The following is a 1,153,433-nucleotide window of genomic DNA, read 5'->3' on the forward strand; positions in this document are numbered from 1 at the left end:
GGGGCACTGTTCATCAAGGATGGGGAGGTTATATATGTCACACTACTACCACCTGCTCCATTGAACAAGCATTGGCATAGCCAATAGGTCTCGCTTTTGAGACCTCATAATATTTAGTTATGCAGCACAATATCCTTGGTGCAACAACATCAACTGTTGCTTGGCTAAACACTTATAAGGTCCCAAAGGCGAGACCTATTGGCTATGCCAATGCTTGTTGGCTATACTGTGTGTTTGACTGAGTTTACAGGCAGCGATTATTGCCATTAATAGATGTTTGACTGCATTTCCTCCTTGCAGTGATTGGTATAGAGATATAGCTCTTATGGATTGTTTTTGCTCTGATGGGATTGATCTCGGTGGTTATTGTACTGCTGCCTTTGTTAAATATTGTGTAGACATACAGAGTCAGACAGACAGACAGACAGAGTTAGACAGAGTCAGACAGACAGTGTCAGACAGACAGACAGAGTCAGACAGATAGACAGAGTCAGACAGAGACAGAGTCAGACAGACAGACAGAGACTGACAGACAGACAGAGTCAGAGAGATAGACAGACAGAGGCATACAGACAGACAGAGTCAGAGTCAGTCAGACAGACAGAGTCAAGCAAACAGATATATTCAGACAGACAGACAGAGTCAGACAGACAGAGTCAGACAGACTCAGTCAGACAGAGTGACAGACAGAGTCATTCAGACAGAGTGACAGACAGAGTCAGTCATACAGAGTGACAGGCAGAGTCAGTCAGACCGAGTGACAGACAGAGTTAGTCAGACATAGTGACAAACAGTCAGTCAGACAGTCACAGACAGAGTCAGTCAGACAGTGACAAACAGAGTCAGTCAGACAGTGACAGACAGACAGAGTCAGATAGACAGACAGAGACAGACAGAGTCAGACAGACAGAGTCAGACAGGGACAGAGTCAGACAGACAGAGTCACATAGACAGACAGAGACAGACAGAGTCAGACAGACAGAGTCAGACAGACAGACAGTCAGACAGACAGACAGAGTTAGGCAGACAAACAGAGTCAGACAGAGACAGACAGATAGAGTCAGACAGACAGATAGAGTCAGACAGAATCAGACAGACAGAGTCAGACAGACAGTGTCAGACCGACAGACAGAGTTAGACAGATAGACAGAGTCAGAGAGAGTCAGACAGAGACAGAGTCAGACAGACAGTGTCAGACAGACAGAGTCAGACAGACAGAGTCAGACAGATAGACAGAGTCAGACAGAGACTCAGACAGACAGAGTCAGACAGATAGACGGAGGAATACAGACAGAGATAGACAGAGTCAGAAAGACAGACAGAGTCAGACGGAGTCAGTCAGACAGAGTGACAGACAGAGTCAGTCAGACAGAGTCAGTCAAACAGACAGAGTCAGACAGACAGTCAGTCAGACAGAGTCAGACAGACAGAGTCAGACAGAGTCAGTCAGACAGAGTCAGTCATACAGAGTAACAGGCAGAGTCAGTCAGACAGAGTGACAGACAGAGTCAGTCAGACACAGTGACAGACAGAGTCAGTCAGACAGTGTAAGACAGACAGACAGAGTCAGAGTCAGACAGACAGACAGAGACAGAGTCAGACACACAGACAGACAGACACAGACATTATCTCCCTCACCTGCCAAGGCAGCCTTCATGATCCAAGCAATATCTGCTATCTCAAAGGTACAGGAATGCACACACTTAAGTTACTGTGAGAGCAACCCAATGCACACCCTCAAAATTGATGCCTGTGGGGACATCTAGGTGCATTGTGACAATGCAAGGCTGAGCAGCTCCACCCATGTTCTAGCAAACCCTAGTAAGCCTTGACTCTAATGGCATCAATAAGAGGTTGGTAACACACTTTTTACGGGTGGAAGAACAGGAAGTGTGTCAGCATCATCTTTTCGAGTTGAATGTAAATAGTACTAACAATTAAGATGTGGGTCACCAGAGACTGCTTGAGTGAGGGCAAATTTCTTGGGATTCAGTTAAAGGTCATGTTGCAGTTCTGCAAAGGCTACACTTGAGAAGGCTATGGAAACTCTGTGCATAGTTGAAAATATATCCAATGGTAGAAATGTGTTGCTTCTGAGGAGGGCGGGTGTTACTTGGGTGAAGGATATTCTGAACTCTTAGACAAGAAAAAGGTGCAAAACGAGTAGTTTGTTGTGATCACAGTGCTAAACGGAGCACACAGATCTAAAAACGGAGGTTGGCAGATGGCTTAGGCTCATACTTTCTTTTGATAGTGTCTGTAACATTACTAACATTGAGAGTAGTATCCACATTATATCAACAGCAGACGACTTGGATTAAAATCCTTGGGTAAAAACACACAAGGCATAAGAGAAAGCCAGAGACATCAAATGACTAGGAATAACACATCATGACTAAGCAAAATACGATATTGAATGGTGCCTGGTGAGGATGTGCAGGTGGTCACATGTAAGGGGTAAAAAAGAGTGGATCAAGAATGACAACTTCCTGCCAATCGGGCTATAGCCAGGCAATATCTTTGCCACAATGAGATCTACTGGTTAGAAACCGCACACACTAGCTTTGAATGAGACGGTAAAAGAAAATGGAGTCCGGCAGTGAAATACATCGTTTATAGATATTCAGACGACTAACGTGTCAATCTAATAATGTTTAAGTGGCATTGGTGGGTGAAACTCGATGTTTTACTCCATGGGCAGAATTGGGAAGTTGTGCTGATTTTTAGCGCCTGGAGCTTGGAGCTTAAGGGAGGGGGTAGTGAGAGCAGAGAGAGACGGGGTGGAGGAGCACGGTTCAGGCGCTGTTCTCACATTGCACTAGCTAAAAATCTCTCCCAGGGAGCATCAATATCCGATGATTGATGTTGGTGTTGAGTCAATCACTGTCATCTAGGGCAACAAGTGGCTGAAACCTATTATGGATTTGGATTATACTATCACCCTTCTGGACAACGCGCAATGGGAAAGTAGGGGCGATAGAATCATGCCTTGACCCCTGATTGTTAGAAAATCTGGGCTGATAAAAAAAACAATGGGACAATGGAGCAGGAAGTAGGAAGGCCATTAGACGTCAGCCTGCTGCCGGAAATGATCAATTGTCATGCCAGTTCTGGGTTCCTGCAGGAAATAACTACACAGTCTCCTTCTAATGTTACCTTACTCTCCTCAATATGAGGATTTAATGATATTCCTTAAAGGAGAAGGTGCAGTTTCTTGTTAGCCTATGACAAACTTTATTCTCTTCCTTGTCCAATGACACTGGTGGTACTCCAACTAATATTGCCACAAAGGGGTAGAATTCTGGCAGAAGATTTAAAATCTGTTGAGAAGGTAGAGCACCAGAGTTGTAAGGATGACAATTAGTAGGCAAGATGCACAGAGGTCTTTGATGATTTGTAAATGCCAGGGACGGAATCTTCCGGATCTCGGGTTTGGGACTCGCTCTTCAGACTACACGATTTAGACCGCTGGATTGCACAGGGAAATTTGTAGCTCTCTTGGGACTGCAGATTGGATCTCCCAGTGGTTTATTGGAATTTTGAATTGTAGGATTTTGTTTTGGGACAGAGAAGGGCACCAGCGGGCATCTTACCACTGACTGAGTCTTGACTGCATCTGCTGCAGCCATTAATGTATTCTCTAGGGTGATAATCCTTTCCAGGATAGGAGCCATGGCAGCAGTGAACATATTTTTTGATTTGTTCCAGAAGCCCAGCTTGTGCAAAATTATGTTCAATGGGCATTAGTTCTACACTTCCTGGAGAGATTGAAAGCGTTTGATCCCCAGACTTTGATGAGGATGAAGATGAAGTGAATCTAAGGCCAGGTTTTTTACGGTGTTTTAGATTAGGGCCATCTTCCCCCTCTTGTTGTTTTCTGCATCAAACAGCATTAGTAACAGGGTCAGAAGCTGCCATTATTAGGCCAGAACTCATATCCTGCTCCTCAGTACCCAGGACAGAGTTGATATTTGGTTGCAGAGTTATATCCTTAGACCCCATTCCTAAACCCGAGGGTGAGATTGCGTTGTCAAGTTGAATCAACTTATGTTGCATGGTAATGAAATCTGCATTTTCCCCCAGATCCAACGATAAGCTTCTCTCGACCAACTATATCTCCTTTGAAACCACACTAATGGTTCGACTCCAGAAGGTATTCAACGTAGTGCCAGGCTGGGAGTGAATTGAGCCATTCTCCTTCTCTTTTCCAGTCTGCAATTTATGCTTTCCCATGAAAATATACTACACAGATTTAAAGTATAAAATATCACTCACCTCAGAAATAAGATGTCTCTAGGAAGAGCCAAAGGGGTTGGCCTAGCCCAGCCTCTTCCGGATGATTGTGGGCAAAGGCGGGCCAGGTCTTGGCCCAGTCTTCACCCGGGTGCACACCTGGTAACTGCCCGTGCACGTCCCATGCCTCGGGGAGCGAGACATGCTTTAAGCATGGTTTCAAAAGTCCCTCGCACTGCCTTTCCTGCAGGTTGATGCGGGCATTGCTGGGGGACGTAGTTTCACCCAAGTAGACAATCCAGGCAAGTGTAATACGACCAATATTGCTGAATTGCTGAGGTCTATAAGGATCATAAGCCTGATTCCCTGGGTGGCTCCAGGAACATAAAAAAGCTGAAGAGGACATTCCTGTGAAGAGGACATGGACTAGACTTTGCTGTAGCCCTCTGCCTGACACTCTGAGAGTTTCTAAGTGTTCCCTGTTTGGTCCTGGGAACCTCGAAAGTGGACTCATTCGCTGTGTGGGCACCAAAAGACATTTGTGAGCCTTTTCAAAACTTTTGCTCCAGAGCTTCAAGGGGACTGACTGACAGTGTCGGATTGAAAGCCATATTTGTACCGCATGGAGAAGAGTTTTTCCTGTGGAAAATTACAACTTCCCTTTTCACTTTGGGACTTAGAAACTTTTTTTAACTTCCTTACTTCCAGATCCTAGCAGGGCCAATCTACTTTGTTTAGCCCACCCATGCTCCATCACGTTCAGCCTCAAATTGCACTTAGGTCATGGTCTACCACAACCATTGACTACCATTGGGGCATTGCAATTTTTTGCACTATTTTCTCTTAATTCTTTTTAAAAATCCATCTCTCTGATTCCCCTTATTGGATTTTTTTTTTTTTTTCATTTTTACGTATTATATTTTTCTCAATGTTTATAAATTAGAGTGAGATTCTTTGTGCTGTGCTTTCTAATTTTTAACTGTTTTGATACTTCTAAATGCTTTACACATTTGCATTTAGTTAAGCCTGTCTGCTCTGTACCATAGATACTAGGGATTGAGCTCAGGTTTAGATTAGTGAAACATTTGACTGGACCTAAGAAAACAGTAACTTTAGTACTTGTGGTGAATACCAATCTGACACCAACTAATAAACCACTTTTCCACAAAGTGCACCACCACTGTAACACCCCTTTGATGCAGTACAGCACAATTTAGCCTTACTTAAAGCAACTTTCAAACACAAATCAGGATTTGATTTGGAAAGTAATTGCCAAACACTTCGCCCCTGGTTTTCATCTCAGCGCAAAGTGTTTTACCCATATCAGGCTTACGAATTAATTTCTGTCCAATATCCAAAAGGCCTAAATTGAAACATACTACTCCCAATAAGCATTACTGGATATGTTAGGATCCCATTGCTATTTTTTTGCTACCAGTTCTTTGGGATTAGTTTGCTATTATGATTTGCCCACAAATCGGTGTACAATGGACGCGTCCATTTATCTTCTGGAGAAAGCCAACATGCATTCGCTGTCAGTACTACTAATATTGGTGACTTTGCCACTATTTTCTCATTCCAAACACAAACTCTCTTCCATATCTTGGGGCAGATTTACAATGTCTGGCGCATCTCTGCAAATCAGCAGGGATGCGCCAGAACACTTGCGACCCGCAAAACCACCCATGCGCCACCACTGATGCGCCGCATTTACAATGAGGCGCGCCGTGGCGCAAGGATGAGCAGATGTGTGTCACATCCCCCGGTGGAAATGCGGCGCATTGCTGGAGTCGCAAGCGCGGCGCCAGCAAGGCTCGGGGGTGCCCTATGCCTAACATGCTGCGTCAATCCTTACGCCTGCTTCAAGCAGATGCAGAGTTTTGACGCAGCATAGCCGTAAAAGTGACTCAGTGAAATCTTGTAGATTTCACTGCGTCACTTTTATGAGGCGTACCTGCGAGGGAACGCCCACCCTGCGCTGGAACGCCCACATGAAACCTGTTGCAGGTTTCATATGGCGCAGGGGTTTACGTGACGCATCTCCCTAGGTGCGTCATGTTGGAAATACGGCGCAACATTGCGCATGATTTTCGCCACCGCTGCGTCACAGAAGTGTGTCGCAAGGGGCTTGTAAATCTGCCCCCATGTGTCAAATTTTACTGCTCAACCATAGGACTTAATTAGGAGGATCCGAAGTCTTAAGGATTAAAAAAGCGAAACTCCGAAGGTATTCATCTTTTAAACTCGTAATCAGTCACTTGCTGGCCTATTACCTGTTTCGGTGTAATGACTTGTACCTACAGTCACTTACATTTATAAATGCTCTTTTTAAAATGTGTCTTTTAATCGGTAATTTCATAATCATGACTATCACAGCCCGAGGGGTAAATATAGTATGTCTGAAGTCATAACCCTTCTTGGGTCTCACTTATTAGCACAGAATTAGCATATGCCAAGGGCCAGATGTGTCATAGTATTGGATTTTGGCACATTCCCAGATTTACCAAGACTGGTACAACCTGGGAATGCGTCAAATGCTACACCTTGCCAGAGAAGGAATAACAAGGAGAAATAGATGTATTTCTCTTTTTTGCTTTCTCTTTTTAAGTGTGCTGCATTCTGAAGCACAATTGGAAAAAAACAGCCTCAGAGGATTGTTATTGTGCAGGAAGGTGTCCCTTCCTGCACAAAATCAATCCTGCCTGCAACACAGGCACCCTTGCGCCATGACACAAGGGTGCCTGTGTTGGCCATAGGCAGCAAATTATGCGCCGGCGCAGTCAGAGAGAGCCGGAACGCGTCATATATGGGTAAATAAGGCCCAACAAATTGACTTGCTGAATTACATTGCGTGAAAGATTGGTAAATCTGGCTCCAAGAGTGCATTTTTGAGCTGAAAAGTAGCCCCTTGAGCATAAAGATGAAGGCGGGCAAAGTAGAGTGGGCCAAGAACTAAAAAGCGGTGACAGAAGTCTGCTTCTCTTCTCACCACTAGAGGTCGCTAGTGCAATTACTTTGAAGGGCTGGGGCAGTAAACCTAAGGTAATGTCCTTTTTTCGTGGCAAGTCCACTAACAAATGTTAGCCTGTGAACGAACAGGAAGCAGGAGCAGCAATGCTATATAGAGCTATGCATTTTTTCTAACATATTACAAAAAAAAACCTCTGTTACTAAACTAAACTTTTGTTTTTGGGTGTGGGGAAACGGAGCTTAGTGCCTTTCAAAGTCGTATTTGCTTTTTGGAAGGGAGTGGTGAGTTCAGAGATGCAACGAAAGGAAAGTTCATGAGGCTCGCATTTCAGTGTCACTACTCAGGCTCTCAAACCCCTGTGGCGGGGCGAGTGAGAGGTGGCGTAGGCCGTAAGGCACCCGATTGGGCTCAGATACATCTCTTAGTCCCATAGATATAGAGTGAGTGTTTCCAGTCACTGAACTAGCCCTCGAAATACAAGCAGTAAACAAAAACAGGAATCGGCCCGGGATCCCTTACCAGAACCTGCCGCTCGCCCAGGCAATAATGAGCCGTGCCCATTATCAGCAGCAACAGAAACCTTCCCGGTTAAGAGGATTAGGAGGGAAAGTTCCCGGTAAACGGACAGCGCTGCCTCCGCACATGGACTGACTGATGGAAAGATGAAGCGCGCGTTGCGAGCAGGCTAGAGGGTGGGGGGAGCGCTGACAGCCGGGAAGGGCGCTGGGCGACTCGGGTGACTCGTAGCACGTCGCTGGTGGAGCTCCCGGGGTTGCCCACTTGGGACGTCTGCGGCTTCGACGTCTTCACAGGATAAGAAGTGCCTGAGCCCTCCTGGTACCACAACTGCGTGGAGCGCTTCAGCAGCACACGCTCGCCAAAGGTTGCCAAGTCGACTTTTTTTAATTGTTTTCCACCCACTTGGATGTCGATAATATCAGATTGAGCCACCTCAGGAAAATCCTATGCTATATAAGAGGCAGCCAGGAGCGGTGATGGTGTAGCCTGCTGAGTACCCGGACGTCTGCAAACTTTTATGATAAAAGGAAGGAGCTGCCGTCTCCTCTTCTGTTTCATCTTTTACTGAAGAGGCATCGAATTCAGGAACGGAAGGCACACCTGGAGGTCTTGTTAAAGCAGGTAAATCACCGGAGGGGGCGGGGTGGGGGTGTTATCTCTCTGTTCTCACACTTCCGCTTACTCGTCAGACTATGTGTAGGTTACTGCTCCAGTATTTGAAATACCTGAAACTATTTGTGGTAGTATCATGCATTCAAGAATCACGTTTACACTATTTGGCTAGGCAGGCAGACCCCCGTTCAGACAGACATACGGACATACACGCAGACAACCAGAGCAGCAGAAAGTTTGCAAAGTATGAAGGTAGATTAGACAGACATTCCTAGGAGACAGGCGGCCACGATGCAAGCAGGCAGAAACACAGAAAATGAGAGAGAAAGGGACGGACACATAGCATTAATGCACAGGCACAGAGGAGCTGGTAGGGACAAAAGCCCGGAAGACAAATATAGTCAACAACACACTTACCGATGTACCGGCAGACAAACAGTGGTACACCGAGGTAACTGGATAGACAAAGATAAAACATACATTGGTAAATATAGAAAAAGTTGAAAGAAAAACATAAATGCACACAGCTTGTATATCGTTTTTGTACGGGTTGATTGACAATATCTAGTTAAAAAGATAGACAAATGGGAGGGAAGGGTAGAGAAAATATACAGAAGGAACCCTCATTGGAAGACGTGGATCGTCTGAACACACATATTTGACTGCATTCTCTCTGCAGTTGGACTGGACAGACAGACAGACAGACAAACAGACAGACAGATTTAAATTCGAGATGTGCTGATGGAAGGACGCATGAATGGATGGGCTATGGGTTTGGGAGCTGGCAGGGTTTGAATGGGTGGATGAGCTGTATGTAAGTATTGGATGGATGGATGGATGGATGGATGAATAGATGGACCGGCTTAAGGGGTAGTTGGATTAGGTTGAGTGTGTGGATAGGGTGGATGTAAGTATAGTATATGTGAATGAATGGATGGATGGATGGATGGATTTATTTTACTTGGATGCTAAATGAGTGACACTATGGGTTGGATTGATGGATGGATAGGCTCTAGGGGTAGCTGGATAGGTTTGAGCATGTGGATAGCGTGTATGTAAGTACATGTGGGTGGATGAATGGATAGATGGATTTATTTTACTTGGATGCTAGATGAGTGACACTGTGGGATGGATGGATGGCTAAGGAATGGATGGAGGTTATGTATACAGACATAGTCAATGGAAGAATGGATCGACGAAAAGGGAAATATTCAAATTCTCAGTAAATGAGTTTGGAACAATATTTAAGCAGAGTCTGTCTGCCCTGCAGAGTGCATTCAGCACAGCGGGCGCGCTTCCCTAAGCTGAATTCTACGTGCGCACAGCCGTTCTCCTCAGACGCATACATGACAAGTGCAGTGAAAGTGCGTGGGTGATGTTTGCATACTTTTTGACGAGGGTCTTGTTGTTTTCCTCCCATGAACATGTGTTTGCGTCTCGCAGCGGGAGCCGGAGCTGTCGGAGGCTGTCCCCACCTGCCGGACCGCCATGAGCCATCCGAGGAGCCCCTTGCAGATGGCGCTGCTCCTCTGCATGCTGACGGCCGGAGGCTGCAAAGAGAGGACCGAGCCGGTCGAGCTCCGAGACAGCGCCGTCCTCAACCTCATTATGGACATCATACAGGACTTGAGAAACTACCACTTGGCCAAGGAAAACGGGGTGCAGTTTTACTCCAAATTCACAGACTTCAAACTGGACGACAAGGAAGCCCCCGAGTACGGGCACTATCAGGACGAGCAGAGAGTCGGTGAGTCTCCCATGTTCGCCCCTCCCGTTAGTTAACATCAGCGCTACTCTGTAAGTAGGAGCACGAGCACAACTTTTATGCTGGGCTTGTTGTGTTGAGAGGTAGGCAGGGCTCGGGGAGGCGGGTGGTCTCTTTGGACTAGGATGAAGTAGGAGTGGGGCAAATCCTAAGCACTATATACTAAAATAGAATTGAATCGAATGTACATATCCTCCGAGGAGATCTGGTGTTACCACCTAAAAATGCATATATTGTGCGGCACAGTTAGTGCAGTAAATGATATCAGAAACAAAGTGTTTGGCTACAGACATTGCACAATACCTTCCAAACTATCTACTCGTGTCCATTAGTGCCACCGAGGGGGCTCTGGTAAAAGTACTATAAATCCCAAGGAAAACAATGAGTGGATTAAGTTGTGTCCCCGGAACAGTGCAGTGGCTTTGTTGGACGCTTATTCACGTTACTTTGGCCACATTTGAGCAATCTACTCCTCAATCTTCCTTCCAAAAATTGTGTTCACCCAATTTTCTCAATTGGAAGATTGTTCTTCTTGGTCAAAGGTGTTAAAAGAGGAGGCCAAAAACCTGAGTTTATCACTGAAATTTCTATAACAAATATGCCGTCAAGATTATGGCAGACTTTTTCAGGCGGTTCAACTTCAAACTCGACTAGAACTCTAAAGTTCTCCCAACGCAATGTTTACATAGTTGGTGTAACTATGTCTCACGGTTTGTCAAAAGGTTGACATTTGATACTTGAAAAGGTCATGACCTCTGAGAGGTTGTGCCTTGTAGGGTTGTGATGTTGTAATTACTCCGTGAGTCTGCACGTATGGTTTGTGCTACTTTGTTCTAATTTGTGTAGTAGTCAGGATTGGATTGGGATTAAAAATCGGCCCGGACAAGCTAAAAAAAAAATGGCCTACATTTGCATATTGTCTGTCCACAAAACACCAAAACACTGCTTCGGCGAATGTTATTAAACAAAGGGGGGGGGGGGGGGGGGGAAATAAATGCACGGATTAGTTTACACTGGTGAAACACACCTGAAAACAAGTTATGCCACTTCTGCTCAGGCCCCCTGCTCAATATGCATATATTAATGGGCCAGCCCAGCGAGAAAAAGGGAGTGACACTTCTGCCCGTTTATAGAAGGGAGGTAATGGACGCCCAGGAAGGCCACTCAGGCACCCACTGGAAGCAGTGGCTCGTGGAGGGAGTGCTGCGGGGCGGTGGGGCGGGGCGGGAGAGGGCCAGGGTGGGGGGTAGTAAACTACGGCATACGGCCGAACAGAGTTAGGTAACTAAGTAAATAAATAAAACAAGTTACATTGCGCGTGCTGCATTGCCAAATGCCATGCAGCATGCACAACGAAATTTGTTTCATTTATTTATTTAGTTACTTAACTCTGTTCAGCCGTATGCCGTAGTTTCCTACCCCCACCCTGCCCCTTCCCCACCCCACAGCACTCCCTCCACGAGCCGCTACTGCCCACTGGGCCGCTGGCGGTATCCAAACAATGCAGAAACCACCCTAATCGGCCCCCCAGACTGCTCAAAAAAGCAGCCCCCAGCTGGAACTGGACACCAGCCCCTCGGGTATTGCCCGAGTGCCCGTGTTGCCAATCCAACCATAGTAGTAGTTAGAAAGAAATGTGCGTAACCAGAACCAGGCCATACGGAGCTTAAGACAAAATCAACCTGAATAAGGTCCTGGCCATTAGCATAGTTGTTTTCCTTTGTATAGGCATTGCAAAATTCATTCTGTGATAGTCGTAAGTGATGTTTTTTCAAGCCAGTAACACTTTACTGTGGTAATCGAGAATTTGAAATTTGCACTTTACTTCTAATTGTATGAACGTGTGTTTATTAGTACACTTGCCCTAAATAACACGTGTTATTGGACTAGATTTATTACTGATTTTGTGACTTCATAAACAGTCCCATAATTATGCTTGGAAAGTTATGTCACAGCCTTGTCATGTGACATATTCATTGTGCTACTGTTTCCTCAATGAGATATTGTACATAGCGTACAATTACTCAGTGGGGAAGTGTAGCTGGATGTGCAAATGCACTTTTTCTTTCCTTCGCACAGAAACCTTGTCTCTGTGGAGAAACACTTTTCTCTACCCCCTCTCCAAGTTTTTATATGATCCATGACTGCTAAGTAAACCAACCGGGATGTGCCTCGTCGTCATCCACTGATTATGATTTTACCTATTACATCACTTATGACATGTTAAATGACATTATTAATGCCATCACTGATGATGTCAACGAAAGTGTTCTAGTTATTATACTCAGAACCATAAAAAGGGGTAAAGAGGTGAATTTAGTGGTTTTTAGGTTTTGTTTTGAAACCATACCTGCACATTAGCTGTGTTTTTTCAGTGAATATCTGTCTTTTTTTAACAAAAAGTATAGTCGTAGACCCAAAATTAAGTATAACTTTACTTTAATCTTTTTTTCAGTGAGTTTCATTTTTTTTATCACACATAACTGTTTCCTGCCCTAAACTCCCAATTACAGCTATTGCCTACGGTACACTCCCTTTAGTCATGCACAATAGGGATCAGCCAAGCTATAATGCATCAAATTATTTTAATGTTTTTATCAGAATTCAGGACTCCTGTGCTGGAATCACAAATCCAGAGACAGGGAGGGTCTAAGATTCTTATTTGTGAATCCATTGATAAAAACCTTTTTTTTTCCCAATATTAATTGTAATGCTGCATGGGTCGCTTTGGTTTTAGGGGACAGGGTAAGTGCACACTGCCGTTTTATGCCCTTTTTGTTTTTATTTTTCCCTAAACAGTGCTCAGTAGATCTTATTGAATAATGGGGGCTACAAAAGGAATTTTCTGTGACAACCACCCAATCACCAGACTATGGATTTGCAAATCTCCACCAGATTCCTCAATCAATTGGAGAAAAAGCTTCTTAGTTTAATGGTGTTTCTTTTCTTAAACTGGATTTGCAACTTCTCTGTAGATTCACAAATCAGTAGAGTATCCTTGGATTAACAGCCCAGATAGCTATGAAATTATGTCCACCCTGGAGCACTTTTTAATTGGTAATATCTTGAAAATTACTCAAATGATTTACATTAAGCCAAGCAAAGGCACTTGTGTAAAGTTCTACTAAATTGCCAAGTTTGGTGCAATTTTGTGTACCCATTTGTTCTTTATCGAAAAGCAAAGAATTCTATGTAAATCAAAATGTGAAATATCACTTTTGGGAAACGCCGTTTTTTTTGCCCCCACTGAAAAAATCGGCATTAAACTTCCCATGAAGAAAATCTGAGTGAATAGCATTTTATGTTTGGAATGTTTCATCCAGATGTGTCACACAGTGCCAAAGTTATCACAAAGACAAAAAATGCCTTCTCAATGGAAAGTCTGACTTAACCATAACAAAACAGCGCTATCCCCGCCTGTCTAATATATATTTTGCAGAAGTTATGGTTAAGTTGTACTTTCCATTCTAAATGCATTTTTGGATTGGCCTGTAACTCTGGTCGCCACTGATGACTCGTCACAACATTTGGCACTCATTAGCATAAGTAGCTATGGTCCAACATGCCAATTATCGTTCAGTTCTAAGCATGGGGAAGAAGACTAAGGAGGTCGAAAATGAATGTTCATTTTAGCTCTCATAGGAAACTTTTCTCACTGCCATAGAAATGCTGATTCCATTTATGCCAAACAAGGCATGGATGCAGAACTTTAATTATAAAATGTGCTTTTTGTGGTTCAGTATAAATCTGGTCAGTGGCGTTTCAGATGTTAACATTTGATAACGGTTGCAGTTGGGGACAAAAAATGATAATACTTTTGTATATCTTGACAACTTTAAATTCATTTTTTTGATTCGCTTCTAACTTCGGCACCATTTGACAAATACATATAACATTTCAGAGACACTTAGCAGGTTTAGCCATCTATTTGTATTTCAAAATAGTGCGTATTCATCAAGGTTATGGAGTTAAAATAATGGGCAAAAAGTATTCATTTTCTCACAACGTTGGCTTTCTTTAACAAACTTGCCTACAATTTGCCAATATTTCAGAAGCATTCGTTTTAAATTTGTATGTCAAATTTTATGCCAGTCTTTCTGGGAAGGCAAAGATAAACGAAGAACAATGCATTGCCATTTGTTAATACTTTGGTGCTGCTTAAGGAATGTGCATGAAACATGGCAGTCAGTTGGGAAGTTAGATATTAAAGGTATTGTGCTGATCCAATAAGGTTTAGCTAATCTTAAAGGTAGGGTAAATGCATTTTTGATTTACATGTGGGCCTTTGAACAGGATCTCCAGATAATATGGCAGAAACTTAGCATGTTTAGCTTACTATTACTATTTTAAAAAACACAATGATTCACAAGTGATGCTCATTAAAGAAGGGAGGATGTGAAAAAGTGTTCATTTGCTAATAACATCATTGGCATTGTTTGATGAAGCCACAAAGATGGCAGATGTTTAGTCGGTTCAGCAAACTAGACACGAGGCATCAGGTCACTTTACTTGAATTCAAGTTTTGTTACAGATTAACACATTCATTTTTGTTAGGCACGGGGAGATTAAGTGATTTGCGCAGAATCACAGGATGTTGAGCGTCGTTGCCGAGATTCGAACCCTGTTCCCCAGGTCCAAGGTCGACCACTCTAGCCGTATGGCTACATCCTCTCTCCAAGGTTGTGCACAACGGGGCTCGTCCTCCAAATGGAATTGTGTGCTGGGTCTGCACCAATACCTTCTTAAGGTTTTGCATGGCATGCAGTGGGGACATGGCAGATGAAAGATGTACAATGTAAAACCCCCTAAAAAATTACTATTTATGGTTCAGAAAATGCAAAACTGAAAAAGCCATGAAATGTACCACTTATGGCATGAAACCCACACCATAGCTCAAACCACCCGTCATGAACTGTGTACCACAATGCTGCTTACATGTAAAAAAAGCTGTTTACCATAAGCAAAACATGGCCTGGAATATAATTTATAGGGTTCATTGTGTATGATGCATAACAGAACTGGTGAATTTGAGGGCTTTTTTGATTTTGTGTTAGCTAAACCTTAACTAACCTTTATGTTTTTTCAGTGAAAAAGCATATGACTGAAAGTAGAATGTTATGTTATTTTGCCTTTCATGAAGAGAATGTTGATTAATTAACTGTTGGAACTGGCACATTCTGTTTGGCTGAGACGAGGCCCTGGCCATGCAAAACCTACCACTTCCATCAGGGGTGAGTGATTGTACTCACGGTATAACCTGCACTTACCCTTGGGTAGCTTGGCACTGAGCAGTCTGGCTTTTCGGGGGGCAATGTGTAAAGCATTGGCACAGCACTCTGAAACAATAAATACACTGAGCATCACAAAGAGACTTCACACATGGTGTATGTAAATAAACTTTATACTAAACTCACACATTAATTAACACAACATGAACATCACTTATTTCTGGTTATAAATCACATTTGGAAATATCAATACCAGTACTAGGCCCACACATATTAAAATGACATCAGTAATATGAACACCTGGGAAAGATCCTACTTTACCTTCCAGCACCCTTATGCGGTGTAAAACGTTGTCAGAATGAGGCCCGCCCTGGCAATTATTATAATTCAATACCACACAGATAATTACAACACTTTTAAATAGCACTGTGTGCGGTAAAAACCAATTTCAAATGCAGTATTCTTTTGGAAAGGAATCATTGTGCAAAGCAGCACCGCTGTGCAGCTTAATTAATAACAGTCAGTCTCTCCCACACACTCACTCAACACCAATACACAGTGCCAAGGATATCAGGCATTTTTATATGGAGAGTACTGGCACACACACTTAAACAGCACCGTAATGCGGTGCAACTGATATCTGGCAGGTACATTATCAATGCACATGCACACCCCATGCCTCAATCCCTCCTCCACCATTCAGCTAACCCCAACTACTCTCCACCCAGACTGGAGATAAAGAAAACCTTCCCCCGATACTACGTCGATCGCGGCTGGAGTCCCACTTAGTCAAGGTCCCAGGGAAGAAGGTGTGGGTAGGTAGCAGGGCTAAACAGGTGGCAGTCAACAAATGGAAATTTGGCCACTACTCAGGAAGTTGATCCACGGTATGTGGAGCAGAAGTGGGCTGAGGGCGATAGTAATTCAATCTTAAGTTTCCACACTGTGCCATCCAGCACCAGCCCAGTTCTGCAAAGCATGGTGAGGGGTGTCTTGACCCACTTCTGATTGCTTTCAGAAGCATTCCTTGGCCCAGTCAATCACTCTCATCACTTAGGCCCAATCCAGGCAATATTACCTGGCAATACGATGCAATCGGAGCCAGGTGAGGAGTGGGTAGTTATTCAGCCGCACTGAAGGCACAAAATAAATAATTGATGAAAAGCAAATGATGCAGGGGAGCCTCTCAGAAGAAGGAGGCACCCTGTCAGACACACATCGAACAAAGTAGCACCCAGGCAATCCGTGCACCATGAAACACAAATCCGCTCCTCTGCACCTCCCTGGAAATGAGGCACAATGTCTGGTGTGCATTGATACCAGTCACACCAGAAACAGTTTCAGTCACAAAAAATGAAGAGTCGCAAATTCAGTACCTCCCTGGACATTAGGCATAATGTCTGGTGCGTGTTGATATAGGTCAGACCAGACAATTCCAGTCACACACGACGAAGAGTTGAAAATTTCGTACCTCCCTGGAAATGAAGCACAATGTCTGGTGAGCAATGATACTGTTCACTCCAGACAGTTCCAGTCACACACAATGAAGAGTTTTAAATTCCATACATCCTTGGAAAAGGGGCACCACATCTGCTGTGCGTTAATATGGTTCCACCAGACAATTCCGGTCAAACACAATGAAGAGTTACAGATTCCGTACCTCCCTGGAAATGAGGCATAACGTCTGGTGCGTGTTGATATGGGTCACACTGAAAAATTCTGGTCACACACGCAGGTGCAAGCTCAGCAGTGCGGCACGAGGTAGAATGAGGCTACGAGTACAGCTCTGAGGTTCACAATCTGTGATGCAGAAACTGCACGCAATGAGCATGCAGTCAGCGTGTCGCATGAAAGAGATGCAGCATGATCAACAAAGCAGGCCACATGTGGTCCCACAACCGGTGATCTGCTCACCACCAAGACGCATTATACGGGTTGAGGCCCCACAATGCAGGGCTCAGACTCCTTAGATGCAGGCAGTTCTTTTGGGGCTCTGCACCGGGCAATCCGGTCTCCAGGCACAATACTTAGTTCCACGCTCACGCTGTGCTAACAGTTGGGATCCAGTAGAAGATGTGGGCACTTAAGAGGGCACTGAATTCCAGGTGTCACAAGTTAATGGTGTGGGTCCCTCATGGGTGGTCAGTGATGTCCCTGAGACCTCCACAACTGAACAGGGAGAAAGCCAACAAGTCCTTGGCGAGCACACTTCAGGGTGCCACACAGCAACAGGTAGTCAGTCCAGGCCAGCCACTATTCAGGAAGGTAGCATGGTCCCTTCCAAAGGCAGTAATCCTCATTGTGCACAACAGATTCCTCTGGCAGTGTGCACCGTGCAGTTCAGGATCTCCGGTACCACATCCCCAAAAGTGTATCTCTCCAATGCTGAAGTATGTCACCAGTAGTTATACTGTAGTGTGCCTTTGAAGTGCGGGGTGGTTCAGAGGGTTTACCTTTGAACCACAGATGTCTCACCTAAATTTAAGTTCTGTCTGCCATGGATCTGTGGAAAGCAGATCTTAATCTGTAGTGGGGCCATGATCTGGCTTTCCAGAGACCAAGTGTCAAAACCTCTCCCTCCAGTCTGACCAGCCAGATCCTCAAATGGAAGAAATCTGTCATTCCAGTTGCATGCCCAATGTTTATAGCTGTCTCTGGGGAATACACAGATGTACTCCCTCAGCATCCAGTGTGGACTGGAGTCAAACTAAAAGGCACACACAGAGTTTTAGAGCTGAAAATGCCTGCTTTCTAGAAGTGGCATTTTTAAGGTATTATTGCTAAATCCCTCTTTACCACAGGAAAGGGTTTGTCATTGTGAATCCAATGATAGGAAAGATTATGAGGCTGCTCTACTGTAAGCTACTATTGCAGCATGAAGTAATTTCAACCATTCTCCTAGGTTAACCTATGGGAAAAGCAAACCTCCTAGGTAGTGAAAGCGTGCATGGGTATTCTTCAATACCTGGGCAGGGAGCACACATGTGTACCTGCCCTGCTTTTCACCTAACACTCGCTTCACCCCTTAAGACTTACCCTAGGGGTGCTCCAGTGGTGGTGAAAGGACACCTAAGGATTGGCCAGTGGTTTAGAATGGTCAACCGCAGCATAAGTGCAATTGCATGCACGCAGACCTGCAATGGCAGGCTTGGCACATGTTTAAAAATCTCATAGGTGCAAATGCAAACCCACAGGCCTGCAATGGCAGGCTTGAGACATGTTTAAAACAAGCATTGGCATAGCCAATAGGTCTCGCCTTTGGGACCTTATAAGTGTTTAGCCATGCAACAGTTGCATAACTAAATACTTATAAGGTCCCAAAAGCGAGACCTATTGGTTCGGCCAAGCGGCCGCACGGCCGCGAAAGTGATCGCGATCAAACACCAAAGCGGCCGTGCGGCCGCGAAAGTGAAAGTAATCGCGGCCAAGCGCGGCGCGCGTGCCCGCGCACATGCACTGTAGCTCTAGGCTGGCCTAGTAGCACTTTTTGGAGCCCTCTCAAAAAGTCTCGCCAGACCAGCGCATGCGCTGGGTCAGGCGAGACCTAAACATCAGTTAAGCACCACTTCTCAACGATATAGGAAGGGTGCACACACTTTCCCACTGTAAATGCAGTGCCCCGAGCCCTAAGGCCACTAAAAGAGAATCAGCAAAACCCATGAGAAAAAAGCAAAAAGTTTTAGGAAACACTACCTCAAGGGTGTCAGGTCTAACACTAACACTCAATGTTAAAGCTGTACCGAGTTGTTTGGGGATATCCCCATCATGATGAATCCCATATTTCACAGCGATCAGTGAAATATTGATATATTTCATGGGACCTTAGTTTCAAATGGTATGACAATTAGAAAGTTTTTTTATTTGTAAAAATGTAAAGTCCAGTATTGCACATTTATGTTGTAATTGTATTATCTCAAAATCGAGTCCAACAGCAACCTGTCCATTCAGGCTGAGGGGCACCCACCTTTTTCCACGCAAGAAGAGTGTCTGTCAGGCTGAATAAAGGTCAGCATGATAAACACTTTTCTTTTTCAGGTCAGGCAGCCACGAACTAAACATGCAGTAAATGTGCATGCTCCTGACTGCCTGAGCTGCAGTTTACCAGGATGAGGATTTCACAGCCCTGTGGGCGTGAGCTCCTCAGCCTGGCAAAAGTGTCTTCGAGGCCCGCCCCATTGAGACGAGGAGGAACGTCACAGATTACCTCGGACCTGGGTGCTTCAGTTGTAAGCCTTGACTTGCCTAGGGCTGAGTGTCAATCAGTGACACCTTTTAGGGTGAGTCAGAAGTCTCACTGACCCCATCTCACTCTGCAACAAGGTTGGAACTGCTGCCTTCCCTTATTGGCTGACCTAAGGTCAACCAATAAGGTAAACCAACTGCCCCACCTTTCCTGGGACCGCCAAGGCTTGGGACTGCTGCCAAAGGTCAGCCAATGAGGGAAGGCAGCAGTCCAAACCCTCCTGGGACCTCTGGGGCCTCCCTCTCGAAGATCTGCAGTTAAAGTTAGTGTTATGTGTGTGTTTTTTAATGTTTGGTGCATGCATGTGTGTATGTATGAATGTATGTGTATTTGTTAATGAGTGTTGTTAAAGGGTATGTGTGAATGGGTATGTGTGAATGCATGGGTGTTAGTGAGGTGTTTGTGTGTGTGTGTGTGTGGCCTGCCTCACCCCCCTGGTGAATTTACCACCCGCCACTGATAAAATCATCATTCTTCTTCATAATAAGTCATAGCAGATATTCTATATAGATTATTATGCATACAATATTCTAAACCTGATTAAGGCAAGATTCTGCCCAGGTTGTAGGCAAAATATTTGTGATGAAATTATTGATCGGCTTCATAGTAAATGGGATTACGCCTATGTGGTTGCATTGGCGCCATTGGGCCTCTGTGTGGCTTTTGACACCACAGATCACCAGATTCTAATTTCTTGATCAGTGGCCGTAGTGTCCAAGGCACTTTACTCTCTAGCAGTAGCGGCTCGTGGAGGGAGTGCTGGGGGGCGGTGGGGCGGGGTAGGGGCAGGGTGAGGGGTAGTAAACCCCGGCTCACGGCCGACAGGAGTAATGTAAATAAATAAATAAAACGAATTTCATTGCGCGCACTGAAACGCATTTGGCCCCAACGCCCCATGGCACTCCCTCCACGAGCCGCTACTGCTCTCTAGGTTTCTCAATTTCTTGAATGTAAAAAATCAACAAGTGGCATTGCTGATCTATACTTCATCTTTTTGAAGCCTTCTAGGAGCAATCTTTTCAACCTGTATATTTGTTCTGTCGTTCAACTCATTCGGTCCTCTGGGTACACTTTGCATTTAAACAACACTATGTCAAAAGTCACTAAAGGTTTTTTATTTTGTGATTTGAATGTGCTACAATCAGCTGAAATGTAAGTGGGACGAAAAGGTGGTACCGCTTGCCTTGTCCAATGCTCCATTATAGTGCTGCCCTTTATGGCTTGTCTCTTGACAGCCTTCCTACTCCAGCCACCTCTGTATAGAATGTTGGCAAAAAACCAAACCTGAAGATGACTTCTCATGTTAGTCCAGTCACTACTTCGTTTTTCAACCTCCGATCGCTGAAATTACTTCTTTGCTTTCCTTTTTCCCCATTAAAGTTTTGATTTTGAATGCATTCATGCCTGCCAAGATAGACTACTGCAATGCAGACTGCCAGAATTTGCCAAGAGCTGCACTGCATAGGCGGCGGCTGGCACAGAACATGGCAGAATGGTTATGGGCTTGTCCAGATGTAATCTTATATCTCTAGCTTGACTTCACCGCAGTAGTCAAATCTATGTATCTGTGTACACAGATAATTAAACAATCAGAGTCTCTTTTAGTATTTAGTGTTGATGCTCCCTTTCTGCAGCACCTAGAAACCTCTGATGATTGCGAGTTATATGAATTATTTTAATATATAACTTGTGCTACTGTCGGAATGCGTTAAACGTCATTACCCTGTCCATTTCCTAAGGTCAGCTGGGCAGAATCTGCTTCATGTCCCTAAAACTAAACGAATCTGAGTTGAGGCAGGAGGTTGTTGGTTGGTGCAACTTCTTATGAGTGCCGGAAACAAATTTGTTAATATTTAGGTGACCATTAAAACATTGATTTACCCTTTAGCAGTTCTCGATAACTATTTATGGTACATTTCACTAGTAAATATTCTTTAGCATTAAGACACCTATGGTGTACAATAGGAGTTTACGAAATAGAAAACATGTAAAAGTTAAATACTGGTTTTGTAATGCAGTCAGAACTTGATACGTTTATTTTGATTTTCATGGTTTAAGTTTCCACCTTATAATATATTTTACATGTCCACCCAGGCATGCCCAAAAAAATGCCAGATCAATGTCCATGCTATATATCAGACTATATTCTAACTCAACTGGATTCAGAAGTGCTCAATGCTTATTAACTTTTCTGTTTGCTCCAGCTCCCCAAAGAGACCTAGGTGAGATGTAGGGCTGAATAAACCTCTAGAAATCGATTTACAAAAAGAACCAATATAAAACAAACATATGAAGTTGTGACTAAAGTGGAGCTACCAAGAACAGCGTTGAGTTTATGGAGATGTAGCGATTCGCAAGTGTAAAGACTGTAAATATAACGCCGCAGAAGAATCGGGTGAATTAGGAAAAATGAAATTACATGATGCACTTTATTTGTCAGGACAGTCTCACAGATCGCAACTGGAGGTCTCGTCTGTTCATGGGCCAATGCCAATTGTGAGAGGATGGGAAGATGTGGAATGCTGCGGTTTTGGAAGAGTGGTACGCGCTGTGACGTACATTGTACTTCAGCCAGACAAGCTGATGGCGTAGCTCTCATCTCCTGGAAGTGATGCAGCGTCACAGAAACGGGATACGAATGCGCCATTCTCCAGGAAAGTCATCAGGCGGAAAATGCACACAGGAAATAGTAATAATGAGAGCGGCGATGCCTCAGCATCAACATCTCTTCCCATCACACTGGTCTCCTGGGAGGCCTCGCACAAATGCGTCTAAAAGCTCCGCGCTTCGTTGCGTGGTCAGAGAGATCTTGCATGGAATTAAATCTGTTCACCATAAAACGAGGAGCTTTTGGAACATGCGTAGGGGGCCACCTCCTCGCCACAATGCTAGTGTGTGGGATTTGATGGTTTTCGAGGCATCTGAGGGTGTGTCACATTCGCATAATGCACAGCTGACAATCATGGTGTTCTTAAATTGCAGGAGATGCTGAAGGTACACCTCTCAGGGGCTTCAAGCGGAGCAGGCGAAAACGAGCAGTGCATATCATTGGAGATTAAGAACAAGACAGGGGTTAGGAGTCGGGCCCTGCAGGCTGGTGAACTCCGGCACTTGTCGGGGCCACCAGATGTAAACAAAAACGTTTTTTAAAGGTTTGCCGGGTTTAGATCAGGCCCTGCTTTGCTGTCCCAAACGAAGGCCTCTGAATATAGCCTTCTTGCCTCTGCATTGTCGTGTTGGCCATACACAAAGGTCATGCTGGAGACCTTCCCTGAATTACCAGAAGCAGCCCTGGCAGCCCTCTCTCGGCCACAGGGAAGGTCTCCAGCATGACCTGCCACACGCTGTGTTCGAAAGAGAGAGGGTCTTACGTGCCTCTGCTGGGGTATGAAAAGATACTCCATCACTGACGCCCCTACTCATTGAGGCAGTAGGCTACTGTTCTCGGCAATGCTACAGCTTGCAGATTTTTCATAGTCATCACATTGCTTTCGGGGAAGGTGTGAATTTAAACTTTTAAAATACAAATAAACGGAAGAGGTTTACCATCTACTCTCTCGTGAACGTGCAGTGTTGTATATGACGTTTATTGAAGCCGTTGATGATGTTACTAACATGCTCTGCGTTGCTGAGAGTAATGCTGGCCGCAGACATGATCAACGTTCAGTAATTTATTCATATAATTTTGTAGCTTATGATATAATTTTTATCAAACACCACAAAATCATTCTCCCTAATTTGTATTCCATTTCACGGGATGCGATTTCCTGTGATATGAATATTGGCTCAGAGTCCATGTGATGCAATTTCTCGTGATGTGACCAGTATGTCAACTTTAGTACCTTAAATACCCTACCTATTTTTGTCCTCTAACGTTGGCCAGAAATGACAGTCCTGCACATCTATGGGAAAACTAGATAACCTCCATGCATGTTCTGCTACACGTTGCACACCTAAAATGAAAGTACATAGCCTTGTCTCACATGGTTAAGTTATTTTCCTCCTGCCTAACAGTTTAACTGTCTACTTTTCTGGTTTCTAACAGAGATTGTTCCCAGAGATCTGAGGATGAAAGACAAGTTTCTCAAACATCTAACGGGTGAGCATCTAGAGTTCCCTTCATGTTCCAATGAGATAACTTCCATATGGCATCACTTCCATGCTGTGGCTAATGGCTTATCTCCTTTCTCTACTCCAGGTCCTCTCTACTTCAGCCCAAAATGCAGTAAACACTTCCACAGGCTTTACCACACGACCAGGGACTGCACCATTCCAGCATGTGAGCGCTGTTTGATATTAATAGAAATGAGGCTGATATGTATGTAATTTTCACTTTGTTAGACTTTTTTTTGCAGCAATTACCTCTTCACATCAATTTAACAATTGATTTTTTGTGTTACTTTGCTTAATCTTTTCATGCTTTCTGCATAATATCAACAGTAATGAAAATAATAAAGTAGGCCCACAAATCATGTGGTTTAATAGGAATACATCTATTTTGTCTGCCATGTTGTAGCCATGTAGCATGGGCCTGACTTTGAGGGACAGGATAGTGCTGCCATGAACATCTAATGCAGTGTTTAATTTGTAAAAGAATGTGTGACTGGGCCCAAAGTTTTGCATGGAACCCTGCAGTTGATATTGCAGAAAGACATGAGCCACAAACACCAAAGCTGACTACATCTTTCATCCACCACCCTACATTCACTGCTGTGTTATCTCATATCTGCAGTTTCTATTTTATTGCTGCTTTTTATAACTCGCGTATACAGTGCATGCATTGTGCTGAAAGACGTATTGTTACTACTCAGTGGGCTTGCAACCCGCCCACACCATATCATTGGTTGTTTTCTTTGTCACTCTTAGTTACAATCTTTCGATTACTTAGCTCCCATAGACTTCCCATCCTTCCTTGTGTTAGCTTCTCCCTGGTGTATAGACCAAGAACTTGTATTCTTCCTCGCCTTTGTTCTTCTTTGTCTTTTGAAACATACTATTTTTTTCTATAAGAATATTCAGTATTATTCCTGGGCATGCATTGTGCTTTCCTACTTTTAACACTTTTATAGCTTCCTATTTATGTTGCTTTCACCCTATCTGCCATTTCTATGGACGCTTTAGTAATATTGAGACAACACACAGGCATACTAAAAATGCTCTGTAATTACAAATGGGTAACAAAGGCTTTCAAAAGATGCGCTTTTATTTTACATTGGGTTGCTTCCTTTCAAAATATGCACTGTGGGTTTTCGTTACAATTAATAAATTCATGACACTGCATGTATGCAGGTTTCAAATAATTTTCAGATGTTTTACGGCTTCTTATGATGTTGCTCTCACCCTATCTTCCATCACTAGCAATGCTTTAATTACTTACACCCACAACTTCTCTTATCAAAGCTACTGAACAGATCAGGATGCCGCTAGATCATAAAGGAAAAGCTACCGTGATCCTGCTCGATATATCAGCAGCCTTTAATACTGTGAATCACAGGCAACTGATGGAGCATTTGGGCAGGATCTTGGTGACCAGAACAGCCTGGGATTTGCTTAATTCCTTTCTCGTCGTGATTAATCAGTACGACTTGGTGATTTTACTTCTCCCTCTTACTCTTTTCCTTGCAGAGCCCCTCAGGGGTCCTCACTTAGCCCAACACGTTTCAATATATATGTCACCCCCTTGGCTGAATTGATATGATTGTTTAGCTTCACCATGACATATTATGCTTACGACACACAAATCGTTGTCTTACTGGTTATGGAGGACACTGGTGTTGCTGCTAAATTCTGTGACTGCATGAAGGTAGTTAGTTTGTGGATGTCTATGAACTGGCTCAAACTTAACTCTGGAAAGACGGAGGTGCTGCTGTTTGGTGCCCAGCCTTCCTTTTGTTCCCCTGAATGGTTACCGTCTGAACTAGGTTCACTTCCGTGTCCTGTCAGGTCTTCGAAGAATCTAGGAGTTCTTCTAAATAATAAACTGTCCTATGCTGATCAGGTCAATGCAGTTACCTCGAATGCCTCCTTTACCCTTAAGATGATTAAGAAGAGCCTTCCCTCTATTCCAGCTCAATTAACAGAAAACGGTAGTGACGTCAGTGTTTTGTCAAAGATTGATTACTGTAACATGCTGTATTTGAACGCGCACCAGCGTGTTCCTAATAAGCTGCAAACCCTGCAGAACGTAGCAGCCCATGTGTGCCTCAAATTTCCCAAGTATCGAACGGTCTCTAAGTTTGTCAAGAAACTCCATTGGCTCCCTGTCAGATAGAGGATCACTTTTAAAGCACTGTGTATTGCGTGCAAAGCATTGCACAAGCAAGGGCCTGATTTTTTGAGGAATTATTTTGCCTGGTATACACCAGGTAGGCTGCTACACTCAGCCTCAGCCAAACTGGTGGTAGTCCCCAGAATCAAGTGTGCAGGCTGGGGTGGTAGAGGCTTTGTGCTTGGAGCACCGAAAGCTTGGAATACCCTTCCCATGAATATCAAAGCCATGCCCACGCTTTTTGGCTTTGAGGAATGCCTTGAAGACATGGCTTTTCTCCTCTTGTTAATTGCTATTCTTGGGGTTTCTTTTGTTCTGCTATGTCAGTCAGCTCCAGGATGCCTTTTTGGTAATCGAGCGCTCTAGAAGAACACTTAACATAACATAACAACTGTACTAATCTGTGACATTCTACTCTGCGCTACTCCACTCTATGCCACTCCACTCCATTCAATGCCACTTTGCACCAATCCACTGTACGACACCCCACTCCATACCACTCCACTCTACGCCCACACTCCACAGCATTCTATGCCAGCCCATGCTACTTTACTCTATGCCACTCTAATTTATGCCACTTTACTCTACTCAATGCCACTCCACTCTATGCCACTTTACACCACTCCACTCTATGCCACTCCACTCCATCTACTCCACCCCACTCCACACAATGCCACTCCACTGTACTCTACACTTCTTTACTCTATGCCACTCTATATGACTCAACATCACCCTATGCCACTCAACCCTATGCCACTCTACATCACTCAACTATATGCTTCTCTGTGCCACTCCACTCTATGTCACTCTACTACACTCCTCTCTACTCCATGTTACGCCTCTCTGCCTCACTTCACTCCTTACCACTCCATGCTATGTCACTCTACTTTATGCCATTCTACTCTACAGCCTTTACTCTACGCCACTGCATTATACGCCACTCTACTCCATGCCACTCTACTCCACTGTACTTAATGCTACTCTGCGCTACTCCTCTCCATGTTACTATACACCACTCCATTGCATTCCACTCCACGCCACTCCACTCTAAGCCACTCTACTCCACTCTGCTCTAGGCCTCTCTACTCCACTCCACCCCACTCCACTCTCCTCTACCCTACTCACAATAAAACCCTTCATTCTTACCGTATTTGACATGTGGCCTGTGTCAACAATGTCTCTTATCAGTTATGAGCAATGGAACTACTTCATAGCTGGGCTAGCACAACTGCTGCTCAAGGAGTTCATCAAAGAGGAGGAGCCAACATCCTTGGACCACCTTGGCGATGGATCCAAAGTGATCACTAAATTCACTCCTTTTGCACTTGGCCTTCAGATTAGAGAATTAGAGCAATACTTCCTTAAGAGGGTAGTGTAAATTAGAAACTCAGAACTCTGCAAAGCACACAATAAAACTTAAAAATGAATTTCCGGTCCCTGAGATTACTTTTAAAATGAAAAAGTGCTTTAAGTTACACACAACATACTTATTAGCATAACACTACATATGAACACTGTGACAACCTGACCACTCTAGCCCCTCCTTCACTAGAGATCTTTGCAAGAATGTCTTTCAGTGTTAAAAGGTGTAAAACTTCCCCCAAAAGTCTATCACTTATTTCATAATCAAAAATGTTCCTTGATTATTGAACAATGTTTAACCATTTCCGATGGTGTTTCTCACTTAAATCACAATGTAAAGCTCCTTCTTATTGCATTTCTCAGAGAGTTCACAATGCAATGCCCCTTCCTATTCTATTTGTGAGAGCGGTCACAATCTAAAAGCCCTACCTGCTGGATTTGCCTTGAGGTAAAACCATGTAAGTCCCTTCCTGCGTTAACAGTATGTATATCACTTATGCCCAGTGGAGCTATTTTATAGGTAGAATTATATAACTGCCGATCAATCAAGCTGCTAGAGAAGAATATTAACATAGGGAGGAACCAAAGTCCCTCTATCAATACTGCCTTTAAAGCTTTTCATGGTGAATACTTGTGCTCCAGCACCAACTAACACAATATTTAGCCAGATATAAAATCTTGACTGTGCTTTAGTTTTGAGCATGCCAGATCAAATAAAGGGTACTTCTTCAACATAAACATTCACAGATAATCATGTTTGCCACTCTAATTATCTGTACTTCTTTTCTGTTAAAATACATAGAAAAAATATACACATGCAGGTTTATGGTGGTTATAGTCATCACAGCTCTGAGAGGAGCTTCTGGAGGTCCATGAAGTGGAATTGTTCAGTGCTGCCAGTCACTGGTACTTATTAGTTCAGTTCAGTTCTAATAGCTTTATTCGATTTTAAAATCAAAACCATAAAAGCACACTTTAACACATTTCATAGATAAATACATCAAAGTTAATAAATAATTAACCTTTAAATACCAATTTAAGAATTACAATAAGAAGCTTAGTTCATTGAGGTCCTAAATCTAATAATGGTTTTAAGAAACATTGACACCGAGAACATGAGCAAATCATCATCAAGCATTTGTAATCTTAACAGTGCCACTCTACATTGTCTCAAGCCAAACTTTCTTAAAACAGGAATTAAAATTCCTTTCCTAGGTCCTGAATAGAATTTACAAAAGAAAATACAATGAAGGGAGGATTGAGCGGAAACCAGGTCACATGGGCAGGGAATTAATTCTTTTGACCAACAATTCATCTCCGGGAAGGTAACTAATCTAAAAAAGATATCCACCCTGAAACGAGTCAATAACATGCGGGAATAGCAGTAGGGCACTTGCAGCAAGTATGGCTGAATACCTTGATTTTGTATGAGTAAACAATTAGCCATAACAGTGCTCTTGCATTTCTCTATCTGCCACCGTTTTTCTTCTAGGAAATGCAAACATAATTCCTTGAGCTTCTTCCTTGACGTCCCAGCCATGCTATCCGGTGCATCAAAGTATTCCTGGTGACCCATGTCCACCAACATTTTTTTTACGTACTTGAACCAGGAAATCTTTGAAACCCCCTCAAGACCTAAACAATCCAAGATTATGTCCCTATTCAGGCCTGTTTCATTAGAGGACCATACTTTGTGCCACAATAAAATAGGTTCAACTTTAATAAGGTCCATAATATAAGGTAGGCCTAGCTCTTGATGGCATACAAAAGTGGAAGTGGACCCAGGCACTGCCAGGAGATAGCGAAGGAAAGCGTTCTCACAGGACTGTATACTGTGATTTTTCACTATCCCCCAGATCCCTGCACCATATAACGCCGTGGTCACGCATTTAGATTTATAAATGTCCACTAGGACAGGTACTGGACGTCCTCCTACCTTATTAGCAACATTTTTAACTGCCCCGATTGCTCGTGAGAACGCTAACTTTCTTGTTTCGCCTGCTACAGTCCAAGAACCCTTTTTTTCAAAATTGATACCTAAATAAGAAAAAGTGTTTACCGTATCAATTTTTAAATTGGATAGAAAGGTTTTACAGGTGATGTTCTTCTTTTTGGTGCAACACATGTTGAAGGTCTTACTTATGTTAATCTTTAGGCCCCTGTTGCCCATATAGTCTGAGAAGTTTTTAAGTGATCTCTGGAGGCCCACTTGTGTCCGAGCCATGATTACTGTATCATCTGCATATAAAAGAATGGGGATATAGGAATTTCCAATTTTGGGATAATCTTGCTTATCTTCCAAAAGGTGAGAGGCTACCGAATTAATATATAAGTTAAACAAGAATGGAGCTAATATGCAGCCTTGTTTCACACCCTTCCCTATGGCAAATTTGGAAGTACAATCCCCCTTATCCCCATAGCGAACCCGGGCGCCTGCCCCTCGATATAGTTCCCTGATAAAAATTAGGAGGTTTGGGTCTACTCCCAAATCCTGCATTATTGACCAAAGTTTATTGTGATTGAGGCAATCAAAGGACGAGCTTAGATCTACGAAAGTGAGAAATAAGCTTTCATTTTTGGCCTCAACATATTTGGCTACTAAAAGAGCTAAGTTCAGACCTTGCTCTATTATTCCCAAACCTTCCCTAAAACCATATTGAAACTGTGAGAGAATACCGTTATCACCCATAATTGCAGTTTATTGAGTATAACTCTCCCGGCAATCTTCATGAGCGAGTCCAATAACGAAATCGGTCTATAGCACTTCGGCTCATTTCGGTCACCTTTTTTAAAAATAGGAACCACAATTGCTTCCTGCCAAGTAAAAGGAAATCCTACTTTAGTAAAGCTGTTTAGAACATTTGTTAAAAGCGGGGCCCACAGAGCAGTATTAGCCTTGAAGATGTCAACAGGAATTCCATCGGGGCCCGGGGCCTTCCCTGTCACACTCTTATCAATAGCTACCAGCACATCTTCCAAAAGGAATTCAACATTTATTGGGTATGGAGCAATGTCCTGTCCAGATAAATTAAGCCCCCTCTCTGAGCCTTCCATGATTTCAGCTTGGTAGAGCTCCCCAAAATAGGTCACCCATGACTCTTCCGTAATTGCTACCTCAATTCTGTCTGTTGAATTATCTTGAAAAAAGGGAGCATTTACAGCTCTCCAGAAAGCAATATTATCTTTTGTCTGGGAGGCTTCCTGCAAGGTCTGCCATGCCTCCTGTTTTATCTGTTCTTTTCTATTTTTTAGTGCACATTGATATGCAGATCTAGCAAGTCTGACTTCAGCCTTATCCCTAGGGTCTCGTTTTGGTACTTATAAAGTATCTTTACTCTGTACACGGAACAGCCATTTAGCTGTTTGTATGGAAGGTATTTGTTGAAGGACGTAGAGCTCACAGGGAAAATGAACAAAGGCATACAGTCATCCACATGCAATAATGAACAAGATCTGTGATGTCTAAATTGCTTAAATGTTTTTTCTATGGTATGGTTAGTTAGAGGTTGTCTGTGTGATAACATCACTTGGGCATCTCACCCATGATGACATGTTTAGTAATAGTATGGCTGAAATAAAGCTTATGCATTGTAATTGAATCATTTCTTTTTTTTAAGTTTAAGCAGCTTCATTAAGACTAAAAATGCATATTCATGAGTAACAGGCATAAAATATTTGAATATGGAATCATAAATATACCTGATGAATGAAAGAAAATAAAGCTGTTTGCAAATGTAAGTATTACAATGGGGAAGGAGGAGAGAATGAAGGGGAAAGGAGGAGGAACAGGGAAAAAGATAATGTGACAATTGAAGGTCGCATAGTAGTATGTAGGAGTTGAAAAGAAAAAACAAAATACAAAATCGATAAAAGATAAATAAGTAAAATTAGCATGGTAAAGCATTGAAAAATGCAGTTTACGGCGGTTTAAAATTTACAGAGCATGTAAAACTAACATGTTGCTTAGCATGAAGATCTAAAAAATCTGTTAATGGACACCAAAATACGTTTCTAATAATATGTGGTCTACACTATAAGGCAGAGGTAACATCCCATCCAAACGATGAGAATGACAAACATTATACCATCAAGCTTTGAATAAAAGATTAGTGGCACATTTTCAATTGAGACTGTGATTTGCTAAAAAGCTACAGCCAACATAAGGTCAAATAAGCCTCTTTTGTGTGAACTTAATAGTGTAATTAAAGATCACTGTAAGTTGTGACCAGACTTTGCTCCAAAAGCAGCTCTAGGAGGGCATAAAAAGAGAAGATGCATGAGATCACCCTGAGGATGACCACATGACCAACAAGCTTGTTTCTGTGTAAAAAAGTTAGGCATGGACACCAAATTTTGTTCCAGATTAAGATAGACCAGGCATACTCAAAATCAGTTTCCCAACTAAGCTCTGTCTTGTTTTTAGCTTGTGAAGGGTCTCGGGCCAAATTTGTTTTGTAAATAAAGGAAGCTTTAGGAGTAAGCTTAAGCAAACGTAAAAGTGAGGTATCCAGTGAAAGAGTAGAAGAGTGAGATGAAAGAGTATAAAAAATATCTAAGACAAGGTTTAGGAGATGAGAACGTTTATGTGAAAAGGAGGGTGGATAATTGAAAATCGCTTGGATTGAGGATAAGAGCGAGGGTTAATCCTTTCAAATAAATCACTGACCCAGATTATACCTTCTTGCCTCCAGGATTTCCATTATAAAGGTCTCTTATTTATAGTAATAAGATGATTGCACCAAAGAGGAGATTGTAAAAAAAGGATCTTGCGAGAAGATTTGTGAAAGATAACACTGTTGCAAAAGAAGACAAGTATGTTTAAATAAAGGTGAAGATGTAGAAGTGTTGCTTGAAGAGAAAGAAAGGACTTCTTAAGTATTAAAGAATGTTCACTATCTCTTCCCCCTACGCCAAAGAGGCAAAGGGGGAAGAGATTGGAAGAAATCATTTAGAGGCCTGTTGCAAACAGAAAGCTTTATGATAGGTACGAAAATCAGGAAAGTTAACACCTTTGTCTGATCTGTATTTCTTAAGACGAGAGAGGGCTAATCTAAGTTTTTTCATATTCCAAAGAAATTTGAAAAGAAAATAATTAATTTGTTTAAAGTAAGTAAGTGGTATGTTTACAGGGTCATGGACAGAGTATATAAGAGAATAGGAGTCACCATCATTGTGGTGTAGTCAAGGCGACCCCACCAATATAGGAACAATGGATTCCAAATAGAAAGAAGTTTATCAACTCTAGTTAAACCATCCTTCATATTAATATTAACAGTAGACATAATGGAATTTGTAAACCAAATGCCTATATATTTATTCTTATAGCTATTCTAATAGGAGCCAGTGAAGTCATAAGATTGTTTAAGACAAAATTTTGTGATAAGCAGTAGCTCTGTTTTATCAGAGTTCATTTTATATCCTGAGACAGAATAGAATTCAGAAAGTTCATGAAGGAAAGCTGGAAGTGTAATATCCGGATTTGAAAGAAAGAATAGAATATCATGCGCCTAGGCGAAGAGTTTGAGTTATTGAAAGCCTGATTTCCTTGAATGCGAGATAAAAAGGGTTTAAGGGCTAGGACAAATAAAAGGGGAGATAAAGAACACCTTAACGAACACCTCTTTTTAATGGGAAAGAATGGGATATACATTCGGTGACCAGCACAGAAGCCATTGGGGCTGTATAAAGTAAAGAAATTAGCAATATAATGTTAGGACCAAAACTATGCCAAGTAAGAGATTTAAACAAAAAAGAAGAGTCAATCCTATCAAATGCCTTTTCAGCATCAATATCCACAGCAGCTAGGGAAGAGGAAATAGAAGAGATTAATTTAAGACATTAAAAGATAGTCTAGAAGTTTCAGGGGTTAGGCGTCCCTTAACGAATCCGGATTGTTCCTCACCAATCAACTTAGGGAAGAATTGTTCATGCCAGAGGGCAAGTAATTTAGCAAACATTTTATAATCTATGCTGCCAAGAGAAATCTAGTGATCATTTTTACACTGAGAGGGATCACGTCCTTCTTTGTGGATGAGACAAATCATCCCCTCCTGGAAAATACCCCCAGCTGTACCAGTATGGTGGAAAAATGAAAAGAGCTGCAACGTCTAGGAAGTAGCAGACTTGAAAAGTATAAATACGACTCTACTGTAAATCCATCAGGACCTGGATTTTTTCCTTTATTAAGGTAATGAAACGCCTAAAGTATCTGTGAGATTGAGAGATCCCTTTCCAGGGATATAAAATCTGGAGTATATTGAGTTTTATAAACATTCCTCCAACATGTCTTTATTGTTAAATAAACAGGTCCCATCAGAAGATTCAATAGATTCAATAGAAGAGTGCAGCTTCTGAATTTTTAAATAATTAGCAAGGAGTTTCCCAACTTTATTACATCCCCCATAATAACGTGCACTGCTACAGAGTAAAATAGATGCAGCATTATCCGTAGTTAGCTTATTAAAATGTTATTTGGTGTGAACCAGTTCCTGTAAATTAGAATCAGAGGGTGAAGTATAAAATTGATGTTCTAGATGCTTAATAGTAGTTAATAAAAATTTCTGTCGAACAACAAAGGATTTTTTTTTTTGGGCAACAAAATTAATAGCAACCCATGGGCAGCTGCTTTAAAAGTATCCCACAATAATTGGGGAGATGTATCAGGGCTGGCATTAAGAGTGAACAATTCATCAGTGAATGAAATAGAGAAAGTAGGATTCAATAAAAGATAATTATTAAACCACCATCTATTCTATTTGAGATGTGCCGGGAGTAGATCCAAATCAACAACAACTGGGGCATGGCCGTAAATACCAATAGATTCCATAGTGGAGGCAATAAGATTTTGTGCTAGAGATTGACTGATAAAAATGTGGTCCAAGCGAGTAAGGGAACCATGTTGTGGAGAATGAAAAGAAAACTCTCTTGCAGTAGGGTCACATATTCGCCATGCTTTTAGTAATCTAGTAAGTGAGTTTGGGAAATAACAGAATGAAACTGCTTATGTATTTTATGGGGAACAAAACAAACTTGCACAATGTCGATCTATGAAGGGGTCTATAATTTGGTTACAATCACCTCCCAGAAGGAAAAAGTAATCCTTTTATTGAAAACACTTCTTAGCTATCGAGAAGAAAATCAGACAATGTAGGGCCATAAGCATTAAACGCAGTTAACATAATATTATTAATCAGCCAATGACCTTCAGAGTCCGTTACTTGAGTAATAACAGAATATTTTAACTTTTTATGACATAAAATAATAGCCCATTCTCCTTATTAGGTGTAGGAGAAACAAAAACCGAACCCACCCAACTACGTTTAAGTTTTAAGGCTTGCAACTCCATAAGATCAGTGGCCTGTAGAAGAACAAGATCCGGAGTGTAGGAAACTAAATGAAATAAAATTCTCCTTCCTTTTAATGGGATTAAGAAAACCTTTTACATTCCAGGATAAAACTCTGAAGGTAACAGCCAACAAAGAAATATAAAACTATATAATCAACAATATAAAAAATTGAGAAAATAGAGAAAATGGACAAAAGGATAAGAGTAGGAAAAGATATGAAAAAATGAGAAACAACAATTAGAACAATAAAAGACAGTACATGTCAAAAAAATGACGGCTGAAATGTACACCTTGTAAAGAAACTAGAAGGAAAAATGGGATGGTGACACACATGTGAAGATATCACAACCAACAAGAGACAAAACACTACACCGGAGAACAACAGAGAATGGCCAGAAAACAAGCATTTGAAGAATTCCAGGAACCTGTAAAAGAAGTAGAAAAAAGGAAAGAAAAAAAGATTTTTCTGAACCCCTGGCAAACCATCAGGCTACAAAAAATTATATGAGAGGGAGGAAAACAATAATAGAATAAACCAGTTCAAAAAACAATTGCAGTCATTCTGCTTAAAGAAGAGGGACCAGCAGTATCCATTGAGGTCATCGAGTGAGATCTCATACATTTCTTAAGCTCCACTGGATCTGTAAAGGTATTAGTGTTGTTCTGGAATGTAACTTTAAGTGTGCATGGATGGAACAGACCATAACAAGCACCTAAGGCTTGCAGTTCAGGAAGATGTTCAAGAAGTCCTTCCTACATTTAGCCTTAGCTGTGGAAACATCATGTGAGAGAAAAAGCTTTGTACCAAACTAGAAAATGTTTTTTTTTTTTATTGAGCTGTTCTATTATTTTCAACAGGTCTGTGAATTCCAAACATAAAATGATCACACCACATGGTTTGGTGGGTCAACAGAAGAAGACAAGCAAAGACCCAGTCTGTGTGCACATTGTATATTCAATTTAGTTGATGATGTCAAGTCTAGAAGTTTTGGCAAAGTAAATGGGTCATCTCCTTCAATTCTTTCCGAAAGGCCATATAAGGGTAAATCATTGTGCCAGTTTCAATTTTCTAAGTCTTCTGCATGACTCTTCAACAGCAGAACATCTCTCTCAAGGGCTATAATTTTAAGCGACGCAATTTGTAAGTCATTGACCAGCTGCTCAACCATGACATTATAGCCTCCACATTTGACCATTTGTCATTGAGAGTTTTAATGCGACTATTTGTTTCCTCAATAAATAGTCCTAAGGCTCATATTTTCTCCAATACAGTGTCTAAAGAGACAGGTGAAAATAACTTAGGTGGAGAAGGAGGATCCTGTTGGAGCCTTATATTTGCAGAAACGGGGCAAATGTCATTTTGATGAGGAAGATGTAGAAGCTGTCGAGCGAGAAGAGCTATATCGAGAGAAACACAAGAACCTTCCATGAAGGGAGCAGAAGAAGTACAAGAGATAGATATGGCGCTAGAATTACCTTTACTGGAAGATAAAGGTTTCTTCATTCTGCCCGTATAAAACTTGGTCAGAGACAGAAAAGCAAGTTCAAAGAGAAACAGAATAAATTACCCCTCCAAAGGATGATAATGAAGCATTTGAGTCTCAGGAATGTTATGAGGAGGAGTTTATATTTTGTAGAAAAACAGCCATGAGTACAGCAAAAGCGACTTATAATGCACTAATGCACTAGAGAATGCGATGGAAGCACCAAATATGAGGAGGCAGAGAAAACAGCAATCCAAAAACACAAAGACTGCTTATGGCAGGATATAACTTATAGTCATGTGAATCCCTGAGGAGAAAGCATCCATCGTGGTAAAATTCAATATGGCGGCAGCAATATAGGTGGACACAACAACAGCTCCAAATTGGACGAAATTGCCATGAAAAGATAAACAAGACCAATCATCCAGGTCAGGAGGTATTTTGGTTGCTGAGAGATGTGCTTTCCTCAGTGCAACAGTGCCATTAGCAGTGTGAGAAGCTTCGGTATCTCGGTCACGGCACGGAGCCCTGAGTCTAGGGGGCCATCTTAAGCGGCATCCAAGCCACTTCCCTCTTAATTGAATAATTTCTTAAGAGGTGAAATGATTCTAGAAGTGACCACAGCATGCTGTGAGAGATGTGTACTCCTCTTGGTTGATTTAAGATGTAAGTGACAAAGTATGAGAGCAACATCTGCTCGGTAATAAATCAACTGAATCAATGGCCAACAGTGCTTAATGTGAGCTGATGCTTTCCGGTGTTCACCACCGGCACCTAATTCTCAACACCATACAGTTTACCACATGGTGGCGCTGCTCATCTAATTTAGAGATGAGCAGAACAACGGTTGTTTAGAAATACAATATACATTAAAATTGCTCATACCTGCCTCCCCAGCCATTCCTTTAGCTTTGGGGACCTGGAATAATCTGAACTGTCGCATTTACATGCGAGACAGTTGGTAAGTAGTTGTTTTGGCAGCGATGACAAGCGTGATGGGCGGTGCAACCTGCAGTGGCCTCCTGGTCAGAGCCCTGGCACTTAATATTTTACATATTAAGCACTGATGGCCAGCACGTGCTCTTCCAAAGTCCACTCTATATTGAAAATAAGATGTTTTGCCGATAGTTGTGTTGTTAAGACTCACCTAAAAAAAATGACAGCCTTGACAAGCTAGACTGTCTACTACAAGTATTCGGGACTTTGTTGTAGTGTGGGATCTTTTCTCGAATACATTTTACTTGAATAATATTTATACTCTGTTAAAGACAGGGGACTTGAAAAGGGTTAAGTTATGGTCATGCTTTTTAAATAGTATACTAAAACAATTTCCAAGTCTTTGTACAATGAAAGCACAAAGCTGTGATATACTCTATCTATGGAAGACGAATGCCTTTACCAATGCATGATTTAGAACCTGAAGCACACTGAGCAGAGTCAATTCTGATGGTTTCACACACTAGCATGGAGAGTGGAACTTCCCTGATCTGCTTCCAGCTCAGATTAAAATGTTCAGTTAGGCATTTTAGTTCACTCACCAAAACTTCAAGCATGAAATCTGAAGTGTCTTCTTATCTCCCACATGACTCTGCCCCTCAGACAGCTCTTCAGGGGTCTGTTAGGGGACCGCACATATGATTTACCAGCAGCTGCTCAATTTTAGAGCAGCCTTCTCAGAAATCCTACTGGATGAGTGGCAAGAGTCTCCATTCAATCAGCAGCAAACATCTTAAAAAACATCTAGAATGATCTCTTCATCAATGATTCCTTCTCACAGCCGTCTGGGCTTGAGCAGGGCTTTAGGTGGAATGAAAAAGGTGTTGAGCTCTCAAAGTGGTGTGATCTATGTAATTAAGGGTGTGGTTTAAACAGTTTAAATAACTTTCTGTGCTTTCTATAGTGTGCCACCAAGCCAGTATTTTGGTGCTTCTCTGAGCTTTTTGTTATTGCATTCCTATATAAAAAAAACAACAACTGACATACATCAAGACCCAGCCATGATTATTGGCATTGTCAATAATTTTATTGTAAATAATCAATATTGAAAATGTTTTAATTATGTGACTGTGAATTAAACATTATTGAGGACTGTCGAAGGGGTACTAGTCCTCAGAGTATCTCAATCACTCCTTTTATGTTCACTCAATGTTAGACATGTACGCATTTTTCCGTTCCACTTCTCCTCCGTCCATGTTGCACCTCATCTCTTTCCTCTTCAGCACCATATTATTCACTCTCTCCTGAATGCACTTCCTCACATCTACTTCACTTCATTACCCCCAAACAGACAACATACTCACTCAGCTGTAAGCACTGCATTTTCTTTTACTTTCGCCTGTCATTATTTTGACAACTGTGTACCTCCTTCACACATATTTGCATTGAATCAAATTTGCAACTAGAATATGTGATCATTGTGCTGTGCACTTTATAGAGAGGCCAAGAATTGGATGACCATCTATTCTAAACACCGTTCTGACCCACTGACAGGCACTGTCAGAAACTCACACTGCCTTCAGCCTCAACTCCAGAGCATTGGATCGTTGCCCTGGAGGGACTCATTTCAAAGTATGCACTATCCAAGAGTAATATTATACATGGGAAAAAAACAATACAGATACACATTAGCCTGGGAATAGCAAACCCACTTAGGGAATGCGAGATTAAGTAAAGCTACTGAAATATAAACAGGAACAACTTGGAGTACCTTTACGTTTTTTTACATTCATTGGTCAAAAGTCAATCTTTTTTTTTTTTTAAAGAGGACATGAATACAGGCTTGAAAGGCACGCGTTTCAATGTATAGTTTCAATTACTCCCGGGTCTGAGAACCGGACGGACCCTGCCGGTTAAAGCCCTGGGCTTGAACATCCCATCCTACATGGATCGATAGACATGTGATGTAAAAACTGGTACTCAGTCAATCAATTCAGTCCCCACGTAACGTTAAAGCATGCATGCTTTTTCCTATACACCTGCACACATCACACGTGCATTAGGAACTCCAGTAATGCATTAGAATAACACCATCAGCACCTCACCACTCATGAAGACAAGAATGGCCAATCCTGATCATGCTTGAAAGCCACACTCCCCTGTAACTCGGCGCCCTGAAACAGGCTTGACCTGCAGAAGAAAAGGCAACATTTTACCCAAAAATATCCGAGGTCCTGCGTGATATGTACAGGTGGTGATGAAAACACTTTTTTATTTTCTTCTTCGTGCTTTGTCTTAAATTATAGTAGAATTTGAATTTAATCGCTCTGGATTCAGTCGCAATATGTCATCCAACGACTACGATTATACTTTTGTTCTTTATGAAAATTTGAGTATATTGTATTTGGATTGTTGTGAAGCACTGCAATTGCTAACCTCCGCACAGTTTCTTTAAAGTGCTCGATGGATGAAAGTTATCGTTAGTTGGTTATGTTTCTGGTTGCTTTTTGCATTAATTGCTTTATGAATGTTACTTTTCTGCATTTTGCATCCATGAACGTCTGAGATAGTTTGATGTTGAAATAGTAATGTTATAAACTGCCCCGCCCACTTAATTTTCATGTCTTACGCTCTTCATTCCGAGTTTGACAAGCTGTTTGTTTTCATTGCATTTATGTTGACGGCGTTGTTCTGCCAAGAGCGCTTGCACCTCTGATCAGCATGGGAAAATCGAGCAGAAGGTTAGCTGTGATTGAGTTCAGCAAACAAGCTAAGTTCGTCAACGCTATGTTCATCAGCTCTTTCTCTCATGTATTCCCAGCCAAGAAATACAATCTTTAAACCGAGGCGATGGATCTGTTAGTAAAGCGCGCTGCTGATACAGGAACAGCCCAGAGGCTCCAGGTAGCCTAACTTCCCCTCCCTCCCATTACTCACCTAACCCAAAGGGATGGGGGCAGGGCCGGTTCTAGGATTTGCGGGGCCCGGGCCAAAGGGAATGTTCGAGTCCCCTCTAATTTACTTAAGTGTCACAGCTCAGGAAGCTGCTTTGTGCAGACCCCTTCTGGGCCGCAGATTTCTTCTCAGCCTCCTACAAGCACCTCTTTTACAGCTCCTATTGGGCTGAAGGTGTTAGAATTGCTTGGGGAGTTAACACAGTGAGGGCGCTAAAGTGCTGGACAATGGGTGTCCCGCAGTGTCTCTGAATGGTCTCCTTGCAATTGAGACAAGAGGAAGTGTCTTCCTCCCCTAGGCCTCCCGACACCATTCCTGAGAGGCCTGGGGAGACCCTATTTGCAAGGAGACACCTTACTTTCAGAGCTGTACGGAGCTGCAAAGTGAAGTAGAGGAACCGTGCAGCCGGTGATAATTCCAACCCGGCCAGGTTATCCAAAGGGGAAGAGGTCCCTATGGAGTCGTAAATGATCCTGTAAACGGGGTTGTTCCTGTAGTGGACCCCTGTGGTTAGGATGTTGGGCGAACGTTATGGCCCTTAGGCAAAAAACGGACCTAACGAGGGTTCGTGCCACGCAATGCAAATTCTGGACGCATCGGTGTTAGTGATGTAGTGAAATCGGTAGCCATATGAACTGGATAATATGGTCGTTCCAGTGTCCTTAGTCAGAAGGGCGGATACGCTGTAGAGGTGGGTAAATCTGGAGTAAGAAGAAAGAGTAGAGCCGACACTGGGGCCATCTGAAAGCGTCCGTTTTTTGCCTAAGGGCTATAACGTTCGCCCAACATCCTACCCAGGGGTCCACTACAGGAACAACCCTGTTTACAGGATAATTTACGAATCCATAGGGACCTCGTCCCCTTTGGAGAACCTGGCCGGGTTGGAATTATCGCCGCCCGCACGGTTCCTCTACTTCACTCTGCAGCTCCGTACAGCCCGGAAGAAGTCACGGGATTACTCCCTCATGTGACGAAAAATGTGTTGGCTGGTTGTTATTTTCGTTGTGACGTATTAAAAAAACATTTAATCATCACACTGGTGTGGACTGCAGATATTGTTAGAACACAAGACACTTTGAACCAGAACTTTATCCTCATTATGTGTGCCTGGGACAGTGTATCTCATTATTGTTATGGGTTTTTGACTCGCACATCTACGGGGGTTACAGGGTATTTCCCCCGACCTGGTAGCACCGTGCATACACTGAGCATAGTAAATACCATGCATACAAGCCAGAGCACCAATCTTCCTGTCATTACTAAAAACCCTACACAGATATAGCACCTTACTTCCAGTTGGATCAGCATAGAAACAATAGTACACACGATCGGTGCGTGCCCCATGCTGGTGGGCTGAGTTTGAGGCCCCAGGCAGCTGACCACACTGCCCATGCCTAGCACCAGCTCTGGATGAGGGTTCCGAAATGCAGAATACTGCAGTGACTTTGGTCAGCATGGCGCTGAATTATTTCTGCGCTTGTCACCCCCTCATCCCCAGATACGTGATGCAAAAACACTCTGGCATACCTTTATTTGCATTCTGTGATTAAATATAAAGCGCATGTTACCCCCACCCCCGTTTCTGTGCAGATACACATACTGCTCCTTTTGTAGAGAGGGTAGTAGTTCTAGAGATTTCATATTCCTTAAAACCATGATAAGGTAAAAAATAAACAAGTCCCGGTATTTTTTGCAGCGGCAACTTCATTTTCTTTGTAGTACGTGCATCCAATTGAAATTAAATATTCCAATATAGTGTTACAACTGGTTAACATCAAAGTTAATAATGTTGAATGTTTTGTGCTGAAAATTGATTGTAATAAGGGACAACATGAAATTATGATGTATATATTGCCCTTAATCAAATGTAAATATACCAGTACTTACACAAGTCATAAATCTCTCCACTTGTAAATAGGAATATGGCAATTATAAGGCAGTCCAAGATTGCGACATTTGTTTTCGTATGTACTGTTTAATTTTGGTCCTTTGACTATGTATATATATATATATATATGCAAATCCAAGGATAAGTATAATGCGCACTCAGGAGAGATAATTTCACCAGGTTTGTATTCCTTCGTTATGCGTTTCAACACACGATGGTGTCTTGCTTCGTGTGAGCAAGACACCATTGTGTGTTGAGACGCGTAACGAAGTAATAAAAACCTGGTGAAATTATCTCTCCTGAGTGCGCATTATACTTATCCTTGGATTTGGCTACTACTTTCCGGCTTCAGGGTATCTACCGACTATGGGATTAACCCCGGAAGGACCCTCAACGTGTATGTGTATATATATATTCACTGAAAAAACCATAGGTTTCACACATGTTATAGTTAGCGGAAATTTTACTGATAAAAAACCAATGAAATTCCCCCGTTATAGTTAGTGCAGGCAACTATAACTCACGCGACCGCAATCCTCTGCTGATGCTAATACTGTATTTAGACACTTATTTGCCCATGTCTTCTTCCATACATTTTTAGCTATACATATATTACAAATATTTTTTTTTCATAAAGACACATATGTCATCAGCAGAAGATTGCGGTCGCGTGAGTTATAGTTGCCTGCACTAACTATAACGGGGGAATTTCATTGGTTTTTTATCAGTAAAATTTCCGCTAACTATAACATGTGTGAAACCTATGGTTTTTTCAGTGAATTTGCAAGGTTTTTTAAATGCTAATTCCTAACTATAACGTGTGTGAAACCTATGGTTTTTTCAGTGAATTTGTACGGTTTTTTAAATGCTAAGTTACTTTACGCCATTCGTGGCGTGCGCGCCCACTTAACGCAGTTCGTTCCGTGCGCGCACGGTGCGCTTCGCGCACCGTGCGCGCACAGTGAGCACGCGGTGCGCTTCGCACTTTACGCAGTTAGTGCCGTGCACGCACGGTGGGCACGCGGTGCGATGACAAAGCAAGAAAGCACGTCAACAAATCTGTTTCTGCTTTCCTCCGTGACTATGGTATGGGTGCCATTTACCACAACAACTTGCGTTATGACATGCAAGACATTTATAGAGGAGATGGTGTGCACTTCAATGATGAAGGGAACAGAGTCTTCCTCTTGAACCTTAGACTCTGCATCGGTACTTACTTGTAGGTACCACTAAAAAATCATTTCATAAACACAACGGCTCTTTTTAGAGCCCCCTAATATCTAAACACTTAAATCTGATTTTCATTTTTTTTTTTTTTTTTTTTCTACCGTACGCTAACCGTAAGCTTACCGTACGCGTACCCCGTGATTTTTTTTAAAATCAATAAATGTTTTCTTTGTACTTTACAGTCCTTCTTTGACCCCCTCACAAATGTAAGGGGGTCTGTAACTCTCCTCATTGCCCCCTTTCCTTGTTTTCACTCTTTTTTTTCAGAGTGAAATACACAAAATGGCGGCCGCCGCTTCCTGGTTTCGGCCGATTCGAATGTTTACTAAGATCTAAGAGCCAATCAGAATCGCGCTCGCGCACGCCACCGTACGCTTACCGTAAGCGTACGGTAAGCGTACCGTAAGCGGGCTCAGATATATATATTGATTTAAAGGCTATTTTCTCAGAATCTACTGAACAGATTTACACCAAACCTACAAAAGGCACTTCCTTGACCTAGGGACTACCTCTCTGCCAAATTTTGAGTAATTCTGTTCAGCCGTTCGGGCTGTAGCTCGTTCTAAAGGTCCTATGGAAAAATGCATGGGAAAAACGCGTTTTGGGACCCCCCTTTTATCTCAGCCCCCGCTTGACGGATCCCCCCGAGACTTTCAGGGTAGGAGCGGAGCGTAGCGCCCCACCTATTTTGAGAAATTCGCGAGGATTCGTCGACCGGCGCCAAAGTTATTCAAAATAGAATGTTGAGGTTTTCCTATGGAAACGTGGTCCTAACTATAACTACCTACTGGCGACCGCCAGTAGGTAATATATATATATATATATACTGAAAAAACCATACGTTTCAGGGGCGTTATAGTTAGCTGGACATCTCCCTCATACAAAACCCTAGAAATTCCCCTGTTATAGTTAGTTCAGCTAACTATAACTCGCGCCCCCGCAATGCACTGCTGATGACGTAACATATTACATCACTCATGACATGGTCAATGACATCACTGATGACATCTCAAATTACATCACTGATGACATCACTGATGACGTCATCCATGTGACAAATTAGTGCACCTTCTCACCCCCTAATATAACCTTTGATACACCGACTCAAAATTTCAAACGGCCATTTTGACAACCATAGATACTCCAATACCAATAACTACACACCCACTCATTGACTTTTAGGTCTACATACATGTCCACTCACTCACCTGTACAGTCACTCATACTTACAGTCACTCTGTGCATTTATACAACTATATAGACACTCACACACCGCCAATCATCCATTGAGGTACTGACACATCTAGTCAGTCATGCAATTAATTAATCACAGTCCAATTTACTCACCTATACAGTTAAACACACTCAAGTTCACTTACTCATAAAAATACTAACAAATTCTGTGTCTTCCTGCAGAAAAACAAACAGCACATGACACAGATATCCTTGCACTATGGCGCATTCAGCCACTCCCAAAATCACACACTCTCACATATAGATAGTTATATACTCTTACACACATATACACTGCGTTTCACATATGTAGTTACTGACACATGTACAACTGAGATACACATTCAATCACTAACACACCCTTACATACAGTCACCCAACCATACAGTCCATCACAGATGCACTTGTTAAACCATGCACCCACTGAATCACCCACTCACACATCTAGTCACAGAGTCACACACACCCTACCCACACAAACACTCAGGCACCAATACAGATACTCAGACAACCAATCAATAACCCATATAGACACTCATATAGCTATTCACAAAACCATGCAGCCACTTATACACCAATACACAGAAACATACAGACATTCACACAGCTTAGTTGCTAGTCTGCTGTAAGATACATTTAATGACTCACTTATAGAGTCAGTTACGCACCTAGAAAATAATCCATTCACACACTTGTACACCCACTTATTCTTCAACAGGCCTTTCCCTATATATATTAAACATATTAAAACTGTTCAGAAACACATACTCAATGGATGATGTCATCAGTGATGTCATTTGAGATGTCATTTGAGATGTCATCAGTGATGTCATCAGTGATGTCACTGACCATGTCATGAGTGATGTAATATGTGACGTCATCAGCAGTGCATTGCGGGGGCGCGAGTTATAGTTAGCTGAACTAACTATAACAGGAGAATTTCTAGGGTTTTGTATGTAGGAAATGTCCAGCTAACTATAACGCCCCTGAAACATATGGTTTTTTCAGTGAATTTCTAAGGTTTTTTAAATGCTAATTCCTAACTATAACGTGCCTGAAACCTATGGTTTTTTCAGTGAATTTCAAAGGTTTTTTAAATGCCAATTCCTATCTATAACTTATCTCTAAAGATCTCATGAAAAGCATTCTTTTTTAAAAGTAGGGTGCACATTAGTTTTGTGGAAAAGCATCTTTGTGATTGGTTAAGAAAAAGCAGTTTCAACGTGGAGTACATATCATAGGATAAAATTTGCTCAGCTCAACCACACCTGCTACTTGCATTTGGAAGGCACTGTTTGAACTTAAAACAATCGTGAACTTTTAACCTGCACGTGTCGTTAAATGTTCAAGAAAATATTGCAAAAAAATATCGTTAAGTTTTAAAAAATTGATGAACTTTTAACCTGCACATGTTGTAGAATGTTCCAGAAAGTGTGTTGATAGAATACGTTGCACTTCTGAGTTCTATGTGTTGTTGAATATTAAAAAAAGGTTCATATGGAGAATTAAAAAGAAACCAATAGAGAAGTTTTGAAACCTAAAAGAATCTAGGAACTTTTCTAATTTATTCTTTACATGTATTTATGTGTGGAGCAACAAAATTATAGACACAACAGCACCAGGAAGAGGAAGAAGCAGGGAGTGGGGGGCGGGGGGGGGGGAGATGGGCAGAATGGCACACATGCACAATTAAGTACAACACACATATAGACTAACAATGGCCAAAATGAAACACACCAACAAGGAGCACAAGTCACACAACCCGCCAACATCACACCACTGAACGAGCATAGAAGTGAAAACCACGCTGGATTCATACAGGATGTGTACAAAGGCCAGTCGTTGGTGTTGTGGGATGTCTGCGACCGTGGTCAACATGGATGAGATGCCCAGCATGTGGCACATGGTCGAGTTCACTGTGTGTTATGTTGCCAAACGGCTGCTCCTCCCTCCCATGAGCCCCCACACTTATGTACGGTGCGCTGTTGTATCTCGTGCACTCGTACGGCACACCATTGTAATGCCTATTTGCGCATGTCCTGCTACATTCCAACTACACCATCACAGTGCCATTTGGAGGTGGTGCCTGCCACTTTACAACATCGACTGCTGCGGCTCTTGTAGCAGGCCACACCAGAACACAGAGACACACTTACCACACTTCCTGTACATGGACATGTCCGAGACACCCCGTTCCCCTTGCCGGATAGGCACACCCCTGCACTGACCTGTGAACCCCAGACCAGCACTAGTCAGTTGTGCATGCAGGAGGATGCGTGCGTAGCTACACATCCAGGCTCACTGCCAACGCTGAGGTGACAGCACACTGTGATGTTGCAGGGCTCGTGCCTATCATGCTAAGACAATGACCACAGTGACACACTTGCTAAGATGTGGGTTTGGGGGGCATTGGCGGTCCTGGAGTTGTTGAGATGAGTCTTCTGGCCCTCATGGGTATCCCTGTATCATGCTCATTGACTCTATGGCACCTGTGGGTGTTCTGGTGTGGCTCTTGGGTGTGTTCCCTTTCATGGGGCAGGTAGTTGTCCTTTCTTAAAACCAGCAGAAAGCAGGTGTAAAATCCCTGGTGCTAACGTGTCTTATCGCCGGAATTTGTTTCGCATTGCAATTGATGTGACAGTTGTGATGTGATTTTTTTTGTGTGCAGAACAATATACAAACTGAGCAGTGTATCTCGTCAAGATCCAGCACCTGATGCACTATTCCCAATCGATATAAATACAATGAGATTTCTTAATAGATTTTGTGTGTACACTGTAAGTGCAGCCAATACCTCAGTGCAATTTAATACAGGATTTTAGTATTTAGAATAAATCAGAAAGGTGCACCTCGTGTCTTTTTGCACGGGAACGGCTAGTCTCTATTTCATTAGCAGGACTTTAACGGAAGTAAAGTTGAGATAAATCTAACACACTATTCAGAAGTTGGTGCAAACTGCAGATATCACCAGTATTCCAGCGATAAGTGCCCCAAAATTTAACACCATGGTGGACTCCATCAAATAACAGTAATAAGAACGAGAAAGAGTCACACAGCAGTTAAGAGAACAACCAAAAACGTTATTATTTTTTTTTTCAAACTTTATTTTTTATAATCATAAATATGTAAACGATAAACTATTTTCAAACTTTATTTTTTTATTAACATATATATGAACGATAAACTAATAAACAAAATGGATCAAAATAATACAAAACAACAAGGCGGAACACTCCTGTGGGGACCACAGATGTCGACGACAGACCTGGAAAATCAGAAAGATTGTTTAAAAAAAACAACATGCTATTCTCAACAAAATACCACCAGAAACAAATCACAGATATATAAAATGCATACAGCTAACAACATTTTATAAGTTTATCTTACAAAAACTGTAAATGTTGCCGCTTTAAAATATTTACCGAATCTGAGGAATTTTTTTTCAGTAGGCACCACGCCCACAACGTTTTTCTTCAGTGGTGAGGAAATCTTTTACTTTTCCCAAGGGGCAAACAAAGACCAATGCCACCTTGGTCACGTGCAAGATTTGCAAAAGAGTTCTGTCACGAGGGGATCCTAACAAGAAATACTCGTATGGCACGTCAAGTATGATGAAACACCTAAGGACCCTTCATCCGAACAATCTTGCACGAGAAGAGTGCAAACAGATGAGAAACACTCCTATTCTGTATCTGTAAAAAAGAATCACAAATAAATGTATATTAATAACTTTCAAAATTATACTATTCCATTACTGTACAAACACATTTTATATAAATACTGACTAAGAAACTATGTCCCTGAACCACAAGTGTGATGATGGTTAAAACACTACATGCATAGTGCATACTACTTTGAAGCAGTTCATGCCCTAAAGCCTACCTCACTAAAACTCTACATGCTAACTGACTAAATGATTACAGTACTATAAGGAGACACACTGGGTGAGTGACAGGGTGTTTGCTAGAAGAGTATGAATACTAACTAGGGAATTGAAGGTGTGAAACACAACTGTGTAGGTGATTAGAGGACTGCATCCATACTGCATAGGCATTTAAAGCAGTCCATGTGCTAAGGCCTGGCTCACTGCATGACTACTTGGGTACTGACTGAATGATTAGAGTACAGCAAGGAGAGTGCCTAGGTGAATTTATAAGTGCTAGGCTTTTTGCACAGGGAATGGATTAGTACTTGGTACTGAATGGGTCACTAGAGGAGTGCAAAGGCAGTGACAAGATGTTTTCTGGACTGTATGGATACTGACTAGGAAATTGAAAGTGTGAAAGACAAGTGTCTAGGTGTTTAGAAGACTGCATGCATAGTGGATAGGGGTTTGAAGCAGTCCATGTGCTAAGGCCTGGCTCAGTGCATGAATACTTAGGCACTGACTGAATGATTAGAGTACTGCAAAGATAGTATCTTGGTGAGTTTTTAAGTGTTTGAGTTTTCGCACAGTGAATGGATTAGTACATGATGCTGAATGGGTCACTAGAAGACTGCAAAGGGAGTGACAGGGTGTTTCCTGGAAGTGTATGGATACTGACTAGGGAATTGAAGGTGTGAAAGACAACTGTGTAGGTGGTTAGAGGACTGCATGCATAGTGGATAGGGGTTTCAAGCAGTCCATATACTAAGGCCTGGGTCACTGGATGAGTACTTGGGTACTGACTGAATGATTAGAGTACTGCAAGGAGAGTGCCTGGGTGAATTTATTAGGGTTTGGCGCAGTGAATGGATTAGTACATGATGCTGAATGGGTCACTAGAGGAGTGCAACGGGAGTAACAGGGTGTTTGCTGGAAGTGAATGGATACTGACTGGGGAATTGAAGGTGTGACAGACAAGTGTGTAGGTGGTTAGAGGACTGCATGCATAGTGGATAGGGGTTTGAAGAAGTCCATGTGCTAAGACCTGTCTCAGTGCATGACTACTTAGGCAGTGACTGAATCACTAGAGTACTGGAAAGAGAGTGTCTTGGTGAATTTATAAGTGTTTGGGTTTTGGCACAGTGAATGGATTAGTACATGCTGTTGAATGGGTCCCTAGAGGACTGCAAAGGGAGTGACAGGGGGTTTCTTGGAAGTGTATGGATACTGACTAGGGAATTGAAGGTGTAAAAGACAAGTGTATAGTATGTTAGAACACTACATGCATACTGCATAGAAATTTGAAGCAATCTATTTGGTACTTAGAAACTGACTAAATAATCAGACTACTTCTAGGACAGTGCTTAGGTAAAACTTTAAAATTTTCAGTGCTGCCACAGTGAACAGAATAGTACATGGTACTGCACCTTAGTGTCAAACCCTGACTCATTTTATCAATGCATAGGCAAAGACTAGCTTCTAATGCTACTAAAACTTGACAACATGACAGGTTTTAAAAGAGTTATCTGCTAAAAAATACACGATGTTACCAAATGCTTCTCTCACAGTGGTTCCCAAATGCACACAGACTCACAGTGTGATTCTAGACAACAACCACTATACCTAGGAGTTTACCAAAAATCATTCACTACTGTGGAAGTGGTAAGGGAACTGCACACAATCTTCATATTTCAGGACTGCACTTTTGTGTCAAAGCCTGACTCATTTAATCAAAGCATAAGCAAAGACTGGCTTCTAATGCTACTAAAACTTGACAACATGACCGGTTTTAAAACAGTTATCTGTCAGCAAATACACGATGTTACCAAATGCTTCTCTCACAATCCTTACCCAAATGCACACAGACTCACAGTGTGATTTTAGACAATCAACACTATCCTAGGAGTTTACCAAAACTCATTCGCTAGTCTAGAAGAGTTAATGGTACTCCAGTTAATCCAGTGAGTGTGTGTTTCTGTAAATTTTAAATATGTTTAATATATATATAGGGAAAAACCTATGGAAGAATGAGTGGGTGTATAAGTGTGTGAATGGATGATTTAGTAGGTGCGTGACTGACTGTATAAGTGAGTCATTAAACGTATCTTACTGCAGACTAGTGACTAAACTGTGTGAATGTTTGTATCTGTCTGTCTGTTGGTGTATAAGCGGCTGCTTGGTTTTGTGAATAGCTATATGAGTGTCTCTATAGGGTATTGATTGGTTGTCTGAGTATCTGTTTGGGTGCCTGAGTGTATGTGTGAGTGGGGTGTGTGTGACTCTGTGCATACATGTGTGAGTGGGTGATTCTATGGGTGCATGGTTTTAAGAGTGCATCTGTGATGGACTGTATGGTTGGGTGAGTGTATGTATGGGTGTGTTAGTGATTGAATGTATATCTCAGTGGTACATGTGTGAGTAACTACATATGTGAAAGGCAGTATATCTGTGTAAGAGTATATAAGTGGGTATATGTGAGAGTGAATGATTGTGAGAGTGGCTGTATGGATCAGTGTGTGCTTGCATCAGTGATTGTATAAGAGCGTAAGAATGTGGTACTATTTTTATGAGTAAGTAAACTTGTGTGTGTATAACTGCATAGGTGAGTAAATGGGAGTGTGGTTAATTATTTGCATGACTGACTAGGTGTGAGAGTACCTCTATGGATGATTGGTGGTGTGTGAGTGTCTATGTAGGTGTATAAATGCATATGATAGTCCTGTACTGAGCGACTGTAAGTATGAGTGACTGTACAGGTGAGTGAGTGGATGTGTGTGTAGATCTAAAAGTCAATGAGTGGGTATGTAGTTATTGGTATTGGAGTATCTATGGTTTTGAGAATGGACGTCTGAAATTTTGATTGAGTATATCAAAGGGTGTGAGAAGATGCACTAATTTATCACATGGATGACGTCATCAGTGATGTCATCAGTGATGTCATTTCAGATGTCATCAGTGATGTCATCAGTGATGTCACTGACCATGTCTTGAGTGATGTAATCTGTGATGTCATCAGCAGTGCATTGCGGGGGCGCGAGTTATAGTTAGATGAACTAACTATAACAGGGGAATTTCAAGGGTTTTGTACGAGGGAAATGTCCAGCTAACTATAACGCCCCTGAAACCTATGGTTTTTTCAGTGAATTTCAAAGGATTTCTAAATGACCATTTTGAATGTATTGATTGTTATACTGATTTTTTTGATACTGATTTACTAACATTTTTAAACTATTTTTTTTTAGATATATATTTTTTTATTACATTATAATTACATTATACATTACAATACAAATTATACTTTCTCAGAATGAATTACTTTAGTTTAAATACTTGGCAAATAGGCAACAGACTTTTAAGTACAGTAATTACAGTTGTTGCAATGGGCAACACAATTTCAAACACAAAGCAACATTGAGCTCAATGTGAATTTCTAGTTAAATGCAATTAGTTACTTTATGGATTACTTTTCTAACCACAAGACAGGATCCTAGATTCAGTCCTTGTACATCTCCTGTAAACAGTTGAGCAAAAGCGCTTTGGTTACAGTAGGGATTTTTAAGGAATATTATTGTATTTTAAAAGGTGACACTTAGAAACTTTTTCCCATAGAATCACCAATGTTATCCTATGACAGAAAATTCACTTAGCAGGTAAGTAGTGTTATTGTTACTTTTCTTACTCAGTGGTGGATCCTGGATCCAGCACTGGCCAACCTCCTGTAAACAGTTGAAAGAATGTGTTTAAGTCATACAGACGATTTTTTAGGAATATTTTTAGTTTGTGAAAATAGACACTTAGAAACTTTTCTGGTGAAAACCACACAATGGATTCCTATGGAAGGAAATACAAGTTACTGGTAAGTATTCTTAGAATTACTTTTCAGGGTCAGTGCTGGGCTAAAAGATGCAGCACTGGGTTCTCTCCTGATTACAGGTGAGTAAATCGGAATTTGTAGTTCGGCTGATTTTAGAGGAATATTTGTACGTTTCAAAAATGGACACTTTGAAAATTTTCTGGTGAAAACCACACAATGGATTCCTATGGAAGGAAATACAAGTTACTGGTAAGTACGCTTAGAATTACTTTTCAAGGTCAGTGCTGGGCTAAAAGATGCAGCACTGGGTTCTTTCCTGATTACAGGTGAGTAAATCGGAATTCGTAGTTCGGCTGATTTTAGAGGAATGTTTGTACAATGGTGAAGGAAGGGGGAGAGGCCTGAGGTGACATGTGCAAACACGCCCTGTGGTGCGTTTTAAGTTGGGGAATTAATTCCTCTTCAATCCTGAGGTCACCTGGGGCCAACAAGCCCACCAGGTACCTCCAGTATGAGCCACGGAGCTGCATTGCAGAGAGGTATTCAGAGGCCACGCCCTTTTTACAACACTCTCCAACACAGCTCCGTGGCGCTTACTGGAGGTACCTGGTGGGCTAGTTGGTCCCCAGGGACCCCCAGGATTGAAGAGGAATTAATTCCCCAACTTAAAAAGCCCCACAGTGCGTGTTTGCACAGATCTCACCTCAGGCCCCGCCCCCTACCTTCACCACTGTGCAAACGCGCCCGTGGGGGGTTTTAAGTTGGGGGATTAAGTCCCCTTGAATCCTGAGGTCCCCTGGCGACCAACTAGCCCACCTGGTACCTCCAGTATGCACCAGGGAGCTGCCTTGCAGAGAGGTGTTCAGAGGCCACACCCCTTTTTACAACACTCTGCAATGCAGCTCCGTGGCGCTTAGTGGAGGTACCTGGTGGGCTGTTTGTCCCCTAGGGGACCTCTGGATTGAAGAGGAATTAATTCCCCAACTTAAAACGCGCCACAGGGCGTGTTTGCACAGTATCACCTCAGGCCCCGCCCCCTACCTTCACCACTGTGCAAATGCGCCCCATGGCACGTTTTAAGTTGGGAGATTAAGTCCCCTTGAATCCTGAGGTCCCCTGGCAGCCAACTAGCCCACCAGGTACCTCCAGTAAGTGCCAGGGAGCTGCGATGCAGAGAGGTGTAAAAAGGGGCGTGGCCTCATTACACCTCTCTGCAACGCAGCCCCCTGGCGCATACTGGAGGTTCATGGTGGGCTAGTTGGCCCCCAGGGACCCCCAGTATTGAAGGGGAATTCGTTCCCCCTCTGCAAACGCGCCAGGGGGCGCGTTTGCAGAGTGGTGTAAGGAGGGTGCGTGGCCTCCGGCCCGATCCTTTTTTTCTTTCCCCCCTCTGTTTTTTAGAAGGGGGGCTGTGTAGCCCCCCATCTTTTTCTTTTTTTTTGGCCCTTCTTTTTTAATTTTTTTAAACGGGAAGGAGGCCGCGTGGCCCCCCTCCCCAAGCCATAATTTGCCCCGGGGACCCTATCCCCCGGGGCATGGCCCTTTATAAAAAAATTCTTTTTTTTATGGAGGGGGGCTGCATAGCCCCCCTCCTGTGCCACCTATGGCCCCGGGGACCCCATCCCTGGGGCCATTTTTTAATTTTTTTTTTTTTTAAATTTAGGGAGGGGGGCCCCCTCCCGGGCCACTTATGGCCCCGGGGACCCCATCCCCCGGGGTCTGGCCTCCATTGGGGGCTGTGGGGGAGTCCCCAATCCCCCCACGGCCCCGCCGGCTCCCTGCGTCCTGCGGGAGCCGGCATTGCTTTTCCACATGGGGAGCAGCTAACATGCTGCTCCCTGTGTGAAAAATCAATCGTCTTTGGTATTTGGAAGAGAGAGCAGGTTTCCTGCTCTCTCTTCCAAATACCAAAGCAGTTTGGCATAGCAAACAGCCATAGCAAACAGCAGTGTCCTGGGGGTGGGCACCCCGGGACACTGCAGGAGCCGGCCCTGGGGAGTGGCGGTCCCCAGGGCCATCATTGGCCCCCCCACTTAAGTTAAAGCCCCGGGGGGTGGTGGTCCCTGGGTCTTGGGGGTCCGTAATGGACCCCCTATTTTATATATTCAGTGCCCCGGGAGGTGGCGGTCCCTGGGGCGTGTGGGGGGGCTCGAGCCCCCCCACACAGGGTTTTTTTTTTTAAAAAAGCCCCGGGGGGGCGGTCCCCGGGGCTGCGGGGGGGCCATGAGCCCCCCACATACATTAACATAAGCCCCGGGGTGGCGGTCCCCGGGGCTGGGGGGCCCCTCTATAAAACCATATTGCCCCCGGGACTTGGTCCCCCCAGGGGCTAAATCTAAACAAAGCGCGGGAGCCCACGCTTCGTTTTTTTTTTCATTAGCGGGATGCACGGACCCTACACGCATTCCCCTGAGCAGGCCTAGGGGGTCAGGGTGTTTCTACCCTGCCCCCTTGTTGCGTTTTGCGTCTTTGTTTTTGTGATTTCCTGTGCCTCGGTTCTATGGCGGATCCTCCCCGGCCATAGATATATATGTACTTTTAACTCTAATTTTTTCAGGAACTACTGAAGGGATTTACACCATTTAAGCAAAAGGCACGAGTCTGAACTGAGGACTACCTCTTTGCCAAATTTGGTGTCATTCCGTTCAGCGGTTCGGGCTGTAGCTGCGACAACAGATCCTATGGGAAATTGCATGGCGAAAACGCGTTTTGGGACCCCCCCTTTTTTCTCGGCCCCCGCTTGACGAATCACCGCAAAACTTTCAGGGTAGGAGCGGAGCTGGCCAAAAGTTTGAAAAATGTTGCGAATATTCGTCAATCGGCGCCAAAGATATTCCCAATAGAATGTTGCGGATTTCCTATGGAAAATAGGCCCTAACTATAACTATCAACTGGCGACTGCCAGTAGATAATATATAGTCAACCGGCGCCAGACTTATTGGGAATAGAATGTTGCGGATTTTCTTTGGAAAATAGGTCCTAACTATAACTACCTACCGGTAATATATATATATATATATATATATATATATATATATATATATATATATATATATATATATATATATATATATATATATTCAGTGAAAAAACCATAGGTTTCACACACGTTATAGTTAGCTGGACATTTCACTCGTAAAAAACCAATGAAATTTCCCCGTTATAGTTAGTTAAGCTAACTATAACTCACGCGCCCGCAATGCACTGCTGATGACGTCACATATTACATCACTCATGACATGGTCAGTGACATCACTCATGACATCACTGATGACATCTCAAATGACATCACTGATGACATCACTGATGACATCATCCAGTGAATGTGTGTTTTTCTGAAAATTAAATATGTTTTATATATCTCAAGGTCGATGGAAGAATAAATGAGTATATAAGTGTCTAAATGGATGATTTGTTTTTGAAAAATTGATTGTATTACTGACTGATTAAGTGTATCTTATTGAATACATGGCTAAGTGAGTAATGTTTAAATGTGTAAATACCTGTATCAGTCTCTCACTTTGTGTATAAGTGGCTGCATGGGTTGGTGAGCAGCAACATGAGTGTCTATATAGGTTATTAGTTGGTTTTTTGAGTATCAGTATGAGTGTCTGAGTGTCTGTATGGTTCAGTGGGGGGTATTACGTAGTGCATAAGTGCATGAATGAGTGACTCACTGTTTGTATGTGTTGAAGACAGCATATGTGCAGGACTGCATGGGTGGATGAGTGTGTGTATGGGTGTGTTAGTGAGTGAATGGCTGTCTCAATAGTGTCTCTATGAGTAACTACATATGTTTTAAACTAGTATATGTGACTATTGGTGTATATAAGTGAGTGTATGTGAGAGTGAGAGATTGAAAGAGTTCCTGTATGAATAAGTATGTGTTTCAATAAGTGATTGTTTAAAAGACTAAGTATGTGTAAGTTTCCGTAGAAGTAAGTGTGGTGGTGTGTGTATAACTGTATATGCAAGTAAATGGATGTTTGATTCTTTATTAGCATGAGTAACTATGTGTGTGAGTAACTCTATGGATGAGTGGCATTGTCTTACAGGATGTTTAGGTGTATGAGTACATATGATGTGTGAGTACACGAATGAGTGACTGTACAGGACTGTTGGTGAATAAGTGGATGTTTATGTGGATCTTAGAATTATTGAAGATGTTGTTGTAATTGGTATTGGTATGTCCATTTTTTGAAAATTTCAGTCTCTATTTTTGAATGTGTGTATCAAAGGTTATATTAGGGTGAGAGGAGGTCTGCCACTCTATCACATGGATGATGTCATCAGTGATGTCATCAGTGATGTCATTTGAGATGTCATCAGTGATGTCATGAGTGATGTCACTGACCATGTCATGAGTGATGTAATATGTGACGTCATCAGCTGTGCATTGCGGGCGCGCGAGTTATAGTTAGCTTAACTAACTATAACGGGGAAATTTCATTGGTTTTTTACGAGTGAAATGTCCAGCTAACTATAACGTGTGTGAAACCTATGGTTTTTTCACTGAATTTGCAAGGTTTTTTAAATGCTAATTCCTAACTATAACGTGTGTGAAACCTATGGTTTTTTCACTGAATTTGCAAGGTTTTTTAAATGCTAATTCCTAACTATAACATGTGTGAAACCTATGGTTTTTTCAGTGAATTTGCAAGGTTTTTTAAATGCTAATTTCTAACTATAACGTGTGTGAAACCCATGGTTTTTTCAGTGAATTTGTATGGTTTTTTAAATGCTAATTCTTAGCTATAACATATGTGATTCCCATATTTTTTTTTATTGATTTTTTATGATTTTTTTTTTATAAATTCTTATATTAAATGTGTTTTTTTTTAAAAAAAAAACAAGTTTTTTTTAATCTTTTTATTCTCTTAAAACACTATGTTTTTTTTCTAAAAAATCTGCAATATTTCAAGTTTTCTCTTTTTTTTTTTTTACCAAACAGGTAAGATATATTAGTATAGCTTTGAAAATATTTTTTTTTTTTTTTTTTTTTTTTTAGTGCGCGTACGGTAAGCTTACGGTAAGCGTACGGTTTACGCAATGTCCGTAATTTATCTACGCTGTTTACGTATAGTTACGCAATTTGCGTAGCCGCGCGTACTGCGCGTGGGGCACGTACACGTGTACGCTACACGCGCACGTTACGCGGAAGTGTTGGGGAGTGACTGTTATGCGCATGCGCGCGAGCGCGTGTCTTTTTTACGCGCATGCGTACTTTTGCCGTAAGCGCACCGTAAGCACACCGTAAGCGTAACGTACGCGCACGGTGGGTTATGTGATCATGAAACACAACTTTTGATTGGTTAAAACTACTTTCAGTTCTAGAACTCTCCTACACCACACCCATTCCCCTCATTTCTGCTTGTGATCCCTTAGGAGAAGGAGCTGGATTGTCTTTGTGATACGATGGCAGAACAGCAGAGCTCTTCTGAGAGTGAGGCTAGCAGCACTACCTTGAGGCAGAGAAGGAGGAAAGAAAAGACCTCTTTCATATGGGAGTATTTTACTTTTCCAGAGGGCAAGAAAAAGGTAAATGCACCCTTAGTGACTTGTAAGCTGTGTGGCCGTGTACTTTCAAGAGGGAATCCCAACAAGAAGTATTCCTTCGGGAATCACACCATGTTGAGACACCTTAAAGATGTACACAGAAGGACACATGCTCGACATACTGAAGGTAACCCTTCAGTAAGTCAACCAAGCACATCCACAGCAGCTCAGCCTGGTCCATCATCTGCAGGGCCGAGTCCTTCTTCTGCAGGTCAGGTGAGCCCTTCATCTGTGGTGGGAGCATCTCCTTTTTCTTCTCCTCTGGAAACAAACCATCGTTTTTTGAGGGTTGAAATACGGTGCGCCATTTGTCATGATCTAATTTGTCATAGGGAGACCAGTGTTTCCCTAGTGAACAATAAAATAGATCAGCACATTTGTCGTACCGACTAATATTCCCATTCTTTGTTTCCTCTGTCCCTGCATGAACACAACGGCTCTTGTAAGAGCCAACCTTACCTTTCATCTATTTTTTATATATGTTTTTAAAACTTTTTTTTGATTTTTTTTTTACCGTACGCGTAATTATATTTTTTTTAAAAAAAAAAAACACTAAAAATCAATTATCACATTACAAGGTCCTTGAGAGACTACAATGAAAAACTGAAAATGTGATTGTGGAGAAGTGGAAAAAAGGGACCATGAAATTTTTGACTTACCATACCCACTCAAAAAAATATTGATTAATTTAAATTTAATTTTAATTGCTTTAAAAATGGTTCTAGTTTTCGAAAATTTTCTATCTCAATCTGAAAAAAAAGAAAAAAGTATTAATATTTAATAAAACATTTTATAATACAGTACACATATTTACATATTTTTCAAAAAAAGATTTTGCCTTTTTTTTTTTGCTGTTTTCAGAATATATTGCATTTCACTATAAATTGTGAAAGCAATTGCATTCATCATTTAACAGCGGGCAAAAAAAAAATTAACAATCTCAAAGATTGTTTTAAAAAAGCCCACAATCTCTTTTTGCATAAACATAACTTTATAGAAATGCATAATATTCTTAAAAAATATCATCTAATATCAATACTTATTTCTTTAAAATACCGTCTGACATTTTTGTTTCAGAAGTATAATCACAAAAATATATCTCAAATAACTCCACAATACATCTGATTCCATTTCCTTTAGGCCAAATAGTAATTTTATAATTCTTTTTTGATTAAATTTCCAATGGTAATCCAATAAAAATCTAAAGTTTAAATTGTACAGATCTCACCGATTGTCTGTAACATTTTGGTTTCCGAAAGATTAATTAATAATTAAATAAGTCCACAATACAATTGTTTACTTTTCCTCATGGCCAAATAGTAATTTTAAAAATCTTTTTTGAATAAATTTCCAATGGCAATCCAATAACATTCCAAAATTTAAATTGTGCAGATGTTACCGATTTTTTCTAAATTTTTGTTTTTCCAAAGTTTCATTAAAAATTGAAAAAGTCCACATTACTATTGGTTACCTTTCCATTAGGCCAAATGATAATTTGTAAAATCATTTTTTTTTAAAATTCCAATGGTAATCCAATAAAATGGTAAAATTGTTTTGTACAGATCTTGCCAAAGTCTCTCTAAAATTTTGGTTTCAGGAAGATTAGATAGGAATTTGCTAAATCAAAAGGCAAACGTTGCTTGAAAATCAATTGGGAATCATTACACAGTGTCCAGCCTTTTTCACATTTAAGATAAACTGTGTAATGTCCAGAAGTAACAGTAGGTCCTTCATGGAAAATTATTGCAACTGTTACAAAAGTTTTTCCTGAAATTGATAATTGCTGTCCTGTAAACTTCTTTATTAAAGTATCTAATTTTGAACCATCAGCTTTACAGCGTTGCATCATTAAAATTACATACTGTCCGTATTCTTTTAAAATTAACGTTGAAAACATGTCAGATTGACACTCACTGCATTCCATGCTATGATTAGCATCTTTAACTAATTTAGCAAAAGTGACTGTTTTACTTTCTGGCAATGTTAAATAAATAAACCTTTCAGAATCAACATTAGAGCCACATATATTATAACAGTTTTCACAACTATGTTCCCATTTATAAGAGAGACCAAATAAATTTTCAATGGGAACCCCTTCTTCTTCCAGTACCTGAAGAAAAAACATCAAGAATTCCTGTGCGTCTTGCTGTACATTTTGAGAAAACTGTGTTCGTCCTGAACATACATCTAAAAGTTTTCTAATTTCAGTAGCACTTTCTATTTGAGTTTTATCATTACTCAGCTTTTGAAAAAGGAGACTCAACTCAGACCAGAATCTTTTTCCCTGATTTACTATTATCTGCTCTTGCACACTTTCCAGATAAAATGCAACATTCAGCACTACATTAGCGTAGCAGTTGACACCAGAGCTATTTTCAAAATGACATCCTACAACCTGTTCTTCATTTTCCTTTTTCTTTTTGCTTGCAATTACATCACTCCTCTTTTTTTTCCTCCTCTCTACATCTTCATTACAGATATTCTCATTTCTCCTTTTACGAGAAACTACACGTTTCTCCAACACAGGATACTGACCTAAATGAGGAGCATAGCTTCTTCTTAATCTATTATACTCCTTTACACAATTTGTATCAGCACTAACTTTTGAGTCATCAAAGTCTATCATGAATAAACCTGATAATGTTTTCACTCGTGACAAAGCAACATATGCCATACCTTCTTTGAACACAGTTGAACCAATGTTCACAAATACACAATCTACAGTCAATCCTTGAGACTTGTGAATAGTTACAGCATATGCTAGAGAAAACGGAAACTGCTTCCTACGTACATATAAGTCTTTTACAAGCATGAAACGAACTGAACAACGACAAATATCTTTAACTTCTTCTATCTGATCAAATTTTATTTTTAAACAGTCAATTCCATCTTTTTTCTGATAATTAATAAAACCCACAACTCTTCCCATAGCTCCATTAACTAAACCTTTTTCAACATCCAAATTTCTCCTTAAAAATACTCTACAGTTCATGCAAACATATAGATTTTTTTCTAATCCAGCTGTTTTGGAAATGTTCTTCTCTAGTGAATCCAATTTATTTTTCAGTGTGCTTGTTAATGTGATAGTAATTCTTCCATCCTCAATTTTGTCCACTGCTTCCAATTTCCAGATATCTTCCTTTTCCAATTTCAAAAGCTCCTCATTGAATATTGAGCATTCACGTAGAGTTGGCATTAAGCAGATGACACTTTTCTTTTCTGCAATGTTCTTGTATATCTTCTCTGCAACTATTTCTTCCTTTGGAAATAAATTATGTAGCAACCGACTCTGTAATGCTTTTGTGCCAGCTTCAGTGAGTAGTCCAATTCTGATATCTTTCAGAATACTTCCATATTCTTCATCGGTTGCTTGTCTCATATTGGTAGTGAGTTCCTTGTACTCAAAGAAGGACCAAATATTTGCATTACCGATGCTTCCCAATGACTTCTTTGTGTCTTCATGTGTCACAGTATTAAACACTGGTTGTCCTTTAACTGGAGTAAGCTGTAGAAGATCCCCAAAAACTATGACATGTTTTCCACCAAATAACACGTCTGTCCTTAGAATTTGCTGCATTCTTAAATGCACAAAGGCAAGCATTAAGTTTGATACCATGCTCACCTCATCAATAATGAGAACTTGCATCTTCTTCAATACTCTTGAAACTTCCAAGCATGCTTCTCCAGTTCGCTTGTTGTATTGTATTTTGTTCTCATGCTCCACTGTTAACATTAGCAAACGATGTAAGGTGATTCCTTTTATGTTATATGCTGCTAACCCAGTTGGAGCAGTAACCACACAAGACAAAGTAGAATCCGTTTTTTGCTGTAGGTAGCTTCTGATGACTTTTATTAAGAAACTTTTTCCAGTTCCAGCTTGTCCACTTACATACATCCTGATTGGATGAAATGATGTGCATGAGCACTCTTTTTTTTCATGTAGAAATCCGTGATCAATTTTGTTTCTGATCTCTTCATAAATTTGTTGCTGCTCTTCGTTCAGTTGTCTTTCCAAATTTTGTAAGTCTATAAATTCTTCTTGAGCTTGATTCATAGCCGTTTCCACTTCATTCATGGCTATTGATGCTTCATTTTCAACGATTGGTTGTCCTAGGGGATCTTGACTGAGTGTTCCTGAACTTTGGCTGTCCTGAGAACTGTCTCTAGCTACTTCTGCTGCAATTGTAGTTTCCTGTTCAATTTCTTCATTTAACATTTGCAGATAAGTTGAGAATGTACTGCATTGTATGCTGTCTTTGCAAGCATTAAAAGAATCTTCATAGCTTTGAAATTCTCCCAGTAGTTCATCCTCTGTACGCCATGGTTTAAACAGCTGTAAAAGAGCCAAGTAGTAAAATTCCTTTTTGTCAGTACTGTCGCAACTCAGCTTCCTGTGATTTATCAAACTTCCTTTTGTTTGCTTCACCAAACATCCTTCCTCACCAATGACTTTATATTTTCCATTGTTGATGTCTTCTGCGGCTTTCCGTGAATAAATGTAGTTCTGCAGCACTTCATAAAGACACATGTTCTCCAGATGATGACTTCTCTTTGGGTAATATGTGTCCAACATGTTTGATTTCAAAATATCTGTACTTTCTGGTTCATTCGCGGCCAAATATTCAATTTCTCCAACAGATTTCAGTACCCGATTTCTCATTGCTGCAAGGCCTAAACTTGCCCAAATTATTCTTCTTGATTTCGAGTAGAGACTTGCAGAAGATAACCTATCTGAACATTCGTAGGATCCAATTTCTCGATGCGATAACATCTTTAAACTGAAACTGTACAGCTTCTTACTCACAGTCTTCTCGTGAGAAATCTCTTCCCACATTTCCTTCAATTCTGTTTTTTCTGATTTCGTAATGTAAGACGTTACATATCGAGCAACAGCAATGGAATTGTCAGCTACATACTGTATATCCATGTTAGCATTCCACATGGATAAAATGACTGGGTTGTAGTCATTTATATTTTTTGATTCTTCTTTTCTTTTAAGGTTGTAGGTATTCTTAGGGGATTTTCTTGTGATAGTATGTCTCACAGATGACATAAAACTGTTTACTCTTCCATTTGAAAGAACAGGTCTAGGAAATCCAAATCGACATTTAGTGTAGTATTTATCTTTGCTCTTGTATTTCCGTCGACAGTATTTTCCACACCGATGACTTTGGAAACGTAAAACTTGCTCCTTTAACTTTTTCTCTTCTGTGCTTTTTGGTATAGCACATGTTGCATATTCTTCAATGTAAGATAACACTGCTTCATCAGCATCTGTTCCAAACTTTGGGGCATCCTTGATCCACAACAGCATATGAATATGAGGAGCACCTCTTGCCTGGTACTCTTTTCTCCAAAAGAAATCCACTACTTCTCCTAGAGGTGGATTTTTTTATTGCAGATGAAGGACATCATAGCCTCAAATCTATGATTGAAATATCTGCAAACATTAACCGGATCCAATGAGCACAGTTCTCCTGCTGTCTTGTATTCGATGTTTTTAATGTTTGAATTTGCCTCTCGTAGAAAATCCAGTAAATCATCCCAAGCGTACTCAGCACAGCTTAGGGTAACGAACCATGTTGGTGTTCCTAAATTCCGTAACATGCATCTTAATTCACCATGGCGTCGGTACCAATATTCATTAGTCCCACGCTGACAAGCCATCAGATTGATCAGTTGTGTTTCCAAATGATCATCTCGGTGCTGAACTTTCTCCATAAAATCCTTAGCAGACACATTTTGTAAATGTACTCCACTTTTTAAAATGTGATTTACTGCATATGATAATGCAGACAAGTCGCTTTCAAATAAAAGATAGAACAAATAAGGAATACTTTGTCGAAATCTTGGATCTTCTGCATATAGTCTTGTAGTCCGATACTCAGAAGCTGGAATCTGTTCTGGACGTTCATCGTATCGTCCTCCTTTTCCTTTAGGAAACAGCTGGGGAAAACATCGAGCTTCCAAGCTCTCCTCCCATACACTCACGGGAATTCCTTTTGCTTTCTTCATCTGAAACAGATCAATATTGTCTCCCATAACTTCTTTTGAATGAAGAGGATGTATGCTAAAATGTTCATAAATTTCTTCTTCCTTTGACTTGTCCACTTTTTCAATTTGTCCAGTTGGTGTTTCTGTGTCTTCTTGTAAATCTTCTTCTTCTTCTTCTTCTATATAAATTGATTCATACCATTTGTTATTCCTTTTCAAATACAAATTTGCTCTTTGTACTTTCCGTACATCTACCAGCTCCTGCCAAATCTTCTTATTCTTTGTAGGTACACCATTAACCAGAATAACTAATGGTTCAGTTTCCAAAGTATCTGCATCAATAGTTTCCATATTTTTTTTCAAATCCAAGGGCAAATATACCACTCTACCTTTTAAACCTCTCAGTAAATCTGAAGGAGGTAATTTACCAGTTTTGGGCTCCATACGTACTACGGTCTGGAACGGATGAACACATTGAATAAGTATAGACTCATAAGTATTTAATTCAGAAAGTTCGGCAGGAATAACATCCAATTCTAAATTATTATGTACAGCTCTGGTCGGCATTCTATTTTCTTCTAATTTGTTGTAACAGTATTTACAAATACGCTGAACTTCACCCAATTCAAAACAATTTTCAAGAAATATATATGTGGCAAAATCCTTCCACTTATAATTATCTTCATTTTCACTTTTTCTATAGAGATCAACATACCTGGTTTGTTTTCTATAATGAGTTCTGCGGCAACAAATACAAGTAATATTTGGTCTTTCATTAGAGATTTTCTCAAATTTTGTTATGTGATCATTAAATGTCTTACTTACAAATGGTTGTACATTCTCTTCCACTTCTTCCTCATTTACTGTGTTCTTTTCTGCACTGTTTTGTTCAGGACCAAAGTAACAAAACTGAATTTCATCAACAACCTTCTCTACATCTGATACTGACCCACGGAACAGAGCCCTATTCAATTCATCTAACTTTATTGCTGGACTTTTAGCAAAATACAACCGTCTCACAAACTTTCTCATTTCAGTATGATGAACAGCCAGCATTCTAAAATGATGGAAAACACTAATACACACTTTTCTAGATAGACAAGCCAGAGAATGACCCTGCAAACCAGTATTCTCTCTCACTCTGCATGGATCTAGACTTTGAAGCACCTTAATCTTCTGTTTTACACTTTTTTTACTATATTCTCTTAGAAACTCACGAAATTTATCAATAGATTCCTGACGCACAGTGCAAATACTACTACAATTCCAAGTGTACACTGGGGCTTTAGGACGTCTCCCCATAGCCTCATCCGCCATCACTTGTACCTCATCTCTTGGAACCATTATCTCCTTCTCCATTATGCAACCATTTTTCACTTCGTAAGCACGACCTCTGGTGTCAACTGCATGCAGCAAACTATTACTTTGAAAATAGCTCTCTTCATTAAAAAAAGGTTCACTACTTGAACTATGCATCCATTTTCCTAAAAACACTTTACAAAAGTTTGTTCTGTTCACTACTCTTTTCCTTTTGCTTTGTGATTTCAGTACATTAACCATTTTATCTAATGTACGCATCCTATTCAAAATTAAAATGAATAGTTTCCTTTTTAATTCTAATGCCTTTGCTGCAATGGCTTCAATTTCTTTTTTTCTCTTGTAAAATTTAGCCTTTTGCTTATATTTCTTCACATCCTTTATCAAATTGGACATAACTCTTCTCTGAAACATTTTTCTACATATCTCTTTAAACGCTGTTTTTCTGTTTAAGTTAATCTTTTTAGTTGCAGAAGGTATATTTACATTAACTAAATTCTCAATTTTTTCCTCTCCTTTTCTATTGAAAACATTCTTTCCAGTACAGACATTTTGTACATTTTTCCTTTTTTTTGAATATGTTCTTTAAAAAATCTTTTGTCTGCTTACCAGAAGATTTTTTCTTTTTCCCAACATGAGCATCTCCAACTAACTTAGGTCCTCCAGTTGTCTTCAAATATAGGTTTTTTTTGTGGTCTTTCTTTACTCTGGATTTTGTAGGCATCTTAAATTTTGTTCACTGCTCTTCAGCAATACCTGAAAAAAACTAAAAAAAAATTCCTTTATTTTATTTAAATATATTACTACATTTTTTATGTTCTTTAGAAATCTTAAAATACTATAAACCCCTTTCCTATAAATGAAAATCACAATAACACCTTCACAAATTAAATATCTAAAAATAATTCCTGTGTGCACACAAAGTCATGCTTTGAAATTAGACAGAAAACGAAATTTCTTTGCCAATTGCAAAGCATACTTTCTACTACTTTTTAGGCAAGTGAAAAGTACTTTTACAGACTGACACATTATGAATCCACTTTTCAGATTCTTAAAAAAGCACATGTCCAAACTGCTTTTTCAGACCAGCACCATGTGTAACCTGGGTGACTGACTACACTCCAGCAAGGGCAACCAGCCTTAGTGATGCTGAATGTATTTGCATTACTGACTGAAACCTCAAACCCCACTCGCTTGTGAATACTGTGCATGATTCCACAGGGTAAGCAGCTGGGTGTGTGCTAAGAGTCTGCTTCTGCACCAAAAAATGGCTCCCCCTTTCCATCTAATGCAACTGTGAAATCACCAGAGCAATACGCAATAAATCTCTGCCTGTAATTCCTTTTTGCACACAGAGTCATGTTTTCATATTAGTCACAAAACGAAATTTCTTTGCCAATTTGAAAGCACACTTACTACTCTTTTTTTTGGCAAGTGATAAACACTTTTACAGACTGACACATTATGAATCCACTTTTCAGATTCTTAAAAAAGCACATGTCCAAACTGCTTTTTCAGACCAGCACCATGTGTAACCTGGGTGACTGACTACACTCCAGCAAGGGCAACCAGCCTTAGTGATGCTGAATGTATTTGCATTACTGACTGAAACCTCAAACCCCACTCGCTTGTGAATACTGTGCATGATTCCACAGGGTAAGCAGCTGGGTGTGTGCTAAGAGTCTGCTTCTGCACCAAAAAATGGCTCCCCCTTTCCATCTAATGCAACTGTGAAATCACCAGAGCAATACGCAATAAATCTCTGCCTGTAATTCCTTTGTGCACACAGAGTCATGTTTTCATATTAGTCACAAAACGAAATTTCTTTGCCAATTTGAAAGAACACTTACTACTCTTTTTTTTGGCAAGTGATAAACACTTTTACAGACTGACACATTTTGAATCCACTTTTCAGATTCTTAAAAAAGCACATGTCCAAACTGCTTTTTCAGACCAGCACCATGTGTAACCTGGGTGACTGACTACACTCCAGCAAGGGCAACCAGCCTTAGTGATGCTGAATGTATTTGCATTACTGACTGAAACCTCAAACCCCACTCGCTTGTGAATACTGTGCATGATTCCACAGGGTAAGCAGCTGGGTGTGTGCTAAGAGTCTGCTTCTGCACCAAAAAATGGCTCCCCCTTTCCATCTAATGCAACTGTGAAATCACCAGAGCAATACGCAATAAATCTCTGCCTGTAATTCCTTTTTGCACACAGAGTCATGTTTTCATATTAGTCACAAAACGAAATTTCTTTGCCAATTTGAAAGCACACTTACTACTCTTTTTTTTGGCAAGTGATAAACACTTTTACAGACTGACACATTTTGAATCCACTTTTCAGATTCTTAAAAAAGCACATGTCCAAACTGCTTTTTCAGACCAGCACCATGTGTAACCTGGGTGACTGACTACACTCCAGCAAGGGCAACCAGCCTTAGTGATGCTGAATGTATTTGCATTACTGACTGAAACCTCAAACCCCACTCGCTTGTGAATACTGTGCATGATTCCACAGGGTAAGCAGCTGGGTGTGTGCTAAGAGTCTGCTTCTGCACCAAAAAATGGCTCCCCCTTTCCATCTAATGCAACTGTGAAATCACCAGAGCAATACGCAATAAATCTCTGCCTGTAATTCCTTTTTGCACACAGAGTCATGTTTTCATATTAGTCACAAAACGAAATTTCTATGCCAATTTGAAAGCACACTTACTACTCTTTTTTTTGGCAAGTGATAAACACTTTTACAGACTGACACATTTTGAATCCACTTTTAAGATTCTTAAAAAAGCACATGTCCAAACTGCTTTTTCAGACCAGCACCATGTGTAACCTGGGTGACTGACTACACTCCAGCAAGGGCAACCAGCCTTAGTGATGCTGAATGTATTTGCATTACTGACCGAAACCTCAAACCGCATTCGCTTGTGAATACTGTGCATGATTCCACAGGGTAAGCAGCTGGGTGTGTGCTAAGAGTCTGCTTCTGCACCAAAAAATGGCTCCCCCTTTCCATCTAATGCAACTGTGAAATCACCAGAGCAATACGCAATAAATCTCTGACTGTAATTCCTTTTTGCACACAGAGTCATGTTTTCATATTAGTCACAAAACGAAATTTCTTTGCCAATTTGAAAGCACACTTACTACTCTTTTTTTTGGCAAGTGATAAACACTTTTACAGACTGACACATTTTGAATCCACTTTTTAGAGTCTTAAAAAAGCACATGTCCAAACTGCTTTTTCAGACCAGCACCATGTGTAACCTGGGTGACTGACTACACTCCAGCAAGGGCAACCAGCCTTAGTGATGCTGAATGTATTTGCATTACTGACTGAAACCTCAAACCCCACTCGCTTGTGAATACTGTGCATGATTCCACAGGGTAAGCAGCTGGGTGTGTGCTAAGAGTCTGCTTCTGCACCAAAAAATGGCTCCCCCTTTCCATCTAATGCAACTGTGAAATCACCAGAGCAATACGCAATAAATCTCTGCCTGTAATTCCTTTTTGCACACAGAGTCATGTTTTCATATTAGTCACAAAACGAAATTTCTTTGCCAATTTGAAAGCACACTTACTACTCTTTTTTTTGGCAAGTGATAAACACTTTTACAGACTGACACATTTTGAATCCACTTTTCAGATTCTTAAAAAAGCACATGTCCAAACTGCTTTTTCAGACCAGCACTATGTGTAACCTGGGTGACTGACTACACTCCAGCAAGGGCAACCAGCCTTAGTGATGCTGAATGTATTTGCATTACTGACTGAAACCTCAAACCCCACTCGCTTGTGAATACTGTGCATGATTCCACAGGGTAAGCAGCTGGGTGTGTGCTAAGAGTCTGCTTCTGCACCAAAAAATACCTCCCCCTTTCCATCTAATGCAAATGTAAAATCACCAGAGCAATACCAAACAGCTTTCTGAGACCAGCAACATGTGTAACCTGGGTGACTGACTACACTCCAGCAAGGGCAACCAGCCTTAGTAATGCTGAATGTATTTGCATTACTGAGTGCAACCTCAAACCCTAAAAGTATTCCTTATTTATACCAGTACACCTTAATTTATCGTGAAAACATAGTCCATATTATTTTACATGTTCCTCACATTTAAATTTCTCCCAAAACAGAAAATGATAAACACAACTTCAACAAAACAAATTCCATTTCTATTATTAATTTCTTAATTTACCATATACATCCCCTCTCAAACTCTAAACTCACCTTTAAAATTAGTTAGTTGTGAAAGAAATGTGGCACTCAAACAGCAGATTATCAGAGCCAGGATCTCTGTTCTTTACACCTCTCTCCTCTCAGCAGAACCAGATAATGGCAAACTTTCCCTCTCTTTTTCCACACATATACATGTTAATTTCAAATCTCAGTGCTTCCCCCTTTTTTTCAAATGTAATCACACATTTCTATTGGTTGAAAACCAACCCTTTTCCAAAAGTACCCTTCCCCCAACTTGACTTCTGCCTAGTACCCTTCCCCCAACTTGACTTCTGCCTGCTACCATAGCAACAGCTCATGGAACACTGCTTTGTTGAGTTAGGTCCGAAGTTCACCACACAATGTTTCATTTCCAAAGAGCAAGAGTGCTTGACTTTTCAAACCTAACAGCAAATCCATAGTACTGTTCTTTGGTAACACATTTTTCTGTACCAATACAAAACATGCTTCTATTAATTTACACATACAGCCTAGTTTTTATTGTAGAATGGTATGAAACAGCCAATCAGTTCTTTTTTTTATAAAAAAAAATATGTATGCCCCCATTTCCAAACTGTCTTTCATTTCTTTTTACCATTCTACTGAATTACACCTCCTGAGTGCATCCAGTTCTTCTTTGAAGATGTTCACAGTGTGGATTGTAGGGCACTGCTATGTCTTCTGGAGTGAAAAGTATGCAGAGAAAACAGATATGGTGAGAGACCTTGCTTTGCCAAATGTAGACATTAAATGGATTGGTCAGAGAGGGTTAAAGTGGCACCAATTGATGCCATTGGTGAAATCCTTCATGCAAATCCAACACCCTGACCTCATAATAGTGCACTGTGGTGGCAATGACCTAGGCACTTTGACTGGGGTAGGTCTGGAAATGCTTATGAAGGACACCTTTGCACAACTGTTTTCACTTTTCCCTAAAACTGCCTTTGTGTTTTCTAACATATGCCAAAGGCAAAAATGGAACTGGTCCAATTATTTCTGTCCGCAGATTGACAAAGCAAGAAAGCACGTCAACAAATCTGTTTCTGCTTTCCTCCGTGACTATGGTATGGGTTCCATTTACCACAACAACTTGCGTTACGACATGCAAGACATTTATAGAGGAGATGGTGTGCACTTCACTGATGAAGGGAACAGAGTCTTCCTCTTGAACCTTAGACTCTGCATCGGTACTTACTTGTAGGTACCACTAAAAAATCACTTCATAAACACAACGGCTCTTTTTAGAGCCCCCTAATATCTAAACTCTTAAATCTGCATTTCATTTCTTTTATTTTATTTTTTTTCTACCGTACGCGTACGTTGAGCTTACCGTACGCGTACCCCGCGATTTTTTTTAAAATCAATAAATGTTTTCTTTGTACTTTTCTGTCCTTCTTTGACCCCCTTACAAATGTTAGGGGGTCTGTAACTCTCTCCCTTGCCCCCTTTTCAAGAGATCACTCTTTTTTTTCTGAGTGAAACACACGAAATGGCGGCCGCCGCTTCCTGGTTTCGACCGATTTGAATGTTTACTAAGATCTAACAACCAATCAGAATCGCGCTCGCGCACGCCACCGTACGCGTACGGTAAGCGCACCGTAAGCGCACCGTACGCTGGCTCAGATATATATATTGATTTAAAGGCTATTTTCTCAGAATCTACTGAACAGATTTACACCAAACCTACAAAAGGCACTTCCTTGACCTGAGGACTACCTCTCTGCCAAATTTCAAGTAATTCTGTTCAGCCGTTCGGGCTGTAGCTGTGTCTAAAGGTCCTATGGAAAAATGCATGGGAAAAACGTGTTTTGGGACCCCCCTTTTATCTCAGCCCCCGCTTGACGAATCCCCCCGAGACTTTCAAGGTAGGAGCGGAGCGTAGCGCCCCACCTATTTTGAAAAATTTGCGAGGATTCGTCAACCGGCGCCAAAATTATTCAAAATAGAATGTTGCGGATTTCCTATGGAAACGTGGTCCTAACTATAACTACCTACTGGCGACCGCCAGTAGGTAATATATATATATATATATATATATATATATATATATATATATATATATATATCAACACCAACATCCCTCACCATTGCAGAGGAAACAGAGCACCACGGGACACCAGGTAAGCTGCCAAATTCCTTTTAATTCAGGCGTTGTGCATGACGCGTTTCGTTTTATCTAAAAACTTCCTCACATGCCGCCAGGAATCTCACAAGTGCTTCTCCCGCCCACGTTTAAAAGCTATCTATCCCACTACGATTGGTCAGGATACTGCTGGTATCTTCGCGCTGGATAGGCACAAACTCAGGAACCTGGATTTGCATGGAGCAGACATTGTAATGTAAGTACTGACCCCAGTGGGCGGTGTCTGCTCCCTTCTTCCCAACGCGGACCTTGATTTTTCTCGTGGGCGATGTAGCAGCTCCCCGTGTTCCTCACCCCACCGCTGAAAATCCCGGAAAAGGTCCGTGCATACCGCCTAAGTAAGCAGCATGTCCACACGAAGTCGCAGTCCACTAGATAGCGGCCGGACAGATCTCAGGCATGCGGCGTGTCCAGGCGCTACCACAATGTTTGTAGTTAGTCCAAAACTTGCCACCAAAATCGCCAGACACTATTGGGGTGGGTGCTCTAAGGGGTGTTCGTGGCTGCACCCCAAAACATCAACACCAACATCCCTCACCATTGCAGAGGAAACAGAGCACCCCGGGACACCAGGTAAGCTGCCAAATTCCTTTTAATTCAGGCATTGTGCATGACGCGTTTAGTTTTATCTAAAAACTTCCTCAGATGCCGCCAGGAATCTCACAAGTGCTTCTCCCGCCCACGTTTAAAAGCTATCTATCCCGCTACGATTGGTCAGGATACTGCTGGTATCTTCGCGCTGGATAGGCACAAACTCAGGAACCTGGATTTGCACGGAGCAGACATCGTAATGTAAGTACTGACCCCAGTGGGCGGTGTCTGCTCCCTTCTTCCCAACGCGGACCTTGATTTTTCTCGTGGGCGATGTAGCAGCTCCCCGTGTTCCTCACTCCACCACTGAAAATCCCGGAAAAGGTCCGTGCATACCGCCTAAGTAAGCAGCATGTCCACACGAAGTCGCAGTCCACTAGATAGCGGCCGGACAGATCTCGGGCATGCGGCGTGTCCAGGCGCTACCACAATGTTTGTAGTTAGTCCAAAACTTGCCACCAAAATCGCCGGACACTATTGGGGTGGGTGCTCTAAGGGGTGTGCGTGGCTGCACCCCAAAACATCAACACCAACATCCCTCACCATTGCAGAGGAAACAGAGCACCACGGGACACAAGGTAAGCTGCCAAATTCCTTTTAATTCAGGTGTTGTGCATGACACGTTTCGTTTTATCTAAAACTTCCTCAGATGCCGCCAGGAATCTCACAAGTGCTTCTCCCGCCCACGTTTAAAAGCTATCTATCCCGCTACGATTGGTCAGGATACTGCTGGTATCTTCGCGCTGGATAGGCACAAACTCAGGAACCTGGATTTGCACGGAGCAGACATCGTAATGTAAGTACTGACCCCAGTGGGCGGTGTCTGCTCCCTTCTTCCCAACGCGGACCTTGATTTTTCTCGTGGGCGATGTAGCAGCTCCCCGTGTTCCTCACCCCACCGCTGAAAATCCCGGAAAAGGTCCATGCATACCGCCTAAGTAAGCAGCATGTCCACACGAAGTCGCAGTCCACTAGATAGCGGGCGGACAGATCTCGGGCATGCGGCGTGTCCAGGCGCTACCACAATGTTTGTAGTTAGTCCAAAACTTGCCACCAAAATCGCCAGACACTATTGGGGTGGGTGCTCTAAGGGGTGTTCGTGGCTGCACCCCAAAACATCAACACCAACATCCCTCACCATTGCAGAGGAAACAGAGCACCCCGGGACACCAGGTAAGCTGCCAAATTCCTTTTAATTCAGGCATTGTGCATGACGCGTTTAGTTTTATCTAAAAACTTCCTCAGATGCCGCCAGGAATCTCACAAGTGCTTCTCCCGCCCACGTTTAAAAGCTATCTATCCTGCTACGATTGGTCAGGATACTGCTGGTATCTTCGCGCTGGATAGGCACAAACTCAGGAACCTGGATTTGCACGGAGCAGACATCGTAATGTAAGTACTGACCCCAGTGGGCGGTGTCTGCTCCCTTCTTCCCAACGCGGACCTTGATTTTTCTCATGGGCGATGTAGCAGCTCCCCGTGTTCCTCACTCCACCGCTGAAAATCCCGGAAAAGGTCCATGCATACCGCCTAAGTAAGCAGCATGTCCACACGAAGTCGCAGTCCACTAGATAGCGGCCGGACAGATCTCGGGCATGCGGCGTGTCCAGGCGCTACCACAATGTTTGTAGTTAGTCCAAAACTTGCCACCAAAATCGCCGGACACTATGAATATGTATTACCTACTGGTGGCCGCCAGTAGGTTGTTATAGTTAGGACCATGTCTCCATAGGGAAACATTTTTTGACTTGGCTATAACTTTGGCGTTGTTTGACCAATCTTCATGAACTTTTCCTAAAAAAATGTCAAGGAGGGTTCTATTGTTATGGAAAGTTTGAGGGAGATCTGTGCAGTGGGGACCACGAATTTGGGGCACAAAATAAGTTTGCGTTTGTAATGTAATACCCATAAGAACATTTAGCCACACGTAAAGCTCGAACCACTGAACGGACTTACATAAAATTTGGCAGGGAGTTAGATGTCGGTTTAAGGGAGTGCCTTTTGCTTATTTGTTGTAAATCTGTTCAGTAGTTGTTGAGAATTTTAAGTTTAAATTTAAAGTGATATCTTTAGTCATAGATATTTAGCAGTGGTTTTGTGATGAATCGCGAATGCACAAGCCAACGGGAATGCTCTGATTGGCTGGACGCAACCTGAACAGAAAGGTGTGGTCGCCACTTTATCTATCGGGATTGGTACCCGGGGCTGAACATTTCTGAAAAAGCAAACATGAGAGGTACTCTGACCCCAGGTTTGAGAAATGGGGGTGTTTTGGACACAAGTTATGTGTCAAAATAGATTTTTTTTATCGCACGTGATATTCACGGTGAGGTCGTGACTGCCAGCGCGGCCTCCCGTGTACCATCGCGGGACATCGCGACTATCAAAGTCGTCATAAATATTGGTGAAGATTTAAAAGAATATCTTAGTGAATCAATAATACACATTTTTATAGAGATATTGAGATTTTGATAAATGTTTTTATAGATTTATTTATATAGTGATTATCTACTCAGATGGTTAGAATTAATTATATAGTTATAATTTTTCAATGTTGTGGTGGCTATTGAAGTCCTGCTTTCGCTTTCTGCTTTTGCGACCTAAACGCCGGGATCGCGATGACTGACGTCATCGGGAGCTCTGGCCTTACCGGGAAAACAGAAAATAGGTTTTAGAGATGGTTGTTCTAAAGATACACTAGAAAAACATGAATTTGAAGTGTACAGTAATAAAGCCATAGTGTGTAAAATACTGTAATATGTGTACATAGATGTGTTTTCACTTTATGGAAAAGGTGTGATCGTTATGGTTAACAGCATCGTGGCAACATCCTGATAGCCACGAAAATTAAAAATAGGTCTGAAAGATGGTTTTTAACGCAAATTAGTAGAAAAATATGAGTTTAAACATGCTTTGAAAGAAGTATGTATGTAGTAATATGTCTAGTGAAATGTTTTTACATATTAATTTTGGATGTGTTGGTGGCCATTGAATGTCTGCTTTTGTCTTTCGCTTTCATGACGTGTCCAGGGGGACCACGATTACCGACGTCATCACAGTCTCTGGAGTCACTGCAAAAAGATAAAGTACGTTTTAGAGATGGATTTTATAGAAACTCTCTAGAAAAACGTGACTTTAGAGAATAGTGTAATAATCCCCTAGTGTGTAAAATACCGTAATATGTGTGGATATATGTGTTTTCACTTAATGGAAAAGGCGCGATCATCGCGGTTAACGACATCATTGTGATGTCTCAAATAACCGCGAAAACGGAAAGATGGATTTTAAAGGAATTTAATATAAAAATATGAGTTTAAACATGCTTTGAAAGAAGTATGTATATAGTGATATGTGTAGGGCAATGTTCAGAATGGATTTTTTACATATTATTTTTGGATGTGTTGGTGGTCACTGAATGTCTGCTTTTGTTTTTCCGTTTTTGCGACATGTCTGTGGGAATCATGAAGTCATTGTAAAAATCCCCAAAAACTAAAAGAAAAAAAACCTTTAGAAAAAAAAACTTTACAATATTTCAGGTACTTAGTTTTAGGGTATTATTCGAACTTGGCTCCTATATGGGAATCTCCAGGAATGCCAGATTGCCTAAAAGATAAATTAGCTATTCCGATAATAAAAGCAGAAATATGTTGCTGGGGAGATCTTTCCAGGACAGGAATCTTATATCATGGGCAAAGCCGCGTACAAAACTGGAGGGATTTTTTAAAAATTTTTAATATAACCAATTGAGAAGTTGGGCACAGAGTCAGAGGTCCCAGTTTGGCTCTAGTAACTACTTGGAAGAGTAACTGGTGGTGAAATCTCCTTAGAGCAAGGAAGTATCACTGTGGTACTGGACAATCCAAGAGGTCATAGATGGAGAATTTACTTTGGCAGAAGACCTATGGAGAGACTGTTTGCCGGGGAGCAGTGGCAGCATATCTGGCAAGTATCAATGAGCACTTTATTCTTAATTGTTAAGCCTGGCTGGTTAAGAAGAAATCATCTTTTTTCACTCCATAAGGCCTACATAACTCCAAAAAGGTTATAAGAAATGGCAAAAGGGGGACTCGCCAAATGTAGGATATGTGGATTAGAGAAAGCTTTGCATATTCACATGTTCCAGCAATGTCTGGCTATTCTCGAATTCGGGGAGGAAGTGGGTAAGACCATCTCAAGTATACTGAGGCTGCAACTTAAAGTAAGCCTCTCGTTCATTATTTTTGGAGTAACCGATACTATTACAGTCCCTGCCAGATATTTTTTGGTTTTATGTCATACTTTTAACAAGAAGGGAAAAATGTCGTAAGTGCGTAGGTGAAACTTCTCCTCAACACTCGGAGTGGTTAGACTCCCTACTTTATATATCTAGGGTTGACCTAAGGGGAAGACCACCTAATAGAAAGAAGGTATTTTGTATCCTCCTACTAAGATGGTCGAGAGAAGGGAAAGGGGTTGATCGATAGGAGGCATAAAGTTTCATGACAGATTGCTCTATGATTACACCTTTAAAAATCTCTCCGAGCTGCAAGGGTCCCCCACGATGTACAGCTGCATTTTTTTCCAGACTATGCTTGAGTGAGACTTACCCACTTGGGATAGTGCCCTTCTGTGCGCATGCGTACCCGCATGTGGGTTCTTTCCCCCACCTTGACTTTTCGATTCTGGGACACGGGCGGATGGAGTGGACACTGTTGTCAGAGGCAAATTAGGATAATTTTTTTTTTTAAATATATATTTCGGGTAATAGTGTGGCTCTGACAAGAGCAATTGCATTGGTTGTGTGTACTTGGCTGGTATACATAAGACCGGATGCAGAGTTTCAGGTTACTTAGAAACACACCTTGTTGCTTTCATCTGTAAAGTGCACTCCATCATTTCTATAAATTACAGCCCATGCGATGGTATCTGAGGAATGCAGAAACATTTTTATTAACATGTTTCCTGGCTTTGTTAATCTGTGGACAGAATTACCACTTCCATTTCTGTCTTTGGCATATATTAGAGTACCCCAAGACAGTGTGAGGGAAAAGCGACATCAGTTTTGCAAAGGTTTCTTCCATTAGGACTTCTCACCCTACCCCAGTTAATGTGCCTAGGTCATTACAACCGCAGTGCACAATCATGAGGTGAGGAGCTTGGGAATACACAATGGATTTAACCATAGGCAGCAACTGATGAAACTTTAACCCTCTCTGGACAAACCAAGTAATCTGCACATTTGGCAAACCCAAGTCTCTGTCAACACCTCTCTTTTCTGCAGCCTTTTTAGCCTAATAGATATATCTGTGGCCCACAATACATACTCTAAGCATTTTGAAGTGAAGGATCAATAGCAGTCAGGAGAAGGCTGGAGCTGAATAAGGTAGCTTTCCAAAAAAAAAAGCAGTTAAAGAGAGGTGTTTTAAAAAATATATATTTCATTGGATGCTGTCAGCATGAAAGTGAATAAAAGTTGGTAGTGTGTTGGATGTCTTAGCAAGAAGTCTTATTATTGGCTGTTGTTTAAGGAAAGAAATGTAATGCATACATTGATATGCTTTTGAATCTGTGGAGAATCTGTGGAGTAAAGCACACCTTGCAGTATGTAATTTGGAAGCAGCATGTTCTTTCTAGAATGTGTTAGGAACTTGTGACCTACTGGTTGCACAGGGTTGCTAGGTACACTGAGGTAAGAGCGTATTGGGGGCAAGGGTGTAAAAGAGACAGAGCATTTTCTTTAAAGTTGAGGAGTGATGACACAATTTAAGTAATGGCAAGATTTAATTTCCAGCTCAGGACTATGCAAATAAACTGTTATATAGTATTGAATGTTTTTGAAAATGAAGCTAGATAATGGTTTGAAGACCCGTTTTTTTTGTTTGAAAGCAATTATTCTGGAAAAATAAGAGACTAAAAGTACACTAATAAACCTCTACTGGTAAATATACTGGAGAATCTGTCTATATATATGTTTTACACTTTGTATAAACCTTGTGATGACGTCGGTAGTCGCAAATACATTTTTCTTGTAAGAAGGTGGCTTTCTTCTAGATTGATCAATAAAAGAAAAGCTAAAGGAATATTCTACTACATATTTAAAGTTAAACTTTATTTAAAAAATGTCTTTAAGTGTATTTTTCAGTAGATGAAATACGTTTACTGATGAAAGAATCTCCACTGTAAATGCAAAATAAAACCAGTTATTAATGTATTTTCTTATAAAGACATATGAAATAAAAAAATCAGTGGTGTATTATATAAAAATAATACACAATATCCAGTTATAGAAAAAAAGTACATAAATCTTACAGGGTCACTTACAAAAAATGGACATTACAATTAAGAAATAGAATTTACAAAAACCTTAGTAATTGAAAAAAAACAAAGAATACAGGAACGCTATAGTTAACAATTAGCATTTAAAAAACCTTAGAAATTCACTGAAAAAACCAAAGGTTACAGGGATGTTATAGTTAGGAAATAGAATTTTAAAAAAACGTAGATATTTACTGACGAAACCAAAGGTTACAGGGACGTTCTAGTTAGGCTGACATTTTACTCACTCATAAACCCATACAGCCAGTGATTCGCCCACTCACTCATCAATGCAGGGAGTTGCACACCACCTCACCTACCCACACAGACACTCAGGCACCCATACACGTACGCAGACAACCACTCAATGACCCATGCAGGCACTCATGTACCTACTCACCAACCCATGCAGCCACGTACACACCAACTGACAGACTGATACAGATATTCACACAGAAAATACACTAAACCAGTCACTCACCCATACATTCACTGAGATACCTAATCGCTCACATATACAGTCAATCACGTACCCACCGAATCATCCATACAGGCACTCATAAACCTACTGATTCACTGATGCACCTTGGCATATATATTTAACACTCATAAACTTTTTAAAAACACTCAATGGTTGATATGGTCAGCTATGTCATCAGTGATGTCATTTGAGATGTCATCAGTGATGTTACTGAGCATGTCATGAGTGACGTAAAATGAGAGGTCATAAGCATTGCATTGTGGGCGCTCAAGTTATAGCTAGCTCACTAACTATAACTGCTAACTATAACTACAGAATTTTACTGGTTTTGTGTGAGTTAAATCTGAGCCTAACAATAACATCCCTCTAACCTTTGTTTTTTTCAGTGAATTTCTAAGGTTTTCTTTTATTCCATTTCCTAACTATAACGTCCCCGTAAGCTTTTGTTTTATTCAGTGAATTTCTAAGGTTTTTTAAAATGCTAATTTCTAACTATAACACCCTTGTAACCTTTGTTTTTTTCAGTGAATTTCTATGTTTTTTAAGTAGTAATGATGTTTTCAGATTGGTGGAGAAAGGGGGTGGGGCCTCTGACCAGCTCTCAGGAATCCCGCTGTGTAGGAGTTACAGAAAGTACCAGGAGAGCTTCTTGGTCCCAAGGTCCCTCAGCATCCAAGAGCACTTAATTCCCCAACCAGTAGTCCACCATACATTTGTGGTGGAGAAAGGGGGTGTAGCCTCCGAAGACCCCTTAGCAATCCCATTGTGTGGGAATTACTGGAGGTAACAGGAGGGGTTGTTCACCCTCAAGGACCCTCAGCAGCAAAGGCCAACTAGGAGTATGCCAGAAGACGTGATTACAGAGTGGTAGAGAAAGGGGGCAGGCCACGAAGACCTCTCTGCAATCCAACAGTGTGTGACTTACTGATGGTAACAGCAGGGGTAGTTGGTACACAAGGACCAAGGTGGGTAGTTATAGTTAGGACCTAGTTTCTATAAGAAACACATTTTTTGTTTTGCCAATACTTTTGGCATTATTTGATAAATCTTCATGACATTTTCAAAACTAGTTTGCCGCTCACTTCAGCTGCTCTCTTTAAAGTTTCAGGGTGAATCTTCAAGTGGGGGCAGTGAAAAGGGGGGCTCCAGGGCACCCAGGATACAGTGGTCAGGCCCAGGTGGATGGGGTCCCTGGGGCTGAAGTCAGCCTGGGGAGGGGCACTGCACTGCCTCCTTCCTCTTTGAAAATGGACACTGGGTGCCCTAGGTAGCGCCAGGGCACCAAGAATAAAGTTGTCTGGCCCAGGCAGATGATGTCTCCAGGGCCACGTGGCCCCCCTCCCCTTATTCTAATTGGCGAGACCCAAGGGATGGGGTACCTAGGGCCAAAATCAGCCCATGTGGGGGGGCCACAAGGTCCCCTCCTCATTTAGTTATTGGGTGACCCCAGGGATGAAGTACTCAGGGCCATAAGAGGCCCAGGGAGGGGGGCTGTGTGCTCCTCTCCTGGGTTGCCTAAATATGAGGGGTGGCCACAAGGCCTGCCTGCAGATCAGGTCCTGCAGCCAACCCCCTACTGAGCTCTGCCAAGGATGTGCAAGGCATGGGGCTGGGTGCCTGCAGTTGATTGATAACAGGCCTGGCCGCAGGCCAGGTCCTGTGGAATACCCCCACCACACACGGCCGAAGGCCATGTGACACACAGGGTCGGTGCCTGCAGGGGGTTGGCTACAGCGCCTGTGGCCAACTCCCACCACACATGGCCAAAGGCATGTATGGGGTTTGGCCACAGGGCCAGGCCAGAGGAAAGGTCCGGCAGCCAACCCCCACCGCGTACAGCCTAAGACTGTGCATGGTGCAGGGTAGGGTGTCTATGAGGGTTGGCTGCAGTGCTGCCAAATCTTGTCATGCATGGCCAAAGGCTGTGTGTGGTGCGGGGTTAGGTGTGTACGGGGTTGGCAGCAGGGCCTAGCCATGGTCCAGGATCTGTAGGCTATCCCCTCCGCACACAGCCAATGGCCATGTGTGGCATGTGGTTGTGAGTGTACTAGGGGGTTGGCAGCTTGTGTCCTAATATAACTATAACTCGCACCCTTGCCATTCACTGCTACTTACCCCACATACTATATTAGTAATGACATCCTCTATGACTTAATTCATATTACAATTGCAGAATTTACGGAATAATTATTGAGAAGACAACTGTGCATGGTGGGGGCTTGAGTTATATTTACCTTAGGGAACAAGTTATAGTTTCTTGAGATAAGTATAACTATATGTTGAATTTCTATGTTTTTCTTGTGTATAAAATCTATATCTAACTGTATTGTCCTTGTAACATTTATTTTTTAGTGCCTTTCTAAGTTTTTATTAATTTTGTTTCTTAAATATAATGTCTCTGTAACTTTGTTTTTTCAGAGAATATATGTATATGTACAAAACAAAGGTTACAGGGACGTCATCCAGTGAGTGTGAATGTTTTGTAAAGGTTGAGGATGCTGAAAGCTATATTTGCAGCTACTGCATAAGTTAAATATCTAATTTTTCTGCACTACTTATGAGTGTTAGTTTTTTAACATGTAGAACCCGAGCTATATTCTCATTTTTAAATTGGTTGTACTATTTATGAGTGAACTAGCCGCTAAGCTGACTCATGTTCCCTGCTGATATGTGTGTATGATAGTGCTTTGTGACAGTCTAAGCTGTTCATTGAGACTTCACTCCACAGTGATGGCTGAGTATAGTTGTGTTTTACAACATACTGGCCACTTTGCCTAGACCTCACTCCTTTGTGATGAAAGAGTCTAGTAGTATTTTCACAGATCCACATTTATGTGTTAGTATAAACAAGAGGAGTGTGGCACAGGCATTCTATAATCTTGAGGAAACAGGGCGATTAAGGGACCTTATAGGGAAACCCACTATGATTAGGTACCTTGACCTTAGGAAATCAGACTGCACCACCAACTACATCCAGACTGCCTGTTGCCAATGGGTCTTTATTGTTTCATTTTAGATCCAATACGATTAAATACTTGCTGTTTTCCCATGGGTTTTACACACAATCTTGAATCTATACCCTGCCTATGTGATGATTTATCTTTTCAAACAAAGCTTATTTTTGCACTTCTTGTACGGTGTGTTTGGTCCTGTGAACTGCTTTTATGGACTGATTCCGAACAAAGTTTTTGAAACTGAATTGAGTGTAGTAGTAGTAGCCTGCGATATATTCATCTGTTCACTAGGACTTCTCTGTAGGCCAATGGCTCAGTTTTGTAGTGGTTTGCAACACAGAGGCCTCTCTGCTGACATCTTTCTCCAGGATGAAAAATAATTTTGCTAGTGGTTTGTGACACAGTGGCCTGTCCGCTAAGACCTCTCCACTGGATTTGTGTTGGAGTTGTTCATGTAAAACTGAAGTCTGCACTAAAGCCTCTTTCCAGGTTGATGAATGGTGTTGTGGTTTGCGATTGGCTAGCCTCTACGGTTAGACATCTTATTTTGGTCATTAGTGTATAGAGTAATGGTTTAAGATAGATAGGACTGTCCGCTGAGAACTCTCTCCTGGGTGATAAGTGACTGTTGTAGTTGATAAGGGTGCAATAGACTCTCTGCTGTAAGTCTCTCACCTGTCTCCTTTTCTCATAAAAATATTTAATAGTATTCTACGCAGTATATTTAAGTTTACTTTGTTGGATGATGTCATCAGTGATGTAATTTGCGATGTCATGAGAGATGTCACTGACCATGTCATGAGTGATGTAATATGTGACGTCATAAACAGTGCAATGCAGGGGGTGAGTTATAGTTAACCTAGGTAACTATAACCGCTTATTTTCTAAGGTATTGTATGTGTAAAATCTGAACGTATCAATAACATCCCTGTAACCTTTGTCAGTGAATATCTATGGTTTTTTATATTTTATTTCCTAACTATAACGTCCCTGTAACTATTGTTTTTTTCAGTGAATTTAGACTATTTTTCAATGCTAATTCCTAACTATAAAGTCATTGTAACCCTTGGTTATATAGTGAATTACAACAGCTTAAATAATAAATTGTACTACAATTTTAACCATAAGCTCAATTTAATGTTATACATTTTCACACGTTTATAAATATATTTTATTCACACATTTATTCTTATAATATATTTTAAAACTAAAAGTTCATAAATTAAGGTAAGGTCACTTTCTAACAATGAAATGTACCTAGTCTTTCTTTTTTTTCTAATTAATTCTATGAATCTGCAGATCCATTCCAAGCCAAAAGCATACATTCAATTCTCAAACAACAAAACATTTAATACAAACATATGCTATTGCAATTTCTATAAGTGTATCACTGCATGTGTGTGAGTGGTTATGTGGGTGTGTAAGTGGTTGGGGAGTAGCTGTATGGGTGTGTGAGTAGGTGTGTAAGTGACTATGTGGGTGTGTGAGTCATTTTGCTGGTCTGTGACTGGGTGCATGAGTGGCTGTATGGGTGGGTGAGTGGTTATGTTGGTGTGTAAGTGGGTGTGTGAGTGTCTGAGTGGGTGTTTAAGTAGCTGTATGAGTGGCTGTGTGGGTGAGTGAGTAGGGGTGTGAGTGGCTTTGTGGGTCTGTGAGTGGGCGTGTGAGTGGTTGTGTGGGTGAGTAAATGGGTGTTTGAGAGGGTGTGTGGGTCAGTGGCTATGTAGATCTGTGAGTGTGTGTGTGAGTGGTCATGTGGGTTTGTGATTGGGTGTTTGGGTGGCTGTATAGGTATGTGAGTGCTTCTGTTGGTGTGGAAGTGGTTGTGAGTGTGTGAGTGTGTCTGTGAGTGAGTGTGTGAGTAGTGGTGTGGGTAGGTATATACTCTCTTATAACTGCTCATAGAGCCAGTCAGAGTCTCACTCATCCACTCGCAGACCTACTCAGACACTCATGCACCCACTGACCAGCCCACTCAGACACTCACACACCCACTCAAAGACCCACTCAGATACCTACTCAAAGACTCATGTGCCCACTCACAAACCCACTGAGATGCTCACACACCCACTCACAGACCCAGTCAGACACTCCTGCCCCACTCACAGACTCACTCAAACACTCATGCACCCACTCACAGACCCACTCAGGCACTCAGACACTCACTCACACACCCACTCAAACACTCATGCGCCCATTCAGAGACCCACTCAGACACTCATGCACCCAGTCACAGACCCACTGAGATACCCACTCACACACCTACTCAGACGCTCATACACCCACTCACAGACACAGTAAGACACTCATGCACACACTCACTGACCTGCTCAGACACTCATGCACCCACCCATAGACCCACTCAGACACTCACAAACCCACTCACACACCCAGATAGAGATGTGTGCACCTCTCACACACCCAGTTACAGACTCATGCACATACCCACTCCGACTTGGATGCACCCACTCTCAAACCCACTCGGACATTCTTACATCCACTGGAAGATCCACAGAAATGCAGATCCACTCAGGCACTCATGAACCCACTCACTCACCTACTCAGAGATTCATCTATCTATTCACAGACCCTCTTAGACATTCATGCACCCACTCACAGACCCACTCGAAGACTTAGGCACCCACGCACAGACCCACTCGGTGATTTATGCACCTACTCACAAACCCATTCAGACAGACAGGCACCCACTCAGACATTCACACACCCACTCACATACCTGCTCAGACACTCACACACCCACTTATGCACCCCTAACACACCCATACAGCCAATCACACATCCAAACACAGACCCATATAGCCACTCACAAATCCACTCACACACCCACACAGCAATTCACACACCCACTCATAGACCCATATTGCAACTCACAAAGCCACTCACCAGCTGAAAAATCACTCACTCACTCAGACTCATACACCCATTCAGACACTCACAGACACACTTCCTGACCTATACAGCCACTCACACACTGACTCTCAAAGGTTGCAGTTAGGAAATATTATTAAAAAAATATTTAGACATTCACTAAAAAACAAAAGGTTACAGGAATGTTAAAGTTAAGAAACAAAATGTAAAACATTTAGAATTTCACTGGAAAAAACAAAGGCTACAGGGACATCCTAGTTAGGAAATAACATTAAAGAACAGTAGAAAATCACTGAAAAAAAACAAAGTTTACAGGGACCTTACAGTTATGAAATAGAACTGTAAAAAACCTTAGAAATTCACTGAAAAGACCACAGGTTACAGGGGCGGTATAGTTAGGCTCAGATTTGACTCATAGAAAACCATAGAACAATAACTTATGCCCCACAATGTATTACTTATGACCTTACATAATACACCACTCATGACATGGTCAGCGACATCACTGATGACATCTCAAATGACATATTTGATGGCATCACTGATGACATCATCCAGTGATTGGGAGTGCTTTCTAAACATTTATGAGTGTTAAACATAGATACTAAAGTACCACATAAGTTAAATTAGTATAGTTTGTGCACCTCTCAGGACTTAGACTCCTACAGGATAAAGGTACCTACTACAAACCTGTTAGGAAGTTGAGATCATCTTCAGGTAATCTTGTTTGTGTACCCAGGTTTAGGAATGATAATGGTCCTCCATAGCCTTAGCCCTGTTGTTGATTGCTGATACCACCAAGGTGCCTGCCAAGTGAGCATTGCACTTTACAAATGATTAATACTTCCAATGTGTGATTCCATTTTTAAACTTAGATTATGTGAGTGTGTGTGTACGTGTGTGTATGGTGTGTGTGTGTGTGTGAATAAGTGAGTCTGTAAGTAGCTGGATGGGTTAGTAAGTGGCTGTGGTAGTGGCTGTGGTAGTGGCTGTGTGGGTGAGTTAATGGGTGTGCAAGTGGTGTATTTATGAATGAATGGGTATGTGAGAGACTGTACAGGTGAGTAAGTGGATGTGTGAGTGAACTGGACACATATGGCCCAGACTCCAGCAGTGGGTATTAGGTATGTATTCACATGTGTCATGCATATGTGTATATGCAACACTTGTGCAGAAAAAAATATGAACCAGCATTGACATATATGAAAAAATATACAACACTGTCAGAAAGTCTGCAGCTAGGCCAACAGACACATCTCAAAATGGGGACGGCACGATGGTATGGTGGTAAGACTGTCAAACTCGTAATCAGGCCCTTAATCTCTCCATGCCTAAAACCAAAATGATTGTGTCCTTGTGTAATGTAACTGATGCTCATGTAAAGCACACCAATAACTTTGGGTCAAGTCTGTGCTATATAAAACTGTAAAAAGGTAAACAATTAAGAGTTTTGCACACTTCTATCATTGAGTTATACTTGAGCTACATTTGGGTAAATTGTGTGCTATACTTGGGCTCTTTTTCTCTGGTGGTTTTCTTTGGAGACTTATTTGTTATGAAGCTCCCAACTTTCCTCAGTTACTGCAGTATCCTCAATATAGAAAATGTTTTCAATTATCCACTTTGATTCCATCAAGTTAGCGCTCAGATGTGCCACACTTTTAGCATAAATTCAGAATGTTAGCACTCTAGTTGCTCATTAGAACACTGTAGTAAAGCTGCTGATCACCAGAGAGTTAACTGGTAGTATTTAGCTGGTATTGAAAATGCATGTTTCAGTCTACATGCAAGAATGTTTTAAAGAACTCACTTAAAATGTGTTTTAATTATTTTTCTTTCTACAACACTAACCATTATTTCTATGACAGACGGAACCCCCTCATGTTGTTCCTTTCTAAATTAAATGTTTTAAGTTTTACTAGTTTTATTCAATCAATATGGCTTCGGGGGTACCATACTTTTGTCACAAGAGGGACTGTTAGTACTCTAGTTGTTCTTTAGAACACTCTGGGAGGCTGCAGCAGAGCACAAGGGAATTAACTGACATGCTGCTCCTGTTGGAAGTACGTTATTTACTGAGAATGTTAGACTTTGTTCTCATATGGCAGAGAATGATAGTGTGAATCTACAGAAAACATGCTCTTATTTTAGCTTGTGGACCACCTTCCGTAACCTCTATGTAAAAATCATGAAAAACAGTTTTCTCTCAAACATGATTCATGACATCCCAGCAGAAGGCTGTTCCACAGGGTAAAATCCCCTTACAACACACCCCAATTCCTAAAATGAGTATGTACCATCAACAAAGGATTTATATTTGAACTAAAATCTGTTATCTGTTATCACCCTTTATACGTTCTCCTTTTTGTGACTCCCAAAAACTGCCATTCACTGCAATGCATTTCAATGTGGTGCTATCATGTATATTGGTCCCATGATCGCACCATGAGATTTCTGCTTAGGCTCTACCCAGATATACAAGTTTGGCTTCCCTTTATTATCACCAAAACTACTGAACAGATTTACACCAAATAACAAAAAGGACTCTTTCTAGACAAATTAACATGGAAAGCACACACTTTTTTTTACCCCCGCCATTTTCTCAGCCCATGATTGACAGATACATTCTAAAATTTCCATGCACAACTATAAGAATCAGGAGGGGGCTTTTTCTGGAAAATTTCCTAAAGAGTAGTCAAACTAGGTCCTAACTTTGACAACTATAACTACACACATATATATATATATATATATATAGATAGATAGATAGATAGATAGATAGATAGATAGATAGATAGATAGATAGATAGATAGATAGATAGATAGATAGATAGATAGATAGATAGATAGATAGATAGATAGATAGATAGATAGATAGATAGATAGATAGATATTCCACACAAGCAAAACAAGCCCACCTGTTGGTTAGTAGCAAAAACTTCTTTGCTGGCAGAGAATTCAAGCATAACGTGTTTGACCCCCTCTGGGTCGTAATCATTTGCAATGTGTATTATGGGTAGTGTGGTCTGATAATTAATGTGAAATTAAAACAGTGAGAAGGACTTGGTGTATGTGCCAACTAGTGGAATATACTGGGAATATGCGTTTTTGAAATACTTAAACTAATGACCATGGCACCCGAAGTAACAAACTACTTCAATAAAAATACCTTTTATGTTACTGAATGCATTTGCAGTCCATTTTTAATGTCTATTTACTGTTGATCTAAAAGAGGAGCAGTTGACCACATCACAGGTTGCATAGGATTAAGGCCCAGAGTGTGTTGAAACACTTTTACGCTTGAATTCTCTGTCAATACAGACTTTTTTGCTACCAACTGGCTGGTGGGCTTGTTTTACTCTGGACCTAGGCAGACAAGGTAGTTACAATATGCAGACATCAGAACAGCATAAGTTAATGGAGTAAATGACATAGTAGACAGCTGAAACAATCAATCAATCTGCTGCAATGGGTCTAGGCAGGTTGGATGTGAGCTTTGGGAACATAGCTCGGTTTGTGTGCCTGTTGAAGTATTTGTTTGAGCAGTAGGTATTTAAGGGCCTGTTTGAAGCAGAAAAGGAGGGGTTGCAGTGGAGATCTCTAGCAAGTGAGTTTCAGATCCAAGGTCCATTTTCTGATAATGAGCTTGTCTGGACAGACAGACAGACAGACAGACAGACAGACAGACAGACAGACAGACAGACAGACAGACAGACAGACCGAGCAGACAGACAGATAGAGCAGACAGACAGATAGAGCAGACAGACAGATAGAGCAGGCAGATAGAGCAGACAGATAGATAGAGCAGACAGATAGATAGAGCAGACAGACAGAAAGATAGATAGAGCAGACTGTGAATCAAACAGTGCTAAAATGTTACTATGGTCTGTGGCAATTGTTTTCAGAGTGTCTCAATCACTGCTGTTCTCCCCTTCACACCATTCTCTTCTACAGACTCTTGATTAAACACGTATCCTCTTTTTTCCTCATAGAAAATAACCTGCATTTCCCTCTCACCTTTACTATTCAGTACCCTCTTTTCACTCCCTACTGCATCTCCTTCATTTTCACTACCCCCTCGCACAATAAACCTATTCGCCTGAAAGGATTGCATTTTCTTTAACTTTCGCCCAGTAAATATTTTGACAGCTGTGTACCGCCTTCACACACTCTTGCATACAATTACAGTTATAATTATCACACCTGTCCATTGCTTTGTGTGCTCTGGAGAGAGGCAAGGAATTGGAGGAGCATGTATTCCAAACCCCTTTATGACCACCGTCAGAAATTTGCACTGTGCTCTACGGATCTCAATGTGGCCTTTCCACGGCTCTTTTCACAGGGCACCCTATGCATAAGTAATATGTAATGAAAAAAACTACAGAAAACAGCATCCTGGAAAAAGAAAATACTCTTAGGGAATGCAATCTTGCCAGGCCAAGACGCAGGCTTTCTTTTTGCTGGCTGTGGCAGTGGTGGACATTTATAAATGGATCACCGGCTTCACCAAGCCTGCCTAGTAAGACCACTACAGGCATTTCCTACCTTCATGGTATATAAGTCAGTAGGGGTTTGTTGCTCATTGCCTCACAATTAGTTTTTTGTTTGCTTCTTTGAGCCATTAGGCTTTGTGCTACTAAATTACATCCTTTGGTTCAGCCTTTGCTTCCAAGGGATTCCTCTTACTTCCCACCACTGCCTTGGACACTCTTCAGTTGATAGTATCTGCCCCACATTTCTGATGCAGAACTGGCAGGTACTTAAGTCAAGCAAGTTTAATTCTGAAGTATCTGGTTTTATCCTGCTTACCCTGCCAAAATGTAACAAGCAATTCTCAAGACACTTTGTGATTTTCGTGAAGTCATCACTAAGTTCTCCAGCATTCATAGAAAACGAGTTTCAATAAGCACTGGTTTTGTACACCATCCATTTCTGGGATATCTAATGAGAACATAGTGGCTAGGCTGTCTGAGGTGCTAATTTAAAGATCACTAAGGAAGGCACACATGATTAATCTGTATTTCCTTCCCAAATCACAGCTCCTGCTTTGAGATTTTAAGGTTAAATTTTATATTTACTTTTTTCTGTTCACTTTTGAGATTTATTTATGTTTAAAGACTTTGTGGTGGTACTTTGTGTGGTCAGGGAAAAACATGATGTATGAGTTTGAATTTTGAATTGGGACTATTTATAAAGAGCTATTTTATCAAACTGCTTTTTTAGGTTTACCACCTGAATGAGCAAAAAGAAAAATGTAAGCACTCAGTATTTGATGCTTTTAGATAAAAAACAAGTTTTCTTTTATTTCAGAACACAGCTTTAGTTTCCAAGGGTTGAAAGGAAAAAGAAAAAATATTCTATTTTTGGTACCAAGAAAGAAAAAAAGCATCTACTGAGTCTGTTACCTGATTCAGAGAATGGGAGCTGGCAAAACTAAGTTGACCTGTGACAGCGAGTGGCATTTTATAGCGGTACACGCTTGGGGGATATTCTCAAGAACGTGCGATAATCTTCGCCAATATAGGCTAACGTAATGTCACATACCGCCGTCTATCGCGGGAAAATAACTCCGTGTCAACGTCACATTCTCAACACGGCGGTAACATGCGATAGTTTCCCCATAATGCGTCAAATGTCCGTGATAACATTACCGGGACTGCGATACAAATCCAAACCCGAACGCGAAAAAAGTTGCGTTGGGCCCAACTGCGATAAAAAAGTTAGCGATAAGCAGCGCCAGGCCTGCAAGTCCCACAAGTCAGGCTGCAAAAATCAGTACAAAAGTGACAACAAAAAACAAACAGAACACAAACAACTGCGAAGCACCATGGAGGTAGCCGGAGCAAGTACAGAGGACAACCAGAACCCCACAAGCCCCACGGAGGACCAGCCTGGGACCTCGGGTTCAGGGAAGGGCAAGGAGAAGAAGAAGAGGAAGACACGGTTCAGTCCGCAGGAAAACAGGATCCCGATAACGGAGGTGATACTGCTACCATCTAATTGCCATTGGTGAAATTGTCAGCACTAAATGTTGCAGTGATGTGCTAATGCAGAGGAGTGGCATGCACACAGGGGATGTGTCATGGAACGAAGTTATTTGCACATGCCGTGCCTGTGGTTATTTTGTCCTGTCCGATGATTGCTAAGGACAGTCCCAATGTGACGTGCTCATGTGAAGAAATTGTTAATGATAGTGTCCCTTCGGGTTATTCCTGCTGCTGCTTCACTGGGGTGTGGTCCACCTGCCTCATCCTCATCATCATCATACGGTGCATCTGGCACATGGATCCATGTCGCATTGGTGCGTACACATATGTTGTGCAACACACAACATGCAAAGATCATCTTGCACACTATTTGCGGGCTGTACGGGAGTCTTCCACCTGTGAGTTCCAGGCAGCTGAAACGTGACTTCAACACGCCAAATGAGCGCTCCACAATGCCCCTGGTGCGTCTGTGGGCCGCATTGTACTGCCTCTGGGCCTGGGTAATCGGGGCTCGGAGGGGTGTCATCATCCATGGGCAGAGACCATATCCTTGATCACCTGTGACAGGGGAGAGAGATGTGTCAATTGGTGGTTCTGCATTCTGTGTTGGCAGGCTTATTGGTATAATGGTGTGTGATGTGTGGGACTTTGGGATTCATGTTTGCCATGCCTTGCATGTGGCAAATGAGCAGCATCCATGTGTATTACGTTGCCTCACAGCTGCTCCTCAGTCCCCCCAAACCCATTTACTTGTGTGCACTGTGGAGTTGCATCACTTGCACTCCTAAGACACACCATTGTCATGACCATCTGCGCATGACCACAAGCCTGACAGCGACACTGGGATATTGGCAGTTGAAGGTGGTCGACAGCGTGTGTGTAGGCCTATGGTGAGGATATGACAGACACAGAGACACACGCAGTAGTTGCTTTGGTGGCCATCCTGGAAGTGAACCGCGCCCTGAGCCCTTGGCTATTAATTTCCACTCCTACGCTGGCCCAGCCCACTCCGCTTATGCTTACAGGGGGGATGACATATCTACATGTCCGAGGTCTAACCCACTGCTTGAGGTAACATGGTTGCGTCCATTGTCTATGACACTACATACACCAGCAGTATATGTCCACATGGACGTGTCTGTGCTCTGCATACTTGAGTCTGTCCAGCACATCACCGCATCACTTGGCATAGTGTTCATTCTAATTCATGGGTCACTTGCCTCCTTCGCACATACTTGGTTCCCAACTCTCACCACATCCTGCTATTGTGTGGCAGAGGTGCCATGACGTGGATAGTTTGTCTACATGACTGGCCCCTGTTACCACAGTTCCTTGTATTGTTGTGTCTAGTAGGTGGGCATGTTGTATGTGATGTTGTAACGTGTGCATTCCCACAGTTGTGATTTGCATGATTGTGGAGTTGAGGTGTGTGGTGTGGCGTTTGATACTTACCAACGAGCAGTGCATTTCCGTAGGTGCCATCCTCGAAGCGCTGGTTGATGATGGACTGTCGGAAGATGTAGGAATCATGCACACTGCCTGGGTAGTTGGCGACGACGTTGGTGAAGAGTCCCCGGTGGTCCACTATTGCCTGCACATTGATGGAATCCGTGTGCTTTCTGTTGCGGTAATTGTGTGCAGTGTCGGCAGGGGGCACAAGTAGGACATGTGTGAAGTCAATTGCCCCCAACACGTGCAGGAAGCCAGCTATGGCGTAGAAGCCTTGCTTGGTCTCCAGCTGTTCCTACGCAGTGTGGGGGAAGTGAAGGTGCTGGGGTACCAAGCTGATGATGGCATCCAATACAGTTGTGATGAACTTTGATAGGGCTTACTGTAAGACTACCCTGACTCTAACAGTTGTTGGTTGGAAGGTACCAGAGGCCAACAGGTGCAGCACAGCCAGCAGCTTTGTCTGCGGAGGGATGTTGGTTGTCAACTGTGTTGGTACAGTCAGCCTGTGGGCAATGAGGGTCAGGAAGCGGAGGATGGTTGTCCTTTTGAGCCTGTAGTGGGCAATGACTTCCTCTGGCGTTATGTCTGTGAGGCTGGTGTTTTCGGAAGGACTGCTGTCTTATTCTGCGCTGCCTCGGTGGTAGTTCGGGGGGTCCAAGGGAGGTCCGGGGGGGCCCTGGGGGTAGTGGCAGTGGGTGTTGTGGGCCTCTTGGGTCTCCGAGCTGCATGATCAGTAGCTCCATGGCATGTGTTGGTCTGCCGATGTGGCTCTGGGTTGGGCTCCCTTTTATACTGGTGGTTGTTGTCCTGCATAACACCAGTAAAAGGCAGGTGTTCATTCCCTGCTGCTAACGCGCCTTATCACCTGTTTTTGGATTGCTGATCGTTGAGAATGTCGCGAAGTGGTGTTTTTGTGTGATTTTGCACGGGAACGCCTACTCTGCATATCATTACTGTTAGTTGTCGCTCTCATCCATGGCAATGTTTTTTGCAGAAGCTATTGGTGTAAAACTGGCGATTTCCGCAGTTTGCACCAGCTTGAGAATGGGGCAATGACTACTTTGCCCCTTTTGCAGCGCTAAAGTGCTGATAACTCGGCGATAAGCCTTTGAGAATATGCCCCTTGGTGTTTTGATACACCACAGTCTGTTGATCAGTTTTCACATGCCATTGGAGTAAATTACTTAGCTCAGCACTATATTTGATCTTTGTATTCGAAAAGACCATGTTTTGCATTGTTTCACCCCAGATTTTTACCTTCACTGTTTTTGCTGGCTGTAGCACACTTCACCCCTGCTAACAAGTGGCAAAGTGCCTGTGAACCCCCTTTCAACTTGATGAAATTGGCATATTTAACTTACCTATAAGCCTCTAATATTTAGTACAAAATGTAAATGTCACATGTAGACGGCAGTACCCATTGTGCCATCTACTACGGTATAAACATGACTGCAGGTCTACCCTCTGCAGTCTGGCTGTGAAGTTTTAAAACATAACTCATTTAGACAGGCCTAAATATTTGTATTAAATATTATTAAGACACCCATAAGTATGCCTTACTGCCCAGAAGGCAGGGAGTATGTAAATGTTTAATGTTTAATGCCCTTACAGTGGAAAGGCGTTTAAACCTATTTGCTGTAGCAGGGTTGGCTGCTCAATAGGAAAGCATTGAGATGCAATATTAATTTTAATAATATTAACTCCAGCTAGGAAGCAGCTAAAAATACATTTCTTGGACTTTATAAAATATTTATTACAAGCCCAACTCACATTTGAAGTCGGATTTCTAATACATATTTTTGAAAGGGTACTTTTAAAAGTCACCTTCTTTCTGTCTAAATCATCTAGATACCCATTAGCATGTTTCCAACCATCACCTGACAGCTAAATAGCTCCCTTGATGATGTGTGAAGAAGTTGGAGCAAAGGACTTCGGTGTGATGAGGTATTCTGTTTCCCTGGCTGGATCACCACTGTGATCACCTGAGCACAATGTAAATTGTCCGTTACCAACCCCACACTCCGCAATGGCCCAGCGACCTAATTTATCCACCACCACACAATTACTGGTACAGATAGCCTTATTTACTAGAACTGCCACCCCTCTGGATGTTAGTCCTTGTTGTGTACATGGAAAAAGTGATAGACCTAAATCCTTCAAGCATCCCTGATTTTTACATGGGATGTGAGCCTCTTTCATACACACCAAATATGGCTTCATACCCCTCAAACTCAGAGCAACCGTACCCCTCTTGGCCCTATTGTTAAGGCCACAGATATTAATAGTTCATATCTGCATCCCTATTGTTAAGGCCACCGTTAAATTTCCTATACCCAGATAAAGGGTCCACAGTGGTGGAATACCAGAGGGAAAAAAGAAGACGGGGAATGTGCCAATACACATGCTTCCTGCTGCTGTTTCTGCCTTGATAGAACATTTACTTCATCATAGATGCTCAGATCCTTGCTTTTTAGTAGGTCCTGTTTGCTGTGATACTCAATCATAAGATTCCTACTTTTCAATATCACTGTTCATCTGGAAAACCATCCGCCCAGCATCCTTCTCTCTCTGCCCCTCTCACTTCTGCCCCGCCTTTCCTCTGCCAACTCCTGAAAGCTGTTGGACCAGCCAGGTCCGTTCATGGTGAATTTCCCTCCATGCCAGGCCCCTAGAGTCCTAATGCACATCTAAGCCCCAGTGAAAAAGGAGTCCCATCATACATACATGTTATCTCAAACTAGCATTATAGATAATCCTTCAAAACAAGATTTTATAAGCACAACCTGAGAAACCATCAGAGTACAGTGTACCTAGTACATTGTAGCCAACCTAAGGCATCCTAGCAAGAGTTTAGGCACTACAAGCACTCCATTGCCTTAACTTCAGAAGCAATAAAATGAAAGTTGTCATGCTACACCACTTTAAGCTTGGCCGGATTCATTAAATAGGCCTGTGCTCCCTTATATTGAAAGAGTTGTATCAGTTGGTGAAGACGCCACATCCTCTTAACCGTGAAGTGCCAAACGTCTGGCCTAAAAAAGAATGTGCACCCCTCAGCTGAACATTTCCGATCTGGGTGCACCAGATCTGAGACTGCCTGATGCAGTAGAAAGTTGCCAAGGTAGATTAATATTACCCTGGCCTTTGCACCTTTCTGTATGACCCGGGAGTTTTGCCTAAAGGGGAACCTGAGCCCATGCTGGACCGCTACTTCCCAATTCCAGTCAGAGAGTTCTGGCTAGGCTCCCCTACAGACCCTTGCAATGTTTTTATGCATGTCTTCTGCCTCATCCTTTCAAAAAACTTGGAGCTGGTCTTAGTGACCTGACGAGTGGCATCTTGGAGTTTGCGGCAGACGGACTGAGTTCTGAGACTTTCTGTCCGTGTTTCTTCATGGTATACCATTATGCTCTGGTAAATTGCCCCAAGTGATGCTCCGTTTGGGGCCCGTGAACTGTGTCCCCCCACTCTCAAGGCATCCCCCTCCAAGCGGGGCAGAATAGAATAATGGATTGTGCCACCCACGCAAACCGCCCGTAAAGTGTAACTCTGGCCTGCCATTGCAGAGCCAGTGTGCAGTCTGGGACTGCCGTGTCGACTTGACAAGTGCACCCACTTGCCAGTCCCTAAATCTTCCCTTTTCTACATGTTAGCCACCCCTAAGGTAGGCCCAAGGTACCCCTTTAGGCAAGGTGCATTGTACGTGAAAGGTAGGACATGCCCTGGTGTGTATGGCATGTTCTGATAGTGAATTACAGCCAATTTCGTTTTTTAACTATTGCAAGGGTACCTGTTCCCATAGACCAGAATGGGCAGTTTGATTATAACATCTTATAATCCTAACTGACCCAGGGAACATGGTAGAAAAACAAATTTAGTATGCCTGGACTCAGAATGATAAAATATATATTTTAGTGAAGTTGGTTTTAATATTCTGTGTTTGAAAATACCACTTTTAGATAGTAGGTATTTTCTTGCCTAACCATCCAGCCTGCCTCTGCTAGGTTGTGTATTGCATGTCTGGTTTGTGAGTGACAGGGACTGGGGTGGCTTCAGGAGGCACGGTGAGTCAGCATTAGGCTGAATAGACCTATCTGCATTGGGAGTGGTGGGAGGGGTAGCACCTGGACCTCAATAGGGCTGTGCCTGCCTTCCACAATGCTGGCTCCGCCTCCTGTGGTGCGTCTGATGAACCTGGCCCACACTGACAAAGGAAGAAGTTGTGCACTGGCAGAATGCACCCTGAACTGATTTGGACTAGGTACAGACACTCCCTGCCTTCAGAGAACAAAGGATTTGGTGTGGTGGTATAAATATTGGGGCCCAGACCCCAGAACTCTTTTGGATCAAGAAGACTACCAAGAAGAAGAGCTGGAGAAACTGTGAGGAGGAACTACCACTTTGCTGTGTGCTTTGCTGTGTTGGCCTGCTGTGGCTGCTTCTGTCTTGGGCAGTGAAGGGACTGGAGTGAACTTTCTGCGCTCTACTTTTGTGAGTTTCTCCAAGGGCTTGAGGTAGAGCTTGCCCCCTGTTCAAGAAGTCTCAGGAACAGCAAAGACAAGAAGCTCTTCTGCCCTCAGCACTGGGAACTGTGTGTTTTGTGCTGCAACAGAAGAAAAGCAACTCGACGACGTCGCCGACGACACTGCCAACTCCGTGTCCTGATGGCTCCGCAGAGGATAACGCCGCAACGCTGCACCACTACCCTTTTCTCACCGACGCTGCCTGCTGATACCGCCACCGAGCCGCTGCTCGCACCGTGACCTGTGGGCACCGCACTCCGCACTGCCTCGTTTCACGACGATGCCTTGGTATCCCCGATGACTACGCTCCACGCCGGAATCGACGCCGCTGCTTGCATGTGGTTCGAGGGCACCGCTCGTAAAGTTTCACGACGCACCGCCCTCATCCCGCACCGCAGCCTTGGTCTACAGACGCCAATGCCATCGACTCCAGTTTGTCACCTGACGACAGCGCTTCAGCAACGACGACGACGCTGCTTGCACCATGACCTGCCAGCACCGTGACGAGCACCGCCTTCATCTCGCACCACGACCCTGGTCTCACCGACGATGCCATCTGATGCCGCCACCGAGCCGCTGCTCGCACTGCGATCTGAGAGCACTGCACGCCGCACCTCTGCACTTCGCACCGCAGCACCCGATGCCTGCCGACGCCAGCGCCTCTGACTCCATTAGCGAGGAGATCGACCTGCAACGTGTGTGACTTCGAGGGCCCGACGACTCCTGCACCGACCTCCGGAACCAATGCCTGCGGACGCCGTGTTTTCGGACGCTTAACAAGAGGTCATCAATGCTCTGCAATTCTGGAAGGTACTGTTTGCGGGTCTTCCCGACACCGTAGCTGGCTAGCGACACCGCGGTCAGCCAGAACTGCTTGGATTTGTTTTCTCACTGCGCCGTGATAGCCCCGGATGGAGCTTTCAACTTCAAGGAACTGTTTTTCAAGGTATTTTGATAACTGAAGGTTTTTAAGTACTGTATTGTGGATTTTTATCGTTTTGGTCTTGTTTTAAATATATAAAAATATTGGATATTTTCCTAAACTGGTGTGGTGTCCGTTTGTAGTGCTTACACTGTATTACTGTTGGAGGTCCTTGAGGCAGTTGGGGTTGATCCCCATATTATTGCTTTCTTAAGACGCTTGTATAGTGAAGCTACTGCAAGCGTGCGGTATGGTCTAGGGGGGAGTGCTCTAAGGCTTTTCCCATCAGGAGAGGGGTCAGACAAGGCTGGGTGCTGGCCCCCTTCCTTTTTAATCTTTATATTAATGGACTAGAAGAAGCACTACTCTCGAAGGGCAAAGATCTTCCCCAAGCTGGAGGTCGACCAATACCCACACTTCTTTATGCGGATGATGCTGTGCTAATGGCACACACTCAAAACGGCCTTCAGAGGGTTTTGGAGAGCTTTAGTGACGTTATGAAGGATCTTGGTCTTAATATAAATATCTCCAAGACCTTCGTCATGAGATATGGCCGAGGGACACAGAGGACACGTGAAATGTTTGTTGATGGGAAGAAGTTAGCCTCAACTAGAAGTTTTTCCTACTTAGGTATTTTATTTAATCAGCAGGACTTATGGGCTGAAACTATCTCCGCCAAAAAAATTGCATTAATTAGATCAACAACAGCCCTAGTAACCTTTGCAAAAAAGCTAGGCAGGAAACCATCCTTAGAACTCTTGCAGATATAAAAGGCCAAGTGTATCACCATGGCGATCTATGGGCAGGGATTTTGTAAACACTCTTCCTTTACAAACTGTAGAAAATGCTTTCTTAAGGTGTATTCTCTCAGTACCTCCTAGTACCTCCTCTTATGTCTGCCATGAGGAGCTGGGCCTTCCCTACATTGCCGATCGTATTAAAGTAGAGCCTATACTTCTGTGGCACAGGATTTGGTGCAAAGACTTGACTAAGTTAAATAGGGAGATCCTGCAAGACAGCTTAAGGTTGGAAGAGCCTTTTAAGATTCCCTTGATTAGATTTGTTCGTGATTTTATGAATGACCTCGGTCATCCGTAATATTTTTCAAATCCAAGTTCTATGTTGGCGATACCCAGAAAGATCTTAAAGAAAGAGGACATCCAATTATTGTATTCTATCAGAATGGCAGGGGAAATTTCCAAAATAAGTTTGAGGCAACATCAGCTGTTACGCACTACCCCAGGGATTGAGCCTTACCTAACCTTTGTACCCGGGGCCTTTGACAGACTCCTTTTAACTAGACTTAGACTGGGGAATGTCCATAGATTAGTATCATTTCCAAAATTGAATGACCTTTCCCATGTGTTACCACTGTGTCCCTGTGACAAAAGTTCTGAACAATCCACTATTCACTTAGTCCCGTTTTGTAAATTTTATATTGAGCCAAGGAAAGTTTGGATAATTCCACTTTTATTTACCTGAGGGTTGAGGCAGTGTCGCCCAGCCTTTATTTTACTCCAGCTACTTGAAGATGAGCACACAGCATGGAGATTAACTATGTTTTTAAAGAAGGTGCTTCAACAGAGGAACTGTTGTGTAACTGATGAGTTGTAATTTGGGCATCCTCTTCCTGCGGGCATGTGCTCTTGTTTATAAAAACTTGCTGTAAATATTTTTATATTGTATAACTTGTGATATGTCTATTGCTTTTGAATATTTTGTACTATTATATGAAATGTTTACGATTTTTATGTGCGTTTATGTCTGTTTCAAAAAGCAGCCGAATAAAGCTTTCCTTGATTGATTGCTTGATTGATTGTATTACTGTTGGTCATGTGCAAATGCTTTACACACTGCCCCTAAGATAAGCCTGACTGTTCGTGCCAAGCTACCAAGGGGGTGAGCAGGGGTTATTTTAGGAGTGTAACTCCCTTATCCTGACTAGGAAGAAGAGTCCCTATTTGGACAAAGGTGCAAGCCCTTGCCAACTAGAGACCCCAATTTTTAACAGCGCTCATGTATACCTTAGACTGGGCGGCGTAGGACAATTGATGGGGTTGTGGAGCACCCTCAATTAATTTGCCTACTGCATCTAATTCTACCGCTGGATTCACAGGTGTACCCCCCATCCAGGGTGTCATGTATATTTTCACCCATTGCCAAAATGTTGACAGTCATACCTTCTTTGCTAGTTGACTCCACTGGTCACTCCGGAAGCTGCAGAGAGGAATTCTTCCCACATGTTGGCGCACCCTCTGGTGGTGTCTGTGTCCTTTCTTGACCAGAGGGCGACTCCATCCCCTCTCCCACGGACATCTGTGCAACCACTTTCAATTCTGAACTCAAAATCAGAGGTGCAGGGTATGGTGAAAAAGCTGAGAGGGGCTGAAGCCGGGCTATCTGACTGAGAGCCGGGACCTGTGACTGCGGCGGACCTCTTAAACAAATCTGCCATGGAGGACGCAGAGCCCACAGTCGCTTTCAGCCTTGCCGGCCCGCGAGCCCCCATCTCAAGGCTCCATCTATCAACCAGTTTCTTCGCCAGGGGCTGATCTGGATGCCACAGGCCTGGTTCCATCTTCATCACTGCACCTCCATGGCTCTTCGACTCTCTTGTGGCTTTCGGGGGCATTACAGTTCATTGCGTAGTGTGGTGTCCTGAACTTCCAGAAACCCAGAGAGTCACTCAAGAAACCAGATTGAAGACCAGCCGCCTCCATGTAGGATGCCACAGTGTCAATCTTTTGGATGAAAACAGCCAGACATCTAGCAGAATGCTTGCAAAGCCAGACCTCATGTTCATCCCCCAGAGCCGGCTGCCGAAGTGCTGTTAGACATCCAATTAGCCTTGGTGGGGAGGAGTGCAAAGAACAGCCGTCCTCTCATGGCCACCATCTTGCTTTCCTCCTCTGAACACTTCCTGGAACTGTGGAAGAACAGAAGAAAACTGGACCTGTTGTTTGTGACCTGAGAAGGGCCCACTCTCCCTCTTCTACCCAGTGCAAAGAAGAGAGCTCCAAGATTCATAAGGCTGACCTCCTGTTCAAGCTACAGGGACACACAAGCTACAAGAGGCTCTTCTTGCAACTGCCCACCTAACCAGTTCCAACTGGACCTGCCATTGACCCTGCTTCTGGCCTCTGCTGGATTGAGTCGTGACCCCTCAGTGCTGTCACCAATGTCTTGGACCCTTGGCTGTTCTCAAAGTGTATTCCTTCAAACATTTCCGATAACTTGGGGCTAAAAACATTTTGGCTCCAAAGACTTCTGGGGGACCAGGACCAATCTGCCAAGCCAATCAAATGAAGGTGCGTTGCTGCTGGGCCAAAGATTCAGGTTGATCCAACTTGCAGCTTTCCATAGCAGAAAATATTTTCCAGCTAACCCTTGCAACAGTATATGGGCTTTTGGAGCCCTCTCCATGTACAGCTTACCCTGTTGGTAAAATCTGAGCTCCAAAAAAGTTGCTAAATCCGAATGTGGAAATCCTAGCCTGGTGAAGGCTTGAAAAGTATCCATCAAGCGAAGACCTGCTCTGGGCACAAAAATAAAATGTCTCCTGCTTGGAACTTTCTTGCCAATAAGTCAGCAACTACACTGATACCTCATAAAGCAGCTATATGATGACTTTTTGGGCAGCAAGCTGCTGCCTTGCCCCGCTGAGGATTTTTGACTTTAATTTTAGAGACATGGAGTCTGATTTATATTTGGCAGAAGGAGTAATCTCCATTGTCCTGGTCGAGGAATTAATGTCCACCAGGCTGAGACCAATCTGCCTGCCAAATTTAGAAATAACCACCAAGCTGGCAGTCATTTCTAAAGCATTGGCATGGATTGCCATCATGATGGTTCCTGCCAATGCTTATTTAAGTTTGACACACAGCTCCATCAACATGATGGAGACGTTCTTCAAACATATCTGTTTTTTTTATTTCTGAAAAAAAAATCCTGAAATGGGATTTTGTTTTTGAAAATAAAAAAAAAATGCCTGCCATTGAGTTCTCTCCCATGGCAAGGGGAACATTGAACAGTTTTCACTGTCCTTTACAGCCAGGATTTTCCTGGCTTTGACAGGCAGTGAAAAATGACTTGTGTGTCCGCCCATCTAAATTAGGTAAGTGGACATAGAGGTCAGCCTTCGACAGCCCTTACTCTGTTGGGACCTTAGATGGGTGTGACTGTGGCGGAGATATAGCGTTCTCTACCATGATTACATCAATGTTCCAGCCGCATATACATTTGTTGAGCGGATCTTTATCTTGGTGTTACGGATACTCCGTCAGTGTTGTGACGGAGTATCCTTACCACCGAGATGTAAATTGGGCCCTAAGTGCGAAGGTAAAACCTCAGATGCGGTTGAAGCTGGTTTCTGTTTGCAACCCGTGTTCCATCATGCTCTGCCTTAACTTGCACCTAGGTACCGGTGAAGCTCAGCCGGATGACCACAGTTAGTGCTAATACTTTATTGCACTATCTTTGCATTTAAACTTTAAAAAATAATAATTCTGGTTTCCTTTATTGGATTTTTGTCTTTTTTGTATCATTATATTTATTATCACATACTCAATTTTTCTAAATTGGTTTGAAACTTTTTTGGGGGTCTGTTTTAATGTTTTTTCTTTTGGAACTGCATAATTACCTTAAATGTTACCTCTGCGTTAAACCATTTTTCCCTGTGCCATAGCTCCCAAGGGGTTGAGCTAAGGTTTAAGGATTCACCCTGATAATGGTTGTGGTTATTACTTAAAATGGGTACTCACCCTCCTCAACTAATACCCTATTTTCTTACACCTTGTAGACGCATGTCTGATTTTTAAATAACATGTTGCTTCCAATGCACAGTTGTCCATTCCATTTCCATTTTTAATCAGATATCATAAACCTTGACTCTCTTTGCTGTAAAAATCCAAACAGTTTGATTCTGTTTACAAATTTCTCTACTTTATTTGACACCAAGAAATATGTCCACTGGATTCTACATTTTGTACATTGTAGTGTCCCTTTGCATGAATGTATTTCGGGAAGGGCCCTTTGTTAGAGGACATATTGTGAAAGAGTAATTAATATTCAATCATTTCTGTTACAAAATGCAGACAAATTCTTCAAGCATATTTAGAACATTGAAATGTTGGGAGCTCCATTGAAGACAACGGAGTGCTCTGGGCTCCTAATGGGGGGTAGAAGCCCGGAGCATCAACATTCCAATGTTTCCCTTTGTTCACAGTTATTGCTGTGAACAAAGGCCCCACGGAGCCCGAGGGAATTTCAACACCTTGGGCTCCTTGAGGTCTTTGTTTTACTATTTAGAACATTCTGCTCTCTAGGGGCAGAATGTTCTAAAAGCATTGTAGCCCTCCATAGTGAGCTATACCGACCATTAAAGGCCCACTCCCTTTTTAAAGGCCCTCACCGCTGGAGCGGGCCTTTAATGGCTGGAATAGCCCACTACGCGGGCTATAATGCTTGGAGTCATAATGTAGAATTCTTAACAATGTATTTTACTCTTTTCACAAATGCATGTACAACCAACACAGCTTAAAACCATCTTCGCTTAATGCATCATGTGCTTTTCCTTTCACATGGCTGGTATTTAATTTAAAACTTCACATGATATAGGCAAAAGCTTGAGTAAAATATTTCAAAAGTACAAACAGTACAGGGGCGTGGCTAGCAGCCAGCGAAGATGGCCGCAGCCTAGTGCAGCTCCGTGTCTGAAACCCACTCCCTGAATCATCCTGGCATAAATCCTGCGAGAAACCGAGGGCGGAACGTCGGCGGCAGCCCCTGGACGACTGGGGCAGCGATCGAGGGCGGTATCAGCCCGGTAGCGGCTTCGGTGGCGAAAAGTGACGGAGCAACGTGACTGAGGCCTGAAAGCGAAAGTGAAGCCGGGGCCTCGCGTCGTAGTGTGCTGGGGACGTAGCTCTCGTGCGGATGCGCCCTGGTCCCTGCGGCCCGGAAGTTCAAGAGCCTGGTGCGAGTACATCGCGACCACAAATTGCGGCATAGGAGACGACCGTGCCCGGAGGGAAGAATTGGCCGCTTTCCGGAGGAACCCAGTGGAGCTGTGAGGTGGGTCCCGCACTGCCTGGGGGAACATACTGTGAGTGCGCCCGGCACTGGACGGGGCGCTGCTGACCCCATAGCGGGGCCCCGGAGAAGTGGAGGCGAACACCGGGACCCGCCATTTGAGGAGCTGTGGTGGGCGGCGGCGGCCGCATGGGAGGCCCGTTACCCTGTAACTGAGGCCGTGCCCCGCCCGTCGGGCGTGGGAGCCTGAGTGAGACCACAATCGGAGGCGGAAAGACTCAGAGGAGCGGGAGGCCAGTACAGTTAACTGGCTCCCGTGATACACCTTCGGCGGTGCGGACCCCTGGGCCCCGAAAGGAACATTGTCGGGCCCTCTGGGAGGTGTCTGGGGTTGTGCTGAGACCCTGGCGGGCTCCTAGCTTGGGGAATCCGGGAGAATATTACCGCAGGCAAGCTCGCAGCATAAGTGAAGGGGACCGAGTCGGCTTTGGAGGTATGTCATGGGCGGTGGTGGTCCCTGGTGCGGAATGAGACTGTAAGCAGTGGGCTGGAACGCACTGAAGTGGGAGACTGGCCGGAAACTAGGAGGAAGTTAAACAAGCAATCTGCCAGAGGGGGTGTACAGCGGGAACCGGTAAAACCGACAGGCCGCACGTGGGAGACCCCCGTGGCAGGCGGCGGCGACTGCCGGATTCCCATTATTGACGCCCCCTCCCTGAAAACCTGGCCCGTCGGATAGTAGCATCACCCGCCTCAATCATCATGGGAGGCAGAGGACAGCGTACAGGGTCACACACCAAACTTGAAAAATATGCTTATCACAAGGATCAAGCGGACGCGCCACCCCCTGACAAACCGAAGGAGATTACCCTCCAAGATGTGATGGCCACGCTGACCCAGATGCAAGTATCGATAGGGACAATCTTGACTGATATAACACTGTTACGTGCTGACATATCCAAAATGAGCACTAGACTGAAGGAGGTGGAAACTACTACAGCGACCCTTACCAGCAAAACGGCGATGTATAAAAAGAAGATACAGACATTAGAAATTGTGCAGAAACAGCTGCTGGAAAAGCTCGACGATCAGGAGGGAAGGTCCAGGAGGAATAATATACGCGTAGTAGGTGTGCCCGAGAGCGAGAGAGGGCCGGCCCTGGACCCCTTTATCGAATAACTTATCACGGATCAGTTGCAGCCGCGCGGACTATCCAAATTTTTCTCGGTGGAGAGAGCACATCGAGTGCCCGGAGGCAGGCCCAGACCGGGAGCCCCCCCGCAACCGATCCTGGCACGTATATTCAATTTCTGTGACTGGGACGCCAACCTACAGGTGGCGCGCATTGCTCCCCCGCTGAAAGTGGACAATTGTACGGTAACCTTATATCCGGACTATACTGCAGCGGTGACGAAGCAGCGCCGTGATTTCCTGGATGTGAAAAAAGAGCTTCGCACTTGTGAATTCAAATATGCAATGCTATATCCAGCAAAGTTACGAGTGGAGGCGGAGGGAAAGACATGGTTTTTCACCACACCGGCGGAGGCCACTGAATGGCTGGAGGGCTGGTGCCCAGCGAAAGACCCTAAGCGAACAGGGCCCGTGCATAAACAGCATTCTCAATCATCAAAATCACCGGAGGGCGCCGGGATGGAGGAAGTGGAGGGTACACAGCAAGAATGACGCAGAGAAGACAGACTGTCTCGCGGATACCGGATTTGTTGAGCTGGGGTGCTCCCCCGGCTGACCCAAGAGAGAACCACTACAATGATTAAAGACTGGGCTCCGGCATCCAGAATCTCAGGTTTCTCGAACTGAACTACAAACTGTCCAGGGAGGGGGCGAACGGCAGGGAGTAGCTCTTCCCCTCTACGCAAGTATAAAGTTATGGGGATTAAGCACTCTGCTGAGTTGGGGTGGCGGGTAGTTCCAAATCCACTGGGCAGGGAGGCAGGGAGGCAGGGAGGGGGGTGGAGGGATGGGTGCAAAATACAGAAGATATTTTAGGTTCAGTTTTGGTATTCAGAGTTACACATTGAATATTGACACGCGGCATCTGTGGCATGGATGTGAGGAGAAGTGTACGTTTAACGCAGTTTTATATTGCAATAGATGACTGAGAAAGCACGAATGTCTGCCTTAGAGGCTGATATGGGGTCAGGAATAGGGATTCCCCAAACGCCCAGCCCCCCATTTAAAGTGTTGTCCTGGAACGTGAATGGCTTGGGGGATAAAATAAAACGAGGGCTGGTCTTACAATATCTCAAGCATAGAGGGCCGGCTGTGGCGCTCCTCCAGGAAACTCACTTAACAGGCACGACCTCCAGGGCCCTGGATAGGTGAGGCTTCAAAATGGTAATACATTTTGACTTTACATCAGGTTCATGGGGGTGGGTATACTAGTGAATAAGCGGTTACCACTGATAATAACCGACTCCCGAAAAGATGACCAAGGACGGTTTGCGGCACTGACCTGCCAATGGGAGAGGAAAATATATAACTTAGTGACAGTGTATGACATTACATCAGACTACCTTCCAGGCTTTAGGGGAATTCCTCCTGTCACTTCCGCATGGAGAACTAATAATGGGGAGGGGACTTCAACGCGACGATGGATCCGTACATAGACAGGCTGCCCACTAGGGATCCCGGTAGTGCTAATCTTAAATTGCTCGAATTTACAGAGGCATTAGGCCTCGTAGATACTTGGAGAGTCAGATGCCCGATGGAGCGACAGTATACATTCCATTCAGGGGTGCACAATAGTCTCTCTAGGCTGGATTACATTTTTACATTGACGACGGGGATGAGGGGGATTACAGAGGTAATGCACTTGCCTAGGGGTATTTCGGACCATTCTCCAGTCCTCATCACATACGCAGCCTTCACCCCGCAGAGGCGTAGGGTATTCCCGATCTATCCCGGGTACCTTAAAATACCTAAAATTAATAAAGCCCTTCGGGTGACAACTAAGCAATATTTTGCAGAAAACAAACATTCAGTTGCAGTCCGGCAACACTATGGGAGGCCTACAAAGCAGTCCTTCGAGGACAGGCCATCTCGATGGTGACTGATCATAAGAAGAACCAGCAAAGGGAGGTAGATAATCTTGAACAAGGGGTGTCCTGGGCAGAGGCGGAACATGCAGCTCACATAGATGAAAACACTACACACCGGGTACACATGGCGCAGCATGAATATAAGTCCTACGCCTGGGAAGCGGCGAAAACTAGACACACCAAAACACAACACACTATATACGAACTAGGTGATAGAGCGGGTAAGTTGTTGCCCTGCCTGGAACAAAAGGAGCGGACTACTAGATGGGTGGCGCGGATCCAACTGGATGATGGTAGTATTACGACGGAGCCCCAGCGGATTGCAGAGGCTTTGGTGGTGCATTATAAAAATGTATATACTCCGGGGGCCACATCCACCATAACGGAAAACCTGGCATTCCTTAAAGATATAGCTATGCCCAGGCTAGCCCCATCCGAGGTCACAGCCCTCGAAAAAGATTTGACTCCGGAAGAAATAACATTTGCAATAGCCGCCCTTCACACTGGGAGGGCACTGGGGCCAAATGGAATTCCGGTGGAATTCTACAAGAAATCAGCAACGCACATTGTTCCTCACTTACTAAACATGTAAACTGACAGTTTAGAGAAGGGGATCCTACCCCGAGATCAGAGACTGGCCACCATAGTGGCCATTCCTAAACCCAATAAACCACCACATGAATGCATATCCTACCGTACAATCTCTTTGATCAATGCCGAAGCAAAGATCCTAGCAAAAGTGTTGGCAACGAGACTACAGCCATACCTGGCCACAGTAATACACACGGATCAATCCAGGTTTATGCCAAACCGTAATACCTCCCTGAACCTACGGCGGTTACATGGGGTCATGGCGCGCCGCTCCTCGATAGAGGAGGATGCCGTCATTTTATCACTAGATGCTAGGATGGCGTTTGACATGGTGGAATGGCCCTTCCTCTTTGCAGTTCTTCGCCACCTGGGATTTGGCCCCAAGATCTGCGCCTGGTTCCAGCTTTTGTACACACGGCCGTTGGCGCAGGTGGCGGTGAATGGCCATATTTCGAGCGCCTTTCCGCTGCGACAGGGGACACGACAAGGCTGCCCCCTCTTGCCACTTCTGTTTGCCCTGGTGCTGGAGCCACTAGCGGCCTGGATACGGCAGAACCCGGTCATCTGTGGCCTGAGGTGGACAGTGGGATGGGAAGATCGCATCTCCTTGTATGCGGATGATGTCTTGTTATACTTGGCTTCGCCGGCACGCTCGGTTCGTTGTCTCCTGGATATATGTACGTCGTATGGGAGGGTGTCCGGATATACCATCAACTAGGAGAAATCCTGCCTTTATGTGCTCCAGGGATCCCCACCGCGGCTTTCAAGGGGATGTGAAATACAGATAGCGGAGAGTGGTTTCAAATATTTAGGGATATATGTAACAGCAGACAGAACACAATTTGTTGCTGAAAATCTTACACAACCCCTGGCCCGGTTTCGGCGCGACGTCAAGCATTGGCGTTCCCTACCAATGACACTGCTGGGAAGAGCAGCCCTCTTCAAAATGATGGCACTCCCTAGGTTTCTATACGTGCTGCAGAACACACCCTTCCCGGTTTCCCCCGCATACTTTATCGCAATAAACGCTGAAGTGACCAGTTTATTATGGGAGGGGAAAACACCACGGATAGCACTCCATAAATTAACAAGAGGCTGGTATGACGGAGGTATCGCCCTCCCTAACATCAAAATATACTATTGGGCATCACAGCTCATGGTTATAAACCAATGGCTGCATATACCGGGAGACGATCCGGCATACCGTATGGACCGCCATTTGCTGGGTGCCGGAGGGGTTATGGGGGCGCTATACAACAAAAACAGAAGACACGGCCTCACGGGCCCAACGGCACATACTATACAGGTCTGGTTCGAGGCACAACGGGCGCTAGGATGGGAGGGAGAGATAACACAGGCCACGCCATTGTGGGACACCAAAAGACTGGGTGTGATGCGCAATACTAAGGGGTTTCGACAATGGGATCTGATAGGAATCTCGAGAGTCGGTGATCTCTGGAAGAAAGGTGAAATAGTCACGTTTGCACACTTACAGACTGCATATGACCTGGCAGACACTGAACAATTTCGCTATCAACAAATTAGACACGCACTCCTGGCTGCGATTCCACCGGGTGAGCGGTTGGCGGAGTCCTCACCGCTGGAAGATAGACTCCTCACAGAACATCTGGCTAAAAAAGCCACGTCCCAAACATATCGGAAAATAATAAATAAACAGCCAGACCCCCTAAAAGCCCTTAAATCTGAATGGGAAACAAAATTAGGAGACTTTGACGAAACGGAGTGGCAGGAAGCACTTTCATTCCCCAAAGAGGTGGGGATACCATCAAAACTTAAACTGATACAATTAAAAATTCTACATTGCACGTATTATACCCCCACACTCCTGCATAAACTTAATCGGACAGATTAATCGCTTTGTCTTAGACGGTGTGGTGAAGAAGGGACTCTATTTCATACCCTCTAGCTATGCCCCGTAATTGTCCGGTACTGGAAGGCGATAATACGCACACTCTCACAGGTGACGAAAATTACGACTCTCCCGGAACCGAGGAGATGCCTCCTTAATATATGGGAACCCATGGATCTTAATCGTACAACGCAAGCCTGGGTGACATTGGGAATGATGTTGGCGAAGCGAAACATAGCTCGGCAGTGGGGATCCAGACAGCCCCCTACCCTTCCCCAGTGGTGTAGGGACATGGATACCACAATGATCGTTGAAAAAACAGTATATATACATAGAGGCTGCCCCAAAAAATTGACCCAGAAATGGGGAGGATGGAATGCCTACCGAGGAAATATATGTGATCCCCCAAAAGAAAATTCAGATGTAGACATGAGTGATTGAAGATGATAAACGGTATAATAATAAACACTGCGAAAGTCCACAATAAAGCTAGAGGGCAGCAAGGGATACACTGTTATTGTTACGTCAATGTATTGTTAAGTCGGATGCTGAATGAATATGCACAAATTAAGGGTCTGAATCTCCACATATTCAATGCCAATGAATGTTTATTTGTTTTGAAAAATATCAATAAAAAAAGTTTTAAAAAAAGTACAAACAGGAGTTTATTCGAGGCCTAACTACATAGTTTTCAACCCATAGAGCCTATCCCACTCGCACGCATTTACTGCAATTCCGAACTGCATGATATTGTTATTGCATAGTACCTGTTTTATTTTACGAACTAAAAAAACTGATTAAATTGCACCCTATGCTACCGAAACAATTATGATTTCTATTTTGTAGCAACACTAAAAAAGCAAACACAAGGAGATGATGGGCGGAGTGCTGAAAACCGCAGGGTATACCCAGACGTGGGTCTCTTGCTCACTTTGCCACTGGATTCAAGCTAGTTTGGCTGATGAAGGATTGTTAGAAATGGGATCTCTGTTTGGCTAAGGCTTGCGCCAAAGCCAGGCAGAGACCACCACTCTAGTCAGGGCAAGGGAGTTACACGCCAAAGATAACCCCTGCTCACCCCCTTGGTAGCTTGGCATGAGCAGTTAGGCTTATCCCAGAGGCCATGTGTAAAGCGTTTGCGCACGCACACAGCAACAACATACCAGGCACACCACAAAAGGAACTCCACACAAGGTTATATCACAAATAACCTTTGTATTCGCATAACACATTAGAATAGTACTCACATAATATAAATTGTGCCACCTGGCACTAGGTAATATCTACAAGGGATTATGTACACCTGACAGGGCCAACTGGACCACTGTCAGAACCATCACAAAGTGAACTTAGTAAATGTAGGACATCACATAAATGTAGAACACAGCCAGTAATCACTGGCAAACACTGCCCTCAGCATCCTCCTGTAACATAAACCATATTATGCACCGTATCACATTTAGGCGTGAATTACATTCTGCGCCAACCTCACCAGCATAAACACATTATGCAATCATCTCATAAGTCTAAACACATTAGACCCTAACCTCCTAAGCATAACTCACATTAGGGGTAAAACTCACGGTAGGAAATAATCTCCCTAGCATAATCACATTATGCAAATAACCTCATACATAAACCACAGTTAGAGGCATAAAACCGGGTGCGTAAATCATAGTACCTGAATCACATTTCCTAGCACCACATATATCACATTAGGGTCTGGCGCCCTACAAACCCCACAGTCCCCCTGGACAACTGGCCTTCTCATGTGGCTCAAATGCCCTATGTCCCAAATGTCAGGGCTGCTGCTAGGGCAGCGGAATCCAAAGTGCGCCATCGCGCTGGAGCAGAGGAGTGCAACTCACTCCTATTTCTCACAGAAATGCCCCCCAAAGAACTGTGACCTAAACGTTGCAGCTGACGCTACTTGCCGTGCAGCTGTGAAGAATAAGGCCTGGCACCACTGTGCCTTCCTCTCCTGGCCCACTCAGGGACTTCTGAATCAATTATGCCCAACTCGCTGCAGCTGCCCGCGCTTGTGCTGCGTAGCTGTGACACTTTTCATAAAGGGGGCCCGGCACCTCTGTGCCCTCTGGACGCCCATATGGCTCTAAAAACATGCCTCCATCGTTGGGGCAGCCCGCTCTCTTTCGTGACCACCCAGGCACCAACAATGTGCCTCGAAATGCCCCCAAACAATAAGTGAGCGTCGTTGGAGCAGCCCGCTGCCAGATGGGGCCGCTCAGTATCTGATCATCAAGCCTGTGCCTCGATCGGCACCACCCAAACGGAGAAGCCTCTACTCACCCGGGCTCTCCATGCAGCTGGACTCTCGCTGTGCTCCCTCCCGCTGGAGCCGCTTATCCTCTCCGCGGGGCTTCCCTTTACTCTCGGGAGCCTCGTGTGGCATCGGCGGCCTCGGCCGCCTCTCCTATTCACCCTGGCCCCCTCCTGGGACCCAGAACTTCCATTCGGAGCCCACGAGGCTCCGGACACCTTCTGCCTCTTCTCCGGTTGCCGGGGCTCCCTCGTGTTCATAGGAGCCCTGCGTTGCATCTGGCAGCATCCACGCAGGCGGGGTGGGCTTCTATCTGCCCACAGAATCTCTGTCTTCACCCGGGCCCCCTCCTGGGACCCAGGACTTGAACGTGGATCCTGCGAGGCTCTGGACTTCTTCCGGGCACGTCCCAGCGCAGGGTGAGCTCCCGCCTGGGTCTTCCGGCCTCACTGCTCTTCCACTTCCATCTGCCAGGCCCCATCTACAACCAGGCAGGCCGTGGATCGCGTCGTCTTTTCTCTTTGTGGCGGTAATGAGGGGTAGGCTCCCTCGGAATTTAAAATATAAAGCGGGGTGGGCACCCGCATTAATAATGTGCGCATATGCGGGGTGGGCACCCACATATAAGATTCCAAAATGCGGGGTGGGCACCCACTCCTCCGCCACTCAAGGGAATCCCTACGCCGGGGATTCCCTCTCCCTCCTCATGCAGCGCTGCAAAAGCCCACATGCTCCTCCTAATTAGGAATATAGCGCTCACCAGGCGCTAGTGCAACAGACAGTCCTCCAGGTCCATAGGAATCAAGGGGGCCATGCTGGGCCCCAGCAGCAGCACGCCCCCGTAGGTGTAGGAACAGGTATAGACTGAACATCCTCATGGGGTCACAGCCCCTATATATATATATCACCAAATCCTTTGTCTAAAGTGAAGGGCATGGGGGAACCAGAAGCAACTGGTTCAGGGGGGATTTGGAGCACTTTGTTTTGCAAGCTCCTCTTCCCCTTTGTCAGGTGTGGGCAAGGTGATTAGACACACCACAGGGGTTGGAGCCAGCATTGTACGGGGCAGGCACCATCCTATTCAGAGTCAGGGGATTACCCCTCCTACTACTCCCAGCCCAGGTGTCCTATTCAGCCTAACGCTGACTCACCCTGCCCCTCCTAGAGCCACACACACCTCCCAGCCCCTGTCACTCACAAGCCAGACATGCAATTCACATCAGGCAGGCAGACACATAGCACACAGAAATGCCAACTTCTAAAAGTGGCATTTCTCCACCAGTCATCATAAATCTGCGCACACCATTTCGCAGCATTTATTCTCACGAATTCACACATACTAGACTTGACCACACTGCTCCTCTCATACCAGGAATTACCACAGACACACTTATCCCCAATGCATTCCTATGGGAGGGCAGGCCAACTTCATCAAATGTGCACAGAGAGTGCACGCACTTTGCACTGGACCACAGTGCTAATGTGCCCAGAAGCCTAAAAACCATCAACATCATGTCAGAACTTAAGGCAAAAACTTTAGGGGTGAACCTGCCAAAAAGCCAAGTCCAACAAGGATGTTACTCCGAAACCGGTCCCAGGATGATTGTTTCCGGTCCAGGGAAGTCCTGGCTTTGCAGTTTGGGCTGGACTGTTCCCATGAAGAACAGGGTCAAGACTGATTCAATTGGAGTGGCGAAGTGAGCAAAAGAAGGTTGAGGGATCCAATCCAGATCTATGACTGGGAATGAGTGTCTAAAACGTTTCAGCGCTCTGTCCATTATCTCCTTGTGTTTGCTTGTAACAACACTAACATGTGACATTAAATGACAAAAGGCCTGATTAAGAGTTTGGAAAATGGTTACTCCATGCCGCCCTCCCTAGTACATGTAGAATTATATCCTATGGCAAATGTAAAAATGCATTTGGGATATTTGTCATGTTTTTGACGGAATAACCCATCTGTCAAATGCTAAATTAGGCCTGTAGTGTCACAGGTCAGGCATATGTACGATTTATTTTAGAACGTTTGAAAGAAAATCAACCAACAGTGGTAGGGAGATTTTACTAATGAGGAGAGGACAAAAGGGGTATTTTCAGCCATGTTGGGTGAACACTCATGTCTATCATAATGCATGTTGGGCAAACAGGTAAATTGCATCTATGAAAAATATTCTTCTTAAACACTCACCTGTAATTACCAATATATTGTATATCCATCATGTATGAGAAGGCTTTTAGGAGTTATAAATTCTGTCCCTTTGATTGAAGAAACAAGGTACCTAAAAAAGGAAATATTATTGAAAAAACTTGGTTAAACGATTTCACATCAAATATAGAAATTAAAGAATGATCTTGTATCAAAGGATGCTGTGATGAATCATCGTTCTTTCATGGGGACTGGAGGGCAACTCTGACTAGAAAGAAAAGCCAGACCTTACAAGGATTGAAAGACAATATCCATGGGTTAAAACAGAACTATTTTAGCAAAAAGTAGCCAATGCTAACCTAGACCTTTCTAGCATTATTGACTGCAGGTCAGTCTGAGGGAAGTTGGACAGCATTTTCTTCATGCCACTTGGAGAGAAGGAGGTATTCAAGGAGGCCAACATTCAAACTGTTACCATGGTGTAGGGAGGAGGAGAAAATGATAGATGTCGAAAGAGTATCAAATGCCACATTTGCTACTCATATGAAGATTTGTTTTCAAATGACATCAATATCTGCCTTGTTCTTTTTAAGTTTGGAATGAGATACTTCATGCTTAAATGGCTTATGATGAACATAAATGTAGGATCCATGTTAGCATTTTATTATCACACTATATACCTTTCGCTTTTAAAATCATACTCTTCTTTATTTTAATAACTCACTCACATTACAATTCACATTTAAACGTAAACTATAAGATGAACACTATAACAAAACCAGACAGGCACTAATAATCTAATTTAGAGCTTACTACAAATCCTCTAGAAACTTTTGTTCTTCTTTATTATGATTGGAAAAACTGTAGAAAAGGGTTGGCATGGATAGAGAAGAGTAATGAAGGATAAAAAGATAAAGCAAAATGAAAACAGATTTGATAGATCATTGAAAAGAATATGAAAAGACATACAGTAAAACACAAGTAAATCCCAATATTATATTTCTACATTTTTAGAGCTGCACGCGATAAACAAGAAAAGAAACCAACTCATTGAATCGATCCCCTGACTTATACTATCACAAGAGGATGGGAAGCAATTTACCGTACAGATCAATAATGTTTTACCCAGTTGAGTCATTCATGTATTCCAGGTACTTAAACTCGAATCTCAGTGAGTCATGGCTTTTTCTGACCAATACTCTCTTTTGTTTTCTATAATATGAATATTATTTTCTGGCAACTCATTGTGAGTCATTGGATCCAAGAGGAAGCTTTTATTGGTGGTTAAATGCAAGATGTTTAACAATATAGTTTTCTTTGTTTAAAAGTAGATGGATTCTAATAATGAGAAAATTGTTTGCAACCTCTATAAATAGTTGGTGTGTTTTTAAAGGTGCTTTTGCCTTTAATCCACTCCCAATACTTATGAATCTATTGATGACTGTGTGCTTGGTTTTCCATGATTTAATATGACTGATGCACTTAGATAGTTTGAATAGCAGGGCAGTGCTTGGTAAAATGGAACTTTTCAGATGTGGTTTCTTTTTGACTGCACAGTCATTTATTATATTCAGTGGGTAAGCTTGCCTCCTTCAACAGGCTATAAGCCAGCTAGTAGACAAAAAAGTTATTTGTGGCAGTGCATAGATAAAATAGACTTCACTACACATTTGAGTCAGTACAAACCCTGTTTCTCCCGAGACCCAGTAGCAGCTTCATCAGAATATCATAACTGGATTACTACAGCAGTAGTAACCACTATTCCCCAGAAAGCAGTGAAAATTAGCAGGACAGCACCCACCGAACTATGGTTCTCAGAGGAACTAAGGCTATCAAGAAGACTTTGTCGCAGGGAAAGAAAGATGCTGGCATCAACACTACGATCCTTGGGAGAAAGAAATATATGACAAAATTGGCACAATACAAAGAACTGATTCAGAAAACTAGAATCAGTTACTGTTCAGAAAAAATAGAAGGAGCAAAACATAACCCCAAAGAGCTATTTGCGACGGTGCTGAAACTTAGCCACTTGCAGGAGACTAGACAAACTACAATAGACCAAGCTTTTTGTAATAGTCTGGCTTCATCCTTCTGCAATAAAGGTTCCACTATTTACAATACCTTTGCCTTACGCTTTGTAAACAATCAGAGTGCACAGCCTCAATTGTTAGACGCTGTAAACTTGTCTAACCTGTGCCAACTCATACCTAGAACCCGATCCGTCCCGATTTTTACATTTCATAACAATTCCTTATGAACAAACCTCAAAACTTCTTTTAGTCACTAAATCTGGATCTCCATTGGATCCATGTCCTCCCAGAGTAACTCACAATATAGTGGAAACAGTTGCCCACCCACTTATGGAGGTACTTAATACTGCCATTGAAACAGGGATTTTTCCCAAGATATGGAAAAAAACATCTATTTTAGCTCTGTTAAAAAAGTCAAACTTAGATAAAACAGATCCAGGAAATTACCGCCCTATCTCCCGTTTACCTTTGCCAGCAAAAATCTTGGAGAATCACATGAATCAAGAATTAGCTAACTTTATAGAGAATAACCATGTTTTGGACTCCACCCAGTACGGCTTCAGAACTAAGCACAGTGCTGAACTGGCCTCAATCACCGCAACAGAAGAAATTAGACATGTGGTTGACAATGGAGGTTCAGCAGCTCTGATATTGCTAGACTTGTCAGCTGCCTTCGATACGGTAGATCATGGTATTCTAATAAATCGGCTTCAAGAAGTAGGGATAGCAGGCCCAGCCCTTGCACTACTCAGATCATTTCTGTTAAATCATGAACAATTTGTTGAAGTAAAAGGCTTTAAATCCCAGTGCTTCAGGCTCCCATGTGGGGTGCCACAGGGCTCATCTCTGAGCACTACCCTATTTAATATATATGTTACACTTCTGGCTCGTCTGATCAAAACCCACGGCTTCGAGTTAGTGTCATATGCAGATGATACCTAGATTATTGTATCTATCTCAAGCAAAAATTACGATACAGCCCGCAACTTTAAGGAGTGTATGAGATGTGTAAGCGATTGGATGGCAGAGAATTGCCTCAAGTTGAACTCAAATAAAACAGAAGTTCTACTCTTTGGCAGAGACACATCGTTCTGGTCCTCAGAATGGGGGCCAGCAGAGCTGGGGACCTTTCCTACCCCAGTCACCAAGGCCCATAATCTTGGAGTCATTATTGACACTACCTTATCTTTAGCCCATCATGTAAAGATGCTTACTGCATCAACCTACTTTACTTTTAAAATTCTGAGGAAAATCCTTCCATTTATACCAACAGAATTACAGAATACAGTGGTGGCAGCTCTAGTTCTGTCTAAACTAGATTATTGCAATGGGCTTCTGGTTGGAGTGAACAAAACAGTAGTGGCGAAATTGAATGTACTCCAAAATTCTCCAGCTCGATTGCTCTTTGGCTTAGCCAAATATTCATCAGCCAAACATGCCCTTAACGCCCCACATTGGCTACCTATGGAGAAGCAAATCAATTTTAAGGCATTATGCATTGCCTTTAAAGGCACTACACAACCTAGGCCTTGCCTACCTGACAGATCATTTGCAATGGCACTTTCCAGTACGTACACTTCGGTCGGCCTCTCTGAAGTTGGTGAAAGAGCCAACCTTCCGACTCCATAGATGGGGTGGAAAAAGCTTCACAAGTATCACAACCAGATGGTGGAATAAGCTACCATTAAAGCTAAAAAACTCTCCTGACCTACTCTCCTTTAGGAAAGGACTCAAAACCTGGTTATATACCTTATAACCTCTCTTCGAGTACTAGAGACTCAACATCTCTCTGTTGCTCTGTGTGTTTAGCTGCATGCACCTAGACGCCCTTGGGTAGTAGCGCGCTATATAAATAAACAAATAAATAAATAAGCGAACATTTCTTAAATTAAAACAAGCGAAAATCACTGCAGCAGAGGAGATAACAGCCTGCACCCTGCCACTTGTGAATACTCACATCGAATCTACTAGAGAGGATTCCCAGCTCCATGATGTAAAATACTAAGGGTCTTATTATGAGTTTAGCGGTCCTCCTGCAGCCCGCCATGGCAGTGCTCTGCAGAATGACTGCCAAGCCCACAATACGACTGCCAGCTGGATTACAATAGTAATCCTTGGCGGGTGGGCAGTGCTGCAGCAGATTCATGGCAGTGCCTGTCTAAGGCTCATAGGAGTGGCTTACACAGGCACTGCTGTTACATTGCTGCAGCACGTTCCTGCACGGTATGGAATGCACCATGTCTTGCATTCCATACCATGCAGGAACTAGGGGTGCATTACCAGGGGGGCACAATATGTACCCACCTTCATACACCACCAGGCCTTGGAGCAGCAGGGGGCCCTGTTAGGGCCCCGTTAGTTGCCACACGACACCCTTTTCATGGCAGGCTCACCGCCATGGAAAGGGTGGCGGTGAGGCAACTCTTAATATGCTCAGTGGTGCCACAGTGGCACCTCCAGCATATTACTCAGCATGACCCCCAACACCATGCTGCGGGATCCTAAATCCCCGGTTGCCGCAGCGGTCCGACTGCCACATATGTAATACTGCGGGTAGGCCTGCAGTGTGGCAGTGGTCCGACCACCACCAAGGGTTTGATTGTCTTACAGACCGCCAAACTCCTAATAAGGCCCTAAGTGTTAAATATGCAATCCCAATAAATATGTTACCAGTTCTTTCAGCTCCTGATCCTATTTTAAGTCAGATTTTTAAATGGATTGCCATCTGCTGTATTCCCAGCCTGGAGAGGTATAATTTTTCCACAGATTGTAGCCATTTTTCAAACTGTGGATGAAGAAGTTCTCATTATACTGAACAAACATTGATTACACAGATTTGTAGTGCTTAGATACACAAATTTTTGTCAGGCTTTCTGTCTGAACTCTATCTATATACAGTCAATATTGGGCTTTTTCTTTGATTCTGGTTTTGCGCTTATTTGATTTTTTGTTCACCAGTCTCCTACACTGCGTCATCACAGGGAGCAGCAACTTAATGCATATTGCAGTATTGTTTGTGTCTGTCTTTTATTGATCTACAAGAAAATACATTTGTTTTGAAACAAAGCTTTTTCTTTCGGGTTTGTTCATATAGGTTGATCATAATGTTTCTTTATTAGAGGGAACCATAGTTATTGCTTTTGACTTGAGCACCCAGGTTCCCAAAGGTACCGGGTAGCCTCTTGTTTTCCTTATTTTGAAGAACCAAATATATATTCAGTTAAGGAGATTGTGGATATAAATGGGTGTTTATTACATACGTGTACGATTGGCATGCCGGAGATACATCATAAGCTAAACCAGCAATCAGTAACACATTTGAAGACAGTTGGATTGATATTCTGAATAAAATATCCTTAATATTGGGGTATGGTATTGAGGCTTTGGTTAAAATGTGGAGCAGAGACTTTGTTCACCCACAGCAGGAACCCTCTCCTCTGGCATTATACATAGCTGTATCTGCAAACTTTAGATAGTGGGTGGAAACTCTTCATAATTTTCAGAAACAGAACCAGTACTCTTTACTATGTCTGGAGGTCTCAGTTCTCAGCAGTAAAATTGTCTGAGCAGCTCTTTTTCAATAGTTTACTGACAATTAGGCAATATGAGAATGGGATGCTTTCGAGGATCCCACCCTATCTTTTGGCTTTTGAGCTTTGGTTGGTATAAGCCCTTGGCATAGTCAGATGTGGTTTACTGGATGGAATGTACTTGTAGCCTGCTTCTAGAAGTACTCTCACCCCTTATTCCAGAATGATTTGTGCATGTTACATGAAACTTTAACTTCACTTCCAGTAGAGATTTTTTTAACCATGGTCCTTATATGATCTTGTTTTTAACAGAGAAGGGTGAATGTTGAAGCTTGAGTTTGGTTAAATACATTCTATCCTGTCAATGAGCATTTTGGAAAAAGGCTCACATAGAAAACATTAAGTAAGGAGTCAGTCGCAAAAGTTATCTTACCCTTGTCCATACGTTTCATTACTGCCTCCATTTGCAAGGATTATAGGAATGAAAAAGGCTGAATAATAGTTGGTTGATAAGTTCTTTTACAATTTTTTAAGGCAGAGATGTAATTTTGCACAGTAGAGTTTTCTCATAACTTCTGTGCTAATTATCACATGGGATACATTGATTTCTTTCCTCAAATCAGTGTTACTTCATATTAGTGTTTATAGGTTTACATTTGTGCACACCAAATATGACTATAAGTGGATAAAATGACGTGTAAGGAGGATAAGACAACCATCACCCTATCTAGTCTTCTAATGTTTCCAGTTAGTATCCCTATGCTAGTGTTGATCATCTTGCATCCTTTTTGATCTCTTTTATTTGGGCACATTGTAATACTCTGTTTAGGAAGCAGTCTGTTAAAAGAATCTGTTTGGACTTCCTCTGATTTACATAGAATTTCTTTTCAAAAGGATAATTCTAAGTATGTATTCTGATGGGAAGCATATTAAACCTATCACATTATCCATCAAAACCCGATTAGGGCCAGCAATCAGTTTGCCATAGAGTATTTATACATAAATTTGTGTGGGTCTTTGGTTGTCACTTTCTGTCCAATGCTGTATTGATAATAACTTGTCCCTGCTAAAAACCTCCAAGATCTCATGACTAGATTCAGACAATTATTATCATATTTCTCATTTCTCCATAGATTACACTAATAGATACAAACCAAGAAGTAAAGATCAAATCCACTCTACTTTATCTTCCCCTCGTTTTTAGAATGTGTAAATCAACTTAATTTAATCTAATGGTGATTCTCAAGTAATCACATCAGTCTGCTAGTGAAGGTAGACTCAGTGTCAGTGTAAATTATTTGATTATAGAGACTCCATAGATTAATGATTCCTTTTCCTAAATGTCAACCCACAGGTATTATACATAGAGAGCTAAATGAGTTATTTAATTGAACTTACAGAACATCAGTAAAAATTGCATTCAATTTACAAAATCAATTTTCAACAAATGAGAGGAGGAACTTATAGACCATCAGTAATAATTGAATACGATTTACAAAATCAATTCCCCCCAAATAAGAGGAAAAACGTATAGAACATCAGCAAAAATTGCTAACAATATACAAAATCAATTCTCAACAAATGAGAGGAAGAACTTAGTTCTATAAGTTCCTCTTCTCATTTGCTTCTCATAATCATAGAATGATTAAAACAAATTAGAGACAGTGCAGAGGACAACACCAAAACTGTGCAAGGTTTAAACCTCATTTTCTGTGAGAAAAGCCCTGATGATCTCAACTTTGGGATGAGAAGTGATTTATTCAGTTACTAAGCAGATATATTTACATTTTTAGCAACTAGATGAGGGACAAAGGGACTTCCATTTGACATTCCAAAATATTTTTTGACAGAAAGACAATGAAATACCATCCATAATAGTCTTATGCATAAAAGGCAGTGCATACGAGTAAGGCAGTGTTAATGTATCTTAGACACCCACCATCGCTTTACTTTATATGTCTATGTAATCATAGAACATAAAACTCTAGAATCGTCTGTTAATGGTAGTGATCAACATCAGAATTAATGACACTGCTCACTGAAATCACACAGATACCTTAAATATGTGTTACCCAAATAACTTGTCTAAGAAGATCCAAATGTTATTTCACCAACACTAACTTCAATGTAGACATAGTATACATTCATTCCAGTGGTGCTGGAACTAATTTCAGACTGGGGGTGCTGCAATCGGTGTTATATTACCCACGTTATAGGGATTGTGAAAAATCTAAACACACAGAACAAGTGTACCAAATGAGCCACCCTTTCAGCAGTAGAGTGATAATGGTTTGGTCTGTAGCTGATGTAACATTTTGGAGCACACTGTCACAAATATATTACTAAAGTATGGTGTGCTAGTGCACTGTCATTTACAGACAGCACATTATCATTTAAATGACCACTTAATTTGCACAGACATTGCACAAAACTATATAGCGAACAATTGAACCTGTGTGGAAATTGAGTTTCACTGAATAATAATAATTTGCACATCACCAAGTAAAGTGTCTTGATTTGTTTTGTTCCTAGTAAAATTACAGTTTCCATCTCACTTCAAAATTTCAAAACAAAGTGTTTCCTTTGTGGTTTCTTATCTGCTGGTATATGTTGAAGTGTGTGTACAGTTAATTTACAGGTAATTACAACTTGTTAGAAAATATATTATTTCACAGCCTTTCCTTCCACACTCCCTGCACTCCAGACAGATTGTCACATTGTTAACTTTTAAAAATCTTCTCACTTTGTAGCCAGAGAATGAAAAATACACACCAACCAGTGTTAAAGGAAAAAAACAGCAATTTGACAGATGATAGAGTCTGACAATTGACCTCTGTCTTTGAACACAGCAAATGTGAAAAGATAAAAACAAAATATAAAAGCATCTCTATTTCTCTTTCACCTTCTAAACTCCAGCATGCATGTTTCTGGGAGTGCTGCAGCACCACTAGCACCCCTACTTCCAGCGCATATGATTCATTCATGTGTACACTGGGGTTCCTGCTTTTTGGTTTTGTCACTTTCTGCTCTCAACCCTCATTGCACCCACCTGGAACCCAAAGCACAGTTCAAGCAGAATTCTCTTGAGCCTCTCTTATGACGAAAGCCCTTCTTGACAATCTGTTGACTTTTCCTGATGAAAAGATCCATCCCACCTGCAAGTGACCTTAAAAGCCTCCCAATCATTGCTTTCTACAAATCTCAAACAATGTTCTTTTACCGATAAAGAACCAAGGTTTAAAACTACTTTCAGAACACAAACAATTCTAACTGCAGTATAGGAACTCTGAGAATCAAACTGATGCTTTCCCATCTGAACAACTCCATCCTTCAACAGGCAAGTAATACTACCTTCATTCCCATATATGCACTGAAATGAACTATACATGACTGATCATTATCACACATTGCAATTTATTCTAAACACGTGTGATGGCCAAAGGGTATAATATTTACATGCATCATGAACTTTTGAATGGGTAGTGTTCAAGTCAGCAGTTATCCCACTTTTAAGGCTCCAGTCACTTAGACATTTACAGAAGTTACTATCAGATATCAGAATGTCAGCAGGATCTTTATTGAGTGTTGCACACAGGCTAAGAAAATTCTGTTGATTTAGAATGAGTTCAACTTTTCAAAGGACCTGATTACTCTAATTGCAGGCAATGCATCACCCTAAGAAAACAAGCATTGGCATAGCTACTAGGTCTCGCCTTTGGGACCTTATAAGTGTTTAGCCATGCAACAGTTGATGTTGTTGCACCAAAGATATTGTGCTGGATAATGAAACACTTAAGGCCCCAAAGGCGAGACCTATTGGCTATGCCTAAACCCTCTACTATAGCAGCTAGAGGTGTGGTGAGTGTTGACATGAGCCACTTGGCTGATAAGGCACTAAAATGTTGACTCTTTTGAGGGCTTTGTCTGTCTTCAGGTTTGCAGAACAGAAAGAGCTGAGGCGTGTAGGCCTACGGCTGACAACTGAGCCAAGTGTGTGAAGGAGACAGAGGATTGAATGAATAAAATGTGGAAAACCAGAAAAGTAGAGGCATCAAACAGATAGAGGTACATAGAAAGATAATAAAGTAAAAAATCAAAGAGGGAAGAGAATAAATAGATTGCTAAATATAAATGGTGAAATGAGGAAGAGAAAAAAGGAAGAAACGAGGAAGGATACAAGTATGAATGGAAGGATAAAACAAAGAAATGTGAAGGGAAGAGTGGAAGGAAGTGTGAAACAAACGAAGGGTGCAATGAAGGAAGTGTGGAAGGAAGAATTAAAATAGGGACAGAAGGAAAGGGGGTTAGAGGAAAAGAGGAAAACAAAGAAGGGTGAAAGAAGGTTTAGAAAGATGAAAGGACAGGTGAAAGGATGGATGAATGAAAAGAGGACTGGAAGGCTGCTGGAACAAAAGGATGAATGGAAGGGTGGAAAGATGGAAGAGTGCATGGAAGGTAGGTGGGTGGCTGGATAAGTTGAGAATGGAACAAAGAAAGGATGGGTGAATGGATGAACAGTGAAAGGATGACTGGGAGGATCGATAGAGGACAGGAAGGAGGGAAGGGTGAAAGGATGAATGAGTGAATAGATGGATATTAGGTGAAAGGATAATAGAAGAGAAAGTGATTGATAGAAAAATGTGTGGGTGGATGGAAAGGTGAAATAGTGGATAAATGGGTTGTGGATTGATGAAAAGGTATTGGCTTTGTCATTGTCTTTTGCCCATGTTGTACAGCAGCACGGCTGCCATGTAGCATGACTTAAAGAAAAAACAAAAGTGGTATAATGCGGGCAGTGCTGGCTGTGTAATAACTTTTGTCAGAGCACTACAAAGCAGCACTGAGCTATTTTTTAAATAATTTTCAGCCATGCAACATGGCTAATAGATATGGGAAAAGTGCTAGGACGGCGGGCACGGTTTATTATGTTATTAGAGCAAAGGTTTGAAACACGTGTACATGTATATTGGTTTTCCATATCGTGACAGTGAAATGTGCCTGCCTTGCTTTGCCTGCTGGTGCACACGATCTCTACATATGCACTCAGTGGACAGACGAGAATGTGTATATATATATGAGCACTTGCCATGCTTTGCAATATGAGCTACTCATAGAACCCGGGGGTCAGCTGATGAGTGGAAAAGTCCCTGCACTGACCTTTGCTTTCTGTTTGGAAATATTAGCACAGGCCTCATTTAATGGACGTCTGGGCTCTGCTTTTCTAAGCTCCATCCATAAATCATCATCTATTCCCTTTCAGACCAACCCCCTCCACAGTCACCCGTGAATGCGGATCATTTCACCTAGCAGTATAGTGTACTACTATTGATACGTTGAATACAAGCCATGTTTTCTAAGGCTCCTCAGCTTGGCTACAATCTGGAGTATCTTGTGCTTGACATACTGCAAACATACCTTATAGCACTAATTAGCTCTGTGCTCGGGCCCAGCCTGGTACAGCCAAAGATGTGTTTGTTGTGGCTCCATTCATTCCAACTAACACGTTATACCGCTTTTTTCATAGCGCTCGAATGCAGCGCTATTTCATCATAACTTTCAGCCATGCAACACAGCTAAACGTTATGGGAAAAGCGCTATGACCGCAGGGTTGCGAAGTTAAGAATAACAAGCTAACGAGGAGGTAGGGGGAGAAGGGAGGGGGGTAGTGAGAGCAGACAGCAAGGGGGTGGAGGAGGCTTAATGAGCCATGACAGAAAGGTAGATGGCGGCTGCGGGCGTGCACGCTCACGCGCACTCAAGCTTTGGGCCACCAAAAGCCTCTGGTGGCACTTTTAAAAGCCACTTACTAAATGTCTCGAAGAGACAGCATGCGCTGTCTCAGGGGAGACCTAAAAAGACATTGGTGATAAAGAAGTAGTGTTAGGACATTAACATGATGTATAATGTATTAAATTGCAATATGACAGTGGTTTACCAGTTCAAGTAAAACACTGTCACATTGGTTCAGTGCCATATTACAGAGATTATGACAGCTCTTTTGTGATTGGAACAACATCTGCATTAAATGCTTTCATAGTGTTGCAGCCTTTCAAGATGTTGTAAGCTGACCACTACTTGGGACTTATTTCTCATTGTGAATGTGGAATTACCTTTCATCCCTTTGTCCTTAATTGTGGCCTTTGATTAGTGATTTCATTGCAAGCAATTCGCTATAAAGGAAATGTCAGCTGCACCCAACTTAATGTATACATTATTTATGTAAGTTTTGATAACTATAGAAATGCAGGCAGAGAACGGAAGCAAGGATCCATCTGGCCCTTCTAGGTCTCTTCTTATCAAATTTTTACTAAACGTGCACCTCTGTGAACCTCTGTGAACTTTAAACTTTCTTTTCCTTTACACATATTGGTAGAAAAAGCAGTTACCGCATAATGGATAAAAGGCTGAATCTAGACAAGTAGGAAGAAGGTCTGCCAGAGTTACTAAACAAATCACCACACTTGCTTCTGGTTGGTGGCATACCATTTGCAAAGTTTAAATTGTCGCCTTTTGCTTGCTGAGTGCTATAGTTAGGTATATCGGAACCTGTACTAATTAGGTGAAACTTTGGCCCAGATGCTATTAATTTGACAAAATGGCAAAATATTATGGCCACTGAATGAGATGCATTATTTTCTTTTTCTTGCTGCATATTTTCTCTGCCACGTAAATAGGCGATTTATTACCAGATAATTCCCAGAGGACAATCACTGACCAAATAAAACATACTAGATGTCCTCCTTTATCTAACTTTTCCTTCTCTACGAAACAGCTATTCACTTAGGGTTAGATACCTTGCTTTTTCATCCCAAAAAGTTTCCTTCAGTTATCAGCACACTTGTTAATCCATTTAAAATTGTGAACCGGTGCCAGGGAGTTCCTTTGCTAATTCATCCTTAGCTAATTCATCCTTTGCTAATTCATCATTTAGCCTGTGATAAACAAATGACATGCTAATGGCATATATTCACATCAACTTGAAAATTGCGCTTTCCTCATGGGGGAGCGTCTCTTGCGTGCAGTGCCAAAGTTCCCACTGGAAATTAATATTCAACATGAGTGTGTTTATAGATTACAATTTTTTTCAGGTATTCAATTTTGAAAGTTTTCTTATTTGGAGTTAATTATTCCAATATAAGTTTGGTGTGTGTTCAATGCACAACATGTTCCTTATAGATGTATCATTCACGCATGTCGGTAACAGGACTGGTCGTCATTTATTGTTGTGTATATCCCCAATGTATTTCGGGCACACATCTGCCCTTCATCAGGGGGGTAATTCCTAAAAAAAAAAAATGCTAAATAAAAATGACTGCCTTGGTGTGGTGCTGGACAATCACCAATCTTTTTTTTTTGTGTGTTACTATTTCACGTATTTCTTGTTGTGTATTTCCACCACCAGGGATCCCAGAGGTTGTGGTGATCTTAGGGCAGCCTGACCACCCTGGTCTTAATAGGGTGGTCGGAAGATTGCCACTACAACTGCCCCGTGAGTCTGGACCGTCCGTGGACCGCCAGACTCATAACAAGGCCCATAGTAATTTTTAAATAAAAACAACTGAGCAATTTCTGTACGTTTCTCAAAAAGTATGAACTGTTGAAATCTCTGACTAAACCCCAAAACTGTTAAGAATAAATCTAAATCATTTAGTCCTCTTGAGGTTTGTTGTGTTTGGTGTGGATATTGCCACAAAATCAGTATTACCTTTTTTATTGTCACAGCACATATTGAATCATGCATGATCAACTAGCAATGACGTAGTTTTCCGTTAATTTATTAGAAATGATAATATTTCATGATGCTTATATTTTGAAGTCAAAATGTTTTCATTTGATTGTTTAATTGATTTTTGTGACCAATTTAGAAACTTCTAAAAAATATATATATATATTATTTTTTTTTACAAACATACATATATATATATATTCACTGAAAAAACCATGGGTTTCACACACGTTATAGTTAGGAATTAGCATTTAAAAAACCTTAGAAATTCAATGAAAAAACCAAAGGTTTCATACATGTTATAGTTAGCTGGACATTTCACTCGTAAAAAACCAATGAAATTCCCCCGTTATAGTTAGTTCAGCTAACTATAACTCGCGCGCCCGCAATGCACTGCTGATGACGTCACATATTACATCACTCATGACATGGTCAGTGACATCACTCATGACATCACTGATGACATCTCAAATGACATCACTGATGACATCACTGATGACATCATCCAGTGAATGTGTGTTTTTCTGACAATTAAATATGTTTTATATATGTATATCTCAAGATAGAGTGGCAGACCTCCTCTCACCCTAATATAACCTTTGATACACACATTCAAAAATAGAGACTAAAATTTTCAAAACAATGGACATAAGAATACCAGTTACAACAACCTCTTCAGTAATTCTAAGATCCACATACATATCCACTCATTCACCAACAGTCCTATACAGTCACTCATACATGTACTCACTCATCATATGTACTCATACACCTATACATCCTGTTACACAATGCCACTCATCCATAGAGTTACTCACACACATAGTCACTCATGCTAATAAAGAATCAAACATACATTTACTTGCATATACAGTTATACACACACCACCACACTTACTTCTACGGAAACTTACACATACTTAGTCTTTTAAACAATCACTTATAGAAACACATACTTATTCATAGAGGGACTCTTTCAATCTCTCACTCTCACATATACTCGCTTATATACACCAATAGTCACATATACTAGTTTAAAACATATGTAGTTACTCATAAAGACACTATTGAGACAGTCATTCACTCACTAACACACCCATACACTCACTCATCCACCCATAGAGTCCTGCACACATGCTGTCTTCAACACATACAAAGAGTGAGTCACTCATTCATGCACCTATGCACTACGTAATACCCCCACTGAACCATGCAGACACTCAGACTGATACTCATAAAACCAACTAATAACCTATATAGACACCCATGTAGCTACTCTCCAACCCATGCAGCCACTTATACACAAAGTGAGAGACTGATACAGATATTTACATATTAAAACATTACTCACTAAGCCATGTATTGACTATGATACACTTAATCAGTCAGTTACACAATCAATTTTTCAAAAACAAATCATCCATTTAGACACTTATATACCCATTTATTCTTCCATCGACCTTGAGATATACATATCTAAAACATATTTAATTGTCAGAAAAACACACATTCACTGGATGATGTCATCAGTGATGTCATCAGTGATGTCATTTGAGATGTCATCAGTGATGTCATGAGTGATGTCACTGACCATGTCATGAGTGATGTAATATGTGACGTCATCAGCAGTGCATTGCGGGCGCGCGAGTTATAGTTAGCTGAACTAACTATAACAGGGGAATTTCATTGGTTTTTTACGAGTGAAATGTCCAGCTAACTATAACATGTGTGAAACCTTTGGTTTTTTCATTAAATTTCTAAGGTTTTTTAAATGCTAATTCCTAACTATAACGTGTGTGAAACCCATGGTTTTTTCAGTGAATTTGCAAGGTTTTTTAAATGCTAATTCTTATATTTTTTTTTGCAATGTTTTTTACATATTTTTATGTTAAATGTATATCCTCTTTAAAGACTATGTTTAAATTTTAAAAATTCTACAATTTATTTTTTATTTTTACCTTTTTTTTAAACTAAACAGGTAAGATTTAGTAGTATAACATAGTGAATCTTTTTTTCCCTTTTCTTTTTTTTTTTTTAGTATTTTTTTAACGTGCGCTTACCGTACGCGCACGTCTTGCTTTTATTACGTTAGATTTCTACGCTGTTTGCGTACAGTTACGCAATTTGCGTAGACTTGCGTCACTCGCACGCGGCGCGTAACGCGTACGCTGCACGCGCATGTTACGCGGAAGTGAAGGGGCGTGCATGTTTTGCGCATGCGCGCGTGCGCGTGTCTTTTTTACGCGCATGCGTACTTTTACCGTAAGCGCTCCGTAAGCGCACCGTAAGCGTAACGTATGCGCACGTTGGGTCATGTGATCAAGAAACAACACTTTTGATTGGTTTTTACTACTTTCAGTTCTAGAACTCTCCTACACCACACCCATTCCCCTCATTTCTGCTTGTGATCCCTTAGGAGAAGGAGCTGAGTTGTCTTTGTGATACGATGGCAGAACAGCAGACCTCTTCAGAGAGTGAAGCTAGCAGCACTACCTTGAGGCAGAGAAGGAGGAAACAAAAGAGCTCTTTCATATGGGAGTATTTTTCTTTTCCAGAGGGCAAGAAAAAGGTAAATGCACCTTTAGTGACTTGTAAGCTTTGTGACCGTGTACTTTCAAGAGGGAATCCTAACAAGAAGTATTCCTTCGGGAATCACACTATGTTGAGACACCTTCATGATGTACACGGTAGGACATATGCTCGACATACTGGAGGAAACCCTTCAGTAAGTCAACCAAGCACATCCACAGCAGCTCAGCCTGGTCCATCATCTGCAGGGCCGAGTCCATCTTCGGCAGGTCAGCTGAGCCCTTCATCTGTGGGGGGAGCATCTCCTTTTTCTGGTCCTCTGGAAACTAACCATCGGTTTGCGAGGGTTACAATGCGGTGCGCCACTTGTTATGGTCTAATTTGTCATAGGGAGACCAGTGTTGCCCTAGTTAACAATAAAATAGACCAGCACATTTGTCCTACCGACTAATATTCCCATTCTTTCTTTCCTCTGTCCCTGTACGAACACAACGGCTCTTTTAAGAGCCAACCTTACCTTTCAACTTTTTTTTATATATTTTTTGAAACTTTTTTTTGATTTTTTTTTTTACCGTATGCGTACGGTACGCGTAATTTTTTTTTTTTTTTTTTTAAAACACTAAAAATCAATTATCACATTACAAGGTCCTTGAGACATTACAATGAAAAACTGAAAATGTGATTGTGGAGAAGTGGAAAAAAGGGACCATGAAATTTCTGACTTACCATACCCACTCAAAAAATTATTTATTAATTAAAAATTAATTTAAATTGCTATAAAAATGGTTCAAGTTTTCGAAAATGTTCTTTCTCAATCTGAAAAAAACGAAAAAAGTATTAATATTTAATAAAACATTTTATAATACAGTACACATATTTACATATTTTCAAAAAACAATTTTTTGCCTTTTTTTTGCTGTTTTCAGAATATATTGCATTTCACTATAAATCGTGAAAGCAATTGCATTCATCACTTAACAGCGGGCAAAAAAAAAATGACAATCTCAAAGATTGTTTAAAAAAAGCCCAGAATCTCTTCTCAGTTAAACATAACATTATCGAAATGCAAAATATTATTCATTAAAAATATCATCTAATAACAAAAACTATTTCTAAAAAATACCGTCTGACAATTTTCTTATAGAAGCATAATCTCAAAAAAAATATATCTCAAATAAATCCACAATACATCTAGTTTCCTTTCTTTTAGGCCAAATGTTAATTTTTTAAATTATTTTTTGATTAAATTTCCAACGATAATCCAATAAAATTTCAAAATTTAAATTGTACAGATGTTACCGATTCTCTCTAAAATTTTGGTTTCTGAATGATTAATTAGGATTTAATTAAGTCCACAATACAATTGGATACCTTTCCTTTAGGCCAAATGGTAATTTTAAAAATCTTTTTTGATTAAATTTCCAACGGTAATCCAATAAAATACAAAAATTTAAATTGTACAGATGTTACCGATTCTCTGTAAAATGTTGTTTTCTGAAACATTAATTAAGAATTATATAAGTCCACAATACAATTGGTTACCTTTCCTTTAGGCCAAATGATAATTTTAAAAATCTTTAAATTTGAAAATTCCAATGGTAATCCAAAAAAATGGTAAAATTGTTTTGTACAGATCTTGCCAAGTCTCTCTAAAATTTAGGTTTCAGAAAGATTAGATAGGAATTTGCTAAATCAAAAGGCAAACGTTGCTTGAAAATCAATTTTGAATCATTACACAGTGTCCAGCCTTTTTCACATTTAAGATAAACTGTGTAATGTCCAGAAGTAACAGTAGGTCCTTCATGGAAAATTATTGCAACTGTTACAAATTTTTTTCCTGAAATTGATAATTGCTGTCCTGTAAACTTCTTTATTAAAGTATCCAATTTTGAACCATCAGCTCTACATCGTTGCATCATTAAAATTACATACTGTCCGAATTCCTTTAAAATTAACGTTGAAAACATATCAGATTTACACTCACCGCATTGCATGCTATGATTAGCATCTTTAACTAATTTAGCAAAAGTGACTGTTTTACTCTCTGGCAATGTTAAATAAATAAACCATTCAGAATCAACATTAGAGCCACATGTATTGAAACAGTTTTCACAACTATGTTCCCATTTATAAGACAGACCAAACAAATTTTCAATGTGTACACCTTCTTCTTCCAGTACCTGAATAAAATACAACAAGAATTCCTGTGCGTCTTGCTGTACATTTTGAGAAAACTGTGTACATCCTGAACATACATCTAAAAGTTTTCTAATTTCAGTAGCACTTTCTATTTGAGTTTTATCATTACTCAGCTTTTGAAAAAGAAAACTCAACTCAGAACAGAATCTTTTTCTCTGATTTACTATTATCTGCTCTTGCAAACTTTCCAGATAAAATGCAACATTCAGCACTACATTAGCATAGCAGTTGACACCAGAGCTATTTTCAAAATGACATCCTACAACCTCTTCTTCATTTTCCTTTTTCTTTTTGCTTGCAATTACATCACTCCTCTTTTTTTTCCTCCTCTCTACATCCTCATTACAGATATTCTCATTTCTCCTTTTACGAGAAACTACACGTTTCTCTAACACAGGATACTGACCTAAATGAGGAGCATAGGTTCTTCTTAATCTATTGTACTCCTTTACACAATTTGCATCAGCACTAACTTTTGAATCATCAAAGTCTATCATGAATAAACCAGATAATGTTTTCACTCGTGACAAAGCTACATAAGCCATACCTTCTTTGAACACAGATGAACCAATGTTTACAAATGCACAATCTACAGTCAATCCTTGAGACTTGTGAATAGTTACAGCATATGCTAGAGAAAACGGAAACTGTTTCCTTTGTACATATAAGTCTTTCACAAGCATAAAACGAACTGTACAACGACAAATGTCTATAACTTCTTCTATCTGATCAAATTTTATTTTTAAACATTCAATTCCATCTTTTTTCTGATAATTAATAAAACCCACAACTCTTCCCATAGCTCCATTAACTAAACCTTTTTCAACATCCAAATTTCTCCTTAAAAATACTCTACAGTTCATGCAAACATATAGATTTTTTTCTAATCCAGCAGTTTTGGAAATGTTCTTCTCTAGTGAATCCAATTTATTTTTCAGTTTGCCTGTTAATGTGATAGTAATTCTTCCATCCTGAATTTTGTCCACTGCTTCCAATTTCCTGATATCTTCCTTTTCCAATTTTAAAAGCTCCTCATTGAATATTGAGCATTCACGTAGAGTTGGCATTAAGCAGATGACACTTTTCTTTTCTGCAATGTTCTTGTATATCTTCTCTGCAACTATTTCTTCCTTTGGAAATAAATTATGTAGCAGCCGACTCTGTAATGCTTTTGTGCCAGCTTCTGTGAGTAGTCCAATTCTGATATCTTTCAGAATACTTCCATATTCTTCATCGTTTGCTTGCCTCATATTAGTAGTAAGTTCCTTGTACTCAAAGAAGGACCAAATATTTGCAATACCGATGCTTCCCAATGACTTCTTTGTGTCTTCATGTGTCACAGTATTAAACACTGGTTGTCCTTTAACTGGAGTAAGTTGTAGAAGATCCCCAAAAACTATGACATGTTTTCCACCAAATAACACGTCATAGTCTGTCCTTAGAATTTGCTGCATTCTTAAATGCACAAAGGCAAGCATTAAGTTTGATACCATGCTCACCTCATCAATAATGAGAACTTGCATCTTCTTCAATACTCTTGAAACTTCCAAGCATGCTTCTCCAGTTAGCTTGTTGTATTGTATTTTGTTCTCATGCTCCACTGGTAACATTAGCAAACGATGTAAGGTGATTCCTTTTATGTTATATGCTGCTAACCCAGTTGGAGCAGTAACCACACAAGACAAAGTAGAATCCGTTTTTTGCTGTAGGTAGCTTCTGATGACTTTTATTAAGAAACTTTTTCCAGTTCCAGCTTGTCCGCTTACATACATCCTGATTGGATGAAATGATGTGCATGAGCACTCTTTTTTTTCATGTAGAAATCCGTGATCAATTTTGCTTCTGATCTCTTCATAAATTTGTTGCTGCTCTTCATTCAGTTGTCTTTCCAAATTTTGTAAGTCTATAAATTCTTCTTGAGCTTTATTCATAGCCGTTTCCACTTCATTCATGGCTATTGATGCTTCATTTTCAACGATTGGTTGTCTTAGGGGATCTTGACTGAGTGTTCCTGAACTTTGGCTGTCTTGAGAACTGTCTCTAGCTACTTCAGCTGCAATTGTAGTTTCCTGTTATATTTCTTCATTTAACATTTGCAGATAAGTTGAGAATGTACTGCATTGTATGCTGTCTTTGCAAGCATTAAAAGATTCTTCATAGCTTTGAAATTCTCCCAGTAGTTCATCCTCTGTACGCCATGGTTTAAACAGCTGTAAAAGAGCCAAGTAGTAAAATTCCTTTTTGTCAGTAGTGTCGCAACTCAGCTTCCTGTGATTTATCAAACTTCCTTTTGTTTGCTTCACGAAACATCCTTCCTCACCAATGACTTTATATTTTCCATTGTTGATGTCTTCTGCGGCTTTCCGTGAATAAATGTAGTTCTGCAGCACTTCATAGAGACACATGTTCTCCAGATGATGACTTCTTTTTGGATAATATGTGTCCAACATGTTTGATTTCAAAATATCTGTACTTTCTGGGTCATTCTCGGCCAAATATTCAATTTCTCCAACAGATTTCAGTACTCGATTTCTCATTGCTGCAAGGCCTAAACTTGCCCAAATTATTCTTCTTGATTTCGAGTAGAGACTTGCAGAAGATAACCTATCTGAACATTCGTAGGATCCAATTTCTCGATGCGATAACATCTTTAAACTGAAACTGTACAGCTTCTTACTGACAGTCTTCTCGTGAGAAATCTCTTCCCACATTTCTTTCAATTCAGTTTTTTCAGATTTAGTAATGTAAGACGTTACATATCGAGCAACAGCAATGGAATTGTCAGCTACATACTGTATATCCATGTTAGCATTCCACATGGAGAAAATGACTGGGTTGTAGTCATTTATATTTTTTGATTCTTCTTTTCTTTTAAGGTTGTAGGTATTCTTAGGTGATTTTCTTGTGATAGTATGTCTCACAGATGACATAAAACTGTTTACTCTTCCATTTGAAAGAACAGGTCTAGGAAATCCAAATCGACATTTAGTGTAGTATTTATCTTTGCTCTTGTATTTCCGTCGACAGTATTTTCCACACCGATGACTTTGGAAACGTAAAACTTGCTCCTTTAACTTTTTCTCTTCTGTGCTTTTTGGTATAGCACATGTTGCATATTCTTCAATGTAAGATAACACTGCTTCATCAGTATCTGTTCCAAACTTTGGGGCATCCTTGATCCACAACAGCATATGAATATGAGGAGCACCTCTTGCCTGGTACTCTTTTCTCCAAAAGAAATCCACTACTTCTCCAAGGGGTGGATTTTTTTATTGCAGATGAAGGACATCATAGCCTCAAATCTATGATTGAAATATCTGCAAACATTAACCGGATCCAATGAGCACAGTTCTCCTGCTGTCTTGTATTCAATGTTTTTAATGTTTGAATTTGCCTCTCGTAGAAAATCCAGTAAATCATCCCAAGCGTACTCAGCACAGCTTAGGGTAAAGAACCATGTTGGTGTTCCTAAATTCCGTAACATGCATTTTAATTCACCATGGCGTCGGTACCAATATTCATTTGTCCCACGCTGACAAGCCATCAGATTGATCAGTTGTGTTTCCAAATGATCATCTCGGTGCTGCACTTTCTCCATAAAATCCTTAGCAGACACATTTTGTAAATGTACTCCACTTTTTAAAATGTGATTTACTGCATAAGATAGTGCAGACAAGTCGCTTTCAAATAAAAGATGGAACAAATAAGGAATACTTTGTCGAAATCTGGGATCTTCTGCATATAGTCTTGTAGTCCGATACTCAGAAGCTGGAATCTGTTCTGGACGTTCATCGTATCGTCCTCCTTTTCCTTTAGGAAACAGCTGGGGAAAACATCGAGCTTCCAAGCTCTCCTCCCATACACTCACGGGAGTTCCTTTTGCTTTGTTCATCTGAAACAGATCAATATTGTCTCCCAAAACTTCTTTTGAATGTAGAGGATGTATGCTAAAATGTTCATAAATTTCTTCTTCCTTTGACTTGTCCACTTTTTCAATTTGTCCAGTTGGTGTTTCTGTGTCTTCTTGTAAATCTTCTTCTTCTTCTTCTTCTATATAAATTGATTCATACCATTTGTTATTCCTTTTCAAATACAAATTTGCTCTTTGTACTTTCCGTACATCTACCAGCTCCTGCCAAATCTTCTTATTCTTTGTAGGTACACCATTAACCAGAATAACTAATGGTTCAGTTTCCAAAGTATCTGCATCAATAGTTTCCATATTTTTTTTCAAATCCAAGGGCAAATACACCACTCTACCTTTTAAACCTCTCAGTAAATCTGAAGGAGGTAATTTACCAGTTTTGGGCTCCATACGTACTATGGTCTGGAACGGATGAACACATTGAATAAGTATAGACTCATATGTATTTAATTCAGAAAGTTCGGCAGGAATAGCATCCAATTCTAAATTATTATGTACAGCTCTGGTTGGCATTCTATTTTCCTCTAACTTGTTGTAACAGTATTTACAAATACGCTGATCTTCACCCAATTCAAAACAATTTTCAAGAAATATATATGTGGCAAAATCCTTCCACTTATAATTATCTTCATTTTCACTCTTTCTGTAGAGATCAACATTCCTGGTTTGTTTTCTATAATGAGTTCTGCGGCAACAAATACAAGTTATATTTGGTCTTTCAATAGAGATTATTGCAAATTTTGTTATGTGATCATTAAATGTTTTACTTACAGAGGGTTCTACATTCTCTTCCACTTCTTCCTCATTTCCTGTGTCCTTTTCTGCACTGTCTTGTTCAGGACCAAAGTAACAAAACTGAATTTCATCAACAACCTTCTCTACATCTGATACTGACCCATGGAACAGAGCCCTATTCAATTCATCTAACTTTATTGCTGGACTTTTAGCAAAATACAACCGTCTCACAAACTTTCTCATTTCAGTATGATGAACAGCCAGCATTCTAAAATGATGGAAAACACTAATACACACTTTTCTAGATAGACAAGCCAGAGAATGACCCTGCAAACCAGTATTCTCTCTCACTCTGCATGGATCTAGACTTTGAAGCACCTTAATCTTCTGTTTTACACTTTTTTTACTATATTCTCTTAGAAACTCACGAAATTTATCAATAGATTCCTGACGCACAGTGCAAATACTACTACAATTCCAAGTGTACACTGGGGCTTTAGGACGTCTCCCCATAGCCTCATCCGCCATCACTTGTACCTCATCTCTTGGAACCATTATCTCCTTCTACATTATGCAACCATTTTTCACTTCATAAGCACGACCTCTGGTGTCAACTGCATGCAGCAAACTATTACTTTGAAAATAACTCTCTTCATTAAAAAAAGGTTCACTACTTGAACTATGCATCCATTTTCCTAAAAACACTTTACAAAAGTTTGTTCTTTTCACTACTCTTTTCCTTTTGCTTTGTGATTTCAGTACATTAACCATTTTATCTAATGTACGCATCCTATTCAAAATTAAAATGAATAGTTTCCTTTTTAATTCTAATGCCTTTGCTGCAATGGCTTCAATTTCTTTTTTTCTCTCGTAATATTTTGCCTTTTTCTTATATTTCTTCACATCCTTTATCAAATTGGACATAACTCTTCTCTGAAACATTTTTCTACGTATCTCTTTAAACGCTGTTTTTCTGTTTAAGTTAATCTTTATTATTGCAGAAGGTATATTTGCATTAAATAAATTCTCAATTTTTTCCTGTTCTTTTCTATTGAAAACATTCTTTCCAGTACAGACATTTTGTACATTTTTCCTTTTTTTGAAGATGTTCTTTAAAAAATCTTTTGTCTGCTTACCAGAAGACTTTCTCTTTTACCCAACATGAGCATCTCCAACTAACTTAGGTCCTCCAGTTGTCTTCAAATATAGTTTTTTTTGTGGTTTTTCGTTACTCTGGATTTTGTAGGCATCTTAAATTTTGTTCACTGCTCTTCAGCAATACCTGAAAAAACTAAAAAAAAATTCCTTTTTTATATTTAAATATATTACTACATTTTTTATGATCTTTTCAAATCTTAAAATACTAAGTACCCCTTTCCTAGAAGTGAAAATCACAATAACACATTCACAAATTAAATATCTAAAAACAATTCCTGTGTGCACACAGAGTCATGCTTTGAAATTAGGCAAAAAAAGAAATTTCTTTGCCAATTGGAAAGCACACATTCTACTACTTTTTGGGCAAGTAATAAGTACTTTTACAGTCTGACACATTTTGAATCCACTTTTCAGATTCTGATAAAAGCACATGTCCAAACTGCTTTTTGAGACCAGCACCATGTGTAACCTGGGTGACTGACTACACTCCAGCAAGGGCAACCAGCCTTAGTGATGCTAAATGTATTTGCATTACTAAGTGCAACCTCAAACCCCACTCGGTTGTGAATACTGTGCATGATTCCACAGGATAAGCAGCTGGGTGTATGCTAAGAGTCTGCTTCTGCATAAAAAAATAGCTCCCCCTTTCCATCTAATGCAAATGTAAAATCACCAGAGCAATACCAAACAGATTTCTGAGACCAGCAACATGTGTAACCTGGGTGACTAAGTACACTCCAGCAAGGGCAACCAGCCTTAGTGATGCTGAATGTATTTGCATTACTGACTGCAACCTCAAACCCCACTCGGTTGTGAATACTGGCATGATTCCACAGGATAAGCAGCTGGCTGTGTGCTAAGAGTCTGCTTCTGCACAAAAAAATAGCTCCCCCTTAACATCTAATGCAAATGTTAAATCACCAGAGCATAACGCAATAAATCTCTGCCTGTAATTCCTCTTTCCACACAGAGTCATGTTTTCATATTAGTCTGAAAACGTAATTTCTTTACCAATTTGAAACCACACTTACTACTCTTTTTTTTGGCAAGTGATAAATACTTTTACAGTCTGACACATTTTAAATCCACTTTTCAGATTCTTAAAAAAGCACATGTCCAAACTGCTTTTTCAGACCAGCAACATGTGTAACCTGGGTGACTGACTACACTCCAGCAAGGGCAACCAGCCTTAGTGATGCTGAATGTATTTGCATTACTAAGTGCAACCTCAAACCCCACTCGGTTGTGAATACTGTGCATGATTCCACAGGATAAGCAGCTGGGTGTGTGCTAAGAGTCTGCTTCTGCATTAAAAAAATGCTCCCCCTTTACATCTAATGCAAATGTAAAATCACCAGAGCAATACGCAATAAATCTCTGCCTATAATTCCTATTTGCACACAGAGTCATGTTTTCATATTAGTCTGAAAACGTAATTTCTTTGCCAATTTGAAACCACACTTACTACTCTTTTTTTAGGCAAGTGATAAATACTTTTACAGTCTGACACATTTTAAATCCACTTTTCAGATTCTTAAAAAAGCACATGTCCAAACAACATTTTCAGACCAGCAACATGTGTAACCTGGGTGACTGAGTACACTCCAGCAAGAGCAACCAGCCTTAGTGATGCTGAATGTATTTGCATTACTGACTGCAACCTCAAACCCCACTCGGTTGTGAATACTGTGCATGATTCCACAGCATAAGCAGCTGGCTGTGTGCTAAGAGTCTGCTTCTGCATAAAAAAATAGCTCCCCCTTTCCTACTAATGCAAATGTAAAATCACCAGAGCAATACGCAATAAATCTCTGCCTGTAATTCCTATTTGCACACAGAGTCATGTTTTCATATTAGTCAAAAAACGAAATTTCTTTGCCAATTTCAAAGCACACTTACTACTCTTTTTTTTGGCAAGTGATAAGTACTTTTACAGTCTGACACATTATGAATCCACTTTTCAGATTCTTAAAAAACAACATGTCCAAACAACATTTTCAGACCAGCAACATGTGTAACCTGGGTGACTGACTACACTCCAGCAAGGGCAACCAGCCTTAGTGATGCTGAATGTATTTGCATTACTGACTGAAACCTCAAACCCCACTCGGTTGTGAATACTATGCATGATTCCACAGGATATGCAGCTGGCTGTGTGCTAAGAGTCTGCTTCAGCAGAAAAAAATACCTCCCCCTTTCCATCTAATGCAAATGTAAAATCACCAGAGCAATACGCAATAAATCTCTGCCTGTAATTCCTATTTGCACACAGAGTCATGTTTTCATATTAGTCAAAAAACGAATTTTCTTTGCCAATTTCAAAGCACACTTACTACTCTTTTTTTTGGCAAGTGATAAGTACTTTTACAGTCTGACACATTATGAATCCACTTTTCAGATTCTTAAAAAACAACATGTCCAAACAACATTTTCAGACCAGCAACATGTGTAACCTGAGTGACTGACTACACTCCAGCAAGGGCAACCAGCCTTAGTGATGCTGAATGTATTTGCATTACTGACTGAAACCTCAAACCCCACTCGGTTGTGAATACTATGCATGATTCCACAGGATATGCAGCTGGCTGTGTGCTAAGAGTCTGCTTCTGCAGAAAAAAATACCTCCCCCTTTCCATCTAATGCAAATGTAAAATCACCAGAGCAATACCAAACAGCTTTCTGAGACCAACAACATGTGTAGCCTGGGTGACTGACTACACTCCAGCAAGGGCAACCAGCCTTACTGATGCTGAATGTATTTGCATTACTGAGTGCAACCTCAAACCCTTAAAGTATTCCTTATTTATACCAGTACACCTTAATTTATCGTGAAAACATAGTCCATATTATTTTACATGTTCCTCACATTTAAATTTCTCCCAAAACAGAAAATGATAAACACAACTTCAACAAAACGAATTCCATTTCTATTATTAATTTCTTAATTTACCATATACATCCCCTCTCAAACTCTAAACTCACCTTTAAAATTAGTTAGTTGTGAAAGAAATGTGGCACTCAAACAGCAGATTATCAGAGCCAGGATCTCTGTTCTGTACACCTCTCTCCTCTCAGCAGAACCAGATAATGGCAAACTTTCCCTCTCTTTTTCCACACATATACATGTAAGTTTCAAATCTCAGTGCTTCCCCCTTTTTTTCAAATGTAATCACACATTTCTATTGGTTGAAAACCAACCCTTTTCCAAAAGTACCCTTCCCCCAACTTGACTTCTGCCTAGTACCCTTCCCCCAACTTGACTTCTGCCTGCTACCATAGCAACAGCTCTTGAAACACTGCTGTGCAGAGTTAGGTCAGAAGTTCACCAAACAATGTTTCATTTCCAAAGAGCAGGAGTGCTTGACTTTTCAAACCTAACAGCAAATCCATAGTACTGTTCTTTGGTAACACATTTTTCTGTACCAATACAAAACATGCTTCTATAAATTTACACATACAGCCTAGTTTTTATTCTAGAATGGTATGAAACAGCCAATCAGTTTAAAAAAAAATATATATATATGTATGCCTCCATTTCCAAACTGTCTTTCATTTCTTTTTACCATTCTACTGAATTACACCTCCTGAGTGCATCCAGTTCTCCTTTGAAGATGTTCACAGTGTGGATTGTAGGGCACAGCTATGTCTTCTGGAGTGAAAAGTATGCAGAGAAAACAGGTATGGTGAGAGACCTTGCTTTGCCAAATGTAGACATTAAATGGATTGGTCAGAGAGGGTTAAAGTGGCACCAATTGATGCCATTGGTGAAATCCTTCATGCAAATCCAACACCCTGACCTCATAATAGTGCACTGTGGTGGCAATGACCTAGGCACTTTGACTGGGGTAGCTCTGGAAATGCTTATGAAGGAGACCTTTGCACAACTGTTTTCACTTTTCCCTAAAACTGCCTTTGTGTATTCTAACATATGCCAAAGGCAAAAATGGAACTGGTCCAATCATTTCTGTCCGCAGATTGACAAAGCAAGAAAGCACGTCAACAAATCTGTTTCTGCTTTCCTCCGAGACTATGGTATGGGTTCCATTTACAACAACAACTTGCGTTACGACATGCAAGACATTTATAGAGGAGATGGTGTGCACTTCACTGATGAAGGGAACAGAGTCTTCCTCTTGAACCTTAGACTCTGCGTCGGTACTTACTTGTAGGTACCAATAAAAAATCACTTCATAAACACAACGGCTCTTTTTAGAGCCCCCTAATATCTAAACACTTAAATCTGCATTTCATTTCTTTTTTTATTTATTTTTTACCGTACGCGTACGTTGAACTTACCGTACGCGTACCCCGCGATTTTTTTTTTAAATTAATAAATGTTTTTTTTGTACTTTTCTGTCCTTCTTTGACCCCCTTTTAAATGTTATGGGGTCTGTAACTCTATTCCTTGCCCCCTTTTCAAATTATCACCCTTTTTTTCCTGAGTGAAACACACAAAATGGCGGCCGCCGCTTCCTGGTTTCGACCGATTCGAATGTTTACTAAGATCTAAGAGCCAATCAGAATCGCGCTCGCGCACGTCACCGTACGCGTACGGTAAGCGCACCGTAAGCGCACTGTAAGCTGGCTCAGATATATATATTGATTTAAAGGCTATTTTCTCAGAATCTACTGAACAGATTTACACCAAACAAAAGGCACTTCCTTGACCTGAGGACTACCTCTCTGCCAAATTTCTTTAAATTCTGTTCAGCCGTTCGGGCTGTAGCTCTGTCTAAAGGTCCTATGGAAAAATGCATGGGAAAAACGCGTTTTGGGACCCCCCTTTTATCTCAGCCCCCGCTTGACGAATCCCCCCGAGACTTTCAGGGTAGGAGCGGAGCTCAACGCCCCACCTATTTTGAAAATTTCGCGAGGATTCGTCGACCGGCGCCAAAGTTATTCAAAATAGAATGTTGCGGATTTCCTATGGTAAGAGGGTCCTAACTATAACTATCTACTGTCGACCGCCAGTAGATAATATGGTTATATATGTATATGTAACTATGTAGTGATAGCATAGTTAGGATTCTGAGAGATAGGAATTCCTCATATTTTTGTTGGCTAATACCTTTGTCACCGTTTGATGAATCTCCAGGAAATGTTACAGACCTATTCTTTTTTTTACATTGGCTGATGCAAAGTTCTGTGGTGGTAAGTTATGAGGGCGCAAAAAGAAACAAGCATTGACATCGCCAATAGGTCTCGCCTTTGGGACCTTATAAGTGTTTAGCCATGCAACAGTTGCATAAGTAAATACTTATAAGGTCCCAAAAGCGACACCTATTGGCTATGCAAAGCGGCCGTGCGGCCGCGAAAGTGAAAGTAATCATGGTAAAGCGCGGCGCCCGCGCACGTGCACTGTAGCTCTAGGCTGGCCTGGTAGCACTTTTTGGAGCCCTCTCAATAAGCCTCACCAGACCAGCGCATGCGCTGGGTCAGGCGAGACCTAAAAATGGGGTCCCAAGAAAAGTTTGGCTGAACGAATATACATACAATTTGGCAGGAATGTAGATCATGCTGTGGAAGGAATCCTTTTTTGCTTTTTTATGTGAATTTGTTCAGTTATTTTTAAGTACTAGGGGACTAACTTTGTGACATATTGAGGCGCTATATACTGCGGTACCTTCTCAGGATACTGCAGTTCATGGCAATGACGAAACATGATGTTATTGCTTAAACAAAGCCCTAGCAAAATAAAAAAGGCAAGCATACAGTTTAGACCACACTATTTCTTTGTTCTGTGTTTTAACATCATATATAGCTCATTACTACTTTTGTATTGTACAGGAAGAAATTAGTCAATTTAGCAAAGCCTATAATGTTAGGGAAAAGTATTTTATTTGATTTGCATTTTGTTTTTTAATTTTATGATGGAGCTGCGGCCAGTGCTTACCTACTCAGCTTTGCCACCGCTGCTGATATGGGACATATATCTATCAATTACAACCTCCACACTCAATCTAAAGTTTTGAGTTAGTTCCCGTCATTATTTCACAGCCTGCTTAGGCTTACGACAATAAAAGTGCTACTTTACATCAATGAGAACGTTCGCTCAGATTCCCAGCGGCACCACAGAGTCACTTTCCTCTTGCAAGAAGCCATAAAGAAAGAGCTATAAATGCTGTTGAAGCATGACATCATTGAGTGCTCCACTGGTCCTACACCATAGGTGTCACCCATAGTGGTGGAGCCAATAAAGAACAGTGAGTATGCAGTGCCCATCTGTGTTGATACGCGCAATGCCAAAAAAGCAATAGAGAGAGAAAGACATCCTGGTCCACACATTTCAAACATGATCATGTAACTGAATGGTGCCAAAGTTTTCTCCCGCCTTGGACTTAACAAGGGATATCATCAACTCAAGTTGGATGAGAATTGCAGGTACATCACTACTTTTTAGGCTCATGTTGGTTTGTTAAGATACAAACGGTTGAGGTTTGGAGTGTCATCAGCTGCAGAAATATTTTAGGATATTATACATCGAATAATTCAACTTGCCTCAAATGCTTTTAATTACATTGATGACATAGTGGTAGTTGGAGCAACACAGAAGGAGCATCCTACAGCTCTCACACAAGCGTGCCAGTTACTTGTGTATCTGAATGCAGCAAAATGTGAGTTTTGCAATACCAAACGCAAATTCTTTTAACACATATTTTCTGATGGGGGAATGACTCCTGACCCTGATAAAGTGAAAGTGCTGCCAGCTACTCCCCCCCGATAAGATGTCACATATGCTGTGATTCCTCTTAGGCATGGCAGTTATGCTCAAGGTACATCGTGATTTTGCTACTGTAAGTGCTCCATTGAGAGAGGTGGCAAAACAAAATGTTCTGTTTCAATGGTCTGTTGAATGTGATCAAAATTTTAAAAGAATAAAACTTGCAATTGAGAAAGCAACCGAGATGGCTTACTTTTTTTTAACTAAATGTATTTACTTCATACACAATCTTATAGTAACATGTTCAGAAAGCATGTATTGCAGTGCGTTATGCACTATGCATTCAACATGCATGTATGATCATACAATTTATCCATCAATTATAAAGTTCATGCTGGTCTGCCCCGCTGTCAGGAGAAATACATTAGGTGCCGAAGATCAGTAATAAAAGAATACAGTAAATAACAAACAGTCCACAACAACGAGCTTACAAGTACAGGCGCACAAATTAAACCTGGCAACAGCAATTGGGAGCAAACCTCTTAGTCATGTCGGGAGGACAGATCATCCCAATGGTATGGCCCTTTTGGTAGTCCTGGGGGCTAATACTCAATAGCTCAGTATGATTAAATTATTCCAACCTGCCATCTTCTGGCTCAGAACGCGTCTGACTATGCAAATTTTCCTCAAGTGGGGACCAGTAGGTGGCAAGCTGTTCCTGGCAGTAGGCAGCATCTTTAAGCCAGTCCATCTCCCGGGGCAAAGGGAAAGGCCCCCATCTCATGGCCCCCCTACGTTTAGCTAGCAGCAGCAAAAGCTCTGCCAATTTGCACCTATCCGAAGGCACCACTTGCACAGATCCCAGCACTATGCAAGTACCAGTTTCAGATGTAATTGGCGATAAGGGGTGTTCAATGATGTGCACTTGAGGTGCAAAAAGATGGTCCAGTTGAGCCCTACGGTGTAGCACATCCCATGCCCACATCATGCACACCACTGTGTCCACGCTATCCCATGGTGTATCGGAGTCTGAAACATGGCCATCTGAAAGGGGCAGGGCGCTACCCAATCGCACTTGAGGGCTGTGTGTGCCATAAATGGGGTAGGGAACAGGCAATGATGTGCAAATTGAGCCTGTGTGCAGTAATAATAAAGATCTAAGTCCAAAGCTCTAAGACCACCCTGCTCAAAGGGAAGCGTCTCCCAGGCAATAAATGGTTGCGATCCTGCATACGTGAGTAAAATGAGGCGCGGGCGAAATTGCTTGTGGAAGCAGAGGGGTAAGGTAAGAGGCAAATTTAGGAATAGGTATGAGAACTTCAGTAGGATAGTCATTTTGGTAATGGCCAGCCATCCCACAAGTGACAATGGGAGCTGCGACCAACCGAGATGGCCTACTTTGACTTCAAACTACACACTGAGATCACAGTAGATGCAAACCTGGTGGTATTGGGGGCAATCCTTCCTCAACATAATGGTGATCCGACTCCTCAGAGACACATTGTGGACTATGCCAGTTGGAGCCTGTCTGACACAGAACATGACTATTCTCAGCCGGAGAAGGAGAGTCTGGCTGTGGTATGGGCTTGCGAACATTGTCATGTGATTCTGTATGGAAAATGTTCACCATTGTAACAGGCCACCAAGCGTTGCTCACCATCTTCAGTATTCCAAAAGCTAAGATGCCCCCTCACATTGAGAGGTGGGGTCTGAGACTATAAGAGTACAGTTATGCAGTTGTACACTATCAGGGTAAAGGTTAGAACTCTGCTGATTATTTTTCACGAGTACCACTACAACGTCACAGTTCGACATCCAAGACAGATGAGGAGTATATCAACTTCATGGTGAAGTCCAGTGGCCATATAAATCAAACAAGTTATCGAGGCCACTAATGCTGATAAGAATATGCATATCCTCAAAGACATCATTCTGACTCAATCCTGGAAATGGAGTGTTGGGCGTCTTGCTGACAATGTCAAATTAAAAAATTGTACAGGATGAACTATCTGTGACTAAAGAAAGTGTTGTATTGAGAGGGTCAAGAATTCTCATACCTGAGAGCTTAAGACAACAGGTCATCGAACTAGCCCATGAAGGAAATTGTGCCACTTTAGCTACCAAAAGAGCTTTACGAGACCGAGTGTGATTCCCACTCTTAGATGAGCAAGTTGAGAGGAGATTAAAGGAGTGTCATCTTTGAAACTGCCTTTTCCCCAAAGTAATAGCAGGTAAGTGTGCCTACAAGGGATTTTCTAATGAACACAAAGTTTTAGCATTCGAGATACAAATAATGTTAAAGGTTTTTCATTGTAAATTCAATTCTTTGAAAACATTTACACCTGTGTAAAATCTTTTTACAACAGATTAGTTTAAGTATAAATTAGTTAAATTGAATTTCTAAATAATGTAATGCAAGCGACTGAATTGAGCATGTTATCATTATTTGTATCTTGAATGCTAAAACTATGTGTTCATTAGAAAATCCCTTCTAGGCACACTTACCTGCTATTATTGATCACCCAAACCTCCAAGGCTATATTGGGTTTCCCACTTTCTCTTATACTAATTTCCCCCAAAGTGGCACAACATCCATTAACCATGTCTAACCTTCTTAAAACTGTTTGGGAAAGGATTGCAGTTGATTTATTTGGGCCCTAGGAAACGGACATCATCTCATGATGGTCATTGGTGAGTATTCACATTTCCCTTTGGAAGACGAGTTATCATCTACAAGGTCATTGAGCCACTAGGCAACATCTTTGCAGTATGGGGTATTCCCGCCATTCTCAAATCTGACAACGGTCAACCATTCAACAGCAAAGAGTTCAGAGACTTCCTTGTCAGAATGAATATCAAAGAGTACGTCTCTGTGGCCCAAAGCAAATGGTGTTGTGGAGTGATTTATAGATACACTCAAAAGGATGATTCAGTGAGTATCCATGGAGGGGGTTGAAACTAAAGCAATCCTTGTGTCAAGCTCTCCATACCTATTGGTCAACTCCATACTCCACAACGGGTGAAAGTCCAGCCGCCTTACTATTTGGAAGACATTTTGGAAGCAAACGTGCCGTGCAAAGGCCATATGATGACTGCACATGGTCCTGGACAGTCCATCACACGGGACTCATCACACTTCAAATAAATACTCCTGCAATCATCAGCTCCCACACTTACAGATAAGGCTGTCCTGCCCGACAGTCTTGATCAAGCATCAGAACCTGTACCATCGGTGCCTGAACAGAGTGCATCTCAACCACTTCAGTCCACTCGATCTGGCCGAAAGTGCGAGCTCCTCGATGAGTCATCAAAATGTAATATAACATTGTTTGTACTTTTTATTTAACAAAGGGAGAGTTGTAGTGTCGTGAGACTATGTGTGCTAGGGCCCTTGCAGTTCTGGGTGGACTCAGTAGAGGAAGTACTTAAATAGTTAGGAGGTAAGAAAGTGTGGTTATTAACGGTTATGACGTAATCAGAGAACAGAGTGTGATTGTATGCTAGGGAATAAAGATGTACAATCCGGATCTCTGCGTGTGGTGTATTCATTTGCATGCTCTCAGGCTGAGGAGGATGCTACAGAGAATTGTTCAATGTGCTCACAGGAGATAACTTTGTTACATAGGTAGCAAGTAACAAGTTTGGAAGTAAGTTTTTTCCCTACAGCTGGCAAAGAAAAACCTCCCATACAATAAAATCCTTCAATTTCTTATCCCGCACGACCTCTTCTTTGAAACAAATTTAAAACAAACACACAAATCCAATGAATAAAATCAAATGTTTAAGATTAGTTACAGTTTAGGAAAACTTATTTGATTAATTCTATACGTAAGAAACCTTAGAAATTCAATACGTATGAAAAGCTTAACACCTGAGAACTTGTAACCATTTTTGCTGCTATGTATGTATAAGCTATGCGTCTCACATTCATAATAGTATTAGCCAAACTGTTTCTATGAATTGACATTAATCATGTTCTTTATCAAGTGTTATTTTCTAACTGCCTTATTAGCAGATCAGGGTATTCATTAAGGATGGACCTTATGAGCAGGACAATATCTTTTAGACATGGAAGGATTGACTTTTCAACATGGCAGACTACGTTTTGGGCCAGTACTAGGCTATTATGGAGCTTTATGTTGATGGTGGTAATTGCTCTTACCAAGATCTTCTATAAGCCCCATCCCACTGATTGTCATTCATCACAATGTGTTTTATTCCATGCTCTATTTATTATGATGTATTTATTGTAATTGCACTTATATGGCCTCTCAGCAGAAATAAAGCATTAATTATAATTTTAAAATAACTCACACAACTCCATATAGAGTGTCGTCTGCTCTGTAGCCAGACTAAATTAACTATAACTCACGCCCTTCCCATGCACTGCTTATTCCCTATCAAATTACATCAATAATAGCATGTTAAATGATAGCATTCATAAAAACACCAGTTACATCTCAAATGACATCATTTATGAGAAGAGTGTGAATTGTAGAGGGCTGTGTTATATATTTGTGCCTATAATGTAAACTATGGTCCACAAATCAGTCTATTACAGAGGACCTTTAAAATATAGTACTGAAAATAATACTGAGATATAAGGCCAGAGAGAAAAAACACCATTGAAGAAACAGTAGTAGACACTTTCCTTTGAGGGAAATCAAAATAAAAAATATGCATACAGCTTTACAAAGCTGTCTATATTTAAGATTGGTCACCCTTTCTCATCCTTCCAAATGTATTGGCAGTACTTCAACTTTGTTGAGACAAGAAGGTTCCTTGGATCACAAGAAAATGATATAGTGTGACTCTTGTCTACCTCAAAAGGTGATTCTGTCTCACCCGTGGTGTGCTCCGATCAATACCAAAACAGGACAGAAGATTAAGGCTTCCTTCATGCACATTATAAAACCAAAGGTGTTTCTTTCCTCCCACCCAGGCTAGATTAGCATTTAACCCCTTCAGCGCTGGGCGAATTCCGCCGCGGTGCTGAAGGGTTCGAGCGCGGGCGGGCTCATGACGGAACGGTTCCGTCATGAGCACAGCTCAACCGTGGCTCATGACGGAACCGTTCCGTCATGAGCATGGAAGGGGTTAACACTGCTCCTGTCGTTTTCTGCCCAGGAGAGTGCAGACAGGGTATGCTCCCATTATCCTGGGAAGAAAACAGTAGTGTCCTGGGGATGGTGTCCCTTGGACACTACAGCCATATTGGGCCCCAGTTGATGGGGTCCCTGGGGCCAACCAGCGACTCAGGGAAGAGGTTGGTCTCCCTCCCCTTTTATAAATTACCAGCCCCAGGTGATTAGGTCCCTGGGGCCTATTCAAGTAAGTGTTCAAGGCTCGAGGAGAAAACCCCCTATCCTTCATAATCATGGAGATCTGGGGAATGGAAGCCCGCGCTCTGCAAAAAGGCTCGAGGAGGGGGGGCTGCATGCCCTCCTCCCCTAATTAATGAATATGGACACATCCAAGCCCCTCGCCCACCCCGGGGTGAGTGAGGTTTAAACTTGCGTGCCTATTCTCCATTCTTGTGACATTCAATTAAGTATTCTTCACAAAAAAATTTGAAACTCACAAAGCAGACTTTAAGACGGTCGAAAACCCAGTACCTTTACTCCTCTTTAGAGCAGAATTTCCACGGTTCAGAATTCACTCGCTGTAATCAATTTCGATTTTAATTCACCGCTAGTTTCAATTCGGTACATAATACGTGTATCATGCGTTAACGTGTATTTGCGACATAATCTTTTTTATTCCAAGAAGAATTACCTTTCTCTTCCTAAACTAGAAAGGCGCTTAACTCATTCCTTACACAAGAAGTAATTTTACAAGTGCGACCAGATTTGTGAATCACTAGCAGAATGTTTTGATTCGTTATACACTGTGTAGGTGTTCACACTCGTGTACACACCATTTCCTACTTAATGTCCACATATTTAGCAATTTTGTATTGGCATAAATTCAGTTTACTTTGAATTCGAATGGGGATTTTTTAATCACAACTGCATGATTTTCCACATCTGTATTCCACTTCGAAGTACAAACGAGTGTGTGAATCATTCACAAAATGAGTAACCTATACCTTTGCATGTTCATAGTCCATGACTGCTCTGCTGTTCACACATAATTCCTTCAGACTCCTATGTAAACTTTGCCGGTCACAACTTGCATGTCTTAGAGTCAGCTATTCTTAAAATGTGCTTTTTATCTAGTTTCTTAATCTTTTACGCGTAGTGTATGCATTACTTGCCTGATTACAGAAAAGAACACTTTCATATATTATTTACTTTTCATATTTTATTCCACAACTTAAACGATTGTACGCTCTATGTAGAGAATTATTTTCTACAAAGCACCCCTTCGTCCTATCCAGCAATATCTGTACACCTTATTCTTTGTTTATTTCCCTTACACCTGGCTGATTAGGCTGCGATAAGATGATTGTTCTAAATGCACTTCATTCACCTTGTGAATTCCTCAGATGCTGCTTCGGCTATATTCATCTAAGTACGTTGCATGCACTTGGTGACCCCGGCAGCTCTCACTTAGAAATAGCTCATTGAGCTCATTCGTTTAAAGACGGAAATCCATATTTTACACACTCACATTAATATTATATATACCCCTGTAATGTAGCTTAGTGAACCACACAGACCTTAGGCATGAGTACTGTATTGCTTTTTGTTGGACTTGGCCCTTCTGGCAGGTTCACCCCTGAACTTTTTTGATTTTTACTGGTGACTTGGTGTGGTGATTGGTTGGTTTCTGCGCACTTTCCCTGTGTCCCAGGGTAAAGTGCGTGCGTGCTCTGAGTGCATGAGGTGAGATAGGCCTGCCCTCCCATAGGAATGCATGGGGAATGTATGTGTCCCTAGTAGTTCCTGATGCGTGGGGTGTGCAGGCCCGAGTTTGGTATGTGCGGACTCGTGGGAGTGAATGCTGCGCGATGATGTGTGCGGCGTGTATGTACCTAGTGTGGAAGTGCCACTTCTAGAAGTGGGCACTTCTGTGTGCAGTGTGTCTGTCGCGTGATTGGCTGGTCGTGTCATGTGACGGGCTAGGGATTCCCCAGTGTCAGGATGAGTCACCCAGTGGTGAATGGGGAGATCATCAGCTAGATGGGTGGGAGGAGTCCACCTGGGTCCTGAATAGGACAGGGTTTTCCAAACACAATGCTGGCCCCGCCCCCTGTGGTGCGACTGACGACCCTAGCCCTGCCAATGAATAGAGTGAGGGGCTGAGCACATCAAGGGTGCTCCCCAACCAGCTGCGACTGGTTTTCCCCCTCACCCTGAACCCAGAACAAAGGGTTTGTCTGTATAAAAATGGGGCTGTGTCCCCACAGAAACTGTTCTCTGCCAGGATCTTACCTGAGGGGGGCTGCTGCTGCTGCTGGACCAGAGGACCGCCACCTGGACTACCTCCCTGCCTGGAGGCCCAGTGAGCTGGCTCTGGGTCCAGCCTTGCCCCCCCCCTGCCCTGCTGCATGCAGGGAAGAACTCTGCTGGACTTGCGCTTTTTATTGTATGCTCCCCAAAGCACCTGGAAGCGCTGTTCTTTGACCTGCAGCCTGGGAGCGTTTTTTTTTCATTGATAGCGCTAGGAGCGCTTTATTTTTGCCAGCCGGTGCCCACCCGGCGTTTGCCCCGTTTTCTGCCGATTCTAGGGTCTCCTGGCAGGTGCCCACCCTGCCAGGGACATTGCTGAGGCTGTAAGCGGGTGCCCACCCCGCGGGATATTGTTGTTATTATCTCGAGGGAGCCCACCCCTCTTACGGCAGGAGAAATCACCGCAGCGGCCCGAGCCGCGGCCAACAGGAAGTCAGGCAAGTCTTGAAGAGACGTGGGCGGGGCTTCCGGCCGGGAAGCTGAGGGACCCCGAGGGCTGCGTCTATCCCCAGCGGTGCTCCCGGTGTGTAGGGAGCCCCGCAGACACCCCGAGGCCCGCCAAGGAAAGAAGCTAGCAGGTCTGCCCGGGGCCCTCGTGAGCTGAGAGAGCCCCGGTGTCCCGGAGAGGTCGGAGCGTGGTATGCTCCGTGTCCGCCGCCTGCTGAGACCCGGGAGCAGCCGAGAGAACCAGAAGCAACGCGGGAGTCCCAGGTGAGTGGGGCTCCACGCGGTGGAAGATTCTGCCTGTTCGGCCCCTCTTCCCCCCCCCCCAGCAGCGCCGCAGGTGCAGGCTGCTGCACTGAGGGGGCAGTTCTTTCGTTGCATTGCTCGGAGTGTGCTCGAGTGGCACTCCAACGCGGGCCATAATTGATCCTAGAGCCCCTGAGAGGCTCCAACGAAGGTGCCCATTGTTTTGTTGAGCCCGTGAGGCTCCCAACGTTCTGGGGGCATTCTTTGCGCGAGAGCGGCCCCAGATAACAGTGGGCCGCTCCCGGAACCAAGGCTCATTTTTCCGCTGCCCCGCCTGACAGTGGGCAGCGGCAGCGTCCGGGGGCATCTCCTTGGCGACCACGAGCCCCGTGAGGCTCCAACGAAGGAGCGCATTATCGATCAGAGCCTGCGAGGCTCAGGGGCATTTCTTGTGTAGAGCCTGTGAGGCTCAGGGGGCCACAAGTGTTTTCTTAGAGCCCAGAGGGGCCCCACGTGACTGTGATCTGTGTTCAGAGGGCACAGTGGTGCCCACGTTCCTTTTCCCAGCTGCCCAGCACTTAGTGGGCAGCTGCAACGTTTAGGTTGTGACCTCTGCGTTTGGTTGTGCGCTTGGCTGGCGCAGCTGGCGCAGCCGTGCCCTAAATTCTCTGGACATAGGACGTCCAAGCCCCAACAAGGCCAGTTGGCCTAGGGACTGCCACAGTGGTGGCTAATGTGAGTTTGGCGCTATTGTTCCTTTCCTGCACCTCTGAATGTGTTTATGCGTCATGTGCTTTGCTTTACACCTCTAAATGTATTTTTTGCATCCTGTGTTTAGGTGCTTAGACCCCTACAGGTAGAGTGATACTTAGGTGGTTGTTTTTCCCCTAGTACAGGTGGTGCTAGTGAGGTCCTAGTTCCCTGCGTGGTATTCCTAAAGGTGGTTAGGGTTGCGTAGGTGGTACGTTCTGATACCAGTAGTTACTGGTTGTGTGCTATATGTTCTATTTTTAGTGCTACAGTGATTGTATGTGCTATGTTCTAAAATAGTATCCCTACGTTCTAAGTGCTATTTCTACAAAGTGCTAATTCCTGACAGTGGTCCATGTGGCCCTGTCCCCTGTATATATGATCCCTTGTAAATTCTGCCCGTGCCTGTTGGCACACTATAAAGTGTGTGTTTTTATCTAATGTGTTGTGTATAATACAAAGGCTATTTTTATATAATACCTTGTGTGGAGTTTCCTTTGTGGTGGGCCTTGGGTGTTGTTGCTGGGTGCGCGCGCAAACGCTTTACACATCGCCTCAGGGATAAGCCTGACTGCTCGTGCCAAGCTACCAAGGGGGTGAGCAGGGGTTATCTTTGGCGTGTAACTCCCCAGCCCTGACTAGAGTGGTGGTTTCTGCCTGACTTTGGCACAAGCCTTAGCCAACCAGAAATCCCATTTCTAACATTGGTGATCAGCGGTGGGATTTGGACTTGCGTTTGCGCTGTACCGCAGCGGCAACTGGCCGCACTACAAAACTCTGCATTTAGATAAATCACATGGTATAGGGATTATTGTTCTAAGATTGTTTTTAATTGTCATTTCCTTGGAAATGTGTTTTTGTGCACTGTGAGTTAGGTGTCCCTAGCTCGGGAGGGTAGATCATCCCCCTTAGTGCATTGTGTTTCTGGATTCACCAGAGGGTGGGATCCAGTGGTGGCAGCGTAATAGTGTCCAGTACATTTGTCCCCCGCCCTGCGCCCAGAGTTGGTACCTGTGTCACGTGGTGGTCAGGTTGAGGAATCAGGGGTGGTAGAAACTGCCTTACCAGTCCGAGGGGAGGGTTGTGTGTGGATGAGTGGTGAGTGGCACTAGGCAAGTGAGTGTGAGTTCTCTGGGTTAGAGAGCTTGCTGAATCTTTTTGTGAATTGTGTACTCCTGTTAAGCTCAGACCCCTAGGTTCCCTGTGTGATCTTTTCTCTAGAACGTCTGCCAGAATGGAGCCTGCTTTTGATCTCAGTGATCTAGTTTATTACAGTATGCAGGAGTTGGAAAGGTTCTGTAGAGAGAGAAACATAGGGGTGAGCGAGTCAGACACTGTGTACGAATTGAGGAACTACATGATTGGATGGCAAGCAGATGAATGGGAACGTGAGCGCAGTGAGGAAGAAAGGGCCCGGGCCTCACACCTGGAGGGTGGTGGGTCCGTGGGGAGCCCTGAAGATTTAGAAGAAGATGACAGTACCTGGACTCCAGTAGAGAGTGAGGACCCCGTAGGTAGGGAGTCCCTTGCCGGGTCCAGCGTAGGAGATAGCGCCTCATCCCTTTCCTTGTCCCCTGAGTGTAGTGGTAGTTTTCTGGATTCCCCAGTGAGGGTGGAGTCCAGGGGGGGCAGCGATATAAAGTGCAGTACAGAGAGTCCCAGTCCCCCGAGTGTGGTACCTTGTTCCCGAGAGGAGGAATGTAGGTTGAAGTTCAGGGGCAGTAAGAAGCTGTCTCACCAGTCTTGGGAGGAGGCTGTGGAGGAATGTCATGATGCACTGGTGGACTGGTTGGTGTTTAACCCGGAGCAGGATTTGGATGGAGTACTAAATATGATTATCAAGGAGCAGATGCTCAGTAGTTGTTCTCCAGGGTTGCGCCAACACCTGTTGAGGTATAACTCTTTTTGTCCATTTAAACTTGCAGAGGAAGCAGAGCGCTGGGAAAGGGCCAGAGGTTCTCTAGTGTCATTAGTGAGTGATTCCAACAATAGTGGGTCAGAGATCCTCCAGCCCAGCGTGGTGGAGGAGGCTCAGTGTAGCCCAGCTAGGTCCCAGGATAGCGAGGAGGGTGTAGGGGCTCACTGCCTGGCTCAGTGGAGCAGGAGTGAGGGGGTGACCGAGGGTCCCCAGACGCCCGAAACCCTGCCTCAGGACTTGGATGGTTTCATGAGGGAACACCAAGTTGGGGACCTAGGCTGTCCTGTTAGTCCACTTGAGGAAGATCTCTTAGTGAATGGAGGACCTAGAGCACCTGTAACCAGGGCTCCTGTGGTTCTGGAGTCTGGCGGTACCGCTCCGGTAGGGAGGGTACAGGAGTCCAGCGTGAGTGATTGGGGGATGAGTTCCCCAGTGGAAGAGCCGGTGGGTCAGGGACTTCCCAGTTGGGCTAGGTTCCCGTGTAGTGACCAGGGTGACACCACTTCTGTTCTGGGGGATCTCCGCGCACTGTCAGGTGGACAGGGGACGGGAGATCAGCGCCAGACAGACAGTCGCTCGACATACGTGTCATTTGATAGCCTCAGGGGGATGGAGTGGAGATCCCCAGAAGTCCTGGAGTGCCAGGCAATTATTCCACCAAAGGTTCTAGGCCGGAGGTTGGAAGGCCAGGTTCAGGATCAGCCTGACCTGAAGGGTGGGACGTCTGTAATCAGCGTCCCGACCAGTTCTTCTTCCAGAGGTACCGCCCCAGTTGGTAGGGAGCAGGGTTCTGGAAGGGGGTGCAGAGGGTGGGAGAGCCCACCTCTGCCCCCAGTACAACCTGAGGGGTTAAACCCTGGGTTGGAATGGCGTTCTAGGTGTACCCCTCGCCAGAGGAGGAGGAACCCTAGGAGAAGAGGTAGGGGGAGGAGAGCCTTCCCTGAGACTCCTGGTCCGCCTGAGGGTGTAGACCCTAGGCTGGAGAACCAGTGGCAGTCTAGTCCTGTCTTTCAGAGAGGAAGAGTGGAGAATGGCCGCTATGTGCCAGGGGTTACTACCCCCCACTCTGTGGTTAGGCAAAGACCAGTGGCACCTGGGTGGCCTAGGGCCTGGTCTTGGCCGCGGACAACTTGGGAGTACCAGTGGGGTAGCCCAGTTGGTCCAGACAGTGGTGTTAGAAAGAATTCCATGGGTTCGCCGTGGCGTAGAACCGGAGGGTGTCCCTGCAGTTGCGGGCCCGCGTCCGTGTTCTATCGCCCCAAGCAGGGAAGTCCATCACGGTGGTGATTGGGCTGCCCTGCGTTTTGGCTGGAAGGGGGTTGTGTTGGACTTGGCCCTTCTGGCAGGTTCACCCCTGAACTTTTTTGATTTTTACTGGTGACTTGGTGTGGTGATTGGTTGGTTTCTGCGCACTTTCCCTGTGTCCCAGGGTAAAGTGCGTGCGTGCTCTGAGTGCATGAGGTGAGATAGGCCTGCCCTCCCATAGGAATGCATGGGGAATGTATGTGTCCCTAGTAGTTCCTGATGCGTGGGGTGTGCAGGCCCGAGTTTGGTATGTGCGGACTCGTGGGAGTGAATGCTGCGCGATGATGTGTGCGGCGTGTATGTACCTAGTGTGGAAGTGCCACTTCTAGAAGTGGGCACTTCTGTGTGCAGTGTGTCTGTCGCGTGATTGGCTGGTCGTGTCATGTGACGGGCTAGGGATTCCCCAGTGTCAGGATGAGTCACCCAGTGGTGAATGGGGAGATCATCAGCTAGATGGGTGGGAGGAGTCCACCTGGGTCCTGAATAGGACAGGGTTTTCCAAACACAATGCTGGCCCCGCCCCCTGTGGTGCGACTGACGACCCTAGCCCTGCCAATGAATAGAGTGAGGGGCTGAGCACATCAAGGGTGCTCCCCAACCAGCTGCGACTGGTTTTCCCCCTCACCCTGAACCCAGAACAAAGGGTTTGTCTGTATAAAAATGGGGCTGTGTCCCCACAGAAACTGTTCTCTGCCAGGATCTTACCTGAGGGGGGCTGCTGCTGCTGCTGGACCAGAGGACCGCCACCTGGACTACCTCCCTGCCTGGAGGCCCAGTGAGCTGGCTCTGGGTCCAGCCTTGCCCCCCCCCTGCCCTGCTGCATGCAGGGAAGAACTCTGCTGGACTTGCGCTTTTTATTGTATGCTCCCCAAAGCACCTGGAAGCGCTGTTCTTTGACCTGCAGCCTGGGAGCGTTTTTTTTTCATTGATAGCGCTAGGAGCGCTTTATTTTTGCCAGCCGGTGCCCACCCGGCGTTTGCCCCGTTTTCTGCCGATTCTAGGGTCTCCTGGCAGGTGCCCACCCTGCCAGGGACATTGCTGAGGCTGTAAGCGGGTGCCCACCCCGCGGGATATTGTTGTTATTATCTCGAGGGAGCCCACCCCTCTTACGGCAGGAGAAATCACCGCAGCGGCCCGAGCCGCGGCCAACAGGAAGTCAGGCAAGTCTTGAAGAGACGTGGGCGGGGCTTCCGGCCGGGAAGCTGAGGGACCCCGAGGGCTGCGTCTATCCCCAGCGGTGCTCCCGGTGTGTAGGGAGCCCCGCAGACACCCCGAGGCCCGCCAAGGAAAGAAGCTAGCAGGTCTGCCCGGGGCCCTCGTGAGCTGAGAGAGCCCCGGTGTCCCGGAGAGGTCGGAGCGTGGTATGCTCCGTGTCCGCCGCCTGCTGAGACCCGGGAGCAGCCGAGAGAACCAGAAGCAACGCGGGAGTCCCAGGTGAGTGGGGCTCCACGCGGTGGAAGATTCTGCCTGTTCGGCCCCTCTTCCCCCCCCCCCAGCAGCGCCGCAGGTGCAGGCTGCTGCACTGAGGGGGCAGTTCTTTCGTTGCATTGCTCGGAGTGTGCTCGAGTGGCACTCCAACGCGGGCCATAATTGATCCTAGAGCCCCTGAGAGGCTCCAACGAAGGTGCCCATTGTTTTGTTGAGCCCGTGAGGCTCCCAACGTTCTGGGGGCATTCTTTGCGCGAGAGCGGCCCCAGATAACAGTGGGCCGCTCCCGGAACCAAGGCTCATTTTTCCGCTGCCCCGCCTGACAGTGGGCAGCGGCAGCGTCCGGGGGCATCTCCTTGGCGACCACGAGCCCCGTGAGGCTCCAACGAAGGAGCGCATTATCGATCAGAGCCTGCGAGGCTCAGGGGCATTTCTTGTGTAGAGCCTGTGAGGCTCAGGGGGCCACAAGTGTTTTCTTAGAGCCCAGAGGGGCCCCACGTGACTGTGATCTGTGTTCAGAGGGCACAGTGGTGCCCACGTTCCTTTTCCCAGCTGCCCAGCACTTAGTGGGCAGCTGCAACGTTTAGGTTGTGACCTCTGCGTTTGGTTGTGCGCTTGGCTGGCGCAGCTGGCGCAGCCGTGCCCTAAATTCTCTGGACATAGGACGTCCAAGCCCCAACAAGGCCAGTTGGCCTAGGGACTGCCACAGTGGTGGCTAATGTGAGTTTGGCGCTATTGTTCCTTTCCTGCACCTCTGAATGTGTTTATGCGTCATGTGCTTTGCTTTACACCTCTAAATGTATTTTTTGCATCCTGTGTTTAGGTGCTTAGACCCCTACAGGTAGAGTGATACTTAGGTGGTTGTTTTTCCCCTAGTACAGGTGGTGCTAGTGAGGTCCTAGTTCCCTGCGTGGTATTCCTAAAGGTGGTTAGGGTTGCGTAGGTGGTACGTTCTGATACCAGTAGTTACTGGTTGTGTGCTATATGTTCTATTTTTAGTGCTACAGTGATTGTATGTGCTATGTTCTAAAATAGTATCCCTACGTTCTAAGTGCTATTTCTACAAAGTGCTAATTCCTGACAGTGGTCCATGTGGCCCTGTCCCCTGTATATATAATCCCTTGTAAATTCTGCCCGTGCCTGTTGGCACACTATAAAGTGTGTGTTTTTATCTAATGTGTTGTGTATAATACAAAGGCTATTTTTATATAATACCTTGTGTGGAGTTTCCTTTGTGGTGGGCCTTGGGTGTTGTTGCTGGGTGCGCGCGCAAACGCTTTACACATCGCCTCAGGGATAAGCCTGACTGCTCGTGCCAAGCTACCAAGGGGGTGAGCAGGGGTTATCTTTGGCGTGTAACTCCCCAGCCCTGACTAGAGTGGTGGTTTCTGCCTGACTTTGGCACAAGCCTTAGCCAACCAGAAATCCCATTTCTAACACTTTTCTAGGCACTTCTTGCATGGAAAAGGCTTTGTGAACCATGTCCGTGGTGCTATAATCCCCCCATGAAATTGCAGTACAAGAGCATTCATTACTAGATAGGCAGCCCTGTTTTATATTTTATTTGATTATGAGTACTTATTGGGCACTAACCATCGCCCAAGGGAACTCCAGAACTAGGAACAGGAAGAGATCGTCCCAATCACAAGTGAAAGAAATTAAAATGTTTTCAGCTTCATCCTAAACTTGAGTTACTGTGGGGCAATCTAAAGCGTTGGTGCAAGAGATTTCGAAAATGCCAATAAGGACAGTGAAAGTTAATTGAAAATAAATTGATACTATCGCCTATTTCAAAACAAGTCATCATTTTAACACCAACAATTGTTAAGTCTCTAATTATTTAAATTAAATGTAAATAAATAAAATCGAATCACATTTATTTTTTGGGCAAAATGAAACACTTTGAGCCTGATTACGATTTTGACAGTGCAGCGCCGGTTCTGTCCTACCACCGTACCGCCAAACCTGTGGTCAGGCCGCCCGCCAGATTACGATTTTTTCTCATGTCTGGTGGGCTTTTTTTATTTTCCCACAGTGCTGCCCTGAAAATGGGCGCCGCAATCCGTACAGGGACAGAGGTGCATAAATACAGGGGGGCACATGTTGTGTTCCCTGCATTACATCCCAGGGAGCAGAGGTGCCCTTTGTTTCCTCTCCGCCACTGTTTTCATGGCGGAGGAACTGCTGTGAGAACCATGGAGACTCCTAATATGCTTGATGATACCACAGCCCTCCTGCCAAGTACATTAATGCCTCCTGACCACCGCAACACCGCCATGGAATGGTGGTGGACCACCAGACGTAATTGGCCCCTTAATTCTGTTTCTAACACTAATCAATTGTAATGCTTGTATTAATTAAATTAAATGTAAATATAATAAAATATTTTTTAAAAGATTTTTAAAACAAGTACCCTTGTTCTAACCAAAATGTTAACGGTAAGCGATACCACAAGTCTAGCCGTATTCTTTCAGTGGTAGATATTATTATTTAATTTTAATTTATTTTATCTCTTTAACTGTATGTTAAATGTTCTTTTACATAAGGTGCCTTTGCCCTAACCCTAATACTGAGTCCAACTTTAAAACCAACAATTTGTAATTATTATATTATTTCATTTACAATTTATTGGTATTATATTATGTTTATTTATTTACTGAAAATGAAATGAAATTAAAATAAATAAACAGTAGCATTTAAATATGTTTACATTTTTAGCACTGCAATGGCAGATGATGTAGAGGTTGTTGTATAGGTAATGGCATCAGGTTAATTGTTAGAAGAGATACTGTTCAAGGGCAGGCAGTGAATGTGGAGAAATGTTTCTCAGGAGGAATGCAAAGTTGAGCACTGTGCTCCATATTCCCATTCTAGTCACCTGGATATAAAGTAACACCAGAGGGCCGACTAGAATGAACACAGCAAAGAGGGACAACATCATCAGGACACTGGATTTATCCGCATTTAGTGTGCAAAGAATATACATAGCTTGTATACTAGAACCATCTCAAGCCCTGATTGCTAAACTACAAGTAGATTGAGCGGGAGATCTGAGAAGACTTCGAATGAGACATATCACTTGATGGTCGAATCCAAAAACAGAAGTGGTCCAGCAGTAGAATATGGCTTTCTGTGGATAGACTTTTGGAGCCATCTGCTGAGCAGATGGTGGTAAATTAGGACCAGGTTTGGTGGGTCTTAAGAACAGAGAAGGCAGGGTACCGGAACAAATGTGAATTTTAGTTTATCAAGAATCATATGGATATTGTTGATAAAATAGCCAGCAATGTCTTGACATTCAGATACTCTTCAAAGGCCTTGGTTATAACCTAGACAAGGCGAAGCTAACATATGATTGTAAGTGTTGATTTCACACTACCTGGTTTGTTGATTGGTTTTTCCTCACCCAGTTTTACCAGATGTAAGAGAAACAAACACGATTTTCCTGCTGGAGAAACAAGACAGAAAAATTGCTTGAACTTTGGCTGACGAAGCAGCCAAGTGCCATTCTGTTTTATGTATTTAACAGGGGGAAGCATACAATAATTCCCCCTTAGCAAATTCCCCTTCCCTCCCCTACTCCTCCCAACACCCTCCCTCACACCCGCACTTGCATACATTAACCATCTGCTCAGAGTAGGTAATATATGAATGTGGGAAACCCCATAGGAAGGCTAATTCTGCATGCTTTTACAGCCTGAAAAATCAGCTCCACAGAGTAATTCCCCATTCCTGTAGTTTTATTTATAACTGCACGGGATTGGGGTGGTTATACAGTCCGGTGGTCCTAAAGTATGAATCTAAATTTACAGTGGGGGAAAATCGCCTCAGTACCCTCCCACTCGTGTTTTGGGCCTGTCACTATTTGTCTTTCGATGGGACTTCTATTATTAGAGAGACAAAATTATATGTGTGTCTAGCTTATCCAAGGTTCAAGGATTTTTATTTTGAAAAAGTTGTATATGGAATATATTATGCTGATACATCTTATCCTGAGTTGGTTGCCCACTCATAAAACTATTATTTTTATTACTTGTGTTGAATTCTAATGTGTTTTATAACTGTAAAGCTGGCATGTTAGAGTACCCTGGCTAGTTGGAGCAGGTTTAGCAGTTACCGTAACCATGTTCGCCATTCATGAGAATGGTTTGGCTCCCTGAAGAACCTAGGGGAATTTGAAGCTTTCAAGTAGCACTTTCATAGGCAACAATATGAGCAAAATAAATGCTTCTTGAATTGGCAAATTCTTGTGTTTGGAGTATTACAGAGATGAGTTTGAAAGAAGGGGAATTCCATCATGCTGGCTTATTGTATCTTAGGTTCTTCTCATAATGTGTTGCCAAATGGAAGTCTCTGCAATTAAATTGTCAGTAATGTAATACTCTTTTCAGCAGGCATGGTATAGAGATGTAGGGCCACATTCTAAGGCGTTCAGGAGCTTTTCCAGTGTTTTCCCCAAGATACTCTCCACAGCTGGGTTTCTGACTGTTTGGGTCCCTCAGGGCCAGAGGGACTTGGCAGCATAGATGCTGGCTATACTACTGCAGCACCTTAAAGCATAACTGTGGCGTTGGTGATCCAGTGGCATAAAGGAGGCTCTATTTTAGTAATTTACCTCAAAGATATTCACAGTCTGGTATTAAAAATGAACACATTCTTTATTTGTTGGTAGTGAATTCCATGCCTCTTTATTAACCACTTATTCCCTTTGTCAATCCTGACACCCATCCACATTTTCCAACAGTGAAGGCATCACACTATCTAGCAACAGTTGGTCAATGGCCTACCAAAACTTATTCTGCACTTCATGTTATCTGAGGACATCTACTGACAGTCTTCCTGGTACAAATGCTTACTGCTGATTTTTTCTCTCAATATGGATAACGGAAAGGAACAGACACCATGCCAAAGTGTCAAGGAATGCGAAATGGCCCTCCTCTTGGAAAATCTCTGGGGCTTAGCTGAGATTTTTAACTGAAAAGGAAAGCACAAATCCTTCGATTTTCATGTATTACATTGCCCTCCATCTATTTTTAAAAAGCCATTGATTCTGGAGGGGCTTCCAATGGTCACACTTTTCTGCTTGGGACCATTAAAACCCCAACTCAGGACTTCTTTTATCCATTGCATCTCTCTTGAAGCTTATAGTCAATTAATAAACCTTTGTCAATTACTTGAACAAATTTAGAAGTATGATGAGTACAAACAAAATCATCCTTGATCTCTTCTTTTGATCCATGTTGAAATAATGTAATATTAATCATCTCAAATCAAGTAATATCAACAGCCACTAGCAAAAACAGGTTACTTAAGTCAGTAGGGCATAATTCCTTGCTGACTATAGGATAGAGCCTCCTCAGCAGAATGCTCAATATCAAAACATTCATACATATAATTGTAGGTAAGTAGGAAGGATAGAACTCTTCAGACATGATACAAAATAGAAAAATCTTCAGACATGATTCAAAATCTTTTTCTAGAGGTCTCAATCTAGCCAGTGAAGGTCCAGTAAAATTGCTAACATAGGGGCCGATTATGAGTCTGGTGGTCCACCGACTGCCAGACTCGTGGGGGCGTAGTGACGATTAGGGCAGTAGGACCCCCATTGCCCCGCCACAGCTGCCAGGGAACCACCATTCCCTGGTGGTGTTGCGGCGGACACAAGGCATCAATATACTTGGCGGGACCGCCATGGTATCACTAAGCATATTAAGAGTTTTCTCTCCACCATGGTTTTCATGGCGGTTCCTCCTTCATGAAAACCCTGGTGGAGAGGAAACAGAGTAGGCCCTGCATGGCCCCCTTGTGCTTCTTCGCCCTTGGGTGCATGCTCCTTGTGTGCATGATCCCCAGTTCCTGCATGGCATGGAATTTTCAGTCCATGCGGCGCAGCAACTGTTTTTAGCGTTCCCATTGCAGTGCCCATTTTTAGAGGCACTGCTGTGGGATGCCAAAAAAAGCCCACCAGACAGGAGGACACTCCTAATCTAGCTGGCGGCATTACCATGGCTTTGGCGGTGCTGCAGTGGGCAAAGCCGTAATCAGGCCCTAATTGTCCAACTTTGGCTTGATCACAAGAAAACTGTGCTGGGTGAAAAACAAACTGCACTGTTGTGGCATCCAAAAATTGATTTTATGCTGTATTTTTAAGTCGGAGTTGTAACCCTCAAGTCAGTTCCTGAGAATAATCCATGGGTAAACAAGACCTATGGAACTGTTGGTGTCGCTATCTGTCAAGGAATGGATACAGTGAAGTTATCTCTTGTTTCCTTTATGTTTACTTGAAAAAAGGGCGACTTCTCCTAGTAGCCGTGGGGTCACCCCTCAAGTAACATGCATGTGATGGGTGTCGTACATCTCTTTAGGAGGGTCTGCATAAGCAGAAAAAAGCCACAAAGGGCAGAAAAAACCTCCTTCGCAATATGAATAGTTTTGGTTTGAAGATGAAAACGTTTAAAAGAAATGGCTAGCAACACTACCTTGAGACAGAATAGAGAAGTGGTTTAGCATAAATTTTCAGGCTGAAATTCCCAACACAGAAAATCATCTGCAGAAAAAAGAAGCAAAAATCTAGGACAAAAAGTATCTAATTTGGGTGGTGAATGTGATGAAAAATAGGTTAATGGAAAGCTGTGATGCATCCTTCTCAGACCCAGGCTCCCTTATATATTAGTAGTATAAGAAACTACTAGACAAGAAAAGGGTTGAACACCATCTTGGACAGTGAAGCACGGGTAGCACAAACTGGGAAGACACATAGCATGGTTAGGAGTGAATATAACCCTAATCAAACCCACCATCACAGGGAAATTGTGTTTTCCTTGCATGGTAAGCACAAGAATAGTGATCAAATGCCTGACATCCTGCCCTTAATTTATCTTGCTTCTTGGTTGCTGCGCACCGCTGTACTCCCCCTCCAGAACCCTCAACCCAACATAATGGACACTAAGCAGAGGAGCTAACCATGCTGCCACCTCTGAGGAACTAAGGGCACTCTCTAGTGAATTCTGTATGTGGATGTAACTCTATAGAAAGGTGTACTTAGTGCTGCTTGAAAATAAACTGATTTAGAACTAGTTTGCCTTGCATTTCTACTCTAAAGACTGAATATGTGCCCTAGGCTGACTTTTAATGACCCTCCTCATAGAAGACAACGGCTTGGCTTATGGAAGCAGATATGCGAGGGTGGTGTTACTAGTGGTGACTGCAGGGTTAGCTATCTGGGAAGAAGGCAAGAACAGTTGGCAACACAAAAAGCACCTTTAACAGCTCTTTATTTGAAGTGGAGATCCCAGATAGGGCTGTAAGAATTGGCTATCGTGTATTCCCAGAGCTACTTTAGAGTTTCTGTGTGTGTCGCTAGAAGGAATTAAAGCCGGTTGTAGCACTGAATAAGGGAAGAATACCATATCTCCCTGGGATTGGTTAAGAGGAGGGACATAGCAAAGAAAGCTAGAAGAAGCACAGGGACATAATGGTTGAGGGATTTATTTTATTTCCGGTATTTATAAAGCGCGACACTCATCCCATAGGATATCAAGGCGCTATAAGAAAAAAGGGGGACTATTGAGATTTATGCAGAGGGAGTTAGTTTTGTGGAAAAAGGTGGGTTTTTAGTTTTTGCCGAAACTGTAGAAGGTTTGTAGTATGTCTAAGATCCATGGGTAGCTCGTTCCATCTTTTGGCCGCCAGATATGAAAAGGCTCGTCCACCTGTCCTTGCCCTGAAAATGCGCTTAGGTTTTGCCAGGGCTGAGTTATTGGACCTTAGGTTTCTGTTTGGAATATAGAATTCGATTTTACCTTGCAGGATTGTGGGGCCTGTTTTGTGGAGGGCTTTATGCGCGTGACAAAGTATTTTGAAGGTGGCTCGTTGGCGCATTGGTAGCCAGTGGAGTTTTCTCAGGCATGCGGTTGCCGAGTCTCGTTTGCCTTTGTTGCATACCAATTTGGCTGCCTGGTTTTGTAAGACCTGTAGGCGGGAGAACAGTTGCTCATTCATCCCTTCGAATAAGGCATTGCCATAATCCAGGCGACTGACCAGAAGGGCCTGGGTGATTGTGCGCCGGCAGTCCAATGGGATCCAAGAGAAGATTTTGGCCAGGAGTTTCAAGATTGCAAAGCCTTTGCCCCAGAGTATGCGTACATGGTCTTTCATGGACAATGCGTCGTCCATCATGATGCCAAGGTTTCTGGCGTACTGTTTTGGGGTGGGGGCTGTTCCCAGTGACGATGGCCACCACGTATCGTTCCATGATAGTTTGGCTCTTCCGAACAGTAATATTTCGGATTTTCCGGCATTGAGTTTAAGGCAATGGTTGCTCATCCATTCTGCCATTTCGGAGAGACAACTATGTAGTTTTTTCTTAGTTGTTTCCAGCCCTTCGTCCATAGTCACTATCAGCTGTGTATCGTCGGCATATGAACATATGCCGATGCCCCACTTTCTTCCAATGTCGGCTAGAGATGAAACATAGACATTAAAGAGAGTGGGGCTTAGTGAGGACCCTTGTGGGACCCCACAGCCAATAGGACGGAGTTGTGAATGAAATTGACCCATATGCACTGCTTGGGTGCGGTTACTTAAAAATGATTTGATCCATTTTAACGCTGTGGCTTGTATTCCTTTACTCTGGAGGGTTTTTAGTAGGCATTTGTGCGATACCGTGTCAAACGCCGCTGACAGGTCTAGCAGTATCAGAGCCACAGATCCTCCTTGGTCTGTGATGCATCTGACACTGTCCGACACTGCCAGCAACGTTGCTTCGGTGCTGTTGTTTGCTCTAAAGCCAGTTTGGGTGGGGTCCAGGAGTGAGTTGTCCTCCAAGTATTTGGACAGTTGTGAGTTGACCATTTTCTCCAAAGCCTTGGAGAGGTAGGGGAGCTGGGAAATTGGCCTGTAGTTCTCTGGGTTAAGAATGTCGGATCCGGCTTTCTTCAAGAGGGGGGTTACAAATGCGTGTTTCCAGGATTCTGGAAAGGACGCAGAGGTGAGGGACTGATTAAAAAGTTTGGTGATGAGGGGGCAGAGTGTTGGTACGATTTCTGAAAATACAAAATATGGGCAGGGGTCTGCAGGAGAACCGGATTTAATTGTTTTGAGAACCGCTAACACCTCCTCTTCGGAGAGTGGATGGAAGTTGGTTAGGCATGGGGAGTTGCCTACGTCTAGATAGATGTTATCTTTGTCGGATGTAGGCAAGTTTTCGTCAGGGCTGTCCGATGGGGTCATGATATGGGAGGAGGTAAAGGTAGAATAAATTTTGTTAACCTTTTCAGAAAAAAAGGTGCTAATCCGTTCGCATGCCTCAGTTGAGGGGGTGAGGGTTTGTGAGGTACTGGATGGATTGCTGAGCTCTTTTACGATTTTGAACAGCTCTTTAGCGGAGTTGTGATTATCGTAAATTCGTTGTGTGAAGAATGCTTTTTTTGCATCTCGAATGGCAGAGATGTATTGTCTCCGCTTAGTGATGTAGTTGGCTCTTGTTTCGGAGTCTTTAGTTTGTCTCCATTGGTGTTCTGTTTTTTGACATTCCCTTTTAAGGCTTTTGAGGATGGGGGTGTACCATTTTTCATTGATGGATATTTTTGTCCTTATTTCCCGCAGGGGTGCTAGTTTGTCCAGCGTTTGGCGGATGCCGGTTTCTAGCAAAACGACGTTGCTACAAATAGGTGAATCGTCTGGTAGTGAGACTTCTATTTCACTGAAGTGTTTTTGGAAGTTGGAGTCATTGATCAATCTCCAGGCTCTGTTGGTGGTGATGGGGGTAAATCTAGTCTTTGCGGGTTTACCGGGGAGTTTAAAAGAGAATGAAAGCATGGAGTGATCGGACCAGGGCAGGGGGAGGATTTCTTTGATGCAGGTCGACTCAATGTTAGTGAAAAGGAGATCCAGGGTATGCCCTGCTATGTGCGTAGGGCCCTCGACCAGCTGTTTAAGTTGCAGGATTTCCATGTCGTACTTTAGCTGTGTTGATCCAGGGGCATCGGTGTTTTCGTAATGGACGTTGAAGTCCCCAATGACCATGTAATTTTTGTGTTTCAGGCACGATGGGAGCAGCTGGTTCAGTAATTTGGCGCTAACGCTGGTTTGTTGTCCTGGCGGATTCTGGGAATATTTGTAGCACACTGAGAAAAGAAGCACTGAAAAGGGAGTTTTCTTGGAAAGGTAGACAGGATTGCATATAGGAGCACCTAAGCCCTCCCCCAGCTCCTGTAACGCAAGCCCAAAATCTTGATGTGGTCTAAGACAGAGATCATTCATTCCATTGTCAGATAATCGTGGTTTGCAAATCAGCATTCTTCTTTCTTTGTCAACTGATAAGGATAATGCCACCACTTCGGTTTTCCCAGAAAGTTACTCTGCTAGTGTCAGTTGTCATTTCCCATCGATATTACTGCAGTGGCCTTTACAGAGGTTTCTCAAACACATCCCTCGACAAATTGCACCAAGTGCAAAATATGGGTGCTCGGATGACTCTGGGTCTAAAACATCAGGATCATATCACTCAAGCTCTAACTGCACCTAGTGAAAGAAATGATCTATTTCAACATTCTCTGTATTGCCCACAAAACTCTACATAACCAAACTCTGAATCACATCTCCAGCTTATTTGCCCCATATCATCCTCTAGATACCTCAGGTCATCCATTCACGGACTGCTATCCACCCAGAGCTTCAAATACTAAATAATTGGATGTCGATCACTTCATCATCAGGTCTCCTCCATATGGAACTCCCTCCCCACCCACCTAAGGCTGAAAAATGACTATGGGGAGAGGAGTTGGCCTAAGAGCTAGGCCGGTCGACATTGAATCTGGGGAACTGGGTTCGAGTCTCGGCAATGACGCTAAACATCCTGTGATTCTGGGCAAATCACTTAACCTCCCAGTGCTTAACAAAAAAACAAAAAAAGTGTCCTCATGTAATGCAACTGGTGCTATGTAACCCGCTCTGATACCCGATTTGGGTCGAGTTCGCGCTTTATAAAACTCCGTAAAATAAAACAACTATTCGTAACTCAAGAAAACATTAAAGACACACCTCTTCACTCTGGGTTTCTGGAAGTATAACTATCCTTTGTGTACAGCAAAGAAGATGAAAATAATCAAGAGAAGTCCTACCAATCAGCAAAAGTACCACCAATACCTTTATTTACCAAACAACAATATATATATATTTTTTAATGGACTCTCTTCCACACAAATCTGCGGTATGCTTCATTATCGAGTCCTACGTCTGGCACCACTATTGTTGCTGAATGGGCTCAACCCCACTATTGAAGAGAGCACTTTGATGGTTGTCCTAAAGACGTTGGGGATTTGGGAATAGTGCCAAATTAAAACAGCCTGCAGGTAAACGCAGAAACTAATTTTAATAATGGTCCACCGTTGGTTAGATTATAAACAGGACAGGAAGTCACAAGGAGGTTGCTTATTGGGTCTGACATCCTTGTGTCAACTTGTTTCAGCCAGTTAATGTAAACTCATAACATAACCCATCTTTCATCTGTACCAGTACAGATCCCACTAATTAAACAAAATTTACTAATCTGTATAGCAGGTTGACACACATCCACTCTATCAAACCCAATTATATGTTACTTCACCATCAATTTGCCCGGTATCTAGTACTTATGGACGTGCAATTTTCCTCCCAGGGTCTGTAGAAATAGGTAATATGCATTATTCGATTAATTCACTAAACAGTACTTCAGTATTCCTGTGATGCACTGCACACTCTATAAATTCAAGTGGAAAAAAACTATTTGGTTCCAATGCTGTGTCAGCTGCGAGGGTGAACTCCCGTGCATTCACATTAATTGTAACGTTAAATGGTGATAAAACACATATTGAATATATGAATGTTGTTGCACACACCTTTCCTTTAAATTGAAATTCCAAACTCTAACACAAACATAACTCCTATGTGTGCACACTAGACAGAGGTTGCCTGTCCCTTAGCACTTCAAAAATATGAGCGAGTGACTCTTCACCCGATGTCTGGTTGCACAGCGTGAATTTAACTCATCACATTTTCATAATAATACAATGAAACAACAGTGGAACACTTTGTTAATACTGTTGTCAATTCCTCTTTTGTTTAATGTACTCAGACACTTATTTTACCATTCACAATCGCAATTAATTAGTTGTGAAATAGCTAATCAATCTGTTGCTACAATATGTACAACATCAACAGGACACTGTTCCAAATTCCAAAATAATTTAACATCCAAAAATCAATGTCGCCCAATACATTTCGGGATCATCAATCCCTTCTTCAGGGGACTCTGTAAAAAAATAAAAGGATGTTTTCAATCAAAGATAATGTGTTACTGTATTAAAATACAGGGATAGCTACCACATCACCAAAATTGCGCACAAACATTGCAAGACTAAAACCAAAACCCTTGACGACTCGTGATAGTCAAATCAATGCATGCTGAATAGAAAACTGTGATCAAATAAACTCTGTGACCAAATTAAAGAACAGACCAAAGCCAATGGACTCCCAACGTGCAAAAACAAAAGTGAGTCAAAGAGTGCAGAAAGAAAGAATCAATAATGTGCCTCCAAACTGCTTTGTTGTGTCACCAAGCCAAAACTGAATGATTAGGAAAATCACAAACTTACTAAATGTCGGTAAACCACTGGCAATCACGATAAAGAAACACTGGTAATGCATCTTGAATCACTACAGAGTACAAAATAGCGACCCAACATGAATACTAATCCATAATTCCAATAAAAATTAATGAAAAAACGAACTGCCACGTATTCATACCTAGATTGGCTTCAAGTCACTCAGGGTTGTATTCAATGTCGTTATTCAATTTGCACCAAGGAATCTCGATTGATCTTACCTAATACACTACAGTAGTGTAGCAGGTAAGATCAATCGAGATTTTAATTTAAATATTTGTATTGGACAATTAAGATTTGAGGACTTATTGCTTTTTTGTATTCGTATTTTTTGTATTTGAAGATGTATTCTTTATCCGCTACAGTTGAGATAATGGCAGCAAGCTAGAGTTCGTTGGTGCGAATTGGTAGATAGTGTGAATAGGAGTTTGAAATGGGCTATGCTCTATGATCTTTTGATTTTTTACCATCCTTCACGGCTTTGACTAAAAGCAAATGGTTTGAATCACATTGGTTCTTGATCTAGTCATGTCACTCACAATATGAAGTTATAAATTGTAAAACTCTAAAATATCAGTTGATTTTTATATTTTCATGGTTAAAATGATGTATTTTGTTTGCAGATACTCCTGATGAAGGGCCTTGTAGTGGCCCGAAATACATTGGGTTGAAATGATTTGCCAATCTTCAAGAAAATAAAAGAACACCATTCAATTGGATGAATTATCAACAAATACGTTGTCCTCGATGTATTCTATTGAACTATTATAATTTGATGTGTATACACTGAACGTTCTAACAGCTGCATTCCTAGTTAATATTATTTGTTTTTTATCATTATTAGAATTACCATTAGAGGGGGGCGTGGTTTGGACGCCGAGAGAGATGGCGGCTCGGTGATTCTCTCTGCCCGTGCGTGAATCGTATGAGGACGGAGGAACGGGTCTCACCGCTCCTATCAAGCATCTGACGGTGGAAACAGTGATCGGAATGTGAGGGGGCCTCAGAGGTGAAGTTTGGAGACTTTTCGCTGCTGGGAAGCGGCTCTACCGCAGCCTCGAGAGATCCGCTTGATGACTGCGAGGGCTACGGCAGGCAACGGGACCGCGTGACTGAAGGTGTGTCGGCGGCCGGGCTGTTGCTGGAGTGGATCGGGCCTATGTGCGACTGGTGGCGGAGATCAGCGGGTATGTGGACAGGAGCGCGTCTATGATGGGGCAGAGGAGTTGCGTGACGCGGTGAGAAGTCATTGGCGCCTATCGCACAGACAAGATGGCGGCTACCGCGACATAGACGGAGAGCCCTTGCGCTACTACTGCGGCGCCTGTGGGGTGTTTGGAGCCGACTGAGGTATCGGCCTACCGGGAGTGATGAGTGCCTTCTGGATCGTGCCCTGGTGCTGCTAGATTTCGGAATTCGAAGCCGGATCTATCCCCATCAGTGCGGCTGGGCTACGCTGCCCGCGAAATGGTGGTTGTGTCGACGTGGGAGCGTGCATGTGGTGGACTGCTCCATCCAGGGTGGACCTAAGCTTGCAAGGCCGAACCTGAAGCTCCACCTGTGGTGTGATCTGCTTTACTAATCTGGAGTCCTAGAGCCTGCGTATGGGGTTATGGAGCTGTAAATGATTCAGGCGCTGCGTTGCGTGGGGTGAGTCTTCCTTACTGCTATCCTGCTATCCTGCTACTCTGAGACTGCCTGAGACTGCCTGGCTTCCCTGCTACCCTGTGATTTCACCTGAAATCTTTTGCCTTGCAACATGGTTCTAGTGTGTGATGGCGCGACCTAGCCCTGTTCTTCTTCGCTGATTTCCACGATGTGGTCACGCGTCTCTGCCCTTGGATGGGAAACACGTGCGCCCTTTCAGAGATCCACCAATCACATAGGTAACGGTCGGGAAGGCGCCAGGGGATGAATCCATAGTTGCACGCGTAGTGATGTATTAGGTCAATGTGAATTTACCTGGATTGGCTGCTACCAGTCGGCAGAGGGGACGGCAATCGGGAGGCACTCCATAGGAGAAGGTTGAAGCGCTTTAGGACATCTCTGACCGGCAACGGAATCTACACGACGGGCTAACATGGCTGATAGTAAAGAATCTGTGAAAAGCATGAAGAGGCTCAAATCTGATCAGTCGAATCCTAGTTCACCCAGCAAGGGAGCGAAAAGCATTCCGGATCCGATGGAACTGATACTTAATAAACTGGAGGAAGTAAGGGAGCTGGCTAAAGCAACCAAGGATGAGGTAGCGGCTATCAGGCAGGATAATCGCGAAACCAATGCAAAACTGGTGGAGGCAGAGTCGAGGATTAGCAGACTTGAGGATCTAGAAGTAAAGTCGTGTGCAGCCATCAAGCGCTTATGCATAACCTCGGATCAAACTATGCGGAAACTGGCGGAGTTGGAGGATAGAAACAGACGGGGGAACCTCCGCATTTTTGGCCTTCCGGAGAGATCGGAGGATCAGCATGCGAGCTGTGGGGCCTTCCTGGAGTCTTGGTTTACCCAGGCTACTAATCTGTCCTTTCACCATCCTCTGGAGTTCGATAGGGCTCATAGAGTGCCAGGCAAGATAAGTAAAAACCAGAAAGGTCCTAGAGCGATTGTGTGCAAGCCATTGCGATATCAACATGTGGAGCAGATTCTTGACTTTATGAGGAAAAACAACCATATTTTATGGAAATCAGTCAAGGTATACATCTCACAGGACTGCAGTAAAGAGACGGTGGAGGTTAGGAAAGCGTTCCTGGCACTGCGACCGATGCTAAAGAAAAGGGGCTTCCAATATGGGTTTGCTGGCCCTGCAAAGTATCGTGTGCTGATCCACAGATCTCCACATTTTTTCTCGGATCCTTTGAAACTGAAACGCATGCTTGATGGGCCGGAAGATCTGGACATGGAAACAAGCTCTTCAATGGGGGCAGGGGAACAGGCCTCAGCCTCAGGTTATAAGTGACCACAGCTCTGCATGAGCTACTTCTACTTGAAGGGGCAGGTTACCTATAGCATGTTCTCTGCCTCGAGGTACTCTCCAAAGACAGTTCTGTTGGCAGTATGCAGATGCAGATGCTCCGGGTACCTGGCCACATAATATGTTTTAGATTACTGCCTTTCGCATAGATGGGTTTCAGTTTAATTGGCCAAGATTGCTAATGGTCATGTTTCATGTTTCACAAGTTTGCTCTGTGGGTTTGTAATGATCGTTGGGGGCGGGTTGTTGCTTAGCGGCTGGGTCTAGACCGGTTGATGAGGTCCCCGAAGGATGTGCTAGTGGGTGAGGCCTCAGTTCGTGTGGGATAGTTCCTCTGTTCCATGGTTTTCATCTTTCTGTAACAGTCATGCACGGGGGGTTTCCGACGCATTCTCTTTCCAGTCACCATGCCTATATCGTACAGTTGGGGTGGGGAGGGTGGGGGGCTGGGGGTTTTTTGGGTAGGGGTATGTGTTCCTTGATTTTGTTTTCTCTGGCTTGCATGATCTTCATCTTCTTAATGCTCATGGGTGGTGTTGGGCTCTACTACGGCTTTAACTGCGCTTACATTGTGGAGTATATGCAAGTTGTGATGTTGATGCAACCTCCTGATGCTAAATAGCTCACTTAGCTCTCCGATGGGAGTATGTAATATGGACAGATTGAAGGTATTATCGTTTAACGTTAAGGGTCTGAACCAGCCTGTTAAGAGACAGAAGATCTTAGATTATGTTAAAAGACTGAGGGGTGATATTGTTTTACTCCAGGAGACGAAGCTTGAGGCTAAGCAGTTTTACCACCTGAGGAATAAATTTTATAATGAGGTGGTAGGTGCTGAGGCTGTGAACAAAAAGAATGGTATCCTGATACTTGTTGCGAGGAAATCTAAGGTGGAGATCTTGTCATCTGAAGTCAGTGCAGATGGTAGATGGGTCACGGCCAAAATGAGTAGGGATAATACAGAGTTTTATGTTACTAGCGTGTACGCCCCCAACACTAGCGACTTGGTCTTTTGGGACAAACTAAATAAGCACCTTGAAACTATTCCGGACAACGCGGTGCATATAGTAGGTGGGGATTTCAATCTTCCAATAGATGCAACTTTAGATAGAGACTCACACTGCACCTTTAAGTCAACAAAAGCTCATAAAGCTTTTCTTAGTCTGTGTAAACGCTTTAACTTGGTGGATACATGGAGACTCCAGAATCCCACTGAGAGGGATTATACTTTTTATTCTTCACCACATGACTCGTATTCCCGGATTGACTTTCTTCTTATCACACAGAATGGCGTTCCTAGATTAGAATCTACAACCATTGAACCTCGTGTATTATCTGATCACTCGTGCATTTCATTATCAATCACTAATGTCAAACCATCCTCTCGTCAGACATCTTGGCGGCTGAATGATGAAATCCTAACTAGTGATAAGCACCGGTCCACAATCCAGGAGGCGATATCCTCCTACCTTCAGATCAATAAACAGGGGGACACGTCCGATCTCATTAGGTGGGAGGCTCTGAAAAGTACTATAAGGGGGGTGTGTATCAAAATTAGGTCAGAGATGAATAAATCTTATAATGAGAAGTTGGAGGCTTTGGAGATGGACATTAGGAATCTAGAGATTAGACATTTAAAAGATAGGGATGAGGTGTCTCTTGCTGCTTTAGCGAATAAAAAATATTAATATAATAAAATAGTTAGTGAGAGAGCGGGAGTCTGGCTTGATAAGGGTAAGCGGTTTAAGCGTTGTGAGTCTAATAAGGCTGGAAAGTCCCTAGCCTCATACTTGAAGTTCAAGGTTCAGAAGAACTCTATTAGTGTCATTAAAGATGCATTGGGACACTCACATTCAGACCCTGACAAAATAACGGAGGTGTTTAGAGTTTTCTACGAGGACCTCTATGCAAAAAATGAGGCGGTAGAGGAATCTAGAATTAAGGAATACTTAGATGAGTGCGAACTCCCACAGCTTTCGGATGAGGACCGGGTCAGTCTTAATGGCCCAATTAGCTCTTCAGAAATAGAGATTGCAATTAAACGCTTAAAAGTAGGGAAAGCCCCGGGCCCTGACGGATTCACTGCAAAATTTTACAAAACCTTCCCCTCCCTTTTGGTCGAACCCCTCCTACAGCTATTTCAAGGTATTAATAAATCGGGTGAGGTTAGAGGTACTTTGGCAGAGGCCATAATTGCTGTAGTTCCTAAAGATGGGAAAGACCCCTCGCTACCGAAAAACTATAGGCCGATTTCATTGATTAATATTGATTGCAAACTCTTGGCCATGATACTCTCCGCCCGCCTCCAGGGGGTTCTCCCACAGCTGATCCACCCATCCCAAGCAGGCTTCCTTAAAAACCGGTTGTCCAGTGACAATACAAGGATTTTGGCGCACGTATTAGAAAAAGCGAAACTTTTAGACACACCGACTGCAGCAATAACACTAGATGCTGAAAAAGCATTCGATAAGGTTGATTGGTCCTTCCTCCGCGCTGTTCTCTGTAAATTCAACTTAGGGGAGTCATTCACTAGACTGGGAATGTCCCTTTACTGCTGCCCTTCGGCACGTGTTAGGGCTGGTGGATCCTTTTCCTCCCCCTTTTGTTTACAGCAAGGCACGCGACAGGGTTGCCCCCTGTCACCCTCACTGTTCTTGTTGGCAATTGAACCGTTCTTATATCATATAAGGCATGATCCCAATATAGCGGGTATACCGTTTGGAGATTGCACTGTAAAATTAACGGCTTATGCGGACGATGTGCTTATTGTGTCGGAAAGAGCAGATGAGGCAATTCCGGCGCTCATGACTGACATCGAGGAATTTTCCAGAGTCTCTGGATATAAACTCAATAAAGATAAAACGGAGGTCAAACTTTTGAACAGTGTTGGGGGCAAGGGGATTATCGGAGATTCTGGGCTTACATGGCAGCCTCGGTGTTTTAAATACCTTGGGCTGGATTTTGATAAGGATTTGATCTCTACACTGAGAGTAAATGAAGATTTGACCCTGAAAAAGATTTCTACATTACTGGAAGGTTGGTCTCCAAAGTTTCTCTCCTGGTGGGGTAGAGCAGAGACGCTTAAAATGATGTCGACCCCGTTGGTCAACTATCTGGCCAGTATGCTCCCTATGACGTTCTCTAATGCTTTTGTTACTAAGGTGGATCAGCTGTTTGGGAATTTCCTGTGGCAGGGCAAGAAAGCCAGAGTCTCACTGAAGAAATTACAATTAGCAAAAGACAAAGGTGGTCTGGGTCTCCCCTCCTTCAGGTGCTATCAGACAGCGTTTCTGTGCAAACAAGGTGCTCAGTGGCTGTTAAAATCCCCTGCGTATACACCACTATGGATTAATATTGAGGAGGCACTAGTGGACCATGCGCCTTTGGAGGCCCTTCTCACGATGGACCTGTCACACCTACCTCACTCTAAATATATCATGCTGAATACTAGAAGGGCCTTACTTAGACTCGACCAAACACATAAAACAAAGTTGACATTTGCCAGGTCATCGTTTATGTCCTTGTGGAGAAATGCCCGTCTTAAACATAAGGGTAGTAGTATATTCTGGGAGTCTTGGTCCAAGAAGGGCATTAATTTGGTGAAGGACTTATATGATGATAAGGCTCCGCTGCCATTCTCGACCTTACAGCACCGGTATGATCTTACCCCGATGGATTTTTATGATTTCCTAAAACTTAAATCGATGCTGACAGCGAGTAACTTCTCTCCTTATGTCCCATGGCTATTACTTCATATCCCACGACTGGTACATGCTGGCCACTTTGTGTCGAAGGTGTATAAAATGTTGTTGCCTTTACCCATGAAAAAACACAAAAGGGTGGAGGTCGTATGGGAGGCTGAGCCAAATCTAACAGGCATACCTTTTGACTGGGAAGTGATTCATAAGTTAGCCCTTACACATAAAGTCTCACCCATCCTATTTCAGACGAAATATATGCTCCTCAACAGGGCCTTTTGGACGCCTGACAGGCTTTTTAGATGTAAATTAAGAGACTCTCCTATGTGCTGGAACTGTCAATCAGGTACTGGTGATCTTGCACACATGCTATTTTCCTGTCCTTCGTTAGGGGATTACTGGGGGAAGATATTTGATTGCATTTCTCACGTTTTTAAGATAAAACCTGTACAGGAATTTGTTTACGTTATTCTGGGGGCACTGGATCCGCAAATAACAATAGACCAAGATCGCCAGCTGTTGGATTTAATGTTAACAATGGCATGTAAAGTGATTCTTTGCAAATGGAAAAATGCGACTGAAGTGAGTTTTAAAATCTGGCAGGAGTGGTTATCTTTCCTGAGGGGGTCTAGTAATCCGGCTCTGCAGGCTTCTGCCTGGAGCCCTTCTAACAAAAAGCTTTGGAAATCATTGGATGCATCCTCCTTTCATTATGAGCCACCTTGAGAGGTATACTGTGGTTGGTCCCTCTGATTGGGGTTGTTGTGAGCTGAGGCGTGGTTGACCTTTCGAGTCCAGGGGCGCTGCGCCCACACATTGAGCAATGTAACTAGGGATGTACCTGTATATTGATGATGCGAGCTGGAATGGGTTTTCTTTATTTCATTTGTCTTGTTATTCATTTTCTATTTTTGTATCTGTATGTGATGGACGTGACTATTTTGATCCTTGTGTACGGAAGAGTTATTGTATTGTCTTTGTTACTTTAATAAAAATGATTTGAAATTAAAAAAAAAGAATTACCATTAGAATCGATGGTTAATTGTGTTACATAGGAAAGAAACCCTCGATGGGGACTCAGCTGTGCACATGGTGTCTAGACCTGAGGTTCTAGATATTTTTTAGTTGGCTTTCTAAAAATGGCATTTTCAAAATTGTGTTGAAAAATCTGACTTTGCCATTAAAAATTGTTTATCATCACAATTTCATAGGTACTAAACACAATATCTCCATCTGCCCCGTATTAGGAGATACAGCTTATTAACTGTAATAGGGAATCTCCAATGTTATCCTATGGGAGGGGTAGGCCTCACAGTAGTGAAAAATGAATTTGGGGGTTTAAAACTTAAAAGTACATGTCTAGTCTGTAAATTACAAAGCACCCTCCACTATGGGCTATTCAGTGCCTACCTTAGGGGTGATCTATACGTAATATAAAAGGGGTTTTAAGCATTGTCAAAGGGGGTTTAAATGCCAAGTCGACATGTCAGTGTGACACTGCATTCAGGCTGCATAGGCAGCCTTGGGACATGTTTTTAAGGGCTACTTAAGTTGGATGCAAAATAAGTGCTGCAGACCCAATGGTAGCATTTAATTTAAAGGCCCTGGGTATATGGCATACCACTCTACAAGGGACTTATAACTAAAATAAATGTGCCAATCAGGTATATGCCAGTCAAAACATGTTTAGGAGAGTGAGCACAAACACTTTAGCACTGGTTAGTTGTGGTAAAGATCACAGAGTCTCAAGGAGAACAAAAACGAAATCCAACAAAAATTGGAGGTAAGTAGGCAAAATGTTTGGGGGAAGAGCACCCTAAGGCTGTCAGGTCTAACACGCCTTCTAAGAATTTGTCATTTCCCGTACCTTTTCATTATTTTAACTCACTGCCTGTCTGAGGACTCAATACGCAAACCCTTCTTTTCATAAGACCTCATTTCAAACAATTGGATGGATGGAGACACATTTGCACCTCATTAAGATTTGATTGTAGTTGATAAAAAGGTTAATGGTGGACATCTGACACCCTGTTTCTGCTGCTCTGTTCATTATACAAATGTCAAAGACAAGCAGAATGAAGATTTTCAGCATAGAATATGAAATATATCATGGGGTGTTTGGTGCTCTGTTATTGAGAGACAGTATTGCATTGCCCTGTTCTTTGTAATCATACTGTTATCTATAGAGTCCTAGGTGACAACAAAGTGTTTTGTTCTGTGAAGAAGCAGCTGGGGTGGAAAAGAAACGTTATAACCGGCATGATGTCTTGGGTCATTTGCATGGGCAGTGCACAATGTGAAGGAATTGTATTTATGGGACTATGGGCTTAACTATGATGCACGCACCCAGGACTCGCTCCACTCTCCGTGACCCCCATTGACTGCTCCGAGTGCCGCATGTATTGAATTAATTTCTCGGCACCGGAACCCCGCCTCCATTCACTGAGCAGGCTGGACTACACTCTTCACTTCAGTAACTGACCTCTTCCGATACCTGATTGAAAACTTTTCGGCACTGACACCCCGCCTCCATTCATTGAGAAGGCTTGGACCTAGTATGTAACTTCAGCGGTTGATTCACATCGAGACGTTCACTGCCGCGACGAGCACCGTTTTAACTGACGACTACCCCGTCACTTAACCTCTCATATGCTCAAGTTCATATGCTCACATTTTGTCCTGAAGATGAACTCAAATAACTGAGTTCGAAACGGCGTCGACCCTATGCAACTTGAACCTTTTTTGTACTGATTTTACTAAGAAAAAATGGTTCTCTATTGTTGCCAATGCGATGTTCCTTTTTAAAGAGTCCACCCTCACCTGCATGTCACGCTTTCTTGTCACTAAATATGTGAGCACTTGAATTCAATCTATGTTCAATAAATAAGTGTCATACATTGACCTCTCCTGTCCCCTGTTTCTCTATATTAAGTATTACTCTCCCATATGAGTCTTTGAACCTATACCAAATCATTCGCCCTCCAAAGGGTTTTTCATTTCATCGGACCTTCTCAGGCCATCCCAAACCATTGTTCTCTTCCACATTAACTATGATGTCGGGCGGATCGCCATCGACAGGCCGTCGGTGGCTATTCGTCCAACATCTGAGGCAGCGGTTTGACTGCCGGATTAGGATACCGACAGTCAGAGCACATCGTCAGGGAGCGACTGTCGGAGCCTAATCCCTACAATGGAGGTGATGCCTGTGGAGTCACCGCCATAGGAACTAGGATGTCAGTTTCCGACAACTTTGTCATGGCAGTGCGACCCCCATGAAAAGGCTGTCGGAAAGTGACTTTGTGGTCCCCCAGAAGGGCGCCTGTCACCCGTGGATCTCCATTATGTGGCCCAGGGTGCACATGTGGTGCCCCCAAACATCCATGCACCCTGTGCCAAACATCCTGGCACAGGGTGCATGGATGTTTAAAACAATTAATTTTCTACTGTGGCTTGTGCTGCAGTCTTTTAACGGGCAACAGCACAAGCCGCAATAGAAAATGGCATGTTTACAGCCGACTGCACGGCGGTCATATCGTTAATGTGCTGTCAGGATCACCGGCTCGAGCCCAAAATGATAGCGGTCGGACAACGCCATCGTAATGAGGCCCTAAGTGTTTATTTGAAAGACAGCACAAGCTCATCTTAGCATTGTTTTTTACGAGATATGTGAACTTTTGATTATTTGGAAGTATTGTGTGACTGTGTTCCTGCTGGGCACGTGTGAGAATTGCACAAGACACTTTACTTTTGTGTTCTGTGCAAAAGGCACAGTTCAAGTGCATTTTCAATCGTGGCGGAAAGAACGAGTACAGCTTAAAATCTTTCTATCAAGTGCAATCACAGGTATGCATTGCCAATTGTCAAGCCTTGCTTCAGCATCATAAGTTCCAAGTTTCATTTTGACATACAGGAAGTAGGAATTAAAGTTGAACTTGGTGATCCTAGGGCTGCATTATGAACATGTCATACATTAGTGTGGAGGCTGAGAATAGGTCTCTGCACCTGTTTTTATGAAACTGTGCTGACTTTGGCAAATACTAGGAAATTGAGAGCAGTGATTGCCTTCACGTTTCTGAGTTGTACTGTCTACAGCTCATACACTAACTTGTATGTTTCCGAGTTCATATATATGCTAGAAGCAGCATATTTTTAGCCCAACTTGTGCGTCATCCTCTGTTGGACCTCTGCATGGACCTTCTGTGTGAGAAGATGTAGTTATAGGAATGCTTTTGAGATTATCATGAAGTATGCCTAGGAAAAGGAATGTTGGGTGCAGTGTTCTATGGGAGGACATTGATATTGGATACTTCCGCATACATATTGATCTTTGTTGCCACAATCTCATTGAAAAAGGATGACATCAAAGAGGTGCTGCTTGTCTTGGCCTGAGACACTACTCAGACTTCAGCTCCAAATCTGATGGCCACTACACAGCAACATGCAGTGATCCAAGGACACGAGTTGAGCCGGCTAGCCAAAATGGCAGTAAAGTCGGTCCTGGGATCCCACAGATTCTAGTTTTTTTTTATATAAGCTAAGCTCTTGTTACGGTACCTAATTATTTTATCACTTCAACTTCTGCCTTTGTCTTTCCTGGGGGGTTTTAACATAAGGGAAGATCTTTTTACCATACCTAACTATAATATCAATTTTACCTTGGTTTTTCAGTTAATTTCAGGTTTTTTGAAATTATATTCAGCCAATTCCCCTGCTGCTCACTGCTTTACTCCATGGGCCACTGGGGTTTGGCCACAGGCTGTCTGGCTATGCCCTATACCCTACACCATGGCTGTCAGCCAACCCCCACTGTGCAATGCCTCTGGGCAGGCCCTGAGCCCAACCCTGATGCTGGCACCCACGCAGGGGAGTTAGGTAGCAGTACCTGGCTTCCAGCTAAGCTCTGCCCCAACCTCCCCACTGGAATCCTGCCTTTGACCATGCACAGTGGTGGCTTGACCACAAGGCATGGCCTCTCGCCAGGCCTTGCACCCAACCCTGCCGCAGTCACCCAAACTGTGCTGAGCGCAGCCTTTGAACTGTTTACCTACCACTAAAGTTAGAGGTATTATGTGTACTCCATGTTAAACATGGCAAAGGATGAGCACTCAAGATGTGTGTTGCAGAGCCCTATTTCAAAGAAGCTAGCTAGTAGAGTCTGAATGTAGGTTTGCAGCACTGCTCGGACTATGTTGAGGAGTTGCGCATTATTAAATAATGTACACTCTAGAGTGACCCACTTACAGAGTTAGTTAGTTTATTATTTAACTAAACTATAACTGGCGAATTATAATGTTACATTAGTTCTTGCCTCATTCTGTCACCTAACTATAATGTTACTTTAACCTTTGTGTTTTTAGGGAATTTGTTTTTGTTTTTTTGCATAAGTAACGGTCTTATTATATACCTATTTTTAATGGAATTTCACTTTTTTCAGTAAATGTATGTATATATGGATATATATCTCACTCCAAAGATCAACACGCCACATTCCAAGAAATCAATAGTAGGTCATTATTTATTGATTTAATATGCAATAAATAATTACCAACTATTGATTTCCTGGAGCGTGCCGAGTTTATCTTTTGGAGTGATAATTGGTAGGCATTGCTCGAGTCTCCATGCCAGAACCAGCTAACAGAGCATGCCATTTATTTGACCACATTGCTGCAGCAGTCATACTAACTGACCTGCAAAGTAAAGGACTGAAACTTTACCTGTGGTATAAACACGCTCCATGTAACCCCTGCAATGTAATGACTCGCAAAATAAACACGTGAAGAAATTGTAACTTTTTGGGGGGCTTTTATTCAGCAGGGGTTGTTCCTATATTATATGTTTCTATTTCAGACCTGGCGGCACTGAACAGAGACATAACCCACACACTACACTGCACAACATTTACAAAAGCAAAACCCATAGTACACTGCTCTTTGAAAGCAACAGATCCACCTAGAACAACAGTAGAAATAAATGGAAAAATACATATTTTATACAAATAAAATGGGGTGGTAAAATGGCTCCCATATCATTTCACAGTGGAAGACAAGTAACAGAGAGAAATCAAGGGCACGTCTATGGCTTGGTGGTAGCTCTTGAACAGTAGCGTAGCTAGGGGGTGGGGGGCGGTCTGCCCCAGGCAGCTCTCTTTTTGGGGGCGGAGGAAGTGAACAAGTTGTGTCTGTCGACTACCACCATCCCCCAACCCCCGAGAACTAGTCGTCCGTCAGTGTTCACCCCCACCCCACCCCTGGAACAAGTCGGCAGCCACCCCCACCCCCGCTCTTACCTGCACCAGGCACCAAGTTAGGTGCCGCCCCGGGTGGCAGTAGGTCTAGCTACACCACTGCTCTTGAGCTGTGCATAGAAATCTAGATTTTTCAAAATAGAGTGAATTTCAGGGAAATTGGGCTCTAGGGTTTCGTTTTCTGTTTCCTTCTCTGATGCTCCCTGTGTTCTCTGGGCTGAATAGTACCAGTTGCCTAGGGGTGAGCTTCCCTGTAAAGGCTGCCACCTCTGCACCTATATTGTTTCCATGGCGGTCTACAGCTGGCACTTGGGGTTGTGCACCAAGATGGCCACAGCTATATAACGCGATGTGCCAGTAGAATGCCTTGCCCTCCTGCTACTTACATCCACCGGTCAGTGGCAAAAGAAAACACTCAATACCCCGACCTGCCTGCAAACAATGGACCCCACACAAATATGTACAGGGCCAAAGCAAAGAGTGTTTTTGGTTTTTGCTCTTTCAGAGACTACTCATCTGGCTGATACTAGACACTGTGTGCATTCTTTGAAGCATGAGCAACCACCAAACTTAGAACAGCCACGCTGCACATATAACGAGTACTTCAACATCGTCTTCACGGGCACTTATCTCCACAGCACCATAGAGAAAACACTTGTGCGGAATCAATGAAATTGCCAAGTGCCGGTGTTATTTGCAAACTCTAGATGGCTTGTATGTAGCACAGCAGCAAATCAACCAGTTGCTGGTGAATGTGAGTTGATCAATACCTGACCTAGTTTACAGCAAGCGATGGTCGAGTGCGGCTGAGCTGTTGCCATTCTTTCTGCATCCATTCATTAAATTCCAGCCACACCTAACGATGGTTGTCATTACAGTGTTTAAAGTGAGCTTTAAATGTGTATTAATTAACTTTAACTATTCAGACGAACAGCTGAAATGTAGATACTATGCAAAATTGCAAATGCTTTGCTTTTGTTATAAACACAAATTATGATCTAGGAGTTCACCCAAGAGAAAATTAAATGCTTTTTAAGAGTCCAAATCGCACGTGCTAGAAGCCACCTTTTTAGGTATTATTATTTAAATAAATTATGCTTGTCTGACCATGTCTCTATAAAAATAAAGCTGTAGTGTGATTGTGTACATGTATTACAATAAGAAGCAAATTAAAAGTGTTTATGGGTGAATCAACAGAAAAGAATGAAAAGTCAATTAAAGGTGTTTCGTGGCTGAAATAACAAAACTATATGTTGTTGTGACCATCACCATAGTCGCTGTTTAAATAACTGTTTCTTTTTATAACAGACTATAAAAGATGTGCGAGGCTTCTCACGCGGTTGGCAGTAAGCCCTATGTGCATGGACGGATGACGCAACTCTGGTAAGTGAGTGCTCACTCTTAATTTAGGGCGACCCTTTTGGTAGACATTGGATCAATCTACAAATGAGACTGACTGACGCGTAGCAGAAACTTAGAGCAGAAACAGGGAAACAGCCTCTGTCACGGAGCCAAGTATTACAACTTAGCTGATTTGACTCAGCGTAAAAATGTGTGGACACAGTGTACATGTATAAACACGTTTGCCTGATCAGTGTTTCTATTTGGATAACACCTGAATAGAAATGGGTTTTTTAAACGGTTTAATCTTTATGGCACTTTAAATACAAGCGCACACACTGCTCCATGGTGTTTGGCTACCTCACTCCCTCGCTACGTGGAAGTTATATGATAGCCTTAGAAGAGGGCAAAATCGGATCTGTGTTATGTAGTGGCCAGAAGAGGCATATCTGCTCCGACTCGAGCAGGCCATGGCCCAGACATACAAATATTTGGTGCAAGACAACCTACTGCGCTGCGTAAATTTGGAGGCAGCAATGTGCCTTTTTTGCTTACATATATCACATTCCCGTTCTCTCTGTATGCAGGCACTCTCGTGGCTGCCAAGTGCCAACACAGGCACCCTTGCGCCATGGTGCAAGGAGGACTGCGTTGCAGGCAGTACTGTTTTTGTGCAAAAACAATCCAAAGAAGAAGTTTCCTCTTTCTATGTGTACTGCAGAATGCAGTATACATAGAAAGAGGAAATAAAGAGGAAAAAGAAATATATTTCACCTTGTTATGTCTCTGTTGGAATTTGGCCCATTTTCATGTTTTCTCGTAGTAAATATGGGAATGCGCCAAACACCATGGAACACCTTTCCAAACCAGAGTAATGCAAAGCAGTGACCTGCGTTATTCCAAATTTACTATGCAACGCACAGCCTGCTTATGAACAATTTGGACAAAATCACAATCCACATACTCAGTTTCCTCGATATTATTGACAAAGAAGCGGTGACTGGAACCAATGGATCACAAATATAATTCTTTGTCTCATCTGTTCTTCCCTACTAGGCTAACAAAACCCACTGGCCTCCCCATATTCAAACTGCTGAAGCCTACTTACTCATCTCCCACCTCTCCCAACATTTGGAATTAGGTCTGCATTTATAGTCTAAGGCTGAGACTTGCAAAGGTTTTGCAGACCTGATGCAGACTTCATGCAAAATCCTTTTGGGGATTTGTAAACCAGTGCAAATTGGCATTTGCGTTGGTTTGTAAGAAAAAGTAACGCAAACCAGTGTGGAGTGCTGCTTTTTTTTACTCTGTTTTAAGGGTGGTACCAGGGCAACCACCCATGGCTTTTGGCGCGAACCCCTATCCACTAACAATAGTAGATGGGGTTTTGTGCCAAAACGTAACCCCACTTAAAAGCACTCATTAAAGTGCCATATCTCTGTAGATGTGGTGCTTTCCTGCTCTCTCTCTCTCTGTCACACTACCCAGCGCACCAACTTTGGGTGCTGCGCTGCGTTGTGCGACAGATTTGTAAATCAGGGCCTAAATGTGCCGTCTTCAAGTTAGCTAATAACTACTTAGCCCCACTAGTCACACTGTTTTCCCCTTGTCTCATAAATATTTCCGAGAGAGAGCATTCCAGCCTCTCATCTTTGTTTCGTCTGAGATCTGCATCTAGAAGTCTTTGTTAAAACATTTCTTAAGAAGGCTTTAAATGAGTCCCATTCCACCGCACGTGAGGCTGAACTGACATTTATCCTAAAAATGCATTTCGCTTTGCTTCAAAACTTAGGCAGCATGTCGAAATTGATCAACAATTTGAAATCCAGGGTCCATTGTTGAGTATTGTTCCTAAAAGAAGTACCTGCTACCATCTGAATGTCAGAGTATTAGGAAATATAGGTGGGGATATAGATTGCCTCTACTACACTCTGTATCAATATTCTATCTGCCAGAAATAGGTCATAAATGGAAAAAATGTCTATATGTTTTTGAAAGAAATGTGTAAACTCCTTTATTATCTGTCTGCTCTTTCCATATGTCAAATAGCCGTCACTCTCAAACAGACCCCACATACCAGGACGATGTTAATGTCTGGGAGGGATGCACATCTACACAACATGTTGAACAGTGTATTGGAATCCCCATCTATTATAAAAGATGGGGCATAGATTGGCAAATTGGATGGTGGGAGAGGTTGAGTCATCAACAGTGGGACCGCATAAAGATGCTGTTGTTCAGATAGAGGACGGGAACCTTCTCTTAGTAGTAATCCGCCTGCCAGAATCCTCTGTCTGATGTTCTGGAACACTCATCCCCGCCTGGGTCTTACACCCAAATGGCTACTCCTAGGATATATATCTTCTTTTGGAACAGATCATCTGTTGAAACCTACTAAATGTGCCATACACTCAGGCATAGCAAGATAGGTTTCTGGCAGTAGAATTACTTGACAGTAAGCAGAGTCAAGGTGCTGGAAAAAACTGACGCTCTACGATCTCTCTCTCAACAGGTTAGACTTCCATGAGAGGATATACATCTTATTCAGTGCCAAACCCCTCCTCCCACTATGTATTACCCCACACCTACGTGAGGAAAAGAGAAAACACAATCATGGTGTCCCATAAAAGGAGAACTTAGTTTTTTTTTGTTATTCTAGGTTCTCCCCCACCCTGTGCAATGTCCCACCCAAGGAACACTCCAAAATCCTTAATTAACACTCTTATTCATGTTTTGTGGTTATAAAACAAATGACACAAATCTGTGTTTCATTTAACCAGTATGCGAACCATTGGTGTTCCGAATAAAGCAGAAAGTAACAAGCATTTGCAATGCAATCTGTCTCGCCTTTGGGACCTTATAAGTAGTTATCATGCAGCACATTATCCTGGGTGCTGCAACCAGCAGCTCAAATTAAGCAGCGAGAGAAGGGAGCAACGAGGGAGGGACCAGGAGCTGGAGGGAAAGGGGAGGGACGAGAGGTCTGGAGGGAGAGGAGAGCAGCAGAGGAGGGACGAGAGGCCTGGAGGAAGACGGGAGCAACGAGGGAGGGACGAAAGGCCTGGAGGGAGAAGGAAACAATGAGGGAGGGAGGGATGAGAGGCCTGAAGGGAGAAGGGAGCAACGAGGGAGGGATGAGAGGCCTGGAGGGAGAAGGGAACAACGAGGGAGGAACGAGAGGCCTGGAGGGAGAAGGGAGCAACGAGGGAGGGATGAGAGGCCTGGAGGGAGAGGGGAGCAATGAGGGAGGGACAAGAGGCCTGCAGGGAGAGGGGAGCAACGAGGGAGGGACGAAAGGCCTGGAGGGAGAAGGGAGCAACGAGGGAGGGATGAGAGGCCTGGAGGGAGAGGGGAGCAATGAGGGAGGGACAAGAGGCCTGCAGGGAGAGGGGCGCAACGAGGGAGGGACGAAAGGCCTGGAGGGAGAAGGAAACAACGAGGGAGGGATGAGAGGCCTGGAGGGAGAGGGGAGCAATGAGGGAGGGATGAGAGGCCTGCAGGGAGAGGGGAGCAATGAGGGAGAGACGAAAGGCATGGAGGGAGAAGGAAACAACGAGGGAGGGATGAGAGGCCTGAAGGGAGAAGGGAGCAACGAGGGAGGGATGAGAGGCCTGGAGAGAGAAGGGAACAACGAGGGAGGAACGAGAGGCCTGGAGGGAGAAGGGAGTAACGAGGGAGGGATGAGAGGCCTGGAGGGAGAGGGGAGCAATGAGGGAGGGACGGGAGGCCTGGAGGGAGAGGGGAACAACGAGGGAGGGACGAAAGGCCTGGAGGGAGAAGGAAACTACGAGGGAGGGATGAGAGGCCTGAAGGGAGAAGGGAGCAGCGAGGGAGGGATGAGAGGCCTGGAGGGAGAGGAGAGCAGCAGAGGAGGGACGAGAGGCCTGGAGGAAGACGGGAGCAACGAGGGAGGGACGAAAGGCCTGGAGGAAGAAGGAAACAACGAGGGAGGGAGGGATGAGAGGCCTGAAGGGAGAAGGGAGCAACGAGGGAGGGATGAGAGGCCTGGAGGGAGAAGGGAACAACGAGGGAGGAACGAGAGGCCTGGAGGGAGAAGGGAGCAACGAGGGAGGGATGAGAGGCCTGGAGGGAGAGGGGAGCAATGAGGGAGGGACAAGAGGCCTGCAGGGAGAGGGGAGCAACGAGGGACGGACGAAAGGCCTGGAGGGAGAAGGGAGCAACGAGGGAGGGATGAGAGGCCTGGAGGGAGAGGGGAGCAATGAGGGAGGGACAAGAGGCCTGCAGGGAGAGGGGAGCAACAAGGGAGGGACGAAAGGCCTGGAGGGAGAAGGAAACAACGAGGGAGGGATGAGAGGCCTGGAGGGAGAGGGGAGCAATGATGGAGGGACGAGAGGCCTGCAGGGAGAGGGGAGCAATGAGGGAGGGACGAAAGGCCTGGAGGGAGAAGGAAACAACGAGGGAGGGATGAGAGGCCTGAAGGGAGAAGGGAGCAACGAGGGAGGGATGAGAGGCCTGGAGGGAGAAGGGAACAACGAGGGAGGAACGAGAGGCCTGGAGGGAGAAGGGAGCAACGAGGGAGGGATGAGAGGCCTGGAGGGAGAGGGGAGCAATGAGGGAGGGACGAGAGGCCTGGAGGGAGAGGGGAGCAACGAGGGAGGGACGAAAGGCCTGGAGGGAGAAGGAAACTACGAGGGAGGGATGAGAGGCCTGAAGGGAGAAGGGAGCAACGAGGGAGGGATGAGAGGCCTGGAGGGAGAAGGGAACAACGAGGGAGGAACGAGAGGCCTGGAGGGAGAGGGGAGCAATGAGGGAGGGACGAAAGGCCTGGAGGGAGAGGGGAGCAACGAGGGAGGGATGAGAGGCCTGGAGGGAGAGGGGAGCAACGAGGGAGGGATGAGAGGCCTGGAGGGAGAGGGGAGCAACGAGGGAGGGATGAGGGGCCTGGAGGGAGAAGGGAACAACGAGGGAGGGATGAGAGGCCTGCAGGGAGAGGGGAGCAATGAGGGAGGGACGAGAGGCCTGGAGGGAGAGGGGAGCAACGAGGGAGGGATGAGAGGCCTGGTGGGAGAGGGGAGCAACGAGGGAGGGATGAGAGGCCTGGAGGGAGAGGGGAGCAACGAGGGAGGGATGAGAGGCCTGGAGGGAGAGGGGAGCAGTAGAGAAGGGAATGGGGAAGAGGGGGCTACGGACCAAGTGCGTGTGAAAGATAAAGCACGATGTCAATGAATCTGGCATTGAGCTGAGACAGGAAAGTGCTCATTACAAGTGGCGGCGAGGGGTGCAGAAGGATTAAAAATAACTGGCTGTGATGAAGGGTGGGGCACAGGGTAATTTCTCTAAAGAAGATGTAAGGGATACAGACCAAATCATGAAGCACAGCGTTTTTACTGCATGTTTACATTCTGTGCACACGTCAATGTGGAAATCTATCACCAAATCCCGTTCCAGTTTATGTTATTGTTTAGCTGGTGCCACTTCTGCTCAGGTGCAGGGAAGGCAGCGAGAATTTACGGGGTGTGCAGTGCGACTAGCTGTCTTAATAAATCCAAGTTCTCTGTGTTACGAAGTGGTGGTGGGGAGGGGACTGCCCTGGGATATTAAGTGACAGCGAGAGGCGATGAGAAGGATTAACAAGCAAAAGTAAAACAGAAAGGAGAGAGAGAGAGACTGGTGTAACATTCAGAACTGCAGACTTCGGGCCTGTGGAACCGGGTTCGAGTCTCGGCAGTAGAAAAGCTGGGCATTTAGAAATAAAAAATATATGACAATCATCACTAACATGGTGGCATGAATGCAAAGAAACAAAAAAAAGACATATATCCAGCAGGAACTGCAGCGTTCAGATGACTAGGAGGAACCCTGAAGGCAGGGGGGTGTGGAGAGAAATGTCTCAGGGGAAGTACCGAAAACAAAACCAGGCGCGGCCTCCTACTGCAGGACAACCAAAAGAAACCATTAGTGAAATCGCCATGGGAGGAAGGAGCCTCACAAAGCAGGAACAATTGCAGTAATAGACCAATATGAAGCCAGCATTTCTGAATGCCGCAGCTAACAGCCAATGGGTGGGTTTGCCAAAGCCCCACAGAGAGATATAACAGGTCAGCTCTGATGCTCGACCTAAAAATCTAGAAGTTGACTTTTTATGGACACGCTGCGCATGCGCATATCTCACCCACTAGAATGGTCTGAAAGCACATGAAGACAGTGGGCTGGGAGAAGGAGAGAATTGGCTGAAATTGTTTCTCTGCTCAATATTCTAATTTTTATTTTTTTGTTTCACTCTGTTTAAATTAAAACATTGTGCAGCAAGTGAGCAGATTTTTATAATAGCATTACAGCTCTTCTTCTAAGGGACGCACTGGTTGTTAAATATTTTCTCTCTTGTTACCACATTCTGAAGTTATGTTAAAAAGGTTGCAACCCAACTGGCCATAGAAATTGAGAATATGCTTCCTAAAAATACATAGTAACATTACATAATAGTTAATTTATATGTGCTGCGGACTCTGCAATGACTCTATACAAGTAAATGTAGATTTTTGATTGGGTTTTTGCAAAAGATGCGTATTGTGCATGATCGTATTTAGTATAATCAGTGTATTAGATGGTTTCTCAAACATAGTGCGCCTTTAGACTTGCGTCTTTAAATCTCTAGCAGATGTGCCTGGCATTGCAACTGGCATGCTTTCAGGTTTCTTTCCCATCAGTGCCTAGATATATTGCATGCACTGCTAACTTCGCATATCACCTCTCATCTCCATGCACGCTATTTCTGGCTACTGTGTTTACTCACACTCCAGCTTTGTATTTTCCTTCCATTGTCTCCGTGTGGTATAAATAGGCTGTCATACTGAACACCTTCTCCTGAAGGAATTGTTCAGGGTTTAGCAGCGCTACTCGCAAACATGCCACCCATCCTTGAAACCACATAGAATGCGATCACTCAACAACCTTCAGTGGTTGCCGACAATCTTTCACAGTTTATGTCTGAATATTGACTGAACAACTGCCAAACTCTGGTCAGCAAACAAACACGAAATGGAGAAACCTAATTAGACCGCGGCCAGGACCAAAATAGAAAAATGTACTCTATACACTGCATGCAAAATGCATCATTTGTCAGTCATTGCTATGACTGTGTACTTCAGCACGTTTACTATTGCACTGTTGTCATTGTATAGTTGTGTGGCACTGCCGGTGCGCGGTTTCGCGGAGACCTGCAGCTTAATCAAAGAGCATGTTCGAGTGCTCGCCAAGGTCTGCCTTTTAAGTGGAACACAGGGACGGGTTTTTGGATTACAATATTGGAAAGGTCCCAGTCTGCGCCGATTTAGGTATTAACCTATGCGAATTAATACTAGATAGTGATCTCATAAACTTCGACACCCCTCCTGGCCAATGAGGGAATTGCAGGCGCATGTGGTTTTCAGCCGCTCGTCCTTTGTTGAGATATGTACGGACACAGATATTTACAGGGTGCTTTTTCGCAGTGGAGGAACGGGTTGTCATTGGTTAACCGCTGCAGCACTGTGTGCCCTGCGGCATTTCAAATAGCTATTAAATCAGAATGACACGTTAAGAAGAACAGTAAAATGCATGTAAAGGAGACCTGAGAAAAACACAGGGGCATGCTGGTGTATGAATGAAAAGACAAAGCTGAGGAGAATGGAGACTGTACGGTGTTGCAGCAGGCAGACCACTTGTCGTCACAGTACCTGTGTATGGTGGTCCTGTTCAGCAGTTCAGATATATGTAACTTTCCACTGTGCCCTATGCATCACTTATGAAAACATTTGCAAAACTTTTCATTAGGGCCATACCTTGCTTAAATCGATTAAATGATTTGTTTTCTGATTGTGTCAAATTGGAACCTAGTCGCTGTGTAATCAATACCTTTATTGTTTATCTCTCTCTAACTGCACACGTATTTTTTCAAAAGTCCACATAAATCATGTAGAATCTTTCCGTGTAATTTTCTTTTTTTTAGAGTTTTATTATATAGCGCGAACTAGACCAGAGACATCGGGTATCAGAGCGCTTTACATGAGCACCAGTATCGTTACAGATGGACACATTAATTTTGTTACACACGGGGATATTAAGTAATTTGCCCAGAATAACAGGATGTTGAGCGTTGTAGCCGAGAATCGAACCCGGATCCCAAGCTTCGAGATCGACTGCTCTAGCCTAAAGCCACATCCTCATCCTCCTCACTTGTGTATTTACTGTGTGCCTGGGATTCATAGTGCTTTAAAATCTTTAACTTCATCTGCAAGAGTGACTGCTTAGAACTTGATGTGAGCTGCATGACTGAATGCAGTGCTTAATTTGTAAAGGAATAAGTGCTAGGGCACAACGTTTTGCTCCGCAACCCTCAGGCGAGGCTATATAAGGTCAGGAAGCCCAGATAACAAGTCTGCAAATTCATGATTTCTCCTTATGCCTATTTCATCCATCACACGAAACTTCCTGCCCCTTTATTTCACTTTTAAGTTTCTTTTCCATCCCTGCTTCCTTAGTTGCCCCTGTTTTTCCATCTTTATCATCCTCCTTTCACCCTTTTGTGTTTTCCTCTCTCTTGCTCTGGGTCAAAGTCTGGTGAAGACACGCATTGGCTTAGCCAATAGGTCTCGCTTTTGGGACCTAATAAGTATTTAGTTATGCAGCACAATATCCTTGGTGCAACAACATCAACTGTTGCATGGCTAAATACTTATAAGGTCCCAAAGGCGAGACCTATTGGGTATGCTAATGCTTGTTTTCTATTTGATGGAAAGGTTTAGGTCTTCAAACAACACCAGTGAGTGATTTGCTGCACAAAGGGCCCAGGGCTGCGATGAGGCTAAGACAAGGAGGCTTTGCCCGAGAACTACCTATTGCTTGTAACATCGAAAGGGTTCAGAATATCTGCATTCATCTGTATTTTATTAATTCCACCAAACATCAGCATGAAGAATCCCAATAAACATCAGCATCATCTCACATACCTCAACCACTCCCCCACCCCACTAATGTTAACACCCAACTGCTATTTATTTCATCTACCCCAAGGAAATTCTAGTGAATGCATGGAATAGTTGCTTGAGTCACTAAACTAACCCCAATAACCAATAACATGACTAGCCACTAACCTTGGGTTCGGTAGCAGCATGCTGCCCAGGGTAAAGCGCTTCAGCACCTCGTCAGGGGTAGTAAGTGTTATATAAATGCAATTGCAATTTACCAAGGTTCCCCAGAAATGGATTTCTGTGGCTAAGATATCTGTGTGAGTGAGAAGGGCTGGGGGTTCAAGAGTGAGAGAGGGGGGAGAAAGAGAAGGCTTTGACTGTTGAAGAGACGCTAGAAAGGGCGGGGCAGGCAGAGAACAAGACAGATGGAGAGTCAGAGGAAGGCGAGAAGGAGCTGGAGGGAGAGAGTGGCAGGGAGTGAAGTAAGAGTGTGTAGAGAGAGAGTGAGGGGGGTTGGGTGAGGGAGTGGGCTGAGGGCAAAGTGTGTTTAGGAACATCAAAGGTTCTTGAAATGAAGTGACGTCATTGAAGATGGAGTAGGTGGGAGAGAAGTGTCATGGCGAGGTGCGAAGAGAGATGAAAGAGAAGTGGGATTGGTAAGGGCAGAGGGGGCTGGAGAGTGTGCAAGGGAGAATGATGGGAGCACGGGAAGGTAATGTAAAAAAGGAAAAATATGGCAGAATATGTAAGACGGGCAGGATAAAGAGATGGGCTATAAAGGGTAAGAAAGGTGTGACGAAAGGAGCGGTCAGAAGAGGGTAGACATATAAAGTGGGAGAGAGGTAGGCGACAACGTAAGGTAGTGAGTGATGGAAAAGGACAATGCAGATATAAAAATAGGAAAGGGAAAGAGGAGAAGATGAGGGTCCGAGAAGATGGTGAAGTGTGGGTGAAAAGGGGGCAAAGAAAGCACAAAGTAGAAACAGGACCAGGGAGAAGAAGGGTTCAGAAGAGTGATGAGCAGGAGATGTAAAGGGGGACAGAGTGGCGGGAAACTGGAATGAAAAAGACAAAAGGTGGAGACGGGGCAAAGTATGAAGAGAGCTGAGGTTGAGAAGATAGGGAAAGCAATGAGAAAAGGAGGAGCTAGTGAGACTTTGTATAATGTCCTGGCTCGTTCACGTATGGAGATGAGATTCTGGGAGAGTGAGGGGAGGAAAAGTGGGGAGAGCCCGTGAGCAAGGGAAGAGAGTCTGCAATGAAAAAGACCAGCGAGAACAAGGAGTCTAAGAGGGGAGAGAAAGAGATGTCAAGGGAGCAGGAGAGGGTGAGAAAAGGCGCTTCATGCAAGTGTGTGAAAGAGCGGTAGATTGGGTCGACAGGGACAGAAAATAGTTCGGAAGAGCATCAAAGAAAAAGAAGAGATACCCCGATAAAGAAAGGGATGAAACAGAGAAGATAGGATGGTAGGTCTAAGGGGGAAGAGAACTGGTGACTGAGAGAGCAGGATAGAAAATGAGAAAGGGGAACGACAGGCTAGAAATTAAGAAACGCGGTGGTGACGGAGAAGAGTGTTAGAAAGCGAGGGAGCAAAGATGTAAGAAGGAAGGAAGGAATGGAACATGGAAGGGTGACATAAACCAGGGAAGAATGAAGAGAGGATGTTTGGAAACAAGAACAGGGAATCCCTTTTGTAGGCAGAACTCCTTAAAATCACATGTTCAACCCCATCAACAGACGCCATTCAGATCTTTCTTGTGGTGATTACATATGATTACAGCACACAAATTATAGTTTTGGCCTGCAGGTGGCGATAGGCGACCACGTCCAGAAATTAGTTTGGGGATGGTAACTTGTCTCCGTAACATCCCCCTTTTGAGTGTGCCCAAAAGTGTGATAAAGGCCCCACACAAAGTTTGCGGCATTTAAAAAACATATTGTGTGGCAAGAATGGCAAAATTATGGGACAAGAAAATACAAATTATGTAGCATGTTGCCACATATACAATCGCAATGTTCTTTTTTTATTTTAACACCAAATCAATCGGCAAATAAAACAAGCATTGCTTAAAAGCGGATGCCCATTACTCTCAGCGAGTGTGCTCAGAAGGAGTGACAGGCGCCGCACGGACGAAAGCAATGACAGGCAGAGGTGCGAGCAAGGAGGTGCGCGCGCGCTAAAAGGAAATAAAAACAAGCATTGGTCGCGCGGCCGTGAAAGTGACACGGCCGCGCGGCCTTGAAAGTGATCGCGATCGCGGGTTGTAAGGGTGCCCGCGAGCGATGCACTTAATGAGCCATGACGAGACAGGAAAGCCAGATGGCGCCTGTGCTCGGAACTGTGCGTGTAACCGCACGCTCTAGGCCACACAAAAAGCTGTGGTCAGCTTTTTGAAGCCCACTTACTAAAAGTCTCGCCAGGGCAGCGCATGCACTGGCTCATGCGAGTCCTAAAAAATAAGTTCTGGCCCCCATTAATGAGTGCTGGTGGCCCAACTGTGTTATTCTCCTGTTCTCCATTGTCACTGCCAGCGCTATGTTCGAATGTATTTGTAGAAGGGAGGGGGGTGATGTGGTAATCACCTTTTCTCTATTGTCACTGCTCGCGCTTTTGTCGTCGCTTGAGCCTTCGTCCCTGCTTGTGCGGTAATTATGTTTAAATGTGTTGATGTTCCATATTGTTATAGCTGGCCTTTGGCTTCGAGTGCCCATCCAGTTATAGAGTGTTTAGGTTGGTCATTTGACTGCTGATCTAGACTGGATGGGAGCTCGCAACCAAAGGCAGCCATAACAACGTGCTATGCGGGAAACAAATTCCAGACACAGAGACAAGGTAAAATCTTCTTTGTAGTTTATTTCCTTGTAGATCCACGATGGCATGCTCCCATCCAGTCTAGATCGTGGGAAGGTAGGTCAGACACAAGAAACAGTCCAAATGCAGCCGAGAAACCCCAGGAGGAGCAGGGAAAAGAAGGTCAAACACAAGAACTAGCACCCATGTCCAGGCTCCCGGACATCTGAGCCTGGGAAAAATGAACATGAATCCCTCAATAAGCCAGGAGGCAGCCCAAACCTACTCTGAATCTAGCTTCAACACAGAAGAAAGAAGCAAACCAATCCTCTAAAAGGGGGGACCACAACGCTAGTAACGAGGCATGCTGATTATTACCCTGCAAAAAACTAGCGAAAAACATGGAAATGAAAAAAATTCCTCCTCACACCCCACGGAATAGGTAGCTGGAGGACAGGCCACAAGAATAGAATGTAAAGTGGACATCAACCATTGGCCTTATGGCTAAGCAAAGAGCATTTTGGAAACCCAAAACTCTACGCTAAAAACAAGTAAAACCATTTCAGGTGTCATTGGAAGGTGCAATGCTGTACAGACTCCTCACGACATCTGACAGAAAGTTCCAAGCCAGCCAGCAGGAAAAAGAGGCAAGGGACCAAAAAAGGTCAAACCCACAGTTCCGGCATAGACAAGAAAGGAGTTGATGATCCAAGCCCAAGCCCATTTCTGAGACAGGCAGTGGAGAGGCTAGGGAAAGAGGTATATTGATACACCATAGAGACACCAAAGACACCCCACAGGTGCAAACCACAGCCCAGAATCACAGGAAGCAAAACCAAAATAAATGGAAAGAGCAACAAGAAACTAACAAGGCACATGGCCTACATGTCCCATGGAACTCATCCCATCTTGGCCAACATGTAGTCTGTTTCCAAACTTCCTATGCAGCAGACAGAGCTCAGAGATAGACCACCCGCTTGATCTTCAATAAAAACATACTCCAAGGCAAGAAAAGCTTACCTATCAGCCTCGAACAAAGCCAAGAATATGGAAGAGATCCATGAGTAAACAAAAGGGTGCAAGACTGCCTCAGGGCACTAAGGCAGGGTGCAGAGGGCAGGCTGTACCTCCCAGTAGCCCAGGCAGCCAAATATGGACCCATAGGCCCATAGGCCAATACTCACCAAAGAAAAGAAGCATCTATGAAGAGGCCAGGCATCCGCCCAGTAACTAGATGCCTTGTATGTAGTCCTAGGCCCCACTAACACCAGGCATCAGGTGGCACCTGTGCTTACAAGGCCAGGAAGGCCACATGCTCTCAGGCAGCAAATACCGGTAGAGAAAAGACTGCTAAAAATGACTAACCTTGAAGGAAAAAAGTCAAACTTGACCCCAGTAGAGAGCCACACTCTCAACCCTACTCACCTGGGCCCAGAGCCAAGAAGAAAATGCCAACCAAGTTGGGAACAATATGGGAATAGAACAAACAATGAAAAAAGGAAGAACATCATGCCAGGCATAGGGAGAGAGCCCCGTTCTTCACCAACTTAGCCAGGGCTGTGAGAACAGATGAAAAAAAGATAGCAAGTAAAACAGGGAATGATTTATGTGTCCTTCCCTTTATCGTCTTTGGTATTCGTAAATTGAATAAAGGAGGAAGGACAGAGAAGGGTATGAAAGGTTTTATTGCTAGGTCACATGGTATCCCTCTATAGGAACTGGGACAAGGGTTGAGGAGGTAATGAAAGAACAAATTAGGAAAATCATGTTGTGCAGCACTGCTAGCGGAATCATTACTAAGCAATAACTACTGAGGAAAGGGGTGATATGGTAGGTAAAAGGGGTCCTGTAAGAAATTTTGGGTATTTGTTGAGGGGGTAAAATACCCACTTCAAATAACAACCACAATCCTTGTCAGAGTGAACCATTAAACTCACTAAATTAACTTAAGGTCAACCCCCTGGTAGCTATGGCACAGAGCAGAGAGGCTTAATTTAAAGGCAGGGGGGAGAGTATTTATGCAGTACTCAAACAGTAATAATGTCACAACACAGCACTAGAAAAAATCGCAAACCAATTTAGACAAATTCAGTAAATTCCAATAAAGAAATTGGTATCAAAACCACAGACATACAGTAAGTACAACCAGAGTTATGACCTTTAAAGTTTATAGGTCAAAGTGGCAGCAAAATGTATTAAGCGCCATCTACGGTCATCTGCTTGCCTGGGACAAGGATATAGTTTAAGGCTGACTGGAAAGGATTATGGGTCAAATACAGGGGCCAGGCTTGTTCTGGTGAAATGTTTTACCTCCATGCTTACGCCCCGATTAAGACTTTTAGCGGTCACACCTACTGCCTGTCTCGGAGGCGGTAGAGAAATCACTGCCAAGTTGGTGGAATTCTGACAGCGGAATTACAACATTCCCACGGGGCTGGCAGTGTGTCGGTGGCACAGTCATGGCAGCAGCATTCTGCGGATCAAGGAAAGATCCTGCAGCCAATGTCAGCCATGCTGTGGTGCCTCCAGACAGTGAGGCTCACTGTTTCCTTGCATCATGTTGTGCATGGAAAACAGTGTTCTTATAAACTTGACGTCATCAGAGGCCACCGCATATGCCCAGCCACATCACATAAGGACAATATTTGCGATAAAACCATGCTTTTGGCTTATTACCTGTCTTTCCGCCGACCTTTCCATCGCAGTGTACCCACCATGAAAAGGCCGTGGAAAGGTAGGTCTTGATGAGAACTGTGGTTCAGGAGCGGGGACAGCCTCCATTGGCAGCCTCTGCCTCACCCGCTGCTGTGGGAGCGCATATCTTGGCAGTGGCAGCCATCTGGAGGTGGTTTCCCCTCCTGCATTTTGATCCAGCAGTCAGACCACAAGGTATGAGGGTGGTCGGACCACCGGAAAGTGACGACGGTTCACGGACCGCTAGGGTCCTAATCAGGCCCTTAGTCTCTGAAATGGAAGTAAAAAATCCTCAGTGGGGCAAAGCAGCATGCTGTGGCCAAAGAGGGCTCCATGTGGTCAGATAGTCACTAGCCAAGGTCTTGGTGAAGCCATTGACGTTTGGCAGGAAAGCCCAGAGTAGAAAACATTTGTATTTCTCACCCACAGAAGGACCTATGCCAGCCAGATTATTTTTGTGCCTTCGTGAAGATTTCTACCTTTGAACTTAGTCACTTTTCTGGATCTCAATTACTTCCAGTGGGGCATGGCTGGAAGGAAAAAAGGCAAACATAAGCCTGGATACCATCCCCATGAGGTCCAGCTGAATCTGATTTGTTACTGTGGAGAAGAATGTAGTGAGATCAACCTTAATCTTTGGCCCAGCAGCAAAGCACTTTTGTTGGGTAGTCTTGGCAGGTTGGTCCAGGTACCACCACAGTTCTCAGCGCAAGGGTCTAGGACCTTGGGCCCTGCACTTGCTGAGTCAAGATTCACTCCATCAGGGTGGCAGCATGGTCCAGGTCAGGTCCAGGTGGAAATTATCAGCAGAATAAAGACTCTTGAAGCCTGTGGTGTACCTGTAGCCCAAACTTGAGTCAGCCTTCTAAACCCTAGGAGCTCCCTTCTGTGTCCTGGGTACAAAAGGGAGAGCAGGTTGAGTCTTCAGGGCTCCTTTTGTGTCACAGACACATGTTCAATCCTTTTCTGTTCTTCCACAGGTTCAGAAGTGATCTGAAGAGGGTACCATGGGTGCCACATTTTTGCACAGTGCAACCATGTGGGTGAGGGAAACTCCTGGCTTCTCGCTAGCCAATGGGGTAAAAGTTGCCTGGCATGGCCTGACCCACTTTTGCAGCACTTCCTGTGTCTTTTATTTGAAACAATCCCACAGTGCACCTCTCTGCCCAAAACCAGTATGTAGAATCCTGCTTTCCCTCTGCAGAGCTCCTATGGCCAACCTAGGGGTGTGCCAGGGAAATGAGAAACACCTCCTCTGTGGTCACTCAAAACCAGTTCTGGGGGCCACTACTCTCCCACTCAGCCTGGTGTCTTTCTGGCTAGGGGGTCAAAGTAAGGGGCAGGCCCAGGTGTTAGCTATATCTGTCTGTGATAGGGAACGCCCCTTTTAAGATAAAGTTCAATGACACAGTCTAGATGGTCAGCCTGCCAGTGAAATAGAACACTTCACCACACCCAAGGCCTTTGTCTCACCTCTGGGAGCAAGTTCATACCTCATTAAGGAGGCTATTCAGCTCCTGGCAGATAGTTAGAAGCTCATGCAAATGGGTTTTTGTAGGTTTCAGGCAAGTAACAGGCAACGTTTTTAAACTACTAGTTCTAAAATATTCATTACAAATTCCGCTTTTCCAATTAATTTTTTTGTGATAAGTATTTTAAAATGTCCAAGTTGAATTTAGTAGCTATTTCTTAAGCGGCAATAGCAATATTAAATGTAATGTTGTATCCAAATGCTTTCTTACAGACCAGCTAACCCTGATGCTTTGAAAATAGCATTCTGGGCCTTTTCACTGTAAGCACATGTTTAACATTAAACTTTTACATGTCCTTCTCTTAAATGTCATGCAGCCTGCCATAATGGGCGGCAATGCCTATTTAGGGGTGACTTAATAATATTTAAAAGTAGGATTTAAGCATGTCAAAAAGTTTTTTTTTGACAGGTTGAATTTTCAATTGAAACCTGCACGGCCTGACTTCTGTTGGCAGGCCTGCAGTTATGTTTACACTGCCACTATTGTGGATGGCACAATGAGTGCTGTGTCCGCTGGTGACCTTTAACTTATAGTCCCAGGGTAACTTTAGAATAAACTAGGGACATATAGGTATCTTAAATTTGGAAATCAGGGATCTGCCAATTTCATTATGCTGAAATGGGGAACACAGGCAATTTACCTTTAGCCAGCAGGGGTATAGTTTCTACAGCCAGAAAAAACTACCACATGAAAAAAATCTATAGGTACACCACACACGGGATGGTTGTTTCCAACAGATGCCTTTCCAGTTTCTGAAGGCATGAGTACTTTTCAAAATCCCAGAGCTGCAGACATAGCGCCGATGTGCAGTGCATTCTGAGATTATGCAGTGGATGTCAGTTTGTGGAGCAGACAGAGTGTCCTAGAGCATGAGGTCTTACTTAGTTTCTCTAATTTTCTTCTAGGACTTTTTTCCATGTCTTTCCAGTGGATGCCTTTTGTGTAAGATTGAGTCTCCCAAAGGGTACATAACTGTTAATGTGGCTATGGTACATAGCAATTGAGTCTCCCAAAGGTTACATAACTGTTAATGTGGCTATGGTACATAGCAATTACAGTAGGAGGAAATGGGTCTTAGGTTTTTGTCACTGTCAATTCAGATATTGCATTTTGTAGAATCTGAGAGGTTAGATATTTAGGTCCCAATTACGACTTTTGGTGGAGCGGTGGTGTGGCGATTCAAACTGCTGCACAACCACTCCATCGAAGGTCGCAGTTGCCCTCCAGATTACAACTTTGCAGTGGTCGGACTCGCAGGTGGCATGCCGGTCCTGAGGCAGTGCACTTTCAAAGATGGCAGTGCCTTTGAAAAAGTCACCGCAATAGGACCACACTACAAGGTTCCTGCATGGTTTGGATCCAAAATTCCATGCGGTGTAGGAACCTATGTGCATGCACACATGGGGCACATGTTATGCCCCCCTGTGCGCATCCACATGTGGTTGAGGCACAGGGGGCCCTGTAGGGCCTCCTTTGTTTCCTCTCCTCCAAGGTTTACATGGAGGAAGAACCTCCAAATAAACCCTGGAGGAGAGGGAACTCATAATATGCCTGATGTGACCACAGTGGTCCTGCCAAGCATATTGTGGCCTCTGACTGCTGCTTCAATGCCAGGGAATGGCAGTTCCCTGGCAGAGCCGGCAGTTCCAAGGCAGTCCAACTGCACAACTCCTAATGGTGTGGTCCGACCGCCACTGCGGCAGTGGCTGGATTTGCCACAGCCGCACAACCATGAGTCTGGCAGTCCTCGGTCCACCAGACTCGTGATAGCCAGAAAAAAAAATCTTTTTTCACAGTTAGAAGAAAAATATTTTTGATTTTTAATTAGCAGTTTGTTTGCCATTTTGGATTTGATCATTTTTTTTCTTTTTTATTCAAGTCATTTTAATCAAAATTTTGTACTCTGAATTTTGGGAACATAAAGGTGGATCTATCTATCCTGGTAAACCTGATAATCATGGGAGTGAAGCCTATGTTCAAAGAGAAAGGGTTTGAGAGGAGCAACAAAGTCAAGTAAGCTAACATTGAGAAAGACTTGATTTTTGAAGTGGAGATCTGGGAATTATGGGTCACATTAGAGGACAGTAGAAGGAGGCAAGTGAAGACCTGCCAGAGGAATCCTATACACCTCCATCATCCAGGACTAGTGGCAGTTTTCTTGCCAGAGGTGGAAATTTGCTATATAGAGTATCAGAATAAAAAGCTGAGAAAGAGCTGAAGGTAAAACTGGCTACCATGGCTTTAAGGGAGAAAATGCCATCCTTTGCAGCAGAAGAGAAAAAAGCTGAAGTTGCATTAGCTGAAGATGAATGAAAAGTAGCCTCTGCAGCACCGAAGAGAGTTGCCTAGTGAGGGACGGAGGGCAGTCCTTGCACTTGAAAGATAGCCTTGTCTTGCAGAAGAGGAATGCCGTCTGACTCATGAGGAAAGTCATAGGAAATGGGCATTAGTGTCATATGTGCCCCAGAGTCCAGTGAAGATGGCAGAGAGAGAGTGTTGAGCGATGAACCAGTATTGAGGAATGAAACACTCTACTTTCCATAAGATGTTGTACCTAGCTGTATGGTTGATGGTAGAGAAGTGGTTCATTTCTTTTGAGCTTGCATTATGGAAGCATGAGGCAGAAACACTGTGGTGCTATTTTATTGGGGGGTTAGACTCTTACGGGGAGGGCTACAGTCATTCTACAGGTTAAAGCAGAGGGAGAATAACTTTCATACAGGTGGGGGATTCTGTTGAAGAGATTTGGGCTCAGCCCTAAGAAATATCTAAGTAAGTTTAGGGATACCAAAAAAGAACCTTAGTAGCCCTAGGAGGATTTTGTCATTGCCCATTGAATACTTCTAGACTTCTGGGGCAAGTGCAGCAAAGTGACAACTTATGATGGGCTGATTTATTTGGATAAAAAGGACCTCATCTTTACTTATTGTTTAAAGCTGCAACAACATCTAATTGGGCTCCAAGCTTGATGACCCCAAAGAGTTTGGGAGAGAGGAAAATGTTTTGATCAGTACTAGGGTGTCTGAGAAAATTTGGGGGAGATAATAAGAAAAATAAAAGTGATAACCCCATAGCGCCCCAGCTACAGGGTGGGGAATCCAATACCACTAGAAGGAAAATTAGACTGGGTACACAGTGAAAAAAGGCCCATTGAGAAGGGCTGGTGCTGTGTTTTCAGTCAGGGCACTAGAGGGAGATGACTCATCCCCAAAGGGGGCAGTCTGCCTGGAGAGCTAATGTGGTGCCCGGGAAAGATAGTTTCCATGAGGAAAGGGTAGAATATATTCTAGTGTCCCTTAGTTGAATGGGGGTCTCATGGGGCAAGTTGGTGATCTGTCAGAGTTCAAAAAAGTTCTTTCAGAAGCATCAGTGGATGGGATCCATGTGACTGCTCAGCAGGACACCTGCACCAGCCAGATCCTAGTGCTGGAACAGCTGGTTTCCCCAGAATAGTACGTGAATGGAGACATCTGAAGGGTAATGATTGTCAATGGGGAGGGAGTCCTAGGATCAGGTTGTACCAACTCAGGAGTTCTGACAATGGGGCTTTGCTTATTGGCTACCCTATTGTCAAAGCTGGTTTTTAGCTGGGTATAGGGCCCTGACACCTGAGGCAACGTGAGCCACACAATCTGGTTGCCCATTTTCGTCCTGAGCACTTTCATGTCTATGAGTAGGCTAGGGTTATTCCTCTCAGAGCTGGGGTCCTTAGATAAAGAGTAGGGTTCCTAGACATAGCCTGTAAGAGAGGAACTGTTAGGTCAACTAGGGGATAGGACAGAAAGTAAAACTGCAGAGCTGGCAAATTGTTTATGCTCTATGACCTGACCAAGTAAACCCATTAAGGGATTGGTGAATCTACCCTTTGTCGATGTTGGTGTTGGGAATGTGCCTTTCTGAATGGTCTTCCCAGGGTCTGTGCATTTTCTATTCTAGTTTCACTGCATTTGGCCTCAGGACACTGCAAGACTGTTATTCAGCCTCACGCTGTGTGTGCTCTGCTCTAAAGCATGGTGGAAAATTGAAAACACCCTGTTAGCTTTTAAGGAGGGTCACAGTAAATAGGTGCAAGAAATGCATAAAACGTACAAAACTTAAGTGTAGTCTGTCATGTACCTTTGCACCATCCACATGAGTGACTGAAAATAATTGGTTTGGGGGGTACCATTGTAGCCTGGATGGCTACAGTTTAAAATATAACAGCAATATCTTAGGCTGCAGCACATGGCAAAAGAAACCAGATAACTACTTTTTAGCATTAGCTAAGTCACTCCTAAGTGTGCCTTGTAGCTCATAAGGTCGGTTACATAATGCCTAAATGTGGTATATGCTAAATATTAGGAATATTATGTTGTAGCAGTACATAACTACAATGCACAATTTTCATTGTATGAGCTGCTGTAGCTTCTCCTACCATCAAGGTCCATTTATATTTCTGCGGGGTCCCTCAGGTGTCCTCGCTCAACCCTACCCTTTTCAATGTTTATGTCACCTCCCTAGCTGATCTAATAAAATCCTTTGGCTTTTCCCATACATCCTACGCAGACAACACACAAATTGTCTTCTCCTTGGCCATCGAAGACACTAACATAGGGGACAGATTCTGTGACTGCATGAAGGTGGTCAGCATATGATTGAATAAGAACTGTCTAAATCTTATTTCTGGAAAGACAAAAGTCTTTTTGGGAGGTGCCTTCCTTCTGGACCCCTACGTGATGGCCATAAGAACTGGGCTCACTCCCTACACCAGTTAGGAAAATCTGGAACCTAGGTGTTTTAATCAATGGCAATCTGAACTACACTAGCAAAGTTAGTGTAGAGTGTTGTTACCTCTTCTGCCTTCTTCACCCTAAGAACACTAGAGAAGATACTATCCTAAATTCCTCTTAATCTTCAGAAAACGTTGGTTATATTACTTGTACTGTCAAAGATTAACTGTTGTAATGGTCCTTATTGTAATGGTCTTTATCTCAACACACATCAATATCTACTGACCAAACGTCAAACTTTGCAAAATGCGGCGGCTCGACTCCTGCTGAAGATTCCAAACTACCATTCTGTGTCTATTTCAACCAGGAAACTTCACTGGCTACCCATTAGACAGCAAATTATTTTAAAGCACTCCGTTTTGCTTTTAAAGCACTACACAGCTTAAGCCCAGAGTTTCTAAAGACAGTTTCAAATGGTACACTCCAGGTAGGACAGTCCGGCCTGTGCAGGTAAGCGTGGTGGGGCAGGGTGGGCGTGGGCAGGGATGGGGGGTGAAAGTGACTAATGACAGGATAGGGAATGTAAAGTATATAAATAAATAAAACACTTACCTTGCATTCGCCACATTGCTGAGTCGGCGATGCAGGCGAGCGCAAGGTAAGTGTTTTATTTATTTATTTACTTATTTTTCATTCCCGATCCCATCGTTAGTCACTTTCAACCCCCACCCCGCCCCACCACCCCACCGCCCCACCGCCCCACCGCCTCACCACGCTTACTTGCACAGGCCGCTACTGAGGTAGGACCTTACTGTTTGTATCAGCAAAATTTGCAGTCGTCCCTAGGTTCAAACGTTCTGACTGGAGATGCTCAAGATTTGTGTTGGGAGCAACATAAGCACGGAACTCTTGTCTAATGTACACCCAATCTACTAGCCTTCGGAAAATCTTTGAAAACTTGGATGTTTAACACTGTCTAGGGTCTTCGGTAATTCTAAGGTTCCTCAGTACTGCTAATAAAGCCAGAGCCAAGACACCCTTAGGTATTCACGTGCTTTAGAAAACTATTTAGCTATTTAAAATAACATAGCATAGCGATAGTAGATTTGGGAGTAGACTGGACATACTTACATACATACTGTGTATGTAAAGTCAAACATATTGACAACAAAAATATAGGCTATCGATATAGTGTCACAAAAATGAAAAGTATATTGAATTTTAACTATTATATGGATATTTTAAAAATAATATTAAAAGACTGATTTGCATATGGCTGGGCCCAAACTGGGGTGGCATGGTGAGCAAAAGAATGATGGATTTAACCCTGATCTCTTGACTAGGGGTGAATGTTTGATTTGCTCTGCACTCTGTCCATCATCTGTATGTCTGTTGCTTTCTCGCCCTAAGGTCCCATGCTCACTGTGTCACTGGATTCAAGCTAGCCTGGCTGATGAAGGGTGATGCTCCAAAACCGGTCCCAGGATGCTTGTTTCCATCCCAGAGAGAGCCGGGCTTGGTAGTTCGGACTGGACTATTCCCATGAGGAATAGGGTCAAGACTGATTTGCATATGGCTGGGTCCGAACCAGGGTGGCATGGTGAGCAAATAAAAGATGGATTTCCCCCAGATCTCTTGCCTGGGGGTGGATGTTTGATTTGCTCTGCATTCCATCCATCATCTGTGTGTCTTTTGCAATTACCCAGAAGGCAAAAAAAATCAGAAGAAGAGATTCTGGGGGGAAAAACAACTGACTAGTTGCAATCCACAGATGACTGCACTGGACCTGGCTGGCTGTCCTTCCTAGAGTGAGTGACACTCTCATTGTAGAACTATGGCCAGGACCCTACAAGGTTCTTCCTAGTTGAGACTTAGAAATGTTTAACCTTTTGAGGACGTAGATTAGGTTTCACGTACCCAAAAAGAAACAACCTCTACAGCTAAGATTTCAGAAACCTTTTCATCTACAATCCTGTTTTTCCTTGCTGGAGGAGTTTAAGAACCAAAAACGTGTCTAAACGTGAAGGTAAACATATAACTCTGTGTCGACCACGCTCTTGGCTTGTGTTGGTACTTTTGTTCTCTTGGCTCTTTTTAGACTAAACCGAATTTTGACCATTCTTATATAATTTTGCATTTTGAACGTGTCTCATTTTTACTGCCTTTGTTTGACAAGACCATTGCTTATTTTTCTGAAATTAATATTATTTTGGTATTACTTAAGTGCTCAAGACACATTTCTCAAAGGAGAGGTCTGCTACTTTATACAACAGCTTATGTGGTCAATTCCAGGTTTTATCACTGAAATAGTGTATTTTTACACAAATTAATAAACCAAAATCCACCATAGTACACCTTAGAGCATGCAGTTGTTTTACACATGAATGAAAAAAAAATGCACTCAGATAAAAAAAAAATCCTAAAAGTGAAGGGTACGGCCCGTAACCAAACACGGTAAAGAAGTCAAATAATATGCAAGCAACATACCAATATAGCCACAGAAACCAGCCTCTGCCTTCAACTAGGCATACAGTGTAAGATATTTGTTTATCACCCTCTGCTGTTTTAAACTGAGCTGGATATTTCCGTCGTCTCATAAAGCATGAAGAGCATTCTTGGAAAGCACAAAGAGTGCTTTGTCTGTCGCTAACAGTTTTATATCTAGCCCAGGGCAATTGTACAAAAAATTAACAAAGTATGCGCATGCCCACTTCATGCAAATGAACCGCATTGTATTTGATAGTAAGAAGTGATGTTGTGGAAGGCTAACTACAGATGGAAACTAAAGTGACTTCTAACATCAGTGTGTCCGATGGTGATATTCTACAGGGCACACATCTGGACCTTTGGAGCGCGTGCCTGTGCTCTATTCGTTATTTGGATAAACAAGGACGTTTACTTTCAAATGTTGCTAATCAAGCTTCTTTCCAACTGCGCTAAAAAAAGGCGCAGCCCAAATATATCTCCAGTGCTTGTTTACCTTCTTACATTCTGTTCTGTTGTTAGGTCTCATGTACAAGACCGCGACACTAACACACCACGAGTAGGAAAAAGAGTATCTAAACGCACCCGGTGCCCGCACATCAGGTTGTTTAACGGTTGGAATCGCCATTTAATAACAGACTTTTCCCTGTCTTATGCCTCTTAGCCTGCAGTAAAGATGGCTGAAAGCTCAGCGTAATTACAGGATTTTACATACACAAATTCGCGCCAGTTCATACTTTTAACCCAACTATTATTGTGTATTGTTTAAAAGGAAATTTATCACAAAATACACACATTTCCAAGTCACCACCACTGAACGTTTTTATAGCTTACACAATGGCAGCGTTTGACATCCTTTGAATAGAGCTCTATTGGAGACTCGTTGGGACCCCGCACGTTGCAAGATGAAGTCTGTATTGACACAAATGGCAAGAACATTTATACATGACCCACTACTGACTCACCAATCACGAGCTTCCACATGTGCAAATGCCAAATTTAACACCCTTAAACGTACTTGACATCCGGTCCAAAATATTGAGGATATTAAACCTGAAACATAAACTGTCATGCACTTGCTCCACAGGCAGCTCTAGCAAATTGATCCATTTTTATGCCAAATCTCATAGTAAAGGAGCATTACAATATATTTTACATATAATGTGTTTCATAATAAAAACAAATGTACGTATCTCTCTAGTGTTACTTTCTAAAGCTGCTGTAAGTATCATATCTGCTCACACATCTAACTACCTACATGCTCTGCACACGCTCAGGATCAAACGTTCCCTCTCTTTTCTCCATCACCTGATGTTTTGATTGACTCTAGGTGTACCTTTGCAAAGCAATAACCTCCTCATAGAGGGAATATCTATCATGCAAATCAATATGTCTTCAGAAAAAGTACTTATTTTCATCTGATTCTAAATTTAGTTTCCTTGTTAGTAAATAATGATTTTCCTTATAACATTAAGCAAACACGCACATGATTTTGAGTCTAATATCTGCACATAAATTAAGTATGTGACTAATGCACAATCGAGCCCACTTTGATTTTCTTGGAAACGTACACGCGCTCCTGGTTCGTGGGACTCATCCTCGACATCCCACGAACCAGCCACATCTCCGGACATCTGAGAGACCTTCACTGGCTCCCCGTCAACAAAAGAATCACCTTCCGCCTCCTCACCCACGCACACAAAGCCCTACACGACCAAGGCCCGAGCTACCTCAACAGCCGGATCAACTTCTACGCTCCCAAACGCCACCTCCGATCAGCCAACCACGCCCTCACCGCCGTCCCCCGCATCCGAAGAGCGACCACAGGAGGAAGGTCCTTCTCCTACCTGGCCGCCAAGACCTGGAACTCCCTCCCGACCGACCTGCGCCTGACCCAAGACCACCTCTCCTTCAGGAAGAAGCTGAAGACCTGGCTGTTCGAGCAGTAGCGGCACCCCACCCCCCCCCCCCCCCAGCGCCTTGAGACCCTACGGGTATGTAGCGCGCTCTACAAGTGTCATTGATTGATTGATTGATTCCACAAAATACATTTTATCATAGACTTTTAGATGACGCTATTGTGTTGTGACACTGAGGTGAAGGACTAAATTATCTATTTTCTGCACGTTGAATAAAATGTGGACAACCTTTAGCTATAGGTCAAAAAAGCAACATCTCGTGATAGTTAAAGACTTACGAGTACTCATTGGAATAATGAGATTAGACAATCAGGTTGCTTGGAATGCAGTACGTAGCTACTGAGAAAGCCCAGCAGTGGGTAACAGGATTGACATATTCATGTATTGAAAACCTTATTGACTTTGGAGCCAGTCAATAACATAATTTCATCCCTCACCCTCCCTGATTAACAATAGAGTTACCTTCTGTCCCAGTCTGTGGCATCATATTACTGTTCCTGTCAGAAAATTACAAAATAGCCTCCTGGATCCCGTTTTAAAGTCTGACTTAAAGGTTGTCGCTCACCATACCTTATGTGATCAACATAAAAAGAGCTTTAAAAAGATCTATTGAAAAGGAGCTTTAGCCCTACCCACATATTGTTCTTCCACACTACTGGATTTGATTGACAAATCAATGTTCAATTAATCAATCAGAGTACTTGTATAGCGCGCTACTCACCCGTGAGGGTCTCAAGGCGCTGAGGGGAGGGGGAGCCGCTACTGCTCGAAGAGCCAGGTCTTGAGGTGTCTTCTGAAGGCGAGCAGGTCTTGGGTCTGTCGTAGGTGGGTAGGGAGGGTGTTCCTGGTCTTGGCGGCGAGGTAGGAGAAGGATCTACCGCCAGAGGTTGTTTGTTGGATGCGGGGGACATCGGCGAGAGCGAGGCTGGCGGAGCGGAGCTGGCGTGTCGGGGTGTAGAAGTTGAGTCTGCTGTTCAGGTAGGCTGGTCCGGCGTTGTGGAGCGCTTTGTGTGCGTGGGTGAGGAGCCTGAAGGTGATCCTTTTGTCTACGGGGAGCCAGTGTAGGTTTCTCAGGTGGGGGGTGATGTGGCTGCGGCGGGGGACGTTGGCGATCAGTCGGGCGGAGGCGTTTTGGATGCGTTGTAGTCGTCGTAGGTGTTTGGCTGGGATTCCTGCGTAGAGTGCGTTGCCGTAGTCCAGTCTGCTGCTGACGAGGGCCTGTGTCACCGTTCTTCTTGTTTCGGTCAGGATCCACTTGTAGATCCTGCAGAGTATGCGGGGGGTATTGTAGCAGGAGGAGCAGATGGCGTTGACCTGTTTAGACATGGAGAGGGAGGAGTCGAGGATGAATCCTAGGTTGTGTGCATGGTCGGTGGGTGTCGGCGCTGCTCCCATTGTGGCCGGCCACCACGAGTCATCCCAGGCTGAGGGGGTGGGTCCGAGGATGAGTACCTCCGTCTTGTCCGAGTTTAGCTTCAGGCGGCTGTTCTGCATCCAGTTGGTGACGGCCTTCATTCCCTCGTGGAGGTTGGTTTTGGTGGTGTGAGGGTCTTTGGTGAGGGAGAGGATGAGCTGGGTGTCGTTGACGTAGGAGATGATGTTGAGGTCGTGTTGGTGGGCCACTTGTGCATGGGGGGCCATGTAGATGTTGAACAGCGTCGGGCTGAGGGATGAGCCCTGGGGGACGCCGCAGATGATGTCGGTGGCCTCGGATCGGAAGGGCGGGAGGCGGATGCTCTGGGTTCTGCCGGAGAGGAAGGACGTGGTCCAGTCAAGGTCCTTCTCCTGGATTCCGGTTTCTAGGAGGCATGTCTTTAGAGTGCGATGGCAGACCGTGTTGAAGGCGGCTGACAGGTCCAGGAGGATGAGGGCTGATGTTTCGCCGTTGTCTAGTTGACGCCTGATGTCGTCTGTGCGGCGATGAGGGCTGTCTCGGTGCTGTGGTTTCGTCTGAACCCAGACTGGGACGGGTCCAAGATGTTGTTGTCTCCCAGGTGGCGGGCTAGTTGCATGTTGACGATTTTCTTGATGACCTTGGCCGGGAACGGTAGCAGGGAGATGGGCCGGAAGTTCTTGAGGTCCTTAGGATCCGCCTTGGGCTTCTTGAGGAGGGCGCTGATTTCGGCATATTTCCAGCTTTCCAGGAAAGTCGCTGTTTCGAAGGAGATGTTGATGACCTTCTGTAGTTGGGGTGCGATGGCATCGTCTGCTTTGTTGAATACGTGGTGTGGGCACGGGTCTGACGGAGCTCCTGAGTGGATGGAGTTCATGACCTTGCGTGTCTCGTCGTCGTTGACGATGGACCACAAGGTCAGGCGGTTGGCGCTGGTGGTGCCCACAGGGAAGGTGGGGTCTGGCGTAGTCGGGATGGTCATGGTCTTGAGGCTGTCATGGATGTCAGCGATCTTGCGGTGGAAGAAGATGGCCAGTGAGTTGCACAGTTCTTGTGAGGGCGGTATGTCGTTGGCGTTGGCGCTGGGGTTGGAGAGTTCCTTTACAATGCTGAAGAGCTCTTTGCTGTTGTGTGCATTGTTATCCAGGCGGTCTTTAAAGGAGGCTCTCTTGGCTAATCTGATGAGGTGGTGATGTCTGCGGGTGGCGTCCTTGTGGGCTGTGCGGTTGTCCGGAGTGTGTTCGTGGAGCCATATCTTCTCCAGTTTCTGGCAGGTGTGTTTGGAGGTCTGCAGCTCGTCGGAGAACCAGGTGGCTCTCTTGCTGGCATGGTTGTTGGAGGGTTTCTTTAGCGGGACGAGGGTGTTGGCGCAGTCGTCGATCCACTGTCTGAGGATGCAGGCTGCGGCATCTGGGTTGGTGGGGTCGGTGGGTGGGTTCTTGGCGAGGGTGGTGATCAGCTGGTCTTTGGTGACTTTGCTCCAAAAGCGGCGAGGCAGCTGTTGGGTGCGGTGGTGCGTGGTTGGCTTGTTGAAGGTGAAGTGGATGCAGCGGTGGTCGGTCCAGTGGAGTTCGGTGGTGTGGTTGAAGGCGACATGAGTGCCTGTGGAGAAGATGGGGTCCAGTGTGTGGCCAGCGGCGTGGGTTGGTGCGGTGACGAGTTGTCTGAGGCCGAGGTTGGCGAGGTTGTCGATCAGGGTGGCGGAGTTGGTATCGTTGTTGCTCTCGAGGTGGAAATTCAGGTCCCTGAGGAGGATGTAGTCTGTGGAGGCGAGTGCGTGGGTGCTGGCGAGGTCGGCGATGGAGTCGCTGAATTGTGCTCGGGGTCCGGGTGGTCTGTAGATGAGTGTTCCTCTGAGGGTGGTGGTGGGGTCGGTGTGGATCCGGAAGTGCAGGTGTTCGGCAGTGTTAAGGGTGTCGTCTGCGTGGATGGAGACCTTGAGGGTGGAATTGTGGACGATGGCTATTCCTCCTCCAATTCCGTTGGTGCGATCCCTGCGGGTGATCTTGTAGCCGTCCGGGATGGCTGTGGCGATGTCGGGCTCCGAGGAGTCGTTCCACCAGGTCTTGGTCAGGAAGGCCACGTCTGGGGCAGAGGTGTCGAGCAGATCCCAAAGCTCGACAGCGTGTTTGCGTGCGGAGCAGGTGTTAAGGAGTATGCAGTTGAGGTGTTTGGGTCCGGTCCTTGGAGGTTTGGTGGTTCTGTTGCAAGTGAAGCTGCAGGTGTGGCAGGTGAAAGGTCTGTGAGTCCGTTTCGGTGTGGCTTGGAAGCAGGTGTGGTTTCGGCCGGCGTTGAGTGCGTGGAGGGTGCTGGCATCGTAGCGGAGTCTGGTGGTGTGGCATTCGCGGGGTCCAGGGGTTCTGGTGCTGGGCGTGGTCCAGGCCCGGATGGGCGCAGATGGGCTTGCCTTTGGTGCGCCGGCAGCGCGCCCGCTGTGTGCGGCCGCTGCGTGGCCTCCATAAGAGGTAGTAAGGGAGGGAGGAGCAGCTGGGAGGCGGGGTGGCCAATGGGTGTCAGGGGGCGGGGCCGCTGGGACGCAGCGGCAGGAACGAAGGAGCGGGAGACGGTGGTGGCAGGAGCAACGAGGCAGCTGGCGGCTGTGTGGTGGCGTGGAGGGTGACCTGCCTGTGAGCAGGGTCAGAGGTCGCTCCTGCGCTACTGCACAGCCCCCTTAAGAGGTAGTAAGGGAGGGAGGAGCAGCTGGGAGGCGGGAGCGGGGTGGCCAATGGGTGTCAGGGGGGCGGGGCCGCAGGGACGCAGCGGCGGGAATGAGGGAGCGGGAGATGGTGGCGGCAGAAGCAACGAGGCAGCTGGCGGCTGTGTGGTGGCGTGGGGGGCGACCTGCCTGCGAGCAGGGTCAGAGGTCGCTCCTGCGCCACTGCACAGCCCCCTTAAGAGGTAGAAAGGGAGGGAGGAGCAGCTGGGAGGCGGGAGCGGGGTGGCCAATGGGTGTCAGGGGGGCGGGGCCGCAGGGACGCAGCGGCAGGAATGAGGGAGCGGGAGACGGTGGCGGCAAGAGCAACGAGGCAGCCGGCGGCTGTGTGGTGGCGTGGGGGCGACCTGCCTGCCTGCAAGCAGGGTCAGAGGTCGCAGGCTCTAGACCTGGCTGGTTCATTGGAAAAAGTTATGTCAGATGCCATAGGAATGACCTATTTATTATTAAATGATATGCCAAAGGCGGTAGGCCTGAATTATTTATTGTGAAAAGCATGTATTAGAGCCAATAGTGTGTTATGGTTGGATTGGTATTACATTGTGTTAAAGCCTATAGATACATGTTTTGTAACATGGATTGGCACAGATTACCATAGTAGGCAAGGGTACTCATTACACCCTCTAACAAACCCTGTTTTTTTGGGGGGGGGGAATTTCACTGTGCTTGTTTCATTGTGCTGGCTTGACAGAGCAGCTGTTTACGAGGTATTATGTGAACAGTAGGAAAAACAGCATCCAGTTGTTGATCTCCTTCTCTACAAGCACTGTTTGAGAAATAGTGTTGCTCTTCTGCCTAAGAAGTAGGACAGTTGTGCATGCCTGACATTTTTAACACAGACCCGAGGTCAAATGCAGTAGGAAAGGGTTTTGCATTGTGAACTCTCTGATAAACATAACAGGAAGGAGTTTTACGCTGTGATATTCTTGCCAAGCACCATATGCAGGAGCTTTACATTGTGAATACTTGGACAAATACAATGGGAAGAGAATTTATATAAGAGAATTTATATTGTGAATTCTGACATACAATAAGAAAGGATTTTACGTTGTGGACTGACAAATGCAATAGGAAGGGGGTTTACTTTATGAACTCCATGAAGTTGCTTTACTTTTTGAAGTATTTGACAAATACAATAAGAACGACTTTTGCATTGTCAGTTTTCTGACAGGTGCAATAGGAATGGGTTTTGTATGTATATCCCTTTTTAGGTTCAGTCACTGTAAATGCTTGGTATCTCCAGAAAAGATTTAATGTTCATATCAATGTCTCACTTGGGTCTGCATAAATTACATACGTTTGATGAGTCTCTCTAAGCAGATGTGACACAGCATTTAAATGCTCAAGAAAAAGCCAACAAGCTTGATTTATAAATTATTAAACAGGATGATTAAGGCAGTGCCTCTTTCATTTTACATAGTGAATACTTTGAAAAATCTTGTAAAGATTTACAGGGTTAGTTTCCCCTAGTGATATTTTTTGTGACTATGTGATTTTCTCCCAGTTAATCTGCGTGGTCCCTAAAGAGTGATTTCAATATGTAAATCCACCTGAAGTCGCATAAATATTTGTCATGTTGATTCAGTATTCAGTAGGTCTAAATTATTTGCACTAAAATATTTTTAATTTTTAAAGAAAACCACTGGTTGGATATCAATTTATTGTGTGTTAGTTTTGTGTGTTGCTTAGTCCTATGTTTCTATCCCACAACACTTCACTGAGAGAGCCTTGGACTGCTGTGCCTCAATACCCTGAAAGTCAGGTTTTGCATTATGAACTGTTTGACAAATGCACTAGGAAGATGTTTGCATGGTTTACTCCTTGACAAGCACCATTGAAAGGGTATATACATTGTTCAACATTAAAAAAAAATTGATCACGGATCTCTAGTTTTAGAGAGGTCATTGTGAACATTTGTAATTTTATGTTTAGTATTTAGTTGTGTGCTCTTTCTTTTTTAAGAATGAACACAGTAGACATTGATTTATTAAGAATTTGTGTGCACTTTGTGGAGCTCTTAGAATTAATCTAACCTACTTAGTTGGTTTAATACATTTCTTGGCTTCATTTTTTTATGTTGTTGATGTTCAATCCCTGAAGCAACAAAGTGGTAGTAGCTCTGACTTTCCCCTTGAACCTTCAGGAATGTCTTGCTTCAGTTACATATTTGAAAACTACTAAACTTTAGAAATTGAATGCAGATAAAATGGAGGTGTTGGTTCTATGGAATCATCTGTAGACTCGGACCTCTGTTTGGTAGTCATTGTCTCTTGGCCCACTCCTCCACACCCTTGTACTATGACCAAAAATGTTGGTGTTAATATCAATGTTGACCTCACCTTCTGCACACATGTCAACAAATTCTCTAGTACAATTTGCACCCTTTTGAAGAGTTTAAGAACAATTCTTCCTTTTCTCTGGGATGAAGGCAACTATCTTATACCATTTGGATTTCAGAAATTCAGATTTGCTTGACTCACCTAAATATCTTATCCATCATCTTCAGATTGTCCAAAATGCAGCTGTAATGTGTGTTGCTTAATTTACTGTTGGACATGGTCCTTCTTAGGGGAATTCACCCCAAACCTTTTCACTTTTTCCTTCTAGTCTTTGCAGTCTCTCTGTGCATGACCTTCTGATTCTGGGCACCTTCCCACTGTACTGAAGAGGAAAGGTGCACATGTCTGCCATATCCGCATTGGGCCAGGGTTGAATACGTGATGGCTGTAGGTGCCATACCTCTGTGCGCCTTGTAAACAGGTACACCACGTACCCAGGCTGATATGGCACTGTCTAGTAGGGGGATATAGCACTGAGTACGCCACTCACCGGATGGCCTCTCAACCCTGTATCAGGTCTGCCATGGCAGACCCTTTAGACAACATTGTGCTCCTGTCCAGGTTGGCATCATGTATGCTTCAGTCAACTCTGAGTGGGTTGTGCATTACTATGAGGGCACCCCGGGCCGCGGTGAAGCAAAAAAGTGCTCTATTTTCTTGTATGTACATATATTTGGTATTGTGCACTGCATAAGGGTGCTCTCTCTCAATTGGGGGAGGGGCAGATTAGGAATTGTCCACAGTGTGCATGTTATTGATATCATAACAATACGAGTGGGACTAGTACTGCTAGTAATATTTCCAAATGTGTTTTATGCCCAAAAGTATATGATGTTCATGCTATAATGATTGAATATGTGTGTCAAATGTAAAATGTTTACATCCATCCTGTGTGAGTGTCCTTTGTGAAGCTCAGTGTATTTATCACGAGTGACTGCCGTGCCTTTGCTTTACCCATTGCCTCCGAAATAAGCCTGACTGCTCAGTACCAAGCTACCAAGGGTGAGCATGGGTTATACAGTGAATGTAATCACCTGTACTTGATGGGCGCAGTATGTTCTGCCTCTCTGGGGGCATCCCTTCAGCCAACCAGACACTGCTGGTTCCAATATTTACCTTTTTATGTTTCAAAACTTGATTGGATTTCTTTCTCAGGTTACCAGAGAATACACAGATCTTGTTTAAGATACTCGGCATGGTGCACAAGACACTTGTTGGCCCTTATTCTCAGCATCTCACCACTCGGCTTCAGCCCTATCTGCCCTCTTGAGTGCCTTGTTCCTTTTTAGGTCAAGCATTCGAGACCTATTGGAATTTCTTATGTTGGTTTAAAGCCATCCCCTAGCTTTTGATTTTTTTGTGTCAGTGTCCTTCAAAAATCCTTGCTTGCCAGTGGTCAGTCCTGCCTCTTTGTCCTTCCTTTCTCTCTTCCGTTCCTCCCATGCAGCAGGGATAAAGTACTATCTCATCACACCATAGTTATACATCTGTTCTTCGATGGACTATTTTTTTCCTGCTGTGTTTCTGTTTGCCTGTGTGTAGTTTCAGCACCGTAGGTGATTACATTTAAATATCATTTTCCTCCCTCCCACCTCCTCCTAATTACACAGTTGTATTGGGGTACGTCTTTTGTCATGCCTCCTTCTTTGTTGCTTATATTTGTTAGACTTTTAGCAGTTTTTGATGTCGACCATAATTTGGGCTATTTGTTAGTAGGATTGGACTTGTTCCTCCTAGCTTCTATTCTGCCGTGGATTCTTCCTCTCACTCAGTTGCTAGCGCCCACAGCACAATTTTTCATCCTGTACATATCTTCACATGATGAGTGAAGTCATTTTACCGCACGATGCCTGTACCGGCTATAGCACCAAACACGGGGCAGCCGGATTCAAGGGGCCTGTGATACCAAGAAACATCCTTTTTGCAAACCAGTCGCTTTTTTACAAATGCACTGCCCATGAACTCGACCTCCGTGCTCCAACATGTGCATAATGCACATTTGTCTTGCTAATGCAACGCTCCCGTGGAAGCAGGCGTGGGGTTTACCCGTACAGATAATACATTGAATGATATTCTGCCTAGTGGTCTGCAATTCTCTTCAGATGTCAGCGCGCAGAATAGGAGCACGCAATTCCTTGTCCAAGCCCACAGCCCAGTGGTAACAAGACAGCCTGTAACTGATTAAAGTGCTGGCATCAGCTGAGGGAAACTGGAACAACAGCGAGCAGCTGATCACTCAAATAATGAAGCCGGGGTGCACACGCCTGACATCTCATGGAAACAAATAGGTCCTGGGTGCTCTTTTCTGCAAAGGAAATTTGAAGGCTCAGTAGATTTTCCTTTCTACATGTTCAGGGGTGATAGATTTTCTTCCTCCTCAGGTGTGTCTTCAGCCTGATGCCCAGCTGCTTCAATGGGGTCTTTCGTGATGAACTTATGGTGTATTTCCGGTTGACAGTTGCTGTATTGCAACCTGTCCGGTAAAATTTATATAGCAAAACAAGTCTGTTAAATCAGCAGCTGCGGCTAAGAAAAGTTTGTAGAAGTGCGCCAATATTGGAGCAAATACTTATTCTCTAACTTAATCGTTTTAATTTTATGAATGCATTTGAATAGGGAGCATTGACTATGGAAAATAAAAACACAATTTTAAAGGGTATGCATTCTGTAGAATTACATCAAATAGATAGCCTAAAGTACTGGATAATGACAATGATTACTTCATATTCAGAAAAAAACCTATAGATGTATCTGGAAAATTAAACGCCCATTTTAACTTGAATGATACACTTTTAATTCAGCAGTGGTGTGCCTTGACAGTTTTGCTGCAATGTAGTTTCTTCTAAATTTGTGAATACGTATCAATTGACAAATAAAAACATACAGCTTTCACTACTTTAAACAAGCATTTGCAATGCAATAGGTCTCGCACTTAGGCGAGTTTAAGCTATTGGCATTGTAATGACAATGCCTTTTATTTATGTTTTAAAAACTAAAAGATAAATAAAAGGTATTGTCATTTACAATGCCAATAGCTCAAAATCGTGTAAACGTGAGACCTATTGCATTGCAAATGCTTGTTTCTTGTGCTCTTAGTTGTGCTTATGTTCTATTGAACCAGATCAGGCCGATGCTTTTTCTTAATCCTCACTCCAACCCTGTACAAGGTGAGCAGTATAGCTAACAGAGTACAGGTTGGACTACATTAAGCCAGACCTGTTGGTATTGCCAATGCTTGTTGGCTTCCTTCACTGACAAATGCAAAAACAACAGTTCATGGACAGAATACAGAATATTGTCATACATTCACCCGAGTACAGAGATCTGGGCCTAAATCCATTGTTTCCTACGCTGAAAAGACATTAAAAAAACAATGAAAATCATTGCAAATTTAATATCCTCAGAATCAAACTGATTGAGGCTGTGAAGGTCTTAAATAGGTTGAGGTGAGGAATTCACTGAGACTGCTTTTCTGCCAAGGCTGCCATGTAAATTACACATAGTAACTCACTTATAATTTTATTTTGTGGGCTCACTCTTCATTTCTGTCCCCAAAACTGTCTGCTCTCATTTTCTAAGCTATTTTACTTAAAGGTTTTGGGTGCATTTGTTACTTGCAACATTTCACTTTTCATTGTGCACTCTTGCAATTTGTAACTAGTACATAGTTTGGTTCACTCACAATCTTGATGTATCACCGTTGCATATCAATAAACTCCTTAGAGAATATTAAGCAAAACAGCACAATAACCTTAAGGGTATCATGATTTGAAAGTGTTTGTGCTATTTATTAAACTCAGGAGTGACTTTCCTCATCCACCCCAAAAAAAATATGATGATACTTTTTATCATCCTTCCCATTTGTTTAACCATGTTAGGGTCAGTGGAGGGAGAGAGGGATGAGGAGGGTCTGTCTCCTATCAATGGTGTGACTTAGAGATGGAAAATCTGGACCAGCTTCAAAATAAGTTCCTGTATGTAAGCACAGTGGGACCTAATTCACAAAAGAACAAAGCTAGGTACAAAGGCTTCAGTCAACGTTTCGGTTACACTAACTAATATTTTTTTCTCTCCTTCACCACCAGGTTTTTTGTGATGTGACAGAGAGAAAAAAACACATTTCACCATCCACTCTAAATAGGGTGGGTGATGTAATGCCCTTCCTTCAGCATCCGTGGAGCTAAAGGAGGCCCTGTCAATGGAAATGTTAAGGTCCTTCAATCTCTAAATGAGGCAGGTGGACTAAGGGTTTGGTAGGCAGGGCACTCTGTTGCTTTTGAAGATGACAGTGGCACTAATTACATTTGTAATTCCTAGTTCTGTAATGTTTGCAGTAGAAAGACCCGAAATAGGTCCAAATTCAGCTGAGGGAATGACTGAGTGGATATATTTTTGACAAGTTCCTTTACAAAGCTAATTGTCTCGTTGCACTTGGTTATCGGTGATGATAAAATACTGTTGTGTATTTCATCTAGGAATCTGAAAGAAACGTACTGTTTTATTACACAGGGGTGTACAGGCTTAGCACAAGGCTTTTTCTGAATAGAGTTAGAGTAGAGTGAGCTGATTTATTCAAAGCCCTTGTTCTACAGATGGGAAATATCTTTATTTTATGCTGCCATGCCTTAGTAAACTAGGTTGAATCATTTCTTAGTGATTCTTTCTGAATTAGACGCTAGTGCAATTTTCATACATGATCAACATTTCTCTGATCTGTGGTAAATTAGAAATGCAAGTTTAAGAACAAATTCTTTGGAAACAAAGCCTAAAGGTAGTTTCAATAATTGAACTGAAAGCTAACTGTAGTATTAAGTGTGACTGTTCAACTTCAATTGGAGGAGTTTTCAAGTCTCATTCTTGGTATCAGCATAACAGAACGTTGTTCTTCGCCGTCTTGTTAATCTGTGGGGTTAGGATGCTTTAACCAGGGTCATCCATTGGTTCTTGACTTTATTTAGGAGGAACATTTTGCATCAGCCCCCTGTAACTTGAATAGTTCAGCTGGAACATAGAATAATGACCTCAGTCTGTGATATATTCTATTGTAAATGACTATTGGCCTTTAGAGACTGGTTGTCAAATCGAATTATGCAAGACGCCCATTGCAATAGGGCTATAAAACAATTGTATGTGTGAAATCATATAAAATAGAAGGGTCATAAAATTATAAACAGGTTGAGAGATGACAATGACCATTTAGATATCCCAAAAGTTGAGAGTCATGCCTGTGGCTAGCCATTGCCGAGCTCAACTCACTGTTTCAAGTTGGACAGGAAACATTTAAACTAGAAATAATTACTATTGTTACCATCTGGAAACATCTCAAAGCTCACCTCTTCAATCAATTCTTTGCTGAACAAAAATCCGTATTCAACCCATTATCGCAAGCTTGCCTCAGACTCTCTATCAGTGCTACAACGATTAGAGTTTTATAATGTTTACCGTTCAGTTGCTTTCCAGTGTATAATTGTTCTGCATAAAATGTTGGAACACCGTTGGGTTCAGATGCACTACACAGATGTGTAAAATAGGAATACATGTTAAAACCATTCCAGGTCTATGTCTCAAACCTGGAATTATGTAGGAATGTCCAACAGCCTAGCAAGAAAAAATGGCCAACTGCAAACAAAAAAGGATCAAATGAATACTGGTGCTCTTTTCACCAATTTCCCCTTGGTGCAATTCTTCACTAACTACATAACATAATATTTTCGAGCACACCATAATGCAAAAGTTTACTTCATTTTTTATTTTCACTTAAATCTGATTGTCTTATTCTCCAGAAAATATTTTGCAATAACATACAATAGGTTTTAACTGGGGAAACCCATATTGAAAAAGTGTGCCTCGTCTTTGTTTTCACTTAAATCAGATTGTTTTATTCTCCAGAAAATACTTTCCAAAATCAGAAAATAGGTATTTTTATAACACATTTCATTGAGTTTTGCATTGAATTACAACACAATAACAGTGTCGCGTAAGCTCAGTGCACTCCAGTTTCTACTCCCACCCACCCCCCATATCGGTATGTTGGGATGGGTGCATCTTGTCCATAGGAAAGCCCAAGATCTGTATATTTCTGGATATCAGTATCTAGGTTGAAAATGGCAGTGTGTCGTCCCACTAGAATATTACCACTGTAATATGCTGACGTACCTCATATCTTTTCATGTTTCTGGGGACCCCATCTAGCTTCATAAACAGGCTGCATCCTGACCGTGCACCAATTCATGCCTCTTTTCCACTCCACAACTGATGTGTGGCCTCGGCCTTCAGTGGTGTGTGATATCCCTTTTTGCAATTGTAAGGCCCACCCAGAGCAGCGTCTATTTGTAGCCATTCATATCAACCTCTTCAGTGATAAGTAGGAGAATTAACTTAGGGTTGCGCGGTGTCATGCAGGCCAGTATGTGATCCAAGCAAGTCAGCACACCTTCCCAAAAGGAAATTAATTTTATTCATCCCCATTTGATGAGCAGAAAGTCTCCTATATGTGTTTTACACCTCAGGCAGAGGGGTGAGGCGATCACTCCCATCTGCCTAAGTCTGTGACGTATGAGGTAAACTCTATGTAGATATTTTAAGTGGAAGAGGCGAAATCGAGTGTTGATCGCCATGAGTGTCAGAGACGCCCTTGCCCCCTCCCAGTCCTCATTGGGCTAAAGACTTAGGTCAGACATCTTTTATAGACTACAAAAAAACGATCTGATAAATATTTATTTCGATTTGTATGATAGTTACTTAAAATTAATCTCCCTAAATCACCTCAATGTACATACCTTCACCTAGGATAACCACTTATCTCTTGTTCCTAGCTTCCAAACGCAGTACGCTACAGAGATGGAATTTGAATAGTTCCTTCCACACAATAAGATTCTCCCAAACAGTATTGCACCCGGAACCAGAAAGCTTCCATTATTGTACTGTTCTTTGTTACAATAAACTGCAAACTCCTGCTGCTTGGAACTCATGCTAATCTCTTGAATTCTCAGAGGTTAACATGAAAATGTTCCTAAAATACAGTACCTTGAAACGACAAAGAGTGCCTTCCTCAATATCCGGAAGTAGGACTATAGTAGTATTCTTTTACATACTCTTAAGCCTTTGTAAAATATCCCCAATACAAGTAAAATGAGAATAAAATGCGAATTTTCAGGTAATATTCGTATTCAGTAAGGAAAAATAGAAAGAGCTGTGCCCTCTGCACTTTTACTAAGAGGAAGTTGGACAACTCGGGCCCAATTCACTAAATCCCCATTTTGGCCTGAAAGCATTTGTAAGCCATGGGGCCTGCATTTCGGGGTTTATTTAGGTTCTTAGGGGGATGTAAATTTCACTTCTTCCTCAATAAGGAGGTAGAGACATCTGCACAGAAGATGTTCAAATAATGACATCCAGGCCTCAGTAAATGAAAGAAGCGTGTCTGCCTCCTTCCTCTCTTTCGCAGCTCAGGATACACATTTTACATTACTCGACATTTTGCTTGAGACCTTGTGGACTCTGGATCTAATTAGTGTACATTTAGAAAACAAAATGCTTGACCATAACAAGAGTGTTCAATGTTCCTAGGTTTATGCATCATAACTCATTAAGGTCAGGTGTTTAATTGCATTCGGGGACCTGTAGTCCTGGTTAACCAAAATCAAGACTACAAGCCTTAGAATGCAATGCATTCATTGATGAATAACCTCTCTGTGCGTGTGCCGTGCAACTTCAAGCCACCACTCGTAAATCAGGGCCTGTCAATGATATTGTAATATTGACTGCAGGTGCTGTCAATGAGGCAAAGTGATAGCCCAATTAAGTAACATCATAGTTGACCAATTAAAAAACATAAATCTAGAACAGAGTTCAGAATCAAATGGGAGCTTCTTGGAGCACAGTATGATGGACTTCCCTGCTGGGACTGCATCCTTGTTTCTGAATTTTGACATTTCCTTTCTCATTTCTAAAAGAAAAAAAAACATTTACTGGATTTTGATTAAAAAAAGAAAAAGCTAACGATGTACTCATTCCTTGCGCTGATAGAGAAGGTGTTGAGAATACCTCAGAAAACAAACATCATAGGGCGTAAAATCCTAACAGCAGAAAGTATCTATCAACATACGATGCAAACACATTCAAATGGCTTTGGCGGCACGTAACAGACAGAAATAACACGCATGTATATAACAATTTAAATATTGTTTCTGCAAAGCAGCAAACGAATACATCTCAAAATGTAAATCATAATACCCCGGTTTATCACGGGTGAACATGGCTTTCTCTCGTTTAGAAATCAAAGTCAGCTCCCTAATCGTGTCATCAATACAAGAAGACAACAAACTCTTCTTTTTAAAAAACCACTAATAGTCCTAAAGGAAATACTTGACATACAGCTAGAAATTGCGATAATTTAATTTTTCGCTCAATTATCAGGAACATCATATCATGTAACTAACTTCCATATGAGGACATTCTAGAACAATTACAAACCATGAATATAACCCAGAGAACGTATCGTATTTTATGTACAAATGTAGCCTATTGGAAGAAGCCTAATTGCTCAATGTTCTCTGTGCGATGCAGTGAGTCTGTATGTCAATTATCCGTTGAATTAAATGCAAATGCAAGATTAGTTTCTTTTAAAATAAATGACCGCAAATATTGGACTACAAGGTTTCAGGAGAGATTCTCAACAATTGAGCCGATTACCTTTCCCTTACTTTGTCCATAAAAAACTTTCCTCGTCATGAACTTTACCATTTTAAAATATGATGTTCAATTGCCCGTTGTTTGTGTGTCATAGTGTTCGGGAGTAGCCTAAATCTAACATTTTGGATTATGCACAGCATAGAAAATAAATGTTCACTTCTTCCTCCCATCGCACCCTGTCTTTGTTTTCTTGCAGTCTTTTCTTCTGTTCTTCTGGTGTGAATTGAGTAAAAGGCAATGTGTTAGATCTCAATTAGAAACACTTTAAGTTAAGGTTAGACAGGATGCCAGCATTTAAAGTTCTTGTACATCAATGGTTCATTGTTCCAGTGTTTGAATTAATAATTATTGCTCCACCATCTTGCTGGAAATCAATACGTGTGAGAACAAGCAAAATAAAATCCATCCTTGTTATCAGTAGTCCTTTCTCTTCAGAAATCTTCCACTATGTCTTCGTCCACTTCCTCAATCCAGTCAGGACTCTCTTGAGGTCAGCCCACCACCCAGACAGACGCTATGGGCCCGATTACGATGCGCTTAGGAAATCTTCCTGATCAAATCGGTTTGGAAATGGTTTCCGACCGACTCGGATCGGGAGAGTCTGACCCAGTATGATGCATCTGGATGCTTCCAGATACGATTTGGTTGGACTCCCATTGACTTCTATGGGAGCCTATGTTCCTAATCGCATCATAATCTGGCCCTCGGTCGGTAAGACGCATTCCTGATTCGATTCGGAAGGAGCAAATGCCATTAGGAGGCCTTCCTAACCGCATTGTAATCGGGCCCTAGGCGGGAATGCTTTCCTAACTGCATCTTTATCGGGCTCTTAAGTGTACTACTTCAACTTCCATAAAATAAATCCTTCTCCTTACATGCAATAGCCCGGGATCAACAAAATAGGCTGTCGACTATTCAGAACTTGGCAGCCAAAATCACTTTCAACCTCCCATGCCATACTCACATCACACCACATCTGAAGGAGCTCCACTGGCTCCCCATTGGCAAACCAGCACAATTCAAACTTCTCACCCACATTTTCAAAGCACTACATAACACTGACCCAGCAAACCTCCACAATTACATCTGCTTTCACAAACTTTCCAGACTCCACTCATCCAGAATTCTACTTGCACAAATCCCATGCATACAGAAAACCAGATCTGGAGGTCAAGCCTTCTATATCGCTCCTAACGCATGGAAAGACCTGCCGCTACACATAGGAGCCTCCTCCTCATTTCTTGGATTCCACAAGAAGCTAAAGACCTGGCTTTTTGAGTAGTCACACTAGGCCGTAGATGTGCTAAACTCACAGCTGCTCAGCTCCAGGATACCCTCTAGAGTGATAGTGTCCTATACAAATCTGCATTACATAACAAAACATTCTCAAACTGCACTTTGTACAAAATGTACCTTTTGCCTCTACTTATATGTGCCGTGTTCTCTGCCCTGACTACGGAATCTCCGCACATGTAAGTATAGATGTTAGGAGTAAATGTGGGAGGTATACAGGGGAGTGTGTTGGAAATGGGACAGCCTTATTACGAAGGGAGGATTAGAGAGGAGTAAGAGGGGTTTAGGGATGGTCAGGGAGAAGTTTAGGGAGGGACATCACCCGCCGAAACAGGAGTTAGCCAATTGCATTACTCTAGGGGTGGAGACATGTAACTTACACTTTTTTAGTAAGTTTCCATTTAGAGTTTGTCAATACTGAAAGTAGTAAACTTACTTCAAAGTTTAAACTTACTCAAAACTGTCACGTACCTTTGTGACTCACGCCCTATGGGAGGATAAAGGACCAGCTGCCAAGAAAGCATACTGTTTTGTCTGTTAGGCTTTCCTGGTCCTTCAGTGTATGAAAGTAGGATTATGTTGCTAATGATGAGATAGTGTAGTCACACAGGCAAGTTTTCTAGAGGCCAGTTTTATTTTAAGTAAAAAACAAAAAAAAAACAAAGGTGATTTAATGGCTTTAAATGATTTAAAGCTTTTCCTTCAGTGCCAAGTCACTGTCTGGTACGGCCAATTGATGGTTGTTATTTTTTTCATTATAAGATGGCCTTTATTTCACTTCTTTATTGTCAGTAGGGATGGAAAGATGGAGGGTGAGAGTGCCTTCAAGGGGGACATCTGGAGAATGATTCTCTGAGGAATTTGAGAGTGGTAGGAGCAGCTATAAAAACTTATCCTCTTATATGGCACCTGTATTAGAGCATTCTAAGACATCAAAAGGCAACAGATTTTCAGCGCATTGTACCTGAAACGGTGTTCAAAGCCTTAGCAGTTAAAAAGGCCAAGAGAACGGAGGAGAGGCAACATCACAGGATGGGTTCTTTCTCATCCTGATCCTTGACTCCAGAGGAAACAGAGGGAAGCAGTGGTAATGACAAGAGATGGTTCAGATTTTTGTGCATCTGCAGGAGAATAGTGGGTTCATTTCAGTAGAGATAGAAGAGAATTAATCCAACATATCTCTTTCTTCAATGTGTAAGACCTTCAGGGCCATCTCTCCCATTGCATGAGGAAGTTTGTACTCCCAGGGCACACCGGGATATTGCTGGAGCCGGCTCTGGGGGGTAGCGGTCCCCAGGGCCATAGAGGGCTCCAGGAGGGGGCCGTGCGGCCCTCTCCCAATGTGAAAATAGCCATGGGGAGGTGGTGGTCCATCAGGGCAGGGGGTCCGCAACAGACCCCCACCCTTAATTGCCCCGGGGAGGTGGTGGGCCCTGGGGCAGTATGGGAGGGGCAAGGGCCCCCCACACCTAAATAATTCTAATTTAAGCCCCGTGGAGGTGGGGGTCCCCAGGATTTGGGGGACCCACGATGACCCCCCTGCCCATTATCATAAATGCCCCGGGGAGGTGGCAGTCCCCAGCGCTGCAGGGGGGGCCGTGAGCCCCCTACATATGATTTCAAAAGCCCCGGGGAGGTGGCGGTCCCCGGAGCTGTGGGGGCCCACACGTCCCCCACATAGATTATCAATATTGCCCCTGGGACCTGGCCCACCCAGGGGCTTATTAAAACAAAGCGCGGGGCACTGTGATTCATTTTTTAAAAATTTCTCAGCCATATTTGCGAATCCCACTCCAAAAAAATAAAAAAAAATCATCCCTGGGAGGCCCTGTGGGATCCCACGGCCAGGCCTAGGGGATCAGGTTGTTTCTACACTGCCCCCTTTTCTTTCTTTTTTTTTTTACCCATTTTCAACCCTTTTTTCTTGTGACTTGGTTTTACCAAGTCAAAAGATGGCTGCTAACACTTCTTGGTTTGGATTGTTGGCAGCCAATCAGAATGAAGCTCGTGATCGGAAGGGTTCGCGGATCCAGCAGATATCAATAGTTTTTTGTTTTTGAATTTTCCTGGTATTACTGAACGGATTTACACCATTTAAAGCAAAGAGTGCACTCTGGACAAAGAGCTATCGCTCTGCCAAATTTGGTGTAATTCCTTTCAGCAGTTTGGGTTGTAGCTGCGACAAAAGTTTCCTATTGAAATTAACATGGAGAAAACGCGTTTTGGGAACCCCCTTTTTTCTTGACCCCACTTGACAAATCACCCCAAAATGTTCAAGATAGGAGCTGACCGGAGTGCCCCATTAGTTTTGAAAATTTCACGAAGATTTGTCAACTGGCGCCAAAGATATTGGCAAAAGAAAAACACTTTCTGAATAGAAACAAGGTCCTAACTATAACTACCTACTGGTGACCAGCAGTAGGTAATATGTACAAAACCAGAGAAATTCAGCTGCTATTGTTAGCTGAGTTAACTATAACTCGCGTCCCCGCAATGCACTGCTTATGACCTCACATATTACATCACTCATGACATGGTCAGTGACATCATTGATGACATCGCTAATGACAGCCCCTGGGGCATGGCCTGCTGGTTGGGGACGGCGAGGGAGCCCCGCGCTGCTAAGATGCAGCTCCCTAGGGTAAAAAGCAAAGTGTGCTCGCTTTGAACAAGCAAGAGCAAATTGCTCACGCTTGTTCAAAGCGAGCACACTGTTTAATATGGGATGGCGGGAGCATTCCATAGCAAACTGCAATGTCCTGGGGGCACCCCGGGACATTGCTGGAGCTGGCCCTGGTGGGGTGGCGGTCCCCAGGGCCTTTTATGGCTCCAGGAGGGGGCCTGTGTGGATCCCCTCCCATTCAGAAAGTAGGCCCGGGGAGATGGTGGTCCCCGGGGCTGTGAGAGTGGCTGGAGCCCCCCACACATTATTTTAAACATAGCCCCAGGGAAGTGGTAGTCCCCAGGGCTGTGTGGTGGGCAGGAGCCCCCATGCATTATTATCTACATAGCCCTGGGAGATGGAAGTCCCCAGGGCTGCGGTGGGGCTTAAGGGCCCCCACATATCACATACATAGCCCCGGGGAGATGGTGGTCCCCAGGGCTGTGTTGGAAGCCAGGAGCCCCCTATGCATTATTTCTAAATATAGCCCCAGGGAGGTGGCAGTCCTTGGGTCTGCGGGGGACCACATGGGCCTCGCCTTTCAATGTATAAACCCTGGGGAGGTGGCAGGCCCTGGGGCTACGGGGGCCTGCACTGGCCCCCGCATCTCGATATCTCATTGCCCCCAGGACCAGACGCACCCGGGGGCCCAAATGAAACGAAGTGCGGGAGCATACGCTTCATTTGTTTTTATTTGGACCAGATTTGCAGATCCACTGCGAATCCCACCAACATTTTATTAACTATAACTACCTACTGGCGACCACCAGTAGGTAATATGTACAAAGCCAGAGAAATTCAGCTGCTATTGTTAGCTGAGTTAACTATAACTCGCGTCCCCGCAATGCACTGCTTATGACCTCACATATTACATCACTCATGACAAGGTCAGTGACATCATTGATGACATCGCAAATGACAGCCCCTGGGGCATGGCCTGCTGGTTGGGGATGGCGAGGGAGCCCCGCGCTGCTAAGATGCAGCTCTCTAGGGTAAAAAGCAAAGTGTGCTCGCTTTGAACAAGCAAGAGCAAAGTGCTCACGCTTGTTCAAAGCGAGCACACTGTTTAATATGGGATGGCGGGAGCATTCCATAGCAAACTGCAATGTCCCAGGGGCACCCCGGTACATTTCTGGAGCTGGCCTTGGTGGGGTGGCGTCCCCAGGGCCTTTTACGGCTCCAGGAGGGGGCCTGTGTGGATCCCCTCCCATTCAGAAAGTAGGCCCGGGAAGATGGTGGTCCCTGGGGCTGTGAGAGAGGCTGAAGCCCCCCACACATTATTTTAAACATAGCCCCAGGGAAGTGGCGGTCCCCAGGGCTGTGTGGTGGGCAGGAGACCCCATGCATTATTATCTACATAGCCGCGGGAGATGGCAGGCCCTGAGGCTGCGGCGGCCTGCACGGGCCCCCGCATCTCTATTTCTCGTTGCCCCCAGGACCTGGCCCACCCGGGGGCCCAAATGAAACGAAGTGCGGGAGCATACGCTTCATTTGTTTTTATTTGGACCAGAATTGTGGATCCACTGCGAATCCCACCAACATTTTATTTTAAAATGCATTTTTTGGCTCTGGGGTCCCTGTGTGACCCCCCGAGCAGGCCTAGGGGGTCAGGGTGTTTCTACCCTAAGCCCTTTTCTTTTTTTGTCCTATTTAAAAAAATCTTGTGACTCAGTTCAACCGAGTCATAAGATGGCTGCCAACACTTCCTGGTTTGAAGTGTTGGCAACCAATCAGATCGCAGGCTCAAGATCGGGAGGGTTCCTGGATCTTCTATGGCCACAGTTGTATATCTGAGAAATGTTTACATTTCTCAGGAACTACTGAACAGATTTACACCATTAAACAAAAAGAGTGTTTTCTGAATCAAGAGCGATCTTTTTGCCAAATTTGGTGTAATTCCATTCAGTAGTTCAGGCCGTAACCGTGTCTAAAGTTTCACATGGATATTAACATGGAGAAAATGCGTTTTGGGATCTCCTTTTTCTCAGCCCCCGCTTGACGAATCCCCCAGAAACTTTCAGCACAGCAGCTGACCTGACCGCTCCATCAGTTAAAAAAATTTCACAAAGATTCGGCAAACGACGCCAAAGATATTGGCAAAAGAAAAGACGCTTATCCTATGGAAACTAGGTCCTAACTATAACTACCTACTGGCGACTACAGATTGTGCTCTGATAGATGAACAATGCATTCACCTCCACCAAGGATTTCAGATCATTTTTCAATGTGGAATTGCTGCGAAAACACAAGTGTTTTGTCTTCACCAATCCCAGGAACTTAGGATCATTTTCTCTTTACAGTGTGGTCCCCCTCCCAGGCCGCATTTGGCCCCGGTAACCCCATCTCCCAGGTCCCGGCCAATTGATGCACAGTGCCCCGGAGCCCACCTGTGGCCCCCAGTATGTTCTGTTGAGGACTGCGGGGGTAGTCCCAATGCATCTGCAGTCGGTGCTGACTCCCCGCCTCCATTGAAAAATACCATTGTGCCCACACGTAGGGAGCAGCAAAAAAAGCTACTCCCTGGATGTGGAAGAATTTTTTTCATCTGTATTCTTGCAAACAGAAGAAAAGTCTCCTCCAAGTGGGCGGGTGCAGTTTTTTGCTGTCACCCTCTGGGAGCAGACTTCCTGTTTGCTTTTGCTTGGCGGTAGCTGTCAAAGCTCCCATCAAGCAAAAGCAAACAGCTATGTCCCAGGACATAGAGAGATGGCCCTGGGGTGTGGCAGTCCCCAGGGCCAATAATAGCTCCAAGAGGGGGGCATCCCTCCTTTGGTTTTGCAGGGCCTGACCAGGGGAGGTGAGGGTTCCTGGGGCCCAAAACAACCCAGGAGGGTCCCGCACATCCCCCTCCCCATTAAATATTTACCATGCCCCAGGCAGGTGGTGGTACCCAAGGTCGGAAAATGCCCAGGACAGGGGCTTTGTGCCCCCTCCCCATTAACAATGTCTTGAAGCGCCTGGGAGGTGGTGGTACCTGGGACCATAATGGGTCGAGGTTGGGGGTCAGTGTGGGCCCCCTCCCTTGTTATAGTTTTGCCTTTCCCTGGGGAGATGGTGGACCATGAGGCCGTGTGCCCCTACTCCTAATTTAACATTGGCCTTGCCCGGGGAGGTGATGGTCGCGGGGCCAATATCAGGGGCCATGGGGATGGGGGCCATGTGCGACCCCTCCTCAAAATGAGCAATCAAATTTGCCCCCGGGACCTGGCCCAGCAGCGGGGCATATCTATAAACAAGCAAGAGAACATGCTTGGTTTTTTTCCAATTTTGCCACAAATTCACAGATACATCTGTGATTTTGCAGCAAAATTGAGAACAAAATGCTTTTTAGGCCTGGCAAGGTCCCTGGGGGGACTCCACCACCAGGACTAGGGTGTTAAGGTATTACTACCCTTCCCCTTTCTCTTTGTTTTTATCTTTTATTTGTGTTCCAAAATGGCTGTCAACACTTCCAACACTTCCTGGTTGAAGTTTGGCAGCCATTTAGATCCCAGCATGAGATCTTTAACATACGTGGAGGGTTCGCGTCTCCAGATATCTATATTTATTTTTTCCTTAATAACTCCTCAACTACTCAATGGATTTTCACCAGTAAGTAGTTATACTTAGGACTTAGTTTCCATAGGAAGAGCGTTTTTTGTTTTGCTTATAACTTTGGCGTCACTTGATGAATCTTCATGAAACTTTCCAAACAAATTCTTTGTTCATATCAAATCCTATGTTGAAAGTTTGGGGGTGATTCGTCAAGGGGGGGGCCGAGAAAAAAGGGGGGTCCCAAAACGTGTTTTCTCCATGTTAATGTCCATATGAAACTTTATTTGGTGTAAATCCGTTCAGAAATTTTTGAGAAATATCTAAATTTACAGATATCAATATTTGGGAGTTCTGCCATCTGATTGGCTGAGGCATTACGAGCACGACCTAACTGCTTATTGGTTGGGAGCGCTGCGAGCGGTTGCAACTAGGAAGTGTTGGCCGCCATTTTGTTATTTTGTCGAAGCGAGTAGAGGGAAAAAAGGGTGAAAAAAGTAGGAAAGAGGAGGGTAGGAGCACTGTAACCTCTGTGGGGTGTTTAGGGTGTGCTATAGAGGGGGTGCGAAGCAAACTACTCATACCTACTGGTCTGAAAGTGCTGGGTACGGAAATTAAGTGAGGTATTGCATAGAGTCTGATGCTGCTAAGGTGAGCTGCTGCGGGAGTCGGGGATGAAAGCATGAGCCTAAACTGTGTGTTTTATGGTGTGAAGTCATGTGCCCTGGCCACTGCAGCACACCTGTGGAAGTAGTGTCAGCATGTGTTTATACCTACTAGGACGAACTACTGACTCCTACTGGTTTGAAAGTCCTGAGGTACAAAAAATATGTGAGGTATTGTCTAGAGTCTCATGGTGCTAAGCTGAGGTGCTGCCAGAGTCGGGGATGAAAGCGTGAGTCCAAACTGTGTGTCATATGCTGTGAAGTCATGTACTCTGGCCGCTGTGCCACATCTGTCAAGTAGTGTCATTATGTAGTTATACCTACTCGGAGGAACTTTTGTTTTGAACATTGTAACTTGTGTATGGTGCTCAGGGGGGGATGTTATACAGGGAGTGCAAAGGTAAATTTGCGTGTATTATATCAATACGGTATTTGTAAAGCGCAAACTACTCACTCCTATGGATCTGAAGGCCCTCGAGGCCGGCGTGGAAATTATGTGAGCTATTAAGTGAGCTATTGCCCAGAGTCAAATGGTGCTGAGCTGAGGTGTCCAAAGGTGTGCTTCATAAGCATTTCCAAACCTACCCTAGTCAATGTGCCTAGGTCATTTCCACCACAATGCACAATCATGAGGTCAGGGTGTGGAAGATGCAAAGAGGTTTTAACCAAAGGTAGCAATTGGTGCCACTTCAATCTTCTCTGTGCAAACCATTTAATGTCCACTTTTTGTAAACCTAGGTCTAAGTCAATACGTCTGTGTTCTGCATACCTCTTGCACCAGAAAATAAAGCTATGTCCTACGATCCACACTAGCATTTTGAAGGTATGGCTGGAAGATATGGAAAAATGTCTGTAGCTCATGCAGTTCTTTGTTAGAATAAGAGATATGTTTAAAGATGGGGAACTACTTTTTTTTGCCATACAAAATGATACGTGATTGGGACATGAAAAGCATTCTTTTTTAAAGTAGGGTGCACATTTGTTTTGTGGAAAAGCATCTTTGTGATTGGTTAAGAAAAAGCTGTTTCAACGTGGAGTACATATCATAGGATAACATTTGCTAAACTCAACCACACCTGCTACTTGCATTTGGAAGGCACTGTTCGAACTTAAAACAATTGTGAACTTTTAACGTGCACGTGCCGTTAAATGTTCGAGAAAATGTTGCAAAAGAATATGGTTAAGTTTAAAAAAATTGCTGAACTTTTAACATGCACGCATTGTAGAATGTTCTAGAAAGTGTGTTGATAGAATACGTTGCACTTCTGACTTCTATGTGTTGTTGAATATTAAAAAAATGGTTTATATGGAAAATTAAAAAGAAACCAATAGAGAGACGTTTTGAAACCTAAAAGAATCAAGGAACTATTCTAATTTGTTCTTTATATGTATTTATGTGTGGAGCAACAAAATTATAGACACAACAGCACCAGGAAGAGGAAGAAGCAGGAAGTGGGGATACGGGTGGAGATGGGCAGAATGGCACACATGCACAATTAAGTACAGCACAAGTATAGACAAACAATGGCCAAAATGAAAAACACCAACAAGGAACATAAGTCACACAACCCGCCAACATCACACCAATGAACGAGCATAGAAGTAAAAACCACCCTGCATTCATACAGGATGTGTACAAAGGCCGGTCGTTGGTGTTGTGGAATGTCTGCGACCATCGTCATCAGGGATGAAATGCCCAGCACGTGGCACATGGGCGAGTTCACTGTGTGTTACATTGCCAAACAGCTACTCCTCCCCCCCACGAGCCCCCACACTTTTGTACGGTGTGCTGTTGTATCTTGTACGGCACACCATTGTAATGCCTATTCGTGCATGTCCTGCTACATTCCAACTACACCATCCCAGTGCCGTTTGGAGGTGGTGCATGCCACTTTACAACATTGACTGCTGTAGCCCTTGTGGCAGGCCACACCAGAACACAGAGACACATTTACCGCACTGCCTGTACACGGACATGCCTGAGACACCCCATTCCCCTTGCCGATAGGCACACCCCTGCGCTGGCTTGTGTACCCCGGACCAGCACGCGCTGGTTGTGCATGCAGGAGGATGCGTGCGTAGCTACATGTCCACGCTCACTACCAACGCTGAGGTGACAGCACACTGTGATGTTGCAGGGCTTGTGCCTATCATGGTAAGACAATGACCACAGGGACACACTTGTTCAGATGTAGGTTTGGGGGGCATTGGCGGTCCTGGAGTTGTTGCGATGAGTCTTGTGGCCCTCATGGGTTTCCCTGTATCATGCTCATTGACTCTATGGCACCTGTGGGTGTTCTGGTGTGGCTCTTGGCTGTGTTCCCTTTCATGGTGCAGGTAGTCGTCCTGCTTAACACCAGCAGAAAGCAGGTGTAAAATCCCTGGTGCTAACGTGGCTTATCGCCGGAATTTGTTTTGCATTGCAGTTGGTGTGAAAGTTGTGATGTGATTTTTTTCGTGTGCAGAACAATATACGAACTGAGCAGTGTATCAAATCAAGATCCAGCACCTGACGCACTATTCCCAATCAATATAAATACAATGAGATTTCTTAATTGATTTTGTGTGTACACTGTAAGTGCAGCCACTACCTCAGTGAAATTCAATAGAGGATTTTAGTATTTAGAATAAATCGCAAAGGTGTACCTTGTGTCTTTTTGCACAGGAATGGCTAGTCTGCATTTCATTATCAGCACTTTAATGGAAGTAAAGTTGAGATAAATCTAACACACTATTCAGAAGTTGGTGCAAACTGCAGACATCACCAGTATTCCCGTGATAAGTGCCCCAAAATTTAACACCATGGTGAACTCCATCAAAGAACAGTAATAAGAACAAGAAAGAGTCACACAGCAGTTAAGAGAACAACCCAAAACGTTATTAATTTTTTTTTCAAACTTTTTTTTATAAACATATATATGTAAACGATAAACTATTTTCAAACTTTATTTTTTTATTAACATATATATATGAACGATAAACTAATAAATAAAATGTATCAAAAATAACACAAAACAACAAGGTGGAACACTCCTGGGGGTGCCATGGATGTCGACGACAGAGCCTGGAAAATAAAGCACAAAATAAGGACGTGTGTAATGGGCATATCAAAGGAGAGAGACACAGAGAAACAGAGAGGGAAAAAAAGCCAGAGAGAAAAAGAGAGGGAAGGAAATAAAGGAAGTGAGAAAGGGAGAAGGAAGAGAGAGAGAGAGAGAGAGAGAGAGAGAGAGAGAGAGAGAGAGAGAGAGAGAGAGAGAGAGAGAGAGAGAGAGAGAGAGAGAGAGAGAAGGAAAAGAAGGAAGAGAGAGAGAGAGAAGGAAAAGAAGGGAGAGAGAGAGAGAGAGAGAGAGAGAGAGAGAGAGAGAGAGAGAGAGTCTGCCGCCCCTGCGCATCCATGAGCAAATATTTACCTGGTGCCACCGGAGTGTGCAGCAGTGGGCACTCCACGTGCCCGTCAAAACTCTGCGCATCCCATATATGTCGCTGAGTCCTGAGTCATGAATGGCGAAGACCACATCAGCTTCTCCGCGGATCTCACAGATGTCGCTGAGTCCTGAGTCAAGCATGGCGGAGACCACATCACCTTCTCCACGGCCCGGCAGATCTCACACATGTCGCTGAGTCCTGAGTCATCAGTGGCGGAGACCACATCAGCTTCTCCGCGGCCTGGCAGATCTCACACATGTCGCTGAGTAATGAGTCATCAATGGCGGAGACCACATCAGCTTTTGGGGCCGCTAAGCCTTACTACTCCCAGCAGTGAAGGGGACTCCAATCCCCATCGAAGAGCACGCCAGGTAGCGCGTTTGCAGAGTGGTGGGCAAAGGGGGCGTGACCTGCTATGAGAACTTAGCAATCCTGCTGTGTGGTACTTATTGGAGGTAATAGGAGGGGTAGTCGGGCCCCAAGGATGTCCTTGGGGGCCAAGTACCCCTCTTGTTACTACCAGTAAGTCCCACACAGTAGGATTTCTAAGACGTCTTTGGTGGCCATGCCCCCTTCTCCACCACTCTGCAAACGCACCTCCTGGCAGACTACGGGATGGGGGATGAAGTCCACTTTACTTCTGAGGGACTTTGGGGGGCCAAAAAGCCTTCCTGGTACCTCCTGTAAGTCCTACGCAGCGGTATTTCTGAGCGCTGGTCGGAGGCCGAGCACCTTTTCTCTACCACTCTGCAAATGCGACTACTAGTTAAAGAAGCATGTTTTTGCACCTCTGACTTAGAGGTAGTTTTAATCCCCCTGCCCTTTTATGTACTAGGGCCTTACAGGAGAGGTCATACCAATCACATGGGTACCCTAACCCATAGTGTACTCTAGTGTATGTAGGTGTTTTCACTGTATTCTAAGTGTCTTTTCGCATAGCACTGGCTCTAGGACTGGTTAGGCAGAGTCAGTTACCACCAGTACCCATCAGCAAAAAGTTGGGTGCACAGGATGACTTTGCAACATGGCCTCTTTCTGCATCTCTGTTGGTTCTTTCTGCATTTCTCTTGCTTCTTTCTGCGCATTTCTTCCTCTTACTGCACATGTCCTACCTCTGTAGACATAGTTAGAAATTAGAATTAGTTGGACATTTCACTCATAGAAAACCATAGAAATTCCCCTGTTATAGTTAGTTGAGCTAACTATAACTCGCGCCCCCGCAATGCACTGCTGATGACGTCACATATTACATCATTCATGACATGGTCAGTGACATCACAGATGACATCACTGATGACATCTCAAATGTTTCTATAAGATTTAAATATGTTTTATATATAAATGCCAGGTGTATTGAAGAATTAATGGGTGTATAAGAGTCAGGATGGATGATTAAGTAGGTGTGTGACTGACTGTATAAGCGAGTGATTAATTGTGTCTTGCTTAATGCATATGTTAGCGACTTTGGAACCATCAGAGACCCACGGAACATTACCTATGTGGAGGATGCGTGGCATACCCACTCACCAACACAACAAAAGAGGTGAACAGTGGAACCAACAACCCATGGAAGTTAAAGGAGAAGGGAGGGCTATATAACCTTGTAATTTTATGGCGCCAAGTAGATTGATAAAGCCTGCTGCGCTAGCAAAACGCGTCTCTCTTTCATTGCAGGGTCGTGGGATACCTGAATTACAATAAATGAGCCTTATTCCTACAGACTTCGAGTACGTGCCTCTTCTTGATGGGAAAAGGATTGTCTTCATGTAGATACATATACACATATTATATATATACATATAATCGCATAAGATCCCGTCCAACCAGATGAAGAAAAGCATCGCACCAATTCCATACCCAAGTGTTTATTGTGCAAAACAACGCGTTTAGGCCGGGACAGCCTTTGTCAAGCTAACGTGTCAAACCCAACATACCTAATAAATACATCTGACATTATTGTGGACATAGAAGAAACATTCCATCCCAAAGTCACTGCATTTTCTCAACATGATTAATTCTCAGTTGAATAATTATTGCAAAACATACCAACATGTTCTTAACTGATTTGCATTGTTTGGCAAAATTACTTTCTCTTTGGAGGAAAATAGACATAGTAGGAAGACTCTACATTTCATCATATCGAATTTTTTTTTCAACATCTATACAAAAAGTCCAATAGACTTCTAATTCATGGGGTCATGTGTAGTAAACAATTTCATTTGTTTTACCCAATAGGAAGTGCATCGAGTGACAAAAACATAACCACAAATTATATGATCTTGACACGTATATATGATTGATACTCATCTATTCATGTCTCTTTACAATCAACAAATTGATCTGATTCTTTATACTATCCCCATATATATTGAATCACCATATATTAATTTATCTAATATCAGACAAATACCCCAATGGATGACATGGATATTAATTCATTTTTGTAACAATACTGTCTGTCAATTATCACTGCTAGGCAAGCGCCCCAATGAATTATCAAAAATAATTGGGCAAGTGCCCCTTAATATAATATTCAGATCATAATTAAATGTGGTGTGATTCAAGTGTCACGGAGCAATAGATTATGGGGAAAAAACAAAATAAAAGCAAAATCCAAATATCTCATTGAAAGCGCATAGCAGAATATTAATAATACATAGGTTACCAGAGAGACAGCCAATTATAGTCCTACACGTGTTGCCAATTCCTCCTCCCTATTCATGCCAAAAGTCTTCCTGGTGTGTAGATCAATTATATATCGTGTTTTGAGGATGCGCAGCTGTTTTTCTCTGTCGCCTCACCGTATAAGTCTGTTGTCTCTATTGTGTGTATTGTAAAAGTATGTGGCCTCAAGACAATGGAAATTCAGATTGGTTAGGGCCCTTTGGTGCTCTAAGATACGCTTCTTTAATAGCAGTTTAGTACTGCATATGTATCTGAGGCCACATGGGCACTCCAGAATGTAAATTACAAACTCAGTGGTGCAGGTGATGAACTTACAAATCTGTCTGTTCCTCCCACCTTGGGTCTCTACATTTCATCATATTGATTTTTGTTTTCAACATCTATGCAAAACGCCAATTGGATTTATAAATCATGTGGTCGTGGGTAGCCAACAATTTCCTTTGTTTCACCCTATAGAAAGCGCACCAAGTGACAAAATTATAACCACAAATTTTATCATCTTGAGACAGTATATATGATTGATACTCGTCTATCCATCTCTCTTTAAAATCAAGAAATTGATCTGATTTGTTATACTATCATCATATATATTGAACCACCATGTATTAATTTATCTAATATCGTACAAATGCCCCAATAGATGTCATGGATATTAATTCATCTTCGTAACAATGCTGTCTGTCACTTATCAATGCTGGGCAAGTGCCCCATTGAATTATCAAAAATATTTGGGCAAGTGCCCCTTAATATCAGATTCAGATCATAATTAAATGTGGTGGGATTCAAGTCTCATATAGCAATAGATTATGGGAAAATCCAAATATCTCATTGAAAACTCATAGCAGAATATTAATAATACATAGGTTACCATAGAGACAGCTAATTACAGTCCTATATGTGTTGCCAATTCCTCCTTCCCATTCATGCCAAATGGCATCCTAGTATTTAGATCAATTATATATCATGATTCGAGGATGTATGTCAGTTTTTCCCTGTCGCCTCCCCGTATCTTTTTCATGATATGATCTATTCCAGGGAATTTTAGAATTCTGTTGTCTCTATTGTGTGTATTGTAAAAGTGTCTAGCCACACGATAACTGAAATCCAGATTGGTTATGGGCCTTTGGGCTCTAAGATACGCTTCTTTAATTGCAGTTTAGTACTGCCTACATATCTGAGGCCACATGGGCCCTCCAGAATGTAAATCACAAACTCAGTGGGTCAGGTGATAAACTTATGAATCTGGCTGTCCTTCCCATCTCGAGTCTTAAAACTCCTGCAATTATAACTGTTTACTCGCTTTACATGAATTACATTAATAAAAACCCTCCCTTGATCATAACCAGGTTGTGGGGGGCTCAGTCGTTTGAAAGCTGTGTATTAACTTGTCTTTGATTGAGCTCGCTCTTCTGTAGGTGATCATAGGGGCAACTCCTACACTTTTTCCAATCACCGGGTCAGCTCGAATTGTCCATCGATGAGCTCTTAGGACAAGCCATGCAAATATATAAGAGCAAATGCGGAAGTGACTCTTTAGAATGAGGCCCGAGGAGTGCTCTGGTAATTGTGTACACAGATGGACCAGATGGTGAACGGGTCTTAAACTAGTATTGCGGCAAGATTCCCTGAGCTATTGCTGGTGCTTGATACAGGTTCACCCTAAGAAACCCCTGACCAAACATCAATCACGCTCTTTCGAAACCCTCTGCTAATGGCATATTTATAGGATCCAGATCCCTATTTACAACACTTACAGGTTCATTCTGAATTGTATGGGAGGTCAGTATTTGTCAATTGAATAGGAAAGATCCCCCACCTTAAAATGTACCCAACCCTACATGTATGGGCCAATGAATAATGGAGATTCTATCAGATCAGATTCAATTAACACAATCTGTCCACCAACATAACATTCGAGTGCTTTCTGTTAATTCTTCATTGCATTTGTACGGGAATTGTCCTGCTTGGTAAGTTTAAGAAATTCAAAAGACTGTTTGCAAAAAAGCAGCTCTCTTCATCTGGCCTACCAGCTAGGTATTATAGGATCCCTGCAAAGGGCTCTGGGTATCCTTGCTGCTTATGTTTAAAGGTTATAGAGGCTCAGTGATCTAACTGACCATACTTAGAATTATTTGACACAGTTATTTCCGTTTTTCTGTCACTCTTACTGTTAACATCATTACTTTCTGAGTTTCCTTCCTGTTCAGTTGGAACTATTATTTACACATGACTAGGAGACAGCAACAGTGGGCAGACTGAGCATCCTGTTCAATAGCAGCCACATGGACACCTAGCTACTCATGGTGAGATGGTGGAACTTTTGGTGCGGAGATACCAGCTGGCTGGAATCTACCTCACCGGCCCGAATCCCTACAGCAAAGTCTGGCCATTGCACGGTTTGCTTCAAAATGGAGAATAACTGCTTGGACGCATAGTTACCATGCCTTTACAGGGCAGTTATCCATATTTTAGTGAAACAAATGCTGACATTGCTGGAAAGTGTAAGCAAGAGTGCCAGTGGAGAATGCAAAAATGGGGCTGCAGGGTTGTAGGGTACACTTTTGCCTGTCCGGGGAGCATTTTCTACTCCTCTGGACTGCTGGAGTGGGTGGGCATGGGCTGGGCAATGCTGCAGTGTGCAGTCCTTGCATCTACAGCAAATTTATCAGGTCCGGAATTATTGGGTCTGAACTTTTTAAACCCTATAATTCTGAGCACAGAGAATCTTAATTGTGATTTCGGGCCCTTCACCTAAAGTTATCACTCCGCATGGAATACCCCAACTAATAATTAGGGCCCTAGTGTCCTGTTTACATAGTCTGCAGGGCACACTGTTGCTAAGTGTCCCTGTTCAGTTATCTGCATGGCCCCCCTTCCCTCTCCTTTCATAGCAGATGCAGGTGGTACCCACAGGGTGGGTTTGCACTAATTGAGAAGGACAGCCGGATCCAGCATGGAGCAGTAGAGGTTCGTGAAAGGGACAATCACCCAGTCTTTATGGCGCAATATTTTCTAGCTATGTATCAGTAAGGCATGTCAACAAATAAATATTGGCTTTTCGGTCGCACATTTATGGGTGAAATGTGATTATGGAATAGTTTAAAATAAGCAGTGTACTGCATAAAGGCTTCCTAAAGGACTATTTCTGTACTCATGTTAGAGGCAATGGAATGAACTCATAAACTACGAGAAACAGTACAAGAATGAAATACGTTCTCGACTTTTGTCTTGATGAAACACCGTCTCTAGCCTTTCAATTTCAACTTGTATTTAAGGTGTCAAGTCTTTGCTACAAAGACATATGAGGTGATTTTATACTTACACTAAAAATGCTCAAAATAGCACAAAGAGGTACTGTTTGCAAGATTCAAATGCCTAGGGAATTAACACCTTGTATCCAGAAAACTAGATTGTTTGTAATATAATCCATCATTTTTGCCGGGTTCAATTTCTGTACCCCTACTGTCCAAACGAGTTTAAAGTATAATAATTTATGAATCAGTTAATGTGCCCGTAGGTAATACAAATGTTTATGTTTCCTTTCACCAGATGGCATCAGAATACCAACCCGAGAATCAAGAGAAGTGCCTTGGAAACAACAGGGAAATAGAGTAATACATTTGTAACATATTTCATTGTGAACAAAAGATTTATTTTTGCAGATCGACAGATTACTTCCATGATTCTTTTAACATATGTTTTTGTATCATGTCAAGACAGTTTGCAGATCTAGAATCTGCTCATCACTATAACCGCCAGTAGAATAAATGCTCGCATTTGCGAATAATATCATACTGCCAAAAGTGATACACGTGTACCGTTCATTCAGTCAGAAAACTACTGTTTATACTGCTTCATTTAGGGACTTCAAGGAATATGTTGTTGATGCTGGCGTGTCCAAGACTCAAGGCAGAGTCTGCTTTGCAGCTCTAGTTGTTGTTACTTGATATATTTAATGCTTTTGCAATTAAAAAAATGTTTGATAAAAATAAAAGAAACTGAAGATTTACATTCATAAATAGAATGCCAGGGGCACATTCCACCCTTGAAGTCAAAATGAAGATATTGCATGAGAAGTTTCCTTGCCCTTTGTCTTTACAAGACAATGTATTTTTCAGCAGAAGCCGTTATATTTACAACACTTTTGGCTAAGATTTTTTCTTTCTGTAGAAAACAAACATCTGTGAGTTAAGACAACTGGAGGAATTTAGTGTTAATCTGTATAGACATATATAGGGTAATGCCATTCTTTATTTGTACATTAAATGTATAAAACATTCCAGTTAACGTGCAATATGTAAATATTGTAAATAACAGATATGAGTAATAAATAAAGTGTTTGATATATTACGATTTGCTTGGTTTTATGTTTGCACCAAAAAAGGGCCTGGTTCTAACGTTGGAAATATTGGTTAAAATGTACCATTACATTGAATTGACTTGTACTTTTAACAACTATGGTGCACCCAAAGGTGCAAGGCTATTTAAAAATCATGCACTACCCACTCCTTGTCATCATTCCAATAACAGTAATGTGGGTATTAACTCGGAGCCTTGCTACCCTGCCACGTGATCAGGATAGGCCTGGTAAGAAACGCCACCATTTACATTCTGACGTTTCTTAAGTTGCCTTCTCTTTTACACACAATGAATTTTGACATACATTTGCGTGCGTGACAATACAGGCAAACATTCTTTGAATCTGCGTTGCTTACATTTCCACTTTGTAGGCACACTATTACGACACATTGAACATTCAAAACAAGGGATACATTTTACTGCACAAATGTCATTATTGTTATTGACCAGTAGGCAATGAAGCTATCAAACTAGAATAAACAATTGCGGCATGACAGGGGTTTCAACATAGCCATGGGAGTGCTGTTTATTATATATACAGAACCACATCCTTGTTTAAGGGAGAGGCGCACTCAGCTGACTCTGCGAGATCACTGCATATCAAAATTCCAGCCCAGTTGATTCTTGCTTTCCAACAAGAGGTTGTCCAGCTCTACACCAAGACGGACAGCCTGATGGCACTTACCTGCAAGGAATGGGGATTTACCATGTCATCCACCCTAGGCAAGACTGGTTTAGGGAGTGCTAGGTAGGAGTACCATATACACAGTACTTCCCGCATATATTCACTTATATAGCACAATGGTGGAATCGTTTATACGTTTCACTGTTTTCATAATGCTAATTACGCTATTCTGTTTCTTTCTACTGATTATCGCAGTGCATATATTTTTTGCAAGAATCACAATGCTTCAATAAATATTGAAACGCCTGCTGAGAACTTCTTGTGTATTTCTTTAGGTATGAATAAGAGTTCAAATGAAAGGGTTCTAGATCTGTTACCACAATTTCCTTGGGAGATCAGTTTTGTTCTAAGGATGCACACACATTTGTAAACCTGTGAGGTTAGGGGTTCAGATGGTGCATTGTGGGCTATCAGGGATTAAGGACAACATATCCTGAGGCTATGCATAGATTCAGTTTGGCACTATCCTGATGTTTATGTTGTCTAACAAATGCACAGTGTTACTGAAGGGGTACAAGCCGGACGACAACCCTGCTACTCCACGTCACTCTGCTCTGCATATATGATATTCACCCATCCCAATATGCACTTCAAAAAAGATAGCAGAGCTTTTCCTGAACTCAGTAACAACTTTCGCAACAGACCTGCCTTCAAACCTTACTTCTTCCTCTTCTCATCAGAAAACATTGCAATATGATCACCACCCATCAGCACACATCACTCCTACTCTCCTAGTCCTCTCAGGTGTTTTATCTGCGAACCTGCTCCTCTCTCTTAGTGCTCACCACTAACATGTCTGTCCTTTCCTTTAGAGCCTTTAAAATATGTACTTGGTGCCATACCTGGGAGATCCAACATTAATCCACTTGGATCTTAATCTCACAAACAACTGCCTTGTGCCCACCTACTCGAACAGAATACCTGGTCTAACAGCAGTAAAACTGCAGTAAAACCACAATAAAATGGAAAGTTGTCAAAACTGACCATACATATTTGAGAAAAAGCCTGGAATCACAAAAACCCCAGGAGACTGCCGGAAATTCACATACTAAGGGGCTGATTGACAATAGCATTAATGTGTATGGAATGTAGTACCACAGGAGTACTCTTATGCACCCTTACAGTGGCACCCACGCGTCAAGCTCTCTAAAAAAGTGCAATGAGGGCACAGTCTCTCTATAGTTAAAGTGCAATGAGGGCACAGTCGTTTTTACTGGTACTTTTTGTATAGGAATATTCTCTGAATATTCTTATTTTAGATGGTTTGGGGCCAATGCACAAAGACATGTGTGAGTACCTAAAAGAGAACTACATGCATACTTTTTATGATCACATATGACTTTGTGAATCAGCCCCACAGAATTTACGGCTACACTTTAGGCAAGCCCTAACTTTCATGGAATTATCAAACAATTCTAGGACAATTTCTGGGAAGCTGTGTCTGTTGCAGATACTCACATACAGAGTCATTTACTCCTGAGAAATACACATTTATACATTTTGATGTACATTCAGAAATATCACTATAAAATGCACTAGCACCTGCTTTCTCTTTTTTGTGATAGTGAAAATATACTTCCTTAAGGAGAAACCTTTTTCGCTCAACCTCCATCATTATGGGCAGTATGCCTCTTTTTTTTAGGAAAGCAGATTGTCTTTTCTTTCACATAATTGAATTTGAATGAGCCCTGGGTCATTCTCTAAGCCATATCAGAATCCAGGATCTTATGTACTTCTAGAAAATTGAATCATAACGATGTTTCTACCCCTGTTATTCTAAAAACGTCAGCATATCTGCAAAGTATGTTTACGGGTCATGCTGGCATTTCTCTGGCCTCAATCCTGCCATACTATTTCACCCTGAGAAGGAGCAATATCCATAAGCCATGGCCTTTTAAAACCCTTTTCTTCCCATCAGTGACTTGGTATCAGTTATTTTCAGTCTTTGCTTTATACCCCTCATGTGGCAAAGAGGGTTAATGTGAAAGCGGACCTATTAGTCTTCAGAGTCAGGATATGCACAGAGTGAGAGAAATTGGTCGGGGAAGGGCTATTAGTAAAAACGTATTTAAAGAAGTGTGTACAGGTCAAATAGATAAAAGAGAAGAAAGGAGGATGGATTGATAACCAGACAAATGTATGAAGGAGTAGAAGTATGGTTTTTATTATCAAAGAGAATGCTGTGAGAGTAGGGCAAAGGTAGAAAGCACAGGAGAGACCAACCCGAGAGAGATCTGCACAGTGGAGACTTGTAAATACTACAATAATGGGGCAGGCAGAGGCAGGCAGACATGTATCCACACGCAAGCCAATACACATGTATTCACATATGCACAGACATATCCAAATATTGCAAAAACGTACTTAACAAGCCATGGTGGTGAAGACAGAAGGCACCAAAAGGATCTGGATACTTCAGGGAGAAAAGGTAAAAGAAGAAGATTCTGCTGCCTCCTCTCATTGGTTGACATTGTAATGGGTCAGCCAGTGAGAAGAAGACCTTCCCTAACTTGTCACAGAGTGGGATGGGGTCAATGAGGATTGCTAACCCCGCCCCACTCTGTGGCAAGGCGTTATTGATAGACAGTCAGTCCTAGACACTTCAGGGCTTAAACCTGAAGCACCTACATCTGAGTTGATCACTGACACGCCCCCTTGTCATTTGCCTCGCTTGAAGACGCAATGCCCCCAGGGCTGTGAAATCTTCAGCCTGGCAAAGCTTGCTCAGACTGACAGGCCTGAACATTTAGAGTACGTTAAGCACCTGGCTGCATGACCATGACATGATGAGTGTCTGTCAGACTGGCTCTTTCTCAGCCCCACAGACACTCATAAACATTATTTGCAAAATCAAGTGGGAGAGAGCCCCTCCACCCATAATGACAGACACCTCTAGACCTGCAACCTTGAAATACTGTTGAGGAGAGAGAAGTCAATGACCACAAAGCACAATGGATACCTAGTTTTGAAGGTCAGTATAAGATAGCTGGGCAAAGGACAGGGAAGAGACCTGGTTGTAAGGTATTAGGTTTACAGTTCTAAGATAGAGAGATTGAGGAACAATCTATTAGTTGAGATCATTTGATTGACATCTCAGGGAAGACTGAGCAGAGGGATTCAACACTGAAAACATCTTGATAAAAGACACAAAAATGAGTTCAGATTAGATAGTGTTAAAGTAGCCACAGGCCACAAGTGAGAAAGCGAACCTAGATGATTTATTTCAACACTCTTTAAATAATTCTACAGACAGGATAGGATGGAGATTGAATGACAAATAGTGAGTTAAACCAAGGGCTTAAAATTTGTTGAACAGACTTGTTGTTTCTAAACTGTAGGCCCAAACAAGTTCAGAAACAATTTTTTTCAAAATATGTTGTAGGGTGAGATCACGAATGCGGAAAGTGGCTGAAAAAGGAATTGCAGACAAAGCAGGAATTGAAGAAATAGATTCTGACATTTACAGGTACACAAGGATCCTTCGGTGGCAGAGCAAATGGCAGTATCACAAATAACTATGACAAAATGATACTGGAGTAGTTTTGAATTATTTGTGATGCAAAGAAGCAATGGCCCATGGATTGTTTAAGGTAACAAATAGGGATCGAGCACGAGAGGCTTAAAACATTTTTTTGATGGAATATGTTCCGTGTCATAAGACTGCTGTGACTCCATAGAGGTTAAATGAACTCTAGTAATGTGCTGGAATACCCAATAACCAGGTTTCACATAGCACAGACTTACAGTGTATTCCAAAATATACTTGTCAAAGTCTATTGTTTCTCATTGATGAACCTATGGTGTTTAAAACAACTCTTGATTCCTACACAGTGTATAGTACATTTCAGTGATATCGGCGTACGCTTAAAAATAAATTATTCAGCCACGGTCTATCATAATTATTTGAAAACATAAGAAGAAAATATATCCATCTAAAATCAATTTGTTTTCAGAGTTGTCTTTTACCCATTCTCCTCTTACTGCTGTGGGAAGCAGGCATCCAATTTCGAAATAAATATATATATCGAACCTCTTTACAATTTGCTTACCCTACATAATATTGCATCCCATTACCTCATACTGTCTGCTACCTAAATTTACATTTCTACTTTTACAAGAATATCTGATGCAAAAATGTGCTCCTTAAAACAATTTTTACTTTGACTTTTGACATAGATTTTATATTATTACAATGTAAAGAATATTCTTACCATTTTATTAGCACATTGATGCTTCTGGTGGTCAATGCTCTAATTCAACAATTTACGAGATTCGATGCGTAGGACTGGGACTAAGTCTTCGTAAGACCTAGTAGGTCTTTACAAGAATAAGTCCTAACCAATTAAAATAAACTCTCATGAAATGGGATTCCAGGATAACTCTTATGGGTTTATTAAAAATTAGGACAATTACAAAAGGCAAAAAGTAGTTAATTAATCATGCAGTAGCTCAAATCAGATTAGTCAAAGTCATGATTTGTAAGAGTACTAACATAAAATCAGTTTCTAAAGCAAGCCAATAGTCGAGACCAAGCATAGTTCAGTAAGAGGTTTAAAATAGTGTTTGCTCTAAACAAGTGCAAAAAGTATAAAGTGAATAAACAGCCTAGAATAAAGTCTGTTCCCAAAGAAGTAAGCCAAAAGTCTGGCACATTTCCCAAAAACATTGTTTAAAGGGTTTTCAGACAATAGTAACACAGAAATGAATAGCATACCATTACATAAATGGGTGGTGCTAACTTGTTACCTTTACATAGCAACCAATCACATTATTAATTTGAAATCACTAAAGACATACCCTGCTTCCAACAGAGAATGATTGAATAGCCTAATACATGATCTAACCAACAAATAAAAAAAAAAATGTACGAAACATTACACTATTGCCCATTCATAACAATCGGCGGAGTAGCATTTGAAGTGTTATACCCCACTCAATGAATGTATTTTTAGGTAATTAGTTGGGTATGTTTTTTTATATTATATTTTTATTGTAAGAGTTCATCTGTGTACAAAATCTATTGACATATATCAAGCGAAGTCGGAAAATGTTTTGAGAAATTTCATCATTACTATTTTTAAAATTCAAGACATACCTACAGAATATTATAATTTCAATCAAACATTTACCTTTAAACCTTTTAAATTAATCTATGCAATGCAACCTAAAACCCACCCTAACCAAATATTTGCCACATTTTAAGAAATTTCTTATATGACCCAGATCTTAATGCATATCTCTTTTCTACGCCTTAATCCTATCTATTTTAGACCATAAATGTTGAAATGTTGGCATTTCCTCAAACTGCCATTTTTGGGGAATTAAGGATCTGGCTAATAAAGTCACAATTTACAATTGTTTTTTTAGTAGCAAGTCGACTTATAGGTCAGGTGAATGTCCAAAAACAGCTGTCTGGATATCTAATGGGCGTTGCAATTTCAATGTGTGAATAAAAAACTGTCTGATCTTGTCCCAAAGCTTGCATAACCTTGGGCAATCAGTGCTTCCCCTGAATTAATACAATATCGGGAGTATGGCCTCGCACTCACTCATCAATAGCTTGGTCTTTGATTTTTTATTGAGGCTATTCGTATTCAAGGAGACAATACATATGGAATCTTTATACACTTATATAATAAGGATTGCTGCTAGTCAGCGCATATTTTAAGGTGCACTATGCATACATAAAGAAATGCTTGCTGCTAATTAGCTTAAAAAGTGATGCTATCTCATTTCTACTTCCCATTAACCATTCCTTGAAAAAGACCCCCAACCCTTTTTTGTCAAAATAGAGTGCAACGTGAGAGCCTAATAAAGTGCTGATTCCACCGAACCTAAAGTGCATATTTACTTGCTTTTTTATTTTAATACCCTCCTTTTTTCCCCCTGGAGGTGGTCCTATAAGTGTGGCATAAGTTGATTTTCTAAAGTGCATATATAAGGTAAAATGTAAGGTGCATAAGCAATACTAATCAATACTAATCATTCTAGCATATAATATAAAGTGCATATTTGCATTTTGAGCAAGGGGTATGCAGACTAAAACCATATTTAATACATCTAGCTGGAGCCAAATTAAAAAATATCACCAACTCCGCTGACTAGTATCCCCTTCTGAATTCCTCCATATTACTCCTGCAGGTACAAAGATGTAATGGTTCCTTAAAATGCCTGTGCAAATTAAAGCATAGAGTGTGTAGGCACCTATGAATAGAAATATACAGATAAAGGAAGTGACCTCTCATGACGCTTAACTGCCTTAAGAATGTGCCAGAATCTCACAGGCCTAAATAACTTTGCAAAACAGAAAGATGAACTCTCCATTTTTTGCCCCCAAAACACCCTGGGCCCCAGCTTGCCCCTTCTTTCCTCACCTGCCCTATCACCCACACCTGTGTGCCCCATGGGAGGATGGCCCGTATCTCCTCCCAAATCCCACTCAATACCCTAGATGCCAAGACTTTGCACCTGTAGTTGTGCGCCCCTGGCTGCTAAGGAGACACTCGGTCCTTCGGCCCCTGGTCCCCCGCCCTGGATTTAGCCTAAATAAACAAAAACAAAAACACTGAAGACGGCCTTCGTCGATACTTTTATACATAGCATGTGCCTATATTACAGTGAGCCAGACATCTGCTGCTGCAGCCCCTGTGCTTTCCCTACATCATCCAATATGTGAAATTTGCCATTTGCAAGAACTTTAAGCTTGGATTGCTGCACAATAGTTGCTTGACTCCCCTGTGCCTTGAAAGAATCAATCATCCGCACAAAATCCCTTCTCCTTTTTGCAGGTAGTGCAGCCATATCTGAAAAGATCTTGAATTATGGAACTGCTTGTGTCGTAAATGTCTTTTTTCTATGGTTCGAATCAATGTATTCTCTCTCACATGAAAATCGGCAAAGTTGACCAAAATTGTTTGAGGGTATTTTGCATTAATCGGACTTTGAGAAGGTGCCCTATGTGCCCTTGTAATCGTTAAGTCCCCTGTTTATTCTGGGATGGCTTCTTTCAGTAGAGATTCTACTCAGTTTCATACTTGGGGTTCTTCAATCAAGTCCGGAATCCCCACCAAGCATAGATTCAAGCGCCTGTTGTAATTCTCCAAAACTTGAAGTTTAGATTCCATTGCATCTTTACTTTGCTTCATCTGCGTGATTTCCCTGCTGAAAGGACCCCACTTTATCCTCTAAGCTAGAGACCAGGTCCTCAGCCTCTAACTTCCGCTCCAGGAGTTTGCCCATTGTTTCCTCAATATTTGACAGTGTTGCATGAAGAGAAGCAATTTCCTGAGATTGCGTTGAGCGCAGCTCCTTTATCTCGGAAAGAATGAGCTCAAACATACTTTTCCTAGTCTACCCGAGTTCCGGATCCTGTTGTACATACTGAAAGGGTGCCTTTTTTTCCTGCTAGCGCTAATGCTGAAGATTTATCGATTGCGACTTCAATTTCTGTATGCGGGCCTGTTGCTGGGCAGAGATCAAAGCTGGCTGGGATGGCACTAAAGTTTGTACCTTGTTTATAGCTTTCATTGCTATCTGAGCTATGTGCGATTTAGAAAAAAGAGGATATTGTTTTCAACAAGCGGGGGCCGAAAAAGGATCAGCTACTGGCAATTTTTGATAGTCCTCCAATATGCTGCTGCTTTCTGCATTTTCAACCCATACCAGGATGGAGCTGGGCCTACAGGTCTCCTGAGGATCTAGGCTGCTATCCATCTCCACCCCTCTTTCACTTATCATCTGGGCATTAGGGATCTCCAAGTGCCCAGCCTCTATGCATTGTTGTACTTTTATGTCTATTCTTTGCTGTGCGTTCCGCAATGTATGTAACATCATGGATGGTCTCCCTAGAGCACCCTTCTGGCGTTGCCTCTGGGCAGGGGTGGACTGATTAGAGGAGGCTGCGCTAACACTAGAAGGTTTGCGTTTAAGTGTGCGCATGCTGTAATTGTAGCTACAACCAGCAACTGTCTCCAACTCCTCTGCCCTTCTCTCCACTGACTCCTCGTCCACCTATCTCCTGATTACTGTTCCCAACTCTGCGATAGCCCAGCAGATGATCAGGTACTATTCTTTCCCCCACGTTCCCAGCACACTATGCATTAATACACCCACTGGTGCATCAAAAAAGGAACAGAGAGGCAGGCGCAGATCAGTAAGTGAATGTGGCGGTGAGACTTGACACTACCTGAGGCCTCCTGAAGCCTCTTTTTCCAGCCTCGTATCCTGTATCCTGCCACTGCTGCAAGCTCTCCTGCTGCTCTCACGCCGAAACCCAGCGGCTCCACAAGTCGGGCAGTGGCGATGCTACATGATTTCCACTCTCAGTGAGGAAGCCATCTCTGCATCCTCGGATGTTCTCCACTGGAGCGAACCTTCACTTCCGGGGCGTGCCATGGTGAAAGCACTAGTGGTGATGTAGTACGCTCTTGTGTTTCCTCTGTAACTCAATAAAGCAACTTGAAGAAGAAAGCTCCTGTGGACCTCGTTTTATCTACAACAGGTGACGTGTGTGAGAAGTGTCTATTGTCGTTCCCCTTCAATCGGGTATGGTGAGTAGGGTGACCAACCATCCGTAAATTTCACAGACTGCCCGTTATTCGGGCCCCTTGTCCGTTGTCCGTGTGCATTTCTTTCACGGACGCCTGTTGTCCGTAATTTTGGTGATGGCAGCAAGCTGTGCTGTTCCCCTGGACCATCAGAGCCTGCTCGCACTTCTCTGAGGCTGCAGCAGCCCCTCCCCGACCTCACTCAGTCTTTGACAGGCCCATTGACATTCTGATGTGGCTGATTACACCTGAAGAAGGACAATGGGCCAAAGGTGTAGGGAAGCACCCGGGGTCGAGTGTTTCATGGCCCTTCCTAACTCGCAGATCAGCACAGGAAGAGATTAACAAACAAAGAAATAAAGCAAGAATAATCACCGTGGTGCAGCTGTGTGTGTGGGGGATGAAGGGGGGTGTAGAGGGGCAGAGGGTGCCAAAGTAGCCAGAAGCGGTGACAGAAAGAGAAATTATGATAATGGTAAATCAAAATGAAGCACAAGGCAAATGGAGAGTGAAAGCGAAGGAAGAATAGAATGCAAATAAGGAAAGAAAGCTGGAAAGATAAAGATTTAGATTTAACAATGGAAGGAAGGACAAGAGGATGATCAAATGGAAAAAAAGAAACACAAAATTAATGTTAACGTGGAATATGGAAATCTAAAAAGAAAATGAAATATGAATTTAAAGAATAGAAAGAGAATGAGAGACGGAATGAAAGGATGCACAGACAGAAAGAAGGAAAGAATAATAAATGGAGGATGTAATGAAGAAAGTAGAGAACAAAGGTGGATAGAAAGGACATAAGGAAAGAAAGAAAATGAAAAGACGGAAAGAATAAAAGACAACCGTCAATGTAGGTAAAGGCAGCTTTTGACCAAGTTTCTTTCCTTCTGTAAAAAGCATAATTTTGCATTATTTTTGCAAATTTTCATCAGGGGAACAATTTTCACAGACTTCAAAAGGAAAGACTAGAATTGCTCACTTTGCTACTTTCTTTTGTGCCATATGTGGCGGGGGTATTTTATTTTTCTGGCTACTCCCTTGCAATGGGCCCTTGTGTAGTTACAGCATGTGGCGTGCTGTCCTCTGCATAGGCCTTAGGGCACAGCATGCTGCTTTTGTGGAGGAGCTGTGCTGGAGGACTAAGTTACATTTTGAAAGACTTCTGAGTGCTTTGCGTGCCTGCAATTTTCGGGCCATAACAAAAATATCTATTTAACTCTGCTGATTAATGTATCTCTTGGAGAGATCTGAGTTTTCACTAATCCCGGTTTTGACTCATAAAGAATCATAGAGGCATAATGCGCCTCTTGTAAAGCACAACGTGTAACATGCAGAGCAAAGTATTCATTTGTATAATAATTGTGTAGACAACCCCAACCACTATGTTAGGGAAGAGGTGTGGTGCAGTGGCCAGGGCAGCTCACTACGGAATACGGGGTCTCATGGTTCGATCCCCGGTGCCGGCAGCAGGTTAGCCCAGCATCTTGTGTCTCTGGGCAATAGCTCGCTTAATCTTTCTGAGGGCCCCCAGCGCTGGGACACCTCTCCTGAGGTAGCTGTGTGCGCTTTACAAATGCTGGTATTTTATTATTTATTTAATATGTTATGTGTTATATCCTCAGTTTGTATTTCGGGGTCACTGGAATTATGCGATTGTGCGGCTTCATCAGTGTTCGCATGATTATGGATTTGCCGCATGTGCCACATAATCCCTCATTAGCTGAATATATCTGAAGGTTCTAATTTAAAAACAGTGTCTACCTCAAATGGCTAAAAAATAACTATAAAGGCAGTTACGTGTTGCAAAGGCCCTTTGTAAAGGTTGACTGGTCACCTTCCTTTGCATATTACTATATGTGGGTGTGATACGGGTACTAATGAGGTGCAACCTATGATCAGAAAGTATTAAAATGTGCATAAATTCCCTTTTCTTGCCAAAATTCTTAGTCAACCCTGCAGCATAATTTGGCCCTCCCTGCTGCATAATTCCAGTGGCCATGCATATAGTACCTACCAAGTATGTAAGCCATGTGACTCCTACACCTTGTAGCCTTCCTTGTCTTAAGTAACATATCCTATATATTGATTTACATACTTATCTGAGTCATTGTCTCTGAACAATAAGTGTGTGAACTAAAGCACTCAACACCCTACATTGGGCTGAGCAGCACTGTAAAATTAATGACATACACATGAGCGAGGGTCTATATAGAGATGAGGGGCACCATGGGAGGTTGATAGTGAGGGAATCTGTGCAGACCGAGGTCTTTGGTGAAGGGGTGTAAAGAAGGCTGAAGGCCTCTGCATCCCCTGTAGTGCGGGTGGGACAACACTTCAAAGGAACCCCAAACTGTAAACAAAATATCATATGAAATACCACAAAAAGACCTGCACAGTTGCTCAAAGCTGTGCACATAACAAAACGGTGCTCGATTCTCTCAACTTAATATAAACTTATTTTGACGTGTACTCATTTTGGTTGTCTATTTACTTACTTATACACTATTGTACGACCTCCTCTGATGTGTCTGAAAATGTACCTTTTGTCCCAAATTTCTGTCCTGAATTTTGACCTTCTGTCCTGAATTTGGGTCCTGAATTTTGACCCTTTGTCCTGCATGTTTACACTCACTGTTCTGAATTTGCACCTATGCCAGTTGGTCACCCTAATGGTGAGAAGTCTGTCAGATTTCACAAGAAATGTTTACATACACACAGACAAAAACGCACACACACTTTCTCCCTCTCTCTGTTTTGAAAGTCTTCAAAAGTGTTGGTTATTTTACCAAATATTGTGTTTTCTCCCACCCATCGGCATTCTTCTCCCTTTCCACTGCCCCTAAAGCTCCTCGAGTGCCCCCTGCTTGTGCATGATGTAAATTGACATTCCATGCCAGAGTAATTGTTGGACAATCTGAAGCTCACACCCCTCAGTCTTAGTGACCAACCTGCGTCCCTGATTACAATAAACATAACCTAGCAAATTATGAATGTTGTTCCTTTGAAAGGAAGCTAGCAAACTCTTAACCTCTTCAGCGCTGCGCGGATTCCCGCGCAGTGCTGAAAGATCTGAGCGTGGGCGGGGCCATGACGGAACGGTTCCGTCATAAGCACAGCCCAACCGGCGTGCATGACGGAACCGTTCCGTCATCGGCATCGAAGAGGTTAAATAACATATACACATGAACAGAGCCCATAATTTGCCTCTGAAAGAGAAAAACACAGCTTGTGCAGCAGGCAGAAGTAAATAACATTACATTTCATAATTCAACATTACAATAGACAGTTCTTCTAATCAATGACTCTTCTGAAAGGTTTGGGCAAAGGGCCTTGAGTATCACAAAAACAAAAACACCCTGAACGTGGCTTCCACAGAAGAACACAGATTAATACATTTTATTAATACAGAGGCTACAAACTAAGCTCCTATTCCATCGATTTTCATAAATTGAAGACACCCAGAAGAACACATGAAGCAGCTCACTCAAGTAAAATAAAAGTGCACATTACCTTCTGGAAACAGAAACAGATGTGAATGCAGGCCGACTAAGCTTTAGTCAGGCGGCTAACTAAACAAACCGTCTATAAATTAGGCATTTTTTCTGATTTATAAAACCATTCCTACACGACAGCCATCAGTTAAGAGTTGAGTTACACCGGACATGGGGAGCACTACTTTTGGTGGGAAACTAAAGCTTGAACCAAGGATTCTTTAACTGAAATATCGAGACAAGCTTGTATTATGCTAGTACACCATCCCCAATGTAGGGTGTTGAGTGCTTTAGTTCACAAATCCCCCCCCCCCGGGCCAAGGGAGAACAAAGAAGAATCGGCGCGGGCTCACCTGGAGGCGACCGGCAGCGGCAAACGGATTTTTGGCGCCTAAAAATCCAAGCGGGTCGAGTTTTCGGAGGATCCAGCAAAGAATCAGCCCACGCTTCGCCAAGGCTCGGGGGCTTCGGACACGTGAGGCACACGCCTTCGTCAGCCGCTGAACAACGAGCCGGCCACCACGGGACACCACCAGCAGGGAGGCGGAGGAGCGGGGCCGCCCCCATCGCAGGCAGCGGGGAAAGGCAGCGACGGCCGCGGGGAAGACACGGCAGTTAGCATCTGGCACTGAGGGAGCCCCGGGAGCAGCGGAAACAGGGCTAACATCAGCCGCGAGCTACCCGGCATCCCCCAACATCCCAGGCAGCTTCCCGCTCGCACGTTGGATTGCAAGCGCGTCCGCTTTCGTCAGTTCCACCCAGAGGAGGGGAGCGCGCTAGAGAAGGGCGCGCCCCCTTAAAGGGGCAGTACGCGGCGGTGGGAGATCGTAAAGCAAGCTGCCCAGCGCGAAAGGAGAGGAGAACTGGGACGGAGGATGGCAAGCAGGAAAGGGGCACCAGGAAGGAAGAAGCAGCCCCCGGCCCGCTTCAGGGAACTACAGGAGCAACCAGCCACAAGGAAGGCAGACACAAGGAAGCGCAAGGAGGACGATCTGGACGAGGATCTACTGGACATGCTGGAACAGGCAAGGGCACTGGTGGCGCTGAAGGGCAGGAGCTGGATGGAACAGCAGATCAAAGAAGCCCCCCCCCGGGAAAGGGAGACGACAAGGCCAGGTTTCCACATCACCACCCCCACCAAAGAGAGCAAAAAAGGGGGGGTCTGCAGCCAACACGGCGCCCCCCCACAGGAGCAAAACACGGGCAAACAACGAGGGAACCCCGTCTCAAGCATCCAGGAGGAAGACCCAACCGGCAGCGGTACAGGTGTGCAGCTCGGATTCGGACGATGGCAGCGAGGGCGAGGGGTCTGTGGCCAACACGGCGACCCCGCATGAAGGACCCAAGAAGAGCACCCTGGGTAAGCATGGACTACCACGCAGCACTCGGGGGCAGCCAGGGGGGCTGGGGCTACAAAGCAGAAAGGGGCCACAGGCTGAGACAGGTATTGAACACAGCACGACAGTAAGGGGGCCGTGGCACACGCAATCCCCCTGGCAAACAGGCGCGGGCCTGGGGGAGGCCTGGCCGGGGGGGGCGATGCAACCCCCACCCTGGGTACCCTGGTGGCAATGGCCAGGAAGTGGGGTCCCATTCCCGGGGAATGCACCTTGGGCCGCAGGGGGGCCAACAAGGAGTCTTGCGGTAGACAGAGCGGCCAAACAAGGGCCACAGGCAGCCGGGAGGGCGGACGAGGAGCCCCCAGGGGGCAGCCAAGGAGAGGGGGCAGAGGCGGAGCAAGCGCAACAGGAGCACGCAGGGGCCATGACGGGGGAGGGCGCAGCCACAGCAGGGGTAGGCGAGGGCAAGCCAGCAAGCGAGTATATGCGCCCATCCCCAAGCGACCCTCCCACAACAACAAGGTTACTGGGTCTGGCAAACCTCATCCCACTCCCGGTAAAGGAGAGAATCTGGAGGAAGGAATTTATAGACATATTTTCCCTGCTCGAAGTGAGGCAGACAGGCTTGGATCTCACCACACAAGACAGGAAAGACGAAGACAGGAGGGGCCCCAGGAAACCCAGGGTGGACAGAAGCATAGAAAACTGGTTAAAAGCCTTTAGGACATTAGCGTGCGTTTTTATTGAAAAATTCCCGCAGAGCGCAGCGTCGCTGATCCTATATGAGCAGAAGGTGCACGAGGCACAGCAGCAGTTCCAAGGGAATGCATGGCTACAGTACGATGAGGGTTTCAGGGAAAAAATGCAGGTATGGCCAACGATAGGCTGGGACTGCCAAGACATGGAGGGCTATTCCAAACACATGGTTGCAGCCAGGGAAGGTGTGGGGGTGAAAGAGACTAATTTTCGCCCCTACGGGAGTAAGGGCAAATTTGAAGGGTACGGTAAAGATCCCAAGGGAAGGGGACAACCAGCCACGAAATCCAACAAGGCGTGCTGGAAGTTTGACAAGGATGAGTGCAAGTGGGGGGCCGCATGCAAGTTCAAGCATGAATGCGGGTCATGCGGGGGGAACCACCCTGCGATACGATGCCGGCGACACACAGGGCAAGCGGCAGAGAAACCAAAGGCAGAACCAAAGAAATGAGAAGCGGGCCCCAACGGGGGGGGGGCCGGGGGAAAAGGGGGCGGAGGACAGGCGCTCCCTACACCCATAAAAGCAGGCAGGCTATTGCAACTGTTAAACAGGTACCACAAACCAGCAGACAGGAAATTATTGGCGGAAGGGTTTACGCAAGGTTTCCCCATCCCATACTGCGGCCCTAAGGGGGCACGGGAGAGCAATAATTTGAAGTCAGTCAAAGACAACCCCGAGGCAGCAAAGCAAAAGGTGGAAAAGGAAGTTGGGTTGGGCCGGGTGGCGGGCCCTTTCCCTACTCCGCCGCTAGAGGACATGGTGATATCCCCGCTGGGCTTAGTCCCCAAGAAGGAGCCAGGCAAATTCCGCTTGATTCACCACCTATCATTCCCGGAGGGGGAGTCAGTCAATGACTGGTTAGAGCAGGGAGCATGCTCGGTGGCCTATGCCTCGGTTGACGATGCAGTGGACCTGGTTAGACAGGAAGGGGCGGGGGCCCTCATGGCCAAGTCGGATATAGAATCAGCGTTTAGACTACTACCGGTGCACCCAGACAGCTATCATTTGTTGGGCTTTAGACTGGAGGGGGGCTACTACTACGATAGGTGCCTCCCCATGGGCTGCTCAATCTCGTGTGCACATTTCGAAGCCTTTAGCAGTTTTCTAGAGTGGGAACTGGGCCAGCGGACGCCGAGAGGGGGGCGGGTCCACTACCTGGACGACTTCTTGTTCGTGGGTAGGGCAGACACAGAGGAATGCGCCAACCTCCTCACTAGTTTCAGGGCATTGACGCAGGAGCTGGGCATCCCGTTAGCTCACGAGAAAACCGAGGGTCCCACAACGAAACTAACGTTCCTGTGGATAGAGCTGGACTCAGTGGCAGGGACATGCAAGCTGCCAACCGACAAGGTAGCGGACATGCTTACCGACATACGTAGTTTGAGGCAGCAGAAGAAGGCGACTCTGGGAGAGCTGCAACAGCTACTGGGGAAACTGAATTTTGCCATGAGAGTAATTCCCGCAGGGCGCGCATTTGCCCGGCGGATAGCCTGGCTTACGAGGGGCTTGGCACAGAGGCACCACAGGGTTCGCATTACACAGGGAGTGAGGGACGACTTGGTCCAATGGGAGAGTTTTCTAACAGATTTCAACGGCACCCTGATCTGGCGGGCCCCCTGGGCTCTTGCCAGTGAGTTAGAACTCTACACTGACGCAGCAGGGGGGTACGGCTTCGGGCCCTCCTGGGGACGGCGTGGTCGGCAGGGGCATGGCCGGAGGCTTGGCACGCAGCAGGGCTAACCACGAACATATCACTACTAGAACTTTTTCCCATAGTGGTAGCCTTCCACATCTGGGCCCCCCAACTAGCGAATAGGCAGATCACTTTGTGGTCAGACAACCACGCAGTGGTGCAGGCAATCAACACAGGAGCGGCGCGTTGCCCAGCAGTAGCGGCCTTGCTGAGGACGTTAGTGGGCTGCCAGTTGAGAGGGAACATTGCAATAAGGGCCAGGCACATTCCGGGCGTGGAAAACTTAGTGGCGGATGCTATTTCTCGTTTCCAGTGGGAAAAATTCAGGAAGCTGGCCCCGGGCGCAGACAGGAAGATGACCCCGATGCCGGAGGAAGCGTGGGCATGGGTGGAAGCGGTTTGAGATGGTTGCTGGAGAATGCACTGGCCCCAAAGACCAACGGCCGGTACCGGAGGTGCTGGGAAACAATCAGGGCCAAAGCAGGTCTACAGAGGGGGCAATGGGCCGGGAAAAGGGACATCCTGGATTTCATCGACTGGGCCTTCAAGGAAGGGAAATCAAAATCCTGGGCACAAGCGCATTTAAGTGCGGTAGCATATTACACGAAATTTGCAGGGCAGGGTGACCAAACAGGGGCGTTTGAATGTCGCATGGCCATGAAAGGGTGGGGTAGGTTACAGCGGGCACCAGAGGACGCAAGGCGCCCCATCCACTTCAGATTACTTCAGGCGATGCTGGGGGCCCTGGCCGGGATATGCTCCTCGAGGCATGAAGTGACACTGTTCCGGGCAGCGTTTGCAGTAGCATTCTTCGGGGCATATAGGGTCAGCGAGGTGGTAGCCCCCTCAGTGGTGGACGCAGGAGCGGTATGCATACAGAGAGAAGGGGTGGTCACGCAGGATGAACACATGGACATACTGCTAAGAAGGTCCAAGACGGACCAGACGGGCAAGGGAGTATGGACCAGATTGCACTGCACGGACAATGCAGATCATTGCCCGGTATGTCTACTAAGAAGGCACCTAGAGAGCAAGCAGGGGAAGACGGGGCCGCTATTTCAGCACAGAGATGGATCTTTCCTCAGCCGCTTTCAGTTTATAGCGGTAATGAGGAAGGCGGTAGAAGCTTTGGGTCTCCCCGCACGGGAATATGGGTCGCACTCATTTAGGATTGGGGCGGCCACCACGGCGGCAGGGCTGGGCATGGGGTAGGGCGCTATTAAGGGGATAGGGCGGTGGGCGTCCGGCGCTTACAAGCGTTACATACGCCCAGCAATATGCTAAGACCCCCTCCCTCCCTCCCCCCCCCCTCTCTTCCAGATTCGGACACTGCACGCAAGAAGGTGTGGATCGTGGGGCACTCGTACGTTACGCGGGCACAGCGGTGGGCAGCGGCCAGACGGGACTTTGGCGGGATCTGGCTACGGGACACCGACATAGAATGGTGGGGGCGCCCCGGGATGAGATGGGGAGAGCTGCTGTCCATGGTGCGGGATGCGCTACAGCGGGGCAGCAAGCCAGATGCAGTGGTGGTCCACTTGGGCGGGAATGACTTGGCAGCAATGGGGCGAAAGGCACTCCTGGAAGACATGCAGAAGGGCCTCACAGCATTAGCACGAATGGTACGTCCCGCGGACATAATTTTTTCAGAAATCATAGTGCGGAACACCTGGCGGGGGGCAATCGACCTGGGGGCGGTGGAAAAGTCTAGGAAGAAACTCAATATTACTATGGCAAAAGTATGTAAGGCGAATGGCTGGGGTTTCGTACGTCATGGGTTCATAAACTTAAGATCCCCGGGGTATCACAGCGAAGACGGAGTTCACCTCACAGGGGTGGGGATGGATATGTTCCTGCTGAACATTGTGGGGGTTCTGGAGCAGAGGGGTTTCCTATGACAGTCAAGCGGGGTAGGAGTCGGCTAGGGGGGAGCTCCCTCTGATCGAGAAACCATAGGGAGCGTGGCGGAGCTAGACAGACTAAATTAACAAAAGAAAGGGGAGAACCCATTAGAAGATAGATGAGAGGCTCTCGCAGTGCCTTGGGGATGCCGCACGGCAGGGGCGCTGAGGGAGCCAAAAGGGCGGCACGCCGCCAACAAAGAGTAGAGACAATGCTCTCCCCATGACCCTTGGGATGCCTCACGGCAGGGGCTCAGAAGGAGACAAAACAAAGGACCCAGTCACAAGAAATTAAAGTAGATACACAAGAAAGGCCCTTGGGATGCCAGCCGGCAGGGGCATCTGGGAGAAGGGAGGGCCCATGTAAGGACACAGGGCGAGCGGGACGGCACTTGCGGCCCGGACAGGTCCAAACGGAGACCCGCCCAATCGGTAGCAAGCTGAAGCCTAAACCCGGAAGCAGGAAACACAGAAAGGGTTCCCTCCCCTCCCAGGTGATTGATAAAGCTGGGGCAAGAATAACCATGCAACATGTACATAACCATGAACAATGTGTTACAATTGTATAAAGTTTTTGTGAGATGAATAAACTGCGACCTTTTCAGGCACCCAACAAAAGTCGTCAGTTGTGATTTGAGGTAGCAGAGCATAGCAGGATGGTACGAGGGGGGGGGAAGCAGGGAGGGGAGATCCGCCGCCTGGACGGGGTTAGAACCCGGGCCGGGGAGGCGAAGCCGGACCCAATAGGGGCCCGGGCAAAACGCCGTCCGGGGGCGGCGCCCCTCCCCCGGCCACCCCCTTCAGGCATTTGAATAAGGGCTAGGCCGACGGGGGCCAGGATTGGCCCCGAGGGCGCGAGCGAGCCCCCCCCCCAATCAGGGGGCGAGCTCAGGGGCCGGGGGGGGGGGGGAATAAAAGGGGGTCACCGGGTCTAGTGAGCACAAATCCCCCCCCGGGCCAAGGGAGAACAAAGAAGAATCCCACCCACCCACACCTAAGAGTCGGGCGTCGCAGCTGCAAGGTGGAGGGTAGCGGAGCTAGACAGACTAAATTAACAAAAGAAAGGGGAGAACCCATTAGAAGATAGATGAGAGGCTCTCGCAGTGCCTTGGGGATGCCGCACGGCAGGGGCGCTGAGGGAGCCAAAAGGGCGGCACGCCGCCAACAAAGAGTAGAGACAATGCTCTCCCCATGACCCTTGGGATGCCTCACGGCAGGGGCTCAGAAGGAGACAAAACAAAGGACCCAGTCACAAGAAATTAAAGTAGATACACAAGAAAGGCCCTTGGGATGCCAGCCGGCAGGGGCATCTGGGAGAAGGGAGGGCCCATGTAAGGACACAGGGCGAGCGGGACGGCACTTGCGGCCCGGACAGGTCCAAACGGAGACCCGCCCAATCGGTAGCAAGCTGAAGCCTAAACCCGGAAGCAGGAAACACAGAAAGGGTTCCCTCCCCTCCCAGGTGATTGATAAAGCTGGGGCAAGAATAACCATGCAACATGTACATAACCATGAACAATGTGTTACAATTGTATAAAGTTTTTGTGAGATGAATAAACTGCGACCTTTTCAGGCACCCAACAAAAGTCGTCAGTGGTGATTTGAGGTAGCAGAGCATAGCAGGATGGTACGAGGGGGGGAAGCAGGGAGGGGAGATCCGCCGCCTGGACGGGGTTTTATGCTAGTACACCAAAGTATAATTAAACCTACCTGCCACTAACAAACATCTTGTGCCTTTGCATATCTGCCGAACTTCTCCTATTTTAGGAGGTACCTTGGTGGAAAGTCAGCAAAGTTTCCTTTTGTTACTCTAACAAGATGCTGCTTTGGGGTTTGTTTATTCATCTATTCATGTAAGTAGTAAACAACTTTACAGTTCTCTAAAGTGAGAATGGGACTATGGCTGGAGCCAGAGCACTGTACACAAGGTGCAATGAAGTTCTGGCCAATATCGGAACCCCCCCTGAAAGTAATGGGGCCTTAAACACCTACATGTTTACAGGGCCTTAAGGAAGTTTATCGGATTTTCACAAGCCCCCTGCGTCTTCCCCACTGGTCGTACCAGAGCTGGTCTTTGTTAAGATATCGCCCTGGGAGGAGAGAAATTTGGCGTCAATGCTGAAGCTAAGAAATTAATAGGGCAGCAGGGAGGCTCTTTTGTGTTCACTGGTCATTCCTTGGCTGAGAAGTGACTGGCCCCTGAACACAAATGTCTGCCGACCTCCCTCAGCTCACCTGAAGCGCCGATAGCTTAGCTGCTTTACAACACTGATGATGGTTTTGCTGGTGTGTCGCTGACACAACAGCAAAGCCATGATCAGTGTGACACAGTGTCAGAAGGGATGAGAGGGCGAATGAGGGAAAGGAAGGGGGAAATGAGGTGGTGAAAACATTGCCTTCGGTATGATAAAAAGGATTGAAACCACTTACTGGCAAATCAGACAGAAACGAGCAGGCAGGGACACGGGCAAGCCAGGAGCAAGATGACATGGGTGCTTTAATGCACACAGTTCTGTGCTCCCAATGCACACAGTTCTGTGCTCCCCTCAGAATATTGGCCCCAGCTCGCCCACGTTAAAGGCCGGCCCTGGGTGGTACTCTAGCCTGTTCTTATTTGTTATCTCATCTCTATAGGAAAGAAAGTGCAATGATATTCAATGGACCAACAGTTCTATGCAAAGAGCTTTCTTCTGATTTGCATAGTCTCAGCTTTATTTACAAAAGCTTGTGCTATTCTCTGTGCAGCACTGCGGAGTTTTGCGCTGCGCCCATGGGCTTCTGTACTGATAAGTAAATTGGCGCTATGTTTTGCATCCCATTGTGTCACGCATGCTGCGTCGCAAAACCTAAGTACATTACTTACATTGTTGTTAGTGAAAGTTTTGCATGTCACACTGCCGGAAAGAAGATTGTCATAAACTGGACCTACATTCTGTTGTTGACCATGGAAGCACGTGGGTGTGGAAAATGTAAAGATGGCTGCCGAGTGTCACTTACGTAAGTAAGACAGTAGAATTGGGCACAAAGCGCTACTCTGACTTTTAATGCCTTCGCACTAAATCACTGCGCTTAAAAATATTTGGCGGCGTTTTATTTCGTATATGGTCGCCCACTCGCCCCATTCGGTGAGTTACGGGGCACTAGGTTAACCTGCTATGTTTATTCTTCATAGCAACAGCAGAAGTGTGTTTGTTCAGTATGATTTGTCCACAGTGAGTAAAGCAGGTTTTACAACCCTGTCAAGGTGTTGAATAAATGAGGGAAAAACAAACTTACACGTATGGTTTTCGACGTTTCTTATGATGGCTGATGTGCATTGTGAGAACATTAACCCGACATGGCCCGATTGATGTAGATTCCACCGTGCAAAGAAAGGCTCTTTAAATGTCAAAACCATTTTATACTTGAAGAAGTGTTTTCCTTTGGTATATAAAACAGCGTGTAGTGTGAACATATTCGCTGAATAGTTCCCAACTATTGGTGAAGGTTAGCCTGAGGTGGCGGTAACCAGATGCGGGGTAAGAGCTATTTGCGATGAACAGCGGAAAAACGTTACTTCTCTGTGCAGTCGCAGAGGGCAGGTGGAAACTCAAACTGGCAGTTCACCGAGAGAAGTGTAAATCTTTGACCTGAGAAGTATTTCTTAAAGGTGATCAGAAAGGGCTGGAGCTTATGTGGGTTTCTATTCTCAGCAGAAACGAACTCTCAGTTTTTGTCAAGTGTTCACTGATTAAGAGGCACCCGGAGAGTCGGTTTGTAGAACAATAAGAGCGGGAACTTAGGGGAGGGAAATAACTTCAATGGCGCTATTGGAACTGCCAGTGTCAGCGGCTCCTCATAGCTCCCTTTCCAGGCCGCTTAGAGAGGATGGACATCCTTGTTATGGTCAAGACGAGGGTGATGAAATTGATTTCGTTTATGAGACATTGTTGCAGAGTCCTGGAAAGGAAGAGTCCCACATCAGTCAACCATGAACTGCCAGGTTAGGGCCACCCTTTGAATGCTGCAGGTGAGGAATGGGCTGCCTATAGTTTTCATGTGAATCGTGTGGTTATCTCAATGTTGAGAGCAAAATGTAGCTCTAAGGGACATGTGGTGCTGACGGGTGAGTCCTGAAGCCTACAGAGTCAAGTCAGATTCTTTATTTCTAAGAAATACATTCTTACAGAAATATAACATAGTTTTCCAATTCATTGATACAAAACATTCAGAAATATCAGAACAACTCCAATAAATAAAACTAGATCACAGCAATACAACCGGCACATGACAAAGACCTAAAATCAAACATTAGCCTGTGTTTAAAATACCCTTTCAAGGAAAGTACATCTGGAAAGGTAGGGGGCTGCAACCCATGTTATACCATACATATATTCAAGATGTCCAAAGTTTGAACCTATTGAAATACAACAAATAATTTAAGTAACTTAAGTAAATACTAAAGTGCATTTAACCTCACCCTTAGAAGACACCCATCTGCATAGGGGGCTAGCAACACAGCCATCCTTAGCTCTAGTTGGGGCCACGTTCTTAGGCCGCTTTATGGTAGTGAGAGCAGATTTAGAGCCTCCCTGTCCTCGCCCTCCTTTTCCCCCACCTTTAGCCCCTCAAGCTCCTTTAAGTCCTTTTCCTCTCAAGGAGTTGTCTCCTGCTTGAGAGCTGCTGTCTGGTACTGTTTGGGACTTAGTTGTACCAATAAGCTCGGTTGATTCCACCAATTGATCTGCTTGTTCTAGAACAAGTTCTGCAGCAGCATTCAGGGAGGCAGTCGATGTCCCGGATTGTACCCATGGTGACCCTGGTTGTTCTACCTCTGGAATTGTAACCGGTTTGAGCGCTTTCGGATCTGATGAACTCTGACACTCAGAAAGGACCAGTGTATCGACTGCCTGATTAAGGCCCATACTAGCAGTGCCTTTAATGCCATCCTGTGATGTTGAGCTTGGATACCTTGGCCCTATTTGGAAGCATGTAGCAGATAGAGCTCTTGGTAGGAGGGGGCCGCTGGAGGTAACAGGGAGTGAGTTAAAATTCGCAGTCTTCTTGGGTACGACATGAGTCGGATCCAGTGAGCCAGTATTATTGGGGCTTAACCCCATGGTACGGGCGGCGCTCTCCCTTGCGAACTCAATCCCCCATCTTCCTTTTGAATACTAAAGTGCATTGTGAGAAACCAACATGGCATACTCTCATGAGCAAACAAGGGGACAATAATCCATATTTAAAATACCTTTTAAAAAGTAAATTTTAGGCCTACCAGAGTTTTGAGGGTGTATTTGCTGCTGCCTGTACAGTGGTGGCATGAAAAACAATTGGAAGGACAGCCAAGCCGTGGACGTGGAAGACTGACATGGATTAATTATTATTATTATTATTAAAACTTATAAAGCGCACAGCTACCCTGGGGCATCCCGGCGCTATGAACAGTGCATCAACCGTGGGACCATGGAATAAAGATAGCGACTCACAGGGGAAACAGATGTGTTTTCAAGCCTCTGCGAAAACGCAGGGTACAGGTCTCAGCTCGGAGTTTTAATGGGAGGGAGTTCCAGAGCATTGCTGTATGCACAGAGAATCGCCTCCCTCCCGTGCGTGATCTTTTTACTCTCGGGACCTGGAGCAGACACCTCTGGTCAGACCTCAGTGCTCTATTCGCTTTATAGGGTACTACCAGGCTCCCTAAAAGAGGAGGCCCGCCGCCCTGGAATGTTTTATGGGCGATGGACAGTGCCTTGAACTGTACTCTCTCCCGCACCGGTAACCAGTGCAGTGCCTTGAGAGCGGGTCTGGCGGATTCTGTTCGGGGGATACCCATAAGGAGTCTAGCTGCCGCGTTTTGCACCTGCTGAAGCTTGTTAAAAGTCGATTCAGGGGCGCCCAGAAACAGACTGTTGCTGTAATCAAGGCGAGATGTTATCAAACCCTGAATCAACAACTTCCTTGATGGAAAAGGAAGAAGCGGAAGGATTTTCCGCGCAGCCCGCAGCAGGGCAAAACAGACTCCCGCAGTTCTTTTAGCGTGAGTTCTGAGGGAAAGATCTTGCTCCAGCCAGACTCCTAAGCTCTTGATCTCCTCTTTCATGGTTGGAAAGTCACCCATACAGCTTGGCCAACATGAAGGTGACAGTGGTGGCACTTTGTTTCCAAGCAGCATGATCTCTGTTTTAGAGCCGTTCAGCTTCAGGGCTGAACTGCTCATCCAGGTGTGGACGTCCGCCAGACATGCGTACAACAAGTCAGGGTTCTCCACCAGTTGAGGAAGGGCGACCACAAGCTGAGTATCATCAGCATAGCTGATGATTTTGATGTTATAAGGGGTCACCACATCCTCCAGGGGGGCCATATAGACATTGAATAATGTCGGGCTCAAGGACGAGCCCTGCGGCACCCCCCACTGGAGAGAAATAGATGGAGACTTGTTGCTTCCTTCCCAGACCTGATAGGAACGGTCTTCCAGAAATGAGCAGAGCCATTTCAGGGCGACACCTGCCACACCCACCTTTGACAGCCGTTGGGTCAACACCTGGTGGTCAACGGTGTCGAATGCCGCACTCAGATCCAGGAGGATCACTGCCACTGATCCTCCCGAATCTAAGATGCGCCTCGATTCCTCAACGACCGCCAGGAGGGCCGTGTCGGTGCCATGGCCGGGACGGAAGCCGGTCTGCGAGTCTCGGAGCAGACCATTTGACTCAAGAAAGTTGGACAGTCGATGGTTAGCAAGTTTCTCAGCAATTTTGCTGAGACCTGGCAACAGAGAAATGGGCCTAAAATTGGCCAGCTCAGCTGCGTCAAGGTTAGATTTTTTTAGAAGAGCCTTGACCACGGCTTTTTTCCAGGTGGGTGGCACCAGACCACGAGAGAAGGAGGCGTTGATCAAGTTCGTAATGGGCCCAACCACAGCGAATGCCGCTTGTTTTAGGATTTTGAAAGGGACAGGGTCCATAGGGGAACCGCTTTTTATGGAAACTATAGCTTTTAATGTTTCACTTTCTGAAACTGGGCCGAACATGTCAAGGGAGAAAGGACACTCTTTTATCCCCACAGGGAGGGGTTCTTCTTGAATCCCATGAAATATAGCAACCTGGGGTAAAGAGTCTAGTATTTTTACTATTTTAGTGTGGAAAAAATTGGCCAACTCCTTACACCTCTCAGGGTCATGGGTGACTGCTGGCTCAGGAACTTTTAGCAGTTCTTGCACCACCTTAAAGGTCTCCCTGGAGGAGTTTGAGGCAAGTTGTATTCGCTCCTCAAAAAATTGTGCTTTTGCCAGGCGGAGGGCCGCTTTATAGGCTCTCATCGCTGTCCAGTAGTCCTTACGCCTGGCCGCATCAAATTTCTTCCTCCAGGCCCTTTCCAGTTTCTTACATCCTTTCTTAAGCAGGCGGAGCTCAGCCGTGAACCAGGGGGCGGAACCCACTCGTTTCTCCCTCTTCTGTAGGGTTTTCACCGGTATGAAACCATCAAGCGAGGCAGTCAACCATCGGTTGAGGTCAGCGTCTCCTTGAATCGGGTCTGCCTCAGCTACGGGTTGTGAATTTGCCAGGGCCTGAGTCCAGTCACCGATCGGTAGTCTGGACCATATACGGTCCACCACCACCTCTTGAAATGTCGGTTTAGAGGGCAGATTGATTTGCCATTCCATCGACACTAAGGAGTGATCTGACCATGGGAGCGGAAGAGCTGGTCTGGCCCTCAGCCGAGGGATGTTCGAAAATACCGGATCCAGCAAATGGCCCTTCACGTGGGTGGCTCCTGTGTTGACTAACCGGAGCTCACAAGCAGATAGATCTCCTTTGAGGTCTGCCGCGATCATATCCGCAGTGTCCTCAAAGTGCAGGTTCAGGTCCCCTAGCACAATGAAGGAAGATGTGGATGTTGCCAAGAGGGTGACCGTTTCCATCACAGAGCTTACGAAGTTGCCGACCTTACCCGGGGGTCGGTAAATCAGCAGGCCAGCCAATGTAACCGTTGGTGATACCTGTATGGAAAAGTGGCAACTCTCACAATCTGCCACCAAGCCCCTCCAGACCCTGCAGTTAAGGTTATCACGATAGATAACGGCAAGTCCACCCCCTCGTCCCTCAGGTCTATCCAAATGACCGATAAGGTAACTTGGAGGGAGGGCAAGTACAATGTCCGCATCAGAACTAGAAGTAATCCACGTTTCCGACAGAAACAAGATGTCTAGTTAATCCGATGTTGAATGAAGATGAATTAAGCAATTTAGATGTGAGAAGAGAAGAAACAGAGACATGTAAGGCACCCCTAAGCTAGGTCCTAAGTAACCCCATGGGCAGAGTGCTGTGTATGTGAAAGGTTGGACACGTACTGGTGTGTTTTACATGTCCGGATAGTGAAATACTGCCATTTTCGTTTTGTCTCTAATGCATGGACTAGCTAGGTAATTATTGGAGCTGGCTTGTAACATCTTACAAGTGTAACTTTCGAGTGGGGAGAGCTAGACATTTGTAGTTTGGGCTCTTAGAGCTCAGAATTTAAAAACACATCTTTTAATGATGGCGGTTTTTAAATTGTGTGTTTGATAATGCCACTTTTAGAAAGTGAAAATTAACAACAATGTCTCAACTGGATTCAATGAGGAAGACAAATTCTTTAGCATGTGCACGACATTGCAAGAAAGAAAAAGGGAGACTCCTGGTTTGTTCATACAAAGGTGATTTTGGCATCATATATTTAAATAACACAATTTACATATAACAGTTTTAACAGCACTGTGAGTATGAATTGTGGTGGCAATCACAAGGTGGAGTGCACAATTGTGCTTGTGACAAGAGAAAGTAACGGCGCAAGTGACTAGTGCAGAACACAGCGAGCGGCGCAAAGTGACAAAGTGGTGAAAAAGCTGTATACAGTGTTCAATGGTTCAGTCTGAGTAATTATATACAATGGCTGTACAATGTATTTTTGATTTTGAAGAACCAAAGTGAAAAGGGCGCCGTAAGTTGCGCTGGGAAGGAGGTCGACGACGTTTCGGTCCTATTCATTCAGGACCATTATCAGGACTGGATTGCCAAAGCTTAAAGCGTGCTGCAGGCAAGCCAGGTATCAGCGTGGCTGAGTGAACCTGGAAATAATGCTGCGTGGAGTCAGATGAATTGGTTTGAGAAGGCAGATGGCTGCAGTGTCGGAGCCCCGATCAACTTCTGGGATCAATTCCGTGGTGTTGTGTAGATAATACATGGAACTTTAGGTAGAGTCAAGGCAGGGTCGGAAAACGATCCGCTGTAAGGGTCCAAATAGTGGTACCGTAGGAGTTGGAATTGAAGTCTTCGAGTTAATCTGAAGGCTGTGGAGGTACGGAATGAATCAGCACCGCCACGGGCGTGTGCGGTGTGCGCCGATCATTTGGACCCTTACAGCGGATCGTTTTCTGACCCTGCCTTGACTCCACCTAAAGTTCCACGTATTATCTACACAACACCACGGAATTGATCCCAGCAGCTGATCGTGGCTCCGACACTGCAGCCATCTGCCTCCTCAAACTAATTAATCTGACTCCACTCAGCATTATTGCCAGGTTCACTCAGCCACGCTGATACCTGGCTTGCCTGCAGCACGCTTTAAGCTTTGGCAATCCGGTCCTGATGATGGTCCTGAATGAATCGGACCGAAACGTCGTCGACCTCCTTCCCAGCGCAACTTACAGCGCCCTTTTCACTTTGGTTCTTCAAAATCAAAAATACCTTGTACAGCCATTGTATATAATTACTCAGACTGAACCATTGAACACTGTATATAGCTTTTTCACCACTTCGTCACTTTGCGCCGCTCGCTGTGTTCTGCACTAGTCACTTGTGCCGTTACTTTCTCTTGTCACAAGCACAATTGTGCACTCCACCTTGTGATTGCCACCACAATTCATACTCACAGTGCTGTTAAAACTGTTATATGTAAATTGTGTTATTTAAATACATGATGCCGTGAGCATCTTTGTATGAACAAACCAGGAGTCTCCCTCTTTCTTTCTTGCAATGTCGTGCACATGCTAAAGAATTTGTCTTCCTCATTGAATCCAGTTGAGACATTGTTGTTAATTTTCACTTATGTACCCATCTCTCAACCTGGTCTATGGGTTATATTCCTGTTGCTATTATTATACTTTTAGAAAGTGTGCATTTTCTTCCTTTCTCATCCTGTGTCTCTGCCTGCCTGTGTATTCAACATCTTGTTTGGACTAACAGTTCGGTTGTTTGTGCATTGCCTCTAGACAGTCACACAAAGGGAGCTGAGGTGTGCCATGCATATCCTGATTGCCCATCACCAGGCTGATGGGGTTTCCTGAGCTAAAGTGGTGGGAGGAGTTATCACTGACACCTCTCACAATGCTGTCTCCAACTCCATGTAGTGTGTCTGGAGCAAGAACATGGCAAGGCAGGAACTGTGCACTACAAACACTATCCTTTGAGGCATGCCTACTTCAAAGGCTAAAGGGGGTATAAGTATTGGACCTATAATCTCACCTTTTTAGAACACTTCTGGACTGAGGACGCTGCCAAGAAGAAGAGCTGTCAGGAGGAGTACTCCCTGTTTGCTGTTTGTTGCTTTGCTGGGTTGACCTGCAGTTGCTGCTTTTGTCTGTGGGCAGTAAAAAAACGAAACTTTGCTTTCTGGTATCCTGCTTTTCCAAGATTGTCCAGGTGCTTGCATGTGCTTGCCTCCTGTGGGAAGTCCCAGGGCCATCAAAGACTTCATCTGCAACCCCCCTGAACTCCACTGATAGGAGTTCTGACCTGCCATGCCCATTCTAGGTCTGGGCCCTTGGAGGTGGTTCTACTGCTTAAAAATGTGAAAATCCATGCACTGCCTTTCCAGTGATGTTTTTCCTGCCACAAGCTTGCCATGAGGTTGAAAAACCAACGCATTGATGCAGTGCAGCTGAAAAATCGACATAGCGCCTGTTTGTGGCCCAAAGAACTGTCGCAGCTCGAGGACAGAGCACCATGTCTCTGACATTCGAGACCCCCGCTCCAACTTTGATGCAGGCCCTCCTGTGCAGCTGAAAGAATCGACCCATCACTGCTCCGAGGCTGAAAGAATCGAAACAGCTCCTGTTTTGCCGCCACCACTACCAAATTGACTCCAGCGCATCCAGATCTCCTCGCTTTGCACCTGTGCACCAAGTTTCCAATGAATCGCCCCACAGAAAGGAGTCAACTCCGGAAATCGATGCATAGCTTTTCCTCGCAGTAAGAAATCGATGCAACACTTCTCCTGTGTGCAGCAGATCTGATGCCTCCATTCCCCGGGGACTCAAAAAACTACACATCAAGATGTTTTTTGACACTTTCCTCCTTTGCAGCTGTTTTTTGTCTTGGATTTCAATGCGTCAAAGGTACTTTGAGCTAAAATCAACACCTCCACAGAGTTCTCTGGACAGGATTGCTTAAACATTTTAAAAGTGATATATTGTTTAGATAAAGAGTCATTATTTTTCTAAACTGGTGTGGTGTCCATTTGTAGTGTTTTCACTGTGTTACTGTGTGTTTTATGTACAAATGCTTTACACATTTTCTCTGAAATCAGCCTGATTGCTCGTGCCAAGCTACCAAGGGGGTGAGCAGGGGTTATCTTGGGTGTGTAACTCCCTTACCCTGACTAGAAGGAAGTGTCCCTACTTGGAAACGGTGCAAGCCACTGCCAACTAGAAACCCCCATTTCTAAAAGAGGCACACTAAGGATAAAGTGACAGGAAACAAGTCAGAGAACTGAGAACTGTGTGAAAAGAAACAGAGACCCTCTAGCAGTGCTTAATTTGAGCAGGTTGGAGGTGTGGCCCACCAGAACTCATTTCTGGGAACCAGTGATTATTTTTCCCTAACAGACTTTGATCTAGAGCAAGACAGAGAAAAACAGAAAAAAGACAAAGCAGGAGGAAAATAAAGATGGACAAAAAAAAAAAAATAACCTGCAAGCGCGAGATGAAGAAGCAGGGAGTGTCTGGTAGGTAATTAAGGAGGAATGAGGTGAAATTAAGTCTAAGCACTCTTGGTATTTGGCACCCAGATCCTTGTTAGTGCAAGGCGTGAGCTTTCGAGCAAAACTTTGGGCCCCAGCATTTAGTCATTCACAAATAACCCCTGCTGATAAGAAATTGGGTTACTGGTTGAGGGGGGTTACACCTTACTCAAGCAACAACCCCAGCTCTTTCCAGGGTGAGGCACAAGCAAACCCTGAATTAACATGTGCTAAACCATTTGATAGCTTGGCACAGAGCAGTCAGGCTTAACTTAGAGGCAATGTGTAAAGTGTTTATGCAGCACTTCAAACAGTAAAAAAGTAAAAACACAACACAAGGAAAATCCCACACCAATTTGAGAAAAATGGAGCACATTATAATAAATAAATCAAGACCAAAACAACATAAATCCAATCAGTAGAACTGGAGATATGCAATTTTAAAGATGTAAGTGAAAATAGCACCAAAAAGCCCAAAGCACCACTGTTAGAAATGGGATCTCTGGTTGGCTAAGGCTTGCCATAAACACTCAAAACCCGGTCTCTAAGGCTAATTATTTATAAATGAAGTGTATATGTCGCTTCTATTTTGTATTCTGCAAAAAACTCCTCATATATGGTAGTGTGCAACACTTATTGCCTTATTTAAAAAACGTTTTCCAACAGACAGTCCCCAAGAAGGTAAATGGTGACTGAAAACTAGTTTATAAAATTCTCAATCCATTCAATACACCAAAAATGATGTGAAAAAAGTGTGAGCGACAAAATGACCCCTCACGGGCGCACCACCAACGGGGTAACTGGTAGGTACTCACCAGATAGGCCCCCTATTCTCATCATAGGCGGTCATTTTTGTCCCAAAGAAAAAGTGTCCAAACAAAAGAATAAACCGTGTTAGTGCAGTGGAGTGATAAATAGTCGCACTCCACGTTGTGACAAAAAGTGATTAAAATTGACAGACACACCTTTTTCACAATTACTTTATTATTCAAGGAGTGTGATCTGTCAAATAAAAAAATAGGCTGGTTGCTAACCTTGCAGACCAAAACCAAATGCCAACATGTTTCTTTGCCACGAAATATGGCAAATTCTTCAGGGCCAGACACTTCGTCACAGCACCAGTGTTGGACACACCATTCTTGTAGACTGTCAATTGAAAAAGTACAGAAAACCACTATGTTAAAAACTACTATTCGCCCCCTAAAAAATCCATATTCTAAAGTTAAAAGCATGATAGTTACCCTCAAACAGCTTATGTCTCTCATACCAGCTTGCGAGGTAAACTTTTAGTGTAGCGAACTCCTCATTTGAGTCCTCCTTTATGATTGACCCTTCAGTCAATCATAATATGCAAATACCGGGCTCTCAATCTCGGGGCATTATGCACAACTGTGCAACCCCCATGTTCGATCGTATCTCTTTTAAAACATTACCCCTAAACAATGCCGCAACATCTAGGAGCATCGGCTCTTCAAACATTACAGGCCACCCCACTCCTCACCGGCTGAGGACTCACGGAGCACAGCGTCTCCTCCTACATCTTGCTGCCGCTCCGTGAGGCCTCAGCCGGCGAGGAGTGGGGTGGCCGGTAATGTTTGAAGAGCCGAAATATTTGCATTGAAAATAGATGTAGAAGGAGTTCATACAAGGGTTTTGCCGTTTCTGCTTTTATTTCCTTCTGTTGGGCGTGTGGTCACCGCTGAACGATGCATTCTTCTAGTGGCAATTGGTTGAATGCTAGTATTCCATGACATTATAATACATTAAGGGATCACAAGACATTAAGCCGAGACTTATGTTCATAGTTACATAGTTACACTGAGACTGTTGGTGCAACAATATGCAGCATGTGCGAGTTCCAACATGTTTTTTGAAAAACTCTCACTCCCTATTTTTTGGGGTATGGGTTTAGATTGACAAAACAACAGAAGGGTCAATCATAACGGAGGACTCACATGAGGAGTTCGCTACACTACAAGTTTACCTCGCAAGCTGGTATGAGAGACATAAGCTGTTTGAGGGTAACTATCATGCTTTTAACTTTAGAATATAGATTTTTTAGGGGGCGAATAGTAGTTTTTAACATAGTGGTTTTCTGTAATTTTTCAATTGACAGTCTACAAGAATGGTGTGTCCAACACTGGTGCTGTGACGAAATGTCTGGCCCTGAAGAATTTGCCAAATTTCATGTCAAAGAAACATGTTGGCATTTCTTTTTGGTCTGCAAAATTAGCAACCAGCCTATTTTTTAATTTGAAAGATCACACTCCTTGAATAATAAAGTAATTGTGAAAAAGGTGTGTCTGTCAATTTTAATCACTTTTGTCACAACGTGGAGTGCGACTACTTATCACTCCACTGCACTAACACGGTTTATTCTTTTGTTTGGACACTTTTTCTTTGGGACAAAAATGACCGCCTATGATGATAATAGGGGGCCTATCTGGTGAGTACCTATCAGCTACCCCGTTGGTGGTGCTCCCGTCAGGGGTCATTTTGTCGCTCTCACTTTTTTCACATAATTTTTGGTGTATTGAATGGATTGAGAATTTTGTAAACTAGTTTTCAGTCACCATTCACTTTCTTGGGGACTGTCTGTTGGAAAAAGTTTTTAAAAAAAATAAGGCAATAAGTGTTGCACACTACCATATATGAGGAGTTTTTCGCAGAATACATAATAGAAGCAACATATACACTTCATTTATAAATAATTAGCATTAGAGACCGGGTTTTGTGTGTTTATGATTTTTGAGTGGAGGGCGACCCGTAGTCTCTTTTTCCCTCTGTGCTCCTATTGGAATAGATGGTTAGTACGGCGGCTCAGCTGTGAGAGCTTTTTTGAAGTTTTACCCGAAAACACACTGTGTTATTGCATACTGTTCTCTTCCCATCTCTTCCCAGGGACTTTTTAAATTCTGTGTCTAAGGTTAAGTTCACCTTGTTTTCCTTCATTCTGAGACAACACAGAAGGAACAATTAAATGGATAAAAATTGTCTAGCTTTTACTGATGAACAAATCGCGGCCATTTTAGCAGGCCCTTCGCTCTTTCCCGATGCCCCCCTGCTGAGTAGTACTTCAGCAAGGGAGGAATGGGAGAAATTGAGCACTTTAAAAAAGAAACAAGTTAGGATTGCCCTCGATGGGGCACTTATGACAGAATATTACAGAGCAGGAGCAGCCCCAGCTAGCCTACTTGTAAGGATCGAACCACAAATCTTTTTGGATGTTAGTAAATTTAGGCTAGATTGGAGCTTCATAGCCAATAAATGTACACAAGATTGGCTAATACTAATTATAAGCACCGCCAAGAGGTTAAGTGAAGAACTGCTAAAAGAGATTTTGGAACTAGAGGAAAGCATAAAACAAGATACGACCCTCACTGATACCAAAGAGCACCTCAATATAATCCAAGAAGATCTGAGTGACTACAAAAATTATATGATTAATCAAAAAATAAAAGGATTACAACGTAACCTTGAGAGATACCCCCACGAATGGGCATTCCTGTATGTAAGCAACGGGTATTATCAATCAGGACCTGAGCAGTACAATACAGGAGGCCGTCAAAGGGGGAGAGGGGGGAGACAACAGATCAGACGTACCCCAAATAATTGGACCTTTGACAACAATTCCAGCGAAGAAGAAGAGGGCCCGCAAGGAAATAGGGTGAGGTTCAATCAACAAGATCGCAGTAACGAGGATTTGGGAGTGCTCCTTAGGTCTTTTTTAGGACGAGGACAGAGGACCAACAGAGGGGTAGGGCAGACAGGAAGAGGTCGAGGGGGGGGGGCAATCAGCCTACACAATGACAATCCTTTTCCCCCAGAGTAACCCGCAGTCGGGAGCGGAACCAGACATGAGTAGTATTGTGGTCAATCTATCTGACCACACCCTGACCATCAGTGAAGAGAGAGTCCTAAATAAGGGGCTAGGGTTTGTTCCCACACCTACACACAATTCATTTAAATGTAGGGTGGAATTGCATGAGACCATGCGTAGGATCAAATTGAAAAAGTGTTTTGCTAATAAACCCCAAGAGAGTCCTAGAGCCTTTGACACTAATCTAAAGAAACCATCCCCATTTTGGCCTCCGGCGGCCTCAGTAGGTCCTGAAGTGGCAGTGTTTGAAACTAAAGTGTTGCAAGATATTGCCAATTTTGAAACAAAAGACAATAAATCAAAGTACAAAAACATGACCAAGGAAGACTGGGATGCAGTGAAGAGTTTACAAGGCAACCACTCCCTGACTATAAAGTCAGCCGATAAGGGTGGGGCAGTGGTTGTCTTGAACTCTAAGGATTATGATGCTGAGGTTATGAGATTGTTGGAGGTGCGTACCAACTATCGGCCCCTCAGTCGTGATCAGGTACAAGAACTTCTAAAGACTATGCGGGAGATGGTGGGCAGAGCTAAAGAAAATAAATGGATCCCGGTGAAGGAGGCAGAGTTCTTGGTTAATGAAAATCCTAGGACTCCTGCCTTTTAAATACTTCCTAAAATTCACAAGCCTACACGCCCCCCTCCTGGACGACCTATAGTGTCGGGTATTCAATCTCTTTTAGAACCCCTGTCACAATACGCTGATTTTTTTCTTCGTGAATCAGTCATTAACCAACAATCATTCATAAACGACACCACAGAGGTTTTGAATATCTTAGATGGCATGCAATTTGATCAAGAACATGAATTGTTTGTCACGATCGATTTAGAATCACTCTATACTTGTATCCCCCAGGACGCCACGCTGGTGGCAGCAGCTCTCGCACTGGGGGAGCAAGAGTGGTTCTATGATGCTCCCCAATCGTTTGTGATGCAATGCATCGAATTGGCCCTAACTAGGAACTACTTTAGTTTTAAAGATAAATTGTACCTCCAAACTACAGGAACATCTATGGGTGCTACTATGGCACCCAGTCTGGCATGCATCTCTGTCGGACAGTTTGAAGAGCACGTCGTCTATCATTCCACCAATCCCTTCCAGAGGAATTTACGCCTCTGGAAAAGGTATATAGACGACGCGCTCTGCATTTGGTCAGGAACGGAAGAGGTCCTTTTGGAATTTCTCAACTGGCTTAATTTACAGGATTCAAGCTTGAGATTCACATGGTCCTATAGCCACAACACCGCTATATATCTGGACCTAGTTATAGAAGGCAAGGAAGAGGCAATTACTACACGTGTCCATCAAAAGCCAACGGACTGAAACTCATTATTACTCTATGACTCATACCACCCTAGAGCATTGAGGGATAACCTTCCGGTAGGGCAGTTCTTGCGTTACAGGAGGAACTGTTCATTAACCGAAGCCTATATGAAACAATCTCAGGGATTAACAACAAAGTTACAACAGAGGAATTATCCGTCAAGAATAATAAAACAAGCCAAGAAAAGAGCACTCAACACCCCACGTAGTGCCCTCTTAGAGAAGAATGCAAAAGAAAAGGATAACTGTATCCCGGTAGTCATGACTTTTGATCCGGTAGCGACCAGGATCAGACAGTCTATTCGCAAGCACTGGTCTCTTTTATCAAATAAGAATTTCAAGATGCCACCCCCCAGGTTTGCCTTTAAGAGATCTGGCAATTTAAAGGACAAACTGGTTCATACTTGTGTTCCATCTGTAGTGAAAACCAATGGGACTACCATTCCAAAGGGGCATTTCCCTTGTGGATCCTGTTCAGTTTGCCCTTTAACTAAAAAAACAACGAGTGTAATTTTAAAATCAGCGAGAGAGTGGTTTCTTAACCATTTCAGTAACTGTAATACCACTAATGTGGTATACAGATTACTTTGTGAATGTGGCCTTCAATATATAGGGCTCACATCTCGAAAGATCAAGACCAGGATGCAAGAACATATGAGCACCATAAAGGCGGGCAAACTGACAACCAAATTAGTACAACACTGCCATACAGTGAAACACAGCTTTACCCACAAAATGTTGAAAAGGTTCTCCTTTCAAAGGAAGCACGATGGATTTATCAAGATAGAAGTGATCAACAGGGGCTTAACGAAGTTATTGAGTGGAATAGGGTCGGCTGATTTACCATGTATACTACCAACTTCCTGTTTTGAATTCAAAGCCTTTGGTATCAGTGACGGTGATTCTGCCAGTGCCTCTCTACTCTGTCTTTCAATATGGTTATGTTTTTAGTGGGAATAGACGGAAAATGAACTCAATTGTGGGACCTTATTGATAATGTCTCAATGAAGTTATATAACAAACAGCTCCTTATTCAGTTCCTAAAGTTGAGCCCGAGATGTATATATAAAAAAAGTTTTTTATGCACATATATACATATTTTTTATGCGCATGTATTTATGTTAGAAGCTTCATGAGCATTGTTTGTCAGCCACATCGCTCTGTTTGATTAATAAAGCTGCTTTTATTTGAATTTACATTCTCATAAGCAACTTTGCTCCTGACTATTTATTCATTGTAACAACTTAATAATTGTAAGCATTCCTGTCTTTAGGTTTGAAGATTGCCCATAGACATGATGCATGCTCTGTAGTTTTTGGTTCCCAACTATCTGAAACGGGACGATAATTGTTTACTTTCTGAAAAAATAGAACTTCCCCATTCTAAGATGGCGGCCGTGCACTAAACGCCGGGTACGTCATCACATGATCGTCTTTCGAAGAGTTTTAAACACTCGTAGCAGCAACAGCAAGACGTAGGAGGAGACGCTGTGCTCCGTGAGGCTGCAGCCAGTGAGGAGTGGGGTGGCCGGTAATGTTTGAAGAGCCGATGCTCCTAGATGTTGCGGCATTGTTTAGGGGTAATGTTTTAAAAGAGATACGATCGAACATGGGGGTTGCGCAGTTGTGCATAATGCCCCGGGATTGAGAGCCCGGTATTTGCATTGAAAATAGATGTAGAAGGAGTTCATACGAGGGTTTTGCTGTTTCTGCTTTTGTTTCCTTCTGTTGGGCGTGTGGTGACCGCTGAACGATGCATTCTTCTAGTGGCAATTGGTTGAATGCTAGTATTCCATGACATTATAATACATTAACCTCTTCAATGCCCATGACGAGCTGGTCTCGTCATGGGCCGCGGTTGCGCTGTGCCCATGACGAGACCAGCTCGTCATAAACCCCGCCCGCTAATGCAACGGCCGGCACAGGGCGGGGAAAGGGCCGGGCACTGAAGGGTTTAAGGGATCACAGGACATTAAGCCGAGACTTATGTTCATAGTTACATAGTTACACTGAGACTGTTGGTGCAACAATATGCTGCATGTGCGAGTTCCAACATGTTTTTTGAAAAACTCTCACTCCCTTTTTTAGGGGTATGGGTTTAGGTTGACAAAACGACTGAAGGGTCAATCATAAAGGAGGACTCACATGAGAAGTTCGCTACACTACAAGTTTACCTCGCAAGCTGGTATGAGAGACATAAGCTGTTTGAGGGTAACTATCATGCTTTTAACTTTAGAATATGGATTTTTTTAGGGAGCGAATAGTAGTTTTTAACATAGTGGTTTTCTGTACTTTTTCAATTGACAGTCTACAAGAATGGTGTGTCCAACACTGGTGCTGTGACGAAATGTCTGGCCCTGAAGAATTTGCCAAATTTCGTGTCAAAGAAACATGTTGCCATTTGGTTTTGGTCTGCAAAATTATCAACCAGCCTATTTTTTAATTTGACAGATCACACTCCTTGAATAATAAAGTAATTGTGAAAAAGGTGTGTCTGTCAATTTTAATCACTTTTTGTCACAACGTGGAGTGCGACTATTTATCACTCCACTGCACTAACACGGTTTATTCTTTTGTTTGGACACTTTTTCTTTGGGACAAAAATGACCGCCTATGATGATAATAGGGGGCCTATCTGGTGAGTACCTATCAGTTACCCCGTTGGTGGTGCGCCCGTGAGGGGTCATTTTGTCGCTCTCACTTTTTACACATCATTTTTGGTGTATTGAATGGATTGAGAATTTTGTAAACCAGTTTTCAGTCACCATTCACTTTCTTGGGGACTGTCTGTTGGAAAAAGTTTTTAAAAAAAATAAGGCAATAAGTGTTGCACACTACCATATATGAGGAGTTTTTCGCAGAATACATAATAGAAGCGACATATTCACTTCATTTATAAATAATTAGCCTTAGAGACCGGGTTTTGTGTGTTTATGATTTTTGAGTGGAGGGCGACCCGTAGTCTCTTTTTCCCTCTGTGCTCCTATTGGAATAGATGGTTAGTACGGCGGCTCAGCCGTGAGAGCTTGTTTGAAGTTTTACCCGAAAACACACTGTGTTATTGCATACTGTTCTCTTCCCATCTCTTCCCAGGGACTTTTTAAATTCTGTGTCTAAGGTTAAGTTCACCTTGTTTTCCTTCATTCTGAGACAACACAGAAGGAACAATTAAATGGATAAAAATTGTCTAGCTTTTACTGATGAACAAATCGCGGCCATTTTAGCAGGCCCTTCGCTCTTTCCCGATGCCCCCCTGCTGAGTAGTACTTCAGCAAGGGAGGAATGGGAGAAATTGAGCACTTTAAAAAAGAAACAAGTTAGGATTGCCCTCGATGGGGCACTTATGACAGAATATTACAGAGCAGGAGCAGCCCCAGCTAGCCTACTTGTAAGGATCGAACCACAAATCTTTTTGGATGATAGTAAATTTAGGCTAGATTGGAGCTTCATAGCCAATAAATGTACACAAGATTGGCTAATACTAATTATAAGCACCGCCAAGAGGTTAAGTGAAGAACTGCTAAAAGAGATTTTGGAACTAGAGGAAAGCATAAAACAAGATACGACCCTCACTGATACCAAAGAGCACCTCAATAGAATCCAAGAAGATCTGAGTGACTACAAAAATTATATGATTAATCAAAAAATAAAAGGATTACAACGTAACCTTGAGAGATACCCCCACGAATGGGCATTCCTGTATGTAAGCAACGGGTATTATCAATCAGGACCTGAGCAGTACAATACAGGAGGACGTCAAAGGGGGAGAGGGGGGAGACAACAGATCAGACGTACCCCAAATAATTGGACCTTTGACAACAATTCCAGCGAAGAAGAAGAAGAAGGCCCGCAAGCAAATAGGGTGAGGTTCAATCAACAAGATCGCAGTAACGAGGATTTGGGAGTGCTCCTTAGGTCTTTTTTAGGACGAGGACAGAGGACCAACAGAGGGGTAGGGCAGACAGGAAGAGGTCGAGGGGGGGGGCAATCAGCCTACACAATGACAATCCTTTTCTCCCAGAGTAACCCGCAGTCGGGAGCGGAACCAGACATGAGTAGTATTGTGATCAATCTATCTGACCACACCCTGACCATCAGGGAAGAGAGGGTCCTAAATAAGGGGCTAGGGTTTGTTCCCGCACCTACACACGATTCATTTAAATGTAGGGTGGAATTCCATGAGACCATGCGTAGGATCAAATTGAAAAAGTGTTTTGCTAATAAACCCCAAGAGAGTCCTAGAGCCTTTGACACTAATCTAAGGAAACCATCACCATTTTGGCCTCCGGCGGCCTCAGTAGGTCCTGAAGTGGCAGTGTTTGAAACTAAAGTATTGCAAGATATTGCCAATTTTGAAACAAAAGACAATAAATCAAAGTACAAAAACATGACCAAGGAAGACTGGGATGCAGTTAAGAGTTTACAAGGCAACCACTCCCTGACTATAAAGTCAGCCGATAAGGGTGGGGCAGTGGTTGTCTTGAACTCTAAGGATTATGATGCTGAGGTTATGAGATTGTTGGAGGTGCGTACCAACTATCGGCCCCTCAGTCGTGATCCGGTACAAGAACTTCTAAAGACTATGCGGGAGATGGTGGGCAGAGCTAAAGAAAATAAATGGATCACGGTGAAGGAGGCAGAGTTCTTGGTTAATGAAAATCCTAGGACTCCTGCCTTTTAAATACTTCCTAAAATTCACAAGCCTACACGCCCCCCTCCTGGACGACCTATAGTGTCGGGTATTCAATCTGTTTTAGAACCCCTGTCACAATACGCTGATTTTTTTCTTCGTGAATCAGTCATTAACCAACAATCATTCATAAACGACACCACAGAGGTTTTGAATATCTTAGATGGCATGCAATTTGATCAAGAACATGAATTGTTTGTCACAATCGATTTAGAATCACTCTATACTTGTATCCCCAAGGACACCACGCTGGTGGCAGCAGCTCTCGCACTGGGGGAGCAAGAGTGGTTCTATGATGCTCCCCAATCGTTTGTGATGCAATGCATCTAATTGGCCCTAACTAGGAACTACTTTAGTTTTAAAGATAAATTGTACCTCCAAACTACAGGAACTTCTATGGGTGCTACTATGGCACCCAGTCTGGCATGCATCTATGTCGGACAGTTTGAAGAGCACGTCGTCTATCATTCCACCAATCCCTTCCAGAGGAATTTACGCCTCTGGAAAAGGTATATAGACGACGCGCTCTGCATTTGGTCAGGAACGGAAGAGGTCCTTTTGGAATTTCTCAATTGGCTTAACTTACAGGATTCAAGCTTGAGATTCACATGGTCCTATAGCCACAACACCGCTATATATCTGGACCTAGTTATAGAAGCCAAGGAAGAGGCAATTACTACACGTGTCCATCAAAAGCCAACAGACTGAAACTCATTATTACTCTATGACTCATACCACCCTAGTGCATTGAGGGATAACCTTCCGGTAGGGCAGTTCTTGCGTTACAGGAGGAACTGTTCATTAACCGAAGCCTATATGAAACAATCTCAGGGATTAACAACAAAGTTACAACAGAGGAATTATCTGTCAAGAATAATAAAACAAGCCAAGAAAAGAGCACTCAACACCCCACGTAGTGCCCTCTTAGAGAAGAATGCAAAAGAAAAGGATGACTGTATCCCGGTAGTCATGACTTTTGATCCGGTAGCGACCAGGATCAGACAGTCTATTCGCAAGCACTGGTCTCTTTTATCAAATAAGGATTTCAAGATGCCACCCCCCAGGTTTGCCTTTAAGAGATCTGGCAATTTAAAGGACAAACTGGTTCATACTTGTGTTCCATCTGTAGTGAAAACCAATGAGACTACCATTCCAAAGGGGCATTTCCCTTGTGGATCCTGTTCAGTTTGCCCTTTAACTAAAAAAAAACGAGTGTAATTTTAAAATCAGGGAGAGAGTGGTTTCTTAACCATTTCAGTAACTGTAATACCACTAATGTGGTATACAGATTACTTTGTGAATGTGGCCTTCAATATATAGGGCTCACATCTCGAAAGATCAAGACCAGGATGCAAGAACATATGAGCACCATAAAGGCGGGCAAACTGACAACCAAATTAGTACAACACTGCCATACAGTGAAACACAGCTTTACCCACAAAATGTTGAAAAGGTTCTCCTTTCAAAGGAAGCACGATGGATTTATCAAGATAGAAGTGATCAACAGGGGCTTAACGAAGTTATTGAGTGGAATAGGGTCGGCTGATTTACCATGTATACTACCAACTTCCTGTTTTGAATTCAAAGCCTTTGGTATCAGTGACGGTGATTCTGCCAGTGCCTCTCTACTCTGTCTTTCAATATGGTTATGTTTTTAGTGGGAATAGACGGAAAATGAACTCAATTGTGGGACCTTATTGATAATGTCTCAATGAAGTTATATAACAAACAGCTCCTTATTCAGTTCCTAAAGTTGAGCCCGAGATGTATATATAAAAAAAGTTTTTTATGCACATATATACATATTTTTTATGCGCATGTATTTATGTTAGAAGCTTCATGAGCATTGTTTGTCAGCCACATCGCTCCGTTTGATTAATAAAGCTGCTTTTATTTGAATTTACATTCTCATAAGCAACTTTGCTCCTGACTATTTATTCATTGTAACAACTTAATAATTGTAAGCATTCCTGTCTTTAGGGTTTGAAGATTGCCCGTAGACATGATGCATGCTCTGTAGTTTTTGGTTCCCAACTATCTGAAACGGGACGATAATTGTTTACTTTCTGAAAAAATAGAACTTCCCCATTCTAAGATGGCGGCCGCGCACTAAACGCCGGGTACGTCATCACATGATCGTCTTTCGAAGAGTTTTAAACACTCGTAGCAGCAACAGCAAGACGTAGGAGGAGACGCTGTGCTCCGTGAGGCTGCAGCCAGTGAGGAGTGGGGTGGCCGGTAATGTTTGAAGAGCCGATGCTCCTAGATGTTGCGGCATTGTTTAGGGGTAATGTTTTAAAAGAGATACGATCGAACATGGGGGTTGCGCAGTTGTGCATAATGCCCCGAGATTGAGAGCCCGGTATTTGCATTGAAAATAGATGTAGAAGGAGTTCATACGAGGGTTTTGCTGTTTCTGCTTATATTTCCTTCTGTTGGGCGTGTGGTGACCGCTGAACGATGCATTCTTCTAGTGGCAATTGGTTGAATGCTAGTATTCCATGACATTAAAATACATTAAGGGATCACAGGACATTAAGCCGAGACTTATGTTCATAGTTACATAGTTACACTGTAACTGTTGGTGCAACAATATGCAGCATGTGCGAGTTCCAACATGTTTTTTGAAAAACTCTCACTCCCTTTTTTAGGGGTATGGGTTTAGGTTGACAAAACGACTGAAGGGTCAATCATAAAGGAGGACTCACATGAGGAGTTCGCTACACTACAAGTTTACCTCGCAAGCTGGTATGAGAGACATAAGCTGTTTGAGGGTAACTATCATGCTTTTAACTTTAGAATATGGATTTTTTTAGGGAGCGAATAGTAGTTTTTAACATAGTGGTTTTCTGTACTTTTTCAATTGACAGTCTACAAGAATGGTGTGTCCAACACTGGTGCTGTGACGAAATGTCTGGCCCTGAAGAATTTGCCAAATTTCGTGTCAAAGAAACATGTTGGCATTTGGTTTTGGTCTGCAAAATTAGCAACCAGCCTATTTTTTAATAAAGTAATTGTGAAAAAGGTGTGTCTGTCAATTTTAATCACTTTTTGTCACAACGTGGAGTGCGACTATTTATCACTCCACTGCACTAACACGGTTTATTCTTTTGTTTGGACACTTTTTCTTTGGGACAAAAATGACCGCCTATGATGATAATAGGGGGCCTATCTGGTGAGTACCTATCAGTTACCCCGTTGGTGGTGCGCCCGTGAGGGGTCATTTTGTCGCTCTCACTTTTTTCACATCATTTTTGGTGTATTGAATGGATTGAGAATTTTGTAAACTAGTTTTCAGTCACCATTCACTTTCTTGGGGAGTCTGTTGGAAAAATTTTAAAACAAAATAAGGCAATAAGTGTTGCACACTACCATATATGAGGAGTTTTTCGCAGAATACATAATAGAAGCGACATATACACTTCATTTATAAATAATTAGCCTTAGAGACCGGGTTTTGTGTGTTTATGATTTTTGAGTGGAGGGCAACCCGTAGTCTCTTTTTCCCTCTGAGCTCCTATTGGAATAGATGGTTAGTACGGCGGCTCAGCCGTGAGAGCTTGTTTGAAGTTTTACCCGAAAACACACTGTGTTATTGCATACTGTTCTCTTCCCATCTCTTCCCAGGTACTTTTTAAATTCTGTGTCTAAGGTTAAGTTCGTAAATATCAATGGGGAGGGAATAAGAAGCAGTGATCCATCCGGCTTCCAATGGTAATACAAAAAAATCAAGTTCTGGGAGAATGGATCACTTGTCCTGTGGTATCAGGGTCTAATGTTTTAGGAAACTGTATAAGAAAACCCTCATATGAGTACACAGGTCGGGGGCGGTGTATCTTGATTCTCCGCCTTCGTGTACTATCACAGCATCTTCATTGGGTCTCTTTTGTTAGTATGCTGTCCTCCACCTGGAGGTAGACCAACTGATATTACAGTAGCGTCCAGGTATCAAAAAGAGAGAGGGATGTGCAAAGTGCTCATAAGTGGTGAGGTTAAAATTCCCTACTCAACTCCAAAAACTACAAAAATTTTAATGAGAATATGAGTGAAGTGGGAAATTAAAACAAAAATGATGTTGTGATAGACAGAGTTACTAGTCTATAGCATCAGTGAATAAGGTCTGTGAATAAGGTCAACATGTTTCAGCCTTCTCGTTCATTCTTGAGGCTTTCGTCAGGACCAAAATGTGAAAAGGGGGCCCGTTCTGCCGCCTTTTATTAAGTGATCAGGTTATCACATTCGTGTTAATTCCTTTGAAGAGTTATTGACTCTGTAATATAAACGAAATTAATTTGCATTTCTTGTAATCATTTTACCCTCTTTTCAGCATTAGTGATATAGTGACCATTTGTCCTATATAATTGATGGGGCTGTGACAGTAAAAACGTTGTTCATTAATTATCGTGCTTACAATTGAGCAATTCAAAAGGGAAATTGGCGCGCTAAAAACAACTGAGCAGTCAAGGAGAGACTGGCATGTGGGCTATTAGAGGAGGAAAGTCATGAAAGTGGATAGATGTTTTAATTACGGTAGCACTTATGTGGTCATATTAAATCTAATAAACAATGCATCCCACATGAAACATTTCGGTATCACTTTTGTTGGAATCTAAGATCAAACAGCACATGTACGACATTAACTTGTTTTGTTAAGATGTCGGACTACGGGTATCTGGTGCGTGTCGATAATCCTATGTTCACGTCAATATAAGAATTAATTATGTCATCGTTTGAGAGTAAATACGCGTTCAACATAAAAGAGTAGTGGGTTTGCTGTGCCGTCTCTGGTGGTTTGAATGCACTCGTGGGGGCATGTCTGATTTAGTGAGTAAGTCGACATTTATCCACTACTTCTTATTCTATGTATATCGTGCGCTCGTGTTTAGCCAGTTCATGTTATTCAGCCTTTAATAAGATGGAATAAGCAGTGTATGTTTACCGTGATTAAAGATACGTGCACATTTGACCGCAAAAACAAACAAACATACAGATTGTCCGTTAATTCGTAAGGGTCATCATTCTCAAATCAACATGAGTATAATCATTTTTTAGTCTCCATTACCTTTCTCAATGTCTTGTTATTGCTTCCTCGGGACATCAGAGATCAAGAAACCTGTTCCTGTGGGGTTAAATGTTATTTAGTTGGGTGCTCTTACCGCATTAGTCTCCTGTCTCGTGGTAGCGAGTAACAAGGGCTTACCGGTTCTTCATCGCACGTAACTTGTGCTGACTCTGATCGCGGTGTCCCGGTTAACGCGGGGCCGCGTATCGATCGTATTTACATACTTGTTTGAGTTCAGAAACTGAGAAGAGACTCTCATTCCTTCATTATGGTTGGCAAATTGGTTGGCAAAGATAATCATTGTTACGAAAAAAGACTATGGTGCAAAATATAGTTAACCAATAGTCATTCTTGTAATTGTAGAGAGCAAATCAATTAAGAATGGATCAGTAGTTTTAGAATTAGTGATGCATTCAAGGAAATTATGACAATATGATCGCTGTCATTATGAAAGGAGGGATGATATTTTCAGGGGTTATTCTTTTTCAAAGGCTATTCACTGTCATTATGAAAAATAGGGGAATAGTATTTTCAATGGTTGATTTTCAGTAGTTATTCTTTTGCAAAGGCTATTCTTGTTACAGGTGATACCGTGATGTTGAATACAAGGATGGTTTCTATTGTCTTCTCTGAGAGTGGCGTATCAAATTGTATCGTCGTTTACCAGATGTCACGCTAGTGTATGCCAAGGGATAAAATCGTTTAACCCTTCAATGTCTGTTTTAAGACGATGTATCCAACGCTGTTCTTTTTCGAATAGAACGCGTTCAGCATTGTTTGTTGTTACTTGCAAGGTTTCCAAAACCACCCACTTGAGATCTTCTGAATTGTGGTTATGCTCTATGTAATGTTTACTCATTTTTGTCGTTGCTTTTTTGCAGTTCACATTGCTCCTGTGTTCTCCTATACGGAGTTTGACTTTACGGCATGTCATACCTATGTACCTCCTTTTGCATGGACAGGTGATCATGTATATCACGTGGCTGGTATTGCAGTTCGTGTGATGTCGAAGGGTCCATGTGAAGTTGGGTAACAAATCAAGTTCTTTCGTGACTGTTGTAAGCTTGCATACGACACATGACCCACATGGGTAATGGCCCGTGATGGGACTCATGTTCCAAATTGATGTTATACTCTCTTTCTTCTTGATCGAGGCTGGTCTGGTATGTACCAGTTGATCTTTCAGGTTACGTGTCCTTTTATTGGCGAACCTAGGTTTAGGCCATTGTAGGGTGTTCGAGGTTAGAATCCTCCAGTTGCGATTTATTATTTTCTTCACAGTGTTGGTGGACGTGTTGTAAGTTGTGCCACATGTTAGAAGATCTGCAGGTGGTGTCTTTGGTGTTATTTCAAGAAGACTCTCCCTTGCTTGATTGCGTGCTCTCTTTTGGCACTTTTTAATAATTTTGTCAGGGTAATCTCGTTGATGTAATTTCATTTCCAAATTTTTAGCTTGGTCCTTATAGTCTTCAATGGTACTGCAGTTACGTCTCAGGCGTAAAAATTGGCGGTAAGGTAAATTCTCCCTCAAGGGCCGGGGGTGGAAGCTGTTGTACGAGAGTATGCTGTTCGGTGAAGTGGGTTTGTAATATGTTTTAGTCTGTAAAGTATTGTTCTCCGTGTAAATGGTTATGTCAAGGAAATCCAGTTTTTTCCGGTCTGATGTGCAGGTGAACTTCAAGCAATCATCCCTGCTATTCATCCATGTTAGAAAAGTATTCAGAGTCTCCTGTGAGTCTTCCCATATCATGATTATGTCGTCGATGTAACGACGCCAGAACCGTATGTGTGAGTGATAAGGGTTGCTCTCATTCTGAATGAACTGTTGCTCGAAGGTGCTTACGTACAGCCCGGCCACACTAGGGGCAAAGGTACTACCCATAGATGTACCGTGGCATTGGCCGAACAGCATCCCTTCGTATGCAAAATAGTTCTCAGTGAGTGCCATCCGGCAGCATTCCAGTACGAAATGCCTGGGTGTATGGTGGTCCCATGTGCCTGAGAACAGGATATTTTCAAGAGTTTCTAAAGTCTTCTTTTGCGGTAGACTAGTATAAAGACTCTCTACGTCAAGTCCTACTAGATACATAGTTGTTTCATCATATACTTGGCCTTCAAGTTGGTTAAGGAGGTCTCGTGTGTCTCTGAGGTATGTAGCAGTGCTTTGTACCAGGGTTTGAGGAAATGGTCGGCGAATTGTGACAGTGGTTCCAACACTGATCCAATACCGTAAACGATGGGACGTCCTGGTGGGGGTACTCTCTCTTTGTGCGTTTTTGGTAAAGAGTAAAAGTAGGGTACTATTGGGCTGTCAGTTCTTAAGAAATCAGCTTCATTTTTAGAGATCCAGTTGTTCACTTCTGCCTCTTCTACCATTAGGTCTATGGTTCTCTTCAATCTTGAAGTTGGATCAGTAGTGAGTTTCTTATAGAATCTCTGATCAGCAAGTAGTTCTAAACATTGTTTGTTGTACCCCTCTTTACTCAATAGCACTATTGCTCCTCCTTTATCTGCTGGTTTTATTACCAAGTCACTATTGACATTGAATAGCCTTTGAAAAAGAATAACCCCTGAAAATATCATCCCTCCTTTCATAATGACAGCGATCATATTGTCATAATTTCCTTGAATGCATCACTAATTCTAAAACTACTGATCCATTCTTAATTGATTTGCTCTCTACAATTACAAGAATGACTATTGGTTAACTATATTTTGCACCATAGTCTTTTTTCATAACAATGATTATCTTTGCCAACCAATTTGCCAACCATAATGAAGGAATGAGAGTCTCTTCTCAGTTTCTGAACTCAAACAAGTATGTAAATACGATCGATACGCGGCCCCGCGTTAACCGGGACACCGCGATCAGAGTCAGCACAAGTTACGTGCGATGAAGAACAGGTAAGCCCTTGTTACTCGCTACCACGAGACAGGAGACTAATGCGGTAAGAGCACCCAACTAAATAACATTTAACCCCACAGGAACAGGTTTCTTGATCTCTGATGTCCCGAGGAAGCAATAACAAGACATTGAGAAAGGTAATGGAGACTAAAAAATGATTATACTCATGTTGATTTGAGAATGATGACCCTTACGAATTAGCGGACAATCTGTATGTTTGTTTGTTTTTGCGGTCAAATGTGCGCGTATCTTTAATCACGGTAAACATACACTGCTTATTCCATGTTATTAAAGGCTGAATAACATGAACTGGCTAAACACGAGCGCACGAAGTAGTGGATAAATGTCGACTTACTCACTAAATCAGACATGCCCCCAGGAGTGCATTCAAACCACCAGAGACGGCACAGCAAACCCACTACTCTTTTATGTTGAACGCGTATTTACTCTCAAACAATGACATAATTAATTCTTATATTGACGTGAACATAGGATTATCGACACGCACCAGATACCCGTAGTCCGACATCTTAACAAAGCAAGTTAATGTCGTACATGTGCTGTTTGATCTTAGATTCCAACAAAAGTGATACCGAAATGTTTCATGTGGGATGCATTGTTTATTAGATTTAATATGACCACATAAGTGCTACCGTAATTAAAACATCTATCCACTTTCATGACTTTCCTCCTCTAATAGCCCACATGCCAGTCTCTCCTTGACTGCTCAGTTGTTTTTAGCGCGCCAATTTCCCTTTTGAATTGCTCAATTGTAAGCACGATAATTAATGAACAACGTTATTACTGTCACAGCCCCATCAATTATATAGGACAAATGGTCACAATATCACTAATGCTAAAAAGAGGGTAAAATGATTACAAGAAATGCAAATTAATTTCGTTTATATTACAGAGTCAATAACTCTTCAAAGGAATTAACACGAATGTGATCACCTGATCACTTAATAAAAGGCGGCAGAACGGGCCCCCTTTTCACATTTTGGTCCTGACGAAAGCCTCAAGAATGAACGAGAAGGCTGAAACATGTTGACCTTATTCACAGACCTTATTCACTGATGCTATAGACTAGTAACTCTGTCTATCACAACATCATTTTTGTTTTAATTTCCCACTTCACTCATATTCTCATTAAAATTTTTGTAGTTTTTGGAGTTGAGTAGGGAATTTTAACCTCACCACTTATGAGCACTTTGCACATCCCTCTCTCTTTTTGATACCTGGACGCTACTGTAATATCAGTTGGTCTACCTCCAGGTGGAGGACAGCATACTAACAAAAGAGACCCAATGAAGATGCTGTGATAGTACACGAAGGCGGAGAATCAAGATACACCGCCCCCGACCTGTGTACTCATATGAGGGTTTTCTTATACAGTTTCCTAAAACCTTAGACCCTGATACCACAGGACAAGTGATCCATTCTCCCAGAACTTGATTTTTTTGTATTACCATTGGAAGCCGGATGGATCACTGCTTCTTATTCCCTCCCCATTGATATTTACGTATTAAGCAGCGCACAGCTGTGGGAATTTATCTTTCCTCGTGTCTTACTCATTAGTGATAACTGGAGAAGTCTGTCCATTCACTGAAGTAAGACAAACCACGAATTGTGGCCAATACAGATTCATACGGGAAGAAGAGTACTTCTAACATTCTGTGCAACAATGGCGGAGAACCCTGGATTAAGCTATACTGAGGAGGAAGTAAATGCAATACTTGCAGAATCATCGTTATTACAAGATAAAGATCTGGCACAAACCTTGACTCAAACTAATGAATGGGACGAACTCACTGAACTAAAGAAAGACCAAGTCAGAACTGCTATTCATGGCATCATCATGAAAGAATATCTAAGAGGCAATGCAGCCCCAAAAGGACTCTGGGTACAGAATGCCCCTAGCATATTTCTCAATGACATTGCCTTCTGGAAAGACTGGTCTCTAATCTCCTGGAAATGTACCAGAGATTACCTAGTATTGATCATCAAGACTGCTACAAGACTAGTTGAAGCTCTGACAATAAAAATACAAGTAATTGAAGCAAAACTGAAGACAACAGTCCAGATCTCGGTCTACAAGAAAAGATTAGAAGAAATAAACAGAGAAATGAACGAGACAAAAGATTACATAACACAAAATAAGATCCAGAAATTAAGTAAAGATCTCAAACGCTTCTCAACAGAAAGAATGCACCCCTACACGAAGGAAGACTATACTGCTCCTGAACAAAATGAAGATGACTTTATGGGGGATTCTTCAAGCAACAATTCAGATTGGAGTAGCGATGACGGCAACTACCAAAGACGAGGTAGATCCAATTACAAACGGAACCAACGTCAACGTGGAAGCAGATGGCAGACCCCCAGATACTATGAACCGCCACAACCTAACTTCCAACCCTACATGTCTAATTTCAATGGTTGGATGAATCCATACTATGCAGGTCCCCCAACAATGGGCCCCATGATGAATATACCAACTCCCCCCCCTCCTTTTTTAGGGAGGCGCCCGAATTCAAGAAGGGGAAGAAGAAGGGGAGTCACATGGGACGACCAAGAAAGACAGGTACATACCCGCAGCATGTCGAAGGAACAACCGGGACCGAGCTCAGCGACACGCTGGTAATAAATCTTACAGACCTAACGCTGACGACTGAAGAACTAAAAGTTCTCAACAAAGGTTTAGGTTTTGTTCCTACACCACCTTTGGACATCTTTAAGACACGCTGCGAAATTGCAGAATTCTGTAGAAAGATCAAATTAAAAGCATTCTTCATGAATAAAGAAGAACAAACTTCCGAGTATGATACCAACTTGAGACCTAAATCCACATTTTGTCCTCCAACACACACGGTTCCAGTGGAAATACAAGCCTTCGAACAGGCAGTAATGAAGGAAGTAGAAAATATCAAAACCAAAGACAATAAATTCTATGTAAACATGACCAAAAAAGAACAAAGAGCCCTCGAAGATCTACGAAACAATAGTGACTTGGTAATAAAACCAGCAGATAAAGGAGGAGCAATAGTGCTATTGAGTAAAGAGGGGTACAACAAACAATGTTTAGAACTACTTGCTGATCAGAGATTCTATAAGAAACTCACTACTGATCCAACTTCAAGATTGAAGAGAACCATAGACCTAATGGTAGAAGAGGCAGAAGTGAACAACTGGATCTCTAAAAATGAAGCTGATTTCTTAAGAACTGACAGCCCAATAGTACCCTACTTTTACTCTTTACCAAAAACGCACAAAGAGAGAGTACCCCCACCAGGACGTCCCATCGTTTCCGGTATTGGATCAGTGTTGGAACCACTGTCACAATTCGCCGACCATTTCCTCAAACCCCTGGTACAAAGCACTGCTACATACCTCAAAGACACACGAGACCTCCTTAACCAACTTGAAGGCCAAGTATATGATGAAACAACTATGTATCTAGTAGGACTTGACGTAGAGAGTCTTTATACTAGTCTACCGCAAAAGAAGACTTTAGAAACTCTTGAAAATATCCTGTTCTCAGGCACATGGGACCACCATACATCCAGGCATTTCGTACTGGAATGCTGCCGGATGGCACTCACTGAGAACTATTTTGCATACGAAGGGATGCTGTTCGGCCAATGCCACGGTACATCTATGGGTAGTACCTTTGCCCCTAGTGTGGCCGGGCTGTACGTAAGCACCTTCGAGCAACAGTTCATTCAGAATGAGAGCAACCCTTATCACTCACACATACGGTTCTGGCGTCGTTACATCGACGACATAATCATGATATGGGAAGACTCACAGGAGACTCTGAATACTTTTCTAACATGGATGAATAGCAGGGATGATTGCTTGAAGTTCACCTGCACGTCAGACCGGAAAAAACTGGATTTCCTTGACATAACCATTTACACGGAGAACAATACTTTACAGACTAAAACATATTACAAACCCACTTCACGGAACAGCATACTCTCGTACAACAGCTTCCACCCCCGGCCCTTGAGGGAGAATTTACCTTACAGCCAATTTTTACGCCTGAGACGTAACTGCAGTAACATTGAAGACTATAAGGACCAAGCTAAAAATTTGGAAATGAAATTACATCAACGAGATTACCCTGACAAAATTATTAAAAAGTGCCAAAAGAGAGCACTCAATCAAGCAAGGGAGAGTCTTCTTGAAATAACACCAAAGACACCACCTGCAGATCTTCTAACATGTGTCACAACTTACAACACGTCCACCAACACTGTGAAGAAAATAATAAATCGCAACTGGAGGATTCTAACCTCGAACACCCTACAATGGCCTAAACCTAGGTTCGCCAATAAAAGGACACGTAACCTGAAAGATCAACTGGTACATACCAGACCAGCCTCGATCAAGAAGAAAGAGAGTATAACATCAATTTGGAACATGAGTCCCATCACGGGCCATTACCCATGTGGGTCATGTGTCGTATGCAAGCTTACAACAGTCACGAAAAAACTTGATTTGTTACCCAACTTCACATGGACCCTTCGACATCACACGAACTGTAATACCAGCCACGTGATATACATGATCACCTGTCCATACAAAAGGAGGTACATAGGTATGACATGCCGTAAAGTCAAACTCCGTATAGGAGAACACAGGAGCAATGTGAACTGCAAAAAAGCAACGACAAAAATGAGTAAACATTACATAGAGCATAACCACAATTCAGAAGATCTCAAGTGGGTGGTTTTGGAAACCTTGCAAGTAACAACAAACAATGCTGAACGCGTTCTATTCGAAAAAGAACAGCGTTGGATACATCGTCTTAAAACAGACATTGAAGGGTTAAACGATGTTATCCCTTGGCATACACTAGCGTGACATCTGGTAAAAGACGATACAATTTGATACGCCACTCTCAGAGAAGACAATAGAAACCATCCTTGTATTCAACATCACGGTATCACCTGTAACAAGAATAGCCTTTGCAAAAGAATAACTACTGAAAATCAACCATTGAAAATACTATTCCCCTATTTTTCATAATGACAGTGAATAGCCTTTGAAAAAGAATAACCCCTGAAAATATCATCCCTCCTTTCATAATGACAGCGATCATATTGTCATAATTTCCTTGAATGCATCACTAATTCTAAAACTACTGATCCATTCTTAATTGATTTGCTCTCTACAATTACAAGAATGACTATTGGTTAACTATATTTTGCACCATAGTCTTTTTTCGTAGCAATGATTATCTTTGCCAACCAATTTGCCAACCATAATGAAGGAATGAGAGTCTCTTCTCAGTTTCTGAACTCAAACAAGTATGTAAATACGATCGATACGCGGCCCCGCGTTAACCGGGACACCGCGATCAGAGTCAGCACAAGTTACGTGCGATGAAGAACCGGTAAGCCCTTGTTACTTGCTACCACGAGACAGGAGACTAATGCGGTAAGAGCACCCAACTAAATAACATTTAACCCCACAGGAACAGGTTTCTTGATCTCTGATGTCCCGAGGAAGCAATAACAAGACATTGAGAAAGGTAATGGAGACTAAAAAATGATTATACTCATGTTGATTTGAGAATGATGACCCTTACGAATTAGCGGACAATCTGTATGTTTGTTTGTTTTTGCGGTCAAATGTGCGCGTATCTTTAATCACGGTAAACATACACTGCTTATTCCATCTTATTAAAGGCTGAATAACATGAACTGGCTAAACACGAGCGCACGATATACATAGAATAAGAAGTAGTGGATGAATGTAGACTTTCTCACTAAATCAGACATGCCCCCACGAGTGCATTCAAATCACCAGAGACGGCACAGCAAACCCACTACTCTTTTATGTTGAACGCGTATTTACTCTCAAACAATGACATAATTAATTCTTATATTGACGTGAACATAGGATTATCGACACGCACCAGATACCCGTAGTCCGACATCTTAACAAAGCAAGTTAATGTCGTACATGTGCTGTTTGATCTTAGATTCCAACAAAAGTGATACTGAAATGTTTCATGTGGGATGCATTGTTTATTAGATTTAATATGACCACATAAGTGCTACCATAATTAAAACATCTATCCACTTTCATGACTTTCCTCCTCTAATAGCCCACATGCCAGTCTCTCCTTGACTGCTCAGTTGTTTTTAGCGCGCCAATTTCCCTTTTGAATTGCTCAATTGTAAGCACGATAATTAACGAACAACGTTATTACTGTCACAGCCCCATCAATTATATAGGACAAATGGTCACTATATCACTAATACTGAAAAGAGGGTAAAATGATTACAAGAAATGCAAATTAATTTCATTTATATTACAGAGTCAATAACTCTTCAAAGGAATTAACACGAATGTGATCACCTGATCACTTAATAAAAGGCGGCAGAACGGGCCCCCTTTTCACATTTTGGTCCTGACGAAAGCCTCAAGAGTGAACGAGAAGGCTGAAACATGTTGACCTTATTCACAGACCTTATTCACTGAAGCTATAGACTAGTAACTCTGTCTATCACAACATAATTTTTGTTTTAATTTCGCACTTCACTCATATTCTCATTAAAATTTTTGTAGTTTTTGGAGTTGAGTAGGGAATTTTAACCTCACCACTTATGAGCACTTTGCACATCCCTCTCTCTTTTTGATACCTGGACGCTACTGTAATATCAGTTGGTCTACCTCCAGGTGGAGGACAGCATACTAACAAAAGAGACCCAATGAAGATGCTGTGATAGTACACGAAGGCGGAGAATCAAGATACACCGCCCCGACCTGTGTACTCATATGAGGGTTTTCTTATACAGTTTCCTAAAACCTTAGACCCTGATACCACAGGACAAGTGATCCATTCTCCCAGAACTTGATTTTAAGGTTAAGTTCACCTTGTTTTCCTTCATTCTGAGACAACACAGAAGGAACAATTAAATGGATAAAAATTGTCTAGCTTTTACTGATGAACAAATCGCGGCCATTTTAGCAGGCCCTTCGCTCTTTCCTGATGCCCCCCTGCTGAGTAGTACTTCAGCAAGGGAGGAATGGGAGAAATTGAGCACTTTAAAAAAGAAACAAGTTAGGATTGCCCTCGATGGGGCACTTATGACAGAATATTACAGAGCAGGAGCAGCCCCAGCTAGCCTACTTGTAAGGATCGAACCACAAATCTTTTTGGATGATAGTAAATTTAGGCTAGATTGGAGCTTCATAGCCAATAAATGTACACGAGATTGGCTAATACTAATTATAAGCACCGCCAAGAGGTTAAGTGAAGAACTGCTAAAAGAGATTTTGGAACTAGAGGAAAGCATAAAACAAGATACGACCCTCACTGATACCAAAGAGCACCTCAATAGAATCCAAGAAGATCTGAGGGACTATAAAAATTATATGATTAATCAAAAAATAAAAGGATTACAACGTAACCTTGAGAGATACCCCCACGAATGGGCATTCCTGTATGTAAGCAACGGGTATTATCAATCAGGACCTGAGCAGTACAATACAGGAGGACGTCAAATGGGGAGAGGGGGGAGAAAACAGATCAGACGTACCCCAAATAATTGGACCTTTGACAACAATTCCAGCGAAGAAGAAGAAGAGGGCCCGCAAGGAAATAGGGTGAGGTTCAATCAACAAGATCGCAGTAACGAGGATTTGGGAGTGCTCCTTAGGTCTTTTTTAGGACGAGGACAGAGGACCAACAGAGGGGTAGGGCAGACAGGAAGAGGTCGAGGGGGGGCAATCAGCCTACACAATGACAATCCTTTCCCCCCAGAGTAACCCGCCGTCGGGAGCGGAACCAGACATGAGTAGTATTGTGGTCAATCTATCTGACCACACCCTGACCATCAGTGAAGAGAGGGTCCTAAATAAGGGGCTAGGGTTTGTTACCGCACCTACACACGATTCATTTAAATGTAGGGTGGAATTCCATGAGACCATGCATAGGATCAAATTGAAAAAGTGTTTTGCTAATAAACCCCAAGAGAGTCCTAGAGCCTTTGACACTAATCTAAAGAAACCATCACCATTTTGGCCTCCGGCGGCCTCAGTAGGTCCTGAAGTGGCAGTGTTTGAAACTAAAGTATTGCAAGATATTGCCAATTTTGAAACAAAAGACAATAAATCAAAGTACAAAAACATGACCAAGGAAGACTGGGATGCAGTGAAGAGTTTACAAGGCAACCACTCCCTGACTATAAAGTCAGCCGATAAGGGTGGGGCAGTGGCTGTCTTGAACTCTAAGGATTATGATGCTGAGGTTATGAGATTGTTGGAGATGCGTACCAACTATCGGCCCCTCAGTCGTGATCCGGTACAAGAACTTCTAAAGACTATGCGGGAGATGGTGGGCAGAGCTAAAGAAAATAAATGGATCACGGTGAAGGAGGCAGAGTTCTTGGTTAATGAAAATCCTAGGACTCCTGCCTTTTAAATACTTCCTAAAATTCACAAGCCTACACGCCCCCCTCCTGGACGACCTATAGTGTCGGGTATTCAATCTGTTTTAGAACCCCTGTCACAATACGCTGATTTTTTTCTTCGTGAATCAGTCATTAACCAACAATCATTCATAAACGACACCACAGAGGTTTTGAATATCTTAGATGGCATGCAATTTGATCAAGAACATGAATTGTTTGTCACGATCGATTTAGAATCACTCTATACTTGTATCCCCCAGGACACCACGCTGGTGGCAGCAGCTCTCGCACTGGGGGAGCAAGAGTGGTTCTATGATGCTCCCCAATCGTTTGTGATGCAATGCATCGAATTGGCCCTAACTGGGAACTACTTTAGTTTTAAAGATAAATTGTACCTCCAAACTACAGGAACATCTATGGGTGCTACTATGGCACCCAGTCTGGCATGCATCTATGTCGGACAGTTTGAAGAGCACGTCGTCTATCATTCCACCAATCCCTTCCAGAGGAATTTACGCCTCTGGAAAAGGTATATAGACGACGCGCTCTGCATTTGGTCAGGAACGGAAGAGGTCATTTTGGAATTTCTCAACTGGCTTAACTTACAGGATTCAAGCTTGAGATTCACATGGTCCTATAGCCACAACACCGCTATATATCTGGACCTAGTTATAGAAGCCAAGGAAGAGGCAATTACTACACGTGTCCATCAAAAGCCAACAGACTGAAACTCATTATTACTCTATGACTCATACCACCCTAGAGCATTGAGGGATATTCTTCCGGTAGGGCAGTTCTTGCGTTACAGGAGGAACTGTTCATTAACCGAAGCCTAAATGAAACAATCTCAGGGATTAACAACAAAGTTACAACCGAGGAATTATCCGTCAAGAATAATAAAACAAGCCAAGAAAAGAGCACTCAACACCCCAGGTAGTGCCCTCTTAGAGAAGAATGCAAAAGAAAAGGATGACTGTATCCCGGTAGTCATGACTTTTGATCCGGTAGCGACCAGGATCAGACAGTCTATTCGCAAGCACTGGTCTCTTTTATCAAATAAGGATTTCAAGATGCCACCCCCCAGGTTTGCCTTTAAGAGATCTGGCAATTTAAAGGACACACTGGTTCATACTTGTGTTCCATCTGTAGTGAAAACCAATGAGACTACCATTCCAAAGGGGCATTTCCCTTGTGGATCCTGTTCAGTTTGCCCTTTAACTAAAAAAACAACGAGTGTAATTTTAAAATCAGGGAGAGAGTGGTTTCTTAACCATTTCAGTAACTGTAATACCACTAATGTGGTATACAGATTACTTTGTGAATGTGGCCTTCAATATATAGGGCTCACATCTCGAAAGATCAAGACCAGGATGCAAGAACATATGAGCACCATAAAGTCGGGCAAACTGACAACCAAATTAGTACAACACTGCCATACAGTGAAACACAGCTTTACCCACAAAATGTTGAAAAGGTTCTCCTTTCAAAGGAAGCACGATGGATTTATCAAGATAGAAGTGATCAACAGGGGCTTAACAAAGTTATTGAGTGGAATAGGGTCGGCTGATTTACCATGTATACTACCAACTTCCTGTTTTGAATTCAAAGCCTTTGGTATCAGTGACGGTGATTCTGCAGTGCCTCTCTACTCTGTCTTTCAATATGGTTATGTTTTTAGTGGGAATAGACGGAAAATGAACTCAATTGTGGGACCTTATTGATAATGTCTCAATGAAGTTATATAACAAACAGCTCCTTATTCAGTTCCTAAAGTTGAGCCCGAGATGTATATATAAAAAAAGTTTTTTATGCACATATATACATATTTTTTATGCGCATGTATTTATGTTAGAAGCTTCATGAGCATTGTTTGTCAGCCACATCGCTCTGTTTGATTAATAAAGCTGCTTTTATTTGAATTTACATTCTCATAAGCAACTTTGCTCCTGACTATTTATTCATTGTAACAACTTAATAATTGTAAGCATTCCTGTCTTTAGGTTTGAAGATTGCCCATAGACATGATGCATGCTCTGTAGTTTTTGGTTCCCAACTATCTGAAACGGGACGATAATTGTTTACTTTCTGAAAAAATAGAACTTCCCCATTCTAAGATGGCGGCCGCGCACTAAACGCCGGGTACGTCATCACATGATTGTCTTTCGAAGAGTTTTAAACACTCGTAGCAGCAACAGCAAGACGTAGGAGGAGACGCTGTGCTCCGTGAGGCCGCAGCCAGTGAGGAGTGGGGTGGCCGGTAATGTTTGAAGAGCCGATGCTCCTAGATGTTGCGGCATTGTTTAGGGGTAATGTTTTAAAAGAGATACGATCGAACATGGGGGTTGCGCAGTTGTGCATAATGCCCCGAGATTGAGAGCCCGGTATTTGCATTGAAAATAGATGTAGAAGGAGTTCATACGAGGGTTTTGCTGTTTCTGCTTTTATTTCCTTCTGTTGGGCGTGTGGTGACCGCTGAACGATGCATTCTTCTAGTGGCAATTGGTTGAATGCTAGTATTCCATGACATTATAATACATTAAGGGATCACAGGACATTAAGCCGAGACTTATGTTCATAGTTACATAGTTACACTGAGACTGTTGGTGCAACAATATGCAGCATGTGCGAGTTCCAACATGTTTTTTGAAAAACTCTCACTCCCTTTTTTAGGGGTATGGGTTTAGGTTGACAAAACGACTGAAGGGTCAATCATAAAGGAGGACTCACATGAGGAGTTTGCTACACTACAAGTTTACCTCGCAAGCTGGTATGAGAGACATAAGCTGTTTGAGGGTAACTATCATGCTTTTAACTTTAGAATATGGATTTTTTTAGGGAGCGAATAGTAGTTTTTAACATAGTGGTTTTCTGTACTTTTTCAATTGACAGTCTACAAGAATGGTGTGTCCAACACTGGTGCTGTGACAAAGTGTCTGGCCCTGAAGAATTTGCCAAATTTCGTGGCAAAGAAACATGTTGGCATTTGGTTTTGGTCTGCAAGGTTCGCAACCAGCCTAGTTTTTTAATTTGACAGATCACAATCCTTGAATAATAAAGTAATTGTGCAAAAGGTGTGTATGTCAATTTTAATCACTTTTTGTCACAACGTGGAGTGCGACTATTTATCACTCCACTGCACTAACACGGTTTATTCTTTTGTTTGGACACTTTTTCTTTTTGACAAAAATGACCGCCTATGATGAGAATAGGGGGCCTATCTGGTGAGTACCTACCAGTTACCCCGTTGGTGGTGCGCCCGTGAGGGGTCATTTTGTCTCTCTCACTTTTTTCACATCATTTTTGGTGTAGTGAATGGATTGAGAATTTTGTAAACTAGTTATCAGTCACCATTCACTTTCTTGGGGACTGTCTGTTGGAAAAAGTTTTTTTAAAAAATAAGGCAATAAGTGTTTCACACTACTCTATATGAGGAGCTTTTCGCAGAATACAAAATAGAAGCGACATATACAGTTCATTTATAAATAACTAGCCTTAGAGACCGGGTTTTGTGTGTTTATGATTTTTGAGTGGAGGGCGACCCGCAGTCTCTTTTTCCCTCTGTGCTCCTATTGGAATAGATGGCTAAGGCTTGCGCCAAAGCCAGGCAGAGACCACCATTCTATGCAAGTCAAGGGAGTTACACGCCAAAGATAACCCCTGCTCACCCCCTTGGTAGCTTGGCACGAGCAGCCAGGCTTATCCCGGAGGCAATGTGTAAAGCGTTTGCGCAACACACACACACAGCAGCAACACACTAGGCACACCACAAAAGGAACTCCACACAAGGTTATATCAAAAATAGCCTTTGTAATATCATAAAACACATTAGATGGCAATCACACAATATACACTGTGCCAACTGGCACTGGGCAATATTTACAGGGGATTATATACACATGACAGGGCTACATGGGCCACTGTCAGAATCATCACTTAGTAGAAATAGTAAAAGTAAGATGTATCATGAACGTAGAACACAACCAGTAATTGTAGCACAAATAGGCATTATCACAGTAGGCATAAACCATATTAGGATCACACATTATGCACCAACCTCGTACGTAAAAGTACATTATGTAAGAATCATGAGGCATAAAACAGATTAGGAGAACGCATTGCGCAATCGGCACCACAGTCATAAATACATTAGGCAGTACCCAGCATAACGCAGTGTGCCCCAAGCGGGGGCGCAACACACTGAACTGGCCCTAGGTCAACTGGCCTCTCACAGGGGCTCAAATGGCCTATGTTCCGCAGAGTCAGGGTGTAAGCTGCAAAGGCAGCAAAAGCAAAGGTGTGCAATGAACTTGCCTAAACGTAGCAGCTGCCCACTAGTTGCTGGGCAGTTGTGAAAATGAGCACAGGCCCCAGCGTGCCCCCTGAGCCCCTCTCTGGGACTCTATCACCCAAAACCTGCCCCCACGTTGCAGTTGCCCACTACATTGGTGCAACTGAAGACCAGCAAGGTACTGGCACGGTGGAGTCCCCTCCGGCACTCAGAAATAACCAAGAGAAATGCCAAGACATTGCAGCGGCAATCAGTAATGCAAACACGGGCACCACTGTGCCTCTGGGCCCCCACTGGGGCTCTAAGAGTAAATTATGGGCACCATTGCAGCAGCCTGCTATGGCAGTGCAGATGTGGTGAGGAAATGCACTCTGGAGCCCTGCTCTGGGGCTCTTGTAACCAATTTACCTCCTCCCCCCGACATTGGAGCGGCCCGCTCTCCCGCGGGGCCGCTCAGCAATCAAGGCACCAAAAAGAGTGCCCTCACTCACCAGGCTCTTTGCTGGAGGGGGAGGGGCAGTTTCCTCTGGTCCTCACGGTGGTGGTGGCTGTGGAAGCTGCACAAGGGGCTCTCATCTGGTGCCGCCTCTGTCGCCCTTCAACTTCGTGGGACCAGTGTCTGCAACCGGCAGACACTCCACCCACACACAGGGCTCTCCTCACTCCACGGGGAGCCCCCACCTTACGGAGCGAAGTCTCCGTTGTCTTCGGGCCCTTTGCCATCACGGGGTAAGCTCCCGCCTGGCTCCGTCTTGTGATGCTGGGCTCTCACCGGCACAGGAGCCTCGCGGGGTCTTGACATGCACGTCCTAGCACGGGGTGGGCTCCCGCCTGGGTCTTCTCCTGGGGCCGTGCTGTGATTGGGCGGCCCGCGCAGCTTCCGGTTGGCCCGCCCCCAACCAGGCAATGGCACCTGTCTTCCGGGTCACGCTGATAGCGGCCCGGAGGGAATTTGAAAAGCTGCTCGGGCCGCGGCAGTGATTGCGTTTTCTTCTGGCGGCAACTATGGGGTAGGCTCCCTCTCAAATCACAATATAAAGCGGGGTGGGCACCCGCTCAGAGTGGAAAAATGCGGGGTAGGCTCCCTCTCAGAGCACAGGGGAATCCTCCACACCTCGAGGAATTCTTTAAAACTGCTCACGAAGCACAGCGCTATGAAAAATAAAGCAAAGCGCTTTTTAAGAAATAAAAGCAAACATCCACAGTCCAGGGGAGTCTTTTAGGATGAATGGGGGGGGGGGGGCAAAGGCTGGGCCTAGGCAGGCCAGCTCACAGGGCCCTCCAGCAGGGAGGCAGTCCCTAGTGGCGGTTCCTCCTGGAGCCCGGCAGCAGCAGGCTCCCCCAAAGTCAGGAACAGCACCCAAAAGCACAACATTTTCATGGGGTCACAGCCCCCTCTTTTATAGGACATTTCCACACGCACTCAGAGAAGCGCACGCACTTTACACTGGGCCACAGTGCTAAAGTGCATAGAGGCCAAAAACTACCAATATCAGGTCACAGAAAAGTCAAAATGTTCAGGGGTGAACCTGCCAAAAGGGCCAAGTCCAACAACCACTTGCTGCTATCTGGTCATGCGAGACCAGGAGAAATGTCACAGCTTCAGGTTGACCATGGGGGAGTGTGAGTCGGACACGTGGACCAGGTTAGTCCCACTGAAAAGTTAACTTCTCAGTCCAGTGCAGAGTCCAGTTTATGGTGGAGGGGGCAGCGAGGAGCAGGGAAGCGTAGCGAATGGTTGTCGATGTAGTGCACAAAGAAGGCTTAGAATTGCGGAAGGTCATGCTTGTAGGCCCCAGATCCTGTTGTCGTCATGAAGTCTCAGGCCGGAGCTTCATGGTGGCGCTCCCCACGAATGGTCAATGCTCTAGCGTGAAGGGTTGGGTTGATGGAACTTCGTGTTGGCAAGCAGTGTGAGCAGCAAGGTTTTGGCATCAACGGCCCGTTTGCAGTCACAAAGAGCCCAAAAATACCAATTCATTTTCACTGAGAACACAGCAAGTGTCCAGGGCCTGAGGGGCACCACGTGGGGGAGTCCGAGGATTACTCCAGCTAGATCCGGGTGCTGGTTCAGGTGGTTGGAAGCCTGTTATGTCCCCGTGGCTCTGAACAGGTGGCCAGCAGACTAGCCCTTGGAGTCAACAAATGATATGCAATAGGTGGCTGGAGCAAAAGACACTGCACCGGTCACCACAATATAGGTAATCAGTTATAAAGCAAACTCATAAGAAACTCAGGTGCACAGGTAAAGCGGCTCTGCCACCATACATCTTTGTAGGGAAATACCCTTTTACGAATGGAAGATATGCTACCCAGCACTCAAGAGGAAAAGGTCACCAATCATACATCAAAATATTCATATGGTATAAATCAGTTGCACATGTTTTAATATAACAAAAACAAAAAGTCCTATATGATTATCATACAATTCTTTGCCGTTCATCTTTTTTAAAATTATTTCATTGATTGCGGCCACAGCCAATGCGTTTCGTCCCCCTCCCTTGGGACTTCTTCAGGTTGGATTTAGTGACATATATTAGCTTCCCAATTCAGACATCCACTCATTATGAAACATAAATTAGATGTGGATATATGTATTCTATCTCTGCGGGCATGGTTAATGCACAGAAACTGACATTAACAAGATTGGTCTGTTGTTTTCACTTTTTTGACCATGGAGGCATTCATGGATTATTTCTCCTGAAACACAAGACTGTTGATGTATAGATTCAGACAGTACTTCTTTGATTTATGGTGGCATATCGGTGTAGTGGATGGTACGTCCATGAAATACTCCCAATTGGTTCTGTGTCAGATACTTAGTCCTGAAGAGACCCCTTTACTCACACAGGGTCAAAACATTGACATTCCCCCCCCCCCTTGGTTCCTAGATTAAATGTGATCAATAGGAATGTGCAATGATACATGCATATCAAAAATCATGTATTGAACCGGGGACCTTGTACATTGTCTTATGTATATGTTATATGTACTTATACACTCACGTGAGCACTGCGTTGTCTGAACCTTTTATATAATGGCGTACTGACTAATGCATATAATTTGGATAATATATACTTGCAACAAGAACTGTCTCAGTCTGTTTTTCTTTCTATGCGATTCAAGTAAGAACATATTACTGCATGGTAGAATGAATACATTTATTTGTGGACTTCCCAAATATCGGATGGGGTTTCTGACATGCTAAATGAGACTCATGACACACTGCATACATAGCTAATATTGACCATGGTCCACGTGGGCATATAGGATTGTCCTTGTGATACATTAGAAGTCCTGAAGAGTGAGCATTAGTTAGTGTCTCCCTGTGGAATGAGGTCAAATGAGGTAGAATGAGAAATCTCCTTTCTTATGCCCTTACTGATGAAGGTCAACGCACCTACCCATCTCAGAGGGCGTCTTTTCCCTTGGGTTCCCGCCTTAATACTTCCCTGAAGTGGGTAGGGACTCTTTCCACTTGTTATACATTTGAGGCCCTAACTTGGTCTTATTGTTTACCTTCTGCTGGGGAACTGGCACACATTTCCTACGGCCACCCCCAGTATGCTTTTGTGCTGAGACAGAGGTGAGCCTCTTTCCCAAGCTCCCTGGGATCAGTGAGATTGGAATCAATCAGATGCTGATGCAACTCTGTAAAACAGTGGCTCAAAATGTACTCTCACTTGAACAAATTATACAGCCCATTATAGTTGATGAATTCCCTGCCCTTCACTCACCTTTCCAGTGTCTTTGGTGTAGCATCATCAAAATCTTCCCAAGACTGCTTTGGGGTGTCCCAAACCTGCAAGAAATAGTTTTTGGGAGGGATCCCAAATGAATGAATGAGACAATTAATTGGTTAGCACTTGAAATAGCCCTGACTCCTACAGGTTCAACAGGGCTTCTATTCCCTAGATAGGGATATGCTTCCATAGGATATCCCACCTACATCTCTATATATACTTTGTGCATTCAGAAGGCAGCCCCATTATTGACAAATCATTTATATATGCAATTCCCAATTACAAGATCTTTAGGAACATTCTGTTGTGACTAACCCCTTCTTGGTACCTCAGTATAGCAGTTGCAACCCTCAATAAACTCTGACGCCCTCCTGGACCTGAAGTACATCTTGCATCATCATGTTGTGAAAACAGAGTCTTTGGCTCAGCTCTACAAGGTTTGTTTTCACAACCAAGGGTGACACAAGTGAACCTAGTTCAATGCACCACCACTTGAATGCCAAAGACAGGTTTTTGAATCCCAGCAGAACCCCACCCAATATAAAGCGCAACAATTTTGGGTAACTGACAATCTCTGAATAGGGATCCAAGGCCACTGTGGTGATTATAAATAAAACCTATTTGGTGCTTCTCAATACCACACACTCACAAACAGCACTAAGAAAAAGTCACTTTAACTAAAATGTGTGTTTATTTCAACAGTTGAACCTGTTGCATAGCACATCTAAAACAACCACACAGAATATAATTAAAACAGCACAAATGTATGTTGGAAACAAATAGAATAAAATAAAGATTCCTACCATGGTTAAAATGTCATCTAAAGTCCTAACACCCTTAGACCTACTTCTATGCGCTAAACTGGGAGAGCATGGAGTAGTATGGCTTGCATCTAGTTTTTCTTGTGGAGAATCTACACACTGCATACCTGTTTAGAGCCAAGAGCTGTAATTATCAGCAGTCAGGGAGGCAGTTTTCCCTGTGAAAGTCAAATGCACATCTCAACAGCATCAACTCCTACAGGACTGGCGCCTCAATATCATCTTTCAGTAAAAAGTGCGATAAGGCGGCATCTCTACCAGGCAGCATGATCTCTGGCAGTATCTTGTATAATAATCTGGGGTGAAGGACCTCTCCTGACAAGTGGTCAAGTGGCAGCCAATTTATACTATATCTTATCTAAGATGGAATTTCTAACATCCCCTTAGGAATGTCTGGTATAACCAATGAGCATCAAGCTGCTACTCTAAAATGCATGCTTAGAAACAAAAAAGGTAAAAATACGACAATTCAGACTACACTGTTTTGGCTACTGTTCTTCTTTGGGTTTGAAATAGAGAAAACAAGACACTTGTTCCAGACTGATGTTGCATCAGGTGTTTTATTGATGTCTATGTCTGTGTGACTTGACACTTTCACACCTTCTTGTTTTAGACATATCATATTTACACAATATTATTCTAGGAAGACATTGTACATGCAGCCTTGTTTTTAGAAAGACATTGTACATGCTGCCTTGTTTTTAGAAAGACTTTAAGAACAGAACGAGCTATTCAAGTGTTCATGTTGCCTATCCCGACATAGGCATGATCTGAAAATGGATTACAGCCTATGGCGACATCTCGAATCTGAAGGGATCTAGAAGTAAGAAAATAATTTATTTGAGATGCCGTCTGAAATCGGTGCGAATAGCAAGTATAACATTTTTGTCTGGATTAACTTCCCGCCAAGGGTCCACCAATTGATATTCTTTTATAATGTATTTGGTTTTAATTGTCTTTTATTTTTATTTGAAGTATCTTTCCTCAAATCCTGTATATAGTTAAAGTCCCCGCCAAATACCACCTGTCTGGGAGATCCTATCAAAAAATCATTAATCTGGGTCAGGGGTATAATATCATCTGTAACAGGACCATAGTAATTTATAAAATTTTACGTTTTTCCCTGTAACTTAGCTATTACCCATAGCCACCTCCCATGTACATCCCTATAGATTTGTTTAAATTCCCAAGGAAGTTTACTAGAAATAAAAATTGATACCCCTCTAACAGCAGAACCCGACGACGCAAAAAAAACTTTAGAAAAAATCTTAGGTATAAAAAGATTTGGAGAATTAGATTTCAAGTGCGTCTCCTGTAAAAACAAAACTTGGGGATTTAAGGAGGATAGCCATCTAATAAGAGCGCCATATTTCCTTCTATTTAATATCCCATTAGTATTGACTGATAGGATCTTATATTTACTGGTTTCCATATTTGACCCTTTTATATGTATTTCTTAGACTTTCCGAACTTTCTGCTCGTGCTCTTTTTCCTGCTGTAACACCCTTCCCATCCCAAAAAAGAAGAAAAAACCCACCCCTTGGAATGTGGAAAAACCCTACAACCCACACTCTCCACATTCCACCCCTCCCATCTGACATCCTGGGTGTCATGGAATTACACCCTAGGTGGACCCGCTGACCCCTAGTCCCCCCCGGAGTACGGTTAGTCTTAATAAAACTGTTAGCAATAATAACATCAAGTACTCTTATTTACAATTGCCAGTTATCTATCAAGAAGAAATTACATTTTCTGACCAGCCCAGTTTATATCTTTCAACTTATATCTTTAGGGGGAACACCCTTGATATTTGCCATTGCTACTGTTGATTTCTGTATTTATTCCAATAATAAAGCGCTGCCCCCTGCTGAGATATCTTTTAGCAGAGCCTGGGCCTCTTCAAGATCTGAAAACATAAAAAAGATTCCTTTGACTAAGACTCTAAGTTTGGACTGCTGAGCAATCGATGCTTGCGCGCCATGAGCTTTAAACAGATGCAAGATTTTAACAAATTATTTTCTCCTACGCGCAGCAACAGCAGTCATATCAGAAAATATGCGACACTTATTAGTGTCGTTCACAGGAAACTGTCTCTGATGGATTGCTCTTGTCAAGATTCTCTCCTTGACGCGAAAGTCAGCAAAATTCAACAAGATAGTTCTTGGTATTGTGGAGCTAGGGAAATGCTGTGCAGGGACTCGGTGAGCTCTTGTGATGGTAAGGTTGCCCTCAAATTCAGGCAAAACACTCAGTTTAATAAATGAGTTCACCAACTGTAGAGGTTGGGAGCCTTCTATTCCTTCAGGTACCCCAACAATTTGAAGGTTGAATCTACGAGAATGATTTTCAAGTTCCTCCAATTTGTTCTCTAAATAGTTTTTCTTTTTCGCCGCCTCTTTTGTCACTCCCATGGCCGTATTCATTTGCTCCTCCAACACGGAGATTCTAGCTTCTGCCTCCTGTAATCTTATAGGAAAGCCGGTCATCACTTCCTCGATTTTGCCCAATCTTAAATGAAGAGCAGCAATTTCCACTTGCTGTGCCTTTTTCATTTCACGTATCTCTTCCAAAATTAGATTCAACATGTCTCTAATATTTAGCTGGTAGATCCCTGTTGTCTCTATATTCTGGCTAGAGTTGTTAAGTGGGTCGTCTTTGCCGATGCTCGAACTTCACATCTTGGGATCTATCTGCACTGCTGTAGCTTCTGACATAGCATGTCCTTGAGGTCCGACTTGAGGCTGAGAATGGGATAGTAGCTGGAGCTGGGGCTGGAACTGTGAGGGCATCATATTCCCAAAGATTTCAATTGTATTCTTTCTGGCTGCTGAATCGGTTGAGTCTTGCGAAGGATCTAGCCTAGAGATCTTCTTTGCTACTGCTTTCGAGGAGGTTGATGACATGCGACTTGCTGCCAAAGTTTGTGCTTGAATTAACTCCAAATGCTGCTGCTGGACTCCTAAGTGATCTATTTCAGGATTTTGTTGCATTACTACCTGGTCCTCAAGAGCCTCTGATCCTGTCTCCTGCAATAAGGCTTTAGGTGATTTTATAACTAAGCCTGAGTTTAAGGTTGGTGAGGAGGGTTGGGGGTATAAAGGTTGTAAAGGCTGTGAGATGGCTCTCTTTACGAACAGCGGAAACTCTTTCTTTTACCTTTTTATTTAGGTCATCTGGCGGTGGACTAATTGATACAGCAGCGGCTTCCAACTGTTCTAATATGTCGCTTGACTGGTTATTTGACTGGTCAGCCGCCAATACCGCTGTTTCAGGCTGCCGCTCACCTTGTAGGAAGATAATGGTGAGGGAGGGCTCTTCCACTGAGCTCTCAAGGGTGCTGTCGAGGCCGGAGGAAGTTGAATTATTTTGTTTTTCTTTGTCCTTTGCAGCCCGAAGTGCAGCTTTTTTAGCTAAGGCCTGGCGTGTTTTTGTTTTAAGGCGAGCCGCAACATCTGCTTTACTAGATTTACTAGCAGGATTTCCTTCCTTCTGGGGTTTACCCATTTTTTTTCCCCCTTTCTTTACTTTCAATATTTTGTGAATTCTATCCCTATACAGCTCTCCCTTAATCTCCCTTAACCTTTTTTCACATAACTTCAGTTTTCCTGTTTTATCCAAATTAGGCTTGAACGAATTTCTCTATGATTTCACGCCTTCCTAAACAACCTGAGTTACTGTCCAACTCCTCCTACCCTCCTCCTCACCTCCTCGTTTCCATTTTTTCCTTTAGGCTTTGACAGCCTCTCTTAGTTTTAAAATTGTGTCATGTGGCTGTCTCGAACGGCCTCCCAGCAGCTGCTGCTGTCGCAAGAGCGGGCCCCGGGGGGGGGGGGAGGGGGAAGCCGACTTGCCTCAGGATGGGCTGCACTTCCGAGCCGACTTCGCCATCGGAAAGGGCGCAAAAAAAAGAAAAGATTCCTTCACTCTAGATTCTCCGTTACTATTGCCTCACAGTCTGTCAAGGGTTCAAGAGTATTCTTCAGATGTCTTGCACGGGAACAGAGACGCTAATTCCCAACTCCCCTTCAAGGATATCTCTGTGGTCCAGCTAAATATCTAGACCCTCAAATCTACCCCTAAGGGGGAAGGGGAAGTGGATAAAATATTAAAACAAGAAGAGACTGGTCCTGAAACTTGTCTTCTCTCCTTCGTCTCTCAGTTGACACGCAGTCTGCAGATTGAATGAAGATCATTCAATCTGCAGACTGCGTGTCAACTGAGAGAATCTAGAAATCAAGCATTACATTATAATCTTTACACTTAACTGTATTCCAATATTCTATTCTGCTCCTATGTTCTTTACCTACCCATAGTTCCAAGTACAGTGCCTCTCCTCTATTATTCTTGTTACTGTCTCTCTCTCTTTTGAAAAGCACCCCTGGAATTCACCTGTCAACAAGATATCACTTAATGTAATTATTTCCTGATTTACCCCTATGCTTTCTTGTTCTTAGGGTAAGCCTATCTTACTTACTTGAGTGTGTGTGCTTTTACTTCTGAAGGAACTCTTCGTATATTGTATCTAATTTCCTAACATGTAGTAGTCTATGTCTTTTCTTAGCTGTTCAGTAATATTGTCTCTTGAGTGTTTTAACGTTCTTTTCCTTCCTTGCAGGAATATTGCTGTATATCTTATTTTCAGATAGGTATTGTTTTAAGTCTCTAACTATATACAATGATTTACAATTAATTCTGACATATTCTAATCATTTCTTTTGGTCACTTAGCTTATGTCTTCTTTCTTCCTTCTGGTTCTGTCAGCGTTGGATATTCATCGGCGAGTTGCTTTCACCAGCTGAAGTTGATTACTAGGGAAGAGGCGCCACCAACTGATACTTCAGCAAACTTCTTTTCTTTTGTCAAAAACTTGGTGAGAACCTTAACTGTTTACTCTGTTTCTGTCTACTTCTGACGGAGAAAGCGAACGAATACCGGACGAAACCCGACGAGGTAATACTCTGCACTATTCTGAGGAGCCAAAGTCTAAACCTGCGTACTTCGTAAATTCTTCGGTGAAGTGCGCGTTTGTTCCAGTGCGCGCGCCTCAAACTGCCTCTGAACACCTGTGGGGAAAAAATAAACTAGACCGCCGCGATAAGATAGCGGCGGCCATCTTTAGATTCCATTTCTGATTCAGCCTGGTCAAGCCATTGCCTCTGGCCCGTATTCTTCCTCCTGGCCCATGACTTCCGCCCAACACTGTGCCCACTATTATCGAGGCACCCCTTGGAGCCCTGACAGTACCCCCCAACAAAGGAGGTCCCCTCAATCGTGGCTTTGTAGAAAATCTTTGATGAAAAGATTTTACTAATCTCGGAGCATGAACATCTGACTCCAATTCCCAAGATCGCTCCTCAGGCCCATAGCCTCTCCAGTCCACTAAGTAGTACAGTTTGCCTTTTACCTCTTTTGAATCTAAAATCTCCTTGACTTCAAATTCTACTCCAGATTCTAATGGAATGGGTTTCGGAGGCAAGTTTTTTTGCAGTTCTAGTGGTGCCTTTTTCAACAAAGACACGTGAAACACTGGATGAACCTTCAGTTTGGTGAGCAGTTTTAACCGATAGATAACTTGAGACATCTTTTCTTCTATCCGATAAGGCCCTATAAATCTAGGTTGGAATTTTCTGTTGCCTTTTAACCTAAGGTTCCTTGTACTCAACCAAACACAATCTCCTGCCTCTAAGGGAGGGCCCTCTCGTCTTTTTTTATCTGCATAGGTCTTATATTTTCTCTTAGCCTGTTCTAAATTTTGTATGACCGTCTGGTGGACTTGTTTTAAATAAGATACTAAGTCTTTTACTGCTGGGACTAGAATATCGGTCTGCCCTATTGTGAAATTTGGATGTCGGCCATAGTTCAGGTAAAATGGGGAATAGCCTGTAGAGACATTCCTGGCATTGTTATGTGCAAACTCAGCAGCCCATAAATAATCTGCCCACTCTCCATCTTGTTTCAACAGGAACAACCTTAGGTACTGCTCTAATTCTTGGTTCACCCTCTCTGTCTGCCCATCTGTCACTGGATGATAACTGGTTGAATACCTGGCTTCGATTCCCAGACCTTCCAGAAAAGCTTTCCAAAAATGAGATATGAATTGTGTACCCCTATCTGAAATAACAACTCTCGGAATTCCGTGAATCTTCACTATTTGTGTACTGAAGTGTCTGGCTAGTTGCTCAGCTGTGGGAACCCCTTTCAGAGCCATGAAATGTGCCATCTTAGAAAATGGGTCCACTACCACTAGGATGGTGTTGAAACCTTGACTAAGAGGTAAATCTACAATGAGGTCTAATGTAACTGTGTGCCATGGAAAAGGTGGTGTGGGCAAAGGTTGTAACAACCCCTTAGGAGCCTGCCGTTCTGATTTTCCCTGAGCACAGATTTCACAGGTCTTAACGTACTTTTCCACGTCTCTGGTCATTTGAGGCCACCAATAAAGTCTTTTAACTAATTCTTCGGTCTTAGCTTCTCCTTTGTGTCCCGCTAAAAGAGCATCGTGGCACTCGTACAGCGTAACTCTTTGGTAGGCAAATACAAGGCTCCTTTGAAATACGGCAACTGATGTTGGATCTCTCTTCCAGCGCCCTCTTCGACCCAACCCTGCATTTCTTCTGGACTCATGATTTCGGTTATTTGTTCCTTCAGGTCAGTTGAGGTGGTGGCGCCAATAATTCTGGTACTTGGTATTATAGTTTGATTTTCCGTGTTACTCTTTTGGTTATTGGTTCCTAGTCTGGATAAGGCATCAGCCTTCCTGTTCTGAGCCCCAGGGCTGTAGGTGATTACAAAGTCGTAATCGGCAAAGTACAATGACCATCGAAGTTGTCTTGGAGTTAGTGTCTTAGCTGATTTCAGAAATTTTAAATTTCGGTGATCTGTGAAAACCGTTACTAGATGCTGAGCTCCCATGAGGTAGTGTCGCCACTCTTTAAAGGCGTCTTTAATGGCCAATAACTCCTTCTCCGTTATAGTGTAATTTACTTCAGCAGACGTCAGTTTTCTTGATCTGTAAGCAACTGGATGCAACTGGCCCGTTTCCTTGTGTCGTTGGGATAGCACTCCCCCGACTGCTAGATCGGAGGCATCAGTCTCCACATAAAATGGTTCAGAGGGATCTGCATGTAAAAGTATTGGAGCAGTGGTGAAGTCTTTCTTCAGAGATTTAAAATCTTCTTCAGTTTCTTCTGTCCAATCAAAGTGAACTCCCTTCCTGAGTAGTTTTGTAAGAGGAAGTATTTTCCGCGAGAATTCACTTATAAACCTTCTGTAAAAATTTGCGAACCCGATGAAGCTCTAAACCTTCTTAACACTTTCGGGGGACTTCCAATCGACCACTGCCTTGATTTTCCATTCGTCCATATTTATTCCGGTTGGTGAGAGGACAAAGCCCAAAAACTCCACCTGGGAAACGTTGAACACACATTTTTCTAGTTTTACAAACAGCTTGTTTTCTCGGAGCTTCTGTAAAACTCCTCTCACTTCCCCTCGATGCTTATTCTTGCCGGATGAATAAATCAGAATATCATCAATGTACACGATTGCACACTGATCAATGTATTCATGGAGGATGTTATTAATAAAATGTTGGAAGGCAGCCGGAGTGTTGCAGAGACCATACGGCATAACTTGGTATTCAAATAGCCCAAATCTCGTTCTGAAGGCTGTCTTCCATTCATCTCCTTCACGCATTCGGACCAGATGGTAAGCTCCTCTAAGGTCGAGTTTGGTATATATCTGTGCTCCTTTCACTTGATCCAATAGGACGGAAATGAGTGGAAGCGGGTACCGATTTTTCTTGGTGATCCTGTTAATCGCGCGATAATCGATACAAGTTCTCAAATCACCTTCCTTCTTCGGCACGAAAAATAGAGGCGAAGACACTGGAGATTGCGATGGCCTGATAAAACCATTTGCCAGATATTTATCTAAGTATTCTTTTAAGTGACGATGTTCTTTTTCTGTCAAAGCATAAACTCGACTGCAAGGCAGATTAGAGCCCGTTTCCAGGTCTATCTTACAAACATACACCCGATGAGGTGGCAATTGTTCTGCTTCCGTTTCATTGAACATATCCTCAAAATCTCGATACTCTTGTGGAATTTCTTGGGAATTGATGACGCAAACAGATACTGCAGTCGTACACAATGCATGAGCTGTATTACACCCATTGGTTTTTTCTTTCGTCTCAAAACAGTTCTTCTTGCAATACTCCGAATCCATTACTATTGTCCTGGAGCTCCAATTGATGGTTGGGTTGTGTTCTGTAAGCCAGGGTAGGCCTAAGATGTGTTGAAACTGGGGTGCGTCAATTAAATTGAATTGAATCACTTCTTGGTGTCCGTCGCTGGAAATTAGTTGCACTTGCTCCGTATGGCTCACTATTGTTCCGTCCACCGCCCGGACGGGTTCACTCCTAGATTTTAATATTGCTCGCAACCCTACCTTGGCTGCAAATTTTAAGTCACAAAAGTTTCCGGTGGCTCCGGAATCTATCATTACCGAAACCTCGGTCAATGTTACTTGCCGAAACTTAATTACCATAGATAAGATCAAGTGTGGGGCAGACGATTGCAAAGTATTCGCTACTTGATGTTCTGTTGGAGTTGATTTTTGATTTGCATCCACCGGTCCAACTCCCGCTACAGGTGGTGCTGCAAGTTTTCCTTCGGCTTGAAGGAAGTCTTTGGTTTCTTTGGACAACCCCTAACGAAGTGTCCACTGGAGCCGCAGTACATGCATAAATTGCCTGTCCTTCTCTTTTCCTTTTCCTCTTTGGTCAAAGGACCCCTTATTGTTCCTATTTGCATCGGTTCCGAAACCATTTGTCCGTCCCCCATCTTGACGCCTTCTGACCGAGCCCTGTCAAACCTTGGGGCTATTGGTTTAAAATCTCTTCTCTTTTCCCCTTTTCTCTCTCCTTGACGGAAGTCTATTTCTAAGACCAGGTCTACCAGCTCTGAAATTTCAGTGGGTCGATTTGGAATTTGCGCCAACACATCTTTGAGTTTTTCTTTTAGCCCTCTATAAAAGACTGCAGCTCTTTTACTCTCTGGCCAGTCAGTCTCCACTACTAGCTTGTTAAACTGTGCTAAGTATGCCACGAGATCTCGGTTTCCTTGTCTTAAGTCAAGTAATTTGTTATCAACTGCTTGAGAGATTCTTCGTCTGTCAAAGATCCGAAGAAATTCTTGTTTGAATGCTTCGTAATTATGCAGTAGGGGGTCATCATGGGAAACCAGCGGCATAGACCAGGACGCCGCATCACCGCTTAAGTATGACAACACGAAGGCCACTCTTGACTGCGCATCTGGGAAAATCGAAGGGCGACACATGAAGTGTAGTGAGCACTGAGTGATGAATATCTGCGCCTTTTGTGGGTCTCCGCTAAATCGCTCTGGCGGGGCTAACGGTATAACTGGGGACAGAGAATGAATCACTTGTGTTGCTATTCTACTTGGACCTTCAACGGGAGGGTCTAAAGTTTCTCGTCCTGTACTAAATGGTTGTCTTAATCTCTAAGCTAATTCTGCTGTTTCCTTCCTAGAGTTGACCACCTCCTGTCTAAGACTCCGATTTTCCTCTCTTACTGCCACCAACTCCTTCTGTATTGTCTCTAAAACTGTTCCTAAGGTTTGCAAATGTATTCCTTCAACCATCTCTGTTGAGGTGCAAGTTTTAAAACGTGGGCACTTCACTCTGTCAAGGGTTCAAGAGTATTCTTCAGAGGTCTTGCACGGGAACAGAGATGCTAATTCCCAACTCCCCTTCAAGGATATCTCTGTGGTCCAGCTAAATATCTAGACCCTCAAATCTACCCCTAAGGGGGAAGGGGGAGTGGATAAAATAATAAAAGAAGAAGAGACTGGTCCTGAAACTTGTCTTCTCTCCTTCGTCTGCTTCTTCATTCAATCTGCAGACTGCGTGTCAACTGAGAGAATCTAGAAATCAAGCATTAAATTATAATCTTTACACTTAACTGTATTCCAATATTCTATTCTGCTCCTATGTTCTTTACCTACCCATAGTTCCAAGTACAGTGCCTCTCCTCTATTATTCTTGTTACTGTCTCTCTTTCTTTTTTCTTTTGAAAAGCACCCCTGGAATTCACCTGTCAACAAGATATCACTTAATGTAATTATTTCCTGATTTACCCCTATGCTTTCTTGTTCTTAGGGTAAGCCTATCTTACTTACATGAGTGTGTGTGCTTTTACTTCTGAAGGAACTCTTCGTATATTGTATCTAATTTCCTAACATGTAGTAGTCTATGTCTTTTCTTAGCTGTTCAGTAATATCGTCTCTTGAGTGTTTTAACGTTCTTTTCCTTCCTTGCAGGAATATTGCTGTATATCTTATTTTCAGATGGGGATTGTTTTAAGTCTCTAACTATATACAATGATTTACAATTAATTCTGACATATTCTAATCATTTCTTTTGGTCACTTAGCTTATGTCTTCTTTCTTCCTTCTGGTTCTGTCAGCGTTGGATATTCATCGGCGAGTTGCTTTCACCAGCTGAAGTTGATTACTAGGGAAGAGGCGCCACCAACTGATACTTCAGCAAACTTCTTTTCTTTTGTCAAAAACTTGGTGAGAACCTTAATTGTTTACTCTGTTTCTGTCTACTTCCGACAGAGGTAGCGAACAAATACCGGATGAAACCCGACGAGGTAATACTCTGCACTATTCTGAGGAGCCAAAGTCTAAACCTGCTTACTTCGTAAATTCTTCGGTGAAGTGCGCGTTTGTTCCAGCGCGCGCGCCTCAAACTGCCTCTGAACACCTGTGGGGAAAAAATAAACTAGACCGCCGCGATGATTAGATAGCGGCGGCCATCTTTAGATTCCATTTCTGATTCAGCCTGGTCCAGCCATTGCCTCTGGCCCGTATTCTTCCTCCTGGCCCATGACTTCCGCCCAACACTGTGCCCATTATTGTCGAGGCACCCCTTGGAGCCCTGACACAGTCCCTTCCTCACGCGAAACCGGCATTGGTGCTCGGGGGAACGTCCCAGGTGGCAGCTGGATCGTCTCCTCTTGCAAAATGAGGATTGGGTTCAGAAATTCAGAAAATGGATTTTGGAATACTTTCTGATTAACGAGAGCATGGCCGCCCCTTTTTCAGTATGGGGGGTTTAAGGTAGCAGCCCGTGGACAGATAATAGCTTACACAGCTGCCCAGTTCAGCGCCCGGAGGACCAAGATAGCTCAACTGCAAACTGAAGTGGATCAAGAATATGCTCTCCAGCTTCAGCTTCTTCCAAATCAATACGAGCAGGCAAAACCGCATTGAGGGACTTTTTTACTTCAGAAGAGGTTTGCAACTCACGTATATTCCAACAGAGGGTCTACGAAGAAAGCCAGTTGATTGGTACATTTTTGGCAAATTCCTCAAGGAAAAAACAAGAATCAGCTATAGTAACTAAAATTCGGGACCCTCAAACTGGTCAAGAAATAGTTAGTAGCAGCGATATTTCACAGATTTTTGTGGATCATTTTCGCCAGTTATACTCTACTGAATACTTGGTGACGGAGGAGCAAATCCAGGAATATTTTACAAATATGAGCGTACCTAAATTATCAGATAATCGAATTGGCGAATTGGAAAGGGAAGTACAAGCTATTGAGATCTCTACAGCTATCAACTTAACAGCCGGGGCAAAAGCTTGTGGGCAGGATGGCTTCCCTATTGAGTTTTATAAAGTATTTTTAAAAGAACTTGCTACTCCGTTGAAAAACCTATTTAACTTTGTTAAAATGGGTTGGGAATTCCCAGACACTTTTAAAGAAGCAATAATTGTCTCTTTTGTTAAAAAAGATAAAAACCCGGAAGATGTGAATTCATATAAGCCCATCAGTCTGTTGAATTCTGACTATAAAATTTTGATGAAGGTATGGGCAGAACGTTTTTTACCAGCCGCCCAAGAAATAATTCATATAGATCAAACCGGCTTTATAGCCGAGAGATCGATGGCGGCTAATACCCAGTTTTTAATACATGCACTGGATTATTTCAATACAAACTCCATTCCGGCTAGTATTGTAATGGTTGATGCGGAGAAAGCCTTCGACCTGGTGAATTGGAAAACTTTGTTTTTTACTTTCGGTCGGTTCGGGTTTCCTGCACAGGTAGTTAATATGCTAAGTAACATCTACCAGGGGGCTATCGCCCAGGTCATAATTAACTCTAACTGTGCAGGAGCCATTAAAATAAACCGTAGAACCACACAGGGCTGTCCGCTCTCGCCATTAATTTTTACTTTTTTTATAGAACCTCTGGTTTGAAAGATTCAAAATAATGCTGCTATCCAACCCCCGATACCCGGCATGGCTAAAGTTAAACTTTTTGCTGACGATATTATTCTATATCTGATTTCTGATAGAAAAAACCTCGAAACAGCTCTGAGGGAATTTTCGGAGTTTGAACAAATAGGCGGCTATAAAATAAATGCCAATAAAACTGAGGTTCTAGCTCTTAACACTGATATGAACTCTTTTCCATCTTGGTTAAAGATACAAGCTATAAAAAATGATCCTATAAGATATCTTGGGATATATGTATCTAATCAGTATCATCAGCTATTTGAATTAAATTATATAAAAACGAAGGGTAAGATCAAGGAGCTGTTAGAACAATGGACATTATTCCCTCTCTCGATTGTGGGTAGAGTTTCAATGATTAAAATGTCTATACTTCCGCTGCTCATCTTTCTATTTTCCAATGTCCCGATCAAAATAAATCAGTCTTATTTCAATGAAATTGATACTTTATTCAGGGAATTCATTTGGGGTAAGAAAGCTCTGGTGGTGAAATTAAGTGTGGTTCAACTACCCATAACACAAGGAGGCTTAACACTACCCCATGTGAGAGTTTATTATGAGGCTGCCTTTTTAGACTTAGTATCTGTCTTGATAGGATCTAATCTTTTTAGTGACAACTTTGTTAAAGATAAAATGACCCAAGAAATCGGTTCTCTAACTCGAGTGTTTTTAAACACTTCCAAACTTCCAAAGAAAACACGTTATAAGACTTTGAAAGATTATTCTTTAAGACTCCAGTCCTTTTTAAAAAGATGGGCTCATCTGGTCTCCAGTTCCTAAAATTAAGAGAATGTACAAGTCTCGGCCTACAGTTGCAAATGAGACATATAAGTATTTGGGAAGGCTGTGGATTTTCCGAGTTAAGGCATTTTATAGTTCAGAATAGGCCGATCTCCTGGCAAGAAATAATGGCAAGGGTGGAAGGCCATCGGAAGCCGACTTTTCTTGAATATTTGCGTGTTGTTCATTTCCTAACAAACACCAGTGGCTTCTTGGACACCCCTAATCAATTTATGGCAGCCCTGTATGGGTCCAACATTAAAGGGGTGGGAAACTGGTATAGGTTGCTGCATAAACAGGGTCAGGCTTCCGTGATAGAGATCCATCTGGACAAAATAACTCCTGAAACTGGGTGTAGGCTGGTTACTAAGGAGTGGGAGTCCATGTGCCTTCTTGGAAGTAAATCTTTGCGCGCTGCAAATTTTAAAAGGATGGCCTTCTTATTGCGTTAGATATCGTATTTAACTCCGGCCGCTTTAAGTAAAAGATTTCCTGGCGCAGAAAATAGGTGTTTTCGCTGCCAAACAGATTGTGAGGGCAGATGGCACCATATTTTTTATGCATGTCCAGGACTCCGGTTTTTTTGGGAGGAAATTTTTTAGGATATCGGGCAAGCAATCGGTAAGAACATTTTGTTCGAGGCCGAAGCTGTCTTATTTGGTATCAGTAGTGACGGAAGGTTATTATCTGAATCAGAAAATACTTTTCTATTTATTTTGTGTATGGTGGCCCGTTCCCTAATTTTGCAAAATTCGAAATCTCGGGAAATACCTTCCCATCTGAAATGGTACAATAAAATGAAAAGAACCCGAAAATTTGAGGTAACTTATGCGAAGAGGGTAGGGGCCACCAAAAAATTCGAAAGAAATTGGAAGTTTCTTAGCGAACTAGAAGAATTTAAAGAGAGATCATAGCACTTGAATTGGTTAACTAATGTAGCAGCTTTCTTGCACTTGCACTTTTTTCTATTGCACTTTAAAAGCACTAGCACCTTTAACAGCTCTAGCACCTTATAGAATGCTTTTTGCACTTTGGTTAATGATATGAGAAAATGTTACAGTTATAAAGGAAAAATGAACTTAAGTACACCAGGAGTTTTCCTTAATGCTGATGTGCCTTTGGATAGATTTGGTATTTGTTCTATGAATGATAACATAATTTGTTGCTTTCTTTCTAGCTTCTTGTCACTTTTCTTTAAGTAGCTGGCTTTTAATGTCAGTGAAAATGTTTTTCAGTCTACTATGTATTTCTTGAACCTAAGGCTCTGCTCAATAAAAAGTTAATTAAAAAAAAAAAAAAGTGTTCATGTTGCCTGCTCGGAGACAGCTTCTAACATTTTTCTTCATCTCATTTGTAGATATGTTTGACTGTTTTAGCTTATTGTATTTTTACCGGTGAACTGTGTATTAGCTCACCTTCTCCACACTCACTGAGCTGCTCCTCATTGAGAAAACTATTAACCTGGCAGAAAAGTATAGTGTAGCGGCTCTACCCTTCTGAAGGTGTACAAACATTTAGCTTGGTTTGTTTTCACAATTAATCATTTATTTTCCCAATAAATCATCAGTTTTCTTGCTCCTTGAATTCCCACCTCTGGCACACACACTTACTCAAGATAGCACATACTTTAAATAACTCATGCACTGCCACAGTTTTTTCTACAAAGGGGTATGTATGAGGTATGTTGCAGCTACTGTTACTGAGCTGTATTGATCATATTTCATTGCGCACGTATGTGTACACTAGCCTATCTATTATGAGGCAGTTGTCTGGTAGCCTCTCTTGACACCACACATCACCCCACATTATGTTGCAGTTTCTTGTCCTACAACTAATTTTGAGACATTCTTGAAGCTTCCAATGCTAATATGACACCTGCAGGAGACACCAGTGTCACTGACAGGTCCTACAACCAGTATTAAGTGCAGGGAGGCCCTCCAGAGAGGACCTATGCTGAGGACAAAAGCAGTTTTCTACCCTTGAACACCTTTGGCATCAAGCTGCAAGAGGAGGGTGATGTCAGTGATTCACACAGGGTCTACTGGGAAGGTGGGCTTCTATACACTAAGTCCAGGGACCCCAAACCGGGGCAGAAGGGAGAGTAGTGGTCCCCCAAATGTACCAAGAGTTCATTCTGACCATGGCCCATGATATCCCTTTAGGCGGACATCTAGGACAAACCAAAACCTGGGACAGGTTGGTACCCCCATTTTTATTGGCCCCAGTTGTCTGAAAAAGTGAAGGAGTAATGTTGCCCTTGTGTGACCCATCAAGCCATTGGAAACACAGGCTCACCACCAAAGGGTCCCTTAGTTCCACTTCCAGTGGTTTGGCCTCCCTTTGGGAGGGTAGGGATTGACATTGTTGGTCCCCTTGACCCCAAAACTGCATCTGTGAACAGGTTTTATCTGGTGGTAGTGGACCATGCCAGAGGCAATTCTGCTTAGGACTGCCATTGCCCCCTACAGTGGCAAAGGCCTTCCTTGGCATCTTCCTCAGGGTTGGGTTTCCTAAAGAGGAGGTCTCTGATAGAGCAGCAAATTTTGTGACTGCACATCTTAAGGGTATGTGGGTGAATGTGGAGTGAGCTACAAGTTCATCAACCTCTATCACCCTCAGACAAATGGTTTTATTGAAAGGTTTAACAAACCATAAATGTCATGATAATGGGCCTTCCTGAAAAACTTAGAAGATGGGATACCCTGTTACCTTGTCTGCTGTTTGCCTACAGAGAGGTGCCACAAAAGAAGATTGGATTCAGCCCTTTTAAACTTTCTTTTGGCAATCCTATAAAGGTCCTCAGAGTTAGTGAGGAAAGGAAGGAAGAAACCTCTGAAAGAGCCCAATCAAGACATAGTGGACTATGTGCTAGGGCTGTGTTCATGCATGGCTGAGTATATGTAGAAGGCAAATAAGCAACTGCGGGCCAGCCAGGAGCTTATAAAACACTGGTATGACCAGAGGTCAGGACTGGTTGAGCACAAATCAGGTCAGCTGGTGTGTATGTTGAAGCCTGTGGCTCCCAGGCCCCTCCAGGACAAGTGGGCTGGGCCCTATCCAACCTTGGAAAAGAAAGGGGAAGTCACCTACTTGATAGAGTTAGGCACCCCTAGGAGTCCTCTTAGAGCTCTCCATGTCAGTCACCCCAACGCCACCAGAACAGAGCTGCCATGACCATGCTGATTTTCACTGATGGTTTAAGGACGAGGAGAGTTTACCCCTCCCTGACTTACTGTCAAATAACCCACAAGATGGGTCAGTGTATGAAGTGGTTTTGTCTGAAACTCTCACTGCACAATAGCAAACTGCCTGCAGGCAAGTCCTAGGTCAGTTTGCTGAGCTCTTCTCTTTGACCTCTAGTCAGAAAACATGGTGCACTGATGATGTGGACACTGATGGCAGCCTTCATGTCAAAACCAAATTATACAGATTGTCAGACATGGTCAAAGCATGCATAAAAACGGAGGTCAGCAAGATGCTAGAGCTAGGGGTGACTGAACCCTCTGATAGTCCCTGGACCAGACCAGTGGTACTAGTCCCCAAGCCTCATTCCAAAGGTGGGAAACCTGAAATGAGGTTCTGTGTGGATTACAGGGGTTTACATGCAGTCACTGAAACTGATGCACACACCATCCCAAGAGAAGATGAATTGATTGACAAGCTTGGTGCACAGTACTTTTGATTTAACATTAGGGTACTGGCAGATCGGATTCACTCAGGGAGCAAAGGAGAGGTCGGCATTTTCGACCTCAGTAGACCACTTCCAATATAGAGTGATGAATTTTGGACTAAAGAATGAACCTGCCACCCATCAGAAATGGGGGTATCTAGTTGGCAGTGGCTTGCACCCTGTCCAAGTAGGTATCCTTCCTTCTAGTCAGAGTAAGGGGATTGCACAGCTAAGATAACCCCTGTTCATCTCCTTGGTAGTTTGGCACGAGTAGTCAGGCTTATCTCAGAGGCAATGTGAAAAGTATTTGTAAAATACACACAGTAAGGCAGTAAAAACACTACAAAATGGACACCACACCAGTCTAAAAAAATAGCCAATATGTATCTAATCAAAACAAGACCATAACAACAGAAATCCAACATACACAAGCGAACAAATGAATTTCTTACAGTTCCTTGAAGTTGATAGGTCCAACTGGGGCTATTGTGGTGTCGTGACCAACAAATCCAACAGTTCAGTTCGATCTCAATGGAGTCGAAGGCCGGCTATGGTGTTGGGGGAAGACCCGCAAACAGTAACTTGGAGTCGAAGATGCCTCAAGGACCTTGTGATGAGGTGTAGCGGTGAGGCGTCACTGGAGTCATGAGGCGTCAGTGGTGCACGTTGATACAGAAGACGGTGAGTTCTTGAAGTCACATACGTTGCAGATCGATCTCCACGGGGTCGAAGTCAGGACTGTTTATGTCGGTAGTGCTGGGGCTGCCGTGTCATCACGGATGGTGCGTCATGCACTTCACGATGAGGTATCATTGGCTTTGTTGCAGGCAGCGGCACGGTGTCGGTGTGGCACTGTTATTAGTCGACGCGGGGCTGTGGTGGTATCGTAGGCTGTATCTCATGATCGTGGCTTTGATGCAGGCAGGCGCGTTGGGCGATGATGTGGGAGTTGGCGGAGCTGTCTTCGCCAGACTAGGTGCGGTGATGTTCTCGAGTGTGGGGACCACAGTGACAGTGCAGGCATTTGCGTCAGTGATGGTGCGTAGCTTCACTGTCAGTGAAACCAGGGCTGCAGTGTTGTTGAGGTCGGTGCCCACAGCCACGGTGCAGGCAGTGATGTTGATGACAACATAAGTGTTATCGTTGGGGAGAACAGGGCTGCGGTGTCATCGAGGTCAATGCTGCGCTCACCCAGCGAGCAGTGACCAGGGCATCGGTGCAGGCAGCAGCATTGGTGACGGAGTCCGCAATCCTTTTTTTAAGTTACAGCCCATCAAACACCTACAGTGGCCCAGAACTGGAATTAGCACCACTTGGCAGGTTCAGAACTCCCAGCAATGGAGTCCAGGTGCTGTGGGTAAAGTATTTGATGACCCTGACACTTCCAACAGGAGGCGAGCACACACAAGCCCTTGGAGAAACTTCACAAGCAGGATACACAGCAAAGGCTAGTCCGTTTTCTCTCCAAGGCAAACGCAGCAACTGCTGGCCAACCTAGTAAAGCAACACACAGCACGGGTGCAATACTCCATTATTTATTTATTTATTTATTTTAGACGTTTTATATAGCGCTGACCTGACCAGAGGGTATCGGAGCACTTTACATCAGTTACAGACCAGAACAAAACACAATACAATAAAGCGGGAAATTCTGCATAAAAATATTAATAATGACAATGATGAAGAGTTCCAGTTCAGGGTCTATTTCAGCACTCCGACTGCTCCTAACGGTTCGCTAGGGATCGATCGAGGAACAGGATTTTGAGCTGACTTTTGAATTTAGCGAAGGAGGGAATAGTTCTGATGTGAGGGGGAATAGAGTTCCAGATTTTGGGCACATTTCCGGCGAAGGACCTGGCTGCGTTTTTTTGTTTTCGTGATTTCAGCGGGAAGAGTAGTAGGGTGTTAGAGCTTCTGAGGTTCGTGGACTGACCTGCTTTTTTGAGTTTGGCAGCCAGATATCATCCCTACAGCTCTTCAGCTGTTCTCCTTGGCAGAGTCTCCTCTTGTTCCAGAAGTGTTCTAAAAGTCTGGGGTTTTAGGCCCAATACATATACCCCTTTTGGCCTTTGAAGTAGATATTCTTCAAAGGATTGTCTCTGTAGTGCAAAAGTTCTTATCCTACCTGGCATTGGCTCCAGACACACTCCAGGGGGGTAGAGACAGCATCGTGAGAGGCCAGGCACAGCCCTATTCAGGTGTTGGTGTCAGTAAGACCCATCAGCCTGTTGATGGGAAACCAGGTTATGCAGGGCACACCTCAACTTCCTTTGTTTGACTGACTGTCTAGAAAGAAAGCACAAACAGGCCCCTGTCAGTCTGAACCAGACATTGAATCCTCAGGCAGTCAGAGGCATAGAATGGTGAAGCAAGAAAATGTCCACTTTCTAAAAGTGGCATTTTCAAACATGCAATTTAAAAACCACCTTCACTAAAAATGTTTTTTTTTAATTCTGTGCTCAGAGAGCCCAAACTCCAAATCTCTAGCTTTTCTCAATTGAAAGTTACACTTGTAAAATGTTACAAGGCAGCTCCAAAGATAATCTGTGAAAGAGCAAGTCATTACAACAGTGATAAAACGAAATGGGAAGTATTTCACTATCAGGACATGTAAAACACATCAGTACATGTCCTACCTTTCACATACAGTGCACCCTGCCCCTGGGGGTACCTTGGGCTTACCTTAGGGGTGCCTCACATGTAGTAAAATGGAAGGTTTGGGCCTGGCAAGTGTGTGCACTTGTCAGGTTGACATGGTAGTTAAACACTGCACTTGCAGACAATCCAATGGCAGGTCTGAGACAAGTTTACAGGGCTACTCATGTGGGTGTCACAGCCAGTACTGCAGGCCCACTAGAAGCATTTGATTTACAGGCCCCGGGGAGGTGGCAGTCCCCGGGGAGCGACGGTACCCTCGGGCCCCACCTACATATTACACTATTGCCCCCGGGACCTGACCCACCTGAGGGCTTAATTAAACGAAGCGTGGGAGACCACGCATCATTTTTGTAATGCTTTTTGAAAAGAAACAAGGTCCTAACTATAACTAGCAACTGGCGGCTGTGAGTAGGATATATATATATTTGTTTTCTTCCACTAATATATTTAAACGATCGCAAAGAAGTTTTATCCATTAACAGTTGTTTCATTTTCAGTAACGCGTTTCGCCTGACACATAAGGCTTGCTCACACATTGAGTTGTCGGACAGACATGCATATATAATGTGCAGTACATAAAGCATGAAAGAGAAAACTGACTTATTTCAGGCAATCCTGTATTATACATTAACATGGCGGCAATACTAGAATGGTACTGTGTCCATATATATAAGATAAATGCTTATTGTATGCTACAGTTTATTCACTGCTCACATTCTGCTTACGATCAATTGCGAAATTAATAGTGCAATTATTCAACCAGAAAACACATTAATTGCTTTTCATGACATAGTGCCATGTATTTTCTTTTCCTGTTTTGGATAATACTGTGTGCAGTGTTATTTTGGACAACAAAATACTATGATATCGACAGTGGCGTATATTCTGTTTTTGTAGGCCAATTGACAACCTAACAATTAGCGTCCGTATATCTAATGTTATAGACTGTCCACAAAATTCTCAGCCAAACTAGAAATAAACATAGTGAAGTACAAATAGCAAACTATTTCTAAACAAGTGCTTCCCTATCCCCTTCAAATTCACTTCTACATAATAATATATACAGAAAAGAACACAAATTGTGATATTAGGAACAAAGGGTTCTCTTAGCTGTAGTATGTAACGGGTTCATCCTGCATCACTCTTTTCCGTGATGTTGAAAAAAAAGGGTAGGGGAGAACCACTAATCCACACCGGAGCCTTTCCCTTCCTTTCCTCCTGTGCTTAAAAAAAGAGAAAGGGATCATGCTGGAGTCATGTGACAGACATCTCAACCTATTCCTTGACCTCCTTCCTTCCTTTTTGCCCCCTGACTTTCTGTGTATCATAGGCGATATACATACTGTTAATTTCATTACAAGACTGGAGCCTATCATTATGCAAATACTTTTATTTGCTGCCCAAAACATTCAGCCCTTTAAAGAATGTAACTACATCATAATAACTAGTACATTGGTAACATGACAAGTAGACTGTGCAGGCTCCCATCTTCCTCTTTTGTTCGCTGCTTTGACACAGCTAAGTACATTTTCTTTTCGTGGTTTATCTCCTTTTAATTGACTCGCTTTATCTGCTGTTTGATACTATTTTTATATCCTATACCTCTTATATATATTTGTACTGCCGGTTTATAGGATTATTATGTGCTAATACATGTACGTTAACCCCCCTTTTCCTTTACAGCGCTCCCCTGTCCAATTTATGGCAGGGATTACTTCTCTCTAGCTATTGATATCCCCAAGCGATATCCCCCAAGCGATCGCCTTCACGATCGTTTATTTATTCAGATAAGTATTTCTCTCCACGGTCTGCTCAATGCGGGCAGTCACGTTAACTGCATTTGAGACAATGTGGGGAATCTAGTCTCTCTTTTAAGCGTTTATATTCCTACGAGCGGCAATTATTAAAAAGAAACGATTATAAAACAACGAACCGGAGCTTGTGGCTTCTTGATTCCTGCATCTCCTAGCAACTTGTTGGGAGATGCCAGAACGTGCCTCAGTCTACGAATTACGAATGCTCACTCGGCTCGGCGTCTGGTTTCCATTAGTTACGCTTCCCTCGAGAGCCTAACGGAGACTTTTCCGAGCCGTTTTCACAAACAAGAGACTTTTAATGAAAGATCGCCACCCGCTGGCTTCTTTCATACACTGCGCTCAAACTCCTCATTCTGCCGGTTGTATTCATTTTATGAAAAAGCTGCAACTCTTAAAATCAACCGGCAAGTCTGTTGGAAAGGCCTCTCATAAACAAGAGTTCAATTGATTCCTGTGTCCACCCGCACCTTTGGGTTTTTTAACCCTCAAAAGGCATTTTATTGATTAAGCCTCATTAAGGCATTTTAAGAATACTTTACCTTATTAATTTTTTTATAATGGAATCTGATGCGAATGTCCCCCAGCACTCCGCTAAGGAGGCCTTGTGTGACAACCTCAAGAGGTTTATTGGGGAAGAACTAAAATCTTCCATCAGAAAAGCATTTGACGCTGCTCTCTCTAAAAGGAAGAGGGCTTCCCCTCCTGAGGAGATCTATTTCTCTCTGTCGGTTGGGGAATCCCCCTCCACCTCTGGACCTCAAAAAAGTGGTAAGGTTCCCCAGAAAAGAAAACATATGTTGGAGGCATTCGCCAATGCGACAAATTTGGTAGCCCCAGCGCTACAAAAGATGCTGGTGCTCCTTACAGCACAATAGAGAGACCCCAATTCCTTGGGGCAGAAAGACGGGGTGCCCGTAGCGGCATTATAGAACGCGGTACCCTTTATGGGACAAATGATTCTTATGATGATTTTAATAACCAAACCACAGACTATGAGGACTTGGATGAATTTATTCTTGACCCCCAAGATACCTTTGAGAACCTCGATTAGGATTTAGACCATCCCTCCACCTCTTCTTTTACTGATAAAGACCCCCTCGGAGAGGAAATGTTTAATACTACCACCATTCGCCACCCTCGCAGCACCGAATGGTGGCCTATGGACCATGTAGGTAAATACTTATCACAGTGGGTGAGAAAACCCCTCAATACGAATACCCGCAACCTGCTGCGGAATGAGTGCCCTCGACCCTCCACGGAGGATAAGATCTGCAGCACCCCCAACCTTGACCCTGAGCTGATCACCTTCCTTTTTAAATCAGGAAGGGACCCAAGGAAGGGAATTGAAAAATGCCTCAAGCAGGCTCAAGACAAGCTCCTTGACATAATGGGACCACTATCAAAATTTTGGACATGACTGAGGAGGCTAGATCCAACAATACCCCAATAGATATTGAGCTATTACGAGGCTGGTCGCAATGCGCAATATGTCTTATTGGCAACGCTAATCTGATTACTGAACGCAGGAAGGCAGTCCTCCTTAGAATGAATCCTAAACTCGCGGACCTTTCCGCTAAAGAGGACATGTGCGACGCCAAAGGCATGTTATTCGGTGATAACTTCGTAAAATCCTTGGGAAAATACGTGGCCACCTTCAATGCGTTTAGTAAGACGCAATCTAACATACAAAGAGTTTTTGGGGGACGACCACTTTTTGGAAGGGCTGGCAGAAGGGGACAAGCTGGCAGAAGGGGACAAGCTGCCAGCCGTGGTTACTTACAGAGGGTCAAGCTCAAACTTCTACTCCCAGAGAGGAAGGGGTTCAAGAGCCCGTGGTGGCAGATCAAGTTTCTCCAACCAACCTTTCCAAGGTAAGTCTGAATCCCTCTTTCCCTTCCAAAGTGGCAGGAAGACTCAAGCATTTTGCAAACAATTGGTTTCGAATCACCCAAAATCCATGGGTTTTAGAAACCGAAACTGGCTTCAAGATATATTTTTGGTTAGAACCCTTTCAAAAAAAGATTCCAAACGAGATTACTCTAGACAAGGAGAACTCAAAATTAATAGAACTGGAAATTTCCCAAATGTTAGACAAAGGAGCTATTGTAAAAATTCCTTTCAGAAATCCCAGAGAGTTTCCTAAGTACTATTTTCCTTGTAAAAAAGAAGGACAAGGGTTGGCGTCCCGTCATAAATCTTAAATATTTAAACAAATTTCTAACATACAGACACTTCAAGATGGAGGGTATCCACCTTTTGAGGGACATCTTGCAAACCAGAGATTGGTTGGTAAAATTGGACCTGAAAGATACCCATTTTACCATATCCATGGACGAGGAGTATTGCAAGTACATTTGTTTTACTTAGAAAGGAACTCTTTACCAGTTCCAGTGTCTTCCCTTTGGCCTATCATCAGCCCTTTGGTGCTTCACCAAGGTCCTACGTCCAGTAGTCAGCCATCTCAGAGAGAGAGGGATTCGTCTAATAATCTATCATGACAATATCCTCTTCATGTCTCAAGACAAGTTAGAAATTATGAAACATTTAAAAATTACCATGGACCTTCTTCGAGACCTGGGCTTCATTATAAACATGGAGAAATCTATTCTGACCCCCTCACAGGAACTAGAATTCTTTGGTTTCAATGTAAACAATATTCATTCAAACCTAATCCTTCCCCACAAGAAGGTTACCAAAATAAAAAAACATGTTTCCCTTATTCTTTCCCAAGAATCTATCTGCCTAAAAGATCTGGGCAGAGTTTTAGGACTCCTCTCCTCCTTTATTCAGGCCATTTCACCAGGTCCTCTTCATTACAGGGGTCTGCAAAGATTAAAAGCACTGGGCCTGAGGAAGGGCCTTTGGTACGAAGACTCTCTACCTCTTTCGGAAGACGCTCGAGAGGATCTTCATTGGTGGTTGAAAAACCTCCAAGCCTGGAACAGGAAAGCTATTTTCGGGAATGTTCCAGATTTCACTTTAGAATCAGATGCGAGCAACCATGGCTGGGGTGCTCGCCTAAACAATTTAGAGACCGGGGGGTGATGGTCCTTAGAAGAACAATCTCTTCACATAAATTCTCTAGAGATGTTAGCAGCTTTGAATGCGCTTATGAGCTTCAAAGAGCTTCTAAAGAACTCAAATGCCCTAATCCGTTTGGACAACTTCTCAGCTGTCTCTTATATAAATCGCCTTGGGGGAGCGAGATCCAAGAATCTCTCAGATATTGTCAAGCGAATATGGTATTTTTGTTGGAACCGAAAGATCACCCTCAGAGCAGAATTTATCCCGGGAACACAGAATTTGAGGGCAGACTGGAATTCACGTTTCCTTCACGATTTCAGCGACTGGAAATTGAAACTCGAGATCTTTCCTCTGATCCAAGAGCTTTGGGGCCCAATCCAATTAGAGCCATTTGCCAGCAGATTACCTCACCAAGTCCAGAGATACTTCAGTTGGAGGCCAGACCCGAATGCGTCGGGAGTAGATGCCTTTCTCCAGTCTTGGGAAGGGATCAAGGCTTACGCCCTCCCCCCCCCCTTCTCAATGATTCAAAGATTATTGTGGAAGGTGAGACGCGAGTCTTGCTTCATCATTCTGATAACTCCCTTTTGGAAATCCCAGGTTTGGTTTCCCGGGGTAATGGAATTAGCAGTGGACTTTCCACGGCTGATCCCATCATCGTTAGTCCTACTCCAGGGTCCAGACGGAGAAGAACACCCTTTAGTCTTAGAAAGGAAGATGCACCTTCTTGCCTGGAGGATATCAGGGATTCAGGCAGATATTCGGACCTTTTGGAAGAAGCTAAAAGCTTATTGGAAGATTTATGGGCACCAGGAACCAGGAAAAGATACAAGGGCGTTTGGAGAAAATGGTCTTGTTGGTGCCTGGAAAGGGATTTGGATCCCGTTCAGTGTCCTCTACAACACATAGCTAATTATCTTGCTCATCTCTTTGATTTAGGTCTTTCCTTTAGAACCATCAATTGCTACAGATCAGCAATTTCTTCAGGCCATACTCTCATTAATAATCTTGTAATTGTTAGCAACTCTCTTATCAAAAGAGTTAAGAAAGGTATTCGACTGAGGAGACCTCCCAAGGCCCGTTATCAATCCCTTTGGGATGTTAACCTTATTTTTAATCTCTTCCTTTCTTGGCCTAACAACAACTCACTCTCCCTTAAAAGAATCTCAATGAAACTGTCGACTCTCCTGTGTCTGATTTCCTTTAGAAGGGTATCCGACATTAGAGCACTAGAACTTTCTAACAGATTTTACTCGTGCGAAGGCGTCCATTTCGACATTTGGAAAAGAACGAAAACAATGTCAGAATCCATCTTCTATCCTACCTTTCATGAATGTGAAAAACTATGTTGTGAATTGTATGAAATGCTATTAAAATAAGATTTCTAGTTTTAGACCTGTTGGTTGTGATCAACTTCTTTTATCATATGTCAGACCTTTTAGACCTGTTTCCTCAGCGACCCTATCCAGATGGATCCGCTTGATCATGCATGAGGCTGGAGTGGACCTCTATAGATTTGGTGCTCACTCTTCTAGAGGTGCAATGGTTAGCAAATAATTTTGAGCCGGAGGATCTCTCCCCATAATACTTAAAGCAGCAGATTGGTCTAACGCCAGTACTTTCTCTAAGTTTTACTTGAGACCAATAGAGCATGTTAGCAGTGTAGCTTTACATGGCTTTAAACATGCATAATGATAGCCTCCGGTCTTGTAATGAAATGATGATTCTCCAATTATTATGCAGAGAGAATCTTGATTTCATTAAAGACAAACGGAGGCTAGCATTATCCCACCCTCCTCTCCCCGAGAGGTTTGGGTTCAGTAATGTTTATGCTTTAATGTATTATTATTATACATTACTGTACATTAATTCTAATGGTCTTCATACATATCACTATACAGTGTTTTCTTTCTTCTCAGATAACAATGTTAAAGACTAACTGGATTTACTGGAATTTCAAGTTATACAGCTGTGTCATCGCAGCCCACGAGGAAGATGGGAGCCTGCACAGTCTACTTGTCATGTTACCAATGTACTTGTTATTATGATGTACTTACATTCTTTAAAGGGCTGCATGTTTTGGGCAGCAAGTAAAAGTATTTGCATAATGCTAGCCTGCATTTGTCTTTAATGAAATCAAGATTCTCTCTGCATAATAATTGGAGAATCGTCTGCTGTACATTATACTTAGTTTTCACTGGTTGTACGGCTTTTTTCGTACTCTTGATCACATTTGTTCTGACTAATTATATTGCGGACGGATCTTTCTGCTGTGTCCTTGCTCATCCGTTCCACTTCTTTGACTCTGTCGTACCAATTTGTTCTGTGTAATCAAATGTATTCTCATGTGCACTTTGCATTACATGGAATTTACCTGTATCGCATGTATTTCTGAATGTATGCCTCTTTTTTATTTTTAACTAATAAAAACTACTTGAGCAAAAAAAAAAATGTTTTGTCTTTGTGAATGGAACACCACCCCTGAATTTGTGTTAAATTACAAGGGGTTACAAACAGCAATCGGCCTAATTTATATTAATTGTACAGATCACTGCTTGAGACTGCGTGGATAGACAATTTGCTATGTGACAGCTTTGTAGATGGGTAATTTTGCAAACTGCATCCCTGTTTTCAAACCTGTTAGTGTGCAATCTGCACAATCTGATTTGCAAACATGGTTACATCATCGAGCACCAAGTTTGGGTGACCGAGGCGAGGATTACCAGTAGTATCAAGATACCAGCAACATCCTGCTAAATGTCTTGCTGGGCTGGTGCAGTCTAATAAGGGCAGATGACTTAGTAGCTAATGGTTCAATTAAATCTGTATTTATATTCCTTGTGGAGTATTCAGGCTGATTTGTGATTCCACTGCATTCAAAGGGTATGGTCTTTATCCCCGGTGGATTTTTAGATCTGTTAATGCCCACCTTATTGTGCTTATTTTGCAAAAAATGTGCATGAAGGGAGCTTGCCCCATATATTATTTTGATTCTTTTAATAGTTACCATTATACGTTTTATTTTATTAGGCATCCTATTACTCATGCATTGGCGTGCTGTTTTAGCTATAGGTGTTACTCTTCTAGTAGTTTTTTCTACTTATCATACATTTTCTTTTTTTCTTCTTCTTAGGGTGGATGCTGGTAGCTCCTCATGGACAGTCCCTGCTGCCTGCTTCCTCATCTTGCCTTTCAACCCATCATTACGACATTTAATGTCACTTGAAAAGCCTCCACATCCAAGAGACATACTTGACACAAGCCCACTTGCAATTAGCTGACACAGACTCTGCATTTCACCATAGTTTCTAAGACAGGAACATCTGTTGACTCTACCAGAATCTGGCTGCCTCTATCGGACCTCAAGTTCCCACTATACGCTGGCAGGGATTCAATACGGTCTTCCTTTATCTGGAAATCATGATGCCGACACCTAATACAAATATGGAATCCTTTCCTTTTTGGCAGCCTGAAAACAAAGTGATTTAATGCTAGAGTAATGACCATAAGTTTCATCAACATCTACAATCTAATTTTTTGAGGAAAGATTGGACCCCTGCCGGATTATTGACATATGGCTCACTGATCATAAAATAAATTCTCTGGAAAGTCAGCTGCTCTGAAATAGTTTGTGGTGGAGTGGTGCCTACTCTCAGATACTAGATAAAGGTCTTACCGCGAACAGCGAATATCCTGAAAATGATTTTTATTTTTCTCCAGTAACACAATTTCTATTGTAATTACTTATCAGCCCCCTGAGTACCATTGCACTTTTTATGGTCTGGCTTGACAGCTCCGCCACATGTTGGGAGCCAGGAGTACATTCATTGATTGGGCAGAAGCACTGTGCTTTCTCAAAACAGTGCTTGCTCTCCACATAGCTGTGATTATTTTGTTTATACAGCTGCATGAGCTTGAACTTTCAGGGGCACACACAACACTGTAATGCTATTAAGGTGTTTTAGATAACTACATTATTTATGGCGTTTTTCTCTGGCAGCAGCACAGATGAGAGGAGGGCGGTCATTACATTTGTTTTGCTTGTAGCAGGCCAACTTGCTTCTCACACTAGGCGGCAAATTAGGCCCTACAAAGAGTATAAGACTTGGTGGAAGGCCATCGGGTAGCCTGAATGAGATCCATCACTTTGACAGAGGGTCAAAACAGCTCTGTTGATTCTCCTTAATATACCCACAGAGGTGTAGATTGTGGTGGGTTTTGTGTAATACTCTGCCCTGGTGGTGTGACAGCAGATCCTTCCCAAAACCAAGCTGAATGGGCATATGCTAAGGGTTAGGGTAAGGAGTACCAGACCCTCCAGCGCTTTCAGAATGAGCTGTGCACCACCCTGCCTAATTTTATTCAGCATGTGTGTGATAAGGAGCAGATGCAAAAATGAGTAAAGGAGACCGTTGTTCCAGTCAGGATAAGAGGTCTACCAGAGGGGGAAACTTAAAAGCACAAACGTTTGGGTACTCTGCATTTTCATACGTAGGAAAAAGGACTATTGATACCCAGCCACACTGGGTGAAAATGCCCTAAGCCACTTTAGAGAGCAAATGCCACTTGTGGTCGGCAAAATGACCCCCTGCTGAGTTCATCATCACTTATTGAGGAATTTGGCCACATGATTGACCATCAGGGAGATCCTGAGAAGTGGCAGCCAACTCCGTAACCCAAACGGACAGCATGTCTCCCCATACTGCCCTAGCTGTTACAGTATCACATGGTGGTTGTGTTGTCCATTAGCATATGGTTTAGTCATTCTTGATGGAAGGCAGAAAGGCTACGAGAGCCAATACGATGGGATGCAACTCCAACAGATTTTTTTGATTGCATTACTTCACTTAAGACCAGAGACTGCTCACCTCCACGCCCTTGTGGTGACCTCCCCAACCAATAAATGATGCATCCATAATTACACAACTTTCCGGAGGGGGTAAGGAAAATGGGCTAGCATCAGTCATTCATCAATGAATACCTTGTGTGACTTAATGAGACTGCTTGAGAGTATTCCCCAATATTTGACCCAATGCAGACACAGGTTCCACGGAAGGGCTGGCATGCACTACCGGAGCTTGAGGCATCAGCAGGATGCATGATGCAAGCAGATCTGGGAGCCCTAGAATGGACAGTAATTCTATCGCTAAACACAGCTGAGTTATTAGAATCGATGTGGAGGCAGAAAAGCCTTCAAGGCAGCCGTCTCCAGAATGGCCCTAATGAAGGGCAGTTTATGGGATGGTTATAAATTTCATGTGGCTTATTTTTTTTATTTGAAATAATTTTACTATTTTCAATATTGAACATAAAACAGAAGCTGCAGGTGCAGAGGAAGAAAAAAAAACAGCTGTCAAGTAAATACATACCAATGTAACTTTCAATAATACATATAATAATACCTAATAATTCAAAAATGTAGCTTAAGAATTGACAAGTACATAAACAAAATTAATAAATATTTTTAAAAGTTACCAAGCAAATACATACAATAAAAAAGTAATAAACATTACATAATAATTTAGCTTTAAAATTGACAGGCACATAATGGAAAACCCAAAAGTGGACGACAACATTGCTTTTTGTGGACGGCCGAAGATTAGCTGAGGAAAGCCTGCCTCTAATAGCCACAGTCAAGGTACAGGAATATGTGAATCTTCAACCTGCAGAATTTGTCCATGACTCCTGGCATGACCCTTCATGATGACCTGAGGAGCTGATCTAAGACTGAAAGGCATGATGGTCAACTGGAAATGCTCTGACTTCACTACAAAACAGTTACTTTATATGTGATGCAGCCCTAGCACATAAAAGACACATTCTGCAAGACCAGACACACCATCCAATCCTCGTGAACAAAACCTGTGCGAGGGTCATCATCTTTTACTTTTCCTCCTGGAGGAACAACTTTAGCAACCTGATGTCTAGAAAAGGTCCCAGGCCCCAGTCCATTTTGGGGCATGGAGTTCTGTGAGTGACAACCCATTCCTTGCTCTATCTCAGGTACAGCTCCCGTGTCAGGCAACATCAACACACCTTGGAGAGGATACTGGAATTATCTAACGATTTTGGGTATAAACAAGGGGAATATGGGAAGAGGTGTCCAGAAAAATGGATGGAATAACCAACCTAGACAATTTGGAGAACCCATTGGTCTGAATTAATTGTGCACCAGTATGGTAGGGAATGTTAGATTTGACCCTCAACCAGTGCCATCTGTCAGCCCAAGGGTTAATTTACGGAACATGAAAGCACTATCTGGAGAAAAGGAAGGAGAGGACTGATGCTGCTGCCCTTCTCCTTTGATCCTGCCTCTGTTCCTAGCACCGTAAACCTTTGTACTGGCTGGGATGAAAAGTAAGTTGCTTGTGGAATGTGAGGCCTCTACAATAACCTCTGAATTTTCAGTACTGCTGGTGGAACTGATAGCCGGAGATAACAATCCCAAAGAGAGAGCCATTACTCTGCTACTCTTGAAGCACTACAATACTGTATCAGCCTTTTTGCCAAGATGTCTGGCCCAATCAAAGGACATAGGGCCTCATTACGATGGCCGAGGGACCACCACCGACAGGCTGTCGGTTCCTCTGCCATCGTAAAGCGGTTTTCCCCCCCGACATATAATGATGGCAGGGGAAGCATGGTGGTCGGAAAGACCGACCGCCACAGCCCAGATGGGCGGATTCAACCAGACCACCTGTCTGAATCACTGCGTCAACCCGCCGTGAAATGACTTGCGAAACAGATTTGGGCCCCCCCCCCTTAATCCCTGGGGCAGGGACATGTGCCCTCGAATAGTTGCCCCCTACATAACCCTGCACCATGTGTGCAGGGAAATGCACACTCCTTATTTTTTGTATTGTGGCGGAGGCTGCTGACAACATCCAATAGAAAAGATTGCGACCGCCGTGGGGGACAGTCACATAATTATTCGAATTGTGGGTAGGCCTGTCCCAAATCCGAAAGGATGGCGGATGGACTGAAGTCGGTCCACCATCGTAATGAGGCCCATAGTCATCAAAGATGCCTCTGGAAAATCTGGTTACAAAAAAACAGTGGACCCTAGTAGTTGGGGGATTAAGATAAGGATAGACACAAACTAAATAGTATTTATGTCCTTTGTCCAGCCGGACAGGAATTTATTTGGTGATGCACAAAATCAAAAAGTAATTTCAAGGGGGCACAGCCCGTGACCTACAGTGAACAAGACATAACAACAAATATAGGCAACAGCGAGCAAATCGGTCTGTATACTTATAATCAGTGAACAGACTTGATTATAATTTGAGTGACCATTGTACATAGCATTCACAAGCATATTCAGTACATATGATCTTATTGTGTCGACGACGTTTCGATGCCGAAAAACAAAATAAATGGCATCTTCAGGACAAATATATAAATCATGTTTGTCTTGGAATTATAAACAATTTGCCTTTCATGCTACATACAAACGACATTTGTTGGGAAAAAATAAGGGAGAGAAGGGAAAAACACTGTAAATACGAGGCCAGGCATGTTAATTTAGAACAGAAGTGACATGGATAAAATTAGTGATACGGTTTGCACCAAACGGACCGTTCTTTTCAGGCATGCTTAGTGCTAGAACAACGATGACATACTGTGCACTAAACAATGGTGCAGTCACTATATTTGGATAGTGAAGTGTGTTTAGGAACTGTGATCGGTGCTCGGCGTAGGCGGCGAAAAATAGAATAGAGGCTATCACCGTGTTTAAAAAAAGACGGCGCAGTGCGGGAAGATATTAAAAACCAAAGTTCCATTTGGGAACAATAGGGGAACCAGGTGAATTAAAAACCAGATTGTTACATATGGCGCAGTGCGAGACAATATTTAGAATAGAGGTGAAAGGGTCAAAGTTGACCGGTGAATTAGAGAAGACTTAACGGTGCTGGGTACACAGTTGTCTATATAGTGATTAATCTGGTGTAAACGGCGCATTTGTACTAGAGGAAAAAGGTATTACCAAGGCTGGTCCATCAAGCGGGGAAGGTAGTTCAGGTAGAGAAAGATTAAGACCTATGGGGAAGTTTAACAATCATAAGTATAGTGTATTCAGGGCAGATTGCGCGTGAGAGAAGGGGCCAGAGTATAATTACCATCAGTGGTGCGTCGATATCAGGATATCCCGCGTATTTATCAAGGAAACCGTCCAGATCACGGCTCACTGGGGAAAGGAAGCACGGGCATTATTCAAATTAAGTGACAGTGGAGCTGGAGCAAGGCTATGAGGCAGAATCGCAGGACGCGGCATCTCTGGCGGGGATCGCTGTTAGACTGTACTAAGAGAACCGGCTATAAAGCTAGCAAGGAGCATGTGGTCTGGAAAAATAAAGGAGGGACTAATGCTGACTGTGTGGGGGCCATATTGGAATGGCAGTCAAGTAACTAAGACGCAGTGGCCATCTTGGAGTGGTGAGTGAGAAATAGTGAAGTGGTGGCCATATTGAAATGGCAGTCAGATAGCTAAGACGCGGAGGCCATCTTGGAGTGGTGAATAAGAGATAGTGAAATAGTGATGGTGGTGACGTGAATTACAGTGAAAAATTTCAAAAACTGTTTGGAATTATACATTCAAAATAACAATTCAGCTATTAAGAAATGGATACAGAAAATCACATTGAGAGAATATTTTCAATACAAGGATAGAGACAAAACATTTCTTTGACACAGTAATTTGTAACCATTTTGCACATTCAGTTAGAGGAGGGACGTCCAATCCTCAAGGCGATTGAGTCCCATGCGGATACTGTTGGTCCTTAATATCCAATGGAGCTCTTCCTTGTTTGGTAGCTGTGACACATCCGCACCACGTGGTGGTGGTTTCATCTGTGTGATCATTTTCCAAGTCAAGTCTCTTTCATTGTGTGCCTTTTCCATAAAGTGTTCCACCAAGGGAGCGTTTTCTGTGTTGCATCTTATTCTGCTCCTGTGCTGCCCAATGCGAAGCTTTATTTTCTGAGCGGTTTGACCTATGTATATTTTCATGCATGGGCAAAAGATTGCATACACCACATTTGATGAATTACAATTAGTGAAATGTTTTCTTTCAAACTTGATCGAGCCAAATGAAAAGGTTTTACCTTCAATAGTTGAGTCACAGGCTACACAGTTGCCACATTTCATGTGGCCAGTTAGTGTGGATAGTCCCCATACATCATTTAGCGTAACTTTAGATGTCGGTTGTGGGAGGGACGCTCGCACCAGGTGGTCTTTGATATTTTTGGCCCGTTTGAAAGCGAACATGGGGCGTTCTAATTGTAGTTCCCCTACATTCAGTACTGGCCAGTGTTTCAATATGCTTTTCCTTATAGAGTTTGAGGCTGGTGAGAAAGTAGTCACACATATGAGTCTGTCTTGGTTCTTTTTGGGTTTGGGTTCCAGCAAGACCTCACGGGGACAGTACCAAGCTCTTTTTAGAGAGCGACGTACCAATTTTTTTGGGTGCCCTCTGTTCCTGAGTTTATCACTGAGAATTTTTGCCTCCTTGAAGTAGTCTTCCTTGAAGTAACAGTTCCTTCGGATACATTGGAACTGTGAGTAAGGAAGGGAATCTCTCAAGGCACGGGGATGATGGCTGTTGTAGGTTAACAGAGTATTACGCTCAGTAGGTTTACGATGGAGACTAGTGGTCAAACGGCCATCTGTGTGTACCAAGGTCCCTAGTGTATTACCTTCGGGTTCCCTTGTCTCTCATAACTGGAAAATCTGGTGGCACACATATAGGTGTGGCCTCTAATAATATGATGCCTGTAGCATAAGCTACAGTATCAGTGGAATCCAATACAGAACATACGATCTGTTAGCTGTGTCTTGTCAAATCAAAATTTAAAAAACAACTTTATTTTGCATTGTTTCTGAAGCATACAAAGTAAATACATACCATTAAAAACAGGCAAAACTTTTAAAAGATAGGTAATATTTAAAAATTGATTCATATACAAATCCATGTATGGGCAGGTTATCCTACCACTTTAATCCCACAAGGTTGACAGAGAAATGTTGCTAATGTATAGCAAACCAAGCGGTCATCCAGTTGCTGGATGAATTATAGTGCTGGCCGGCACTGATTAAAATTATATTTGCAGGGACATGGCCAACGACATGGCCTAGTGAGACGTGTTACCAGAGAGCTGCGGCAGGAGCCACGAAATCAGATTGCAATCTTGAATTTCACCGACTAAGAAGCTACATCCTGTGTGACCTACACTATGTGGTTACCCCCTGGAACACAAAATTCACGGATTCACCTGCAAAAACCCAGCTTTTTGCACCCACTTACTCCCGGCGTGCCTGACCTCATTGCTGCTGGCAGAGTGCTGGTGCCGGCAAAGAGATGATACAGTTATCTTGGCTGGCGGCGGCGGATGTGGGGGCCCCCCTCTTTGGAAACTGAATGAGCTAAGGGGTACTGGTGGAGTGTCTTTCCCTCCCCCATGCCTATCAGTAGGCCAAACCATGTGGGAGAGAGTGGCCGTGCGGCTGAGGCCTGCACGCTGCAGCTGTAAGGTAGGCTAGGAGAGAAGACTCGAGAGCTGGTCGACGGGCGACCTCCCGGTTGCTGAACAGCCTGAAGGTGATCCTGGCTGGGCTCGGGGACACCTGCCAATGACAGGAGAGCTGACATCCTGATTTGCTCAAGCAAAGTGACGCAGGCGGAGGTGGCCTGGGCCGGGAGGAGACTCCAGGCTGGCAGTATCCCATCCGCCAGCCCACATTCTGCGTCTTATAATGGGCCTTGGCCCGGTTAGATGACTGCGGACCCCATAAAGACTGGCGGTGAGGTCGCCGACTTTAAGAGCGAGTGTTCCTTGCTCTACTGCCAGGCCTGTTTGCGGAGTGTCCTGTCCAGAGCACTCTACTGCGTGGGCGAGAAGTGCCATGCGGTGGGGGCCTGAGGGGGGTGATGATGTGGCAGGCCGTGGAGAGAGGGTCTGGCGGGCAGCAAATAGATCCACCAGGCACCCTGACAAGAAGCGCAGGAGGTGGGCCTAATCAACTATGGAGTGGGTTTGGCGAACGTGGCACCTCGGCCTTGTACCTGAGTCCCAGAGTATCCAGAATATAGCGGGCCCTTCGTAGAGGGACTTGGAAGAAAAAACAGGATCCGGGGGCCTGCAACTGGAAGGCTCACTGGACCCCCCCCACCACAACATGCTGGAACAGAGTGCAGACAGGTTTTCTCCTGGGGCCCCACTGCCACGAGCCCCACATACAGTGCACCATCCTGCAGTTTCGTCGTAAGAGTCAAGTAGGAGCATCAAGAACTCACGTGGGTGATCGGCTGGTACCACAAACTGGAGGTTCCCAATCCAGGACTGCAGTATGTCGGGCAGCCCCCACCTCCACCCAGCAGACTCTGGTGAGTGCCTAGTCGTAGTTGCCCAGCCCCAACATCTGGTAAGAACCTGGATGCCCAGTTGTGTTTGGGATCTGCCCTCGCTGCAGTCCTTACCCATCTCCAGAGTGGCACCATAAGACAGAATTAGGGAGGTATGCTCTGAGGTTACACTTCTCCGTCAAGATCTACGGAATGTCTCTGAAAGAGTGACGGAGACAGAGAACCGGGTCGCGGAGGTGGAGGAGGCAGTTGACTATCAGAGGGGGTGGCAGATCTGCGCAGTACCAACAGTGATGCATTATGGCGCATCAAAGATGCCGAAAACAGAGCCCGCAGCAACACCCTACACTTTGAGGGGACTAATGTGCTCGTGTTCCTAGCTACATGGCTGAAAAATGTCATCCCCTCCGAAAGATTCTCCACTTGCTTCGTAATTGAAAGTGAACACCAGGTGCTAAGCGCAAAACCACCACCCGGAACATCTCCTAGATCAATCATAGCGAGGTTCCTCACCTATTTCGACAGGGACATGATCCTACGGAAGGCAAGACGCTTGGGAGAAAACAGACACGATAATTCTAAAATCATGATCTTTCCAGTCATGAGTTACAATGCCAGAGAAGAACCTTAGACTCAGTCAAAGTGAAACTCAGAGCACACCAAATACAGTACAAGCTCCTGTTCCCTGCAAAGTTATAAGTCATATATCTGGGAAAAACACACTTCTTTCAGATGCCAGAAGATGCAAACTGGTCAACCACTGCTACAGAAGAAACCACTGGATCAATACCATTAAATGTATGAACTGCCATTATCGCTGTGGCCGAAGGAGCTGCAAACATATACCCAATGCCCCAGAAACCTGCTGTCCGCTACTTGGAACTCTGATCCAAAGGGGCTACACAGGTGCTAGGTCCCTTGGGGAAGGGACATTTGTTCTACCGGTTATAGTTGGTCGCACTGGTATTTATAGACAGGCACAACAGAGGCTGAAAGAGGGTCTCAAGATGTTGATACACACGGCAGTGACATCTTCTCAGATTACACCATGCCCATGTCAACCCCCATAGAGAATAGGGCCTTCTCAGTCCTGACGTTGAATGTAAATGGCCTCGGAGACAGACTCAAATGATACGAGATATGGTGATGCTCCAGGAGACATACATGCAGGTGACCAGATGTGGATTTCGTGAGGGGGGTGCATACATAGTGTTGGCACACACGGGATACACTTCTGGGTCCCAGGGTGTTGCGATCCGAATTAAGAAGTCACCCCCCTTTGAGGCTACACATACATGAACTGACCCATATGGTAGCTACATAGGAGTGACGTGCAGATGGGGTCAACACCAGCGAACACTTATATGTGTCTATGCTCCACCCCGCGCTACAAGCTCATACGATGACCAAAGTGACAGACATCCTTTTGGAGCACCCGGCGAACCTTCATGTAATATGGGGAGACTTTAAGGACATAATGCGCAAGACGATTGTTGGACCACTCACCACTAAGTGTGTGCATGGGAACAAAGACCTGGGACTCACATGCACAATGGAGACTTAATGCTTGGGACCTACAAAACGGTGCCCATATATGTGGTCTCCGGAAGGACACTGAGCTCTTCTTTGAAGAAAACAAGGGAACGGTTGCCTCTGGGGTCACCTTATGGGATGTGTACACAACGGTGCTGAGAGACAGGGTCCAAAACCGAATAGCATGGGATTGAAAAAAGGAGTAGAGCACCTGGAGCAGCTAGAACATCAGATACTTGCCCTGGAAGCTCTCAGGCTGGAGTATTGATACTTGGTTCAAAGGCCTGCCAAAAAAATAGAGGCTAGCCACTCTAAACTGACTCTACGAGGTTGGCGATAAAACAGGGAAACTGCTGGCATGGCTGAGAAAAAAACGAAGTAGAGAGTAGGTGGGTAAGATCTATTGTAGCTGACCAGGGAGTTACTCACTTCACTGACTAACAGATAGTAAAACTGTTCACCACATACTACAGAACATTCTATGAGACAAGACCTCTTAGCAGCTCTCCTGAAATAGATGAATACCTGATTGATATTCAGACCCCCACGCTCGACGAGGATGAGATAAAGGGACTGGATGAAGACTTGACTATTACGGAAGTGAAGGACGCACTGACTAAGTTGCACACCAGTAGGACACCAGGCCTAAATGACATACCGGCCGAACTATATAAACGATTCGTAGATCTACGGAGTACCCACCTGACAGGCCTCATTCAGGATGACTACAAAGATGGTATCCTCCCACTAGACCTCCAGATTGCTACAATACTGACAGTGAATAAGGAAGGTAAACCAAGGAATAGGTGCAAATCGTACCGCCCCATTTCCTTACTAAACACAGAGGTGAAGGTACTTGCGACCATTTTGGCAACACGGCTTCTGCGCGTCATAAAGGCACTGGCCTAGCAAGACCAATCAGGATTTATGCCCAGACGGGCAACCCAATGGAATCCCTGCAGAATGCATAAGCTGCTGATGGCAGTCAAGGACCGCGACACCACCCATGTTTTTCGGCCATTAGATGTGGAAAAAGCATTTGATGCGGTACATTGGCCCTGCTTGGACTCTACTTTGGTCAAGTTTGGAATGGGTCCAAAGTTTCAGAAATGGGTGGCACTATTGTACAACTCCCCCAGGATGGCAGTTGGGGTGAATGGTAGACTCTCCCATGACTTCCCCTTCGGTCGTGGGACTAAACAGGGATTCCCCTTGCCACCAATCCTGTTCGCGTTGATAGTAGAATCCTTAGCATGCAGGGTTACAGAGCACCCGGGGATGCGGGGCTTCAAGGCCACAGACGATTGTGCAGGGGAGAAGATATCCCTCTACGTGGACGACATTCTCCTATTTATAATGGAACCCAACACCTCGATTCCTACTCTGCTCCAAACAATTGAAATGTATGGACGGTACTCGGGCAATAAAATCAACTGAAACAAATCTAAAGTGCACAGTCCCAGGCAGGTATGGGAATGGCCTCCTCTACCAGGGGAATTGCAAGTGGCCACATAGGGTTCTAAATACCTGGGCATATACCTCACATCCTATAAAGAGGTATGCCGCAACCACAATGTCCAGTGAGTGCTGACTAAATTTAAAGATGACGCTGACAGGTGGAAAGCCTTGCCACTCAACATAATGGGCCGAGCGAACGTGTTCAAAATTATCATCCTACCCCAGTTCCTGTATGTCCTCCAGAGCACTTATTATCCTCTCCCCCAAACAATATTTAGAGAAATAGACTCAGAACTACTCTCATTACTATGGTTAAGGAGGCACCCAGGGATTGCGCTACAAACGTTAAAATATAATCCATACAACGAGGGCTAGCACTCCCGGATATTGAGGCTTACTACCGGGTGGCGCACCTGACCCCCATCGATGACTAGATACACGTGGCAGGAGATCACCCCACATTCAGGTTAGAACGGGAGACATTGACACACAGCACGTTATTGCACCCATTTATATGGGGGGCAAGGTAACACATGGACTGCTCCAAGCACTGCGAGTTAACCTAGAAGTGTGGGAGAGAATATCTAGAACACTGGGGTGGGTACATAGGATTATATGGGCAATGATCTGTAAACACAGGGAATTTGCTCAGAGAGCTGGGTAAGCTACAGGGATTTGGATCATGGGACGCACGGGGGACAAGGGTTTACTTAAACCTTTTTCAGCCTTCTGTGCCAAATAAAAACTTCATAGATCCCAATTTATTAAATATGCCCACCTATGCCACATGTGGCTGGCAGAGGACGGAGGGGGGGGGGACTCCCTGTATATGCACCAGACTAAAGCAGTGTCACGTACGTACATACAAGACATTGAACAATATGACGGATGAACTTGGCAAACTCCAGGATACATGGGAGGGTGAGCTGGGTATGGTGGAGTATGTCGACTGGGAGGCAGTATTGATGCACCCCAGGGAGGTGGTGATCAAAGTCTGGTTGCGCCTCATTCAGTACAAGATCCTTCATCAAGTATACTATGATAGGGCCAGGCTACCCAAAATAGGTCATGCTGAAAACCCGAGTTGTCAGCGCTGTATGCAAGAAGCAGGGGTATTTCTATCACACGCTATATACTGTTCCAATATATAGACTTATTGAGAGGGGATCATCAGGAAACTAAATAATGTGCTGCAGATATCTCTCCCTATTGACCTGACGTTACTCCTGATGGGGATCCCAAGAGAGGTAGCTATTGCTACACCTCAGTTGTTATTCAGTTCCTAAGGCCTGGTGGTGGCAAAACGGGATGTAGCAAGTGCACAGGACTCACCAACACTACACAAATGGAAAAGAGGGATGGATATATACATGGCGGCTGAAAGGGTCACATATAAGAGCAGGGGTTGCCCAAGAAAATTTTGCAAGGTATGGGGCAGTTGGCTAAACCACTATGTACAGGACTTGCAAGGCGCGGCAACAAAAGTGGCTAATGAAGGGGAATTGAAATGACTACAACCCCTTGTTTTCCAAGAGACACTGCTAGGTCGATATTGCGTAGGGGCAGTGTCATCGCCAGAAATTAGGGGTAAAACACCATGGTACAATATGATGTTACTTGAAACTATGTGTATTCATAAAGGCTGAGATGATTTGAGCACTACTGTCTAACCCATGTGCGAATTTTGTTTTGGTTTTGCAGGTTGTATCTTTGTCATGAAACTTGAAATAAAACAAAAATATTTATTTAAAAAAAAAAAAATTAGGTAGGATTATAGATTGCTTCAAAGTGTTAAGTAGGCCCATCTTTGCGACAGAAATTAAACACATTAGTCAATAGGGAGGCTCATAAATCCTGCGGCTCAAAAAAAGATGTCTTCAGGGAGCTAAACCGAGCTAATTCTTGCTTTATCTCTATCACCTCAACTTCTAGGTGGGGCTTATGTCCCTCCAAGACATGACATCAATACAGTTTGGTGTCTCTAGAGGATTTTGAAAAATGCTTTGAAAATATGCCATCCAACCCGCTATCTCCATATTAACATCTAGCAAGAGATTTGTAGCCTCGTGCAAAAAAACAGGGCCTTCACCAAAATCCTCTATTATTTTTATTCTCAGTTGCTCGCCTCAACTCTGCCCAGGACTCCTCCCTTAGTTTACTTATCCTGAGCTCTCTCACCTCCTTGTACTTAACCCGTAGGCTTTACCAAGGAGATGTCTCTGGGAACCATGCATAAGGCCTTGAGCAGGTTTGATCATGCCTTTGTGCATGTTGTGTTAAATCATCGATCTGATTGGGGCTTTTTATTTGAGTATGACTGTCAGGTGACCACTGATTTCTGCCAATAACTCCCAGAAGGCTACAGTTACCTGAACTAGGATCTAAACAGGTCATTTTAGCTGCCTGTTTATTTGTGAGCACAGTTGGAAGAAGATTTACTTTATCCAATTTTATTATATAGCTGTTATTTCTGGCTAGGGGCATTCCCCGCCATCTTTTTGATGTTTCCTTCCCATTTCAGATCACAGGCAAGGTAAGCAGGATCACTAAATCCTGAAAATGCCACCTTCATGTTAGACAGCCTGGCCTTATAAGTATCTGAGGCTATTATATAATCTATTGTGGACCCTTTGTCTGCACTCCCATAAGTCCCATCCGTGGAACCTGCAAGGTGATTTATCCAATTAATTACCTCCAAGTTCCATCTAATCATCATCCTATTTAACACATTCCCATAATCACGATGATCAAACAGTGTAATTATATCACCTTCACAATTAGTTATCCCGCAAACCAGCTTCCCTGATTTTTGATAGCATCAGGCATGAAAATCTCCCACTAAATATCACAAGTAGGAAGAGACAAGGGATTAAGCCTCCTCTGACTCCCTTACCCTAATATAAATCTCACTAAACAGAGAAGTACTACAAAAAATATTCTGTTCCCCAAAATGACACCTACCAACACAAGAATGGTATAACTCAATTCCACCCAAATAAGAGACAGACAAGGGGAAGAAAATGAATATCTTAATACTGCCCTCACACACCTTACAGTGCCATGCTTCATTATAGGGCCGCATCATACATCCAGGTGCAGACCAACACCCTGGATGGAGCGCAAATCTGTTTAAATGTAGAATAGTGGTGAGGGTAGAGTGAGCATACAGGAACACAAAACACAACACAAAAAAGTGACACAACTTAAAGGAAAATATATTCCCTTTAAAAACAGGACCAAATAGTGCAGATACATATAATTAAAACTACCTACTCAATTTTTTATTCCTGTTAACCCCTGGAAGGATTAAAAAAAATAATAAATGGGATATTCAGGAGAGGTAACAACCCCTGTATCCCCACTGCAGATACCAACATGTTTCTGCCAATTTTATGCGCCCACCCGGGTCGCTCTGGCATTCGTCAGTGTTGGTCCCTAGTTTCTAGTCTTCACCCCTAGTCGGGTGTTTACCTTCTTACTCTGTATGTTAGACAATGTCCAGTTGTCATATACTCTGGCAATTTCCGAGAGGGATCATAATTCTGTAGAGAAAAAGAAAGAGGAGGGCAGAACCCATGTATGTCATTCTACTCAACCTTTGCGTGTTCCTCTTTAAATTAAAATTCATGTCTTCGACCTTTAGCCACAAAGTCACAAGCCGTGTCTCCGTGCAGCCCAGCCATTTTATGTCTATGCACACACTTCTTATTGGGAATCACCACACCACGTTCGTAAAATACAGGCACCTCCAAACTCAGTGAGTAACAAAACGGGACTTCGTTGAGCTTATGTGTACAACAAATTTAAATCATAATCCTACTAAGACCAAACACCTGTCCCAGTGTGTAAATTTCCTATAGTCAAGGAAGTGGCCTTAGTTTTAATTATATGTATCTGCACTATTTGGTCCCGTTTTTAAAGGGAATATATTTTCCTTTAAGTTGTGGCACTGTTTTGTGTTCCTGTATACTCACTCTACCCTCACCACTATTCTTCATTTAAACAGATTTACGCTCCATCCAGGGTGTTGGTCTGCACCTGGATGTATGATGCGGCCCTATGATGAAGCATGACACTGTAAGGTGTGTGAGGGAAGTATTAAGATATTCATTGTCTTCCCCTGGTCCGTCTCTTATTTGGGTGGAATGGAGTTATACCATTCTTATGGTGTATCAATTGCAGTACCTCCCTGTTCCTCATTTTGGGGAACATTAAAATCTCCCACCCAAAAAAAGGTTTTAGGGCTTTGGGTGATGGGAACTTACGCCATTAATCGCCAGCTCCAATGAGACTGCCACCTGTGACATTGCGCTCAAGCAGTTATTGTAATAATTTATGATTATCATATCACTGTCACTGCCACAAGTAGGGGGGAAACATTAAAGAACTTGAGAATTCTGAGCTTGGTGATATTAGCCATCAGTGTCAAAATTCCACCTTTTGCTCTGCCAGTCCTCAATGGTAATGCAGGAGATTGGTAGGAGCAGAAACCATCCAGGGAAATGGGGCCCACTTCCCAAGTATCCTGGAAGAATAGAAAATCATATTTAGTTACCGCACTTATCCAATCCTGTTGTCTATTTTCCATCTGTAACCTGCTATGTTCCAGGATACAAACTTAATCAAATCCACCCCAGTCTCCTCATCCTTCTTCCCTACTGCAGATGACCTAAACCCCCAGCCCTCTACTGCCTTGCTACCACTAATATCCAGTCAGTCACATTCCTCTAGACTCTAAAATGGGGAAACCCTGTTTCTGGATGCAAACTCAACACTTCTCATATGGGGGATACTACAGAGATAGACTGGAGCAGAAATTCCAACTCTCCCTAACACTGGCTTCTGAGCACTTCGTGGTTTATAAAAGAAACCTAGGAGGAGTGCAAATATCTGGGAGTCAAATGAGGGAGCAATGGGGAGCTCCCGGAATAATTTCCCCACTAAACCCGGGCTGTCAGAATTTACCACAATGCAGTCCCCGGCAAAACTTTTGGGAGCTGACCCAACCCAGGGGATTCTTCTTGCCATGAGGATGTGACCACTTAAATAGGAATCCACCCTCACAAACTTGGACAACCAGTGCAGGGCTTTTCCCATCACTTGCTCTGTCTATTCAGTCTCTGACTGCCTTAACTCATCCCTACCCGCTGCGCACCTGGGCGTAGCCCTCCATCCAGTAGTTGAAATGATGGGGGGGGGGGGATTTACAGAAGGGGGGCAGATGTACCTAATCATTCCAGCTTACGGCGGGAGCCAATTGGATTGGAATAATGGGCTCACTATAAGGGTCCAAGTCTGAGTGAGTTGGACCCTCCCCTCTACCACAGTCAGTCCATTGTGAACTATTAGGCCCCTTATGCGCGATGGAATCTGTGATCCCTCCCCTGGCCCTGGCCTTACTACCATCTGTTAAAGTTGGAACAAATGATTTTGAATATAGGTATAGAGCACTGGGGAAATTAAAGGCCAGAGTATTCTGGGTTACCACATTTTGTTTAGCAATTGAATTAAACGCTGGTATATTGACTCTAACCAAGTTAGGAGGGGTTGTAAATGAAATAACAGCACATGTCCCAGTTTATGACATAGTTCATCCATGTTTACATTTGAAGTTGCCTGAGTCAGAGTCTCTGCTCCGGACATCTTCTTCGCTTTAGGTTTATTTTGCTGCCTTGAACCTCCCCCTTTTTTACTGGAGGTTCTGGGGGAAATGGAAAAACACCCTTGTTGTTCCAGCTGGGTGTCAATCGTTATGGCGGGGAAGTCCCTCAGCGCCCCTGACCCCGGCAAAACTGTGTTTCCCCTTGATGGGGGGCTTCCAGTAATAATAAGTTGTCCACCTCCTACCTCTTCGAGGGACAGCTGGTGTTCTGTAAGTTCAATTTTCTTTGATAGGACATTTGGTGCCCTCACAAAAAATAAGTCAAGGGTTGTTAAAATTTCTCTGCCATGCTCAGGTTGCTTTGACTTCCTTTTCACCATGGCCTCGTGTTACCAGCCCCCAGTGCCTAGGAGTTAGATGGGGGCACCAGGCTCTGATGGGCATGGATGAGCCCGCCCTTAGCCCAGCTTCCGCCTAGGCATGTCCTGTGCCATGGAACAATGTTGCGCTATTTAGTGCGTGGGCCTCACAGCAGGAGTAGATGGGGTATGTAGTCCCCCCATCGATGCCTGGGTCCTCCGGCACGGCTTTCCCTCCTCAGAGAGCAGCAGATGCGGGGGCTACACACGCAGCAGGACAGCGTCGAGTTTTGATCGAGTGGGCCTCACAGCAGAGGTAAATTGGGTCCTCCGGCAAGGATTTCCCCGCTTCACAAACTGCAGCAGATGCAGCTGTGTCTTGTCAATTTTGGACCATTTTGGACCATTTGTGTTAAAGCTTTATTTTGGTCCTATGTGATAAAAATTTCATGCTCCATGTCTAAAAGGGTGTATTTTATATTGTCCCAAATCGCAAACTGCATTCAAAGGGTACAACGCCAAACTGCCAGAAGACAAAACTTTCTTGTTCATTGTATCAGTTTTCAATTCGATTCCCTGTCAAGTAGAGTGGAAGGAAAAAAGTTAAGATTGACATCACAAATGGAGGCTTGCATTACAAAGTGGGATGCTGGGATAGGATTTTAGGATCTCAAGGTGCCGGTCAATGGCACCTAGCAACGGGGCAATTCAATACTGAAGCAGAATATGTTTTAGACCAAGCAGCCAAAATTGGATCAAGTAAAATGGCAACAGAAGCTCTGAAGTATTAGGCCCAGGATGCAACTTTTGTGTCAAAGGATTAGCCACAGTCTCTGCAGTGACGAGTGAGTAACAGTGCTCTTTGAACCATCATTACAAATGAGGCACGGTCTACAGTTAGGGAACGCAAAGGTGAAACCAGGGCAAATTCAGGGGAGGTGCCTAAGCCACTGGCGTTTGCAGGTAAAGATGCAAACCAGCATCTGTACAAAGTGCGTGTGTGTGTGTGGGAGGAGGAGGGTAGGCAGGTAAATGATTGATCTGCCTCCTTATTATCAACATCTTATGAGCTGCACTAGTTCAAGACCGTGTATGGCCTCAGTTTGACTTGAAAATATCCTCCAAAAGAACTGTTGCTGAGCTGGAGGAACCAGAAGGGCAGTCTTCCTCCACAATAGGGTGTGCCTTAGTTATTGTGGAACGTGACATAGGGAGATCTCTCGCCAAAGTTTTTAGAACTAGGGCCACAGCTGAATCCAGATCCAAAACCTGTGGCACTGAAGCCAGAGGAGGCACGAATAGAGGAATAATTGGCAAGGTCACAGTTAAGGAGTAAAGATGTAGCTTGGCATTGGAGGTGGAGTGGGCCAACTACCCCATGGGTCCGTCAATGCAGAAGAATGTCCCATCAGTGGAAGCTCGATTAATTGCCCCCAACAAGGTCAGAAGGCGTAAGGTGCACCAGTGAAAGCCAGGATGAATTTGAGTAGCTGCAGCATGGCTTTCTTGAAGGCTGCAATGTGCTCCAAAGTGATCATCAGGTCTGAAGAGGAAGACAGTTGGATTTTAACCCCTTCACTGCTAGGACCCCCACCACCACTAAGCCTTTTTGGGGCTATTTGGGGTAGTTTGCACTTAGGCCCCAATAACATTTTGAACATAATGTATCCACGCCAAATTTGCGTCCTTTTCTTCCAACATCATGGGGATTTTAAAGGTACCTAGGGTTTGTTGATTCCCCTGGAGTAGACCCAGAAATTAGCCAAAATACAGCAATTATTTTTGGGGGGAGGGGTGGGGATGGGAAAAAAAAGTGCTGCAGAAGAAAGTGTCTGGTTTTTTCCCTGCAAATAGTATCAACAAAGGGTTTGTAATGCTGAAATCACAATCTTTCGAGCTTTCAGAGACTGACAGACTTTTGTCAGAAAACCTAATTTTTTTACACAGTTTTGGCATTTTACTGGGGCATAGCCTATTTTTGTGCTTTCAACATCCTCCCACTTAATGGTAGAAATTGTTATGAAAGCAATAATGGATCCTGGAAAGCTATACATTTCAGAAACATAGACAAAATTCTGAATTCAGCAAGGGGTCATTTGTGTAGATCCTTCAAGTTTTTTTAATGTAAACTAACAGCTGAAAATAGGAAAAATTGAAAATGATAAAAAAAAAAACAGCCATTTGTGCCAACGGTTTCACCTGTAACTTCTTCCAAGTATTACAGATATTTGAAAGCAATATACGGTTACATCCGCTGGACCCTTCGGGTTGTGGGGATATATAGGACTTGTAGGTTCACAAAGAACCAGTGGAACCCAGAGCCAATAACTGAGCAGTATCTTGCAATGATTTTTTATTGTGTACCAGGTATATAGCAATTCATTTGAAAAAATAAAAACAGTGAAAAAAAATCGGTATGAAAGACACCTATGTATTTCTGAAATGGGAATCAAATATAGATTTTAGAAATAGTAGCTGTTTGCACATCTTCGAATTTGTGGGTAGCATGTGAATTATAGGACATTTTTCAAAGTGACTTCTTTTTTACACATTGTCTTATATTTGGAAGGCAGAAATGCATCGAAAGTCAATATGTAATAACAGTTGCTCTACAATTCTGTTTTCCCTAAGTCTCCCGATAAAAATGGTACCTCACTTGTGTGGGTAGGTCTGGTGCCCGCGACAGGAAACGGCCCAAAACGCAAGGTGGACATACCACATTTTTACAGTGAAAACTGACCATTTTTTTGTAAAACGCCTAGCTGTAGATTTTGAACCCTAGCTCTGCCTGCACCTAGGGAAACCTAGCAAAACTATAAATTTTTTAAAACTAGACATCCAGTCGAGTCCAGGATGGGGTGACTTGTCTGGCTCTCACCAGGTTCTGTTACCCAGAATCCCTTGCAAACCTTAAACTTTGTATTAAGAAGAAAAAAAAACACACAAACATTTTCCTCACATTTCTGTGATGGAAAGTTCTGGAATCTGCGTAGATCCACCAAATTCCAACCACCCCACATTTCCTAAAGTCTTTTGATAAAATGGTACCTCACTTGTGTGGGTAGGCCTAGTGCCCGCGAAAGGAAATGGCCCAAAACGCAACATGGACACACCACATTTTTACACTGAAAACAGACCCTTTTTTTGCCAACGGCCTAGCTGTAGATTTTGAACCCTAGCTCTGGCGGCACCTAGGGAAACCTAGCAAACCTATACATTTTTTAAAACTAAACACCCCGGGGAATCCAGGATGGGGTGACTTGTCTGGCTCTCACAAGGTTCTGTTACCCAGAATCCCTTGCAAACCTCAAACTTTGTCAAAAAAAGGAATATGCTACTTACCAGTATGCATCTGTTCTTGGCATGTAGAGCTGCAGATCTACACACTATGCATAGATCGCCATCTGGTCTTGGGCCCGGATGTTTGCACTTGTTTTTGTCCTGGAAAGTCTTTGGAAGTCACGAGGTAGGTGACTCCTCCTTTGGATCATAGTGCGCATGGGCATCGGCTCCATCCTCAGATTGTTTTTTGCGGGCAGGGAAATGACGGAGCTTTGTAAGAAAACAGGAAAGATGCCCATGTATGCTGTTTCTAAATAAGATAATACTGGAGCAGATAAAGGTAGCCAGGGAGGCGGGTGGGTGTGTGTCGCTCTGCAGCTCTACATGCCAAGAACGGATGCATACTGGTAAGTAGCATATTCCGTTCGAGGCATATGAGCTGCAGATTACACACTATGCATAGATTGTATAGCAATATCCCCTCCTAGCGGCGACCACCAGTATCTGTTGCGGTAGTTTGAAATATTGTTTTGAGTACAGCCTGGCCAACACTAGCTTGTTGTTTAGTTTGCACATCTACACAATCGTGTTTTATGAATGTGTGCGGTGTAGACCATGTAGCTGCTCTGCAGATATCATCTAAGGGAATGTTCCCTAAAAATGCCATTGAAGCCCCTATCTTTCGTGTAGAGTGGGCTTTAGGAGGAACAGATTATGTACGTTTTGCTTTGTGGTAGCAAATTTGTATGCATTTGACAATCCACCTAGCTATCCCAGATTTTGATATGAGGTTGCCCTTGTGTGGTGGTGAGAAAGACACGAAAAGTTGTTTGGTCTTACGAAAGGGTTCTGTTCTCTCGATGTAGTAAAGCAATGCTCTTTTGACATCTAAGGTATGAAGAGCTCTTTCTGCAACTGTTTGTGGCTGGGAGAAGAATACGGGCAGCTCCACAGATTGATTGAGGTGGAAGGGAGAAATGACTTTAGGAAGGAATTTAGGATTAGTTCAGAGAACAACCTTATTATGATGCATCTGCAGAAAGGGTTCCTGAATGGTTAGTGCTTGTAGTTCGCTAACTCTACGTAAAGAAGTAATGGCTACTAGGAAAGCAACTTTGCATGTTAAGAATTGTAGCTCACATTTACGTAGAGGTTCAAATGGAGGACCCATTAGTCTTGTGAGGATGATGTTTAAATTCCACACAGGTGAAGGTGGTACTCTGGGGGGAATTATTCTTTTGAGGCCCTCCATAAAGGCTTTTATGGCAGGTACTCTGAAAAGTGATAGATGTTGTCTATTTTGTAGATATGCTGCAAGATATGGCAGCAAGATGCAGTCTAATTGACGTGTAAGCTAAGTTACATCTTTGGAGGTGTAGTAAATAGCCAATGATGTGTTGGATAGACACATCTAGGGGATTGGTGTTGTTGCTATGACAATATATTACAAAACGTTTCCACGTGGCTACATAGCATGCTCTAGTGGTGTGCCGTCTAGCTTCTTTAATGACGTTCATACAGTCAGAGGGAAGGTTAAGGTAACCGAATTCTAGGACCTCAGGAGCCAGATCGCAAGGTTGAGCTGAGCTGGGTCTGGGTGTCTGATCTCTCGATGGTTCTGGGTTAAGAGGCATGGAGAGAGGTGTAACTTCTGGTGTGGAACTACGAAGAGTTTCAGCAATGTGGTGTACCAAGGTTGTCTGGCCCAAGTTGGAGCAATTAGGATGAGAGTCAAGGAATGTTGCTGTAGTTTGCGCACCACTAGTGGAATGAGTGGTAGAGGTGGAAAAGCGTACGCAAATCTGCCTGACCAGTTCATCCATATCGCATTGCCTTTTGACAATGGGTGTGGATATCTGGCGGCGACGGTTGGGCATTCGGCGTTTTTGTGGGTGGTGAAGAGGTCTATCTGTGGTTGCCCCCACATTTGAAAAAACGGTTGTAGAACTTGCGGATGAAGTTCCCACTCGTGAATCTGTTGCGTTTGACGGCTCAACAGATCGGCTATGGTGTTTTGGACTCCTGGGACATGTTGGGCTAGGAGAAAAATGTTCTGAGGTATAGCCCACCTCCATATGTTCTCTGCTAGCTGAGAGAGCTGCAGTGTCCCGCCTTGTTTTTATATGTAGTACATGGCTGTCATGTTGTCTGTGCGGACTAAGACCGTCTTGCCTGATATTTGTTGTTGAAATGCTTTTAAGGCTAGGAATATGGCTAGTAACTCCAGGTGGTTGATGTGGAGTAACTTTTGTTGAGGTGTCCACATGCCCTGCATGGTGTGATGTAGTAGGTAAGCTCCCCAGCCGGAGAGCGATGCGTCCGTTGTCCTAACTATTTGAGGAACCGGCTCTAGGAACGGTTGTCCTTCGGAAAGGTTCTTGGTGTTCCACCACTGCAGAGAGCGATGAGTACGACCGTCTACCAACACCAGATCTGTTAACTGACCTTGAGCCTGGTTCCATTGGCGTGCTAAGCACTCTTGGAGAGGACGGATCTGGAGTCTTGCATGTGGCACTATGAATATGCAAGAGGCCATCATCCCTTTGAGTTGCATGAACACTCTGGCTGGAAGAGTGTTGCGGTTGGAATTTGGTGAGAAGAGCCTGTATGCTTGCTATCCTGGCGGGACTGGGGCAGGCTAATGCTTTTGAGGTGTCTATTGTGGCACCAAGGTATTGTTGGGTGTGGAACGGTTGCAGATGGGACTTGGTGTGGTTTACTGTGAACCCCAGGTCGTGGAGTAGTAGGATAGCGGGACTGTGTTGTGCACACTGTCAGTATGAGCTGGCTTTTATGAGCCAGTCGTCCAGATATGGGAAGACGTGAATGTGCTGTCTTCTTAGGTGTGCTGCGACCACCGCTAGGCACTTGGTAAAGACTCGTGGTGCTGTTGGGACACCAAATGGGAGTACTTTGAATTGATAGTGCTGACCGTCCACTACGAATCTGAGATACTTCCAGTGAGCAGCGTGAATGGGAATGTGGAAATAGGCGTCCTTGAGGTTTAGGGTAGCAAGGAAGTCGCCCTGTGAAAGCAGAGGAAGGACCTGTTGGAGTGTGACCATGTGGAAATGGTCTGAGTGTATGTATATGTTTAGGGGTCGGAGGTCTAGAATAGGCCTTAGAGAGCCGTCCTTCTTTGGTATGAGAAAATACAGGGAGTAAACTCCCTTGTTTTGTTGGTGCAGGGGAACTCATTCTATTGTACTTTTTGTAGGAGGGAGATTACCTCCTGCTTTAGCAGTAACAAATGTTCTTGCAACATTGGATGCTGTTTGGGTGGTATGTTTCGGGGGGTAGATGTTAGTTCGAGGCAGTAAACTGATTGAATTATCTGTTGCACCCACCTGTCTGAGGTGATGTTGGTCCAGACAGGAAGGAATTGTTGGAGTCTTCCCCCGACTGGAGTGGAATGGTCTGGGGGAAGTGGAGGGAAGTCATTGGGTGGGGGTGGAGGCAGAGCGGGAGTTGTTGGTCTTGCCTCTGCCTTTGTTGTTGTTCCCCCTGTAACCACCTCTTTGGTAACCTCTAGTAAAGGTGGATTGGGTGGGAGCCTTGTAAGAAGTGGAGGGGCTATCCGAAGAGTAGCCTCAGGGGGTGCTCCTGAAGGATGAGCGACAAAAAGAACGTCTGGGAGCTTGCGACTGCAAGGCTCCCATAGATTTAGCTGTGTCGGTATCCTTCTTCATTTTTTTCAAGGGATACGTCAACATTAGGGCCAAATAAGTGTTGCTCATCAAATGGTTGATTGAGAATGGAACACTGGACTTCAGGTTTGAAACCTGAAATGCGTAGCCAGGCATGCCTATGCAGAAGGACACTGGTGTTTATTGCCCTAGAGGCGGTATCTGCTACATCTAAGGCACAACGGATGGAGGTGTTAGTAATGGTTTTACCTTCTTGTATGAGTTCATTGGTCCTATTTTTGTACCCGTCTGGGAGGTGCTGCATTATGGACTCAAGCTCATCATAATGTGCCCTGTCATACCTAGCTAACAGCAGTTGATTATTGGTAATGTGCCATATGTTTGCCAGAGGCGTCCAGGAGTTTAGACTCCTTATCTGGTGGTGGTGCATCACCTGATGATTGGGAATTGGCTCTTTTTCGCGCATTGGAGACTACAAGGGAGTCTAGTGGTGCGGGGCCTTTAATGTAGGCTGGATCAGTAGGGGTGGCCTTATACTTTTTCTCGATTCTAGGGTTGATGACTTGAGTCCTGACCGGGTCTTTAAAGACCTCTGGTGCATGCCTAATGACCCCTTTAAGCATGGGTAAAATTGAGGTGGACTTGTGTGGTGTCAAAAGTGTCCATGAGAAAATCTTCCTCCACGGGGTCTGTGTGTAGGTCAACCCCGTGGTACTAGGCAGCTCAGTGGAGAAGCTGGTTAAAGCCGATAGTGCCCTCTGGAGGGGAAGGCCTGGAGGAATAGATGTCCTCTTGTGGGATGTAAGGGACATCTGAGATACTATAATCATCCCAGGGGTCTGGGGCGCCAGTAGGAGTAGGGTCCCCTAGTGGTTGATCGTCCGCACCTCCCCCTGTATCATCTGAGGTGTTATCATCGACTGGAGTAGGGGATGGTGTAGGAGAGCGGTGCGGTGGGGGAGGGGGAGGAGGAGGAGGAGGAAGAGGAGAAGGGATCGTTAATGGAGAGGTAGCAAAGTCTCCCTTTTTAGGTGGTGGAGCCGGTGCAGGCATATCTAGTGGTCACCTCTTGAAGCTAAGCATCGATTGACCAGTCTTGGGATCCTTTACGAGAGTTTTTTGGGTAGGATCTGGGCGAAACAGTTCTTCTGTGGGAGGCAGATCCTTCGGTACCGATGGTGTTGGTACCGTAGGCTTCTTCAGAGCCGACTCGGTAGCAGTTCTGTGTTTGGACCGTGCGGTTTTGCAGTGTCTTTGGCCGATGGAACCTGTTGTTTCCTCGGTTCCGAGGTCTTTTTCGGCTTAGAGGCATGGGAGTCGGGGCCCTTTGGTGGCAGTTTTTTGGTCGGCTACGAGCGTGTTTTCGGTGTTGAGGAGCCGGTGCCAGTCTTCGACGCCGAGTGCTTGGATGTTGAAGCAGTGGTCGGCGTGGATGAGGAAGAGGACGACTTCTTTTTCGGTACCTGAGAATGTTTTTCGGCACCGAGGGTAGGTTGACTCGAGCCAGAGTCAGCTGAAGGCTTAGTAGGCTTCTTTACCAGGCCCGGAGGCGGGTATGGGAAGCAGTCTCTCGGTGTGCACCTGGGCCCGAAGGTGAAGGTGTGACCGAAGCCTTTTTAGATGGTGTCGAGGGGGGGTTGGGGTCGGGGTCTGTACTCACGACCCTCTGTGCTGGAGTGATGTCCTCGACATCGGAGTCATCGGCTTTGGAGGCGCTGACGAGGCGTCCTTCGACCCGCCCCTGCTCTGGCACAGACGCCCTCTTGGAAGATGTTGTCGGGGATCGAAGACGAGCGAGCCATGGTTCTTCTTGTTCGTCAGGCCCGAATCGTCTTCTTGGAGCAGAAAGAGGCGCAAGCTGGACAGTCTCTGGCATCGTGCTCCGGTGAGAGGCAGAGGTTGCACACCTCATGCAGGTCAGTGTGGGGAAACTTCGACCCACAGCGAGGACACTTCTTGAATGGCGTCCTTTCCATGAGCCAGAAGATAAGGCCCAGGTAGGTCCGAAAGCCTTCATCGACGACCAGAATCGAAGACTTTGAAGTTGTTGAGAGTCACGTGGATTGGGAGAACGCGATCGAGACAATACCGTCGAAAAGGGAAGGATTGCGCGTCGAAAGAGAAAACCGGTAACGGTTCCGAACTGGAGCGCGAGAAACACATCCGAGCCCGATGGCGGAAAAAAACAATCTAAGGATGATGCCCATGCGCACTATGATCCAAACCTACCTACCTCGTGACTTCCAAAGACTTTCCAGGACAAAAACAAGTGCAAACATCCGGCCCCAACACTAGATGGCGATCTATGCATAGTGTGTAATCTGCAGCTCATATGCCTCAAACACACTTTTTCCTCACATTTCCATGGTTTAAAGTTCTGGAATCTACATGGATCCACAAACTTCCACCCACCCCGCGTTCCCCAAAGGCTTTTGAGAAAAAAATGACCCTCACATGTGGGTGGGTCAAGTACCCGCAACAGGCAAAGGCCCTAAATGTATTGTGGAGGGGGGGGGGTGGGGACCTGGGTTTTTGGCCCCGGGCTCAGCGGATATCTAGGGAACCTACCAAACCCACACATTTCTGAAAAGTAGATAACCTGGGGAGTACAGATAGTTGTGGCTCCCCCAAAGTTTCCCTACCCATAATACCCTGCAAACCTCAAATTTTGCTGAAAAAAACCAAACGTTTCTCAAATACTTTTTTCTGCAAAATATGAGGTTTGCAGGGGATTCAGAGTAGGGAAACGTTGGGGGATCCACGCAAGCCATACCTCCCTGGACTCCCCCGGGTCTCTAGTCTTTAGAAATGAGTGGGTTTGGTAGGTTTCCATATATGGCCATCGACCCCAGGGCCAAAAACCCAGGTGACTCCCCTTGCAAAACCAGATCTTTTTGTGATAAGTGATTTTGATGTCTCCACAATACGTTTTGGGCTCTTGCCTGTCGCAGGTACTTGGCCCACCCACATGAGTGAGTTATCATTTTTATTGGGAGACTTTGGCGAATGCAGTGTGGGTGGAAGTTTGTGGACCCACGCTGATTCTAGAACTTTCCATCACAGAAATGTGGGGAAAATGTGTTTCTTTTTACAAAGTTTGAGGTTAGCAAGGGATTTGGGGTATCAGAACCTGGTGAGCCACACAAGTCACCCCATGCTGGATTCCCCTGGGTGTCTAGTTTCAAAAATGGATAGGTGTGCTTGGTTTCCCTAGGTGCTGGCAGAGGTAGGGTTCAAAGTCTACAGCTAGGCACTTTGCAAAAAAGGATCAGTTTTCCATGTAAAAATGTGGTGTGTCCACATTGCGTTTTGGGCTGTTTATGGTCATGGGTAGTAGGCCTGCCCAAACAAGTGAGGTACCATTTTATTGGGAAACTTTGGGGAATGCTGGGTGGGTGGAAGTTTGTGGATCTGCGCAGATTCCAGAAGTTTCTATCACAGAAATGTGAGAGAAACGTTTTTTTTAACAAAGTTTGAGGTTTGCAAGGGATTCTGGGTAACAGAACCTAGTGAGAGCCACACGTCACCACATCCTGGATTCCCCTGGGTGTCTAGTTTTCAAAAATGTATAGGTTTGCTAGGCTTCCTCGAGTGCCGGCTGCCCTAGGACGCAAAATCCACAGGTAGGCACATTCTGAAAAAAGTCACTGCCTAGTGGGCTTTCTGCCGCCCTGGGGAGGGGGGGTGGGGCGGAGAATCGGGGACTGTTGCCCCGATATGCCCCAAAGGGAGGCAGAAAAACTGTGGCTATTTTTTGGGAGGCTGTGGGCATTGGGATGACCATTCTGGGCAGTCCCTAACTTACATATCAGAAAAAGCCAGCAAAATCGCTGGCGCCTAGTGGGCAGGGAGATCAGAGGCTCCTGCCCCATCTGCCTCCTGGGGGGACAGAAAGACTGTGGCATCTTTTTTTTGCGGGTGGAGGCATTGGCATGCCAATTCTGGGCAGCCCCCATTCCAAACTTTGGAAAAACAAATCCCTGGTGCCTAGTGGGCTTTCTGCCCCCACCCCCTGGGGGGAGGGAAGGGCAGAAAGACAGTAGCATTTGTTTTTTGGGAGGGGGCATTGGCATGCCCATTCTGGGCAACCCCTACGAATATATATATATAAAAAAAATCCTGGTGCCTAGTGGGCTGTCTCCTCGGACGGCTATTGCCCCCATCTGCCTCATGGGGGGGGAGGGGGCGAGGCAGAAAGTCTTTTGCCTTCTTTGGGTGGGTAGAGACTGTCAAAATTTGATGGGGTAGCAAATGCCCTTGCCCAAGGTGCCCCTCTCCCGATGGCTAGTTGGTGGATCCCTGCTTGGGGATCGCCCTCCTGGGGCCATCCCCAAGCAGAGATCCACTAGAGAAGGGTACCATTGGAAAGGGGAGATTCTCCCCTTTCCAACAATACCTCACCCAAGTGTTTCGGTGCTCGGGGTGGCTGAGATAGCCACACGAGAACCTTAACATTGAAACTGAAACGAAGCTTCAGTTTAGTTTTCAATGTAATGAGGACAGCGTGCAATCGTCATTACTTTGAAAATTAAAAACAGGCCTCGGGAGGTTGGGGAAGCTCTTCCCCCACCTCTGGAGGCCTCAAAAAAAAAAAAAAAAGCAATAGGTCTACCATTTTTTTGAGTTACAGCTATTGGTATTGTAAATGACAATGTATTTTCCCTAAGTGTTCTGGAGTGTATCTATGTGGCGTGTAGTGGAATTTTGTGATTTGGATTGGAATTTTTAGACATGGAATTGTGTGGTGTGGAGTGGATTTGTGTAGTGGAATTATGTGGCAAGGTGTGCAATAGAAATATGTGGATAGTTATTAGGGGACAACGATTAAAATACATAAATACACATGTTTACATATAAAGGTGCACCTAAACAATCATGCAAGCAAACATAAAGGCACAAGATATAAGACGCGTGCACATAGAAGTAACACTCATACGTATGCAGTAGTAAGTAAATCTTTATTCGGTTATAAAAGCAATAATAACTATTAAAGTACATATAAAACACATTAAATACAATATACACATTTCGGATAAACTCCTTAAGACAAAAATTAAATCAGTCAAGATTTACTCTATGTTTAAAAATACATTTTAAAAAGGTACTAACATATTTCGTGGTCAGTACATTATTCAAAAATTGCAGATGCAACATGGCGGGACGACACCTTCTAAGACCAAGAGTTCTCAGCAATGGGTTTAGCCATAATTTACGGTGCATGGAGTAGAATTTGCAGAACAATACCGTATGCATTGTTGACTGTTCTGACAGCTCGTCGCAAGGGCACGCCGTTAAACCCTCCTTCCAGTCATGATTCTTTGGAAAGGCTACAAGCCTATGGAAAACATTCAACCTAAATCGCGTCAACAGAAAACGCTCAAATTGTGATTCGACGGAGGTTAAATATGGTTCTATTTCCAGTGTAGTCATGACTATCAAGGAGTGTTGAGCAGATTTTTTATTTATCTCCTTGGTCAACCGTATTTCTTCCATATGGCTGAGAGCCTTTATTTTTAAATCTTTCTTTGAGATTTCAGCAATTTGTACGGGGTTGACATAATACTTATTGAGCCCCAAATCTTTAAGAAAGTTTTTCACATAACACAGCCATTCGATTTTCCCCGCATGTTCCAAGGACATGCAATCGGCCACTATCTCTTTTGTAAGTGAGTTTTTGGTTGACGTCCAAATACGGCGCCACAACAAAAGAGGTTGGATTTTGGCCAGATCTTCAATATGGGGAAGGCCAAGTTCTGAGTGGCAGGCAAAGGTAGATGCTCGCTTAGGTGCCATCAGTAGGAATCTCATAAATGTATTCTCTGCTACCTGGAGAGCATTGATGTTTTTATGTCCCCACAATCCCGCCCCATAAAGTGCAATGGAATGGCACTTTGCTTTATAGATGCGGAGGAGCTCAACTGGTGGCCGCTTACCGAGCTTCTGGGAGAATTTTATAAGGGCAATGATTGCTCGCAAAAGTTGATGTTTGCGGGCTTCAATGGCCGCTTTCCAGTTAAGTTTGTCATCTATCATGATGCCAAGGTATGGATATTGTGTAGTCACATCCACTCTCTCTTTATCAAGATAGATAGACCTACCCCTTTTCTTCCCCTTGCCTGCCTCCATCACGTATGTTTTTTTGATATTTATTTTGAGGTCCAAGCTACCCATGAATTTTGAATATCTATCTAAGGCTTTCTCCAACTCTCGCGGAGTACGTGCCAGTATTACTGCGTCGTCCGCGTAGAGAAGGACGGGGACGGGGCGATTTTTCACTCTTAAAAGGTCCTGGGCCCCTTTCAACATCTCAACCTCGAGACCATTAGTATAAAGGGAGAAGAGAAAAGGGGCCAGGACACACCCCTGCCTCACTCCCCTCTCCACATTAAAGGGGTCAGATAGTTCACCCTGTTTTCCAAAGCGGACCCTAGATGACGCATTGGAATATAGTGCCCGAAGAAGGTGTGCAAGGGCTGGGTCTATGCCCATATGGGTGAGCACTGACCACAGCTTTGAGTGAGAGACGCAGTCGAAAGCCGCGGAAAGGTCAACATAAGCCATGTATAGCCTTCCTTGCTTTGCTGAAACATATTTACCCATTAATAGGGCTAGGTTCAGAGCCTGTTCAGTAAGTAAGTAATAGCTTTATTCGATACAAACATATCATAAAAGCATTTCCACATTTTTAGAAAAAGAACATTTTAAAAAACAATCATCCGTATAAAAACATTTCATAACCGGAACAGCATATTGGGTAGGGGGGGGTCATTCACTGGGTTAACAGTTTTCTTGCAGTTCTTAGACGCCATGCCCAGCCCAAAAATTTTGCCATACAAGTGGAGAAAAAGGGTCTAGCATCTGTACGTAAAATATGCAAAGCTTCCAAGTGAGAACGAGTTCCCAGACACCTGCACAGGGGCTTCAACCACCTACGTCTCGGAGCTACATAGATACTACATTCGAACAACATGTGGGACACAGACTCTACCCTTAGATCACAAAATGGGCAATAGGGTACAGTTTGAGCGGGCGGTTTCCAAGTGGACATGAACTCACATAGTGGAAGCACCCCCACCCTGAACTTAATGTACAGTGCTCTGTCCCATGAGCTCTGAATGGTATCTAGATAAAGTTCCCTTGACGGCGAGTCTTTGAACGACAGAAACAGAACTACAGATTTACAATGATTTATACTTCGGGCCCTCTCGTTGTCTACCCATGCCCAATAAACCTTCTTTAGCTGTTGTTTCGGGGGTGCAGATTTATTGGCCCAAGCCTCTCCTAGGCCTAATTTGTAGAGCAGCTTTTTTACCTCCCTAAGCCAGATGATCTTATGTGAACCCGGTAATGACAAAATGTCATTCAAGGCTTCTGCATAACTTCTTAATTCCTGTACATTCCAGATTCTGGACCATAACAAAAGTGGGCGTAATTTCGCTTGGTCGCAGATTGCCCGGGTACCTGCATCTAGCAGCAATGGGATTGTTGGCGTGCTGTGGGGCAAACCCATTAGATCTTTATGGAAGTTGTTCTCAAGATGGGCCAAGGTGTCAACTCCATGGGTGCCCCACAGCTCAGCACCGTAAAGTGCCGCACTTACAACCCTAGCCCTATAGATATCTAGGGGAGCCCCAATGGGTTTTGATAATGAGTCTCGCTGTTCCTTGAGCAACGCACCTGCCACCCTTTTGTGGGTAAGAAAGATTTTTTGGTGGTGTGCCTTCCAGCTCATGGTATCACTGATGCGTATACCCAGATAATCAAATTCTTTGACGCGATCAAGTGGGACAGAATCTAGGACCGGGGGATAGACGGATTTTTTGGGCGGGTTAAGGACTAAAAACTTAGTTTTGCCTATGTTTATAGCCAAACCCCTTCCATCACAGAAGGTTTGAAAGCTTGAAAGCAGCGATTGAATGCCCATTGGTGATTTTGAGATTAGGAGGGTATCGTCTGCGAACAGGAGCGTTGGGATTTTCCTTCCAGCCAGGGTTGGTGCATCCGATGGTTGTTGTAGAAGATGCTCCACCACTCCGTTAATATAAAGAGAAAACAGAGTGGGGGCAAGCACGCAACCCTGGCGAACGCCTCTGTCCACAGGGATACGAGATGTTTTCTCTCCCTGTGTGCCCCATCTAATTTGGGCAAAATTCCTATCATGAAATTTCGCGAGCAGCGACAGCAAATAAGGAGGGAGGCCTAACCCATCGAGGACGTTCCATAAAAGTGCGCGTGGTACCAGGTCGAAGGCAGTCCGCAAGTCAATGAAGACTAAATACAGACTGCCCCCTCCCAGCACCACCACTTTCCAATAGATCATTAGAAGCCGGAACGTCTGCTCGATTGTGTCTGTTCCTGTTCTGAAGCCCGCTTGAAGATCTGACAGGATGTGATTTCCATCTGCCCACTCGTTGATCCTGCCCAATACCACCTTCCCTGCTACCTTTTGAGAAGAGTCCAATAAACTAATTGGACGGTAGTTCGCTGGGTCGTCCCTAGAACCTTTTTTAAAAATAGGTACGACCTCAGCACCCCTCCATGAGTCAGGAAAGACTCCACCCAACATGACTTCGTTCAAAAGCGAGGCAATTAATCTACTCCAAATGGGTGGGTAATTCTTGATTAGGTCTCCTGGGATTCCGTCAGGACCCGCTGCTTTGTTCGAAACAATACCTTGGATTGCTCTCTCTACTTCTGAGCTGGTAAATAGGCCATCATGGCACGGGAGGTTGATTGTAGGATTAGGCAATAAACCCATGGGTGGGCAAGCTACCTGGTGGAGGCCTGGGGGAGCGGAGTACAGTTGTGAGAAGTGGTCGAACCATACCCCCCCTATGATGTTACAAGTTAGCTGCTGGTCAGTGGGCTTTTCCCTAGATCTTAATAGGTCCCAGAACCTCTTGGCATCCTTCCTGGTGCTAGCCTCTACTAAATCTCCCCAAAAGTTAAAATCATAAACCTGTTTGGCTTCAAATATGGTTTTTTTATAAAATTTTCTAGCAGCCCTAATAGCAACTGTGTCTTTGGACTTTAATGTCACAACAAGTTCCTTCTTAGCTTCACGACATTTTACAGTATACCACTTGTCTGACTGTTTGGGCAAGGTTTTCGGGGGACCCCTACGAGAGATTTGGGGAACAATAAATAAGTCACTCAGTGCCAAAACCGTCTCAGTGAATAGAGGTAAGATCTTATTATCGGTTGAGCTTAAAGTGTTCATCCGGGGCTCCACCTCTTCCAAAATAGACCCGGCTTGGGCCATCCTTGTTTCATCAGCCAAGACTTTTGCCCACTTTAAGCGCCTACTACAGTTTGCGGGGACTAATTCGTGGGAGGATTTCCACTTATGTCCGAGTGGTCCTTGGCTTCCAGCCTGCCAAGGAAATGAGATAGATAGCGATAAGGGGTTGTGGTCGCTATCGCCCGACACTATAACCTCCATATCTAGGTGATATAGCCAGAGATTGTAATTAAGCATAATATAATCAATCCTAGACGTATGGTCTTGTCTGTTATAAGTGTGTGCACCCATATGGTCAGATTTGGATCGGCCATTTGTCGGTCGCAAATTATGCTCCATACAGAGGGCATTGATCTCTATAGCGTTTTGCGACCATTTGGGAATCGGGTCAAGATTCAAAATAGGAATACCTCTCCTGGTGTCCTCCTCAAAAGTGTCCAAGATATCTTCGCTGGCCAAGGGCTCAAAACAACAGTTAAAATCGCCTGCAAGCATTATATAAGAGTCCGCATTGCAAGCAGCCAGGTTGTGGTTTAGGCCTGTAGTAGGTAGATGGGATACACCGCCTTTGGCACCCTGTAGTGGGTTCGGGGTGACAGACACGCTGCACAAGAAGGTAAAGGGGTTTCAAAGTAGGTTTTTATTGCCAAGTTTAACAGTCTTTCTCATCCAGTGAACCGGGGCTGCTCTGACGTGTTCAGGGTAGGTCGAATCACTGCAGGTGTTCCCGTCGTCCCTCTCTCCCTGTTAGTCGTTCTGGACAGGTTTCTCTTCCCCGGTATAACCCAAAAGAAAACAAAAGGAAATCACGTGTTAGGCGATGTCGCCCAGCGAAGCAATGAAGGGTCCAGGAGTGAGGGACACCGTGCAGCGAGAGTCTAATTGGTGTCTAAGTGCTCAGGGGAGGGGATTTGGGAATAGGGGGTGATGGCGGGTTTTTCGAGGTTATCAGTGCTTTAAGAGGATTTTCCCTTCCCCACCCAGCCTGCGACTTTCCCCCGTACCTGCTCCAGCCACGCTCCTCCCCTGGGAACGTGGCAGGGCGCCTCGCGGAATCGGTGGCCTCCTGGCTTGTCGTTCTCGGCTCCTGTAGGCTCTTCGGTCTCGGCTCTCGGCTCCGCCGTCCGCTCCAGTCTGCTCCTCTTCCGCCACTCCAACTCGTTCTCCTCCGATGTCCCGTACTCCTCTCCGCTCACCGTCGCTCTTCTCCTCCACTCCAGCTCACTCTCCAACTCCGGGGAAACGCCGTCCGCCAACTTCCTGTTCCCGTTCTCCTTTGAAGTCCCGCTACAGGACGCGTCATCCAGGGGAGGAGTCTCGTCGCATGGGATCTCCCTCTTAAAGGCACCCGGTACCTCTTTCTGAGTCCAGTCTGGCTGAGGGCTGTAAATCCAGTCATGCGGTTGCTCTCGTTCCTCGCCAGCCTGTGTATGAACATAAAGTGATATAGAGGGGTCATGTGACCAATATGGCCAATCAGGTGAGTCCTCCTCAGTCCTGTCCCCTGCCCCGTCACATACCTCCCCCCCTTGCGTCTCCCGTTCGGGGAGAGGGAAGACTCGGGAGACGAAATCCGCATTGCCATTGTCCCTTCCCTTCCTGTGTTTCACCGTAAATGAATATGGCTGCAGAGACAGGAACCAGCGCAGTACACGGGGATTGAGGCTTCTGTTCTGATACATCCACCGTAGCGGGGCATGGTCCGTGTATAACACGAAGGGCCTACCTTCCAGGTAGTAGTGCAACTTATCTACAGCCCACTTGATGGCCAAGCACTCACGTTCCACAGTGGGGTATTTCATCTCCCTAGGAAAGAGCTTCCTACTGACGAACAGTATAGGGTGTTCCAGCCCGTCCAACCCCACCTGCGATAAAACAGCCCCCACCCCCACATTTGAGGCATCTGTGGCAAGGATGAAGGGTTTGGTGAAATCGGGGGAGGCGAGGACTGGTTGAGAAGTTATGGCTTTTTTCAGATCGAAGAAAGCCTGTTCAGCTTCGGGGGAGGGGTTTGTTAGGTCTCGGTTTTTGGCCGTTTTTGTTAATAGATTGGTCAGGGGGGCGGCTACAGCCGAAAAGCCTGGGATAAACCGTCTATAGTAGCCTATAAACCCCAGGAAAGCTCTTAGGTCTCTACGGGAGCGTGGGAAAGGGGTACCTTCGATGGCTCTGACTTTCTCTGCTTGGGGGGTGATGGTTCCCTCACCTAAGACAAAACCCAGGTAGTTCACTCGCTGGAAAGCAGCTCGAGACTTCTTTGCATTGACGTGGAGGCCGGCTTTCTGGAGTGCCGCCAGGATTGTTTGAACATGTTGTAAGTGGCCTTCCCATTGTGTACTGTGAATGACGATATCATCCAGATATGCGGAACAGAAGGCGGCATAGGGCTGAAGTAGGGTGTTCATCAAATGCTGGAAGGTGGCAGGCGCCCCATGGAGCCCGAATGGAAGGACTGTGAACTCGAATAGTCCCTCTTCCGTGATGAACGCAGTTTTCTTCCTGTCCTCTTTTCTAAGGGGTACCTGCCAGTACCCCTTCGTTAGGTCTAGCGTGGTGATGTATACCGCGTCGCCTAATTTCTCGATGAGCTCGTCCACTCGTGGGATCGGATATGCATCGAATGTAGAGATGGCGTTCAATGCGCGGAAATCCATACAAAAACGTCTGGACCCGTCGGGTTTTGGGACCATTACGATCGGCGAGGCCCAATCGCTCCGGGAAGGCTGGATCACACCTAACTCCAGCATGTCGCGTACCTCGTTACGTATGGCTTCCCTTCGGGCCGCCGGGATCCTGTAGGGTCTTTGTCTTACTTTCTTGCCGGGATGGGTCTCAATGCTGTGCTCCACCAGCGTAGTTCTACCAGGGAGGTCCGAAAAGGTGTCTCTGTATGGTATTAGCGCATCCCTTAATTCCTTCTTCTGGTGTGGGGATAGTCCTTCGTTCACGACGAGCTCATCTATCTTGGACGTCGGGCTCTCACCTGTGGGAATAAGTAGATGGGCTGTTTTCGGTGGCGGTCCAATCCATTTCTTTAATAGGTTCACATGATACGTTTGAGTTTTGGTAGGGGACAACCGCAGTCTGTAGGTCGTGTCTCCAATGGTATCCACGACCTCATATGGACCCTTCCACTCTTGTTTTCTCTTATCGGCTATTCCCGGTAGGAGCAGAAGGGCCCAGTCACCTTTCTGTAGCTTCCGTAGCTTAGTTCCCCGATCATAGTACTTTTTTTGACGGGTTTGCTGTTGTTCTAGGTTGGAACAGGCGAGGGTCCTTAGTTTTCCTAGCTTGGACCTGAGCTGGTTGGTGTAGTCCAGCAGGGACTTCTGTTCGTCTTCTCCCTCTGATTCCCATACGTCTTTGGTGATCTCCAAGAGGGACCTTGGTTGTCGCCCGTATAGGAGCTCGAAGGCCGAGAAGCCCAAACTGCTCTGCTTTTGTGCTCGCAAGACGTATAATGCCAGAGGCAACAATCGGTCCCAGTCACGTCCCTCTGCCGTGAGCATTTTCTTAAGGGTGTTCTTTAAGCTTTGATTATACCTCTCCACGAGGCCATCCGTTTGTGGATGATATACGGAAGTCTGTAACTGGTGTATATCCAGGGTTTTGCAGACCTCTTTCATGAGCTTGGATGTAAAAGGGGTGCCTTGGTCTGTAAGGATTTCTTTCGGGAACCCAACCCTGGAGAACAGCTCGACGAACTTCTCCGCTATGAGGCTGGTAGTCGGGGTCCGCAGTGGAAAAGCTTCCACGAACCGGGTGGCGTAGTCCACGACCACCAGCGCGTACACATGCCCCTTTGCAGTCTTTGGTAATGGCCCGATCAGGTCCATCCCCACCCTTTCGAACGGCGTGCCAATGGAAGGTAAGGGATGTAACGGGGCTGCAGGAGGACGATGTGCATTCTTCCTCTGACAGGTCTCACATCGCATGCAATAAGTGTAGACATCCTTATATACTCCCGGCCAATAGAAGAAGTGGGTTATGTTGTCCGTGGTCTTTTCCTTCCCACTATGCCCAGCGGTAAGATGCGCGTGAGCAAAGAAGAGGACCTGCTCCCTAAAGGACACTGGAACCAGTAGCTGGGGTTTTGCTCCCTCTGCTCCCTCCCTGTACAAGAGCCCGCTTTTTATAAGGAAACGAGGGTACTGTGTTGTCCCCTGGGAGTCGGACATGTGGGCGCTTTCCCATGCATTAAATAGTGTGGTGTCGTTGGCCTGTGCAAACCGAAAACTGCGGTCTAGGACCCATGGTTCGGGAGACATGAGGGCTGTCCTTATTACCCCAGTCCTCAAGGGTGGCTCTGAACTAGATCCCGGGAACAAGGAAAGAAACTCAGGATTATCCACCCCCAGCAGCATTTCTTCGGGCAAGGACTCCACCACCCCAACTTTCACGGTACACAGCTTTTTGTCTCGGTGATGAAGGGTTACCTGGGCGAGAGGGTAAGGTCTCACGTCACCATGTACGCAGCGGATGTGTACAACTGCCCCCGGTACATACTGATGAGGGAGGACCAGGTGTTTTTGTACTACGGACTGCCGACAGCCCGAATCAAGCAATGCTCTAACCACCCTACCATTCAGGTTTAAACTTACATAAAAAGAATGCCCCAACTCTGCTGAATATAAGATGGACCTGGGCAAATATCCGACCTCCATCGGTTCCTCCGCTGTACGCTTCCTTGGACAGAGTCTGGCAATGTGCCCCCATTCACCACAGTCGAAGCACTGTGGGCCCCTGACCGGTGGACCCTCCACCCGTATTGGTCGGGGTCTAGGAGGCTCGGGCGTACCCTTGGGTTTCTTATCCCCTTTTCCGAGATTCCCCCCTTTTTGTCCCTTCTCGCCTTCCCATCCTGCTGCTCTTGGCTGGGCTCTCGAGTAGTTGGTGGCCATGTCTATGGCCTGTTCAGGTGTTAGTCCAGAATGTTGTCTCAGCCACCTTTGGGTGCCATAAGGCAACGCTTCCATAAATTGCTCGAGGTATATTTTCGTCATTACCTCCTCTTTGGTGCTTATCAAGGGCTTCAACCATTTGTCGGCTGCCATCTTGAGCCGAAAGAACAACGTCTTGGGATTCTCCCCAGGCAAACCATGTTCCCTTCTGAAACGCACTCTATAGGCCTCCCCATCAAGTCCTAGATGATCCAGGATGATCTCCTTGATCGTATAGTAAGGCACGGTACCTGTGGGGTTAGCCACCTGGTATGCGAACTGAGCTTCGCCTGTCAGTAGGGGAGCCAAAAAGAAGGGCCACTTATCTTCGGGCCATCCCAGTGCTCGTGCGGCTCGTTCAAAGTTCATTAAATATACATCTGGGTCATCCCCCGGAAGATACTTCTGTAGAGCAATCCCTGACGGGTTTGGGACGTGGGGGGGGCGGTGTTCTAGGGGCATCGAGAGGGGAGGGGCTGTGCCTACTTTCTGCAGGTGTTCCAGCTGGGCATTGACAGTGGTCTGAAACACCTCCCTGTCCGCTTGGGCTGACGTCATCGGTCGTTGGATAGCCCATTCCAATTTCTCCTGCCCTTGCACGAGGTGTTGGATGAGGGCGTCCATCTTGTCCATCCAGATGGCGGAATCCCACTTCTGACACCAGTGTAGTGGGTTCGGGGTGACAGACACGCTGCACAAGAAGGTAAAGGGGTTTCAAAGTAGGTTTTTATTGCCAAGTTTAACAGTCTTTCTCATCCAGTGAACCGGGGCTGCTCTGACGTGTTCAGGGTAGGTCGAATCACTGCAGGTGTTCCCGTCGTCCCTCTCTCCCTGTTAGTCGTTCTGGACAGGTTTCTCTTCCCCGGTATAACCCAAAAGAAAACAAAAGGAAATCACGTGTTAGGCGATGTCGCCCAGCGAAGCAATGAAGGGTCCAGGAGTGAGGGACACCGTGCAGCGAGAGTCTAATTGGTGTCTAAGTGCTCAGGGGAGGGGATTTGGGAATAGGGGGTGATGGCGGGTTTTTCGAGGTTATCAGTGCTTTAAGAGGATTTTCCCTTCCCCACCCAGCCTGCGACTTTCCCCCGTACCTGCTCCAGCCACGCTCCTCCCCTGGGAACGTGGCAGGGCGCCTCACGGAATCGGTGGCCTCCTGGCTTGTCGTTCTCGGCTCCTGTAGGCTCTTCGGTCTCGGCTCTCGGCTCCGCCGTCCGCTCCAGTCTGCTCCTCTTCCGCCACTCCAACTCGTTCTCCTCCGATGTCCCGTACTCCTCTCCGCTCACCGTCGCTCTTCTCCTCCACTCCAGCTCACTCTCCAACTCCGGGGAAACGCCGTCCGCCAACTTCCTGTTCCCGTTCTCCTTTGAAGTCCCGCTACAGGACGCGTCATCCAGGGGAGGAGTCTCGTCGCATGGGATCTCCCTCTTAAAGGCACCCGGTACCTCTTTCTGAGTCCAGTCTGGCTGAGGGCTGTAAATCCAGTCATGCGGTTGCTCTCGTTCCTCGCCAGCCTGTGTATGAACATAAAGTGATATAGAGGGGTCATGTGACCAATATGGCCAATCAGGGGAGTCCTCCTCAGTCCTGTCCCCTGCCCCGTCACACACCCCTCAGGTAAATGTTGAAGATTTCCATACTTCTTCCCCCTTTGTGTGTTATCGTTAACCACTGGAGATCCGGTGATTGAGTATTTCTTTCTTTCACCCTGAAGCCCAGAGTAATACTAATCCATATGATAAGGCCGCCTGACGGGCGACCTTTAGATCCCTGCTCCTGGACTGCAGGGATAAAAAAGGTGGAGAATCCCACTCGATGTCTTGGCTCCAAACACCATGTTTCCTGAAAGAGGCAAATGTGAAAGGGTTCCAGAAAGTCGTTCCATTCGGGGATGTCAAAGTTACGACCGAGACCAGCCACATTCCAAGATAGGATTTTTAAAACAGAGTCAGCTTTTAAAGAGACCTTGGTGGGGTCAGTGGGCATAAGCATAGGGGAAACAATCGCACCCACAGGTCTTGAAGACCTCACAAATGGCTCGTTTTGCTGGAGAATGGAGGTCGCATAGGAGACCAGGCAGGTAGAATCCGGGTGTTCAAGAGAAGTAGATGCAGGGGGGGTCTTGCAGAGCAAGTTTGACCAATTTCCCCTGCTACAATTTACTATTATGTCCAATGACAAAGTCACCCCATCAACCCTTTCATTGTTGGATCGTCCTACTCGGGCTGGACAATCAATGGAATGATGCCTTTGCGGAGTTAAGAATTCCCTTCGGGGTTGTTTGGGTGGTTGCACAGAAAGTCAATCCACCTCCTCTAGGCCATCAAATCTATTAAAAGTAGAGAGACCATTCCAATGTGGGAGGGTCTCCCGGTGACACCAGGGCCTATTCGGCCGTTGGTGGTGTTGGACCAATGACCAATTATCCCCCTGGTTGCAAATGGGTCGTGGGGATAAAAAAAAGATAGTGGTTTGGGTTTGACTAAGGAGTCATCATTGCTGGGCCAACTACAGATGTGGTGTGCCATATGTGGGTCTTCGAAGGTCACTACTATGCAGTCCCCCGAACTGGATTTCAGCGTTGGTCCTACCCAGGGGGTCCTGCGAACCATCAGTACGCGACTTCTTCTACCATTGGGGATTGGTCTGTTAACATTTAACCAGTGTATTATTTTATTTTTCAGCGACCAGTGGTTTTCAAATTGGCCATTGCCTATCATAGGAACACCCGTCAAGACAGCCACATAGTCGTTTGCCTCTGGGGGAAGGTCAATATAGCCGCCTCTAAAATTATCTTTAACTGGGGGAACCTGGGTTTTACTGGGTATCGATCTATTTGGTGGTTCGCGTTTGGAATGTTGCAGATTGCGTGTGAGACCTTGTGGGGGAGCCTTTGGTTTAACGCAAGCTTGCTCCTCCATAACTGGCCTTGGTTTAACGCAAGCTTGCTCCCCCATAACTGACCTTGGTTTAGGGACAGATTTTATTGTGGATGGTACTATAGAGGAAGCTAGATTGGTTTGGGGTACGGTATGTTGTGGCATTGAGTCAGCTGCAATAATGCCCTGGTTTTCCAGACTTTTCAACCCAAGAGTGGCCAAAGCAATAATGCTCTTCTCTATTTCTAGCAAGTTATTTTCTATCCTTGATAGCCTTAGATCTAGAGGTAACAAAAGTTTTTTAAGTGTGTCCCAAACCACCTCTATAAATTCTTTGTTGTTATTAGTTAACCCGTCTACTTCAGGGTCCACACCTACTGGGGGATTAAGGAAGGGAATAGAAGTATTTTTATTTTGTCCCTGCCCCTCACTACATGACTGGGTATTAGGGGTATTCACTACTCCAGCGTTGAGTGCTGTGATTTTGGTCACTAGTAGATCTTTTGGGACAGCAATTTTCGCTTTCTTGCGGAAATAAGCTGAGCGAGAATTGCGTTTCCTCTTCGGTTGTTTTCCACTGGGGATATTATTAGACAGATTTGGGAAAAATGCAATGGGGACAGGGGTGTGCACACTAAGAGGTGTCGATGGAATTTCCTCATTCTTACTTCCCAAGGGAGATTGGGGAGTAGCCGGGATCGGTGGATGGTAAACATCTACCTGAGTGACTATACAATGTGGGCGGGCTGGGCGCTCAGGGGTAACAGAAGTGGCTATGTGGCCTAGAGAGGATTTCTTAGAAAGTGCAATTACTTGGGACACTCTTCTGGCGGCATCTAGTTCTAGCGAGACCCGAGATTGGAGCTTGTATATCTCTTCATCTATAGCTATGTTAGTGCGGGTTATAAAGTCATCCATGGGGCCACTAATTTGTGACCCACGTTTAGAAGACTTGCTACGGGTTACCCTTGGATCCATAGCGCTAAGGCACTGTAACAAAGGTAGGTCTGTTTCCCCTCGGTTATTAATTTAGCTTCCAAACCTGTCGAGCCAAGAGGGGTGGGCCAGTCCAGTCCTCTCAGACCTCGAACGGCCTCAAACGGCCCGCTCTTTGCCCGGTCGTCGCTCCCGCGCGCTCCCGAGCAGCGTCACTCTCCGATATTTATGGGCCAAAGACCAATGGGGTGTGTTGTAAGAAGTTGGGGGCGGGGCGTTCAGGGAGAGCGGGGCCAGGTGACTCAGCCTCCGGGACCGGGACTCCTGGGAAGGTGAGTCCCGGTTCACGCTCGCAGCCCTGATTCCTCACACGCCCCCACAGAGCAGCCAGGCAGGAGACCACAAACAGGCGGTAAAGGTGAGGGGATTCCGCAGCGGGACCCGCGAAGCGGGTTCCGCAAGTCGTAGATTTGAGCAGCCCTCACACAGGTGCAGCGCCGGCCAGGACCAACAAACAAACAGCGTCCCACGAAGAAAAGGTCCAGGTGCCTTTTAAGTTTGTAAAAAGGTGGGGGCGGGGCGTTCAGGGAGAGCGGGGCCAGGTGACTCAGCCTCCGGGACCGGGACTCCTGGGAAGGTGAGTCCCGGTTCACGCTCGCAGCCCTGATTCCTCACACGCTCCCACAGAGCAGCCAGGCAGGAGACCACAAACAGGCGGTAAAGGTGAGGGGATTCCGCAGCGGGACCCGCGAAGCGGGTTCCGCAAGTCGTAGATTTGAGCAGCCCTCACACAGGTGCAGCGCCGGCCAGGACCAACAAACAAACAGCGTCCCACGAAGAAAAGGTCCAGGTGCCTTTTAAGTTTGTAAAAAGGTGGGGGCGGGGCGTTCAGGGAGAGCGGGGCCAGGTGACTCAGCCTCCGGGACCGGGACTCCTGGGAAGGTGAGTCCCGGTTCACGCTCGCAGCCCTGATTCCTCACACGCCCCCACAGAGCAGCCAGGCAGGAGACCACAAACAGGCGGTAAAGGTGAGGGGATTCCGCAGCGGGACCCGCGAAGCGGGTTCCGCAAGTCGTAGATTTGAGCAGCCCTCACACAGGTGCAGCGCCGGCCAGGACCAACAAACAAACAGCGTCCCACGAAGAAAAGGTCCAGGTGCCTTTTAAGTTTGTAAAAAGGTGGGGGCGGGGCGTTCAGGGAGAGCGGGGCCAGGTGACTCAGCCTCCGGGACCGGGACTCCTGGGAAGGTGAGTCCCGGTTCACGCTCGCAGCCCTGATTCCTCACACGCCCCCACAGAGCAGCCAGGCAGGAGACCACAAACAGGCGGTAAAGGTGAGGGGATTCCGCAGCGGGACCCGCGAAGCGGGTTCCGCAAGTCGTAGATTTGAGCAGCCCTCACACAGGTGCAGCGCCGGCCAGGACCAACAAACAAACAGCGTCCCACGAAGAAAAGGTCCAGGTGCCTTTTAAGTTTGTAAAAAGGTGGGGGCGGGGCGTTCAGGGAGAGCGGGGCCAGGTGACTCAGCCTCCGGGACCGGGACTCCTGGGAAGGTGAGTCCCGGTTCACGCTCGCAGCCCTGATTCCTCACACGCCCCCACAGAGCAGCCAGGCAGGAGACCACAAACAGGCGGTAAAGGTGAGGGGATTCCGCAGCGGGACCCGCGAAGCGGGTTCCGCAAGTCGTAGATTTGAGCAGCCCTCACACAGGTGCAGCGCCGGCCAGGACCAACAAACAAACAGCGTCCTGTTCAGTAGTTCCAAAACCCTCTCGGAAGCCAAACTGGATATCAGATAATATATTACTGTCATCTACCCAGTCCTGTAGGCGCTGGAGGACCACTCTGCCCAGGGCTTTGCCAAGCGAGTCCAATAATGAAATTGGCCTATAACAGGTCACATCTTCTCCATTTCCCTTTTTAAAAATGGGAACCATGATCGATTGGGTCCAAGTTTTGATTAGACCACACTTCATTGTTGCATCAAACACTTTTTTTAAAAATTGGAGCCCACAGGTCTAGTTTAAACTTAAAAAAATCGACTGGTACGCCGTCTGGACCAGGGGCTTTTCCGCTTTTGCTCTTTTTAACCGCATTTGTGACTTCGTTTAATTCAAAATCCAAAAGTATCGGAAATAAACTTTCTTGTGGACTCTGATTGTTCTCTTCTAATGGATCTACTCCTATTTCTTTGCCAAAAACTTTGGAGAAGTGGTTTGCCCATGTTGGGCCCTCAATCGCTACTTCTACTCTTGGCATGTCGCTGATATCTGTCAAAAAGGGGGTCTTTACTACCTTCCAGAACTGCTCGCTATTTCGATTTCGGGAACTCTCATATAGTTGGTCCCAGAGCGCTTTTTTCAATTCTTGCTTTCTTAGTTTGCAGGCTAGACGATAGGACCTCCTTAATCTACGTATTTCCTCCTGATCTCTTTCGGATTTCATCAGCGCTTTCTTTAGGGATTTATGGGCCATAGTGCACTGGTGGTCAAACCACCTTTTTTTCCCAGGCTTATTCCCTTTGATATTTCGAGTTAAAAAGTCTTTTGCCTTCTCTATGATTAAACTAAAATTATATAAAAGGTCTTCGTCGCTGGTATCGTTGTCAAGGCACTTCATGATAGCTGGGTATACCGCGTGAAGCACCTTGTTTGTCATGGTTACAGGGTCTATCGTTCCCCACCCTATGGTATAACCATTTATTTTTGTAAGATAAATATTGTTCTGGGAGAGTGTGGCCATTATCGGGTGTAGTGTATATTGTCCCTGATCAATGACCAAATCAAAAGCCAATGCAGCATGGTCGCTCAGTGCGTTGACTATCAGACTAAAGCTCTGAGCTTTATTTTCAAGTATTAATGAGACTAATATATAGTCAATCGTTGATTCCCATCCTCTACCCAAATATGTAGCTTGTAACTGGCCTGATGTGATATTAGTTTCATTCAGGATTACTAGGCCTAACTCTGACAGTATTTCATTTAGGAGGTCACCCACTTTAGTATGACTAAAGTGGGTCATATATTTATCTGATTCTTCAGCCATACCACAGATATTACTATCTTTTACTTCACAGGGGTGATGGTTAAAATCACCGCCCCAAACGATACTTGGGACATCTGATCCTTGCATTTTTTTTGTCAGGATGGACAGCTTATTACGAATAGTTCCAAGTAAATTTACTCTCTCGCTCTCCGGGACGTTGTCATATGTGTTCACTAAAACTATTGTCCCGTTCTTTGGAAATGAGAGTTTCAGTATCTGATAGTTAGGGCATAGGCTAAGCGGTGTTACTTTTAATCCAGATATTGTATTTTTTATGTATACCATCAAACCTCCCTTTGCCCTACCATGAGGGGATGCCACTGCCGCTGAAAAATAAGATTTATATCCAGTTATATGCTGCTCGTTAGTAGACCATGTCTCCTGTAAACAGATTACATGGTAATCTTGAATAAACTCCAGCAGACTTCCATTCATTACTTTAGTTCGTAAGCCTGCGATATTCCATGACATAATTCGTATTGTGATGTCATCCTTTCTGGAGTCTAAACATTTGTTTAAGCAGGCTGTCTCTACTGCTGGTACATACTCTGGGGGGTTTTGCACTTCATCGATCGACTGCATGGGTTGGTTACTACAGCTATTCCCAGGGGTAAGGGTATCGGCTCCTATAGCTGATGTTAAAATTGGGACTGGGGAGAAATTACTGCTTCCCATTCCTTGTGTGACTGTGTTTTCACTTGGGGGGAAAATATCGTTAGAGGTGGTTTGAATTCCCACAATGGAATTTTGTGTACGGACCTGTTCTGAATTAAGTCAATCTATGTTATCCAAGCCACCCAGCACCGAAAAACGATTATAGGTAGGTATATTAAACCTCTGTTGTGACTGGGCAGAATTGTTCTGATACATCGGATTTATATTCTGGAATGGATATTGATTATTAATCAAACAACTCCAAGGCTGAGGGTTAGGCGGTTGTTTATGAGCGTTTCGATGAAAAAATTGCTGATTTGGTTCCCTCTGGTCTTGGAAAAACTCTTTTGTGAAATGGGTTTTTGAATGGGAAAACAATTCTTGTGGATAAAAATAGTTGACATAATGTGTAGAAATAACATCCCCTCCTCTTGCTTCGTACCAAACACCAATACATCTAACGGCTCTGTGGTCTCGAAAGTTTATAATTACCACATCCCCCTTCCTTTCTTTTGGTCTTGTGCCCACCCAGCTCGTTCTTCTTACCATTAAAATTTCCCCATTTATGTGTGCGGGGAGAGGGCGATTTTGATTTAGCCAGTAAATGATTTTATTTTTTAGAGCGTAATAATCTTCCCTGGAGCCCTCTAGGAGTTCAGGTACCCCTGTCATTATAATTGTGTACGGAGCTGATTCCGGGGGTAGATCCACTCTCCTAGTTAATGGAATATACTGGGGCTGGGAAGAATGGTCACGATTTCCATTGGCCATTGTGTGTTTTGTTGGTGAACTAATTTTTCCCTCAATATTATTTAAACTTTCCTTTTTTGAGTCTTCATCATTTTCTCTCGTTTCGGAAGGAGAAGTACTGCCCACCCTTGTCTCCCTCTCTATTTCTTTGTCTTTTGGTTGGGGATTAGTTTTACTATTATCTGCAGTTTTTTTTACTAGCTTTCCAGCAGATTTTTTTCCTAATACAGTATGCGTTTTCCTTAAGGTGCCACTGGTTGATGCTTGTTCTGGGAGAATAGGGAGAGAGGGAGCTAAATCCTCTAGGACGGTTTTGGGCTGAATTTTTAGAAGTTCAATTAAAGTCGAATTGTTCCCTTGTATTTGCTTGCCTAAATCATCCAGATGTAGGCTTATTAATCTAGTCCTCTCAAGAAGGGGAAGTAGGAGGGACTTGACCATAGTCTCAATTTTTAAGAGTAGATTGGCCAGAGGGTCCATATCAATAGTTGACCCTATAGCATTAATACTTAAAGGGGGATTATTTGTTGCTAGAGGGCCAGTAGGAATCAAGGTTTGAGCTACGGATTTAGTCTTCTGCTTCTTTGCCAAGGATGATATAGCGGGAGGGGGCTTGTCTCTTTCTTGCAATATCTCTGGTATCGGAGGGGCCTATTAACGATGGAGGGGTTATTACCAGATTTGGTGAATCTGATAGCCCTGAAATAGATGAGCTGGTTGTGTGGTCAGTAGAGAGGACCGTAACTGGGGAGTTAGTATATACTACAATTTCATCCCTTTCGGGGATGGACCCTACTCCCTCAATCGTCGCCCCCGGAGAGAGTGCTTTTCCAATTGTGCCCAATGAAGAACGTTTACCAGTTAACAAATCAAGGGATAGACGTTTTTCTGTTTCTGCAATTTCTTTCTCTAGAACGGTAGTCACACGTTTAAAGAATTGGTCTATAGTGCCAGAAACAGGGCCATTGGATGTGTTTACAGTTAAAGAACGTGATTTTCCTGCGTGTAATGGCATATTTTGGAGCTACAAGGAAATATTAAGGGGAAACAGCACATAGACAGTACCAAGATGGCGACAACACAAAGTTCAGGGATTATGAATGTTTGTGGCAGTGTGGAAAAGCAGTTCTTACCACACAGTAAGAGTTAGGGGAATGGCCCGTCCCGTCCTCAACCGTCCTCAAACGGCCCGCTCTTTGCCCGGTCTTCGCTCCGGGCGCGTCCCGCTGGCGCGTGAGAGCGGGGGCTCTTATGCTGAAGAAATGGTGGGAAAGGAGGTGGGGCCGGGAAGAGGAGACAGGTGTGCTGGGTCAAGTCAGCAGCGAGTACCCTGGTCCTCGCAGTCCCAGCGATGTGAGGTTTTGTAGCGGCCTCCCCAAGTTCAGCACAGCGTCCTTTTGGGTCAGCAGTCTCAGGCAGGCAGAGAGACCAGCTCCACGATGTCCAGCAACCAAATGCGGCGAGCGGCACCCCATACGTATGCATATAAACAGACACACAAGCTAACATAACACAAAGAGACCAAATCTGAGAAGAAATTCTATTAAAGCAAAGCGGTATACCGATTTACCTGCACACTCATTTTTGAAGAGGAGAAATGTTAGCCATGCATGTTTTGGGCACACAGGCGCCTTTGTACTTTGCAATTTTACATGAGCCCCAGTTACATTACACAAGGACACATTCACTTACTATAGGCACAGGGAGATTACCTGATTTGCACAGAATGTTCATCCATCGCCGGGATTTAAACCGGGTTCCCCAATTCCAAAGTTGGAAGCTCTGCCACTATGCCACCATTATAGCCATTTTCGTTGCCAATTTCTTTAAGGTGAGTGCGTAAAACATGATGATAATATTGACCACACCCAGGGATCCCAAATTAGGGGGTCACTGAGAGATGCGTTCCCATCACCAGTGGAGCTTGTGTGTCTCCCTCTACCCGGGCCCAGCACTGCACCAGAGGCATCACACATCAAAATATCATGTGCGCTTGCTACACACCTCCTTTTCATGTGTAAATGGATCACCTGCAATATGCCACTAGTAATATTTCGTTATAGAAGTTGCTCAGTGATTACGTTATTTTACCAGACAAAATCGGAATGTTCCTTTGTTTGGAAGAGCAAGCACATTACAAACAAGAATAAAGCCAGGGGGCCTGATGTTATGTTGCTAGAATTTGTGTAGCACACAGTCTGCCATTAGTACGGTCTCTTGGCGCTGTTGGCTGTCCTCTTTGTTTCTCGGCACGAGATTCTTAGGTTTGCACTGCAGACCGGAGTCTGACATCGTAATCTGGTACTGTGTTATTATAATCTGGTACTGTGTTATGGGCAGACTCTGGATGGGTGGCACGTCATGTTCAGTGGGCTATGTGTGTATGATTTTGGTGCCTGATGAGTGCAGGGGCAGCATTTCACAATTGTATACACGTCAGCCAAGTGACCCTTGCCTGTTAAGGAGGGATGGTGCAGTCCTGAAGGTAACAGCTGTCCAGATGTTTGTGCATAGTGCAGTTTGGTACGACGTGCCAGCAGACTGAGGCATGTAGGTGCTGTGCTGGACGCATGTAGGATGATGTCTAGCGTGCACCGCTGGCTGGGTTTGTATCAACGCTGCGCAGCTTCGACAGGTGTCATGCTTCCCAATACAACCATAGTATAAAACTCTTCACTCTCCTAGCTGGGCGCGGCGTCGGAGAGTGTAAATAATCCCAGCATAATTGTCGAGCAGAATGCCACTTACTCTCTCCTCCAGTCTGGCCAGCTGCTCCTTGTAGTACTCGTCCCGATTCTTCAACTGCCGCTTCTTCCTGCCATTTTTGCAAAATGAATGTCTGTGGCTGTTAAAGGATAAGGGAAAAGTGCTTTGAAAGGCAGCAGGGGTGGGCTGTGGGGATTCCGGCTTTTCTTGTCGGAATACGCTTTCAGCTGGCCATTTAGTACCCCTGATAAAGTCCATATCAAAATGAAAGAGTTCTGCTATGTGATGTGTATCCAGCGCTTGAAAGAAATTTAGAAATAAAAGCACTCACTAACACAAGTGGATGTTTGCTGCTGCGAGGTGCCGCTGCTCTCCCATTGCACGTAACCAAGCTGAGAAACGCTGGTACCCTCCCTCTCAAGCCCAAGCAGCGCAGCTACTCAGAACCTCAGAGTATCTGCCAAGTGAAAGCATTGTGTACTTGATAATATGGCACTTTGCAAATCAAGTACGATCGTATTCATGGTATGCACAGCGATCCAATGCCTTGATGAACTGGTCCGCGCTATATAAAGACGAACAAATATATACATGTAAATACACTAAACAGATGAATTCAGAGAAATTCGAAGGTTTGAGAGAGGCACAGTTAGTGGTGACTGATTGAGGCTAAAGATGTACATCTGAGTTTCTATTGCGTCTTGTGATGCACAGTAAGCTAGACCTAGCATTGGAAAGCAGAGAAAACCTGCACCTCTTTTGTTTCACTGTAAGTTAATTAGGGGAAGAGCTCCTACCACTGGCGAGCCTTTGGGCTCCAAGTGTGGGTGGAAGTGGAGCTAATCATGGAAGACTTACCCGGGTCTACAGCTCCTGAAGCAAGACCGGAAATAAAACAAGCATTTGTAATGCAATGATGCTTGTTATTTCCTTGGCCTCCAACTCAGTTTCTTTAGACTCGGCTCGTCTAAAGAAAGGGACACAACTGCCATTAAATGTAAAGCGCGGAATGGGATGCTTACAAAAAATAAATAGACCCTCAACAAAAAGACATAAGCCTGCAGTGTAAGGAAACTGTAATTGGTCGGTAATCCTCGCTTGTAAACGGAAGTGATGTATCGGGAGCACCGGCCAATAAGGACCCAGGAAACGACAGCAGTAGCGATCCTAACCAATGACAATCAGCAGCTGTACATACACTCTGTAGAGTAATTACAGGAGGTCTTGCAGACAGCCCATGAGCTGATGCTCGACCTAAAAAAGGAAATCCCTCTGCTGTTTGCATCTGTGCACATGACTGAATGGTTCCGTCATGAGCACAGGAGCACTGGTGCTCATGACGGAACCATTCCGTCATGAGCACCGAAAGGGTTAATTTCTTGAAAGCCAACTGCTTGACCTCTTCCTGGGTTGGAAGTGCCTGGATGTTGAAAAGTCTTGATTGTGCTTTCTATGCTTTTCAACTTGTCTCTCGATTTCACCTTAGACTTATTTGTGGAAAGGGATGCGCATGTGGGGGGTGGGGTTCAGCCTAACGGCATAGTTAGGGACCAATACCTCTTCTTGTGTTCGACGACAGAGATAGCTTCCAGCTCCATGATGTCTTAGCGTGCATCAGTGAAGCATTTATCACAAGACTTGGAGTCATGTTTGATGTTGGGGCATCACAACAGACATTGTATAGGTCTATCACAGGCATTTGCTTGCAACAAACACACCACGGTTTGAAGCTTGTCATCTTCAGGGCAACATCCCTGCACACTGCCAAAACAATTTACAAAGCACAAATGGTTTTGGTTAAAACAAAAAAATGAAATTGGTATGCAGGGAGTTTAGGATCAGTGTTAAATCGCATGGAAAAAGAAGACTGTCAGCGCACAGATTTGGCACCTACATTGGCTCTGTGTTGTCATGTTCACGGGAAGGATGGAGTTGTAGCGGGGGCCTGTGGCACAACTTGCTGACACCTGAGAGCGATTGCAGAAGTTTCCAGATCCAGTTTGGTGCGTAGGAGAGTAAAAATGTGAGGAATATGCAGTTAAAGGTATCCATAAGAATGCTTAGTTCACCTAGGTGCAGGTGTTTGTGGCTACCTGCCAGTCCATTCCTCATCTTCACCAGTACAGCTCCACAATAGCTTACCACGCTTGCATCTGCATGGGTTGTGTACGGAAGGCACACTGAGGGAACGTGTAGAATAAGAAGGCATCCACATTAACCACTGACAGCCTTTTTTTTAATACAATTTTCAAGAAGTGTCACAAGGAAGCAAGAGCAAGACCAGCTCTTAGGCAGCCACAGTCACGCTCACTCTGTTTGCAAACAGAATACAATTCATTTAAAAGATCAACTGAGCCAGCCGTAGGCTTTTCTGTGACTAAACTGAATCCCCAGTTCTACATCAAGGTAAGGTTAGTTCGCCCTGCCACTTTAGAGTATTCGGTCTGCAATCCACAATCAAAAACGAATTGTAACATTTGTCAACAAAACAATAACTTGATAACAAAACTTTTTATTATACCAGACTATTGTTAATATAAATTGAAACGGTCGCTACCTAATCACAAAGCATTTAAAATGACATTCATTTCATGTAGACACCTTAAGAAAACACATCATTTCTTGGAAAAGCTGAACACTAAAACGAATACATAATTCAGGACAATAAACCGTTGTTTTGTTTTATTAGGATTTGATAGATGTCACTGTAACACTAAAATATTTAATTTGTCATGTCTCTGAGTCATTTAAATATATGTGCAAAAAGAAAAAACTGTAATTATTTTCTCACAAAGTAGCTATTTGAAACGCATGAGAAAAAAAGGGTTGTATATGGTTAAAATACACTTATGTCGCTGTTCTGTCATCTAATCAAACAAAATATGTCAAAAAACACAGCAAGGTTTAGGAAAAGGCTAAATCGTGATTTTGTTTTTTTCCTAAATGGGTGTGAATGATTGCCTATGTCAACATGGATAATGCAGAGACTCAATTTCAGGAGCAGCAATTTTTTTGATGCAACTTCTTTTAGGGAAGTACAGAGAGTTGCGGCTTCGTCACATGGAACAAGGATCAATGACAATTTTCCAAAAATGATTTACAACATCTAAGACATTGCTGGTAGACGGTCTCAAAATCTTCATCCTTTCCCTAAAAATAAAAAAACATTGTTACTAAAAAGAGACAGACTTTTCAAACTGTTTCACGTAGATTAATGAATGTAGTACCAACTGACTGAAACCCCAAATATGCGTTATTAAATATAGGGTCACTGGAGGCAATTACAAGTAATCTTCTCCCAACACACATGGTACAAATAATATCAAAAACACAAGGATTCTTTTGACAGTTTTTCTCAAAAATTAAATATTGCGCAAACTATTAACACTGCTGCAGTCTAAAATATTGGGAAATTTCTTCCGTAATAGTACATCATTTAAATTGTAGTTTAATTGCTAAAAATCACCTCATCAACTATACGTTACTGTTAGTATTAGACACAGTCTTAATTTAATTTCTCATCCAAGGGTATTAAAAGTGAATTCGAAAAATTCATTCCATCATACAAATATAAAAAATAGTCATCAATGGAAAAAAACCTCCCTGTCAGTAATCCACCATGCAGAAATTACAGCAGATAGGAAAATAGTTCTCCAAGTAAGAGGATTCTATGTCAGAACCGAAGGTGAGAATTATGCTATTCTTTCTTCACTTTATTTCGAAATCAGCCATTTAAAAAAACACCAATAAAAACTTCATTGCCCATGAACCAAAGGGAAAAGTAAGGACTGCAGTTCAGTCAATAAACAAGCTGGGTCCCTCCACATATCCTCCTATTGACTCTCCTGCCTCCTCTTTCTTCACTGCTTCAGCAGCCGACAGTTAAGTGCTTCGGCCTCTCATTGAATTTTTTGCTATCTATGTAATGATTAATTGCCTATTCTTTGCTGTAGTATGTGTGTTTGGCTTATAATATTGCTGTTTCTCACAGTTGTTCCCCTAACGTAGCCCCGGGAATGCTGGGACGCTTCTTAGCAGCTGCTGCCGAAATATAGCATTTGACCGCAGGAGAGGTGTCAAGCCGGTGCACAGTGGTCTTTTGGCCGCTAAAGGGCACGTGCCGCGGATTAATCGACGAGTCTCTTGACGTGCTCATATCTCCGCACCTCCCCCGGTTGGAGCGCGATTCGGGAACTTCCTGTGAAGCCTATTTCAACTGGCCTGGCCGCAGAGTGCTTGGATTGACAGCCGCTGCCCGCCTGGAGTCATGACACCCCTTTTGAGGGGTTTGTATTGAGATTATGAGCTTTGAGGTAGTGGGCCTCTGCATCAAAAGTTGGGACACTGACCCAGACTGTGATTAATCCTAAAGTGCCCCGAGAACTGCCCCAACATCTCACCTGAAGGGCGTGTGTTGTCTCGGGGCTTGACCCTGAATGGCCGTGGGGCCAATCTCTTCAAATAATACTAACCTTATACACATACCTTTCCCAGCGTATTTCTCAGCCTTTTATGGACCCCTGAAGAGATGGAGTCTGAAGACTCGTATATGGAAGAGGAGTCAGTCTCCTACTTTTCAATCAAAGATTCATTTTGTGGCGCAATAGATGCTTCCATTCATAGAGCAGTCTCAGAAGCGGTGGCACCATTAGAGCAGGCACTCCAACAAATAGTGCAAAGATCCTTTAAAACCCTCCATCCGAGGGAAGACCTTTCTAGATGTCTAGGGCAGCCTGACGCACACATTCCCGAGCTCACACACAAACGCATAGACGACCCCTGGGTGGATTTGGATGCCTTTGCCAGGCTTAAAAATGCTTTTATGAACTAGGCTTTGCTACTGGCCCACTCAACCTCCATCTGGGGCTTTGACGCCAACAGGAGGCTGTCAACCCTCTTCCCCTCCTCCTGACAGGGATGATTCCCTCCACAGGGCCTGATGGAGATGTGGAACCTGATAAGCCATAGTGCCTGGCTGCGCACACACCCAGTGGTGACTCCCCACGTCATTCAAAAGTCCTGGATAAGAAATCTGATATGTTGGACCCAGAGAATCTATTACATGCTGATAAGAGCCCAGCGGAAAAGGTAGCCCGTTATGTAGTGGGCAAATTGCACAAACCTCTGGATAAAAAGTGCCCACCTGCGGCTTGACGTTAAAGTGGCACTGACGTCTCGAGCTAGACACGAAGACGGCCACTTTCTTGGCTAAACAGGTCAGGGACTCCAAGAAGGAAATTGACTGCTCTTGGAGGTCATGTGAGGATAAACCCCTTGATGTGACAGGACCTCGGACAAAGATTCGTGACATGGCAGAAGATGCCAAGGCATCAGGCACTCCCATATCACCGGAAATCCTTTCGGGCTGGGCCCAGCAAGCCATAATTTTCTGGGTAATGCCAATTGCGTCCTCTCTTCGGAGATGAGCTGGTTCCTTCTGATAAAGATCGACCCAAAGTTGAGGGACTTTGCAACCTCCGAGGCAGGTCAAGACGCACACTTAGCTCAGTAAATTAGTTTCTGCTTTCAACTCCTTAGATTACATATATACACTTCAGGCTTTCACAGGGCCTGGCCATGCCAGGGGGCACTCGGTCAGCCAGCCTCAATACCAAGCCTCCTCCAGAGGCCAAGGCTCCAAGTGAGGCCAATGGCATATGTATCCAGGTTCGGGGGTTTTTACCGCATCAGAGGCTACCCTCGTCACCGAGGCTCTAGAAGCAGTTCCAGAGAAGGCGGTAACACAGCCCATGGTGAGTGTACACCTCTTTTCCTACAAAAAGCTGGGGGGCAGGTTAGCACGCTTTGTTCACAACTGGAGGGTGGTGACTTCGTGCTCATGGGTCCTTTAAACAATTCAGGGTTTCCACTAGAGTTCTACGACACACCTTTCTACCGTCTCCGGATCTATGCTCCTCAGATATGGAGACTGTCGTCTTCGATGTGGAGGTAGAAGAGTTACTCTCAAAAGGGGCTATCAGTCCCACAGGATTCCTCCGCAATCTATTCCTGGTGGGGAAGCAGGACGGGAGCCAACATCCTGAAATCAACCTACGGAAATTCAACGAGTGATTGGTCTTCCATCACTTCAAAATGGAGAGGGATTCCCCTCCTACAGGACCTCCTAATACCCAATGATTGGTTTGTACACCGGAATAGCTAGCAGAAACCGTCGGCTCCGTTCAAGTCATTTGAACGGAGCCGACGGCTGCTGCTAGCTATTCAGAATCAGCGCTTATTGGCCCTCATCAAGGAGGCCTACACAGTCACATTCATTTGTGCACCTGCAACTCCAATGAGCCACGATTCAATTTTCTGGACCAAGCCCACACTGTACTCACAGGAAAGACCAGGGGAATATCTGCACCTTCGCCCACAAGACCGTACCTCATATTATGCCCTGAAGAAGTTCATTGTATATGAACAAAGCGCTTTGGCTGGTAACTTTAATTGTTGGGATACTTGTGAAAATAAAGGATCTACCAAGACAAAAAAAGACAAGACTATAGGACTTATTGAGAGACACGTTTTGCTTCAGAGTAGTGCACCACTCCAAACTTCTGGTTCACAGTCTTTAATAAGCAAAGTCAAAGTCTGAAAAATCATCCTGCACTAATGACTGACGATAAAGATCTAAAGAAAGTAGGACAATTTTCTCTTGTACCTCATTTATCAAATACCATTTATCTTACCAAACTTTTTTGAGGGGAAAAACTAGACAGACTCTCCGCCATATTGGACTGGCCTTACTAGAAATGGCTATACTTTACAAATTATTCAGCGGCTCAAATCTAGTGTTTTAAAGATTTCACTGAGTGTGATCTCTTAATGCTCCAAAAATAAAAACATCTGTCAGCACCTAGCTCTGGGAATGTGTCTTAAGTTGGATGGGGAAGTTTGACTGCTTATTGCTGATATTCATTATACCAAGTCCTAGTCATCTAACCCCTTCCAAATATAGGTACATTCAAGTTTAAGATAGAGTGATACTTGCTGTACAAAAACCAGACATGTGCAAACATTTTATACAGTAAGTTGATAGCACAGATAAGCTCTTTCTTTGTTTAATGTTATCAGTGTCCACCAACTGGTAGGATGGCCAGGTATATAGCTTTAATTTTACAGTTTTGAAGTATCAACATGACAAAAATAACAAGACCTGGCACAGCCAATGGCCATGGTTCCTCACTGGATGCACGCTATGCTCAGTAGATTAAACCAGATGAGCAATCTGTAGCTCCCGGTCTTTTGGTCCTGTCAATGCTGGTTTTGTCATGGTTTTTGCAAAACTTTATTGTTGGAGAAGCTGCTAGGTCCTGGTCTATTTAAAAAAAATGGCTAGAATCAAAAATGTTTTTGGGCCTTAAAAACATACATTGCTGTAGTAGTCCCTGGCACGGAACAGAAGTACTTTAAGCGTGAATGGGTTCCTTGTGAAACACCGAAATACCAACACTCACAATGAAGTTAGCCAACGACTGAAGTGGGCTCACCAAGTATAGTTGTTATACATTTAATTTGTTTGTAAAATCAAAGGCCTTGGCTGACACAAGACCTCAAAATGAAATCATCTGAAGTTTGGGAAGGAAGAACAAAGTAATGAAAATGAAAGTATTACAATAGGTTAAAGTATCCAAATATCTGACATGAGTTCACAAAGGACGCAGAAACTGGCTGTGATGGACCTGTTTTGTCAGGATGAACTGAACAGTCCAAGCTGCTATAAACATCGCCCACAGGATTTGGACTTTATTGTGCAGGCCTGTGCAGTCAATGATTTAAACTGAGGCTTAGTCGGTTCACCTGTGCCCACTAAGAAGAATTCATCAATCTCTCAATGCAACTGGCCTGCAACACAGCTCCAACAACAGACTGGAACAGACTCACAGTCTAGTGGTATATCGTCCGTTCAACTCTGTGTGGAAAGGGGTTTACCTTAATGGGGCAAGAGAACTTCTGGACAGAGGAGGGTAATATTTCATGGTATTCAGCCCCCACGAGGATGACTCCCCTTCCCTCTGACCTGTCAAATGTGCAACAATCCACTTATTTGGTAACAGAGAAAATAAATTTATAGGATTAAAGGGATGTACTACTCTGAGGGCCAGACGGTGAACACCTCGCTAACCTCACATGGAAGATAGGAACTTTGGACTGTGCCCCTTGGCCCAGATACTGTTCCTAATGATGATATATAACAACTGCTGAGGGATATGAACACCCTTACATTCAAGTAAGACAATTTCAAAGGGTAGGTATACAGAGGATGACTTTTCTTTAGACAAGAGATGCAGAGGGTAAAGGGATTCGTTTCTGCAACCAATCAGTGACACAAGTATGGTCAACAGTTAAAGCATAGTGGTCCAAGGTGCCTGAGCTGAAGGAGAAAGAGAAGAGTAGGTAAATGGCAAACAAGTATCAAAGATGTAAAAAGAATTTGAGCAGACCAGTCTACAAATTTTTTGACTGCAAAACATGCAACACAGTATTAATGATCACAACTCCGATTAACACATTTGAAGCATTCTGGGTCCTGCGTCTAGGTGGCAGGGCTGTATTGAGAATGACAAAGAGCCTGGAAGTACGAAAACAGTCTTTCCGGGAGAAGGAGACGTCTGAGCGAAGGTGGAAGACCTCAAACCTGAGTTGGTGCAGGCTACCTTGAGCTGCAGGCCCATAAAAGTGGGCTTGAATGAAGGCTCTTAAGTAAAGAAACATTTATTAATTGCTAAAGTGCAAGTGCTTCACTGAACACAACAGGTATGTTACATTGAATTATCACAAGGAATTCTTTTTATAGGGGTGGTCTGTGAATGATTATTGAGTTTGTACATAGGCAGAATACTATGTTAGCTGACATGAGCAGTGTTGCCACTAGATAGACCACTGCTGCTTCCAGGAGGAGGTTGCAGACTCCATGCAACATATGCTATTTTAGAGCACTATACCAGTCTATTTGCAATCAATTTCATCACGGACAGCAGCTCTTGAAAGTTTCCCACATCCCCTCAACAAATATATATATATATATTTTTTTTTTTTACACCAAGCAATATTTTGAGAGTTAACAAAATAGGACACGATTTGCTATAGAGCACCACAAAGTGAAACAAGCATTTGCAATGCAATAGGTCTCGCATTTGCGAGACTTTAAGCTATTAGCAATGTAAATAACAATGCCTTTTATTTATTGGTTTTAAAAATAAAGACATAAATAAAAGACATTGTCATTTACAATGCCAATAGCTGAAACTCTTGCAACTCTTGCAAGAGTTGCAAATGCGAGACCTATTGCATTGCAAATGCTTGTTCTCCAAAGATCTTGGAACAGGGGAGACGATTGTCTTTGATTGAGCAGGAAGGGTGTAGAATTCGATCTGCTGTCCCCACTGCGGTACTTTCAGAACCCGTTTGTCTGTGGTTGAGGAGCACCATGCCTGCTGGAAATATTGAATCCTGCCACCAAACCTGTACTATGGCCAATCTATTATTCCCCTAGTTGGGAGCGCTGGCTAGTGTTCTAGGGAACAGGTTTTCCCTTCTGAAGCTTCCTGGAAGAGAATCTGGGTTGAAACCTTGTTCTTGGTTCTATAGTCTGCTGCTGTTTTGAAACTGTCTGAACGATCTTACCTTAAACTGATAAGTGCCCCTCTGGGCAGACTGCTTTTGAAAAGACGACGAATGCTTCCTTTCTTCAAATATCTTAAGAAGTTTCTCCTCCAGTTCAGGCCCAAACAACTTATCCCCTTTAAAAGACATTCTTAACCTCTTCAGTGCCCATGACGAGATAGTCTCGTCATGGAGCACGGTTGCGCTGTGCCCATGACGAGACTATCTCGTCATGAACCCCACCCACTAATACAACGCCCGGCACAGGAGGGGGAAAGGGCGTGGCACTGAAGGGGTTAAGGCTGCAGACTTTTGTGTAGACTGTGTAAGGAATTGTGGCTTTAAGAGGCACGCACACAGTAAATACTGCTGGGCCCGCTCAGAAGTGTCTTCCTGATGATTTCTATCCCACGCGGTCATAATTATGGCCTCGAACGCACCTTCTTCGCACACATGAGAGGCTACCAACCGCATACTCACGCCCATTTGTCTCTACACACCCAGCACGACCGCTCTCATACAAGACCGCCAGCATTAATTAAGCCATGCCGACTCGCAGGCTCACAGAGACCAATCTTCAGCCTGATGTGCACGCGTCTCGTGCACCTGCTGCAACCCCTTTAATAATGGCATGTTGTTTGTAAATGGTGAGGCCTCGAACGCCCATATCGAGGACGAGGGAAATAGAAGTAATTGAAGTCCACACTTAAAGTGGCAAACGGAAAACTACTTGAAATGGAAAGTGACGGTCTAAATGGGGGTGTGCCGCACATTACTTGGGACCACTTGGCCATTGTGTTTTTCTTGAACTTTTTATTTTTTCCCATTAAGTTATTTTCTTCTTCCATCTGTTTCCTGTATTGCCTTTTCTTCATTCTTTACACAAAAATTGGGGGTGACCATGACAACAAGAGAAGGCACCGTCTAAATGTAATTTTCGCCACGGGAAGAAAGCATTTATTGCGGCACTGACTGCGATCGCTATTTAAAAAAAAAAAACACGCCCGCTAGTGGTGTGCGCGCGCCACAGCGAGCCATAGGTTTTCAATTATCGCACCCGTGTCTGGGCACGATAATTGAAACCACATGGGCTTTGGTGCACGTAAAAGCCACCAATAGGCCATGGGCGGAGCAATGCGCCCGCCTTTGGCCTATTGCTTGCTCTGTTTAAAAAAAAAAAAAACACGCACTCAAAGCCCAATAGCGGAACCCAAAAGTAAAAGCACAAGCACGAGCGTGTGCGATTCCAGGGTCCGTTTTCAAACCCCTGACAAAAGGGCTCTCGTCTGCGCGAGCAGTGCTGCGCTCTGCAATGCAGGGCGCGAGCCCTAAAAAACTAGTGTTGTGGGAGAGCAGGCTATGACCAAGAGGCTTCCTTAACTTTTTTCAGCTGCCTTTTAATGAAAAACATGAAACACCTATGTGAATAGCAAGCTAAAAATTATTTTCTCCAGCTAGATTCAATTAGTCCCACAGTAGGTTGACCACCTCACTTAAGGTCATTATGTATGCTGCCTCCAGTCCTAAACCTTTTGGCTACGAATTTTTGCTTTCAGGTGTGTTAATTCTATCCAGCAGGTTTGGTGCACTCATTGCATAACTACAGTATCCACAATGTAGAAGGTTATCACATAAAGGTTCTGGAATGAAGTGTTTTAGTGATCAGAAATCACCATAGCCAGAAGCGAAAAATTAACCGCACAAGAACAGGAAAAAGTGACTCATGAAGATACAGAATACAGTGTCAATCATTGGTTAAACCATTTATATTCATTTGAGTCCGTAACCTTTGGCATCAATACGACCTAAATATACTGCATAATAAAGACAGAGAAAATGAAATCTTTGCAGAAGGAAAATATGTTCAAAGGGAAAGAAATAGAGGCAAAACATGTTTGGACTTGTTCGGTAGAGTGAAGGAACTTAAGCAGGTGTGTCACATGCATATGTTTACTAATCTTTACATATTTTTGGGACATGCAAATTCTGTTCTGATTCCTATGTCTAACATCTACCATCAATATGGGGGAAGCAGACTAATAGAAATAACATATACACAAAGCATAGCAGCTATTTTTATGCTCAATAAAATATGGTTCTACTGCGGCTTACATAATACGGATCTTCAATGATGCGACATTTCTGTGGATCATAGCTTCCAAGAAGTTCAATTTTTGATTTGCAATTTTGAACTTTATCACTTTTTCTTTTCAGATCTCTAGGGGAAAAACAGATACATTAGTTGTAAACCAACAATGTTTACAATTCAATGCACTGACTATGCTTTTATTTCATAGAACAATTATGCAAATTATACAATAAAACGTTGTATGAAAAAAACAAAACCCATCATGAATTTGCGAATGTTCTAAATCCAGAATTTCTCAAATGTTACCATCTGCTGAATAGGTTAACAAGGAAAGAAACAAGTGGAAGTGGCCATGACATAAGTACAGCTAAGCTTCAAGTTACCGTGTGGGGACGTATTAGTTAACCAGCTAGGTACTTTCCATGGAACCTCCGCTTTAACTAACTACAAAAGGTATTTTCAGGGTACATTAGATTAGGCAATTGGCCACAATCGAACAGAATTCTTTTTTTGTTTATTAATCCTTTTATTACATTTTATAAAACAACACATATAACAAGTAGCGTAGCATTGACATATCTCCAAGGGTCAATACAGCAAAAATTCGGTCATGCATCTCATAGAAAGTAAAAAAGAATGACACAGCAGCAATTCCCATACATAGTCTCATGACTCTTGATTCAAGGAGTAGTCCCATTATGGATTCTAGGACTTTAAAAGTCCTCTTCCACCATTCATCGATAGGATCACCTGGACTACGGCAACGCCTTATACGCCGGAATCAACAGAACTCTTCTACACAAACTCCACACCATCCAGAACGCCGCAGCCAGACTCATCCTCGGGACACCACGTCACAAACACATGACCCAACACCTACGAGACCTCCACTGGCTCCCCGTCGAGAAGAGGGTCACCTTCAAACTACCCACCCACACCTACAAATCTCTTAACATCGCACCCAAATACCTCAATGAAAGTCTCCTTCCACGTACCCAAGAGGAGCCCCCACTCCACCAACCCCGCCTTGGCAGAGGTCCCCCGCAGCCACAGAATCAGAGCAGGTGGGACAGCCTTCTCCTACATCGCAGCCAAAACCTGGAACGAGCTCCCTGTGAACATCAGATGCTCCCCGACCCTGCACACGTTCAGGAGAGACCTCAAAACCTGGCTCTTCGACTGATTCGGAGCTGCCCCCATCCCCCCAGCACCTTGAGACCCTCAGGGGTGAGTAGAGCGTTTTATAAACCCCGGATTGATTGATCGCCACAGGGACCAAACATTTTCCCATTTTGTGGGGCATCCCCAGCCTAAATATATGGTTCTTTCAGTCAACATGCACAAGTCCATATCTCATCCCCATGTGTCCACAGTTGGTGCATCTCGCAGGCCCCACAAACGCGCTATATGTCTTTTGGCAACTGACAGGCCCAGCTCTACCCACAATTTATTGTACCTAGGTGGTGGGTCATCCACACAGATGTGTAGGAAGCACATCTTGGCTGAGTCTGGGATCTTTATTCCTAGGATCTTTGGTCAGTTTTTGCAATGCCAAGCAGTAGGACCGAATATTAGGACAGGCCCATACAATATGGAAGAACGTGCCCCTCTCCCCACAACCCCGGAGTCTGATATCCGATGGACTACAACCCATGGCAAAAATGTTGTTGCGGTCGTGGTATGAACGGTATAGGATTCGTAGTTGAATAAGACGGAACCCTGATTTGATAGCCACCTCCTGAAATGCCCCAGTGGCCCTTTCCCACTCGCCCTCCTCAAAGTGTGCCCCATCAATCTTCCATTTAGAGCGTAGAGTCGAAAGGATGTCTGGAGAGTTATTAGTTAGTTTCTTATAGATTAATGAGATGGTCTTTTTTAGTAGTGGCTCCGTAAGGATACAGTCCTCCAAAGGCGATGCCTCAGGAATCACGGTGAGTGTGGTAATATGCATCAATAGTGCCTGTGGGTGCAAGCTCATATTGAGTCTACATTTCGGCTAAACTGAGCACAGAATCCCCCACCCAAATATCTCCCAAAGTTGATATGCCGATAAGGCTCAATTTTCTGAACCCCTGGATCTTGCCGCACCTCTTTCAGGCCGTCACTTGTCCACAGGGGACATCCCTGTTACTTTTCCTTTCCATCCCAAAAAGGCAGTAGCAGCCTGCCAGACCTGGGACATGGCTTGGGTTTGAGGCAGAAACCCACTCAATGCATTTGATTTGTAGAGTACTCCCTGGTTGCCAGCAGCTCCCCATCCCCACGAGAACCTCTCCAAATGTAGTGCTGAGTCACCTCAGGCAGCAAATGCCCAGTCATTAACCACCGCCAACTGTGTGGCCCAGTAATATTGTGTGATGTCTAGGAGGCCAATCACCCCCATTGGCAAACTCCACTTGTGAGCTTTTTGAGGGCTAGGTGGGGTGGGCTCGAATTCCACAGAAGGAGGCAGAGTAGAGACTCCGCCTTTGTAAAGAATTTGTCAGGCACACGGTATGGAGAGTTTTGGAGGGCATACATCATACGAGCTAGCATCATCATCTTGAACATCGCCGCTCTACCCAGTAGGAAGACCGGCAATTCCCTCCAATGTTGGATGTCTGCTCTAAAGCGGACCAGTATACGGACCAAGTTCTGTTGATAGAAGAGATGGGGATCGTTTGTGACGTAAAGTTCTAGATATTTAAAGCGCTTGCCAGATGAACATCGCTGGGCAGAACAGGCATAGGGCATTGACAGTTTGTCCCGAGTGTCGCCCAAACATTCGCATGATCTGATTCAGTCTGGCAATTGTCATGGGGGATCTGTAACATAGAAGAGGACATCATCGGCATATAGTGAAATAGACTCTTCCCAAGGTGCCCCCCCCCCAATGTATACCCTGTATCATTGGGTCTTGTCTGAGCCATGCTGCCAGGGGTTCCAAGGCCAGGGAGAAAATTAATGGAGAAATTGGGCAGCACTGTCTTGTGCCCCTAAAGTGGACAAAGTTGTTGAAGACTGTTCCGTTTACTTGGACCTTGCGCCATGGGGTCATTATATATGAGGAGAATCCAGCCTATGAAAGTGGCACCAAACCCCATGCGTTCCAGCACTTCAAACATGTAGGTCTACTCCAAAGTATCGAATGCCATGGAGGCATCCATAGATAACACCATTGTTGAAACTGCCTCGTCCCTAGAGCCTGCCAGAACACCAAAGAGTCTCCAGAGATTGTCTGGTCCTCCATATTTGGCATGAAACCGGATTGATCTGGGTGGACCAAAGATGTTATTACCCGACGAAGACGGATGGCAAGGAGCTTAGCTAGGAGTTTTATCTCTACATTAAGGAGCGAGATGCGTCGATATGAGCTAGATTTAATATAACAGAATTCTTAATCACAAGAGAACAGTTGTTGGGTCACTTTGCTTATAAAGTCATTCACTTTCTTATTCCAATGTAAACAATGCTTCTGAATCTGATGGTCTAAACAAAATTGCAAAAAATTCAAACTAAAGCTAGCAGTTTCATAGCTGGGAATCATATATTCGATTGATGTCATGAGTCATTTAGAATTTGTCTATGGTAGATGTCCAACAAAACTCCTATTCTGAGTCCAATCCCTAGATGCTGGAATTATGCACAACTGAATATGGAATACACTTATGTTGCCAAACATATACATCTGAAAATATACAGTGACAAAATGCATATCTCAGAAAATAAATATAGTGTGTAGGAGATCATGAAGGACTCCACATAAACATTATCAATTTTGTTGAAAAGACCATGTTTTGATCATCACTGTATAGGTCCAAAGTCTCCAGTCACATTAGCACTGTAGACAATATCTGGAATGCATAAAATTGGTCTTGAAGAATTCAAGCTAGGAAACAAGGTCAGGTAAAGAGAGAAACATACAAGTGTTATATTTTTGGTAACCTACAAAATTAAAGCCAAAACATCCTCCTTAATAGGTAATCAACCACAAAACAGTCTATATTTGTGCAGGCAAGTTCATCTTGCTTCAGGACAAAGATTTTGTGACCTGCCTCGGATTAAACTTTACCATCTTTCATACAAATTTCTGTTAGGAAGATCAAGCAGTTTCTGATAATGGAATGACAAATCTTAGAGAAGATAGAAGTAAGCAATTCTCAGTAACTGATCTGGGATTTGAATGACAGCTTAGAATGAAACATTTATTGCGAAGAGCATCTTGGTACCGGGACGAAGGTTACTGAGAACTTCAACCACAGAGCAGACAAAGTGAAGCACCACACAGTTGTACCCATCAGGCATAACAAATTATCATTATATGAGAATGCGGTTGTTTTGTTTTGCGGGAATCTGGCCCTCTTTGCCTTCTGGACCGTAAAAAGTATCTCTGATTTGAGTGGAAATTTCTAACTTGAGGCCACACACATCAGCACCTTTAGTGAAGGAAAGGTATTAAAAATAAGTGAGAGAAGACTCCTACAGTATTGTAGTATTAACCTCTAACTTTTACAATATAAACCACTTTGTCTACTCTGCTACCGTCATTACAAGACCTCTTTCAGAAAGAAGAGACTGGAGCAAAAATTAAGCAATTTCATTTTTTTAAAGAAGCAGGGATAGGCACCATTGTGCCACAAAGCCGTACTTCTTTTTTGGTTTTACTGCCCTATTTAGTTTCTGTGTGTTTGTGGCACTATGCGAGAAGATACTCTGAACTACGTTGCAGTATGTCTGGCCATTTAAGCAACCACCCATTACACAGTTTGATTAGATGCCAATTAATACTAAAAGAATAAAAAGTGGTCAAAGCTCCAGATGAATGGCATAATACTACTTAAAAAATTAAATAAAGGCACATTGCTGACCGATTGCCTTAAAAAACACAATGTCACACATCAAGGATTAGATTCGTTTTTGCAATGAATAATTGTATAAATTGTATCCAAATGTTTCAAAAGTGTGTAGACTTAGAAGAAATAAAGCTAAAAAAGAGACTGTGAGGGATGATTAAGTAAAGGAAGCGGAGGGCCTTTCTACATTGGAAAAGAATTGAGGTGGTGTACTGTTTAGGAGTCATGCTTGGCCAGGACCCGGTTGGGATTTCAGGCCAACTGTGATGGATCAGAATTAAATCTAATCACAAAGGAGCTCCACAGTATGTGGAGGAGGGAACAAGAGGCGTGGGGTTCTAGGAGCTAGCAGCCTCCACTACTGAATGTTTACCACAAAGAGCTGCTCCTAGTGCGATGACCCAAATACGGTTACAAAAGCATTGCGAGTATAGGCATCTCACAAAATGCGACGGACTGGCCTCACACACCACCTGGTGTCATGCTTCATCATCGGACAGTCCTCGCCCTCTAAAACTTTCATTTGATAGAGGGCGGGCATACACCCGACGACAGGGATGCACTTCTAAATTACTAAGTGGGGGCCCGTGATAATGTGAGTGAAATTAAAAATCATTATAGTTGTCAGAAGTTCTGTTTTAATGTGACTAATAACCATATGATATTAAAAGCATTGGACGGTGAATGGGATAGTTAGTGTTCCCTAGCCGTCTCGTGAGTGGTCAACATGTTTCTGCCGTAACAGCCCAGGTGGGTCCAAGGCATTCATCAGGACCTAAGTGTACAAGGGGCTCCATTCTTACCAACTGGTGGCAAGAAGTTACCACTGCGCGGTTATGGCAAAGGCCACTCTCCACTTCCTAAATGGCTTCCAAAGGTCAAGCCTAAAAAGAATATGGTAGAAATCAGAAATACTTGTAACATTTAAGCACGGGTCAAGAGAACATGAAAAAATGAATTTTAACAAGAGAACAATGCATGCATTGGTTTCTATGAGTGAGTGATCTTTTCACTTGACTTTGTGACACTCTATGTGTGTACACATAAGTGGAAAAAATGTAGGGGAGGAGGGCTCCTACTTGTCTTACTCTAATTGCAAGAACTACTTGTCCCATGGGGGGAGGGGAGGGGAAAATCCTGTTATCCGCTCTGTAAAGGAAAGCATAAAAAACACATGGTGCATGAATGAATGTATTGGAGGAAGGTCTCCAAACATCAGTTCAACACACCCACACTCACACCCAAACGAGTAAATGGATACTCGCGTATCACTCAGCCCAAGCACACTCTTACTGTCACAGGAAAGGTTTCCCTCATGTATCCTAGGCGGCTGCTCCCGGTCCTCCTGAATGTTGGAATGGGAGGTGGTGCCGGGGGTTATATAGTGTGGCCGTATTGTTAATTGATGGTGATGGCGTGAGTTAGGTCAATTAAGTGCCTCCCGGTGTGTGCCTTCCGGTGTCCCGAGCGGTGAAGAGAAATTAAAGACGGTAAACGCCTGGTCTGAAGTTGGCGATTCATGCGCGTCCAATAGAATCGCGTGCAGGGCCTGGTGTGCCCAAACAAGGAATTGTTTGGGGCGGGGCGGGAAGCATAATTGGTGGTGGGTGCATCTATTGGGATGAATATCCCAAGTGGGATGGTGATGTAGGAGCGCAAGCTCGCGTCTGAGCGTGACATGTCAAGGCGCGTAGGGTTGTCATGGCGATGCCGGTAGCATCGGCGGACGGAATGGTGAACGCGGAGGGAGATGCCATGGTACGCCCCCATTTGGCTACTGGCAACAACCCTATTTTCCACCAGGCTTCGGATTCCCACCAGGCCCGCCGCCTTTTTTTATTCCAGGGCAGAGGGAGAGGCCGACAAAGAAGAAGAAACACAAGGGTGCAGTGGGAGGACCAACATCCCCAAGGAGTGACTACCAGGAGCAGAGGGAGGACGGACAAGCCTTCGACAAGCAGGGAATAACGAATATTGTCAACATCAGCAGACACACTATATAACCCCCAGCACCTCCCTCCCATTCCAACATTCGGGAGGACCGGGAGCAGACGCCTAGGATACATGAGGGAAACCTTTCCTGCGACAGTAAGAGTGTGCTTGGGCTGAGTGATACGCGAGTATCCATTTACTCGTTCGGGTGCGAGTGTGGGTGTGTTGAACTGATGTTTGGAGACCTTCCTCCAATACATTCATTCATGCAACATGTGGTTTTTATGCGTTCCTTTACAGAGCGGATAACAGGATTTTCCCCTCCCCTCGCCCCCAGGGGCAAGTAGTTCTTGCAATTAGGGTAAGAAAAGTAGCAGCCCTCCGCCCCTACATTTTTTCCACTTATGTGTACACATATAGAGTGTCACAAAGTCATGTGAAAAGATCACTCACTCATAGAAACCAATGCATGCATTGTTCTCTTGTTAAAATTCATTTTTTCATGTTCTCTTGACCCGTGCTTAAATGTTACAAGTATTTCTGATTTCTACCATATTCTTTTTAGGCTTGACCTTTGAAAGCCATTTAGGAAGTGGACAGTGGCCTTTGCCATACCCGCGCAGTGGTAGCTTCTTGCCACCAGTTGGTAAGAACGGAGCCCCTTGTACATTTAAGTCCTGATGAATGCCTTGGACCCACCTGGGCCGTTACGGCAGAAACATGTTCACCACTCACGAGACGGCTAGGGGACACTAACTACCCCATTCACCGCCCAATGCTTTTAATATCATATGGTTATTAGTCACATTAAAACAGAACTCCTGATAACTATAATGATTTTTAATTTCACTCACCTTATCACGGGCCCCCACTTAGTAATTTAGAAGTGCATCCCTGTCGTCCGGTGTATGCCCACCCTCTATCAAACGAAGGTTTTAGAGGGCGAGGACTGGCCGATGAAGCATGACACCAGGGGGTGTGTGAGACCAGTCCGTCACTTTTTGTGAGATGCCTATACTCACAATGCTTTTGTAACCGCATTTGGGTCATCACACTAGGAGCAGCTCTTTGTGGTAAACAAACATGGATCAGAATCAGCCAAGCTTTGCGGATCATGGTTTCAACACAGGACTTCACGAAGTCAAATTTCTCCAGAGGGGCAAAAAAGGCTTATGCTGATGGCTTCAGGACTGTAAACAAAAGCTCTGAGAAGCCAAAGATGTATTATGAAGCACTGACTGGTGGCAATAAGTGAACCAATTCTAATTGAATGCCATCGGAAAGCCTTGCTGCAGGTCCTTTTTGCCTGCTTGCAAACTATTCCAGAAGACTGCTGAAAATAGCTGATAAATGACTTTAGTCATTAGAGCTTCCAAACTATTCATAAGAACTGCCTTGTTAAAATAAGAAGGCATTCCTACTCTTCTGGAAACAAACTTTTACCCGACTGGGAGCAGAATCCCAAAGGGATGTTCTGCAAACGAATCACTCTTTAGTGCAGACGTGAGAAAAGGTCCAGGCCCAGCTTGTTTATTTGTGAAGTTGTATCCATGTAAACTCTCAATTGCCACCTTAAAGGTTAAGCGGGCAGAAGTTACTCATCACAGCCTTCCTTCTTCACGAAGTAGCTCTATTGACGCCTAGCAGGACATACTTTTCATACCTCATCAAGGCTTAATCACCGTCAGCAGGCAAGCCCAGCCGAACTGAATTAATTACTGCTAAAGCTTTGAGACAGCACAAAATACATTTTTACAAAATTACAATTCTAATATTTATCGAAAATCTACCTTTAGACCTGAACTATATTTTGGGTTAATGTGAAAAGTTAGAAATTCTAATTACTAGCAGACCTCTTCTTAAAGCTACTTGACTTATTTAATGCATAAACGTAGGCTATTCTACATAGCAACGTGTTTTCTTTTGGACATGGTCCTGTTGTGTTTGTACAGCAAGCAGTCAGACAAAAGTGGTGGGCCTGAAGACCCCCAAAGACTACTGCAGGCTTAATTAATGGCTTACTCCAACTGTTTTATTTAATTATCGATAGAAGTCCACAAGAAAGGTGGTGTACCAAATTCACCAGTGGTATAAAGGGTAAATGTCACATATGGACGTCAGTGTACACATGGAAACATGGGAAATTTACAAGGCCCAACTCACATACAGAAAGACCTATGGCTAACTTAAAAGAGAAAATAACTGCAGAATCCAGGAAGTTCATACGATAGGTACATATGATGACCGATCCTAACATTGATGGACAAAAGAACACTACAACGCTACCCCTCTGTTTTACCCAGCGTTAAAACAGACCTTACTCACTAAAAATGTAAACTGAAGGCTCCTCAACCTCAGAAGTGATTCTTCATCTTCTGCTGTTTAAGATGGAGGGCTTAAATACAAATCTGTAGGAAGCAAACTGGATTCCTTTTTAAAAAAATTTATTGAGACATCAGAGACAAAACATAAAAATTGACAGCAAAATACAAAAAGGGAAAAGAAACATCCCCGATGTCCAATTTTTCCAATTTAAACCCCCCACCCCGGTGGATCCAAACAGGGAGGGAGAATAGCAAAGAAAAAAGATATAAACCATACAAACATACTAAGGGGGACTTTACACCCCAATAACTAATAATCCTTATTTACCCACTTGGTTAATGGTTCCCATATCTTTTCCCCTTTAGCCCTTGCCCGACAACCTCTTCTCCTAAACACAGAAATCTCCCAGTTGTAAAAATAGATTAATTTACTAAACCACACATGTATTGAAGGGGGATCCTGATCTAGCCAGGCAGTAGCCAAACAAAGTCGTAATACAGCCATTATGATATAAACCAACTTTCTGTTAGCCTCCTCTATTTCTGGATTACAAATCCCAAGCATTATAATCTGGGGGGTCAATGGGACTAGATAACCAAATATAGATTCTAGACGCGATTCAACTTTAATCAGCAGTTGACTGGGACAGGTAGCAAACATATGTGTGCTATCTGCTGCAGCAGCCCACACCTAGAGCAATGTATCCCCGAAGACGCCCCCCCCAATCGATAAATACGCGCCGGAGTTCTATATAAATCACACCAAGTTTTAAAGCATTGTACCTGCAAGCCTGCCGAAATACAAGCCGTTTGACTATACATGAGAGAGTCTTCACATTCTGCCTGTCCGGCATGTAATACCATTTGCCATCTATCAAAATGTTTGGCTAAATCGTCCCCCATCACACCGTTTAGAAGTTTATATAACGAAGATGTTGTGGCTTGCCCTCCAAAAATGATATCTAATAAAGGAATTCTATACCGAGACAATAATTTTCTCGTAAGGAAATCCCTTATCTGTAAATATTTTTTTTTTTAAATTGTTCTTGATCCCAAATTTCTCTTTTAAAGCCTCAAAGGTCAAAATTTTAGTGTCAGAAATAAAATCCCCTACACACCAAATACCTTCTTCAATCCAGTGTTTAAAACATGCATCTTGAAATGTATCCGAAAGTAGAGTATTATTTACTAATGGGGAGTATAAATGCAACTGCCCAATCCCAACCTTTTTCCTAACTGCTGTCCAGACCCGGTAAGCTCCAAGCAAAACCTTAAATTTAACCCTCTTAAAATAGGCATAATCTATATGACGCATAAGAAGTCCTCTGGCTTCGATCCCATAAATCAAACGATAAATTGAAATTTCCCCAGCTTGCGAATTCCCCCCGTTTAGCAATTCCCCCCATCTGTTTCAACGCAGTTGCCCAATAATAAGTTTGAAAGTTAGGGACAGACCACCCTCCCCTGTCTCTAGATAGAATCATATATCTAAGAGCCCTTCTGGGTCGCTGCCCCGCCCATAAGAACCATGAGACTAACTGATCAAGTTTCTGAAGCCAGATTTTATTTATATCTAAGGGAATCGCTCTAAAAAAATATAAAATTTTAGGAAAAAATATCATCTTAATGACATTGCTTCTCCCAATTAATGTCAAGTATAGCTTATTCATCCTTTGCGAGTCGTATTTAATTTTCTGTATTAATGATATCAGATTAATATCCACTATATCCTGAATTTTAGAACTTATTTCAATGCCTAGATATCTAGCACTTGATGTTATCCGTGGATCGGTTAAAGTAATTTTTTCATTAATGACAATTTGCGTTTTCAGTTCGTTCAGATGATAGCCAGAAATACTGCCAAATTGCAGCGTTAAATTATTTATTTCCACAAGAGTGGACCGGGGTCAGTTGTTATAATGGCCAAGTCATCGGCATATGCCAAGATTTTAACGTTCCCCCCTCTAGCAGGAACAGCTTGGATTCTTGGAGGAGTATCTCCACTCTGTACTAGGAGAAACATCTCCAACATAATTGGAGCCAATTGAGTTCGGAAAATCTTATAGAATTCGCCAGGTAAGAAATCGGGGCCTACAGCTTTGCCTGGTGGGAGTGAATCTATAGCAGCTTGTAATTCTTCCGACCGAATCGGGGCATCCAACATATCCTGATCTGAAGAGGTCAATTGATTTAATTTAGCCTCCCTAAGATAGCTTTCTCTTTCAGCTTGGATCCCACAGTTATCTATATCTTCAGAGTATAACTTCTGGTAGAATCTCTGAAAAGCCAGAAGAATTGCACCTGTGTCAGTGACCAAACCGATATCTGGGTCTAAAATTCCTGAGATCCGTGTTAATGACTCATTTTCTCTCGCCCGGACAGCCAACATATGACCCACCCTTTCACTACATTCATGAAGCTTAGACCGCCAAGCTAGATATCTACCAGCAGATTTGGCAAATGAAATTTGAGTTATAGCCGATTTAGCAATTGTGATTGCAGTTTGTGCTGTCTCGGCCGCCCCACCGTCTGAGAGTACTTTAATGAGGTTAGTTTCAGCTTTTCCTAATGCTTCATACAGCTCATTAATCTTTTTCTTCTCTTTCTTTTGAGTCTCCCAGCCAAACTGCGTCGTCTCACCCCTGATCCCAGCCTTAAGAGTATCCCAAACATTTTGAATCCCCGTACTTCCCATATTATACTCTAAAAACCTAGCAATCCATTTTGCCATGTGGTCTATGCAAGTCTTATCATTTAGCAATGCCCTGTTAAAGGTCCAGGTAGATATTTGTTTTGGACATTTAATATTCTATTCAAGTACCAGAGGGTTATGATCAGACATAACTCTGGGAAATTTCATGATCTTACTACCCTGAACCATATTTCCAGAGACAAACAAATAATCCAATCGTGCGTGGGTTCTATGCGGGGCGGAAAAGTAGGTAAACCCCGGGTCGTTTCCTTCTGTTTGTGCCCATATGTCAACCAACCCATGCAGTTCTTTTAGATGAAGAAGAGACTTGAACACTTTTGGTTTCCGCCCTTGATATATCAGTTCGGGGTGGTTAGATATCACACAGCTCAGATTTATATTGAAATCCCCACATAATATAATTGGGGAGGGCCAGCCCACCAATTCTAAAGTCAGCCAATCAAAGAGTTCAGGATCATCCAATACAGGTCCATAAACAGAACATAGAGTAAATATATTGCTGTCAATTGAACATTGTACTATAACTAGGCCTGGGCGGCAAATTCCGTTCCGTTCGCGGAATTTGCGGAATTTGGGTAATTTCGCGTTACGCGGAGAACGCGAAATTGCACAAAATTCCGATTTCCGCGACTTCGCGAAATTTTTGCTTGTTCGCGTTCCCAAAATGCGTGTTCGCGAGATATTTCTCCCCGAGCACGCAAACAGCGATTGTGAACAGGAAAAAAGCATCGCAAACAAGCAATTCCGCGTGTTCGCGGAATTTCTGCGTGTTCGCGGAGATTTTTTACCGTTTCGCGGAGATTTGCGTAACGCGGTTACGCAAATTCCGCCCACCCCTAACTATAACCCATCTGCCATATTTATCTGAGAGAGATCGCGTAAAACTAGCCAGACCCCTACGAGCCAATATTGCAACACCTCTTGTTTTACAGTCTTGCCTTGTCCATGAAATTAGTTGAAGCCCATCGAAATCCATTATTTGTCTATTACTAGCGGCAACATGAGTTTCTTGAAGGCAGATAATATCTGCCTTCAAGATTCGAATGTCCTCCTTTTTCCGGCGCCTTTTGACTGGGTCATTTAAGCCGCATATATTAATAGAGGCGATCCTTATACACCCCCTTATGGATGAAGAGCACATCGAATTACACTAAGTCCAGGATGATTTGGCACCAAAGAAAAGGAAAAGAGTAACATCTAAATAATTCAAAAACACCACGTGAAATCCTTACCTTCCCAATAGAATCCTAAATTAGAATTGCTTGATGCTTTGTGTTAGGGCCAGGGTTATTCTTTAACATCAGAGGAAATCTATGTACTCGCTGGATCTCTGCCTCCCAATTCCAATGCAATAACTTGGGGAAAGCAGATTTGAAAAGTTTGAGCACGAATCCTCGCTCCCTTCAGCATTTTTTTAAACACCCAGCAGACGTAGGTTGTTTCTCTGTAGTCTGTTTTCAGATTCTTCCAACTTCCACAGAATATCCATCATTTTGGCGTCATTCGCAGATGTTTTCTGCTCCATACTTTCCAAGCCAGCTTCCAGCCCTACAACACGTTCCTCCAGGGCGGTAGTTCTGGCTACAATCTCGGTGCAGGCTTTTGTTGTTTTACGAATTGCGCACTGGATTTTTGTAGTCGCGAGTTGAGCCCTTTTATGCTCCTGGCGAGCTTCTACCTGCATTGCCTTGAGTGTGGCATATATTAGACCTATAGAGGGAGCTGGTTCAAGTTTACTACCAGAGGCCCTGGAGTCGCTGTCCTGAAGTCCGGGCCCAACCCCAGCGGCAGCTCCCAGCTAGGAGGTAGGTGCTCATTTATTTCTAAACTTTCAAGCCGTAGGTCGTCAGAAATGTTCCCTCCCCTTCTGGGGCGTCTGCTTCAGAGTATCAGTTGTCGTGGGGGGGCTGTCGCTGTCATCCCCGGAAGCATCTATATCTGTATTATCCAAATCAGTAGCGTTATTAAAATCAGAGTCCTCTGTCAAAGAAAAAAAGTTTTCTCCATCAGGAGTTCCGGGTATTTGGCCCTTTAAATCCAACTCCCTGATGCACTCGCTGCGAGCTAATGGATGTATTTTATCCTCAGCTAGGTCCTGTCCTCCCCAATTGTGTATTGCTTCAGCCTCGCCTGTAAAGGTGCTTGAGATGGCAGAGTTATTAAAAAGATTACCAGTCTCTGCTGTGCAGGGGAGATCAGGTATAGCGGCACTTTCCGCTACAGTGTTACACACATTATCGAGATCAGTACATATGTTGCTTGAGTTGCTGGAAGCGTGCTCCAGCGGAGTCCTAACCTGATTCCTGCTTGCCGGTTTAACGGAGAACATCACTGGAACAGTCGGCGTCTTCGTTTTCAGACCCGCCTCGGGGGAAGGACATCGGGCACCACTAGGAGATCCGCCCTTACCCCCCCCCGCTGCTCTCTTGGTTGGGAACTCGCGCAGCCTCCAACACCTTAGGAGCGGGCGGCTTCTTGGACGTAGCGGCGATCTTGGAGCCATTAGCAGCCTCTTTCAGTACGCCTCTTCGTGGGGCCATTCTGACCGCACACGGCCACAGGCTCCCAGCAAGCCACACCCGTAATATCCGGAGGCTAATCTGGCTGCGCTAAATGCCACAGCTAATCCCCGCAGCGGCTCGTGACGGAAGTTGAGATAAATCACGAAAAATAATCATCGGGGGTGACAAACTATATTTCCGTCAGATACTTGAAAAACCAGGCGTAGGTTCCTGTGAGTGTCAAATCATCAACACATCGGTCGGGAGGTGACTCCGCAACGGTTACACGGCCGCCATCTTGCCCAGGGTCTCCATTTTCCAAGGAAGCAAACTGGATTCCAATACAGAGATGCAGCCCTAAGTGAAAAACTGTTTTGATCAACCACTCTCAAGTTCAGAAAAACTCGGTCTGAGTGTGAAACATAAGTTGCTTTCCATTCAAATTCCTTTTCTACAGAAGATACAAGTCTGACAATGACATCAGACTCAGCTCCACCTAAAGAACCATGAAGTTAGCTAGATTCATCAAGGAGCAAGAAACTGAAAAAACTGTTGTCTAAACCAGGAGGAACAGGCACCAACTACTGAATAATCTTCAACAAGTGTTAATATAAAAAATGAAAAACATCAATTGTGGATGAGAAAGATGAAAAACGCACTTTTTAAATTCTTTTCAAGTAAGATTGTTTATGGAACATATGAGAACTCAGAGTGAGAGTTCCTGACGAGCCATGCCTTCCTTGCATAAAGATGCATATGCTGATCTTTATTTGCCTGCGGATTAATTTCGTCCTGAGAGGTCACAAGGACGGCTATGCCGATCAGTGCTACAATACTATTCCTTTTAGAAAAAGTCCAATCACTTTGAGTCGGGCTCCCGCACATAAACCAGATCTTACAATTCAGTATATTAAGCATGGAATTCTTCTTTTACTAAGCATGCATGAACATGGACTAAAGAATTTGCAGAAACAGCCACCTGACTGCTAACATGCGGAGCCCGAGCCATGTAAACATGGAATGCTGGAAGTGAAATGCTACTGAGTACCCCCATGTTCATCCAACAAAAAAGCAAAACACCATCAACAATGGTGGGATCTGATGGGAATAGCGTGCAAATGACCCCTTAAGCCAACTCAAAAATGCTCCCTCTCCTTACATACAGGAAATTGCCCAGTGTCCTTGAATCCTCTCATATTGTAATTTTTGATTTATTGCCATGTCTCCCTTTTGCCATACATGTTCTAGTTTTGTATTAATTGATGTTTTAGGCCTTGCCTTTTTGGTTTTGCTCCCAGTTACAAATTCAATTTTTTTATTTTCCACTTTATGCTCTGTACTATATCATTGTTATTTTGCCAGTGTAAAGTTTTGGATTTTGCTATATAAAATGTAGTGATGTTTATCATTTTGTGCTCAATAAACTTACCCTTTTGAAACTTAAAAGAAATACTCTTGCATAATAAGTGCCAAGACACCTTCTAATTAACACAACAGCTCAGCAAAATTGTGAGTCTCTGATCCATAGGGTCCAGAAGAAAGAAGTAGCAGCCAGATTAGCAAGGCACACACCATAGTTGCCAAAAAACAATGAACTAAACTGTGGCTAACGTTTTTTCTACAGAGGAGCAAGCATAGTTAGATTTCTACTGGACACCATAATGGCAGTGATCAGAATCAGGGAACAGCAAGAAAGAAATAAAAGATTGCTCGATTTACCATGACGTGTGTGATGCATGATGCCATCAGCGCCAAGACGCTTCGGCATTCGTTCGCGCTATACAAGTGGCTATCCTATCCTATCCTATCCTATCTGGCAATAGAACCGTAGGGCCTTAACAGTTACATTTTTGGAGAACATATGTTCTATCAAGCAACAGATTAAATGTGTGTGCCAAATCAAGATTACGGAAGAGTTTCCCAAATCTGCTAGGAAATGGTCTACAAAAGAATGGTAGATATTTGTATTGATCCACATACTAGACTAGAGCATTGAGCACAGTCTCTGAAAAAACACGTTGCAGTTCTTCCAGTAAATGCCCAACTCACCACTGATCACTATGTTGACTGGTGGACAGAGAACTTTGAGGTTGTGGGGAGACTGGGGGCACTTCATTTCAACCTGCTAATAGGACAGATGGGTGTTACATGCACAAAGGTTACAAGAACTTGCATCTCTATCTAACAATTCAGGAATCTTGACTTCATGCCTGTGAACCTGCTCAAGCAACAGATTCTGTTGAGGGACATGTGGAATCGGATCCTGAGGTATAGCATCTCTGTGTCTCAGAAAGGAAGCCTACTCCGCACAGAATTAGCATCTGATCTGAAATGTATCTGAAGAAATGAATCTGAAAGGGAGGGAAGTCAGTTCATTTTAAGAGATTGTTGCTACAAAATAAACACAAACAATAAACCTCCTACTCTGGTTAGCAAAATTATTAATATCCTTGGATTTAGAGGATTACCTCTTCACTTTCCGATATGGAAGTCTAAGCACCGTTTGCTGGCCAATTTCCCCTTGTGCATAACCTGTCACATAGTTGCTCAGACAGCGAATGACACAGGCTGGGTTGTGTCATCTGTTTCTGCCTCCCATTGTAAACTGTAGACTTGTCATACAGGGTGACAACAGTTCACATCAAGGTTTCTATGTTACATTTTATCAATACATTTTCACAAGCCTTCTCTGTCTTTCTGGTATTTTTACAGAGTTGCAGAAGTAAAGTAATTTGTTTGAGGATATCCTGGTTGAGTCTAAAGATTGGGCAAGAAAGAAAGTGGCAACACTGCAATTCCTTACTGGTTCTCTCAGTACTTCGAATCTTCACACATCTCATTTTTCCAACTCTTCCAGAGTTTTAGATGATTGATTTGGAGTACTGAGCTTTAGAAATCCACACAAATAGATAATATTTGAGGAGAGTGTGGTCTTATAGTCTCCCAATAGGATACTTACTTCAATTAAATAAAAAGGTCGGCAATTGTAGGACTGCTCATGAGAGGAGATTTCACTTCAGTTTCATTACTAGGCTGAGAAAAGAAGACTCGGAGCAATGGGATTATGGCAAATTGAATGCAAGATTACCTTTTTTCATATACCCATTCAGATAAACAGCAAAGTAGAAGAGTATATGCACAATTACTTAAAACAATAAGCAGAATGGACAGGCCAATCGGGTTCCTTGCAACCTCAGCATCCTTAAAACTTGAAAAGACATGAAAGGACCAGAAAGACTTTGGGGAAAACTTCACTAACACACACTATTCACTTCTTTGGATTGTATTTCATTTCCAAATCTTGCACCATGGGAACACATCCTTTCATTTTCCAAGCTATGAATTTAAACTGCACTGGATAGTTCAGTCTCAAATAATGCTTTATTTAATGACATAATCATAAGAAGATAGAAGTGTATGGGTTATGAGGGGACAAGGTTCAGGCTGTATTTCCTGCAGCTTTTTTGTGGTTAATGAAACGCTGAAAATGGTGTAAGCTCATTTTTAAACTAAAGGTCCAGGGTGAGTACCTCACCCTCCAAAAAAGTTCAATTATCTGGTAGATGTAGTTTATTATCTCGTAGATGCAGTTTAAAATGTGCTCATCTTTCTAGACATTTGCTATTGCTCTCAAAACAACATCTAGGAGTTAAAAGGCTTAGACTGGTGACGAAGGCAGTTTTACGTCTAGGTATGATACAATACAGAACTTGGAATCACCCGATGATAAATGTTCGGCACAAACGGATTCCTTTTGTTGTTGCCCACTGAGACTCAAGAACTACCTTCTCAAGCTTTTAGAAGGAATGTCTAGTAAAAAAAAGGATGCTCATACCCTGCCAGTCTCCACAACTTTCACTGCTGGTGAACATGACCTGTTATAAGCTAACTACACCAAGCTAACTACACCAAGCTAAGACGTCAAAGCAGATTTTCCTCAAAAGATGCAATGCTACATGCCTCACACAATTTAACAGGTACAAGTGGACAATTATGATGCTGCTGATGTTAAAGACTAACAAATAGAATTGTTTTATTACGAATCGAAATAGTGAGTCGAGTAGTATATTATGGTAAAGTATCAATTGCAAATTCTACCTTAATTATTGGGACTAACAGACGGAAACGCTGCCTTAATGAACAAATCGAATAGGTATGGCTTTAATTAGACAAAACAGGCAAAGACAAGCATGCAGAGATATATTTCCATCCAATGATATATTAAAATGAATGCTCGTTTGTGTGTTACTGGTAGTGGTGTTACACTGGTAATGTTCTGTGCATACAAGTCACATTATAAAATGTAAACTATAATCAATCCAGTGTGAAATCGAATAAAAAGAACAGTTTAGTAATCATTTTTTGGAGAGTTTACTTTTCTTTAGTAATAATTTAAAAAAACATTTGCAAACAGGCTGCATTACCAAAGTTAAGCTAAACCTTCAATGAATGGTGAAACGAAAAGAGGAGTAAAAAGATGAAGGTTGTGTTGTAAGTGGTGAACATCAAAGGCGCATAAAGCAAAATATAGCACAGTAGATAAAAAGGGGCCTCATAGTGTTGCATCTTTAAGAACACCTGCAGATTTCTAATTTGTAGTAAAAAAAAGCCGTAAATCCAACAACTTATGACAGTTCAGTACAACTAATTAATGCGAAATGGAAATTTGGAAATAGTTCTGAATTTTTAATGCCAGGATAAGGAATCTGAACAGAACAAACTTTCAAAAAGTAAGCGAAGTTAATACATCAAAGAACACAGTGGCTATCAATTGCAAGGTGCATGCCACGCTGAATCTGTAGTGATGTTCCTTCTGGGCCCACTTTGGTTATCCCTTAGTTTAGCTTATCAGATGTTTTAGGCTGTCTTTGCTTTGCACAGCCACACGACACATTTGTTTTTGTGCCATTATTTCAGGAATACGCTGTACATGTTTGTTATTCAGTGATTCTTCTCGGGAGTAGGTCTGCACATTTTGTACGAGTTTGCCAGGAACACATAAGATAATGTCTGTTTTCTTTTGCCCGATCAACAACCGCTCCTAACATTTTAGACATAACACAGTAGTGCAACTGCAGCTTTCCAACACAGTAGTATTATCATATAAACGGTCTTGTCCCCTTGGGGGAAGGGAGGAGAATTCTGGCAGAGAGATCTGTTCTGAAACTAATGCACACAGAGCCTGACATGCAGCCTTGTGTAAACTGAGTTTACACTTATGATGCAGACCACCTAACTGCATAAACCAGGTATGGGATTGGTTGCTAATCCCAGAGATCACTAATATATCCCTTTGTTTATACAGACCGGTAGATAATTTGCTATGGTAGAGTTGTTTACCATATAAAGCCTGCTTGTAATGCTGATTACGTTGCTTAGTTTTATTTGCCTACTTATCACAGGACATTTGCATCATAATAGACTATGATAGTTTCAATAAATGTATTGTAAACTTTAATTGTGTCTTTCCTTTGTTTACTAAGGCCATGCATGAGTGAGCGACGAAAGGTGAATATCTGTTTCCACAGTTCCCTGGAGGACTAGAGGGTCCTGTTCTAGGTAACCAAAATCACCTGCTACTCTGGGAAGGTTAGGAGTTCAAGTGAGGCATTGGGAGCTAGCCAGGTTTTGGGCAGCCAGATACTGATTTTGTAGAGAGACTCGGTCCCTACATTCTGACGTCCTGTCATCACAAAGCACAGTTCTGCTTTACCAGCAGAATCCCTGCAATAAATCTGAACCCTAATAAAAATACTACCTGATAGTCCCCCATTAAGGAAGCCTAATGCACCCAAATGGAACAAGGTAACCATTCATAAAAGCCATATTTATTTATTTCATTTATTTCTAAAGAGCAGCACTTAACCCCAAAGGGATATCACGGCGCTGAGTAGTTGCCTGACCTAGCCACTGAGCAATTACATTAAACAAGACACGTCTAAACATCTATTAGCCTGGGAAGAGCCAAGCTTTCAATTTCTTTCACCCGGTATAGTTCTCAACGAGTCGAATCTCCAAAGGGAGTGAATTCCATAGGACAGCAGCCAAATAAGAAAAAGATTGGCCCCCGGTTCTTACTTTTCTTATTCGCTTGATTTTAGCCACAACTGAATTTTGAGATCTCAATTCCTGAGTAGGTTGATAAAATTCCACTCTGGGTTGTAAAATCTCAGGGCCTTCATTGTGCAAAACTTTGAGCACATAGCATAATAGTTTAAAATTGGCCCGCTTTTGCATCGGCAGCCAATGCAAAGAGTGTAGGCAAGCTGGAGCGGAACCAAACCTATCTATGTTGCAGATTAACTTGGCTGTGGTATTTTGAATCACCTGCAATCTTGTAAAGAGGTAATCTGCCATTCCAGCAAATAATGCATTGCCATAGTCCAGTCTACTTGTGAATAGGTCCTGGACTATGGTTTTTCTCCAAGCTATTGACGCAACAACAGGATATCCATGCAAAGGAAAACCATGAAAAGCACATAAAGTCAATAGCTGGACGTGGCTGATGCAAAGCCAGCCTCTCTCTTTACTTCCAACTGTACTTTTTAGAAGGATTGATTGAGACCATGAGGGCAAGAACTAAAATGGTACTGTCAGCATGTACATTTTATTTAAATATCATAATGAATCAATTCAAAATCCTATTCCTTAAACAAAAAAAAAAAGGATAACACAAAAGTGGAGTGCATGAGGAAATTATTTGCAAAGAAACGTTGAACATTGTTAATTTCTCAAAATGTCTCTTCAAATACATTAGTGACCCTTACCGTAGATTACTTTCATCCATGCACAACATGTAATCATACGAAAGAAAATCCTCTTTTGTAACCTACAATAAAGAAGACCATTTTGCAGTTATTAAGAATGTTTTACGGTCAAGGTAAATGCAACGAAAGTAATCCTTTAGAAGCAAACAGTGACTTACCTGAAGCACTAGTACCCTCTAGTGTTTTGTTATCTAAACACTTTGCCAACCACTGAACTTCACTGACACGAATTTGAAACCACGTTCAAAACATCAGAGGACCAGGGGAAAACATATAATCAGCAGCTCTGCTGAGGTGCTGTGGATAGGGACTTTCATTCAAACATCAAGTGATTAAACAAAAACACGTTGTTTTCTATTGTTTAGTCAATAAACAGGACTACTTCTAACTTCTAATATGCCACAACTGCATTTTACAGTGTAATCATACCCTCTCAGTATCCCTTTGTCTACCTACTTAAAAACTGATTGAAAACGACAACCTATTTGAAACACTCGAGCCTCTTACACCTCAAATCTTTCATCACTTCACTTCAACATATTTCACAAATATCGTTTTCAGAACTTGGCCGAAGATCATCAGGTCAGACTGTACACATGTGGTGGTGCCTGTACTTCACAAACGTCAATCACCTTCTCTTCCCTCTGAGCCATTTAAAACAAACAGATGTTACAGTTTAGTTTTCTCCAGATGTTGCCAGCCACTTTACTTTGTGTGTTTAACATTGCAGGTAGCCTCACTTGACAGTACAGCTGTCTGCAAGACCTATTGTTCCTCATATACAGAGAAGATTTTGGGTGTGTTTCCTTCAGCCATTGGCTTGTTCTGCCCCTCCCCCCCCTTGGCCACTAGCTTGAGACATTGCTAATACTGGACCGGCCCAGAGAAGTATACATCGCTCACCTTTTGCTATTGGCTAATTTGGAGTATTATTCCCCCTTCAAGAGAGTGTTTCCATTGCAATGCACGAGTTGCATTGTTTTCATCGTGAAACTGGGACTAGTTAGAGAATTCAAAATCCATATTGAAAAGAAGGCATCCCATTCTAAAAGTTACATAAACACACTATACATGTGCAATTTTAACGAACACCATATAATGACGTGTTAACAGTGATCCAGAAAAAAATATTTTCTTTAAAAATAAAACTAGGCAAATATTGCCCAGCATACACATACTTTTTTGATGAGCTAAGTCATTACTTTTATTTGCTTTGCATCAGTGGAAACAGAAGAGAAAAGAAAGCTGTCTCGCATTAAACTCCCTTCTCGGTTTCTCAACTGGAGGAGGGGCTGGAGGGACATTATATTCAATTTCTTATTGTTCTGCCTTGGTGAAAACAAAATGAGTGGAAAAGAGTCCTGAAGCAAACTTTGAGTCAGACCTCAGTTTCTCAACTTGTGGGGAATTTCAGTCCTACTTTTATTTCATTGTTATAACCTGATGGAAACAGGCACACGAAAAGAACGGGGTATTGGAATAAACTTCCAGTGCTGCTTCACTTTCTTAACTGGAGGGACGGAGAATACCTCTTGGGCCCGCAAAGCTTTTATAAAGCCACCAATATGTTGTATGTCGGGGTGAAGTGCTCTGCACATCCTATCTGCCATGCAAGCAACACCTCACTTTGCACTAAGACATATGCAAATCAGTCTTGACCCTTCTGCTCATGGGAACAGTCTAGCCCGAACTGCCAGGCCAGGTCCTCCCTGAACCAGAAAACAAAGGAACCCCAAACCGATTTTGCCCTAGTTATTGGCTCATTCCCCGGGTACAGCTTGGTTCCAGTGAACAAACTAGTTCCTATTTAAAAAAAATGTTCTACAGAGGGATGCGAGTTCAAATCTTTGGTATCTTCCTTGACCCGAGTTAATTGTAGAACAAACAACATGGGGAAAAGATGCAATTAGTACTGAAATGAAATACTCCACAAACTAGATTACAGAAAAAGACAGGACTTCCAGAGCCATTCCAGGTACCAAGTAAGATTACAGGGACACTGTTTTGCGACACAAGCAAGAATACGCTGACAGTTCTTTCACGGATCTTATTTTGAATGACGAATATGATTTATTTATAGGTGCTTCCAGTCAAAGGCCTCATTTCATTTGGTAGAGCATTTCTTTGGTATATACCTCCAGTAGAAATCTTTGGTCGGTGTCTGTTCTTGGTAGTAGTATGAAAGCCATGGAACCGTTTGATGAGTATGCACCTCACTATCTGGATCACCAGGAGAAGGGCAGCCCTTAAACCTGGGCTGCACGCTGCCGCCACATTTCTAGAACTCACAATGTCTGCAGTGACAACATAGTGCTCTACAATACAGACCACTCCAGCAAATATACACAGCATGACAATGAACACCCAATTAATTTCACTTTAAAAACAATTGTGTATTCTTCAAATACATTGTTCTGCCTAAGACACTACAATGAGAACATAATGGCTGCCTTTCAAACAATGAGGACGCTGTATTTCCACATACACTAAAAACAGGTCAACATATTGGCTTATCCAAGTCTTTTCCTAATATGGGGGAAGCCCTTGTAACAGTGGCAAAATAACATTTGTAGGTCTACTTTCCACGTTCATTAAATACAGAACAGTGCACAGCTGGAATTGAACCCTGCAGCATGAAAATCGTCTTAAAATTCAGATTGCTGTCTACGAGCGTTCCCAGCTTCTTCACTTGCCTTATACTAACAAATACACGTCCATTTAGTTCTAAACTGGTGTACACCACTAGGGACTTATCTGAAAGGAACCTTCACTGACACTTCTGTGCCCATGTGCCAAGTCTTGTAAATACTTTTGTACATTTTTAGATGACATAGAAAAAATATTGCATTCCACATTTATCTTTAAAACGTTTACAGAATGTTGAAAAACACTGGAGTGATCAGGGCACCTTCAGAAACTTCACTACGCATCTCATACTCTCAGATGCTGTGTGCTAGCCATTGCCCTTTGAACTATTCCTTTGAATAAGTTGATTTTTTAGTTTTGTTTAATAAGAAGGATTATGTTACTAACCCTGTAAGCATCTGTTCTTGGCAAATAAAGCAGTAGATTCACATGCTTTGCATACTCCTGCCATCTAGTGTTGGGTTCGGATGTTTGCAAGTTGTTTTTCTTCGAAGAAGTCTTTTCCAGTTACAAGGTAAGGTGACTCATCCTTTCAGCGATAGTGCACATGACCATCAACTCCATCGTTAGCTTGTTTTAACGCAAGAGTGTGAGAATGGAGTAAGTGAGTGTAGTACCGAGATGTCCATGCATATGCAATGTGAATAATAAGAACTGCAACAACCATAGGTGTCCGGGGAGGAGGGAGGGCACAGCTCTAAATGCCAAGAACAGATGCTTACAGGGCAAGTAACAATCAGTTTGCTGCATGTGTGCTGTAGATGCACATGCTTTGCACAGATTGTATAGCAGTATTCTCCCAAAGCGGTGGCTAACCAATGGGTGTTGCAGTTGTTTGAAAAAATGTTTTTAGCACTGCTTGTCCTACATTAGCATCTGCTGTAGATTGAGAATTTGCTCTATTTCAAGCATTGGATACCACTAGGTAATCTAAAAAGGCAGATGGTGGAGAATTGTATTTTTCTTTTTTTTTTCCTTTCATATAATCGAACGTAGGTTTTTATATACGGCACGTACAGGGTCTTTAAAAATATCATCAGCATGTCTCATCATGCCTTTTAGCATGGGCAAACTTTGAGTTGTCCTATGTGTAGAACCTAATGTTTCAAATAGAAAATCCTCTATTATGGTTTCCTTGTATATTATAATTCCATGGTATAATGCTGCCTTTGAGATTAACTCCTGGTATGCTGCGTTGTCATCAGGAGGTGATGGTTCTGCAGGGTATAAATCAGGGTCATTATCCATAGGTTGGTCAATATTGTAATAATTCTATGGGTCTATTGGTGGTGGACTATGGTCATCCCCCTCATCTATATCAGGCTGTGTATGAGGAGAGCCCTGTGGTGTGATATGTAAGGGGTCTGAGCCTGGTAACGGTGCAAGTGGTGGAGGGGACTGAGGGATATGGTATAAAGGACTTGTAGCTATGTCCTCCCTTTGTAGTGGAATTTTGCAGCTTGTATCCTCTGGAACAGAATTCATTTTGGAAGGTATTGCATCCTTGGCCAAAATAAGTCCAGTGTCTGGATTAAAGTAAAATGTTCTTTTGTTTAGGGTCCAGTTTTTCCTTCATAAGTTCCAGGATAAGTTCGAGAGGTTTTTGAAGGGTATCTTTTGGTGCTAAAATGTTTTTGGAGTCGAAGGTTTTGGTTCTGAGGATGTTTTATCTCGACTCAAGCCCAAGCCGGAAGGCTTGATATGCTGTTTCGGTGCTGAGCCTGAAGGCGGAGTGTTAGTGGCAGTCTCTCGGTGCCGACCCAGTCCCAAAGGCAGTGGTGGCGTAGAAGCCTTTTCTTTGGTGGAAATGATTTTGGTGGATAAAGAGGCTTTGTTACTCGCGGCACCCTGTCCCACCGGAACGTTTTTGATTCTAACTCAATCTCCAGTTCTGAATCCAATTCTTGGATAGAGAAGGCTTCATCTTTTGCTGCTGGCGCTTCCATTTCCTCCTGTTTGGTATCTTCCCCAAAGTTATCCGGTGTGTAGTCGATGTTCTGCTGCTGCATGTCTTTACGTCGACGGTCCTGCAAAGTCATTTTCGATCAGAATGATCGTCAAGCATCGAAATCTTCTTCTTTGTGCTTTGGTGAGAGGCACACATTACAGACTTTATGCAGGTCGGTGCGCGGAAACTTGAAGTGGCACCGAGGACAGAAGTGAAGCGGAGTCTGTTCCATCGGCAGAAGACTGGATGATTTTGATGGAGTGAAAGTCCACCGACACGGCTAGATCGAAGATGAGAGTTTTCTTATTTTTTTGACACGCAGAAATAAGGGGATGCGTACCAAACAATACCGATGAGGGTACAGTGGTTTGCGCACCGAGGGGATCCCGAAGAACGGTCTCAAACCGGAGCACCACAAACCATGTCCAATCCCGATGGCGGAAAGAAAACAATCTAACAATGGATTTGATGCCCATGCGCACGATCACCGAAAGGAGGAGTCACCTTACCTCCTGACTGAAAAAGACTTCTGCAAAGAAAAAAAACTTGCAAACATCCAGACCCAACACAAGATGTCTGGAATATGCAAACCATGTGTATCTACAGCACACAGTTATTTATAATTCTGTGTAAACCACTATTCAATGCTAAAACCAAAGTAACATTTCTGAGGGTTTCCTATAATCAAGCAAATGGAGAGGTCTTTAGCAAGTTATTCCAGACACAGGGTTGGGGGAAGCCGAATGATAAATGGAAGAGATTGCCGCAGCCTGGGAGGTATCTTCATAAGCCACATTTTTATATCACTTCTATAAACAACTGAGCAGCTTAGTTGGGCAGAATTATTACCATAGGTTCATGCAGAATCACACAATCAAGACTGTGCTACACCTAAAATATTGATCAATACACAAAGTCTGTCAACTCAAACCAGTCGTGTGACACACTGTTTCAACCCTCATTTTACGGAGTCCCGGTAAAAAGGGCCAGTGAGGCTCTATTTAAACTTCCCCAGCACGTGAGAGGGGTCTCTAGATGATTTAAAAAAAAATAAAAAATAAACACTTTATTTGAGGGCAGGTTAGGGCTGTTTAAGCAGAGCAGGGTTTCCAAAGCCCTACTCGCCTTGCCCTGTCCCTTTGCTACGGCCATGCTCCATTTTTTATATGCTCATACAGAGAAAAATGCCTTACATACAAGGGGTATACACGTATTGTTAAGCTGTGCATTTATAAATAGGGCCAATCTTCACAGATGCTGAAAACTTTGTGATACACATCACGTTCAGGTAGGGGTCATGACAACACAAGCATAGGGAGAACATAGTGTAAGGGAAATTATATTTCGTACATTTGAATATGAAATAAAATGTAGAGCCTAGGCTTTTTTTGAGGTGCCCATTTGTCACTGTGCAGTGCTTATCTTATGAAAAACGGAGAAATAAAAATTGATTAAAAATAGTTGAAATATCAGTGGCACTTTGTAATCTTTAGAAAAGTGGGCGAAAGTCAATGAAGTGTTTAATACATGGTCTCATATTTCAGTCAACTAAAGCCACAAATCAAATGCTTTGCATGAAAAACCTTAACGTGAAATTAAGCTGATTCTCGGATTAATATTGCTTTAAAGGACGCCAATTACAATCTGAATCAAAACCTCAAAAAAATAGAAAATGGAGACTTGCTACTGAACTATAACTTAATTTAGCTTTGAAGAACCGATGCATTAAAGGAATACTTTATGCAATAGCCAATACCTAATTGTTCAACAGATTCATCTTTAAAAGGTAGAAAGCAAACAGGAATTACCAAAAGCATTTGCTAAGTAAGTATTTTAGATTCAGAGTCCAACTGCTGTTATGAATGTGTAACAGTTCAGATTTTACTATTTTTCTGACTGAAACGTTTTCATGAAAATACCTGTTAAAGTTGCGTAATCCAATTCAGGGAGCACAATTATATGGAATATGCATAGATTAAGTTTCTTTACTTGGTTTTACCGATGTTAGAGACAGTTCTGTGCACAAACACATTGCGGGTAAAGAGCATAAAAAATTCTGGAGCAAAGAATTGTATTTGAATTTGCCGTCATATACCTGCCGTGCTTTATGGGTAGTCTCCATCCCATGCCTTCTTAGACAGCTTAGTGCCCTTACATCAGGGGAGCATCCTATATTCCAGTCAGAAACAGCACCACTGTCTATAATCCACTGCAATACAAAACAAATTTCACAACTAAGATGATAAAAGCAAAATAGGATACAGTACCTGCCGGGCAATATGATTCATGATAATGCCATGTTTCCTCATGCAGGCATCACCTCGATAATCAGGAGGGCTTCCTATTTCATATGTAGACGTTGCAGCACTGTCTATTCTCCACTACAGAAAGAAATACACACAATATTGTATTCTCCCCCCGAGAGTGATCCGACTTAAACAAACATAAAGGAGACATTTGATCAAATAAAAACAAAGACTGAACACCCATCACCCCATCAAACAACATTTTTCTTGCTGCACAAGAGTGAATACAATAGATTATATTCCGAAGGGACTCAACCGTTACCTATCCTCCCTCTCACATTAACAAGAAGTGGTACGTGGAAATTGAGTAAATAAGGCTGCTCATCACCTAGACACAGATATCACAAACTCTATACGAGAGCACTGTGTGACTCAACAACCTGAGAAAGAGACGTTAATGGTTGATTGCGATATGCTGAGAGGCACAGAGGCCTAAGTTGTGGAATATTATAATTGCATTTATATAGCGCTTACTTCTCCCGATGAGGCATCAAATCACTTTTTCGGCGAGTAGCACGAGACTCTGGAACCCAAAAGGGATTAGTGGTGAATTAGTATAGGGAGAAATGAAATGAATTTGAGCGGTGGACATGTTAGTCTGTTAGTTGGATTGTTTTTTAGCTCATAGCAATAGTAGGAGGTTTGGGATGAGTAAAGGGGAGGTGGATGGGAAAGAGTAAGAGGGAAGGGTTTAGAAAGGCTTGTTTGGGAGATCTGAATAATAAAAGAGGTATGAGATGATGCAAAGGAATAGAGGAGGGAAGAGTCTAGAAATTGATATTTTGGGAATCATAGTAGTAGAATGGATTTTGGGTTGAGTCAGAGAGGGGAGGTAGAGGATATATTGAAAGATGTATAGGGTGAGAAATTGGTTAGTGCATTGGAGAGAGTAGTAGAATGAGGTTTGAGATGAGTCTGAGTCCAACCTGCGCCACACCACTAACATTTAGCCATGTTGAAAAGCAGCCAGGCTGCTGTACAATGTGGCTGTTAGAACTGGAGGGCAATGCATTGGTTACAATGGCGCAAAGTTGTCACTGTCAATTTTGAAGCAAAAATAGTTGCAAAACCCACTTTGGAGGCTCAGGACTGAATTGCCACCTCAAGCAAGGGAGGACTCACAGATGACAAAGTCCAGGAGCAGCAGTGTTGTAGGAAGTCTTTGATGACCCTAAGACTTCAGAACAGGGGGCAAACCAGCAAGCCCTTGGAGTCACTCTGGGTTCAAGTGAGATGGATACAATCTTTGTCCTCAGCGGGACACAGATCAGCAGGCAGCAGGGCAGCTCAGCAAAGCAGAGAAGCAGTTCCTTCAGAACAGTCAGTCAAGCAGAGTGGCAATCCTTGTAGTGACTTCAAAGCAGGCCTTGAAAGGCACAGGTTCCCTTTCATCCCAGTCCTGACTGCCAGGCTATAGGCGGGGGGTAATCAGCTCTGTGTGTGGGACATAGGACACTGCCTATTCAGCTGCAAGTGTCAGCTCAGTCTCCTTCCTATTGCCGAGGAAGAGCTATCAGAATGCAGATGAATACAGTTGAGTTCTCTGCCACACCCATCCTTCCTGTGTTTGTGAGAGAATGTACAAAGTGTAGCTGTCACGCAGCCCAGACATTTATTGAAGACAGGCTGCAAGGCGCACACACAGCAGTAAGAGCAGAGAAATGTCAATTTTTTAAACGTGGTATTTCTAAAACCGTAATGTGAAATCCAACTTAACTACTTAAGAGAATTCCTCATTACCATTTCAAAGATATAAAACAGGATGCAGCTACTCCTTTCCCATCAGGAATTGCAGCTTAAAGGTGTTTTAAGAAATTCCCAATGTTAGCCTATGAGAGGAGTAGGCCTCAAAGTAGTGAATATAAATGTAGCTGTTTGTCACTATGTCACTAGCAGGACATGTAAAACTTAAGTGGCTGCACAAAAAGTTAAAGGCAACTAAAACAATTTTTTTAAGGCACAGTGATAATCGAGACCGGATTTTTTTTAAGACAGAGTGATAATCGAGATCAATGTAAGAAAGGCAACAAGGTCCTCCGTCGGAGTATGTTCTTTTTTTTATTCGTGCATTATTTCGCACATAGGCAGAGAAGTGCGTATCCAACTCGTTTTGCCAACATATGGTAGGCAGAAATCACTGTTAGCTGAGTCCGATTATATACCTCGCAGTGCTTGTGAAACACGATCATCGCGAGTAAAGATGTAAAAGCCGGTATATACACGGACTCAGAGAACAGTGGTTTCTGTCCACGACAGAAATAGGTCTCTACAATTCAGCAAATATGCCAACAAAATAATTGACACCCACGTTTCATCTCAGTAAAAAACGAACACAGATGGAACACACAGGAGAATAGAGCCCTGAAGAAGCCATATGTTGGTGAAACAAAGTGGCTGCGCACTTCTCTGCCTTTGTATGAAATGAAGAACAAATAAAAAAAGAAAGAACATACTTCAACAGAGGACCTGGTTGCCCTATTTACATTGGTCTCCATTATCACTCTAATGTGGAAAAAAATTGGCCGCAAGAGGTGGGCAACTGTTGTGTCACTTACATACAGTGACTACATCAGGTAGTGCAGCACTGAGGTCCCTGGCTGCCAAAGTAAAACTTAAAAGTATTTGTTCTGCCTATTACTTAAACAGAAACCTGCCCTTAGGGCTACCTAGGGCCTACCTTCGGGGTGACTTATGTGAAATAAAAGGGGGCGGGTTTAAGAGTTGCCAAGTGGTTTCAAAAGCGAAGTGACAGTAAACTGCACACAAAGGCCTTGCAATGGAAGGCCTGAGACATATATAAAAGGCCACTTGTGTGGGTCGTACAACCAGTGCTGCAGCCCCACTAGTAGCATATAAACTACATGCCCTGGGTAAATGGTATACCACTGTACAAGAGACTTATAAAGTAAACTAAATATGCCAATCAGGTATACGCCACTGTCACCATGTTTAGGGGAGAAGAACATGCACTTTAGCACGGGCGAGCAGTGGTAAGGTGCTTAAGCCCAAAACAAGATAAAGCAAAAAGTGGAGGTAAGCAGGAAAAAAGTTGGGAGAAGAGCACCCTAAGGATGACAACAGATCTAACAGTGGCTTAAAGACACTGGCAAAGCCAAGAGCTCTCATATAGACCAGACATATTGGCTTTGCCAATGCTCGTTTCACTTAGAAGTAAGAGTGCAGCTTTACTGAAGGCACCATTGCCTTTATATAGTTCTCTTTTTGTTTCAATGCAAAATGATGCTCACATAGCAAGGTAGTATTCATACATCATGCAATATTATGTGTCAACAAGTGGCAATTTAAAAAAGCATGTTTCCTGAAAAAAATCAAAGGGATTCATACGCAATGCACAACATATCCTCGCCTACTTAGATAGGCATAATGTTCATTGCGCAATGCTGCAGGAAACACACTTTACCCCCAGTACACCCCCGGGGTTTGCACCGCGGTGGGCCAACTCTAGAGGATTCTCGTGCTACTCCTCCTACTCGCGGGGCACCTCCATTCTAGTGAAACGTACGCTCCCGTACACCCCCATTGGAGCATATGCCGATCCACAGGGCAGATATAACATAACGTAGGGGAGACTATTTGAGCAGTCCATTACTATGGTGTTGTGCTATGGGCCTAATTCGGATGACTCAGAGTTTTTTCGGGTACTTTGGGGGAAGGAACAGGATATAGATACCACACACTTGATATGGGGAGGTGACTTCAACGTTACTCTTAACCCCCGACTGCACAGATCGCACCCGCAACATTACACAGCCGCACAACTAGCCCTTCAAACCTTGGTAGAAGAGAATGCCCTTACGTACCCATGGAGAACTCGACACCCGCAGACGCGCCAGGGTTCATGCTACTCCTCAGTTCACGCTTCCTGGTCACGCATCGACTATTGGCTGATGGACAGGGGCCTTGCGGCATGGACCTCGCATGTATCGTATTTGCCTCGTACATACTCCGACCACTCTCCTGTGGTACTGACTCTCGCCCCGCCTCAAGAAGGGTCCCCATATCTTTCCTGGTGTCTTAACCCACAATCGCTCCTTGATCCGGTCTTCAAAGCTGAACTCAAGCAAGAAATATTGGACTTCTTCCTTTGCAACACCGGTTCTGTATCTCAGTACTCGACCCTATGGGAAGCTTTCAAAGTGACCATGCGGGGCATATGCATAGCGAAGAGCGGAGGGGTATTAGAAGATATCCGGAACACGCTCCATTGGTTAGAATTAGATATAAAGCGTACAGAGTCTGAGTTCCAGACTACATCCTCTCCGGCGGTGCAGGCGCATCTGCGCAAATTACTCATTGAGTACCACAAAACGACTGAACCGGAATGTAAATTCCGGGGGAAATATCACATGGCCCGGCAATATGGTGAGGGGGAGAGATCGGGGCAAGCGCTGGCATCCTCTATCCGGCCTCCGCGTTTCACTAACACGGTCTTGGAAGTGGAGGATGAGGACGGTCTCCTACATAGAAGCTCCGCAGAGATATTCGCTGTCTTTAAACAATTCTACATAACGCTCTACACTACCCAGCGCCAGTACCCAACAGATTTTGAATTATTTTTCGAGGACACTGCCATAGCCTGGCTGGGCACTGGCTAGAGAGAGTACCTCTTGGCGCATCACGAAGACGAGGAGATTATAGCCTCTATTATGCAATTAACATCTGGCGAAGCCCCGGAACCAGATGGCCTACCGGCCGAGTTTTATAAACTGTATCGACACTTAATCATCCCCATACTACGACACGTGTTTGAAGAAGCCCGAGAAACTGGCATCTTACCCCGTACAATGCGGGAGGCACTCATCATTTCCAAACCTGGCAAAGACCCTAAGCAACTAGACTCATATAGGCCCCTCTCCCTTATAAATGTAGATGCTAAAATCCTCGCGAAACTCGTTGCCAACCGCATCAGGCCTGATACCGGTGCTAGTCCCCGACCAATCCAGGTTTATCCCGAACAGAAGCACTGCTCATAACTTGCGTACTTTGTTTGCGCTGCTCCATGACATGAATCCTGAAGAAGACGCGGCTGCCATCTTCCTTGATGCCACCAAGGCATTTGACTCCCTGGAATGGGACTATTTGTCCTTTGTCTTGCTGCGCATGGGCTTCCCTGCCCCGTTCTTGGCATGGATTAACTTACTATACACAGGGCTCCGTGCAACTGTGTCGATTAATGGCCTGCGCTAGTCTTCCTTTCCATTGGCAAAGGGCACCAGACAGGGATGTCCCCTTTCCCCGGTGCTCTTCGCCCTGGCCATAGAACCCCTTACTGCGAAAATAAGACAACATTATAGAGAGCATGCCATCATTTACCCGGAGAGGCAGATCCTCATCTCGCTGTATGCGGACGATCTCACTCTATACTTGCGTCACCCAAGCGTCAGTTTGAACCCTATCTTGCGGATCTTCATATTGTTCGGGCGATTGTCAGGAGTCAATTTAAATTGGAACAAATCGCACATATTCCCCCTTACTGATTCCACTCAGCGGTTTGTCCCTGATTACCCCCTTAGATGGTGCGAGGGCACCCTCACATACCTTGGAGTCACTATCTCCAGAGGAGCTCATGAGAGAAAATTATGGGCGGCTGCTAGACTCCATTACAGATAAAATTGCGCGATGGATTGCGCTGCCCCTCTCCATGGCTGGCAGGGCAGCACTCATCAAAATGGTCATACTACCTAAACTCCTTTACTTGTTCATTAATATTCCGTATGCCCCTAGCCGCCACTTTTTCTCTGCTATTAAGACCCAACTCCTCCGCCTCTTGTGGGGGCGGGAAGCAGGCCAGGCTAAAATGGGACATCATCACGCGACCCTTCTGGGCGGGAGGATTCTCTGTGCCGGACGTTGAGCTGTATTATAGCTGTGCCCAGGCACACTACGCTGCCTACTGGATGACACCACCCCCCTTTTATGCCTCACTTGGCAATAGAAGACGGCTACATGAGGCCTGCCCCTAGTGCCGCATATCTTAGCACTCCTGGGGTGCCTAGACACCTTTCGAATACCACTGTCCAATGCACAGTCAGTGTGTGGCACGATCTAGCTAAGGCAACCCGATGCACGATTCTGTACTCCCCACTCCTGCCTCTCTCTGGACGGCAGGACCTCCCGGTCACATAGGAGGGAGGCTCTCCATACCTGGGGATAGCTATACACCGGCGGTAAGTTCCGCACTAGTGACATGTTTTGGAGCTGTAAATCCCACCCCCTTAGACCGCTTTTACTATATCGGGCTCCGACAGTGCGTGAAGGCTGCTACGCCTGCCTTCCCCCATGAACCGCCAGTGAGGACCGCGCTGCATGCTCTACTCCAGCAGGATACCCCTGCGCACGTGCTCTCACTCTTATACAGCAATGTCCAAACCAACAGGGAATATGCCCCGCCACTGGCCCGTAGCCTCTGGGAAGCCAAATTAGGCCAACCCATCACGGACAAACAGTGGCTCTACTGCTGTAAACAGACGGGAGAAATATCTGCTAGCAGCAGGCTTAGAATTATACACTACAAGTTTATCCATAGGTTCTACTACACGCCAGCGCGGATGTACAGATTGAAAATCCGGGATAACGATCGGTGTGACAGATGTGGGGAGGAGGGGGCGGATTTTCGACACTTGGCCAGGGACTGCCCTTCTATACAGCGCTACTGGGCTGAGGTCCTTGCTGCGTTAAACCTTATGACAGGACTACACATCCTGCAGACCCCCTTACTGCCCTGCTCGGTTACACGGAAGCCCTGGCTGCCAAAATGCGCAGATACACCTCACTGGCGTTACTGTTAGCTAAACAAAGAATCGCTTGTAGGTGGGGCAGAGGGCGGGCGCCGAAGTTCAAGGACTGGATCCGTGATCTTACTTATTGTCAAGAACAGCTGCAGGTATATGCGGATCTCCAGCCCCCTTCATCTCGCCCAAAAGACATATGGGGGCCCCTGCAAGCTTACCTGCTGGAAAATGTCGCTGCCACGGATATTGCCATGCCCACATCGGGACCACCAGCGATATCCCCAACCACTGCCTTCGATCTGAGCCCGCACATTTAGCACACTGAAGAGTACGGGGCATTACGAAATACTGTTGCACGGTGTAGCTCATGGTACTCCAGCAGCATAGATACACTTCATTACATTATGTTCACGGGTAGAGCCGACGGTTATTTATATTTTGTGTTGTTTATTAATGCTCGATATCGCTTGCATCAGATACTGCTCTAGGTGATACAGCCGAATGCCCTCTAGACGCGGCCGGCCTGGAAGGGTTGTAGACGGCTTGCGGTGTACTTCCCTACCCCCAGTTACTTCGATATACGCACAGATACGATGTGGCATTGCCGGCCATCTGGGCCAGGCGCTTGTCAGCATGTAGCATTGCCAAAGGAGTCTGGCCACCGTCCAAAGAAGAGACAGGCTATGACCCAATGGTAAGACCCATACTGTGAGTGAACTGCCCCGACAGCGGAGGATTGCTGGAGATGCCATGGACGACGTTGTATCCTCGCTGGGTCCAACTTACCACATCTTCACGAGTAGGGAGACATCTTAGGGACCTCCAGAAGCACCGCTTAGGAGATAGAGCCTGCGTTGCCGGTAGCTGCTGTGTGGGACGCAAGCAGCTCAACTTCTTCATACTGAGCAGAACTTGTGGGTGTGCACTGAAGGCACCCACTGCACCGCTGGTCATTTCCGTGCTGCGAGAGTGGGTAAGACATGAATTGGGCCAAATGGGTCCTGAGGGACTAGTGGCTAATGGTGCGGCAGCACCACAGACACTCAAACTAAATTCCTAAAGAGTCAAAGAGAACTTTTGAGTACGACCTAATATCTTGCATTTCCTGCTGTGGATGGGGAACAACCCTGAAAACATTACACAAAGGAGGGTGGGAGAGGAATTCGCTTGAAAACTACTAGAGCCCTGACGTCAAGGGGAAATCTGTTTCTGAATGTCACACTTCATTGCATGTGCAAAGTTAGAAATAAAATACTGCTTGGTTGTTTCATTTAAACTAAGGTGGTCGAAGTCTATAATATAAAAAAAGAAGCAAAGTTTTGCAATCTACGGAGTTCAGTACTGTACAGTGGCTGGTAGCTAAGTGCTAAAAGAGGCAATGTTTAATTAAGGTCTTCGGTGAACTGAAGATAACTATGTTTTATCAAATATTATTAGTAGCAAGATAGTGTTTATATTTTTAAGTTTGTCAAAGATGATACAAATGTGATACAGTATACCTGTTTTGAGACCTCTGTGTGAACTGATTTATTTTTTTTCCTATATCGTCATCACTGAAATGTGTACATTTTGGTCGTAACAAGTTCCTAAAGAATAATAAATAAACATTTTCTGTAATAAACTTTCCTTTTTAATGCCTGAATAATCCAAATAAGAAACAAAACATAGGTTAACGTAGAGGGTTCACTTTCTATTCTGAGGAGTAATGCATATAAACCACCTACTTCTAATATCTTAGTAAACTCCTTCCTTTTCATGTAGTTAACGGCTCATTTCAGGAACCAAAAAGTCAAGCTCATGAACTGAATGGAGGAGCTGAGCATCTTATCCCCCTTTTGGGAACAGATGATCTCCCAATGTTCAGAGTAGATAAAGTGTGTGCCTTTTAAGTGACAGCAAGTGTAAGAGCAAAATGTTAGTTATCTAAGAGAATAGTTCTGCCGCTGAAGCTTTTTCACAATTTGCCTTCTGTATTTTATCTTGCCATATAGTTGATGGGCTCGCACTTAGATGAAATAGAAAGTACTGGGCATCATCCATAAATGTAGACAGATTCGTGGTGAGACACAAAAAACACATTGCCTTATACTGCTGATGCCGCCTTAAGACTCTTGGTTTGTACATTGTGATTTCAAGAGTAAAAATGCAAAGTAAGTGATCCAGGTGGCTGGGCATCGTCGATCCAGTTGGTGACGGGAGGACTGAAATACTTGGGTGTTTTTATAACACATATGCCTGCAGTCGCCTGGGAGCATTATCTGGTTCCGGTTTGGGAGCAAGTACGCGATGATATTAAGACCTGGTCCCGTATGCCATTGACCATCTATGGCAGATCCGCCATATTCAAGATGGTGGCCCTCCCTAGTCTCCTCTATCAGTTGCAGAACCACCCGTATCCGATCCCTGCTTTTGGTTCCGGCAAGTCAACGTGGCCCTCGGGCAATTCTTGTGGGAGGGGGGCAAGGTGCGTGTGGCCCAGCGGACGTGCTTTTTATCTACCTATAGTGAAGGACTAGCGTCGTCCGATATCCTGTCCTATTATCAAGCTTCTCACCTACTTATACTGAACGAATGGTGGTATGGCAATCGAGAGGACCCCGCATACGCGGTGGAAAGGTGACTCATGGGTGATCACTCGCTGCATGCAGTATTGTACTCTGTACCACTGCAGGGGCCATTGCCCCCGGCAACAAAGGTTGTGTTCCAGGTTTGGAGGCAGGCACTGCGTAGAATGGAGTGGTGGAAAAAGTTGACGCAGGAGACCACCCCTTTGGGATAATGGGCGCTTTCCGCAATTAGCTGCCTTGCAAGGTTTCAGAGGGTGGGATCTCATAGGGATCTCGGTCTTGGGAGATGTTATGAAGGGTCTGACACTGAAATCGTTCCAGGACCTTCAGACGGAGTTCCATAGGCCACGGTCCCAATTTTTCAAATACCTTCAGTTTCGGCACGCCTTGTCGCCCAGTCTAGAGGGGCTAGAGTCAGTGCCTGAGTTCAGCCCCCTGGAGGCAAAAGTCTTTATGGGGGAACTCCAGGACCGCAAGATATCCAGAATATATCAAATTCTGGTTATTCACTGCTCCTCCACACTGCAGAAACTCCGGGAGGATTGGGAGGGGGATTTGGGACCCTTGTAGGAGGAGGATTGGGTGGAGGCCCTGGCGGCCCCGCACGGGGCGGCCATAGCGGTGCGTCTACTTTAGTTTAAATATTTGCATAGGGTCTATTACACGTGAATGCGGTTGTGGAGGGCAGGTTTGGTTGCCTCCCTGAGGTGTCTCAGATGTCACAGGGAGGAGGGTACGCTGATGCATACGGTCTGGCAGTGTCTCTCTCTGGATTGGTTTTGGAGGGGGTCTTTACTAGCTTATCGGAGGTTTTGGGCTAGGATCTTCCCCGCTCGCCGAAACTAGCACTATTACATGTCCTAGAGGGGATAGGAGGCAACGTCTATAAATGTCACCTATTACGGTTAGGTCTCACATTGGCAAAGAGGGACATAGCGAGGGCGTGGAAGGCTCCGAGGCCCCCTGCAGTGGCCGCTTGGAAGAATAGCCTAGACTTTTGTATGGGCCTTGAGAAACCTATCTTCAATGCTAGGGTATGCCCCCCAAAACATTTCAAAATATGGAAACGGTGGGCAGACTATCAGGGAGTGCACCTAGACCAGGTTTCTGTAGAATGCGATTAGCGATTTTAAAATTCGGACTGCTTGGCGGGGACTCTGGGAGTGGGGCGGGGGTGGGACCCTGGTGGGTAATTTGATTATCAATGTGAATCTCTTCTTTGCTGGGGGCTGAACTGTCGGCCGGGCTTAGCTCCGCCGCTTGTTTGGCCGGGACTCTCTTCATCGAGCCTCCATTCTTGGTCGTTTCCTGCCTCAGCAGAATCCCGGGTCGGGCTTTGCTCCGCTGTCTCCATTGGCCGGGCTTTGCTCCGCCTTACCGGACTGCAATTCCCATCATCCCTGTCTGCTGTGAGGTCGCTGTGCACATCATCTGCAAGCGCCAGGAGGCACATGAAGGTCCGCCTGGGGCCGAGTCCCCTGTGAATCTCTTCTTTGCTGGGGGCTGAACTGTCGGCCGGGCTTAGCTCCGCCGCTTGTTTGGCCGGGACTCTCTTCATCGAGCCTCCATTCTTGGTTGTTTCCTGCCTCAGCAGAATCCCGGGCCGGGCTTTGCTCAGCTGTCTCCACTGGCCGGGCTTTGCTCTGCCTTACCGGACTGGAATTCCCATCATCCCTGTCTGCTGTGAGGTCGCTGTGCACATCATCTGCAAGCGCCAGGAGGCGCATAAAGGTCTGCCTGGAACCTCGTCCGGCGAGACGCGCGCAGGACGCGCCGGGAGAAGCCCGGGACAAGGGCGGGACCGTCTTAGGCCGGATGAGGCAGGGCGGGGCACCCCCCAAACAAGCTGTGCACCAACAAACTTTGATATTGGGTGACGTACGGTAGGGGGAGTTGCTGGATATCACCTGGCCGTGGCAAGACGCCGTGTCAAAGTATTAGAAGGAAATGCGTGCAATACGATCGACACATATCTGGTAAAAGCAGTTAGTGCTGTTACGCAAGAAATCGATCGCACTGAAAGGCGTCTGTCCATGGGTTCAAGTGTACTACAGGCAGACCAGGACAATATAAGTAGATCAATGAGCCCTGCTACTGAAGCGGTTTTGGCCCCAATTGCATTAGAAGGTACTAATAATAATGATATTACTCATTCTTGCAACACATCTAGATTGTCTGACATGGAGGGTAGTTCTATTCTGTGATCACCCCCCCATGCCCAAAACAAAAAGTTTATGAATGAAAACAACAGAGCAGAGTCATGTGAAGGCGAAAAGGGATAACAAAATTATCATAGCAGGGAATATGGTTACCACTCGAACAAGGGCTAAACAAAATCCTGATATACCACTAAGTCTTGAAGCAGTCTTTGATAAATTAACTGAGTTGATCAGGCCCCTACATGAAAAAGTGGACAATCTGGCTAGGGAGGTCAACAAACTAAGCGGGAATTTAGATAAAATTGGTTTTCGGCCGAATAAGGAAAAAAGAACAAGCATAGAGGTAAATAATGTAGAAGAGGGTAATAATGTGGAACATAATGGAACCCAATCATGACTAATCCTGTGGTGTTAAGTCCCAGTAGCGTCCCCCCAGGAAAATCATCTGATAAACATCATACACGTGTTGCTCAGACTGGGCGCCCCCGTCCATCCTCAGGAAGGAAAACATTAATTCCTAGAAATCAGGGCTCACAGTTAAATGAGAGATATGCATCAGCAGAACAGGCTAGTAAAGAAAATAACGATTTAATGATAACTAACACTAGTCAGATCCCGGCCTTTATTAATTTACCTCCGGAATGTAGTGCTTATGTTGCGGTACTCGCTAATGTCCACAAATTAAAGCAAGGCCAAGTTGAAAATCACGACCTGCTCAAAAATAAAACCCTACATTGGCTGTCCAATAACTGTAACTTTCCAATGGAGGGTGCAAATCAGATTATTCTAACACAAAGGGTGGGATCCCTCAGGAAATATTTTGGGTGGGATGGGTGGGCCCCCTCAGGAAATATTTTGAGGGGGACTGCATCATTATAATTTTCAAATCCTGCTCATGGGCTCAAAGTACTCATACTAATGCCCCATCACCATCAGCACGGGAATCTAATACAATCCTTTTACCTCAAGGGTATTTTTATAGACATCTATTGGTACCTGGTCATTATGGTAATTTTAACCAGGTTACAAATAATTTGACAACTTTGCAGAGGCCTCGTCCTTACTTCGCAATACCAACTTATAATAGATTCCAGGCATTTGAATCACTAGAGGATAACGACTGACATAAACCGTTAATGGGTATAAATAAGATCAATGTCACCATAGGGGCCACGAAGGATGTCCCATTGGATGTAGGTAAAGAGCAATTGGGACACGATACCCAGCTACCTCATGATTCACCTTAGGGAGTAACTGGATTGTTTAATTCTAGCGTATTTAATATCGCTGAGGATGATGGAGCTTCTTTAATAAAGAGAGTGGGAGCGAAACCACCATTAATTAATCTGAAAACTCAGCATATGATCTCCCATGTATAAATACCAATACTTCCCCACAATATTGAACCTGTAGTTGTTAATACAGGTATAGTTACTGGAAACAGTGTAGTGACTTGGAATATAGCAGGCCTTCATAGAAAATTGGATACACCATTCTGGGGGGGGCTTCATTAATGCAGGTCATAATATTATCTGCCTCCAGGAAACTTGGTGTAAGGAGCCCATTTTTATAGAGGGCTATACCTCCCATTGGCTAAATGCCGTTAACTCCTCAGCCGATAGGGCTAAGGTTGGCCTTCTATTGTTATTATCAAATAAATTGGTCAATTGTAAAATTAAAAGTTGTACCTCAGTGGATCTTTATAGTCCGGTGCTGCGTTTAGAATTTATCAAAGGTAAAGATTTATTATTGGTCAACTATTATAATAACGTTTTTAATAACAATAGAGGAAACATTTTAGTCCCACTTATAAACGAAATTGAAAGGATCTTGGCGTTATCACGTAAGCAGACAATCCTCCTTTGGGCAGGCGATTTTAATATTAGTTTGTGTCCGTTGGCTAGGAGTAATACATGTGGCTTTAGAAGGGAGACTGGCAAAGTTGAAGTTGCTGATCATTTACATTTCCCTCATTGCAGCTATGGCACTGCCCTGAACAATATGATAGCAAAGCTAGATTTAGAATTACTTAGCTGTACCAAGAACAAGGATAATGAAAACTGCCGAACTTTTACAGGGAGGAACGCCAACACATATATTGATCATATTTTGATTCCTAGTAATACTGACTATTCGAATCTATGGGTCAATGAGCAAGCGCGAAGTGATCACAATAGTATATCTATTTTGCTATTGTGTTGGGGAAACAAACATACAGCGGAAACAGACTGCATTAATAATATTGAACCCTTAAGACCAAATGGCATGAGAATCAAATGGGCTGGGATTGATCCACAAAAAAATGCATAAGGAGGTGGTAAGGAAATGTAGTACGGAGATAGATTACTGTCTCAGAGAAGAAGTTAATTTAAATCCCGTTTTTATTAGCTTTCTTAGGATAAGTGAAAAAATAGAAAGTCTATTTACTAAAAGAAGCAGCCGTAAAAAGATAGTAAGCATAGGTTGGTTTGACAAAAGTTGTACTTGGGCTTTGCATGAATTAAAACAAGCCCTAAGCACCAAACCCCAGAATACTATCCTTATTAAAACTCTACGTGGAAATTATAAAACAACACTCGCTATCAGGAAAAGAGATCTCCAAGAAGAGGCTTGGAATAATCTTAATCTAGCTGCAGCTACAAATAATTGCAAATTGTATTGGGAGACTATAAATAGTCCCTTTTTAGGTCTCGCCTTGCTATCGTGTAAGCGATCGCAAAGCGAGACTATTGTAAGGGGTCCCAAAAGTGCTCCGAAAAGCGGATTGCATGGCGAGCACGCGCACAATCACGCGCATCGTGCCGCCATGCAATCCGTTTGGCATCCTACATCAAAGGGTCCGCTCCCCCGCCTGGAATGCGCTCCCCCGCCAAGCGTGTGCGCCACGCTCCGCCGGGCTGGTTTAATTTAACTAATTAATTCCATTGACAAACATAGCTCTCAAATTTCCCTGGCCCATGTGTGAGCAGCACATCAAGGCCAGGATTTTGCTTTGCATTTTTTATAAAGCGCGAACTCGATCCAGAGGTATTGGAACGCTTTACACAAGCACCATTTGCATGACACAAATTCACATTTTTATAGGCACTGGGAGATTTAATGATTTGCCCAGAATCCTCGAACATGGTTCCACATTTCAAAAGTCAGCAGCTCCGGTCCTAACGCCACATCCTCTACCCGAGAGATCTGCATTCTGGGGGGGTAGTCCCGTTATTCCATTGTAAAAGCAGGACGACTCCCAGAATACAAAGTAACATACCAGGCTTGCGTGAGGTACTCATGCATTGACATGGGAAACATGAGAGTTCTGCAAATTCTCTTAATACCGGGCCATCAATTTCGCATCTTTCGCCACTTTGACACTTTCCAAGAAGTGTTTTTTTGATCAAATGATCAGCTTTTTATGAAACACTTATCCTCCTCTCAAACTCTAAGCATTCTAAATTTGAGAAAGACACGAGGAACGATCGAGACATTTGCTCAGGATCACACCATTTGACAGAATTCAGCAAATCCCCTTGCTCCTTCTTATGCTAATTCTAAAGCCAGCATTTTCTCTCGGCAGCTGCCCTTTCTGGATATCTGGCTTGTTTTCTGCATTGATTATTGCTGCACGCAGAGCTGTGTGCACGGATGAAAAATACTTCTAAGACCAAAACAAACACGTCCTGTCTCGACTGCTTAACTAGAGGCCCAGTGGGGAAAAGACGCTTTGGGAACAGTCCGTAATACTCTGTAAATGGACTTCTGTTGAACTCATTTCCCTTTACCTTATAAGCGAAAGGAGAAGCCCGCCTTGGCAGACCGCCCATAAGTAGAAAATAGATCTCACGAACATACAAAAGCTATGCTTGACACCATTAGAGAGTCCAAGCTTCTTAACCAACTGTTGCATTCTGGTACTTGTAGTTTCAGTTTTACCATGGGCTCAAAATTCTCACTTTGCAAAGTCGCCCAAAGAAGCCGTTGCCAGAGACAAGCCTGTTGTGTGGCTTGAGCCCTGGCTTGTTTTTTTTGGTAGGCAGGAGAGATTAAGTGAATTGCCCAGAATCACAGGATTTGGACGTGACCCAGAGGCTCGAACCTTGGTTTCCAGCATCAAAGTTGGCAGCTTTAGCCGTCAGACCACATCTCTCCCTCTTTACCATTGCCTGAATCTATTTAATAATATTTTCATTTTTAATTCGAAATACCTGCTCATGGACAAATGGTAACTGGTCACAGTTTAAGATAGACCTGTCAATTCCTTTTAGTGTACAAATGTTATTGCATCGTAGTCTTTCTATTATATCAGTAGCCATGCAGCCAGCGGTGCTGACGAAGGGTGTGGAGTTGGGGGTGCACTCTTTCGGCAGAGATGCCACGTCATTTGCAGCGATATCCCCGATTATCTTTAATTAACCTTCTTTTCTTTTGTAACTTTTGAAACTATCTTAATGTGTAGCTCAGTGAATAGTGGTGATGTTTTTTTTTTGCATATCTATATAGCGCGAACTCGACCCGAAGGTATTGGAGCGCTTTACACTCGCACCGTATTTACATTACACATTCAGGCGCGGGGAGATTAAGTGATTTGCCCAGGATCACAGGATGTGGACGCGACCCCGAGGCTCGAACCCTGGTTTCCAGCACCAAAGTCGGCAGTCTAGCGGACGGACCACATCCCCTCCCTGGTGCTTGACACAAGGCGCTTAATAGATGGAAAGCTACAGTTTTTATCAGATAAGAACGTTAAGTGCTAGCCCACTAAAAATAAATAATTTTAAAAAACGTACGAGACTTCAAAGTCATATTCATGTTCACCCAAAATAGTTGCACTTCATAAACCCTCCCCCTTCCGCCCTGTGGCTATCAAAGACCCCATGTGTGTGGAAACTTCTAGCTTACCCTCCTATGGGAGATGTGCCCCCCCCCCCTTTAACCCCACCCCCTCTTCAACCCCATCCCCCTCAACATCCTTGCCAAGGGGGGCAGGAACAAATGGCAGGGTTTAGAAACAGAAGTATATGGCTTTACTGCCCTAGAAGGCACGCTGGTCAAAGGTTCACCGGAGGCCAATGACAACGAGGGGGGTCGCGGGAAGGATTGTGGGGGGGGCGGGCGGGGGGGGGGGGGGGGGGGGGGGGAGATGCTGAGCAGTTCTTTTAGCAGATACATCTTCTGCAGATTCGCGCACACAAATAAAAACATGAATGCGTATAGGCAGAACTTAAACCCCACTTCAGATCAACGCTGCAGGATTTGTGTGCCAGGAAACCGAAATAGTTTGCAGCAAATTTGCTTTGCCACCCCTCCCTGATTTAGAGGGAGACCCTCTGTTATAGCTAAAATGCTTGTGTCTTTCGCTTTACGTCCTCCTCCTATCACGTGAATTACGTCAAGGGATAAATAAAGCCCTCAAGGCTTCTGATATTAAAATGTCCCTCCTAGAGGCTTCCACATTTGGGCTCCTGGTAGTAACAAATTTGCAATGGATACAGCCTACAAGCTGCTCAAACTTTTTGGTTGAGAGGAGTTGGCCTAACGGCTAGGGCGCTCGACCTCGGACCTGGGTTCGAGTCTCGGTAATGACCCTGAATATCCTGTGATTCTGGGCAAATCACTTAATCTCCCCGTGCCTAACAAAAAACAAGCATTTGCAATGCAATAGGTCTCGCATTTACGCGAGTTTGAGCTATTGACATTGCAAATGACTGCCTTTTATTTAAGTTTTAAAAACAGATATATGCATTGTCATTTGCAATGTCAATAGCTCAAACTCACGTAAATGCGAGACCTATTGCATTGCAAATGCTTGTTAAAGAATGATAGTGTGCCGGAAATGACTTCGTTTATAGACTGTAATTCATGGACCGAACATTTTAAAAATATTTTTCATCCGGAAACGCTAGGTCTAGATTCAATTCAGAATATTGACTCCTTATGGCCACCACTAGCACTGCATATAAGTATGGATGAGGTATATGAGGGCTTAATATACAGTAAAGGAGGTAAAGCCCCGGGCCCGGATGGGGTTCCGGTGGACTTATACAAAACTGAAATAATTCTCTGGGCACCCATCTTAATGAGATTTTTCAATGCAACGGCAGAGGGACAGCTTCCGACATCATGGGGCCAATCTCTAATTATTCCCCTTTACAAAAAAGGATCTAAATCAGAGGCATGCAATTACCGCCCCATTTCCCTACTAGATTCCTCGATCAAAATTATGAGTAGAATCATGTTAAAAAGGTTGGAAGCATGGGCCAAAGAGAATGCAATTTTATCAAAGGCACAGTACGGGTTCAGAAAAGGCCTGGGGACTCTGGAGCAGTGCGTCAACCTTGACCTTCTTATTAATAAATGTACAACTGTCAGGGAGGGCAACCTGTTCCTCTGTTTCGCGGATCTGAGTAGTGCCTTTGATCTTGAAGATCACACTATTTTGTGGCAAATTTTACTTGATCTAGGTGCACCTAAGGAAATTGTACATTTTTTAGCAAGACTCTATTCGATGTTGTCATGCAAAGTCCGTTATGGACTGTCTGGTGAATGCACCCCTTTTTTCAAGGTTGCGAGAGGCATCCGACAGGGTTGTGTCCTGGCGCCTTTTTTATTTTCTTTATTTATTAATCAAGTCGACTCTACCCTAAGTGAGATTTCATCAGATGCCCCCCTTATAGATGGGAGGACAGTCCCAATTCTGTTATATGCGGACGATGCCGTCTTGCTATCTCGCACACAGATCGGATTGCAGCATCTTATTGACAAGTTTGTAAAATTTATAGTGTAGGAAACTTGTTATTAACAAATCCAAGACCTTTGTGATGACTTGTGGAAGGAAAGCTAAGTCAGCTAGTACCTTCTACATAGAAAAGGCCAAGATGCAATCTGTCCAATCGTTCTGTTACCTCGGAATAACATTTGCAGGGGATGGGAATTGGACAAACGAACATGATAATATGAGCCTCAAGATGAGTAGGAATACGAATAGCATTTTTAGATTTTCAGCCAAACTAGGGGACAGAAGAATAAAAGAAATGATGGCCATTTATAATGCGAGGTGTGTCTCATCCGCATTATATGGGGCAGGAGTGTGGGGCCATCAATGTGCTAAAAGACTCCAGCATGATGAAAATAAGTTTCTCAAACGTTTATTGTGCGTTCCCCCCTCAGCATCAACAATATTAATTCATGAGGAAGTAGGAATTGAATATATTTCGGATCTAGCAGCATTACGCCCTTTGACACTCTGGCGTTCTATTTGGTCCAAAAGCGAAACACAATTTACACAAACTATTATTAAAGACTGCCTGAGGCTGGATCATTCTTTGCGTATACCATGGCTTAAATATATTTATTATTGGTATAACCTTTTATTTGAACGCAATATTTTTCTGGACCCTGAGTTTGTAGCATCAATAACTAGGAAAGAGTTAAAAACAAGGTTTTTACTATATAAAAGGGAGGCTCGAGAGAGGTTGATTAAGAATTCACCAACCTCGGTTTTTTATTATGACTTAAACCTAAATAAAGGTTTTCAGGCATATCTAACTACAGTGACACGCAATTCCCATCGCTTTGTTTTAACACGTCTTAGGTTAGGAATTGTTCATCATCTGGTGTCATTTCCGCATATGAAAATTAGATCTAATTCCGTATGCCCATGTGACAATATTTCTAGACAAAGTTGTTGCCACGTCCTTATGTTCTGTAAATTTTATTACTTTTATAGGAAATTTTATCTGAAACCTATATTTTTAAAACATAATGTTCGTTCCACTAAATTGGCAATGAAGCTTTTATCATCTTTAGGAGATGCAGATATTTGTTTTTATGTCGCATCGTATATATTAGAACTGTGTGATCCCCGTGCACTCAGAGGTATATGGACGGTTTAACTGTGTAGTTTCGGCGCACCTTGTGAAACACGAAGTCCCGGCGTGTCTTTATCAATGCAAATGTGTTGTAAGAAAGAACATCTTCTCACTGACAAGGGCGCACTTAATATACGATGAAACACGCTGGTTTCTTCATCAGTTTTCTTTTTTATTCAAGATTTTTTAAAACTCCAAATGATAAGTTTCAAAGCTTTGTCAGTTCATATTATCAATCATATTCATCGTTCATTTCCAATGAAGTGAAAATAAATTTTCATGACAACCTTAGATGTCCACCCAATGCATTTCGGATCAAGTAGAAGTCTGACCCTTCTTCAGGGGTCTAAAAGTAAATGAGACAGGACCATTAGCTTCACTCAAGCATACAGTCTAATACATGTCAATTAATCATGAATTTTAAATGCATGTAACCACAGTTTAAATTACATTACACATGATCGTTAACTCTTAAGGTCAAAACCACAGAAAAAAGTTTAACCGTTTAAAAATACTAAAGAATGCCTAGTGGCTGCAAAAATTTTTTTTTTTTTAAATGAAAGCAAAAACAGACGACATTGGAGGTACAACAACCTACAACTGGTAAGGAAACATCAGTGAAAATGGTAGTTCCAACTATACTCAGCGAGATTATAACTAACAAGGTGTAGAGTAAAGAAACAAAATCTAAAACACTAGAAACAATCACTTAATAAACTTACTCAGGACAAAGAAAGGTCTCTGCAGCTGTTGGAGTTACACACTCGGCGTGTAACGTTCATGCCGAGATAAGTGGCTAGTTAAATTGTGCTGGATAGGTCTATTTATATCACATGGTGCAGAGATGAAAGTTACGCTGTCACTGGCTCACGAAGTGAACCAGTGAAAATAGGGGGCTATGTGTAGACCAATGGTTACGCGCACAAAATGTAAAGCTGTCATTGGCTCCCAAACGAACCAATGAAAATAAAAAAGCTGTGAGTGAACCAATCGTTACACGCACATAAGGTAAAGTAGAAACAACGATAAAAAATAGTACTGGGAATTCTGTGCTCCCACAAAAAGTGTATGTGTGAAAAGTGTACAATAAAGTTGCACATACGATAAAGAAAAATTATCAAACAGAGTTAACAGATCCATGTTAGTAAAAAACATAATATAAGGACCAAAGGGGGCCCATTACCAATGCTGAATAATGAAAATTCAAATTATAAAAAACGATTGTATTGAATATATGTGTTTTTTATAATTTGAATTTTCATTATTCAGCATTGGTAATGGGCCCCCTTTGGTCCTTATATTATGTTTTTTACTAACATGGATCTGTTAACTCTGTTTGATAATTTTTCTTTATCGTATGTGCAACTTTATTGTACACTTTTCACACATACACTTTTTATGGAAGCACAGAATTCCCAGTACTATTTTTTATCGTTGTTTCTACTTTACCTTATGTGCGTGTAACGATTGGTTCACTCACAGCTTTTTTATTTTCATTGGTTCGTTTGGGAGCCAATGACAGCTTTACATTTTGTGCGCGTAACCATTGGTCTACACATAGCCCCCTATTTTCACTGGTTCACTTCGTGAGCCAATGACAGCGTAACTTTCATCTCTGCACCATGTGATATAAATAGACCTATCCAGCTCAATTTAACTAGCCACTTATCTCGGCATGAACGCTACACGCCGAGTGTGTAACTCCAACAGCTGCAGAGACCTTTCTTTGTCCTGAGTAAGTTTATTTAGTGATTGTTTCTAGTGTTTTAGATTTTGTTTCTTTACTCTACACCTTGTTAGTTATAATCTCGCTGAGTATAGTTGACACTACCATTTTCACTGATGTTTCCTTACCAGTTGTAGGTTGTTGTACCTCCAATGTCGTCTGTTTTTGCTTTCATTTTTAAAAAAAATATTTTTTGCAGCCACTAGGCATTATTTAGTATTTTTAAACGGTTAAACTTTTTTCTGTGGTTTTGACCTTAAGAGTTAACGATCATGTGTAATGTAATTTAAACTGTGGTTACATGCATTTAAAATTCATGATTAATTGACATGTATTAGACTGTATGCTTGAGTGAAGCTAATGGTCCTGTCTCATTTACTTTTAGACCCCTGAAGAAGGGTCAGACTTCTACTTGACCCGAAATGCATTGGGTGGACATCCAAGGTTGTCATGAAAATTTATTTTCACTTCATTGGAAATGAACGATGAATATGATTGTTAATATGAACTGACAAAGCTTTGAAACTTATCATTTGGAGTTTTAAAAAATCTTGAATAAAAAAGAAAACTGATGAAGAAACCAGCGTGTTTCATCGTATATTAAGTGCGCCCTTGTCAGTGAGAAGATGTTCTTTCTTACAACACATTTGCATCGTATATATTGAAATGTATTGTTGTAAGGAAATCAATTGTTCTTTCTGTGTAACACTTATTATTATTGCTCAATTTGCACATTATTTCTAAAACGAAGCCAGTATATGCACTTTATTAATGCCACGTGACACTTTTTGCGAAAATTGCACCTAAAACATTATTCAGGATTATAGAATAATTTTTAGTATTAATGCTGCTGGAATATATGTATAGTTTTGTAGAAGGTCGTATTATATGCTTTTACTGATTTTAGTTCATAAATCTGTGCAACACTAAATTCATTATTGCTCAAATTGCACATCTTCACTAAAACGAAGTCAGTACATGCACTTTTTTAATGCCACACGACACTTTTTATGAAAAATGCATATAACACATGATTTATAGAATAATTTTTAGTATAGATTCTGCTGGAATATATATAGTTTTGCAGAAGGTTGTATTATACATTATATGTTACTATTGATATTAGTTTTTAAATTTTGTGAAGGTATTGCTGTTCTGCTTATATGGTTATGTTTAACAAACCGAATAAAGCTTTGAACTGAACTGATTATCAATGTCTATGCAGATCTGGTTAGGGTGGATGAGTAGTGAACTCGGGGGGAGGGGGGCGTTGGATTTATGTTGTATTCCCTTTAAGGTCTTATTGGATACAGTAGCGGAAAATGTCAAAATCAATTCTATATGTTATAATTGTGCAGATGTCGCTGGGTTACATGGCTCTGCTGTACATGTGCCGTGTGACCAACACAATTTGTTTAAACAAAATAAAAATGCAAAGTAAGGCAATGTGCTTAGAATTGGTGATGCTTCACCCCCACGTCAGTTCACCAGACGGGGGTGGGAGTACAAGAACCAAGTTGTAAGACCATTGTTACACATACTGCACATTTATTTCAAGAAGGTCCCTACTCTCCTCTTTGAGGTGGTGGTTCTGTGTGAGTGGAAGCAAACTAGTTCTTTCCCACTGTTGGCACTGGTCTAGTATAACTATTCTCAAGGTGCCATTTAGTGAGTACAAGCAGTGAAGATGTAGTTGCCCTGCATGTGTCAGCTGAAGAATTGTTATCAGTGAAAGGTAATGTAGCTTTTATACAAGTGAAGTGAGCAGATACTACGTTGGTGATTAATTGTGAATATGTCTGCTTAACAACTCTGTTTCTACGTATCTACAGAAAGGCATAACGAGAAACTTACATCCAGATACCCTATACAACGAGACAGGAACATTTAAAAATGCCGACTTGAAAGACAAATGTTGCAAAGGATGCATGTGTAATGACTTAAAAGAAGGAAACATTAGTGGAGTTAAAACTGTGTTCATATCAGTGTTCGATATGGAGGTATAACCTGCGGAAGACCTTCAAAAAGCATATGAGACTAACACTCTGAAGAGAGAAGGGCCAGGAGCATGTGAATGAAGGAGTGATGGAAGTGTACATCAAGCAAACACCACAAATGCTGCTGCAGATGATGAAGTGAATAATGTCTTCTTTATTACAGCGCACAGTGATACATTTGGCTGAGAAAGAGCTTCAGCTTGCTTTGTCTCAGATTCTCTCACAGACTTTCTCTGCATCTCAACAGTCAAACTAGAAGAATTTTGGTAGCAAGGTTGGCAGGATTAGGGACATATGGTCTATGAAAGTTAACATGTCAACAACCCAGGGGCGGCTCCACTAGGGCGGAGAAGCATCACCCCACTGCTTTCTCCAGTGAGAGAAACAGAAACATAAAATGGTAATATCTTTCAGTTATTACCCTTTTATGTTAGGGGCGGGGCCGCGCGCAGACACCCTCCTCGGCTCAGTGTTTGAATACTTGCAATCCCATTATGTTGCCATGTTTCCGCAGATCTACATACTGGTGCTGAAGGTAGTGGTAAGCAATAGTCCCAGGGTTAGAATGCCCTTTTGAGTCTGTGCAAACCTATTAACTTGCATGTATTAAGGGTTTTCAACAACTCTTCTCTAATTTTTTCCCATAATGAGAAATGTACTTCTGACAACGGCAGACAAAAACCTTCTTCCAGAGTTGGGAAAAAAGTGGTTGGTGGGAAAGTGAACCTGCAAACACTCAGCTTTTCATATGAGCAAATCTACACATGCTAAAATGCAGTTCAAAAATATTTTCTAGGAGTACTATTACTTGTCCTCCTTCTGTAAATTGCTGGGAATTCACCAAAGCCGTATAGCCGCACATAATGCAAGGACATATACCATGGGTGCACTTTTGCGACTTTAATAATTGGGCCCCTAATTTGGTCTGGCCTTTTGCGTTTATTAAAATTATGTCTCTCTCTGTATTGGCTGGCTTCACTGTGAGTGACAGCATTCTGCTCTTTCACAAGGACCATACCGGCACACAAAGTAGTTTTGTTCAGTGCCAGTAACTACTGTAGCAGTGTGTGCTTGTTGAGACCATGCCAAAACAAGTCACACATTAACAAAACTAAAAAGCTGACCACCAATTCAAAACCTACTGGCTTTGCCAATGCTTGTTTATTTGCGCTTCCCATAATCTTATTGAAACTGGTTACACCGATTTTCCATTATGAATATTTTTGAGCAATACTAGCATGCATCCACACAGGTTACTAAGTGATGTTGCAAAGAAATGGTACCTGAAATTTTACAGTAGTTTTGCAAAATGATTTTTTTCTGCTTTCACTTTTTAATGAACATTTTATTTTGAAAGCAGAGAATCATCATCTTGCTTTCTAGCTTCTGCCAAGATTTGCATCAAATCAGTGAGCATCAGTGTGTACACATTTTTATACTGGAACCACTGTCATTAGTTTAGTTAGAGCTTACAACATTTACTTCGAGCGCTCATCCAAATAATAAATGTTTTCAATTAATGAACCATAAATTCAAGTTTGAACAGCAATAACATATGGGCAAATATATTACCTCAACTGTAGACCGTGCCTTTTCTTGAACCATAATGTGGTACTGCAAACTGGCAGCCAAAGGGTTTGTGCTGCAGGGGGTTGGGCTTACTTGTCCCAAGGACAAAACACACATGAAAACGTGATGCCCTTGACCCCAAACAATATGTCCTAGGCGTTGGGCTAAAGGAATTCCACATCCATGCACCAATATGGAAAAATGCATCAAATTTCACTATAGCAAGTAAATCTCCTCCTTCAAGCAAAGGAATGAGCTGGGGTAGCCATCTTGAATGTTGTTGTTCACATATATTAAGGGAATGGCCAGATCTTTTGGCTGTTAGTGGTCATCCTTGGGTACGAAAAGTCAATGACGTCTACTTCTGATCTTCCTTTACTCAACATCACTTCCTCTATTACACCCCTAGAGATTGACGCCTATGCCTTTTACAGCAGGAGAGAAATGCGATATTCCTTCATGTGCTTTGGTCATTGTCGAGTAGTCTGTTTTTGAGACATTTACTACAGTAGCCCTATCAAACTCTCTCAGTAATCCTTGTCAAAGGTTACATCCAGTCATATTTGACAGAATAATTTCAATATCTTCCTAGCAAGAGCTGTGCGGAGAGCTGAGTGGGAGGTGAAAGGGGGGGGGAGGGGGGGATTTGAGAATACAAATGGTCGCAGTTGAGGGTACAGTGCCACTCCTTGTATTCTGCTTTGGAAGGACAAGCTAGGAACTTTGTTTCGAACGGACAATCTCTGTGTTGGTCTTGCTTAGTGCCACAAGCTTCTTGGCCTTCTGCTATAGCATTAACATTACTACTTTAAAACCCATCCAAAAGATAAGAACAACCCTTACCTGATCTGTTAATCCTTGCTCTACAACAAGTTTTCGAAAAACAGCTTCTGCTATTGGGGACCGGCAAATATTTCCTAAATAAATAAAATACATTCCTTATATAAGCAGCATTATTTAAAATGTCAGTTTTTACTCACTACATTAAATTTGTTGTACTCTGTAAAGAAAGGAACAATTTACATAGGATGTGGAATCAGTACCAAGTCCAAACATAAGCAGCAACGTTTAAAACAGATTTTGAAAATGTAGTAAATTGAAGATAATGCAAGGTCCCTCACACTTGCTCTGACCGAATATCCTCATAATCCCGCTTTTACCTTTTGATACACACTCCGCAGTCCACGACTAAAGCACAGAGATATGAACAGGAGTTTGCGACGTAACTTTGATCCAGCAACGTCTCTACATGCTGCTAGGATTACTTTAATTGTGGGATTTCAAGTCATGGCATCTGTGTCCTTGCTAGAAGGAGATTTAAGGAACAGGGCTTCTTTGAAAGCTTGAACCGGATTCAGTGAGGAGAGTTTAGGAAGAGTTTCAGGTGGGATTAGTTGAAAGTGGCTTTAGGTGCTAAAAATGGTGCATTTTAGGAGTTAAGGTTTACATATTTATTTTATATTTTCCGTTATAAACGTAGAACACTGTCAATGGAGAGTACAGCGAGTGCCCTGTTTGGATGGAGAGATCTAACTAGCATTCTAACTTGTACCCTATAGGCTACACACTGACATTTCCATTAGTCCATTGATCTAGCAGCTAAAATCTATGAATTACAAGTTGCATATAAATCTCTTCAATAGGAGCACTAAAAAACAAAAGGGCCAGATGTACGAAGCTTTTTTACATTTGCAAACGGCCAGATTAATACTAAAAGGCATTTTCAAAAGTACAAAGCCTAAATTGTGATTCGGTAACCTATTACCAAATCGCAATTTAGGACTGCGAATCTGGACTTTTAGGAATAACCTTCCTAATACCAATGTGCATTGGTATGTACAAATCTTTTGTGTCCCAAATGCGGTCGCAAAACATTTGCATTTTACCACCAACTTAAAGTTGGTGGTAAACCATTTGCAAAAGGAAATGGGACCCTTTCCTGTTTGAGAATGAAAAAATATACTTTCCAAGAGCAGGTAGAGGTCCCACGGGCACATTTAAAAAATGAAACAGAAAACGTAATTTTTTTTTTTTTTTTAATTGCATCCCATTTTCATTTTAAAAATGCTATATTTAAAAGCAGTCATAGACATGGTGGTATGCTGACCCCAGCAGGCCACCATTCCTGATTTTTTTGCGATTCCCAATGGGTTGGAAACTGAGACCACCTAACTAATATTAAGAGGTAGGTCTATTTGAGACCCACTGGGAATTGCAGAAAGTGCAAAACACACTTTTGTACATTAGTGTTTGCGATTACCAAATAGAGAACCGCAGAAATACGCAATTTGGTCAACGAAAACACTAAACTTCTTACATCTGGCCCCTAGGTCATTCTGGTATTATAAACAATGAACTGCAGAAAATACAAATCTTTGCAGAGATGCTTCTCCCTTTAATCTTTCTTGATTGGGATAAGAAACTATGATCTGCATACTACACAAAATTATTGGTACCACGTATACCAAGCAATTAATCCATCAGGCAAGTATAGAAACTGATTATCATTAGATTGTACATAATTCTCTAGGCCTGAAAGCTGCAATCTGAAGTCTAAGCAATGCACTCTTCAGTGGGTACATAACCCACTGAGGCACCGTGTCCCTACTACCATTAACATGTGCAACTTGATAATTTGTATGTTTTGTCTTTTCCTTCTTATCCCCATTGGTTAATTGTATCGCTTTTGCAGTTCTGGATGCTTTGAGTCAACACTGTCTTCTTGCATCACATTAGGTCTGGCAACCAACAGCTTTAACAGATGAAAAGACTAGGCCTGGGCGGATTTCGAAAAGTACCCCGATGTGACCAAAAAACTCTGCTGCACTACGTGGAGTTCTGCAAGTGGCGGAGTGCATAGTGTCCTGCTTTTTAACCCTTTTTTGTAGTCTGAGATTATATAGAATAACTATATATATATATATATATTATATATATATTCACTTAAAAAACCATAGGTTTCACACAAGTTATAGTTAGCTGTACATTTCACTCGTAAAAAACCAATGAAATTCCACGTTATAGTTAGATCAGGTAACTATAACTCGCGCCCCCGCAATGCACTGCTGATGACGTCACATATTACATCACTTATGACATGGTCAGTGACATCACTCATGACATCAATGATGACATCTGAAATGACACATTGTGCATTGCGGTCGCGCAAGTTATAGTTACCTGATCTAACTATAACGTGGAATTTCATTGGTTTTTTTACGAGTGAAATGTACAGCTAACTATAACTTGTGTGAAACCTATGGTTTTTTAAGTGAATTTGCAAGGTTTTTTAAATGCTAATTCCTAACTATAACGTGTTTGAAACCTATGGTTTTTTCAGTGAATTTGTACGGTTTTTTAAATGCTAAGTTATGTATTTATTTTTAATTTTTGCGCGCATGGTGCGCTTCGCGCACCGTGCGCGCGCTGTGGGCACTCGGTGCACTTCGCACACCGAGCGCCCACGTTGCGCATTTCGTACCGTGCACGCCTCGCCATTTTTTACAAAATATCAATTGTTTTTTTCTCCCTTGGGGGTCCTTAGATTTCTATATTAAATGTGATTGTTAATTCTTTTTTTTTTTTTCTTTTTTTTTTACCGTACGCGTACGGTAAGCTTACCGTACGCGTACTCCACGATTTTTTTTAAAAATTATTAAATTTAGTTTTCATACTTTTTGGTCCTTCGTGAACCCCCTGACGAACGCTAGGGGGTCTGCAACTCTCTTCGTTGCCCCCTTTTCATGTTATCAACCTTTGTTTTTCAGTGCGAGAGACAGAAAATGGCGGCCGATACTTTCTGATTTCGACTGATTCGAATGTTAACAGTCATGTAACCACCAATCAGAATTGAGCTTGCGCACGGCACCGTACGCGTACGGTAAGCTTACCGTAAGCGCACGGAGCTCGCTTACAGATATATATATTGATTTAAATGCTATTTTCTCAGGACCTACTGAACAGATTTACACCAGACCTGCAAAAGGCACATCCCTGACCTGAGGACTACCTCTCTGCCCAATTTCAAGTAATTCTGTTCAGCCGTTCGGGCTGTAGCTCGGACTAAAGGTCCTATGGGAAAATGCATGGGGAAAACGCGTTTTGGGACCCCCCTTTTTTCTCAGCCCCCGCTTGACGAATCCCCCCGAGAGTTTCAGGGTAGGAGCGGAGCGTAGCGCCCCATTTGTTTTGAAAAATTTGCGAGGATTAGTCAACCGGCGCCAAAGTTATTCCAAATAGAATGTTGCGGATTTCCTATGGAAACACGGTCCTAACTATAACTATCTACTGGCGACCGCCAGTAGATAATATATATATATATATATATATATATATATATATTTTTTTTTTCTCTCTCAGCAATCCCTCTCTTGAAGTTCCATTAATATTTTAATCCAGCCCACCATAGCATAGGGCAATGGGCCAGTCCACTTCAGCCATTGGTTCTCTTCAATATGAGTGATGGCATTTTGCTCTTGCCCATGATAAGAGCATTTTTCATAAACGAAAATTAATGTAATAAGCACGTAGCAATAACGTGTAGGCCTGAAACGAAAAGCCACATTTTAAAAAGCAAACTGCAGCACTAGACTTCCATAGCTGTATATGTTAAGTTAGAAAGGCTTCAAAATGCAATCTTTCTTTTCCACTGATTTAAGCTCAATGTCAGCAATGTGAAGCGTTCAATGATACAAATATGCTGAACTGAACATGATCTAACAGAAAATTTTAGATTTCGACCTTCCCATGCAGATATTTTCATACAATAATGTATTACATTATGTAATTTAATTTCTCTTCAATTGTTGTTCGTGAATACACATTAATTTCTGCAATCAGAGGCCCAACCATGAACAGTTTTGTCTTGTAGTAAAATGAACAGTGGGAACCAAACCTGGACTTGTGCTAGGTCAATAAAATGCTTGGTTTAACACCTAATATCTGTAAATCTTTAGTCCTGAAATTGCTTAGATGAGGGGAGCTTTGTTGTTCCAATCAAGACATCGAATTTCTATCTGAGGACGAGACAGACAAATGCAATACTTGTTTTATATGTAAATATCAAAATGTTGGGTTTGTATGTTCCTACAGTAGGAGAGAGATTCTTCCGACCCTTTGCAGACTCTCTGCTGAGCTCTCAGACCCACTCATGTTACTCTTGCCTGAATCTATGCTGTTTTGAGATTCCACTACGTATCTGAGCTTCTCTTTATGGGAAGCACTTATTGAACGACAAATTGCTTAAAGCTTTATTCTTTCATCTCTAGATGTCGAACTCTTTATGAGTTCAATAATACTTTTCTAATCTTGTGATTTACAATAGGGATTTTCGTACATGGAGCACGCTTTATGCATTACGTTCTGTATTGTATTATTGATCAATTGATGTCTAATAGAGAAATACTTACTAAAGATTAATAAAACGCTTTAAACTCAGATCAAAAGCTCATCGTTGACTCACAAGAATGTAACTGTGATGTATAAACTGAATGCGATTCACAGCTCGTGATTAATTCTAAACCTACATCCAAGGTTCTATTGACCCTCGGCACAGTAGAGCAGGGACTTTTCCTTCAGATGCATTAACTGAAAATGCCGATACCGTACACCTAATTATTTAAGGTCTCATGCTCCGCCACCCATGTGCACCTACAAAGGGGTCTCCTTGAGCTTCAGGGCTTGGAAGTCTATTTCTGCTTTCATTGAATTTTTGTATTTTTTATTTATTCTTACAGTGGTCTAAAGCTGGACTAAAGCACCTTGGAGCGATTTGGATGCAGTCCACGGATCTGTAACCAGAATCTGACTATATTTCTGCCTCAACCCAGCAAGGAATGAGACCCTACCACACGCTAAGCGATGTGCCATGAAAAGGAGCAACAGACACAAAAGAGTGCAATGGCAGTCAACTATAAAGCCCAAACTGGCCCCTAACAAGTCATTGTGTCAAGAACAGCCTACTTGGCAATCCGGGGGGTGGGGTGGGAATAGCCCTAATCACCAGAATGAGGGAGAGGGATACCAATTGAAGAAAGCTTCATGCCTGTCACTGCCTAGGGACACTGATGCGTGGCCAGCATCTGCTCAGAAGAAGTGGCGTATCTGGCAGAGAAGGATACAGCATAAGGCAAGAGTAGTTTACTCTTTTTTGACTAGATGCTGGTAATGACTTCCTGAGCGAATGGAGGGATATAACTTTATCCAGCAAACCTATAGCTAGCCCTACTTTAGTTTTGATCCTTTATTATATTTTCACATATTTCTGTTATACAGTGGAAGGTGATTGCTATTTTAGGAAGTGATATAGTTTAAAATTGTAGACCGAAAACATCTAAATACCCACGTTAGAAATGTGTCTTAAAAACATAGGAAATTGTGTTTAACTCTGTCGAAGAAAAGTTGCATAAATAAATAATACATAGGAAAATGTGCTTGCTAAATTGTGTAGAATAAAATGTGAAGCTTTAAATGCAGAAAGCTCCCATTTCTAATGTTCTTCTACGACTATGCCCAAATTTCTTTCAACTCTTGCTTCCACATTAAATAAATAAATGTCTTTTTAGAAATTACTGACCTAGTATTAACATCCGACTGCAGAATGTGCCGATTTATAAAATATATTCTTGGCTTCATCACACCATATGTGCTCATTTTACTTAGACAATGTGCTTTGCGGTTGCCTTTATAATTAATAGAATATTAGTATAACCAGCATATTGAAAACGTGTATGGTTTAACCAGGACATTGGCTATAGAAATGTTTCATTGCATTAGACCAGTCCTTGTGCACACAATGGGACACAGAAAGGAGCTAACAGCGTAGGTATGAGGGTTCTCACGAGAACCTTCTCCCATGTATCTAACGTGAAACATTTTTAATAACTTTTAGTTTAGCTATGCACCAGGGTGAGTTTTAATGAGGGAATCAGGAGGAGAGATGACAGATGACGACGAAACCATCAGACGATTGGTTCCTATTGGATGAAGAGGACTTAACCTACTGAACTCGTAACATGAATTGTCTTTTCCTATATATGTGTGTGTTTCTACTTAGGGAGGCAATGCTTTCTGTGCAAGCCTGCTTTATGCCCGAAGCTTCAGGCTTGATCCTCATACAGCTAACTATGCTCACCAACTTTCATGTCCTTCATTTCTTTAAATTGTTGTAAGCTACGGCTAACGGTGATTTCCCACTGCCTGATAATTTTTGCGGGTACATTTGTACTGATCATAACTAATGCTGCGACTGTCGTTCTGTGATTGGATTCAATGGCTGATATTGCAACTTTTGAGGGACCTCAGCCGAGTTTCCAAGACTGCTCTTTATGAGGAGTTCATTTTCTTGATTATGCTCTGGAATTTCATTCTTTTCCAGAACAAAGTCTTTATGGGTTTCCGTTTGGTTAGGTTATGTTCTTTTAGATTAAGATAGACTTTTCCTTTATGGAACATGCTGTTATTTTTATACTGTCTCTATAGCCAATAGTTTCTCGATATTTCTGTAACTGGACTAATCTGAATAAGAACGACAAAAACAATTAAAATCTGATAAAGAACAATTAAGGTTTTGGGGCGAGGGGAGTGGCCTAGCAACATGGCCGACAGGACGTGAGCTCTTCAGCTCCTGGCTGGACTGCCGTTAAATCCTGGCAAAATCCTGCAATCTGGACTAGATCACCAGCCCAGAACACCGCACCGCGATAAGCAACCTGTGGTGCAACTGAAATAATGCCTGCCAGCCAGAAAAGTGCATAAAATGAAGGCGCTGGGAGCGTGGCCTTGCTAGGCCCAAGACAAGGTCGAGCTCTGTGGCATAGCAATATCAAGAGTGGAGCGCGGCGGAGGTCCGGGAACTGCTCGATCACCTTGAGGCCCGTGAATTTTTCGGACGTGCGATTGCCCGGCTGCCCCTGTGAGCTACCCCCCAGTGGTGCGGAAACAGTCGGCTGGCCTGTGTGATGGATCCCAGCCAAGGGGGAGGCAATGCTCTCTCACCAGTCTAGACGGAGCTGCGCCCTGGATGATGTGTAGGCGAGAGTGGCCTGGCCGTGTCTGAAGACGACCCAGACGGCAGCGGAGTGGTGAGTCGGGGTCCGCCGGCGTCCCGGCCATCAGAGTCGGGCAACTAGCCCGCTCGGGTGAGAGGCAACCCCAAGCGGCTATTGTGGCACGAGGGACCCTGGAGGGCAGAGTGAAGTGTCCCCCTCGACACTGGGGCGGCCCCTACCATGCTGGCGAACATACACGCAGAGACCCGGCCAAAACAACTCATCATACACACACGAAGCGGGCCCGGTGGCAAGAGACCATTGCCAGTGCGGGCATCTACGGCATAGTGGGTTGAACCTTGGGGCCTGTCGTTGGCCGGCCTGCTAGGAAGACCGGCGGGGAGAACCGCCACCCCCCCCTTCAAGTGAACTGCCACCCGGGTGAGGGAGACGGCGGGGGCGGGCGCTGTGAAACCCGGATTGTTGCAGTGAAGCTTCATCTTCCTGGCCCAAAGGGTTGGTCCGTGACAGGGGCCTCCAGCAGGGGTGGGATCTGACGGGTACTTACGGATCCCTGACCTGGTACTGTAATTGGAGCAACTACGACGGGACCCGGCAAGGTGGATGGGACCAGCCTGAGCCAGTGCCTGGTAAGGGGAATCAACGTGGTCATGCCCCCCCCCCCCCACTGGCCCGAGGACAGCAGTGGAAAGTAAGCAGCAGGGGCAGGAGCCTCGCCCCACATCTCCGGGCAGGCCTGCCCAAGCAAGAAAGATGTTCCGATGCGGCCCCCCCGCTGACAGGCCAGAAGAATAGCTGGAGCCTAGTGCAGCACGTAGGGGGGAGCCGGACAGACCCCAGTGAAAAGCCCAGTGTGAGATAGGCAATGGAGTGCCTCTGCCCCGGACATATGAAAGGAACTCATCCTACCCACAAATAACTAAGTCATCACTGGGCTGATAGCTGGATGAAGCCTGGTGTGCACGTGGAGGGTGATACTTATGCATGTATTAAGATCTCAGCCTGTCTGTGGGTGTGCTGTGCACGGAGGGCTTAATGCCACTGACTGGCTCCTGAGGGGGGAAAAGAAGGACCGTCGTTGGAGTGTGTGCAGTCTATTATGCTTCATTAAAGCTCTTGCTGGGAATAAACTTTGTGGAAGGGAATCGAGAGCTTCTGGTCTTGCCGTTCGGGAGGCGGCCTGAGCAGGAGAAGTGCGACCCGAGTGTCAGCAGGTACGAGAACTGGTGGTCTCAGATGTATGGAGGCGTGTGGGGGGGTCGCACGTGGTCTAGTATAGGGTGGTCCCTACAAAACAGCGACATGGGCAAGGACAAAGGCATTGAGCAGTGCCATCCAATACCATCACTCAGTATACTACGCCGCACTAGCCCTCACAGCGCATCATGTGCCAAGTAACTGGAATAGACTAGGACAGGGGGACGCTGTGCTGATGCAGGCGGAGCTGCTGGCCGCCATACAGGGATCCTGAAAGGAGATGAAAGCCCGAATAGATACAGTCTCCATTAACGTTAATCTACTGCTGGCTGACCTCCGGAAAGTAACGGATAAGGTCACAGTGGTGGAAGAGGACGTATCATGCTCAAGGGAAAGTGGCGTTCTTGAAAGAACAGGTGAAGCAACTATCCTCCACAACGAAAGCCCTGGAGCCCCGCGCTGAAGACGCGGTAGGTCGTGCCAGACGCAGCCACATACACGTACTGGGCTTTCCTGAAAGAGCAGAGGGGAGATCGGCATTGCTGTTACTGGGGCAGTGGATCAAAACCCAGCTGTGCCCTGCAGGCCTATCGAATAGGTTTGTCATCAAGGCTCCCCCGCAAGCGTTCATTGCAAACTCTTGAATTATAGAGACAGAGACTGCATTCTTCGTGACACCAGAGAGCAACAAGACCTCCGCTTTGAAAATAGCAAGATCTCCAATTATCCTGATTATACCAAGCAGGTTCAGGAACAAAGGAAATCGTTTTAGGTCTAAAGAGGAAATTGAGGAATATGGACCTACAATACATGCTGCTATACCCTGCAAAACTGAATGTCTTGGCGCAGGGAAAGGCACATTTCTCTGAGAGCCCTGAGGATGTTTGGGAATGGTTGGAGATTCGGGGGATGCACTTCCACTGCGAGAGCCACGGAACCGGAGCAAGAAATGGGCCACCTGACCGCCGCAAGGATTATGGGTCGGGAGGGAGATGAGGGGTCACTAACTGCGGGTGCAGGCCCGGACAAATGGTTCAAGGTCAGGAGTGACGAAACGATACAAATGAGTACAGACACCCTCTTGGCATTGGAGGCAGAGGGGGATGCTGCCAACTCAGACAATGGCGATCAGACTCAATGGCCAAATGCATCAGTGTATGTAGTCCTGGAAACTCTGCTCGACCAAGAGGTGTCGGCCGTGGAGAGCAGTGAACGGGGGGGGTGCGCTCCCGAGCAAGGCCGACTGCGAGGACCTGCTGTCAGAATGTGAACCACACAAAGGCCGAAGTGACCAGCTTCATTGAAAGGGAGGGCTCAAGTTTACATATACTGGGGCAGGCTCAATAATGATGTTGTACTGGTAACACAGAGATTCACACCACGGGGCACTATTACCTGTTTAGGCTCAATTTTGGGGTGGTTGGGTAGGTGGGTCACGATTTCGTTAGTTAGGGTGGCTTGAGCGTGCTTTAGCCCCAGTTGGGCGACATAGCGGGATGTGTGTGACCTGGCACGACATAGGCAAAGGCTATTTTGATAATATTGTTGTTCATAAAATGTCCGTGGGAGGGGGGATAGGTTCTATTACTACAAGTTTTCATGGTTTGGTTTGTTTATAAGGTGTGCGCCGCAGAAGCTTAATCATGGGTGGGCAGGGCTCGAAGTTGGTGGCTGAAGCGAGAACACCTAACGATGGGGACGGAGTATAAATTCTTGACCTGGAATGTGCAGGGATCGGGCACGTGCACCAAAAGGCATAGGGTGCTAACTTTCCTCAAACGCCATCATATAGCAATAACTTGCCTCCAAGAAACGCACCTGGATGATAGTAGCGCAGCCAGAGTGGACAAGAAGTGGCAAGGTCAGATTCACCATTCCTCTTTCTCTACATATGCCAGGGGCACTATGATCTGGGTGGCCCCGGGGGCATACTATTCACTCTGATATACAGCGAATTGGATGTGAATGGTCGATATGTACTTCTGCGAGGCTCACTAGATGGCAGAGAAATTGTCATCTTAAACATACGCACCTAACACGAACGACCCCACATTCTTCCAGGAACTTTTGTCTAACTAATCAGACGTCCCATACGTATGGATGCGCGACATTAATTGTGTCCTAGACTTAGCCCTCGATAGACTCCGCCCCAGGGCAGGAAAGAAACCTAGAATGTCCCATATGCTAAGGATGGTCATGCAAGATCTGGGGGACCATGATGCATGGAGGGAGACCCAACCTACACTTCCACTCTTCACATGCCATTCACTTACACACGAAACACAGAACAGGCTGGATAGGGTTCTGGTGTCGGGTGAGCCTGCCTTCCTAGAGGTGGAGGTGACAGCTACTTGGGGAGCTCGATAGAGAGGAGAAAACGTTTGCCGCCATACAGGTGGTGAGCCTGACTGACTTAGAGGTGGGCGAGAGAGAACGGAAACAACAAGAGCGTATAGCCGACATGTGGGATAGGCTAGATAAGTACACCTTGACGCGTTACCGCCAGAGACTACATGCCCAGGGCGACAAGTCCAAGCGCCTACAAGCAGGCATTCTCCGAAGTGAGCAGGCTCCCTCATTGACCACCACTTTGAAAGCTGAGTGAGGGCAACTCGTCCACACCAGAGCTGGGATTCTGGAGGTGTTCTAGCACCATTTACAGCGGGTATATACTGCAGACTCTGGAGTGACAGCAGAGAGGTACATCCCCGTAGTTGAGGGGTTGGCGCTCCCGCAGCTCTCCCCTACCTGCGTAATGGAGCTAGACGACAAGGTCACCACTGAAGTACAGAAGGCGCTTCGTGCCAGGCCGGAATCCAAGGTCCCCGGTGCCGATGGGTTCCGAATGGCCTTTTTACAGGCCTATTCAAATCTTTATTACAAGTTTACGAGGAGGCCTTTGAAGCAGGGGTATTACCCCGTCAATGTGCGAAAGGGAAACTGTTATGCTCCTCAAGCCGGGGGTGGGGGGGATGATCAGGATCCCTCAGCGTACCGACCCCTAACGATGACAAACTCAGACGTAAAAATGTTATGCAAGGCCCTGGCCGCTAGACTGGTCCCCTGCATGGTGCACCTGGTCCACGAAGATCAATGTGGTTTTATACCAACCCGCAACATGGGCATGAATATCAGGCGGTTAAAGCGCATTCTGCACGAAGTACGGCAAAGAGACGAGGACCTAGCATTGGTCTCCATAGATCAGGATTCGGCCCGCGGTTCAGACGATGGGTGCAGATCTTTTATACAGCACCCAGTGCTAGAGTTTGGGTGGGGTACAGAAGGTTGATCGAGTGCACCTAGGGAAGGGGACACGACAGGGCTGTCCACTTTCTCTACTTCAGTTTGCACTGGCAAAAGGACCCTTGGCGATATGGATGCGCCGGGACCTGGGCCGCTAGGGAATCAATGTCGGCGGGACTTCCCATATCATGTCACTATATGCGGATGACGCGTTATTTTAATGTCTCATCACCACGGGAGGCGGTACCGAGGCTACTACGGGTGTTGGAGGAGTTTGGCGGGTGCTCGGGACTGCGACTCAACAAGTTAAAATCATTGATATTCCCCCTGGCTCGCCTGGTGGGCCATGCCACGGATTCTCTCCCTCAACTGGGTCTGCAATGGGAGACAGAGCACTTCAGGTACCTCGGCATACAGGTGGCGGGTGAGGAGTCGCAGATATTACAGCTGAACGCTTATAAGACGATAGATGCGCTAAAGGGGTCGGTGGGTTTTTGGAACACTCTTCCGCTCTCCTTAATGAGCAGATTGGCGATAGCTAAAATGGTGGCGTTGTCCCACTGCCTGTACATGCTACAGAACGCCCTATGTCCAAAAAAAAGGCGAATATTTCGGGATCTGGATTCTATACGGATAGACTTGTATTGGGCAGGTCATCGCAGCAGAGTGGCGCTCGCCACACTGAATCGCATGTATGAGGGGGGGTGGACTTGAGGCACACTGACTGGAGCTCTACTACTATTCTTCTCAACGACAGCTTGCTGAGAGATGGTTTGCCAAGGGGGACAATTGGGAGAAAAGGCTACTCCAGCACAAAGTACTGGTTACTGACCTGCTGTCCCTATTCTTCGAAGCCACAGGCACCTCTGACGCGGTGCCATATGTGGTCAGACAGACCTCACGCATTTGGCAAACAATAGTGGAGCGAATCTTGAGGCATGCCCCGGTCCATCGGGAGTTGTCAGGGTGGGATATTGCACCGGTCAGGAGGGCAGGGGTGTGGAATTTAATCAAATATCTATTTGTCCATGGGGCAGGTTGCTTCATAAATCTACTTGTCCTGTAACAAAATACACTTGTCCCTTTGGTACCATGTAGTGCGGCGACAAATTATGGCAGCAATTTCATTATATAAGAGCTCTTTGATTATGCCAGGGCTCATACTATAGTATTGTTTGAATACTTGCAATCCCCTTATATTTCCACGTTTCTGCAGATCTACTTACTGGAGCTGAAGTTAGTGGTAAGCAATAGTTCTATGGTTAAAATGCCCTTTTGAGTCTGCGCAAACCTACTAACTTGCCTGTTTTAGGGTTTTCAACAACTCTTCTCTAAACTTTACCCATACTGAGAAATGTTGTAAATTTACTCCCGACAATGGCAGACGTAAATCTTCTTCCAGAGTTGGGAAAAAAATGGTTGGTGGGAAAGTGAACTTGCAAACACTCAAATTTTCGCATGAGCAAATCTACATGCTAAAATGCAGTTCACAAATGTTTTCTAGGAGCACTATTACTTGTCCTACTTCTGTAAATTCTTGGGAATTCACGAAAGCTGTATAGCTGCACTTAATGCAAGGACATATACCATGGGTGCAATTTTGCGACTTTCTTTAATAACTGGGCCCCTAATTTGGTCTGGCGATGACTATGACCTTGTTTACTAACGTTATGCATCTCTCTTAGTATCGGCTGGCTTCACTGTGAGTGACGCATTCTGCTCTTTCACAAGGACCATATCAACACACAAATTAGTCTTGCTCAGTGCCAGTAACTACTGTGGCACTGTGTGATTTTTGAGACCAAAAACTAATTTTGTTATAATGGTGAGGGTCCAGCTACTCCCACACCACTAAGGTTTTACAAAAAATGAGACAAGTCCACATTGACAAAACTAAAAAGCGGACCACCAATTTCAAACCTACCGGCTTTGCTAATGCTTGTTTATTTTTGTTTCCCATAATCTTATTGAAACTGGTTACACTGATTTTCCATTACGAATATTTTTGGGAAATACTAGCCTGCATCAACATGTTACTAAATGATGCTGCATGGAAAGGTACCTGAAATTTTACAGTAGTTTAGCTAAATGTTTTTTTCCTGCTTTCATTTTTTTAATGAACATTTTATTTTGAAAGCAAATAATCATCCATCTTGCTTTCAAGCTTCTGAAAATATTTGCAACAAATCAGAGAGCATTCTGGGAGCATTATACATAGCCTCAGATTGCTAACCTTTGAAAGAGTGTGTACACATTTTTATACTGGAACCACTGTCGGCAGTGCAGTCAGAGCTTACAACATTTACTATGTTATAATGCAAACTGGCAGCCAAAGGGTTTGTGCTGCAGGGGGGTGGGCTTACTTGTCCCAAGGACAAAAGCCACATGAAAACATGTTGCCCTTGACACCAAACAATATGTATTGGGCTTCAGGCTTTAGGAATTGCACATCCCTGGGAGGGTGATGTCCACTATGTCATAACGAGCGTGGCAGGAGGGGGGCTGTGACGTGTTCGCGGAGAGGTTCATCACATTCGAACAGGCCTGTGGCGACTTTGGACTGGGGCAGGGACAATAACTACAATACGCTGCTCTAGCCAATATATTTAAAGAAATGTGGCCCATGCATCCAGCGAGCCCACAAGACATTAGACATCTTACTCATGTGTGGGGCAGATGGGCGCACCATATCGCCACTGTATAGGGCCATGAGGATGGACGCCACTGCCCACACCCCCCTCACCCGGGGCCTTCGCTGCTTGGACTGCAGTCCTGGAGGTGCCACTGGAGGGTGGTGGGCGCTCTCATGCACACGATCTCCTTTAATGCTTGTTTCGGTTAATCCACTACAATTATATGCATCACACATACATGACCCTGGAGAGAATACATCGCAAACCACCCCCAATAGGTCCAACTCATGCCCTACGTGCCATAACGAAGGGGCTAATTTCCTGCATTTGGCTTGGGAATGCAGAGAGGTAAGTAGCTTCTGGTCGGAGGTAGTGGAGCGGATAAGAGGCAGTGTGAGTAAACGAGTGCAATTGACACCCACCTATTTCCTGCTGGGGTATATATGGATACCTAAAAAGCGAAGTAGATGGCGTATAGACTCCAGCAACTACTACTGGTGCTAGCACGGCGCAGAATTGCAATTGTTTCGATGGGGGTGAGGGCGCCAGAGATCCCAGCATGGATATGGGATGTGTGTGAATGGACGCTAGCTGAGTAGGTGCACATGAAGAGGTATTGCAGAGATGAGAAATTAGAGGATGATTTAAGGCTTTGAAGGGAGCTCTGTCACGACCTACTGGCCGACAGCCTCCAGACAGGTTCTCATAGCGCATTGGCAGGAGGTAACCATGCAGGTTCGGAAGGGGATTAAATGCCCTTTATTCCCTTCCCTGTGGGGGTAATTCCCCCACGGTGCCGGAGGGGGGGGGGGGGGGAGAATGGGGTGAGCGCAGCACCGCAGTGCTCGTGACGAGACCAACTCGCTGATTAATTCGCCCGCACAGGCTGGGAATTAATCGCGCGTGGGCGGAGCGCAGCCGTTATGACGAGACCAGCTCGTCATGAGCACAGCTCCACCGTGACTCATGACGAGCTGGTCTCGTCACGAGCACCGAGATTTTGGTGTGAGGGGAATTGTGGATGGACTGATCTCTAGAACTGTAACCACTATGATGTATGACTACATGATTCTTATTGCTGGCATCGGCATGCACACCTGTGTTATGTTATTATACAAAACTTGAAATAAAGTTTCTAAAAATATGAATTAAAAAAAGAAGAACAATTAAGGTTTTAAAACTATTTCAACCCTCTCATTATTGACTGAACATTAAGAGCCGGAAAGTTGATACATGGATTGCATTTGTGTACAGCTCTGGGTCCATTTCTTACGTGTGTGAGGTGAATCGTCTATCTAAATACAGCATCCAATTCTTGGTGCTAACCGAAGTTTCAATAATCTAGAGATCTGCATAATAATTTTCAATTGAGGGAGATGAGCAAAACTTTAAACACTGCTAGGTAACCGAGGAGACTTGTTTGAATCCAGGGACTTGGTTTAAATACAAAAGGATTATGAACTTACTGTTCATTAGGCGCTAATACTTTAAATTACCGTCACCATTTTCCAAATCTACAGTGCCCAGCTTATGGATCACAGAAAAACAAAAGGCTGTTTGGGTCTCCGATTCTATACACATTTCTGAATCAGGTGTTGGTGCATTAACCCATGTTTTTCTTTACTACCCAAAAGTGTGACATATTTCAAAGAAAGCACTGTTTAATTCTGCTCTATAAGTTGTCAGCAAATAATAATAAATGACCATCTCTCTATCTCAACATGTGTTCCTCAAAGTTCACAGGAACATGGACATTAGTGTATTTTATTCTTAGGACACCATAAATCTATGGAAAAGTTGCAAGAGACAGGAGTGGCTATAGGAATTCTAAGACGGAAAAAACACCACGTTTGTGAAATTCTGAAACATAAAGTTCAAATGTAACAATCAGCAGTGCCCGGATATTCAAGCTCAACTGATATGACAACGAAAATGTTGTACGTATTCATTGTTGACTCTTGTACCTTTCAAAGCACGTTAAACTACAGGTTTTTTGATCATCCTGAGTTATATACTTTAGATGCATGACTGGTTAAGGGCACCCGATGGAATTAAAACTATGCCTACAGGTAGTAAACAACCAGAGTTATTTCAGAATATAATGTGCATAACTATACAGGATTCAAGGATCATGTCTGTAGCTCCTTAGCTCCCACAAATATACACTGTGATATTGCATTGCTTACTTGTAGGATGTAATTGTAATCTTGGGGTGGTAGTGGTTCTGGAGGGGTAGTGGCAGCTGGGAGAGAGGAGGGAACCAAGCAGCAGAACGGTTGTGTTGCCTACTACTGAGGCTGTTTATGTAATGAAGTATATTCTCTTCTTTGGTGTCAAGGAACCCTCATTATAGAATTTGCTACAAGCTCTTGTTGAAACAGACATCACTCTACATCGCGGATTGAACCCATAAAGGACCTTTGTCTATGCCTGATGCTGTGACCAACGGTATCTACTGCTCTGTGGGATATGCATGAATTGAGACTTCACACTCCTTTAGCGTGAACTCTTGTGGAAGGGAAGTATTTTCAGTGGTGCTCTTCTCTACCTTTGGTTTGTCGTTGATCCTCATTGTATTGGGTGGCGCTTGTTCCTTTCAACTCTTTCGGTTGGTCTTGTGCTGCTAACCAATAAGTTTGGTAGAGTTATTAAGAGATCAACAAAATATAATGATTACGATATGCATGTATACCATTGTATGTCTCTTATTTTGTGTTTTTTTCCATTGGTGTTATATCATTTGTATCCAACATTGTAAATGCATACTTCATGCTCCTCCTCAGTTTCGTGTTTAAAAAACATAAGGGGGGGGGGGAACTTATAATGTTATGATGCAATATTACACCCATTACTCATATTATGTAATTGGAACCTTTGGTGGTAGGGATTCTGGAAGGATTATGACGGCTGGGAGAGAGGAGGGAACAGAGCAGCGGAGAGGTTGCGTTGCACACTGTTGAGGATGTTAGTGAATAAAGTATATACTCTACGTTGGTGCCAAGGAGTAGTCATTACATACACCTACTTTTCTGAAATAAACACTGACAAACAACCTGTTCAGTACTCTAACCTCACACAGATATCTCTATATCACATGACAACTTTGTCGTAGGGAAATGTAGAGCAATTCTGAAGATTCTTGTATTGCTCTATATTTTCTAATATTTTCCTTTATCAGACTCCACAACTAATTTTCTACTTCCTTAGCTTAACCTAACAGAATTTGTTGGGGGCCACAGACTTGCAGATTAAGGTGTAGCATTTAGAAACCGACCTTGGGCATTGTGTCTGGGAAGGGAGTAGGGTAAGGATGGTGGCGGGGTTGGAATGGAGAATAGAAAAAGCAGCAACAGTCAGGAACCTGTTTGAGATACAAAGCTCCCTGCTGCAAGGATAGTCTTTGCAAATTTAGGTCTGTGCACAACAAGCCTTTGTACTGATCCTATATGGAGGATGCTCCGAAGCACTTTTAGGTCCTTGGCTGCCTGCCCAGTAAAAAATAGAATGTGCATAGCCTAAACACGTAGACAATGCAGTAAAGCAATCGGGATGGTGAAGCGCAATCGTTCCATACTTTAGCTCTTGCATGGTAAACAAAAGAGAGCTGTGCAATGCCTGACAGAGATAGGCTTAAAATGTGCATTAGCTAAACCACTTTTCTTCATTACCAAGAGAAAGAAATGTTGTGAAAAATCGATCAACAAATTGTAAACAATTTAAGGCAGTCCAAGCATATTGTTTTCTCGCTTAAAAATCTAGACTACAGAAACCTTTAGGACTGTCTAACGCTTAGCTTGCAAGTGTGTTCGACTTTTCTTCCATGTGACTGACTGCTACTGCAATTAGGAAAATGCTCAACAAAACGAGAGCCTAGGTCTCGTAAACAGAGGTTTCACTTATTGGACCCTCTTCCACCTTGCAAGTGCCCAACATTATTTGGGGAAATCAGCTCACCCACAATATATCGTACCAAACTTCATTAGCGAAATTTCCACATCAAGGTAGGCAGATACCACCTTGACGGACTCAACCAGTTGTGGGAGTTACTGATAAATATTAACTGGATAGAAGCAACTATCCAGATTTTATTTTGTAAAAACATACTTTTGAATACTCAAAGGAATTCCCCTTTATTTAACAGAGACCCTGGATATGAATCAAATACTATAAAGCAGATATTAATCAAATAACACGGATTCAAAATCATTATTATTCTGCCAACATATTTCAGCCTATTATACTAACCCTTAACGGGTCAAAAGCCTTCTACAGGGCTCCTTGAAATCAATGCATGATATATAGGCCATCTATTCATCTAGAGAGGTTTTCTGCTAGGGTGATGAGTAGGGCAGTTCCACATCTCGGTTAGGTTGAGTAAAGCTCTGCCCTACACACAACTCACAACCTAGGCCCGGCGTGCGCAACGAAGGTGGAGATAGTATCAAGGTATAGTGGTCTGCATATCCTAGGCAGGCATGGCCCTTCAGCACGCCACAGTGTCGTGTCTCACCAACATAGGATGGTTTAATGGGTCACCAACACCCAAGAGTTTAGTGTATCATTATTACCTCAGAGTCCAGTGTCTAAGAAACACATCAGGTGTAGAGTCTCCCCACCAACTCAGGATGCATATCGGCATCAAAATATCAGGGCCCAGTGTTTACTGCTGCCACTACTTTTCCCCCAATTTTTGCTGGTCAACCCCCATTCTCGTTAATGTCATCCTTCCCTCAACATATTACTGTCAGGTGTATCTGTAAGTGTCCGTCCCCTATGCACCACTGCCCTCCTTCTTTCAACCCATTACTTCCTTTTCTCCTTCCAATGCTTTTTTTTGCCCCAAATGATGCTTGCACTTTTAATGTTGCTATTCAACAATTACTGGGGCATAAAACACTAGTCAAACCAATAGATCGGCAACCAGTAGCAAAAGTAAGAACAACTGACTTTGTCAATGCTGGTTTTAAATTTTGGATCAAGCATCACTTAAAAACATAGTGTTGCTTTTGAACTAACACACAAAAGAGTAGAAAGACATGACAGGATAGTTTATATATACGAACCGTTATACTGTATGCACACTCACATCCACAGTGTAGGAAGTGAGGGAGGATCCAGTCAGCTATAATTGAGCAGGATCTGTGCAGGATCCAGTAAAGTAAGCTGAAGTTGCCCCAGTATAACTTGTTGGAGGCATGACATACTCAGCAGTGCCTACACTTGTCTGCTTTCTGTTCGAAGCTGCAACCTCAGGGCATTGATTAGGTTTTCTAATTTTCACTTCTAGGTGGGCCAAAACCAAAGGCCTGAAATAAATGGCCATCTACCGTTCTTTTGTTCGAATATCATCCTGGTTATCCTGGCTGGGAGCAATCTGGAGACTAATGTCTAGATGGCAATGTAATGGTGGGAAACAAAGGCACACTACTTGGTTAGCATATACATACGAGAAACTATGCTGTGAGAGGTGTTTGACTTTGTTGAACCCCTGTATGTACTACATATGCATGCATTGGAAACAATGCGTATGTATCGGTCTGTATAAGTAGTAACAGAAATAACAATTTAAATATAAGTTACTTATTTTTTATTTAATTCATTTGTAGCACTACTCATCAAAACGTAGTGCGTCAAAGTACTTTACATCACACACATTATACAGACAATAAATTATAGAAGTGTCTACATTAATGTATAGGGAATGTTTAAATGAGGGCTACCATTGTCCATAAATTATGGGGATCTGATTGGGAGAAACTAAGTCAGGATGAAAAATGTAACGCATGGTTGAGGTTATCTTTCTTAAGACTTTATTACTGCCCAAAGTAATCCTTTATAGCAACTTTACTACAGATTGGGGGAAACTACAGACTGAGGAAAAAACACAATATGTTTCTAAATACATGCCTTGCAGTTTGCACACAGTTTCTTGATGCTGGTTCACAGCTCACTGTGCTACATTAAGACTGCAAGTACCAAAACTATTTGTGTCAAAAGCAGTAATACACTTATCTACATAAAATACAAAACTGTGATCTGCATGTTACACACGATGTGCTTTGGAGCAGGCGTGTTAACCTTTAATGTTACTTTGAGTCAAAACTGACTAGGCAAAGAACAGATCTCTCCAGAATTATCTCGCGGTTATTATCTGCAGAAAAATGCTGGCCACACAGATTTCTGTAGCATGTGCTTTAAACCTGTAAGATTCTTTTTAATGCAGACTCGTTGTGACCAAATAAGGAAGCCAGAACATATTTACTTTTATATTAGTCCTTGGTACAAAATACTTTGCAGAAGAGCTTTTAAAAAATAGTAATGTATACAATGACTGTTGATCTCTATTTCTCATAACTTAGCCCCCTGTGACACCACCTTTTTTATACTGACAGACCTGGACACCCCCGCCCACCCTTATCTGGTTTCCCAGAATTATTGTTTCCATTTCCTGCAATGCACATTTATCTAACAAAATGTATACGTTGGCTTAGACTAGGAAATAAACCTATATCGTTTCAAGTGAATGACAGAAAATGTTATCTCTTCCTACTGTGAAGGGCCATCAATAGGGTCAGATTGGGACAAACAAATAGGCTCAGACACCAAAATAAAAGTGTGAACCAAGAAGGTAAGAAAGTGGCTCACATTAGGGATTCTTGGCCTGCTATATAGAGACCATCTGCCTCCAACAGCGCCCTCCTGCACCCAAGTGGCGGTGCACTGCTGAATGGCAGCTCTACATTTAATTAGATAGGATCATCGTCTGATAGATATGACCTGTCTGTCGAGGAACCTGGCTTCAGCAGGCGTCGAGTCTTGGGGGTTTTGCCAACTGGGATCAAATCGGAATTAAGTATCTTGGAGATGTTCTCCGGGGAGGCACTCTAACGTCTGTTCAGGAATCACAAGACCAATATGGTTTATACCACAAGCAATTCTTTAGTTTTCTTCAGTTGCGCCATGGCCTGCGGGCTCATCTCCCCAATGACGTTGAGATTCCTGAAAGTAGTCCGCTGGAAGCAAAACGTCTCATGAGGCACTTAGAAAAGGGGGCCATATCTGCAATCTATCACTCACTAATGATTAACACACCAGACGGCCTTGCTTCCCTCCGACAGATATGGGAGAGCTGGGTGGTTAAACTAGACTATGATTGGAGGGAAGCGTGTTTAGCACCAAAAGAGAATTGGCGATCTCATCATGGTGGAGAATGATCCAAATTATATTTGCGCCTCTTTATATACTTCATCGGTTGCGACAGATGGTCCATACGGCTCCAGCTGTGTGCGCACTGTCCTTGCCCTAACACAGACTTCAGCAATGCGGCCTGGGACTGTCTGGCTCTGCTGCCCTTTTGGGAAGTAGTGGGTAATTAAATTTCAGCTGTACTTGGCCACCCCATTGATTAGGGTCGTCGGGTGGCCTTTTTGGGACTATTGGAGGAACTTGGAACATCCTCACTCCAAAAGAATTTTCAATGGAATGACATGTTTGGTGGCCAAGAGAGATATGGCTCACTAATGGAAACAACCTAAGACACCATCACTGCTGGCCTGGCGAAATGGAGTCGACTGGTGTGCTCACCGAAAGAAGCCAATTTATGAAGCATGGGGGTGCCCCTAAAAACATGATAAAATATAGGGAAAGTGGTGGATTTACCACGGGTTATCTGATTAAAGGAAAGGTATTGGATTCGACTATTCAATCTTGAGATTGTACTCCAGAGCGGGGATTATAATATTTGTGCCACGGTGAATGACGCTTGCTTTGTTCAACCTTATAAAAATTTGGTTATAAAAAATAAAGTGTCTCACTTTTGCAAACGAATCCAGTTTTGAACCTGTAAAGAGACGTTGTATGGGTATTTGCAACGTATGGGAGACTGCATACATCTGAGCTTGCTGTAGGCACTGTTCGAGTTAATATCACGAAAATCATAAGTAAAAACCAGCCCAACTGGCCATATAAAAAAGGCCCACAAACAGCCTAGAAACCGAGCAACACACTGACTGGTCTGTCTACCAGCCCATTTGGCACTGCCTGAATGCCCTATAGGCCCGTTCGAGCCTACCATCACTGCACATTGTGGGGCTTGTTCCTCGCTTGTTGTGGGCTCAAGGTAAGCCAGTCTGAGTTACTGGTGCTAAGTAGTTGAGACTAGACAAAATCAATTAACTAGTGACTTTTGCGCGGTTCAGTGGATTGGGGGTTGAGAGGGCAGTGTCGCTATTCCAGGTTTATTTCCTTTAGATAAACGGTCCATAAATCAGGGTACGACACAAACTAGTAAAGGCACATAACCTTTATGTATGATATAACATGGCACGCCCGAAACTAGTGGCAAGCGATATTCTTTTCTCGCGAAACAGCAAATGCAAGCCTACTAGTGTGCATTTCAACCGACTCCCTTCTTACAAAACGAAAAGCCTTGTCATAAACTAAAACGTAACTATTTCACAGTAGTTAACACTTTCAATGGACCCTAAGGAGAAGGCTCTGGCTCTCCACTTAGGTCAACGACTATACGGTCTATATCGTTGCATTGCTGAAAAGCAAACGCATGAAAACCGATCTGAATGCGGAAGTAACACTGCAATCCCATCTTACCCAGGCACACGAACAGCACAGACTTGCTCCCTGCGTCGGCCATGACTGCCTTTGAAACGTGCAGGCAGGGTCCTGTCAACCCGAGCAAGTGCATTGAGATTGCGCGTCACATGCCAAGCATAGCAGACTAGCACTGTGCCTGACTGAAAATCCAATTAATTAAGAGACGATCTATTATCTCACCACATGTAGCGAGCATTTTGAAAGGGGGAAGACTGTGACCGGAGGAAAACTGTAAATGGAAGGGATAATTATCTGTTAAAAAGAGAGACTAGGTACAACCTAAACTGATTGCTTAATAAGCGAGAACTAGCTACAGCCTAAACCGATTGCAAGTCACGTATGTACAAATAAAATAGGCACATCGGATACATTCAAAATAGATTCTTTCCCAACTACGTTGAAGTCCGCATTTGCAATCACGTCCCTTCTACATATCTTCCTGTCCATCCCGCTGTTTTCTGGTGGATTGCGTAAATGAGCACGGTTTTTCTCGTATCCACAGGAACCGGTGCGGGACAGGGTGCTGATTGGGGTTTGAGCTGTAATGGGCGGGTACTTGGCAAGAAAGATCTCACCGTGTTGATAGGAGCGTCGGAGATGGGTGTGGTTCAAATTGGCAGGTGCGGCGTTGACCCGCCTCTGCCAGGTGAACAGGTAGAGATCACGCTCTTCGAGAGATTGCATTAAAGCAGAGGTTATCCGCTGAGCTACCGGGACTGTCACCACTGAAGGAGTGAGTACCGGGGCTCCAGCCCATACAGCCATAGCGTGAACCCACCCGCCCTTTCCTTAGACTCCGCATGTTCTTCTCGCGTTTTAGTGAACACACTGGGCGGTCGATACTTTGGGATGCAGTTCACTTGAGAATCCTCGCTTGTTGAAACGATACTATATCTGACATGCGTTGCAATTCATTTCTAGGTGTGCACTGTCGCAGCCGTGCACTACTTTACCTTAGCCGCCGTACTTTGGTGTCAGTTGACAGGAGCATATAGTGTCAGTTGAGAGGAGTGTATAGATGTCTCTCGTAGTAGGAAGCGCTCCCAAAAATACATCCTAAGATTGAGCAATTGATTTCGGAGTGCTTAATAGAACCGTAGGGACGCAAAGCTGACATGCATTCCAACCTTCGTTGCCAAGTTCATACCCCCATATGCTTTCTTCAAGCAAGAATCTATCTTATTTTTTGTTGACTCTCCAGTGGGTACAGCCTTGTCAAGAAGCTTGACATAGAAAGGAGCCTGACTCTTTACCTTTGCACAGTGCTCTAAAAAGGTCTTTGAATCTGAATGGAAGATGTGTTTTTTCAAATAAATACCCATTCCTTTTTTCTCCGATGAATACTCTATGTTGTGAAAGTAGGCCAACTGATGGTAGTTCTGGCTACTCGGGGTACCATTATTTCTTAGAATGCTTCACCATCGGATCCTGTTGACAAATGGGTGGATTTAGCAATGAAAAGGGCTTATGCGTCCTCAGATTTTGCAATAAGGGCTGCTGCATATGCTAGCTATACTGTGCAGTCCCTCCATTAAAGATTTTCAGACTCTGGCTCAACTTAGATCTAGGTGGAGTAGTAACTCCCAACTTTGGCAATCATGGAGCAGCAAGTAAGAGTTTTGTTGGACATTTCCTAGCAGGCTCTCAGTGCTTCTTATGTTGTGGCAGGTTCAACAGTGGGTGTGTTGTGACTTAAGTCGTTAATATGCATCCTTTCCCTTAGTTACCTGTTCTTCGCTGCTCAGCCAGTATGAATGTGATGTAGAAGAATGCTGCAGTGCTTGGTGATGTAATGGAGTGCTTGAGTGGCTGGTGAGGGAGAGTGTCAGATGGAGTGTGTGGGCTGAGCAGCAAGGATGAGTCTCCTGGTGGGGCTTACTTAATACCATGTACTATACTTGGACTTTTCCCTGTAATTGTAATAAACCATTTTCTTCTACAATCCGGCTACTGGACTTCCCTCCGTTACAACAGGGTGCTTGCCACCAGTTACGGATGAGCCCTTGGAAAGCAGATAGCTCTCATAAAAACCTGCTTGTGAAAATTCCTTTTTCAGGGCCAAAATTATTGGGGGGATATGTTGGGCAGTATGGTAAAATAAATCATCTGAGGATAAAGTTAACAGCTCCATTAAAGTGGGCTTCTAGAGGAGGCTATTCAGAGTTCTGCAGAGCTTTTGATTCGGCTTTTCAGCCCAAAACAGGGAATTGGCCCTTCTGAGGGCAGGGACATGGGTGGGGAATCCCTCCTTTTGATAAAACCCAATATTAGCAACCAAGAGCAACACATTACTTTCAGGCTATCCCAAATTCCTGACTATGCATCTACAGACTCGGATCCTTTCAGTAGGAGGAAGGCTGAAATATTTTCTGAAAGGGTGGCAGTTTGCAATTCAAGACAAATGGGTGTTCCAGGTGGTCTGAGAAGAATATCGAGTAGATTTTATTTCTTCTCCTACCGAATACGTCCATGCTACTCCTTCTCCTACCAACGCAGTAATAAAAGGTTTTACAGAGTACAATGTAGAAACTGTTGACCAAAAAGGCAATAGTGAAAGTACCCTTTAATCAGAGAGGAGGAGGAACGTATTCCTTTTTATTATTAGTTTAAAAAATGAATCAATAGTAGAATACAAACTAGTGTTGGATCTCAAGACTGGGAACTCTTTTATCCTACTTAAAAATTTCAAGATGCACTCTCTACAATAGATTGTCTCTTTTCTTGAATGTGGGGAAGTTTCTGGCATTCATAGCCCTCCAGGATGCTTGCCTTCATGTACCATAACATCGAATATTTCAAAAGTACCTGCGTTTTTGCTTGGGCCGGAGTCATTACTAGTTTCAGATGCTTTCTTTTAGGTTTCCTCCTGTCCCAGTGTACATACTAAAGTGATTGCTCCGTTGGTGGGATTCATACATATGGACATTGTTGTTCCAATACGTTGATAATTGGATCATTTGTTCCGCTTTTTCTAAGACGGAGGAACCCACTAGAAGGTATGTGAAGTGAGAAAGTAGCATGGTCTATTCTTGAATCTCATGAAACCTCACCTGGAACTTACAAAAGGCCTACAGATCTTCGGGGCACAGTTTGACACCAAGGAAGGGAGAATATTTCTTCCTCTTTGAAAATTCAGGGACTCAAAATGAACTTGACAAGACTAATATCAATTGAAACCATTCCTGCCGGAAAGTGTTTTAAGGTTCATGGGCTAATTGGATCCACAATCATAGTTCTTCCCAGGGATAGGTTACATTGGTATCTGATAAATAACCTTCTCTGTATAGTTGGGATCCAGGGTCAGAAAATAACGATCACGAAGTACAAACGGATTCCCATGTTTGTCAAGAAATGAAGTGGTCGCTTCAGGACGGGAATTTGCAGAAGGGATCCCCATTCAGATTATGCCCAATCACAGTAATTACTACAGATGCCAGCCTGATGTGTTGGGGAGCTGTCCTGGAGCAGAGTACATTGCAGGGCCAATAACCAGCACAAGAGAGGAAGGCTTCCTCTAGATGGATGGAGCTCACAACTGTACATTTAGCTGTGCTTGGTTTTGCCCCATTAATAGAACATCAAATGGTTTAAATAAAAACAGACAACAACATTGTAGCAAACTACGTAAATCATCAGGGAAGCTGCAAGGTTTCGCCTTTGAACATACTGGTACGTTTTGGGCAGAATAGAATTTAACAGCATTGAAGGCAGTATATCTGCCGGGGAAAGACAATGCTGCTGCAGATCACCTTAGCAGGGTTTTCCCATCAATGTCGACATTATCTTTGAGGCAGATGTTCCATCAGTTGGTGAAGAAGTTTGGTCTTCCGATGGTGGATATGTTTGCCTCCAAATAGAATTCCCTCCTTCACAGTTTCTGCACAATTATGCAATCTCAAAGAGCATGGAGAATTGTGCAATGCCATTCACATGGCCAGAAGGGCTTCTCTGCCTTTTCCCAATTATTGTAATTCAGAGGGTATTGCAGAAGGTGAAAGAGAACAACACGATGTTTCTTTTGCTGGCTTAAGGTTGGAACTGTCACCCTTGCTACTCGTCTCTACTGCAGTTAGCAGTCTGTCCTCCCTGGGTGATTCCTCTAGATCCTTATCAATTGAAGGCTCTCTGTCTGTCCCACCCAGCCTTTCAGAGACTACGATTTGGGGCCTTGCTATTGAATGGTAACACCTGGAAGAAAGGGATTGTTCTTCAGAAGTGGCTCAACAATCCAGGTGTCCTTCTACCCTAACATCCTTTTCTAAACACTACCAGTCGGTTGACAAATGGTGTAATAAAAGACAGTCTTCAGGATTGCTAATAGACTTGGTGTAGATTTTGGAATATTTGAAGTAAGGTTTTGACAAAGGCTGGCAGTTTGTACATTAGGATGCCAACGGGCAGCATTGAGGGGTTTTAGGGATATATATTTTGAGAATGTGGCGCTTTCGTGTGTTTTACTTAAGAGACACACTTTTGCATAGTCCCTTACATGCTTGGGACAACCCCATGGTCTTACAAGCCTTTCAAGTGAATCCTTTTGAGCCGGCAGAACTATAGTTTCTGACTTATAAAATGTGGACATTTCCACTGCAAGGAGTGTGGTAAAATAGAAGGCATTGTTATCTTCAGTACCTATTTTTGAAGTTCTTCCCAGATAAGGTGAATTTCTGTCCAGGTTCTCAGTTTGTTCCAAAAGTGGTTTCCTATTTCCATTGTTTTGAAGATTTAGTTCTTCCAGTCTTTTGTTCTTCTCCAGAGTGGTAGAATGAAAGGTTTCTACATTTATGGGATGTAATAAGAGCCGTATCAAATTATTTAAACAGGGTGATGTCTTCCAGAAAAATAGACTCCTTATTTATTACTTTTGATTTAGCTAGGCAGTGTTTGAAACAGACAGCTGCTACCTTATGTAGATGGTTAAAACTTGCTATAATTTTAGCATATGAAGCAAGGGATGAGAACATTCCAGGAGTGGTGCAGGGCAGGTCTAACAGATGTATGGTGGCCTCCTAGGCAGTGCTCAAAGGGGCTTCAATGCAGGAAATCTGGCCACTTGAGCCTCCCCATACACTTTTGTAAAGCATTAGTGTTGATTGTAAAGATTGATTGGCGTTGATTGTTAAAGATGGGTGTTGGGGTAGTGATTCAGCAACTTTTGAGGCTTCAGTTCTGAGGTTAGCGGAAGATTATCAATGAAATGCTCATGTTTGCTTTTTTGTTGTATTTATATGAAAATAAATATTTGCAGTGTGGCCAGACTTCTTTTGTGACACCACTTGCTCACATTGGTATCAGTTTGCTGTATGAGGACTGGGATGGTGAAGAGTGACGAAGAGGTAATGTTTATAGCTCAGGTTCTACTCTTCCCCGTCACAGTCTAGGTTTCCCAAATAAGTTTTGGCTTTTCCTTGCTCGATTATGGCATGACAGGATGTGCAGTTGAGGGCCTAAGCAATTTATACCATATGACAGGCAATGTAGTGGAGGCCATGTTGGACGAATGGGTAATTGTATGTTTGAGATGCTTGGTAATTTATCCTGATAGGAGGAGTATAACTCTGAGCAATAAAGATTGCTGATAAGTAACCGTCTATTCTCTATGCACAACATCTAATAGTAGATGTAGGGAAGGACCCCTTTTTGCCTGGTTACCCCCCACTTTATGTCTGACATTTGATTCAACTTGACTTGATGTGCCAATCCGGTACCAAGGGCCTGTGTTCATTTCCAAAGCTGTACCTTTGTATCCACAATTGGCACATCTCTAGCCACAGGTAAGCCCCTTGTAACAGGTACCCTGGGTACCAAGGGCACTGTGACCAGAGAAGGCCTCTAAGGGCTGCATCACCTATTGTGCCACCTTTAGGGGGCCCTGCACTTTATCCCCCTACACACTGCCATTGCAGACTGCGTGTTTTGGTGCAGAGAAAAGTGAAGAGTCGATATGGCACACATCTGTGTGCCATGCCTGCTACCCACCGGCTGTGGCCTGGGTAAGTCACCCCTCCAACAGGGTGCACTAGCCCACAGGTGCGGCTACAGTTGCATGAGCACTGTCCCCCTACAGTGTTTGTCTATTCTTAGACATTGTAAATGCAGTAAAGCCATAAAGAATATATCGTCTGGGAGTTGGTCACTACGAACTCCACAGCTCCATAATGGCTTTACTGAAACCTGAGAAGTTTGGTAGCAAACATCGCAGCACATTAAACCCACACTGATGCCAGTGTGGCTTTTAATATAAAATGCACTTGGAGGGCATCTTAGATATGCCCCTTGAAAAACGACCAGCCCTGGTGTGGTTTAAGACTGGCTACCTGCCATTTGCCACCACCAGGCAGGTTTCTGGACCCCTGGGTAGAGGGCCTCTGCTCTCTAGGTCCAGAAACAAAGCCCATCCTGGGCAGAGGTGTCATGCCTCCTTCCCCTGGATGGGTTGGCTCCACAAAGGAGAAGCTTCAAAGGCCTGCCCCCTTTGTGAGCTGCCCCTGCTTTTTGCTGCCCCTACCTTTTGCTGCCCCCAGCAACTGGCTCCCACCTGCTCTCTCCCTCACTTTCGGCCGGTGAATCGGCAGCAAAAACCAAGTGAAGAAGAGGTGTGCCCACCTATGCCAACCCCACTCCTCAGGTGTGGGAGACGAGGTGAAGCGCACATCTCAGTCCTCTCCATTTTGCAGATGAGGTAACAGATGAGGTAACACAGCCAATTAGAAATAGGGTCCTGCTCCCCTCCCTGTGGAGAGTTGCATAATAGGGGTTGTACCCACCCCAAGGAAGCGGCCTATTTGTCCCGACCTGCACACCCCTTTAACGCCCCTAAATTTAGTATTTTGGGGCGACCCTGAACCTCTCCTCCTTGGATTCGAGGAAGAAAGCAGGAGGACTAAGGAGCTGGGCTGACCCTGGAAGAAGACACAACTGCTTTGGCCCTAGCCCTACCGGACTGTCCTGCTCGCAGCAAAACCCAGGCCTTTCCAGTAGCCATCTAGAACCCGAAGGACCTGCCCTGCCTTCATCCAACTGACTGTCTCCCATGAGCAACGGATTTGTTTAACCAAAGACTCCAACACAGAACCCGGATCCAGGTGGCTCCGCAGTTCTGCTCCACTCTGCACCCAACGTCCACGGCCTGAGTCAGAGTGGCCCAACACCACGAGGAGGTCTCCCCAGCAATCGCGACCTGGGATTTGGTGATCCCCGATCTACCTCTAGCTCCAGACCGACGCCTGCAGCCTCAACCTGAAGGGTCCCCACAATAGGAGCTGGTAAGAAGATCCGACGTCTAAAGACAGCCCTGCACCAGATACCTCAGGGCCTTGGGTGGCCCAGCCGACGGTGTCCAGTCATCCCCAAGAACCCAACAAACCTCTCCTGCCAGTGGTCACCTTCAGGAAGCCTCCTTGACTGAGCCTGCTGCATCTTTTCCGAATCGAAGATCCCCCCCTGCAAACCACATGGCTCCCGAAGCCTTCTGGACACTGCATCCGGCCGCCTCCGTGCCGATGGTGGTGCAGCTCCTGTGCTGATTGTTGGCCCCTGCAGTGCTGACCCTAACCCCAGGAGCTTTGCTCCCACACCCGAGTGGCCTGCTCATGAGCAGCCCCTGACCGAAGGCACCCTTGCCCCATTGGCTAACATTAGGCCCCTGCACTCTGCACCTGGCCGCCCTAGTGCCGCTGGTGGTGCGATTTGAGTGTCCAACTGAACTTTGAGGAACCTTTGGTTCTAACCCCCAAAAGCTACTGTTGCAGGTCTTTCACTTACCTGCAAACCGATAACCTTATTTTCTCCCATAGGAACCAATGTCATGATTTTTGATCCAAAAATGTTGTTGAACTGACTTTTTGTATGGAAAACCAAAATAACTTTCTTTGAATCAAAAACTGTCGTACTTGCGTGTATTTTGTAAGGCCCAAAGTGTGATATCTCAGCTTATCACCTCCAGTACTCAAAGTAACTGAAAAGCAATCTAAAAGTTATCAAAATTAGCTTCTATGTATTCTAAACTGTTTTAAAAGCAAATACAAACCTGTAACTTACAATTCCATTCAAAATTGCATTTCCTTGTAAAGCTTTGCAATTGAAAGCATTGTACTCACTTGTGCTAAGTCCTGCTTGGTTCTAGAAATAAAACATAAGTATACCTTTTGATACTTACCTATTTGAATTGGATTCTGTCTCCGAGTCTGTGCCATGTGCCTTGTTTGAGTGAAAACAATAAATGCTTAACACACCCTCCTGATAAGCCTTACTGCTCGACCACACTACCCCAAAGAGAGCTGTAAGTGATTATCTAATTTAGCTTCTGCTATACATTTGGGTAGCCACTGGACTCTGTGCACATTATACCTTACGTTGGTATAGATATAGAGAGCGAGCTTCCTGCAGTAAGATACCTGGTGTTTCTGCTCTCCTAGTTAACTGTGTTTGAACAGCAAATGACTAAAGTCCATTGCATGACTAATCAATGTGGAATGGCTCCTTGTTGTGTATGAGCCTTCAGCCAGTTCTGGATTGTTAGATACATCACTGTACATGATTGAGTTATTGAGACAATCCTTCCAATATATATTCCAAAACTACATGACCCAAATTACAAAGTTAGTTGTCTTAAAAAGTTTGGTCTGTGTGAAGGTCCCACCAGCGGATGCCTTTGGGACACTTAGCAGCTAATTAGAGGAATAGCTGTAAATAGTGCAGCAGTTGCAGTCCCACTGGTGTACAGGGATGTGAGGGGTCCACATTTTTTTGTTCTTCTTTTTTACTACCAGACCAGGGGATAGTGAGTCCATTTATTTTTTTTGTATTCGGTCCCAGGAACCGTTTCTGTGCTAATCATTAAGGATACATTTAATTCAGTCTAATTCAGTTGATGTGATCTGTCGGCACCTCAAATCCTTACTAGATTTCTAACTAAAACCATTCAAATTCAGTGCAGCAGTTTCCAATTTTGGAGCGGTGTAGTCCCTGTAGCTCGGACTTTGATGCTCTCTGATTGGTACTGTCACTTTAGAATCAAATCGGCCCCATGAAACACTTCTGAAACATTCTCATAAGAAATCCGGACAATATATATTTTTTAATGCTTGATGTAAGTATTAGATTAAAAAATACAGACTATGCCATCAGTAAAGTTAGTTACGAAAACAAATGATGGACGGAGCGCTGAATAAATCATGCATTCACACCCAGTGGAGAGAGAGCTGGGTTAAATCCATAGTTCTTTTGCTCACCATGCCACCCCAGTTTAGACCCAGCTGTATGCAAATCAATCTTGACACTGTTCCTCACGGGAACAGTCCAGCTCGCACTACCAAGCCAGATCCTCCGTGGATTGGAAACTAGCATCCTGGGACTGGTTTCGGGGTATTAACCCTCATCCGCCAGGCTAGCTTGAATCCAGTGGCACAGTGAGCAAGGGACACACATCTGGGCAAACCCATCCCACTTAGGGCAAAAAGTGCTACGCAAACAAATGATGGACATAATGCTGAGTAAATCATGCATTCACCTCCAGTCAAGAGGTCTGGGTTAAATCCATTGTTCAGACCCAGCTATATGCAAATCACTCTTGACCCTGTTCCCCATGGAACAGGATGCTTGTTTCCGGTCCAGGGAGGACCTGGCCTGGCAGTTCGGGCTGGACTGTTCCCATGCGGAACAGGATCAAGACTGATTTGCATATGTCTGGGTCGGAACTGGGGTGGCGAAGTGGGCTAAAGAACCATGATGGATTCAACCCAGATCTGTTACTGGGGATGAGTGTCTGAAAAGTTTCAGTGTTCCGTCCATCAACTCCTTGTGTTTGCTCAGTAAAGTTAGCAGCATAGCATAACATCAAGTAAATTACCTTGGTACAGTTCAATACAAACTCCAGTATAGAGGTTTGCCTTCTAAAAATGGGAGTATGGGATTCTATACATGAGAGAAATGTACTCTGTTATTTAGGACTTCAGACAATGGGGTTCATAGATTACGCTTAAACGATTAGGAAACCGTCTACTGGAAACACTTCTATCTGGAATACATTCTGTGATTTTATTTTTTTTCCCAGTAACACTACAATATGATTAAATCATTCACGCAGTCTTGGTTATACAGTTTACATGATACAATGTTAACAGAACAAGGACAAGCAAGATGTTTCCTTGACTTAGTACATTCAGGAGACTTTATCTGAGACCGTTTTGTGGCAGCTTGTGTGAAACTAGCAAATTCGTTTTTAGCAGCGGAAACAACAATATCACATGACCTTGGGTGACTTTTAAACAAGATGGAAGACTATGCTAACACAGTTCAAACGCAACAATAGCCCAAATATAGCACATTATTTTTGTAAATAGAAAAATAAGTGCTCACATTCCCCCCCCCCCCCCCCCCCCCCCCCCCAATGATTCCATCATCACAATTGTTCTATATTACAGTATATCATTTTTTAACTTTGGGTTGTTCTGAATGGTCCTTTCAAATTCCTTCATGTTGTCATATAGTTCACTTTGCATCTCCTAGACTTTAACATCCAGCCTCTTTTGTTTTCTTCCTCTCATTGCTGACACCTTATACCTACAAGCCCTTCTCTTTGATGATAAAATTCCTTTGAAACATTTAACAAAAATAAGCACAACTACAGTAGCGATTAGTATGACAATAATTGGGGTTAGTAGCAACCCCAGAACTCTACCACACTCTCTACCTAGCCATTGGCCTATCTTTAGTAAATTATTCCTGATTTTGATCTGAAAAATGATCCATTTACTTCCCAGAAACCTGTCTGTGCTAGGTCGGTTAATTCATGCATTATGTTTGTAATGTTAATAATATAGCTAGCCAGGCTGATGAGGGGTGTTACCCCGAAATCTGTCCCAGGATGCTTGTTTCTGGTCCAGGGAGGACCTGCCCGGGCAGTTTGGCCTGGACTGTTCCCATGAGGCACAGGGTCAAGACTGATTTGCATATGGCTAGGTCCAACATGGGGTGGCGAAGTGAGCTAAAGAATAATGGATTAAACCCAGATCTGTGACTGAGGGTGTCTGAAAAGTTTCAGCACTCAGTCCATCTCCAGGTTCTTGCTATGTTAATAATATAGCCATTAGGCTGTTTATCTAGACAGCGCATATAAATAAGCGCAGCACTCTTGAGCATTAATGACTTTTCAAACTTTGCCTTCCTGTGCAAGGAGCAAGTCCAGCTCAAGGCCCTTTTGCATAATCGTAGCCCGAATTGCGAACGTTTCTTTACAGATCACTGTTAATGCACCTGCGGTGTTAGTAGCAAGCCCATAAAATAGGGTAGCACTTTTCTAATCTTCACATCATTGAGTGCTACTCCTACAGATGGAATTAGTGCTCTAAAATGTCGATTAGAATATGCTTAAAGCTTAGTCTGATATAGTTTTCTAGAGGGAAATCTTTATTATTAGTATGATAGATTTGGGGAAAAAACGAATGCGGCATAGCACCTCCCTGCCCAATTATGTGGGAACTGGAAATAAGCTGATTTACCACATACATGGTAGATGCCTTAAATATGAGCTTCTTCATTTGAAAGCGTCTTCCCTTTTACTAAGTAACTATGTTCACATTCACTCCATCCTACTTTGTCAACCCTCATTTCCCTCTTGCTGTCGTACCATATATAAGTCTCCTTTCTTATTTTCTTCAAGACTCAATTTAGGAGGAGGTTCCTTCAAAATCTCCTCACCTTTCCCAATATAATGAACAGCATCTGTTTTCTTTGCACCCTTTTCTTCATCTATTTTAACCCTCTCGTTCAATAAATCTGTGAAAATTCTTTCATCTGCATTCATTTTTTGTTACATTGTTCACGTTATGATCAATAAAGCTTTTGTTAGTAGAGATTTTTTTTTAATCATATACTTGGACTGTTCCCTTGATTTTGTCCCTTTTTAAAAGCTCTAGAAATATGTTTAGTAGCCCACAGGTATGGATTTCCAGTCTTCATAATGGGTACATTTTATAAGTAATCAAGTCAGAAAAAAACCGTTTAATCAAGTTGTGTTTATAATATAGGTTAAGAAAAACTGAACAAGAAAAAGACTAAGTTAAAGGAAGGTGAAAATAAGATGTTCCTTCAGCTGCAGAAGCAGGCAGATGAGAACAAATAAAACAATTTCAACTTGCATACCCTTTACAGATGGCATTTAATAATACACATTATAACAATGCACATTTTCATGCTGTAGGAGGTGGGAAATTTTTCTTTCTTGAGATGGAGGGATAGTCACAGAAGAAACAGTAATATTACATGGATTGTAAATGTCAACTACCCCAGCAAATAAATAAACAGCCATCTAAACATAGCTACTGAAATGGCAACTGCCATACTTACCACTATAATTTCGCAGTGTGACTGCACCGTCTTCAACTTAAATCAAGGAAACTTCTATAATAACCAAGAATTAGTCATCTAATAGTTAACCTATTGTCTGTATCCTATCTCAGAAACTATTAGGATCTTTTATTATGCGTCCGCTTGATGCCTTAACGGGCTATCGTCCTTTAAGCGCTACCCTAACACTCTAATTGCTTGCTTAACATTTGTCAGTTGTCGCTTTTTCAAATTTTCACAGATTTTTACTCTTTATTTGTTTTTTTGTTTTTTAAAGGAGGTTCTTTGTAATCTATCAAACAATCATCAGAATCAAATTTGATTTTTGCATAGTATGTCCAGTCTGGACCAGCGTACTTTCTGTTCACTTTTCTTTCCCTTTTTGGTCTTATTACGTACATTTGTTCAAAGTCATGAATGTATGCTTGTTCTTCTAAATGAATTGTACCCTAATCATTTCTGATCTGGTCTTATGTCTCAGTTGTCTCTTTCTAAGAGTTGTTGTCTTTGCCCAACTTTCTATTAAGGTGCTCGAGATTTTTGATTCAGATGTAACTTGTTCACTTTCCACAGTAGAGTCTTTTTGTTAAGTTTTAGACTCTGTTTCTCTGGCAGATTGTTCAGGCAGATAAGTTTAAATTTTCCACAAGATCTCATTGCATTTGCATATACTAAAACAAGTGATTGGACTCTCAGAAGTTTCTGGGTTTGCAATTTCCACGGCAGTCTCTAATTCAGCAGGTTGTCCATTCGAGGCAGATTGCTGGTATTCCAGTCAGGTCTTCCTTCTCTTCTTCCGAATCCTCAGACACCTCAAACTATGGGCGTCTAGTTAATTGGCAGACATTGACTCTACGACTTCCCCCCTTTGTCCTTGACCTCTTGGTATAGATGGAATGTATCCAGTTTGGAAGACCAGCTCACTTGAAAGCAGTGTTCGTAACCAGAATCTCCTAGTAGGGTTCACACCACCTCTCTTCCAGGTAGGATTTTCGGACTTCTTTCTTGATGTGGATCAAATCATGCCCTAGAGAATCTCATGCTGCTGGTTTATCAAGGTCGACCTGATGAGAGATAGAATGCACAACATCCGACAATCCTTTGCAGTACTCAAACCATGTCATCTGTGATACTCAACAGGACCACTGATGGTGCAGAGGGTATACGCATAGCTCTCCCCATCAATATTTCATGTGGAGATAATTTGATTCTTTTGCATGGGGTACTTCAGATACTCCTGAGCACTAGAGAAAGAACATTAGGCCATTTGAGTGATGAAGCGGCACAAGCCTTCGCTAACTTAGCTTTGATGGTCCCATTCAACCTTTCTCCGACTCCAAATGCTTCCGGTCTATAGCTACAGTGGAATCTGTGGTCCATCCCTAATGCTGTTATCAACTGCATAATCTCGTTTTTAAAGTGTGTTCTTTGATCCGATTCAAGATAAGCGGGTAGACTGTATATGCGGTGATAACTCCTGCAACAGTAGTTTGGCAACTGCTAGACTGTCACACTTTCGGGTGGGATAAGCCATAAACCATCTTGAGAATAAACAGACAATCCCAAGAATGTACCTCAGCTGATTATGTTGGGGCATCTCCAGGAAATCTATTTGGAGGCGATTAAATGGACCATCAGATTTTCTAACGTGACCCATTGGTAATGCTACTCTCTTGCCCACGTTTTGCTTTTGACAGATCATACATCTCATACAATAATCCTTTGCCATTGTTTTGAACCGAGGATTATACCTTTGTGAACTAAACTTAAAGCTCATCCCATCTCTTCCTACATTAGTCTGACAATGCATATGTCGTACCATAGCTGGGAAAAGAGAATCTGATATCACAGACTTTCCTTCATTAGACACCTAAATATCACTGACATCTCTTGTGCATCCCATTCGTTCCCATTTAGCCTTGATCTTTCTGGAGCAGCATGTTGAAGCTCTCTGAATTCATTAACCTGTTTCTCCTTCTATATTACATGGTTCGTCTAAGTGAAAGGCACTGGACTTGCGTTTGACTCCAGTTTTCACTCTTCGTTGTTTTGCCCATTACTATTATTAATTGAAGCGTCCTAGCGCATTTTTCCCACTTTGTCCCACCTCCGGCCATGCCCCTTAACCATGGCCCCTTTAAGGGACTGGGATGTGCGTCAGCGCAGTGTCTCCAACACTACCCACCCACCGAAAGGCAACTCGTTCTTTTCCTTGTAGGCCCTTAGAAGCCATCGCGGGAGGTGCCTGGCTCCTAATTTTTTCGTCTATGCCGCTGCGAAGGCTCTGGCGCAGGTTTTATTCATTTCATGATTTATCTGTTTATGTACTATTATCTTAAAGATTTCTTTATTGATTTAAAACTTCAAAGAATCACATATATTGATATGCATACTTTTCAATCTGGCTACAGCAGGTACCCATAGCATAACCGTGCACAGTAAATCAGTCAATCATGTCAGGCTAGTGTCTATTGTTTCTTGACATTTCCATCTCTACGGTTGGGGATTTACAGAAGTCCCCCATGCGCATTCCATCAGCTCAATTTTTTTATCCCATTTCTTAGGACATCCTCTAGATTTATACACTTTTTTTTCTGCAATCATACATTTATCGATTTCTGCCGCCCAAACCTTAGCCGATGGTCTTTTTGCTACCCCCCCATTTCATTGCAATTGCTCTTTTCACTAAAGTGCTTCCCAGAGTAGCTAGTTGCTGTTCCACTTCCATGAGATTGGTTGCTTCCCAAATGTTAAGAGGCCCCAGCAGTGATGTTGGAGTTATCTGTTGCCCTATTGCGTCCTGCATTTGTGCCGTCGCCCTGTCCCAAGACCTCCTAGCACCTTGAAAAGATAAGGCCATTCTATAGAGTCGAATGCCATGGAGGCATCTAGGGAGAGCACCACTGCATCTTCGTCTATAAATTGTTGACGCCCCGAGACATTGTGAATGCGGTGGATATTCAGTGCCGTGTTCCTCCCCAGCAAAAAGCCTGATTGGTCAGCATGGACCAATGATGGGATTATTGACACCAAGCGGGAAGCCAGGAGCTTTGCCAGGACTTTAGCCTCCTAAAAAAGGAACAAGGAGACCCTGAAAGTCTGAAGGGACCAAGGGTGAACATATGTTCAGTGGCGGAGAAGAAGAGAAGGTAGGGTCCCGTCCAGGACCGAGGGGGCAATTAGCCAGTAATGATGAGAGGATCCAGGCCTGAATAGGTGATATGTCAGAGTACCGTGCGCTCTGGCCAAAAGGGGGAGCAGAAGTTGCTCCGTGTAGTAACCGCACTCGAAGATACCGGTTAATTGCCCCCTTGGTCCCGGACTTAACACTACCTTCTCCTCTCCTCCGCCGCTCATCTGCCGCCAACTGAGACTTGCAAATATTTCGACCTACCGGTAATTCTGCCCTTATAGTCCCGGAAGGGACATCACCTCCTGCTGCCTTTGCAGGTGCATCCCTGCCACGATCACCCCTCTGGCCTCCTACTGCTCCATTCCTCTACCAATCTGGATCCGCACGGACCCTTTTGCGACTCATACTCATAGCAACTAACCAGGCACTTGTTTCATCACTTAGTCCTGATGAGATCCCAATATCTAGCTGGGATCGAAACGTCGCTGACACATACATCTTCAACTCTATACTGTAATTTGTATCTTATTGTGGAGTATGAGATGTAAATTTGATTGCGGCTTTTTGCTTATCTACATTTTCACAAATTGAAAAGTCACTTTTTAAGTCACTTGCCTGCGGTAAGAAAATCGGCAGATTTCCCATTACCCTGTCACGTCCTGCTCACTCACCTTTGTGTATAATAATCTGTGCGTTGAATTGAATTGTTAAAAAATATTTGTTTTTCCATTTGATACATTCGTAATTCCAGTTTTGTTTGTAAAATTGTGATATTGTAACTATTTACTTTGTATGGGACCACTGTATTTCTTAACATAGGACTTTAGCCTCAACATTAATTAAGGAAATCGGTCGATAAGAACCGCAACTATCAGCGGGTTTTCCGTGATTTTGAATGACTACAATTGAAGCCAGCCGTTGGTCTTCCGGTAGGATTCTTTTCTCAAAGCTTTCATTATACATGTTTTTAAGGTGGGGCGCGACCCGTAGGGCCATGGACTTAAGGAATTCTATAGGGACTTCATTGGGCCCCATTGCCTTCCCTGATTGAATACTATTTATTGCTTTGCAAATTTCATCATCTGTGAGATCTGCTTCCATTACATTGCCATCAGCCTCCGATAGAGTAGGTAGGCGTATATCCGCTAATAATTGCTGCGAGTTCTCAGCTGTATACATAGTTGAGGAGGTAAAACTGCCTCCAGATGGTCCACAAATGCTTCAGCGATGTCTTGCGGATCTGAGATCTGTGCTGCCTCCCTAATTGACAGTCTAGGTACCCATCGCTCCCCTTGTTCCCTTTTCTCCAGCCAGGCAAGCATTTTCCTGGCCCTGTCACCCAGCTCATACACCTTTATGTTGTGTTTGTAATAGTCTAACCCGAGTCCTCTCTCTCGCCAAAGTTTTATATTCTAGCTGCTTGATAGTCAATTGGTGTGTGGTGGCCTCACTGGGCGAGGAGGTATGTTGTGCCTCCGTCTGCTGGAGTTCATTCTCTAGTTGCGATAACCGTTGGTTTTGTTTTTTGACATATCCCACTTTTAGTGCTTGCCCTTTCAACACTGCCTTGTACGCCTTCCATATTATCTGTGCCGAGTCCACTGAGCTTGATTTTCAATAAAGTAGTGGTCTGTTTGAATAAGCAAATTTTCTTTTATGTTTGGAACTCTAAGCAACCAGGGATTGAGGACTATGGTGCTGCGTTGCCTTTTATTGTGATAGGTAAGCTCGATCCACACGGTAGTGATCGGAGATGCCCCTCGGCAGACCACGTGGATATGTCAAATATCTGCTAGGTGCGTAAAGAATTTTCCCCAGCTCACTAAGCGTGTCCTTGTCCAGTGCAGGGGGAAGATAAACCGAGACCACATTAAGCGGCTTTCCCTCCCAGCTGGCCTCAAACTGCAAACCTCCCCTGGGGATCTGCCCATGTGCTGGTTGGACTGAGTGCAAGGCTTCTCCGAACGAGGATACCGGTGCCCCTTGAACCGGATGTAAACCCTGCGTGGACCAAGAGTTTATATCCCCACAGAGTAAGGGCCTTGCAGTTATTACCCACTTAGTGTGTTTCATGCACCAAAACCAAATCTCAGGCTTGTCTCTTAAGATACTGCAGCACCACTCCTCGTTTTATCTTGTCCCCCAGCCCGTTAACATTCCACGTCAGAATGGATAGTGATTTTTCTTCCGTACTCCCCATCATGGATTATGTAGAAAGATTGAGTAGACCGGTGGGTACATGGAAAGGGGCAACTGCTGCACCCAACCACACCGTAGCCAAGTGTATAGACATGAAATGACATTCCAGCAAGTACTGCCTTAGTAACCACATAATTGCATACCCTGCATTTGAAATGAGAACAGAGAAAATCAAGTCCGACATTCAACACTTTGTGATTTGAGAACAAACAAATAAAACAACCCTTAATACACTACTCCCACCCAGACCACCCCCCTCCCTGCCCCCCTGCCAGTGGATTTCAAACTACCCACTCTCCAACAAGGCAGAGTGCCTGTCGCCCCACCCCCTATTAGAGAGGTACTTGATTTACAGCCTTACCCCCCCTTGCAGTATTGTAAGGATGGCTTCACGGTATACTAAATAATGAGTATAGATCCCGGCCCCCTCTTGTGCCATTGGTGCTGCAGTGGCATATAACAAGGTCTCCAACCCAGGCTAATTATAACAAAGTCACAATTGTCTACTATGGTTCGGGGGACAGTACCCCACTACGCTTTACTGAGCCACTGTCCTACCTCAGAGTCACTATACGTGGCTAAATGTGTCCATACCAGCACCAAGAACGCCTTCTTCTCAGATGCGTGATGTTGAGTCCGTATCTTTCCTGACATGATCCCCTCGTTGTCTGGTGCTGTCAGGTCTACTAGCACGGTCTCCTCCGTTTCGCTCTTTATGCAAATTATCCACCCGGCGCCAGCCCTCCAGCCAATACCATGCATCCTCAGGCGAGGAAAATAACCACGTCTTGCCCTCTGATTCAATACAGAGTTTCGCCGGGAAAGGCATAACGTACTTTCTCTCCTTATCACGCAATGCACTCTTGACCGCCATAAAACTGCGCCTTTGAGCTTTGACTTTTGTGGTGAAGTCTGGGAAAAAAGTGACCAGACTGTCCTCCAATTTAAGCGGCGGGTTAGCACGTGCAGTCTGAAGTATGATGTCACGATCTCTGAAGTTGAAAACTTGTGCTATATAATCGGCCTCGAAGGAGCTCCTGCTTTAGGCCTGCCCTCGGGGACACGATGAGCGCGTTCAATGGAGAAGTAGCTTGACAGTCTTTAGGTTGCAGCTGTTACAGAAATAGGTCCTCAACAAATAAGTCCACTGCAGGACTTTCCGCCCGCTCCGGAACTCCCAGGATTCGTATATTATTTCTGCATGCCCTACCTTCATATTCATCGAGCAGCCCCTCCATTTCGGTTTGTTGATCTTATAGTTGGCACACTTGTTGTTTTAGCAGGGCAGTGTCCGTATCATTACTGTTGTGACATCTTCTATTTCCTTTACTCTGGAGTCCATTTTCCTGAGGTCAGCTCGTATGAGGGAGACCTCCATATTCAGTGTCCATACGAGTCTCTAGGGAGGTCTGCACCCCCATAATGGCCACCATAATGTCTTGGACCGTCGAGTCTTGCTGCGGTGGCTGGTTCTGCTGGCTGTCTGAGGCCCCCTGAGATGCAGCGTCCTCCTCCTCACCTGCCTTCGACCAGGCAAAATTGGCCAGTTTGCTTTGCGCTGATGTTTTTAGTTCCTTTCCCACTTGCCATTGTCCACCTGTGGTGCTTGGCCAATAACTGAGCTGCCAGAGATCAGCCCCAGTACTCACCGCTGCCTGCCCAGGGGGGGGTACTGTACCCTGTCGGGTTTCCTGGTATACTGACCTCTCTACAGCTGGGGGGGAAGGGAAGAGACGGAGCCCAAAACAGAGCAGGTGTACTTCCCCGTGCTGGTCGTGGTACGTAGAGCACTTCTGTAACCGCTTACTGCGCTCCCCTACCCCTCCTCAGTACGTAATATTGGTAGTGCTGGATGCTTGGCGGGAGCATGCTAGGGCCACACACCAGTTGCGCCATTCGACCTCCACAGCGCCCCTTAACTCAGTTGGGCAGTATATTTCTCCTACCCACCGCTGTGCACGGCAAATCTCAGAGTCCCAGAACTGTATTGAAGCGCACCGCTTGCCGTTCAGGTCTGCCGCCTCCTCCACGTGAAGAGTTGGGGCACCGCAACCGTTGGCCACAAGTGTTCCAACAGGGGTCAGTTGAAAGGAGGGCCTTATATGCTACACTCACTGCGGGTATGTAGCAGGCCATAGGGTGGAACCTGGCCCGTGAAGCTGGGGCCTCCATTTGGAGTATGACTGGTCTGCTGTTTCCACGCCTGGTGGCTGGATGCTGCCGTGCCTGGGCGTGCGCGTCAGGATCATCGGACGCTGCCTGCCCAGGTATGTTTCAGCCCGCTCACCGCCTGGAGAGTACGCCGCTTTATGCGGCCGGCCCCGCTGGAGGTTTCACCTTGAGAGGCATCTCTACACTGCCACAACACAAACAGTGGAGCGAGGGCTCGCAGCCATTTTCCGACTCGGAGCTGCGGCCGTGTTGGCGATAGCCCAGTCCATTTCGCCTTTTCCGATCAGAATCCGCCCTCAGTTGGTGCCTTCGGGCTCTGGGGTCTGGATGCCACCCAGCCGGGGTTTAAATTGAGTTGTGCTGGATCTATGCAGGATAGACGGCGAGGGCTCCGGAGCCACGTTAGAGTGGGGCCATGTCCGCCGGCTGCTAGCCACGTCCCCCATGTACTATTATTTTAATTAGTTGCACCACAAATACTGGTAACACAAAGTTAAAGGGAGCCTTTGCTGCACGAAAGGGAGTTACTGACCCCAGTTTTCACTCTTCGTTCTTTTGCCCATTGCTTTTTTAATATCAAAGCACCTTAGTGCTCTTCTCCCACCTAGGCCCGCCTCTGGCCACGCGCCTTAACCATGGCCCTCTTAAGCAACTGGGAAGCTTGTCCGTGGCCGGACTGTGCCCTGCGCCAGGACTGTTGGTCCTCACTCTATCCAAACCTCCTCCAAGTCTGAAATTAATGTCGATTGGAAACTAATGAAAGCCTTTGTCTTGCACTCCATATCATTTGCAGATATCTGCACAGAAGAATGCTTGCACTAATTGCAATTTTGCACGTTGCCCCAGCTTAATGCCCCAACATCCACAGAATACTTGGCCTCTAACCTGGCACACTCCAATAATACACTTTCCTGCTTACTCCTCAATACAAGGTCTTTAAACATGGTCATGAAATTGCCGACCTTTTGGAACTTGATTCCAGATGTCTTTCCTTACTGAAACCTGGGCTGGCACCGCATCTGACCCCGATTTCAAAACTGCTATCCCAGAGGGCTATGTTGTGACTAGAGTTGATAGAGGAAACTAGCGAGGAGGAGGGATTGCAATTGTTTACTGTAATCACCTTAAGGTGACATTCAAGTCCCTCTTGCTTCTGAGCTGTCATGCTCTTATGTTCTTTATAAAGATTTTCTCAGAGATGGTTTCTTTTAATGTAGGACAGTGACCTTCCGTTTCTGCTGTGTCTAATTATATTTCTCTATTCTACTGAAGCTCGTATCTACTTCCCTCCCCCGGGTCCTTACTATATTTGTACTTTCTATTCTGCTAGCTTAGGCATGTATTTTTCCTTTAGCACATACATCTGTACATGACTTTCTGCTGATGCATGCATTGTCATTAGTAGGCCTTCATTTTCTACATTCATTATAACAAAGCAGCCTTGATCTTATTTGATCTTTCAGCCACATTCGATACAGTTGATCACTCCTTTGTGATCAACCAGCTCATAGGCATTAGGGATCGAGCACTGGAACTACTAGTCACCTTTCTGTGCAGTCGCGAGCAAGTTGTCATCCTGGAAATCTTCACTTCGTTTCCCTTCACACTCCCGTGCGGGGTCCCTCAGCGATCCTCACTTAGTCCCACTCTTTTTAATGTGTACATCACCCTTCCCATTGAGCTTATTACATCATGTGGCTTTTCAGTACTTTCTTATGCCGACGACACCCAGATAGTGTTGTCAGTTTCAACAAACCCGAAAAAGTAGCCAAGCAATTTTATATCTGCATGAGGAACATTGTTGAGTGGATGCAGAAAAATTGCTTGAAACTTAATTCGGAGAAGACAGAGGTGTTGCTTTATGGCAATAATACCTCCTTCTTGATTACCTCGTGGTGAACTTCCAATTTAGGTTTGTTTTCATGTTCAGTCGAACTTGGGGATCATCTTTGATGCTAAGTTGGTATTTGCAACCATATAAATCAGGTGACATCCACCTGTTTCTTTACATGAAAACTTCCCTTAGAGCTGCAGAAAACAGTAGTTTCAGCCTTGGTAATCTTGAGGCCAAATTACTGTAATGCTCTGTATGTAGGCTCCCAGCAGGGCCTACCAAACAAATTACAAACTCTCCAAAATGCAACAACCCAAGTGTTGTTGAATCTTCCTAAATTCAGCTGTATCTCAGACCATTTGTGACCTGCACTGGTTGCCAGTCAGAGCTGATCAAGTTCAAGGCCCTGTGATGGGCACATAAGGCCCTACACAAGGTTGGCCCCTCCCCTTCTAAAAGATTTTTAAATACCTACTCGCAAACTATGATCAACCACAGCGAGCGAGGTAGTTGTCCCAAGAATTGAGAGGGCTCCCTGGGGAGGAAGAAGCTTCTATCATACCACATGTAAATGGTGGAATGGATTGCCTGACCATTTCAGGTTGCACCCTAATCTGTTGAGATTCAGAAAACAACTAAAAACGTGGCTTTTTCCCTTGGCCAGTAATTTGGTTTCAGTTGCCCTTCTCTTCAGGATATCGTGCAGACACAAGCAATCAAAACGGCAATTGTTTTAGATCTGCACGCTCTATAAAATATTAACTTAACAACAGCACTGGCTAGCATCTTCATCTGCTTATCAGCTGCCACTTGTGACAAAATAATTTCCGCTCTTGTGTGCGCCACATTTCACGATGGCAATTTCCTTTGGCAATTGTAGAACATTCAGTACATTTGAAACATATGTTCAATTTTTTATAGGACTGCCAGCAGAATACAAAAATCTCTTTGTGACCATAACGGTCCCAAATCTGGCACCGCTCCAAATCCATACTGGCTGTCTGTGTAAATGGTGACTGGTGGACCTCCTGAAGTACAGCAGATGCCCGGCAGGGCAATTTATTCAGACACTTGTGCAGATGTTACTTGTCACCAGTAGGAAGCTTCTACTACTCCACTTAATGTACAAGTGGCATATGCAGCTCTTAGGATGCCGTGTTAATCTCTTAGACATTAACCTTTGACAGGGTATGGTCAGGATTTGTAAGAGTGACATCTATCTGGTCTTGGTTTTGTGCAGAACTTGGTTACATTAATGCAATCGTGGTAAAAGTTGTTCTCGTTCTTTCCTTCTGGAGTAGGTAACAAAGAAGCTGGATTTAGTGTGTTAGATCGAAACATAGTGGGCTAGTCGGCTATTTGTCACGTGTTGGGTTCTGAAACGTGCTATGAGGATTTTGATAGAGTGGAGCACCATAACAGTTAGAGGGAAACCCATAACAATCCTTTCTGTTTGCTGGATGCAACCTCTTTGAGAAAACCAGGCAAACCTACGGCCACCGAATTAAGCCAGTGGGACGTGTTGTGTCACCATGAGCTTATGTTAGTACAGACTATGCGCACCGACTTGTGTGACAAAAGAGCACAAAATCTTTTGTATAATATGGCATTCCAAGGTTGGGTGCACTGCAAAGCAGATTTTTAGGCTCTTGGAAGGCGTCCATGCATTCCTCCTCCTTAAGTATTGGATCATTGGCGTCTGGATGTGTCAGCCTTATCAAATGCTTTGCAACCAAGGAGAAGTTCAGTACCCATTGTCTGCAGCAGCCAACCATTCCCCAAAATATTTTCACTTTTCTCTGAGTAGTTGGAAATTTCATTTAAACCACTGTCTCTATATGTTCATGAGACACTCGTCTCACACCCTTTGATATTTGATGACCTAGGTACATGACTTCTTCCTGACAGTACTGTAACTTCTCAGGCAAAACCTATTGTGCCTTGTCTGCAAGCTTCTTTTGTCATTGAGGCAATCCGTAGATTGTCAATGTACTGGATTAGGGTCAAACTACATGGTAACTGCAACGTCTCTAGATTCTGTTTAAGAATTTGGTTAAAGTAGGAAGGACTCTTTGCATACCCTTGTGGGGCATAACATGACCATAACCCACTGTGCATTTGAGAGAATCTGGAAAAAACTATAGCAGGGGTTGGTTCCACAGGATCGCATGGAACTGCAAGCTGATTAATCTTCTGAAGGTCCTGCACTATCTTCCATTTCTTGTATGATTTTTGTAAGGTCAATATAGATGAATTGCACGGATTCCCAATTACTTCTTTTAAGATTCTTTGCTCTATCATATTCTCAATGAGTGGAGTAATTCCTTCAATGGCCTCTGGGATCGTTTTATATGGGTGAATCCAAGAAAGCTTCAAAAAGGAGGAGGAACCAAGAGCTTTTTAGTGAGGTCCTGCACCGTGCTCCGAGGAGTATAGAACAAAACCAAGGGGTGCAGTTCCTCTGGGAGGGAGGGGGGGAGAGCGATTAGTCTCTATATAATGCCCTCACACACCTAGCAAGGTGTCATGCTTCATCATAGGGCTGTGCTCCTCGTCGGGCCGGCGCTGCAATGCCCGACGGGCTCCCGCGAAGGGGCTCTTTATCGGAGTTCTTTTTAAGAGACAGCCGTATGGGTGCGTGGGGGTCAGTGCAACAAGTGTAGTGAGTGGTGGTGTAGTGAGTTAAAATAGGTATGGTATTACCAGGCAATGTGTCAATTTATTCTGATGGTATACCAGCCTAAGTAAAAAATATATATAAGTGATCCCAAAGGGATTATGATGATCCCTAGGGAACTCAAACGGTCAACATGTTTCTTGCTCTATGCCCAAAAGGGTCGGTGGCAATTCATCAGGACCATTGTGAGAAAGTGCTCAAAGAAAAATGTGGAAACTCTACTACATAATTCGTGATGCAGAAATTGTCAATACATCACCATGCAATCCAATGGGGTCCCTAAAGGAAGTGGACCCGTTGTTGCAGTACCTGGAAAAGAAAGGGGAGAAGGGGGGGTAAAAAAGGACAACACAGATACATGAAACATGATTCACAAAAGTTCAGGGCTCCTGAAGGGAACCGTGCGTATGTTGTGGCCGCCAATGGAAGTGCTCACACAGTGACCCAACCAGAGTCATATCTAATATATACAAGTGTTTATAAGAAAAGTGAAAGGTGCAGATGCCTGGCGATATTGAGAAGTGGAACAAATTGTGAAGTGCTGGCACAGGGAGTTGCCAGGTGTTGGGCATGCTTTGCGAAACTGCAAACGTGTGCCTTCGTGCACACAGAAACAAAGTTGTGCCGCGAGTATCTGGTGCGTTACACATGCTCCGAAGTAGAAGAGTAAGGCGTGGTATTATATTCAGGTGGACCGCCTTAAAGAAGTGAACACTCGCACTAATGTTGGGAGGTTTTCGAGGTGACTATAGGTGTGCCTTACGTCACTAGATGCGTGCGATTGAGTGCACACTGTGCAGAGAATACGTCGCAAATTATATGCTGGGTGCTACACATGCTCCGCCGCGAGGGGGTCAAGCGTAGTAATATGTTTCTAGGGGAATACCCTTCAAAGTAATACTCGCGCTAATGTGGGGGGACAATAATCACGGCAAAAAACTATTTCGAAAGAAGACTGCCGCGCCCGGCTCGTGCGTCTGTCAATCTTAACGAGAGTGGTGCAGAATGGACTCACCCCTATTTGGGAAATAACTTTCCGTACGGGTTCGCCTGGCGGCCAGGGAGCGCCTGTCCTAAAAAAATTATATACAAGGATAGTATGTCGTACCTGGCGATTCAAAGTTAGCTATAAAAGAACCCAGGGATGGAGGCATACTTACAAAGTGTCGGCGCGTTCGCTGCCGGATACCTACTGCGGCTCAGGCTTCCGTAACGCACTGCTGTGCGTGTGTGGTTAATAACGGAAGTGAGCAGACGTAGCCACAGTGAACGACTAGTCCGCGATTAACGGCCGCCATGATGGGAGTGAAAAATAACTTTATTGTTCATCGTGGGCCACTCTCAACAACACATGAACATCTGGTGTTAAGAGTTCTATATTGGGCATATCCACTCAGGGCGGTGACTTGGGTTTTGCAAATAATTGCGACAAGCAACAGCGATTTTTGGGGATTACCGAAACCATGCCCGATGGGCCAGGCGGTCCGTAAGTCTGTTCCAACATACATTCCTCTTTTTTGACCTGTCAGCCTCATAGGCAGAGAATACATATAAACCCCTTTAATAATCACAATTTTTGCCATCATTGTAGCGACAGAATCTATCTCGATGTCTGCCCAGGGGATACTAAACCACTTGTTACTTTATAACATATAATAATCACCCATTTCTCTCATATACTTTTTCCCTATCACGCTCGAATTCCAAACTGGGCCAGCGGTCCATTTCCGCCCACGATGAACAATAAAGTTATTTTTCACTCCCATCATGGCGGCCGTTAATCGCGGACTAGTCGTTCACTGTGGCTACGTCTGCTCACTTCCGTTATTAACCACACACGCACAGCAGTGCGTTACGGAAGCCTGAGCCGCAGTAGGTATCCGGCAGCGAACGCGCCGACACTTTGTAAGTATGCCTCCATCCCTGGGTTCTTTTATAGCTAACTTTGAATCGCCAGGTACGACATACTATCCTTGTATATAATTTTTTTAGGACAGGCGCTCCCTGGCCGCCAGGCGAACCCGTACGGAAAGTTATTTCCCAAATAGGGGTGAGTCCATTCTGCACCACTCTCGTTAAGATTGACAGACGCACGAGCCGGGCGCGGCAGTCTTCTTTCGAAATAGTTTTTTGCCGTGATTATTGTCCCCCCACATTAGCGCGAGTATTACTTTGAAGGGTATTCCCCTAGAAACATATTACTACGCTTGACCCCCTCGCGGCGGAGCATGTGTAGCACCCAGCATATACTTTGCAACGTATTCTCTGCACAGTGTGCACTCAATCGCACGCATCTAGTGACGTAAGGCACACCTATAGTCACCTCGAAAACCTCCCAACATTAGTGCGAGTGTTCACTTCTTTAAGGCGGTCCACCTGAATATAATACCACGCCTTACTCTTCTACTTCGGAGCATGTGTAACGCACCAGATACTCGCGGCACAACTTTGTTTCTGTGTGCACGAAGGCACACGTTTGCAGTTTCGCAAAGCATGCCCAACACCTGGCAACTCCCTGTGCCAGCACTTCACAATTTGTTCCACTTCTCAATATCGCCAGGCATCTGCACCTTTCACTTTTCTTATAAACACTTGTATATATTAGATATGACTCTGGTTGGGTCACTGTGTGAGCACTTCCATTGGCGGCCACAACATACGCACGGTTCCCTTCAGGAGCCCTGAACTTTTGTGAATCATGTTTCATGTATCTGTGTTGTCCTTTTTTCCCCCCCCTTCTCCCCTTTCTTTTCCAGGTACTGCAACAACGGGTCCACTTCCTTTAGGGACCCCATTGGATTGCATGGTGATGTATTGACAATTTCTGCATCACGAATTATGTAGTAGAGTTTCCACATTTTTCTTTGAGCACTTTCTCACAATGGTCCTGATGAATTGCCACCGACCCTTTTGGGCATAGAGCAAGAAACATGTTGACCGTTTGAGTTCCCTAGGGATCATCATAATCCCTTTGGGATCACTTATATATATTTTTTACTTAGGCTGGTATACCATCAGAATAAATTGACACATTGCCTGGTAATACCATACCTATTTTAACTCACTACACCACCACTCACTACACTTGTTGCACTGACCCCCACGCACCCATACGGCTGTCTCTTAAAAAGAACTCCGATAAAGAGCCCCTTCGCGGGAGCCCGTCGGGCATTGCAGCGCCGGCCCGACGAGGAGCACAGCCCTATGATGAAGCATGACACCTTGCTAGGTGTGTGAGGGCATTATATAGAGACTAATCGCTCTCCCCCCCTCCCTCCCAGAGGAACTGCACCCCTTGGTTTTGTTCTGAATCCAAGAAAGACCTCATTTTATCAACAAGTGATCTTAAGAGGTTTAGCATCTTTGAGTAATCGGATTTCCTTTCTAGTATAATCCCAAACTTCTTCCTTAAGTATCTCTTTAAGTCAACAGGCAAATCTTCAGTAGTGAATACTGGATAGAGCATGACGACAGACTTTGGTGACTTAACTCTAATGGGGTGTCCCAAAGAACAACTGGTTCTGTTGGGAAACACACAGTGTATTTCAAGGTAAGTTATTTTTGTCCTGATTAACTTGGACCTGACAATGAATGGTGTGATACCCAAATTAATAAACAAATCAATACACTTATTAATCACCTCTGACACAAAACAATATTTTCCTTTAAAAAAAATGTGCGTTTCCCTACAGAACCAGTTGTAAGTTAAACTCTGCATCAGTTGCTTGAGTCTTAACTCCTACACCATCCTACGTACAATATATAACACCGTATAATTTGCACAAAAGATCTCCACCTAACAGGTTTGCAGGACTTGAATCACAAATTACAAATTGATGATGCTCATTGACATCTCCTATTTTCACTGGCACTGGGGTAGTAATCTGATTAGTATGCTGCTGATTTGTGATACCTACCACTTATGCTTGTTTTTCCAAGAAGGGTAGTTTAGGGACCTCAACATTTCTAACTGTTGAACGAGTAGCTCCTTTGTCTATTAGAAATGATACAGAATGTGCATTTACCTCACCTTCAACGTATGGTGCGCACTGATCCACTTCAGGACTGATCCAAGTACACACTCCCCCATGCCACTCCCCGAGCCCTTTCATTGGTCCTGAATTAAGGCAGTTTCAAACATCATGGGAACTGTTCCTCCTTGCATTGTCATGGGTTTCTGGAGAACTCTGAAATTTTTCTGGTGGTGTGGAATATTTCCCTGCATCTGCATTGGGTTATAACATTTTGGTAACACTCCAGCATTTGGAACTTTCTGAATAGCCATAGGGGATTTAGGGACTGGCGACATCTAAACCAACTCAATTTACCCCTTGGGAATGTTTTGCAAGTCGATCTGAGTTGTATCTACATACTCAATTTCAATGCCCCACCCTGTAGCATATCTGACATGGGGTAACTTCCTTCAAGGCATTTGTTAGTACCAGTCTCATTTCACCATCCTAGTCTGAGTCCAGATATATTTCCCTTATAAACTCCTTGCATTTGCATGATATCATTTGAATCTTACTCTAGTACCTGTACTGAAGACTTAAACACCTTCACCTCTAAATTATTAACCTATTGGGTCTGGGCAATCGTGAACGTTTCCTTTGTACCTTTTTAGTTTTGCTTCCAGATTCTCACAGCAATACTTGGCATATTGTAGGATTTCATCTACAGATTTGCTCTGCCAACAAATAACACCTTGTGTAATCTGATTGCTAATTTCTGGTCTCAACCCGTACACAAAAGAAGCAAGAAATCCTCCCTTATTTTTACCAGTAGGATAATTAATTCCACTGTGAGCTCTATACACCTTCATTAACCTCTCAAAGTATGTGTTCACTGATTCTTTAGGTTCCTGTGTAATTCAAAAAAATTTTGGCCAATGAATTTCTCTTTGTGGGACTTTATTCTTTAAATGTCCCATATTTGGGCTTAACTGTAGGAGAATGGGCATTTGTCCGTGGCAAACGATGTGGTTCTTGGGTGTGCCAATCAACTGCTCTTTTACATTCTACCCACATCTCTTTTGGAACTGCTGCTTTGAACAACACATTCAAATCTTCCCACAAAACCTTTTATATGATCACAATCTGCTCTAACTGGGTATACCATATGTCAGAATTTTCTCTAAGTTTTGGCAGAGTATTTATATAATGGAAAAGGTCTGAACAAGACCATGGGACATGTACACATGGTACTTCTCCCCCCACCCCCTTTGCTTAGTTGTAACCTTCTCTTTCTTCTACCACAAGTCTCAGCTTCTCTGTTTCACTCCATTCGCTGGTGTTCTCAATTGAATCTTTCACATGCATTCTCAATCCTCAAACTTTCGTCACTCGCAACAGTTGCATCCATTCTAGTATTTCTTTGCAGCTTCTTCCGTTTTGTTATATGAACACCACATTCATCCGCCATCCTTTCCTTTTTGGCATACTCCTCTTTCGCCACTCTCTGAAGTATCCCAAGTAATCAATTGCCACATTTTCCTTTACCAGTTTTTCAAATTCTGTCTTTAACTTTGGCAAATGTAATCTTTATGTAGGTGTTCCCTTACTGAGAGTGGTAATCGATAGATTTGTACTAGTTAAGTGTCCCAGGCTCTCCCTTCTCATGAGGTTTCCCACTTGGTAAGGAACTAGTAGCAATACTTCCTACACTTGGAGCTTCCTCTTGGGGTATACTTGGGGACAGGTTGTCTTTGAACTAGGTTTGAAGAGGTGCCAATCAAAGAAGCGGTAGTATGCCAGGTAAAGTCAAGGTGTTTATTGCAACTTGTTAGAATTGGGGTTCTCTAGTTGGCTGAGGTAGGTACCTTAGTCCAAATAGGGACCCTTGCTTCTAGTCAGGGAAAGGAGGGACACACTCTTAGATAACCCCTGCTTACCCTCCGGTAGCTTGGCAAGAGCAGCCCGGCTTATCTCCAAGGCAATGTGTAAAGTATTTGCAACCACACTCCCAGTAACCGTGATAACACCACAAATGGACACCACACTGATTTAGGAAAATAGCGGTATCTGTATCAAGAAGAAATACGACGAGACCAAACGATAAAAATATCCAGCATATACGTATTCGTAATATTTCACTGGGCCGGTTGTTAGGCCAACAATCACTTGTAGGTTCTTGCGGTATTAATGAGCAGTTCACGATGATCTAATGGAGTCCTAATGCAATGCTATGCAGTTCGTAATGTAGAAATAACGGTCCTTAATGCAAGTATTAATGCGGATCGTAAAAGCAGATAATAATGCAGTTCGTACTGCAAATACTAATGCGGATCGTAAAAGCAATTCGGAACTGATCGCGGTGTTAGTGAAGTTCTCTATTCTACTCTTGGGTGACTCGCGGTCAGCAACTTCCAAAATATGCCCCCAGCACTGTTATGAAGGAAACAAAGTGCAGCTTCACAATCCGACCCCCGTACTGCGACTCCTCGGCGAGTACGGGCCGCGATACTGACTTGAGCGGAGGCTCGCGCTGCAAAGATGGGAAATGCTGAGAGCGGTCTCTCATAGCACGCACTCCGCCCCAGGCGGCGACACACTCCTGCTCACTGAGCATTAACTGGGGGAGGGGGGGTGCAGTCTCTCTCTCCTCGCAGCATCTGCGTCACACTGTGCGGCTTCTGGTTGGCTGCAGCCGCCCTTCGCAGTGAAAGTCGGGCTATCATTTGACGGCCTCGCAGCTGATCGGCTCCCGGCACATCTCCGTTGATCTTGGACCTCGGACCCACGATGGTGAAGGTTCAGAGGTCTCTCCTTGGCAAAGGTAGGCTCGGGCCGGCGGCGGTGATTTCTCACGGCTCCCCCTTGGGACGAAAGCCCGGTCCGATGGCGATTAACGATCATAGCACTTCTGGTCACGCTGTCGATCGAAGCAGAGCGCAAGACTGCTCCGCGGCACACGGTCACAGGGCAATTCGCACAAAGGTCTCAGGCTGCAAAAAGCACACGCACACAGCGTCACTGAGACACACTTGGAAACTTTGATGTTCTTGAGTTTCCACAACCGAGCCAGCTCCTCACGGGCCCTTGGAGAAAAGTTACTTCAGGCCACAGCACACAGTAAAGTCCTTTCAAGCAGGGGGACACAGCATACAGAAAAGTCCCTTGTCCTCTTCTTAGTCAATTCAGCAAACCGCAGGCCAGCCCCAGAACATGCAGCCAGGGCAGTCCTTCTCTTCAACTGTTCTTCTTTGGCAGAGGTTCCTCTTGATCACGAAGTAGTTTCAATCCTTTTTCAGGCTTGAGTTCAGTCTTGAGTTCAGGCGTTTCAGCTCTCACATTTATACCCCTAAATGCTTTTGAAGTCTGTGTTCAGGGGGCTCTATGCCCGGTCCCTACCAGTTCTGGGTGTCTTCCTGCCAGTGCACACCTTCTTTCTTTGATAGTGAGGGTCTGGCCCTCAGACACTCTGCAGGAGGTGGAGCCATTCTTTTGTGGCAGCAGCACAACCCTCTTCGCATCAAAGGGGCTACTCCTCCCACCACACCAAATACAGGCCAGCCTGTTGCTGTCTCACCTACTCTTCCCTAGTGTCTGGACACCTCCCCAGACCCTGTCACATCCAAACCCAGACAGTCAATACACAACCAGGCAGAGGCACACAGGATGGTTAGGACAAGAAACCAGCCACTTCTAAAAGCGTGGTTTCTAAACGCACAATTTAAAAACCCTCCTCACAGAAAGATGTGGTAATAAATTCTGAGTTCAGGCACACTAAACTCCATCCCTCCATCTTATGCCTATGGGGAGATATGCTGGAAACATGTGACACAGCATTCCCCATTCTGTCCTATGGGCAAGATGGCCTTGCAACAGTGAAAAACGAATTTGGCAGTAGTTCACTGTCAGGACATGGTACACACCTCGGTACATGTCCTACCTTTCACATACACTGCACCCTGCCCAGGGGGGTACCTTGGGCCTACTTTAGGGGTGTCTGATGTGCATAAAAAGGGAAGGGTAAGGCCTGGCAAGTGGGTGCTCTTGTCAGGACAAGAAGGCAGTTAACAAACTGTGTGCAGGCACTGCAGTGGCAGGTCTGAGATGTCATTTTAGGGCTACTTGTGTGGATGGCACAATTAGTGCTGCAGGCCCACTAGTAGCATTTGCATTACCAGACCTGGCACACACAGTGCACTATATTAGGGACTTTACTAGTAAAACAAACTGACCAATTATGGACAACCAATTACCATAATTCTTTATACAGGGAGCACTTGCACTTTGACACTGATCAGCAGTGGCAAAGTGCTCAAAGCATCTACGTCGGCAACACAATGTCCGAAAAAGGTCTAGGAGGAAGGCAAAAAGTTGAAGGAACTTTAGCCAAAAAGGGCCAAGTCCAACATAACTGTTAAAGGGGTCTAGGGTCGGGGACAGAACAGGGGTCTCTGTATAGCTTGGGGGGGCTTACGAGGCTCAACTAAGGATCTTACACTCGCTGTATTCTCGGGAACTGTGCAGGGACACTCTGCACTATTGAAGTAGTTGCATCATACAGGGGTGATCTAATACTAAACTATTCTTATATCAGAACGTCTCCTTCCTTTCTTTCTGTATCTGCTTCTTTCACAGGTTTTTCTTTAGTCTTTTCTTTCTCTTCCTTTTTCAACAGAGGATATAGTCCTACTGTTTTTAATACCTTGCTCTCTCCACTTTCTCTGATTTTCCTCCTCTTGTTCTTTTTCCATTAGTGAGCTGTACTTTTGAATTTAAAAATAAAACGTATTTCTCCTTTTCTCATTCACCATCTGCTCCCAAAGATTTTAAGCCTAAATTGAGTAGATATAGGTTGCGGCTTTAACTTGCACATCTACATTCTTAAATTCTCTATTTGTGGCATGTGTAAGGTTCCACTCCGATGTAATGGTAATTCCCCATCTCTAGCTGTATATTCATGCCATTGGATAATCCAGATGTCTGTTTGTAGCCCTTTCTAGCTGCCCTTTCCCTAGCAAGTGTACTTTCTGATGAAGACTTCTCTCCCTTATTTACGTGTCTTTTGCACAAAGGATTCCCTATTTTATTTTCATTCGCAAGTAATCCTTATTTAATTCTCAACATCCAAAACAAGGAGAATGTTTGCAATGTGACATCGAGATGCAGCACCTCTCCATCACCTGCACACCTGCATACACTACTATTGGCACAGGGAGTGATGCATTTTCTAGGCTGAGGAGTTCAGTCGTGGGACAGTTCTTCAAATTAGAATTTTTGGGCTTCTTAGAATTGAGTTTGGGGATTTGTAGTTGAGTTCAACAGTGTTCTTTGGGTTCATTCATGGTCAGCAAATACCACGGCATATACACAGATGGACCCCCCTAACGAAAAAAAATGGCTGTTTCCACCACTCCTTCTGCCCTACACAACATACAGCAGAGTATAGAGAAATTAAAGGAGTTATTAGCACCCCTTAAACCATTGATGGCTCCGCACCAAGCTAATATCCCAAAAATATTCACATTAAAACTGATTCTTACTCTTTCTGTCCTGTGAGTAGATGTCTTCACTTGTTTATTTTTGAACGGCATCTGTAAAGTTCAAACACATAATTTGAAATGATCTTTGCTGTGAAGTGGAGAGGCTGTGAAGGAGAAATACCAATGTTTCTTGTGTATTCTGTATCTCCACATTTTTGTGGGGTTTTGCATTGAGAACAGAGCAAAAATAAGCAGCATCACTCAATGTAATTTTAAGTTTTCATAGTGGGAAGTTAGGATATGTACTAGGATCATCCCATATATTTATTGATACTTGCCAGCTGTTTTTATATAACAAGGTAGACTTTCAGACCTATTTAGTATCAAGCTTGTGAATATTTTACATTTTTTTCATAGTAAATATCCATTACCTGTACGTTTACTTGTCCTTCTACCAGTCACTGCTTATGAGGTGTATCCCAGCTCTGAAAACAGGAAAAAACCTAGGATGCATGGTAAAAACCATCCCTTCTCAAAGGACATACGGGGCTGGGTCCCCAGCATCCGCATGCATTTTTTACTATCTCTCAGGAAGACTGGTCTGAGGATTTACACAGTCTAAAAGAAGTGACTTAAAGGCCTTGCTGGGCTGGTGCTCAAAAGTGTATTGATAGATATAGCACTTGGGACTCCTCCTGCTGAGCTTGGGAAGTCAGTATGAGACATTTGTGATATTTGCAAGGCACCATACCTAGTAGGGCGCAAGGCAGATAAATTACAATAAGTGTAGTGAGTACCACTGAAAACTGTTTGGGGATTAGTTTTTAGTTGGTGGAAGAACTAGCATATTGGGATGTCTGGTAACTATCTGTGACTCTACTGCTGGGCTTTCAAAGTAATACTGAGTATTTAAATTTAAAGATGCTTACTTGTTCTCTTCATGGTCTTGGAGCCAATAGAAAGATGCATTAATTTGATGAACGCAGCAGTATGTGGCTGCTCTTCACACATGAGTGTTAGTGGTCTCAGAGATCCCTGCATGGACAAGTTTCCACTTCAACGGCTTCTCACTTTAAAGACCTCTCACTTTAGCATGAGCCAGCACCTATATTTAGACACCTGGGGGTAACCCAGGTATGTGGAGTTCCCTGACCGGTGCGGTTTGTGGTGAATTCTTTGCTAAAACAGTCTTTCTGATGGGTTTGATTGTGTTTCTGATGAACTGTTGGAAAACACAGATTAAAGCGTCATCATGAACCGAGCTCGCGGAGTCAGAGTTCTTCCTCTCAGTTAAGAAAATGTTCAAGACATGACTCCAAAAAACCAAAGTGGGAAGTGAAGAGGTAGTGCTCCAAGAGCATAAGAAGTGGATACCTCCTCCTCTAGTCAAAATATATCAAACAAAGGGATCCACCCTTATGGGCAAAATGGGGAAAAAAGTGTCCTTCCAGGAATTGTGCATCTCCTACATTCAAGGAAAGCACACAGCTTTGTTAAAATACCCCATACCCACCAAAAGGGCGCTTGGTGGCATGCTTCATCATCGGGGTCTTCCCGCCCCGCTTCGGGACGGGGCGTGCTGCTACCACGGAGCTCCGGTAATGCCCAGGAGAGTGACTACAGGTGCCCCTACCCTTCCGTTCTACAGACTCATGGGGCTATTGATGGGCATAAAAAAATACCCATAACAAGAAAACAATACCTAGTAGAGTACAGTATCAAAGTGCATGTTTTATATAATATGCACAAACTAATGATTCTTTGATATAGTATTTATCTTCTATCACCAGTATTCAGAGTGTTGAAGGGGATCTGTCTAGGTCCTGATGAGAAGCCAGGGGAGGGCTTTGAAACATGTCGACAAAGTAAGTAGCCCATTAAAGCTTAGTACCTCCGCTACATTCCCCACTTTTAACAATACCAGCTTATAGGAACATTAAAGTTTATTTTTCCACATAAACAAACAGAAAAGAACAGTTCCTCCTCAAGGCTAGGGTAGTTAGTCGCTACCTGCCTGCTGTAATATGGTCACAGGAGGGAAATCTAAATTTCAGATCTTGTTGCCCTCACACACCTGGTAGTGTGTCATGCTTCATCATCGGGCGCTCCTCGTCGGACCGGCGCTGCAATGTCCGACGGGCCTGGTGGCATCTTTAGCGGAGATCTTCTGATCTGAGAAAGCCGTATTGTGATGAATGTGAGTGCAAGTATAGCAGTCAGTGATTTCTGATTGATGTGGGGACTAGAAAAATTAAAATAGGCCCTGGCCCCTGAATAATTTTAATTGTTTTCGTGTGGGGCTGCGACTAGATAAAACCAGGGAGGCTACTATGGAGATTCTAGGTATCCGGGTAGCCTTTAGTTGACAAAGGTCAACATGTTTCGTGTCTTCTTTGCTCTAAGTCGAGCGACACTTCGTCAGGACCGTGGATAGAACCACAATAAAATATACCTCAGATATGGTAGACGGGTAAAAGGATCTATCACAATAAGTAAAGTATCCCTAATTCAGGGTCTTTGAATAATGACTCCGCCTAAATAGATGGAGACACAAAAGAGAGGACAAACGCCAAACGTACCATTAACAGCTCATTGAAGGAAACCATATCCATGAGTAAAGTACAACATCGGGGTCAGAAAGGCCCCGCACAGGGCCAAGAAATGGTCCCTAGTCTCACTGATCAACTAGTATGTACAGAGAGATGGGTAAAAATATTAAAGAACTAATACAAACAACACCAGACCAGGAAACTTTTGATGGAACAAAAAAATGCGAACATATATATCAAGTGAGACCATATGAGTATGTATATTAATCACCTAAGGTGATCCATAGGTGCTTACCTCAGAATGGAGGGGTAGAAGGTTCCATAGATGAAGGAGTAGCGACCGGACCAATAGAACGGTCCCACTAGAATGAGGCGGTAAAAAAAGGGGGACAGTAGCACAAATGCAAGATTGCAACAAGTGACACTACCATGGTAATGGCATGCTCTGAATGTGGTGAAAACTTTGCACGTATGGAAACGTGCATGTGGAACCAGCTGGGTCAACATGCAGACTATGCGCGTGGGATCAACTAGAAATGGCGACGTATACCAGTGAGGACATATACATAAGTGAATTGCTAGGGTGGAAGTGTCCGCAAACCATCTAGTGGCTGAACGTGCCTACTGTCGATCGGTGTATTAAAACGGGAGCAAGCGATATAGTCTGCTGGAGCACCGGGAGACACATACCCGGCCCCAAGGTGGGGGCGAAAAGCGCTGTGCACACACGAAAGGACTAGCAAGTATTACATGATGCCCAGGTAGAGGAGTGTGTGGTTTTAGAAAAACGCATGCAGCGAAGAGGTATCACACAACCTGCAAGTAATGGCTCCAGGGGTCGACAATATAATTAAAAACAGAGTGCGTGGAAAATCCCGTATCCGAGATGGAGTAGCCAGCCCGGAGAAATAACGGGTGCACGATAAGTAAGTGACACTCGTATTGTCAGTGATCCTGGTGCGTACGATATATAGTGGGGACATGCTCCAAGTACGCTAAGGAGTCTTACCAGCAAGCGAAGTGGGCTAGCTTGAATCAGCAAACGCGTCTGCTCCTCACCTGAATCTGAGCGTCTCTGAACACAGGGGTCTGTACTTGAATGCGGAAATGGTGGCGGGAGCTCGCGATAGTAGCTCATCGCGGACGCCATGTTGTCCGAATCAGGAAGTGCCTGACTCAGACGGGGGTGGATAACGCGGGAGAACGAATCACCATGGCAATGCCGAGTGATACTGGCCACTAAAGTGGTTGACCGACCACAAGGAAGAGAACAACGGGTGTCACGACAATTCAAGGTGACACGGGAAAAAAGGAATTAACTGTAACTAAGTGCAGGCTAAGAATTGTAAGGCACGAAGATAGAGCGTGTGAATAATTAAAATATCGTACAACTGAATTGAAGCCCACACAACTAGGACCTTTGAACTGGAAGTAGTTCTCACACATGGCAATTGTAGCACACTCCATGATGAAAGAAACAGGGGTGTTGGATATCCAATCTTCTTTTAGAAGGAGTTCTTCTATTAATCTCAGAGTCTGTCTGTGGAATGTTTGTATAGAGAGCTTCCACGTCCAGTGTCATTAGGAGATCGATTTGGTCATTGGTCTTGGTGGCCTGGTGGCATCTTTAGCGGAGATCTTCTGATGGACACGACAGATTATGACAATGAGTGTCTTCGCCAACTCTCTCAAGAAAAATACTACAAACAAATAAAAGGGGATCCAACAGGAAGATTGATGACAAGAATAAAATCCATCGTAGAGTCAGCAGAAGCCCAAGGCTGGATCTCTAAGAATGAAGCCAAATTCTTGGTAAACTTACAACCACGCATCCCAGCTTTCTACACATTACCTAAAATCCACAAGGGGACCATTCCACCCCCAGGACGCCCCATAGTATCGGGCATTGGCTCGTTATTGGAACCCCTTAGCAAATTTTGCGATCACTTCCTTCGACCTCTGGTCAAGAGAATACCCTCTTATCTACAGGATACCAGGGATGTATTAAACCTCATCTCGGACACCAAGACCAATGACCAAATCGATCTCCTAATGACACTGGACGTGGAAGCTCTCTATACAAACATTCCACAGACAGAGACTCTGAGATTAATAGAAGAACTCCTTCTAAAAGAAGATTGGATATCCAACCCCCCTGTTTCTTTCATCATGGAGTGTGCTACAATTGCCATGTGTGAGAACTACTTCCAGTTCAAAGGTCAATGTTTCCATCAAACCCAAGGAACTTCTATGGGTAGCACCTTTGCGCCGAGTCTGGCATGCCTGTATGTAGCAGAGTTTGAACGTCTCCACTTGACTGATAACATCTTCAGCAACAACATAATTTTGTGGAGACGTTACATAGACGACATTCTCATCCTGTGGAAAGGAGACATTGAAACTTGTGACAGGTTTTTCTCTTGGGTCAACACTCTGGACCCCTATTTGAAATTCACCCGGTCCATCTCCGCTAATGAGATCCATTTCCTTGATCTTACTATAACTCTTCATGACGGTTGTCTGTCAACCCTACTTTTAAAAAACCAACTGACCGTAATAGCCACTGCTCTATGAGAGTCCTCACCCAAAAGCCCTGAGGGATAACTTGCCTTTCGGACAATTTCTGCGCCTTCGTAGAAACTGCGAAAAGACCACTGATTATAAAAAAGAAGCAGTTACCCTGAGCACCAACCTTAGAGCACGGAACTATCCGATTTCCATCATACAAAGATCAAACAAGAGAGCACTCGATAACAACCAAGAAGCTCTTTTAGAACCTAAGGTAAACAAAACGGAAGAGATTCTGACATGTCACAACCTTCACTTCAGAATCTAACGTCATACAGAAGATCATCAAAAAGAACTGGAAGATCTTGACCACAGGACACCTATCCCTACCTACACCCAGGTTTGCCAACAAGCGTACAAGTAACCTACGCGACATCTTGGTGCACACTCGCCCTAAGGCAATGAAGATAACCAAACAAAGTACCTTGTGGGACACAAATCCAGTACGGGGTCATTACCCCTGCGGACAGTGTGGTGTGTGTGAATACACAAAGGCTACCAAAGAACTTACCCTGGAGACAGGAAAAGTATGGACACAAAAAAGCCACACAAACTGTAATTCAAATAATTGTGTATATCTCATTACATGCCCATGTAATTTGAGATATATAGGCATGACAACACGACCGGTGAAGACAAGAATTATGGAACACCGCAGCAATATTCGATGTGGAAGGTCAACAACCAACAAAAAAGAGTACACATTACCTCACGCATCCACTCGGAGCCAATGAACTATACTGGACCGTGATTGAAAGCAATCCCTCATGGTCCGGTAAAAAACTGTTTGAAACCGAACAGAGATGGATTTTCCGTTTGTCCACTCAAGAAAGGGGTCTCAATGACTTGATCCCCTGGACTGAACTAACCTAATACAGAGTACATATGTACATGTACAGACCCAACACACAGTCTGTTCTCAGTGCTATTAAACACTCACACATTTATGATGCACCATTAGATATGTCCCCCATATACATTCACTTGGGTGACCTCTCATGGCACTTTTCTCCACTCAGCCCGTTTTGTCTCCCCCACTCAGAGTATCCCCCTAGTTGTGTGGGCTTCAATTCAGTTGTACGATATTTTAATTATTCACACGCTCTATCTTCGTGCCTTACAATTGTTAGCCTGCACTTAGTTACAGTTAATTCCTTTTTTCCCGTGTCACCTTGAATTGTCGTGACACCCGTTGTTCTCTTCCTTGTGGTCGGTCAACCACTTTAGTGGCCAGTATCACTCTGCATTGCCATGGCGATTCGTTCTCCTGCGTTATCCACCCCCGTCTGAGTCAGGCACTTCCTGATTCGGACAACATGGCGTCCGCGATGAGCTACTATCGCGAGCTCCCGCCACCATTTCCGCATTCAAGTACAGACCCCTGTGTTCAGAGACGCTCAGATTCAGGTGAGGAGCAGACGCGTTTGCTGATTCAAGCTAGCCCACTTCGCTTGCTGGTAAGTCTCCTTAGCGTACTTTGAGCATGTCCCCACTATATATCGTACGCACCAGGATCACTGACAATACGAGTGTCACTTACTTATCGTGCACCCGTTATTTCTCCGGGCTGGCTACTCTATCTCGGATACGGGATTTTCCACGCACTCTGTTTTTTAATTATATTATCGACCCCTGGAGCCATTACTTGCAGGTTGTATGATACCTCTTCCCTGCATGCGTTTTTCTAAAACCACACACTCCTCTACCTGGGCATCATGTAATACTTGCTAGTCCTTTCGTGTGTGCACAGCGCTCTTCGCCCCCACCTTGGGGCCGAGTATGTGTCTCCCGGTGCTCCAGCAGACTATATCGCTTGCTCCCGTTTTAATACACCGATCGACGGTGGGCACGTTCAGCCACTAGATCGTTTGCGGGCACTTCCTCCCTAGCAATTCACTTATGTATATGTCCTCACTGGTATACGTCGCCATTTCTAGTTGATCCCACGCGCATAGTCTGCATGTTGACCCAGCTGGTTCCACATGCACGTTTCCATACGTGCAAAGTTTTCACCACATTCAGAGCATGCCATTACCATGGTAGTGTCACTTGTTGCAATCTTGCATTTGTGCTACTGTCCCCCTTTTTTTACCGCCTCATTCTAGTGGGACCGTTCTATTGGTCCGGTTGCTACTCCTTCATCTATGGAACCTTCTACCCCTCCATTCTGAGGTAAGCACCTATGGATCACCTTAGGTGATTGATATTCATACTCATATGGTCTCACTTGATATATATGTTTGCATTTTTTTGTTCCATCAAACGTTTCCTGGTCTGGTGTTTGTATTAGTTCTTTAATATTTTTACCCATCTCTCTGTACATACTTGTTGATCAGTGAGACTAGGGACCATTTCTTGGCCCTGTGCGGGGCCTTTCTGACCCCGATGTTGTACTTTACTCGTGGATATTGTTTCCTTCAATGAGCTGTTAATGGTACTTTTGGTGTTTGTCCTCTCTTTTGTGTCTCCATCTATTTAGGCGGAGTCATTGAAAGACCCTGAATTAGGGATACTTTACTTATTGTGATAGATCCTTTTACCCGTCTACCATATCTGAGGTATATTCTATTGTGGTTCTATCCACGGTCCTGACGAAGTGTCGCTCGACTTAGAGCAAAGAAGACACGAAACATGTTGACCTTTGTCAACTAAAGGCTACCCGGATACCTAGAATCTCCATAGTAGCCTCCCTGGTTTTATCTAGTCCCAGCCCCACACAAAACCAGTTAAAATTATTCAGGGGCCAGGGCCTATTTTAATTTTTCCAGTCCCCACATCAATCAAATCACTGACTGCTATACTTGCACTCACATTCATCACAATACGGCGTTCTCAGATCAGAAGATCTCCGCTAAAGATGCCACCAGGCCCGTCGGACATTGCAGCGCCGGTCCGACGAGGAGCGCCCGATGAAGCATGACACCCTACCAGGTGTGTGAGGGCAACAAGATCTGAAATGTAGATTTCCCTGCTGTGACCATATTACAGCAGGCAGGTAGCGACTCTAACTACCCTAGCCTTGAGGAGGAACTGTTCTTTTCTGTTTGTTTATGTACCTATCAGGGAGCATTAGAACAGGACCTCGTAAAATAACCAGCTCTCCTGTCCCCCTCTTGATTATATATTTTTCCACATAGCCAGGTATTTTTTAACTAGCTATCACCTTCACTTAATCACTTCTGACCCTTCCACTCACTCCTACACCACACGTAGTATTGTTTAAATCAGTGCTCCCGCGTAGTCGCAGGGCACAGCACGCCCCGTCCCGCAATGGGGCGGGAAGACCCCGATGATGAAGCATGCCACCGAGGGCCCTTTTGGTGGGTGAAGGGTATTTTAACAAAGCTGTGTGCTTTCCATGAACGTAGGAGACACACGATTGCTTTCCATGAACGTAGGAGACACACGATTCCTGGAAGGACACTTTTTTCCCCCCATTTTTCCCATAAGGGTGGATCCCTTTGTTTAATATATCAAGACATGACAATCATTGAAGAGGAGAGAGTTAAAAAAATGTTATGAAGACTCTTATCTCATTAGGGACCGCCCCATGCAACAGGCAGCATGGAAATACTGATAAAGTACTCCTCCAGTAATTCGGGAGAGGAAGCTAAAGAGTCTCCTAAATATCGGGGGGAAAGAATATAGGAAAAGGTTTCCTGCCAGAAATCTTATCCCATATAAGATGGCGTATGGGATTTTGGATACCATAAGAGCCAGATAATTCTTCGGAAACAGTGTTGCATCAGTTTGAGAAGACACCCCCGTAGGATTTACCCATCCATTACCATGTATTAGACATTTCACAAAGAGAATGGAAGGATCTGGAGAAGGTTTCTATGCTGAGGTTCATGGAAAAGCTGTCCCCATTAGAAAAAAAATGTATGAAGTTTTACTGGTTGTGGTGCATGTAAACTCAATTGTTGTCAGCCTACTGGGGTACTCCTCAAAGGCTGGGGAGTCTATATTATGGATCAAAGAGAAAAGAAAATAGATTCCCCCTTATAGAAAGTACATGGGGGGCATGAACTTGAAAAAGAGTGTTTGAGTTTATGGTGCCTATGCTAAGCAGTAACAACTATCAGAATTCAAGGAGTTGTTTAAAGCCACGGAGAGTGGAGCAGAATGTTCAGCACATCTTGAAATATTAAGAGATTCCCTTAATTGTTTCCTTTAGTGTTGTTGGAGTTCATGCCTTTGCCAGTGGAGCAATAATAGATGCAAGGAGGAACTTCCTGCACAAAGAAGGGCATACAGGCTGTGCTAAAAAAGCTGCTACCTTAAGGATTCCTTTCCCGGGCAATTTACTTTTTGGTATAGAGCTAGATTAGAAACTATATAAACTGTTTAAATAAAATAAATATTTATCTTATTTTCGACAGAAGAAAGTGATATTGATGGATAGGGCCCTCTCTGCACTGGTACCCCCTAAAAATTTTCTCTTTAACCCTCCTGTTTTCCGAAGCCGGATTTGTTGGCCTTTAGAACTTTGCACACTTTACCACTGCTAATCAGTGCTAAATTGCTTGTGCCCTCTCCTTTAAACATGGTGAAATTAGCTTCCACCCAATTGACCTATTTAATGTATTTTTAAGTCCCTAGTGAAATGGTACTACAGGTGCCCAGGGCAGGTAAATTAAATGCTACTTGTGGGATTGTGCCACGCACTTAATTAGCCTTTTAAAGCATGTCTCAGGTCTGCCATTTCAGCCTGTGTGTGTAGTTGTAAATCTCCCATTTTGACATGGCAAAACAAACCTGTTGCCAAGCCTAGATCCTTCCTCCTTAATAAATATTAGTCACCCCTAGGGTGACTTGTATTCTTTTTAATACATATAAGACACCCTGAGGATAGGCCCTAAACAACCCAGAGGGCAGGGAGCAGTGTATTTAAAAAGTTGGACATGTACCTTTTTTAAAAGTTTTTCTTGCCCTGGCAGTGAAAAACTCTACGTTTTTACTTGGTGCTTTCGATGCTGTCTTCCACAAGTCATACACCAGAAAACTTAAGCACATGGGTATCTATGATCCAGCCCTTCAGTAGAGATCCTCCATCCTCATGGACAAAACTCAACAAGCTATACTCATCCACCCTCCCCTCTGCATCCCACCCTGCCACTACACCTCAAAACCCAAGAATCTCATCTGCGTAGTCCTTCAAGGATCGTCGCTCAACACAAGACTCTTCAACGTCTACTTGACACCCCATGCAGACATCATCAGAGCCCACAGCATCAAGGAGGGAGGGCAAGATGGCCGCCGTGAGGTTGTGGTGAGCAGTCGCTCCAGACCTCTCTCCCAAAGATACCTGATGGATGCTGTTTAAAGAATATATACTTCTCCATGGATTTGGCCATCTGGCTACACGAAGGTCTGACCAGGATTCGCACAAAATATCCTAGCCCTAAAGCTCAAATCACCCAGTTCTTCAAAAGATTAACCAAGTGGGAGGCTCTGGTCCGTGTACATCTGACGAGGATGCCGGCGCGGCTAACGAAAACCAACAAGGAAAAGGAGAGGGATAAAACAAAAGTGCCGCAGGATATACCGGCAAATCGGCGAGAGTCGGGTGACAGAGGCATTCATGCTGACTCCAAAAGAACTAGCAATGATCCACCCCCGGGACTACAACAGCGGAGTCTAGGGGCTACACGGAAGATAATACCCGCACAGAAGACGAGGAGACTCGAGAAAATGCCAAAACCAGAGGCAGCCGAGAACGCTGAGCTATGCTTGAATTCAGACTCCGCGCTAGCAGAAAGCACCGAGCGATCGCGCTCCGGGCTAGCTGCAGATCATCCCACTAAAGACATTGCTACAGGAACAAATCAAGATACAAATAAAGGAAAGGAAGCGACATTAAGGCAGCCTACCCTCAAGGAGGTGTTCATATCCAGGAAAAATCCTCAGCCGGACACGGAGCAACCCGGGAACCTGAACGTCCTCGAGGACGCAACGGTAGACGCTCCCGGCGCGGAGGCATCCGTCGCTAGGCAACCCCGTGTCTCTGCAGCGGCACTCGCTAGTAGCCATGGTGATGGAGGAGCTAACACAGAAGGTAACGCAGGAGTTACAGCGTCTAAGGTAATCCAGCCCACATCACCTAACGGCAGAGGTTTGAAAATAATAAAGGAGCCTAGCAAGAGCTTAAATCCGGATACAGTTGGGAGTCCACACACACCCGGGGTAGGTGGAACCATGGGCATGATGGAAGCGCTTATACAGCTAGAAGCTGAAATGGGCAGCAAAAAGGGGAAAGAAACAAAGACCGATGCCACCAACCTTAATTTAGCAGGAAAGTGCGCCGCTTCGGTCGCAGATAGCAAAACTATTGGGTCGGAAAAGAGAGAGGGAGCCTCAGTCGATGGGGAATGCTTTTTCTCTCTCAATGAGGATACGGATATATCCCAGACAAGCAACGACCCCTCGGAGGAGGGGGAGCTAGACGGAGAAACAAGCTCTGGATCCGACTCATCTATGAAGGAGACCACGCAGAAAAAGAGAAAGGTAAAGGGCAGAAGGCATGGTGAAAGATCGGACTCTCCTACAGTAGGGGGGAAGAAGCTAGACTGGGACTATTCTGCAACGTCACAATCCTACTTGGAAGAAGGCAACTCACAGCCCTTAGAGAATACCCCCATTTCTGCGCAGTATTTGGCCCCCTTTAACATGATCTGCACCACGCTCAAGCAGATGCAAGGGAAAGCAAGGTCAGAAAGCCGAAGGGCTAGACAAGCCACAAAAAAACTACACAATACCCTTAAGAAGGTTAATAAACTTTATGAAGGGGTTGTCGAGAGGGTGACCGAGGTGGAGGAGCGGACTGGAAAACTAGAGGATGACTTTGGGGCATGGCAGGATTATAGACTGGAGCAGGAAAAACTGACGAGCGATCTACAATGGAAGCTGGAGGAGTTCGAAAACCGTCAGAGGCGGAACAACATTCGCATTCTGGGCGTGGCAGAAGGAAAAGAGGGAAACGACACTATGCATTTTGTTAACTTGTTGAGAGGTGCTTTCCCTGAATCAAAGTGGGAGTGGGAAAAAGAGATTCAACGAGCCCACAGATTTCCTTTCTCTGTTAGAAAAGTCCAAGGGCGCGAGGGGCAGACAGGTCAACAGGCATTCCCCAGAGCCATCTTGATATATGTTGGGAATTACTTGCTCAGAGAGGAAATTATTGATAAGGCTAGACCAGACAGGAAAAGGTCCTTTGAGGGAAACACCTTTTTTGCCAGGCCAGATTTCTGCCACGTAACGGTAGAGAGAAGATGGAGACTCAGACAGCTTATCAAACCTTTTCAGGCTCTTGGGTACGAGGCGTTTCTCTTATTTCCCGCAAGGCTTAAGGTAGTTACCAAGGGCAGAACGATCGTCTTCTTCTCTGAGATTAAGGCCCAACAGTTCCTAGAGGAGATTAAATCGCAGAAAGTGGCTGTGAAACCAGGGGGTTGAGAATCTAGAGGAATGTTTAATTCTTAAGGGCCTGGATCATGGTGAAAAGGGGTGTACACACTGACAGAGGAAGTCTATAGATATAGTTACACCGCCGGGTGGAGTATTGTTTAGGGGGTAGTACACATAAAAAGAGAATCAGTTAAGATAAAGACACTGCGGAGGGGTATGAATGATGTATGGGAAGATCAGGTATAGGTATAGGGGGGAGAGTGAGGAGCGAACCACGCACGCTTCTGCGGCTACACATGGGTCCTACGGACCTATTTGCCAGTAAAGGGGGGGAGGGGGGTCGAGGACAGAGGGTGGGGCGAGGGGGGGCGAGGGGGGTAGGGGGAGGAAAGAGGGGTACAAAGGGAAAAAAAGGCGGGGTAGGTTCTAAGAAGCAGCACAGGAGAGCACAGTCTGTCGCACAGGGAGTTCATAGTATACAATGCGCACTAGACACAAAGAAGAAGATACGCGAAATGTATCAGATACACCCTCACAGTAAAGGGATAGAGCAAGTAAGGTATGCAGAGTCGGATAAATTCTATGACGTATTTTAATGTCTTGTAGGATTGCTACTATCAACATCTGTGGGCTCAACGACTCGGGTAAAAGACTTAGGGTGGCGGAATTACTTAGGACATTTAAGCTGGACCTGGTTTGCCTCCAAGAAACACACGTTGAGGCTTCTAAGGGATATCTCCTGGACCACCTAGGGTATGCTGTGTTAGCAAATACGAAGCAAGGGACGAAACACAGGGGGGTGGCCGTACTAGGAAGATCCACTGATGCGGAGGTGATAAGGAAAATGGAAGATCAATGGGGAAGGTGGGTAATAGTGGAAATAAATCTAAAGGGTGAAATATGTACCATAGTTTCAGTGTATGGATCGACAGATGACGACCCCGAACTATTTCAATTTTTAGACACCGAGTTGGCATTATGGCCCGAACCAATTATATGCTGCGGGGACTTCAATATTCACGACCCCAGTAGCTCATTTGTTCAGCCTCGGAAGATCTATGCAGGGAGGAAAAGGAGATCACACAGGGCATTGTCAGATATGGTGGCAAATAATTCCTTGGTGGATCCGTGGGTTAAGTTGAATCCCGGTATGGATGGTAGTACCTTCTATTCGGCCCCCCATAAGGTACTTGTGAGGCTGGACTACTTTTTGATTTCAATTCCCCTGTTGGCAGAGGCTCAAATAGAAAAACAACCTCGTATCGTTTCGGACCATAGCCCTTTGATTTTAACTATTAGAATGGGTCAGACACGGCGGAAAGATATGCAGTGGACTTTTGATAGAGCCCTATTGAAGGATGATGGATATAGGGTCTGCATGACTGAGTGGATCAGGTCCTATTGGGAAATTAATAAAGGTACGGCTCCCCCGGGAGTAGTGTGGGACGCCTTTAAGGCCGGGGTCAGGGGCGAGACGATGAGCTATGTGTTTTCATCCCAGAAAAAGGCAAGACTTAAAATTAAGGAGGTTTATCAAAAGCTGTTGAAGACAGAGGAGGAACTGGCCTGGGATATAAGTGATAAGGCACCATTAGAAGATCTACTGAAAATAGTGGCTCTTAGGGCGGAGGCGACAGAATGCATCTCAAAAAAAGCAGCAGAGAATTATTTAACAAAAAAGGAAGCGGCTTACGAACTAAGTGAGAAGGTAGGCCGCTTACTAGCAGTACGCACCAGACCGAGACTAGCAGCATCAGATATTGCAGAGATTACGGATCGGAATGGAATTAGGGTTACTGAAAAGACTGAAGTAAGAGAAGCGTTCAGGCAGTTGTATGAAGAGCTATATACCAGGAGCGGGGGAGGATCTATGAGCGAGGTTCAAAGCTATCTTAGTGCTATCACCCCTCCGGGTATATCTACGGAAGAAAAGGATAGGTTGAATTCCCCCTTTAGTCTCGAGGAATTCTTTACGGCATTAACTAGGCTACCAGCAGGTAAAGCAGCCGGCCCAGACCAGCTCCCAGTGGAGTTTTACAAAGTGTTTTATCAGGCCATGGGATTGGACATGTTGAATGTCATGATTGAAGCGCAGAAGGGGTTCAAGATCCCAGAAACATGGGGGGGAAGCGGATATTATTGTTATTTTAAAAAAAGGAAAAAATCCGACACTCCCAGGGTCATACAGGCCTATTACACTGATGAACGCAGATACTAAGATCTACTCCAAGATACTAGCAACAAGACTCGCAGATGTAATAGAGGGATTAGTAAGTCATACTCAACATGGGTTCATTCCAGGCAAAAGTACTACACAACATGTTAGGCAGGTGATTACAGCCTTTGATGCGGCTGGTGTCCTGGGAGACCCTATCGCGGCACTCTTCTTGGACGCCGAAAAGGCGTTCGATAGGGTCTCATGGGAATACTTATGGCAAACACTAAAGTGGAACGGACTGGGGAATAGTTTTATAACCGCAATGCAGACTCTGTATAAGAACCCGACAGGAAGGATTAGAGTTAACAGGGGTAAATCGGCAGCAGTTAACATTGGGAGAGGGACTAGACAGGGCTGTCCATCTTCCCCATTACTATTTGCTCTTTATCTGGATCCACTAATAAGGAAAATAGAGGGTAACGTAATGATTCCTCCAATAAGGCTGAATGGATGTGAGGTAAAGTCATTAGCTTATGCTGACGACGTGGCCATACTGACACCCAACCCCAGTATGGCCATAGGTGAAATCGAATCTGAAGCCCAAAGATTTGGACAAATATCGGGGTACAGCCTAAATAGCTCCAAAACGCAAATAATATGTAATCAATATACTGTGTTCAACGATCATAGAGTCACCGATTCAGCGACGTATCTGGGGGTTGCAATCACAGCGGATTTAGACTTACTAATACAGAAGAACCTGGCGCCCTTGATGGTAAAAGTTAAGACAGATCTGGATCGTATGAATAATATGCATTTGTCTCTAGTGGGCTGCACCAATGTTATAAAAATGTTAATATTACCAAAGTTCTTGTATTTTTATAGGACAATACCATTATGGTTTGAGGTAAAATGGTTTAAAGATCTCGACAATATTTTAAATAGATTTATTTGGGCCCATGGCAAGACCCGCAGGGCATATCGTTTTATGTCTCTGCCTAGAGAGAGAGGAGGTTGGGGAGCCCCAGATTTCAGACTGTATTACTGGGCATCTGCACTGCAATATATGCGTGGGCTGCTAGGCGGGGGCGGTCTGGACGATACAACACTAAATGACTCATCTAGGATATACTCTATCGTGTTGGGACCAGAAGCGGAGAATTCCTTTCTTAAATGTATTGACTTTGCGTATTACAAAAGAACTAGGTTTAAGACGGTCCAAGCCGCAATTAAGATATGGACTGCAGTGAGGAAAAAAATTGGTTTGGGCCGGTATCACAGATACACTAGGTTGTATAAAAATGTCTCCCTACCAAGGCAGATTTTTTGGGACACCACTTTGGCGGGCTGGATGGAGAAGGGGGTAGTACAGATGGGGGACCTGAGGAATACGGAGGAGGTGTTTCAATTTACGGATTTAGTGAACAGGTTTGGCTTAGATAGGAGGGATTTTTTTAAATTTTTGCAGTTAAGAAGCTTTCTGGGGAATAAGCAGGGAGGGAGGATCGGGTTTGGCAAGGTAGAAATACTGGAGAAAAGAAGATTAGGGGGGGATTGCTCTATTAGGAGTTTTTACGCAAATCTGGTAGCAGGAAAACCAGATGATATGGAGAAGTATAGTGAGCAGATAAGCTGAGAGGTGAGGCTAGTTGGTTTAAAGAGTCACTGGATCTAGGGCGCACTCTCCTCTGCTCAGCGCCATTGCAATCACAGCAGTATAAAACCCTCTACTCGCTATATTTCACCCCAGCAAAGATAGCAAAATGGGGGGGGTACGGCAGGTATCACTTGCCCAAGATGTAGTTCCCCTGATGCAGACCTAATTCATATATTTGCTGTTTGCCCGCAAATCCTTACAGTGTTAAAAGATATAGAGAAGTTTCTGGATGCCTCCCTGAATATCCAGATTATTTTAAATCCTCCCGAAATATTGTTAGGGATAGTCACAGATACCAACATTGTCCAGAAAGAGTTTATTTTTGTCGCAATGGCAGTCTTTAGACTTTGTATAGCCAGGGCATGGCTGGATAAAAATCCCCCAGGAATGCAAAGCTGGCTCGCTAACCTGTTATCTACTTATAATTTGGAAAAAAATATATATGCTCGGAAAGGCAAAACAGGGAGAAAACTGGGGGTAAGGATATGGGACCCCATCATAAAATGGAGAGAGGGCCTGGGTCTGAGAGGATAATATCAGGAGAGTTGAGACGAATTTGAGTTATCAGATGTTGAAACAATTTATCGATATATGTAGGATGTTTTGAAACGCTATGATATGTAATGGTTTATGAGAATCTAAATTTATTAATGGAGACTGTACGAAGATATGTGCTAACTGTGCAATGGTGTAATCAATAAAAAAAAAAAAAAAAAAAAAAGAGCCCACAGCATCAAAATAGTATCCTAGGCTGATGGACTCAGCTCATCCTCTCCCTTACTGATTCAACCAGCACCGCCAAAGCAAACTTCACCAGCTACATGTGCAATGTTGCTGTTTGCATGAAAAACAAATGTCTCTAGCTCAACACTAACAAAACCAAGTCCTAATCTTCAGCAACATTCACCCTCCCTGAGGTTGCTCTTGGTAGCCCTCTAAACTTGGACCCACAGCCACCCCCCGCAGACCATGCCAAGAACCTCGCGATCATCTTGGACACAAACCTCTTCATGAGAAGACAGATCAATGCTGTCTCCTCATAATGCTTCCACATCCTACGAATGCTATGCAAGATTTTCAACTGGATCCCACTGAACACCAGAAGAATAGTCACCAGAGCTCTAATCATACTTTATTATGGAAACGTCCTCTATATCAAAATACCAGCCCATGTCCTACGCAAACTCCTACGCACCCAGAACACCGCCGCCAGACTCATCCCAAACATTCCGCTAAATAACCACACGTGTCCACACCACCACTGGCTCCCAGTCCGCAAAAGATACAAGTTCAAACTCTCTGCAACACCGGTCCAGCTTATCTCAGTCAGTCTCAACTTCTACCAACCCACCCGACAACTTTGATCTGGGTCTCAGGCAAAATCACACCTCCCTTGCATCAAGAAGACCAGAAGTGGAGGAGCTCCTTCTCATACTTCACAGCCAAGACCTGGAATGTCCTCCGGGACACCTCAGAACCGCCCCCTCCCTCATGGACTTCCGAAGGAACCTCAAGACATAGCTCTTCCAGATGAAACTGGCATGATCTACTCATTTCCCCCCCCCCCTCCGCCTGCCCCACTCGGTGCCTGGATACCCTCACAGGTGATGAGCCATTCTCTACAAATTCAATACATTTAATAAGTGATAATTATTGGGAGCATGTAGGGAAACCATGGTTGGTGCCCGAGGAATGCAATTTAACACCCTCTTTAATGGTAAAGCCAGATTTTAGGACACAGTTCTGAAAATAGCATTTTTAGTGTGAAGCCCCGCAAAGCCTAGCAGCACAGCTGCCAGCTTCATCAGAAATGACACCAAGTGACACACAGCCCTGCAAAGAGTCACCGCACCTCGCAGCTCTTTATTGGAATTGATGCCACTCGACGCAGGATCTTGCAGCTCCTCATTGGAACAGACATGAATGTCTTCAAGCCTCACAAAGCTCTCACCCTTTGTCTGCACATCAAGGGCATAAGGTACAGTCCTCAGCAGACCAAAATTGGTCCTGTGCCCAGCCTGCACTCCATCCTGGTATGCCCGAACTTGTGACTTTGTCCTGGTCCAACGCTACTAGACCACTTCAGTTGAAGCTTTGCGCCTTTTGGCGCTCCTTGTATCCAAGCCTTTAAAATTGCATCTCTCCAGTTCTACTGATTGTATTTTTGTCATTTTGATCTCAAATATTTTATTACATTTTACTCTACTTTGGTATGGGATTTTTCTTGAGTTGCGTTTTTACTTTATTACTTGTTATCTGTTGTATAAATACTTTACACATTGCCTCCAAGTTAAGCCTGACTGCTTTTGTGCCAAGGTACCAGAGGGTTAAGCACAGGTTGATTTAGTGACTTTTTGAAGTTTCGTCTAACCAGGATTGTTGCTGTTGCTTGTGTAGGGTTTCACCCCCTCTTAACCATCAACCCAGTTTCTCACATCGGTGCTGTGTGGCGAGATCCAGTAGTTGTGTTTGTGCATTACCATACCATTATTAGTGTAACACAAAAATCACATATTAATATTTATTACTAGTCAACCTTTTTAAAGTCTTCTTTTTTTTCATCTCTCAATTGCTTATTTTTCCAAATGTAATTATTGCCTCACCTTTCTGCACTTGAGACTTTCTGATGATGCACCTGTGATACCTTGCCAGAATAGAAATGGATCCCAACTGCCTATCATACAACACAATATGAGGGAGCTAAATGAGTTCTGCAAGGAGAGAGGTTGATCGTGGAGATGTGGTCCACTAAGAAGGATAATGGTGTGGACAGACAAAGTTGTGACAGTTACTTCTATAAATTATCAGAGGAGAACAGGATCTCAATCTCTGAGGGTGTTGGCAACACAAATAAGTTTGTGGGTCAAGAACCGCATAATAAGATCTGGGTGCTGTACTTTGTAGACCTCCTTTTCTTTCTGTTATGAATGATGGAGTAGTCCGAAGGACAGAGCCTGCTTTTATTCCTAAGATTGCTTTTCGATCAAATGCGAGCCTTGATTTGTTTCTGTTTTCTTTCCAGAGCCCACTAATGATAATGAAAGTTTGAATAATTTGTTGGATGTTAGGAGAGCAATTTGTGTTTATGTGCAAAAAACAAAATATTTGTGTACTTCTGACAAGTTATTGGTACCCTTTGGGGCAGCACAGAAGGATCAGAAAGCTTGTAATTTCATTCTTAGTTGGTAGACAAGATAAACTAATGCTTTATTCTTTTCCTTGGTAGATTCAGCTCCTCCGGAGTGTATTCAGATAAGGTTTACAGGGAGGCTTGGCCTGAAGTACAGGGAATGCCGATCTCGGAGATTTACAGGACAGCATCATGGTCCTCTGTGTAAACTTTTTTTTTTTTTTTTTTTTTTTTTTTCTCATTACAAATTGAATATGTGGGATATTGCTGAAAGGAGTTTTGGTGTCTGTGTAATGAATTCAGTTTTGTCAAAGTTATTGTAATAAACCACTTGGGTGCTGCAATACGTGATTTGTTATTTTGTGATGTGGTTTTAGAAGTCCATGTAAATGCTTTGGTATCCCTCAGAGGTAAGAAATGGGAAGGAGACAAGGGATATAGAAGTAAAGCAGCAATTAGTTACCGGTAATCTTCATTATGCCTAGTCCTACTTGTACTCGTACCAATCATTACTCCTTGCCCTCCCCCCCCCTAATCTTTCATGGCCTTTGTCGTCTTGATTGGTATTCCAGGGGTATTTCCTGGGTATTCAGATGGAGAAGAACTCTTGCCTTGGTTTTTTAGCACTTTTTTGCTCCCAGTCTGATGGTGTCCTATCCTTGAGTGTGCGAAGAGTCACCATAGATGGTGAACTAGCTTTTCAGACTGTTCTGTAGGGGCTCTGGTCAGGCTACCTTTATATATGATTCAGCTGGTTATTAAGTTGGTGCAAGCTGGCAAGGGAGGCAGTGAACTTCCATCAGTTTGGAAGTCATGCAGTCATATTTGTTCAGGCCTTGGATGACACAAGATCCGCTGTGAATAATGCACATGAGGGGGGGGGGCAGTGTGATATCTAGGAGGCCATTGAGTAGGGCATAACTTCTATCATGATGAGAGCTCTATGTCTTGAACAGCAGTTCAAAATTCACTGTCTGAGAAGAACGTTTTCACTTTCTTTAGTAGAAGCAGCTGGTACCACACCATCTTAGTTTAATTGGTAGTGTGTTACCCAAGGGTGAGGCTGGTTTCGAGGTTGAATCCATGTGACTTGGCATTTGGTGAAATGTATTGCTTGAATTCATCCAGATCATTCTCATTCATCCAGGGTTGGATTGGTTGTTGATTTTTTTTTGTTCTTCTCAAATAACAGAAATTCAGTCTTGTTGGGGTTTACCTTCAGGTAGATGCTGACATATGTTCCCCGGATCAGGGCACAGGGCGTTTGAGGCTTAAGATGTCTGGAGCAGAGGAGACTTTCAAGTAGAGTTGTATATGGTTGTTGGAAATCGGGTCTCTAGTTGGCAGAGGAATGCACCCTGTCCAAGTAGGGACCCAATCCTACTTAGGCCAAGTTAGATACACACCCTAAAATAACCTGTGTTCACTCTTGGGTAGCTTGGCACAGAGCAGTTGGGCTTAACTTAAGAGGCAATGTGTAAAGTATTTGTGCAACACTTTAAACCGAGAAAACACAATACACAAATAATGCACACCAGGTTAGACAAATCGGGCATAATTTAATTAACAAAACAAGACCAAAACGACAAAAATCCAATAAGTAGAACCGGAGTTATGAATTTTTAAAGAATATCTTGAAATATAGTGCTTGGAAACCTAAAGTGCCAACCTGGGCTATCTGATCGTGCTTGACTGTGTCAAGTCAAAGTCCAGGCCAACCGTGATGGAGCGCAGGTCGGATACAGGGACCAACCTTGTCCTGCTGAAAAAGTACCTTTGGATGGGGGATGCATCGACGCCAAAGATCAAATGTGGGGAGCAGAGAAGGCCATACGTCTGTTCCGATCCTTAGGATTCGTAGGTGATGCATCTGTGCCGATCCGCATACTCTGCAAGGTGATGTCTTTGAAGCAGGCAATGCGTTTGCGCTGAACTGGGCACTCAGCAAGAGGATGTCCTCAAAGCAGGCGCTGAAGGAGTTGCATCTTTTCCCACCAGCGCAATAACAGCGTTTCTTTGAATTTGCAGAAAAACCCACTTCCAAGGGTCCAGGACTGCATTAACACCACTTGGAAGGATTGGACTCCCAGTTGGCAGAGTACAGAAGCTGTGGATAGGTTGTTGTTAGACCTGACATCCTTGGCGTGGGTTTTTCCCCTATCTTTTTCCTCTGCTACCTGGATTTTTGATGCTGTGCTGAATTTCGTTATTGCTGGTTTAGATGCTTTGGACACTCTGCCACTGCTAATCAGTGCCAGAGTGCAAGTGCTCCCTGTGTAAAATATCATATTGATTGGATATACCTGATTGGCATATTTGTATCACCATGAAGTCCCTAGTAAAGTGCACTGTTTGTGCCAGGGCTGGTGATGACAGATGCTACTAGTGGGCCTGCAGCGCTGATTGCGCCACCCACATGAGTAGCCCTAAAATGGTGTCTCAGGCCTGCCACCGCAGGCCTGCCTGCAGTCCCTGGACTGCCATGTCCTCCTGGCCAGTGTCCACACTGGCCGGGCCTAACCCTTCCCTTTTTGTGCACATCAGTCATCCCTATGGAAGGCCCAAGGTACCCCCCGGGCAGGGTGCAGTGTATGTAAAAGGTAGAGCATGTACTAGTGCAGGTACCATGCTCTGGTAGTGAACAGCGGCCATTTTGTGTGTTCACTGCTGCAAGGTTATCTTGCTCCATAGGCTAACATGGGGGAGGCTGGTGCCAATGGCCATCAGCCTATCTTCTCATAGGAACAAGGTAAGACATGAGTGTTTGATATCCCTGAGCTCAGCATTTAATAACACATCTTTTAGGAGAGGTTGTTTTTAAATCCTGAGTTGGAGAACAGTACTTTTTAGAGAGTAGCTGTTCTCTTGTCTGACCCTTCTGTGTGCCTGGGCATGCTTGTGGATTGACGGTCTGGTTTGAGAGTGACAGGGGCTGGGGAGCCCCCAGGAGGTTGGATGAGTCAGCCCTTTGCTGAATGACTGCATTTGCAAGTAGAGTGGAGGGAGGAGATAGCACCTGGGAGTGAATAGGGTTGTCTGCCTGCCACACTGCTGGCTCCACCTCCTGCTGGGCGGCTGACGACTCTGCCCCTCACTCTGAAAGGAAAGAAGAAGCCAGGAAAACAAAGTGCTCCAGCAACACCCAGAACTGGATCAGACCGGGCTCAGGACCCACTTGCACAAAGACTTCAAAGACTTTTAGGGGTATAATTAAAGGACCCCTGACAACAGAAAATCAGATTCTACAATCAAGAGGAATCTCTGCTGAAAGACGGACCGCTGAAGGACTGAAGGAAGATTGCCTTGGGGCTGACCTGTTCTGCTGTGCAACTGAAACTGAGGAGGAGAAGGGGTCTTGCTGTGTGCTGTGACCCTACCTACTTGACCTAAACAAGACTTTGCTGTGTCTTCAACTCTGAATCTCCAAGGGCCTGAGAAGAGCTGGCCTCCTGTTTTGCCACCCAGGGACAGAAAGGTTGCCAAGACTTCAAGACTCTGCTGTGTCCCCATCCCCTGGGCTGCTGTGTACTGCAGAGATCGTGGGCTGTTTGTCAAGTGCCTGAAACATCTGCCCCGTGAAGTACGCTGGCTGCTCTCTGCGCCGCGCTGATCTTTGCCTGGAACCGGCTGCCGCGTTGAGAAGACCGACGTGCTCATTGGCACGTGTATTGCTGTGGCCAAAAGATTGTGGGCATCCCCAGTGCTAACTGAGCTGCTCTGAGGCTTGGCGGCGTCTCGATCAACCCGCTGACACTGGGTGCCTTAAAATACCCTGCCCGCAATTCACCGCCGGTGCCCGAAATCGATCAGTAACTGCTTTTCCCCGCTCTGCAAAGCCGCGGAGAAAGAAGCGAGGAGGCCGCGACCTGATTGGTTGCTGGTGGAGGCTTGGCCGGAGGAGCCGCGCTGCGAGTGGCTGACTCCGGTGACATCTGACATTGTCACTGGGGGCTCGTCGAGGGAGCCGTGACCTGATTGGTCCATCGTTCGAGAGCTGCAGAAACCCTGCACCGAGCAGCCTGAGAGGAGCGCTTCGGTTACACGCGCAGGGGCACCGCTGGAGAAACTGGTTTGTTTAAATACTGAGAGCCTACAAACGTATTCTTTTTGAGTACTAAGTCACACAAGAGACTAGAGACTATCTTTTTATTTTCCTAACAACCAGAGAAAGCTGGAGAGAACCGGAAACTAATGTGCAATGCTATGGTAGTTGATTTTTATTGCAGAAACTAGATAAAGATATATTTTTAATATACTCACCTGTGTGGTCTGCATTTGTGGTGTACTGGGGGGGTCATTGTGGTTGTTACTTGCAAATACTTAGTACATTGCCTTGGGGATAAGCCTGTCTGCTCGAGCCAAGCTACCTAGAGGGTGAGCAGGGGTTATCTACAGTGTGTGTCCCTGTACCCTGACTAGAAGCAAGGGTCCCTATTTGGTCTAAGGTACTTACCTCTGCCAACTAGAGACCCCCAGATCTAGCAGTTGTCGAAAGTCTTTGATGTCCCTGAGACTTCAGAACAGGAGGCAAGCCAGCAGGCTCTTGGAGGCACTTTGGTTCCGGGGATGTAGAGATTCATATGCAGTCCTTCTCACTCCCATACACTGAGGATAGCCGGGCAGGCACAGTAAAGCAGGAGTCGAGCAAAATCCAGCAGAGTGACAGTCCTTTCAGCAGCACAGCAGTCCTTCTTTCTGGAAGACTGTCCTCGGGTCCAGAAGTGTACTGAGTTGGTGGGGTCAGGGGGTCCGATATTATACCCAGCTGTGCCTTTGAAGTGGGGGGAGACTTCAAAGAGAGGCCTCTGAAGTGCACAAAGTCCCTGCCCAGGCTCCATACTCACTACGGGGGGGGGGGGGTATGCAGCTGTTTGTTTGGAGGCACAGCCCTATTCTGATGCAAGTGTCTGCTCCTCCCTCTCATCCTGCCCAGAATGGCCCATCAGGCACACCTAAGCTCTTTGTGTGTGGCTGTCTAGAGGGAATACGCAAAGCCCAGCTGTCACCCACCCCTGATTTGTATTCAGAGATGGGCAGAGGCACAGCATGGTTAAAGTAAGAAAATGGCAACTTTCTAAAAGTGGCATTTTCAGACTTGCAACTTAAAATCCAACTTTACCATAAGTTGTGATTTTAAATTGTGTCCAGAGACACCAAGCTCGAAATATCTATCTTTTTCCAATTGTGGAGTCCACTTATAAAATGTAATCCGGTAATCTCAATGTTAGCCTATGGGAGAGAGAGGCCTTACAGTAGTCAAAAACAAATGTAAGAGTTCTTCACTACCTCTGCTGGTAAAACTCTAAAGTAGATGTCCATCATTTTAAATACACTGCACTCTGCCATTGGGGCTGTCCAGGGCCTCCCTTAGAGGTGACCTATATGTATTAAAAAAGGAAGGTTTGGGCCTGGCAAGAGAGTTAACTTGCTTGGTCAAAATGGCAGTTTAAATAAAAGTGCACACACTGGTTTTGCAATGGCAGGCCTGAGACCTGTTTAAAGGGCTACTTGAGTGGGTGGCACAATTTGTGCCCTTTAGTAGGGACTTATAAGTAAATTAAATATGGCAACTTGTGGATATGCCAATGTTACCATGTTTTAGGGACAGGGCACATACACTTTAGCACTGGTTAAGTGCCCAGAATACTAAGACCAGCAAAAATGAAGTCTGCTATACAGTAGGTCAGAAGGCAAAAAGGTCAGGGGATACCATGACAAGGATATCATATCTAACAGTCTGCTTATTATCAGTGAGTAGAACCCCAAGCGACTCCATGTAAAAACTGAAGAGTATCGGGCAAGATGGAGCCATGGGAGACTCGTCAGGTTGTAGATATCTTCTGGAACATTATGATGTCCGTTTGCATGAACAGCTGTTGGATGGATAAGCAGGAGAAGTACCAGTGAAGGATGTTGCCGGTGAATCCCCTACAGAATGTCGGGTTGTGGATAAGGGTGGAAGCGTCAACTTTGTTGAAGGTGGGTCAGAGATCCAGCAAGGATGGAAGGCAATACAATCCGTATTTACACTCCTCTTTTGAGGAAGAAAAGTGAAATTAATCTGAGAAATAGTTGTAGGTGTTACTCCTCGACACTACAAAACCAAAGGTGATGCATTTGAAACCGCCCTATAGCTTTTCTATTGGTATCTTTGGTCCCTTGCCAACTTCCAGTTTGTAATTCAGTAACGCATAAAATCCTATGGGCGTCATTATCCTATGCCATAAATTGATGAGAACCATATGTACCCCCTTCTAACAGTATGTTTTCTGTATATCGGTGTACGTCATTTACGTATTTTATACATTTAGATTTATTGTTTCAGTGGTTGCAGTGACCGGTCTGGGTTGAATTCGTCACTTTGTCGTTGCTCTGCACATAGGAACTGGTTTTGCTTTCAGCGGTCCATCGGCATTCCTTAGTCGTCACACAGGTCGGCTGTAGAACAAGTTGAGCAAGCCGAGTTGCACTGACAGTAGAAACAGAATGCTATTTTTAAATCACGTGGCGCTTGTTAATTATTAAGCTCTAATGCGCAGGTACTGTTTTTGTGTCTAGTAAAATTCTGAATATCGCTGGGTGTTTTAAGCAGATTGCAATGAACGTCCTCATGAAATGATAGGTTTGCCACATAGTCCTGCATTTTATAGACTCCTAAACACTACTCACGGTCATTTTATCATAGTTAGCCTTTTACTGCTGCCCTGTGTTACCTGTGCTCTCATTTTGTCTTCTAGTAGCCGCCCTACCTGCGCCGTAAAGAGCTTTGAAGTGATGTGACGGCGGCGTTAGTGCTATACAAAACGAGAAAATAAGATGCATTTCGTTATATGGACTAATAGCGCGCCATCCGAGGTCTCTGTAACCCGGTCAATATATTTGATCTTTTCCACCTAGCTCCTCCGGGAACTTAGTTATTCTTTGAAAAAACCCTTACTGTGCTCCAGTTTCACTGTCTGGAAATGGTAGCTCAAGTTGGTGTCACAGGTCGGTCTGTATTGCTTTCCCCAGCTTGAGCATTGGGGTTTTGGGATTGTGCTTGCCGAGCAAATACTAACCAGATAATCAGAAAAGTTACGTTTTTTTGATAGGCTTGCCTTCCAGAAATGTTCTCCTTTTACATACAACACTTGAATTGCTGTCCCACAGTAGAACACTAAACATCCCAGAGTCCTCATCAATGAATGGTTTCCCACCTTAGCTTTTGAAATAACCATGGGCTCCTAAAAGATTCAGTTTGTCTTTGTTTTCGAATTGTCACAATTGAGGAGATTGCTATCCTTCAGAAATCCATGTGTTCCTCTTTATAACGCACATTTCCTATCCTCGCATATGGTTAAAGACGGTCATATTATTTGCGATCACTTGTTCTATTGCTTCAAATCAGCCAGTCAGGATTTATAAAGCGCAGCTGCATCACACATGAGGGTCTCAAGGCGCTGGGGCATCATGCCCGTGCTGCCTGCGTTCCTGTTGGTCGCACATCCAGGTCTTGAGGTCCTTCCTGCACTGCTGGAGCGATGGTGAGGCCCTGAGGTACAGGGAAAGGTTGTCCAGGCTTTCCCTGCCAGATGGTAAAAGGGGCGGCCTTCACTTATCGTCCGCGATGCCGCGGGTGGATGCTAGGTCGGCGATTCACATAGTGTAGTAGTTCCCGATAATTGCTTTGTTTTTTCTGCGCCCCCTTTTTGGGTGGGGGGGGGGGGGGGGTGAAAAGGGTTGTCCTTTACCTGAGGATGGATGGGCATTCGGGGACTCTGAATGCTCGCTGCGGCGCGGCAGACAGGCATTTCTCCCGTGGCTTGACTTTGGCACGAACCACCAGAGCGGATGGCTGTGGACCATGGGTGGAGCTGCGGCAAGAGGCGGAGATGGCCAAAAAGATTGTAGGCACTTTTACTGTTTGCATTACGTAATACCAAGCAGAGCTTTTCCAGGCAGAGGGAGCTAGGCAGAAGCCTTACACTTGTCTACACCCTTACTGAGCCCGGTCTTTAATTGGCTTGTGTAGGTCAGTAGGAACTGAAAAACACGGCCTCGTCTTCCTGTGTAAGGTTTCACGAAAATGCAACATCACGTGTTCCATAAACGAAACATAGAGTAAAAGAAACCGGGATCTCGATGAAGAACTGCGAAAAAATACCTGAACGCATCGGTACGCTGTAGTTCCAAATCTCTATGCAGTATATGGTCCACGCGCTGTTATTTAATTTAATCGGTTTTCCTATATAGCTCCTAACTTTTGAGAATATGCCTTAAAAAGCGCAGTACTTGTCAAGGGTACACGTCCTTGCTGAGTTTTTAAACGGCCCAAAAGACGTCGTACACACGCACTTGTTATCGTTATGATGACGATTGTCAAAAATGTGTAAATCGATGCGATGAAGTTACGTTCAAGTATTGAGTAATGTATATTTTTCCGACTCTTTTAATTAAAGAGTTCTAGAACTACTTATAGGTAATTGCATCTATACTGATACACAAACTTTTATTTACATGTGCGAAAATATATATGTACTCAGTTCCACATGTGCGGGCGGAGCAGCGCATCAAAAGGGAATTTAAACTGGAGAATATTTGAAAGTCAAAACGTGAACAAAGATAGATTTTATCTAAGGCTCTGGAGCCAAGTCTGTTCTGTGGCTGACCATATGTCTTTCATGCTCTCAACAATAGGATTTGCCCGGGTAAATGGTAATCGCCTGTCCTTTAGGGTGTGGACCTTTGGTCGATGCTGTCACTACTGCAGGAAGTTAATTTCACCAGAGGGACTTTGGCGACTGTTGTTCCACATGGAAAAAGAAGGGTGGTTTCCTTCCCAACCTATATGGGCCGTCCCACAGTCTGCGGTTGCCTCTCCATGTGAAACATAATATGCACAATTCTGCATTACAGTTGTTTCATTATCATTCAGCGCACTCCCATCAGATGTTGTTTCCTCGTGTATTGGAGCTAGTGGTTTCCATTGATCTGCTTGAAAACACATTTTGCAATTGGCATTGTTACCCACAAAGATTATTTTTGTGCATGTTAAGTTCTAAAAATCTGCCTGTTAATCTCAAAAGACCCTGAAAGAAATGACCTGGGGATGGTAATATCAACTGCAAAAACAACAGTTGATGGACAGAATGCAGAACAATGTCATACATTCACCCCAGTACAGAGATCTGGGCCTAAATTCATCGTTTTTTTGCTCACCATACCATTCCAGTTTGAACCCAGCCATATGCAAATCAGTCTTGACCCTGTGCCTCATGGGAACAGTCCAGCCCGAACTGCCCAGCCAGGTCCTCCCTGGACCGGAAACAACCATCCTAGGACTGGTTTCGGGGTTTCACCCCTCTTCAGCCAGGATAGCTTGATTCCAGTGGCATGGTGAGCACGGGACTCACGTCTGAGCATACCCATGACAAATGCAAAAACAACAGTTGATGGACAGAATGCAGAACAATGTCATACATTCACCATTGATTAATATCAACAACATGTCTATATTAGAGAGAAGAAGCTTATATTCATCAGTCCTCAACGCCAAGTAGCTTCAATAGAACTAGTAGGTATACCTTGGAGAATGCAATGTTATTTTTTGTGGTTTACCCTAACAATCCTTGTAAGGGTGTACCAAAAAAGTCACTAAATAAACCAGTGCTTAAGTCTGTGGTAGCTTGGCACAAAATCAGTGAGGCTTAACCTAGAGGCAATATGTGAAGTATTTATGGAGCATTCTAATAGTAAGTGAAAAGAAAAAATTGCATTCCAATTTAGAAACCTTGAAACTATTTTTTTAATAAATTGATATCAGATCTACAAACATACGATCAGTACAACTGAAGATAAGCAATTTTAAACTTTTAGGTGGATAGAATGTTCTAAAGCACAAATCGCCAACTGAGGGTGTTTGTTTGCACTGGACCAGGACAAAGTCATAAGTTCAGACCAACTGAGATGGGGCACAGTATCATTTTTGGCCCAGTGAGAGTTTGTCCTTGTGTCTTTGGTGCGAGGTCTTCCCGGTTTTGCTTTGCGAGATTTTGTGATGCTTTAGGCTAGTTCTGATGGATCTTTCTGCTATGCAGAGGGGCTTTACATCACTTGGCGTCAGTTCAGATGAAGCTCTTGAGTGTGTGCCAAGGCCTTACCAGATTTGATGGAACCTTTAGATAGGCAAGGAAAAGTTCTCTCTGGTTCGTGCCAGCCAAGGGTCCAGGACCAGGTGAGGTACCTCCTTGAGAATCAAGGACTCGCTCCAGCAGAGGCCAGTAGGGTTCCGGCAGGTCAAGTTGTAGGACCAAGCAGGTCCAGTGAAGCAGGTCAGCTAGGTAGTTCAAGGAGGCCTCATGTGCTTGTTGTGTCCATGTAGCTCACACTGCCAGGTCAACCATCTCATCTGTGGAGTACTTCAGGTAGCCTGGGATGAAGGGAGCAGGTCCAGCCTTCCTTCGCAGCTCTCAAGCATCAGGGTAGTTCTCTGGGGAACAAGGCAGTCCTTTTTCTGTAGGTCCAGGAGTGTACCTAAGAGATGTTCCGATGGTCGAATATTTGACTTGTTCCAGCATTTGAAGTTGGGGAGTTTTCTAGGCTACCCCCACATCTGCTTCAGGAAAGTTCCTTCGTTCCCCTTCCAAGGCTCCAAGAAGTCTATGGTGACGAAAGGTTAGTGTCTGGTTCCTTTGTGTGTACTAGAGTCAATCTTTTGACATGCAAGTAGGACAAGGAATAGCTCTGCCCACAACCATCCTGCCAATACCTAGTCCCACTTTGTCTCACTTCCTGGGAGGAATGCACAAAGGCTAACTGCCAAGTTATTTAGCCGTGTGACCCAGGAGACAGGCAGCAGGCACAAAAATGTTAGGACAAGAAAGCGTCCACTTTCTAAAAGTGGAATTTTCACAATTGTGACTTAAAATACGACTTTACCATTAATGAGGATTTTAAATTACATTTCTTCTAAGTGCAAACATGACCACTCTGCCAATCAAAAGTTAGCACTTGTTAAATGTAATAAAGTAGCCCAATGTTCTCCTATGGAAGGGATAGGCCTTTAGCAGTGAAACTAATTTAGGAGGTTTTCTCTGCAATACGTGTAAAACTTAAACACGTCCTACTTTTTAAATACAATGCACCCTACCCTCTGGGCTTTTAGGGCCTACTTTAGGAGTGAGATATATATTAACAAGCACTGGCAAAGGCAATCCGTCTTGACAATGGCTAAGCTCTGAGCTTTTGGCGTTGTCAATGTGAATGTTTTTTAATCTTATGTTTGAGAGGCTGCGGATGGGTTATGAGTGCCTGTTTTCAAATGTGTGTGTGTGTGTGTGTTATTACCTGAAGTGTGCCAAAATGAGGGCATAAGACCGATCCCGCAGAAAATATTACCATGTCACTGCAGGAAAATCTAGGCATGTTATATCAACAATAAGATGGCTTTATCGCTGCATCATTAAGGGCCCATCACAATTTGGGTAGTGGTTCAGTTCTGCCCGAAATTGCAATTTGGTAGGTTTTACTTCACCAGGACTTACTTGATGGGGTACATCCCAGACACAGTCCCATCAATCAAAAGCAGGTGGAATATGTGCCGGGTAATTTAAGAAATACCACTCCGAGCCCAGAACCCTAATTGATGTGGTAACCCAGTAACCCGCATCACTACATTGCGACTTGCCACAGGGCTCTCAAAGCATAGGTGTGGGGAGAGCCTGTGGAGATTGCCTGTGGTTACAGAAAAACAGGAGGAGGGACTTGCACATAGCAGTAATCCCAATATGATGCTCCAGGGCAGTTTACTGCTTATGTCGACCACCCCTCACCCACCCACATGCGCATCTGCCTGTAGAGAGGGTTTACGCCTCCGGGCTCGGTATAGAGAAGCTAGCTTTCGCCTGTGATCTGCTTCGCTAAAAGGCGAGTCGCCCACATAACGAAAAAAAAAATAATAAAAGGGAAAATGCAGCCAAGCTAACTTAAAAAAAAAAAAAAAGTTTATCAATTAAGTTTATTTGTTGCTTCGAGACTCAAAAAAATCGGCATCACAAAGCAAGACTGAAATGTACACTGCAGAGTTTAAAAAATTGCTCTGAGATTTCTCTCCACGGGACAACCATGTTTTTTGTTTAAATCTTTTTATTGACATTTAAATTTAAACATTTCAGTACAACAATGTTTCAATGATCACAACTGCCAAGCAAAAATATTGCAGTAAACATATGACATGTCCCTGATCACGATGGCAAGAGTGCACCATATTGGTTATGGTATAGTAATGGTATCTACCGCTACGAGGCACTTGTGAAGAAGTATGAGCGAGTGGACAAACCAAACGCTACTTATTGTGGTGATGTAGTATGTGTGATATTGCGTTGTAATGAACAGAGGGAAGTGGGTACAACTTAATGAGGACAAAAGAACTTAACTAAGGGAAAGAGGGAACCGCCCGTGACCCAAGGCCCTGAAGTGTAGCAACGGCTAAGCAACTGCATGTGTAGTGCATGAAGACCCCGTGTTTCAGCGAGACATGCAAAGAATACGTGAGGCAACCCCCTATTAAGACGTCATGCTGGTGGGATTGGAGTGCCCATGTGGCGCTAAGGCAACCTCCTCCTCTTCCCGTGCGTCTGCGAGTTCCCAGTAAGTCCTCCCTTCGTAGTGCCATGCCCTCCGCCCTGGCCCAATTGAGCATAGAGTGGTGCCAGGCCAGCACCTGAGGCACCGCAGGGTTTTTCCATCTTTTGGTGATCGGGCGCTTGGCAGTGATTAATTCCAAATCTAACAATCATGCAGTCCAAATCTAAGAATTATGCAGTAGCTTTGTGTTTCTTGCTCCTCTTGAAGAGATGCAATATGTACACCTCCCAGAGGAAGGGAACTACTCGCCTGGTACATCAAAGCAAGGTGGCCGCCACATCCGTCCAGTATTCCCCTAGGGCAGGGCATTGCCAGAGCATGTGTAGGAGATGGCGTTGGTCAGGGGACACCTGGGGCATACCGCGTCTTGTGTTTATCACAAAAAGAGCTGCTCCCAGTCTAGTGACCTAAGTGCTATAAGGTTATTTTGTGAGTGCTGGCATCTCACAAAAAGTGAAAGACTGGTCTCACACACCACCTGGTGTCATGCTTCATCATTGACCAGTCCTCGCCCCCTAAAAACTCAGTTTGATGGGGCGGGCAAACACCTGGAGACTGGGATGCACTTCTAAATCTAAGTGGGGGGCACTTACAAATAGTGAGTTTAAAAGTCCATTACAGATGTCAAACTAAATTTTAATGTGACTGGCATCTGTATGGTAATTAAAACGCCTTGCTGCTTTTGTTTCTGCCCGTTTGGAATCGCCTGCTGCCAGCCTACTTCTTGCGGAACCCGCTCCGCGGGTCCCGCTGCGTGAGGAGTGTTGACCGCAGCGCCTTGAAGGGGACACCGAGGGAAGTACTTGCACGGGGCTGCGAGCGAGTGCGTGAGCTCCTTGGGACTGCATTTCCCAGGAGCACCCGCCAGCCCTGATCAGCTACACCTGGGCCGCTCTCCCCGACCCCTCCTACCCTTCCACCGAGCCCTTACCATCTGCTCTCGCTGAGACGGCGAGTGGGACGCCTTGCTGCTTTTGTTTCTGCCCGTTTGGAATCGCCTGCTGCCAGCCTACTTCTTGCGGAACCCGCTCCGCGGGTCCCGCTGCGTGAGGAGTGTTGACCGCAGCGCCTTGAAGGGGACACCGAGGGAAGTACTTGCACGGGGCTGCGAGCGAGTGCGTGAGCTCCTTGGGACTGCATTTCCCAGGAGCACCCGCCAGCCCTGATCAGCTATACCTGGGCCGCTCTCCCCGATCCCTCCTACCCCTTCCACCTATTGTGTTCATACTCCTTATTAAGCCACAAGTACTCCCGCAGCGCGGGAGAGCGCGCGGGAGAAGCCCGGAACAAGGGCGGGACCGTCTGTGGCCGTCCGGGGCCGAAGGAGGCCGGGCTGGGCCACCCCCCTTACCAGTGACATATAGTATCACCTCCAGTAAGTGGCTTAGAATAGTTGGATTTGTTTAGTGTTTAACATGGCAACGTCTACACCAACAAACTCTGTAAATAGCCATCAAATAACTCCTCCTGTAGAGTCTGGTCCACTGGCAATTGGCCCCTTAGATAAATATTTCTTTAATCGTTCACTGGTAATAGACAAAGAGTTGACCTTGGCAGAGAAGCGCGCAGAGCGTAGGCTGTCAATCGAAATACTTAAGAATTCAACGGATAAGTTTTTAAATCTAGCTTACCCCACCCTGGTAACTCCTCTGTCATCAGTGAACCTGCCAGTTGTAAACGACCATTTTGAGGTCCAGGCCCAAAAACCAAACCAGGATGTTGTGATAGAACTAAATAATCCTTGTGGCGGCAAAATTCTACCAGCACCGCTCACTGATTCTGGCGCCCAGGTTACATTGGCCCAACCCAAAATCGGGTCCAAACGGAAACGACCAGCATCTGTAAGAAAATGTAAAAGGGTGGTCAAACCCCCTCAAAAACTCAGGAAGTTACATAAACTCGTGAACACAGGAGAGGTAGCTACTAACGAAACTCAAAGCACAGAAAGTGTTACACCTACTAATCTTGTCTCCTTGAACAGCCAGGACGGAGATGACAATCCTTGTACCGACTCCACTGTACCATGTAAAGATAAGGAGCAATCACTTGTAATTGTTCTCCCTGAACTGGAAAAATTGTTTAGATCACTACTCACCCCCATTGAGGATAGAATTGCAAAGCTTGTAGATAGGCTAAACCATTTTGAACAGACTACCTTAGACAATTTTTATTCCACAAAATCACTGATTAAAGCGAATAGGGTGGAAGTAAGCACAAACTCTCAGGTCCTAAACAACCCTGTTATTCAGGATAAGGGAAGAAATCCCCGAAATAGCTCTCCTTTACCTCCCAAACTGAGCAAACCTACAGTTAAAGCCATTACAAAATCCTCAGACAGAACAGAGAGAGCAAACGTTGGCCCTGATTTACCTCAGTCGACCATAATACACCCTACACAGCCCACAATCCCCCCGACACAAAATCCACCAATCGCAACGAGTGCTGAGGCTACAGTGCGTCACCAAGCGGGAATAGTACCAACAAATGCAAACGTAACTAATAGCACGCAGAGAGCTCAGAATATTCCGGTGGGAGGGAATAGGGCTAACACAGGTTTGTTGGTAGGTAAAACTTCAGTACCGTCCCAAATAAATAACAAACAACAGGCGCTGAAGCCTGTCCCCCAATATGTCCCCCAAGTTCCCAAATCTATCCCACCGCCCGTGGCAAAACAACCCTACAGAAAACCACCAATTAATCTCACCCCAGACTCCTTTCCCTATGTAGCAGTTCTTATAAACGTCCCACCATTACCCCCAGGACAGAGAGAAACTTTCCAGATGCTCAAAAACAAGATCATGCACTGGCTAAAGGAAAACCGTCCTCTGCCTGGTGACATCGACGGGCTAATCATAGGGGTAAGGAGAATAGATTGGATGGGATATACATCGAAAACCTTGGGTGGGGATTGCATAGTGGTCAATTTCCAAGACCCAAGGGTGGCGGGATGGATAACAAGGCAGGGATGGGGAACAAATAAGGGAGGTATCGGAATTGTAGACCTTACCTTTTTTTACCCCCGACCGACTAGTGTAACGACTAGTTTACTCAATGAACCCCTTATTCCCCCTACTGTACCATGGCCAGTCAATCCCTTACCACCTCCTCCTGTAGGTCATAATCATACCACTTACACATATTACAACCCTCATGTAGGATGGCAGGAGCCGGGATGGGGATATTGACAAACCAGTACTGACAGTTTAGGAGGGAACACTAACGAGCCAGAAGGGCAATGTGACGTTCATGGTAATACAACTGTTACAAACTCATTGGTCAATTACATCGAGACGGGGGGGTTTGGTCGAAGAAGGTGGTTTTAGACTGGGAACCCTAAATACAAATGCCAAGATAACATACCCAGCCAATACGACAGTGGATCCGACAGATGACCAAGAAAGACAGACTAATTCTACTGAAAGCCCTATGTTAGCCCAAGTATTTTCATTGACTAACACCCGAGATGGGCTAGATGCTAGCATTGGTACGCTTTTATCTTGGAATGTCGCTGGGCTGGCAAGTAAATTGGATTCCCAATCCTGGGTGGATTTTATAAGTGGGTATGACATCTGTTGCTTCCAAGAAACCTGGGCTTGTGATCCCCTTTTCTATCTTGGTTATTTGAACTATTGTATACCAGCGTCAAAAGGGGGAAGAGGGCGGCCCAAGGGAGGCTTAACTGTTTGGGTTAGACAGGACCTGCAGGTCAACATCAAAATGTTGGACCTGGGAAATTGTGATTTGCAATTATTAAGAATCTCCGTAGTAAAGGGTCAACTAATAGATTTGTACAATGTCTACGTGAGAGGTAGCAACGTAACCAATTTACCTACCATTGAGCTGTTGTCTACTGCCATTGAGACCAAGTCCCAGGAAAGTGTAACGATAATTGTAGGGGACCTCAACAGGACTTTTGAACCTCTGGACTGTACAAATGACCTCTTGGAGAGCGAAGAGGACAATCTCTGGGGAGTACCACCTCTATGCCTAAAACCTGTAAGGAGATGGACAAAAGAGATCTTATCACTGAATGGAATTTGTATGGAACATGGCTTAAGAGCACTGAACGGGAGGACACCTGGGGACAAGGAGGGCAGCTACACTTTTGACAATGGCATCAACAGGAGCCGAATCGATTACATTTTGTGCAGTCTCCAACTGTGGAAAGGGGTTGTTGACATGACAGTTAGGCCCCGGGTTGAAAGTGACCACAACCCCCTCTGTGTGACTCATAGGTGGTGGAATACTGGTGCGGGTAACCCTCTAGTGATATACGATGAAACCCCTGTTATGAGTAATGATGAACGCAGGTTAAAATGGCCCAAGGTACTGGCAAACGAGGCCACTATGACTTACATCAATAATGCTGTTGATTGTGCAATTTCCGCGATGGAAACAGCGGTTCCAGTGGTTCCAGGGGATAGTGGAATCACCGAAATCCACAATAAGTTATTCTCCCTCCTGAGACCATGCTTCTTCATTAAAAAAAGGAAAGGGAAGAAATCTAAAGAAGTGGGAAGGTGGTTTGATAGTCATTGTAGATCAGCACGATTAGCCCTGGGACAAGCCATAAGGAATAGGGACCGCGCCGCTGTGACAAAGAATATGGAACTATACAAGATGGCCATCTATCGTGCAAAAAAGAATTGGGATGAAGGCCACTGGGCCGAACTAAAAGAGGCCTCTGATAGTAAAGACTCCAGGGCATTCTGGAAAATCATCAAGTGGGGTAGTGGAGCCGGTCCTGCGAAGCCAGACAACAATGTAGCAGAGGAAGCTTGGGTTGATTACTTCAGACCTCAGTACGCGGAAGTTAACCATCCTGTGGCAGCTGATAGTATAACACCGGTTTATGCAACCGACGATTTGTTCTCCCTTAGAGAAGTGGAAATTGCCATTGGTTCCGCGAAATGTGGGAGGGCGCCAGGTCCAGATGGTATTCCACCTGATATTTTTAAACACGATATGACCAGATGGGCGAGATATACCCTCCTTGTAGCGAATGCCCTAGCCAAGGGGGAAGTGGTCCCAGACCTCTGGAAAGGCGCAACCATTATCCCCATCCACAAGAAGGGAGATCGTTCACTGCCTGCAAACTATAGGCCCATAAGCTTAATAGCCACCATACAGAAAGTAGTTGGGAGAATGGTAACAAACCAGCTTATGGACTGGGTTGAAGACAACAACGCCCTTTCTCCTTACCAAGCGGAATTCAGGCGAGCAACCAGTACCATCGATCAGGTCTTCCGCTTTACCATATTAAGGTGGAAGACCGTTGTACTGGGAAGGGGCTGCCTGTACGTCGCGTTCGTCGACCTGCGGACGGCGTTCGACCTAGTCCCCCGGTTTAAGTTATGGTTGGTTTTGCAAAAGTTGGGGATCCCTGCTGATCTGCTAACATTAATTATGCGACTGCACGAATCCAACTTCGCTAGAGTCCAGTGGGGTGGAAGTGGAGAGACAACAGAGGATTTCCCAGTTGAAAGGGGTGTTCGACAGGGCTGTTCCATGGCCCCTTTACTTTTCTCGTTATTTATTAACGGAATCGTTGAGAGGATGCTGAAGGCTAGTGTTGATGCCCCATCGTTAGCGGACACCAGGGTTCCGATCCTGATGTTCGCTGACGACACTCTTATCTTGTCTAAGACCCCCATGGGGCTGCAACGTGCATTAAACATTTTTGATGCTTTTTGCACTGAGCATGGGCTAGAGGTAAATGTGGGAAAAACAAAACTAATGGCTTTTTCCCCCGGACGCAGGAACTACCCCAAGGTAACCTTAAACAGCAGTAGGTTAGACATTGTCAAAGAATTTACGTATCTGGGTGTACAGATCGCAGAGGGCATTGGCTGGACGCATCATGTAGATAAAGTGGTCTTAAAGCACCAGCAGCTTTCTGGTGCTTTAAGGGGGGAACACCGCAAATCCAAAACAAAACCCATAAAACCCGCATTAATAGTGTACGACGCAAAGGTTTTGGGTGCCACATTATATGGCGCGGAGCTATGGGCCTGGGATGGTTTAGCGGCTCTTCAGACTTCAGAGAACAAGTTTATGCGAGGGATTACAAGACTCCCACAGAGTACCCCCTTAACCCCACTGTTTTTGGAGTTAGGTAGACGCACCATTGTAGATAGAGCCCGATTGCGCCCAGTCCTTTACTGGAGACGTCTCTGGACGACTCCAGAAATAAGACAATATGCGGAGGGTTTTCAATGGATTATCAAGGAAGATACCTTCCATAAGATAAAATGGCTAAAACATCTGAAGTCCATGTTAGTAAACTTAGGGTTTTCAAATCTTTGGAATAACCCTGAGGGAGAGATCTTCCCTAGCAAAGAAGCCCTTAAAGAACAATACTGGGATTGGGTTGGCGGTAAGATGCTGAATGACACCAGGGCCGACTCTATGACTGGTCGCTTCCTGGAGATAAAAAATTTTCCTGCCCTGGAAAATTACTGGGACAACATCACGGTACCAATGGACAGGAAACTTGTATTTCAGCTAAGATCAGGATCTATCCCCCTCAAGAAACTGACATCTGGCTGGCACAGACCCACCAATAACTTATGTCCAGCATGCGAAAATGCCGAGGAGAGCATAGGCCATTTTCTTTTCGTATGCCACGCTTATGTGAATCCGAGGAGAAAATGGCTCTCGCCGGTATGCAAAAACCTGGGGACACGAGACAGCACAGTGGCTCTAAGAATCCTACGTACAACAACTCAGGATTCGATAGTCATAGGGGTAGCTAAATACCTGGGTTGGGCATGGGCAATTAGAAGACGGTCCCTGGGGGGGAAGCAGGTAACAAGGTATTCCTCTCAACAATGATTAATGTAATACTATTTGTAAATATGGTTTTTATATGCAAATGTTGTATGAGCTGTACTCTATGTTTAATGAATTTTTAATCCGTAATAATGTATTATTGTATAACTGTGTTGATTTTATGTGCTTTTATGAGAATTGTCTCGAATAAAGCTTATACAAAGAAAGAAAGGTAATTAAAACCAGAAGTGCGGTGTATTGGGAATATTATTGTCCTCCCACTGTAACATGCGTAGTCGACATGTTTCTACCTATTGGCTCGGTCGGGTCCGCGGCAGTCATCAGGACTTATCAAAAACAATGGGCTCCACCCTTACCCTATGGTTAGAGAGTTCCACTGAGTGGAGTGATCAATATCACACTCCACCTTGGTGAGGTAAAAATTCAAACCTGTAAAGAAGAAATACAAAAGATACAGTGTAACTAAGCACCTAGGTCTAAAAAAGGAAAAAACTAGAGACCGCCACATTCACATGCAATACATAGTGAGTGGCTACAAAGTGCAGCAAACATGACGTTCATCTGTGCACTTCAAACTCAATAATGGGAGGTGTGTTCCACATTGCTTACCCTTTTGATGGGACCTACTAGCCCATAGGAGGCTGTGGAGGAAAGACCCCTTTGGTCAAGCGTTATAGAGAGGAGAAAGAAAGCAGATGAGCAAATAAGCTGTATGTAAATTGCTCTGGTTAAGGCGGTATGCATATGTACGCATTGATATGAGGTGCTCCTGTGAGGTTAACACTGGAATCACACAATCATTCCGAAATTAGGCATTGCCAGCCCACCTTGTCCAGTCGGAGGGTTTAACTTCTTGATGGAGACTCCCTAACCTTTGCCTCCCAGTTTTTTAGAATTGGAGGGTAGAATGTAGAGCGGTAGAGTAGCGAAGTAGTTTGTAGGTGCGGGAGAACCACCATTTTTGGCAAGGGCCACCCATCCTGAAATAGACCGTGGCAGCGTCTCCCAGAATGTCATCTGCGAGTAAATAGAGGAAGTGGTCCTAGTAATGCTTCCGTCAAAAGAGGTCAGTTTTAGTGCAGTATATGTGGATACCCAAATAATGGAATGTACCTGTGCACCTGGACACTGGTACCCCCCCTCCTATGAATACAATGGGTCTGGAGTGGACAGCAAACGGGAAGAGGGTGGACTAAATTGCGTTAACTTTAAGCCATGCTACTGTGGCGAACTGCGTTGAGTCTAGTGTATGGGGGATAGCGTGAAGATCTCTTGCATATAGGGAAATTGTATGCGTGCTGTCACCCAAAGAGATGCCCATGTCCACTTGGGCACGAGTAAATGTTGCTAATGGTTTCACTGCCAAAGAAAAGAGAAGTGGGGTGAGCGAACATCCTGGCAGGTCCCACGATGCACCTGAATGGATTCCGATATGAAGGACCCTGTTTTGACACAGATCGTTGGGCGCCTATGTAATAGCCGCACCATGCTGAGGAAATAGGGACCTATGCCAAAACTTGGTAGCACTGCAAAAAGGAAGTTCCACTCCAGGAAGTCAAATGGTCTCTCAAGATCTAGCGCAAGGCATCCAGAGTGAGGCCAATTCAGAGGGGCGTATTCAGCTACCCTGAAGTAGCGTCAAGATTGAGTGTGGTGTTCCGGGCAGGGACAAAGCCATTCTGGTCCGTATGCACCAAGTACGTGGGGGGCAAGTCTGTTGGCAAGGGCTTTTGCCAGGATCTTATAGTCTGTGTTTAGGATCGCTAGGGGTCTGTAGTATTCTAAGGCCGTGGGATCTTTGCCTGGCTTCAACAGAGAGCCAACGTTAGCTGTGCAAAGAGAGGGGGGAGGGGTTGCACTATCGAGCGCTGCTGTATAGAGTGCATGTAAACAGGGTACCAGGTACTTGGCATAAGCCTTGTAGAACTCTGTAGGAAAACTGTCAGGGCCCGGTGTCTTCCCTTAAGCCAGAGAAGCAAGCACTTCCCTGATCTCATCTTCAGTTGAGGGGGGAGTCCAGCTCCTGAAATTGGTCAATGGATAGGGAGGGCAGTTGCACGGAGTCTAGAAATGAATCTATTTGTCAAGAGTCTCCATGCGTGGTAGATGTATAAAGTGTGGTGTAGTGCTTAGTCATGGCCTCATGCATACCAAGCTGTGTGTACTTCAACTGTTGACACTCGTCTCCAATTGCATGTATACGATGATGGGGGCACTCCTGTCTAATGAGGAAAGCTAGTAGTTTACCCGCCCTATCTGATGAAGTGTGGGTGCGGGCAGAGTGGGTTAGGTGATTGTGGCAACGCAATTTTTCTAGCATTTTTAAGCTATCTGCCTGCAGTGTCTCAAGCTGTACACGTGCTTTGGGGTACGTAATTGTCTGTGATTACCACTGTAGGAGTCTCCGCTCTATGTATGCGAGTGAGATGTCTAATTGTTTATGGATGCTCCAGGTTAGACCTAGGCAGTGCCCCCCAACAGTGGCCTTAAAGGCTTCCCACTCTATCTGGGGGGGATACAATGGAGCAAACATTTTGTGCAAAGTATCCAGCCACAGCGGCCTCCAGGAAACTGCGACAGGATGGATCCTCCAACGCCTCCATCAGGCAGAGATCAGGGGGGTGGTCTCCCCTCCCAGCTGAGCGTCATGATCTGCAGATTGTGATCCGAGTGGGTACGTACTAGGTAGCTAATGTCGCTAATCAAGGGGAGTATGGCTGCTGTTGTCAGGATGCGGTCCAGTCTCCCATGCAGAATGTTCTGTCCCCACGCTGTTGCCCCCCCAACACTGCAGGAGCGAAGAATATCCCAATCCTCTACCCACACAGCGGTCGCTGCCACCCATACAAATATATTAGGGTGACAGCTAACCAAGGTGCCGGGGGAAGGTGGGGGAAACCAGGGAAAAGAGAAGCAATAATCAGGCTGAACATCCCTCTGTCTTTCCTTGACCAATGACAGAACATCAAGAAGGCACAGCTGGCCCTTAGAGGAAAGAAAAGAATAAATATAATTCAGCTGAGTGCTAAACAGCAAACGTATATGACCAGGTGCACAATATCGCAGGTGTAACGTTATTTTTACCCCCTCACTATGGTCGAGTTGCCTTGAGGAAGGAAGTACTCGAGAATGATCGATTCTAGCCCGTCAGTCGAAAAACAGGAGGTAATGCAGGCAATCCACAAGAGGAAAAGGCTTTTGAAATGTCCAATATTCCTGAACCCCAAAACAAAACCTACTCTTAAAACATAATCATTGGTGGGGGGGGGGGTTAAAGATCCACAGGAAGAAAGATCTAACCTCCAACCCCATGGGGAAAAGAGGCAGCACTCGAACACTTAAGGAAGGTACCGGCTTACAACCTCTCATCTCCAGTAGCTTTGCGGTAGCAAGTGGGCCTGTAAACAGTGTGCCGATCGACAGGCAGGATTTTGCCACCTCAGCAGGCTCTGTTATCCCTACTTTTGATGGTATAGATCAAACGGATATAACCCTCACCAAGGTACCAGTGGTCCCGGCGGCAGTTGACTTCAATAGTACCAATGGCATCATGATTAGCACACACTTGTATCCCTCTACTCTAGCCATCACCATGCTCACCCCTAGTGATCTTAAGGATTCTACCGGCAGTGCCACTCTTCCTCCACCCGTACCTCACGACAATCAGACACTTACAGACTGGAGTCAAAAAACGCCCGATAATCAGGATGAGTTTTACTCCCTAACAGAGGACTCCGAAATGTCAGATATTAGCATTTCTCGGTCAAGTGGGGAAGCAGGCAAGAAGTGGTTTAGTAGTCCTAATACTGATACCCAGAGAACAAAAAGAGGCACTAAAAAACTTCTTAAAAGGAGAAGCAGAGACCGGGCGCAAAGAGGCGATGACTTATCTGGAGTGTTAGAGAGCTGAAATGGGACTATAACACCCCTCTCACTCTAGCCCCAGCTGCCATAGCTTCGGGGGGCATCCCATCAAGCAATATTTCAACAAGCATTGGCCACGGCAGCAATAAAGTGGTAGATAATGGTGATCCAAAAAGCGAACCTGACCTAGCAGTTATCCTGCAGTCCATTAGAAGCTTCCAGGATGAAGTTAAGTCAGATAGTCGAAGATCCCGCATGGCAGCTAAAAAACTACAAGGGGCAGTCAGAAAGGTTGGTAAAACCTGTGCCGATATAGCGGATCGAATGGCTGTGGTGGAGGGAAGGACTGAACAGCTTGAAAAAGATGTGTCTACGCTTCATAAGCAGCAAGAGGAACATGAGGGGGTGGTAAAAGATTTGATGTGGAAAATGGAGGAGCAAGAAAATCGACAGACGCAACAGCCTTCGCTTTTTGGGAATTCCAGAAGGGGCAGAGAAGGATGACCCCAGGAAGTTTATGATTAACTTATTGAGAGGGGCGTTTCCAGAGCTACAATCGTGGGATCTGGATAGGGAAATTCAAAGAGTCCATAGATTCCCCCTGTTTCCTGGCAAACATGCAGCAACTTCACAACACCCTCGTGCCATGCTCTTGTTCTTTGGAAACTTTCTCCTTCGCCAAACCCTCTTCGATCTGACCCGACCAACAAAGAAGCGAACATTCGAGGGAATAACATTCTTTACTAGACCAGATTTTGCTCATGCTACAGTGGAGCGCAGGTGGAGGCTTCGGCAGCTCTTTGATCCATTTCAAAAACTGGGGGCCGAAGTATATCTGCAGAACCCTGCTAGGCTGAAAATAATTTTCAAGGGGGTCATACGCAGCTTTGTTTCTGAAATCCAGGCGCAAAAATATCTTGAAGAGCTCTCAAGACATAATTAATATAACTTGTGACTTATGAACTCTTTGACTATATGGGAGGACGCTTTTCTCAATGTCTCTAGTTAATAATGTGTTAATTATAGCTATAATAGTTTACTGTCATTGAGAGTGGGTTGCTGGGCTCAACGGCTCAGCGGATTTCCTTTTTGATAAGAAGCGCTTTCTTGTTCAGTAAGGGAGTACCTATCTTTTTCTCCTTCTTTTGATTCGTGGTTCCCTTTTATTCTTATGTTCCCTCTTTATGTTGAATGGAGGGGTGTATGCCCGCTATTTCTTCCTTTTTTTTTTTTTTCTCTCTCGTTCTCCTGTTGGGGCTTGGGGATACTGCTGCTTGGAGATAAGACTCTTTTTCCGCTCTCTTCTTTCTTTAGATTATAGTTATATGCGGTGTTGGGGGAAGACTCTGTAGGCTCGCGGGGCTCTGCGCGTCGGATGCCACACTCCTGGCTCTGCCAGGTAACCTCTATAAGTGGTGGGGGGAAGGGGGGGGGAGGGGAGTGTCGACAGGGGGTGGGGAGGAGTGGGACAGACAGGACAAAATGCACACAAAAAAAAAAGACTAATATGCTTTTCGATGTATTGACCCTACCCCAGTTCGTTTTAGTGCAACTTATTAGAACTCAGTTATATGTCTTTTATCCTGGTGTTATTGAACAACATTTTTGATCTTGTTTGCAAGTTGGGATGCATTTATGTATATACAAAGTCTTCTTATTGTCAGGAACTCTATAGTAGACGTTTTTACTATCTAATACATGTTTTGAAAATCACAAATTATTTCACACTGAGAATTCAGATCCTCCCAGACATTTTCTGTGAATGGTTCTCAAATGTTGTAGTCATTGTCTTTGTTGTAATCCTGCAGGTACCTCTGTTATTCTCCAGATCGGAATGGATAGCTGTAGTGTTTGCAAACACTACAGCTATTCTTTCATTTCGGTTGCAACTGCCTGAAATGAGCCTGACTGCTTTTGGCATTGCTAGCACTCAGTACAAATCCTGGCACTTTTTGGGACTAAATTTCCTAATCCAGCACACCATAGCACATTTATGAAGTCTGCTTTCAAGCTACAACAACATATAAATATTTTTAACACAGCAGCAGAAGTGAGTTCATTCAGTAAGGTGAGGATCTGTGCCATGCATTTTAGTGAGTTAAAATGGCCATCCAGTGTAGAGAAAAAAAATCTCTTCTCTGTGCTGCATCCCTAACAATCGGCAACAACAGAATGTTGCTTAAGAGCGGCAATGGATTCGGTGAATCATGGACGGTGTTAACCTCAAAGTCTATGAGGGAATGTGTGCCTAGTTATGTTTTAAAACGGCATTTTAAAATACAATCAATAAAGAAGCACTGACTCAGAAAGAGAGAGATGGATTAGAATTTAGAAAAATCACGAAGGTTCATTATAAAAATTGAAAATGACAATATAGAAATAGTAGATTCAAATGCAGAAATAATCTCACATAGAAATCGTTTGTCATCAAATGCAGAATAATATAATAATGGGCAAAACTTGGAGATATGCAGATTCTCAAATGTGCAGCAAAACCAAATCTCGCAGCATCACTGAAGGCTCAGCAAAGATCTCAAAGATAGTTCAGGCTCACCCCCCAAATTCAAGCATTTAAATACAGATTTCATTCATAGAAATTAAGAATTACAAAATCAGCATGGTATGATCATAACTCTAACCAATCCTATTTTCACAATTCTAAAAGTCACATAACCTTAGCACTAACTCACTACATAAATGTAGATTTGCCATTTCTGACCTAGTGTCATGTGGTGGTGCTAGAACACAAACAGCAGTGCAAGCATAAAAAGAATATGCATGGGTGGTTGCTCATTTGGTTTCGAGCATCCAAGATGGGTTGAGACCATCTTCAGAAACAACCTTTCAGAAGAGACTCAAAACATGGTTGTTTAGGCAGACTTAGAGCTTTTTAATCAAAGTCTGCTCTTTCCGTTTTAGATCTTTCTATTTTTAGGTTTTTGGTTTGCTCTCCTAGATAGCAATCTTCACTTAGGGTTATAGGGAGGGCTATCCTAGTGCGGGTGCGCACCAGATGGAGTAACCAGGCGCTTTATAAAAAAATACTATCATTATTATCAAGTAGGACATTCTTTGAAAATGCGAAATAATTTCTTCTAGCAAACTCTTCGAGAACAGTGTCATTCACAAATAAACAATCCACTTACTATTGTACATATAGGCCAACTTGACTCATTTTGAAAAAGATGTTGTTGAGGCCTAGTTAGACTAAGCCAGTAAAACACACTTAAATGCATCTCAATAGTTTTGTTTCAATTGTATTGCCTTCTTTTTTTTTTAATGGTCCTTTCTTCAGGGTCACGCCCAAACGTTTTGCCTTCCTCCTCCCCTTTTTTGCTGAATTGGTTTATGTTGGCCCTAGGACTCTATGCACTTTATCACTGCAAACCAGTGCTAAAGTGCTTGTTCTCACTCCACTAAACATGGTTTACTTGGCGTATAAGTAAACTAAATATGCTTATTAAGTATAAGTCCCTTGTAGAGTGGAACACCATATACCCATGGCCTGTAAATTAAATGCTACCAGTGGGCCTGCAGCACTTCTTGTGCCACCCACTTAAGTAGCTCTCCAAAACATGTCCCAGGCATGCTATTGCAGCCTGAATGCAGTGCCACACTGCCATGTTGACTTGGCACTGAAGCCCCCTTACCCAGCCTTAAACTCCTTATTTATTTTTATTTTATTTTTTATTTTTATTGCAAATGTCACCCCTAATGTAGGCCATAGGAAGGGGTCTGTGTGATTGAAAGGTTGGCCAAGTCCTTTTAAGTTTTACATGGCCTGCTTTTCACTATTGTGAGTCCTACCACTCCTTTAGGATAATATTGGGGATTCCTGATTACATTTTAATATTATTTAATTACTGATAGAGAGGAGGTTGATATGTCATGGTTGGTACCTATGAAATTGTAATGATAAATCTTTGTTAATGGTAAAGTCAAATTTATCACTACAATTTTGAAAATGGCACTTTTAGAAAGTTTACATTTTCCTGCCCTTAGCCCTTTGTGCCTGCAGCTTGTCTTGGGTTGCATGACTAGGAGTTGCTGACAGTTCGACTTTGTGAAGTCGTCACAGATAGTCATAAAAAAGAGGAATTAGGTGTGCATCAATGGGTCATCACTGAGAGGCTGGAGAGGGTGAGCACAGCCCCACTTAAATCTGAATTGGATGTGCCCTGTCTCCTCACAATATGCCTAGCAACCCTGTATTGTCACTCCAGCCAGCTTGGAGCCACGGCAGGAGAGGCAGAAAATTCTGTGCACGTCAATGAAACTTTCCAGGACTTTCTAGAAGCAGGGCATCAGGGTATAGAAATAGGACCTTTAGACCCGCTCAGATTTTTCATTACAATTAAAAAAAATTCCTGCCCCTAGCCCTTTGTGCCTGCAGCCTGCCTCGGGTCACATGACTGGGTGTAGCTGACAGTTCAACTTTGTTGAATTCCTCCCGGATAATCACACAATAGCGGGGTTAGGTGTGCCTCAATGGGCCATCTGCTGGCAGGATGGTGGGGGGCTGAGCTCACAGCCTCACACCTGAATAGCCTGTGCTCTGCTTTCACACAAAGGGTGTAATGGCCCAGTATTGTTGCTGCATCCAGCTTGGAGCCAGGAAAGGGGAAGTCAGGAAATTACATACACTTCAAAGAACCTTTGCCAAAGCAGCTCCCACCTTCAAGAAGAAAGTCACTAGAGTATAAAAATAGGACCTTCAGACCCACTCTTCAGTTCACTACTGGAACTGTGGAAGGACTCTCAGAGAATTGCATGCCGCTGTCAGCTGCTGTGCATCCTCCAGACTGTTGCTGTACCTCAATGGACTGCTTTGCTGTTTGGAGCCTGCATTGAACCCTCAGAGGACAGCCTTGCTGTTGAGCCCTGAATCTTCACCTGCACACAGGATTGACAGAAGTGATTCCAAGGGCTAGTTTAGTGGCCTCCTGTTTGGAGCCACTGGGACATAATAGACTCTCACCATCTTGAACTGCACCTATACATAGCCTGAGTGAGTCCTGAGCGCGACGTGATCTCTATCCCCTCCCTGACATTTGGTTGTGGTGCTAAAGCTGCCAGACTGGCATTTTCGAAGACCGAGGAATTGGGCAAAATGTGGTCAAAGTGCTTGAGAACCAGGAAGAGAGCGGGACTAACTTGCTCGCCTATGCGCCTGAGGTGAATCACAGGTCCGATTGACTTTGGAGCTTCTCATGCTACGTTCTTCTTTGCAGCAGCAAATCTGTTTCAGTGGTCCTTCGCCAAAGGAGTATCCAACCTTGTGGAACGGTCTTCGGCTACAGTCTTCTGCTTCTTCCGGCTGGCAAGTTTTCAACTTCTATTTTGGCAGCTAAGTCCAAAGGTAAAAATCTTCACCACAGCTTTGCTCCATGACCATCCGGCGACGACACGTCCTCTTTTTGGACACTCCTGTAGCCTTGCCTCGCAGAACTTCTACCTTAATCAGCAACTTTTTCTTAAACATTTTCTAAGTCCCGAACGGAAGTGTTGACCGGGCCCAATCCACTTCTTGGATCTGAACCATGCTCCATCGCAGTCGGCCTTAATGTTTGACTTTGACGCTGTCTCGCGTGACCAAGTGTCCATGGTTGGCGCGTTGATCTTTTAGGCGCTAGATATCACTTAACTTAAAAAAATCATATCTCTGGTTCTCCTGATTGAATTTGTTATTTTGGTGTCAAATAATGTATTAAGTTACTACATTTTTCTAAATAGGTCTGCAATTTGTATTGTTTGGTTCTTTACTTTGACTGATTGTGTGCTGCATAAATAAGCTACAAATTGCCTCTAAATTAAGCCTGACTGCTTTTAGTTCCAAACTATCCAGGGTTAAGCAGCGGCTAATTTAGTAACTTTTTGTGGTTCACCCTGCAAAGGATTGTGACTGTTGCCTGACCAGGGGGTCACAACCCAGTCAACCAACAACACAATTTCTAACACTCCATATCTGCACGCCCGTGTGATTTGAGGTGCAGAACAGCTAATATTAATGCACATTTTAGTGTAATTGTACAAAAGCTTCTACACTTGGTAGGCTAACAAATTATTATTATTACTGATGCGAGTTATTTTGTTATTGACATTAATTATGATTCTTATTAGAACACCGAATGCCAGCTCTGTTATGTTTAATAAAAAATATATAGTTACCACAAATTGTAAAAAAAAAAAATTTTTTAAATATATGAATTACAATTGTTTGTTTTTCAGTGAATAATCCTATTCCATCCAACTTGAAGTCTGAAGCAAAAAAGGCAGCTAAAATTTTGAAAGAATTTACTGAGATAAGCTCTCGAAGTGGACCGGACAAGATTATACCACGTCAGTATTAAAATGATTTGTAGTTCAAATGTTTTTGCTCCTTCAGTGCCTACTAACTGTAGGCTGAAGCGTAGTTCGTTTGAAAACAGATGTGCAATAGTATGTGTTGTTGTTTGAGAGAGCAAGAAGTAATTGAATATACTTGTTGTTAATGTGGGAACGCACTTAAGTTATGGACAACTACTACATAGTATTCTATACCATATGTGCATTTTCTTCCATTACCATTCTTCTCTGTGCAGAATGTGTTTAATAGTTAAATTCAGGAGTGATACTTAAATACTAGTTTTAGAGATTCCCTTGTTTCCCTTTATTCTCTCTCAAATAAGGATCTAGTCTTTGCCTAGAAGTAGACCACCATCGGCAATTCTAATCCTTTTCTCTTATAGTTGTACCAAAAGTATGCTTGCAAGTTTGAGTAATCTAAATCGATGTAGATTTACCAATAGTAATGTTGTAGTATGATTGACGTTCTTTGAGTCTTGGTGGCCCTTAAACCATACCCACACCACCCTTGTTTTGTTGCTGTTGCTTTCAGAGCCTTATTTTATATTTAGATCGAGTCTACCAGATGACATTGTGAGATTACCAAGAAAGCACAGGTGCTTTGAGCCCACCCAATGCTTACCGTAGGTTGGCATTCCTGTCTCTCTCATTTGCCTGCTTATTTGTGTCCCAGCTTGTTGATGTTATATTTGTCCCTCCAATGGGAGGTATGTTTTTTTGATCAGCTGGCTTTATTGCTTCCTCTAGTTGCTATCCAAGCATTAATTTTTACTTTTGGTTTAAACACTCCATAAGAGTCAGTGTTTTACCACGGTCTTCCTTGCGTACTTCTCTCCCCCAGCACTCAGTTTTTCGGTCACCAGTGTGCTTCTCCCCACCCCCCTCATGTTGCGCTCGCCCGTGTGTACTTCCCTCACTTACTCGCCGGTGTGCATCTCCCTGGCCTGCTCGATGTTGCTCTCACTCGTTGCTTCTCCTACCCATCCTCTCTGTTGCTTCAACACCTGCGCCCTTCTTCTCTTACCTATTGCCTCTCTTCCTCTTTCCGCCCTCTATGTTGCTCCCCTCGTCCGCACGTCAAAAAAAGAAGGAAAAACACTTAAGTGCTGCTTACTTTTGTTAAATTTTTTATTATATGCCGATCCATCCTGGTAAACAAAAGAAAATTGCTCGCTTCATTTTGTAGCCATGTGCATGCATTGTGCATTATAATGGCATGCCTGTCATATCCTAGTGCCTTTTGTTCATTTTGTCTTTAGCCATGGAGCATAGCATCGGGGATACTGTATAGCATTTGCAAAAAACATTTGACAGACTGATATGTCCCAAAGGTGCTCCCTATTGATTCTTCCAAAGATTGTTGCTCCTCCTGCTCCCTTCTTGAACTTTGAGAGTAAGAGTAGCAAGAGAAACTCCAGTGGTACAAAAGGGCCTGCTCCTGGGAAACATAGGTTTGTAGAAATGCTGCTCTACCCACACTGAACGATAAAGTACTGTGATGATAACCTTTTCAATATAATTTTTATTTTTTTAAACTGAATGATTTAACAAGGATAGTGCAAGTGTCAGAGGAAGCACGTGGTCCAATGAGGGAATCTGGTGTGCTTAAAGGGTAGTCCAACATTCTAGGAGGGGCAAGAGAAGGACTACGTACAAGGGAGGAGCACACTTTCCTTGCACACACTATACAGTGTAGCAGTGCATGCTCTTCCACCACATTCAAACGGACAGGAAATAGATACTACATCGGTATCTGTAATGCAAGCTTCTCTCACTACCAGGACAGGTTAATACAGACAGCAGCATTGCAGACTTCCCTGTCTCACAGAAAAACATTGTGTGTATCTGAAGTTCAAGAGTCCCTTAACACTACTAAACAAGCTGATGAAAAATATCCTTATCGGTCACCAATCCAATGCCACTGACTAGCATGGGTATTTATTACCTTTCACCATGCGATCAATAACTCACTTCAGCCTCGCAGCTAATTACATTGCTTCATATTTCTGTTAAGATTCCCTCTTATGATGCACAAAACACTTTTTGCTGTCTCAAATACTCCGCCTAACAGTTTTTTTCTCTACAAACCTTACAGAGATCACCTTTAGTTTGACGACAGTAAACCTTACTTGCGCCATCTCTGACCCTTTCTGTCCCAAGACCATCAAAACTCTGATAAAGGCATATCCTGCCTTACTGCTCTTTTCTAATCATCCCTTTCTCCTTTACACTGATTTAGAATGTTTTAAGTCTGTGATAATCATTACTTTTCTACAAAAAAGGCTAAAACAAACCCTTCTCTTCCTTCAACTATTACCCGGTCTATTGATTCCCATTAATCTCCAAAAGACTAGCATGACTAGTGTCTGATTGCCTTTTCCTGTATCTCCCTACCATTAACTTGGAACACTCTACAATGTGGATTTCATATTCTCCAGTCTCCAGATATTGCTATAGCACATTTGTCAAAACTAATCACATCTGCCTACAATAGTCACGTTACCTTTTTACAAATAGTTATTGACCTCTTTGCGTCATTTGATTTTTGTTGACCTCTTCACTATGCTGCCAGTCCTTCCTTTTGTAGACGTTTGCAAAACCTTGCTAAACTGGTTTTGTTCCTAGAACTTCAGTTCCTCCTCCTTCATCTCTTGGAGCTCTTCACACTTATGCCTACACACATTAGATTTCCCCAATGTCCTGCATCTTAAGTCAACCTTCTTTTCTCTACTGCACCTACCTTTAATGCATCCTCTTTTTCGTTAGTTTCTCATAGCACCTTTATGCTGATTATGTACATTTTTTGCTTCCTATCGTTGTCCTCGCTACATTATACCCTGATTTCAGATTGACAGTTATTCAACTCTAGAGACCCTTTTCTGTGTCATGCCTAAGCCTCAAAATTGCTGTTTACTTCAGTGTTTCCTCTGTCTTCGCTACCTTACGGACATTGTTCTTACAACCCTGTCCTCCCCAGACACGATGACTTAATGCCATGCGTCTAAGGGCCATATTGTTTTGAGCATTCTGCTGTCCGCTTCCAGACTGCTAAATCCTCAGCACTGATTATTGCAATAACCTCCTTCTTGGTCTTCCACGCTAATCTTTTTTTCCCTCTGGAACAAAGTGGCACTATAAGATTGGACGTTGTCTCTTAAAAACAGAACCTTTACAGTTCATACTCTTGTCTTAAGACATCCACAGTATCCCTCCCCTTACCACTAATTTGGTACACCCTCTCAGGCTTGTTGTATTTAATCATAGTCCTCACAACTCTTGACCTGTTCTGTGCCACGTAGTAATACAAATAAAGCCGCCTTCTGACCCTTCACTTAAGCTTATTCTGACTGAGAGGCACCCTTTTGCTCTGTGCTTAGAAGACCACTGTAAAAATCTATTGTCATCCAAACTGAGCATCTACATGACTGACAACTTGTCAACACAAATCAGTGACACGATCAAGCTCACTCCACACCCCTAGTAATATATTCTATACACCTAATGTCTGTTCCCCCAAATCTGCAGCTGAATGTTTCTCTGTTACCTCTAAATATATCTACTCAATTTGCCATTTGTCTGGTTTATCATCTTGTTGCTCTGTAATGGAATTTTGATCAAAATTCTCTAACCCGCGTTTTTTAAATTGGTATCTGGGGGTCCACAGTGCCTACTTATGAGGTCCGTGACTGCTTAGAAAGTTAAATAGTATTAACCGCTTGATAAAGTGTATATAAATGAAGAAGCAAAATGTAATACTGAACATTTTGTTCCATAAACTTTAAGGAATTTAAAATTGGAGTATTCAGGTAGATTAGTGGGATTAGTGCAATTGATCAAACCGAATGTAGTATTGATGATGGGTCATCTCAGTTGAGTTTAGAAAAGCCCCAACTTTTCCATACCCTTTTTTTTTTTTTTAAATAGTTTTGTGAATGCTTGTTTCTCTATCTTCGTTTATTGTTTTGAGGTTCAAATTATCAAAATTGCTTAAACTTGCCCCCTCCCCGTTTCCACTTATGACTCAGTGTAATCTCCGAATTTTAATAATTAAGCAAGAGTCCATGGTAGTCATAAGGTTAAGGAACACTGAACAGAACTGTATTTGTAAGAATTAGAATTATTATTTGGGGTGGGCGAACAAACCACCTCAAGGAATAATCACAACTCTTGTCATGGTGAACTCTTAAAGTCACTAAAGTTACCTGACCTCAAGCCCCTGGTAGCTATGGCAAAGTACAGAGTGCATAACATAGGGCAATTTGTAAAGCATTTATGCAGAACCAAAAGAGTACTAAAGTCAAAACACCAAGCAATAAAATCTCAAACTAAGTTAGAAAAAAGAGAAATGGGGACCAGTGATTTCCTTTTTTTTGTTTATGTTAAGGTTTTCAGTAGAAATAGTGCCAAAAAGCACTGAGCACCAATGATAGTCTATGTTCACATGGTCCCATGCCTAATTTCAGGCTGACAACGAAGGAGTTCGGGTCAGATACACCAACCAGGTTCACCTGGGTCAAAGATTTTACCTTCTGATTTAGTCTTTTCAGAGTTTCTGGAGCTACTGCCCTTGGTAATTCTAAGGTTCCCTTGGTGGCAGCACTTACAGGGCAGTATTCTCTCCAGCAGTGAGAACACCAGCAAGATCCGACTAGGTGTGATTCCTACTGGTCAAGTGAACACTCCAGGGAAAAGGTTCCTTGTAGCTTTTTGTGTCCCTGTAGCCACACAGGAGGTCAGCCAACTGACCTTTGAAGTCCATTTTTTGGTCCTGGGTACTAGGGAGAGAAGGTTCAGTCTTTCATGGATCCTCGTGTCAGACTTTAGGTCCAGTTCTCGTTTTGTCTTTTGCAGGTCAAGAAATTGTTCAGTCCCGTTGCCTTTGGGTGCCACATTTATGACTGGCAGCAGCTAGTGAGTGAGGTAAAGCCTAGGCACTTCCTAACCGATAGAATTAGGGTTTCCATGGTACCCCTACCCACTCTTTCAATAGTTCCTGTTTGCCTTACTGCTAACAAGCCCATAATGCCATGTGTCAGGGCGTTTTCAAGATGGTGAAATTCTTCAGCCACCCTAAACTAGGGTTGTGGATGCGTGGGGGAATGCACTATGGCAATCAGGCCTCTAAAAATCGACTTGTCCACTCGCTATGGGGAGTCAGATTTTGGCAGAGTGAATTTTTTTTTTTAATTTCAACATGTTTTATTACATTTTATACAAGAACATATTGGTAGCTCTGTTACAGGGTTAGCATAGGTTGTATCAAGTGCAGTTTGTACATCAGTATATTGAGACGTTCTAGCCCGTTTCTTTAGCGAACCCCACCTGACGATAGTTGGAGAAAAAGAGACAGGAAGAGAAAAGGCCTAGAAACGAGGGGGGAAAGAAGAGGTGGGAGACGGGCAAGGAGAGTTACATTTTTAGGGCCTCTTGGCCTGTTCAGGCACGAGAGCCAGAGGTGTTCATTCAGGAAGTAAATAAGCAATAAAGATGGTGTAAAATCTTGTTTTTATCTTATCAAATTTGCTGTGCATTTAACGGTAGAGGTCAAATGTCAGCTTATTGCTTATTACAAATTGCTACTTATTTTATACTGGAGATTGGTGTTCACATTTTCTTTCTCTGACTGCAAAGTTAGAGAATTTTATAAAGTGAACTGTCTTACAATCATGCTGAGGTACAGGGAGTGTGAAATTAAAGGCTGTAAAATGTCAGTTTTTTTTTCTAACACACCATTTGTGCCACAGCATACGGTGTTTTCAGAACCTAATGAGGGTGAGAAATTGTAAATCCAGTGTATGCAAATTCTTACCTTGCAAAAAGGTTTTTCATCAACCTTCCTGGAATGATCAGTGTTATATTTTGTTTCTGTACACCGTCTTCTATGCCCTCCTGGTTGTTAGCTGGAGTCTATTATTTTTGCATACTTGTTCATCCGCACTCCTTCCCCGGGTCTTTTTTTTTTTTGTGTGTGAGGTCCCACAGTTTTGGAAAATCTTGATATGATTAAAGGTCCATACAGTTCTCTTCAGAAATGTTTGGGTTGCCACAACCATGCTTGAGTTTCATATGAGCATAGAAAAAGCCCCCAGTGCCACCTGCTGCCTGTTGACCATTTGTTTTTTTCCCTTCTTTTTTCACCCTACTCTTAAATTCCACAATACCACACATTCACTAACTAGGATAGTGTCTCGCCAGTGTTTTAGCCTGCTCCTTGGTATATTCGAACTCGCTGTCCTCCACGACTTTTCTTCTCCTCATTGTAGATGCTTGAAAGTCCGAGTAACTTCATTGTTGCGGTAGGGATCCGGGACAGAGGTTCGAGCGCACTGGATCATCCCAGTTGTTGCCAAACAGTGAGCAACATGGCAAGCATTGGCAGTAGCAGCACTATCCGGTGAGAGAAGCTCACAAAGCCACAGACCTGACAGGGACCAAGAAGAGCAGAACCAGGTTCTGCCATCAATGGCTGCCAAGGACTGTGACCTACACATGCTAATTACCTAAAGCCAGATGAGGAGCAGAACCATCCAAAGTGTCCACCTCTCACCCAAAAAGAGGGTCCAATACAAGGTAGGTGGGGATGTATGGTTAAGCACTGGTCATCCTCCGAGAACTCTGACAATGCACTGCCTGCCGACCACACACTCGGCTGCCATCTCCCCCCTCCCCACACCCTCTTATTAGGTAAGCATTGAATTGTTGATGAAACTTTACAGCCTTATCAAATAAGTTATACAATTAACCTAAATAGCGTCCTTGTTCCCTAACACCTGTTAAAGTATTTCAAGATGGCCATTGTGAAGGCCTTCCTGCGAATGGTGTTAGAACCAAATCTTAGTGAGGTTTGCTAACCGGGTATATTTGTAAGAGGACTGTGGGTGAGTTTTGTCCTGTGTAAAGAGCATTAATGTTATTTACCGTGAAGAAGTTGGCAACCATGAAGTGAGGGAAAGAAAGAAGGCCTTTTGCTTCCTGTGAAAGGTGCCATTCACTCTGTGAATACATTTAACAAATGTATTACTTTATCAACAGGCTACACAAATTGTAAAAAGAACTGACTATGCCTTTGAAGTAAAGAGGATAGTTGAAATTTATCCCACAATCTGAGTATACCTGAACAGAGCGACCTAGCTCAAATACATGATACCATGTCCAGGATCCTGGTAAGTTTTGGGAAGCACCATGTGCGAGGTAGGTAATATGGTTGCATTGTAGGTAGTTCAGAATCCCTCCAGCACATGACTTGGTGGTAATTTTACTTCAGGCAGTGAGTTTCTACTTGGAGTACTAAGCCTTTGCTAAGATTGACACTAGGCTAGCTGTGTGGGTCGTTACATACTTGTGAGTCTCAAGACGCTTGGGTTGCGCAAGATCTGGGATTGTCCTATTTAGCTATGTTACAACAGATTAACCACGGGCATACATCTACATATTCTCACATCTCACCATGTTCGACCAAAACATTCCTATGTGGCAGTGTTTTTGTGGAAATATGTCAGTAGTTAATCTGATGTAACATAATTTAAATAGAACAAAGCCGAGAACACAATCTGGGAACCCAAACATGCTTATCTGGTGGTGTTGTGAATTTACTTACTAAACAAAGTATTTTGACCATTAGTACAGGGGAGGATTGAGTTACAAATCAAGCACCTTCTTTAAATGTGACTGATTCCTAATTACACTCACTGGCCTTCCCTCCAGATTGACCTGCAAGTAATGACATTAAATTGTCCACAAAGCCTCTCCCCCGTTTGGCACGGAAGAGAGGCATGTGCAGCTGACAAGGCTAAGACCTTCCAGGCTGCAGCACTGAACTCAGGCCAAGGCTATTGATTTGTAAAAACATAAAATCCGTTGCTGCAAAATTGTCAGGGTCAGGAATATTCATGTATCCTCTCTAAATGGAACACCGGTCCAGTTTCTGTGCAGATGGGTCACAAGCAAACTGTACCACAAAGCTAGGTGGTTCGTGAAAGTTTGTCATTATAATTATTGGGTCGTGGTACCAAAAAGTATGGGAAGAACTGCATCGGCATTTAGGCACTCGGAGTACTCCCCGTGTCCTTTGGGTGGTACCACCCCCGGTTTCTTTGGATTGTTCTGATGCAGCATCCACTGCATTCACGTAAATGCACTCCCATCAGAAGTAGGGGTTGTGATACTAGGGGGCCCTAGGCCCCTATGCACATATAAGAATGACACAGACGCTGCAATACTGGAACTGGCCCAGGGCATGTGAGCCCAGCCCCTTTAATCATCTGGGTCACATGTCCTGTGATACCAGTGTTGGATGGGTGTGGGGTGGAGTGTAAGCCAGCCCTCGGGGAGTGGCCGGCACAGGAAACACTAGACCAGTGACTAGCTGGTCACTACAGGGGTTTGTTAACTAAGACATTTTAGGTAGCTACTGATTGGACTTCCAATACTTTGCAGCGTTTTGTACTTTTCCAACATCTTCACCCTTTCACAGTTTTTTTTCATCAAAATTTTCCATGAACAAATAGATGCAGCATTTTTGGGTCAAGCCTAGCGGCAGTGCACAAGCGCTGTTCGCTCTGCGAGACTACTGTATTGGAGTAAAGCACTCTCCTCCCATATTTTCCACTGGCTTGTGTAATTGTCTTTCGTAAATGCTGCCTTCGGATTTGTTAATAGGCTTGTTAGTCCCTCCTTAGAATGACCTTGTCTTCATTTGTAACTTCCCATGGCTACTGGCCTCTTTACTTCGGTTGTTACACTGGACCTGTTATTTAGTCTGGAAGCACAATTTACTTTATTGAGTTTCTCTTCCTGCAGGCTGGACATGCGCTGCTTCAGCTGAAACCGCTTGTGTTTTTTTTAAGCAGCACGGCCGCTCTGTAACATGGGCGCCTGCTTTCAATCACTTTAACCCGGCATTATCTTGTCTGTTTCAACCCCCAACCACCCACCCCCAAGTAAATGGATTTAGAAATGATTAGCAAATTGAGTCTTGTGAATTTCAGGTAGCACGTAATTGTGTGCTAATGGGATGAAGCTGACAACAGCACATCTGTGTTACATGTCATCTGCACTAAGCCACCTGACGGGTTGTTCTCAAAAGTCTTTTTTATTAACAAAAACACCACCAATATCACCACATATACCACTAATATCACCACCACCAATGCCCCCACCAGTACCACTAATACCACCACCAATACAAATACCACCACCTCAGCGCCTCTCGCTCACTTGTAATAGCAGGGGGACTGCACAAGGCTGGAGCTTATGCACATATGGCACAGCGACAAGACGCCGGACAGCCGCGCTGCCCACAAAGACGCCATCCGCAACCACCAGCACCACCTCATCAGGACCGCCAAAAGGACCTCCTTCACAGACCGCCTTGACAACAACGCACACAACAGCAAGGAACTCTTCAACATCGTGAAGGAACTCTCCAACGACATCCCACCATCGCAAGCCCTGTGCGACTCCCTCGCCACCTTCTTTCACCGAAAAATCACCGACATCCATGACCGTTTTAAACCCCGGACAACCCCTGCAGGCCTCAACGCGCCGGACCCACCGCACCCCACCATCCACGACTCCCTGACAACCTGGGCCAACGTGAGCATCGAGGACACAATCAAGACCATGGGCACAATCCACTCCGGATCCCCATCCGACCCTCTCCTACACCACATCTTCAACAAAGCCGGCAGTTCCATCGCACTCCACCTGCGCAACATCATCAACCTCTCCTTCGAGACCACTACCTTACCTGAGAACTAGAAGCACGCAGAGATCAACGCCCTACTGAAGAAACCCGAGGCTGATCCGAGCGACCTCAAGAACTTCCGGCCCATCTCCCTGCTTCCGTTCCCAGCAAAAGTCATCGAGGATAGTTAACATCCAGCTCACCCGTCACCTCGAAGACAACACAATCCTGGACCCCTCACAATCAGGATTCCACAGCACCGAGACCACCCTCATCGCTGCCACAGACGATATCAGGATCCTTCTAGACAACGGCGAGACAGCAGCCCTCATCCTCCTGGATCTCTCCGCCGCCTTCGACACCGTCTGCCACCAAACACTACGCACGCGCCTCCACGACGCAGGGATCCGAGAGAAGGCCTTGGACTGGACCACCGCCTTCCTCACCGTCAGAACTCAGTCCGCCCGTTCCGTTCCAAAGCCATCAAGATCATCTGCGGCGTCCCACAGGGATCCTCCCTCAGCCCGAAGTTGTTAAACGTCTACATGGCACCACTAGCACGCATCGCCCGACAGCACGACCTCAACATAATCTCCTACGCCTACGACATGCAGCTGATCCTCTGCTCGCCAAATCCAACCTCCACCAGGGAATGAAGGCCGTCGCCGACTGGATGAAGGAAAGCAGACTTAAGCTGAACTCAGACAAGATGGAGATCCTCATCCTCGGGCCCAACCCCTCAGCATGGGACGACTCCTGGTGGCCCGCATCACTGGGGACCCCCCGGCCCCTACCGATCACGCACGCAACCTGGGAGTCATCCTCGACTCAACTCACCATGACCAAACTAGTCAACGCAGTCGCCTCCACCTGCTTCAACACCCTCCGCAAGATCTACAGATGGATCTCGACTGTTAGACTTGGGGGGCACTAGTTGGCACAGGTATGCACTTGTGACAAATAGGGACCCTCGCCTCTAGTCAGGGTAAGGGGGTACACTCCTAAAATAACCCCTGCTCACCCCCTTGGTAGCTTGGCACGAGCAGACAGGCTTATCTCAGAGGCAGTGTGTAAAGCATTTGTGAACACATACAGTAATCAAGTGACAACACTACAAATGGACACCATACAGGTTTTATATCAAAAATAAGTATTCTTTATATAGATTTACCACAAGTGCATTAAACGACAAAAGCACACAATACTGTTACTTTAGATGGTAGGATTTTGCTTAGTTCTCTTAAGTTCTTAAATGCGACACTTTCAAGTCAATGTACCTTTTAGATGCAACACGCAGGGCAACAAAAGTGTTGCAACGATGTTGATGCGTTGAAGATTTTGGTGCAAAGAAATAAAGACGTGAAGATCTTCCAGATGCGGCACGCTTCTCCGATGTTGCGAGAAGACTCGACTCGATGCTTCAGCTGCAGCGGTGACACACTTTACGCGATGCGACGACAGCGGCCTTGGCAGCAACACTCTTCTCCGACGTTTGCGAGACGCTTCTGCTTGATGCGATATTGCAGTGGCGACACCCCTTTACGCGATGCGACGACAGCAGCTCCTACGGCGGCACGCTTCTCCGTGGATGCGAGGCGCTTTTCTTGATATGGTGCAATGCAACAACTACGATGGCTGCGATGGCGACACGCTTCTTCCTTGATGCAAGACTCTTCTCTTGATGCGGTGCAATGCGTCAGCTACGATGGCTGCGATGGCGACACGCTTCTTCGGCGTTGCGAGACACTTCCTGGATGATGTGAGACGCTTCCGCTCAATGCAATGCTGCAGCGGCGACTCACTTTACGAGATGCGACGACAACCGCTCCGACGGCGGCACACTTCTCCTTCTTGAGTCGCGCTTCCAGCTCCTTGCGACACGCAGTCCCTCAGAAGGCCCAACAACAGCAGCAGGCACTTCCAAAGAACTCTGGGGAGCTGGGGGGTGAAGTCTGTTGTTCCTGAGACTTCAGCAGGAGGCAAGCTCTTTTCCAAGCCTTTAGAGATCCTTCACAAGTTGAGCAAAAGTACACACAAAGTTCCTTTCTCCTCTCTTTGGCAGTAAGGCAACCACTGCAGGCCAATCCCCCAGGTTCAGGGATAGTTTCCTCCTCAGCTTCTTCCGGTTCCTCCCTCAGCAGAGGTTGTTCTTGTTTTCCCAAAGTGATCTAAATTCTTGATCAGGGTCCCAATATTTATATCCAGAAATCCTTTGTCCTCTGAAGGCAGAGGGGCCTTTGCCCAGTCCAACCCAGTTCCAGAGCACTCTGTTTACCAGACTTCTCCTTTCCTTTCACAGTGCAGGGCAGAAACATTAGACGCCCCACAGGAGGTGGAGCCAGCATTGTGGAAGGCAAGTACAGCTCTGGAGCACATTGTTGACAGGATTCCTTCGCTTCATTCACTGTGCAGGGCAGAGACATCAGCCGCTCCCCAGGAGGTGGAGCCAGCATTGTGGAAGGCAGGCACAGCCCTATTCAGGTCCCAGGTGCAACTTCTCCCAACCATCTGGATTTAGATATCTCTATTCACCACTGGGACACCTCACCCTGTCTCCTGGAATTCCCCAGCCCTGTCACTCAAACTCCAGACAAAGGAATACACACAGCCTAGCAGAGGCAGGTTTGAAGGGTTAGACAAGAAAAGGCCTACTTACTAAAAGTGGCATTTTCAAACACAGAATGTTAAAACCAACATCACTGAAAGATGTATTTTATCATCCTGAGTTCAGGCATACTAAATTCAAATTTCTACCATGTTCTGAGTCAGTTAGGATTGTAAGATGGGACTTTTAAGTGTTTACATCAAACTGCTGCTATCACCGTTTTTATAACTAGCCTGAACATCGTTTTTAATCATTCTTAAAATCAGCTGCACTCTCGCAGATTTGGGAAAGGTCGCATCAACATTCAGGGAAAGATATTTATTTGCTCAGATTTTACCTGCTGTTTCCTTTTACACTCATTGCGCTCGACCCTGGCGGGACCCGGATGTTAGCGGGCCCGCACGGCACTCAGGGTTGGCGCGCTAGTCTTTCCTTGACCTCTATTGTATGGAGCATTTGACAGGCGCGATAAGGCGGACGCGCGCTGCGGGCGCGCCGGCGGCGCGCCGAAGGCGCGCCAAAGGCAAGCCTGTCTGCGCCCGTCAGCGTCCGTAACGCGTCCAGCGCCCAACCCCTGGTCGATCTCGTTCCATAAAATACAGCAGGGTGGAGATGCTGGCCTATGATCATGGCTCGTGTAAATTACACGATTTAACTCCCCCAGGTAAGACCGAGTGTGTTAACTGCGGGTTTCGCTTGGGAGGCCTGATCGAGGCAGAGTTAAGAGGGAGGGAAGGTAGCATGATGAATACTCCTAGAAACATTCAGATCGTTTCCCCGCCCCCCCCCCCCCCCCCCCCCCCCCCCCAGCCTAGAGTAGCTGGTTGTGGATCCGGCGATGAGGAACGATACATTCATTGTATGATGCTTAATGTTCGGTCATTGAGCAAACATAAATATCAAATCGAAGACATAATTCGAAGTACCAACATTGATATTCTGTTTCTGACTGAAACATGGGCAGATAATGCCTCATGTCCAGACTGGAACACAGCCCTACCTCAAGGTTATGCGGTGATTTCACACAACAGGGAAGGGGGAAAAGGGGGGGGCATTGCTATTGTCCATCGGTATTATATTAATCTGCGAATAAGTGCCATTCAAGATCTTTCGGCGGAGGCCGTGCATTTTACTATCAGCAGAAATAATGAAATGAATGTTCAGGGCCTATTACTTTACCGCCCCCCTGGTCCAAAAGCAATTTTTGCCCAATCATTGATGACCTACTTAGAGTCACAAACCGATTCGGGCCCGTTTCTGCTGCTTGGTGATTTTAATTTCCACCTGGAGCTTGGCGACAATTCAGACACGGGAAAACTCCTTGACAATCTTGTCAATTTTGGACTGATCCAGTTGGTTGTTGAACCCACCCACCAGGCGGGTCACACCCTGGACGGTATTTTTTCTAACGACTCTACTACAAAAGTGGTAAAGGTTATTCCTCTGTCCTGGACAGACCATTATGCAGTCCTGTTCGGGATTAAGCTCCTATTTCCACTGTTACAGAAACAGATAAAATCAACGAAAATCCTGTCCCGACGGTGGAATAAAGTCAGTGCTGAGTATCTACTAGTGGCCCTCAGTACAGGTCCTGGGCCGCTATCTACGGACTGCAATTTGGCGGCATCCAACATTAACGATTGGCTTCAATTAGCAGCTGATCAGGTAGCCCCTGAAAGATGGTCTACCATTAGGAGGCATAAGCCAACCTCTCCTTGGTATAACTCCCAGCTGAAAGCTATTAAGGTGAAATGTCGTACCGCCGAGCGAAAATGGCGGCTGGAGTATGATATAGTCGCAAAAATGATCTATAATACTGCCCTTAAAGATTATAAAATGGCCATTATTGAGGCAAAAAAGAGGTTTTTCGCAGACAAAATAGACGAAGCAGGAAACTCGGCTAGAGAGCTCTTTAAAACTGACCAAATAATCTGTGACAGGATGGCAACTTACTTTCAAAAGAAGGTTCAAGTTATCTATGATGACCTCTCTGAGGTTTGCCTGCTTACAGACAAAGTACAATATCCCCCAATGACAGTTAGACCAATCCTGGGGAACTTACGAGTTTCCCCAGGATTGGTCAAGAGGAAGTTAGTAATACACTTCTTTCCTTAAAATCAGGATCATCTAACGACCCTTGTCCTGCCATTGTGCTCCATCGGGTTGCAAGTAGAATTGGGGAGATGCTAACCCCACTGTTAAATCAGATTGGAGAATTTGGTATCTTTCCAGCCTGCTGGAAGACGGCAACTGTTAGGCCCTTATTAAAGAAGCCCACGCTGGACCCTACAGAGTTAAAAAAACTACCGACCGATTGCTGGGCTGCCCATAATGGCTAAGATCATGGAAAAATTCATGAACAGAACTCTGACTGACCATCTCGAAACTAACGAGCTATTGGATGTAGCCCAGCATGGTTTTAGACCAAGTCATTCGACTGAATCTGCCCTGATCGTAGTCACAGAAGAGATCCGTAGAACTATAGATCGGGGGGGAAATGCAGTCTTGGTTCTGCTTGATTTGTCGGCAGCTTTCGACACTGAACCACACAGTGTTGGGTCAGCGGCTCCAAGATGTGGGCATTAGGGGCACAGCATTGTCCCTTCTATCTTCCTTCCTGGACGAAAGAGTTCAGAGCCTGAGTTGGGAGGGTTTACAGTCAGAGAGCTTTTCTTTGCCTTGTGGGGTCCCTCAAGGCTCCGCTTTGTCACCTACCCTCTTTAATATCTATATGCTGCCATTGGCGGTATTGATTAGGAGGCATGGCTTTGAATTTACATCATACGCCGATGATTCGCAGCTTATAATCTCCATGACTAAACATCCTGAGAACACGGCAGTCAGGTTTCATGCCTGCCTGGAAGAGATCATAGCCTGGATGAATCGTAGCTTCTTAAAAATAAACACCGATAAAACGGAGGTCATCGAATTTGGCTGTGGCCAACCTCGGTGGGATGCTTCTTGGTGGCCTACGACAGCCGGGCAATGTCCCACCCCAGCAACTAAGATCAGAAATCTGGGGGTCATCTTTGACTGTAATCTAACCTTCTCGGCTCAAGTGAACAGCCTTACTTCCTCCTGCTTTTTCCTTATTAAAACCTTGAACATCTTTCCTTTTATTAGTAAGGAACAACAGAAATTAGTGGTAGTGGCTCTCCTCCTCTGAAAGTTGGACTACTGTAATGGTCTATTTTTGGGAATTGACAAGACCCAAATGAACAGACTTCAATCATTACAGAATGCTGCTGCGCGACTGCTTCTGGATATACCCAGAGGTAAACCCACCTCTGAAGCTATCCGTACCTTGCACTGGCTTCCAATGCAGGATCGTGTTGAATTTAAGGCCTTATGTTTGGTCCATAAGGCTTTTTATGGAGGCGGTGCCAGGGCTATGCGGTTACTGTTTAGACACTACATTCCGGCTCGACCATTACGATCCGGTACTCAAAATCTTCTTTGTTTGGATAGGATCAGGAAGGCAAGATGGGGTGGTAGAGCGTTTTCACATCGGGCGGCTCTATTATGGAATTCATTGCCTGCAGCCATGCGACTACAATCTAACAGATTGGCGTTTAGGAGAGCTTTGAAAACCTTGCTGTTCTCTAGGACATAGCTGCATGTAACAGGCTATTGGCTTTACTAGGTTCTTACCCCCCTTAGCGCCAAGACGCCATGGCATACGGGCGCTTTATAAGCATATATCCTATCCTATCCTAAGATGTAATAACCAAACTGCCCAATAGTGGAAAACGAAAATGGCTGTAATTCACTATTGGAACATGCCACACACACCAGGGCATGTTCTACCTTATCCTTACAATGCACCCTGCCCTTGGGCCTACCATAGGGGTGTCTGATATGAAGAAAAGGGAAGGTTTAGGGACTGGCAAGTGGGTGCACTTGCCCAGTCAGCATGACAGTCCCAGACTGCACACAGGCTCTGCAATGGCAGACCTTAGATACATTTTACAAGGCTGCATCTGTGGGTGGCACAACCAGTGCTGCAGACCCACCAGCAGCATTTGGATTTACAAGCCCTGGGCACACTCAGTGCACTTTACTAGGGTCTGACAAGTAAACCAAACCAACCAATCATGGAATCCCAAAATGTACATTAATTTACAATAGGGAGCACTTGCACTGGGGCACTGGACAGCAGTGACACAGTGCCCTGAGCAACTAACACCAGCAAAAATATACATGAGGCACAGCGAAAAATGGAAGGGAGACCCACGCCAATGTGCCAGGTATAACACCGACAAACACGAGGAAACCAGTCACCCAGGCCCTAGTCAGCAGCAGACTCGACTACGAAAACACCCTCTACGCTGGAGCCTCATCCAAGCTCATCAAAAGACTACAAAGAATCCAGAACGCCTCTGCACGCCTGATCCTCAACGTCTCGTGCCGCGACTACATCACCCCCCACCTGAGGAACCTGCACTGGCTCCCCGTCGACAGAAGAATCTCCTTCAAGCCTCTGATCCACGCACACAAGGCACTCCACAAAAGTGGCCCAGCCTATCTCAACAGTTGATTTTCCTTCTACGTACCCAACAGGAAACTTCGCTCCGCTGACCACGGTCCCGCGCATCCGTAGAACCACTTCCGGAGGCAGGTCCTTCTCACACCGCGCCGCCAAGACCTGTAACACCCTCCCCCTCTACCTACGACAAACCGAAGACCTGCTGACCTTCAGGAGACAACTCAAGACCTGGCTTTTCTATATGACAATGCCTTTTTTATATATGTTTTACAACCCAAAACGTAAATAAAAGGCGCAGTCATTTACAATGCCATTAGCTCAAACTAGCGTGAATGCGAGACTTATTGCATTGCAAATGCTTGTTGGACTTAGAAACCATTCCTCCTCCTCCTCCTCCTCCTCCTCCTCCTCCTCCTCCTCCTCCTCCTCCTCCTCCTCCTCCTCCTCCTCCTCCCCTGTTTATTTCTAAAATTTGACTGCAGGAACTTTCATTTGGGTGGGCCACTGGTTAAATCCATCATTCTTTTGCTCACCATACCACCCCAGTTTAGACCTGACCATATGAAAATCCAGCCCAAACTGCCAAGCCAGGTCCTCCCTGGACCGGTTTCGGGTTTCATCCCTGATCAGCCAGAAAAGCTTGATTCCAGTAGCACAGTGAGCCCAGGACCCACAGCTGGGCATACCTGGTGCACTTGCGGCCAGAAAGCAAAAGACACAATTGATGGACGGAATGCAAAACATTCACCTCAGTCAAGAGATCTGGGTTAAATCCATCATTCTATGTGTTTAGCCAGGCCTGCTTCAGGGCCCACCTTTATCTCTTCGTAGTCTTACAAGGCCCAGTAAAATGCACTCTTTTCAAAATCTTTCTAAATTGTATCACTCTCAAAAAAGTTTTGTTTTCCCAGGTAATGTCCCTTTGATGGGAAGAGGAGGTTTCTGAGGTGGGAGTATCATACTAGTGACACTATTTGGGTGCCCTCTGTGCGAGCCTTCCAGGAGGATCCCTTTTCTTTACTACCTCCACCTTACCTCAGACTGCGGCGCACTCCCTAACGCTTCATTATCCACTTTTCTACCACCCCTCCACAGTGCACCTTCTCTCACAGCAGACCTTGGACCCCAGCCCTATAATCAGCCACCATCTGGCTCCACTTTCTTTATTCCTGGTAACGAACATTAGTAAAATCACATTCAAACATTAGTTTAGCAGTAAATATATTTAGCACACCCTTTATTTTTATTTTTTTTTAAAAACCTTTATTGATTTAGTGCATGGTACATCAGTGCGTTCATCACATCATAACTTATACTGTAGCAATACACATTCCTTCCCCCCCCCCCTCATCGTACCCCAACACTGATGAGTTACACTCCACCCCCCCCCCCCCCTCCTTCCCCTAAATAATTTCGATGCAGCCACAGGAATCGCATTATAAAGTCCAGCCTGTTACAGTACATGTTATTATCATTTAAAGCAGTCCACCATTTATCCCCAATCTGCTACTAGCAGAGCAACAGCGAATACCCCATCCACCCTGGCATGTGAGCACTCCACTCTCCGCACTCCAGGATACCCTCCTTTTCCAGAATCCAGATACTAGAACTATTCCGCTGTCCAGTCTGGTGAACAAGCCTGGGCATTATGTTGGACTCCCTCCCGGGTATTCTACCTGCACTACCTAGGTACAGGCCTCAGTCCCCAGCTCGTCCCCCCGCCCCCAATACCGTCCCAGCGTCCCCTTCCTTGTTCCTCTCTGCTTGTGTTAACAAATACGTGGTTAACGGGCCCCAAATGGCCCTCGGACGCGATCTTATAGGGAGAAGGTCTGCATAGCCATGTAGTTGTTCCTGCCAGGTAACCATTGAATTAATCCACTCTTTAAACTTGGGGGCTCGACCTCTGCCCCATCTGCTTGCCACCTGTCTCCTAGCTAGTAATAGCCCCATTGCTAAAAAGTTTTTATATTTAGTGTGAACAGGTTGGATCAGACCCAAAAGTGCAAGCAGGAGGCATAGCTGCATCTGAACCCCTATCATACTCGAGAGACCTTTGAACGTCAATGTCCAAAACTCTGCCACCGCAGGGCAGCTCCATGCCAAATGCTCAAAGCCCGCCCCTTCCCTCCCACAGCGAACACACCTATCATTGTCGCTAAGCCCGAATCTATACAGCTTAGCCGGAGTGTAATATAACCGGTGCAAAAACTTAAAATGAATAAGGCGCAACCTACTGTTACCAGTAATAGCCATCGTCTGCCTACAGCTAAATTCCCACTGTTCATCCGTCAATGGAGTAGCCAAGTCTGCATCCCACTCTCCTCTGGCACGGCTGGGAGTGGTCGGTATCGCATCCTGCGTGTGTTTATATAATAGTGATAGTGCATGGCGGGGGGGTGCTGTCTGCAAGAAAGCTTGCAGAGGAGCAAATATGTCCGGCTCCGCAGGGAAGTCAGGGGTCACCGCCTTAAGACGTTGCCGGAGTCTGACGTAAAGACACTTGTCCAGTGCGGTCGGTACATGTTCACCAAAAAACTGTTCCCTTGTACGAAACTGCCCCGCTAGATACAAATCCCCCCCAGGTGAAATACCGCAGGCCGTCCAGCATCTTCCGACAAATACCCTCCTCCGTCACCCGTAACACTGGATTTCGTGCCAATGCCAGTTTGGGCGAATACATCACAGGGGACCACAATTTGCGGGCTATCCGCTGCCAGGCCCGTATAGTACAATCCACTGTGGATGGATCACGTTCCTGTTCCCTCACTGCAGTGAAAAGGCAACCGGACGGTGGCGTCGGGGCCATATAACCATCTTCGACTGCCAAATGAGGCATGAAAGGCGGCGGGTGGAGTTAAGGCGCGCTTGCTTCCCGCCCCATATAAGCCTTGTGAGTTATGATTTCAGTGTATTAAAGAAGAATCTCCCTGGGTGGTATGGGATATTAATAAACATGTATAAAAGTTTCGGTAGCCACACCATCTTAATCAGCGATATCCGTCCTGCCATAGACAAGGGGAGTCTCAGCCATTTGGTAACGTTGTCGGTGATCTTATATATGGCTGTCCATAATTTAGTCTCATTAATGCATCTTTATCTCTGGAAATAAGTATACCCAAATACTTCAAGTCTTCCGATTCCCACACTAGGGGATAGTCCATTGCATATGGTATAGTATTTCCAGTTAAGGGGAAGACCGCCGACTTTGACCAATTTATTTGCACGCCCGATATGAAGCCAAATTTGGTTATCTCACACAGTATAGGATTTAGATTGACCTGGGGCTGTTTCACATATAGCGTCATGTCATCCGCATATAATTAAATAAGCAGTTGTCTAGAAGGGTATATCATTGCTTTATCATTATGGTGCTGCCGGAGTGTCGCTGCTAAGGGTTCAATGGCAAGGGCAAACAAAATAGGAGATAATGGGCACCCCGGACGCATGCCCCTGGAAATATCAAAGGGTGGGGATTTAGCTCCATTTAGAAGTACTGACGCCACTGGTCGACTATAGAGCAGCTTAATCCAGTTTAAGAAGGTGTACGGCATTCCCATACACTCCAATACACTCAGCAAGTAGTCCCACTCCAGGGAGTCGAACGCCTTAGTAGCGTCAAGAAAAAACGCAACTGCCGAGCTATTAGGATCAATGTCCTGTAGCACTGCAGCCAACGTTCGAAGGTTATGCGATGTGGCCCGGCTTGGGACAAATCCCGCCTGGTCGGGGAGAACCAACCGCTGCATCAGCAGGCCCAGCCTAGTCGACAACACTTTAGCAAGTATTTTAGTGTCACAATTTAGTAGCGATAAGGGGCGGTAGGAATCGCAAGAGAGAGGTGACTTCCCCGGTTTCAATAACTAGGTTATTAAGGCCTCACACATAGTTCCGGGCAGACTGCCTTCCTCCAATGCCGTGTAGAATACTTCCTTCAGAATGGGAGCAAGTATATTAGCATAGGTTTTGTTAAAATTCTATAGGCAGCCCATATGACCCAGGCGCCTTGCCAGACTTCATCTGCATAATAGCCCCTGTAATTTCGTCTAATTCTAAATCCTGGTTCAAGAATTTTTGCTGATTTTCCCCCAACCAGGCCAGAGCCGTGTCCTCCAGATATTCATGCAAATGAAGAGGAGCCCCCAGCTGAGAACAGTACAGCGCTCTGTAAAACTCACGAAATGTGGTCAATTGGTCCGGGAGATTTCTATGCATCTGACCTTGCCCATCCTGTATCTCCGTTATGTAGTTAGAGAACCTTGGGGGCCGGATCGCTGCCGCCAGAGCCTTCCCCAGCCTATCCCCCTCACCGTATCGTCTGGCCACGTGCGGTTTCCCTCTAAATTTAAGTTCCCTGTCCGCCAGCACACCAAATTCCGTCAATTTATTACGAATGGTAGCCCAAATCTCACACCCATCCGTACTTCCACTAGCTTCCTGTTCCAACGCCTTCAACTCATTCTCCAGTCTGGAGAGGTCTCTGCGCAACTCCTTAAGAATGCCACCTCCTTTGGACAAACACCAACCCCGAACCGTCACTTTGAACGCTTCCCATACAACGGTCATACTGGAGACCGATGAGATATTGCGCTCAAAAAAGTCCTGTATATCTTGTTCTAGCTCTGCTTTAAACACCGCGTCCTGCAAGTGTGAAGGGTTGAGGCGCAAGCTATTAAATGGGGAGTGTTGCAAAGGAACCTGTAGTGTCACCACCACTGGGGAATGATCTGAATACGTCCGGGCTAGGTGGGTCGCATCCCGCAGCCAGTGCGCCATCCCAACCGATAAGAACATGTAATCCAATCTAGCCCAGGATGAGTGTACTGCCAAAGTGTGTACCCTCCCGCCGCCCAGGGTGTATGTGCCGCCAAGAGTCCAATAATCGACTATCACCTACTATGTCGCTCAATTTTCTGTGCGTAAGCGTGGAGTGTGTTGGAGTGGCTCGGGACCTATCTATCCGTGGTTGTAACGTCGTATTAAAGTCCCCGCCCCAAATGACATATGCGGTGCCTATCTCTTGAATTCTATTCCATAACCTAGAAAGAGTGTGGGGGTCATCAATATTGGGGCCATAATAATTAGCAAACGTCACCCCATGAGAGTAGAGTGTCCCCCAAATGAGACAAAATCTGCCGCCAATATCCGTATCTTTTCCACTAGGTACAAATGGCACCCCCCGTTTAAAAAGGATAGCCACTCCGCGGGAATAACTGGAGTAGCATGCAAAGCAGCGGTGCGCAGCCCATCGCGAGGCAAATAAAGGCGTGCCGCCAGGGCCTAGATGGGTCTCCTGTAAGATAGCTATATCGATATGATGTCGATCTAAGTATTCAAGCACCTGTCTTTTCTTTCTGGGGTTATTCAAGCCTCGCACATTCCATGTTGCAATCTTCAAGAATTACTTTAAAAAGTGTAATCAAGCAACTTGCAACCAAATACCCCCCCTTACAACTCCCACACCGGCAGCCCCAACTTGCCGTGTACAGAATCCCTCCCCACCCAAACACTTGTCAATGTCCCACATTGACTGTCCCTCATCTTCAAATATTCGGGGGATGCCCACATAGGGAACGCATGAGGCTCACGACCCGTCCCCTCCCTCCTTACTTTCACCCACACACCACTCCACTGTTAAGTGAGCAGCTGTCGCGGGACGGAAGGGAGGTGCCGAGCAGGACATCATGCTGGAGATCACAAAAAAAAGGGGAAATACATCACCAACTACAGGCTCATCAGTCACAGCATATTGTCCAGGAGAGTCACAAAAGGAACCACTGTCCCGAGGAGGCCCTAGTCAGGGTCCGATAGTGGGGAGTGTGATCTAGAGCGTCGTTGCGACTCCGGGCTACTGGGCGCCACCCGCCGGTGCCACTTAAGGAAATCTGCAACCTGCTGCGGGTTCTGGAAGAAGTGCTGCGTGCCTTTGTGTTATCCGCAGCTGTGCCGGATACAGCATTGCGTAAGAGATGTCCTGTGCTTGAAGCTTCTCCTTGACTGCAGAAAACTTACGCCTGGCATCTTGAACTGATTGAGTGAAATTGGGGTAGAACGCCAGCATGGTATTCTCATAGTGAACTTGCTTCTTTTCGCAAGCTAGCCGCAGAACTGCATCCCTGTCGCGATAATTCAAGAAGCGGGCTATCACCGGCTGCGGCGGCGACCCCGGAGGGGGGCGAGCCTCCGGCGCTCTGTGCGCCCTCTCCACTGTAAGATGCGCTGAAAAAGATTCCCTGCCGAATAGTTCCACAACCAGCCGTTCTATGAAATCTTCCATGCGACCTACGTTTGTGGATTCCGCCAGGCCAAGAATACGGACATTATTTCTTCGGGAGCGGGCTTCCAAATCCTCATTTTTTTCCGCAATTATCTTTAGTAGCTTGTCCATTTTGCGATAGTTGCCCCCGGCTGGAAGCAGCACCATCCTCAAGGTCCGAAACCCTGGTCTCCGCTTCTTTTATCCGCTCCTCATGTTGATCGAGCTTATTAACCACGGCCTCCGACACGATAAACATGCACATGATCTTGGTGCCAATGGACGTGAGACTGTGCTTCATGCTCAGTAGAAGGGCCTTCCAGTCCTCTTCAGGTGTTTCCGAGGCGAATCCGCATGTTCCTGCGAGGCCGACCAGGACGGTTTGCGCGTTTCAAATGGCAGCGTGGTCTGTTTGTTATCCGTGCGCCCCATCCTGCGTGTCTCCAATCCGGGCAGCAGTGCAATCAGGGTGTCAAAAGAGATTATCAACCACAGCAATTACTCCAAATCCGGGCTTGTAGCTATCCCCGCAGCGTAGGGCCACTATCCCTTTCACATGGGTGTTCAACAGCAATAGTTATGACATCAAATGGCGGTAAATCCAATCGGTCTATCACTCTGACACCCCCGATACCTCCAGCATTACACCACAGGATTCAGCTTTGCGCAAGGAGTATAGTACTATGTTCTAATTTCCTGCCAACAGTTTACTGCTCAGTAGGAAGCAACGCTCCACAGGGACCCCGGGAGAGGCACGGCATGTTTGTGCCCGCCAACACTGTCCGCCGTGAGTAATCACTCACCTCCTGCCAGGCTGAGTATCAGGTCACTGAGCCTCCGCAAAATGGCCGCCAGACTACACCAGTATCATCCCGGCTGGCAATATCTCCTTGCTGTGCAGTAATCTCCAACCCTGCACACCTCCGGTAAACCTTTAAGGGTCCCGCTCCACTCCCAGGAAGTTCAGGCAGAACTCCGGGATCAGAGTCCCCGTCTCTGGCCGCAGGGTGCCAGGTAGGTAAAATGGCCGCCTCTGCCTGTGCTCTCAAACTTCCTAATGCCGGCACTGTCCACGCACCATGTAGGGCGAGCACACACCGCAACCTAGCGCGTTTTAGCAGATAGTTCCCCCGATTCCTCCATCCAGTGGCGTTTCTAGTCGCATCTATGGCTCCAAGCGCACCACAAGCCGGCCGCCATCAGCGATACACGGCCGAGGCTTCAGCGCCCCAGTGCGCAGCGTCGTCTGCTCCTTCTAGCACCGGAAGGCAGCACCAACGCGGCTGCCGTGCCTACCTCCAGGCCCCCGTGCATCTGCAGGTGACGCGGTGACGCCAAGCCCCCGGAGCTCCTGAACACCAGGGCTACTCCTCCTCCTCCGCCGTGGCCCCGGGCTTGTTGATCACGAACGTCCACCTCCCGGCTCCGACCTGAAGCGCGGGGGGCCGCCCACAGTAACGGCGGTGGCGCTGCCGGGATTCTCTCCAAATATTAGGCAAGCCCGGTACCGCTGGACTCAGCAACTCTTCCGACAGCTAGTGGTGCCTTCTGATGTTAGCTTCTCCGACTCAGGATGGGGATTACGTATATTTCCCTGCTCAGTAAGGCAAGAGCCTCACAGGCGTGCGGCCATTTTGGTCGTGCGCCACCTAGCGCCCTAGCACACACTTTAAAGTTTGTTCCACAGTTGCCCTAATGACCCGACTGCTAATTAAATAAAGGCCATGACAGGGCCAGCTTTAGCGCTGGTGCGAAAGTCTTTTTTAGCGCCCCACCAATGGCCTCTTTCTCCGTAGATATCTTTGCTACCACCCTCCAACACTGCCCCTCATATCTCCATAGCCTCTCTCCCTATTGACCTACTCCTTGGATGCCCTCACTTCCTCGCTCCACCAGTGCCCTTCATCTCTCCATAGACCCCTCCCCTCATGACCTCCACCTCAGACTCCCTTACTACCACCCTCCACCAGTGCCCCTCGTCTCGCCGTAGCCCCTCTCATATGCATTTCATTTGTTATATAGCGCCTCTCTTACCAGTGTACGGTGTCACAGTACTTTACATAACGCACACATTATACAGAGACAATGAATCATAAAAGTATATAAATCAGTCTACAGGGAATGTCTCATAAGCCAATGAGGATTCCAAAGTGTAGGAATCACATGTCATCCATACTGGTGGGCAGTATATTATAAGAGGGTTTTTTCTGGAGAAGCACAAACTCAGGATTTAAAGAGTACTCCAGTGGTTGGCTTTACTCATAAAAATGTATTCTCTGCCCAAACAAATTCTTTTTTAGCAACATTGAATAATGAAAGACTGGGGAAGTTCTAACTAGATCACAACACAAAGTGAAGTTCTAACCATACCATTCAGGTTTGAGTACAGCTCTTTGATGGCAGTTCATAGGTCACTGCCCTATGTTAGGTTATACCTTCTGAACTGCAAGTCACACAAGGATCTCTGTGACAAAGGCAGTAACCCACTGAGCTATCCACATAAAATACAGTTTATCTGCATGTATAAACTAACGGAAAAATGATTGCTCTCCAGCAGGATCATAAATCACCAAAGTTATCCGGACATTTTTATTGTTGTCTTGCATCCGTAGTAGAGTTGGCCTTGATAATAATGAAAGCTGTTTAAATTAAGCATATGTGTCCTGCTGAGCTTTTGCTGATTTTAAAAATAAGAACAAATAGACACACATTCTCTTACCTGCTTGGTTCCTGAAATGCATTACAGCCTTATCTGATGTCCAGCTGCAGGGTTCAGGAAAGGTGAATCGGGATAAACAACCTTCTTTTCTCCTGTGCTGAATAGAAACATAAATATCCATGCAGCAGGACTATAGGCAAAGGTTACCTGGTGCCAAAGAAAAGATTAGTCTCCTTTGCCGTGCTCCTATTGAACCTGCACGAGTAAGCGCGGGCCACAGCCCACCTTTTTAAAAGGAGATGCATGATTTGGGGTGCCTGTGAGAGCCCACGCCCAATCACGCAACTCCCAGAACGGGTAGAACAGCGTTCAGTGGAACGTTTTAAATTACATTGTTCATTTTCTATTGGTCTTCAAGCCATCACTGCGAGGGCCAAGGCTCATGTTTGGGTTGACCAGGCTCATGTTTGGGTGGGCCTGGACCACCCACTAGAACCGGGTCTCCGTTGAAAGCTTTCAATTTGGCACCACCCCGGTCTGTGCATTTCTCTGTTGGTGTGTTTTCCTTTTCATTAATTTAAAAAAAAAAAAAGCAAAGTTTTAATTCCGAGTGATAACTGACAAGATGTTTTTTCAGTTTTTACTTTTCTGCTTAGTTTAGGTGGACAAATAACACGGGTATAGGGGTCAATTCACAAAGGCGTACGTGAATTAGCCACGCCGTAATAGTGAATACCCTTGTGAATTTGCCCCAGGCACTAATTACACCCATGCCCTTGTATAATCTACACACATTGGAATATGTTATAGCTATTCTTTCAAAGTTGCCTGTTTTGCTTAGGGCTTTTATTGCTAAAAAGTACAACTCTAATCCAATTGTTTGAACAATTCTTAATGCTTTGCTATTTACATCAATATGGATGGTGTATGTACAGTCATTTAGAAGTATAATGTCTTAATATGATCTGTGTTTGCCTTATTTTTGCAGCACATGTGATCGCAAAAGCAAAGGGCCTTGCAATTTTATCTGTGATTAAAGCTGGGTTTTTGGTGACTGCACGAGGAGGGAGTGGAATCGTCCTAGCGCGTCTTCCAGATGGAAGTAAGTTAACCGTTTCGCCTCCGTTCAAGTGAATATAAATGCCCTGCATTTTCCTAGACTGTTGGTAAAATACTTCAACGAGAAACACAGTGTAATTTTACAAAACGTGAAATTCATAACAGGAGGGTTCTTCCCACAGATTCTCAGTAAAGGACTAAGTGGCTGAGTCTTGGTCAGTAAGCAGAACCCTCAACTTTAACCGCTACTTACATCATTCCTCTCCAAACAGAACTGTGTGCTGTTGAGGCTTGTAAGGTGTATGAAACTACCTGCGCACTCCTCGACATATAACATACCTCCTGGGTCTTGTGCAGCTCGCCCCCAATGAAGTTACTTACAGCAAGATCATATCTCAGACCCCATCTCTTTCTGTCTGTGGAGAGTCGCGTGCAAAATATTTAGCTCTCCATAACTGGAGCATTCTTCTAGAGAAATGCTTTTCACTCTGCTTCCCATCTGGCCATCTATATATAGCCTCCTCAGCAAGCAAATAAAATATAATTGTTGATATGTTTGAGTGCATATCCCACGAGAAAATTGAATAGGGGGCATTCGAACACATGATTTGAGGTTTCTGCAAGATACATGAGATCAGTCTAAGGTCTTTAGAAACCTGGGGCAGAAACAGGATGTACATTTTATGTAGGAGCCCAAGTTACACATTACAGTTAAAGTAGGACATCTGCTTTTTCTTTGTGGTCCCCCCGCTGATTTTTCTCTTTTTGGTGGACCTTCTATCTTTGTTGGCTGTAGAATTCTGTACACTTTACCCAGGCTGAGTTTAGTAAAGTGCCTGGGCACGCACTTATAACATGGCTTCAGTGGAATATTCCTTATTAGTATATTTAGTGTGACTAGAAGTCTCTAGTATTTGGTACAAAGTGTATTCAGGGCTAAAAGTTAAAAGCCAGTAGTGGACTGGAGCACCTATTGTGCCACCCACTGCAGTGGCACTCCAAGCAGGACTACAGGCATACCATTGTAGCCTGACTATAGCAGTGTAAGAACTGTAATTCCACCTGTCAAAATGAAACCTTTTGACGGATAAAAACCTTCTTTTAAATATTAATAGTTCAACAACCCCTATGTAGGACTTGTAGCCCACAAGGCAGGGTGGCTAATTTAAAGTTAGCGTGTCCTTTCTATCACCTGCCCTCAAAGCTATTTTCACTGCAGGAAGGCTGAATGGCCCACAGAGAAACACTGAGAAGGAATATTAAATACTGATACTGTACCTTGGAAAAGGGACCAACTAAGAAAAAAAGGAACCACTATTTTTAAGTCATTAAAAATCCAATTCATTGATGCAGTTGGACTTTAACAAATATGGAAAAGTAATTTTTAAAAACCTTCTCTTTACTTGCCTGAATTGTCAGAAGGCTAATCAGCATAACCCTCTGCCAACTTTCAGCATGTGATTAGCCTTGAAATAAGTGTGAATTGCCTCCCAGGAGCAAACAATAGGTTGATCTGAACAGGTGGAGATTACGCCTCTGAACTCTGTGGAATATGCAGGGCATCCTTTTTGACACTTAAGTATCAAATCCTGCTCAAGTGTTAAATCCTGCTTGACAGGTCTTCTGGGTTTACATATAAACCTTAGGGCACACTTGAAAATGGAGAGAACACATTACCAAAACAGTTCTTGTGGATCCACTGGCTGGTTGGGGAAGGGCTCTGCTTTTGTCCTATGAGACTTCTGACTCTAGGTTTATTGTGGGTACAGTGAATGCCTCAAACTGTATTTAAAAGTTAGATGTGGGAGGAATACTAGAATTAGCGTAGTACACTCCATATGCTTCCCTGCCCATGGACCAGGTTTAGTGTTGCTGAATGGTCTCGCCATCTTGAAATACGGAATGTGGGCAAGATTGGCCCCGGAACGTTTACTCACTTGGTTAGGGCGTACCCAGGAGTCACTAGCTAGTGCCAGGCCTAAATGTGGCACCTCTAGGGACCCATGTCAGAACACTTTGAGGAGCTCCGGGAGATCAGAAGAGGACTTGACCTGCAGTCATTGACCTGAGAGGAAAAATTGGACCTACTTCCTCTTGTACATAACTGCACTCCAAGCTTCATAAGGCAGACCTCCTGATCAAGCTACAGGAACACAACATTCCGCAAGAGGCTTTTTGTGGAAGCACCCAGCTGATCAGTGACAATTTGATCTGAACTCTTCTGTTGACCTCTGCCTGACACCCTCTGAGTCTCTAAGTGCCTCTTCTAAGGTCCTTGGAGGGTGGGGAGGGCAGCTTTAGATGTGTACTCCTGAGGCCGTATTACAGTAAGTGCCCCGGGGCACAGTGGGCGTCTGCCACTGCTTTGCGCACCTCCGGGGCACTTTGATATTACCAAAGGGGGCGCAGATGCTTGTGTCCCCCAATAAGTTATACCGAAAGTGCCAGCGCTACAGGGGGTGTTCCCTCATTTGCATGGGGGCGTGCCCTGTGTAAATGAGGGAATCCCTTTCCATCTGCTGCTGCGCTGTATTACAGACGTGGGTGCAGAGGCAAAGAAGCCAACAGGCAGCGCACTGTCAGTGCACCTCCTGAGAGCAGCCCTCTGAAGGAGGCAAAGGAGATATCCCCTTGCAGGCGGGTGCAGTCACTGACTGTACCCGCCTACAAGGAGATCTCTAATCCCCTGTAAAAGTGTGGGCGGGTGCACTGTGAAAACACGGAGCGGATGCAAGCAGCCGCTCCGTCTTTTCACCTGAATGTGTTGCCCCCAGGGCAGCGCGAGTTCGCAGCTTCCTTGGGGGCAGCGCATTTATCGTAATAGGGCGCACTTTCATTGTTTATGCCGAGCGCACCTTTTTAAAGGTGCGCTGTGCACAAACAATAAAAATGTGCAATGCGGCCTCTGGTGTGGATTGGGACTTGTAGGACTAAGTCAGAAGGTTAAAATCTTTGACCAGGATGAAGCTAGTTGGTTAAATCCCATCCACGCTCTTGCGCGGTCTGCGTCAAATTGCCGCTAGATCCCAGTAGACCTCAACCATTTATTATCATTGTCAATTTCTGCTTCCTGGCTCTATTCTACTTAACTTTAAAAATCCATATCTCTAGTTCCCCTATTGGATTTCTGTCATCTGTGTCCTTTTGTTTATTAAAGTTTACTCTATTTTTCCAATTCGGTTTGGGATTTGGATTGTTTTTGCATTATGAATTTAATACCTTTTTGATACTGCATAAATACTTTACACAATGCCCTAAGTTGAGCCAGTCTGCTCTGTGCATAGCTACCAGGGGGGTTAAACTAAGGTTAATTTAGTGACTTTGAGGGTTCACCCTACCAAGGGTTGTTATTGTTGCTTGAGGTGGGTAGATTCTCCACCCCAAATAATCTGGTTTCCTACAGTTACTTTGCAGGAATTTAATTTATCTTGTTCTGAGAATGACACATGGGGGGAAAAAGGCTGACTAATGGAAAAAACTAAATGACGACAATAGCAGGATTCTCCGTTTTTTGTGTCCTGCAGCTGTGGTCACATCCACCTAGTGACACACGCGCTTAGCGATGGGGGCTGCACTCCTCTTGCATGAGTATCTAACTCTGAAAGAAGTAACGCTAGCACTCCAGGAAACAATTTTCATTTTTAATGACCGGTGATGCATTTCAGCAAACATCCATTATGGATTCTTGGAAGTTGGGATCATTTGTTTTCTGGAAAAATTAATGTACATATACAGAGAAAGCCTACAGCAATCTGATAACATTTTATAGTGACTAGGGAGTCCGAAACGATACAGGGGACTGAAGAATTCGTTTGTACCAGGCATATGAGAACTGATGTTTCATTAGGCAGATTGCAAATAGTGGGTGAAAATTGTATGTCAGCTTCTTGAGTTTTGCTATGTATTATTAGGTTATGTCTTAAAATGGCAAGTTGCCGGGAGTCACAAAACCACCTACCTAATGAATGTTATTTAGGCAAGTCAGTATTTTTAAATCCCTGCTGTTGGCTTCTAACACAGCGTTGGTGGCCTGCTATTATCAGAAGACCACCATCCAAGTGATTTAAATCTGAAACGGGAAACACTTTTTAAAAATGAGTTCTTGTTACAAAATGTAATTGTGCATGAAGTCCATGGTCTTAAGAGACCAACGTACAGGCAGACGCTATGCCAAATACATTAAGGAAAATATTGATGAAATGAACCAATTTAAGGACGTTTGGGGTTTGGGGGCAGAAGTTGCAATTGTGGCAATAGCGAGAGGGGCTGTTTGAGAAAAGACATTCAACTGGAAATTGCTCTACTCTAGCATATGCATATTATGGATACAAAACCGTGGATTTTACTCTCTGTACAACTTGTATACTCAAGTGAGTACTGTTGGACTTGGCCCTTTTTGCAGGGTCATCCCTGAACTTTTTGCCGTCCTCCTGTATTTTTTTCTGACTTGTTGTTGTTGGTTTTATGACTCTGGGCACTTGATCAGTGCTAAAGTGCATATGTTCTCCCTATTGTAAATTGATGTATGGATTAGTGACTCCATGATTGGCTTATTTGGTTTACCTGTCGGACACTAGTACAGGTTACTGCGTGTGCCCAGGGCATGTAAATCAAATGCTGCCGGGGGGCTTGCATCACTGATTGGGCCACCCGCCGGAGCAGCTTCTAAAGTGTGTCTCAGGCATGCAATTGCAGAGCCTGTGTGCAGTGTGGTACTACCATGTTGACTTGGCAAGTGCACCCACTTGCCAGGCCCTAAACCTTCCCTTTTCTACATGTTAGTCACCCCTAAGATAGGCCCAAGGGCAGGGTGCATTGTATGTAAAAGGTAGGACATGCCCTGATGTGTGTGGTATGTCCTAATAGTGAATTACAGTCGGTTCCGTTTTTCACTATTGCAAGGCTACCTGTCCCCATAGGCCAGGATGGGCAATTTGATTATACCATCTTATAATCCTAACTGACTCAGGACACTAGGTAGAAATTAGAGTTTAGTATGCCTGAACTCAGAATGATAAAATACATCTTTTAGTGAAGTTGGTTTTAACATTGTGTTTGAAAATACCACTTTTAGAAAGTAGGTATTTTCTTACCTAACCATCCAGCCTGACTGTGCTAGCTTGTGTATTGTGTGTCCGCACCTGGGTCTGAATAGGGCTGTGCCTGCCTTCCACAATGCTGGCTCCACCCCCTGTGGTGCGTTTGACCCTGGCCCACACTGTCAAAAGAAAGAAGGAGTCCTGTAAACAAAGTGCTCCAGGACTGCACAGAACTGGTTTGGAATAGGTACAGGCCCCTCTGCCTTCAGAGGACAAAGGATTTACTAATATAAATATGGGGACCCAGACCCCAAGACTTTAGATCACTTCTGGGAATCAACACGGACCTTTGCTGAGGAGAAGAACCAGAAAGCTGAAGGAGGAGACTACCCCTGTGCTTTGTGTTTGGGGGTTGGCCTGCAGTGGTTGCTTCATTGCCAAAGAAAGGAGAAGAGGACTGAGTGTGCTTTTCATCAACTTGCAGAAGATCTCCAATGGCTTAAACATGAGCTTGCCTCCTTCCTGAAGTCTCGGGGATACAAGATTTCACCAACCAGCTCCCCCCTGAATTCCCTTGCTCTGAATTGAAGTGCCTGCTGTTGTGCTGGGCCTTCTGAGAGACTGCGTGTCGCTGGGAACTGGAAGCGCGACTCAACGACGAAGCTTGCCGCAGCAGTTGCCATTGCATCGCCAAGGAAGCGCGCTGCCACTGTCGCCATTGCATCGCCGAAATGCAGCGCATCCCCGGAGAAGCGTGCCACCGCCGCAGAGGTTGCTGTCGCATCACCGGCGAAGCACGTCGCAGGGCCTGTCGTGGATCCAAAGATCGAGTCGCCGTCGGGTGTGCACGCACCGCCTCAACGTTGTCGCATTGTACTGGAGAAGAGTATCGCACCAAGGCGCCATCTTGTTGCATTGTACCGGAGAGCAGTAAGAAACAGACGCATCACCTTCCCACACAGTAAGGAAGCGAACATCAACACATCTGCGCAGCAGTAAGGAACCAACGCATCCACTACCGTGAGTGTAAGGAACCGACGCATCACCTTCCCTGCGACCCATTTGTTTTGCGTTACACATCCAAAGGTACATTGAGAGTAAAGTGTTGCATTTATCATCTACTTTGAACCTAGCTATATTCTACCTTGACAGTCATATTTTTATTACAGTATTGTGGATTTTTGTCATTTGGGTCTTGTGTTTAGTCTATATAAAAATACTTATTTTTATAATACCTGTGTGGTGTCCATCTGTAGTGTTGTCACTATATTACTGTATGTTCTCACAAATACTTTACACACTGCCTCTGAGATAAGCCTGCCTGCTCGTGCCAGGCTACCAAGGGGGTGAGCAGGGGTAATTTTAGGAGTGTAGCCCCTTACCCTGACTAGACGCAAGGGTCCCTATTTGGTTAAAGGTACCTACCTCTGTCAACTAGAGACCCCCAAATCTAACTAGTACAATAACATTCTGGAATCCAAAAGGTGAAATTATATTTCAGTTATGGAGCAAATTACACTAAACAAAATATGGTGTTTCAAGTGCCATGCGCAACCACGAGTTTTAAGTTTGTGTATTATCACTTGAAAAATTCCCTAATCGTTCTCCAATTACATTTGTACTACACAACAGTGAAAGGTTAAATTATGCCTTACTGTTCAAAAAGTTTTTCATAGATTAGTTTTATTCTCTACTACGATATGAAATGTACACTGCTTAACGGCCACACGCTAAATGATGTCGCAGTTGGTTTAAAAACTCAAGTAGACCTCAATAAGCACTGAATTAACTGATGTTAAAGAGTGTAAGCTGCAGAACTGAGTAAAGGGAACAGTTTTTCTCTACAGTGATTGGCCCTTTTTATCATTTTGAAGAAGCAAGACCATTCCAAGAGATCTATGTGCATTTACCACGCACTAGGAAACAGGATAGTCATAAGTCATATGACGAAGGATGATGTCTGGCCAAAAAGTTGTATATTGTGTATTCTTAGCTTTAAAGGCCAGTCCTTGCCTCCATCTCATTGGTCGTAGCGACTTGACAGCAATAGCTGCAAATATAGGTGTTGCTTGTGGTATTATGAACATTGCACTGTTTTTAACTTCGTAAACAGATGTGTTAATGACCCTGGGACAGCATAAGACGAGTCACCTGAACTCATCTTCTCAAATGGTTGAGGTCAGTGTGTATGTTAGAATTTTGTAAGGGAAACCAGAGCACTCCGGTCATTTAGTGACCAAGAGTATGAGTAATCCCCAACTTGGTTTAATATAAAGCTATGCAGATGTGTGTCATGAAATGTAACTGGTATACATTTTAAACCTGATGACGTAGATTGGTTGGGTCATATTTATTAATTTTTTATCTACCTATATCAAGACAAATGATCTGCACTTAAGTTGGTTTACGCTTTAAAGCAATTCAGGTTATTCGCAAGAAAGCCTGAACCTCCCCTCCATTGAGATGCTGTGGTACGTCCTTAAGAGCAATGTACGCGAATAAATACCTTTAATTATCACCGAGCATAAGCATTTTTGTAAAGTGGCATTGGTCAGAATTCCTCCCATGCAACTTGAGACACTGAAACCCTTATAGGAAGTGTTTACCTTCAGTTATTTCTGGTAAAGACAGTTGCACTCGTTCCAGAATGATTGGTGTACCTACTTTTTCAAATCAGCAGATTTTTTTCTCTTTAATACTAACAAATATTACGACTTGGTGAGAACTAGATGAGGGTCAGTGTGTGAAATCTTTGATTCTTATGTGGGTGTACGTTTTCACATTGCAGAATGCATGCTTTCCATTGCCGTTCATTCCATGGTTTATGAACCAGTTCACAAAAGGCAGCAGTGATTATGACATCATAGCCCCCTTGATGTTTCCGCTTTGGGTTGGATGGTGCTCTTTTCCCCGAGTCCGCTGCCAGTGCACTCATCAGGCCGGTCCAATGTATAGGATGCTTTTACAAACCCGCATTTGCAATGCAGCAGGTCTCGCATATTTTAGAGTTGGAGCTATTGGCGTTGTAATGTAAATGTCTTTTATTTATGTGCTTTTGAAGTAAAGTCGATGTGTGTGTTACAATGCATCTAAAATGAAGAAATCTGGGCAATTGCATGTGGCAGAATGTGCCAGGCTCACATTGCAGCTAAACACCTTTTGTCTTTAAATATGCGACAGTCCTAGTTTTTAAAATGCAGTAGCACGCCTACAACAGTATCAAAATACAACACAGTTCAATACGACCTATTAAGTTTTAAACCGAACCTGTGTATTTGTAAAATAAATGAATGAATGAATAATTGTTCATCCCAATAGAGACTCTTGCACGTGTCCTGCGTGAAGAATGTGTTGACCAATGGGCCAATTTGATTACCTTTGATTCTCTAGGGCTTTGAGATATCCGATGAACTCTGAGAGGCTTTGCCTAGTCAGTGCTATGCTTGATTAGGAGCCCTGATGAAGACCTACGTGCAGGTCCGGCAGGTTCGTAGGTGTGGCCAGGCACTTTGAGGTCAGTGGCTGCAGGCCTAAATGTAGCCGCACAATTCACCGTTCCTAGTCCCACTACATTAAGCATTTACAAAGTTCCCAATTTGGACCGAGATATGTTTCTCAGGCTTCACTGACACATTCGGGACCAGATCCATACAGTATGCACAGCTACCTGATATGCTTGCATTACACACAGTAATAACAGTTGCAATGCAAGGTGACTCAGAAAATGTCAGCACAGACAGAAGTAGTGCAAACTTCCCACACACTGTAGATAGAGAGCAGCAGCAGGGCAAGCTTCCCACACTCAACAGGTTCACTACCAATAGAAGCGCTATGTGCTTTTTACACATAGAGGACTACTGCAGCTCCAGCAACAGTGCAAACTTCCCTTACAGTGCTGTGACAGAGAGACACTACAGAGCTATTTCAAATGAAAAGACCAATAGCCCACTGGGCTGAAAAGGGTGTGGCCAATAGGGTTGTTAAAATAGAACAACAATAAACCTGCAACTAATGCATGCTCTGGGGTCGCTACACCTGCGGGTCCCTTGCTCCTCAGCCCTCTCTCCTCCGGGTGTAAGGCGCCTGCCGCAGGTACTACAACTCCTGCTGAGTGCTCAGTCTTCGGCTTGCCCTGGGCAATGCACCTGTAAAGCTTCTCTAGGAAATGCAACGGCTCGGAGGGCTGCACCTCTAGCATCTACACCCCGGTCAGGGCAAGAACCTGCTCGGCCATAGGCCCAGAACCATAACCGCACAGCGTCATTTGCTCCACTGCAACCGGAGTCGCACAGGTAATGAGAGCAGCCTTGACTCCATCCACTCAGGCATCATGAATACTTAATCTCCCTGCGCCTACCAACAATGAATGTATGCTTCTTTAACGATTCTGGTGCGCATGTAGTGCGCTCCAATACCTACAGATCGAGTAAAAATGTTTAGAAACAACTGACAAGGCTTTTCCCAGTCTGGGGGCGGGGTCATAGAGCAGTATTCTCCCACTCTTGTGAAGACAGAGCAGCTGCCCCTGATAACCAAAAGGGCGAGGGTGGCAAGCAATACACAACGCAGGAGCAATACAATAAACAATGGGTGGGGGCAAGAAATACACGGCACGGAAGCAATACAATAAACAACGGGCAGAGGGGCAAGCAATACTCTATGTGGGAGCTATGCAATGACAAGCCAAACATTAAGAAAACAAGGATTTTGAAAGACCGCTTTTGTTTCTGTTGCTATAAACCACACTTAACCTGCAATAGCCAGACTGGAGGAGGCAGTAGAGGCCATCACAGGCATTACAGTGTGATGGCCAACAAAAATATTCTCTCAGTGAAATCTCCAGGAAGGGAACTCTACACACAAAGGAGGGACATTTAAACAAATGCACCACTAACAAGCCAGCATTTCTGAATGCCACAGATAACAACCAATGGCAATCGGTGGGTATGCCAAAAGTCCACAGAAGGGATACAACAGGTCTTGCCGACAGCGGAAGTCATGTTGAGGCTCAACCTAAAAAGAGGATTTTGGAATAAAGCCTGGCATACAACCTCTTAGTTTGGACTGAACCTTGCAGTAATTGGGAATTTGTTTACTAGTATGTTTGTAAAATAAAAATTACATTGTTCTAAACGGAGTGCCAATGTATTGCAAATATAGGCCGCCAGAGGGGCATAGCTGCAATAGTTGGAGGGGGGCGTCTTGGCACAAGTGGGAGCAAAAGCTGGTTTGTTGTACTAGTTCACTCTGTACAGTAAACATCTTGTTTTGAAACATTGCAGGGCTTGATAACAAAATGGGTCTCCTTACAATAAAATGCTTACATGACATCAAGGTGTGCAGGACTAATGGTCCAGCACTGAAATGGTCCAAGATTATTTTGATGATTTTTCTCACCAAGTTAAAGGGAAAATTGGGATTGCTGGTAAAACTAAGTAAAGACACCAGTGCAGATGTCCTTAACAAAGCTTTTACAGAGCTCTCCAACAAGATCAAGGAAGTGTTAACGGGTAGGTCCAATTATGGTGTTCTCAAATAATCCTGATGGTTTAACAAGCACTCTTCAATAGGAATCTGAAACTGGCCTTAAACAAAAGCCAGGGATAAGTTAGTCATTGGGGAATGCAGGCACAAATATAAGCAAACATTATGTACATTTAAAGAGGAGATTAAGGTCAAGGCTTGGGTGGTTCTTCTATAGGCGAGTGAATTAAGGGACAACATGGATTTTTATAGGATTATTAATCAGCAATATTTCAAGGGGTGTGACACCATAGCCATTGACACTGTGCTTGCCTTGCTCGATTGGGTCAATCATCTTATCCTTATCTATGCATTATGGAGGGTCGATATTGGTTTGGTTGAAGTGCAGGATACCCCAGAAACCGTCCAAATGAACCATGTAATTGTGATTCACTCGTATTCATAGCGGAAGAAGTAACCTGTGCTATTTTTATTAGTAAATGTAACAATGCCCCTGGCCTTGACGGGATGCCGGCATATATTTTCAAAGCTACTACGGATTTGTAGGCACCCAAATCACAAAAGTTTTGCTTGCCTCCTGTAAGATGGGGTCACTATGCACTTGCTTCAAAACTGTTGTTGTGCCCATCTATAAAAAAGGTATCTTGGAAGCCAATGTGCTACTGTCCATTTTCTTATTAGTCACTGCTTAAGATTGTTGGGAGAATCCTGTTTCCAGGCTTTATACTTGAGTGACGCTCTCAGACACACAATATGGTTTTAAAAAAAAGGATTGGCACAGTTGAAAATGGCCTAATTCTCTCCCTCTTAACTGATAAATATAAGGTGGCAAAAAGGGGAAGTTTAAATATGGGATTTATTGATCTATACTGCTCATGTGATTGTGCAAATCACAGTACATTGTGGTCCGTGATGACTGAAAAATGGGTGTAGACCTGCCTATAGTTAACATATTAAGGAATATATATAGAGGCATTACGTCGAGGGTCAGATGTGGGAAATAAGATATGGAGAGTGCACAAAGGTTTATGTGATTGCAAGGGGGGTGAGGCAGGACTGTGTCCTGGATGCATTTTTGTTTACAGTCTACATCAATGGGATAGAAGGAGAGCTTCCAAGGAAGTGAAGAGATCTTCAGCAGATCGGCCATCGTGCAGTTCCAGCTTTCCTGTTCGCGGACAATGCAGTACTTTTGTCCTGGAATCCATTGGCTCTCCTGCAGATGCTCACCAGCTTTAATAACTTTGTCCAATTTGGATCTGAAGGTTAATCTTAGATCATGTACACGAGTCCTCTGAAGTGTAAATATTGCTCCATGCTTGGGAATAGTCACGTGTTAAGTGTTCCCTCCTTTGTGCGTCTAGGCGCACAATTCAACATGATTGACTACTGGAGTAACCCGGTCCACCCCAAAAAGCTCTAGCTTAATAAATCTTTATCACGGGTTCATAGTTTTGCCAAGAAATTGTGGGAAAAAAGCCTATAAAGGAATTGTCAAAGATCTGCAAAGCAAAATGTGTTAGCATGGTTCTGTATTGGGTCATGCAAAAATCTTGCCTACTCAGACAATAAAAAATGTGTTTTTAAATAAACCCCTTTCTCTTCCCCAATTGACCTCTCTGTTTTTGATGCATATACATCAGGAGGGGGGCTTGAGCTACATCGAGGACTTGGTTGGTTTACGCCACTTGCTAGTGTGGCATAAGGTTTGTACAAAAGAGGAGGCGATTTTTAATAGAGCTATTATCTGGGACTGTCTTTCACTTGACTACGCCATAATATCTTATGGTTGAGGACTGTGAAATCCTTGTGTAGGAGTCTGGACAGACATTTGTTCAACAACCCTTAGAAGCTCTAAGGGATCAGTAGAGATACCCTTAAAGAGAAGGGTGTAAGCATGTCTGAGGATGCCAAGCTTAGGAGCGAAAGTATGAAATGTAGTTCCTCTGGCTATTTAGACAGGAAACAGTCTAGGTTTACAACCTTATCAGCTATGTGTAACAAACGGTTATGGGAGGTTTTTATTGACCTGTTGATTGCACCTGATTCATATAATTGTATAATTTCCAAAAAGGAACGATTGGTTGTGTACACATGTTCCTTGCCCCTGCGATGGAACCTCAACACAAAACACAATGCACTTTACCCTATTTTGCAAGTTTTTTTAATGGGGATTAGGAAAAGATACTTGTGTTGTAGATTAAAGTGGTGCTATTTGTATTCAGGAGCTTGGGGGACAATGTTAGTATTATGCAGTGATAATATGCTGTGTATAATAACGTTTAGGATATTAACTCATATTAAATTAGCTTTTTATTGTGATCTGAGATCTGTGATCGCGAATGAGGTGCACTTCCTGTTATGAGTTACTGTATAAACCGATTTTGTAATCCGATGATGCAGTTTTGGCTGTATCGTGGATTATGCATTGCATTGTATATGTTTTTAAGATATTTATTTGGGCTTTCTTTTTATTGAATATTTTTTACTTTGGCACTTTTGACCAGTATCGAATAACGTTTTATTAAATTGAATTGAACGTTGTACTAATCAAGCGCCTGTTCCATAATTTGTTGATTTTTCTAGTAAACGCAACAAAACATTGAAAAAACATTATTAAAAACAAAAATGTGCATTTCCTTGTTCATTTATATATATATATATATATATATATATATATATATATATATATATATATTTAAACTGGGTGCTAGTAAATAGTGCAGGCTGGGCTGAAAAATGTATGGTTTGGGTGTATAAAACTAGGCAAGAAAGGTTAATGCTAGAAAAACACCTCCACCTAAAATGAAATGGTGTCTGCATAATATTCTACACCAAACATGAATTCACTTTAAATCTTTCTAGCTTATTTTCACGCTAAACGGGGGCCATGATAAATTCCTGTTGCACATGTTTTGCAAAACACACAAGATGATGGACGGAATGTTGCACATTGGCAAAACATTCACCCCCAGTCACAGATCTGGGTTAAATCCATCGTCATTTTGCTCACCACGCCACCCCAGTTCAGACATGGCCATATGCAAATCAGTCTTGACCCTGTGCCTCATGGGAACAGTCCAGCCCGAACTGCCAAGCCATGTCTTCCCTGGACCGGAATCTAGCATCCTAGGACCGGTTTCGGGGTTTCACCCCTCTTCAGCCAAGATAGCTTGACTCCAGTGGTGTAGTGAGCACGGGACCCACGTCTGGGCATACCCTTCCCACATAGGGCGAACAGCAAAACACATAAGATGATGGATGGAATGTTGCACATTGGCAAAACATTCACCCCCAGTCACAGATCTGGGTTTAATCCATCATTATTTTGCTCACCACGCCACCCCAGTTCAGACATGACCATCCTAGGATGCTTGTCCATCAACTGTTGTTTTTGCATTTGTCACCCTGAGTGGGAAGGGTATGCCCAGACGTGGGTCCCGTGCTCTCCATGCCACTGGAATCAAGCTATCCTGGCTGAAGAGGGGTGAAACCCCAAAACCGGTCCTAGGATGCTTGTTTCCAGTCCAGGGAGGACCTGGCTTGGCAGTTCGGGCTGGACTGTTCCCATGAGGCACTGGGTCAAGACTGATTTGCATATGGCTGGGTTCAAACTGGAACGGCATGGTGAGCAAAAAAACGATGGATTTAGGCCCAGATCTCTGTACTGGGGTGAATGTATGACATTGTTCTGCATTCTGTCCATCAACTGTTGTTTTTGCACATGTTGTTTTGCCATAACAAGATCTAGTAGTAGGTTTGTAGGATGGAAAATACAGGGTCAACAAACTATTTTAGTTGTTGCAATGGGTCTCTTAGGGTTTATGAGTGATGTAATGAACTATGTTTTTTAAGATAATTCGCAATTCTTGTATAGAATATTAAATCTTGCTGTACATCCTGGGTTGTTGTTAATATTAGAATGGAGACAGGCAGGCTTTATAAGGTGGGAGTGAGTGCAGGTTCAGAAGATCCCTTGAATTGTCATGTACAGGTTACATGGTGAATGTTTGTTAAATTTGTTTTCAATTTATTGTTTGGTGTATATATATTTTCTTTCAGCGAAACGCGTAGGCTGAAAAGACTTCATGAATATGTGACCTATTGATTCATCTGCAACAATTTTGGAATAAAAATTGGAATATTTTATTGGAACTTGGTCTGCTGACAGTTTGCTGAAGAAATACAATAATAAATTGTTGATATGGACATTACTATAAGACGTTCCTTTCCAATTTTTGTGATTTCATTTTGAGGATTGTGGCCAGGAGCGGTGGGCTATGGAGAGTTGAGTGTGTTATTTGGGAACTTTGAAGAAAAGTACTGAACAATGACTATAGTGCACACTTTTTTTTGTCCTCACCGCCTTCCTTTTGGTACTAAAGATTTAGTAGTAGTTGCCAACAGGGCATTTTAATGATGTAATAGCTTGGATGACCTTTCTTAAATTTACATAGCGCACTTTGATATCCTCACAGACACAATGTCATGCTAGTTTTGCCTTTTCTCAGCAAGTAATGGTGTTAGAGGGCACATTTACACTTTGTACGCATACAGCATGTTAAACCTGTCATCCGTAGGGTGGCTTTCCCACCCCCCCTCTCCTCCCTCCCCCCCCCAAACATTTTGCTTTTGATGTCCACGTTTTGCTGAATCTTTTTTTTGGCCTTGGGACTCTGAGCACTTTACCACTCCTGTCCAGTGCTAAAGTGCATTGGCTTCTTCCCTATACGCGTGTAATTGGTGCATATGTGATTGGCATATTTAATTCATGCGTAGGTCCCTTGTAAAGTGGTCTATCATATACCCAGAGCCTGTAATTTTCACTGCTACTTCTGTACCTGCAGTACTGATTGTGCCTTCCACACAAGTAAGCCTTCAAACCTGTTTCAGGCCTGTGTGTGCAGTTTATTGCCACTATGACTTGGCATTTAAAATTATTTGCCAAGCCTTAAGCTCCCCTTTTACTACATACAAGTCACCCCTAAGTTAGGTCCTGGGCAGGGTGCTTTGAAAGTGAAAGGTAGGAGGACATGTACTTTTAAGTTTTGCATGTTATGGAGTAAAAAACATCTAAATTTGTTTTCAATACTGTGAGGCCTACTCCTCTCAAAGGTTAGCATTGGGAATGCCCTTATACACATTTAAGTGGTAATTCCTAATTAGAACAGAGTAGCTACTTCATGCTTTAAATCTTTGGAATGGCAATGATAGAGCCTCCTTACTGGTGAAGTTGGAGTTGACATTACTGTTTTAGAAATGCCACTTGAAGAAAATGGACATTTCCCTGCACTTACAACACTGTTACTTGCAGTCTGTTTCCAGTGCACGTCTGGAGTGAGTGACAGCTATACTTTCTGCATTCCCTCTAGCCAGCCACAAACACAGGAAGGACCGGTGTGTCTGGGTATCCATCTACATATATCTGCAGTCTGATGGCCCTGCATGGGCAGGATGGAAAGGAGGGGCTAATGCTTTACTGTATAGGTAGTGTCATTTTCCCACAGAAAGGGCTGATATACCCCCATTGATAGCCTCAGACGGGGCTGGATTGAAAGGAGGACCTGTGTGCTTTAATGAGGTGCTTTGAAGTCACTCCCACATCAGAGGCACATTTGAGTAACTGTACTGGGTCTCTGACCCCACTAAAATCAGACACTACTGGAATTATAACTGAAACTCTGCCAGAAGAACTGCTGTGCTGCGATGAAGGACTCAACTGGACTGCTGATATAGAAGACCTGCTTTTTTGCTTGCTGCCTGCGGCTCTCTGACTTTGTTGAAGGAGAGCTGGACTCTGGCTTCACTCCAAGTGTGCTCCAAGGGCTTGTTTGCTTGCCTCCTGTTGCTTGAGACTCAGGCATATCAAAGTCTTTACCCTTGCTCCTTGCACACTGAAAGTGGCCCACTTACTTGCAACACAGACTCCGATGCATCTCCTGTCTGTGTGTGGCAAAACCATTGGCGCATCGCATAGGAACCATCACTTTGCCTCCCGAGATCGGACAACATATTGTCTTTGTTGCAGCTTGGAGAGATGGACACATCCCCTCAACTGTGTGGAGAAACCCAGCAATTCGCTCGACGCCTATCAACTATGGCACCAGTCTACGGAACCTAAGCATCGCCATCAGTGCTTGGAGAAAATAGACGCATCCTGCACTTGCGAGACCCACATTGACGCATTTCGCTGTTGTGACCAGGGAAGGTACTTAGTTCACCAGGACCTGCGTGCGTCCTGTACCCAGCTGGCGCTCAATCTTGGTCAGCACGAACTCTGACTTTGTCCCGGTTCAGCGCTATCTCAAGTAACCACTACATCACTATTTGCTTCTAAACGCAATTTTTCACGTATTCTTCTGAAATTCAATATCTCCGCTTCTATACATCGGGGTTTTGTCATTCTGTCTTGTTTTGTTCATTATATAATAATATATATGTTTAACGCTGTGTTGAGTCTTTTTGAGGTATATAATTTGTGTTGGAGAGTGTGTGTTGCACTGTACTTTACACATTGCCTCTTTAGATACGCCGGATTGCGCATTGCCAAGCTACCAGAGGGTGAGTACAGGCTATTTTTTTGTGTGTACTTAGCTTACCCTGACAAGATTGCTGATTCCTGCCTGACCTGAGTGGATACCTCAGCCAACCAGGAATCTCATTATTAAAATAGCATGTTCCCTTAGGAGGGTGAACAGTCAGTGCCGAAGTTGCATCATCACATTGGGAAATACTAAATATCTGGGATTTTTGAGGGTGAAATCCACATACACTCCATGAATGTATATCCTTAATTTAACTATTCAAATGTCTTATATCTAAGTGTGGTGGTCGTGCTTGTTTCTCATTGTTTGCTGTTACCTTTTGAAAAATAGCCAATGTGAAGTGCCAAACGTGGAGTATATTAGTGTTATGTGATAGTTGGCTAGATGAGTTCTTGATTACTCAGATGAATCTGTTTCACATTGAGCATTTTAAAGGATAGTAATTTTTTGGTGTTGGTTACATTCGATTTTGTATTCTTAATACAATAATGCACTTGGCTTGTACATGCTGCTGCAGTATTGTTATCCAATTTAAGACATGCACTTTGTTTTCTCAGCTATTGGAATTAGCTAAAGCCTGTATATTTTTAAGCTTAGTTTTAGTAGGGTTCGACATTTAATCCAGGCGTGACCACGGTCTGTCTCCAGTTCTTTAGCTTTTCTCTTTGTATGTGGTCCTTCATGTTAACTGAGAATTTAACTACTCTAGCTTCTGCCATGTTCTTTTCAGTCGTTTAAATATTAGGTACTTTATATTGAGAATGCCAAGAAAAACCCATCAAGCCTCTTGATAGAATTGTATGTTAGAATGTAAGAGATGTAGGGACCTTGAGGAAATGTGGAAAGGTGATGTATCTACTTAGGAATGTGGACACTACCTTTCTATATACTTACAAGAGACGGTTAAAATGGATATATTTTTCACTTAAAGGAAATTATAGGCTGTTAAATGGAGTGATTATTCACATAATGCATGCCTCCTTTTCAATATGTTAATCTATTTTTAAAAGTAAACATAGCTCTACATTGTTTATGATTTTTATATAATTTTTGAAATTCTTGTTGATAATGGTACTGAAGAACTAGGAAGTTAAACGTTTTGCCCAGGGTCCAACAGTGTAGTTAACTGAGAAGCCTGGAAATGGAACACTGGTGTCTTGGATTCAGGTTCTGCAGTTTAACCAGTGGTCCACAAAACCCTACTCTCTGGTGGATTACCTTTTAGTTTTTGTTGTAATATGTCAGGTAATTTGAATGGTTTGTGATTAATTATCAGTAAGATGTAAAGTCCTAGTCAGAAACCGATGACGGAAAATTATTTGACTTCAGGGTAGTTGGGTAATAAAGTGATTTGTTAAATTAAGGGATCCGTCTAATACCTTTCACTGTAAGATGTCCCAAAAGTCAAATAGCAGTTTTGACTAATATCCGACAATTACCCAAAGGTATCATACATAATAATCGTCTGACTTAAGTAGATAATAATCTGCAGTACAATGATGGGGCATATGTGGTATTTTGAGACATTTTAACTCGGTTATGGAGTGGTTTCACAATGATTTTGGACTTTTTAAAAAATCTATTAATTTTTTTATTAACAATAGGAATCAACATCACAAGACAGATCGCAGTACATTCTCATTTCTTGTCATGACTAGGTTCTTTTCCAGATATTAGTGCACAATATCTCAACAATAGGTAACTTGCATCATGTCTACAATTCTTCTTCTTAAGCTGGTACTAGTGGTGGAATCCAAATGTTCCCTCTGTACTCATTTCAGTCGTTCCAAATGCGGGACCATTTTTTGGGATATCCCCTAGCCACATACACATACTTATCTCGGAACATGCACCAATCCATATCCCGCTTGCAGGAAGAGACCGTAGGTGCCTGTGCTGCCCCCATTTCTGAGCAATGTTACGTTTCATTATCATCAATCCCAATGTAACCCTGGTGATGCCTGTGTTTAGATCAGTGGGCTCCCACACATTCAGGAGACATCTTTTGGCCTCCAGAGGGACTTTGTGTGTTAACACTTCACCCATCACCTCATGTATCTTCTTCCAATACCTCTGCACAAGTACACATTCCCATAGTATATTGAGGAACGTGCCTTCACTTCCACAGCCCCTTCTACATTTACCACCTTCTGCTCTTCCCATTTGCACCAAACAGGGCCCGTGCTGTAGATCCGGTGCAGGATTTTAAGTTGTACCAGCCTCAGCCTTGCTACAATGGCCACCTCCCGTGGTGAAGTTACTGCTATTGCCCAGTCTTCATCATCAAGTATTCTACCATCCCTTTCCCACTTTTCCTGCTGTTTCAAAAGGGGTTCACCAGAGTGATTCACTAACTTTTTGTAGGTGAGGGAAATGGCCTTCGTTGGTAAGTAGCCATCAAGGAGTCTGTCCTCAAGGGGTGAGGAGTGGGGGGGGTCTCTCCCTTCTGGAGACAGGATTGCAAAGCGTGTCGAACCTGCAAGTATCTAAAATATTCTGTGGGAGCCAGATCATATCCCTGTTGCAGGGCTGGGAATGATTGACTTCACCCTTTACCTACAGGTCGCTGATTTTTGAAATACCTATGAGGTCCCACTTGTCAAAGCCTTTAGATGACCACAGATTCCAAAGCAGCTCCGAATCACATCATGGAGTAGCCAGAGTCACCCTACGTTCCCACCCCAGACTTCTGTTAGCCACCTGCCAAACTTGCACCGAATGCTTGGTTGGCACAGTCCTGCGGTGTTTTCCGGTGCTTGAATAGAGCGCTCGATTATAGTTCCCTCCAGATAGTAACCAGCGATCCATCGCATATCCCGGATCATCCGCACGTCTGTACGTGTTGTGATTAATGGCCGTCAGATAAGCTGCCTAGTAATATTTTTTAAGGTCAGGGAGGGCAATACCCCCATCGTACCAGGTGAGATTCAATTTAGGAAGTGCTATATGCGGCTTCCCATTTCAAAGCAAGCTGCGTTGTAGGCTCCGGGGTAAGGACATCATTTTGAATAAGGATGCTCTGCCCAGCAAAGAGAGCGAAAGCGTCTTCCAACGCTCCGAGTCTCTCTTCAATCTCTGCAGGGGAGGGAGTAAGTTATGAGCGAATCTACCTGCGGGATCAGATGTGATCTAGATTGCTAGGTATTTGAAGCCCAGTGTAGTGATCTGTATCGGGCAATTCCTGGGAAGGCCAGTGAGGGGTCCCTTTAGGACGTATAGCACTGATTTGACCCAATTAATTGAATACCCTGAGTATCTGCCAAAGATGGCAAAAATGTTGAGTACCGCTGTGAGCGAGGCCTTTGGGGATGTTCGAAACAATAGTATGTCGTTTGCATACAATGAGATGCGGTCCTCCCACGATTCGGACCATTTAAAGCCTTGTATCACCGGGTTCCTCCTCACCCAGGAGGCCAAGGTTTCCAGGGCCAAGACAAAAAGGAGGGGAGAAAGCAGGCATTCCTGCCTAGTTCCTCTGCCGTGTCCGAACACCTCAGATTTTTTGTTGTTTAAGACTATCTGGGCTTGTGATTTCGAATAGAGGAGTCTCACCCACTGGAGAAATTGGGGCCCAAAACCCATTTTCTCGAGAACCGCAAAGAAGTACGGCTATTCGAGCATATTGAAAGCAATGGAGGCGTCCAGCAATACCAATATCACCTCCTCCTGTATGGTTGCTGCCCTTCCCATCACCCCGTGTACTCTGCCTAAATTCAACGCGGCGTTACGCTGAGGCATGAAACCCGATTGGTCTGGGTGTACCAGATTATTAATAACTTTGATCAGTCTATTGCCGAGGAGTTTAGGTAAGATCATAGGCTCAGCATTCAATAGGGAGAGTGGCCTGTAGGAAGAACAATCTGTCTGAATCTTACCTTCCTTGTCAATCGTCACTAGAGTTGCGATCTTTTGATCGCGAGGCAGCTCCCAGAGTTCTTTAATCTCCTCAAACATTTTACACAAGTGGGGGGCAAGAATGTTTGATCTGAGTTTATATAGGTCAATCGGTAGACCATTAGGTCCAGATGCCTTCCCAGAGGTAAGCCCCCTGATTGCCTGTGCCACCTCATCCGCCGTGAGCGCGCCTTCTAGGTATTCTAGCTCCGATGCTGAGAGTCTAGGTAGTGTTATATCCCGAAGGAGGTCCAGAGAGTCATGTATTGTGTAGGGGTTCTGTGAGGAATAGATATGTTCGAAGTGGGCCACAAAAGTATTTGCAATGTCCTGGGGGTCCGTGATCCTCCCTTCGGCCTCTTCTATTAATTCTGGCACCATTCTGCTTGCCAGCTTTTGTTTGTTTAACCATGCAATCCATGTCCCCGGCTTTATCCCCTTGATCATATATCCTACCTAGCGTCTCTTCCCAGTTCCTTGGCTCTGTTCGTCTCTAAGGCCTTGTACCTAAACCTCTTCAACTGTAGGACGTTTAGGGTGTTGGGTTGGGTCCCTCCGCTATTTCCTCTTCCAAGCAGAGGCTCTCTGTCTCTAGTGCTTCCTCCTCCCTAACCTTCTCTTTCCTCACCCCCCAATATTTGGGAAAGGGCTTGGCCCCTGACTACCTTCTTGAATGCTTCCCATAGTGTCCGATGAGAGATCACCGACCTCGCATTCTCTAGGAAGTATTGTTCAATCGCGGTTTGCAGTGCTTTGCGAACTACCGGATTGCGGAGATGCCAAGGGTTGATGGGCGCTACCCTCCCCACTCTATGGTGGCCCACCACAAATTGCACCCACAATGGAGAGTGATCAGATCTACCCCTTGCCATGTGCCGAACTTCTCGTATGTGTGACAATTGGTCTGGGGGAGCCAGTAGGTAGTCTATTCTTGACTGGCTGTTGTGAGCGCCCGAGTGATAGGTGTATTGGGTGGTGTCACGGTGAAACGATCGCCATACATCCTGCAACCCCATAGCCCCGAGAAAGTCCGGCAGTCAGCGGTTGGAGGGGCGGAGCTCTTGTGGAGGGTTTCTATCTTGGGTGCTATTAACTACCGCATTCAGGTCCCCTCCCACTACTAGGAGTTCCTCTGGCACCATCAACAGTATGGCGCCCAGGACTTTAAAGGCTGGTTCGTGGAGGCCTGGCGGCCTTAGACCAAAATGAGGGTCAACACCTTTCCTTCCCATTGTCCCGTGATGCCCGCATATCTCTTCCCCCCCCGCCCCCACCCGTGTCCACCCATGTGAACTTGACAGTCGGTGGAAAAGAGTTCCTAAGTAGTATGCCTATTCCTCTCGACCCGAGGTAAAGCCTGAATGCGCCACAAGGGTGTATCTCCACCTGTTAAGGGCTTTACACGTGTTTCCCACCTGATGTGTCTCCTGCAGTAGCACTACGTCAGAGGCGTGTCTCTTGATATACTGTAGCACCACTTTGTCCCCCAGACTATTAACATTCCAGCTCATCAATTTAAACCCTTTGTCCCATTGCATACTCATAGACCTTCATGTGTCACCAATGTGCCTGTGTTGCTGGACTACGATGCCTTGATGATTCCTTAAAAACATATAACTGTGCTTATCTCCTCCCAACTCCCCCCTCCCCCCTGCTCCCCTGCACTCTGGGCTCCGAACTGCCCATGATTAACACAATGCAGAGTGCCTGTCGCCCTTAAATTGAACTAAGTGAAGAAAATTGGGGGTACACTCCCCTCCACCCCCTCCTCCCAATACGCAATGTAAGTGGATCTCCCTGAATCGGTCGGCCTCATATTTGTATGCAATGTCAGACACCTCACATAGTTTGTTGTAGAAAGTCTGTGCAAGCTGGGGGCACAATCGGAGCCCAAAAACACAGGTCAAATGGCAGGGGCCCCTGTACCTCGTCTCTCTGGGAGCTCTGATCCGTTGGGTCTCTCAATCCAGCTAGCCAATCGGCAGCGTCCTCCGGAGCCTCAAAGAATCTGGTTCTCCCCCCGGCCTCCACCCGAAGACGTGCTGGGAACAACATGGCATATTTAAGGCCCTTGTCACTCAGTCTCTTTTTAACCCCCAAAAATGATCTGCACTGCTTTTAAACCGCCTGAGTGAAGTCCAGAAAGAAGCTGACCTCCGAGTTTTCCAATCGTATGGGTGGTTCTACCCTGGCCGTCTGCAATATAATATATCTGTCACGATAGTTTAAAAGTCCGGCTAGTATGGGACGAGGAGGGGCCCCTGGTTTTGGTCGCACTCCCGGTACCCTGTGGGCTCTCTCGATGACCAAGATATTGGACAGGCCTTTGGGCTGAAGGTGGTTGGTGATCAGGCTTTCCACAAATAGATCTGCCGCTTGCCCCTCTGCTTTTTCAGGCACTCCAAGGATGCGTACATACTGCGACCTTGGTAGTCATCCAGCTTTCCTTCGGAGAATTTTCGGAATGCCTGCAGCTCCCGCACCTCGTTCTACACCTGGTAAGTATCTTCTACAAGGCTTGTCGTGGTAACTTCAAGTTGTTTAACCTTCTCCCTGTTCGTGGCCAGATCTGCCCTAATTAACATGACCTCTGAGGAAATAGTGTTAATTCTCTGCTCCAGAGATGTACGGATCTCACCGATTGCGTCCAACACATCTTTCAAGGTGTGTTCTGGGACTCCTACATCCGGTCCTTCCGCAGATTTATCTTTTGGTGGGTGCTGTTTGGCCATGGCTGCCTTCGGGCAGGTGTACCTGTCTAGTTTGTTGTTTTGGGTGTTCTTAAGGCCCCTCGCATTCGACATATCGGCAGGGTTAGTGTGGATCGCCGTACTGCGGGTCTGATAGCTGCTCCCAGGCATTTGTATGTTGCCTGCGGAGTCCCAGGCTCTGGTGGGCCGTGTCAGCCAGTCCCCTCTTGTCCAGTGTACCACTGCGGCACTGTCCTGGTTATCCACAGCGGGGTGTTATATGGTGAGAGATATTTCCAGGTGATCTCCCGGGAACAGACCACTGATGTCCGGGCCAAGATGGCAGGCTGGGTCCAGGTTTCAGGTAATCCCCTTAGACTAGTGCGTCTCTCCCTTCTGGAGACAGGATTGCAAAGTGTGACCAACCTGCAAGTATCTAAAATATTCCGTGGGAGCCAGGTCATATTCGTGTTGTAGGGCTGGGAATGACTTGATCTCACCATTTACCCACAGGTCGCCGTTTGTTTGTTTTTTTTTTTTTTTTTTTTTTTTTTTTTATATACCTTTTGAGGTCCACTTGTCAAAGCCTTTAGATGACTACAGATTCCCAAGCAGCTCCGAATCCCATAATGGAGTAGCCAGATTCACCTTACGATCCCACCCCAGACTTCTGTTAGCCACCTGCCAAACTTGCACCGAATGCTTGGTTGGCCCAGTCAGGCGGTGTTTTCCGGCGCTTGAACAGAGAGCTTGATTATACACCTCGGCCGTTATTACACCTCCGCCGCTGGCTGTATCGTGGGCTCACAGGGGCGCCGGTTCTGTGGGGCCCTTTCTTGTTCCTGCGGGTTCAACTGCTGGGCCTCCCCCCGTCCGCTCCTGTGCTAGTCACTCTGCCACCGCCACCCAACCATATGTCTTTCGCCCCGCTGTGGCGTCGAGTGGGGCCGGTGCCATTATGGTGGGCCACTTAGGGCAGAGAATTGCCCCAATAACGTCTGTGTGCGCCCACGAGTTGCAGCTCTCGGCGTTGGTGGGGGCCATAGCGATTCCAGCTCTATTCTCACTGCATCCCGGAGCCCCGTCCACACTTCAGGTTCTCACGGCCTCTAGAATGCTACCGCAGCTACACAAATTGCTATGTGGGAAGATCGTGCGCAGGGCTCACCTCTCCTCACAGGGCCGAGAACTGGGTGATGATGTGGCCTTCGTAGCTCACGTTCTCCGCAGGGGAGCGGCCCTCTGGTATTTTCTTCTGGCTTCATACCCAACGGTCGATCGTGCCGTTTTAGGTCGGGAGTGCAGCTTTACTCCGGTGCTTGCGACAGGGAGAGTCTCCCACTTCACTCGTCCGGGCAGTCGCTTCTTCCCTTTTGACTTGCAGCCGTTCAGGATCCTCAGGCGCCCCTCCGGATGTGCTGCAGGGAGAAGTCTGCCAGCCGATGGGCCGGTCCGGGGTATCCGATCACTCTAGGTCCCGGCTCTCCTCAGGCAGTAGGCCAAGATTGGAAGCGGACAATTCTCAGGATTAACTGGTCTGAGCGCCCCGATCTTTAACTTTTTGCACTTCTCAGGTCTTCCGATAGCCGATTCCGACCTCGGGTCATGGATTCATTAGCCAGATCTATGTGGAAAGAAACGGTTAGCCTCGGAGAGTCTTAGCCTGCGGCCATCTTATTTCGTCGCTAGGCCACGCCCCTGATTTTGGACTTTTGATAAAGTGTTTGCGAGGTGTTGTTGCCGATATTTTATGTGACATTGCAAGATTTGCTGGATAGTGTAAGTCAGTGAGCTATTTTAAATAAAATCAAAAACCGCTTTTAGTTAGAAAGAGTTACATTTGAGCTGCTGTAAAAACAGAATAATCTCCAAATCATCCGTTTTATGTCAGAAATAAGGTGCAGTGAATTTAGCAATTCAGGCAACTTTATCTTTAAATTCTTGAAACTTTTCAAAGATGTAGATTGAATAAATTGTATCTGGTGTTTTAGTGACTATGGGACACTTCATACGTCAATTGTCTTTGTTAAACCAATGCCATAGTAATGTAGTGTGCAGGTGCAATGTTCCTACAAAGTTACATTGTAGGGCTACAAAGTTGCATTGTGAGGCTATCTTCCTTTATATTTGTAAGTAAGTGTGATTGAGGAGCTCTAGATAATTAAAGTAGGTATAGTTATGACTGAACTCTAACATAGTAAGCTTTTTATGTTTGATCATAGAGCTTGAATTCTCCCAGGTTGCCGAAGAATATTGTGTTTCCTAACTTTACACGTTAGTCTTTCTTCTAGATTTGTCTTCTAACATTTTGTAAAATCTATCAATTTATGTCACTGCTACTTCAAATACTCCTGTTTTTATATTTTACGTATTGATGCATAACCAGTTGCAAAATATAATCTGTATAAAAGATTAAAAGCAACCCAATGTAGACTCGGTGGGTGGGGGTTGGGGGTGAGGGGGAGCAGACATGGGTTACTGGGCCTCAGCTGTGTTGGTTGGGGTTGTTTGCCTCTGTTATCCTGGAGTTTTTCCTACTATTGTGTTTTTTTGGTTTATATCGCACGAACCGCACCCGACGGCATCTGAGCGCTCTACATGAGCACTGGTTGCAATACAGACAGACGCATTCAGTTTTATTAGGCATGGGGAGATTAAGTGTGTTGCCCAGAATCACAGGATGTTGAGTGTCCCTGGCAAGACTCGAACCCTGTTCCCCATCTTCGAGGTCGACCACTCTAGCCATTAGGCCACATCATCGCCTATGGCTTTACATTCTGTGCCAGGTACACCCCTTCCGCACTTGACTGTCAGGGTAGAGAGGGTGTACAGACCTAAGCATTTGATGTAGGTAGTGTGGGGTGTAGAGACTCAGACCTCAAGCAAAGAGACACCTTGTTATTGTTCAGCCTACTACTTTTATTTTTAAGACTTGGAGAAGTAATTAATCACACCACTACTCCGTATTGTTCATAAGGAATATACAGAACTCTAGGACAGGTATTCTATGAATGCTGAGAGGGTTACTATACAGACACACAGACGTTTTAGATTTAAGTACAGGTGCAGGCTTACTATGGTGAAATTTAAAAGCTTTTCGTGATTTTGTGATCTCTGCCAGTGCGTATACTTTGACCAGGTCATTCTGACAAGCCAGTTGCAAAAATCTCAACTAAGATCTGTTATGCAAGTTCTCAGTCAATGTTGTATTCAGGCATTAGCGTTACCTGAGATGAGTTGCATCTAGTATCTCCAATTGCAAGTGTGCAGTCTCCAACCACATGGTGCAAGCAAACACATTGACAGTTGCCATGGCTTGTTCAGGTAGCCCCACCTCCCATCCTCATCATTCTGATGGAAACCGCAGCAGCACAGTCAAAGGTACTCCATTCTGGCTAATCCAAAACTTGTGACTGGGGGATTCCATTCTTGAGTCTGTGGTGCAATGTTGCAGTCATTTGGGTGCAGTAAAAGCAGTCAGCAGATTATTTCTTTGTGGCTGTCGCTGGCACTCTGGTGAGTCTGTTTAACGTTGGCTTATCTTGGTCACCCCAGTAGGCCTAGATACACTCTGGTCAATTCCAGGCAAACTCCCACAGGAGTTTGCTTCTCTTGGACTACACCTCTCTAAGGACTCAGTGACTGGCTTTATCCCCACAGATAGACCGCTCCTGTCGGACAAGTATCTTCTTCTCCCCTCTTTGGTGTCATGCAAGCTCTCGGGTCTAAGTCAGATCCAAACCTCTCCAGGCTGATTCACTGACTAGGTGATGTACGCTAACCTCCAAGAGACTGACTATCATTGATACCAGTCTTGAATCACTAACTTTTCTAAGTATTCTGCAGAGTAGGCTGTCCTTGGCCAGTGAAGAAGCTTGGAACTGGAAAAAAGTGGGAATGTTTGGGATCCACTTGTATATACAATTTCCAGAAAGCAAATGTGGACAGCTAAAAGTCGAAAAAGCAGCTTAATATGGTTCTGTAAGAAACTGGATTATTCGTTAAGGGGGGTGGAAACGCCACTCAGGCTACAACCACAATTCTTGTCCATGTGAATCACAAAAGTCACTAAACTACCTGTGCTTAACCCTCTGATAGCTTGGCACAAAAACAGTCAGGCTTAACTTGAAGGCAATGCGTTGAATATTTATGCAGCATTCAAATAGTAAGAAAGCAAAAACCCAACAAAAGAAAAAGCCCAAACCAATTTAGAAAATAGTCACGTTTTAAATAAATAAAATGATACCAGAATGACACACATCCAATCAGTAGAACCAGAGATATTGAATTTTAAAGTTTTAGGTAAACATAGCTTAAAGTGTGGTTATCTGGTCACACTGGACCTGTACAAAGTTACAAGTTCAGGCCTAACTCGATGGTGTGCAGGCCGAGCTGAGGACCGATTTCGACCTGCTGGGAGTTGTACCCTTATGTCCTTGGCGTGAGTTTTATATAGCAAGACTTAGCAGAGCTTCACATCGCTTGGCGTCTGTTCCAATGAAGCTCTTAGTGGTGCGGCAAAGCTTTGTGAGGCTTTGCGTCACTCGTCATTGCTTTCGATGAGCTGTCAACTGTTAAAGGATATGTAGGGCTTTGCATTGCTCTGCGTTGGTGCTGGTAAAGCTTTCAGGTGGGGCTATGCACAGTTTTGCAGGGCCCGGCATTGCTTTGCACCACATCGGATAGAACCTTCAGTTAGGCAGGGAGGAATGCTCTCACTGATGCCAGTTAAGGGTCAGGATCGGAGCTCACCCCAGCAGAGGGCAGCAGCAGGGCTCAGGCAGGTCCAGTTGCTGGGCCCGGCAAGTTCCATTGCAGCAGGTCAGTTGGGTAGTTGCAGGGAGTCCTCTGAAGCTTGTTGTGTCCCTATAGCCCACAGAGCAGATCAGCCAACTGACGCTTGGAATAACTCTTAGTAGCCTAGGATGAAGGTAAGCAAGTCTAATATTCTGTCTCAGAAAACAAGGCAGTCCATCAAGCAGCAGGGCAGCCCTTCTTTTGTAACTTCCACAGGTCCTGGAATGTTCTGAATAGTGACTCTGGAGGTCCCATATCTATACCTGGTTTCAGCCTTTGTGTGTGGAGGGGGAACTTCCTGTCCTAACCCCACATCTTGTTCCGGAAAGTTTATTTCCCTTCCCCTGTCAAAACTGTCTGGGGGTCATAATAAACTGCACATAGCAGGGGCCTATTTTGTATTACCAGGGTCGCCACCAACCATCTACCTGAGGAATCCGTTTCATATTTAAGTAATCTGATGCCGTTATTACTTTTAATATTAATGGCAAATCCTCGAGTACTCCCCCCTCTGAGCCGAACATATTACCTCCTGGACCCATCTACACTTTTGGAAACATTGTCTACACTCTAAATTTTCCATATGAGTTTCCTGTAGTAGTATGACTTGGGCAGTGCTTCCCTTAAGAACTTCCATAACTCTAAATAGTTTCCTCCTAGATCTTAATCCATTCACGTTCCAAGTTAGAAAATTAGCTATTTTGAAACTACCCATTCTCTAAACCCCGAGTTTCAATTCTTACCGAATTTTCCTGATTCAAATCGACAGACATATATACACTCAACACACCCCCTAGACAAGAAACGCGAATGAGGATATAGATTTTTTTTTTGCTCCCACCACCCAGTGCCCCCCCCCTTCTCCCCACCCTTGGGAACCCCACCCCCCTTCATCCTAAGGCGATGCTATCCGCCCTTTGCGCACTCCCGATCCCTCTAGGAAGAGAGAGATAAAGAAGAAAAGAAAAATTTGCATATGAAACAGCCAAACTGAAAGAAAGTAAAAAATTCTATCCCCAAATTACTTCGTAGTCAAAATACTATTTTCCTAATCTCAACCATACCCACAATATCGAGCATTGAGATATTAACATATACATATACTTGATCCAATATCATATCATACCATCTGTGATATGAAAGTATCAACCTCCTCTGGGTTACTAATATTAAACATTTTGTTCTGCCACATAATCTTTAACATTGCAGGAAATTTCAGCTGAACCTGTGCTCCCTTACTCCGTAGCTCAGTAATTCTGGTGCCCAACTCCCACTGCCTCTGAGCGGTCCTTTTACCCAGATCCGACCATAAGAGAACTCATCATGACTTAAAGGGCCTCCTTTTAAAGCTCGTTGCAACACCAACTCTTTAACCGCAAAAGTTAAAAAGTTTACTAAGACCTTCCTGGGGGTCTTCCGGTCTGCACTTAGCCTAAAGGGGTCTCTGTGAGCCCTCTGGATCTCCTTTTCCCAATCCATCTCGGGCCTATCACTCAAAACTTCTCTCATAAGGCCACAAATGAGGGCCTTAAAATCTCCTTTCTCGGCCCCCTCAGGAATTTTAAAAAATCTTAAGTTATTACGACGAGATTGGGTTTCAAGCCGCTCCAAATCATCTTCCAATATTTTATTCTGCTTTTTTAAGGACTCAATGTCTTTAGAGTTATCCGTAACCGTTGCAGAGAGGACTTTGACTTCTTCTTCCAATAGCCCAGTACGTAGTGCAAGATCATCTAATTTCTCCTCAAGAACTTCGCATTTCTCGCGAATCACTTTCTGATTAGATTCCGATATCTCAAATTTTGAGAAAATGTCTTGACGCAAAGCAAAAAACATCTTCTCCATAAGAGATGGATCACTGTCGATACTTGGACTGTGACTGTGACTGGGACTCTCTGTCTGTCCTCTAATAGTTATTCCCTCAGATATCTCAGATGACTCAACAATGGTGTCGAGGTTAGTGCCGCGACTAAGCTCGGAAATCCTCTCAGGGCTTAAACTATCTCCTGGTGACTCTGCGTCTTGCGGTAATGCTTCCAGCGGGGTAAATCGATTCTCCAAAATGAGTGGAGCTTTTAATGGTAAGTCCCTACTTATCTGTGAGGATTCAACCTGCTAAAATTATTTTAAAGTAGGACCTCAAGGAGGGTGCGGGTTTTACAGACACACTCCCCCTCGGACCACAGCGTTTAAGTTTTCCACCGTTCTTTGGTAACTTTTTTTTTGGAGAAACTGCTGAGGGCTCAATACCAGTCGACAACTCCCCACTGCTTCCAACCTTACCTCCCTTACCTTTCCCTTTTACCCCTGGGAGCGACCGAAGCTGGTAGCGATTTTTTTACTGAACCCCCTAAGCTATATTTCACTATGTTCTCAGTACCCGCCTTATCATGGGAGTCTGCATCTGAACCTCTTACTTCTTTGCGCGATTCCTGCAGCAATATAGATGCTCGAGGATCACTTTCCATCGATCGTTGAGCTCCTCGCCTGGTGCTTTGAACTGCAGGTTTTATCCCTTTAACTCCCCCCAATTCGTGTCGCAGCGCACCGGACCAATTTTGCTTGTGATTCATGGAGCATAGGTCCTTTTCCAGAAACGCCACTACACACTCTGTTCTCCAGTCCTCTCTCTGCCGACACAGCAGACGATCCGGAGGCTTTAATTAAGATGGAGTCTTGTCTACTAGAGACAACAGCACCTATTATATTTGGAGGAGACTTCAATTTAGTTATGGATAAGAGATTGGATAGGACTTCCAAGGTAAACTATATGAACCCACCTAGATCCTTCTCCAGGCTAAAGAACATGATGAAAGATTTCAATTTAGTCGATATTTGGTGTATTAAGAGGGGAGACACACGAGAGTTCACTTTTTATAGCAAAAAGTATAGACACCATTCTCGAATTGACTTTTTTCTGGTAGGTCAAGAGCTGTTAGGGGAGGTATTAGAAATTGTACATATCCCCGCGATAGTGTCGGACCACTCAGCTGTAGCTCTCGCTTTGAAAATCCAGCAAAAGGAAGGGCAGAGAAGATGGATTGTAGATAGAACTCTTTTCTTAGATGAAGGGATAGTTAGAGATTTAAGAGAAAAGTCTGATTTTTTCTTTTGTGTGAACATAGGATCAGTAGGTTATCAAACAGTCTGGGATACTTATAAGGCTTACCTAAGGGGGGTTGTAAGATCTATAATGATAGGGAAGAGAAGGACGGAGAAACGAGTTGAGGAATATAAACTGGAGGAGATCAAGATTAAAGAAAGAAAATTACAGAAGGCGTCAATGGATGACTCAGAGAATCTTCCCGCTCTAAGTAAAGAGTTAGAAGGGCTACAGGCAACGTTCCAAGCATATATTGATAAAAGAATATCTGATAGATGGAAGGCGAGTAAACTTAGTCATTTTGCTTATGGTGAAAAATGTAGCTCCCTACTAGCCTGGAAAACTAAGGCGTATAGAGCAAGAAATAATATCCAAGTATTAATTAGCAGGGATTCCGCCGTAATACTTCATACTAATGAGGATATTTGTAAGGAGGCTTGTAGTTCTATAAAGGACTTGTATAGGGAGGACATTCATCCTGACCAAGAGGATATCATAAAGTGGTTAGAACAGACGGCTCTCCCTCGGCTTACTAATGAGCAGCAGGAAGCACTGGAAGGAGAGATTACGGAAGGTGAGATCAGAGTTCAGTGTAAGAGAATGGTCAAAGGGAAAGCTGCAGGGCCAGATGGCCTTCCTGTAGAGGTATATCTATCTATCATAGACATAATAATTCCAGTCTTAAAAGTCCTGTTTAATTTAATTTATATTAGTGGGGAAAACGCTCCTGCTTCATGGTCAGAGGCAATAGTGACCTTGATTTTAAAGCCCAATAAAGACCCGAGAACTGCTGACTCATATCGACCGATTTCTTTGCTGAATTCGGATTATAAGATCTTCTCTGGAGTTATAGCGGCTCGGGTAGCTAGGGTTATAAAACAGGTCGTCCACTCTAATCAAAGAGGTTTTATTCCCGGAAGACAACTAAATGAATTAACGTTCCAGCTGGTAGGGGTTATTGATATAGCTGAGACTAGGAGGGAGCCACTTACGATAGTAGCGGTTGATGCAGCTAAGGCCTTCGATCAAGTACACTGGCCTTATATGTGGGAGTCTCTACATAGTTTTGGATTTCCGCGCAACCTGGTCATGGCTGTGAAAAAATTGTATGAGGGTCCAAAGGCCAGGGTTTTGGTAAATGGGGTACTTTCTGATTGGTTTACTATCTCTAGGGGGACAAGGCAAGGTTGTCCCTTGTCCCCGCTCCTCTTCAATTCATATATTGAGCCCTTTGCAAACCTGATTAGAGCAGATACCTCTATCCTTCCGTTTAAATCTAAAAGTTATGAGGTTAAATTAGCTTTATATGCCGACGACCTATTGCTCTACACAAGAAATCCGCAGGATGCTATTCTGAATTTAATGAGGAAGTCTGAGTCATTCGGGCAGGTCTCAGGCTATAGAGTAAATACTGATAAAACGGAGATCATGGAGTGGAATCAGGTTTCCCAAAGCTATGGGGTGAAAACCCAAATACGATATCTTGTGATTTTAATTCCACAAAAAATTGAGGATATAACAAAAATCAATTGGAGGAAAACCAGTCAGGAAGTGGCTGGACTCTTGTTAAAATGGGAAAATTTACCCTTAAATATATATGGCCGGGTGAATTTAATAAAAATGATCATTTTACCAAAGATTACTATCTTTTTAACTCTATCCCTCTGATCTTTAAGAAAGAAGTCATTGCAAAACTTCAGGGTAAAATAGGCAGTTTTATTTGGCGATCCAAAGGCCCCAGGATTTCCTGGAAGAAGTTGAGGAGGAGGCTGGATGTTGGTGGGCTAGCACTCCCTGATCTGTTTGCTTATTGTTATGCTTTTCAGTTAAAAAATGTTCGGATGATGGCCAATAAGATAGATAAGTCATCTATCGGCTTACTCTTCTCCGCTATGTTAGAAGATATTCCACAGGGCCAAAGGCATTTTCTTTTCAAATTTGGAGATTCCAAGTTTTTTAAGAAGATAAGGTTAAAGGTACTGAAGGCTGCCCTGAATATATGGATGTATGTTAGGAAGGTTTTTAAAGTCCCCTATTTTTCTAGTAATGCTCCAATATGGGACTCCCCCGGCACACCCGAATGTTTAAGAGATCAACTAAGTCAGCCTTTGAAAATAGGCAGCTTATATTATTGGGCTGATTTTAAGAAGGGCTCTGATTTAATGAGCTGGGGTGACCTGAATTGTCTTTGTAAAGGACAGCTAACAAGATTCAAGTATTATCAACTGAGCTCTTGGTGGGCTGCACAGGTTTGGGAGGAAGAGGATGACGATACAAAATTCAGTCAGGTGACGAGATCTGGCCAGTGGGAAAAAGAGGTGTCTTTTTGGTATTGGGCTTTTCTGGAGATGGATAAGGAATTAGAGATCGAAATCGTGAAGCTTTGGGGCCGGGAATTTGGCGAAGAAGATGTAACCCAACTGTGGCGTACATCTTATGACTATCTGCGAACAGTAGTTAAACCAGCATCGCTCAAGAGAAACCATCTATTTACTACTTATAGAGTGTACTGGTCACCTGCAAAACTAACTAAGATTACTAGTAATGTGTATAACTGTGCTAGATGTATGCTACCGTCAGCAGATGACATTCACATGTTTTTGACCTGTCCCAATATATCTCTATACTGGAATTCAGTGTGTGACTTTATTAGGGAAACGATTGAGATCCAGATTACAATTTCTCCTTTGCTAGTTTTTTTTGGTCTATATCTGGAAGGGAATGTGCAGATCCCTATGTGTAATGCAAAATTTTTGTTTTATGTGATCCTGTTGGCCAGACGGGAGATATGTAAGCTATGGAAATCAGGAAATGCACCTCTGTTTAGTGATTGTTTGAGGAATATAATTTATACAAGCGAGTTCGATCTGGCATGTGACCCTATGAGCGAGTCAAGAATATGGGCACCTTTAATAAGATGGAGAAATAAAGAAGTGTGAATCCTATGATTATGCCAGTACCTGCTGAAGGTAACACCTCTCCTCGCAGTGGTGGGAATATCGAGCAGAGGAGGAGTGTGCCCGACATAGCGGTATGCTAGAGGGATATAACTCTGTATCTTTTTCTCTTGGTTAACTAGTCGGCACCCTTACGCGTGACCTTGAGAGATCAGAGGGAACCCTAGCAAGAAAGTTGGCGATATGAGGATAAAAAAAATAAAAAAAACTGTCTGGGGGTAACAAAAGGCATGGCAGGCATAGCTAAATAACGATGATGGATTCAACCCAGATCTGTGATTTGGGGTGAGTGTCTGAAAAGTTTCAGCGCTCTGTCCATCTCCTCGTGTTTGCATTGTTCGCCCTGAGTTGGCAGGGTATGCCCAGACGTGGTTACCTTGCTTACTTTGCCACTGGATTCAAGCTAGCCTGGCTGATGAGGGCTGTTAGCCCGAAAACGGTCCCAAGAAGCTTGTTTCTGGTCCAGGAAAGGCATGGCATGGCACTTCGGTCTGGACTGTTCCCATGAGGCACAGGTTCAAGACTGATTTGCATGGAGCTGTGTCTGAACTGGGGTGGCGAAGTGAGCTAAAGAACCATGATGGATTCAACCCAGTTCTGTGACTTGGGGCGAGTGTCTGAAAACTTTCAGCGCTCCGTCCATCATCTCCTTGTGTTTGCCATGGCAGGCCTAGTGCCAGGTTCCTTTGTGTGACCGGGTGGGGTCAAAGTCCTTTGAAGTATAAGTGGGGCTCGGTATAGCCCCTACCCATTCATCCTGCCAGGATGGCTCATCAGTCCACACCTAAGTGGCCTTAGTGTTACAGTCTGGAAGGCAATACAAGGGGAGAGGATGTAGCCTTGCGGCTAAAGCGGTCAACCTCGAAGCTGGGAAACCAAGTTCGAGTCTCGGCAACCATGCTAAACATCCTGTGATTCTGGGCAAATCACTTGATCTCCCTGAATGTGTCCTTCTGTAATGAAACTGGTGCTCATGTAAAGCGCTCTGATACCCGATGTCTCAGGTCTAGTTCGCCCTAACAAAAAAAAATACACAAACCCCCAACAGTTGAGGCACTCCGTCATATGGCTAAAAAGTGCATTTCCTGAATGATAACTTTAAATCTGACTTCACAATAAAAGAGGATTTTAAGTTCTAATTCATTTGAGGTAAACAACATATCTCGATCTGCTCCAAATCCAAAGTTAGCCCTTATTAAATGTAATAACGTAACCCAGTGTTAATTAATTGGAGAGATAGGCCTTGCAGCAGTGAAGAACGACTTTAGGAGTTTTTCGCTGCCAGGACGTGTAAAACTTAAGTACATATTTCCTACGTTTTAAATGCAATCCACCCTGCCCTATGCACCTTTAGCTCCTACCTTAGGGGTGACTGACCTGTATTAAAAATGAAGGTTTAGGAATGAAGGTTTATTTTGCCACGTAGAAATGGCAGTTTAAAATTGCACTACAATCTACAGTGGCAGCCCTGAGATGTTTTAAAATGCTACTTTAGTGAGTGGCACAATGAGTACTGCAGGACCACTAGTAGTATTTGATTTTCTCGCAGGGATTCTTTGGTAAGTAGAAATATCCCTTGGGGTAACAGAATGTCAGAATGTAGGGACTGTCTCTCTACCACATCAGTACTTTACAGTCTAAAGCCAGGCTAGCTCACAGTGCCTCTCATGAACTCCTAACCTTCCCAGCGTAGCAGGTGATTTTGGCAACCCTAGAACATGTACCTCTAGTCTCCTAGGGAACCGTGGAAACAGATAATCACCTTTCGTATCTTGCTCATGCATGCCCTTAGTAAACAAAGGAAAGATATGATGAATGTTTACAGTACATTTATTGAAACTATAGTAGTCTATTCTGAAGCAGATGTGCTGTGATTAGTAGTCACATACAACTAAGCATGGTATCAACATTACTAGCTGACTGTATACAATGAACAACCCAACCATGGCAAATTATCTATCAGTCTAGGCCTATTCTCACTGTGTAAGCAAAGGGATAGTTTGGGGATCTCTGGGATTAGCAGTGGACCCCATACTTGGCTTGTGCTTGCTCCAGGACCGGTCTCTCTGCTGAAATTCTCCTCTCTGCCCACAAAGGGACAGAACACAGTTTATATGATTAAACTTATGTGGTGGAAAAGCTGCAGCTGGTATACCATGTTATGTCTACTATTTTAGGAGCTGTTGCTGACCGAGCACAAAAAAATACAACATGGTGTTATGTAATCCAAACGTTATTGTATGAAATGTGCAGACGGAATCTCAAGAAGAGTCACTGAATAACAAAACAACATGTACAGTGTATTTCTACAATAATGTCCCAAAAACAAAAAGTATTCTGTGCAGCAGTGCAAGCAGAAGCAGCCTAAACATCTAATACACTAAACTAAGGGAGAACCAAAGAGGCCCAGAAGGGACATCACTACACCCCCACTTTGGTCAGGAAAGTGACTTGGTGACACAAAAAACAAATAATGTCAAAAGCTAAGCAAGTCCAATGCCATGCTAAGAAGCATAATAATCAAATGCACAAGTCTAATATTAAATGAAATTGAATGTTTTGAAAGGGAGGACGAATTAGGTTAAGGACTTGGCACCCAAGAGTTCTTCCAGATGATCAGTGTTTAGTGAATCCAGAACTAATTCAGTCTTCGCAGATGATGATTTCTGAAGAGGCCTATTCAAAAGATCCAGAAAACAGACATGTTCCTCATCAGCTGATGGTGAGAAAGTAGTCTGTAGTCCTTCATCCGCGTTAAGAGGACCACAGCGGTTCAGATAAATACAGCCAAAAGGTTTATTTTAAATCAACATGTGTCTGTGGGGGACGTGCCATGGTAGAACTTTTAATTTGCGGACAAATGTCAGAACAAAGGACATATTTCTTGCCCTGCCTATATAATCCATGCTACCAAGAACGTTGCTGTAGCAATGAAGATGTGGCCGCTACACCGACGTGAGCAGAAGAAACACTTTCAAGCACAGCTATCTCTAAGGCTAGTCTGCGGTATTGGTGATCAAACAGTCACCAACTTCCAGAAAGATAACAAAGGGAATTTGTTCACTTAAATGGTATGTATATGTAACTAGAAAACCTTTAGGCAAAGGGGCGCTGTCACGTGTAGCAGCAACGGCAGCTTATATATCTGCATCTACATTTGTATGAGAACGAGTGATCGCAGCAACTGTCTGTTGCAACTGCAGATTTGGCCACTTCATCAGCCAAGGAATTCTCTACAATGTGTGGTCCCACACGCTGATAACTCAAGGTATGAATGTGATGAGCCTGTGGCAATATATCTTTTAGGTCTGCCACTTTAACGCAAACCGTTTTATGCTTTATAGTGTTGCGTTTAGAATCTTTCAATCCATTTTGGCACCAATAGTGCAAATTGTCAATACAAGACTGAACATAATAATGCAAATCACATACTAGGAGTGTGGGGAATTCAGGATCTGTATCTTCCATTGCAGGAAGTAAAGCTTTCAGTTCAGCCAACTTTGCAATGTAGTCCCCTAATGACTGGGTGCAAGTTTTTTGTGGTTGGAATTTTCTATCCCACATCATACCAAGAGTGGTGGCTCACGCCGCCGAATATCGGTGTTTTGTACTTGTAGCAGGCTGGGCTGAACTATCAGTATAAATAATATATTTATACTGCTTGAGAGATACAAGATTGCTAGGCTTGGGATAAAAATGCTCATGTTGAAGAAATTCTTGTGACTTTAAGGACGTGTAAAAAACCAAATCTACATCAACCGCTGTTGAGGATGTTTCTCACTGTATCCATTTAGGATGGTTAGCCTTAGCATTGATGCGTTTCCCTTGTGCAAGTGGCCTTTCTTTTAGTATAGCAATCTGCACCGCAGTCCGTATTTTTTTTCAGTGGATGCAAAAAGCATTTCCGCATTGGAATATAAATGCATTTTTGTGTTTTTTTTTATTTTGTTTGCAACAACAACAATCAGCACTTTTTCACCTTCAGTAAAGGTGTGCTATATAAACCCAATGGCACCTGCTACTATATGGATGACGAGGTTTGTAGTATGTACACGTGTATGTAAGTGACAAGTTGCAAGCAAGTCGGATTAAAGTGATCTGTGTATTTCTGTGTGTACTTATGTCCAATGTGTACTGGAAAAATCAGGGTGAATTAATTCATATAATGATGTAATGCGTTGTGCATAATCCGGTATCTATGTACTGTCAACATTTTGGAATCCTAATAAGGATTGTAGTTTTCTAAGAGTGTTTGGTGGTTGTAGTAGAGCACACATTTATAAGAAGTGTGGTGCAAGACTTTTTCCCTCACGGGTAAATTTGTATCCTAGAAATTAAATTGGACACTGTAGCCATATTCAGTAAATCCCAATATAATGCAATCTACAATGGTCATATGTCTGTTCTGCTCATTGTCTGTCAGGTAGATCTTGAGAGGACAATAAGTCTTGGTCAATAGCATATATAATTCACACAATGGAGGCAACAAACAGCCCTGGACTGTTCTTGTATCACATTGGGAGTTACGAAAAAACGATGCTGAAAGCCCATGCCAAGAAGGCAGTCCAATCCCTGCTTTCAGGCATTATATTTTGGCAGAAAAAAATGTTGGAAATATCCAATGTTGTTTTTGTGTTTTTTAGAGACTATATTATTTAGAAGTACCGTACTTTGTGTTGCAAATGTGTGTTCTGCAAATCACATCAGTTTCTGAGGTGCCGCTCCTCTGAGAAAAGACTGCCACAATCAGCTTCCTCTGTCTGGTAGGTGCGTTGGATCTCCTAGGAAACCCTCGTGTTCACAGCGCAAGGATCTGGTTCCTCATGCAAGCCCTGAGGACCATCAATGTCATTGCACACCCTAAGACCCGATAGCAACCACCAAACCGGCATAACAGACCGAAATAAAATGCTAACACAGCGCAAATAAGATAGTATTAAGCCCCAGACCAATATAGCCCAAATAGCAGTATTAAGGAAAACATGTATCCGTCTGAGCAACGAAGGAGGAAGTGCTGTTCCTTGATGTTGCTTGAATGGGACTTGCTCTATGGTTATACTGTTGATTTGTTTCAAAGACTCATGGATTTTGTAGTCTTTGAATAAAAATGTGTTGTTTAAAGCTGCTGAGTGGAATAAATGAAAGAAGTAAACATTATCTGAGCCTCTCGTCCTGCCATAAAATTGTTTAAAATAAAGTAGATTATTAATTCTAAGCAAGTCCGATTGTTTGGAGATGGACTGTTCGTTGTTGATGGTGGTTTTCAACTTCCTTCTGTATTGAAAGAGGGTAGGGCAGTTGTAATGTCTCATTATTTAGGCAGGTGTTGCCACAGTGAGGGTGGTGTTCTTGGAGGCTAGTAGAAGGGCAGCAACCAAACCTGGGGCTTCTTAATGTTAAAGGTGTAAGGCCTGTAGACAAGGAATTACATGATGCAGTAATACTGTAGGTGAAGGAAGTTCTTCTTGATGTATGGCTGCTAGAACATGCTATTTATTATTTTGTTTTCCACAGGTTGGTCTGCACCTTCTGCTATCGGAATAGCTGGCCTTGGTGGTGGATTTGAAATTGGAATCGAAGTAGGTGTTTACATTTTAATTGTTTGTCTAACCAACCTACTTGTTGATTTTGTCATTTAGGACTGGTATTGTACATACAAAACTACCTTTAATGCGGAAAGCTAATGTTATCAGTCAGCGTTTGCCAGGCATCAAGTGTGAAAGAATGGTAGGGACTAGAGAGCGTCCTTCACTATTTCCACCAGTGCACTCCCCTGATATATGGGAGAAATTATGGCAGATGAAATTGGCATGTTCCCTTTGCATGTCGTTGTTGTCACCTACTGTTGTGGTAAGGCTTTTCTATGCACTAATGTAAGTATATATATATATATATATATATATATATATATTTTTAGAAGGTACAGTTTAATCATTTCACACAGGAGAAACGTGGCTATGCAATTACAGCAGAAGACACAGATACTTTAAAATCTCTGACATGCCCTGTGATAACACATACCTGATTCACTTGAGGTCTGATTTTCCAGCTATAAATGCCATTGCTGAATAATCACATATGGTATAAACACACACCTACCAACACCTAGCACCCAACCTAGTACCCACATGCGCTGAAAATAAACAGACTATATGTGTGCCAAGTAACAGCAGATGTGCACACATGCTTCAATCAGCACTTCAGTTATACACTAACAGGACATTAAAATGCAGAACACCACTCACTAGAATGAAAGAGACTGCATTGGGGTTTCAGGCAATGATGGGATCGAGAGAGTGTGATTTGTGGATGGGGCAAGCACTGGGATGTGCAAGAGAGCAAGCAGAGATGGGAGGAAGCAGATGGGGAAACTGAAAGCAGCAACGATGGGAAAAGCAGTGATGGGGAGTGGTGATCTGTGGATGGGACATGAGGGTGGCGGGATTTCACTCTTCCTCCCCCCCCCCTCCCCCTGCAGTGGCCACAGTGCGGACATAACGGGAGCAGGGGCCTGCGCAGGGGCCCAAGCTGAGGACTGTCTAACTGAGCGGTGAGCCTGAGCAGTCAATTTCCCCCCCCCCCCCCCCCCCCATCTCGCATTGGCAGCAGCCTGGAGAACAGGTTATGAAGCATTTGTGGGGGGGGGCGACTCTTAAAGACACTAATGTTGAGGCCGTGAGCGACTCCGGAAGTCGGGGAAGGATACCAAGGGGTGGGCACACGTAGAAATCTCGGCGCTGCGGAGACCATCGGGCGACTATTGGCCCCTGCCGTGGAGATCCTTCTACTGTGATTCCTGGCCTTTCCCCTCCATGGAGAGCCTGGGGGGCAGGCGCCGGGGGAAGACTAGGTGCGCGGGGACCTGGTGCTGAGGCTGGCGTGCTGACTACGGCTGGCGCAGCTGGGGGCCGGAGGTGTGGATATCGCCTAGGAGACGCGTGGTGACATCGTGAAGGATAGGGAAACCGGACGGGCGCCAGCCTAAACTTAATTTTGATGCACGCAAAAATACCAGATCTCAAATTGATCCGGAAGAAGACCGAGTGGAAGCGCCGGCACCCTCAAATGCAGATTTGAAGGACTTTATACTGGCTGTGCAGTCCAGCCTGACCTCCATTGAATCCAAAATGGACTCCATGGCTGCGCGGCTAGATGGCGTAACGCATAGACAAGCATGAGGAGAAGCTGACTGAGACGGAACGGAGGATTTCAGATCTGGAGGACACCTCTACTGCGACCACGTCCTGCACGCTGGAAATGGAGAGGGCTCTGAGTGGTCGCGGCCAAGAACGAAGAGTTAGAATCCCGCTCTCGAAGAAATAACCTCCGCATCATAGGGATACCAGAATCCACAGTTACCGGCAGGATGGAGGAATATGTAGAGCGGCTGCTGGTTGCGCTCTTTGGGAGAGACGTTTTTTCTCCAGTACTGGTGGTCTAGCGGGCTCATCCTGCGCTGGCTGCTTGCCCGGTGCCTGGAGCCGCGCTGCGCCCGATAATTGCCCGGTTGCTTAATTACCGGGATCGGGACACTGCCCTCTGCTTATCTAGGGAGCGGGGACAACTCCGCCATGAGGGGATGGAGATTTCTTTGTATCCCGACTTCACCCTGGCCGTGCAAGAGCAGAGACGTATGTCCCTCCCTGTGAAGAAGAAACTACAGCATCTCAGTATACCATATGCCATGCTTTTTCCCGCTAGACTCAAAGTGTCCTATCAAAGTAAGCAGTACTTCTTTAATACCCCTCAACTTGCACAGGACTTTCTTAAATCCTTACCGAGGTCGGCGATGGGTCGGTCGCCACGCCCCCCTGCCCAGGCGGAGGTGGAAACACTTCAGATGTCGAATAATCGGATGCCGCTTCAAAGTGCATTTCACAAAGTGAACCTGCCACACGGCCACTGAAATAGAGGCTGTCTGGACACCGTTGTGTGGCGAGGGGACCGGGGTGAGGAGGGGCAATCTTCCCCCCCCGGGAGACTGGAAGCCGTCCTCGGTGCACGAGAACTTACACATTCCTACAGAGACCCTGGTGCTCCTGATGTGCTGGGGCGGTGAGGGGGTCACCCCCTTGCCCCCTGACTGACGGAGGCAGTGCTGAATGCTACACCTGGCCCTTAAGCTGCTGTGGGGGAGGTTGTCTGCGAGCTAGCAGGACACACTGGGAATCGCAACGAGATGATCCTCCATTTGATCGCCCGAACACCCTCGCTATGGCGAGGAAGACCCCTGGACGCCCTCTGGACTCCACCTCACAGGTGAACCCTTATCAGTATGGTTGGGGTTGCTATATTGCAAGTTTTGTTTCAGGGTGAGTCATTCTCCCCTGTTGGGACCATGACATTGGGGGAATGGCGGGAGAGGGGGAGGGAAGACTACCACGGCAGGATTGGGCTGCTGATGTGGGTGGGAATGTTGTGTTTAACCATGCGAGAAAAGAACGAATGAGTGACATGGAACATGTCTTTGCCTTGATTGCCATTTTAATGCCAAGCTATGTCTACCAGTTGGCGAAAGTCCGCCGCTTGAATAAGTATTACCCCAACCGCTGCCATGGCTGACCATTCTAGACCCACCGCATTTTGTTACCTTACTTGGAATGTCCGAGGATTGGGTGAACCTCGCAAGCGCAGACACATATTATCTTATTTAGACCGCCATGATGTTTATTGTGCGATGCTGCAGGAGACGCATTTTAACCCCGCCTCCCCTTCCACATTTGCCGCTCGATGGGCCAGATATACATGTATTTCCTCCTATTCATCATATGCTCGTGGCACATGTATTCTAGTGAGGAAGTCCCTTCCATATACCCCAATAGGGTCTGTCACGGACAAGCAGGGCCGATACTCCATTCTCTGGGGGAGAATTGCCACCTACTCCTTTACATTTGTTTGTTGTTACGGGCCAAACTCGGACGACCCGGAATTTTTCCGCGTGCTCTGGGGCAAAATTCGAGAGATCGGTTCTACACACCTATTATGGGGGGGGGGGATTTTAATGTCAGTTAATCCCACACAGGACCGGTCACACCCGCAACCACATCACTACTCTCAGTCACAGGCCACCCTAAAGATGATAATGGCCGACTATGAGCTGCTCGATGCATGGCGTCATACACACCCATCGCGACTGGAGGGTACATGCTACACTACGGCCTGGGCTTCCTGGTTCAGAATTGATGCTTGGCTCATTACCAAGGGTTTAGCCCACTGGGTGACGCACACCTCCCACCTTCTTCGGACATACTCGGACCATTCCCCGGTACTGGTTGCTATAGGCCCCCCACATGTGGACTCTCCGTTTCTACTCTGGCGCTTCAATCCCCTCTCTTTATTAGACCCAGTCTTCAAGCAGGAACTCGAGCAGGAGATCACGGATTTCTTCCCTCGAAATGAGGAGTCGGTGGCACAATACTCCACGGTGTGGGAAGCTTTCAAAGTGACCATATGTGGCTTGTGTATTGCAAAGAGTGGGGGGGGAGTATTGAGAGACATCCGATCTACTCTGCGTAGACTGGAGACGGAACTTAAACGTATTGAGGAGGAATTGCACAATAGCCCCACACCGGAATTGCAAGCTAGAATGCGTAGTGTGCTTAATGACTACCACGAGACAGCGGAACGCGAATGCAAATACAAAGGGAAATATTTTAGAGCGCGGCAATACGGGGAGGGGGATAGACCTGGAAAAACGCTGGCGTCTTTAATTCGACCTCCGCAGTTTGCAAACATTGTACTTGAGGTGGAGGACGAGGATGGTCAAAGGCATAGAAACACGACTGAGATAGTGTAGACGTTCCGTAGGTTCTATAGAGGTCTTATAAGACGCGTAGAGATCCCCCAGTGGACTACTCCCCCTTTTTTGAGGATACGGCGATCGATTGGTTGGGGGACGGGCAGAGGGAATTTCTTTTGAGACACCACGAGGATGAAGAAATTATATCGGCTATAATGCAATTGCAATCCATAAAAGCGCCGGGTCCGGATGGCCTACCGGCCGAATTTTATAAAACTTTCCATCACCTACTCATCCCGGTGTTGCGCCATGTATATGAGGAGGCTCGGGAGACTGGTATACTTCCTGCTTCAATGAGAGAGGCGCGTATCATATTCCTACCTAAACCAGGGAAACCCTCTTCTTACTGTGATTCATACAGGCCTCTATCCATAATAAATGTGGACGCCAAAATTTTAGCCAAATTGATCGCTAATCGGATCAGTCCCCTTATGACAGCATTGGTACTCCCTGATCAATCGGGCTTTGTGCCCACTACAGGCACGTCCCATAACTTGCGTACACTATTTGCGCTCCTCCACGATATAGACTCTGATCTTAACGCGGCGGCGATATTTCTCGACGCCACTAAGGCGTTTGACTCCCTGGAATGGGACTACCTTGCCTTTGTTTTACAACGTATGGGATTTCCCGCACCCTTCCTGGCATGGATACATTAATTATATTTCGGAGTCCGAGCTAGGGTGATGGTCAATGGAGTTCAATCGGCTCCTTTTGCGATCACACGGGGCACCCGGCAGGGATGTCCCCTGTCGCCCCTGCTTTTTGCTACCGCCATCGAGTCTCTGGCGGCTAAAGTCTGGCAACATTTCCGGGAGTATGCGTTGATCTACCTGGAGAGGCAGATTCTGATATCCCTCTACGCTGATGATCTGACATTATACCTGCAGGACCCGGTGGTTAGCCTTGATCCTATTCTCCGTTTGCTCATCCTTTTTGGCCAATTATCTGGGATAACTGTGAATTGGGGGAAATCTCAAATATTCCCACTTACCGATGCCACATTGGCGTTCGCTCCGGATTTCCCTCTTACATGGTGTTCCGATACAGTCACTTATCTTGGCATTCGGGTATCTCGACGCCGGGACGAACTGATGCGCTCCAACTACGGGCATGCACTCTATCTTATTACGGATAAGATCTCTATATGGATCGCAATGCCTCTTTCCATGGCTGCTAGAGTATCGTTGATCAAGATGGTACTACTGCCTAAACTACTCTACCTTTTTAATAACATCCCGTATGCTCCTAGCCAGCACTTTTTTAACAGTATCAAAGCTCAGCTGATCCGACTGACGTGGGGTGGAAGGCAACCCAGACTGGCATGGGATGTTCTCACTCGGCCGTTTGAGTCTGGAGGACTCGAAGTTACAGATATGGAATTATATTTCATATGTGCTCAGGCGCACTTTGCGGCTTACTGGATGCATCCTCCTCCATACATGCCGCATCTGGCAATTGAAGATGGTTACATGGCCCCTACGCCATGTACAGCGTATCTAAGCACTACCGCAGTCCCTAGACATCTAGCATCTACAACCGTACAATGCACTACCAGTGCATGGCGCGAACTGGCGCACAGACTTAAATGCCCTATTCTTTACTCGCCATTACAGAGGAGGCATGACCTACCAGTCACGACAGAAGGGGGATGCCGCCGTATGTTGCGGAAACTGTCCTGTCTTACTTGGGACCAATTGTATGCAAATGGCAAGTTTAAAAATAGTGAGGACTTCTTTGGTACCCTGACTCCCACTCCTTTGGAGCGGTTCTATTATGTGAGGCTTAGGCAAGACACGCGATCGCTTACTCAGTGCTTCCCGTTGGAACCCCCCATTATGCTTCCTTTACACGCCCTTCTACAGCCCACTCCCCCGAAACATGTAGTGTCACGATTATATGGTTCAACCCAAGAGGAGTGGCAGAGGACTCCGGCCCCAGCCAAGGGTAGATGGGAAGCGGAATTGGGAACTTCCATCACAAAGGAACAATGGTCCTATTGCTGTCGCCAAACGTGCGCCATATCGGGCAATAGCAGATTACGCCTCATACATTATAAATATATCCACCGCCTATACTACACGCCGGCTAGGCTACACCGTTTGCAATTGTGTGATAATGACCGCTGTGATCGATGCGGAGCGGGGGAAGCTGACTTCGGACACTTAGCTTGGGGCTGCCCGCCGGTTCGGGAATACTGGAGGGTGGTACTGCAGGCGCTTGACGAAATGTCTGGGGCGCATGTGCCCGACGATCCCCTCACTGTGCTCTTGCGGTACACGGAACACGTCCCAATTAGGATACGGAGATATGTTTCCTTGGCCCTTCTGCTGGCGAAGCGCCGAATAGCCTGTCGATGGGGGCGTGGTCGGGCTCCCAAATTTAAGGACTGGATAAACGATCTCACATATTGCCAGGACCAGTTACACACATATGCTGAACTTATGCCACCCACTTCACGCCCGCCGGATATCTGGGCCCCTCTTCAAACTTATCTTTTGGCACACAACGACACTGGGGACCCCGACCCTGATTCCGGCATAGGGGAGACCGAGGGAAGGGATGGGGGGCGATGGGGGGGCGATGTGAATCTCCCGGACATGGAGGCGCAGTGAGCACTTTATTACGGCGCAGGGTCGTGGAAGGAATTGTGGGGTAATGGAATTACGGGGGGAATCATGAGTGGAGACTGAATGGACAATGCTTTGGTAAAAAAGGCAGAGGACGGTGACGCTACTGTGACTTATTGAAGTTGATGTTTGGGGGGGTACTTATTTAAGAACCTGAGTTGATTATCACCCGGTATGCTTGCCCACCTGACGCGGCCGGCCCTTTGGGGTTGTAGGCGGCTTGCTGTGTTTGCTTCCCCACAGTCCTCTGCAGAGACTGTTATGCGCCGCAGTGCCGGCCCGTTGGGATGTAGGCACCCAGCTGTGTCAGATCTTTATGATGTCAATAAAGGTTTGTTAAAAAAAAAATAAACTTGCTACCTCCACTGTAGGAGCATCCACGGGATAAATATTCTTTTCCAAGCATCAACTACACCACTTTTTCCACACTCCTCTGTACCTTTTCCTGATACCTGGTGCCAGGATTTATCCAATAACCTTCTTTCAAAAATCCAAACTGTGTACCAGAACCCTTGAAATCCTTCGAACAAGAAGGTTCAAGTTCCCTTCTAGAACTGAAGGATGTTCATACCCTTCTGTGCCCTCTAAAAGTCCTGCGCTCACCGGTATCAGGCGGGGAACTTCTACTGCTAATTCCATTACCCCAGGAAACCAATCCTGAGCGGTCCAAAACGGAGTTACTAGAATGATGCAGCACTGTTCCCTTCGAACCTTCAGCAAAACCACATAGATCAATGCAAATGGAGGGAATGCATAGAAACCTCTCCATCCCAAATCTGCATGAAAGCATCCATTGCCAACACTCTGGGTCTGGCCTCCAGGTGTAATATTGGTCTACTTGAAACGTCAATCTGCTGGCAAAGCGGTCCACCTGAAAAGGCACCAGCAAACCTTGAATCTACATTCAGCTTCCAATCTCTGGCGTGCCTCAAATACATGGAGTTCTAATCCGCTTTCTGGTTCTGCTGTCAGGTGACTCTGCCTTCAAGAGAATTTTCTGTTCCCACCAAAAATAGCAAATTTCCCTGGCTTGATCTGCAAGTTGTTTTGATCTTTCTCTCCACCTAGAAATTGATATAAGATACAGCCATGAAATTGTCCTACCGGATCAGCACTACGCTGTTTGCTATAATCGACTTGAAGCTCATCAAAGCATTTACCCCTGCTAACAACTCTAAACAATTTATGTGTAAGGATTGTTCCTTCCTGGACCATTTCCCCACAGTTTCTATACCTCCTAACTGTGCACCCCTTCTAAGTTGCTTGCATTGATTCTACAATGAATACCAGAACGGTCCCAAACATTGCCTTGCCTTCCTAGCTCTCCAGGTTGTTTAACCACAACACTAGATCCCCTCGAGCTTCCTGGAACAGTGGAATCCCATACGGATACCCAAGACCCTTTCTCAAACCTAGGGTTTTCAACCTTTGGCGAGCCCAGTAATGCAATGGACCTGGGGACAAAGCTTTAATGGAGGACGACAAAAGTCCTGTAAGCCTTACCAGATCTCTCAAAGTCACCAATTCCTTTGCCAGTACATGACCTACTTCCTGTCTTCCTTCCTTATCTTCGTCAATTTCTTCTGAGGAGACAAATCTGGGCCACATTGGTGTCCACTTGAAACCCTAGAAATTCCAAGTTCTGTCTAGGAGTCATGATGGACTTCTCTACATTTATAATGAAACCTAAATCCTCTAGGAGATCCTTTGTCCACTTCATGTGCCTCAAACTCCTCCTGTACTTGAGACTTCAGTAATATATTGTCTAGGTAAATTATTATTCATACTTACCTCTTTCTTAAGAAAGAAACTACAGGGTGCAGTCCTTTGTGAAGCACCAGGGAGCTGATGACAGGCCAAAGGGAAGACAGGAGAACTGGTACAAAACCTTTCTAACTGAATCGTAAATCTTTCTGAGAACCTACGTCCATGGGGATTGTGAATTAGGCATCCTTCAGGTCCAACTTTACTAACCTGTCTTTCTGCTGTAAAATTTTTCACAAAAGATGGATCCACTCCATCTTGAAGTGCCTGTATACTAGAAACACGTTTAGCTTCTATAAGTAGATTGCAAGCTGCCAACCTTTGTCCTTTTTCGTATCTAAGAAAACAGTACTTACAAACCCTTCTCTGAGTCCACAACCTTGGAAATTGCCCCTTTGTGTATCATTTGTAAAACCTCTGCATCTAGTAGTGAAATTTGGTCCCAGTCTAAGGATAACTCTCTTGGCTGACACCTTTGGGAAGCAGTGTCTCAAAACTCTATTCTGAAAACCCTCACGGTTTGCAACACCCATGAATCGTTGGTTATGCCAGACCAGTTTTGGATGAAAAAACTTAATCTTTCTGTAAAGATATCACGGAGACTGAAACGTGAGGCAACACGTCTTTATTCATCAACTCCCACGGGCACGAATAAATGACAGTTGACATAAACACCTTACAACTGTAGTTCCCAACTGTCACAATCACTACGTCATCGCTAGAAGCGCGAGACGCAGAATGTCCGCCTCGCGCTGCCCGAGCGCGAAGCAGGTAAACCACTACATATCTCCTTTTCTTAGAGAGCAGCGAGAGAGAGAGAGAGAGAGAGAGAGAAAGAAAGAAAGAAAGAAAAAGGAAAGAGAGAAAGAAAGAAAGAAGGAAAGAGAGAAAGAAAGAAAGAAGGAAAGAGAGAAAGAAAGAGAGTGCAGGAGAAAGCTGCAGTGGCAAAAGAAACACAGAAAATCATTGGCGGTATCTAACAGGAATGTTAACTGTTCTGGTACTCTTCCTGACAGTGGCGTGACTGGGAGATGAGCTCCGAACATCAAGTTTACCTTGAGAGATCCTATGAGAAACCTCACTTTTCAACCTGGGCCACTTGACATCACTGAGCACATTTTTAACTTTCGCCACCTTGTTACAATTCCACCAGTCTTTACCATTGACTCGAACGGCATTACCACACACTTTATCTACTACCACAATTTCCCTATACTTAGCTTCTCCTTTTCTTACAAAACCTGGTTTCTTAATTTTGACCCTGTCTCCCACCGCAAATTCTCTGACCTTAACGCGCTTCCTTTCATCAAAGTACTCTTTTTGTTTGACCTGGACCTCAGCAGACTTGGACCTCACTTTTTCATCCATTTCTTGGGGAGTGGTATTGGATTTATTCCATTTGGACATCCAAACCGGTCTAAACTCGGTACATGGTTTCCTACCTCTCAGTAGTTCAAAGGGGGACACACCAGTAGAAGAATGGGGAGTGGTTCTATAAAACCACAACATTGTCCTGACACTTTGGGGAACACCTTTGTGGTGGGCAAGAGCCCACTTGACACAATCACCTATGACTCTATTGAGCCTCTCCACCAACCCGTTAGTTTGAGGATGATAGAGAGAACTACGGTGATGAGTAATGGCAGATTCTCTAAGAAACCCTTGTACTTCAGATGATACAAATTGTACTCCATTGTCTGATATTAAGGTTTGAGGAAACCCCTCTCTCATAAATATTTCCCTTAAAAAGTCTATGATTTCTTGGGAATCCACCTTAGAGACAAACTTGGCCTCGGGCCACTTTGTGTAATAGTCCACCATAACAATAGCAAATCTGCATTGTTGGGGCAAACTGTGAAAGGGTCCTAGGACATCTATGCCAAGTTTTTCCCACGGTCCACTCGGGAGGGGAATGGGTTGGAGAGGGGGACAACTAATGTGAAGACTTTTGTCACTAGAAGAACAAACAGTGCAGTCCTGCACCATTTCTTCAATGTCTCTATCCATTTTAGGCCACCAGAAGTATTCTCTTACTCTGCGCTTAGTTAATGTGGCCCCTAAGTGCCCGTCATGAGCTTTGGTCAGAAGAGTGGATCTGATGCCCACCGGTGGAACAAGTTTTTCTAACCTGAAGATTAGACCATCCTCAATCGAAAATTCATCACACACCTTGACATAGGGTTGCAAAGTAACATCAACATTCCTTTCCCTGGGCCACCCTTGGGAAATATATTTCATAAGTTTGTTTGAAACTTCATCACCAGCCAACGCCTCTCTCCATTTCTGCTGATCAATTGAACAAACGCTATTAAGTTCAACGCTAGCTATAATATAGTCCTCCTTTTCATCAGAACCACCTTCATCAAACCCTTGTGAGTCCTGGCAGGTGATAGCAGGTAAGCGTGACAGAGCATCCGCTCTTACATTTTTCCCCCCAGAAATGTGTACAATGTCAAAGTTGAATTGTAAGAGTTTGGATGCTAAGCGTGCGATGCGGGGAGTGGCCCCGCGGCTGTTGGTGCATCCTAAAATCGTAACTAATGGTTTGTGGTCTGTTTGAAGAATACATTTTTGTCCCCACAAATAATTTTTAAATTTTTCAATGCCCCACCAACACGCTAGAAGCTCCTTCTCAATGACTGAATAGTGGGTCTCTGCTTCTCTTAAAACTCTGGATGCAAACCCTACAGTATGTTCCTTTTGGTCTACAATCTGTGTCAACACAGCGCCCAGTCCATAACTGCTGGCATCAACAGTCAAAGTACACTGGACCCCCTGTACAAATGGCTTCAAAGCCTTGACCGTGCTGAGTTGTTCCTTGATCCAAATGAAGGCAGTCTTGCATTCATCATCCCACACAAATTCACTTCTGTCTTGGAGCAGCTTGGAAATGGGGCGAATCTTAGTAGCGTAGTCTTGAATAAAGCGGGCATAAAATTCTGTGAGACCTAACAGAGATTTGACTCCTGCTTTGTCTTTGGGAGCAGAGGCCTCAACGATGGCTTGAACCAAACTCGGTTTGGGCGTGACTCCTTCACTTGATATCGTATGACCCAAATAATCCATTTTGTCTTTTGCGAATTCACACTTGTCCCGCTTTAGGACTACCCCATGTTCTTGAAATATGGATAAGATCTTATTCAGTACTATGTCGTGTTCTTGTTGGTCTTTTGCAAACAGCAGAATTTCATCTTGGAATATGGCCACGTTTTTTATCCCCTTCAGTAAATTGACCATAACTCTCTGAAAGACAGAGGCTGCAGAGGCCAACCCAAAGGGCATACGACAAAATTGGAACAGACCAGCAGGAGAATTGAACGCAGTGAAATGGCGCGAATCCTTGTCCAGTTCGATTTGGTGATATGCCGAGGCCAGATCTAGTTTGGTGAAGACCTTGGCACCTTCAACTACACCCAGCATTTCTGATATGTTTGGTAGGGGATGCGAATCCACCCAGATGACCTTGTTTAGGTTGCGCAAATCAATGCAGATTCTGAGGTCATTATTTTTCTTCCTTGCCACGACCAAAGAGGAAGACCAATCAGACGATTCTATGGGTTCAATAACCCCTCTTTTTTGCATGGACAAAAGTTCTTTTTCCAAGTCTTCTCTGATGCTGAAAGGGATACTCCTTATTTTGTGTTTTACCGGTTCCGCATCACTCCTTATCTTAATCTTGTGTTTGAATCCTTTGATTTTTCCCAATTCACCTGAAAATACTCTGGGATATTTGTTAAGTAGTTCCTCCACATGTGTTTGGTCCCGAACCACCAGAATCTGTTCTTTTGCTCCAGGGCACAGCATCATACTGAATAAACCTTGGTGGAACCATCCCAATATGTCTAACCCATTGACAGCTACATAAACTTTCCCATAAATGTGTCTGTTCTTGAAGATCAAGATGTCCTCAAAGTACCCCAACAATTCTATACTTCTCCCTTCATAGGATACAGGTTCACGGTCAGGCGGTTGCAGAGTTCTGTTACCCCATTTTTCCCTGAACAAAGATTCACTGATCATTGTGATCCTTGCACCAGAGTCTATAAGCAGTCTCACACTTTCTCCACCTACTCCAATGATGGCATAGGGATCAATGCAGTCATCAGGGTTACCACTCCTTATGTTCCCTTCACTGACAACTACCACCATGTCTTTGAGTTCGCAAAGTGTGTCATCGCTGTCGCTGCTACTAGCATCCATGGCACATGCTACCTGTTCTTTCTTATATTTTTGGCTTTGGCATACTTTGTCAAAATGTCCCAATTTTCCACATTTGCGACAGGTAGCATTTCTCGCAGGACACGGTCTACCACTTTTCACATGGGAGGGATATCCACATCTGTAACAGATATCAGTCCTTTTGAAAAAATTATTTGGCTGATACTCTCTTTTCCTCTCATACTTTTTACAACGGACAGGGGTAACAACTTCCACACTTTTACTTTCCAGTTCCTTTATTGAAGATTGTGACGTTTCAATGCTTTTCGCTATGCGAATAGATTCATCCAGGGAGGGATTTTCCAAAGATAATAGTTTCTGTCTTATGGTTTTGTCGAGACATTTTCCTATGAACTGGTCACGAATCAATTGTTCACTGAAATTCTCAAATTCGCATTCTGCCACCAACCTCCTCAAAGCAGTAATGTATGTGTCTACATCTTCCTCGGCTTTCTGTACTCTTTTAAAGAATTTATGCCTGGACACAACCACACTAGGTTGCTTATCAAATCTGACTTTTAATTTCTTTACTGTGTCTTTATATTCATCGGTGTCCTCCTCTTCGTCGCCCTCTGCATCAGGTAGATGTTTAAGGGTTTCTCTCCCTTCAAACCCCAGAGAATGAAGCAGCAAAAACCTTTTCCTCTCTGGCCTGAACCTATGTGCTCCTATTGCACCCAGGTAATTTTCAAATGCATCAAACCACTTTCTCCAAGGCACAGGTGGTTCACCTGGTGTGTCTAAAAACGGAGGTGGAGGAAGAATAGACTGCATTATGTAATATTTTCCTTAAAAGTATGAAAGAGGAGATGTAAATATTTATGTTGTGACCAGTGGCAGAACCAAGGGTGTATAAACTTAAATCCAGGCTAATATTCTTTTTCCCTTGAGCCACAACGTTTAAAACAGCCTCTATAGTCCAACCAAAGAGACAGCGAAAGGAATAATGTGTTATGTTCGTGCCCACTCTCTTCGTACTGTAGATACTGCCAAGAACACTTCCTGACTGATTCCCTAAGCTCAAGCAAAGTTCGCCATTAATCCTCATACAGCTGAGCAGTAAAGTGAGAAATACGACGCTGCCCCTTTAAGAGCTAGGCGGGGAAGATCGTGTCAGCAGCAGGCAGAGAGGGAGGGACGAGCAGCGAAGACAAAGCGCCAGTCGTCACAATTTTCCTCACCTCAGACTGTCCGGACCGTTCAGCAGGAGACAGACGCTCGCGTGTGGCTGTGGCAGTGAATGTACACCGGCATCACGTGTGGAATGCGAGGATCGTCAAGTTCTTCAGGTAACATAGACCTGGGTCCACTGTGGGTTCTGTGGGAGTCGAACTCGTCGCCAATTTGTAAAGATATCACGGAGACTGAAACGTGAGGCAACACGTCTTTATTCATCAACTCCCACGGGCACGAATAAATGACAGTTGACATAAACACCTTACAACTGTAGTTCCCAACTGTCACAATCACTACGTCATCGCTAGAAGCGCGAGACGCAGAATGTCCGCCTCGCGCTGCCCGAGCGCGAAGCAGGTAAACCACTACACTTTCCCCTACCTTTGAATGGGAAGAACCAAGTAAAGGATTGCGGCTTACCTTGATCTCCAGCTCCTTGGGGGTCTACCCCAGCTCCCACAAGAGCGAAGGGTTGGGCCTCTGCGGGAAGAAACCATTGTTGGGCTGGAAGTTCCATCCATAACCCCAGTGGTCTTGATAATAGTACAGGGACCTTTGTGACTCACGGCCGACAGCCAGTCCCCTCCTGTCAACCCTTCCAAAAACTACAACATTGAACATAAAACACATATTGGACTGTGCCTTACTAAAGGCAGTAAACACCGAGTCATCTTTGCCTAAAGTTTTAACAAACCTTTCGCCAAAAAGTAGACTACTCGGGTCACAACTGTCTCCTTGTTTGCCAACTTTGGATTAATCCTCATAAGGATGGCTCACATCCTATCGACAATCAGCCCTGCATTGGCATTTCCAAGCAGTAATGAAGCCTGTTGGCTCCAGCCCCAGAGATTCTCAGCATCCTCAGGCATGTTCCTAAAAGAAGCCTCCTCAGCCACGTCCACAATTGTGGCCATTTGGCCCGAGTGTCTGACAATCTTGCCTGGGACTGCTTAAGGCAGAGTTCCAGTCCTTTTATAGGGTCTTAATCCAATTTAAATAAAAAGGTCATTAACTCTAAATCCTGATTTGGTGTTATTCCTGCTTCGTAATCCAGGAACGCTCTTGGGCACTCAGCCCTCATTAGGTTACGCATCTCCTTATCAAGAGACTTTTGTATCCAGAATTTTTTAAAGGAGGACATGTAATCCATAGACCACCAATTACAACCTTGTGGGTGCGTAAGGAGTCTAAATAATCATATCTGCACCAGATTGATCCTTAATAGCCTTCAATGTAGGAGATTGTTCTTAATCCTCATCCAAAAAATCATTTTCTAAGGGCGCCTGTGGATTGAATACATATTCATCCATGTGATCCAAATCCTTGTCATATAAAAACTCATCTGTAGTGCAGGAGTATAAACCAGCTTTTGTGCCATGAAGGCCACTCTTTCCACTTGTGCCATGAGGGACACCAATCTCCATTGCGCCAGGATGACCGCTCTTGCTGATTGTGCCGCTAGGGACAGTCCGGTCTGTTGTAGCTCTCAGGCTACCCTGTCTGTGGTCTGTGTTTACTCTGTACTCCCCCCTCCTTGCCAGATGTTTACATTTTTTGGAGACCTTACCTCTCTTATTAATATTGACTGGAGTCTCCTCCTCGGAAAGAGAAAAATTCCTTCTCTGAGAGGGGAGTGTCTTTTCCTCTTTGCGAAAACAGCCCCCTTGGTTTCTCTTAGGGAGGGTTTAAGCTCCTTATTAAAATATTTCCTAAAGATGTCCTTGCTGAGGGCGGAGGTAGAGGGGCCCTGAGAAGCTGATCCATCAGCAAAAATTACAGAGAAAAATGACCCTTATTATGAAATACCTCAAGTCTCTCCTTTGCTCCTGCCTCTTTTAGTTTGCTTTTTTGAGAAAAATTGCCCCCAGAAACTTGACAGCCTTCTCTGTTGGGCTCCAGTTTTGAAACTGCAACAGTTACAAAAATGCGTGTTCCCATGACCGCACTTTGCGTGCCGAACAAGGTAGGCAGAGGGCATCCAGCCCAAACAAACATGGCCACCAAATACCTAGTCTTCTTTCCACTGGGGCTCTCCGGTAAGGAATAACGAAGGCCAGGAGACGTACCGGCAGCCGCTTCAGCCAGACTTACCGCCAAGCACTGCACAGCGGGGAAGCATGTCTTTAATGCTGAAACAAACAGACTTCTCCCTCCCCCGGATGCGCATCCTTCAAAGGCGCTGCAGGCCATGGCAAAACTCTCTCAAAGCGCTTTTCGCCCCCCTTAAAAAGCCTGCAATGTAGGCGAAAAAGCACAACAGGGCCTAGGCAGATTAAAAAAAAAAAACAAAAAAAAACAAACAGGAAAACACAGCTTCCTGTCACTCCTAAGGCACCCGCAAAGCGAAAACAATTTAAATGGAGAAACGTGCTAACCCTACCATAAATTGGAAGGATGAAACCAAGAAACAGCTACCTGCCAAAAACAGTAAGCAGAGGTGGTAACATAACACCAAGAAGTCTCAAGGTAAGATTTCATAGCAAATAATGTAAGCTACTAACATTGTTGATGAGCAGCCTATAAAAGAGGACTGTGACATAGCGACATGGAGTTATATACGGTTTTCAACATTCTAAAGTGGAGTTATTTATTTATGATTAATGTTCTTTAAAGGGCTGCATGTTGGGGCCGCAATAAAGGTTTATGCATAATGATACTCTCCGGTTTTGTAATGAAATTGAATTGGGGGAACCAATCCGCTCTCTAGTGTTCTAAGGTAGGGGGGGCTGCTAGAGCTCCCCGGCCCATTTAAGACCTTCGGGTGCGCCATTGATGCCCCAAAGGCAAGACAGTCTGCGCCTGGCTTGGGCCAGGGGCCATCCACAATGTTCAAAACCGCATCTCTCATCAGATTAAATTAAAAGCCTTCAATCCGTATGTCACCAATTAGACCGCCCTACTACAGTTTAAACTGCATAACTTGGGACTCTCTAATGCTCCCACCCCCACGGTCAATCCTGCTGGATCAAATGATCCACCACTCGCCAATAAAGCTAGGAACACCAGACAAAATATCTACTGCCCCAACTCTGACCAGTTGTTCGTTATATACCTCAATACTTGCTCCATGGTTAAACATCAAACAGAGCTCTTTCATATCATAGATGCTGATTCACCAGATATTCTTTATTTGGTGGAATTTGGCTCACTCAGGAATCCTCTCCTGACATTCTGGCTGCCCATCTTGAGGACTATTACATAATTCAAGCAAGCAGGCCCACCAGCCGGCAAAATAGGTGACCGCGTAGCCGCAGTGGTAAAGAAACATCTCAGATTTTTTTTATCGAACTCCCTTAAATATTCCGGCTGTTGGCCGCCTAGTGTTCAAACTGGAATTCCTGACTTCGCCCCTTATATGTATTCTCACCTATAGGCCACCTGACTGCATGCAGCACTTCCACAGCTATTCTGTGAGTTAATTTCCCTCCTTCATTGATCATGCAAAAATTTAGCTAGATGGTGAATTTAACTACTGGGCCGACAATAAGGGTGGGCAGATACCATCTTAGTAGCTTAAACCTTGAACAGCATGTGTTCAAACCCACCGACATCAAAGGTCACACGCAAGACCAAGTTTAGTCCAACCTTATGGTATCCCATGTATGGGGTCTGACCACTATCTTGTAAAAATTTCATTAGCTGGGTTGACCCCCCAAAAACATCTAACTCGTCCTGGAATCCTTCCCACGAGCTGGTCTCGGGTCGACATAAAGTCTTTCTGGCAATCGCTTTACCTGATCTAAACTATAACATTGATCTTTATGGAAAGGTGATCTCCAACTGACTAACGACAGCTAGTAATATCCATGCCCCACCAAGCAAATCAAAATGGGCCAGACGACACAATGCATCTAAATGGTTCATGGCCGATTTAAGACAAGCCCAGTTTGATCTATGCGCTGCGATATCAAATAGCAAAATAACTACTCCTCTGATTAGATCTACAAAAAAGTATCTTAAAGAATATAAAATGCGTATTTTGCAAGCAAAATCCAACTTCTTCACAAATAAAATTCTTTTTGTCATGAACAAATCCAAGGAGATTTCTAAATTGTATCCGAACTGTCTACTCCTGATAGAGGCAACTCCCTATCTCCCTCTCTCAGAATTTCTGTGACACACTTTACACTTTCCTTGTCGATAAAATTAAGATTATTAAAAATAGAATCTAAACTAGACAAGAAAACCTTCACCTTATGAATCTTCTCTGTTATCAGCAAGGGTTGCCTTGAGGACATGCAGATTAGAGTAAAATTGGGCTCACCAAATGACTTTCCCCAGAAAGTCCTAAAAACAGTATTTTGCAACTTTCCTAACCTAACCTTGTCCGTTCTCAACCTTTCTCTCAGCCAAGGTAAGGTATCTACCACATTAAAGGAGGCTAAAGTGGTACCCCTCCAGAAGAAAGCTGGCAAGGACCCACTCGCACTGAAAAATTACCACCCCACCTCCCTGTTATCTTTCTTGACAGCTGTACTGGTGGCATGTGCGACGCAAAGCTTTTGTTCTTTTTTGGAGGAGTCCAAATTCCTAGATCCCGGTCAGGCAGGTTTCCACCTGGCCCATTTCACAGAAACAGTCATTCTCTCAGTGATTGATAAAATGAGTGGAGAATGCGACAAGAGCTCCATCCTGGTGCTGGTTGTCCTCGACCTTTCAGCAGCCTTGGACTCGGACGACCATAATCTCCTGGTGGACTGGGTCGAGGCCATGGGGTTGCACGGCCTCGCTCTCGACTGGATCATTTCCTTTTTACAAAATCAGGCCGTTTGACCCAGTTTAATTCACCCAAAGTCCATCTAGACTGTGGAGTACGGAAAGATTCCTCTCTTTCACCACATCTCTTCAATTTAAACATGCGTCCCCTAGTTCACACCCTCAAAAATATGAATTGCAGAATCTATAACTATGCAGATGACATGCAGCTACACTTAGTGCTGACAATTCCCCTGAGTCAAAGGACATTTTCCAAAATATGATGCTCTTCACCTGTGACTGGATAAACAGCAACCATCTCAAACTAAACTCAGACAAAATGGAGATTGTCTTTACTAAGAGCTAGCTTGACTACTGGCATTTATCATTCTGTCCTCCCGAGATGGTGGTTCCCCCATCTACCAAGAAATCTGTAAAAAGTCTGTGTCCTTATTGATGATGAACTATCAAAGAAGCCCCAACTCGGGCAGTGATCTCTTCCTGCTTCTTATTGCTCTGCAGAATTGGGAAATTTCAACATTTCTGACCTCGGAGGCCCTCATTCAAGCTGTAATTTCCCTGTTCTTTATAGAATAGACTACTCCAACTACCTCAATGTGGGCCTCCCTAAATGCCTCATTCTTAGACTTAAAATTGTTCAGAACCTGACAACCTAGACACTGCCGTATTATACCCGATGAAAGAGCTCCATTGGCTGCCTGTGAAACAAGGGCTATCTTTAAAACCGGTTGAATCATTTTTAAAACTCTTAATGGCAAAAGTCCTGCTTCTATCGCATCTCCAATTCAAAAATACATCCCCAAACAAACTTTATGAACTTCCTGATGGAACCTAAGTTCAAAAAAAGAGAACGGGTGCCTCCAGATTCTCAATATTTACCCCCTGCAGCTGGAATTCTTTGATCATAACACCCCAAAGCTACAAGAAATTTAGATAATACCTAAGAACATGGTTATTCAGACAGGTTTAGGATTAGCGGCTCACTCAGCAGCATTGTGATCTGCTCCATCTTTCTCTAGTGCCAAGAAACCGATGGGTGCACATGCGCTGAATAAATTCTGGTAACATAACATAATAATATGTGGGCTCCACTGAAGACGTGTGTTTATCATTTGAATATCAACTGAAGTGGCTCATGTTTTAAGCCTTCTGTCTGTAGATGCTGTAAGGGGCAGAGACATACGAAGAGACATGATCACTGAATTCTGATTTCAATATCCTCATTTCCTGACCAGGATTTAAAGCAGCATGGGATACAATCATATAATCAATAATTGATGTGCCTTTGGGGCCATCCCTAGTAGTCGTTGCAGGAATATCTAATATTTAGAACAATAGCACCCAAGGGTTTCAAATTACTTAAGAGGAAATTATCTCGTTTATTGGATCTGAAAAGGCTGGGGAACAATGATCTGCAATGTTAAAACGTTCCTCTAATTCAGTGTTCCAAAAGGCTGGCATTGAGTTACTAGAGACTTTGGCATTCAAGTTGTCCTTGATATTAATCCAGAAGGCTTTTTCCTTAACCGATAAGAGTGATATTCTACTGGTTGCCCAACGGTGTATAAATATTAAACAAAAGTGTAGAGCGACCCTCAATTCCATTCCATAACATCTTGGGAAATCGATCTTTAGGCACTGCAAAGAGTTAATGTGATGTATGATTGGTTTAATACTCCGTCCATCAACTCCTTGTGTTTGCTCGGTTTAATATTCCAGTCAAATTCAGTTTAAAGTGAAATAGCAATGCCCCGTTTTGCTTGGCCCCTTGGTGAATGAGTTGGCAGGCTACTGAAAATGTATTAAGATTCTGTCACCGAATTTGAAACTAACCACATTTCCTGAAGACCATAGATAGAAGTTTATTGAACCTTCAGGTCAATTTTCAATTTGTCGTGCCTGGCATAATTCCATGAAATAATCAATGTTTGGTTGCTAAATGAGATGCGGAGGATGATCTTGGCCTTATAGCTGTTTCCATTCAGACCCTAAGAAAGCCAGGACCATGAACGATTCATGCTTGAGTTTTGGTGCCCCATGTTTGAATCATGTGTTTTTATGAGTCTCCCAGACTCCTAAACTTCCCCCACCACTGAGCGGGCCCTATTTTTTAGCACTTGAAAACTTTCTAGGTTAAATGCTTCCAAGTCAAAAGCTGCTTCTTTTCTCGCCACCTCTCTTACATAGGGTTCCATTCTTGAGAGCACATCTTAGCTGTTCTTTCTAAAGCAATCTTCATTTTCCACAAAAATATTTGGAGCCTACCTTGAGCAAAAGTGCACTCTACTATAAAAATTTGGTTAATTTTTGTCTGGAAAACACATCCTGTATTTATGCAGGAGTCATGGACTCTAACTAAGGTAACAAGTGTAGCACCTTCAATAATTTTCCTCTGTTTAATGGGCCAATTTCTCCTGAGATAAGGACCAAAGATCATTAATATTGCTTGTATATTATCAGGGCCAGAAAACTTGCTCTTGTTCTTAATGGGAGGCCTGCTTGAGATAAGAACTTGATGTTGTAAATGTTGTGGATTTACTCTTCCTCACGCAGAAGAGAAGGTTTGGATATTTCTGCTAAAGGATTTAGCATAGGTTCAGTAGGGCATACTGCGGGATCCTTCCTAGCGGGGACCTCCAATCCTAAAGGCTCTTCTTTCTCCAGGGAATATCTTACTACCTCTAATGATGAATCTTCAAAGTGTAGTACGTCCTTAATTTCTTCTTGGCTTGACTTTTTCTTGGCATAATGCATATACTGTTCCTTGCTGAAATCTGATCTTCTACTCTTTTTTTGTTAACCTTCTTATTTTAGTCTTTCTCTTTTGCTGCTTTGTAGCCATTTTCTTAGGCTGACTTGATTAAAAAAAAAACAGATTCCATCGTCTCTGGGCCCTCTTTATAGAGGAATAAGGTGACTTGAGGTGCCATTTGATTTTTATTGAAAATCTGTAACAGTGGGATTGAAGAAACAGATGATGATAAATCTGAAGAGAGCTGCCAATTCTCAGATGAGGTAGATTGAGCACAGAGATGCGTAATGAGTAGACCGCATTGTTTTTTGTTGTTGATTCTTTGTCTCTACTTTCTTTACTGTAGCAGGCTTACCAGTCTGGGTTATTATGTTTCTTCCTTATTCCTCTGTTTCAGTTAATATAATGAATACAATTCCTTATATTGCCCTACTTTGACACCACCCTTTGTAAGTGAAAACAAGATAGCAGAAAAATCTTCAAGCATATGATCCGAGTTCAGAGTTTTTTTTTTCTAGTAACTTTATATCAGAATCTAAGATGACCTGTAATATGTGCAGGGCTCGAGATACACGTACATAATCTTCAGTGTGAGAACTGTTATTTGGGATAAAATCCTGCATATTCGAAAGGTCCTTTACAGGAAGAGGGCTATTTTCGCAGACAGCTAATGTTTCTTGGTGGTGTGGTAATTTACCCTGCACCCTCCATGACTACTTTCATTCTGCGTTTGCATGATTCAAAATCTAAATCTATAACCGGCAATGTATATTCAAACCAGTGCCTTTTCAGGTTTACTCCGATACGCATCTGTCGCCAACAACGAAGCACCACAAAGGTCAACCACCACAGATTCCTGGATGCCCTGTAACTGAGAGTCGCTGCCCGAGGCTGCCTGCTCTGATGAAGTTAAAACCAGTTTTTCCTTTCCAGGAGTTGAAAAAAAATAATCGAATCTGAAGCAAACCACTTAATGCGCCAATATGCAAAGACTTTCTTCTTGTCAATTTTAAACTTTTAGTACCAATTGGCGAATGAGCAGGTTTCAAGACAATGTTTCAGCTTCTCAGTGCTTTTTAAAATTCATGAGTAAATACTTTAACATTGGTATGGATTTGCAACGCAGGGCTGGGGGCATAGCCTTTCTAACCTTATTTTTGTGGTTATCAGACTGTAGTCCTGGAGCTTGCTTTGGATATCCCTAGGTCTTTACAACGAGTCTTGGGTACTTTACTGGGCACAAATTGACACGAATAGAAATGCTTACAAGGAGAGTCAGTCTTCAAAGACTGTGTTCCTGAGACTTCTGCCAAATGCTAAATAATTGCTGCAGGTTTGATCTCAGTGACAACTTTGGTTTAATTCCACTCACCCCAGGGGGATCTGCAAGCTTAGCTAGAGGCCACCTTCCTTCCAGACCTAACCCCTCACTGGCTCCGCCATACCACTCCTGCATGTACAGTGCCCTCTCGCTCCCCCCACAGTAACCCTCTAAGGCACTCACCGCTGAGTCTACACCTGCGGGAGCATGATAGAATCCTAATTGCTCTTTTTATTCCTGCTTGTTGCACCCACTAAATAAAGAGTTATGTTTTGGGTTTACACGGAGGCAGTTTTAACGGTTTATCTGGATCCCAGTACTTTCTCTCTAATTTTGAGGTGAAGTCGATTTTGATGGTACTATTTTACTAAGCTGGGACGGGACCGCCTATGATGAAGCATGCCACAATGACTTGGGTGAGGCTTTCCCTTCCCTTCTTCGCATATGATCTTGTTAATGATAGCGGAACTCCTCTAGATTGTAAATAATTCCTGCAGATTCACTCTCCGCTGCACTTTGCTCACTCCAGGAGACCCACAAGCTACTCTGGGGGCCACCTTCATGCCTGACCTAACCCCTCACTGGATCTTCCAATCCACCCCTGCACATAAAGTGCCCTCTCCCTCACCTGCTTCCCACAATGACCCCTCCCTAACATACTCACTGCTGATTCTCCACCTGCGGGAGCACAATAAGATCCTGAATTGCGTGGTGATGTGACGTCAAGGCAGCAGAAAGTATAGGGGAACCTCTAGCAGGGCTGATTGGGCACGAGCACCCTCCAACCGCTTCCACAGAAGCCAGGAACAGAAAGCTGTTAAATCAGTTTCTCACTAGCTCAGCACTGAGGGAGGAGTTTGCGTGGTGATGTGACGTCAAGGCAGCAGAAAGTATAGGGGAACCTCTAGCAGGGCTGATTGGGCACGAGCACCCTCCAACCGCTTCCAAAGAAGCCAGGAACAGAAAGCTGTTAAATCAGTTTCTCACTAGCTCAGCACTGAGGGAGGAGTTTCTGTCTGTTCTCAGTCCATCCTCTCTCTCTATTAGATTCTCCAACTCAACAAGTCAGGCCCAGCTCTGGATTGGCTGGTGAATCGCTACAGGCTTGAAGATGGTAGGAAAAATAGCAGGGGTAGCTCAGTGCGCCTGTGCCTAAACCAACCGCTTTCGTGGTCGACTACAGCCTGCTGCTTTGTACTGCTGGAGATTTTCAACTTTCATAAAAGAGACTAAGTCTTAACTTGGAAATCATCACTGCATCTTTGTCCAGCTGCTTCCGGACTACACCTTCTCTGCCTGCTGCTTTGACCCGCTGAAATGTACTTTCTCAGATATTTTCCTTTATACTTTCTTCTATGTCTGAAGATGAGCTTTGTGATACACTTTATGTATCTGACCCATGCTGGATCGCCATTGTCCATAACGTTCGCCTTTGCTCTAGTCTTGCACGACTAGATGTCTGCTGTTGGTGCTTTGATCTGGTAGGTGCTACTTTAATTTCGAAACTTTAAAAATTCATACCTCTTCTTTTACACCTTGAATTGTTGCCATTTTCATGTCAAATTGTTTATCAAATTTTAATCAATTTTTCTAAATTAGTGTGCGATTTTTGTTGTGTTGTGTTTTCACTTTACTACTATTTGTAAGCTGCATACATCCTTTACACATTGCCTCTACGTTAAACCTGACTGCTTTTCTGTCAGGCTGCCAGAGGGTTAAGCACAAGCTAATTTAGTGAGATTTTGTGATTCACCCTGACCAGAATTGTGACTGTTGGTTGAGTACGGCTTTATCTCCTCAACCAACAACCCAATTTCTCACAGTTGGAATGGAATGAGTTATTGGAGCGATCCCTTGGTCTTCATGTTCTTTGATCCCTTGGTCTTCATGTGCTTTGTTTTCTGTCTTGTGAATCAGGTGGTAAACTCACAAGCTAGATATTGTGCTCAGATGCATCAGATGGCTGGAGGGTTCATTTAATATAACATCTGGTACAGTTGTTCTTTTTATTGAACCTGTACTTCGGTGCTTCTATTACTCATTTTTTCCTTTTATTCACTGCTGAATTTAAAGTTCTCTAATTGAGGGCACTCCTAGTAGGTTTCTCTTCATCTCCTTGGCCAGCATGCAATATTTTGCACTACCTCCATTTTCCCTTCCACACTTTGCGGTGCTGGGGTGATCCTTGGGTGTTAACTCTGATGCAGGTCTTCTGAATGAGAGAGAAGTCTCTTGGGTACTTACCTACCCCTGCCTAGTAGTCTCCAGATAATAGCTGTGACTCTCAGACATTCATATTTCTCTGCTGGACATGTCCGCATGTCTAAAGCCTCACATTGCAATGTGGACTTTCTTTGCTACTAATTAGCACCAGAAAACGGGTCTCACTATCTGACACGGTTTGGTCTGTTTTCAGGTCAGTCACTCTTCAAGACCTTTTCTTACCTGATGTGACTGCTATGGACAGTCACCTCCCAGCTTGCCTAAGTTCCCTTTCACTTAATCAGCCAACCCGAGTTAGGGTTATCCTTTCCAACCAGGTGGATCTTCAAGGTTTGAAAGAGACCAGCAGAGGTCACCGCCTCTTCCATGATCACCCTTCGTTCCTCTCCTGACTCTTGCACATTGCCCTGATAAATTGACCAGAATAGGGTTAATTTATAGCTCCTTTTCTAAAGCATAGTGAGGGTCAGTTTATGCAACTGTCTTAGTTCCTTTGGTAGTCTAATTGCTAGTGATGACATTCATGAGGGCATAAAAAAGATATATAAAATGTACTGTGACATGGAGGCTTTATCTTTTGCTTGTGAGTGAATGTTGAGTCTGAAGCGGAGCGATTTGTGACCTGGGAAAAAATATTGTTCTGAACCGGTGTGGATTGCTGACGTTTCAAGGGTCTAGTGGTTGCTGATGTGCCAGTTGTGTACTGGCAATGTATTTCTTTCTACTTAGTGCTCTGTTTTGTACATCAGTGAAAGTGGATCGTCTTTGCTTCCTTACCTATGAATTGTCAGCCATTGTCTCCTGTTCACCAAAATTCTACCCCCTCTTGACCTTTGCAAGATTATCATGCGAACAAGGAAGAAAATGCAATACTGAACCACATATTTAAATCTCAAAGGTGACTTGACATTCTTAAGCCTTGGATTTGACTCCAAGTGGCAGAATAGTACCTGGCCACATGCAGAGCTTTAAATTACTCCTTGTATCTCTGGAGTAATTTGCCATTGTCACCATCTGGTTATGCAAATGTTGAACCAGTAGGATGAGATGGCTCATTATCATTCCTCCTGGCCTATGTAGCATACTCCAAAGGAGATAGCATATGGATGTTCAGTTTTATAGGCCTCCAGCTCTGTGGTGTAATTTATGGATAGTTCCGTGCCCCTCAAACTACATTTCATATTCATGTATTGTTTTTGGGTGTTCAAGCATGCATTGATGCATATATAAAGGTGAATTCTTTCCAGCCTGAATCTCATATAAGTTATTACTGGAGAAGTACATTGAGTCTCCACTGCATCAGAAGGGTTAGTAGGTTGTAAAGCTTTTAATGAACTTTTAAAATGAGTTTCAGACAGTGTCCAAGAGAATTTGTGTAATGTATTTGCCATCTTGTAGTATGCATTTAATTTAAGATGGATACTTTATACCTAGAATTTTTTCAACAGTTCTCCCCCCTGTCAGGAGGTGGCACCATATGTTTCAACTGTGAATTCATGTCACCACAGAAGTGACAGAGTGAAGCCAACTATGATTTCCCCTCCCCCTACGCACTTACATCAGTTCATATCATTCCACACAATTTTACATTGATCTTGAGCTCTGAATTTTGTTGGTTTTCCCACTACTCCAAAGTTTGTCTCAAAACAGTGTGCCAGGGAAAATGCCTCCCTGATACTGACAGGATTCATGCCGCTCTGCGACTGCAGGATACAGATGTCGTTCATGGATATCTGCACTAATTTCTGCACTATGGTGCTTTGGCTCCAGGCACAACTTGAAGTGGTGTGATAGGGGCAAGCTGATTTGCCCATAAGCAGTCAGGGAGTGGGAAGTGAAGCTTTACATCACAGATCATAAGACAAGGTCGCTTTTGAAACGGCAGTCCCACTCCAAGTTGTGGGCCATTCTTGATCCGGCTCCTGAGGTTGGTCTTGTGCGAAGTCTCATTGTGACTCAAAATCTTCTGGTAAGTGAAAGACTCCCCATAAGCATAACAAAGCCAAGCGGGACTCTTCCCTATCCTGCCTTCTCAACTCTGGCGAAAAGTCACAAGGACGTCACTCAGTCTGGTGTCTTCTGACTGCTAGCCGGTCCTGAATTTGGTCCAGGGCCACCCAATTTTTCTGGGCAGTTGTTGACCCAGCAGCAGATAGTTTCCTTCAAGAAGGTTGTGCTGCAAATGTACATTGTGCTTTCTATTCCCTCCCGTGCACCTTTGGGCCCCAAGAAGCCCCATGTTGGGACTCTGTCAGCAGGCTGTTCCCTGGCACTGACATCCGGTAAAGAGTTCCACTCCAACCACTGGGTCCACACCAGTTCCTTTCATGTATGTCAGTGCCGATGCCAAACTCACCGGAGTTGGTACTAGATCCAGTCACAACTCTGGTTTCTGACACAGAGCAGAGTAAGCCCATGCTGAGCTTATGTAATAACAAAGGTGCAACCAGGGGTTTTGAAGCCATACCTTCAGCCTTAGACTCACCCACTAGTACGCCAGTACTATATTAGAGTATAGAGGTGAAGAAGGGTCGAGGCTGACCTTTTACATACAAACGGGGTTTATTTCATTGAGAGGAGACAGGACGATTTCCGTCCTAACAGGGGCCCAGAGATAACTGCCTGTCGTGGAATCTCGGCGCCTGTCCGGTTCCACGACAGAGCAGCATTCCAAGCACGCATCACCACACATCTCCCTTTTTCCAAATTAAAGACAAATCAAACAGGAAACAAGAAATAAAGAAATTAATCTAAAGATGATACCATGAAGAATATCATAACAAACTATGAAATAAAGAAGAACAAAACGCTCTCCTCCCTTTCTAACGGAGAAAAACGTTAATCACAAATTAAGTCCTGGTATTTGCTGGGGGTGAACTTAGGACGGACACTCTTTCTCACAGTTCCATCATCCGATTGTATGGGTTGATGATAATGAGAAACATTTTGGTTTTTTTGAGCTACAAACATTTTATTCGTTTAAATGGTCAGATCATGCTGCAGATCTTGCATTATGAGGCAAATATGGCAGAGCCATTATTATTTAGAAAACATTTGCAAACTAGGATTTTTTTATTTTTTTTTATTTTATTTTTTTAAACTTCGGTTTATTGAAATTAAACAACTTTGTCATGATTACATACTTCTGTTTTAAAGGAGATACTATTACACAGGGTTTAGAGGCTGGCACACACTTCCTCGGCTTTTCCCGGAGTCTCCCTCCGTCCATGTTATGGTATTTATATCATAGTGGTCTTCGGGCGTGGGGACCTCCGGGGGCTCACATAGTCCTCCCCGGTACACATTCCATTTAGTCCATATTTCAATCCATTTTTTTGGGCACCCCCGAGCAACATAGACCGTTTTCTCCCTCAACATGCACCAGTCCATGTCCTCCTTCCACTTCTTCAGTTTGGGCGGTGTGGAGGCCCCCCCATGCCTGTGCTATGTTTCGTTTTGCAATCATCTGCCCTAAAGTGACCCACAGTCTCCCCCGTACATGCAGATCCGTAGGCTCCCAAATATTCAATAAGCATCGCCTGGCCTCAGGTCTAAGTGGAACATCCCAGATCTCACTCATGCAATTTAATACTTTCCCCCAGTAACATTGAATGAGCGGGCATTCCCATAGAATGTGCATAAAGCTACCGTCCATCCCACACCGTCTCCTACAATACCCGTCCGCACGTCTGCCCATCACAAGTAATTGTGTCTCCGAGAGGTATGCCCTGTGTAGGATTTTTAGCTGGATTAGGCGGAGCTTGGCGGAGATGGCCACCTCCCTTGGTGACGAGACTGCCACCTGCCAGTCCTCCTCATCCATTTCAAGGCCATCCCTCACCCACTTCTCCCGCAGCGCGGTGAGGGGATCGGGGGTGTTGTTAACGAGCTTCTTGTATGTGAGCAAGATAGTTTTGTCAGGTAGGTGCCCGTCGAGCAGTCGATCCTCGAGTGGGGCAGACTCAGGCAATGTCGTACCAGATGGGATATTGGCCTGCAGCGAGTGTTTAATTTGTGTATACCTGAATTGCTCCAAGTCAGCCAATTCGTATGTCTGTTGTAGTGTAGAGAAGGGAATCACTCCCGTCCTTTCCCAGAGGTCTCCGATGCGCGAGATACCTATTAGATCCCATTTGTCAAAGCCTTTCATGCGCCTCAATGTGCCCAGTTGTTCCGCATCCCAGAGAGGGGTGGCCATGGTGAGCTTGTTATCCCACCCCAACGCTTTGGTGACGATGTGCCACAGCTGCACTGCATGCTTCGTGGGTCCAGTAAGCGGGAACCTGGTAGGTTTGGAATAAAGTGCCCTCGTGAAATCACCCCCGGGCAATAGCCACCTGTCCATGCCGTATGCTGGGTCATCTCCACTCCCGTACTGGCATTGGTTGATAGCGGCCAGTTGTGCCGCCCAATAGTATTTTTTAATGTCGGGGAGGGCGATACCTCCGTCATACCAGCCGAGCGTGAGCTTACCAAGCGCTATCCGTGGTCTGCCATCCCATAACAGTTCCCTCTGCAGGGTCTCTACTTCCTGAAAGAAGGCCCGCGGTACCATGTCTGGGTAGTTCTGGAGGGCATATAGGAATCGAGGCAGGGCCATCATCTTAAACAGTGCAGCCCTCCCTAGCAGGGACAGGGGCAACCCCTTCCAGACCTCAACATCCCGTCTCAGCCGCCACAGGGGGGGGAGCAAGTTCTCCTCGTATCTCCGCCTGGGATTGGTAGTAATATAGACGCCTAGGTATCGGAAACCCTCCGCCGCAACCTGTATCGCGCAGTCTCTAGGGAGGGTGGGGGCCGTCCCGTGAAGCACGTAGACTGTCGACTTGCCCCAGTTGATCCGGAAACCAGAGTTGCGCCCGAAACTGGTAAAAATGTCCAGGACTACCCTCAGCGAACGCGCAGGGGAAGAGAGGTAGAGAAGGATGTCGTCTGCATAGAGCGAGATTTTATCCTCCCACCCCTCGGTCCAGCGAAGCCCGCGGACGGAGAGATCCCTCCGGATCCACGCCGCGAGCGGCTCAAGGGAGATGGCAAACAGTAACGGAGAAAGGGGGCAACCCTGCCTGGTCCCCCTTCCCAGGGCAAACACCTCCAACCGTTTATTATTGACCGCTACTTGGGCCAACGGGTCCGCATACAGGAGGCGGACCCACCCCATGAAACTGGGTACAAATCTCATCTTCTGAAGCACAGCAAAGAGGTATGCCCATTCTAATGTGTCAAATGCCATGGTGGCATCCAACGAGACCACCACTGCATCCTCCTGGATTCCAGGGCAGCGCTCCAGAACGCCGTGCAGGTGCCGTAGGTTGAGGGCAGTATTCCTATGTGGTATAAATCCCGATTGGTCTGGGTGCACCAACTTCGTGATGACAGGCCGGAGTCTGTTCGCTAACATCTTCGCGAGAATCTTTGGCTCCGCGTTTAGAAGGGATATGGGCCTATAGGAGGCGCACTCGTTTCTAGGCTTCCCAGGCTTCGGAATGGTGACCAGCGTCGCAATGCGCTGATCTCTCGGCAACCGCCCGAGTTTCTTACTGTGATCGAACATAGCTTTCATATGTGGGACTATTTTATCCGGTTTGAGTTTGTAAAGTTTGATAGGAAGACCGTTCGGCCCCATCGCCTTGCCTATTGTAAGGTCCCCCATGGCCTTAGCCAGCTCTTCTGCAGTGAGGTCTCCCTCCAGCGCCTCGCGGTCGCTTTCAGAGAGAGTAGGCAGTCTTCTGTCCGCCAAGAACTCGGTCGAGTCATTCTCCGTGAGCTCCGAATTCCCTCGATAAACTCGCCCAAAATGCCTCGCAAATTCCTCCGCTATGTCGCTGGGCTCTGTGAGGAAGGTACCCGTTGCACTCTTAAGCTCAGATACAACTCGGTGTGCCTGCTCTTTTTTATCGAGCCAGGCTATCTGTTTACCCGCCTTATCACCCTGATTGTATATGCGCCCCTCCTTTTGGCGCGCCAACGCCTGCGCCTCATCAGTGGCTACAGCCCTGTAGTCCGCCGCCCTTAGCTGCAGTTGATGGGTGAGATCGTCCTCCGGGCCGCTCCCTACACGTTCTTCGAGCCTGATGATTTCACCTTCGATCTCCCTTAGCTGTTTTTCTTTATCTGCCCGCCGACCTGCGATGACCGAGAGGGCCTGGCCCCTTAGTACCGTCTCGAACGCCTCCCACAGAGTGGCGGGGGAGTCCACAGTGCCCTCATTATCGAGGAAATATTGTTCCACTACTCTACCCAGTGCCGCTCTAGTTTCTTGCCCCTGTAGATACCAAGGGTTAATACGTGGGACACCCTCCCCTCGTAGATCCCCGATCGTGAGGTGAACCCACAACGGTGCATGGTCAGAGATGCCCCTAGGGAGGTGTTTGATGTCTGTCGTTCGCATGTCCGCCTGCACAGGAGACAGAATGTAGTCAATGCGCGAGAGCGTCTGATGGGCACCCGACAAGAACGTATATTCTTTACTATTGGGGTGCCTCCCTCTCTCTCCAGAGATCCACAAAACCGAAGGCGTCAAGAAATGCAGGAAGCCACTGCTGTCCCGGCGCTATGCCCCGGGGGGGAAACCTATCCAACTCCCCCGACACAACGGCGTTGAAATCGCCTCCAATTATCAGGCGTCCCTCCGGAAGCCCCAGGAGAAAGGTGCCCAGGTCCCTATAGGATTGGACTTGTAGTCCAGGCAGAATATATACTGCCACGAGCACCAGCCCACATCCCTCCCATCTCCCTGCCACCGCCATGAATCGACCAAGCGGGTCAACCCATTGTCGTTGGACCTCGAAGGGGAAGCTGTGGCGCATCAAGACTCCCACTCCCCTAGAGCCCGTATTGAACCCTGCATGAGCAACCAGCCGGTAGCCCCACCGAGTGCTTTACAGGAGTTGCCCAGTAAGTGGGTTTCCTGCAGCAACGCCACATCTGGGGAGTGCCGCCTAAGATGTTGTAATACAATACTTCTTTTGATTTTGTCCCCCAGCCCGTTGACATTCCAACTGATAAGTTTTGTCCCAGTACATGATCGTTATAACAGATGTTTGCCTCAAGCCAGTCGTGTGCCCTGCCCACCCCGCGTCGCATGATAACTTCAGATTCGCATGACAAATAAACAATCTCTCTTCCCCCCCCCCCCTTCCCCCCCCACCCACCGCCCAACATACCTCAACAACAAACTTAAGAACTCTACCCTCCAATCCCCCCTCCCTGCTACCCTGCCACGTAGGTTCCAAACTACCCACATCCCCAATCAGCAGAGCGCCTATCGCCCCAACAGGTGAACTATGCCTGGGGGCACTGGTCAGTGGCGGGCTCCAGCCGTCCGCAGCCGAATCCCCCGTATCACAGTAGCGTAAGTGCCAGTCATGTGGAGTAGGGCGGCTCTTCCGCCTCCAGGCGTCTCTGGTTGCAAGTGCACATGCAGCCTCCCCAAATCCCAGCACCAAAAATATGTGACCCGCACTCATCCCATCAAGTTCATATCCCGCCACCCCCCCGGGTTCTCACCCCCAGGGTATACATTACAGTTTTTCACCATCTGTCCCTGGCGGGTCATATCCGCGCCAGCTCCCTCGGAGCTCTCATCAGGTCGCCGGGCTCGGGCTGCTGGACCTCTACCTCCACGTGCGCCCCATAACGTGATCCTGGTCCAGGAGTTCACCCGTGGATACATCCTCACGAGGGTCTGAGTCCCCCCGCTTTGTTGTGGTTCCGGGCCCCTTACCGCGGGCTGGACGCCCCTCCAGCCAGTCACGGACCTCTTGGGGCTCGGTAAAGAAGAGGGACTTCCCATCCACGTATTTTTAACTTCGCAGGGAAGAACATCATATATTTGATCCCTTGCTGTCGCAAGGACGCTTTCACACCCTCAAAGGAGCGCCTCTCCTGCTGCACCTTCAAAGTGAAGTCTGGAAAGAATCGAATGGTGGCATTGTCCAATTTGACGTCCCCCCGGGACCTGGCTGCCTGCAATATTGCATCTCGGTCCCTGTAATTTAGGATCTTCGCGATAATGGTTCTAGGAGGCGCTCCCGGCTTCTGCCTGGGAACCGGCGCCCTATGTTCCCTTTCCACAGTGAAGAGTGACGATAGCCTGGCAGGCTTGAGGTGGTTTAGGATTAAGTCCTCCAAGAAGAGGTCAACGCTCGGTCCTTCCCGTCCCTCTGGGACCCCCACCACTCTAACGTTGCTGCGCCGGGCCCTCCCTTCTTGGTCCTCGAGCTTCATCGCCATCTGACGGTGTTGGTGAGTTAGGGCGCTAATTCTCTCTTCCAGGCGTTTAGTGGTGGTCTGGAGGTCGGTGACATGCATCTCAGTCTCTTTGACCCTGTCTGTGGTCTTGGTCATATCGGCCCTCATAAGGTTCATCTCAATCGACATTTTATCCATTTTTGTCTCAAGTGTGGTCCCCAACCCTTTTATGGCCGCCATGATGGATTGCAGGGACGGCTCCGGCTCCCCCTGGGGCTCCTCCTGCGCGGCGTCCTGTTGCTTCATCATCTTAGGGAGGGCGTATTTGTCGAGTTTGTTCGATTGCACTGCACCACCATGTTTAGGCCTCATGGCCGTCGCCCGTCCGCCTGCTCGGGTGCCTCCAGCGGCCCGGCTCCGTAAGCCCTCAGCGCAGGTTCGACGCTCGGGTTAATCGGCCACGTGCCTTCCAACTCTCTCCAGGCCCCCTCACGGTTAGCGTGGTGCCCTCCCTGCAGCCGTCTCACCAGCCAGTGGTCAGGTATGTGTCACTAGGGAGACGCGTCTCACTGCAGTTGAGGCCCGTATCGTGTGCTCCCCCTCCGCCGCCTCAGGAGCACATCCCGGCCACTACGTCGCTGTCCCACACAAGGCAACCCCCTGGGGCCGGAACCCACTCTCCCTCTGCTTACCGGGCAGAGCTGAAGCGCCTCAGTGGGTCTCCAAATGTCCCGGTGGCGGCGCCCTACTGCGTGATCTCCAGTGGCTCAGGGATAGGCCCCCGCATGGCCAGGTCAGGCTCTCGCCACCGCAATGTTCAGGCCAAGGCGCTGTCTCACTCACCGCCGACCTATCTCCCACAGTCCCGCTCACCACCTCGTTGGCGGTGCCAGCTCCACGGGCTCCTCACACCTCACCGGGTTTGTCCGCTTCAAATTCTCGCGTGCCAAGTTTGTCGCTGCTGCAGAGGCCCAGCCGGACCCTCCGCCTCGTCCGCTTAGTACTCCACCTCGCCGCTGCCCAGCACTCCGATCCGAGTCCGGGATCGCCTGCAAGTTGGCCGGGGTTTAGGAATTAGCCGAGAGGTGCCACAGCTGCCACACTCCTCGCGGCCTCCGGCGCTCTGCCGCCGGGGCCTCCCGTGTCTCTCGCGTCCCCACGCCGGCCGCTCGGGCGCCGGCTCTCAGTCGTGGCGCTGCCGGCTCTCTTCCCCGGCTCTCCCGGGCTGCGGTCCGAGGGTCCAGCGGACAGCAAAAGGATATCTGGGGTCTGGGCCCCCTCCGACACCTGGGGCGCCGCTCTCCTTCCACGTAGGCGGATTCTGACGGATTTTACGGGGTTTGAAGGCCCCGGCTGCGGCGGAGCGATCGCGTTAAGCGGCCATCGCTGTCGGCGCCAAGCCACGCCCCCAATGAGAAACATCTTGTTTGTTGGGAGTGAAACCAGGATTGGGGTCAAGAGCAAGACGAGAGATGTTCCACCAATTTCCATCTGAAAGTTTTGCCGCATTTTTCCTGAGATCCAGAATTTGCAATGGTGCCTTGAATTTAGAGAGACCCATACCAACATGACACAGGTTTTTCACACGAACCCAATCACCTGATTTCATGTTACTGCAATTTGAGTTGTCACAAATTCTTTTTGCACTTGAAGCATCGGAATTGTATTTTGCTGTGTTCCAATAATCATTGATATCCACATTTTTTTTTAAACTCGAGGTTATCCAAAAAGGACAAAGATCAGTCGTAGCTTTTCTTCCTCGCATTAGTTCAAAGGGAGTTTTTGTCGTGACACTGTGAGGTGTCGTTCTGTAACTCCAAATCAACTCTTTCAAAGCAGTCTCAACATTCATGTTACACTTTATAGTAGACTGTATAGATTCAACTAAAATTCTATTGAATAGTTCTACCTTACCATTACTTTGGGGGTTATACAAAGGTGTTTTGATATGTTTAATATTACAATTTTCTAAAAAAGATTTCATTTCAATGGAAACAAATTGAACACCATTATCAGTTAAGATTTCACCTGGAATACCTTCTCTTGCAAATACATCTTGAAAAAAATTGATAACATTTCTTGTAGTAGGCCCCATTACTTCTACCCACCTGGATAAATGGTCAATTAAAACAATGAAATATCTCATGTAGTTAGGTAAAGCATGATAGGTTCCTAAAAAATCTACCCAAATACGTTGCCAAACTCTTTCAGGACAAATGGTGGGGAATTCAACAGACCCTTCAGTTTTTAAAACTTTATCACTGACTCTGCATTTAGTACAGTCACGCACATACAAATCTATTTCATGATCCATACTAGGCCACCAAAAGTTTTCTCTTATTCTTCTTTTGGTGAAAGTGGATCCCAAATGACCAGAGTGGGCAAGTTCAATAATGCGTCTATGGAAACAAGTTGGAGGAATGAGTTTATCACCACGCATTAGTTTTACATTCTAAAGATATTTCATCAGAAATTTTCCGAAAGGGTTGAAGTTTATCGGGTAAGCTCTTTTCTTTCGGCCAACCAGAAGTAACTATTTGTACAACATCCTTTAGAACAATATCATTATATAGTTCTTTCACCCAATCATGCTCATCTTTACAAATGCTTGAATCACCAATGTAGGCAATGAAACATTCTTCAATCTCTGACTCCCATTCAAATTCATCACAGTCCCTGATTGGGAGTCTAGAAAGACAATCTGCTCTAGAATTTTTCCCACCTGGAATATATTCTACAGAAAAGGAAAATTCTAAAAGTCTTGTTGAAAGTCTAGCTATGCGGGCAGTGGTGTGTTTTAACTTCCTTCCTGATAATATTTCTACCAGGGGACGATGATCGGTCCGTAAGGTAAAAGGTCTTCCCCCACAAATATGCTCTAAATTTCTCTACACTCCATACGCATGCTAGGAGTTCTTTCTCTATAACAGAATATTTACGTTCAGGTGAAAGTTAAGTTCTAGAGGCAAAGCCAACAGTTGTTTCATGAGTAGTGTTGAGTTGTGTCAAAATGGCTCCTAAACCATATTCTGATGCATCTACAGTAACAAAAGTGTTTCTGCCTTCTACGAATGGTTGAAGAGCTGGTGCTGAAGTAATGTCTTTTTTAATTTGCTCAAAAGTATGTTGGCATAAATCTGACCATAAAAATTTCTCACCTTTTTTTAGTAAAACCTTAAAGCATTCAATGACTGTAGCAAAACTCCGAATGAATTTTGCATAAAATTCGCAAAGGCCTAGAAAAGACAACAATTGCTCTCTATTTTGAGGATCTACAATACTTCTTACCAAACTAGGTTTTGGTTTTATACCTAGTTCCGAAAACACGTGTCCAAGGTATTCAATTTCTTTTGTTTTGAAAGTGCACTTATCTTTTCATAATGTGATACCTCTTTTCTCTAAAGTCTCAAACATTGTTTAGTGATTGGTCATGTTCTTTCTCACTAACAGCAAATATTAAAATATCATCTTGAAAAATCGCAACATGTTCATTACCAGTGAACATGTCTGACATGAGACTTTGAAAGACTGCAGCCGCAGAAGCGATGCCAAATGGCATGCGACAGAATAGGTAAACTCCATCAGGAGTTACAAATGCAAGCAAACGGCGGGAACTTTCATCTGATTCAATTTGCTGGTATGCCGCTCTTAAGTCCAATTTGCTAAACCACTTAGCATGACAAATTTTAGTTATTAAATCTTCAATTCTAGGTAGAGGGTAGTTATCTATCCAAATAGCTTCATTCACACTCCTCATATCCACACACATGCGTAATTCCCCATTCTTTTTCTTCGCTAGAACAATTGGAGATAACCACAAAGTTCAATCAGTTTTCTCAATAATACCTTGTGAACACATGTCATTAAGCATGGTAGAAAGATAATTTCTCACACTGAAAGGTATATGCTTTACGGGAAAACCATCATGTTTAACCTTAATGCAATAGGTAAAATCTGAGATTTTGCCTAACTTATCTTGAAAGACTTTGCTAAAACATTTTATCCACATGTTGTCAAAATCACAAACTGAATGTTGTCTTTTCTTTTCAAAAGAAATGGGTTGTTCTAGACCTGGTCTGATCATAATACCAAATCCAGCTTGGTGGATTAAACCCAAAACATTGATCCCTTTTTTTGCAACATATACCTTACCATTGATTGATTCATTTGAAATTTTAATGTCAGCCCCAAAAAAAACAATGAGGTCTACTTTGCTTCCTTCAAATGCTACTGTAAGGATATCTGGAGGAAGCAAAGTTCTGTTGATCCAATATTTTTCAAAAATATCATTAGAGATAATGGTTATACGAGCACCAGTGTCAACTAACAGTTGTATGACATGACCTTCAATAGAAACATTAAGATTTGGATCAACTATAAGTTTTCATCATTTGAGTTAACACACCTAAGAGTAATTCTTGGTTACTTTCCGGATTCTCTCCATCAAAGTTGTTACCAAAATCATTTAAAACACAACGGATATTAGTAGATTTGCCTGTTCTGCACATTTTTTGAAAGTGACCAATTTTACTACATTTCTTGCATTGTTGGCCCAACGCGGGACAAAATCTAAAGGAAGAAACATGAGTAGGTGAACCACATCTGTAACAAAATATCTTCTGGAATTGCTGAACTGACAAATTTTGCCTGTTAAATGGTCTGTATTTAAAATTGGTTAAAGGGGTCTTAGTAGTGGGATTAGGTTTGTTGATGACCGCACCGGAAATGGAAGATTTGGCTAAAGACTCCTCCAGTATCTTTGCGTCGATGGTGGATCCTTCAATGCTTTTAGCTATGTCTATAGCTTCTATCTAAGGTCGGATTTTTGCATGCAAGTAGTCTTTGTTGTATGTTTTTAGAGTAGCATCTAGCTACTAATTGGTCGCGTATCAGTTCTGCAGTGAAATTGTCGAATTCACACTTTGAAGCTAACCTTTTCAGTGCAGTGACATAAGTGTCTATACTTTAGTTAGGTTGCTGTGTCCTAGTAAAAAATGTGTACCTATGTACCACCATGTTTTTTATCCAATTGAGCAACAGCAGTCTCGAATTCATCTAAATCTCCATCTTCAGCAGGGACATATTCTGGAAGATGATCATATATATTCTGGCCTTCCACTCCCAAATGATAATACATGAGGCTTTTTCGTCTTTCTCGCCTAAACTTTTGTGCATCAATAGCGCCTAGATATGCCTTAAAAGATCTGAGCCATAAATTCCACTCTAAGGGTCTTGTAGAATTGGTACTTGAACGCTTTGCATGTTGTTGGGTGAAGATAAAAAAATGTAACTTGCACTGAAAGTTTCCTTGGATGAGCGTGCAAGTCTCTGTTGTAGAAATAAGAACAATAAAAAAATCAATAAAAAAATGATGAAATTGTGTTAAGGTAGAAGAAGCAAAAAACTTCCACAAGTGACTTCCTTAAATAAACATACAGATTGCTGTAGTATTTATTATGTGCTTTCTTCTTGTCCGTCTTTTTTTTTTTTTTTTTTTTAACTTTGTAAAAGACAAATGAATTTCCACACAGGAGGTCTTCTTTCTATTTCACACAATTGAACAGTAGTCCAGTTTCTATTACACTGAATTGAAGGTCCCACAATGCAGTGCGGTAATCTAGGAAAGAAGGTCTCTGCAATTGGTAAGTGGTATCGGAGTTTACTTGTTTTTATAATAGAAAGTGCGAGTTTTAAAGTTTAAATTCTTATTCCTAAGCAAAGTCACGCTAAGCAATCATGCCGGCCGGTTTAATTAATTGTAGCGCTCGATTTTGTTTTTGTCGTATAGACAGAGCGTGCGGGTGGCCATGGAAACAGAGCTTGCTTATGCACGTGCAGGACTCATTCCGACTCGCGCCTTCAATCGCGCTGATAATTACGAAAGAGTCCGATACTTAGAAAAAAAACCACATCAAGGAGAGAAGAAAGAAAAAAATTATCTCAGCACTCGCCTCGTTAGGAGCGACTCCGATATCCAAAAGTCTTACCAAATCTCTCCGGCCCCTGTTCAAACAACTTTGTCTTCCTCGTCGCAGGAGAGCTCTTCTCCCCCAAAGGTCCGTGTGCTCAGGGGGTCAATCCAGTCGACGCCAAATTGAAGAAGGGTCGAGGCTGACCTTTTACATACAAACGGGGTTTATTTCATCGAGAGGAGACAGGACGATTTCCGTCTCAACAGGGGCCCAGAGATAACTGCCTGTCGTGGAATCTCCGCGCCTGTCGGGTTCCACAACAGAGCAACATTCCAAGCACGCATCACCACAAGAGGTCATCTTCGACTCTAACTGCAATGCTGTTCAGGGCATACCTACTGTCCTTCATGACATCGGTGTAGATGAGGAGGTGGGCAATTTGCTCCCCCCTTAATCCACTGATAAAGGGCTGAATTTAGATTTGCAAAATGCCAGGTGGCTAGATACTTATCCAGAGTTGGGATCGCCACCCGCTAACGGAAGAAAGAGCTTATTTTTCTGCAATAGTGCATAGATCAGCAGAAGTAGTAGAGTTGCAGTGGCCTGTTCTAGAAACTAAAGTCAATTTATTAACTGAAATTCCTCACCCAATCCAAAATCATCTGAACCACTGTCCTCATTCGATGAGGCCCTTACAGATGTTGTTATCGCCACTTGCTGGAAGTTATGTATAGCCCCCTGATCAGCTGACTTGTGGCTATGCGGTACTGAGCCGTCCCTGGCAACCCTGATGTTTTTTTACATGATAGCCAAAGCATGGATTTCTTGTGGTGCATACATCCACAAAGTCAATTCAAATGTTTTTCCTTCAAACCCCCAGATAGGGTGTCAATCTATCAATGGCTTTGGAAAGAAAATGAATCCTCTGGTTTTACACTTAGAATGCTGGGTGACTTCTTGGTAGGCACACCCGCCTTATGGGATATGGCCATTGATATCTTGCTGATCATTTCAGAGGAACTTACTGGTCCAAATGCTTCAAGACTGACAGATGTAGCAAAATATCTGATGTGTGCAGGCCTAGAGATCACTGGCTGCTTAGGCTGTGCTGCTGACACCAGTGTAGTGCTTCGGTTGCATGCCGAAATGAGATCAAGCGTTATTGTCCCCAGCAAGGCAATTTCATCAGCAGTTCAGAAAGTTTAGAGGTTGTTCTAGAAGCCTAGCTGAATTGCAGCAGCAACTTTCTCAGCCGACTCCGCTGTAAATATAGCCATTTCTAGGCAGAGGGTTTGGTGGCTGCGGCTAAAGCTAATCATAGCAGTAGGAACAGCTATTCTCTGACTCTTCCTCCCCTGCTGCAGAGGCACCCAAGCTGCTTTGATTTGCCCTCCAAGACCAACGATTAAATGTAATGGATCTCCCAGGCTGGTGATTAATCACTTCAGAGCAATGGGTCTTACAAATTGTTCAAAAGGGCAAAAAATTGCCCTTGTTTAAACTTTCACTTCAAGGAGGTGGGGCGCAGTGGCAGGAGTGCGGGCTCACGATTCAATCGCCGGCGACAGCTCTGCTCCATGTGACTCTGGGCAATAGCTCACTTAATCTCCCCGACTGCCCCCAGCGCCTTGAGACCCTTAGGGGTGATTAGTTTGCGCTTAACAAATACTGGATTAATTTTTCTATAAACCAGGCAGACTTTTGTATACCTTGCAGTTGACACATTTTATTGATGATCAGCAATTTGATCTCTTGTAACTTTTTTGTTCCTATTTATATTGCTGAAACTGCGGTTATGTAAACTGATTACATGCAGATGATATTGCTCTTATGTAAAGCAATCGAATACCTATCTGGTATTATTTGTGCTATATAAAATCACTAAATAAATAACATTTGTGAGGTTTTTGTGCTTGATGAGAGACAATACAGTTAACTTGATCTGTACTTTACTGACACCAATGATGAAATGTGCCTGTTAGATGGTGGAATATGCTTAGAAATATTGTTCATTTCTCTTTTTTTACTATTATGCCTGTCTTTATTGTATACAAATTACTTAATGCTTGTTTTTCTGTCACTATTTTGATCTGATATATTTGGCTTTCCTACCTTGCAGATTGCCATAATACCTTGCTGTGTGATATGATTTAGAATTCCTACCTCTATCATGAAATGCACTCACTAATGTCTACATATATTCTGGCTTGAAATATTACAGTACTATAGTCTTCGACCAACTTCAACTCTGCTTTTGGGATTTTTGGTCCCAGCTTCACACTTATCTAGTGTTTGTGAACATACCTAGGCCGGTACCCTGACATGAGTGTGGTCTTAGACACCTTGTCCCTGGATCAGTTGAAGGATCTCTGTTTGGATTGAGGGTGAACGGCTCCCAGAAGCAAGGACAGTTAGGTTATTGTGAGTTACCTTAGAAGACCTTTAGAGAATCTGGAGAGGGAAGAAACTGTGATGGCACTAAAGAGAATATCATGACAAGAACCCAGGGGAGGTGCTGGAAAGCCAGGCATCTTAGACCCTTACCATAGGTGTCTTCTAAATATACGCTCCATGTATCCCAAAATTTGTTTTCCAACAATTCCCCAGAACAGTCTTACCCCAGAAGAGAGTACACCGTAAACATCATGCCTACGGCAGAGGAATTTGAGGAGAACCGTGAGCCTTTTCGAGACATACTACATAGTGACATGAATGAGGGATCTCTTGTAGAGGTACAACTTGACCCCACAGGTGAAGCCTGCACAGCAAAGAAAATGTAGAAAGGTTCTTTGACTTTCCCAGTTGCTATCACTCACTCCAGGGTTCACGGCAGTCTGTATTTATGAGTGCCACTGGAGATAGCCTTCCTGTCAAGAGTAAGACTTACAGCATGTCAGACTGAGTCCATTCCGTTTGGTAAGAGACCAGCTCTAATCAGACCGTGGTGCCCAGGACTGCATGCAACACATACTTTTCTATATCCGTCATTCTTGGGTTGTATAGGCCAGTGAGGTCCTCTGAACTCACTGGCTATGCACCATAAGGCAGTTGTATTGCCAAGAAGGCACCAAGCATTCAAAGAGTGCAAAGCCAGACTAGCTTAGGAATAATTCTCTTTCCAAATGCATAGATCTATTTTGACTCTCTATTTAGCATGTTGAAAAAGAAAAACATTCAGATTGATTTTATTTGTGGATGCCTACACCACACGATTGGTGTCTTATCAAAGAAATCTGGGTCATAAAGGGCTGTGCTGCCTGGCCACAGGTTGGCTGACCAGCTGTGCTGTGAATGGCTTAAAGCAAGTGGCCATAACAGTCTCTCCGAAAGGGTCTTGTTGAACGATACTTGAACATTTAAGGCAGAGGTAAGGATTTGGACGTGATCGAGAGATTTTAAACTCCATGCTCCAGGTGAGTGATGTTGGTGCCCAAGCAAGGTTCCAGAGACTAGGGATTTTGTTCGCACTACAGCACCCATAATTAAGCCACCATTAATGTTTACATCCAGTCCCCGGATCTGATTAGCCTGTGGACAACTGGGTGCTGTTAAATATTTTAGTACCTTTGATGTGATCAGTGGACCTGAATGTCCCTTTTGACAGCTTTGTCATCCAAGAAGCAGGGTGTCTTCGCCTAACAAACTGGCAGAGTGGCTGTGAAGCCAAGCCCCATCCAGACCGCCATTGGAAATATACCTGAAATCGTCTTGATGTTCTAGCCTGTGGTTGTCGTTTCGTGCCCCTGTGCGCTCAGCAGGGTGCCACAGCCCTTTGAGACCTCTCCTGAACACTGATCGTATTCCTGAGACAAGGAGGGGGGGTGTGTGGCTTCTGAGTAAGACGTCCCGAATCTGGATACTGTCGCGTGACTCCTGGGCCAAGTGTCCTTTATTCATTTGGTGCCTGGATCAGGGCGCTGAAGGCGGCGCGGGGTAGATGGAGGGCTCCGCGATTGCTGTGCATTTGATCCAAACCTGTGATTGCAGGAGTTGTTGCATACCGGTGGGGCTGCTGTTGGAGCCTCTGGAATACTTGGAGGGAGCTACGGCGTGGGGGTGGGCTTGACTGTTCTGTGCGACCATGCCCATTGTGGGGAGCTCCAGGACTCTAAGTCCTCTGTGTGTTTAGTGTCTAGATTAGTTAACGGAAAGCATTGGCATTGAGAGAGGTGTACCACTGAAAATTGGACCACCAGAATGTGTGAGGAGGCAGACCTGCATCCCATTGATGCGACTGCTGGGTGCTCCTGAACCTCCCACAGGACCTGTGGCCAGGAATACATTTGGAACAGGGAGTGGGGAGCATATCCTGCTGCTGGTGCCTTAGCCCAGTCACTGCCTCCCGACCAAGCAGTGAAGGAGTAAGAAAGGCGGGTTCTTGCTGCTGTGGAGCCCATGAGAGAGACTCTAGTAATGGAGGGAGAGAATCTACCCCAATGGGGGGACACTGATGGAGGAGGTGATCCTGCACAAAGGAGAAAATGTGTAAGTGTGCACTTTGTGGAGGGCCAAATCAGTACTTCCTCCCACATCGGTGCATAGTTCGGATGGAGAAGACAACGCTATCCCTAATAAAGAGACTCTGGTTGGGCTGGCTGGACCTTGCTGCCGGCCCCATAGGGTGAATACAACTGGGTGGAGTAATGACACCCTGAACCACTGGTTGATTTTCATTTATCCATGTAACTGCCTTAGTGGTCTCACTAATTTGAGTAAAATCGGCCGCCATGGTGACCTGGGTGCACGGTCTGCCCTGGTGTCACAGGGCTCCAGGATAGACCCTGAATCTACTGGCCGTCCCTAGTGGTTGGGTTTGCAGCTATACCAGACAAGCTGTACTCCATACTGGCCAATCTAAAGGACTCTCATGAGGCACTGAAATTGAAGATTGATATAGTTGCAATTGATCTATCATTGTTACTAGCAGATCAATACAAACTTTCAAATAGAATTAATGATGAGGAAGTGACTAGCAGAAAAGCAGTCATCCCTGTAGGCATTTAATACCCAGGTCGACAAAACACATCAGATATATAAAATTCAGTGTCGCAGATGCAGTAGGTTGAGCAAGGAGAAACAATCTTAGAATAATTAGCCTGCCTGAAAAAGTGGATGGTGCTTCTATCTACCTATTCCCGGAGGACTGGTTTCTAAACCAAGTGGCACAAGGTGGATTATCCAAGTTTGTCTCCATAGAATGTGCAAGTTGGGTCTCGCCAAGACCCTCTTTGCTTGGGGCATTACTGTCACCTGTGGTGAAAAAACTATTTAACTATCTGGGTCTCAATATTGTCTTTTACCTGGCCTGTACATGGTGAATAGCACCACAGTCTTGATGTTTGTGGACCATACAGTCACTGTTAAACAGCAACGTAACAACTTCAGGCAACTAAAACGAGCATTGAGCACCCTCAATTTGAAAGTCATGCTTATGTTCCCAGCGGGCTCAAGGTACTCCATGTATTGGACTCTCTATTCTTCACAGATCTGGCAGAGCCTAGGTAATGGATTGACAAACAGCAGGGGTAATTACTACCGTTTTTGTGCTGCAGTCAGCTGCTGCATCGCTGCAGAAGAAATTCCAGACCCCTTGTCAGCTTGAAGTCCTCCCTGGAGGAAGCTGACATCAAAAAGCAGGAGATGCTGGAGAGGGCCCTGACCTGGAGATCTGGGTTACAGCCTGGAGCCTCAGGATTTCTGAACTCTAGGGATGACATAAAGAGCGCTTCACACAAACCTGAGACCGGCACGAACACATATGCTTAGGGATGTAACTAGACTCAAAGTTCGGGGGTGGGCGCTAAGACATGGATTAGTGGAGACCGACATCATAAGAGCAGAATTAAAATTATTTGTGGGGGGGCTTCCTTCGCTTTTCCGATATAGTGCTTAAAACAGTCATTCTTTGAGACTACATGTGGCAAATAGTGCATTTTAAAGCACACAGGGTCAGTAACATTATTCTCGCCACAATATGTTTTTGGGGCTCTCAAGGAATTTTAGCACTGTGAATGACAAATGTTCCATTTTAATACACATTAGGGCAGTAAACCTGGTGCAGTGTGAAACACCATTTTCTATTTTGCATCACAATCTCGAGCAAATTGTACAATCAAAACACTCTGGGCCAGTTGCGTCAACCTAACTAGTCTTAAAAAAATATTTTACAAGATATTTCACCATCCTTCCTCCAAAGGATGGTTTTGAAAATTGGAAGCAAATAATGCAGTCTAAACACATTTATTTACTTATTGCCCTGTTTATGCTTCATTTACTTACACACAATACTTTTATGTATTTTCTGAGTATGATGTTAGTATAGTAAACAGCTTTGTAGCTCTATAGTACAAAGAATGTTGAATATATATTATTTGGTACTTTTGTACAGCTCCCACCAAATATCTTTCAATTTGAAATGTTTGGGTAGTCAATCTGAAATAAACACGTAGTGATAGATTCCTTACCTTAGAATCACTCCCAGACGGCAGACTGGATCCGGAAAGTTGTCAGCAGTACCACTGAGCGTCGGTAGGCATCGTCGTGCGGCACCGCGTGTGTCGTTGGCTTTCGTCGGCACCGAGATGACGTCGCTGGAGCTACTTGGACGCGCCAGCAAGCGCAGATCCGGGAAGAGTAAGTATCCCCAGTCATTTTTTGACTGCGTTTTTTCGAGGCCTTTTGTATCAATTTCTTCGAGTCGATGGACTCCTGGTGTCGTAGGGATGCCCGGCTTCAAGAACTGTGGGGACTGTCACTGCATGATGTCGGTGACAGACCCACACCGCGTGTGTCTCTACTGCTTGGGGAGCGACCACAACTCCAAGTCGTGCCCTGACTGCTGGGCCATGGCGCCGTAAACTTTACTGGAGCGGTCCCGAAAGTTGCTGGACGTTCGGCAGTCGGCTCCGTGCCACTCAAGGTCCCGGTCCCGTGGGAGGTCAAGGGACCGGTCGCGGAGCTGTCACCATCGTTCTTCTGGATCTAAGCCTTCGCACTCGAAGTCAGGTAAGTCGAAGCATTCCAAAAAGAAGTCGAAGCATCGTCGCTCCTCGACTTCCCCATGCCCGTTGCGTGGCGAGGATGCGGGTGGTGCCACCCCTGCAGCTCCGGCGGAGCCTGCAACGTCGCCGCCGGCATACCCACCCTTTACGGTTCCAGTGCAAGAGTTTCTTGCTGCCATGGCCCGACTCTTTGGGCCGTCTGGCCCTGCCGGTGCACCTACGGGCCCGCAGGCCCGACTGGGGGTCCTGTCCTTCCATCTCCGGCAGCTCCGGCCCCGGCATTGCCGGTGGATTCAGCCCCGGCGCCACAGGACCTCCCGGAATCAGGCATTGGACCCCGGTCGTCGCCGGTTGACCTCGTAACCCCTCCACCGCCATCGACCCCATCCGCACTACCTCTGACGTCACCCCTCCTCGGGATGACGTTGTCCCCAGTTTCAGCCTGGACACGGTGCCGGATCGCGCCGCACGGCGCTGACCGCAACACCGATGGAGTCCTTTTTTCCCTATGTCCGTCCTCCTTATTTTCAGCCTGTTTCGCAGACTTCGGAGAAAGGTGAGGACTGAGAGGGGCTTGAGCACCCTCTCACACAACAGTGTGATTATGATCCGGACTGGGCAGAGGATTTGGGTGAGGCCAGTGGTCTTGACACCTCACCTGACCTTGGCATGCTGTCTCCTACCGTGGATACGGAAGAGGGAGCCAGTTACGCAGTGGTAGTACGTAGGGCAGCCGAGGCCCTCCACCTCGAACTCCCTATGGTGGCCGTCAAAACTAACCTTGACAGAAGTGCTTCAGCCTGCGGCAACCTCTTCAGAGCCCTTGCTGCCTTTTAATGATGCACTTTCTGACGTTCTTTTGGGCACTTGGTCCGGGCACAACACAGGGGCTCCTGTGGACAGGAACACGGCCCGCCGCTATCGCCCGGCTCCAGGTGACCCCATCTTTTTCTCCCAACACCCCACTCCCGAGAGCTTGGTTGTCCAAGCCTCTGCTTCCCAGAGCGCGTTCCCTTCCGCACCTCTGGATAGGGAATCCAAGAAGCTGGAACAGCTTGGCAAGCAGCTGTTTTCATCTGCCACCTTAGGGCTGCTGTCGGTGAACACCGCATGCCTCTTGGGCCGTTATTCTCACTCTCTGTGGGATACTGTTCCGCAGGCGCTGCCCAACTGTCCGGAGGAGGCACGGACAGTACTCTCCAAGCTATAGCTGCTGGCAGAGACGCAGCAAAGTTTACCATTCGTTGTGGGCTTTATACCGCCGACTCGCTGGGCAGGGTGATTTCCACGACGGTGGCGCTTCGGCACCACGCCTGGCTGAGAACAACTGGCTTCTCAGGGAATGTCCAGAACACCTTAATGGACATGCCCTTTGATGGCATTCGCCTTTATGGCAATAAGGCCGATAGTGCGTTGGATCGGTTTAAGGACTCACGGGCTACAGCCAAGTCCTTGGGCCTGTCTGCCACTCGCCCTCCTCCGCCTTCTGCTTTTCGCTCCTTTCGTGGCCATGGAAGGGGTGCCCCAACACCTTCGTTCCAGAGCCACAGGCCTGCGCATCCACATTCTCAGCGTGGAACAAAAGGGGGCGGTGATGGACGGAGCATCAGAACCAATCAAACACTCACACCCAGTCAAGAGATCTGGGTTTAATCCATCACCGTTCTTTAGCCCACTCTGCCACCCAAGTTCAGACATGGCCATATGCAAATCAGTCTGACCCTGTGCCTCATGGGAACAGTCCAGCCCGAACTGCCAAGCCATACCTTCCCTGGACCGGAAACAAGCTTCCTAGGACCGATTTCTGGCATTTCAGCCGTCTTCAGCCAGGCTTGCTTGAATCCAGTGGCAAAGTGAGGCTCACTTTGCCACTGGATTCAAGCAAGCCTGGCTGAAGACTGCTGAAATGCCAGAAACCGGTCCTAGGAAGCTTGTTTCCGGTCCAGGGAAGGTATGGCTTGGCAGTTCGGGCTGGACTGTTCCCATGAGGCACAGGGTCAGACTGATTTGCATATGGCCATGTCTGAACTGGGGTGGCAGAGTGGGCTAAAGAACGGTGATGGATTAAACCCAGATCTCTTGACTGGGTGTGAGTGTTTGATTGGTTCTGATGCTCCGTCCATCACCACCCCCTTTTGTACATTCTCAGCGCGGCGGCGGACGTGGGAACCGGTGAGGCTTTCTGGGGCCCAGCGGGCGGTTCAGTCCACCTCCACCCCCGCAGCATCCACTACAAAGCCTTCCTAGTCCGACCTTTCAGGCCCATCAAACGCCAGTGGGCGGCTGAATGCGCCATCATCTCCCCCACCAGCGCAACATCACTTCGGACAAGTGGATGCTGCAAATTGTCTGAAGGGGCTGCTCCCTCCTCTTCGAGACTTCCCCTTCAGCCATGCCACCTCAGTACCACTGCTTCTTCAGCAGGAAGTCACGGCCCTCTTGGCCAAGGGAGCCATCGAGCCTGTTCCTGGGCCAGAAATAGGTTGTGGTTGTTATTCCCACTACTTTCTGTTCCCCAAGAAGGACAAGGGTCTGCGTCCTATCTTAGACCTTCGGAACATCAATCGCTTTCTCCGGAAGGAGAAGTTCAAGATGCTCACACTTGCTCAGGTCTTGTATGCCCTAGACTTGCAAGATTGGATGGTAGCGTTGGACTTGCAGAATGCTTACTTTCATCTTCCCGTCCTGCCGGCCCACCTGCATTACCTGCGGTTCACGGTAGGCCACGAGCACTTTCAGTTCACCCTGCTCCCTTTTGGCCTTACCAGCGCCCTGTGGGTGTTCACGAAAGTGATGGCGGTGGTAGCAGCTCATCTGCGCAGATCAGGGGTCCCGGTCTTCCCCTATCTCGATGACAGGCAGTCGTCTCCCACCTCCAGACTACGTCCGACCTCCAGAATTTGCTGGGGTTCTCCATCAATGTGCCAAAGTTGCACCCGATTCCCTCTCAGAAGCTTCTCTTCATCGCAGCAGTTCTGAATTTGGCGCAGTTTCGGGTTTATCCTCCCGAGCAGTGAGTCTGGGATATTCAGGCTATGATTCTGATCTTTTAGCCTTTCTCCCGGGTTCCGGTTCAGATGACCCTCTGGCTACTGGGCCTGATGGCCTCCTGCATCCTGTTGGTGGATCATGCCAGATGGCAAATGCGGGCTCAGCAGTGGGACCTGAAGTTTTAGTGGGCACAGCATCAGGGCAACCTGTCCAATCACATCCAGGTCTCGGAGGGCACTGCACTAAAATTGCAGTGGTGGCTCACGAATCGTGATTGGGTCATTGGCAGATCCCTCTCCCTTCCCCAACCGGAACACACAGTGGTGACGGACGCGTCCCTTCTGGGATAGGGCGGCCACATGGGAGAGGCAGAGATCAGAGAACTCTGGTCTCTGGTGGAGTCTCGACTCCATATCCACCTTCTGGAGCTTCGGGCGATCCGACTTCTACAGAAAGCATTCCTTCCCTCTGTCAAGGGGAGAACAGTGCCTGTGTTCATGGACCACACCACCGCCATGTGGTACTGCAACAAACAGGGCCGGGTGGGGTCGTGGACACTATGCCAGGAGGCTGTGCGTCTCTGGACATGGCTGGAACATCAGGGCATTTTCCTGGTGGTTCCACACCTGGCCGGTTCTCTGACCGCCAGGGCAGACTAACTCAGCCGCCAGTGCATGATGGACAACGAATGGCGTCTGCACTCTGACGTGGCACAAGGTCTCTTTCAGCAGTGGGGAGAGCCTTGGTTAGATCTATTCGCCACAGAAGAGAACGCACAATGTCATCAGTTTTGCGCATTGGAATTTCCAAGGCGGCACTCGCTCGGCGACCCTTTTCGTCGCGAGTCGAGTTGCGGTCTACTATACGCCGTTCCACCTATACCACTTCTACCCAGAGTGCTGAAGATCAAGCTCGACCAGGCCCAAGTCATTCTTGTGGCTCCGGACTGGGCTCGACGAGTATGGTATCCTGAGCTACTCAGCATGGCTATCGATCCCCTGATCCTACTGCCTCTTTGGGAGGATCTTCTGTCGCAGCAACAGGACACGGTCCTCCACCCAAACTTGTCCAGTCTCCACCTCCTTGCTTGGAGATTTTGCGGCGACAGTTGACGTCTTCTGACCAGCCTCCCGAAGTTTGTGATGTAATCTTGGCAGCCAGGCGTCCCTCCACTAAGATGGTATACGCCTGCCGGTGGAACAAGTTTGTGGCATGGTACACAGCAAAGACTGTGGATCCCCTTTCTGTTCCTCTTTCAGAGGTCCTTTTATTCCTCCTTTCTTTGCCCCAGCAGGGCTCTGCTCTGGGCACTATCAAGGGCCATCTCTCGGCCATTTCAGCCTTTTTACGGCTTCCAGATCAGCCTTCCCTTTTCAGGTCTCCGGTTGTAAATAGATTCTAAAAAGGCCTTACTCATCTTTTCCCTCCTGTGCCTTTCATAATGCCTCAGTGGGACTTGAACCTGGTTCTGACATATCTGATGTGTACTCCCTTTGAGCCACTTTACAACTGTCCTCTTGGTCTTCTCACTGTAAAGACAGCTTTCCTGGTGGCCATCACCTCTGCCAGAAGAGTGAGTGAGCTCCAGGCTCTTTCTTCTAAACCTCCTTTTCTCTGTCCATCCGGTTCTAAAGACTCGTCCATCTTTTCTGTCGAAGGTTGTCACTGCCTTTCATATCGGGCATATCAGTACTTTGCCCACCTTATTTCTGCCTCCGCATCCCTCAAAAGAGGAAGAGAGGCTCCACCGTCTGGACCCAAAACGTGCGCTGTCATTCTACCTGAACCGCACACAACAGTTCCGGGTGGATGACCAGCTCTTTGTTGGCTACGTGGGCGCCAATAAAGGTCGGGCCATGCACAAGCGGACCATCTCTTGGTGGGTCGTTCTGTGCATAAAGGCTTGTTATTCTTTGGCTAAAAAGGAGCCTCCGGTGAGGCTGCTTGCCCATTCTACCAGGGCGACGGCAGCTACTACTGCTTTGGGATGGGGAGTTCCCGTGCATGACATCTGTCAGGCAGCTACGTGGGCCTTACTGCACACGTTTACCAAACATTATTGCCTGGACAGCCAAGTCTGAAGAGACGGCTTCTTTGGCAGTTCTGTTCTCCAGGATTTTCTGGTGTGATCTTGGTTCGCAGACCCACCACCGGGGTTTGTATTGCTGGGGTATCTATTCAAAGGTAAGGAATCTATCACTAGGTGTTTCTTCCAGATGCACAAGTTACTTACCTTCGGTAACGATATATCTGTAAGAAACATTAGTAGTGATAGATTCCTTACCGCCCCACCCATCCAACCCGTTCTGCCAACTGATTTCTAGGGTTAATGTCATCCCTTTCAGGGCCCTGGTTTCATGGCACCAGTAGTCAGTTTCTTGCATGGCTCTGTGTTCCTGGCGCTGTAAGTCGTGTACAGAACTGACGTCAGCGCGTCCAAGTAGCTCCAGCAACGTCCTCTCGATGCCAACGACGCACGTGGAGCCACACGACGACACCTACCGACGCGTAGGGGTGCTGATGGCAAAAACTTTCTGGATCCAGTCTGACGCCTGGGGGTAATTCTAAGGTAAGAAATCTATCACTACTAATGTTTCTTACAGATATATCGTTAATTGATGTAATTAATGTTACATCGATGTAATTAAGGGTGTGGCTTAAAACACATAAGCTAAAAATCTGTGCTTAGCATAGTGTGCTGCCCGACTGGTATTCACCTACTTATCTTATTGTATCCAGATCTATAATACAACAAGTATCATTACACCTGCAACAAGCCAGGACTATTGGCTTTCCTATTGGTTGTTAGTTGCATAAAATAAAAGGGCAACAACTATGGCTTAGTTGTATATATTAATGACAATGCTTAAGTTCTAAAATGATGAGACTGTGAAAGACCCCATAACCCCTTCTTTTTAACTTCTGGCTTCTTTACACGAACTGGATACTGTACATTTCTTTTATCACGTAAGGTGCAACATTTTTCTTTATGTACTCTTAAAACCAAATGCCCTGCCATAGACCGAGGCTGGAGGAGGCCCAGCACATGCTTTAATAGCCCAAGACTGGCCCATTGTCATTCTGTATGTGACAATCGGCCGCATACAGAATCCCAATGGGCGAGGTGGGGCTGCTCTTGTGCTCAGAGGAGGAGTGTGAGGCGGCTCCATCAGATAGCTGAGGCTTCTCAAAAATGCCCAAAATTACGGACAAAAGGCGTCTGTAATAGGGATCATCACGGACAACGGACGTGAGATCCAAATCGGGGACGGTCCGTTAAACGGACGGTTGGTCACCCCACTTGAAGGTCAAACTGTTAGACACTAACTCCAGCCTGGGCAGCCGAGCCCACGGCAGCTGACCGGAGGGGGGACATGGGGGGCGAGAGCTGAAGCCCGTCCTGCCCAATGGGTCTTACGTGCCTGTGTATGCTCGTCCACCTCGGGTCACCCCTCCCCATGACTGTGGAATCCGACATGTCTTTTCTGTTCCCGGGTAACCATGGGGTTTTATTTCTAGGCTGTAGGGGTGGAAAGCAGCGCAAGAATGTGGTGGCCTTGAGGTCAATCACAGGACTCTAGGAATCTATCCAACATCCCCCAGTGGCTTTGCTGCACTTCTTTGGGCTTTCTGTCCTAAGCAGGAAACAAAGGTTTTGTTTTTGGGTAGACCCTAGATGCTTTCATCTCAGGTCCAGGGTTGGGAGTTTTTGTTTTCTAGCACAGGAAGTTCATACAGAGACTGTGTTAACTCATGATCACATAGTGCATCACTCCTCAACCAATCCTATCAATCTCTGTTGAATAGCCTCATATTATCTCCCGTACATCACATTGTCTGACTACTGACGAGATACTGTCCTGGAACGTTTGAGGCATGGGTAACCTGGCTGTATGTCACAGGATTTATTCCTACCTCCACTGAAGGGGATATAGATGTTGCCTGCCTGCAAAACACTGGTCTCTCTCTCCAGGAGCGGGGGAGGGGGCAAGTTATAGAGGTGGTGGAATGGGCAGATTTTTTGCACTTCCTTTTAATTGTATAAACGTGATTTGTTTACGCTGTACGACGAGTAGACCTTGTTGGAGAAGACCTATGTGTAGTAGTCAGAGGGGAACTGGATGGTAGAACCTTGTCACTGGCATTCCATAAATGCCTGACTACTGATACCGCCCCTGGTTTGAGGGCAAGATGGCAGCCCCTCTCTTTGGGCATGTGGTTATAATTGTGTCCATTATGTTGCATTAGACAGATCTCTCCCTCCTGTCCTTGGGGCACAGGTAGTAAGACTGTACTATTTTGGCTTTCAGACAGTGCTTGTTTTCATGCATTGTATGCCTTCCTACAAAATATATTCACAAACTAAATAAGCATTGATAAAACCAAAAGGTCAGCAGCTACCACCAGACCTATTGGCTTAGTCTGTGTTCGTTTTCAGTTGAATTCTGAGGATGTATGTGTTGACCCTCCATTGTGTTTTTTTTTATTGTGTCTTGAAAAATATGCCGTCACAATGGTATTTTTATGTATTATTTTATCTATCATTAGTTTGTGTTTAGTTCACAGAGCTTAACCTAATTGTAGGAAAGCAGGTTTTTGGCATAGCATGGTGTTTCTAGAACTCACATGGCATTAGAAAGACCGCTCAAGGGACTTATTTGGCAGTCGCATGGCTAAAATCCTGCCAGATTGCAAATGCTATTAAATGAAGGCTATGTTTATAGAAGCTTTGCACTAATAGCACCATCAGAAGTCAAGACATGTCAGTTGGATAGGTTTAAAGCTGGACCAACATGAGAACATTTAATTATTTTTTCATTAGGCTACTCTATTTGTTAGCTGTCGTTAATTAAACTGTATCACCTGTATGCTTGTTTTGCCGAGAATACAGGTAAACGATTGTGTGAGAATGATTGAATGTGGTGTTCCCTAAGAGTCACTAGATACTTTTCCGTTATCTTTATTTATCTCCAGTTTACTCAATAGATATGCAGGGTGCGCTTCCACGGCAGTCACTATGAAGCGCAATTAAAATCAGTCAAAACTTTATTTCGGCGAAAATGCCATAAAAGTACAAACATCAACTTGAAAAACGATATATATTTATAAGCAATAATCTAAAAACCTCTCATATAAGAATAATTTAGTTCAATTTATATTCATAAAAATTAAATAATGTTTGACATAAAGATAAAATAAGGAGAGACTTGGCTTGCAAAGAAAAAGAGAAAAACATTACAGTATTAGGTGTTTTCTTTTGACCCACATTGAGGATAAGTATTTAGCAGTAACTGTGACAAAAAGGGGAGAGGTGTCATATTTCATTAGCCTGTGTAGGTCTCTATAGTTGCTTACACCAAGGTTTTTAGCTAGTTGGATAATCCATTTCTTGCGTGCATTTGTATAAGCCTTACAAAAAAATAATACATGGACCTCAGATTCTTCATACAAGTTACACCCTGGACAGGATCGAACTATAGAACCTTCCCATTTGTTCGTCCTGCAAAATAGGGGAAGAGATCCATGCCTAAACTGTATATAAAGTTTCTTGGCAAGCAATGGTTGGATCAAGTCCAGCGCTGGCTCAAAGCTGTAACTTATTTTCATTTCAAGAAATACAGAGGTCAAATTAGAACTGGACTCTAAACGTAATATTTGGGTCAATTTATGATCCTCTATCTCTTTGGCCAGCAATTTTTTTTGTAGGGCAGCGCATGTCTCCTCTGGGTTAAGCCAAAGGTCTTCCCTTCCAATATCGCCTAGGAACTTTTTAATATATGCAAGCCACGGAATGGTGCCAGCCCTTGGGAGTGTCATAATTTATTTTAATTCCTCCCTGAAATTGATAAGTTCTGGTGTACACCACAGTCGGCGCCAGTACATAACTGGGCGTGAGGCAACCAGATCTACAATTGGCTGGATGCCAAGATCCATCCTAAGAGGCTGAAGAGTACTCTTAGGTAATGCTAAAAGTTGCCTCATAAAATGGTTTTCTGACTTTGCTAAAAGCTGAACTGCACTATGGCCCCAAAGTTCAGCGCCATAGCCACACCTCTTGCCTGGACCGTATAAACCTCTACAAGCGGGCTGATTAACTTTAACGGGCTGTCCCTATACATCTTCAGGATACCCCCAGAAACTTGTGCCAATTTCAGATTGGCCTTCGATATCTGGGCTCCCCAATCCATTTTATTGCTTAGTGTTAACCCCAAATAATCAAAGACCGTTACTCGCTCCAGCGGCAGATTGTCCAGTTTTGGAATAGGACAATTTGTTGTGTCCGCATGCAGAACCATATATTTGGTCTTGTTAACATTAATAACCAGGTTCCTATTTCTGCAGAATGTAGCGAAGCCCTCAAAGACTCTTTCCAACCCCATGGCGGTCTTGGACAGGAGCAGAGTATCGTCTGCGAACATTAGTGCAGGTATTTTCCTTCCAGCTAGCCTGGGTGCATCAATGTCTGTTAAAACTAGCAATTCTTCCACAAGACCGTTTAAGAAAAGAGAGAAGAGGGTCGGTGCGAGCACACAACCCTGCCTCACACCTCTTTCAACGGGGAAGGGGGATGTTAATTCGCCATTTTGGCCATACCTTACCCTGGCAAAGGTGTCTTTATGTAAAGTTTCCAAGAGATAACATAGGTATGGGGGGACCCCCATTCCCTTCAAAAGGTCCCACAGCTGTCGTCGGTCTACCATGTCAAAGGCAGACTTTAGATCAACAAAGGAAAGGTAAAGACTACCTCCTTCCAGTTTGATAACTTTCCAATAGATCATCTGCAATATAAACAGTTGATCTATTGTTGACATTTTTGATCTAAAGCCCACCTGTAAAGGGGTCAGGATGTTAAACTCGTCCATCCATGCTTGGAGCCTCCCCAATAGAACGCGTGCAAAGATCTTCTGTGCCACGTCTATTAGGCTAATCGGCCTGTAGTTTGCCGGGTCCAGGGGCGAACCCTTTTTATGTATCGGGATAATCTCAGCACCGGCCCATGTATCAGGCAGTGGCATTCCTAAAAAGATGGCATTAAAAAGATTTTGCAGATAAGAAGCCCATACAACCTGTTCGCTCTTATACAGGTCGCCCGGTATCCTGTTTAGTCCGGGTGCTTTATTAGGGATGACTTTTTTCAGGGCCAATTTAACCTCTTCCAGTGAGCATATATCGTCATCAGACATAATCAAAGAAGGGGCTTGCCTGGATAGTGATTCACGGGGTTCTGGGGCTATTGGATTACTGGCATAAAGGGCTTGATAGTGCCGGCGCCAAACGTCCTCCCCCAAATTAGGTTGGACTGCTACTTGGGAAGCCGAGGACCCAGTTTTAACCAAATTCCAGAAAGCCCTAGAATCCTTTTTCCTTAATGAGATAGAGATTTCCTCCCATGTATTATACCCCCATTCTTTTTTTGCGTCTGTGATCACTTTCTTATAGTGGCCCCTCGCCTCCTTAATCAATACCTTATTCCCCCCTTTTAGTTTTGCTAGGAGTGATGACTTAGCCTCTCTACAGGTTTTGGTATACCATAAAGATCTCTCTCTCAAATTTTGGGAGTTCCTCCTTGTTCCCCGATAAAAGTACCCCTCTAGGGTTGCGCATAGGTCTGTATGAGTAGAGCCTATATTACCCTGATGAAAAGGGGTACGTCCCGCTGCAGCAGGATCCAGAGCACGCTCTAAAAGCGGATAAATTTCCCTGTACATATCTCCAAGCTCAGTTTGGGATTGGGCAATCTTTTCCCATCTAACTCTCCGACCTCCACATGATGTAACCAGAGGGGGTAAATGATTAGTATCCCTAGGATGATATAAAATCCACGTAGAAGCGTTTCCAAAAAGGGATCCGTGCCAAGTAATTGTTTTGCATGAACTTCCAATTTCAACAATATTGCCAGCAGGAGACATTGGTGTTTATAAAGTTTACACCCCCGCCCTTCTGCCAACAGCCGATCACAGCTTCTCCTGCCCATTAGGAACACCATGCCTACAGGTGCTTGTTTTCATCCGTCCATAAAGTCAAATGTTTGTTTAGTGGTAACTACCGTTCATTGTGATAAGCGATCAAATTGGCAATGCATGAAAACCGGCCTAGTATCTCTCAATCATAGCCTCATTCTGGGGTTCTGGATCCGTTGTGTTACAGAAGCGTCAGAATAGATTTTTCAGTGAATTTTTATGAATTCGTTGGCACCAAAAATATGAGGTTTATTTACTTATTTTCGACTGGCAATTTCCTCAGCAATTAAACTTTAATAGATTTTGTAGGTAGCAACCTAGTAAAATCAGACCCACCCACCTACCTCCCTCCAATATTATTTGATTGAGTGGCTCGGGGGTAATTTACTTCCACCACACACTTCATTTTCAGGATTACATCTTTTTATTGATATACAACAGAGCAGGCAGTTTCAATAGCAAATTGTTTAAAGCCTCAGCTGGGCCTATTTGCAAACTTGGATGCATAGAAATGCACTGATTTTGGAATAATATCTAGGGGAGCAGTAGGTGAGGGTATGGTACACAGCGGTGCGCCTACAACCCTACAAGGGCCGGCCGCGTTGGGAAGCCCCACCTCTCCCGAGGCAGGCAATTAACAGCAGTTCTATGTCCCCAATGGGGGATATTATTACAGAAGTCCCCAATGTGCTGAGTGAAATGCATGCACAGCCTTGCTCGAACAAGTAACAACAAATTGATGTAAATAAACTTTTACAAAAATCCCACCCTCTCCCACCCCCAACCCTCCCTCCTTCCGAGGATGCCCATGTGAGTGTGAGCCTATGATAGGAAAGCGGAAATATTGCAACGTACCTTCCCTCGAAGGCTCGGCTACTCTCTAGGTAGGTGGGACCAGTTTAAGGATACGCAAGTATGTCAGGCAGGACAATTCTCTCACTTCTTTAGACAAGATTGAAAGGAATGGGGCCCATATTTGTGCGTAGGTTGCAGGGTCAGTGCAGGCCCGCATTGACAACCGCTCCATGCCCAACAGTGTCTACAAGTGGTGGAGCCATTGCCAGTGATCTGGGATTTTACTCGTTCCCCATTGTGGCAGGAGAATCCTGTGCGTGGCTTAAGGGCCATGGCTATCTGACGGCCCCTGATGGACCGTATTTGATAGGTAAGGGCGTTAGGGAGACCCAGAAGTGTATACGCGGGGAAGCGGGTGATCTCCGTCTGAAAGGCGCCGTCTAGGTCGTCCAGCACCAATGCATTTTTATTTAAGACTCGCATCATTTAAAGTTGTATTTATATGTTAAAAATTAAGCATATATATTTGCACTTTGGGGATACTTAACATTGATTAATTTGAAATGTGTACTATGTGAATCAACTTTGCTGCTGCAGGTCTGATTTTCTGTGTGCCTTTAGCTTGTAGTGGTGCATATGGCTTGCAAAGCTTATTAATATGCTTGACTCACTCTATCAACACTACAGTTTGGGTTATTAACTAGCCACATAGTTCTGCCTATTTTACTCGCAATTTAGCCATACAACAGACCTATCGACAACAGAGCAGTACGAGCCTGATCCGTACCCCAAGCTCATCTCTATTCCTGACCCATATACCTTTGCAGACATGTTAATAGGATTTATTAAGTTTTTACATAGATCTTGTGACATTACTGAAACATTAATCAATCAAATTGGCTTTGTTCAGAGTCCTAGTTTATTGAACAAACTGATTTTGTTTCCAAACAATAAACATTGGGACCCCATTTTCCAATTGTGTGTGTGTGTGTGTGTGTACACACGTGTGTACACGTGTGTGTGTGTGTACATCCGAGCTGCACATTGAAATGAAATAATAAAAGCCATCACGGCAAGCAGAAACAGCATATTCACGTTGTCCCTCTCTCTGTATGGTGCCTGGATGCACCTTCGAGTGGTAACTGTATGTGTGTGTGTATATATATCTATCCAGTTCCACAAGTGTCCACACTTCAGGACACACACGCCATCAGCAACTTCATTCCATCAGGCAGCAGCACAAACAACAATCCATCGGTAAAATCACCAGCCTTACGCATTTCAGACATCTCCTTTGTCCTTGATCACAGGCAGCGAGCGGGACTGCACCACCGCAGAAGAAGCGGCCCGGAGGCTCTGTGAAATTCGAGCCGTTATCGGACCATTGGCAGGGCAATTATTTATGTGGCAACGCATTACACACTCCATGGGGAGCCCATTTATGGCTGAATTGCGTTTATTATTTCGAGTAGCAGCATGAATTCTAATACGAATTGAGGCTTTAAATAACGACACCTGCTCCCATAAGACATCTGTGGATATTCAGTGAGGCTGCACCTGGGGCCTTCCATTTGACCGCCGCTCGCTGTCTGTGATCAAGGACAAAGGAGATGTCTGAAACGCGTAAGGCTGGTGATTTTACCGATGGATTGTTGGATGCGCTGCTGCCTGATGGAATGAAGATTCTGATGGTGGTGTGGACACTTGTGGAACTTGAGATATATATATTACCTACTGGCGGTCGCCAGTAGGTAGTTATAGTTAGGACCCCTTTTCCATAGGAAATCCGCAACATTCTATTTTGAATAACTTTGGCGCCGGTCGATGAATCCTCGCGAATTTCTCAAAATAGGTGGGGCGCTACGCTCCGCTCCTACCCTGAAAGTCTCGGGGGGATTCGTCAAGCGGGGGCTGAGATAAAAGGGGGGTCCCAAAACGCGTTTTTCCCATGCATTTTTCCATAGGACCTTTAGAACGAGCTACAGCCCGAACGGCTGAACAGAATTACTAGAAATTTGGCAGAGAGGTAGCCATAAGGTCAAGGAAGTGCCTTTTGCAGGTCTGGTGTAAATCTGTTCAGTATTTCCTGAGTAAATAGCATTTAAAAGCATATATATATGTGGGCGGAGCCTAACCACACATCTCATCCTGAGATCTGATTGGCTGTCAGCACTTCATCCAAGAAGTGTTGGCAGCCATCTTGGGACAAATATACATGATAGCACCTCATTAAAAAGCATTGCAGTTAATAGAAGGTTTTAAGACTTTAGTTACATTATAAATCATTTGTTGATGGTACCATACTCATTTTAGGAATTGTGGTATGTTCTAAGGTGATTTCACCATGTGAAAAAGCCTTCTGCTGGGATATCATGATTGAGAGAAAAATATTTTCTCATGCTTTTACCACAGAGGTTTGGAAGGTGATCTATAGGCTAAACTGAGAGCTTATTTTCTGTAAATTCACATTATCTTTCTCAGTCATGTGAGAATGAAGTCTGATATTCTCAGTAAAACATGTACATCCAACAAGGGCAGAGACTGTCAGTTGATTCCTTTGTGTTCTACTGCAGCTTCCCAGAGTGTTCCAAAGAACTACTAGAGCGCTAACAGTCCTACTTATGATAAACGTATGGCACACCTGAAGCCATCTTGCTTGGATTAAAGTGGTAACTCTTAAAACATTTAATTTAAAAAGGAACAAAATGAGGGGGTTCATTTTTCCATAAAAAGTATGATTAGTGCTGCAGAAAGAAAAATTAGGGCACATTTTGAGTGACTTCTCAAATCCTCTTCTATTTCATTAAAAAATTCTGACATGCAGACTGAAACATGCACTTTCAATACCAGCAGCAGTTTTCCCTGGTGAGCAGTAGCTTTACTACAGTGATCTAATGAGCAAAAAGAGTGCTAACATTCTGAATTTATGGCAAATGTGTGACACATCTGAATGCCTTCTTGATGGAATCAAAGTAAAAAACTGAAAGTATTTCCTACTGAGGAGACTGCAGTAAATGAGGAAATTAGGAAACTTCATAACAAATAAGTCTCCCAAGATGGCCACCAGAGACAAAAGAGCCCAAATGTAGCCCAAATATCACCCAGATGTAGCCCAAGTATAGCCCAATGACAGAATGTCCCAGAATGTTCTTAAAAACAACTAGAGCGCTTACTGTCTTCATTATGACAAAAGTATGGCACACCTGAAGCCATCTTGATTGGAATAAACTGGTAACACTTAAAACATTTAATTTAAAAAGGAACACAATGAGGAGGTTCATTTTGCCATAGAAATTATGATTAATACTGAAGAAAGAAAATGAGGGCACATTTTGAGTGACTTCTCAAATCCTCTTCTATTTCATTAAAAAATTCTGACATGCAGACTGAAACATGCACTTTTAATACCAGGAGCAGACTTCCATGGTGGAGTAGTTTTACTACAGTGATCTAATGAGCAACTAGAGTGCTAACATTCAGAATTTATGGCAAATGTGTGACATATCTGAATACCTTCATGATGGAATCAAAGTAAAACACTGAAAGCATTTCCTACTGAGGAGACTGCAGTACATGAGGAAGTTAGGAAACTTCATAACAAATAAATCTCCCAAGATGGCCACCGGAGACAAAAGAGCCCAAATGTAGCCCAAAATCAACCAGATGTAGCCCAAATATAGCCCAATGACAGAAGTGTGCAAAACACTTATTATTTTGTGTTTTTGCAGTGTTATATAGTGCAGACTTGTCAGGTATTGGAGTGCTTTACATGAGCATTGGTTACATCACACAAGAACAAATTCATTTTGGTTGTAGACATGGGGAGACTAAGTGATTTGACCAGAATCACAGAATGTCGAGCTGAAGCAGAAACTTCAACCTGGTTCCCCAGTTGCAAAGTCTGCAGTTCTGGAAGTAACACCACATCCTCTCCCCTAAGTGCAACATTTAATCAAGTGGTCAACTGGATAAAAAAACATAAAGATAACAAATAATTTAAAAGTGCTTTGTCGCTATTTGAAAACTCAGAAAATATGTCCTTATTTTAGTCTTTTAGAGCACTAACCATAATTTTGATGCCAATAAGACCCTCTCATATATGTAATTTCTAAAGGAAATGCTCTAGGTATTACAGTTTTGATTACATCAAGATGATGTCAGGCGTTCCACACTTTTGTAATAAATATAGAATGTTAGCAATCTAGTTGTTCATTAGGATACTGTTGAGAGGCAGAGGCCAGGGGCACGGACTCTGAAAATTGAAGGCAGGTAGGAGGGTGCAAAGGCAACAATTTAACCACACTGAGCAGGCAGGAAGGGCCGTGGAAGCACAACAGACTATGGAGGGCAGTGGAAAGGGGGGCAGGGGCAACAAACCAACAATACAGGACTTGCAAGAGAGGCTGTTGGAGGGAAGATCTATTACGGGTCAAGGAAGCTAGGGGCGGTCCCCAGATCCCCGGGAGCCACCACAGAACTGAGCAGGAGAGTGAGTCAGGGACAAAAGGGGCACCTTAATTTGAGCCGGGGTGCCTAGGAACGCTTGCTCCAAAAATGAAGAAAACAGACATATGAGACATGGAATTGGAGGCAGAATACAATGGCAGTTTAATGAGAAGATGCAACTTCAAAGAAACCGCAGAATAGAGACATAAAGTACAAAAAACAGAATCCAGATAATCATACAGCTGTCATAATATTCTCTGTATCTCAATTAATGTACTGACAGAGAGAGAGAGAAAACACATCTATAAATGCATCATGAGAAACAAGTTACACCAAGGAAAATGTTACCTAGGAACACTCACGTTTACTCTTAGAGCAAGCATTCCTGCAATTACAATACAAAATCTTTTAAATGCAAAAGTAAAGAGAACAATGGTTAAACATAACATGACATTTCATATAGGTAAAATAGAATAAGATACTTCAAGCAAAGCAGAGCAAGACATTTTAAGCAAAGGAAGACAAGAGCTCCCAGCTCTTGGGGAAAACCTGCACTGCCTGTTAACCTACATACAGACGGCGAGGTAGTCCGTCGATATCTGTGGGTGCTCCCTTTTTATATCATTTTGTGGGCTCCTTTGCACGCTACATCTACCTACGTATGCTACCCAAAAGCTTCGACTGCAGATTTTACCAGACATTTCGTCATTTACCCACTTAATGCTGACAATGGACTGGGTGAAAAGGTCAGTCTCTCAGGCCAATCGCTTATCGTAAGTTCCATAGAGCAAGCAGAAAATAATGGGTATTGTACGGGAATTCAATATATTCATGTATAAAATCTCCTCAGTTCTCCTAACTTGACGCTCTGCGGTTGCCACTTCCTTAAAAGCGGGAAACCTGCCCAGGAAGCAAGTACCAGTCCAGGATGCAGCCTACTGTATGTCGACAGCTTCAGGGGGATGTTGAACTTTGATACCGAGCACGGAGCACTCGGGTAGGGTGGGGGCTACTAGTTTGGATCAGAAGGCCTCGCAGACCTGCCTTCAGACTGCTATACACTAAAATTGCAGAGCTATGGTCAATTTAACAAAGAGGCCTACATATTGAACAGAAGGGCCTACACAGGGGTTTTATGCTGGCTGAGTGGTAAGGATGTCTCAGGATAATTATATAGCAATACAGGACCCGCTGGTCAATTTAATACGGCCTACAAATGCAGCTGGCAGGGCAAGGACAAGGGTCTCATACTTCAGGTGTGGACAGAACGGGCCAGGGGCCCCCTGTGATACAAAATCTACCCTCCTTCAAGGCTGTGGCAATGTAATAGACCATTGTGGGCAGAAGGAAGAGGCAATGGTAGTACAACCATACATGCCAACAGACCCGATTCAGCCAGGAAACGTCCAATGTTTTTAAGCTCAAATGGGCTTTATTTGATCTGTCTCCTGTCTACAATATCCTCTTTTTCAATGTAACTCAAAGGGGAAAATCAATACCCCAGTTTTTTTTCAAAATCTCCCTCTTACCAAGTTCAAAATGTTCGCAAGTATGGTACATTGGATCATGGAAGGAAAAGGGATAGGGACATGGACTTGGATAACAGAGGACAGGAGGGACATGGAGAGGTGCACCAAACTGACCCTGCAGGGCAGGCATCAGGGTTTGCAGCAGCACAATACACCACACAGGGCATGCAGGACGGGAGTGCAGCACAACAATCCATAGAAAGCAAGAGGGAGGGGACAGGACCATGCACATGGACAACAGAGAACAGAGGGGCAAGAGGCAATGGTAGCTAGCTGACCATAATGGACAGACAGGAGAGAAAGCTGCAGCATAACAGACCATAAAGGGCAGGAGGGACGGATCAGGGGCATTACAATGGAACAGACAAGCCAGGAGGGAGGGAGTAGGGCTGGGGGCAAGGGGGCAGGGCAGGAGCAGCAAGATAGCCATGGAGGTCAGGCAGGATGGGCACTAGAAGCAAGACACACCATGAAGAGCAACAGTGAGACTTTGATGGCATACACACAGACCATGGAGGGAAGGTGGGAGGGGGTCAGGGGCAGCTAACTGACCACACAGGGAAGGTGGGAGGGGCCATGGCAGCACAGAAGACCATGCATGGCAAGTGGGAGGGTTAGTGGCAGCACAATGGCTATGATGGGCAAGAAGGAGGGTGGAGGGGCATGCACAAAGGACAATGGAGGATAGAAGGGAGGGTCAGGACCTGTGCACAGACAAGAAAGTTCAGGGGAAGGGACCTCACAACAGACCACACGGGGCAGGCAGGAGGAGCAGTTGCAGCACAACAGAGCAGGGAGGGCAGAACGGTGTGGCAGTACAATGGACCATGTAGGACAGGAGGAAGAGGATAGGGGCATGGCATGTGGACAGGCAGGGTGGAGGTGGCAGGGACAGGTTACAGTCATCTGACAATGCTAGGCAGGTGGGAGGGGAGTGGCAGCTCAACAGAACACTCAGAGTAGATAGGAGTGGCAGGTCCATGGGACATGGTGGGCAAAAAGGATGGAGCAGGGGCATGCACAAAGACATCGGAGGGCAGGGGGAAGGAGAATAGGGGCAGCAAGCTAAGCACAGAGTTTAAGCAGGAGGTCAATGATGGGGCATAGAATTGGGCAATGGAGGGCAGGAGGACTGGACTGGTACATCATACTAAATTGAGGGCAGTGGCAGCACATCAGACCATGCATGGCAGGAGGGAGGAGGCTAGTCCATGGATTCACACAACAGAGGATAGGGAGGAAGGGGATGGGGCAGCAAGCTAACTGTTCAGAGAAGGCGGGTATTAGGAACTTTATTGTTTTTAAAACATTGTGTCTGTGCGAACTACTTAAAATATGAACAAGTATGCAGCATAATCTCACTTTTATTCAGGAAGAAGAGGACGTTTGTGACTGTGACTCCGGGCTCACTTGGCAGAAACACCCCCTGACCCTCCACCCCCTATCGCAAAATGTAATGCCCGTGAAAAGGGTAGGTGAACACAGTGTTATATAGAACATAGTCCTGAGAGCACGATTGAAAATGAAAACTAGATATAGTGTATGGTATAAACTATGCACCAAAAAGTGTGATATAAGATGAACCGGGCGTGAAATATAATTTGCAATACATTGTGCGCAATGACAGATTCATTGGAGAGCGCGAGATAGCACAGGCACTAGCGCGTGCTATGCGATATGCGCCTTGGAGTGTAATATGCACAGGGCAGTGTTGTGTAACCTAACTAGTCTCTAAAGTTGTAATATAAAATATGTGCTGGGGAGTGTAACGTTGCATATGCACTGTGACAAATATATGGATCCCAGATTGTAATATGTATGGCATAGCACTGTGCGTTATAACATAGGCATCGAGAAAGGCACGTTAGATGGGGCAATATAACCCGTGCGAAGACAAGTGTGGCATGACATATTCACGGGGTGGTGTTACAGTGCACATGGGCTAGAGAGTGTCATAGCATATGCACTAGCTAGTGGAATACAACACAGAGGTGTGTGGCACTCGGCAGGCAATGGTGGGTGTAACACAGCATTGGGCTCTGTCAGGAGCACGCTGTGACTCTCAAGTGATGTTCGTCCCCTTTCCAGAGAGTAAAATAAAAAGTATTACACATCCGGCAGTGGATGTGTGTTTTATTAACCGTGAGGGGGGTTTCTTGCATAGTTTTGGTCGAATTTTTGTCGAATCCCCTTTGAATGGCTTGGTGTGCATGTGTATTAAATGTGCCCGTCAATAGCTACCCATGTTTGTATAAATAAACGACAAGGGTGTCTACCAGGATTAGGCACGGTAGGGCATCAGACATGTCAGAGCTTCACTAGTGGTGTAAATACATTCCACGTGGATTCATTGCATGCATAGTCGCCTTTTAATGAATATCACGCAAATCGTCATGGTGATAGGTACGTACGGTTTGTCCAGCATGTCCTAGGTGTGTCTATAAATATATATTTTTTAAAAATAATAAAAAACAGTGGCCGGCCCTGGGGATTGGGGTCAAAAAAATATAATTAGGAGACTGGCCCTGGGGGATGGGGTCATCAGGGCCAATAAATTAGAATAAGAAGGGGAACCAAACAGCCCCCCTTCTTAAAAAACTAAAATAAATAAAAGACTGGCATCGTGCCGGAGGCCATGCCCCCTCCGTGCAGCACTCTGCAAACGCGCCCCCAACAGGCATCTCCAGTATGCGCCAGGGAGCTGCGCTGCAGCCAGGTGTTCTGAGGCCAAGCCCCTTTTTACACCTCTCTGCAACGCAGCTCTGTGGCGCTTACTGGAGGTACCTAGTGGTCTAGTTTGACCCTAGGGACCCTTAGGATTCAGGGGGACTCTCAACTTAGAACAGCCACAGGGCGCGTTTACACAGTGGTGAAGGGAGGGGACGGGGCCTGAGGTGACGTGTGCAAACACGCACTATGGCATGTTTTAAATTGGGGATATAATTTCCCTTCAATACTGAGGGCCCCTGGGGGCTAACTAGCCCACCAAGTGCTTCCAGTAAGCGCCACTGAGCTGCATTGCAGAGAGGTGGTCCAGGCCGTGCCACTTTTTACACCTCTCTGCAACGCAGCTCTGTGGGACTTACTGGAGGTACCTAGTGGGCTAGTTGGACCCTAGGGACCCTCAGGATTCAAATGAACTTAATCTCCCAACTAAAAATGGACACAGGGCGTGTTTACACAGTGGTGAAGGGAGGGGACGGGGCCTGAGTTAATGTGTGCAAAAACGCCCTGTGGCCTGTTTTAAGAGGTAGTTTTAATCCCCATGCCCTATTATACACTAGGGGCTTACAGAGGAGGTCATGCTAATCACAGGGGGACCCCAACGCATAATGTTCCCTAGTGTATGTAGGTGTTTTCACTGTATTCTAAGTGTCTTTTAACATAGCACTGGCTCTAGGACTGGTTAGTCAGACTCAGTTACCACCAGTATCCGTCTGAAAAAGTTGAGGGTACAGGATGATTTTGCAACAAGGCTTCTTTCTGCTCTTCTTTTTGTTCTTTCTGCACGTTATCCTTCTTCCTGCACTTATCTTCGTATTTGAGGACTTCTGTTGCTTCTTTCTGCACTTCTTTTGTTTCTTTCTGTGCATTTTTTCTTCTTTCTTCACATGTCCTATCTCTGTAGGCATAGTTAGAAATTAGCATTTAAAAAACCTTTGAAATTCACTGAAAAAACCATGGGTTTCACACACGTTATAGTTAGGAATTAGCATTTAAAAAACCTTAGAAATTCAATGAAAAAACCAAAGGTTTCACACATGTTATAGTTAGCTGGACATTTCACTCGTAAAAAACCATTGAAATTCCCCCGTTATAGTTAGTTCAGCTAACTATAACTCGCGCGCCCGCAATGCACTACTGATGACGTCACATATTACATCACTCATGACATGGTCACTGACATCACTCATGACATCACTGATGACATCTCAAATGACATCACTGATGACATCACTGATGACATCATCCAGTGATTGTGTGTTTTTATGAAAATTATATATTTTTTATATTTATGTATATCTCAAGGTCAAAGGAAGAATAAATGGGTATATAAGTGTCTAAATGGATACTTTTTTTTGGAATTTTTTTTGTGTAACTGACTGTTTAAGTGTATCATAGTGAATACATGGCTTACTGAGTAATCTTTAAATATTTAAATATCTGTATCAGTTTCTTACTTTGTGTATAAGTGGCTGCATGGGTTGGTGAGTAGCTACATGAGTGTCTATATAGGTTATTAGTTGGTTTTTTATCACTATGAGTGTCTGAGTTTCTGTATGGTTCGGTGGGGGGTATTACTTAGTGCATAGGTGCATGAATGAGTGACTCACTGTTTGTATGTGTTGAATACAGCATGTGTGCATGACTGTATGGGTGGATGAGTGTGTGCATGGGTGTGTTAGTGAGTGAATGACTGTCTCAATAGTGTCTTTATGAGTAACTACATATGTTTTAAACTAGTATATGTGACTATTGGTGTATATAAGTGAGTATATGTGAGAGTGAGAGATTGGAAGAGTTCCTGTATGAATAAGTATGTGTTTCTATAAGTGATTGTTTAAAAGAGTAAGTATATGTAAGTTTCTGTAGAAGTAAGTGTGGTGGTGTGTGTATAACTGTATATGCAAGTAAATGGATGATTGATTCTTTATTAGCATGAGTGACTATGTGTGTGAGTTACTCTATGGATGAGTGGCATTGTGTAACGGGATGTACAGGTGTATGAGTACATATGATGAGTGAGTACATGTATGAGTGACTGTAGAGGACTGTTGGTGAATTACTGTATGTGTATGTGGTTCTTAGAATTACTGAATAGGTTGTTGTAACTGATATTGATATGTTCATTATTTTGAACATTTTAGTTTCTATTTTTGAATGTGTGTTTCAATGGTTATATTAGGGGGAGAGGAGGTCTGCCACTCTATCACAAGGATGATGTCATCAGTGATGTCATCAGTGATGTCATTTGAGATGTCATCAGTGATGTCATGAGTGATGTCAGTGACCATGTCATGAGTGATGTAATATGTGACGTCATCAGTAGTGCATTGCGGGCGCGCGAGTTATAGTTAGCTGAACTAACTATAACGGGGGAATTTCAATGGTTTTTTACGAGTGAAATGTCCAGCTAACTATAACATGTGTGAAACCTTTGGTTTTTTCATTGAATTTCTAAGGTTTTTTAAATGCTAATTCCTAACTATAACGTGTGTGAAACCCATGGTTTTTTCAGTGAATATATATATATATATATATTACCTACTGGCAGCCGCCAGTAGGTAGTTATAGTTAGGACCTATTTTCCATAGGAAATCCGCAACATTCTATTTGGGATAACGTTGGCGCCGATTGACGTATCTTCGTGAAATTTTCCAAACTTTTGGCCAGCTTCGGTCCGCTCCTATCCTGAATATTTCACGGTGATTCGTCAAGCGGGCACCGAGAAAAAAGGGGGGTCCTAAAACGCATTTCCCCCATGCATTTTCCCATTGGACCTGTTGACGCAGCTACAGCCCGAACTGCTGAACGGAATTACACCAAATTTGGCAAAGAGGTAGTCCTCAGTTCAGACTCGTGCCTTTTGCTTAAATAGTGTTAATCCGTTCAGTAGTTCCTGAGAAAATTAGAGTTCAAAAGATAGATATATCTGGGCGGAGCCTAACCACACATCTCATCGTGAGATCTGATTGGCTGTCAGTACTTCATCCAAGAAGTGTTGGCAGCCATCTTGGGACCAATATACATGATAGCACCTCATTAAAAAGCACTGCAGTTAATAGAAGGTTTTAAGACTTTAGTTACGTTATAAATCATTTGTTGATGGTACCATACTCATTTTAGGAATTGTGGTGTGTTCTAATGTGATTTTACCATGTGAAAAAGCCTTCTGCTGTGATACCATGAATCATGTTTGAGAGAACTATTTTCTCATGCTTTTCCCACAGAGGTTTGGAAGGTGATCTATAAGCTAAACTGAGAGCATATTTTCTGTAAATTCACATTATCTTTCTCAGTCATGTGAGAATGAAGTCTGACATTCTCAGTAAAACATGTACATCCAACAAGGGCAGAGACTGTCAGTTGATTCCTTTGTGTTCTACTGCAGCTTCCCAGACTGTTCTAAAGAACAACTAGAGCGCTAACAGTCCTGGTTATGACAAACGTATTGCACACCTGAAGCCATCTTGATTGGAATAAAGTGGTAACTCTTAAAACATTTAATTTACAAAGGAATAAAATGAGGGGGTTCATTTTGCCATAGAAATTATGATTAGTGCTGCAGAAAGAAAAATTAGGGCACATTTTGACTTCTCAAATCCTTTTCTATTTCATAAAAAAATTCTGACATGCAGACTGAAACCTGCACTTTGAATACCAGCAGCAGACTTCCCTGGTGAGCAGTAGCTTTACTACAGTGATCTAATGAGCAACTAGAGTGCTAACATTCAGAATTTATGGCAAATGTGTGACACATCTGAATGCCTTCTTGATGGAACCAAAGTAAAAAACTGAAAGTATGGGCAGGCAGTGGCAGCACAACAGACTATGTAGGGCAGTGGAAAGGGGGGCAGGGGCAACAAACCAACAATACAGGACTGGCACGAGAGGCTGTGGCAATATAATAGACCATTGTGGGCAGAAGGAAGAGGCAGTGGTAGTACAACCATACATGCCAACAGACCCGTTTCAGCCAGGAAACGTCCAATGTTTTGAAGTTCCAATGGGCTTTATTTGATCTGTCTCCTGTCTACAATCTCCTCTTTTTCAATGTAACTCAAAGGGGAATATCAATAACCCAGTGTTTTTTCAAAATCTCCCTCTTACCAAGTTCAAAATGTTCGCAAGTATGGTACATTGGATCATAGTAGGCAGGAGGAATTGGGGTAGGGACATGGACTCGGATAACAGAGGACAGGAGGGACATGGAGAGGTGCACCAAACTGACCCTACAGGGCAGGCATCAGGGTTTGCAGCAGCACAATACACCACACAGTGCATGCGGGACAGGAGTGCATCACAACAATCCATAGAAAGCAATAGGGAGGGGACAGGACCATGCACATGGACAACAGAGAACAGAGGGGAAAGAGGCAATGGTATTTAGCTGACCATGATGGACAGACAGGAGAGAAAGCTGCAGCATAACAGACCATAAAGGGCAGGAGTGATGGATCAGGGGCATTACAATAGAACAGACAAGCCAGGAGGGAGGTAATAGGGGTCTGCACATGGAAACAGAGGGCTGAGGGCAAGGGGAGAGGGCAGGAGCAGCAAGATGACCATGGAGGTCAGGCAGGATGGGCACTAGAAACAAGACACACCATGGAGAGCAACAGTGAGACTATGATGGCATACACACAGACCATGGAGAGAAGGTGGGAGGGGGTCAGGGGCAGCTAGCTGACCACACAGGGAAGGTGGGAGGGGCCATGGCAGCACAGGAGATCATGCATGGCAAGCGGGAGGGTTAGTGGCAGCACAATGGCTATGATGAGCAAGAAGGAGGATGCAGGGGCATGCACAAAGGACCATGGAGGATAGAAGGGAGGGGTCAGGACCTGTGCACAGACAAAGTTGGGGGGGGGAAGGAAGGAAGGAAGGAAGGAAGGAAGGAAGGAAGGAAGGAAGGAAGGAAGGAAGGAAGGAAGGAAGGAAGGAAGGAAGGAAGGAAGGAAGGAAGGAAGGAAGGAAGGAAGGAAGGAAGGAAGGTGGGTGGCGGGCGGGCGGGCCCCCCCTCACAACAGACCGCGCGGGGCAGGCAGGAGGAGCAGTTGCAGCACAACAGACCAGGGAGGGCAGAAGGGTGTGGCAGTAAAATGGACCATGGAGGACAGGAGGAATGGGATAGGGGCATGGCATGTGGACAGGCAGGGTGGGGGTGGCAGGGACAGGTTACAGTCATCTGACCATGCTATTCAGGTGGGAGGGGAGTGGCAGCTCAACAGAACACTCAGAGTAGATAGGAGTGGCAGGTCCATGGAACATGGTGGGCAAAAAGGATGGAACAGGGGCATGCACAAAGACATCGGAGGGCAGGGGGAAGGAGAATAGGGGCAGCAAGCTAATCACAGAGGCTAAGCAGGAGGTCACTGATGGGGCATAGAATTGGGCAATGGAGGGCAGGAGGAGTGGACTGGTACATCATTTTAAATGGAGGGCAGTGGCAGCACATCAGACCATGCATGGCAGGAGGGAGGAGGCTAGTCCATGGATTCAGACAACAGAGGATAGGGAGGAGGTGGACGGGGCAGCAAGCTAACTGTTCAGAGAAGGTGGGTATTAGGAATTTTATTGTTTTTAAATCGTGTGTCTGTGTGAACTACTTAAAATATGAACAAGTATGCAGCATAATCTCACTTTTATTCAGGAAGAAGAGGACGTTTTTGACTGTGACTCCGGGCTCACTTGGCAGAAACACCCCCTGACCCTCCACCCCCCATCGCAAAATGTAATGCCCGTGAAAAGGGTAGGTGGACGCAGTGTTATATAGAACATAGTCCTGAGAGTACGATTGAAAATGAAAATTAGATATAGTATATGGTATAAACTATGCACCATAAAGTGTGATATAAGATGAACCGGGCGTGAAATATAATATGCAATACATTGTGCGCAATGACAGATTCATTGGAGAGCACGAGATAGCACAGGCAGTAGCGCGTGCTATGCGATATGCGCCTTGGAGTGTAATATGCACAGGGCAGTGTTGTGTATCCTAACTAGTCTCTAAAGTTGTAATATAAAATATGTGCTGGGGAGTGTAACGTTGCATATGCACTTTGACAAAGATATGGATCCCAGATTGTAATATGTATGGCATAGCGCTGTGCGTTATAACATAGGCATCGAGGAAGGCACGTTAGATGGGGCAATATAACCCGTGCGAAGACAAGTGTGGCATGACATATTCACGGGGTGGTGTTACAGTGCACATGGGCTAGAGAGTGTCATAGCATACGCACTTGCTGGTGGAATTCAACACAGAGGTGTGTGGCACTCGGCGGGCACTGGTGGGTGTAACACAGCATTGGGCTCAGCCAGGAGCACGCTGTGACTCTCAAGTGAGGTTCGTCTCCTTTCCAGAGAGTAAAATAAAAAGTATTACACATCCGGTGGATGTGTGTTTTATTAACCGTGAGGGAGGTTTCTTGCATAGTTTGGTCGAATTTTTGTCGAATCCCCTTTGAATGGCTTGGTGTGCGTGTGTATTAAATGTGCCCGTCAATAGCTACCCATGTTTGTATAAATAAACGACAAGGGTGTCTACTTGGAGAGAACCCACCGGCGGGGGTGCCGGGATTAGGCACAGTAGGGCGTCAGACACGTCAGAGCTTCACTAGCGGTGTAAATACATTCCACGTGGATTCATTCTATGCATAGTCGCCTTTTAATGAATATCACGCAAATCGTCATGGTGATAGGTACATACGGTTTGTCCAGCATGTCCTAGGTGTTTCTATAAATATATATTTTTAAAAAATAATAAAAAACTAAGGCCGGCCCCGGGGGATGGGGTCCACGGGGCCATAAGTGGCCTGAGGAGGGGGGCAACGCAGCCCCACTCCTAAAGAATAAAAAAAAAAAAAGGCCAAGACCCGGCGGTTGGCGTCCCCGGGCCCGATTTAAGGCCTTGGGAGGGCCAAATTAATTTTTTTCAACAAAAAAAATTAGGGTGCAGGCCCTGGGGGATGGGGTCTCCAGGGCCAATAAATTAGAAAAAGAAAGTGGGCCACACAGCCCTCCTTCTTAATAAAATAAATAAAAGACCAGCATCGCGCCGGAGGCCATGCCCCCTCCTTGCAGCACTCTGCAAACGCGCCCCCTGGCCAGTTGTAAGTTGGGGAATTAATTCCCCTTCAATACTGAGGTTCCCTGAGGGCCAACTAGCCCAACAGGTATCTCCAGTATGAGCCAGGGAGCTGCAATGCAGACAGGTGTTCTGAGGCCACGCCCCTTTTTACACCTCTATGCAATGCAGCTCTGTGGCGCTTACTGGAGGTACCTAGTGGGCTAGTTTGACCCTAGGGACCCTTAGGATTCAAGGGGACTTAATCTCTCAACTTAGAACGGCCACAGGGTGTGTTTACACAGTGGGGAAGGGAGAGGACGGGGCCTGAAGTGACGTGTGCAAACACACCCTGTGGCGTGTTGTAAGTTGGGGAAATAATTCCCTTTCAATCCTGAGGGACCCTGGGGGCCAACTAGCTCACCAGGTGCTTCCAGTAAGCGCCACTGCTCTGCGTTGCAGAGAGGTGGTGCAGGCCGTTCCCCTTTTTATACCTCTCTGCAATGGCGCTTACTGGACGTACCTTGTGGGCTATTTTGCCCCTAGGGATTCAAGGGGACTTAATCTCCCAACTTAAAACGGCCACAGGGCGTGTTTACTCAGTGGGGAAGGGAGGGGACGGGGCCTGAGGTGACGTGTGCAAACACGCCCTGTGGCGCGTTTTGAGAGGTAGTTTTAATCCCCTGCCCTATTATATACTAGGGGCTTACAGAGGAGGTCATGCTAATCACAGGGGGACCCCAACGCATAGTGTTCCCCAGTGTATGTAGGTGTTTTCACTGTATTCTGAGTGTCTTTTAACATAGCACTGGCTCTAGGACTGGTTAGTCAGACTCCGTTACCACCAGTATCCGTCTGAGTGTAAAGTATGATTTTGCAACAAGGCATCTTTCTGCTCTTCTGTTTGTTCTTTCTGCACGTTATCCTTCTTCCTGCACTTTACTTCATGTTTGAGGACTTCTGATGCTTCTTTCTGCATTTCTTTTTTTACTTTCTGTGCGTTTTTTCTTCTTTCTTCACATGTCCTATCTCTGTAGGCATAGTTAGAAATTAGTTAGAAATTAGCATTTAAAAAACCTTTGAAATTCACTGAAAAAACCATTGGTTTCAGGCACGTTATAGTTAGGAATTAGCATTTAAAAAAACCTTAGAAATTCACTGAAAAAACCATAGGTTTCAGGGGCATTATAGTTAGCTGGACTTTTCACTCGTACAAAACCATTGAAATTCCCCCCGTTATAGTTAGTTCAGCTAACTATCACTCGCGCGCCCGCAATGCACTGCTGATGACGTCACATATTACATCACTCATGACATGGTCAGTGACATCACTCATGACATCACTGATGACATCCCAAATGACATCACTGATGACATCATCCAGTAGGTATGTGTTTCTGTATGTTTAATATATATAGGGAAAGGTCTGTTGAAGAATGAGTGGGTGTACAAGTGTGTGAATGGATGATTTTGTAGGTGCGTGACTGACTCTATAAGTGAGTCATTAAATGTATCTTACTGCAGACTAGTGACTAAACTGTGTGAATGTCTGTATGCGTCTGTGCGTAGGTGTATAAGTGACTGCATGGTTTTGTGAATAGCTATATGAGTGTCTATATGGGTTATTGATTGTTTGTCTGAGTATCTGTATGGGTGCCTGAGTGTTTGTGTGGGTAGGGTGTGTGCGACTCTATGCATAGATGTGTGAGTGGGTGATTCTATGGGTGCATGGTTTTAAGAGTGCATCTGTGATGGACTGTATGGTTGGGTGAGTGTATGTATGGGTGTGTTAGGGATTGAATGTATATCTCAGTGGTACATGTGTGACTAACTACATATGTGAAAGGCAGTATATATGTGTGTTAGAGTATATGAGTGGGTATATGTGCGAGTGTGTGATTGTGAGAGTGGCTGTATGGATGAGTGTGTGCTTGTATCAATGATTCTATTAGAGTGTAAGAATGTGGTACTATTTTTATGAGTAAGTGAGAGTGTGTTTAACTGCATAGGTGAGTAAATTGGACTGTTTAATTACTTGCACGACTGACTAGGTGTGTCAGTACCTCAATGGATGATTGGCGGTGTGTGTCTATCTAGGTGTATGATAGTCTTGTACGGAGTGACTGTAAGTATGAGTGACTGTACAGATGAGTGAGTGGAGGTGTATGTAGACCTAAGAGTTAATGAGTGGGTATGTAGTTATTGGTATTGGAGTATCTATGATTTTCAAAATGGCCGTCTGAAATTTTGAGTCGGTGTATCAAAGGTTATATTAGGGTGTGAGAAGATGCACTAATTTATCACATGTATGATGTCATGAGTGATGTCATTTGAGATGTCATAAGTGATGTCATCAGTGATGTCACTGACCATGTCATGAGTGATGTAATATGTGACATCATCAGCAGTGCATTGCGGGGGCGCGAGTTATAGTTAGCTGAACTAACTATAACAGGGGAATTTCTGGGGTTTTGTACGAGGGAAATGTCCAGCTAACTATAACGCCCCTGAAACCTTTGGTTTTTTCAGTGAATTTCTAAGGTTTTTTAAATGCCAATTCCTAACTATAACGCCCCTGAAACCTATGGTTTTTAAAGTGAATTTCAAAGGTTTTTTAAATGCTAATTCCTATCTATAACTTATCTCTGAAGATATCATGAAAAGCATTCTTTTTTAAAAGTAGGGTGCGCATTAGTTTTGTGGAAAAGCATCTTTGTGATTGGTTAAGAAAAAGCAGTTTCAACGTGGAGTACATATCAAAGGATACAATTTGCTCAGATCAACCACACCTGCTACTTGCATTTGAAAGGCACTGTTCGAACTTAAAATAATCGGCAACTTTTAACCTGCACGTGTCGTTAAATATTCAAGAAAATTTTACAAAAAAATATCGTTACGTTTTAAAAAATTGATGCACTTTTAACCTGCACGTGTTGTAGTATGTTCTAGAAAGTGTGTTGATAGAATACTTTGCACTTCTGACTTCTGTGTTCAAATATTAAAAAAACGGTTCATATGGAAAATTAAAAAGAAACCAATAGAGAAGTTTTGAAGCCTAAAAGAATCAAGGAACTATTCTAATTTATTCTTTACATGTATTTATGTGTGCAGCAACAAAATTATAGACACAACAGCAGTAGGAAGAGGAAGAAGCGGGGAGGGGGGAGATGGGCAGAATGGCACACATGTACAATTAAGTACAACACACATATAGACTAACAATGGGCAAAATGAAACACACCAACAAGCAGCACAAGTCACACAACCCGCCAACATCACACCACTGATCGAGCATAGAAGTAAAAACCACGCTGCATTCATACAGGATGTGTACAAAGGCCAGTCGTTGGTGTTGTGGGATGTCTGCGACCGTGGTCATCATGGATGAGATGCCCAGCATGTGGCACATGGTCGAGTTCACTGTGCGTTATGTTGCCAAACGGCTGCACCTCCCTACCACGAGCACCCACACTTTTGTACGGTGCGCTGTTGTATCTCGTGCACTCGTACAGCTTACACCATTGTAATGCCTATTTGCGCATGTCCTGCTACATTCCAACAACAACATTACAGTGCCGTTTGTAGGTGGTGCATGCCAGTTTACAACATCAACTGCTGCGGCTCTTGTAGCAGGCCACACCAGAACACAGAGACCCACTTACCGCACGTCCTGTACACGGACATGTCCGAGACACCCCGTTCCCCTTGCCGGATAGGCACACCCCTGCACTGACCTGTGAACCCCAGACCAGCACACGCCAGTTGTGCATGCAGGAGGATGCGTGCGTAGCTACACATCCAGGCTCACTGCCAACGCTGAGGTGACAGCACACTGTGATGTTGCAGGGTTCGTGCCTATCATGCTAAGACAATGACCACAGGGAGACACTTACTAAGATGTGGGTTTGGGGGGCATTGGCGGTCCTGGAGTTGTTGAGATGAGTCTTCTGTCCCTCATGGGTATCCCTGTATCATGCTCATTGACTCTATGGTACCTGTGGGTGTTCTGGTGTGGCTCTTGACTGTGTTCCCTTTCATGGTGCAGGTAGTTGTCCTGCTTAACACCAGCAGAAAGCAGGTGTAAAATCCCTGGTGCTAACGTGTCTTATCGCCGGAATTTGTTTCGCATTGCAATTGGTGTGAATGTTGTGATGGGATTTGTTTCGTGTGCAGAACAATATACGAACTGAGCAGTGTATCTCATCAAGATCCAGCACCTGACGCACTATTCCCAATCAATATAAATACAATGAGATTTCTTAATAGATTTTGTGTGTACACTGTAACTGCAGCCAATACCTCAGTGCAATTCAATACAGGATTTTAGTATTTAGAATAAATCGGAAAGGTGCAACTCGTGTCTTTTTGCACGGGAACGGCTACTCTCCATTTCATTATCAGCACTTTAACGGAAGTAAAGTTGAGATAAATCTAACACACTATTCAGAAGTTAGTGCAAACTGCAGATATCACCAGTATTCCAGCAATAAGTCCCCCAAAATCTAACACCATGGTGGACTCCATCAAATAACTGTAATAAGAACAAGAAAGATGCACACAGCAGTTAAGAGAACAACCAAAAACGTTATTTTTTTTTTTTCAGACTTTATTTTTTTATAATAATATATATGAACAATAAACTAATAAACAAAATGTAACAACAATAATAAAAAACAACAAGGCGGAACACTACTGTGGGGACAATGGATGTCGACGACAGACCTGGAAAATAAGAAAGATTGTTAAAAAAAAACATGGTATTCTCAACAAAATACCACAAGAAACAATTCACAGATATATAAAATGCATACAACGAACAAAATTTTATAAGTTTAACTTACAAAAACTGTAAATGTTGCCGCTTTAAAATATTTACCGAATCTGAAGAAAAGGTTTTGCAGAAGGCACCACACAAACAACGTTTTTCTTTAGTGGTGAGGACATTTTTTACTTTTTCCAAGGAGCAAACCAAGACCAATGTCACCTTCGTCACTCGCAAGATTTGCCAAAGAGTTCTGTTACGAGGAGATCCTAACAAAAAATACTCGTGCGGCACAGCAAGTATGATGAAACACCTAAGGACCCTTCATCCAAACAATCTTGCACGAGAAGAGTGCAAACAGATGAGAAACACTCCTGTTCTGTATCTGTAAAAAAGAATCACAAATAAATGTATATTAATAACTTTCAAATTTATACTATTCCATTACTGTACAAACACATTTTATATAAAAACTGACTATGAAACTATAGCCCTGAACCACAAGTGTGACGATCATTGAAACACTATATGCATAGTGCATGCTACTTTGCAGCAGTTCATGCCCTAAAGCCTACCTCACTAAAACACTACATGCTAACTGACTAAATGATAACAGTAGTATAAGGAGACACACTTGGTGACTCACAGGGTGTTTGCTAGAAGAGTATGAATACTAACTAGGGAATAGAAGGTGTGAAACACAACTGTGTAGGTGATTAGAGGACTGCATCCATACTGCATAGGCATTTAAAGCAGTCCATGTGCTAAGGCCTGGCTCACTGCATGACTACTTGGGTACTGATGAGGTTCCGTGGGAATCGTAATGACACTTTTTGGGTGTGTTCGAATATGGACGAGTTTGGTAGCTACGAACCGCAAATGACGAGTTTAGTGGGTGTACGCGTTTTCGCTACGCTACTATGTACGGTTCCTCTCATTCGTGGGTATGTCCATCTGAGCCCTCGGGTTCCATTTTAGATGCGGCATCCATTTTGTTTCTTGCCCTCAAGTAGCCAGCGAACGGACCTTGTCCGCTTTGTGACCCTGGGATTCCCAAGCTTTCGCGGAGGACACATGCTTCTTTGAAGGTGTCTTCATGATGAGGGGGATGACACGGCAAAGGCAGATGGCCCCGCTCAAGGCTCATCTTGCCGTGCCAGTCTATTGTTTCAATCGTGCATGCATTAGGCACGGGTCCTTTGATCCTGCAATCAAGCTTCCGATATTGCTCTTCACACTCTTTTTCAATCTGTTGTGCATCCTTGTTTTTCCTTTGCATCTGTTTCTGTCCCTTCTCCCAATTCGTTTACAGTCAGAATGGAATGTGCTTAATGTGGGGATAATGTGCTTTTACAGTTGGGAACCGGCAATGTTGCTGTAATTATGTTCCGGGCTTCTGAAACATGAATGCGACCCTTTTGAAGTTTACTGGGGGAACTGAGTTGTAAACCTTTGTTTGCTATGTTGTGCAATGACGGAAAATGTGTATAAAAGGAGCGATCCACTTTTACAATTCGAAGCAGTCTCTCAGAACCTACACGTTGTGTACTTCTTGCGATTTCTGCATCCCTGCAGTAAATAAACGCTGATCTTTGATGCCGCAGGAAGTGTCCCGTGTCTCTATGTTTTGTACGCCGGAACAGGTAACCCACGAAGGTTTCAGGTGTTGTCCCCTGGCACCGCTGGGCCTTAGAATAGCCCAGTCCTTCACTGACTGAATGATGATAGTACAGCAAGGAGAGTGCCTAGGTGAATTTATAAGTGCTAGGCTTTTCGCACAGAGAATAGATTAGTACTTGGTACTGAATGGGTCACTAGAGGAGTGCAAAGGCAGTGTCAAGTGCTAGACTGTATGGATACTGACTAGGAAATTGAAAGTGTGAAAGACAAGTGTCTAGGTGGTTAGAAGACTGCATGCATAGTGCATAGGGGTTTGAAGCATTCCATGTGCTAAGGCCTGGCTCAGTGTATGAATACTTAGGCACTGACTGAATGATTAGAGTACTGCAAAGATAGTATCTTGGTGAATTTATAAGTGTTTGGGTTTTAGCACAGCGAATGGATTAGTACATGGTGCTGAATGGGTCACTAGAGGACTGCAAAGAGAGTCACAGGGTATTTCCTGGAAGTGTATGGATACTGACTAGGGAATTGAAGGTGTGAAAGACAATTGTGTAGGTGGTTAGAGGACTGCATACATAGAGGATAAGGGTTTGAAGCAGTCGATATACTAAGGCCTGGGTCACTGGATGAGTACTTGGGTACTGACTGAATGATTACAGTACTGCAAGGAGAGTGCCTGGGTGAATTTATTAGGATTTGGCGCTGTGAATGGATTAGTACATGATGCTGAATGGGTCACTAGAGGAGTGCAACGGCAGTGACAGGGTGTTTGCTGCAAGTGAACGGATACTGTCTGGGGAACTGAAGGTGTGAAAGACAAGTGTGTAGGTTGTTAGAGGACTGCATGCATAGTGGATATGGGTTTGACGTAGTCCATGTGCTAAGAACTGGCTCAGTGCATGAATACTTAGGCAGTGACTGAATCATTATAGTACTGGAAAGAGAGTGTCTAGGTGAATTTAAAAGTGTTTGAGTTTTGGCACAGTCAATGGATTAGTACATGCTGTTGAATGGGTCTCTAGAGGACTGCAAAGGAAGTGACAGGATGTTTCCTGGAAGTGTATGGATACTGACTAGGGAATTGAAGGTGTAAAAGACAAGTGTATAGTATGTCGGAACACTTTTATTTGAAGCAATCTATTTGGTACTTAGAAACTGACTAAATAATCAGATTACTTCTAGGACAGTGCTTAGGTAAAACTTTTAAATTTTCAGTTCTGCCACAGTGAACAGAATAGTACATGGTACTGCACCTTAGTGTCAAATCCTGACTCATTTTATCAATGCATAAGCAAAGACTAGCTTCTAATGCTACTAAAACTTGACAACCTGACTGGTTTTAAAACACTTATCTGTCAGCAAATACACGATATTACCAAATGCTTCTCTCACAATCCTTACCCAAATGCACACCGACTCAGTGTGATTTTAGACAAGCAACATTATTCTAGGAGTTTACCAAAACTCATTCACTAGTCTGGAAGAGTTAATAGTACTGCACACAATCTACATATTTAAGTACAGCACATCGGTTTCAAAGCATGACTCATTTAATCAACGTATAAGCAAAGACTGGATTCTAATGCTACTAAAACTTCTCAACATGACAGATTTTAAAACGGTTATCTGTCAGCAAATACATGATGTTACCAAACGCTTCTCTCACAGTGGTTCCCAAATGCACAGAGACTCACTGTGTGATTCTAGACAAACAACACTATCCCTTGCACTATACCAAAACACATTTCTTCATTTATAAGTAGTACTACATTTTAGTATAGAAACATAACCTAACTCATTTCACAAATTCATAAACAATGACTGTGCAGTTTTTATATTTTGGTAGAATTAGAAACCAGTTATCTGTTTACAAACACATGAAAAACACAAATGCCAATCACAGAATGGTTTCTACATGCACACAAATTGTAGAGAAAAAAAGTACTCCCTAAACTTTAGCAGGAAAAATACATTAGTCTGATTAAAATCAAAATAGTCCACATACATCCCCTCACAATTAAATAACTCATCTTTCAAGTTCTTTTGTAGATTAAGGAGTATATCAATCACTCGCCATATTTTCTTTTACATAATCTCTGCACTGTGCACCTCTCAGCAAAAGCAAAGAATGGAAAAGTTTCCCTTTCATTTTCCACACATATACATGTAAACATCAAATCACAATCCTTCGCACATAAACTCAAAAGCAAACATACATTTCTATTGGTTAAACATTTCAACCTTTTCCAACTGAAATACATTTCAACCCTTCCCCCAATCTGCCTTCTGCCTGTTACCATAGAAACATGTCATGGAACACTGCACTGAGCTCACAGGTCACAAGTTCAGCACACAATGTTCTTACACAAGACCGGAAGTGTGCTTGACTTTTCAACATATCAGCTTATCATATATAATGTTCCTTACAATCTGTTTTTGGTAACCAATAACAATCATGCCTTTAAAAAACAGAAATATACACCCTACCTTTCAGTGTAGAAAGTTGTCATACAACCAGTGATTTCTTGTCGTTTTTCAAAAAACCTTGCTGTGGATCCGCGCACCCACCGCGAGAGAATCCGTGCATCCAACGCAATAGGATGCGCGCACCGTGCGCGCATTTTGCTGCTTTTTAAAAAAAAAGGGGGGGCCCAGGGGGTCCTTCTGGGACCCCTAAGCACCTCTTGAGGGTCAGAGTATTCCTACTCTGCCCCCTTTATATGTTTTACGCACTTATTCCCCTTGCTTCTTCAGCCTCGCTTCTACCGAGGCAGAAAATGGCCGCCAACAGTTCCTGGTTTCGAATGTAGCGAGACGCTCGACAGCCAATTAGCATTCAGCGCGTGATCTGGAGGGTGCGCGCTCGGTTCGGGGAGGGTGTGCTTACGGTGCGGGTACGGTCCGCGGATCCTCCGCGGCCATAGATATCACCAACTTTTTTAACCTCATTTTCTCAGTAACTACTGAACAGATTCACACCAAATATGCAAAAGGCATGAGTCCGAACTGAGGACTACCTCTTTGCCAAATTTGGTGCGATTCCGTTCAGCGGTTCGGGCTGTAGCTGCGACAACAGATCCTATGGGAATTTGCATGGGGAAAACGCGTTTTGGGACCCCCCTTTTTTCTCGGCCCCCGCTTGACGAATCACCACGTAACTTTCAGGAAGTAAATAGCGTATTTGCATAGGCCATACATCACCAATTCCTGGTTAGACTGGAGATGTAAGGGGGAATAATGAGAATCGAGTTAAAATGTTTGAGTATACTTAGAAAGTTATTATATCAAAGTAGTAGGATTGAAGTGTATTATAAAAAATGTAAAGGAAAAAGTCAAAAGATGGAAAAAAAATCCATTCAAGAATAATGTGAGTTTCTTACAGTCTTGGAGATTCCAGTCCAGAAGTTCTTCAGCTGCTTGAGATGCGTAACGTTCCAAGAGGCTATTGTCATCGTGTGAGAAAAGCGAAGCGATCCAATTAATATCCTCGAAGGGACAGTAATGTTCCTCGAATGTTGGAGCGGTAATTTGAATGGGCAGGCAATCTGCAATGTTGTGAAAGGTCTCACGTTGCAGGAGATCTTTCGCGGCTGCGCAGAAATTCCATTGCGCTGCGATTCCTTTTTGCATTGCATTCGCCATTGCTCTGCTGCCAGAACAATCACGTTCATGGTTTTCAAGATACTCCATTACCTGCTGGATATCTGGAGCGATCGTTGAGATGTTGGCAAGGCATACATCCATTCGGCAGTCGAATGGGCAAGTTTTGCAATCAAACGATAGTTGTACGCATATTGCATAAGTGTAGATAAATATTACGTTGTAGCTAGCTCCGATAATAGATAGAGGCAGGTAGCCGAAAGGTTTTTCCGTTTTTTTACAGTATTGATGTAGCTTAGCGTAGTGGCGTATTCTGTCGGACATACTTGTTACCATAGAGTGTGTAGCCATTTCTAGAAGTGGAATTAGTAGTAGGATGGCCGCAAAGAGGGTGGGAATTATGGGCACTGTTCCTGTTATTCCAGAGATGATCGAAAGAATGTCTGAATGTAGTCTGGTATTAAAAGAAGAACAGTTTTAAAGCATGTTAGAAGGTTGTAGGAGACCGTGTTAAAGTGTGCCAGACCTTGAGTGTGACGTGTTGAAAATTGTGTAACAATTTACAAAGTGTAATTGGAGGTTCGTATTTAAAAGGGAGTGTATTTTATTTGAAGTTCGTGGTATCTGCAGTCGATAAATTTCTTTTGCAGAAGTGAGGGAGACTTCTGTTCTGAACAAAGGAGCTTTTAGTTTGGTTTGTTTCTTGAAATGTGTTTTCAAACTAGGAATTGAAGGCCAAGTTGAAGTTTGGGAGTTAGTTTGTGTGGTTGCGAATAGATATTGCCACAGGAAGTTGCAGGACATTCAGTATGCCAGCTCATATTCCGTAGGAGTGTGTTATTGAGAAGCAGGTAACTGTCGTTAGAAAGCTGTGTGAATGTTCGTGTGATTGTGGGGGTTGGCGTCCTTTTAAGAAAGGACGCAAGATTGGTGGCTGTAAGCTTAGAAGCGTTGTGTAGTTGGACATTCTTGGATAGTACGAATGACTGCCAATGTGGTCGCACTATTCACCTGTGAGAAAAACGTTTGTATGCTCTTTAAGACAGCGATATGTAAATGGAATAAGCCACTGTTCGTGAATCAATGCGCTACCTTATATAATGACATTCAACATGACAAACATGTGCACGTAGCAGACTCAATGACACTACTTGCTGTGGGAACCGTGGCTAGCCATGTACAAACTAAACATGGCATGGCACCTCTGCCTCACTATGCAGAATGCGGGGAGAGATGAGAGTAAAGTATGTGCGAAGGTGGCAAGTAATTCTCGATTATAAAAGTATACAATGCAAAGTCTTGAGGGGATGTGCCGGACAGACTTGAGTATGCAGAGCACAGACATGTACATGTCAACATACACTGATGGTCTATTGAATGAAGTGGACAGTGGACGCAACCATGATAGTTCACCCAGTTGGGAAGATTACGGAATGGTAGCGGGTACGTGCCTCCCCCCCCCCCCCCACCAATGTTTAGGGAAGTGGGCTGGCTCGCCGTACGCAAGGCTAGCATAGGGTCTGAATGAAAGGCACATTTCTTTGGGTGTGGGTCTCTTCCGGATTGACTAACGTGTCTGCCAGGTCTGTGTAGCTTACACCGCCACGAGGCTGACGCTGTGAGCAAAGGTGGGTGCGTGAAAGATGCTCTCAGCCTGCTGGTACTCAGAAACCGTCATGGCCGTTGTGACTCATATATGCCCCACAGTTCACCTTTCGACACCGCTGTATGTGAAAGAGGGCCGACCACATGCAGGCGGAAGGTCCGGGGCAGAGGTCTGCAAGCTTGGAAGGCTCCTGAGATTAATGCTGGCTACCACGACACAGGCACACAGAGCCCTGCCTGAGGCCCAGGAGCGTGGAGTGGTCTGTATAATAGTAATGGATGATGTCCAATATTACCTGCTGCTTAGTTTTCAGAGAACTCCCTCCGTTGAGGTGCATCAGACTCTGCTTCCGTAGCTAATTGCTGCACATGATTATTGGGCTTGGTTGACTGCAGTCGGTGGAGTACACCGTGGTACCAAAGGTCGGAACAGTGAAACAGGGTCTTGATTCTATGATTGAGGATGTCAGAAGTTAGTCTGTGATGATTTCGGTGTACCCCCTCCGATCAGGTTCAACCAACTCTAGGTCCGAACAGTGGAACGGTGTCTTGATCCCACAATGGACGATGTTAGAACTGCATCTGCGAGTAGAGGTGGAGGTAATCCCTTTGAACAGGTGGAACCAACTCTAGGTTGCAACAGTGGAACGTTGTCTTGGTTCCACAATGGAAGATGTCCGATATTACATTCTGCTTAATTTTTACAGAACTTCTTCCATTGAGGTGGATTACACTCTGTGCTCCTGTAGTTAACTGCTGCACATGATTATTAGGCATGGTTTATTGCAGTTGCTGGAGTACACAGCGGTACAGCATGTTCGAACAGTGAAACAAGGTCTTAATTCTATGATTGAGGATGTCAGAAGTGAAAGTGTGTAATTATTTTTGTGTATAGCTTCTGATGAGGCGCAACCAACTCTAGGTACCAACGGTGTAATGGTGTCTTGATCACGCAATGGACGATGTCCGATATTACCTGTTGCTGGTTTTTCACAGAACTCCGTCTGTTGAGGTGCATCAGATTATGTGCTTCTGTCGTTAAGTGCTGCACATGATTATTGGGCTTAGTTGACTGATATTGCTGGAATACACTGCGGTCGAGCAGGTCCAAACATTGAAATCGGGTCTTACTTATATGATTGAGGATGTTAAAAGTTACAGTTTGTGATGATTTCTGTGTACCCCCTCCGATGAGGTGCAAGCAACTCTAGGTCCCAACAGTGGAATGGTGTGTGGATCCCACAATGGATGATATTAGAACTGTATCTGAGAGTGGAGATGGAGGTATTCCCTTCTACCAGCTGCAACCAACTCTAGGTTCCAAAAGTAGAACGGTGTGTTGACTCCACAATGGACGATATTAGAACTGCATTTGAGAGTGGAGATGAAGGTACTCTCTTCGATCGGGTTCATCCAACTTTAGGTCCCAACTGTGGAACGGTGTCTTGATCCCACAATGGATGATGTCCGATATTACCCGCTGCTTGCTTTTTTCAGAAGTTCGTGTGTTGAGGTGTATCACAGTCTGTGATTCCATAGCTAACTGCTGCACATGATTATTGGGCTTGGTTGACAGTAGTCGGTGGAGTATACTGTGGTACAGCAGGTGCAAACAGTGAAATGGGGTCTTGATTCTATGATTGAGGATATCATAAGTTAAAGTCTGTGATGATTTTTGTGTACCCCCTCTGATCAGGTGCAACTAACTCAGTGCTTCCGAATCTAACGGTATGTGGCTGTGAGTTGTGAATGACCACTGGATTTGGTGTAGACTGCAGTTCGCAGGGTTCACAATTTAGATTGCGTGGTGATTGTTAAATTACAGAATCCAGTAGTTAAGTTATTAGAAAGTCTATTGAAACATACACAATATTATTTTAGTATACTTGCCTTTCTGCATTTTTGCTGTGACCTGGTTGGAGTTGGGAGCTTGGAGTTTGCCATCAGCCATCAACCCACTTCTTGCGGAACCCGCTCCGCGGGTCCCGCTGCGCTTGGAGTGCTGCCTGCCATTGTTTACAGGGGGATGCTGAGGGAAGGATATTGGTAGGGGCTGCGAGCGAGCGCGCGCGCTGCACTGGGACTACATATCCCAGGAGCGCCCGCCTGCCTGCCTGACTTGCTACACCTGGGCCGCTCTCCCCGACCCCTCCCCCCTCTCACCGAGCATTTATCAGCTGTTCTTTGGATCTGGCAAGTGGGACGCCTTTCTGCATTTTTGCTGTGACCTGGTTGGAGTTGGGAGCTTGGAGTTTGCCATCAGCCATCAACCCACTTCTTGCGGAACCCGCTCCGCGGGTCCCGCTGCGCTTGGAGTGCTGCCTGCCATTGTTTACAGGGGGATGCTGAGGGAAGGATATTGGTAGGGGCTGCGAGCGAGCGCGCGCGCTGCACTGGGACTACATATCCCAGGAGCGCCCGCCTGCCTGCCTGACTTGCTACACCTGGGCCGCTCTCCCCGACCCCTCCCCCCTTCTCACCTATTCGTGCATATATTACGGGCTCTGCTCTTCCGCTGCGCGGGAGCGCGCGGGAGGGCGCCGGGAGGGCGCCGGGAGAAGCCCGGGACAAGGGCGGGACCGTCTGTGGCCGTCAGGGGCCAAAGGAGGCCGGGCTGGGCCACCCCACTGACGAGTAGGACTCGAGATCTGTGTCTTGTAATTCGTTGTTCTCGGGACTCCATTGATCCATTATATTGTGTGCCCCACTGTGTTTATGTACTCGTAAAACCTACCAATAATGTCTCACATGTTAAATACTACCAGCTTACCACCTCCCCATTCTGAGGGTGGTACGACCATTCTAGGCCCCTTGGACAAATTCTTTTTCAATCGTTCCAATCAAGATATAGACAAAGAGATCTCACTGGCGGAGAAACGTGCAGACCGTAGGCTGTCCATTGAGCTTCTTAAAAGCTCTATGGAAAAAAGGTTGCCGCAAGCCTATCCGGCATTGGTAACCCCTCTGTCCTCTATAACTTTGCCTGGGGTGATTGAAATACAAAACACTTCTCCCTCTACTTTGGAGATTGAGGACGGCCCACTACAAAGATTGGATAATGCCACTCTGTCCACTTCTTTACCTTTAGACCCCATTGTTCATTCATCTACAGTGAAAACCATAATTAAAACTAGTATGTCAGGCCTAAAACCATGTGTAAAAAGGAAAAGGATTACTGCCCCAAGGAAACTCCATCCTTCCAAACCCCCTAACAAGGTAAGAAAAGTGGTAAAAAACCCTTTATTTACACAAAAGGCACACAGTGGGGTAAGTGGAAGTGGCGACTTATTAAATGAGGGGGACAATGTAGTTATAGAGAGTTCTAATCCACTATTTAGTGATCCCCAGGGGAACGGGTTGGCTGCGAACATTCCTCCAATAGACTCATTGATACCTGAGCTGGAGAAATTACTAAGGTTGCTTCTGACACCCATTGAGGCCAAAGTAAATAAGCTAATGGATCGATTAGACCACTTTGAGCAGGCCACCTTGGATAATTTTTTCCATACTAAGTCACTAATTAAATTACAGCCCAAGATAACTGAGTCTAGTAGGGCTGAGGAAATTTCAGAAAAAGCACAAAATCTGCCTGTTGTTGTAACACTCCCCCAAGCAGGCTGCACTATAAGTAAGACCCAGGCAAAGGGACCAAGTCAACCGCTTATTTCACCAGAGCAGGTCTGTCCGAGCACTAGTGCAAGGGAAAAAGCATCTAAGGTCCAACACCCTATGGTAAAGGACAAGAATAAGACGGGCCTACAAAACAGCAACACTGTTGCAAGTAACCATCGGCCAATGCCAAGTATTTCCAATCCCGACATAAATATTGGAGCAGAGGGCCTTAATGGCCCCAGGACAACTAAAGCTTTATCCACAAACCCTCAGCAAAAATCAAATATCCCTAACCCTTGTCCTAGTGCCCCGGTTAATAGACCACCACCGACTTATTTGGAGAAACAACCCCGAAAGATTCCTCCTGTGAATCTTACCCCGGATTCCCACCCTTTCGTGGCGGTTCTCACTAATGTTCCACCTCTTTTAGTCGGTCAAGGAGAAAACTTCCAGATGCTCAAAAATAAAGTAATGCACTGGTTGAAGGAAAATAGACCACTCCCGGGGGGGCTGGACGGGTTGATAATAGGGGCAAGGAGGATCGACTGGATTGGGTACACCAGTAAAAACTTGGGGGGTGACTGTATTATCATCAATTTTCAAGACCCCAGGGTGGCTGGTTGGATTACAAGGCAGGGCTGGGGTATAAGTAGTGGTGGAATTGGTATCGTGGATCTTTCTTTTTTCTACCCAAGACAAACATGCTTATTAAAAGGTGGGCCCATGAATCTAAATAGTTCCACCAATCCTCCGTTGGTAATGATTGCACCCTCACCCTCTACCCTACTGCAATGGCAACCCCAAAATATTGGTTCAAATTATAATAATCTGGAAGGCACTGAATGTTTGAACTGGGGATATTGACCAAAGCTTAACATAAGGGGATGCCTTCCACATCAGAAGCCAATTTGGGTCCCCGAAACCCCGGAAATGACTACTGATGCTGTGTTGAAGGTAATAGAAGGCGATGAAAATGTTGCATCTGTAGAGGAAATTACCGGGGATTTAATGCAAAACATGAGTGGTGAGGTGTTAATGGAACAGAATACTGTGGACAATGCTCACAACTTGGGAGATGAGGATGATGGACAATTGAGTCCCATGGGATTGCCCATTTCTGATATAATGGGTAGTGATAGCCCTGCTATGGAAAGCTTTGTATCTTGGAACGTTGCAGGATTGGGGAGTAAGTTGATGTTACAATCGTGGGCCGACTTTATTAACGGGTTTGAACTGTGTTTCTTCCAGGAGACTTGGGCCTGTGATCCTATTTACCTCCAAGGCTATTTAAATTTTTCAATCCCGGCATGTCAAGGTCCTAGGGGTAGACCCAAAGGAGGCCTCACAGTTTGGATTAGACAGAGTTCCGGACTTACTGTGAAAATGTGGGACTTGGGCTGCAGAGATATTCAAATGCTACGAATTTCCTCAGTAGAGTGGGGTGTGATAGATTTATATAATGTCTATGCCAGAGGTTGTAATAATGGGAGTTCCCCCACTTTAGAGGCTCTATTTAATTTTCTGCAATCAAAGTCCCTTGGAAACAGAATAGTAATAGCTGGGGATTTAAATAGGACTTTTGAGCCTCTGGACAGTACCGAAAACCCATTAGGACAGGAAGAGGACAATCTATGGGGTGTTCCCTCCCTGAATCTTGCCCCTGTCAAACGTTGGTCAAAAGATATTCTTTCCTTAAATGCTATGTGTTTAGAATATGGGATGCGTGCCCTCAATGGTAGAACAAAGGGAGATAAGGAAGGTATGTGCACATATGATAATGGTCATAATAGAAGCAGGATAGACTACGTTATTTGTAGTCTTAATCTTTGGCAGGGGGTTTGTGACATGGAAGTTAAGGGCAGGATAGAAAGTGATCACAACCCCCTCTGTGTGACCCACACTTGGTGGAAGCACACTCAGCCTTATCTACATGCTAGTAATGGGTTGCTCCCAGACATGGCGAATAATATGCGTAGATTGAAATGGCCCTCGGTATTGGCGAATGCAGCCTCCATGGATTTTATTGGGTCTGAAGTGGACAAAGCAATTGTTTCCATGGAATTAGCTAGTGCAACACTGCCAGGATCTAGGGCGATCACTGAAATCCATAACAATCTTTTCGCCACCCTAAAACCATACTTTATGAGAACATGTAAGGGTAATCGCACAGCTTCCTCTAAACCAGCAGGGTGGTTTAACAAACAGTGCAGGGCAGCCAGATTAACACTGGGTAATGCTATTAGAAGCAGGGACAGTGTAGCAATCAAAACTGCCAGGAAGCAATACAATACTAGCATTTTCTTGGCCAAAAAAGACTGGGATGAGAAGCATTGGGAGGAACTGAAGGAGGCTTCTGGAGCAAAGGATTCCAGGCATTTCTGGAAGATAGTAAAGTGGGGCAGAGGCGGTACCCCAAACAAACCGGATAATAATGTTGCTGAATCCGATTGGGTGAATTACTTTAGGCCCCAATATGCTGAAACAAAGGAGTGGGGTGGTGGGGATGTAATCTTGGCTGTATTTCCTAAGGATGATCTGTTTTCCTCCAAGGAAGTTGAATTTGTAATTAGCTCCGTTCAAGGGGGTAGGGCCCCGGGATTAGACGGGATACCCTCGGACGTTTTTAAAAATGATAAAGATAGGTGGGGCAGATATGTGCTCCTATTGGGGAACGCAATTGCAAAGGGTGCGCAAGTCCCGGAACAGTGGAGGGGAGCCATCATTATACCCGTCCACAAAAAAGGAGATCGATCCCTTCCAGCTAACTACAGGCCCATAAGTTTGATTGCCACCGTCCAAAAAGTAATTGGGAAGATGGTGGTAAACAAACTTATGGACTGGGTGGACGAAAATGATTCTCTTTCCCCTTTTCAGGCAGGCTTTCGAAGGGCTACCAGTACCATCGACCAGGTGTTTCGCTTCACTATGCTACGGTGGGGGACGGTTCTTCTTGGTGGGGGCAGCCTGTATGTCGCTTTTGTCGACCTGCGGGCTGCCTTCGACCTAGTCCCAAGGGGTAAGCTCTGGGCAGTGTTAAGTAAGATAGGCATTCCCGCAGAATTGCTTACTTTGGTTATGAGGTTGCACGAATGCAATTTTGCCAAAGTACAGTGGGGGTCAAATGGCCAATCCTCTACTGACTTCCCTGTGGAGCGTGGGGTGCGCCAAGGTTGTGCAATGGCGCCCTTGCTCTTCACATTATATATCAATGGGATAGTCAGCAGGATGCAGGACGCTAGTGTGGATGCGCCTTCGTTGGCGGGCATCAGGGTTCCGATCCTGATGTTCGCTGACGACACTTTGATAATATCCAAAACCCCAGCTGGATTGCAACGGGCCCTGAATGTTTTTGATGACTTTTGCCAGGAGCATGGCCTGGAAGTAAACATAGGCAAGACCAAGCTGATGGCTTTCTCCCAAGGACAGAAGCCTCGCCCTAGGATACACTTGAATAATATCGGGCTTGAGGTCGTAAGGGAGTTCACCTACTTAGGGGTACAAATCGCAAGTAATTATGGTTGGTCCCACCACATAGAAAAGGCGGTCCTGAAACATCAGCAAATATCGGGGGCCTTACGGGTGGAGCACAATAGATCCAAAACAAAACCCATAAAACCTGTCCTCGCTGTATACGATGCTAAGGCAATAGGATCGGCCTTATATGGGGCGGAGCTGTTTGGCTTTGACAACTTAACCTCATTACAGATAGCTGAGAACTGGTTTCTTAGGGGCATTACGGGATTGCCACAGAGTACACCATTAATCCCCCTTAGTCTTGACCTGGGAAGAAGATCGGTAACCGACCGAGCCAGACTGCGTCCCATCTTATACTGGAGGCGACTTTGGTCCACCCCTGAAATTAGGCATTATGGGGAAGGCTTCCTGGCAATAATCAAGAGTGATACATTCCATAAAATATCATGGCTAAAAAACCTAAGGGTATTGCTAGGTGAACTAGGTCTTTCCAACCTTTGGGACAATCCGTCGGGGGAAGTGTTCCCAAGCAAAAATATACTTAAAGCACTATATTGGGAATGGATAGATGAGAGGCTTTGGAGAAGGGTTAAATCTGACTCAATGGGAGGTCGCTTTTTGGAAAGTAAAATGTGTCCTGCTTTAGAAAATTACTGGGACAGTATAACTGTTCCTATGGACAGAAAGTTGTTTTTCCAATTAAGATCTGGTTCCCTCCCGTTGAGAGATCTAACAGGCAGGTGGAAGAGTTTGAACACCCAGTGCTGCCCAGCATGCGGCGCAACTAAGGAAAGTGTGGGACACTTCCTATTTGCTTGTAAGGCTTATGCCTCCCCAAGAAGGGTCTGGTTAACCCCTATCTGCAAGAACCTTGGGACATCCAGTGCGGCTGAGGCACAGAGAATTATTTGTACTACTTCTGAGGAGCCTATTGTTATGGGAATAGCAAAGTACCTGGGGTGGGCTTGGTCCATTAGACGGAGAGCCCTTTCTGTTTCTCCTAATGTTTTTTGATTATGTTTTATTTGTATAATGTTTTGTTTTACAATGATTAAGCTTGCGCAACTGTTTTAATGTATTGAATGAAATGCCCTGATTAAGTGTGATGTTTTTATAATATGCATGTTGTGCTTTTATGAGTTTATAACTCGAATAAAGCCTTCTACTACTACTACTATACTTGCTTCAAGAAGTTTTTTTTATATCAGTTATAGGTTTAGTGAAATGACCAAATTTATCTTGGAAGTCCAAAGGAACAGTGAATAGTGTAGACGGTGGAGAGACGAAATCCCAATTCGAATTGTTTTGTTTTTTTTCATTGTAGAGGTCTCTGTAATTTATGTTTTATTTTGTTGTGTGTGTGAGTACTGCTTTTAATTAACAATGCAGACAGTAGTGTTCACAATTCAGATCAAGTTGCTATTGTAGATGATGCAGTCTTGTAAGAGAAGAGATTGCTGTAGTGTGGTCTGTTTGCACCACTGATATACATCATTGCAGGATCTGCACACGTTTTTGTTCTTCGTGTATTGCAAACTGTAGAGCTCAAGTGAATGCCAGGTGGCTGTGGGCTCTTGCTGACTGCTCTCTCTGGCCTACACTGCAGACAGCAGTGTTCACAATTCAGATGGAGTCGCTATTGTAGATTAGGTAGTTCTGTAGGAAAAGACATTGCTCCAGTGTGCTCTGTGTGCACCACTCATATGCATCTTTGCAGGCTCTGCACACGTTTTAGTTTTTAGTTTGTGTATTGCAAACTGTAGAGCTCAAGTGTGGGCCCTTGTGACTGCTCACTCTGGCCTATACTGCAGACTTCTGTGTCCACATTTGACATTGAATCTGTATTGTAGATGATGCAGAATTGTAGGAAAAGACATTGCTCCAGTGTGTACTGTCTGCACCATGCATATGTATCTTTGCAGGCTTTGCACTTTTTTTGTTGCTTCACTGACGACAAATAGCGTAGGTGAAGTCACTTTACATATCTGTGGGTACTCCGCTCTCTATGGCGTACACTGCAGACAGCAGTGTTCATAATTCAGATTGAGTCGCTATTGCACGCAGATGATGCAGTGTTGCTGGTAACAGATATTGCTCCTAGTACGGCCTGTCTACAGCACGCATTATCGGTGGCTGTGCACATGCTGAATGCTTTTGATGTGGTTATGTGAGTGCACTAGAACTGATGGAGCATTTATGATATAATCTTTTTGTGTATTATTTCAGATCTATTGATTGTGTGTCAGTATACCACAAGTTGTTGTTCTTTTACGATGGAATTATGTCTGTATTATTTCACATCTACTGTCCCTACCTTACTGCAGCATAAATTATGGATTCTTTTAATATTGAATCTGTGTGTGATTCAATGATTACTGTTGTAGTTGATGCTAGCAGCAACCATTGTCTGAAGGCTGCTTTAGACTTACCGCACAGACGTCACTGGATATGTCATCATGGTAATAAAAAGGAGTCGAGCGTACATGCCCGCATCCACTTCCACTATCTATCTGTGTCCGTGTGTTCATTATCTATGCATGATACTGTCTCTGGGTCGTACTATATTACGTTGTGTTGTGGACAGCGTATGCATCCATGTTACTTGTGGTATTGGAGAAAAGTTTGGTAACGTAACTTTTAGGTGTATGGGTATCATAGGTGAAAGGCTACTTTACAGAGCATGAATATTGATGAAAATGATGGTTGCATGTTGTGTGTAGTATAAGATGTGTATATTGCAAAAAGTTCTGAACAAAGCTCTCAAAGCAGAAGAGGTGTGTCTCATGAAATACAGTACAGATATTGACTAACATGGGTGGCGTTTTCGAACTGTTACAATGGGAAATGTTATGTACTAATGAAATGCTTTTTTTTTTTATGGTTACATGGCAATCGTCTAGCCAGTGCGCAATGAGACCGCACTTGATGTGATTTTGAGAAAATATATTTATTAGAATATAAGTTTATTAGAGTTAGAAATATATAACCGTTTAAAATATTTGTAATTATCGCTTGCTCTCATATACACTTTAAAGTTTTTTAGATCTAGTATTGAGACAAAAAAAATGAGGGAATGGCGTATGCGGTGCGACATCGTACGTCTATGTCTTGACACAGGGCATGGCAGCGTGCACTCGTCGGATACGCAGCGGGCGCGACCCTATATGTACATGTTACGCGGGACGCAGTGCCACAAACTCGTCGGATACGAAAAGCGCATCATTTAAATGTGGTGGATAGGATTCACGTGTTGATCGAGCTTGGTAGACTACCGGTACGGGACTGTAGTTTTCTCAAAAAAAAAAAAGATATACATATTTTGTGGGGAAGATATAAAAGATTATATAATTTGTAAAGATTAAAAAAAGGATGATAGTTGCAAAATATTAAAAAAACAGTTTGAAAAAATATCGGTTTTATAAATATTAAAATATGAAATTAACATTTAAAAAAACCTTCGAAATTCACTGACAAAACCATAGGTTTTACAGACGTTATAGTTAGGAATTAGCATTTTAAAAAACTTTAGAAATTCACTGAAAAAACCATCGGTTTCAGGGACGTTCTAGTTAGTTGGACATTTGACTGCTATATATGACGTCGCATATTACATCACTCATGACATGCTCAGTGACATCACTGATGACATCTCAAATGACATCACTGATGACCTCATCCACGTGATAGTCTGACACACCTCTTAACACTGTATAATAACCTTTGATAGACACACTTTAAAATGCAGACTACCGTTTTGAAAAGCATAGACACACCAATACCAGATACTAGATATCCATCCACTAATTCCTATCTATATATTGTGAGCCAGATATACACTAATACAGTCACTTATACATGGTGTCACTCATCATTACATCAGTATAATATCCACTCATACACGTATATATATACATTTACACAGTGCTACTGATCCATAGATTTACACACACATCTATTCAGGCATATAAAAAATCATCATACACCCATGTACTCACCTATGCAGATATATGCACAACACCTGCCTTATTTATACAAACAACACTTTCCTTATTTATATAGATACTATCACATACTTACTCTCTTATACAATCACTAATACATATACACATTTGTGTATGTAGACACTCTTGCAATCACTGTCTTTCACGTAGTCAATTATACACCCCAACACTCGCATATAGTGTGTAAAAACATATATAGTTACTCACATATATACAACTGAGACATCAATTCACTAATGAACACTCCTGTTCAGACAGTCAGCTATCTATACAGCCCTTCTGAGATGCACTTTTGAATCTATAGAATCAGTGAATCGGCCATTCAGACATGTTTGCACAGTCAGACAGCACCCACACACCCACATAGACAGTCAGATCCCCATACAGATACTCATACAATCAATGAAAAACACATATACACACTGATGTAGCTACTCACCAAGCCATGCACCTGCTTACACACCAAGTGAGAGACTAAGACGTTCACACAGTCTAGACACTAATCCATGCATTCAGTAACATACATTCAATCAGTGACTTATAGAGTCAGTCATGCATCTACTAAATAATGTATTCAGGCACTTTTACATCGACTTATTCTTGAATAGACCTTGGCATAGATATGTATGAAAAATATTTAAACTTTACAGAAACACACATTCACTGGATGATGTCATCAGTGATTTCATGAGTGATGTAATATGTGACGTCATCAACAGTGCATTGCAGGCGCGTGAGTTAGTTAGCTCAACTGTCCAACTAACTAGAACGTCCCTGAAACCTATGTTTTTTTCAGTGACTAAATATATATATACACACACAAAAGAAGCAGAGAACTCTGGGTAGCTCAAGTTTAGGTGGAATGCAGCTCCTGTATAGAGCACTCTCAACACCGGTGACACTCTAGATCTGCTCACCTCAAATGTCTGCTTTCCTATCAAAGTCTTTAAGCATAGGATTAGCACAGTGCCATTCAAGCCGAGATAGAAAGGGACAAAGTCTTTTGCCATTTCTACAGCAAATTCTTAAAGCATAGGACTAGCACAGTGCTAGACTTGGTCCCTTTCTATCACCTAAACTTGAGAGCTACCCAGAGTTCTCTGCTTCTTTTTTGCATAATTTATGCATCACTCTATGCCTGAAGTAGTATTGTTTTGACTTCTACTGGGTGCTCTCTTGTGTCTGAACAAAGCTATACCTCTCTGAAGCGTTCTAAGTAGAGCAAAACACTGTCAGGGGCTACATTTACTCTTTTCAGGTTGGCTTGGTTGGTATTTTACCAATTCAAAGCTGTAATACTGTAATACTGTGCCTGGAGTGGTAATTGGCTTTTGTCATTTTACAGCTCGGCATGGACAGCACAGTGCTAGTCCTATGCTTAAAGACTTTGATAGAAAAGCAGACATTTGAGGTGAGCAGATCTAGAGTGTCGCCGGTGTTGAGAGTGCTCTATACAGGAGCTGCATTCCACCTAAGCTTGAGAGCTACCCAGAGTTCTCTGCTTCTTTTTGCATAATTTATGCTTCACTCTATGCCTGAAAGGATATGGATAGATATATTATACATCTTTCGCTCCCCTGCTACATAAATCCTATAGTATCTTTAGTTCAGTAGTACCAGTTCAGGAGACTATACTCTTCCATTATTCCACAACATTAACATCACACGAATATTCATTCAACTGAGTATCTCTTTCCGAATCGCCATTTGTATATTTTAGAAAACATTCACGCTACAGGGACCGTTATCCTATGCCTATTTTTGAAAACATGCAGTGCTACTAAAATGTGATCATTCTAGCCATATCTACTCTCCCTTTTAAAGATGCTGAAAGCTGCACATCCGGATTTGTCTGTATGCTTTTAGAGCAGATAAACAGATTTTAATTTGGCATTATATTTCTGTAATAGTCTCTGGGAGTTTACTTCAAGTGCACACAGTTGCTTTTACAAGGGGTATAGGACTGACTTGAGAACATCCATAATTCCTCTCCCTATTCTTACATCTGTGGGAAAACAATGACTTGATCTGATATATGTAGAACATTGTTGTCTGCAGAGGAAATGAGATTAAATCGTTGTCTGGGTTTGCTGCCTTTCAAATCTACTCCGAAATAGAAAGGCAAGAAGATCCATTTTGCGAATAAGAGGCCACATAGGCAGTCCATGCCTAGTACTTACAACAATTGGCAACTGTTGGACATAGTCCACTTTTGGACATAGCCCACTTTTATATTCTATTCATGACAACAAAATAAAATTCAGAGATATATTTTTGCATGAATGTAATAGTTATGATGCGCAAACGTAGCAGAAACGCAGTGGAGTACTGTACAGGGTAAAAGACCAAATCAGTCCTGTGATTAGAGAAGTAGCTGGTTTCTAAGAGCAAAAGTTGATTTGTAAAGCATATTTATGTAGTGTTTATTAAAGCAGTATGCTTTAAGCTCTCCCTTAAATTAGAGCAGGGTTTGGGTAATTGTGATGAACACTGGAGTTGTTCCAGACCCAGGGTTCATAGGCAGATGAGGCCTGTCGCCTTGTTTATGCTTTTTTACATTTCCTAATCTCCAGTCGGATGTTGTTCTGACCCAGGGAAGGGAGTGCAGGAGTTTACTGGAAACCGCTGCCCCGTGAAAAAAAAAAATGAAGCATAGAACAGAAAACGGTGTAATCACTTACTCCCTCCCAGTGCTAAAGGGAATTCCCCGAAGGCGATGATGTACCTGGTCTAGCCACACCCCTCCTGGAGTGTGGCGGGACGTTGCGTGGGGTCGTTGGCCTCTTGGCGTGGTCCGCTCCTCTTGCGGGGCTTCGGGCTCTTCTGTGGCGCTTGAGTCTTGCATTTTCTGCTGGTCCACAACTTCATGAGGTAGAAATGAACCAGTGTAGCAACTTGCCAGTGCTCAATACAGTGATGAACTTCGGTCCAGTCAACACTTTAAGACAGCTGTCTTGGAACGTAGCAGGGGTAAGAGCTAAGTTATTGTATCCTGGATGGGGTGCTTTTACAGATCAACATCAGAAAGGGCATTGGCCATCGCAAAGGAATACAAAGCCGCCTCTAGTGGAGTGGTATCGCCAGCTCCTGAAGTATATAGGCCTACATATGGAGCAGATGTTTGGGGCTGCACCGATGTGTTTTTACTTACCCAAACTGAAAACAAATTTATTAGGAAAATGTTTAGACTGCCACCAAGCACTTCTCTTACACTCCTATGTGCTGACTTAGATCTAAACAGGATACTCCATGTGCTGCTTTTAAAATCCCTGGTATACTGGATGTACCTTTTGGATAACACCGGAATTGGTTTATTACAGAGACACTTTAGTGGAACTAATCAGCACTGATAAAGGTGTAGGTACCCTGTGGCTTAAGAAGATAAACATTTGTGTGAAGTTATCAGTCTGGTACTTCCCAACTGCAATGAGTAAAGGCATAGTCACCAAATTGAAGCAAGCTTTTTGGGAATTCATATTGCTGCAAACATAGACAGACCAAAAAGTAGGGAGTATCACTGAAAAATTCCTCCAACACAAATGTACCCCTAGTTTTGAGCCATACTTAGATGCGATCAAGCCCTCACAAGCTAAAAGCCTGTATGTAAAGATTAGAATTGGCAGCTTACCATTAAGGTCTTTTACATGCAAATGGGACAAAATTGGGTTTTCACCTTCCCATTGCCTCTTCTGCCCGCTGCTCTGAGGCAGAGGTACATTGCTTTTTCTTCTGTCCAGGTTATGCTCTACCTCGAAGATGTTGGATCTGCAGTTTGCTAATGTATGGGTAAAGTACATTACTGGAAGCTTATAGGCTTCTCCGATGCAAAACAAAGGAGCAAATTGTGTTTGCCACCTCCAGGTTTCTCCATTAGGCATTGATAATTTGATTGTGCAAAGCTGCCAGTGAGGCCTAATGGTTCAGACTGCGGTTAGTTTGGTGTTAATTTGTGTGTTTTAAGCCATATGTTGCACCTGCACTTTAGAGATTCTGTTGTTATTTTAAAATATGTATATCTATGCTGGTTTTTAAGAATGTTTTCTAGTACTGTGAATTTTTTGGGACGATAACATGTTTTAATCTATTTATACATTTACTACTTTTCTGGTTTTTCATAAGCTGAAATAAAGTGATATTGAAGTAAATTAAATTTGACATTCAGGTGTAAGCCAATTTTACCATGTTTTAGGGAGTCAGCACAAGCACTGTAGCACTGGTTTGCAGTGGTAAAGTTCAGAGTCCTAAAGCCAACAAAAACTAGTTCAGCAAACAGGAAGCAAGAAAGCAAAACGTTTGGGGGAATACCACCATAAGGGTGAGAGGTCTAACATGCCTCGCTGTAATAAAATAAGCTAGCATCATTTAAGTTCTGTCTAAACTATCACATGTTCTTTCTGTAAAAATACTCGCCATTGCATCAGCCAGGTCTTTAACACAAACCAGGTTTGTAACCAAAGTAAAGTACATCTGAGCATTCGCAGGTCTGAGGACACAGAAGAGACATTCAAGGACTACACCTTTATTGAGACTTAATTCCATGATTTTGAAAGAGTGAATTACCAGTTTCTAGCCTGTAGTGACCATAGATGTCACACTTCGTGCTAATGCATGAGGTAGTGGACATTGGCTTTGACTGACCACCGCAATACAGACCCATTTTGAACCATTTTATTTTTGTATCACCTCTGGTTCCAGAAATACTGTGGCTAAAGGTGTTGGGCCGTCCTCTGAGTTTAAATTTGCCTATGGGTCCATTGGCTGTGCCAAGCTCCGTTGAAGTGGAATTAAATTACTCACACTTTTCAACTAGGCTTCTAATTCACCGACTTGGTATCTTAGACAAAGCAAGTATAGTATTTCATGATTGTGGCAGAATATCTGTTTTTAGAAATAATACCCTGGAATTTGATGTATTTCTTTTATTAGGGTACCGCTAAGGTACTAGATTTTAGATCCTGGTTTGGGGAAGAAGGAAAATGAAACCGCAGATTTGAGAATGATCTTCTACAGTCTCTTTTCTGAAAGTGAACTGCCTTTTTTCAGTTGATTGTGTCGTTTCTCAGATCTACAAGTGCACCTAAAGAACATCTTTGCCATAATCTAGGATGCTTGATAAGGAGCTCAAAACACATTGATCTAGAATAAAAATTATTTTAAGGTTCCATATTTCTTTACCATATACTCAAGACAATCATTGACTAGTCCAGTATGGAAGTTGACTGTAGAGAAAGGTAAAACTAAGAAACTTCAACACCTACTGATCATCGAAACACAATTGCTATGTTAATATGCTAAATCTAGGATATACTATGTTTTAGATATGCACTATGATGAGGGATATGTTGTCCTGTGATGAGAGATATGTTGTACTGTGGTCCTGATATCATGTCGGGTATTTGTTGAAATATACTCGCCAAAATTTGAGGTTTCCCTCTATCCTCAAAAGTAATAAGATATGTCTTAATTGTTGAGCTGTGGGAAGAGGGCATAGAATGCTGTTACCTTAGTTATAACTACAAAAATGCACTTTAAAATCCAATGGATTATTTGTAGAAGTCATATATTTTAAACCGGATTCTATTTGCTCATTGTTTAATTAAAAGCAAATGAATGACCGAGGGTAGTAAGAATTGTGCCAGCAAATGTTAATACAGTTTTTCAGTATATTTTGTTAATAAAAACAGTAAGTTCTACCAAAGCACATTCTCCCTTACAATGTTTTTGAGCAGTATTACAATTCTGCCAATATGTCAGAACAGAGTGGCTTAAATTCCAAGGAGAAGTTGAAAGTATTTCACAGACAGAAAGAAGCAGTCTACCAAGCTCATCAGCAAACAGCATAATTTTTCTGAACAACTACTGGTGCTTTTACCACCCAGGTGCTTTGCTCACTCTCAACATTTCAGACTTCTCAGAGTGGATAATCCTGTGCACCTTCAAGCCTCAATCGTTTTCACCTATAATCCTGTCTGCTGCCATTATACTTCTGGATTTCCATATCCTGGACCCCTTCAGCATTTTGCGACTTATGGCGGCTCAGGACTCCTTCTCCATCACTTAACCTCATTAGATACCAGGGCAACACTATTGTGCTCTCCATGTCTAGAGAACCTTTCTGGTCTATTTTGACTTTGCTGCAAATAAAGGGCTTCCTCTCAAGGTTCATTCACCCACCATCTGCTCTGTGATCTGTCTCCAAGTTTCACCTAACTTGCCCAAAGTGTTCTTACTGTGAGTTTCCATCACCTGGGAAGTCCCTGACTGTGTGTAAAGTACAAAAAAGTCTTGGTATCTACTGCCACCATTTTTGATGTTGATAAACCCACAGAGTCTGCCGAAGCCTGGATCACTGCCTCCGCTGATGTGATGTTCTCATGCTCCAACTCCCCAACAACACCCATTGTATTGTCTCCTTTGTCTTAATTCATATTTATACTGACTCGCTAATTACATGGCCAAAACTATTGCTGGCCCGCTGCTATCAGACTCCTTGGTGGCCAGTAGGGCTGGAGTATCCTTGATATCAAGTTTCACCCTGGAATGCAATCAAGCAGTTTCAAATTTTGATTCAGAGCAGTGACTGTCTTCACCTTCCCTGCATCACTCGGCCCTTGACAAGGCCCCTACTTCCTGTCTATGACCACTGCTACTAGAACGCTCACAGCACCTCTCATATTTTGAATCCACCTCCTTTTGATCAAGGTTTCTGTCAATGAGTAAACAGCCTAACCATCCCTCAACAGCACTCTGCAGCTTTAGCAGAGCTTCAGAAGGCTCTTTAAAACAGATGAACCTCAACAAGTTGATTATCATTAATTGCAACAAAATTATGACTACAGACCATCTCCATTAACATCACACCTTCTCTTAATTTTATTCTAGACAGCATTTTTTCTGTAAATACTCATCCCAGCGATATTGTTAACCAAATTGACACTCACAACCTGGACATTTTGTGATCACCAAATATTGGCTATATCACTCACAAGTGATCATCCACTCACTAGTCCCAAAGGGCTGCCAAATCTTTGAGGTGGGACGTGGAGTCATTGGGGTGATTATCCAGTCATTTATAAGGAGTATCTGAATTGCAATGCCTCTCTCTCCTTAACATTTCTTTTGTCACTGAAGATCTCTTTTCCGATTTTATCCTCCAATACTACTTACTTACACTACTTCTATACCATCCATCCAAATTAAAGGCCAACTTTGTAGTTTATATTGCTGATTGCACTGTACACAATTATATTCCCTCAAACAGAAACATCTTTTTTGGTGATTTTAACATCGCCTTGAAACACATTGTGTAATGAGTGCATTGAACTAAGTAACATCCATCAAATGAATCAGGAGCCGCTCCTCCTCGAGAGCAGAGGAACGTCGCCTGCAAAAAAAAAATGCTCACAGAGCTGACACAAAAAATGGTAATAGAGTTCATTTATTACCAATTTATTTTTCAGCAACCCGTCTTCAACAGTGTGTCAGGATGGGACGGGGCAATTGCTGCTGAGTGGCAGCAGGGAGCTATGCGCATGTTTAAAGTGTGCATGCCCCTTTGGCCGGCCGTCTTGCTACAACCAGACAGACGTGCATTTTAAACTTCTCTAACCTATCTGTCTTAATACAGCTGCTTTATAGAAAGCACAGGCCTCCAGCTGTCTAAGAACAATGAGAGAGGTTGCTTCCTCCAATCCTGATGCTTCTCTCCTGCTGTGAGAGCAGCACCAGGATTGGGTAGTGCAGTTTCCAGGTTCCCGGAGCTCCAAGGAGAAATGAGGAGGACATCATGCAGCAAACCAGGAAGGTAAGTGCCATTATAATGTATTTTTTTTATTTTAGGAAAACTCTCCCCTCATCACCACTCTAAATACTTGCCAGCCGCCACTGAAAAGAATGACTCAACAATGGTTGCATTCTTGGTCATCTGAGTTTTGGCATTCCACACTCATTTTGAAATGGACTGATGGCTGTTCACTTCCTAATCAAATATGATACGCACTATCAAAAACCAACATTTAGGCCTGCTAAAATCTAGACACAGCCTATAGGAAAAAGCACAGAATCTACACTGTTTAATTTTCAACCTGACAACCTCTCACATTTAGATCCACTTCCCACATCTCCAATGACATTGACACTTGCATGCCACACTCTAACAAGATCATCTTAGATGTGACTGACATCTTAATGCCATCCACTGAAACTTATATGTTATTGTCTCTTCAGATCCACTCACCAATGATTTTTAGACAGATTCTTCTTCCTTAGAAGAACACGGCAAAGAGCAGAAATAAAATGGCACTCCGCAAAGGCCACAATGCTGCTGACTAGACTAAGAGCTGAGAGGAAATATTGCAAGAAAAATATTCTATCTATCAAGCCAACCGTATATAAGAATAAATGTAATCCTCTAATAATGCAGCAGGTGCTTATTTAAATGCATCTGTGACAACTTTCACACACCTACTAAGCCTTCTCTGGAATTTCTGTATCTATCTGTAATACGCGGATGGCTTTATTCAAAGGTGAGCTAAAATTCTTATGTAACAAATTTATGCCTACCATCCAGCATCTAGAGAGGGAGCCTTTAACCTAAAACCTCAGTCACATGGGCCACCTCCTTGCCTATCTCATTACAGGACTTTCAGATGTCTGAAAGCCAACAACTATTTCCAGAGAACAACTATTTTGAGACTTCTTCTTCAAATCACTAAGATCTAGGCCCCAGTAACTTCAACAACTATAGGCCAGTATGAGACCTACCTTGGCAAACCCATTGAATAATTAATTATTTATTTAAAGCAATTCCACTGGAAGTAGGGAATGATTGGCTAAGCAAGCTGGATGGTATATGTAATAAGTATAAGGAGTATAAAAGGTTGAGAAAGGCCCTGATGTTTTTCGTCTTCCATTGGACAGGAGCAGCTGGGCTGTTCCTTGCTTTAAATTTGATCATCCGGCTGTCATGCTGTAATATATGGAATCGTTGATAGTGGGCCCTAGGAGGGTGTATTGTGCACCAGCGAGCCCGCCGCGAATCTATGAACTAAATCTGGGGAAGGAATCAATAGGATGCCTCCTAGAAATTTAGAACGGAGTTTTAAAAAAATAAAAAAATAATAAGTTAGGTTTAAAACGGTCAAGGCTGGTTATAATACCTGGGCAGCCTTCAAGGGTAAACAGGGTATTTTGCCTGGTATAACATTTACACTCCACTTTACGATTCTCCTCTGTTTCCATTAGTCTTTCATGAGTAATAAAGAGGCTGGTTATATGGAAACAAGGAGATGTTTTATCCAGGGGTCGGATTTGTACTTTTGTTGATTTTGCAGCAAAGTGTTATTAAATAGTTACAAATATGATTTTATTCAAAAACTGAACGATACGATATCATTGGATCAGAAAACAGTCATTGAGTCTTTGAATACGTAGTGTGGCACAAACATTTAAATTATATACAAGCTGCTCATTGAATTAATCTTGATAATATAGATGTTAAATAAGGAAATTGGGCAGGATACTGGGTATAGCTGCTGATTATCTACATTTTCAGCAGTCTTTAAATCTTGGGCAGGAGATATTAAGTACTAGATACAGATATTGGACATATGTTTTTGTCCTGTGTGAAATTCGCAGAGTTTAGGAATACAATTTGCAAATTCTTGAGTGATATTTTAAAATTCTTGAGTCAGCATCACGCCTCAGCAGAAGTTGTTATTAGGGATAGATTTGCAGTGCATGAAGGATAGACATAAAGCATATCCTTTCTTTGTTGCCTCAGAGGAAATCTAGGGAAGGATGGGTTAAGGTTAATCAGAAAATTCTAAAGTATTTCCAACATGTTTGGGGGCAAGAAATGCAGCAATTATCAACATGTATGCCTTGCCAACGGGATAGCTCAGATTTATGGACTAAGGGATATATGATCTATTTGGATGAAAAATATATATAAAATGATTTAGCCACTAATGTCGATTTGATATTCTTGTATTGGGTACTTCCTCACTAAAAAAAAATTTAAAAGAAAGAATACTGAATGTTGTAACAGCTAGTAAAAAAATGTCCACAACAACCAATGTCTTGGTTGAGAAGTGGATTCGGCACAGAGACTGCTTCCTGGAAGGTAGTTAACATCTACTACATTATGGAAAAATGCAGTGACTGCTGATATTGCTGAATTTCTGGGCAACATTTTGGATAGTCCATATTCTGCTAAGGGTACTTGCACAAGAATTGCCCTTGTCCTTGGTTCAACTCCTACCTCTCCAACTACAGCCATCTAGTAAAGCTCGTAAAAAAACATCTCTTCAACATGAGCCGTGGAGTTCAAGATTAATTTTGACTCCATTACTGTTCAACCTCTACCTGGAACCTTTATATAAGACCGATTTTGGCATGCGTCATTATGCTGATGAAACGCAACTCCCTTTAGGAACCTTTCTGAATGATATTCTCTCACAGAAGCCTTGCCTTAAGAAATTATGGATGCCAAGCAACTTCGTTCTACTAAATCCCCATACACTTCACCACAAGAAACAAAAAGAGAGTAGACTGTTCTCTTCTGAATCAATTCTTTTGATGACTTTGGACCCTCTCTCCCTCTGTAAAATCTTTAGGTTTAATTATTGACAATACTCAGATTCTGAGTATTTCTTCCTCCATGCTCTGAGAAATATCTCCTCAACAACTGAGAAATGTGGCCCATGTTGCAATCCTCTCTCCCTGGACTGTGGCAACACAGTCCTTGCAGGGGGTCCCACAATCCTGCCCCTCTCTCACCAAGGCAGTCTTACACACCACAGTTTGGTTGATTTCTTTGAACAGAAAATTCAAATACCTTTCCCTGGTACTAAATGAACTTCATTGGCCGCCCATTCAAGTAAGAGCACTGCTCAAAAATCATCTGTTTGACATGACTCACAAGGCCCTTCACCTAGGTACTTCTCCTTCTGCAGCCATACTTTTTACTATTTCTTTAGGACAGATAGGACATCAGAGTAAGGACTTTCACCCTTATGCATCAAGCCAAAATCCAGTCTGTAAAATACCGATTCGTTAATAGCTCCCGGTATTGAGGTAAAAATACCCAATCCCAATGCATCAACCCAAAACCTGAGCAAATAACGAATCGCAAAATAAATAACCGCGAACATACCGAATCGCTAATACCCAAAATGCTAATTTACCGAATCGCTATATACCGAATTAGCAATTACCGAAATCACTATTAGCTCCCGGAAACTGCCAATAGCAAATAACGAATCGCACCCCAATGCAACAAAACTCGCTAATAACGAAAATCCCAAGAATCGCTATTTTGCAAGAGCTAAATAAGGGGAATCCAAACCTGGAGTTAAAGTGGAAAAAAAAAAAAAAAGTAAATGCAAAAAAAATAAATACATGTGCGAATGCTTGAGGCAATCACCAAACCCTTAAATGTGGCCCAGGAGACCCTGTTGGCTCCCACAAAATGGCTGCCCTCTACGTGCTTGCAAGGAGGATGCGGATCAATGCAGCAGGACAGCGCAGGAGAAGGGTCCAGGAGCGAGTATACAGACTGCGCATCACCTTGCTCGGGCAGAATGAGGACGAGGTGTACCAGAAGTACCGCCTCAATCGTGCCATGATCATGCGCCTGATTGCAGACCTGGGACCATTACTGCAGCACCAGACACACAGGACAAATGCTATCCCTGCGCACGTTCAGGTCCTATGCAGCCTGCACCTACTGGCCTCGGGGAGTTTCCAGGGGGAAATTGCGGTGGCCGGAGGTGTGTCACAAAGCGCACTGTCACGCTTCTTCAGGAGATTCCTAGATGCCATGCTGACAATGCTACACACACACACATCCGCTTCCCCACAACCCCACAGCAGTTGGACCGCACCAAACAGGCAATCTACCAGGTGGCACAATTCCCACATGTGATTGGATGCATCGACTGCACGCATATCCCCATATGTCCTCCCGCAGCAAATGAGTACATATTCCGGAACCGCAAGTCATACCACTCGATCAACGTGCAGGTTGTGTGCGATGCCAATAACATCATAACGGACCTAGTGGCACAATTCCCAGGGAGCACACACGACTCCTACATCTTCCGCCACAGTGGAATGCACAGGCGACTAATCAACAGAGAATTTGGAGAGGGACTCCTGCTAGGTACGTAGAAATACGCTTCCCCACCCCAACACCACACATGTATGTACATCACCAATGCTAAGTCTATGCTCCTATCTTCTGGGTGACAGTGCCTACGCCCTGCGTGAATACATACTCACCCCATACTTAAATCCTGCAACCCCGCAGGAACATCGCTACAACGCTGCACACATCAGCACCAGGAATGTGATAGAGCAGACTTTTGGGATTCCCAAGAGCCGCTTCCGAATCCTCCACAAGACTGGCGGCGCCATGCTATACCAACCTGAAACATGCTGCCGGATAATTGCTGTATGTGCAATGCTGCACAACATTGCCACCAGAAGGGGGATACCCATAGAGGTGGACAGGGATGACGACCACCGGGATGACCAACCACCCGCCCAACAACGACAGGCACACATCCCAAACACAGCAGAGGGCCATAGGAGGCGGACATACATAATGCAAAATAATTTTTGAAACATGGGAAAATGAGACATTACAAGTTAGTATGTGGTGCAACTGTTTAATGCACAGTAGCACTGAGGATTGTGCAACAAAACTAGCATTGTAAATCATGCTCCGATTGCATTCATGTAAATAAAAGGTGCCTTAAAGTCAGGCCTGTGCATACACAATAATTGGATGGCCATGGTTGCCCCACCATGGTCCTGCATGCATGTCCAACTGTCTAGTGGCGCTTGCCACGTACCCCAAGCCTCCGCTCAGGTGTATCCAATGCCTCACCACGGCCTGTCCCCGTGGAGGCACGCGAACTGCGGCGCCTGGTGCTGGCCTCTGCCAGTGACACGCTGCTGACACTGGAGGCAGCCTCACTTGTGTCATCCCCTCCCAATGCAGCAGCACTGCATGTGCTGCTCTGAAGGTGTTCCACAGCAGTGGTGATGTGTCCCAGTGACTTAGCGACATCCCCGCAGAAGTGCCCAAGGTCCACCTGCAGGGAGACTGTGCGGCGTGCCAACACAGCGGTGCTGTTGCTGTGCCGTGTTATGGCCTTGGTAGCGGCGGCGGAACGCAACATTAGCTGCCGGTGACTCCTCCTCTGGGACTCATGGCCCTCCCTCATGGCACGGGTGAGCTCATGTACCTCCTCCCTGAGCTGAGCATTGCCCTCTGCAACCGCAGTGGTCTGGTCCCTGACCGCCGTGCCCATGTCCCTGACCGCCGTGCCCATGTCGGTGACTGCTGCAGTCATGGCGCGCATCTCCCTCGCAAGGCGCACGATATTGCAGCTAATGCTAGCCACATGTCGTCCCTGCAGGCGCTGTGTACGCAGCATCCTCTCCTCGATTGCAGAGGTTGTTGGGACATCCTGTTCGGCTGAGGAGACGGAACTGCGACGAGCCCTGTGACGCCGTGCGTGTCTTGAGCCTCCAGGTGGTGCATCAGGTGGTGTGTATGTGCGCTGCCTGGGTGCCAATTGCGGGGGGGGTGTTACCATCTCCTGCAAGGGCGCAACTTGGTGCCTGTGCCTCTGCGCTATTGTGGCTGTACTAGCTGCAGCCTGTTTTGCTGGTGCCGTTGCTTGTGGCGCTGTTGCTGGTGCCTTGGCTAGTGGTGCTGGTGCCTTAGCTTGTGGCACTGGTGCTGGTGCCGTTGATTGTGGCGCTGGTGGAGGTGGTGCTGGTGGGGTGGCAGGTGTTGGCGATGCGTGCGCATCCTGCGCTGTCTCCTGGTCTGACTCGACGGGTGTCTCCGAAATGATCAGCTGGTCGCTGTCGTCCGAGTCCCCAGGTGATGCATCTGTGTGTGAAACAGTGCATGATTAGTGGGATGATTACACCTACATGTTGTTGTACCCATTAATGTCCCTCTGTGGTCCAACAAATGAACAGTCTCCATCCATGTACAACTGATGTGGTGTATGCTCATTGGATTTACGCCTGTACATGCACACTGGGCTGACTAGACTACAACTCCCAAGATGCACTAGTGTCATGTGTGGAGCTGTCTGTGCCAGAGCTGCAGACACAGTGAGATTGGGCTGGGGGCATGGGTATGGATTTACGCTATGCTGGGTGTGGCACAGGCATGCATCTTACCTTGGGCACTTGTGGCTGCGCCGTACGTGTCCATCTGGGTCACCCCCACGACGGCTTCCCGCTCTATCGTCCCTTCCACAAGGTCCTCCAGGGCTGTGTTGGATGGTGCTGTAGATGTGCCGCCTCCAGTCCTGCTAGCCTCCCGGAGCCTCTCCGCAATCCTCTCTTTGGCGCGCTTCCGCAGGTCATACCACCGTTTTTTAAGGTCGTCGATGCTGCGGGTAGTGACGCCAACCGCATTCACCCTCTCACGGATGCGCAGCCAGATGCGCAGCTTCTCTGTCTCCGGCACCTTGAGGGACAGCTTGCCAAAGAGGCGGTCGTGTTTGCTGGAGACTCCCTCGATAAGGTACTCCAGCTCCCTGTCCGAAAACTTCTTCTTGCGCTTGCGTGCAGATTCTGCGCTGGATGGCACTTCCTGCGCCATGATGGATGTCTGATATGATTTGCAGAATCGGTGTGGCCTCACTCTGCACAGGCAGTCTTTCTTCCCAGCTCCTGTCTGCTCCTCTGTCGAGGCTATGTGGGTGGGGCAGCAGTATTTCCTGGTTGGTGATGTCATCTGCACGTTCCCGGCGCGACGCGGCAATTTGCGATTTCGCTATTACCGATTCGGTAATAGCTAACTCGGTATTACCGAACTCGCTATTAGCTAATTCGGTATTACCGAACTCGCTATTTGCTAGTGAGGCCGTTTGCGTGCCCCGCTATTAAGGAATCGGTAAATTTAGCGATTTTTTAAGGAATCGCTAAATTTTACCGAATCTGTTGATGCATGCCATTTACCGATTCCTTAATGGCGATTCCTTATTTTTCGCTATTAAGGAATCGGTATTCGTTTGGTTGATGCATATGCCCCTTTATCCTCAAACAGCTGTTTGAAGTCCTGAGATAGCCTTAAATCATTGTTTTACTCCGATTTCAACCCCTTCAAAACACCGCTGAAAATCTAATCTACTTTATATCCCCTATTTGGATTTCTCTTGTTTATTTATTCATCTCCCTATCCTAGTACCTTTACTCTTGTGTTGTATCAGATTTGGTTACCTATAAAATGCACTTGTGACTTCCTGGGTATAGTTGCACTATAAAAAAGAAAAAACCTGGAAATGAATACCATGTCAGTGCTTAAGACAGTCTAGTATGAAAGGGGAATTTCATTCTATCCCTTTTACTTGGAATATATGTGCAAATGCATTTCATAGCTGTGATTTCTACAAAATATATCAACAGTTTTCCCAAATGAAATGTGTCATACGAGTTTAATATTCACTTTTTTCTTTCACTGCTTGCGAACAGAAAAGTAAGGTGATATTAAAATAGCAGAATAAATCTCATATTTTTAATTCCTTTCAGGTCTCTGATTTAGTGATCATATTAAATCAAGAAAGAGCAGTTTCTGCTTTTGCAAAAGGTGGCAACCTTACTCTTGGAGGTAATTTTACTGTGGCTCTTGGACCCTTAGGCAGGTATGTATTTTTCCAAATGTGTTAGTCGTTTTTTTGAGTGCTTCTGAATTTTTAATTAATTTGCATTTGTGTCGTGGATCATCAGAAAATGATGCACTGCTTCAGAATTAACATTTTGTTTTATCTCCTAGTCATGGAAAAAAAGGGGTGAAACTGTTTTTTGAGATGTTACATAAATGCAGAAGTATGTAACGGTACTACACATTTGTGACCCGCCTTCATTTTTCACAACCATACAGGGTCTTCTCTAGTATGTTCGATATCACCATCTCAATAGTGTGGACTATAAGCTATTTGTCTTCCAAACACTTTTTAAAATGTTCTTGCAACTGGTACTAGGCTTCTCAAGGCCTTTGTGTTTTTTGTTACTTACGCTGCAGCTGAACCTTTTGTTACCCATGTAATCATGGGAAGAAATAGTTCTATATTCTCTTTTCCATTGCTGTTATTGGTTTCTTCAGCTAGTGCAGGACACCTTTTTATACATTCCCTGAAAGAGACTTTTCTGTGACTAACCTGCATAAAACCTGAGTTGTTTTGCAGCATCCATGTAATCAGGTTGTTCTGTTTTATATTGAAATTTCATAATGTCCTCCCTAAATGCCTTAAAGTAAAAAGAATTACAGTCTTTGCAACAGAGTGTAGATTTTGTCAGTAAGTAACAAACTGACTGGGACAAACTTTGTGTAAGAAACTCCAAACACTGCAAGTGCCAGGTTCTTCTTCTAGAACTTTGGTGTAGTGTATTTCTTACAGGTCCATGTAGGCGACAGTAGATAGTTAAATGATAAGATGACTGTTCTAAGCTATTAACTGCTCTGGTACTTTACAGCTTGTTCATTCCATTTCTTGTTTAATGTATGTTGGAAGGTGGGTTATAGAGGCCGGCTGCGATGGAGCCCTTCTCGGATACCCCATGCAGTAGGCCTCGGTTAAAATGTTACCTACAAATTTAGAAACTTTTCTGGAGCTTTTTCTGCCAAGGGCCTTCCCTGCTGTCCACCAGTCTGGATTCAGTGAGGGTTTGCCGGCTTGACTTTCAGGGAGCCCCCGGTCAAACACTGGTAGTTGCACCTCTGGAGTTCTTCAGCGGAATGACCCTGAAATCCAGGGCGGGTCATGGTTGAAGGTGGCCGGTCTGGATGTTTTTCTAGAAGGTCTCCTGGTGGGTTCCAAGTGTACAAAACACCTATCCAAATGTCTGGAATCTCCTAGATAGTCCTTGGCAGGCCTCGACTTCACTTCACCCAATGCACTTGGTCAACCCCTTAAAACTCCATTGGACGGACTCCAGCAGAGGGACTCTGGCTGGAGAAGGGTCAGTTAAGCTCTGTTAACCTGTAGTTGCAGAGAGTCTACTCCTTCTTGAAGCAAGGCAAAGTCCTCAGAGCTGTATTCCCAGATAGTGCAGCAGGTGCAGTCTTCACTGGGCAGGCCCTTGAGTGCGGATCAGGATTTCAGGAGGAAAGTCCTCCTCCTTGTAGTTTCAGGCAGCAGAACCGAGAGGCTCTACACCTCTCACATATTTATCCAGTGTTCCTTGGCGACGAGTAGGAGAGCACCCCTGTCCAATGAGGTGCATGGTAGCACCCAGAGCATGACCACTTCCTACAGCATGTGGCATAGTTCGTCCCAGACAGCACTATTCTCTCAAAATCCGTCAAGGCTGAAATTTCAGCAGAGCAGCAAGAGCTAACTAACCCAAACTCAGAGTATGGCTCATTTCCATAATCGTCCCCCCCCCCCCCCCCCCCCTCACATCTGTGAATTCCTTCCTTAAGCTTCCCATCTGGCAGTGAGAGGGGTTGGCCCTGGCTGACGGGCTTGCTTGACTTTTTCTTCCTTTGAAACTGATGCTTTATTATCCACTCCCTGCTCTGGCATTCCAGTGCCCCACAGAGCTCGCTCCATCAGGTAGCCTCTGCCCGGCCAGGCCACTTATCACCTAATCAAGGCAGCCTGGCTAATCCCCCAGGGCTGACCAATCAGGAAAGTGTGCCAGAGACTGTATCTTCGCTGACAGAAAAGAAAGTCTTAACTTCTTTACTGTACAGGTTATGATAAATTCAACAATGCCACATTGCCGGATTTATCAATGCCATTCTGTTTAGTCTTTGAATTATATTTTTCACTCTCCTAACAATAGGTATGCGTCCATAACATATTGCAGTGTTAGCCTATGAGGACAACCATCTTCAAGGGGAAATGATAAATCTGCAATTTCTTCCACACTAGGGTTTATAAAGCCTTCTTTATAAAGCTTCTGTTCATAATTACAGAACTCCCCACCTCTGAAACACCTAGGGGAGACCTGTGGGGTTCCTGATTTGCAAAAACGATTTTGGTTATTATTTCATAGTGCCCACAGCACCAAAGTCGAATTTATAGTGAATTTCCTAGACTGGAGAGAAGTAGAATTGGCAGCTTTCACTCGCCAGGTTTTATAAAACCTCTTTTATAGGGACCCTGCTTTCAGTCACATTCACCCCCCCCCCCCCCACCCTCCCCACCCCTGGAACAACTAGGGAAGACCTGGTGAGTGGGGGGTACCTACAATGTAAAAATAAGTTACATTATCACTTTTAAAGTGCCCATACCACCAAAGTGCAACTGAGGATGCCGGCCTTTACACTGCCATGGCCTATTATATACTAGGTACTTATAGGTAGTTTTCATCCCCTGGCCATATTCTGTATTAGGGACTTATAGGGTAGGTCCTGCCAATTATAGGTGTACCTCAATGTATGTGTTTGTGTTTAACATATCACTGGCCCTGGGCCTAACTAGCAGAGCCCAGGACTCCGTAAGAGTTAGCTAGCACCAGTTCCATTCAGAAAGAAAAATGGAGGTGAACAGGCCTAAAAGGGTGTCTTTCTAACACTGTATACCCGTGAGCAACATCCAAATATCTTAAAGGGGTTGTGGTTGTCCTGGGGTTAAGCTTTTGACCACCTCCCTTGCAAATGTTGCCCAGAGTTACTAGGAGTAACAGAGAAGAGTAAGACATGATGTGCTTTAACCAGCCTCCCACAACATCCAAACTTAGCTATTCTCTGAAATGAGGCAAACACTTTTAATGTTAGCCCTGTTTTTCATTTGTTAGTTTGACTGAGGTGTAGACTTAACTCTAAAAGATTACAGGGTACGCAGGAAAGAGCGAGATTCAGATAAACTAGTTGAGAAAGTAACCTAAGGTCCAACCAAAGATACATTTTCAAATCCTATGAACGTATATTTACTATGTACCATTAAAATGTCAAAGCAAGATAAATAAATAATATAACTCCTAACAAGGTTGCCTGTCCTGACCAATAGGTCTTTATCGCTTGGAAACTAAAGTGTATTCTGAGGGCTTTGTAATGTCCATGTAAGTGGAAAAATGTTCATGAACACAAGATATTATTAGTTTGGGCTCTTGAGCCATGTTTCAAGTGGGCTTGGGTCGTATGTGAAAGAGAGTAGGTATTCTGTGAAGTATGCTGATGCAAAATCTTTGTTTTTGGAAGAGGGATTTATTTTCAAGCCATTCATATAGGAGCATTGATGGCCCTCTAAACCTTTTTTTAGTAGAGTGGGTGCCATGATGTGCCCAACTGTGCTCCTTAATGAGTTTTTAAGGCACTCACAGTTGTAAAGCTTAGTTTTCAGGTTTTCAGTTTACACTGACTCTTGTGCTTTAGATCCCCTGAAGTAAGCATGTATTATTTGCTTCCCTCTGGTTAGCCACAGTTAAGGCTTGGTACGGTGCACCAATTTCTTGTTGAGTGCCGTAACACTGCCTTTTACTAAATTATAACTTTTGTTTTTTACTTTGGCAGATGAGGGAGGCAGACGTCCAGGTGGAAAGATACAGGTTATGGGACTTGTTTTCTACAGAACAGGGAGGTAGGCGGAAGATGTTAAGGCCATGTTGATCATATTCCAATATAACTCTTCTACCCCGTCTGCAGTGCCCTATCCCTTTCAGTCTCCAGGAACAAACTAAAGGCACACCCATTTTGACCTGGGGGCTTTTAAAAAATATTTGGTAGTTTGTCCCTTGTTAGACGTGGCTTCTTTTGGCATGGTTCCCTTGTCTTTTTGCTTTCTGACCTCCCGGTTTGTGCTCTGTTTTTGCTGGTTTAGTGTTTATGTGCACTTTCTTGCTACTGTTCAGTGTTAAAGTGCAAGTGCTGTATTGTAAGTTGTAATTTGCACTGATGTTTCCATGATTGGCATATTTGATTCACTGGTAAGTCCCTATTAAAGTGCACTGAGAGTGTCAGGGCCTGTAAATCAAATGCTGCTAGTGGACCTGCAGCACTCATTGTGCCACCCACACGAGCAGCCTCATAAAAGGGTTCTCAGACCTGCCGCTGCAGTTTCTGCATACAGTTTTTACTGCCATGTGGACTTGGCAAGTGCAACCACTTTCCAAACCCTAACCTTGACTTTTATTACATGTGAGTCACCCCTAAGGTAGGCCCAAGGCACCCCTATGGGCAGGGTACAGTGTATGTGAAAGGTAGGACATGTCCTGGTGTGTGTGACATGTCCTGATGGTGAATTACAGTGTAATTGTTTTTTCACTGTTGAAAGGCTATCTGTCCCATAGGATAGAATACGGAATACTTGGTAACATTTTGCGAGTATATCTTCCCATTGGGACAAGATGGAGAGACCGAGTTTAGTATGCCTGAACTCAGAATGTAGAAATTAATCTTTTAGTAAAGGTTATTTTTATATTCTGTGTTTGAAAATACCACTTTTAGAAAGCAGGTATTTTCTTGCATAGCCATCCTGTGTGCCTCTGCTGGTTTGTGGATTGACTGTCTAGCTGGATGAGTCAGGGCTGGGCCGAATAGACTTGGGCTGCATCCAGAGCAGTGGAGGAGATTTATTTGTGCCTGAATGGACCTGGTCTGCCTTGGACAATTTTATCTCCACCTCCTGCTGGGAATCTGGGCCAGAGAGGACCAAAGTGGTTTGGGCTAAGCACCGACACTCTCTACCCAAGTGAACAAAGAGACATGCAGTATAAATATCCTCTGCTACACTTTCGCAACTGGAGGGGTTATTGGACACCAGTTCGCACCAATCTAGACTTATAATAGCGGGTGACGTTAACATCGCATTCAAACCCTTAGATATAGCTGATGTAATGGAGATGGATGAAGAAGATCTGAAGTGGTTGGTTCCTCCTTTAGATCTGCTCCCAGTCAAGAACTGGTCACAACTGGTCCTCCAAGTAAACGCCCTAAATATAGATTATGGACTGAGAGCAGTGAATGGTAGGACAAAATCAGATAGACTCGTTGCAAACACGTTTAATAGGGTCAACAGCCCATCTCGTATTGGCTATATCCTATTAGATTTGAGACTCTGGAGGAGTGTCATTGATATGTTTGTGGGCAATACAACTGACCGTGACCACAATCCACTTTGCCTTAGCATAAAACCAGTGTGTGGTGGCTTGACCAAAGAGATCCCAACCCTGACCATCCTGAAAGTTCTTCCAGCTAACGATAGGCCCAGACTTAAATGGCGGAAGGTAATTCTACATGAAGATAAGCTCCAAGGCATGCAGCTGGACTTGAGGGCAGGCATACAAGAACTGCAGTCCTTAGTTAAAAACCCAAGAGGTCTGGCTGAAGTTGATACTACCCACTTGTGTTTTTTGGAGAAACCAGGTACCTACTTTATTGTACCAGGGCACATATCAAAAGAGAAAACCGACCAGGGGCTATGACTCTTGGTACAATCAGGAATGTAAAATCCTACGTTCAAAATGAGCTCTGGCCATAAAATCGAAAGATTGTAGCATAATTAGAGATAACAAAAGGAGCTACAAGACAGCCATTCAACTTGCCAAGAATGAGTGGGACAAATCTCGTTGGCAGCTACTTAAGGATGCTTGTGCTGCCAAAATATTCTGGTCTTTGTTTGTCTGGGATAGTGAAGCAGGGGCCCACCCTCTCCCTACCCACATTGCAGCTGAAGTTTGGTATGACCATTTTATCAAGCTCTACTCTGACATTTTGCCTACCATAGGGGACGCCCCATGCCCTTCCCAGCCTCTGGGTAAAGATTTCTTCTCTCTTAGTGAGATGAAGGAGTCAATTGGACAAATAGTGCAGGCCAAAGCCCAAGGGCCTGATAGTATCCCAGGGGCCTTTTTCTTATCTGACATTCCTAATTGGTCTTGCTATATATTACTCCTTTCAAATGCTATAGCTAGCGGGGCACCTGTCGCAGTGTTCAGACAGCGGGTGGAGGTGGTCCCAATATACAACAAGCATTTGCAATGCAATAGGACTCGCATTTACACGAGACCTATTGCATTGGAAACGGGAGTGCGGGCGGGGGAGTGTGGAAGCGAGAAGGCACGACCGGTCATGTCCAGGAGCGGGGCGGGGGGACCCCAAGAAGTCAAGGACTGCGGGAGGAGGGGGGGGGGGAGAGAGGGGGCGGGGGGGAGAGGGGGCGGGAGAAAGTAGTGTTGGGAGTAAAGGGGCTAGTAGCCATGAAAGGATACAAATGATGACTTGACTGTGATGGGGAGGGACTAATGAGCCTAAAACCAATCGGACGGCAGCATTTAGGACCTAACCCAATGAAAACGTGGGCGTAGAGTGGGTGGAGCTTCCACTCTATACTGAATACTGCATGCCTCGCAAAGCAAGCAGCGCATGCGCTGCAACGCTAGGCTTGACCTAAAAAGGGGGATAGAGGCCAGCTTTGTAACTATACGCCCATTTGCCTGATAGATGTGCTGCATAAAGTTTTTACTCGAGCCCTCCTACTTAAGATCGGGGTTTGGGCCGATAAACGCTATTTTATCACCTTATCAAGCAGACTTTAGAGAACAGACTGGGGCTATTGACCAGGTATTCCGGCTTCTGCTTCTTGGAAAGTTGTAGTCATTGGCCAGGGCAGTCTTTACTTAGCTTTCATTGACCTGAAGACTGCCTTTGATTTAATTTAGCTTCCAGACAGAAGCTATGGCAAGTGCTCAAAGACATGGGAATCCCACCCCCATTGCTCAACTTGGTCATTCGATTACATGAACACAACATTGCTAGGATAAGATGGGGCACAAATGAGCAACTCACACATCGCATTCCGGTTAGTAGGGGAGTCAGACAGGGTTGCGTTCTGGCTCCTACACTTTTTTCCCTCTACATGAATGAAGTGTTAAGCTTTCTATCCCATGAGCCCGCCGATGCTCCATCCTTAGGGGGGAAAAGATAGCAATCCTTCTGTTTGCAGTTGACACTGGTGTTGAAAACCCTGGTTGGGCTACAGACACTATTAAACGGATTCAAACTTTTCTGCAACAGTTGGGGCCTTGAAATAAAGGCAGCAAAAACGAAATTCATGTCTTTCAATCCTAAAAATCTTGTAAAGGCAGGCCAACTCTAGGAGGGACTCCCCTGGAAAGGCTAAGCACCTTCGATTACTTAGGGGTCAAACTGTCGGAGAAAATGACCTGGAAGACTCGTGTAATGAAAATGGTATTGAACCATAAGCTCATAACAGGGGCACTGGGTAAAGAACATCGCTCCTCTTACAGCAGACCAGTGGCCACTGCCCTACAGGTCTACGATTTAAAAGCCGTCCGCTCTGCCCTCTATGGGGGTGAGTTGTGGGGCTTTGATAAGCTAACTGACCTCACTAGATTGGAGCATAATTTTTTAAGGAATCTAGTGATGCTGCCCCAAAGCACTCCACTTTACCTTTGAATGCTAGATATGGGTTGTCGCTCCATCAGTGACATAGCAAAGCTTTGCCCTGTGGTGTTCTAGGCTTGAATTAAGAGGACCCCTGAGCTAGCTCCCTATGCTGAAGCCCTGGCAGAGGTAATCCGTCAAGATACCCCTAACAAGTTCGGGTGGCCAAACACTCCGGGAAGCTTGGGAAAAATCTGATTCCCCCTACTCCATAGAGATGCAGTAAAGAGGCACTACTGGGAATGAGTTGTACAAACACTTTACAGTAGGACTGATAGGGCAAAACTCACCGCAGAATTCTTATTGCACAAACAGATTACATCCCTGGAACCCTATCTTGATTTAATTCAAGTAGCCCATGATAGGAAACTCTATATCCAGTTCAGACTTAGCTCTCAACTCGTTCACAGGGAGGGTGCCATGTGGCAAACTAAAGTTCTAAGCCCAAGTAACTGTCCTGGATGCAAGGCTCCTGTGTAGTCCGTAGCACATGTGGTGTTTGCTTGCCCGGCTTATGCATGCCCAAGATCAAAATGGATAAAACCAGTTTGCCAGAAAATGGGCACGTGGAACTACTGGGATGCCTTGCAAATTCTAAAATCAGACACCAGACCCTTCTTTGCCTGTGCAGTTGCCAAGTTCTTTGGTCACAAGTGGGACATCAGGAAAAAGGAGCTTAGAATGAAGTGGGCTCGCCTCTTGCATTGAAATGCCCACAGTTCTTAAGTATATTGCTGCTATGGAATTATGATTATATATGTTTTAGACGTAATATATCTCAGGGATGTCATTTAAACACACAATGGCACATTGTATAGGAACTGACTTTTAAATATTGATATTTTAAAAGCTGGTTTTATTATGTAAATAGTACCATCGTTATCTAGGTCATTTTATATCTATACACATGAATTTCTTATTTTGTATCGAATCATATATTTTTTTAAACTGTGATCACTTGTACTGTATAATCATAATTATTATGACGCTGCTTAATACTTATCTGAAATACGTCTGTTTGTAATATTTGTATGCGAAAACCTTTTAAGGCATGTATGCCGAAATAAAGTTGATTTGACTTTGTATAAATATTGGGGCCCAGACCCCAGAACTTTAGAACTCGCTTGGATAGACGAACCTGCCAAGAAGAGCTGGAAGAACTGCCAGGAGAACTGCTCCTTTGCTGTGTTATTGATTTGCTGGGTTGGCCTGCAGTTAATGATTACTGCCCTGGGCAGTGAAGACACTGGACTCCACTTTCTTCACTTGTTGCTGAGTATCTCCAAGGGCTTGAGCTAGAGCTTGCCTCCTGTTTACGAAGTCTCAGGGACAGTAAAGACTTCACTTTCCTCTGGATACCGCTTCTGGGACCGCGGATCTCAGTTGCCACGGAGGGAGACCGCATCCGGATGGCGCCAACAAAACCGCCAGTGGTTCTGTGACCCAAAGGCACTGGAAAGGGCACCGCCGCCCTTTGCACCTCAACCCTGGTCTCACCAATGACAGCCGCCGCCACCGAGCTGCTGCTTGCACCACGACCTGTGGGCAACGCACTCCGCCACCCTAGTCTCATCTACGCCGTTGCCAGCTGACAATTCTGCCGTGGTCTGCACCATGGTCTGGGGGGGGCACGGCTCGTAAGCTACACGCAGCACCGCCTCACCCCTCACCACGGCTGCAGCCCACCGACGCCAGCTCCATCGACTGTCAATCTGCGACAGCCGCAGAAGGTTGCACTGTGACCGTAGGCACCGCACAGGGCACTGCCGCACTTCACGCTGGTCGACCGACCCTGGTGGATTTGGTTGTTTTCAGCATTGCGGTAGCACCGGACGGAGCAACTGCATTTTTAAGGTCATTCTTGCAAAGTGCATATTTTTGATTACTGTATGTTGGTCTTTTATTGTTTTTGGTTTTGGTTGAACAAATATTGGTTAGTTTTCTAAAAACTAGTGTGGTGTCCTTTTGTAGTGTTTTCACTGTATTGCTGCTGGTTATGTGCAAATGCTTCACACACTGCCTCTGAGATAAGCCTGACTGCTCGTGCTAAGATTCCTAGGAGGTGAGCAGGGGTTATTTCAGTAGTCTATTTCCCTTATCCTGACTGGAAGAAAGGGTCTCCATTTGGACAAAGGTGCAAACCCTTGCCAACTAGAGACCCCCATTTCTAACATCCCTTCTTGTCTGTCAGGAGTGGGAAATATGATTCTACAGGATCACCGTTCAAGCCGGAAGACTTAGGTGAGCATCCCACTTCCTTCTCCTCATTCTGCAAAAAGCGTGAATTGGGGTCAGCGTCTTCCTCCTCCATTTCAAGTCTGTCGTTCTCCAAGATGTTTTGATTCTCCAAAAACTATGTGTACTTAAAGGGGATTCAAGCCAGCATTCTTTGTTCATTGCTCTGTTGTCTTTCTTATTGTGCTTTTGCCTACTGCATGGGACAATGGGTCAGACTACTTCAACCACTGGCTAACTTTTCTTTGAGTGACTGCATTTTGCTCTTTCAAAAGGAACACATCCACACAGAATGTAGTTCCCTTCAATTCCAGTGTTTTTTTTTTTACTTTATTATTAGTTTAGGGTTGCCTTTGTTTTTACAGCCTATGTGATAGCAGGACAAGCACAGGGCATTTTCGTCAGTTCCTGTCCCCTGCTCATATAGTTGTACAATTCCTTTTGTGGCGGTCTTTGTTTTTCTGACTGCTGATGTTTTACAGCATATCAGAATGTGTCCATTTAAAACTGTTCTTTATAAAGTTATATTCATGAACTCCATTTGTAACTACTCTCCTGTATGTCACCCGGTATGTATTTTAATTGAGGGTTACAGTTATACTTGTAAATCAATTTAGCCTGTATGTCCTGCTTGTATGGCCTTCTAGTTTGCTTTTGTTGCCCTTGTGTGTCCTGCTTACATAGATATGTAACTATTATTTTATATATTTTTTTAAATATCTTTATTGGTTTTCTGTTTTATTTTTGTTTTCCTTACTATAGTTATTCTCCTTCACATTAAATTTTGCATGACAACACAGAATAGTCAAAGCAACATGCAGGTTCGCTTGGTACAATCGTGTGACATCAATGTGCAGATTAGTGTTATACATTGCAGATGCATAATCAATGTACATCATCGTTCTCACATGCAGCTTCAGCAAATGGTAAACCGTGCAATGTCGTGATCGCTTGCTCACATTCCTGTAGCACTGTTGCCAGTTTACAATTGATATCACTAGCTCCATGCATCAGCATGGTTGGTTCTAAACCATAGGATTATACATAACATGTACGCCGTCAGTAGACGTAGTGGAAATCCATGTACAGTCGCTACGGTACCCAACAGCAGTGCTTCACAATAGAAAGGAAGGAGCCTTGATGGGAGTACACCAATAAGACCTATATTATCCAATAAACATCTCCTAACAACATACTTAAAACAAAATAATAAGAGGGCTGTCATTGAGTAAGAATTGTAATAATCTTTGCTGGACTGTGTGCAAGACGGTGTGCTGCCACCCTCGCAGTGAGGGAGTGCGTCAGGGCAGGACTCGAACTCATAAAAGTTCTTAGGGGCAGCATTATGTCGGTGGGCGTTCTGGCAGGTAAAAGGGGGTGTGCAGTCCTCCACATCAGATTACAACTATGTTGCAGTTCCTAACAATTGGTAATTCCTGTCCACTAATATCATATCCCCCGTGATCGTAGATATGTAACTATTATATTACTAATAGAAGTTCTGCCGTTTATACCAGTTTCTTAATCTGTCCATCTAGCTTTGCAACCCTATGTATCTAGCTAGCTATCTAGCTATCTGTCTGTCTATGCACCCCTATTTATATATCTATCTATGCACCCTATCTATTCATCTGTCTAGCTTCACAGCCCTATTAGTCTCCCTGGTCTCACTGTCTGTCTATCCATCTGTTGAATTATTTGCAACCCTATCTGTCCATCTATCTAGGCAACCCTCTCTATCTAAGCAAATTTCTGTATTTATCCAACCCGCTCTAATTATCCATGCAGCCATCCTTGTCTATACAACCTCCTATCTATCTAGGCAACACTATCTATCTATACAGCCCTCTCTGTTTGTCTGTCTTTGCACGTCCCTCTATTATATCTTTTCAACCTTCTCTATGTATCTAGCTTTTCAAACCTCTCTATATGTAATAAAGATTCACAAAACTATTACAGGAAATCATTATCAAAGGCACGAAGCTGGCAGCCAAAGCCAGACAAATTGACTTTTTAGGTCTGATGATAGCCAAGACCTTTTGATTGTATTGAAATTATGCTCATAACACATTTAATTATAGGGGTTTTCAGCAAGACATCATCCATTAGTCTGTTGACGTGTCATTCACATTTTTTCTACCCACTCCATCATGCATCATGGATCAGTGAGTCAGCCCACTTCAGCTAATGTTTTGGTTCTCTGTGAATAATGGCATGCTTCCCTTTCACATGGAGCAGATCCACACACACAGCTGTACCAGGGACTACTATGGTTGTGTGTGTGTTTTTTTCATTTTGTTTTTAGACCAAAAATATTTGTACCCTTAACCAATGTTTGTTTTAGATTTATCAGGACCCAGCAGCTACCCCCAAAATAACATTTTGCAAAAACCATAACAGAATAAAACCAGAATTGCCAAAGGCTGATGGCTAGTGGCAGACCTATTTGCTTTGTCACTGTTTGTTGATCTTGGGCTCTGCAGATTGTCATGCTGTGGCAGGCCTAACCATCTGCCATACTTAGTGGGAACTTGGACGTGGCAAGATTACAGGTGTTACCCTATGGGTCGAAGATGCCAAATTGATGAAAGGGCAGCACCCTTTGAACGTGAAAATAACACACCAGGCTTACAGGAGCTATGTAGTTTATTGTCCCAGGTTCAGTATACTTACACTTTATATTTCTTCAGTTTTATGACATTACACTTCTTTCAGTATCTAAAGTATGGAGTGATGTCTTAAGATGTGATAGAAATTATGAATACTGCCGTAATAGTACCTAACTGTATGTCAAATTAGAATGTTATGTCTTTTTCCAGGAATGCGTTCTTTTAAACAAAAAAGCGGCTTCAGTGTATATATATGAATTGTCATTTTATATGTTGATTATTAATTCAATTAAAATTAATGTATTGTCTCGTCCAGAGAACGGACAGTATTGTGCTATATGTGTCTCAAATTACAAAAAAATGGGATAAAAATGTATTAAATTGTCAAACTTAAATGCATGTTATTTCCAAAAATGAGTAAATATGAAATACTGTCTGTTAAAACTGTTTTTTTTTACCTGAGATGGACCTCTTTCAAAGAAATTATATGATCTTTTTAGAAATTTGGAGGGTGATGTTGCCGTTCGAAGTGCTGCAGCCATTTATACATACTGTAAATCTCGTGGACTGTTTGCTGGAGTATCCTTGGAAGGATCCGGGTTAATTGAGAGAAAAGAAACCAACAAAAAGTAAGTCCCAATCGAAATTAAAATGATTTTGATTTCACTAGTTACAGAGAATTCACTTCTGCATAATTGTGCTTGTATTCATTTTGCTCCACATTTGGAAGTGTTAAATCCCCATATATAGCTGTAGGAAATTGGGTTGCTGGTTGAGGGGGGAGTGAAACCCTACTCGAGCAGGAACTACAATCCTTATCACTGTGAATCAGTCACAAGCAAACCCTAAATTAACCTGTGCTCAAGCCTCTGGTAGCTTGGCACAGAGCAGTTAGGCTTAACTCAGAGGCAATGTGTAAAGTATTTGTGCAACACTTCAAACAGTATCACTGTGAAAACACACCACAAAAGGATCCCATGCCAGATGAGAAAATAGAGTATTTTTAATAGATAAAACAAAACTAAAATGTCAAAATCCCAATCTGTAGAACCGGAAATCACAATTTCAGGCTGACTGCGATGGAGCTTTTGATGGCTACAAGGGACCACATTAGGCCTGCTGAACAAGAGTACCTTAAGTCCTGGTTGCGCAGCATTGCAAGGTCCCACTTCCAAGAGTCCAGGACGGAGGTGAAGCCAGTTGGCAGGGTGGGACTAATGGATGGCAGAGTTCAGGTGCTGCTTTAAGGTTGTTGGAGCCTTCCATCTCAAGTCAAAATGCCAGCCAACTAGCCCTTTGAGTCACACTGGGGTTCTGGGTTCAAGGGATGTAGGTTCAGTCATTCTCATCCAGGCACATGGGCAGCAAGCCAGCACAGCAAGGCAGTAGTGCAGCAGGGCAATAATCCTCATTCCTGGCAGAGAATCCACAGGTCCAGAAGTGTACTGAAGAGTTGGTGTGCAAGGTCTATTAGTTATACCCAGTTGTGCCTTTGAAGTGTGAGAGAAGCTTCTAGAGGTTTCCCTGTGAAGTCCCCAGTCATCATGCCTTCCCTGTCCTGCTCCGGACTAACTACAGAGGGTGTGCAGCCCTTTGCATGGTTGCAGGACACAGCCTTTTCAAGTGTAAGTTAGGCTGTGTCCAGCACCTTCCTTCCATCCTGCCAGTGACGGTCCATCCATGCACACCTATTATTGAAAGTAAAAGATTACTCCAGTGTAGGCTTTGCAGTAGTGAAACACGAATTTAAGAGTTTTTTACTACCAAGATATGTAAAATGACCTGTCCTGCTCTTTAAATTCACTGCACCCTGTCCTCTGGGCTGTTCAGGGCCTACCCTAGGGATGACATAAATGTATTAAAAAGAGAAGGTTTGGGGTCTGAAAAGTTTTTTTTTTTGCCAGGTTGAAATGGCAGTTTAGAACTGCACACACAGGCTGCAATGTCTGGCCTGAGACCTGTTTAAAGGGCTACTTAAGTGGGTGGTACAAGAAGTGCTACAGACCCACTTGTAGCATTTAATTGCAGGTCCTGGGTACATGTAGTACCACTTTATTAGGGACATATAAGTAAATTAAATATGCCAATTGGGGATGAGCCAATGCTACCTTGTTTTAAGGAGTGATCTATGCACTTATGTCTGTTTAGCAGTGCTAAACCGCACAGATACCTAAGGCCAGCAAAAACGAGATCAGCAGGGGGAAGACCACCTTAAGGCTGACAGATCTAGCAATAGCCAGTAAGTATCCAAAATAAAATCAGAAATATTGTTTGTCCGTATTTGGAAACTAGCATCGGTTAAAGCCAGTAGGTATAACTTTTTTTGTAAGTGTTTGTTCATTGATTGAAGTTTTTATGTGTGGTTTTGCAGATTGGTGCGCGTGTGAATGTGGGAATGAGATGACTTTTAGCAGAAAGGGTGGATGATTTGATGCATTGACGACTCCATTCTTCATTCATTACATGCCGTGTAAGCTGGGCACCTCGAGATGGTCCAAGAGCAGGGAGAATGCATGTGACTTGAATGCACAACAGGTTCGCGTTTCCCTCTGAGCAGAAGTTCCAGTGGTGGCTTGTATACCCTATTTATTTCATTTCTCACTATACCACATTTTGCAGAGTGACTGACTACGTAGGTCCTCAAGAATGCCTGGTGGCAGAGACACGTTGACCTAAACACGACCTAGACACCAAATGGTATATTTCCTGAATCCCCTATGTGTCTCTCGCTTTTTAGTTATGTTGCTGTGACCACCCAATAAAGTTTCAGTGGACCCAGAAAGACATTTTTAATTCACACCCTTCACCCCCTTTTTGCACTCTGGCCTTCACTCACAACATCTTTATGCTCATCTTTAGGAGACAAAACACCTCCACCCCTCCACAAAGGGAGTCATAGCCCACACTTCGGTGTGAGGAGGGAACCCAAATGATGAAGCATGTCACCTAACGGTGAGTGAGGGTTTTTGTCCTGAGGGATTCTCTCCCCCATTTAGAAATTCATAGGACACCCTTTCTCTGATCTTTTTCGACTGAGACGGTTGTACTCTTGTGTGGTTGATATTTAATCTAGGGATCAATACTTCTTGGCTCTCAAAGATCCCTTTTGGTCCCAAGTGTGTAGATGACTTTTGTTGTCTCGCCCAGAAGTAGTTTGGTATCTCATTTTTAGGTTGAAACCTACCAAGCCATTTTGGGCACATTTGGAGAGCTTCCTGGGAATGCATTCCACTCATTGCTTACCATTGGCTTTCTGGTTTATGACTCACATGTGCTTGCTTTCTATTTGCTGACTTTATTTATTTTAGTCTGTCCAACTTGATTTTGTCCCTCCCATGGTCAGAAGTCAGGCTCTGTCTTCCTAGAGAGCTTGCTTTCCTTTCACTGACTTCAAAGTGAGAGGGTTTATGTGACAATCTTGATGTAAGAGGAAAGGCTGTTATTTTAGCACACACATTTAAATGTATGTAAATGAACTGTGCAGTAATTTCAGAAGATATCAGAATTAGGAAAGCACAAATTAAGCACATTTTGTAATTCTGAAGTTTGGTGGAAACAAATATTTTGATACGATCAAAACAAATCAATACACTAGGTGATGAGATTTCCGTAGGTTAACCATTTGTTCCCTGTATACTTTTATCAGTAAAACTGTATGTCTGTACAAATGTAATGATCATTTCAATTAAAATTGTGTTCTCTGTAATGGCAGTGCGCTACCACACCATGCATACTCCACTTTATGCCACTCCACTCTCTGCCACTCTGTTTAAGTTCACTCTCCGTCACTGCACTCTATGCTACTCAACTTTACTCTGCACCTCTCCAATCTGCACAACTTTACTCTACTCCTCAACTCTATACTCTACGCCACTGTACTCTTTGCCACTCCATTGTAGGCTACTCCGCTGTGTGCCACTCTGATACACTGTACTCTATGCCAGTTCACTGTGCGCCACTCCACTCTGCCATTCCACTCTCTTACTCCATTCCACCACCCCACGCCAATTTACTCTACTCTGCTCCACTCTACGTCACTTTATGCTACTCCACGCCACCCCACTCTCCATGCTACTCCACTCCATGACACTCTGCCACTCCACTTTACTCCACTCCGACAGTGTCACTGTATGCCACTCCATTCCGCACATTGCCAATGTACTCTACAGAACAATGTATATTCCGCAGCCACAGCTGGCAACAGGTACACATTGCTTTGAGTATATTTGTACAAGCGAAGATATCAACTTACTATCCACTGCTTTGCAAGCATTAAATAAAGAACACATAGTTTGCTTAAATTGTGTATTCCTGTATCTGATGTTCTCTGCCCAGATTCAATGGCGTCAAAGACTAGACCTAAATAAGTGAATCTAGGGACACTCCAAGCTGTTCTCATTGACACAAAAGGTACGCAACAAATAATGTTTAGGCCCACATGCCATCATTTGAGATTTAGTATATTTAGTTGATGGGTCTAAATCATACATAAATTCAGAAAAAGCTCATACCAAGGGCCTCAAAGCATTTGAAGTCTGTGCTAAGAGTACAGCATCATCAGGGTACTACAGTACGATCATAGGGACATATTTGGCATATGGAACATCTTGTGTAACTGTGCTTAAAAAAATCACTGAGTTTCTTAATATATTTAAATGAATAAAAGCGGGGCTACAATACAACCATGCCTGATGCCAAGGATCTGCTAGTTGGCCATTAGGACCAACCCTGACCCCAGCGGTCAGGTTTTGATGTAAGTAGGCCAAAACATGAACAATTGTAGTGTCTATTCCCAGCTCCAGTAAAATAGCCCATACCTTATTGCGATTGACCGTCTCAAAGTCAGAGGATAATTCCATAAAAGCAAGTTATTTGGGGGTCTTTTTAGATATGGTATATTTCCCCAGCAACAGATTGAGATTTAAGCACTGCCCCATCGTTCCTAATATTTCTCTAAACCTGTACTTACAGGGAGATAAGACATTCTTATTGTTGCACCAATCTCTTAATCTATTCAAAATTACCCTACCTTTTACTTTGATGGTGAAGTCGATTGAGGAATGGGTCTAAAGCACTTTGGGTCTGTGCGGCTGCCTTTTTTTAAAAGACCAGGACAATAATGGAACTTGGCCATGATGAGGTAAGAACCTTTACATCTAAATTAATAAATACGTTAGTGAGCAAAGGTGCCCAGAGATCTAGTCTCCATTGAAAGATATCAGTAGGTACTCCACCCGGTCCAGGAACTGAAAATGAGGAGCTATTAAAAGCAATAGTCACCTCCTCTATAGTTAAACGGAGCCTGTCAGTATTATTATTTAAAAATCGCGGGTCAGCAGAATCCATATCAAAGGAGGTTCTGCAGTATATATTGTTTAAATGTGTTACTGACTGGTCACCCATTATGTGGCTACTCATTAGGCAGAGTGTTAACGTTTGTACTCTGAATTGACTGACCACTCTCCAGAATTCACACGAATTTGTGAGCAGCTTCATTGGAGAAACGGTCTCAGTTAACCTTTTGTATTTCACGTTTCCTGGTCCCCATGGCCTCTTTATAACGTGCCTGAGCGACTGCAATAGGATTTCTAGGAATATCAGTCAGAGCTGACCTCGAATTCGTGTTCGCATAGAAAGAGGATCTGTCAAACCATTGAGTAGTTGGGGGGGATTAGATCAAAAACCCAGCTGAAGCAACACATGATGTGTTCGGTTACTTAACTTTTAACTGGTTGCATATTTTTCACCCCACAGGAATTTCAGATAGACATATCAAAAAGATATCAAGGTGTGTTTTAATTAAACAATCCAGAAATATGGATGGGTTGGGAAAATGCCAAGCAAGCAAGCCTAGGTGCAACACGTTGAGGCAATGGTTTTTCCACTGCTTTCACCGGGTCTCTAACAATTTATATTGTAAGTGAAAATGTAGCTCTAATGATTGTGATCACTAAGGCCATAATGCAGTATATACCACACAATCTAACAGAGGGGGAGAAGGATACACCCTCCCTCATCCTCCTCACGTATCATGTCACAACACATCAAAGAGGTAGGGTAAGTCAACTGTCGTTTCAGTTTGTTGGACGTTATACACCAGGGGAGCACACTGCGCTTGTAAAAACTGCCCTCACCCACAATAAATTGTGGCATGCTTCATCATAGGGATGCTACTAACGTCTCTGCGCAAACCAACGCTAGAGACGGAGCAATAGGGAGGGGTAAACAATACAACAATGATAAAGACACACAAGAATAAGAAAGGATCCTGAAAAAATGTGCAGAAACTTATAATGTTAAAACTAACTAAGGGATATCTGTATAATAATGTTATTAATAGATTCCCTAGTCAGGACTAAAAAAGATATACGGATGGTGGTGGTGTGAGTTAATTATGTACTCACCACCCCCCGTCTGCATAGAGGTTAACATGTTTCAGCCGGTTATAGCATCTTTATCCGGCCTTCATCAAGACTACAAGGATCCCTATGCTCTTATCCTAATTACCCCTTAAAAACTCCCCAGTTAGGGTTCTTACTCCACTGGAGAATCGTTTTAGTTGGTAACTTTACTCTTCAACTGTGGAAAAAAGAAGAGAAAAAAAGAAGACATAAACTACACTCCACTGTCAAACTTTACCAATGCAGTATGTCACACTCAAGTAAGTACTGTGTTAGCCCTCGTGTTATGAACAAATAATTATTGATTCACAGCCTCTACTATGGAATAGAATAGCAAGAATAACCATTTTAATTGGCGGGCTATGGACCAAGGTTCTTGCATAATAACAAAGTCAAACTTTTTATTTAGGGTCACCCAGTCTTTTAGGACCAGTTTGCTGTGAATCCCTGAAATGTCTTAAGACAATAAACTGAAATCCGTTAAATAACCCTTAGATTTAGTACTGGGGGTAGATCTCAGTACAGCTGGGGCCATCTAATTTCCAGCTGAAATAGTTATGTTTGGATGAATTATGTGAAACATCTACACTGGTCATGGTGCAAATATCCCATTACAAGTGGCCTCCATAGGACGGGTACACTGCCCATCCCACCTATGTGTAGATTAAAGACCAGATGCATTTGTAAGTCAGTCACAACCCCTCATGTCCTCCAAGACTGCAAATCTGTTAGTAAGAGGCAGCTCGGTATAACTAGGTTTAAAGTGCACCAAATTAGGTCTAGAAATAGGGACGAAGGCTGAACCAGAAGCGTAAGACAACAGCCCATCGGGAGGCGGCTTGTAAAAATAGCCCAATGGAGGGGACAGATTTGTGAATGCTCAGAGAAGAAGAAATTGTGTAGGGCTAAAAGGCTGCATACAACTTTAGTGTCTCTAACAGTCACCACTAGTGCATCCAGATAATTCTTTGGGAGATGGCTGACAACAAGGATTAAATCCCATATGCTTGTTTAACCAGTGTAAAACCTTGTTAATCAGCTGGTCAGTTGACTCTTTCAGAACCAATTTAAGTCTGGTAACATTAGCCAATATTAAAACATAAGGGCTAACTCAAAATGATCTCCCTCTCGGCAAAACGCTTGCCCAGTGGCTCTACCTGAGAAGGAATAACACATTAATTTGAAGTAATGGGATCATATTGATCATGCATGATAAACTGAGGGCAAGGAGGAATAGAATGGCATGTAGGAGTGCGCAGTGGCTGATTGGGTAGGACTGGAAGAGTAAAGTTAACGGTATTCTTTGCTTGAAGACCAGTTGATACGTTAATGGGTACCCTATTAATAACACTATTCGTATTGCTGGTAACATGAAAGGTAACTGAGTAATTGGTGAGAGTGAGACGCAATTGCAGCTTGGACACTGATTTTGAGGTACACAAGAGGGGCACACTGGCTAGGTTCAGGAATAGGGGATACAACCAGGGGACCTTGAAAAGAGCTGAACAGAGGATAGACCAGATAAAGAGAGAAGAGACATTGAAAGATCGAGTGGTAGAGGCGAGGGGTGATGACAAAATTAGACTAGTAACAGGTTATACCAACTGGTCGGGGACACTAAGAAGGAGTCTAAATAAACATTGGCACTTACTCGAAGCAGATAGATCCCTGAGAGAGGCAATCACAGAGAAACTAAATATTACCTACAGACGGGGGCTCTCTCTGAGGAATATTTTGAGCCCCAGTTATCCAACGACTAGAACCAATACCAATTGGCTTAGTCAACATTCATGGGGATTTTATGGTTGTGGTCGCTGTACAGCTTGCAAGTGGTCCTTTGCCAAGATTAAGGATTTCCAGGGACCTGGTGGCAGAACGTACACAATTAGGGCAAACATTACTTGTCTTACTAAGTTTGTGGTATATATCATTGTTTGTAAATGTGGCAAGAAATATGTTGGAAGTACTATCAGACAACTACGGGACAGAATTGGGGAACACATACGGGCAGTAAAGAATGGAGATATGAGATACCCTCTAGCGGCACATATGTCCATTTGCACTGACCAAATCGCAACAAGGAGCTTCACATTTTACGGAATAGACCATATACCTAGACACCCCAGGGGCGGAAATAGAGAGCTGACACTGAGAAAGAGAGAAGCACTCTGGATTTTGAAAATGAGAAGTACAGAGTGCGGCCTGAATATTGACCAGGAGCTACACTATTTCTTGGGCAGATAAATTCACAGGTCTTTATTTAAGAAACATGGGACCCTGGTGAGATGTCTGCGATCAGATAGGATCATAACTGTGCTGGAGTCGCTTACCCTTTATAGATAGATCTATCAAGCGCCTATCAGATCTGTTACCTACAAGGAGTAATGACATTGAATATTTAAAGTGTAGAGTACAGCCAAGATTTGTATCTGTGCTATGCAAAATGACCCTGTTGCGAACCAATGTCTGTTGTTTATGTTCTTGAATAGTATGCACAATGTTTCCAATGATTCACAGGCCGATACGAGATGCACTGCTGTTTTAAACGTATCTATTGTAATGACCGCATTTGTTGGAGAGAAATAAGGACGTGACACCGAAAACGCACTGAGCACATCGATAAAATGAAATTATTTCACCAACGGATAGCACCCACTATGAGATTGCGGCAGACGTGCACTTTTCCACCGCGTGCTCGACGATGACTGGTTTTTTATTCAATACGTGGTTTTACTAACCGGCTTAAATCTCAAATCGAGACAGACTAAGATCGTTTAACAGGTCGGAGGAGATTACTGGTAGTCTGTCTTTTATGCTTATGTCTGCTGGGACATGACGTAATTTTAAGGGAGTGGCTTTTGCGGCTGGCGGGAACACAATCACTTGCCGTCAACACTCGGGAAGAGGTAGCTGCACTCAGCTCGTTCGTGTTACGGAATTTGTAGAAGGGACGGTGTAATTGGGAAAACGAGAATGTATTTGTACTAAAAGGTAAGAACTGATAGAACGTGGAGACACGCACTCCTACTATGAGACATGAATCTTACGTGTAGAGGGCGCGTAGGAAAGGATTGTTACTGTAATTAAAAGTGACGTAGGGAGTTTGGCGTGTGAAGGAAACTTAGTAGAGGATAGCTATTTGAATATATACTGACAGAGAACTTGATCCATTTCATCCCACCTTGGAAGGACATCTGATTAACGGCTAGTCTAATAACGCTGTTTATGCTGCCACTGGTTGTTGTCACATAGACCGACGCGGGTATTCATTTATTTTGTCTACAGCACGATCAATAGACCTCGTAACGAAGGAGGGATCTGCATGAAATTAAATCTTTACACCGTCCACGAACAGAACCCCGTGTGGTCCGGAATTTGTACCACGCTTCGAGTATGTACATATGATGAGAATTTAATGTGGTTTGGGCACGGACATACCACATGAGAACTCCCTCTGATGTGGTTTTTTTATATTTCTGATTATTTTAGAAACAAGAAACGAGAAAAAATAGGTATTTGAACACAATCTGTCACGAAGGGTGCTTTCACACGAGTTTTCACGGTTGTGTTTGATTTTTATGGCACTTTGGAAGTACGCTAGTCATGGGCTTTCTATTTTGTCGTGTTCTGCTTTTTGCTCGGTTATCACATAACTCACATGACTCCTTCACCCGTATGGCGCGGACCACGACTTCGAACCCATACTATAGGATCGTCTCACTCACTTTTTCATTTCCTCCTCTCTCTCCTTCCTTTGGGATCATAGCTCTACCTAATTCATTGTGGTTTCATTTCTGGGTCTGTTTTCCTGTTGGATTTCTGTAATATTGCTTTTTTATCAATTGACCCTTTTATTGGGAATATATGAAAGACTATATTGTTCTTCATTGCTGTTTCTTTGCTTGTACAGCCTTGAGAAAGTCGTGGGACCATTCTTCCCGTAACGACGAAACACGTGTTGGCTGTGGAGTTTCTAAAGAACACGTCTATAATAAAGAAAGAATGAAGATCTGACTCATGTCCTCTGCAATTACTTGCTAGATGTTTACACTTCCGAATTTCAAAATAATGTTATGAATACTTACTTACGTGTGCTAGGGATTCAAAAGAATAACTGAGTATACACCCACATGAGCGCTAATATCCTTAAGCTGAGTCCGTTTAGCCTAGTTATATAGATTCTATTTTATCTAGATCGTCAAGCAGTGGCCCTAAATGTACTTTTATGATGGCCTAAAGTATAGTACAGATTTCATCAGTGATTTGAGTCCGTCCCAACAACCATTGTGTCTCATGTAGTATGGACAGCTTTCAAACCAGTCATCTCTCTCCTCCTTACAGCACCTCCTTTTTTCCTTTTTAACAGGGGGTTCGTTAGGCAAAGAAGTGTCATTAAATCTATAGTCACTGTCCGGTTTCTCCAACTGTGCAGGCGAATAAGCGATACCGTCAGTAGCAGAATCGTGAGCCCCCAGCGCTCTGTCACGTTGTGTACAATCAAGCAAATCACCTACTTCCATAGATAGTCTTCTTTCATTTAAGGCAATTTCTTTAGAGATCACCCAAACTGCTCCGGGACGGAACTACTCTGTTTTTCTCTTACCCATATTTGCCAAAGTAATCTGGCAAGGGGGGCACAAATTAGGAAGACGAAAGGGGAATGGCCCAGCCTTTTCTGGCTGATGATGGGCTCTTGGCCAGGTCTTCGCTTGGGCTCACTCCTGAGAGCATCCCGTGCTGCGGGTATCAAACAAGCACTTTATAGCTTGTGTAAAGGAATGCAGCCTCCTCTCTAAACTTCAGGTCCCCTGGCACATGCAATCCCCACCGGCAGCGTCCGTAAAATTCCTGCACTGCTGTTATCAAAAAAGCAATTTTTAGCTTGTGGAAAGGAATGAGGCCCCTTCTCCAAACTTCAGGTCTCCTGGGACATGCAATCCCCAACAGCACTGTCCGCAAAGAAGATCCCCACAGCATCAGCAAAGAAGAACCCCCCCCCTTGCATTCTGCATCACTCCATTCCACGCTGCACCACTGAACTCTGTGCCACTGCTCTTTACACCATTCTACTACTTGCCATTGCACTATATACCAGTGCACTCTACGCCACAAACTACTCTGCAACACTGCACTCTATGCTACTGAACTCTATGCCACTCTATTCTGCACCACTCTACGACACTGTACTCTACAAAAGCTCATTCTATGCCAATACACTGTACGCCTCTCTTCTCTGCATCACTTCACTCGCCACTAAACTCTATGCGACTGCACTCTACAGCATTCTACTCTTCAGCACTCCACTCTATGCTACTGCGCTCTACTCTGCATCGCTCTACACCACTGCACTCTACGCCACTGTACTTTGTGCAACTGCACTCAGACCACTGCACTCAACTCTGCACCACTCAAATCTACGCCTCTGCATTCAGCACCACTGCATTCTACAATGCTCCATTCTATGCTCTCATTCTAGGCTGCTGCACCCTACGTCACTCTATTCTGCACCACTCCACTGCACTCTACACCACTCTAACACACAACTCTCTATGCAAGTGCACTCCTCTCTGTACCACTCTATGCCACTCCACTCTAATCTACTCTGCACCACTGCACTCTATGCCGCTGCCCTCTAACTTGCACCACTCCATTCTATGCCACTTCACTCTACTCTGAGCCACTGTATGCCACTCCACTCTACATCGCTCCAGTGTAAGCCACTGCTCTCTACGCTGTGCCATTGCACTCAACACTGCACCACTCTACTCTACGATACTCTACACCAATCACTCTACACCACTCTGCTCAAAACCATTGCACTCTGTCACTCTACTTACACCACTGCACTCTACTCCACTGTACTCTGCAACACTCTATGCCACTGCACACCATTGCATTCAATGTCACTGCACTCTACGCCACTCTGTTCTACTCTGCACCACTCTACTGTATGCCACTGCTCTCTACGCAACTCTACAACACTTTACAATACACTACTCTTACCAAAGCACTCTGTGCCACTATATTGTGCATCATTACCCTCTACCCCGCTCTTCTGCACTCCATGCCACTCTACTCTGCATCACTGCACTCTTCCCTACGCTACGCTACTCTCTCTGCAAGGCCTCGCATCTCTCCAGGTAAGGGACTGCGACCAGTATTGACACAAATTCTCAGAGGTAACCCTGCCCACTTTTCCAGTGGTTCTTGTGTGTGCTACTGTAGACAATCTTATAGGGGCCCATCTCTACCTAAACACAATATGGTAGAACCTTTCTTGCCTTGAGCAGAGCTCCTGTGGCCACAGAAATGAGCAACCTCTCCCCTGTGGTCACTCAAAACCGGTTCAGGGGTGGCAAGTCATCTTCCACTGGGATTGGTGCCTTGCTGACTAGAGGGACAGAGGAGAGAGGGACAAGCCCAGGTGCAGCTTTCTTCCAGTGAAAGGGAAGCCTCTTCGAAGTTAACTTGGCTCCTAGGGACTGCCCAGATGGTCATTCTGTCAAAGAAACAGAACACCTTCCCATACTCAAGGCATTTGACTCCGCTCTGAGAGCAAGTTCACAACTCGTCAAAGGGGCTATTCATCTCCTAGATTGCAGCTCATGCAGTGGGCTTCTATAGGCTTTTGGCGGGTAAAAGGTGACTTTTTAAATGTACCTTAAGTAAAATATTTAGTAAGAAATTCTGATTTTACCAATGAATTGGTAATATATATTTAAAAATGTCTAAGAATGTAAAGTGAAGATAACATTCATTAATGTTAATATTATATCCTGGTGCTTGCATATGGACCAGCTAACCCTTCTACAGTGAAATTAGCTTTTGGGGCCTTGTCAGTTTGAGGACTTGTTTCATATTTACATATAAACGTTTACATATCCTACTTTTAAATACCATGCATTCTGGCTTATCAGCCGTTAATGCATCATAGGGTTGACTTATTAATATTTAAATGGATGGTTTAGGATTGTCAGGTCGAATTTGCATTCTTAAAACTGCACAGAGAGGATACAGTAGTAAGCCTTGAGTCATGCCTTGCACTGTGACACTAACTCTCGCACTATGTGTGCTATAGTCCAGTAATGACGTTTAACTAATGGCCCTAAGTATACCTTGTACCATATACTAAGGACAAATTGGTAAGTAAAATATGACAATTAGACGTTTGGCCAATTTCAAATGTTTTAGGGGTCAGAGCCCATGCACTGGGCACGGGACAGCAGTGTCCCAGTGTGCCGATTCCAAAGGCCAGCATTAAAATGAAGCAAAATAAATCCGGCAAGATGCAAAAGGCGGTGATGCATATTAGTTCCATTGAAAAGACATTCCTTTTCTTAACAGCTCTGTGATGGGGTTTACAGTTTTGAAGAGTTCCTTTATAAACTTGTGGTTCTAATAAGTCAGGCCAAATACATTCTGGCTTCCTACAAGTTAGGCTTTTTGAGCTTTATGACCTTTTTAATAGCAATTGCTATTCCATCCTTGGGTAGATCAAAATCAATATGCTTCACCAATTCTAGGTCAAATTGGCATTTTTAAGTTTTGTTGAAAGAGTATTATATTTTAGTGTTTGTAAATCTTCTTTTTTACATCTTGTTCATATTGTGTGAAATCATTTGAAAATATCAGGATCGTTTAAAAATATATTACCACATTGTGCACTAGTAAGTCTGAAAAGATGGAATCCATGAAGCTTTGAAAAATAGATGGAGCACTGCATAATCTGAATGGCATAACTCTGTATTCAGCGTGCCCCAGCAGACTTGTAAATTCCATTTTCCACTCCTCTCCAATTCCGAGAAGATTACAGAACCTCTAAGATCTAGGTTTGAAATCATCTCTTAATCTACTGTATTCAAAATCTAAGAAATCAATAGAAGCGGATAACGGTCCTTGATAATCTGTACAGGGGTGTAACTCAGTTCAGTTTTTCCTAGGTACAAAGAGGAGAGATGCTCCAGCTGTTGACTTAAATGGTATAATCAGTCCATTTTGAATATTTTTCTCTAAATAATTTTAGAGAACTCTCCACTCTTTATGGGATAAAGAATACTTTGCAACAAACTGGAATTGTGATCATCACCTTACATGAAATTGTGGGCAAAGAATTCATATTATAAAAAAAGTTTTAGCTGATCAGTTAAATAAGGGATTATAGATGGATAAATGATATCAAGAATTATAGGGTGCAAGGAGTACCTATCAGGTCAAACATTAGTAAATCCCTTTCCTTCTCGATCTTTAGTTTCAATACTTTAGTCTGTTTACGGACGGGTCCTGAAATCACAAGAGTTTCATCCACTGCTTGTAAATGTTTGTGGTTGTTGCTCTTTACAGACTGGAATATTAATGTGATTGGCCCACCCTATGTCCATATAAGTTTCTGATGCCCTGCGTTCAATCAAGAACTGAGTTTCAAAACAGAATATCACCACAAGTTAACGATGCCTGAAAAATTAGGAATCCAGAACTTGAGGTAAGCTGATTTATTTGTGACTAGGTTAAAGGACTACAACTTGCCACTTCTACTTGGTTTATGGGTGTGTTAGCTTGTTTCCTGTATTCTTGTATGGAACAGCGCAATCATTTCAAAGCTGCCCCTTCAACCGTATTACAGGCACAATCCTAACTACCTTCTTGTGGTGTTGATGCATTCCACGTCTCGAATGTATCTTGCATCACTGTGAGGTAAGATCGAACTTGTGGGAGTTCTTGGGGGGAGGTGGGGGGGTCAGTTACTTTTGAAAGTTTCCATGAGAAGATGTACTTGACTATATTACTATGCGGAGTTGCCAATAAAGCTACTTAAAGTTACTCAAGTGTACCGGAGTATTACATTACAAATTGGCGACGAGCGAGCGGCAACTCTGCAGGAACCTACGCAAGCGGGAAAGAAAAAGAGAAAGGAGAACGGAAGAAGAGAAAATGAAGAACGAATTACCATAAAAGGCGACTACCTTAAGAAGGAGGGTAAGCCAGCAGTTAAAGAGGCACGGCGTGTGGTAGCGAGGTGAATTGATGAAGAATAAGGAAAGAGACTTACTTTGTGAAGTAGCTGTCGCGAGCTGAAGCGCGAGAGTGTGTGCAGTTATGGAGGGTGCATGCGAGCAGTCGCGCGGAGAGGCACAGGAGACGGCTGTGGCGTACAAAAAGAAAACTGATGAAGTACGCTTGCCAGCAAGAGTAAAGCGCAATGGACGTGGGATCGTCATCATTGTTTGGGATAACGTGATGACATCACACGTATTGAGCGGCCATTTAAAGTAGGTCGAAGTCGACCTTAGAGGAAAAAACGCTTCAAGGAAATAACGAGGAGTGTTAATGCACATCAGTGATGTGCACACCGGATAATTGAGGAGGCAAAAGCGAGCAAGAGGAGGTGATCGCATAGGAAGAAAGGACTGAAAGCGACGGATTACACATCGGTGATGTGCACACCTGTTTGAATTTGATGATAGTAGAAGTGAGTACTGTCTCTGGAAGTTGATTTATTTTTCTTTAGTGCATAGATTTACAATGATACGCACACCTGTAGCAACATTGAAATACAAGACTAATTGAAATAGTAAGTGTGCATTCATTACGGTGATGTGCACACCTGTGACTTTATAATTAAAAAGAAAAAAATTACTAGTGGTGAATAATAGAGGTTTTAGCAGTAACTTTTAAAAAAACGGGAAAAGAAAGAGAATGTATGCTGCAAACTTTTACACTTACACCTCCAATTTCTTTCTTGCCAGACAAGAGTGAACCACGCATTAAATGGCAAGAGTGGAAGGATTATTTTCTAAATTACATGGTCACTATTAACAATGAAAGCATAATACTCGTTATTAAAAAATGAATTTTATTACATTCTTTAGGACCAGAAGATATTAAACAGTACATCCAAATGGAAAAGAAAGAAAGGAGTGAGGAAGAAACAGATGTTTATGCTAATGCTTTAGAAGATTTAGAAAAATACTACGCACCAACAGTTTGTGTTGCTATTGACAGATATAAATTCTTCAGGAGAAAACAAGAACAGAAAGAAAAAATTTACTACTATTTGGCTAATCTAAAGAAAATGGCAGAACGTTGTAGATTTGGACAAATAGAGGAAGAATTAATAAAAGATCAGATTATTATACTCACTAACAATAAAAGAGTGCAAGAGAGATTATGGACCATGGGGGATGGTACGTTGAGTAAAGTACTTGCTGTCGTGAGGAAAGCAGAAGTTTCAATCAGGTGTGCGAAAGCAGCCTTAGAGGAAGATAAGGAAAAAGAAGAGGTTTGTGCAGTAAAGGAAAAGATGCTGAGTAAAGTGAGTAAAAGAAAGCCAGAGAAGGAGAGAGTAAAGGAGTTTAAGGATCAAATGAAGACCAACAACACGGCCAGGGTAGAATTTAGAAGAGAAACTCAAGGTGTCTTAACCTGCTATAGATGTGGAAGTTATGATCATCTAGCAAATAGTAGTACTTGCAGGGCAAGAGATCAAAAATGTGCAGTTTGTGGATTAATTGGACATTATGCACGAGCTTGTAGAAGAAAGGATAATACTACAAAGATTAAATGTGTGACAGAAAAGCAAAAAGAAAGCGAGACAGATGAAGAAGGTTTGGAGGAGGAGGATGTAGTCATCATGGTAAATGATGCTGTTCTAGAGGTGAAAAACAAAGGAAGAAGTAAACCATCTTGTGAGATCATAGTGGCTGGGGTGCAAGTTGTGTTAGTGGCAGACTCAGGGTCCCCTTACACAATTATAAATTTAGATATGTGAAAGGAAAAATGCGTGAGTGAAATTAGAGAAGAACTTAGTTTATGTGATGTTAGACCCGAGAGTTTCACAGGAGAGCGTATTCCTATGGTGGGGTACAGAGATGTCACATTTATATTCAAGGGGCGTAAAGCTGAAGGAAGGATGTACGTGGCAGAGTATGGTCCTTGTGTTTTAGGCGGGAAGGATCAGAGAAGTTTGAAGATAATTCTCAACCCAAACAGTAAAGAGCAAGTTTTAGTGTTGAGTGAAGATGATGATTTGGGTAAGAGGCTGTGCGAAGACTACAAGGAAATGTTCTCGGGGAAAATTGGCCTACTTAAGGGATTTAAGCATAAAATAATACTCAAGGAGAATGCAGTGCCTGCAAATTTCAAAGTTAGAAGTGTACCATTTGTAGTGAGGAGTGAGTTGAAGAAAGGATTGAATAGATTAGAGACAGCTGGAGTGATTGAATGAATAGAATCCTCGGAGTGGATGTCTCCAATTGTAGTCGCACGCAAGTCGAATGGAAAAATTAGACTATGTGTGGATAGAAAGGTGTAAATAAAGAAATGCAAGTAGACAAATTTCCATTACCAAAGATTAATGAACTTCTTACAAAAACAAAAGGAATGAAATGGTTCTCAACGGTGGATTATTCGTCCGCTTACCATCAGATTCAACTGCATGAGGAGAGCAGGAAAATAACATCATTAATAACACCTTTCGGATGCTACCAGTATGTCAGAATGCCGTTCGGACTGGTCAGAGGTTGGAAGAAGTTTTGAATATGTTGAAAAGCAGAGGGTTAACAGCTGAATACAAGAAATGTCGATTTGCTAAGAAAAAAGTAACATACTTGGGTCATAATATTGGGAAAGATGTTATTTCTCCAAAGAAAGAGTTAATTGAAGCTATTAGAGATGCACCTGAACCAAAGAATAGAGGAACGTTGTTCCTCTTTATGGTCTTGCGGAGTATTACTCCAAATTTGTAAGAAATTTTGCAGAGAAAGCTTATGATTTGAGACAGTTATTGAAACAAAGGAGCAAATTTGTTTGGGACGGAAAATGTAAGGAGAATATTGAGAGTTTGAAAAATGAAATATGTAATGCAACACCAATTAAGGGTTTCGATCCAGAATTGAGAAGTGTACTTACGGTGGATGCGAGTGGAAAATGGTTGGGTGCTGTACTCAGGCAAAATGATGGTAGCACAAAGGAAGTTGTAATAGGTTTTGCATCCAGAAGTCTCACACTTATAGAAGAGTTATACTCTGTAATAGAAAAAGAAACTCTGGGATGTGTGTGGGGAATGGAATACTTTAGAGCATTTTTATGGGGAACTGAGTTTGACGTAAGGACAGACCACAAGCCTTTGGTGACTTTGCTCACTAGAAGTGGTATAGTGAAAGCATCAGCGAGAATAGCAAGACTATCAATGAGGTTACAAGACTACAATTACAGAATACAGTATGTACCAGGTCTACAAAACAAAGTAGCAGATTGTTTGAGTAGAATACCCTTACCAATTAAAGAAGTACCTACAAACTTTTGGGATGATTATCAAATTACAATTGTAGGAGTGGATAGTATAAATTCAATTGGGAAAATTGAGTGGATATTAGAATATGAGAAGTATGACTTGATAAAAAAAATAAAGAGAGGATTCATAAGGGTTGGGGAGAGAAGAACCCTGATATTGCTGAAGAAAGAAGTTTCTGGGAGGTAAGAAATTAGTTGAGTGTTGAATCAGGATTTGTAGTTAGAGGTGGAAAACTGTTCCTCCATTAGGTTTGAGGAAAAGGGTGTTAGAAGTATGTCATGAAGGGCATTTTGGAATTGTCAGGACAAACAAAAGAGGGAAATTTTCTTATTGGTGGCCAGGAGTTGATCTTGAAGTGGAGAGAGTGGTAAGGGAGTGCAAAGAATGTGCAGATTCTGATAAGTCTTTAAGGACAATGAGACCACAGTTATTACCCATGGAATGTCCTGAGATGGTTTGGGATGTATTGGCTGTAGATTTTGTCCGTCCAGTGTAGTCGAAGAATGCTGGAAGTAAATTTATTATTTTTCTAATAGATTAGTTTAGCAAATGGGTAGAATTGGAGGTTGTTGACAAGGCAGATGCGGATATCGTTGTTAAATTTCTAAGCCATGTGTTTTTGAAGGAAGGCTTACCAAAAAGACTTTTAAGTGACAATGATACACACTTTACAGCATCAAAAGTTGAGCAGTTTTTTAATAGGAATGGCGTACAACATGTCAGAACTTCAGTGTATCATCCCTCTGGGAATGGTGCAGTTAAGCGATGTAATCGTGTAATCAAAGGAACTATTTAAATTGCTTGTGAAAATAGGAAGAATTGGGAAATGGAGATTAAAAAAAATGCTGTGGGGTTATCGGTTAGCACCATCTCTTACAGGATTTAGTCCTTTTGTTCTCATGCGAAGAAGAGAACCATTCACAAAAGGTAACACGGGATGGATGGATAGTACTAGGCATGTGGAATGGTCACCCAAAGTGGTCACGGAAAACATTATTAAGACACAACAAGTGTACAAAAGGAATTTTGACAAAAAGAATGCCACTAGGATGGAAGAATTAAAAGTGGGGGACTGGGTAAAAACAAAAAAATGGGTAAAGGTACCGAAGGGGGAGAGTGCATTTTCTACACCACTAAGAGTTGTAGAATGTTTGAGGAAGGCTGAGTGACAACCGTGTCTGGCACACGAGTCGTATTGCTAAATGTAGTAACATTGAAAAAGCACAAGGAGAGGATGTTGGTGGATATCCTGTTCTTAATGATTGGTTGTGGGAGGATGAAGTTGAAGATGGTATGGAGCAAGGACAGACAGTGGGTGCACAGGAAACCTTTAACGCACCTGAAGAAATACAGGAATATGTGGAAACTGGTCCAAGGAGATTGGGTAGAATGGGAAGAGTAATTCACACCCCTTACAAACTCAAAGATTTTGTTCTACGTTAACCTTTTATTGTTTTATTTTCGTAGAATACATTGTATATAGTTATTTCCTCTCACTGTTGTTCATTATATACACAAGGGGGATGTGTGGTGTTGATGCATTCCATGTCTGGAATGTATCTTGCATCACTGTGAGGTAAGATGGAACTTATGGGAGTGGGAGTTCTTGGGGGGTCAGTTACATTTGAATGTTGCCATGAGAAGATGTACTTGACTATATTGCTATGCGGAGTTGCCAATAAAGCTACTTAAAGTTACTCAAGTGTACTGGAGTATTATATTACGCTTCTTTTCTGTTTTTCCTCTTCAGAAAGGGTCTTCACGTCAAACAGAGTTGAACAGATTCCTCCTGTTCAGTCTGTCCTTCATGGTTTATAGAAGTTGATTATTGAAAAGTTCAAAATTCATTCTTTCTTATCGCAGATCTTTGCTCCTTTATCTCGCTGTCTACTTGTAGAACAAGAGTTATTAGCCCTCGGGAAGAAGGCCAAGGCTCCTGAGCCAGTTCATCATTTAATTCATCCTTTAATACATCCTTCAATCCTTCCTGGAAAATAGAAAATAACTTATGATAATTCCAATCTGTATCTGTGGCAAACGTTTAAATCCTTTAATATAGGCTTGCATAATCATTGAGCCTTGGCAGATCACCAGTACCTCACCTTGTATGGAGTACCACTGATCATGCCAGTTATGCATTATTTTGGAATCCTCAAGATATCCAGGATAATTATCGAAGAGGACTTTCTCCATTCTCCAAAGGTGTAGCCCATGCCAGGGCACTGCCTGTTTATTTGCTGGTGACGAACCCCACCTTGGCATCCATCGGTAGCATAGAGGTCAGGTTTAAATAGAAGGTACATGTTAAAAATATCAAAACGTTCTTTGCATTTTGTTGAAAAAGGTCAGCAAGGGGTAGATTCAAAGTGTCCTGCTGTAGTAGGGCCAAAGAAGCACATAAAACAGTATTTTCGGTGATCAAGGCTTGAACCAGGGTTGTTAAGATATTTACTGGTCCTATAAGAACCAGAATCGAAATGTTGGTAGGTGTTCTAATCTGTCAAACACCTTTCTTCTACTGATGGCTCATGCCGGTCTTCTTTTTTCTCTTAGGTAAAGCCTATCTCTCTTAAAGACTAATCCCTGATCCAGAAGTGAGAATAACTGAAACAGCAGGAAGTCAATTAGCGATCCCTTGAATTCCAGTGTTTCAGTTGAACAACATCTGATTTCAGAGCAAAAAAAAAACTATGGAAATAGGCGAGCAAGGAAGCAGGCAATTCAATCAGGCAAACAGGAGTTTTGAAGAAAACGGAAGCTGTCAAGAGAACCTGAGTGAACGACCCAAACAGATTAAAGGTTTTGTCTGATAACAATTTGGTCCAGGCTCATTTAAATACTAAAACGTCATCATATTGCCTCGAAGCGATTCCTGTTTCTTGGTTTGGGCAAGGACATCCTTTGCAATGTAAGAAAAAAAAAAGTCCTTTACCAAGATATACAATTAAATGGATCCATGTCTAATATATATCCATGTATCGCAATGCTCCTGCTGGAAGCCGGAGTCCCATGAGAGGTGGTGCCGGGTTGGCGGAGCTGCCGATAATCCAATATTTGTAATCCCACAAAGTACTCGCAGGGGCTCTCGGAGACCAAAGAAAAGTAATCAGGGAAGGAAAATAATGATTTATTCCGTCATAAATCCGTCGTGATGCGTTTCGCCTTACGGCTTGTTTACACAAAGTGCACGAAACAAAACAGCCTCATAAATATTCAATCAACAGAAACTGACAACGGCCATGGAAGGCCCATGAGCATAATGTGAATACAGCGTAGTGCATGCTAAAATGTGCGCCATCTTGGAATGAGTAAAAGCGTGCCTGAAAAGCACTTAGCCGACATAGTGCCCAACTCGAAAAATGGTCCTGATCACTGGATCTTGAACTCAGAATGGCTCATTATTAAAAGCACAACAAATGCGCTCCGTGTTACATACAAAATATACATGGCATTATGAAATTGTATGAATACACAAATCGATGAGATCCCTAGGGGAGTATGTTCCGAAGGACCAATTGTTGCCTCCCACTCCCGGGAATGTGTCAGTGACCGCACTTGAAATCTCTACTTGCAGGACAGTGTGCTCAAGGAGTAAACAGTAAAAAGCACGCTCTGCAGTATTGTCCCCAAGTGAGTGATCAATCTGGACAGTTTCAACTCACAACATGGTGTCCCTCAGTGGGATAAGTATTGTCTTGCACAATGAAAGCATGCACTAGTGTACCCCTGGTGGGTAACTGGGTTCCTAGTCAGACTGCACAGTATTGTGAGGCACGGAAAATCATAATGACAGTGTGTAATATGTAAAGATATAAAGTGCAAAACTAAAAGAAAGAAAACTAACAAAAATTGACAGTCTTATCTGCGGCAGATGCCATTCCAGGAGAATGATGCCACGAAGAAAAGGGTAGGGACCTGCTCTATCGGTTCCATCCAAACTGTCCCTTCCTTTCCTCCTGTAGAAAGAGGGGAAGAAGAAGATACAAGATAGAAGTTATCGGATTAAATGTTCACAAAGGCATAATGTACATAGACTCATAACTGTAAGCAGAAAAATATATGTTCGGAAAACACAGCATTAACAGTTGGCACAGATTCACTCAGAATTTTAGGCATGGATTCAATGAGATTGCAGGGAGAGATAAAGTCTCATATAGGGCTGTACATTGGTCAAACATTACTCTTCATGTAGATGTATGGCCAATTCCTCATCCAAGTTATGGCCTTTCGGATAGCGTGTTCCTAATTCAATAATGCGTCTGGATTCTTACTTTCTGAATATAAGCTCACGGTTCCCACCCCTGTGGTTGACCTCAACTTGTTCAATAATGAAATATTGTAGCTTGTTGCTGTCTGAATTTTTATTTCTCAACATGTCGGGCACTGGGGTAGCTAGTCTTTCTTCGTTATTGCCCTCAAATGCTCCAGAACGTGCTTTTTAGCCATATGTGTTGTACTGCCTATATAAATGAGATTGCATGGGCATTCTAGAGCATAGATCACATATGAAGTGCTACATGTGAGGAACTGTCGAATGGTGATTATCTTGCCACTGTTGGTATTGAGGTATTCCTTAATGTGACTACCACGGCAGGCCTTGCAGTGGCTACAGGGGAAAATCCTTGCAGATCGATACCCCTGTCAGGTTTCCTTGTGATGTCACTATGTACAAGAAAATCCCTCAAACTGCATCCCTTCCTGTAGGTGATCAGTGGTCTGGATGTGATGTTAGAGCCAATAATGGGGTCTTTCTTTAGCATATCCCAATTTCTTGCTAAAATGCATTGTACTTCTTTCGATCCACCATTGTAGGACATAATCACCCTAGGAGTGTCCTCCCCTTCATCTGCACTGTCCTTGGTGGAGTTCTCAAGGACGGTCTCCCTACTGATATTAACCTTCTTAGTGGCCTTACGGAGTACCCAACCCGGATAGCCTCTTTCTGGGAATCTCGTAAGCATGATGTTCTGTTCCCTGGCGAAGGCTTCCTCCGAGCTGCAATTGCATCTAGCTCGAAGGCATTCTCCATAGGGAATGCTCCACTTGAACCGGTCACGATGACTACTAAATGCATGGAGAAGGCTGTTGCCAGCCATGGCTTTCCTGTACAATCTCGTCTGTAAGGTGTTGTTGATTATTTCAACCTTGGTATTCAAAAATTCTACACTGTTGTGACTGATGTTACTGGTCAGAACAAAATTGCGGTCATTCTGATTGAGTTTGTCAATAAATCCTTTGGCTTCGGCAATCGTGCCTCTCCAGATCAAGAAGAGGTCATCGATATACCTCAGCCAAAGCACGACTTGGTCAACCTCCTTTTTATAGTTGTTGTCCTGCCTGAGCTCTTCTTCCCACACCCCTAGAACCAAGTTCGCAAAACTGGGCGCAAAACAAGTTCCCATGGCCGTATCAAGGGTCTGGATGTAGATACTGCTATTGAAAAGAAAGTAATTGTTTTGGAGACCAAATCTGATCATAGCAATGATCATATCGGTATGTTCCAAGTATTTGATGGGGCGTTTGGAAAGATATTTCTGGCAAGCTGTAATCCCTGCCTCATGTATATATTGGATTAGGAGCCAAGAACGCCGGACTGCCCTAATTAGTGCAGGCAGCCTGCTGTGAGCATGACACCTGATATGCTGCTCTACTGCCGGTCTCCGTTTTATTTTGTTTACGTTTATTTTCCATTCCTAGATGGCAGTTACTTAGATATATAATTGGAAAAAATACTTTTTCTAGCTCAAAAACACTTTTTAGATAAGGAAAATAAAAGCACTTACTGTACCACAGAGGGTAGCATGGGATTGTAGGGGCTGGTGAGGGGGGGTTAGGGGGGAGCCATCGGGTGGGGTATGGTTATTGGGTGGGGCAAAGCAGTACAAGAAAGAGAGCAACAAAAGGCATGCACTCTAATGAAGTGCTTAATGGAAAAGAAAAAAGTAGCTCCTAAAATGTGAGCAATGGAAGGATACAAGTCAGCCATTCAAACGAATAGTAAAGAGCCTGTCCTCCAGCAGGAGGGACAAAAACAAGAAGATGAAAGGAAACAAATAAGAGTGTCAATTAAGCCAGCCAATGCTAAGTAGTGGATGAGCTCTAAGCCCACTTAATTCCTAGAATGGTCCACAATAGGCTTTAGTCTTCCAGGCAGCTAGAAGCCGTCTGGTGGGCCAAACCAAAAAAGAAATCCAAGTTAATTTAACCTGTGGGAAATGCATTGCTATGGTAGGAAAAGTCAGTTGATTAATGCGATCACCATAGATGTTTGTGTGTAACCAGAGGGTCCCCAATTCGAATCCTGGTTGATGCTTCTGGCAAAGAGTGTTGTGTACTCATAGTGCTAAGAGGTCCCCACCCTATGACAGAAACACTTAACAAGTAATTGTTTTAACCCAGTATAAGGTAGGCCGCATTGAGCGTAAGATAGGCTGTCTCAAACTGTGCAGGATTCACTGTTTAAGTGCTTTCAAAGCGTATATTTTCAGTGCAGCACACTCAGACTGTACCTTGTGCAAACCTTTTTTGTAGGCTTACAGTTAATGGACATATTCTGGAACTGCCAAGAACTTTTATGCACCTCTCAAAAAGAATAACTCCGTCACCATTAAGCTGCAGATTATTCTATCAATTAAAATCCACACTGGTTTCCAAGAAGCCTTTTGTCTTTGTTCTTGAGCGGTCTGTCGTTCTCTTGCGTCAAAGTGCAGGAGATCCCCTCCTTCCATTTCAGCCAGAGGGAACGCAGTAGCAGCATTAACCACGCAGGAACCTTTTTTTCAACAAAAAGTATAGCAACTGGTATGTTGAAATTAAAAAAGCTTTCCAAGTAGATCATGCTGACTTCAAATTCTGGTGTAAAGGTATCTGGAAAGATTGAGACATGAACATAACTGCACACCCTAATCCCAAGAATAAGATCATGTTTCCTTTTATAAAGATTTTAGAGTACAAGTGCACTGATGAGTACATCTGAAAAATGTCTCTATTAGCGTCATGCTGTCAAAATTAATATTGTCTATTTTAACAATGATTTTAATGATGTTGTAATAAATAACTGTCTATTCTTTTTCAGATTTTATTGCCAAGAAATCCGAGCTTGTGAAATTCTGTCTGGTGATGTAGCCCGTCCTGCACAAGCAGAGGAGCTGTATGAAATTCTTTCCAAATTTACTGAGCAATATGAAAGAGAAGGGCAAAGTGTCAATATGAGGAAAGCTGCTAAAGAACAAAAAACGGTTTGTGTAGCTCACAAGTTCTGGTTTTCACTTTGCTTTAGTTACTGTTTGAATGTTAAATGTGGTAAATAGTCAGAAGACCATGGTGCAAAATGTCTCAAATCAAATCTTTTTCTGAAAGGCAAATCAGCCTGTGAGAGTAATTTACTTCTGTCGATGGTCAAGCTCTTGTCTTTTTATGCCCTTCATAGGACCAGTCCCTAAAAGTAGAGAGCCCAGCTGTTTATTGGTAGTCTGCTTGTTAAAAATCTTCATGCTGCCTTTAGTGCGATGTATGACTCCAGGGCCTGCAACGACTGTGCCCAGATGAACCCAGAAGCCATCAGAGGTCATAAGGCAAAGCTTGTGTGGTGAAGCACCAGAAGGCTCTGCGCAGGTCATATGCCAAATCGAAGTTGAGAGCACAGACCCGTCCCGCTCCCAAAGTCTTTCCGAATCTTCCTTCCCTGGTCTGGTGTTCTAGTGTGTCCACTGTAGGGGCCTGTGTATGACCTCATGGTTACTGGTTCAAATCCTGGTGGGTCCACTCAGTCTTTCATCCTTCTGAGGTCAATAAAATGAGCACCATTGAATTGGGTAACAATAAACATCTGTTTTTTAGTACCACAATGCTCTTCAGCGTGAACGTGCGCTTTTCAAATACACGTTATGTGGTTAAAGTCTTCCTGTAAGTAAAAAAAAAAGAACTCCAATCAGGGCTCTACCCCTTCTAGCCAAGGCAGAAAAACATTATTGTGCCTCTCTGTCTCTCTCCTGTTTCACCTAAGATTATTCAGTCTCTGTTCCAGATGCACTCTGAGTTCCCGGTTCAATCTGCAATGTTGCAACAAAAAAAGCCTTCCAAGAGGCCATGCTGCTTATTTATGGCAGGATCTCTCCGTAGGCATACCGCCAGCAAATATTTCCTCAATACTATCTGGGACCCCTTAACCTGCATCTGGCTTTGCATTGCCATTTCGCAGCAACCCGCACAGCCCCCCAACATAAATGCTTGCACCAATGTGGAGGAGGACCCACAACCTTTTGTGTTCCCCAATTCTGAGCCGATTTAGTCTTGACAGAGGCCTCGTCCATATCTTGATGTGCTGCAGCCTATAGGGAATCTATTCCACTACTGAGCAGCTTCCCATACACATTGCACCAGTTTTTTTACTTTTACTTTGATCAGAGACAGCCTTATGTAAATGACAGTGGTGGGGACCAATTTGTCTCACCTAAGGCAAAGGCAGTTAATACATGTAGGTACAGGTGGCCAGTGAGTTAGGCACCTGATCAAACACTGACTTGATTCCTCCCCTGGACCAGCAAGAGAGGAAACTGCTACTTTTTGCAAATTTTTGCAGAACGGCTGCTGAGGTCCCTGATCTCCATCACCCCACTGTTGAGGTTAAAATGAGCGTGCACACATAGATTCCTACAACCTGGTCAGGCACCAGCTTAACCTCTTTCACTTTAGTGAGACCTTCACTGACACACTGGTGGGGACCTCGGATAAGCCATGCTCTGCTCGCCCCCCCATTCAACTGACAAGTCTTCCATCACCATAGACCTGGTACTGGCAACCTGGATTTACTGACTCCGCATTCAACCCTAATATTTTGGTAGTGCAGGTGTCCACCAGTAGGGGGAACCATAAGGTATTTTGACATGAGGTGCCTCCATGGGTATTATGCGCCCTGTGGGACATGAGAGGTGAAATCTTACCTGCAGTCCCAGAAGACTTGCATGCTTCCTTTATTGAAACCATTAAAAAATGTCAAACTGATCGTCCGCTTGGGCCTAGACACCAAATATTATCTAGGCAGGGCAATACAAACTAGTGTGGTGCTTAGACGCTACTCATAGGGCTTCTGTGGAGACGTTCAGGCATCCCTAATGGACATACCTTTTGACTGCTCCCACCTGTTTGGTGATAAGGCGGAATCTACTGTAGAAAGTTGTAATGGAAGCTGGGCACAGCACGTTCTGTGTCGGTTAGCTCCAGTCTTGCGATCTCCACAACAATTTCACTCTTAAGTGATATGCCAGATACCTGGTGTATAGACGGCACAGGACTCCATAATCTTCACAAAAGGATTTTTAGCCCTTTTGAGTTGGGGCCATGGCCTGACTATCAGGGACTGCATTCCTCCAAATTTTCCATTGCTACTGCATCAACGGCAAAATGCCTTTAGTGCACCCTTAGTGGCATACAGCCAACGGTGAGAGTAGATCAGTCACTTCCTGCTGAGGTAACAAAAACAACAAATGTGTCCTGAAGATTGTCCAACGGGGCTACCCCCTGCCCTTCCTTTTCAACCCAACCCACTTACGACCTGCAGTGGAACACCTGTCAGAGAATCATCTGTCATCTTAAGCTGGGAAGTACAGGCTCTTTTGCTCAAAGGAGCCATAGAGAGTCCCGGCATAGGAAGTAAGGACTTGATGTTATTCCTGCTATTTCCTTGAGCTTAAGAAGGACAGCGGTCTCTTACCCATGTCTTGGACCCCTCAATGCCTTTGTTATGAGCCCGCAAACACCACAGTAGTTTTAAGTAAAATGTATTTATAAGTACATGGAAGGTCAAAATAAGTAATAGAGAAAACTGAAAAAACTAGGTTGTCTCCTCTTTTATTGCATATTTTAGTCTTTATTTTCCCTCAATGAAACACTGAGTGCCTTTGTCACCAATGTTGCCTCTCTTAGTGCTAGTCAGCCCTCTGCCCTCCTATTCTGGCCCTTGGCTGTCTTCCCTCCCGGACTCCAGTCTTCCCCAGTTACTTCCCACCAGCCAAACCACCCACCAAACTAACGCCGAGCCACTGGCCTGCAGCCATGACCCTGGATGGAGGTTGCGGCGTTACTCCTCCACCCCTTGCTTGCAGCTAACCACCTCTGTTGGGCGATCTGCTCTCGTAATGTCGTTCTTGACCTTACCTTCCGGTCGTCTTCAGCCGGTCGCACCACTAGATTAGTAGCCTGCAATATTGGCACTTCCCTATTACACATCCTCCTTTCCAGGAGTGAACGTTCAGGCCATTTTAGTCAATGCATTATGGGACAGATTACTCACATTGGATTTCTACTTGCTGGCTTTATGCTGATTCTGAAAGGAAAAATACTACAGGGCTAAAAACTATCCCAAAATGCGATTTGAGAGTTCATTTTTGGACAACCAAACAAGTGGAGCATGGCCGGTAAGTAACAAAAAAGATTGTTATAGTAAGCAATATTGTGAGGCCTTCATTTCCCATTTAATAGCTAAGCACTCTTTTTAAATGATCGAATAATGAAGTTCTGAGGCAAAAGTTTCCTACTAATATACACCACTGGCCGCACATTTTTTACTTCATCCAGTTGTGACACACCCTGATGCATTAGTCTGTAAAACAAAGGGTTTTGTGAAATCGGGACATTGTAACACAGGATCCAGGCATAATATATTTTTCAGCAGTTCAAAACTGTTGGTTTGTTCCTCTGTCCATGACAACAGTGTGTCAGGGTGATTGGAGTGGAGCGTATTTAAGGGACTAGCCAGGGAGGAGACATCTGGGATGAACTTCCGATAATATCCAACTAAGCCCATAAAAGACAGATGTCCCCTTTTGTTTGAGGTTGAGGAATTTGACTAATTCAACTTTTTCACCTGGGGCCTTATGGTTCTGAGTTAAATGACATACCCCAGATACTGGTTGAAATTAGTGGCTAGCATTTCTGTTGGTTGACAGTTAGCCCAGCCGTCTGTAGAGCAGAGAAGATATGGTTACGGTGCACCGAGTGTAACTCCCATGATGGCCTGAATATTACAATGCCGTCTAGTTAGGCGGCCACATATTGATGATATGGTCTTAACAATTTGTTCATTAAGCATTGGAATGTGGTGGGAGCCCCGTGTAGCCCAAAGGAATGTACTTTGAATTGATACAGTCCACAGGGAGTCTTTTTCCCCTGGCTTTTTTTGTCAGGGTAATCTGCCAATACCCATTGGTCAAGTTCAATATAGACATAATTTTGGTCGCACCTAGATTATTCAACAACTCATCAACCCAAGGCATGGAATAACTGCCAAAAGTGGAGATACTAGGGGGCGTGGCTAGCCAACACCCAGGATGGCCTGCACTGGAATAAAGCTCCGGTCGGCTACCGACTAAATCTCCCCCTGCATCTGTCACAATTATCCGTCTGCCCACAGTTTTGGATCTGATACGTCACCGATTACAATTAGCTGTTGGCCGGGAGGAGAGTAAAGACCCGGCCGTGAAGTCGCACGGCTTCTCCTGCTGCCGACTGGCGCGTTGGAGACGATCGAACCTGGGGGACACCAGGTGAGAGAAGACCCCACTGCCGGCGGCTGCCGCTTTGCTTCTCTTGGGCTCGGGGGCTTACGTGGGCCTCCACAAACCACCGGTGAGCGAGGAAGACCCATGGCGCTCAGGACATCATGCCCGGGGCTCGTACGCAACTGTACTGTCCTCACTTGTCTGTTGTCCGGCATATCCAATACTCAACACTCCCCTGATCCGACGGTTCCCAGTCCAAGGTGTGGAACGGGACACAATGGCCACAGCGAGAGGCCCCAAGCAATCCGCTATGCAAAGACTATCTAAATTTGCCCATTCCAAGCCCGAAGAAACTGAGAGGAAGCAGGATGGTGCGGAGGCGAGGCAGCAACCTGACGATGGGGGCCCGACACTACTAGACATCATGGAGGCAGTCCAGGGAGTCCGTACGGCATTGGAACGCAAGATCGACACTGTCTCTATTGATGTCAACCTTATCCGCACTGATCTGAGGACTATGGGGGAGGCAAATGAAGGCTCTATCGCCACACTCACACACTCCACGACGCGGCTGGAAATGACGGTCAGGCAACTGCAGGCCCAGACGTCCGACCTAGAGGCTCAACTGGAAGATTACGAAGGGTGTGCAAGGAGAAACAACGTGCGTATCCTGGGGGTTCCCAAACGAACAGAGGGGCAGGCCGCTGACCTCTTCGTTGAAGCCTTGATCCAAAATCATCTAAAACCCCGATTCCTCTCCAAATATTTCTCCATCGAACGTGCCCACAGGGTGCTTGGAGATCTTCCGAAGACGGGTACTCCGTCTCGTCCCATCCTGGCGCGGATCTTCAATTTTCGCGACATGGACATCATCCTTCAAGCTGCGAGAGTTGGTCCAACTCTCAAATTCGAGAACTCAAGCATCACATTTTTCCCAGACTTCACCTACAAAGTGCAGCAGAAACGCCGCTCCTTTCTGGAAATAAAGCAAGCTCTCCGGGGCCACAATTTAAAATATGCCATGCTCTTTCCAGCAAAACTGCGTGTGCAATCAGACGGTAGGCCACTGTTATTCCAGTCCCTGGCGGAAGCCTGGGACTGGCTGGAGAGTTGGCGTTCCTCTGCCGACCGTGATGGCTCATCCCAAGATCAATCTCATGGATCCGACTGTCCTCGGGGAAAGATTGACTGAGTTCCTAAGACACCGGTATTGGTAGACTTTGCACGAACTGGGGTCCCACCCTGTATTTAGTGATCCGCTCTGGCACTAACTAAGATGGCCCTTGCCACGATCCTTGGTTTTGGAGGGGGGGTGCACTCTGCATCCAGCTATTGTTTAACATATGTGTTGTTTCCCCTAATGAGCGCTCTAGGATTATTGTTAGTGTTTAATTGCGGCCTGATTTTGAGGGGTGGGGGGACATATCGCCCAGAGTGATTGGAGCTGCAGGTTCGGAGTTTGGGGCTACGAGACCCTTTAGGTTACATTTTGGGCAAATGTAATAGTTCTTATGGGGGGGGGGTCAAAGCTTGGGGTAGTTTGGATGTGTAGCGTTCCCCTCTACATGGTTCTAGTTATGGGTATACAAGCTCTCTGCAAATTGGGGTGGTGAGCAGTTCTGAGTCCACATTGCAGGGTGGGGGGGGGGGGGAGGTTCCAGGGCATTTTACTAACAGGTTTTTTCAATTTTTGTTATGTTTTATGAGCAGTCTGTATGTCAAGGTCACATACAAATTCAGGGGGATTACCAGCACATACGACAATCTATCTTGCACACTTCTGATATGCTTGTGGGGTGGTCCTGTGCACGGGGTTCCCTTTATGATCCAGTGGGTCTCCCCGGGGGGTTCTGCTGAATTTCGCCAGAGGTCATGCGTGACCCGTCTATTCTCCTTTCCTGGTGTGGTGTTGTGTCGCATTGCGCACTGTTGCTTCATTGGCCCTGTGGGAAGTGAGGCTCTTGTTCTCTGACGCAAATGAGTTGCACTCCTATCGCCTCTGCATCCCTGGGTCGACTCAAAATAATCTCTTGGAATGTCAATGGATTGGGTGACCGGATAAAATGGGGGACAGTCTTACAATATCGGAAACGCCACACCCCTGACCTTGTGTTGCTTCAAGAAACGCATATTTCTGGCACCACATACTGTGCACTATATCGATGGGGTTATAAACTGCTTGCCCACGCGGGTTACACACGGGGGTCCAGAGGGGTGGGCATTCTTGCATGCGCCTCCCTTCCTTTTCAGATTAAAAAAATTGCACGCGACCCCTCTGGCCGTTTTGTCACAGTGTCCGGATGGTGGGAGGGTCGCGCCCTCAACGTGACCTTACTATACATACCCCCCAAGCTACACTCCTCCACCCTGACTGATTTGGGCACTCACATGTTGAATCTACCTGAAGGAGACATTTTACTGGGGGGAGACTGTAATGCCGTCCTGGCTGGGGATTTGGTTCGCTTACCACCCCGACAAAGAGAACCACAGGGTAAACTCGTGTCTGACTTTGACAGCTATGGGACTGGTAGATGCGTGGCGCACACACCACCCCTCCGACAAGCAATACACCTTCCTTTCGGGGGTTCATGGTAGTATGTCTTGTATATATTATCTCTTCTGCCAAGCAGCACAGCTTTCTATGTTCAGTGATGTTAGAATCCGGGTTCTCTGGTTGGCACAGGTAGGTACTTGTGACAAGCAGGGAACCTTTCCTCTAGTCAGGGTAAGGGGTTACACTCCTAAAATAACCCCTGCTCACCCTCTAGGTAGCTTGGCGCGAGCAGACAAGGCTGATCTCAGAGCGTTATAGGTTAAGCATTTGTGAACACGTACAGTAATCAAGTGACAACACTACAAATGGACACCACACAGGTTTTATATTAAAAATAAGAATTCTTTATATACAGTCACCACAAGACCATTAAACGACAAAAATACACAATACTGTTACTTTAGATGGTAGAATTTTGCTTAGTTCTCTTAAGCTCTTAAATGCGACACTTTAAGTCAATGTACCTTAGATGCGACACACAGGGCAACAAAAGTGTTGCAACGATGCTGATGCGATTAAGTTTTTGGTGCAAAGAAATAAAGACGTGAAGATCTTCCAGATGCGTTACACTTCTCCGATGTTGCGAGAAGACTCGACTCGATGCGTCAGCTACAGCGGCGTCACCCTTTACGTGATGCGACGACAGCGGCCTTGGCAGCGGCACTCTTCTCCGACATTTGCGAGACGCTTCCGCTCGATGCGATGTTGCAGCGGCGACACCCCTTTACACGATGCGACAACAGCAGCTCCGACGGCGGCACGCTTCTCCATGGATGCGAGGCGCTTTTCTTGATGCGGTGCAATGCGTCAGCTACGATGGCTGCGATGGCGACACGCTTCTTCGGCGTTGCGAGACACTTCTTGGATGATGCGAGACGCTTCTGCTCGATGCGATGCTGCAGCGGCGACACTCTTTACGAGATGCGACGACAGCAACTCCGACGGCGGCACGCTTCTCCTCCTTGAGTCGCGCTTCCAGCTCCTTGCGACACGCAGTCCCTCAGAAGGCCCAACAAGAGCAGCAGGCACTTCCAAATAACTTTGGGGAGCTGGGGGGTGAAGTCTGTTGTTCCTGAGACTTCAGCCGGAGGCAAGCTCTGTTCCAAGCCCTTGGAGATCTTTTTAAGCACAAGTTGAAATAAAGTCTTTGTAGTCTTTCTCCTCTCCTTCAGCAGCAAGGCAACCACTGCAGGCCAATCCCCCAGGTCAGGGACAGTACTCCTCCTTACAGCTTTCCCAGTTCCTTATCCTCAGGCAGAGGTTGTTCTGGTCAAGCAGGATCTAATTTCTTGGGAGCAGGGTCCCAATACTTATACCCCTAATTCCTTTGTTCCTCTGGGGTAGAGGGGCCTTTGCCCAGTCCAAACCAGTTCCTGAGCACTTTGTTGACATGACTCTGCCCTTCTATTCAGGGTGCAGGGCAGAGACATCAGCCGCTCCACAGGAGGTGGAGCCAGCATTGTGGTGGCAGAGCACAGCCCACCCATCTGGATGTCAATCTCTCTATTCACCACCAGGCTACCTAGCCCTGTCCCTCTGGGTTTCCCCAGCCCTGTCACTCACACAAACCAGACAGGCAGATACACATCATAGCAGAGGCGGGCTGAAATGGTTAGGCAAGCAAATACCAACTTTCTAAAAGTGGCATTTGCAAACACAGAATATTAAAATAAACTTTACTAAAAGATGTATTTTATTATTCTGAGTTCAGGCATACTAAACCCGAATTTCTACCATGTTCCCTGGGTCTGTTAGGATCATAGGATGTAACAATTCTGACAGCCCATTCTGGCCTATGGGAACAGGTAGCCTTGCAATAGTGAAAAACGAAAATGGCTGTAATTCACTATTAGGACATGCCACACACATCGGGGCTTGTCCTACCTTATGCTTACAATGCACCCTGCCCTTGGGCCTACCATAGGGGTGACTAATATGAAGTTAAGGGAAGGTTTAGGGACTGGGAAGTGGGTGCACTTGCCCAGTCAGCATGACAGTACCAGACTGCACGCAGGTTCTGCAATGGCAGACCTTAGACATATTTTACTAGGCCGCTTCTGTGGGTGGCACAACCGGTGCTGCAAGCCCACCAGCAGTATTTGTATTTACAAGCCCTGGGCACTCCTGGTGCACTTTACTGGGGTCTGACAGTAAACCAAATAAGCCAATCATGGAATCCAACCAACATATACATTTTAAATAGGGAGCACTTGCACTGTGGCACTGGTTGGCAGTGGCACAGTGCTCTGAGCAGCTAACACCAGCAAAACACATGAGGCACAGCGACAAAAAAGTGGAAGGGAGACTCACGCCAAGGTGCCAGGTCTAACAAGTGACATCACATTTTTGCCCAGGGGTATATCTGACCACTCTCCTATCCTGGCTCACTACGGTGGTGTGCCTTCTCGCTCTCGTCGTGAGATGGCCCTCAACCCATGGTATCTTCGGGTCCTGGAGATACGGGATAAATTGGTACAGGCCACAACAGATTATTTCGCAGAATATGAGGGCTTCGTCTAATCGGAGGGGATATAAGACGGTTATTCGAGGGTGTGCGGTGGCCGCAGTGGCGGGTCACCGGAAGGAGAAACGTAAGCAACTGGAGGATATAGAATTAGAGGTGGCCAATCTTGAACACGAACTGATCGCATCCGCCTCCCCCGACACTTCCCACAAACTTGCAGTGAAACAAAAGGAATATAGTGATATAGCTAGAGATGCGGCCTAAGCGCATTACCAAACCCCTCGTCGTGTATATGAAATTGGAGAGAAGGCCAGTAAACTGTTGGCATGGCTAGATAAGCCAGAGTTGGCCAACAGGTGGGTGGCTGAAATTGTGGCTCCTAATGGTGTATGACGATGCGACCGGGATGGGATCTCTGATAGTTTTGCCAACCATTTTGAGTGACTCTGTCCCTACGTCCACTTCCACGCAGGAGGAAGCAGCCAACCTGCTCTCCACCCTCCCTCTGCCGAGATTGGACCCTCAAGATGTCACAGACCTTGACACCGCCTTGACTCCTGAGGAGGTGTCTAAGGCGATTGGTGCGTTGCAATCCGGGAAGGCCATGGGTCTCCTAGTGGCCTTCCAATCGAGCTCTACAAAGCAGTCTCTTCGGTGCTGGCTCCGTTTCTCATGCAGATGTATGATGAGAGTGTAGAGTGTGGAATTTTGCCCGAAACAGAGGGATTAGCTAACTTTGCGGTCATACACTAAAACGGGAAACCCCCGGACCACTGTGGTTCGTTTCGACCGATTTCCATCCTCGACCCAGAGGTCAAGATCCTGGCCCAACTTTTGGCCCTTCGCCCCATCTTCATAAATTAATACACCCGGACCAATCCGGCTTTATGCGGACTAAAAATACGGCACTCAATCTCTGCCGTCTCTTCGGAGTGCTGGGCAGAGCCCCCACCATACAAGAAGACGCAGTAATTGTGTCCTTAGACGCTAAAATGGCGTTCAACATGATGGAGTGGCCTTTTCTGTTTGCTTCTCTGGAAAGGTACGGCTTTGGCCCATGTCTTATTTCCTGGGTGCGTCTCTTGTATGCTAAACCCCTGGCTCACGTCTCGGTAAACGTTGGTAGATCGGCAGTTTTTGAGTTGGGGAAGGGTACGAGGCAGGGCTGTCCCCGGTCACCGTTGTTATTCGCTCTGGCCCTAGAACCCTTGGCATTGTGGATCAAAGGTGACCCCTCTATCCGTGGACTGAATTGGGCCCCGGATTGGTCGGATAGGATCTCCCTCTACGCCGATGACATTCTCTTATATTTGGCCAAACGCCGACCTTCACTTCACGTGGTGCAGCATATTCCCACTCTCTTCCACAAATACTCTGGCTACACCATCAATTGGGACAAGTCATTGATTTATGTCCTCAGTGGGGAGCTCCCACGGCTTTTCTCGGGGGTTCAACGCTGGCATAGTCACAGACCGTTTTCGCTACCTGGCCATCTGTCACAAGAGATGCAGATGTCTTCCACCAAAAGAAACTTCTCCCTCCCCTGCATCGCCTCTGGGCTGACGTGCAGCACTGGAAGACACTGCCCCTTACTCTACTGGGTAAAGCTGCCCTCTTCAAAATGATGGCACTTCCCCGTTTCCTCTATGCCCTACAGAATACGCCCTACCCCGTCCCGACTCAATATTTCCAAACAATTGATTCTGAGGTCCGCTCACTACTATGGAACGGCGGCACGCCCTGAATTTCCCTGACCAAACTCACCCGCAGGTGGTACGACGGGGGTATTGCTCTCCCTATAATTAAAACGTATTACTGGGCCTCACAATTAGTGGTCCTTAATCACTGGGCCCACCGTCCCATTACAGACCCAGCGTACAGAATGGATAGGTTCAATATGGCGGCGGGCAATTACTTGCAGGTGTTATATGGGGGGGTCCTAAGCATTTACCCATCTTTACCCCGACCTCCACCACAGCCTCGATCTGGCACGTAGCAACGGCCGTGCTGGGCTGGAAGGGTAAAATCACGCGGGTTACTCCGCTGCTGGAATCCTGTCACTCAGGTCAACCTGGATTTGATAAATGGGACTTGATTGGTCTTTCTGCAGTAGGGAACACGTGGGCGAAGGGTTCGGTGGTTCCATTCGGTGAGTTGCAAGTAAAATACTAGCTGCATGAGGGGTAAACGTTGTGATATCTTCAGGCACGTAGTGCGTTAAGAAAAGCCAACCCAAAGGGTTTCGATCTGCCTGTCTCTTCACCTCTAGAAGATAGGCTTGTAGACGACTAGCTTCCGGATAAGGCCATCTCTTTGACCTACCGCAAACTACTCAATAACTTACCTGAACCTCTCGATAAACTCCGTGCAAAATGGTCTGATGATTTGGGGGACTTACCTGACGAAGATTGGAGAGCGGCCCTGGCATCTCCCAGGGAGGTGGCAATCTGTTCTCGCTTTAAGCGTATACAACTTAAAATACTCCACAGGGCCTATTACACCAGCACAGCACTTGTTAAAATGGGTCTAAAGATCTCCCTGCTCTGTCCACGGGACTGTGTCTCCTTGGGTACTTTCTTGCACCAGTGGTGGGACTGTCCAGTTCTTCAACAGTATTGGAGTGAGTTTGTGTCCACTATGTCCCGAATATGTCAGAAATCTATAGAACCCTCTCCTCGACTCTGTAATTTAAATATTTGGGAGGCCACTGACCTCAATTCCACTGAACAAATGTGGGTTTCTTTGGGCTGTACCATAGCAAAACACATTATAGCCAGAACGTGTAAAAGGGGAGTTGTGCCCCGACACAAAGACTGGGCGGAGGACATTGACTGGTGCATGCAGGCCGAGAGGGTGGTATTTGAGGGCAGGGGATGCCCAGGCAAATGGACTAAAATATGGGGCCCCTGGAACGAAAGCAGAAGATTCTTATGCACCCCCTTTGACGATGATTCCCCATTCAATGTTGATAAAGAGACACTTTAATGTTTTAATGTCACCGTGTGCCTGTGATTATATCACGATTATATCATGATCCTCTCTGGATTTTCAGAGAACAAGTGTGAGTATTTCTGAACAACTCTGCTTCCTGGTCATGTCTTATTTGTTGGCCTACATTTGTCATGGTGACCTCTGCCTGCAACCCAACCGGCTCAAGGAGAAAACTAATTATTCTGAATCCGTGACACATAAAAAGTTGGTATTATCTTGTAAAGCTCCAATTTCTGAAGCTTCCCATTTCTTTAATACATTTATATGGTAAATGACTTATTTGAGATTTATGGGGGACAGTTACTCTATAAGTGACCAGTGTAATCTTTTCCAGAACCGTGTAAGGGTCCTGCCACTTAGCTAATACCTTGTTGTCAGAAGAAGGAAGGAAGACAAGGACCTGATCAACTTGTGGGAAATTACTTCAGTTAGGTTTGCCTGTCATAGGCAGGGCCACTGGAATAATGCGATGGTTTGGCTGTGGCAATTTTCGCATAGTTATGAATTTGCAGCATGTGCTGCATAATCCATCATCTGCCACATAATCTGCAGATTTTAAGCCAAAATTATAGTTTCTAGCTCAAATGGTCCATAAGTTAATAAAAATGCAGTGGCACGTGTTGCTTTGCTGCACAGTGGAAGGCCCTTTGCAAAGCTGGATTGGTCACCTTTATGTTGCTTATTGTTATATTTGGGTATTAAACTGGTACCAACAAGGTGCAACCAATACCTAGACCATGTTACCAAGTTTAAATATACCAAAATAATGAAGTAATACAATCACTAAATGTGGGTCATTATTCTGCAAAATTTGTCTTTTCTTGCACCATAATTTACTCAACCCTGTTGCAAAATTTGGACCTCTCCTACATCATAATTCCAGTGCCTCTGGCACCTGCTTCATATGACACCCACTGATGCGCTTGGGCTTTTTCTAGGGTTTCACAGACTTGATCCCACGAGGAAGTAACATTTTGTTATGGTAGTCGCATAGTCTAGTAAGTTTCTGCTCTTGTCGGTCTTCTAGTGTTCAACTTCCATGTCTACCACTGTTCAGGGCTGTCGTTGAAATAGCAATTCAAATGGGGCGAAACCCATTTGAGCCCTGTGTATGGCATTGAATGGCATATATGACTGAGGGGAGTTTCTTATCTCAGTCTTTCTCAATCTCTTTGATCATCTTCTGCATTCTAGTTTTAATTGTGGAGCTGTATCTTTCCACCAGACCATCCAACTGGGAATGATATGGGGATGGACGTTCTTATTTGTTGTACCTCCAGTATTTTACAAACTTGAGCCATTAGCTTTGACATAAAGGGAGGCCCCTGATCTGTCAGTAGCTCCCTAGGAAGCCAAACCAGAGAAAAGAAAGTGATCATGGCTTGGATTATCACTGTGGTGGTAATGCTAGTTAATGGTATAGCCTTAGAGCAATGGATTGCATAGTTCACAAATACTAATATTTATTGATATCCTCGAGTGGACGGCAATAAGGGGCCCACAAGATCCATGTCCACCCAATGAAATGGAATATCATTTGGGTTGTAGGGGTGCTTTAATGACACCAGAGGGGTTGATCAATTGGCACTGCTCACAGGAGGCACAGAATTTCTTTGTCATTGAAGACCCCAGGCCAATAAAACCTTTCCGACTAATATGCTTCTGTTTTCTCTCTTCCATAATCGCCTCCCACGGTCCTAGCAATGAGCCAAATGCAGTACTTGCTTGGGTATTAAATGGACGAGGTACAATCAACTTCATTTGTGTTCTCTCATCCTTTGTTATCAACCAATAAAACAACCCCTTCCTGATTAGAAAGTAAGGCCCTAACAGGTCTTTCTCTTTGTTACTGGCTTGCTTCCATGCAGATTCTAGATTACTATCCTCCCGCTAGGCTGGCCCAAAACTTGAGTGGTGTTCCCAGCTGACATCTGTAGATAAAGACATTTATTGGCTTGCTATAAAGGTTGCGTAAACAGCATTGTCTCTCTTTGTTTCTCTCGTTTTGATTTCCTTTATCTTTTCTTACCAGTCTGCATTTTGAAATGGAGCGGATCGCCACCAATCAATTTTCTGGCCTTTGGGCTCCTGAGCTACAGTGTAATTATGATGGTCTGTTCCCAGGATCATATCCTCTACCAAATCAAGGATAATCCCTATGACCAGGACTGTTTCTTCTCCATCTACCTTTAAGGATATTATTGATGTTGGATAGGTTTTTCTGTGCCCATGTACACACGTTCTAGCCACCTTTGCATTTGTCTTCGTGTTACTCAAGCCTACCAGTTTAGGGTGTTAAAAAGAATAATGACATCCAGAATTAATCAATGTGTAATTGAGTTCCCATTCATGACTACAGACTTCCTGAATATTTCAGATGGTTTTGTCATACGTAACACATTCCCCTTACTAAACCCTACTTCCAAAGGCTCAGGTCTATCGGCTTTTCGTTGACAATTTCCTGCAATATGGCAACACTCTGTGCAACAAACACGGAGGCCCCTGTGCTAAGCTACTCCTCAGTTGTTTACTTAGGGTTTGTTAATGGGGTGCAGTTTTTGTTCTGCTGATTTTGTTTTTGTATTAGGGCTGTAATAACTCAGTCCCATGGATGAATGGGTCTTAAATTCAGGTGATCTGTGGTATACACAGGCTAACTCAATGGCCATGGTAGGAGTCTGGTTTGGGTGTTGTCAAACCCACACTTGTGTGCAAATCAATAAGGCATCCGGGGAATTTTCCTGAAATAATCTTTCACATCTTCTTCCATGGTGGATCGAGTGGGTTGGAGCCACCTGTTTCCTAGATCCAGTAGTATAATGCACAAGGATTGTCCCCAGTTCTCCATTGTTTTTCCTACACTTTGCTCGATATTACTCCACATCATACCCCAGCCTCTCCAGGATAGTTTTTTTAATTTCTGGGTAAGGGGTGGTTCCAGAAGGTTTGGCAGCCTGATAGGCTGTTTGCACTTGCCACGCATTTTCCCCACTGTTCCTTGGGGACAGGCGATGGTGGTTGTGACCCTCTCATAATTCTTAAAAAGAAGTCTGGATCCTCTCCATCTTGGTATCTCAGCGAGACTGTACTCTGGACATTTGGGTGAACCTTTTTGTTGACTATAACATCTGTCTGGTGTAATATCGCGGCATTCTGCACCTGTTGGTTTTTAGTGATTAAGAAGGCCTTGTCTTTGAGCGCAGTTTGCAAAGGCTCCCTGTCCTGCTGAAGGGACTGCGCCTGATGCTCTAAGAACAGCTGTAGATTTCTCTGCCCTTCCGCTAGTTGTGTGATCATGTCATCTATGGTGGCTATGAAGCGTTTTGCGATCAAAAGGGATCTCACTTCTGACACCGCTGTTATGAGAACGCAAACACCACAGTAGTTTTAATTCACTCATGGAAGGTTGTTTATTTATAATTACATGCAAGGTCAAAATAAGGGAAAGAGAAAATTGAAAAAAAGGTTGTCTCCTCATGTATTGCAGGATTTTTCTGGGCACAATAAGTTGTCTCTGATTTGTCCGGACTCCTCCTGATGGGTGTGTGATCTCCAGTCCCTCAAGAAGGTGTATACCTCGGGAGGGGGGTTGGGGGGGGGGGGAACTCTGAGTCTAATCTTTATTTTCCTTCAAGAGGGAAACACCAAGTGCCTCCGTCACCAATATTGCCTTTCTTAGTGCTTGTCTGCCCTCCACCTCTTCACCAACTATTCTGGTCCTTGGCTTTCTTCCCTTCTGGACTCCACTGTTCCTCCAGGTCAACCCATCCTCAAAACCAACACAGTGCCACTTGCCTGCAGCCACAACCCTGGATGAGGGTCATAGTGTCCCAGGCCACAGTGTCAACGCGTTTCTGGTCTCTGAAGGCTGCCGTCCTGCCGTGTCCCCCTTGCTTGGACTTTTAGCTCCTCCTTTCCTGGCTCTCCTTCTTACTCTTTTACCACCTGCTCAACTTCCCCCGACTCCCAATGGTTAGTCCCCGTCCGGCTCCTCCGCCATTCCACTTCTGTGCAGCGAACCACCTTTACTTGAGCGCTCCGTGCCCTTAAGGTCGGTCTTGACGTTCCCCTTCCGGTCGTCTTTAGCCAGTTAAACTGCTAGACTGGTAACCTCACCTTCCTGTGGACTTGTTTACTGTGATATCAGCACTTCCCTCTTTCAGTCTTCCTGTGCAAAGACAAATTCAATATGCTCTCATTGGCCCAACTTGTTTCTGCTCTAGATCCCAGAGTCTGAATGGTGGCATTGGACCTGTAGGATGCTTATTTTCATTCTTATCTTGCAGGCCCATAGTAGCTACCTGTGGTGCAACATGAGACATGGGCACTTTCAGTTTCCCTTGCTGCCTTTCAGTGTCACCAGTGCCGCATGGGTATTCACAAAGGTTATGACAGTAGTAGCAACACATCTTCAGAGCTCAGGGATTACCAGTCTTATCCTACTTCGATGATTGGCTGTTAAACGCGTGCTTACAACTGTCCATTGCGGACCACCTCCAGACAAACGGCAAACATCCTTACATTGCTGGTATTCAGTCATCTTGCTGAAGTCACACTTGACTCCCTCGCAGAGTCTCTGCTTCATTGGAGCCATCCTTGATAGGGTGCCCTACCAAGCTTTTTCTTTGAACCAGTGAATACAGGACATTTGGGCTATGATCTCAATGTTTCAACCCCTGTCCTGGGTCTAAGTGAGTGACTCTGAGGCTGCTGGGCCTATTTGCATACTGTTCATACCTGAAGGCACATAGAAGCCCATCAGTAGGACCTAAAGTCTAACTCTGTCAAATACCATCGGAACCCCTTGGATTCCTTCAAGTTATCCTAGGAGACTGCAAAAAAATCTGTAGTAGTTACTGCTCAACTACTATTGGGCCAGTGGCAGACCCCTCCCCCTGCCCCTCCCAGAGCTGATAGTATTAACGAATGTAGCGCTGCTGGGTTTGGAAAGCTATCTGGAAGAGGTGGAGATCAGAGGACTCTGGTCCTCAGCGGAATCCACATCCACATAGACTTGCTGGTGTTGAAGGCGACTCTCTTGGTACTGTAGGCCTGCGTGCCCTTCATCAAAGGAGGGGGGCTGGTAGAATTCTCACAGACTGCACCACTGCCATGTGGTACTTCAAAAAGCAGAATGGGGTAAGGTTCATGGTCATGTGCCAGGAGGCACCACACCTCTGGAGCTGGTTGGATTGTCCAGGAATTACCATAATGATAAATTAGCTTGCGTGATATTTAAGAGCCAGGGCGGATAAACTCAGCCAGAGGTGCGTAGTGGATCACGAATGGCAAGTGCATCCAGAGGAGCTATAGGGTATCTTCCAACAGTGGGGAGAACACTGGCTGTAACTCTTCACTGCTGAGAACACCAATATCAGTACCTTTGCATGATGGAATTCACAAAAAGGCTTTCTTTCGGATAATCATTTGCCTGGAGTGGAGCACTGGACTCCTGTATGCCCTTCTGCAACTCCTGCCACAGGTTCAGGAGAAAATCAAGAACGACTGGGCCCAAGTCATCCTCATGGCATTGAAATAGGCCAGGAGAGTGTGATACCCAGAATTTAGGGACTTGAGCATTTCTCCTCAAATCAGGCTTCCACTTCAAGAGGATCTTTTGTCGCAGCAGTAGGGGAGGGTCTTGCACCTAAACCTGTGGTATTTGCACCTCTATGTGTGGAGAATGAGCAGTTCAATTGAATACTTTTGATGAGGTCATTGTCATACTGGTAGCCAGGCGCCTTTCCACAAAATTTGTATATGCAGGTCTCTGGGACAAGTTTGTGGCATGTTGTGGTACCAGACAGTTTGAACGTTGCAGGCAAAATTGTCAGATGTGTTATTGTTTGCTTTGTTTTTTGTCCAGCATGGTTTTTCTCTGGGCACAGTTAAAGATTACCTGGCAGCCCTCTCGATGTTCTTGCATTTGTCAGACCAACTGCCCTTTTTCAAATCACAAGTTGTGATGAGTTTTTTAAAAGGTTTATAGTATATGTTTCCGTCAAAGCCCTTTGCAGTAACACAGTAGAACTTACATTTGGTTCTCACTTTTCTGATGTGTACCCCTTTGAACCGATCCACAGTTGTCCATTGCTCTTACTCACCTTGAGGAGAGCCTTGTGGTTGCGACAACAACCACACACTGAATGAGTGAACTTCAGGCCCTTTTGGTCCAAACTCCCTATTCTACCTTTTTTTCTGGGCAAACTGGTGGTGAGGGCTCAAGCTTTGTTCCTACCAAAAGTGTTGATGACTTTATCATGTGGGACAAGCCATCAAACTTCCAACCTTCTTTTCTCCGCCTCACCCCTCGTAAGAGGAATAAAGACTCCATTCCTTCGACGAGAAAGCAGTCCGTTTTTACATTGATCGTATCGGAGAACATCAGGTGGATGATCAGCTATTTGTGGAGTTTTCTGGATGAAGAAAAACGGGTGGCCCAGAAACTGTCCATCTCTTGATGGATAATCCTCTGCATTAAGATCTGCTGTGCATTGATCAAGAAGCAGCCTCTAGAAGGTCTATAAGCTCACTCAACCAAGGCTGCTTCCATTGCTTTGGCACGCATGTCCTTGATATTTCTCAGGCAGCTACATGGATATCAGTGCACACGTTCACGAAGTACTATTGTCTCGACAGGCTGGTTGAGAAAGGTATTTTGCTCTCTTGGTCCTGCATGGCTGTAGTTTTAGCCATTTCACAGGTACACGAAATGTTCACAACTCGTAACTCCAACCCCTCACTAAACGGGCTCCTGCACAAGGGTCAAAATTTTCAGGCCCAGTGATAATCATGGAATAAGTGTGATTTATAACATGCCATGCTGTATTATTGGATTTTGAAGCTCAGCATGACAGCCTACATTGAGCCACTCAGCAATTGTGAGGCAAACAGTTAAAGTGTTATCGGCCGCAGCAGGCAGCAGTTAACTATAAAGAAATGTATTGAAATTCAACTTGTTGCTTTTATAGCACTTCATACACACATACATCTGCTATTTTTAAGCATTGCTAGTAACAAATGTTGCAGTTGCTCATTTCAGTTATACTTAATGTACCATCCTCCGAATGATGACAAACTGAGTTTACCTAGCCAGGATTTGTACTGTAGTATTCAGATCTCTGCAAAAGTCTGAGGTGAGCATAAACTTGGTGAGTGCACTTGAATCCTCTTGTTTGTGTAAGGGTGATCAGCCACTGCTGACTCCTGGTAAAATGTTGGCCCTGCCGTAATGATGGTAATTTATGGCAAACCTGGGCAACCCTGGCATGGTGGAGCCCATACCTAGAATAATGCTGGCTGTGATCTAATAGCAGGATGTATTGGTATTTTGTGGGCATCCATGGCATGCTTGTGCCCATGTATTGGTGTGATGATGCACCTAGCATTATAGGGGTAATTTGTGCCATATTGATGAAATGTCTGTCAATATGGTGCCCGGTGTAGTGCTGGTCCTGTTATAACAGTGGTAATGTTTAGCATATTGCAATATTGACATCATGAAATTAAGCTGGCCCTTGGACAATTGTGGTAATTCATGTCATGTTTTTACCATCCATGGCATGATGACGCTCATATTTGGTAGTGAATGTAAATGTAGCCGAAGCCAGTGAATACCCTTTTTTGCTTCTGTGATGTCAAGCTTTTCTGTAGGAAAACTTTGTTTACAATGTCATGTTCTAAATCTCCTGCAGCATTGTTAGATATTATTCAAGTAGCCACAAATCTAGATTATTACTAGTCTATTTTAAATCACACATGCTGAGATTACTTAGGCGTGATTACCCTTGGGCACAAGAGTAAGTATTTTACTGATTAGTCTGAGAGAGTGAAAGCATGAAGAAGTAACCCAATGTTTGTAGTCTAGGAGGTGAATCTTAATCAGTATCTGTGCCTTGAGATTTGATGTGTCAGTTGGATTGGATTGTCGGAGTGCCTATAAAGGAGCAGAGAGATCCATTCCATCTGTCATTATGTTTTCTTGTGAGTAAGAGTTCTGTCTTCTCCCAATAGGAAAAAAGGAAGTTGGAGCTTATTGAAGCTTGAACAGCCCTAAAGCAATAAAAGTTAGTATTGAGTGAGGCCTTTTAATATACACTAATTGGTGATTGAGCATCGTTAACATATGAAATGGCCAAGAGCTGAAAAGACCTGATGAGGGTTTAACTGGGACTTTAAAAAGAGTAGGAGGCAGTGATGAACCCTGAAGAGTGAACAGTTCACGGGGACTTTGGCAGAATTGTCCCTTGTTAGACTTGGCATCTTTTGGCATGTTTCCCCTGAGTTTTTTGCTTTCTGACCTCCCGGTTCAGACTCTGTTTGTGCTGGTTTCGTGTTTCTGTGCACTTTTCTCAGTGATAAAGAGCAAGTGCTCCTGTGGTAAAATGTGTTATGGATTGCCGTTTCCATGATTGGCCTGTATGATTTATGTGTCAGTCCCTAGTAAAGTACACTGTGTGTGGCAGGGCCTGTGAATCAAATGCCTTTGGTGGGCTGCAGCACAGTATTGTGCCACCCACACGAACGGCTCGTAAAAGGTAACTCAGACCTGCCATTGCGGAGTCTGCGTGCAGTTTGTAACTGCTATGTCGACTTGGCCAGTGCACATACTTGCCAGTACCTCACCTTCCCTTTTCTTACATATCAGCCACCCCTAAGGTAGGCTCAAGGTACACCTGTGGGCCGGGTGCAGTGTATGTGAAAGGTAGGACATGCCCTGGTGTGTTTGGCATGTCCCGATAGTGAACTACAGCCAATTTCGTTTTATGGGGAGTTTTTTTATATCATCTTATAAACATAACTTTCCTGGGGAATAAAGTAGAAAAATAAAGTTAAGTATGCCTGAACTCAGAATCTAAAGAGGCATCTTTTAGTGAAGGTGATTTTTACATTCTGTGTTTGAAAATACCACTTTTAGAAAGTAGGTATATTCTTGCTCAGTCATCCTGTGTGTCTCTGCTGGAATGTGGATTGCTTGTCTGGGTTTTGGATGACAGAAGGCTGGGGAGCAGGAGTGGCTCCAGATAGTCTAGGTGGGTCAGGGAAGGGCTGAATAGACCTGGGCTGCAATTGGGGAAGGGGGAGGAGATTTCCTTGCACCTCAAAGGGCCTGGTCTGCCTGTGACCATACCGTCTCCACCTCCTGCCAGGGAGTCACACCAGAGAAGGCAGAACTGGTTCTGGCTGGGAACAGACACACACTGCCTAAGAGATCAAAGGATTTTGGGATATAAATATTGGGGCCCAGACCCCTGACTTTTAGAACTCCTTTGGACCAAGAAGACTGCCAAGAAGAAGAGCTGGAGAAGCTGTGAGGAGGAACTACCACTCTGCAGAGTGCTTTGCTGTGTTGGCCTGCAGTGGCTGCTTCGGTCTTGGGCAGTGAAAGGACTGGACTGAACTTTCTGCAATCTTTTTTTTGTGAATTTCTACAAGGGCTTGGGGTAGAGCTTGCCCCCTGTTCAAGAAGGCTCAGGAACAGCAAAGACTTCAAGGTTTTCTACCCTCAGCACTGGGGACTGTGTGTCTTGTGCTGCAACAGAAGAAAAAGCAACCTGATGCGGTCTACAACACCGTTGCCAGCTTCATGTCCAAGAAGGCACCGCAGAGGGCCCCGCCGCAACGCCACACCACGACCCTGGTCTCACTGACGATGCCTGCGGACGCAGCCAGCGAGCCGCTGCTCGCACTGCAACCTGTGGGCTCCGCACCGCTTTGCGATGACGCTTTGGTATCTCCGACGACGATGCTCCACGCCAAAATCTCCGCCGCTGCTTGCACCGTGGTTGGAGGGCTCCACTTGTAAAGTTACATGATGCATCGCCTCATCCCGCACCGCAGCCTTGGCCTACCGACGCCATCGACTCCAGACAACAGCGCTTGAGCAACGACTATGCCGCTGCTTGCACCGCGACCTGCCAGCACCGCAATGAGCACCACATTCACTTCGCACTGCGACCCTGGTCTCATTGGCGACGCCATCTGACGCCGCCACCGAGCCGCTGCTCGTACCGCGACCTGAGGGCACCGCACCGCTGCACTTCGCACCACAGCCCCCGACGCCTATAGACGTCAGCGCTCCTGACTTCAACAGAGAGGAGTTTGATCTGCAATGCGTGTGACTTTGAGGGCCTCGATTACTCCTACACCAACCTCCAGAACCGATGCCTGTGGAATCCGTGCTTTCGGAACTCAGCGAGACGTCGCTGACACCCTGCATTTCTAAAAGGTACTGTTTGGGGGTCTTCCCGACATTGTAGCTGGCATGCGACGCCGCGGTCAGCCACAACTGTTTGGATTTGTTTGTTCACGACGCAGTGATAGCCCCGGATGGAGCTATCGACGTCAAGGAACTGTTTTTCAAGCATATTTTGATAACTGAAGATTTTTAAGTACTGTATTGTTGTTTTTTAAATCGCTTTTGGTCTTGTCTTAAATATATAAAAATATTGGATATTTTATTTTAACTGGTGTGGTGTCCTTTTGTAGTGCTTACACTGTATTACTGTTGGTTATGTGCAAATGCTTTACACACTGCCTTTAAGATATGCCTGACTGCTCGTGCCAAGCTACCAAGGCGGTGATCAGGGGTTATTTTAGGAGTATAACTCCCTTATCTTGACTATAGTGGTGGTTTCTGCCCGACTTTGACATATGCCCTAACCGACCAAAAATCCCATTTCTAACATCCCTCTTTATACGTTTTAGGCACACAGACAAGAGGCTAGATCATGCTTTGCTTCTGTCATGGCTAAAAGAACTACTCGCTCCTGGACCTAGTAAACCAAACTGCTCTGTCATTACCATTTTACCCACTCGTCCATGCCATGGTCATAATATTGTGAGGGTTGGCCAACCCACTGAGGCAGGGACATTATTACATCCATTTTACCTGTGGCATTGGGAAACGGTCTCAGCTGTTGTCTTTGGAAAGAAATTGATGCAGCTCAGTGTAAAAACTCTCTATGGCGAAAATGTTAAAGAACGTTTTCTATTGAGTGATTTTGTAGCTCATATGTTGTGAACTGCCATTAAATTCTCCTAAGATGTTTTGAGAGCTGCCATAGACCTCGTAAGAAATTGTTTTTGTATCGAATTGTAGTGCTTGTGACCGACATTACTGTACAGATTATATGATTTGTTGTGATTTATGGCAAACGCGTTTTTGTATTTGGATGTATGTGTTGGCACTGAAAAAGAGTAGAAGCTACCAGAAGTGAGTTTAACAGCAATCGGGTCTCATCGGTAGGTTCTAGTAACGTCTGTGAGTAATTTAAAGCTCGTCATTTTGTACTAGTTCATGCTTGTACTTAGTCTCACATTTACCCTACAGTGCCAGTAAGTGCGATAATGAAAAAAATGTCTAGAATTTTCACAATATTTTGTGTTGTTCACATCAGAATATAAGTTATGAAATGTGAAACATTGACCTAAATATATTTTATTTTATATTTTGTTTCAACTTATTTTACAGGTTAGAGGAGCGCCTGAAAGACCTTCATTCAGGCCACAATCACAGTCACAAACACGGACACACGCCAAGAGTGCACCGGAAGGTATTAAAACATGCTTTGAGTTTTTCTATTGATTTTTTGCTGTAAATATGTATTACTGTTTACCTTTGCGGTCACCTCCCCATTCCCCACATACACAATCGATTAATCAGGATTTATAAAGCGCTGCTAATCACCCGATAGTTATGTTTATAGGTATTTGTAAAGTATTTCAGTAGGCGCTGTTTCACAGTTTTATGTGATTGGGGTATATTTTTTACCATTGCAAACACTCCCCTTTTTAAAAATCATGTTCCCATCCCTTAGCCTGTGCTGTAGAGGATGCAGCAATGTGTAACTTGGTAAACCATCTACATTAAAGAAATGATTGGATAGTTGATGTGACTGCTATTCCAGATTCATTAAAATACCTGAATGTTTAGCTTTTTGTTCTTAAAATGATTTAAGTAATTTTTTTATAGCTGTTTTATCTTCCTACATTGGATCTTCCATATATCTGATCAAACTACCTGAAAAGTCGAGAATCTAAAACACTTCAGTTCGTATCTGAAAACTTAATTAGTGTCCAAACTACTCCATAGAGCTCTTAAATTTCATGGTTCTGTGCATGAGTAGCTTACCAAGTCCTTGTGTTTAATTTGCATTCTTGTATTCCTTTTTACCCCATTATGAGTTCAGAACTATAATTCACAGAATGCAAAGGAAAAACTTAGTGTGAAATTCTCACTCTTGGACCTGCTAAACCGCAGAGTCCTACCATTACAACTTCACTTCTCTTTCCTTATTATTATTTTTTTTTATTCTTCCGCTACAGAAAAAGTGCGAATGCAAATTGCTTATGACGGGTGCATTTTCTAAAAGATTCCTCATCCTATGAATAGCCCCCCAAGCCTTAGACTGGTCTGTACATTTTCCTCCCAGCAATGATCCTTCACTACTGCCAGAGCACCATGCAGCTCCAGATGCGACTCTACCTCTAGACTTTGTCACCGGAGTTTATTTTACACCAACCAGCATGTTGGCCTCCATTCCTGAATTTTCCCGCCTTACTAACGTGGGCTAGAGCTAGAGCTCTGCATTGGTGTCTCACCAAGATATTCCTCCGCCATTTCAGGTGTCAAGTCTTGCAGACGATGTGGCAAAAAGATGACTCTTTCGAATCCCCACAGTACTGTATCTATTTTCTGGTGTTGGGATATGGCTCTGCGGCCTGTGACTCTTGTTCCTGCATGCTCCTGGGGTCCATCAAGGAGCAAGGATGCCGAGGTATTTTTGACTAAAGTCCATAGGTAGAGTTTGAACCGGACTCTTTCTCCCAAAGGTAGACAGAAAGCTGCACGCTAATTAACCCACAAAATTGCTTCTGTTAGCGCTTGGGACCTCTTTCTTAATTTGTACTGCTTGGATTTTGTGTTAGGTCTTTACCTGTGTTTATCTGTTGTTTTTTAATTTCTTGGCACTCAAGCCGGTCCCCGGTCCACCACGGTCTCCTAGCGACCGATTGCTGTAGAGGGACGTGGCCCCTCCCCCTGCTTACGCCATTTCCGGCCTCGGATGGTTTTTTAAGCGAGTCAGAGGCCCAGCAGCGCGGAGACAGACAGCTGCACGCTAGTTAACCCACTAAATTGCTTCTGTTAGCGCCAGGGACCTCTTTCTTAATTTCTACTCCTCTGATTTTGTGTTAGGTGTTTACCTGTTGTTTTTTAATTACTTGCTCATTTTGCACATTGCTTTCTTGGCACTCTCAAGCTGGTCCCCGGTCCACCACGGTGTCCTAGCGACCGATTGCTGTGGAGGGACGTGGCCCCTCCCCCTGCCTACGCCATTTCCGGTCATGGGACGGCCTCTTAACCAGACAGGGACCCAGCTGCGCAGCGAACGCGCGCAGAGGACACGCCGGCGGCTTGCCAAAGGCAAGCCCGTCTGCGCCCGTCAGCGCCCCAGAGGCGGCTGGGGCTGGGAACTCTGCCGGTTTTTCACAGCAGCCGAAAAGGGTAATAACCTATGTCGGGGAGATCCTTTGGGAACTGGGCGACACTCTCAAATGCAAAAACAGGTTAGACTTAGGGACATATAAGGTAGATCCGTGCTGCCAGGGTAGGAAGCAGGGGAGTTGCTATTATTAGTAAAGTGGACATAGCCATCACCTGTATCCCTTTAGAAGCAATTCTAGGGGCGGAATGTCTCTGTTTCCAGGCTATTCTGTGTCCTCATCAATGCCTAGCAGGAGTCCTAGTATACAGACCCCCTGGACATGCAGGGGCCTTCTTGAAGTCTGAGTGATGCCATCGCACCGGTTGTCTCTAGATTCCAACATTTTGTGGTATTGGGTGATGTCAATGTACACATGGACAAACAGGAGACTTCTGAGGCCATCTTGTTGGGTGAAGCCCTGGATGTACTCAACCTCGCACCGCAGGTTTTTGCCCCTACACATGTAAAAGCTCAGATCCTTGACCAAATATTTGCTAATTGCAAAATCCAGACAGACACCCCTATCGCTCCTATGGTCAGACCACTATCTGGTTGGTTTCAAATTGTTAAAAATAATAAAAACTTCCATGACCCAGGTTAAGCGACCAGTTTTCACCTCCACACCCTTGCAGAAGATCACCCCTACCACCCTCAAAAATGAACTTGATCAACACCCGCTCATACCATCGTGCAATGTTGATAAGGTTGCGGAGGCCCTTGTAAAATGGATCGCGCTAAGAACTTCTGCCCTAGCCCCCCCAAACACTGAGCCACATCAAAACCACAAGATGCTCCACCCCCTGGTTTAATGATACCCTGCGACAACGTAGAAAGGACTATAAACGACAGGAGCGAGCCTGGGGGAAGGTTTTTAATGTCAATGACAAAAGATCTATAAAGAGGCCTTAAGACTCTACCACAAAGAGATACAGTTAGCTAAATGGAGCTTTTTCGCATCTAAAATTGAGTCTGCAGGAAACAAAAGCAAAGAAATTTTTAGTATTGAAAAGTTCCTCTTCGCCAAGGGCTATGGCTAGGCCCTTCCCTCCCCCTGCCGATTGGATTGGTAAACTAGCCAACTTCTTCTATACGAAGATCACAACAATTCAATCTTCCTTTGATGACCAGAATGAGAAAGATCCAATGCTCTGTCCACGGACAGCCCCCAGAGTGATGAGGACAAGGCTACCCTTTCCACCTTCCCCCCTTGTCCCTTGAAACGTCCCTGTCAATCATGAAGGGCCTCAAATCTGGATCTCCTGCAGATCCGTGCCCGGCCAAAAATGGCAGAGATTCTGAGGGTGATGAACGAGTCTCTCCTTAGCGGTCAGGTTCCGGCTGGCTGGAAGAGCGCAAAAATAATTCTCTTATTAAAAAAACCTACGGCTGATCCCATGGTCTCAACTAACTATAGACCTATCTCTCTGTTGTCTTTCTTTGCTAAGACAATTGAGAAATATGTCCATTCGGTGATCAACAATTTTGCTGAAACTAACAATCTGTTACACTCGAGCCAATCTAGTTTTAGACAGAATCTTAGCACTGAGACCGCTTTGCTGGAGATCTCCGACTCCATCAAAGAAACCCTGGATAAAGGTGGCAAGGCGGTTCTGGTCTTACTTGACCTCTCTGCGGCTTTCGACACCATGCCCCATGGTCACCTCCTGCAGAGACTGCGGGAGTGCGGGTTTAGGGGCACGGTGTTGAAGTGGTTTTCCTCCTTTTTGGAGGCTAGACATCAAGAGGTCTGGTCACCTCGGTTTTCAGCTAGTATGCCCCCCCTAAGTGTCGATGTGCCTCAGGGATCCATTTTAAGCTCTGTACTTTTTAATCTGTACATGGCTCCTCTGGCCTCACTGATTGAACCAGGTGAGGTTGTAATTATATCGTATGCCGACGACACCCAACTTCTGTTTACTTGTAAGAAGGGAGAGGAATTCAACGGGGATAAGATTAATAAGTGCCTGAGAGAAACTTTTGCCTGGTTCAGACTCAACCATCTCAAATGCAACTCAGAGAAGTCTGAAATCCTCTTTTTCGGCACACCTCCCCTGGATGTCTTGAAGTAATGGTGGCCCCCAGACATGTCTCCCCCCAATCACCAGTTAAGATCGTAAAGAATCTGGGTGTAAAGCTGGACGAGACCTTATCTATGACACCACAAGTTAGGTCGGTAGTAGGCACGTGTTTTGGTCTCCTGAAAATGCTCCACAGGTTTTTATTCTTACTACATATTCCGTACAGAAAGACAGTAGTACAGGCCCTCCTCACCTCTAGATTGGATTATGCCAACGTCCTTTATTTGGGCCTACCGGAGTTCCTGCTCAATAGACTGCAGGTCGTGCAGAATGCTGCAGCGAGGGCAGTACTGAGCCTCTGCCCTAGAGACCGTATTTCCCACCACTTGAAGAATCTGCACTGGTTACCGATCCGCTGCAGAATACTCTTCAAAGCTCTGGTCCTGGCATTCAAAGCTCTGCATGGCACGGGGGCGCATTACATCCGTAGACGAATATCAATATATATTTCTGGTAGATCTCTTAGATCAGCTCACCAATACCTCATGGTGACTCCGAAGTGTCTTAAAGCCCGCTGTGGCGGCCGCTCCTTCCAGGTGCTGGTGGCTAGATTTTAGAATAGGCTCCCTCTCCCGCTTGGGCAAATCACAAACATACTGGCTTTTAGGAAGAAACTGAAAACCTGACTGTTCCAACAAGCAGGCTAAGCTCTCCACACTCGGGCCGGATGTTCGAACCTCCAGCCCCCCCCCCCCCCGCCCCACCCTCTGGCATCCGTAACATTCTGTCTCAGCGCCGGGACACTCTGTTGAGTAGCTGCGTGCTCTAGAAGTCATTTTATAACATATCAAGTATCTTCTCAGGGAGTGTAGGAAGGTGGAATATTCTGTGGTGATGCTGGTTAGGCTTCACCATGCAATACTCTCAAAGACTCCAAAGTTGGTCCTTTGATTCACAATAATAAATCATTAGGTCAGTCCTGGTAGTGTGGCAAAGGTCAGTCAGGCTTTACTAGAGCAGCACGTGTTAAGCATTTCAGAGTACCAACATGGGCGATAAGTAATTAACATGACTCAAAAGAAATCCGACACCAATTTATAAAAAAAATTGTATTTTGTTTATCTTAAATTAGACAAAAAAACGAACGTGATCTTATACATCTAACCAGAGTTATGAATTTTAGAAGAAAAAACAAATCGCAGCAATTCAATACTGCAAAACGTTTGCATTGTGGTCAATGGGAAAAGTGGTAATGATAATCTGTCACTTGCAGGTCCAGTTGTGCTGAACCCAAGGAGTGTAAAGGTGATGCGGGTCCTAGGCACAGTCAGTGCAATTTGACCTGGTCTGTGGCGCTCGGATACAGAGTTGTCCTGATTGTCCTTGGTGCTGAACGGGTGCAGTGGGAGAGCACTTTTTATCATTTACACAGTGCTGCGAGGAACAAGTTCAAAAACACAACAATATGGTGGTTGCTGACTTCGGTTGAAGATCAGATGGAGTTGCCTCTGGGTGCAGCGTTGGGTGTAGGGGTTGGTTTCCGGTGGTCCCGGGCAACGGAGCAGCTGCCTGTAGCTTAGTGGAAGTCAGGACTACATTTCCCACAATGAACTTAAACATCTGGATTTGGGCGATCCCTCGTGGGTCCTATGGCCAGCAATTCTTCAGATCTAGAGCGTTGTTTTACCTGCAGTTTTCAGCAGACTAGTGCCGCTAATTCGGGGTGGGTCTGAGGGTGAATCAGGCTCTCACATAGGTCCCTCTGTCTAGGGGACCAAGAGCAAACCTAGAACAAGTCTCAACCAGGCAGATCCAGGATTGTTGCCACAGGTGCAGAGCATCCCTCTTTTGGTTTGTTCAAGTCCAGTTTTCGCATACACAGGTCTCTTCTTTGTCCTCTTAGATGCAGGTTGATTCAGAACTGAGGTTCTGGTGTCAGGAGTGGCCCTTAAATTCTAGATTTAGGGACGTTAGGGATGTGTGTGCGCAAGTGGCCAATGGGCTGCTTGCCCCAGCGGCTAATCTGTCCCTGGGGTGACCACATTGGGGGCTGTAGGTCACCTTTTCTACTCAGAACCTTCTATTTCTACCAATTTTAAAAATGGCAGAAGACTTCCTTAGCTGCACAGACCAGGCAGTCCACCCTAAAGGTGTGGCTAGATCTTTGGGGGTGTATACCTCCTGCATACCTAATTTCCCCCCTGCCTGGGTGCAAATGTGCCTGGGGCAGAGGGAAGGTGGTTTTCTCCTTTGGGAGTCAGCCCTGAGGCAGTTCAGAGGCATTTTAGCCTTTGAAGCTTAAAGCTTTGAAGTCCCACTTCACTAGCCTTCCTGTGAGAAAGGATGTGTGACCTCCTCCTTCTTGTCCAGCCCTTTGTTCCCGACTCTTGGAAGTCATCACACTGCCTGGGAGGAGGTCACAATCCAGTTTTGGCAGCAGCAAGCATAGGCTGCCAGCCAGAGCACAGAGAAGTCAGGTGGGCACCCTCTAAGCTTGCCACCTGGGTGCATGCCACATTGCCCTCTGCACGAGATTCATGTCAGAGGTGAGAAGGCATGTTTTTGTTACCAAACACAACATATTTAGTTGGTTCAATAATGGAGCTCCCAACCTCTGGTTTGCCAGAGTTAAATGGTAAAGGCCACTTTGTGGGCATATAAGCTTGCACTTACATGTCCACACCTTAAGTATAATGTACCCTGCGTCCTGGGCTTTAGGAAGTCTTCCTTATATTAAAAGCAGTGCTTTGACTTTGCTGGTGAGGACAAAGTCAAATTGGAGCAGTTTACACTGTTCCTGCAGTCTGCAAGGACAGGGCAGCTGTTAGTAGTTTGCTTGGTCCACTCGGGGTGGCACAAACAGTCCTGCAAGCCCTGGTGATCCCTTTACCACCAATGCCCCTGGTACCGCTAGGACTATATATTAGGGACTTATAAACGGGGGTGGGGTGGGGGGAGTCCTTGTCGATTGGGGATGCCAATTAACTCCTGACAGTTTTAGGGAAGAAACACTGGCACTGCGGCCTGGGCAGTAGGCTCCAATGCACTATTGGAGTCATAACTATTCGCATTGGAGCAAAACGTGTGTGTGTGTGTGTGTGTGTGTGGGTGTGTATGTGTATGTGTATATATATGTATGTATACAATAAAGGCCCTTTCCTACAGAGAGCATTCTACTTTGAGATCTTACCACAAACAAAATCAATACAAAAAGCTCCTTTAGATGAAGAATATTCTGAGTCTCGATGCTGTTCGATGGTTTGGGATTATTCCACAATGCCAGGTACCCTCCGGCACCTAAAAGATGAAACTGGTGTTCCTCTTTTCTTCATATAATTCCCTGCAGGTCATGGCTTGCCAGGTAGTGATTCTAGCTCTGTTCTGGTTGGCCCTGCAACCTTCTGGTCTGCTCCCCAAGTCTGGCGCCTTTCCATGCCACACCTAGATCGTCTTTGGCCTCGACCTCTAATCCGAAGTAACAATCGGCTATTGCATCATTGCCCATTTTCTCAGGCCCTTTTTCTGTGTCCTTTTCAAAATTAATAGTAACACCACACAATTAGTCAACTCTGATATCAACCAAGGAATCGATATGGGGAAAAGTATCATTCTTTTGCAAAAGGAGAAGGTCAAGGTAGATTAATGATGAACCATATTGTGAGCACCTCTCCAGGACCCACAGTTTGTCCTGCTGGGAGGAAATTTTTGATTAAAATACAAATTACAATCCCTTGGCTATGATGGATAATGTATTTAGCTGTACTGAATAAGAAGACTCCGAAGCTAATTATTTCATGCCCCCCCTCTATACTAATGGCATACTTTACTTTGTTTGCAAAATGCCTGTGGCTTCAATAATTGAAGGGAACATTTTGTTTTTCTCTGCCTCTGATTCAAAAAGGGGTTTCGCCTTTTCCAACCATTGTTCAAAAGGCAGCAGATGCCTGTAATTGACTTGACTTCCTCAGGAAGCAATCATTGTGACACAAATTTTGTATTCCTTCTCAGTTTCTGCTGAGCACTGTCTTCCTTTTATAATGAGGCTCTCCAAGATCCTAGAAGTGCTGCAGAGAAAAATCCCTTTTCAGGCCAAGCAGTCCACAAGCAGATGCCATAGTTCAGCTGTGGGTGGCCTGCATTATTTTTGTGTGTTCCCACACGGTATTGGGGCGTTTAGATGTAAACACGTTATCTTCTAAGCAGAACCCAAACACATTGCCTGTTGCTACAATACATCGGGCATACAAGAAGCAAGAAAATGACCTGGGTTTCACGGTTTTTGCCTCTTAAAAGGTCTCTCTCTGCACAGCTAATTTCACCTGCCTTTTCGGTCAATATGTCTATGCCTTGAGTGAGCTGTCAAAATGTAAGATTGTAAGTCTGCCTGAACATATGGAAAAGCCACTCTGCTGCACTGTTGCTCAGTTTGAGTATAGGTGTCGGGTCGTATCAACATGCTTGGATGCGTTATATTTGTAAGATAACCCAACTAAATTTATGGGGTTGCTCTTTGACAGAGTGCTTTTGGGGAAGAAGGCTGACTCCTTAGTTGAACATTTCAAGGCCTGCCCTCCACTGCACAACAATTCTACAAACCCCATCAGCAGTTTTGTGGTTGGTCTAGGGCTGTACAATCCTGATAAGTTGCTATCCTAGGCCTGCCAAAGACCAGAGCAAATGTATCGCTCCTTTTGAGGCACGGTTAGATCTAGGTGTCACCCGCAGCAGCTGCACAAGTCGCCACTATCTTTTATAGGCTCTTGTGCCTTAAAACCCTTCTGTTCGGTCTACACTTCTCACAGCTTCACCTTTCGGTAGGTGGAGAGAGCTTCCTATTTAATCACTCAGAAGCTTCCTTCTTTCTTACCTCCACCACATCCAACTGAGGAATAACATATGCAAGGCTAGATCCCAAGCTTGCAATGTCACGCTACATTAACTATACACAACAGGACAGAGTTAATGACTAGGTCTTTGTGGGCTATGCTGGAGCTAAAATGGGTAAGGCAGTGACTAAACACCCTTTCATATTTGCTCATCGTTTGTATAAGGATCTGCTGTGTCCATTCTTGACTTTTCCATTGTGCCCATGGTGCTACCACGGCTCTTTCTATTGGCGTTCCAGTTGATGACATTTACTCCCATGATCTTCCTTGCATGCTTTTACCAAGCACGTCTCTCTCTGGCATACACTGATGGTAGTTTGCCATGCATTGCATTATTTTCTCGATTACTGCCACTGCTTTCTCCCACTTCGCTGGGAGGTACTGATTTAAATTCATTTATAATGTGATGAACCTATGGGAAGATGTATAAATCGTAGGAAAAAAATATTTAACTTTAGTAACCATATTTTTTGTGTGTACATAATCTTTCACATAATTCACCCTGCTTTATCTCCTGCCCTAATGAGCTAGTGTCGTGATTAATAAGATTTAAGATATGCTAACATGTTATGTGCTTAATTTTCCACTGTAGGGGCTCTCCTGATTTCTCTCTGCACACCTTGGTGGGGAGGGAATAAATATCAGGAACTCACACCAGTGCTGTGGGTGTGGCCTAATATTCTCATGGAATATCACATTAATGGTGGTATCGTAAGCCCCCTAGAAAAGGTTCTCCAGACCATTCTAAAAGCTGGAAGGGATCTCTGAGAAAATTACGTAGCCAGCAGAAATATTGTTATCAAATTTATGTAAATTGTTTATCTTTTCCCAAATCTCCTCCCTTGTTTTCTGTGCCCCCAGTGTAGGTTGACATTTAAAAATAAGCAGGGGTATTTTGAAAGATATTGTATATGCCCTGGTGAGGGGAAAACTACCAATTTAATTTTACCCCCATTTTAGATTTTCTAGCTCCATAGCCTTACATGGGAATACTTTAATAGTATAACTGTTGATAGGAGTGAGCTAAAATAATATATCAAGGACTTAAAAGATTGGTAATGATAAATCCAACAACTTGCCACTGTTGAATTCATCATAACTAGTACAGAAAATAAGTTATGAAACTTTATTTCCTGTGAGCTAAAATCCAGCCTTCTAGCAGTCCCTCCTGATTGGCCAGTCTGAGCCAAACTGCTTTGATGAGATAAGTGGCCTGCATAGATACAGAGGCTATCTGGTGGGGGAAGATCTACTGCTGCAGTTGATGGGCCAGGAAGGGGGCTGGGTAATCAAACTGGTCTTCATTGAGAGCAGTACAGAATGGAATGCCAACCAGGCCTAGGTCCGGAGGGGGAGTGTTAAGGGAAATGAGCCACACCAGTAGGTTGGCTTAGCCAGCTTTTACTCCCAGTGAGAGACATTCTCCATCTCAAAATTTTAAGTACAGTGCTTTGTGAGACTACAATATGCCACACTTTGGAGGAAGCTGACATGCTTTTGGGTGGCACCCTGCAACCCATTGGACAAGAGTACCCCCTACTTGTCACCCCTGCACATTGGATGAATATATATATATATATATATATATATATATATATATATATATATATAAGAGCTGCATTTCAACTCAGATCTGCAGGCTGAAACTACAAGAAGAAGGACTTCCCTGCTGGAACCCTGGCCTGCACCTAGAGGACTGAACTCTGAATGACTGCACCTGCTCCACAGTAAGGATCTACAGCCCTAAGGACATTGCCTTGCTTCAAAACGAGGAGTGGACTCCCTGAAAGCAACAGGTTAAACGAGCTTTACCTGCATCCGCTTCATCAAGAAGATCCCAGCTGATTGGCTTCAGCTGGTCTTTAAAGCATTGATGCATTGTTGAAGCTGTAGTCCCAACTTCCAAGGAGACTCTGGAACCTTGGACATTGTTTGTGGACACTTTAAACCCTGAAAAGGAACTTCATGAAGCACCGCCTGAAGTTTAGAGCGCATTTGAGAGCTTCTGTGAAAAATCTCCATAAGGTGACCAACCCGACGTCCAGAGTCAAGCCGACTGCATCGCACTTCGATCCGGCCTGTATCTCAGGTCCGTCCCACTGAATACTCCAGAGCTCAAGACTTCCAGTAGTTGGCCGGGGGCCCCCGCTGAACCAAGCGGACAAAGCCACTGCGAATCCGGCATACTGTAGGGGCCCGATAGACTTCAAGAGAAAATCTTACGGAGTGCGAAGTTAAAACTTTGACGAGGCCTCTCGCTTAGTGTATCTGACCAGGGCTCCATCGCGCTCAGCCTCAAGCTTTGACTTTGTCCCGGTCAATCGTGACCAGATGTCCCAATTTGATGTAATTGGTATTTAAGCACTAGAAAGTGTTTATTCTTTAAAAATTCATATCTACAGTCCCTACATTGGATTTTTGACATTTTGGTATTATTTTAAAGATAAATATATTTCCTATTTTTATAAATTGGTGTTGTATTTTTATTGTATGTCGTGTCTTACTTATATATTGTATTGTTTAATGCTTTACACACCTGACTCCTAAGTTAAGCCTGCCTGCTTGTTGCCAATTACCAAGGATTGAGCAAGAGAGTAATTTATTGAGACTTTGTCTGGACCTTATATTGCATTGATGGCCTTATCACTAGTGGAGGTGCAGACTTATCTCTACTAATAATAATCCACCTTCCAACACTTATGCAGTAGTAATTGGTTAGTCACAAATGACTACCATCTTGTTCCAAGTCACTATGAAAAAACTAGCTTCTTCATGCTGAGGTAAATATACACAATGCATGTACATCATACACACCAAATGCTATCTTGAGTCTACCATAAAAAAAAGAGGAAAAATAAAAAAAGTATAAAAAGATCTACAAAGTGTTTGATACATCAGCAGTTGGAGTACGAGCATTTGAAGCTTTTTCAACATCTTAATTCATTCTCTAGTCCACCCTGCTCTCCCAAGGAGAGAAATAGAGATTCCAGGGAAATGAGTAGTGGACAGCTGATCCGGGGGGGAAAAAAGCATAGATTCTGCACCAAAGTTACTGGCAAAGCATGGCTTGAGAATGAACTCCCTCCCCCACAGGGCTAGGTCCCCAGGAAGGTTAGAGAAAAGTATCAGATGTCCCCCTATTTAAAAATGCAGAGCTTTAGAATCAAACATTCACCAATCAACCACACAGTTCATGCCATATTTGGCTAAGTTGTGACTGAGCCCCTCAATCCCCTGGCAAAGACAGTAGTATTAAATCGCAGTCCAAGAGAGGAGGCAGACTATACAAATAAGCGGAATAAGAATGATTACGTTCGAGGGGGGCAGCATGTAAAGGGAGGAGCAGGTATCGTATGGAAGTAGCAGACCGTACAAATATAGAATGTTTCCACACCTTCAATACCGGAAGACACAAGGATCACACTGGCATGTAGCCCATTATCGATGAGCAAGCATATTGCGTGATACCCCACCCTCCTTAAGTGCTTCCATAGCGCAGAGTGTACAGATTAGGTGGTCTAAATGAGTCCCATACAAACCCCATACCGCCTTCCGGAATTGATCCCACACATGCAAATCAAATCAAATTAAATCAGGTATTTGTTAAGCGTGACTACTCACCCGTAAGGGTCTCAAGGCGCTGGGGGTTGTGGGAGGGGGGTTGCAGGTTCCAGTTCATCAATGAGGGGGTCTGTCGAAGAGCCAGGTTTTGAGGGTTCTTGCGAAGATGGGGAGCGATGTTATCTGTCTGAGGTGGAGCGGAAGGTCGTTCCAGGCTCTGGCTGCGCAGAAGGAGAAGGAGCAGCCTCCCGATCTGGTCTTTCTGGTGTGGGGGACCACGGCGTAGGAGAGCTGGGCTGATCGTAGGGTCCTTTGGGGTGCGTGGAATTTGAGTCTGCTTTTCAGGTATGGTGGTCCGGTGTCGTGGAGGATCTTGTGAGCATGGGTTAGCATCTTAAAGGTGACTCTAGCTTCGATGGGGAGCCAGTGAAGTGTGCGCAGGTGCTGGGAGATGTGGCAGTGTCTTGGCAGGTTGAGGACCAGTCTTGCGGGTGAGGTTTTTGTTTATTCCGGCATAGAGTGCATTGCCGTAGTCGAGCCTGCTGGTGACCAGGGCGTGAGTGACGGTCTTTGTGTTCGAGGGGGATCCATTTGAAGGTCTTACGCAAGAGGTGGAGGGTGTGGAAGCAGGAGGACGAGACGGAGTTGATCTGGCAGTCCATTTTGAGTTCTGAGTCCAGGATGATTCCCAGGTTGCGTGCGTGGTCCGTGGGGTTGGGCAGGCTTCCGAGGGTGGGCGTCCATCAGGTGTTGTTGCAGGCGTCTGGGTTTGTGCCCATGATGAGTACTTCCGTTTTGTTGGTGTTTAGTTGTAGGCAGCTATTTTTCATCCATTTGGCGACTGCTTCCATGCCTTCTCGAAAGTTGTGTCTGGCGGTGTTTGGTTCGTTGGATAGGGAGAGGATGAGTTTGGTGTCGTCTGCGTATAACACAATGTTGAGTCCATAGGTTCTGAGGATGGGGGCGAGCGGAGCCATGTAGATGTTGAAGAGCGTAGGGCTGAGAGAGGACCCCTGGGGGACTCTGTAGGTGTAGGGTCTGAGAGGAAAGGGGGAGTCTGACCCGCTGCGTTCTGCCGGAGAGGAAGAAGCGGATCCAGTCGAGGGCCTTGTCTTGGATCCCTGCGTCATGGAGTCTGCGTATTAGGGTGTGGTGAGAGACTGTGTCGAACACCGCTGAGAGGTCAAGGAGGATGAGGGCTGCTGTTTCTCCTTTGTCCAGTGAACTACAGATGTAGTCTGTTGCGGCGAGGAGGGCGGTTTCCGTACTGTGGTTTTTTCTGAAGCCGGATTGGGAGGAGTCGAGGATGTTGTGCTCTTCAATGAATGTGGCGAATTGGCTGTTGATGGCTTTCTCGATGACTTTCGCTGGGAATGGGAGCAGGGAGATGGGTCTGTAGTTTTTTAGGTCGGTGGGGTCCGCCGAGGGTTTCTTCAGGAGGGGGTTTATCTCAGCGTGTTTCCAGTCAGGGAACGAGGCGGTTGCCAGGGAGCAGTTGATGGTGTAGCAGAGCATGGGTGCGATGGTGTCGGCGGCTCTGTTGAAAATTTGGTGGGGGCAGGGGTCCGTGGGGGCCCCGGAGTGGATTGACTTCATCGTCTTCAGTGTGTCTTCAGTGGTGAGGGCTGTCCAGTTGTCGATCACTGGCTTCAGGGTGTCGGTGGTGGTTGGTGAGGGTTCAGTGTGTTGGTTGTCTTCATCGAAGTTGTCGTAGATGCTCTTGATTTTGTGGTGGAAATGCTACCAGATTGGCTACGGTGGTGGATTGAATGGAAGACCTCTAAATACAACCATAGGAAACTTGCATGTGTTTCCACTTCTATGGCAGTGACGTGTCATATTCAAGCATAAGGACAAGAAAGAGTTTTAAAATGCCTTCAGGTAATGCATCTCAAATTCACCTAGAGCACAATGTTAGCCATTCTATCCAGAAGTAAGCTCTACCTCTAAATATTTAATTTGGCTGTGTTTCTTATTTGGAGCCTATGCTTGAAGGACTATGTGACTACCCAGCAGTTTGTGTGCTGCCATCCAAGTACGTGTTGTGGAGTATAGAATTTGGTTATTCTTCTTCAAAGTGTTGTGCATCTCTGTTTAAACCATGTCTATTGTCCCCCTCGTTGATATTGCACCTTTTTCCATCCTCATCCACTTAAGGATAGGACCTGAAGAGTGGAATACACAGGAGATGTGAGAAAGTCTGTGCTCCAAGTAATGAGAGTATATGGTATGGTTAAGCTACCCCACCGAGTCGCTGCGTATAATTAGAGCATTTTGAACCTCTGTCTATTCCCTACAAACTTTTAATCCCAGAATATATTTCACTAATTAAATATCTAGGAATCCTCATTGCCAGCATTCTGAAGACCTAATTGAATCTGGGATCTATATTCATTTTTAGGTTTTGCCTGCACAACGCTTGTGCTGTGCTTGAGAAATCTATTGTTTTTATTATAAACTTATCCCGCCTCCTCTTTCTTGGCTTCTTATTGGTTCCTGTGCGTGACACGTACCTTTCCTCCATTTCTATTGGCTGTAGCATATTCTCCCGCATTTACCAATATTTCTTCCTCATGTGCTTCTCTCATTACTGTCATTACGGTTAACATCCACTTTGGTGGAACTAGAGTTCCATAAAGTTTTGCCTTTTGCTAATGCAGCATATTTATATAACAATGTATCACCCGGAGAGATTACGTGATCTGCATAGAATCGCAGGATGTTGCACGGCGCCACCAAGGCTCGCACTGGGATCCCCAGCTCTCAAGTCAGTCGCTCTGGCCACTGCGCCACATCCTCTCTACTCCTGTGTTATCTGTTGGGGAGCTCTTTCCTTCTCCTGGACGATGATTGATGAAAACAGCTCTTTAGTCATTACAAAGGCAAAACTGATGCATTTCCAATGCTTTTTACTACTTGTACCCTCCCCAAGCGTGACAACCAAGGAGATACTACCTCAAGAAGTCTGACATTTTTAGTTGCAACTGCTTTCTATTGTCAAGAACCAAGCCAGCAGGATGCTGTTAACCTGGATATCTATGTATTTCAGATCTATAGAGACCCAGCAGAACACATAAGAGCAAATCACTTTGCTCCCCATCTTGGCTATCAATGGTAACTTGCCCCGATTGATTCGATAGATAGAGAAGACTGAAAAGTCAGAGATAATGGACATCAGTGCCAGGATTGAATGAGCAGGACTCAACAGAATTTCTGAAAGGTACATCTAACTGCAGATTCCCTCCGTTTAGAATATCTCTAGACACCAGACTAGTTATGGAAGATTTCACAGCAGTGCTCCTTGTACCGATAGGTGGAATTATGTCTCTGCGGTGGCTCCCTACCCAATGTTCTGATGACTTCTAAATTTCTTCAATAGTGTGCTAGGGAAGAATGCCCCTCACAAAACTGACAGGAATGAAGCTGTCCCAAGTTTGCAGGAAGCAGATGTTGGTCACAGATCAGCCCAAAGTACATTTGTGGCCCTTGGGCTCTAGCCACGACTCGGTCATGCAACAAGTATTTCCTTATGCACCAAAAGGAGATTTGGGAGCAGGAGCAAAGCTCTGCATCACTGAAAACAAGAAGATATTGCATAGATTCTGCTCCAGCTCCAAATTGCGGGTATGATTGCAGTCCTGGTCTCAATGCTGTTCATTTAATTATAGGCATAAGCACAAGAAGTCTGAGTTGGTTTTGACTCCAACCCACTACTCGAAGTGTACCAAGAAGGCATGAGGACATCAAGCTAGAGACTCCTCCGCCTGTTACCTAACTCCAACACAGCCCTGGGGTGTCCTGAATTGCCTGAACCTTCTTCAAGCCCATATCAGATTGCGACCTTGGAGCGGCCGTGAGGGGTTTCAGTTAGATTACTGCTGGCTGCCCTGAATGCCTTGCCATCTGCCTCCTGGTCACTCGCTACCAGGCTCTCACCGTCTTGGCCAGTTCGGGCCTCTACACATGCACCAGCATACACACTGGTTCCTTCTGTACTGCCACAGATACAGAATTTTCTGGCGCTGACTCGAGGTCCCAACACCGAATTCGAACCCTTAACCAATATGGGTTAGGGGCAGGCGCATGTTATGGTAAAGATACTTCTAAAGCGCACGGTCACTATACGGTTTCATGGCGCTGGAGTCCAAGGGACACTACCGCTAAATGATTCACTCATATGCCTGGAGGAACAGCCAAGTCTTTAGAAGTGTCCTGAATTGAGAATAAGATGTCATCGATCTGATATCCAGAGGGATAGAGTTCCAAAATTGAGAGGCCAAGACCGCGAATCTTGGTCTCCCCAGTTTCTTGCATTTAAAAGATGGAATAGTCAGAAAATTAAGATGGGAAGACCCGAGATCCCAAGAAGGGAGGTATTGCTGTACCCAAGAAGATACAAACAACGGGCATTTGCCTTGAAATGCTTTAAAGGTGATGCATCCCATCTTAAAATGCGCTGCGTTCGACAACCGGGAGACCGTGTAGTCTTCATCAACGGGGTGACATGGTGCCATTTAGGCTGATGGTAGATTAATCTAGCAGCCTAATTTTGCACCAGTTGTAGACTTTGATTTGCATTCTGGTATACCAAAGTAGAGTGAGTTGGCGTAGTCAATATGAGAAATGATTAAGGCCAATACTACTTGGGTCGGGGAATCAGTGGTAAGGAATCTGCTGATCTTCCTGATCTTGCGTAGCTGGAGAAAACTAGAAGAAACCAGCATCCCAATCTGGGATTTCATAGACAGGTCACTGGCAATTATGACTCCCAGTCTTTTAGTTGAACTGGTAGGAACGGGGGGGGGGGGGGGGGGGATGTCCCAGTTCGGTAGGCCAGAAGTTGGAGTTCCAGGGGTTTGATGGCCTACCGATTAGGATCAGTTCTGTTTTATCTGGGTTTAGTTTTAGGTGGTTACTGTTCATCCAGCTGTTTGTGTGTTGCATTGTTAATTGAAAGTTAGAGAGAGAGGCAGCTGGTGTCAAAGATCAGTTGGAGATAGTCGGCATAGTTGAAGGTACAAACCTTCCTTTCACCTAGGGAGTGGATAAGCGGTAGTAAGTATAGGTTAAAAAGGTGCGGTGAGAGGGAGGTACCCTGCGGCACCCCACATATGAAGTTAACCCTAGGGGAGGAGAAATGGGTGAGGTGTACAGCTTGAGAGTGATCCTCTAAAAAGGATGAGAGACACTTAAGAGCCAGGCCTTGGTTACCAGCGTTACTGACAGTCAACCAGAAGTTCATTTTCGACCGTGTCGAATGCTGCGGAGAGATCGAGATGTACAAGAACCTGTGTGGTGCCCTTTTCCTTTCCTTAGTTTGTCTAGGACCGTCAAAATGACGGCCGGGCGGAAGCCCGCCTGATGGGGGTCAAGGTAATGGGATTATTCAATAAAAGAGCTGAGCCAATTTACCATGTGGGCTTCCAGGACCTTGGCTTGAAAGGGGAGTAGGGAAATGAGGCGATAGTTCGTAAGAGTTAAAGGGTCAGCCCGTGTTTTCTTCAAGATGTGGAAACAATTTCTGCTTCTTTAAATATGTCAGAGACAGTGCCCTTAATGAGGGATTTGTTCAGAAGCGCAATAGGGGATCCGGACATATGAGGCAGGCTTCCCTTAATATGTAGGGAGAGCAGCAATCCGTTGGAGAGCCAGATCTAACTTTCTTTACTAAGTATGAGAAGGTGTCCCCGGTGATGGGAGGAAACTGCTCCAGAGAGTGAGGGTTCCTGAGCATAGATGGTTGAGCTTTAGTGGGCACATTATTACAAGTTCACTCAGAGCTAAAATCCAAACTCAATTAATCATAATTTGAACTACAATTTGTTCATTTCTGTGCTTTACACATTTATCTCTTTATACATAATATATATTAAATGCATTGCATTTGGTACCATGCCTCTAGTACCCATTGCTTACTCAAAAAATAATTATTCAACACAGTTTGGTTTGATACAAAATGTACATCAATCTGAAAACTTGACATATGCATTTTTGTCAACGAAATTTATTTCATATTCATTTTCATGCCCGATGCATTTCGGGACTGCTAGGTCTCTTCATCAGGGGAATATCTGAAACCCAAATATGAAATACCAGTATAATATAATACAAGGAGCATCATTTACTCCCAACAACCCTTCATGCACTGTGGATAATAATGTACCAAAGCTGGTATCTGTACCACTTCATTGGGCATGCTATTCCTATTTGACTCACATCTGTAGGTATATAGGTTATGTTTATAAGATATTCATGCGCAATATCTTACATGCTTAAGTGTCTAAATAAAGCACCTTATTGTTAATTTACCGGATGTGTGTGTCTATTAAACAGAAAGACGAGATTAGTCCCTTCCTACCTTGTTTCAAAGCATTCAATTAAGGATCAGTAATCCTTTACATATAATCAATCACTAGTAATCTGTAAAAAATGCGGAAACAAGAAAGAAGCGTGCCATTGTTTAAGCAGTGATAACCAGTGAACTAAATGCTGAAAATCAGCCCCTCGAGTGTGAAATACATATGAGCTCGCTTAACTCCAAGATATAATATTTATTGCATACTAGATGACCTGTTCTTAGACCAGTAAAAGGAACTCTAAAAAGAGTACATAAAGAGATTCTGTAGTACCACGTACTCATCTTACTAAAAATGCTACCATCCGCCAGAAACTGCGACTCTTGCTCATCACAGTGAATCTGCTTACCGGTAAGTGCGAAATCGGCAATTCCTTATGTTCTACTAAGGGTGTTCGTGAGCTGACTCCAAACGCTTACTGCTTCTAATAGAAAAACCTGCGATAGTGTGCGCAAAGTAAACATTAAAGAAGGACTGTGATCGGCAATGCGTCTTTGTTCCTCTAGAACAACGCCCACCATCTCAGACTGTGCATATACTCATGGCTGGTCCTATGAAAAGAACCATAGCTATAGAGTCCTTTTAAAAGCTCAAAAGCGAAATACAAAACTAATTGTGAAACGTTAAGTTTCCGTAAAGATGCTGAAACATATGATGCATAAAAAGAATCCAATCCTATTACTAGTAGCCTCCTCAACATTGATATTATTAAGTCCTCTCCCAATCCGCAAAGTCCATCAACATGGGCCCGACTAACTAACCAATTTTATGCGTGCCACAAACAGCGCTGATGCTGAGTCATAAGTATTCACAGGAGTCCGTGTGACTCGCTAATTAATGTTTGCGTCTAGAGATGACCCGCAGAAAACATCTGGGTTATGGCTGGGATAATAGTTCACCAAACTTGTCCTATATGAGTGTTGCCAAACTGAAGATCGATATAACACCAAATAGAGACTGCCCAAAAAAAAATACACCTTGAATTGCATAAAGTGTAAGATACAGTGCCCTTCACCAGTGTTAGACCCCACTGATCAATGTATAAATATTATGTGGTATTCATGGTGGGTGCAATGTGTATTTGGTCGTACAATAAATCTGGAATGGGAACATTTTTTGCTTCCAATTTATCATGGTGATATTAAAACTGCGGAAAAGAGAGCGGTTTTTAAATGAAACAGCTCATGTCTATTCTATCATTCAATGCTTTGGGACATAAGGTTTCCAATCGGTTAATCCAGTAAATCTCACACTGTAATAGTCTTTTACTGTTGTCAATTCCAGGTATCAATTTGACAGACTCGTTTATTTGAAATCATAGTTGCAAAATGGAATGTTTGACTTCCTGCCAGTGTACAGCTAGACTGGAAGTTTTATTTTGGGTCCTTATGGTGCTCTTGTGCTCAGTTAACCTTCCTTTGACCTTACGTTCAGTTTTCCCAACGTATGCTTTGCCACATGGGAATTTAATGCGATATATCACATTGCAGCAGTTGCAATCTATTGTATGTCTCAATGGGATATTTCTCCCTGAGATGGGGTGTGTCAGGTTTTTGCCCATGATAACATTATTGTAATGTATACAGTTTAAACACTTGGTGGTGCCCTTATAAGTGTCTAGTTTAGGACTTTTGTCTGGTTTAGCTAGGAGTTCTCGTAAGTTCTTGCCTCTTGTGTAGGCGTGTAATGGTTTATCCCTGAATATGTTGCTGAAATCAGGTTAATTTTCCAAAAGTTCCCATCTGTTGGTTATTATCCGTTTGATGGCCCTTGAGCTATGGTTCTTTTCATAGGACCAGCCATGAGTATATGCACATTCTGAGATGGTAGGCATTGTTCTCGAGGAATAAGGACGCATTGCCGATCAGAGTCCTTTGTTAATGTTTACTTCGCTCACATTATCACGGGTTTTTCTATTAGAAGCAGTAAGCGTTTGGAGTCAGTTCACGAGCACCATTAGTAGAACATCAGGAAGTGCCGATTTCGCACTTACCGGTAAGCGGATTCATTGTAATGTACAGGATAGATGCAGTTTCTGGCGGATGGTAGCATTTTTTGTAAGATTAGTACGTGATAATACAGAATCTGTTTGTATTCTTATTAGAGTTCCTTTCACTGGTCTAAGAACAGGTCATCTAGTTTGCAATAAATATTATATCTTGGAGGTAAGCAAGCTCATATGTATTTCACGCTGGAGGGGCTGATTTTCAGCATTTAATTCACTGGTTATCACAGTTTGAACAATGGCACCCTTCTTTTTTGTTTCCGCTTTTTTTTACAGACTGCGATTGATCATACGTAAAGGATTACTGATCCTTAATTGAACGCTTTGAAACAGGGTAGGAAGGGACTAATCTCTTCTTTCTGTTCAATAGAGACACACATCCGGTGATTTAACAATAAGGTGCTTTATTTAGACACCTAAGCATTTAAGATATTGCACATGAATATCTTATAAACATAACATATATACCTACAGATGTCAGGCAAATAGGAATAGCATGCACGATGAAGTGGCACAGATACCAGCATTGGTACATTATCCACAGTGCATGAAGGGTTGTCGGGTTTAAATTATACTCCTTGTATTATATTATTGTTTAAAACCGTGGTATTTCATGTTTGGGTTTCAGATATTCCCCTTAGGAAGGGACCTAGCAGTCCCGAAATGCATCAGGCATGGAAATGAACATGAAATTAATTTCGTTGACAAAACTGTATATAATGTCATGTTTTCGGATTGATGTACATTTTGTATCAAAAGAAAATTGTGTTAAATAATTAATTTTTGAGTAAGCAATGAGCACCTGGTACTAGAGGCATAGTACGAAATGCAATGCATTGAAATGTATTATGTATAAAGAAATAAATGTGTAAAGCACAGAAATTAACAAATTGTAGTTCAAATTATGATTAATTGAGTTTGGATTTTGGTTGTGAGTGAACAGTGAACACCGCATCCAAGTCTGTGAACTTGTTCTAATTTGCTAAATGTTTAACGTGTGTTGACAGCAAACGTAGCGGGGTAGCACCATTTGACTAATTTTGAATAATTTAATTGGAGCTGGATTAACAATAGGAAACTGTAGGAGTGCACCTCCCAATCAACAAAAACGTATCATTGAGCTTTAGTGGGGGCATCAGCAGGTATGCTGGTTTTGATGGTGATAATGTTTTCAATAAAATAATTATTGAGTAAGTCACATAATGCTGGTTTCGCTGTGACTCTATCAAGCTTGGATAGCTCGGCAACAATAGCAAAAATATTCTTAGATTTGTTAGTTGAACTTACTATCTTTTTAGAGAAGTAAGCTGCCTTAGTTTGTAGGATGGCATTTTTGTACTGTTTAAGATGAGTTCAATATAAATCTTTTTTTGTCTGAAGAATCATTTCTTCTCCAGTCACGTTCTGCTCGGCGTAGGGCAAGTTTTTTAAGTTTTAAATCTTCAGAGAACCAACGATGGGCATCATGGTGTCTGACTATTTTGACTTACTTATTGGTGCAAAACTATCACTGTGGACTCTAGCCACTATTTGATGCTTTCTTCAGGTTTATTGATCAGGAGCTGTTCTGGTGTGGCCGTAGTAGCTAGCAAGTGGCAGAAGTCTCCGATGTTGGAGCGTCTCCAAATTCTTGTCATACGGCTTGCCTTAGTGTGGGCCTTGGCTAGGTGCAGGTTGGTGATGGAAAGTTTTATAAAATAATGGTCAGACCTGATGCAAGGGGAGATCCTTAAATTAGAAATCGTTAAGTTGGATGTCCAGACTAGGTCAACGGTGTGGCCTTTGATGTGAGTGGGAGCTGTCACATACTGGACACAATTCAGCCCGGTGAATAAGTCCGTCACTTCAGCAGAGCTAGTGTCACCCTTTGTATCATTAGCTCAATAATTGAAGTCCCCAATTATTAGGATGTTGCGTAGTTGATGACTAGGTCTTAGAATCGTTCACCCAGTAATTGGGGAAATGATGGCATATGTTAGGGGGGGTTTATAAATTAGTACACAGATCAACGGGGTGTGTGGAGAATCAAGTTTTAGGATTAAGCTGTCGACTGATGGCATGCCCAGCTCAGCGAGAGAAGTAAACTCTAGCTTCTGATAAACTATAGCTACTACCCCTCCCCCTAATCCTATAGGGCCCTATTAGCTTTAAAAAATTTGTAGTTACTGGGGAGTGCTTCTAATATGTCTGGGTAGGACTTGTCAGAGAGCCAAGTTTCGGTGAGAAAAAGTATGTCTGGTTTATCGGAGTCCAGTAGCTGAAATATTTCTAGTTGGCATTTAACCAAAGGAGCGAGTATTTGTAATTGAGTTCAGGAAGGAGATCTCTGTGCTTTAGGATACCGAGATTAACACGTTTTTTAGCAAGTTACAGTTTCAAGCATATAGTTGCTGGCATATAAGTGTTTCAACTCAAGTGGGGAATAGCTTAATATTTGAGCATAATGTCTGGCCCCTGGCTACGGCTGGACGCGGACGGGTGCAGACGGGCTTGCCTTTGGCGCGCCCGCTGCGCGTGTCTGCTGCACTTTTTTGCTGTGGCTGGCATTTAATGGGCGAGTGCAGGAGTTGGCCCCGCCCCCCTCCCGCAACAATTGGTTCCCCGTAAGATAGAGTATCCGGGGCTATTTGCCTGACCCCGGATGAAGGTGCCGAACGCGATGCATGTGCCAGTAAGTCAATTCAAATTCGACAAACCGTTTAAATTAAAGGTCAGTTCTATCAGTAGTGGTGTAAAACAGGCAGACTAAAAGCAAGTTAAAGGAACAGCGTGCTGAACAGAAAGTGGCAGCCCATGTCGTATTATAAGATCACAAAGGAGCAGTGAGTCCTTATATGACCCAACTCTAATCCAAAACATCTACCATGATACCAGTACTATCAGAGACTTGAGGTTCTCCCTGGATTTGATTTTGACCTATTACAGGGTACACTTAATGTCCCTCCTGACTGATCATAATAGGGAGGGAGACAATTTACATTCTCCTCATTATACTGATGATGCTTTATATTTAGACCTCCAACAGGCCGGTGGACTAGATATCTCTCCTGAAACAAAGCTAGGCTTTCCACACTAACCACCAATTTAAATAAGCGCCTTATTTTAAGTGGTGATTTCATAAGGCACTATTCAGACAAAGATAATTGTGTTGACTGAAATTCTCTACCAGGACTGGCTTTATCTGAGCCTTTGTTGCCTTTCAGTGTAGCCCTTATTTAATCCCTTATGGTGACTTGGCCCAAGCCATGCTCATGCCCTTTGGTCAATCGTCTTGTGGCTGGGCGATGCAGACAGGCGTCCTGTAACTTGGACTTCTTACCCAAACATTCTATACCAGAAAGCCTGTTAGATCAGACATTGACAAGTAAGGTCAATCCGAATTCCTTTCTGACCAGTCCTCCGGGCAGAGAATCAAAACGTATTGACACCCTTGGAAAGAGAATGTTTTCTTTGACTAGTTTAGCCCTCAGAGCCCTTAACAAAGTTTGTGCCTCATTTGTATGTTGGAGGGTGGGATACAATGTCACAAACGTGACGGATATTCTGTCTGCAGTATCACAAGTGCCATATTATATAATGCACTTGCAATGTGATAAACAGTATATCCATCACCTCAACATCAATGATGGCATAGGCAGAAGTATTGGCATCAGTGTTGTACACAGGCAGAATGCCTGGTTGAAATATTCTCTGTTTTCAGGAACATGCAAGTATCCTTGATGGCAATGCTTTTTGATAGCCCCAGGCTACTGGGCATTGGAATAGTTTAAAGACACTTGTGACTTTGTGGTTGTTATTGCTAATTAAGCAAATTCCACTGCAGTAAAGGATGTTTAGGGGCTACTCCTGGGGCTAACTTACAGACAACACCAGCCTTCTCAACCTACAGAAACCAACACAGCCCTTTTTAGATTTAGGGAGTTGTAACAGCGGATACAATCTGCATCTGCCAGGGCAGCAGACCTCCAATTCTTCCTCCTCTGCTGCAGTGGGTACGAAGCCATTTTAGTTTTCCCTACAAGCTTTTCCTTCATAAGTCCATACTACGCTGGTAGGAGACCGAATACTGAATTTCTTACCCAACTGGAGATCTATTGTGTCAGATAGTGGGGTAATGCAAATTGACTGTCCTTTCCGCTATGAACCCAGGAGCCTGGACTGTGTCCCTGGATTTGCAGCACACATACTTCCATATATCTTTTCTGCAGTCCCACTGGCATTATATGTGGTTTAAGGTGAGCCAAAAACACTTTAAATTAACTGTGCTCGCCTTCAGCATTACCTTGGCTCCTCAAATATTCACAGAAGTGAGGGCATATGTCACTGCCCATCTTTGAAGGTCAGGCATACACATATTTCTATACCACAATGACTGGCTCACCCTAGCCAGTTGTAGACCACCTCCATATGACAGCTGAACTCCTGACATCCTTTGGGTTTTTCCTCAACAAGTCGGAATTACACCTGTGCCACACACAGTTCTCATTGGGGCTGTTATGAATGCAGGAGCTTTCAAAGCTTTTCCACCCTCCCAGGGAGTCCAAGACATTTGCAATATGATCCTGATGTTGCAGCTCAATTCTGGATATTGGCAAGTATGGCACTGAGGCTTTTTGCACTGCTGGCCTCATACATCCTCCTCGAATGCCAGGAGGCATATGGGGCACTGCAGTGGAACCTCAGGTTTCGGGGGGACCAGTATCAGGGCTGCCTCTGACTCCATCTCACAGGAGGCTGCTCAGAATCCTTATATGGTGGCAGATAAACACCAGCCAGGCTTGCAGCAGAGTTCTCTACTTGCCCATTTAAATTTCACTGTAGTGACAAACACGCCATTGCTGGGGTGGGTATGTCACCAGGAGGAGGTGGAAATTAGTTACCTCTGTTCAGCAGAGAGGAAGATCTTAATTTATCTTCTGGAGCTTTGGGTGATCCGACTGGCCTGAAAACCTTGCTGCCGTCCTTCAAAGGGAGACTGGTGCATGTTTTCACAGACAAGACAGCCACCATGTGATATAGCAACAATCAGGGGAGAAAGTAGGCCTGAGTCCTTTGTTACGAGGTTCTACCCCCCTGGAGGTGGGAGGACATTTTCATGGTAGCCAGTCACTTAATGAGGTTCTGCAATGCTAGTGTGGACAAACTGAACAGATACAGCCTGCCATACCATGAATGGTGTCTCCATCCAGAGGTGGCACAGGGTATCTTCAACCAGTGGGTTTTGCAATAGCTAGATCTATTCACCACCATTGACAACCTGCAGTGGAAACAATTTTGTATACCAGAGTTTCCTACTAAACGTTCTCTCGGAGAACAGGTCCAGGTGAATTTGAATGAAAGTCAATTGCACGCATTCCTCGAATTCTGAGGAAGATCAGGTCAGACCCATAGAAGTCTTCTTGATAACCCCATACTGGACCACAAGGTTGTGGTACCAAGAGAGCCTGAGCAATTTGCCCTCCAGTCATGCTTCCACTTTAAGAGGACCTCCTTTCTCAGGGACGCGGATCTACATCCGAGTCTCCGCAACATACACCTCCATGCGTGGAGATTGAGCAGCTGCAATTGAATGCTTCTGACTTGCCGACCGAAGTGGTTGATGTCATCCTTGCACCCAAAAGCCCTTCCACAAAGTGTGTCTACATTGAGCACTGTAAGAAATTTGTTTCCTGGTGCAGGGCCTGAAATATTGAACCCATTACAAGTCAGATCCTCAGATATTCTTTTGATTTGTCTTTCATTAGCCCAGCAGTGTTATTTGTGGGCTTTTAGGGCTTTTCTTTGTTTGCCTGGTTGTCCTGCCTTTTCTAAAGACTTGGACACATTTTTCACCCAAGTAAATTCTTAAGAACATGGGACCGGAACTTGATATTAACAATCTTCATGTGCATGCCCTTCAAGGCAATTCACAGCTGACCCTGAAGACTACTGACCCTAAAGACCATCTTCCTTACTGAGATTGTCAGGATGTTGAGTGAGTGTGTGAACAGTGATCACGAAGGTTCTTAAGTACAGGGTGATGTGAATGGACACCTTATAAATGTTATAATTGATACTTGAGATGCTCGATCTACCCTCAAGGCTAAAGCTATTCCCTCTCCATCTTCTCCCAAGCTGTACATAAGGATTTGAATTCTCTTCAGCTTGCACATGGGTTTGTATGTGTCCAATACATTGACGTTTTGTTGGTTGCCTCCCCTAGCATGGAAGCATGTAAATGGGACACTATTGCATTGATGGCGCAAAGGTCTCCCTCTCAAATTTATGTAATTGTCATGAGAAAGTGATCTATTTGAGGCACTAGTCGGAGAAAGGAGTGTGGAAGGTATCCCAGAAGAGGATATCAGCTGTTTTGGAAACAGTACCACCTCATACCCAAAGAAACGTAAGGGGGTTTCTTCGGTTTCTCTGATGGCCCAGCTTTTACAGTGATTGACCTGCAAATATGTACCCAACCCTCTGCCCTAGTCAGGCAAATGCCGTAGAGCCTTCTTGGAATTTAAATATGTCCTGTGCTCTTTCCCATACTCTGGGATGCCTGGTTATGATAAATATGTTTTCTTTATTGCATAGAGCAGTAAGGGCGCTCATTGTCTGTACTGACACAGCATAATGTTGATCAACAATGCCCAGGTATGTATTTTTCTGTTGCGCTAGATCCAGTTGCAGCAGGTATTCTGGGGTGTTTAAGAGCCATGGTGTTTGAACAGTCTGATAATATTGTATTAGGACAACCCCTGAATATGTATGCGCGTCATTCAGTTGAAAGTTTGCTCAACAGATGTGAAACTCAACATTTGACTGATGCCTGGCATACTGACTATGAAGAACTATTGTTGCCCACCCCCATTACATCTATCAAACGCTGTGCTGTTTTGAACATTAGCACGTTATTGCCTTTTCTCCATTAGCAGGTGGGGAAGACGACCACAATTGTATTTAAGTAACAGCTGTGTACCAACCTTGATCAGCTATTAAGGACGATCCCTTTATAAATTGTTATGTGTTATTCTTATATGACTCTTGTTTAAGGGAAAATGCTGGAATTTTTAGGGGTGCATGTGCTGTTTAGTGCCAATGCAAAGAATATTTAAGCTTCTTCTTTAGCATATGTACGATCTGCATAGACAGCTGAGCAGATAGCTCTCACAAAGACTTGCTATAGGTAACCCTGGGCGGACAACTACGCTACGCTCGCGAAGTTTGCGTAGTTTGTGCTACTTCGCGCTACGTGAATTGCACGTAGCACAGTGCAAAATCGCGTAGCGTAGTTGGCAATTTTTGCTCTTTCGCGGTCCTCAACGTCAAGTTGGCGACCGGGAGCGAGCAAAATGACATCCTGGCGAGACTTTTTCCTCGTTCGCTATCAGCAACATCAAGTTGCCGATCGCAAGCGTGGAAAATAAACCTCCCGGCGAGATTCTCAACGCGGGGAGGTCAGGTTTCTCATTGTGAGTGGTCGCGCATGCTCGCGACCGCTCGCGATGAGAAACTACCAGTCCGTGTTGAGAAAGCTGCCGCTCGAGTAAAAATCTACTCAAGTGGCAGAAAACGACCACTTGCACTGTGCAAGATGCCGTTTGCAATGATTGCACAGTGCGGACAAGCATCTGGCACTGTGCAATCATCGCGAACAGCGTACTATGCATTTCGCGTAGTGCTACGCGTATCTTGCGTAGTGCGAAGTGCACTTTGCGTAGCTACACATAGCGCTACTACGCAAACTACGCCCAGGGTTAGCTATAGGGCCAAACATCTTTATGTAAATATTTTTACTGATTCATGCTATGTTTTTGGAGCGGTCCATGATGTTGCCAGTTATGCTTGCAAAAAGGGTTCATGACTTCTTCTGGCACCCCAATATGCAATGGCCCCAGAGTGTTTGATTTGTTGAGATCTTTGCAAATTCTGGTCCAAATAGACATTGTGAAGTGTGCACCACATCGGGAAGGGTCAGATGAATTTTCAAGAGGAAATAGTTTTGCAAGTGCCATGGCTCGCTATCATGCAATGAACCCTCCTGTGGAGCAAGTTGCTTTATTTGTGGCAGTAGCAATAGCGGACGTGTCTGCACAACATTTTGAGGAGATTAGGAACATACAGGAGAATGTAGAGCAGAAAATGAAAAGCTAATGGGTGAAGAAGGGTTGCAGATGCAATTAAGTGGGAATGTTGTTGTAAAAAAGAGGAAGAAAAATTGGTGGAAACAAGATGAATGGTGGTGTTACCAAATGCCTTATTGACACAGATGACTAAGTTGTTTCATGGGCCCACCCACTTAGTATGTATGTGATAACAGAAAGCTCACAGAAAATATGTAAAATTAAAAATCTTTTCGTGATTTTTGAGGCCACGAATACTACCCAGAGACTACACTGTCTATTACCCTTAATTCTCAGGTGTGGTGGGGAGACGGAACACAGTGATTAAGAACAAACTGGCTAAAGCATGTGCATCCACTACTCTGACATATACTGATGCTCTGCCTCTGGCGCTCTTGACCATGCATTGTCCTACAAACAAAGATTGGACCGAACCCCTGTGAGATTCTCATGGACAGGACAGTGAGTGTCTGGTATTCCTGCTGCTGCATCGATTTCGATAACTGATGGCATGGTCTTGGACTACTGTAAACAACTATCTGACGTGTTGCTCTCCCTGTTTAACCAGGTCCGGGAAGCTACCTCGCCCCTTCAAAAGCCGTTAGCTAAAGTAAAGAGCCGGGGGATTAGGTCTTCCGAAAGAACCACTTACGAAAAATGTCTGCATCCTAGGTGGAAAGGTCATATTATGTCACTCTAGTCACAAACACTCTCGTAAAATATAAAGGGTAGCTTGCCTGGTTGCATGCATGTCTCGCACACATAGAAAGTACAAGCATCAGAGTAAAACAGCAGAGCGACATTGCCCACTGACAGGGACTACCTCGGTCTGGGTGAAAATAAGTCACAAATAAGGGAAGCAAAGGAGGTCAACTGAGTCATCTGGAGTCAACAGAGGTTAACATTGTAGCCTGTCTAAACGAGGGAAGATGAAAGGCAAAGAATGGCAAATAGCTCTAGTCATTTGCTATCTGCATTATAGAGCTGTTGGCGCTTTTTCTGATAGGATTTGTTGGGTTTTCCACCTGATTGATCATCAGCAGACTGAGAAACTAGATGTGCATGCACCACCCAAACTAATGTCGAGAAAATTCTGATGCTGCTGTGGTTCAGACTTTGTATTTAATTATGAACATTTAGAATTGTTCGGTGTGCCTCATTGGCAGAAGTGGTCACTTACTCAGTGACCATTTTCTTTGTCTAGCACCTCACCTTTTATTTTTCCACAGGTAACCAGTGTTCACTTCAAGAGATGGAGAGTTTAGAAATTTAGGAAAAGTAGTAAATATTAGTTTACGATGCCTAAGGCACACAGTGCATGTTCTCTCGAGAGGAGAACAACATTTGGCAGAGTGCAAATAAGATACTAGACCGTACAGAAATATGGAGTTCCAGAGAGAATGCAATTCTACTAACACAGCCAGAACTTAATCTTTGGAGTGAGAGAGTAGGAACACTTTGCATAGCACATGAAGAATTGGGTAGCATAGGTGAAAGTAATTGCTCTCATATGCTTGCAGATGTTATGCATTATAGTTAAATAGGGCTTCATAGAGACATTTTGTGGAAAGAAGGCTTACTTTTCGTTGCCATCTGTGTGGAGGGACTTATTTGCCTTTGGTGTCACCACCATATATCACACTAAACAATTGAGTACCCATTTTTATCACCAGAGTAAGGGCATGAGGGAGGACAACATTGATATATTTTCAGCAATGGTTCATCCTGTAGGGGTTGCCTTGAACATGGTAAGAATACGAAAGAAGACCTGGTTGTTTGAGAGGCTGGCAAGTGACACAGCTGCTGCTCTTTCCAGTATTATAGATGAAACGATTGAAATGGCTGGTATGATCATACAAAATAGAATGGTTTAAAATCTTATCTTAGCAAAGGAAGCAGGGGTATGTAGCATAATAAACACCCAATTCTATGCCTGTTTTCCAGATAATATAAAGAATGTGCAGGACCTTATATTTGGTATTTTAAAGGTCTTGTGAGAAGCACATCAGTGGGTAGTCCAGATTTGTGGGGGAAAGAAAGAGGTAATAGGGGGTAGCAGGGAAACTGGGGGAATTAATATTAGATCTTAACTCTTCAAGCACTCCAAGGGGGTATGAGGAGAGGTTGGAAAAACCGAGGAGGAGAAGAAAACTAGAGGGAGAGAGAGTGAATATCAAAGAAAGGTCCAACAGTTAATGACATTGAATGGTGGGCACCTACTGCCAAGTGGAGGGAAAATGAATGTCTAGGCTGCATTTAAGAAACCTCACTGTCTTGTCTATATCATGTGCCCGCACCAGTATACAAGCACCCAACCAAGTTACTAATTTAAATTGCAGAATGGTATTTTGCAGAGCTCGATTTTCTGGTTCAATGAGAATTAGAGGAAATCCATGGTATTCTGTTCTCAGACTTCTAACTGCATTTTAAGGTTAAATCCATGTTGGAAAGAATTTTCCTCGAGTTAGTCTCATGAGTTGTGCCAGGATGAGCTATGATGCTGTATTGTTACTCTATATGCATGGCCTAGAAATTTCCATTGCCTGCCGAGGGTATATCTGTATAGTGTTGACTTGTTACACATGCTGTAGCCAAGGCTTAGTTATGATGTCTTTTCAGATGGAATAAATGCCTTTCTGTCAAAGAATCTTGCACCTCAGATTCATTATTGGATCACCTTTCCAAAAGAGAACTACAGGCACTTTTTATGCAATCCTCCAAACCACCTTCTTTCCACACAAATTAGTACTGAGGACCAAGCTATCTTTTCTACCCAAGGTTGTGGCTCCCTTCCACGCTGGCCAATCAGTTACTCTGCCAGTGATTTTTGGCTCTGCCTCGCTTCTAGAACGAGGAGGCAAAGCTCCATAGTCTTGAACCTAAGACGGCTCTGAGCTTTACATCAAGCAAATAAAAGACCATTGCACTCTTTGTGGGTTTCTCTTGGTCACAGGAGGAGAATGGTGTGCAAAAGAGGACTATATCTAGGTATATCGATAGTGCTTTTTATCAGGTTCTGCTGTGCACTGGCCAAGAAACAATCCTTGGTTGACCTACAAACCCACTCCACTAGGCCAAAGGCCATCAAAACAGCACTTGTGCAAGGGGTGCTTGTTTTAGATATCCGCCAGGTGTGACACTGCTTCCTTGACAGTCAGAGAAATATTAAGAAACTGACATCAGCTTGCAGGGCTGGTGCTTATATGCATCTCAGCTCCAGCACATCTGGGGCCGTACGGAGACATTATGTAGTCACATGGGACCACCTATCAGTGTGCAGTAGCACATGCTGTAAAATTCATTTGATACAGTCTGACGTCTGGGGATATCCCATTATGCAGACCAGGGAAAAGCCCAGCCCCGATACAACCATCAACGCCGCATCATTCAAACACAACATCAAGACTCACAAGATAGGGTAAACAGATAGATCAAGATCACCCCTTGATAACCCAGCACAGCATGTATCAGTTAGAGGGATAAGAGTGAGAATTGCAATGCCTCCAGCAGGAGTTTTGACAAGAGCTTCATCATGCCTGTCTGCTCAAGACTTTGATATGCCATGAAGTAAATTTTGTCTCTCCTATATAGGTCCTCCAAGGTCCTACCAGCTTTGTCTACATGTTCCAGTTCTCCCGGTCAAGCCCCTTTTCAGGAGTTATATCGGGTTTTTGCTACCATCTGTGCCTTTCTTCAAGGCTTCCTCTACAATGTAGCTAAGGCCAATCTCTTAGGCTGTCATGTTCCATGCCAATAGCGCTTTCAGTTAAAGTCCGCTCCTGCATCAGGGTGTTCATAGTGACGTCTGTCATGGTTGGTGTCAAAGTGGACCTCTGGATAGGGATTTGGGCTCCAGGAATGCCCTCTGAGAATAGCAACTACCTGTTAGGCTTGGAGAAGGGCAAAGATGAACTAACTAAGCAGACAAATTGAGTGGACATATATTGAGCAGAATTATAACTGAACAGTTTAGGGAAGAGCAAGGAGCCATGTAGCAAGTAAAAAACATTCAATAACACTTATGCCTGGTAGCTGTGTGCAGGTGAGCAGTGTACAGAGGCCAGTTTGACGTCTTTCAAAGTTCTTTTCACACATGTTCCGTTGCATGCTGTGACCCAGGAGGGCCCCCTGGACCAGAAAGGGAGTGAGTAACCGACTGGAGTTTGCAGTGGACAACTGATGCTCTCTCTCTTTGTGCCACCACATTGGTTCCCCCGTTCAGTTGGTCTGGCCACAACATATGTCTAGGAGAGTAACAAGCCATGTGCTGCCCTCTGAAGTCCAAGGTACTCTTGGGTGAGTACTTAGAAGCTTCAACTTCTAAAGGCTACTCAGTATTCCATGTGCATACCATGTAGCAAGGGTCAGAGGATAAGTACACAACTACTGGGGCACCTGATCACAAATTGTTATGTTTCGGCTCCGGACACTACTGCTCCAGAACCACCCGCACTTGCAATAGGCAGCAGGCCATGTCATCCCATCTGGCATATGGGGCCATTCATATCTGAAGTCAATTACGATAGGTGGACTAAGTTCTTCACATGTTCCAGGAATGATCAAGTTCAGTACCATAAGTTATTCATGCAGTGGAAGTGTTTATAGCATCAATGCCATATGGTGAAAAGAGAGATGCTCCCCCTCCATATTTGCGCTTGGATCCATGTGGCAGGTATCCCAGGATGGATTGTTCATTAGGCATGCAGGGCCATGGGATGCTGACACCCAGGCCTCAGCCTCTGCATCGCATGACTGTGCGTTCCCCCAGCTTCAGCTACAGTCACCGAGACCACAACATACTGGAGCAGTATGGGTAGGTGGAGGCACCGTCTGAGACAGCCACATCCATTACTGTGTCCCGAAAGAACAACACGTGGCCTGTCTACACCTCCAGGCCTGGAAGCTTCAGTAAGTGCAGATTTACATGCCCACCAGCCAGCAAACTTCATTTGTCCTGCACAAGAAGCCAGTAGACATTTCACAGTTGCAAAGTCACCCAGCTGGACATCTTTAATGTAATTATGGAGACTTTTTTATTAGATGTGCAACATTCCAGCCTTGAGGGAGTCATAGCACAAGCACAAGATTACTACTTTCCCAATGCATGATAAGGTTTTCGGTGGATGTCATTGCAGTTGTCTTCATAGAGCTTTTGCCTACAAGGCCGATTTAGCTACTATTCTTATTTGGTCATTGAAATTAAACCAGCGTCCATTATGATGGCTGGATCAGTGGAGAAGGGGGTAAAACTAAATTTATTATGAGGCACTTGTGTGCGACTAATATTATTTTGATTTTATTAGGCTCTTCTGTCCCATCTCAGACTATTGTCTCAACGCCTCTTTATGTGTATGAGAATAGGTCCTTGTGACCGGTGATATGAAAGTGTGTGTGAAAATGGTTGCAGTAGGAGGTTCATGGCGGTTTTACATGAAAGTTGACACAAAGTGCACAACTGGACCGATGGTAGGACTTCACATGTCAAAATGTTACACTGTAAGGGCAATTCACTGTTTTGCACTAGTTTGCTGCATCAACCGGAAGGATTTGAGCAACTCGAGAGAGTAAGTTCCAACCCATTTAATAGTGGCAGCCGTGTGAACCTGCCAGTAATAGAAGCTGCACCAGCCGCATTCAGAGCTTTTTTTTCAAGGTCATTTTCACTGCGGTACGTGTACTGTCTGTGAATTTACCACAACTACCAAGGAAGTCACGTTACTTGCCAATTTCAAATGGAGTATTAAGAAACATACCAATTGTAACACTAAACAATGTATCTATTTGATCACGTGCCCTTGTGAGTTACAATACATAGGTATGACTATGCGGCCAGTCAAAACCTGCATAATAGAGCACAGGAGCAACATACGTTGCCAACGCACCACAACCAAACTCTATAGGCACTTTTTGGAGGCACATCATTCCCCTGATTCATTACATTGGGTTATACTAGAATCCCACACTCAGATTTCCAAAACTTCTCTGTTTAGAATAGAACAAAGATGGGTACATAGACTCTCATGCGACACGGTTGGACTTAATGATGACATCCCTTGGAGTACCCTTCCATAAATTGGATGCTTCCTCCCGGGGTCTGAGACACCTCAACATATATCAATACTGAACCATGGCCAGTTATTCCAAGTATCATCGACAGTGTATCATTAGCCCTCATCACATTGTCCCCCCATTATGATATCACTATCCTCTGCCCAGGTGTACCTTCTACTGAGCGATCAGTCCACACGATATCTTGTTTTATACTCTTAGTTCCTGATTGAAACTGAATCCAATACACAGTTTTGCACTACTTTTTGCGCATCCCTAACAAGCGATTGCGGCAATTGTGATCCACTACGCGACCAGACATCAGTCATGAAGACAGTACCTTGTTGTTTAATGGTTATCACAAAATTATTGCCTATACCACGACAGTTTTTAACACCACCATGGATTGACTGTAGATAATCCATTTACACACAACTAGGCCCCTTTTTTGCATATAATTTTTTGCATACATATGTCTCTTTGGCATACCTAGTAGATTGTGGCATCTATAGTTCACATTACATTTGATGCCGTACATCGCGCTCCACCATTTGTGAATGGGTCAGCGTACCCTGTGAGACTCTCCTCTCCCTCCCTCTCACCATAATGCTGTATCGTGACGCATTCGTTCACGTTACTTAGCAACCAGTGACGTCTGATTTGATGGTAACCAAGACTCCGTGGAGACGCATACTCTTTCATGCCCCGGCGTCTTTATTCATCTCTTAGCAACCCGGCACGTCACCACGCTACGTGACGGCACGTGGTTAGTACGTCACGCTTACTTTCATTTTGGGTATATCTAGCCATGGCGGCAGACGTTCTTTACCACCTCGGACTCTGGAGGTTTGGGTAGGTCTTCAGGATAAGCGTTCGTTGACGCTGGTGAGTACGTCCAGTGCCCATACCCCTGTTATCCTGTTAATTTTTGTCTGGAAGGCTACTTTGACCTGATAACACTTCTCCCCCGTAATTGACCATGCCGGTTACCGCGAGCAACGGCAGACCTTTGGTCCTGGGCTCCGGTCGGATGCGTTCTGAATTTAGTCAGTACACTTCATAGGTCTAATGGAACCATTGTGTAATTGTTACGTGAGACACCGACTTCGGTACTAAGTTCTGTCTGCATCACTGTGGTTCATTTTCGTTTTCATTTGGATTACTTTGGTTTAATTTTCATTGTTTTATTTCTTTCTGTACCCTTTTATTCCAGGACCCAATCGGTGTCCTTTATAGCCGCCAGCTCCGTTGCTAGCTTGTCTAGTCAACGTATTAGGTGAGTGATTCCCTTCTGTCCTTGAGAGCATCATTAGCGTATTAGTAGCTATAGACCGAATACCACCCCCCCCCCTTTCACGTTCACTGATCCTTTGAAATAGTGCACTATGAACTAGTCTGTTGTACTCACGTTGTGCACGGTGATTCTTGCAACACCATTCTTGACATATTATGTACTTACTGAAGAGATGTAATTGGTTTTATTCTTCACGTTGATATTTTATCTTTGCAGGCCAGCAGCCTAGGACGTGGTATGTAGAGTACACATTACCACTTTTATGTAGACAGCCTTTGATCCTGATGAATTGCCCTGATCCTCCTGACACATATGGCAAGAAACATGTCGATCATTTAGAGTAGAGCTTTACATCTAGACACCTTATTTCTAGGACTTAGCCACTCTACACCATTTTTAACAGGGTAGTCTACCTTCTGAATAAAGCACTGTTAGGACTGACCAACCCTTTTTAACTTCCATTTTCTGCTACATTCATTCCACTAGGTCCCTCACACCCAAGCATATATCGGCAGGAACAAAAGATCCCCGATAAAGAGCCCCGGTTTCGGGAGCCCGTCAAGGATTGCAGCGCCGACTTGACGAGGGGCAGTGCTCATATGATGAAGCATGACACCTAGCTTGCTGGGTGTGTGAGAGCTCTAGTTCCACCAAGGGAAATTCCCTGGCCTTCCACTGATTACTTTCTGATAATCAATTGGTGGCTGAATCTTGTCTCCACCTTCCTCATCTCTTCCTTCCTGTACTTGAGGAACTCTGTACCCCGTTTTGGAAATAGACTTTTGGGGCATGTACATTGGACCTCCTTAAATAAAGCCCCCTGTTCCCCCTTTTGGATTATCAGTGTATAATCTGACCATATCCTAACTAAATTGTCACTCATCTGCCAGGCCCCTTCAAGATCCTCTCCATGTACGGTGTGAGAAGTTGGCCTGGTATATGCTGTTCACTAGTTCTAGTGACCACCTTGTACCATGCCAAGCAACCCTTATGGTGTGGTTGTAAGTCAACCTTTTTGGACTAGCTGCCCTAGTGGTAGCGTAGGCTAAGCAGTCTTTGAGGCTAAACTCGTGATGCGTGTTAAGCAAGCTGTTTTACCAATAGTAACCCCCTTTTATACCAATGAAAGGACACCACACAGATATATATTCAAAATATATATGTATTTATTTCTCAAAGTAACCCCTAGTCTCTTTATGAGCACAGGAGCACAAATCGTCAAACAAGATTATCACAGAATACACAGAAGTTGCACGTTATATGGATAGGCCCTGGTGGCCACTCAAACCATATACTAAAATAGTGGTATAAGTACCACGAACAGAAAAGGGAAAAGGCCTAGGGCCTCTAGAATCGCTGGGCCTACAAGGAGCTAACGTCAGTTAGTGACCAGGAGGTCCACGGGTGGCGTGTGCAGAGCAAATAGTCACACGCGTGCTCCCATAGGTTTCAATGGGTGCGTAAAAAGTACAAAGTTACTGCAAAAGGAATCTTCCGGATGACCTAGGAACTTAAGATTTGGAACACAGGCACTAGAGATGTATTACTACACATGGGCACCGGAGTACCAGCTTTACCTCACCCACAGGAAGCGGGTGCATAGGCCTCAAAGTGCGTCGGGTTTCTTCTATCTGTTCCGTTGAGCCTGGGACAAAGATGCTGCAGGCGGTCGGTCGGGAAGGGATGCAGTGGATCCAAGAGTGGATCGGAGATGTTGAAGACCTGTAAGCAGAGGGGACAGTGTTCACAGTCACTAGCCAGTGACCAGCGTGGCACCAGGTGGGTACCAGGCGATGTCGGGTGCAAACAGGTGATGAGGGGTAGCTTGTCTCCGCAGCCACGTGGTCCCTGAAGGTCGACGACGTCCAGGAGTCGGCTCACGAGCTGTCCCACGCAGGCTCTCGCTGTCGGCGGTGTCGGCGACTTGATCGAAGCAAACAAGCCTTGGCAAAAGCAATTGCAGGAGGATTCGGAAATCAGCTGTTGGTTCTGACCAGCAAGGTCAGATGGATTGCTCCTTTGGAGGGGAGCAAGGGCCAGTCTGGAGCAACCAGACCAGCGGTGTTTGTCGTAGATTTCGTCGCCAAGATGGCCACTAGCCAGCGGGCCAGCAACCGGTTAGGCGCGTCGAGTGGCAAAATGCAGAAGGGCCCCACGCAGATCGTGGAGATGCTGGAGGGCTCACCTTTGGTGCAGATGCTGCTCGAGGGTTGGGCTTCTCAGGACCCAAAGCACAACTTGGAGGGAGCCTCGGTTGTTGCACTTGTCAGCTTGTCGTAGTCGTTCCAAGATGGCTGGCTCCACGTGTCTCGGTGCCTCCACGGGTCTCCTCTTTGCAGGGACTGTGGATCGGGCGGTGAGAGGTCTGGAGGTCCAGGTCTTGTCAGTCTCTGGGCTCGGGCTCCGGCGGGAGGCGGCGGCAAAGCAGACGTTGATTCGCTGGATGGTGCTTGCGTTAGCAAGGTGGTCACTCCCTGACCACAGGGGAGATTTTCTTCAGTCTTCTGTGCAGCAGAATGTCGAAGTTCCCGTCTTCTTCTTAGTTTCAAGTTGATTCCAGGATGTCTGAAGTCTTAGGACACAGCTCCTACCTTTAAGCGGATTCTAGGGGCCGGACTACCTGCTAGGTCCCTCCCTATGGGTGGGACCAGGAAGGGGGGTGGTTACACCCCCAATCCTTTGTCCAGCTCGCCCCAGGCCCGGGACTGGTGTGCCCCAGGACCGGTTTGAACTGGCATATGCACCGAGGCTCCTTGTGAGCCACAGGCATGTCTGGTTTCTTTCAAGCCCTACCTGACCAATACACAAAATCCTGTCTGGGGTGGTGCATGCACCTCCCCTGGCAGGAAACCCTTTGTCCACACCTCCCAAGCTGGAAGGACTCCCAGCAGCAGGAGGGCAGACTTGTGTCTGTGGTGGCAGCATCCATTTTGTGGAGCTGAGGCTATGTCTGATTTTACCCGGGTTTCAGGCACTGTACATGTCGTGTCCCTCTAGAAGGGTGGAATGCTAACCCCGTCGCCAGAATTGGCGAGGGGTTAGTATTCCAATTCGTATGACACCTTACTCGACATGTTTTGATAAAGCCAAACCAAAGATAGCATTTAACCGCGAGGTTCATAATGCACTTAAGAGTATATGGTATGACGATATCTGGAAACAGTAGAAGGAAGTTGTTCCGACCACTGCAGACAGGCTCAGCTCATGCCAGAGCACCATCTCACATGGAACCAAGCACTCTGCCTTCAGGATTGTTAAGGCCTGCCATAGGAGTGACTTATAGGTTACCAGGTGTCCCATTTAAGGTTAGGTATAGGTATACTACACCTAAGTAAGAGGTGATTACACCAACTTACCCCAGCTGAGTGATCAGCCAGTTGTGTCAGATTGTTAGGCCAAGCCTGGGGTGGCATAATACATGCTGCAGCCCTTGGCAGGCCTTGGGTACACCAATGCCCTGGGTACCTAGTGTACACTGGTACAGGGGCTGACAGGGTGATCCAACCAATTGGGTATGTACCTAGGGTACATGGAGTCCATTTTAAAGAGAGAACAGCCAGGCTGAGATCCTGAATAGCAGGATCTCAGGCCAACTAAGTCGAAAAACCAGCTAGACACTAGGCAAAAATTTGGGGGTAACCATAGTCAGATATCCACCTTCCTACATACGGGAATCCTTTCCAGAAACTGGACCAGAGTAGAAATCCACTCCTTTTGTGATATATTGCCAATCACTCCACCCAATACTAACCTAAATCGCTAACTGGTTAACAGCAGCCAGCAAAACGTATGCTCCCCCTAACAAAGCCAAATGATGCGTCAAAATGGTTCTCAGGAGTCCTAAAATCTGCCAAACTCAAACTCTATTGCACTGAACGTAAATGGCGGAATAATTACTTACCTGACAAAAGGAAGGTAAGATCCGGCTAAACCAACCCACTTGCATGGCTAAGATTCCCTATAACTCCCCTTTCAGCCCTCTCCCTAATCTATTTACAGGGGATCCTGTGTGGCTCGGGGTGCAAGATGTGAGGGTGAGCCTGTGCTTTCCCAAAGTGTAATTCTCCCGTTGAAGACCACTTTGTTCACTGCACCCCCCCCCCATCATGCCTTCTGCAGTTTGTTATCCTCCCACAGGACAGCTTGGATCAACCTGGCAGAGGCTAGCCAACCAGGAGAGAGCAGCTTGAAGGCTGGAGTTTGACTTAAAGGAAAGACAGTTTAATGACGTATTTCCTGTGATGGTTATCATAAATCTAACAGTGGCAAGTTGTTAAATTTATCAGAACTGTCATTTTAAGTCATTGAATGTCCTTTTTATCTCGCTCCTGTCAATATTTATACTTAAATAAAATATTCCAATGTTAGCCTATGGAGCTCATTATCTACAATGGGGAAAACAAAATTGGCAGTTTTTCCGTCACCAGGGCTTATAAAACATCTTTTATAATGTCCCTGCTTATAGCGCATGGCACCTTAGGGGAGGCCTTAGAGGTGACCTATGTAAAAATAAGGTAGACTACTACTTTGGAAATACCTTTAATTCTAAAGTCGAATTTGTATGTATTTTAATTTTAAAGACAGTCTGCAAAGCAGGGCTGCTTTTAAAATGACAGCAGGCAGCACAACAGTGCTGGAAATCTACTGGGCCTCTAAACCTCCCTGTTCTATTATATACTAGGAACTTATGGGTAGTTTGAATCCCCCTTGCCGTATTATATACCAGGGACTTATAGGGGTCTGTCATTGCCAATTGTAATTATTCCTAAACACCATATATACCTTTAAAGCAGAGCACCGGCCCTGGGCCTGGAAAGCAGAGCGCTAGCCACAGTCAGTTACTACCACTACCAATTATAAAATGTGGGTGATAGGACCAAAAGGATGGTTTTCTCATAGTTTGCACTTGATAGGTTTATTGTAATTCATGCATATTAATTCTCATAGTAGCTTGTTCAAAGTCTACGTTTTAGATTTAATGGTATGCAAGAAACTGTCATGAAAGTTGACATTGAAGTCCTTGGGCAAGGTGAAGGAGCTTGAGGCGAGGCCTCAAAACACCATCCACCTTCTCTAGCTTCTTTTGTCTCCTCCTCTCACCATCTCCTTGTCTTCCTACCATCACTCTCCACTTTTGTCTTTCCATTGCCCCATATTCACGTTCACTCCAATTTCACATGGTCACCTTTCCGATTCTCTTAGGCAAATGTAACATGTTTCCCCATCAACAAATAAAAACATGCTACTGCAGAGACACTGCAAGTCAGGACACTGCCTTTCTGCATGAACCACTACCTCAATCGAACACACAGTAATCTGCAGATTCACAATGTACTAAGACATAAAATATTCCTTGGCCACTTGGACCGGTTTCTCTGTCCGAAAAGGGCACTAGGGGGTTAGGGTAAACATAGGCGTAAGGATTGACCATATGAGTTCTGAATATACACCAGATTAACTGCCATATGATGGGGCAGGTGAGTACACTGTCTGCTTACCATGAATGTGGATAAAGGAATCACATAACTGTATTGGGACGTAAAGGTGCTAGGATCTTTCATTGGACCTCAGTGGAATCAATCATTTGTTCCCACTTTGTCATAGTTTCGAAACTACATGCTCAAATGGGGATGGGATAGCTCTAGGAAGAGCAATGGTTGGGGGTGTTTGGAGGGAGGGGGAAGTGGGGAACACTCTGTTGAGAAGAGTGACGACAACTACACTGCTCTTCCTTCAGTTGTTTTGCCATCCCATCAAAACACGAAATCTTCATAAAATCAAACTGAGCTTTTCGAATGGGTATCATAATGCTCATAAATGACATTGCAATTGATAAGTGTGTTGCATATTAATAACTCTTTTATTTATTTACAGGAAATAGGAATGGAAACAAATTGTATCCCGAGCTCCCCAATTATTGGGCAGATGCAGGTATCGTAAAACCAGAAGTATTAAGCAAAAGAAATCCGTTAACGCTTATGTGTGCACGCACTCATTTGAATGCTCATCCAATTAGGGTCGCCTTGACTAAAACTCACCAATGTTAATGGCTGCACATGTCCTATGTTTCCTAATCTTTCCAGCACAACAGTTAGAGGTCTTTATTTTATCTGCAAAGTCATTTCTTATTTTTAAAATATACAAATCTTTCAAGGCATCCCGCAAATATTGAAAACTGACAATAGTAGTGGCTAATTAATTTTCTATGATAACTAAACAAGCATTTGCAATGCAAATTGGTTTTGCATTTGTGAGAGTTAGAGCTACAGGCGTTGTAAATGACAATCTTTTACCCATGTGTTTTGGTTTGTATTGAGAGGAAGCAAAAAAAATGGAGGGACAAAGAGGAAGGATTGCCTTGAGTAATGTAACTAGTGCTCATATAAAGTGCTCCAATACATTCGGGTTGAGTTTGCGCTATATACAAACTGCAACAAAAAAAAAACACAAGGAGGGGGAAGGACCATGCGGATGACAGGAAATATCAAGGACCCAGACGACGGGGGAAAAAAAAACTAGAAATAGATAAGGAGGTGGCTTACAGGGTAGGTTGAGCACGTTTTGTGACAGTACTATAACATGAGCTGAACCAAATAGTGCGCTGAAACATATAAATGGGCAGACGTGAGAGGCTACAAGTAACAGGGCCAGTAGCCCTGAGAGGTAAAAATACACCAAGAGGCGGTACACATGCAAGTGATGCACCACCGAAAAACAGGGCTTTTTGAAGGGCGCACAAAGGAACAAATCAAAAACGATGGGTGTGCTCTTACCCATACAGTAGATACAGCAGTCTTGCAGAGCAGTGCATGTGCGCTGACTCTAGGCTCGACCTAAAAAACGGGTTCCAAGAGCCATATTTATTTTCTGCCCATGCTGCTGCCTTCTTGATCCATAAAAGACCTGAAGTCAAGCCAGGGTAGGAGTCCTTACCTCTAATGCACCTCCTTGAGACCAGGGTACAGTGGGCTGAGTGATGCGAGGCCTCAACCGATCCCAGTGGGATTGGCATCCCTGACGCTGGTTTGAGTGAACCAGTGCAGAGGGGTAAGAAGTGTTACCAGTGTTTGGAGAAGCTGTTGGTTCATCCACTAAGTAATTAGTTGTCGGGCAATATATAGCAGATGAGCCATGCTGTTATGAGATGCACAGCACCTAGAAGCCATTCACTGTTCACTATGTAGCATACCATAATTATTGTACTCGCTAGCCCTTTATTGGGAGAAGGGAAGATTCACTTGCAGATCTAGTTGAGGTCAACGTTGTAGTAAATGTTCAAGGTCACCACCCCTATGATCCACCAGTCTATCCCTGTATTTTGATCTACCTGACTACTTACTTGCTGACAACATGTAAGTACGCAGTACTTGTTTATGCTAATTTTTATTGGCTACTTATCACTGATTAATTTCATGTTGTACTTTCATGGGTTCCATACAGATTTCTTCAAAAATAGATCAATAGGGAACGTTCTTTACTATCACTGCAGAGAAGACGTATGTGTGTGTGTGTGTGTGCACCTGTCCCTTTGCATGTGTCCCTAGCAATGTTATATTTTGGTGCATTTCATTTTTTGTGACCACGGATTTCTGAGGCGCGCCTGCATTATTAGAGGGAACAGTTAAAAGGTGTGTTATTATATAGCGAAGAGGGAAGAGGTGTATGGAAAATCCTTACTTTGCATTGTAAAATACAGTAGTTGAACAGGGACAGCGTGTACCACGATAAAGTCATACAACAAATATTGGTGACTTGGCCTGAGTGACTGCACAGCTATTAGAAGTCATGGGCTGTAGTAAAAAGCACTGTGTCAATATGTAAACAGTATTCACATGGTGCTGTCGTGACAACGCACACAATTCAGCGAAGACATCGCCGACTTAATCAGCCCGCACGCCCTCTGCTCCGCTGACTACATCCTCCTAGGGGACCTCAACTTCCACCTGGAGAACAACAACGACCGCAACACCACCACCCTGCTGGACAACCTCGCCAACCTGGGACTCAAGCAGCTGGTGACCACCCCCACCCACTACGCCGGACACACACTCGACCCCGTCTTCTCATCCAGCAAGGACATCGTCTTCAGCCACGCCACCGGACTCCACTGGACGGACCACAGCTGCGTCCACTTCAGCTTCGGAAGGACCACGACCCACCACCACCAGCAACAGGTTGCACGCAGGAGCTGGAACAAGATCACAGCTGACCAGCTCACGACCTCCCTGAACATGAACCCTCCCACCAGCACAACGAACCCTAGCCAGGCGGCCACCAACCTCACGAAGTGGATCAGCGACTGCGCAGACTAGCTCGCCCCCCTGAGGACCCCGCCTAGCAGACCCGGCAGCAAGAAAGCCCCATGGTTCACCGACGAACTCAAGAGCTCCAAGAAGAACTGCCGAGCCCTCGAGAGAACCTGGCGCAGAGACCCAACACCGGACAACATGACTGCCCTCAAGCTCGCCACCCGAAAACACCACCAACTGATCCACGCCACCAAGAAAACTGCATTCAAGGAACGACTGGACAACAACGCACACAACAGCAAGGAACTCTTCAACATCGTTAAAGAGCTCTCCAACCCCAACGCCGGAAACAACGACATCACCCCTTCGCAAGACCTCTGCAACTCCCTCGCCTCCTACTTCCACAACAAGATCGCGGACATGCACAACAGCTTCAGCACTCAACCGACGAACGCCACGACCGAACCACCACCACCCTCCGCGCCTGGACTCCGATCAGCACCGAAGACCCCGTCCGCACGATGAACTCCATCCACTCCGGATCTCCGACCGACCCCTGCCCTCACCACATCTTCAACAAAGCCGACGCTGTCATCGCACCCCACCTGCGGGACATCATCAACACCTCCTTCGACACCGCCACCTTCCCGGAGAGCTGGAAACACGCCGAACTCAGCGCCCTACTCAAGAAGCCATCGGCCGACCCGACCGACCTCAAGAACTACCGCCCCATCTCGCTGCTCCAGTTTCCTGCAAAAGTCATCGAGAAGAACGTCAACAAGCAGCTGGCCGCCTTCCTCGAGACGAACGGATCCCTCGACCCCCTCGCAGTCTGGCTTCCGGGCCAGCCACAGCACCGAGACCGCCCTGATCGCAGCCACCGATGACATCCGTGCGCTGCTCGACAACGGAGAAACAGCGGCCCTCATCCTCCTAGACCTCTCCGCGGCCTTCGACACTGTCTGCCACCACACCCTAGTACAACGCCTCAGCAACGTCGGAGTCCAGGAGAAGGCACTGGAGTGGATCATCTCCTTCCTCGCCGGAAGGACACAGAGAGTCCGTCTCCCTCCGTTCAGATCTGAAGCCACTGAAGTCATCTGCGGCGTCCCTCAAGGCTCCTCGCTCAGTCCAACCCTCTTCAACGTCTACATGAGCCCCCTCGCAGACATCGCACGCCAGCACAACCTCAACATCATCTCATATGCCGACGACACCCAGCTGATCCTCTCCCTCACCAACGACCCCGCCACCGCCAGAGCCAACCTTCACGAAGGGATGAAAGAGGTAGCCGAATGGATGAAGAACAGCCGCCTGAAACTGAACTCGGACAAAACGGAAGCCCTCATCCTGGGATCCTCACCCGCCGCTTGGGACGACTCCTGGTGGCCCCCCGCCCTAGGCAGCGCACCCAAACCAACAGACCACGCACGCAACCTGGGCTTCATCCTGGACTCCTCCCTCTCCATGACCAGACAAGTCAACGCCGTCTCCTCGTCGTGCTTCAACATCCTGCGCATGCTACGTAAGATCTTCCGGTGGATCCCCACCGAGACCAGGAAGACGGTCACCCAGGCCCTCGTCACCAGCCGTCTGGACTACGGCAACTCCCTCTACGCCGGAACCACCGCCAAACTCCAGAAGAGACTCCAGCGGATACAGAACGCCTCAGCACGACTCATCCTGGACATCCCCCGTCGCAGCCACATCTCTGGACACCTGAGCGACCTAAACTGGCTCCCGGTCAACAAGAGAATCACCTTCCGTCTCCTCACCCACGCACACAAAGCCCTACACAACCAAGGCCCAGGATACCTCAACAGCCGCCTCAACTTCTACGCTCCCAAACGCCAGCTTCGATCGACCAGCCACGCCCTCGCCGCCGTCCCCCGCATCCGAAGAGCCACCACAGGGGGACGGTCCTTCTCCTACCTCACCGCCAAGACATGGAACTCCCTCCCCACCACCTCCGCCTGACCCAGGACCACCTCGCCTTCAGGAAGCAACTCAAGACCTGGCTGTTCGAGCAGTAGCGGACCCCCCTCCCCCAGCGCCTTGAGACCCTCTGGGTGAGTAGCACGCTATATAAATGCGATGATTGATTGATTGATTGATTGATAAGCACCTAGTCACCTTAGGTACTGGTTAACTTAACCACACATTGTATTTGCACTGTCCAAAGCAAAATCACACACTCAAGCACACAAAAGATCAATCATTGGCATTCCATCGTGTTTCAAGTGATAGCCTGTTGATAAAGAATAAATCCAGTCCACTGAAGTTTAACTCTTCCTTTACTTCAAAGTCAGAATTACAGACTGAGAGATCCAAAACACCGCAGCCGACACATGACTGGATTTTTTTAATGCTTAACAGCATAGAGTAACTAGGAGTATTGAAGTCTCCTTACAGCTTCCATTAAATTATGTAAATTTTTTGCCTGTGTGATAAACGTTTTCCAAAATATCCCAGGATATAGGCATAAAATATAGCAATATTGAGTGTTTAGTGGGGTGCCAGGAGCTTTTGGTCCTGGTGCTGCTGCACTATTAAAATCATGACCATAGGGCTTGCTAGATAACTGCCCTTATGACTGCCTGCTTAGTTGTAAAATATGGCAATTTCAGATGTTTAGAGCAGACCTGTCAAATTATGGGCCCGGTACCACTGCCCCTGCTGCACCTTTTAAATCAAACCCCTTTCAATTGCAAGGTAAATTCAATTGTGACTGCCTGTTCAGTAGTAAAATATAGCAATATTTGGTGTTTAGTGGAGTGATGACAACATTTGACCCCGGTGTACTGCACCTGCTGCTTGCCATTGAAATACCTTTTAACTGCAAGGTAACTGCACTTGTGACTGTCTGTTTAGTTTAAATGTTAGCAATAATCAGGGTTTAGAGGGGTCCATAGAGCTTTTGGCACCAGTGCCACTACACCTACTGCACTATTCAAATGTCCCTTTTAACTGCAATAATGACTGGCTGTTTAGTAGTCAAGTATAGCAATATTGTCTGCTTAGAGGAGCATAGCATAGCTCTTGTATATTAACTTTATTTTTAACATGCAATGTTTAGTACAACATTTAGAATTTGATCAGAATGACTAAATAGATTAGGTTGAAAAATTAAATCTAATAATGCTTGCAAAGTGCAAAGAAAGGTACTGAGGCATGAATAGGAAATGCCACAAACGTTCTAAGGCTAAAGCTTATGTTTACACAACTAAGTATTAAAAAGCAAGCATTCCAGCAGACGGTTAGAAGTTGTCTGCCTTTTATGTGAGAAGAGATCTTATCTTGACAATGAATGGGGCTTAAACAGTGTGAAAAACTTTAGTAGAAGGACCATAAATGTGTGCAGCCAGGGGAAGTCAACAAAAAAAAGTTCCACACAAGCGAATGAACACAGTAATTTGGCTATGGGAACTGATAAGAGACCCCTTTTAAGATGTATTAAATACAAGAGATTGTACAAGAACAGCACAAGCGATGTGCTGGCGAAACCTATAAATGAGCCCCACTGAGCCTGTCCTTGTGTATTTCTGCATATTAATTCATGCAGCATGTGTTTTTATGTCACCTGCAAACGTCGTATATTGTCCTAGGTTGAAGTTCTAGGTCGTGGAGTCATCGGAATGTTTTCAGGTTTTGGAAGCAGGAATAACCTCTAATTTCAGCAGACCTGTCTATGACTGATACCCATGAAGTGTGTTCCTCTTTGTAGCTCTGTGTTTTGACAGAAGAAACTGCATCCTCTGCTTACCACAGATTATGCACTGACCGGTCTCAGAGAGAGCAACAAATGCCACAGATAATGATGCCATAATCTCCAGTCCCGGAAAACTTGAGAACTGTGCTGTAGTGTGGGTGGTGCAATATTTTACCCCACCCAAAGGTGGATGTAGCAAGGGCAGGTGGAGGGACACTTGGCCATGTGAGCTGTGCGAGACGTGTTTAGGCCCATCCACACACTCACTGGAACCTGTGTTACTTTAAGCAGGAACTCAGAAAGGCAATAGCAATGTTTCTTAAATTTTCACCCTCCGTTATTTGGAACATGATTGAAAGAGCAATTGCTTCCATGGGCTGAGATGGTCGGCTGACTTGGAGGACCGTATATCCCTATACGCGGACGATATATTACTATACCTTGCATCCCCCAAAAGGTCCCTTATCGCTGTATTTGACATCTTGGCCGTCTTCGGTAGATACTCCGGGTTCGGCATTAACTGGCAGAAATCTCTCCTGTACGTCCTGTGTGGGAGGTCCCCTCCGATACCCCGAGGCTGCCCCATACCAATAGCCTCAGTTCATCTCGCTGGACAAGAGTCTTCGTTTTACCCGAAACCTCACCCCCCCCCCCCCCCCAATACAACGACTAAAACAAGATATCGTACATTGGAAGTCACTCCCTCTTTCCTTGCTGGGCAAAGCGGCCCTTTTCAAAATGATGTCCCTACCCCGCTTCCTCTATGTTCTTCAAAATTCGGCAGACCCAGTACCAAGCTCGTACTTCAAACAGATAGAGGGGCTCCAACGAGACCTTCTCTGGGATGGAAGGCCCCGTATTGCGTTACAAAAACTCACCCTCAACTGGTTTGATGGAGGAATTGGATATCAAGAAATACTATTGGGCCTCACACATAACGGCAATAAATCACAGCAACTATGGCCGGCCCGATAACCCGGGGTTTAGCATGGACAGACTGCTCCTCCCAAACGGCTCCTTTACTCGGGCCCTCTACTCCAAGCCTAACAGATACCGCCTCACTGGCCCCACCAAACATACTGTCCATATCTGGCATGCGGCGACGGCGTCGCTGGGTTGGACAAATAGACTGACCCTATCCACACCCCTATGGGACTCCCAGAAACTCGGGGACTTGAGCACCTCACAGGGCTTTGATAAATGGGACCTAATTGGCATCTCCCACATCAGAGACCTTTGGGATAAAAATGTCATCAAGTCCTTTGACTCCCTTCAACGACAACATGAAATGGCGGAGACAGAGCGCTTTCGCTACCTCCAAGTACGCCACGCCTTGCAAATAGCTCTGCCCCGTGACACTTCCCCACCTGACTATTCACCATTAGAGGACAGGCTACTAGATGGTCATCTACCCGAGAAGGCCATGTTCCTAACCTATAGGAAACTCATCAACAATATGGATGACCCATTGTTGGCCCTACGGGAGAAATGGGTTGAAGACTGTATCGAACTGGACGACAAAAATTGGCAGACTGCTGTCTCCTCCCCAAAACTGTTGCCATCCCAGCGCGCCTCCGTCTTGTGCAGCTAAAAATATTACACAGTCTACATCACGGGCCCCCAACTGATACACATGGGTGGTCCAACGAACGGGTTCTGCAGACGGGGATGCACTCATCTAGGCACGTTTATGCACATAATATGGCACTGCGACCCAATACAGACTTACTGGTGCGATATCCACAACATTATGAGCCAAACCCTAGAACTCACTGTGAGGCCTGAGGCCCCCAGATGCCTCCTTAATATCTGGGAACCCACTGACCTTAACTCACACGCTGTACAATCGGTCACACTGGGCTGCATGATAGCTAAGAGAAACATTGCTCAACTATGGGGGGCTACGCAAGCTCCAAGGGTCGCTGATTGGGAAAAAGACCTTGACTGGTGTATGCTGCGGCAAAAGACAGTATATACGGCTAGGGGTTGTCCCCGAAAGTGGTCGAGGATGTGGGCTCCCTGGAACGCATACCGTGGCAACATTTGCACCCCCCAGGCGACCCCGAAAGTGATAGTTCCCCCTCACCGTAACCTCCAATTATCATCCTACTATGTATGTATACCTTGGTTCTGCTGTGTTCCCTGTAAATGATCTGAATGTAACTGTACCTCTATGTCGAGTATGTTTAATAAAAAGAATTTAAAAAAAAGAAAAGAAAAGAATGAGCAATTGCTTCCCATATGTCAAATGAAGAAAATGCAAGTGATCAAATTTTTCTTAAAGTGAATAAATGGTCCACTTCAGAGGTATTCCAACCGATCACAGTGCAACTAGCAAATCAGCAAAGAGGCGATGTTCTTATAGGTTGGGAAGCACATCCCACCCTTACAAGGGGCAAGGTATTGACATGTGTTGAAGTGAACCAAACCATGAGAAATTAAATGGCCTTCTTAACATTAGAGGACTCAAGGTCTGATGGGAAGAACACTCAAGCTTTGTCCCTGCAGAAGAGGGTGCAAACAAAGCAAAAAACACACAATGTCAATTATTAACCCTGCCTAAAAATGTTTTTGAAAATGTATATCAGTTTTATTAAGTTAGAAAAAACAAACGCTACAATACAGGGTTAGCATTGATAGGGCACTTGCAGGTAGATCTAAGTTACCACAACATTTATAAATCATAGAAGCACTAGAGCAATCCGACATTGCACATTTGCTATGCAGGCAGGGCCAAGCTGTTCTCTCGGTCTAATGATCACCCTGTATGCCTGTTCTGCAAATAGAACAACCAATGGACAGAATGCTGAACAATGTCATACATTCACCCCAGTACAGAGATCTGGGCCTAAATCCCTAGTTTTGTTGCTCCCCGTGCCATTCCAGTTTGGACCCAGCCATATGCAAATCCGTCTTGACCCTGTTCCCCATGGTAACAGTCCAGCCCAAACTGCTAACCCTGGACTGGAAACAAGCATCCTAGGACCGGTGTCACCCCTCATCAGCCACGCTAGCTTGACTCCAATGCCATTAATGAGTGAGGTAGTACTGTGTCTTGCTCAGTTGCTATGTGCAGGATGTGGGGCATGTGTGCATCCAGTAGTGGTCAAAATGTGCTTGAGTGCATATATACTAGAGTTAAAAAAATCTGGTGCTGCGAGGCCACCCTGCTCGAAGGACAATATGAGAGCTTCCCAGCAGATCCGCGGTTGTTTGTCCGCCCATGCCAAAGCAATCATATGTGAGCATAGGTAAGAAAGAATCTTTTGTGTAGTACAGGGACATTATAGAGCTAATACAGCAGCTGGGGTAGGATGACTTATTTTCCCCAGAGCTAGACACCCCATGACGTGACGCCACTGTTCAACCTGGCCTTCTATTTTCACCATGGGCGCTCCATAGTTTTCGTTCAGTGAAACATTTTTATCTCAGTTTGCTCATGTATTTCACTGAGGAGGTACACCAGGGAATAAGATACTCAGTCATGATACACAAGTGCTGGGCGTTGGGTGGGGGGGGGATAGGGGGGTGAAAGAGTTGATTTATTCCAGTTTATGATGATTGTCAATAATATTTTAAACAGTGAGAATTCTCTGACTAGGCTGAGGTTGTGAGCTGGGTTGCATTTGTATAGAGTTACATCGTCAGCATATAACAAGATGAGTAGATTGAGGTCTATAAAGTTTAGTCAAGTTAATCAAAAAAGGGGAGAGAGAGGTACAAAGTGGACCTTGCCTCCTGTAGCATATAGTTAATCAAAAGAAGTCAACTCGGTAGGGTTTGTTTAATATGGTATCTTTCCAACAGTACGTGATCCATATGGGAAAGAATTTATTTTTCTTAAAATAACCCTCACCCACCAAAAGGCCCCATGGTGTCATGCTTCATTATCTGGTTCTTCCCGCCCCGCTGCGGGACAGGGCGTGTTATGACCGACGGAGATGTGGGAGTACCTTTTTAGGAGGTATGGGCTATATTGTTGGTGTAGGAGTGGAAGGGTCAAAGTGAAAGTGCAAAAATATTTTAAAAAATACCTGGCCGCTAGGTACTTAAACTTTAATGAAACCTGTGGCTGGTATTAGTAAAAAGGGGGTTGGTGAGTTACACAATGTAATATGTGGGTTACTCTTGGTCTACATTTTTCAAGCCTGCCCCTACGCCTTTTCGTCTGGACCAGATGAGTTGATCACTAATACCACTCCTGAGTAGTGCCTGATGTAATCTTCAGTGCCTAGTCACAGTGTGATATGTAAATGTTATAATATACCCAATTGGTATGTTGCTTCAATGATACCGTTTTGGTATGATGCCACACAAAAACAATCTGGAAAGATAAGAATACATAATAAATGTGATTGACTTACCCACAAGGTCAAGTAGTGTAAAGCAACATCACCATTATGTGGAAAATTCGTGATATATTTTTCTGTAATCATGACATTGTCGTTATGCCCTTTCGCCTGTTTAAAAGAAGTTTAACGAACACGACAAAACACAACATATAACAGAAAAGACACAATCTAAGGAGCCATCATTGTGAGTTGCTCCTGCGCAATAAGCCCTGTGGTATACATAGTTTAGAAAATCTTCGTCTGTTCAATAGGAATGAATAGCCAAAAAATATACTTCATTATCATTCTAAATCTGCCCCATGAGCTTCTCATGGGAGGGGAGGGGCGCTTGTAGTCACACTCTGAAAGGTAATTACATTAGAGAAGAAAATGATTATCTGTATTGTCACATTATTCATTTAAAAATGATTGCCAAATTGCTTAGAACATTGCCAGAGGGAAACACGGCTATGCCGTACTCACTTCATCAAAGAGCTCCCTCGCCCAGTGCATTGTGCCTGCCCGCGGCTCTATAGATGCATCTGAGTGCCGAAAGGGACCTGAATAAAAGTTGAGTCGGCTCGCGTTCACTGCCACATGTGAGCAGATCCTGGACCGCTAACTTTCAAAGATGGCCGCCATGAAATGGCTGCCTATGGTGGGTTCTGGGAGTCGAGTGCCCATTCTGGTATGAATTAGCTTAAATTAGACTCAATCATGCGAGCTTCGCTGTGAAACAGATATAGGGATCACAACCCTGAAGAGCATCGGTGTTATCACTCTGCAATGAGACAAATAAATCAAATTCTGGTATGATTTGCTTAATTTAGACCCAATAATGTGAGTGTTGCTGTGAAACCGATACAGGGACCACAACCCTGCCAAGTGTCAGGTTTTTCACTGGGCAAAGTGACAATTGAATATTCCTGAATCAAGTTGATTAGGTCCTAGCCCCTGAATGTACAGAGGGACCTTAATTCCTAAAATTACTTATTGCAAAGTAGACTTGTGACAAATAGCTATTTCTGAATTAAGCCCACGCCTCTGATTTAACACTCAGACTTCAATTTCTAGAATTGTTTGTAATAGGGTGTGGGCGGTGGGGTAGTTTCTAATGTTAGAAAAAGGGGAGTCTGATAATGCAGCATGGTAACGCAGCATGGTTATATTTCATAGACAGATGGTATTGTTCTGCACTGCGTGTTCCCTAGAGGGTTTCTGTTCTTAGTAGGAAAGAAACACAAGAAAACGGATGGTAAAAAACATGAATCTGTGAACATCGAAGCAATCTACGATGCGAAAGGGTGACCACGAAAATGTCTGCGCACTACATTGAAAAGAAGCACACAGTGCATGACTTACAGTGGACCGTCATTGAACAAATCTCTAACGAATCACAGCTATTTAAAAAGGAACAGCGGTGGGTCTTTCGTCTGAGCACCCACACAAAAGGGTTTCTTTTCCACTAAGATTTCAAGGAACAAGCAGCCGATCTCCATTGGAAGTTAGTAAGAAGGAATTGCCTGACACAGGTCATGGACAAAGCAATGAAACGAGCCCGTAACAACAATAGGGAGGCCCTACTGGAGACAAGACCACAAAAACCAAAGGAAGACAGACCTATCTGTATAACAACTTACAACACAGCCAGCAACCAGGTAAACAAAATAATCAATAGACACTGGTGTGTGCTGATCTGTGGGGAACTGCAAATTTAAAAACCAATGTTCTCACATAAAAGGGGCCGGAATTTGAGAATCCTACTGGTACACACCAGACCACACAGTATCAGAAACGAGGAGGCATCACAGACCTTCCTATCCCCTCCCCTATCGTGTCATCACCCTTGTGGGGCATGCAGCGTCTGAACCTTACAGCCAAAAGTAAAAAGAGAACGTTCATCAATAATACCCATTGGGAACAACGCCGCTTTACGAACTGCAACACCAAAAACGTCATATATATGATCACGTGCCCTTGCCAATTGCACTACGTTGGCATGACAAAGCGGATGGTAAAAGCATGAATCTGTGAACATCGAAGCAATCTACGATGCGAAAGAACGACCACTAAAATGTCTGCGCATTACAGTGAAAAGCACACACTGCAAGATTTACAGTGGACCGTCATTGAACAAATCTCTAACGAATCACAGCTATTTGAGAAGGAACAGCGGTGGGTCTTTCGTCCTAGCACCCATATAAAAGGTTTGAATGACGGAATCCCATGGAGCCAATTTGCGTGAAAACATACCACAAAAGTAAGAAGTGTTTCCTTTCTACTAATAACAGAAACCCTCTTGGGAACACGCAGTGCAGAACAATACCGTCTGTCTATGAAATACAACCATGCTGCATTGTCAGACTCCCCTTTTTTTATCATTAGAAACTAACCTACCGCCCACCCCCCTATTATAGACAATTCTAGAAATTGAAATCCATCTGTTAAATCAGGGGCGAGGGCTTAATTCGGAAATATCTATTTGTCACAAGTCTACTTCACAATAAGTAATTCTAGGAAACGAGGTCCCTCTGTACATTCAGGGGTTAGGACTTAATCAACTTGATTCAGAAATATTCAATTGTCACTTTGCCGAGTGAAAGCTCGCATGATTGAGTCTAATTTAAGCTATTCATACCAGAAGGGACACTCCCCTCCCAGAACCCACGGCCATCTTTGAAAGTTAGTGGTCCACACTCCAGTCACACTTGGCAGTGAACGCGAGCCGACTGGACATTTATTCATGTCCCTTTCGGCACTCAGGTGCATTTACAGAACAGCGAGCAGACACAATGCGCAGGGCGAGGGAGCTTTTTTTTTTCTTCTGCTTATATCACTGCTTTATTATTATAAAATCTGTTTATTGGCATTTCTTTTTAACAAAATACACAGTACATTTTAAGACCAGAGTGACTTGCATATGTAATAGACTCAATGGTACGCATCTAGTCAGGTGTACATTAGTTAATGGGAGCGGGCACATCACCTAATCTCTAATCAACATTTAGGGCCTGTCAACTAAAACTGCGATCACAAAGTCCCCTTCGTTATCTTGTCACTGAGAGGCCTCCCCAAGGAAAGTCGCTAGTATTCCGCCCACTCACCCCAAATGTGTTTCCATAAACAGTTAACTAACCATGGGAAAATGGGGCAGAACATCAAATGCCCAGGTAAAACAACAGCAAAGTCCGGCCTATGATCTAGCAACCCCTTATTCTGTCCCCTGTTCCGACCCCCCCCCCCCCCATCCCCGTGTCCCTTGTACAAGCTGTTTGATCATCATCATCGCCTTTCCTGTGTGCCCCACCTGAACAACCAGGCCCTCAGTACAATACTTCATGCCTCACCCCTAGGCTGGCTGGTGCCCTGCCCCACACTAAGGGCGTCCCCATCGCGCTCCCAGCAGGTCCCTGCGGTGTCCCCGTCAAGTCGCATCATGGCCTGTAAGAGTGCCTCCCTTTGACTCGCTATTGGTGTCTGCCTGAGGCCTAGTGTTTCTTCCTGTAAGAGGGCCGCGCCTTCGCCCACACTAGCAGTGAACCCCGCCATGCTCGCGCGTGGGGCAGATCAGCTGTCTTCCAACGCTTGGTGAGCAGTCGCTTCGCCGCGAGGGAGCTGCTTTGATAAGGTGATTATGGCATAGCTGCGTTTCCCGATCCTCGCAAACCCGTCCCCTATGGCAATGTTCTAAGCTATTTGGCAATCATTTTTCAACAAATAACACGTCCATACAGATAATCATTTTCTTCTCCAATGTAATTGCCTTTCAGAGTGTGACTACAAGCGCCCCTCCCCTCCCATGAGAAGCTCATGGGGCACATTTAGAATGATAATTAAGTATGTTTTTTGGCTATTCATTCCTATTGAACGGACGAAGGTTTGACAAACTGTGTATACCAAAGGGCTTATTGCACAGGAGCAGCTAACAATGATGGCTCCTTATAGTGTGTCTTTTCTGTTACATGTTCCGTTTTATCTTGTTCGTTAAACTGTCTTTTAAACAGGCGAAAGGGCACAATGACAAGGTCATGATTGCAGAACAATATATGTGGAATTTTCCACATAATGATGATGTTGTTTTACACTACTTGAACTTGTGGGTGAGTCAATCCCATTGCTTTTGTGAGGCATCATACGAAATGGGTATTATTTAAGCATCATACAAATTTGGTATTGTATAACATTTACATATCATACCGTGACAAGGCACTGAAGAGTACAAAAGACACTACTCAGGAGTGGCATTAGGGATCCACTCATTTGGTCCTGACGAAAAGCCGTAGAGGCAGGCTCGAAACTTGTAGACCAATAGGAACACACCCATTACATTGTGTAACTCACCAACCCCCTTTTAATAATATATCAGACACAGGTTTCTTTAAAGTTTAAGTTCCTAGCAGGCAGGTATTTATTTTTTGCACTATCACTTTGACCCTTCGACTCCTACACCAATAATATACACCCACACCTCCAAAAAAGTTCTCCCACGTCTCCGTCGGCCATAGCACACCCCGTCCCGCAGCGGGCGGGCGGGAAGAACCTGATGATGAAATATGCCACCAAGGGGCCTTTTGGTGGGTGAGGGTTATTTTAAGGAAACTAATTCTTTCCCATATGGATCACGTACGGTTGGAAAGCTACCATATTAAACAAACCCTACAGAGTGGACTTCTTTTGATTAACTAAAAAGTTAGTCCTCATTGTGCATGGATTTGTCTTACTGCACAGGCCAATGGTTTGGAAGCAGTGACTTAAGGTAATTGAGAGAGAGGGCATCCCTGTCAGGAGCCGCTACTCAGTGTCATGAGGTCAGAGAGAAGGCCTTTCAGCCTCACTCTGGCAGTGTGACCTGTAAATAGTAGCTTTAACCAGCGGATATAGATGACAGGAAAACCCATCCTATCAAGAATGGTAAAAAGCGTGAACCGCTCCAGGGAGTCAAACTCTATGGTGGCATCAAGCAAGACTGTCATCACATTCAATTGAGGGTTCAGCTAATTCATGGGGGCAAAGAGGTTGCGGGCAAAGAGGGTGCAGAAATTGTAAGAGGTGGACTAGCCTGGTTCAGAAAGGTCAGTACTGCAGCAAGAGGAGCAGCCTGTTACCTAGTGCCTTGGCAAGAATCTTTCTGTCTACATTTATAAGTGACATTGGGCGGTATGACTCACAGTATGTGGCAGGTTTGCCAGGCTTTAATGATCATTGATTCCATTAAGGGTGGGTGTAACAGTATGTCCTTTTCCAACACTTCACCACCAGCTCTGAGTAGTAGGGGCGCACGCAGTGATTAATATGTTTTATAAAACACTGCAGGGAAGCCATTGCTTCTGGCAGCATTGCAATTGGGGAGGCTCTAGATCACAGCTGTCATCCAACGTAAAGGGGTTGCAGCTAAGAAATTTCTTCTTTGATTCTCTAGCCATTTCATGATGGTACGGTTGAAGTATATGGTGTCATCTCTATTGGGACTGATTGCATGTGAGGTCAGTAGTGCACGGAAGTGCTTTACAAATTCTTTAAGTATACCCTGTGCCTCGTTGAGGGGCTGCACTGAGTCGCTTTATAGCTAAGCTAAGCTAGCACTAGTGCCACTCAGCATTGCCACCAGCATCCTACTCAGTGCCTCACCTTCGCTGTACGCTCTGGCCAATGGGGATTTATGTGTGTTTCAGTTCTAAATACACCATAGCGGTGAATTCGTATGGTTTGATGCAAAGCCTAACCAGTCCCTGGGAATCATGGCACTGAGATAATTTATTCTGTAATCTCCTCAATTCAGACTCAAGTTTGTCTAGGTGAGTATGCAGGGCTTCACAGACCCGTTGTTGTTTTGCAATACATATCCCACTCAAGTAGGCCTTTAAGGGCCTCCCAAGTGGTGCCTATGGAGTACACAAATCCCCAATTTGTCTGGAGGACTTTTAGGATGTCGTTATTGAGTAAAGCCAATGGTGGTAGCTGCCAAGTAAAAGCTCTGTGAGCCAGGACCAGCAGTGCTAGAGTGAGTGTGACTGGGGATGATCTGACAGTACCCAGGGTAGGTGTTCAATCTTTTTCACCCACGTGCATGCTTCTTTCGTGCCCAGCCAGTAGTAAAACCTTGCCCATGAAGCGTGCACTGTGGAGAAATATAGGACACCGACTGCAGGGTCAGCGGCACGTCGGATGCGCAGTGCCCCACTTCTAGCTTAACGGTAGTGAGTAAGAGTATAAGCAAATCCTATAAGATTACTTCATAAGAGTCTTACAATTCGTTTAGACGTATATCAAATCCAAGAACTCTTCAATAGCTTCTTTTTCGGTGTCAATGACCAGGAAGATTTGAAACCTAAACAGACTTAGCCATGATTAGAAATTCCCCATGGCATGCTCATAGGGGTCATACAACACTCTTAACTCATCGTCCTGAAGATGGTCTAACGGATGCATACACCAAAAAGACCAAAACGTCGACAAATGCATCTATTTCCTCAGTGATTTATTTTCCTTAAAGAATTGCTTTCTGTATTGATCAGTTTCATTTTCCGTTTATGTATTTAGTTTGGAATAGATGCTCACACTAGTGACTGAGTTATCAATAATCGCAAATCATTTGTTAACCTTGGTCACTGTGCTTAGTTTTAGTCTTTTGTACCCTTTGATAAATTTCTTTTTTTCATCATAAAAGTTTGTATTTTGAAAAGTTCACACCGGTCCGAAGAGTAATTGTAGCAGATTCATTCTGATATAAATGAGCTAATTGAATTTTTGATTGATCAATTGTAAGCTATCAACTGGAGCTTACGATCACTGTTTTGTGTATTAAATGTTAAACTAAGTGCATTAAAAAAAAATCCCTTGTAGGCACATATACCTATCAGTAGATATATTTTCCAAGCCTCCAAAGGTCAATTGGGTTCCCCACTTTTTCATGTTGTGGAGAAATAACGTCCCCTCCCGGATGTCACATCTGCCAAATATCTGGCCCTTTTCCTGCAGTCATGGCTGCTGTAAGCGAAGTTGCAAGAGCAGTTGCAGCCTTGTGGTGCAAGCTGATGCTGGGATTTGAAAAAATCCACTTGTTGGTCCAGGATTAAGTTAAAGTCTCCTCCTCATAAAATATGAATGAAAATTAAATGAATGAAAATGGTTTTTGTATTATAGCGCATGGCTACCCGGAAGCATCCCAGCGCTTATGCATAACCAGATGGATTGAATAGCTTAGGGGAAAAGTCAGGTTTTTAACTGTTTATGGAAGGTAATCTGGTTGGGTTCCCTACAAAGATATAGCGGTAGGGTGTTCCAAAGTCTGGAGGCGTTATATGAAAATAGCCGTCCGCCACTTCTGGCCTCCTTGATCCTGGGGACCACCGCTAAATGAATCTCGTCTGAACTGAGTTTTTTGTTTGTCCTATAGGGGAGGATCATGGCTTTATTGATAGAAGGTCCGCTCCCTTCAAGGGTATGAGCGATGCAGAGGGCCTTAAAGTTTATTCTCTCCTGCACCGGAAGCCAGTGGAGGAAGCTCAGCGCGGACCTTGTTGTCCCCGTGAGCAGTCGTGCTGCACAATTTTGTATAATCTGCAGTTTCGCGACCACTGAGTTCAGGGCACCTAAGTAAAGGGCATTGCCATAATCTGTCCTTGATAGAATTAGTACCTGGATCAGCAGTTTTCTTGCTTGAAACAGAAGAAAGGGGAGAACTTTGCGGGTCATTCTTAGCAAGCCATAACATGAGGCAGCAGTCTTTCTAGCTTGCGCTTTTAAAGTGAGGTCTTGGTCTAGCCAAATTCCCAAACTTTTTATCTCTGTTTTGGGGGCTGGCACCGGTCCCATACACGCTGGGCACATCAGGCTTGCTTTAAAGCATAAAGGATTGCCAAGAATCATAAGCTCCGTTTTGTCACCATTAAGTTTTAGGTGAGACAAGCTCATCCACTTGGCAACTTCCTCGAGAGAGGAGTGGAGGTCATTGGACATCTGATCAGGATGGTTCAGTGCTACAACCAGCTGTGTCATCAGCGTAGATTACTATATGGATCCCGAAGGGGGATACTATATCCGACAGTGGGGCCATATAGACATTAGAAAGAGTGGGGATCAAGGAACATCCCTGAGGAACTCCGCACTGTAAAGGGATGGGATTTGAGATGGTATCTGAAGTGACCTGGTTCCATAGGTTGATGTGACACAGCAGACGTAGCCAGGATATGTCTTAATTGTATTTATTAAGATACTTAAGTCCATAGTATAGCCCCACCAGGAGCAGCATGCTAGCTGCTCAGCCCATCCTCTCAACTGTCTCACACCACACCCAACATTCCAGTCACGTCATCATTCCACATGGAACACTCACACTGGCTGAGCAGCTAGTTACAAGATACAAGAGAACAGTTAACCTTATATGAAGATACTACAATATCTCCCTTCTTTCCAATTGACAATAAAACAAGGAATACTAAAAGTACATTAGCAACTAGACACAAAATATAAACAAGAGATAAATAGTCCAAATCCCAAGGGTAAAATGAATAAAATATACCACGAAAGGGAACCAGACTATAAAACGGAAGGAAAAGGATAAGAAATGGATGAAAAATAAGAATGAACTATCACCATCCTCCTCTTATATTAAGACACAAAAGAGAACATTAAACTCTCACACTCCCCAACCTCCTCCTTCAATGAGACACAAAAACAATAAACTACCCAACGGAGATTGCAAAGACACCACATAAGATACATGTGAAAGAAAACACAGAGAATTACAATAGAGAACAACAAAAGATACTCTAGAAATTGTAGAAACATACAGGAAGAATCACTCCCAAACAAATACACAATGGGTGGATGTCACCCATCACTAAAACGTAGGTGGGACTAACACCCCCTAAACTCTGAGTATGAGGGACTAACACCCACATGTACAGAATACAGAAATGGGACTAAAACCCACAGACCAGTGCAGCAAGCATAACAGAATTGCAGCACAGTGAGGCATCACAAGACAGATACCCACACACACAACAGCTAGTATTTAAATGAAGGGACTAAAACCCAACACAAACATGAAAAAGGTGGGACTCACACCCTCTTAAAATTTAGTAAAAAGACAAATACCCATTACTAATAACATAGGAGGGACTAGGACCCCCTGTACACAGGGTAGATGGGACTAACGCCCATTACCAATAACGTAGGTGGGACTAACACCCCCTAAACTCTGAGTATATGGGACTTAAACCATAAACCATGAACTAGGTGGGACTAACACCCCCTAAACACTATAGGATTAACACCCATAACTAATTAATAAGTGGAACACTCACCCCCCAGTAAAAGGGACTGACACCCAACTTCAAAAGTCACACCTGAGTAACTGAACAGTGACTTGCGACATGGAAATAGGGCTAAAACCCATTCCAAATAACTAAATTTGGAGCACAACCTTCAGAATGACCAATGTGCAGCATAACGTGACAAAACAAATACACTAGTGAACCAAAATGCAGCACAAAACAGAACGACAACACAAACTAGAGTGATTATACTAGCACTTAAAAAACTCTAGCACATAGCTATTGTGAAACAAGTGCCGGTGAGCGACCTCTCACCCGAGCAGTAGGTACGCTCCCAACTAGTGTGCACCATATAACTCTAATGAAGGACAGCATGGTCCGTAGACATAACTTCACCGTGTGTTCAGTAACTGTAAATAAATATGTGCATGTGTACTAAAATCGCGTCACCATAATGCACATGTACCTCCTGTGTATCACCAGATTCCACGTGTGTATTTACTGCAGAGCGTCTGACCTGAAATCGTCCTTCACAGACATATTGTAGATCAACCAGTGCTGTAACAACAGTCCGGTGCTATTAATGCTGGTCCTGCTGCATTACTCTTTGCGACAAAAGACTTGTCTCCACACACAGCGTTCCTGAAGACGATGTGACACAACCCCAAGAAACTTTATTGAAAATGCCACGCACGTAAGGAAAAAAACGTGGTTGGCACAATGACAATGAGCGCGTTATGGCTTGTGATTCGATACCATCCTGTAAAGAAAGTGCAAACCGCAAGATGGCGGCACGTACAGAAGACGCAATGCCGAGTGGTTCACAGCGCGCTCCTGCACCAAAACGTCCTTAAGCAGCATGGAAGACCGGGATGGAAAGAAAACGTCATGGGAGACTCCTGAGCTACTCCGCGTGACTCCACTAACAGGTAAGGCGCGAGCAGTATCAAATTAGAAAGTAACTGTTGCTCTAGCGGCCACAACTTAGGAAATACAAACCATCAAATAGTTTACAATGAACACAAAAAGAGTCTCACCTAGTTGGCTCACAAGTGCGACAAACAGATTTTCGAGCAATTTCCTAGAGCAAAGAGCAAATAGCAGATGAACAAACGATAAGTCAGTTTTTCTCTGTAATCAGGCAAAAATGGGGTGAGCAAGCACTAGTTGAAGTCTTCAAGTCCTGCACCCACACGGAGGCAAATTAATTTTAAAATGTCACAAAAACGAGGGAAAATGCAAAACGGCAACATGACACAGTGCTCTCAAGAGGCATCGCTATCCAAATAACACGGTTCGCTTGTAGCGCTTATCAGAGGAGCGCTAAAAAACATGACCCACATCCACATCCAAAACCAAAGCAAGGGAAGACTTGAACTGACACGCTCGCTTCCTTAAAACTTGGCAGCTTGCATTTAAAACTTGGCAGCTTGCATTTTACCGCATCCCTTAGACTGTCACTTGTTACTTTTTGAACAAACCACTTTGGTTGTGGCACAATAAACGTTATTGTGGTACTGCAAAACACCATAGTTTAACACTGGGGCCCGATTTTTGCCCCCGAACATATTTTCCCAACACAACATCAAGCACTCGGTGATAAGCCATTTCAGTTCGGGGTCCACTGGGGAACTCCTCTTGATGGAGACACTCTCCCAAGACAGCAAGACAGTACAGGCTGTTATCAATTACCTTGATTACAGAGGCAAGTTGTCCTTTAGTACTGGAGGATTGAAGTTAGTTGTTGTACTGACCCTCCACAGACCAGCAGGTACACCTACACGACTGTCACTGGGGCCAGCAGCGATCATAAAACACCCAACTTGGTCGCGAAGACATCCAGAAGACGGCTCTGGGAGACAACCCCTTGTAGTTGTAACAGAACTGAGGCAAACTTCTGTGCTGCACTAATAAACAACTTGTAGCTCCACTCCTCACACAACTGGCACACAGAGGTTTGGGCGACCGATGTTGTGGTCACTGGTGGGGCTCACGGTGCCAGGTAGTTCCGCCAAATGAGGAGTTTCTTGTCTTTAAGTCCAGTTTCTTCAAGTTACACTAGATCAGTTACACACCAGACTATTCAAGTTCACACATGGTTTCTTTAGTCCAACTCGTCGCCAATTGAAGTGACCTGGTTCCATAGGTTGATGTGACACAGCAGACGTAGCCAGGATATGTCTTAAGTGTATTTATTAAGATGGTTAAGTCCATAGTATAGCCCCACCAGGAGCAGCATGCTAGCTGCTCAGCCCATCCTCTCAACTGTCTCACACCACACCCAACATTCCAGTCACGTCATCATTCCACATGGAACACTCACACTGGCTGAGCAGCTAGTTACAAGATACAGGAGAACAGTTAACCTTATATGAAGATACTACAGTATCACCTTCAAAAACCTGGAAGAATCCTTCTACTAAGTAAAAATGTAGCCATAATAGGGCTGTGCCAATGACTCCTGCGACAGTGGACCAAGATTTGATGGTTCACGTGTTGAAGGCCGCGCTCAGATCGAGTAGAATTATGGCTGCAAACCCTCCAGAGTCAAGGATCCTTATTGATTCTTCCACCACTGCTAATAGGGCTGTTTCAGTACCTTGGCACTTGCAAAAGCCTGTTTGGAAGGGATGTAGCAGATCATTGGACTCGAGGAACGCGGAGAGCATATGATTAACATATTTCTCCGCAATCTTGCTGATTCCAGGAAGGAGCAAAATCGGGCGATAGTTGCCTAGGTCGGCTGGGTCCAGGTTGGGTTTTTTTTAGTAGCGCTTTTACCATTGCCCTTTTCCACTCGGGGGGGGGGGGGGAGGACCATACCTGTGGATAGTGAGACATTAATCAGGCAGGTGGCCGTGGAGACAAATGTTGGTGCTACCAATTTAAGGATGTTGGGTGGTGCCAGGTCAAGCGGCGATCTACTTTTTACCGATGACAGGGTGGCTAGAAATGGTTCCTGGGTCATCGGGATAAAAGTCTCCAGGAGATGTTCTGTTTTGTGCATGCCTACATTTGTGTACTCGATTGGGGTGTCACTGTCTTTTAGGGGAAGATGTTTGAGAATGTTATGTACTTTGGTGGAGAAGTATTCTGCATGTTTGTTACAGCGGAGACCTGAAGTATCCGGTACCGCCGGATGGGGTGGGAGCTTTGAGGAGCTTTTTGGCAATGAGGAAGGTTTCTCTAGGGGAGTTAGCAGCTAATGCGATCTTTATCTCATAAGAAGATGCCTGGGCTTTTTTAAATTTCTGCCTTGTATATTCCGATGGCCATCCTGTATTCCAATTTCTTATCAAGACAAATCTTTCCTCCAGACCCTTTCTAGTTTTTTACATTGCTGTTTTAAACTATCCAATTTGGGGGAAAACCAGGTGGCTTTTTTTGGTCTGGTTTTCTTCTGAATTGAAATTTTTGGGGCACCAGATTGAGTGATCCCTCAATCCAGTTGCAAAAGCTTTCATTAGCTGCAGCTGGATTAGAGTCAAGATTCGGCTTGGTCTTTTCGAGTTCTTGAGTCCACCTTTCCAGGGGGAGTTTGGACCAAGGTCGAATTCGAGCTCGAATCGGTTGAGTGTATGGTGCGGTGGCTAGTGGCTACCAGAAAAAGGGGATTAAAAAAAATGGTCCGACCATGGATGAGGGAGAGGGTCTTTTTCCTTTAGATCACCCAGATTAGAGAAAATAGGTCGAGGACGTGCCATTTAATATGGGTTGCTTGCGGGACCTTCTGTAGTAGTTGGTAGGATGTGAGGTCTCCTGCAAGTTCAGTTGCGGTAAGTGCTGAAGGGTCGTCGAAATGCAGATTGAAATCTCCTAGGAGCGTAAAGTTGGCAGCCGAACTGGCAAGATTAACAACTGTTTCCAACATGCATTTGAAGAATTGACCCATCACCCTGGGTGGGCGATAGATAAGAATGCCTGAGAGTGAGAGGGTGGGGATAAACTCTATTGAAAAATGGGCATTCTCGCAATCTGATAACGGGCTGCCTAGCAGGCGACAGGTTAGGTGGTCTTTATAAATGATAGCGATACCACCGCCCTTGCCTGTCGCTCTGTCCACCCTCTGAATTGAATTTCCCTGTGGTAGCGTTTGGACAATATCTGGCTCTGAGCTAGAATTGAGCCAGGTTTCTGTGAGAAACAGAACTTCTGGGTCCGAGTCTTTTAATAACATCGAAATTTCTGCTGTATGTTTGGGCAGGAATCTGCAGTTAAGTAAGAAATTTGTAAAGTTCCCTAGGGGGTGGTGGGGAAACAGTGGGTGAGGAGAGTTCGAACCGTCAGTGAGAACACCTGTCATGAATCAACTCGATCGAGTGTGCACACTTTGGCCCTGGGATTCTATTAAGCTGTCTAAGTTGCGAACTGGTGTAGCGGTAGTAATGGGGACTGTGCTGTGCACTTTGGGATCATAGGAATTCAAACACTAATTTGTCTCCCGTGTATAAAGGCCTGATCATGTTGAATCTTCCTTGAGGGTCATTGAGATTACGGAGTATCAGGAACGGAATACCACACTTGATCAGGAGGCATATGTTGCTGTTGATTTGTAGCCCACGACTTTGTGGTGAAGTGATGGTTGTGTTTGACCATCAGGTTTGTCTCATGAAGGGGAGCCACATCGATCTGTTGTCTATCTTAGTAAGTAAGAACATGTCTCACTTTCCTGGGGCTGCCAGCCACCCTAACCAGCCAGTGAACCACTTCCATCCCCACCCTTCTTTGTGGCACCAACCGGGTGCAAACATCCCCTCACACAAGAGAAACATTGAACTCTGCTGAAAGGGGGTTTACCCCTTGGCGAAACTAGTGCTCGTGGACCAACTCCTCGTACACAGGGTACTTGCTGTGGGGGAGGGGTATATGATGAAAAAAGAGCGGTTTAGAAGATGATGGCCTGTTATCGTTGGGGACCAGTGTTGGCCCTTCGGCGAGGTGAAGCATGTTTTGGCAGTTTGCCAGGAGGAACCCCCTGATAGATCCCACTCATCGTGCATGTCAGTACATTAGCTGGTACATCCTGTCCGTCACCGTCGGCCTTGAAGAATCTCACTGTACCCTGCCGGGGGCACTATTAGCCCCGCATAGGTTGTCATGTGATCCAGGTGAATTTGCGACAGAGGCCTCGCAAGTCTCTGAGATGATGTGGTTCTTGCAGGGGCCAGTGCTGTTTGGGTCAAGGAAAATGTTTGGCCTGTTTCAGTGCATAATCATAAGCAGTGCAGGGTAGAGCATGATGTAAGGAATGCCGGGCAGTTGGAGTCTGTGCTTCAGTGGCAGATACTTCTGTGTCGTTGCAAGGACCGCCACTTTGAAATCCAGAAAAATGTACAGGGCATATCCATCATGGGCAACATTTTGCTTCTCCCTTGCCACCTGGAGAACAGTGTTGCTGTCTTTGAAGTTTAGGAGCTTCTTTATTATAGGTAGCAGCGGAGCTCCCAGGGAGCAGTGTGCTCTTTCCACCACAAAGAGGGGTGTGAAGCAATCTGCTCCAAATAGGGAGTTATGGAGTGTCTCAACATACTCTATTCCCAGTGTTGGTAGACTCTGACAGGCTTGAGTAGGGGACTGTTGTGGCGCAACCTTGACTTTAGGTTTTCGTTCTTTGCCTGGATGACTGTTAGGACTTATGACCTGTCGGGGAGCTTAGCTCCATGGCCACCGTGTTAGCCTCTAAGGCCCAAATCTGAGTCAAAAATATCTGTCCAGTTTAGAGGAGATCTTATCTACTCTGGCTATTGTATCGATTTTGCCATTTATTGAGGTGAGGCTTCTTTGCATGTACAGCAAGTATGATTTTATGTCAGGGACCTCATCTGAGACCTCAAGCCGACCTCAAGGCATCTAAGTTCTCTGCCGGCGTGCCTTGTTGCACTTTGTGTCGAATTGCAACTTGGGCCTGCTTATGTTCACTATTCCTAATGGTGGGGTCCTGTTCGCTGGTCTGTTGTATGGACAGTTCTGGTGTCACCACACACAGACCACTTCACAGGGGACCAAAAGCAAGGTGTTCCCCCAGCCTGACGATATTGCATCAATAATCTCTTTATCAAAAGCACCAGCTCACTGCCTAGGCACGTCAAGGAAGGGGATGACCACTTGTTAGCTACCAGAAGCGCTCGGCATGTTCAGCTCCTCACTGTCTTCGATCTAAGCCCTTGACGCAGGCCACTGTAAGGGTGCTTAATTAATTCCAGTCCCAAACAGGGGGACCGTGATCACAGTGCCACGAAGCACCCCGGGATACCAAGCGGGTGCCACCATGGTCTCCCCAGCACTGCCGTAGCAACATCGGCCCTGGATCCCCCCCGCCCCAAGCATGGGTGCCACGTTCACAAGGCACAGGTGGCTGTCTCCTAGAGCACAGTCTCTCAGCCAGCACTACTGCCTCAGGCTTCCCATTCTCAGCAGCGGTATTGTGGTGCAGCACTCACCGTGTGAGGGCCGCTATCTTGATCAACTCGATCTGGCACCTGGTGTCAGCACAATCTGGGCCAAATGTCGCGATTTAGTACAGTACAGCTGCTCAGCCAGTTCCCAATTGCATCCTGAACTGTTCTTCTCTTGTCGCCACTTCAGTCACGCTGTCCTGCTCAGCTGTTGCCGGGTGCTATCCCTGTGCCTAAGGAGCCTCAGAAGGATGCGGCCACCTCGCAACCAGGGACTCTAGCCAATCCTCCCCCCCAATAATATTCAACATTAAAAACCTCAAACCGCCCATCAATTGGTCAAATATGGTTTAGGAAATTATTCTAGAATAAGCAAAATAGAAATTAAAAACTCGAGAAATGGTGGTGTTGCTCCAGCCATAAAATATGCAGGATTTCTAAAATTGCTAGACATGCATACTCAATAAACTCTATGAAAGTAGATCTTGCACACCATTAATGTGGGGGCCAGTCTTAATTCTTATTACCTTTCGGGCATCTATAGTAAAGTGGACACCCATGTCTTTAAGGAAAAGAACTAATGAGTTTCTATAGCTAAAACCTGTTACTGGATATTTCCCACAAAAAGCTATAAATTAGTAACAGATATATATATTTTAAAAACTATCATCAATTAAAACAAAACAGAACTATCATGCAAACAGCAAATGAGGCCTCAGGGAATAATGCTACTGGCCTAACCGCCTCAGACGTTAGCCTGATCGGTGATCTACAAGCCCTACACAATCATGAATCCAGTGACACACAACCAGAGTCTACTCGAATAATTATGGAGCAACAAGGAAAAAACATCAATGCTACATTATGTACGAAATTGAAACCTAAATCTAAATTCGTACCAATCTTACCTAGAGACTCCATAGATACTTTTAATGAAATAATAACAGCAGATGTCAAGAATTAAACTACAAGTCACAAACTAATAATAGAAAATTCAACGCGAATCAGTATAAATATCACCAGCTAATTATTATTTAAACCCTCTCGCAGTAAGGTTAAACAAGTCCAGAAAGTCCAGAAAGCAATGATCCTAGGTTAATTCCAACATATAGCAAGCAGAAAGAGAGTCTTAGCAGGATCATAAAAGAAAAACTGGCACTTGGTGCTTAGTGATCCTGTAGTGGGTGACAAACTTCCTCGTATACCCACCATAACATATAGGAAGGCTCGTCCACTAGCCACTTTCTGGTCAGCAGCAGTCCAGAAGTAAAGACAGGATCAAGCTGGTTGGCAGATCGGAAAGGCTTTGTTAGATGTACCACCTGCAAAGCATGCAAATTTGGCATCAGTAAGACTTCCTACTGCACTCCATTCACCGAGAAGCCCACTAACATAGACAACTTGATTCCCTGCAGAACTGAGTTTGCCATCTACGTGCTGGAGTGCTCTTGTGGACTGCGGGATGTCGGAAGCACAAAACTGCAGGTCCACCAGGGGCGTAACACAGGCCCCCGTGGTGCGGGGGCCCCCATACTCCAGGGGGCCCCCTCAGCACAGCACTCTGGCCAGAGAGCTCCTGATTAATCTCGAAAGGGGGCCCCTCCACACACCTTGTAAGGAGGCCCCCTCAATTTTCGTTACGCCAGTGAGGTCCACAAGAGGATTCTCCAGCACCTGAGGGCCATCACTAATTCAGATACAATATATCCGGTGGCCCGCCATTTTAGGGAGATGCATGCCAATGACTTGGAACATCTGAAGTTGTATGTCAGATTCAATACCCCCACTGAGGCGAGGAGGAGCTAGAGAGGCACTCCTAAGAAAATTAGAAACCAGGTATATCTTAGTGCTAGACAGTAAAAGCCCGTAGGGGCTAAACGCCACCGAGGACCTATACACTTGGCTTTAAAAAACATCTCAGCCTTGTGGGTCATTTCAAACTATCCGTAATGCCCAAGCTTTACCATGTATTAAATATATGCATTGAAGCAGATAAGAATACAAACAAACTGGCTAAAACCACCCCTGTACAGAATCTTCATTAACCGCATAGAGAGTTGTTAATGAAAATGATTTTGCTTCAATAACTTTTTAACCATATTCTTTTGCACTAGACACTTTTTATAGCGGTAATATGCTCGTAGGGGCATAAATATCCGCAAAGTTGCACGTTAAATAATTTTGCGGTTTTGCACATAACTTTGCACTTTACAAAAAAGTATTTTTGGCAGCTGAGCAGAAGCTCTGTTAAGCAATACTCGTGTTACATAACGTTTTAAGACTGGTCAATCATGAATCAAACATTCTTTTGTTATGATATTTTGTAAAGAAGTATTTTACTGCAAGTATCAAGTATGGGGCTTCTTAAATGCTTTTTAAAGAATGTTTATCTATGTGTAGCATATTTATTTTATTTATACATGTAATTTATATATGCATTATTTGCACACGGGTCTAACATTTAAGATCAGTTTACATCAGTGTATTATTAAGCTGCTATTTTTGTTCAGTGACAATCGAAACCGAAAGCATAGTCTGTTTTCTGTATTGGTTCTTTTTGTTTGCACTAGCACTTTAAAATTGGGGAGGTTTTGTAGGCACGTCATGTGATCAAGGCCTGCTTAGGCCGAAACGAGTCATGGCGGCACAGCGTGCAAATAAAAAAAATAAAAATTGGCACAAAGAAAGTGGAGTCAGTCCTGTTTTTGGTTCTGGAATACTGTGAATCGCAAGGAAAAGGGATATGGCTATATGGAGATATATATACATATATATATATATATACATATATTACCTACTGGCGGTCGCCAGTAGGTAGTTATAGTTAGGACCCCTTTTCCATAGGAAATCCGCAACATTCTATTTTGAATAACTTTGGCGCCGGTTGACGAATCCTCGCGAATTTCTCAAAATAGGTCGGGCGCTACGCTCCGCTCCTACCCTGAAAGTCTCGGGGGGATTCGTCAAGCGGGGGCTGAGATAAAAGGGGGGTCCCAAAACGCGTTTTCCCCATGCATTTTTCCATAGGACCTTTAGAACGAGCTACAGCCCGAACGGCTGAACAGAATTACTCGAAATTTGGCAGAGAGGTAGTCCCTGGGTCAAGGAAGTGCCTTTTGTAGGTTTGGTGTAAATCTGTTCAGTAGATTCTGAGAAAATAGCCTTTAAATCAATATATATATATCTGAGCCCGCTTACGGTACGCTTACCGTACGCTTACCGTAAGCGTACGGTGGCGTGCGCGATTCTGATTGGCTGTTACATCTAAGTAAACATTCGAATCGGTCGAAACCAGGAAGCGGCGGCCGCCATTTTCTCTCTCGCACTCTGAGGGGGGGGCTGTAAACAAAGGCAAAAAACATATAAAGGGGCTGTTTAGACAGCGCCCATGCACATAGCCATGTTAGTTGAGTCCTCAAAGGCCAAAAACGGTAAATTTTTATTTTTTGAAAATTTCGCCGATTACGCTTACCGTACGCGTACGGTGCGCTTACGCTAAAAATTTTAATAAAAAAAAAAAACACTCTCTGTGCATGGCATATTATTGTCATCACTTACAAATTAAATTTAACAGATTACCTATCACAAGGAAGCGCATAATATGTCCTCCATGTGCGCACGGTGCATAACGTGGGCACGCGGTGCGCGTAGCGCACTGCGTGCCCACCTTGCGTGTACGGCACTAACTGCGTAAAGTGGGCGCGCGGTGCGCGAAGCGCACCGCGTGCTCACCGTGCGCGCACGGAACGAACTGCGTTAAGTGGGCGTGCACGCCACGAATGGCGTAAAGTAACTTAGCATTTAAAAAACCGTACAAATTCACTGAAAAAACCATAGGTTTCACACACGTTATAGTTAGGAATTAGCATTTAAAAAACCTTGCAAATTCACTGAAAAAACCATAGGTTTCAGACATGTTATAGTTAGCGGAAATTTTACTGATAAAAAACCAATGAAATTCCCCCGTTATAGTTAGTGCAGGCAACTATAACTCACGCGACCGCAATCTTCTGCTGATGACATATGTGTCTTTATGAAAAAAATATATTTCTAATATATGTATAGCTAAAAATTTATGGAAGAAGACATGGGCAAATAAGTGTCTAAATACAGTATTGGCATCAGCAGAGGATTGCGGTCGCGTGAGTTATAGTTGCCTGCACTAACTATAACGGGGGAATTTCATTGGTTTTTTATCAGTAAAATTTCCGCTAACTATAACATGTCTGAAACCTATGGTTTTTTCAGTGAATATATATATACATATATATATATATATATATATATATATATATATATATATATATATATATATATATATATATATATATATATATATATATATATATATATATATATATATATATATATATATATATATATAGTTGCCCTGCATGGGACCGCACACACGGTAAGTTCACCACTTTATTGAGGACTTGCAGGTTACACGGACTCACAGCAGGAATCCTCCCTCGGGAGCCTGACATGTTTCGAACATCTCGTTCTTAATCATAGGCAAATCACAAACGGAGCAGCAACAGCATTGCAGAGTACTTATACCAACATCCCGCCCCAATGGGCGTGTACCAAAGTGTCTTCTGGAGGTTGAAGTTCTGCAACGACAAAATAAAACCCCAGTGGGTGTTGCTGACATCCAAAGTTGTTAATAATCCCCAGCAATGAGTAAAACCTTAGCTGACAGTCTCAAGTACACTGCCCATGTAGTCCAGCAACAAGGGAACCTCACCGCTCTGTCGGCAACCTCATTGCAAAGTCGCCACAAATCCGCATTTCCTCGTGGCAGTGCAGTCCCGCGGCTGAGGCGAGCCGCTATTTATGAGAAGTTGACATCCAAAGTTGTTAATAATCCCCAGCAATGCTGTTGCTGCTCCGTTTGTGATTTGCCTATGATTAAGAACGAGATGTTGGAAACGCGTCTTTATATATATATATATATATATATATATATATATATATATATATATATATATATATATTGATAGTTATAGTTACAACCTAGTTTCCATAGGAAATCTCAAAATTCTATTTTGAAGAACTTTGGCGCCGGTTGACGAATCCTCGCGAAATTTTCAAAACTAATGGGGCGCTCCGTTCAGCTCCTACCCTGAACGTCTCGGGGTGATTCGTCAAGCGGGCGCCGAGAAAACGGGGGGGTCCCAAAACACGTTTTCTCCATGCATTTTTCCATAGGACATTTAGTCGCAGCTACAGCCCGAACGGCTTAACAGAATTACGTGGAATTTGGCAGAGAGGTAGCCATAAGGTCAAGGAAGTGCCTTTTGCAGGTCTGGTGTAAATCTGTTCAGTATTTCCTGAGAAAATAGCATTTAAAAGCATATCAATATCTATACGCGCGCACCGTGCGTGCACTGTGCGCGCACCCTGCCGTGCGCGAGCGCAATTCTGATTGGTTGTTAGATGTCGGTAAACATTCCAATCGGTCGAAACCAGGAAGTGTCAGCGGCCATTTTGTCTCTTGCAGTCTGAGGGGGTGAAAAACAAAGGTGGAGAACGTGAAAAGGGGGCAGACTGGACAGTTCCTGACCCCCTAGCCTTGGTCAGGGGGTCACAGAAGGACCCCCAAGGGAGAAAAAAACTATTTATTTTTTTAAATCGCGAGGTGCGCGCACTGTGAACCATGGGCGCTCGGTGCGTGAAGCACACCGAGTGACCACAGAGCGCGCACGGTGCGCGCACGGTGTAAAACCTGAAAAAAAAAATTACTTAGCATTTAAAAAAACGTACAAATTCACTGAAAAAACCATAGGTTTCACACAAGTTATAGTTAGCTGTACATTTCACTCGTAAAAAACCAATGAAATTCCACGTTATAGTTAGATAAGGTAACTATAACTTGCGCCACCGCAATGCACAATGTGTCATTTCAGATGTCATCATTGATGTAATGAGTGATGTCACTGACCATGTCATGAGTGATGTAATATGTGACGTCATCAGCAGTTTATTGTGGGCGCGCAAGTTATAGTTACCTGATCTAACTATAACGTGGAATTTCATTGGTTTTTTACGAGTGAAATGTACAGCTAACCATAACTTGTGTGAAACCTATGGTTTTTTAAGTGAATTTGCAAGGTTTTTTAAATGCTAATTCCTAACTATAACGTGTGTGAAACCTATGGTTTTTTCAGTGAATATATCTATAGATATATCCATATCCAAAAAAAGTGTTCTTTTTTTGCTTAGTTTCTTCATGGTAACTTTCACTGTGATCCGTCAAGCAGGGGCTGAGAAAAAAGGGTGTCCCAAAATTCTGTTCCTTTTTTCATAGACTTCTTTAAGAAGGGCTACCACAAAAACAGCTGAACTAAATTACACCAACATTGGTAGTAAGCTAGATATTGCTCTGCATATTGTGCTTTTTGTGATTTGGTGTTAATCTGTTGCTTAGTTTTTGAGAAATTAAGGTAAAAATATTTGTATATATGGACGGTTGGATTTGAGGGAAGGCCGCGGCCCAGGCCCGATTGCCAACCCCCTACTGTAAACGGACAAACTCTGTGTGCAGCCTGGGTTCGGCTGCCTGTGGTGGTGGGGGTGGTCTTCCGCCGGGCCTGGCCTTGCTTATTACATCACTCATGACATTCTATGACATTATTTATGACCTCACTAAGCAAGCTGGTGTTAGTGCAACAATGACCCTATAACATACACTTAATGGGTAGCTGAGTTCGTTGATCGTCAGCTATATATAAAAGGGTAACCTGCACTGTAGAAGGTGTTCAATCCGTATAAAACTGTTTAGGGAAAACCTCCGTTCCTCCAGATACTCAAGCCCTGTTACATAACTAATAACCGAATGCGAGCAGTCTTTACTCTTATCAAACCCCTCCGGTCACTGACCCTACATTGAGAAATGAAGTGGATATGAGTAGAAAGGGGCTACTGTTAACTTTGTTTACTCTATTGAGAGACTTTACTCTGTACCACACTGTTTGCTGACAGTGAATCTCTTGTGTGAAATACACCAAAGAGCATTAAAGGGAATCTACTAAGAACAATGTACACTCTATGCAAAATGTGTCCAAAGAGCAACTGTTCACCTAAAATAACGAAGGTCTGAAGGTGCTACAGATCATACTACCTGCAGCCTTCATATTGTGATGAAAACTTTACAGATCCATCTTCTGAAGCAAAACAAGCACATGTACATATAGGTTAGTACCTGTTGCACACAGTCTTCTGTTTTATATAGAAATTGTCATGCTGAGACAATTTTGTCTAATAAATAAAGGATGCTTCCAATACTTAGCATGTAGAATCCTTGCCCTGCTGGAAGTGTTTTCTGCAGAGCCAAAAACACATGTGTGGAGCATACGAGACCGGACTTGTCAACTGTTACCTGCAATCAGAGGTACTCTTCAATGCAAAGGTTTAGAATGTGTTCAAAACCTTCACATTCCTATGATGCATTAGTAGCACATAGGTTTTGTAAACCCTGAGACCCATTAGCTGAACACAGGCTGTACAAAATTAGGTAAAACATAATACAGTAGTTACCTGCAACTACATAAATTATAAAAAAAACTATTCCACTCATTGGATGATGTAATTTGAGGTATCATCAGTGATGCCATGGAACATGTCATGAGTGATGTAATATGTGAGGTCATAAGCAGTGCATGGTGGAGGCGTAAGTTATAGTTGACTCTGCCAACTATAACTGGGGAAATTCTGTGATTCATTTGATTTCAGAACATTAATGGTGTCACTGACATATTCACCTAACTCGAACCTTACTTTAACCTTAGGTTTTTGTCAGTGAATTTCTAAGTGTTTTTTTTTTTAACAAAAAAATCTTTTTATCACATGTAACTATAACGTTACTTTTACCTTTGTTTTTTGTTGTGTGAATATGAACACCAGGAGTATGACAAGGGAAAACGGCCTGAGTTCAAGCTTCGAGATATAGTTGTTAATCTCTGACAGATTGATTTCTCTAGCAAGAGTTCACAGTTAAACAAGGGTTTGAGTTTTGTCATCACCCCTTCCTTCAGGCTATGCCAGGAACTGGTTGAATTCTTCTGAAGTCTATCTTCACACTGCACTCCTGGGTAATACCTAACGAAGTAGGGACATTTAAACAAGCTGTGATCAAGGAGGTAGAAAATATTGATGTCTCCACGAAAAACAGTTCCAGAACTTAAAAAGAGATGAAAAATTAGCATTGGAGCCCTTGAGTTAAGACAACAACATCGTCATAAAAGATGCAGACAAGAGGGAGAGGTGGGTTTTCTGAACCTCAAAAATTACAACAGAGAACACTTACGTCTGCTGACAGAAGGAATTACCAGATATTTTAAGAGGATCAACCGCGTGTCTCCGGATTGGGATTTGCACACTAGCAAAGGATCGAGAGACGAATGGCTAGGTATTTAAAAGACTGCTTTTTTGGAAGCAGATAATCCCAGAACACCAGCATTGTATATTCTAACAAAAATACTTAAAGGGGCTGTTCTTGTCCCAGGCTGTCTTTTCGTGTCTGGAATTAATTTAGTACTAGAGTCACTCTCTAAATTCAGTGACACGTTTGAGACCTATGGTAGACGACACTACCACGAACATCTGCAAAACCAAGGACCTTTTACTGCAGATTCGGGATATCATGTTTGACCCCCCCCCCCTTACAAATTTCCTGATTGGACTAGATGCAGAAAGTTTCTATTCTAGCCTGTCCCAAAACAGAGACACTGTGGTTAATTGAAACTGTTATTTTCACACCCCTTCCCCACAACCCCCTAGTAATTGTGTCTAAGAATCCATTTCTCTAACCCTTATTAGGAATTACTTGGAATAGGACGGTACATTATACTTTGTCACATAGGACTTCTATGGACCGTACATTTTCCCCTAGTATAGCATGCCTCTATATGGACCATCTATCCTGTCCTGTGTGAACAAAACTCTTTCAGAGATAACAAAGTTGTGGAAATTCTGAAAAGGGGACTGTGAATCAACCAGGACTTTCATGACTTGGCTTAACTATCCGAAGGACTATTTAAAATTCTCACGCGCACACACGCTTTTGACCAAAAAGCTCCCCCTTTCTAGATGTCGTCATCATCCATGAGAATGGATACTGTACACAACTCAGACCTACCGCAAACCAACAGACCGGAATCCTGAGATTTAAGAGTTTTAATCCCTCCCGATTACCAGAGAACCTACCATGTAGGCAGATTTTAAGACTTCGCAGGAACTGAACTTTACTGATCCGAAAGATTCCAAATAACAAACTGATGACCTGTGTATAACACTCAGGTAACAGAATTATTCAGTATGCAGAAATCACTGAAACATGCTAGCAGCTAGAACAGGGATGCTCTCGTAGAGCAGGTCAACAAGCAAAATGTAGGAGGGCGCAGAGTGCCATGAACGTTAGATGTAGGACCTTGATGTAAGTGTAACTACAGGGTGACGTCCCCCCTCTCTCCTTGGGTTCGGAATTAAAGCATTGCAACTTGGGTACTTCCTTGGAGTGTGCCTAAAAGTAACAAGTATTGCCACATGCTAATTAATCCTTACCCTGCCGTATGTTATTCACTGGGAGTTAGTGTATTAAGGGATCTGTATCCTCAATAAGTCCATTGACCCATTCGCGCATTTGTCTACAGCTGAAACATGTCAATACCAGCATTTACGGTGACAGGGATGTTGTTTCTCTGAAATACCCAAATCATTTTTTAATCCTGCCAAGGGGGGCCCAGAATTAAATGTCGGGAGTACCCTCTTAGACAGTTTTAATAATTCTTTCTGCAATATGGATCCCTCTAAAACTTTTCAAAACATGCGCTCCACCCTTAGAGTTGGTCTACGCCAGGGTGTGTTAGCAGCCCTGTGAGGAAGCATGCCACTATTCAGTGGCTGGGAGCAATTTTATAAACCTATAGGGGTTTCCAGGAAAGATTATTAGTGTATCTGATTACATACCCGTGTAATGAGAAATATCTGGGTATGACCACAAGGAAAATAAAGTTGAGGATCAGTGAGCATAGGAGTGATCTTTAATGCAGAGGAGCAACCACCAAGATGGCCACACATTACAGTATTATTCCACCCTTTATTGCCTGTGATGTGCCTACACAGAGACTCGCTATAGTTCTTTCACAGGTTCATCATTTCAGAACCGTAGCATTTTCAATATTACATACTACGGAGACATAGTATTTGCTTATTTCTCTTATGCAACCAACAACCATTGACAAACCCGATGGTCTTGGCTTGTTGTAGATGTAATGTTACTTGTTGAATTTTATATACAAAAGCAATCAAGCAGCAAACTTCCACTCGGGTGGCACCCTATACTAAGTGCAGATTTTAAGGTGTGTCTTTAAGCCAGGCCCTTAATTACATCAGCCACAACCCTTTTAGGGACGCCCCCCCCAGTTTTTTTCATCCCGCTTAAAGCTATCAGGATAATAACATTGTCACATTCAGTTCTCTGAGGTCAATAACATGAGTGTCCTTGAGTTGGGAAATAAATATTATCTTTTAAAAGCACCCAGAGAACAAAGACCGAGCTCAGTAGGTAAGTGTAGTACCTTTTTTGTGCCTTTAGTCTGTAGGTTGAATTTAATATTGTAGCACTACTTGTAGGAACACGTCGTCCTAACTGGCCTTCAAAGGATTAGACCTAGACAACAGGAATGCATTCCTAGTACGCATCTTCTACCTTCTCTTCTTTTTAAAAACAAACGCATGTTTTTAGGACCAGCTGAGGATTTTTGTTGGCAAGTGACAAAAAAGATGCCGGCTTTTGTGGCCGAGTGGTGTTACCCTGTTGGGGCTGAGTTAAAGGGGTTGGTACTGAGGCTTGTTAACAATATAGATACATATGTAACCAAGCCTCAGGCACTCTGGCAACTCTGAGTTAACAGCCCTCTCTGGAGCAGGTATTTTTGACCGATTATGAAATACTTAAGGGGAGGCTAACCTTAAAGACAAGTTTCTAGAGCTCAGCTAGTTGGAGGCCCAACAGTCTACAGCCAACCCGGGAGACACAAAACATGTTTGCACTCAATTTCTGCCCTTTTTTCCTCACTTTTGATTCTTGGCAAACTATAAAATGGTAGCCAGGGCTGCTTTGCCCTTTTCCTATGGATCATCCCTTCAGGGTAACAACTATCTAAAACATCTCTGTTCTGCTGGCTTGGCTTATGATTTTTTGCATTACATGGTCCGGCAAGGTTGCCAGATTGGCCCATCATGAGCGCCCGCATTAATAATTAGATACTCTGCTTCTCTGCTACATCATGAGCTCATTAAGCGCCAGACGCTGTGAACAGCCGAGTCACATGGCAGGCCTGGTAGCCAGTGACCCCTGAAACTGAGGGCAGAGCCTCAGATACGGGGCAGGGGAGGTCTCACACCGCCCACTTCCAGGCTGTGTGATCTGAACTTTACAGGAAGGGGCAGCTCATTTCTGTCCTAGATCCGGAACCTGCATGGGCAGCTTTCTTTTAATTGGGCCAACTTGCTTTCAAGTTTATTAACAAGGCCACTGCATCACTGCTGGATGATGATTGGGAAGTGGAAGGGGTGTTTTTTGCAGGCAAGCATTACGGGTACCTTATTAATTAAATAACAGGGCACAGCAATTGCTGCTCGATGCTATTTGGAAGGTGGGAGGGATGTTCTTTATTATTTAGTATGCAAATTTAAAAAACGAGAGAGGCTTGTTGTGAAAGGAAAACATTTTTTACTCACACGATGGCTACTCGCAGCATGCCGTTTCTTATGCCCTGCAAGACTAAACACCAGCACTTGTTTACTGAAAGACGAATATGGTCGCTCTTTTAGATTAACAACACGGGCGCACTGAAACAATGGCGGCCACAGCCCTCTCCTGATTAAAGTAAAAACAAATGCACTGTGTGCCCGTGTTGTTAATCTGAAAGGGCGATTTTGTGGGGATCTAACTCCAGCAGTAGAAAAAGACACCGGCATCTTCATGTGATGCAATATTAAACACGAAAAAAAGCATACGGGCACCTTATTAAATAAACCACCAAAAGGCCATGGCGTCACTGCTGGATGATGTTTGGGAGGGGGAAGGGGTATTTTTTGCAGGCCAACATTACGGGCACCTTATTAAATAAATAAATAAGCCACGGCGAAAGGCTGCTCTATGCTGTTTGGGAGGTGGGACGGATGTTCTTTGCAGGCAAGCTTTTCGGGCGCTGTATTAAATATATTTAAGGCCACGACATTGCTGCAACCATTAAAGCTAAAGCACGGAATGGGGCGCTCATATAAGGAAAAAGTAATAGTCACAAACAAAAAGATAAAATCCTACAGTGTAGGGAAACTGTAGTGGGCCAGTGCTCCTCGCTTACAAATGGAAGTGATGTATCGGGAGCACCAGCCAACGAGGTGCCAGGGAACAAGCGCACTAGAGGGATTACAGCACGTCTTGCAGAGAGGGCATTCGCTCTGATGCTTGACCCAAAAACACACTGCCAATAATTTTCATTTAACTGTTAAAGAACACCTACAGCCTCACCAAACCAATAATGACTTGAGCGAATTACTTCTAGAAAAAGAACTACAATGGATATACAGGTTGCGCACCGAAATCCACGGTCTGAACGACGACATTCTGTGGACCATTTTTACTAACACTTATGGATTTTTATGTCAGGTGTCACTATATGCTCCCCTCCAGGCTTCAATTATGACATACTGGTAATAATTCACAGTGTACACACACACACAGAGGGCTAGGGGGGACATATCAGAGACGCATGAATATACCATTGGCGCATGGGCTCACATTCTCGAATTAATTTTTTAAGTTTTTCCTCCTGGGGACATTTGAGTTGCCATCTCCCTCATCAGCCTATTTGCTTCTATTTAAGATGGCAGGAATGTACTTTTAGCCTTTTAAATGACTACTATGCTGCTTCCCAAAATTAAATTAAAGATATTCATCTGAGCAGTATTAGATGCCCCTCTGAGAATTTCAAGATGGCCGCCATATTCCCATGTTTCAAGGCAGATTAGTTACAACAACGGTCCAGCCCTACACACGCCTATACAGGTCTGGCAAAAATTTCAAGATGGCAGCTGCATCGCCGCTAATTAGGGCAGTCCAGCAAATACAGCGGTTTAGCCTCGACATGCGCCTTCTTGTGTACCCTTTTAGTGATTCTGTCTCTGGGTCAAGAGTGCAAGGATCCGGCAATTACATTTTTCAGTAGCCACTAACTGCGCTGCTGGACATAGGGATAGAAATGTGAGTACATTTTGCAGATAAACCTATTATAAGATTGCACACTGTGAACCACCCTGGCTGGGAGCTATTTTTCTCAAGACTCCAGTTGATCATCAGAACAAACATTGCACTATTTAAGGACTAGCTTTGAGCTGCCTCTCCACCACACTTGGAAGATGTGGTCCATGGAGCCCAGTTAGGAAGTCCCGTCTGATAACTGCCGCATTAAGTAATCTCCCTTACCCCTGGGTCTTTTGTTGGTTTATTTATTCTTCTTTGCTAATAATGTATGGCTATCTCTCCCATGTTTTCATAATGTGCAACCTTTGATCTCAGCGAGCCCCCGCATTTGCTCAAGTGAAGCCTATATAATCTCCGTTGGCACTTACGTTCCCACCGAAAACACTATTATCCAGGTGGCTTACATTCATGTATTTACCCTCTTCTCTGTGTGTGGATATGTGATGCACAGTGTGAATGCACTTGGATAACGAGATGACTGCATATTTTGAACACTAGCTGTGACAGGTTCTTTAAGTCACACCAGTTCACTTATCCTGACTTGTATATCTAAAGTTAGAGATCTCACCTTTTAAAATGTGTAGTACAATGCACAGGTTTTATTGTTCAAATTACCCATATTCTAATACAGACATAATTTTGTTTCTGTGCTCCTTCTTTGTTGGGATTCTTGAAGTGGATAATTTCCAATTTTCACTAAACCTACCCTGTATAGAAGGGTTGGGTAACTATCTCTTTATCTTTCTTGGAATGCGTATGGATGCTTAACTCCTGCTCAGTATAGATTAGGATTAAATGGGTTTTAGAGGTCCGGATCAAATCTGTGCATCTTGTGAAGCAAATGAAAAATGTTGACCTAGAATGGCACACTGTCCCAGTAAATGCTTCTTTGTGTCGTGTTACGTTTCTAACAACATCACAGGGCCCCTCTTACTAAAGAATTGGGTTAGAATTCCCTGGAGATATTTAGAACATGTCTGTTTTAAGATTCTACTAAGAACATAGGGAATATGAAAGTGCTCCTTCTCATTGAAAGGTTGAGCCATCCTAGTGGTGAGTACCTCAACAGGTGAGGATCCAATGATGAAGCATGCCACTTGATTAGCATGTGGGTGAGGCTGTATAAAAACATGTAGTGTGCCTGGTTAGCACTAAGGTTAGAAAACAACACTGGGTGGTGGCTCAAACTACTCAGCTGAACTGAGCCAAAGATACAAGAAAACAGAACAAACAGTTCAAGCTGAGAATAACTCAACACAATCTTTTTGTAGCTCCTAAAAAGAAATGAAACTGAGAAGGAGGGATTTATGAATTTCCTTATTATTTGATGGAAATAATTCAAATTTATTTTATGATGCAAGAACAATTTTTGCGCAGAACCATTTCTTTTGTTGCGCTGAGGTCATATATACAAAATGTTACAAGGCATATATTACAATAACACATAACTAATATTCCCCTGGAAACACAAAAAGAAAATAAATGTCAACATTCATCAAACACTCATGGCCATTCCACTCATGCATTCACGGCATACATACAAAAACTGTCTAGAACTAGGTCCTTGTGGCGACCTTTCTTTCTTAGTACGATTGATTACATTGCGATTCAAATGTCAAAAAACATTTCATTATTATTTTGCGAAAATGAATATGACAAACATGTTTTTAAACTTCGCATAGGAATACAATTTTATGAAAGCGGTGCGACACAAGGAAATGAAAAATGGTCGACGCGTTTCGAACCCCAGAGTTGTGGGTTCTCCTCAGGACCAACCAATTTCTGTAAGGAACAATGGAAAGGTTTTAGAATATGGAATCGGACTAAGAAAAACTATGAAGCACCAACCGGGCTTGTCAAAACCCACCTTTGCACGGAGAAATCTATCTGCCTTAAATGGATTTTGTTTCCAATGCAGAGGGACCTACACAAGGGAACAAACCAAAACCACCTATATCAGAATTGAAACTTGTCTGCCACACGCTAAACAAAAAACACTTAACCAACAAGAGACTTTAGACCAAGGTAGGTGATGTACGCTCAACGAGCTGAGCGTACATCACCTACCTTGGTCTAAAGTCTCTTGTTGGTTAAGTGTTTTTCCATATTCTAAAACCTTTCCATTGTTCCTTACAGAAATTGGTTGGTCCTGAGGAGAACCCACAACTCTGGGGTTCGAAACGCGTCGACCATTTTTCATTTCCTTGTGTCGCACCGCTTTCATAAAATTGTATTCCTATGCGAAGTTTAAAAACATGTTTGTCATATTCATTTTCGCAAAATAATAATGAAATGTTTTTTGACATTTGAATCGCAATGTAATCAATCGTACTAAGAAAGAAAGGTCGCCACAAGGACCTAGTTCTAGACAGTTTTTGTATGTATGCCGTGAATGCATGAGTGGAATGGCCATGAGTGTTTGATGAATGTTGACATTTATTTTCTTTTTGTGTTTCCAGGGGAATATTAGTTATGTGTTATTGTAATATATGCCTTGTAACATTTTGTATATATGACCTCAGCGCAACAAAAGAAATGGTTCTGCGCAAAAATTGTTCTTGCATCATAAAATAAATTTGAATTATTTCCATCAAATAATAAGGAAATTCATAAATCCCTCCTTCTCAGTTTCATTTCTTTTTAGGAGCTACAAAAAGATTGTGTTGAGTTATTCTCAGCTTGAACTGTTTGTTTTGGTTAGCACTAAGGAGCAGGACATAGTGACTGCTTGTTTTGCAAGAAACCCTCCACTTTTGTTTCATGAACATCAGTCTGGAGAAACTTAGGGCCTTTCTCACATAACTGTTCCCTTCCCCTCTCATTGGTTTTGGTTGTATGAATTTAGACAAAACTGTCTATGGTGCTGCAGCACCCTTGTCAGAGAGTCCCTGCGGCCCAGTACATGTCTTACCCACTCTTGCAGCTGGGAAGAGATCAGCGGTTCAGAGGACGTCTTCAATGCACATCTGTGAGTCCTGCTTAGTTCAGAGAAGCCCGGCTGCTCGCTGCCCACGCAGCAACACCCAGAGGGCTGGCTCTCTCCTGAGCGGGGCACCGAATGTCTCTCAGAAGTCGGACCAGCTTCCTGCTCGCGTAGATGTAATAAGTTGACTTTGCTCAACTTGTGGTAAGGGGGCATTATTTCTTCAGCTCCCCATTGGAGTCAGTGAGGATGCTCCATGGCATCTCCAGCAGTCCTCTTCAGTGATTCAGGAGCAGTTCCCTTGCAATGGAAGTCCAACCCGTGGATTGTAGCCTCAGTCTTTCTCTCTAAGGTGAGGCCTGAATCCTTTGGCAACATTGGTACCGGCAGCCCCTCCTGTCATATGTGGTTACTGCGGTACATGGTTACGCGGGTGCAGACTTGTCCAGCACAAGCACCCCAGCCCAGACGGTTCCAAGTCTCATCACTCCTGAAGTGGTAACTTTACACTGGCCTCCTCTGATATGTAGGGTCATCTCAGCATGGCAGTGTGGGCACAGCACACCATGCACGGTGCTGAACATACGACTAAGTCTATGGTGGCCAACTTACCCAAAACAATTCCTCACATGGGCGACAGCACGCTCGGTGCACATCTGAATCCTCCTACCTTGCACAAGGAGTCCTTGCGGTAGGGCTCCACACTAGACCTTGCTCCCTCCAACATACTCCTCATCCTCACAGAGCACACTGTTCTTGGCAAGCAGGCAGGCACTGGAGCTCCTAGGCAGGTGGTCCTGGTTTCCCTGGGTGATGACCCTCACCCAGCAGGGAGACTAGCAGGCCTTGGCTCTCAGTCCTGCTGCTAGGAAGCTTGTTGGCTACTGATGCAGGCTCCAGAACTGACCCTCTTTTTCCTTCTGGGGCATAGGATGAAGAATCATGGCTCATCTGAGCTGCTGGTCCTGTAGCTTCACTTGATTTGCAACACTGGAGTCTAAGTATAGCAGTATCCAGTTCTCCGTTGTGCTGCACTACTTTCTTGCAGTTGCCCAGCCCTACTCAAGACTCTATGGCTGCTGTCAAAGCAGCCACGACTCAGAAACTGATTGTCCTCAATACAATTCATGGAAGTGACTAGAGTTCACACCTGGATGTCAGCCACAGTGATATGTGGATCAAAATTTTAATGCCAGACTTCCAGCCCTACACCTCATGATTCCCTTAATCGCCTCATCCCCCTTTCTGAGATGTCATAAAATGTCTTCTATTTTCCCCTGTGTATCCCTCCTTTTGCTTCAAAAGTTCCCTTACTATTAAACGTTTCATAATTATGCCTTATTTAATACCTGCATACCTACACCTCCCACCCCCATCGATATTCCGTACTACCAGTGCTTTCTGACACCACCTGTTGCTTTTCTTCCACTACCTTGTATTCATAACCTATTATGCCAATTTGGTGGAGTGAGAAAGCTGTGAGGAAGGGGACCATTATCCTCTTGTGTATTTCCTTTTTTTATTTTTTGCTGTATTTTTGTCTTGCACCATTTTCTCTGGAATACTGCTGATAGTGTTTGTCACATGCGAAAGAACCCAGAGTAAAATCCTGTGGTTGGTCTGTTTTGTACTTTCCCAACTTTAGTGTAAAAGATATGAAAACAGACCATGGTACAGAGAAGGAGCAATTATCAGAATCCAGTCAAAGAAACACATCTGCATGACTGTAGTGGTAAGCCATCTATGTCTAAAACGTGCCGTCTGCTCAGTCCATTTTCCAATATTCAAGTTCCTTTTGACTGGTAGATCACACCAAGTACATTCTCATTCAGTGATTGATTCAGTGAGTTCCCTTTTTCCCTTCGGGATCATCGGAAATTACTTCAAATCAGTACCTACAAAATGGCTCACATTTCTCTACCCTAACAACGTCAACCCTAATATGCCAATCCTTTCCTCCACCCATGTTCTTTTGGGGAAACAGAAACTCCTGATGTGCCCAGATTGGTCCATGCTGTTGACCCATGTCTCATGCAGCTGACCAAGACTTGCAAAGTAAATCTGCCACCACAAACATTGCGTATGCTCATGAGGTCCCTACCCACAGCCTTCCTTTCAGCCACTAGAGAATGACACTTTCTTCAGGAGTGTAACTATAGATCCCTACCAATTATCGATAAATTTTCAATTAGTTTAAACACTCTTTGTACAGTATTTGTCAATGTTACTATAAATCATTCATGCGCTCACTTGTTTGCATGCCTTTCAAATTCACAGTTTGGACATTGCCTCTTTGGGTAACTGTTGGACTTGGCCCTTTTTGCAGGGTCATCCCTAAACTTTTTGCTTTCCTCCTAGCCTTTTTGCTGACATGGTGTTTGTGGTTTTAGGACTCTGGGCACTTTAGCACTGGCTAGCAGTGCAGTGTGTGTGCGCTCTCTGCCCTCCATAGGTTAACATTGGGAACTCCCCCCTTATGGGACAATTCCTAAATAAATAAAAAAATACGTATGGCATGTTTGATATGTGTGGAATGGAAATGATAAATGCTGTGCAATGGTGTACGCAGATTTACTTTTACTATTTTAGGAATTCCACTTTTAAAAGTTGGCATTTCTGTGTGCTGTTTGCCTGCCGGCATGTCTGTTTCAAGACGTGACCGGGGCTGGTGAGGAGTGGGTGGCTCCAGGGAGGCAGGGTCAGGCTGAGGGGGGGAGTTCTGCAACTGGAGTAGTGAGCGGAGAGACCCCCTGTCCCTGACTAGGTCAGTGCCTGCTCTGTACAAGGCTAGCTCCGCCCCCTACTAGCATCCCTCCCAGTGCCAGTTGGGACTGAAACTTCCAAGATCCTTCCAGAAACCCCTACCCCCAGACCCTTCCAGAAGCTTCTACCCCCTTCCAGACGCAGGGAAGGGAGGTGTATAAATACAGGGGCTGTGAGCCCATGTGTGGTGCTTGTGCTTACGTGAGGGGATACTCTGCCAGGAGGAACTGCCGCGGGACCCTGCGTGCTGGCCCCTGTGCCCAACTCTGCCCCTCTACTGGACCCAGGAGAGACGCTGCAGGAGTAAAGGCTGCTGTATTGGAAGGATTACCTCTTTGCTGTGCCTGACTGTTCCCAAGAACTGCTGCTCTGCCTAGTGGGCTGTCCCCCAGTCTGCTGACCTTGCCCAGCCTTGCCTCCACATCCTGGAGATTTACGAGCCTTCTAGCACCTCGTGGGTGCTATATCTTAATTTCCCCCAGAGGAGTGCCGGAGCTGCACATGGTTTCTGAGGGAATCCCCAGTGTGGGGATTCCCCCTCATTGCTGATTTCTTGCGGGTGCCAACCCCGCTCCTTTGGATATCAATTGCGGGTGCCCACCCCGCTGGTGCTTTATTTAAAATTTCGGCTGGTGCCAACCCCGCATTTGCACCACATTGTTGGCTGTTTTTGAGCGGGAGCGTACCCCGCCACTTTGTGCTTATTAAAACAAGCGGGTGCCCACCCCGCATTTTTACACCCTTGAAGTAATTTATTTTAAGCGGGAGCCCACGCCGCACTTCTAATTGCCCCCAAAGGAATCACCGCTGCGGGCGAGCTGCAGAGAGAGGAGCACCGGAAGAAGCGGTAGTCAGGCAGGCTGTGGGCAGAGCCTGCCCTGGAAGCAGGGAACTGCCGAGTCCCGAGCGGGGCTCCCATGCACTGAGGAGAGCCCCACGACATCGGCAAAAGCAGGAGGAAGCCGGCCTGCAAACCAGAGCCTCCCCGAGGAGAAGAGCGGAGTCAGGAGGCGAGAAGAATCCCGGTGAGTGAGGGGCTCTGGGGAGCATCGCGGGTGCCGGGAGGTGCACCTGGAGGGCCCGTGTTGATGCTCTGCACAGCTGCCCCGCCTGACAGTGGGCAGCTGCACCGAGGGGCCATTGCTGTATTTCCCGAGCCCAAGAGGAGGGGCCTCCAGGTGGGCCAGTGTTTTCGTGGGCTGCACAGGCCGCTGCAACCTTCGGGCATATTTTTAATTTCAGAGTCCCAGAGAGGGACTTCAACGGGCCAGACTCTTTTGGGGGACACACAGCGGCACCGCAGTTGCAGGCCACTGCAACGTTTCTTATTTTAGGCACCATTAATTTGTTTCTTTTAAAAACCAGGTCACAGCTGTACCGCAGGAGCGGGCAGCTGCAACGTTGTGGGCACTTGTTTCTGACCTACTGACTAGGTTATATGCCCACTGCTAAGATGACTTATGGTTAATGCATTTCTGCCTCATGGTGATGCCTAACGCATATGACTGTCTGATGCAGGTTGTGATTTATGTTCATGATTTTTGCCCCACCCAAATATGAGAATACATAATGTTTTTATGCCTAATGAGATGCCTCATGTGATTATGCCCAATGCTAATATGGTTATGCCTAATGTTAAGCATAATGTGGTTTATGCCTATTGGGGGTATGCCTAATGCTACCATGATTTATGCCTAATGTGGTTTACGCTGATTGCAATGTTGCTACCTTCATTATTTTACCAGTAGGGACTGTGGGTCTTACATTTACTGTTTATGCCTTACAATGTTGCATTCATGCTAGGGGGATGCCTGACGTCAGGTCATTAGGTTCATGCCTGATCTAATGTGGTTTATGCTCATTGCATGGATGCTAAGTTCATTATTTTACCAGTAGCTACGGGCAGTCATTACTGGTTGGTTTATACTTACTACATGTACTTGTGTGATGGTTCTGATAGCGACCTGATTGGCGCTGCCCTGTACATAATTCCCTGTAAATAATGTCCTGGTGCCTGTGTGCACAGTGTATGTGTCTGTGATTCTAATGTGTTTTTATAATACAAAGGCTATTTTTATATAACCTTGTGTGGAGTCTCTTTTGTAGTGTGCCTAGTGTGTTGCCGCTGTGTGTGTGTGTTGCGCAATCGCTTTACACATTGTCTCTCGGATAAGCCTGACTGCTCATGCCAAGCTACCAAGGGGGTGAGCAGGGCCTAGCCTCAGGGTGTAGCTCCTCGCCCTGACTAGACCGGGGGTTTCTGCCTGGCATGCAGTCCCTTTAGCCACACTTTCATTTTTTTTTAAAACTTGTTTTTATTGGCATTTGTTAGTACAGTTGTTACATATCAGTATTGGACCGTGGCGTCAATAAGTACATTGTTCCAGTCAGGTGATATCCATCTTGACATGTAGAAATAACTTTACTGCAATTATATGCAATGTAACAGGTATTTGCCATATGAATAAACAAACCAGGGAGGGGGAGAGTAAACTAGGGGCAGTCATGGACTATCAAGGATAGGGCAGCCGGACCATCTCACATGTGGTCCGTTAGGTAACTGGTGAGACAACGCAGTGGGAACCCCTGGTCGGGGTACGACTATGCAGGCGGACATACGGCATAGGTGCAGGCCCCGGAGTAGCGGGGATAGGAACGTGGTCACTCTAGGGTGGGCGTGGGGCATTAGGGGGAGCATTATCCGAGTGGGGTTGTGTCGCGTAAGGCTGCGTGGCAGTAGGGATGGTCGCGGTCGCGCCCTGGTCAGCTAGGGGCTGGGGCTGTTTAAACTGATGCATCAATAGCACCCACTCCAGGGAAATCGGGGTTTTACGTATGCCCTTCGCTTCCTCCTCTCGCAGGGCATCCTCCTCAGCCGCGGACCACTTGAGCACCGCCCCCCTCCATGCCGCCAGCAGGGGGCCCGTGGGGGAACGCCAATGCATCGCTATGCATCGTGTAGCCAGGAGGTGTGCTAAGGAGACAAATCGTATGGGCACTTTGTGCCGTGTCTTCCGGCCCATTATTCCCAGTGCGCAGTACTCCCATGTATCTAGATGAGGCAACCCCGTGAGATCTCGGAGGGTTTCGTGGATAGTCGACCAGTAAGTCTGAATATCCGGGCACGACCAAAACCTATGGAGAAAATCTGCGTCTTGCGCCTGACAGCGGGGGCAGAGGAAGACCGTAGCGGGATAAAAACGCTGCAGGCGTGCTGGGGTCAAGTAGGCCCTATGTAGAATGTAATATTGTATGTTTTTGAAACGGGCATTCCTAGACACCTTTTTGGGGAATTCGAGTGCCCTTTCCCACTCAGTGTCGTGAAACGCCCGTCCCACCTCCTCCTCCCAAAGGGTCCGTAAGGGGGTCAGCGATGGGGGTGTTAACTCCCGGATGGACTTGTACAGCCAGGTGGTGAGATGACGGCCCCGTCCCATTCGCAGTATCATGTGGAGGACTGGATGTGTGGGGGGCTCCCCTAGTGTGAGATCATAGTATGGTCGGAAATGGCTGAGGAGCTGACGATGCCTCAAGAATTGCCCTGGGGGGAGATCATAGTCATCAATGAGTTGCTGGAAGGGCCGAAGGTGTCCCTCCGCGAACAGTATGTCTGCCTCGGTGACCTCCCTAGATGTCCACTCCCGTAGCAGGGCGGGGGTAAAGAACTGGGTGTTTTTGGGCCAGCCCACTAGTGGAAGCAACGGTGAATACGGGGGCCTGTCCGGTGCGAGTCGGTGTATGCGTCGGATACATCCCCGGGCCACCTCCACCTGGAGGGGGTAGGTCTCCGCTGGGCGGGTTCCTGGCACAAGCAGACGGCACAATTCCGGTGTCGTTATCCGACCCGTGGTCGTGTATGTTTCGGACGTGTGCCTGTCAGCTGTCCAATAGGAGAGCCATTGGAGCTGCGCCGCTAGGAAATAGGCTTAGAACGAGGGGGCTCCAAGGCCTCCTTGTGTTGTGGGTAATTTCAGTTTTGCCAGTGCGATTCTATGTCGCCCCTTGCCCCATATTAGGGATCCAAGAAGAGTGTCCAAATCTTTGAAGAAAGAGCGAGGCGGTATCACTGGAAGATTAGTGAAATAATAGAGTAGGCGCGGGACCAAAATCATTTTCGCTAGGGCTACGCGGCCAATCGGGGCCAGCAGAAGGTTCCGCCAGAATCCGATAGTGGAACGTATGGAGGCAAGTGTCCTACGATAGTTACCCTCGAAGATGTCAGTGGCTGAGTGATATAGGCGAATCCCTAGATAGCGAGGGGCTTCCGCCGTCCAATTGAGTCTCTGATCACCAATCCATACCTCCCGAGGGGCAGAGTCGGGGTGTAGGGGCTACACTACAGATTTCTCCCAGTTCACCTTTAAGCCTGAAGCCTCTGCGAACTCGGTCAAGATGAGCCCGAGTGAGGTGAGATCCGCGGTGATGTCCCGTATGTACAGGAGGAGATCGTCGGCATACAGTGAGACACAGTGTGTGGTGTCCGCGAGCGGTATGCCCCAGTCCTGCCCCTCCCCACGGAGACGGACAGCCAGGGGCTCCACAGCCAGCGCGAATAATAGGGGCGAGAGGGGGCAGCCCTGTCTGGTACCCCTGTGTATTGTGAATGCCGAAGAAATACGACGCCCAATGCGGATTCGGGAAGTGAGTTTAGTGTACAGAAGGCGGGTGTAGGCTACTCGCTTGGGGCCGAGGCCAGCACGCTGGAGAACCGAGAACAGGTACTGCCATGTCAGGGTGTCGAAGGCCTTCTCGAGGTCCAAGATCAGACACGCCGCTCTGGGGTAGCGGTCACCAATCTGATCCTGGATATGGAACAGACGTCGTATGTTCTGGGAGGTGTTCCTGCCCGGAACAAATCCACATTGGTCAATGTGTACTAATGGACGTATCACCCGGGAGTATCTTTCTGCCAATATTTTCCCCAAAATTTTACAGTCTGCTGTGAGGAGCGTTATAGGCCGATAAGAAGCCAACAGCTGTGGATCGCGGTTGGGCTTCGGGAAAGTGACAATTACCGATTCTCTCATGGATCTGGGCAATTCGCCCGCGCGTAGTGCTGTGTCCAGTACCATCGAAAGACGGGGGGTCAGCAGCGAAGCGAAGGTGGCATAGTATTCTAGCGGGAACCCGTCCAAGCCAGGGGCTTTGTGTCGAGCCAATGTACGTATGGCATGTGTGATCTCTGAGGTATGTATTGCCGTGTCCAGGTCAGTTTTCTCTGCAGCAGATATCCGAGGGAGAGGGAGAGGGTCAAGGAAGCGATCGATCGTCCCTTGACTCCACTCTCGAGGGCTATCATAGACCTCCGAGTAATATTGACGGAATTCTTGAAGACTCTCGTCCTGGGAGTGTACCAAGACGCCGTGCTGCGTAGTTATGGACGTGATGGGTCGCATCTCCGTGTCTTGTTTAGCCAGCCACGCCAGCAGCGAGCCCGTCTTGTCACGGTCTTTGTGCATTCGAGTCGCATATGCCCGAAAGTTGTATCGCCGCATATCCGCGCACGCTCCCTGGTATTCCGACTTGGCATGGGCAAGCTGCGTCACCACTGCCACCGATTGATCAGTGAGTTTTGTGGCGTTAGCAAGCCGTTTCTCAGCCTTATCGAGGGCCTGTTCCAGGGTACGCTTCACCCCGACGCGCTGTTGAATGCAGTCTCCCCTGGCCACCACCTTAAAACTGTCCCACTCGATCAGGGTGGAGGATGCTGACCCCGCGTTTCGGGCAAAGTATTCTCTGATACTACACTCTTGTTCGTGTGTGAAGACCGGGTCCGCCAGACAATCGCGTGGGAGGCGCCATGTTGGGACAGGGGGGTGTGGGGGTCTCCATTGAAGACTCGGCACATGCGCATCATGGTCGGATATGACTCTACCCAGGTAGTCTGTGTGACGGACCTGAGGGAGCACCGCTGCCGTGCATAAGAACCGGTCTAGCCTGACTCGGAGATTGTGAGGAGCAGAGTAGAAGGAGTACATGCGCGTATGAGGGTGGTGCAATCGCCATGCATCTGTGAGTGACCAGTGCGCTACCCATGCCTTAAATCTATCGATTTGTCTGTAAGTACGGGAACGTGGCAATGGAGGGAAGGAGCGATCTAATCCGGGATCCAGAATACAATTGTAATCTCCCCCGAGTATCCAAGGTACATGTGTGAATTGGGCTAGGATTTTTGTGAGTCTGTCCCAAAACTTATCCTGGTCAACATTCGGAGCGTATATGCTTCCCAGTAGGACGGTCTGGCCGTCGAGCAGGCCCTCCAACAGGACAAACCTACCCTCCCCGTCTACCACCCGCTGGAGCTCCTGGAAGGGAGTACCCGGTCGAACCCAGATCATCGCGCCGCGGGCAAATGATGAATAGGTTGAAGCGCAGACGAGGCCCCGCCATTTCGCCTGTACCCTGCCCACCTCTGTTGCATTCAAATGGGTTTCTTGCACTAGAAGTATGGAGGCCGCCTGGCGCTTCGCATAGGCATAGGTCGCATAACGCTTGCGGGGAGTGTGAAGACCGCGCGCATTTAACGTTAGTATGTTAACATCCGCTACACTCGTCCTCCGTGCCATGGGTAATACGGTTAGTGTGCAGGCCAAGGGAGACGCCGACCCGAGTGGTCGGTGTGTGGGGGCCTAGGGGTTCGCCGCGCTGCTGCTGAATAACGGACCAGTGATCCCGGCTGCTGGGGCGCTTGGTCTTGCAAGTGTAGGGTGCCATGACGTGTGGGATGTGTAAGAACTGGGAAATAAACGGTATGCTGGGGAACGGGAAACAGTCCCAATGCAAAGGACTCATCGTCCGAGAGACGGTGTGTCCAAACGTCTCCCTGTAACGCCGGGAGAATGAACCTGTTCTATATGTTGGGGGGTGGCGACCTGAAGCTGCGCGCCGATGCGTCTAGTAGGCATGGGAGAAGGATCATTACGCGTCACTAGGGATGTGCCAAGCTCAACATTTGTGATGGTGGATGAATATTGACTATTACTCATAAGGATACAAAGTAGACAGTCTAGCGTTCTTGGGTGCCTCATGGTGGGGAGGGACACGCCTGTCCATCCAACAGTCCTTCTGCCGTTTGTGGAGTGACCCCAGAGGGCATCACGGAGCCCATCCCCGATGCGGTGTCATCACTGTCATTTTCACCTTCTGAGGAGAAGATGTGTGGAGGGCGATCAATGGAGTCGGTATGTTGGGTGGATCGGAGATCAATAACCGCCTGTAGCGCCCCCCGCCTCTCCTTCATGATCTGCTCCAGGTCCGGCGAGTCGTGGGCGCCAGAAACTACTTTCCTCTCCGTGTGACGAGGCTTCATGGGGCGCTTTTTGGCTCGGAACGTGTTATAGGGCGAGCCGTTTCTGGGGTGGGCATCGGGCGTCCGTGTGCAGTGCTGATCCGCCCAATCGTGCGCCGCCTCGGCGGTCGTGAAAAAGACTGAAGAGCCCTTGTAGAGAACCTTGAGGCGAGCTGGATAGAGTAAAGCATACTGCATGTTGTTATCCCGCAGTCTCCGCTTTACGTCCAGAAAAGTGGATCGCTGCTGTTGCACCGCTCGAGCATAGTCTGGGAAAATCATTACCTGCTTGTCCTCTATCCGGAGTGGCGCCGCCTGTCGTGCCGCTCGAAGTACAGCGTCACGATCGCGAAAATGCAGGAATTTAGCGAGCAGTGGTCGAGGGGGCGCTCCAGGGATGGGCTTCCGGGCCGGCACCCTGTGGGCTCGTTCAATCGAGAAGAACGCTGTACGGTCCGCCGTTGGGGTAAAGGATTTGAGCCAAGTGTCCATGTAGTCTATGGGGTTCGCTCCTTCGATCCCCTCCGGCAGCCCCACCACCCGAATATTACAGCGTCTCGAGCGGCCTTCCAAGTCCTGTGCCCGTTCCTCCACTGCAGACAAGCGAGTGAGGACTCCCTGGAGTGTCGCCTGTTCTTTCAGTGCGGGCTGTATTTCCTCCAATGTCCGTTCCTCTGCCCGCACCCGATCCGCCAGCTTGCGGTGATCATCCCGGAGCAAATTGACTTCCGTCGTCAACGTGCCGAGTCGTTCCTCCATCGAGATCCGGGAGAGTTCAATAGCTGCGAGGACTTTATCTACTTTGTCCGAAATGGAGAGATCCGACGAAGGCGTGGTATTGGGGGACCAAGTAGAAGTTTTTGGCATCTTTTCCGGGGCAGTCTCCGGCACCGCACATTGTTGTGTGGATCGTGGTTTCCCCATGGTAGAGTGGCGCTAGGGAGGTGGGCCCTTCCCCGGGCGAGCTCCGCAGGTCCCGCTGGCCTCGGCGCCGTGGGGAGAGGCACCCGGCGTAAGTGTGGTCCCCCAGCAAAGGGAGGAGGGGAGGGGAAAGGAGTCCCGGACAGGAACTGGATACTCTTGTTCACCCAGGGGTCCAGGTATGGGGCAGTGTCCGCCGAGCCAGGCGGAGCGTTCCGGTCGCCGAGTCACTCCTCCACTATGGCGTCTCCAAGCCAGATACACGATGGGGGCACGGATATAGCGGACAGTTGCCGTCCTCGTGGGGTATGGGCCCCTGTGGAGGGAATGTAGCGAGGCTACGCCACGTACAAGCGGGCTCGTCGAGGTCAGGCAGGGGGGTGCGCCCGGCTGGCAGCAAAGTTTAATGTCACAATGGCGATCCGAGCGCCGGGAGCATCCCCCCTAATGTGGGTCCCTCCGATCGCCCGGCCCGTCTCCTGGGGCAGCGCGTCCTGTCAGCGGCGTCAGTGGGGTAGTTGTGGGGCGGAGGTTCACAGTTGGTACCCCAGCAGGTGGGGGGCTTGCCCCATGCAGGGTGAAGGGCTATCGCCACCACTCCCGTGTGTCAGGATCAGGGCCCTTGGGAAGGATTCGCCACAATGCCTGATGTCCCACAGGCGGCCGGTCTCCCGGGGCAGCACGTTCCGTCAGCGGCGCCAGTGGGGCAGTTGTGGGCCGGAGGTGGGGGGGGGCCCACCCCATGCAGTTGGGAGGGCGATCGCCACCACCCTCACGTTTCAGTGACAGTTTATTCTGATCAGGGCCCCTGTGAGGGATTTGCCACGATGCCAGATGTCCCGCAGGCGGCCATTTTAAGGTCAGGCAGAGGGTTTTTACTGGTAGCGGAGGGGGCCCCGGGTCCGCGGCGCCCCCCCCCCGATCGCCGCGGTCCCCCCCACTCTCCAAGTTCTCCTGGTACCTGAAGCGTCCCGTGGGGAGTTTGGGGGGGCGACTCCCTCCGGTGATCTGTGTCGGCCTGCCTCGGTCCTCGGCGTCGTCCGGGTGCTCCGCTGTGTCTCCGGTCAGATGGCGAGAATCGTAGGTCTGCCCGGTCCGTGCCCGGCGCCGTCCCCCGTCGAGTCGGTGTCTGTTCTCGGCGTCCAAATGCCCCAGCGCGCCAGGCACGATGCACCACCACTTCCAGCCCCGTCCCCTCTCCGCCGCTGGGCTGCTCAGCAGGGCACCGGCGCCAATTTTGAGCCGCAGCGCGGAAGGCTCAGTGCGCTGCGATCCGGCGCCGGCGCGGCGGCCGTGGATGGCCCCCGGTCTCCACCTGTGCTGCACCCCCGTGGGAACGGGTTCCGACGGGTCTGGGGTCGTTTGTCTGCCCCAGTGACGCTCAATATTTCATGTTAAGGGCGCCCGGACCCGGAGCCTCAACAGTGCAGGTCCGCCATCGTGGCTTGCGTAGCCACGCCCCTCTTTAGCCACACTTTCATCAAGGGTAAGTGCCCTCCAAGGACCTAGTTGTGTCATCTAAAGCCTGCATTTTCAATATGCATATAGTTACTTGTCTTGAAGAAAGCTAATCAACCCCTTAGTGTGGGTGTTCTCTTGTGACTGAAAAATGTAGACCCATTGGTGTTGGAGCCCACTATATACTCAAATAATGCCTTACTGTGTTTTTAATCTTGCCACGGGTTCCCATAAAGAATAAAAAGGGATAAAGAACGCCGGTTAACTGAAAGAAATTTTAAAGTATATCCCCCACAATCAAAGAGCTCCGATAAGCGTTGAACCCCATCCTGGTTCCTTAGGTACCACAGAGGAGGACCAGAGGATGAAGCATGCCACCAATGTTTATGGTGGGTGATGGTCCTTTAAAAAAAAAAAAAAGTTTTCTTTGCCCCACCACCAAGGATAAAAGAGCATAAGCGAGCCAAACCTTTGGAGAATTATGAGTTCTCTCTTTTTTTATTAGATACCATGTGTAGCACTAGCATCATCCTATTTTTTTTAAACTTATCTTTATTGGCATTTCTTTATACATTCTTCATCACATAATGTTTATCCAGCATTTGTCATAATAGCTGTCTTGCATTGGGATATTACAAAGGTTGGTCATATTACTTATCAACATTGATCCCTGATTAACACTTGAGAAGAGGGTATAACAATTATAGTGTCTAGCAATCAATGCTGCTCATACCGCCCATTACATGGACTTGGATTCAAATATCTTTTCCTATATCTGTCCCTCCTTTAATGTAATGCGTTTCCCTAGTGTAGCCGTGTAACAACATCTGGGCAGGTAAAATCGCCACGATGTAATTATCCTATAGTATGGAGAAGTTGCCGAAAAGATAACAAATGATAAAACATTTGACTATTTGACTAAACCAATGCAGATCATTCTGCAGATGCAGCTCTAATAGACTCAAAGTGCAGGGAGGGGTGCAAAAAGAGGGTGGGTGAGGGAAAAAAAGGAGAAAAATGGGGTTGAGGGGTCCCACCCATGGCCCGTACAACACCAGTTTCATTCTTCAAGCAGCCCCCACCCATCAGGCCCTACGGACTCAGTCAAGTACCAGCAGGTGAGATTTCCTTTTACTTCCTCTGTTCTGGCCCAGGGAGGAATCGCTATCTTCATTCATGCTACCTGGAGTGCTCTGGTATTCTCAGCAAAATGCAAAGCCTCCTTCCACTGTTCCGCTATTGGGCGTTGTCGCAGCCCTCTCAACTCTTCTCCACGCAGCACCCTCTCTTCGGCCCCAGCCAGACAGTCGCCTCCCTCTCCCAGACATTCAACTGCGGTCCCATAGGGAATTTCCACATTATCGCTATACCCCTTTTGGCGTGCGCAAGCACCAGATCAACAAACCTGTTTCTCACCTTACATTTAGGCGGCCTCGGGAAGAGTCCCAGCAAGCAAATCTCTGCCGTCTGACCAAGTGTACGCCCCAGGGTTTTATTAATTTTATAGAGTACTTCGCGCCAAAATATTTGTATGCTTCTGTAACCCCAGGTCATGTGCAGAAAGTCTGCATGTACCTGAGCGCATCTCGGACCTCTTCTCAGTTCCCCCCCCGAAGGTGACAGAGATCCTATGTGGTGTCAAATAAGTCATATGCAAATAGTTAAATTGAATATACTTCAATTGTGTATTCCACGATAGGGGACTCTAGGACTCTGCTCCATTCCTTATCGGTCAGTGCCCTTCCCAGATCTCTCTCCTATTTCCCCTGCAACTTCAGTAGCGGGCCAGGGAGGCCTCACCTATGGACGAATAAAACCACTTGATTTGGTGTCTTGCTGTACCCAAGGTGATGGATGAATGCAACACCCCATGTGTCTCCGGTTCCTCTATGTTAAAGCCCCATAGCTGCCCAAATGTTCTGCAATACCTCGTACATAAGGAACTGGCCTGGTGACCAGCCATATCCTTCCACTAGTTCTGCGAATGGAAGTAAAGTTTTTTTTTTTTTGGTAACAGTCCCCTACATTCTCAAGTCCCACCTCCGCCCAGGGTGTCATCTGTTCTGCGGTAGTGATCGTCTAAGGTTCTCCATGTTGCAGCCCACCAGAGGCAGCTCCGTAGAGTACTTCAGGGTGTCGGATATATTTTTTATGTAGCGTCTCCAGCACTGTAGTGCTGTGGTCTGTAGGATCGAGTTGTGGGGACCTTTTTTTTTTTATTTATCCAAACGTTTTGCCAACAGTAGCCTGGGACTTTGGCTGGGCTCCATTAGGAAGGTCCCCTCATCATTCACTCCTTCCAGCTATTGGGCCAGCCATTGCAGCTAGGCAGCTAGTAGATAGAGCTCAAAATCTGGCGCCCCCAGGCCTCCCTACGCCATGGGACGGCTCAGAATTTGAAGCGACACTCTACACCTCCCCAAATTAAGTCTCTCGTCAGGGAGTCTAGGCTGCGGAACCATCCCATGGGCATAAGTACCGGCAGGTTGGAAAAATAGTATAGAAGGCGGGTAACATGACCATTTTAGCTAAAGAGATTCTAGCCATTATGGGGAGTCGCAGTGTGCACCAAAACAGGACATCAGACCTAAGTGCTTTATCTAAGTTACCTTCTCTTAGTTCCTGCAGGGAGTGAAAAATCTGGATACCTAGGTATTTGAACGTGTCTGATGCCCGGTTAAGGTCTGCTGTAAGTCAAGGGGGCGTGCCAGTGGCCCAGCCACTGGAAACAAGTATGTTTTACACTTATTGATCGCAGGCCCGACAATTCCCCGAAGGCTTCCAAGAGTTGTAGAGCTGTCTCTGCGCATTTTTGGATGTCACACAGTTGGACCAGTAGGTCACCTTCCCATCCGTGTCAGAATAATTTGGCTAGGGGTTTTATCGCCAAGGCAAATAGGAGTGGTGAGAGAGGGCATCCTTGACTGGTGCCTCGTCCTATCCTGTACTGTGATGAGATGTTCTTACAAGTTCTAACCCTTGCTGTGGGGCGCAAATACAACAGTCGCACCCATGCCACCCAGTCTTCTCCTATATCCAGGCGCCTTATAACCGGGAGCAGGTAGTCCCATCCCACAGTATCAAAGGCCTTCTCCAGGTCGATCGACAAAATGGCGGTTTGTCGACGGGCACGCGCCTCCTGGTAGTAAAGCAGAGTACCACCTACACAGGTTGTATGAGGTGTTGCAGGAGGGGATAAACCCATTTTGATCAGTATGAATGAGGCTCCGCATGTGCGGGAGTAATCTGAGCGCCAATACCTTACTGAGTATTTTAAAATCAGTATTGAGCATGGAAAGGGGTCTATAGTCCTTAACCTCGGCGTCAGGAGATGCAGTCTTGGGGAGTGGGATCACCAATGCGTCCCGTGTGGTTACCGGCAAGTAGCCCAATTGGAGCGACTCCGCATACAAGGTCACCAGTCTTGGAGCGAGTTCGGGCTCATATTTCCTATAAAATTCCGCTGGGAGGCCTTCCGGACCAGGAGTTTTCCCAACGGCCATAGCGGCGATAGCTCCCCGAACCTCCTGCAGGGTCACTGGCCCTCCCAACTCCTTCCTAGCCTCCGCGGCCAGTGTGCGAAGGTTTAACGGGGTCTAAGAAAGCACTAACCTGTGTGCCAGGAGCCCCGGGGGTGAGGGTGGGGGAGGATAGAGAGTCTTGTAGTAGTTTTGAAATAAGTCATTGATCATTCCTGGGTTGTGTACAGTTAGACCAGCTGTAGTCCGTATATGCAGATTTGGCGACCCATGGGTTTCCGGCCTGATTAACCAAGCCAGCAAGCGGCCAGCCTTCCCCTCCTCCCCCTGTACTTTATTAATGTATGCGCTATAATCATAGGACCTAAACCTCTCCAAGGTTTCATTGTACTGCGACCATTTGTCCTGGAGGCGGGAATGAGCCTGCATATCCTGGAGGTTGTCTAATGCCCGTATTTCTCCCTCTCTGGCCAACAAGTCTCGGTGACGTTCCCTGCGCACACATACAGTTTGCCCCATACAATGGCCTTGCACCACAAACTAGAACACCTCCCACTCTACCAATGTTGAGGAAGCTGAGCCTTCTTTTTCAGCAAAATATTTGTTAATGAGGGAGTCTAGGGTGGCGGCGAACGGCGCATCCTCTAGGGACATAAGGTTAAAGGCCCCACGTAGGGATTGGGGGTCTGTCTCTATGTGGTTGGTATGTCCGTAACAGTGGGTTGTGGTCCGAAAGCGTCTTTCCAAGGTATTCCGTAAGTGTAATGGAATCACTGAGAGTGGGGGAACACCAACAGGCATCCAGTCGTGTATGCAGTTGGTGCACTGGGGAGTAAAAGGAATATTCTTGTGTCTCCCCATGTTGAATACTCCAAATATCCTTCAATCCCCAATTGGTCATCCATTCCCTCAGTCCAGCTGCCACTTAACAGGTCTGGGCCTCAGGTTGGAGAGGATGGGAGCGGTCCAGCGCCATGTCTGTCACTCCATTAAAGTCGTGTCCTATTATTACCTGGCCCACCATCCTATCTGCTACGCAGTTAGAAAGGTCGGCCATAAAGGCCATTTAGTCCTGGTTGGGTGCATATACGCAACCCAGCTTGACTTCTCGCCCACCCAGCATCTCTGTAAGAAATATGTATCTGCCCTCTTTGTCTATTACAGACCATCTTAATTCAAAGGGCAATCCCGGTCTGACCCAAATTAGCGCCTTCCGGGCATACGTCGAGAAGGACGTGGCATAGACCTGTCCTCTCCAGCGCATACGCTGGCTTTCTATTTCCTCTTGGAGCAAATGCGTTTCCTGGAGGAGAGCTATCTGCACTCCCCGTCTCTTCAGATAGTTATTTATATTATGACGCTTGGACATGGACCCCATCCCCTTAATGTTCCACGTGAGGAATTTCAGTGTTTGGCAGAACCTCAGGTCAACTACTTCGTTCCCCCCAGCCTCCTCTGACCCCCTCGCCCATCCAGCAGAAGGAAAAAGCAACCGCTATCCACGCTATAAAAAAGCCAATTCTAACACAAGTGTGACCAAAAAAAGGAAAAAGAAAAGGATCCCAACACGGACCAACTCCCCAGAGCAGTGTGGCAACGGCCACCCGCCCAAACCCTTCAGACATCTTCAAAGCCATTTGAGGCCCAAACCAGCTATGGTAAGGTCCTTCAGAGGGTCATGACTGCGTTCAGTGTTTTACAGAAGTGCGCGAGGTGCAAGGGTCTGTGTATTGCACCGACCTCCCTAATAACCCAACCTGAACCCTTTTACCTAGTCAATCCGCCGTGATTCTGCCATTTCCATAGGGGTTGAGGGCACCTCAACATACCCATTCCAACCCAGCCTGTATAATCTCATCTGCAGTCTTCAGGTTTTTTTGTGGCATAATAAGGCTGTCTTTAGAGGAGTTCGAGTCTGAGCCCTCCGTGCCCCTCAGAGAACGCGATCCCGCCTCTAATGCGGATCTGCCCTCCCGCACCATTTTGGCCAATGCTTGTAGTGCCATCCCCCTCTCTCGTTCCATTTGTTAGGGACTTGGCTTCTTTGAGATGCTTCTCTTGGGTCGCTTCTTGGGACGCTTTCCGGTTCGTCGAGACCTGCAGTTTGTTGGCTGCTCTCGCACCACCCGGGGGGCCCCAGTCTTGTATGCCTCAAGCCATTCCCATGCCGTTGGGGCTTCTTCGCAGAAGTGAGTCTTTTCACCCACTATTATACGAAGTCGGGCAGGGAATATGAGGTAGTTTTGAAGGACCTTAGTTCGCAACGCTCTCTTGACCTCTAGGAAAGGGGTCACTAGCATCATCCGAAGGGGGCATTCTGGTATTGTGATGAGAGAAACACTTTGCCTCTGCACATGCATCGTATTATGAACGCGGGCCCAGATGCAAAGACAGTCAAGAGGTGCACTGTCTGTGTGCTAGAAAGAGGTGGCGCTCTCTCTGCACCCACCTGGATGGGTATCTATGCCCCCCCCCTTTGCAAAGTAGGCTGCATGCCTTCTACACTGTGAAAGACGGAACTGCCGCTCCCCAAAAGTTGTCTGTCCTGGGGGCAGTCTGTCACTGCTCCACCCAGGGTTCCTAGTTAACTGTGTGACCAGGCACAAATTGGGACAGTGCCTTCTTTACAATAATGAGGCCCTGGATGGTTATATTTTTGCTACACTCAGAATGGTCTGCTGTTTGACTTAAAGAAAAACCACCACAACCAAACTCCTTTTCACCCACTGCCTGTGTTTTTCTTAAATCTTGCGCCTCCATATTCTAGCCAATTTCGTATGTGTTTTGACACCTGGCTCTCATTTGCCCAACCAGTCAGGTGGACTAGTTGAGCTTTCTCAAGCAAAGTGTAATTGACTAGAAAAAAGGTACTTCATCTGCAATCCCCCACCCCCCTCCGAATCATTTCGTAAATCGTGTAAACTCTAGTTTTAACCGTAATCAATCCTTTACTGGCATTTAATTTATAATTTTAATCTGAATCAATCTCTTCACTGGAATTTATTTCCTACACAAAATAACTCCCAGAACTTCAATTCACTTCGGAACACTTGCCCCAAACTCAAGTGTCTCTTACCTGCTCCGTCAAGCAGATCTTATGTGGACACCTGAGGTCCTTGCAGGAGTCGTTGGGTCGGGGGAGCGGATGTGCCACTGAGTCCTTGCCTGACAGCAAACCAGTGCTTTGTACGGCGCACGAGTAGAAAGGCCCACCCTTCCACTGGTTACTCAGTGAGACAGCCGTGTCTTCCTTAATGTGGAAGTGACTTGAGGATACCTTTCATTGCACAAATGCAATTAAAGTATCAATTTTACTGATGCGTATAAACGTGTGGGAGCTTGAAAGACACTATCTCTATTAAACTGAAATCGTGAACACAAGCAGTGCATATCATCAAGATTTGGGATAGAGAGGATTTAAGATCGAATGTTGTTTGTCCTTTGTGGAATCTAGCAGATATGTGGCAATGCAAAGGGTTTGTCAGAGTCCTAAATATTTATCGACTGACATGATGGGAAGTGGCTACTTCGAGAGTCTCTTGCGGTTGGTGATGTCAATCGGTTGGGTTATGCTTTCTATGAGATGTGAAAAGAATGATCAAGTATTTTCTGTGGTTTAATCCGTTGTCCAGCTGCGATAGTCAATCTAGTCTTAATGAGATTGTTAAGAAAGCAAACGCAATACAACAAATACACCTACACTCCTTTTACTGCATTTGGTTGTAGAGGATATAAAATCACTTGTGCTTCGTTGGTGACTGCTGGATCATACAAATGTGTGTCACAGGGTCAGATATAAGCATTTCACAATGAACGTGGAAATCCCCACACAGAAAGCTGTTCAGTAATCCACGGTCTTTTCCTAATTGGAGAGGGAAACCTAGAGCAGATTATCAGCGTGTAAAAGCTACACATCCGCTCAAAATAGATGTTGGTTACAGGAGATCCTTAGACGGACGGATAATGTGACATATGCATGGTAAACCCACTGGACATTAAGCATATAAATGTAGTAAACATTGAGAGGAGCCCCGGAAAGTATTTATTTGTGAGGCTTTTATCCCCCCCGCCTGATCTTTTTTTGTGTGTTTGATGCAGACTTTCCTGTCCAAGCTTGAGACTTTTTTTAGTCGTTGTAGCTAAATATATATATCCATCTGGTATTTCCCGGTCTATACCATTTATTTTATTGGAATTACATAATGTACTTTAAGTTTTAAAGCAAAGCAGGAAATGCCAGAATTGTATTTACAGATTGCTTTGTCTCGCTTGAGTCATACAGATGTAGGATTCCAAATTTAATATAAACTCTCGATAACTGTGCAATGAGTGCTGTTGAGGAAATATATAAATATTGACTTTTAGGAGTAAAGTTCTTAGAGCCCGTTTTATTATTACTATTTGAGAGATTAATTCAAACACAGGCTGCAGGTACATCTTTTTATTTACTTGGTACTTCACGTTTGGTTTTAATCAACCAGATAGCAGTTAATACAGTGGATTCTTGTAGCTTTCAAGATTAATAATATTTAATTTTGTTTTAATGTTGCTGCTTTTTAAACTGCAGCATTTTAATGATGCAGCAGTTAAAGATGTGGTAATGGCATTTTAAACGGCTAGTTCCCGTTACAGTACTTATTAAGGCATCAACTAGATTTTGTAAGTCACTTTTTTCAAACATTTTCACATTGAAGACGTAAAGTTTGGTGTAGTTTATGCCGCTAAAATCTCCTGAAAACTTGAGCTCCGTGGGCAAAGTAGGCGTCAAGAGTGTCTTTAGCAAATGTGGGTCTGCAGTATTGTTGCTTTCCGATGTCCACCTTCTTCCAGGCTTCCCTAGAAACTGCCAGCAGGCTCAGCAGGCCTGGCAGAAACAGGCTATCTGCTCAAGTGGTTATGCAGTCTTCCCTTTTGTACTCCTGCTTGTTTAATGCAGGCAGACGATCTTTTCCAACCTTTTCTGATCTTCTTGCCTCTGCATTTACAACTAGCAAGACTCCTCCTCATCTTCGGCACCAACATTTGTCCTTTCAGGATGTCTCGGACTTTGCACCTCATTGCTGTATCTCCAGCAGTGGTGATCTAGGTGCCGTCTTTGATGCCAGAACCAGTTTTGGAGTCCCTTTCGAAGACCATGGATAGCCTCATGCAGTCTGAGGCAGTTGTAGAGGCTAGTAGAGGAATCCCAGGAGAGGGAGCAATCTTATCACATGCCTCTCCATGCATACTAGTATTTCAACCGGATGGATGACACTTTTGGATCAGACTCGGTCCAAATTAAGCTCTTCGAAATACTGGAGGCATGATACCCCACCATGTGAGGAATTGGAGGGCTCTTCTGTGCCTCAATCGAAGGAGGTGACCTCTTTGACCTGACAAAGGTGGTGATAGTTTTTGTGCTGTCTCGTCCCACATGGGAAAATAAGGCTACTCTTATGCAGATTCTCCAGCCTGACGCTCCAGCTTTAGAGCAATTGCTTCTATTTATTTAGGTACTGATGGGGCCTATATTTGGTGTGTGGGACAAACCATCTTAAGGTCAGGTTGACCTCCACCATTGTCTGATACTAGGCGATCCCTCATTTCTGTCTGCTCACCTCTTCCCTTAGAGCTTCATAGTGCAGGCTTCATTCTTTTCTAAGTGAAGACCATGTTCCTTTCCCCTTGCTCCACCAGTCCAGGAGTAACAGCGGATAGCGGGTCACAGAGAAAGGTTTACTTGGAATGTCTTGTCCTCCAGTGCACCAATACAACATGTCTTTTGGCAAGGTTCTTTAATGCACTTGAGAAGTGTCACAGATGGTCATGCCCACCATTCCGCGCCATCCTCAGGATCACTTTTGCTGAGGTTTTACAGGATGGACAGAATGGGACAAAGCTGTACTTATTAAACATGGACATGGGGGACGCTATGGCATGGATGATGGGTTCAGCGGTCACCATCCACAGTCATGACTGGCTTCATTCTACAGGCTTTTCAGGGGATGTCTAGCCAAAGTTGATGGAAATTCCTCTTGATGGCTCCCACTGGTTTGGCCAGAAAGCTGGCTCAGCTTTAGAGCATTTTAATCTAGAATAGGACTGCAGCTCATTCTCTGGGTTTGGCCTCCCTGGCCTGCCAGTTCTACAGGCCACATGTTTTTGCGGCTCTTCCAGAGGCTTTCCATTACACCAATGTTAGCCCTTCTACCCAGGCCAACTTCAAGCGAAATAATTTCTCTGGTGGTACAGAACTTTTGGTGGGTCTAGGCATCAACATGGCTAGCACCAGCCTTCTTCCTCCTGTTCTTCTCTTACCTGGCCCGCAAACTGATGTATCTCACCGGCAAGGGAGCACTTGGTGCCTTTAAGAGGGAGGGTAACACCTCATCTCGGGCATTCCAGCTAGGGTCATGGACCAGTGGGTCCCCCAGATCATTGAAAAAAGATGTTCTTTTCCATTGCTCCTGTCCTCTCTCATCCTTGTGCAAGTATGTTGACATTCATCAGAATGAACACTTGGCCCCTGCAGAAGAAAAAGTTTGAGGGCAAGATCGCAGGCATCTCTTTTGTTGTGCACACTAATTAGAAGAGGGCCCCTGAAACACAAAGGATAAAACAGACCAGAGGAAAGAGAAACTTCAAACAGCAATCAAAGCCAACTCCCTATTACTTAGTATGGTATGGGTACAACTCCACACATTTAATTCGCAAACGTCAGTTCATGAGTCAGACATACTCAAAAATCATTTATTGTAGTAATCGACTTTTTTTTTTTTTGCACATAGTATTTACTTTCACTGTTTTATACGTAGGTTACAAATAGTAATTCATGTAAAAGATATAATGTAACGCTTTTGCTTGCAACAACATAGGTAAGAGACACTAGTATCACAGGATCCCCATCCAAAAGTATAATCAAAATTTCACACCCATACTATCATCTGCCATACCACACCCACTCATGCTCATTCACACCAAAAACCATTAAAAACAAGCATTAGTATCCCACTGGACCTTATTCTTGACCACACATCCGCTTGCTTAGTAATTCAATTAAAGTGGTCCAGCTGTACATCAACATAATACATTTTTATACTTTTCTGACAATCTTCTTTATCATTGCAGTAAATTAGAACATGACTGTCCCTCATCTCATGGTACTCCTGCTTCTTAATGGTCATTCAGGGCTGCTGTTACATGCATGTCCTCCAGTACAGTTTCCACTCCCGATGGTCTCAGCATTGTGGGGCGACTACTGGATAATGCCAATCCGATTTCTCTAGAGGATGTAAAAGATTTTCAGTGATGGTCAGAGTTGAGGAGTCTTGTGGATGAGGCTTCTGGCTTCCACCAGCAGTGACCACGCTGCTGACCGATAACTCCAGTCTAGGATAGAGTGCATGTGTGGTTGACTTTGAGACCAGAGGAGCAGAGGTATTGTATCAGTGTACTTGATCTTTGGGAGATCTGCCTGGTGCTGAAAGTGTTCTTGCCATCCTTTCACAGTCTGTCTCTTCAAGTCCTCATAGACAACACAAACAGGATATGGTATGTCTGCAAACACTCCCTCAGTTTCACGAAGCACTGAACCTGTGGTCATGGGCTTAAGCTAATGCTGTTGAGTTGTTTTCAATCAGCTTGTGGGCTCCTTGGATACGAGGGCTGGCAACCTCAGTTGGCTTCACCATGCTGACCATAACTGGCGCCTCTATCTGAAAGTAGTTCAGTCCATCTTCACCTTTTGGGGCACCCCTTCACTAAATATCTTCTCCAATCATGAGAATGCTCACTACCTGCTGTTCTATGACCTCCAATTGCCATTGCAAAGTTCTCAAGGGCGCGCTTGTTTCTGAAGTTGGACTTTCCACTTTTTTATACCTTTCCTCTCATCCCTCTGATTCTGAGGAAATTGCATCAAGACTGGATGCAGATGATTTGATTGTGCCTGACTCACCGCGGAGAGTTTGGTGCCGGATCTGCATTGTTTTTCTCTTTGTCCTCATCTGCTTGCGCTCAGATCTAACCTTCTCTTTAGTCCAAGGGGCAGGTCCTGCACCCGAATCACATGCTTTGCGATTGAGCGAAGCAGTCCACGTTTCTTTTATTTTCTTGCAGAGGTGAAGGATGTCATTCTGACTGCAGGTCATTCCTTTACATAATGTCTCTTCTGGTTGGTCCCATTTTGTGTTCTGTTGCGCTAGGTAGGACATTGATGCCCCTGAAGACCCATATCTCAGATGTGTTGCACTTTCATTGGCTATTTAGAGGTAACTAAAGGTCTTCCATCTTCCTAATGGCCTATGTAATTGCATAATTCACCATGCTTTTATTTAGTTTGATAAATCCTAAAAGCAAAGATTACTTTATTCTAAGAGTGGAAAACCCCGAAAGATGCTTGCTTTGGAAACATTTGCCGAACCCAAACTCCCAATTATAAGGAATGTGCTTGCAGAACTCAAGGCAATTTTGATAACTGTTCTATAGTCGGCCCAAATTATTCACTCTGACCCATATGCCAGGCTGCAGCCCAGATTTTAAAGTACCAATGGCTACACCCTTGATCAAGTATGTGGGCTAAAAAGCTGCAATCGCAACAAATCCGAGAAACCGGTTTCCTTTTGTTCCCTAGATATTAAAACATTTCAGAAGATGCCTCAGAATAAAAAAAAAGGTTTAATTTTCCTGTAAAAAAAACTTTGAAGTCAACGAAAATGCTTTCTGAAAAGTCATATTGCAAGGATGCAGTGTCAGAGACTGGATAGGACAGGATGCGCAGGAAAGTTGATCCATGTTAAGGAAGGAATGTTGCAGGGCCGTAGCCAATCTGAGCAATAAGTAAATCTGAACATTAGCCCAGCTGAGTGCAGCAACCAGGACTTGTTGTTGTCCTTTGGTAAAGTTTTTTTACAAATTGTTACAGCAGTCTCCGTTATCATAATACACATATTGTATACCGTCTACATTCCACAGCATCACGTCTAGTTAAGACAGTGTTCACCCTTTACTGGTCAACATTTCCTCTCCCGCAGAGATCTAATCTGTATTGTCATTCTCCCTCAAATAGCCTTCTAATGGACCCTAAATATTCCTAGGACGAGAGGTCAGTGGAAGTTTTCTAGCTTCTAGTTCCAAGTTGGTTTTGCAATACACCATGTCCTTCAACCAGTGATCATGTTGAGGTATCTATCTTTTCCCCCACTTGATTGCGACCCTGCGCTTGGCTAGTAACGCTATTGCGCCAAACTTGCGCACCTCCTGTTTCAGCTTCTGTACCAAGCCCAACAGGCACATATGTGCAGTGCACAGCACCATTTCTGATGTCATGGACCGCAGAGCCATCACCACCTTGGCCCAGAATACCAAAACTCGCTGACATGCCGTTGCTAGATGCACAAAGTCTGCATCACGTACCCCAATCCCCACATCTCATACAATGGTCATTATCTCTCGACTCGTATTTATACAGTTCTGCAGGTGTATAATACGTTTGCTGTATATATTTGAAGTGTATTATAAGTAAGTAACAGATATGTTATTATCCCCATCAGAGTGCAGCTGTATCCACACTTCTCCAGTGTTAGTTGAAGGTCAGGAGAAGCTTTCCATCTCTCCAGCGCTTCAATAGATGTCAGTAGTCTTTTCTCGAGGGCTGTATTGTACAGCTTTGTCACCAGATGACACAGTGTAGGACTAGTAAGCAATTTCTGTAGGGCGCTTAATTTAGGGGGTTTCTCTGGGAATGAAGGATATAGGTCCTGTATTGCCGCCCTGAGTCGATGATGCATACATGTAAAGAGTGGTGTTTTAAAAAAATATATATTACAGGTCGTCAAGTGTTAGAAATTTGCCTTCTGGGTATATATCGTCCTGGCACTTTCAGCGCCGCTAGTGTTCTAGGTTCCTGCGTGACGGACAGCGCCGGATGATGACCTATGGGAAGTGCTGGAGCGTACAACAGTGATTTGTTTTTGCTCGTGCCTAAGCCTGCCATGCTGAGGTTGTGCAATGAACAGTATTGGTCTCAGAGTGAACGTGAACTATGTGGTAACATATATCGGAGAGGAGCGGGATGGGCATCCCCTTCCTCCACCGCCAAATGGTGTGTCTTCATGTGTGGTTGGCACCAGTAGTGTGCAAAGTGCACTTGAGTACATAAATAGTATAAATACAAGTCGGGCATGCTGAAACCTCCTTGTTTGTATGCCATAGTCATTGCATCCCAACTGATGCAGGGATGTTTACCGGCCCTCGCTAGTTCAATTAACTGTGTGGGAAGGGTATGAAACAGGGTTTTCAGTAACACTATTGGTAGGCTTATGAATAGGTAGAGGAAGCGCGGTAATATTATTTTCATGATAGCTATCCTGTCTGACAGGTAAAGTGGCATTGCTATCCATTTTGTCACCTGGCCCTCCAGTTTCTCTATGGCCCTTACTTGGTGATAAGATTTCCCTCATCACTAAGTCTGGGTCTCTGTACATCCACACCCCCAGATATTTCACTGGTTTTCTGTGATCTATTCCAGGGGGTATTCCAGCCTGTGCGGTGTTGTGCATAATGTCAATGGGATTATCACCGAGTTTGACCAGTTTATACTGTGTCCCGAGAAATGTTCGACTCAAACATATTCCTGGAGTATCGGTGGGAGATTTTCTTCCGGATCACAAATGTACAAGACTGTCATATGCGTATAGCGAGATGCTTATAGGCGTTTGCCGGAATCGTATCGACAATCTCCCATGTCTCTGCCTGATAATGCAGACCAGCGATTCTAGTAGCAATGTAAATAAGACTGGGTAGAGAGAGGAACACCCCTGCCTGGTCGCTTTATGTATGATTAATGGCTCAGACGTATGGCCATTTATGCTATTCTCACCAGTGGGTCTCTGCATAATAGGCCTATCCACCTCAGGGATATGTTCAGTGAACCCCATCTGGCACAGTATGCTGAACATGTACTTCCACACTATTGAATCAAATGCTTTTGCAGCATCTAACAGGACTGCCGCCACCTTGAGATCTGTGTTTAATTGGGGTAATAATGCGAGACTTATGCGTAAGCTATACATAGTTGATCTAGTCGGTATGAATCCCGACTGATTTGGTAAAATCATGGTTGGTAACTGGCTGCAGCCATGTGGATAATATTCTCACTGACATCTTTGCGCCATTATTAAGGGACAGAGGGCGATATGACCCACAGTGTTGAGGTTGTTTATCAGATTTCAATAAGGCAATAATGAGGGCAGCATGAAGTATAGAAGGCAGGTTGCCCTTGGTGCAAGCCTCTGTATACACCTCTAGAAGATGGAGCATCAGTATCTCTGCATATTCTGTGTTAAAGTCTCGCGTTAGTAAATCCTGCCCAGGCATCTTACCATTAGGCAGGGCTCGTAGAGCCTCTATTATCTCAGCCGCCTCTATTGGTTGTGTAAGGTATTCTCTCTGCCCCCGACAACCATGGAAGTGCAATATCGGAGAGATCTGTATCTATCCTCTGCTACGTAGTTAGGCTGCGGGTTGCGCATAATTCTGCATAAAAGCGGGAAAAGGATGTTAGGCTCGCTCTCTAAGGGGTCATAGTGTTCCGTCCCGTCATCCTCTGTAATCTTTAGCACAAAGGTTTGCCCTTTGCCTGATGCCAGTTTAGTGGCTAGTGTATGTCCCACTCTCCCTCCCTCTCCATACTCTCTGGCTGTGTGTTGGCGGGATAGGTAAAGCATTTCCCTCTGTGCTGTGTCATTTTATTCCATGCTTGTTTCCGGTCCAGGGAGGACCCAGCTTGGCAGTTTGGGCTTGACTGTTCCCATGAGTAGCAGGTTCAAGACTGTTTTGCATATGGCTGGGTCTGAACTGGGGTGGCACAGTGAGCAGAAGAGCAATGGATTTAACCCAGATCTCTTGAATGGGGGAGAATGTTTGATTTATTCAGCATTCCATCCATCATTTGTTGCCGCAGTATTTTTTGCCCTAAATGGGAGGGGTATGCCAAAACATGGGTCCCTTGCTCGATTTGCCACTGGATTCAAGCAACCTCGGCTGATGAAGGGTGACATACCCTGAAACCGGCCTCATGATACTAGTTTCCGGTCCAGGGAGGACCTGGCATGATAGTTTGAGCTGGACTGTTCCCATTATGAGCAGGGTCAAGACTGATATGCATATGGCGGGGGCCAAACTGGGGTGGCATAGTGAACAAAAGAATGATAGATTTAACCCAGATCTCTTGTCTGGGGGAGAATGTTTGATTTATTCAGCATTCCATCCATCATTTGATGCTGCAGCACTTTTTGCCCCAAGTGGGATGGGTATGCCCAAGCGTGGGGTCCCTTGCTCACCGTGCCACCTGATTCAAGCTAGCCTGGCAGGTGAGGGGTGATGTACCCTGAAACCAGTCCCATGATGCTTTTTTCCGGTCCAGAGAAGATCCGGCTTGACCTGGCTGGGCAGTTCGGGCTGGACTGTTCCAAAGAGGAGCAGGGTCAAGACTGTTTTTGCATATGGCTGGATGATGGATTTAACCCAGATCTCTTGACTGGGGGAGAATATTTGATTTATTCAGCATTTCATCCATCATTTTTGCAGTAGCACAGCCATTGGGTGATAGGCATGCTTTCTCAGAGTGGATAGGCTTTCTGAAGGCACCTTTTGCCCCATCACATAATAAATGCCTGACATTGTTTACCAGATATACTTCCTCAGTCAGAGTGGATAGGCTGATAGTAGCCATGTGACAGGGTGAGCTTCTGATGGGGTTGACTTGAGCCAGTGAGGTTGTCGTATCGGATTTACCTCACCCCACTCTCATGTACAAGTGAGAAATTGAAATGCTCTTGGGAAGTCACTATTGGGTTATATGTGAGATTGGTAATTATGGTGAATGAAATCCCACTAGACAGGATCAAGAATTTTCCATTATAATGGTAGTACTTTGAAACAGCGCCCACTTTCAGCTGAAGAGTTTCTGTAGTACTGACAATTGTTTTCTGGACGGCTCTTCCTTATTTCTGATCTCTCTCAGACCAGTAGGCCACTTCAGCTCATAATTCAAATCATGTGACTAGGCTGCCTGCAGAAAGGCTAGTGCTTCAAAGCCTTGCAAACCTGTGATTGGTGCCTGTGCAGAGAGACGAGCATAATAGCTGCAAGCAATGCTGATTGTTTACCCTACATGTTTGTACCTGGAAAACAGTGGTAACTGGGTGTTTTTCACAACCGCTTTTTAAAATATAGACTAAACACTGACAAGTGATTTGTCATTTTAAAGCAAAGCCGTTTCAACTTTATCACATATCCGCTGCAATCATCCTATTAGGAGATCCTCCTCGCCCAGCAAAGAGGTGGCTAATGTTGAATTGCATTCATCCACAAATTTTACATTTTGCGTAGACTCACGCATTTACTTTATCTTCAAAATGTGTTATCCTTGTAACTTCTACATTGCTCTCAATTGAAACCTAGAAGTGCAAGTGCTCATTATCTATAGTATGTGCTCTTTCCTGAAAAGTACTTACACTCTCCCATTACATTAATAGTAGAAATGCTGAAAAAATACAGGTACTCTCCTTTTCAAAATTGAAGAACTGCATGTACTCAGTACCTGTCCATTTAAAGCACTGCACCTCTCTGTTAACTCTCTTGAGATGACATCATGTAGGAAACACATGAAGTAAAACGGATTGGTGGCAACGCTAACGCGTTACTTGACTTGGGAATATTACCCAGCAAATAATGGCCTAGTGGACGCTAAAGAAACAAGCATTGGCCAAGCCAATAGGTCTGGCGTTGGTTTCCAGCCTTTTGACTTTGGCATTTCTTGTTTTGTGCAAAGTGTTATTGGTGGGGAAGCAGCCAGGCCGTCAATCTAAAAAAACAAACAAAAAAAAACATTGGTTAAAGCCAAAAATATATTTGGGTTTAAAAAAAGCTCACATTACCATAATAGTCCCTAACGCCGAAGAGGACTACTTCGTGTATGGATGTGCTCCTTTTGAAATCTATATCTTGCTGATCAGCCCTAATCGGGGCAAAACTGGGAAGGACCTGTCCTGGCAGTTCGGACTGGACTATTCCCATTGGAGCAGGGCTGAGACTGATTTGCATATCACTGGGTCCAATCTGTGGTGGCAAATTGTGCATAAGAAAAATGGACCGGCATGCGGCCCGCGTGATTACCAGTGGTTTAGAATAATTCAAGCATTCCATCCATCACTTTTTTGGTATGATTTCTTGTGCAAGGGCAGCATAAGGTAGTTCAAAGTGAAATCAGGCAGTGACTGAAGTGTGCTAACACACTGCCCCATGAAGCATGTTGCAGTGGCTGGAAAAATGTGAATGACAGAACAGACTAATGGATGAAGTCTGTCCGAAAACCCCTATAAATAACTTCTACTGTTGAAAATCAAAAGGTTTTGTCTAACACCAGACCTAGAAAGCCAATTGGTTTGCCAATGGTGCTCAGTCTCTTGCCTTTGCTAATGCTTTTTTTGTAATATTTTTGTAATACTTTCTCACAAACTTAAAGACTTGCACATATATGCAGAAACAGAAGCTTGCACAGACAGGGAGGCTTGCAAAGATAGACACAGAGGTTTATCAGACAGGCTTGTACATAGAGACTGACAGACATAGAGGCACTGTGCTGGTGGCAAAAAGTGGTCACAAATTGCACAACTTTTTGCAACCAGTCATTAATTTTGAGATGTGATTGCTGTACTAATAGGTCACATAGTGAGTATTGATTATGACTGGTTATTTGCGACCCCCTGTGATTAGCTGCAAACAGGAATGGTTGACTGTAAAGAACATTAGACCATCATCCTCGTGTTTGCATGCCCAAGCAGGAAGCAGTTTTTTTGTTTTTTTTAAAGCAGAGTGCGTTCCTTAAAGGAACTACTGCTACTCTTTCTGTTTTTTGTTTCTTATCCTTTGCAAATAAGTTAACACCTTTGGTTGGTGATCACAATTACCATTACAAACCATTACAACCATTGATACCTACAATTGCGATTAACAGTTATGAAGGGATGCCCTTCTCACACCCCTTCCTAATTGTGATTTAGAATGGATCTCAAAAACTTATTTGTCAATTCAGAAATTCTTTTCCAACTTGCAAAATTGATTAGTACATAGAAAAAAGCATTTGCAGTCATCACTTCTGATTTTGCAAACTGCAGGGTTTGTAACAACAGAATGGCTTTATACCTCTGACCCTAGTGATCCTATTGAACATCACTTAATTTTTTTATCCCATGTGCTCTGATTTTTGCCTAGACCTGTAGTGGTTCTTAGTCAATATATTTTTAGTCCGTTTCATTCTACCTTTTATTGATAGTTTTTAAACATTTGCAAAGTGCTTTTTATTCCTGCAACTCTCCATACTTTTAGATTCAAGCCCTGCCCTTTGCAGGCTCCAAAAAGAAGGGAAACGAAATTCCTTTTTGAGCTCTCGAGTACAGGAATACACATCTGGCTATTCATGGCTACTATGTTAAAGAAGTGGAAAGCACAAGTTATTCTTTTGTCTTTATCTAGTGGAAGTGCTGTATTTCCTAGTGTTCCTCTACCGTTCCTCGGTGTCCACAGACTCCAGCATAGCAGCAGAAACACAGCTGAAGTTCTCCTGCCTCAACTGAAGCTCTCCTTTTTTCTCATGTCAGAACAGGCCCAATGAAGGCAGGGAAGCTTGTGGTACTGTGTCTCTGCCAAGCACCATCTCCCCTATCATTCGGGGGTCAAAGATACCTATAGCTAATGGAAATCTCATTGCATGCTGTTGTGACTGCCAGGGAGCTGCTGTCAATGTGGCTGAGGGTGGGGAAAGGATAGGCACAGAGGAAATGGATAGAAGAGAGGCAGGATGCCATTTTTTATTATCTGTCTTAGGAGGGCAGCGACAGTCGGAATCTCCTTGACCGTGTCGGAACGCTTCTGACTGACTTGGTCGGTTTACAATCCGCCCGACTGATTACGATGTTTGCGGTCGGATTGTAAACCTCACGGTCTTTCTGAATCGTCTCCTACCGACTCTCAGAGAATTAATGTCCGTCGGAACCGCATCGTACAGCTCTACGGACAGCGTTTCCGACTGAGCGATTATGATGCCGATTTCCAACAGACTTTCCGAGTCGGCCTGTCCGACACGAAAAGGCTGTCGGAAAATAACTTTGGGTGCCCCTGGAAGGTCCCTCTTTATCATACAGCCTCTGGTTTGGGCCAGAGGGAGGAATCTAAGGGACCCCCTTGTAAAACCTTGCACTGTGGCAGGCACAATGGGGTGCCTGCGACATGGTGCAGCATTGTACACACACACCCCATTTCCCCATAGGAGCTTGTGTTGGGTGGAACACAGGCTCCCATAGAAGTCAATGGGACTCCGACCGACGGTCGCATCGTAATCGGTTGGGTGAACCTGGTTTTATTCTTAAGTATTTGCAGGGGAAGGGTATGTCTTGTTGTGTATTTGATGTCCTCCATCCATGCTTTTTACAGCTACCCATCTATAATTAAATATGTTTTCACTCCACTCTGACTTGCTGCCTCTATAATTGTGTTGACGTGTTCAGATTGCGGGAAAGGGAGACCTCTTGCTGCTAACAATTAATTAGCCAAATTATCATTAACATTAAAGAAAGGAGTATAAACAGTATGAAAAAAACGAGTAAAACAAATTAAAACAAATTATTAAAGAAAGGCATAAGACTCTAATCTTGGTTAAAGATGTGTTCAACAGCCAAAGAAATCAAAAGTTAGTTAATTAAGGGAATTACCATAATCATGTCAGGGTAAAATGAAGCAAAGGAGCCGCCTTCTACAAAGGTCTGGCTTTACAGAAAATGAACTAACATGTAATCTCGTTCTCTCCAAAATAACCTGTCATTTTAATAATATTTTTGGACAATGAATGCATACAAACTCAAAGCACGATTTTACATAAATGGTCTCCACTAACATGTTACTTTGCATAGCAGCCAGTCAGGCTGTTAGTATGCATCGCACCCTAGCCATTGCCTTCTTCCACTTGATTATGATCTGTTAATATCTACATGATTTAGCTACAGCGAGGAAAGCAGCATAAACTGAAACATTGGACATTGAGCCGCTTCTACACATTAACAAGTGTGCTTAGCTGTATACTATTTAATTTTCTTCCGTTAGCTATTAAGCTGAAAAACTGCTATTTAACAAACACAGATCATAATTTGCATCTGAATTTCGATGATTTTCTGCAAGAGAATGAAAACATTGTTCGTTAAGGGCTCATAAACAGGAAAATAATTGCTCTTTCACATCTTTCTATCATGCAAACTATGCAAGCCTGTAGTAAGCATGATTATTTTTTATATCCAAATATAAATCCCCCCCTCTGACTCCTAATTAATGTAACATCCCACTATTACAAACCTTCAATCCTCTCCAATCTTGACATCTCATTCTTCTGTAGTGCTCTTAGATCTCCAAAATATGATTTATCCTTGTCTAGTGCAGTTTCTTCCTTCGTCATTCGTTATAATCGTCTTTTTCTTCTTACTCCTGTGATCATATCGTAAATCCCCAACACAAAATGTTTCTTGAATTTTAAATGTCGAACAAGCACTCATAATCACCTGTTATTATTTGTATTATTATCAGCATTTCTTCATTAAGTTTAACTAACAAGACCTGCTGTATTATTTGTCAAGCTTTCCACCAAAGTTGGCAGTTCTCTAATCTTTGCATTATTCATTGCGACAACTTTAGGAGGAAATTAAACACCAGACACATCTAATGCCTCTTGACCTACTATTTCTCTTTTCATTCTTCCATGACTCGTATAATTTAAACTATTGACCTGGTTGATTGATTGACCTACTAGACTCTCAGTAAAAACATAAGCTAAGTAACAATTAACTGCCCAACATTGTGAGCCTTTAAAATTCGTTTTTTTGTGAAAAAAATATGATAAACGCCTTTAAACATAAAATCAAGTATACCTAGCAAATAAAAAGTATCCATAATATATTTATAAGCACATACAATTCCCTATCATAAGTGGGGCATGCATTTCTTTTTTTTTCTTCATTATTGGTAGCAGTTTTTATTAATCATAATACACAAACTGATCATGCATAATGATAGGTATTATGCACCTATAAATTGTATAAAGAACAGTTGAATCAGTATATGGAATGCAACATTACACTCTATTACTACATCTGTGAAACGGTCCCAAAATCGAATATGTAAACAGTTCACCCGCACTTGGTAAACCCTTTCATTTGGTGGGGGTGGGGTCGGGTCACTTTGCTAAATTGCATCTTAATCAATACCGCAGCCATTAAAAAAACCTACCTAAAGACCTAACTTTTCGAGGCACACCTCGAAACCATGAACTTAAGCTTCCAATCAGAAGCCGGGTCCACATAAAATCCTAAGCCAGTTTCCATGTTCCCTCTTTCTTCGTACAAATAACATCACCAGAAGCTTTACTTTTGCTTGGAGCGGTCAATCGCTATGAGGAAACAGACCAAACTGTAATCCACAGCCTCCATTGCGATGATAAGATTTCACTGTTCTACACAGTTGTAAGGTATATACAGTGTACTAACAAAATAACAGGTGAGGTTGCCTTAAAATCATCAAATACGGACATTTCTCAAATCCATAACAATAACAACTGATTTACTTACTGTAAACAAGGTGGGGGAGAAGATATCTCGCTGGGTGGGATAATACTCATCTGTGTCCTTAATAGACTTGAACATTTCCGTTACAAAAGCTCGGGAATGTTATATTTTATGTCGGGATCGGAGACGAGAAATGCACTAGTTTAAAGGTTACCCACCACAAGCTTAGCCACATCTACAACTGGCTTAAAGTAAAACCTCTTAAATGTAGAGTCAGAGGACCAATCTGCAGCATTCATAATGTCTTCTAGACGGGCGCCTATTCAGAATACCTTTGAAGTCATAGCCCCTCGAGTCGATTGCGCCCCAAATAACTATGTATCAATCCTGGCTTCCTGCATGACCTAAACCATATTAGCTTTAGGTATATATTAGGGAGGAGACAGCTTTATATGGTTGGCGCACTGCAGTGAGCAATTGGTGTTCCGGGGGGGGGGGGGGGGGGGGGAGAGAATAACTTCTTGGTCATGTCCTCGTAAGCTTTGAAGCACCTTACCACACAAGTTAGCTGCCTCCTCAACGACCGGGTATGAAATTATCCCAAAGTAGGACTTAGTTTGTCTACAGACTGTAAAGGACACCCCATCTGGGGTAAATACCCTACCTGTAATGTCGAGTGCCCTCACGTCCGAGACCCTCCTACAAGATGCAAGGCACAATAGCATCAACAGTTTCAAGGAAAAACATGTGATCAATCCAAACAACGATAATCAAAAGGGCATGGATTCTGAAACACCATCCCGTGGAAAATGTGATTTCTCTAAGGAGATTTCAAGGACTGACTAGACATTGACCTCTCTCTTTCCTCTACCTAAAATGTGATTTAGCCAGCAAAGTGCATAAAGAGTAAGAGGACACGAAACCTGTACCCATACATCTGTTCATGCTTATCTCTGTCTGTCTACCTGTCCTATGTGTCTCCATGGCTGTGTGTTTCTTCTTTTGTGCTGTATGGAACTCGAAGTATCAACTTCTGTATATCGGTTTGTGTACCTGTGTTTACTTGGCACGTCTCAAATAGTTGTCTATTTCTTAGTCTCCCCAGCCCTCAGTTCCTCATATTGTTGCCCAATCGCATTTGATTTATAACTCCAGCATCTCCAGCTTTTTTCCGCCTTCGCTTCCATGCAGTCTATTTTCCTGTCCTGCATTCTCCTTGACAATCAAATGTTCAAGATTGGCTTCCAACTAGTGCTCCATTTTGGCAACGAGTCTCCTACCGCATTTACTCTCTCTTGTTCCCACTATCCGCTCTCCTGTGGCATACAGTACTTTGAGATGTCCTTAGCCCCACATTATGCGCTACATGTAGTCGTCTATGTGTATAGACAGCTGCTTTTCAGGTGTATCTGTGCCTGTAGATAGTGTGCATGGATGTCTGTTTGCTGGTCTGTGTGTGGCGGTGATTGTTGGTATAGTGGGCTGTATGTAAATTATATTTCTAGGTACCTTGCTCTGTATATTTGCACATATTCACGCACTTGCCATGTTGATAAGTGCATGAATGTTGCATGTCTGTGTGAACCGTGCAAGGTAAATGTACCATCTTTGTCACTGCTTGTTATAATTGCGTTCCTTGAAAACACGGAGGTAGATGCTTATTTTTCAGATGTCTGTTTAGCCTTGATGTTTCAGGCACAGTTGTGCTGATTTTGTATCTTCTTTACACTTGCAATTTCAGCATTTTAAATGTTATTCCTTGTACCCAAGATAACCATACAGTGTAGTATGTACTTCATATTCAAAGACCTACAGGATTAATTTTAAACATACTCTGTAAGCTGTTTTGAATTTCAGCTTTTTCTAAATGATCTTTGTTGCTTTGGGGGTGGTAGTATGCTGATGGCATTTTTCAGAATGAAGAAAAACACAAAAATAATCCAATCCTGAGCTGGATTTGCTCCCACGTAAGCTTGGAATGAACAGTCTGTTTCCTTTTACCAGCTCGAAGCAAATCTGGATTATTTTGAAACCTGAAAGGGAAACCCCTTGCAGAGGTTGGAGTGACTGGTGGAATACAACATTTATTTTAGTTAAGTCTGTTGCCGTAAATAGCTAAAACATTGCGTGTGGGCGTTCACAGACCTGGATTTCCCTTCTTAGTCGATGACCACTATGATTCATAAAATAATTCAGAAAGCCTGGCATTTCTGGATTACTGGTTGTTTGTTATAAGTTATATTAAACAGGAACAAAACTGTTGAAAATTACAATCCTGTGCATAGTGTACGCCCAGATCATTACCTGGAACGTTTTTTCTGACTGTAGACTTTGCACTTTACCTTATGCTAATCAGTGTTAGTGTTTGCGCTCCCTCTTTCAACATGATGAAATTGGCGTACCCCTGATTGGATGTCTAACTTGCCTGCAAGTGCGGGTGGGCGGAATTCACAGAGTTTGAATCTCACTGAATTGCATTAAAATTCCACCAGATTCTGCGGAATTCCGCAATTGGGCGGAGTGAGCATTTGGTGATATTTTCTTAGCGCAAAATGTACCCTTGTGCCAAAAAATGGATGTGAATATGCATTTTGGCTAAGAAAAAAGCATGGCCTCTAGGTGCCATTACATACTCCGCAGTGATTATGTATATTCAACACTGCAGATTTAAGTAGTTCATTGTGCCGGCAGATTGGTGAAATGTATCAGTAATTCTGCATTACAAGAGTAACTCGGAATTACCAAATTCCTCTGATTCTGCTGGCGGAATAAAAAGATTATCCTAGGCCTACCTTTAATCCAAGAGTATATAGTACAAATGTGTACCGAGGGCCTTTAAGCTAAATGTCACAAGTGGACTGCAGAACTACAATGTGTAGCCTGGCTGTGTCGTTTTAAAACTGCAATTCAAACTGACAAAATTAACCGTTTTGACTGGTCCAAACCTTCCTTTTAAATATCATTGTCACCCATAAGTAGGCCTTAATGCCTATAAGGCAAGTTGCAGTGTTTTCTAATGTAGGGCATGTTACAATTTAATATTGCACATGTCCTTAGAGCGAAAGGCCCCAAAAGCTGTTTTCAATATAGCAAGGCTGGCTGCTCCTTAGGTGAATACAGGGATGCAATATTAAACACTAATACTTTCTCTCGGGTATACGACTAGCTAGGAAAATAATGAAATAATTATTTTTAATAGTTATTAAAAGTCTAATTTAATGGTGATGTCAGATTTCTACTAAATATTGAGGAACTGTAATTGTTTTAAAGTTGCCTTTTCCCTGCCCGAAGTTCCTTGTTGCTAATATGCATTTTGCTCTCCCACTTCTGCCAGCCATTAGTTAGCATTGAAATAGCTACCTTTATGAGGTATGAACTTAATCCCAGAGTAAAGACCGAGGCCTTGGGTTTGCGGAGTTGGTGTTGTGTCCTTCACTGGATGGCCTGTAGGCTGGGCCCAGGAACTTGATGAACTTCATAGATGTCTACACTATCAAAGCAAATGTTGCTAGCACCCATAACTCCCCCCCCCCCCCCCCCTTCTATTGTCCTTTCCCCTCCCCATCCTGCCTTGCAGGCTTCATCCACAGTGGGTGTAGGAAAATGCTACTTTTTGCATGGTTACCCCTTAACGATTTGCCAGATACCTGATGCCAACTGGACTGAGTATGTGCTGGGACCCTGCTCACCAGGCCCCAGCACTTGTGTTCTTTCACAAAACTGTACCTTTGTTTCCGCAACTGGCACAATTCTGGGCCACATGTAAGTCCCTTGTAAAAGGTACCCCCGGTTCCGAGGGCCTTGTGAACAGAAAGTGGCCTCTTAGGGCTGCAGCATGTATTATGCCACCCTCAGAGACCCCTCACCTTAACACCCAACCTCACCTCAGTAATTCCCTTAAATTCAGCATTTAAGGGATCCCTTGAACCTTGTTAATCAGATTCGATAACATAAGAAGAAGGTCCGAAGAGCTGTGCAGCAGTGGAGAAGAAGACTACTGATTTGGCCCCAGCCCTACCAGACCCTGCTTTTAAGAATCTGGCATGGCCCGCAGCCAGCAACCTCACAAATCCCTGAAAGCCTGGGATGTCTTCGACAAAGTCTTTTGTCTTCCTTGGGCACCGGATTTTTCCAGCCAAGAAACAAACACAAAGACTCCAGATCCAGTCGGATTTCCAGTACTTTTACCCTTCTGCACTCAACACCCATGGCCCGGGTGGTTCATCGCCCCAGTGAAGTCTCCCCGGCAATCCTGACCTTGGATCCAGTGTTGCACAGCCTCTCCTGACCACCCCCTCGACGCCTGCAGCCTCAACCTGAAGGGTCCCTTGACCTTAGCTGGTAAGAAAACATATGCCAATAGACACCCCTGTACCCCTGTCTTGGTGTGCCCAACTAATGGTGTCCCATCATCTCCCCCACTGTCCAACATACCTCTCCAGTCGTGGGATTCCTTCAGCCAACCTCCGGAACCGAGCCTGGAGCCGTTTTCCCCCAACCGATCTCCATAGATTTTAATGGGCCCCCAACATGTTCTTTGCATTCTGCACCCAGCCGCCCCAGCGTCGCCGGTGGTGCAGTCTCAGTGCTCTTTGGGGGCCCCTCCAGTGCTGATCTTAATCCCCAAGGCCTGTGTCCATGAACTACAGGTACTTACCTGTAACAGATGCCTCTTCGAGGTTCTCCCAACCTCCAGAGGATAACAGTGGGCTTGACCTCTGCACCCAGCTGCCCCAGTGCTGCTGGTGGTGTAGTACCTACCTTGGTCAGACCCTGGCCCAATGTAGACACGAACCCCCGGAGACTGAACGTGAGGACTGCTTACTTGCTTGTAAGTTACTCACCTGTCTTTTTCCCATAGGATTGCATTGGCCTCTCGCTGTATTCTACTAATTGTGATCCTTTATACAAAATATCGATTTCTGTATTGAAAAGCATTTCATGTACATGCAAAGTATTGTTTGATACCATACAAAACCAATTGGGGAGAGGATGTGGCCTAATAGCTAGAGAGGTCGACCTCCGAGTTGGGGAACTGGGTTCGAGCCTCGGCAGGGACATTCAACAACCTGTAATTCTGGGCAAATCACATAATCTCCCTGTGCGTAACAAAAATGAATGTCAGTCTGTAATGCAACTGGTGTTCATGTAAAGCACTCTGATACCTTCGGGTCTAGTTCGCGATATATAAAACTAAAAAAACAAACAAATTGCCAATATTTGAAAGTATTGCACAAAAGTCTCCTTAACTGTAACTGAGTTCAACTCGGTTCCAGTGTTGGACTTGGCCCTTTTTCCCGGAGTTTTTTCGTTTTTGTAGTGTTAAGGTGCAGGTGCTCCCTTCACCCAAGATGGCTGCCGCAGGCCCCTGCTACTGCAGAGTGGCCTGTTCTAGTAGCACCCTAGCTGCCAGGAGCTGGCTGGAACCCCACAACAATGTTGCGACTCCAGCCCGCCTTTTTGTCCCAAAGGTAGAGTGGGGAAGCTCCTGGAATGTGCTGGAACCTTCTAGAAGGGAGGTGTGGTTTTTCTTTTGCCGCCTTGGCTAGAGGTCACCTGACCTAGGGCTACTTAAGAGAGGGAGGGAAACTTTTGTGGTGAGTTGGCCATTGGGGTGAAGCAGAGCTGGAAGAATCCACCAGGAGTGTAGGCGGTAGGGCCTAGCCAGGGACTTATGCCTCTGAGAGTGACAGGATTTAGGTGCTGCCTCTTAAGTGAGTGATGGACCCTGTGAAACCCACTGATCTTGCCCAGCAGTAGGAGGACCCAGAGACTCTCTGCCCAGCCTGACTAGGAAGGATCTAGTCGCCCTCTCCATTCCTAACCCCCTGTAACAGAACCCCTTAAGGGCACCAGATACATCTGCGCCAATAAGACTTCATCTAACAGCTGAGAACCAAGCACTGAGACTGCGTGTCCAGATTGAACTCTGAAACCTATTCACCAAGCACTGAGACTGCGTGTCCAGACTGAACTCTAAAACCTACTCACCAACACTGAGACTGCGTGTCCAGACTGACCCCTGAACCCTGATGCAAAGCTGACTGGAGAACCACCGGGGATCGACCAGGTATTAGCGCTGTGACCCCTGCGCTCCCTGCCCTGGTCTGGGACCCCGGCATCGTGCTCCGCTGAGCACAGAACCCCATCCTTAATTTGAGCCCCCCCCCCTGTGACGACGAAGCCAGCGCGCTCACCGCCGTGGCCTGGAGGCCTGGAGAAGTGCCCTGCCGTGTCACGAGGCCCGCGGAGAAGCCCGGGGCCCCGTCGCTGCCGTCGCAGCTGCGGGAGGAGGTGTGCGAGGCCGGGGCCGAGTTCCCCCATCATCGTGGGAGCGGACGCCTGCTGATGCCGAGATCGAGGTAAGCCCGGAGGCTGAGATCGCCCCCGGTGCGCCCCCTGCGGGTTGGGAGCCACACCACACCCTTAGCCGGGATTCCTCTCTGTGGGATTCCCCCCCCTTGTCTTCGCGACGGAAGAGACCCCGCCGAGGGATCCTTTCCGTGTGCCCCCTCGAGCGGTACTGAAGCGCAGTGCCCGACGAACTGCACCGGAGCCCAGAGACTTGCTCCTCAGGTCCCGTGGCGCTCCCCGCTGGAAGCTCCGCTCCAAAGGACTGAGAGTCATTGATTACGAGTGGCGCTTTATGTTATATGCTCCGTCCCAAAGTACTGAGAGTCATTGATTACGAGGGGCGCCTTATGTTATATGCTCCGTCCCAAAGTACTGAGAGTCATTGATTACGAGTGGCGCTTTGTTTTTACATGCACTGCTTTAAAGTCTTACGTGCGATTGATTCCGAATAGCGCTCTGTGATTCATATGCCACGTTGAAGTGTTACGTGCTATTAATTCCGAGTAGCGCGCTGTTATTCATAGGCCAGGTTGAAGTGTTACGTGCTATTGATTCCGAGTAGCGCGCTATTATCCATATGCCATACTGAAATGTTACGCGCTATTGATTACGAGTAGCGCTCTGTTATTCATGTTTCCTACTACAGTGCTAGGTGCCAGAGGTTACGAGTAGCGCTCTGCTGCTCCTGTTCTACCTCGAAGTGCTAAATGCCCTTAGTTGCGAGTAGCTCTCCATGCTAGATGCCCCGTTCTGAGGTCGTCACCGATTAGCGCGCACAACGCGACAGGAAGGTGAAGAGCACGTGTACAGCTACGTGTTTGGTAGTTGTGCCCCAGGCAGTACTGTTATTTCATGAATTGCATATATGGTATGAACAGCCTTTATAGCTCCTGACTGATATGTACATCGCTAGCTATTGTATTATCAGCATATGAAATGTACTGCTACCTCATGAACTGCATCTAACCTGATCTACTTGGATAAACTTGAGTATTTACATAACTCCTACAGTGTGGCGTCACTTATTGTGTGTGTTCCTCGTCGCATGTGAGGTGCGTGTTGTATGGTTGCTTTACACACAGACCTTTGGTGGCCCGACCGCTCGTGTCACGTTACCGCCCCATAGGGCCTGGAGACCCCAGGTCCTACATTGTTGGCGAGCAGTGGGATCCTTAGGACCTGTGACCATACAGCACCCTTCCGTGAGGCGGAGGGCGCCACAATTAAACGCCTAATTGTTCCAGAGCTCTGAAACCATTGATTGCTGCATTGTTATTTCCACTGTCCAGGTTGAGAGTGCAAGAAGCCTGGTTAGCTGATAACTGTTGCCTATACCCTAGGAATTTTTCTCCTTAGTGTCTAGGTCCCCACCTGCCAGAATGGAATTCCGGTTAGCTGACCTCGAGGGGTACACTGTGAAGCAACTAAGGGAATTCGGGCAGGGGATGGGGGTGCCTGGGATGCGGAAGGCCAAAGGACCGGAACTCCGCACCGCCATTAGGGCATGGGTCGAGGCCCACCCAGAAGGGAGAGGGGATGAGGGACAGGAGGCGCCAGATGCACCCCAGGAGGAGAGCGCCCAGGAAGTGATCGACCTCTTAAACGTAGACGTATCTGAAAATGTGCCCCCAGGGAGACGTTCTGGGGCCAGTAGTAGGACAGGGTCGAGGAGGAGCGCGTCTCCAGAGGAGTACGAGGACAGGAGGAAGGAGAGGCGGTTAAAATGGGAGCTGGCCAAGTTGGAACGAGAAAGAAAATGGGAACTGGCCAAATTGGAGCATGAAAGAGAAAGGGAAAGAGAGAACAAGAGATGGGCAATGGAGGAAATGAAGATGGCGCACGAGCTTCGGCTAAAAGAGCTGGAGTTGCGTGCCCTCCAGATGAATGTGTCCAGTGAGGACACTGATTGCAGCATACCGAAAGCTCCACAGGAGCTGGAATTTTATTTACCCCAGGATGACATCACCAGGGTGTCCGAGGAGGCATTGGTGGGTGACCCTGAAGGGGGTGGTGCAGGGCTCTTCCAACCCAGCGAGGTGGGGGGAGGTGGCAGATAGCCTAGCTAGGTCCCAGGGAGTGAGGGTTGTAGGGCCTCACGACCTATCTATAGGAAGGAGTGAGACGGGGAGGTGTCCCGAGGTGCCCCAACTGCAGTCTCAGGGCCTGGAGAGTTCCGCAAGGGAGCCCCAGGTTGGGAGCCTAGGCTGTCCCGATGTGCCGCCCGAGGAAAGGGAGCCCCTAGTGTCAGGAGGACCCAGGGCGACTGTAACCAGCGCGCCTGAGGTTCTGGGGTTGGCCCAGTTTCAGGGTTTAGATCCTGGGCTATGGTGCCAGGTTCAGGGGTTGCCTGACCTGGCGGGTGGGACGTCTGTTAACCGTGTCCCCCCAGGATTGACTTCCAGGGGTACCTTTCCAGGTGGGAGGGTGCGGAACTCTGGAAGGGGGTGCAGAAGGAGGAAGGCCTCGCCTCGGGCACCGGCTCAGCCTAAGGGTTTAGACCCTAGGTTGAGAAAGCAGTTGAAGGGTCAAGGCCCTGTACTGAGGAGACAGTGGTGGTCTGAGGGTGCCTCGCAGGGTAGGGTGAGGAACCCCAGAAGGAGAGTTAGGGGGAGGAGAGCCTCGCCCCTGAAGGCTGGTCAGCCTAAGGGTGTGGACCCCAGGTGGAAGGACCAGAGGCAGTTTAGGACTGCAAGGAAGAGTAGGAGAGTGGTCATCGGGCACTACGGGCCTGGGGCTACTGCCCCCCCACTCTGAGAGACCACACGGGCCAGAGACATCTGGACAGCCCGGGGGCCAGTCCTGGCCACAACTAGCTAGGGAGCCCCAGTGGGGTGGTTTCGTTGGTCCAGGGAGGATTGAGAGGGAACCATCGGGTTCCAGAGTGGAAGAGAATCTGCAGTTGCGGGCCTGCGTCCACCTTTTCTCGCCCCAAGCAGGGAAGACCATCAAGGCATTGATCGGTCTACCCTGGCTTTTGGCTGGAAGGGGGTTATGTTGGACTTGGCCCTTTTTCCCTGAGTTTTTTCGTTTTTGTAGTGTTAAGGTGCAGGTGCTCCCTTCACCCAAGATGGCTGCCGCAGGCCCCTGCTACTGCAGAGTGGCCTGTTCTAGTAGCACCCAAGCTGCCAGGAGCTGGCTGGAACCCCACAACAATGTTGCGACTCCAGCCCGCCTTTTTGTCCCATAGGTAGAGTGGGGAAGCTCCTGGAATGTGCTGGAACCTTCTAGAAGGGAGGTGTGGTTTTTCTTTTGCCGCCTTGGCTAGAGGTCACCTGACCTAGGGCGACTTAAGAGAGGGAGGGAAACTTTTGTGGGGAGTTGGCCATTGGGGTGAAGCAGAGCTGGAAGAATCCACCAGGAGTGTAGGCGGTAGGGCCTAGCCAGGGACTTATGCCTCTGAGAGTGACAGGATTTAGGTGCTGCCTCTTAAGTGAGTGAGGGACCCTGTGAAACCCACTGATCTTGCCCAGCAGTAGGAGGACCCAGAGACTCTCTGCCCAGCCTTACTAGGAAGGACCTAGTCGCCCTCTCCATTCCTACCCCCTGTAACAGAACCCCTTAAGGGCGCCAGATACATCTGCGCCAACAAGACCTTATCTGACATCTAAGAACAGAAACTTACAAGCCAAGCACTGAGACTGCGTGTCCAGACTGAACTCTAAAACCTATTCACCAAGCACTGAGACTGCGTGTCCAGACTGACCCCTGAACCCTGATGCAAAGCTGACTGGAGAACCACCGGGGATCGACCAGGTATTAGCGCTGTGACCCCTGCGCTCCCTGCCCTGGTCTGGGACCCCCGGCATCGTGCTCCGCTGAGCACAGAACCCCATCCTTAATTTGAGCCCCCCCCCCTGTGACGACAAAGCCAGCGCGCTCACCGCCGTGGCCTGGAGGCCTGGAGAAGTGCCCTGCCATGTCACGAGGCCCGCGGAGAAGCCCGGGGCCCCGTCGCTGCCGTCGCAGCTGCGGGAGGAGGTGTGCGAGGCCGGGGCCGAGTTCCCCCATCATTGTGGGAGCGGACGCCTGCTGACGCCGAGATCGAGGTAAGCCCGGAGGCTGAGATTGCCCCCGGTGCGCCCCCTGCGGGTTGGGAGCCACACCACACCCTTAGCCGGGATTCCTCTCTGTGGGATTCCCCCCCCTTGTCTTCGCGACGGAAGAGACCCCGCCGAGGGATCCTTTCCGTGTGCCCCCTCGAGCGGTACTGAAGCGCGGTGCCCGACGAACTGCACCGGAGCCCAGAGACTTGCTCCTCAGGTCCCGTGGCGCTCCCCGCTGGAAGCTCCGCTCCAAAGTACTGAGTCATTGATTACGAGTGGCGCTTTGTTATATGCTCCGTCCCAAAGTACTGAGAGTAATTGATTACGAGGGGCGCCTTATGTTATACGCTCCGCTCCAAAGTACTGAGAGTCATTGATTACGAGTGGCGCCTTATGTTATATGCTCCGTCCCAAAGTACTGAGAGTCATTGATTAAAGCAGGGCATGTAAAAACAAAGCGCCACTCGTAAAGTCTTACGTGCGATTGATTCCAAATAGCGCTCTGTGATTCATATGCCACGCTGAAGTGTTACGTGCTATTAATTCCGAGTAGCGCGCTATTATCCATATGCCATACTGAAATGTTACGCGCTATTGATTACGAGTAGCGCTCTGTTATTCATGTTTCCTACTACAGTGCTAGGTGCCAGAGGTTACGAGTAGCGCTCTGCTGCTCCTGTTCTACCTCGAAGTGCTAAATGCCCTTAGTTGCGAGTAGCTCTCCATGCTAGATGCCCCGTTCTGAGGTCGTCACCGGTTAGCGCGCACAACGCGACAGGAAGGTGAAGACCACGTGTACAGCTACGTGTTTGGTAGTTGTGCCCCAGGCAGTACTGTTATTTCATGAATTGCATATATGGTATGAACAGCCTTTATAGCTCCTGACTGATATGTACATCGCTAGCTATTGTATTATCAGCATATGAAATGTGCTGCTACCTCATGAACTGCATCTAACGTGATCTACTTGGATAAACTTGAGTATTTACATAACTCCTACAGTGTGGCGTCACTTATTGTGTGTGTTCCTCGTCGCATGTGAGGTGCGTGTTGTATGGTTGCTTTACACACAGACCTTTGGTGGCCCGACCGCTCGTGTCACTTTACCGCCCCATAGGGCCTGGAGACCCCAGGTCTTACATCCAGGAAATAAAAAGTAACTAATATTTTTACACAAACATTGGCCTGAAGTCAGTAAATGAGTGACTGTTCCTACCTTGTACGAGTATGTACACCAAATGCATTCGCACTACCCTCTGATAAGCCTAACTGCTCCGCACAGCTATCGCTAAATTGAGAATAAGGTATTATCTACTTTAACATGTGCCATACCTTTGGGGACTCACTGGAATCTGTGCGCACTATACCTCTTTTTGGTATAGGATATACAGAGCCAGCTTGCTACATTGGTGGATCAGCAGTGAGGTCTATAATTTTGCATTTGTTGGACTACTCAGCCAACACCTGACCACACAACAGAACTCCTAAATTGTCTTTAGATTCTGATTTTTTTTTTTTAATTGACAATTTTTCTAAATTGTCAAGTCTATTTAGGACCTTGGTTAAGTTCCTTTTAGTATTCTTAGAAATGTAAAACTTACAGTAGTCGTGGGTTAAATTAGTTTAGAAGGTGTTGACCTCTATTAAAAAGATCCCTACTATTAGTAAAATAATTACTGGTACACAGAACAGCATTGAGGAGCTCGACCTCACCGCCTACCTCCATCTAGAGGAGAGAGTTAAAGTCCCTGTGTAATCTTAAAAAGATTTCCATGGGGTCCCATGCTTCCAAGGTCAAGCTCCATGGGTTCTTGGCTGAGTATGGAAAGGACCACCCTTTTGAGGGGAGATATCCCAACTCAGACTATCATGAAGTTAGTGATGTGGAGGACATCCCCCTGCCTCCCACACTAGATAGGGAGAACAGTGTCTCTGTGCGTGTGACTCCAAGGGTAGTATTCACGGCACCTTGATCCCACGTAGATGGGTCAGGTCCTGATGACATAATTGAGGACAGCCTCAATGAAGAGGACATCTGTTAGAACTGGGGATCTCTAGTTGGCTGAGATAGGTACCTTAGTCCAAATAGGGACCCTTGCTTCTACTCAGGGTAAGGAGGGACACACCCTTCGATAATCCCTGCTCACCCCCTGGTAGCTTGGCACGAGCAGCAAGGCTTATCTCCAAGGCAATGTGTAAAGTATTTGCAACCTCACTCCCAGTAACACAGTGATAACACCACAAATGGACACCACACTGGTTTCATAAAAATAGGGGTATCTTTATACAAAGGAATACGATGAGACCAAACGATAGAAAACCAACATATGCGTTATCGTAATAATTCACTTGGCCGGGTTTTAGGCCAGCAATCACTTGTAGGTTCTTGCGGTATTAATGAGCAATTCACGATCTCTAATGCAGTCCTACTGCAATGCTATGCAGTTCGTAAGGCAGTTTGTAATGTAGTGATAAGACAGTCCTTAATGCAAGAATCAGGCAGTTCGTAATGCGATTCGTAATGCAAGAATCAGGCAGTTCGTAATGCAAGAATCAGGCAGTTCGTAATGTAATAATAATGCGGTTCGTAATGCAATCTGCGCTGTCAACTCGGGCACCACTAGGCCCCAATAGCGGAGACAACGGTCATAGGCTTAAAGGGGCGGTCCCGGTCCTGATGGGCAGGTACAGGCCGCTCAGGGACTCAGCGCGTCTAACGCAGAGCAACGGAAGAGAGCTCGGAGCACTCCTGTACTCCTCCTGCATGCCTCCCCAAGCCACACACGCTTGCTGTTCCCGACCGGAGTCAAAGCCTTACCTGTGGGGGTTCGCTGCCTTTCTCTCTCTCTCTCTCTCTCTCTCTCTCTCTCTCTCTCTCTCTCTCTCTCTCTCTCTCTCTCTCTCTCTCTCTCTCTCTCTCTCTCTCTCTCTCCTCGGACGTCCTGCTGGGCGATCCCGATCATGTTGCAAGGCGATGCTGTAGCCGGACGGGTTATGGCACTGCCTTCTCCTTCATTGATGATCTTTGGCAGATTCCTCTCGACAATCAATCATGATTCCTTTCACCTTGTAGCTCCCGTAGCTTCAAGAAATCCTTTAGCATGTTGCGACTCGGGCCAGAAGCGGTGATCCTTACTCACAGCCTCAGTTACGATGACGGCTCAGGCCACCAACAGCAATACAGCAGCGTGGATGAGGTTTCACGCTGCGGGGGCAATGCGATCACGGGGTACCTCGTAAACCGTACCACGGACCACACGGCAGTCTCAGGTGTGCAAAAGCACCACGCACACAGGATCGCTGAGTCACAGTCCTCCATTTCAAGTAAGCCGTTAGCACGTTGCGGCTCGGGCCGGCGGCAATGATCTTTACTCTCAGCCTCAGTTACAATGACAGCTCGGACTGTAGTGTAGTCCTAATAGTACCCCGTCATGCAGGACCAACGCTGTTTACGGATAACATATACTGTGGGTCTGGTGGCAGACTGACTCCGTGCACCCCTGCCGCATATGTTAGCCTATGGTTTGCATTAGCTCGCTCGCAGTGCCACTAGAATCTCCTGCTATCAGAGAGATTAGTTTTTGGCAACCTCCGAACACAATAACCTCAGACTCGTGGAAATAATATACTACTTTTCACCCGATCACTCGTACTTGCTCGTTTTGCTCTCAGAGAGATACAGAGAAGAAACAGTTGAACGTTTGTACAATAAGAATGTATTGTACCGTAGTTCATCTCATGTAGAATAAGTGCGCTGTGACAACTGTAACACAGTAGCAGAGATATAGAACCAGCAGTACAGTGAATAAAAAGGAATAGTATTGTTCTACCATTTTGCAATAGTCAAGAACATACACATTAATATGAAATGCATTTATAAAAATAAAGTGCGTACTCCTAAGATGCCTGAATAGATGTACCTGAGTGTACCTAGCATGTAAGTAGATGTGAAAGAGCTACCGAGCCTAAAAGCCTAATAGTCTAGAATCTAAGAGCCAAGAATCCCGCTAGGATTGAGTCGAACCCCCATACCTGGATAGTGAGAATGTGGGACCTCGTCCTTGACTTGAGCTGGACACCCCGCAAGGGATGGTTAGACCACTGTCAGCTGGAGCGAGTCATGCCGGAGCAGCAGCGTCTCTGGTCAGTGTCTGCCTTGAAGTCTCAGGTTCCTCCTTCCTTCTGATAGCAAGAGGTGCTGTATCTATACAGTCTATGTACAGGTGTTACCCATTGTTCAATATGAGAATGACGTTGGGGATTAAACCTTGTGCGTCGATGGGAGAGGAGAAGTATACCTCCTGGAGAGTGTACTCATCAATTATTCATATGTGCTAAGGATGACGTCTTCGCAATATCGATTGGGAAAAACCCACCTCTGCATGGAACTAGGTGAAAGGTTTAGTCCATAAAAGGCTACAGTCCTTATAAGGCGTGATGTCCCTATAAGGCATTCTGTCTTTATTTGGAGATATGTCCTTATAAGGCTTGTTCATATAAAATAATGGGAGTTGATGTAGGGAAAGTGTACAATGTTCCCTGGACCTATATTAGGGCACCGATATGAAATATAACAGGACCACAAACAGCAATGCAGCAGCGTGGACGATGTTTCACGCTGTGGGGGCAATGCGATCACAGGGCACATTGTAAACAGTACCACGGACCACACGGAAGTCTCAGGTGTGCAAAAGCACCACGCACACAGCGTCGCTGAGACACAGTACTTAGTTTCAAGCAATCCTTTTGCACATTGCAGCTCGGGCCGGCGGCAGCGATCTTTTCTCACAGCCTCAGTTACGATGATGGTTTGGGCCACAAACAGCAAAGGCAGCAGCGTGGACGATGTTCCACGCTGCGGGGGCAATGCGATCACGGGGCACCTCGTATATAGTACCACGGACCACACGGCAGTCTCGGGCGTGCAACAGCAAAACACACACAGCGTCGCTTAGTCACGGTTGGAAACTTTTATGTTCCTGAGTTTCCACAACAGGGGACCAGCTCTCCTCGGGCCCTTGGAGACAGGCTACTTCAGGACACAGCAAAGTCCTCACAATCAGGGGGACACAGCACACAGCAAAGTCCCTTGTCCTCTCCTTAGTCAAATCAGCAAACTGCAGGCCAGCCCCAGAACACACAGCAAGTGCAGTCCTTCTCTTCAGTCTCTTCAACTCTGTTCTTCTTTGGCAGAGGTTTCTCTTGATCACAAAGTAGGTTCAATAATTTTTCAATCTGGATTTCAGTCTTGAGGTCAGGGGTTTTAGCTCTTACATTTATACCCCTAAATGCCTTTGAAGTCTTTGTGTTCAGGGGGCACTGTCCTCGGTCCAAAGCAAAACCGTGAGTCTTCCTGCCAGTGCACATCCTCCTCCTTTGATAACCCGTTTCTGGGGTCCAGGCAGGAGGTTGGGCCATCCTTTTGTTGCAGCAACACAGCCTCTTCACATCCAGGGGTCTACTCCCCCCCCCCCCCCCCACCCCCAACATCAAATGCAGGCCAGCCTATTGGTGTCTCATCTTCTCCTCCCTGGTGTGCAGACCCGGTCACATCTAAACCCAGGCAGGCACTATACAACCAGGCAGAGGCGCACAGGATGGTTTAAGACAAGAAACCAACTACTTCTAAACCATGGTTTCTAAACACACAATTCAAAAACCATCTGAACAAAAATATGTTATTAAATTCTGAGTTCAGGCACACTAAACTTCATCCTATGCCTGTGGGAATATATGCTGGAAACATGGGACACAGCATTCCCCATTCTGTCCTATGGGCAAGATGGCCTTGCAACAGCGAAAAACTAATTTGGCAATATTTCACTGTCACAGCACGGTACACACCTCAGTACATGTCCTACCTTTCAAATACACTGCACCCTGCCAAGGGGGATACCTTGGGCCTACTATAAGGGTGTCTGATGTGCATAAAAAGGGAAGGTAAGGCCTGGCAAGTGGGTGCACTTGTCAGGACAACAATGCAGTTAACCAACTGCGCGCAGGCACTGCAATGGCAGGCCTGATATCTCTTCTTAAGGCTGCTTGTGTGGGTGGCACAATTAGTGCTGCAGGCCCGCTAGTAGCATTTGCATTACCAGCCCTGGCACACAGTGCACTTTACTAGGGACTTCACTAGTAAGGCAAACATACCAATTATGGACAACCAATTACCATAACACTTTATACATGGAGCACTTGCACTTTGACACTGATCAGCAGTGGCAAAGTGCCCGAAGCATCTAAGTTGGCAACATTGTCAGAAAAAGGTCTAGGTGGAAGGCAAAAAGTTTAAGGAAATTTAGCCAAAAAGGGCCAAGTCCAACAACATCCTTTAGCAAGGTTGACCAAAAGACTAGACCTAGAGTGCAGACTCCTGACTCTAGAAAAAGAGATTGCAGAGATGTGCTGAGCTTGCATTAATGTGGCAGCAACTTAAAACCTAGAGGAAAAGAGAGTTCTTATGACCCTAAAATCTCCTATGGGGTTTTCCCCAAATATGAGGAAGGTGATATCCCCAAACGGTTCACTGGGGTAGATGCTGAGTCCTATGAAGGGCACCCTGATTGAGGACTTTGGACTCACAACTGAGGAGCATAGGATTAGAATCAGGTAAGATCGCAAACCCCAAGCCAGACCTGGGTAGACTTCATAGACTACTCAGTCAAAACACTAGATGGTTGGTTCATTGGAAGTGAGGTGCATGACTATGTTGGGCTTTAAAATCTCATGATGAAAGAACACATGTTAAGTAATTGCACTAATTAAATGTTGCATCATTATCTGGCAGATCTAGGTCTAAATTCCCCCCAAGAATTGGGAAAGAAGCTACACCATTGGGTCAAGACTAGGGTGACCAAAACATCCACTTGGGGTAACCAAAAGCAATAGGTTAGGAGACAATGGGTGATTTCCAACCCCCCCCCCCCCCCCCCCCTCCGACCCCAAGATAAGAGCCAAGACTCTTTTAATGTCCGACAAAAACCTGTTCAGGAGAGTGGACCCCATAATTCTTCCTAGGCCACTGGTCGGTATAAGGGTAAAATGTTGATTCCCTAAAGGCCTGGTGTTGCATCTGTAACAGGGTAGGACACCAAACCTGAGAATCTGCCTGTCTTAACAAGAATGCCCCTAGTCCACCTCAAGTTATCACTGGTGTGGCAGATTGCTAGATGGTCTCAGCAGTGTACCCAGAGGAAATCAGGGTTCACACTGAAGCCGTTTTAGTCTCTGAAGGGGAGGGCGAGTTGGCCACTTTGGCTGCCTGGCCCCCTGACTTAAAGTACTTACAGTACCCCTTAGTGAATGGGACAAGAGTGGAAGCCCTGAGGGATACAGATACCTATCCTGTCTCCAACGCTGACATTGTAACTCCAGACCATTCCATGGTTATGATGACATTAGACTTGGGGGGGGGGGGGGGGGGGCACTGATGGCCTGAAGCGGGTAGTGGTATCTCCAAAACATCCAGCTGCCAGTCTGCCTGAAAACAGCCTCAGCATGGGCTGAGGTAGAGCTGAAAAGCCATGCTGCACATCCCTGAGATAGTGTGTGAAAAGACAAGAGCACAAATTCGAGCACAGAGTGAAAAAGAAGTGTTAGAACCTTGAAGAATGGCCCAACCTTCTGAGAAAAAAGTTAAGAAGACTGGGGGACCAGCTTCTGAACAGTGAAAATCTCAGGACCCCTTTCCTCAGGGAGAGTGCTTATCATCCCAGAGTGGATCTGAGCCCATCTGACTTTAACCTTACCAGGTTGAGCTCCTGGGCCGAGGGGAGCCTCTAGGGTGCAGCTGTGCCTTGAACAGCAGGTCTGTCCAACTCTTGAACGCCTGCAACAGCAAGCTGCTGCACAGACAAATAAAGATGTCAGTGATTCCCACAGGACCTATTGTGCGGGGGGACTCCTGTATACTGAGGCCAGAGACCCCAAACCTGGTGCCATTAGGAGAATTGTAGTGTCTCAGCTGTACAGAGTTTTTACTCACATTGGCCCATGCTATCCCCTGGCTAGGCTCTTGGCCAGATTAAGACGCGGGAAAGACTTGTCAGCCATTTCTACTGGACCCAGATGTCCCAGAAGGTAAAGGCGTTTGTCAGCTCCTCTGTCACCTATCAGGCAAGTGGCGACACAGGTGGACACCAAAGGCCCCCTTAATTCGGCTACCAGTGGTTGGGGTTCCCTATGAAAGGATTGGTGTGGACATAATGGGTCCACTAGACCCACCCACAGCATCAGAAAACCACTACATACTGGTAGTAGTGAACCATGCTACCAGGTATTCTGAGGCAATTATTCCCCTTAGGTCAACTACAGCCCCTGCAGTCGCCAAAGCCCTCATTGGTATCTTTACCAGGGTAGGGTTTCCTAAGGAGGTGGTGTCAGACAGAGGTATCCACTTCATGTCAGCATACCTAAAATACATGTGGGATGAGTGTGGAGGGAACTACAAAATCACTACCCCTTACCACCCACAAACCAATGGCCTTGTTGAGAGATTCAACAAAACATTGAAAGGCATGATCATGGGGCTCCCTGAAAAGCTCAAAAGCAGATGTGATGTCCACTTACCATGCCTGTTTGTCGCCTACAGAGGGGTGCCTCAGAAGGAAGTAAGATTTTCCCCCTTTGCACTTCTGTTTGGCCATTCAGTGAGGGGGACCACTTGCTCTTGTAAAAGAGGGTTGGGAGAAGCTCTCTACCCCACTTAAATCCAATGCATTCTACCCCACTTCAATCCAATGCAATCAGCCCCCTTCAATCCAATGCAATATTCCCCACTTCAATGCAATATGTCCCACTCCATTCCAATGCAGAGAGGGGGAGAGGATGTGGTCCGTTCCCTAAGCTGCCGTCTCTGGTGCAGGAAACCAGGGTTCGAGCCTCGGTCGCGTCCACATCCTGTGATTCTGGGCAAATCACTTAATCTCCCCGTGCCTGAATGTGTAATGTAAATACAGTGCTATGTAAAGCGCTCCAATACCTTCGGGTCGAGTTCACACTATATAAATATGCAACAAAAAAATAAAATGCAGTCTGTCCCACTCCATTCCAATGCAGTCTGCCCCAGTCCATTCCAATGCAGTCTGCCCCACTCCATTCCAAAGCAATGTGCCCCACTCAAGTCTGCCCCACTCAATCCAAAACTATTTGGCCCACTCCAATCCAAACTCATATGCCCCACTCCAATCTGCCATTCAACAATCCCCAAAAATTGGACCCACTCCAATCCAAACAATCTGTCCCATTCCACTCGAACAATCCGCTCCAATCCAATCCACCTCTCTGAATCCCAATTCCCCACCTCAAATCCAATCCAATCTATTCCAATCCACCTCAACCCACTCCAATCTCCCCAGCTTCAATCCAAAACAATCTGACCTACTCCAATCTGCCCCACCGCAATCCGAAACAATCTGCCCCAGTCCAACCCAAAACCATCAGCCCCCCGCCAATCCAAAACAATCTGCCCCACTCTAATCCAAAACAATCTGCCCCACTCCAATGCATAATAATCTGCCCCACTCCAATCCAAAATAATATGCACCACTCCAATCTGCCATGCATCAATCCAAAACAATCTGGCCACTGCAATCCAAACAATCTGTCCCATTCCAATCGAAAACAATCTGTCCCATTCCAATCGAAAACAATCCGCCCTATTCCGATCCACCTCCATGAATTCCAAACCTCAAATCAAATCCACCCCACACCAATCCAATCTAGTTGAATCTAATCTACCCCTCTCCAATCCAACCTACTTCACCCAACTCCAATCTGCCCCACTCTGAAACAATCTGCCCCACTCCAATACAAAATAATCTGCCCCAATCCAATCAAAAACAATCTGCCCCAGTCCAATCTTTTTCAATCCAAAACAATCTGGCCCACTCCGATCTGCCCCACTCCAATCCAATCTGCACCACTCCAATCTGCCCCACTCTAATCCAAAACAATCTGCCTAATCCAAAACAATCTCCCCCACTCTAATCCCTTGCTCGAATCCAAAACAGTCGCCCCGCTCGAATACAAAACAGTCTGCCCCATTTCAATCGAATCCGCCCTTTCCAATCAAACCCACTCCCATCCTATCCAGCCCAATCATATATACCCCACTCAAATCCACCTCACCCAAATCCAATCCACGCCAGCCCTCTCCCATCCAATCCTCCCCTCTCCAGTCCAACCCACACTACTCCAATCCAGCCCACCCCACTCCATTCCAACCTACCTCATTCCATTCCAATCCCATCCAACATATCACTCTCCAGACCATTCCAACCCCTCTCCAATTCACTCCAATCAATCCCACTCCAATATATCCCACTTCAATCTAATGCATCTTAATCAACCCCAGTCCAACCCACTCCAGTCCATCTTAATTCAGTCCAATTCACCCCACTCCAAACCGCCTTAATCCACCCACTCCAATCCAATCTCCATACCACTCCACACCAATCCAATCCACCCAGCTTGCAATTCAGTCCAACCCACTCCAGTCCAATCCATCCCATCCCATTTCATTTTATTCCAGTCCACTCAAATCAGTCCACTACACCCCAATCCAATCGACCCTCCCAATCCAATCCACCCCCCAATTCAATCCACCCCACCCAAATCCAACCCACCCCTATCAATCCAATCTACCTCACTCAATCCAATCCACCTCTTTCCACTCAGCTCCAGGCTACCCCAATCCATCCCATCTAATCCCCCCCCCCCACTAAACCTTGCATACCATGTTTTTAACGCACATTTTTTTTAAACGGGAGCTAATGAAAATTCCTTAGCTAAAAGCCATTCACATTGACAACGTCAATAGCTCTCGAATTGCCGAGACCTATTGGCTTTCCCATTGCTTGTTGTTGTTCCTCTCTGTGTGAATTTTTCAAGTAATGCCTCCAATCTGTTATGCAGGGTATAGTGGGCATCTGGCGACGTCCAATGCACAGCAATCACCCTTTTGGCAATGATAAGTCCTAATTCAGTTATTTTGAACTTGCCCTGTCAATTGGTGGTCTGGGATACAGACCCAGCATACACGTTTCTATATTCCCAAGCTGTTGCGGTGTGTTGTGCATTGTAAGTCCTGTATTATTTGGAGCCAGAAGCTGACAATTGTCCCCCAATACCATAACATTTGTATAAAGTCAGCATCGACTAGTGAACACCGTGGGCAAGACTTGTCAGTTGTTAACACTGTGACATTCAGTCTGTGAGGTGTCAGTTAAGTAGTGTGGAGGTAGTTGAGCTGACATGTGTACTGTAAGACCGACGCCCATTACCTGTCCATGATACCCCTCCCCTGTATCTCCTCCCAGTGTGCTATAATCTTGTCCAGGTGTGCCATTGTTATTGATAGCATAGTTTTGTATAGCCAGGAGATTAGCTTTCTCCCACCCTAAATGTGAGTAGTGACTGCAAGGTGTTGTGTGATGGAAGTTCTACTCTGCCCACCCTTCATGTGGTGCGTATTGCACTAGTGTGTGCCGTATGTTAGGAGCTGGGACCCCTTAGGCAATTCTCTTCCATCAGGGCTGTGAAACTCTGTAGCTTTCTGTTCATGTAACAGTAAACCCTTTGGGAGCAGACCTACCTCTGTCCATTGTGCCATTCTTGGAGTGGAGAGACGTTCCCCCTAGCTGTTGGGAGCCCCACCAGTGGTAAAGCTGGCGCGTATTGAGGCCGGTGTCCAGTTTTACAAACCATCCTCTTCCAGCGCCATAGTTCAACAACAAGCATCTTAGTGCATCCTGCGGCATCTCTCTTCCTACTCCTTATAAGAGCAAAAAGGGTCACTCTCCTTTGGAGCTCTCCCTAGGGAGCCTAGTTCTTCCTGCCTCCCAACATTTAGCCACCAGGCCATCCACTACAGCTGTGCTGCAGCATAGTAGAGTTCGAAATCTGGTATTGGTCAGCCCTCGCTTCTCAATGAGTCATTGGAGAAGATGGAGTGAGATCCTCTGTTGGCCTCGATTCCAAATCAGTTTCCTCAGGAGTGTGTTCAAATCTATAAACCAAGATTGAGGAACCTAGATTGGTAGGTTCACAAAGAATTAGAAGACTAAAGGGAGCATCGCCAATTTAGTCAGTGCCGCCCTGGCCATAAGTGCAATGTGCCCAAAACACCACTGTGGCACTGAATGATCGAAAGGTGGTCCCGCATGTTGCCGTCTGTGGTGTCCTTGTCCTCCTGGTAGATCCCAGCCTTTAAACATCATTGGTTTCCATTTACTACCCTGATCAGTTGTCGCCTGTGGGGCCACCTTAAGTAGAGTAGGTATAGAAACGCACATGTTTTGTCCCAGTTGGCACTGCCCCTAAAGCATCCAGCATTTTCACCTCCCAGGTCACACCTGTGTCTGCGTCACCAAGGAACAATAGCATGTTATCCGCATATAGTAGGATGCTGTGTTCCCTCTCCCTCAGGCATATGCCTCTTCGCTGTCCCCACTCCCGGATCAGTGTTGCAGATGGCTCAATGGCCAAAGAAAAAAGCATGGGCGACAGAGGGCTAACCTGCCTGGTGTCTCTGCCTATCTCTGGGGGGCTTAATATGAGCGAACCAGTTCATATATGGCTCTGCACCACAGCATAAAAAGTGACATTCGCTTTGCCCAACACTCTCCAAGTTCATCTGCTGCATGGCAGCCATAAGATAAGTGTCAATAGAGGTTTGTGACGTGCATTAACCGCTTGTGTGTCCAAAAGTTGAGCTGCTGTCGTGTGCCGTAGAGGTATCACTCTCTGAACCCAAGGAGTGTGTGTCATCAAGAATTCCTCATGCGCTGTCTGCCATCAGACAACGTCCCTCTGGGCGCTACGTTGAGTCTTCGCAACGGCGAATTTGAAATGTTGATGAAAGTTGAATCAATGAAATTGATGTTATCTTTTTTTCAAAGTTCTTTGACAAAAGTTTATTAGTATTCCATGAATTGTATGCAGAAAAGATCCAAATGCAATTAGATTGCTTTTAAACTTGATCCCCGCTCTTAAGCGTGATCCCAATGCATTTCGGACACACTGGGCCCTTCATCAGGGGAATCTGAATAACAAAAAATATATAGCTAAGTGTCACAATGAAGGATCATGCCATAACGAAAAAACATTCTGTTCAACAAACCTAAATAGGTTAGTAGGAATAGTGACCAGTGAAAACAGTATATCAAGCAGTTGATCAAGAAGTCATTGAAAAACATAGGTCTGATTTGTGCAATGATTCCACTGTGTGATCTCATTAATGGTAGTTCTATGTGGTATTAAATCCATGAAATCACACATTGAATTTGAAATTAGGAAAGTGAACCCACTACCTGCCGTTTTGAAAGAAAACACGCGAACTGAATGTGAGCGCCAAATTGTGCAAAAACATGCTATAAAGCGTCTGTAACATGCCATTGAAAGACGGAATTGGGTGTGTAATGCAAAAGGTGCTGTGAAACGTGCTGTATAACGTGCGTGATAAAAGAACATTCTTTTGGACTGACTTCATTGGAGAAGCCAATGGTGTTTATACATGAAGCCAATTGTTTAAAAAAAATAGTGCCGACATGCGCCCCTTAAAAAAGAATAAAGCCGAGAATGGGAACGTGCTCCGTTTCGAATTTAGAGAATAACGTGTGTGCAGATAGCTCGAAAGAATATTGCTAAATTATAACTGCCGGTATAAGACCGTGCGTGTAAAAGTCATCTTCAGAAGAAAAACTTCATACCTGCTGGATTTGTTTGCAGTGAACATGGGTTCTGCATGGGGTTTGTTAATGCTTCGGAAAGCGCATTGGTTTAAAAAGTGTTGTCCGGAGAGGACGGACTCAGGAAGTACTTGGTGAACTAGAACGTGAACGGGTGTCAGTGTGACTACGAACAGCGGGCGCCATGTTGCAAGTAGCGCGGAGTGCGGAAGTGTAAATATTGGAGATGTTATTGGCCTGTGAAAAAATACGAACGAAGAAAGTGGGAATTTGTATTAAAAAATGAAGGAAATTATTAAAAAATGCTAAATAAATAAAAAATTCAAAAAAAGGTGATTACAGGAATAAAAACTGTGATGGGGTGAAGGTGTTCAAGAAAATCGTGTAATGGCTGCACAATGACAAAAAATGCTACATCTCATAAATAACATGGGAATTCCAAGCGGTCGTTCAGGCCCTTGGGTTTTAAAGACTCCAACTTGTATATCCAGAAGTTCTCTCTTTGCAGAAGAAAGTTGTTATTGTCTCTGCCCTCGATTTTCTCGACAGTCTCCAATACTGTGAATTTCAGTTGTGCGATGTTATGCTGATTCTCAAGAAAGTGCGCTGCTATGGTTGATTTCATGTTGATGGTACGTATGTTACTTTTGTGTTCATGTATACGAGTTTTGATCTTCCTTTCAGTTTTACCCACGTATACAAGGCCACAGGGGCATTTCAATAGGTAAATCACATTAGTGGTATCGCAGGTGGCGTTGACATGTAATTTGATTGGAGTGCCCCTCATGGGATGCGTGATTATATTACACTTGATAATGTTGTGGCAATTGCTACAGTTGTGACGGGGGATTGCCCCCCGGTAGTCTGTGACTGGCGATTTGATGATGGGTCTGATCAGTTATTGGATGTTCTTGCTCCTTGTGTGTGCAAACATTGGCGGCTCGCTGAAAATGCCATTGAAGTCTGTTTCAAGGGCCATTAATGGCCAATGTTTTTTGATGGATTGTTTGAATCCATGGCTCATGGTGGAAAATCGGGAGACCACCACCATGCGTCGTTGTTCTTTCCGCATGGTTGATTGTAGTAACACCTCACAGGTTGTGTTAGCTACCTTGGTGATGTCTTTCTGGAGAATCTTGTGTGGGTATCCGCGGGCTTGGAACCGGCGGACCATCTCCTGAGTTTGTATTTGTATTTCGGAATGGTCTGATACTATCATTTTAACCCTGAGTAATTGTGAAAATGGCAAATGATTCTTCAATGAAGGTTGATGAAAACTCTTGTAATGTAAATGATTGTTGCAGTCTGTTGATTTCCTAAACATGGTAGTTGTGAGCTGGTCACCTTGCTTGGTCAGAAGGACATCCAAGTAAGTGATGGAAGTGTCATGAAAATTGAAAGTAAATTGTATGCGGTCATTGATCACATTCAGGTTATCCAAAGCTATTTTGAGGGAGGCTGAGGTGCCTAACCATAATACAAAAATATCATCTATGTAACGTAAAAAAAGACGTGCGTGTTTCTTCCAGGAGTTCAATCTTAAAATGAATTTGCTTTCAAAAGCGTGCATGAAAAGATTTGCATAAGTCGGTGTGGCGCAATTGCCAATTGAAGTGCCAGTTAACTGTAAATAATGGTTGTCTCTCCACTTAAAGTAACTTTGGTATAGTGTGAAGGTGAGTAGTTCCATTAAAAATACTTGAAAATCATGATCCAATTCTGATTGGAGAAGTGTCTCTTCTATAGTTCAATCCCAAGGTTGTGGGGGATCGAGGTGTAAAGAGATTTGACATCGATGGTACAAAGCCATACTTCTTCATCTTTGGGTAATACAATCTGGTTGATCTTCATCAAGAAATTGTGGTGTCCTTAACATAGGTGTTAATTTTTGCTACAAATTCCTGAAGATGTGCGTCCAGGAACTTGCCGATGGTTTCATGTATACTGCACCTCGTGGAGACTATTGGGCAAAAAGGGGGATTATTAAGATCTTTATGTATCTTGGGTAGCATGTGTAAAGTTGGTGTTCTGGGGTGAGGAGAAATCAAACATTTCTTTGTCCTCTCATCTATAATGCCAGTGTCCGCTGCCTTGTTCACTATCCCTTGTAGCAGTTTTGGGAATGTGACAGTGGGATCCTGTGAAAGAATCATGTATGTGTAACCACTGCATTCGGGTCGGTCTCTGGTAAGGTCTCCTATAATACCCTGAGCAAGAGGAAGCATTGGGAGAGTGTATAAATCAATTTTGAGCCGTGTATGTCAGGGTACTAAGATGGAGGTGAAGCCGGCCTGCCAAGATTTTTTACTAAGAATCTTATAATCCAAGATCAGGATAGATGGTGCTCTATACGAAGCCATGTCCATGGGGTTTTTGTGACTCTTAGTGATCGAGACGATGGAAGCTTCTCCCATTGTGTTACAGAGGTCTCTTATCATGGCGCTATGAATCTAGTGCATTCCTGGTAAAATTCTGTTGGTGCTGTTGTTTCCCGGTGTCTTCCCTCTGGCCGATTCTTTCAGTGCTCCCTTGGCTTCTGCTACCGTAATAGGACCTCCCTGGGCCTCCCCCTCTTCTCTCGCAAGGCATGGCAGTGTCAATTTCTCCAAAGATGTCTTTGATCACTGCTGTCGAGACAATGGTTTGGGACTGATACAGCTCGTGATAGTGTTGAATAAAGAGATAGTTGAGATAAGTCAGCATCTGGTATTATACCTTTCCAGCACATACCCTCACAAACCTAAGAGTGAGTGTGTGTGTTTCACTATGGTTTTAATCAGGGTAGTGACCACAGCTCATTAAAATAGTTCTAAGTGGATCACTATCTCCTGTTTTAAATTTCACCTATCCCACACATCACTGTCACCTACACTAGTTACTATAAGGGCCCTCACACGCACTACACCCATCGGCATTGGAAAAAAGATCTCCGCAAAGAAGGCCCCGTCCGGGCGCCTGATTGGGTATTGCCCGCCGACCCGATAAGGAGCTAGACCCGATGATGAAGCAAGACACCAGCTTGTTGGGTGTGTGAGGGTCTCCTTTCCATAAGGAGTGAATCCCTCTGCTGCCTTCCCCTTGACTTACACCTTGGCACCTCCTGTTTACTGACCACAACCTGCTACATCGTAGGAACTGCATACCAATTCTGGTTCACATTATACCAAACCAGCCATGCCAACATCCTGCCTGCCTCCCTCCATATGCAAAGTAGTCAGTTACTCTACTCATGTGTGTTCATAGTTGTTCTTGAAACAATAGATATTGTACTAGTTTCCTACCGAGGTGGGTCCTGGCTACTAAGTTAGTTAGGGCATCCCGCTTCAGGCAGCAAAGTTCCCCTTCCAGCTTGAGGAGCACTCTCTCCAATGGCCCATGAACCCCAACAGACTGCTACATGCTCAACCACCTCAGTATGACTTTAAACGCCTCCCACACCATGTAGAGGTGGGCCGTATAGTGCCGATTGTGCTGGATGTAGTCCCGTATGGTGTTGTATGCTATTATGTTGCATGTCACTGTGTTTTGTAGTAGCTGGTGTGAGGAGTCTCTAGGTCAGTATCAGCATCTGATACTGACCTGGATCAGCCCCTCTGTAAGCGCAGGAGAGGCAGGTTGTTATATAAATTTTAGGCCGGCTTTCGTGGTTTAGTGGACTAATGTATTCACGGTAAGGGCCTGTGTTTGTCCCAATACACATCTGTTATTCAGTGCCAAGCTGCCCACAGGTGAACTTGTGCTTTACAAATACACGTTATGTTATGTTAGGTTATGATATACAATGTTGCGAGGTAAGTATTCAGTGGTGGAAGTGGCATCCCTGAAGGTGTGGGCACCAACAGGGCATCTAGTTGCACATGCAGGTCATGCTTCAGTGAGCAAAAAGAGTATTTCTGGTGACTAGGGTTCCTGGCTCGCACATATCATGCAATTCCTGATGTGTTGCCCAATGTCTGAATGATCAGGGAGTGGGAGTGTCGACCTATTTAAGTTTACATCTGAGATGCAGGTTTAGTCTCCTCCCAGCAGAGTCCCTTCCCAGCAGTGTCCCTTCCCAGCAGTGTGGGCGTTTGCGCCATTTATGCTAACACCAAAGTTGGCATTTCCAGGAATTGGACTTGGCCGACATTCAGGGCATAAAGGCTTCCTAGCATTATCCACATTCCATCCAGTATCCACTGGACCTGAAATGACCTGCCCTCTCTAAGTGGTGGTAGCCTCAGAGGTATTTTCTGATTATGCTGAGTATCCTGCGGCATATAGCTTTCCACTCTATCACCTTCTTAACTTTGATACCTCTGTGACTGATGTGTGTGGTTTTTTTTTTGATCATTGCCATTTTCTTCCCTCGCCGTCGGAGATAGGCCTTCCTTTATATCATTTACTCAGGCTTTCCATGTCCCGCAAGTTCCACATAAGGGTGGTGTATTTACATGGTGAGTCAGCCGTTTGCACAGTAAGTCACGATAGGTTGGTGTGATCCCAGTAGGTTTTCTAAACCAGGGTAGTATAACCAACTGTGTAGGCAAAAGAAACATACAAGAACAATCCCCAACTCCTGCTCCCCAGGGCTGAGTGGTCGCCGAGGTCTGCCTAGCAACATCCAACTGTGGATAGGTTCTCATGTTCAGACTTCCTAGCACTCGGGCATTGGAGTAGGTGGGGGTGGGAAAGGTTAATCTTTAAGTTATCAATTCCACCCAGCCTGCCAGTGCATTTTTTCCAACCCTGTAGAATTGTGATTCGTGGTGGCCTCTGCTCACGGGGAGCCCTTCTAGTGTTGGTGCTCAGTCAAATCCCGAGAGGTAGCAGTCGTACCCAGAGTGTTGCGCTCCCACATTGTTTAGTTTTGTTAGAGGTCATCTGCTGTTTCTGGGGGGGGCAGTCTGGATCTAGTTCGTTCCTCAACGCCAGATGAATCTGACCCAGAACTGTCCTCGTGAGCATCGGCTAGATTTTTACTAGGAGACCATTAGGAACGGGCACTGATAGTGGTCGCCATATCTTCTGCTTATTTTTCCAGGTGGGTTACCTAGTCTAAGTTCTGTCATCTGGAGCGTAGCCACTGCAGGGCCCCTCTCACTCACCACCTCCTCATGTCTCTTAACTGTGTCTGCTGACTTGCGGTGATCGTCCCACAGAATGCCAAAATCAATGCTACCTTCTCTATTTTAGGCATGAGGATCTCCCTGGAGCTGTAGACAGCCTCAAGTATCTTGTCCAGTTTATCATCTGCACAGGATGCTAATGGGGACCTGGGGCCCACCTTAGTATGTGGGTGTTCGTCGTGAGGTAGCGTGTTACCAGGATCGGAGTGTCCCCTGGGTCCTCCTTTGATCTGGCTCTCCCCATAGTGTAGTGCCTAACATTGTCACCAGGTTGTTATCTCCAAACATGTGAGCCTTTTTCTGCAGTTGGAGCTATGACAGGTGGAGAATGGCCTTCAATGCAATCTATACCGCCGGCTCTTTCTCAAGAGATTTGTTTTGGCATCAGTTTTACCCCCAGGAGCCCCTCTGTGGCCTTCCACGAGCTGGGCCCTTAGGTGGTGCTCCCAAGCCCTGCCCTCACGCAGTGTTTACAGTAGGTCCTGGTTTACATGCAGGACCAGGCCACCGCTTGTTCTCCACTGGTCTTTGCCAGACAGAGATGAGCCCTCACAGCCACTTTCTCGGCTTTTCCTGCAAGTCTTTTCAGCGGGTGGTGCCACTGCACCCTGGGCGCTGTGTCCGTTTGCCTCTTAGCCACCATCTTTCAGAGCAGGCCTCAGCCCGCCCAACTGCTGTCACTGGTCCATAGCCACTCATCACAGCCGCCCCGCCAGTCATATGGGCACTGCCGCCACCAGAGTGAGATTCCGACTCACCCTGTCCCTAACAGTCTGTAGAACAATTGGCAGTGCAGTTTGGCTCAATGGGAGTTCAGCGCTGAGCCACCATTTTGCTTGGAGGTTGGCCACGCTATTTTTTTTTTTTGTTCTGACTTCTCAGGGTCACTCATCCTCTTTTCTCACCCCCTGGTTCTCTCTCTGTCTCTGACACACAAACACCCACACACACACACTTTTTCTAACGCAGAAACAGTTACCCACAAACATGCACATGCAAAGTATGGCTGTGCATATTATGCTGCATAGCACCAGTGAAAGTGCTGAGTAATCTTGTTTTCTCTCAAAGTTGCAACCAGTGGTGAACATAAATTTTGTATTCCACAATGTTGATCGAGGTCCGGCTGATAATGTATGTTGATTTAAACCTTGTGCAGGTCTATAGGCTGCTCAATTTATTGATAATTTCAGGATGATACATGAACGTTTCATGAATATTTTATTTTGTAATAGAATAATAACAAAGTTGTGAGATTAAAGAAGCAATGAAGCTTTAGTTTCATGTGCTTTAAAGAGTATTACCTCTACAGCTGTTAACCTGTTACATTTTCAGCAGCCCAGCCACCTCTTAACAAACAATCCTGAATTTAGACATAAACATGTACCTCTTTTGTAAGTTTTTCAGTGCGTACACATGCACCTCTCGCCAAGCAATCCCAGCATAGGTGTTACACCTGCTCACATAGTTGAGAGTTGCCTCGGTCTAAAGATGCCTTTTGTCCTGAGTTAGAATTTCTATTTAAGAGACACATTCTCCTTGGTTTTTCAATATGGTACGTGTAGTCCAATGTCCAAAAGGCATCTTTCGAATCGAGATTACTAATTGCAGATTCCTCACCATGTGCGTATTCCGCAAGCGTCTTTTGTATCCGGAAACTTTGAGTTGTATCTCTGCACGCCAGTACGGGGCACTTAATGGCTCCACTCTGACTCCGTTCCACTCCGGAATTGGCATGCAGCACCCATATTGGTGCCACTCCTTCACATTGAAGTCAGTTGCTTTCTTTCCAAACCACCAGATGTGGATCCGAAGCTACATCTCATCTCTTTGAGACAGTTTTGTGGTTTCAACGACTATCGTAGGCAAATGTGCGTGATTGATCCTGGCCAAGTCCTGCTGAAGTACCTGAGGTCGAGCAATGATTCCCGGGTCTGAAGCGACTGCATCAATTAAACCAAAGGCCATACGGCATGGTGACTCCATTGACGCCAATGTTTGCTCTTTGACTCAGAGTTGGAGGCACTACAACCTAGACCAAGAACTCGCTCGGTTGCTGTTGAATCACAACCTGCACTGATTGGCATTCCACATCCACAGGGAAGATCCAGCACATTACATTCCTTGTTTGGCACAGATTCAGACAATAAATATGATGCAGGTGATGAGACTGGTCAACCCTACCATGAGGGTAACTGGTATGATGACCTACAAGAAGCCAGTGGCCACGAGACGTCTGCTGACTCTGGCCTTCTCATGCCCCTAGGTCCTGCCACTGAAGTGAGGGCACCTTTTGTGGTAGTCATGCAGAGGGTGGCCGAAGTTTGCGACCGCCAGCTCCCCACCTCAGAAGTCAAATCTGATGTATTGACTGATGTTCTCCATCCGGGGCAAACTACTACAGAGTCCCTATTATACTTTAACAAGGCACTCACTGATTACCATTGGCTAATTTTGCTTCACCCTCCCCTAGGAAACCACCAAATTGCACATTGCCTACAACCTGTCCCGGGCGACCCTGCCTTTTTGTCTCCGCTTACCTCTCCCGAGAACTAAATGGTACATGCGTCGATGTTAATTCGAACATAGACTCCACTATTTCACCCGATAGAGAGTTCCAAAAGAGTAGAAACATTTGGGAAAAGGGTATTTTCTTCCACTAGTTTGACCCTCAGGTCTGTCAGTGTCGGTTGCCTCCTGGACGTTATTTGCACACTTTTTTGGGATTTGGTGGCTCAAGTCCTCCCAAGTGTCCCACAAGACCTCCGACCTGCCATAATCCAAGCTGCACAGGATGGTTGCGATGTGGCCAAGTTCACAATTTTTTATGACTTGAATACAACCGATTCCATTGGGCGAGCCTTTGGCACCAGTGTCTCCATTCGCCCCATGCCAGGCTGTGGTCAGTGTGTTATTTAGGCAATATCCTGTTGTACCTCGTAGACCTGCCCTTTGACAGAATGTGGAAATAATGCCTACTCCGCTCTGAAGTGGTTCAAAGAAACAAAGTGCTGCAGCATGCTGTTTGCCCCACCTCGCCAGCCACTTCAGCTCTACTGTTCCTTTCATGGTTTCAGCAGAGGTACCCATATCGACAGCCAATTCAACCTTTGCAAGTTGCCCAGCAATTTTGCCCCACGGGCAAGGTCAGTGAACCACTTAGCCTATTTCCTGTTGCAGCCTCACCTGACAAACGCCTACAGTATGGCTTTAGTGGAACACAGCGACCTGCTTGGAGGCAAGATCCAGCAATTCTTCCCAGGTTGGCAGTAAGGTTGGTCCTGCAGATACAGGAAGGAATACTCCCTGCTCTTCATTGGCTCTCCGCTGCACTTTCAACTTTGCCCTGGCTGTAGTTTTATGACTGAACAGTGCTTGCCTTTTTGGCCAAAGGGGCTATTGAGAGGGTGCCTGTTCCAGAAATAGGTCACTGTTGTTGTTCCCTCTACTTTATGGTGCCAAAGAGGAACGGAGGCCTTCGCCCTATTTTAGACCTTTGCCCTCTCTATGCCTTTTTCTGGAAGGACAAATTTAAAATGCTCGCGCTGGCCCTGGTCCTACTTGCCCTTGACTCTGGAGACTGGATGGCAGCGTTGAATTTGCTAAATGCTAATTTACATAAGGCCATTCTGCAGGCCTTTTGTCGCTACCTACGGTTTATGGTGGACCCTAGCATTTTTAGTTCACGGTGCTCCCCTATGGTCTCACAAGCACCTCTTAGCTGTTAATGAGAGTGACGGATCGCAGTGGTAGTAGCTCACCTGCGGAGGTCAGGTGTTCCAGTCTTCCACTACCTCATTGAATAGCTGTTCAAGGCAGGATTTCCTTAGGCAGTCGTCGGCCACCTCAAGACTATGACAAATGTCCTGTCACCTTTAGGGTTCACTATAAACATGCCAAAGTCATACCAAACTCTTTTTCAGACACTGCACTTTATCTGGGCCATTCTTGACATTGTTCGGTTTCATGCCTTTCCCCCGGGTTCAGCCTGGGGCTATTATCTTGATCATTTGGTCTCTCCTGGGTTTTAGTGATGTCAACCTTGATGCTGCTGGGGTGGAAGGCCTCCTACACCCTGTTGGTCAAGCACTCCAGGCGGCATATGCGGGCTCTGCAATGGGATCCGAATTATCAGCAAGCCCAACATCAAGAGGACCTCCCCGCCAATGTCCAGATTTCAGAGGATATTGCAAAAGACCTGCAGTGGTGGTTACTGTTCCAAGATTGGATCAGCGGAAGATGCCTCTAATTACCCCATCCAAAGCGGACAGTGGTGACCAATGCATCACTGCTGGGTTGGGGCTACCAACAGGGAGAGGTGGAGATTAGAGGTCTGTGGTCTCCGGTCTCCGGGAAGGCCTGGCTCCATATCAACCACCTAGAGCTGCAGGCCATCCACTTGGCATTGAAAGCATTCACCACATCCATGAAGTGTAGGCTGCTACAGGTGCAAGAGAATACCACCACCATGTATTGCAGCAAGCAGGACAGTGTACATTCCTGGGCCCTGTACCAGGAGCCACTACGCCTCTGGAAATGTCTGGATCGCTAAGGAGTCTACCTGGCGGTAAACCACCAGGCAGAATCTTTAAATGACAAGGGGCAGTTACACCAGGAAGTGGTTCATGGTCTTGTCCATGAATGACTAGAGCCTTGACTCGATCCATTCGCCATGGCCGAGAATGCGCAATGTCAATAGTTGTGCATGATTTCTAAGTCCCTCTAGGAGTTTTAGTGATTGCTCGACCTTTTTAATTATTTTTGCGATGAGCGGGGCTTGGAGCTCAATTGCACCAATTTATGTTTTTCTCCAATTGCAAGGTGAGTCTTTGTAATAGACGCATGCTAGTAGGTAAAACCCATTTAAACTATGTAGATGCCTTTGACTATTTAGGCATCAGACTCGCACCCAATCTGAGCTGGGTTCCCCAGTTGAAGGCCCACATAACCCTTATCCAGCAGACTGCAAATGTAGCCAAGATCCTTCGTAGCACTACATCTAGAAGGGTTGCCTCTGCCCTTGAAATTCATAATGTAAATGCAATGGGGTCTGTATAGTATGGCGCCGACTTATGGAGCATTTTGAATACTAACAGTTTAGATATTGTGGTACACGTTTCTAAAGTCTAATCTAACACTTCCCCCAAGTACGCCACTCATGCCACTATACCTAGAAAGATGTCACACAAAATAGAACGCAGACTTTGTACTTTCTGGCACCGACTGTAGACTACCCCAGCCCAAGAACCATATCAAGAAGGTGTAAGATCTTATAGCTACACACTTCATAAAGGAGATCACCTCATACCAAACTTTAAAGTCACTCCTGTAGAAACTGGGGCTTAATAACTATTGGTCCTCCCCAGAGTCAATGAGCCTGCTCTCAAGAGATGGGATCAGAGGTAATTATTGGGAGTATGTAGCCGTTGAAATTTTGAAACAGAGCAAAGGAAGATTAACATTAGATTTTATTGGTGCAAAACCTTGTTCACACTATGAAGCGACCATTGACCTTTTTGCACCTCTAATATGCAAGCTATATCACCAATTTAGATACAGCACCCTATCCATTAAACCATTTAGCTCCAAATGTCAGGAAAAGCGCATGGTGAAGGGCCAGTGACGAGCATGCCACTGTGGTATAGAACCGTTGAAACATATACTATTCTTTTGTCCTTGTTATCACATCCTCTGTGTCAAGTGGATTGTGCCCATTTGCAAGAATCTGGGCACTAGGACGTATTTGGACTCCCTCAGAATCTTGAGAACCAACACAAGCCATTTGTAAACTTTATTTCGATCAGAAGATCATAAAAGTTGCATAAAATACATTTTAAGAAACACATTTAGAGGCAGATAAAAACATTAAAAAATGTTTTTAAAAAAGACCGGGGCAAAATATACATAGCAGCATAAGATTATTTAAAACTAAGACGCTTAATCCACATTGCATTTAAAAAACGTGAAACAGCAAACACTACAACAGTACTTGTATCAGTGGCTAAAATGCGATAGGCTTCAGTACATCTTGTAAATCCTAAACTCCTACATAGAGGGATGAGCCAATATTTCCTGGGAGCTCTATATGCAACGCAAAGAAACAATACGTGGATTAGTGTCTCGGTCGACCTTCCACAGGCTGGGCAAATTGTTTCTATTCGTTTGGACCAATTTTTAGTAAAGTCCCTAAGTGGTAAGGTGCCCAACCTAAATTGAATGTAAAGTTTCCTTGCCAGAGGTGGGTGCAATTCATTCAGGGATGGCTCAAAGATATACTGGTCTTTATTTAATAAAAACTGTCTTGAAAGACTACCAAGAGTTTCATTTCGTTGTAATACACTTAGCCTATACTGCCTATATGCCTGGACCAGTTTTGCGCGAGGAAGCATCAAAGAAAATGCCCCGGGATTAGTCCAAAGTTCAGGCAAACCAATCCTGAAGCACATTTCCTTGATGTAAACAAGCCAGAGAAACTTCTTAGAAGTGCTAAGTGCAATTATTGAGCTAAGGTCACGACAATAAGATCCTAGCTCATCTGTGAGCCGAAGTCTTCGCCAATATGTTAAGGGACGTAGGCCTGCTTCTTCATCTATGGGTCGTATTGCCAGATCAAGACGTAATGGGATTAAAGGAGTGCTTTGCGGTAGGCCCAATAAAAGTCTAATGAACTTATTCTCTATTAGAGACAGACTTTTCAGCTGGGAATGGCCCCACAGCTCTGCCCCATATAGAGCTGCATTTCTTGCTTGCACTTTGTAAATTTCTGCGGCAGGGCCAGGAGCCCTATATGTGGTATATTTAGAATTTCTTAATATCGCACCAGATAATTGGGCAAGCCGCATAGCTGCTTTGTCTAGTTGGGGAGCCCAGGAGAAAGACTCTGAGAGTGTAATTCCTAGGTATTCAAATAATGAGACCTTTTCTAAAGTTATTCCATTGAGTGTGGGATTAGGTTGAGTTGTATTAGCTGGATTAAAAACCATGTATTTAGTTTTCGAAATATTTATTTCGAGCCCGTGGTCGATACAAAATGCTAAAAAACTATCTAAAACACGTTGGACGCCCATCGGGGACTTAGATAGCAGAAGGGTGTCATCTGCAAAAAGCATGACTGGGACCTTTCTACCATTGAGTCTGGGGGAGTCACCACGGTCCGTCTTGTTGATATGGGTTATCAGAGCATTAACATAAAGACAGAACAGGGTAGGGGCTAGTACGCATCCCTGCCTGACTCCTCTGTTGACTGGAAAGCGCGCGGTTAGTTGGCCTGCCTTGCCATATCTGACCTGCGCGTAGTTACCAGTGTGCAGTCTAATGATCATGGCTAATAGGTCCAAGGGAACTCCCATCTCATGTAATACAGCCCAGAGCTTAGCCCTTGGAACCATATCGAATGCTGCTTTCAGGTCGACAAATATCAGATAGAGGCTGCCACCCTCCACTGATACTGTCTTCCAGAATAATAATTGCAGCCTTAGAAGTTGATCAACAGTTTGACACCCTTTTCCTAAATCCTGCCTGTAAGTCACTCAAGATGTTCATGTCTTCCATCCAAAAATGCAGACGATTGAGTAGTATTCTAGCAAACAACTTTTGTGCTACATCTATTAGGCTAATTGGCCTATAATTTACAGGAAGCAATGGTGATCCTTTTTTGAATATGGGAAATATTTCGGCTCCTAACCATGTGTCTGGGATACTCATACCTTTCATAATGGCGTTAAATAGGGTCCATAAATATGGAACCCAAATTGAGGGTTCTTCTTTATATAGGTCCCCAGGGATTTTATCAAGGCCAGGTGCTTTGGACGTGGAAAGAGTTTTGATGGCACCCTCCACTTCTGAGGCCGTTATTTCATTAAAAGGTTCAAATTGGGCTAACGGGAGGGGGCTGACTACTTGTGTTTGATTTTGCAAGAGATCGAATGGCACTATGGTTAAGGCGTACTGAGGGCCCTATTATGATGTTAGTCGGTAAGCTTCTGACCGCTCATCGGAGGCTTACAGACCGACATATATTGTCATATATGATGTATTTCGTATAAAGGAAACTCTATTGTACCAATTAAAATGTGGTGGAACAGCTAACAACATTAGGATTTTATAGTTTGTTTTATTATTAGACACTTGTTGGCATTAGAGTCAAAACTTTCGAGATTTTGTGACAAACAATTTTAGAATTATGTACAGATTGCAAAGTGGCAGCCCGATCCTCTGCAAAGTTATGCGTATGCAGGAAAAATAGTGGGTTGATTGATGAGAAAAATCACTGCTAATCCCAGAACCACAGTAAGCATTATTACTGTGGGAATATAGTACTTCAAATCAACAGTGGTCAGAATACGCATTTCATGGCAAATGAAAAGGTTCAAGATTCCTTGCGTTTAAATGAGTCAATTGCCTTTTTCGAACAGTGCAAAATGAATAAGAATAGTGCTAAAATTTTCCCCCGTATTAGCCGCAGCACAAATGAAATATAATAAAGTGAGGGACAATTAATTTTACTTGCCTCCACATATACTTGGTATATTAGAACAGAATTTTAGTGCAACAAGTAGGATTTGTCAATCTTATGCCTCCGTTGTAATGTGATTGTATTCAGTCAGTGAATTGGAATGTCACAATAGTCGGGCATTTTTTACATTATTGAGTCTGTTTATAATGTCCTTGCTGTTGTGCCTCATGTGATGTCGAATCCTGCATTTTTAATGGTCGAGTTACGATGACGCTGTGTTGTGTGAGCAAGGCAGGAAGTGCCCAAACGCGTAACAGCTGAGACTACAATAAACACGAAACTGATTGTTTGATCCAGCGCCTGTCTGTGTCCTATTCTTGACCAAAGGAATCTGAGTTGGAGTGTATAAATATATAAATAGATATATATATATATATGTATATTTTTTATTTTTTTATTTTATTTTTAAAAATTTATTTATATATCTCAAGAAGCCAGTGTCAGAAGCCGCGCATAATCCCTACCAGAAGGCATTTCCGCCGTCCGGATTATGATGTCGGTTTCTGACAGGCTTTCCATGTCGGGCTTTCTGACATGAAAAGCCTGTCAGAAAGTGACTTTGGGGGCCCCTAGCAGGGTTCCCTTGCCTCGGTGGTCTACGGTTGTGGGCCTGTGCCTCCCTGAAAATCCATGCTTCGTATTTCAGGCAGCATGAGGTGCCTGCCACATGGTGCAGGGATTTACACAAACTCCCATTTCTCTATGGGAGCTTGTGCTGCGGGCGGTTTCCTCAGGCACCACAAGTTTCCATAGAGAAATGGGAGTTGCAACCGCACTATGTGCTTTTGCATCCTAATTGTGGTTACGGGACTGCCTACTGGAGGTCGGTCGGTTCCGCTTACGGAAAGATGTCGGTTTGAGGGAACTCCTACCAACATCATAATGAGCCCCTGAGTGGCTAGAAAGCAAGGATCAATGTTGGTTCGGAAGTTGACGACATGCCTTGTGCCCATGTGCTACAACACAAATGATCATTAAGCGGGAGAGATGCACCTGCCTATCTGCAAATGTAGGGATCACCGACATAATATGTGTGCATGTGTTTTACATGTTAACTTCATCATGTTATGGAAACGACCAATACAGTTCGTATTTGTTTTTAACAATCCTTGCACTTTGGGTAGTCAGAAGTATTGTTCCGATATGGTCCCTAATGGCTGCGATATCGGCATTGCACTGGTCACTTTCTCTTAAAAGCTGTGATATGTTGTTTATTTACAATAAAGCAATGCGTAAGAAATGTTGTTTATTGCTGACCCGAGTTGCTGGATGCTCTGATCCTTCATGTTTTTAGAACTGTAATTTTATCAAACTGTATTTATAATGTTGCACTTTAATCCATTTGATTGTTGGACCTTTACAAATATCTCTATTTATTTTTGAAGCTCCACTTTTAAGATCCTAGGACTCGAAAACAAAGTATAAATAAATAAAGTGTAAATGCTGACAATATTGTAATGTAATACCCTTTTCTAGGTCTGGTGTTAACCGAGAACTTTGGATGTTATTAAAGTGATATATATAATATACATACATCGGCTTTCAGTAAGCCTTCTTCATCTGTTAGTCCGTTGTTGTCATTCACTTTTTTCTTCTATCCAGGACTGTATGGGACAGTGGGTCAGTCCACTTCAGCCATTGGCTTTCTTCACTGTAACAGCATTTTGCTCTTTCACATTCAGCAGATCTACACATAAAGTAGTTAATTCCAGTATCCTGGTTTACGATTTTTTCTTTTTTTATTATTGGCAAAGCTAACATGCTGGCAGCCAACACCAGATATCTTGTATTTGGTAGTGTTTGTTTTCTTGTTTGTTTGCTTCACTTGCTTTTGTTCAGTTCGGTTGTCGTTCTTTGTCTGGCTTAAACTTTTTACTTTCACCTACATGTCGTTATTAAAAAAAGTAAGTTATTTTCGGTAAACCTGAAATAGAATTGTGAACTCTGGTTATTTTTGTTTCTTAGATTTGTCAAGAAATGAAACTACAACTGCTACTGCACTATATACTTTCGAAGGACAGCAGCCCGGGGACCTCAGTTTCAAGGCTGGTGATAAAATCACCGTGCTGACCAAAACCGATGCACAGTTTGACTGGTGGGAAGGAAGGATTCGAGGACAAACTGGGATTTTTCCAGCCAATTATGTTAATTTGGACTGATGATTAAGGATCCTTTACAGAATATTACTTCCCGCTTAACTTAAGCGCTGCTTCAAGACATGGACTGATATACGTAACGGGGCATTGATTAAAATGGTGCCCACACACAATAATTGTATTCCAGGTTACTGTATTGCAAAGATAGCAAACATGGTGCGTTTTCTTGTAATGCTGCAAGATGCATTCTGTATCCGAAAACAGGCCCTGCTTTTTATTTAATTACTAAAAAAGCCATTTCGACAGGACCTCCAGGCATCTTGTTTATAAGAAGAGATAATTTATGTAGAGACCGTTAAATTGGATGTGTTGACTGCTGTTACGGGGAAGCCAAAATCATAACGGGAGTGTTTCATAGAGTAACCGATAACAGATTTAGTTCTAAGCGCTTATGTGACGGTGGTGCTGAATTGTGGAGCCGGTGAAAAAAGCAGTGGAAAGACGAATTTCCCAAAGCTGACCAGTGAAAATCATAAATTACATTTAGGGGGAGCAGAGTATAGTTTTGACCCTATGATTAATCAATCCTAGTTTCCTCCTGCAATTGTTGTAAAGGGAATTGTAAAGGGAGTTCCTTTATTAGGTAAAGTGAACGCACAAACTCTGGGGTTAAAGATGCAATTTCCGACTCTTTTTTTTTTTTAGTGCCACCAGAGAAACCAACCAATATTTATGAATGTGAGCACTATAATCAAACATTGTTTTCAAACTTCGAGTCTAGTAAGGAAAAGCCTTGTAGCTCTGTCCTGAACAGTCGGCATATTCAGTCCCAGTCCCATTTCACCTCAAATAATTTTTAAATTGGAAATAAATAGGTACTAACAATTAATCAGTGCCTACCTATGATGGATTTTAAGTAAAACGCCCACTTTTGATTAGCCTTAAAACTCAACAAATTACTGCATGTTACCAAAATTCTCATTATAAATTATTGGTGAAAAACAAATGTTACACGCATGTATTTAAACAAATAGGTTTCAGTCTTTAATTAGAAGTACATTGGATTCTTGAACTATAAGCTAACATACAAGTGTTACATTCTCTTTTGTTCTACGCCAAAGAAACATTCAGCAACTTAAACCACCGGAAAGGGACGCACTATAACTTAAACCGTTAAACAAAAACATTAGATTTTTTTATCAATATATAAGCTCAGCCTACTCTGCTTTTTAGTGATTTAATAGATTTTTCAATATTGGTTCTCCACCGACACTGGTGAACTTGTCTGTTACTGTGTGCTTGTTAAGTATTAAAATGTCGTTTATGAGCTGCTAAATGTATTATCCGTGTGTCTGGCATGTTCAAGAAAACCAGGAATAAAGTACCTGGAATCTAACATGCATTCCTATTTTTCCTTTGGTTTGGGTGATGCAACGCTCTTTTGTATGTCAAATGAGGATGTATTGATAATCAATACAAAACAAAGTGAGGCATTGTATACATTATTAGTTAGTTGATCAGTATAATTTATATCAAATTTATCAAGCATTAACTGTTCCATAATTATGCTTTGTTTTTTGACAATGATTTTATGTGAAAATAATCTAAACATCAAATAAACTGATGCACTTAAAATAAATTCTATTCTAAAAATATAAATGTTGACAGATAAAATTATGTACATTTTCTTTCTTCAGCCACTTTATTCTTTGTGAATTCTGTTTTTTGAATAAATAATTTGTCTAATTCCAGTAACGCTTCTCTTTTCTATGCTTTGTGAAATAGCTCCTCTTTTTGCTTAAACCAGTTATGCTTAGAGGAAGTTGTGTGTTAAATCATTCACAATTAGTTGTCACTATACTGTGCAAGTTGAAATCGGGACCAGTGCGACTGATCTTAAAAGGTATTTGCACAAATAGGTTTAACCGTGGTGTGTAAATAAATCTGATGTAGGCCAAAATGTTAATTCACAGAATGTGAGTTGGCACAAGGTTTTCCATTGCTAAAGGTGTTTGGAAACAAAAACAAAAAAAACATTATTGTGAAATATCTGCTCTCTCCGATTTGTGTTTGGAGGCAGATTTGTGGGCATTTCTCAAAAACCTGTAAAGTGGAGCTGTAAAGATGGAGGTATCACATAAGCCTTGCTGGTAGGTTTCCATCCTCATAACCCTTTTAAATTTAATCCTGTCCGTTTAATCAGGGTGTAGAGAAAGTGAGAAATTGTGTTGTTGGTTGACTGGGGTGTGAGCCCTGGGCAAACCGCCATATGGCCTTGCAGGGTGTACCACAAAAAGTAACTAAATGAACCTGTGCTTAAACCTGGATATATTGGCACAAAAAGCAATCAGGCTTAACTTGGAGGCAATTTGTAATGTATTTATACAGCACCAGAAAACCCCCCACACCAATTTATAAAAATTAAGTGCTTTTTAATGACACTAAAAAGACAAAAATCTTCAGATGGCTATTTGAGCAGGTTGATCCCAGTCTCATCCTGATTCTAAGAGCAGTGTTTGGCCAAGAACTTCTAAGTCCTGAGTTTTGGGTTTTGGCCATCACTTAACATTTAGCACTGCAAGCAAGGGTCCAGGACTGGTGGGACACCACTTGGGGATTCAGGACTCACTCAGGCTGGGTCCAAGTGCGGGATCAAGATGGTGGGGGCCTTTTGTGTCCCTGCGGCTCTGAACACGAGGCCAGCAAACTAGCCCGTAGTCACTGCAGGGCTTAACAGCAGATCTGGCCACTAGAAAGTTCAAGGCAGACTCCAAGAAACCATGCAGTCCTTCCTTGTGGAGCACACAGCAGGCCACTGCAGCAGGCAGTCGTCTGAGAGTCATTCCGCAGGTTCACGAGTGAACTGAAGAGCTGGTGCCTGATGTCCTATTTATATACTGTGGAGCCCTCCTTCTGGAAGGTGGGAGAAACTTCTCGAAAGTTTATTTGAAGTGCATGGAATTCTTTGACTCCCCTGGCTCCAAGCTGGTTGCAGTGACAATGTTGCAGTGATAAGTCCTTTGTGTGAGGCAGAATGCAGCCTATTCAGTTGCAAGTGCGGTTGTGCTCCGCTCCGCCCTCCCATCCTGCCAGCAGATGGCCCATTCAGGTGACTAATCCCTCTATTGTGTGACTGGGAAGAATTCACAAAGTCTACATGTCAGTTACACCTAGTCGTATGGCCGGAGACTGGCTGCAGGCACAAAAGGGCCATGGGGAGGAAAAATGCCAACTTTCTAAAAGTGACATTTTCAAAATTGTAATTAAAATTCTGACTTTACAATCAAAGAGCATTTTTCTTTACAATTTCATAGATGCCAAGCATGAACTGGATAACTGATCCCAATCAAAAGTTAGCACTTATTAACTATAATACGGCAACCCGTTGTTACCCTGTGGGACAGGTAGGCCTCACAGTAGTGAAAAACGAATTTAGGATTTTTTCATTAACCGGTCGTGTAAAATCTGAAAGTACATATCCATGCTTTTAGTAACAGTGCACCCTGCCCTATGGGCTGAGGGAGCCTAGCTGAGGTCAGACTCATATGCAATAAGAGTAGTTTAAGGCTTGGCAAGGGGGTTATATTGCCAGGTTGAATTTGAAGTTTAAAACTGAATTCAGGGTGCAATGACGTGCTTGGGTCATGTTTTAAGGTGCTGATTAAGTGGGTGGCACAAAAAGTACTATAGGCCCAATAATATAATAAAAATTACTGGCCTTGGGTAAAATGTACGGTCCCTAGATACACGGTATATTACACGTCAAGGAACGTACAAGTAAATTAAATATGTCAATCAGGTATAATACATATAAACCATGTTTAAGGGTGCATACAGTCCTAAGGCCAACAAAAAACAAATTCAGAAAAAAGTGGAGGGAAAAATGCAAAAAGTTTGGGGGTGGCCCTGCAGAGGGCTGGGTCCAACAGGCAGGCTTTCAGCGTTTCTCCACATTGTAACATCTATTTTTCAGGCAACAAAATTTTTTAAAAAATACATAAATGTTCAGAGACGCTGTTAAATTTCCATACTCAAAATGTTCACATACTGGAAATCTGCATGCATACATCATATGCATGTCAATTTTCTAAGAAAAATACAACTCTTCAAGATTTCGAGGGATATTTGAATACGGTAATCAAAACATTTTGAAAGAAACATAGGAATGCTAGTACATAGGCAAAATTCTAGTAGTTTCCGATATGTTTTGTGAAACGGGCAAAATATAGTGAATCAGCAATTCTCTCAGTTCCTCTGGTGTCACCTCATCAAATGCACTCGAGTATCCCAGAAAACAATTGGGTTGGAACTAGGACAGCTGCTTTTCCATTCCATCATACAATTCAGGCAGTGCACCCCTACTGCCCCAGCAGAGGGACAAATAATAAGGCATGGAAAGCAGTAGTTTTGGGTTGGTGTTTGCAACAATTACCACTGGGGTTTATTCGGTGCGAAGGATGTGGTCCTTCACAAATATTAAGTCCAGAACTTTTTCTTTACTGTGAATCCAGTACCCCATTGCCGTGCTGGTCTCTTTCAGGGTAGCAAAGTAGAGCACTCTAAGGCCTACTGGGGAGGTAGTATGCACTAGCTTGCTGGTACACAGTAACATCACACAACAAATTATCGTGCAGTAAGTGCTTTTTGTTATAAAAAGGATAAGTATTTTTATCATACACACACTATTAATTACTGCACAGTAATTGGAAATGTATAACATCAGGTAGATTGAAATACCTTTGGTGGCACCCTCATAAAATGTTATACATCTGGTGGGTCCTAAGCCCAGTAGCCCCAATACCCCACCTATTCTAGATGAAATATTACAAGACAATGGGGTGTCACTATCCACAAAGAATGATTACTGGCTATGGCAGGATGTTATCACAGTAGTAAAACCAACAACATATTCTGCTTCTCCATACAACACCATTGAAATCAATGGGGACAGTACCAACATTGAATACATGTTAAAACCCATGATTACACCACCATTGAAATCAATGGGTATAGTACCAACATTCAATGCTATTCATGGTTGTTAGACCTGTCGGCCATAGGGTGGTCCAGACTTTTTGCCTTACTCCTGTTCTTTCTGAATTCCTCTTTAATTGACTTTAGGACTCAGCACCCTTTACCACTGCCAACCAGTGCTAGAGACCTTGTGCTCTCCCCTTTAACCATGGTAAAATTGGCTTATACCTAATTGACACATTTAATTTGCCTGTATGTCCCTAGTAAATTGCTACTACCTGTATCCAGGGCCTGTAGACTAAATGCTACTTGTGGGCCTGCAGCACTGATTGTGCCACACAATTAAGTAGCTGCCTTAGACCATGCTTAAGGTCTGAGTGTCCAGTTTTAAACTGCCATTTTGACCTGACAAACATTTTGCCAGGCCTAAACCTTCCTTCCTTTTTAAAACACGTCACCCCTAGAGTAGACTTTAAACAGCCTACAGGGCAGTGTGCAACATATTTGAAAAACTGGACTTGTACTTTTAACTTCTACAAGTCCTGATAGTGAAAAACCCTTAAATATGTTTTCGCTACTGCAAGGTCTGCCTCTCACATAGCATAGCACTGGGTTACCTTATTACATTTAATAAGTGATAACTTTCAATTGGGAGCAGGTAGGAATGTCAATATTTCTAATTTAAAAACCTCTTTACTGGTAACATTGGATTTTAAGTCACAATTCTAACAATGGCACTTGAGAAAGTTTGTATTTTCTTGTCCCATCCATTTGGTGCCTGTATCCTGGGCCACATGGCTAGGTGTAGCTGAAAGTTGGTCTTTGTTTATTACTCCCAGACAGTGAGGTAAAGGGGGAATAGGTCTTGGCAAGATGGACCGTCTCTGACTAAACTGAGAGGAGGAGCTGTCACCTACCACACTTGCATGCCACACAGGCTCTGCCTCAGCAAACTCACAAAGGGTTTTGACCTAGTCTTTTGTGCCCACAGATAAGGTGGAGCCAGTGCAGGGAGGCAGGAAATTCCAGAATCCTCTGTAGCAGGACGCTAAAACATTTGCCCACTTCAAAGTAGGCTCCAGGTATAAAAAGTGGACCTTCAGACCAAACCTTTCAGTAAAAAGAACTATTGATGGACAGAATGCAGAACAATGTCATACATTCACCCCAGTACAGAGATCAGGGCCTAAATCCATCGTTTTTTCTGCTCACCTTTCACCAGGTATGCTCAGACGTGAGTCCTGGGCTCACTGTGCCACTGGAATCAAGCTATCCTGGCTGAAGAGGGGTGAAACCCAGAAACCTGTCCTAGGATGCTTGTTTCCGGTCAAGGGAGGACCTGGCTTGGCAGTTCGGGCTGGACTGTTCCCATGAGGCACAGGGTCAAGACTGATTTGCATATGGCCAGGTCTAAACTGGGGTGGCATGGTGTGCAAAAGAATGATGGATTTAACCCAGATCTCTTGACTGGGGGTGAATGTTTTGATTTGTTCTGCATTCCGTCCATCAATAGTGTGATCCAGCAGAACAGATGCATCTCCTCTACTGCACTGTGCAACCTTGAGCAGAACCGGCACATCGCCTCTGCTGCAAGGGTCCTCCCAGCAGCCAGAACTCGCCATCAACCTCACAGCCTTCATTGGTACAGTTGTTGCGCGAGTGCCTCCCCGACATAGACCTTCACATCGAAAATCTCTTGTCAGTGGGAGCCTTGACGATGACACCGGTTCTCTCATAGTTCCTCGAAACCGACGCATCGCCTTGGCTGCAAAGAGCATCCTTGAGGCTGGACTTCAAATTGCAAGCTTTCATTGAAGGGATCTTCGACAATGGCACTGCCTCTGCTGCGCAACACATCCTTGGCGCGGGACCTTGCAATTCTCCACAACCAGTATTTAATATACTTCTGTTTAACTGCCATAAGCGGGTCCCGAAAGCTGGCCCCCACTCCATTGCGGTCGACCTGAACTTGTGACTTAGTCCCAGTCTAGCATGACAAGATAAACACAGTTGATGCTTTGTGCTTTTTAGAGCTATTTTCACGTACATCTTTAAACCTGTATACCTCCAGTTCTATTGATGGGATTCCCTTTGTTGTTTTTATCTTGTTTTATTTATTAAAAACGACTCTATTTAGAGGATTGAGCACAGGTTAATTTAGGGTTTGCTTGTGATTTTACCCTGACAAGGATTGTGGTTTCTAATTTAGTAGGGTTTCACCGCCCTCAACCAGTAACCCAAGTTCTTACATTCCCCAAATGCAGAGAAACATCCAGTCAATAGCCCCAGCCCAACCAACTTCTGTACAGGGTATACATGATCCGAAACAATTTCACATAGTGATCCTATGTTGTCCAGTGGTACCAAATCCAGCAGAAAATCCTGTTACAAATTTCTTCAGATGTACAATGGTATGCATTCATTGACTTGTGCCAAGCATTCATCTCCATTACTCTCCATGAGGATAGTACGTTTTCATTAAAAAAAAGTTTACATTTGGTATAAGATCCCACAAAGGTATTTTTTTGTTAAATCCTGACGAAAGATCTAGAAAATGTGAGGTTACACTGCAATTCAATCTTGGTGCAGTATATTGATGACCTACTGGTCACTTCCAAGACAAAAGAAGACTGTAAACTTGGCACAGTTGCCTTGCTAAATCATTTAGCTGACAGTGGTCACAAAGCTCCCATCGGCATCGAACCGCACTAGCAGTAGAATCACTGTCGTTGAGCGGCTGCTGCTTTGGCGTTAAAGGCGATGTAGCTGTTCCAATAGGCGCAAAGTCACCAATGCATTGACGTCAATGTGAAGAAAGTTGCAAGAACCCACATCTGAGGCAAGGGTTGGGCTCACAGATTTCAGAGTCCAGCAGCACCAGGAGAATTTTAGGAAGTCTTTTGTGTCCCTGAGACTTCAGAAAACAGGAGGCAAGCAAGCCCTTGGAGTCACTTCGGGTTCAAGTGAGATGGGTCCAGTCCTTGTCCAGATCAGCAGGCACCAGGGCAACTCAGCAAATCAGTGAACAGTTATTTAGAACAGTATTTCAAGGCAAAGTGGCAATCCTTACAGCACAGCAGTCTACTTCAGCAGAGTTCTTCCCAGGTCCAGTAGTATACTGACTTGGTATGGTCAGAGCCCCAGTACCTATACCCAAATGTGCCTTTGATGTGGGGAGCAGTCCTCTGAATGCACAAGGATCCCTTTCAACCCAGTTCTTTCTGCCAGGCTACCTGTGAGGGTTATTCGGTCATTTGTGTGGGGACAGAACACAGTCTATTCAAGTGAAGTCGTGGCCCCTCCATCCTGGCCAGTGAAGGCCATCAGAATGCAGATGTATGTAGATGGGTACTCAGGCATGTAGGTAGGTAGGATCTGACTGCATGGCTACCCCCACTTTTTTTCCTGGTGTTTTGCTGATTTTTGACTAGTCTGACTGGGATCCTGCTATTCAGGACCCCAGAATATCTGCCATCTCCCTTAAATTGCTATGTATGTACTTTAGGTACACTCCAGATTGGAAACTTGGGTACCCTTATCAGTCCCTAGTATATGGTACACCATGTACCCAGGGCATAGGTACACCGGAGGCCTCCCATGGGCTGAGGCATGTATTATGCCACCCCTAAGAGGCCTTTCTAATTGACATGACAAGCCTGCTACTGCAGACTGTGTATGCTGGTGCTTGCACCACTTACTTAAGATATAGGTTCACTATATCTATCTGAATCACTACACTTAAAAACCTATCAGTCACCCCTATGGCAGGCCTTATCAATCCTGAAGGCAGTGTGCTGAGTTTTTTATGTGAGAGGGTGTCCCTGCATGAGCAGAGCCCCTTTGCAGCCTTCAGAGACCATTCTCCCTGGTTGTCTATGATGCAGCCAGACATGTATGTTTAAGTGCATTATAACCTCGCAGTAAATGCTAACTATAAAACAACTGCTTTGAAACATGTTGTGTTTGGTGTCAAACACCTTGGATCATACCTCCACACCAATAACTGGTGTGGGTGGTATGATTCCAACCTTCTAAAGGGACGTATGTGGGTCACCGGTCTACCCAGTACAGCTTTCTTGACCTGGGCAGCACAAAATGGACAATGCCAGTCACAGACACGATTCTGCATTCCTGCTGCTGAGCCAAGCTCGAGCAGAGGAAGGCATGCCAATAGGCATCCCGTCACAGGGAGGTGTGACCACCTCCCAGACAGGGTTTAGTGTATTGGGGCTGGGTGGGAGCACTCAGAGTGCCAGAGAGTCTGCACTGGGGGCACATTTGGTGTCCCTGTGCATAGTCCAGCTCAAACCAGTTCTGGGAGCCATTGGCGCCTGCTCTGGCACGAAACTGGACCAAGGATATGGGTGTAGCCACCCCTCTGTCCTGCCCCTCCCCTAGGAGGGTCCACAGAATCTTTCCAAACCCTTCCCATGAGTATAAAGTGGGTTACCTGACTACAGGATTTTTAGATTTTACCTGGACAAGATTCTGCTAAGAAGAAACCAAGTACTTTGACTGCCTGCACGACGCTGGAGGACTGAAGAATCTCCCTTGGAGTAAACGTATCTGACCGGTTTGCTTCTCCCGAGCTCCTGAGGACTCCGAAGATTTCAGCAACACAGGAGGTGGGTTCCCAAAGGTCCCTGAGGTAGATCTGCCCTCTCTGCGATTCTGAGACCAGTATCCCTCGTGGGGACCATGCAACCCAAACCCCTGTGCACCACGTAATTTTACAATTGCATATGCATGTTGACAATTCCCAAGCTTGTGCATTGGACTCCGTGTAGTCCTGACCCCGAGCAGTATTTGTAACGAAAATATCCGGCCTCCACTCTGAGTGTCCTGTGGGCTGGTACTTTGCAAACTAGCTTGAGGTCTCCTCGCGATCCCTGGTCCGTTGGCCTGTGGGACCTGGCGAGGGTCACTTTGTTTGTTCTTGGGCTTACCTGGTTGCTCCAGACATGCCCTGACTCTCCATTGCTTGGAGAGTCCCCTGGACCTTGCTGGTCCACACCGTAACCTGTTTACTCTGACCGCGTAGGTTGCATTTGCCAAGGCTTGTTGGTGCTCGAGCCGGAAATCGGCCCCTCAGCACTCGACATTCGTGGGACAGCTCGAGTCTGGATCCTGGTTGTCTCTGACGTCTCCTGGTCCCCATGGCTGCAGAGTCCAGCAACCCTTCTTCACACCTGAAGCACTCTACATCTGTGGGCATTCGACTACTGAGCCCCTGGTCACCTAAAGTGACCCAGACTCTGTCCCCTCTTCTTTCAGGTTCCTCTCGCCTAGAATACAAGTTTGGATTCCACCGGACACTCTACGCCCTCTTGGCAGCAGTACTTCTTTGCTGCTCTCCATTGAAAACGACGAAGGTTTCCGACAACAATTGACCCCTATGCACCCTGCTCCTCTGGGATAGGTAACACAGGTACCTCGGTACTCACCGGTGGGTTGGCCTTAGAACCTCCTATGTTCCAAAGGGTTTGCTCAAAGCCCTTTTAGAAGTGTCCTTAAACTGTAACTTTACAACCGAGACTATCCCATAAAGTTGCACAGAGCACTCAGTCGTGTTTCCTCACTGCACCTGTTCTCTGTGGGCTCCCAGTGTCACTCCTCTGGGTGGTTCCTTGGTTGTCCCAGCGATTCTTCGTGCTCTAGGCACTGTCTAGTCAACTCGTTATTGTTATACCATTTTTTTTGTATATGGTTCGGTCTCCCCCTGGAGCCCGCTTTGTAATTTGCTATTTACGAATGTTCTATTGATTCAGTATTGTGTACTTTGTGCCCTAGTCTCGTATAGAGACTAGTAGAGAGTGTTATATTAATAAATACATATTTTTATATAACTACAGTGTGGTTCTCCTTTCATTTAGGAGGTGATACTCTGGTAACACAAGCAGTTATAAGCACAAAGAAATGTCCACTTTCTAAAAGTGGCATTTCTAAAACAGAAATGTTAAATCTAACTTCACCAGTAAGGAGAATTTATTACCATTCCTAACATATGAAACAAAAAAAGCTACTCCTCTTTTATCAGGAATTACAGCTTAAAGTATATTAGGCATTTCCCGCTACTAGCCAATGAGAGGGGTAGGTCTCACACTGCAAAATGAATTTAGCTGTTCGTCACTACCAGGACACATAAAACATGAAAGTACATGCCCTACCTTTTAGTTACACAGCACCCTGCCCATAGGGCTACCTTGGGCCTACCTTAGGGATGACGTATGTGTAATAAAATGGGAGTTTAAGGCTTGGCAAGTGGTTTTAAATGCCAAGTCGAAGTGGCAGTAAACTTGCAATGGCAAGCCTGAGACCGGTTTGAAAGGCTATTTGTGTGCGTGGTACAACCAGTGCTGAAGGCCCACTAGTAACATTTAGATTATAGGCCCTGGGTATATGGTATAGCACTTTACAAGGGATTTGAAGGTAAACTAAATATGCCAGGTGGGTATACACTAATTTCACCATGTTTAGGGGAGAATCGCATGCACTTTAGCACTAGTCAGCAGAGTTCTAAGGCCAACAAAAAGGTGGTCAGAAAAAGAGGAGAAGGAAGCCAAAATGTTTTGGGAAACCCTGCAAAAAGGGCCATTCCCAACAAACGTGTTTCTGAAATTCTTAAAATGAATCGTAACATGCAGAGTCCTGGGAATAGTTGGTTACTGTCATGAGTAGATTCCAAACTTTTCCTTGATTGCAAAGCCTCTAGTAAGGATGGCCCGTAGTGCTATTGAAGCTCCAGTACCATTTGACGAAGAAGGCTTAGAAGCCTTCTGGGTATTGAGGATAAATTTGTGCAGTGCACCCGCTCTTGGAATACCTGATAACAATTTACAGTTATATCTTTTCTTTCTTTCATGAGTAAAGTGGGTGTGGCATATCCTGACTCAAAAACAGAGAAAATAATGAGACCTGTAGCTTTTTTGACAGGTGTATTGATCTAGTAGCTGTAAGTCTTCCTGGTTGTTTAAAATCCGCTGCTGCTGTTTTCATTGCAATTGAACAAAGCGAAGGGATCGTGATGAGATGCGTTAATTGTATTAGTTCCACATTTTGTTGAGATCCCGCTGAAGAATGCACAAACTCGGCATATGACAAACAGTTGGGGGAACAACCTTTACAACGCAACTTTTACAACGCACTACCTTTACAACGCATTTTTTACAACGCATAATCCATTACAACGCATGACATTACAACGCATTTTTAAAAACTACCTTTACAACGCATTCCATTACAACGCATACTACCATTACAACGCATACCATTACAACGCATAATATTACACTACACTATCCAACACTTACCCTACTGTTGCACCCCCTGGAGTTAGAATAGTAATTTTTACCCCTATACTATCCAACACTTACCCTACTGATGCACCCCCTGGAGTTAGAATAGTAATTTTTACCCCTATACTATCCAACACTTACCCTACTGATGCACCCCCTGGAGTTAGAATAGTAATTTGTACCCCTATACTATCCAACACTTACCCTACTGTTGCACCCCCTGGAGTTAGAATAGTAATTTTTACCCCTATACCATCCAACACTTACCCTACTGTTGCACCCCCTGGAGTTAGAATAGTAATCTTTACCCCTATACTATCCAACACTTACCCTACTGTTGCACCCCCTGGAGTTAGAATAGTAATTTTTACCCCTATACTATCTAATACTTACCTTAAATGTAATTTAATATTATGCGTTGTAATGGTATGCGTTGTAAAGGTAGTATGCGTTGTAATGGAAATGCGTTGTAAAGGTATTTTTTAAAAATGCGTTGTAGTGTCATGCGTTGTAATGTCATGCGTTGTAATGGATTATGCGTTGTAAAAAATGCGTTGTAAGTGCATGCGTTGTAAAAGTGTGCGTTGTAACGTCATACATCCAACAGTTGACTGACTAGATATGAACAAGTCATATTAGCAGCTGAAAATATCTCAGGGAGGAGATGCAATTCTCTGAATCCTGTGACTTTGCTTCACATTTCAAATAAAAGTTGTGAGGACAAGAAAAGGAGTGACGATTATAAACTTGAACAGGACAGCATTAATGTTACAGAATTATGTACCAAACCGAGCTATTAAAGGGATTCCTCTTTAATTGGCCGAGTTGATGTTATTTGTTGATAGTTCTTCTTTGAGAGACCATCATGGAGTATTTAAGATCTATATCTCAAATCCTTGAAGCTTCACATCTGCTGAATGAAACTTCAGCTCAAGTGGCAGAGTTAGCTGCATTAACAAAAGCGTGTTGTCTGTCAGAAAATTTGAATGTGGCAATCTATATGGTTTTGGGATGGTCCATGATTTTGAGCAACTGTGGTCAGAGAGAGGTTTTATGATCACTTCCGGAGCCCCCATCAGGGACGGTCTCTATATACCTGATTTGTTGAAAGCAATCCAACAGCTAAAACAGTTTGCTGTAGTCAAGTATGCTGCCCATAAGGCTGGAAAAGACGTGGTCACCCTTAGAAATACATATGCTGGTCAAGTGGTCAGATATTGCATACTTGAGAATGAGACAGTGTTTCAAGGAACAAATGAAGATGATGTAAGAGAAAACTATGAGATAAACACAGAAGATAACTGAGATGAGTTCAGAAGGTGCAAGTTGTTTTCTATTATGTTCAGTTCAGACTTCTCTGAGTGAAATTGAGAGATCTCCAGGAGGATGCCTCTGAAGAAGAGGAAAGAAAATTGGAAGAATTTGGTTGAAAAATAAATGATCTAGATTAGTATGTTACTCTAGAACCAAAATATGTATTACCTGGTGCAATGTTGCATCCTATTGCCCGCTATTTGCATAACAGTCACATTCCAGGGGAGATTCTATAGTCAGGACTTTTAAAAAGTATTGGGAAAACTTTTAGTAATGTTGCAGAAAACTTGTGTAGTAGTTGTCTTATATGCCAAAAGAATAATCAAGGTTGTAGGACAACAGTTGTGATGAGTCATACTGGTAAATAAGTGGGTCCTTTTACAAGACTTCAGGTTAATTTTATGGAAATGTCAGTTTACAATGACCTTTAATAAATCCTTCTGATAGTCTGTTTTCTAAATGAGTTGAAGCCTATCCCACCCAGCCTGAGAGTTGCTAAAATTTGTTGAGGGAGTTGACATTAAGTTTGGCCTGCCAACTTCTATTGAGACCGAGCGTGGCTCACATATTAAAAACAAGCATTGGCAAAGCTAATAAGTCATGCATATAAAAGAGCAATTGCCTTCGGCAATGCGTTTTTGCCATGTTGTTCACCAGTGTGGCTGCTCTTTAGCATGGCTAAAAGTTAGTGGAGTGTCGTAGGGTGAAGTAGGTGGAGTAGAGTGTTGTAGGGTTCATTGGAGTTTAGTGGCAGAACTGTAGATTGCAGTGTCAGAGTGAAGTGGCATAGAGTAGAATGGAATAGGGTCGAGTTACTGAGATAGTGAGGTGGATAGGATTGGAGTAAATTGTGATGAATTGGATTGGGGTAGAGTGGGTTGGATTGAGTGTGGTGGACTGGATAGGGTGAAATGGAGTGGAATGGATTGAAATAGGGTAAGGTAGGGTGGATTTGTTTGGGGTGGTTTGAGGTGGATTAGATTTGTTTGGGGTGAATTGGATCAGAGTAGGGTGGCTAGAAGTGGGTTGAATTAGAGTGGAAAGGTGGCCTGGAGTGGGGTGGATTGGATTGTGGTAGGCTGGATGGATAGAGTGGGGTGGACTGAACTGGGATGGGAGATTGGATTGGGATGGATCGAAGTAGAGTAGGGCGGGTGGATTGGAGTGGGTTTGGTATGTGGTGGAATAGAGCAGGATGGTATGGAGTGGGGCTAAATGAAGTGGTCTGAATTTGATTTTCGATGTGTGGGGTTTATTGGATTGCGGTGGTTTGAATTAGGGTGAGGTGAACTAGGTTGGGTTGAGTAAATTAGATGGGGTGGATTGGATTAGGGTAGGATAGATTGGATTGGATGAATGTTGATTAAAATGAGGTTGATTAGAGTGAGGACGATTGTTTTGTATTGGAGTGGGGCAGTTTGTGTTGGATGCAAGAGGAGCAGATTGATGTGGATTGGAGTGGGGCAGGATGTTTTTGATTGGTGTGGGGTACATTGTTTTGGACTGGAGTTGCACAGATTGTTTTGGAATTAAGTAAGGCCGATTGGAGTGAAGCAGTTTGGAGTGGGGCAGATTCTTTTGGATTGGAGTTGGGCAGATTGCCTGTCTCTGCGTGCAGTATTTAGACGACACGACACAATGGAGTTCTGAACACGAAAACCTTTAATGACAGAGTAAAGAAATACATTTTTCATACTGCCTTAGACCCAAGATCATTGCCTATGCCAGAACGTTGCATTAAAGGTTTCCATTGATTGTCTTCTATATTACAAAATAAACCATAAACACTGTATGGAAATTTAAAATGCCAATGCACCTGAATCAGGAAAATCTTTTTGCACAATAGAAATTAACACGCGCTGGCAAAGCCAACATATCTGCCTGTAAAATGCTAACGGATGCAAACAAATGCACGTGCAAACAAATTTGCATTGTGCACGCCTATATTTGGATGCAGTATTACAATATACTTGTCCTAGTGGCTTTGACAATGCTTGTTGCTTCAGATCAACACATTCCTAACTCTTTACCTGCCTCACACATTACATAAAATGCCGTGCTAATTTATCCCAGTTCTCTGAGCAACAACATACTAAAACCAGCTCCAGATGTTCGGCCGACTTGTACAACCTTTGGTGATATTACATGATGTGTCTTTCAAACACTAATAACTACAGATTTATTTTTATGTTCCCTCAGACACCGTTGATATGAGGCAGCTGCTCTTGTTTTACCTCCGTCCAACCCCAGTCCTAAAAAAAGAAATCTATCAGGCAATTTCTCATGACACAAGTAACCCCATGCACAGTGGTATTAAACACAGGCACATTCTGTGCGTCTGCAATGGCTGCTGCTTGATGAAACATGGCTCAAGAAAGAAACAGTTGTTTTCAATTTGGCTTTGTTGCTTGAAATTAAATAAAAGTGACTCATGGAAGCAATCTCATAGAGTATGGTGTGCCCTTGTGTTTTCTTTTAACCGTAACGCACAATGTATTTTAATATAATAGTATCATGCTGCGTCTAAAGTATTAATTTGATTCTTTAAGTGAATCATGCAGCTATGGATTACGTTCAGACATTACTGCCACATATTCTTCCAAGTTTTATCTTGGCGCAAGGTAATCGAGATTAATAGCATCCCGGCTTTTAAATCAAAAAAATCTTGAGGCACTTCCGAACGAGAGCTAGAAACTGCATAACTACCTTATTATTTGTGAAACACACATAAATATATGTATATATGATATTTTAAGACCATTAAAATACACAGGCTTAAGTGTAAATTAATCTTTCATGAATACATTTAACAAAATCCACCAGATTTACTAGGATATTCTGTAGAGCACCTTTAGGGAATGTTGGCGCCAATCAGTTACAGATTTGTTAACCATATTAACTAACGTTTGCCCAAGAGCAAATGCATGCTAATGTGTGGTACATATTTGACCACAGATAAAACGGTTAAGCCACCTACAAAGGATATATATTATCTACTGGCGGTCGCCAGTAGATAGTTATAGTTAGGACCATGTTTCCATAGAAAATCTCAAAATTCTATTTTGAATAACTTTGGCGCCGGTTGACGAATCTTCGCGAAATTTTCAAAACTAATGGGGCGCTCCGCTCAGCTCCTACCCTGAAAGTCTCGGGGTGATTCGTCAAGCGGGGGCCGAGAAAAAAGGGGGGTCCCAGAACGCGTTTTCCCCATGCATTTTTCTATAGGACCTTTAGTCGAAGGTACAGCCCGAACGGCTGAACAGAATTACTTGAAATTTGACAGAGAGGTGGTCCTCAGGTCAGGGAAGTGCCTTTTGCATATATGGAGTCAATCTGTTCAGTAGTTCCTGAGAAAATTGCATTTAAAAGCACATACATATCTATAGCCGCGCACCGTGCGCGAACCGTGCGCGCACCCTGACGTGCGCGAGCGTAATTCTGATTGGTTGTTACATGTCAGTCAACGTTCGAATCGGTCGAAATCAGGAAGTGTCGGCCGCCATTGTGTTTGTTTTCAGTGCGAGAGTGGAAACGTGAAAAGGGGGAAGGGTAGAGAGTTCTTGACCCCCTAGCCTTGGTCAGGGGGTCCCTGAAGGACCCCGAAGGCAGAAAAAAACATTGACATTTTTTTTTTTTTTAATCACGGAGGTGCGCGCACGGTGAAAAACCATAAAAAAAATATATATTTTTAATAAGTAGTTTATTGAAAAATATATAAAAAAAATTATAATACATACATAACTTAGCATTTAAAAAACCGTACAAATTCACTGAAAAAAACATAGGTTTCACACACGTTACAGTTAGGTGGATATTTCACTCGTAAAAAACCAATGAAATTCCCCCGTTATAGTTACTCCAGATAACTATAACTCGCGCGACCGGCACTCTATCACAAGGATGATGTCATCAGTGATGTCAAGGGTGATGCCACTGACCATGTCATGAGTGATGTAATATGTGACGTCATGAGCACAGGATTGCGGGCGCGCGAGTTATAGTTATCTGAAGTAACTATAACGGGGGAATTTCATTGGTTTTTTACGAGTGAAATATCCACCAAACTATAACATGTGTGAAACCTATGTTTTTTTAAGTGAATATATATATATATATATATATATATATATTCCCTGAAAATACACAAAGGTGAAAGTAACGATATAGTTAGGTGAAAATGTCAGTTTAAACATTACATATTAAACACAAAAAAAAACCCACAACACCGCAAGTCACCAGTTATACTTAATTAAATTAACTATAACCTGTGCCCCTGCCATGCAGTATTGTTGCCAATAATGTGATTTCGGATGTCGTAATGCTGTATTATTAATAATGTCATGGAAAATGTCATGAGTGATGTAATATGTGAGGTCATAAGCAGTGCATGGTGAGGGTCCGAGTTGTAGTAACTTCAGTTACCTATAACTGATACATTTCAGTGTTTTTATTTTAAAATGTTAAATTAATTGCAGAAATAATATAAACCATGGAGTAAAGCTAGAAGCACTAATGTTTTGTGCAGTCATATCAAGTGACCCTCAAATAAAATGCCTTAAAACATACTAATTTCTACTAATGTATGAAATATCGAATATGAATACATTAGAACTGATATTTTCACCTAATTATAACACCACTTGAAACAATTTTTTCAGTGAAATTCTAAGGATTTTTTTTAAAAAGTAATGTGAGCTGTTATTACCATATCTAATTTTAAGGTCTATTGTTGGTTTCACAGAATTTCTAGGGTTTCTAGGGTTTTTGTTTTTAAAGTAAAGCTACAATATAAAGAGATGTATTTTTAAGCAAAGCTGACCTACTGACTTTGCCAAAAGTCAGAACACCAAAATATATAAAGTAGCCCTATTGGTTGTATCAAGAGATCAGCACATCAACCTATATAAAGCACACCTATTGCCTCTGTCCAGAAAGCACCACAATAATTTACTAATAACCATATTCCAAAGTAGTCTTTATAATTACACTCATTCCAATTCATAATATCCATTTTCTCAAAAATATTTTAAATAACGCATTTTTATTCCAAACAACTCTAAATGTGTGTATGAATCTTTTCTTCATAGTCTTCAGGCCATCAAACCAACCACAAGGCGTCCTCACACTCCAGCTGAAGAGCATACAGCTCCAGTGCTTTAAACTGATGGTACACCCTCTTGGGGCCATGCATTAAATGACCCAGGAGATTCAAAACCGTTCTCTTTTTTTTAATTCCTGGGTGACTTCTATGCTCCTAGCATGCTCCCCAGTAACATGCTGGTGGTGCCCCTGGCCAGATTGGGGCACCACAAATGAAGAAAAATATGTAAATAAGCCCTTGAAGCAGTGAATAATAAATGAGCGGCTCCTGCCAGGTTTCATAAATGACATAATTCAACAAGTCATGAGTGATGTAATATGTGATGTCATAAGCAGTGCATAGTGTGGGTGCGAGTTATAGGGCCTGGTTATGAGTCTGGCGGTCTTGCGACCGCCAGTCTCACTGTGGCGTAGGAGTGGCAGTCCACCGTATTGCCGATTATGACTTGCGGTGGACCGGGTTCTGTGCCAGAGAACAGTCGTTTCCAGGCGGTGGATCAAGAGTGCCACAATGTGTTATGCAGAGTACGGACTAGTGCAGTCCCGTTCATCATATTTTGAGTTATTGCAGGTGGAGGCCTGCCATGAAAAAGCTGGTGATGCAAGAACACAGGGGGACCTACAGGGCCCCCATTTCCCCCACACCATAAGTATACATTCAGTGGGCCCCTGTCTGTATTCCCTCCAGTTTCAGCACTGCATGAATGTCACTGTTCATGCCATGCTGGGACATTCCCATTGCAGTGCCAGTTTTCACGGCACTGCCATGGGAATTGCCAAAGTACTGCCAACCGTATTACAAGTTGTACATTTGCAACTCGTAATATGGTCTGCGGTGCTGCTGCATCTTTCGCGCAGCAGAGGTGGCATTGGGCTGTCGCCACTGCACCAAAGTCATAATCAGGTCCTAGTTGGCTCATCAAACTCCAACTTGTGAATTTCAGTGGTTTTTGTTTTTTAAGCATTCGTTTTTGTATTATTTCAACAGCTATCTATAACGTCACATTGACCTTTTATTAAATGAATATGTGTATATGTGATCAAGGCTCGGACGAGCCGAAACGTTATGGCGGCATTGCAATAAACTAATCTAACTACAGAATTGTTGGTCCGTGTCCGTATTGGGAGGTTGAATTCCAGGATCAACGCGGAGTAATATGATATATATATATATATATATTATCTACTGGCAGTCGCCAGTAGATAGCTATAGTTACAACCTAGTTTCCATAGGAAATCTCAAAATTCTATTTTGAATAACTTTGACGCCGGTTGACGAATCCTCGCGAAATTTTCAAAACTAATGGGGCGCTCCGTTCAGCTCCTACCCTGAAAGTCTCTGGGTGATTCGTCAAGCGGGGGCCGAGAAAAAGGGGGGGGGTCCCAAAACGCGTTTTCCCCATGCATTTTTCCATAGGACCTTTAGTCGCAGCTACAGCCCGAACGGCTGAACAGAATTACGTGAAATTTGGCAGAGAGGTAGCCATAAGGTCAAGGAAGTGTCTTTTGCAGGTCTGGTGTAAATCTGTTCAGTATTTCCTGAGAAAATAGCATTTAAAAGCATATCAATATCTAAACGCGCGCACCGTGCGCGCACTGTGCGCGCACCCTGCCGTGCGCGAGCGCAATTCTGATTGGTTGTTAGATGTCGGTAAACATTCGAATCGGTCGAAACCAGGAAGTGTCGGCCGCCACTTTTGTCTCTCGCAGTCTGAGGGGGTGAAAAAAAAGGTGGAGAACGTGAAAAGGGGGCAGAGTGGACAGTTCCTGACCCCCTAGCCTTAGTCAGGGGGTCACAGATGGACCCCCAAGGGCGAAAAAATTCATTTTTTAAAAATAAAAATTGCGAGGTGCGCGCACGTTGCGCGCCCGGTGAACCGTGGGTGCTCGGTGAAAAACCTGAAAAATAAATGAATAAATAAATACATAACTTAGCATTTAAAAAAACCGTACAAATTCACTGAAAAAACCATAGGTTTCACACACGTTATAGTTACGAATTAGCATTTAAAAAACCTTGCAAATTCACTTAAAAAACCGTAGGTTTCACACATGTTATAGTTAGCTGGACATTTCACTCGTAAAAAACCAATGAAATTCCCACGTTATAGTTAGTGCAGGCAACTATAACTCACGCGACCGCAATCCTCTGCTGATGACGTCAGATATTACATCACTGATGACATATGTGTCTTTATGAAAAATAAATATTTGTAATAAATGTATAGCTAAAGATTAATGGAAGAAGACCTGGGTAAATAAGTGTCTAAATACAGTGATGTAATATGACGTCATCAGCAGAGGATTGCGGTCACGTGAGTTATAGTTGCCTGCACTAACTATAACGGGGGAATTTCATTGTTTTTTTACGAGTGAAATGTCCAGCTAACTATAACATGTGTGAAACCTATGGTTTTTTAAGTGAATATATATATATATTCACAGAAAAAAACATAGGTTTCAGGTGTGTTATAGTTAGCTGGCCATTTCACTCATACAAAACCATAGAAATTCCTCCGTTATAGTTAGTTCTGCTAACTATAACTCGCGTGCCCGCAATGCACTGCTGATGTCACATATTACATCATTCATGACCTGGTCAGTGACATCACCGATGACATCACTGATGACATCATCCAGTGAATGTGGTTTAGTTTGAAATTTAAATATGTATTATATATATACCAATCTGTATTGAAGATTGAGTGGATATATAACTGCCTGGATGGAGGATTTAGTAGGTGTCTGACTGTCTGTTTAAGTGAGTAATTAAAAGTGTCTTACTTAATACATGGATTAGTAACTAAACTATGTGAATGTGTGCAGCACTGTCTCTGTTATATAACATGCTGCATCAGTTGGTCACTAACTACATGAGTGTGTATATTAGTTATTGTTTAGTTGGGTGAGTATTTGTATGGGACACTGAGTTTGTTTGTGTTTGGATGGGGTGTGTGCAACTCTATGCCTAGATGTGTGAATGGTTGATTGACTAGGTGTATAGGTTTAAAAGTGCATGTGGAAACAGTTGTTTGGGTGACTGGGTGTATTTATTTGTGTGTTGGTGAGCGAATATATGTTTTAGTTGTACATCTTCAACAAAGTAAAAAAATAAAAGGCATTGTATGTGAGAGTAGGTGTATATAAATAAGTATGTGTAAGAGTCAGTGATTGTGAGAGTAACTATATGAATGAATGTATAATTGTAATGGTGCTTTTTTAACATATTAACTATGAGTTACTATGTGTTTGAATAAATGAGGTGTTGTTGGATAATTGTGTAAGTGAGTAAATGTAAGTGCGATTAATTTTTTTCATGAGTGAGTAGAATGACTGCATAACCGACTAAGATGACTGCTGATGTGTCAATGTATATATATGTGTATAAGTGCATTTGATAGTGTTCTATTAATTAGTGACTGCATGTATAAATGATTCTGTTGTTGAATGGATAGTTGTGTGTGTAGACTTAGGAATCAGTGAGTTGGTATGTAGTAACTGGTATTGGTGTGTCAATGGTTTCAAATATGGTACTCTGTATTTTACAGTGAGTGATGAAAGGTTATATTAGTGTAAGATGAGGTGTATCAGATTGTCAAGTGGATGATGTCATCAGTGATGTCATTTGAGATGTCATCAGTGGTGTCACTGACCATGTCATGAATGATGCAATATGTGACATCATCAGCAGTGCATTGCAGGCGTACGAGTTATAGTTAGCAGAACTAACTATAACGGAGGAATTTCTATGGTTTAGTATGAGTGAAATGGCCAGCTAACTAGAACACCCCTGAAACCTATGGTTTTTTCTGTGAATTTCTAAGGTTTTTTTAAATGCTAATTTCTAACTATAACGTCTCTGAAAACTGTTTTTTTCAGTGAATTTCAAAAGTTTTTTAAATGCTAATTTTTAAGTGTGATGGTAGTCATACCTATTTTTGTACTGATTTTCTACAGTTTAACTGCTTATTTATCAATATTTTATTCATTAAATAACATATAGTTTTCTGAAAATTGCACACAGATTTTTAAAAAAAAGTTACAACTGAAATATTGATTATTTTTCTTGTTCATTTTTTATTTTAATATACTTATATTATTTTCTTTTTTTTTAAAAATTCCAATTTTTTTCGGAGTTGCGCACTCAAAGCGTACACATCACCGTGGGTGCGCGCTTTCTAGCTACCATTTTAGAAAAGTCATGAAGGATCCGCGTATGGTGTGCGACGGCTGCGTGTTTTTCAGTTACATCATATACATTTGGTATGCGACCAGTCCACGACTCCTGCTCCCACGCATTTGTGACACATGCGCATTACGGTACGAGATGTTTGCGCGGTTGCAGGTCCTGCATGACGTCATATACGTGCTGGGGTGCGCTGGGTGCGCGACTCCCGCAAAAAAATGTATGTTCCAAAATGATATGTATGTGTCTTTAATATACATATTAGGGCAAGAGATTATGTAAGACATTCATAAAAATAATATATTTGTACTTCTAATAAACTTATATTATTTTTAAATCTATTTTCCCGAAGTCGGGTGCGTGCATCGTGAGTGCAGAAAACCAGGTCAGCAGAGCTGCTGCAGAGCCAGAGAACCAGGTCAGCAGAGCTGCTCTAGAGCTTAAGAACTAGGTCAGCAGAGCTGCTCTAGAGCCAGAGAACCAGGTCAGCAGAGCTGCTGTAGAGCCAGAGAAACCAGGTCAGCAGAGCTGCTTTAGAGGGAGAGAACCAGGTGAGCAGAGCGGCTTTAGAGCCATAGAACCAGGCCAGCAGAGCGGCTTTAGAGCCAGAGAACCAGGTCAGCAGAGCTGCTTTAGAGCCATAGAACCAGGTCAGCAGAGCTGCTTTAGAGCCAGAGAACCTGGTCAGTAGAGCTGCTGTAGAGCCTAAGAACCAGGTCAGCAGAGCTGCTGTAGAGCCAGAGAACCAGGTCAGCAGAGCTGCAGTAGAGCCAGAGAAACCAGGTCAGTAGAGCTGCTTTAGAGGGAGAGAACCAGGTCAGCAGTGCTGCTCTAGAGGGAGAGAACCAGGTCAGTGGAGCTGATCTAGAGCCAGAGAACCATGTCAGCAGGACTGCTTTAGAGCCATAGAACCGGGTCAGCAGAGCTGCTTTAGAGCCAGAGAACCAGGTCAGCAGAGCTGTTGTAGAGCCAGATCAGCAGAGCTGCTCTGTAGCCTAAGAACTAGGTCAGCAGAGCTCCGCTAGAGCCGGAGAACCAGGTCAGCAGACCTGCTGTAGAGCCAGAGAAACCAGGTCAGCAGACCTGCTTTAGAGAGAGAGAACTAGGTCAGCAGATCTGCTTTAGAGCCAGAGAACCAGGTCAGCAGAGCTGCTCTAGCTGACACTGACAGACGGACACTGACTGACACTGACTGATTGACACTGACTGACTGATACTGACCGACTACTCTCTACTACTCACTCTCTGCTACTCACTCTCTACTACTCACTCTCTACTACTCACTCGCTACTACTCTCTACTACTCACTCTCTACTACTCACTCTCTACTACTCACTCTCTACTACTACTCTACTACTCACTCTCTACTACTACTCTCTCTAATACTCACTCTCTACTACTCTCTACCACTCACTCGCTACTACTCTACTACTCTCTCTCTCTACTACTCTCTCTACTACTCTCTCTACTACTCTCTACTACTCACTCTCTACTACTCACTCGCTACTACTCTCTACTACTCACTCTCTACTACTCTCGCTCTACTACTTTCTACTACTACTCTACTATTCACTCTCTACTACTCACTCTCTATTACTCACTCTCTACTACTCTATACTACTCACTCTACTACTCTCTGCTACTCTCTCTCGACTACTCACTCTACTACTCTCTACTACTCACTCTCTACTACTCACTCTCTACTACTTGCTCTCTACTACTTGCTCTCTACTACTTGCTCTCTACTACTCACTCTCTACTACTCACTCTCCACTACTCACTCTCCACTACTCACTCTCCACTACTCACTCGCTACTACTCTCTACTACTCACTCTCTACTACTCACTCTCTACTACTCTACTATTCTCTACTACTCACTCTACTACTCTCGCCTACTCTCTACCACTCACTCTCTACTACTCTACTACTCACTCTACTACTCACTCTACTACTCTCTACTGCTCACTCTACTACTCTACTGCTCACTATCCACTACTCACTCTCTACTACTCGCTCTCTACTACTCGCTCTCTACTACTCTCTAGTACTCACTCTACTACTCACTCTCTACTACTCACTCTACTACTCACTCTACTACTCACTCTACTACTCACTCTACTACTCACTCTACTACTCACTCTACTACTCACACTACTACTCACTCTACTACTCACTCTCTACTACTCTCTACTACTCACTCTCTACTACTCCACTACTCTCTACTACTCCACTACAGTCTCTACTACACTACTCTCTACTACTCACTCTCTACTACTCACTACGTCTACTACTCTCTCTACTACTCACTCTCTACTACTCTCGCTCTACTACTTTCTACTACTACTCTCTACTATTCACTCTCTACTACTCACTCTCTACTACTCACTCTCTACTGCTCTATACTACTCACTCTACTACTCTCTGCTATGCTCTCTCTACTATTCACTCTCTACTACTCTCTACTATTCACTCTCTACTATTCACTCTCTACTATTCACTCTCTACTACTCACTCTCCACTACTCACTCTCCACTACTCACTCTCTACTACTCGCTCTCTACTAATCTCTACTACTCACTCTCTACTACTCACTCTCTACTACTCTACTACTCTCTGCTACTCTCTCTCTACTATTCACTCTCTACTACTTTCTACTACTCCCTCTCTACTACTCACTCTCTACTACTCACTACTACTCACTCTCTACTACTCACTCTCGACTACTTGCTCTCTACTACTTGCTCTCTACTACTTGCTCTCTACTACTCACTCTCCACTACTCGCTCTCTACCACTCACTCTCTACCACTCACTCTCTACTACTCACTCTCTACTACTCACTCTCTACTACTCACTCTCTACCACTCACTCTCTACCACTCACACTCTACTGCTCACTCTACTACTCTCTACTACTCACTCTGTACTACTCACTCTCTACTACTCACTCTCCACTACTCACTCTCTATTACTCACTCTCTGCTACTCTCTTACTCTCTCTACTTCTCACTCTCTAGTACTCTCTCTACTTCTCACTCTCTACTCACTCTCTACTACTCACTCTCTACTACATACTCTCTGCTACTTGCTCTCTACTACTCGCTCTACTACTCTCTAGTACTCACTCTACTACTCTCTACTACTCACTCTACTATTCACTCTCTACTACTCTCTACTACTCTCTACTACTCTCTACTACTCTCTACTACTCACTCTCTACTACTCACTCTCTACTACTCACTCTCTACTACTCTCTACTACTCACTCTACTACTCTCTCTACTTCTCTCTACTACTCTACTACTCACTCTCTACTACTCTCTAGTACTCACTCTACTACTCTTTCTGCTACTCACTCTCTACTACTCACTCTCTACTACTCACTCTCTACTACTCACTTTCTACTACTCACTCTCTGCTACTCTCTCTGCTACTCTCTATTACTCACTCTCTACTCTCTACCTCTCTACCTCTCTCTACCTCTCTCTACCTCTCTACCTCTACACCTCTTCCTCTCTCTACCACTCTCTACACGCACACATATGGGCATATATATGCATATGCATTTATATATATGTATGTGTATATTACCTACTGGCAGTCGCCAGTAGGTAGTTATAGTTGGGACCTATTTTCCATAGGAAATCCGCAACATTCTATTTGGAATAACGTTGGCGTCGATTGATGAATCTTCGCGAAAGTTTCCAAACTTTTGGCCAGCTCCAGTCTGCTCCTATCCTGAAAATTTCACGGTGATTCGTCAAGCGGGGGCCGAGGAAAAAAAGGGGGTCCCAAAACGCATTTTCCCCATGCATTTTCCCATAGGACCTGTTGACGCAGCTACAGCCCGAAGTGCTGAACGGAATTACACTAAATTTGGCAAAGAGGTAGTCCTCAGTTCAGACTCGTGCCTTTTGCTTAAATGGTGTAAATCCGTTCAGTAGTTCCTGAGAAAATCAAAAGTAAAATCACATATATATCTGGGCGGAGCCTAACCGCACATCTCATCGTGAGATCTGATTGGCTGTCAGCACTTCATCCAAGAAGTGTTGGCAGCCATCTTGGGACCAATATACATGATAGCACCTCATTAAAAAGCATTGCAGTTAATAGAAGGTTTTAAGACTTTAGTTACATTATAAATCATTTGTTGATGGTACCATACTCATTTTAGGAATTGTGGTGTGTTCTAAGGTGATTTTACCATGTGAAAAAGCCTTCTGCTGTGATATCATGAATCATGTTTGAGAGAGAACTATTTTCTCATGCTTTTCCCACAGAGGTTTGGAAGGTGATCTATAAGCTAAACTGAGAGCATATTTTCTGTAAATTCACATTATCTTTCTCAGTCATGTGAGAATGAAGTCTGACATTCTCAGTAAAACATGTACATCCAACAAGGGCAGAGACTGTCAGTTGATTCCTTTGTGTTCTACTGCAGCTTCCTGAGTGTTCTAAAGAACAACTAGAGCACTAACAGTCCTACTTACGACAAACGTATGGCACACCTGAAGCCATCTTGGTTGGAATAAAGTGGTAACACTTAAAACATTTAATTTAAAAAGGAACAACATGAGGGGCTTCATTTTGCCATAGAAAGTATGATTAGTGCTGCAGAAAGAAAAATTAGGGCACATTTTGAGTGACTTCTCAAATCCTCTTCTATTTCATTAAAAAATTCTGACATGCAGACTGAAACATGCACTTTCAATACCAGCAGCAGACTTCCCTGGTGAGCAGTAGCTTTACTACAGTGATCTAATGAGCAAAAAGAGTGCTAACATTCTGAATTTATGGCAAATGTGTGACATATCTGAATACCTTCTTGATGGAATCAAAGTAAAAAACTGAAAGTATTTCCTACTGAGGAGACTGCAGTAAATGAGGAAATTAGGAAACTTCATAACAAATAAATCTCCCAAGATGGCCACCAGAGACAAAAGAGCCCAAATGTAACCCAAATATCACCCAGATGTAGCCCACATGTAGCCCAATGACAAAAGTGTGCAAAACACTTATTTTTTGTGTATTTGCAGTTTTATATAGTACAGACTTGTCAGGTATTGGAGTGCTTTACATGAGCATTGGTTACATCACACAAGATCTTATTCATTTTGGTTGTAGACATGGGGAGATTAAGTGATTTGACCAGAATCACAGAATGTTGAGCGGAAGCAGAAACTCCAACCTGGTTCCCCAGTTGCAAAGTATGCAGCTCTGGAATTAACACCACATCCTCTCCCCTAGGTGCAACATTTAATCAAGTGGTCAACTGGATAAAAAAACATAAAGATTACAAATAATTTAAAAATTCTTTGTCGCTATTTGAAAACTCAGAAAATATTTCCTCATTTTAGTTTTTTAGAGCACTAACCATAATTTTGATGCAAATAAGACCCTCTCATACATGTCATTTCTAAAGGAAATACTCTACGTATTACAGTTTTGATTACATCAAGATTACGTCAGGCGTTCCACACTTTTGTAATAAATATAGAATGTTAGCAATCTAGTTGTTCATTGGGATACTGTTGAGAGGCAGAGGCCAGGGGCACCGACTCTGAAAATTGAAGGCAGGTAGGAGAGTGCAGAGGCAACAATTTGACCACACTGGGCAGGCAGGAAGGGCAGTGGCAGCACAACAGACTATGGAGGGCAGTGGAAAGGGGGGCAGGGACAACAAACCAACAATACAGAACTGGCAAGAGAGGCTGTGGCAATATAATAGACCATTGTGGGCAGAAGGAAGAGGCAGTGGTAGTACAACCATACATGCCAACAGACCCGTTTCAGCCAGGAAACATCCAATGTTTTTAAGCTCAAATGGGCTTTATTTGATCTGTCTCCTGTCTACAATCTCCTCTTTTTCAATGTAACTCAAAGGGGAAAATCAATACCCCAGTTCTTTTTCAAAATCTCCCTCTTACCAAGTTCAAAATGTTCGCAAGCATGGTACATTGGATCATGGTAGGCAGGAGGAATTGGGGTAGGGACATGGACTCGGATAACAGAGGACAGGAGGGACATGGAGAGGTGCACCAAACAGACCCTACAGGGCAGGCATCAGGGTTTGCAGCAGCACAATACACCACACAGCGCATGCGGGACGGGAGTTCAGCGCAACAATCCATAGAAAGCAATAGGGAGGGGACAGGACCATGCACATGGACAACAGAGAACAGAGGGGAAAGAGGCAATGGTAGCTAGCTGACCATAATGGACAGACAGGAGAGAAAGCTGCAGCATAACAGACCATAAAGGGCAGGAGGGACGGATCAGGGGCATTATAATGGAACAGACAAGCCAGGAGGGAGGGAATAGGGGTCTGCACATGGAAACAGAGGGCTGGGGGCAAGGGGGCAGGGCAGGAGCAGCAAGATGACCATGGAGGTCAGGCAGGATGGGCACTAGAAACAAGACACACCATGGAGCGCAACAATGAGACTATGATGGCATACACACAGACCATGGAGGGAAGGTGGGAGGGGGTCAAGGGCAGCTAGCTGACCACACAGGGAAGGTGGGAGGGGCCATGGCAGCACAGAAGACCATACATGGCAAGCGGGAGGGTTAGTGGCAGCACAATGGCTATGATGGGCAAGAAGGAGGGTGCAGGGGCATGCACAAAGGACCATGGAGGATAGAAGGGAGGGTCAGGACCTGGGCACAGACAAGAGAGTTCAGGGGAAGGGGCCTCACAACAGACCGCGCGGGGCAGGCAGGAGGAGCAGTTGCAGCACAACAGACCAGGGAGGGCAGAAGGGTGTGGCAGTAAAATAGACCATGGAGGACAGGAGGAAGGGGATAGGGGCATGGCATGTGGACAGTCAGGGTAGAGGTGGCAGGGACAGGTTACAGTCATCTGACAATGCTAGGCAGGTGGGAGGGGAGTGGCAGCTCAACAGAACACTCAGAGTAGATAGGAGTGGCAGGTCCATGGAACATGGTGGGCAAAAAGGATGGAGCAGGGGCATGCACAAAGACATCGGAGGGCAGGGGGAAGGAGAATAGGGGCAGCAAGCTAAGCACAGAGGCTAAGCAGGAGGTCAATGATGGGCCATAGAATTGGGCAATGGAGGGCAGGAGGAGTGGACTGGTACATCATGCTAAATGGAGGGCAGTGGCAGCACATCAGACCATGCATGGCAGGAGGGAGGAGGTTAGTCCATGGATTCAGACAACAGAGGATAGGGAGGAGGTGGATGGGGCAGCAAGCTAACTGTACAGAGAAGGTGGGTATTAGGAACTTTATTGTTTTTAAAACGTGTCTGTGCGAACTACTTAAAATATGAACAAGTATGCAGCATAATCTCACTTTTATTCAGGAAGAAGAGGACGTTTGTGACTGTGACTCCGGGCTCACTTGGCAGAAACACCCCCTGACCCTCCACCCCCATCGCAAAATGTAATGCCCGTGAAAAGGGTAGGTGGACGCAGTGTTATATAGAACATAGTCCTGAGAGCACGATTGAAAATGAAAACTAGATATAGTATATGGTATAAACTATGCACCAAAAAGTGTGATATAAGATGAACCGGGGCGTGAAATATAATATGCAATACATTGTGCGCAATGACAGATTCATTGGAGAGCGCGAGATAGCACAGGCACTAGCACGTGCTATGCGATATGCGCCTTGGAGTGTAATATGCACAGGGCAGTGTTGTGTAACCTAACTAGTCTCTAAAGTTGTAATATGAAATATGTGCTGGGGAGTGTAACGTTGCATATGCACTGTGACAAAGATATGGATCCCAGATTGTAATATGTATGGCATAGCGCTGTGCGTTATAACATAGGCATCGAGGAAGGCACGTTAGATGGGGCAATATAACCCGTGCGATTGCAAGTGTGGCATGACATATTCATGGGGTGGTGTTACAGTGCACATGGGCTAGAGAGTGTCATAGCATACGCACTAGCTGGTGGAATACAACACAGAGGTGTGTGGCACTCTGCGGGCACTGGTGGGTGTAACACAGCATTAGGCTCAGCCAGGAGCACGCTGTGACTCTCAAGTGAGGTTCGTCTCCTTTCCAGAGAGTAAAATAAAAAGCATTACACATCCGGCGGTGGATGTGTGTTTTATTAACCGTGAGGGGGATTTCTTGCATAGTTTGGTCGAATTTTTGTCGATTCCCCTTTGAATGGCTTGGTGTGCGTGTATATTAAATGTGCCTGTCAATAGCTACCCATGTTTGTATAAATAAACAACAAGGGTGTCTACCTGGAGAGTACCCACCGGCGGGGGTGCCAAGATTAGGCACGGTAGGGCGCCAGACACATCAGAGCTTCACTAGCGGTGTAAATACATTCCATGTGGATTCATTCTATGCATAGTCGCCTTTTAATGAATATCACGCAAATCGTCATGTTGATAGGTACATACGGTTTGTCCAGCATGTCCTAGGTGTTTCTATAAATATATATTTTTTTAAAATAATAAAAAACAAAGGCCGGCCCCGGGGAATAGAGTCCCCGGGGCCATAAGTGGCCTGAGGAGGGGGGCAACGCAGCCCCCTCCTAAAGAATTTTTTTTTAAAAAGGTCATGACCCGGGGGTTGGGGTCTCCGGGGCCGATTAAGGCCTTGAGAGGGCCAAATTAATTTTTTTCAACAAAAAAAATTAGGGTGCAGGCCCTGGGGGGTGGGGTCCCCAGGGCCAGTAAATTAGAAAAAGAAGGGGGGCCACACAGCCCTCCTTCTTAAAAAAATAATATAAATAAAAGACCGGCATCGCGCCGGAGGCCACGCCCCCTCCTTGCAGCACTCTGCAAACGTGCCCCCTGGCCAGTTGTAAGTTGGGGAATTAATTCCCCTTCAATACTGAGGGTCCCTGAGGGCCAACTAGCCCAACAGGTATCTCCAGTATGCGCCAGGGAGCTGCGTTGCAGACAGGTGTTCTGAGGCCACGCCCCTTTTTACACCTCTATGCAACGCAGCTCTGTGGCGCTTACTGGAGGTACCTAGTGGGCTAGTTTGACCCTAAGGACCCTTAGTATTCAAGGGGACTTAATCTCTCAACTTAGAACGGCCACAGGGCACATTTACACAGTGGTAAAGAGAGGGGATGGGGCCTGAGGTGACGTGTGCAAACATGCCCTGTGGCGCGTTTTAAGTTGGGGAAATAATTCCCTTTCAATCCTGAGGGACCCTGGGGGCCAACTAGCCCACCAGGTGCTTCCAGTAAGCGCCACTGCTCTGCGTTGCAGAGAGGTGGTGCAGGCCGTGCCCCTTTTTACACCTCTCTGCAATGGCGCTTACTGGACGTATCTAGTGGGCTATCTTGCCCCTAGGGATCCTCAGGATTCAAGGGAACTTAATCTCCCAACTTAAAAAACGGCCACAGGGCGTGTTTACACAGTGGGGAAGGGAGAGGACGGGGCCTGAGGTGACGTGTGCAAACACGCCCTATGGCACGTTTTAAGTTGGGGAAATAATTCCCCTTCAATCCTGAGGGCCCCTGAGGCCAACTAGCCCACCAGGTGCTTCCAGTAAGCGCCACTGAGCTGCGTTGCAGAGAGGTGGTCCAGGCCGTGCCACTTTTTACACCTCTCTGCAACGCAGCTCTGTGGCGCTTACTGGAGGTACCTAGTGGTCTAGTTGGACCCTAGGGACCCTCAGGATTCAAGGGGACTTAATCTCCCAACTTAAAACGGCCACAGGGCGTGTTTACACAGTGGGGAAGTGAGGGGACGGGGCCTGAGGTGACGTGTGAAAACACACCCTGTGGCGCATTTTAAGAGGTAGTTTTAAATCCCCTGCCCTATTATATACTAGGGGCTTACAGAGGAGGTCATGCTGATCACAGGGGGACCCCAACGCATAGTGTTCCCTAGTGTATGTAGGTGTTTTCACTGTATTCTGAGTGTCTTTTAACATAGCACTGACTCTAGGACTGGTTAGTCAGACTCAGTTACCACCAGTATCCGTCTGAAAAAGTTGAGGGTACAGGATGATTTTGCAACAAGGCTTCTTTCTGCTCTTCTGTTTGTTCTTTCTGCACGTTATCCTTCTTCCTGTACTTTTCTTCGTCTTTGAGGACTTCTGTTGCTTCTTTCTGCATTTCTTTTTTTTCTTTCTGTGCGTTTTTTCTTCTTTCTTCACATGTCCTATCTCTGTAGGCATAGTAAGAAATTAGCATTTAAAAAACCTTTGAAATTCACTGAAAAAACCATAGGTTTCAGGCACGTTATAGTTAGGAATTAGCATTTAAAAAACCTTAGAAATTCACTGAAAAAACCATAGGTTTCAGGGGCGTTATAGTTAGCTGGACTTTTCAATCGTACAAATCCATTGAAATTCCCCCGTTATAGTTAGTTCAGCTAACTATAACTCGCGCGCCCACAATGCACTGCTGATGACGTCACATATTACATCACTCATGACATCACTGATGACATCTCAAATGACATCACTAATGACATCACTGATGACATCATCCTTGTGATAGTGGCAGACCTCCTCTTCCCCTAATATAACCTTTGATACACACATTCAAAAATAGAAACTACAATGTTCAAAACAATGGACATACCAATACCAGTTACAACAACCTATTCAGTAATTCTAAGATCCACATACACATCCACTCATTCACCAACAGTCCTATACAGTCACTCATACATGTACTCACTCATCATATGTACTCATACACCTATACATCCTGTTACACAACGCCACTCATCCAAAGAGTTACTCACACACAGTCACTCATGCTAATAAAGAATCAAACATCCATTTACTTGCATATACAGTTATACACACACCACCACACTTACTTTTACAGAAACTTACACAAACTTAGTCTTTTAAACAATCACTTATAGAAACACATACTTATTCATACAGGAACTCTTTCAATCTCTCACTCTCACATATACTCACGTATATACACCAATAGTCACATATACTAGTTTAAAACATATGTAGTTACTCATAAAGACACTATTGAGACAGTCATTCACTCACTAACACACCCATGCACACACTCATCCACCCATACAGTCCTACACACATGCTGTCTTCAACACATACAAACAGTGAGTCACTCTTTCATGCACCTATGCACTACGTAATACCCCCCCCGAACCATACAGACACTCAGACACTCGTACTCAAAAAACAACTAATAACCTATATAGACACTCATGTAGCTACTCACCAACCCATGCAGCCACTTATACACAAAGTGAGAGACTGATACAGATATTTACATATTTAAACATTACTCACTAAGTCATGTATTCACTAAGATACACTTAATCAGTCAGTTATACAATCAATTTTTAAAAAACAAATCATCCATTTAGACACTTATATACCCATATATTCTTCCATCGACCTTGAGATATACATATATAAAACATATGTAATTTTCAGAAAAACACACATTCACTGGATGATGTCATCAGTGATGTCATTTGAGATGTCATGAGTGATGTCATGAGTGATGTCACTGACCATGTCATGAGTGATGTAATATGTGACGTCATCAGCAGTGCATTGCGGGCGCTCGAGTTATAGTTAGCTGAACTAACTATAACGGGGGAATTTCAATGGTTTTGTACGAGTGAAAAGTCCAGCTAACTATAATGCCCCTGAAACCTATGGTTTTTTCAGTCAATTTCTAAGGTTTTTTAAATGCTAATTCCTAACTATAACATGCCTGAAACCTATGGTTTTTTCAGTGTATATATATATATATATTACCTACTGGCGGTCACCAGTAGGTAGTTATAGTTAGGACCGTGTTTCCATAGGAAATCTCATAATTCTATTTTGAATAACTTTGGCGCCGGTTGACGAATCTTCGCGAAATTTTCTAAACTAATGGGGCGCTCCGCTCAGCTCCTACCCTGAAAGTTTCGGGGTGATTCGTCAAGCGGGGGCTGAGAAAAAAGGGGGGTCCCAAAACGCGTTTTCCCCATGCATTTTTCCATAGGGACTTTAGTCGCAGCTACAGCCCGAACGGCTGAACAGAATTATGTGAAATTTGGCAGAGAGGTAGCCATAAGGTCCATGAAGTGCCTTTTGCAGGTTTGGTGTAAATCTGTTCAGTACTTCCTGAGAAATTAGCATTTAAATCAATATATATATCTGTAAGCGCGCAGCGTGCGCGCACTGAGCAAGTCCTGTGCGCGCACCTTGCCGTGCGCGAGCGCACTTATGATTGGTTGTTAGATGCCAGTAAACATTCGAATCGGTGGAAATCAGGAAGCGGCGGCCGCCATTTTGTCTCTCGCATAAAGAGGGGGTGATAAACAAAGGGGGAGAACTTGAAAAGGGGGCAGAGTGGGGAGATATTGACCCACTAGGCATTGTAAGGGGGTCACAGTAGGACCTTGTAGGGCAAAAAAAAAGATTTATATTTTGAAAAAAAATATCGCCGAGTGCGCGCACCCAGCGCGCACCTGAAAAATTTTTAAAAACAAAAAAATTTAAAAAAATTCGCAATTAGGTAAAAAGATATAAGGTGGCTCTAAAAAGAGCCCTTGTGTTTGTGTGTTTTTTGGTACCTACAAGTAAGTACCGATGCAGAGTCTAAAGTTCAAGAGGAAGACTCTTCATCAGTGAAGTGTACACCATCTCCTCTATAAATGTCTTGCATGTTGTAATGCAAGTTGTTGTGGTATATAGAACCCATACCATAGTCTCTGAGGAAAGCAGAAATAGATTTGTTGACGTGCTTCTTTGCTTTGTCAATCTGCGGACAAAATTGGTTGGACCAGTTCCACTTTTGCCTTTGGCATATGTTAGAATATACGAAGGCAGATTGAGGAAAAAGCAACATCAATTGCACAAAGGTGTCCTTAATAAGCATTTCCAGACCTACCCCAGTTAAAGTGCCTAGGTCATTACCACCACAGTGCACAATAATAAGGTTAGGCTGTGGGAGATGTAGAAAGGTTTTCACCAAAGGCATTAATTGGTGCCACTTTAACCCTCTCTGACCAATCCATTTAATGTCTACATTTGGCAAAGCAAGGTCTCTCACCATACCTCTTTTTTCTGCAATTTTTTCACTCCAGAAGACATAGCTGTGACCTACAATCCACACTGTGAACATCTTCCAAGGAGATCTGGATGCACTCAGGAGGTGTCTTTCAGTAGAAAGGCAATATGAAATGAAAGACAGTTGAAAAATGGGGGCACACATAGTTTTTTTAATAAAAAGAACTCATTGGCTGTTTCAAACCATTCTACACTAAAAACTAGGCTGTATGTTTAAATTTAAAAAAGCATGTTTTGTATTGGTTCAGAAAAATGTGTTAGCAAAGAACATTAGTTTGGATTTGCTGTTAGGTTTAAAAAGTCAAGCACTCTTGCTCTTTGGATATGAAACATTGTCTGCTGAACTTCTGACCTCTCTCTTCACAGCAGTGTTCCATGACCTGTTGCTATGGTAGCAGGCAGAAGTCAAGTTGGGGGAAGGGTGCATTTGGAAAGGGGTTGAAGTTTTCAACCAATAGAAATGTGTGATTTCATTTGAAAAAAAGTGGGAAGCACTGAGATTTTAAATTAACATGTATATGTGTGAAAAAAGAGAGGGAAACATTGCCATTTACTGGTTCTGCAGAGAGGAGAGAGGTGTAGAGCTCTGATATTCTGACTCTGATAGTCTGCTGTTTGAGTGGCACATTTCTTAAACAACTAACTAATTTTAAAGGTGAGTTATTAGTTTGAGAGGGAAAGTATGTGGTGATTTTTGAGATAAATATTAGAATTGTGAATCTTCTTCAAAAGTTATGTTTTACATTTTGAGGTTTGGGAGATATTTAACTGTCTTGAACTTGTAAGATATTAAGGACTATGTTTTCACCATAAGTTAATGTGTACTGGTAACAATGAGGAATACTGTTTTGTGCCTACCATCAAACCATGAGTCTGTGTGCAGAGAAGAATTGTTGACAGAGATTTAATTTGCGTTGCTGTTGAAAAGTAAGACTTGCAGTTGAAAGAAAAGGACAGCTTGTTTTTAATTGTGATGGTTAGGATTTAGCAGAAATCACTTTGAAGGAAAAGAGAGGAAAATGGCAGCACATTTGAAATTAGCATTAGTTCTTTAAGAATTGGTGACCCAGGAAAGGGGCAGCCTGTGTTTTGTGCCTACCAACACAGCATGAGTCGGTGTGCATATAGGAATTGTTGTCTGAGATTTAATTTGTGAAGTTGTTGTTCTGTAAGGATTGCAGACCCAGGAAAGGGGCAGACTGTGCTTTGTGCCTACCAACACAGCATGAGTCTGTGTGCATATAGGAATTGTGGCCAGAGATGTATTTTGTGTTGCATTTGTTTTGTAAAACATGCACTTGCAGGAAAGGGACAGCTTGTTTTCTTCAAATGTGGTGGTTAGCACTCAGCAGAAATCACTTAATCGCAAATTGGAGGCAAAAGCTAAAAAATTTGAAACCAACAGGGTAGATTTCCCTTTCAAAATAGCAAAGGCACATGTAGATGCCATATGTTCAAAACTGAAAATAACCCTTAGCACACATGCACTGTTACATACATCCCTGCAGTCTTCATGCAGTTCTGGAAGTCTCTTTGCTCATCTGTCTTGCACCAGACAATACACAGTCTTCAGAAACACACTCTTGGCACACACGCAGCAGCTTCTCCAACACTCTCATGTGTAGTACTCAGCTCTGTGTGCTGTTTCAGATAGCACTGTGTAATGCAAACACATTCAACGTCACCAAGGCCTCATTTAAATTGATCTAGTCTAATCACTCACCCTGTAACACATGGTCATGGTCTTAAGGAGCTGTTAGGACATGTGCTGTTTTCTGCTTCTGTAAATGATAAGGGAAATGTGTCAGGCTGTAACAGTAATTTGGTACTATTCAGGAACACTGTTTTGTTCCAAAAAACATAGCATGAGTCTGTGTGTATACAGGAATTGCACCGTCCTGCCTGCAAAGTGCCTCAAAGCGCGTTGGTTTAATCGCACTGACCTGCCAAGTGAGACCGTGGGCTCCACAACTGCCTGCTGGTGTCCGGAGCGAACCGTCCCTGCCTTGAAGCCTCACCCGTGCACGGAGCGTCCATCCCCCTGCACGGACCGTACCTTGGTTGAAACCCGCCGCAGCGCTCACGCGAGAAGCGTGGGACTTGGCCTGCACCCGTTCAACGCGTCCCTGCTCAGTACGGCCCGTATGGTTCAAGGCCGGTAGTCGCGTACCTCACGCGGGAAGCGTGGGAAACGGCACGGAGGCTGGAAATAGCGGTAAGAAGCGGTTGAAAGCGCTACAAAGTGCAGACATACTCAAAAGACTTCATTTGAATCAGAATTGTGGGGACCTTGTGCTTTTCCGGTCACGGAGAGGAGTTACCTACCACTGCCATCATCTCCTAGTACCAGCGCTGCCGAACCGCTGTCCCCCACCGCCGCCATCCACATCAGCGACCGCAGAGCGGGGACAGGGCAGGAACTACATCCCCCAGCAGCCTAAGCGCACCAGACCCACAGACTCCCTGTTCGCGCCACGAGGCGCTCAAAAGACCGTCGCGGGCGACGCCGGGCTGAGCCCGGGCAGAGGGCGGGCCGTCTGTGGTCGTCAGGGGGCCGGATGAGGCCGGGCTGGGCCCCCCCTTAACATCCCCCCTCTCGCATGTGCACGGACACAAGTACTCTGGCCGGTGAGATCCGTTATTATTGCAGTGCTTTGTCTCTGAATTTTGGTGGGGCTTATTGGCTGTTTTGTAGGTTACTTGTACCATCACATTAGGTCTGCAGTAGGTCTTAGCCCTTTGTTGCCACACCCGCATACTGTCTTGAGCGCCATTATTTTACAACTCGCTAGGTCCTGGTTTTATGTATTCAAATTTTTACCAATTTTCGTTTTATTATATATTTTATTTTCTTGTGCATCATACCAGTTTGTAATACATCTGTGCGGGCCGATTATGGGGAAGAGGAAAGTCATGGAGGGAGGCGGTGTCGCTGGCACAAAAAAAGGGAAAAAAGCTAAAAAGAATCTGCATGCTGGTCTTAACTGTGTCCTGGAGAGAATCGAGGGAATCGTTAATGACTGTGAGGAGGCTCTTGGTGATGACATTCAAAAAGGTATAGGAAACGTGGAACTGAGGGAGGGTAAAACGTGTAATAAATCACGCAAGAAAACCATCCCCACAATGTTCCTTAACCAGTTTAGCAGCGACAAGTCCACGCTAGCTCCCTCATCGGCTACACACGACCACCCTGTGGACGCCGTTTTGCCCAGTCCTTTATCCCCCCCATTAGAACCAGGGCTGGTGCAGCAACAAGCCCAGGTATCCCCTATTTCCACTCCCATTCTATGCTCAAATAGATTCTCTCCACTTGCTCCACACACTAGCACTACCACTATAGCGGCCCCAGAGGAATCTATGGTATTAATCCCTAGTGAAAGGTCAGCCGTTGGCACACAGGCAGGGCATTCTGAGTCGGCTTTGTTGGTTAGGATTAAGAAGCTGGAGGATATGGTTGCACTATTGACCGCAAGACTGGATAGTCTAGCCCAGGGCCACGTTCTTCCAACTACTACTTCCTTCGCTGTTCCATCACGGGAGGCCTCTGTAGTCACTGGGAGGGATTCACAGGGGCTCACAAATCACGCTCTAAATACTTGTTCAACCTCATCCCAAGATTCAAGAACGGGGGGGCTTGCTAAGAAGAAGGCCACTAATGACAAAGCTGGATCTTATGCAGACATTACGAGAGGTGAGCCTCGAACTGTGGCACCTGAAATTAGATCTACGCTATTGGATCATCACACCCACACCACATCCTCGTTGCCCCGAGCATCCATTGTATCACCCCCCTATAGAACCACCTTTGGCCCTCGTCCGCTCCATCGACCTATTAGGACCAAGGTGTATATGACCAGCGTTCCCAAATTAACCAGCCAAGGGGGTTATGAGTGTAGGGATTCACTACTCAATAAAGCCATTCATTGGTTGCGTTATGTAAGGGGGTGTAGATCCATTATTCGAGACGATCTGTTTAGAGTAAATAGGATTTCCAGGGCAGATGCTCAGGCGGACTGCCTTGAGATCGAACTCAGCGATCCCTCCCTAGCAGAAAACCTCCCATTACTGGAATTAAGGACATCTCCGCCGGAGTCTTCCTCGATCCAGATCCGTTCCTCCCCTTCTTGGTCATTCCTGCATGAGTCCGGTGATTCAGGTCTCAGACAGGTTGATTGACTGACCTATAACCATCTAGATAACGCTTCTCCTGTCTCGGAATGCCTTTATCAAGTGGTCAACTCAGTTTCAGTTCACTCTCTGCCCATGGATCCGGGTGGGGTTAGTAGTGTTACTTTGGCTCCCCCTCAACCACTAAGTGAAGCCAATGTCTTATGTGAGGTGGTGGATGTAAATAAAGATATTCCCCTTAATTGTTTAAGACCACTGCACCTTTTATCCTGGAACATTGCGGGTCTGGATAAAAATCTCGCCGACCCCCTTTGGAATGATTTTATCAACAAATTTGATATCCTTTTATTCCAGGAGACATGGAGCCTAGTCCCCCTTTACAGGTCAGGCTACACTAACTTCCACGTCCCTGCCAGCAGTTCATCCAGAGGCAGGCCCTCGGGGGGACTTCTTGCTTGGGTCAACATCCACTTGAATTGGTCTGTAAGAAATCTTGCAACTCCCTCCCAGGATATTCTCCATATTTCCATTGCTGGGCCAGACTGCAAAGCTGGCCTGGAGATTTTTAATGTATATGCCAGAGGAACCCCGGGCGGACAAGCAAGTCCCATTATATCAACCTTGGATACTGAGCTTACGGCCATCACCTCTGCAGCAGGCATAATCGTCGCAGGAGATCTAAACTGTACCTTTGAGCCACTCTGTAACGAGGACATCCAGGGCACCAGGGATCTGGATGCCAAGTGGGGAATTCCCTGCCTAGGCCTCCCTCCAATAAAGAAATGGTCTCCTAGAGCCATACAAATCAATGCCCTGACTCTAGAGCATAATTTGAGGGCGACCAATGGCAGATCTAAATCTGATTTATTGGGAGCCCCTACTTTCACCAGAACCAAGGTGCCCTCGCGTATTGATTATATATTGCTGGATGTCGGTTCTTGGGGCGACCTTATAGACATGGAAGTGGTCCAAAGATGCGAAAGTGACCACAATCCCCTGTCCATGCACTTTCTGTGTAACCCTGCCCTTATTTCTACCGAGCCTTCCAGTACTAAGACCACTCGGATGAGGGAAATTGTCCCCTCCAACTGCAATCGGCGCCTCAGATGGCATAAGGTTGCCGAAAGCGAATTGTCATTGGAGGGCATTAGGAAGATCATTAATGACAACATCTCATTACTCAATGACGTTCCCGATACTCCCCCCTCTCCCACACACTCCTCAGAGTTTAAGGAAATATACCTCTCAACTGTGGACAATGTAAGTGAGTTCTTCCAGGCCAAAATATCCCGGGGCTGTAAGCGCCCACCTCCTAAGGGCGAAAACCCATGGTACTCCAACGAGTGCAGAACACGGAGGCAGGACCTCTCGAAAGCCCTAAAATCTAAGGTCCAGAGCAACATCTTGACTGCAAGAAAAATATACTATAGGTCCATTGCTTTAGCCAAACGAGCTTGGGAAGAAGCTCACTGGCAAGAACTTAAATCTGCTGCCCAGCTGAAGGACGCAACATTATTTTGGGATCTTATTAATGTTGGCACGAGGAGGGGGGCTGATCCATTACCGAACCATATCTCGGGGCGAGACTGGTTCGAGCATTTTCAGAATTTATACATGGGTGATGCAGGGTGCATCCCGCACAAGCAAGGGTATGTTTTAGAGCCCCTATTGGCCCCATCTGTGAATGAGAATTTTGGTCTCAATGAGGTTCTCACAGCTATTGCTTCAATTGCGCCCGGTAAAGCAGCCGGTCCTGACGGCCTCCCGGGTGACCTCATGATCCACGAGAGAAACCTTTGGGCGCAATTTATCTGTAGATCCCTAAACCTCATAGTGATTGGCCACCCTGTACCCGAATCATGGAAAGGGGCTGAGGTGGTGACCATTTACAAGAAGGGGGATAGAGAGGATCCTGCCAATTACAGACCGATTAGTTTGATCGATGTCATTCAAAAAATAGTTGGCAGGGTCCTCTTAACACGGATGAAGGGATGGATGGATGAGGAGGGTGTTTTGTCCCACTTCCAGGCTGGATTTAGATGTGGTGTTGGCACAATGGATCAGGTATTTAGACTCTGCCTGATCCATTGGAAAACTGTAACCATCGAGAAGGGTAGCCTGTATTTGGCCTTTATAGACTTAAAAACAGCCTTCGATTTGGTCCCCCGCTCCAAGCTCTGGCAAGTCTTGCACGATCTAGGAATTCCCCCCTTGTTCTTTTCTCTTGTTAAACGCCTGCATGAAGACAACTTTGCCAGAGTAAGGTGGGGGGGGCAGGGCCAGCTCACCGAGAAAATAGTTGTCCAGAGAGGAGTACTGTGAAGTAAAAAAATGTTTTCCTTTTTGAATCCAATGTTTGCTAATTCATTCACACATGCTATTAGTAACAACTACCAAGGTCAGATATTCACAAAATCACTCATTATAGTGGAACACTTAAATGCAAGGCAACGTCAATTTATAAAAAATCAATTAAATGGTTTATTTGATTCACAAAGTTTCTTTAACCACAATCAGATCATAAAAAATGCATTAGATTTTTAATAAAACAAAAACACATTAAAAACAAGTTAAATTAAAAAATACTGAATGAGACAAAAACACAAATCAAGGAGATTTTGAAAAAAGACAGTCAATTTGTCATAAGCCAGTTAATTCGGAAACCTTATGGGCAACAATTGAATAAGGGTTAGCTTCCTCATTTGACACAAGTATTGTATGCCCCTTCCAAATTTAACACAACGGAATTGCGTCGACGCGTTTCGGAGGCTATTCGAAGTTTGTGACCTCCTTCTTCAGGACTATTAGAAATGGAATCTCCTTATCCATGAACGATTGCCTGTGCGACCAGCGCACTAGGCTTGCTAATTGGTTTAACTGCGCTCCTGTGGGAATGGTTTTTTCGATTAAGCACTTCCCTGGGCTTTCAAGGTTCTTCGTGGGTGTGGGCAAAGGACATCTTGTTTATTTTCCTCACTGCGTACTTCTTTGTAGGTCACTTTGTTCCTTATGTTAAACAATTTTGAGCTGTTAGGGATTCTTTTACTGCTCCGGGTACAATTATTTCGTGGCTGTTGAAGTCCGACGATCTACGTTCCCGGGCAGCTACTTCCGCGTCTTCCGATCGCGGCCAACATCAATCAATTGATGTTGGCCGCGATCGGAAGACGCGGAAGTAGCTGCCCGGGAACGTAGATCGTCGGACTTCAACAGCCACGAAATAATTGTACCCGGAGCAGTAAAAGAATCCCTAACAGCTCAAAATTGTTTAACATAAGGAACAAAGTGACCTACAAAGAAGTACGCAGTGAGGAAAATAAACAAGATGTCCTTTGCCCACACCCACGAAGAACCTTGAAAGCCCAGGGAAGTGCTTAATCGAAAAAACCATTCCCACAGGAGCGCAGTTAAACCAATTAGCAAGCCTAGTGCGCTGGTCGCACAGGCAATCGTTCATGGATAAGGAGATTCCATTTCTAATAGTCCTGAAGAAGGAGGTCACAAACTTCGAATAGCCTCCGAAACGCGTCGACGCAATTCCGTTGTGTTAAATTTGGAAGGGGCATACAATACTTGTGTCAAATGAGGAAGCTAACCCTTATTCAATTGTTGCCCATAAGGTTTCCGAATTAACTGGCTTATGACAAATTGACTGTCTTTTTTCAAAATCTCCTTGATTTGTGTTTTTGTCTCATTCAGTATTTTTTAATTTAACTTGTTTTTAATGTGTTTTTGTTTTATTAAAAATCTAATGCATTTTTTATGATCTGATTGTGGTTAAAGAAACTTTGTGAATCAAATAAACCATTTAATTGATTTTTTATAAATTGACGTTGCCTTGCATTTAAGTGTTCCACTATAATGAGTGATTTTGTGAATATCTGACCTTGGTAGTTGTTACTAATAGCATGTGTGAATGAATTAGCAAACATTGGATTAAAAAAGGAAAACATTTTTTTACTTCACAGTTTGTCGGTGCTCTATTTCCTTTTTGAGAATACAGAGCCCCTCTCTTACCTTGTTTTAAGCAGAGAGGAGTACGCCAGGGTTGCGTTTTGGCGCCGACCCTGTTCTCTCTCTATATAAATGGGGTGGCGGACCATTTGAGGGAGGACGCGGCCGATGCCCCAACCCTCTGCGGGGAAAAAATACCAACTTTATTATTTGCGGACGACACCCTCCTGGTCTCCAAGAGCCCTATGGGCCTGCAAAAACTCCTTGATCGTTTCACCTCGTTCTGCGTAGCCAGAGGCTTGGTTATCAACATAGCTAAAACCAAGCTTATGGCTTTGGCACCATCTAAAAGTTTCAGAAATAAATTTAAATTGAACGACAGCCCGCTGGAGTTAGTAGAGGCCTTTGATTATCTTGGGGTAAGGATGAACAATAAATTAAAATGGTCACCCCATCTGACCAAAATGGTCCTGAACCACAAACGGATTTCTGGGGCCATAGCGAGGCACCAGAGACTCTCCTACAGTCGACCTGTAGCTCCAGCCATTAAAGTATATGAGGGTAAGGCTTTGCCTGGGTGCCTATACGGGGCGGAACTCTGGGGGTTCGATAATCTCTCTGAATTAGTAAAATCAGAAAACAAATTTTTTCGTGACCTAGTCTCGCTCCCCCCATCCACCCCTCTAACTCCTCTTCGTTACGACCTTGGGAGACACCCAATTAATGAAGTGGCAAGGCTGCGCCCTCTGTTATACTGGGCCCGGCTTATGAGATCTTCCGACCTATGCCACTATGCATCCGGTCTAAAAGAACTGATAAGTTTGGGCGCAGGCCATAAGGTTGGTTGGGTGTCCAACTTGAAGAAATTAGTGGTCGAAATTGGTCTGGACCAGGCTTGGGAGAGTCAGATGCCCCCGCCCAAACCTCTAGTGAAAAGGCTTTACCGGGACTGGATCTCCGCCATGACCAATAAAAATCACAATGGCATTTTGTCGGAGAGATTCTTGGATGTTAAGCCCACCCTAAGATTGGAACCCTTCCTTGACCTCATTGAGTCCCCGGGGGACAGAGTGCTCTACCTGAAACTCAGGTATGGCACACTCCCTCTCCGAGATTTCCAGAATGGTTGGAGCGGCCAATCGGGAAACAATGAGGGCTGCCCGGGCTGTGCTTGCCCTACGGAATCTATAGCACATTTTATCTTTGCTTGTAGGGCATACAGCCAAGTGAGGTCCAGGTGGCTAAAACCAGTTTGTTCTAATTTGGGCTGTTCATCTCATCGGGTGGCCCTACGCATTTTAACTTATGAGACGCTAATCCCAAGTGTTACCTGTGGTACAGCAAAGTTTTTAGGACATGCTTGGAGGATAAGGCAAAGGCTCGTTAAGGGAAAATTAGCTTAAAAAACTGTTGTGAGTTCTGTCTACCGAGCTCTCTTGTTCTGGATGTTTTTTTTTTTTAATTATACTGCTATGTGGTTTTTATGTATGTATTATCCATGGCCTGATCTATTTTTAGCCCTGTTTTTAGTTCTGCTTTTTTTCTACATCCATCTAAGAGAACAAGAAAACTGACCATTTGCTGTTATGAACTTTTCCGGTCTCCTTGATTATCAACTGTGATGCATTTTTGTACTTTTATGATTGATATTTTTATTAATCGAATAAAGTGATTTGAATTGAATTGAATTGAATTGTATACAGGAATTGTGGGCAGAGATTTAATTTATGAAGTTGTTGTTCTGAAAGAAATGCAGTCCTAGGAAAGGGGCAGCCTGTGTTATGTGCCTAAAATGATGATATGACTCTGTGTGCACACAGGAATTGTGGGCAGAGATTTAATTTATGAAGTTGTTGTTCAGTAAGAATTGAGGTCCCAGGAAAGGGGCAGCCTGTGTTATGTGCCTAAAATGATGGCATGAATCTGTGTGCGCACAGGAATTGTGGACAGAGATTTAATTTGTGAAGTTGTTGTTCAGTAAGAAATGCAGTCCCAGGAAAGGGGCAGCCTGTGTTATGTGCCTAAAATGATGGCATGAATCTGTGTGCGCACAGGAATTGTGGGCAGAGATTTAATTTGTGAAGATGTTGTTCAGTAAGAATTGCAGTCCCAGGAAAGGGGCAGCCTGTTGTGTTTACACAAATTATCCCTTAGCACACATGCATTGTTACATACATCCCTGCAGTCTTCATGCAGTTTTGGAAGTCTCTTTGCTCATCTGTCTTGCACCAGACAATACACAGTGTCTAGAAACACACTCTTGGCACACACGCAGCAGCTTCTCCAACACTCTCATGTGTAGTACTCCGCTCTGTGTGCTGTTTCAGATAGCACTGTGTAATGCAAACACATTCAACGTCACCAAGGCCTCATTTAAATTGATCTAGTCTAATCACTCACCCTGTAACACATGGTCATGGTCTTAAGGAGCTGTTAGGACATGTGCTGTTTTCTGCTTCTGTAAATGATAAGGGAAATGTGTCAGGCTGTAACAGTAATTTGGTACTATTCAGGAACACTGTTTTGTTCCAAAAAACATAGCATGAGTCTGTGTGTATACAGGAATTGTGGGCAGAGATTTAATTTGTGAAGTTGTTGTTCAGTAAGAAATGCAGTCCCAGGAAAGGGGCAGCCTGTGTTATGTGCCTAAAATGATGGCATGAGTCTGTGTGCGCACAGGAATTGTGGGCAGAGATTTAATTTGTGAAGATGTTTTTCAGTAAGAATTGCAGTCCCAGGAAAGGGGCAGCCTGTTGTGTTTACACAAATTATCCCTTAGCACACATGCACTGTTACATACATCCCTGCAGTCTTCATGCAGTTCTGGAAGTCTCTTTGCTGATCTGTCTTGCACCAGACAATACACAGTCTTCAGAAACACACTCTTGGCACACACGCAGCAGCTTCTCCAACACTCTCATGTGAAGTACTCAGCTCTGTGTGCTGTTTCAGATAGCACTGTGTAATGCAAACACATTCAACGTCACCAAGGCCTCATTTAAATTGATCTAGTCTAATCACTCACCCTGTAACACATGGTTATGGTCATAAGGAGCTGTTAGGACATGTGCTGTTTTCTGCTTCTGTAAATGATAAGTGAAATGTGTCAGGCTGTAACAGTATTTTGGTACTATTCAGGGACACTGTTTTGTTCCAAAAAACATAGCATGCGTCTGTGTGTATACAGGAATTGTGGGCAGAGATTTAATTTATGAAGTTGTTGTTCTGAAAGAAATGCAGTCCCAGGAAAGGGGCAGCCTGTGTTATGTGCCTAAAATGATGGCATGAGTCTGTGTGCGCACAGGAATTGTGAGCAGAGATTTAATTTGTGAAGATGTTGTTCAGTAAGAAATGCAGTCTCAGGAAAGGGGCAGCTTGTGTTATGTGCTTAAAATGATGGCATGAGTCTGTGTGCGCACAGGAATTGTGGGCAGAGATTTAACTTGTGAAGTTGTTGTTCAGTAAGAATTGCAGTCCCAGGAAAGGGGCAGCCTGTTGTGTTTACACAAATTATCCCTTAGCACACATGCACTGTTACAAACATCCCTGCAGTCTTCATGCAGTTCTGGAAATCTCCTTGCTCATCTCTCTTGCAGCTGACAATACATAGTCTGCAGAAACACACTCTTGGCACACACGCAGCAGCTTCTCCAACACTCCCATGCGTACTACTCAGGTCTGTGTGTAATGCAAACACATTCAACGTCACCAAGGCCTCATTTTCTTTGCTCTTCTCTAAACACTCACCCAGGTTGCAGATGCTTATGGTATGAAGTAGCTGTTAGGAAATGTGCTCTTTTCTGCCTCTGTGATCTACAAGGAAAATGTGTCAAGCTGTAACAGTAATTATCACTTGCTCTACCACAGTAGTAAATGTGCTTTGAATTTGCAAATCAAATTCTGTTTTCTGCTTAGAAGCACACCATGAGGCTGTGTGCGCACAGGAATTGTGGCCACAGATATAATTTGTGTTGCAGTTGTTCTGTAAAACATGCACTTGCAGGAAAGGGGCAGCTTGGTTTTTTTCAACTGTGGTGGTTAGCACTGTGCACAAATTAGTAAATCACAAATGAGAGGCAAATGGAAAAACATTTGAAATTAATGAAAAGTAAAAAAATATATTTTAATGAATTATAATTACAAAAAGGATTTTTTTTTAAGTTCCTTGCAGGTATTGCTGAGCAACAGTGAAAAAAAAAATGCCTTTAAGGACAAGAAAGAGGAAAGAAAAGCAACAACAAGTATATCTGGACAAAACTGGGGAAAAAAAATAGGAGGAGAAGCTGGTGATGGCAAAAAGAAAAAGTCTACTGGTAAGCAGAGCAGAGATTTCTTAAAAAAGATTTTCAAAAAACAAAAAAATGGCAAAAATAACTGTAAAACAAAGTGTTTTATGTACAAAGCAACAACAGTCAACAGCAAAAAAAAAAGCTAATGTACAATCAGAAGTATGTCAAACTGATTTAACACGAAAATTATATTTTAAAAACATTCGTCGAAAAATGTTTCAGAGAAGAGTGATGTTAAATTTGCTAAAAGATGTGAAAAAATATAAGAAAAAAACAAAACTTATAAAGAAAAAAAATGTTATAGAAAATATTGTAAGTAAGGCTTTGGAAATAAAAAGAAGACTTTTTATTATAATTTTGAATAGGATGCGTAGATTAGATAAATTAGTGAATGCAATGAAGTCACAAAGCAAAAGGAAAAGAGAAGTGAAAAAAAGTAACTTTTGTAAAGTGTTCTTGGGAGAATGGAAACACAGTTCAAGTACTGAACCATTTTTTAATGAAGAGAGTTATCTTCAAAGTAATAGTTTGTTGCATGCAGTTGACACCAATGGTTGAGCATATGAAGTTAAGGATGGTTGTGTGATGGAAAAAGAGAAAATGGTCCCAAGAAATGAGGAAGAAGTAATGGCTGCTGAGGCTATGGGGAGACGTCCAAAAGCCCCAGTGTACACTTGGAACTGTAGTAGTATTTGTACTGTGCGTCAGGAATCTATTGATAAATTACGTGACTTTCTAAGAGAATATAGTAAAAAGAGTGTAAAACAGAAGATGAAGGTGCTTCAAACACTAGATCCATGCAGAGTGAGAGAAAATACTGGTTTGCAGGGACATTCTCTGGCTTGTCTATCTAGAAAAGTGTGTAAAAGTGTTTTTCATCATTTTAGGATGCTGGCTGTTCATCATACTAAAATGAGAAAGTTTGTGAGAACATTGTATTTTGCTAAAAGTCCAGCAGTAAAGTTGAATGAGTTGAATAATGCTCTGTTCCGTGGATCTGTATCAGATGTAGTGAAGGTTACTGATGAGATTCAGTTTTGTTACTTTGGTCCAGAACAAGAAAGTGCAGAAAAGGACACAGTAAATGAGGAAAATGAGGAACAGAATGTAGAACTCAATTCAATTCAATTCAGCTTTATTCGGAGCAAGTTAATGTCCATAAAAGCAAACGCAGTCACATTCACAAATACAAAACATGAACACTTATAGCAGACAAAATCACATTTCATATACAGTATTAATCATTAAAAAACATAAAATACACCTTAAAATTACATATCTACATCTAAAAAACACATACTTTTCCTCAGGTTGATGCATTTGTTTAAAAAGGAAGCAGTATAAAAACAAATATCAGCAGATTGTAGGTTAAAAATCAATTTCATAGCCTGCTCAACCGTGCGTGTACCATATTTAACAAACATGGGCTTTAGCAGAATAACACGAAAGTTAGAGTACAGCTTACAAAATAATATAAAGTGCATTGTGCTCTGCTTGGAAAAACCGTCACATCTACAAGGGCCTATAGGGTATTTTCTCATTACAGGATGTGCCACCAGATGATGCACTATTCCAAATCTCAATCTAGTTAGTACAAATTTATGTGTTGGTCTGGTGACAAGAGTTAGATAGACGGGAAATCCATCCATGGACAGATATCTGTTGTAAAACATAACAGTGGACAAAGAACCTGCAATTACTATTCTTTTCCTCTCGACAATGGCTAGAAAAACCCTTTTCAGCTCAATCTTGGGGATTGATAAAACAGCGTTTGGATCAACGAATGTAGAACTCATTATTACTAAAAATTTTGAGGATGAAATGACAAAATTTACTATCACCTCTAATGAAAGACCAAATATTACTTGTATTTGTTGCCGCAGAAGTCATTATAAAATTCAAACAAGGAATGTTGATCTGTATAAAAAAAGTGAAAATGAAGATAAATATAAGTGGAAGGATTTTGCAACATATATATTTCTTGAAAATTGTTTTGAATTGGGTGAAGATCAGCGTATTTGTAAATACTGTTATAACAAGTTAGAAGAAAATAGAATGCCGACCAGAGCTGTACATAATAATTTAGAATTGGATGCTATTCCTGCCGAACTTTCTGAATTAAATACATATGAGTCTATACTCATTCAATGTGTTCATCCGTTCCAGACCATAGTACGTATGGAGCCCAAAACTGGTAAATTACCTCCTTCTGATTTACTGAGAGGTTTAAAAGGAAGAGTGGTGTATTTGCCCTTGGATTTGAAAAAAAATCTGGAAACTATTGATGCAGATACTTTGGAAACTGAACCATTAGTAATTCTGGTTAATGGTGTACCTACAAAGAATAAGAAGATTTGGCAGGAGCTGGTAGATGTACGGAAAGTACAAAGAGCAAATTTATATTTGAAAAGGAATAATAAATGGTATGAATCAATTTATATAGATGAAGAAGAAGAAGATTTACAAGAAGACACAGAAACACCAACTGGTCAAATTGAAAAAGTGGACAAGTCAAAGGAAGAAGAAATTTATGAACATTTTAGCATACATCCTCTTCATTCAAAAGAAGTTATGGGAGACACTATTGATCTGTTTCAGATGAAGAAAGCAAAAGGAACTCCCGTGAGTGTATGGGAGAAGAGCTTGGAAGCTCGATGTTTTCCTCAGCTGTTTCCTACAGGAAAAGGTGGACGATACGATGAACGCCCAGAACAGATTCCAGCTTCTGAGTATCGGACTACAAGACTATATGCTGAAGATTCAAGATTTCGTCAAAGTATTCCTTATTTGTTTCATCTTTTATTTGAAAGCGACTTGTCTGCATTATCTTATGCAGTAAATCACATTTTAAAAAGTGGAGTACATCTACATAATGTGTCTGCTAAGGATTTTATGAACAAAGTGCAACAGCGAGATGATCATTTGGAAACACAACTGATCAATCTGATGGCTTGTCAGCGTGGGACAAATGAATATTGGTACCGACGCCATGGTGAATTAAAATGCATGTTACGGAATTTAGGAACTCCTACATGGTTTCATTCTAACCCTAAGCTGTGCCGAGTACGCTTGGGATGATTTACTGGATTTTCTTCGAGAGGCAAATTCAAACATTAAAAACATTGAATACAAGACAGCAGGAGAACTGTGCTCATTGGATCCAGTTAATGTTTGCAGATATTTCAATCATAGATTTGAGGCTATGATGTCCTTCATCTGCAATAAAAAAAATCCACCTCTTGGAGAAGTAGTGGATTTCTTTTGGAGAAAAGAGTACCAGGCAAGAGGTGCTCCTCATATTCATATGCTGTTGTGGATCAAGGATGCCCCAAAGTTTGGAACAGATGCTGATGAAGCAGTGTTATCTTTCATTGAAGAATATGCAACATGTGCTATACCTAAAAGCACAGAAGAGAAAAAGTTAAAAGAACAAGTTTTACGTTTCCAAAGTCATCGGTGTGGAAAATACTGTCGACGGAAGTACAAGACCAAAGATAAATTCTACACAAAGTGTTGATTTGGATTTCCTAGACCTGTTCTTTGAAAAGGAAGAGTCAACAGTTTTATGTCAGCTGTGCGACATACTATAACCAGAAAATCTTCCAAAAATACGTACAACCTAAAAAGAAAAGAAGAGTCAAAATGTATAAATGACTTCAACCCAGTCATTTTATCCATGTGGAATGCTAACATGGATATTCAGTATGTGGCAGACAATTCTATTGCTGTTGCTCAGTATGTCACATCTTACATCACTAAATCTGAGAAAACAGAATTGAAGGAAATGTGGGAAGAGATTTCTCACGAGAAGACTGTCAGTAAGAAGCTGTACAGTTTCAGTTTAAAGATGTTATCGCATCGAGAAATTGGATCCTACGAATGCTCAGATAGGTTATCATCTGCAAGTCTTTACTCGAAATCCAGAAGAATAATTTGGGTAAGCTTAGGCCTTGCAGGAATGAGAAATCGGGTACTGAAATCTGTTGGAGAAATTGAATATTTGGCCGAGAATGACCCAGAAAGTACAGATATTTTGAAATCAAACATGTTGGACACATATTACCCAAAAAGAAGTCGTCATCTTGAGAACATGTGTCTCTATGAAGTGCTGCAGAACTACATTTTTAAACAGAAAGCCACAGAAGACATCAACAATGGAAAATATAAAGTCATTGGTGAGGAAGGATGTTTGGTGAAGCAAACAAAAGGAAGTTTGATAAATCACAGGAAGCTGAGTTGCGACACTACTGACAAAAAGGAATTTTACTACTTGGCTCTTTTACAGCTGTTTAAACCATGGCGTTCAGAGGACGAACTACTTGGAGAATTTCAAAGCTATGAAGATTCTTTTAATGCTAGCAAAGATAGCATAGAATGCAGTACTTTCACAACTTATGTCCAAATGTTAAATGAAGAAAATGAACAGGAAGCAAAAATTGCAGCTGAAGTAGCTAGAGACAGTTCTCAAGACAGCCAAAGTTCAGGAACACTTAGTCAAGATCCCCTAGGACAACCAATCATAGAAAATGAAGCTGCAGTAGCCATGACTGAAGTAGAAACGGCTATGAATCAAGCACAGGAAGATTCAATCGACTTACTAAATCTGGAACAACAACTGAATGAAGAACAAAAAGAAATTTATGAAGAAGTCACCAAAAAAATTGATCATGGATTACAACATGAAAAGAAAGAGTGCTCATGCACATCATTTGAACCAATCAGGATGTATGTGAGTGGACAAGCTGGAACTGGTAAAAGTTTCTTAATAAAAGTCATCAGAAGCTACCTACAGCAAAAAACAGCTTCACATTTGTCTTGTGTGGTAACTGCTCCAACTGGGTTAGCAGCCTATAACATAAAAGGAATTACCTTACATCGCTTGCTAATGTTACCAGTGGAGCATGATAACAAAATAGAATACCACAAGCTAACTGGAGAAGCATGCTTCGAAGTTTCAAGAGTGTTGAAGAAGATGCAAGTTCTCATTATTGATGAGGTGAGCATGGTTTCAAATTTAATGCTTGCCTTTGTGCATTTAAGAATGCAACAAATTCTTAAGAGAGACTATGACGTGTTATTTGGAGGTAAACACGTCATAGTTTTTGGAGATCTTTTACAGCTCACTCCAGTTAAAGGACAACCAGTGTTTAATACTGTGACACATGAAGAAGTCATTAGGAAGCATTGGTAATGCGAATATTTGGTCGTTCTTTGAGTACAAAGGACTCACTACCAATATGAGACAAGCAAACGACGAAGATTATGCAAATATTCTGAAAGATATCAGAATTGGACTACTCACAGAAGTTGGCAAAAAAGCATGACAGAGTCGGTTGCTACATAATTTATTTCCAAATGAAGAAATAGCTGCAGAGAAAATATACCAGAACATTGCAGAAAAAAATACTGTAATCTGCTTAATGCCAACACTACGTGAGTGCTCAATATTCAATGAGGAACTTTTGAAATTGGAAAAGGAAGAGATTAAGAAAATGGAAGCAGAGGACAAAATTCAGCATGAAAGAATTACTTTTACATTAACAGGCAAACTGAAAAATAAATTGGATTCACTAGAGAAGAACATTTCCAAAACAGCTGGATTAGAAAAAAATCTATATGTTTGCATGAATTGTCGAGTGATTTTAAGGAGGAATTTGGATGTAGAAAAAGGTTTAGTGAATGGAGCTATGGGAAGAGTTGTGGGTTTTATTAATTATCAGAAAAAAGAAGGAATTGAATGTTTAAAAATAAAATTTGATCAGATAGAAGAAGTTAAAGACATTTGTCGTTGTTCAGTTCGTTTCATGCTTGTGAAAGACTTATATGTGCGTAGGAAGCAATTTCCGTTTTCTCTAGCATATGCTGTAACTATTCACAAGTCTCAAGGATTGACTGTAGATTGTGCTTTTGTAAACATTGGTTCTACTGTGTTCAAAGAAGGTATGGCATATGTTGCTTTGTCACCAGTGAAAACATTATCTGGTTTATTTATGATAGACTTTGATGACTCAAAATTTAGTGCTGATACAAACTGTGTAAAGGAGTATAATAGATTAAGAAGAACCTATGCTCCTCATTTAGGTCAGTATCCTGTGATTGAAAAACATGTTGCTTCTCGGAAAAGGAGATTTGAAAATATCTGTAATGTGGATGAACAGAACAAAAAAAAAAGGACAGTGATGTGATAGCAAGGAAAAAGAAAAAGAACAGTGTTGAAGAGGTTGTTGGTTGCCATTTTGAAAATAGCTCTGGTGTCAACTGCTATGCAAATGTAGTGCTGAATGTTGTATTTTATCTTGAAAAGTTGCTAGAACAGATAATAGTAAATCACGGAAAAAGATTGTGTTCTCTGCTGAGTCTCCTTTTTGAGAAGCTGAGTACTGATAAAACTGAAATAGAAAGTGCTACTGATGTTAGAAATCTTTTAGATGTATGTTCTGGTTCTACACAGTTTAAAGAAAATATCCAGCAAGACGCTCAGGAATTCTTAATATTTATTTTGAGTGTACTAGAAGATGGAGTAGAAGTAGAAAACTTATTTGGTGTCTCTTACAAATGGGAACATTGCTGTGAAAACTGTATGAACCCATGTAGTAGTCATGTTGATTCAGAAAGATTCATATTTTTACCATTACCAGAGAGTAAATCAGTGACTTTTAGTAAATTAGTTAAAGATGCCAATCACAACATGGAATGTTCTGAATGCAAATTTGACATGTTTTCCACGTTATTTTTACAGAAATATGGTCAGTATGTAATTTTAATGATGCAACGTTGTAGAGCTGATGGTTCAAAATTGGAAACTTTATTAAAGAAGTTTACAGGACAACAATTATCAATTTCTGGAAAAACTTTTGTTACAGTTGCAATAATTTTCATGAAGGACCTACTGTAACTTCTGGGCATTACACAGTTTATCTTAAATGTGAAAAAGGCTGGACACTGTGTAATGATTCCCAATTGATTTTCAAGCAACGTTTGCCTTATGATTTACCCAATTCTTATTTAATTTTTCTGAAACCTAAATTTTGAAAACTAAAAACTGCATCTGAACAAAGCATTTTTTGTAATTTTAAAGGATTATAATTGAAGATATCACTTAAAAAGGATTTTGAAATTACTATTTGGCCTAAAGGAAAAGTAATAAAAACAATTGTGGACTCCTTTGACAGAAATTATTTTGGCATGTGTGCTTTTGCGACAAGGTTTAAAGACGGTTTGTCTAGAAAATTTGTATTCATCTAGAAAAGTACTTGTAATATATATGTAATATTTCTAACAAGGTATATTTTAGTGAGGAAAGTTTTAGGGCTTTTTTTAAGCAATCTTTCAGATTGTTTTTTTTTTGCCCGCTGTTAAATGATGAATACAATTGTTTTCACTATTTTAAGTGAAAAATAAAAAATTCTGAAAACAGCAAAAAAAGGGCAAAAAATTGCTTTGAAAAATATGTAAAAACATGTAATGCTTTTTGTAATGTATGATTGAATATTAATACTTTTTTTCTTTTTTTGCAGAACTGGAAAAAAAAAAAAAAAAATCAGTTCCCTTGCAAAATACTTTTAAAATGTTTTTTTCCAAAAAAATTATTTTTTTAAAAAAATAAGTGAAAAATATTAGTATTACTCAATCCTCCCTTTTCATGCTTCCATTTCTTCACCTCTTTTTGTACATTAATTTTTTTTTTTTTTTTTAAATTTTAAAAAAAAAAAACCTTGGGTGCGCGCAGGGTGCGCGCACCCCCAAAAAAAAAACAATAAATAAATCCCCCCCAAAAAAATTTTGGGGTTTAGTTTTTAAGTGGCTCTTAAAAGAGCCCTTGAGTTAATGGAGGGAAACAGGAAGAGAAAATCGAAAAAAAGAAAAAACATCTATGGCCTACTGCACTCATGGGCATCAAATTTTCTCTGAATGAGATCAAGACACACAGAAATAAGTTTACCACAATCAGTGCAGCGTGTGGACAACCTCGCAAAACAAGGTGGTCCAAAAAGAGGTGTGGAAGAAGGCAAAGGCACCACTGCAGAAGAAGTGCTCGGCTGAGCTGCCGAAGATGTGCTCGGCTGAGCTGCTGCAGACGTCGTCGGTTGAGCAGGTGGAGGGTTTGCTCCAGAAGCTCGACGAAAAGTCACTGGATGCATTTTGTCAACATGCCTCAACATAGTGTGAATGCTAAAAGAATACTTCTTGTTAGGATTCCCACGTGACAAGACTTTTTGACAAAGTACACATATAACTTTGGGTGCATTTACCTTTTTTGTCCCTCTGGAAAAGTGAAAAACTGCCATATAAAGCTGTCTTTCTGCTTCCTGCTCCTCTGCCTCTCAAGAGTGTCCTGGTCACTGTCTGAAGATGGTTGCTGTTCAGCCATTGTCTCTCAACAACAGAATAGCTCCTTCTCCAAAGGAATCAGAACTAATAATGAGGGGAGTAGGTGTGGTTTGGGAAGAATCTGGAACTGAAAGTACTTCAAACCAATCAAAAGTGATGATACTTGATCACATGACTTGCCATGAGGGGATTGGGTGTGGTGTTGAAACAATCAGAAACTGAAAGTAATGATAACCAATAAGAAGTGTTGTTTTATTATGCATATAACCCGAGGTGCACGCACTGCGCAAGCTCCGAGCGCGCACCTCGTGATTACGCATGCGCGAACGCGTAGGTGCGCATGTGCATACATCATATGCGCGTACGTAGCGCGCATACGTTGAACACGCGTATACGCGAACGTTATTGCACGTAATTTAAGCGTATGCGGAAGTAAACCGCATGGAGCGCGTAGGACGCACGCACGCATGCGTACGTACGTACGCATACGTACTGGGTGCGCGCTCCCAGCGCGCACTATGACGTATATATGCGTACGTAAATAACGTACGACGGTATTCATAAAAAACTTACGAAATTGTACTAGGAGCGCGCTCAGAGCGCGCACCCCAAGAATTTATATTAAAAAAAAAAAAGTGGAGAAAAATTAATTGCAAAAATTAAAAAAACTGTTCAACTTTATCCTATTTGAAATTTTTAAAAAAAAGCAAAAACAAATAAAAGGATACAGATAATATATAAATGGATACATAGGAATTTTTTTTTAAAAAAATTTTTTTTATTTTTTAATTAAATAATTCAAAAATTAGCATTAAAAAAACCGTACAAATTCACTGAAAAAACCAAAGGTTTCACACACGTTATAGTTAGGAATTAGCATTTAAAAAACCTTGCAAATTCACTGAAAAAACCATAGGTTTCACACATGTTATAGTTAGCTGGACATTTCTCTCATACAAAACAATGAAATTCCCCCGTTATAGTTAGTTCAGCTAACTATAACTCGCGCCCCCGCAATGCACTGCTGATGACGTCACATATTACATCACTCATGACATGGTCAGTGACATCACTCATGACATCACTGATGACATCTCAAATGACATCACTGATGACATCACTGATGACATCATCCTTGTGGTAGAGTGGCTGACCTCCTCTCACCCTAATATAACCTTTGATACACACATTCAAAAATAGAGAATAACATTTTCAAAACAATGGACATACCAATACCAGTTACAACAACCTCTTTAGTAATTCTAAGATCCACATACACATCCACTCATTCACCAACAGTCCTGTTCAGTCACTCATACATGTGTTCACTCATCATATGTACTCATACACCTATACATCCTGTTACACAATGCCTCTCATCCACAGAGTTACTGACACACATAGTCACTCATGAAAATAAAGAAACAAACATACATTTACTTGCATATACATTTATACACACACCACCACACTCACATATACTCAGTTATATACACCAATAGTCACATATACTAGTTTAAAACATATGTAGTTACTCATAGAGACACTATTGAGACAGTCATTCACTCACTAACACACCCATACACACACTCATCCACCCATACAGTCCTGCAGACATGCTGTCTTCAACACATACAAACAGTGAGTCACTCATTCATGCACCTATGCACTACGTAATACCTCCCACCGAACCATACACACACACTGATACTAAAAAAAACAACTAATAACCTATATAAACACCCATGTAGCTACTCACCAACCCATGCAGCCACTTATACACAAAGTGAGAGACTGATAAAGATATTTACATATTTAAACATTACTCACTAAGCCATGTATTCACTAAGATACACTTAATCAGTCAGTTATACGATCAATTTTTCAAAAACAAATCATCCATTTAGACACTTATATACCCATTTATTCTTTCATCGACCTTGAGATATACATATATAAAACATATTTAATTTTCAGAAAAACACACATTCACTGGATGATGTCATCAGTGATGTCATTTGAGATGTCATCAGTGATGTCATGAGTGATGTCACTGACCATGTCATGAGTGATGTAATATGTGACGTCATCAGCAGTGCATTGCGGGGGCGCGAGTTACAGTTAGCTGAACTAACTATAACGGGGGAATTTCATTGGTTTTGTATGAGAGAAATGTCCAGCTAACTATAACATGTGTGAAACCTATGGTTTTTTCAGTGAATATATATATATATACATATATATGTGTGTGTGTATACACATACATATTAAAATATGTAAATCTAACTTTTTTATGTATGTGTGTACATATCTATGTGTAGATAGATATATTACCTACTGGCGGTCGCCAGTAGGTAGTTATAGTTAGGACCACGTTTCCATAGGAAATCCGCAACATTCTATTTTGAATAACTTTGGCGCCGGTTGACGAATCCTTGCGAATTTTTCAAAATAGGTGGGGCGCTACGCTCCGCTCCTACCCTGAAAGTCTCGGGGGGATTCGTCAAGCGGGGGCTGAGATAAAAGGGGGGTCCCAAAATGCGTTTTTCCCATGCATTTTTCCATAGGACCTTTAGACACAGCTACAGCCCGAACGGCTGAACAGAATTACTTGAAATTTGGCAGAGAGGTAGTCCTTAGGTCAAGGAAGTGCCTTTTGTAGGTTTGGTGTAAATCTGTTCAGTAGATTCTGAGAAAATAGCCTTTAAATCAATATATATATCTGAGCCAGCTTACGGTGCGCTTACGGTGCGCTTACCGTACGCGTACGGTGGCGTGCGCGAGCGCGATTCTGATTGGCTGTTAGATCTTAGTAAACATTCGAATCGGTCGAAACCAGGAAGCGGCGGCCGCCATTTCGTGTGTTTCACTCAGAAAAAAAAGGGTGATATCTTGAAAAGGGGGCAAGGGAGAGAGTTACAGACCCCCTAACATTTGTAAGGGGGTCAAAGAAGGACAGAAAAGTACAAAGAAAACATTTATTGATTTAAAAAAAAATCGCGGGGTACGCGTACGGTAAGCTCAACGTACGCGTACGGTAGAAAAAAAATAAAATAAAAGAAATGAAATGCAGATTTAAGAGTTTAGATATTAGGGGGCTCTAAAAAGAGCCGTTGTGTTTATGAAGTGATTTTTTAGTGGTACCTACAAGTAAGTACCGATGCAGAGTCTAAGGTTCAAGAGGAAGACTCTGTTCCCTTCATCATTGAAGTGCACACCATCTCCTCTATAAATGTCTTGCATGTCGTAACGCAAGTTGTTGTGGTAAATGGAACCCATACCATAGTCACGGAGGAAAGCAGAAACCGATTTGTTGACGTGCTTTGTTGCTTTGTCAATCTGCGGACAGAAATGATTGGACCAGTTCCATTTTTGCCTTTGGCATATGTTAGAAAACACAAAGGCAGTTTTAGGGAAAAGTGAAAACAGTTGTGCAAAGGTGTCCTTCATAAGCATTTCCAGACCTACCCCAGTCAAAGTGCCTAGGTCATTGCCACCACAGTGCACTATTATGAGGTCAGGGTGTTGGATTTGCATGAAGGATTTCACCAATGGCACCGACACCGGACAACAGAACCTCCTACAAACTTGCTACCCGGAAACACCACCAGCTGATCCGCGCCGCCAAGAAAACAGCATTCAAGGACCGGTTGGACAACAACGCACACAACGGCAAGGAACTCATCAACATCGTGAAAGAGCTTTCCAACCCCAGCGCAGGAAACAACGACATCACCCCATCGCAAGACCTCTGCAACTCCCTCGCCTCATACTTCCACAACAAGATCACGGACATACACAGTAGCTTCAACAACCAACCAACGCACACCATGACCGACCAACCACCCCCACCCACCACCACCCTCCACGCCTGGACCCCGATCAGCACCGAAGACACCATCCGCACGATGAACTCCATCCACTCCGGATCACCGACCGACCCCTGCCCTCACCACGTCTTCAACAAGGCCGACGCTGTCATCGCACCCCACCTGCGAGACATCATCAACACATCCTTCGCCACCGCCACCTTCCCCGAGAGCTGGAAACACGCCGAACTCAGCGCTCTACTCAAGAAACCAACAGCGGACCCCACCGACCTCAAGAATTACCGCCCCATCTCGCTTCTCCCGTTTCCAGCCAAAGTCATCGAGAAGACCGTCAACAAGCAGATGGCGGCCTTCCTCGAGACGAACGGATCCCTCGACCCCTCACAGTCCGGCTTCCGAGCCAAACACAGCACCGAGACCGCCCTCATCGCTGCCACCGATGACATCCGAGCCCTGATGGACAATGGAGAAACAGCGGCCCTCATCCTCCTAGACCTCTCCGCGGCTTTCGACACGGTCTGCCACCGCACCCTAGTACGGCGCCTCAGCAACATCGGAATCAAGGACAAGGCGCTGGAATGGATCATCTCCTTCCTCGACGGAAGAACACAGAGAGTCCGCCTACCACCGTACAAGTCAGAGGCCTCCGAAGTCATCTGCGGCGTCCCCCAAGGATCATCTCTGAGCCCCACCCTCTTCAACGTCTACATGAGCCCCCTCGCGGCCATCGTACGCAAACACAACCTCAGCATAATCTCCTACGCCGACGACACCCAGCTGATCCTCTCCCTGACCAACGACCCCGCCGCCGCCAGAGCCAACCTGCACAAAGGGATGAAAGAGGTAGCCGAGTGGATGACGACCAGCCGCCTGAAACTGAACTCGGACAAGACGGAGGTCCTCATCCTGGGCTCTTCACCCTCCGCCTGGGACGACTCCTGGTGGCCTCCCGCCCTGGGCACCGCACCCAAACCGACAGACCATGCACGTAACCTGGGCTTCATCCTGGACTCCTCCCTCTCCATGACCAGGCAGGTCAACAACATCTCCTCGGCGTGCTTCAACATCCTACGCATACTACGGAAGATCTTCTGGTGGATCCCCACAGAGACCAGGAAGACCGTCACCCAGGCCCTCGTCACCAGCCGACTGGACTACGGTAACGCCCTCTACGCCGGTACCACCGCCAAGCTCCAGAAGAGACTCCAGCGGATCCAGAACGCCTCAGCCAGACTCATCCTCGACATCCCACGATCCAGCCACATCTCCGGACATCTGAGAGACCTTCACTGGCTCCCCGTCAACAAGAGAATCACCTTCCGCCTCCTCACCCACGCACACAAAGCCCTACACGACCAAGGCCCGAGCTACCTCAACAGCCGAGTCAACTTCTACGCTCCCACACGCCACCTCCGATCAGCCAACCACGCCCTCGCCGCCGTCCCCCGCATCCGAAGAGCGACTACAGGAGGAAGGTCCTTCTCCTACCTGGCCGCCAAGACCTGGAACTCCCTCCCGACCGACCTGCGCCTGACCCAAGACCACCTCTCCTTCAGGAAGAAGCTGAAGACCTGGCTATTCGAGCAGTAGCGGCACCCCCTACCAGCGCCTTGAGACCCTACGGGTATGTAGCGCGCTTTATAAGTGTCACTGATTGATTGATTGAATGGCATCAATTGGTGCCACTTTAACCCTCTCTGACCAATCCATTTAATGTCTACATTTGGCAAAGCAAGGTCTCTCACCATATCTGTTTTCTCTGCATACTTTTCACTCCAGAAGACATAGCTGTGCCCTACAATCCACACTGTGAACATCTTCAAAGGAGAACTGGATGCACTCAGGAGGTGTAATTCAGTAGAATGGTAAAAAGAAATGAAAGACAGTTTGGAAATGGAGGCATACATATTTTTTTTTATAAAAAAAAGAACTGATTGGCTGTTTCATACCATTCTAGAATAAAAACTAGGCTGTATGTGTAAATTAATAGAAGCATGTTTTGTATTGGTACAGAAAAATGTGTTACCAAAGAACAGTACTATGGATTTGCTGTTAGGTTTGAAAAGTCAAGCACTCTTGCTCTGTGGAATTGAAACATTGTTTGGTGAACTTCTGACCTAACTCCACACAGCAGTGTTCCATGAGCTGTTGCTATGGTAGCAGGCAGAAGTCAAGTTGGGGGAAGGGTACTAGGCAGAAGTCAAGTTGGGGGAAGGGTACTTTTGGAAAAGGGTTGGTTTTCAACCAATAGAAATGTGTGATTACATTTGGAAAAGAGGGGGAAGCACTGAGATTTGAAATTAACATGTATATGTGTGGAAAAAGAGAGGGAAAGTTTGCCATTATCTGGTTCTGCTGAGAGGAGAGAGGTGTAAAGAACAGAGATCCTGGCTCTGATAATCTGCTGTTTGAGTGCCACATTTCTTTCACAGTTAACTAATTTTAAAGGTGAGTTTAGAGTTTGAGAGGGGATGTATATGGTAAATTAAGAAATGAATAATAGAAATGGAATTCCTTTTGTTGAAGTTGTGTTTATCATTTTCTGTTTTGGGAGAAATTTAAATGTGAGGAACATGTAAAATAATATGGACTATGTTTTCACGATAAATTAAGGTGTACTGGTAAAAATAAGGAATACTTTAAGGGTTTGAGGTTGCACTCAGTAATGCAAATACATACAGCATCACTAAGGCTGGTTGCCCTTGCTGGAGTGTAGTCAGTCACCCAGGTTACACATGGTGCTGGTCTTAAAAAGCAGTTTGGACATGTGCTTTTATCAGAATCTGAAAAGTGGATTCATAATGTGTCAGTCTGTAAAAGTGTTTATCACTTGCCAAAAAAAAGAGTAGTAAGTGTGCTTTCAAATTGGCAAAGAAATTTCGTTTTGTGACTAATATGAAATCATGACTGTGTGCAAAGAGGAATTACAGGCAGAGATTTATTGCGTATTGCTCTGGTGATTTCACAGTTGCATTAGATGGAAAGGGGGAGCCATTTTTTTGTGCAGAAGCAGACTCTTAGCACACACCCAGCTGCTTATCCTGTGGAATCATGCACAGTATTCACAACCGAGTGGGGTTTGAGGTTTCAGTCAGTAATGCAAATACATTCAGCATCACTAAGGCTGGTTGCCCTTGCTGGAGTGTAGTGAGTCACCCAGGTTACATATGGTGCTGGTCTGAAAAAGCAGTTTGGACATGTGCTTTTTTAAGAATCTGAAAAGTGGATTCAAAATGTGTCAGTCTGTAAAAGTACTTATCACTTGCCAAAAAAAAGACTAGTAAGTGTGCTTTCAAATTGGCAAAGAAATTTCGTTTTGTGACTAATGTGAAAACATGACTCTGTGTGCAAAGAGGAATTACAGGCAGAGATGTATTGCGTATTGCTCTGGTGATTTCACAGTTGCATTAGATGGAAAGGGGGAGCCATTTTCTTGTGCAGAAACAGACTCTTAGCACACACCCAGCTGCTTATCCTGTGGAATCATGCACAGTATTCACAACCGAGTGGGGTTTGAGGTTTCAGTCAGTAATGCAAATACATTCAGCATCACTAAGGCTGCTTGCCCTTGCTGGAGTGTAGTTAGTCACCCAGGTTACACATGGTGCTGGTCTGAAAAAGCAGTTTGGACATGTGCTTTTTTAAGAATCTAAAAAGTGGATTCAAAATGTGTCAGTCTGTAAAAGTGTTTATCACTTTCCAAAAAAAAGAGTAGTAAGTGTGCTTTCAAATTGGCAAAGAAATTTCGTTTTGTGACTAATATGAAAACATGACTCTGTGTGCAAAGAGGAATTACAGGCAGAGATTTATTGCATATTGCTCTGGTGATTTCACAGTTGCATTAGATGGAAAGGGGGAGCCATTTTTTTGTGCAGAAGCAGACTCTTAGCACACACCCAGCTGCTTATCCTGTGGAATCATGCACAGTATTCACAACCGAGTGGGGTTTGAGGTTTCAGTCAGTAATGCAAATACATTCAGCATCACTAAGGCTGGTTGCCCTTGCTGGAGTGTAGTGAGTCACCCAGGTTACATATGGTGCTGGTCTGAAAAAGCAGTTTGGACATGTGCTTTTTTAAGAATCTGAAAAGTGGATTCAAAATGTGTCAGTCTGTAAAAGTACTTATCACTTGCCAAAAAAAAGACTAGTAAGTGTGCTTTCAAATTGGCAAAGAAATTTCGTTTTGTGACTAATGTGAAAACATGACTCTATGTGCAAATAGGAATTACAGGCAGAGATTTATTGCGTATTGCTCTGGAGATTTCACATTTGCATTAGATGGAAAGGGTGAGCCATTTTTTTTGTGTAGAAGCAGACTCTTAGCACACACCCAGCTGCTTATCCTCTGGAATCATGCATAGTATTCACAACCGAGTGGGGTTTGAGGTTTCAGTCAGTAATGCAAATACATTCAGCATCACTAAGGCTGGTTGCCCTTGCTGGAGTGTAGTCAGTCACCCAGGTTACACATGGTGCTGGTCTGAAAAAGCAGTTCGGGCATGTGCTTTTTTAAGAATCTGAAAAGTGGATTCAAAATGTGTCAGTCTGTAAAAGTACTTTTCACTTGCCTAAAAAGTAGTAGAAAGTATGCTTTGCAATTGGCAAAGAAATTTTGTTTTCTGTCTAATTTCAAAGCATGACTTTGTGTGCACACAGGAATTATTTTTAGATATATAATTTGTGAAGGTGTTATTGTGATTTTCATTTATAGGAAAGGGGTTTATAGTATTTTAAGATTTCTAAAGAACATAAAAAATGTAGTAATATATTTAAATAAAATAAAGGAATTTTTTTTTAGTTTTTTTCAGGTATTGCTGAAGAGCAGTGAACAAAATTTAAGATGCCTACAAAATCCAGACTAAAGAAAGACCACAAAAAAAACCTATATTTGAAGACAACTGGAGGACCTAAGTTAGTTGGAGATGCTCATGTTGGGAAAAAGAAAAAATCTTCTGGTAAGCAGACAAAAGATTTTTTAAAGAACATATTCAAAAAAAGGAAAAATGTACAAAATGTCTGTACTGGAAAGAATGTTTTCAATAGAAAAGGACAGGAAAAAATTGAGAATTTAGTTAATGCAAATATACCTTCTGTAACTATAAAGATTAACTTAAACAGAAAAACAGCGTTTAAAGTGATACGTAGAAAAATGTTTCAGAGAAGAGTTATGTCCAATTTGATAAAGGATGTGAAGAAATATAAGCAAAAGGCAAAATTTTACAAGAGAAAAAAAGAAATTGAAGCCATTGCAGCAAAGGCATTAGAATTAAAAAGGAAACTATTCATTTTAATTTTGAATAGGATGCGTACATTAGATAAAATGGTTAATGTACTGAAATCACAAAGCAAAAGGAAAAGAGTAGTGAACAGAACAAACTTTTGTAAAGTGTTTTTAGGAAAATGGATGCATAGTTCAAGTAGTGAACCTTTTTTTAATGAAGAGAGCTATTTTCAAAGTAATAGTTTGCTGCATGCAGTTGACACCAGAGGTCGTGCTTACGAAGTGAAAAATGGTTGCATAATGGAGAAGGAGATAATGGTTCCAAGAGATGAGGTACAAGTGATGGCGGATGAGGCTATGGGGAGACGTCCTAAAGCCCCAGTGTACACTTGGAATTGTAGTAGTATTTGCACTGTGCGACAGGAATCTATTGATAAATTTCGTGAGTTTCTAAGAGAATATAGTAAAAAAAAGTGTAAAACAGAAGATTAAGGTGCTTCAAAGTCTAGATCCATGCAGAGTGAGAGAGAATACTGGTTTGCAGGGTCATTCTCTGGCTTGTCTATGTAGAAAAGTGTGTAATAGTGTTTTCCATCATTTTAGGATGCTGGCTGTTCATCATACTGAAATGAGAAAGTTTGTGAGACGGTTGTATTTTGCTAAAAGTCCAGCAATAAAGTTAGATGAATTGAATAGGGCTCTGTTCCGTGGATCGGTATCAGATGTAGAGAAGGTTGTTGGTGAAATTCAGTTTTGTTACTTTGGTCCTGAACAAAACAGTGCAGAAAAGGACACAGTAAATGAGGAAGAAGTGGAAGAGAATGTAGAACCCTCTGTAAGTAAGACATTTAATGATCACATAACAAAATTTGCAATAATCTCTAATGAAAGACCAAATATTACTTGTATTTGTTGCCGCAGAACTCATTATAGAAAACAAACTAGGAATGTTGATCTCTACAGAAAGAGTGAAAATGAAGATAATTATAAGTGGAAGGATTTTGCCACATATATATTTCTTGAAAATTGTTTTGAATTGGGTGAAGATCAGCGTATTTGTAAATACTGTTACAAGTTAGAGGAAAATAGAATGCCGACCAGAGCTGTACATAATAATTTAGAATTGGATGCTATTCCTGCTGAACTTTCTGAATTAAATACATATGAGTCTATACTCATTCAATGTGTTCATCCGTTCCAGACCATAGTACGTATGGAGCCCAAAACTGGTAAATTACCTCCTTCAGATTTACTGAGAGTTTTAAAAGGTAGAGTGGTGTATTTGCCCTTGGATTTGAAAAAAAATATGGAAACTATTGATGCGGATACTTTGGAAACTGAACCATTAATTATTCTGGTTAATGGTGTACCTACAAAGAATAAGAAGATTTGGCAGGAGCTGGTAGATGTACGGAAAGTACAAAGAGCAAATTTGTATTTGAAAAGGAATAACAAATGGTATGAATCAATTTATATAGAAGAAGAAGAAGAAGAAGAAGATTTACAAGAAGACACAGAAACAGCAACTGGACAAATTGAAAAAGTGGACAAGTCAAAGGAAGAAGAAATTTATGAACATTTTAGCATACATCCTCTTCATTCAAAAGAAGTTATGGGAGACAATATTGATCGGTTTCAGATGAAGAAAGCAAAAGGAACTCCCGTGAGTGTATGGGAGGAGAGCTTGGAAGCTCGATGTTTTCCCCAGCTGTTTCCTAAAGGAAAAGGAGGACGATACGATGAACGTCCAGAACAGATTCCAGCTTCTGAGTATCGGACTACAAGACTATATGCTGAAGATCCCAGATTTCGACAAAGTATTTCTTATTTGTTCCATCTTTTATTTAAAAGCGACTTGTCTGCACTGTCTTATGCAGTAAATCACATTTTAAAAAGTGGAGTACATTTACAAAATGTGTCTGCTAAGGATTTTATGGAGAAAGTGCAGCACCGAGATGATCATTTGGAAACACAACTGATCAATCTGATGGCTTGTCAGCGTGGGACAAATGAATATTGGTACCGATGCCATGGTGAATTAAAATGCATGTTACGGAATTTAGGAACACCAACATGGTTCCTTACCCTAAGCTGTGCTGAGTACGCTTGGGATGATTTACTGGATTTTCTACGAGAGGCAAATTCAAACATTAAAAACATCGAAAACAAGACAGCAGGAGAACTGTGCTCATTGGATCCGGTTAATGTTTGCAGATATTTCAATCATAGATTTGAGGCTATGATGTCCTTCATCTGCAATAAAAAAAATCCACCTCTAGGAGAAGTAGTGGATTTCTTTTGGAGAAAAGAGTACCAGGCAAAAGGTGCTCCTCATATTCATATGCTGTTGTGGATCAAGGATGCCCCAAAGTTTGGAACAGATGCTGATGAAGCAGTGTTATCTTACATTGAAGAATATGCAACTTGTGCTATACCAAAAAGCACAGAAGAGAAAAAGTTAAAGGAGCAAGTTTTACGTTTCCAAAGTCATCGGTGTGGAAAATACTGTCGACGGAAATACAAGAGCAAAGATAAATACTACACTAAATGTCGATTTGGATTTCCTAGACCTGTTCTTTCAAATGGAAGAGTAAACAGTTTTATGTCATCTGTGAGACATACTATCACAAGAAAATCACCTAAGAATACCTACAACCTTAAAAGAAAAGAAGAATCAAAAAATATAAATGACTACAACCCAGTCATTTTATCCATGTGGAATGCTAACATGGATATACAGTATGTAGCTGACAATTCCATTGCTGTTGCTCGATATGTAACGTCTTACATTACGAAATCAGAAAACACAGAATTGAAGGAAATGTGGGAAGAGATTTCTCACGAGAAGACTGTCAGTAAGAAGCTGTACAGTTTCAGTTTAAAGATGTTATAGCATCGAGAAATTGGATCCTACGAATGTTCAGATAGGTTATCTTCTGCAAGTCTCTACTCGAAATCAAGAAGAATAATTTGGGCAAGTTTAGGCCTTGCAGCAATGAGAAATCGGGTACTGAAATCTGTTGGAGAAATTGAATATTTGGCCGAGAATGACCCAGAAAGTACAGATATTTTGAAATCAAATATGTTGGACACATATTATCCCAAGAGAAGTCATCATCTGGAGAACATGTGTCTCTATGAAGTGCTGCAGAACTACATTTATTCACGGAAAGCCGCAGAAGACATCAACAATGGAAAATATAAAGTCATTGGTGAGGAAGGATGTTTGGTGAAGCAAACAAAAGGAAGTTTGATAAATCACAGGAAGCTGAGTTGCGACACTACTGACAAAAAGGAATTTTACTACTTGGCTCTTTTACAGCTGTTTAAACCATGGCGTACAGAGGATGAACTACTGGGAGAATTTCAAAGCTATGAAGATTCTTTTAATGCTTGCAAAGACAGCATACAATGCAGTACATTCTCAACTTATCTGCAAATGTTAAATGAAGAAATTGAACAGGAAACTACAATTGCAGCAGAAGTAGCTAGAGACAGTTCTCAGGACAGCCAAAGTTCAGGAACACTCAGTCAAGATCCCCTAGGACAACCAATCGTTGAAAATGAAGCATCAATAGCCATGAATGAAGTGGAAACGGCTATGAATCAAGCTCAAGAAGAATTTATAGACTTACCAAATTTGGAAAGACAACTGAATGAAGAGCAGCAACAAATTTATGAAGAGATCAGAAACAAAATTGATCACGGATTACTACATGAAAAAAAAGAGTGCTCATGCACATCATTTCAACCAATCAGGATGTATGTAAGTGGACAAGCTGGAACTGGAAAAAATTTCTTAATAAAAGTCATCAGAAGCTACCTACAGCAAAAAGCGGATTCTACTTTGTCTTGTGTGGTTACTGCTCCAACTGGGTTAGCAGCCTATAACATAAAAGGAATCACCTTACATCGTTTGCTAATGTTACCAGTGGAGCATGAGAACAAAATACAATACAACAAGCTAACTGGAGAAGCATGCTTGGAAGTTTCAAGAGTATTGAAGAAGATGCAAGTTCTCATTATTGATGAGGTGAGCATGGTATCAAACTTAATGCTTGCCTTTGTGCATTTAAGAATGCAGCAAATTCTAAGGACAGACTATGACGTGTTATTTGGTGGAAAACATGTCATAGTTTTTGGGGATCTTCTACAGCTTACTCCAGTTAAAGGACAACCAGTGTTTAATACTGTGACACATGAAGACACAAAGAAGTCATTGGGAAGCATTGGTAATGCAAATATTTGGTCCTTCTTTGAGTAAAAGGAACTTACTACTAATATGAGGCAAGCAAACGAAGAATATGGAAGTATTCTGAAAGATATCAGAATTGGACTACTCACTGAAGCTGGCACAAAAGCATTACAGAGTCGGTTGCTACATAATTTATTTCCAATGGAAGAAATAGTTGCAGAGAAGATATACAAGAACATTGCAGAGAAGAAAAGTGTCATCTGCTTAATGCCAACTCTACGTGAATGCTCAATATTCAATGAGGAGCTTTTGAAATTAGAAAAGGAAGATATCAGGAAATTGGAAGCAGTGGACAAAATTGAGGATGGAAGAATTACTATCACATTAACAGGCACACTGAAAAATAAATTGGATTCACTAGAGAAGAACATTTCCAAAACAGCTGGATTAGAAAAAAATCTATATGTTTGCATGAACTGTAGAGTATTTTTAAGGAGAAATTTGGATGTTGAAAAAGGTTTAGTTAATGGAGCTATGGGAAGAGTTGTGGGTTTTATTAATTATCAGAAAAAAGATGGAATTGAATGTTTAAAAATAAAATTTGATCAGATAGAAGAAGTTAAAGACATTTGTCGTTGTTCAGTTCGTTTCATGCTTGTGAAAGACTTATATGTACGTAGGAAGCAGTTTCCGTTTTCTCTAGCATATGCTGTAACTATTAACAAGTCTCAAGGATTGACTGTAGATTGTGCATTTGTGAACATTGTTTCAACTGTGTTCAAAGAAGGTATGGCATATGTTGCTTTGTCACGAGTGAAAACATTATCAGGTTTATTCATTATAGACTTTGATGACTCAAAAGTTAGTGCTGATACAAATTGTGTAAAGGAGTATAATAGATTAAGAAGAAGCTATGCTCCTCATTTAGGTCAGTATCCTGTGTTGGAGAAACGTGTAGTTTCTCGTAAAAGGAGAAATGAGAATATCTGTAATGAAGATGTAGAGAGGAGGAAAAAAAAGAGGAGTGATGTAATTGCAAGCAAAAAGAAAAAGGAAAATGAAGAACAGGTTGTAGGATGTCATTTTGAAAATAGCTCTGGTGTCAACTGCTACGCTAATGTAGTGCTGAATGTTGCATTTTATCTGGAAAGTGTGCAAGAGCAGATAATAGTAAATCAGGGAAAAGGATTCTGTTCTGAGTTGAGTCTCCTTTTTCAAAAGCTGAGTAATGATAAAACTCAAATAGAAAGTGCTACTGAAATTAGAAAACTTTTAGATGTATGTTCAGGACGAACACAGTTTTCTCAAAATGTACAGCAAGACGCACAGGAATTCTTGATGTTTTTTCTTCAGGTACTGGAAGAAGAAGGGGTTCCCATTGAAAATGTATTTGGTCTCTCTTATAAATGGGAACATAGTTGTGAAAACTGTTACAATATATGTGGCTCTAATGTTGATTCTGAAAGGTTTATTTATTTAACATTGGCAGAAAGTAAAACAGTCACTTTTGCTAAATTAGTTAAAGATGCTAATCATAGCATGGAATGCAGTGAGCGTCAATCTGACATGTTTTCAACGTTAATTTTAAAGGAATACGGACAATATGTAATTTTAATGATGCAACGCTGTAAAGCTGATGGTTCAAAATTAGATACTTTAATAAAGAAGTTTACAGGACAGCAATTATCAATTTCAGGAAAAACTTTTGTAACAGTTGCAATAATTTTCCATGAAGGACCTACTGTAACTTCTGGACATTACACAGTTTATCTTAAATGTGAAAAAGGCTGGACACTGTGTAATGATTCCCAATTGATTTTTAAGCAACGTTTGCCTTTTGATTTAGCAAATTCCTATCTAATCTTCCTGAAACCTAAATTTTAGAGAGATTTGGCAACATCTGTACAAAACAATTTTACCATTTTATTGGATTACCATTGGAATTTAAAAAAAAAATGATTTTACAAATTATCATTTGGCCTAATGGAAAGGTAACCAATTGTAATGTGGACTTTTTCAATTTTTAATGAAACTTTGGAAAACCAAAAATTTAGACAAAATCGGTAACATCTGCACAATTTAAATTTTGGAATGTTATTGGATTGCCATTGGAAATTTATTCAAAAAAGATTTTTAAAATTACTATTTGGCAATGCGGAAAGGTGAACAATTCTATTGTGGACTTATTTAATTATTAATTAATCTTTCGGAAACCAAAATGTTACAGACAATCAGTGAGATCTGTACAATTTAAACTTTAGATTTTTATTGGATTACCATTGTAAATTTAATCAAAAAAGAATTTTAAAATTACTATTTGGCCTAAAGGAAATGGAACCAGATGTATTGTGGAGTTATTTGAGATATATTTTTGTGATTATACTTCTGAAACAAAAATGTCAGACGGTATTTTAAAGAAATAAGTATTGATATTAGATGATATTTTTTAAGAATATTATGCATTTCTATAAAGTTATGTTTATGCAAAAAGAGATTGTGGGCTTTTTTAAAACAATCTTTGAGATTGTTAATTTTTTTTTTGCCCGCTGTTAAATGATGAATGCAATTGCTTTCACAATTTATAGTGAAATGCAATATATTCTGAAAACAGCAAAAAAAAGGCAAACATTTTTTTTGAAAAATATGTAAATATGTGTACTGTATTATAAAATGTTTTATTAAATATTAATACTTTTTTCTTTTTTTTCAGATTGAGATAGAAAATTTTCGAAAACTAGAACCATTTTTAAAGCCATTAAAATTAAATTTAAATTAATAAATATTTTTTTGAGTGGGTATGGTAAGTCAAAAATTTCATGGTCCCTTTTTTCCACTTCTCCACAATCACATTTTCAGTTTTTCATTGTAGTCTCTCAAGGACATTGTAATGTGATAATTGATTTTTAGTGTTTTAAAAAAAAAAAAAAAAAATTACGCGTACCGTACGCGTACGGTAAAAAAAAAAATTTTTAAAAAGTTTTAAAAAATATATAAAAAAAAGTTAAAAGGTAAGGTTGGCTCTTAAAAGAGCCATTGTGTTCATGCAGGGACAGAGGAAAGAAAGAATGGGAATATTAGTCGGTACGACAAATGTGCTGATCTATTTTATTGTTCACTAGGGAAACACTGGTCTCCGTATGACAAATTAGATCATGACAAGTGGCGCACCGTATTTCAACCCTCACAAACCGATGGTTGATTTCCAGAGGACGAGAAAAAGGAGATGCTCCCCCCACAGATGAAGGGCTCACCTGACCTGCCGAAGATGGACTCGGCCCTGCAGATGATGGACCAGGCTGAGCTGCTGTGGATGTGCTTGGTTGACTTACTGAAGGGTTACCTTCAGTATGTCGAGCATGTGTCCTTCCGTGTACATCTTTAAGGTGTCTCAACATGGTGTGATTCCCGAAGGAATACTTCTTGTTGGGATTCCCTCTTGAAAGTACACGGCCACACAGCTTACAAGTCACTAAGGGTGCATTTACCTTTTTCTTGTCCTCTGGAAAAGTAAAATACTCCCATATGAAAGAGGTCTTTTGTTTCCTCCTTCTCTGCCTCAAGGTAGTGCTGCTAGCCTCACTCTCAGAAGAGCTCTGCTGTTCTGCCATCGTATCACAAAGACAACCCAGCTCCTTCTCCTAAGGGATCACAAGTAGAAATGAGGGGAATGGGTGTGGTGTAGGAGAGTTCTAGAACTGAAAGTAGTAAAAACCAATCAAAAGTCTTGTTTCTTGATCACATGACCTACCGTGCGCGTACGTTACGCTTACGGAGCGCTTACGGTGCGCTTACGGCAAAAGTACGCATGCGCGTAAAAAAGACACGCGCACGCGCGCAAAACAGGCACGCCCCTTCACTTCCGCGTAACGTGCGCGTGCAGCGTACGCGTTACGCGCTGTGCGCGCGTGACGTGCGTCTACGCAAATTGCGTAAATGAACGCAAACAGCGTAGAAATCTAACGTGATGAAAGCAAGACGTGCGCTTCCCGTACGCGCACGTTAAAAAAAAAAATTAAAAAACAAAATAAGGAAAAAAAAAACAATGTTATACTAATAAATCTTACCTGTTTATTTGATAAAAATGGTAAAAAAAAACATATTGTAGAATTTTTAAAATTTAACCATAGTCTTTAAAAAAGGATAGAAAATTAAAATAAAAATATGTAAAAAAAAAAAGAAAATAAAAAAAATTTGCATTTAAAAAACCTTGCAAATTCACTGAAAAAACCATGGGTTTCACACACGTTGTAGTTAGGAATTAGCATTTAAAAAACCTTGCAAATTCACTGAAAAAACCATGGGTTTCACACACGTTATAGTTAGGAATTAGCATTTAAAAAACCTTAGAAATTCAATGAAAAAACCAAAGGTTTCCCACATGTTATAGTTAGCTGGACATTTCACTCGTAAAAAACCAATGAAATTTCCCTGTTATAGTTAGTTCAGCTAACTATAACTCGCGCGCCCGCAATGCACTACTGATGACGTCACATATTACATCACTCATGACATGGTCACTGACATCACTCATGACATCACTGATGACATCTCAAATGACATCACTGATGACATCACTGATGACATCATCCAGTGATTGTGTGTTTTTCTGAAAATTAAATATGTTTTATATTTATGTATATCTCAAGGTCAATGGAAGAATAAATGGGTATATAAGTGTCTAAATGGATGCTTTTTTAAAAAAAAAAAATTTGTGTAACTGACTGATTAAGTGTATCATAGTGAATACATGGCTTACTGAGTAATGTTTAAATATGAAAATATCTGTATCAGTTTCTCACTTTGTGTATAAGTGGCTGCATGGGTTGGTGAGTAGCTTCATGGGTATCTATATAGGTAAATAGTTATTTTTTTAAGTATCAGTCTGAGTGTCTGTATGGTTCGGTGGGGGGTAATATGTAGTGCATAGGTGCATGAATGAGTGATTCACTCTTTGTATGTGTTGAAGACAACATGTGTGCAGGACTGTATGGGTGGATGAGTGTGTGTATGAGTGTGTTAGTGAGTGAATGACTGTCTCAATAGTGTCTTTATGAGTAACTACATATCTATTAAACTAGTATATGTGACTATTGGTGTATATAAGTGAGTATATGTGAGAGTGAGAGATTGAAAGAGTTCCTGTATGAATAAGTATGTGTTTCTATAAGTGATTGTTTTTTAGACTAACTATGTGTAAGTTTCCGTAGAAGTAAGTGTGGTGGTGTGTGTATAACTGTATAAGCTAATACATGTATGTTTGTTTCTTTATTAGCATGAGTGACTATGTGTGAGTAACTCTATGGATGAGTGGCATTGTGTAACAGGATGTATAGATGTATGAGTACATATGATGAGTGAGTGCATGTATGAGTGACTGTATAGGACTGTTGGTGAATGAGTGGATGTGTATGTGGTTCTTAGAATTACTGAATAGGTTGTTGTAACTGATATTGGTATGTCCATTATTTTGAACATTTTAGTTTCTATTTTTGTATGTCTGTATCAAAGGTTATATTAGGGGAAGAGGAGGTCTGCCACTCTATCACAAGGATGATGTCATCAGTGATGTCATTTGAGATGTCATCAGTGATGTCATGAGTGATGTCAGTGACCATGTCATGAGTGATGTAATATGTGACGTCATCAGTAGTGCATTGCGGGCGCGCGAGTTATAGTTAGCTGAACTAACTATAACGGGGAAATTTCATTGGTTTTTTACGAGTGAAATGTCCAGCTAACTATAACATGTGTGAAACCTTTGGTTTTTTCATTACATTTCTAAGGTTTTTTAAATGCTAATTCCTAACTATAACGTGTGTGAAACCCATGGTTTTTTCAGTGAATATATCTATAGGTAGATACATGTAGATATATATACACATGCAAAGTCAGATTTAAATATTTTATGCAAACAATATTACTTTGTAATGAAAGAAGTTTGGATAAATTAATGTGTGTAAATCTGTTTGTGTGTTTCCTCCTGGCACATTCAGAGGCTGTTGTGGTAGAGCACAAAGGGGCCTCATATGCCACTCCCTAGAATAGCCACTGCCATCAAGCAGTCTCAACTGTTATCATGAGCTTGCATGGATGAACCAGAATTACACTTATTGCCAAAAGAGAGTGAAGGTAGTAAAATTGATTTATTTATAAGATTAGAGTTCCAGTATTCAGCTTCCTAGAAGAAGAATATTTTGCACATTTGAACATACTAAGATAATCTGGTTCAGAACAATAGATACTCCTAACAGCAAAGAAGCAGATATGAAAGATAATTATTTTACTCACAGCATTGGAGACAGTAGTCAGTACGGTTTAAATATGATCCCAATCTGACTAACATTTTAAGCTACCTCAAGAATTGTGATAGTCTTTGAATGAACTTATATGTAGGATGTGTTGTGATGTTTAAGAGAATATGTGATTGTTACTAAATAAATTTGCTTTTTAAGGTTTAGCCGATGGTCAGCTTTATATATATGACAGCCTCTTCTAATCAACAAACTTAATGCATATATAAATAATATTAAAATACAATATATAGATGATTTTTGCCATTTCAGCCACTGGTGACTGTGTTTTAGCTGACATTAGGCACTCGTTTTAGGCCTTTTCTATCAGTGTTGATACCAGTCCATGGCACTTCCCAGATGTGAAATTTTGGCCTCAAACACTTTGCCATTAGTACCCTTTTGAATGTTTTTCTAAAATGTTTCCTTTAATGTGGAGTACCCGTCCTCAGTTCTGTTCTGTAGGCTATCTCCCCTCACTCATCTATTGCTCCCAAACTATTTGAGCGCCCACCTCACCCCATCCAAATACTAGACCCTGAATATGGCACAGTATCTGAAGCAATGACAGTAGCTCGCCTGCTATGCTCTGCTTGCATGCTCTCTCTAAACATGCCAATATTTTCAAACTAGAAAGAGGAAGATTAGAAAACGAAAAGCAGGGAACTTTATTTTACCCATTGACGTACATTGAAGAGAAGGCAAATTTAGGTGGGAGACTTCTAAAATAGAGCTGTTTTTAAAAATTGTGAGTCAGGGGCATGGCCAAGATGGCGGCTGAGTAGGAGGGTTTTCCCAGTGCTCCATCACCAAACCACCGAGAGATGTGGCCTCACCTGCTGTTTACGAACTGCATTGGACTGAGCCACGCTGGCCTGGCAACACTCAGCAAAGCCCCCGTAAGGTGCGGGCGACACCATAAAGAGACCAGCCGATATCTACTGCCTGACACCCGAGGACAATATCACTGCCACATGGCCCTGATGTGGTGAGCAAAAACCAAAGGAAATGATGGACGGAGTGTTGAACATTGCAAGCACTCACCCCCAGTCAACTGATCTGGGTTTAATCCATCACCGTTCTTTAGCCCACTCTGCCACCCCAGTTCAGACATGGCCATATGCAAATCAGTCTGACCCTGTGCCTCATGGGAACAGTCCAGCCCGAACTGCCAAGCAATGTCTTCCCTGGACTGGAAACAAGCTTCCTAGGACCGGTTTCTGGCATTTCAGCCGTCTTCAGCCAGGCTTGCTTGAATTCAGTGGCAAAGTGAGCAAGGGACTCACGTCTGAGCATACCCTGCCAACTTATGGCGAACAAAGCAAAAACCAAAGGAAATGATGGATGGAGTGTTGAACATTGCAAGCACTCACCCCCAGTCAACTGATCTGGGTTTAATCCATCACCGTTCTTTAGCCCACTCTGCCACCCCAGTTCAGACATGGCCATATGCAAATCAGTCTGACCCTGTGCCTCATGGGAACAGTCCAGCCCGAACTGCCAAGCGATGTCTTCCCTGGACTGGAAACAAGCTTCCTAGGACCTGATGTGTTGAGGCACAGCTGTGAAGTGTCTGGTAGTTTCTGCCCTCCTACCTCCCAACTGCAGCCCAGGCAGTCGGTGCTGGCCTGCTGGGCACCTGCATCCAGAGTCCCTCCTACCATAGGAGAGTCTGCTCATCCCCAAAGTGTCCCATCCTACATCTGTGAGGAGAGATGACACTAGATGAGACTGATAGGCTCCCAAGAGGAACATCCCCAAGCCTTCTGGGGACGAGTGCCATAGATAATGTTTGGAGCTAGTTCATCACCTTTAGGTCACTGACACTTCCTCACAGATTTGCTCTGTCTGTGAGGTGGCCACTATCCAATAACTGCCCTCTCTCGACTGCCCACCCCGCCCCATCACCCCAACTGCCTGTAATGAGACACAGGGGCTGTAGTTATAACCTATCTAGTTCAGCATTGGGGTCTCATCCCCCTCTTTCTCCTGGTCTACAATGGCACACATCTCCACAACCCCTACCACATTGAGTTATCCGATCCCATGGAGGGAGCAGTTGAGTGTTATAGTTGCCCGCTGATTTATCTCCTTCTCCTCCAAAAGACCACACACCTATGCCACAGCTCTACTATATACCCAGATACCCCAGGACAAACCGCTGGGTTACCCCATGCCCCGTTGTCTTGTCTCTGGGCATCTGTACCCCACTTTGCCCATGGTTAATCTACCTAGCCTTAACATCCATGGGTTAAACACACCCACAAAACGCATAACGCTGTTGTATAGGCTTCGTAATTCAGGCTGTGATGTGTGTCTCTTGCAACAGATGCACCTGTTGAAGAACTGGCCGAAGATGAGATCCCGTTGGTCTGACCGACAATAATTCTCCTCAGAGCCCAGTCAGGGGTTGGAAGTAGCAATATCATTAGCCATGAAATTTCAGGGTCAAGTCAAACATCCACAAGTGGAGCTTCCGGGGAGACTTCTTTCCGTATGGATTTCCCTCCATGCCTTCTCATTTATCCTTGCTACACTCTAACCCCCCAATGACAGACAGGAGCAGCTTATACAGAAGGCCCTGAGCCTTGTCACCTCCCCCACAGACATCATAGTAGGGGGTGATTTTAACCTTGTCCCTGACATAACATTAGACAGGTCAGCTCAATGGGCAGGACATACAGGCACTTTTGAACCGGGGGGACTGCAGTGGCTGAGGGATGTGGGTCTTAATGATTTGTGGAGGGCTCAATACCCTGTTGTATGAGAATATTTGTTCTTCTCCTCTGCACACCAAACATATGCCTGGAAAGGCTACGTCCTAGTCTACCCTCGTGTTTTGACAAAAACCGCGCACACTGATATTGGCATACTGGCGCTTTTTGATGCTTCTGTGTCACTCCCTCCACATCCCCAATTGGTGACTCAATAACTCCCTCTTAACAACCTTCAGGAGGTACTGTAAGCCATCTAGCACTTTCTGCAGAATAATGACATGCCACTCACTCCCATCTACTTGTTGTGGGAGACCTTAAAGGCAGTCATTAGAGGGCCACTAATAGCAATCTCCCCTAGACTGAATGGCCTTCGGAAAGCTAAACAGTCTACACTAGAGGAACAGGTGAGAATCCTCGAACATGCTCATAAACAGTCCGGCTCTTGTAGGGTGCGGAAACAGTTGACACAGTTCAAGGCCCTAGTCATAGATGAGGTGGAATTCGCCCTCCTTTGGTAAACACAAAATTATCAGTCAGGAGGGATAGGGAAGGGCAACTCCTTGCATATAAGCTTTGAGCCTACATGCACAGAAATAAGATTACAAAAATCCTTCCACAACAGGGACAGATGCTCCAAAGGGATGTGGAGACTGCCCAGGCATTGGAAGGCTTACACACAGATCTCTATAGCACAAAGGCGGTGGACCCCCATAATATTCACAAATACCTAGCCAGCACCCATATAACACATCAACAACAGGTAGAAGCTGGAGCACTGGAGGGGGATATGCGCCTAGATAAGGTTCCCCTGCTATAGTCTAGCTGCAACCAGGAAAAGCCCCAAAGCTAGATGGCTTTATCCCAAGTTTATACAATGTGTTTCCTGCTTAGCTGGGTCCCCTCCTTACTCACCTCTACAACTCCTTTGCTGAAACGGATTTCCTTATGGCCACCATGAGTGAGACTGTAATTGCTGTGATTCCAAAGCCCAGGAAAGACCTCACACTATGCTCCTCCTACCGCACCATCTCTCTCTAAATGTAGACGCCATGCTATTTACGGGCATCCATGCTGCACACTTAAATCAGCTTATGCAGGGCCTGATTGACCTGGAGCAGGACCAGGCGGGTTTCATACCAGAGATAGTCTCCAACAACAACTGCTGCACCTCATGAATAAGGCCCAGCAATCCCGGACTGTGATGCTACTCATGTTGCTGGACGCTGAAAAAGCATTTGATCGGATGCATTGACCCGTCCTGTGGCAGGTCCTGAAGGAGATAGGCATAGGCCCACACTTTTTTACATGGGTGACATGCAGCTATGTGAGCCCCACGGATCGGGTTAGAGTCAATGGCTCAATCTCACAGACCTTTCCCATCACTAGGAGAACGCAGCAGGGATGCCCACTCTCTCCACTTGTTTTTGTTCATCAACATGAAGCCACTCACAGATAGAATTAGGACAGTCCCACAGACTCCATGCCTTACTTTGGGTTGACAGGAACCTGCAATTGCACTTTATGCTGGATGACCTGGAGAGCTTTGGCTCCATTGATGGCTTTAAAATAAACCTCCAGAAATCACAGGCTCTCAGTCTTACAATTGCACAGCAGGATAAGCTCCAATTACAACACCAATTCCCATGGGCAAACTCCTGGGTCCCATACTTGGGCCTTAAGATTTGATCCTCATTAGCAGCCACTGCTGAACACAAATACGCAGACTTCTTAACTACAACTTACAATCGTGGTGCAAAGGGTCTCTCCTAGGTAGGCAATACTGCAGTTGTAAAAATGAACTTTCTCCCTAAGATTCTGTATGTTATGCACACTCTCTCGCTGACCCCTCCTCCGACGTACAAATAGGGTGCAAGAGACATCACAAAAGGGCCTATCAACCCTTGGTGGAGGGAAGACAGGGGATCCTACACCTTACTCATTCCTACCATGCAGCGCAACCGCGCTAAATAGTGGAACAGCACAGACAGCTTTCAGAGAAGCACTGATGCTTCATGGATCAGAGAGTGGCTGGGATACATATCTTGAAGCTCCCTTGGCTCCCTGAAAAACATTGACCCTGGGAGTATAAGTCTTTCCGGTCACCCAGGCAACACAGGGCCATGATCCTCTGTCAGTCACTGTATCTCTTCTCTCACCCATAAATGGGAGCTTTGATTTCCCACCTGCAGCCATTGGATGTCATGGAAATGGAGAAACTGACTGCTTCTCTGGAAACAAGACTGCCACTATTTTTATAAAATGTGTCGGTGTGATTTGTGTAGTGTGTCTCAAGGCACTGTTATTGTTTGTAATAGCACATATGCATGGAGTGGACACTGACGAGGGATTAGAAAATTAGTAGGCAGTTACGGCTGGACTCCGAACAAGATGGATGCGGCATGCCGTGGGTGAATAATCTACAACAATAAATCCTTTGGAAGCCACACTCGCTTTGGGGCACTTACTTGTTGCATTTGGCAACGAGTGTGGGATTTCACCCATCGGCACACCCACGCAGCAGTGCCTCAGCAAGGTTTCTGACTTCTTTTCAGCAGTGGAAAGTCGAGGAGCTGTTTAACTTCCCAGGCCCTCATTCCAATGGGCACTACTTGAGGCTTGAAGGCCTGGTTCATCATTTCAACAATGATTCTTGAATCGGAGTATGCAGTGAGAATTAACTTTCAATTATCACACTCCGGTGACGGATCAAGCATTGATTGTGTATCACAGTGCGTGAGCATTCTCTCTGCCTGCACGCATCAATCAGCTCTGCACAACGTCATTCTTCATGTCTTGAGTGGTGGCCACATTGTGTGTCTCTGTCTGCATATCAGCAAAGCATGATGTTTGTCATCACGTTGTGCGTGGTGGCCATATTGGTTGTGGCTATCAGTAAGCAGCATCGATACTTCGTCCACTGTTTACACGAATTTACCGATCGGAAGACCTTGTAAAATATTCCCAAAAGAGACTGAATTTAGAGGTAACAGCACATTCAGCATTTTCAGTGAAATTTCATTTTTGCAGCGTTGTCGTTTGGTTGGTAGGCACCGATTTAGCCCCTTATTTTAGCCTTTGGCTGTGTGCATTTACATCACTGGCTCTTTCAACTGTTTACTGTTCAAGCATTTGACCTTTTATACCATTTTGGCTTCTTCTTCTCATCAAATTACTCAACCACCGCCATTCCTTGGCAACCCAAGTTAACCAGCAATGAAATGGGCATAGTGGTTCAGGTTATTTGAGAATCATTTAGTAGCAATTGATGCCAATGAATATAGTCCTGCACTCAAATTTGCATTATTGTTTGGAAGTTTGGGGCAAGCAGCTCAGCAGATATTTGAAAGTCCACCCCCAATTCCACCCCCTCAAAGTGATGGGCAATAGAATGTGTACTTAGAGGCCATAGCCATATTGAGAAAGCAATTACTTGATGAAGCTAGTATTATGTTGGGGTGCCACAATTGTTATAAATGCAAGCATTGTCAGATGAAAATGTGGAAGAGTATATCTCGGCTCTCAGAGGAGTGGTGACTACATGCAAGTTTGGCTTGAATTCAGATAATTACATTTGAGATATGTTTGTTTACAACTGTGCTTTCAGAAGAAATCCAAGAGAGATTGCTCAGTTGCAGAAACCCGTCACTAGCAGAGGTTATTGATTTGGCGCTAAGTATCGAAAGAGCGGCTATTTCAACCAAGCTCCTGCATGCAAAATCCACTACTAGGATCAACATGGTCTTGTCCACGGACAGTGAGCAGGAAGATTCTTTGTCTGGCCAACACCAAAGGGAAACCATCTAAAGTTTTCAACCAAAAATCTTCAACCTATTGTTACCGATGTGGCTCCAAAAGCCATATAAGCAATTTCACAGGTTTCCCTGTATTAGGCAAAGTTTTATAATTAGAAAGAAAACAGGTAATTTTCAAAAAGTTTGCAGGAGCAACAAAAAGACGGTAAACATTGGTAGTATTGATGTTGAAGTGGATACTTGTTCTGAATCCCTTAATGTAATTTTAACACTTGGTTGTGACAACAAGGACAAAATGGTTAAAGGTCCATTATGTACAGCTGTGAATAATGGCATTCTTTTTCAAGTCATGATGGATTCTGGATCCCCGATAACAACTTTTAGTGACACCACTTTTTTATGAATTCTGGGGTAAAGATTTTTTGCTTTCTAAGTGAGATGTGAACCCCAAAGCGTTTGGGGAAAAAGACATAGAAATGATGGGTTATTTTATAGCTAATGTGCAGTGTTTAGGAAGGCAAACTCACACAAAGGTGTATGTAGCTGTGAAGAGGAAGAACATAACAGGTTGATAAGATTTGGCACTCACGGGCCTCTATCTTGTCCCTGGAGCTGAGAACCCGGGGATGGTAGGAGATTTACAGGTGTGCCATGTCGATTGTGGTGAGGTTTCAGTCAAAGAAATTCTGGATAAGCATTTTGTGGTATTCAGCAACCAAGTTAGGTTGGTGAAGGGACTTGTTAATCACATAAGGCTGTCACCTGACACACAACCCATAGCACACAAAGCAAGACCTGTACCCATCAGAGTTGGGTAAAAGCTAATGAACACCTAACACAATCTATGTACTCAAAGAATTATTCAGCCTACGGATTCATCACAGTGGTTGGCGTACATAGTGGTAGCATGAAAAAAGTCAGGAGAGATTAGGCTCAATGCTGACTTATGTGCACTAAATAGGATTATCGTTGTGGACTGGCACCCACTGACTAAAATCCACAAATTATTAGCAAATCTTGGGTGGGGCCAAGTGGTTTTCCTTAAATGATTTGCATTCAGCCTACCACCAGAAGTGAGTAACCGAAGAGGCTAAAGAATTGACATTTGTAAACCCCTTTGGTGCCTACAAGTTTCTGAGACGACCGTTTGGTCTGGCCTCGCCGACCAGTGTGTTCCAGAAACTAATGGGCATGTTGTTTCTAGGCATAAAAGGGGTACTGAGCTGATAAGTGTAAATTTATAACCAATGAGTTAGAATATTTGGGTCACACAGTGTCGGCAGTAGGCATAAAACCGGCATTTTCTGTGATTAGAGCAATTACTGAGGTCAAAGCCCCCATAGACAAAGATACACTTCGGTCATTCCTAGGGTTATCTGAGTATTATGCTTGTTTTGTTGCTAATTACTCCCAAACTGTTGATCCTTTACGTGCCTTACTTAGGAAAGGTCAAGTGTTCAAAGGGACAGAAGATTTTAAGAACGTATTTCTCAAGGTCACAGAGCTAACTGTTGCTGCTCCGGCATTACATGCTTTCCCGGAGGGTTGCATTTCTATCATAACAGTTAATGCCTGTGTCCAGGTGTTGTTTGCTGTTCTCAGCCAGAAGGTGAATAGACATGAACAGACCATGGCATTTGCATCAATAGCCTTAAAACAGTTTGAGTGTCAATATAGTACGATTGAACGCGAAGCACTTGTATGTGTATGGGCAGTGCTACTATATTTTCAACAACACATTATCAACCTGGCTAAGTGGATTACTTTCAAATCTACAGGAGTACAATTTTTCAATTAAACATATCACTGAGGTAAAAACTTCAGGGGTGACTGTTTGGCTAGAATGCCAGTGAATGATGATGATTCTCATATGGATGAAGAAGAATGATTTAACATTAACTAAGGTCATTGAATATTCCACTTCCAAATGGCCAGAAACTAGATATTTAAGTGGAGAGCTGAAGGTCTATTCACAAATTGCTAAAGAATTGTGTTATTAATGGCATTGTACTCCGTGGTGAACGTTTTGTCCCACCTTTGGCATTGCATTTCTGTCATAGAAAAGGCACATCAAGGTCATCTGGGAGCCACAAAAACATGTATGAAAGTGAAGCAACATTATTGGTGGCTGGCTATTGACAGCCAAGTTAAAATGATGCTTGACAAGTATTTAATGTCAGATAAACATTGGAAAGCGGTTCAGTCACCCTTACTCCTAACCCAGTTTCCAAATGTGGCTTGGGAAAAAGTTGGTGTAGATTTTGCTGGACCTTATTCTGTGTTGCCCAGACACAGGGGCTGTAGTTATAACCTATCTAGTTCAGCATTGGGGTCTCATCCCCCTCTTGCTCCTGGTCTACAATGGCATACATCTCCACAACCCCTACCACATTGAGTTATCCGATCCCATGGAGGGAGCAGTTGAGTGTTATAGTTGCCCGCTGATTTATCTCCTTCTCCTCCAAAAGACCACACACCTCTGCCACAGCACTACTATATACCCAGCTACCCCAGGACAAACCGCTGGGTTACCCCATGCCCCGTTGTCTTGTCTCTGGGCATCTGCACCCCACTTTGCCCATGGTTAATCTACCTAGCCTTAACATCCATGGGTTAAACACACCCACAAAACGCCTAACGCTGTTGTCTAGGTTTCGTAATTCAGGCTGTGATGTGTGTCTCTTGCAATAGACGCACCTGTTGAAGAACTGGCCGAAGATGAGATCCCGTTGCTCTGACCGACAATAATTCTCCTCAGAGCCCAGTCAGGGGTTGGAAGTAGCAATATCATTAGCCATGAAATTTCAGGGTCAAGTCAAACAGCCACAAGTGGAGCTTCCGGGGAGACTTCTCTCCGTATGGATTTCTCTCCATGCCTTCTCAATTATCCTTGCTACACTCTACGCCCCCAATGACAGACAGGAGCAGCTTATACAGAAGGCCCTGAGCCTTGTCACCTCCCCCACAGACATCATCGTAGGGGGTGATTTTAACCTTGTCCCTGACATAACATTAGACAGGTCAGCTCAATGGGCAGGACATACAGCCACTTTTGAACCGGGGGGACTGCAGTGGCTGAGGGATGTGGGTCTTACTGAGTTGTGGAGGGCTCAATACCCTGTTGTATGAGAATATTCGTTCTTCTCCTCTGCACACGAAACATATGCCTGGAAAGGCTACGTCCTAGTCTACCCTCGTGTTTTGACAAAACCCGCACACTCTGATATTGACATACTGGCGCTGTTTGATGCTTCTGTGTCACTCCCTCCACATCCCCAATTGGTGACTCAATAACTCCCTCTTAACACCCTTCAGGAGGTAATGTAAGCCATCCAGCACTTTCTGCAGAATAATGACATGCCACACACTCCCATCTACTTGTTGTGGGAGACCTTAAAGGCAGTCATTAGAGGGCCACTAATAGCAATCCCCCCTAGACTGAATGGCTTTCGGAAAGCTAAACAGTCTACACTAGAGGAACAGTTGAGAATCCTCGAACATGCTCATAAACAGTCCGGCTCCTGTAGGGTGCGGAAACAGTTGACACAGTTCAAGGCCCTAGTCATAGATGAGGTGGAGTACGCCCTCCTTTGGTAAACACAAAATTATCAGTCAGGAGGGATAGGGAAGGGCAACTCCTTGCATATAAGCTTTGAGCCTACATGCACAGAAATAAGATTACAAAAATCCTTCCACAACAGGGACAGATGCTCAAAAGGGATGTGGAGACAGCCCGGGCATTGGAAGGCTTACACACAGATCTCTATACCACAGAGGCGGTGGACCCCCACAATATTCACACCTAGCCAGCACCCATATAACACATCAACAACAGGTAGAAGCTAGAGCGCTGGAGGGGGATATGCGCCTAGATAAGGTTCCCCTGCTATAGTCTAGCTGCAACCAGGAAATGCCCCAAAGCTAGATGGCTTTATCCCAAGTTTATACAATGTGTTTCCTGCTTAGCTGGGTCCCCTCCTTACTCACCTCTACAACTCCTTTGCTGAAACGGGTTTCCTTATGGCCACCATGAGTGAGAATGTAATTGCTGTGATTCCAAAGCCCAGGAAAGACCTCACACTATGCTCTTCCTACCGCACCATCTCTCTCTAAATGTAGACTCCATGCTATTTACGGGCATCCATGCTGCACGCTTAAATCAGCTTATGCAGGGCCTGATTGACCTGGAGCAGGACCAGGCGGGTTTCATACCAGAGATAGTCTCCAACAACAACTGCTGCACCTCATGAATAAGGCCCAGCAATCCCGGACTGTGATGCTACTCATGTTGCTGGACGCTGAAAAATCATTTGATCAGATGCATTGACCCGTCCTGTGGCAGGTCCTGAAGGAGATAGGCATAGGCCAACACTTTTTTACATGGGTGACATGCAGCTATGTTAGCCCCATGGATCGCGTTAGAGTCAATGGCTCAATCTCACACACCATTCCCATCACTAGGAGAACGCAGCAGGGATGCCCACTCTCTCCACTTGTTTTTGTTCATCAACATGAAGCCACTCGCAGATAGAATTAGGACAGTCCCACAGACTGCAGGCCTTACTTTGGGTTGACAGGAACCTACAATTGCTCTTTATGCTAGATGACCTGGAGAGCTTTGGCTCCATTGATGGCTTTAAAATAAACCTCCAGAAATCACAGGCTCTCAGTCTTACAATTGCACAGCAGGATAAGCTCCAATTACAACACCAATTCCCATGAGCAAACTCCTGGGTCCCATACTTGGGCCTTAAGATTTGATCCTCATTAGCAGCCACTGCTGAACACAAATACGCAGACTTCTTAACTACAACTTACAATCGTGGTGCAAAGGGTCTCTCCTAGGTAGGCAATACTGCAGTTGTAAAAATGAACTTTCTCCCTAAGATTCTGTATGTTATGCACACTCTCTCGCTGACTCCTCCTCCACACTATCTCAGCAGGCTGCAACAAACACTGGAGACGTACAAATAGGGTGCAAGAGACATCACAAAAGGGCCTATCAACCCTTGGTGGAGGGAAGACAGGGGATCCTACACCTTACCCATTACTACCATGCAGCGCAACTGCGCTATATAGTGGAACAACATAGACAGCTTTCAGAGAAGCACTGATGCTTCATGGATCAGAGAGTGGCTGGGATACATATCTTGAAGCTCCCTTGGCTCCCTGAAAAACATTGTCTCTGGCAGTATAAGTCTTTCCGGTTACCCAGGCAACACAGGGCCATGATCCTCTGTCAGTCACTGTATCTCTTCTCTCACCCATAAATGGGAGCTTTGATTTTCACCTGCAGCCATTGGATGTCATGGAAATGGAGAAACTGACTGCTTCTCTGGAAACAAGACTGCCACTATTTTTATAAAATGTGTCGGTGTGATTTGTGTAGTGTGTCTCAAAGCACTGTTATTCTTTGTAATAGCACATATGCATGGAGTGGACACTGACGAGGGATTAGAACATTAGTAGGCAGTTACGGCTGGACTCCAAACAAGATGGATGCAGCATGCCGTGGGTGAATAATCTACAACAATAAATCCTTTGGAAGCCACACTCGCTTTGGGGCACTTACTTGTTGCATTTGGCGACGATTGTGGGATTTCACCCATCGGCACACCCACGCAGCAGTGCCTCTGCAAGATTTTGGACTTCTTTTCAGCAGTGGAAAGTCGAGGAGCTGTTTAACTTCCCAGGCCCTCATTCCAACGGGCACTACTTGTGGCTTGAAGGCCTGGTTCATCATTTCAACAATGATTCTTGAATCTGAGGATGCAGTGAGAATTAACTTTTAATTATCACACTCCGGTGACGGAGCAAGCGTTGATTGTGTGTCACAGTATGTGAGCATTCTCTCTGCCTGCACGCATCAATCAGCTCTGCACAACGTCATTCTTCATGTCTTGAGTGGTGGCCACATTGTGTGTCTCTGACTGCATATCAGCAAAGCATGATGTTTGTCATCACGTTGTGCGTGGTGGCCATATTGGTTGTGGCTATCAGTAAGCAGCATCGATACTTCGTCCACTGTTTACACGTATTTACCGATCGGAAGACCTTGTAAAAAATTCCCAAAAGAGACTGAATTTAGAGCTAACAGCACATTCAGCATTTTCAGTGAAATTTCGTTTTTGCAGCGTTGTCGTTTGGTTGGTAGGCACCGATTTAGCCCCTTATTTTAGTCTTTGGCTGTGTGCATTTACATCACTGGCTCTTTCTACTGTTTACTGTTCAAGCATTTGACCTTTTATACCATTTTGGCTTCTTCTTCTCCTCATCAAATTACTCAACCACCGCCATTCCTTGGCAACCCAAGTTAACCAGCAATGAAATGGGCATAGTGGTTCAGGTTATTTGAGAATCATTTAGTAGCAATTGATGCTAATGAATATAGTCCTGCACTCAAATTTGCATTATTGTTTGGAAGTTTGGGGCAAGCAGCTCAGCAGATATTTGAAAGTCCACCCCCAATCCCACCCCCTCAAAGTGATGGGCAATAGAATGTGTACTTATAGGCCATAGCCATATTGAGAAAGCAATTACTTGATGAAGCTAGTATTATGTTGGGGTGCCACAATTGTTATAAATGCAAGCATTGTCAGATGAAAATGTGGAAGAGTATATCTCGGCTCTCAGAGGAGTGTTGACTACATGCAAGTTTGGCCTGAATTCAGATAATTACATTTGGGATATGTTTGTGTACAACTGTGCTTTCAGAAAAAATCCAAGAGAGATTGCTCAGTTGCAGAAACCCATCACTAGCAGAGGTTATTGATTTGCCGCTAAGTATCGAAAGAGCGGCTATTTCAACTAAGCTCCTGCATGCAAAATCCACTACTAGGATCAACATGGTCTTGTCCACGGACAGTGAGCAGGAAGATTCTTTGTCTGGCCAACACCAAAGGGAAAACATCTAAAGTTTTCAACCAAAATTCTTCAACCTATTGTTACCGATGTGGCTCCAAAAGCCATATAAGCAATTTCACGGGTTTCCCTGTATTAGGCAAAGTTGTATAATTAGAAAGAAAACAGGTAATTTTCAAAAGGTTTGCAGGAGCAACAAAAAGACGATAAACATTGGTAGTATTGATGTTGAAGTGGATACTTGTTCTGAATCCCTTAATGTAATTTTAACACTTGGTTGTGACAACAAAGACAAAATGGTTAAAAGTCCATTATGTACAGCTGTGATTAATGGCATTCTTTTTCAAGTCATGATGGATTCTGGATCCCCGATAACAACTTTTAGTGACACCACTTTTTTATTAATTCGGGGGTAAAGATTTTTTGCTTTCTAAGTGAGATGTGAACCCCAAAGCGTTTGGGGAAAAAGACATAGAAATGATGGGCTATTTTATAGCTAATGTGCAGTGTTTAGGAAGGCAAACTCACACAAAGGTGTATGTAGCTCTGAAGAGGAAGAACATAACAGGTTGACAAGATTTGGCACTCACGGGCCTCTATCTTGTCCCTGGAGCTGAGAACCCGGGGATGGTAGGAGATTTACAGGTGTGCCATGTTGATTGTGGTGAGGTTTCAGTCAAAGAAATTCTGGATAAGCATTTTGTCGTATTCAGCAACCAAGTTAGGTTGGTGAAGGGACTTGTTAATCACATAAGGCTGTCACCTGTCATACAACCCATAGCACATAAAGCAAGACCTGTACCCATCAGAGTTGGGTAAAAGCTAATGAACACCTATCACAATCTATGTACTCAAAGAATTATTCAGCCTACAGATTCATCACAGTGGTTGGCGTACATAGTGGTAGCATGAAAAAAGTCAGGAGAGATTAGGCTCAGTGCTGACTTATGTGCACTAAATAGGATTATCGTTGTGGACTGGCACCCACTGACTAAAATCTACAAATTATTAGCAAATCTTGGGTGGGGCCAAGTGGTTTTCCTTAATTGATTTACGTTCAGCCTACCACCAGCAGTGAGTAACCGAAGAGGCTAAAGAATTGACATTTGTAAACCCCTTTGGTGCCTACAAGTTTCTGAGACGACCGTTTGGTCTGGCCTCGCCGACCAGTGTGTTCCAGAAACTAATGGGCATGTTGTTTCTAGGCATAAAAGGGGTACTGAGCTGATAAGTGTAAATTTATAACCAATGAGTTAGAATATTTGCGTCACACAGTGTCGGCAGTAGGCATAAAACCCACATTTTCTGTGATTAGAGCAATTACTGAGGTCAAAGCCCCCATAGACAAAAATACCCTTCGGTCATTCCTAGGGTTAGCTGAGTATTATGCTTGTTTTGTTGCTAATTACTCCCAAACTGTTGATCCTTTACGTGCCTTACTTAGGAAAGGTCAAGTGTTCAAAGGGACAGAAGATTTTAAGAACGTATTTCTCAAGGTCACAGAGCTAACTGTTGCTGCTCCGGCGTTACATGCTTTCCCGGAGGGTTGCATTTCTATCATAACAGTTGATGCCTGTGTCCAGGTGTTGTTTGCTGCTCTCAGCCAGAAGGTGAATAGACATGAACAGACCATGGCATTTGCATCAATAGCCTTAAAACAGTTTGAGTGTCAATATAGTACGATTGAACGCGAAGCACTTGTATGTGTATGGGCAGTGCTACTATATTTTCAACAACACATTATCAACCTGGCTAAGTGGATTACTTTCAAATCTACAAGAGTACAATTTTTCAATTAAACATATCACTGAGGTAAAAACTTCAGGGGTGACTGTTTGGCTAGAATGCCAGTGAATGATGATGATGATTCTCATATGGATGAAGAAGAATGATTTAACATTAACTAAGGTCATTGAATATTCCACTTCCAAATGGCCAGAAACTAGATATTTAAGTGGAGAACTGAAGGTCTATTCACAAATTGCTAAAAAATGGTGTTATTAATGGCATTGTACTCCGTGGTGAACGTTTTGTCCCACCTTTGGCATTGCATTTCAGTCATAGAAAAGTCACATCAAGGTCATCTGGGAGCCACAAAAACATGTATGAAAGTGAAGCAACATTATTGGTGGCTGGCTATTGACAGCCAAGTTAAAATGATGATTGACAAGTATTTAATGTCAGATAAACATTGGAAAGCGGTTCAGTCACCCTTACTCCTAACCCAGTTTCCAAATGTGGCTTGGGAAAAAGTTGGTGTAGATTTTGCTGGACCTTATTCTGTGTTGCCCAACAGCACTAGGTATTTAATTTTATTGGTTGACTACTTTTCAAAATGGATGTACTATAAATTTGTAAAAACTCCAGACACTAATGTGACCATTGAATTTCTCAGCAAATGTTTTTAATTGGAGGAGCTGCTAAAGTCACTGTCACAGACAATGGTACACAATTTATTTCAGAGCGAATAAGCAAAATTATGCTTGAACAAGACATAAAACATTTGAGAGTAGCGTTGTATTCGCCCACTTCAAATGGTTTAGTGGAGCATGGAACTACAGTTAGGAAGGAGGGCATACAGCCTGCCACAGCTTCCGGAGTGGATGTGAACAGAAAGTATGTAATTACAATACAGTGCCACATTGCGCCATGGGGGTCACTCCTTTCTTGCTTATTAGAGGCAGGGAGGTGCACACTTCTCTATTGTCTGTGTGGTTTAAAGGTAATACCAAGGTTGTGCCTAATACAGAAGGGATTGCTTCAAAGGTTTTCATTAGGCAAGCAACCATGAAAGATAACTTTGATAGCAAATGGTGTGCGAACAAAACTGATGTTTTTAGTAGAGACTGGATTTTAATTAAGAAATCCATTACAAATTAAAAAAGAGAAATCCAAGTTTTCCATGCCTGTAAAAGCCAGAAAAGTTGGCCAACGGGCAGCGTTTATCACAAGCAAAGGTGGTGAAAGAAAAGGCAACTTGTGAAAGTTGCACCTGAACAGGCTAACATCATGCATCAAAAGAAAAGTGATGTATCCATAAACTGCCATAATTGGGCAGATTGCAATCAGATTTTGGAAATAGAGGCGTGTGTGGACAGAATGGTGGAACCACTGGTCTGGTGTTGACTACTCCTCAAAAGTCAACCATTGTTTTAGATCAGGATCTCAGAAACAGTAAAAGTAATGAGGTGTTAATGGGGCCACGTATTAGGAGAATTCCTAAGAAGTTTGATGACTTTGTTAGGTATTAAGCTAAGATGTTAACAAGTCCAAATTAAAATGCATTTAGGAAATTTGGTGTAATAAAATTATTTTTTTGGCTTTTTTCTGTTCTACAAGGTATGACATTGAACCGGAATCATCTTAATTGTCGCAGGGGTACGGTGGTCTAACCTTACTGTTAGACTGTTCCAGTTCCTCCTTTCATGTGTGCTCCCCTCCCTGCTCCTTCCCTCCCCTTTCCCTCCCAGGGAAAGGGCCATTGGTTGTGGTTGAGTGTATGTGTTAATTCTTGAAATAATACAACAGATTTGAACCATAACAAATCAGGAGCCTTCCACCTCAATCAGGTCTGTTGGCATGTATGTTGCCATGTATGCCTCCCTGTACTACCCAAAGCCTGTCTCTGCATGCTGTGCAGCACTGACGACAGCACGGAGTTATGCCAGGGGGTGTTTGTTTTACATAGTGATGGGTGGGTGGCACCATGAGATAAGGCTCTTGAGACTCATTGCCCACTACACCAAATTCTTTCTGCCACTCCGTGCTTCAAATTATTGACACACTAGCAAATCACTGACAACAACAACACATTGATAATTCTGTCAGAAGTTAATGTAATTGCTCCTGTTTATACCTCTTGAAGTCTGAAAATCTTACCATTAATGAATCTCGTCACATTCCAACATGACCGCCCCATTACTGCACTTGTCCATGAACAAAATGGGTAATGACTCGCCTGGCCCTCCTTGGGCTGCATATTAACTGGGCATCAACAGGTGGTGATCCATATTCTTAGCTGAGTGTTATTGGCAGTAAAACATCCATGCGAGTCAGAAAGCCCTATTTATACATTATAAACACAGGGGCGTAGACTGGGTGGGAGAGTGTAAGCTTCAGAATTTCCGGCAATCACGCTATAATATCATGGTATTCATTATATGAAAAGCAGTGCATGAGGGGGCTTAAGGACCAGTGAAAAGAGAAAGGAATGTGACTTGTAAGGGATACTTAAATCACAGGATTTTGTAACTAACGATGTTTTAAGACCTTCAAACCGAGACGAGAATGTGTGTGTTTTTGTCTGAGAGAGTATTTACAAATCCCAGGTAAATCAAATTTGAAAGACATCTTACCGTACCAGACTGAAAGCTCCTGTACCCAACTGTTTATTAACGAATACATGTATTAGGGGGGTGTAATACACCAAATACCCCCCTGAAGGTGCGCCCCTGTTTAAGCATCCCCAGCGATTATTAGAATGTTACGTTTTTGGTGGGGAAGGTGTTTAGCCCGAGGCTAATTTTTAAGTTGTAGAGTACAAAGCTGTCCCAGTGAAGAGATAGAACAGTGTTTATCGAGACAGCTGTGAAGCATGCATTGAACATCAATCATTGTCAGCTTTGAGAGACTGTTTAATCACTGTGTTATTGGAGTTTGTAAAGCCATTTGCTGACTCCCTCCGTTGTTCCTTGTAAAAGAATAACAGAGAAGTAATGGCTTATTAGTTATCATGTTTCCCTGTATGTTTAGTGTATAACAAACATTTATCTAGCTTTCAGACAACATTCAACATGTAAATAAATGAAGATCGGAAGATGCATCTGCTCAAGAATTTTCTTTTTAAACTTAAAGGATGCTTTTATACTACAGATATTTTTAAGTCCTAAAGTATTAATAGGAGCTGTCCTAGTCCTTCTGTTGTGAAAAGCACAATTCCAGCAGGAGTCCAATATTTTCCCAACACATGTTACAAAGGTAATATTCAATGGAGTGCTGACACCTACATTCAGCAAAAGTATCAAAATAATTTACAGTTAATAAAATTTCACACTACAATTTGCTAATCGTATACGAGAAACCGTACAAAAGAGAGTCCACGGTACAAATCTAAGACTTTGTTTCAGTAGAACTTGAGTTCTGGTGTGTGAAATTAGGGGGATGAACAACAAGGTACAAAGTTCAAATGCAGTCTGTGCAGAATTCAATGACTTAGGGTCTGATTTAGAGTTTGGCAGATGAACACTACATTACAAATGTGACAGATATCCGTCAGTTGTAGTAAGGTGGGGAGGACACCCATCACTTTTTTGACAGAGTATTAATTCACCAAACTCTGAATCAGGCCACAAAACTTGAACTTCAAACTAATTTTTATCATCAGAAATTGTTAGAAATGGGGGTCTCTATTTGGCAGTGGCTTGCACCCTGTCCAAGTGGGGGTCCTTCCTCCTTTTTAGGGTAAGGGAGTTACACACCCAAGGTAACCCCTGCTCACCCTCTTGGTAGCTTGGCACGAGCAGTCAGGCATATGTCAGAGGCAATGTGTAAAGTCTTTGTACACAGTAACAAAGTGAAAACTTTACAAATGCACACCACACCAAACCAATTAAAAAAATGACCAATCTTTATCTAAACAAAACAAGACCAAAAAACAAACAAATCCAACATACATAATTCAAAATATCACTTTTAAAAGGTTTAAGCCATTCTGGCCATTGAATTCTATGGATGCGGTGATTTTAGCATAAAGCGTCTTTGGTGCGTCAAAATCCACATGAAAAACACAGCCGCAAAGGAGGGATGTGTTGGAAAATACAGCATTGCACCGATTCTTGAGTCCCTGGGGAAGTGATGCATCGTTTCTGCTGTATGCAGAAGAAGTGTTGCGTTGGTTCGGACTGTAAGGAGAAGCAATGTGTCAAAATTTGAAGACGGGTCTGATCTGAAGGTGATGCGATGGAAAACTTGGTGCGCAGGTGAGGTACGTGGAAATCTGGAAGCACTGGAGGTCAATATGTCGGCAGCAAACAGGCGCTGTGTTGATCCTTTCAGCCTCACACAGGGCCTGCCTCAAAGTTGGTGCAGTGGTCTCCGACATGGGAGACACAGTGCACTGGACTTGGGCTGTGGCAGTTTTTTGGGCAGTGAACAGGCAATGCGTCAATTTCTCCGGCCTCATGGCGGTGGTGCGTGGGAACTTCTCTTGCACAGTGGTGCTGCATCGGAAAAATAGATGCTGGAAGGGCGATGTGTCGATTTGGCAGACTTTTGGAACAGGAACAGCCTCCAAGGTCCCAGACCTGGAATTGGCACCACTTGGCAGGTCAAAACTCTTAGCAGTGGAGTTCAGGGATGCTGCAGGTGAGGTCATTGATGGCTCTAAGAATTCCAACACGAAGCAAGATCACACAAGCCCTTGGAGAACCTTGGAAAAGCAGGATTCAAGAAAGCAAAGTCCAGATCTTTCACTGTCCACAGACAGATGCAGCAACTGCAGACCAACCCAGCAAACCAACACACAGCAAAGGGGCTGTACTCATCCTGACAGCTCTTCCTCTTGGCAGAGTCCTCAATCCAGAAGTGTTCTGAAAGTGGGGGGTTACAGGTCCAATTTTATACACCCTTTGACCTTTAAAGTAGGTATACTTCAAAGGAAATTCTTTGTTGTCTGCAGTATCCTGCCTTGCCGTGCACTGATTGCAGATGCACTACAGGGGGTGGTGACAGTATTGTGAGGGGCCAGGCACAGCCCTATTCAGGTGCCAGTGACAACTCCTCCCACCACTCTAGTTCAGGAAGGCCCATCAGCCTGGTGTTGGGCCATCAGGTAATGCAAGGCACACCTCAGCTCCTTTTGTGTGACTGTCTAGAGTGAATGCACAAACAAACCAGCTGTCAGTCTAAACCAGATGTTGATTCCACAGGCCGGCAGAGACACAGAATGGTAAAACAAGAACATGCCCACTTTTTAAAAGGGGCATTTTCAAGCACATAATTTAAAAACCACCTTTCCTAAAATATGTTTTTTAAACCCTGAGCTCAGAGAGCCCAAACTCCAAATTTTTAGCTCTTCCCAACTGAAAGTTATACTTGTAAAATGTTACAAGGCAGCCCTTTGATAACGTGTGGGAGAGCTGGTCCTAGCAATAGTGAAAAACAAAATTGGTAGTATTTCAGTATTTTACTATCAGGACATGCTAAACACACCAGTACATGTCCTACCTTTTACATTCACTGCACCCTGCTAATACGGGTACCCTGGGCCTATCTTAGTGGTGCCTTACATGTAGGTAAAAGGGATGGTTTGGGCCTGGCAAGTGGGTGCGCATGCCAGGTCAACATGGCAGTTTAAAACTACACTTACTGACACTGCAATGGCAGGCCTGAGACAGGTTTACAGGACTACTCACGTTGGTGGCACAATTAGTGCTGCAGGCCCCCTAGTAGCATTTGATTTGCAGGCCCTGGGCACACACAGTACATTTTAATAGGGACTTACCAGTAAGTCAAATATGCCAATCATGGAAAACCAATTGTAATCACAATTTACACAGGGAGCACTTGCACTTTAGCACTGAACAGCAGTGGTGAAGGGCTCAGAGTACACAAACCAACAAAAAATGAAGTCCAGCATATAATAAAAAATACAGGAGGTAGACGCAAAAAGATAGGGGAAACTATGCCATGGATGCCAGGTCTAACCGAAATCAACACTAATTACATTATAAACTGGAATCTCTTGTGTAACAATCTCAGCCCATGACAAGACTGTATCAGTAAAAGTTACCCATTCTAAAAGAAAGTTATAGCACATACTATTTGTGTTGGAATCCTAGTCTTGAGAAAGCCCTAGCCCTGTGCACCGCATGGGAAAAAAGCATCCCCTCTATTAGCCGTATGTCTAAGTGAGGGAGAGGACTACTCCTTCAACTGATCCAACTTGCTCCTTGTATGGCAGAAGGTCTGGGAGGGGGTCACTCTCAACCTCATCGCCACCAAGGGTATGGTGATCTCTGACTGCTCCAGTGTGGTTTTAACTATAGACATGTAGGACCCTCAAGGGGTGTCTGGAAGTCCACCAAACAGGTGACCCCTCTCTTTTTTTCCCCTGACCTCATAGAACCTGTGAAAAATTGGGTTTGGTGGACTGGAGTGTGAGCCTTGGTCAAGCAACAGACACAATCCCTTGCAGGGTGAACCACAAAAAGTCACTAAGTTAACCTGTGTTTAATCCTGGGTAGCTTAGCACAAAAGCAGTTAGGCTTAATTTAGAGGCAATGTATAAGCATTTATGTAGCACACAAACAGTAATAAAGTGAAAATACAACACAAGAAAAATCCCACACCCATTTAGAAAATAGGGTACACTTTAATAAATTATTTGAGACCAAAACTCCAAAAATCCAATAAGTAGAACCAGTGTAATTCATTTTTTTATATTTTTAGTAAAAACTAGCACCTAATCCCGGACATCTAGTCGTGCGAGACCAGGTCAAAGCAGAAAAATATGGGCAACCGCAATGGAACGCAGTTTGGATACAAGAAATGGATTGGGCCTGATCAGCACTTACCTTTGGGCTTAGAAGAAATTTTGAGAAACGTACTGAGAATGTAAAGTTCAATGGGGCAGGGCTGCAGGCAGTCTGCAAGGAGGCAGTGTCGTCGTCTGGGAGCCTTTGTTCAAAGCCACAGTGAAGATTTCTATGTTCTGAATTAGGGCCTGAATTAGATCCTGATGGTAATGGTTCCTCCGTCACTTTTTGATCGGATTCCCCGTCCACCAACTAGGTGGTCCGCCTGCTCTATATCGATGCTAGCATGCTTCCAAGTCTTGACTCTGCTGATGCTTGATGATGAAGGAAATCAACCCTGCTGTGGCCAAAATCGGTGGTAAGCTCTATTTTTACCTGTTAGCTTTTGACTGGTCTTTTTACAATAGCTAAGGATACGTGAATTTTTAAATCTCTCTCACAAGCAATAGCATACCAATGTGCAATGCATATATGTAAAATGTTGATGTTTAAGAAATTTAAAGAAACACACCTGCATGATTACATTGTATTTCTAAATTTAGAGCAAGTTGTCTTAAAAACAGTGGACACTTACACAACACAAAAAAGGACATCAATCCAAAAATCAAAAAGTGACCATACATGTGTGTTGAAATAAATTGCTTAAATGATCAAAATAATAAAATATGCATTACGCATCATTGGGATAATGTAATAATAATAATATACAAAATGCACTAGACAAACTGTAACATTGACTTTTTAAATACCTGTTAAATAAATGGCAGCCCCAAACTTCAATCAGTTAACATATTTATTAATGTAACATTTCCCCTTGTCTAGTGCAATTCCTGTATTTTATCAATTTTCAATTGCCACGTAATTTGTAAGGTGTAATGTATATATGTTTATTCTTATCACTTATCAAATCCAAATAAATCAATCATGAGATACTTCTCATTTTTAAAAATAAGGGAAAAATATATGCAAATGCCAATAGATTGCACAGATGCTCTTGTCACCAACTAATCTCCTATAGAACTGCCAAGGGGACCCTACTCAGGAAGGGGCATCTAGTGGACACAGAACAGGCACCTTAATGACCTTACACGGGAGGGGTACCTTTGGGAGGTGTGGGCTTGGGAGGGGTGTGTTTCGGTTTGGGAGGGGTGTTTTGGGTTTTGGAGGGATGTTTTGGGTTCGGAAGGACTGAAGGTCAGAGCATCAACAAAACCAGAACTAGGATAAATGGTAGGAGGGGGAGAGGACTGTGTTTTGAATGTGGAGGGAACTTGAGTGTGTGATAAGCCTGTCTCTGTCTGTTGTGTGGTTGCATGTGGGTCTGTTGTATGTTTTGTACATTTGGGTGTGTGTTTCTTGATGGGTGTCTTATGTTTGGGTGATTGTGTGTTTGGGTTGGTTGATGTTGCTGTGGGTGTAGGTGTGGTTTTGTGTGAGTGTGTATGTTTAGATGAGTGTGCTGTTGAGGTGGTTTGTCTGGTTGTAGTGCCTATGGGTATGCTGTTTCTTGTGGGTGTTGTGGTGGCAGTCTTGGTTGTGGGTGTTGTTATGGGTGTGGTGGGTGTGGTTGTGGGTGTTTTGGGTGATGTGGAGTGGTATGAGTGGTGGGAGTGGTGGCGGGTGTGGATGTTGTGGTTGTGGATGTGATGGTGGGTGTGGATGTTGTGTCTGGGTCTGTGCTTGTGTTTCTCAGTGTGTTTGTGTTTATGTGCGCTTGTGGTGCTTGTGTCTGTTGTAGTAGGTGGGTGCAAAGGAGTGAGTGTACTTTGGACAGGATTAGGAATTGTGATAGGGAAGGGGCCTGAGTTGGGAGCATAATGTTGGGCTAGTTGGGAGGCTGCAGTGAGGAGACTAATCCTGAAAATGCTCTCTGCAGGCCAGACATAGCACTATGAATGCCTTCCAGGTATGCTGTCATTTGTTGCATGTGGCAGCTTGGGCCCTGGATGGCACTCAGGATTGCAGTCTGGCCTACAGAGATGTTTTGTAGGATGTCAATAGCTTCCTCACTCAGCACAGCCAGGGGGACAGGGGCAGTGGGTGACGTGCCTGCAGCAAAGAAGACCCCCTGTTTTAGGGTGGCAGGCCTGGGCAACTGGGGGGAACAAGAGGGAGGGTGGCAGTGGCTCTCTGGGTGGCAGACAAGGATGCAGGTGGAACAGTCACAGTTGGGCTAACCTCAAGAGGGAGTGGTCGCTTGTGGAGGGTGGTGACCTTTGTGCCAGTCCCCTCACCCTCCGTGCCACTGTGTCCATCGGTGTCAGTGGTCTCAGCACCTGAAACATAGCGGCCAGCTGCTTCCTCTCCTACTCGGCCAATTTCTCCTTAGCCTGCTCCTGATAATGCTGAAATAACATATAAAGTAGTTGTATTGTACTTGTGTAAATAGAACTGATCGTGAACTTGATCACAAAACATTTTCCAAGTTTTCATATTTCACCTGCTTCAAGGCTCTCAAACTTTGGTTCCACATCATCATTATTTCATGCATTTAGGCAACATTTTCAGAAACCATTTGGTCACAGTTTTGAAATTCCCCATGATAGCTTCTATATCACGTATGATCTTGTCTCTTATTCATTTTTAATTCTCTCCAGGAACTGTTTAACACCTCTGAATGGTTGGACTTTATTGTTTAGAATAGTGAACTTATGTCACCAAAAAGGATAATAACCAGACATTCCTTTTTACAATGTGTTTACAAGGCCAAAGAATCAGCATTATTTTCATTCACAATAAGTAAAATATGAAGCAGTGTTTGTCAATAAATACTGCAATGTTGTACCAATATTTGAATAAACTGAAAGCCTTTTTCCTTTGTTTGGGCATTTCACAATGGTAACACTTCAAGTAACTGAAGTATATTTCAAATGTAAAAAATATTTTATGGTTTCAATACTGAAGTAGCTTATCAATGTATCACACACTAAGTATATACCTATGCTGTAGAAGAAATGAAGAAATATGTTTTTTGTGGACTGACAAATGACGTCTACAGCATAAGTAAATACATAGGGCTTGATACATTTCTAATCCACTTTGATACAGATCAAAAACATTTTCGCATTTGACTCCTAAATATGTCATGTAATTCAAAGTTTGTTTTACCATTGTGAAAATATTACAAAATTTGCTGCCTTTCACACAAATTGGGACAACATCACAGTAAATATTACATACACTCATTGATGTATAATTTTTACATCAAAGATTCACATGCAACTCACAATATGCAAAAGATTACACCTTGATGCATTTCTACATTTTCTTTATGAATCATGAGTTGGGCCTGCATTTAGATTGGATACTCCAACATATATGTGATGGAAAATTCCACATGCAAAAGTCCCTTTAAGTATCCCACTTTCCTCCCTCATTGATTAATCATCTGGACATAATAAAGGACAATGAAAAATCGTTTTGGGTAAGTGTTACTTTGTCACCACTGTGTACACATTCCTGTCTGTGTTTTTCCAAAAACGGTCTGCCTCTCACAATTATTTTCCAAAAAACAGACTGGCTTATATGCACATTTGTGAAAGAGTGAGACATCATGCAAAGCTGTCACTTTTAACATGCCTAAAATAGTATTTTGTAATCAAAGCACATTTGGAATATGTTTTGAACCTAAAATGCAGCCATTTATTCTGCTGTTAGTAGACATTTTGGCTTACTTGCACACTCTTGTTTGTGTATAAAATCAACTTACCAATGTGATGTTTGGAGCATCCACTGTATCATAAGTGCATTTTATGCAATGTCACCAGTAAAAGGGCTAACCTTACATCATTCACAATAGTGAAGTAGCATCACCCCTGACACAATACAGATTAGTGGCCTGTTTGGTCCAACTGTCCCTTCTGACTGCAAACAACCTGATTTATATGTGTTGCTTAGGCAGGCATATGTCTGCTGAAACCAGTCATTTGGCAGTGAACAGAAATCATACGGTATCCTTTTCTACTAATTCATATGCAAAACACATCATACACCTTGTACAAAACTTACACCTTCAAGAACTCTTCTTGTGCATTGGACATGTCTCAATCTTAATGTTGATGGCAAAATTAGTTGCTGGAACAAAAGTTTGGTATTTAACATGTTAAACTCAAACGAAAACTTAACCCCTTGATGCTGCTGTTGGACTCTGAATGGTTCATCAAGCTCCGCATTTGCCACCGAAAGTATGCGGGCCATTAGGGGAGTCAGGGAGCTGTGGACGTGCTTCCCACGTTGGGAGGACTTGCTGAGCTGGACTTCTGATGACTTCTTGGTCCAGCATCGTATGTCCTTCCACCTCTTTCAGCAATGAATGGTGTACCGCTTGTAAACCCCCTGGATCCACACCTTCTTGCAATGGCCTACCAAATGTTTTTTTGATGGACACTGACATGTATAGATACAAGAAATGGAAGAAAAAAAGAATTGTTTTGTGACTCGTTGTTTGTCCGTATTGATGGAACACAATTTTACTACATCAATAGCAAGCATTAGTCAAGAGTTACTACACACAATATATATTTGTTTTCATTCTGCCAAAATGAAACAATGAATAATATTTCCTAAATTCAATAATCCAGGCTAGGGACATCATCTAGTCCAGGGGGCTGCAACATTTTCAGTAATGAGAGCTACTTCTCATCAGTGACTATCACTGTGAAATACTATAGGCTACCAACTTGCGCATTGTAACCAGACACCTCCACACCCATCTACATTGACTTGAAGCCTAATGTCCATAGAGCCAGATACTATGGTTTGAATTAAATTCTATGACTAAGCGCACTATGAAAGGGCTGCCATGTGTGTCAGTGAGAGTGTGATCTTTGGGGATTTATGAACATGTATGAGTATGAAGGGGATATATTTGTCCGGGTGACTGACAGCCTGTGAAATTTAATCTGTGTAATTAATAACGCTCCATTACATTTTTATTCCATTTAAAGCATTCAGAAGCATAATTGTGTTTACAACTCCAATTTTGAGTTGACAAGTAATACTTTCTAAGAGTCAAATACCTCAGTGCTTCAGTTGTTCACCGCTGTGACTCAGCTCCAGCCTGGCCTACAAATCTGACTGAGCACTGCTCATTGTCAGGCCCTGCTATCTGATGCCTGATGATCATGATGTCACATGAACACAGCCTTCCCTTAACTTTGCAATGGAATTATGACCTTGTGCTCATTTGAAAATGAAATCAAGACTGTGAGCTACTCTGAAGGTGGCTGAGAGCTACTGATAGCTCACAATCGACTGTTTATGGGATTCTGCGCATAGCAAACATCACTTTAATTTGGTATGTACAAATATATATATACATTTGTAAATAAGAAATATTGTGCTTTCTATTTTTACATGCTGTGAAATTTCTACATTTGACATGAAAATCATACTTATACATAGATATATCTCAAAATACACACTAAATAAAATGTAGGACTCAAAACACACCACATACTGATGTTGTAGCTTTCTCTAATCACACAGCGCTTAAAAATTCATGCCATTATTGTTTTATGTAATGTAAAAAATAAATTACACTTCACTCAAATCACTACACTTCACTCAGGAACTCAATTGGAGATTCTACCCTGTGTATTAGGAAAAACAGTCAGACAGATTTACAAATACATTTTAAACATGTACCTGTTCCTATGGTGAGCCATACACGGACAGAACCTTCACTGCCAGCAACTCCATCTCCTCTGGAGACAAGGCTAAGGTCCTGTCACCTGCTTTTCCTGGCATCGTGGCTCCCAGAGGTCAGGAACAGCAGCAAAATTTGAGGAGGTCTTGTTGGCTTCAGAGGTTAGGAGGCAAGTGAGTTTTTTTTCAAAACATGGCATACATATGCACAACGTACACGATCGTCAACAGAGCCTGACACAGCAAATGGCTTTCATATGTTGCTTTCACATACTATGGCTGTGTCCATCTTGGAATTTTCACCCACTACCTGGTCAACTTCCGATGCGCTGTCTGATTCCAAATGTCCTGATGGCGAGATCAGGCACCCGTCATTTTCGATGGTCAAATAGTGTGTTTGTTAAAGTTTAGTACATCACCACCACTCAAAATGGTGACTAATTTGTTTCCATATACAAAATGCTAATGTCACTCATTCATTTACAAATAAATATTTATATGTAGTGCATTACTGTGGTTAAATGTGATAGATGTGCGGTGTTGTTTACATTCAGCTGACTGTATTTTGATTGAAAAAAATAAATAAACAATTGTGTAAATAATACATTTAAAATGTATTATTTACACAATCTTTTTTAAAACCAATGGGCAGGTAAAAAACATTATTTTTTACAGAAGACATTTCAATATTACATGCTGTGTTAAATTATGTTAAGAAACCATATATATTTTTTGCAAAACATGACATTTGTGTTATTTATCTAAAAAAAGTTTGTAAATGTTTTAACATCTTGCCAATTTTTCAATGCAGACATATAAACCCATGGAGAGTGGAGACAACAACCTCAAATGTTCTAACAATTTCCAGAACCAGCTATTGTTAAAAAATACAGATTGAATAGGCACACTATACTGGATTTATGTCATCAGCTGGAGCCAGATCTTCTACCTCACAATGGCAATCCCACATCTATCACACCAGTTGTCAAACTCATGGCAGTACTCCATTTTGTGGCCACAGGATCATCCCAATACACTGTGACAATATCTGGTAGAATGTCGCAACCAACATTCGGTGTTGTGCTACAAGAATTTCTTGATGGTGTTGGAAAAGCCCTGCACCTATGGGTGTAAATGCCATTTATCACCCTAGTCAGGGGTCCCAGATTGGAGTTCAAACTCTCCATCTGTACATTGTGCTCCCTCTGCAACTGCTTCATCTCCTGGGAACTCTGTAAGGACCTGGCCCATCATCTTGTGGGACTGATGGAGGTATCTCAAGACTCGGTTGATGGTGGCCTGGGTGATAGTGAAGCTAATGGCCTCACTTTGATGTTGTGTAGTTCCTACCAATCCGAATGACCTGTGCATTGTTAAGACAACATTAACTAAGGGCTTGGTGTCAAGACTGATTCCAGACACCTCTACGGGATATGTTGATGTATAGACCAGCTAGCTCACAGTGCAATCGTAAGCCCCCCTAACCTACCAGGCAGCGAATGGTTTCTGTTGATCACCCTGATCCCTCAGGGATCATAGAAATAGTACATTACCTTTCGCTCAGTCACTTGTGCTTACTTATTCTCAGAGAAATATACAGAGAATACACAGTAGGATGTTTTCAATAATATTTATTGACCCAACGTTATTCTTGCATAAAATACGTGTGCTACAATGATTAGTAGACAGAAGCAGATAAACTTGATTACAATCACCAAAAGTGTAGATAGTAGCTATAGTTCTACCATGGTGCTAAACAATTGTATATAGGCAGGCACATAAACAAGGCAGTAATCTAGCATACTCCTATTATGCAAACCCTACTCTAAGTGTACCTAGAGTGTGTGTAGGTGTAGGGCCAAGAATCCCCCCAAGGGATGATTCAACCCCATTACCTGATGAGATCGAGTGAAGGACCCCATCTTGTTAACAAACGGGACACCCCTCACGAGATGTCAGGTTGCCACGTGGTGATTTCTCAGCATGCAAGGACCCTCAGTGTCAGCGAAAGTACCTCCTCTACTAATCTATTGAGATGCTCATCTTTTATAAAAGAAAGCAGCTTTGTGATGTACGCATAGATTAGTGATGTGAATATGTAGATAGCCCTGTCACCCTGTGGATGAAGTTAGTTGTGACATTTGTATGTAGTAAGGAAAAAGACCTTGTACATGATGTTCAGGGCGTTGTGATAATGTTCGAGCGAAGCTAGATGTAAAACAAGTTTAGTTTCCGAGAAACTAATCCAACATTATCTTGTGTGCAAATGTATGCAAAAGATCACAGCTTGGAAATGTTATTTGTAAGGACAATGAAAGAAATAAGCTGCTTCGTTACATGGGCGTAACCCGGGAATATAACCATGCTGGCCCGCAGATTCCCTCCCATAACCCATACCCCAACTACCATGTGCCCTTGACCCAGTATGGCCCATCCCACAATGTCCTGGCTGAGCTGGTGGTGTTTTCTCAACAGTAACCAGGACTTGGGGGGCGGGGGGGGGGGGGTCACAAAGTCGGTGTGATGTTGGTTTTGACACAGGAAGTGGAGGTATTTGGAAGCTGAGGTGTGAGGTGTAGGTGTGGGTTGTGTGAGACTCACTCTAACCGTCTGCCCAGGCAGACAATATGAACCAGGCCGCTCCTCTTCATCTGGACTTTCAGGAGTGGAGTACTCCCTAGAGGCCTGATCTGGGCAGGAGTGCAGGTTTCATCACTGGCAGATGTTTGCTCTGGCTGTTGGACCTATTAGGAATGTCACAAAATGTACACATGGTAACGCTGTGTATTACCCATCCAATTAGTTTTAAGCAAAAAATGTAGCAACCTAAAAGGGAAAAGGAATTCAATATCATGATTATTACCTCCAATGGTATTGTAATTATTTACACAAATAGTTTAAATTTCAGAAAAAACTACTTCAAATAAACAGGGAAGAAAGAAGTTGTCCTAAAATGAAAAAAGAAATACTAACTATACATGAAATAAACCAACCGTTCTACACAATACAGTAGAGAGGAGAAATGTGAAATTAACCATTCCTAGACCTAGCACGCAAAAAAAAGACCTTTATACAACTTAGAATGAAGTTTAGCATTAGTCATTGTATAAACAGTGCATAGTACATTTTTCACATATAACACTTATATTCAGCATACAAATGATCATACCTTAAGATTTTTAGGTTAACAAACTTTGATTTGTAAAACTGACAACATCAGTTCAATTACATGACGAGAAAAGGACAACCTACAAAATTCAACACAAACAATTTTCAAAAGAGAGCATTAAATAGTGATTTATCAATAAATTACAATTTACCATATGTGAAAATAGGATAGAAAAGGGAGGATAAGCAAAATTACATTGCAATGTTATTTTCACAAAACAGAAACAAAGCAACATGGTAGTTGTAGTTATTTCGATGAAACATTCACAACATTTGCAAAATTGGAATTTGAATATACCTAGTGAAAATCAACGGAAAGAAGAGAACAGACATTAACTATATGAAACATATAAATTATATTTGGTGTGCAAATACTTACAAGCACCATAACATCACACGAAATGTAATGGAGATTGAAACCTGTTATCTTAAATACAACACAATACATTCACACAAACAAGCCAAACAAGATGTTACTGATATATTTAGGTTTCTATGTATAAAAGAAATGGGCTGAGCACATTACCAACAGATAACTTCAAAGCAAAAAGAACATTTAGGTGTGGTGACACATTGAAAAGTGTGATTACCAGTGTTCACACCAACATTAATTCCTGTCAAGCGTTCAGGATGTAACATCTGCAAGACTTTCGCCTCCCAGGGATAGAGTTGTAATGAGAGGCGGGGAGAACCATGACCAGTCCTTGGACTCCATGTGATGCTTGGAGGCCAGGGAGCACATTCTCCCCCGTAGGTCATTCCACCTCTTCCTAATTTTCTCAGTGTGCGCAGATTATCTGCTACATTATTCACTTTGTCAACTATTCTGGCCCACATTTGCCTTTTCTGAGATATGGTTGTATTTTGGACTTGGGCTCCAAACAATTGTGGCTCTACTCTTATAATTTTATCCACCATGACTGACAATTCTCCCTCTGTGAAATGGGGATTTTTTCCTCCCTGCCATTATAATGTAATTCAATTAAATAAATGTGTGAGCCCACTGGTAAAATAAAAATAGAATGTAACATTTTCAAGAAACAGAGGGAGCAAAAAAAAACTAAATACTCTGACAGAACATTTCCTAAAAAAATGTGTGTTTTGCAGGAATGGCAAAGGGTTGTGGCCTGAAATGGAGTGTGTTTTATAGTGTATACAGGTGCAAACAATCAGGCGAAAGACATCAGGTGTGTAAGGCTAGCATCCATCCAATGGCCACAGTAACGGTACATTGTTGACTGCGTGCCACACAGAATACCTCCATCAGAAAACTGCTGCTAGGATATCACCAGCACAGCTGTGAAATCTAAATAGGCTTGTCACAACCCCACCGCCCTGATGGCGACAGAGTACTATTAACCAGCAGAGGAGTCTTCGGCATTAGAAGCAGTGAGCCCCATACGCGACGGTAAACACTCTGTCGACACAGACAGAAATTCTGCATGCATACATCTAAATAGGGCAGACGGGATTCCATAAGCTTTTTCTGTCTGTTTTTGGAAGTAGAAAGCTCTCAAGCGGGATGAGGCAGAGGTCTGTGGTTGAAGACAGTTCCACAAGGTCAGATACCCCTTTGACGAAGGGCCAGTGAGCAGGATTTGCTGCTGCTAAGAAGAATGTAGCAAGAGAAGCCGCAAAGTCAATCTGACAGTGATGCAGGCAGGTTGCCAAACAGGTTGGTCTTGGTCTCTTAATGGTTCTCAGAGCAGTCTTTGGCTAAAAACCTTCTAAGTCCTCAGTTTAAGGATTTGGCCATCTGAGCACCTTTAGCACCATAACCAAGGGTCCAGGACTGGTCGGACTCCTCTTGGATGGTTAAGACTCACTCAGGGTGGGTCCGGGTGCGAATTCAAGATTGTGGGAGCCTTCTGTGTCCCTATGGCTCTGAACATGAGATCAGCAAACTAGACCTTCGAGTCACTCTGGTAATCCTGGATTCAGGCAAAGATGCAGGGCTCAACAGCAGGGCCTTTGAGTGTTCAAGGCAGGCTCCAGGCAGCAAAGCAGTCCTTCCAGGTACAACAAAGCAGTCTTTCAAAGTGCACAGCAGGTCACAGCAGCAGGCAGTCCTCAGAGTCATTCAGGAGGTGAAGAGCTGATGTCTGAGGTCCTATTTTTATACCCTGGTGCCCTCCTTCTGGAAGAATGGAAAAGCTTTCAGGCAGTGGCTTTGAAGTGCATTAAATTTCCTGACTCTCCTGCCCTGGCTCCAAGTTGGCGACAGTGTGGAGGTGATAGGTCGTAGGTGTGAAAGTGGGGCTGTGCTCAGCTCTGACCCCTCCCCATCCTGCCAGCAAATGGCTCATTCAGGCACACTTCATACCTCTATTGTGTGACTAGGAGGAATTCACAAAGTCTAAACATGCTTGTGCAGGCTGATCTAATTTCGATGCTGCTAGAGACTGCTTTTGACCTCTTCTTGCTCCCAGCTCATTTCTATCTTTACTTACAATGCACCTTGCCTTATGGACTATCTGGGGCCACCTTCGGGGTGACTTATATGTAATAAAAGGGAGTTTAAGGGTCGGCAAGGGGGTTTTCTTGACAAAACGACATGGCAGTTTTAAACTACTTTTAGGCTGCAATGCAATGGCAGGCCTAGGACACGTTTTAAGGTACTACCTTAGTGGGTGGCAAAATAAGAGCTGCACGCCCACTGGCAGCATTTAATTTCAGGCCCTGGGTACATAGCATGACACTCTACAAATATGCCAATTGTGTATAAGCCAATTTACCCATGTTCTAGGGCATTGGTACTCACAAACAGGAGCCACAAAGTACATTCTGCAGTGTGACCGAGGGCGCACCGATGCCAGCAGGGTGGTGGTAGGGGGTCTGGGTGGGTCAGGGTTTGTGTAAGGAGGTCCAAAACATGTTAAATAAACTGGCAAGCATTTATTTGCAGGTTAAAAAATGCTTGCCCGTTTATTTAATATTTTGTCCTAAATATAAGTGCTCAACAACTGAACAGCCACTGAGGGGCAGCATGTAAAGGTCAAGAGAGCCACAAGCAGCCCCAGGGCCGTACTTTGAGTGTCACTGTTCCAGGGGAAGCACTTTAGCCCATGTTAGCAGTGATAAAGTGCACAGAGTCCTAAGGCCAACAAAAAGTCCAGCAAAATGAAGGAAGAGAGGCAAAAGGTTTGTGGGAAGCCACTCTATGGCTGACAGGTCTAACAGAACCCCATCCACAGATCTTGGACCCCCCACCACTACATAGTTAGGTACCATGAGATATGGACTCTCTTACTTCTCCTATGCACTCCGTTGTCACTGCTGCCATCCTCACTGGGCTCAGAGGCCCTTCTGGACCTCAGGTCCATCGTGTACTGGCTGCTGTCAAGGGACAGCAAGGCCAGGGTCATCCTTTCTCCAAGGATGTTGTACCAGGCTGTAATCTCAATACCCTCTCGGCATGCCTGTCTTCCAGCTCTGATACTCTACTCCCTGCCCTGGACAACACATGGGAGGATTCTACTGGGGTTACACACTTCTCTTGCATTGGAACTTCATCAATGTTATCTTCATCTCTCTCTTCCATCTCATACTCATGCTCCAGTAAGGTAGATTGTAACAGCTGGACTTTTTCCCAAGCTCTAAGAGCAACTTGGCAGTCCTTCCTGAACACCCAGCTCAGCCTTAGCCCCCTTTCCTAGCATATCTTCCTCAGCTCTGCCATGCTGAGGTTCTCCATGCTGCTCAGATCCACCTCCATTTTATCAAGTACATAAGTTGCAATAATTGGGAAAATGAGGGAATTTAGGAAAAATCACAATTGACACAATTGAATAAAAAGCCAATTACAAATCTATAAAGTCATTTTTTGGTTGCAATTAAATCTACTTGTAAGTCTTTTGTAAAGTGGCCCTACCTGTGCCCAGGGCCTGTGAATTAAATGCTACTATAGGCCTGCAGCACTGACTGTGCCACCCACCTAAGTAGCACTATAAACATGTCTCAGGCCTGCCATTGCAGAGCACATTTGTGCATTTCTATACTGCCATTTTGACCTAGCAAAGTAAACCCTTTGCTAGGCTCCATTTGAATACATAGAAGCAGTGGCGTAACACAATCCCTCCACAGCTCCCGCGGTGTGGGCAGCCCCAAGCTCTTGGGAGCCCCCTCAGCACAGTATGCTGACCGAGAGCTCCTGATTGATTCCCGAGGGGGGCCCTCCACGTACCTTGCAGGCCCCCCCCCCCTCAAATTTCGTTACACCAGTGCATATAAGTTACACTTAGGGTATGCCCTGGCAGAGTGCAGTGTCTTCAAAAAGTAGGGCATGTACTTGTAGGTTTTACATGTCCTGGTAGTGAAAAACACTTACATTCATTTGTCACTACTGAAAGGCCTACTCTCCCACAGGATACAATTGGAATTATCTAATTTCTTTTTATAGGTATAATTACCAAATGGGAACAGGTCACCTCATAATGTTTGGTGTCTCTGGAATTGAAATTAAAAATCCTAACATGGTGAAATCGGATTGTAAATTACAATTCTGAACATGGTACTTTTAGAAAGTTAGCATGTTCTTGCCTTAGCCATTTGGTACCTGTAGGCTGTCTCTGGGTCCACATGACTGGTTGGGGGTGACAGTTGGGCTTTGTGTATTCCTCCTAGACTGTCACACACAATGGAAAGCTTAGGTGTGACTGATGGTCCATCACTGGCAGGAGGGGAGGGAGAAACTGGGCCCAGCCCCACCTACACTTGATGAGGCTGTGTTCTGTCTCCACATAAAAGGGCTGCATACATCCAGTGTTAGTCTGGAGCCAGGAAGGCAGGGCACCTATGCACTTCAAAAGCAAACCTCTAGAATCTTCTCCCCACTTCAAAGGCACAACTTTGTGTAAGTAGTGGGTGTGAAAGCGTTCTCCGACAGGGAAAAAACAAACCCTTCCGGCACTCCTAGATTGCATCAAAAATGATAAATCTTCCAACGAATTACTGATTCCAGTTGGTTTCATTTTTCATTTCTCATTTCTTTTATTCAATTTGCGTTTTTTGCCTTTATAATGTTGATTTCACATTACCTGTGAATACGGGTGAAGGAAAGTCAATCCGTCGTCAAGTAAATCCAACTGGAATCAGTAATTTGATGAAAGATTTATCATTTTTGACGCAGTCTAGGAGTGCCGGAAGGGTTCGTTTTTTCCCTGTTGGAGAACGCTATCAAGTAATATATACGTCCACACCTCATAATCAGGAGGTGATACCTTCTGGAACCCAAAAAAACAAGGAAAGAAAGTACAACAAAACTACAATCCTCACTACAAGAGAGTGCGATCGTAATTCATATTTGTGTGCTTATAAGTTGTGGGCCTCAGACACCACCACTTCAGTATTCTTCTGTGGATACTCTGCCAGGAAGAAGGACTGATGTGTTTCTACAAGGACTGCCACACCATGGACAGCTTCTCTGAAGGATCTGCTGCCTGCCGCTTTCTTGCCTGGGTGAGAAGGACTGGACCTTTCTTTCTTGAACCCAGAACCCAGAGTGATTCCAAGGGCTAGCTGGCTGCCCTCCTGATCTGAATACTCAGGGACACAACAGGCTTCCAACAACCTTGCATTTGCACTTGGACTCTGCCATCTGTGAGTCTACCCTGCCAAGTGGTGTCTCTCCAGTTCTGGACCCTTGGAAATGGGCCTAAAGGTGCTTCACGACCTTTGTGGATCCAGCGGAACTGATGCATTTTCTCTGCTGCATGGTGTAAACCCCAGCAGAAGTGACGTATTGCCACTGCTGTGTGGAATGGACCTGTTGCAAAGACCCTCATCGCAGCTCTTCAGAACTGCCACATCGCCCAGACTGTGCAACACAACCTCAGCGCAGGCCCTCGCATCTCTGATCGGTGGCAGCCTTGATGGTGCTGCCAGACTCTCACCACAGCCTTGCTGCATCTTGGAACCAATGCGTCACTTCAGCTGTGCTACGCTTCTCTGACGCAAATCCTCACAAGCGTCCGCATACCAGGATTTATGGTTTAGTGTTCAACAGGCCAAACAGGATCCGTGTAGCAAGCCTCTGCTCCATCACGGTCGGCATGAACTTGTGACTTTGTACCAGTCTGGTACGACCAGATAGCCACAGTTGATGATAATTTACTTTTTTGGCCCTCATTTCACTTAAACCTTTAGAATTTTAGATCTCCAGTTCTACTAATTTAATTTTTGTTGTTTGGTCTTGTCTTATCTATTGAAGAAATCACTATGTTTCTAACTTGGTGTGGTATCCTTCTTGTATGGTGTGTTCACTTTATTGCTGTTTGAAGAGTTGTACAAATACTTTACACATTGCCTCTAAAATAAGCCTGACTACTCCGTGCCAAGCTACCAGAGGGATGAGAACAGGTTAATTTAGGGTTGGCTTGTGCCTCACCCTGACAAGGATTGTGGTTTCTGCTTGGCCAGGACTCACACCCCAGTCAAGCAACAACCCAATTTCTCACAATTAGCTATAGAACAGAGCAGACTGGCTTAACTTTGGGGAAATGCGCAAAGTATTTATGCAGTACCAAAACAGTAATAAAATTAAAACAAAATATGAAAGAAATCCCTAACCAGTTTCAAAAATAGAGTAATTTTTAATTTAAAAAGGGATGCTCGAACAACAAAATCCAATAAGGGGAACTGGAGATATGAATTTTTTAAGTTTTAAATAGAAATTGTGCCAAAAAGTGTTAAGCGCCAATTGTGGTCAATTGGTCATGGTAGACCAGAACTTCGGCACAATTTGACTTCTAATTATGATGAAATGTGTGTTGGATACCAAAACCAGATTTGTTTGGCTAAGAGTTTTAGCTTGGGGCTTAGACTCAAAAATAAACGTGAAAAATCCTCTGCTACTTTGTTCTGGGTACATGTCGTGTACCCGCTGGTTTCCTCTCCTCAGGATGACGCTGATGCTGTAAAGGGTCCACCTCCCATCTGCCCCTAGTCCGGCGGATGTGTAACACACACGGACGGAGGAGGCAGGTGAGCGAGGGAAGGGAGGATAGGGATGGCTGGGAGGGAGATCTGAAATGAAACAAACACACTATCAGCGATAGCCTGCTCTGTCAATCCCCCGGGTTCCCATATGTGGGTGGCTCGCTTACCTGACGTCTCCTCCCGCCTTGTGGTTGGGAAGTGGTATCAATCTCCTCTTGGAAGGAAATGAAGAGAGGTGGGCAAAAGGAAGGGCGTTGCGCCTGGCTAGGCCTCTCCCCACGGGGAGTCCAGGAGGTTCAGCTAGGTGGTGCAACCCCAACGGGGAATGCTGGTGAGGAAATCCTCTGCGTAAGTTCAGAGAGGATCGTAGGAGGTCGCTTGGAACCGTGGGCTCACGGACCCGTGGCGCTCCTACGGGGTGAATTTGCCTCGAGTACGAGGCGGTCTTATTCAGGTATCTCGTTGGTGCTGCTACTTCCAGGCTCAGGAATCCTCGAGCCGAGGAGCGCGATACCTCTGGATTGCTGAGGCCCGGAAAGTCCTGGGCAGAGCGGGTACGCTGCCACTCTATGCTCCCAGGTGAAGCCCAGAGCAGAGGAGCGAAACCCCACAAGGAGTAGCCCGAAATTCCGAGGGCGCAGGGTTGCACTTCGCGCTGCCACTCAACACTCGTGGTGAAGCCGGGAGCTGAGGAGCCGCACGAAGCTCCGAGGGTCGGGGATGAAGGGGTCGAGCCACCGCTCTCTACTCGCGGAGGAGCCGGGAGTGGAGAAGCGCGACTGCGCAGCCGAAGCAGCCGTTGGTTTTTTCCTCTGGACTCAAAACGGGTGAGGCTTTCAGGAAAGCCGCTGCGGAGACTCGGGTCTTCAGGGTACGCAGATTTCTCGCCGAACAGGACTTCTGCACGAACCAACACAGAACGGGATACATCCAGGAATATTCGGCGCCCTCTTGCGGGTGTGTCCGGCTTATATGCCTAATGGCCGCGTGACCCATCACGTGAAGGGGGGTTAGCCGGGGGGTCTGGGAATTGTAGTCCATGGTCGGGATTGGTTGTCCTGTATCCGTCTCGGGGGTCAAAGGACCCGGCACTCAGCGCCTTACCGGGAGCGAAGCATGACAGTACAAGAGAGAACAGATCCCCTCTTTCAGGGCTCTTTTCAGGACTGCCAAAGAAGGACCAGTCCTCTTCTGATATTCCTCCGTCCCAGTAATATTCTGAATAGGGTATGGAATCCCTCCCTGCACTTTCATTGGGTCAAGGGAATTTGGCAGCATGCCAGACTTTGGGATCTACTGGGCTAACATAGGGGGCAAAGGTATTGGGGGAAGCTCTTTCTGCCCCGCAAGACTTGTATCTTGGATGTCAGTCATGATACGGGTCTGAGGTGTAATAAAACTCCTTTGGCTTGGCAGTTCGGGCTGGACTGTTCCCATGAGGCACAGGGTCAAGACAGATTTGCATATTGCTGTGTCTGAACTGGGGTGGCAAAGTGAGCTAAAGAATGATGATGGATTCAACCCAGATCTGTGACTGGGGTGAGTGTTTGAAAAGTTTCAGCACTCCATCCATCATCTCCTTGTGTTTGCTTTGTGCACCCTAAGTTGGCAGAGTATGCCCAGACGTGGGTCCCTTGCTCACTTTCCCATTGGAGTCCAGCTAGCCTGGCTAATGAGGGCTGTTAGCCCGAAACCGGTCCCAGGACGCTTGATTCCGGTCCAGGGAAGACATAGCTTGGCAGTTCGGGCTGGACTTTTTCCATGAGGCACGGGGTCAAGACTGATTTTCAATTAGCTGTGTCTGACTCTGAACTGGGGTGGCAAAGTGAGCTAAAGAATGATGATGGATTCAACCCAGATCTGTGACTGGGGTGAGTGTTTGAAAAGTTTCAGCACTCCATCCATCATCTCCTTGTGTTTGCTTTGTGCACCCTAAGTTGGCAGAGTATGCCCAGACGTGGGTCCCTTGCTCACTTTCCCATTGGAGTCCAGCTAGCCTGGCTAATGAGGGCTGTTAGCCCGAAACCGGTCCCAGGACGCTTGATTCCGGTCCAGGGAAGACATAGCTTGGCAGTTCGGGCTGGACTTTTTCCATGAGGCACGGGGTCAAGACTGATTTGCAATTAGCTGTGTCTGACTCTGAACTGGGGTGGCAAAGTGAGCTAAAGAATGATGATGGATTCAACCCAGATCTGTGACTGGGGTGAGTGTTTGAAAAGTTTCAGCACTCCATCCATCATCTCCTTGTGTTTGCTTTGTTCCCCCTAAGTTGGCAGGGTATGCCCAGACATGGGTCCCTTGCTCACTTTGCCACTGGATTCAAGCTAGCCTGGCTGATGAGGGCTGTGAGCCCGAAACCGGTCCCAGGATGCTTGTTTCTGGTCCAGGGAAGACATGGCTTGGGAATTCGGGCTGGAGTGTTCCCATGAGGTACAGGGGCAAGACTGATTTGCAATTAGATGTGTCTGAATTGGGGTGGCAAAGTGAGCTAACAAATGATCATGGATTTAACCCAGATCTGTGACTGGGGGTGAGTGTTTCAAAAGTTTCAGAACTCCGTCCATTATCTCCTTGTTCATGCTTTGTTTGCCCTAAGTTGGCAGGGTATGCCCAGACGTGGGTCCCTTGCTCACTTTGCCACTGGATTCAAGCTAGCCTGGATGATGAGGGCTGTTAGCTCGAAACCGGTCCCAGGACACTTGTTTCCAGTCCAGGGAAGACATGGCTTGGCATTTCGGGCTGGACTGTTCCCAGGAGGCACGGGGTCAAGCCTGATTTGCATATAGCTGTGTCTGAACTGAGGTGACAAAGTGAGCTAAAGAATGATGATGGATTTAACCCAGATCTGTGACTGGGGGTGAGTGTTTGAAAAGTTTCAGAACTACGTCCATTATCTCCTTGTGCATGCTTTGTTCGCCCTAAGTTGGCAGGGTATGCCCAGACATGGGTCCCTTGCTCACTTTGCCACGGGATTCAAGAAAACCTGGCTGATGAGGGCTGTTATCCCGAAACCAGTCCCTGGACGTTTGTTTCCGATCCAGGGAAGACATGGCTTGGCAGTTTGGGCTGGACTCTTCCCATGTGCCTCAGGGTCAAGACTGATTTGCATATAGATGTGTCTGAACTGGGGTGGCAAAGTAAGCTAAAGAATGATGATGGATTCAACCCAGATCTGTGACTGGGGGTGAGTGTTTGAAAAGTTTCAGCACTCCGTCCATCATCTCCTTGTGTTTGCTTTGTTCACCCTAAGTTGGCAGGGTATGCCCAGACGTGGGTCCCTTGCTCACTTTGCCACTGGATTCAAGCTAGCCTGGCTGATGAGGGCTGTGAGCCCGAAACCGATCCCTGGACGCTTGTTTCCGGTCCAGGGAAGACCTGGCTTGGCAGTTCGGGCTGCACTGTTCCCATCAGGCTCAGGGTCAAGACTGATTTGCATATAGCTGTGTCCGAACTGGGGTGGCAAAGTGAGCTAAAGAATCATGATGGATTCATCCCAGATATTTGACTGGGGGTCAGTGTTTGAAAAGTTTCAGCACTCTGTCCATCATCTCCTTGTGTTTGCTTTGTTCCCCCTAAGTTGGCAGGGTATGCCCAGACATGGGTCCCTTGCTCACTTTGCCACTGGATTCAAGCTAGCCTGGCTGATGAGGGCTGTGAGCCCGAAACCGGTCCCAGGATGCTTGTTTCTGGTCCAGGGAAGACATTGCTTGGAAATTCGGGCTGGAGTGTTCCCATGAGGTACAGGGGCAAGACTGATTTGCAATTAGATGTGTCTGAATTGGGGTGGCAAAGTGAGCTAACAAATGATCATGGATTTAACCCAGATCTGTGACTGGGGGTGAGTGTTTCAAAAGTTTCAGAACTCCGTCCATTATCTCCTTGTTCATGCTTTGTTTGCCCTAAGTTGGCAGGGTATGCCCAGACGTGGGTCCCTTGCTCACTTTGCCACTGGATTCAAGCTAGCCTGGATGATGAGGGCTGTTAGCTCGAAACCGGTCCCAGGACACTTGTTTCCAGTCCAGGGAAGACATGGCTTGGCATTTCGGGCTGGACTATTCCCAGGAGGCACGGGGTCAAGCCTGATTTGCATATAGCTGTGTCTGAACTGAGGTGACAAAGTGAGCTAAAGAATGATGATGGATTTAACCCAGATCTGTGACTGGGGGTGAGTGTTTGAAAAGTTTCAGAACTACGTCCATTATCTCCTTGTGCATGCTTTGTTCGCCCTAAGTTGGCAGGGTATGCCCAGACATGGGTCCCTTGCTCACTTTGCCACGGGATTCAAGAAAACCTGGCTGATGAGGGCTGTTATCCCGAAACCAGTCCCTGGACGTTTGTTTCCGATCCAGGGAAGACATGGCTTGGCAGTTTGGGCTGGACTCTTCCCATGTGCCTCAGGGTCAAGACTGATTTGCATATAGATGTGTCTGAACTGGGGTGGCAAAGTAAGCTAAAGAATGATGATGGATTCAACCCAGATCTGTGACTGGGGGTGAGTGTTTGAAAAGTTTTAGCACTCCGTCCATCATCTCCTTGTGTTTGCTTTGTTCACCCTAAGTTGGCAGGGTATGCCCAGACGTGGGTCCCTTGCTCACTTTGCCACTGGATTCAAGCTAGCCTGGCTGATGAGGGCTGTCAGCCCGAAACCGGTCCCAGGACACTTGTTTCCAGTCCAGGGAAGACATGGCTTGGCAGTTTGGGCTGGACTGTTCCCATGAGGCACAGGGTCAAGACTGATTTGGAATTAGCTGTGTCTGAACTGGGGTGGCAAAGTGAGCTAAAGAATGATGATGGATTCAACCCAGATCTGTGACTGGGGGTGAGTGTTTCAAAAGTTTCAGCACTCCGTCCATCATCTCCTTGTGTTTGCTTTATTCACCCTAAGTTGGCAGGGTGTGCCCAGACGTGGGTCCCTTGCTCACTTTGCCACTGGATTCAAGCTAGCCTGGCTGATGAGGGCTGTTAGCTCGAAACCGGTCCCAGGACACTTGTTTCCAGTCCAGGGAAGATATGGCTTGGCAGTTCGGGCTGGACTGTTCCCAGGAGGCACGGGGTCAAGCCTGATTTGCATATAGCTGTGTCTGAACTGAGGTGACAAAGTGAGCTAAAGAATGATGATGGATTCAACCCAGATCTGTGACTGGGGGTGAGTGTTTAAAAAGTTTCAGAACTCCGTCCAATATCTCCTTGTGCATGCTTTGTTCGCCCTAAGTTGGCAGGGTATGCCCAGACATGGGTCCCTTGCTCACTTTGCCACTGGATTCAAGAAAACCTGGCTGATGAGGGCTGTTAGCCCGAAACCAGTCCCTGGACGCTTGTTTCCGGCCCAGGGAAGACATGGCTTGGCAGTTCGGGCTGGATTCTTCCCATGAGCCACAGGGTCAAGACTGATTTGCATATAGATGTGTCTGAACTGGGGTGGCAAAGTAAGCTAAAGAATGATGATGGATTCAACCCAGATCTGTGACTGGGGGTGAGTGTTGGAAAAGTTTCAGCACTCCGTCCATCATCTCTTTGTGTTGCTTTGTTCACCTTAAGTTGGCAGAGTATGCCCAGACGAGGGTCCCTTGCTCACTTTGCCACTGGATTCAAGCTACCTTGGCTGATGAGGGCTGTTAGCCCGAAACCGGTCCCAGGATGCTTGTTTCTGGTCCAGGAAAGACATGGCTTGGCAGTTCGGGCTGGACTCTTCCCATGAGCCACAGGGTCAAGACTGATTTGCATATAGATGTGTCTGAACTGGGGTGGCAAAGTGAGTTAAAGAATGATGATGGATTCAACCCAGATCTGTGACTGGGGGTGAGTGTTTAAAAAGTTTCAGCACTCCGTCCATCATCTCCTTGTGTTTGCTTTGTTCACCCTAAGTTGGCAGGGTATGCCCAGACGTGGGTCCCTTGCTCACTTTGCCACTGGATTCAAGCTAGCCTGGCTGATGAGGGCTGTCAGCCCGAAACCGGTCTCAGGACACTTGTTTCCAGTCCAGGGAAGACATGGCTTGGCAGTTTGGGCTGGACTGTTCCCATGAGGCACAGGGTCAAGACTGATTTGGAATTAGCTGTGTCTGAACTGGGGTGGCAAAGTGAGCTAAAGAATGATGATGGATTCAACCCAGATCTGTGACTGGGGGTGAGTGTTTCAAAAGTTTCAGCACTCCGTCCATCTCCTTGTGTTTGCTTTATTCACCCTAAGTTGGCAGGGTGTGCCCAGACGTGGGTCCCTTGCTCACTTTGCCACTGGATTCAAGCTAGCCTGGCTGATGAGGGCTGTTAGCTCAAAACCGGTCCCAGGACACTTGTTTCCAGTCCAGGGAAGATATGGCTTGGCAGTTCGGGCTGGACTGTTCCCAGGAGGCACGGGGTCAAGCCTGATTTGCATATAGCTGTGTCTGAACTGAGGTGACAAAGTGAGTTAAAGAATGATGATGGATTCAACCCAGATCTGTGACTGGGGGTGAGTGTTTAAAAAGTTTCAGCACTCCGTCCATCATCTCCTTGTGTTTGCTTTGTTCACCCTAAGTTGGCAGGGTATGCCCAGACGTGGGTCCCTTGCTCACTTTGCCACTGGATTCAAGCTACCTTGGCTGATGAGGGCTGTTAGCCCGAAACCGGTCCCAGGATGCTTGTTTCTGGTCCAGGAAAGACATGGCTTGGCAGTTCGGGCTGGACTCTTCCCATGAGCCACAGGGTCAAGACTGATTTGCATATAGATGTGTCTGAACTGGGGTGGCAAAGTGAGTTAAAGAATGATGATGGATTCAACCCAGATCTGTGACTGGGGGTGAGTGTTTAAAAAGTTTCAGCACTCCGTCCATCATCTCCTTGTGTTTGCTTTGTTCACCCTAAGTTGGCAGGGTATGCCCAGACGTGGGTCCCTTGCTCACTTTGCCACTGGATTCAAGCTAGCCTGGCTGATGAGGGCTGTCAGCCCGAAACCGGTCTCAGGACACTTGTTTCCAGTCCAGGGAAGACATGGCTTGGCAGTTTGGGCTGGACTGTTCCCATGAGGCACAGGGTCAAGACTGATTTGGAATTAGCTGTGTCTGAACTGGGGTGGCAAAGTGAGCTAAAGAATGATGATGGATTCAACCCAGATCTGTGACTGGGGGTGAGTGTTTCAAAAGTTTCAGCACTCCGTCCATCTCCTTGTGTTTGCTTTATTCACCCTAAGTTGGCAGGGTGTGCCCAGACGTGGGTCCCTTGCTCACTTTGCCACTGGATTCAAGCTAGCCTGGCTGATGAGGGCTGTTAGCTCAAAACCGGTCCCAGGACACTTGTTTCCAGTCCAGGGAAGATATGGCTTGGCAGTTCGGGCTGGACTGTTCCCAGGAGGCACGGGGTCAAGCCTGATTTGCATATAGCTGTGTCTGAACTGAGGTGACAAAGTGAGCTAAAGAATGATGATGGATTCAACCCAGATCTGTGACTGGGGGTGAGTGTTTAAAAAGTTTCAGAACTCCGTCCAATATCTCCTTGTGCATGCTTTGTTCGCCCTAAGTTGGCAGGGTATGCCCAGACATGGGTCCCTTGCTCACTTTGCCACTGGATTCAAGAAAACCTGGCTGATGAGGGCTGTTAGCCCGAAACCAGTCCCTGGACACTTGTTTCCGGCCCAGGGAAGACATGGCTTGGCAGTTCGGGCTGGATTCTTCCCATGAGCCACAGGGTCAAGACTGATTTGTATATAGATGTGTCTGAACTGGGGTGGCAAAGTAAGCTAAAGAATGATGATGGATTCAACCCAGATCTGTGACTGGGGGTGAGTGTTTGAAAAGTTTCAGCACTCCGTCCATCATCTCCTTGTGTTTGCTTTGTTCACCCTAAGTTGGCAGGGTATGCCCAGACGTGTGTCCCTTGCTCACTTTGCCACTGGATTCAAGCTAGCCTGGCTGATGAGGGCTGTTAGCCCGAAACCGGTCCCAGGACGCTTGTTTCTGGTCCAGGGAAGACATGACTTGGCAATTCGGGCTGGAGTGTTCCCATGAGGCACAGGGGCATGACTGATTTGCAATTAGCTGTGTCTGAACTGGGGTGGCAAATTGAGCTAAAGAATGATGATGGATTTAACCCAGATCTGTGACTGGGGTGAGTGTTGGAAATGTTTTAGCACTCCGTCCATCATCTCCTTGTGCATGCTTTGTTCGCCCTAAGTTGGCAGGGTATGCCCAGACATGGGTCCCTTGCTCACTTTGCCACGGGATTCAAGAAAACCTGGCTAATGAGGGCTGTTAGCCCGAAACCGGTCCCAGTGCGCTTGTTTCTGGTCCAGAGAAGATATATCTTGGCAGTTCGGGCTGGACTGTTCCCATGAGGCACACGGTCAAGACTGATTTGCATGTAGCTGTGTCTGAACTGGGGTGGCAAAGTGAGCTAAAGAATGATGATGGATTCAACCCAGATCTGTGACTGGGGGTGAGTGTTTGAAAAGTTGCAGCACTCCGTCCATCATCTCCTTGTGTTTGCTCTGTTCCCCCTAAGTTGGCAGGGTATGCCCAGACGTGGGTCCTTTGCTCACTTTGCCACTGGATTCAAGCTAGCCTGGCTGATGAGGGCTGTCAGCCCGAAACCGGTCCCAGGACACTTGTTTCCAGTCCAGGGAAGACATGGCTTGGCAGTTTGGGCTGGACTGTTCCCATGAGGCACAGGGTCAAGACTGATTTGGAATTAGCTGTGTCTGAACTGGGGTGGCAAAGTGAGCTAAAGAATGATGATGGATTCAACCCAGATCTGTGACTGGGGGTGAGTGTTTCAAAAGTTTCAGCACTCCGTCCATCATCTCCTTGTGTTTGCTTTATTCACCCTAAGTTGGCAGGGTGTGCCCAGACGTGGGTCCCTTGCTCACTTTGCCACTGGATTCAAGCTAGCCTGGCTGATGAGGGCTGTTAGCTCGAAACCGGTCCCAGGACACTTGTTTCCAGTCCAGGGAAGATATGGCTTGGCAGTTCGGGCTGGACTGTTCCCAGGAGGCACGGGGTCAAGCCTGATTTGCATATAGCTGTTTCTGAACTGAGGTGACAAAGTGAGCTAAAGAATGATGATGGATTCAACCCAGATCTGTGACTGGGGGTGAGTGTTTAAAAAGTTTCAGAACTCCGTCCAATATCTCCTTGTGCATGCTTTGTTCGCCCTAAGTTGGCAGGGTATGCCCAGACATGGGTCCCTTGCTCACTTTGCCACTGGATTCAAGAAAACCTGGCTGATGAGGGCTGTTAGCCCGAAACCAGTCCCTGGACACTTGTTTCCGGCCCAGGGAAGACATGGCTTGGCAGTTCGGGCTGGATTCTTCCCATGAGCCACAGGGTCAAGACTGATTTGCATATAGATGTGTCTGAACTGGGGTGGCAAAGTAAGCTAAAGAATGATGATGGATTCAACCCAGATCTGTGACTGGGGGTGAGTGTTTGAAAAGTTTCAGCACTCCGTCCATCATCTCCTTGTGTTTGCTTTGTTCACCCTAAGTTGGCAGGGTATGCCCAGACGTGTGTCCCTTGCTCACTTTGCCACTGGATTGCAGCTAGCCTGGCTGATGAGGGCTGTTAGCCCGAAACCGGTCCCAGGACGCTTGTTTCTGGTCCAGGGAAGACATGACTTGGCAATTCGGGCTGGAGTGTTCCCATGAGGCACAGGGGCATGACTGATTTGCAATTAGCTGTGTCTGAACTGGGGTGGCAAATTGAGCTAAAGAATGATGATGGATTTAACCCAGATCTGTGACTGGGGTGAGTGTTGGAAAAGTTTCAGCACTCCGTCCATCATCTCCTTGTGTTTGCTTTGTTCACCCTAAGTTGGCAGGGTATGCCCAGACGTGGGTCCCTTGCTCACTTTGCCCATGGAGTCAAGCTAGCCTGGCTAATGAGGGCTGTTAGCCCGAAACCGGTCCCAGGGCGCTTGTTTCTGGTTCAGAGAAGATATGGCTTGGCAGTTCGGGCTGGACTGTTCCCATGAGGCACACGGTCAAGACTGATTTGCATGTAGCTGTGTCTGAACTGGGGTGGCAAAGTGAGCTAAAGAATGATGATGGATTCAACCCAGATCTGTGACTGGGGGTGAGTGTTTGAAAAGTTGCAGCACTCCGTCCATCATCTCCTTGTGTTTGCTCTGTTCCCCCTAAGTTGGCAGGGTATGCCCAGACGTGGGTCCTTTGCTCACTTTGCCACTGGATTCAAGCTAGACTGGCTGATGAGGGCTGTTAGCCCGAAACCGGTCCCAGGACGCTTGTGTCAGGTCCAGGGAAGACAATGCTTGGCAATTCGGGCTGGAGTGTTCCCATGAGGCACAGGGTCAAGACTGATTTGCAATTAGCTGTGTCTAAACTGGGGTGGCAAAGTGAGCTAAAGAATGATGATGGATTCAACCCAGATCTGTGACTGGGGATGAGTGTTGGAAAAGTTTCAGCACTCCGTCCATCATCTCTTTGTGTTGCTTTGTTCACCTTAAGTTGGCAGAGTATGCCCAGACGAGGGTCCCTTGCTCACTTTGCCACTGGATTCAAGCTACCTTGGCTGATGAGGGCTGTTAGCCCGAAACCGGTCCCAGGATGCTTGTTTCTGGTCCAGGAAAGACATGGCTTGGCAGTTCGGGCTGGACTCTTCCCTTGAGCCACAGGGTCAAGACTGATTTGCATATAGATGTGTCTGAACTGGGGTGGCAAAGTGAGTTAAAGAATGATGATGGATTCAACCCAGATCTGTGACTGGGGGTGAGTGTTTGAAAAGTTTCAGCACTCCGTCCATCATCTCCTTGTGTTTGCTGTGTTCCCCCTAAGTTGGCAGGGTATGCCCAGACGTGGGTCCCTTGCTCACTTTGCCACTGGATTCAAGCTAGCCTGGCTGATGAGGGCTGTTAGCCCGAAACCTGTCCTAGGACGCTTGTTTCTGGTCCAGGGAAGACATCACTTGGCAGTTCGGGCTGGACTGTTCCCACCGGCACAGGGTCAAGACTGATTTGCATGTAGCTGTGTCTGAATTGGGGTGGCAAAGTGAGCTAAAGAATGATGATGGATTCAACCCAGATCTGTGACTGAGGGTGAGTGTTTGAAAAGTTGCAGCACTCCGTCCATCATCTCCTTGTGTTTGCCGTGTTCCCCCTAAGTTGGCAGGGTATGCCCAGACGTGGGTCCCTTGCTCACTTTGCCACTGGATTCAAGCTAGCCTGGCTGATGAGGGCTGTTAGCCCGAAACCGGTCCCAGGACGCTTGTTTCTGGTCCAGGGAAGACATGGCTTGGCAATTCGGGCTGGAGTGTTCCCATGAGGCACAGGGTCAAGACTGATTTGCAATTAGCTGTGTCTGAACTGGGGTGGCAAAGTGAGCTAAAGAATGATGATGGATTCAACCCAGATCTGTGACTGTGGATGAGTGTTTGAAAAGTTTCTGCACTCCGTCCATCATCTCCTTGTGTTTGCTTTGTTCCCCCTAAGTTGGCAGAGTATGCCCAGACGAGGGTCCCTTCCTCACTTTGCCACTGGATTCAAGCTAGCCTGGCTGATGAGGGCTGTTAGCCCGAAACCGGTCCCAGGATGCTTGTTTCTGGTCCAGGGAAGACATGGCTTGGCAATTCGGGCTGGAGTGTCCCCATGAGGCACAGGGGCAAGACTGATTTGCAATTAGCTGTGTCTGAACTGGGGTGGCAAAGTGAGCTAAAGAATGATGATGGATTTAACCCAGATCTGTGACTGGGGTGAGTGTTGGAAAAGTTTCAGCACTCCGTCCATCATCTCCTTGTGTTTGCTTTGTTCACCCTAAGTTGGCAGGGTATGCCCAGACGTGGGTCCCTTGCTCACTTTGCCATAGGAGTCAAGCTAGCCTGGCTAATGAGGGCTGTTAGCCCAAAACCGGTCCCAGGGCGCTTGTTTCTGGTCCAGAGAAGACATGGCTTGGCAGTTCGGGCTGGACTGTTCCCATGAGGCACAGGGTCAAGACTGATTTGCATGTAGCTGTGTCTGAACTGGGGTGGCAAAGTGAGCTAAAGAATGATGATGGATTCAACCCAGATCTGTGACTGGGGGTGAGTGTTTGAAAAGTTTGAGCACTCCGTCCATCATCTCCTTGTGCTTGCAGTGCATTCAGTGACATATGGAGCGGCTGCTTAAAATTGCTCTGTGTTTCTCTGTGCAGCTGTCTCAGCTACTACAACCGTTTTGCAGTCTGAGTGTACCTCACTCTAGCGGGGTCGTGGCAAGACTCCGCTAGAGTGGGGTACGTTATGGCTGAAGAGAGGTAAACTTTATCCCTCCATCAGATGGAGATGGTGTATTAATCACTTGCATCTTATCATGGCTCTAGACATTTATGGTGAGTATAACCATCTGATTTGTTTTACAATTGAATGCAGAGTGACTTGCTTTTTTCATTGGTCCTGAAGAATGCCCATCAACTCCGGTTGGAGTCAAATGAGGGCCGAAACATGTTGACCTCTAGCCGGGGTATATTTGCTCTAAACCCCTAGTCCTCTTTTTCTTTTAATCCTGTCCAAGGATACCATTGAACAAAATTATAGAGTCCCGTGAGACAGTTTTAAACATTTTCACACACTTTTTCTGCACTCTGCCCCCTGCCCCATACGCTCTCATCTCATTGGCCTCCCCATTGAAAATACCTCAGCTCCTCTCCACTAATTTCCTGTCTGTGGAGAGTTGTAGCCCACACCTGGGACCTTGTGGACCTGGTGTGAGGAGGAAGCCTCATGATGAAGCAGGTCACCTTTGGGTGAGTTAGGGTTCTCATCCTAAATAGGAATACTTTCCTTCAGCCACCCCCGCTACTTGTTGGAGAACGTATCTTAATATATTGATAGGGAGTGGTATGCTCTCCTCCGGGGTTTCTCCCTTAGATCCTAAGTGTGATCCTGAATACAAGCAACCTAGGACCGGCTTCACCCTAGTTAGGGCTCATCAACGAGGAAAAGCCTGGTTCGAGTGACAGTATTCATGGGGCCACGTCTGGGCATCCGTCCGACTTATGGTGACACACTAAAGTATACAAAAAGTGATAGATGGAATTCTTGAATTATTCTCAGCCACTGGTAATTACTCGGGCCACATCCAAGTCTGTTGCTATTTTGCACACTGAGGCACCTCCGTTTGGAACCAGCCATATGTTAATAAATCCTGACCCTGCTCCAATGGGAGCAGACAGACGTGGGTCCCATGCACACTGTTTCACTGGAACCAAGCTATTACTTGCTGATAAGGCCCAATCAGGGTGAAACCAGTCCTAGGCTGGTCCCATTGTTACACCAGGCTGGACTGGTCCCATTCTTACACCAGCTTTTAGGTGGAGTTTTAGTTAAGGGGAGTGAGAACACACCTCAATTAATAATCACAATCCTTGCCAAGGTGAAGTCCCTAAATAAACCTGTGCTTAACCCTCTGGCAGCTTGGCACACAGCAGTCAGGCTTAGCAGGCAATCTGTAAAGTAGTTACGCAGCAAGCACTCAAACAGTAATAAAGTTAAAACACAACAGAAGAAAAATCCCAAACCAATTAAAAAAATAAAGGATATTTTTAAACCAAATGACACTAAAAATCCAACGTAGAACAGGAAATATGAATTTTTGAAAGTCTGAATTGAAAATACTGCCAAAAAGCACAAAGCACAGGAATCTCGTTGAGCTAGACCGGGTCAAAGTCAAAAGTTAAGACCAACTGAAATGGATCAGGGGTCAGATACAGGGACCAGGTTCATTTCAATAGAAAGTTTATCTTCTGAATTTAAACTTTTATGGAGGAAAAGTGGTTGTTGAGTTGGCGTGGAGCAAGCAGCAAGCTGGTTTTGAGGAATGGCTTGTTGGGGAACCACTATGTTATGTGTCGGAGTCAGATATTATTTTGCATCGGGCCCGATGAAGCCATCAATGAGTGGTTTGGTACACTGATGACTTTGAATGGTTTGGTGTAAATCTCCCAGGAATTCCTGAGATGCATGCATTAAAAAAGTTATTTCCAGATTATAGTCACATGACTGGATCCTCAAATCCCCAAGGGGGATACAGTTGAAAAATAAACAAATGATATCAAATGAGTGAGCATTTTTTGAGTTCTTCAAATGGAAGATCAGTAATCCTTGAAAACATGGGGATCAGGCAAATTGACTTGCTTCTAAAACAGAAAAACAGTTAACTGTACAATTTTGCTAGGCAAAGACTGCACATAGTGAGTAAAACTATGAACAAGGAGCACTGTGGTCCCAGGGACTGGCACACTATTCCCAGGGACCGCAGTGCACATACGTTTTGTGCAATTTGGAATAAGGAGTAGTGCAGGGTTTGGGTGCAAGCCTTGAGAAGTTGTGTGTTTGGGAGGTAGTAAATCACCTGAGGTATGCTTTGTAGGGCACAAGGTAGGGTGTCATGTATCTATAAATGGCACATGTCTCTCCAGTGGCAAGACCCTGACAGCTATTTTCACTATGGCAGGCCTAGCTTTCCAATGTAGAAAATCACAGGAGAGGTTGAAATATTAATACTGTATATTGGGGGCCAGCTAGAAAAATTATTAAACATATATTTGTAATAGTTATGAAAATTCCAATTCAATGGTGAGGTCAGATTTTTAAACAATGTTAGAGAAAAGTAACTTAGAAAATGCTACATTTTACCTGCCTGACGTCCCTGGAGGCTAAGTTGTATTAACTTTCCAGCTTCTCCCAGCCTTTGCTGAGACACTAAAGAGGTGTGATATTCCTCCCAGGATCACACCATAGGCTGACCAGAATGGGCAAATATGACTCTTCTGAAGTCCATAGAATATGCACCGTGGGGGCTGTGCCCCTCCTATTGGTACAACTGTGTCAAATCCTGCATGAGAGGTCTGTCTGAAGGTCAATTCTTGTGTACTCGCTGTTTTGACCCTGGTTTTGACACATCATTGTCTTTCTGTTTTTTGTGGTGACAGTGCCTGCTTCAAACGGAATTTTGTGTTAGATGTGAGGGAATACTATTTGTTATCATTGTACACTCCCCATTCACACTCCAAACCTCAGAGCCCAAGTATAGAGTAACTGAAGACCTACACCATCTTGGATTTGCCCCAAAAACACAGTGTGTATTTTTTGCCTGTTTGTAGTAAAGCAAACAGAAAATTCTGCAAATGTGGGTATGTCAGCGCCTGGAAACCTTTACTTCATTGACCAGAAAGGAATTAGGAGTGTCTTAGGGTATTTGCTACTCCCAGGCTGGTAAACGCTACACAGGTGGACCCTCACCCAGCCTTTGTTTGACCACTATTGGACTTGAACAATGATACCAGATCTGTGACCTTTGGGAAGAAGCTGAGAAGGTTGGGCACCCTTCCACTTAAAACCCAAGGCAGAAAGGTCTCCAAGTATCCTAAGGCTGATCACCTAGGTGGCTCCAGGAACATAAAAAAGTTAAAAACATCAATCCTGTGATGAATCCCAGCTGACGAGTGGCAACTAGGCCTGGACTGGACTTGGCTGTTTCCCTCTTGCCTGACACCCTGGGGGTTTCTAAGTACTCCTCCTGAGGTCCAGGAGGCCTTGGTTTTAGGCACAGACAAAGTTGTGAAAACTTTTTCAAAAGTTTTAAACCAAAGGTTTGAGGAGACTGACCCTGAAAAGTGCCTGGCTGGCAGTCCACGCTGTCAGATTGAATATCAGGTTCGTCGCACGTGGAGAATAGTTTTTCTCCAGAAAAAGGAAAAAGTCCCTTTTCAGATTGAAACTTAGAAGCTTTTATGAAATCCCCTAGTTCCAGGGCCTAGCTGGGCTCATCTTTCTGATGTAAGCCTCAAATTACACCTAGTCCCGGTCTACCGTGACAGGGTTACCAATTTCTGCCTGTTGGTGCTATTTTCATGTAAATGTTTAAAAAATCTATTTCTTTGGTCCCTCTCGGTGGATTTTTATTGTTTTGGTGTTATTTTGCTCATTAAAATTTCCTATGTTTATAAATTGGAGTGGGATTTTTATTATGGTGTGTTCTTAAACTTTTAATGTCAGCTGTGTGTCAAAATTACCATGGGTTAAGCACAGATTTAAAATGCTAAAAACTTTGACTGCGCCTAGTAGGATTGCGACTTTATTACTACCCCAACTAATAATCCACTTTCTTTCAAAAGCCATATTTTGATCAACAATTTATGTTTTTCATAGAGGAAACATTAAATGTTTCATTAGTTGTCACCAAAGAAGAATCGTGGGGCCTGTCGACTGGCCAATTAAAGATCTGGAGCCAGGCTGTGTGCTATGACAACCTGGCTTAGTAATGTCCATGCACATATTTAACCCTATTCAAGGCATTTCCCTATCCATGAGTCTTTTCCTCGCAGCATTAATCTTGACAGTTGGGGTTGTCAGTGTAGTCGTGCTTATGAGTCCCAGTGTACATTTCTCATGCCCAGAGCTTGGTCTTTCTTGAGGTTAACTTCTATCCTGTGCTTGAACGGTGCCTACTCCCATTTAGTATTGGGCTTTTCCTCCTGGTTTCTCATTCCTGGTATGTCTCTAATTCTTGGAGGACTGTAGTGCTTTCCACCTGGAAAAAAGAAGGACCTATGGTAAGGAAAAGTGTTGTCTCACAGCCAACACCCTTGGCTTTTTCATAGGACCAGGCCATTCTCCCTTCCTTTCTTTGTCCTTCCCCTTCCATTCTTCACCCCCTGCAAAACTCCAGGTCCTGCCCTTTCTCCTCCCCAACAGTCCATGGCTCTCTCTGTGTTCTGATGTTTCCCTTCTGGAAGGATTATTCCTGCTCCCCAAAACCGGATCTTTCTCTCTTCTGAGGTAATTACATTTGCTCTCCCTATTCTGCGACAGGTTTTCTGATGAAAAATACACATAACTATTTTGTTTTGGTATGCTACAACATAGAGTTCTCTCTTGTTGATGAGACCTCCTATCATTTCACTAGGGCCTCCCGCTGAACCACAGAGGTCCCTGTCTTGGACACTTCTCCCTACAGGACTTGATTCTGGGGGTATCTGTTATGAAGCCAATTTAAACAGCTGGCACATTATTTTAAGTATTTGGAAATATATTTTTGTTAAGTAAAATAGAAACAGGCAGCTACACAGGTCAGTACCTTTTCTCGTCTCTCCGTTCACTTGTTGCTGTGTTACATTCCAAAATTCTCATTCTTGAATCCTGACATGTCACGCAGCAACAAGGCAAAGAGAGTTTGTAACACACCTTTCCCTTTTCAATTTATAAACAAAATGGTTTGCTTACACAACTCTAATAATCACAATAGAAACACAAAATAGAATAACTAACAAATTGAACACAAAAAAAGAAAAATCTGAGTAAATTTAGTGACCTGGCAGCTCTTCAGCAAACAAAAAAAAATAAGACTGATGAACTGGAACATAGAATTTTTTTCTTTATGAAATACAAGTTTCTAAAACTGATATAAATGCTCACTCCAACATGTAATCATTAAATTTGACAGGATGTTTACTCTCCCTTTTGCTGCGACCATTTTAATTATCAGTGGCAGGATATTGCATAACGGAATTGTAATTTTTTGGCATAAATTTAACCACACATGCAGAAGTTTTCCATTGGCCATTGCTAAATTTGTTGACTAAGCAAGGAGGACTGAATCTCAGTTTTCCTTTCATCACTCTCGACTCTAGTAATTTTACACATACCCAATCACCTTTTTTAAAATACACTTCAAAACATCATATCTACTTCTGCTTTGGTCATATCTTACCCTAATTTGAGACTTATCTTTAGTAGATGTAACACTCTTAAATCTGATTCAACCACAAATGTATTAACAAATAACGCTTAGAAATTTGAAAGGTAAAATCCCTGTGACAGAATGAGATGTGTTATGAAATGACTAAAGCATGGCTCTACCTTTACCCCTATGACGTGTTTAGTAATTACTCTATTCACTTTTTCTACCCAACCATTTGCTTATGGGTGATATAAGCTATATCTCTTGTTTTTGACCCCTGCATCTTCCAAGAATGTGTTCATGTCTATAAATGTAAACTGCAGACCAGTATCAGACACTAGCTCTTATGCAAATACTTCTCATGCCAAAACGTCAGTTTTAAATGTGATAACTGATTTGGTGTTGGATTCTTGTACAATCCTGACCTCTAATTCTTTGGACTAACTATCTGTTCGAGCTGTCAGTCTTAGGGTGTTTTTCCTCCAAAATCTTTGCCTGCACCCCTTCCTATTTTTTTGCTGATCTCGTTTTTGTTGGCCTTAGGACACTGTGCACTTTGCCACTGCTTGCCAGTGATAAGGTGCTTGTGCTCTCTCCCTAAATCATTGTGGAATTGGCTTAAGCCCATTTGGCATTTCTAATTTACTTGTACGTCCCTAGTAGAGTGGTACTACATATTTGCAGGGGCCTGTAAATTGAATGTTACTTGTGGGCCTGCAGTACTTACTGTGCCACCTACTCAAGTAGCCCTTTAAACATGTCTCAGGCCTGCTATTATAGCATGTGTGCAGTCTTAAACTGCTATTTCAACCTGGCAAAATAAACTTTTATTTGGGGGCATAATGGCGTATTTCATGAATACGGGCAAAAAGCAAGTTTGATTAGCATTGAAAATTAAGGTATATTAAATAGGGTTGCACACTGAATGGTTTAATATATGTCTATTCTTGCACGGATATATATGTTATTTATTTTGAAGAAAATGGGGGCATGTTTTACTCGTGGAGAATTGTCGGGCGAAGCTATTTATATATACAAGACTGGGGTGAGTATCAGTGATTTATACATAATTTGTTTTATTGTAGTTACCCCTGAAGAAGGGCATTTAGTGCTCGAAATGCATTGGGTTTTACCTGATACGTTGTGCTTTGAAGAATGGCGAATCTCTGTTTGTAGAAGAAAAGTCTGGAAAGGCAGTGGTTGAACTTATGAATAAATTGGATAGAATATGAAGTATGGAAGAAACTGAAACTAATAAATACATGGATTAAATCTGAAGAGGCCTATTGAAACATTGATTTGTGAGTAAAAATATATTTGCAGTGCATCTTGGGTTGGGACCTGATAAGGTACCCACATTTTGGAGAAAATAAACCTTTTGCTAGGCCCAAACTTTCTTTTTTAATACATGTAGGCTAATCCTAAGGTAGGCCCTGAACAGCCTTGAGGGCAGGGTGCAGTGTGTAAAAGTTGGACATGTACTTTTAACTTTTACATATTCTGGCTGTGAAAATCTCTTACATTCATTTTTCACTATTATAAGGCCTATCTCTCCCATAAGATAACATTGGAGTTACCTCATTACATTTAATAAGCTGTGACTTCCTAACGGGAACCGGTAAACAATTTGTGCTTGGTGTCTTTGGAATTGTATCACAATCCTCTTCTATGGTGATGTCAAATTTAAATTACAAAAATGCCACTTTTAGAAAGTTTGTATTTTCCTGCCTTAGCTATTTAGTGTCTACAATCCCTCTCTGGGTCACATAACTAGGTTTAGCTGAGAGCTGGGCTTGTATATTCTTCCTAGAGAGCCACACACAATAGAGAGCTCAGGTGTGCCTGGAAGGGCCTTCATTGTCAGGATGGGAGAACAGAGCTGGGCACATCCCTATTTACACTTGAATAGGCTGTGTTCTGTCTCCAAACCAAAATGGATGCTTATCCCTTGTAGTTAGTCAGGGGCCAGGGTAGGAGAGGCAAGAAACCTGTGCTCTTTAAAGGGAAGCCTCTAGAAGCTTTTCCCACTTCAAAGGAGGCACCTGGTATACATATTGGACCTCAGACACTAACTCTTCAGTATACTTCTGGAGCTGTGGACTCTGCCAGGAAGAAGGACCTGCAATGCCAGTCTTTGCATTTACAGGCAGCTGCCCTCTGCCAAAATTTCCAGAGGATTTGGCGGCAATGGTTACTAAGTTTCCACCCCACAAGTACAGTGGGTTTTTCTTCTCTTCATCAGCTGATGTCACGCACATGCGTTTCAGCTTGAACATGCAAAGGGGCCATTTTGTCATGGAAAGAAACACTGAAGGGCCTGACCTTCTCCTAATAGGATTACATTGCGGTACCTGACATTTCTAGTTGTCATTTTTCAGTATTTTAATAGAAGATACAAAAAAGATTGCTAACTTGCAAGAATCCATCTCTTGAAGAAACAATAGAAATTGCCAGCACTATTTAAGTTTCAAGAGTGCCATTTCCCCAGAGCTTATATGATAAGTAATAAATCATCTGGTATTAACACTGTAACTGAAGAAGCTAGAAATTAACCTCATGCCTGGGTTTGCCCAACAAATTTCAGAAATTTATGATGTGAATGTGGTAATGGAGAAGTTGTCTGATTTGCAAAGCATCTTGGAAAGGAAATCTGAAGTTTTTGAAGAAAAACTTTAAAATGTTGATTAAAGTTGAAACCAGGCAAAAAGTATCAGGATGGCAGCAGGTCAGGCACAAAACTCTGTGACAAAATGGCTGAAAAATGACAACTAGTAAGTTCAGGTGCCTTAAAGTAAACCTGTTAATAAAAGGTCAGGCACTTCAGCACTTCCTACCTTGACAAAATGGCTCCTTAGTGTGTTCACAGGCTGTCACATTATGTGGAAATATATTTTTATGATAACCATATGGGAAGCTGCACAGCTCAGTATCTCTTCTCGTCTCTCTGCTCACTTCTTGTTGGGTGATATCCAAATATTCTCATTCTCAAATCCCAACATGACACACAGCAACCAGGAATAGAGGACACATAACAGTACCCTACATTCACCTCCTCACAGAGATAAAGATACAGATGATCCTCTTATGTTATGTAACTGTTTCAGTCTTAATGCATTCTGGAGTGCAGTTAGTAGTGCCTTCCAGGAAAGTTTAGGACTAAACGTTCAGGTGGGTGACATTTTAACCATATTTGGACTTGATGAAATAGAAGAGTGGATGAGCAATTGTCAGGAAGATTAAACTTTTAATCTACTAGTTTTGGCAAGGGTATGTATATTCAAACACTGGAAGGAGGCTGTATCTCCATCACTCCTGGCATGGGAGCCAGCTAGAGTTGTACAAATAGACGTCATGCTTGACAGTAAGAGGCACTAGGGTAGAGGTTTAATGGTGTAGTACTGTTTTTTCATTGGGTATTTATTGGTTGAAGGTGTAAAGTCCAATGATTAATATGCTCCATGTTTTATACTGGGCTCAGAAGGCCTGGGTGCATTCCACTAAGTCTAATCCTAGAAAGGTATTGCTGGTAACAGATTTGAATGTATTTTCCAGCTGCAACAATTATGAGGACAAAAAAGTAAACCATAATTAACGTGCCCCTAAATCAACTCATACTTTTTGTAGCAATAGAAGAGAGCAATGTCCCAGGCACACCCTTGAGGTTGGTGGCACTGGACAGTAAAATCCAGAAAGGTCCATTGCTTGGCTGGTCACACCAGCTATGCAACACAAAAAATAAGTCAGTGTGGCCAGGGTGACCACGTCCTACGCGGTTGGCCTAGGAGAGTATGAACAAATGAATGAACAATGTCCTATAAAGTGCTCAGATGCTCTGAGGGGTGTCCCGGCACTAACTGTAACACATTTGGGAGATTGGCAATGGTAACAAGAAGTGTGGTTACAAACTGTCAGAGACTTACTCCTTCACTTTTCTATGCTGAGAGCACCTGTAGCCTTAAATTGTACGGCTGCTTTTCCTGTTCGGCACTCACTGAGGTAGACTGCTTCGCCTGTTAGTTTCTGTCCCTTCCGTATGTGTATACTGATAGTAAGTGGGCAAAATGCTATCACTCATGTTACATGACATCCTAAACATAGAGCGGCTGTCCAGTCAGCTTATCCAAATGCGAAAGCCACTGATAACTAAACCAGTGACCGAAGATGGGTGATCCATTGTACTGATCCAGTATTGTCTGGGCCCACTTACTTTCCATTGGTTGGATCTGACCTGGGGTGGTGCAGTGGGCTAAAAAACGATTATGGATTCAACCCAGATCTGTGACTGGGGGTGAGTGTCTGAAAAGTTTCAGCGCTCCATCCATCATCTCCTTGTGTTTGTTTTGTTCGCCCTAAGTTGGCAGGGTATACCCATACGTGGGTCCCTTGCTCACTTTGCCACTGGATTCAAGCAATTCTTGCGGATGATGGGTGTTACCCCGAAACTGGTCCCAAGATGCTTGTTTCCGGTCCAGTGAAGACCTGGCTTGGCAGTTTGGGCTGGACTGTTCCATTTAAGAGCAGGGTCAAGACTGGTTTGCCTATGGCTGGGCCTGAAATGAGGTGGCAAAGTGGGCTAAAAAATGATGATGGATTCAACCCAGATCTGTGACAGGGTTGATTGTCTGAAACTTTTCAGCGTTTCGTCCTTCATCTCTTTGTATTTGCTTCGTCAAAAATCTTAGGCACATCATCTCCCCCATATGAACCAAAATCGTAAGTCCTCCTTATTGAGCACTCCATGGCGAACCCCACAAACATGGACAAGTCTCCCCCTCATCAAACACCCATTTGCACACCAAAGCGATCTTAATAACTATAGACCCATAACTAATCTCTCTCTCCGTGCCACAACCATCGAATAATGTGTGCTTGCACAACTCAAAAACCACATCGAAAAATACAACAGAGACTGCAATGCTGAACATCATAGACAACCTGCACAGATCTCTAGATGATGGCCAGGCCTGCCTCCTAGTCCTCCTGGACCTCTCGGCTGCCTTTGATACCATCAACCATGACATCCTGTAAAAACACCCTCTCACAGCATGCAGGCAACAAACGAACGGTCCTTCAGTGGTTTGCCTCTTTCCTGAATCAACGCTCAACTAATCGAATTATACAACTTGACCTCAAAAGCAGCTCCTGTCTCACAATGAGTCCCACAAGGGTCAATCCTGTCTCCTGCTTTATTCAACCTTTATATAAAACCCCTCGCAATGATCCTGAATCAAGCCAAATTTGCCTATTATCTCTCTGCAGATGACACTCAACTCTACATGAAAATCTCATCAATCAATGACATCCAGCAGTTAAATAGCACTCTCTCCACAGTTCATTCCTGGCTGACCAACAACCTTCTTACGCTCAAAACTGAACTCCTTCTCATCCAACCCGCAGATAAATCCTTTCCAGCGGATACCTGGCTTGACAACCTCACTGCTCTAACTGCAATCTATCCATATCCAACTCCGTCAAATCACTGGGAATTCGACTTGACAGACACCTGAGCATGAAAGAGCATATTATTGCCTCTGCTAAAAGTGCATCCTACATACTGAAACATCATAAAAAAGACAAACTCTTCAACCCCATTGAGGACCTAAAGACTGTAGTGTAATCTCTAGTTCTCCCCAAGCTAGACTATGGCAACGCAACAATCACATTATCTCCACCCTCAAGAAACACAACTGGCAAGATCTATATTAAAAACTGTGAGCATGACCCATAAAGCTCTTCACACAAAAAAACAGCCTACCTCGCAAATAAATTATCAAAAGCCGGCCAAATGAGACATCTTCGAAGCTCTGACTGTCTACTCTTGATTCTACCAAAATTTAAGAAAGAGAAATCTCACACCTGCTTGTTCTCCGGGAATGCGCCTAGAATCTGGAACTCGCTGCCTCGAGCTTTATGTGACAATGAATCTTTCCCTCACTTCAAGAAGAAACTGAAACTTCTCGTCAACAAATGTTTAAGCCCACACCCTTAAATCATCCAACTGGTTAGTTGGCTAACACCCCACAACCTCTAAATAAATCTGAGCAGCACTATCTTGGAAAAAACTGTGCCTCTACTCTACTCATCATCACAACACCCTATCTTAGCTACCTCAATATCATTTTCGGCCATCTATGCTACTGTCCATTGAAAATTTCCCCATGTACTGTTATTATGTATTTTATGTACTTCACATGCAACTCTCACACCTGCTGCTTTGCTAAAACTGTAATGCACAATATATGCACTATATATATGTGCATTATATATGCCATAACTACCTCAACTATCATACTAAATACCATTAATATGTATTTCTTTTTACTAACTCTGTAAAGCACCATATACACTTAAACTATAGCTTCTTCAAAACTGTATCACCTTTATATCCTGCTGTTTATCACTTATTTAGGTTACATATTTGATATATGTATGCATATTACTCCAAATGTAACTCATGCAGTTGATGATGTGAACATGCTGTGAAGTGCTCTAATACCTTTGAGTCAAGTTTGCGCTGTATAAAACTTGATAAATAAATTAATAAATACATCAATAAACTCCCTTTATGTTGCCAATGTAAAGCTAATGTTGCCATGTTTACCACTAATCTATGCTTACTTTGTCTTAAGCCCATTGTGGCACTTTTGAATTTTTCTTTGCTTTAGCCAATATGTCTCTACTTCTATCTTCTACTGAATCTATGAATTTCTTTTCTACAACTGTTGAGGAACAAGTTACGTTATTTCTATGTGCATAAGCAGTGGCCAGTGTCATGATAGGTCTAAATAAATATTCCAGTATGTCAGTCGTTTCAGTATTAGGCTGTTAATTCAAATGCTTAAGCACAGGAAAGGTCCCGAAAAAAAAGTCATGATTCAAGTAATAATATTGAAAATGATCTTTGCCCTAAAATACATACAACAATACGCTACATGTAACTCCATATGTCAAGGAGAGGTGATGATAAGTTATCCACTCAGCAACTGATGCATACAAACTAAGCAATCCCTAGCATTCACAGTGTCAAAATATTCAGGAAGCAGTTTTGAATAAACATTCAATGAATAATCTCCTCTAGAAGTATCTACATGTAATTCTTTCTCATCTATTGCAGGTAAACTGTTTTAGTAGGAAGTGGTGTTTGTGGGGCACATGTAGATCTAAGCTCCTCTACTTTTAAAAATGGGGAAACTCACAATTACAAGAAAATCAACTAGCACTAAAGTCACAAAAACTCCTACACATGTGCCTAGGTCTATTAGTGTTTGCGTTAGGCTCCATGAGTTTCTTTGGTGACGGACCGTTTAAGTATAGGATTGCAGCACAGTCATTGCTCTTAATTTCCACTTGTGCAAACAGCAAGCAAAGCAAAGTTTAAATGTATTTTCCAGTAAAATATGTACAATGATCTTTGTGAGACTTCCTTAGCCCTACTCTGTGTTTTTCTAAAAGACAACCTTACTGGCTTGGTACTCTTCTTTGTAGTTTGGGCAAATCTATGAAGTCATGCATCTTAATAAATGCCCAGTTCATACTCACTAATGATCACTTCCAAGATAAATTGACTCGGTCTGTTTAGTGGCAATGCAATTTCAAAACTAAGTTCAGCCACAAAGTTCAGTTAGAGGGGGCTGAATTGGATTTGAATTGTTATAGCAAAAAGTGAAACATGCTCTCTCCCAATCATTGATTGGTCGGTAAGTCTATTCAGTTGAAGCGTTCTCCCAACAGGGTACTCTAGCTCTCTTTGATCTCCTTACAGTTGGCCCTTCTTTATCACTGTCACTTAGGCAAAATCCTTCAGTATCCTTTTTTGATTTATTTTTACAGAGTTTTATATAGCGCGAACTTGACCCGAATGGGGTATCAGAGCACTTTACATAGCACCAGTTGCATTACATGAGGGCACATTAATTTTTGTTAGGCATGGGGAGATTAAGTGTTTTGCTCAGAATCATAGGCTGTTCAGCATCATTGCTGAGACTCGAACCCAGTTCCCCAGATTTGAGGTTGACCGCCCAAGCCGTTAGGCCAACTCCTCTCCTCGTGGAATGTGCGCTTCAGACAGACTGAGTCTCGCTCTCTTATGTCTTCATGGCCATCAGGATTCAGGTACAACTCACATTACTACTTCACTAGGCCCTTCGCTGAGGTCTTAATCTGGCATAGTCAACACTACAGGATGTGTCCTTTCTGTATTGACTTCATTTGTTGACTCTCTCGGACCCCCCTTAGGCCAATCAAGTGCTGACAGCTTATTGCAGATTCCCAACAGCTTGACTCGCCTGCTCCCTCTGCCTCACTGTAACCACCAATGCATCAGGAACAGTTGCTGTTATACAACTAAGGGAACATGAGACTCTGTGAGTATGGGTGGTATGTATCCAATTGGGAAGACCTCCACACTTCAGAGTAGTTGTGCTGACCAATATCACTTGGTATAGCTAACGTCATCGAGACTCCAACCAAAGACTTGGGCACGTGCTTCTTCATTATTCACTCACTGGGACTGAGATCATGGCACTGCTCCTGTTGAGACAGAGCTGTAGCCTCTCCAACCTGGTGAGACACAGAATGCACCACATCAGCCAGTCCATTGCAGCATTCAAGAACCATATTATCTTTAATGTTCACAAGTGCATTTGCAGGCACAGCTGGCGGGCTCATGGTCCTTCCCCTGATGATTTCATGGGGCAACAATCCTGTCCTCCTAGCTGAACTACTGTGTAGACTCACCATTGCTAGAGACAATGCATCAGGCCACTTCACAGATGTCGAAGCACACTCTTTAGCCAATTTTGATTTCACTGTGCCATTGACTTGCTCCCTGATTTTTGAGGCCCCTGGTTGGTAACTGCAGTGGAGCCACTGTTCGACTTGTAATGCTGCACATAACATCTTCAGGACCTCATTATTAAAAGGAGTTCCTCGGCCTGACTCCAAAGAAGTCAGGAAAACGAAATGTGGTATTAACTCCCTCAACAACAACTTAGCTACTGTGAGCCTATCATTTCTTTTACTCGGGTTAGCGTCAACACAACATGAGAAGATGGAAACAAACCCTAGAACATATCTAAAACCATTGCACATAGGCATCTCAATAATATCTAGTCGCATCCTGTTGAAGGGACCTCCTGATCTCCCTATATGACTTAGTGTTACTGCTGTTCTTCTGCCTACATTCTGCAGTTGGCACGCAACACATCTGTGACGCAGACTTTCAGCCATCATCTGAATCTGGGGTTGTTTAAACAGGCACACCATGGTGTCTTTCCCTACATATGCATGTCCATGATAATGTCTTTCGTTTAGAGGTAACATGGTATCTGGCAACACTGGTCTTCCATCTCCTGACACCCAAAGATCATCCTCATTTCTTTTGACACAACCTGCTCTAATCCGTCCTTGCTGTTCTGCTTCTGGCACTTCTTCCTGTAACCTCTTATACCTTCCTCCCATGTATCAACTGTGGTCAACAACAGTTTGCAATTTGTGGTATCAGAATTTTCATTGACATATTTTCAATTAAAGGTATAAGAATTCGGAGCGCAGCATCTCTCTGTCATCAACATTCCTATTGCCCACTGTCACATAATCAGTGCCATGTTGATGTGTCGGACACTTAACACGGCAATCTGGGCCAGTAACTGTAAAGCCCTTATTCTGGGTTCGCTTAAGGGTTATATGAGTCTGGAGCATGGTGTCGTCCTGTAGTCACACTTTTATCAAGGATCAGTCACTGTCAATACATATAATGTTACTGTCTTCCAGTCCACCCCATGTATCAATGGTGACTGATCCTTGACAAAAGTGTGAATATAGGACGCTCCAGACTCGCATGACTCTTGAGAGACCCAGAATAGGTTTAACCCCCATGGACAGAAAATAGAGATAGGTGAGCGCCTTAAGCAGACCATTTCTGGCATCACCAATCAGAGCCTCATATAGTATTCAGGTGTTTTTTTAATATGATTATGGAGGCCAAGTGCCCCCATGCAGCCAGGTTTGCAGTGGCTTTATAGTCATGTTGCGGGAGTCTCATCTTGGCAAGTCTAGTTGGGCGTGTCACTCAAGCAATATCCCCTCCCCATGTCTCACTTACACTGCATAGTAGAAATGGCCATGCATATTTCTCCATTTGCCCCTTTTCTGTAATGGATTTGACTGGGGAATTTTGATGTGCATGCAAATATTTTGAAATGCAATGCCTTTCTCATCCATTTACATACCTTCCTGCTTTTTTAGGTTATACACTTCTGTACGGGGTTGTGTAGCCATCAGTGATCTGCTTGCATATATTCGGTATTTTTTTACACATAACTGTATGTATAATTTCTTTATTATGATGGCAAAACAACGTCTTACTCTGCTGTGTGAAATACTAGAAATTAATTTCGACAGATCACCACATTTAGGCTTGCCATTCTACCACAGTTTTCAGCAACGGCATCTTCAAGCACCACCTCCATGTAAACCACTGTAGTCTTACATGAAAACCTTGCAAATGTACCTACCCCAATGGGGGTTTATTCAAACAGTCATGGACAATTACAATATGATTATCCACGTCTATGGAAGGGAATATTAAATGAGGCAGACTTTCCTTCATCAGTGTTGTCTATTTGGTGCTTATGTCAAATGGGAGCTTGATGGTTCATCAATAGATGTCAAATTAAGACCATTACAATATTCTTTCTTTTTCTCATTTCTTTTCTGCTAATGTTCACACACATTCAGCACCAATATTATTGTTTATTATTGATTGTCATCTAGCTTCCTCTAGCACTTTCAAGGGAATCCGAAGCCACTGATTTGCACACATTACCGAATAGTATTAAGTCGCTGACATCAGTGTGCAGCAAAGCATTAAAACAAGAGGCACTTTAAAACAAGTTGTGAATTTTAAAAAAACGTGCCTGAAAAGAAATGCAGCTAGTTATGCGGCTTTGTTTTCTTTTCCTATAAATGCACTGGTTAGAGCTTTCCCACAGAAAGAGATGAAGGAAATCAATGAGTACTTAAATACGACTTATAAAAATCCAAATCATTTCATTTTCAGTCAAAAACAATTATACATTCGATGACAATAATTTAATTAAACACCAGGACGTAAAACAAAAAAATAATAAGTTTGAAGATCATTTGTCACAGGCAAATTTCACATGGAACAAACAGATGTCGGGCTGATTCCCAAAGCATCTGTATTTAGGCATTAGAAAATGAACACAAAATACTCTTAATGCAATATGTTAGTTTACATTACAACGGAATGTTTTTTATGAGGAAGTTTAAATAGAGAACATTTGATAACTTTGACTAATCATTATAAACAGTAATATACTTGAACCCATGCATACTCTAGAGAGAACATTGAAAAAGGGAAGAGACAATTACCATAGGTGGTCTGCATACTAATATAATTACTGTGCTGTAAATGGGAACCCAGAGGGGTAACTTGATATGAAAAGCTAACCATCATCCACTCGATTTAAAACAAAATAGACATGAGAAGAAATAATGTTTGCTTAAAACAATACTTAAAATAATAACTTTAAGTTACTGTGTAGCTGTACCAGACTCCAAAGGTTTACTTGGCTCTGGGCTGTTTGTGTAACAGGAAAGCAAGGAATGATCTGAGAAATATTGTATTACATGGGGTAAAAATGTTGATAGTTACAAAATGTCGATGTCATATCCTTCTATCCAGATTTTATTTATTTTTGAAGCATTTTGTTAAGTTTCAAAAAGTAAAGTTTATTGAGGTACGATCAACAAAAGAGAAAAAGAAAGAAAGCGAACACAACAAAAGGCATAAGTACAATATGATATGAGAACAAAAGATTATACATGAAATCATGGTTACATCATAAATAAGAGGGAAAAAAAGGAGTGGAGAAAAATACAGATTTGTGAAACAGGTCTGGTTACTCATTAAAGATACAACAAAATATTGCTAATAAATATATTCAACAATGCTGATATCAGAAAATTGAATGTCAAGGAGGTTTTAAAAATTATTGTGCGAAGCTGGCACATGCATGGGAAATCTTAGCATGACAATCAAGAAACTTCGTAACTGGGGACCATAGCTGTGTACGTTTTATTGCAAGAGACATAGGGTACAGTAGGTCATCAACATCTCCTTCGAAACAGCGACATTCCCAGAAAGCTGGAAACACGCCGAAATCAACGCCCTCCAAAAGAAGCCCAAGGCGGACCCCAAGGACCTCAAGAACTTCCTGCCCATCTCCCTGCTCCCGTTCCCGGCGAAGGTCATCGAGAAAACCGTCAACACGCAACTGACCCGCCACCTCGAAGACAGCAACATCCTGGACCCATCCCAGTCCGGATTCAGATGAAACCACAGCACCGAGACGGTCCTCATCGCCGCCACAGACGACATCAGGCGCCAACTAGACAATGGCGAAACATCAGCCCTCATCCTCCTGGACCTCTCAGCCGCCTTCGACACGGTCTGCCACCGCACTCTAAAAACACGGCTCCAAGAAGCCGGAATCCAAGAGAAGGCCCTCGACTGGACCACGTCCTTCCTCTCCGGAAGAACCCAGAGAGTCTGCCTCCCACCCTTCCGATCCAAAGCCACCGACATCATCTGCGGTGTCCTCCAAGGCTCATCCCTCAGCCCGACGCTGTTCAACATCTACATGGCCCCCCTCGCACAAGTGGCCCACCAGCATGACCTCAACATCATAACCACGCCGACGACACCCAGCTCATCCTCTCCTTCACCAAGGAGCCGCACACTGCCAAAACCAACCTCCACGAGGGAATGAAGGCAGTCGCTGACTGGATGAGGAGCAGCCGTCTGAAACTGAACTTGGACAAGACGGAGGTCCTCATCCTCGGACCCACCCCGTCTGCTTGGGACGACTCGTGGAGGCCAACCACACTGGGAACAGCACCAACACTGACCGACCATGCACGCAACCTAGGATTCGTCCTCGACTCCTCCCTCTCCATGTCGAAGCAGGTCAACACCGTCTCCTCCTCCTGCTGAAACACCCTCCGCATGCTCCGCAGGATCTACAAGTGGATCCTGACCGAAACAAGAAGAACGGTGACACAGGCCCTCGTCAGCAGCAAACTAGACTATGGCAACGCACTCTACGCAGGAATCCCAGCCAAACACCTGCGTCGACTGCAACGCATCCAGAACGCCTCCGCCCAACTGATCCTCGACATCCCTCGCCGCAGCCACACCCCCCCACCTGAGAGACCTGCACTGGCTCCCCGTCGACAAGAGAATCACCTTCAAGCTCCTCACCCACACACACAAAGCACTCCACAATGCCGGACCAGCCTACCTGAACAGCAGACTCAGCTTCCACACCCCCACCCACCAGCTCCGCTCTGTAAACCTCGCCCTCGCCGCTGTCCCCCGCATCCAACGAAAGACCTCCAGTGGCAGATCCTTCTCCTACCTCGCCGCCAAGCCCTGGAACACCCTCCCGACCCACCTATGGCAGACCCAAGACCTACTCACATTCAGAAAACTCCTCAAGACCTGGCTCTTCGAGCAGTAGCGGCATCCCCCCTCCCTCAGCGCCTTGAGACACTCACAGGTAAGTAGCGCGCTTTACAAGTGCTCTGATTGATTGATTGATTGATTGATTGATTGATTGGTATACATAAGCTGTATTGACAAACCGCATACCACCAAGCCTGTAAGGATAAATCAGATAGAGATTTCCAGTGTTTTGTAATCTGCTGAAATGCAACTCCCAAAAGTAAGTCCAAAATGTGCATGTTTATATGACAATGAGACCAATTATCAGAAAGGGAACTAAAAATATTAGAAAGTGAGAGGGGTATCGGAGAACTCAAAATGGAGGTAATCTGTCTTCAGACACGTGTCCAAAACTCGTTTACATAAGGACAGGTAAAAAGCATATGTTTTAAATCAGCATTTATGGAGGAACATGAACAGCAAGTATTGGGAGTATCAGCATTTATTTTGTGAAGGAGGGCAGGGGAAAGAAGTAATCTGTTGCAAATAAAGAAAAGTGTTTGTGTGGCGTTAGCTGCCCTAGAGGATTTTTGTATCTTGAGCCAAATTTTGTTCCATAAAAAGATGGGATATGTTACATCCAAATCACGTTCCCAATCCAGTTCCACTTTAGTTTTGTCTCTAGGAGATTTTGAATTGTGTAAACAACCAAATATGTTTGATGCTTTAGGACAGGTCCTGAGAAAGTCACGGGAAATATTAAGAGAGGAGTTGGACAAAACGGGAGTGTGAGCAATTTGAGCAGTAACTAGGCTTAATGCGGTGTAGAGCAATTTACATTTATTGTTAAATGAGAGAGGAAAATCAAAAATAGATTTTTGGCTTGGGGAAAAGACAAGATTACATCATTGTGAGTAAGTTGGTTAACCCAAATAAGACCCCTTTGTCTCCAAGATTTCCAAAATATGGGTTTGCCATTAATCAGTATTTGTTTATTATGCCAAATAGTGGATTGTCAAAATGAATCTCTGTCAATGCAATTGCCCAATAGAAGTGGACTTAATAGCTTATTGGTGTATTGAAAAATAGAATTAGAAAGTTTCTGGGGTTTCCGAAAAAATGACAGATATTCCTGAAAAGAAAAGGGGATAAGATATGAATGTTCGAGTGTAACCCATAGAGGAGAGTCAGAAGAAAGGCCAAGCAGCCAGTGAGAGGATTGACATAAAATGAAGGCTTTATGATAAGTAGGAAAGTTAGGGAAATTGACACCACCTTCCAGTTTAGGATGAATAAGTTTTGATAATGACATGCAGGACTTCTTTTTATTCCAAAGAAAAGATGGGAGTAGGGAGTTAATTTTTTGAAAAAACCTTTGAGGTATAGCTAATGGGATATTAGAAATGGTAAAAAGAACAATCAGGGATAACCCACCAAGAAAGATATAAAGGGTGCCACTTGTCTATCAAGGAGGATATTTTCAAGGAGCATTTATCGAAATTAATTGAGATTGACGATTTGATTGAGGTGGAGAAGTACATACCTAAGTATTTGATATGAAGGGTATTACATTTAAAATTGGCAGATTGGAAATCATCTATAAAAGTGAATTTAGTCAAGGGTAAAATTTCGCACTTATCATTATTGAGTTAATAGCCGGAAACAGCAGAGTAGGCCTTTGTTTCTTGAAGGAAACTGGGAAGGGAAGATTGAGGTGAGAGAAATAACAGAATGTCGTCCGCATAGGCTGCCAATTTAATATGAGTGTCTCCAGAAAAAAATCCAAAGATAGCTGAATTTTGGTGAATGTTTGATAAAAAAGGTTCTAAGGCTAAATTGAATAAAAAGGAGGATAAGGGACTACCCTGTCTAACACCTTTACCCAAGGTAAAATAGGAGGAGGTAAGACCATTTGCAAAAATTGCCACTTTAGGAGAGGAGTATAGAAGAGAAATAAGATTGATAATTTTAGGTCCAAAATCCAAACCATTTAAGAGTTGAAAAAATAAAAGGCCTAGAAACTCTGTCAAATGCCTTTTCAGCATCTAAAGCAAGTGCTGCTAGAGATTCAGAAGTGTGTGATGATTTAGAGAGGATTTCAAAGAACAAGCGTGTGTTATCAGTTAGGTATCAACCTTTTACAAAACCTGATTGCTCTCTACCCAAGAGACTAAGGAGAAGTGATTCTAAGCGAATGGCCAGGGATTTAAAAAGAAATTATAATCAATATTCACTAATGAAATGGATCTATAATTTTTACAGAAATGGGGGTCCTTATCCTTTTTGGGTATGAGGCAAAGTAGGGCCTCCAAAAAGGAGCCAGAGGAATTTCCTGTTTGTGAAAAGAAAAGTAATAGCTTGTGTAGTTTAGGGAGGAGTAAATGAGAAAAATCTAGAAAAAACTCAACAGTAAAACCGTCAGGTTCTGGGGCTTTATCTTTTTTAAGTGTTAATAACGCAGTGTGTAATTCTTTAAAGAAATTTCAAACTCCAATAAATCAAAATTTAACGAGGCATCAAATGATTTGTTAATGGAGGAGAGAGAGTCTGAAATGGAGTCATCGGCATGCGAGGAAACAGGAGTATATAAGGATTCGTAAAAGCTGTAAAATTCTTGCGAAATCTCAGAATCTTTGTATTTAGGTAAATGTTGGTCATCAAGTATCGACTCAATGTTGGACTTGTGTTTTTTAACTTTAAGATACTTTGCCAGCAATTTACCAGTCTTATTTTGGCCACCATAGAATTTTGCTGTGGATTTGAGCAAGTACAAAGAAGCATTATCAGTGGATTCTTTATTGAATTTAAGTTTAGTGGCTAACTGTACAACTAAGCATTCATCTGTGTGCTTCAACATCTCTTTATCGATGAAAAAAAGGTCGGTAGCTTCCTTGCGGGCAGCGTGGCGTTTTTGGAGACAAAATTAATAATAAAATCACGAGCTGCAGCCTTAAAGGTCTCCCAAACTGTGTAAAAAGGGAGAGTATCTGATTACTTAAATTGAAAATATTCTTCACAAAACAAGGTAAAGGAGAAGGTAAACACAACGTCAAGAAACAATGTGTTATTAATTTGCCAACGTCTGGGGGCAGAAGATATATGAAGTATGTCTAGTGAAAAAGAAACAGGGGCATGCTCAGAAATCTGTATAGAACTAATTTCTGCAGACAGTATGGATTGAGTGATATTATGAGAAATAAAAATGTGATCTATACGTGATTGTGTCTTATGAACTGGTGAAAAGTAAGTGTATTCCCTCAGGGTAGGATTACATAATTGCCAATCATCTGTCCAGTGTCTATGTTGAAAGGACTGTAGAAATTATTTATGTGCTAAGAGGGTAAGGAAGTTACAGAGTTCCGGTCGATAAAGGGACCTATAAGCTGATTACAATCTCCGGCTAAAATAAGATTTCCATGGGAATATAACGCCAATTTTTGTTCAAGATGAGAACAAAAAAAGGGAGGTATTCATAGTAGGTGCATATATATTGAATCAAGAGAGAGGAATCTTCCCAATCAATATGTCAGTAAATAAACAACATCCTGCATCGTCATTTTCTTGAGAGACAAGTTTGACATGGAGAGATTTGTGACACAATGTAACAACACCATTGCGCTTACCATCCATGGGGAGAAGAAGACGTCACCAACCCAGTCTCTTTTCAATTTCAACGATTCAGAGTCTGTAAGGTGTGATTCTTGAATCATTGCAATGTCTGCTTTCAGTTTAGATATGTGCGTTAATACACGTTGCCTTTTAATCAGTGAGTGCAGACCTTCGACATTCCAAATAACAATATTCAGTGACATAAACTAATAATTGCAAGAACTGGTTGAACTAGACCAGACAAAAGATTAACTTGATATAATGAACACCACAACATCATGTAAATGAGTAAAAATGTAACATGGAAAATAAAAAGAGGAAAAAAAGAGAATTAAAAAAGTGTAGAATTCAAGAAAAGGCAAATAGCAAAATGAGGCATCAAGCGAGAAAAGGGAGAAGATAGAAAAGGAGGTAATAGAACAAACGATAAGAGAAGTAGAAAAATATAAGAGAAAAAACACATACCTATAAAAATGAGTGTGGGGGGGTGAAACCACATGAAAGAACGGTGTATCCAGATCTCACGAAGGGAGGCACAGGGACGACTGGATATTACATGGTGCGAGACAAGAGGATATACATGAAACGAGGGTGCCTACAGGAGAAAATACATATGATTGGACTGCGGAATGATAACATAACAAATATAAGTTATCAGAACAACAAGAAACAAAAACTATTTGAGAAAACAGAACATAGTACTGGTAGGTATGAGAAATAGGTAGAACAACATCGATAAAGCAAAACAGTATATTCAGCTAATATGGGAAGTTGAGGCGCCAGAGGTATCCATAGTTTCAACTCTGCAGGTATTTAGAAAACACTTCAGCTTAACAGGATCTTTGTAGGAAGTTGTTTTGTTCCGGTATGCGACCTTAAAGAGGCAGGAATGGAAAAGGCCTTATCTAGCACCAAGGACATGGAGATCCTTCCTCATATTTAGAACCTCCCTGTATCAGTCTGCAGTAGTTTTAGTATAATCCTGTGAAAAAACCAACATATGACCTAACCATGAAATACGAGGTGATTTTTTAGAAGCTGCTAAGACCTGTATATTCCAAGAAATACAGAATGACACCACGTGGACGGTTAGAACCAGAAGTGTCCACATGCTGTATCCTAGCCGATGAGCACGTTGAATGTTCAAAGTAGTGTCCGCAGGTAGGCCAACCACTTTAGGTAGAAAGGATTTGAAGGAGAGAGGGTCTGGGCTCTCTGTATTTTCAGGCAGGCCATAAATGCGTAGGTTGTTTCTACGGCTTCTATTTTCTAAGTCCTCAACATGCTTCTGTAAGGAGGTAACTTGTGACGGAAGAACATGAACTTTATTTTCAGTTGCATTGTAAGAAGAAACACTCTGCTCCACTGCGACAAGATGTTCATCTAGTTGGGAGCATCGGTCTGTCAGAAATTGAAGTTTGGAATTTGTCTCCTCCATAAAGGGTATTAAGGAGCTTATTTCCTCCAATAGCAAGTCTAACGAGACAGGAGGTGGCGACTTTGCAGGGGAGGCAGGGACTTTTTTGAGGCGTTTAGGGTTAGACTTGACAGGGTTCATTGAAGTGGGTACCATTGACGATGTCGATTAAGTAGCGCCAACCTTTGATTGGGAAGCAAAGGCAGACTCCATTATAGCAAGCTTCGTAAAGATTGTAAACATTTTTATGAAACTGCATGAAGGAGATGAGCTAGAGGAATTGAGCCTCCGTAACCTCCCCATAAACTGTGTGAGCATATCTTTGAAATAAATGCAGATTACTTGAAAAGTCAATTGTGGGAATGAAGAGAAGCAGAATATTAAAAATAAGGAGCTGAGAGCAGTCAGTACTGAAGAAACAATGCTGTGTAGTAGCAGGAATAATGTCCGCTGCTGACCGAAGAGAATACCGCTTGCTGAGAAAATTAGCAGTTTGAAGCAAAAAGATGAAATAATGAGGAAAAATAATAAAGTAATTGAGGTGCTCAACCTCTGCACATCAAGAGTGATAGAAGTAGCGACCGCACATGAGAAGGAAAGAGAGACGGTCGTTTAAAAAATAAGGACGCTTTGTTCCTATAAAGGTAATGAGCCTGGTATCAGTAGGTGTGTGCCATGAAGAAGCTTAATTTGGCTTATGGTTTGCTAGAGTAAGCCCACATTTGTTCCTGAAGGTAAACTAGAAGGGGAGATAAGGTCCGCCATTTCAGTGTTGTGTGGCGGGTGATTACCACGGGCGTGTTGCAAAATGGCAGCCGCGACTGAGGTGGCAGCCAAGATTAAGCGAATACCTTCATAGGTCATTGCTGATGTGTCGCTGGCACTACCATGTGATCGTCGGGTGGTCCATGGATAGAGAGCTGCACTTCATGAAGAGAACGGGTCGTGGGACTCGCTGACAAACAGCGTTCATCTGCGCTGTTTCGCGCCGGAGCTCAGGAATCAGCTGCAATCTCCTGTGGGCGTTAAGTCACACCCCCATTTTTGAAGCATTTGAGGATGCATAAGGTTCATATTTTGAATAGGTCAGGGAGTCATTTTTTTATTATGGCACCGTACACTGTAATCTCCAGCATTCCACTTTGTAGAAGTGATGCGTAATGCCTGGGATTACACCATGTTGTGTAAAAGAGTTGTGTGTTCCGTAAAAAAATCCTATTGCAGGAGCAGGGGAACAGTGTCATCGACCCAAATCTGATTGGCAGTTCTTTACAGCAACTACTGACAAAATTAATGTAAAACATTTTTTGAGTTGTTTTTTTTGTTTTTACCGAAGTGGACAGTTCAAATAAGATGTGAGTACCAAAGGCATCTTTTTCATTATTTGTTTGAATTTGATTACAAGGGGAAGTGCAATAGAAACGGGGAGGTTAATGATAGCATCAACTTCCTCTTCCTGTTCTCCGTGTTCTATGTTCACCCTCAGTCATTTTGGATTTAGATTTGGGGTGAAAGCATCACTCATCCTTTGACTGCCATCTGTGCTGCATCATCCAATTTTGAAACCTTTATATGTTTTTGTGGGGGGGGGGGATCATTCAATACAGTACTTTGCAAAATATTTGTTATAGACCCACCCCACTATTTTAGTTTCCTTTTCCTTTTTTCATTTTGATTGCTTATTGCTGAATGGCTCGACTTTGGAGTTGGAGATGCTGGCAGGTTCATGTGGGTTTAAAAAATAAGAATGTAAGATCAGTGGGCATTTTTAGATCATGGGGGTTGTACATATATTATTGGTTTCCCAGCAATGCTACAACATTGTGTTGGGGGAGAAAGGGGCTCTGGCCAGGGTAGGGCATCCACGTCCTCATTGTTCTCCGTGGTTCTTTCTTTGCTTGTTATGTGGGCAAATCAATATTTGTCGAGGCAATGTGTGTGTGCGTGTTTGTATATGTCCTAGGCAACAGCAATTATATTGTTCTCCCTGCTTTCCTTGATACCTTCTTTACTTGCATTTGGGTGACCACCTTTTTGTGGGGTCAGTGTTTGTGTGTGTGCTACAGGTGGCAAACTTGTCTTTGTTCTCTATGCCTCCTTATTTGCTTGCATTGTGAGTGGCTGCCATCTAGCAGAGCCACTGTTTTTGTCCGATTATTAATATTTTGTTACACAAAATATGACACCCTTTCTTCATGGGGTTCAGGGGACAGAGAGGAAAAGTAGTCTGTCTTCATTTGCATCCTTCCTTTTGTATAATACACAGCACTACAAAGGCGAGAAAGAGAGGTCAATGTTGGGAAATTCCTCGATTCTGGGAGACCCTTTAGACCTTGACAGTTTCTTTATGTAGTCAATATAGGACCATAATAATTCAATACTCCTAACAACTATTCAGAGTTAATTAAAAAAATTGAAAGGTATGGCCTAACCCTCCCTTCCACCGGCCCCACCGTCGGCTGTCATGCTTCATCATCGGCCATCCTTTCCCACCAAAGCATTCTCTAGTGCTTGGTTGGCTCACCAACAAGTTGGCAGAGATCCTGAAGAGATAAAGGTTGGGGTGGGATCCACACGAGGTAAGGGTTACAAATCTATGGAAACTTTACTTAGGTAGTACCTTTTATTTAGTTGTGAGAGTGACAAGATGATTAAAAACTCAAGCGATGCCTATCCCTGTATCTAATAGGTTGACATGTTTCTGCAAATGGTCCCACACAGGATACACCACTTTCTTCAGGACTAGGAATCCCAAATCCCTAGATTGCTAAAGCACACTTTTACACATATATGTAGGATCGATATGCAAGAGAATTAAGTTAAGCCAGGACTCCAATAAGACCTCAAGGAGACGGTGTATTTCTATCTGCAAATCAGATAGCGGAACCACACTGTCTCTGTTCCACTATCCCTTCTCATCCAATAAAACAGAAGCGTTGCTTGTTCTAATGATTCTTACTGGCATGGAAAATCTTGACTCTCCTTTGCTAACGCTAAAAGGTTTCTTAATCAAACCCATTCATTCACAGCAAATTCAACGTTCTTGACACTTCTCCTGAGATTGTAATTTCTCTTCTGCTTTTCTTGTCTAGACAATACCTTATCTTTCATTTTTTTCATGAAATCTAAATTCTTGGTTTCAACCAAATCTTGCTTACCCACAGAGATCTTTGCCAGCCATTCAGATACCAACTTTTGAAAATTAAAATGAATCTATTTATAACACCTAACTAAAACGCTACTTTAACATTTTTTGTGTGAATTTCTAGCGTTTTTTAAAAGTAAACTGTATGTATGGTAGAATAACTGAATGGTAAATCCTCTGTGTGGACATTATTCTGAACGGGAATTGCCTTCACATGGTAACTTAAAAGGAAAGGGTGCACACTAAAATGTTTCTAAAAGATTATGTTTGAGTATAAAACAGAGTAATACATCAGTATTTGGGTTGAGATTGTCTATCTCCTCAGTTCTTCTGACTCTCATTTTGGGAAATTGTCCATGCAAGTTCTTTAATACTGTAATTTCATACTTTTCATAGCCTTTGCATGTGTTTTTACACTAACGTCATAATTATAATTCAGTTAGAGAATAATACATTTTTTGATTACTGTAAAGTTTTAAGTTTGATTATATAAATCTATTTTCTAGGTGTGAGAGTTCTATATTTAGTTTTAATCGACTATTATAGATATTTTACACTTGTTCAATTATCATTTGATAATAATCTGTAATAAGAGAGTCATTAAAATATGGCTGTAATATTCATTAATTTATTGTTTTTTTTAGAAAAGGTGATGACTCTCACAAGTCGTTCGTGGTAGTCAGACACACAATTCCGTGCGTGAACTCCAAGGAGAATGTACATCCTGGTTGGCTCGTGTGTTCTTCTCAAGAAATCAACATTTGGGATTAAGGTAAGGACAGTGCTTTCCTGTAATTCTGAACAAAGTAACAGATTACAGAAGTTGATTATGTTAGAACAATTGATTATGATTTCCTCCATGTAATATATAAAATAATAATATTTTTACCATCTAAGAAAAACACTTGCGGGAGTCGAACACACAATTCTCTGTGTGGATGCTGAGGGGGATGTAACATAACTGGGCTATGTAAAGCACTCTGATACCTGATTCGGGTCAAGTTCGCGCTATATAAAACTCTGCAAGAAAAAAAAGAGCATTTCTTTTGACACTAATCAGCAGGCACCAATGTCTCCCCCTTTATTTGCCTCCTGTGTTTTGATTCACACAACACTACTTTTCCACTCTTTAAGCCACCTTATCCTGCCAAAGAGACTTCCATTTCCTGGTATACATTAACAAATTATGTGGCAAGAACATTTCAGCAAAGCAACATTTATACATACATACATATATACATATATATTCACTGAAAAAACCATAGGTTTCACACATGTTATAGTTAGCTGGACATTTCACTCGTACAAAACCATTGAAATTCCCCCGTTATAGTTAGTTCAGCTAACTATAACTCGCGCGACCGCAATCCACTGCTGATGACGTCACATATTACATCACTCATGACATGGTCAGTGACATCACTCATGACATCACTGATGACATCATCCTTGTGTAAGAGTGGCAGACCTCCTCTTATCCTAATATAAACTTTGATACACACATTGAAAAATACAAACTAAAGTTTTGAAAACTATAGAGATACCAATACCAGTTAGAACAACCTATTCAGTAATTCTAAAATCTACATACGCATCCACTCATTCATCAACACTTCTATATAGTCACTCATACATGTACTCAGTCATCATATGTACTCATACACCTATACATCCTGTTACACACCTACACTCATACATAGAGTTACTCACACACATACTCACACATGCAAATAAACATCCATTTACTTGCATATACAGCTATACACACACCACTACACTTACTTCTACAGAAATGTACACATACTTACTCTCTTAAACAATCACTTATAGAAACACATACTTATTTATACAGGAACTCTTCCAATCTCTCACTCTCATATATCCTCACTTATATACATCAATACTCACATCTACTAGTTTAAAACATATGGACTTACTCAGAAAGACACTATTGAGACAGTCATTCACTCTCTTACTCACCCATACACACACTCATCCACCCATACTGTCCTGCTCACATACTGTCTTCAAAACACATACAAACAGTGAGTCACTCATTCATGCATCTATACGCTAAGTAACATCCCCCACTGAACCATACAGACACTCATACTGATACTCTAAAAATAAACTAATAACCCATATCCACACTCATGTAGCTACATATTCAATAGATGATGTCATCAGTGATGTCATCAGTGATGTCATCAGTGATGTCATGAGTGATGTCACTGACCATGTCATGAGTGATGTAATATGTGACGTCATCAGCAGTGGATTGCGGTCGCGCGAGTTATAGTTAGCTGAACTAACTATAACAGGGGAATTTCAATGGTTTCGTACGAGTGAAATGTCCAGCTTACTATAACATGTGTGAAACCTATGTTTTTTTCAGTGAATTTGCAAAGTTTTTTAAATGCTAATTCCTAACTATAACGTGTGTGAAACCTATGGTTTTTTCAGTGAATATATATATATATGTGATCAAGGGCCCACGGGCTCGAAACGCGTAATGGCTGTGCTGAACTTGTGAGCGGACGAATAAAGATCCTTTCAAGCACCAAATTGTGGTCTGGGCTCCTACCTGCAGCGGCGTATCGTGTACGTGGAGAAGGGAGTTGAAGTCATATATATATATATATATATATATATATATATATATATATATTCACTGAAAAAACCATAGGTTTCACACATGTTATAGTTAGCGGAAATTTTACTGATAAAAAACCAATGAAATTCCCCCTTTATAGTTAGTGCAGGCAACTATAACTCACGCGACCGCAATCCTCTGCTGATGCTAATACTGTATTTAGACACTTATTTGCCCATGTCTTCTTCCATACATTTTTAGCTATACATATATTACAAATATTTTTTTTTCATAAAGACACATATGTCATCAGCAGAAGATTGCGGTCGCGTGAGTTATAGTTGCCTGCACTAACTATAACGGGGGAATTTCATTGGTTTTTTATCAGTAAAATTTCCGCTAACTATAACATGTGTGAAACCTATGGTTTTTTCAGTGAATTTGCAAGGTTTTTTAAATGCTAATTCCTAACTATAACGTGTGTGAAACCTATGGTTTTTTCAGTGAATTTGTACGGTTTTTTAAATGCTAAGTTACTTTACGCCATTCGTGGCGTGCGCGCCCACTTTACGCAGTTAGTGGCGTGCACGCACGGTGGGCACGCGGTGCGCTACGCGCACCGCGTGCCCACGTTACGCTAGATGGGCCATGTACGCACGATGCGCTTCGCGCACCGTGCGCACATGGAGGACATATGATGCACTTCGTTTTGAAAGGTAATATTTAAATTTTTCGTATATTTTATAAGCCATGCACAAATGGTGCCCTTCGGGCACCATTTGCACACGGGGTGGAGAGAGTGTGGATAATTTTTTTTTTAATTATTTTTTTTTTAAATATTTTAGTTTATCTCAACTCTAATAAGCCATGCCCAATTGGTGCACTGCGGGCACCAATTGCACACGGGGTGGAGGGAGTGTGGATAATTATTATTTTTTTTTAATTTTTTACCGTACGCGTACGGTAAGCGTAATCGGCGAAATTACCAAAAAAATAAAAATTCCGTTTTTGGCCTTGGGGGATCTTTGGGGACTCCCTCAACATGGCTATGTGTGTGGGAGCTGTCTAAACAGCCCCTTTACATGTTTTTGGGCTTTATATTTTAAAAATCACTCTCAGTGCGAGAGAGAAAATGGCGGCCGCCGCTTCCTGGTTTCGGCCGATTCGAATGTTTACTAAGATCTAAGAGCCAATCAGAATCGCGCTCGCGCACGCCACCGTACGCGTATGGTAAGCGTACCGTAAGCGCACCGTAAGCTGGCTCAGATATATATATTGATTTAAAGGCTATTTTCTCAGAATCTACTGAACAGATTTACACCAAACCTACAAAAGGCACTTCCTTGACCTGAGGACTACCTCTCTGCCAAATTTCTAGTAATTCTGTTCAGCCGTTCGGGCTGTAGCCCTGTCTAAAGGTCCTATGGAAAAATGCATGGGAAAACGCGTTTTGGGACCCCCCTTTTATCTCAGCCCCCGCTTGACGAATCCCCCCGAGACTTTCAGGGTAGGAGCGGAGCGTAGCGCCCCACCTATTTTGAAAAATTTGCGAGGATTCGTCGACCGGCGCCAAAGTTATTCAAAATAGAATGTTGCGGATTTCCTATGGAAACGTGGTCCTAACTATAACTACCTACTGGCGACCGCCAGTAGGTAATATATATATATATATATATATATATATATATATATATATATATATATATTATAAATATATATATATATATATATTCAGTGAAAAAACCATAGGTTTCACACACGTTATAGTTAGGAATTAGGATTTAAAAAACCTTAGAAATTCAGTGAAAAAAACCATAGGTTTCACACATGTTATAGTTAGCTGGACATTTTACTCGTAAAAAACCATTGAAATTGCCACGTTATAGTTAGTTCAGCTAACTATAACTCGCGCGCCCGCAATGCACTGCTGATGACGTCACATATTACATCACTCATGACATGGTCAGTGACATCACTCATGACATCACTCATGACATCTCAAATGACATCACTGATGACATCATCCAGTGAATGTGTGTTTTTCTGAAAATTAAATATGTTTTATTTATGTATATGTCAAGGTCGATGGAAGAATAAATGGGTATATAAGTGTCTAAATGGATGATTTGTTTTTGAAAAATTGATTGTGTAGCTGACTGATTAAGTGTATCATAGTGAATACATGGCTTAGTGAGTAATGTTTAAATATGGAAATATCTGTATCAGTCTCTCACTTTGTGTATATGTGGCTGCATGGGTTGGTGAGTAGCTACATGGGTGTCTATATGGGTTATTAGTTGGTTTTTTGAGTATCAGTCTGAGTGTCTTCATGGTTCGGTGGCGGGTATTACGTAGTGCATAGGTGCATGAATGAGTGGCTCACTCTTTGTATATGTTGAAGACAGCATGTGTGCAGGACTGTATGGGTGGATGAGTGTGTGTATGGGTGTGTTAGTGAGTGAATGACTGTCTCAATAGTGTCTTTATGAGTAACTACATATGTTTTAAACTAGTATATGTGACTATTGGTGTAAATAAGTGAGTATATGTGAGAGTGAGACATTGGAAGAGTTCCTGTATGAATAAGTATGTGTTTCTATAAGTGATTGTTTAAAAGACTAAGTATGTGTAAGTTTCCGTAGAAGTAAGTGTGGTGGTGTGTGAATAACTGTATATGCAAGTAAATGTATGTTTTATTCTTTATTAGCATGGGTGACTATGTGTGTGAGTAGCTCTATGGATAAGTGGCATTGTGTAACAGGATGTATAGGTGTATGAGTACATATGATAAGTGAGTACATGTATGAGTGACTGTATTGAACTGTTGGTGAATGAATGGATGTGTATGTGGATCTTAGAATTACTGAAGAGGTTGTTGTAACTGTTATTGGTATGTCCATTCTTTTGTAAATTTTAGTCTCTATTTTTGTATGTGTGTATCAAAGGTTATATTAGGGTGAGAGGAGGTCTACCACTCTATCACAAGGATGATGTCATCAGTGATGTCATTTGAGATGTCATCAGTGATGTCATGAGTGATGTCACTGACCATGTCATGAGTGATGTAATATGTGACGTCATCAGCAGTGCATTGCGGGCGCGCGAGTTATAGTTAGCTGAACTAACTATAACGTGGCAATTTCAATGGTTTTTTACGAGTAAAATGTCCAGCTAACTATAACATGTGTGAAACCTATGGTTTTTTTCACTGAATTTCTAAGGTTTTTTAAATCCTAATTCCTAACTATAACGTGTGTGAAACCTATGGTTTTTTCACTGAATTTCTAAGGTTTTTTAAATGCTAAGTCCTAACTATAACGTGTGTGAAACCCATGGTTTTTTCAGTGAATTTGCAAGGTTTTTTAAATGCTAATTTTTTTTTTCTTCTATTTTTTCTAACATATTTTTATTTTAATTTTCTTACCTTTTATAAAGACTATGATTAACTTTTTAAAATTCTTTAATATGTTTTTTTTAATATATTTTTTAAAATAAACATGTAAAATTTATTTGCAGTACTTTTTTTCTATTTTTTTTATTATTTTTTTAGTACGCGTACCGTAAGCTCACGGTAAGCGTACGGTTTACGCTACGTCCGTAATTTATCCACGCTGCTTGTGTATAGTTACGCAATTTGCGTAGCCGCGCGTACTCCGCGTGGGACGCGTACACGTGTGCGCTACACGCGCACGTTACGCGGAAGTGTCGGGTAGTGTCTGTTATGCGCATGCGCGCAAGCGCGTGTCTTTTTTACGCGCATGCGCACTTTTGCCGTAAGCGTACCGTAAGCGTACCGTAAGCGTACGGTAGGTCATGTGATCATGAAACACAACTTTTGATTGGTTGAAACTACTTTCAGTTCTAGAACTCTCCTACACCACACCCATTCCCCTCATTTCTGCTTGTGATCCCTTAGGAGAAGGAGCTGGTTTGTCTTTGGGATATGATGGCAGAACAGCAGAGCTCTTCTGGGAGTGAGGCTAGCACTAGCAGCACTGTCTTGAGGCAGAGATCGAGGAAACAAAAGCCCTCTTATGCAACTGTGAAATCACCAGAGCAATACGCAATAAATCTCTGCCTGTAATTCCTATTTGCACACAGAGTCATGTTTTCACATTAGTCACAAAACGAAATTTCTTTGCCAATTTGAAAGCACACTTACTGCTCTTTTTTTTGGCAAGTGATAAACACTTTTACAGACTGACACATTATGAATCCACTTTTCAGATTTTTTACAAAGCACATGTCCAAACTGCTTTTTCAGACCAGCATCATTTGTAACCTGGGTGTCTGCCTACACTCCAGCAAGGGCAACCAGCCTTAGTGATGCTGAATGTATTTGCATTACTGACTGAAACCTCAAACCCCACTCGCTTGTGAATACTGTGCATGATTCCACATGGTAAGCAGCTACCTGTGTGCTAAGAGTCTGCTTCTGCACCAAAAAATCGCTCCCCCTTTTTCCTACTAATGCAACTGTGAAATCACCAGAAAAAAACGCAATAAATCTCTGCCTATAATTCCTCTTTGCACACAGAGTCATGTTTTCACATTAGTCACAAAACGAAATTTCTTTGCCAATTTGAAAGCACACTTACTGCTCTTTTTTTTGGCAAGTGATAAACACTTTTACAGACTGACACATTATGAATCCACTTTTCAGATTTTTTACAAAGCACATGTCCAAACTGCTTTTTCAGACCAGCATCATTTGTAACCTGGGTGTCTGCCTACACTCCAGCAAGGGCAACCAGCCTTAGTGATGCTGAATGTATTTGCATTACTGACTGAAACCTCAAACCCCACTCGCTTGTGAATACTGTGCATGATTCCACATGGTAAGCAGCTACCTGTGTGCTAAGAGTCTGCTTCTGCACCAAAAAATCGCTCCCCCTTTTTCCTACTAATGCAACTGTGAAATCACCAGAAAAAAACGCAATAAATCTCTGCCTATAATTCCTCTTTGCACACAGAGTCATGTTTTCACATTAGTCACAAAACGAAATTTCTTTGCCAATTTGAAAGCACACTTACTGCTCTTTTTTTTTTGGCAAGTGAAAATCACTTTTACAGACTGACACATTATGAAACCACTTTTTTGATTTTCTTAAATGCACATGTCCAAACTGCTTTTTCAGACCACCACCATGTGTAACCTGGGTGGCTGCCTACATTCCAGCAAGGGCAACCAGCCTTAGTGATGCTGAATGTATTTGCATTACTGAGTCCAACCTCAAACCCTTAAACTATTCTTTTTTTTTCCAGTACACCTTAATTTATTGTGAAAACATAGTCCATATTATTTTACATGTTCCTCACATTTAAATTTCTCCCAAAACAGAAAATGATAAACGCAACTTCAACAAAAAGAATTTCCATTTCTATTATTCATTTCTTAAGTTACCACATACATCCCCTCTCAAACTCATAACTCACCTTTAAAATTAGTTAGTTGTGAAAGAAATGTGGCACTCAAACAGCAGATTATCAGAGCCAGGATCTCTGTTGTGTTCACCTCTCTCCTCTCAGCAGAACCAGATAATGGCAAACTTTCCCTCTATTTTTCCACACATATACATGTAAGTTTCAAATCTCAGTGCTTCCCCCTTTTTTTCAAATGTAATCACACATTTCTATTGGTTGAAAACCAACCCTTTTCCAAAAGTACCCTGCCCCCAACTTGACTTCTGCCTAGTACCCTTCCCCCAACTTGACTTCTGCCTGCTACCATAGCAACAGCTCATGGAACACTGCTGTGTGGAGTTAGGTCAGAAGTTCGCCACACAATGTTTCAATTCCACAGAGCAAGAGTGCTTGACTTTTCAAACCTAACAGCAAATCCATAGTACTGTTCTTTGGTAACACATTTTTCTGTACCAATACAAAACATGCTTCTATTAATTTACACATACAGCCTAGTTTTTATTCTAGAATGGTATGAAACAGCCAATCAGTTCTTTTTGTTTTGAAAAAAATATGTATGCCTCCATTTCCAAACTGTCTTTCTTTTCATATTGCCATTCTACTGAAAGACACCTCCTGAGTGCATCCAGTTCTCCTTTGAAGATGTTCACAGTGTGGATTGTAGGGCACAGCTATGTCTTCTGGAGTGAAAAGTTTGCAGAGAAAACAGATATGGTGAGAGACCTTGCTTTGCCAAATGTAGACATTAAATGGATTGGTCAGAGAGGGTTAAAGTGGCACCAGTTGATGCCATTGGTGAAATCCTTCATGCAAATCCAACACCCTGACCTCATAATAGTGCACTGTGGTGGCAATGACCTAGGCACTTTGACTGGGGTAGGTCTGGAAATGCTTATGAAGGACACCTTTGCACAACTGTTTTCACTTTTCCCTAAAACTGCCTTTGTGTTTTCCAACATATGCCAAAGGCAAAAATGGAACTGGTCCAATCATTTCTGTCCGCAGATTGACAAAGCAAGAAAGCACGTCAACAAATCTGTTTCTGCTTTCCTCCGTGACTATGGTATGGGTGCCATTTACCACAACAACTTGCGTTATGACATGCAAGACATTTATAGAGGAGATGGTGTGCACTTCAATGATGAAGGGAACAGAGTCTTCCTTTTGAACCTTAGACTCTGCATCGGTACTTACTTGTAAGTACCACTTAAAAAAATGACTTCATAAACACAACAGCTCTTTTTAGAGCTCCCTAATATCTAAACTCTTAATTCTGCATTTCATTTTTTTTTTTTATTTTTTTTTTTACCGTACGCGTACGTTGAGCTTACCGTACGCGTACCCCGCGATTTTTAAAAAAATCAATAAATGTTTTTTTTGTACTTTTCTGTCCTTCTTTGACCCCCTTACAAATGTTAGGGGGTCTGTAACTCTCCTCATTGCCCCCTTTTCTTGTTTTCACTCTTTTTTTTCCGAGTGAAATACACAAAATGGCGGCCGCCGCTTCCTGGTTTCGGCCGATTCAAATGTTTACTAAGATCTAAGGGCCAATCAGAATCTCGCTCGCGCACGCCATTTTTCTTCCGTACGCTTACCGTAAGCTTACCGTACGCGTACCCCGTGATTTTTTTAAAAAACAATAAATGTTTTTTTTGTACTTTACAGTCCTTCTTTGACCCCCTCACAAATGTAAGGAGATCTGTTACTCTCCTCTTTGCCCCCTTTTCTTGTTTTCACTCTTTTTTTCAGAGTGAAATACACAAAATGGCGGCCGCCGCTTCCTGGTTTCGGCCGATTCGAATGTTTACTAAGATCTAAGAGCCAATCAGAATCGCGCTCGCGCACGCCACCGTACGCTTACCGTAAGCGTACGGTAAGCGTACCGTAAGCGGGCTCAGATATATATATTGATTTAAAGGCTATTTTCTCAGAATCTACTGAACAGATTTACACCAAACCTACAAAAGGCACTTCCTTGACCTAGGGACTACCTCTCTGCCAAATTTCGAGTAATTCTGTTCAGCCGTTCGGGCTGTAGCTCGTTTTAAAGGTCCTATGGAAAAATGCATGGGGAAAACGCGTTTTGGGACCCCCCTTTTATCTCAGCCCCCGCTTGACGAATCCCCCCGAGACTTTCAGGGTAGGAGCGGAGCGTAGCGCCCCACCTATTTTGAGAAATTCGCGAGGATTCGTCAACCGGCGCCAAAGTTATTCAAAATAGAATGTTGCGGATTTCCTATGGAAAAGGGGTCCTAACTATAACTACCTACTGGCGACCGCCAGTAGGTAATATATATATATATTCACTGAAAAAACCATAGGTTTCACACACGTTATAGTTAGGAATTAGCATTTAAAAAACCTTGCAAATTCAGTGAAAAAACCATAGGTTTCACACATGTTATAGTTAGCTGGACATTTTACTGATAAAAAACCAATGAAATTCCCCCGTTATAGTTAGTGCAGGCAACTATAACTCACGCGACCGCAATCCTCTGCTGATGCTAATACTGTATTTAGACAATTATTTGCCCATGTCTTCTTCCATTAAATTTTAGCTATACATATATTACAAATATTTTTTTTTCATAAAGACACATATGTCATCAGCAGAGGATTGCGGTCGCGTGAGTTATAGTTGCCTGCACTAACTATAACGGGGGAATTTCATTGTTTTTTTATCAGTAAAATGTCCAGCTAACTATAACATGTGTGAAACCTATGGTTTTTTCACTGAATTTGCAAGGTTTTTTAAATGCTAATTCCTAACTATAACGTGTGTGAAACCTATGGTTTTTTCAGTGAATTTGTAAGTTTTTTTAAATGCTAAGTTACTTTACGCCATTCGTGGCGTGCGCGCCCACTTAACGCAGTTCATTCCGTGCACGCACGGTGCGCTTCGCGCACCGTGCGCGCACAGTGAGCACGCGGTGCGCTTCGCGCACCGCGCGTCCACTTTACGCAGTTAGTGGCGTGCACGCACGGTGGGCACGCGGTGCGCTACGCGCACCGCGTGCCCACGTTACGCTAGATGGGCCATGTACGCACGGTGCGCGAAGCTTCGTGGTGAAAGGTGAGCTTTGACATTTTATTTTTTGTAATTTTTTATTTCGATATGCCATGCACTAATGTTGCCCTACGGGCACCATTTGCACACGGGGTTGGAAGGTTGTGGATAATTTTTTTTTTTTAAATAATTTTTAGCGTACGCGTACGGTAAGCGTAATCGCCGATTTTTCGGAAAAAATTAAAAATGAATTTTTGCCCTTGGGGGTTCTTGGGGGACACATTCACAAAGGCTAGGTGGTTAGGACTTGTCTAACCGCTCTCTTTACATGTTTTTTCCCTTTGTTTTTACTCCCCCCCTCAGAGTGCGAGAGAGAAAATGGCGGCCGCCGCTTCCTGGTTTCGAACGATTCGAATGTTTACTAAGATCTAACAGCCAATCAGAATCGCGCTCGCGCACGGCACCGTACGCGTACGGTAAGCGCACGGTAAGCGCACCGTAAGCTGGCTCAGATATATATATTGATTTAAATGCTATTTTCTCAGGAACTACTGAACAGATTTACACCAGACCTACAAAAGGCACTTCCTTGACCTGAGGACTACCTCTCTGCCAAATTTCAAGTAACTCTGTTCAGCCGTTCGGGCTGTGGCTGTGTCTAAAGGTCCTATAGAAAAATGCATGGGAAAAACGCGTTTTGGGACCCCCCTTTTTTCTCAGCCCCCGCTTGACGAATCCCCCCGAGACTTTCAGGGAAGGAGCGGAGCGTAGCGCCCCACCTATTTTGAAAATTTCGCGAGGATTCGTCGACCGGCGCAAAAGTTATTCCAAATAGAATGTTGCGGATTTCCTATGGAAACGTGGTCCTAACTATAACTACCTACTGGCGACCGCCAGTAGGTAATATATATATATATATTCACTGAAAAAACCATAGGTTTCACACATGTTATAGTTAGCGGAAATTTTACTGATAAAAAACCAATGAAATTCCCCCGTTATAGTTAGTGCAGGCAACTATAACTCACGCGACCGCAATCTTCTGCTGATGCGAATACTGTATTTAGACACTTATTTGCCCATGTCTTCTTCCATACATTTTTAGCTATACATATATTACAAATATTTTTTTTTCATAAAGACACATATGTCATCAGCACAAGATTGCGGTCGCGTGAGTTATAGTTGCCTGCACTAACTATAACGGGGGAATTTCATTGGTTTTTTATCAGTAAAATTTCCGCTAACTATAACATGTGTGAAACCTATGGTTTTTTCAGTGAATTTGCAAGGTTTTTTAAATGCTAATTCCTAACTATAACGTGTGTGAAACCTATGGTTTTTTCAGTGAATTTGTACGGTTTTTTAAATGCTAAGTTACTTTACGCCATTCGTGGCGTGCGCGCCCACTTAACGCAGTTCGTTCCGTGCGCGCACGGTGCGCTTCGCGCACCGTGCGCGCACAGTGAGCACGCGGTGCGCTTCGCGCACCGCGCGCCCACTTTACGCAGTTAGTGCCGTGCACGCACGGTGGGCACGCGGTGCGATGACAAAGCAAGAAAGCACGTCAACAAATCTGTTTCTGCTTTCCTCCGTGACTATGGTATGGGTGCCATTTACCACAACAACTTGCGTTATGACATGCAAGACATTTATAGAGGAGATGGTGTGCACTTCAATGATGAAGGGAACAGAGTCTTCCTCTTGAACCTTAGACTCTGCATCGGTACTTACTTGTAGGTACCACTAAAAAATCATTTCATAAACACAACGGCTCTTTTTAGAGCCCCCTAATATCTAAACACTTAAATCTGATTTTCATTTTTTTTTTTTTTTTTTTCTACCGTACGCTTACCGTAAGCTTACCGTATGCGTACCCCGTGATTTTTTTTAAAATCAATAAATGTTTTCTTTGTACTTTACAGTCCTTCTTTGACCCCCTCACAAATGTAAGGGGGTCTGTAACTCTCCTCATTGCCCCCTTTTCTTGTTTTCACTCTTTTTTTTCTGAGTGAAATACACAAAATGGCGGCCGCCGCTTCCTGGTTTCTGCCGATTCGAATGTTTACTAAGATCTAAGAGCCAATCAGAATCGCGCTCGCGCACGCCACCGTACGCTTACGGTAAGCGTACCGTAAGCGGGCTCAGATATATATATTGATTTAAAGGCTATTTTCTCAGAATCTACTGAACAGATTTACACCAAACCTACAAAAGGCACTTCCTTGACCTAGGGACTACCTCTCTGCCAAATTTCGAGTAATTCTGTTCAGCCGTTCGGGCTGTAGCTCGTTCTAAAGGTCCTATGGAAAAATGCATGGGGAAAACGCGTTTTGGGACCCCCCTTTTATCTCAGCCCCCGCTTGACGGATCCCCCCGAGACTTTCAGGGTAGGAGCGGAGCGTAGCGCCCCACCTATTTTGAGAAATTCGCGAGGATTCATCGACCGGCGCCAAAGTTATTCAAAATAGAATGTTGAGGTTTTCCTATGGAAAAGGGGTCCTAACTATAACTACCTACTGGCGACCGCCAGTAGGTAATATATATATATTTCACACAAGTTACCCCTAAGTGGAGGGCACTACCCAGGATCGCTCAGTTGTCACAGGTAATCCTTCTTTTATTTCAATCAACGCCCAAATGGATGATACTACTGCATTCTGGGACCGGTAGTGATAATTACAAACCCCAATAGGTGCCGCCACTCCTCACCCTCAAAGATCGTTGGCGATGGAATGTCAATGTCCTGTACATTGTCCTGTGCACTCTTGCTGGCATCTCCTGCTCCGCTCAAGCCGTAAAAAATTTGATACAGCAAGCAGATCCGCATGGCTCCAGCGGCGGGAATCCTCTGCACGAATTGCACAGTGAAATCACCTGCTCCGTATGACCGCCCAATCTTAGCAGCACACGGACACGCAGAAGCACACGCAGCGGTGCCACTCCGTGGCCAAGGGCTGGCCACTTTGATGCTTCACACAAGTTACCCCTAAGTGGAGGGCACTACCCAGGATCGCTCCATTGTCACAGGTAAGTTCCAACAACACATCCTCTTTAAGTGTTGCCGACGCGTTTCGGGCAGAGAGCGCCCTTCATCATGGCGGATGTGAAGGAATGACGGCAAACAACACCACACCGGCGAAATCCTTCTTTTATTTCAATCAACGCCCAAATGGATGATACTACTGCATTCTGGGACCGGTAGTGATAATTACAAACCCCAATAGGTGCCGCCACTCCTCACCCTCAAACATCATTGGCGATGGAATGTCAATGTCCTGTACATTGTCCTGTGCACTCTTGCTGGCATCTCCTGCTCCGCTCAAGCCGTAAAAAATTTGATACAGCAAGCAGATCCGCATGGCTCCAGCGGCGGGAATCCTCTGCACGAATTGCACAGTGAAATCACCTGCTCCGTATGACCGCCCAATCTTAGCAGCACACGGACACGCAGAAGCACACGCAGCGGTGCCACTCTGTGGCCAAGGGCTGGCCACTTTGATGCTTCACACAAGTTACCCCTAAGTGGAGGGCACTACCCAGGATCGCTATATATATATATATATATATATATATATATATATATATATATAAGCACAAAATCATGACCCTCCAATATCGAAGAGGGATTCTTTAACAGGTACGGACCACAGTCTATGTTGCATGCCAGAGAAGACACCACAAGCGATTTCAAGGTGCCAAATATCCTTCTTTAATTCATCAGACAAGTGTCCGCCTCAGACGCGTTTCGATCGCCTCCGCGATCTTGATCACATATATTATATATATAGATATATAAATTATAGTTCACAAAGCCTGGCTCATGCAGAATTAGTCCGTGCTGCTGAGGTGCACCTCATTCCAACTTGAAAACTCTGTGCTCCAAGAGGTACTTATTTCTGAACAGCAAAACAATCCTGCTTGTGTTAACAAGGCTCTTTTTGCTCCTTATGTAAGCAGATAATTATTTCCTCAGAGATACGTTTCCATTTTCCTCCTAAAAAAGACAAAATGACAAAAATAATCAAAGTTACATACTTAGGAATAATTCATAACAGTGATACATCAGAATATTGTCTAACCTTTTTCCACCCAGAATGACATGTATATCTAGTGCACCAGTAACTTGTTATTCCTTTTTCCTGGAAAAAAGAACACCCTCAACCACTCTATTTAATATTTTTTCAATTAAATTATACCATGCTAGAAACTCTGCACTCCAAAAAGTTTTGGGAATATAGTTTGAGGAACACTGCGTCCTTTACTTACAAGTACATACAGTAGGAAAGATTCATTTTTCAACACAACCTGCAATACTTGCTAATATCTCTCTACATTCTAATGTCTACCTCTCAAAAGCTATGTTGAGAGATCTACACCTCCACAAACAGCTTTTCACTCTGTAAATATGGTGTAGAATACATCTTACTTCATAACAAAGTTTATAACCTATTCATTAAATACCTGAACTTGAAGTTATTTCTTTAATGCAGATAAAGATACCAAACTCTTTCAGCTCCACATAAATTCACTTCTGCTGAGCACAACTGAAACAGACTTCTTTCTCCTCCAAACCACTAAGGAAAAACTGAGCTATTTCGGGTTCTGCACTCAACCACATCACAGCATTTCCTCAACCATGTAATAAGAATGATAACTATTGGTTGAGCCTTGGCCCTTTTTTACTTCTCCCCATACGATCTTATGAAACACTCGCTGTATGGTAAAACACCTTGTGGCATGCTCAGTAATTTTTCATGTATGTCTTTGGAGTGCCTCGCAGGATCGCATGAGCCCCATGCAGCAAGCCTCAAAGCTGGTATTCTACTCTTGCGAAACTCTGTGGGATTGCAACTTACTTGTACGAAAATAGTAGTATATGGGAGGAACTAGCCTCTTCACTGAGTCCCCTTTCTTGATTAGTGAGTATGCATAATATGGTATGAGAAGAGACTGACCTTTCCTTTCAAACCTTGCTCTAAAATGACAAGTATGCCTAGTAGGGTATATGATGGGCTGGCCTCACCAGTGCAGCCTCCCTCTTGGACGGCGAGTATGCATAGTAGCGAGTGTGGATCCAATGAGACCTCTCTGTCAGATCGCAGATATGCGTAGTAGGGTGTGTGGTGGGACTGGCCTCTCTGTTGAGATTTCTCTCTGTAATAATGGATATGTGTAATCGGGTGAAGGGAGGGACTGGAATCTCCTTTCAGACCTAACTGTCTCAGATGACATGTGTGAATATTAGCGTGCAGGGAGGGACTGTTTTCACCTTTCAGACCTCTCTCTCTCAGATGACTGGGGTCCATAGTAGGCTGTGTGGAGGGATTGGCCTCTCTGCTGAGACCTCTCTCTGTAATGATAAGTGTGCATAGTAGGTTGTGGGGAGGGACTGGCCTCTCCTTTCAGGCCTGTCTCTCAGATGACGAATGTGCTAAGAAGGGTGTGTGGAGGGACTGGCCTCTTTGCTGAGACGTCACTCTGTGATGATGGGTGGTCATAGTAGAGTGTGGAAATGGACTGGCCTCTCCTTTCAGATTTTTCTCTCAGATAATGGGCATGCATAGTAGGGTGTGGGAAGGGACTATCCCCTTCTTTTAGACCTCTCTCTCAGATGAAGGGTGTGTGCAATAGGGTTAGTAGATGGACTGGCCTCTCCTTTCAGACCTGTATCTCAGATGACAGGTGTGAGTGACAGATGTGCATAGTAGGATATGAGGAGGGACTGGCCTCTCCTTTCAGACCTCTCTCTCAGATGATGGGAGTGCATAGTAGGGTGTGGGGAGGGTGTGCCCTCTCCTTCTAGACCTCTTGCTAAGATTATGGGCATTCATAATAGGGTGTGTGGAGAGAGTGGCCGATCGGCGGATATCTCTCTCTGTAATGATAGGTGTACACAGTAGGGTGTGGCGAAGGACTGGCCTCTCCTTGCAGACCTCTCTCTTGGATGAAGGGTGTGCATAGTAGGGTGTGAGGAGGGACTCCCTTCTCCCTTAGACAGACTGGCATATCTGCTGAGACCTCTCTGTAATTATAGTTGTGCGTAGTAGGGTGTGGGGACGGACTGGGCTCTCTTTTCAGACCTCCATCTCAAATGATAGGTATGCATAGTGGGGTGTTTGGATGAGCTTTAACTCTACTCACAACTCTTCTCATACAAATAAGCATAAATAGTAGAGTCTGATAAACACTATCCCCAGTAAGACTCCTTCATACAGTAACAAGTGTGCATAGCATAGTGTATGTAAACATCACCTACACCTTTCTGCGTTTTGTGATCCTGCGAGAGTCTCACAAGATCGTAATATTTAAAAAAAAATACTTTTTACTCATCACAGAACTTAGCTCTTACACACTTCCTCTCAGAGCAAGGACCACAATATGCATTCCTACTAATTGAGTGTATTGAGAAACCATCTATTCCTTTTTACTCTTCACATTCCTATGAGAGTCCCGCGAGATTGTCAAAATTAGTTAAAAATAATATACATCTATTATCTTCACAGTAGACATCCCGTAGATACCTCCCCACTAAATCTAGGGTGACAGCATGAATTTCTGCTGCCCCCTTTTATAGATTTTTTGCTTAATTTCCACAACACCTCCGATATTTCACAGTAAACAGTGATCTCATCCATTTAATTTCTAACTTTCCAATAGCCAGCCAATCATAGTGCTCCTGAGACTTGCGGAAGCCTCTTGCTCCTCTCAGAGTGTGAAGGCTCCTGGGAAAAATGGGCCACTCGACCAATCACGGGATCCTTTTTGGGAGATCCATTTTTGATTTCACCCTCTTGCGGGATGCCTGCAGGACCCTAGCGAGTCCAACTTCTGAAATACATAATTATTTTTGACCCTTAATATCTTAAAAACTTTACACCAAATCACAAAAAGCACACTCTGAGGACCAAAATCCAGTTTCCTTACGGTTTTGGTGAAAATACGTTCAGCAATCTTTGCTGTAGCCTTATCTGAAGAAGTCTATGGAAAAGGTATGGGGATTTTGTGTTTTAGGACCCCCCTTTTTTCTCGGCCCCTGCTGTATGGATCACCCTGAAACTTTCCACAATGGAGCTGAGGTGGATGAACTTGTTTTGTGGGTCAAAGTTATTATCAAACCTGAAAACGGTTCGTCTATAGAAAAGCAAAAAATTATAGGAACGTTATAGTTCGGTTTAGACTTTACACAACATTATAGTTAGGTTTAGACCTTACCCAAATTTGACAAACCACTGAAATTCCGCACTTATAGTTACAGTTATCTCAAGTAAGTATAACTCGTGCTCCAAGGTAACTATAACACGCACCCCTGCCATGAACAGGTTTCTCATCAATAATTTTACTGCAAATGTTGCATTGATATTATCAATGATGTGACAGAAGATCTTATGAGTAATGTAATATGTGGGGCAATTAGCAATGCTTGGTGAGGGCACAATTTATAGTTACCTTAGGGCATAAGTTATAGTTACATGAGATAACTGTACCTATAACTGTGCAACGTCTATGATCTTGTGTGTTTAAATTATTAACTTAACTATAACGTCCCTGCAACCTTTGGTTTTTCAGTGAAATTCAATTTCTTTTCTAATTCTGTTTCTTAACTATAATGTCCATGTAACCTTTTGTTTCAGTGAATTACTACGGTTTTTAATGCTATTTCCCAACTATAATGTCACTGTAACATTTGCTTTTTTTCTGCAAATTTCCAGTGTTCTTTAACGTAAAGTAATATATAATTGCCATATATTAATTCAACTGTCACTGTGCATGACCTTTGGCCGTGTGCAGCAAGGGGCTGGCCACAGGGATTGGCCTGTGGCCAGTGTCCCACATGCAGCCAACCCCATGCCATGCACAGTAGACCTGGCCTATGACCAGGCCCTGTGGCCAACCCCTAAAGGCAGCTAACCCATGGCCCCCCTTCCTGGGTTGCTTTAGTCACTGGGGACCCAATCCCCAGAGGCCAGGACATTTTTTAAGGGGAATAGGCCACGGCCCACCCTAGTCCAGAGGCTTTTATCACCAGAGACCCCATCCCTTGGGGCCCAGCAACATATTTCAGGTGAGGGGGCACATGGCTTTCCTCCCTCTTCAGGCCATCCCCTGGGCCTACTGCTATAATTATGGAGGAGTGGGGCATTCGGCCCTACTCCCTGTTCTGAGTTTGGCTGCTGAGACCCCATCTCCCAGTACCCATCCAATTCCAAATGGGGAGTGGAGCGGTGTGGCCTTTTTCCCTAGGCTGATTTTGGCCCCGGGGAACCCATACCCTGGGACCCACTTAATGTGTAAAGGGGAAGGGAGCGCATGGCCCCCTTCCCAGGCTATTTTTGGCCCTTGGGACCCAAATCCCTGTGGCTTGGCCAAAAAAGTATAGATGCCCACCCAGGGGACTCACCATACTATGGTAGGGGGCCATGGGGAGAGCCCCAGGGACCCCACGGCCCCAACCATATTCCTGCCTCCAGCTGGAGCTAGCATTGCTCCTGCCTGAAGAAAGCAGCTAAAAATGCTGCTGCTTCCGGGTGGGAAAAATATTCAGATCTGGTTCCCTGCCCGCATCACTGCAGGCAGGGAAACAGATAAGATGTCTGCTCCCAGCTGGTGAGAGTAATTTTAAAGCTCCCTACAGCTGGGAGTGGCCTTCATGTTTGCTCTCGCTTGGTGAGAGCTTTGAAATTTCTCCCACCAAGTGAGAGCAAACACAGGTTTCCCTGTCCATGCTAGTATTGGCATGGAAACTGCTATGTCCTTGGGGTGGGTACCTCAGGGCATAACACTTTTTCTAATTATGGCCAGGCCCCGGAGATGGGGTCCCAAGGGCATAAAACAGCCTAGGTGGGAGGAGGTGTGCCCCTCCCCTTTAAAAATCTACATCTGGGACCGGGGGATGGGGTCTCTGGGCCTGAAGCAAAATTTGGGGACCCCCTCTATACGAGCTAATTTGAGGTCAGGGAGAAGAGGGGATAGCAACTACACAATCTAGAAAAACTCCCTCGTGACCCATATTTCTTTCACAAATCTGAAATTGAATTCAGCATGGGCTAATGAACTATATCATGACAACAACAGAATTCAAAAGAAAAACGTTTCAATTTTATCATTATTTATTTAACTTCTTTTTTATGTATCAAAAATGTTTGTTGTTTTCTTCACTTTTTTCTCCTTTTTTAATATAAAAATATTATTGTAAACATGTACATACAAATGAGTACAATTGTTACATAACATTTAAATACAAAACATTCTTAAATTATTGACCCCTGAATGACAGATCAGGAAAGAAATTCATACATGCTATACCACAAACATCTGACCTCATACAAACTCATACAACATTCACAAATACATATATCTGGGGAGTAGGAGACAAAAGATTTCACAATCTCCATGACCAATTAGAGTGGCTGTGTACAGCAGGATCTGAACAACATTGGTCTCTGGGCCTGGGACCAGACCTGCCCCTCCCCGTTTGTTTCTACGATCGGGCCCGGGGGTTCCTCAGGCTGAAATTGGCCTGGGGGTCAGTCGGGCCTGAGGCAGAAATTGTGCCCCCTCCCCAAATATACCCCTGGCACACTCAGGGGTATAAAAGGAACAAGAGCAGGATACCGTGCTTGTTTTTTTTTTACATTTTGCCGCAAATTTTGCAGATCCTTAGTATGTAGTTATAGTTAGGACCTAGTTTCCATAGGAAAAACATTTTTTGTTTTGCTAATAACTTTGGTTCCATTTGATAAATCTTCATAAACGTTTCAAGGTTAGAAAACCACTCACTTCAGCTGCTGTCTTTTTTACGGCAGAGATCCTTTGCAGCACTTAGTGTGGCCCGATATAAATGCATGCTGGATCTGTCGATCCAGGGGGCAGTTGAAAAAAACATGCATCCACTCACAGACCCACTCCCACACTCTCTCATACCTCCACACAACCAATGGCATATCTATTCACATATCCATACCCCACTCACATACCCAGTCACACATTCACACTCCCACTCACAGACCCACACAGCAGCTCATGCACATTCTTACACCCAGTCACACATCAACACAATCACTCACACACCTACTCACATACACATATAGTCACACACAGACCCACACAGCTACTCACATACCCACTCACAGACCCACACAGGCTCCTCATACATCCACTCACACACCCATACTGGCACTCACACAACCATTCACAGACCCATAAAACTACTCACACACCCACTCACAGACCTACACAGCTACTCACACACCCATTCAGCCATGCACACACCCATACAGTCACTCACATACCTACCCTCAGAGCCACAACACTATACACATACACACTCACAGACCCATAGATTCATTCACACATACTCATACATACACTCACACACCCAAATACACACTCACACTGTCACTCACACACTGACTCACACAACCATACAATCACCTGCACATCCGCATAAGCACCCACATAGCCATACACATACACTCATACACCCACTCACACACCCCAATACACACCCATACAACCATGCACACACTGATTCACATAACCATACACCCACTCACACACCCACTCAAAGAACCACAAAACCACTAACCAACCTACTCACAGACCCACAAAATCACTCACATATATACTCATAGACCCTACAGCCACTCACAAACCCATTCAGCCACTCACAAACTGACTAGATATTCATACAGCCACTCACATGCCCACTCACAAACCTACAAAGTCACTTGTATACCCATTCACCCACACACACTCATACACCCTGTTACAGACCTACAAACCCATTAACACACCAATTAACAGACCCAGGCATGCACTCACACATTCATTAACACCTTTACACACTCACTCATACATACGCCCATTCACCATTCACATACTCACAAAACCACTCATACATCCACTCACATACCCACACAACCACTCATACACCCATAAAGTCACTCAGCTATCCACTCACAAACCCACACACGTACTCACAGATCCACATAGACACTCACACACATCTAGGCAGCCACTCAAATGCCTACTGTATTAAACATGCTGTCATTAGGACCGGATCTGTGGATCCTTCTTGGAGCCATAATGTGTTGATGTTCTGTATTGAAGGTATGCTTTTGGTTGGGGATCCACAACTGTACCGCTGATGCTAGTGAGAAATGTTTTTAAAAGTTTTTGAATACAAAACAAACCAGTGTTTGAGAAAAGGGTTGGGTCTGAAAAGAACCTTGGGTTTATGATGTGTAGATGATAATTACACATAGAACAGGATGCAGTCTTTCATGTTGTGAGGAACACCCTGTTGCCTCTGACTGTGAAATGGACTCCTTCTTTCTGATGTATTCCATCCATATCAAAGATTAAGAAGTTATGGTATATAGAGCCCATGTTGTGGTCCCATAGGAATACAAAATCAGTTTTATTGACATGTTTCCTGAATTTCTCTACTTGTGGACAAAAATCAATTGGTCACTGCCACTTCTATCTTTGGAAAATGTTGAAGAGCACCAAGGCAGTATGTGGAAAAAGAGTCATCAATTTACCAACCATAACCTTCATTAGGATTTCAAGTCCTACCCCAGTAATTGTGCCTAGGCCATTGCCACGCCTGTGCACAATCATGAGGTCTGGATATTGGCAATCTGCAATACTTTCAGCCAAAGTCAGCAATTAATGCCCCTTTAACCCAACCAAAGTAATGTCTACATGTGTACCTAGGTCCCCATCAATGCCACTCTTTCTACCACTTTCTCTGGCCCAAAACACAGCTATGGCCCACAGTTCACACTCTGACCATTTTGGAGACAAGCAGGAGTAGCACACAGGAAACGGCTGCAGCAGAATGAGGCAGTGTTCAAGACGAAAGGCAGTTAAAATAGAGGAAAGGGCCTAAAATATAAAATAAGACATTTGATTGGCTGGTGGAGATGTGCAGGGAAGTAAAATTAGGTAGTGATTTTAAGGAAAAATTAACCAACTGTGCGATTAACTTTGAAATAATTTTGAAAAATATATGTTGTTTGGGATATGCTTGAGATTGCAAACTGTTAACCACATCTGCTATAGTTTACTTTGAAGCTAATATGCTGCTCAGTGAAACTCTTGTGAACGTCTGACCTACAGCTAGCCAGAGAGTGTTGCAAACATGGTTACTATAGAAATGAAACTAAAAGAGTCTGGGGGAAAGGAACAAAATAGACTGCAGTGTGAAACTCAAAAGCAGAGTGGTTTTCAGTTTCTCAGTAGACAGTGAATGCTTTGTAATTGAGTCTATTTTACAAACTAAAACAAAGATGAAAAATATTAACAGCAGATTGCTGAATGCTTTTAAGAGCTTCTGTGTGTATCCGCAGATCTATCACGGATTTTCACTGGGACGGGGCGCTTTCAGTACCACAAACATATGAGGCTTCTTTACCGGAAAAAATGGAAATTGTTAAAAAATTTGTGATCATTTACAAGTGGTTTAACAAAAATACAAGATGAAAGGAAGTCTATAATTTGCGAAGTATATGAGTATGAGTAAGAGCACATGGGGAAGGGTAGCCATTTGAAGGTACTTTTCTACTGAGAGTGAAGGAGGGTTGCCATGATTGTGACATGAGATTTTCTGTGGAAAACAGATGTTAACAGAAAATATATTTTTTCTAAAAGGTGTGAGGGTATATAGCTGAAAGAAAAAGTGTAGCCCCTAGACACTACACTAAAAGGCAAAATGGAAGGGAGCTTAGATGATAACATTAACTAAACATATAGTGAACAGCAAAGGAGGAAGAGAAATAGCTATACTGAAGATATAGTTATAATATTAAGCCAGTATGAATTAATGTGTTATAATTTATACAAACTCACATAGTCAGGCAAGCCCTTATACACCCAGTTATACTTCTACAAAAGTACCCACCCTTATATAGCCAGAAAGTGACTGGCAAACTAGGCCACACACCCATAAAACCATTTATATACCCATTACTCTCCTATACATCCAATCACATTATCATTCACACTCTCATAAAGCAAAGTCACACCCACTCACACAGCTATATAGCCATTCATGTACTTAGCACTCAGTTACAGATGCACTTCCACAACCATAATCTTGTTATACACTCAATCAGCCACCCATACTCTCAGTCACATACCTATTACAAAACCAAACAGTCAGTAACACATCCAGTCAGATAGTGATAGAGGCACTTACACATACATTCACACACCCACACAGCACTTACAACCAAACTCTCACTAACTCAATCAGTTCGCAATCTACATAGCCAAATAGATACCATTTAGACACCCATACTCAGACACGTACACATCTGGCTACACACCGATTTAACTACCTATGTAGCTATTTACTTGTTTATAGTATGTAATCTAATAGAATGTAATCTGAAGTCAAATGTATTTTATATTTGCTTTTCAGATATCTACTTGTATTTAAAGAGTGATGGAAGATGGAAGGATAAGGTGGAAAAAAATAAGAATTATGCTCCATAAAGTGAGCAAAAGAAGATGCATTTAGTTCTCCTGGCATATGATGTTTCGCACACTGAGTCACCATATCTTAAATGGTAAGTATCTGCTTAAGTGGTAAAGATCCCACAGATGGTCCAACTGCTGATGATGATGTACCACCTTACATGTCTCTTATCAACCTCTGATACATCGTTGTATATTTGGTTTTCTGGTGTTTCGAAACCGATGATGTGCCATGTGAACACTTCTTCAAAGTATTTCTTGTCAGTTGATTGCTCTCTATATTGGTCTGGAAACATTTTTGAGAGTTTATTTATTTATTTATTCGAAACGTTTTATAGAGCGCGAACAAGACCCAAAGGGGTATAAGAGCGCTTTAAAGAGTTGGCGCCAGCAAGTATACAAAAACATAAAGAAGGTAAGTAAAGTTACAACCTGTGGGAAAACATTCATGAATACAGAGTAGGGTGTATCAGAAGTGCCATAGAGTGCTCAGAGTAAAACATCATTCAGTTGAAAAAACCAAGAGGTGCGAGGGAGTGGTAAGTATTCTGCTTTGTCTTGCTCTTTACACTGTTTTCTATCTTCAGCAGTGTCAGGAACCATCACACTGTGCCCTGTGTCATCTGTCAGCACCCACAAGGGTCACTGCCTAATCGCATAGCTGTTGTGGACCCCCTCCACTGTTTCTATGCAACAAAAGCTGCCCAGTTACCACCTCATAGGTCCTATGACTGCCAAATAGACCTGGTCCCAGGAGCCACCTTACCATGCAGGAGGGTGTATTCTCTGTCTGAGCTGCAAAACATTATTTGGGTAAATACCTACACAACCTGTTCGCTAAGGGGTTCATATATCATTCCACCTCACCAGTATCGTCCCCATTATTCTTAATATCAAAGAAGAATGGAGAACTGTCGCCCTGCATTGACTACTGTGTAGTCAACAAAGCAACCATAAAAAATCGTTACTCTCTGCTGTGTATACACGTCCACCTAGACCAAGTTTGACAGTCTACCATCTAAACTAAACTTGGTTCCTGCCACTTGATTTGGGTCATGGGGGTGATGAGTGGAAAACAGCATTCTGGACCAATTGGCTCAGCCTTCTAATTTCTCTGCAATGAAGTGCTGCAGGAGTTTCTCGACGTCTGTGTAGTGGTAAATACAGATGAAATCCTGATCTATTGAGCCTCTGAGGAAGAATATTTGGGGCACAGAAGAGCAGTATTACAATGGCTTTATATAAATATCATTTATTTTCTAAGCGGGAGAAGTGTATTTTTCATGTTAGAACTATAGAATTCTTGGGCTATGTCATCACCTTTGGTGGGATCTGCATGGACTGCTCTAAAGTGCAAGCCATCCTCAAAGGGGAATGCCCTGAATCTGTTAAAGAGGTCCAGAGGTTTTTGGACTTCATCAATTTTGAGCGGGGCTTATTCCCCAATTCTCCACCACAGTTTCTCCAATTACACGGGGGCGCCTTTCCATTGGAATGCCAAAGTGGAAACTGCTTTTCAGCAGCTTAAACAGACTTTCACTGAAGCACCCCTTTACACCATCCAGATCCTCTCTAACCCTTCTTGTGGAAGCTGATACATCCCAGGGGAACAAAACTACACTGTTGCAGAATGGGAATTTTTTAGACATGAATCTGGCCTTTCAGGAATGACACCATCACTTACTGGGAGCTAGACAAACAATGACAATATACATGGATCACCGAAACTTACGGTTTTTCTAGTCAACCAATGCATTGACCCTGAGCTGGCTATTATTTTTTTATGAATATGATTTTGGTATTACGTACCACCCTGGCACTGCTTATTTGAAAGCTGATACGCTGTCTTACTTAGGCCTCTCAACTTCTGAGATTGAACAGCTGCAAAACACTAAACCCCCAGAGAAAATCAAGAGGGGTTATTGTATCATGAAAATCAACTGTTCGTTCCCACCCAAAAATCACATGACACTGTGATTCATTAGGGTCACAACTCCATGTTGGCAAGGCATCCAGGAGAAAAGGAAAGTGTGGAACTCTGTCAGCGATGGTTCTGGTGGCCCACATTGTTCCAAGTCATGAGAAACTACATTCAAACCTGTCTAACGTGCTTGTGGTCCAAAGCATCACATGTCCCACCTTCTTGGCTGTTGTGTCCTTTGCAAATTCCATCTTCTACATGGCACACATTATGCATGGATTGTGTTACAGAGCTCCCAAAGTCCAATGGTTACTCCATCATTTGGGTGGTGGTTGATTACCTGACTAAAATGGCCACTTTACTCCATTAAAATGAAAGCCCACGACAGCAGACCTTGCTGATCTGTTCGTACATCATACAGTATGACTCCATGGTTTGCCCACTATCATAATTCCCCACCATGTTCTGCTATTTGTATCACAGTTGTGGCATAGTTTCTGTTTGTCTTTGGGAATGGATACCTATTTGTCCTCTGCATATCAACCCCAAATGGATGGACAAATGGAACGTGTGAATTAGACCATGGAACAGATTTTTGAGACGTATCTACGTGGTCCTCTGAGTGGGATAAAGCTTTACCCCTTGCTGAGTTTACTTATAACAACTGCATACACATGGCTACAGCAGTTTCCCCATTCTACTGCCTCTTTGGTCAACATCGGCCTTTTCCCGGTCATTGATATGATAAACCCTATGACAGTCAAACTTGCCTTGCCTGATGAGTACAGAGTACATCCTGTGTTCCATGTTTCCTTGCAACCACCATATACCCTGGCTACCTATTCTGCCCAGCCACCAACACCAGTGACAGTTGATGGTCAATAGGAGTTTGAAGTCGCTACAATCCTGGATTTCAAATGCATACACTATCTGATTGTCTGGAAAGGATATGGCCCAAGGACAATTCTTGGGAACGCCTTGTTCAGTGGTTCCATCTACAGCAGCCATCCAAACCCTGTCAATTAAGGAGGCATTTAGGGTGGTAGGACTGTCAGGATTCATCACACTGTGCCCTCTGTCATCTATCAGCACTCTCAAGGACTATGTTTTGTATGCATGCATTGTTTATGTTTCCTTGACTATGTTTGTATGCACGCGTTGTTGGCACCATGTCAAAACCAGTCACCATTGTGCATTGTATATTCATGGCCCCAGGGTCCACCTCTGCCATGAAATGTGGGTTCCTGCACTCTGTCCATTTGTCAGTGGGTGGGGTAACACATGTTCAATGTTAGCCACTTGTTTGGCTGCTCCATGTGAGCACTGCAGGTATAAAAGTTCACGTCCCAGCCAATGCCTTGCTAGGCTTTGTTGTCTACTGAAAACTGCAACAGAAAGCCTGTGTGCTGAGGATGTCCATGTATACATCACGGAGCCAGTGTGCTCCTTCCTGAATACCAGCGGCCTACTCCCTGAATACCGGTGGACTCGGCATCGGCTGGAACAAGAGGATTCACCCGATGTGACTCAAAGCAGCAAAGTGTTGATCCGTGCAGTGTGCCTAACATTCTTTTGAACACACGTGCATTATTGTGCTTGACAGTGGGGCTGTAACTCACCTCGTTGGGATATTCTTGGGTATTGTGAGTAAGAGTTAAAGGAATTGTTGCTTCTCCCTCATTACGTTCATTATTATTGTTGCCACAAAGGAATGACACAGAGTATTATTGTTTCTTTAAGGTTGCTTTGCTCCTTATGTTTAGCATTTTACCAAAGAGTGACACACTCATTCAAACTGAAATTATTCTCACTATTGTCTCTGAAGGAGTATTGTGCTCCTTTGAGCCAGAGACATTACTTTGGTACAGAATTCCTGTATATCCTGTACATTAACTATGTTTCCCCTGGACATTGTTTATGCATACTTATTGGTACGGACCCTAGTGCAGTACAACCACAGACCAATTGCGGAAGAGAATGAATTAAAAGAACTTTCCTACAACTCCCTTAGGTGAATACTGTTTATGTGCACAGGTTCCAATGCATTAGTTATACTAATAGTATCCCCCTATATAAATGTTGTGTTTCCATTATTTGTCTTTTGATCCCCACTAGAAACACCAAGCACACTGTTTCCCTGCACTCCTGAAGAAGCCAGGGGCCTGGCTGGATCAGGCAGCAAGGTGCAGCAGTGTCTTTTTCTCTTTCTCTCTCCAAACCCCATTCCTTTTTGGGACACCTACTCAGATTCCTTTGCATCCTACTGTAGTGTCTAGTAGTGTCACAGGAGGTCGGGCCATGGATCGCCCCTGCAGAAAACCTGTATTTCATGTAAGTGGTCTTGACTAGCAGAAGAGATCTTAATACTGATACTCTCTTCTTTTGAAGAAAATGAAATTATACAATTGAGCTCTGCTGCAGAGACTGTCTCCAGAGAGATGTGACACTGAAATAGCTGATTTAGTGTATAGTTTTCAATGTTGATGGGTGGCCAGTTCCGTGGTGGCATTGCAGTGGGTCTGCGGATCTAGAAAGCGAATTGAAAACAGTGTTTGCATTCGTAAAATGATATGTTTATTTGTTATTCGTTTTACATTTTTTAATGTGTTAATGAAATGTATTCATAAACTTATAAAAATTTACATTACTTAATTGAACCTATGGGTGAAATTGCAGTACAATTTATGTTAGAAAAACCAGTGAAATTCACAAAAAACGTAGGTTACTGGGCCTTTATGATTAGGAAATAGCATTGAAAAACCTTGGAAATTCACTGAAAAAAACAAAAGTTACAGGGACATTATTGTGAGATTCACATTTTACACACGCAAAACAAAATAAATCCAGCAGTTATAGTTACCTGAGATAACGATAACTTATGCACCCACAATGAACTGCTTATGACCTCACACATTTCATCACTAATGACATGGTCAGTGACATCACTCATGAAATCTCAAACGACATCACTGATGACATCATTCAGCAAAGTAACCTTAAAAATACTTAAAATTAGATTTACAATTTTTTAAAAGTCAGAAGAAGACACAGGTAAGAGACGTACAGCACAGAGCTCACTGTAACCTTATCAGTTGCTACGCTCACTTATCACATAAGAGACAGTTCTCAGTGGATAGTCCTGTCTCTTCTGAACCACTACTTTAACTACTAATGACCAATATAAAACGTGTATCTGGATTGACTAGTGTACTGCAAACCACAACAACACCATTTGTCAACCTGGAAAAAGGTTTTAGTGCAAATGTCAGATTTACAGGAACCACAACAACAAACAACTAGAAGTAGTAAACAGGCCACTGTGTGACAAACCACTAGTAAAATTATTCTTTGTACAGGAGAAAGATGTGAGCAGAGAAGGGAGTCTGTTGTAAATGTCTCCTACAGTGAGCCATCACCCTAGAGAAAGGTCTTAGTGAAAAAGTGAATTCATTGCACTTTACAACTACAGTCATTCATCAGAAATGGGGAGAGGTCTAAGGATACTAGTCAGTATGTCATAAAACAGAACTATACTCAGCCATCCCTGTGAAGTGAAGTCTCAATCAACAGGTTAGACTGTTGCACATATATCAGCAAGGGACATGTGTCACTGTAGAGGCAAGTTCACTAATAAATAGTACACCCACTTTTAAAATGGGATTATAGATCAGATAACATGTGTTACAAACAGTATCGCTCATTAGTAGTACAGAAAGAATAGTAGTTTAACCTATGCAGTAACTTAGTATATATCTTTAAGTCTCGGAAACATTTATGAAACACTTACATTCACTGGATGATGTCATCAGTGAAGTCATTTGAGATGTCATGAGTGATGTCACTGACCATGCCATAAGTGATGTAGTATGTGAGGTCATAAGCATTGCATTATTAGGGTGTAACTTGTCGTTAGCTCAGGTAGCTATAACAGCTGAATTTCTATGGTTCTGTGTGTGTATAATCGGAGCCTAACTATGCATTTTCAGTGATATATATAGACACAGTGATGGACTGTCTGCAGTTGATCATTTTTTAAGGAAGCGCTGCATTTCGATGTATCGACACAATGAAGTCCTACACAAAATGATACATTGGTGTTTGTACAAAAACATGTTTATGTTCGATGGGCATATCTACAAACAAAGACAGGGTGTGGCGATGGGGGCATGCTTCCTTCCCAGCTATGCATGCTTGCATGTGGGCTGGTGGGAGGAGCATGTCCTCAGGGGCATCCACAAGGAACTGTATGATAAACATGTGGTATCGATGTGGAGATATATTGATGACATATTTATCGTTTGGAATGGTACATCTTCGCAGGCCAACGATTTCATTGATGTGATCAACTGCAATGATTTGAATTTGAACTTCACCTCTCATATTGACCCCTTGACAATGATTTTTTTAGATCTCACCATTTACATATATGAAGATGCATTAGAAACATGTCTTTACAGAAAGTCAACGGCTGGTAACACATTATTACACGCCACTAGCTTTCACCCTCACCATACAATCTCTAGTCTCCCCTATGGGGAGTTCTTGAGAATACATAGAGCCTGCAGTACTGATGATAAATTAGCAATAGCTCAAGAATCAGCAAGAATCAGGTTCCTAGAAAGAGGATACAAAGCAGAAAAACTGGATATGGCCCTTAGGAAGGCAAACAGTAAAGACAGACAGGCGCTATTGCTAACCAAATCAGGATCTGATATGAATTCCATATTTTCAGAGAGTCACATTCCCAATGTTGAAAGTGTATCCCATGCAGGCAATACGACATGTAGATTTGTTTCCACATATAGTAGGCAAGCTAATGTAATTCGTACTATCATTAATTCACAATGGCCTATAGTTTTAACTGACACGGTGCTTTCACAAACATTGCCAACACAGCCAAATTTCACTTATCGCAAGCCACCTTCCATGCGTAGCGATTTAGTTAAAACTAGTCCTGAATTAGACACTAAAAGTACATGATTGTCCCCCAAAAAGGGTTTCTACAAGTGCAGCTCTTGCAGGGCTTGTAAGTTTGGAGTAAATACTAAATCTTACTGTACCCCATTCTCTGATGTCTCTATCAATATTAGAGGGCATTATACTTGCCGTACGGACTATGCTGTGTATATTCTTCAATGTGTTTGTGGATTACGCTATGTGGGTAGCACCAAGTTACAGGTGTATGTACGAATTTTACAGCACTTGCGTGCTATAGTAAATTCGGATCCCACATATCCTGTGGCCCGTCATATCAAATTGGAACACGATAACAAACTTAGTGTTCTTCAATACTTTGTTATAGATAATGTTCCAGTCAACAAACGTGGTGGCAACCGCGAAAAACATTTAAGACAACTGGAAACAAGATATATAGTTGAGCTAGACTCTAAGGCCCCGAGGGGTCTCAATTTATGTGAAGATCTACATCACTATCTCTAAGTGCATCCACTTAAAAACTTTACACTACAGTTATTGCTTAGTGTTTTCCCTGCTAGGGGTAATTCCAATTAAAGTGGTGTATTATCCCTTAAAGGAAATTATTTTATCTGGCTTTTGACTTTGTCTTGATTATAGCCTTTAGCTGAATGTGATTTATAGTTTTTCTATGGACAAATCCGCTGCCTTCACTTACATGAATTAACTATTTTCTTCTTTTTAGTTTATAATTTAGATAACACTATATACAATGCACTTTGAACACTTCACAGTGACTAAACACACTCCATTGCCTATTAATTGCGTTAGAGAGGTTCCTAAGAGATTTTTCATACATTGCATGATATAATGTTTTTGGTCCAGTAAGTTGTCAGGGATCCAATATGTCTAAGTTTCAGTATTTGTACTACTAATTATTTATTGTTCTATATATGACTAGGGCATTGTATGTCGATCATAACCAGTCAATGATTTATGCTTTTTTATTTAAGCTTTGCAACAACAAAATGCATTTGTGCAGAGGGAGTTGCCATCAATTGACCTATTATTATCATTAGACGCTCTAGCTTGAACTGCAAACAACTAATTTCGGAGACATAGTGATGTAATCTCAGCGCATGTCTCTCTTGTTTCCCCAGTTACTTTTTACGATATAACAATTTCATGTGTACATTTATGTAAACTTGCCAATGGAACCAATGAAATGTTGACATTTTGATGCTAAACTTTTCAAGTATTTTCTCTATGTTTATATCTATGCTATAAGGTATCAACCAATCATGAGACTGTTGAGTTACCTTTTGTAAATAAATACGTCACTCTCCTGTGACGCGCTCATGTGAGCAAGGCCACCGAGTTGGCCGAAACGCGTCTTTTCGAACTTTGCACCAGACAGATGATTTAAATAAATCGGTTCTGCGGCTGGCAGTATCAGCAAAAGAAGAAGTTGTCCGTCTCTCTTTTCCGGTGCCAGAAAGCACCTCAGAGTGGTAATTGGATATATATATATATATATATTTATGAATGTATATATGAAATGGATTTGCTGTGTTTTATCTTCAGTCCATACCATCGACAAGTCTCAGAAGATCACAGACAAGACAGCACTTTTCCTCAGCAAAGAGTTTCAGGCAAGTTTAAGTTGTTATATACATATATATATATCCATGCTCCAAAGGTTGCCGTAGCTTTAAGCAGCACTCCGCACAGATGAAAGGTGTAAGCCTTAATTTAAAGGTATGGAAAACGTCTTGACTTTCAATTCAATACAGCAGCTGCTCCGTCCATGAAACCTGATGCATTTTGAAGGGCTTCCCTTCTTCCTCAGAGGTGCACTGACGGCAGTTCCGGTCTCCATTCAACATGTCAAATGCAAATTCCACGGCCCAAATAGGCACCTCCTTTATGTGGGGCATTATAGGAAATGAAGTCCACAGAAATTTCTGGCATCCATCGCTGCACTCGTAGCTGCAAAACAAAATTAAAAAGATCGTGGATGAACCTCAACAGGCAGGACCCTTCCTAAATCCTACAGCTGTTCTCCACATAATCGGCACGGTTGCATATCAAGCTGAGTAGCCCCCATGTTTCGTGGGGTGGTGCATGCTCGACGGCGAGGCTGACGCCTAAATATCCATGCTCCAAAGGTTGCCCTCGCTTTAAGCAGCACTCTGCACAGATATATATATATATATATATATTCACTGAAAAGACCATAGGTTTCAGGGGCATTATAGTTAGCTGGACTTTCCACTCGTACAAAACCATTGAAATTCCCCTGTTATAGTTAGTTCAGCTAACTACAACTCGCGCGCCCGCAATGCACTGCTGATGACGTCACATATTACATCACTCATGACATGATCAGTGACATCACTCATGACATCACTGATGACATCTCAAATGACATCACTGATGACATCATCCAGTGAATGTGTGTTTTTCTAAAAATTACATATGTTTTATATATGTATATCTCAAGGTCGATGGAAGAATAAATGGGTATATAAGTGTCTAAATGGATGATTTGTTTTTTAAAAATTGATTGTATAACTGACTGATTAAGTGTATCTTAGTGAATACATGGCTTAGTGAGTAATGTTTAAATATGTAAATATCTGTATCAGTCTCTCACTTTGTGTATAAGTGGCTGCATGGGTTGGTGAGTAGCTACATGAGTGTCTATATAGGTTATTAGTTGGTTTTTTGAGTATCAGTATGAGTGTCTGAGTGTCTGTATGGTTCGGTGGGGGGTATTACGTAGTGCATAGGTGCATGAATGAGTGACTCACTGTTTGTATGTGTTGAAGACAGCATGTGTGCAGGACTGTATGGGTGGATGAGTGTGTGCATGGGTGTGTTAGTGAGTGAATGCCTGTCTCAATAGTGTCTTTATGAGAAACTACATATGTTTTAAACTAGTATATGTGACTATTGGTGTATATAAGTGAGTATATGTGAGAGTGAGAGATTGAAAGAGTTCCTGTATGAATAAGTATGTGTTTCTATAAGTGATTGTTTAAAAGACTAAGTATGTGTAAGTTTCTGTAGAAGTAAGTGTGGTGGTGTATGTATAACTGTATATGCAAGTAAATGGATGTTTGATTCTTTAATGGCATGAGTGACTATGTTTGTGAGTAACTCTATGGATGAGTGGCATTGTGTAACAGCATGTATAGGTGTATGAGTACATATGATGAGTGAGTACATGTATGAGTGACTGTATAGGACTGTTGGTGAATGAGTGGATGTGTATGTGGATGTTAGAATTACTGAATAGGTTGTTGTAACTGATATTGGTATGTCCATTGTTTTGAAAATTTTAGTTTCTATTTTTGAATGTGTGTATCAAAGGTTATATTAGGGGGAGAGGAGGTCTGCCACTCTATCACAAGGATGATGTCATCAGTGATGTCATTTGAGATGTCATCAGTGATGTCAGGAGTGATGTCACTGACCATGTCACGAGTGATGTAATATGTGACGTCATCAGCAGTGCATTGCGGGCGCGCGAGTTATAGTTAGCTGAACTAACTATAACGGGGGAATTTCTATGGTTTTGTACGAGTGAAAAGTCCAGCTAACTATAACGCCCCTGAAACCTATGGTTTTTTCAGTGAATTTCTAAGGTTTTTTAAATGCTAATTCCTAACTATAACATGCCTGAAACCTATGTTTTTTTCAGTGAATTTCAAAGGTTTTTTAAATGCTAATTTCTAACTATGCCTACAGAGATAGGACATGTGAAGAAAGAAGAAAAAACGCACAGAAAGAAAAAAAAGAAATGCAGAAAGAAGCAACAGAAGTCCTCAAAGACGAAGAAAAGTGCAGGAAGAAGGATAACGTGCAGAAAGAACAAACAGAAGAGCAGAAAGAAGCCTTGTTGCAAAATCATCCTGTACCCTCAACTTTTTCAGACGGATACTGGTGGTAACTGAGTCTGACTAACCAGTCCTAGAGCCATTGCTATGTTAAAAGACATTCAGAATACAGTGAAAACACCTACATACACTAGGGAACACTATGCGTTGGGGTCCCCCTGTGATCAGCATGACCTCCTCTGTAAGCCCCTAGTATATAACAGGGCAGTGGATTAAAACTACCTCTTAAAACACGCCACAGGGTGTGTTTGCACACGTCACCACAGGCCCCGTCCCCTCCCTTCCCCACTGTGTAAACACGCCCTGTGGCCGTTTTTTAAGTTGGGAGATTAAGTCCCCTTGAATCCTGAGGATCCCTAGGGGAAAAATAGCCCACTAGGTACGTCCAGTAAGCGCCATTGCAGAGAGGTGTAAAAAGGGGCACGGCCTGCACCACCTCTCTGCAACGCAGAGCAGTGGCGCTTACTGGAAGCACCTGGTGGGCTTGTTGGCCCCCAGGGTCCCTCAGGATTGAAAGGAAATTATTTCCCCAACTTAAAACGCGCCACAGGGCGTGTTTGCACACGTCACCTCAGGCCCCATCCCCTCCCTTTATCACTGTTTAAATGTGCCCTGTGGCCGTTCTAAGTTGAGAGATTAAGTCCCCTTGAATCCTAAGGGTCCCTAGGGTCAAACCAGCCCACTAGGTACCTCCAGTAAGCACCACAGAGCTGCGTTGCATAGAGGTGTAAAAAGGGGCGTGGCCTCAGAACACCTGTCTGCAACGCAGCTCCCTGGTGCATACTGGAGATACCTGTTGGGCTAGTTGGCCCTCAGGGACCCTTAGTATTGAAGGGGAATTAATTCCCCAAATTACAACTGGCCAGGGGGCACGTTTGCAGAGTGCTGCAAGGAGGGGGCGTGGCCTCCGGCGCGATGCCGGTCTTTTATTTATTTTGTTTTTTTAAGAAGGAGGGCTGTGTGGCCCCCTTCTTTTTCTAATTTACTTGCCCTGGGGACCCCATCCCCAGAGCCTGCACCCTAATTTTTTTTGTTGAAAAAAATAAATTTGGCCCTCTCAAGGCCTTAATCGGCCCCGGGGACCCCAACCCCCGGGTCATGACCTTTTTAAAAAAAATTCTTTAGGAGCGGGCTGCGTTGCCCCCCTCCTCAGGCCACTTATGGCCCCGGGGACCCCATCCCCCGGGGCCGGCCTTTGTTTTTTATTATTTTAAAAAATATATATTTATAGAAACACCTAGGACATGCTGGACAAACCGTATGTACCTATCACCATGACGATTTGCGTGATATTCATTAAAAGGCGACTATGCATAGAATGAATCCACATGGAATGTATTTACACCGCTAGTGATGCTCTGACGTGTCTGACACCCTACCGTGCCTAATCTCGGCACCCCCGCCGGTGGGTACTCTCCAAGTAGACACCCATGTCGTTTATTTATACAAACATGGGTAGCTATTGACGGGCACATTTAATATACACGCACACCAAGCCATTCAAAGGGGAATCGACAAAAATTCGACCAAACTATGCAAGAAATCCCCCTCACGGTTAATAAAACACACATCCACCGCCGGATGTGTAATACTTTTTATTTTACTCTCTGGAAAGGAGACGAACCTCACTTGAGAGTCACAGCGTGCTCCTTGCTGAGCCCAATGCTATGTTACACCCACCAGTGCCCGCCGAGTGCCTCACACCTCTGTGTTGTATTCCACCAGCTAGTGCGTATGCTATGACACTCTCTAGCCCATGTGCACTGTAACACCACCCCATGAATATGTCATGCCACACTTGCCTTCGCACGGGTTATATTGATCCATCTAACGGCCCTTCCTCGATGCCTATCTTATAACGCACAGCGCTACGCCATACATATTACAATCTGGGATCAATATCTTTGTCACAGTGCATATGCAACGTTACACTCCCCAGCACACATTTTATATTACAACTTTAGAGACTAGTTAGGTTACACAACACTGCCCTGTGCATATTACACTCCAAGGCGCATATCGCATAGCAGGCGCTAGTGCCTGTGCTATCTCGCGCTCTCCAATGAATCTGTCATTGTGCACAATGTATTGCATATTATATTTCACACCCCGGTTCATCTTATATCACACTTTTTGGTGCATAGTTTATACCATATACTATATCTAGTTTTCATTTTCAATCGTGCTCTCAGGACTATGTTCTATATAACACTGCGTCCACCTACCCTTTTCACGGGCATTACATTTTGCGATGGGGGGTGGAGGGTCAGGGGGTGTTTCTGCCAAGTGAGCCCGGAGTCACAGTCACAAACGTCCTCTTCTTCCTGAATAAAAGTGAGATTATGCTGCATACTTGTTCATATTTTAAGTAGTTTGCACAGACACACATTTTAAAAACAATAAAGTTCCTAATACCCACCTTCTCTGAACAGTTAGCTTGCTGCCCCATCCACCTCCTCCCTATCCTCTTTTGTCTGAATCCATGGACTAGCCTCCTCCCTCCTGCCATGCACGGTCTGATGTGCTGCTGCTGGAGCGGGTTATGCAAAATTTTTGTATACCCATCCCATTTTGCATGTCGTTTTAATAATTAGATTAATTAATTAATCATAATCGTACTAATGGTTTGGAGTGATGTGGAAATAACTAATCAACCTTATTAATGTCCGAAATACACGTGGGATTTGCATCTGCATGGCCTAATTAATGACGTGAACTAAATTTCGTATGCATATTAATGATAGATAATTAGAACATTGCATGATATATGTTGCTTTGGTGATGAAATTGTGATTCGTGCTTTATTTAGTAAGTATAAACCGAATTGAGTGTTGCTTTTGGCTAGATAAATACACACACATATGGGTATTAGCGAGGGAATAACATTTAATTAGTCATTTCTATGTATTAATTATGTTTTTGTGTTTCTTGCTTAAGTTGACTATTCTGGCCTATCAAATGATGGCTGCTTTTGGTGCTTAACCCAACTGCCGACGCTGAACCAGGCTTGGGTGAAGTGCGCCTGCGCTAAAAGATGAGCAACAATGGCCCTGTCTTGACCCCAGGCAAGCTGTACTTATCAAGGCCACTGGGAAAGGTGCCAGCGCTACAGACAAAAGGCTTTATTAAAGAACCGGAACCAGCAAGTATGCTGACAACATGAACTAAACCTTATGGGAACGGAGAGGTTGACCCCTGATCAGCCAATCAGAACAGTTTAAAACTCAATATTGTTACATTTTGCTATTGAAATTATTATAAAACCCATAGAATAGAGAGGTTGGAGGGTCGTTCCTTCGATTTCCTGATGATATGCTGACGAAGAGGACGGTGACACTGCAGGACAGCTGTTAGCCTGAATCTTTGACGGACTGAATTAATGCCCAAAATCCTGATGAACTTAACCTGCTAAATTGATGGCCATAGATTTGCGAGATTGCCAGAATTGACATAGAGGACGACTTTAGCCAGAATAGGTAAATATGAATGGCAACTTGATCAAATGAATGATTTAAACTGCAATATTAATATAAATTTGGATTTGAACATCTACAGAAATTAGTTGGGTTGTTTATTCATTGAAATGTGTTAATGAAAATGTTAATTAGAGTATTAGAAATTCACTTAAATCTACAACTAACAGATCCATCCCGGTCATGAGGGGAATACCAAATGTAGAATCTAGGGCCTAATGAGTATAAGAAGGGTTTGTAGGTTTGTTGCTCATTAGGGTAAAGTGGTATCTTCCTCCCTCATTATCCAGCACTTGGAAGGATAATCGCCTCTCGTACGGACTGATGGTGAGTGTGTGTTGGTGTTATGGGCCCCACCAGCGAATGTATGGATAGTGTGCGTGTGTGAGATCTTTTGGTCTGCAACGGTAGGGAGGGATTTTGCACTCCACACTGGAGCACTGCCACTGCCCTCCATTTAGCATGATGTACCAGTCCACTCCTCCTGCCCTCCATTGCCCAATTCTATGGCACATCATTGACCTCCTGATTAGCCTCTGTGCTTAGCTTGCTGCCCCTATTCTCCTTCCCCCTGCCCTCCGATGTCTTTGTGCATGCCCCTGCTCCATCCTTTTTGCCCACCATGTTCCATGGACCTGCCACTCCTATCTACTCTGAGTGTTCTGTTAAGCTGCCACTCCCCTCCCACCTGCCTAGCATTGTCAGATGACTGTAACCTGTCCCTGCCACCTCCACCCTGCCTGTCCACATGCCATGCCCCTTACCCTTCCTCCTGTCCTCCATGGTCCATTTTACTGCCACACCCTTCTGCCCTCCCTGGTCTGTTGTGCTGCAACTGCTCCTCCTGCCTGCCCGTGCGGTCTGTTGTGAGGCCCCTTCCCCTGAACTCTCTTGTCTGTGCCCAGGTCCTGACCCTCCCTTCTATCCTCCATGGTCCTTTGTGCATGCCCCTGCACCCTCCTTCTTGCCCATCATAGCCATTGTGCTGCCACTAACCCACCCGCTTGCCATGCATGGTCTTCTGTGCTGCCATGGCCCCTCCCACCTTCCCTGTGTGGTCAGCTAGCTGCCCCTGACCCCCTCCCACCTTCCCTCCATGGTCTGTGTGTATGCCATCATAGTCTCATTGTTGCTCTCCATGGTGTGTTTTGTTTCTAGTGCCCAACCTGCCTGACCTCCATGGTCATCTTGCTGCTCCTGCCTTGCCCCTTGCCCCCAGCCCTTTGATTCCATGTGCAGACCCCTATTCCCTCCCTCCTGGCTCGTCTGTTCCATTGTAATGCCCCTGATCCGTCCCTCCTGCCCTTTATGGTCTGTTATGCTGCAGCTTTCTCTCCTGTCTGCCCATTATGGTCAGCTAGCTACCATTGCCTCTTTCCCCTCTGTTCTCTGTTGTCCATGTGCATGGTCCTGTCCCCTCCCTGTTGCTTTCTATGGATTGTTGTGCTGCACTCCTGTCCTGCATGCGCTGTGTGGTGTATTGTGCTGCTGCAAACCCTGATGCCTGCCCTGTAGGGTCAGTTTGGTGCACCTCTCCATGTCCCTCCTGTCCTCTGTTATCCGAGTCCATGTCCCTACCCCAATTCCTCCTGCCTACCATGATCCAATGTACCATACTTGCGAACATTTTGAACTTGGTAAGAAGGAGATTTTGAAAAAAAACTGGGGTATGAATTTCCCCTTTGAGTTACATTGAAAAAGAGGAGATTGTAGACAGGAGAGAGATCAAATAAAGCCCATTTGAGCTTAAAAACATTGGACGTTTCCTGGCTGAAACGGGTCTGTTGGCATGTATGGTTGTACTACCACTGCCTCTTCCTTCTGCCCACAATGGTGTATTATATTGCCACAGCCTCTCTTGCCAGTCCTGTATTGTTGGATTGTTGCCCCTGCCCCCCTTTCCACTGCCCTCCATAGTCTGTTGTGCTGCCACTGCCCTTCCTGCCTGCCCAGTGTGGTCAAATTGTTGCATCTGCACTCTCCTACCTGTCTTCAATTTTCAGAGTCCGTGCCCCTGGCCTCTGCCTCTCAACAGTATCCCAATGAACAACTAGATTGCTAACATTCTATATTTATTACAAAAATGTGGAACGCCTGACGTCATCTTGATGTAATCAAAACTGTAATACCTAGAGTATTTCCTTTAGAAATTACATTTATGAGAGGGTCTTATTTGCATCAAAATTATGGTTAGTGCTCTAAAAAACTAAAATGAGGACATATTTTCTGAGTTTTCAAATAGCGACAAAGAACTTTTACATTATTTGTATTTTTTTTGTTTTTTTATCCAGTTGATCACTTGATTAAATATTGCACCTAGGGGAGAGGATATGGTGTTACTTCCAGAGCTGCAAACTTTGCAACTGGGGAACCAGGTTGGAGTTTCTGCTTCAGCTCAACATTCTGTGATTCTGGTCAAATCACTTAATCTCCCCATGTCTACAACCAAAATGAATTTGGTCTTGTGTGATGTAACCAATGCTCATGTAAAGCACTCCAATACCTGACAAGTCTGCACTATATAAAACTGCAAATACTAAAAAAATAAGTGTTTTGCACACTTCTGTCATTGGGCTACATGTGGGCTACACCTGGGTGCTATTTGTGCTGCATTTGGGCTCTTTTGTCTCTGGTGGCCATCTTGGGAGATTTATTTGTTATGAAGTTTCCTAATTTCCTCATTTACTGCAGTCTCCTCACTAGGAAATGCTTTCAGTTTTTTACTTTGATTCCATCAAGAAGGTATTCAGATATGTCACACATTTGCCATAAATTCTGAATGTTAGCACTCTAGTTGCTCATTAGATCACTGTAGTAAATCTACTGCTCACCACGGAAGCCTGCTGCTGGTATTAAAAGTGCATGTTTCAGTCTGCATATCAGAAGTTTTTAATGAAATAGAAGAGGATTTGAGAAGTCACTCAAAATGTGCCCTAATTTTTCTTTCTGCCGAACTAATCATAATTTCTATGGCAACATGAATTCCCTCATTTTTTTCCTTTGTAAATTAAATGTTTGAAGTTTTACCACTTTATTCCAATCAAGATGGCTTCAGGTGTGCCATACTTTTGTCATAAGTAAGACTGTTAGCGCTCTAGTTGTTCGTTAGAACACTCTGGGACATTTTGTCATTGGGCTATACTTGGGCTACATCTGGGTGATATTTGGGCTATATTTGGGCTCTTTTGTCTCTGGTGGCCATCTTGGGAGATTTATTTTTTATGAAGTTTCCTAATTTCCTGCAGTCTCCTTAGTAGGAAATACTTTCAGTTTTTTACTTTGGTTCCATCAAGAAGGCATTCAGATGTGTCACACGTTTGCTATAAATTCTGAATGTTAGCACTCTAGTTCCTTATTAGATCACTGTATTAAAGCTACTGCTCACCAGGGAAGTCTGCTGCTGGTATTGAAAGTGCATGTTTCAGTCTGCATGTCAGAATTTTTTAATGAAATAGAAGAGGATTTGAGAAGTCACTCAAAATGTGCCCTAATTTTTCTTTCTGCAGCACTAATCATACTTTCTATGGCAAAATGAACCCCCTCATTTTGTTCCTTTTTAAATTAAATGTTTTAAGAGTTACCACTTTATGCCAACCAAGATGGCTTCAGGTGTGCTATACGTTTGTCATAAGTAGGACTGTTAGCGCTCTATTTGTTCTTTAGAACAATCTGGGAAGATGCAGTAGAACACAAAGGAATCAACTGACAGACTCTGCCCTTGTTGGATGTACATGTTTTACTGAGAATGTCAGACTTCATTCTCACGTGACTGAGAAAGATAATGTGAATTTACAGAAAATATGTTCTCAGTTTACCTTATAGATCACCTTCCAAACCTCTGTGGGAAAAGCATGAGAAAATAGTTTTCTCTCAAACATGATTCATGATATCACAGCAGAAGGCTTTTTCACATGGTAATATCACCTTAGAACACACCACAATTCCTAAAATGAGTATGGTACCATCAACAAATGATTTATAGTGTAACTAAAGTCTTAAAACCTTCTATTAACTGCAATGCTTTTTAATGAGGTGCTATCATGTATATTGGTCCCAAGATGGCTGCCAACACTTCTTGGATGAAGTGCTGACAGTCAATCAGATCTCACGATGAGATGTGTGGTTAGGCTCCGCCCAGATATATATGTGATTTTACTTTTGATTGTCTCAGGAACTACTGAACGGATTTACACCATATATGCAAAAGGCACATGCCTGACCTGAGGACTACCTCTTTGCCAAATTTCAAGTAATTCTGTTCAGCCGTTCGGGCTGCACCTTCGACTAAAGGTCCTATGGGAAAATGCATGGGGAAAATGCGTTTTGGGACCCCCTTTTTTCTCGGCCCCCGCTTGATGAATCACCCCGAGACTTTCAGGGTAGGAGCTGAGTGGAGCGCCCCATTAGTTTTGAAAATTTCACGAAGATAAGTCAACCGGCGCCTAAGTTATTCAAAATAGAATTTTCAGATTTCCTGTGGGAACTCGGTCCTAACTATAACTATCTACTGGCATATATATATATCTCCACAAGAATTGCTCCAGCAATTAAGGCCGCACTCCGTCAAGGGTAGAAAACATTTCTTTATTCTTGAAATCATGCAGCTTCCCCTTCCGTACTTTCGTTCTCCTGGCCGACGCGTTTCGATGAATTCATTTCATCTTCTTCCGGGGCCAAAGTGAGCAGATTGATGAATTACGTGCATCCACACAAGCCCCTGCATGCTTCTTAAATAGGTACTCCTGGCCTCTGGTGTGCCACAATTGGGATGTCACTCTCATTGCATGCTGGGCTTTGTGGTTTTTCATTCGCACCAATCAGGCCCTCCAGTGGGTTCAATTGCTCACTTTAATTTAAAGAACAGTTTATGCAGCCCCCTTTGAGCCTCCGAAGAAGACTCTGCATGATTAATTAAACCACCTCTGACGCCGCATTCAAGGGGACATTACCCCTCGAGTGGTCCCAAGTTCAGTTAGGCGGGTGGTGCGTCGCCTCCACAGCCTGAAGTGCGCCGTGCAAATTGTCTCCACAAGAATTGCTCCAGCAATTAAGGCCGCACTCCGTCAAGGGTAGAAAACATTTCTTTATTCTTGAAATCATGCAGCTTCCCCTTCCGTACTTTCGTTCTCCTGGCCGACGCGTTTCGATGAATTCATTTCATCTTCTTCCGAGGCCAAAGCGAGCAGATTGATGAATTACGTGCATACACACAAGCCCCTGCATGCTTCTTAAATAGGTACTCCTGGCCTCTGGTGTGCCACAATTGGGATGTCACTCTCATTGCATGCTGGGCTGTGTGGTTTTTCATTCGCACCAATCAGGCCCTCCAGTGGGTTCAATTGCTCACTTTAATTTAAAGAACAGTTTATGCAGCCCCCATTGAGCCTCCGAAGAAGACTCTGCATGATTAATTAAAACACCTCTGACGCCGCATTCAAGGGGACATTACCCCTCGAGTGGTCCCAAGTTCAGTTAGGCGGGTGGTGCGTCGCCTCCACAGCCTGAAGCGCGCCGTGCAAATTGTCTCCACAAGAATTGCTCCAGCAGGCCGCACTCCGTCAAGGGTAGAAAACATTTCTTTATTCTTGAAATCATGCAGCTTCCCCTTCCGTACTTTCGTTCTCCTGGCCGACGCGTTTTGATGAATTCATTTCATCTTCTTCCGGGGCCAAAGCGAGCAGATTTATGAATTACGTGCATCCACACAAGCCCCTGCATGCTTCTTAAATAGGTACTCCTGGCCTCTGGTGTGCCACAATTGGGATGTCACTCTCATTGCATGCTGGGCTTTGTGGTTTTTCATTCGCACCAATCAGGCCCTCCAGTGGGTTCAATTGCTCACTTTAATTTAAAGAACAGTTTATGCAGCCCCCATTGAGCCTCCGAAGAAGACTCTGCATGATTAATTAAAAC

At 44.1% G+C, this 1,153,433-nt stretch overlaps 3 protein-coding genes and 1 long non-coding RNA gene across 5 annotated transcripts; 3 read left to right on the forward strand and 1 right to left on the reverse strand.

Annotated features, from left to right (window-relative positions):
• The first annotated feature begins 7,549 nt into the window (after positions 1-7,549).
• On the forward strand, positions 7,550-242,847 carry ALKAL2 (ALK and LTK ligand 2). Its single transcript, XM_085610792.1, has 6 exons — positions 7,550-8,344; positions 9,779-10,082; positions 23,617-23,670; positions 23,770-23,850; positions 184,096-184,170; positions 242,120-242,847. The coding sequence occupies exons 2-5, from the start codon at positions 9,824-9,826 to the stop codon at positions 184,158-184,160; spliced, it is 459 nt and encodes a 152-aa protein (XP_085466918.1). The 5' UTR covers positions 7,550-8,344; positions 9,779-9,823; the 3' UTR covers positions 184,161-184,170; positions 242,120-242,847.
• A 144,771-nt stretch (positions 242,848-387,618) lies between these two features.
• Positions 387,619-473,252, reverse strand: ACP1 (acid phosphatase 1). Of its 2 annotated transcripts, none has more exons than XM_085610795.1 (6): positions 473,105-473,252; positions 450,259-450,332; positions 424,579-424,692; positions 417,890-417,951; positions 396,844-396,949; positions 387,619-388,272 (listed from the first exon to the last, which is right to left on the reverse strand). In XM_085610795.1, the coding sequence occupies exons 1-6, from the start codon at positions 473,196-473,198 to the stop codon at positions 388,195-388,197; spliced, it is 528 nt and encodes a 175-aa protein (XP_085466921.1). In that variant the 5' UTR covers positions 473,199-473,252; the 3' UTR covers positions 387,619-388,194. The 2 variants fall into 2 exon arrangements, with proteins under 2 accessions (XP_085466921.1, XP_085466920.1); XM_085610794.1 differs by lacking the exon at positions 424,579-424,692 and adding an exon at positions 424,751-424,864 and having other exon boundaries at positions 473,105-473,251.
• A 450-nt stretch (positions 473,253-473,702) lies between these two features.
• Positions 473,703-957,540, forward strand: SH3YL1 (SH3 and SYLF domain containing 1). Its single transcript, XM_085610793.1, has 10 exons — positions 473,703-473,840; positions 555,878-555,988; positions 582,674-582,787; positions 622,768-622,832; positions 734,715-734,827; positions 747,881-748,009; positions 773,146-773,308; positions 797,051-797,132; positions 839,209-839,265; positions 955,659-957,540. Coding segments are annotated over exons 1-10 (1,029 nt in total). The 5' UTR covers positions 473,703-473,839; the 3' UTR covers positions 955,853-957,540.
• LOC146817207 (uncharacterized) lies at positions 757,076-757,766 on the forward strand. The gene is made up of 3 exons (XR_014962508.1): positions 757,076-757,172; positions 757,271-757,293; positions 757,692-757,766. It is a non-coding gene; the product is annotated as an uncharacterized LOC146817207 (long non-coding RNA).
• Positions 957,541-1,153,433: the final 195,893 nt, after the last annotated feature.

Source organism: Triturus cristatus, chromosome 6 (genome assembly GCF_964204655.1).
Source record: "Triturus cristatus chromosome 6, aTriCri1.1, whole genome shotgun sequence".
Classification (NCBI taxonomy): Eukaryota; Metazoa; Chordata; class Amphibia; order Caudata; family Salamandridae; genus Triturus; species Triturus cristatus.

What these genes read in the sequence shown, in the direction of transcription:
- ALKAL2 (XM_085610792.1), top strand. Translation starts at nt 9,824, where the DNA reads ATGAGCCATCCGAGGAGCCCCTTGCAGATGGCGCTGCTCCTCTGCATG. An exon ending in TCAGGACGAGCAGAGAGTCG is followed by an intron (nt 10,083 to 23,616) that starts GTGAGTCTCCCA and finishes GGTTTCTAACAG; the next exon opens with AGATTGTTCCCAGAGATCTG. An exon ending in GGACTGCACCATTCCAGCAT is followed by an intron (nt 23,851 to 184,095) that starts GTGAGCGCTGTT and finishes TTTTTATAACAG; the next exon opens with ACTATAAAAGATGTGCGAGG.
- ACP1 (XM_085610795.1), bottom strand. Translation starts at nt 473,198, where the DNA reads ATGCACTTGCTCGGGTTGACAGGACCCTGCCTGCACGTTTCAAAGGCA. An exon ending in TGTGCTGTTCGTGTGCCTGG is followed by an intron (nt 450,333 to 473,104) that starts GTAAGATGGGAT and finishes TTATTTATTTAG; the next exon opens with GAAATATTTGCCGGTCCCCA. An exon ending in AGCAAGGATTAACAGATCAG is followed by an intron (nt 424,693 to 450,258) that starts GTAAGGGTTGTT and finishes TTTGTATTGCAG; the next exon opens with TGGATTATAGACAGTGGTGC.
- SH3YL1 (XM_085610793.1), top strand. An exon ending in AGCGCGTCTTCCAGATGGAA is followed by an intron (nt 582,788 to 622,767) that starts GTAAGTTAACCG and finishes TGTTTTCCACAG; the next exon opens with GTTGGTCTGCACCTTCTGCT. An exon ending in CAATTATTGGGCAGATGCAG is followed by an intron (nt 839,266 to 955,658) that starts GTATCGTAAAAC and finishes TTTGTTTCTTAG; the next exon opens with ATTTGTCAAGAAATGAAACT.